This window comes from Mastigoproctus giganteus, chromosome 4 (assembly GCF_048544385.1).
Source record: "Mastigoproctus giganteus isolate SK-2022 chromosome 4, ASM4854438v1, whole genome shotgun sequence".
Lineage (NCBI taxonomy): Eukaryota > Metazoa > Arthropoda > Arachnida > Uropygi > Thelyphonidae > Mastigoproctus > Mastigoproctus giganteus.
In genome coordinates, this window is record NC_143578.1 from 107,190,479 (window position 1) to 108,142,535 (window position 952,057).

Here is a 952,057-nt window from a genome sequence, read left to right on the forward strand (position 1 = left end):
CACCTGTGAATTACAGTGTATTAATCCTATTCTTTGTATTTAAATATATCCCTGTATTAATTTCCATTTACATATCATATCCTTGATATATATGTTAAACGTTGGTGACAAGCTACATCCCTGTCTAACTCCTTGATATAAACTCTGTATTATTTTTGTAAGATGCTTTGGGTATCCTTTATTACTCAATATGTCCCATAGTTTTCGTCTGTTTACTCGATCAAATGCTTTTTCATAATCTATAAATGCTAAATGCGTTTCTAAATTAAACTCTTTTCGTTTTTCTATTATTTGTTTTAATATAAATATATTATCTGTACATGATCTTCCTTTTCTGAATCCTGCCTGTTCTATTAATATTTCATCAGAGATAATTTTAATTCTATTATTTATTATTTTGCTATACATTTTATATACTGTATTTAGTATGCTAATCCCTCTGTAATTCTTTGTATCATTTCTATTTCCTTTTTTAAATATTGAAATAATTTTTGTTATCTTCCATTCTAAATAAAATAGATCAATTAATTATATATAAAAAAATAAAATAAAATAAAATAAAAAAAAGATCACTGCTAAATAGACCAGAGGGCATGCCCCAACTACGTATAAAATCGGCAGATGAGCTGCCTTAACGTCTTTTTGTACCAACCACAGTCCACAATAATCACAGGTAAATGCCTATTGTATTTTGTACTGATGCATGGGGACCCATTAGGCTTTGGGTCCCAGTTTACTATTAATACCAGGCTTTAACTTAAATTTCTCAGATACTTATAATCAGAATTACTTAAAAATAAAAACTAAACATGTAATGTATTAGTAAAACTGTTACTGGGACAACACAAACTGGTATGCATGAGATATTCATTTAATATTAGCTATCTGTCCGTTCAAAGCCCCTGAGGAAGTAGCTGAAAGATGGCCATATGAATGAATGTAATTAACCTTAGTATAACATTCTTTTAACTTTATTTCCTTTTAAATTTAAACATATAACAATAGGCTAACCGACAATTGCTAGCATCCCAGTTGCTAGGCAAACAATCAGGCTATAATGACTGAAATGCATCCCATATAAATAAAAATCACCCACAAAAAAATTTAAATAAAATCATGCTTCAATATATATATATATATATATATATATATATATATTATTAGCCATGTAGTGCAAAGAAGCCTGAGGCTCATGCTGCACCAGCCAAAAAAAAATTCCCAAGTTAACCTGAGAGAGAGAGAGAGAGAGAAAGGAATTGCCAAAAAAGAGAGAGGAAAGATGATATCAGCAAAGGAAGTAAGCAAACCCTTAGCCATAATTATGAGAGCTTCCTTGGACTCAGGTGAAGTACCCATGGACTGGAGATGTGCAAATGTGACCCCAATTCACAAAGGAGGATCAAAGGGCGACACAAGTAATTATAGACCTGTTAGTTTAACTTCTGTTCCCGGAAAATTAATGGAGGCACTGGTTAAAGAAGCACTGCAGGATCATCTAGACAAGACTTCAGTTATAGCTCAGACACAGCATGGTTTTGTTAAGGGGAAGTCTTGCCTGACCAATTTGATTGGATATTATGATGCAGTCACAAAAGAACTGGATGAAGGGAATAACTTTGATATTATATACTTGGATCTTAGAAAGGCTTTTGATACTGTTGCACATGGAAGACCGCTGCACAAATTGGAGCAGTGTGGCATTGGAGGCAAATTGCTGCTATGGATAAAGGGGTGGTTGAGGGGGAGAAGACAGAGTGGTAATCAATGGACACTGCTCATCGTGGACTAATGTTATTAGTGGAGTCCCTCAGGGTTCAGTATTGGGTCCATTATTGTTTTCTGTATTTATAAATGATATTGATGATGGTATATTAAGCTTAATGTCCAAGTTTGCAGACAATACGAAGGTTGGCAGGGTTGTCAAGGACACTACGCTACTGCAACAGGATCTGGAAAGGTTGAGCAGATGGGCTGAGAGGTGGCAAATGAAGTTTAACATTGACAAATGTAAAGTACTACATATGGGAAACAGCAACCCCAGAGCAACGTATATCAACTCTGTGGTACTACACTGACAGTGGTAGAGAATGAAAGGGACCTGGGGGTGGTTGTGCAGGCAGATATGAAGTTTTCTGAGCAGTGCAGACAGGCTGCTAGAGTAGCTCATGGTGTATTGCCGATTATATATAGGAATTTTTCTAGCAGGGATAAGGAGGTGATTATTCCCTTGTATAAGGCAATGGTCAGGTCACACTTAGAGTACTGTATACAGGTCTGGAGGCCTCATTTCAAGAAGGATGTAGAAATGCTGGAACAAGTACAGAGAAGGGCAACAAGATTAGTGAATGGAACAAAGGGGTGCTCTTATGAAGAAAGGCTTAAATTTTGCAAATTACAGTGTCTGGAGACTATCCAGCGAGGCACCAGCGAGGTGATCTGATAGAGGTGTATAAAGCCTTGAATGGTTTTAGCATGCTCAATGCTGATGGGATTCTTCCTCTTGCTCAGAATAATCACCTGAGAGGGCATAAATTCAAATTGAGGAAAGACAGATGTAGGATAGACGTGAGGAAATTTGACTTTAGCCAGCAGGTGGTTGGTTGGTGGAATAGACTTCCATCCCTTGTCGTGGAAGTAGATAGCCTAAATAAGTTTAAGGCTCAGCTGGACAGGTGTTTAGAACGAACAGAGGGGTGAAGTTGAAGTTATTTTTTATTTATTTATTTATTTTATTTTTTATTTTTTTTTGGCTGATGCTGCATAAGCTTGCTTTCTTGCATCAAATGCCTCTACTAATGCTAATATGGATATAGAAAAACCAGACACCAACACATGCATTTGCCACAAAGCTGAATTACAGCCTTATGTTAATCCCCACCATGGGCATATTACAACTAGTAACCTGGAGATAATATCTTACCAGGATCTGAGAAAGATTCTTTCCTATGGTTACAAATTCAGATTGTACACAAAAACCAGGCTAACCACATTCAAAAAGCAGTTGTATCATGACCTCCTCAATTACTGCTTCATGCTAGCCGGGTGGGTAAAGTGCCTGCCTGGCAACCCAAAGGTCATGGGCTTGAATTAAAGTACTGCAAAAACCTTGGGAGGTGCATTATGGCCACATAAGCCGATGCACCAACAACTACCCAAAAAAAAACAAAAAAAAAAACAAACACACCTATCGAATCTTGTGGATAAAGACCATGTCATCAGAACTAATAAATAATTATATAAAGCCTTGATCTCACATGGATCCTCACCTGTGCCACTATCAACTACAGTATCTCCATATTTAAAAACAATTATCAGAGCTGCATGACCAGTTTATCATCACCCCTGTAGACAAAGCTGCCAGCAACTATGCCTTCATATGTAAAGCTTTTTACTTTCATACATAAAAGCTGAACTCAATTCTAGTGAAACATACAAGCCTGTGACCAATAATGGCAATATAACAAAAAAAAAAAAAGTTGATAGCTATCAACAAAAAATTAAAATTATAATTTTCCATACATATACTTCATACCTAAGTTTCATAAGAACCCAACAGGCTTAAGATTTATTACTTCATGCAAGCACAGCTATGCATACAAACCTGACAAGACTTTGGAACAGTTATTGAAACCCGTCGACTGGGGCCCTATCTGGCAGAGTAGAAGTACCAAGATTATACACTAGCTGATCCAGAATCTTCCTAGAGAGTTACCAATAGGTTCGGTCCAGTGTACTAAACAATTATCAGAGCTAGCGGTTAGCCTGTGAATGCCATTTTAGAGCTGTACCCTTGAAATGTAAGGAAGTTTGGATCTTGCCATGGTGTTTATCATAACCTCAAAAGACATCAGTCATACTGCATGATGGAAGAGTTGATCGGAACTTAGCTCTGGAAACATGGGTTGGACCACTTCAAGCCTCCAATAAGCATAGTGGTGGAATTTCACCTGTTGATGAGAGTCATCTATCACCTAGTATTGCCTGGTAACACAGAGGGGTGGCATTCCTCCGTGTGGTGTGGGTGCCACACCTCAATCCCCTGCTTATGTTGGTTCATACTTGGGTGGTCACCCACAGTGTGCTTGTGCATGGAGGTTATACCCAGGATTACTAACAGTTCCACCATCATGAAGGTGCAAGCAGAGGATTTGGCTGTCACAGACCGTCCAGACTTCACCAATTGAGTCCACTTGACTTGAGTATCACCCGAACATCACTTCCATCAGCGTTTTGGACTCCAAGGTAGCAAGCACAGCTTGTCTGGCATATCTGAGAGAATGTCTGCAACAACCTCAAGGACCATTTAAATTCACCAACAAAATCCATAGCTCCTTCCAATTCCTCAATGTTGGTATCACATTTGTCTGCTGGACCGTGTTTTTCGATGATATTCTCTCCAAAGCCACTCTTTCTGAAGCAGTTGATTATTACACTTGATGCAATACTGTCCCAAGCAATAACACAAGATTATGGATAGCATCCAAGACATTCCAATTTAGCTGCAAATTGGAATGTTCCCTCCAAATGGTAAATTGTTCCCTCCCATGTTGAAAATCAAGTACTTTATCAGGCAGGCTCTGTATGCTCCCTTGTGGTTATAAATAATACCTTTATCCAGTGGCTGCATTAAACTGGTGGTAAAAAAGAAAAGAAAAAGTAAACTGCATGCAGCCATTACACCCACAGAAGGGTGGAAGCCTCCTCAACAATTCTTGTTGAGGGAAATTGACCATAATCTGCCACACTGGTCCAGTACGAGTTAGCAGATTGACCATATTTAGCAGTCCAGGGGCTGATTCCCGGCCTACTCAAAGGGCATGTGCTACTGCACTCCCACCCCTACCACTCGGCTACGGATGGTAATGGGAGGTTAAAAACAACAGCCGTATATTTGTCAACTTAAGCATCTTGCGCTGTACAACGATCTAGAATCATCAAAACTTCCCAATCACCAGTGGGTGATAGGTAAGTTTTGTATTGCCATTTGAAATGCAGCATAACAGAATACTGAGTCTTTGTTTACTTAATTTTCCACCATGACAAGACTCTCCTCAAACAGCAAATGTATTGTTTGGCAGCAAATTATAAAATAAACCTGACTCATCAAGATTAAAAATATTCTCTGCCTCATATTTTTCAAGAATGGACCATGCAGAACACAACCAGTCAGTAGCCTTTTCCTTGTCAACTAATCCAGACTTGCCACAAACATTTCACAAAACCAATTTATTCCTGTCTTTAAATCTTTGCAGCCAGTCAGTCACTGCTGCATTTGAAGTTGCTGAGCCAGATAATTTGCCTTTTCTTGCAAATTAGATGCATACATTTGTTGATACCACTCCTCATGTTTTGAACCAGGAATTTGTTTCCTGTTTTTTTTATCGCTGTGTCATGCAGTTCAAGGTTTTTTTTTTGGGTTTTCAGTATTGTAGATGATGTTGTATTCCTTTGCAATGTCCATTTTGCTAAGTTCAATCCTATCAGCCTCTTGTGTAATTTTCATTTTAATTTCTAGGCAAAAGAAACTGGATGCAGGGAATAACTTTGATATCATATATTTGGATCTTAGAAAGGCTTTTGATACTGTTGCACATGGAAGACTGCTGAACAAATTGGAGCAGTGTGGCACTGGGAGCAAATTGCTGCTATGGATAAAGGGATGGTTGAGTGGGAGAAGACAGAGTGGTAATCAATGGTCATTGCTCATCGTGGACTAATGTTATTAGTGGAGTCCCTCAGGGTTCAGTGTTGAGTACATTGTTGTTTTCTGTATTTATAAATGATATTGATGATGGTATATCAGCTTAATGTCCAGGTTGGTAGGGTTGTTAAGGACACTAATGACAGCATGCTGCTGCAACAGGATCTAGAAAAGTTGAGCAGATGGGCTGAGAGGTGGCAAATGAAGTTTAACATTGACAAATGTAAAGTACTACAGATGGGAAGCAGTAACCCCAGAGTAATGTACCAACTCTGTGGTACTACACTGACAGTGGTAGAGAACGAAAAGGGACCTGGGGGTAATTGTGCAGGCAGATATGGAGTTTTCTGAGCAGTGCAGATGGTCTGCAAGAGTAGCTCATGGTATCTTGTCAATGATTGATAATTTATTTATCCCTATTTTGTGTTACAATTGTTGGGAGATAACAGCAAGAAGGGAGGGAGAACACATAAGCCAGAGGCTTTTTAGGGGTGTTCCCTTTGAAAAAGATAACAATAACAATGATATAGAGGAAGTTTTCTAGCAGGGATAATGAGGTGATTATCCCCTTGAAAAAGCAATGGTCAGGCCACACCTTGAGTACTGTATACAGGTCTGGAGACTTCATTTTAAGAAGGATGTAGAGCTGTTGGAACAAGTACAGAGAAGGAAAACAAGATTAGTGAATGGAAAAAAGGGTTGCTCTTACGAAGAAAGGCTTAAGTTTTGCAAATTACGGTGTCTGGAGACTAGGCAGTGGCAAGATGATCTGATAGAGGTGTATAAAGCCTTGAATGGTTTGAGCATGCTCAATGCTGATGGGATTCTTCCTCTTGCTCAGAATAATCGCCTGAGATGGCATAAATTCAAATTGAGGAAAGACAGCTGTAGGAAAGATGTGCGGAAGATGTAGGATAGATGTGCTGAAGTCAGCCAGTGGGTAGTTGGTTGGTGGAACAGACGTCCATCCTTTGTTGTGGAAGTTGATAGCCTAAATAAATTTAAGTCTGGGCTGGACAGGTATTTGGAATGAACGAAGGGGTGAAATGGGAAAGGTTTTTTTTTTTTTTTTTTTTTTTTTTTTGGCTGATGCTGCATAAGCTTGTTTTCTTGCGTCATGTTCCTCTACTAATGCTAATTCCAACAGTTTGTTTTGTAAACATAACACTACTAGAATAGATTTAATATAAACAAACTTTAAATTAATTTAAAGACACAAGTTCCGAAAAAGAAAAAGACATCAGCTCAGATAAAATGGGACAAAAAATAGATTACCGTAGAAAAAGATTCTTTGAACTGGCGTAAAATTTCAGCTGACCTTGATCCCAATGAGAGGGAGGGAGTGTATTTAAACAACTTGGGAAAACTGTTTCTTTTCTTTTGTTAACTTAACATGATGGTTTTCAGAATGCACTTATGTTGTACCTACTATAAACTGGTTTTGCTTACACAAAAATAGACCACCAGGTTCCCTGCTTCCCAAAGCAGGGAACCTAGTGGCCAGAGGCAATAATCAGAAAGCTGTGCTAAGATTTGTATTAAATGTACAAAATAACAATATTTATTTCTCATTGGAAGAAAATGTACTTTGTAATACATATTAACCGAAATTTGTAATAAACAAATAAATATACATAGAAAAGCCTATCCTTTCGCAGGGGAAATGGCATGTACTTCATATAAAACGAGTACTTTGTATTAACCAGATTTTACTGTATGTGGATATGAAAAAAGAAAATACTGAACAATCATTTAGAAAATATTGATGGGGAAAAGTACACAGGAGGATCTGATTTCATTTATAAATTAATAATCATAATCAACATCTGCCAGATGGAACGTTAATAGCATAGAGCTAAAACGCAAACATTATAGTCTAACACTAATTCATCCTTAAGGTATCATTCTCACATATTTACCTTCCACAGATTTTACAACCAAATAATTTCCCTTTTTCCTCTAATGGTGCCATTGCAATATTTTAGATATGTAAGATCTAAAGATTGCACAGTGACCTTATTGCAATCTTATTGTACAATAAAAATAAAGATAAAAATTGTCAATGCATAATGAAAGATTGAAACTAACAACAAAAATTTTTCTACTATATGATATTTACATCATTTAAGCACAGTAAAAATTACTGTAAATCTAACAAAATTATCTACCATGTGCTCAAATGAAATCAATAACAAAAACAATTTTAAATGCTACTGTCAGAACTATAAAAGTATTGTGGAATAAGCAAGCAGTAGGCTAAAAATGAGCCATCTGTATTCATGATTATGATATTCCAGCCCATATAGAAAAAAAGAAAAAAAAAACTATTATAAAAACTAAGCACACTAGATGAGGAAATAAAGGCATATGGCTTTAATTTAATTAGGAGAGAAAGAGAAGGAAGAATGTGTTGCAGTTGTACTGAATCAGCATCAGTTTAACCACTGTAGAAGAAACTAAATTATATGACTCTAAAGTAATCTATACAAAATTAAGAATAAATAATAATATTAATGTATTTACTCCCTCCAGTGCAAAAGTGTATATTAAGAAAATTAGAGACTCACATTGAAAGCATTTTAAATACACAAAAGGATTCAACTGCCGTCATATTAAAGGATTTTAATTGCAATAAGCAATAAGCCACAGTTTGAACAGGGGTTATTAAAGAGTAGATTGGACCCAGCATTAGTTCTTGAACAAATATATTACAGACATCTTCAACAGAATACTAATATGATTTGAGACCTTATATATTCTAATACTGACATAACTGTTTTGTATGGAGACAAACTTGTAGGATGTAACTATTAACCAGTTTTGACATTGTAATAATTAGAAAAATAAGAAAGAATATATTTTTATAGAGGAGTGATAATTTTAGGAGGAAATGGGACAGGTCAGGGTTGGGTCTCTTTAACTACCGGCTGAGCCTCTCATTCTTTCAATTAACACAAATAGATGAATTATTAGGTAACTTGTAATATGATAAAGTTTTATAGTTAGATCTGTGTCCATGAGGAAGTATGAAATTAAGAGTTATCTAAATTGATTTATTAAATTCATAAAAATGGATCTCAGTTATATTCTTATTATATTCAACATTCCGAACTTAGAAAAATGGTTAGAAAAATAGTTACAGTTAATGAATTTTATAAGAAATACATAGAAAGGATTCAATCAGAGTTTATAGTAAAGTTTAGAAATTTTTCTGGGGGAAAAAAAAAAAAAATCCAAAGCTTGCAAATTTTTAATCCTACAAAATTTGCAAATTAGTTTGTACAATTATACTGTATTCTGAAACTGATTCTAATTATACAATTCTAAACAATACTGAATTTAATGCAGTTAATTTTAACAGATTTACTCTTATTAAAGATATGCTGACTATGTTAAATAGCATTATAGTCAGCATTGCTAGCATTGAATAACACTATAGTCAGCACAGATTAGTGTACCAATTATTGCACCTGATCAAAAATAATTTTCATGCAAGGAAGGTTTCAAAATAATTCAGATCAAACCTTTATTTAAAATTAGCAATAAGAATAGTCCACCCTCACACTAACCAACACAGAAATCTGAATTTATTACGTACACTGAGTGACTATGTTATTAGGAACAGACCCTTCTCATAAAATGGAATGCTCCTTCAGTAATGGCAACCCATGTTCATATCATGCTATATAAAGCCGGTGGCAGATATATGGATGCTGTATGTGTGAAGTTCAGTGCAAGAACAGGCAAGATGAAAGATTCAAGCAACTCTGATCATGAAATGGCAGTTTGTGCTGGACAGGCCAGTATGGGTACCTTGGAAACTGCAATCCTGCTGGAGTTTTCATGTACAATTGTGTATATGACCAATTAACATACAGCCAATGGCAATCCAATGGTTGGAAACAACTTGATGTGAGTGGCTGACAAGGCCTGTGCAAAGTCTTGCCAGCCTCTGTCAGGTAACAGAAAGGCTATAGTTAGTCAAATGACAACCCAGTATACAACAGTGGTACCAAAGAGGTATTTCAGAAAGTACAACTCTTCGTGCCTTGTTAGCAAAAAAAACAAGGTATGATTACAGTGGGCTCAGGAACACTAATACTAGATGATGAAGACTGGAAAAATGTTCCCTGGTCTGATGAATTCCAGTTCCTGTTGTTCACTCTGACACAAGTCAGAGTGAACCATGTTCTGAGGACCAGAACATGGTGAAAACAGCACAAGTCCATGAATCCATCCTGTCAACAATGCAGGCTAGTGGTGACAATGTAATGGAGTAGGGAGTGTTTTGTATTGCACATTGAGCTCCTTGATACCAGTGTGTATCATTTCATTTTGAAATCTCCTTAAATCCAGACTATTCTGAGGGCTAAAGAGAGACCTATTTACTTTTAAGCAGGTATACCTAATAAAGTGCTACTCAGCATATATTCCAATTAGAAATTTTCTGAACAACAAAATATACAATATTCATCACAGCATCCAGATGGATAGGTCAACAACTACAAAATATCACTCTGGAACACCATTACGAATGCAACTGTTACTGGAACATAACTGGATGTAATTTATCTGGACATTAAGAAAGGATTTTGACTCTGTGCCCTATAATGGGCTGATATGCAAACATGGAATTCATGGGCCCTGCCTTAAACCTTCATGGCTTTCCTATCTAAAGAAATTTGTATTTGTTTTTTAATGATATCTATAAGTGTCAGTTAATATATAAATTTTCTATAGGGCAGCTGATGGGGTTTTGTTAATGATAGACAGGAATTTTGCCAGCAGGGATAACAAGGTAATTATTCTGCTGTATTAGGCAGTGTTGTGAAGCTACATCTTGATTACTGCATACAGGTTTGGAAGCCTCATTTTAGGAAAGATATGGATCTATTGGAACAAGTGGGAAAGAAGGGTACTCTTACCAAAAAGACTTCACTTCTGTCTATCATTAACAAAACCCCATCAGCTGACCTATAGAAAATTTAAATATTGACTGACACTTATAGATATCATTAAAAAACAAATACAGATTTCTTTAGACAGGAAAGCAATACTTTTCTTGTCTGTAGGAAAGCCGTGAAAGTTTAAGGCAGGACCCATGAATTCCATGTTTGTGTATCAGCCCTTCACTTCACTGCTTATGGCTGAATGGAATTGAAAGTTAAATGATGGCATCATTTATACAAATTAGAGGGGATAATAGGTGATGCGGGAAGTGTTTTTTTATTTTGATTGAAACTGCATAGGTTTGCATTATTTGCTACTACAAATAATAAAATAGGAGTTAATATAAAGGGTCAATTACTGATTGTTTATGGACTTTATGGCACATCAGCATCTGAGGCTATAATGTGTTGTCAAAGAAGTAGAAATATAAAAGTATAATATTCAATTAATATATTATTGTAAATGAGTATATAACATAAAACAGTTACAAAGCATAAAAACAATATGTATAAATTAATAAGTTGTAAAAACTTAAATATATGTGATATGTTGTCATTGTCTGATAAAATTTGAATGTACAAGGCTCAGACAGATGTGTAAAACACAAACAACGATCATTATTAAAATATGCATATTCAATTAAAATATACTGGACTGAGAAAACGGTGTCACAGTTTCTATACATAGGATTTTGATTGATTTGGTAGTTGTTGGCGCATCGGCTTCTGTGGCCATATTGCACCTCCCAAGGTTTTTGCAGTACTTTGATCTAAGCCCGAGGCGGGAATCGAACCCGCGACCTTTGGGTTGCCGGGAAGGTACTTTACCCACGCGGCTAGCCCGGTCGGCTGCTGCACAGATTAGACTAGACGAAATGTTCGATTGGAGGCTAAATCTGGTATAACTTGTTTGCAGCCTTCCCATGCCATTAGTATAGCCATTGGGAGACCAATTTCTTTCATATTAATTGCCTGTAATCTGTATAGGAGACTAACAGGCAAGAGTTAAAAATGTTCACTGATTTCGCTGCAGTGTCTGCCAAATAATTTCCTAAGATCCCAATGTGGCCAGGGATCCAGCAGAAATGAACATCAAATTTGGAGTAAGAAAGGAAATACAGCTTCTGCTGTATCCATGACAAGAGAGGATGAGGATTGTACCTCATCGATGATAAGGCCTGCAATGAACTGAGATAGAGAGAGAGTCAGTATATATATATAATATATTTTTTGTGGTAGATGCTTTCTATATGAGCCAAGGCTAGCTTAACTGTGTGAAGCTCTGCAGTGAATACACTGCATTCGTGGAAGAGCTGCACAGATAATGTGTCTGGGGAAGAAAGCTAATGATTCCACTACTGACTTTGAGCCATCTGTGTAGACAGGCAAGAAGTCAGATCCATGTGATGAAAAGAGCTGCAGGTAGACAGCAGATGGAGTACTGTCCTTTCCCCAGCTGTTAAGAAAGAAGTCTCAGACTGGGATATGAGCATGCCAGGGTGGAGAAGGTTGCCCTGGTGATGGGGCAACATTGTCTAATGCGATGTCCAAATCTGTCAATAGCCTTTGGATGTGAATACCAAATGGAAAATTGGTAGTCTGGCGAGTGTTATAGAGATTTTTCCCAATGTGGCTCAAAAATGGGTGTCCACATGGTGTTGTCTGGCAGGGATTTCACTTTCCAAGCATACGGCAGAGAACTATTTCCTACGAAGCGATAAAGATGGCTCATTTGCTTGGACATAGGAGCTTTGGACAAGAGATGTTCAAAATGTTCCAGTGGCAATACAAATCACCGTATGGTGGATGGGATAGTCATTGGAATATGCTGAGTCAGGTATACCTGGGACCAGTAATCTATTAAGGAGGGAAGTGTTTAGAATGAGGAAGCTTTTCCAGAGGGTTAGGGGTAGAAGTAATAATGAAGTATTAAGGTATAAAGAAGTGTATAAAATTAAGAGGAGAGAATATCATAAGGCAATCTCTCAACACAAATTTAATGCAGGGAAAGAATTGGTTTATACTACTGGAAATAGAGATAAGTGATTGCAATTTCTTCTTTCTCCTCAGACGATTCAAGGATGGCATTGGCAGTCATAATCGCCAATGCCATCTAACCGTTGATCTATCCTGCAGAGCATAATGAATTTGCTGAGGCCTGTGAGGAAGGATGTGCATAGTAAATGTTTTCAGAAATGTTTTGGCATTGCTGAAAACCCATCTCACACAAGGAATGTGAGATTAAAACTCATATTTCAGTTGGCTGGTAATTCCGGAGAGATGATATCTTAGCCCCTTGTTAACCCCTGGCTTAGTGTCCTGAAGGGTATTATCAAGTCTGGGTACCTGTGTGTACTTTTACCCCTTACAATAAAGATCATATTTATTTTTACTAACAGTCTGCTCATTTTCAGGCTAGCTACCTAGCCTGGGTGATTTTAATGGACATAACACCCTGTGGGGTAGTGCTGATATTAATAGCAGGGATGTGTCAGAGCATGTGCTCACTGATGATGACCTTTCCCTTCTAAATGTGAGAACTAATACCATTTTGCATATGCCTACCCGTATGTTCTCTGCTATTTATCTTTCTATATGCTCCCCCTCTCTCCTTCCTTCACTTGGGAGGTATTTTGAAAATACCTCCCAAGTGAAGGAATACTCTGAGGTATTTTGAAAATACCTCAAAATACCATATAGGGCAATGCCTGCCTTATATGGTATTTTGAAGCAAATGGACTCCTCTCCAGAGTGCAGTGTGGCTTCTGAAGGAATAGGTCCACTTTGGGCTATTTAACCAGGCTCAAAACTTCCATGTGAGATGCTTTTTTAAAATGAGAACACCTGATGTTTGTATTCTTTGATATGGAAAAAGCATATGACACAACTTGGAAATTTGGAATTTTAAAAGACCTTTATAGCATTGGCTTTAGAGTCCATCTCCCAGCTTTTATCAAAAGCTTTTTATCCCATCGTTCATTCCAAGTTTGTGTAGGATCTACCCTCTCTCTCTCTTAGCCAAGAGGAGGGAGTACCTTAAGGACCAGTTTAAGTGTTATGCTTTTTGCCATCAAAGTAAATTCCATCACAGAACAACTTCCTCCAACTGTAAACTGTGCCCTCTATGTTGATAATTTTAGCATATTCTCTCAATTGTGCAACATGGGGGTAAGTGAGTAGCTACTGCAACATGCTGCTGATCACCTGAACTAATGGGCAGTGAATAATAGATTCAGGTTCTCTCCCCCAAAAGACTAATTGTGTGCATTTTTTCCACAAGTGGAGTCTTCACGCTGAACCAGGCTTGGGCAAAATGCTATTCCAATGGTACCCAAGACTAGGTTTTTGGGGCTTGTATTTGATAGAAAGTTGACCTTTCTACAACATCCGTCAACTACATGTGAAGTGCACGAGAGGCTTGAATATCCTACGTGAAAACAAATTACATTTATGGGGATTACTAATGAAGTTTCTTCTGCAATTAGCAAACAGAAGAAAGAAATTTTGGTGAAATTAATTAAATTATGGCAGGACCATTGGGATTCCAGTAGTACTGGTAGGGTAACTTATTTATATATACCTAGTGTCGAATTTAATTTTAATAACAAATTGCATTGCTGGTTTTATCCAAGTATGTAATGCTCATATTTGATTATGGGGCATGGTTCCTCAAGGTACTTTATAACCTCTCTGTTTCCTTCTCTTAGCAGCCAAATTTAAAGCATTAAAAATAGAAGATTGAACAAAAAATGCATATTCCGAAGCAGTTAATGAATTTAAATTGTCTCTAGTATAAATTGAAAAACTATGTAACACAACACCTTTAAATTTATCCCACTTAATATTCTTATAATTAAATCTCAAAGTATCATCTGTTGACATATCTGCATTGCTAATTTCTGATAAATTTATAATTATTACAATAGCTCTGTGATCACTGTTAGTCATATTTGTGCCGACCGGGCTAGCCGAGTGGGTAAAGTGCCTGCCCGGCAGCCCCAAGGTCGCGGGTTCGATTCCCGCCTCGGGCTTGGATCAAAGTACTGCAAAAACCTTGGGAGGTGCAATATGGCCACAGAAGCCGATGCGCCAACAACTACCAAATCAAAAAAAAAAAAAAAAAAAAAAAAAGTCATATTTGTAACAACATCCCAAGGACTGACTCTTCTATTTAATTGATTATTTACCAAGGTGATATCAATATTGGAAACACCATGAATGTTATCAAAACTATATGGTTTAAAAGGTTCATTCAAAACACTTAAATTATGACATAAGATGAATTCTTCTAATTGAACACCTCTATAATCAACCATATCACTATACCACAAATGTGATTTTGCATTAGCATCCATTGCTAAAATAAGATTACTAGAAACTACAAAATTCATTACATTTTCTAAGTATTTCACTGAAATATCAATATTAAATGAAGGTGGACAGTAGAGAGATACTAAAATTATCGAATAGATTGGCTCTTAATTGTAGCTCATCAACCCTAGCCTTCAAACGCTCATTATCAATGAGCAAAGCTGTAGTGATTATCACCTGTCAACCCATTTATCTAGTATAAAATTTGACGCTGTCTTTATAACCTTATTGGCCTTGTTCATGGTGTAATCAACCACAATCTTCTTTAACTTTGTAATCAACTCATATATTGTATTTACATCCTCATATATATTGTTGACTATTATGTCACTCTCTCTGACATTGGTACCTATGCTTTGTCTGCTAATGTCCCCAAAAAAATTGTCAACATCAACATTAAGAAATTCTGAATGAGCCTCTGAAATCTTTGGCTCTGATGTTAACTGTGAATCCTGTATACCCTCTCTGATCTCTTCAATCTGTATTCCCTGATCCATAACACCATGCTGAACCTCAGCAGCTGTCATGGAACCTACATCATCATCCTCATTCCTTATACCACTAACTCCTGGATTAGAACTGAAAGTTGCACCTTGAACTGAAGTTGAACCAGCTTTAACACTCTTAATTTTATGCTTCGGATCTGTTGACTCTTTAGCCACCTCTCCGTGTAGCCTAGGAACTCGTGAGGAGAGGGGGGGGGGAAAGTGACAGGCATCTCTTCTCTTCCTCCCCCACCTCTAGGATTTTTCTTCTTATCCATATTTTAAACCAGATAATTGATCAACCCAGTAACTCAGAAACACCAGGTTCTTGAGGTTATCACAGACATTCTCTCAGATATGCCAGACAAGCTGTACTTGCTACCTGGGAGTCTAAAACGCTGATGGAACTGATATTCGGGTGACACTCAAGTCAAGTGGACCCAATTTCGGCGAAGTCCAGACGGTCTGTGACAGCCAAATCCTATGCTTGCACCTTCACGATGGTGGGACTGTTAGTAATCCTGGGTATAACCTCCATGCACAAGTACATGGTGGGTGACCACCTAGGTGTGAACCAACGTAAGCAGGGGTCGAGGTGTGGTGCCCACACCACATGGAGGACCGCCGCCCCTCTATGTTACCAGGCAGTACTAGGTGGTAGATGACTCTCATCAACCGGTGAAATACCACCACTTTGCTTATTGGAGGCTTGAAGTGGTGAACCCATGTTTAGTCTCTAGAGCTAAGTTCCGGTCAACCCTTCCCTATCTCTTCCATCATGCAGTATGATTGATGACTTTTGAGGTTATGATGAACGTCGTGGCGAGATCCAATATTCCTTACATTTCGAGGGTACAGCTCTAAAACGGTGTTCGCAGGCCGGCCGCTAGTTAGTACACCGGACCGAACCTATTGGTAACTCTCTAGGAGGCTTCCGGATCAGCTAGTGTATAATCTTGCTACCTCTACTCTGCCAGATAGTGACTGGAGGGAGTCCGAGTAGTGTGTATGCGGGGAGCATTGTCGAGGCCACATTATGTCAAGGATCTGGGTATATTCTTACCACATGTATGCCATATCCAAAAATTTCATTACTTCATACAGCATGTCCCACCCACTTTTTCTTACTATTGAATACACAATGAATTGTCAAACTAATAGGGCAAGCTTATCTGCGAAAAGATCTAAACCTCCCAAGGACTTCCTAATTCATTTCACAAATATACGTGGTCTCAATTCTAATCTCAACGATGTCCATTTCCACTTGCAGTCTGCCAAACCCCATGTACTCTTTCTGACAGAATCTCAGTTATCAGTTGATTCAACTACTGCTCATCTCAGATGCCCAAATTATTCGCTGTATGATTCCTTTCGCCTCAAAGGTGGTACTTGTGCATATGTCCATTCTGATATTCCCTGTCAGAGACTTGGCAATTTGGAATCTCCTCTCTTTGATCTTCTCTGGCTTAAAATCTCTCTACCTCATTGTGTCAAATTCATCTGTTGTCTCTACCGTTCTCCCAACTCCACTAATCACTTGGAGCTCTTTGACTTCCTCTCTTTGCAACTTGACTTTCTCCAGTCCAACTTTCCTAACAGTGAGGTAATTTTCCTTGGTGATTTTAATGTTCACAACTCCAGCTGGCTTCCGTTTTCTAGTCACACCGACCCAGCAGGTCGAGATGCTGAGGCTTTTGCAATTACTAATGACCTAGCAAAGATTGTTCATTTACCTACAAGAATACCGGACAATCCTAATCATACAGCCAATACGCTTGATCTTTTTCTCACAAACAACCCTTCTAAGTACACGGTCGAAGTGAGAGGTCCTTTAGGCACTTCAGATCACAACTTGGTGATTGTCTCTTCTCCAATGGAACCTTTATCTCATGGCTATTCCCAACCTCGTGTTGTTTGGCATTACAAGAATGCAAAATGGGATGACCTGCGAGACTTCTTTTCTTCTTTTCCTTGGTCGGATTACTGTTTCAAAACATCTGATGTCAACGTTTGCTCAGATCGTGTCAGTGAAATTATTCTTGAAGGAATGGAATCCTTTATCCCACACTCCACTTTAAAATCTCGCCCTTTATCTAAACCTTGGTTTTCCAATAAATGTGCTAAGGCTGTCCAAGAGAAGAAGGTTGCATATCGTAATTGGCTTGTTTCTAATTCTTCAGATTCATTTTCTGCCTACACCAAAGCTCGCAACAATTGTAAAGCAGTTATTAATCAGTCCAAACTAGAGTTTGAACAGGCTAAGAGTAGAAAACTTGCTTCTTGCCCTAATGGTAGCCGAGCATTCTGGTCTCTTGCGAAAGCTATTGGCCGCAACTTTTGCCCATCTCTGCTCCCACCTCTGTCCAAACCAGATGGTTCTGTTGTCACTTCAGCCAAGGATAAAGCTGACCTGCTAGCATCCCATTTTTCTTCCAGCTCATGTATTAATGATCTTGGTAAAACACCTCCCACCATTCCCAACACGCTCCATTCAATGCCTCCTGTGGTCTTCCGTCAAAAGGATATTAGAAGGATTTTGATGAATCTTGATGCTAAGAAAGCTCCAGGTCCCGATGGTATTTCTCCACTTGTTCTCAAAACCTGTGCTCCTGAACTTACTCCTATTCTTTGCTGCCTTTTTTCACTTTCTTATTCCAAAGGTGTTTTTCCTTCTGCTTGGTAATTTACTCATATCCAGCCAGTTCCTAAAAAGGGTGACAAATCCCTCCCATCCAATTATCGTCCCATTGCAATTACTTCTACTCTTTCTAAAGTAATGGAGAAATCAATTAACCGCCAACTCTTAAACCACCTAGAAACCTTCTGTATGATCAACGATCGCCAGTATGGATTCCGTCAGTGTCGATCCACTGGTGATATTCTGGCTTATGTTACCCATTTATGGACTAATTCAATGGAAAGGTTCGGTGAAACACAAGTAGTTGCTCTTGACATCTCAAAGGCTTTTGATCGTGTTTGGCATAAAGGTCTTCTAAACAAGCTTCCATCTTATGGTCTGCCAACTGTTTTTAGTAATTAGTTATCCAGTTTTCTCACTGATCGCTCACTGAGGGTGATGGTAGATGGCTCTCTGTCTTCTAACTTCTCCACTAATGCCGGTGTCCCCCAAGGTTCAGTTCTTTCCCCCACTCTTTTCCTCTTGTATATTAATGACCTTCTTCCATTGACTGGAAATCCTATCCATAGTTTTGCCGATGATAGCACATTGCATTCAACTTTCCATTTTGAGAAATCTTGTCCTGCTCAATCAGCTTTAACTTCTCGAAAATCTGCTACCAATTCCTTAAATGCCGATCTTCAGGTAATTCTCCAGTGGGGCAAAGACAACTTAGTTGATTTCAACCCTTCTAAAACTCAGTCTTGTCTTATATCTCGCAAAAAGGATTCTTCTGCTCCTATGCTTATGTTTAGTGACACTCCGATTTCTAGGCAAAATGATATATCTCTTTTGGGGATTACCCTGACTTCTAATCTCTCTTGGCACAAGCACATTACAAATATTGCTTCCTCTGCATCTAAAAAACTTGGTTTTCTCTTTCGCTCTCGGCGTTATTTTTCTTCCAAACAGCTGCTCACTTTGTATAAATCGCAAATCCGCCCTGCCATGGAATATTGTTCCCACATCTGGGGTGGTGCCCCCAAAACCTCTCTCAGGCTTCTTGATTCCATTCAGAAGAGGGCAGTTAGGTTAATTAATGATTCATCTCTAACTGAGTTTCTCCACTCGCTTTCACATAGACGCACTGTTTCTGCTGCATGCCTCTTCTACAGATACTTCCATGGGCACTGTTCTTCTGAATTGGCTTCTATAATTCCCGCTCTCTCTTTCAAAACAGTCCGAACACGTGCCACCACCAGCCAACATCCATTTACTGTCCAACTTCAAACCCACAGAACCAACTTTTCATCTTCCTCATTTATTCATTCAACTGCCATTTTCTGGAACAACCTTCCTTCATACGTATTTCCTGAAAATTACAATCTACAGAAGTTCAAGTCCAATGTCAACAAATATCTTCTTTCGTCTTCTCAACCTCCAACCCAAGCACAGTACTAAGTACTATAGGTTCTAATACATCTCGTGTTTGGGGTTCACATAAAAAAAAAAAAAAAAAAATACAGTAACTTTCTTGATCTATCAGCAGGAAAACCTGATTACGTGTCCTCCGATGACGATCGTTACCACGTGGCAGCCAAATTGGCTCTGCCAATGCAGTAATCCACACACACTTAAACAAATAGCAATATTACAAAGTTAAGTATTATTTCACCTTGAAACTATTAAAAGACAGCTAAAGAAACTCTTCCACAGTTGACCAAAAAAAAAAAATCACCTCAGTCAAATCACCTTGCAGGTGTTTAGTCTCATGCTGCAATTTGCAAAACTGAAGCCTTTCTTGGTTAGACACCCTTTTATTTCCTCTACCAATCTCTTTGCCCCTCTCTGCACCCATTCCAGCAGATATCTTAAAATGATGCCTCTAAAACTGTATGCAGTACTCAAGATACATCCTAACCACAGCCTTGTAAAATGAATAATCATCTCCTTATCCCTACTAGCAAAATTCCTGTATATCGACAAAATCCCTCCATGAGCTGTTCCTCCAGCCAAATTTATTATTATTATTGTTATTATTAGCCATATGGTGCAAGGAAGCTTGAGGCTTATTCTGCACCAGCCACAAAAAATTTCTGAGAAAGAATGATGATATCCAACACAATACTGTCAGGACCATGGGTCCTGAGCTGGGGACCCATGGTCCTGACAAACTTGTTTTTCCTGTATGTAATTCTTGTATATCATTGATCCAGGGTTAATGATATACAGGAATTTTGCTAGCAGAGATAAGGAGGTGATTATTCATTTTACAAGACAGTGGTTAGGCTGCATCTTGAGTACTGCATACAGGTCTGGAGGCATCATTTTAAGAAGGATGTAGATCTGCTGGAATGGGTGCAGAGGAGGGCAATGAGATTGGTAGGGGAAAACAAAAGGGTGGTCTTACCAAGGAAGGCTTCAGTTCTGCAAATTGCAGCATGAGACTAAACACCTGCAAGGTGATTTGACTGAGGTGGTTAAGGCTTTGAATGGATTGAGCAAGCCCAATGCCCAATGAATGAAGTTTGAAAAACCATAACTCTCAGTTGATTAGTAGCAATTAATAAGGGACACATATATCATATATAGTGGGGGCTTTGACTTCCGATGACATCTGATATTTTGCAGGCTTTCCAATATAGCTGGAATGATGCATTGGTTGCAAGTTTCAGACGTATGGTGTGTGGAACATCATTCTCAACCAATCAGTCTTTGTTATTGTTCAACACAACATTCTCTTGTGTTACAGTACTTCAAACAGTTTCTTTATCTTCTGTTTGATGTGATTGTCCAGTGTGTAAGCAGTGTACTTTTGTTAATTATATGAAACCAGCCTCTTCTGGAAGAGAATGCCTAGAAGAACGTACCTCACTAAGGATGAGGCTAGGTTACTTGGACATAAGCCTATAGAAGATAGGCTCACTCTCCCGTTGGGTGCCAATGCCTCTAAAGATTTTAAGTTAAAGCCTTTGCTCATGTATCACTCTAATGTTCCCAGAGTATTTAAACAACAAAACATCAACTAAAGCATGCTGGGAGTGTTTTGGCGCATAATAAGGCCTAGGTTACAAGATATATGTCTTCAATGAATGGGCACTTGAAGTTTTCTGTCCTTCAGTGAAAAGTTATCTTGAGAAAAATAAGCTTTCTGCGAAGGAACTGCACCTGCTGGCTAATGCACCAGGCCATGATCCTGACCTTGTTCAGTCTCTTGAAACACAATTTGACTTTGTTCAAGTCAAATTTTTGCCACACAACTTTATCAACCAGACCCTTTGTAGGCTACATCACCAATTGGACTGTGCAGGACTTCTGATCGTCGTTTCATTACCTTCAATACGAACAGAACCCATACCCTGGTCACAGGACAGAGACTCCAATGCTACGCCACAGACAAGGCAAATTGGAACCTATTTAAGGGGATGCTAACCGAAAAATAGCAACAATTACTGGCTAAGAACACCCAAGATCCTGACTGGCACCAACGGGCAGTAATGGATGCAATCGTGAGTGCAGCTAATGAAGCCATCAGGAAAAGAAATCCCCTTCCAGGAGCTGTCCCCTGGTGGTCCAAAGAACTTCAGGCACTAAGGCAAGATGTAAATTGGAAACGTGCCTTCCAGAGGGCAAGAAGGACCTGGCCACCTGCAGCAACGATACTGAGAAACCAGGAATGACTACACAGCAATGATCAGGCAATGCAAAAAGCAGTCCTGGGAGCACCTGGTCTCAACAATAGGAAGCACTGACCTCTGGGGAGTTGTTTATGAAGTGACAACAAACAAGCGCCCCAGAGGTGAGGTAACACAGTTAACGAGAACCCCACAAGGGCTAATGACCACCACCTGGAGTGACTCGGTAACATCCTCAACACCTTATTCAAACAACTAGACAAACAAAATTCTCCTGACCAACAGCAGATTTTCCTGGACAATGAAAATTACCACTCTACCCAGACAGAGGAACCTCTCGCCATAACTGACCTCCATCTTGCAGTCAACAAGATAAGAAACAGAAAAACCCCCCGGACTTGACCTGATTGAATCGGAAATCGTGAAAAAAGTAGCACAATACACCCCAAACTTCCTCCTAAAACTCTATAACCACTGCCTACAGCGGGGGTGGTTCCCATCAGACTGCCAGACGGCAGACAGTTGCCTAATTCGGAAGAATCCTTCTAAACCTCAAGAACTTCCTGACTAGTATAGGCCCATCGCCCTACTCTCGGTGCTGAGTAAGGTGTTTGAACATTTACTCTGTAAAAAAAATAGACAACCACTACAGTGCTGCACAGATGCCTGCTCCGAATCAAGGAAAATCTCATTAACACAGCCAACAACTGTGGCAAGAAATACCTCCTAGTTATCTCACTCGACTTCGCCAGGGCATACGACAGTCTTTGGTGGCCGACCATCCTTTGCTGACTGCGACAAGCGCAACTCCCTAACAACCTCTAACTGCATAAAAAACTACCTAACAAACAGAAGTGTAGTAGTCCAGGCACTTTATTGCCAAGTGAAGAGGAAAATCTACTGAGGTTGTCCCCAGGGCTCAGTTCTTGGCCTGCTGCTCTGGATCTATGTCCTGGATGAGTTCCTGGGTATGGACCTTGGGGAGGTCCACACTCAGGCCTATGCAGATGATCTGTCACTAATATTGGCCACTGACTCAAGGGCTCAACTTGAAACCTATGCAAATCACGCCTTCACCACCTTTATGGACTGGGTATGACTCCACCACCTTACAATATCACCCACAAAATCTCAATCCATCTTACTAAAAGGCTCCCTGGCGTCAACAAGACCACCACAGATCAAGCTCCATGGCATTACAGTCACACTTGTCACTAAACTAAAGCACCTAGGAATAATAATAGATAAGAACCTATCCTTCCTCCCACACCTGAACTATAAGGAAGAAAGATCAGGACGTACACAGCAATGGTGGCCAGGGTGACCCACCGAAACTGGGGTTTGAAAAAACGCACGCTGGCTCTCTTTTATAAAGCTGTATTCATTCCCACGATCACTTACGCCTCTGGGATGTGGTTTCACAAGGCCTCCACCGTAGTCAATAAGAGAAAATTAGAGTCCATTCACAGACCAATTCTTCTTAACATGACCGGAGTGTTTAACAAGTTTAGCATGCATGCACTCACTGCAGGTACTGGCAGGGGTGCTACCCCTTGACCTGGAGATTATGCGTGTTGGAATGCTCTACCAACTCAGTAGGGACAAACCCGCAACCTATATCAACCATACAACAGATGCATTAAGCAACAGACCCAGTAAGAAAAGAAGACTTCTGACCTATCTACAACAAATTTGGCAGGAAAGGTGGATAACCTCCACCAAAGGAGAAATAACTCAAAAATTTATACTGGGCATCAACAGAGTATTTCCCAAGTCCCCGACCTAGTTTTCATCAGGACTACAAACTACCTATATTCTAACTGGACATGGCACCATCCACAGCAAACTCATCATGCTAGGCATCGAAAACAACCCTCTATTGCCTGTGGCTCCCAAGAAACCTGGGACCACTTGATGTTCGACTGCCATCTGTATGAAGATCTCTGAGTCCTTCTCATCACTCAGCTCCAGTACAATCCCAGGAACCAGAAACACTGCCTACTCGATGACGAACAGAACTACAAACCATTCAAAAACTTTGCCCAAGACTTGTTCACAAGGTGCAGAACCCTACCACAACCAAGAAACTTGGCAACCACTTAGCATGACCAGAACAACCTCATCACTATGAACCCTGCACTGAACCTCAGCTTGGACAGCAACACTGGCAAAACTGAATAAGAAACAACCACTATCCTGTTATCGAAAAAAAAAAAAAAGAAAAAAAAGTCGAATCACAAAACTGAACAGACTCTTTGCTTCCTCTACAAAGATCTAATGTAACAAACACTAAACTAGACACTCTCCCATCAGGACCAAAAATTGCATGTTGAAGCCAAAACTGATGTCTCATCTTCCTCTTATCACAATAAGACAAGACAAACACCAAAACTGACTCTCCAATCAGATCACAGCTATGCTGCCACCTTGTGAAACCTACTTTTCCAGCTGAAGCCAAGTCTGAAGTCCCATCTTCTCCTTACCTTGATAAGACAAGGAAATCACCAAAAACGGACAATCTCCAACAAAGACTTTGAATGCAGCTAAGCTGCCACCTCACCAGTTGGCGATCTGGGTAGGGCACCTAGCCTTGCCCACTTTCTTTCCTTATCCTGGTGGTGGGGGACAATCTGTTGTCTCCTTCCTTTCCTGCCATCCCCCTACTCTCTCCTGGTGGGGAATGGGCCCACTGGCAATCATTGAGGTCGTCTTCTCTTTCCGTCTCCATACTTCTGACTCCCCCCCCCCCCCCCCCCCCCGCCTTCAGTCTCTCTCCCCTACTCTGTCTATACACTAGCGCATGTCCCACACATCCAAATTTAAATTTGATAAAATTAAACCACATTCACCAGGCTTTTCCAATTCTAGCATTATCTCCCCAAATTTTTATTTTTTTTTTTATAGGCCCTAGCCAGTGAAATCTCATGAAATTAGGTGGCAGAGCCTGCCAGAGTAAAACAAATTACTGGTGTACATAGTCTGCCTCCACAGGGCTCGGAGTGGGCAACGTTGGGACCCAGCAGCTAAATAGTCAGAAGAACAACGGTACACAACACTACACACAACAATATCCATACACTTTTAAATCTCTGGCCTGTACAGTGTACTGCATCACACGTAAATTATGTGGAGATGGGGGAAACGTTAGACCCTAAATACACTTATACACTATACCACTCCTCTTCTTCAATCAATGGACCAGAAAGTAATACAAACTAAAAGAAAATCTATTCCAAAAAAATGTTTGCAAGCTGCTTTGCAGCAACCTCTTTTGAAAATGCCGTCACATTCAAAGTTCAACATCCTGGACATGTGAGGCTAATCATAAGTTCTTGGAATGATGCTTCCACCAGATGCTTAAATTCAGCCTGGAAAAACATCTGGCCTTTAATCATCCATAACTTTGACTGATTTGAAGATGATGGTGCTTTGACAAATGATATTGTCACTCTTGGTAAATCAATGGGTCTGGAGGTTGACGTAGAGGATCTTACTGATGCTCATGGGCATGAACTAATGACAGAGTAGCTAGAAGAGTTAGAGAAAATTACAAAGAGTGACTCTGGAGAGGAAGGGGAAGACACCCAAAAAGTGTCAGCTGAAGAGTTGGACTGTCATTTCTTGTTGGGAGCATTTAAGAAGTTGTAAAAAAAACACCCCAACATTGAAAACACTGAACTCATGATGTGAAAAATGGAAGATGAAGTCATTTCTTACTTGAGGAGACTATAAAAAAGTCGTAAAAAAAAAAGTCCACTTTGGACAGTTTCTTTGCCAGCAGCAGCAAAACACAAAAGACTGAAAAGACACATGATGTCTGATCTAACCCCACCACCACTACATCACCCTTGATTTCATCAGCCCTGCACTTCAAGTCTAAAGTAAATTCTAATTTATTGTTTGGTTTTTCTTTTAAGATGTTTTATAACTATTTATTAAATAATCTTTATAAAACACTCATTTTTAATGTAAAAATCAACTATAACATGTAAGAAATACCTATGTGTTGTTGGGGTCGCCTGCCAATAGTTTAGAACGAATCTCGGAACAAATCACCATTGGATGTTAGGCCCACTGTATTCACATCAAGTACTCCCCAATGGTATGCAGTTTACCACAGTTGTACTTACAGTACCGAGATTCCAGTTATTTTTTTCCGGTATTCAAATCCCAGTATTGATACAAAAGTACCGGTTTTTCGGTACTGATTTAAAAAATAATTATCCACGATTTATTCACATAAAGGTTATAAAATCGACAAGGACAAATCATTAATACTGCTGAATTTGCAAATGAGGGATAGTTATACACAGTACAAATTCAATGGAAACCTGAAAACGTCATGAAACCACAAGACAAAATCTTACAAATATATTTCTCTTAGTATGTAGAGTGCGCGTGTGTGGAAGTAAAGCACTTAAGGAATAACCAAAACCATCATTACGGAAATATTTCCATTTGTGGGAGTAGACCTGGTAGGGCAATTAAGGAATATGGTGAACAATGGTACGGCAGGTGCAGAAGGGTTAAAATTAAAAGCTTCTGAATAATAGTTTAATCCCTCTATTACACCGGTACTTGAGGATGCGACACTTAGTGCATTTTGGTAAAGGGTGTCGGTATGGAGCAGTTCAAAGGTATTGTGAACAGGTGACCTTGAGATAAAAGATAAAAGCATTTCGTTGTGTGGGAAAAATATTCTGTTTTTCCCACCAAAGGAAGAAGAGTGAGTTTAAAGAATAACACCGTTATTGGGTACGGTTTAAATTAGATAGGGAGAGATACGCAAATATGTGCAAATGCATTTACGTATCTCCCTTTTTTTTTATATACAACCTTATATACAACCATAAGCTTGTATATAACAAAGTAGTACAAGGGATGATTGTAACTTGCAATCAATTCAATAAATAAATGAGAAGGAAATAAATAAGGTACTGCATCAAAAGAGGGGTTTGTAGTTGTTGTTCGGAGGGGTTGGAGACTTCCAATTGTAGTTCTGGGTTCAGTTTTGGTCCAGTTCTGGGAGTGTCCAGTTTTATAGTGAAGGCTTCTGCAGGGAATATTCCTGTGCTAGAAGTTAATCTGGAAATTGAATAACAAGCCAGTCAGATTGTGTCCTAGCTGCTACTATTGCTGTGGTAATTTTCTTCAGTATTAACAGAGAACTGTTCTCAAAATCCCGAAATAAGGTAGTACTGGAAGAGCTATACAGCAGAGATGTAGAGTTCAACTAAGGGGAGAGAGAGAGAGAGAGAGAGATTACCGCACTCCTTGGAAGGAATCCGCACAAAGGAATCCCACTGTGAAAGAGAAGGAAGGCAAGTCCTCTGAACTGTGTTGTTTTGGAAATGGTACTTAGATTAAGTGGGAGATTATTTTGTAAAGAAATGTAAAGAAAATTGATATTGATGTTGTGACGAGAGAAATATGAGGAAGTGATTAAGATTGAATTAATTTAGTGTTTGCAGCTGTAGAGAGAGTTGAGAGAGAAATAGAGAAATTTTATGAAAATGATAACATGTAAATGAATACCAGTTATGTATATACTTGTAAGTAGTTTTGTATGATAAATGACTTTTGTTTTATATTTGTGTCATTGCTCTTGAGAAACTGACAGCTCACATATAACATATATATTCGTGTGTGTGGGGGGGGATATCCCTCTCAGCTCCTGCAAATTCTAATTTTTTAACGCAGTCAGGTAGCTTGTGGGCATTAGTGCTTGAGAGGTGCTGCTGTGTGAAAATCATAACAATGGCCACTGACAGCGATACTAAGGTACAGGGAAATAAAAATTAATAAATAAATAAACAACCCCCCCCAACTTAGATTTAGTTTCCTCACCAAGCTTAACTGCCAGTCCCTTTCTTTCATTAATACGGATATAGTGCCATAAAAAGTCAAAAAGGAAATAAGATTTTTTGAAGATGAGGGAATAAGGGGAGGGTTAACTGCAACTCGTCTATGACTATCTCAGTACAAAGCACCAACTTGCATAGAACCCAAAAGAGCATTTTCTGCCGCTAATTAAATACGTACCAAAATTAGATTCAGTTTAAACGATAACGCTTGAGTTTCTAAAGAGCTCACTTTATTCGGACATGGAGTGTGGATGCTTATTTTTTTGTTTTTAGAATAACTAAATGTTTAATAATTTTTGCTAGAATATTTATTATTATAATTAAAGTTTGATTTAAAATGTGAACTCAAGTAATTACTTGTTTTTTCCTTATTTTATTGCACCTAATTGTCATCAAAATTTATTGCGAAAAATGTTTTTTTTTTGGAATACCGGTATCCCAGTTTCATAAATTTAAAATACCGGTATTGTGAGCCCTAGTTGTACATAATCATATACAACTATATGATTATACATGATTTGCAAAATGAATGCACATGGGGCTACACAAATTTCTGTGCTTTACCCCCACAGGAATTCATTGCACAAAGCATGGCTTTAATATATATGGAAGGAAAATGAGCTCCAATGCTAGATAAATTGAGATTCTTTTAGTAATTTACACATGAAAAGAATGCATTTAGGTCTTCAGAAAATAAAACATCATTTGCCAAATAAACATATCAGTCAATACAATTACGCAAAAAACTAGTCAGCTATGATTTGGTGGATAGGTGGGTGTAGCAATGAAAGTGTAAAAACATGACAATTTCGGTTCACCTTTCATTTATTAATTTTGTATAATATGAAACTGTTCTTTATCTTAACTTACAGCAGAGGCACATTTATAGTTCACTGGGCATTATGTGCTGCCCTTTTTGGGTGTCCTATTTATTCATCTAAATAAGTTTGATTATATCCAAAAATGAAACAGAGCTTAATGCAAAAAAAATTTATTAACATGCTTAAAATTAAAAAATGAATGATACATGTTAATAAATAATAATAAATGCATAAAATTGGGTAAATAATGGATTTTTTATATATATATATATATATATATATATATATATATATATATATATATATAAAAATCCATTATTTACCCATATATATATATATATATATATATATATATATATATTTATTTACCCATATATATATATTTATTTACCCATATATATATATTTATTTACCCATATATATATAAAAATCCATTATTTACCCATATATATATATTTATTTACCCATATACATATATATTTACCCATATATATATATATAAATAAACAGCACTTTGTTTCTAGTTAATGATTTATGGAGTAGTTTTGAAAGTTAGGCATTAAATATTCAAAATAAAAGAAATAGAAATTTTGCCGTCCAATTGGAATGAGTTAGTAAAGTATCATAAATGATGAGCAATGCAATTGCAGTACCATCTCTTCTTGTCATTTCTTATTGTACACAACTACTTATTACTATAAAATATTATTTTTAATGTTTTATTCAATTTAATATTTTTTGCGAAGTGTGTGTGGAGGCTTTTAAATTGTGGGGCTCAAAGTGGGTGTTTCATTAACCTATTGGAGAAATCCACATTTGACTTACAGCTATGCAAAATACCTTAATAAAACTTAATACTCATAATAACAGAAGCAGACAAAATTATTCATTGTTCTTTTCTATAAAACATCATAGCTTATTTAATGTCTGTTAAAAAAAAAACATTAAATTTAAGTTTGTAATGGGAGAAAAAAAATTCTTCTACAAATTCTAATATCTGAATCTTAAACAACTATATTTTTTTTCCTCTATCCAATATAATGCTTTTCATGATTGAGTACAGTGGTACTGCAATTATCCAGGACCAGATTAACCAGAGTCCTTATACTCCAGGAAATCTAAGGTGGTCTGAGCTGTATAACAGAAAGAAATATGTGAAGTCTAATATTCACATATTTGTCTACATTTTGTGTTACTATAGTTTGTTTGAGAATTTTTTAGGTGCATGGGCATTAATGGCCATAGTGCACTCTGTTACTATAGATAAGATCCTTAAACTTCTCAGAAAATTCATTCCCACCTTTGCTTTCTGCCTACTAACTATTCTATCATAATCAACAATCTTTCAATTTTACTACTGAATAGTAACTCATGAAATTCCCAGAATTTCTGCCTACTAATTCACCTTATACAGGCGGGATTAATCAATAAGCAAATTAAGCATCTACTTAGGGTACCAAGGGAAAGGGGGCATCACAGTTTTTTCTCTAGCTATCATGGCAAGTTTAACTCTTTCACTGCTACATGCTGCTTTAGTTGGATTTTTTGTTATTGTTCTTACCTGCTGTGTTCGACTTTTCTCCGCATTGTTAAAAAAAAAATAAAAAAAAAAAATAAAATAAATCACTCTTGTCGTGATACTGAAGGTTAAACAAATTCCATTCTCAAATTAGTGTATTTATTGCAAATTTAAAATAGCTTTTGCGAGTTTCATGTGTATTTTTTAACATTTATTCTGTAATTTTCAGACCCAAGATGAAATGTGTTCAATTGAGTGGTGCAAAAAAAAAAAAAAACTGGCTAAAAAGAATCAACAAAAAGAAAGCTGTTGATTCTTCACAAAAGTTACACAACCTAATCTTCCAAACCAAAACAGATCTCCACCATCAGAAGCTACTTGTACAATATCTGACTATGACATGATTGAAGATGAACAAAGCTCTACACCTATCAGTACTGCTCGGTCAACTTCAAGGTCAGAACATCACAATGATGTTGAGGTGTCACAGGATGGCTCAACGGGCATGAGTCTCACTTTGCCCATAAATTCTCTTGATATATGTAGTATAAATACTGAGGCAAATTGCTCTTCAAGCATGTCTGAAGTTTAAAAGGTTGCTCAAAGTGAAATGATTCAGTCTGAAAAAGATGAAATAAATAAAGGAAAAGATACAGGGTTGTGGCGAGATTTTTCTGCTGATGATGTGGCTTATTGAATTGCTTGCAGATCCATGACTGTCAACACCACAATGGTCACATGGCAAATCTTGTCAAACTTTCAAAAGTGGCAAACAAACAAGATACTGTTCACAAAAACATTTCTTTAGGTTAAAAGCCAATGGTGAGCAATACAAGAGAGTGGTTATTGTATTCACCATCAACAGGGTCAGTCTGCTGTTTTGTATGTAACTTTTTGCTCCTAAATGTTCCTCATGTTTTGTTGAAAGAGAAGGGTTCAGTGACTGGCAAAATACTAGTGTAATTGCTCATCACGAAAGAAGCACTACTCACCGAGACTCTATGCTAACATACTTAACTCGCAGACAAGTTTTGGGCTTGCGACAAGAGTTTCACTATAATAATGTACAACCCCACAGAATTAAAGTTATCGGTATTATCACAACTGCAATAAAATCGAGTTTACAACCTGTTTATAATAGATTATGCTAACAAAAAAGCCCAATAAACCAGGAAGTGCAAATTGTTTTTGGCAGTCATCTAGAAATATGCTTTAGTAAAATGTGAGCTTGCATGGGGTGATAATAGTGAGTTTTCACCTTAACCCTGTGAAGTTCTTTTCAGAAAATTTAATTTTGACTGTTATCATGGTGCCAACTAAGAGAATAAGTGACAGCGGTACTAGTAAATCTGTCAAGAAAAGGAAAGCAATCGAGTTGAATCAGAAAATTAAAATAATAAGGATGTATGAAAATGGCCAAACATTAACAAGTATCGTGCAGAATTCAATTTGTCAGTGGCAGCAGTGAACACAATAAAGAAGAAAGACAGAATACAAGAAACAGTAAAGTGATCGGCACCAATGAAGTCAACTGTAATAACCAAGGCTACGAAATACAAATTGGTTTTTACTGTACAATAACATGTTTTATCTTCCTTTTATGTTTTCTTTTCTTATGTGCCACTCCGGCTACTTCACTGCTGTCCCCAAATAAAGTTTTTAATTGAACTAATTAAAAATATATAACTAATTAATTGAAAAATATATAGCTATTTTTTTTCATTCTTCTGAGGATATTATGTGGTTTTTGTAATTTTGGCATATCAGGGATATACATAGCGTCCCCTGTATCTGAGTATTCATTATCCAAGTCCCCGCAGTTACGAGGACTTGAAAATTAAAGAATTAAAGCTTTTCCCTTGAGAAAATTGACCAAGCACTTGAATCTTATTTTTTGTGAGAATGATCTTGTTCACGATCATACAACAAAAATTAAGTGCAAAGTTAAAGAAATAACTATATGCGACAACACAATTTTATCTAAAAAAATTGCCAACCGGGCTAGCCGGGTGAGTAAAGTACCTGCCTGGCAACCCAAAGGTCGCGGGTTTGAATCCCGCCTCGGGCTTGGATCAAAGTACTGCAAAAACCTTGGGAGGTACATTATGGCCACAGAAGCCGACGCGCCAACTACCACCAAAAAAAAAAAAAAAAATCTAAAAAAAACAAGAATAACTCTGGATTCATTCTTTATTCGTACAACTGAAAAATAGTGTAACTTCAAAAAACTTTACCTTATATTGTGCAACATATTATAATAAAAAATGTCTAATAAAATAATTTTTCCATTTTTCAGTTCTTTCATTCATTTTTTACTATGTACAAGTACATAAAAAACATTACTATATAATACTGGTATAGATACACTATAGACAACTCTTAAATAAAAAACTATGATAGTAGTGTAAAGGGCATCATAAGGATGAGCACAATATGAGATAATGCCCTTTACACTACTATTATAGTTTTCTTTAAGAGATGTCTATGGTGTATCTACACCGATATTATATAGAGGTAGAATCTTAAACTCTTAAAATATTATGGCTGGTTGCATTTAGTTTTATTATTTAAATAATAAACATTACGAAAATTTGGTCCCCGTTTTAAGTGAAAATTTCTGGAACCAATTTTCCTCGGATAACGAGGATCCCCTGTAGTAGCAATATTTTATTAGTCATTCCCTAGTTACGTAAAACTCTGCTTATGTAAGAAGTCCTGGAACGTATCTCTTATGTATGTCGAGGACTTACTGTATTTTTGGATTAACCTGGAAATCAGTTATCCAGGATGTTTTTTTTTTTTTCCCATCAATCCCAGAAAATCGAGAGTCTACTGTACTACCAGATGTTGATTACAAGGCCATTTAAACTCGCAAACTTATCAGAAAGAATGACCAATGACGGAGATGCACCAGAAGTAGATCTGAATGCCAGAGATAAATTTGGCTCACCACCTTTTACCCAATTATTGACAAACTAGAAACTGAGATGAGAAGAAGAGGAGAGGTGTACAAAGAAATAGAAGACAGCTTTTAATTTCTAAGTGATGCACCAAATAATGTCACTTCATATGCTAAAACTGAAAGGTACTCTCACTGCTCTCAAAAACTAATTGATGCTTACACAGAAGACTTGGACAATAATCTCTTTGCTGAACTTCAGTAGTTTCATGCATATGTGCACCATAAGTTCAGTGCAACAAAAAGCGTAACAACCAGATTCGGTCATGCTAAACTTTATAAAATAATTGTAGAAGACAAAATTGATTGTGCATTTCCAGATTAGATATTGCCTTGCATATTTTTTTAACATTAATAGTTACAAATTGCACAGCTAAGCATTCATTTTCTCAACTCAACCACATTAAAAATCCCAAGAGAACAGATTGTCTTATGCGACAAGACAGATTGGATGCCTTGTCTCTGCTAAGTATAGAAGCAGATTTGTTATATTAAATTAGTTTTGAGGACTTGGTCAAAGACATGCAATTAAAAAATCTCGAAGAAAACATTTTAAAAAGTAAATAAATATAAATCTATAGGTAAATCTTTGCTTACATTTTTTTACTGCTATTTAGTGTTTTTTTAAATAAATAAAAATTTAAAAAACCAAAAGCGGAAAATTAACTAGAAGGCTGCATGTGTCCATTTGATTACGTTTGAGCGCCTTGCTTTAGTTACCCCAGGGGCTCACATCTGGTGAGTATGAGCTTGGCAACCCAGGGTCCTGAGCTGGATATCATCATTCTTCAATTTCTTGGTGATTCGCTTTTACTCTCTCTCTCTCTCTCTCTCTCTCTCTCTCTCTCAGGGTAACGTGGGAATTTTTTTTTTGGCTGGTGCAGCATAAGCCTTAGGCTTCCTTGCACACCATATGGCTATTAATAATAATAATAATAATAATAATAATAAAAAAAGTTTTTATTTAATATAGTTGTGGGGTCTTGCCTAGAAGAAAACTGAAAAAGGGTTATAAAATTTCAAACTCTTATCTCACATTTAGCACTTATTGAGTCTTAATGTCTTGTAAGTTAAGCAATGGAGGAGCTGAGGGGGCACTGTTGTTGGGCTGTGCTCAGGGCATCACTTGGCCTTAATCCGTCACTGATACCAGTATATAAGGTGTAATCAAAAAGTTCAAGGACTGAAGTAATATTTGTGAAGTGATGAAACTTACCAGCTACTTAGAGGCATATGATGCAAGAAAGCAAGCTTATGCAGCATCAGCCAAAAAAAAAACCACTCCCATATAACCCCTCCAGCTAAGCCTTAAATTTATTTAGGCTATCAACTTCCACAACAAAAGATGGAAGTCTGTTCCACCAATCAACTACCCGCTGGCCAAAGGCAAACTTCTGCACATCTATCCTACAACTGTCTTTCCTCAATTTGATTTTATGCCCTCTCAGGTGATTATTCTGAGCAAGAAAAAGAATCCCATCAGCATTGAGCATGCTCAAACCATTCAAGGCTTTATACACCTCAATCAGATCACCTCGCAGGTACCTGGTCTCCAGACACTGTAATCTGCAAAACTTAGGCCTTTCTTCGTAAGAGCAACCCTTCATTCCATTCACTAATCTTGTTGCCCTTCTCTGTACTCAGATGGACCTCCTTCAAAATAGTCTCCTTGGAATTGCGAATAGTTCCAGTCTGAATAATTTCTTCAGTCTTTGCAAATCTGTGTCCCTTCAAAGAGACTTTAAGCTTTGGGGGGGTTCTCATCACACGGAAGAATGCCATTAACATTCAGCTTATGTTGCATTTTAGGGCAAAAGCCTCAAGTTGCGTAATGAGTTAACATGCCTACAAGTTAGTGCATATGCATCAGATCTGCTCGCAGCTAACTACTAAATAGTTATAAGATTGGCATTATTATGTATTGTGATATTATGTATGTATGCATTATTATGTATTACATATTGTGAATACCTTCACAACGAGTTGCCATGATATTGCACTACCTCAAATAAGAAACTCTTCACCATAGGAGAAGACTATTTTACTTATTCTCATCGGATGCCACCACCCAGACGGCACTGTTTTGAAATATGGTATGGGTTAAAGTTCTCCGTTATCCTCATACTATTCCTATTAGACTTAGAAAAGAGATAAAGATGTAGGAGAGGTAGAGGAAGGAAATGCCGTAGAAGGAAGAAAGGGACAGTTGCTCCTTCAACTCACACTCAAAGCTCGTATATTCCTCTAATAGGCAACGCTTCCCCAATAGAGAAGATTGTTGTTACCTATTCATGGTGCTGTAGAAAACAGCCATCCAAGAAATCCACAAAAGTCTTGCTAGTGAGTGACCAACACACAAATTTCAGTCAAGATCTGGAAAATTAAAATCTCCCAATATAAGACATTGTGATTTGCTGGCCCACTTTATTTCCTGTACAGCAGACTCTCGATTTACCAGGATCAGATTAACCGAGACACTTCATGACTCCAAATTAAAAAAAAAAAAAAAAACGAGACCAAATGTTTAGCTTGTTTTCGTGCGTCACGTCAATTGTCATGTTCCGTTGCACTGCAAAAAGACAAGTTTTGTTTCGTTATGTCAGGGATGTCGAAATTTTTTTATAGTAAATATATATATATTTTTTGTTTAGAAATCGCAAAAATGATGGGTAAACGCAAAATAGTTGCGCTTTCAGTTAAACATGTTACTTTCAGTTAAACGTCTTATGTTACTCTTCAAAAGTTTGAAAATGGTGCATCCGTTAAATCTCTAAGGAACCATTATAATGTAATGTTGGTGACCAAACCACATGCAACATCATAAAAAATAAAGGGAAGTTATTAGATTTAAAATCGACATCGCAAAAAATAAAGGGAAGCATCGTATTGGACAAACGTGTGTGATAAGTTTTTTTCATTTTTTACCTATCGCCATACTTTTTACATAGGTTGCTGAACATTTTTCGATACAATAAGTCCCCGACTTTCACAACTACGGATTTACATAATTTTTTTTTTAATTTAAAACAAAAAAATAATAATAATAAGCAACGTCGCTCATAGCACGCACAAATTGTACAAGTGAGATACGGAGTAAAAAGCAATTTTTTATAGCAAAGAAGAGAAGATTCTTACAATTTATTTATAGTTTTTTTTTATGACTGAAGATTTCTGTTAAGGGGATGCACACTTTAACATAAAACCCACACAACTGAAGCTATAGATATTAATGCAAATACTTAAAAGTCGACGAAGAAGTTACGTCTTATGTTACTATTACGTATATCAAGGACTTCTGTATTTTTGGATTAACCGGGAAATCGATTATCCGGGATTTGTTTTTTTACCATCTATCCCAGAAAATCGAGAGTCTACTGTATAGCTGTTTGGTATACTCATCACAGTCATTACACCTATAACACATTCCTACTCTCAATTTTTTTTCTCTAGTGCTTATATCACACCAAACTGACTCAACATTGCCCTTGTCATCCAAGTCAACTGGATGCACTGCCTTAGATTTAATATCCTTAATTATTCCTATTAGACTTAGAAATTAGAGCATAATTTCTATTAGAAATTATTAGAGCAAATCCTATTAGAGCATAACCCCTCTGCTTCTTCTGTGCTGTCTGTCCTTCCTATGTACATTGTACTCCCCATATTCAGGTTCAGCATCACTTATGTCTGAGTGACACCGCGTCTCTGCTATTCCTACAATGTCTGCATTTGATGACTTAATCAGTACTTTTAATTCATCAAATTTATTTACAATGCTCCTAGCATTACTGTACAAGCAAGTATATATGCAAGTGTTCTTACTCTTAGTCACCCTAAAACATCCCATGTATTCATTTGTTCCATGAATGTAACCCACAGCAGGGCCTGAAATCCTAGACACCTTGCTTTCTAGGCTACTGTATGTACCAACAGTAGCAAGTGGCTCTAGTTAAACTATTATCCTGTGTACCCTTCAAGCTAGCATTTTCCGAATCTATCTTCATTGCCTTGATAGCATCAGAAAATATTCTTGCACCCCATCTATATGAGTGTATCCCATCCCTGTAAAAATAGTCTCTCCTGTTAATAAGCACAGATCATGCTGAGAAAAATTCTACCCCATGAGCCTTGCATATTCTCTCCAGGGCTGTAGTGATGGACATGGCTCTCAGCACATACTCCTCCTATCATGTCTGGGCAGACACTTTCAAATTCAATCCTAACTTGCAACTTTTTGCCAACATTGCCTTGCCTTGTACTTGTTAACTAAGTCCTCAGATCTCATACTCTTAATATCATTAGTTCCAATGTAGGCTGCTTTGCAATACATTCTTGAATGGAAAGTTCTGAGTGTGTAGGGATGCTTCAGGGAATTGGCAGTTGTATAGAGCTTTTCCAGTTTTTTTTGGCCTTGGAGAAGACAATCTTCCACTGAGAAGATTGTGCCTTTGTTTCCAGGTCATAGCTATACATTACTGGGGACATCTGCGATTTGTCCCCAGTAATGATGGGGAAAAACAAAGTGTGGGTTAGCAGCATGTAGATGAAGGTCCTGACATATGAGAACTCTCTGCTCTCTTTATCAGTGAGGATGCAAGGCATAAATTTAGCTAAAATGCATCACATTCCCAAATCTTGAAATGTCAATCTACCTGTCTAAAATGTCCCAAAAGAGATAAATTTCACGAGCTACTTCATGGACATTAATCGCAGATTATATGATCAAATCACAACATGAGTGATAGAATCACTGTTTTTTGAAGTTAAAGGGCAGCCAGAGCAAAGATAATCTTCAAAACAGGCAGCCACCTTTTAAACCACTGAAAAGTCTTTAAATGACACAGACAGTATCTTCTCCAAAAGGTGCTTGAAGATTTTTGGGTTTCTGCTGCACAAATTTGAAATCAAATTTCCTGCTCAGTAAAATGATTTATCTTAAATTGTGACAAAAACACATTAAACACCTGTTCAATGTGCTGTGCACTAATTCAGAATGACTGTAAATAAATGGATGATTCGTGTGTTATGTATAGATAACACATAACATCTTGTGTCAAGTCACATCTCACTACGACATGCAATTTCAAAGTCAGTCCAGAAACTTTTTATTCACACCTTGTATGGTTAATTTTAACATTCTTCTCATAGTTTTTTTTTTTTTTTTTTGTCTGCCATTATGCTAAAATAACAAATAACTGTTCTTTCTTTTGAATATCAACTTCATCATCAAATGTGAGAAAGGTGCTTATTAATGAGTCTCTGCTCAAATTCAAGGACACACTATTTTTGGCGACAGTATAATGCTTCAAAAAGTGCTTTACAGGAAGGAAAAGTGAACTTTGTTGTATTAATACTTGTAAAAGAAAAATAAGGGGCGTTCATTAATTTATCTTGACTATAAATATGCCTGATATTTATAGTCAAGGTAGTCTCATAAATGTCCATATTATTTGAACAGGTCCAGCTCAATACAAGTGGAGTATGGAAGAAAAGAAGAGATTTAAAGTAGCCTACCCTAAGGTAAACCCGATTGTCACAAACTGTCACACTGGGCCATCAATTTCTTTTTTACAAAAGAGAATGGACCAAACGTTTTTCATGAACACATGAAATCTGTATATAAAAATGCTGTTCCTGGAACCAGAATCCATAGAAGATGGCCCCGTTCAGGATGATCAGTGAGAGCGACACCTCCAGAAATATGCCTAAAAACTGAAGGCCTGGTTATGCAGAACAGATATATTAAAGTATTAGTAGGGCAAATTATGCAAGAAAACAAGCCTATACAGCATCAGTCAGAACACACACACACACACACACCTCCCATATCAACTGTTCATCCCCTCTAACCAAAGTGTCTTAGGATTGCCAAAGAATGTAATATTGCCAAGGAGCTGGCACCAACTACCCTTCACAAACACTTGATCACATCAAAGGTCAGTTCTTATGGGGTACCAAGAATGCTTGTACTTCTTCAGAAACAGTGCAGGGATAAAATCTGGAATGATGCAATGCATGATGCAGATCATGCAAATGTTTTTTTTTTTTTTTCATGAATTGTAACTGACAATGATATATGTATTCTTTATTGGGATCAGAAAACAAAATGAGTTTAGACAATGAAAACACCATGAGTCACCAAGACCAAAAAATTCAGGACAACCCTCCACCAGGAAGATCATGGCCATTTTATTATTAGCCACATAGCACAAGGAAGCCCGAGGCTTATGCTGCACCAGCCAAAAAAAATTTTTGAGTTACCCAGAGAGAGTATGGGCTTGGCACACCCAGGTGTGCCAAGCCCATCAGATGTGAGCCCCTGGAGTAATTTTTTGGGATATGGAAGGAATTCTTTTGATAGACTACATGCCATGTAATGAGACAATCTCCGATGGTGCTGTTCTCAAATATTTAAGAGGGGGGGCCACATAGGGAAATTGATAATGTGTCTTGCTTCTTCAAAACAGTGCTCCTGTATGCAAGTCCCATAAATTAATTACTGCTCTGAGAGATTGTAGATTCCAGGAGTGAAACAACCCACCCTATATTCCAGGCTTGGCCCCCAATGATTATCTCCTCTTCAGAAATCTGAAGAAACCTGTGTAAGAGCATTCAATTTAAAGTGATGACAATCTCAAGGCAGCTCTAAATGGATTTTTCCAAGGCCAAAACAATGATTTTTTTTCCCCCAGGTATTTTCCCTTCATCTCAAAAATGGAGGACTCAAGAGGATACATATTAAGAAAAGATAAAACAAAATTAGACAATATGCTGTTTCTTTATTATTCATATAACTTTTGAATGACACTCTTATTTATATATTAAATATCATTTCACTGTAATATAAATATGAATACATTATGTATGTAAATAAATTTAGATTTTTGTCACATTTATGAGTCTATCTTTCAATTTGTAGATTATTAGAATTTTGATTATCTGAGAAAATTTATTTCTCGACAACACCAAGATTTTAAATCTACTGTATATACTTGATCATAATACCTATAAGCGGGTGTTCATGGCATCTCTTTGCAAAATATGCTTGATATCACTAGGCCATAATAAATTAGAAAGTTTTAATTGGCTTAATTATTTTCTGATTCATCTGTATACTGCCTATACAGATTTTGGCTTTTAGATATAAATTCTCCATTTATTTTAAAAAATTGCCACAAAATTTTTACACAGATAGGCAGTGTTTCTTTACCTAAAAGAAAATTATTCACTGTTTTGGTTTGGTAACAACATCACAGCACTAATTACTATAAGGTTATACTGAAAATTAAAACAGCAGGATTAAGTAACATCGAGATTTGAAGTAGACCATACATGATGTATATCTTGTCTGATAAGCTTCTGAAATGAGGCTCGAATTCTGACCGCAAATATGCCACCTACTGTTGCAGCTATCACTGTTACAACCATCCCTATGGCTTCAAACACTAGCTTAGGGGCAAAGATCTTCCATACCATCAAATGTCTCCTGAGTATGAAACATGATGTTATGCTACCTGTTAACTGCAAGAAAACTTTGCATAAGTTACAAAGTATATAAAACTTGGTGGGGAAAATAAGAGATAAAAAACTAATCATGTTTTTTCTAATAGCACCTAGTTATTTGCATAAAAAACAAATTATGATCAAACAACCTTTTTATGGATCAATTTTAACCATATTGTATCAAATCAAATTTTAACACCATTAACAATTACACCGATGAGCCAGAACATTATGACCATCTACTTAATATGATGTTGGTCCTCCACGTGCAGCCAAAACAGCTTGTATCTGGTGAGGCATGGACACTACAAGATTTCCAAATGTGTTTTGTGGTATCTGGTACCAACATGTAACCAGCAGATCCTTTAACTCCTGTAAGGTCTATGGTTGAGATGCTGCAGATTGGAGTTGCTGTTCCAATATAAACCAGATGCTTGATGGGATTGATGTCTGGTGAATTTGGAGGCCAGGGCAATACGTGGAGGTCTTCCTCAAGTTCCACAAACCAGTTTCGATCAATCCGGGCGGTGTGGCATGGCGCATTATCCTGCTGAAAGACAGCACTGCCAGAGGGGAAGACTGTTGCCATGAAAGGGCATACCTGGTCAGCAATAATGTTTAGGTAAGTGGTAGATGTCAAAGTGCCCAGCACATGGATGACTGGACCCAGGGTATCCCAGCAGAACATCGCCCAAAGCATGACACTGCCACCACTGGCTTGTTTTTCTTCCCACGTGCATCCAGGAGCCATCACTTCCCCAGGTAAATGACCCACATATACCTGGCTGTCCACATGGTGCAAGAGGAAACGTGATTCATCGGACCAGACAACCTTCTTCCCATCACTCAAGGTCCAGTTTCGATGCCCATTGTTGGTGCTGTTGCCGGTGAACCGTGGGCACTCTGAGGAGCCTGCGGCTACGCAGCCCCATTTTCAGCAGGGTTTGATGTACTGTGTGTTGTGACATATTACTCCTGTCACCAGCATTCCAATTACTGGCGAGTTGCACCATAATTGCCCTTCTGTTGCCATGTACCATTAGGGAGAGCCTTCGCTCACATCGAGCATCGATAAGCTGTGGTCACCAAAAACCTTGCCGGCAGTTCATGGGTTTTCCCTCCTCAGACCACTGTCGGTAGGTACTAACTACGGCTGACCACGAGCACCCTACCAGCCATGCAGTTTCGGATATGCTCTGATCCAGTCATCTGGCCATTACAATTTGGCCCTTGTCAAACTCACTTAAATCCTCTGCTTTTCCCACTGATTAACAGAGCTCAGTATCAGGTGTTTTTATACCATGTCTCGACCCACCCACGCAGCGTAGTTCACCTGCAGTTGCTTTGATTTGCATAACGGCTCGCTGCTCAAGGTTTTGGCTCACCGGTGTATCAACATACATTATTTTCATTTTGTTTATTTACTTCAAGCTGGTATTAGTAAAGTTTTTAGGTAAGCTTTCCGACTTACGCTAACTAAAATCAATAACAAAAATGAAATGCACATGAGAGCAAGACAGAAGCACTGCCCCAGCAGTAATATAATAAGACTAAACACAAGTTATATGCAACAAATATTCAGTGCAATAAAGATCCTAAAATATGATGCAACTATGCTGATGACAATAATTTCTCCATTGTTATATATCACAAAAACATTGTGATGACAGCAAACTTGGTCAAAACTCTATACGTGAAATTCGTGTCAGACATCTGGCTTCAAAATCTATAAACATGTAGGTGTGCATGTAAAGGGCATGCTAAATAATCACCAAAGAACTAACACACTCACTTTTTTCAAAGGAGAGGCAAGTATATTAATAAATTATTATTTCAATAGGTCTTGCACAATAGAAAAATCATTACAGACAATAAGATCACAGTTGTAGTGGTGCTAACTTTTATTTTTAAATTATTTCAAAGGGTTTTGTACAGCAGAAAGTAATCCAAGACAGCTTTTCTGACATCATGATTGTGAACAGTTAACGGTAAAGATTTTAAGGTAAAATTATCTCATTTGTAAAGATAAAAACCAAGAATTTGGGATGGTGACTTCTCTTTTAGTCATAAAATTTTTTTCTGAAATCCTTAATTTGCAGTTTCAAAAGAGATTTTGTAAACTTGCACCAAAACTTCCAAGTAGATAATACTGGAGCATAGGTTTGCTATGAAAGAAAAGAAAGATTTCTGTGAACAGCTTCTCTCTTCAATGACCTAGTTTGACAGTGGCTGTGCATTTATTAACTGCATTGGCTAACTTTTGAATACTGTAATGAGGGAGTATCATTTACCATTACACACTGTTGCTGAAACGAATTGGTTGTGGCTGTTCAGCAACTGGATAATGTAATTATACAGTGCAATCGTCATAATCCAAACAAATTAATAGAGAGGAGGGTATTCAAATTAGTATTAGTAGTAGCAAATGATCTCAACAACCTTATTAAATTTATTCAAGCTACCCATTTCCACAAAACCAGATGGAAGCTTGTTCTAACAATTGGTTACTCTCATGAAAGCAAATTTTTTGCATATTTATCTTGAAACTATCTTTTTTCAATTTAATTATATGCTCTTATATGTTGAGTTCTGAGATAAAAGCAAAAATGTCTATTTTTGAGTAACAAGGTTAGTCAAGGACAAAAAAATGACTTTTTTGTCCTTGACTAACCTTGTTACTCTGCATCCATTCCAACAGATCAACATCTATCATAAAATGAGGCTTCTAGACCTATATCTGGAATTTCATAGTAATGCAAGAATTTGTTATTACACACTTGCAGTCTGCTTTGATCAGTTGCTTCCTATCTCTTTATATGAAGGTATATAAGTGGGTGGGTATGATCTACAGTTCTTTCACAGATCTCTTCGGCAATGCATCAAATCTTAGTCCTGTGGAACTTAACAAGTTTAAAATGAAATTTCATATTCTTTCTCTATCTGCATTTTGGATATCTGTGGAAGAAGAAGAATGTTTTACAATATCTGGAGGAGTTTTACATATTTTGCTTTCCTTCTGAATCTCCTATGTGAGATTTCATTTTCAGTTATGAAAACTCAAACAAGTCCATTATTCAATATAAGATTTTGGTAGACTGGAACCTACAAAAACTTGGCCACTGCACTCAGTGGATCAGGCCTTGCCAAGGTTGAACAATTATGTAATTCCCATCAGTAACAAGTCTATTATTAACACTTTCACTGCTTCATCATACCAATGGAGTTTTAATCCACTTGGAGGGAAACCCCCCCCCCTACTTTTAGAATTTTTTCTTCCAATTTGACAAAAGAAGCAACACATATTTATGTCAAGTGTCCTTTTCCAGAGGCTGACTCATTCGGTCATAGTGAAAATAAAGCCCAAAAATGTTTCTCCTCTCTCCTATCCAGATTGACTCAGTCCCGTGCCAAAAAGTGCACTAGAAAAGCCAGCAGAAAATATTTTAACATTTGTTAGCCCGGGGATTTTGCTTTCCCTGGAACCATAACCAAGCTACACCAAAACACGGCTGTTAATATTGTAACAGAAGAACAGCAGGCCTGAGTCGTGAAACCATAGGGATCATATTGGCAGCCTAAAGCATGAAGAGAAACATTTCCGTTATAGCTAAACGAAGTTTGTATCCCAGGGAATGTAAAAATCTCTCGCGCTAACTGTTTTCTTCCCAATAGTTGATGAGAAGCAAGATTAAAAACTTCCCCGAAGACCATCATAGCATATGGGCCAAGGAAAAAAACGGTACATCCGTGGCATATTGTCGAAACACAGCATACAGGGAGCCCAAAAGAATGTTATCTAGGAATATATCTAAATTTGCAGAAATTAAAGTACAATGAAGGAATGCTGCAAGCTAGGCTCCCTTCGCCAACCACGATACCCAAAAGTTTTTACGACCAGGGTAGCAACGGAAATCGTGGGAGGAGGACTAGAAGGGAAGCCAGCGTGAGAAAATGAGTAGGCGGGCATTTTATTAATATCTTCAACACCATGTCGCCAAGTAAAACACCCGGAGATGAGGGGACCCATGTGGGGGCACAAGTCATCCTTGGACCGTCCTGGACAGGAAACTCATGACTCCCAGTGGCCAATAGGAGAGTTTTGCTCTCAAAGACAAAGGAGAGCCCAAAGAATAAAAGGGCTAAAAATGAGACCAAAGGGTGGGAAGTGGTTGAAGATCTCGAGTGTGGTTCCTGCTGATCGCCACCATCACCACCGCCTTCTGACCCGAGCTCGCTGAGTAGCCTTCTAGCAGGAGAGTTGGAAATGCGAGGACCAGAGAGGACTGCTGCCGACCCCCCTTACAGAAGCAAGCCTTGCGGCTGGCCTAGGGACAAACCCACCTAAATTGGTAAGCGTAAACCATTCTTATGTATAAATGAACTTGTGTGAAACAGCCAAAATATATTCTAAATTCAATGCTTCCTTTCCGAGTTTCTTTTATATGTGGAAAGTAGAATTAAGTTAATAACATGTATTATTGTTCACGCCCTTGTATTACTTAGAGGAAGTTTAAAGGAAGGGACAGGATTGTCTAGAAAGTTAAAATATACAAACCTATGAAATCGCGAGACTTTTGATTCTTATTTCTTTCTGTTTACAAATGATTGCACATAGATTGATGTATGCTTTATTCATTGTATGTTTATGGTGTGAAAGTAGATGTATACATGACCTTTTTGTCTAGAATAAATAATTGTTAAGTGTTATTTGAATTGTTGTAATCTCTCTGCTAACATCCCAAACCATGCCAGAGTAAATAAACTTAGAAAATGGATTTTGCGGGATGGAAAGGTGCTAAGCTACCTTCCCATTAAAAACACAATGCGATCTGTTGCTGCAGAAATTCAGAGCCCTAAAACCTCTGATTTCTAAGGGATCAGGTTATTGTCCTAACTGATTGCCTGAGTAAGGCAAGATAGACGCCACAAGTAGACCCCAAGAAAATGTAAATGAAAGAGAAAGGAGAATGTAAGTGAAGAGAGAGAGAGAGAGAGAGAGAAAGACAGAAACGAAAGAGAAGGGGGGGACCTACAACACATTACTTAATATTTACCATGTTCTTGTGGCATTAAATCTTACTGATTACTGCTTAAAAATTAAATAAATTATCACAAAAAGTTTGTATTCACAGAGCTACTATTTGATTCGCATCATAAAATTACAATCAGCACTGAATACATAAGATAGGGAGTGAGAGACAGGCATGCTGCATGCAAACTGAATGAAACAGCATAAGGCTGTTTCATCCAGTTTTCAGAAAAAAGGATGAGAACTTAATATAAAGGAATAATCACTTCTTTATCTCTATTGGCAAAATTCCTGTATATCACTGACAGAACTCCATGAACTATTCCGGCAGCCTGCTGCACTATTTGGAGAACTTCGTGTTGGGCTGTACATTTAACCCCCCTAGTCTTTTTGAGTGTAAAGAATGAAAAAGCTGATTAGTATATTATTGTACCAGCCAATTAGTATGTTATTGTGGGATTATTGCTATACCCATGTAGAGTATCTTGCATTTATCAATGCTAAATCTCAAATGCCACCTCTTTGCCCATCTGCCTAATTTTTGTAGGTCTCGTGGCAGTAGTATGCTTTGATTCCTATCATTAACCACCTTGCCAACCTTTGTATTATCTGCAAACTTAGACAATAAGCTTTATAGGCCTTCATGAATAAATACTGAAAAGGGTAAACAGCCCATCACTGACTCTAAGGAGCACTACCAATAATGGTGGTCCAAGAAGAGCAGGCCCATTAATAACACCTCTGCCTTCTATCATTCATCCATTCCCTTTATCCATAGTGTAACTTGCTACAAATGTCACACTGCTCCATTTCATGAATCTATACTATTGTGCTCACCATATAACTACATTCTTGTCAAGATTATCTTGCATTACTTCTTTAATAATTAAAATAGAACTCAGATAAGAAATTCCCACATAAGTTTTCCCCTCTACTAGATTTGGTTTCTTAATTCCAAATTTCAACTTTTATATATATAGGGTGCAGAGAAATTCTACTGACAAACTTGAACAGGTGATAGAAAATACCAAACCAAAAATTTTTTGTCAAGTAAACATAGGTCGTAAATGAGTCGTTATAGCAGCAGAAGCTATTAAGGAGTTGTAAAAACAGAACAACACATTCAGTAATTTAATGTCGTTTAATGCATACAAATCATTTTCTGTTGCGCACAAAATAGAAAAACAATCCATAACACAGTGCTCAAAGGTACAACTACCATCAACATTAACGTATGCATGCGTTGAGAGGTCCTCGGAGTAGTGCATATCTGCCACTAATAACATAAACATGTAATGTCATATTATGATCAGTATGGGTACAGACATGGAGCTTTTCACTGTTGCAGAAATGGCAGATATCCATCTAATGTACGGCGCAGCAAATGGAAACAGAATAGAGGCTTGCAGGATGTATCAAGAACGCTTCCCAGACAGAAGGTTGCCTCACCACAACATTTGCTGCGATACACTAAAGATTGCAGGGTAGTAGCTCTTTCGGTGTGAATATGCATGATACTGTATGTCGACACACTGCTGGGACACCCCGGTTTGAGGAACAGGTTTTGCGGATCTTCGCTAATACTCCTTCGACCAGCACAAGAGCCTTCACACACCGATTGGGTGTGCAGCATCGTTTGGTGTGGGATGTGGTGCACGAAGCGGGACTACATCCTTTCCAATGCCAGAAAGAGCATGCACTAGAACCTGCTGACTTTGCCCGTGTCGAGTTCTCCCACTGGTTTTTACAGGAAACCAACTTGTAGCCTGATTTTGCCAATAATGTGCTTTACACTGATGAGGCATGTTTCACCCGAGAGGGATTGTTCAACAGCCATGTGTGGGCAGAGAATAATCCCCATGCAATGGTTGTACATGGCTACCAACACAGGTTTAGTGTCAATGTATGGGCTGACATTGTGAGAAACGTTTCAGTTGGACCATACATGTTTCCTGCACATTTAGATGGACGACTCTATTTGTGTTTTCTAGAGCAAACACTTCTAGAGTTGTTGGAGGATGTTCCTCTGATTGTCCGAGCACAAATGTAGTTCCAACATGATGGCGCACCACCACATTTTGATAGACGTGTATGCTTACGTACAACCTTTTCAGGCAGATGGATTGATCGAGGTGGACCTGTAGCCTGGCCATCAAGGTTGCCAGATCTGACTTGTTTGGACTTTTTCTTTACGGGACACATGAAGACTGTGTATGAAATGCCAGTTGACATAGTGGAGGAACTTATAGCATGGATTGTCGCAGAAGTGCAGATATACAAGACAATCCTAGGAACTTCCAACACCTACAAAATTCAATGATGCGTCAGTGTGAGTTATGCACTGAACATCAAGGTACCAATTCGAGCAATTCTTATGAATTGTTTTTTCTATTTTGTGTGCAACAGCAAATGATTTGCATGCATTAAACGACATTAAATTACTGAATGTGTTGTTCTGATTTTTACAATCCTTTAACAGCTTCTGCTGCTGTAACGATTCATTTACGACCTATGTTTACTTGAGAAAAAAAATGTTTCTTTTGGTACCATTTATCACCTGTTCAAGTTTGTTGGTAGAGTTTCTCTGTAACCTGTGTGTGTGTGTGTGTGTGTGTATATATATACATACATACACACACACACACACACACACACACACACACACACATATATATATATACACCGTATTTCCCCATGTATAAGACGCACCTTTTTTCAAAAAATTTGGGGTCTAAAAACTGGGTGCGTCTTATACAGTGGTTATAGATTTTTTTTTTACTTGCATTTCCCGCTTTTTCGTGCTTGTTGTCTTTGCACTCATTGTTTCGCACTTGTTACCGGTATATTAGGTTACGTTTTGCCACATTCTGTCCAGAAATGGCTCAGAAAAGATTTTCATACAATGCTAAATTCAAGTTAAAAGTGATCCAGTTTGCAAAAGTGAATGGAAATCATGCTGCTGAATGTAAGTTTGGTCCTCCTCCAACTGAGAAAACAATCCGAGACTGGCTACGGAAAGAAGAAACCCTACTGAAAACGCCACGGCAGAAGAAGGCCATGAGAGGCAAGTCAGCAAAATGGCTGTTGTTTTGTTGTTGTTTTTTAGGAGCATTAGCATCTAAGACCATATTGCTCCGGGGAGGGGATATGCGGTGGTCATTCCCTGACCTTTCCGGATTCTCCGTATTTGGTGATGACAGGCTCGAACCCCGGTCTAATCAAGAAGCGTGCTGATGCTCCTGCCCACCTGGCTACGGAGGCGCCAGGCAAAATGGCCTGATTTAGAGAGGGAATTGAAGATATGGATTAAAGAGCAAAGGGCAATTGGAATTCCTGTGTCCACAAAGATGGTTCAGCATGAGGCAAGAAGAATTGCTGATGAAAAAAAGAATTACTGATTTCAAAGGAGGACACAATTGGTGCTTCAGGTTCACGAAACGGAATGGACTAAGCATGCATTCACGCACCAGACTTGCCCAAAAGATGCCTGAAAGCTATGTGCGGAAGGTCCTTGAATTTCATCGTTTTTGTCATTCAATGTCGAAAGACACATCAGTTTGAGTTGGCACAGATCTCAAATATGGACAAAGTCCCCCTTCAATTTGATGTCCCAAGTAACAGAACTGTTGATAAGAAGGGGATGAAAACTGTAACTGTGAAGAGAAGTGGGCACGAAAAGAGCCATTATACAGTTGTTCTAGCTTGTTGTGCCGACAGAACCAAGCTGTCTCCTATGCTGATTTTCAAATGCAAAACAATGCCAAAAGAAGGCATTCCTCGAGGAGTGATTGTCCACGTTCATGACAAGGGTTGGATGGATCAGGATGGGATGAAGATCTGGTTTGAGAAAGTTTGGAGCAGGAGACCAGGTGGGCTCTTACACAAACCTGCCCTATTGGTGCTTGATCAGTTCAGGGCACACATAAAAAATACAAAGAAGATTGCTGCAGAGCAAAAAAACAAAACTTGCCATCATGCCTGGAGGCTTGACATCCCAGCTCCAACCACTTGATGTCAGCATTAACAAAAAACCCTTCAAAGCTGCCACGAGAGACGAATGGAACCAATGGATGAAGTCTTCTGGGAACAATTTGACACCAGCAGGAAGAGTGAAGAAACCAACTATAGGAGAAATTTGTACTTGGGTGAAAAGATCTTGGGATAATATCAAGATTGAGATCATTGTCAAGTCATTTAAGAAGTGTGGCATTTCAAATGCCATAGATGGAACTGAGGACGAGGCAATATATGAAGACAGTGATTCGTCATCAGACACAGATGAGGACAAGCTAATGGATGGGAGTTTTGACAGTGATGAGTTGTACGAATTTTATGATGAATAAAACTTGAGTTCAATAACTTTATGTACTAAATTTTTTTTCAAATTTCAGGCCCCAAAATTAAGGTGCGTCTTATACATGGGGAAATACGGTAGGTTGAAGAATGAATGCGAAAGAATGTGTGAAGAGAAGTGGACACGAAAAGAGCCATTATACAGTTGTTCTAGCTTGTTGTGCCGACAGAACCAAGCTGTCGGCACAACAAATAAGGTGTGAATATCCTATATGTTATGATGAATTAAGAAAATTATAGGCTGAATTGCAAAGCCAATCAGAGGTTAGGGAACTGTAATGTAAAATGATTAATACAAAATAATTAAACAAATAAAATAAAAGGTTAGTAGCCATCAGAAATGGGTGGGAAAATTTAGCTATAAGTTGAAAAAAGGAAATAGCAGAAATCTGATGTCAGCTAAACCTTGTCCATACTTAGTAAGAGTGGTGCTGATTTTTCCCTCGTAATTTTATTCTTTTATGCTTTATTTCCCTTCTCTTATTGACAAGTAAAGAAACACAGTTCCTGATACATGTAGGCAGGTGTAGTCCCCTGATGAATTACCTGGCCATATATCAATTTTTAATTTAGCTAACATTAGATTTCTGCATTTTTGCTATCCCTTTTTTTGACTTATAGCTAAATCTCACCTTTTATTTTATTTGATTAATCATTTTGTATTAATCATTTTACATTATAGTTCCCTCACCTCTAATTGGCTTTGCAATTCAGCCTATAATTTTCTTAATTCATCATAACATAGATATATTCACATTCTTTTCTCTCTTCTTACAAACTAATACTTGTGTATTTTTCACTCCCATCTCTGTACCTTTATCAAAATTTATCAGACTTATCAATTCCTACATACATATATAAACTTTTGCATCCTTTACTGCTGCTTTGTGCATTTTGGTTCATCAGTCATATCTTACTTATTTTTATTTTTTCTATCAATGATACTACATGTTTAAACCCATGATTATATATTGCTTTTCACATATATATATATATATATATATATATAGTTATATATTGTAATGTATTATTTTCCTGCGTAAGAAGTTTCCTGGGTAAAAAGTTTTCCCGCATAAAAAGTACATGATAAAGAACACAGTGTATTATTATAATGACATTTTCCCACTTAATGTTTTTTTTAAATACAGCAACTCTCAGTTTAGGAACATTTGATTTACGAATATTTGCTACAACAAACATCACAATTCAATCAAAATTTATTAAAGTCACCAATAGATAGAGTTCCTTATAAAACGAAATGCCAAACATATAGTGAACATAATTGTAAGATTTAAATAAAAACTTTTAAAAAATGCATTTATTACAATAATTATACTGCACTGTTCTCGGTTAATAAAACTAATCTAGCCAGTAAAAATAAAACACATTGGTTTACATGCCACACTGTGCAGAATGTTGAACTCTGATGAAGATATTGATGAGTAAATGTTGAATACATATGTATGTACAGTACATATATTATGTTAGTACTCATTTTCTTTCTATTTTTATTTTGTAACTCTGTTTTTAATTTAAATTAAAAAGTATGATATCTAGTTTTTTTATTCTTTTCTAATTTTATTTTAAGTTACGTATCGTATACGATAAACCATAATTAGTATTAGTATTAGTAACGGCCGTATGGTGCAAGAAAGCCTATGGCTTATGCTGCACCAGCCAAAAAAAAAAAAAAAAAAAAAAAAAAATCCGAACAAAACAATGATAAAAACAAAAATTAAATAAATAAATAAATAATAATAATTAATAAATAAATAAAAATAATAAAATGAAATTAAAAATTAAATAAAAAGGAAATTAATCCTATCATCCTATGCGCTTCCCTTACCCGAAAGTACTATCCAGATGACCTTTGAATTTCCCCAAACTGTCGGCCTCTACCACCCATGAAGGCAACTTATTCCAGTAATTTATAACTCGCTGGCTAAAATAAAACTTCCTGCAGTCCAATCTAAACATTTCCCCGCGTAACTTGAATTTATGTCCCCTAGTTCTAGCATCCTTTATAATCTTGAAAATTTTGTCCTCATTCATTTTACTGATGCCTCTCAGAGCCTTAAACACCTCAATCAAATCTCCCCTAAGGTGTCTAGTTTCCAAACTCTGCAACCCACATATTCGAAGTCTTTCTTCATACGGACGCCCTTTTGCCGATCTCACCAGGCGAGTTACCCTTCTTTGCACCCTTTCAAGAAGCTCGATGTCTTTCTTTAGGTGCGGTCTCCATACTTGAACACAGTATTCCAAGTGTGGTCTAACATAGGCCTTATATAATGGGATTATCACGTCCCTATCTCTACTTGCAAAAGTTCGATAGATCATCGATAGGACACCATGGGCCTTCCTTGCAACCTGTTTACAATGCTCAGAGAATTTCATGTCTGACCGTATCGTAACACCCAAGTCCCTTTCCTCCAGTACTGGGTTTAGTTGAACTCCACCAAGTGAATAAGTTATTTTGGGATTACTGTTTCCCAGGTGTAATACCTTACACTTTGTTGGATTAAAGCACAGCTGCCATTTTTCTGACCATTCTTGAAGTCTATCTAGGTCTCTCTGAAGAAGCTCAGCTTGACAGTGATCATTAACTACTCTACCAATTTTAACATCATCTGCAAATTTAGACATCACTCCCTCTATCCCTTCATCAATGTCGTTTATGAAAATTAAAAACAACAGTGGTCCTAATACTGATCCTTGGGGAACCCCACTTCTTACAGCAACCCAATCTGAGGAATAGCCATTTATCACAACCCTCTGCCTCCTGCCCTGAAGCCATCCTTCTATCCATCTAAGGATTTTTCCAGTGATTCCAACCTGTTCCAGCTTATAAAGCAACCGCTCATGTGGGACTGAGTCAAAAGCTTTGCTGAAATCTAAATAAACAATGTCGAAATTATTCCCTAAATCCAGCTCGTGAGTGACCCTTTCGAAATAGCGAACCAGATTTGTTAAACATGATTTTCCCTTTACAAAACCATGCTGAGTATCCTTGAGAATTTCAATTCGATCCAAATGATCCTGAATTCCACCCTTGATCAATGCCTCCATGATTTTCCCTACTACTGAAGTCAGACTGACAGGTCGATAATTTCCCACTTCACTTTTAGAGCCACCCTTATGTATGGGAGATACATTTGCACTTTTCCAATCCAAGGGAATCTCCCCAGAGTCTAGTGATGCTCGCATAACCAGCCTCAGTGGTTCAATGCACTCGCTTGCCGCCTCTCTCAAGATTATAGGGTATATTCCATCAACTCCAGGAGCCTTACTAGTCTGTAGGCTTGAAAGTTTTTTCATTAAATAATCTTGCGAGATTTCAATATCATTAATTACATATTTTTTAACTTCGCTCCCACAATTTCCCATTGCCACAAAAGGCTTTTCATTTGTAAATATCGATGCAAAATAACTGTTGAGTTCATCTGCAACGGCAGCTGGTGTATTTATTACTATCCCCTTTCCCTTACGTAGAGGTCCGATCTGGTTTGTCCTGCTCTTCTTGGCATTTATATATGTGAAGAATTCTTTATCCCCCCTCTTTGCTCTGTTTGCTAGTGATTTCTCATAAACTGCCTTTGCCTGTCGAACCTTTTCTGTGGCTCTATTACACATCACCTTGTAGCTGTTATAGGCTTCAGTACTTTTTATTGCTCTGTAACGTTTCCATGCCACCTTTTTCTGCTCAAGTAATGTGGCAACTTCACTATTCATCCAACTTGGAACCCTTCTCGTGGAGTATTTTTTTAATGGTATATACGCATTCAAGGCATCGGTGATTAATGTTTTAAAAGCGTACCACAGTTCAAATGTATTCATTCTCTGCGCGATATCTACCCAGTTAATAGAGGCCATGTAGTGCCTTAAGGCATCGTAATTTCCTTTTCTGAAATTAAAACCCATTCCTTTGCCTTTTACTTCTGCTACCTCTCTCGTCATCATCCACCGTAGAACTCCGTGATCACTTCCTGCTACTGGTTCCTCTACTGTCAGCCCTGTTATGTCATCTGATTCATGTGTGATGATGAGGTCTAGGATATTCTTTTCTCTAGTACTTTCCCTGACAATGTATGTAATGCATACATACATTATAATAAAATGCATTGTGTAGACCATTCGATGTTTATTACATGGTTTTAATGCTTTAAAATGGCTGCTAACATATACGATACATATCGTAAAAGCTTAGGAATGCAAGATACACATAACGAACAAAACGTATAACAAACAATGTCTTGGAATGGAACTCGTTCATAAACTGAGAGTTGCCTGTATAGACATTCTCTATTTTTATATTACAAAAATATTAAACAATACAAACATTTTGATATGATGGAAGTGACATATTGCAATTGTTTTCAATAACATCCATAATTGGATAACGTCAAACACGTGAAGCACAGTAAAGTGTTTCTGCTAAGTTCTGATGGTTCTCAACAGTTCTGAATTATTTAGTGGACTGTTACTGTCTTATTGTAATTGTGATCTTTTAAGGTATGTTGAAAGCTGAATTTATAATACTTTATTTTTGTGGATTACCATTAGTATTTTTGGTAATTCTTTAAAGAATAACGATATTTTTGTGTACCTGCTGTTTTGGCCCTAATTATTTTAATGCTATAACTTAAAAAGGTTTTAGGACTGAAAGCCTCACACTACAGAAAATTCACTAATTGAACAAGTTAGTGCATAGCATCATTTTACTTCGTGGTAAATCACCGAAGTAGGTGAAGCGGCATCATTTTTGTTATATCTCATAAGTGAATGTCTTCACAACGAGTTGCCCTGATATTGTACTGCCTCAAATAAGCAACACTTTGCCAGTGGAAAAGACTAATGTTACTTATTCTCCGTGGATACCACCACCCAGATGGCAGCGTTTCAAGGCTTCCTGGCCTCTCATGGTGGGTGGGTAGGTACCCTGGTGACACAATAAGTGACAACCTAGTTATGAAGTATAATTCCACAATATGAGAGATGCCAGATGGTGTGCAACAGTAAAGACTTAAAAAGCTTTTAGGTCTGAAAGCTGCAGACTACGAAAAATTGCTGGCATCTCTCATATTGTGGAATTATACTTCATAACTAGGTTGTCACTTATTGTGTCACCAGGGTACCTGCCCACCCACCCACCGATGAGAGGCCAACAAGCCTTGAAACGGCAGCGTCTGGTATCCTTCGTTAGTGAGAACAGGTAACAACAGTCTTCCCTACTGGGGAAGGGTTGCCTGTTCGAGGGATTAATGAGTGAATAATTCAGTGAGTTTGAGAAGTAACTGCCCCTTTCCTTTTTTGACGACATTTCTTCTTCTTCCTCTCCTACTATCACTTTCCTCTACCTTTCATTTCTCTACGTCTAATAGGGACAGAGATGTGGAGAACAGTGTTTATTATCCCATACACATTTACACAGTGCCATCTGGGTGGTGGTATCTGCCGAGAATAAGTAACGTTAGTGTTCTCCACTGGCAAAGCATTGCTTATCCAAGGTAGTAACTATATCAGGGAAACTTTTGTGAAGGCATTCACAATATGAGATGAACAAAAACAATGCCATTTCACTTACTTCAGTGATTTACTACGAACTAAAATGATGCTATGCACTAACTTGTTCATTTAATGCTACTTAATTATACTGATTATATGCATATAATAATTATATGCATATAATAGTTATTAATCATACTGATTATATGAGTATAATATAATATAATAATCATTAATTTTACTGATTATACTAATTAAAGTAAAATATTAATTAATTTTGAAATAGTATTGAAAAATCATCTTTAACTTCTGTATGTGAATCTTTTCATTTTTCTTTGTGTATTTAATATTTCATACACTTAGGTCATTTTCCCTTCTAAGAAGTTTCCCTCATAAGAAGTTTTGAACCTCCATTAGGAAAACTTCTTAATAGTATTTAATTACTGACTCCATTATTTTCCTGCAACAGCAGTCAGTCTTATGGATCTATAATAACTAGATATTACTTGGCATTATAACTTTGCCCTTTGCCTCCCCCTTTGTGAATAGGAGAGACATTTTGAGTGTCCAATCTGTAGAAACGTCTCCTGAATCTAAAGATATTCTTATCTTTGCTTACCAAGGTTTGCTTACCTCCTTTGCTACTTCTTTTTTGTCAAACTCTTCAATGCCTTATTTGCTTTATTTACTTTTGATTTCAAAAATTTATTTTCCAAATTCTTCCCAGTTTTGCAAAATCACGTACAAGTAGCTTCTAGTTATAAATTGGCATACTTCCAGTATTCCCATTTGTAAAAGCTACACAGGTGAATTTTGCATGTAGATGCAAAATATTCAGTTCTTTACATTCTGAGCTTGCTTGTCTTAGCCCCCTTGGTGACTTAACTACAGATTTTATACTTCCTGTAGGTTTCTGTGTTTTTTGACAATGGTCAACACACATTTTGTCATACGAACGTTTCTTGCCAATCCTTAAGTATTTTTTGTTACTGAATTCAAAAATGCAAACAGAATTTCTCTATCATGCATAATTTTTATGAGACAATAGTTTAAATTTTGATATAATAGTAATAGAAAAATAATAGAGTGTGATTTTACAAAATTAATAAATTAATTAAAAGGGCTGTTCTGTGTGCTCTGATAAGCTAAGGTATGTTCAAACCTTCCACAAAACTCTATACTTGTAGCAGATGGCTGTTCAAACAGGATCAGACATATTGCTTACTTCACCAGAGTAGACTGTTCTCTCAGTTGTGTGCCAGGCATCATGGTTAAGGTCATTATTTGTGTTCCTCTTCTTTAAGTGTTGTGCATACTTTTTAGATGCTTCTGCACATTTACAACCAAAGATGCCTTGTAAATGTATCAATCATCCTAATAGTTTTTTGTTATATATGTTGGGAGCTAACTTTTAAATCAGAGACAAAATTTCATGCCTCTAATTAAAAAATCTTATTAACTTTATTTCGGATGTAAAGTGGATAATCACGATAAGACTTGGGCTCCTCATTTCTTCTGTATCAGTTATGTTAAATTACTTACTGCCTGGTTAAATGGATTCCACTGTGGTGACATTTGCAGTTGCTATGATTTGGAGGGAACCAAAAGACCATTAGTATTAGAATTAGCAATGGCCACATGGTGCAAGGAAGCCTTATGCTGCACCAGCCAAAAAAAATAAATAATAAATAAATAAATAAAATAACATAAAATAGGAATAAAAATAAAATAATAATAATAAGAAAATTTTAAAAAATAATTAATGAGAGAAAAGGAAATAGACAACCTATGCATTTCCCTCCACCTGTAGGTAATTATCCAGCTGACCTTTGAATTTCCCCAAACTGTCAGCCTCTACCATCCGTGTAGGTAATTTATAACTTGATAGCTAAAATAAAACTTCCTGCAATCCAGTCTAAACATCTCTCCCCTGTAACTTGTATTTATAGCCCCTAGTTCTAGAATCATTTATAACCGTGAAAATTTCGTCCCCATTCATTTTATTTATGCCTCTCAGAGCCTTAAACATCTCGATCAAGTCTCTTCTAAGGTGCCTAGTTTCCAAGCTCTGCAACCACATATTCAAAGTCTTTCCTCATATGATGCTCTTTTGCCGATCCACCAGGCAAGTTACCTGTCTTTGGACCCTTTCAAGAAGTACAGTGTCTTTCTTTAGGTGCAGTCTCCATCCTTAAACACAGTACTCCAAGTGTGGTCTAACAATAGCCTTATATAATGGGATTATGATGTCCTTATCTCTACTAGCAACTGTTCGATAAATCATCGATAGGATGCCATGAGCCTTCCTTGCAACCAGTCTACAATACTCAGAGAACTTCATGTCTGATACCCATGTCCCTTTCCTCCACTACCAGCTTTAGTTCAACTCCACCACATGCATAAGTTATTTTGGGGTTACTGTTCCCCAGGTGACTCCAAACTAACTTATGTATTTGGTGGAGTTGAACTAAAGTCAGACCATTCTACATATTGTTATTTTTTATTTAAAAAACATTTCAGGGAAATGTTTTTATTTAACAAACATTTATGGTATGTTTTGATTTAATTACCTCTAAATCTAAACATACCATAAAATATCCAAATATACAGCTATAAAATTTATTTTACACAGTGAAGAAGTGTAGCAAAACCAGCAGAAACTTAATTTGAATGAAGAAGATCAACCAGATGATATTGAGTTTGATGGTGAGACTCAGAATGACTATGGAAAAGACCAGCAAATTAGTGACCCCACATACGAAGTGATGTTCTTCCTCAGAACTACACTTAATTTTTCAAGAGGAACTAAATGATCCCATTCGTGTTCAGAACTTATTAAAAATTAGGGTAGACTTTTGGCTTCTAGACTGAAAGGATGGAATCTCCTTGCAAGAGGACATCAAAATATGCATTCGTCAATGTTAAATTGTAATTTTTGTAAATGTCAGCAAACATTTATACATTTAATTTCTCAAGAAGGTGATTTGGTTTACTGCAGTAATGTAAATTCTCTAATGGAAATTAATTCTAGGGTACCTGCACAATCCAGCTGAATGGCAGTTATTATTTATTTTTCAAACGTGAGTGTTTGAAAACAGTTTGCTCCATAATAGAAATACATCACCATCAGTATCTGTAGTAAATGTTGCATAAGTGAAAAAAAAAAAAAAAACCCTATGATAATATGAAACTTCTCTTGACAAGCATCAAGTATGGTAATCTTAAAGTGATTGCTCTTTCTCTAGGCCTACAACTTGGCTATACCAAATATTTGCCACTTTATTTGTGAATGGGACAGTAGTATTAAGAAAAAACGGTTATGTTAAAAAACAATGGCCTCAAAGAAAAGAATGGATTCCAGGAATCAAAAATGCTGCAAATAAACCATTGGTTACTCTTGATAAATATTTATTACCACCATTGCATATTAAACTTGGGTTAATGAAAACTTTTGTTCAAGTTTTGGACTGAAATGGAGCAGGTTTTCTTTACCCGAAAGAGACATTTACTGGAGTCAGCGAGAACAAATTCAAAAAGGGCATATTTGTGGGACCCCAAATAAGAAAACTCATGAAAGATGAACATTTTGAAGAACAGCTGAATGACTGAAGTTGAAAACGGTTTTCAATAACATTATTAAAAATTTTTTGGGAAATTTCAAGGCTGAAAATTAATAAGACAGTCAATGAGCTTCTTAAGGCCTATGAAATTATAGGATGTAATATGTCCATAAAGATACATTTTTGGATTTACATTTGGACTTCTTCATAGAAATAAATCAGTCAACTGCTGAGTGCTGGGTACTCAAGATGAAGGGTCTGTAGTCATGAATGTTTAGTGTAGTATCAAATAAAATAAAGAGCTCAAATAAAGAGCTTTATGGTAACTGAAAAAAAGTTTCCATTATTATATACAGTTATTATATAGTGCTTTTACTCAGACACTATACTTGCACTGCTACCAGCCTGAATCCTGTCCCTCAAACCATGAGGATAAGGGTGTGACATTGACGTGGTTGACTCTCGCAGGTGAACCCACTAGTTGACTGAGCCTAGCCAGACCTTCCAGCACCACTCGTCTTGTTGAAGCAGGGGCCAAAGTGGTGTGTTGAAGCTGGGCCTCTCGATCACCAGGGTTCCCCTTTCCAAATTTCCACGGGTCGCAATGTACGGCAAATACTCCGAATTCCTATGATGTTAGCCTGGAAACTAGACACTGGACTCCAGTGATGCTAATCTGGAGGACCAGTAGCCACATTGACCCACATTGAGAGGTCTCTGCAAAGGCCAGGACAAAATCCTCCAGATAGCACACATAATCAGTAACTGTGGTTATCCCCATAAACTCATATCAAAATCAATAAAAAACACAATAGAAAAATTCTCCAACAGTATTCCCGATAAGGATAAACATTCAGGTATTTTCACCTTCCTTATTTTCACTGCCCAAAATAAGTTAAGTCTGAAGGTAAAACACTTTTAAATTGACAATAATGCCGTAATCCAAGTATGTCCAACCTGTGGCCACATAAGCAGTTCTAAGTACTATTCTATTAAACTCTGCCAGAGTTTAAAACTCAAGTGTCACAAAATATACACTGACTTATGAAAATATTTTTTCTTAGTAATATTCAATTTTTCAATTGCTTTTATGATATTATGTACCTTCTTCATATTTAACAGTACTGCTACAACTATGTAAAAACAATGCTATTAGTGTTATGTAATAATAGTGCTAGATATTTGTTTTAATTATTACATGTTAACAAAATTAGACCATTCACATCAATGTTGTCATAAATATATGTGGTCAGCATTCATATGAATGTATGGATATACGTACGAATATGAATATCAATCAACAAAATTTAAATCCTATTAAAAATGTATTAGAATTGTTCTTGTAGCAGTCTGATGACAAAAAAAAAAAAACATGCCTAAAATAAATCATGTAGACCAAAACCTTGCACATTTTAGGTTTTAACAAAAAAAAAGGGGGGGGGGGAAGGTTGGATACCCCTGCCCTAATCTGTAGATTATAACAATGTTTGTGGCTGGAGGCAGGAAAGCAAATTAAGGTTGTTCATTCTTTAAAAGGCCTTTAGGTCCCCTTCAAAACAGAATGTGATAAAAACTTGAAATGGATCAAGAGCAATATCACAAATGAACAGTGGTACATGAATCACTCCGTGAAAGCATTATTAGTCGTCCAGAGTTCCTGACTGGTTCTGCAAATGATTGTGGATGATACCAATTTCTCAAAATTCTTTAACTGTGACACTGTCACAGTTAAAGAATTTAAAAAAAAAAAAAAAAAAAATCAAATGTGCTCAAAGTTACTAATTCTGGAGCACATTAATTTTTTTTTTTTTTTTTTTTTACAACAGCTCAGCAAATCATCCGCCAAGTTGATGAAGCCAGAGAAAGAGAATGATCCACTGCAGCACTGTCCCCTTAACTCTCACAACATTTCAAAATGTCTAATTTAGCTCAAAGGGAAATGAACTGTTGCACATTTGGAATCATGGTTAAAATATTATTGCTATTTCTCCTAATGGAAGTTTTTTGTCATCCTGTGTGACAGTACTGGTACTAAGTGCACTGGGTGGTTACGTCTGGCTGCTATTGTTATTTGCTGAGGAACTCTCAGACTATCCTACATGTGTTGCAACGTTTTGGAGTAACTTGTAGGTGTTCTTCTGGGAGGCCTAATGCTGCTAAGTGCTTGTGTAGGCTCTTTGGCACTATGCCAGTGGTTGACATGGTGATCGGATGGTTATTACTTGTTCCCTATGCAATGTCTTTGACCTCCTGTCTTAGGCTGCACTTCTTGATCTTTTACTCTTAGGTTTTCTGGAAGTTGCCAGTGTTGGGCACCACTAAGCTGATCAGACAGGTAGCCTTTTCCTTCTTGTTGATTTGATTAGGTTTATGTGCCCATCTGTTGTGCAGGTTCATTTTGTTTGTTATTATGGTGTAGTCCCAGTACAGTTCACGGGTTGAGGTTTCTAATACAGTCTGTGGGTTTGTACATGTAATACATACACTTTCTTTGATCAACTGGCATTTCCTTGTTGGCTTCTGATTTATTAGTCTGCTGACCTGGTCATGTTTATGTATATACTCTGTGTGGGTGATCACCCTGCAACCTATGGTGATGTTCTGGATCCTTTCTGAGGCCAGGTGGCATTGTCGAGAATCATCTGTCACTCTGGGGGTCTTTGGAAGTGTAATTACTGTTGGTCTCGGTGTTGATTACCTGTTCTTGGATGGCGAGCATGAATCGTTCAGCCTCAAGGAGTTTGTGAGCCATACATTGGAAGTCATTTTATCTGTTGTCTCAATGGAGGTCATTGTAGAGTCTGCCATGGAGTGCCTTCTTTGTGCATATTTCTATTTTTGTTTCTTCCATCTGGGCTGGAGCAGTCTCTGCACTTGGTTTTTTTTTTGATTTGGTAGTTGTTGGCGCATCGGCTTCTGTGGCCATATTGCACCTCCCAAGGTTTCTGCAGTACTTTGATCCAAGCCCGAGGCGGGAATCGAACCCGCGACCTTTGGGTTGCCGGGCAGGTACTTTACCCACTCGGCTAGCCCGGTCGGCTCTGCACTTGGGTTGAGCAAGGTATGCTGCTTATCTATCTTCCTTATGGCCTGGCAGAAATCCTTTATGTTTTCAATTGCTTTCTTCTGTTGTTTGATGAGGTCTGTCAAAACTCTTCCTACTTCTTTCCAGGCTATGGTCAGTCTCTCCACCGCTCACCAGGTGGTGGTGATGGCTTTTTGTCAATGTTTTTGTCTAGCTCGGAAGTCATTGGTCAATGTTCGTAGAAGATAGTGAGAAACACAAGAACATTGACCAAGCCCATTCTATGATCCTAAAGGAGTACATTAGCACTTGAACTGCATAAGTGTTTATGACTTTAACTGTGTTTCCTCTGTTTAGCTTTGCTTTTAGCAGGCTTCTGGGTTTCTGGTATTTTTCAGTCACGCAGGCCTTGATCTCCTTGTGCTCTAACTGCTAAGCTTGCAACATTGCCAGGTATTTGTAGGTCTCTCCCCCTGACAGGGCTCCAATCAGCAGCAGCTGTTTGGCTGACTTATGAAAATATTTGTTTTCTCCAATGCAAGTTTAAATTCCATCCTGATGTCACTGCTGAATTCTTCATTGATCCAAATTAGCTGTTAGAGTTGCTTGTCAGTTGCCACATAGAGCTTGATGTCATACATGTACATGAACGGGATGGAGCGTTCAAGTTTTTCTTCCTTCTTTGAGGGTATATCTGTAATGGCTGTTATTGAGCATGTTTTGTTTGTTTGTTTGTTTTGTTATTTGGTTTTTAGGAGCATTAGCAACTAAGGCCATATTGCTCTGGGATATGCGATGGTCATTCCCTGACCTTTCTACATTCTCCGTATTTGGTGGTGACGGGCTCGTCTAATCAACCCTGGTCTAATCAAGAAGCGACTGCTACGCACTGCTGCTCCTTCCCACCTGGCTACGGAGGCGCCATTATTGAGCATGCTGGATAGTGAGTTCAGCACTAGACAAAACCAGCGGACTCAGTGCATCTCACTGAAAGATTCCTCTCTATTGATGGGATTGGCATAGTTATGATATTTTTGACCTTGACGATGGTACTCCATTTCGACATCGTTGTTTCTAGAACATTTGTCACTATCGGGTTAACCTTGTAGATCTTCACCATCTCTGTTAGCCAGCTATGAGGCACAGAGTTGAAGGTGCCACAGTAGTTGATGTAGGCTGCATACAGGTTGCAGTGCTTCTTGTAGGCTTGTTCCATAGCTGCCATGTCGATGATCAATTGCACTTTGCTGAATCCAAGGAGCAGAAGGGATGCTCCTTGCATCCCTTCTGCTGCTCTGTCACAGTGTACTTGCACCTAGCAGAGCAGTTTACCTGGATAATGAATTATTTAGAGATAATCCCAGAGTTTCTGACTCAAAGAATCGCCCAATTCACAGTTTCTTGTACCTTGGTCATTAGGCTTCAGATGGGCGATTCTTTGAGTAAGAAACTCTGGGATTAACTCTAAATAATTCATTATCCGGGTGAACTGCTCTGCTATGTGCTAGCATGCAGGTGAACCTCTTGTACCAATACTTGAGGATGTTATCTATCCCTGGGGTTTGGCAGTTGTAGAACTCCCTGATCACCTATTGTACTTCTTCCTCATGAATTTCCCATTCTGTCATCTCTTGTATGTTGTTGATTTTTCTTCCATTCTAGTTCTATCCAGGGGGCTTGGATGTTATGCCTTACTTCACTGCTCCATATTTTGCCCAGAACTCCATGATTGTCTTCTGCACAGGTGGACCATTACCTTCTTTACCTCTTATGTGATACTTCTATAGAAGGCCCTTCGGTTTTTATCCAAAGATAACATCCACAGCAAACAAATAGACCAAAAATCAGAGAACAGCAGAATACTTGAGGCTTTGTCCTTTAGGCTGTCACAGACATTGTCTCAGATATGCCAAGCTGTGCTTTCTATTTGGGAGCCCAAAATGCTGATGGAACTGATATTCAGGTGACACTCAAGTCAAATGGACCTAATTTCGGCAAAGTCTGGTCGGTCAGTGACAGCCAAATCCTCTGCTTACCCCTTCATGATGGTGGAGCTGTTAATAACCTGGATATCAACCCCATGTCAAGTCTTCAAATACAATACAGCACCTAGCTCACTATACATGACCGCCAAAGTGTGAATCACTGTAAGCCAGGGTCAAGTTGTAGTGCCTAGACCACACTGAAGAATGCTGCCTCTGTGTTACCAAGCGATACTATGGTAGATGACTCTCAACACTTATGCAATACCATATTGGAGGCATTGGAGGCTTGATATGGTGGAAGCCATGTTTAGTGTCCAGAACAAAGCTCTGGAACCCCCCCCATATCTCTTCCATCATGCAGTATGATTGAATGATTGATATCATTTGAGGTTATGATGGACATCATGGCAAGATCCAATCTTCCTTATATTTCGAGGGTAGAGCTCTGAAAGGGTGTTCACAGGCAGTCCGCTGACCAATCCTATTGGTAATGTTCTAGGAGGCTTCTGGATCAGCAAGTGTATAATCTCGCTGCCTCTACTCTGCCAGACAGTGACTGGAGGAAGTCCATGTAGTGTGTATGCATGCGTGTGGGGGCAAGGGAATTGTCAAGACCACATTATGACAAAGAGCTGGATATATTCTTACCATGTGTACACCATACCAAAAAATTTTATTACTTCATGCAGCATGTGATCCCACCTTTCTTACTTCTGAATACACCATGAATTATCAAACTAATAGAACAAACTTATATACAAAAAGATCTAAACCTATCAAAAACTTCTTGTTCATTTCACAAATATCCGTGGTCTCAGTGATGTCCATTTCTGCTTACAGTCTGCCAAACCACATATACTTTTTCTGACAGAATACCAGTTATCAGTTGATTCAACCACTGCTCATCTCTGTTGTCTGAATTATTCGCTGTATAATTCCTTTTGCTTCAAAGGTGGTACATGTGCATATATCTGTTCTGATATTTTTTGCCAGAGATTTAGTAATTTGGAATCCCTCTTTCCGATCTTCTCTGGCTTAAATCTCTCTACCACATTCTGTCAAATTTATCTGTTGCCTCTATCATTCTCACAATTTCACTAATCACTTGGAACTCTTTCATTTCCTCTCTTTGAAACTTGACTTTCTCCAGGCCAACTTTCCTAACAGTAAGGTAATTTTCCTTGCTGATTTTTAATGTTCACAACTCCAGCTGGCTTCCATTTTCTAGTCACAGACCCACTGGTTGAGAAGCTGAGGCTTTTGCAATTACTAATAACCTCATATAGATTCATTTACCTACCAGAATATCAGACAAACCTGAATATCAGCCAACACACTTGATCATTTTCTCAAAAATAACCCTTCTAAGTACACGGTTGAGGTGAGTGGTCCTCTAGGCACCTCAGATCACAACTTGGTGATGGTCTCTTTTCAAATGGAGCCTTTCTCTCATGGCCATTCTCAAACTTGTGGTTTTTCGCATTTTAAGAATGCAAAATGGGATGATCTGCGAGATTTCTTTTATTCTTTTCCTCAGTTGGATTACTGTTTCAAATATTTTGATGTCAACGTTTGTTCAGTTCGTATCAGTTAAATTATTAAATAAATAAATTTTCTGTTTATACTCTGTAATGACCACACGGTCAGAGTTCACAAAGTAGAGAGAATACAAGAAAAATCACCATATTTAGCAGTCACTGGCTTGAACCCTGGTCACTCAAGGCATATGTACCTATGTTTTTTTTTTTTTTTTTGGTAGTTGTTGGCGCATCAGCTTCTGTGGCCATAGTGCACCTCCCAAGGTTTTTGCAGTACTTTGATCCAAGCCCGAGGCGGGATTCGAACCCGCGACCTTTGGGTTGCCAGGCAGGCACTTTACCCACCTGGCTAGCCCGGTCAGCATGTACTTATGTACCCTCACACCAGACCACATGGCTATGGTGGCCTCATTCTTGTAGGGATGAATCCTTTTATTCCCCATTCCACTTTAAAATCTTGTCCTTTATCTAAACCTTGATTTTCCAATAAATGTGCTAAAGCTGTTCAAGAGAAGAATGTTGCATTTTCAATGATACTCTAATTTCTAGACAAGATCATATATCTCTATTCGGGATTACGTTGACTGCTAATCTCTCTCTCTCTCTCTCTCTCTCTCTCTCTCGCACAAGCACATTACAAATCTTGCTTCCTCTGCATATAAAAAAATTGGGTTTTCTCTTTTGCTATCAGTGTTACTTTTCTTCCAAATAGCTGTTCGCTCTGTACAAATCTGCCAAACCATGGAATATTGTTCCCAATACCTCTCTCACAGAGGCGGATCAAGCCAAGTGGGGGCCCAAGCGGTAAAAATTTCGGGGCCCTCAAACTCAAGTTAGAAAAAAAAATTTTCAAGAAAACTCTCATTAAGTTATTAACAAAAAAGAAAAGTAATCAAAAATTTCATACCATAACACATTAAATTAATTTATTAAAAACATTTTTTACATGAATTTCCATCTTGCTTTATTTCTTGCAAATTCGCCAATTATTTTTGCAGTGTCAATTCGGCTTAAAATTTCCTGCTCTATATACAGAATGGCCATATTATTTAATCTTTCTTCTCCCATAGTACTCCTTAAATAATTTTTTGCACACTTTAAAACAGAAAACGATCTTTCTCCTGACATTAGATAAGGGAATTGTTAAAAAAATTTTCAATAATATTTCAACATTCAGAAATGTGCAAGACATTTCTTTGGCGGCTCGATAGATGTCTGGTGTGGTTTTTATGGTGTCCTCGTTTTCTTTTAGAAATATTAAAAAATGGTCAAATTCATCTTCAAAATTACAAACATCAATGTCTTTTTTTTTTATCCTTAAACTTTTTTATCGCATTCTTTTTTTCTTCTATTAATAAATTCCAATCAAAAAATATTCGAAAAGGCTCTACAACAACTTCAAAGTCTGAGTTCTTCGAGATAGTTCTGCCTTGGTGTTATCACATATGGCAAAATGAATTGACTATGAAATTTTCTCTTATTGTAAATTCACGTCCGACTTTTTTGTTTTCATCAAAAAACATTTTTCTCTTTTGTTGTCCACGAGTTTGTCCATCTTCCACATTAAATGATAGCGCTGATAAATCAGTTGCCTCTTTTTCAACTTTTTCAAATTCTTCTCTGAAATTATTGATAAAATTTTCTAATGACTTCAGTAGGGTAGATCCTTTCAATAGTTCGCACTCCACTGATTGCAGTGATTTTCTAGTAGCATTTATTCTTTGTAAAATAGTATTCCAAATCACTGTCATTAGTGCGGTTTCATATTTGTCCATTTTCTTCAGAAGTGAAGTCACCTCCACTATGGTAACTTTTTTTTTTCTTCTTCTGAATTACAAATTTCAGTTAAAGCCTCTTTTACATGGGTGAAACCAAGTTTTATAGCTAATACAGCATCTGCTCTTGCTGACCATCTTGTTGTTATTTGGTTTTTAGGAGCATTAGTAACTAAGGCCATATTGCTCCGAGAATATGCAGTGGTCATTCCCTGACCTTTCTACATCCTTCGTATTTGGTGGTGACAGGCTCAAACCCCAGTCTAATCAAAAAGCATGTGCTACGTACTGCTGCTCCTTCCCACCTGGCTACAGAGGCACCTCAATGACTATCTTGTATTAGAAACTCTTTTCACTGTGATGTAATGTTTACACATTTCTAGATAAAATTTTCCAGCGATGGGTTGATGAAGGAAAAAAATATGTGAATAAATTCTGCACAAACATAAAATACTCAATTGCAGCGCTACAACTTTCTGCAGCAAAATTTCCAATTAAATTTAAGGAATGATTAGCACACGGAATAAAAACCGTACATGCTTGCAAACCTGAGTACTTACCTGACATATTAGAAGCATTATCAAATGATTGTCCTCGACAGTTTTTAAAATTCACTCCTAATTTTATTAAAGTTTGCAAAACTTCTTGTTCCAAATATGAAGACGTGTTTATCTATGGGAATGAATTCCACAAATCTTTCCATTATATTACCACAGGATGAAACATATCTTATCACAAAAGTTAGTTGATCGACATGCGAACCATCGGGAGTGGAATCAACAATTATACTATAATAAGTCGCAGATTTGATTTCTTCAATTATTTCCGCTCTTACTTGATTTCCAAATTCGTCACAAATAATATGAGATAAATAGTTTACATTTCCTCATCCTTGGTTGGCATATTTTTGTAGCATCGTATTAATTCAATAACATCGTATTCACTTAGATATTCCAAAATTACAAGCAGGTTAAATAATTTCCTTTCCTATTGGAATCTTTGCTTTCATCGTGACCCCTAAATCCTAATCCTAAACGACTCAACAATTTTATTGTTGATACAATTCTTTTCAACACTTCTCTCCAGTAACATTCTTCTTTTTCCTTTTCCTGTAATAGTTGAGTATCAATTCTATTGAATTTTGTTAAACTTTTATACAAAGTACACTTGGCTGGCATGTGTTCTTTTGAAACTTCATGGTCCGATAAAATAACAGTTATTGATCTCCAATTTTGTAAACCAGTTATTAATTTAGACTTTATTGTTGAAAAGAGTTTTCAAGGGTAGCAGTAAACACTTTTGCTTGTTTCTGAAAATACCAGCCAATTTCTCTTTTCCATAATTCCATTTGATTTCTTTCTGTAGAAATGATCATAAGACAGTCCTCTGTAATATACTTCATCTCTGAACATACACTGATTATACACTGATTTTAAATTCTCTATATTCCTAATATTTTTTGGTTTGTTATTAAGAATATGATCAATAATAGCATCTGTTAATATTGTTGGCCATAAAGCTATATAATTTATTACTTCGATGTCTATATCGAAGCGCCTTTCTGGACTATCTCTACCTTCTGCATTTTTGCAATCCCTTTTTTCAGTAGCAATTTCAACCTCTTGTTCTTCTTCTTTCTCTTCTTTATAAAAAGTTTCGAACGTAGGCAATTCAGAATTATCTGACATAGATGTTGATGGCAACCCTGTCTCTGTATTAACTTTTAAAAATTTATGCAATGAATTTCTTTGGCTTTCAGCAATTTCCAGGTTTTTTAACTTTTTTCGCTTTTCTGCCCCACTTTGATGTCTCTTCATTTTTTCTGTGAAGAAAAAAAGTTTTTTTTTTGTAAAATAGTTTAAAGCTTTTAGCCTCGCAAGCAATGCCTACTAAAAATATTTTTTTTTTATGATAATGTTGTTAAGATGTTAAAGAGAATTCATTTTTACCTGTCTCCAATCAAAATATGATTTAGCGTGAGCATGAGGGATTTCTTGCAGGCTGACGGTGATCCTCCGAGTCCAGAGTTTCCGGGCATATCCAGGGCGGTTGAGAATGCAAGGGCAGGATCAAGATCTAGCAGGCGAGAACGAGCCCAGGGCTGGCGAGCGAGAGAGACTGCGGATGAGTGCTGGCCATTCAGAGAGCTGGTCAAAAGAGAGCTTCAAGGTCTAGCGGTCGAGAGAGAGAGAGAGAGAGAGAGAGAGAGAGAGAGAGAGAGAGAGAGAGAGAGAGAGAGAGAGAGCAAGTCTTCTCGCCTTCCAGGTTTTGTGTGTTAGAGTTGGGGGTGGTCTCTTTCCCATGTGACGTCACTGGACATTCGTCATTGGACACTGTCACTGGGGAGTGTTTTGAGAGACTAACTGTTACCTGGAATTCCAACCACATTCTTCAACCATCCCCGAGGCAACCCTTTGTTTTTATTCTTCCGGGAAGTATTGACCATCAGGAGCCTTTCAAGCTTATGAGCTAAAGGGCTTATTCTTTGTCTAATCTTGGGTTGTTTCTTTTCATTCTCATTTACTTAATCCATGGAATGTTGAACCCTGGGATTTCAACCTTTCTGGCATGCGGGACAAAAAGGCTTTACTCCTCTTCTAATGTTGGGATGTTTATTCGTTTTTATTCAAGTTTACTAATTCATGGCATGCTGAAAAAGAGGTTCCTTTTTAGGGTTCCGTAAAAGTAGAAAAGGAACCCTATTAGTTTCGTCATTCTGTCTGTCTGTCTGTCTGTCTGTCTGTCTGTCTGTCAGAGCCACTTTGCTCCTAAACTAGAAAAGTTACAAACTTGAAATTTTTACCATATATGTAGTCCTCTGACCGCATATCAGAAATCGTATTGAAATTTGAATTGGATTATTATTTTTGGAGTAGTCGTTCAAAAACCTTGAAAATTTGCTCATTTTGTCGCTGAAAATTTCAGAAACACGGTTATAATTCGGAAATACAAGAGATATCAATATTGTTATTATTTGGAGAATGTTTTAAGAATTTTCTGCCCAGTGGTTAAGAAATGCCATTAGGTACAATGAATGTCAAAAAATGAAAACTTTCACACCCTCCCACACCATCATTTTTTAGTGAATAAAATTTTAAAAAATTCAGATTTATTCTATGTAATGAGATCTTTCCAACCATATACAGCCAGGCCTCGCATAATGCGAGTTCGATTAATGCGATATTCAGTTAATGCTATTTGAAAAATGATACCACTTTTCCCCTTTACACGATGCAAATTTCTAGTTAACGCGAGCCGACCGGGTAAAGTGACTGCCTGGCAACCCAAAGGTCGCGGGTTCGAATCCCGCCTCGGGCTTGGATCAAAGTACTGCAAAAACTTTGGGAGGTGCATTATGGCCACAGAAGCCTATGCGCCAACTACAAAAAAAAAAAAAAAAAAAATGTAACGCGATTTTTTTTTATGCGATAGTTGAAAAAGATTTGAATTGCGCGTTAAGCTTACCGCGAGTCGTACGGTCAATAAACAAACGTTTGCCTGCTGCCCACCTCTGTGTGTTCCATCAACCATCGGAAGAAAATGTGTTTGTCTCCTGCTAATAAAGTCAATGCATACTTGCATTTAAAAATTCAAATTTTTAAATGAGCCAGATGAAAATGTTACCGCGAAGGAGATAACGGTAAAAGAATTAGATGAAATCTTTCGTATCGCATAGAACCTCAAACAAAAGGTTTCATGTTTTCTGTGATATTTATTTCGCCAGGGCCCCAGAGAAGATTGTTGTCGGCTATCGGAAATTGATTGATGAAAAGAGAAAGTCAACACTGTTCAAATATTTCTGAAACAGTAATTTCTTCATTGTGTATTTTATGTCAGAGGTTCCCAAAGTTTCTTGGTTCACGGCGCCTTTAATGTCTCAGTAATTTTTTCAAGGCACACCCAGACCAAAAGAAATACCTAACAGTTTCGTTTAGTAGTTAGGTCCAAACAACTTAATAAGAAATGCTGAAATTGTGAACTACCTCAAGCTAGTAGTTCGCGCGGTGTCCGACAGATGTCGAGTATCGCTGTGTTTCCCTCGAAAATTTTAAATATTCGTGGCGCACAATTTAAGAACCACTGTTTTATGCAATAAACATTTAATTCCATAATTATTTTCATTATCTTTTACATTATATACAGTTAAAAAGTTATTTAAAAGGTATTTTTAAAATTCTTTATGGACGTTCCAGAAGGTCAAGGACCAATTATAATTTTTCCTATTGGTTATGATATTCGATTAACGCGTTTCCGTTTTGCGTGATGCGCTCACGGGACGAATTAATCGCGTTAATCGAGGCCCGCCTGCATTACACTTTAAGAAAAAAATATATATATTTTTTTCAAAGATCTGCCATTTTTACCCTTTGATTGTCGCATTTCGTAACCACTGGACACAAAATTCTGAAAAAAAATCTACGAATTACTGTATATCTCCCGACCAACGATAATTAAGAAATTATCGATATCTCTTATATTTTCCGAATTATGATTGTTTTTCTTACAAAAAAATCTCATTATGAAAAATAGTGATTTGCTTTTAAACTAAAATTACAAACCTCAAATTTTTATTTTATATGTAGCCCTGTTTCCGCATACCATAAATTGTATTTAAATTTAAATCAAATTATTATTTTGGGTGGGGTCGATTTTTTTGTGTAATTAAAAAAAAAATATATTTACTTAATTTGGGCCTATTTATACTATACTAGTTTCATCCCCTGATGTCCAGTTAAAAGTTAGAATCCCGCCAAAACTCAAATAAATTCCCTTCAAAAGCTTAAATAATACCGCGTTATAGGAGGGTTGATTGTATACAAAAAAACAATTTTCCTCAAATCCTAACGAAAAGACATTTTAAGACCTCGGGCCCCTTAGTATTCCAGGCCCTACGCAGCCATTTAGTCCACTTACCGCTTAATCTGCCTCTGCTCTCTCAGGCACCCGAATTCCATTCAAAGGAGGGTTAGGTTAAATAATGACTCGTCTCCAACAGTCTCTCCAATCTCTGTCTCATAGATGTTCTGTTTCTGCTCAATGCCTTTTCTATAGATACTTCCATGGGCACTGTTCTTCTGAATTGGCTTCCATAATTCCCGCTCTTTCTTCCAAAGCAGGTGAAACACATGCTACAACCAGTCAACATCCTTTTACTGTCCATCTTCAAACTCGCAGAACCAAGTTTTCTTCTTCCTCATTTATTCATTCAACTTCTGTTTTCTGGAACATCCTTCCTTCATATGTATTTCCTGAAAATTACAATCTATAGAAGTTCATGTCTAATGTTGGCAAATATCTTCTTTCATCTTCCGAACCTTCAACCCATGCATGGTACGAAGGACCATAGGTTCTAGTACCTCTTGTGTGTGGGGTTTCATAAAAAAAAATTTTCAATGTCTTTTTTGAGGATGCTCTTCACTTTTCCAATCAGATTCTTTCTCCTATTACCTTGTTGGTACTGGGTCAATTGGCCTATCTTCACTCTTAGTTCTCCTATCTTCTGCTGAAGCCTTCTTTCCCACTCTAGTAGTTCCTTGTTTTTTTTTTTTTGTTTTCTTTTGCTGTTGTTCTCTTGTTTCACTTCCACTGATCCTGGATGCTGCTATGGTAGCACAATACATGGTTGCGTGGATAGCCTCCAGCATCACTTTGTTGCTGATAACATAATTTGGTATTATGTGCTGCTGAGGTGGCCTGTGACTTGTCAAGCTCTTCCTCTTCTGGTTCGATGTTTTCTATATTCTTCGTTCTTGGATACATTAAGCAGGATATGGTTGTTCATATCCTGCTTGATGTTTTCCAACCTTCCAGGACCTATGACGTTCTTCATGACAATGGTCATTCTCTGGTAAGCTATTTGCTGTTCTGCAACCTAAACAGTCAGGAATTCTTTCCAACGACCTTGTATATAGTTTTGTCCTGTACATTGTCAAATCGGTTACTAGCTTGCTTACTTCATAGTATGTTTGCATGATGAATGTTTTCATTTTAATGCCCAATTTCATGCAATGGCTTTTCTTCCCATCCCAAATGGTCACTAGTGTAATGACCAGGTTTCCAGGTGCACTGGAAGCACTTCTAGTTTGGTGGCCTGGATGGTTTTGCCCTTTCCTTGTGGTAGTCATATGGGAGACAACACTTGCTCCACTGTTTTCCCCAGAAGGAGTGGAGCATTATGACTATTATTAGTAGTAGTAGTAGTAGTGTTGGCAAATGACACAAGGAAACAAGCATATACAGTATGAGACAAAAAAAAATACCCAACTCAATTTATTCAAATTACCCACTTCCAACAACACCAGATGGTATTTGCACCAAGAATTAGTTTCTTTCTGATTGTTGGAACAAATCTGCTGAAAGCAAATTTGCACACATCTATCCTGCAGCCAACCTTTTTCAATTTATAATCCATTACATGAGAAAGAATTAGAATACCATCATCAATAAGTTTGCTCAATCCACTTAGAGCCTTAAATATTTAAATCAGGTCTCCTCACAAGTGGCTAATTTCTAAGTGCTGCAATTTGCAGAACCGAAGTCTTTTATGGTAAGAGTACCCCTTTGTGTTCTAGACTAATCTGGTTGCTTTAGTCTACACCGGTTCCAAAAGATCCATGTCTTTCTTAAAATGAGGCTTCCAGACCTTTTTGCAGTATTCAAGATGTGGCCTAACCACTGCCTTATAGAATGGGATAATCACCTCCTTGCCCAGGCTGGCAAAGTTCCTGAATATTATTCACAGAAACGCATGAGCTGTTAGCAGACTGCATTGCTCAAGGAACTTCATGTTGGACTCTACAATTACCTCTAGGCCTCTCAATCTCCACTACACTGAGTGTGGTACCTTGTAATTGTTATATTATTTGGGGATTACCGCTACTCATATGCAATACTTTGCATTTTCCAATGTTAAACCTCAATTGCAACTTTTCGGTCATCTGCCTAATTTATCTAGGTCTTGCTGCAGTAATATGCCTTGATTCCTATCATTAACCACCATGCAAACCTTTGTATCATCTGCATTTGTATCATAAGCATTTGCCCAGCAATGATTCCTGTGACTCCACTAATAACATTAATCCTAGAAGAGCAATGCCCATTTATAAACACCCTCTGTCTTCTGCCACTCAACCATCCCTTTGTCCACTGATGACACAGCTCCAGTTTGTATAGTAAGGAACAGTATCAAAATCTTTTTTGAAATCTAAGTATATGATGTCAAAATTATTATTTACATCCAGTTCCTTTCTTACTGTCATAGTACCTGAACAAATTGGTCATACAGGATCCCTTCCCTCTTAATAAATGCTACGATTTCCATATAATTCCATTCCTGTTAAGATGATCCAGCAATACTTTAACTACTGACTAGATTTTTATTCCTAGAGCAGAACTCAAGATTACAGGTCTATTGCTCACATCACCCTTGAATTCCCCTTTGTGAAGAGGAGAAGGGAAGCTCCCCGAATTCAAGGACCCTCTCATAATTATGACCAAGGGTTTACTTACCTCTTTTTGCTGCTTCTTTTAATATAACTGGATAGATCCTATCAGCCTCAGATGACTTGTTTACTTTTAGCTTCATCAATTTCTCTTCGACTTTCTTCTCACTGATAACAAAAATCATTTAGTTTCCAGGTCATAATCTGGTGTACTTTTGGTGCTCCCATTCCAAAAACATTTGCATCAATGCAGATGCAGATGCAAAATATTTATTTAGTTTGTCAGCAATCTGAACAGGAACATCAATAGTTATGCCATACAGATCTATTGGGCCAATACTTTTCACCCCTTTCCTTCTTGTAACCAAAATTGTAACCAAAGATTTATTTACTACTTTTCTTCATATTCTTAGCCAAGGACTTCTCATAATCTGCCTTCACTTTAACCCCCTTAGTGAACTGACTGCAAACTGGTTTGTACTTACTGTAGGTTTGTATGTACTCCACCAATTTTTAATCGTACCATACAATTTTCTTTACTACCACTAGTCTCATCAGTATATCTGATATCCCTTATCCTTGACAGTAGTTATATGTTTAAGTATTACTCACATCAATAGTTATGCCATACAGATCTATTGGGCCAATACTTTTCACCCCTTTCCTTCTTGTAACCAAAATTGTAACCAAAGATTTATTTACTACTTTTCTTCATATTCTTAGCCAAGGACTTCACTTTAACCCCCTTAGTGAACTGACTGCAAACTGGTTTGTACTTACTGTAGGTTTGTATGTACCCCACCAATTTTTAATCGTACCATACAATTTTCTTTACTACCACTAGTCTCATCAGTATATCTGATATCCCTTATCCTTGACAGTAGTTATATGTTTAAGTATTACTCACATCAATATATTATGATGACTGCTACAAAATTCTTGATATGATAATCAAATCAAGTGTATTTCTTTCTCTTGAAGTCTCTATAAGCTGCTGTAGACAACCTCATCCAATAAATCATAAAATTTCTGCCTGTGTGAGCGACCAATCCCAAAGTTCTAGTCAATATCTGGAAAGTTAAAGTCTGCATTATAAGACAGTCTGGCCCACTCTACCTCTTGTCTGTGCAGTTGTTCATTATACTCAGAGTCATTAGCTTATAGCTCCTACTCTCATTTTAGTTTTCTGAAAGTTAAAGTCACACCAGACTGACTGAACATTGCATTGGCCACTCACATCACTTTGGATTCTATGTGCTTCTTAACCAAGAGAATCACTATTTTTCCCTCCTGGGACAACCCAACAATACACTACATATATTCAGACAGTGTCCTGTCTGAATATATGAAGATGAATGAAAGAAGGAAAATGAGCAAGTGATCACTATCACTGTTCTTGTTCAGTGTGCCCCTAAACACATCATAAAAAAGTGTGTACTGTGTAAGTACAACAAGTGTGCAGATGATTTGAGTGCATGAGAAGTTTGTGTTGTCCTCCTAAGTCCCCATACAAGATTGCAGTGGGGAAACCCAATGGGAAATCAACTTGACCTTGCTGATATCATGCCCTTTCTTCCATGTGGCATGACATAGGAAAGCTGATACTGGATTCAGCTAGTCTGGCCAGAGTGGAGGTGGGGGAAGATGGAAGAAAAAGAAGGGGAAAAAAGGAAAATAAAAGGATGATGGGAAAGGGAAAACACAGTGAGATTTTTCCTTCCACATAAGGCACCCTTGCCCTATGACTACTCCCACTCTCCACCTCCCATCCCAACATTTTTTGTGCTGTGCACCCTATCACCAGAAACCTTTTACATGTGTTCCCATCCCCCATTCTCTGTCACCTCTTTCCACATCTTCCTCTTTAGCAGGGTTTTTTTCCCCTTTTTGGACACTCCCTAGTAAGCTCAGGCACAGTCCAAGGTTCACCCTACCAGAGAACTTTCCACCTGTACTACACTTAGCTGCCTCCTCGTGGTGGTGGACAGCAACGTAGGGTCCCTGGCGGGACCCTATGTTGCTGTCCACTGGCTAAATGCCAGAGGAACGTAAGTGCTAAAGCCAGAGGTGTGTAACCAAACACTACACTACACTACACTATGCAAACTAACACTAAAACTTACGCTATCTCTGGTAGTTACAGAGTGGTAGCATCACAATGTATACTATGCTGTTTGTAGGGGGTGAACCTCTGGGCCGTGCCACTTGACAATATACACTATAAACAATATCCTTCCTGTGCAGTTGCCATGTTTAGGTGTTACCTGTGTCCTGTCTGGCTGAATGATGAATGCAAGATGACAAATGTGTTCAAGAGGATTATCCTATAAATAAATTTTTAAAAAAAGTGTGCACTTATGTATATTTATGTGTCATATATATAGTAGTAGTAGTAGTAGTATATGTGCAGTGTGTGTGTGTGTGACATCATGCCTCTTCCCTCTTTGAGGCATGGAACTGCTGACACCAGCTACAGCTGGTCATATGGTATCTCCTACAGAGAGCCACTGTGCATCCACAATGTGATCTTCTCTCCCCCAACACACAGGGCACCTGGCTCTAGACAATCCTCTTCCCTGTGTAGAGGGTAGGCTCTTCCATAGGGGTGCCCTCTAACTTATTTCCTTATCTTCATCTGTTCCTTCCTTTACTGTCTCTTTACTGTTTGTTCCCTCCTTTACTTACCTTTACTGTCTCACCTGCTCTCTTTTCACCTTCCAGAGCTGCTGCTGTTTTTTTTGTCCCTCTCTGGCAAGCTCAGGTGCAAACCGGGGTTCACTCCTGCCACAGACTATATCTATCTCCTACTATACCCTGCCCTCCTCAGGGAAATCTGAGATCTCACCAGGGATCCCATGGCTAAATGCCAGAAGAACAACAAACCAACACTATACTACACTACATTACATTTCATACATCAATACCAAAACTTACACTACCTCTAGCATTTACAGAGTTTGTACTGTGACATAGAAAATACCAAGTGGCACTGGAGATCCCTGGTACTGCTTGAAAATAAATACTATACATTATGTCCTTTCTGTACACATTGTACTCACCACATTCAAATTCTGCATCACATACATCTGAGTGCCGCCATGTTTCCGATATCCCTACTATGCCTGTATTTGTTTACTTAATCAGTACTTCAAATTCATGAAATTTGTTTGCTATACTCCTAGCATTAGTGTACAAGCATGTATACATGATGAGCCCCATCAGGCCTTGTAGTCTGATACCTCACTTTAAGTTCTGGATGTCCCAATAGAAGCAGTGCAAGAATCACTTTCACTTCTGCTTGCAGTTGCTTCCTATATTTCAGAGAGCTGTAATTTCGGTGTGCTGTAATTTTTGGAATGCTGAGAAATAACAACATTCTGAAATCCTCATTGGTTCTAAAATTCATAAATAATAGTTGGAAAAAAAAAAAAATCTGGAATTCATAGCTAAAAGCAAACACTTACTTTTAGTAAGAGCTGTAAATCAGAACAAAACTCAAAAATTTTATCAAAATTTATTCTATACACATAAACTAACCTCAACACAAGTAAAAAACAAATAAAAATATGTACCAGCTATAAACAAATACAAATCATTCATGCTAAGAGCCCAGAGCTTAATCAGTGTGCCAAAAGAGCCAAGCAGTTCATTTCAGATGCCTTCACTTTTAAACCACTCTTATAATGACAACCTAAGAACAATCACCTACATGCATTACAGTGCACTGGGTGCTGTGCTGTGATGCATATAATACTAACCTCAACACAATCAAAAAACAAATAAAAATTTGTAACAAGCTATTAAAAAAAACGAATTGTTGATGCTAACAGCACAGAGTTTAATGGGTGTGCCAACAGAATCCAGCAGTTACTTTAGTGCCTTCACTTTTAAAGCACTCACATATTAATAACTTAATGCATTAGGATGCTGTGCTGTAATGCATATAAGCATTAAAGCACAGCAATTGAAGTAGTGTTGAATGCTCATATGCATCGAACATGGCAATCTATTAGTCTGTGTATCCCCCTCCCCCAAACTAGAAGATATCAGACCCTAATGCCTCGAAAGCATGAGCAAATATTTTTTTAACCCTACTGTTTAAGTGGATCCTATCCCTGTAAAAACAGTCTCTCCTGTTAATAGGCATTAAGCTCTCATTATGTATTCCTTCCTATTATGTCTGGGCAGACGTGATGGCACTTTAAATTTTGATCCTAACAAAACTTTTTCTCAACACTGCCTTGTACTTGTTAGTTAAATCCTCAGATCTGTTAATCTTAATATTATTAATACCAATGCATACAACAGTATCACCTTTTTAACTCTTAAGAAATGATGCTGCTCTACAAATGTCATCAACTTTAGCCCCTGGCATACAAATCCTGGTCCTATTCCATCCTTTTTACACAATACATTTCCTGTTTCTCTGGCAAGAGAATCACTGACAATTGCTACCTCCTGTAGGACCAGAGATCTCTGCTGTTAAGGATGTTCTCATGCTGTCTGTTGTTCAAGCATGGACTCTAACGTAGAGCTGGGTAGTTGAGTGCCTGATGGGTTCCTCTCTTTATTCCTCTGAATTCACACTTAACCTTCTCATGCTCTTTAAAAACGAACATACACAAAAGCATCCACCATTGGCTGTATCATGTCTGGCTAAAAGATAGTTTTGCAAAGAGACAACAAGCAGAGCATATTACAAAACTGATTCATAAGAGAATTGGCATCGGTAGTTCTTTCTCAAGCCAAAACATTCACGCCGCTTTGAGCTTTTTGTTTTTCTACTCTAGCCTGAGGCATTATTCTAGCTAAATTTAAGAATGCCACATGAAACTGAAAGGTAAGAGTATAATATAACATAGCATAATGAATATAATATAAACGCTATCCGGATTATTCAGTGGCAAATAGTAAGTACTGAATAATTCAGATTATTCAGTACTTACTATTTTAAGTTACAATATGTACTATGTAATACAGTTACATTATTGCATTTGCACTATCATATATTTACAGTTTATGGACTTAATAAAATTAAGTATAATTAAGTACAAATTAACTATACTTCTATGGAATTATATAGAAGACTGGGCAGATAATCACGTTTATATCGCTGGGCATATAATCAAGTTTATATCGCTCTATAACAACAATATAATCAATACTACATTTATATAATTTTTATATTGATACTATAACAATGGTGGCTATATCATTATTATACTGATGCAGTAACAATGGCATCAGACTAAGTGTGTTCGGAAAGTCACTGTGCACTTATATATTTATTAACAGACGTGTTTCAATATAGAATACAGGAGGTAAATTGAATGACAATTATAAACAATGTTGAAAGTGTCAATACAGGCTTGGATCCTTCTTATTTTGTTTCTAAACACCGCTATCAGTTGCTCGGTTGAAATAGACTGAATGAATGCTGTTATCGCTGCTTTCAAGTCATCCAGCTTGCGCGGACAAGCTCGATACACTGCAGATTTTGCTGCTCCCCATAGATAAAAGTCTGGTGGATTTAGATCTGTGAGCGTGGGGGCCACACGTCTGTTGAAATAATGCGGTCTCCAAAACATTCCTTTAACAACTGCGAGATGTGTGGGCAGTAGCATTTGAAACCATGAGTAATTGACTTTATCACTTGTCATCTGACCGATGAAAGTATGAAGAATCTCCAAACAATAGCACTCTTGGTTTATTGTGTTCATCTCTCTCACACACACACACACACACACACACACACACACACACACGCACACACACACGCACGCACACACACACACACACACACACACACACACACACACACACACACACACACACACAGGGTAACTCAGAAGTTTTTTTTTTTTTTTTCGGCTGGTGCAGCATAAGCCTCAGGCTTCCTTGTACCATATGGCTAATGATAATAATAATAATAATATAGAAAACAGGGCCAACAATTCGACGTCTGGAAATCGCAACCCACACACAAACCTTGAAATCATGTAGGGGTGTTTCGTGAAAAGTGTGAGGATTATTGGATGACCGCAGTCTTGAATTTTGCAAATTAACATAACCCGAGAGATGGAACCATGCTTCATCGGTGAAAAAGGTCACATCCAACACATTAGCTGTATTCTCTTCTATAAATCGGTTAAACCATCTGCAATAGCGTATTCGTTTTTCATGATCAGTTGCTTTCATGTATTGCCATTATTTTGTATGGAAAGAGCTTTAATTTCTTTCTGACGGCTTTATGAGCAGTTCCAAGACCAATATCATGCTGCTGAGCTAACTTTCGTAATGACTTTGATGGACTCTGCAGCATACTGTCAGAAATATCCAACAGTTTCTCCTCCGATAGCTTTTCTGGCCTTCCACAGCATTTGACATCATCCACTGCTCCTGTTTCCCGAAACTTATCAACAAGGTTACGAACTGTATTGCGATGTGGAACAGGTGTATCTGGGAATTTGTCGGCAAATCGCTGTCACACCAAATCTGTGTATCTACCACCTTCTCTGAATATGTGTTCGACGAGCCATACACGTTCTTCAGTTGTTAAAACCATATTGGGATCAAAATCTGAAATATAAACAAAATATGATTAGAAAAGTGCACAATGACTTTCCGAACACCCTGTACAACTCACTTTTTAAGCAATTTGAAAACCAAGTAAAAAACAAATTACTGTAGATCTTGGCTACATATATACAGAACAGGTAGGCTGATGCCAAAAAAAAATAAACATAAGTAACAAGTGCACTATTTATGATAATAAATGATAAATGGCTGGAAGTCAAGAGAAGAATAAATTTTGGATGGTTAGCATTCAGGAAATATAGTTACATACTGAAGAGCAATATCCCAGTTTGTCTGAAACGTAAAATAATGAACCAATGTATACTCCCCACCATGACTTATGGAAGTGAAACTTGGGCACTCACCAAAAGAATGGAAGAGAAGCTGAGAACTACACAGCGAAGAATGGAACGAATTATATTGGGAATCAGACTGTTAGATAAGAAGAGAAACACATGGATTAGGCAGCAAACTCAAATAAAGGACATACTTATCAAAACTAAAGAACTAAAATGGTCTTGGGCAGGACACATAGCTCGAAGACATGATGACAGATGGACTAAGAAAATAACAGAATAGTACCCAAGAGGAGCTAGAAGAAAACCTGGAAGACAAAGGCGGAGATGGATAGATGAAATTCGTGAGTTTTTGGGTGGCCAGTGCTCAAAACAGAAGGAACTGGAAAGTTGCTGGAGAGGCCTTCATCCTGCAGTGGATTGAAAATGGCTGATGATGATGATGCTACTTAAGTGCTGAGAATGAAGACCTTGGCTACATATATACAGAACAGGTAGGCTGATGCCAAAAAAAAATAAACATAAGTAACAAGTGCACTATTAATTTTAAACAAAAATATAACAAAACACAATTTTTTAGTAATAAAAAATTCCACTTAGCAGTTCCCAAAAAAGCATTGTTCACTGTAGTCTTAACAGCAGATACGCTACCAATTAAAACCATTATTATCAATTTGGCAAAGAGGCTGCAACTGACGATATTTCTCGATATGGCTAGATGCAGAGTCAATACAAGCAATACCCTGCAAGTCTCCCTGTGGTGTGATGACAATAATATGGTAAGTACATGTTTGAAGCAAGTAGTATTGAGAGGAGGAAGAATAGTAATGCATAGTGAGCATAAAATCAAAAAAGTATGTTGAGGTACAGCATGTGTTGAGGTATTTTGTACAATGAAATATCTATCTAAAGAGAAAAAAATATATAGAAAAATTGCATTTACTCACTTTTATTCCATGAAAAGTTATGTACCTAAATACAAGTTGCAGTAAAGTGCCACTTAAGTGCTGAGAATGAAGACCTTGGCTACATATATACAGAATGGGTAGGCTGATGCCAAAAAAAAACTGAGATGAGAAAGTGTTCAATAATATCAGAGTTCCAGGCAAAAGATAACTGGTAACATATCCTTGTGTAACTGTGAAGGCAGATTGCCAATGGATGGCAGAAAACACGGGTTGATGACCTGTGGCATAGAACCAATGGTTGGACAGTATACCCCAGGTAACAGCTGATAACCACGAAGATGACTTTTCTAAAAAGTTAAAAGAACCAAAAGGTATATTTTTAACACAGAAATTACATTTTCATAGCACAGTAAACAACAGCAAAAGATATGCAAACTAAGTATAAACAGCTATTAGCAATTTAAATTAGAAAGAAAAATGCCAAAATGGAAGAGTTACATCAGTGGTTCCCAACCAGTGGTTTGCAAAAGTGTTCAAGGGGCTTTGCACTAAAATGGCATCTGCTTAGATTTACATAGGTATAAATTTTTATTAAACTACAAAATATAACTAATAATAAATAATAAAGTAAGATAAAATTAAATATAAAGTAAAGAATTGCCAACGAAAGAAACTACATCTCCCACAATTCCTAATAATTAGTTAACTATCTTACAGTATATTGTGTTAAATAAATATGTTTTCCACACGAAATATTTTTTCATTCTCCGATTGTTATGTATAGGTACTTAATAATAATTTTTATTATTACTCAATATCGCTTATAAAAATGTAGCACAGGAAATATTTTATAATAAAAATTTGGAACTAATATACAATTTCAGATAATATAGGTTTAGTGGTTCGCAATAAAAATATGTTGAAAGTGGTTCGCGAGGCAAAAAAGGTTGGGAACCGCTGCGTTAGATTAACCTTCTGTTGCTAGTATGGCATCTGACAGATTTTAAATTTTTCTATTTTTTTTTTTATTTTAAATGGAATCAAATCTTCTCATGTACCGCCAAATATTCTTTGACTGGTTATACAGTATTTTCTGTTTTCATCTTGATAAATTACAAGGCATTACTTTTTTTGTGGTTTTTGATAGATGCCAGCTGAGTAGAACAGTACCGTTCTGCTTGACAATTCCCATGTGGCACCTATGAGTTGCCAGCAACAAGTGTCTAATCTTGTGATGGAGCTTTGATTTTGCTGGCTAAACACAAACAGTTGACAAAAATACATTATTATTATTATTAATATCCATATGATGCAAGGAAGCCTGAGGCTTATGCTGCACCAGGAAAAAAAAAAAAAAAAATTCCCAAGTAACCCTGAGAGAGAGAGAGAGAGAGAGAGAGAGAGAGAGAAAGAGAGAGTCAAAAGTAGAAGGGAATCACCAAGAAAGAGAAGAATGATGATATCCAGTTCACGACCTTGGGTGTGCCAAGCCCATACTCACCAGATGTGAGCCCCCCGGGGTTAAGATTGCTTCTGCCAGATACCATGCAAGCTTCTAGGTTTCAAATATAGAGAATCAGTGACTTTGAAAATTGTGAAAAAACTTTATTATTGTTATTATTGTCTAATATTTTCAACTTTTCTTTCCAGTTTTCTTTCTGATCACTCACTGAGGGTGATGGTAGATGGCTCTCTGTCTTCTCCACTAATGCTGGTGTCCCCCAAGGTTCAGTTCTTTCCCCCACTCTTTTCCTCTTGTATATTAATGACCTTCTTCCATTGACAGGAAATCCTATCCATAGTTTTGCCGATGATAGCACATTGCATTACACTTTCCGTTATGAGAAACCTTGCCCTGCTCAATCAGCTTCAATTTCTCGAATATCTGCTACCAATTCCTTAAATGCCGTTCTCCAGGTAATTCTCCAGTGGAGCAAAGACAACTTAGTTGATTTCAATCCTTCTAAAACTCAGTCTTGTCTTATATCTCACAAAAAGGATTCTTCTGCTCCTATGCTTATCTTTGGTGACACTGATTTCTAGGCAAGCTCCAATCTCTTGGCACAAGCACATTACAAATATTGATTCCTCAGCATCTAAAAAACTTGGTTTTCTCTTTCGCTCTCGGCATTACTTTTCTTCCAAACAGCTGTTCACTCTGAACAAATCACAAATCCGCCCTACCATGGAATATTGTTCCCACATCTGGGGCAGTGCCTCCAAAACCTCTCTCAGGCTTCTAGATTCTATTCAGAAGAGGGCAGTTAGGTTAATTAATGACTCATCTCTAACAGAGTCTCTCCGCTCGCTGTCTACAGATAATTTTCTACAGATAATTCCATGGGCACTGTTCTGAATTTGCTTCTATAATTCCCGCTCTCTCTTTCAAAACAGTTCAAACACGTGCCGCCAAAAACCAACATCCATTTACTGTCCAACTTCAAGCTCACATGCCGTTTTCTGGAAAAACATTCCTTCGTATGTCTTTCCTGAAAATTATAGTCTACAGAAGTTCAGATCTAATGTCAAGAAATATCTTCTTTCGTCTTCTCAAACCCCAATCCAAGCACGGTACTAAGTACTATAGGTTCTAATACCTCTTATGTTTAGGGTTTCCATAAAAAAAAACAAAAAAACTGGGTTTAGCAAATCATAATTAATAGATCGTTTCGGCAAAAAAAACTAAAAATTAATTCTTTATATTTAATTAAAACAAAATAGGGTATCAAACAGATGCCATATGAGTATCTTTGTTAAATTGAGGGTGCAAGTATAAAATAAAAGGTTAAATTCAGCACAGAATCAGCATGAAAGAGATAATATTTAAACCATTCATTACAAGAAATACATATAATAATTCCAAGGAGTTAAAAGTAATAATGATGCAATTGTTCCAATAGGCAAAATATTAATAATGATAAAACTAGCTATAAAACTAGTACAGCATATCACTGATTGCACATGAGTCACCTGATCTATAGTGCTTATTTGTAAAACATCTAGTATTACTGGCTTTTGAGGTATTCCTATTTTTGTATATTTTACTGGAAAAATGATATCTGCACTGTAATATATACATTATTTAATGACTTTATCTGCAGTTTTATTACCACAACTCCATTTGTATAAGGTGTACAACCAAAGCATTAAACTGGAGCTGAATATAGGATTGTGAATACTAGACCCAAATATGGCAAGTACTATTTGATGGGAGTTACAATCATGCAGCCAAGAAAGTTGGCATGTTATGTAACATGCTGTTTTAATAAAGAAAAAAATTAATAATATAACTTGAACTATGAAGGAGTCAAAATCTGTTGCTATGGAGAGAATTAAATAGTTTAAAAATCACAATATGTAATTTCTGAATAGCTGCTTAGTAATTAACTGAATGGATACCATCTAATGCTATGAAAAAACCTTCCTGTAACTCTTCTTATTGGTTCATATCTTAATGATCATTATCTAAATTCTTGTGTTACAAATATTTTCTTTCGTCTTCTCAACCTCCAACCCATGCACAGTACAAAGTACTATAGGTTCTAATATCTCTCGTGTTTGGGGTTTTCATAAAAAAAAAAAAAAAAAAAAAAAAAAAATAGAGTTTGTTTGTTTGTTTGTTTGTTTGTTTGGGTTTTTTTGGCGCATTAGCAACTACGGCTATAATGCGCCAAGACTAGGTAATATTTAAAAAAAATTTAAATTTAAACTCTCGGTGACCTAATTAGTAAGGCCACCGTGTCCAGATATATAATAACAAAGATATAAGAAATAAATCAATAGAGACGTAACAATAACATGAATTAAATACAATTAAAAACTTTTATTGATTTAAAGTAGCTAAAAACAGCAGACACGTTGTCATTGTCGGATAAAATCTGACTGAGTGTATAAGGCTCAGTCAGATGATTAAAAGCGGTAAAACGGGTGCTGCTAAAATCTGGACAGTCAATTAAAAGGTGTCTGATCGTGAAAATTGTGCCACAGGACACACACACATAGGAGGGTCATCAGCCCTCAGCAAAAACGAATGAGTTAAATGACTGTGTCCTATGCGGGTCCGGGTGAGAACAACTTCCTCCTTACGATTCCTGCGCAGACTAGACTGCCACGGTTCAATTACAGGCTTTATATGATATAATTTATTTGCAGTCTGTCTATTCCATGAGTCCTGCCATTGGGAGTGTATCTTTTGGTGTATTATTTGCCTGTAGTCTGTATAGGGGACTGACAGGCAGCGGTTATTATTGGGAATTGCTGATTTGGCTGCGGCGTCAGCCAAATCATTTCCCTTAATCCCAATGTGGCTAGGAATCCAGCAGAAGCGGATATCATATTCACATCCACGGAGGAAGTGACTCTTCTGCTGAATACTAGACAGAACTGGATGAGGATTATATCTCACAGATATTAAAGCCTGTAACATGCTGAGAGAGTCGGAATATATAATGAACCGTTGGTATTGGCATTCACTAATGTGATCCAAGGCTAACTCTATAGCGTGCAGCTCTGCAGTAAATATGCTGCATTCAGAGGGAATCTGCTCCGATGTGGTGGTATCTGTAAAGACAGCAGCAGATCCCACAAATGATTCCGACTTCGAACCGTCTGCGTAGACTGGCGCGAAGTCGGAATATTCAGTTCGGTGTGCTGAATGAAGCTGCAGGTAGACAGATGATGGAGTGTCCGACTTTCCCCAATTTCTAAGAGACAATTCACATTTTGGGACATGAGCATGCCAGGGTGGAAAGGGTTGCTTTGGTGTTTGGGCAACCTTGTCTACCTTGATATTAAGTTCTTTGATTAGCTCTTGGAGACGAATACCAAAAGGACGATTGGCAGTCTTACGGTTATTGTATAAATTTTCCCATCGTGGCTCAAAAACGAATGGCCACGTAGGATGGTCTGGCAGGGATTTCAGTTTTAAAGCGTACTTTAAAGACAACTGCTTACGTCGAAGCGATAACGGTGGTTCGTTTGCTTCGACGTATAAGCTCTGGACAGGAGATGTTCGAAATGCTCCAATAGCGATACAGAGAGCCTGATGATGGACAGGATCGAGCCATCGAAGTACACTGCCTCTGGCCGAATTGTATACCAGGGACCCGTAATCTAGTCTGGATCGTACAAGTGCACGATAGATGCGTAGTAGGGTGCATCGATCCGCACCCCAAGATGTTGAGGAAATAGAGCGCAGAATATTCAGCCCTCTTGTGCACCTTGTGTGGAGTTGACGGATGTGATCCAGAAAGGTCAGCTTTTTATCGAATACGAGTCCCAAGAATTTTGTGTCCGCTGCTACTGGAATTGCATTTTGTCCGAGCTTTAATTCAGGTTCAGGATGAAGATTACGCTTACGACAAAAGTGTACGCAAACGGTCTTCTCCGGCGAGAACCTGAAGCCATTAGCAAGTGCCCAGGAGTTGAGGCGATCAATAGCTTTCTGCAGTTGTCTTTCAATAACCCTCATGTTGCATGACTGACAAAATATGCTAAAGTCATCAACATAGAGGGCAACTTCCTCCAACTGTTTACAGTTGGAGGAAGTTGTTCTATGATGGAATTTACTTTGATGGCAAAAAGCGTGACACTTAATACTGATCCTTGTGGTACTCCCTCCTCTTGACTGAAGGAACAAGAGAGTGAGGATCCCACACGAACTTGGAAAGATCGATTGGCTAAAAAGTTTTTAATAAAAATGGGGAGTTGCCCCCTAAGGCCAAGGCTATGCAGATCTTTTAAGATGCCAAATCTCCAAGTTGTGTCATACACTTTTGCCATGTCAAAGAACACCGACACCAAGTATTCGCGTTTTAGGAAAGCATCCCGGATTGATGTTTCCAGTCTAATAAGATGGTCCAAAGAGGACCGGTTCCTTCGGAAGCCGCACTGGATGTTGGAGAGAAGGTCGTTTGATTCTAAGTACCACATTAAACGGGAATTAGCCATTCTCTCCAGGATTTTGCACAGACAGCTAGTAGAGCAATAGGACGATAATTGGTGGTGACTTTTGGATCCTTTCCTGGCTTAGGAAAGGCAAGAACGATTGCCTTTCGCCAGGAGTCCGGAAACTGCCCTTCAGTAAAGATTCTGTTATACAGAAGGAGCAGACAATCCATAGATTTTGATGAAAGATGTTTAATCATTTCATAATGGATGCCATCTGGTCCAATGGCACTTGCTTTGGAAAGAACGAGGCTCTTTTCAGTTCCAGAATAGTGAAATCCTCGTTGTAGGGATAAATGCTCTTTGATTTAAAGTTAAGTGCCTGTTTTTCGATTTGATATTTCAGGACCAGGAACTCTGGGGAATACGAAGATGTTGCAGAGATGTTAGAGAATGTTTCCCCAAGAGAATTGGCTATTGCAGTTGGATCTGCAATAGCGCATCCATTATAATCAAGGATTGCAGAAGGGTGGGATGTATATTTTCCCTTCATTTTCCGATTTTATCCCAGTCTCCTTAGAATTAGTAGCCTGGTTAATAGATGAAGTAAAACGGATCCATGATTCCTTTTGACTCTGAAAAGAAATAGAGACAAATCTGCTTATTCACTATCAATATCTGATTATCAATTTCAAATTTTCAAAAAAGATTCTGTTTATCTGCATTTCTTTGTGTTTCTTTATGAATTTGGATATGCTGATTCTAAATATGATATTTTTCATGTAACATCAGTGGTTTGTCCAAAAATGAAAGAAAAGTAAATATGCAATAATATACAGGGTGTTTAAAAATGATGGTCAATAATTTAAAGGTGAAAAGTACAAACTAAAATAAACAAAAAAGGTCCCAGTGAACATCGGGCCACAAATGAACGGTTTTCGAGATAATGCACATTTTCAGTTAAGATCTGCCACTGACTATGGGAGCACTAGTTAAGCAAAAAGCTGTAAATACTTTGCTAAGGGTGGTTTTATTAAACATAAGATAATACATATTTAATTTTTGGTTTGAACACCACAAGTTTTACAGATGTTACAAAAGGTAGCAGTAGTAGTGGCATGTGATGCAAGAAAGCAAGTGTATGAGCTTATGCAGCATCAGCCAAAAAAAAAAAAAAAAACACACACCATTCTCTCCAAATGCCTGTCCAGTTCCTCCTTAAATTTATTCAACATACCAACTTCTACAACGACAGATGGAAGTTTGTTCAAGCAATTAACCACCCGCTGGCTAAAGGCAAATTTCCGCACATCTATTCTACATCTGTCTTTTCTTAATTTGAATTTATGCTCCCTTAGATTCGTAATCTGAACAAGTGGAAGGATCCCATCAGAATTCAGTGTGCTCAACCCATTCAAGGCCTTATACACCTCAATCAGATCACCACGCAGGTGCCTAGTCTCCAGCCACTACAATTTGCAGAACTTAAGCCTCTCTTGGTAAGAGGATCCCTTCATTCCCCTCACCAATCTTGTTGCCCTTCTCTGTACACACTCAAGCAACTCTACATCCTTCCTAATATGAGGCGTCCAGACCTACACGCAGTACTCAAGGCGTGGCATGACCATTGCCTTATACAGAGGGACAATCACCTCCTTTTCCCTGCTAGCAAAATTCCTATATATTATTGACAAAACCCCATGACCTACCCAGGCAGCCTGTCTGCATTGCTCAGAAAACTTTATATCAGACTGCACAATTACTCCTAGGTCTTTTTCATTTTCTACCACCTTAAGTGTAGTACCACACAGTTGGTACATTTCTCTGGGGTTACTTCTACCCATAAGCAGTACTTTGTATTTGTCAAGGTTTAACTTCAGATGCCACTTCTTAGCCCATCTGCCCAAATTTTCTAGATCCTGTTGCAGTAGCACACTTCCATTACTGTCATTAACAACTCTGCCAACCTTTGTACCATCTGCAAACTCGACACTAAGCCTGATATACCTTCATCAATATCATTCATAAATATACAAAACAACAGTGGACCCAACACTGAACCCTGTTGGACTCCACTAATACCATTAGTCCACGAAGAGCAGCACCTATTGATTACCACCCTCTGTCTTCTCCCACTCAACCATCCTTTTATCCATTGTAGCAACTTACCCTTAATACAATTCTGCTCCAATTTGTACAATAGTCTTCCATGCGCAACAGTCTCAAAAGCTTTCCTGAAATCCAAATATATGATATCAAAATTATTTTTTGCATCCAGTTCCTTTGTAACCACATCATAATATTCTATCAAATTTGTCAGACAAGACTTTCCCTTAACAAACCCATGCTGTGTCTGAATTATTGCTGCAGTCTTGTCTAGATGATTCTGCAATGTATCTTTAACCAGTGACTCCATTATTTTACCCGGAACAGAAGTTAAACTAACTGGTCTGTAATTACTCGTGTCACCCTTCGATCCCCCTTTGTGAATTGGAGATACATTTGCACATCTCCAATCCGTGGGAAACTCCCCTGAGTCCAAGGATGCTCTCATAATTATGGCTAAGGGTTTGCTTAGTTGCTTTGCCGCATCCTTTAATATAACTGGATAGATCCCATCCACCCCAGGTGCCTTTCTTATGTTTAACTTCAATAATTTCTCCTCCACTTTGCTCTCAGTTATTACAAAATCATTAAGCACCCTGCTACAATTTGATAACCTTCTGCCATTTTCAAACCTTAATAACTCCTCATGTGTGAATGTAGATGCAAAATACTCATTCAGTTTGTTTGCTATCTGAGCAGGATCATCAACAGTTGAACCATCGATATCAAGTGGACCAATCAGATTCATCCCCTTCCTTTTAGAGTTTATATAAGTAAAGAAATCCTTGCTCTTTTTCTTAGCATCCTTTGCCATAGATTTCTCGTAATCTGCCTTCGCCTGCCTAACCTCCTTTTTGACCTGATTACACACTAGCTTATATCTGTCATAGGCTTCTGAGTCGCTTGATAATTTATATGCATTCCATGCATTTTTCTTCTCTGTCACGAGTCTCATTAGTTCATTTGATAACCATTTAGGCCTAAACCTTGAACAATATTTCTTAATAGGTATGAAACTTTTAGCAGCATCCACGATTAATTCCTTGAATGCTTCCCACTTAGAATTTACTGTTGGTAACATCGTCAGTTGATCCCACTGTACAGAATTTAAAAACTGTCTGAGACCAATGTACTCACCTTTACGGAAGCAAAAACCCTTTCCTTTACCCCTGATGGTAATTATATCTTTAAGTAAATCCCACATCAGTACACTGTGATCACTGCCACCTAGTGGTTCCTTTATCTGCAAATTCGCCACATACTGCAAATTCTTAATACACGAATGATCACTGCTGATAACCAGATCAAGAGTATTACCCTCTCTGGTTGCCTTTCGAACATGCTGCTGCAGAAAACAATCATCCAATAAATCCACTAGCATGTAAGTGACCAATCCACAAGTTCCAGTCAAATCTGGAATGTTAAAATCCCCCATTATAAGACACTCTGATTTACTGGCCCATTCTATTTCTCTGCACAATTGCTCATTATACTCATCAGATTCATTAGGCCTATAACACACACCTACTCTCATTTCTCCTTTCCCAGTGCTTATGTCACACCAAACAGACTCAACATTGCATTGTCCACCAACATCAATTTGATGCACTTCCTTAGATTTTATGTGTTACTTAACTAACAGCATAACCCCTCCTCCCTTCCTGTCCTGTCTATCCTTTCTGTACACATTGTACTCCCCAAATTCCAAATCTGCACTGCTTCTGTCTGTGTGATACCACGTCTCTGGTATCCCAACAATATCTGCCTTTGATGTCTTAACTAGTACTTCAAGTTCATCAAATTTATTAACTATACTCCTAGCATTGGTGTACATGCCAGTATACATGCACCTGTTTCTACTCTTAGTTACCCTACCCTAACAGTTATATCTCTATACATTAAAAAAGTTTTTCTCCTAGTGATATTTATTTGAGCCAATGAGAGATAAGGGCAGGGAAATTACATCACTACAAATGCGCAGGTAAATAATTACATTGTTGTCTTTCATTGAAAGACAACTGCATCCATAATGTTCACCAACCACGTGCTCCACTCTGTAATACATGACTGTTCCACTGTAATGTAAGCTGATAAAGGGACCCAATATAGTTGTATATTTGTAAATAATTTAATATTTTGTAATATTTTAAATACTTGTATAAAGTAGCCCCCTATCCACGGGGGATACATTCCAAGGCCCCCCCAGTGGATGCCTGACACTGTGGATAGTACCGAACCCTATATATACTATGTTTTTTTCCTATACATACATACCTATGATAAAGTTTAATTTATAAATTAAACTTTATCATAGGTATGTATGTATAGGAAAAATGTATAGGTAAGAGATTAACAACAATAACTAATAATAAAATAGAACAATTATAACAATATACTATAATAAAAGTTATGCAAATGTGGTGTCTCTCTCTCTCTCTCTCTCTCTCTCTCTCTCTCTACGTGATGAGATGAAGTGAGGTGAATGACGTAGGCATTGTGACGTAGCATTAGGCTACTACTGACCTTCTGACGATACATCAAAAGGAGGATCATCTGCTTCGGGTGATGCTGAAGCCTTTTGGTAGAACACTGTATTTGGAAGTTGTTGTTGTCTCTTTCTTTTTAACTCATCAAAATGTTGCTGCAGAGGTTGTAATCCTTCGGTGATCATACAGGTGAATTTAATACTGCATTCCATCCAAGGATCATATTCCATAATTTTGCCCTTTAATGTCTGCACAATTTGAAACACTTCGGCAAATTTCGGTAATGCTTTCCACATTGCTGGTTCTGCTTTAGTTTCTTCTTCATCTTCCTCTATAGATGACTCAACAAGTTCTTCCAATTCCTCATTTCTTAACACTTCTTGATGGCCTTCAATATGTTCTTCCACTTCTTCATCAAGCATGTCGGCAAATCCTTCTCCACCAACTTGTCTCGCTGCATGAATGATGATTTTCCTAACTTCTCCATCGATCCCTGGGAAGCCTTTAAAATCATTCACGAGTTCACTCCATAAGTTCTTCCAGCAGGCATTTACAGTTTCTGGTTTTAATTCATCCATTGCAGCTTTGATGAATGTTATTGCATCAGCAGTAGTGAATGATTATCAGCACTGCATTATGTCCAGATTAGGGTTTGCATCAATTGCTGATCGAATGCGATCATATACTAGGCAGGTGTATGTGGCCTTGACAAACTGAATGATGTCCTGGTCAAGGGGCTGAAGCAATGGGATTGTATTTGGAGGTAAAAATACAACCTCAACATTTTCATTTTCATAGCAAACAGATTCAGGATGTCCAGGTGCATTGTCTATTATTAATAGGACTTTAAATTCCAACCCTTCCTCTTCCAAGTATTTTTTCACTTCTGGGATGAAGCACTGGTGGAATCATTCCATAAACAAGATGGCTGTCACTCACGCTTTCTGATTATGTTGCCAGAACACGGGCAGATCATTTTTGTTTTTGAGAGCGTCAGTTCTTTGCTCTGTACACTATGCCTGGCTTTATCATATGCCCTGCAGCGTTACTACATAGTACCAGAGTTAATTTGTCCCTCCATGTTTTATGCCCTGTGCCTCCTTTGCACTTTTATGAATGTAGATTCTATTGGGTATCTTCTTCCAGAAGATGCCCAGTTTCATTGCAATTGAAGACTTGCTTTGGATGGTATCCTTTCTCCTTAATCAACTTCAACTCTGCCGGAAATGTGTCAGCAGATTCTTCATTGGCATACACAGCCCCCTCCAGTAATTTTTATATTTTTCAGTCCAAATCTATTCCTCAATCTGTGTAACCATCCCTTACTTGCAGTAAATAGCTTGATGTCACTTGTTTCAGGGGCTTCTTTGCTGAAGTCTTCGTATAGGCTCAATGCTTTCTGGCACAACATGTTGCTGTCAATTGTGACACGTTTTCTGTTCATGTCTTCCACCCACAAATTTAATGCTTTTTCATCTTAACTAAGCACTTATCATGCACTGTGGCCATAACCTTTGCAGTCTGAGGTGCAACAGCAAAACTAGCATGAATTTCTTTTTCCTTCTTCACAATTTCACGGATTGAAGATTTGTTCTTAACGTAGAACCTCAGCATACGAATTTTTTTCTTTCCTTATTAAGTCGAGAACTTTCAACTTTTCACTTAAAAGCAGCACTTTATGGCTTCTCTTTGGTATATCTAAATTTCCAGCACCACTACTCTTGTGGGTGCCTCCGTAGCCATTTGGGCAGGAGCAGCAGTGTGTAGCACACGCTTCTTGATTACACCAGGGTTTGAGCCCATGACCACCAAATACGGAGGATGCGGAAAAGGTCAGGGAATGACCACCGCATATCCCCGGAGCAATATGGCCTTAGTTGCTAATGCTCCTAAAAACCAAATAACAAACAAACTACTCTTGCACTTTGGGGCCACTATTCAGTAAAATAAAGGTTACTTGAACACAAGCACTGCAATACCACGACAGTCGATCTGATAACCGAGATGGCTACTAAGTGACTAACAGGCAGGTATACAGTGTGGATACACTGGACAAAGGGATGATTCACATCCTGGGCGGGACAGAGCAGGATGGCACAAGATTTCATCACGCTACTCAGAACAGCGCACAATTTAAAACTTATGAATTGTTTATTTCTGGAATTTTCCATTTAATATTTTCCGACCACAGTTGACTGTGGGTAACTGAAACCCCAGAAAGCGAAACCACAGATAAGGGGGGGGGACTACTGTAGTTTGTAAATATTTTAATCCTGCTCTTTCAGATGCAACAATATTCCTCATGCATTATGGAACCTGAAGCAAAAGGCCTTTTACCAAGTGACCTATGTAAACACAGGTAAATAATTACATAGTGATATTTATTCCACCTTGAGAATGCTGCATGGTGGCGTAGCCAATGTGAGAAGAGAGATGGGGTCACGTGGTACAAGTGGGCTGGGCAATTACACCACTACAAATGCACATGTAAATAATTACATAGGTCATTTCCTGATTAGATATCAATCATAGTGGCACAGTGTTTGGGTAAAGTGCCATCTGTGGTTTTCCACATTTCCATCATCAGTACTCTTGTGATGAATACAGAACCTCTGTAAAATCCAGAAAAGTGTTGTGTGTTGCATGTGTAGTTTAGTGTTGGGTTCTGTTGTTTGTGCTGGTGTCTTGGCCCCTAGTGGGAATCCACGTTGCCCGCCATCACACAGTACTCTGGCTGCTCTCCATCAGGGATCACCCGAGCTATTTGATGGAGAACAAAAGAAAAAAAAAAAGCATGAGTGAGGAAGATAGCTGAAGGATGTGAGTAAAAAGGGGAAGGAAGAACATCAGTGCATTTAAACAGATGTCTTTTATATAGAAAAGATTTGACTTACTCTGTTATACCTCAACATTTTACTTATAAAAGCACATAAGGGGGTTGGCGAGCAAAGCCCCCTAGTTATTATTATTATTTTTTTAATTAAAGTTTTTTTTTTGTCCCCGCTATTTAAAGTCTTTTTCTTTCTTTTTCCCACAGAATTTATTTAATCTTACCTTACATTCGATTATCCAGAAAATTTGGCTATCCAGAAGAGGTTTGACATTAATCATTCCGGTTAACTGATGCTCCTGTATTAATCTTTTCTATAAGTAAACAAGCTTTAAAAAAATTACCATGTGTACACTAAATTTCATACACACAGTACTCGGACACACAGTTAGCGTACACACACTACTCGGACTCCCTTCAGTCACTATCTGGCAGAGTAGAGGTGGCAAGATTATACACTAGCTGATCCGTAAGCCTCCTAGAGAGTTACCAATAGGTTCAGTCCAGTGTACTAACTAGCGGCCGGCCTGCGAACATTGTTTTAGAGCTGTACCCTCGAAATGTAAGGAATAATGGATCATGCCACGATGTTAATCATAACCTCAAAAGTCATCAATCATACTGCATGATGGAAGAGATGGGGAAGGGTTGATCGGAACTTAGCTCTAGAGACTAAACACGGGTTCCACCACATCAAGCCTCCAATAAGCAAAGTGGTGGTATTGCACCGGTTGATGAGAGTCGTCTACCACCTGGTACTGCCTCGTAACACAGAGGGGCGGCATTCCCCCATGTGGTGTGGGCGTCACACCTCGCCCCTGCTTACGTTAGTTCACACCTGTGACAAGGACCATATGGGCTACATTCTGTTCACTGTGACAGCTCTGTGAGGAAAGACATTACCTTCAGTTAACATGTGATAAAAGAGCAGTTTAACAAAGTCTAGACAAACTGCTCTTTACAAAAATGATGAACAAGAATCTTACCATGATGCATTATGTAAAGTCACATGAGTGGCTTGTGAGAAGACATGAAGTTTTGAACAGCCACTGACAGTGATTCCAGCTCGAGCCACAAATACCCACCACCTCCAAACAAGTCATTTTCTACAATGTTAATGGAACAGAATATGTTTTGCCATTCCCTCCAAATGAAAAAATGAAGGTTTATCAAAAATTAGATTGAAGAATATTCAAACTTATCAGTGCAAAGAGCACCAACAAAGAACTCCCGAATCCACTCAACATGCTATCAGCACCAATTAAAACAGGCTTCTTTGCATATAAGAATCATATGAATTCAGAACAGCTAGTTGTCATTGCATAAAATCCCCTTCACAAAGCCTATCAACAGTATCCTTGATACAAGTCCTCCTACAGATCAAGCAAGCTCTGAAGCAAGTTGCCACACTGTAAAGTCTCTGTGATCCCTCAAAGTTTGGGACAGATGACAGTCATCCTTCGTAAAGTACAAAACAGCCTGGACAGGTAATCCAGAGAGAAGAGTTCCATAGTCTGCTTACAACAACGTTCATCTACCTATCCGGCTATCTTGGTTTAGAGTTGTTTTCTACCACTTTTCCCATTTCTCTACACCTCAAATAATATCCAAGTGGTTGTCTTCTGTGGCATTTTCATGATGATAACACCCTCTTGAAATCAACAGAGGTTACAAAGAAAGGCTTGGTTTTATCATATCATATAAAAGAGGTTTGAGAACGAGGGTAGCCTGTGCGAACATACATTTTTGCCGCTCCTGGAACAGAGAAGTTTTTTCTGATTTATTTTCTGTTTTATTAGCTTAAATTGGCATATTAACTTATTTTCTGGAGTAGTTTTGTATTCTTATTTACGATACTTAGATTAAAGCAATTTAGACAGAGATTTTGTAGGTATTACTTAGTATCGGAAAGGGTATCAAATTCACGTGTTTACCTTTTGTAAAAAGCTGCCATTGTAACGCGATACAAAATATCTCGAACTAGATAGCATAATCTATTGTATAGTACATAATATTGTAAATTAATCAGATAATTAATCTTGTTGAACTTCATTGTCAACTAAATTGTACTTTTCACTATACATATAACGACTTGGGTTATGTAACATAAATAATTAGTAAAAAATAAATAATTAATACTTAACTTGATACGGAAGTTATATAAAGGGACTTTGTAGATAACACTCGATACTGAAACAGAAATATAGCGTTATAACTGTGTTGAGATATAAGTTTAGAGTTTTTAATTCTGTACTGGAATTGAAATTTTATTGAAATTAAATCGAAATCATGACTCTGACCAGAGCAGCAAAGCAAAAGGCTCAAGCTAATGGGAGTGCTGTGGCTCAGGGGAGAACTGAGGGAGGCAATTGCCCTCTGAATCACATCTTATTAAAATGCACTACTTGCTTGATGTTTGTGGAGCAGTCAGGTATGGGACATGATACTGCCGTGGGGGATGTCTTTGTGAGTGTGCGCGATGCGAGGAGTGTAAGGAAATCAAGCGACAACTCAGCATTGTTATGGGCCTATATGAGAGCTTGAAGGACAGGGTGGATGCCCTCGAATGATTAAAAGTGAGGGGCCCATCAAGCTCTCACTGCACACACCAATGCCAGAGCTTGCATTTGGTCATCACGCAACACAGCGGCAGCCCCCAAGGCAAAATGCGCTGGTCCCAAAGGAACTAGTAGTTGTTGGTGACTCTATTGTCAGGGAAACGGGAAACATGCTTTGTAAAAAGGATAGGTGGAAGAGGACCAGGGTATGTCTGCCAGGGGCAAAGGTTGATGACGCTGTAGAGCGGATATCATCTTTTAAGGGCACAAAAGGTGATATAGTTGTACACTTGGCACTAATGATATTAAGAGTAGGAGACCAGCGGAATTACTTAACAAGTACAGGTCACTGTTGAAAAAAAGCCGTGAATTAGGGTTGAGTTTGAAAGTGTCTGCAATTCTACCCAGACACGATAGGAGGGAGTATATGATGAGAGCCCTGTCGATCAATTCGGCCCTGGAAGGATTGTGCAAGGCTCAAGGGGTAGAATTTTTTTCAGCCTGGTCTGTACTTGTTAACAGGAGGGACAGCTTCTACAGGGATGGGATACACTTAAATAGAAAGGGTGCAAGAATGTTTGCTGATGCTATCGAGGCAGTGTTAGGTGGGTCGGAAAACTTCTAGATTGGGGGGATACAAGGACTAATAGATTAACAGTAGCCACTGGCAGAGGTGAAAGTGATTCTTGCACTGCTTCTATTGGAATGAGCCACAGCCTGGAAAATAAGATGCAGGATATTTCAGAGACTGCTGGGAATCATTGGGGTACAAGTAAACACATGGGTTGTGTTAGGGTAGCTAAGAAAAAGAACAGGTGCATGTATACTTGCGTGTACACCAATGCTAGGAGTTTAGTAAATAAATTTGATGAATTTGAGGTATTGCTCAAAACATCAAAGGCAGAAATTGTGGGGATTTCAGAGACGTGGTGTCACACAGATATAAGGAATGCAGAACTGGAATTTGGGGAGTACAATGTCTACAGAAAGGATAGACAGGGTAGGAAGGGAGGAGAGGTTATGCTATTAGTTAAGAAATACATAAAATCCAAGGAAGTGAAGCCAGTCGACACTGCTGGACAGTGCAGTGTCGAGTCAGTTTGGTGTGACATAAGCATTGGGAGATCAAAATTGAGAGTAGGAGTGTGCTATAGGCCTGACTCTGATGAGTATAATAAGAAACTGTACGGGGAAATAGAGTGGACCAGTAAATCAGAGAGTCTTATAATGGGGGATTTTAATTTCCCAGATATTGACTGGAATTTGGGGGCTGGTCACTCACACACTAGCAAGGCTTTTGTGGATTTATTGGATGATTTTTTTCTACATCAGCATGTTCGGGAGGCAACTAGAGGGAGTAATACTCTTGATTTGATTATCAGTAGTGATTCTTCATGCATTAAGAATCTGCAGGTAAATGAACCACTAGGTGGCAGTGATCACAGTGTGCTGAAGTGGGATTTACTCAAAGAGGTAACTACCATTAGGGGTAAAGGGAAGGGTTTTTGCTTTCGTAAAGGCGAGTACGATGGACTGAGACAGTATTTAAATTCTATACAGTGGGACCAACTGATGATATTACCAACAGCAAATTCAAAATGGGAAGCATTCAAAGAACTTATCTTGGAAGCTATTAGGCTTTACATACCAACTAAGAAATATTGTTCAAGGTTTAGGCCTAAGTGGATGTCAGATGAACTAATGAGACATGGCAGAGAAGAAAAATGCATGGGATACACACAAATTAACACGTGACACAGAAGCCTATGATAGATACAAGTTGATCTGTAACCAAGTTACAAAGGAGGTTAGGCAGGCAAAGGCAGATTACGAGAAATCTTTGGCAAGGGATGCAAAGAAAAACAGCAAAGAGTTCTTTACTTATGTAAACTCTAGAAGGAAAGGGATGAATCAGATTGGTCCACTTGATATCGATGGGTCAACTGTTGATGATCCTGCTCAGGTAGCTAACAAACAATGAATATTTTGCATCGACATTCACACATGAGGAGTTATTCAGCGAGGGGAATGCCAGAGGTGTATTCAACTCTGGCAGTAAGCTAGAGCATCTTGTAATAACTGAGAGTAAAGTGGAGGAGAAATTTTTGAAGATAAATACAAGAAAGGCACCTGGGTTGGAGGGGATCTATCCAGTCATATTAAAGGAGGTAGCAAAGGAAGTAAGCAAACTCTTAGCCATAATTATGAGAGCTTCCTTGGACTCAGGGGAAGTACCCATGGACTGGAGATGTGCAAATGTGACCCAAATTCACAAAGGAGGATCGAAGGGCGACACAAGTAATTATAGACCTGTTAGTTTAACTTCTGTTCCTGGAAAATTAATGGAGGCACTGGTTAAAGAAGCACTGCAGGATCATCTAGACAAGACTTCAGTCATAGCTCAGACACAGCATGGTTTTGTTAAGGGGAAGTCTTGCCTGACCAATCTGATTGGATACTATGATGCAGTCACAAAAGAACTGGATGCAAGGAATAACTTTGATATTATATACTTGGATCTTAGAAAGGCTTTTGATACTGTTGCACATGGAAGACTGCTGCACAAATTGGAGCAGTGTGGCATTGGAGGCAAATTGCTGCTATGGATAAAGGGACGGTTGAGGGGGAGAAGACAGAGAGTGGTTATCAATGGACACTGCTCATCGTGGACTAATGTTATTAGTGGAGTCCATCAGGGTTCAGTATTGGGTCCATTATTGTTGTCTGTATTTATAAATCATACTGATGATGGTGGTATATCAAGCTTAATGTCCAAGTTTGCAGACGATACGAAGGTTGGCAGGGTTGTCAAGGACCCTACTGACACTATGCTACTGCAACAGCATCTGGAAAGGTTGAGCAGATGGGCTGAGAGGTGGCAAATGAAGTTTAACATTGACAAATGTAAAGTACTACATATGGGAAACAGCAACCCCAGAGCAACGTATCAACTCTGTGGTACTACACTGACAGTGGTAGAGAATGAAAGGGACCTGGGGGTGGTTGTGCAGGCAGATATGAAGTTTTCTGAGCAGTGCAGACGGGCTGCAAGAGTAGCTCATGGTGTATTGTCGATGATATATAGGAATTTTTCTAGCAGGGATAAGGAGGTGATTATTCCCTTGTATAAGGCAATGGTCAGACCACACCTAGAGTACTGTATACAGGTCTGGAGGCCTCATTTCAAGAAGGATGTAGAGATGATGCTGGAACGAGTACAGAGAAGGGCAACAAGATTAGTGAATGGAACAAAGGGGTGCTCTTACGAAGAAAGGCTTAAGTTTTGCAAATTACAGTGTCTGGAGACTAGGCACCTGCGAGGTGATCTGATAGAGGTGTATAAAGCCTTGAATGGTTTGAGCATGCTCAATGCTGATGGGATTCTTCCTCTTGCTCAGTATAATCACCTGAGAGGGCATAAATTCAAATTGAGAAAAGACAGATGTAGGATAGACATGAGGAAATTTGCCTTTAGCCAGCGGGTGGTTGGTTGGTGGAATGGACTTCCATCCCTTGTCGTGGAGGTTGATAGCCTAAATAAGTTTAAGGCTCAGCTGGACAGGTATTTCGAACGAACAGAGGGGTGAAGTGGAAGTGGTTATTTTTTATTTTTTTATTTTATTTTTATTATTATTTTATTTTTTGGCTGATGCTGCATAAGCTTGCTTTCTTGCATCAAATGCCTCTACTAATGCTAATGCAAACTTATCAGTGCAAAGAGCACCAACAAAGAACTCCCGAATCCACTCAACATGCTGTCAGCACCAATTAACACAGGCTTCTTTGCATATAAGAATCATATGAATTCAGAACAGCTAGTTGTCATTGAATAAAATCCCCTTCACAAAACCTATCAACAGTATCCTTGATACAAGCCCTCCTGCAGATCAAGCAAGCTCTGAAGCAAGTTGCCACACTGTAAAGTCTCTGTGATCCCTCAAAGTTTGGGACAGATGACAGTCATCCTTTGTAAAGTACAAAACAGCTTGGACAGGTAATCCAGAGAGAAGAGTTCGATAGTCTGCTTACAACAACGTTCATCTACCTATCCGGCTATCTTGGTTTAGAGTTGTTTTCTACCACTTTTCCCATTTCTCTACACCTCGAATAATATCCAAGTGGTTGTCTTCTGTGGCATTTTCATGATGATAACACCCTCTTGAAATCAACAGAGGTTACAAAGAAAGGCTTGCTTTTATCTGGTTAAAAATTTGCATGTTATAATAAGATGTCCTCAATTTGTTTACAAAATCTGATAGACATATAGTTTTATATATATATATATATATATATATTTTTTAAGTTCATTGTATTTTTGTTCTTAGCTTTTGAAAGCCAGTACATCACATATATACACATATAAAAACAGAAATAACTTACCTAAGGCACTACTTTTCGATAATTTCAAAGAATCTTCGAAATCTAATGATGCAGCTTCATGGAAGGTGACTAGAACTAAATACAATATAATAGTGAGACTCATAATCATTATTGCTGGTGCCAAACCATCTCCTGCCACTAGGAAAATTAGCAGTAATACCACTGCACTCAAAAGGGTATGGCTGGTTAAATAAATCTGACTGGTAGTGAGAGACCAAGGTTCCAGGACAACAAGAGGATTGAAAAACAAGATTATTAAGATGGCAACTATAAGTACTAAGGCAACTTGGCAGAGGATAACCTGGAAAAAAAAAAAATTATATTTTTACACAATGTTCTTAACTTAATATACAAGTATCTTTCTTATTTAAAACCAAAATATTTAATACAAAAAATTTCAGAAAAGAATTTAAACAAAGTAGATATTTTACCTTGTTTTACTGTTTTTAAATTATTCATGTAGTCAGTCATCTTTACTCTGATTTAATCCATTTCTGCTTTATTTTTATTTCAGTTCTATATCTGGTTTTCTGTTCAACCACACACTCATAGTTCTATTTCCAGTGTGGGCTCTTCAATTGCCTTTTAGGCTTTCTGGCAAAAATTTAACACTTCAAACTGAAATTTCTTTCTTAACCACTAGAAGTTGCTAAGGTTCCACAAAGTGATGGTTTTCCGTTTGGGCACCAATTTTTTTTTTTTTTTTTTTCATCCTTTCTCTTAAGACGTTAGAAGAAAAAACCAACGTGTCTCCAACCTCTTCTGGGTACAAATACTGGTTCATCTGATACGACAAATTTTATTTATATTTTCTATTTCACATTTCTGCAAGCTTTATTTTTTATCTGATCTAATTCTCTTTATTTTATATTATTTGCTTTTTATTTCGATTGTAGTAATCTGGCTCTCTGTTGAGTCAGTAGTTATACTTGCAATAATGATAATATTATTCAGAATACATTTAACAACTTTTTATATCAACATTCTAAAATTTTGCTTATTCATTATTATTTGTTACTATTACTTGAATATATTTTTACTACAGAAAGAGAGGGCCCCACATATTAATATTCGTTCTTCTCAGTTTTGGTGGGTGACCCATAATGTCACCAAAGTTGTGCAGCATAAAGCAAGATGCTGTGTAGTTCACTTTTTTTTTTTTTTGAGTAAAAAATTTTCAACCCACTGCAAGATGGAAGCCTCCTCAAAAATTTTATGTTGAAGGAAATGGACCATAATCTGCCACGCTGGTCCAGTGTGGGTTGGCAGATCAACCGTATTTAGGGACTTGAACCCCAGTCTACTCAAAGAGCGTGTGCTACTGCACTCCCGCTCCTGACCAATCGGCTAAGAAGGCTGAACGGTCAGGTTTTTGTGTACTCCACACTTTTATATTACTAAGATATCAACATGGAAATGTAGTTTTCTTTTGGCCTTATAGACATACAACTTACGTACTTATGAAACAAAATTCTTAGATATCATTAGTGTATAATTACTTAATATACTCTGCTCAACTTTCCTACATATTTCACTGAATTATATTTTCATGCTTTCTTCTTAAAAATATACTTACATTAACTTATGGTTGTGAGGTTTAATTGCTTAAGCAGTGACATCAATTCATAAATTACTTCGCTATAATTTAATTTTAAATTGCTTTCAATTTCTTCCAACTATTTTTTTTTTATTTTTTTTTAATGAAAACTCCAAGCACAAAAGGTATTAGAACATATATTACTTAGTACCATGCATGGGTTGAAGGTTGAGAAGAGGAAAGAAGATACTTGTTGACGACTTGAATCTCTGTAGATTGTAATTTTCAGGAAATACATAACAAAGGAGGTTGTCCTAGAAAAACGAACTTGAAAGAATTAATGAGGAAGAAGAAAAGCTGGTTCTGTGCATTTAAAATTGAAAAGTAAAAGTATCCTGACTACTTGCTGCATGTGTTTAGACTGGTTTGGAAGAGAGAACGGGGGAATTATAGAAGCCAATTCAGAAGAACAGTGCCCATGGAAGTATCTACAGAAAAGGCATGCAGCAGAAACAAAGTCTATGAGATAGAGTGGAGAGACACTTTGTTAAAGACGGGTCATTAATTAACCTGATAGCCCTCTTTTGAAAAGAATCTAGAGGGAACTGACCTGCCCCAGATTATTAACAATATTCAGCAGACAATGATTTGTACAGAGTGAATGGGTGTTTGGAAGTAAAGTAATGTCTATAGCGAAAGAGAAAAACCAGGTTTTTTAGATACAGAGGAAGCAATATTTGTGATGTGCTTATGCCAAGGAAGATTAGAAGTCAAGGTAATCCCTAATAGATATATGATCTTATCTAGAAATCTGAAAAATTTTGCTGCTATGCTTATTTTCGACAACCTTCGAAAATAAGCATAGCAGCAAAAGAATCCTTTTTGTGAGATTATTATTATTAGCCATATGGTGCAAGGAAGCCTAGGGCTTATGCTGCACCAGCCAAAAAAAAAAAATTTTCTGAATTACCCTGAGAGAGAGATACAAGACAGCACTGAGTTTTAGAAGGATTGAAATCAACTTAGTTACCTTTGTCCTACTGGAGAATTACCGAGCAATCAGCATTTAAGAAACTGGAGATGTTGAAGTTTTTTATGCAGGGCAAGGTTTCTCAAACTGGAAGGTAGAATGAAATGAGCAATCATCAGCAAAAAACTATGGATAGTATTTCAAGTCAGTGGAAGATGGTCATTAATATACAAGAGAAAAACAGTGGGAGAAAGAAAGGACTGAACCTTGGGAAATACCTGCATTAGTCGAGAAGTTAGAAGACAGAGAACCATCCACAATCAAACTCAGTGAGTGGTCAGAAAGAAAACTGGATATCCAATTACAAAAAAACAGTTGATAAACCATAAGGTGGAAAATTATTTAAACGACCTTAATGCCAAACATGATCAAAAGACTTTGAAATGTCAAGAGCAACTGCTTGAGTCTCACCAAACATTTCCATCAAATTTGAACACAGATGAGTAACATAAGTTAGCATATCACCGTGGATCAGCACTGACAGAATCCATTCAGGTGATCATTGATCAGATGGAAGCCTTACAAACAGTTCAAAAGCTGGGTAGTTAATAGATTTATCCATCACTTTAGAAAGAGTAGAAGTACAATGAGATAACTAGTTGAAGGGATTTGTCGGTATTTTTAGGAACTGGCTGGATGTGAGCAAATTTCCAAGCAGAATGGAAAACACCTATAGAATTAGAGAGTGAAAAAAGGCAACAGAGACCAGGAGTAAGCTCAGGAGCATAGGTTTTAAGAACAAGTGGTGAAATACCATTAGGACTGACACTTTCTTGGCATCAAGGCTGTTTAAAATTCTTCTGATGGAATCCACAGGAGGCATGAAATGAACTGTACTGGGATTTGTAGGAGGTGGTTTACCAATATAACATCAATACATGAGTTTGAAGAAAGGTAGGATGCTAGCAGGTCAGCTTTATCTTTGGCTGAAGTGGAAAAAAAACCATCTGGTTTTGACAGAGGTGGAAATAAAGATGAAAAAAAGTTGCAGCCAATAGCATTGGCAAGAGAGCAGAATGCACAATTACTATTTGGACAAGAAGCAAGTTTTCTACTACTCAGCCTGTTCAAAATGCAGTTTAGATTGATTAATAACTGCTTTACAATTGTTACAAGCTTTGGTATAGGCAGAAAATGAATCTGGATATTTGGATACACACCAAATGCAATATGCAACATTCTTATCTTGAACAGCCTTAGCACATTTATTGGAAAACCAAATTTTAGATAAAGGATGAGATTTTAAAGTGGAGTGTGGAATAAATAATTTCATCCCTACAAGAATAATTTCACAGACACGATCTGAGCAAACGTTGACATTAGAAGATTGGAAACAGTAATCTGAACTAGGAAAAGAAAAGAAATCTCACAGATAACACCATTTTGCATTCTTGTAATGCCAAACAACATGGGGTTGAAAATGTCCATGAAAGAAAGGCTCCATTGGAAAAGAGACAATCACCAAGTTGTGATATGAGGTGCCATGAGGACCACTCACCTCAACCATGTACAGTAATACCCTGAAGTTACGCGATAGGTGGGTCCGACGAAAATCGCGTAAGTCGGGGTACAACTTTGCATATAAATACATATAAATTTTGCTTAATTGGGACCAAGGACTAACAAAAACACTAGTTTAGAAGAAAAATATTAATAAAATTGCTGTTCTTTATACATATTAATACAAAATATGTATTAAAAAAACAAATGACTTACGTTAAAAAGTTATTTCGATGTCGATGGCTTCATAAAATCTAACAAATTCGTCTGACGACACAGCGGGTTCCTTTTTTTCACGCAGAATTTCTTCGTAGCAAGCTAATAATGTTTTTATTCCTTGCTTTGTAGCTATAACGCGTTCTTCGTTGGAGTCTATGTTTTCTAAAATTTTTAAGCCCTTTACAATTGAGATATTTTCAATTTTCAACCTGTCAAGTTTGCAATTGTCATGTGCTTTTCGCCGTTGCTTCATTTAGGCCTGTAGCACGTGCAATATCACATGGTCTTTCATTTCGCTCAAAGCGTTTCACAATTTCATATTTTTTCTCTATCGACAGAGGCGGACTGGCCATAAGCCTTACCGGGGAAACCCCGGTGGGCCAGTGTGATTTTGGCCATAAACCATAGTGTGAGGCCACTATAAATTTTCCCGGGTAAGAATTTTTGATCCAGTCCGCCTCTGTTTATCGATAATTGCTTTTCTTTTTCTCTCTGAATCTGCAGTGTCTTTACCAGGACGCTTCCTTTTCACACCTTTTAATTTTACTAATTTTTAGGGAATAAAGCACAATTACAAAACGAGGAGCACGCTTGATACGCATAAACAAAGCTGCGCGCATGTAGCAACTGAATAAACAACACCATAAAGGCAGAGATACACTATTAACACCTCACATTTCTAGGGGTTACTACCATAAAACAATAAAAATCCAGTTGCGTTTCTGCTAGTGAAATCTGTTATAAACTGGTAGTAAAGTCGATCTAATTGCATTTGCGATTATACCGATAGCTGGAATTGTGTTGGTTTTTACGTTATTATGGTGAAATGTGTTTCCCCTTCACTGATATAAAAAACATAAAAGCAGCAAAGTTGAATTTTGTTCATCTTTCGCTCTCAATCTCCGCCGTCGCACCGGATATCGATAACATATGAAAAACGACCTTGAAGATAGTGGGCGGCAGCGTTGCCAAACGAAAAAATCAAGAACCGCGTAACTCCGAGTTCGCGTAAGTCGGGGTATTACTGTACTTAGAGGGTTGTTTGTGAGAAAAAAAAAGATCAAGCGTGCTGGCTGTGTGGTTAGAATTGTCTGCTATTCTAGCAGATAAATGAACAATCTGTGTGAGGTCATTTATAACTGCAAAAATCTCAGCATCTCAACTAGCTATGTCTGTGTGACTAGAAAATGCAAGCCAGCTGGATTTGTGAACATTAAAATCACCAAGAAAAATTATCTTACTGTTAGGAAAGTTGGACTGGAAAAAGTCAAGTTTCAAATAGAGGAAATCAAAGGGTTCCAAGCAATTAGTGGAGGTGAAAGAAAGATAGAAGCAACAGATGAATTTTACAGAAATGTGGTAGAGATATTTTAAGTCGGGGAACACAGAAAAGGCAATTTCACATAACTAAGTCTAGGATAGGGAATATAAGGGTGAACATATGCACAAGTACTACCTTTGAAGCAATAGGAATCGTACAGAGAATGATAGGATAACCGAGATGAGTAGTGGTTGAATCAAATAATAACTGGGATTTTGTTAGAAAAAGTACGTGGGATTTGGCAGACTAAGTGGAAGTGGACATCACTGAGATTTGAACCGAGATCACGTATATTTGTAAAATGAATGAGGAAGTATTTGGTAGGTTTGGATCTTTACAGGATAAGTTTCTTCCATTAGTCTGACTAATCATGATGTATTCAGTAGTAAGAAACAAGGAGGGAAGAACAAGTTGTACAAAGTAATGAAATATTTGGATATGGCACACATGGCAAGGATATATCCAGCTTCTTGACATAATGTGTCCTTAAAAATTAAACCCCACATACACAGTAGTTGGATTCCCCGCAGTCACTATCTGACAGAGTAGAGGCAGCAAGATATACACTAGCTAATCTAGAAGCATCCTAGAGAGTTACCAATAGGTTTGTTCTGGTGGGCTATCTAGCACTGGCATGTGAACACCATTTTAGAGCTGTACCCTCGAAATGTAAGAAAAACTGGATCTAGTGATAGTCGTAGCAGTAGTGCCAAATGATACAAGAAATCAAGCAAGAAAGCAAAAAAAAAAAACCCTACACAGTTTACCATTTCATATCCTCCAAGAATTTTTTGTCAAGTTCTTACTTGAATTTATTCAACCTATCCACTTCCACAACAACAGATGGAAGCCTGTTCCAACAATCAACCACCTGCAAACTTCCCCACATCTATCCTGCAACCATTATTCCTCAAATTCGATTTATTCCCCCCCCCATATGTGTAGTCTCGGCAAGTGGAAGAATGCCATTAACATTCAGCTTACTCAATCCATTTAAGCACCTCAATCAGATCTCCCTACAAGTGCTTAGTCTCAAGATGCTGCATTTACAGAACTGAAGCCTTTCTAGGTAAGAGCATCCTTTTTTCACCAATCTGATTGCACAGTTCTCTGCACCCATTCCAGCAGATCTACATTCTACCTAAAGTGAAGACTCCAGACCTGTGTACACCACTCAGGATGTGGCCTAACCATGGCCTTATACGGGATAACTACCTGCATATCTCTGCTAGCAAAGTTTCTGTATATCATTGACAAAACCCCATGAGCTGCCCTGGCAGCAAGTCTGCACTGCTCAGAGAATTTCATGTCTAGTTGTACAATTACCCCCCAGGTCTTTAGCATTAGTAGAGGCATATGATGCAAGAAAGCAAGCTTATGTAGCATCAGCCAAAAAAAAAAAAAACCACTCCCATTTCACCCCTCCATTCTTTCGAAATACCTGTCCAGCTGAGCCTTAAATTTATTTAGGTTATCAACTTCCACAACAAGGGATGGAAGTCTGTTCCACCAACTAACTACCCGCTGGGTAAAGGCAAATTTCCGCATCTATCCTACAACTGTCTTTCCTCAATTTGAATTTATGCCCTCTCAGGTGATTATTTTGAGCAAGAGGAATAATCCCATCAGCATTGAGCATGCTCAAGCCATTCAAGGCTTTATACACCTCTATCAGATCACCTCGCTGGTGCCTAGTCTCCAGACACTGTAATTTGCAAAACTTAAGCCTTTCTTTGTAAGAGCAACCCTTTGTTCCATTCACTAGTCTTATTGCCCTTCTCTGTACTTGTTCCAGCAGCTCTACATCCTTCTTGAAATGAGGCCTTCAGACCTGTATACAGTACTCAAGGTGTGGCCTGACCACTGCCTTATACAAGGGAATAATCACCTCCTTATCCCTGCTAGAAAAATTCCTGTATATCATTGTTACTGAGCAGTGCAGTCCATCTGCACTGCTCAGAAAACTTCATATCTGCCTGCACAATTACCCCCAGGTCCTTTTCATTCTCTACCACTGTCAGAGTACCACAGAGTTGATACGTTACTCTGGGGTTACTGTTTCCCCATATGTAGTATGTTACATTTGTCAATGTTAAACTTCATTTGCCACCTCTCAGCCCATATGCTCAACCTTTCCAGATCCTGTTGCAGCAGCATACTGTCAGTAGTGTCCTTAACAACCCTGCCAACCTTCATATCGTCTGCAAAATTGGACATTAAGCTTGATATACCATCATCAATATCATTTATAAATACAGAAAACAACAATGGACCCAACATTGTACCCTGAGGAACTCCACTAATAACATTAGTCCACGATGAGCAGTGTCCATTGATTACCACTGTCTTCTCCCCTCAACCATCCCTTTATCCATAGCAGCAATTTGCTTCCAATGCCACACTGCTCCAATTTGTGCAGCATTCTCTACTATTCTGAGTGTAGTAGTAGTAGTAGTAGTAGTGGCATGTGATGCAAGAAAGCAAGTGTATGAGCTTATGCAGCATCAGCGAAAAAAAAAAAAAAAAATCACACCATTCCGTCCAAATGCCTGTCGAGTTCCTCCTTAAATTTATTTAACCTATCAATTTCCACGACAGATAGAAGTTTGTTCCAGCAATTAACGACCCGCTGGCTAAAGACAAATTTCCGCACATCTATTCTACATCTGTCTTTTCTTAATTTGAATTTATGCCCCCTTAGGTTCGTAATCTGAACAAGTGGAAGGATTCAGCATGCTCAACCAATTCAAGGCCTTATACACCTCAATCAGATCATTTTGCAGAACTTAATCCTCTCTTGGTAAGAGGATCCCTTCATTACCCTCACCAATCTTGTTGCCCTTCTCTGTATATGCTCGAGCAAATCTACACCTTCCTAAAATGAGGCCTCCAGACCTGTATGCAGTACTCAATGCACGGCCTGACCATTGCCTTATACAGAGGGACAATCACCTCCTTCTCCCTGCTAGCAAAATTCCTATATATCATTGACAAAACCCCATGACCTGCCCTGGCAGCCTGTCTGCATTGCTCAGAAAACTTCATATCTGACTGCACAATTACTCCCAGGTCTTTTTCATTTTCTACCACCTTATGTGTAGTACCACACAGTCGGTACGTTTCTCTGGGGTTACTTCTACCCATATGCAGTACTTTGCATTTGTCAAGGTTAAACTTCAGTTGCCACTTCTTAGCCCATCTGCCCAAATTATCTAGATCCTGTTGCAGTAGTACACTGCCATTACTGTCATTAACAACTGTAAGATACAAAATCTTACAGAATAAAAGTAATAAGAAGTTGGTTTTATTAATTAAGGAATAGGAATTCTTGTTGCTAGTTGAATAAGATAGTAATATCGTCTGATTTCAATAATAAGAATTATTCAGTATGAAATATAAATTTAATGGGTAGTAAGAAATAAAGGCAGGGTCCGAGCCATTAACTTCCGTTATAAGCGGGGAATAAACTAAGGGAAAAAGTACTGTAAAGCAGCATGGGTCCAAGCACAAACAGATGTATTAAGATTTATGCGGGGTCAAACTTAAAAGTGAAAGCTACTTCAAACAGGATACCATCAGGTGCAAACGGCGCCTCCGTAGCCAGGTGGGAAGGGGCAGCAGTGCATAGTACATGCTTCTTGATTAGACCGGGGTTCAAGCCTGTCACCACCAAATACAGAGGATGCGGAAAGGTCAGGGAATGACCACCGCATATCCCCGGAGCAATATGGCCTTAGTTGCTAATGCTCCTGAAAACCAAATAACAAACAAACAAATAACAGGTGCAAACAAGAAGTGGTTCTTGACCAGCATTTAAGTTTCCTTAAATAGATGCTGTGGTCACTAGATGTCAGTTTCGTGTTTTTAAAGCGTTACAGGGTCAAACACTCCCCTCTCATTTAACTCCGTTAGATGAGAGGGGAGTGTTTTTATTTGGGATAATTGGCAAACATCAAAGGGCACGCTGTATGGGAGCAGATCTGGTAGAATAGTAAAAAGGGGAGTATTGAAACACATGTTTCTGGGCAGGCTGAGTAAGGGTCTTCTAACAAATGAACGGAGAAAAATCCGAGGATAAGTATAAGATTGGAGGGAGTCACTGGTAACAGGCGTGGCGACTCGGGAGTTAGATATGGGAGGAGAAGAACAAAAAGGGAGTGAAGGAGTTGGAGAGGGACACAAAGTTGAGGTTTTTGTCGATGTTTGTGAAGATGAGTTTGTCAATCACACAGAGTTGAGTTTTTTGTCGGTGCTAGTAAATATGAGTTAGTCGAAGACAAAGTTGAGGATTTTGTCGGTGTTAGTAAATATGAGTTAGTCAGGAACACAGAGTTGAGTTTTTGTCGGTGTTAGTAAAAATGAGTTAGTAGGCACAAAGTTGAGATTTTTGTCGGTGTTAGTAAAAATGAGTTTGTAGGCACAAAGTAGAGATTTTTGTTGGTGTTAGTGAAAATGAGTTACTAAAAGAGACAGAGTTGAGATTTTTGTGGAGTTAGTTAGAATGAGTTAGTACAGACAGAGTTGAGTTTTTGTAGGAGTTAGTTAAAATGAGTTATTGTTAGGAGTTAGCAGAAAGTAAGGGAGCCGAAATGGAGAAGCTAAAGGAAGGAAGTAAAGTAAGATAGCGAGGGAGAAATAAGGAGCCTTGGAGGATCGAAAGAAGCAGCCTTGTAGGGCTGAAGTAGGAACCTTGGTGAGCCCGAAAGAAGCAGCCTTGTAGGGCTGAAGCAGAAGCCTTGGTGAGCCCGGAAGAAGCAGCTACTCTGACCTGATGAAAATAATTCATTCTTAAGAAATAAAGGTACCCGAGACCCAAGAAGGAATCCAGTAATTTATGTCGAACTCCCCTAATGATTGTGAGATGCGACCCAGATGGAAAAGATCCACTACTTGCTTAGAGAAGGATGTACCCTGAAGTCTGCCAAGTTATCTAAGTAAGTGATTAGTTTACTTGAGTACTCTCACCATCATCACAAAGACTTATAGACACCCGATAACCAATTTATCAGAACTTTTGACTAAACACTGTGAGATATGTATAGGAAGTACTATATTGTAATGAATAAAGTTAGTGAACGGTATGAACTGAAGGACATTAGCCAGGGCAAGTCAATATATATAAATAAATTTTGGAAGGGAATAGATATATATAAAATTTTTGAAGTGATTGATACCTGTTAATAATTGGTTAAATAAGTGAATGACTAAGTATGAATTTTGGAAGGGGATAGAGGGAATAGACGGATGTCAGTAACCTTCAAATGTGAAAGTAGTTAATTGTAGAAATTTGATAGTGGTGTAATTACCTAGATTAGAGAAGGTTGTAGGCTATAATCTGTTAGAAAACAGAGTAATGATTTATACTGAAATTAAGAGTATAGGAGCTTTATCAATTTGGAGTAGAAATTGTTTTGTAATGAAAGGAAAATGTTAACAGATTCTTTCAAAAGTCAATTGAACTGAGGAGTAAGGAAGTAAAAACATTATTTTGTTAGTTTAAAAGAGGGGAGATTTGATTATGATATATGTAAAAGAGATAACCCTACTTGATTATACTCAATAGGCAAAAATACCTTTGCTCATATACATTCAGTTCTAAGAAGGTGAAGTTAGATTTATTTAGTCATGTGTTTAATAAATTTCTTTTGTATTGATGTATCTTTGTAAATATGTACAATAAACTATTTTTATCCAATATGGTGTAGTTTTTGTTGTTCTAAATACCAACCTATCTGAAGGAGAATAAAAAGTAGATATATATATCAAGAGTAGTTCCCCGAACCTGAAATTTTCTGAGTAGATAATAGTCAGGTGCGCAAGTGCGGAGTTTACTTTAAAGGGGAACTAACCAAAATAAATAAGTGAAATAAAAAGGATAGATAAAATTATAATTAAAATATTGTCAAGTTAAATAGGAGATAAATAAGTGAAATAAAAAGGATAGATAAAATTATAATTAAAATATTGTCAAGTTAAATAGGAGATAATATATCTCCTATTTAACAGATAATATAAAAGAAAAACATAAAAAACCAAACCCCAACACAACCCTGCCAACCTTTGTATCATCTGCAAACTTCGATACTAAGCCTGATATACCTTCATCAATATCATTGATAAATATACAAAACAACAGTGGACCCAAAACCGAACCCCGTGGGACTCCACTAATAACTTTAGTCCACAAAGAGCAGCACCCATTAATTACCACCCTCCATCTTCTCCCACTCAACCATCCTTTTATCCACTGTAGCAACTTACCCTTAATACCATTCTGCACCAATCTGTACAATAGTCTTCCATGCACAACAGTCTCAAAAGCTTTCCTGAAATCCAAATATATGATATCAAAATTAATTTTTGCATCCAGTTCCTTTGTAACCACATCATAATATCCTATCAGATTTGTCAGACAAGACTTTCCCTTAACAAACCCATACTGTGTCTGAATTACTGCTGCAGTCTTGTCTAGATGATCCTACAATGCATCTTTAACCAGTGACTCCATTATTTTACCCAGAACAGAAGTTAAACTAACTGGTCTGTAATTACTCGTGTCATCCTCCGATCCCCCTTTGTGAATTGGGGATACATTTGCACACCTCCAGTCCGTGGGGGACCTCCCCTGAGTCCAAAGATGCTCTCATAATTATGGCTAGGGGTTTGCTTAGTTGCTTTGCCGCCTCCTTTAATATAACTGGATAGATCCCATCCACCCCAGGTGCCTTTCTCATGTTTAACTTCAACAATTTCTTCTCCACTTTGCTCTCAGTTATTACAAAATCATTAAGCACCCTGCTACAATTTGATAACCTTCTGTCATTTTCAAACCTTAATAACTCCTCATGTGTGAATGTAGATGCAAAATACTCATTCAGTTTGTTTGCTATCTGAGCAGGATCATCAACAGTCGATATCAAGTGGACCAATCAGATTCATCCCCTTCCTTTTAGAGTTTATATAAGTAAAGAAATCCTTGCTGTTTTTCTTAGCATCCTTTGCCATAGATTTCTCGTAATCTGCCTTTGCCTGCCTAACCTCCTTTGTGACCTGATTACAGACTAGCTTATATCTGCCATAGGCTTCCGAGTCGCTTGATAATTTATATTGTTGTTGATAAGTTACTCTGGGATTACTGCTACCGACATGCAGTACGTTGCATTTGTCAATGTTAAACTACAAATGCCATTTCCGAGCCCACCGACCCATTTTTCCTAGATCTTGTTGAAGTAGCTCGCTCTGATGACTATCAGTAACCACCCTGTAAAACTTTTGTATTATCTGCAAATATCATCATGATGAACCACAGCAGAACCTGAAATCCCAAACACCTTGCTTTCAAGGCTACTGCATGTACTAATAGTAGCAATGTGAGAATCATTTTCACCTCTGCATATGGCTCTAGTTTATCTATTAGTCTATGTATCCCTCTTCCCAAGCTAGCATTTTTCCAACCCACCTGTCACACTCTCGGCATCAGCAAATATTCTTGCACCCCTTCTATTAAAATTTATCCCATCTCTGTAAAAAAGTCTCTTTTGTTAACAAGCATAATGTTGAGAAAAATTCTCACCATGATGTCCATTATAACCTCAAAAGACATCAATCATACTGCATGATGGAAGAGATAGGGGAGGGTTTGCTGCAGCTTTGCTCTTGAGATTAAACATGGGTTCTAACACTTCAAACCTCCATAAGCAAAGTGGTGATATTGATAGTCATCTACCAGTTAATGATAGTCATCTACCACCTGGTAACACAAAAGGGCAGCATTCCTCCGTGTGTGTATTGTGGATGCTACACCTCAAACCCTGCTTACATTAGTTCACACCTGGGTGATCACCTCCAGTACACTACGTACCGTATTTCAGAAATTGAACGTGGAAATTATACCCTCGTTGAGTTTTTTCATTTTCTGATAGAAAAGTTCTAGTAGGCATTTTTTTCCAAAAAAAAAAAAAAACCTGTTTCATTAACATTAAAAATTTGGTTATCTTTGTACATACCTTTTTCAATAATTTCTATAAATTCTTTAGGAAAGTTTTCAGCAGCATCTTTGTCTGCACTTGCACCTACAATACAGACATTATTAGCATTAGCAGAGGCATATGATGCAAGAAAGCAAGCTTATGCAGCATCAGCCAAAAAAAAAAAAAAAACCCTTCCACTTCATCCCTCTGTTTGTTCGAAATACCTGTTCAGCTGAGCCTTAAATTTATTTAGGCTATCAACTTCCACAACAAGGGATGGAAGTCTGTTCCACCAACCAACTACCCGCTGGCTAAAGGCAAATTTCCGCATCTATCCTACATCTGTCTTCCCTCAATTTGAATTTATGCCCTCTCAGGTGATTATTCTGAGCAAGAGGCAGTATCCCATCAGCACTGAGCATGCTCAAACCATTCAAGGCTTTGTACACCTCTATCAGCTCACCTCGCCGGTGCCTAGTCTCCAGACACTGTAATTTGCAAAACTTAAGCCTTTCTTCGTAAGAGCAACCCTTCGTTCCGTTCACTAACCTTGTTGCCCTTCTCTGTACTCGTTCCAGCAGCTCTACATCCTTCTTGAAATGAGACCTCCAGACCTGTATACTTTACTCAATTATGACTCCCCAAGCGTTGTTTAAAACGGAAGAACCAACCACGACTCGCCAAAAAATGTTTCATCAGTTGTCCCTTCTTTGTAATTTTCTTCCGTTACATTTTTTATATATATATAATCATATAAATTAAAATAAGGTATAAAATAAAAATAAAATAATGCCAGCAGTACGGCAAGACAAGACAAGAGCGAAAAGACAAAATTAAACCTAATTTCAAATCAAGCAGGGAGGGAAGAGAGGGGTAAAAAGAGTAAAAATATTGCAGCAGAAACTATAAATTAATTTAGAAAATCTAAATGAACGAATAATAATTCTTTGAAATTTAAGAGCCAGTTAAACAGAAATTTAACGGTGTCCCCTCTGACGGGCACCAGGTCCAAATTTATGTGAAAAATCACCAAAAGAGATTTAAACCACTACAATAAAACAAAACAAAAATAGACAAAAATAGACTGACCATTATGCTCCATCTCGACAGAGGACCACAAGGCCAATAATGGTCAGGGAATCGCTGCATTTCGAACGCTAAACAAATCGCCGCAAAGGAGAATTGATCGTAAGATCAGTCCACCACACCGATCCCCAGATCGAACCGCCAATGCAGGGAATTGAACAGCGGTGGTCCTGATGTAGCGAAAATCAAAAATAGAACAGACATGAGTACTCCAGTGCAAAGCCACACTACTGACAAAAGTAAATTTAACCTGTTTATATAAATGAATAATAAACTATAGATGGCAGTACAGGCGCGGCATTAGCAATTTGCCCAATACTATCATGTGACATATATTTAAATAATGTTAAAATAGTTGGAAAAACGGAATATTTCATAATAAAAAAAATAAATCTCCTTTGCGGCGATTTGTTTAGCGTTCGAAATGCAGCGATTCCCTGACCATTATTGGCCTTGCGGTCATCTGTCGAGATGGGGCATAATGGTCAGTCTATTTTTGTTTTGTTTTATTGTAGTGGTTTAAATCTCTGTTTGGTGATATTTCCCATAAATTTGGACCTGGTGCCCGTCAAAGGGGGCACCATTAAATTTCTATTTAATTGGCTCTTAAATTTCAAAGAATTATTATTCGTTCATTTAGATTTTTTAAATTAATTTAGAGTTTCTGCTGCAATATTTTTACTCTTTTTACCCCTCTCTCTTCCCTCCCTGCTTGATTTGAAATGAGGTTTAATTTTGTCTTTTCGCTCTTGTCTTGCTATACTGCTGGCATTATTTTATTTTTATTTTATACCTTATTTTAATTTATATGATTATATTTCAAGCATCATGTAGAGGAATATGCTTTTTGTTGCCCCTGATGTATGCTGTACCCTCCTTTTTATTTTTATTTTTATTATGAAATATTCCATTTTTCCAACTATTTTAACATTTAAATATATATATACATACACTGTGCTGCCACTTTATTAGGTACACTCCTGCTGTGCACACAAATTGTTTGTCCCACAACGTTGCAAGTCACATGCCCACAGTTGTGGATATAAATGCAGCAGAACAACCTTTCTAGTGTCAGTTAAGCATACAAACCGTAGGAGAACTGGGGGAAAGGAGTGACCTAACAGACTTCGAACGTGGCATGGTAGTAGGTGCAAGACGTGCCGGACAAAGCATCTCTGAAACGGCAGTTCTCCTGAACTTTTCACACACCACAGTTTCAAGGGTGTATCGAGAATGGTGCAATGAACAGAAAACATCCCCTCAATAGCACTCCTGTGGAAGAAAATCGCTTGTTGATGAGAGAGATCAGAGTAGGATGGCTAGAATTGTGCAAACAAACAGACGGGCCACAATGTCTCACATCATGTCATAATACAACCTTGGTGCACAGAACAAAATATCGCAACGGATCACTAGTCGCACTTTGTCGCGAATGGGCTACAACAGCCGATGGCCACATCGCGTACCTTTGTTATCAATGAAGAACGCCTCCTGTGGGCACAGCAACACCAAGCACTGGACTATCGAGGATTGGAAAACAGTTGCTTGGTCTGACGAGTCGAAGTTCTTGGTGCATCATGTTGACGAAAGGCTCAGAATTTAGAAAACACAACATGAATCCATGGACCCGTCATGTCTGACGACTACTGTGCAAGGTGGTGGGGGCAGTGTTATGGTGTTGGGAATGTTTTCTTGGCACATGTTGGGTCCATTGATACCCACAGATTCGCATCTGAATGCCATATCATACCTAAACATCGTTGCAGACCAAGTGCATCCATTCACGTTGACAGTTTATCCTCAGTCAGATGGTTACTTCCAGCAGGATAATGCACCCGTGCGTGCACAAAGCCCGAATCACAATGGAATGGTTCCAGGAACATGGCAATGACTTTTCTTTGCTGCAGTGACCCGCTCAGTCCGTGGATCTCAATCCTATTGAACATCTTTCGGGGTGTCTCCGTAGCCAGGTGGGAAGGAGCAGCAGTGCATAGCATATGCTTCTTGATTAGACCGGGGTTCGAGCCCGTCACCACCAATGCTTAGTTGCTAATGCTCCTAAAAAAAAAAAAAAAACATCTTTGGGATGAGCTGGAAAGGGCTGTTTGCTGCAGGCCTACACCTCCGTCGAATCTCAAGGAACTGCGTAACACACTCGTGTCTGCTGGTACTTCATTCCTGCACAACATTTTCAGCATCTTGTTTAATCCATGCCTAGACGAATTCAGGCTGTTTTGAAGGCTAAAGGAGGCTCAACATACTACTAGATAGGTGTACCTAATAAAGTGGCAGCACAGTGTATATATATAAAAGAAAAGTGCAGCTGAATTTATTTATACTAATTTTCTACATTATTCATAAAAATGTAGTTTCCATACAACAAAATACAGTGTAACCAGTGTAACTACAAATTAGTAGGTCACAGGTTTGAATTATAGCACCTAGATAAAATCTCTGAATGATGATAAATATTAAATAAAACATCATTATCAAGGCACATTTTTCTTAAAGATATAATATATCTAGTTTTCTTTTATATATATTTTTAGCAAAAACATATTTGGTTATGAATAGCCATTGTCATGCAGCTTTAAGCATTAAATCAGTGTAATATTTTAGCATTAGCATTGGTAGAGGCATTTGATGCAAGAAAGCAATCTTATGCAGCATCAGCCAAAAAAAAAAAACAATAAAAAAATAAAAAATAACCACTTCCACTTCACCCCTCTGTTCATTCGAAATACTGTCCAGCTGAGCCTTAAACTTATTTAGGCTATCAACTTCCACGACAAGGGGTGGAAGTCTGTTCCACCAACCAACCACCCGCTGGCTAAAGGCAAATTTCCGCACGTCTATCCTACATCTGTCTTTCCTCAATTTGAATTTATGCCCTCTCAGGTGATTATTCTAAGCAAGAGGAAGAATCCCATCAGCATTGAGCATGCTCAAACCATTCAAGGCTTTATACACCTCTATCAGATCACCTCGCCGGTGCCTAGTCTCCAGACACTGTAATTTGCAAAACTTAAGTGCAGTGGGATTTTTTATGCAAATAAAGAGTAAATAAATAAATAAATGTTTATTTATTCTTGATATGGCTGAAGGCTTGGTTTTGTTTGGTTTTTAGGAGCATTAGCAACTAAGGCCATATTGCTCCGGAATATGCAGTGGTCATTCCTTGACCTTTCCGCATCCTCCGTATTTGGTGGTGACGGGCTCGAACCCCTGGCTGAAGGCCAAGAAGAGTTACTGACAGCTAATGAGTCACATCTTAAACTCAGAAGGGCATTGGGGCACTATTAACTGATCCCAGAGCTTATGATTCACATCAACATCTTTCAAGAAAATTATTTTTTTTTGTCCAGAAGATAAAATGGGCACCTATAAATCAAGCCTGCTGATTTCATATGGATATTATCTGTAGCTATGACTATTTTAGAAATTATAATAACTAATAATCATGTTTAATGAGAAGTATTTATTCCAAATAATATTCTTACTGGCTTAATTTTCTCCAGGTCAACATTTTTACCTAGTGACACCTAAAATTATTTTTAGACCTTTTGGTTGATATTTAGCAATATGACAGAAAAAAAAGAAGGGAGGAGGGGGATTAAGAACAGTCTGACCACAGTTTTACAACTAGTATCAATTATTTCTACAATATTTATACTTAAAAACTGTATATATAATTATTTTCAGTATAATGCCAACCTGTTTGTTGTGAAGGATGTGCTCCAGGATATGAGGTGATGCCAAAGATGTTGTCCAGTAGAGGCATATGCATATACAAATGGCAGGAACACCATAATACAAAGAAATTACTGCTGGACTGTAACGATTCAAGGACACAAAGGAATGCAACCAAAAAACTAATAAACCAAAAGGAACAGCCACAGAAATCCAAGAGAGCAGAAGACGTATTCCACAGTAACTCTTCCATTCGGGAGAGATACTAGATAAAGAAAGAAGGAAAGGTGATGTTTCACAATGGAGTTGCTCCTCTCTACACTTTTTGAAGGCACTACCTGATCGAACAAGCAACATCATGCATAGAAACAAGAGTACTGCTTTAACAGTTATGGGGAACAATTCTTTTTTAGTTTTCTTAGGCTTGCAATTATCGGCTAAGCAATAAGTAGGCAATATATAAGCAATCAGCGATGTCTGTAAGAAAAAATGAACTATGATACCTTCATTTACTATAAAGCTATTTGAAAAGGATGCTATAAAGTAACAGATAATTATGATATAAGCAATGACACTCTGAATATCAAAAACTGAAGCTTTTATAAAAAACCATGCTCTAGGTAGCTGGTACCACAATCCAGCTAATGATGAGAGTATAGTTATAAAAAATAAACCCCAAGTTATTACATAATCATCTAATTTTAAATGAAATGCACAACTTAAAATAGCTATTAAGATTCCTATGGTTCCAATAACAATAACTGTTAATGTTGCCAAAAATACCACAGAATATTTAGAGGACACTACTGCTAATGAAATTACCAAGATGGTTGTTAGATAAAGAATTAATAGACCAGCAGCCATTGAAGGAAGATTAAACACAGCCCAAATCTGTTCACAGTGATTTCTAACAAACATGAGATAGTTGGTATACTGCGTGAGCATATAATGCAAAGTAGACTGAGATACAGATTTATCTATGCAACTAGTGCTTAAGTTTTGCCACATCTGTGCTATGAAGTGTAACATGTGTTTACTTTCTGAAAGAATTTCTGGTGGAAACTCTGAAGATGCATGAGAGTATGAATCCAGATAGCGATACACCTGTGCAACATTGAGGGCTTGCACAACAACGGCAGAAAGCAAGGGATACAAAGATGGATCCATACAAGAATTGCTATAAGAAAAGTTCATATATGGCTGTTGTAAACTGTAGAACAACTGAGTAATAACAGAACCAAGGTTTGAGAATGGAACTGGAATTCCCAGAAGTAATGCAACTGTCGGGACCAAGTCTGTTTGCCGTATTACCTGAATATCTACCTGTTGGGGGGGGGAAAAAAAGTTTTCAAATTCTATCGAAGTACACTAAAATAATATTAATAAATAGTACTTATACCTTAACAATATAAAAATCAAAACAACTTACAAATAAAAACGTGCAAGTCATTTGTTTTTCAAATAAAGTATTAATTTCCATTGATGGTAAAGATTTCAGCCCTACAGGACACGCACAAAAAAAAAAAAAAAAAAGTCATCTTTCAGAATAACTGAAAGACATACCTGCAGCAGAGATCTGGTGGTCAGTAACTCACGATCTCTGCAGAATGTTTTTTAATAGCTCTATAATCTTGGGTTGCGCACACTAAGGTTGTTCCCAACTTATGATTAAACACACATACACACAGTCCTTGTATACCATGCTGTGAAGTGTTATATGGGAATGGAATAGACTAGAAAAACTGAATTTATCTTATAATATAAACTCTTGTTTTTCCTTATAATCTTACCTTACAAGGTTTATTATAACAAAGAAGAGAAAAAATTATTTTTTATGAGCAGTGATGAAGGTCAAAATGGTCAGATGACCACTATTATATGGAATGTGCAATCATTCCCTACAACAAGGTACAACTCTGAATGACAGTCTCTTATTGCAACAAAAATTGGAAACAAAAAGAGTGAATAGAGTAGCATAATTATTGCATTTATACATCTACTAGTTTAGTGTAGTATTCTCTAATTAAATTGAATTTAAATGGAAATCATTAGCATTAGTAGAGGCATATGATGCAAGAAAGCAAGCTTATACAGCATCAAAAAAAAAAACGCATCCCATTTCACCCATCCAGACACTCCAAATGTTTGTCTAGTTCTGCTTTGAATTTATTCAACTTCCACGACAGATGGAAGTTTGTTCCTGGAATCAACCATCCACTGGCTAAAGGCATATTTCCGCACATCTATTCTACAACTGTCTTTCCTCAGATTCAAGTTATGTCCCCCTCAGGCGATTAATCTGGGTAAGAGAAAGAATCCCATCAGCATTAAGTGTCATAATGGAGTTCCTGTTCCTTTTATTACTGTTTTAATTGTTTCTAAAACTTCCCCCTCCCCTTTTTACATATTTCTTATTACAAAGTTTAACCTTCTTTTAGTACTCCCCTATTCCTTTGTTATACCCACTTACTAAGGGTTTCTACAGAATCTTTTATTTGTAATATTCAATTATCAACTCCATTATAACAAAGCATAGAAGTAAACCTCTCACAAAGTTCTACTGAGCTGCTTCTTAAAATAACCTATATTATAAACACAGAGAAGCTTACGCTACTAGCTTGGATATAAGTCACATGCCTTTAGTGATATTCGTATGGGTATCACAGCAATTGTGCCAAATATGGAAATGCGCTTGGCACTTCGGGTAGTCACCAGACACAGATTCAGAGAGAAGGGGAGGGGGGATATTGTGATCATTCCTTTTCCATCACGTGCCATCCAGGTGCACGAGATGAGTACTGGAGAGTCCAGTCAGATCTCAGGTTTATGTAAACTCTGGAGGATTTTCTCCCTTTGAAAACTGGGTCCTGGGAGACCCCAGGGGACAGAAGAGAAAAAAAGTGACGAAAAGGAGAGCCAAAGAGTAAAGTGGAAGGGAAGGAGAGTGTCGGGAGGTGTCATCGAAGAAGTTTTTGACCATAGTGCACAAAAAATGTCATGATAGTATTTCTTTGTGGTATGATGTCTGTGTCGTTGCCAAGGAGAAGGCCGTCGCCCAATTCCCCAGGATGAAGTTGCCCATGAGAGGACAGCAAGGGAGCAAGAGAGAAAAATGGGGTACGTGAGAATCTCTTTGCATAAGAGTGAAAGGATTGCGAGTAAATAACTGAACAGAAAATATTCATGTTAATTCTTACCCATAATGAACAATGATTTCTTCCTAAGAATATATTTCTTCTTAATGTTATGCCTAGTACATCATGTGTTTATTATTATTCTGGTAACTTAATAGATAGGGCTAACGAACTGATATTTCCAATAACACGTTTTCTACGTAAAGCAATGACAATGGCTACTTGTGTGAAATTACTATAATATGGGCTCAAACGAGTCACCAATATTAACTAATTATTATGTTGACTTATTCTCATAAATGTCGCATATGTTATATTAGAATGCTCATGTCTTTAATCTTTTTAATCTTCTTGGATGGAAGGTGTGATGTATGTTTGCTTATTAATTTGTTATATTAAATGTTTTGTTTGAAATAACTGTCTCTCTCTCTCTCTGCTAAGTCTTCATTTACACCAGAGAAAAACCAGTTGTAGAATCAAGAAAGGTTTGCAACATTAGAGATTTTAAGCTAATTGGCATAACTGAAGTCTCTAATGTAACACAACGCTAATCTAAATCACGATATTTTATTGGTGGGGCGATTCCCCCCCCCCCCTTTAAAATATTCAGGATATACAAATTATTGTCCTATTTTACCACTAGACAGATATATTAAACTAGAGGAATGTTCAGAACTTAAGTGCACTGACAGTAAAAAATATTAGGAGCACCTGAACTCCCTATCTTCATTTAGCAACAGAAAAGCCCAGAGAACCCCCTAAAATACTGGGCATGTGACAAAACCCCAGTTACACTGGTGCTGTAACCCCCCCCCCCAGTAACATGAGCTTGCTCAAACCATTCAAGGCCTTATACACCTCAATCAGATCACCTCGCAGATGCCTAGTCTCTAGACACCGAAATTTGCAGAACTTAAACATTTCTTCATAAGAGCAACCCTTTGTTCCATTCATCAAACTCGTTGCCCTTCTCTGTACTCAATCCAGCTCTACATCCTTCCTAAAATGAGGTCTCCAGACCTGTATACAGTAAGCAAGGTGTGGACTGACCATTGCCTTATACAAGGGGATTATCACCTCCTTATCCCTACTAGAAAAAGTCCTGTATATCATTGACAAGACACCATGAGCTATTCTTGAAGACTATCTGCACTGCTCAGAAACCTTCATATTTGACTGCACAGTTACCGCCATGTCTTTTTTATTCTTCACTACTCTGATTGTAGTAACCACACAGTTGATATCATACCCAGATTACGGCTTTATAGTGTTCAACAACCTATGCATTGAACACTAAAACCTGTGTTGAGCTTATTAAAAAGAGAAATAGGTGTATGCATATTAATGCTAGTAGTATAGTCAACAAATCTGATGAATCTGAATTACTGGTTTGGTCATTAAATGTGAGCATTGTAGGATTATTATAAGCATGATGCCACTCAGACATAAAGAATAAGGTATTTGTATATGGTGAGTCTGTGTATGGAAGGGGGGGGGGAGAGAGAGGGGAAGAGAGAGAGAGAGAAGGGGGTGATGAATTATGTTCTTGGTTAGGAAACACTATCTAAGATACTGTACCCGGTTTGTGTGGGAGGTCTGTGCAATGTTGAGTCAGTTTGGTCTGAAGTATTAGAAAAACAAAAATGAGAGGAAAATGACTGTGATGAATACAAAAAAACATGACAGACAAATAGGCAAATAAGGCAAAATAACACAAATATCTATACAGGCAAATAGAGTGGGCCAGTAAATCAGAATGTCTTATAATGGGAGATTTTAACTCCAGATATTAACTGCATCTTGTTCACTGGTGACTTACACAGCAACAAGACTTTTCTGAATTTACTGAAGTACTGTTTTCCATACTTTTTTAATCAACACAAGGGTTAATCAAAAAGTGCTGAGAACAGAGTACAAAAGACAGGTACAAAATTCCTTTTTTTTTTTTTTTCCCCCCCAATGTATTCATCCTAGAGTTTAATATACTTATTTTATAACTTTAACTGAAAAGATTTTAATCCTTCAAAAAAAAAAAAAAAAAAACTCCAAGCTGAGCATCAAACCAGACTTGCAAAGCTACATTTAACTATTCTTTATGGGTTATACTAGACGAGCGCTTGAAGCATGGCATCGGCAGTGCCTTCCAACACCCAGCTTTATAGGAAGCAGAAGGTAAAGGCATGTAAACTAGACGGGCACTTCGAACGGCGTGTAGAACAACATAAGATGGCGTAAGACACCTGCCAACACCTTCAGACGCGTTACAAGCGTGTGCACCTTGGCGTTTGCATAGCCTGAGGAGACAATCCCCATGTATGGAGTGGTTGGCCTTAATTGGTTTGTTTATTATACTTTGGGGAAGACAATGTTTGACACAGAGGAGTTTATTTGTGAAGTGGAAAGGAGGCCTCTCTTGTACAACATGTCATTAAAAGACTACTCCAGCAAAGAAATAAAGGTAGAGTGTTGTATTAAAATTGGAAAATAAATGTTTCCAAACTGGGATGAACTATGTAATGATAAGAATCAGAAAGCTCAGTTCTGAACCTTACATTTATTGTAAATATTACTTATATTTTAGTTTCATTAGTTAACGAAATGCAAGTTTGTTCACTTACAGAGACAATTTATTAGTAGATTGTGGGTTATCTGTGTAAGGAATCACGAATGTATATAATTTAAGTAAATAAAGAACCTTATTATTATTAAATAAGATCAAAACAGTAATCAGTAATCGAAAAAATGCTGAAGGATATCTGCTGCAACAGTAAAACTAATGTCGGTGTTAACAAATGAGAATAACGTGCGCTGTCTTCTTCCAAAACAAATTTTGAAAACCTTTTGTTTCAAACATAACTTCAGTGTCTTTCTTTTTTGAAAAGTATTGCAAAAGCAATGAAGGTAAGCAGTAAGCCACTAAGTACAGAGTCATTGCCAGCGTGATACAGGGGATAAAAAATAATGCACGAAACTGTTTCTTGGGATAAAAAACATGACCAAAAGAATTGCAACAGATTGTTTTTGAAAAACGAAAAGATCATACTTCCTTTCTTCAATGTGTGTGTTGCATCTACTAAGCACAAAAATCGAGGAAATTCATCTGTTGGAAGCTACACTGGGAACGGGAAAACCGGGTGTAAAACTGATAACGCTGCAATGCCCATTTGATAAAAAAAAAAAAAAGTTTGCTTTATTGTAATTGTTTTTAGGGATCAATATCGATACAGCACCTTTTCTGAATCTATATTTGATCTTCTAATGAAATTTCTAGAAAATATTTCTATTTATAGCTGTGTTACAAACTTCAAAAACTGGTGTCTTCTCATGAACATGCGTAAGTGATTCCTGAACTGTTTCTATTGGAATGATCTGTTGTTGTAGCAGTAGGGTTTTAGGAGCATCAGTGACTAAGGCCACATTGCTCTATGTATACTGTATGTAAATTGCGTGTGCTGTGGGTTGATTTTCTGACTGCTAGACAAAAAAAAACAAAGATAACCTGAGAGAAAATACCATGCTAAAAACCTTGCCTTAGACCAACTAACTTAGCCACATTGTGAAAAAGGCCCATAAAAATTCCTTCCATATGTTGTTGTTGTTGTTATTTGGTTTTTAGGAGCATTAGCAACTAAGGCCATATTGCTCTGGGGATATGCAGTAGCCATTCCCTGACCTTTCCGCATCCTCCGTATTTGGTGGTCACGGACTCGAACTCCAGTCTAATCAAGAAACGTGTGCTATGCACTGCTGCTCCTGCCCACGGAGGCGCCATTCCTTCCATAATCATCAGGACTCGAACTCATATCTTTTCCACCTGGTGTAGGGAAGGCAGAGATCCTACCAACTGTGTTGGTAGGATCTCTGCCTTCCCTACACAAGGACACAAGGATCCACAAGGGCATTGGAATGAGCAGCAGTCTTGAAAGCAAGATACTGGGGATTTCAAAAACTGCTGGGAATCATCATGAAACAAGTAAACACATGGGCTGTGTTAGGGTAACTAGTATAAAAACAGATGCATATATACTTGCATGTACACCAATGCTAGAAGTGTAGTAAATAAATTTCATGAATTTGAAATGCTGGTCAAGACATCAAATTCAGACGGTGTTGGGATATCAGAGACATGGTGTCACACAGATATAAGGGATGCAGAATTTGAATATGGGGTGTATGATGTGTACAAAAAGGGCATTATTATTATTATTATTATAGTCTTTGGTGGCCCCTAGACATTTGTCCAAATCCACCTAATATCACGGACTTTATTATTATACATAAAACAAGCCTGGAAAAAAAAATAGTGTTAGATTTGTGTAATGTGTAAGTGCGAGTTTATATTATACACAGGACACCCAGCCACCAAGCAGCAGTCATCACCTAGGATAACTGCAACCTGATGCCCATCCCTATGAATGCGGAGCTGAGCCCGGGTCTACTATACTGTCTGTGCTGACTGCACAAAATTCCTGCATCCTCTGGTAGAAGTGCTAAACCAGAGGGTGCCAGCAATCTGGCCCCCAAGTTGCCCAGGCCTGGGACCCAGCATAAAAAAAATAATAATAAATTTAAAAAATAATAAAAATAATAATAAAAACAAATAATAAAAATAAAAATTAAAATAAATAAATAAAAAATAAAGTTAAAAAAATTTTTTTTAAATATTAATAATAAAATAACATAATAAATCTCTCCTCCCTGCACAGGCATTTAGGATTCAAAGCCTCCTACTCCTGTGTGCAGAGGAAAAAAATAAAATAAAATAATAAAAAAAGACACCATCCTAGTCCACTATCCCGCACTTAGTTACTTACATAGTGTCAGCAATCACAAAAAATAACAATAAATAAAAAAACGAATACTAGGGTGGTTAGGGGAAAAAAAAAAAAAAACTCTCCACCCCCCTACCCAAATCTCACCCCTGGCACTTTATCCCGCACTAGGTTAATTTACGGTGCCAAAAAAAAAAAAAAAAAAAAAAACACAACAACAATAAACAGTTATTAGTTTACAAATATCCAGACTGATAACTGTCTTCTTTTTAGAAATACAGAAATAACAAATCTTTGAAAAGCAACAAACTTATTATAATCTGACAAGTAATTATTTTCATTTCCATACCTCAAATCACTAATTACATTCTGTAATTCAGCTCTGTAATTCTCATACAACAAACAATCATATAATACATGCCACCAATGTTTCTTCAACACCACATGCACAGTAAGGGTTCAACTTTAAACCAAAATAATATAATTTACTATTCAAAGAACCATGCCCTGTTAACAAAAAAGAAGTCTCCATACTAGGAAAAAACAACTTATTCAATTTAAAGCATGCAAAAGAAACATTTGGAATAAAAAGTCTGGTGACCACCCCAGTAATACTATACATCCATCTGGCTTGCCAGATTTCTATTATCTTAGCATATATTCTTTTCTTTTCAAATTTAGGATCTACGTTAAGGTCACATACAATGTTTAAACATGTGAAATTATTATGCTTCCTAATATGGTAACAGAGATCTAACGGCATATGGCCTGCTAATACCTGCATTTGTTGACACAGTTCTGCAAACCCTCTGAATTGCCAACGCACTGTTCTTTGAACATAATTTAACTTGGCTTTAAACAAGCTTATTCACACAAGTTACCAACACTGATGATACATAAGTCACTATTGGCAGAAAAACTGCCTAATAATAAAGATTTAAATCTGATCTATGTAACTCCCATTCTGATCTAGAAATCTGTATTACTGCTGCACTAAAACACTTAATTTTATTCATCGAATAAAGCAAATGTAGAACAAAAGTTAACCTCGCATCTAATAAAACACCTAAATACTTAGTTTGGGCAACAAATTTAATTTGCTTACAATTTAACAAATTCAGTTTTGGAATATCAGAGACATGGTGTCACACAGATGTGAGGGATGCAGAATTTGAATATGGGGTGTACAATGTGTACAGAAAGAGCAGACATGAAAGGAGATGGGGAAATGGTTATGGTCTTAGTAAAGAAACAAAATCTAAGGCAGTGCATCCAGTTGATATGGATGGCCAATGCAATGTTGAGTCAGTTTGGTGTGACATAAGCAATGAGAAAGCATTAAAGTGTTATAGGCCTATGACTCTGGTGAGTGCAATGAAAACTATACAGAGAAATTGTAGTCCAGTAAACTAAAATGTCTTATAATGGGCAATTTTAACTTTCCAGATATTGACTGGAACTTGTGGGTTGGTCACTCACACACACAAGCAATACTTTTGTTTGTGGAGTTACTGAATGACTGTTTTCTACAGCAGCATGTTAGAGAGGCAACAGGAGGTAGTAATACTCTTGATCTGATTGAATTATGAATTATTGGCAGTGATAAGAATCTGATGCATTAAGAATCTGAAGATAAAAGAATCTGAAGATAAAAGAGCCACTAGGTGGCAATGATCACATTGTATTTTTTTTTGGATTCATTTAAAGACATAACTACCATCAAGGGTAAAGGGAGGGATTTTTACTTTCATAAAAGTAACTATAGTGGTCTCAGACAGTTTTTAAATTTTATACAGTGGGACCAACTGATGATGTTACCATCAGCAAATTCGATATGGGTTAAAAGAATTAATCATAGAAGCATTCAAGGAATTATACTCTTCAAGGAATAAGCCTAAATGGATGTCAGATGAACTGATGAAACTCATGGCAGAGAAGAGATGCGCATGGGTTGCATATAAATTATTGGGTGACACAGAAGAGTATGGTAGACAAAGTACTCTGTAATCATTCACAAAGGAAGTCAGGCGAGTGAAGACAGATTAAAAGAAATCTTTGGTGAAAGATGCAAAGAAAAACAACAGACTTCTTTACTTATGTAAACACTAGAAAAAGGGGGATGAATCAATTGGTCCACTTGATATTGATGGTTTCACTGTTGCTGATCCTGCTCCGGTTGCTGACAAACTGAATGAGTATCTTGCATCTACATTCAGACATGAGTAATTCTTTAGGGAAGGGGACGTTGGAAGTTTATCAAACCCCGACAGGGAACTAGTTTCCAGAGCAAGATTTCCAGCATCCCCTCCCCGAACTTCTTCAACCCATGCACTGTACTACTGGTACTGATACTAGTACTAATATAATATAACACTAATAATAATATTTTAATGTAACAGTAGCATAATACTAATACTAGGTGGTAGATGACTCTAATCAACTCAACTAGTGCAATACCACCACTTTGCTTACTGGAGGCCTGAAGTGATGAAGCCCATGTTTAGTCCAGAGAGCAAAGCAACCAGCATTCCCCCTCTCTCCTTCAACCCATGAGCGGTACTAAGTATTATAGGTTTTGGTACCATTCATGTTTGGGGTTTACATAAAAATAATAATAATAAATGATTTTGTAAGAACTGAGAGGAAAGTGAAAGAAAAATTGTAAAATAAGAAAGGCACCTGCAGTAGATGAGATCTATCAAATTATATTAAAGGAGGCAGCAAATGTAATTGTGCAGTCAGATATGAAGTTCTCTGAGCAATGCAAACTGGCTGCAAGGCCAGCTCATGGGATTTTGTCAATAATATACAGGAATTTTTCTAGTAGGGATAAGGAAGTGATTATCCCATTGTATAAGGCAATGGTCAGGCCACATTTTGAGTACTGCATACAGGTCTGAAGGCCTCATTTTAGGAAGGAAGTAGAACTAATGGAACATGTATAAAGAAGGGCAACAAGATTGGTGAGCAGAACAATGGAGTGCCTTATTAAAAAAAAAAAGGGCTTTAGTTCTGCAAACTGCAGCCTGGAGACTAGACACCTGAGATCTGATTGAGGTGTTTAAGACTTTGAATGGATTGAGCAAGTTCAATGCTGATGGGATTCTTCCTCTTGCGCAGACCACACGAGGGGGCACAAATTCAAATTTAGGAAGGATGGTTGCAGAATAGATGTGCAGAAGTTTGCCTTTAGCCAGCAGGTGTTGATTGCTGGAAAAAACCCATTTGTTGTGGAAGTTGATAGCTTAAAAAAATGGAAGAACTAGACAAACTATTAGAGGGAATGAATAGGTGAAATGAGTGTCTATATTTTTGACTGATGTTGTGTAAGCTTGCTGTTTTGCATTATTTGCCACTGCTAATGCTAATTCAAATTTAGTAGCCCCCCCACCAATAGCACTACATGCAAATTACATGAAATATCGCTCTAAATGAAAATGAAAGCCAGTCACAACAACGTGACCAAAAGGGTGAAAGAAAAAATAAAATACTGACCATTGTGCCCCATCTCATCAGAAGGACAGAAGGCCAATAATGGCCACATAATCACTGCATTTTGAATGTTAAACAAATCAATGTGCATCACCAACAGATATGCTAATCAAATCAATAATGCAGTATATTTGAATAATAGTGGCCCCTTATGCAGTGAAAAATTATACAATGGATCAGAACACTCACAAGACAATGGCAACACCAAACCAATGACACAGAATAACAGTTAAATAAGAATACATCCAAAATATATTGAACTACAGATCGTAAGGCAAGTGGCACATTAACATTTCAGTTCACTACTAAACATGTAATATAAAAATAAAATTTGACTATATAAGTAAAAAAGAAAACAATAAAGAAAAGAAAAAAAGAAAAAAAAAAAAAATCAGTATGGCAAACATAGGTGACTCCAAAGCATTACCCACCACACATTGCAAAAAAAATTTGAATATTTGAAAAAATATGCCAGCACCACATGGCAAGCCAAGTAAGTAGCAAATAGAAAGTAAACCAGTACAAAACTTCGGCAACAAACAAAATATGTTTTATACTAACTTCTCATATTACTACATTTCTCTGTTAGAATAAAACATTATGCAATAATGATAATGTAAACTTGATAGCATAATACATATTATTGCTACGTAACTTGTGAATAGAGTGATGTTATGACCTACCTGGAATGGGACATTAAACAGACCAGGGATTCAAATAGTGTGGTCAATCGTGTGCAAACTCAGCATTCAGATGGATGTTTATGAGAGCTTGAAAAATAGGGTGCATGATTGAATTAAAGTGGTGGCCCATCAAGCTCTTAGCCGCCTAACTCAATAGCAGAGCTTACACTTGTGCATCAGGCAACACAGTGGCAAAACCCAAGGTGCAATGAGCTGGTCTCACAGGAGGTAGTTATTGTCGGTGGCTCTATTGTCAGGAAATCAATAAATATATTGTGCAAAAAGGATAGGTGGAATAGGACCAGCATGTATGTGCCAGGGACAAAATTATATGTTGTAGAGCTGATGTCATCATTTACAGTCACAAAAAAGTGATATTGTTGTAAATGTTGGCATTAATGATATTAAAAGTAGGAAAATTGAAAATTACTTAACAAGTACAGGGAAATGTTTAAAAAAAAGCTAAGTCAAAATCATTCAAAAAGGATCATCACATCACCTGTAACAATTACCTCCAAACAGTGTAAGTGGAGCATCAATGAGGACTACAACTGAAAAACTTTGTGAAGTATGGCTGATGACCACTGAAGTAAACCATGAATCCCTAAAGTACTCATGGATAACTGAAATATGCCAGACAATCCCTCTGATAAAGATACTAGCTTCCCAGTATTTTTATAGTGTTCAGGACCAACTCCTATTATTTCTTACTAATTTTAATTCCACTATCTTATTGGTGGAGCTGATTACTTTGAGATCTACTGTCAGTGAGATCTTATCCATTTCTCTCTTGAAATTTTGAATTGCTATTGCCCTAGCAAGGAAATGTTTTAAAAAATTTGCATGTTAGGATTAAATTTTAAAGTGTCTGCAATTCTGCCCATACATGATAGGAGGGAGTACTTGTTAAGAGCCTTGTCGAACAATTCAGCCCTGGAGAGACTGTGCAAGGCTCATGGGACAGAATATTTCTCAGTGTGGTCTGTGCTTGTTAAACAGGTGAGACTGCTTTTACGGGAATGGGATGCACTTAAATAGAATGGGTTAAAAGAATATTTGTTGATGCTATTGAGCCAGTGTAAGATGGGTCATTAAACTGCTCGTTTGGGGAAAGGGGATACAGAGACTAACTAGAACCACAGGCAGAAATGAAAATGATTCTTGCACTGCTTCTATTGGAATAATATACAGCAGCAACATGCAAAGCGAGGTGTTGGGTATTTTAAGCTCTGCTCTAGATCATTACGGAAAAAGTAAATACATGGACTGTGTTAAGGTAACTAAGAGCAAAACAAAAAGGGGAGAATGATCTCACACATGCATGTACAGTGATTTTAGGAGAATAGTAAACAAATTTGATGAATTTGAAGACTAATCAAGTCAGAAAATGCAGACATTTAGGGATATTGGAGATGTGGTGACACTCAGAAATAAGAGATGCAAAATTTCAATATGGGGAGTACAATTTGTATAGAAAGAACAGAGCATATAATGCATCATGTTTAATCTTGCAGCACCAGATTCTCCCAAACTCTGCATAGTATACTGTGTGTTATAGTACAAACTTTGTAAATGCCAGAGATGGTGTGAATTATTGTGTAGTCTGTGTAGTGTTGGTTCTCATCGCTCCTGTGGTGGGACCCCATCCTCCACAAAAGTGGGGACTGTTAAGAAGAGAAAAATATTTAGGGGTGGTAGAGTCCACCAGGTGAATGTTTGGATGGAAGGTGGGTTTTGGAAGGGGAGTAAAGTCATATGGTCAAAGTGACCTATGTGGCGGTGGAGTGGGGGGGGGGGATGTGCACTGTTAGTGCACATTGCAATGAGGTAAGAAATCCCACACTGGCCAGATCAGCTGCAGCCAAGGCCATGCCTCTAAAGAGGGGAAAATGATCTCAGCAATACAGGGGGGGGCCTAAGTAGGCTGACCCTACTGCAGTCTAACTTGGGGGAGGAGGGCTACATAAAGGACAGCCAACAAAGGAAGGGGGTATGCTCTTAGTTTAAAAGCAAATTAAATCTAAAGCAGTGCATCCAGTAAACATGGTTGGCCAGTACAACGGCGAGACAGTTGGTGTGAAACAAGCACCGGGAAAGCAAAAATGAAAGGAGTGTGTCACAGGTTTAATGACTGTGCAAGCGTAACAACCAACTATAAAGAAAAACAGAGTGGGCCACTAAATAAGAATGTTTTATAATTGATAATTTTAGCTTTCCAGATACTGACTGGAGCTTGTGGGTTGGTAAAAATCACATAGCAAGACTTTTGTGGATTTATTGGATGACTGTTTTCTACCGTCAGCATGTCAGAGAGGCAATACCCATGTTCTGATTATTCACAGTGATTCTTCATGCATTAAAAATCTACAGGCAAAAGATGCACTGGGTGACAGTGATCACAGCATATTGATGTGGGATTTACTTAAAGATATAACTACTGTCTGGGGAAAATGGAAGGTCTTTTATTTTGATAAGGGTGACTACAGTGGTCTCAAGAAAGTTTTTAAATTCTATGCAATGGGCCAACTGATGTTACCAACAGAAAATTCTAAATGGGAAGCAATTGTATAAGTTACTAGGTTTTCCACACCAACTAAGAAATACTCTTCTATGCTTAGACCTAAATGAATGTCAGATAAACTAATAAGACTTGTGGCAGAGAACAAAAAAACAGGGGATGCATATAAATTATCATGTGATACAGAACTGTATGGAAGGCATAAACCAATACGCAATCAAATTACAAATAAGGTTAGGCAAACTAAGGCAAATTATGAGAGGAATTTAGCAAAGGATGCAAAGATTTCTTTAATTATGTTTGCAATAGAAGACAAGGGTTGAATCATGTTGGTCGACTTGATATTGATGGTTTAATTATTGATGATCCTGCTCATCAGTTTGTCAGGTTCCTGACAAACAAAATATATATTCAGTTTGTTAGGTTGATAACACACTGAATAGGATTTTGCATCTACATTCACACATGAGGAATTCTTTAGGGAATGGGATGCCAGAAATTTGTCAAACTAACAGGGAGATAAATGATTTTGTAATAACTAAGAGGAAATTGGATGAAAAATTTTTGAAGCCAATCATAAAAAAGGCATCTGAGGAGGATGGGATTAACAATTATATTAAGGGAGGCAGCAAAGGAGATAAGAAAACCCTTAGCCATCATTAAAGAGCATCTCTGGATTCAGACAAGGTCCCTAAGGATTGGAGATGTGCAAATGTATCCCTAATTCACAAAGGGGGATGAAAATGTGACATAGGTAATTACAGACCTGTTACCTTAACATCTGTTCCAGGGAAAATGGAGTCATGGGTCAAAGACATAATGCAGGATCATCTGGACAGGAATGTAATTATACTGCAGTCACAAAATGGATTTGTTAAGAGCAACCTTATCTAACCTATCTGATTGGATATTATGATGCAGCAACAAAGGAACTGGACACAAAAAATAATTTTTATATCATATACTTGGATTTTGGGAAAGTATTTGATACTACTGCACATAAAAAAAGTAAAGTAAAAGTAAAAGATGCCAGAAACCAGCCATTATCAACCCACTGCAGGATGGAAGCCTCCTCAACAATTCATGTTGAGGGAAACGGACCATAATCTGCCACGCTGGTCCAGTGCGGGTTGGCAGATCGACCGTATTCAGCAGTCAGGGGCTTGAACCCCCGGTCTACTCAAAGAGCGTGTGCTACTGCACTCCCGCTCCTGACCACTCGGCTACTGCTATAAAAATTGGAGCAGTGTTGTATTAAGATTAAATTACTGCTATAGATAAAGGGATGGATGAGTGGGAGAAGAGAGAGTGGTTATCAATAGACTGCTCCTCATGGAGCAGTGTTATGAATAGAAGCCTATGCGCCAACAACTACCAAAAAAAAAAAAAAAAAGTGTTATGAATGGAGTCCCACAGGGTTCAGTGCTGGATGCATTGCCCTGTTCTGTATTTATTCACGATACTGATATTGATGAAGGTATATCAGGCTTAATATCTAAGCTTACAGATGATAAGGTTAATGACAGTAATCAGGTTAAGCCACTGAAACAAGATCTATAAAAATTAGGCAGAAGGCTAAGAAATGATAGTTGAAGTTCAACATTTACAAATATATGACACTGCATATGAGTAGCAGTAATCCCAGAATAAAGTACCAACCGTGTAGTACTATATTCAGGATAGTGGAAAATGAAAAAGATCTGAGGCATAATTGTACAGCAGATATGAAGTTCCCTGAGCTGTGCAGAGAGGCTACTAGTTCAGCTCATGGGGTTTTGTTAATGACATACAGAAACTTTGCTAGCAGGGATAAGGAGGAGGAGATTATTCCATTGTACAAAGCAGTGATTAGATTGTTTCTTGAGTACTACATACAAGTCTGGAGGCTTCATTTTAGGAAGGATGTGGATTTGCTGGAACGGGTGCAAACAAGGACAAAGAGATTAGTGAAGGCAACAAAAGGCTGGTCTTACCAAGAAGGTTCTGCAAATTACAGAATCTGTAGACTAGGCACCTGCAAGGTTATCTAATTAAAGTGTTTAAGGCTTTGAATGGATTGAGCAAGCTCAGTGCTGATGGCATTCTTCCTCTTTCTCAGACTACACACACGAGAGGGCATAAATTGAAATTAAGGAAGGATGGTTAGCAGGTGCTCAATTGCTGTAACAAACTTTCATTTGTTGTTGTGGAGTTGGATAGTTTGAATAAAGTCAAGGAAGAACTAGACAAATTATTGGATGGGCAGGTGACATGGTAAAGATTTTTTTTTCTCTTGGATGGTGCTTTATAAGCTTGCTTTGTTGCATCATTTTCCATTGCTAATACTTAATGCTTAATGAGCACACAATATTTTCCCATGATGTATTGACCAACCTTACGGAACATATTCAAGGGGTGATTTGGAGGGGAAAAAAGTCTTATAAACTATATGCTGGTTAAACAATGTATGGTTTATAGTACACTAATGTAATGGAGTGTAGTGTAGTGTCATGTAGCAAGCCAGCACTGCTGTAACTGTGTGATTCCTGGTTTAGTTATATGTGTCAGCTATTTTGGTTGGGCTGTGTTGCAAAGTTACTGTGGATGCTGACATGCATTTCACCAGGAGCAAAGCAAAAGGGAGCAGTAAGGGTAATTTCCACCAAGCACTGATGTCTGAGGATGCTGTGAGGATACCAGATCAAGCACTGATGTCTGAGGATGCTGTGAGCATACCAGATGGCACTATTTATCTATTTATTTGGGACACAGGTATATTGCACTGCCCCCCTCCCCAGGCACTATATAACCTCACTACCCCTTTGGTTTCTGCAATGGAAATGAGAAGGCTAGGTAAGGATGCAGCAGTGATAACTGCATCATAAAATTCCAAATCATAACATGTTCAAGAATATATATATACAGAACTTTGAGGGAGATTTGTTCTTCCCCAGTGAAGCCCATGTACAAATAGACACAGAAGTTTCAGGATGACTGGTATAGGACACATAGGTATGGAGGATTTTTCACAATGAAGAGTTTTATCCATATCAACCTCTTACTGAGAAATCATACCAGCCATGTATAATTTTGTGAAAATGGCTGAAAACAAGTGCATAAATTCTGCACAATATTTTGATCATGGATGAAGCTCAATTTATCCCCAATAGTATATTAACAACACAAGGAATTCTCACAAATGATTCCAAGAAAATCTACAGAAAGTAGAACATTTTCAATGGCAACTTTCAATAAATGTGTGGTGTGGATTATTATGCACCTAACTGAACCACATTTTATTAGAGGTTTAACAGCTGTATATTACAGGAATTTTCTGGAAAATGACTTACCACTGTATATACAGGATTGTTTGTTTGTTTGTTTTAGGATTTTATGGCACATTAACATCTATATACAGGATATGTGCTTCTTGCAACATGAGGATGAATATCTGTACAACATAACAGGGCACCTCCATGTTTCTGCAGGAAAGTTACAAAGCTGTTTGAACAAAAATTAAGGATGGTGGATAAGAAGTGTACTGGTAGCATAGATAGCTTGGTATTCTATCACAATAATTTTTTTGGGGTTGTGTAAAGTCTAGGGTGTATTGTTGTAGTGTTATGCTGAAAACAAGGCAGCAGTTAGTGAGGATATAAATAAAGCAACTGCTAACATCAGAAACAAACTGGCATGCATGCAATAGGGATATTTAATGGAGCAAAACCTGAGAGAATGCATGCAGTTGAAAGGTGGACATTTCGAAAATTGGATCTGGTTAGATAAAAATTGTAAGTTGACGATAATAAACTAAAAATTAACTGAAGCCTAACTTGAATGGTGTTAAAATGACCTATGGTTTATAGGATGCTAACGAAGTTTGACCAGCATGAAGCGTGCGCGCGCGCGCGCACACACACACACACGCACACCATGTTTATTGTTTAAAAATATTAATTGAAATTACTTATATAATTAAAACACAGCTATACATACAGGCAGTATATTTTCTTTCCACAAACTTCTACTATAAACAAACAAAGCTGATGTTAATTCATCATCACTGTCACCTCCGTGATCTCCCAATTTGGTCATTCCATGATCTCCTAATACAAACAATACTGTATTCTCATCCATTTCATCTGTTATTAACCTAAGAAGATGGGAGTGGGGAAAAGATAAAAGGAATTTACATCAACCTTTATCTTCACAAACATTTTTAAAAATTTTATGCATTTATCTAATAGACAGAATGCAGACCTAAAATAATACCTAATAGAAATGTTTTGGTTCAAGTATAAAAAAAAAAATCTGTACAGGTTTACGTAATGCACCATCGAAAAACACTGTTTGACTGTTTAAGTAATTTGAACAAATAAGTTTGCCTTCTCAATCAATCAGAGTAAAGCATATGCTGGTAACACCCACACTTGATGTAGTGAATGAAGTCAAACAAACATTATTGAGAAGTTCTAAGAAAAGCATAACGTCACACACAAAACTTGAATATCAGCTATAATACAGTGAGGAAAAAACTTAGCATTCCAACTTATCAGAATTTCTTACAATATGCAATTCACTAATGAAGCTTTTTTATTTAGACCAGTGCTTTCCAAACTTTTGATGCAGATACACTGTGCACATGCCAAAATAATTTGATAACCCAACCAAATTTCTGTAATTAATCAACATCTGGCTTATTTTGTTCTTTATCTTATGCTTAGCTGATAGCAAATGCAATAATACATAACTTCCCTTGTTTCAATCCAAATACACAAACAACAGTAACAAAGTGAGAGAGGAAATATGCATGGTACAAAGCACAAGTTTAAACAAGGCCATCCAAAATAATCAGTTTTCAAAGAGAAAGAATGTGTCCAGATCTTACTGGATGCCAAGCTTAAAGTACATGAAGAAATAAATGTCATTACTTTTTAATGCATTATTCAATCATTGTATTTTAATCAATTACATCACTACTGTGCACACTGCTTATTGTAATCATGGATAATGTTCATTTGTGTAACACTGTAACAGTTTTAATCTCAGTGATGCCCATTTTCACTTGCAGTCTGCCAAACCTCATGTACTTTTTCTGACAGAATCCCAGTTATCAGTTGATTCAACCACTGCTCATCTCAGTTATCCAAATTATTCGTTGTACGATTCCTTTCACTTCAAAGCTGGTACAGAAGGCCCTCGTTATAATGGGGTTTGCTTTACGCTGATTCGCTATAATGCTGTTCTCATATTATAACCCGTATCTGACTATAACGCTGTCACAAATCACTATAATGCTCTTTTACGGATTGCATTTTTGACATATTTAACGAAATTGTTTCATTTGATGGAGTCAATATCTTGAAAATGAATAGCAAAACAGCATTAAAATGTTTCCCACGCCGACTTGAGAAATTTTCCCAAACTCAGTGAAATTTTCTCGCAAGCTAATTTAATTGCAGTACAATGACTTGTTACGTAGTTCCAAGATCAACATTTTAAAAAATAAACAAGTATATTGCTTGTAATATTTGCATTATATGCATTTATCCTAAGTCTAGTCATCACTCAACATTGTGCGTAATGGACAGTTTACTTGAACATCATATCATAATTAATGCAACCAATGCAGTTACATTTTCGAAAAGTTAATAATGGCAGATAAGAATGAAAAAGCAACAACATCTGGACGCAGTACGAAGTCTATAAATGTAAAAAAAAAGACTGAATTTGAAAATTAAATTAGATGTTTTTAAGCAAATCGATTCCGGTCAACGACTAGCAGATGTGTGCCATAATTTAGGACTGGCAGGTTTAACTGTAAGAACAATTATAAAAATAAAGAATTAATTTTATCATCGGGAAAGACAGCCATTCCACTGCAAGCAACCAGGGCTTGCAGCCATTCCACTGCAAGCGACCAGGGCTAGGATTGAAATGGAGAGACTTTAATTTTATTGAAGATAATATCCAATGCAGAATTCAGTTAAGTTAAATATTATAAAAAAAAAAGAGAGAGAGAGATCAGCCTATATGATGATCTGAAGAAAACTCACCTAAAAAAAAAAAAAAAAAAAAATGTGGAACCATTTAAAACTAGTAAGGGCTGGTTGAATAGATTTAAAATCCAGGGAGAAGCCGCAAGTGCAGATCAAGGAGCCGAAACTTTAAAAAAAATAACTTGTTAAAATTATTCAAGAGGAGTATTCTCAAGTTTTTAACATAAATGAAGCAGGACTTTTTTGGAAATGAATGCTTAAAAGAAGTTTCATATTGAAAGAAGAAAAAAACATGCCAGGTTTCAAAGCAGTGAAGGATTGGTTGAAGTTATTGTCGGTGGTAACGCTGCAAGGGATTTAAAATTAAAACCCCCTTTTAGTTTATCAGGAAGAAGGCCAAAGCACAACCCAAAATAGACACATTTTTCATGATTAAATTAAATCAATTTAGATCAATTAAATTCATGATTTTAATTGGAATTTTACGTAAGTGGTTACCATATAATTATATACGTATGTAATGCAGAATATTTTATATGTACAAATATTTGAATATTGAAATTTTGACCGAAATTTGTGCATCTTTTCACTACCATTTATTATCGATTAGGAAATATCCTATGGCACCGAGCGCAACTCAGAAATGAATATGATACCTTATGGGAATGTGGTGCTTGCTTAGTGTGGGAATGTGGGACCACATTCCCCTTATGGGAATGTGGTGCTTGCTTACTCTGGTTTTCCGGAACGAATTATCAGCGTTAAGCGGGGGTCACCTGTACTTGTGCACATGTCCATTCTGATATTCCTTGTCAGAGACTTAGTAATTTGGAATCTCCTCTTTCCAGTTTTCTCTGACTTAAAACCTGTCTACCATATTCTGTCAAATTCGTCTGCTGCTTATATTATTCTCCCAACTCCACTAATCACTTGGAACTCTTTCACTTCCTCTCTTTGAAACTTAGCTTTCACCAGTACAATGTTCCTAACAGTGAGGTAATTTTCCTCAGTGATTTTAATGTTCACAACTCCAGATGGCTTCTGTTTTCTAATCACACAGACCCAGCCGGTGTCAAGATGCTGAGGCTTTTGCAATTACTAATGATCTTACACAAATTGTTCATTTACCAACCAGAATACCAAACAATCCTAACCACACAGCCAACACGTTTGATCTTTTTCTTGCAAACGACCCTTCTAACTAAACAGTCGAGGTGAGTGAATCCTCTAGGCACCTCAGATCACAACTTAGTGATGATCTCTTCTCCAATGGAGCCTTACTCTTGCAGCCATTCTCAACCTAGTGTAGTTTGGCATTACAATAATTCAAAATGGTATTATCTGCAAGATTTCTTTTCTTCTTTTCCTTGGTCAAATTACTGTTTCAAATCTTCTGGTGTTAACATTTGCTCAGACTGTGTCAGTGAAATTATTCTTGTAGGTATGAAATTCTTTATTCCACACTCCACCTTAAAATCTCGTCCTTTATCTAAACCTTGGTTTTCCAATAAATGTGCTAAGGTTGGTTGGTTGTTGTTAGGTTTTACGAGCATTGCCGACTAAGGCCATGTTGCTCCATGTATATTGTCTGTAAATTGCATGTGTTCTGAGGTTCTGATTGAGGTGTTTAAAGCTTTGAATGGATTGATCAAGCTAAACGTTGAAGACATTCATGCTCTTGCTCACGAAAGCCATAGGGTAGTTGATTGTTGAAACAAACTTCCATCATGAAACAAATGTTCAAAAAATGACAGCTGAGACAGTTAAGTCTGGAGAAATTTAATGTGACATTCAAGAAAAACAGGGTATTTCTAAGAATTTTGTATTTAAAACAAGCCAAGTTTTCTTTATAATACCAAATAGCCCACATTTAAAACCATCCCAAACAGTATCCTATCATAATTCTATCAATAACAACTTGACAGCAAAATACATTTTGTACAAGTTGTGTGCCCACTTTATTTTCAATATCAACTTAGCTCTGTTTGAAAATATGAAATGCCGAAACTTAATTATGATAATACTAACTAAAACTAATTGTTGTCTTCTTATGTATATATAAAGGCAGTCTGCATAACATTTCATATGAACATGATATTAATAATGTAGTTATTAATAACATGTATGTTGGGAATAATCCTTTTTGGGTCCCTATTTCTGACTAATAATCCCAAGTTATTATACAAGCTAAACACAACCGGAACGTCAATCACTTTTTCAGTAATGATAACACTGATTGCAGTGCTACGTAATTAAGATAACATAATAAATAATAATTATATAAGAAACCTTGCATTTCAGAGGTCTATAACACCCTCTTCTGAAGTACACACACACATGAATTACTAATTACAACTTGACAAATGTAACAGTATAGTGAAATACATATAATGCAAACTTGATAGTGAAATATATATAATGTAAGCTTGATAGCGTAATAGATACATATTGTTGCTGCTTAACTGGTGAATAGAGTATTATTACTTATTGCATTTAAGTATATTAGTTTAGTGTAATATTCTAGACTATACTGAATTTAAATGAAAATCATGCTCCAGACTAGAGTAGCAAAGCAATGGGCACAAAGTAGCAGAAGTGCTGTGGCTCAGAGGAGAACTGATGGGGGAGCAATTCTCCTACGAATCACAGGCCTAACAAAATGCGCAACTTGTGCAATGTTTGTGGATCTTTCAAGAACAGGATACAATACAGCCAAGGGCGATGTCTTTGTGTGTGTTCAATGCAGAGAGTGTGAACAAATTCGGTGCCAACTAAGCATTCTGATGGGCATTTATGAGAGCTTGAAGAGTAGGGTGGATGTCTTTGAAGGAATTAAAATAGAACTCCCATCAAACTCTCGGCTGCCCAAATCAATTCAAGAGCTTTTACTTATGCATCAGGCAACACAACAACAAACCCCAAGGCAGAATGCACTATTCCACAGGAGGCAGCTATTGTTGGGGACTCCATTGTCAGGGAAACAGGAAATATATTGCACAAAAATGATAGCTGAAATGTGACCAGGGTATGTCTGCTAGGAAATTTATGACATTCGGAGCAGATATCTTTTAGGGGCACAAAAACTGATACTGTTGTACACAGTGGCACTAATGCCATTAAAAGTAGGTCTATGGTCTTACTTAACAAGTATAGTGCAATGTTGAAAACAGTCACGTTAGGAATAAATTTGAGTGTTTGCAATTCTACCAAGAAACGAAAGCGAGAGTATATGATGAGTCTTGTCAACGATTTGGTCCTGAAAAGATTGTGCAAGGCTCATAGGGTAGAATATTCCTCAGTGTGGTCTGTTCTTGTTAACAGCAGAGACTACTTCTAGAAGGATAGAATACACTTAAATAGAAAGGATGCAAAAATATTTGCTGATGCTATCAAGGCAGTATTAGGCAAATAGGTTAACAACAGCCAAAAGCAGAGGTAAAAGTAATTCTTGCACTGCTTCTACTGGAATGTGCAGCAGCTGGAAAGCAAGGAATTTCCAGGGATTTCAAGGCCTGGTGCTGTGGAAAAAGTAAATACATGGGTTGTGTTGGGTTAAATACCATTAGCAGGTCTCTCCGTAGCAGAGTAGTCAGGAGCGGGAGTGCAGTAGCACACACTCTTTGAGTAGACCGGCTTCAAGTCCCTAACTGCTGAATACGGTCGATCTGCCAACCCGCACTGGACCAGTGGGTTGATAATGGCTGCACTTTACCTTTTTTATTTTAGAATTAGCAAAAGGCACATGATGCAAGAAAGCAAGCTTATACAGCATCACCCAAAAAAAAAAAAAAAAAAAACCTTTTTCACCAATTCCACTGGCTCCAAATGTATATCAAGTTCTGCCTTGAATCTATTTAATCTATCAACTTCTACAACGACAGATGGAAGTTTGTTCCAGCAATTAACCACCTGCTGGCTAAAAGCAAACTTCCGCACATCTATCCTGCAACCGTCTTTCCTCAATTTGAATTTATGCCCTCTCAGGCGATTATTCTGAGCAAGAGGAAGAATCCCATCACCATTGAGCATGCTCAAACCATTCAAGCCTTTATACACCTCAATCAGATCACCTCGCAGGTGCCTAGTCTCCAGACACTTTAATTTGCAAAACTTAAGCCTTTCTTCATAAGAGCAACCCTTTGTTCCATTCACTAATCTTGTTGCCCTTCTCTGTACTCATTCCAACGGCTCTACATCCTTCTTAAAATGAGGCCTCCAGATCTGTATACAGTACTCAAAGTGTGGTCTAACCATTGCCTTATACAGGGGAATAATCACCTCCTTATCCCTACTAGAAAAATTCCTGTATATCATTGACAAGACACCATGAGCTACTCTTGCAGACTGTCTGCATTGCTCAGAAAACTTAATGTCTGCCTGCACGATTACCCCCCCAGGTCCTTTTCATTCTCTACCACTGTCAGTGTGGTACCACAGAGTTGATATGTTACTCTAGGATTACTGCTTCCCATATGTAGTACTTTACATTTATCAATGTTAAACTTCATTTGCCACCTCTCAGTCCATCTGCTCAACTTTTCTAGATCCTGTTGTAGCAGTGCACTGTCATTAGTGTCATTAACAACTCTGCCAACCTTCGTATCATCTGCAAACTTGGATATTAAGCCTGATATACCATCACCAATATCATTTATAAATACAGAAAACAACAATGGACCCAACACTGAACCCTGAGGGACTCCACTAATAACATTAGTCCACAAAGAGCAGTGTCCATTGATTACCACTCTTCCCACTCAACCATCCCTTTATCCATAGCAGCAATTTGCCTCCAATGCCCTGTTCCAATTTGTGCAGCAGTCTTCCATGTGCAAAAGTATCAAAGGCTTTTCTAAGATCCAAATATATGATATCAAAGTTATTCTTTGCATCCAGTATCCTTTGTGACTACATCATAGTATCCAATCAAATTAGTCAGACAAAACTTCCCCTTAACAAACCCATGCTGTGTCCGAGCTATAACTAAAGTCTTGTCTATATGATCCTGCAATGCTTCTTTAACCAGTGCTTCCATTAATTTCCCTAGAACAGAAGTTAAACTAACAGGTCTGTAATTACCTGTGTTTTCCTTTAATCCTCCTTTGTGGATTGGGTCACGTTTGCATATCTCCAGTCCATGGCTACCTCCTCTGAGTACAGGGAAGCTCTCATAATTATAGCCGCCTCCTTCAATATAACTGGATAGATTCCATCCACCGCAGATCCCTTTATTGTGTTTATCTCAACAATTTCTTCTCCACTTTACTCTCAGTCATTACAAGATTATCTAGCTTACTGCCAGAGTTGAATACATCTCTGGCATACCCCTCCCTAAATAACTCCTCATGTGTGAATGTCGATGCAAAATATTCATTTAGTAGTTTGTTAGCTACTTGAGCAGGATCATCTACAGTTGATCCATTCATATCAAGTAGACCAATCTGATTTATCCCCTTCCTTCTAGAGTTTACATAAGTAAAGAACTCTTTGCTGTTTTCCTTTGCATCTTTTGCCAAAGATTTCTCGTAATCTGCCTTCCCCTGCCTAACCTCCTTTGTAACTTGGTTACAGACCAGCTTATATCTATCATAGGTTTCTGTGTCACATGTTAATTTATATGTATCCCATGCATTTTTCTTCTGTCACATGTCTAGTTCATCTGACATCCATTTAGGCCTAAATCTTGAACAATATTTCTTTGTTGGTATAAAAAGACTAGTAGCTTCCAAGATTAATTCTTTGAATGCTTCCCATTTTGAATTTGCTGTTGGTAACATCATCAGTTGGTTCCACCGTATAGAATTTGAATACTCTCAGACCACCGTAGTCACCTTTACGAAAGCAAAAACCCTTCCCTTAAACCTTGATGGTAAATCCCACTTCAGCTCACTGTCAAATAGTGGTTCCTTTACCTGCAGATTCTTGATGCATGAAGAATCATTACTGATAATCAGATCAAGAGTATTACTCCCTCTAGTTGCCTCTCTAACACACTACTGCTGCTGTAGAAAACAATCATCCAATAAATCCACAAAAGCCTTGCAAGTGTGAGAGTGACCAACCCACAAATTCCAGTCAATATCCGGGAAATTAAAATCCCCCATTATAAGACACTGTAATTTACTGGCCCACTCTATTTCTCTGCACAACTGCTCATTATACTCATCAGATTCTTTAGGCCTATAACACCTACTCTCATTTTTCCTTTCCCGGTGCTTATGTCACACCAAACAGACTCAACATTGCATTGTCCAACATTAATTGGATGCACTTCCTTAGATTTTATGTGTTTCTTAACTAACAGCATAATCCCTCCTCCCTTCATGTCCTGTCTATCCTTTCTATTGTTAGCTACTTGAGCAGGATCATCTACAGTTGATCCCTCTACAGTTGATTATGCTAACAGCATAATCCCTCCTCCCTTCATGTCCTGTCTATCCTTTCTGTACACATTGTACTGCCCAAATTCCAGTTCCGCACTGCTTATGTCTGTGTGACACCATGTCTCTGATATCCCAACAATATCTGCCTTTGATGTCTTGACTAGCACTTCAAGCTCATTGAATTTATTAACTATACTCCTAGCATTGGTGTACATGCAAGTATACACGCACCTGTTTCTACTCTTAGTTACCCTAACATAGCCCATGTATTTACTTGTTCCACTATGACTCCCAGCAGTCCTGGAAATCCCCATTGCCTTGCTTTCCAGGCTGCTGCTCAATTGCATTTCAATCGAAGTAGTGCAAGAATCACTTTTACCTCTGCAGCGGCTACTGTTAATCTATTAGTCCGTGTATCCCCCCCCAAGCTAGCAGTTTTCCGACCCACCTAACTCTGCCTACAAATATTCTTGCAACTTTTCTATTTAAGTGTATACCATATCCCTGTAGAAGCAGTCTCTCCTGTTAACAACCACAGACCATTCTGATAAAAATTCTACCCGTTGAGCCTTGCACAATCTCTGCAGGGCCAAATTGATCGACAAGGCTCTCATCCTATACTCCCTCCTATCGTGTCTGGGCAGAATTGCAGACCCTTTCAAATTCAACCCTAACTCACGGCTATTTTTCAGCATTGTCTTGTACTTGTTAAGTAATTCTGCCAGTCGCCTACTCTTAATATCATTAGTGCCAACGTGTACAACAATATCACCCTTTATGCTCTTAAAGGATGATATCTGCCCTACAATGTATGGATGATATCTGCCCTACAACAACTAGTTCCTTTGGGACCAGCACATTCTGTCTCAGGGTTTGCCTCTGTGTTGCGTGATGTTCAAGTGTAAGCTCTGGCTTGATGTGGTCAGCTGAGAGCTTGATGGGCCCTCAATTTAAATCCTTCGAGGGCATCCACCCTGTCCTTCAAGCTCTCATATAAGCCAATAACAATGCCGAGTTGGCGTCTGATTTCCTCACACTCTTTACATCGCGCGCACACACACACACAAAGATATTCCCCTTGGCAATATCATGTCCCATGCCTGATTGCTCCACAAACATCAAACAAGCAGTGCATTTCAATAGACTGTGATTCAGTAGACAACTCCCCCCCCCCCTCAGTTCTCCCCTGAGCCACAGCACTTCCACTAGTTTGAGCCTTTTGCTTTGCTGCTCTGGTCTGAGTCATGATTTCTATTCAAGTTCAATAAAATTCCAATACAAAATATAACCCTAAATCTATATCCCAATGCAGTTATAACACTATATATATGTATTCCGGTATCAAATATTATCTCCGAGTTAAGTTATATGACTTTCTTATCCCCTGTCAACTTATATGTATTAATTTATGATGTTGCGTTTGTAATAACTAGATCGCTATATTTATTTAGTTAAAAAAGTACAATTCAATTGACAATGAAATTTAATAAGATTAATAAATTTTACTGATTAATTGATACTACTATACTCGCTATCTATTTTTCCGTTAAACCTTACGCTAGCACACGTTGTATCGTATAACAATGGCGGCAAGTTACGAACGGTTAATCTATGGACACGAGGTATTATTTACTTTCCAAATGCGCTATCTAAATTCAAAATAAACCACGGAGCTTGACTAGGTCTATAAGCTACTTATAGAAAATAATTTAATCTAACAATTAAGTCAATAAAGCGGATAAGTATAATTAAAAACTTTCGTTTGCGGGAGCTGCAAATCCTGTCCACACGTGGATTTGATACCCTTACCGATACTAAATAATAACCTACAAAATCTCTATCTAAAATCAATTTAAACTAAAGTATTGTTACTAGGAATATAAAGCAACTCTAAAAAATAAATTAATATGCCAATTTAAGTCAATAAAAAAGCAAAAACTTCAGCTGTTCACATGTACTCTTGCACCAACTAAAAGTGAGACTAGTTGCATGTACACTTGCATCTACACCAATGCTAGAAGCATAGTAAAAAAATTTGATGAATTTGAAGTGCTAGTCAATTCATCAAAATGCAGACATTGTTGGGATATCAGAGACATGATGTCACTCAGCTATAAGGAATGAAGAATTTGAACGTGGGGAGTACATTGTGTACAGAAATGACAGACAGGATAGGGGAGGGGAAGGAGAGGGGTTATGCTCCTAGTTAAGAAGCACAAGAGTACAAGTGTGCAGAAGAAGGATTTTTAGCTCATGGGAACAGAACTTTTTTGGAAATTTTTACCACCTTTTTTGATTAATTAACATTAAACTAGTCTTAATTACGCATGTTATCTTATTTTTAAATTTAGCTAAATTTTACTTTTTAGTAGTAGTAGCAGTAGCATGTGATGCAAGAAAGCAAGTGTATGAGCTTATGCAGCATCAGCCAAAAAAAAAAAAAAAAAACAAACACAAAATTGCTTCCAAATGCCTGTCCAGTTCCTCCTTAAATTTATTCACCCTATCAACTTCCACGACAGATGCAAGTTTGTTCCAGCAATTAACCAACCGCTGGCTAAAGGCAAATTTCCGCACATCTATTCTACATCTGTCTTTTCTTAATTTGAATTTATGCCCCTTAGGTTCGTAATCTGAACAAGTGGAAGGATCCCATCAGAATTCAGCATGCTCAACCCATTCAAGGCCTTATATACCTCAATCAAATCACCGCGCAGGTGCCTAGTCTCCAGCCACTGCAATTTGCAGAACTTAAGCCTCTCTTGGTAAGAGGATCCCTTCATTCCCCTCACCAATCTTTTTGCCCTTCTCTGTACACGCTCAAATAAATCTACATCCTTCCTAAAATGAGGCCTCCAGACCTCTACGCAGTACTCAAGGCGTGGCCTGACCATTGCTTTATACAAGAGGGATAATCACCCCCTTATCCCTGCTAGCAAAATTCCTATATATCATTGACAAAATCCCATGACCTGCCCTGGCAGCCTGTCTGCATTGCTCAGAAAACTTCATATCTGACTGCACAATTACTCCCAGGTCTTTTTCATTTTCTACCACCTTAAGTGTAGTACCACACAGTTGGTACGTTTCTCTGGGGTTACTTCTACCCATATGCAGTACTTTGCATTTGTCAAGGTGAAACTTCAGTTGCCACTTCTTAGCCCATCTGCCCAAATTATCTAGATCCTGTTGCAGTAGCACACTGCCATTACTGTCATTAACAACCCTGCCAACCTTTGTATCATCTGCAAACTTCGACATTAAGCCTGATATACCTTCATCAATATCATTGATAAATATACAAAACAACAGTGAACCTAACACCGAACCCTGTGGGACTCCACTAATAACATTAGTCCATGAAGAGCAGCACCCGTTGATTACCACCCTCTGTCTTCTCCCACTTAACCATCCTTTTATCCATTGTAGCAACTTACCCTTAATACCATTCTGCTCCAATTTGTACAATAGTCTTACATGCGCAACAGTGTCAAAAGCTTTCCTGAAATCCAAATATATGATATCAAAATTATTTTTTGCATCCAGTTCCTTTGTAACCACATTATAATATCCTATCAGATTTGTCAGACAAGACTTTCCCTTAACAAACCCATGCTGTGTCTGAATTATTGCTGCAGTCTTGTCTAGATGATCCTGCAATGCATCTTTAACCAGTGACTCCATTATTTTACCCGGAACAGAAGTTAAACTAATTGGTCTGTAATTACTCTTGTCACCCTTCGATCCCCCTTTGTGAATTGGGGATACATTTGCACATCTCCAGTCAGTGGGAACCTCCCCTGAGTCCAAGGACGCCCTCATAATTATAGCTAAGGGTTTGCTTAGTTGCTTTGCCGCCTCCTTTAATATAACTGGATAGATCCCATCCACCCCAGGTGCTTTTCTTATGTTTAACTTCAACAATTTCTCCTCCACTTTGCTTTCAGTTATTCCAAAATCATTAAGTATCCTGCTACAATTTGATAACCTTCTGCCATTTTCAAACCTTAATAATTCCTCATGTGTGAATGTAGATGCAAAATACTCATTCAGTTTGTTTGTTATCTGAGCAGGATCATCAACAGTCGAACAGTAGTAAGGATATAACTAATTCAAAAATCCAATTGCAACCATATAGCCTAGGATGCACCTCGAACTTGACATAAGGAATAACAAAAAACTTGATAGTGTAATACATATCACTGCATTTAGGAATCTAATAGCTTAGTATAGTAGTGTGAGTTAATCAATTAAATTGATAAATTTTATTAATTTTCATTGTTGGTCAATTAAATTGTATTGAAACGAAAATGAATGGCAGCAAAGCAATGGGCACAAAGTAATAGGAATGCCATGGCTCAGGGGGAACTGAATGGGAGATTCTATATGAATCACAGCCTAACAAAAGATGCAACTTATGTATCTTGCTTCCTGACCATCTTGAGAGAAAATCAGGTTTTGTTATCATTTTTACTCTGTGAAACAATAATCTTTCAAAAACAACTAAGAACGTAGATATTCACTGAACTAGTGAAAAGAGAAAAACAAGTACCCTGAAACTTGAAAAAGCACAGCATAGGCAGTTGTCCAGCATCATGCTACTACTGTTCAAGCAAAATGCCAAATAATTGATTTTATTTTGATAGGTTCTCATATGTAATTTCTGCATGAAAACCATAAATAATAAAAAAAAAACACTTCAGCAACTGCTGCAGTAAGGGTGGGTATTGGTATTGGTATTGGTATGGTTATTTCTGGCGCAAGGGCTACTTAGGCCATATTGCGCCTATAAACGAGATGAGGATTTCACGGTGTCTGTAAAAACAGAAAGAATTATACAGATTTATGCGTTTTAAGAAGCGGAAAAATTCCGGGAGATTTGCATTATTACCTATGAACTGTTGGAGTGTCAAAGGTTGTTGAAGATTACTGTATGAAGCTTTTCGGGCATCAGTGTATAAGGTACATTCAACAAGTATGTGCTTTATTGTGAGAACAGAGTTGCAGTGCATACACTGCGGAGGATCATTTCCTGTAAGAAGAAAAATATGGGTGAGCTGACTGTGCCCGATCCGGGCTCTAGCCAGGATGACTTCTTCCTTTCTGTTTACAGAAAAACTGGAAACCCATAACTGTGGTTCAGGTTTTATTTCACGCAGCTTGTTATTCAGTTGAGATTGCCATAGAAGTGTCCATTGTTCTTTACATGTATTTCTTATATGGGCTCTGTAGTCCATATATGGAACATAGTAACCTGGCGATGCTATGTTGGATGAATGTTTGGCTGCATAGTCTGCTTTTTCATTCCCTGATATCCCAGTGTGACCTGGGATCCAGCAAAAGATGACAACTTGTTGGTGATCATGGATATGCATTAGTTGAGATTTTATAGATTTTATTAAGGGATGCGTTGTTGAGGAGGAATTTTGCAAGGCCAAGATTGAACTCTGTGAGTCACTATATATTACACTTTTTTGGATGGACAGTTGGAGAATGTTTTCTAAGGCAAGCTTGATAGCATATAATTCGGCTGTATAACTGCCACATTCGGTGGGAAGTGAAACAGAGATAGTGTTAAAGGGAAAGACAGCTGCAGCACCGACTTTACTACCAGACTTTGATCCATCAGTGTATACATGCGTAAAATTTTGGTAATTTTGTGTGTGAGTGGCATGCAGTTGCTGTATATTGGTATTTGCAAGCGAATTTTTTCCCCAGTTTAAGAAATAGCTGTCACAGGATGCTTTAATAAAGGACCAGGGAGGATCTGAACTGTTCAGATCATGGAGGATTTTGTTCAGATGTATATTCCAATTTTGTGATAATTCCTGTAATCTGATGCCAGCAGGGCGAACTGCTCTAGGTTTATTTCTGTAGTACATTGGGAACTGTGGATTATTAAGTATTGGCCAATTGGGGTGAGAAGGCAGACTTTGAATTTTGGCTGCATAGTTCAGAAGTAACATCTTTCTCCTGAGGCTGAGCGGAGGTTCATGGGCTTCGATATAAAGACTTTGCACTGGCGATGTTCTATAAGCGCCTACAGCAATTCTGAGGGCAGAATGTTGAATAGGGGCAAGACGTGCTAGCACGCTTTCCCTAGCAGAATCATACACCGGGGCGCCATAATCAAGGCGAGATCTGATCAGGGCTCTGTACAAGTGAAGTAAGGTGTACCGATCTGCACCCCATGACGTAGAAGAGATAATTCTTAATAAATTCATTTTTTTCTGGCAAGCAGTCCTTAGATGTGTGATATATTCTAGGAAGTTCAGTTTATTATCAAAAATTAAACCAAGGAGACGAATGCTATTCACCACTGTGATGGGATGATTTGTTAGTTGTATCTCTGGATCTGGATGCATCTTTCGTTTATTACAAAAGTGAATGACTCTAGATTTCTGATAGGATAGTCGGTAACCACTGTGTATCATCCATAATTCAATGTTATTTATAGATGTTTGCAGCTGCCTTTCGATAAAGCTCATGTTTTGCGAGCTGCAAGAGACAGTCAAATCATCAGCATAGAGGTAAGAGTTTACAGCTTTTGGAATATTTTTTGTCATCTGATTTATTCTAATTGCAAATAAGGTTGCACTGAGTACAGAGCCCTGCGGGACACCTTCTTCTTGTATGTATGTTTGCGAAAGTACTTGCCGATAGCGAACTTGAAAGGTCCTGTGTTGTAGGAAATTCTGTATGAAGTACGGTAAGTGTCCTCTCAGGTCCAGGGAATGAAGATCTTTCAGAATACCAAACCGCCAAGTGGTGTCAAAGGCCTTCTCTATGTCGAGACATACCATTACTAGATGTTTGTTTTGGATAAACGCATTCCTGATGTCTGTTTCTGCTTTGATCATGAGATCTAGAGATGATCGGTGTTTTCGGAAACCAAATTGATTGTCAGAGATAATATTTTGGGAATCAAGATACCACATTAGTCGACGGTGTATCATTTTTTCTATGGTTTTACTTAGGCAGCTTGTGAGCGAAATGGGTCTGTAATTGTTCGGAATAGAATGATCTTTCCCTGGTTTGGGTATCGCCAGTACAAAAGCATGACGCCAGAAGCTGGGGAAGGAATGCTCCATAAATATACGATTGTAGAAGGTCAGTAGCGAAGATAATGATTTATTGTCTAGATGTTGTAACATTATGTAGTATATTCCATCCGGGCCAGCAGCACTGTTCTTAGCGGTGGATAAAGCTTCTTGAAGTTCTACCAAAGTAAGTGGTGTATTGTATTGGAAGGTTGTTGTTGTTCTAAATTTCGGATGGGATTTTTCTGCTACAGCTTTAATCTTTTGAAATGATGGATCATATGCCGTAGAGTCAGACAACTGTGAAAATACCGTCCCTAGCGCATTTGCAATCTCTGCAGGAGTAGATAGCTCCTGTCCATTCACGGTGAAAAGTGGGGACGACAAAGGGGGAAATTTACCATTTAATTGTCTTATTTTCCTCCAAATAATTCTTACATCAGTATTTTTATTAATTGTAGTTGCGAATCGAACCCAAGAGTCTCTTTTTGCTTTCTTTCTAATATGACGGGCTTTAGCTCTAATTTTCTTGTAATTTATAAGATTAGTGGTGGTAGGATGTTTGCGGAATAAATTCCATGCACGGTTTTTTTCTTTTTTTATATTCTTACAGTCCTCGTTCCACCAATAATTTCTGTTTCTATGAATGCTTGACTTTGACTGTGGGATGGCAGTGGATGCAGCTGCTAGAATCTGTTTTGTAATATGGTCGGCAACTGTGTCAATCGGATGAGATTTGATGATCTGATTGTCGAAGGATACGTTAGTTGTATACTTTGCCCAGTCTGCCTTGGAAAATTTCCATTTTGTGTGAGTTTCTGAAGGTATGCAGTGTGACGTTTCAATTTTACATATTATAGGGTAGTGGTCACTATTGAGTGGATCATCCAGAGTTGTCCACTGGATACTAGGGAAAAGGATTGGAGAGCAGATAGAGAGATCTATTGAAGAGACTGTTCCTGTTGGGAGGTGGAGGTAAGTTGGTGAACCAGTATTTAATATGGTTAGATTTCGTCTTTCAATAAGCATTTCAATGATTTTTCCACGTCCGTCTGTATTGGAAGAACCCCACAATGGATTGTGTCCATTGAAGTCACCCAATAAGCAGAAAGGGGTTGGCAACTGCTGAATGAGATCTTCAAGTTCATGTATGGTACAAGGGCGACTGGGTGGCAGGTAGATTGAAGCAAGTGTTAGGGTAACGCCAATGGCTATTCGTGTGGCAACAATTTCAACAGTGGTTTGCAACTGAATGCGTTTGCAGGGTACTCTTCCATCTATAAGTATCGCTACACCTCCGTGAGCATTATTAGTAGCAGGTCTGTCTTGCCGAAAGAGAGTGTAATTTTTTATCGAAGTAGACACCTGAGGTGTTAAATATGTCTCTTGTAAACAGATTCCAATTGGTTTATAACGCTTAATTATCTCGTGGATGTCGTCGATATTGCTGCAAAAGCCTCTACAGTTCCATTGGATGATGTTTTTCATTGTTTGGATTTAAATGAGGAAGCTGTGTCTGTCTGCCTTTTGGAAGTCTGTTTCTGTCGGTCAATTTTTATTTTGTCTCTCTTCGAAAATATTGGTCTGGCGTCTATTACATCTTCTGGATGAATTTCCAGAATGGTTTCCGTTTCTTCATGAGAGCAAGTCTCATTCGTGTCCATGAAGAAAGATTCAGCATGCTGCTTGTTAACGGGATCAGAGTTTTCTGTTTGAGTAGATCTTACAGGAGTTGTAAGAGTAACAGGAGGTATTGTGACTGGTGTGTTATTAGATCTATTAGAAGTCTGTTGCTTTGAGGACTGAGGTACAGTAGAGAGTAAAGTTCGAGCCCATTCAGAAATAGAGATGCTTGGCGGGATTGATGTATCTGTTTGAACTGATATTGAGTGAAATTTTTGAGCGGCGTCGGCATATGTACGTTTTGGCATCGGTATTAGTTGCTGTAATTGTTTTCTGGCTTCGGAAAATGAGACTTTCTTTTCTATCTTGTATTTTTGAATTTTCTTCTCATATTTCCACTGATCGCATGTTTTTGAAAAAGCTGGGTGATTGCCTTTACAATTAGGGCAAAGTGAGGACTGCGATTTACAATCAGCTTGGGCATGTTCCTTCGATCCACAGTTAGGGCATATTGCATCGCCTCTACAGACAGTTTGGGAATGTCCAAATTTTTGACATTTATAGCACCTTAGCGGGTTTGGGATATACGGGCGAATGTGGCAGTTCAAATACCCGGCTTTTACTGATGATGGTAGGTTGGGTGAGCTAAATGTCAGTATGATACTGCGTGTCGGAATAAGTTCGCCATCTTTCTTAATCAAGATTCTCTTCGCTTGTATGACCTTCTGATCCTGCAATTCGTTGACAATTTCCTCTTCTGAAACATTCATTAGGTCCCATTCTGAGATAACACCCTTGGAGGTATTGAGTGTTGCGTGTGGTGACACCTTAACAGGGATTCCATTGAATGTTGTGAGCTTGAGAAGGTACTCTGAATGTTTAGAGCTTGTAGTCTCAACCAACAGGTCGCCAGATTTGAGACGGCGCACCATTTTGGGGGAACCTGCTACATTTTCCAGACATTTTTGTATGAGGAATGGGGATAGATTGCCTAGGGCCTGGTTCGCTAAGGAATGTAGGATCAGGAAACTCGGATGTTCTATTAGGGAATCATCCGTCTTCAGTCTCTTTCGGTTGGTTTTGTCATCATTAGGTTGATGCAAATCCTTTGAATTTGGATTTGCTGTCTGGATCGGGGGAAAGTTTTCAAAGTCCATGTTTTGCTCCTTTTGGCCCTGGGGGTTTGCTTTACCACCCAGGTTTCCGGCCCCGCCACGGGGAGGCAGGAGCAGTGACACAAGGTGACCAAGCGGCTGGGTTAGGAAGTTAGTATTAATATAAAAAGAAACAGAAAGGTGGTTTTCCTTCCTGGGCCTTTGCCTACTTCTTGTAGTGCGAAAGAGCTACTTTGATCGAGAAATCAAGAAAAACGGTTGTTGAAACAAAAAATAGAATCTATTCGCTGGAAATCTCTTTAGAAAAAACGCTTTTACAGACGCACTAGAATCGCTTGGCCACGGAACGCTTGGCACCCGGGGCCTAAGGGTGGGAGTTACATTCTAAGGTGTAAAGCGGATCCATGAGTAAAAGGTTACAAAATTCATGGGACATTCACCCTGAAAGGTTGAATATAGAATTTTGGAATACATGAGTATTTATGATTTTATAATAGAATATTTACATTTTTGGCATCTTTGAACATCATAGAATATTTACATTTTTGGCATCTTTGAACATCATAGAATATTTAAAATTTTGACAATCAGTAGGAGCCAGACGTGTTTAAAGCCGCTAAGTGGATTTTTCTTATTTATTGATTTGAAATTATTGTTTTTCTAAAACTTTTGATTTAAATTTAGTAGTATAGCATTATTTTGTGATTTTCTGATTAATGTAGTGTATTTATTCTTTACTCGGCCTTGTAATTGCATAAAAGTATCGGTAAGGGTATCAAATCCACGTGTTACAAGTTGCAACCCCGCTGAACGAGAAGTTTTTTAACCAAATTTAGCCGATTTATTGAATATTTTTTACATCAAATTATTTTCTGTGAGTAGCTTATAGACCTAGTGAGGATCGTTAGTTTATTCTGAATTGAGACAGCAAGATTTGAAAGTTAATTAATACTTAAGTGTCCGTAAATTTACCGTTCGTAACTTGTCGCCTTTCTCATAGATAGCGTTAGTATAGTATAGGTTATAATATTGTCAGTTGATCGGTAGAATCTATTAAACTTGTTGAACTTCATTGTCAATTAAATTGTACTAAATACATATAACGACTTAGATTACAAACATAACATAATCAATTAATACATAACTGATATGGAAGTTATATAAAGGGAACTCGCAGATAATTAATACTTGACACTGAAAAATATATATACCGTTATAACTGTGTTGGAATACAAATTTAGGGTTATAATTTTTGAACTGAAATTGAAATTTTATTGAAATTAATAGAGATCATGACTCAGACCAGAGCAGCAAAGCAAAAGGCTCAAGCTAATGGAAGTACTGTGGCTCAGAGGAAAACTGAGGGGGGCAGTTGCCTTCTGAATCACAGCCTTTTAAAATGCACTGCTTCCATGACGTTTGTGGACATTCAGGTACGGGACATGATATTGCCATGATGGGTGTGTGTGTGTGTGTGTGTGTGTGTGTGTGTGTGTGCGTGTGTGTGCGTGTGCGCGCGCGCGATGCAAGGAATGTATCGAAATCAGGCAACAACTCACTCAGCGTTGTTATGGGCCTATATGAGAGCTCGAAGGACAGGGTGGATGCCCTCGAAGGAACTAAATTAAGAGGCCCATCAAGCTCTCAGCTGCCCACATCAACGCCAGAGCTTGCACTTGGTTATCACACAACACAGCAGCAACCCCCAAGGCAGAATGCGCTGGTCCCACAGGAACTAGTAGTTGTTGGTGACTCTATTGTCAGGGAAACGGGGAACATGCTTTGTAAAAAGGATAGGTGGAACAGGACCAGGGTATGTCTGCCAGGGGCAAAGGTTGATAATGTTGTAGAGCGGATATCATCTTTTAAGGGCACAAAAGGTGATATAGTTGTACACGTTGGCACTAATGATATTAAGAGTAGGAGACCGGCAGAATTACTTAACAAGTACAGGTCACTGTTGAAAAAGGGCCATGAATTAGGGTTGAATTTGAAAGTGTCTGCAATTCTGCCCAGACACGATAGGAGGGAGTATATGATGAGGGCCTTGTCGATCAATTCGGCCCTGGAAAGATTGTGCAAGGCTCAAGGGGTAGAATGAATTTTTTTCAGCCTGGACTGTACTTGTTAACAGGAGAGACTGCTTCTACAGGGATGGGATACACTTAAATAGAAAGGATGCAAGAATATTTGCTGATGCCATCGAGGCAGTGTTAGGTGGGTCGGAAAACTGTTAGCTTGGGGGGAGACAAAGACTAATAGATTAACAGTAGCCACTGGCAGAGGTGAAAGAGATTCTTGCACTGCTTCTATTGGAATGAGCAGAAGCCTGAAATACAAGATGCAGGATATTTCAGAGACTGCTGGGAGTCATTGCGGTACAAGTAAACACATGGGTTGTGTTAGGGTAGCTAAGAATAGAAACAGGTGATGTATACTTGCGTGTACACCAATGCTAGGAGTTTAGTAAATAAATTGATGAATTTGAGGTATTGCTCAAAATATCAAAGGCAGATATTGTTGGGATTTCAGAGACGTGTTATCACACAGATATAAGGAATGCAGAACTGGAATTTGGGGAGTACAACATCTACAGAAAGGATAGACAGGATAGAAAGGGAGGAGGGGTTATGCTATTAGTTAAGGAACACATAAAATCCAAGGAAGTGAAGCCGGTCGACATCACTGGATAGTGCAGTGTCGATTCAGTTTGGTGTGACATAAGCATTGGGAGATCAAAATTGAGAGTAGGAGTGTGCTATAGGCCTAAAGACTCTGATGAGTATAATAAGAAACTGTACAGGGAAATACAGTGGGCCAGTAAATCAGGGTCTTATAATGGAGGATTTTAATTACCCAGATATTGACTGGAATTTGGGGGCTACTCACTCACACACTAGCAAGGCTTTTGTGGATTTATTGGATGATTGTTTTCTACATCAGCATGTTCAGGAGGCTACTAGAGAGAGTAATACTCTTGATTTGATTATCAGTAGTGATTCTTCATGCATTAAGAATCTGCAGATAAATGAACCACTAGGTGGCAGTGATCACAGTGTGCTGAAGTGGGATTTACTCAAAGAGGTAACTACCATCAAGGTTTAAGGGAAGGGTTATTGCTTTCATAAAGGCGACTATGATGGACTGAGACAGTATTTAAATTCTATACAGTGGGACCAACTGATGATGTTACCAACAGCAAATTCAAAATGGGAAGCATTCAAAGAACAAACCTCGGAAGCTACTAGTCTTTACATACCAACTAAGAAATATTGTTCAAGGTTTAGGCCTAAATGGATGTCAGATGAACTAATGAGACATATGGCAGAGAAGAAAAATGCATGGGATACATACAAATTAACACGTGACACAGAAGCCTATGATAGATACAAGTTGATCTGTAACCAAGTTACAAAGGAGGTTAGGCAGGCAAAGGCAGATTACGAGAAATCTTTGGCAAGGGATGCAAAGAAAAACAGCAAAGAGTTCTTTACTTATGTAAACTCTAGAAGGAAGGGGATGTGTTTGTTTGTTATTTGGTTTTTAGGAGCATTAGCAACTAAGGCCATATTGCTCCGGAATATGTCATTCCCTGACCTTTCCGCATCCTCCGTATTTGGTGTGAAACAGGCTCGAACCCCGTCTAATCAAGAAGCGTGTGCTACGCACTGCTGCTCCTTCCCACCTGGCTACGGAGGTGCCACTAGAAGGAAGAGGATGAATCAGATTGGTCCACTTGATATTGATGGGTCAACTGTTGATGATCCTGCTCAGGTAGCTAAAAACTAAATAAATATTTTGCATCGACATTCACACATGAGGAGTTATTCAACGAGGGGAATGCCAGAGGTGTATTCAACTCTGACAGTAAGCTAGAGAATCTTGTAATAACTGAGAGTAAAGTGGAGGAGAAATTGTTGAAGAAAGGCACCTGGGGTGGATGGGATCTATCCAGTTATAATAAAGGAGGCAGCAAAGGAAGTAAGCAAACCCTTAGCCATAATTATGAGAGCTTCCTTGGACTCAGGGGAGGTACCCACAGACTGGAGATATGCAAATGTGACCCCAATTCACAAAGGAGGATCAAAGACTGACACAAGTAATTATAAACCTGTGAGTTTAACTTCTGTTCCAGAAAAATTAATGGAGGCACTGGTTAAAGAAGCACTGCAGGATCATCTAGACTAGACTTCAGTTATAACTTGGACACAGCATGGTTTTGTTAAGGGGAAGTCTTGCCTGACCAATTTGATTGGATACTATGATGCAGTCACAAAACTGGATGCAGGGAATAACTTTGATATTATATACTTGGATCTTAGAAAGGCTTTTGATACTGTTGTACAAATTGGAGCAGTGTGGCATTGGAGGCAAATTACTGCTATGGATAAAGGGGTGGTTGAGGGGGAGAAGGCAGAGAGTGGTAATCAATGGACACTGCTCATCGTGGCCCAATGTTATTAGTGGAGTCCCTCAGGCTTCAGTGTTCGGTCCATTATTGTTTTCTGTATTTATAAATTATATTGATGATGGTATATCAAGCTTAATGTCCAGGTTTGCAGACGATATGAAGGTTGGCAGGGTTGTCAAGGATACTACTGACACTATGCTGCTGCAACAGGATCTGGAAAGGCTGAGCAGATGGGCTGAGAGGTGGCAAATGAAGTTTAACATTGACAATGTAAAGTACTACATATGGGAAACAGCAACCCTAGAGCAACGTATCAACTCTGCGGTACGACAATGACAGTGGTAGAGAATGAAAGGGACCTGGGGGTAGTTGTGCAGGCAGATATGAAGTTCTCTGAGCAGGCAGATGGGCTACAAGAGTAGCTCATGGTGTATTGTCAATGATATATAGGAATATTTCTAGCAGGGATAAGGAGGTGATTATTCCGTTGTATAAGGCAATGGTCAGGCCACACCTAGAGTACTGTATACAGGTCTATAGGCCCCATTTCAAGAAGGATGTAGAGCTGCTGGAACAAGTACAGAGAAGGGCAACGAGATTAGTGAATGGAACAAAGGTGTGCTCTTACGAAGAAAGGCTTAAGTTTTGCAAATTACAGGAGACTAGGCACCAGCGAGGTAATCTGATAGAGGTGTATAAAGCCTTGAAATGGTTTGAGCATGCTCAATGCTGATGGGATTCTTCCTCTTGCTCAGAATAATCACCTGAGAGGATATAAATTCAAATTGAGGAAAGACAGATGTAGGATTGATTTTGATTTGGTAGTTGTTGGCGCATCGGCTTCTATGGCCATATTGCACCTCCCAAGGTTTTTGCAGTACTTTGATCCAAGTCCGAGGCAGGAATCGAACCCGCGACCTTGGGTTGCCGGGCAGGTACTTTACCCACTCGGCTAGCCCGGTCGGCACAGATGTAGGATAGACGTGTGGAAATTTGCCTTTAGCCAGCTGGTGGTTGGTTGGTGGAACAGAATTCCATCCCTTGTCGTGGAAGTTAATAGCCTAAATAAGTTTAAGGCTCAGCTGGCCAGGTATTTCGAATGAACAGAGGGGTGGTGTAGTGGAAGTGGGTTTTTTTTTTTTTTTTGGCTGATGCTGCATAAGCTTACTTTCTTGCATCAAATGCCCCTACTAATGCTAAATCTCTTAGGTTGGCATGTTTGTTTGTTTGTTGTTTGTTATTTGGTTTTTAGGAGCATTAGCAACTAAGGCCATATTGCTCTGGGATATGCGGTGGTCATTCCCTGACCTTTCCGCATCTTCCGTATTTGGTGGGGATGGGCTCGAACCCGGTCTAATCAAGAAGCGTGTGCTACGCACTGCTGCTCCTTCCCACCTGGCTACGGAGGCACCTTAGGTTGTCATCTAGAGTACAGAGAATATATAGTTTTTTTGAGCCAAGTGACTGTGCACTAGTTACAGGAGATGATAGGAGTTGGCAAAGACACAATCTGTAGGCTTTTTCGTTACAGAGCTTTTCCGGTTCAATTCTTAGTTGATTGAAGAGTTCTATTGTGTTTGCTGGAAAAAAGCAACTTAGGCTGTCTAGGTTTTTAAGTTGCTTTGAAGAGGATGTCTTGTTTCAGCAATTCTGGTGACTTCTCGACAAGAATGAAACAAGCCGTCAATACTGGGAGTGTCTAATCTTCCTGTTAGCAGCTGGGCTAATGTGAAAATGTTTCTTGTGTTGATTGTCTGTTTCCAGGGAGGAATGCTGAGATTGGAAAGTAGGATGGCTCTAGAGATAGTAAATGGGTGGTTCAAGATCCTGTTCAGCCATCTCAAGAGCCAGTATTCAATACTAAGGAATGCTTTCAGGTTGCTCGGTGGGGCAGAGGACCAAATCTGTGACGCATACAGTGGGATGGGAAGTATACGTTTCAAGATATATTTTTTAATAAGATCTGGGTTTCTAAAGCCAATTAACTCCTGTTTGGCAGCCCAGAGCGCTGCATATGTTTTAGCTTTGATGTAATCAAAGTGCTCGGAGAATGTTAATCCCTCATCCCATTTTAGGTCAAGGTCTACGTGCAATTTAACCACTGGAACTTCGCATCCACTTTCTATCATAGAGATATTGTTTCCGCTCTTTTTCTTTGTAATTGTCACCTGGGTGGATTTGCTTGGGTTTAAACATAGTCCAATACAATCGAGGTAATGCTCCAGTTCATTTATTGTGTTATTGGCTTGTTGATTTGTTTGCTTAACTTGTAGATCTTTAGATTTGACGAAGAATTTCAGGTCATCAGCATATGAAATAAAGTTGTCTTTATGGGATGCAAAAAATGGTTCCAGAGCTGCAGCAAATAACAGTTGTTGTTTGGTTTTTAGGAGCATTAGCAACTAAGGCCATATTGCTCCAGGATATGCGGTGGTCATTCCTTAACCTTTCCGCATCCTCCGTATTTGGTGGTGACGGGCTCGAACCCCGGTCTAATCAAGAAGCGTGTGCTACGCACTGCTGCTCCTTCCCACCTGGCTACGGAGGCGCCTGCAAATAACAGTGAGGAGAGAACACCTCCCTGTGGAACTCCCTGCAAAATGGAGTAATGGGCAATAAAATCGTCATTATGGGTTATGAGGCATCTTTCCTTCAGAATGCTACATAAAATCTTCAGGAGACTGCCTTGTATTTTGAAATAGAAAGATAAAATTTGTTCCAGAGCCGTTATGGAGATATTGTCAAAAGCTGTGGATATGTCTAGGAAGATAATATCCAGCTGTTCCTTATTGTTGAGAGCTTTCTGCATCCGGAAAAGGGTCTCAAGGAGATTTGTGACGGTTGATCTTCCAGATAAGCCGGAGTGTAGATGCAGAGGACGATGCCCGAAGCAGTGTTGGGTGAGGGCTGAGAGAAGGGTCTTCTCAAAAATTTTCAAGATGGTGCAACTTATGGCTATGGGTCTATAGTCTTTGGCGTGTTTTGGTTTCTTTATTTTGGGAATGAGCCTGACTATGTAGCTGTTCCAATATACAGGGGAGAGTACCTTTTTGAATGATTTGATTGAAAGTGTGATGCAACACCTCAATAATGTAAGGGCTGCTGATTTTTGCCATGAAAAGAGGGAAGTTATCAGGACCAACAGTTGCTTTATTAGGAAGTTCATTTATGGCTTTCATGAGGTTTTCTTTGGTAATTGTGATGGTTGTTAGAGGTTTCTTTCTTAGTAAGTTTGAAACGGATTCTTCTTTTTCTACGATTCGGTGAAAGAGATCAGTTATACTCTTCCTGTTTTCTTCTGTTGCTAATTGATTGGGGACGGGAGGTTGTCCAAATGCCTTCTTGAACCATTCGGTAAATACCTCAGCAGTCATGAGACCCTTTTTCTGTTATCCCAAATGATCCTTTTTCCTTGTTTGAGCTTTGATAGTACATCTGCATAATGTGCTTGTCTTTTCAGCTTTATAAAGTGAGCACTCTCTTTTTTGTACAGAATGTGGTCATTAGGATGTTCTGTCTTCAGCCACTTCCTGTAAAGTCTTTGCTTTTTACGAAAGACATATTTTATATGTGGATTAAACCAGTTTTTGTATTTCCCAGTTATTGTTATGACCTTCGATGCTCCTTCATAGGCAATTTTTGTGAGCTTTAAGGCCAGTAGCTGGAGAGCTTCCTCTGCCAGCTTCGTGCTTAGTTCTTGCCATTTGTATTCTCAAAGTTGTTTCAGAATGATGTTTGGCTTGATGTATTTTAAAGAAAAGGTCATTCTGTGCATGCCATTAAAATTTCTGCCGTCCCTCTGATTGGTTCCAGCAACATTGAGTGTGGTCTCTACAACTATAGGATTGTGGTCTGACTTAAAGCGAAACAAGTTATCTGCTAATCTAATGCTGAGTGTATTGTAATAGACAATGTCTAATCATTGATTCCCTCTAGTTGCTGGAGTAACCAGCTGTTTCAGATTTAGTTGTGCAAGAATAGAGTCAAGATTTCTTTTTTTTATCTGTGCATTAAACCAGTTTTATACTACTGAAGACAGCGAGGGAGAAACAGAAACCAGGAGTTCAGAAGAAAGAAGTTATTCCAGTGAAGATGAAAAGGAATACTTAAAAAAAAGTCTGTTACCAATAATATTAAGTACAATAGAACTTCAATTGTACATTAGGGTATGGGGCCGAGACCATGATGGATAATTGAATAGATGGATAATAGAATATGTACGTTACAAACATTATACATACAATAGTTGTTGTTGTTATTATTTGGTTTTTAGGAGCATTAGCAACTAAGGCCATATTGCTCCGAGGATATGTGGTGATCATTCCCTGACCTTTTCACATCCTCCGTATTTGGTGGTCACAGGCTCAAACCCCGTTCTAATCAAGAAGCGTGTGCTACGCACTGCCGCTCCTGCCCACTTGGCTACGGAGGTGCCACATATAATAGACTGGGTCATCTAACTTGTTTATTTTATTACATAATACATAACCTAATGAAATTTAATTAAACTTTAATTTTTATTTATTTATTACCAAGTTATCAAAAAACATTGTACAGATATCTACACATATACCTATTTTTAATATTTTGACTATTTTAATATATTTTGACTTGATATTTTGTCTAGTAATATCATAAAAAAATATTACATAATTAAATTTCTTCTCTAAAAAAAGTCAGTAAATTTCTTTTGTTTCATTATCCCTCGAGCCTTTTGGGAGGAAATGTTGCGAATTTTATGCAAAAGTAACACTTGCGTAGCATCTGCTTCTTCTTGTACCTCGAGCCACTCAATGCACTTTGACAGCATAGTTTCAGCTTCACAGTGGCTAATTATGCTTGTTGTTCCATCAGCAGCAGTTTTTTTCTTCTTCAGTTTCAGAATCATCCAAAATTGTCATCACTCTTTGCACAATTTCATTGTCATCTAAAATTTCACATCCATAGTCCATTTTGTCCATATCCTGCTAATCATTTACTTCCTCCACCAAAATAATTTTAAAACCAGGAGCATTCAAGCATAACTGCAAAATTTCAGTTTCTTTTGGAATGGGTTCTGTATCAGTTGAATACATTTCTGGCCACAACTTATTCCAGCTTCTTTGTACTGTTTGAACTGGAACATCATTCCAGGTATCAGCGACATTGAAAATTGCACCTTTTATAGTGTAGCTTTTCCAAAACTCTATCACATCTAATTTATTTTTTGCCTAAACAAGTTTTTGAATGAACATTTTGCGATAACAATGTTTCATACTCTCGATCATGCCTTGGTTCATCAGTTGAATGACAGATGTCGTGTTTGCTGGAAGAGGAATGATATTTTGTCATTATCGCTTTTTAAATCACATACATGTTTGTTTGTTTGTTTGTTATTTGGTTTTTAGGAGCATTAGCAACTAAGGCCATATTGCTCCGTGGATATGCGGTGGTCATTCCCTGACCTTTCCGCATCCTCCGTATTTGGTGGTCACAGGCTCGAACCCCGTTCTAATCAAGAAGCGTGTGCTACGCACTGCTGCCCCTGCCCACCTGGCTACGGAGGCGCCATCACATACATGTATGGGTTTGTTTGGGGATTTATTAGGCACATCGGCAACTATGGCCATAGTGTGCCATACATGTATGGGATGAGCAGGTGCATTGTCTATCAGTAGTACTGAATATTATGGTAAACCTTTAGATGCCAAATGTGATCTTACACATGGTACAAATATTTTATGAAACCAATCATGAATTATATCTTGGCTCATCCATGCATTGTTTTGTGAGAAATATTTATCTGGCAAAACATTTAAATTAATATTTTTAAATGATCCAGGCTTTTCTGGTTTTCCTATAACAACCAAAGGCAATTTATGACTACTGCTGGCATTAGCACATACCATTATAGTGATGCAATCTTTTTGCATCTTATATCCCAGTGCCATATGTTCAGTCATTGAGGCCATTGTCTTTTGAGGTAGTGCCTTCCAATTAAGGCCAGTCTCACTGCAGTTGTATATTTGATCTTTAATCAAACTTCGATCAACTATTTCCTTCTGAAGTTTTTCACAATAAACAGAAATTGTTGCTATTTGCACTTAGTTTCTCATCCTGGATCGACAACTGTCAAATACCATAGCGAAACTTAAATTTGTCCAACCATCCACTGAATGAAGGATCTCTGCCTAGTTTTTTATTGATTTCAATGGCTTTTTCGATTATTATAGGTCCCGACAATTGAATTCCTTGGCTATGTTTTCGAACAAACCATTGAAACATTGCAGTATCCAATTGTTCATTTTTAGCGTGCTTCACTGTTTTACGACTTTTAACATTACCATCAGTGGTTTCCATTTTCGACACGTGGTTTTCAATTTTGTCTACATCACGTTTTATATCATTTACTGTTGTTCTTCCTATTCCATAAACCAGTGCTATACTAGTAGCACTTTCACCTTTTCTTAGACAATTGATTATTTGAACTTTTTGTGATAATCCCAACACTACTCTAAACTAAATAAAAATTATTAAAATATGAAACAAGAGGTTAAAGTACAACCATATACAGTGAGTTGTAAACAAAGACAGTGACACATGGCACCAATATCACAATGCATTAAGGCGTAGTGGGGTTAAGTGATGGTTAGCAGAGACTGACAGTAAATAGGGTGACAGACAATCGAAGTTCTACTGTAATACTGAAGATTCTAGTTTTACAGTAGTCTAGCTATTTCCACATTCTAAATTTTATTATGTAGGATATTTGGTAGAGCATCAAGTAATTATTTAAATAGTAATTTGTGCAAGTAATAATTTGTTAATTAATTTCTGCAAATTTTGAAATTTGATTTCTAATATTTTGTAAATTTATCCTTGAATATTCTATATCTGTAACTATGGTCAATATAAGAGCACCCAAAATAGAATGGCACATGACTCAGACTGGAAATGGTGCAGGCAATTCCAGTGTGAGTCAAGGTCATTATTTCTTCAGGTTATGCAATACATATGAAGGTCACCCTTACAGATGATCATAGTACAACTGATGAATCATTTCTATGTGCTATATATAAAGGAATGTGACAATCTAAAATTAAAACCCAGGTGCTCTAAGAAATAAAACAAGTTTGCCGAGAAAGTTGTTTGATTACTTGGAACAGAATAAACTTGAGACTTACCAGCAACACGCAGATGTATGCCCAATTCAGGATGAATCAAGAGCAGACTTTCCGAGCAACAGGAGAGTTTCAATAGAGGACTCAATGGGGAGAGAAACAAGAAACATTCTCTAATGAAGATAGGCAGAATAGAACCAGAATGTCTGGTAAGTGCACAAATCTAAAATGTAATTAATCACTTATCAGTTTTCAAGGGCACTAATGGGATTTTGATTGTACACATGGGTACTAATGATATTTAATGCAAATGAAATGAGGATTTGGTTGGAAAGTATAGGGCCATACTGAAAAAAGTTTGAAGTTGGGACAAGATGTAACCATGGCTGTTATGTTATTGTTGTTATTTGTTTTTTGGAGCATTAGCAACTAAGGCCATATAGCTCCGGGGATATGCGGTGGTCATTCCTGACCTTTCCGCATCCTCCGTATTTGGTGGTCAAGGGCCCGAACCCCGGTCTAATCAAGAAGCATGTGCTACGTACTGCTGCTCCTACTCACCTGGCTAGGGAGGTGCCCCATGGCTGTAATTCTGTCTAGACAAAACAGGAGGGATTTTATTATGAGAGTTTGCTCATTAGCTCTAGGCCTGAGAGACTAAGGCTTTCAGAGAGGAGAAGGATTTTTATCAGTGTGGTCTGCCCTAGCTGACAGAACTAAATTATTTTGCAGGGATGGAATACATTTGAACAGAGGACGTGCAAAGAGCACTTGACGGTGTTAATGAAAGAGTTGCTAGGTTCAGATAAAGCACGTGGGAGAGAGGGACAGGAACAACAGGAGTACTATCGACATACATTTGATTAGTGATAAGGATCAGTCACACTTTCACTCTCCTTGATAAGAGGCTTCTAGAATCTACTTTAGAAGTCTACTGGGTAAACTGTAGTCTCAAAGGACTATGATGATTACTCATAGGTTAATTACAGAAAAAAAAAATTTTATGGAAACTGTATACACTAGACTAGTGACAGTGCAATATGTTTCAGTATTTAGAAAGGATATACCAGGGGAGTGAATAAAAAGATTTTATTGACACCATTAGTTTATATAATAATGTTAGGAGTGCTGCCAATAATATGGATGAAGCTGAGATACCGATTATATCTACATATGCCGATATAACAATGTTCAGCAAAACTTGGTATCACTTGATTAAAAATTGCCTGAATGTCATAAGATCATACCTTTATTCAAAACAATAACAGGAGTGTAGAGTGTGTTGTGCAAGACAGGTGAGGCACACACTGCCAAGGGTAACTATTTAGTTGCTTCAAAGGAACACATTGCTTTATGTGCAAGTATGTGCTAGCTTATTTTTTTGTTGTTATAGCAACTTCTTCTTCTTCTTTGGTCCTTAGCTGGCAGCTGGGGGAGGCGGTTGGCCACGCAACCAGTATGCTGCTGTAGGTGCCGCAGGGTTTCGGACTTGCTCTGTGATGTTCTTCCATACCTTACGATCCATGGCTTCAGTCCTGGCCTGGTTAAGGTCGAGACGTCGGCTCTTCAAGTCATCTTCCACTTGCTTGGCCCACGTTTTCCTAGGCGCGGTCCGTTGGATGCTCCATTGGGTGGGTCGTTGTCTCCAAAGGAGTGTGGATGGTATTCTGTTCGTGCCCATTCTACATACGTGGCCAAACCATCTGAGCCTTCGCTTCTGGATTTGGTCGGCAATGGTTGGTTGCTGTTGGCATCTGGCGCGGATGGTATCATTAGTGATGCGGTCGCGAAGAGAGATGCCCAAGATCTGCCGCAGGCATCGCATTTGGAATACCTCAAGTTTGTTCAAATCTAACTTGAGACAAATCCATGTTTCCGATCCGTAAAGAAGAATGGGCAGGATCAAAGTCCGGAAGAGTCGGATTTTAGTCTTTGTGGAAATGTTGGTCCTCTTCCATAGACACCATTTGAGCGAGGCGAACGCAGTGGCCGCCTGTCCAATTCTGCTGTGGATTTCCATGGTGGATGCAACTTTCTTCTCCTGGACCAGCGACCCAAGGTATTTAAAGTCCTGCACTTGCTCGATCTGGACGCCTTTGAGATAGATGGTGGTTTGCGACCCATCTGTTGTCAGGGCCTTTGTCTTACCAGCATTGATCTTCAAACCGTATGGCCGGGCAATGCGGGCAATGTCGTAGAGGATGTCCGTGGCTTCAGCGTCGTTACCGGCAAGGATAGCACTATCATCAGCAAACATCAGGTCAGTCACATAGTGATCCTTGTCATATTGTATGCCCTGTCTGTTTCTGAATGCTTGCCTCATAATGGCGTCGACCACGATATTGAAAAGCAATGGGGAGGCTACATCCCCTTGGCAGACTCCAGTTTGGATGGTAAATTCCTCAGATAAATCGTTCTGGATGCGCACCTGGCTGGTTAAACCGTTGTATGCAGTTTGGAGGAGTGTGATGACTTTTCGAGGTACATGTTCAACCTCTAGTAGTTTCCATAAGGCAGGCCGGTGGACACAGTCGAAAGCAGACTTAAAGTCAATGAAAACAATGACGGTTCGCTGTCCACACCGGATCCTCTCCTCCATCAGCTGACGAATGGCAAAGATTTGATCACAGCATCCTCGCCCGGGTCTAAATCCTGCCTGTTCTTCTCGACTGGTTTGCTCGCGATGTTTTTGCAGTCTTGACTGGATGATCTTCATAAAGACCTTTCCGATGATGGAAAGGAGGCTGATGCCACGGTAGTTCTTGCAGTCCCGGTTATCACCTTTCTTGTGGATCGGTACGATAATGGCTTTCCTCCATGTTAACGGAATTTGTTCAGTGCACCAGATGGTTTTGAGGAGTGTAGTCGGCGAAGCAGTACATCTCCCCCGGCTTTGATCGCTTCTGTGGTGACTTGGTCCACTCCTGGTGCCCTGCCATTCTTCAGGGATTGTATGGCTGCTTTCACTTCTTCTACTGTAGGCTCAACATCGACCATGGAGACCTCAGGGGGGTCGATCGAGAGTGCTGTTGCTGGCGGTCCCTGAGGTGGGTCGTGATTATACAAAGCTTTGAAGAATTCACTCCACCGTTGCAGGCGTTCGGATGGTGATTGCACGAAGGTCCCATCAGCATTCTTGATGTTGTCACTAGTCAATTTGGTCTTTCCACTCAGACATCTGAGGGTGCGGTAGAGAGTGCGGTACTCGTTTTTGGATGCCGCCACTTCAAGATCGTCTGCCACTTGGTTCCAGTATGCTTCTCTTTCTGCTGTCATTCTTTGTCGGACTTCTCGGTTTAGCTGCCGGTACCGTTCAAAGTCGACCAACTTTGCCTGTTTCCGTTTGTCCACGAGGTCGAGGCACTCGTCTGATATCCATGGTTGCGTTCGACGTCGGGCAGGTGGACATAGGGGCTTGGCACATTCCAGGATGGCATCAGAGATCTGCTTTCCTTCTTCATTTATATCCTCGGGCACAGCCAGCATCTCGAAGCAGTTGGATAGGGCGATCTGATATGCCTGTTTGTTGGCAGCATTCATTAGCTGCCTCCAGTCCAGCTTGGCTGACCGAGATGATCTTTTTGCATGCCGTAATTTGAGCTGCACCTTAGCCCGGATGAGGTAGTGATCAGATCCGCAATCAGGTCCCCTCATGGCACGAACGTCCATGAGTGATGAGCGAAATCTGGCATTGATCAAAATGTAGTCCAGGATTGCTGAGTCCTTGCCAGATGGATTTCGCCATGTAAGTTGATGTTTTTGAGGGTGCCGGAAATGGCTGTTTCCAATGATCAGGTTGTTAGATGCGGCAAAGGACAACAAACGTAAGCCGTTGTCATTGATCTTCCCATGGCCAAACTTGCCCATTGTTGTTTCCCAACCAGATCTATCCACGCCAATATGGGCATTAAAGTCCCCTGCGAGGATGATCACTTCTGTCTGCGGAATTGAATCCAGCGTATGTTGGAGCTGGTTGTAGAAGTCATTCTTGGTCGGGTCCAGGCTAGTCTCAGTTGGCGCATAGGCGGAGATAATATGGGTCTTGATGGTGCCCTTGACAGTAAGGACTGCCAGGCGGTCCGATATTGGTTGGAAAGCGATCACACTACTTATAGCAACTAAATAATAGAAGCAATATATTCTATTCTTGAAGCAATTAAACTATTGCTTCATGAATAAAATATATAGCACCGAATAGAATAAATCTGAGATGTAGAAAAGAGACCATCCCTATATTTAAAAAAATAAAAAAATATCTGTGCCCCCAACAAAGCAGTAACAAATCATCTAAGCCATCAATATTCTAAAATATATGTTTGAAAAACTTTCCTATTGTATGTACCCAGCATTGCTTTGTACTTTCTTCATCACACAACTCTCCTCCCCAGGAGTAATGCCCGAAAAAAATCAACTACTGACATTCCCCACAAATCCAAAGTAAGAAGACAACCCCTTCAAAAAAAGTCATGTCAGTATGACTGACAATGCAGGTGTATATTACAAACACAAAGCAAAAGACAGGAAGCTTGTTTGTTTCTAGACCACATACCAGAGCAACCAATATAGTATTAGTAAGGCCAAATGATGCAAAGAAGGAAATTTCATTTCGCATCAGCAAAAAAATAATAATAATAATAATAGCAATAATAACAACAATATAATATAAAATAATAAAATAAAACATAATATCCATACTATTCCCACAAAGTAACCATCCTTTGAATTCAGCCAGAATCAATGCCTCTGCCACAATGGGAGGCAATTTGTTTCAGTGTTTGACAACCCACTGCCAATAAGTGAATTTCATGAGAACTAGTCTTCTGTTATTCCTACATTTTATATTTATGTATCTTGGTACAAAATCAACCATTAAGCAGGAATTAAACCGCAATGTAACCATACAGCAGGCCATACAAGCGACAATCATTCACATTGTTTAAAAAAATCCCAAACATCAATGCAGAAATACAAGAAAATGATAGCCTGACTAATTGTGATGCATAATTCAAGTCATACTAACACAGAACTGACATGTCTAAAACAAGCAATAGGCCACCACCTAAACAAGCACAAGAATGAGCAGAGTAGAACAAGCACAAGAATGAACATAAGCAATAAGATAGAAACACTTGAGCAGTTTCTTATATCCGTCAGCAGATATAATTTTGGTCATGGAAACATAGCTACAAAATAATTTATCATCTGCACTACAACAGCACAGACAATAAATAAATTTTAATAATCCAGTTATACCTAATAAATTCCTTTCTATCAATGCAATGCTTTACCTTCAAAAACATAGGAGTTCATATATTTTAACATATAACAAAAAAAATAATAAAAATAATAATAATAATTCAAAACCTTATTATTTTGTCCATTTCTTTCAGTTTTCTTGCCATTTCTGGGTGAGATGGTCCATATTTATGGCCACAGTGGTCTATGCCAAGAAAATGGGCTATTATGATATCCCAATCACCTCTCTGTATTTCTGGAAGAAGATGTTCCATAATTCCATTATCCACTGTATCCAAGTCCTAAAATATATATCATAAATAAATCACTTCTAGAAGAAGATGCTTCGGTTAAACTAAAGAAAGCCTTTAAGCATTTTAATTAATGTATGTTTCAAAATTTATAACACAGTGAGTTTTTAAGCTTTTCTGAAAATAAATTAAAGATCTTTAAAATATATCCTATGAAATGTATACACTTTAAATACACTGTAATTAAAAATGTAAAAGAAAGTCATGGAATAATCTTAAAAAATAGCTTGTTAACAGAACATGATCCAAATTCAGATTTCACATTGCTAAGGCTATAAGGTCAATCCTTTGATGATTGCATATCTCCGTGGTTATTTTTTTATTAAGCCAAGATAAATGTTTGACTAGACCAGAAACTCACAAATTATATGTCTAAAAAATATATAAATTCATACACCGACCATTGAATAAAATTTAAAATTTAATATGACTACAATCTTTACACAAAAGTATTTACAATAAACTATTGCGGAATGCTAAAAACTGTAATAAAATATCATTTACAATAAAATTTGCTAAAATATAAAACATTAAAAGCGCTAAAAACCTGAAGCTTTCAGGAGCGTCAGCTCCCTTCTTCAACAGTGATATGACTTCCTGCAACATCTCCTTAAGTAGCAGGCTCACGGTACCTCCACACGTGGTATTTCTCCAGTTGGTTCAATCGGCACATGGTCAGAACTGGAAGCGGAAATGTCTCGGGAACGTGGCAAAGAAAATCGTTCATCCGACCTTAATATAATTGTTTCAAAGATAGGATTAATACGTATACCTCTATCTCTATTCATGATATTCCTACTGGATGAACAAATCCGTAAACCCTCGAGCCATTTACGCTCCCAGTATCCATGTGCACGATCCAAAATAATAGCGTCCTCCGGGGAGATTTGATGCTGCTTCTCCCAAAAATGATCGGCCACAGCAGACTTGTTGTATTCAGCGGTTCTTATGGCATTTAAATGTTCCCCCAGACGATCCCTGAGCCGTCGTTTTGTTTCCCCCCACATAACACTCCCCACAATCCGGGCATTCTATTCTATAAACCACTCCACTACTAAGATCTTTTGGCATGCGGTCTTTGAGCTGAGACACAGCTGTGCACAGCCTCCGCCCGGGAAGCTGTACACAGCGTGTCCCATAACCCCGTAAAATTCTTGCCAGATGTTCAGTAAGGCCCGGATAGTAGGGGATGTATGCGGTGGCTACCGGAACGAACGACTCCCTACGTTCGGACACTCCTCTACTATATCTATCCAGGATCCTCTGGGGGTATCCGCACTTTCTAAGTTCTGCCCTGACATGATTAATTTCTTTTTCTTTATCCTCAGAAGTGGTACAGTGTGATCTTACTCTGTCAAATAAAGCTTTTGCTACACTATTCTTGTATTGTCCAGCTTGTGCTGAATTGAAATGGGTGTATTGACCTCTACACATGGGTTTTTTAAAAACTGACGTCTTAAGTCTAAAACCCACCCTGGAGATCAATACATCCAAAAATGACAGGGTACCACCCGTTTCCACCTCTGAGGTGAATTGTATAAATTGGGAGAAGCTATTAAGCCAGCAAACGGCATCATCCTCCCTCCCCTTCTGGACCAGGGCAAAGGTATCATCAACATATCTTCTCCAATTCCTAATAGGAAACGAACACCCACTAAAAACCCTACTTTCCAACTCCTCCATGGCCAAATTGGCCACGGCAGCACTAATGGGTGAACCCATGGCAGTACCGCGAACCTGCTTATACATAGTTCCTTGAAACAACATGGTAGTACTAGCTAGACATAATTCTACCCCGGTGCAAATGTCTTCCACACCGAGAAGTGATCTATTACCAAGGGAGGCATCCCTGGTCAATGCCATTTTTACACAATATACTGCATGATTAATAGGAATACATGTAAATAAAGATACAACGTCAAAAGAGATCATGCTCTCATCATCATTTATAGTCAAATTCTCCACAAAATTCACAAACTCTCTACTGTCTTTAACAACATATTCGGACTGCTCCACTATGGGGCAGTCCGAATATGTTGTTAAAGACAGTAGAAAGCTTCAGGTTTTTAGTGCTTTTAATGTTTTATATTTTAGCAAATTTTATTGTAAATGATTTTTTATTACAGTTTTTAGCATTCCGCAATAGTTTATTGTAAATATTTTTGTGTAAAGATTGTAGTCATATTAAATTTTATTCAATGGTCGGTGTATGAATTTATATATTTTTTAGACATGAGTTTTCCCGACCTCAGAGGCCTCTTTCAGGATATCATAAATTATAGTTTGCAAATTTGTAGAGGGGAATCTGCAGTCAAGGTTTTTTGAGCACATGCCAAAAGTTTTGTGGACATCGCTTGGAATATATATATATGGTGTACAATTTTGCCCCCAAGCATTAGATGCAATCCAACTACAGATGAATATTTCCTATTAAAAATTTATTTTTAGATTAAAGTCAAAGGACCACAAGGCTGAAACATTTGAGCTGTTTCTAGGTGCAATAAAATTATCAGAGCTACTAATCATGCTAAAAAAATTATGACAGGCACATTATCAATTAAAAAAAAAACTTTCCTTCATAATTAATCAATTAGAACAACATACCAGTAATCATAACTGACAGAGACCCAGTGCAACCCTACAACTGCAAACAACATAAGCTAATAAACAACATAATTCAGCTGTTGTGCTATTATTATTATTAACTTAGTGATGTGGCCGAGTGGTCATAGCAAGAGTGCATAGCACGCGTTCCTTGAGTGGACCCGGGTTAAGCCCCGTGACTACTAAATACAATAAATATTTGTATTGACAATTTATTGTAAACTCTACTGACTTGGTTGTCGTGTCAGAGTATAAACAGAAAACTTACTTAAAACTTAGTCATACTGCACTTTGCGTATTACATCCAAATAAATGCGTGTTCAGAGGCTGATTTCATCCACCTAAATTCCCCTAACTACAGACACAACTGAAGAGGCCTTTAATTCTCTTCAACTGGGGCTGTTATTTGTTATTGTTATTTCGTTTTTAGGGGCATTAGCAACTAAGGCCATATTGCTCCAGGATATGCAGTGGTCATTCCCTGACCTTTCCTCATCCTCCGTATTTGGTGGTGACGGGCTCGAACCCCGGTCTAATCAAGAAGCATGTGCTACGCACTGCTGCTCCTTCCCACCTGGCTACAGAGGCGCCTCAACTGGGGCTGTAGATTTCCTCCAGTCTCCAATGGGATTCAAACACAGCCTTCTTCAAAACAACTCCTGATTGACAAACCTGGAATTCTCAAGAATTCCAGGTTTGTCAAGTCAGGAGGGGGGCTTCATAACGTGTTGTACTGGCTATTGAAAATTATACAATTACACGTGACCACAGGAACTTGCACATAGCTACCTGCTGTTAATCAAACCTGTACTATACTATTACCAGAGAGTTCACTGATAGCCGACCGGGCTAGCCGAGTGGGTAAAGTACCTGCCCGGCAACCCAAAGGTCTCGGGTTCGATTCCCGCCTCGGGCTTGGATCAAAGTACTGCAAAAACCTTGGGAGGTGCAATATGGCCACAGAAGCCGATGCGCCAACAACTACCAAATCAAAAAAAAGTTCACTGATAATTTGACTGTGTAGAAAGTAATCCAGAAATTGTTTCACTATGCACATAATCGATATTTACAAATGAAAAGCCTTTTGTGGCAATGGGAAATTGTGGGAGAGAAGTTAAAAAATATGTAATTAATGATATTGAAATTTCGCAAGATTATTTAATGAAAAAACTTTCGAGCCTACAGACCAGTAAGGCTCCTGGAGTTGATGGAATATACCCTATAATCTTAAAGGAGGTGGCAAGCGAGTGCATTGAATCATTGAGGCTAATTATGCGAGCATCACTAGACTCTGGGGAGATTCCCTTGGATTGGAAAAGTGCAAATGTATCTCCCATACATAAGTGTGGCTCTAAAAGTGAAGTGGCAAATTATCGACCTGTCAGTCTGACTTCAGTAGTAGGAAAATCATGGAGGCAATGATCAAGGGTGGAATTCAGGATCATTTGGATCGAATTGAAATTCTCAAGGATACTCAACATGGTTTTGTAAAGGAAAATCATGTTTAACAAATCCGGTTTGCTATTTCGAAAGGGTCACTCACGAGCTGGATTTAGGGAATAATTTCGACATTGTTTATTTAGATTTCAGCAAAGCTTTTGACTCAGTCCCACATGAGCGGTTGCTTTATAAGCTGGAACAGGTTGGAATCACTGGGAAAATCCTTAGATGGATAGAAGAATGCTTCAGGGCAGGAGGCAGAGGGTTGTGATAATGGCTATTCCTCAGATTGGTTGATGTAAGAAGTGGGGTTCCCCAAGGATCAGTATTAGGACCACTGTTGTTTTTATTTTCATAAACGACATTGATGAAGGGATAGAGGGCATGATGTCTAAATTTGCAGATGATGTTAAAATTGGTAGAGTAGTTAATGATCACTGTCAAGCTGAGCTTCTTCAGAGAGATCTAGATAGACTTCAGGAATGGTCAGAAAAATGGCAGCTATGCTTTAATCCAACAAAGTGTAAGGTATTACACATGGAAACAGTAATCCCAAAAAAACTTATTCACTTGGTGGAGTTCAACTTAACCCAGTACTGGAGGAAAGGGACTTGGGTGTTACGATACGGTCAGACGTGAAATTCTCTGAGCATTGTAAACGGGTTGCAAGGAAGGCCCATGGTGTCCTATCGATGATCTATCGAACTTTTGCAAGTAGAGATAGGGACGTGATAATCCCATTATATAAGGCTTATGTTAGACCACACTTGGAATACTGTGTTCAAGTATGGAGACCGCACCTAAAGAAAAACAGTCGAGCTTCTTGAAAGGGTGCAAAGACGGGTAATTCGCCTGGTGAGATCGGCAAAAGGGTGTCCTTATGAAGAAAGACTTTGAATATGTGGGTTGCAGAGTTTGGAAACTAGACACCTTAGAGGAGATTTGATTGAGGTGTTTAAAGCTCTGAAAGGCATCAGTAAAATGAATGAGGACGAAATTTTCAAGATTATAAATGATGCTAGAACTAGGGGACATAAATTCAAGTTACGGGGGAAATGTTTAGATTGGACTGCAGGAGGTTTTATTTTAGCCAGCGAGTTATAAATTACTGGAATAAGTTGCCTTCATGGGTGGTAGAGGCCGACAGTTTAGGGAAATCAAAGGTCATCTGGATAGTACTTTCGGGTAAGGGAAGCGCATAGGATGATAGGTTTTTTTTTTTTTTTTTTTATTAATTATTATTATTTAGTTATTCATTTTATTTTTTTTTTTTTTTGTTTTTATCATTGTTTTGTTCGGATTTTTTTTTTGGCTGGTGCAGCATAAGCCATAGGCTTTCTTGCACCATGCGGCCATTACTAATACTTCTTTGATTACAAGTTTCTCAATTGTAGTATATCACTCACATCAGGAAACCTTTCGACAACTGCAAAACAGCAGCCATAAGAAAGTTTCCCTGAGCACCACATCCTAAACCTAATCACTCTCACTTTAAAAAAATTTATATAACATACAGTTCGAATGGAAGATGCAATTACAAATGACCGATGGGAGATATAAGAATATATGTATGTATGTAGTTTAAATAATATGGTCATAAAATAAATGAATAATACGGCTAAGGTCAACACAAGAATGACGAGAAATGTCGGATAACTTATGTGGAAAATTAGTTTCCTGACACCGGACTCTAGCGCTGCTCGCTCGGTTAACAGACGGTAGGTGTTATCAGTCTGGAGTCAAAATAGAGTACCTGGAGTCATAATAAATAAAATACAGTGCTAGAGTACCATATTGGGAAACTAATTTTCCACGTAAGTTATCCGATGTTTCTCATTGTTCTCATGTTGGTGTTCTTTATCTTCGCCAATAATAACTAAGAAAGTAAATAATAGAAAAAGAAATGCAATTAGTGTAGAAAACTCAATGGCAGAAGCACGTTCTGGCATGTGCTTCTGCAAAATTTTAAATATGCCAGAAGTAAAGCTAATAGAGCAAAAATTACAAACTAAACCAATAACAATGAACAATAAAAACAAAGAATGGGTGGGGGTGAGAAAATAAAAGGGTATTGCAGAAGGAATCAGCTCCTTAATAATTTAGAAAAAGCACATACATTAATAAACATAACAAAACAACAAATTTACGATAAGCCAATAAATTCAAATTAAGTGGCCTCTGCTTGAGGTCAAGCAAGAAGTGCAAAAGATGTGATATACTGTCACATATCGAGTCAAAAACAAACTACAACGAAATGGCACATAACAATAAAAAAAATAAACAAAAATAGACTGGCCATTGTGCCTCATCTCATCAGAGGACCACAAGGTCAACAATAGTTAGGGAATCACTGCATTTTGAACATCAGATATATCTCCACATTGGATTGGATTTTTTCTCAAAGTTCCAGTGATGAACCCATGTCTACAAACCAATAATTAATCGACCCGCCAATGCAAAATATTCGAATAAGGGTGGTCTTTATGTGGTGAAAAGACAGAATATAAAATAGCACTCACATGGCAACGACCAACCACTGACACAAAGTCAATGTTAAATACAGAGAAAATTACACTATAGAGGTAGTGTGAGTACTGCATTAGCATGCAACTCTTACTATTAACCAAATAATTATTTGGTTAATAGTGGGTCTACTTGCTAATATAATCAACACCAGGATCTACAGGAAATATATTGCCAAGGACCCCGGAGTAACAGATGACACATAAGCAATCGCACCTGGCCCCAGAAACAATCCAGCACATCACTGCAGGATGATCACTCAGAGTACACCCACAGACATGACCAGATCACCAGGGCAATACATCAAACACTAGCACAAAAATACCAGCTGATCAATGAAAATTAACCGTATTACAAGTATGAGCCTCAGGCCATACCAGAGACCTCTACTCACAGACTACACTGGGACCGACAAGGTGATCGGTCTAGTGTAATCTGTGAGTAGAGATGAATAACAGACAAGATGATCCCGCACAACAGACATAACCCTCATCAACAAGAAGGAAATGACTATCTACCTGATCGACACAGCTGTGCCCAACACCAGCAACCTCCAGAAAACAAACGAGGAAAAGATCAAAAAGTACTCACACCTAATAGAAGTGAAAGATATGTGGAACAAGTAATGACATCCCGATCATTGTCAACCGCTGGAATGGTGTCAAAGAACCTCCATAAAACCTAGCAACAACAGGCCTCCCAGTAAAGGAACTCCAGAAAGCCATAATACTAAACACCTGTAGGATAGTAAGAGAGTTCCTCAATCAACAGTAACAATAATAGTAACTGGACAACCAACTACCCCCATGCACTTGGTATAAGTACCCCTCATGGAGTAAAAAAATCCCATAAAGGAGAAAGTTTATAATAATCTTATTGTAGATGTGGTATTACAAATGATAACACCCTGTGTTATCTTCCTATCAGGGTAAAACAAGCAGTGTTGATTGTCAAGCAGCACCAAATCCGCAGCAATACTGGACAGTAGAGGATTGGAAAAACATTACCTAAAAATTGTCAACTTTTAAGCCATATAATATAATTGTTGCTGTATGATGGCTAGAAGGAACAAGTGCAACAAAGCAACTGTTCAATTTATCCTGCATGTTTTTAATGCCTGTATAATAAAATTGTGAAACTTGTTCCTTTAAAATGATCATTAACAACTTCCTTAATTGCATCACAATCGAAAAATCTGTTCCCATAAAGGTTCAATTTCAAAGGGATAAATATGGATGTCTCCCTCAGATAAATATGGATGTAGGATGAGTGATTAGCTGCTCATAACATTGTTTGTGAGGATGTGTACAGTTTCTCGTGAAAGAAAGAAAAAAAAACAATAACTTTTGTCAAAATTCCTCATTTAGATTTGTCAAAATTCCAAAATACATATTCCTTCATAATCCCAAAAAAATTGTGAATGTAATCTCACTTTTTAAGTTTAGTAGGGAATTTTCTGAGACTGTGTGGGGAATGGGAGAAGAAAGGAAGGTTATGCTGTGTGCTTCCATTGTTTTGATTGGATTTTTTCTCAAAGTTCCAGTGATGAACCCATGTCTCATCACTATAACAATTCTAGAAATCATCAGGTTTTGTGCAAAAATCCTTCAGTCTTAAGTCATGTAGATGAATACAAACTAACATTTCACTGATACCAATGGATAAATGCACCTGTCCGGCAATCTCTTTTATGTGTATTATTCATGATTAATTTTTCTACAGCAGCAATTTTTTTGGTACTGATAGCATCAGATGGGCCTTTTGTACTCTGGATTATCTAAAATGGATTTCCATCCATGTTAAAATTCAATATAACACCTGTTTATTATAGCATAATGGAAGGTACTTTCCTTATAAACATTTCTCTTTCATTCATGAATTTGCTTACTGTTTCTTTTCAGACACAAAAATCTAATAACAGACCAACACCCTTTCTTTGAGATTTATGTTACTATGTTACCTAAAGAAAAACCAAAAATAATTTCTCATTAAATATTGTGCAAATTTAGAAATAAATCACATAAAAAATTTGGCAATCTATTATACATTAAAAAAATTATTCTTGAATAATGTTTGTTCGTGATTCTGGCTTCAAGTTTCTCATTTACAAAGGCAAATCATATATCATTCAAAAAGTCTCCATCAGGAATCAACTTTATAATATTAACACAATTTAATGAGTTAATTTTTAAGTACAAAATTCAGTATGAATTTAATTTTTAAGTATGATATTTTGTTTGCACAAGTGACTAACTCACATTATAAATCAAGATATTAGAAGTACCAATAACAGCTAAACAAATAGTGTAATGGATAAAACAAGTTGACATGTGTGTTTGTAACATTGAGTATATGTGATCAAACAAAAATTTAAACACCCCCCCCCCCCCGTACAACTACTTCTTGATTTTTTACACAGAAAAACTGAATAAAATAATATAAATTGAGAGAGATAAAAAATATAACACTTCACTAGAAAGGGAATTTATTGATTAAACGAACTAACCACTGATTTTAATGGGAACCTTACTTTTGACTAACATATTATTTTTATTTGATTTGGTAATAAAATATTTTTGAAAAATTAAACATTATTTTTATTTGATTTGGTAATAAAATATTTTTGAAAAATGAACTTCACTGAAAGATATTTGAGAATACATGATGGTAAATGTTAGAAGTAAGTAAGTACTATAGTTATAAGTTGAGTATTCTTTAAAAATGTAAAATATAAATAAAAATAAAAGAATCCATATGCAAGACAGTACTTTAAATCTCAGCCAATGGTATGCCAGGTTAGATCAACTTGAATCATTCACACATTATTTAAATGCTGGTAACTACCTACTTATACCCAAGCAGCAAAACTTTTCTGAACACCCCTCCATATTATATTCCATACTTACATTGAAGAGAACATAAGTATATGGCTATCAATAGGGTTTCTAGACCTATACCATGAAATATTTCATGTATGGACATCAGAAAGGAGGAGGAATAAGAACAGGATCATGCAACGGTATTCTGAGACACAAGTTGCACAGTTAGTTTAGAAGACCTGCTTCTGTGCTTTGCATCCAGTGAACATCCCTCTTGCATTACTCTGCACAAAGGGTACAGCATCCAATCAATTTTAGTTAACATTACTTTTCACAATACTTCATACCCCTACTTCACAGAATGAGAAATAAATCACATGTGAGGTGTTGGCTTTCATTACAATGGCCCCTGCCATTCTGTTAAATTTATAGCAACATTGATAATTACATATAGCTCTGCAAGCTGCAAAAATTAAGACTGAATATCCAGTGTACAAAATCCACAGTGACAGGCAGAGACAAAGATTCAAAAATAGGATACTTGTGATACATTTGAAATTATTTTCTCTTCAAGTAATAGCAGTAATAATGACTCTAATAATAATACCATGACATGAACTTACAAAAATACCTTAACATTGAAGGATGGATAAAGATATTCTCGAACAAAATATGTGGGGAACAAGCCTTTCCAAGTATCATCACCCATAAATATAATCCTCTTTTCTTGTTTCCACAGCTGTCGTATCAAATTATCTTCACAAATTTCACTACTAGCAAAATTATTGCTGATATCAATAAAAGTGGGAAGACTACCAGTTACAAGACCTTTCAACCGCTGTAGAGTGGTAGTGGGAGGATCAGCTACAAACCTAAATAGCATACCATGCCTGGAATTTACAAGTTGCTTCAGAAGCGGCATTTTGTTCTTATAGTAAAGGATGCCAGCTGACTGATTTTGGTCATACGATGCAAAATCATACCGCCATGCATCTACTATAACAATTATAGCCTTATCGAACCTAGAAGGGAACCAGCACGTATGATTCCCATTTTCAGCTGGAATGAAATGTAGATTAAATGCCTTATTCGCATTTATATATCCGAGCTTCAGAAAATCCTGCACATCACTACACGAACTATTGTTATTTAATTCAACCCGGTTCAAAAGGAAACCAGCAGAAAACATCCATACGCCAAATGCATACATTATACATATCCAAAAAAATATTAAAAACTGTGAATCCCATTTTTGCATTGTAATTTTAGTGGTTAACTGTTATATAGTTAAACATGGTACACCAAAAATTAAAATATTCCGTGTTACACATAACACACCGAAACAAGTCCCACACATAAATTCAATAAAATCAGTCAAACAAATGAGAGTAAAACCAATCACAGCGCCATCTGTGATACCCACCGAGAATAAATAAAACTACAGTATGTCCAGAATTGAAGTGTGTCCTCTGGCTGCTTAGTAAGAATCACAGAGTAGTAACATATCTTACTTCTCTGTGGTAAGCATGATACCTTACAATCTCCCATTCGTTTGAAAGGCTTTCCCTGTTACCTTTGAAAGGTAACAGGGAAAGTCCCAGATGGTGGTGGTGGTGGTGGTAGTAGTAGTAATGGCAAATAAAGCAAGAAAACAAGTTATCTCTACACGTAAAGTTTCTGTATATCATTGACAAAACCCCTGAGCTGTCCTGGCAACCTATCTACACTGCTCAGAGAACTTCATATGACATTGCACAATTATCCTCCCGGTCATTGTCCAATTTCCAATACCTTGAGTGTAGTACGAAACAGTTAATACGTTACTCTGGAATTACTGCTACCCATATGCAGTTGTCTATGTTAAACTTCAACTGTCGTTTCTCAGCCAATCGACCCAATGTGACTGTCTGCAATAACCATGTCAACCTTTGTGTCATCTGAAAACTTTGATATTAAGATTGTTATACTTCCAATAATATCATTGATAAATATTGAAGACAACAATGGGCCAAGTTCTGAACCCTGGGGCTCTACTAATAGCATTAGCCCACAAAGAGCAGTAGCTTGATAACCACCCTCAGTCTTCTTCCACTTAACCATCCGTTTGAAATTAGTACATACACTATGATCGTTGGCACCCAGCTGAAGTTTTATCTGCGGATTCTTAATGCATGAAGAATCACAGCTGATAACCAGATCAAGGGTATTGCTTCCTCTTCTTACCTATCTAACATGAGCTGAAGAAAACAGTTATCCAATAAATCCGAAAAAGTCTTACTAGTGTGTGAGAAACCAACCCACAAATTACGGTCAAAGTCTGAAAAGCTAAACTCCACTATTATGAGACATTCTGAGTTGCTGGTCCACTCTATTTCTCTGTATGGTTGTTTGGTATTCTCATCACAGTCATTAGGCCTATAACACACTCCTACTCTTAATTCTGTTTTCACAGTGCCTATATTACACCAAACTGACTCAACATTGCACCAGTCACCCAAGTCAACTGGATGCACTGACTTATATTTAATATACTTCTTAATTAATGACATAACCCCACCACTCGTCCTGATCTGTGAGTCTTTCATTTATACATTTTACTCCACATATTCAAATACAGAATCATTTATGTCTGGGTGAAAAAATGTTTCCGCTATTCCCACATTCTCTGCATTTGGTGACTTAATGAGTACTTAAAATTCGTCCAATTTATTTACAACCCCGTAGGATTAGTGTACATGCTCTCGCCTGAAGTTTCAGACACTTTGCATTCCAGGCTGATCCATGTAACAATAGTAGCAGTGCAAGAACCATTCACCGTTGCCTGAAGCTCTAGTTATGCTATTAGTCTGTGTCACCCCCCAAGCTTGTTTTCCGATCCACCTGTCACTTTCTCGAGGGCATCAGCAAATATTCTTCCACTCCTTTATTATTGTTATTATTGTTGCTATTACATTATTTCTCCATGATTGGGGGATTCAACTCCATGAAAGGTGCTGCTACCAAATACACAGGGTGATTGTAATGTCTGGTGTTACTATTAGCATTAGCATTAGCATTAGCATTAGTAGAGGCATATGATGCAAGAAAGCAAGCTTATTCAGCATCAGCCAATAAAAAAAAAAAAAAAAAAAAAAAAAACAACCACTACTCCCATTTCACCCCTCAATTCGTTCGAAATACCTGTCCAGCTGAGCCTTAAATTTGTTTAGGCTATCAACTTCAACAACAAGCGATGGAAGTCTATTCCACAAACCAACTGCCCGCTGGCTAAAGGCGAATTTCCGCACATCTATCCGACATCCGTCCTTCCTCAATTTGAATTTATGCCCTCTCAGGTGATTATTCTGAGCAAGAGGAAGAATCCCATCGGCATTGAGCATGCTCAAGCCATTCAAAGCCTTGTACACCTCTATCAGATCACCTCGGCGATGCCTAGTCTCCAGGCTCTGTAATTTGCAAAACTTAAGCCTTTCTTCGTAAGAGCAACCCTTTGTTCCATTCACTAATCTTGTTGCCCTTCTCTGTACTCGTTCCAGCAGCTCTACATCCTTCTTGAAATGAGGCCTCCAGACCTGTATACAGTACTCAAGGTGTGGCCTGACCAATGCCTTATACAAGGGAATAATCACATCCCTGCCCTGTATTGGTCGAGGAACTCTCTGACTATCCTACAGGTGTTCAGGATTGCGACTTCATTGAGTTCCTTGTAGGTGTTCTGTGGGAGACCTATTGTTGCTAGGCTGGTATGTAGAATCTTTGGTGGTTGACACGATAATCGGGACGGTCGTTACTGCTTGCATATGCCGCATCTCCTTGACCTCATGTCTCAGGTTCGTGTACTGCCTAATTTTTTCCTCATGGGTTTTCTGGACAATGCTAGTGTTGGGCACCGCTATGCCAATCAGGAGGTAGGTAGCCTTTTCCATCTTGTCCACTAGGGTTATGTCCGGTCTGTTATGCGGGTTGGTCTTATCCGTTATTATGGCGCTGTCCCAGTACCGCTTATGGTTTGGAGTCTCTTGTACTGCCTGGGATTCGTACATGTAGCATAGTACACTTTCTTCGATCAACTGGTATTTCCTTGCTAGCTTCTAATGTGTTATCCTGCCTAACTGATCGTGTCAATGAGTGTATTCAGTCTGGGTTATCACCTTGCATCCCGCGTGATATGTTGGATCGTTTCTGAGGCCAGGTGGCATCGAACACTCCGGGCTCCTTGGCGATGTATTTTCTTTAGTTCCTGGTGTTGATGATGTATTTTCTTTAGTTCCTGGTGTTGATTACCTGGTCTTGGATGAAGAACATGAATCCTTCAGTTTCGGGGAAGAACGTCCCGCTCGTGAGCAATGCATTGGAAAAAATTTTATCTATGTGACCTTGATGGAGATTATTGTAGTGTTTGCCATGGAATGTCTTCTCTGCCCATCTTTCCAGCTTCATTTGTGCCTCCTGGTTGGAGGGACTCCTCGCTTATGTTGAGTGGGACATACAGTTTGTCTATCTTCCTTATGGCCTGCTGGAGTGCTGCTGTCTGTTTCTGGAAGTCATCCTTCAGGTTTACTATCGCTGTCTTCTGTTGCTCAATGAGGTCTATCAGGCCCCATCTCCTTCTTTCCTGGCAATTATCAGTCTCTTCCCGGCAGATTTCGGGAAGAGACTTCCCATCATTCTCCTAGTCTTTCTCATGATATCATCCAGCTCAGTGATAGTCCAATCTATGACCACGAAGGAGTATGTTAGCACTGGGACTGCATAGGTCTTTATGGCTTTAACTGTGTTCCCTCCGTTCAGCTTTGCTTTCAGCAGGCTTCTGAGTCTCTGATGGTATTTTTCTGTCTGTTAGGCCTTAATTTCCTTCTGCTGAAACTGCTGAGCCTACATCAACTCCAAGTATTTGTAAGCCTCTCACTCTGCCCTGGCTTCGATCTCTTTACCAGTCTGCTGATGGTAGCTTTGGTTGACTAATTTTCCCTGATGCAATCCGTGGGTCTTGAATTTGTCTAGACCATATTCCATCCTAATATCATTGCTGAATTCTTGGCTGATCTGGAGTAGTTGCTGGAGGTGCTTCTCGGTTCCCGCATAGAGCTTGATGTCATCCATGTATATCAGGTGGGTGGGGTATACAGGTTCTTCCTTCCTTCTTTGAGGTTATATGTATACTTGTTACTGATATAACCTCAAGGCCTTCTTTGAGGTTATATGTGTACTTGTTACTAATATAACCTCAAGGTTATATCAGTAACAGGAGGTGATTGTCCCTCTGTATAAGGCAATGGTCAGGGCACGCCTTGAGTACTGAGTATAGGTCTGGACGCCTCATTTTAGGAAGGATGTCGATTTGCTTGAGCGTGCACAGAGAAGGGCAACAAGATTGGTGAGGGGAATGAAGGGATCCTCTTACCAAGAGAGGCTTAAGTTCTGCAAATTGCAGTGGCTGGAGACTAGGCACCTGCGCGGTGATCTGATTGAGGTGTATAAGGCCTTAAATGGGTTGAGCATGCTGAATTCTGATGGTATCCTTCCACTTCTTCAGATTACGAACCTAAGGGGGCATAAATTCAAATTAAGTAAAGACAGATATAGAATAGACGTGCGGAAATTTGACTTTAGCCAGCGGGTGGTTAATTGCTGGAACCAACTTCCATCTGTCGTTGTGGAAGTTGATAGGTTGAATAAATTTAAGGAGGAACTGGACAGGCATTTGGAGGGAATGGTGTGATTTTTTTTTTTTTTTTTTTTTTGGCTGATGCTGCATAAGCTCATACACTTGCTTTCTTGCATCACATGCCACTACTACTACTACTGTTGAGAATGATGCACAGCGGGTTAAGTGATAGATAGAACCACAATGGGCTCTTTTTTTATGTTCTTTAGTCAGAGTGGTACCTAGGCAAATGCCTATCTTCACCGTGAACACTTGTGACAGCACAAAACCTCTGTGAAACAGCCTAAAAAAAGTGTCAGGCCTCTTCGAACTAGCGAGCAGCCAACACCTGGGCACCAGCCATGTAATGCTTGTCCCAAGCTCGAGGAGGCAGGTTTGGATCCATTATTCACTGTCAGTGCTCAGCGCGCTAAATTCCCGCACCCGCCGGAAGTAGCGCAATACTGGCGGGTGCCAGCAGTCACGCTCCCAGGTTGCCCATACCTGGGAGACAGCAAAAAAATAATAATAAAATAAACTAAAATAAAAATAATTAAAAAAAAAACTAATCATTAAAAATAATAATAACAAAAAATAAAATAAAATAAAGAAATAATAATAAAATTAAAAAATAATGTTTAAAAAAAAATAAATAACTAGTGGCAAAATCACAGTACAAAAGCTTATTACTTCTGAGAAAACAGTATAGTTAAGTTAAGACCGTTAAGTTAATTATAGTTAATTTTCGTTAAAAACCAAAATATTCTCAGCATATTTGAGACAAAAAAAATTAATAAGCATGTAAGAACCAACAACAAAATATAACAAAAGGTGCTTTTGCACTAAACTCATCTTGAGAGTTTGTCAGTTTAACTGGTGACAATTTGTCTTGCCTTTCGAATAGAACCTGTCACTGCGAGCAGCCGCCACAATGAGACCACTTCCCTTTGCAGCCTAAATAGTTCGACCCTCATTTTCTGGAAGTCTTCACAATCTTCATTATCGTCAAATAATTGTTCAATGAAGCTGTACTCGTTCTGTGTGATCGCTGGTTTTCGCAGTTGCTAACCACTGGAACTTGACCATGGAACATTTCTAATAATCAATGTCACACTTTGTCTAGAACACACTTAAGATCCGATTTGTCATACACCAACCACATTTTCAAAGTCCAAAGACCCTCTGGATCGCAGAATGCCATATAAAATTCAAGATTGAAAATTTCATCCTCAGTGGCAGTTAAATGTTATATCCATTTTCCTGATCCATGATACTATACTCCAGACACACTTGCCATGCAAGGCCTTGACTTGAAATATTCATCCACAATAGAAAGAAGAACTGTATTGTACATAATCTATTAAAATTTTCAGCCAGATTACAATCACAATTTGGTCAAGTTATTCAGGAAAAACAATTTTTCCCATGACAATTACACTAAAAATGTCAAAATTTGAAAATCCATAACTCTGAAACTAATTGCCAGAGGGAGGCAGAAAAACCCATAAAATTAAATGTTTCCCTTATATACATCTGGTCAAAAGTTGGAGAACACGAAGCCATGGAAGTGGAGTTATGGACTGTTAACTGTAGACCCAAAAATGGCCCAATTCTTAAAATTTCATACTAATTACATAAGCATATATGTATATTTTTTTATCACGAAAAGCTATAAGAGGTATGATTTCCACTGTACTCGCTGTAGCAATGAAGCACCTATTTAGGTTCTCTTCAACAGTCCAGACAAACAAGAAAACTACTTCTGAAAATGTTAATTTTCAGATTTTCAGGTCCTCAGATTCAACCAGCAGGAGACTAGATGATTCAGAAAATGAACATTTATTCATATATATATATATATATTCATCCAAGAACTGAAGACCACAAATTCTAAGGTAAAGGAAAATCAATTACCAAATTCACGCCCTAAATTGACCCAATTACAAATTTCTTCTATCTATACTGACTTGCGCTGAGATTATGATTAAGGCAGCAATAACCACCATTTTTCTACCACCACTGAGGTAATTAAATGTGAATACAGTATTGTATATCAATTTTCTAACATATAAAATAGATTATATACATAAAACTTACTCGTTTCTTAATAAAGCTGCTCAAAGTTCCCTCCTTCTGGTAAACACCAAGAAGGAGAAGTTCTGGAAAGCCCTAAAGCTTTCGGGATCATCAACCAAAAGGGGTATATTGTTTTAATCTAGATTGGGTATGTTGTATAGCAAGGTAGCTCTTTTTTTTTTGTCCTCGCCTTTTCCCATTATTATATGGGGTCAGCGTTGTTATTGTTTTTGGCATGCAACTTTTATGGCCGGATGCCCTTCCTGACGCCAACCCTCACCCTTTATCAGGGTTGGGAATATGCGGTGGTCATTCCCTGACCTGCCGCATCCTCCGTATTTGGTGGGTACAGGCTCGAACCCCGGTCTAATCAAGAAGCGTGTGCTACGCACTACTGCTCCTGCCCACCAGGGTACGGAGGGACCATAGCAAGGTAGCTCTAATATGTCGTATTGTGTGCAATGTAACAGCACATGCAACCATGTTCCGCAAGTGCACAAAGGATCTGGCTCCAGCCCTCTTTCAAAAAAGATGCTCTTTCACAATCAAGAGCTTCTGCTCTTTATTAGCATTTAACCCCAGCCGCTCACAACTGGTGAGTGTGGGCTTGGCACACCCAGGGTCCTGAGCTGGATATCATCATTCTTCTTTTTCTTGGTGATTCCTCTCTCTCTCTCGCTTCCATGTTGTCTAGTGGTTAGGATACCTGGCTTTCACCCAGGAGGCCCGGGTTCGATTCCCGGCATGAGAAACTATAATTATAAGAGATTCGCCCTGGTTCATTCCCTATGTTGCAATGATGTTTAGAGTGTTCCCATAAAATACGGATTCTACTTTGGATTATCAATTCCCTGGACTGTGACGACCATTTCAGTGGATGCAGCATCGCTTTCTCTACCTGCAGGTAAAATTTTATCTTTTATTTGATGTGGGAAGGCCATTTTACAAGCAAGTGAAATATATCGTGGTATCTTCCCTATGGAAACCCACGTGGTTGCCGTAGCGATAGTGTCACTGAGGCAGTGAAACCTGTAAACTGTGAAACTGACTGGGAACGAAGTTCTCCCAGGAAACTTTTAAACTGGTCACCTCACATACAACGTCTTTATTTTAGATCCTAGCAGTTTATTTTACCTTTTACCATGTTTATCGCCAGTCTCCTTTGTTCGCCACCATATTGTTTCACTTAGCGAACCTACGTTTTTCGAGTTGGCATTAAGAAGCTTCCTGCTAATTGGCTATAAATTCTAGCTGTTTTGAACAACTTCAAAAAATAATAAATAATAATAAATAAATAATCATAATAATAAATGGATAAATAATAATAGGTGAATAATAATAAATAAATGATAATAAATAAAATAGTAATAATAAAGAACAATAAAATTAAATAATATGTCCAAAAATTGAATCTCAAACGGGAAACAGTACTCCCGTAGTTGTGCTATTGCGCCCTTCATGCAGAGAACGGCACACCTCAAGCAACGAGGAATTACTTGAAAACACCTGCCCAAACTCAGCTCTGATTAAACGGCTCAACAGCAAACCAGCTAAGTTAGGCACTGATGTTTCCTCGCAACGGGATCCAAATAATAGTAATATTATTGTTGATGAGGAGGTAGTGAGTGTGGACACCAATATAAACAACTCCACCCCTCCAGCTGAGCGAAAATGGCTAAAACCCAAAATAAAAGTCAAGAAATCCACTAAAACCTGCTCTCCTTCAGCTGCTCTCTGGGAGAACCAAGAAGAAGAACTGAACTCCATGCAGTCCTCACTAGATAAGGATTGCGCTCACTTGGAGAAAATTATAATCCTCAGGTCCATGATGGAATGCTGCCTTCACTTTGAAGGAAGCAGAGTAACCAAGCCAGCTGCCCAAAAAGTTACAGGCTGCTGGGGTACCCTCGAGAAAATGTTACATGACTTAATACTACAGAATGAACAACTAAGAGCAATCAATGAACAACTGAGGGAAACAAATTATACTTTGACAAAGGCCCTCAGCAGTCCAGCTCGGACCAGCCATAGCACTCAGAACTCTTTGCTCCCAGATCTGACAGCACAATCAAACCGCCAGACACGACCAGCACTTCTCCCTACACCTATCTCAGAATCAACCTATGCTGCTATGGTACAGCGGCCAAAAATTAGTGCCCATCCTCCCAATCACACTGCCTTACCACCAGCCAGTATTGGCTGCCACCTTATGGACAGTGCACCGAATATCACGGTTAATGATTATCACCAGACCAAGAACCGGGAACCAAGTGAAACGCCACAGCGCCCCCGGTCCTATTCAGATGCGCTGAGGATCCAACCAATGGCAGATAAGCTATTTGCCCCTCCCAATACCAGACAGAATAGAGAAAAAAACCTAGTCATCCTTCGTGCGACCCAAGAAGGTTGCTTTACTTCAAGCGAGGCTGTCAAGGAGGTTGTTACTACCAACTTGAAACCTCAAATGAAAACCATAAAAATTAAAAGCCTCAGAAAAATACGTAATTCTGGGATCATCATTGAGACTGCTTCCAAAAAAGATGCAGAAAACATTATCCAAATCCCACAGATAAATGAACTTGGTCTTAGCGCTGAGATACCCAAACCAAAAGGCCCATCTATTGTAATCTTTGATGTCGAAAAAGGAATTTCCAAAGATGACCTCCTTGAGGAAATATATGACAGGAACCTTGCTGATCATATCACTAGACATGAAATTCAAAGTGAACTTAAAGTCAAGTACTCCACCAAATCCAGATTGGGTACTTGTTGCAACTGGGTAGTCGAACTCTCCCCGAAGATATGGAAAATATTATCCCAACAACAACGAATATTTATCGGCTGGAGCTCTTGCCGGTTCAAGGAGCACATACCTACCATCAAGTGCTTTAAATGTCTCCGATTTGGACGAACATCCCATGTTTGTGCCCGACAAGACTTCACCTGTGGCCACTGTGCTGATCGCGGACACACCTACAACAATTGTCCAAACAAAAATCGAGCCCCTAACTGCGCCAACTGCAAAGCAGCAAAAATGGATCCCAATCACTCAGTCCGGGATGCCAAATGTCCAATCTATTTAAGGGTATTGAGAACCATCCAGAACAAAACCGACTATGGCTGTACACCATAATCGCCATTCCACCAACGTCCTCAAAATTCTCCAACTGAATGCCCAAAGAGCCAGAAATGTGGTCGAACAAATTAAAATGAAAATGGATGAAGAAGAAATTGATATCCTCTGCGCTCAAGAGTCCTACACCCACAAGGGACGGGTACAGGGCTACCCTCGCGCATATAGGATCATTGAGACAACCACAAATACTCCATGGGCAGCCATCATTTTTAGGAATACTACAATTACAGTCACAAAGATCGACTCCTTATGCACCCCCTTTGGTGTTTGTGCACACATTATCTGCCAACAAGGTTCTCTGCACGTAGTCTCATTGTACTGCCGACCACGAACTGATATTGCACCATATATTGAATATCTCCAGTCAGTCATAACTCTCTTACCTTCCAGCAAAATCCTAGTAACGATGGATGCCAATTGTAGATCTCGCTTGTGGCATAGCCGGGTGGATGGTCACATAGTTTCCCAAAATGGACAGCGATTAGAAGATTTCCTTTCATCTTCTCCATTTGAGGTCCTTAACAAACCACATCACCTTTCTACCTTCAGCAATACCCTGTGGGAAAGCAACATTGACGTTACCCTCGCCACACGGTCCATAGCACAAAGGTTCTCATCATGGATGGTTCATGAGGCCTGGACCACCTCAGACCACAGGGCCATCTCCTTCCATCTATCGAGACAGTAATGTAGTCGTTTTTTCGATACGAAGTTAACGTTTTATTGTATTGATTGACCAAATTGGTAAACAATATCTAATGTGTATTCAACATTAGATATTGTTTGTTTCCTCCACTTATCTTGAAGTGTCGGGTCGACTTCAAGATAAGTGGAGGTATCTGAAACAACTGAACCTAACTTATTAATATAATCAGGTTTATCTAGTATTACCACTGTATCTCCTTTATCTGCCCTCTGTATAATAATGTCCTTGTTTTCCCGAAGTTCTCGTAAAGCTGAACTGTTATGTGTATTCAATTTAGGAAGTCGCGTTTCTTTTATATTATTCACTACTTGGTTAACTTGTTGAATAAATACATCTTTTTGTGGACCATTACGAAGTCCAAATTCAATATCAATCACGCATTGTTTTTTAGGTAGTTTTCGAAGTGGTAAATTATAATTTAGCCCTTTGGATAAAAGTGACATCTGGTCCTGCGATAGCGTACATGAGGTCAAGACACGTTCATGCGAATTCTAACACATTGTCGCGGGCTTGCGACCAAGTTCATGGGTGACCCCCCCCCCCCCACAGACACAAAACGTACTACCACAGGGGGAAGGAGCAGCAGTGCGTAGCACACGCTTCTTGATTAGACCGGGGTTCGAGCCCGTCACCACCAAATACGGAGGATGCGGAAAGGTCAGGGAATAAACACCGCATATCCCGGAGCAATATGGCCTTAGTTGCTAATGCTTCAAACAGTTCCACTACCACAGAATATGTCAGCTAATTCACGAACACCCCCCTCACCCAGTATTCAACGAACCGACATATCAACACGTTACAAATCTTTCCTCCTGTACGCTATCGCAGGACCAGATTTCACTTTTATCCAAAGGACTAAATTATAATTTAGTCAGTCCAAAAAAAAAAAAAAAAAAAAAATTTTTTGTTTCTTTTTGGCCGGTGCAGCATAAGCCTCAGGCTTCCTTGTACCATATGGCTAATAATAATAAATAATAATAATAGTAACTACTTAGCGGATTACAACAATAAACACCTCAAAACACTCGTCAGGACTTCCCTTAAGATAAAAGCATCCTTATTTGTGCCAATATCTGCCTTACTCTCAAAATTCCATCGTGGACAATACCTGCCTAATCACTACCTTGGAAAAAGGGCTTTCCACATAATTTATTGAACTATAGTTTTTCACCAGGATCTGTTGGGAAAGAAATAACCATCCCAACAGGATCATCAGCATATAAGTATACCCTCCCAGTGCCTCATATGCACCAAAGAGACTTTTCATTGAATTTTCTGTCAAAAAGATTTGTCACACCAACCCCCCCCTATTCCTATGTGGGTGACTGACATCTACAACTTGTGATTCTCTGTAACTACACCACCCAAAAACTTAGGACAAGTCTCAAAAGAATCAGCACCATTTGATAACTCTAACAGGAAACCATTTTCTTTAGAAACAAATTTATTTACAAAAATTGGAGGCAAAATGTGTCCGTATCTATGTTGCAGCAACCACCTCCACGAGGAGTCTTAGTTTACCCCTCACCTTCGCCCAACTTCTTTTCTGGATACGAATTAAGAGATCAGCTTGATCTTGTTTTTCCATTAAGACCATCTATACCCATCTAGGACCACACCATCAAAACTGATAATAAAAAAGACTTGTCCCTGAAACTGCATCAGTTTTCATCCCTTTTGAGGACTTTCAAAGAACATAAAATAATAACCAAACACCCCAGCCCTAAAAGTAAGCCATGGGTCCAACCATTATCCAACTCTCTTCTAGAAACCACACCTACAACAAAAACAAAATGGAATACCCAAAGTTCAGGGCCCCTGGCAATAGGCCCACAGACAGTGTGACATCAAATAAGGGAAGACCGATGGTGCAGCTTGACAGGTTGGACCATCAGGAATTCCCAGAACTAGAAGAGCTGAGGGAAATTATTAAAGAGAGGCAAACCATCTCCCACCAGCAAATTAAACACAAGAATGCTCCCAACTGCCAGAACAGCATCTGTTCTGGTTGGAGTGATCAGCATGCTGCTGATGACTCCAGCCAGGTGCACACCTGCAATAGCAAAGCAGAAGATTCCAAAACTCACACTTACATTAATAAAGAGGATACAACTGACTCCTTAACGTATATAAATGAAGCCACATCATCATCATCATCATCATCAGCCATTTTCAATCCACTGCAGGATGAAGGCCTCTCCAGCAACTTTCCAGTTGCTTCTGTTTTGAGCACTGGACATCCATTTACTACCCACAAACTCATGAACCATCTTCGCCTTTGTCTTCCAGGTTTTCTTCTAGCTCCTCTTGGATACCATTCTGTTATTTTCTTAGTCTATCTGTCATCATGTCTTCGAGCTATGTGTCCTGCCCAAGACCATTTTAGTTCTTTAGTTTTGATAAGAATGTCCTTTACTTGAGTTTGTTGCCTAATCCATGTGTTTCTCTTCTTATCTAACAGTCTTATTCCCAATATGATTCGTTCCATTCTTCGCTGTGTGGTTCTCAGCTTCTCTTCCATTCTTTTGGTGAGTGCCCAAGTTTCACTTCCATAAGTCATGGTGGGAGTATACATTGGTCCATTATTTTACGTTTCAGACAAACTGGGATATTGCTCTTCAGTATGTGACTATATTTCCTGAATACTATCCATCCAAAATTTATTCTTCTCTTGACTTCCAGCCATTTATCATTATTACAGCTAATAACTTGTCCCAGATAAGTATATGACTCCACCTTTTCAATTACTGCTCCTTCAATCATTATGTCTCTAACTGTGGCATACTTGTTCATCATTACTTTTGTTTTAGCCATATTCATCTTTAGTCCAAAATCCTTACTAACTGTGCATAACTGATTAAGATTTTCCTCTAATTCTTTGGGATCATGGCTTATGACCACAATGTCATCTGCAAATCGCAAATGGTTTAGGTACTCTCCGTTCACATTGACTCCTTTCTGCGACCAGTCTAATCTTCTGAAAGCTTCCTCAAGGGCAGCAGTAAACAGCTTAGGAAATATTGTGTCTCCTTGTCGAACTCCTTTCTCAATTTTAAATTTCCAACTGTCTTTGTCTAGTCTAATAAAGGAGGTAGCACTCTCGTATATTTTCTTCAAAATCATAATATATGGGGTATCAATGCCTTGTCTTTCCAGTTCCCGAAACATTGCCTTATGCTGTATGGAGTCCAATGCCTTTTCATAATCCACAAATGCCAGGCATAATGGTGTTTTATATTCATTTGCTTTCTCCATTAGCTGTGATATTACATGAAGGTGATCCATAGTTGAGAATCCTGTCCTAAAGCCAGCTTGCTCTTTCGGTTGATTCTCATCCAGTATTCTTTCAAATCTGTTAGTAATGACCCTTGTGAACAACTTGTAGATGTGGGATAACAAGTTAATTGGTCTATAATTTCCAATTTCTGATTTATCTCCTTTCTTATGCAGCAAAACTATGATTGCATTATTCCACTGCTTAGGCGTCACACCTTTTCTAATGCACTTTGTGAAGAGCCTTGCCAGTTTTTGTGTTATGTCTCTTCCTCCCAATTTTAACAACTCTACAGTAACTTCATCTTCCCCCGGGGCTTTCTGATTCTTCATTTTCTTCAATGCATGTTCTACCTCATCAGGAAGAATATTGGGTATGTCGTATGTGTTGCTACTTTGCAATCCATCTTCCCCGCTGCTGGCATCATTCCCCTGCTCCTTGTATAATTCTCTATAGTAGTCTTCTGCTATTTGAATTATGCCTTCTCTGCTGTTTATAAGTACACCATCGCTATTCTTCAGTTTCAGTATCATTTGTCTTTCTGTATTACTGCTCATGGCTGCTGATTTAAATCCTTTGTTTTCCCTTAATGCTTGTTCTACTTTTCTTGTGTTAAATCTTCTTATGTCCTCTCTGAGTCTCTTTCTAATGGCTTTGCATAACTCAGTATACTCAATTTTCTCCCTGTCAGTGTTTTTCTTGCTTTTCATTTGTCGTCTTCGGTTCATCATGACAAGTGTTTCTTAATGAAGCCACATCATAGTTTAAACATGACATGGTGGCCTATACCTGTAAAAATGTCTTCATTTTTACTTTTCATTTGCCTTTGAGGGCTGTCACCTCACCAAGTCACCCTATACTTTTTTTGCCACTACTGTACTTGTAGGGTGATATTCACTCCGTGTAGAAGGCTGTTTCTTTTTTTTTTAGCGTACGCTCGTTGACGCCGCGCTAGGGAAAACAGCACTTGAAACATTGTTCCATCTTTATGAGTCCGGCTGATTCACAGCAAGAGATCGTTACTCGATCGGATCGGACGAACATTGTGGATGTAATATTTATAAAACGGTGAGAAAGTATATGACTTTCGTCGGAGAAAAGAGAGTAATGTCAATTAAGGAACATACTTTAGGGTGAAATCTGAACCTTATAACTACGGGGCGATTGTTGTCTGGAAATTCAGTGTGTAGGAACGAACGGACTTTAGATCTAGTGACTACCGCTAGGCAGTCTGGAAATTCCACCCCATGCAGATGTGAAGTTCCTCTTTCTCCACATAAATTCCATTTTTTACTGTGTCAGGTCTCCAAAAAATAACAGTCCCTGGGATTTTCATTTCTCCACGAAATTAGCCTTTTGACAAATAGAAACATTGGGAACTCAAATGGGGGGGATATATATATATATATATATATATGTATGCAGATGGGAGACAGAGAAGGGGGTTAGAGCGCCGACGCACAGAGAGACAGGACGGAAAACGAGAAGAAATCTAGAGAGAGAAAAAAGAGACGAAGAGAGCCGAACCCTGAGTAAGCTTTTCTTCTCTTGAGGCTATCTCACCAAAAATGACGTCTTGAGAGGTGCTGCTGGCTCCTGCTCCTAATCATCAAGTCCTGAACATACCAAAGTTTATTCTGGTAAGTTTCACCCTATGTTTGCAACACGATAGCTAACAGAATGAGTGTCGGACGTTAATACATAAATATTTATTTAATAGAGTCCACGGTGAAACAACCTTCCTCATAGGAACACTCACTAAGGTAGTGTCTACCTTACAACACTTAGAAGTTAGAGTTTAAGATTAGTAAGATCCATTTGTACTAATGGATTGCCATACTGTTAAACCTGTATAGTACATTTACATATATACCTAGATACTCGAATTGGAGGATGATTATTAGCTTAATAGGGTGCAAGCAGCAGTGCCAACTGAGGATCACATGAAGAACACAGACAAGTTGGAACACATGTATCATTATCCCTGTAATATATCGTTTATCTATTGATGGGATCTTATATAATTATACGAAGAATACAACTACATGTACTTATTTTTTACATCTGTTTGTATGCTATAATTAATAAACCATATTTCGTTTAATCATCCTTGCCTCTTAGCCATTCTCTTGCTACGCGTTATCCACAAATCAAATTACTATATTAGGGTTACCCGTGTTCGTGTCTGTAAATTGCGTGTGTTCTCTGGTCGATTTGCTTGTTTTGCCGGACGAAAAAACCTCAGGTTCTGAGGGAAAATACCTTGCTATCTACGCCTGAGACCGACTAACTCAGCCACGGAGTGAAAAAAGTCCACTAAAGTTCCTCGCGTCATCGACGGGATTCGAACCCTGGCCTTTTCCACCCGGTGTGGGGAGGACGGTGACGATACCACTGTGCTACACACGCAACGTTATCCACAGCATGAGTTTTATAATAAATGAATCACGTTCTGCGGCACTCTAGGTTTAACTTCTGGGAGGATTGCAGACTGAATAAACACAACGCCGATTTTGATGTTGCGAGTCTATTCTCCACGTTACAGAATAGATCTTGAGAACACGAGATTGTTGTCTTAATATATAAACCACTTGTCGATCATATAAAACACAGGCGTTTTCTGGAACATCAATACCCGAATGAACTTGCCTGGAAATCTTATTATATACATTGAATATTGAATAATAGTAAGAGTTGATTGCCTTAATTCCCATTTAATGAATGATGTCCAGCAGAACCACCCCTGTGGAACATATCACCCATGAGGCAAATAACATATCTGCCATAGACTATTATGGATAAATGGAAGCCATGACAACAACTCTCATAATAGAAAATGAGAAATTAAAAGTAAGAGCAGAAGAACTCAGAAAACAACTTCTCTACCAAGGATGCCATTTTAAAGACCTATCGGACTCCTGTAAGAAGACATATGCCACCACTTTTACATGTCTTTCCTCAATTAAAATTTATGCCCTCTCAGGTGATTATTCTGAGCAAGAGGAGGAATCCCATCAGCATTGAGCATGCTCAAACCATTCAAGGCTTTATACACCTCTGTCAGATCATCTTGCCAGTGCCTAGTCTCCAGACACTGTAATTTGCAAAACTTAACAATCCTTCGTAGGAGCAACCCTTTGTTCCAGTCAATCTTTGTAATCTTGTTGCCGTTCTCTGTACTCGTTTCAGCAGCTCTACATCCTTCTTGAAATGAGGCCTCCAGACGTGTATACAGTACTCAAGGTGTGGTCCTGACCATTGCCTTATACAAGAGAATAATCACCTCCTTATCCCTGCTAGTAAATTCCTGTATGTCATTGACAAGACACTATGAGCTACTCTTGCAGCCCGCCTGCACTGCTCAGAAAACCTCATATCTGCCTGCACAATTACCCCCCAGGTCCTTTTCATTCTCTACCAATGTCAGTATAGTACCACAGAGTTGATACGTTACTTTAGGGTTACTGTTTCCCATATGTAGTACTTTACATTTGTCAATGTTAAACTTCATTTTCCACTTCTCAGCCCAGCTGCTCAACCTTTCCAGATCCTGTTGCAGCAGCATTACTGTCGGTAGTGTCCTTAACCACCCTGCCAACGTTTGTATCGTCTGCAAACTTGGATATTAAGCTTGATGTACCATCATCAATATCATTTATAAATACAGAAAACAATGGACCCAACACTGAACCCTGAGGGACTCTACTAATAACATTAGTCCACGATGAGCAGTGTCCATTGATTACCACTCTCTGTCTTCTCCCCTCAACCACCGCTTTATCCATTAGCAGCAATTTGCCTCCAATGCCACACTGCTCCAATTTGTGCAACAGTATTCCATGTGCAATAGTATCAAAAGCCTTTCTAAGTTCCAAATATATAATATCAAAGGTATTCCCTGCATCCATTTCTTTTGTGACTGCATCATAGTATCCAAACAAATTGGTCAGGCAAGACTTTCCCTTAACAAAACCATGCTGTGTCCGAGCTATAACTGAAGTCTTGTCCATATGATCCTGCAGTGCTTTTTTAACCAGTGCCTCCATTAATTTTCTTGGAACAGAAGTTAAACTCACGGTCTATAATCACTTGTGTGAGCCTTTGATCCTCCTTTGTGAATTGGGGTCACATTTCCACATCTCCAGTCTATGGGTACCTCACCTGAGTCCAAAGTTACTCTAACTCTGTTGCTTGGTTGTCTTATATTCTAAGACAACCAAGGTGAAATGAACAGCATCAAACTTCCCAGACAACTCCAAAACAAAATGTATTGATCATAATTGCCTCAAAGAATTGCAAAATGGAATCAAAAACATAGTTGCAAAACACTAAGAGAAGAGTACAAAATGTTAAAATAAGATCATCAGGCACTATTAAGAATAAAGGTATTGTTCTGGAAACCACTAGCTCTGATGATCTAGACAAGATTGCATCTTCTGAGACTATTATCAAACAAGGTCTCTCTACAGCCAAGCCGAAGATGAATGATCTCACGATACTTGTGTATGATGTTCCCAAAGACTTATCAAAAGAAGATATATCTGATATATACCATTAGAACCTACAGAATTTTGGCTTCAAATTTGATGAAGTCAAAGAATCCATCAATACGATGTTCAACACAGGATCTAAAGCCAACTCAACAAATTGGATCATTGGCTTCCCTGCGAAATTTCTAAAATGCCTTTTTGAACAGGACAGATTTTATCTTGGGTATCAAGCCCATAAGTACCGTCGGTTTACAATAGTGAACAAATGCTTTAGATGTATGGCTTTTGTCATTCATCCCATAACTGTAATCAAAAAGTAGTGTCGTGTCGTGTGGTCATTGTGCCATGGGAGGACATGTATATGCACTGTCCTCAAAAACAGGATAGACCAAAATGGATCAACTGCAAAAGGCGTCAAAAGGATTACGATCACTCTGTAAAGGACACTTCGTGTCCAGAATACATTAGAGCACTGGAACAGGCTAAAACAAGAACCATTAATGAGTAACATCCACCAGACCTCCACCCTTAATGCAACTTTCCCTAACGAGGATATTACCATACCGCAACTGAATGCTCATCACTGAAGGAATGTAACAGATGAAGTCCGAGTTTCCATAACTGAGAATTACTGACTTGCTCTGCTTACAACCCTATTTTTCCAGAAGTCTCCATGAACACAACTCAAAATTAATAGGTTTCTCAATCTCTGCCCGGTTCATACATGCTGATGCAGAACATCTAAAATCTTCAATAATGGCATTTAATACCTCACTTGATATAACAGCTATTTTTTCCCCGTGTAGACCAAATGCTACATGTGTACAAATCTCGTCACTTTCTCTACTGTCCTCCATCGGAAGATATCCAAATCACTCTGAACTATCTAGATTCGGTCATTGAAAAACTATGCCCATCACCAATCATTATAGCTACAGACTCCAAGGCCAAGTCTCCATTATGGTTTAATACCTCCACTGTCCACAGAGGATAACAACTGCAGAACTTCATACTGGCACATCCTAAATAAATCCAACCAACCCAGTATCTTCTTCACAATAAATGGTGAGTCTAACATCGCCCTGACTCTCACAACTGCAAGCTTCACTAACAAAATATCAAACTGGGCAGTGATTGAGGATCTAACATGTGACCACTGTGTTATTTCATTTAAACTAACCACAAATTTACAAAATCGGAGGTTACCTCCTCAAGACTTGAGATTCGCTATAAAGCATATAAAATGGCCACTGTTCTCGGAATCAGTTAAACATGACTTCCGCTATGAAATTTTAGATTCATTTAATCAGCTTAATGCCAAAGAACAAGCCTTCTATATCCAAACTGCTTTACTACGAGCAACTGAATGCACGACTAAGAGAATAGCTCCAAAGAAATCATGTTCCCTGGTGGAATCCGCAGCTAAAGGTTTTAAGAAGACGTGTTCACAGGGCAAGGAAACTGTATCAAAGACGATGCTCCTGGCCTCCCAATGAAGTACAGAGATTCATAAATGAATACAGAACCATAAAACATCAGTATAATCTTGAAATCTCAAAGAAAAAATCGCTACCTGGCAGTCTCCACTGTGGGCGACTCGAACCCGTGGGGACTATTCTGTAAACTTAACAGAGATGAAGTGCCAACCAATATTTACAACTTCACACTGACTAATGACTCTGAAACCACAACCTGGCATGATACTTTCACCATGATTCTGGATAAACATTTCCTCAGGATGATCAGTCAACAGACTCTCCCACTCAATCCAAAACAAGAACCCTCAATTGTCAATACTCCTCCACTGCAGATACTGACCTGTTTACTTAACAAGAGCTTCAAACAGCTTTAAATAAAATCAATGTAAAAAAATTTACTGGACCTGACTTGCTGGAGAATACTGTCATTAAGAAGTTCGGAGAAAGTTATCCTAACATCCTGTTAAATCTCTTCTACAAATGTCTTTTCTGTGGTACTTTTCTCCATCTCTGGAAGAATGCACTAGTCAAACAACAAAGAAAACCCAAGTCCTCATCAGACCCCAGAGCCTCCCGCCCCTTTTTTGTCTCCTACCGAATTTGGGAAAACTTATAGTTTTCCCAAATTCGGTAGGAGACAAAAAACTATAAGATGGAAAAACTCCATCCAACCCCTATAAGAATTATTACTCACCCGAAGAATCTATGATCTTTGCCAAGCTCAAGACATCTTTTCACCAGTATGGATTCGTTAATGGCAAGTCCTGTGAAGATGCAATTCTTGCATTAAAAAATTACATCCCAGAATTCACATCAAAATATGAAATGGCCATCTTTATAGACTTAGAAGGTGCCTTTGACTCCCTCTGGTGGGAGAGCGCCCTCGCAAGTCTTCGGAACATCTCATACTCCTCTCAGTTGTACCAAGCTATTCGGGCATACTTTGATTACAGATCTATACAGGTTACTTCAAAAATCTGCAACATAACACAAGCTGTCAATAGAGGATATCCTCAGGGCTCTGTTCTGGGGCCGCTCTTCTAGAATATTACACTAAATACAAGACTGACGAGACATTTTGATTTTGCTACTTAATTTGCATTGCTGATGACCTTGTCATTGTCTTCTCAGGCAACAAATTCATGAAAGAGCTTCTCCTATCTTAAAGGATCTCATTAACTGGGCAACTGCCAACAAACTTCAAGATATCTCCATCCAAAATCCGGCTCATGATCTTTAAAGGTCAACTAAATATACATCGTCCTCCTATCTTGAAAATACCTAACAAGCAAATACCATATGTCAAGCACTTAAAACATCTTGGTGTGATCATTGATGATACACTCAATATTACTCTCCACGTAAACCACCTAATAGATAAAATCAAGAAATTTACTATGGCTTTCGTTCAGATTACAAGAACTGACTGGGGGCTTGGACGCAGAGTTCTTATATTACAGGGCAGTTTCATACCTATTGCAACCTATGCTGACCCGGTTTGATATGACAGAATTAAGAACGTCAAACTGAAATCAAAACTACTTTACTTGCAAAGGTCTGTGATTCTTACAATGCTCTGTGTCTGCAGGTCACAGCTAGAGTATTATCTCTGGGCTTGCACATTTTACATCATGCCTTCTGCTCTTTCAAAAACAGACCTCCATGGAATACAAAATGATGTCCTTGCACCAAAGCTGAAAAAAAACCCAGATTTGATCTGCTTTAATAACGATTTGGGAAGATAGCAGGGATACAACCCCTAAAGGCAGAACTACATATAAATTTATACCAGATATCTCCTTTACTGCCAACAAGAAAACTTCCCTATGGTTCTCTCCAAACTTCTACCCATCATTTATCATAACCGGATGTGGCTCTTTTAACTCCAAACTCTTTCAGTTCAGAATAAGCAATACCGATTCTTGCTTTTGTCTCCAACTGGAACATCGGAACAACCTGCTCTATCACTGCCCTACAGAAATCCCTACAAGACTATAAACACCACCTCACTTGGCAATGAAAAACATCTAGTAGAATCTGCCTCACCTTGGAATCCTACAATTTGCTTCTGATTTATTTTCTAGAAGAAAACTTCTGTCGGCCAATCCCGCTTCAGCTTCACCTCCTACGGTGCCTCCAGCACCTTCAATAATGTCAGCCTCAACAGTGAGTGGTGTCTTGTAAAGATAAAATATTGTCACCTTGAATAGCACTTAGAATATTAAGATCATTTCTTAGATCACATTGATCGTTTTTTTTTTTTTTTTTTACTTTTAACTCCTCAGGCCTGGGCAACCCAAGGATTGCTGGCACCCACTGGTATTGCACTGCCTCCAGTGGGTGTGGGATTTGTCCAATCTGAGACAATTCACTTTTATTTTTTAAATTTATTTATATATTTTATTTTTATTCTATTTATTTTTTTGTGATTTTTTTGTTAATGTTTTATTTTTTAAAAATTTTTCCCACCGTTATCTACATGAGTGGTTACTTTATAAATTGGAGCAGGCTGGAATCATAGGGAAAATCCTTAGATGGATAGCATGATGGCACCAGGCAAACGGTTGTGATAAATGGTTATTATTCAGATTGGGATAATGTAAGAAGTGGGGTTCCCCAAGGATCAGTATTGGGACCACTGCTGTTTTTTATTATCTTAAATGACATCTATGAAGAGTGTGAGGTCTAAACTTGCAGATGATGTAAAGATCAGAGTAGTTAATGATCGCCGCCAAGCAGAGCTTCTTCAGAGTGACCTATATAGACCTTCTGGGATGGTCAGAAAAGTGGCAGATTGCTTTAATTCAGCAAAATGCAAGGTCTTACACCTAAGGAACAGCAATCCCAAAATAACTTATAGACTTGGTGGAGTTGAACTATTCAGTAGTGGAGGAATGGGACTTTGGGAGTTTCAATATGGTCAGATATGAAGTTGGACAGGTTGAAATGTTGCATGGTGTCCTATCGATGATTTATTGAACATTTGCTAGTAGAGATAATGGTGATTTTATAACCTTTATGTGATTAAATTATAAGCAATTCACCAGAAAAAAAAATGACCAGAATCCCAGTATTGTAAGCCCTAAGAGTTTGCTTACTTCCTTCTCTGCCTCCCTTAATATAACTGGATAGATACCATCCATCAGTTACCTTTATTTTAACTTGAACAACTTTTCTACTTTCCTGTTAGAGTCTGATAAATTTGACATCCCCTTGCCTAAAGAACTGCTAATTAATGTAGATGCAAAAATTACTCATTCAGCTTTTCAAGACAAACCATCAATCCCAAGTGGATCAATCGGATTCATTCCTTTTCTTCTAGTGTTTACACAAGTACAGATGTCTTTTTTTTTTTTTCCCCCATACTTTGTCAAAGACTTCTTGTAATATGCCTTTAGTTGCCTAACCAGCTTTGTGAATTGATTACAGACCAGTTTACATGTATCATAGGCTTTTCTTGACCAAAAATTTATCTGCATCTCATGCATTTTTCTTCTGAGACACGAGTCTCATTAGCTCATCTGACATCCATTTGGGCCTAAATCTTGAACAGTATTTCTGAAAAGCCTAGTAGCTTCTATGATTAATTCGTTGAATGCCTCTCACTTAGAATTTGCTGATGGTAACTTCATCAGTTGGTCCCATTGTATAGAATTTAAAAACTGTATGAGACTAGTTTTTCACAGTAGTCACCTTTATGAAAGCAAATATCCTTCCCTTTAGCCTCAATGTTAAATTTTTGACTAAATCTCACATCAATACACTGTAATCATCACCAAGATGTTCTTTTACGTGCAGATTCTTAATACATGCATAATCACTGCTGATAACCAGATCAAGAGTATTGCTTCTTGTTGCCTCTAACATGCTGTTGCAAAAAATAGTCATTAAATAAAGCCTTGCTAGTACCTTAGTAAATATCTGGAATGTTAAAATCTCCCATTATAAAAGTCCGATTTAGTGGCATAATCTATTGCTTTGCACAGTTCTCATTACAGTAACACTCCTATTGTCATTTTTACTTTCCCAGTGTTTATGTCACATCAAATTGATTCAACTTTGCATTGGCCACTCACATTATAAGTACTATAGGTTATGATACTTCTCGTGTTTGGGGTTCTCATAAAAAAAAAAAAAAAACATCAACTGTATGCACTGCCATAGATTTTGCGCTTGTTCACTATGAGCACGACCCACCTCCCCTTCCGCCCTGTATGTGTACTTCCCTTACTCAATTTCTGCATTGCTTATATCTGAGTGGCACACGTCAGATGTAAAGTCCAAATTGATTTCGTGCGTCTTAACTAAGAGCATAAACCCTTCCCCCCCCAATACTGTATACAATTCACTCCCCATATTCTTCATTCCTTATATCTGAGTGAGACAATGTCACTCAGATCAGAAAAAGGGCAACTGTATGAAGATGTTGTTGTTTGGGTTTTTTTTTAGGAGCATTAGCAACTAAGGCCATATTGCTCCGGGGTATGCGGTGGTCATTCCCTGACCTTTCTGCATCCTCTGTATTTGGTGGTGATGGGCTCGAACCCCCGGTCTAATCAAGAAGCATGTGCTACGCACTGCTGCTCCTTCCCACCTGGCTACGGAGGCGCCTACTATATGGGGAAAGACTATGTGAAGTACAGAGCTTTGCAACCAGCAACTCTGTGGGGGACACTGACTGAGGTAAATCCTATGTCAATACATTGATCAGTCACCTAGCAGTTCTTTTACTGCAGATTCTTAATGCACAAATAAGCCTGAATAGTTGAAGCTGTTAATTTTACGAAATTCAAAGGTGAAATGAACCTTCGTGATGCGGGAAGTGCATAATTTTTTCTTTTTTGTCCAGTGCATCAAAAGCATGTGGGTTCCTTACACTACCTGGCTAATACCAATACTAAAATCTACATATTCATTGTGACATGTCCTGGTAGCACAGTGATCCTAGTCACCCTGCTCACACACTGTGTAAAATGCTTGGTTTCAAATCTTGTGAATGACGGGAGGAAAGTTGAGGCTCTATTGCCATCCAACGGCCAAGTTAATCAGTCTCAAATATAGAATGCAAGGATTCCCCCAGAAATTCTGGTTTTTCATCCAACAAAATGGACAAATTGGACACAGAATGCATGCAATTTATGGACATATTACAAGTAGACAGAAGAATTAGTTCTTGGGTTGCCCTAACAGAACAAATTTGTCTAATCTGTTTCTTTTGGAACAGAGATTAGACAAAAGACTAAGATTAGACAGAGAACAAATAAATTTATATTTCAAATGATTGTACAGTCTTCTATTGTATGGCACAGAAACCTGGACATTGAATAGTCGAGTGGAAAACAAATTGCTTTCCACAGAAATGGATTTCTGGAGACACTCAGCAAGAACTTCTAGAAGGGACAGAAAATGGAATGAAGACATGAGAGAAAATGGAAGTGAAAAAATATTATTGACACTATCAAAGAAAAGCATTTAGCATGGTATGGACATGTAAAATGGATGCAAAAACCAGATATCCAAAGGCTATCCTGGAAGAAGACCTATGAGGGCAAGGATTGATGGAATACATGACAGCCTGAGGTTTAACTGACCAAGTCACCTTGAACCACACTCTATGGCAGGAAAAAATTCATACTAAAAAATAACTTGTAGGCTGAGGAAACCCATTGTAAATGGAAACACTCCTCTTGAAGCTCTCTGTTCCGGCAAATTGAAAAAAGAGAGAAAAAACTCCCTGAAAAAACGAGTGCTTGCCCTCGAAAATAATGCATCTGGGAGCTCGTCAGGGACTCAAAACTCCAGCAATCTACCAAGTGATGCACACCCGATTCGAGCCTCAAAACAGAAAAACCAAGTGCAAACTACTCTGGTTAAAAAGGACATTGTATTATTAGGAGACTCCATTGTCAGGGAAACGGGGAATATTTTTTGTAATAAAGATAGGTGGAGGAGAACCAGGGTATGTCTGCCAGGAGCAACTATTGATGATGTCACCAACAGACTGTCAGATTTTAAAGGGGGTAAAGAAAATATTATTATTCATGTGGGGACAAACGATATTAAACGTACACGATCTGACGATTTGTTGGAAAAATACAGGACCATGCTGAGGAAATGTCGCGAGCTAGGCCATAATGTCTATGTGTCTGCAGTTCTGCCCAGACACGATAGGAGGGATTATGTTAAGAGCCTTGTGGATTAACTCAAGACTTGAAGGAATCTGCAAGGCTTTAGGGGGTAAATTTCTATCAGCATGGCCCACACTTGTAGGTAGAAGGAATTTGTTTTGTAGAGACGGGATACACTTAAACAAAGGTGGTGCAAAAGTTTTTGCCAGTATTATTGAGGATACCTTAAAGGTTCAGGGAAACTGCTAGTTAGGGGGGATGTGGGTAATACTGACACACGTTTATCTGATATTGGTCAAAGTAACTCTTGCACATACCTCAAGAGTTCTTATCTGTTACCCCAACTGGACGTATTATCTAGATGTTCTGGGGGCACAAACGTTTCACGTGGGCGGGTAGCTAATGCCAGGGAAGAGAGCCTAAAAAACTTCAAGGGTTGTGTTAGGGTTGTTAAATATACAAGAACAGTAAATCTTAATTGTTTATACAGTAACGTTGGAAGAGTCGTCAATAAAATGAGCGAATTCGAACTGCTGGTTAAAACAAGTAACGCGGACATAATAGGGCTTACAGAGACGTGGTGCCACCCGGAAATTGGGGATGATGAGTTTCAGTACGGCTTGTATAATGTATTTAGGAAGGATAGGTTAGATAGAAGGGGTGGTGGGGTAATGCTTCTTATCAGAAGCAGCCTGAGTGCGACGATAGCTTTCCCGGATTCAGACGTCTCACATGCTAGTATAGAGTCTGTATGGTGTGAGATAGTTGGAAACAAAGGTATAATGCGAGTAGGAGTAATCTACAGACCAGGTGATTGTGAAGATTATGACAAAAGCCTCTACATGCAAATGGAATGGGCAAGTAAGCGTCAATGCCTTATTATGGGTGATTTCAATCTGCCTCTAATTGATTGGAGTAAATGGGAAGGAAACTCGACATGGGGAACAAAATTTTTAAATCAACTAGATAACTGTTATTTGTATCAACATGTCAGGGAAAATACTAGAGAAAAGAATATCCTAGACCTCATCATCACACATGAATCAGATGACATAACAGGGCTGACAGTAGAGGAACCAGTAGCAGGAAGTGATCGCGGAGTTCTACGGCGGATGATGACGAGAGAGGTAGCAAAAGTAAAAGGCAAAGGAATGGGTTTTAATTTCAGAAAAGGAAATTACGATGCCTTAAGGTACTACATGGCCTCTATTAACTGGGTAGATATCGTTCAGAGAATGAATACAATTGAACTGTGGTACGCTTTTAAAACATTAATCACAGATGCCTTGAATGCGTATATACCATTAAAAAAATACTCCACGAGGAGGGTTCCAAGTTGGATGACTAGTGAAGTTGCCGCATTACTTGAGCAGTAAAAGGTGGCATGGAAAGGTTACAGAACAATAAAAAGTAATGAAGCCTATAACAGCTACAAGGTGATGTGTAATAGAGCCACAGAAAAGGTTCGACAGGCAAAGGCAGTTTATGAGAAATCACTAGCAAACAGAGCAAAGAGGGGGGATAAAGAATTCTTCACATATATAAATGCCAAGAAGAGCAGGACAAACCAGATCGGACCTTTATGTAAGGGAAAGGGGATAGTAATAAATACACCAGCTGCCGTTGCAGATGAACTCAAGTTATTTTGCATCAATATTTACAAATGAAAAGCCTTTTGTGGCAAAGGGAAATTGTGGGAGCGAAGTTAAAAAATATGTAATTAATGATATTGAAATTTCGCAAGATTATTTAATGAAAAAACTTTCGAGCCTACAGACCAGTAAGGCTCCTGGAGTTGATGGAATATACCCTATAATCTTAAGAGAGGCAGCTGTTTGTTGTTTGATTGTTATTTGGTTTTTAGGAGCATTAGCAACTAAGGCCATATTGCTCCGGGAATATGCGGTAGTCATTCCCTGACCTTTCTGCATCCTCCGTATTTGGTGGTGACGGGCTCGAACCCCGGTCTAATCAAGAAGCGTGTGCTACGCACTGCTGCTCCTTCCCACCTGGCTACGGAGGCGCCCCAAGAGAGGCAGCAAGCGAGTGCATTGAACCATTGAGGCTAATTATGCGAGCATCATTAGACTCTGGGGAGATTCCCTTGGATTGGAAAAGTGCAAATGTATCTCCCATACATAAGGGTGGCTCTAAAAGTGAAGTTGGAAATTATCGACCTGTCAGTCTGACTTCAGTAGTAGGGAAAATCATGGAGGCAATGATCAAGGGTGGAATTCAGGATCATTTGGATCGAATTGAAATTCTCAAGGATACTCAGCATGGTTTCGTAAAGGGAAAATCATGTTTAACAAATCTGGTTCGCTATTTCGAAAGGGTCACGAGCTGGATTTAGGGAATAATTTCGACATTGTTTATTTAGATTTCAGCAAAGCTTTTGACTCAGTCCCACATGAGCGGTTGCTTTATAAGCTGGAACAGGTTGGAATCACTGGGAAAATCCTTAGATGGATAGAAGGATGGCTTCAGGGCAGGAGGCAGATTGTTGTGATAAATGGCTATTCCTCAGATTGGGTTGATGTAAGAAGTGGGGTTCCCCAAGGATCAGTATTAGGACCACTGTTGTTTTTAATTTTCATAAACGACATTGATGAAGGGATAGAGGGCATGATGTCTAAATTTGCAGATGTTAAAATTGGGAGAGTAGTTAATGATCACTGTCAAGCTGAGCTTCTTCAGAGAGACCTAGATAGACTTCAGGAATGGTCAGAAAAATGGCAGCTGTGCTTTAATCCAACAAAGTGTAAGGTATTACACCTGGGAAACGGTAATCCCAAAAAAACTTATTCACTTGGTGGAGTTCAACTAAAGCCAGTACTGGAGGAAAGGGACTTGGGTGTTACGATACGGTCAGACATGAAATTCATTGAGCATTGTAAACAGGTTGCAAGGAAGGCCCATGGTGTCCTATCGATGATCTATTGAACTTTTGCAAGTAGAGATAGGGACGTGATAATCCCATTATATAAGGCTTATGTTAGACCACACTTGGAATACTGTGTTCAAGTATGGAGACCGCACCTGAAGAAAGACATCGAGCTTCTTGAAAGGGTGCAAAGAAGGGTAACTCGCCTGGTGAGATCGGCAAAATGGCGTCCTTATGAAGAAAGACTTCGAATATGTGGGTTGCAGAGTTTGGAAACTAGACACCTTAGAGGAGATTTGATTGAGGTGTTTAAGGCTCTGAGAGGCATCAGTAAAATGAATGAGGACAAAATTTTCAAGATTATAAATGATGCTAGAACTAGGGGACATAAATTCAAGTTACGGGGGGAAATGTTTAGATTGGATTGCAGGAAGTTCTATTTTAGCCAGCGAGTTATAAATTACTGGAATAAGTTGCCTTCATGTGTGGTAGAGGCCGACAGTTTGGGGAAATTCAAAGGTCATCTGGATAGTACTTTCGGGTAAGGGAAGCACATAGGATGATAGGTTTAATTTCCTTTTTATTTTATTTTTTTTTATTTATTATTATTATTTAGTTATTTATTATTTTTTTTTTTTTTTGTTTTTATCATTGTTTTGTTCGGATTTTTTTTTTTTTTGGCTGGTGCAGCATAAGCCATAGGCTTTCTTGCACCATGCGGCCGTTACTAATACTAATTGACTAGAGAACATACTGAATTTATGGACATAATACTCATGGGCAGTTAAGATAGCTTTTAGTTTACCTCATATGAACATTTTTTATACTAATTAGCTTTTTCACATTGTACTGACTAATAAATGGTCAATACAGTAATTTAACATTACAAATAATTATATTTCTCATAAATGCTACCTGTAACACAATAACAAGACATGTTACAAAATGGGTTGCAAAATGCAGCTTAAGTGTTTTATATCTTTTGTAATATATTTATTTAAAAACACAGGAAGCATACTAATTAAAAAACCTTTAATTAGTATACTGCCTATTTTTTTTTTTTTTTTTTACTAGGCTTGAAGCTTAAAATCCTTGTCTTTTTGAGTAACTTTTAATAACAATCTTTTGGAGAGCTTTAGAGAAATGTTAAGACACAAATAAACAAAAAGAGTAAAATGTGTTAAGCAAATTTTTGTTTTACTTGATGTGGAATATAAGTATTAATATTAATTATCAAAGTAATATTAATTCTGTGCATTAATATTCATATATACAGAGCTTACCTCCAAGACCACAAAGATGTTTAAATGAAAATGTGCTTTTTGTTTTAATGTTTTAACTATCAATCCAATAGGTACATACAAAAATTCACACCAGTATGTGTGGATATTTTTATATCTATTTGGTAGTTAAGGTGTGTTGGTATATATCACCATTTAGTAACTTTGTGAAAAAAGGAAAGAAACCATTTAAAATAAACTTCGATAATTTCATTCTTTATTCTGACATAATATTGGATAATAAGAACAAATAATACAGATGCTGATGACATTTTCTCATTCTCTGGTCACATACAATGGAACAAAAAATTGAACTGAAAATGGATCACTGTACAATAATTGTATGTAATGTACCTTCAGCCACAGAGGTAAGTGAAGTGACTATTAGAATGAACTTCTGATTTGGAGGTAGCAGTTTTGAATACACTTAAAGAGGGGTTCAATAACTTATTTGGGGTGGGCAGTGAAATAGGTAATTTATTTTTCGTTTGGCTGATACATGCTTCCTTGCATCATTTTTCCACTGCTGAACTTTTGAATAACAAGACTAATTTTTACAGTAACTTGTCATTAAAAGAATTTTTCCTGCCTATCCAAATTCCATTATGTGGAAGAAAAAAAGTCAAAGCCAAAACTGTGGAAAATTAGAATAGGAGTGAGCATACAGCAACCATTTAAGGATAGTTGTGGGATAGATAGGTAAAAATCTGCTTTCAGATAGAAATTAACTAATTGTTGAAACAAACTACAAATTTCCTTCCATCTGGTGTTGCAGAAGTAGATAGTTTTTTTCTAAGGCTCGTAAGTTTGCTTCCTTTCATCATTTGCTATTACTAATACTAAAACTAAGGACAATACTGGCAGAATTCTGAATTTCACACTGATGTAATTCAAGTATTTTATTTATTTTTTGTTGTTGTTGTTATTGAAATACTATATAATATCCATGCAAATATGTACAAATACTTCTCATGCTTTCATTTAAGTATACACATTGTAGTCCTGGAGGCGATGAATTAATATTAATTTATCCATATTATCAATATTTAAAGCATTGCTTTAAAACACTATCATTCTGTGTCAATGTGATCAAAATATCAAAAATAAAAGTTTTTTATAAAATACTGTGCACTACATTTCTTTCCAAAAAACACCTGAGAATGAACAATGCAGTTACATATTTCCCTTCTTTCTTCCCTTTTTTTTTTTTTTTTTTTGCTGTAATCATTCTGAGTGCACTAAACACCTCTGAGAAGTGCTTTCATTAACAAATAAGTTTTCATCTAAAGGTGCACTCTGTCAATTATAAAAAGTGATCATGATTATTTAAAAAAACAATGTAAGAGTAGCAGAAATGTATACATTCAACTAAATGATATACAAATTTTCTCTGGACAAGTAATTGAGGCTTTTGGTTTAAATAACTTAAGAATAAAAATCAAACAGTTTAACATTAATGAAAATTATAATCAGAGAAATTTAACAATTTTCTTGAATTTAGGCAAAGAAACTGATAAACAATTATCAGTTTACAATTTTACAAATTAAACCTCACCAATCAATATTCAAGTTAAATTAAATGTACAAAGAGCAACCAAAAAACATTCATTGTTCGTTGCAAAAAAGTACCAACAAACTCTTTAAATTATAAATTTTTAAAAATGAGCTAACCCTTACAAAGTGTATACAATTTATATAACAATGTCTTCCTTATCAAATATTTAATTAAATTTCATAAGAAAAAATTAATGAGGAAAAAATAATCCTTTCACATTGCACACTTTCAAGAAATTATCTACTTTCCTCCTCAAACAAAATCCATCAGAATGACCAAGATCCTGTGTGTACATTCACAGAGTAACAAAAATATCACATTTAACTCATAAAAACTGCACTAACAAGGTTTAGAGCATTAAATAGATTTAGTACATCAAAACGTGCAACTGTATAGTTTACATGAAAATACCAGTTCAAAAGCTCTTCTTACTTCAAATGGCACTAACACGAACAAGAATTTGTACAAGAAAATTACATAAAGAGGAAACATATTTCTTAATAAACGAAAATACTTACACGAGAACAATAGTTGGGGGGGGGGAAATATATATAAATATATATGGCATCTTATGCAGTGAAAACACTGTGATGAACCTCTTATCAAAATAGTAGAGCAAATCTACTACTTAAATGAACATTTAAAAATATACATATGTACAGCAATTAAAACTGTACATCATTAAGAAGTATACAAATATACATCTATTTCACAGCAAGGCAGTTCTGAAGCTTTTTCACAGTACCTTGATCTAATGTACATAGGTCAAAATCAAAGGTTGAACTTGTGACCTGAAACTGACCTGTCTCTTCAATCACATCTACAATACGTTGCAAAAGATTGCCATCCCTGAGGGCCATTATACGTTTTTGTAGTTCAATGAGCTCAGCCAAATATTCTTGGTCAGCATAAAGTGATTTTATCCTTTTTTTTTCCCTGTCATAATTCTGAATTGTTTTAGGTAAACCTTCCGAAAGCAATTCTGTAGGTTTTTCTGTCTTCACTATTTCTTTCTGTTTGTTCTCTATTTTTGACTTAGATTTTAAATTAAGTGAAGTTTCCAAACTGCCATCACCAACATCATCTTTATCTTTAGCTGAATTTATATAAGACGACCCAGATTCACTAGAAAGAGGAGAAAGCACTTCATTTTCCATGGCTTCCATCATAGCTGCAAGAGGTCCATGTGATACACCTGATGGGAGAGAAGAGAGACTGATACTAGAAGAAGGACTACTCTCATGTGCATCCTGCTGTGCCTTACTTTCAATGTCTTCTGTTACATTATTAGCATCTGGTTGTTCAGATGAATCCTGACTAGACAGAATAGATAACTTGGTACTCAGAGAAGAGATTTTTGGAGATTTATTTACATCTTTTAAAGATGATGTAACTCTATGAGACTTAGATTTTGACTTGTCTTTTTCCTTCTTAATAATATTATTATTCACAACTGGTTGCTGTTTTTCTTTTTTGTGTTTCTCTTTTCTTTCTTTCCCTTCTTTTATTTTCACCTTTGCAAGATTTTCATGTTTCTTTTCACCCCCATCAATATTTGAAGAGCTGTTAGCCGAGGATGTTGATGCACTTCTTCGGCGTTTCTTTCCAGAAATTCCATTGGGTGGCTGGGAATGTGAAGGAGATGGACGTTTTATTGCTGCTTTTATTTCTTTTTCAATAATTTTTGGACCTTTAGGATGCTTTACTTCCTTTGTTTCTATCAAATGAGAATCTTTTTCTTTAGTTTTTGGATCCTTATTGAGAGATGGCACATGACTTGTACTGCTACCTGTAGATGATTTGATCGATTTACCACTTCCACTGCCACTACTATTACTACTATTACTCTTCTGGTTGGGTGGATGATTGCTAATACTAACACTTTCCTGAAATAAGAAAATGTGGGTATTTTAGAAATCATTTTTTATAATGGCGGGAAATATATTTCTGTGCATTTAAAAAATCTTTTGTAAGAGATGAAACCTCAACAATTGTTATGAATAAGCACAATGGTGCCTAGTATAACTTACAATTACACTTTGGTCGTCCATGAGGAGGTTGATAAAAATAAAACTGTGGATACTAAGCATATAGAATTTTGAAGGATAGTGTTAGGTTGTTGATGATACTATTCTGTGCATTTAAATAATGAGACAGCTTGACAGTTTTGAGCATTACTGAGCAGCATTGTTGGTGGGATGTGATAAAAAGGAGTTTAAATTATGTAATGGGGAGAGGATTAAGAAATAATAATAAGCTTAGCAACAGATATATATAATGGGAAATTAACAAAAAAAGAAAAGTGCAAATAGTAATAAAGCTAATTATATTTTAAAATGGAAATTCAATGGGAAAGCACTACAATAATTACTGTGGGATGTGTTACAGTTAACATACCAGCACATTTCTTGACACTCCTCCTTGCTTTAGTCATCTGCCCTTGAATTCAAAGTAAAAAGCAACTAACCATTTACAATAACACAAATGAAAAATGAAGCCGGAATAGAAGCCGTCTCCCACTTAACTAGAGAAACTTTTAATTCATGGAGCAGGAAAGAAAACCAAAATCAACTGAAAAAAGGTAACTACTGGTTTTAATTTTTCTCTGCTCTGGAAAGTTCTGCACAGCAATGTTTTATCATTCATTACCACTTTTAATAAGTTTTGCAGAAACTTAAAATGTCACTAAAACTATTAAGTTCCCCACAAAATTCTTCATTACTGAAAATATATTGGAAGAATATCTATACATGCAGCTGATATGGATGGATTAATTTTATTGTTAATATTTTATTTCTAAAAAAATAGTTATATTGATCGTTGCATCAGTATTTGGTGAAAATCTACAGGTCTAGATTGTGAAAGCAAGAGAAATCCCCCCTCTCCCCACCACCACTCATTTCTATCTTTTTTAATCACTGTTCACAAGTTGCATTAGCTTAATCATATTGCAAATGTCATATGTCTTTTGGGCTTCTGGAATATAATGATGATATGCCACACAGCTTTTCTTTAAAGTTGATAAAGGAGCATTCTGCTCTAAAAGCTTATTTTGTGTATATTTTGTTTTATCACTTTTAGTACTTTCATTATTTATCAGTACATGCTATTTCTATCCATATTTTAGCTTTTCATTCTATACTTTTTTTTTTGTTATAGTGTAATTTTTTTTCCAGCATATTATTATCGAGTTCTTCAAATAGGCCTCTGGGGTTAGGCATATTAACAATAAAAATAAATAGTAGTTTACACCAACATAAACCGGTATTACTAATTTAATAAATTACTATTTACAATAAATATACAAAACAAAAACAAAACCATAAAATACAATAAAATATACAGAATTAAAAGTGCTAAAACTGAAGCTTTCGAAGGCTCTGCCTTCTTTCTCAACAGTACGCTTTATTTTTGCAGTGCAATCTTAAATACCTGCAGGTTCACAGCACATGTCACGTGATTCAATAACACGTGCATTGTTCTCATGCGTAACGGAACCGGAAGTAGCTCGGGAGCGCGTCAGGTGGAATCGTTCGTCCCCTCCAAGGATCACTGTCTCAAAGAGGGGATGAATCCGCATACCCCTATCTCTATTAATGTTGCTCCCAATGGAACTAATCCGCAAGCTCTCAAGCCACTTGCGGTCCCAAAAACCTACGTGCCCGGTCGATGATAATAGCTTCGTCCGGGGAGATTTGATGTTGCTTCTCCCAATAATGCTCCGCCATGGCTGATTTCGCATAATCTGCATTCCATATCGCCTTTGTGTGCTCCCCCAGACGATCCTTTAGACGCCGTTATTGGGAAAAGCAACATCAAATCTTCCCGGACAAAGCTATTATCATCAACCAGGTGCATAGGTTTTGGGACCGCAAGTGGCTCAAGAGCTTGTGGATTAGTTTCATTGGGAGCAACATTAATAGAGATAGGGGTATGCGGATTCATGCCCTCTTTGAGACAGTGATCTTTGAAGGGGATGAACGATTCCCACCTGATGTGCTCCCGAGCCACTTCCGATTCCGTTACGCATGAGAACAATGCACGTGTTATTGAATCACGTTACATGTGCCATGAACCTGCAGGTATTTAAGATTGCACTGCAAAAATAAAGCGTACTGTTGAGAAAGAAGGCAGAGCCTTCGAAAGCTTCAGATTTTAGAGCTTTTAATTCTGTATATTTTATTGTATTTTATGGTATTCTTTTTCTTTTTGTTTTATATACTTATTGTAAATAGTAATTTATTGTAAATTAGTAATACCGATTTAATTTTATTAAACTATTAATTTTGTTTTTTGTTTTATTATTTTAACGCAAGGTTGGTGTAAACTACTAAAAATTTATATTATCAAGTTTTGTTTCCCTCATTTCATGATTGTTGCAAGATTTATTTTAGTATATAATAGAAACTTGACTAAAACTAAATTTTTCTGAAATGAAAAAAATAAATAAATAAATAAAATAATAAATAAATAAAAATAAAAATAAATAATAATGATAAATAAAAAAATAATAAAATAAATAAATAAAAAAAATAAAATTTTATTTTATTTAAAATAAAATTTAATCTTGGAAATACATAAAAAGATCAATGACTATCTAAGATCAATATGACTACCTACTATGAGGAAGTCAACAAAGGAACTGAATGCAAAAAATAAATTTTGACATCATATATTTCAGTAATGCTTTTGATACTATTCTACGTGAATGACTTGTATACAAATTGGTAGTGTGGCATTAGGGACAAGTTACAAATATGGTTAAATGGTCAGTTGAATTATAATAGTTGCTTTTATTTTTTTTTAATAACATAAACCAAAAATAATAAATATATAGTTATTTCAATGCTCAATCTACTCTCTTTTGTTTTATGACTTTTAATCTATATTTAATTTTGTATTTTCAACTGCACACATTTTATTTGCACAGTTTCATTTTTATAATAAAGTTTATATTTCTTCAGTTTGTCAGTAGCAGCAATATTTCTTTTATAACATGCTTATCCCTTGTACATTTTAGGAAAAATTAAACAAGGCCTTTTTTTCCAATTTCTTGGATTGCGAAATGGCAGAAAACAATGTTTATTAATGGCCACTGCTCTTCATGGATTAATGTTATTAGTGGAATCCCTCAGCATTCAGTGCTTGCGGCTTTCAATATTTCTAAACAACAACAAAAAAAAAAAAAAAAAAAGTATATCAAGGTTTAATAACTAAGGTTTCGAACGTAAAAAGGTTGGTAAGGTGGCAATGAGACTCATCATGGTAAGGTGGCAATGAGACTCATCATGGTAAGGTGGCAATGAGCATTACTCCAAAGAAAATCAGGGTAAATCAGGCAGTTTAGTAAAAATTGACAATTGAGGTTTAACACTGATAACGGCAAGGTGTTTTTCTTTGGTTAACAATAATACCAAAAATAAAACATTAATTATATGGCACCACACTCAAGGCAGCAGCAGAGAATGAAAAAGATAACTGTAGTCTGACATGAAGTTCTCTGATCAATGCAAACAGGCTGCTAAAATAGCTCACAAGGGTTCTCTCAGTGATATACAAGAATTTTGCTAGCAGGAACAAAGAGGTTATTAATCTAACATGTAAGACAATGGTGAAGCCATATCTGGAATACTACACACATGTTTGGAACTATATACGAGTATTTTTGGAAGGAAGTGCAAGGAAGAGCAACAAGATTAAGGGCACAAAGTATATTCTTTCAAAGAAAGACTGATGTTCTGTAAATGCTGTATGCAGGAAGACCTAGTTGAAGTGTTCAGGCGTTAAATGGACTGGGTACACTAAATACTGATGGCATCCTTACTCTTTCTTGGGGAACGCATGGACGGGAACATTAAATTGGAAACGGATGGTTGCAAAACAGATGTGAAAAAACAGCATCGTAACCCAGTTGGTTGCAATGGTGAGGCTTTTGCAATTATTAATGACCTCACACAGATTGTTCATTTACCTACCAGAATATTGGACAATCCTAACCATAAATACAGCCAATATGCTTGATTTTTTTTCTCACAAACAACTCTTCTAAGTACATGGTCAAAGTAAGTGGTCCTTACAAGAATGCAAAATGGGATGACCTGTGAGATTTATTTTCTTCTTTTCCTTGGTGAGATTACTGTTTCAAAACTTCTGATGTCAACATTTGCTCAGATCGTGTCAGTGAAATTATTCTTGTAGGAATGTAATCCTTTAACCCACATCATCATCAGCCATTTTCAATCCACTGCAGGATGAAGGCCTCTCCAGCAACTTTCCGGTTCCTTCTGTTTTGAGCACTCGCCATCCATTTACTACCCACAAATTCATGAATTTCATCTATCCATCTCTGCCTTTGTCTTCCAGGATTTCTTCTAGCTCCCCTTGGGTACCATTCTGTTATTTTCTTAGTCCATCTGTCATCATGTCTTCGAGCTATGTGTCCTGCCCAAGACCATTTTAGTTTTTTAGTTTTGATAAGAATGTCCTTTACTTGAGTTTGCTGCTTAATCCATGTGTTTCTCTTCTTATCTAACAGTCTGATTCCCAATATAATTCGTTCCATTCTTCGCTGTGTAGTTCTCAGCTTCTCTTCCATTCTTTTGGTGAGTGCCCAAGTTTCACTTCCATAAGTCATGGTGGGGAGTATACATTGGTTCATTATTTTACGTTTCAGACAAACTTGGATATTGCTCTTCAGTATGTGACTATATTTCCTGAATGCTATCCATCCAAAATTTATTCTTCTTTTGACTTTCAGCCATTTATCATTATTACAGCTAATAACTTGTCCCAGATAAGTATATGACTCCACCTTTTCAATTACTGCTCCTTCAATCATTATGTCCCTTTCTGTGGCATACTTGTTTATCATTACTTTTGTTTTAGCCATATTCATCTTTAGTCCAAAATCCTTACTAACTGTGCATAATTGATTAAGATTTTCCTCTAATTCTTTGGGATTGTGGCTTATGACCACAATGTCATCTGCAAATCGTAAATGGTTTAAGTACTCTCCGTTCACATTGACTCCTTTCTGCGACCAGTCTAATCTTCTGAAAGCTTCCTCAAGGGCAGCAGAAAACCGCTTTGGAGATATTGTCTCCTCGTCGAACTCCTTTCTCGATTTTAAATTTCCTACTTTCTTTGTCTAGTCTAATAAAGGAGGTAGCATTCTCATATATTTTCTTCAAAATCATAATATGTGGGGTATCTATGCCTTGTCTTTCCAGTGCCTGAAACATTGCCTTATGCTGTATGGAGTCAAATACCTTTTCATAATCCACAAATGTCAGGGCACAATGGTGTTTTATATTCATTTGCTTTCACCATTAGCTGTGATATTATGTGAAGGTGATCCATAGTTGAGAATCCTGTCCTAAAGCCAGCTTGCTCTTTCAGTCGATTCTCATCAAGTATTCTTTCTAATCTGTTAGTAGATATAATTTCCAATTTCTGATTTATCTCCTTTCTTATGCAGCAAAACTATGATTGCATTATTCCACTGCTTAGGTGTCACACCTTTTCTAATGCACTTTGTGAAGAGCCTTGCCAGTTTTTGTGTTATGTCTCTTCCTCCCAATTTTAACAACTCTACAGTAACTTCATCTTCCCCCGGGGCTTTCTGATTCTTCATTTTCTTCATTGCATGTTCTACCTCATCAGGAAGAATATCGGTTATGTCGTACGTGTTGCTAATTTGCAATCCATCTTCCCCACTGCTGGCATCATTCCCTCGCTCCTTGTATAATTCTCTATAGTAGTCTTCTGCTATTTGAATTATGCCTCCTCTGCTGTTTATAAGTACACCATCGCTATTCTTCAGTTTCAGTATCATTTGTCTTTCTGTATTACTGCTCATGGCTGCTGATTTAAATCCTTTGTTTTCCCTTAATGCTTGTTCTACTTTTCTTTTGTTAAATCTCTTATGTCTTCTCTGAGTCTCTTTCTAATGGCTTTGCACAACTCAGTATACTCAATTTTCTCCTTGTCAGTGTTTATATTGCTCTTCATTTTTTGCTTTCGGTTCATCATAACAAGTGTTTCTTGACTAATTTTTTCTTCTTTTTCCCTATAGGTTTCTTGGGCTTTATCACTTTCAGAAAGTTGTAATATTCCTTGTCAATATCTTGGTCCTGAACAGTCTGCAGAAGCTCAAACTTGTTGTTAAGTTCCAGTACATACTGCCTTTTCTCCTCTTCTGTTATCTCAAAGACCTTTGTATTATTTACTTGAGTCAGTTTTTTCCTTTCCTACATCTATATCAAGTGTACATCTTACCATTCTGTGATCACTTCCAACATTTACCTTATTCAGGACGGTAACATCATTCATAATATATCTGTTGGTGAGGATGAAGTCGATTTCATTAGTTGTTAATCCATTTGGACTCTTTCATGTCCACTTTCTGTTCACCCTTTTCTTGAAAAAAAGTGTTCATTAATAACAATCCTTGAGATTCTGCAAATTCCACAAGTCTTTCGCCTCTTTCATTTCTTTCACGAATTCCAAAATATTCTATAGTTCCCCTTTCTGCACTGTTTTGTCTTTTTCCAACCTTAGCATTGAAGTCCTCCCAAAATAATAGTGTATTTGGTTTTCTGCTCATCTAGAAGACTCTCAATTTCAGTGTACATTTTTTCAACCTCTTCATCATCATGGCTCGATGTTGGTGCATAAATCATTATAACCTTTAGCTTGTACCTCTTAGAAATCTTGAGTATTAGTCTTGACACCCTTGGTATTGTACTTTTGGATTCCAAAATGTTGTTTTTTAAATCTTTATGGACCAGAAACCCAACTCCACCTTCACTCCTTTCACTGTTTCCATTGGTGTACAGCAGATTTCCACTTGATAAACTCATAAGTGATTCATTTCTTCTTCTTGTTTCAGCCAAACCGATGATATTCCAATTCACATTTTCTAATTCCTTTTCCAGCTCTAATATCCTGTCTTCACTGATGAGTGATCTTACACTGAACAGGCCAAGTTCAGTTTCCATTCATGGCAGCCTGGTCATACCCAGAGATTCTTAGCACCCTTTGCTTCCACTCTGATCCTCTCGTTGCCGTAAGAGGGGGAGTGAAAGCCACTGGGGACTGAGGGCCATTTGTTTTGTCGTGCTGTCACATGTTGGATGGTTTGGTCTTTTCCTCTTCAAAGTGACCAGGCGTCTTGAAGAGAACCACTCTACTACATGTTCGTTGCCACCTAAGTGACGTAACAGGGCTTACCACCGAGAAGGTTTGCATGAGTGGATTTTAGGGAGGCCGGCCGACTGGACTTCTCCTAAATCTTCTGTAATAGAAAGATATTGGATCCATCAGTGTTTTAGACTGAGTGTCTGATAACACACAGGATACCTGTTCCCCTCTAAGCCCCTTTAACCCACACTCCCCTTTAAAATCTCATTCTTTATCTAAACCTTGGTTTTCCAATAAATGTACTAAGGCTGTTCAAGAGAAAAATGTTGCATATTGTAATTTGTTTGTTTCCAAATCTTCAGTTTCATTTTCTGCCTACACCAAAGCTCGGAACAATTAGATTTTGAACTAGATTTTGAACAGGCTAAGAGTAGAAAACTTGCTTCTTGCATTAATGGTAGCTGAGCATTCTGGTCTCTTGCTAAAGCTATTTATTGGCTGCCACTTTTGCTCATCTCTGTTCCCACCTATGTCAAAACCAGACGGTTCTGTTGTCACTTTGGCCAAGGATAAAGATGGCCTGCTAGCATTCCATATTTCTTCCAACTCATGTATTAATGATCTTGGTAAAACACCTCCCACCGTTCCCAACACGCTCAATTAAATGCCTCCTGTAGTCTTCCATCAAAAGGATGTCAGAAGGATTTTGATAAATCTTGATGCTAAGAAAGCTCCAGGTCCTGATGGTATTTCTCCACTTGTTCTCAAAACCTGTGCTCCTGAACTTTCTCTGTTCTTTGCCACCTCTTTTCACTTTCTTATTCAAAAGGTGTTTTTCCTTCTGCTTGGAAATTTGCTCCAACCAGTTCCTAAAAAGAGTGAGAAATCCCTCCCCCATCCAATTATCGTCTCATTTCAATTACTTCTACTCCTTCTAAAGTAATAGAGAAATCAATTAATGGCCAACTCTTAAATTATTTAGAAACCTTCTGTCTGATCAATGATCGCCAGTATGGATTCCGTCAGTGTCAATCCACTGGTGATCTTCTGTCTTGTGTTACCCACTTATGGACAAATTCAATGGAAAAGTTTGGTGAAACCCAAGCAGTTGCTCTTGACATCTCATAGGCTTTCAATCGTGTTTGGTATAAAGGTCTTCTAAACACGCTTCCATCTTATGGTTTGCCAACTGTTTTTTGTAATTGATTATCCAGTTTTCTCTCTGATCGCTCACTGAGTGTGATGATAGATGGCTCTCGCTCTCTCTCTCTCTCTCTCTCTCTCTCTCTCTCTCTCTGCCTTCTAACTTCTCCACTAATGCTGGTGTCCCCAAAGGTTCAGTTCTTTCCCCCACGCTTTTCCTCTTGTATAATAATGACCTTTTCTTCCATTGATTGGAAATCCCATCCATAGTTTTGCTAATGGATTGCATTCCACTTTCCAGTTTGATAAAGCTTGCTTTGTCACAGTGGGACAAAAATTCTCCAACAAAGACAACTTAGTTGATTTGAATCCTTCTAAAACTCAGTCCTGTCTTCTATCTCACAAAAAGGGTTCTTCTGCTCCTATGCTTATCTTTGGTGACACTGTGATTTCTAGGCAAAATGATATCTCTTTTGGGGATTACCCTGACTTCTAATCTCACTTGGCACAAGCACATTACAAATATCGCTTCCTCTGCATCTAAAAAACTTGGTTTTCTCTTTCACTCTCGGCATTACTTTTCTTCCAAACAGCTGTTCACTCTGCACAAATTGCAAATCTGCCCTAGTATGGAATATTGTTCCCACATCTGGGGGCGGTGATCCCAACAGCTCTCTAGACTTCTAGATTTCTAGATTCCATTCAGAAGAGGGAAGTTAGTTAATTAATGACTCATCTCTAATAGAGTCTCACCACTCTCTGTCTCATAGACATACTGTTTCTGCTGCATGCCTTTTCTACAGATACATCCATGGGCACTGTTCTTTTGAAATTGCTTCTATAATTTCCACTCTCTCTTTCAAAATTGTTCTAATACGTGGCGCCATCAGCCAACATACATTTACTGTCCAACTTCAAACTCACAGAACCAACTTTTCATCTTCCTCATTTATTCATTCAACTGCCGTTTTCTGGAACAACCTTAATACGTATTTCCTGAAAATTACAGTCTACAGTAGTTCAAGTCTAACGTCAACAAATATTTTATTTCTTGTTGTTGTTGTTATTTCAGTTTTTAGGAGCATTAGCAACTAAGGCGATATTGCTCCGGGGATGTGCGGTGGTCATTTCCTGACTTTCCGCATCCTCCGTATTTGGTGGTCACGGGCTTGAACCCCGGTCTAATCAAGAAGTGTGTACTATGCACTGCTGCTCCTGCCCATCTTGCTACGGAGATGCCTTATTTTGTCTTCTCAACCTTCAACCCATGCATGGTACTAAGTATTAGAGGTTCTGCTACCTCTTGTGTTTGGGGTTTTCATTTAAAAAAAATAAATAAATAAAATAGCACCTTAGGCCATATTGCACTATATATATATATTGTCTATCAATTACACGTGTTCTACGGTTGATGTGCCTGTTTGATATACAAAAAACCCAAGTTTCTAGGCAAAAATTTATACTCTCCTCACCTGAGAGCAACCAACTCAGACACAATGTGAAAAGAGGCTCATAAAAATTTTTTCTCACATCACAGGTGGGATTTTAAGGTTTTTTCCACCCTGTGTGGGGAAGGACAGTGGGTCTACAACTGTGCTATCTGTGGGGACAAATCAGATAAGCCCTTCAAAGTGGAAGAATTATAGAAAGCTCAACAGAAATGCAAGATAAACTAGAAGTACAGTGGACTCCCGCTTTGCGATATTAATCCATTCCAGAGACACCATCGTATTGTGAAAATATCGTAATGTGAACCCAATAACATGGTTAAAGCACATTGTTAAAGAACTTAACTTAAAGTACAACACAAAAAATCACTTCAACTAAAGGATGCAAAAACAAATCATGCGACCAACACGTTTACAAAGGTTGCTATTGGCTGAGAGAAAGGACCACGTGGCCTGGTTGGAGACAATCATAAGCCCATTCCGTCATAAAGTGAAATAAGTAGGCGCCAGTTAACATGATCACTGGTTAGTGAAATCAACCGCTTTAATTTATATATATATATATAAAAAAAAATCAAATCCTTAAAATGCACTACACTTTCATCGTTATCAGGTGTTAAGTTATAAGAACCAATTTTGAATGGCTTTGTGATATTTTTCTAAAACACATTTCTGTAGGTCACTACCATAAAATAATAAAAACAATTTGCACTTTCTGGTTGATTGGTCTTTTCTGTTAATGCCATCTATTATAAACGGGTAGTAAACTTGATCTTTTTGCATTTGCGATAATACCCGATAGCTGAAATTCTGTGGGTTTTTACATCATTATGGTGAAATGCGTTTCCCCTTCCATGAAATCTTCAATCATAAAAAAAAAACAAATTTTCAGAATCTTCTCTTCATTCCTAATTTTTAAGGTTCATAAACTCGTTATTCCATATTTCATTTGCACATATCATGTTAGTTGCAATTTGTGCGTGTAACTGATTGCTTATCTTTTTTACTGTTTTAAATTTTACAACCCCTCTCCCCAAAAAATGTCAGTGAACAGAAATACCATCTAGTTAGTATGTACATATTGATTGCAGTATGTATTAATTAAGTTATGTACGTAAGCATAAATTTATTTTATTTTGCTAACCTGTGAAAAATATTATTCTGATTTTCACGTATCATTTAATTTTGTTAATTGGTAATGTAATCAAGTGTAAATTTGTTATCTTTACTTTTATACCTTGTGGATAATATTCTTCCTAATTTTGCTTATTAGAATCGCCATTTAATAGAATTAAAATTCAATTCGGAAACATGATCACAATGACTGGTGTTTACCACGTGTCGTATAGTGAAAGGTATTTTGTTAGGGAGAGTCCATCGTAAATTGATTTGATTGTACAGTGAACTAATCGTAAAATAGGGGTCCACGGTACTTTGCAATGATATTTACAGTTTAAAGGCTGTGTGAGGCACAGAGTAATAGTAGGGAGTCCAAATACTCTAAATTAAGTGATATAACAATCTCAGAAAACTTATTGGAAAACTAGGGTAAGGGAAGGTAGAGCTACAAGAATAGAGTATACAGTGTGTTACACCTCATGGTGGAAAAAATTGTGTGAATGTAGCTAAGTAGTATGGAATTAGTGATAGTGAAATTACAGGACTGTTTATTAGAAAAAGTCCAAAGTCAAGTTAACCAGTAGTGTTGGGGGGGGGGAAATGTCAGAGTGTTTGCTATTAAGATTAATTACGATATATACTAGACTCAGGGAAAGGTTCCTTTGGACTGGAGAAGTGATAACATATTACTAATACATAAAGATAGTTCACAAGTGTGAGGAGAGCAGCTAAAGAGCAGGTAGTGTAGGTAGGCAGGCTTAGCAAAAAAAAAAAAAAAAAAAAGTTATTCTGTATGTAATATCGATACTTAATTGCAGAGAAAATATTGATTTGAGTGTTCTATTAATTATATTAATTACCGCACCTGTATTAAATTGTCTATAAGTGAATAATACCTTGTTTTTTTGCACGTGTTGTCGCTAAGAATATATATGCTATTTTTATTAAACAATGTTCGAATGCTTAACATATGTAACAAATACAAATGAGTGAGTGGGTGGATAAGAAGGCTTGCAAAAATGCAACCCAGTAATGAGAAAAAAGAAACATAGTAGCTAAAAAGTATAATAATAAAAAAAAGAGGGATTGATAAATATATGTACTTAAACTAGCTAGAGAGAGCGATCATGAAAGCTTCTGCATTATCGCCAGAGTAGCTGTACTAAAAGACAGATAAAAATATAACAAGATAGTTAAATAAGTTAATTCTAGGAATTCCACGGAAAGAATATTTTGTAAAAATATTCTTTCCACGGTCTAATGATTAAATTTATTGAATGCTCAAAAAATTTGGAATTCAAAAGAAAAAAACTTTTTTTTTCTTCTCTCTCTTTCTCTTTTTCAAACTGTAGGAGATCTCTACTTGTGCAACTGATAATACAAGAAAATAAGTTTAAATAAGATAAGCTCATTTGAAATCACGCTTAAGCACAGCATGTCTAAAGATAGAAATATGATAATCAGGATATCATGTGTATCAAAGAGATTAATTGAGAATGCATTGTAAAATTTTAGAATTTTGCATTTTACATGCATTGTAAAATTTTAGAATTTTACAATGAATGTAATATTGTTACACTGTTAGTGAGAAATGCATAACTGAGATCACTGAATGAAAAAGGATATTTACAAAAAATTAATCTTTTTATAGAATCCAATGTATAATTAATACCTGACAACAGTATAAACTATACATTGATATATTTCATATATAGGTGTCCAGGTATAAATTTTATATGAACTATATAATTCAACATATATGCAGTACATTACATTTCAAGTGCATTAGAATAGTAATACTTCATGATTTTCACCAACACATGCGCGCACACACAACGATTTTTATATGTCAACTGAAAACATTTGTGCTTCAGCTGAAATATATGGTATATGGATAGGCTATGCAATATGTATGAATAAACAAAATAACGGTCAGATTTCTATTTGCCCAATTTTAATTAAATTTGGGATGCTCAACAAATATTTCTAAAAGAACCAAATATATATATAAAAAAAAATCATGAAATACAAATGGACAAAGAAATAAAAATTGCCAGATTTCTACTGGCCTGATTTTAGTGAAATGTGGGGTGGCTCAATAAATCTTTCCAACAGCTAAATTTAAATTTCATGAAAATCCATTCACTGGTAACTAAGGTGTTAAATGCAGGTGGGTGGACAAAAATAATAATTGCTGGATTTCACTTGGTCTGATTTTAATGAAATTTAGGATGGCTCAACAAACTGTTTGAAAAGGGTCACTAAACATAAAATTTTATGAAATCCCATATACTAGGAGTCGAGCTATTACATGTTGATGGATGAAGCATGGTGAAGACAACAGACATTTTAGGTTTGGATGATCTTGGATGTGGTCAGAGCTGCTTTATGCCAGCTCTGAGCACATCCAAGATCATTACATTGCATGAGCTTCAGCCTTATCAGTCGAAGCACATGTAATGTAGGCATTACAGTACCTGTCTGTATTACTGAAGCAGTTGTATATTTCTACCGAGAGGCAAATCATAAACATTTTTCTGCAACCAGCTCAGCCAGTCAAGAATATTTGAATCGGTTCATGCAATTGGGAGATAACAGATTTAAAATTACATGTACGAGTAAAATCTTTTTCTTGTCATTGGCCATTCTCCTTAAGTTGCAGAAGTCCTCGTTGGTCATCAAATTTTCGCATTTCTTTGCAATCGCGCTGAGTGGGTTGAGTGTGGCGAGCTTTAGATCCTCATTCATCTCGCTGTTTGGATGATTTTAAAAGTTTATAAAGGGGTCTTGTTGCAGTCACATTACAAGGCTATGCAGCTCATTACCGCATGCTATGTCAGGGCCAACGTCATCGTCGTCTTGACACATTGTCTTACATATTTCAATTGTTCTGCGAATGTCCAAGTCTGATTCATACAATTTATGATCTAGTATGAGCTGTCGTCATAGATCTTGACATATTTCATTTCTGACAGAAACTCTGTTTTCTCATTGTGAAATGGAATGTGCAGTATTACCATCTCGCGCTTGTACTCGTTGAGATCCTGAGCCAAGTCAGTTTCGATGCATATTATGCATGGATACTGTCGTTTCTTGCAGATCTGATAGGGCTGCATGTGTAATTTGCGACAAAGCATAACAGAGTAACATGATAGCATGACTGTAACAATACAAATACCTGTATTGCTGCAATCATACTATTCAACAAATGGCTACAATCAAATGGGTAATTAGGCTATTGGCCTAACCTCTTCCAAACGTTCATTCGGTAGAACAGTGTTTCCCAAACTTTTTTAGTCACAGAACACTTTTCTTCTCACAATATATTTACGGAACACAAGTTTAGCGGGAGCCAAAGAACTGTTTGCTAATATTTTATTAGATACGACACACTGTGCATCAGGAGCATCTTCATTTCCAACACATGTAAAGACAAAATTCAAATAACTGTCATCATACTTTTGTTTTGGTCTTTTATTAGTTAGTTCCTGTTTTTTCACTTTGGATTTTTGGGGAACAAAAGGCTGCAATTGTTCATCCTCACTTTGAAGTGTGACAATATTGTGTTCATTTTCATCAACCACAGTTGGAATACTAGAAGTACTTGCTTCTCGTATTAAAGTTCCTTTTTTTCACCAACAAATCCATGGTCATTTATTTTAATAATAGTATTTCTAAATACTCATAATTATCAAAAAAAAATTTAGACAAGGAAGTGAGTTTAGTTATGATATCAGTTTGCTTCCCCCTCTCCTTCAATCCATGTACTCCAGGCTAAATCGCATACAAATGGCATATTAGATCACTGCATTGCTACTTTTTCATAGATGTCATTACCTCTATGCATACTTCTCTATGCAAAATAGTTAGGTATGCATAGAGGTAATGACAAATAGTGAAGTATACTTCTCACCAAAATAGTGTTCCGCGGTCTATTTGATTATTACTCTATGCCAGTATATTAATAACCACAAAAAATAATAATAAAATAAATTTTAAAATTAATGATACAAAAGTGGTGTATGCTACAAATATGCAAAATTTATTTATTTTATTTTTTAAATTATTAATTACAATTTTTCACGCAACACTTGTTCACATTTCATGGAACACAGTTTGGGAAATGCTGCAGTAGAGTATGGCATCAATCGAAGGAAGTGCAATGTTGAGTCCGTTTGTTGTGACATAAGCACTGGGAAAGGAAAAATGATAGTAGGAGTGTGCTATAGGCCTAATGCCTTTGATGTGTACAATGAACAATTGTGCAGAAAAATAGAGTGAGTCAGAAATCAGAATGTCTTGTAATGAGAGATTTTAACTTTCCAGATATTGACTGGAACTTATGGATTGGTCACTTGCAAGCTAGCAAGACTTTTGTAGATTTATTGGAGGATTGTTTTCTACATGTTCGAGGGGGCAACCAGATGGAGTCATACGCTTGATCTGATTATCAGCAGTGATTATTCAGGCATTAACAATTTGCAGATAAAGGAACCACTAGGAGACAGTGATCACAGTGTACTGATGTGGGATTTACTTGCAGCTGTGACTACCTTCAAGGGTAAACGGAAGGGTTTTTGTCTTCGTAAAGATGACTACAGTGGTCTCATACAGTTTTTAAATTCTATACGGTGGGACCAACTGATGATGTTACCAATAGTGAATTCAAAATGGGAAGCATTCAAAGAATTGGAAGCTACTAGGCTTTTCATACCAACTAAGAAATACTGTTCAAGATTTAGACTAAATGAATGTCACATGAACTAATGAAACTTGTGGCAGAGAAGAAAAATGTGTGGGATGAATTAAAATTATGAGGCGATACAGAAGCTTATGGTAGATATAAGCTAGTCTGTAATCAAGTCACAAAGGAAGTTCAGCAAGTGAAGGCTGATTACGAGAAATCCTTGGAAAAGGATGCAAAGAAAAACAACAAAGACTTCTTTACTTTGAATCAGACTGGTCCACTTGATATTGATGATTCGACTGTTGATGATCCTTCTCAGATAGCTGATAAACTGAATGAGTATTTTGCATCTGCATTCGTACATGAGAAATTCTGTAAGGAAGGAGAGGACAGAAGTTTACTAAACTCTAAATGCTACTAAAGCTAAACGATTTTGTAATAATGGAGAGCAAAGTGGAGAAGAAATTACTGAAGTTAAACATAAAAAAGGCACCTGGGATGGATGAAATCTATCCAGTTATATTGAAGGAGGCAGCGAGGGAAGTAAGCAAACACTTAACCCTAATTATGAGAGCATCCCATCCTTAGATTCAGGGGGAGGACCCCATGGACTGGAGATTTGCAAAAATATTAACAATTCAGAAAGGGAGTTCAAAGGGTTACAAATAATTATAGACTTGTTAGTTTAACTACTATTCCGGCAAAATAATGGAGTCAATGGTTAGAGAAGCATTGCAGGATCATCTTGACAAGACTGCAGTAATAGTTCGGACACAGCATGGGTTTGTTAAGGGGAGGTCTTGTCTGACCAATTTGATTGGATACTACGATGTGGTCACAAAGGAACTGGATGCAAAACATAATTTCGATATCATATACAGCAGACTCTCGATTTATCAGGATGAGATTAACACGGATTTATCAGGGACAGATCAAGACACCAAATAATAAAATAAAAATTTAAAAAAAAACGAGAAAAGAGATGTTTAGTTTGTTTCTGTGTGTTGCGTCGATTGTTGTATTCTGTTGAACCCAAAAAGTCAAAATTTTGTTTTGTTATGTCAGGGATGTTAAAATTTTTTTTTTATAGTAAAAAAAAATTTTTTTTTTGTTTAGAAATCGCAAAAATGATGGGTAAACACAAACGAGTTGCACTTTCAGTTAAACAAAAACTTGAAATTATTCAAAAGTTTGAAAATGGTGCAACTGTTAAATCTTTAATGAACCATTATAATGTTTGTGACCAAACCGTACTCAACATTGTAAAAAATAAAGGGAAGCATCATATTGGACACGCGAGTAGTGCGTGGCAAGTTTTTTCATTTTTTATTTATTGCCATATTTTGTACGTAGATTGCTGAACATTTTTCGATACAGTAAGTCCCCAACTTACACAACTTCGGACTTATGTAAATTTTTTTTCACTCAATTTTTTTTTTAGGATTATAAAATTTACAACAATCAAACAAAAATAATAATAATAATAAGCAATCAATAACGATGATCATCGCACGCACAAATTGCACAAGAGAGATACGGAGTAACAAGCAAAAAAACAGGAAAGAAGAGAAGAGAAGATTCTTAAAATTTATTTATGTTTTTTTTTTTTTTATATCGGTTTGGATCAGAAAAAATTAAAATAATAAGGATGTATGAAAATGGTCAAACATTAACAAGTATCGTGTCGAATTCAGATTTGTCAATAATCATATAGTAGCAATATGTTATTAGTGATTCCCAAGTTACGTAAAAACTCGACTTACGTAAGAAGTCCTGGAACGTATCTCTTACACATGTCAGGGACTTCTGTATTTTTTGATTAATCGGAAAATCAATTATCCGTTTTTTTTTTTTTTTTTTTTTATCATCTATCATGGAAAATTGAGTCTACTGTACTTGGATTTCAGGAAAGCTTTTGATACTATTGCACATGGAAGACTGCTGTACAAATTGGAGCAACATGGCATGAAGGGCAAGTTGCTATAATGGATAAAGGGATGGTTCATTGGGAAACGACAGAGAGTGGTAATAAATGGACACTGCTCTTTGTGGACTAATGTTATTAGTGGAGTCCCCCAGAATTCGGTGCTGGGCCCATTGTTGTTTTGTGTATTCATCAATGATATCGATGCAGGTATATCAGGCTTAATGTCCAAGTTTGCAGATGATACAAAGGTTGGCAGGGTTGTTAATAACAGCAAAGACAGTATGCTACTGCAACAGGATCTAGAAAAGTTAGGCAGATGGGCTGAGACGTGGCAACTAAAGTTTAACATTGACAAATGCAAAGTACTGCATATGGGTAGCAGTAACCCAAGAGAAACGTACCAACTGGGTAGTACTACACTCAGGGAAGTGGAGAATGAAAAAGACCTGGGGATAATTCTGCAGTCAGATACGAAATTCTCTGAGCAGTGCAGACAGGGACTGCCAGAGCAGGTCGTGGAGTCTTGTCAATGAAATATAGGAATTTTGCTAACAGAGATAAGGAGGTGATTATCCCCTTGTATAAGGCAATGGTAAGGCCCCACCTTGAGTATTGCAACAGGTCTGGAGGCCTCATTTTAGGAAGGATGTAGGGTTGTTAGAACGAATACAAAGAAGGGCAACGAGATTGGTGAGAGGAACAAAGGGGATGCTCTTACCAAAAAAGGCTTAAGTTCTGCAAGTTGCAGCAACTGGAGATTAGGCATCTGCGAGTGATCTGATTGGGGTGTATAAGGCCTTGAATGGTTTGAGCATTCTCAATGCTGAGGGATTCTTCCGCTTGTTCAGATTAGTAACCTGAGGGGACATAGATTCGAATTGAGGAAAGACAGTTGCAGAATAGATGTGTGGAAGTTTGCCTTTAGCCAACAGGTAGTTGATTGGTGGAACAGACTTCCATCTGTTGTTGTTGAATTTTATAGCTTATATAAATTCAAGGCAGAACTAGACAAACATTTATTCTCACCCGGAATCTGGCAGTCCACAATCAACCCAACCAACTCCCCACTTACTGCAGTTCTACTGGGCAATTTAACATACTTATTACTATCACCACCAACGATCTGAGGTCCCAGATCATTGACTGGGCCACTATCCCCGAATGGACGCCAAGTGATCATAGGGTCATCCTATTTCATGTCGTTCCTGCCAGTTCAGTCCATCCCTCTTATTCCAGAATGCCTGACTTTGTCCACTTCTCCACAAAATCAATTGACTGGGCAGCCTTTGATGGATCAACTGAGCACAAGTTCCCATTTTCCATGCTGGACTATCTTGACACTGGTTTGGCTACTGAACTATGTGATCTCATTCAGCAATCCTTAACTAAAGCCTCATACATATCAGCCAGGAAGAAGACATTCACTCGCAGGGCTTGCTCTTGGTGGACAGTGGAACTCATTAAACTGCATAAAGATATCCATCATGCCTGGAAACAGTACTAGTGGCATCATGGATGGCCTTCTCCATATATTGCATGACTCTATAATGCTGGACATCACTAAAAAGAATCAGTACACAAAAGCAATAGCAAGCAGGAAAAAAGAAAAATGGACCAACTTTGTTAAGGACTCTGGCAATGCGAATCCCTGGGGCTCCTCTACAAAATTACTAGGGAGAAGACCATTACCTCAGACATCTTGGGGTCTATGGTCGTAGCAACAAATGAGTCAACCAACTGGCTTGACTCTGTCAATCTCATTCTGGTTAATCTTTTCCCAGTTGATGACCCATTGGAAGATCTTCCCAAACATGCTGATCTTCGAGCACAAAATGCTAACTTCTACTCTCAGTCCTCAGATGACTCCTTTACAATGCAGGGTTGAAGTTCTGTCTTGTAGGGGCAGTCAACAAGAATGTGTTTAACAGTCAGATTTATACTGAAAAAAATTAATCCCAGGAAATGTCCGGGCATGGACCTTATTAAATGTCTTCATCCTCGGGTTTTATAAATTAAGGCATCACATCTTTTGCTTCTGTTCAACAAGCATCTACGAGCTATTCCCTAAGTGTTGGAAAGAGGCACTGCTCCGGCTCATGCGCCTCCGTAGCCAGGTGGGAAGGAGCAGCAGTGCGTAGCACACGCTTCTTGATTAGACCGGGGTTCGAGCCCGTCACCACCAAATACGGAGGATGCGGAAAGGTCAGGGAATGACCACCGCATATTCCCGGAGCAATATGGCCTTAGTTGCCAATGTTCCTAAAAAAAACCAAATAACAAACAATAAATAAAATAACAGCTCCGGCTCATTAAAAAACCAAATAAGCCCTTAATCGAACCACGGTCCTTCAGACCTATTGCACTATTGGCAAACCTTGGAAAAATATTAGAGTGGCTAATGGCCCTCAGAGTTACCACTTTGTTCCTTTCACAGGATTTAATTTCCCCATCCAAGTATGGCTTCACACTGGGTCGCTCCTGTGAGGAGGCCCTCTTTGATCTGGTCCTGCACATGAAGAACTCTACCTCCAAATGCAAACTAGCTATTTTCATCGACTTTGAGGGAGCCTTTGACATTGCTCGGTGGGAAAGTGCCACCAGATGCCCTTCCAATTTGTACAAGCTGTTCCAGAACTACTTTTCAGAGAGCTCCGTAGTAGTAAAATCAAAATTTCTTCGGCTCAAAAGGCCTGTCTACCGTGGTTCTCCTCAGGGCTCAGTTGTGGGACCGCTTGTCTGGAACATGGTTCTCCAAAATTGGCTTGGTAACTCCTCTGACAACACAAAAATTGTAGCATTTGCAGACAATCTCACCATCATCGTGTCTGGAAACACACTTTGCTCTGGAAGCTAATGCTCACGTTTTGTCCAATCTCTCTATTTGGACTAGGTTAAACAAGCTCCACATAAATCCAGCTAAATCCAAAATGATGATCTTCGAGAACAAACTTGAACTGCAGAGACCCTCACACAAGTCAAGATCTCGGGTGTGCAACTGTCCTTAGTTACAAAGGCAAGAGTCTTAGGGGTCACCACTGACCACAAACTCTGCTTCTTCCCACACCTCCAACACCTCAGCACCAAAGTTAAAGATTTTTCTGCCTCCATTCTCAGAGCTCCCGAAGTGATTGGGGTTTGTCCAAGAGAACGCTATCGCTATACCACAAAGCAGTATTGCTGCCCATCGTCACTTATGCTACCGGTGTGTGGTTCCACTGTGCAGTTATTATAAAAATGAGAAACAAAAACTCAACTCCATTCAAAGAGGATTGATCCTGGCCACCAACCGAATCTTCAGGACCGTCTTCACAGCAGCTATTCAGGTAATTGCAGGAAATCTCCCGCTCAATTTGTTTAGTTTTTCGCAGGGTCTTGCTTCAGAATCAAAAAGAAAATACCAACCTGAATTCTGGATATTGAGCTTAATCTCACTGCAGATGTAAAGCGTGAAAAACACAGTTACAACGAACTGGTCAACATCTGGAAAATCAGGTGAAATACATCGCCACAAGACACAGTTGTTCTTGTTGTTATGGGGATTTGATGCCGTAACAGCTGGTATGGCTATAATGCGCCTATTCATTTACAATATAAGGAAATGAAAAATTTTTGTAAAATCAGAAATGATTAAAAAGCTCAGTTTGCTTGAGGTAGCTGAAAAATTATGGAAATATTTTCCTCTAAACTTATTGAGTTTATCAACTTCAACCCTGCTATTACCAGTGATAGCAGGGTTGAAGTTCTGTCTTGTAGGGGCAGTCAATGAGAATGTGTTTAACAGTCAGATTTATATAACAATGTAGACACTGGTAGATCATCTCCTGTGAGTAAATAAAGATGGGTATGACTGATTCTTGCCCTTGAAAGGACTACTTCTTCTCGTCTTGATCTATGGACACTAGAGCACCCAATTTTCGGATCTTGTTTATTATTTGTTTGAGAGTGCCAGATTTTTGTTCATTCTGATATGCATGCAGCATGAACAATTTGTGCATAGTCTGATACTGGAACAGGGATAATCGTTAAATCTAAGGTAGTTAGATTTTTTGCAGCTTTGTCGACAAGTTCATTGCCCAAAATACCAGAATGTGCTGGAATCCAACAGAAGGTGACTAGTTGGTGACATTTTTCAATCTGTAGTAACAAGTTTCTAATTTCATCAGGAACAGGGTGAACTTAATCTGAAGAATTACATAATGCTAAGATTGGGCTGATGGAATCAATGTAAATAACAGATTTTAAAGAACAGTCAGAGCAGAGATTTTCTAAAGCTAATTTAATTGCATATAAGTCGACTGAGAAGATACTGAATTCAGAAGGGATGCCGAAATAGTGGTATTCGGAAACACTGCAGCTGCTCCAACATTTGAATTAGATTTAGAGCCATCTGTGTATTTTGGAGAAAAATTGATATATTTTTGATTTTGAATAGCATGAAGTTGTCTGATATTTAAACCTTGCAAAATATTCTTTCCCTATTGACAGAGGTAATGTCACAGATCGGTATTGGAGGAACTCACGGTGGTTGAGTACAAGTTGCTACCTGTTGTACGGAATGGATGGAAATATTCCAAACCTGCATTAGTTTAAGGCGGCAAAGACCAGCTGGTTTTACTTTGCTAGGTTTATTTCTGTAGAGGTTTTCTAATGGTGGATTGAAAAGGTATGACTGAATGGGATGCAAGGCACAACTTTGTATCTTGACAGTGTACTTTAGCAATAGTGATTTCCTATGTAAAGATAATAGGAACTCATGAGCATCAATGTAAAGGCTTTTTGTGCTGGCAATGTTCTGAATGCACCAAGTGCAATCCTCAATGCACTGTGTTGAACTGGATCAAGCCAGTACAGTGTAATGCACTTATTCTAGCAGAATCAGATGGGAGCTCAAGATGGGATCTAATTAATGCCCTGTATGATCGAAGTAGGGAGGTACAATCTGCACCACACATCAGGGCAGATAGTGCTCTAAGTATGTTTATCCTTTTTAGACAGGCAATACATATATTTTTTAATATTCTCTAAGAAACTTAGCTTGTTGTCCATAACTAATCCTAGAAAACTGATGTTATTAGTGACTGGGATGGAGATATTAGAGATTTTAAGTTCAGGATCCAGATGAAACTTGCGCTGTCTACAAAAATGGATAGCAACTGTTTTCTGCTGCGAAAGTTGATAGCTGTTGATGCACCCATTGCTGTATTTTATTTAGTGATATCTGCAGCTGTCTTTCAATTGATCTCATGTTTTGGGAATGACAGGAGATGGAAACGTCATCTGCATAAAGATAAGCCTTTGCAGTATTTGGAAGTTTAGTGTTAGAATTTATTCTAAGAACAAAAAGAGTGTCACTCAGTACTGATCCCTGTGGAACACCTTCTTCCTGAATGAAAGTTGCAGAAGGGGCATGTTGGTATCGAACTTGGAAAGACCTAGTATGTATAAAATTCTTCACAAATATACAAAGGTTGCCCTGCAGGCTGAGAGAGTACAGATCTCTCAGTATACCATGCCACCAGGTGGTGTCAATAGCCCTTTTTATATCTATTGAAACCATTACTAGATGTTTGTGATTAACAAAGGCATTACCATAAGATCCATGTGATTAACAAAGGCATTACCATAAGATTAACAAAGCCTTAACCATAAGGTCCAAGCATGACCTGTTTTGACGAAAGCCATACTGACTATGGCTCATTAACTGTTCAGACTCAATGATCCAGAAGAGTATACTGTGGACAATTTTTTCTAGGATTTTGCTGAGGCAGCTTGAGAGGGATATTGGTCTATAGCTATGGAGGATTGGTTGGATCTTTTCCAGGCTTTAGGAACGCCAAAACAGTAGAATGATGCCAAGAAGCTGGATAAACATTTTCTAGAAAAATTCGGTTGTAAAAGACCAGGAGGAGGTGCAAAGCTCTGGCATCAAGATGTTGTAGCATGACATAACAGATCCCATCTGGTCTGGCATTACCACTGTGAGCTGTTCCAATGGCATGCAAGAGTTCAGAATATTACAGAGGTTTGTTATATGGCAGAAGCAGGGTAGTTTGAAAGGTAATAGAATGTTGTTCTGTGGTGTTTTTAATTCTTTGGAATGATGGAATATAAGCTAAATGTGCTGAGACTTCGGCAAAAGCATTGCCCAAAGCATTTGCAATATCTAAAGGACTAGATAAATATTCCCCCATTCGAGGAAAGGATTGGAGAAGGTATGGTAAGAAACTTACCAAAAAGCTCTAATTTTTTTTTCCATATTATTTTGGTGTCAGTGTTTTTGTCAATCTTGATGCAAAACAGTTCAGGATTCTTTCTTGGCTTGCCTTTGTATAAAACATACTTTTTCCTTTGACTTCTTATAATTTATCAGCCTGGCTGTCGTTGGGTATTGCCGAAATAAATTCCAGGCTTAATTTTTTTGTTTTTTTGCTTTTGTGCATTCCTCGTTCCACCAATAATTATAATGCTTTCGGCCCAGGGGATTTGATAGTGGTATTGTGTCTTTAGCCACATTTAGGAGATGCGACATGATGTATTCTCACATCATCAATAGTCTGGAGACAGGTTTTTTCCTTATCAAAAGATATTGATGACTGGAATTTTGCCCAGTTTGCTTGGGCAAATTTGCATTTTCTGCAGAATTGAGCTAGAGGAGTCTGTGCTATTAATAGGTTGCATACAATTGGGAAGTGATCACTGCTCATAGGATCATTAATAACATACCACTGTATGGTATTAATCAGAACCAGTACTGGAGAACAAATTGAGAGAGCTATTGCTGAGGTGTGTCCAGTTGGGAGCTGTATTATTATTATTAGCTATATGGTGCAAGGAAGCCTGAGGCTTATGCTGCATCAGCCAAAAAAAAAAAAAAAAAAAAAAAAAATTCAGAATTACCCTGAGAGAGAGAATGGAATCACTGAGAAAGAGAAGAATGATGATATCCAGCTCAGGACCCTGGGTTTGCTAAGCCCATACTCACCAGATGTGAGCCCCTGGGGTTATGTGCGTGAATGCACCAGTATTAAGTATGGTGAGATTTAGTGCCTCTAAAATAGCTTTAATTAGTTGACCCTGTCTATCTAATTTAGTAGTGCCCTATAAGGGATGGTGCCCATTAAAGGCCCCTAATATACAGGGAGGTGGAGGTATCTCTATGAAGAGGTATTCAAGATCTTTTAAAGAGTGAATAAATAAGGTTTGGTGGTAGGTAAACTGATACGAGTGTTATTGGAATATGGAGAGTTATACAAACAGCAACAGCTTCTATTTCCATTTAAAGTGGTATATGTTTAGTTGGGATCTTTGAATTTACTAGGATTGCCACACCACCATGGGCAGCATTAGCTGTGTTATGATCTCTTTGATAAAGGAAATAGTTCTTTATCAAAGGAGAAATTCGCAAGGTTAGGTACGTTTCCTGAAGAAGACAAAGGGCAACAGGAGAATAACGATTAATTAGATCTTGGATATCGTCCATATTACAACGAAAGCCTTTGTAGTTCCATTGTAAAATATAAGGCATTATTTGTGTTTAGTTGATGGAACTGATTCTGACTGCTTTTTGAAGGTCACTGGTTTATGACGTTCCAATTTTCGTTTGTCTTTTTTTAGGAAAACTGGCCAACCAGTGTCCATTTCTTCTTCTTCAACATGGATTTCTAAAATAGGATCTTCCTGTATAGATGTACCACTTGTGTCCATGGTTGTGTCCTGTATATTTTTCATAGCATTTGAGTTTGTAATACGAGATGTGGTAGTAATCACTGGAGGAGGAGATGCCGCTGGTATTGTCAGAGGAGTATTATTTGCTTGGTCTGTGGTCTTGGATTGTTGCTTGCATACAGTTGGTAGTAGCTCAGAGAGGACATTTCTAGCCCAATCAGAAATTGATTTATTAGTAGGAACTGTGACATCAGTTTGAACGGAGACTGCTTGATATTTTTTTTACAGCATTTGCATAGGTAATATTTTGGTTTATAGTTGGTGCAACTAGTTTTCTCGCTTCTTAGTAACTGACTTTGTTCTCAACTTTGTATTTTACTATTTTTTTTTGGGTTTTCCACTTTACAAGTCTTGGAATATGCAGGATGGTCACCTTTGCAATTTGGACAGGTCATTTTTGTAGCTGTACAGTCATTTTGTATATGCACTGAGGACCCATAGTTGGGGCAGACAGGAATTCCTCTACGTACAGTTTGAGAATAGCCATACTTTTGGCATTTATAACACCTTGTCTTAAAGGGTTGGGAATTCAGGGGCAAATGCGACAAACTAAATAACCTGCTTTTGCAGAGGAGGGTAAGTTTGGTGTATTGAAGGTAAGAATAATATTTCTGGTAGGTGCCAGTTGATTATCTTGTTTAATCATTTTTCTTTTTGCTTCAATTACGTTCTGTCCCTGCAGTTCTTGGGTTATTTCTTCCTCATTCTCTGACATTTAATAAATCCCAACTAGATATGATACCCTTAGATGAATTTAGGGTTGCGTGAGAGAGAGTTTTACAGAAATGCCATCAAAGCTAGTTAGTTGTAAAATCATTTCAGAATGTCTTTGATTCGTGGTTTCTATTAAAAGGTCTCCTAATTGCAGTCTCTTCACCATCTTGGGAGATCCTGCAATACCCTCCAGATGTTTCTGTATGACAAAGAGAGACAATTTACTCGTAGGCTGACTACTTAAAGAGTGGAAGATTAAGAAAGACGGGCAGGGGTTCTCCATCTGATCAGTCTTCTGTCTCTTTGGGTTTTTGTTTTTCTTGTGTATATGGTGTGTGTTGCCATGTTTGCTCTTTTTAGCCCTTGGCAATAGGACTTATCTGGAAAGGTTTCCAGCCCAACCACGGGGAGGCAGGAGCAGTGTTGCTAGGAGGCCAAGCGGTAAAAGTGTTAGTTGATTAGTGACCTAGAAATATGGATAAAGAAAGGTGGGTTTCCTTTCTGTGTTCTAACTTGTGGCTTTTCAAGTATAGAACGGTTTTAAAAATAAGACTTTAGAGAAATGTAAGAATTTACAAATAACTTTAATCACCTTTGAAGAGCACTCTATAAATCGCAGAAATATTTCTTGAACTTGAAATATGCTTGGCACCTGGGGACACAAGGCACAGTAACGAAGATATTCCTCCCTGAGGTAATGTTTGCAATGACCAAAATCACAACACCTTGGTTCTCTCTCAGCCTTGAGACGTGCTCCTAAAAACCAAATAACAAACAACAAACCCCTAGACAATCCTGGCAACTAAAGCCATATTGCTCCAGGAATATGTGGTGGTCATTCCCTGACCTTTCCACATCCTCTATATTTGGTGGTCATAGGCTCGAACCCCAGTCTAATCAAGAAACGTGTGCTACGCACTGCTGCTCCTGCCCACCTGGTTATGGAGGCGCCCCTTCTTAGTGACTGGCCATGGCTCCCTGAATGAAAAGCTATACCAACTGGGGCTTCTAGCTACTGACCTATGTTTTTGTTGAGCCAAAGAAAACTGGTACCATCTTCTTTTTGATTGCGACTTGTATGAGGATCTCAGAGATCAACTTTTGGAGAGGAATCCCCAATTTCTCTCCAAACCAGGTGGATCAACTAATTCAGACTCCAGACAATCTTTCTTCCCTGCAGGCCTTTGCATCTGGCATTTTTACCTGGCGAAAGACCATAAGGTCTTTCGCCAGGTAAAAACGCCAGATTATATGCCAAAGCCAACCAAAACCAGATAAGTGATTCTAAAGCCCAGACTCACCCCAGAGGCTCACATCTGGTGAGTATTGGCTTGGCACACCTAGGGTCCTGAGATGGATATCATCATTCTTCTGTTTCTTGGTTATTCCCTTCTACTTCTGACTCTCTCTCTCTCTCTCTCTCTCTCTCTCTCTCTCAGGGTAACTCAGAAAATTTTTTTGGCTGGTGCAGCATAAGCCTCAGGCTTCCTTGCACCATATGGCTAATAATAATAATAATAATTTCACTGGTGAAAAGAAAGGCTATTAAAAAAAATTTTTTTAAATATTTATTGTTATTTTTTTTTGCTAAATTTGCTATACTTCTTATTTTTTTAATTTTTTTTTTACCTGCATCACTAACCTTTTTATTTTTTTTATTTTTATTTTATTATTTTTTTCCTTCCTCTTCTCTCTGGAATGCACCCTCAGACGATCCTGGCCCACCTGCTGGCAACACCAAATAGATCAAAGTCTCTTTTCCGATGGTACATGTTTTTCCAGGACTGGTCCACCGTCCTGTGGTGTGGATGAGTACCCAGAATCATCTGTCCAGGTGACTGATCCTTCTGGGTAGCCAAAAGAACAGCACATAACAACAGAACATCACACACACACACACACACACACACACACACACACACACACACACACACACACACACACACACACACACACACACACACACAAGACACATTTCTGGCCCACTTATAGTGCTACTATTCTTCAGAGATACGAGGTGGAGTTGAACAAACGTTCTAGGTGCTGCCCTTAGATATGCACATGTCCATAAAGGATGGGTGAAACGGTAAGTTTTTTTTTGGTTGATGCTATATAAGCTTGTTTGCTTGCATCATATTGCTCAACTAATGCTAATACTAATATGCCTGCCAGATGATTAACATTACACACTTTTCAGAATGCACTCTGAATGAAATAGGGGAAATCCCTGCATAGAGCATGCACTTCTAATCTGAGTACATACCTTGATTTTTCCAGAGGGTTCTGGAGAAAGCTTAGCCTTAATTGGAGTACCAAAAATATCTGTGAAGGGCTGACTTGAACGAACTGTGGTACTTTTATTTCCTTCCTAAGTAAATTAAATAATAATTATTAAGTCTGAGAAAATGTGGATCAAACTTATACAGACAACATTAAAAAAAAAACAACAACAAAAAAAAAAAAATTGATAATCCACCACATTTGTAAGACTATTATGGTGTTTTCAATCCTGGACTTAACAGTACATAAGAAAAGGAAAGTTTAATTCCAGACCCTATATCCCAATTTACAATAATCATTTTCATTGCTATTTGCGTTAAGGTGTAGTTTATTTACGACTGGCCATGGTTCTGGGGTAATATACACTCATAAGCTAAAACATTATGACTACATACCTAATAAGTATGTTAGGCTACCTTTTGCCACGATAACCACTTGCATCTACAGTGGCATCGATTCAATGAGACTGCAGAAGGTGTCCTCAGGTATTCTGAACCAGCTGGATAGAAGGGCATCCCAGAAATGTTCAATGGGAATGATGTCAGGGGAATTTGTCGGCCAGAGGAGCACGTGATATTCTTGGACACAATCCTCAAAACCATTCCTGCACTAATGCAGGCCTTGTGACACAGGACATTGTTGTGCTGAGAGAGTCCAGTGCCATCTGGATACATGGTCACCAAGTAGGGCAAAACTTGGTCCAAAACAATGCCAAGATAGAATATAGTCGTAAGGGTGTTGTTGTTTGGTTTTTAGGAGCATTAGCAACTAAGGCCATATTGCTCCGGGCATATGCGGTCTTTCCCTGACCTTTCCGCATCCTCCATATTTGGTGGTCACGGGCTCGAACCCCGGTCTAATCAAGAAGCATGTGCTACGCACTGCTGCTCCTGCCCACCTGGCTATGTAGGTGCCAGTCGTAAGGGTGTGTTCAATGAGTGAGACCCAGCAATGTCCATGAAAACATACCTGAAACCACAATGTTGGCAGCTTGTTTTTGTCCATCCATGCAACCTGGTTGCAGCTGCTCACTGTTGAATATGCACTTGCCCATTGACATGATAGAGTTGGTACCTTGATTCATTAGATCAGCTGATTCTTTTCCAGTCATTCAATGTCCAGAAAAGGCTCTCCGGTGCCCATTGCAGGCAGAGGTGTCAATGACAGCTGGTTAACAATGGCACACAAACAGGTCGCCTACTCCATAGGCATATCTACAAAAGTGTCCGCTAGATGGTGTGCTCGGAGATGCTTCTCTGTGCACCCTGGTTGTAGTCTGTGATTAACTGAGGAATCATGAGCCATCTGTTGTCCCAGACAGCATGTGCTGACCACTGTTCACTTTTACTGTTGTCAGTGGTGGTCTCCTTATTCTGGCATGTTGGATGATTGCATCCCTCTCTTCGGACCATTCCTGCAAAACACACCTTCATACTATGGCGGTGCTCGAACAGCTGACAATGTATGCATTTGCAGAGATGCTGGCCCCACTTTCCTAGCAGCGCAAATCATTCCCTATTCAAACTCAATTACATCCTTCCCTTTCCCAACTGCATGGGCTTCGTACTGAGAGGCACTACCCATGCTGTGCCAGTCAGTGATGTCAATCCTAGGTGCTGCAGGATGCCATCACTCATGTATACAGAGGTGCTTATAATGATTTTGCTCGTGAGTGTATGTGGTCACTGTTGCCATCTTCCCACAAATGAATCTATACACTACCAAATGCCCATTATTAACTCCTCTGACCAGAAACCATCAGAGAGTATAAATGGAAACTTGAGTCATCATATTACTAATTAAAAATAAAACTGCCTTCTGATTTTTACTAGAAAAAAAGGGAAAAAAAGAAAAAGACATTTTCTTGAGGAGGATAAATCTAATATGTAAAAAAACCAAGTACAATCTTGAAAAGAAATTTCTAAAAGAATTAAATTAAATAATTAATGTAAATAAATGTATTTTCATTTGCTACTATTAAAATTATAAAAGTCACCTTATGATTCATTATTCCTGATTAATTTTCAGAATAATTTTTTTATACAGAGCAAACTATGAAATCAGGTACTTTAAAAATTCAGTAAACTTTTTAACTTAGCAAGAACCATTCTTGCAAATTACACCTATGCAGTTGGCTATTCAGAACTTATGTGAGCTGGTGACCAGTTTGACATCACTTTATAACAGGTGTGTGTGTTTTGCCCAGTGTGGGGTATTTCTTTCTCAGAAATGCCTTAGTTGGGTAAAACTGGAAAAATGTATGCGTCACTAAATCTATGGTTAACCTCTTCCAAAAACAGCAACTTAACTAAACCCACAAACAGATTTAATTCCACCCGACCAAGATTTTTGTCACCATTATGAATAGTCGTACAGTTTGTGAGTTGTATGACAAATTATAATGGCAGAAAAAACAAAACTTTATAATCTTTTATTACTAATTGAAATTAGTTTAATTTCAATAATACATTATTAAAATCAAAATGTGATGTAAACTGATAAAGATTGCGCATACCTCATTATAATTGTTCCTTAAGAAAAACAGTTAATTTTTTTATTCTCCAAAGCATATTTTCTCAGAAGCATAGTTACAGATTCTCTGTGATCAGGCATGCATTTAAATTTGATACAGTACATCAAACAACATATGCTGTAATTTTATTTCATTTGTTTACATTTAATGAAATAAACTGTTATCTAAATTTTTTACTGTCATTACTACCATAGCCATTGTAAATGTTTACAGATATAAATAAGTTCAGCTGTTAGTGCTTAATATTCAGTTAAATGTGAATCACTAAATTTGTTGAACCACTAAGCATACTTCTCTAAAATTCAGCAACTCTCAATCCCCAAGGGTGCTAGATTTTAGAGTTTACAATATATATATATATATATATAAATGGATTGCAGCAACAATACCATTTTAGTTTATGGTTACATGAAAATATCTGACCACATTGTGATGAAAATTCCATGATTTAAGCAAATTTATTCATGATTGTTCCCTCTGCTCATATTTTTCTGAATTCTCTAACACATGCATAGTGGAATTTTTTAAACATAGTAGAGATGGCAATCACCTGACAAGTGGGACTCTCCAAAATAATGAACCCAAGTTATATATTAACCAATGTTTTGATAGTATAAACCAGAGCTATGATGCTCAATACGTTCTACTTTGATTTCCATATTTGTAAAAGAATAAGAGAAGTTTACCTCAATATGATACATAGAACACTTCCGTATGATACTCTCCAGAAATTAAAACGAATAAAAGATTAATGCAAGATGATTATAGTAAAAAAATTAAATTGAAAACAATTAAAATATAAATTGAACACCATTAAAAATTAATTAAAAAAAAAACGATTTCCTTCCTTCTGTTTTTAAAAATTTACATTAAACTTTTTTTATATTTTTTATAAAAAAAAAAATGGGTGTAAAAACACCATAAACAACTCTTAAAGGAAAAAGAGTGATGATGATGATGCCCTTTATACTACAATGATAGTAGTATAAAGGGCATCATTACATCTGTATCTCATATTGTGCTCATCCATCGCAACGAGTTACCATGTATTGCATACCTCGAATAGAATAAGTAATGCTTCACTAATACAAAAGACTACTGTTTGTATCTGGCGCCTCCGTAGCCAGGTGGGAAGGAGCAGCAGTGCGTAGCACACGCTTCTTGATTAAACCGGGGTTCGAGCCCGTCACCACCAAATACGGAGGATGCGGAAAGGTCAGGGAATGACAACCGCATAACCGGGAGCAATATGGCCTTAGTTGCTAATGCTCCTTAAAAACCAAACAACAACAAACTACTGTTACTTATTCTCCCCCCTCCCCTCAGACGGCACCATTTCAAGGATTGTTGGCCTTTCATCGATGGGTGGGCAGGCACCCTAATGATGACCCCAATATGAAATACAGATATAATGATGCCCGTTATACTACTATCATAGTTTTTTCCTTTAAACACCATAGGTGTTTTTATACATATATTATATAAATAATTATATAATTACATCTGTCATTACCTCTGAAACTAGGATGCCAACCCCATATGAACGTGGGAAGAAGGCGAGGACAAAGAAGATTATATAGATAATTATACTCTTAAAAATATTATGCCCAGTTGCATTTAGTTTTACTTAAATAATATTTTTTTTGTAATATTTTGCATTAATGTTTTATTCGTTTTAATTTCAGGAGAGTATCATCATATTGAGGTAAATCCCTACGTATCATATTAAGGTAAACTTCTCTTATTCTTTTACAAATGTTAACCAATGATTAAAAATCAGATTTTTTTTTATAACTTCTTAAACAGAGTCAAACTTTTATTGCAAAAGTTTCTGAATATTCTTATGTTCTACAGTTTTTGCAGAGTAACTGCAGCATAAGAACCTGTCACTGTGTTTGCAATTATTTTGCTCAAAGAGTGGCGTTGCAGTTGCTGACATTGCTACAGAGCGTCAACTTAAGTGTTGTTTATCGTTCAAGGTTACTTGTTTTTACTCACCCACTCATTCTATAAATATGTAGTCTTACAAGAGAAGTCTGAAAGATTTCTTATTGTTTTTGCATAATAAAGAAGAGAACAAAGAACACAATAGCACTCAATATCTATTACTCTGTGAGAAGCACTTGTAATTTTCAAATTTCATGTGCATCACAGTGTAATAAATTTTGAAATAAATCTGAAAATGGAAGTAATTAAAAATCTTGAATATATATGCTTTTCAATTTTTAAGAATATATGTGTATATATATATCACTCCCATGCATCGATGCTTTATCACGCCGGGAGTGTTTACATGTGCCAACAAAGCTGAGAACTATGCCACTAAGAGCGTATACTCCAAGCAGGTCACCCATGATGAACAGATCAAGGCTAAGACAGCAGACTATATCGAACCAAAATCTGCCAATCCACACTGGACCAGTGTGGCAGATTATGTTCCCTCGGGTTGGCTTCACAACAAAATGAACTGCCCTCATTCCTGGGAGGCCTGCAAGCTACTATATATGGCAGCAAAAAAAACAGATCAATCTCAGAGTGTTTGATCAGGATGCCTTTGGAATGGACTTTAGACATTGGGATGCTTAATATTTGGTCTATGAGTAGACTCATGCCTAGAAGAACTATTAGAAGAGCTGAAAAATATCAATTTGGATGTCATCAGTTTGTGAGATTCCAAAAAAAGGATATTTGGAAAAATACTCAAAAAATGACAGATATCGGAGCCAAAACTTCAATTGGAATTCCCTGCATTGTGCATCAAGAAGCTCTTTATGGGAAAGTATTGGATCTCCAACACTTTATGAAGTGGTTATTTCAATTGTAAATTTTCCACGATCACATGACTTTAATGTGGTTGTTGAAACATCACCGAATGTTTCAACACAGAATAAGGGAAACTAATAAAACAACTATCAAATATGGAGTGGCTGTTTGATCTTGCAATTCATACATAATACATTTCTAGCCATTGAAATGCTCTTAATTTAAAACTGCGAGGGAAAGGAAAATTGGTCTGATTTGTTTAGTGACATCAAATCATTTCAGAATAAGTTGCCATTATTTAAATCCCAGTTGAACAAGACAATTTAGTTCACTTTGAATGTTGTACTGAGCTAAAGCAGAAACATTTCCAAAGAATCGTTGCCTTTCGTTACTAAAATTACTTTCTGACAAGTTTGAAAGTCAATTTTCTGATAGAAATCCCATGAAAAAACAAGCTTTTGTTTGAGAACCCATTTACTTCTATGGCAGAAGACTACAATCCCAGATTGCAACTTGAAATTATTGATCTTCAAGCCAAAATATGATTCAAAAATAAGTATATAGACTGCAAAAATCAACTATTTGAATTCTACAAGGCTTTCCCATCTGAAGATTTTCCACTAATAAAAGAAAATGCCATGAAAATGGCTATTTTGTTCGGATCAACGTATGTTTGCCAGCAGATTTTTTTCACTCGAAAAATCAAATAAATATTTAAAAAGAAACAGAATACTAAACATGAGAGGTATTAGAACCTACAGTACTGTGCATAGGTCTGAAGTTGAGAAGATGATTTTGTTATTTGTTTTTTTTTAGGAGCATTAGCAACTAAGGCCATATTGCTCCGTGGATATGCGGTGGTCATTCCCTGACCTTTCCGCATCCTCCGTATTTGGTGGTGACGGGCTCAAACCCCGGTCTAATCAAGAAGCGTGTGCTACGCACTGCTGCTCCTTCCCACCTGGCTACGGAGGCGCCGTTCAGAAGACGAAAGAAGATATTTGTTGACATTAGACTTGAACTTCTATACACTATAATTTTCAAGAAATACGTATGAAGGAAGGTTGTTCCAGAAAACGGCAGTTGAATGAATAAACGAGGAAGATGGAAAGTTGGCCCTGTGAGTTCGAAGTTGGACAGCAAATGGATGTTTGTTTGTGGCGGCATGTGTTCAGACCATTTTGAAAGAGAGAGAGTGGGAATTATAGAAGCAAATTCAGAAGAACAGTGCCCATGGAAGTATCTGCAGAAGAGGCATGCAGCAGAAACAGTATGTCTATGAGACAGCGAGTGGAGAGACTCTGTTAGAGATGAATCATTAATTAACCTAACTGCCCTCTTTTGAATGGAATCAAGAAGCCTGAGAGAGGTTTTGGGGGCACCACCCCAGATGTGGGAACAATATTCCCTGGTAGGGCAGATTTGCGATTTGTACATAGTGAACAGCTGATTTTAAGAAAAGTAATGCCGAGAACGAAAGAGAAAACCAAGTTTTTTAGATGCAGAGGAAGCAATATTTGTAATGTGCTTGTGCCAAGAGGGATTAGAAGTCAGGGTAATCCCCAAAAGAGATATATCATCTTTCCTAGAAATCACAGTGTCACCAAAGATAAGCATAGGAGCAGAAGAATCCTTTTTGCAAGATATAAGACAGGAGTGAGTTTTAGGTTTGAAATCAACTAAGTTGTTTCTGCCCAAAAAAGAATTACCTGGAGATGGCATTTAAGGAATTGATTGCGGATATTCAAAAATTTGAAGCTGATTGAGCAGGACAAGGTTTCTCAAACTGGAAAGTGGAATGCAATGTGCTATCATCAGCAAAACTATGGATAGGATTTCCAATCAATGAAAGAAGGTCATTAATATAAAAGAGGAAAAGAATGGAAGGAAAGAACTAAACCTTGGGGGACACCAGCATTAGTAGTGAAGTTAGAAGACAGAGAGCCATCTACCCTCACCTTCTGTGAGTGGTCAGAGAAAACTGGATAACCAATTACAAAGAACAGTTGGCAAACCATAAGATGGAAGCTTGTTTAGAAGATCTTTATGCCAAACACGATCGAAAGCCTTTGAGATATCAAGAGCAACTGCTTGTGTTTCACCGAACTTTTCCATTGAATTTGTCTATAAATTGGCAACACAGGCCAGAATATCACCTATGGATTGACATTGACGGAATCCATACTGGTGATCATTGATCAGATGGAAGGTTTCTAGATAGTTTAAGAGTTGACGGTTAAGTGTTTTCTCCATTACTTTAGAAAGAGTAAGAGTAATTTGATGGGAGGGATTTGTCATTCTTTTTAGAAACTGGCTGCATATGAGCAAATTTCCAAGCAGAAGGAAAAAACACCTTTGAAATAAGAAAGTGAATAAAGGTAGCATCGAACAGGAGTAAGTTCAGGAGCGCAGGTTTTAAGAACAAGTGGAGAAATACCATCAAGACCTGGAACTCCATCGAGAAATACCATCAGGACATAATCTTCATTATGTATTGAGATTGGTATCACAAATTTGCAACCGAGTTTTGAACAATTATTTAAAAATATCCAGTCTATGTTCAGTTTACTGGACAAAAATATTCAGTTTACTGGACAAAACATAACATCTCATCTCATTAAATGTTATGTTTTGTCCAGTAAATGTTATTGTGTATTGTACTCAATAAAATTTTTGAATATTTCAATTTTAGGTTTATCATTATATTTATTTATTCACCTTAATATTGAAAAGTAGCGATCCTTTTCAGATTGTAAATTTTCTAAAATGAGCATTTAAAAGCAAAAGTAAAGTGTTTTTTTTAAAACAAAAGTGAAGTATTTCAAACAGAAAAAAGCAAACAAAAGTAAGTCATATTTTTTATAATTTTAATAAAATCTAAAAAATAAATTACTGACATATATCTGTTGCACATAAAAGTGCTGGGAATTTGCATTTTTTTATATAAAGCTTGAAAAGAAAAAACGAAAAAGAAGAAAAAAAAAACTTTTATGAGTAACAAGATATAGAAAATGTGACAATTTTTTCTCGAATAACTATGTGCGGCACGCAAAACAAATCTAACTTTGAATATGGACCCTGTACGGGAAAAGGTTGGACACCATTGATGTAGAGGATTGAAAATGTCTGATGATGATGAAGGTGGATGCTTCCACCTACATCCAGCTCTTTACTTCAACCTTACACCTACTCTATTCACCCCTCCTTTTCACTACTGTAGGGATCTCTTTCTACATATCTTTGGTGGCCAGCCCACCATCACTTTACCTCCTCCCCTCTGGAGCAAGATGGGCTTCCTACTCCAGAGGTTATTCCTACTGTCACTCCTTTCAACCTGGGATCTCTTTCTACAACCTTTGCTACTGCCCCACTATTCTCTCCCTCATTTATTTCCTACTCACACTATCTTCTCCATCTTCCTTTATTCATTTTTTAAATTTTTTCTTGGTTGTCCCTGGGAAGCCCACGTGACCCCAGGGTTCACCCCGCCCGAGTCTATTTCTCCTGGCCCTGCCTGCCTCCCCATAGTGAAGGATGATAATCTAGGGGTTGGTGGTTTATAAGCCTTTAGGCTAAGAGGCCAGATACAAATCACAATCAAAACACAACCTATACAAATCCATACTAACTCACCATCTGGTGTTTACAAAGTACTATATATGTCTCAAAGTTCAAATTGCAGAGTTGGGGTTTCCCCCAATGCTGCAATAGTTGCAGTCAAACTATCCATGTCCTTTCTGTACATATTGTACTCTCAAATTGAAATTCTGCATTCTAAGCAAGCTAAGGCAGATTATGAGAGGTCTCTGGCAAAGAATTCAAAGAAAAGCAGCAAACAGTTCTTTACTTATGTTAATTTAAGTTAGAAGGAAGGGACTAAATCACATTGGAAAACTTGAAATCAGTAGTTTAACTGTTGATGATCCTGTTCAGGTTGGACAAACTAAATACATTCTACAATACTAAGTACAAACTACATTCACACATGAAGTATTCTTGGGGGAAAGTAATGGCAGAGGTTTATCAAACTCAAATAAAGAGCTAAATGATTTTGTGATAACTGAAATGAAAAATAAATTGTTGAAGATAAACATAAAAAAGGCACCTGGGGTGGATGGGATCTATCTAATTATATTAAGGGAGGTAGCAAAGGAGGAAGCCAACCCTTATCCATAATAATAAGCATCTGTGGATTCAGGGAGATTTCTAATGAGTGGAGAAGTGCAAATGCAATATTCAAATCACAAAGGGGATAAAAAGGTGACAGTAATTACAGACCTGTTAGCTTAACTTCCTTTTCAAGAAAAATATTGGAGTCTCTGGTAAAAGATCTGCTGGAATAGGTGCATAGAAGAGCAACAAGACTTGAGAAGAACAAAAGGGTAGCATCACCAAGAAAAACTTGAGTTCTGCAAACTACAGCATCTGGATACTAGACACTGTGAGATGATCTGATTGAGGTGTTTAAGGCTCTGAATGGATTGAGACAACTCAATGCTGATAGCAATCTTCCTCTTGCACAATGGGGTATAAATTCTAACTGAAGAAAAATTGTTACAGAATAGGTGTGTACAGGTTTGCCTTCAGTAGGCAGGTGATTAATTGTTGGAACAAAGTTCCACATGTTGTTGTGGAAATGTGTATTTTGAATAAATTCAAGGAAGAACCAGGCAAATTATGGGAGGGGATGGACAGGTGATGGTTTTTTTTTTTCTTTTTTCTAATGCTTTTTAACCTTGCTTTCTTGAATCATATGCTATTACTACTACTACTACTAATAATAATAATAATAAATAATAATAATATCGAATACTGTTTAAGTCAACAAATGTACAGATACTAAGATCAGATACATGATGCCACACAGACATAAGCACGATTTCTTTAATCATTTGCCACTATTGTTAACATGCAGTTGTCTAGTCTAGTGGTGCACAACCCCCAGAGGGGTCGTGGGATAAATTAAAGGGGTCGCAGCAATTTTTAAATAAAATTGCTTTTTGTGTACATATACTGGTGTTCAAATAAGTGCATCACCTAGGAATTTCACATTTCTAACCCTTTTTTGCAATGGTATGTTACATTAATGACTAGAATCAAAGAGAAATATAAACAAAAGATATTTATTAATAGTTAAGGCAAAGCTAAGTAATATTTGACAAGTGCTCTCAAAATATTCCAAAATAAGCATTTGCAACCTTTATGCAACAGTTTTGGTAAACACGATAATTACAGCTGAAATGTTATCAGAAGTCCCCAATTTGCTTCAGTTTATGATTTTAAATGGAAAACAATATAAAAAGTTCACCAGGTGCAAATTAATATTTGGTTGAATCGCTTCTGGCCCTGATGCAGCAGGACACCATCGAGGCATTCCTGAAGTTGACAAAGGGTCTTTGGTTCCTTTCTGGCAACTGCAGATTCCACGTGATGCCAACAATTCTCTACAGGATTCCGGTCCGGGCTGTTTCCTGGCCAGCTAAGAGTTGTAATGGGCCGTTCTTCCATCCATTTTTCACCTGTAACAAATATAAACACATTAGTGTGAAATCTCTAATGCAGAAATGAAGCTAAAGTAACTACAGAAGTGCCTGCTTACACTTTTCACCTGATGACAAGGAGCAGAGTTGTCCTATGTTGTCCTGAAAGATACAGTTACTTGGCAGGTTGAAATAGACTCTAATGGTTGGCAACAATTTGCCTTCCAATATAGCCATGTATTCATTGGAATTTATGGAATGGAAGCTTTCATAAACTGCAGGTGACCTACCCCATGATAGGCAATGCACCCCAATATCATTTGGCCGGTAGGGAATTTCACCGTAGACACCATACAGTCTGGATGGTATTCTTTGCCATATCTATAGAAAATCGTTTGTCTCCCAACAGAGCCATGCAGGTTGAATTTCTTCTCATCCAAGAAAATAACTGACTTCCACTGGTCAGGGGTCCATTTGACATGCTCCTTACACCAAATTAATCAGGCCTTTTATATTTTTTTATGTGAGGAGGGAAAACAAAATGGAAAATTTTGTTTTCCATTTTTCCATTCTTCTTAGGATGATGGGCTATAAGTCCATTTTTGAAGAGGCATCTTCTGACTGTTACTGCACTTGCTACCACTCCTGCACGTTCTTCCCATTCTCTTTCAGCTTAGACGAAGAAGCTTTATGGTTTTTAAGGCATAAGCGCTTCAAAACACAGTCCTGTTTTGGCATAGAGATCGTTTGTGTCCAGTTCCTTTTTTTTTCCTATCAGCATAACCAGTATTCTTGAGTTTGGAAAGAAATCTACTCACTGTCGAATGATTACAAGACACTATAAGCAATATGACGAGAAGAACATCCTTCCTCACGTGAAGCAACAATAGCGCTCTTTCTTCGTGGCGTCGGCTGTACATAACTCGCCATTCTGACACAAGCAAGGAATGAATGCAACCCTTGCAGAGCGTGCTTATAAGCTGAAAGTAACAGCTGATGTAATATTAAGTCATCACATAAGTGTGTCAATCTTATCTGATGCAATCTGTAAGAAATATTGCCATATACTTACGTTATACGGATGACAATTACAATTTTATGGGGTGATGCACTTTCTTTGAACACCAGTGTAAAAGCTAAAACGCCTGTTGTTGAAATTACTTTTTCAATACTGTAGATGTAGAGACCTAACAACTTGAAGTCTGAGATACAAATGAACACTACTGCCACTTTATTTTGTGAGGGTGACGTTCTTTATTATAGTTCCCGTCGTGAATATGCCTTAAATTTGCTCTCTGGCTAAGGACACACACAGAAAGAAGCTGACTAGTGCAACTTCTCAGTATGTATTAATACTTCTTAGTACACTTGCTGAACAGTAATCCCTTTTGCTCTTAATTCGCATTTCCTACAGCACAAATTCTCAAATTGCCTAAAGGTTAGAGGTGCGAATATGCAGTGGCGGTACATACTTTATATAGCAAGTCAGTTGAACACACGCTTTATTCTACTTCGTAATTCGGTGCTTTCAGGTCAACTTGGCTGTATTTTTCATTCTTCTGCTACTTTTCTACCTTTTATATTGCTCGTTTCATGTTATTATCATTGTGTTTAAGAAGAGAGAGAAAAAAAAAACACAACTTTATCATGAACAATTGGGTAACCAGGAATTGTCCAGTGGTAAAGTGTTGCGACATCTTTTTGACCTCAAACATGAAGTTTTATTGTTTTTATTGGATGACAATCAGAATCTTGCTCAATTGTTTATAAATCAAAAATGGCTTGGAAAACTTAGTTGCCCTGTTGATATATTTGAAAAACTTAATGATTTAAATCTAAGTCTTCAAGGACAGGAAACAAATCTATTAATACTCAGTGATAATACAAATAGAAGCCTTCAAAAAGGAGCTTACTCTTTGGAAAACATTCACTGAGCGTAATAATACTGAAACGTTCCCATGTTTTTCTGATTTTGTTAATAATATTAACATTTTACAATTTAAGGATATCACTGCCACCTATCTAAAAATGCTAATTAAGAATTTTTCCAAACGATTTAATGTATCTCCAGGAAAAAAAAAAAAAAAAAAAGTTGTATTGGATTCGTGATCCCTTTGCTTTTGAAATTTCTTCATGTCCAGAAATTACCATTCAGCACAAAAGGAAGATCTCATCGACTGTCACTGACAAAGCATTACATGCTCATTTCAAGACTACAACTTGTGAAAAATTTGGCTTTCCCTTTGAGACGAGTATCCAGAATTATCGAAATTGGCAATACAAACATTGCTACCTTTCGGGTCTACATATTAATGTGAGGTTGGCTTCTCAAAATTAACAGCTAAGTCTGTCTATAGCTGTCTTCTGGTCAAGTCTGTTCCAGACTTAACCAGAAGATGACATGAGATTAGCAATTCAAATATGGATCAAATATCATCAGTAATCCAAGCTCATCCTTCTCATTAATTGTTTTGTTTTGTATTCGTTCATTTTTTTTATTGTTTTGTAATCTTAATTAAAGAATAACAATTTGATTTGTTATTTTTACTGTATTCAATTAAAATACAGTTTGTTTCCACTTTATGAGTTTTTTTTTTTCCAAGTATCAAGTATCCACAAAATTGAAAATATGAACATTAATTGCAAAAAAAAAAAATGAATGTCAAACATTCATAAATATTGCATCTCAAACCACACGCGTAGCTATATAATACAGTGTACCCCGCTTTACAATATTAATCTGTTCCAGAGACACCATCGTGTCATGAAAATATCATAATGTGAACTCAATAACACATTGTTTTTCGTTCCACGACCTCGAAAGTTCAAATTTTTGCTATATAACTCTCTAAAAGGTCATTTTTATAGTGTAAATTGTATTAGTCACCAATTCAAATCATTAAAATGTATTACACTTTCATTGTTATCATATGTTCTGTTATAAGAACTAATTTTGAACGGCTTTGTGATATTTTTATAAAGTACATTTCTGGAGGTCACGACCATAAAACAATAAAAACATTTCCACTTTCTGGTTTATTGGGCTTTTCTGTTACTATAAGCAATTATAAATGGGTAGTAAACTTAATGTTATTGCATTTATTATTATTATTATTATTAGCCATATGGTGTGCAAGGAAGCATGAGGCTTATGGTTCACCAGCCAAAAAAAAGTTCCACGTTACACTGAGTGAGTGAGTGAGTGAGTGAGTGAGTGAGTGAGTGAGAGAGAGAGAGAGAGAGAGAGAGAGAGAGAGAGAGAGAGAGAGAGATTATTTGTTGTTATTTGGTTTTTTGGAGCATTAGCAACTAAGGCCATATTGCTCAAGGTCATTCCCTGACCTTTCCACATCCTCCGTATTTGGTGGTTATGGACTCGAACCCCGATCTAATCAAGAAGCGTGTGCTACGCACTGCTGCTCCTGCCCACCTAGCTACGGAAGCGCCCACTGAGAGAGAGAGGAAATAGAAAGGAATCACCAAGAAAGAGAAGAATGATGATATCCAGCTCAGAACCCTGGGTATGCTTCCAAGCCCACACTCACCAGATGTGAGTCCCTGGTTTGCAAAAATACCGATAGCTGGAATTCTGTACGTTATGTTATTATGGCAAAATGTGTTTTTCCTTTACTGAAATCTTCGATTGTATAAAATTTCAGAATCTTCTCTTCATTCCTTTTCTTAAAGCTTCGTAAACTTGTTACTCCGTGCAAATCATGTTAGTTTCGATTTGTACGTTCCGTTAAAAAAATGCTTATGCATGCTATTGAAATTTAAAAAGAAAAGAGAAGTTTATCTTGGAAATAAATGCCGCTTGAAGCATTTCTGAAGACAACGACTACTTGGGCAACAAACCGAGTGCCGAGCCAATAAAGAGTGATCAACAAGTGTACATTTAGTCGATGATGATGGTGAAGAATAAACATTCTTTAACATTTGTAAGTCATAAATAATTTCTCTATTATAATTTGCTTGATTTTACAGGCTACGTTTTCATTTCTTTGCATAAATCAATCATTGTTTAAATATAAACTAATTTCATCATTGTTGATAACATAACCCCTATTTTTAACGTTATGTCTATGGGAAATAAATTCCCGCTTTACGAGCGTGTACTAGGAACGAATGAATTGTAAAGTCAGGAACTACCTGTATTAAACAATTATTTTGATGTGTAAATTAAAATGGAAACAATTTTTTTTATTCCTTTCTCAGTAGTTGAATAAAATTTTCAACTACATAATTTATAAAATGCTATTTTTCCTTGCTAAAAATCTGGCATCCTACTTCCGGTTTTATATTGAGGGGTCGTGTCAATTTTTTTTTTAATAAAGGGGGTCGCGAGCAAAATAAATTTGCACACCTCTGGTCTAGTCTCCTTTTCATTATGTAGTTGACTGCCAATTTATGTACAGAGTAATTCAAACATAATTCTGAAAATTATTTTTATATTAAAAAAAACACTACATGTACCCTGTACGCACAAAAGATGTTTTATGTTATGCATGGCTTGAACAAGGTTAAAGGGGTTTAGTATGAAAAGAATCTGGACATGTTTAACATTTTAAAGCATTTATTTTTTTTCGACAGTCTCATGAATTTGAGGTTGCAATACAAGTTCAATAGGTAATTTACTTACAATGGGTTTGTGATAGCTAAAATATGATACACACATTTGAGATTGTAAAGAGTGTAAATGTCTTTGAAACACAGCAATTATAGTTCCATGATTAGTAATTGATACAGATCTAGAAGTATTTAACGTTAGTCCAAATTTATTTTTTATAAAATCAGTCAAAGGTTTGGACTGAGTATCTGCAAAATTAACATTGAAATATATACTAAGTATGATTGTTATTCGGTTGCACTTCTTGTGAGAAAATTGTTGTAGCAATGCAGCTAATAGAATCATGTGAGGAATTAAAACGAAATGGATGAATGGATGTGTGTTCGATCTTTTGGTTAGGTGAAATGTAAATAACTGCTGACAACATCGTTTGACCATCAGGAAGAAGGCATTCAGCTGCACAAATGTCTCTAACAGGTGTAACACTCACAGATATGCCAACAGTTTATCGATAAATCTCTTCCATATGAGAAGTAACAACATGAGTACGATTTTCTCTCTTAGGAACCTGCTACATCATCAGCTTGTTGATCTTCTAGTATGAATTGAATTACACAAAGTTACATATGCTTACTTCTTTGTTATTTAGCCTCATTTCAGAAAGTTGAAGAAAAAAGGATTGTTGTGTGACTGCATCAGTGCGATCGTCACTGGGAGCATATCAACTTTGACAATTTAACATTAGAATGGAAAGATCTTGTTGTTTACTGATGAACTCGTATAAAGTATCTTGGAAGGTAAATAGAGGATTACTCAACAACCAGGTCATTTTTTCAGCTTGAAGTGCAACAAGGGATGTAGCATTTCTCAGTCCATGATAAAATTTCTTTTCTCGATTTGCAGCATTAATGTAAAGATCATTGATACTGGTAACTCGAGATAATGCAACATGAACTGGCGCCTCCGTAGCCGTGAGCAAGAGCAGCAGTGCGCAGCACACGCTTCTTGATTAGACTGGGGTTCGAGCCTCTGACCACCAAATATGGAGGATGTGGAAAGGTCAGGGAATGACCACCGCATATCCCAGGAGCAACATGGCATTAGTTGCTAATGCTCCTGAAAACCAAACAACAAGCAACATGAACTAGTAGTTGTTAACATTAGCATTAGTAGAGGCACATGATGAAAGAAAACAGCATCGGCCAAAAAAAAAAAAAAACTTTCCCATTTCACTGCTCCATTCATTCCACTAGTTCTGCCTTGAATCTATTCAAGCTATAAACTTCCACAACAACAGATGGAAGTTTGTTCCAGCAATCAACTGCCCACTGGTTAAAGGCAATCTTCCACACATTCTACAACTAGCTTTCCTCAGTTTGAATCTATATACCCCTTCAGGTTAGTAATTTGAGAAAGAGTAAGCAGCACCGAGCCTGCTCAATCAAATCAAGGCCTTATACATCTCAATCAGATCGCCTCACAGGGCCTAGTCTCCAGAAGCAGCAATTTGCTGATATTAAGCATTTCTTCATAAGAGCACCCTTTTGTTCCATTCACTAATCTTGTTGCCCTTCTCTATACTCATTCCAGCAACTCTACACACTTCCTAAAATGAGGCTTCCAGACCTGTACGCAGTACTCAAGGTGTGGCCTGAACACTGCCTTATACAAGAGGATAATCACCACTTTATCCCTGCTTGCAAAATTCCTGTATATATCGTCATTGACAAGACCTCATTACCTACTCTGGCAGCCTGTCTGCACTGCTCACAAACCTTCATATCTGACTGCACAATTACCACCAAGCTCTCTTTCATTCTCCACTACCCTGAGTGTAACACCACATAGTTGGTACATTTCTCTGGGGTTATTGCTACCCATATACGGTACTTTGCTTTCCTCAAATTCAAGTACAGTCCATTCCGGTTATTTGGGACACATCGGGACTATTGCATTTCGGCCCGATTAAGCGGCTGCCCCAATTATCCGAAGTTTCACGTAAATAGTTAAAAATACAATGTATTTTTAACTATTTACGTGATCCCCCCCCCCTTTACAATTGGTTCACTGTACAATCAAATCACATTACGACAAACTCACCATAGTAAAGTACCGTTCACTATATGATGTGTAGTAAGCGTCTGTCATTATGATCACGTTTGTGAATTGAATTTTAACTCTATTAAATAGCGATTCTAATTAGAGAAAACAGGAAGAATATTATCCACAGGCTATAAAAGAAAAGATATATTAAGCACAAATTTACCCTTTATTATCTTAACAATTAAAAAATTAAATGATACGTGAAAATCGGAAGAATATACGTGATAATCAGAATAATTAATATGTACTGTATTATGTACATACGAACTAGTTGACATTTCTGTTCACTGACATTTGTGCGTGGGGGTTAAAATTTAAAACAGTAAAAAGATAAGCAATCAATAAGAAAGAACACGGCACACACAAATTGCAAGTAACAAGATTTGTGCAAGTGAGAACAGAGTAACGAGTTACAAAGCTTTAAAAATAGGAATGAAAAGAAGATCTGAAAATTAATTTTTTTATATGATTGAAGATTTCATGGAAGTGTAAACACATTTCACCATAATAACCCACAGAATTCCACCTGTCGGTATTATTGCAAATTCAATAAGATTGAGTTTACTATCCGTTTATGATAGATTGCACTAACAGAAAAGCCTAATAAACAGGTGACTGCTAATTATTTTCATTGATTTATGGTTGTGACCTCCAGAATTTCGACCGAACCACGTGGTACCATCGGAGACAATTGTAGGGTAATCTCCAGTGCTGCGGTCTCCTGCCCCGATTAAGCGAAGTAAACCCTGGTTATTTTCTCAATTGGTTTCTGTTTTTTAAGATTTGCCCCAAATAAACGGCTGCCCTGATTAACCGGTGGCCCAAATAACCGGAATCTACTGTATATGATATCAAAATTATTTTTTTGCATCCATTTCCTTTGTGACCACATCATAGTATCCAATCAAATTCATCAGACAAAATTTCCCCTTGACAAAGTCATGCTATGTCTGGATTATCCTGCAATGATTCTTTAACCACTGACTCCATTATTTTCTCTGGAACAGAAGTCAAACTAACAGGTCTGTAATTATTCGTGTCACCCTTTGATCCCCATTTGTGAATTGGAGATACATTTGTACATCTCCAGTCCCTGGGAACTTCCCCCCAAGTCCAAGGATGCTCTCATAATTATGGCTAAGGGTTTGCTTACTTCCTTTGCCACCTCTATTAATATAACTGGATAGATCCCATCTACTACAGATGCCTTTCTTATGTTTAACTTCAACAATTTCTCCTCCATTTTACTCTCAGTTATTACAAAATCATTTAACTCCCTGTTAGAGTTTGAAAAAACATCTGGCCTCTCCTCCTTGAATAACTCCTCGTGTGCGAATGTAAATGCAAAATACTGATTTAGTTTGGCAGATATCTGAGAATGATCATCTACAGTCAAACCATTGATATCAAGTGGACCAATCTGATTCATCCCCTTCCTTTTAGAGTTTATATAAGTAAAGAAGTCTTTGCTGTTTTTCTTTGCATCCTTTGCCAAAGATTTTTCATAATCTGCCTTCACTTATCTAACCTCCTTTGTGACTTGATTACAGTCTAGCTTATATCTACCATAGGCTTCTGTGTCACCTGACAATTTATGTGTATCCCATGCATTTTTCTTCTCTGCCACAGGTCTCTTTAGTTCATCTGACATCCATCTGGGCCTAAACCTATAGCAGTATTTCTTAGTTGGAACAAAAAGCCTAGTAACTTCCAAAATTACTTCACTGAATGTTTCCCATTTAGAATTTGCTGTTGGTAACATCATCAGTTAGTCCCACTGTATAGAACCTAAAAAATTTCTGAGACCACTGTAGTCGCCTTTACAAAAGCAAAAACCCTTCCCTTTACCCCTGATGGTAGTTACATCTTTAAGTAAATCCCACATCAATATACTGTGATCAATGTCACCTAGTGGTTCCTTTATCTGTAAATTTTTAATGCATGAATAATCACTGCTGATAATCAGATTAAGAGTGTTACTCCGTCTTGATGCCTCTCTAACACATGCCGCTGTAAAAATAATCATCCAATAAATCCACAAAAGCTAGAGTGTGAGGAACCAACCCACAAGTTCCAGTCTATATCTGGGAAGTTAAAATCCCCTATTATAAGACACTTTGATTTACTGACCCACTCTCTTTCGCTGTATAATTGTTCATTGTACTCATCAGAGTCATTAAGCCTATAACAAACTCCTATCCTAATTTTTCCTTTCCCAGTGCCTATATCACACCAAATTGATTCAACATTGCACTGTCCATCTATGTCAACTGGATGCACTTAGCATTTATGTGTTTCTTAACTAACAGCATAATGCCTCCTCCCTTCCTGTACACATTGTACTCCCCAAATTCCAATTCTGCATCCCTTATATCTGAATGGCACCACGTCTCTGATATCCCAACAATATCTGCCTTGGATGTCTTAACCAGCACTTCAAATTTATCAAATTTATTTACTATACTCCTCCTCCAACTCTTCAAGCTCTCATGATGCCCATCAGAATGCTGAGTTGGCACCTTATTTCTTCACATTCTCTACACTAGCACATACAAAACCAACCTCCATGGCTAGATAATTGTTTGTGACATCTCTCTCTCTCTCTCTCTCTCTCTCTCTCTCTCTCTCTCTCTCAGCGTAACTCGGGAATTTTTTTTTGGCTGGTGCAGCATAAGCTCAGGCTTCCTTGCACCATAGGACTAATGATAATAATCTATATATTTAATACAGAAGCCATTTTCTTTCGACACTCAGTGTGAACAATAGGCTTAACCAATCGGGATGGAAGTTGTTTCAAATTGAAGATATTTCTTCCTAGATGTGCAGGAAGTTAAAATTTAAAAATTCTGAATAGTTTTATTTTACAGAACGGGCCAGTTCTGTACCAAAAAGGAGAATAGTACATTAACAATTTGCATGTTTGCACAATAGTGGCCTTTGTTCCGAAAAAAAAAAAATAAATAAATAAAATAAAATAAAATAAAAAATAAATAAATAAAAATAAATAAAATAATAATAATAAATAAATAAATAAATAATAATAAAACCCTGCAACCAATTGCAATATTTTTGAAACGGGTACGGCTGGCTGTAGGCATTGCGTACAACAGGATTAACCGATTTGGTCTCAAATTGAAGATAATTCTTCCTAGGTGTGCATAAACATAGGAAAATATAAAAATAACAAAAGGGAAAATATCTGAACAGTTTTATTTTACAGAAATAAGAAAGGATTCAATGAGCTGGATTACCTGCTCATGACCAAATAAGGATTACATTTCCTTACGACAGCTAAAGAAAAACTCTCACTACAAATTGCAAAATTTTCACAAGGGGTACTGCTAGTTTTATTTCGATTATTAGGGTAGCTTGGTACTCATGTAGCAGAACTACTCCTTGCCAAGTATAATCCTAATTGTAGTAACAATTTGGTGCATTAGATTTGTGGTATAGTATCATTGATAACCACTCTGTCTTCTCCCACTCAACCATCCTTTTATCCATTGTAGCACCTTGCCCTTAATGCCATACTGCTCCAATTTGTATAGTGGTCTTTTGTGTGCCATACTGCTCCAATTTATATATATATATATATATATATATATATATATATTTTTTTTTTTTTTTTTCAATAATATATCAAATGAAGTTTTCAGGTACCAAAACTTATATGATTTTGTCTAGAATGGGGAAGGGGAGTTGTGGTTTTAGCATTAGTAGAGGCATATGATGCAAGAAAGCAAGCTTATATAGCATCAGCCAAAAAAAAAAAAAAAAAAACCCCTCCCATTTCATCCATTCATTCAAATCCAAATGTTTGTCTAGTTCTGCCTTGTCCTTATTTAAGTTGTTGACATCCACAACAACACATGGAAGTTTTTACCAACTATCAACCACCTGCTGGCTTGTTTGTTTGTTTGTTTGTTTCGGGATTTATTGGGCGCATCGGCAACTATGACCATAGTGCGCCACCACCTGCTGGCTAAAGGTGAATTTCTGCACATCTATTCTATAAATGTTTTTATTCAATTTGAATTTATATCCCCTCACATGAGTAATCTGAGCAAGAAGAAGACTCCAATTAGCATTGAGCTTGCTCATTCCATTCAAGGCCTTGTACACCTCAATCAGATCAGCTCACAAGTGCCTAGTCTCCAGAAGCTGCAATTAGCAGTAATTCAACCCTTCTTTGGTAACCCTCTGTTCCACTCACAATCCCAGGTGCCGTCTGACACGAATATGCCCTTCACTGCACTCGTTCCAGCAGCCCTACATCTTTCCTAAAATAAGACCTCCAGACTTGTATACAGTATTCAAGTTGTGGCCTGACCACTGCCTTATATAAGGGGACAGTTATCCCTGCTAGCAAAATTCCTGTATATCATTGACAAGGCACCATGAAATCCTTCTTGCAGCCTGTCTGCACTGCTCAGATCTAACTGCACAATTACCCCCAGATCCTTTTCATTTTCCACTAACCTGAGTATAGTACCATCCAGTTGATACATTATTCTGGGATTACTGCAACCCATATGCAGTACTTTACACTTGTCAATGTTAAACTTTAGTTGCCACCTTCTCAACTTTTCCAGATTCTGTTGCAGTAGTGTACTATCATTACTATCATTAACAACCCTGCCAACCTCCGTATCGTCTGCAGACATTAACCTTGATACCCCATCAAGAAATGCAGAAAACAACAATGGGCCCCAACACCGAACCCAGGGAACTCCACTAATAACATTAGTCCATGAAGAGCCGTGTCCACTGATAACCACTCTCCGTCTTCTCCCACTCAACCATCCTTTTATCCATTGTAGCAACTTGACCTTAATGCCATACTGCTCCAATTTGTACAGTAGTCTTCCGTGTGCCACAGTATTAAAAGCTTTCCTAAAATCCAAGTATACGATATCAAAATTATTTTTTGCCTTCAGTTCCACTGTGACCACATCATAGTATCCAAACAAATTTGTCAGACAAGACTTCACCCTAAACCCCATGCTATGTCCGAACTATAACTGCTGCCTTGTCTAGCTGATCCTGCATCGCTTCCTTAACCAGTGACTCCATTATTTTCCCTGGAACAAAAGTTTTACTAAGAGGTCTGTAATTCCTTGTGTCCCCTTTGATTCTCCCCCTTTGTGAATTGGGGACACATTTGCACATCTCCAGTCCATGGAGACCTCCCAAGAGTCAAAGGAAATGTTCGTAATTATGGCTAATGGTTTGCTTACTTCCTTTGCTGCTTCCTTTAATATAACTGGATAGATCTCATCCACCCCAGGTTTCTTATGTTTAACTTCAACAATTTCTCCTCCACTTTGCTCTCTAGTATTATATAGTCATTAAGGATCCTGTTAGAGTTTAATAAACGTCTCGCATTTTCCTCCCTTAATAACAACTCGTGTGAATGTATAGACAAAATATTCATTCAGTTTGTCAGCTACCTCAGCAGGACCATCAAAAATCGAACTCTCGATGTCAAGTGGACCAAGATGATTAATCCCCATCCTTCTAGAGTTTACATAAGTAAAGAAGTCTTTACTGTTTTTCTTGGAATTGTTGGCCAAAGATTTTTCATAATCTGCCTTTGCTTCCCTAACGTCCTTTGTGACTTGATTACAGACTATTTTATATCTACCAGAGTTATCTGTGTCTCCTGATAATTTATATGCATCCCATGCATTTTTCTTCTCTGCCACAAGTATCATTAGGTCATCTGACATCCATTTAGGCCTAACCCTTGTACAGTATTTCTTAGTTGGTATGAAAAACCTAGTAGCTTCGAAGATTAATTCCTTGAATAGCTCCCATTTAGAATTTGCTCTTGGTAACATCATCAGTTAGTCCCACTGTATAAAATTTAAAAATCTCTGAGACCACTGTAGTCACCTTTACAAAAGCAAAAACCCCTTTAGTTTTCTTCCGATGGTAGTTATATGTTTAAGTAAATCCCACATCACTACACTGTGATCACTTTCACCTAGTAGTTCCTTTATCTGTAGATTCTTGATGATGCAAGAATAATCACACATGATAATCAGATCAAGAGTATTATTCCCTCTGGTTGCCTCTCGAATATACTGCTGTAGAAAACCACCATCCAATAAATCCACAAAAGTCTTGTTAGTGTGTGAGTGACCAATCCACAAGTTCCAGTCTATAACTGGGAAGTTAAAATCCTCCATTATAAGACAATCTGATTTACTGGCCTACTCTATTTCCCTGTGCAGTTGTTCAGTGTATTCATCAGCGTTATTAGGCCTATAACACACTCCTACTCTCAACTTGGTTTTCCCAGTGCTTATGTCACACCAAACTGACTGAACACTACACTGTCCACCCATGTAAACTGTATGGGTGAATAGCGCAGTGACCAGAGATGCAATTTCTTAGGTTTCATGTGTTTCTTAACTAACAACATCACCCTTTTTGTCTATAATTTCTGTACACATTGTATTCCTCAAATTCCAATTCTGCATTTCTTATCTCTGTGTGACAGCATGTCTCTGATATCAGAACAATATTGCCCTTTGATGTCTTCACCAGATGCAAATTCACCAAATTTATTTACTATACTCCTAGTATTGTTGTATATGCAAGTATAACTGCACCTATTCTTATTCTTAGTTACCCTAACAAATCCATGTATTTACTTGTTCCATGATGCCTCCCCAGCAGCCCTTGAAATTTCCAGTACCTTGCTTTCCGGGGCTGCTTCTCATTCCAATAGAAGCACTGCAAGAATCACTTTCACCTCTACCTGTGGTTACCGTTAATCTTATTCTGTGAATTCCTCCCAAGCTAGAAGTTTTCCGATCCACACAACAGTCATGATAGCATCAGCAAGTATCCTTGCACCCTTTCTGTATCCCATCCCTGTAGAAACAATCTCTCCTGTTAACGAGCACAGACCACACTGAGAAAAATTCTATCCCATGAGCCCTGCACAATCTCTCCAGGGCCGAACTGATCAACAAGTCTCTCATCATATATTCCCTCCTATTGTGTCTGGGCAGAATTGCAGACACTTTCAAATTTAACCCTAACTTGGGACTTTTTTTTTTTTTTTAACATTGACCTGTACTTGTTAAGTAAATCTGCAGATCTCCTTAATGTCATTAGTGCCAACGTGTACAACAATATCACCCTTTAGGCCCTTAAAAGATAACTGCTCTACAACATCAACTTTGGCCACTGGCAGATACAGCCTGGTTCTATTCCACCTATCCTTTTTGCACAATATATTTCCCATTTCCCTAACAACAGAGTCACCAACAATAACTAGCTCCTGTGGGTCCATCGAATCTGCCTGAAGGTTGTCACTGTGTTGCCTGATGATCAAGTGCAAGCTCTGTCATTGATGTGGGCAGTTCAGAACTTGATGGGTCCCCCAGCTTATGTCCTGAGGTCTCATCTACACTGTTTTACAAGCTCTAATAAAGGCCCAAAACAGCTGAGTTGGTGCCTAACTTCTTATATCGAGCTTACACTGAGTACACACAAACACATCCCCCCCCTGGCAATATCATGCCCCTTTCCAGAAAGACCACAAACATTTTCGCAAGTTGCACATTTTTTTTGCCTATGATGCATTGGGATCGCTCCCTTCGGTTCTCCCACAAGCCACAGCATTCCCGCTAATTTGTGCATGTTGCTTTGCTGTAGTCTGGGGCATGATTTCCGTTTAAACACGATTTAATTGATTAAGTTACTATACTATACTAAGCTAATGTAGTAATAAGTATTTCGCTATATAGTTCTACGTTATACCTTAGCTATCAAGTTTGAGATATACGTTATCAAGTTATGCTATACCACAATGATGACAATGCTAAATTAGTTATTAAATAATTATTAGTTAATTAGTTATCTAAATACAAAAGATATATGCGCAAAAAAAGTGATTAAAACCTTCAAAATGTTTATTAAAATTAAAACGCTACTATTCTTCTGTGCTACTGGTTATACTATGGTATTCCAGCCAAAACACCGATACGATACCAGTAAGAGTAGCAAGTTGTAACTTACAAAGTCACTAGTTAAATTTTAAAAATACGCTAACTAAGCCTAGTTAATCTATTTGTAAAACAATTAATATGTTAACTAATCAAAAATACAATAAAATACAAAAGATATATGCCCAAAAGGTGATTTAAACCTTCACAATAGTTATTTATTGGAATTTAAACCCTACTATTCTTCTGAGCTACGGTTACGCTACGCCATTCCCGCCAAAACGATATTAGTATGAGTGTACAGGCATTCCCTGGCTTAAGCAATACTTGACTTACAGAAATTCAACTTTATGTAAGTTTTTGCCAACAGGTGCAAACTTATAAAAATCGTGGAAACGTATTTTGCATCCCATAGAAATAAATGGAGGTATTGTGAAAATATCATAATGTAAACCCAATAACACATTGTGGTTTTTTTTTGTTTTTTTTTTATTTTGGTAATTCATTTCTAGACCTTGGATGTTGAAATTTTTGCTATATAACTAAGCTATTTATCTCTCTAAAAGATCATTTTTATAATGGAAATGGCACTACACTTTCATTGTTAACATGTTCCGTTATAAGAATCAATTTTGAGCGCCTTTGTGATATTTTTCTAAAACACATTTCTGAAGGTCACTACCATAAAACAATAAAAACAATTTGCACTTTCCAGTTTATTGGGCTTTTCTGTTAGCACAATCTCTTATAAACGGGTAGTAAACTCGATCTTACTGAATTTGCAATAATGCCAATAACTGGAATTGTGTGGATTTTTACATTACAGTATTATGGTGAAATGAGTTCCCCTTCAATGATATCTTCAATCACATTTAAAAACATAAATAAATTTTCAGAATCTTCTCTTCATTCCTATTTACTTATTACAATGGCGAAGGGAAAGGGACCAACAGAAAGTGCAAGTGCTGGCAGTGCTAGGAAACCAAACAAAATCGATTTAGAAATGAAGATGAAAATGATTAAGAAGTATGAAGCAGGACAAAGTTTGTCATCTACTGCACGGGAATTAGGTCTCGCTGCTTCAACAGTGAGACTATTTTAAGGGACAGTTTGCATATAATAAATAATGATAAATTTTCTGTTTATACTCCGGGACGACCAAACGTCAGAGGAGTTCGCATGATAGATTGAATACAAGAAACAGAACCGTATTCAGTAGTCATGGGCTTGAACTCCGGTCATTCAAGGCACGCATACTTAGGCACCCATGCGCCTGACCACTAGGCTACGGCGGCCTAATTAAAAGAACATGTTAAAGGATCAACGCATTTAAGATCAACAGTAATCTCAAAACAGCATTCAGGTGCTATATCGAAGATGGAAAAGCTATTAATAATATGGATGGAAAATCAGAAAGATTCAGAAGCAAGTGCCCGAGTCCAATGGCCATTCAAGCAAAAGCAACAAGTATTTATGAAGATATAAAGGATAAGTACGGGAAAACCCCAAGCCAAGTTCGTGGCAAGCAATGGGTGGTTTAATAGGTTCAAGCATTGCACTAGTTTCCAAAACATTAAAGTATGCGGTGAAGTTGCCAGTACCAATTCTGCAGCTGCAGAGAAATTTTGCGATGTGTTGGGAAAAAAAACCCCATTCTAAATCTCCACAGCAGCGTGCTTATTAGCAGGAGAGTTAATTCTGGCAATGATGCTTGAAAGGTAAAACTTACTGACACTATGTCTGTCTCCTCTTTCTTTTTTGTAATTTTATAATTTTGTAATTTTTCTTGTGCATGTGATAAAAAAAATTTAATAAATAATTCTATTTACATGTTCGTCAAGCATTTCTTTTTTGCTTCAATCAAATTTAGCGCACATAGCTGTGAGTGTTGTATAAGCATTTAGGGAAATTCCGACTTATGTAAAGTTCCACGGAACGCAACCCTTACGTAAGACGGGGAGTGGCTGTATATCTATTTTTATATTACCCAGACACAGATGCAAGCTTTCACTACTCCTACCCTGAACCCTTCTGCACCCAGATACAACTGTAAGGTTCCCCATATTACCTTACAATTGGTGCATTCAATCTTGTGGCTGGTCTAACACCAAGTTTTATCTTAGATAATAGTTTTGTATGTCTACTTGTCTGCTAGTCTTGTAATGTATCCCACTCATCTTCCTTAATTTTCATGTACTGTTTCTACCACATCTTACAATTATCATTTGATCAATATCTGTGTTGATATCATTATCAAATAATGCCATGAAAGCAACTTGGATGAATAGCGCCAGTGACAACACCAGGCTTGAAGCTTTTTGCTCATTTCATAAATTTTATCATTATTCTCAAATAAATCTAATATTACTAATATCATTTTTAATCAAATAATATCACCGAAAAGCAAATCCATCATTCATTAAAAACTCAAAGAATCACTATTACAACTGCTTTAGAGCCTTACTGGATGGACCCTCATCAGACAGAGGGGTAGCTCCCCATCAGCAACTTTATGCTGAAACAAACAAATGTAATTTAATACATCTGTTTATTGTTTCCAAACAAGCAGCAAAGCAGTATAAAGAAGAACTTCTGATTTAAAATGTAATGAAAAGTAAAGGAATATAAAATTCCTAGTAATAGACTGCATGGGCTCATTTCAGCAATTAAGTAAAGGAATAAAGTAATATTTCAATGCATGTGTTGAAATAGTTTAAAAAAACTATTTCTCTGTACAGAGAAATAGTGGTCCAGTAAATCAGATTGTCTTAAAATGGGGGATTTTAACTTCCAGATATATAAACTGGAACTTGTGGATTGGTCACCAGTACACTAGCAAGAATTTTGTGGCTTTATCGGATGATTGTTTTTTACAGCAGCATGTTCGAGAGGCAACCAGGGGAAGTAATACTCTATCTGATTATCAGCAGTGATTATTCATGCATTAAGAATCTGCATATAAAGGAACAGCTAGGTGGCAGTGATCACAGTGTATTCATGTGGGATTTAGTTAAAGATGTAACTACTATCAGGGGTAAATGGAAGGGTTTTTGCTTTTGTAATGGTGACTATACTGGTCTGATATGGTTTTTAAATTCCATCCAGTGGGACCAACTGATGATGTTACCAACACCAAATTCTAAATGGGAAGCATTCAAAGAATTAATCTTGGAAGCTACTAGGCTTTTTGTCACAACTACAAGAAATACTGTTCAACGTTTAGGCCAAAATGGATGTCAGATGAACTAATGAGACTTTTGGCAAAGAAGAAAAATGCATGGGATACATATAGATTAACAGTATCACAAAAGCCTATGGTAGATATAAGATAGTCTGTAATCAAGTCACAAAGGAGGTTAGGCAAACAAAGGCAGATTACAAGAAATCTTTGGCAAAGGATGCAAAGAAAAACAGTAAAGACTTCTTTACTTATGTAAGCTCTAGAAGGGGATGAATCAGATTGGTCAACTTCATATCGATGGTTTGATTGCTGACGATTCTGCTCAGGTAGCTGACAAACTGAATGAGTAATTTGCATCTACAATTACACATGAGGAATTCTGTGGGGAAATGGAGGCCAGAAGCTTTTCAAACTCTAATACAGAGTTAAATTATTTTGTAATAACTGAGAGCAAAGTGGAGGAGAATTTGTAGAAGTTAAATATAAGGACGGCACTTGAGGTGGATGGGTTCTATCCAGTTATATTAAAGGAGGCGGCAAAGGAAGTAAGCAGGACCTTAACCATGAATATGAGGGCATCCTTGGACTCAGGGTAGGTCCCCACAGACTGGAGTGTGCAAATGTATCCACAATTCACAAATGGAGATCGAAAGGTGACAAGTAATTATAGACCTGTTAAGCTTAACTTGTGTTCTGGGGAAAATAATGGAGTCACTGGTTAAAGAAGCACTGCAGGATCATCTAGACAAGACTGCAGTTATATTTCAGACACAGCATGGGTTTGTTAAGGAGAAGTCTTGTCTGACCAACTTGATTGGATACTATGATGTTATCACAAAGGAACCATATGCAAAAAATAATTTTGATATCATATACTTGGATTTTAGGAAAGCTTTTGATGGTGTTGCACATGGAAGACTACCGTACAAGTTGGAGCAGTATGGCATTAAGGGCAAGTTGCTGCTATGAATAAAGGGATGGTTGAGTGGGAGAAGACAGAGAGTTTACTCAATGGACACTGCTTGTTGTGGACTGATGTTATTAGTGGAGTCCCCGGGAAGTCCGTGTTAGCGAAAAAATTCAGTGAACAGAAATATCAGTTAGTTAGTATGTATATACGTTGTCACAGTATTAATTAAGCTATGTATAAGCGTAAATTTATTTTTATTTTGCTTACCTGTGGAAAATATTCTTCCGATTTTCACGTATCATTTAATTTTGTTAATTGATATCATTACATAATTTTATAGCCTGTGGATAATATTCCTCCTATTTTCACATATTAGAATCGCTGTTTAATAGAATTAAAATTCAATTCACAAAGGTGATCACAATGACCAGTGCTTACTGAATATTGTATAGTGAATGGTGTTTTATTATGGAGAGTCCATCATAAAGTGATTTGATCATACAGTGAACCATCGTAAAGTAGGGGTCCAGTGTATTTGTTCTGTACTGTACTCTCAATCTAAGAATTTTTGAATTAAAAAAGTTATTATATTCTGAGCCAATCATAGGTTAGTTTGCCAGTTGGATTATTTAGAATGAGAATAACGGTTTGGATGTTGTAGGATTAGATATGTTTGGACTCAAGATTACATTAGAATGGGGGGATGGAGTTCTTTTTTATGAGACATACTTATTATGGTTCTTATTTTTGTTTTTTTATCTGCTCTAATATTCTGCTTTGAAAATATGTACAGTGGTGGACAAAAAAACTGCATCACTTGTGAATTTTGCAAATAAATGTGTTTTGCACTGCATTGTGGGTTGCAGAAATATGCGAAATGCATTTGTTAGATGGGATATATATCTATGTGAATGAAATCCAATAAGAAGACCACCTGATATACCTAATTGTCATAAATATCCTCCCAAACAGTAAAACAGGTAATTAATGGAAATATGAGAATTCATGCAAATGGCAATCATGACAACCAAACATACATTTTATTGCATTTATGTGTACAAACTGAAATGACAATTTAACATAACAATATTACATACTGTAAATCAGCAAAATAAGTTCTCAATATTTTGTTGTTCCTCCTCGAGCTGTAATCACAGCCTTGCAAGACCTGGCATAGAGTTAATCAACTTCTGGATATACGATTGCTTAATTTCGTGGTACCACATCCTTACAACACTCTTCTGCAGCTCAATCTTACTTGTTTACTTATTCTGAACAATTTTAGATGACATGTACCAGCAATTTTCAATAGGGTTCAAATCTGAACTGTTGCCAGGCCAGTCCAACACTGTAATGCCAGCATTTCTGAGCTATGACTGCACTTAAGGGGAGAAAAATGAGGGAAAACATTGGTGTAAGTATGTTTTAAGGCCTGTGATACAAGAAGACAAACTCGTCATTAAATCTAAATAAGCATAAAACTTACCAATTTTGCTGTGTGGCAAGGTGCTGAATCCTGTTGAAAAATGCAGTTTTGGACATGTGTGGTGATCCCTAATAACAGATTTCAGGCACTCCTCCAAAATGGCAGTGTAGGTTTCTGCATTCACCGTTCTGCTAAAAAACTTAATTCGTCCAACCCCTTTGATTGTTATGCATCCTCAGACCATCTGACCAGTGGGGAACTTTACAGTCGGTGTTATGCAGTCGTGATGGTACATCTCCGATTTTCATCTTCTGACATATCGCTTCCCATCCGAGCCATGCAGGTTGAATTTCGATTCGTCAAAAAAGATGACTGTGTCCCATTGTTCTTTTGTCCATGAAACATGCATTTTAGCCCAAGCAAGTCACTTCTTCCTCATTTGTTGGGATAACAAAGGCTTCTTCTTGGGCTGATAGGAATGCAGCCCACATTACAAAAGCCGTCTTTGGATAGTTCGCGCACTTGTTTTGACACCAGACGACATCTCAAAGTCCAGTTTTTCTCTTCAATTCACTGGTATCACACTTTAATTTCAGCAACCGGGATACTGTTGACTGGTGGCAGCCTATTTTATCAACGATAGCACATGTAGAAAGCACTTCCTGGGACACAGCAACAGCTACACTTTTTTTTCTTGGTGTCAACTGAACATATGGAGTCATGTTTACACCTCTGCAAAACAGGATACTAATGAGCGTGTATACTCTTCCAATGCCGTATTTATAGAAATGGCTGATGCAATACCTTGAAATTACTGTCTGATGCAATAGAAGCATTATCTGACACAATACCTTTGTTTTGCGATAAACAAAATGATTGTAATCAAACAATATATTATACGTTTCACTACAAATGTTACTTTTTTTTTTAGGTGAAGCAGTTTTTTTTTGTCCCTCACTGTATGTGTGGGACATGTGTGGTGAATGAAGTATTCTTTGTATAGTCTGAGTTCTGTACCTGTCGCTGTTAAGGAACATGGTGCTCTTGAAATCCCATTGGTGATCTTTGGCCCAGGTGTGAAAAAGCTGGATCTGGATTTGGATTTTGTTATTTGGCTGTGGGCTGTGCCATATTTATGTTCTTTAATTCTTTACAATAATCTTCTACTGGTTTGTCCAATATACGATTTATGGCAATCTTCTCATTGTAAATTGTATAATGGTGTTTGCTGGAAAGGGTCTTTTTCAGGGGTGAAGTAGGAAAGGGAGTTTTTATCATATTTTTAATGGTGTTTGCTCTTGTAAATCTGGTGTACAACCCAAATTTTTTGGGATATGCCTTTAATCTGTTTACCAATTTGGGGGAAATAGAGGATGGTTATTTTATGTGTATTTTTTTTTTTTTTTTTTTTGTATACAGTAGTTAGGTACTAAATACTAAACACTCTACATCAATGCATTAAATTTAAAATAGAAATAAAGAAAGACAATAGCATACCATTCCTAGATCTCTTGTCAAAGAAGCATAATAATCCTCCCTTAATAGAAATATACAGAAAACCACTAGATACAGGAGTTATTGTGAAGTTTAATTCCAATCACCCAGTGAACACAAAAATAGGAATTCTTAAAAGTTTCACTCTTACTGCTTATAGACTATGTAATAACCAAGCACTCAACAGAATTTCTCAAATAATTAGCAACAATGGATACCTAACAAAAACTCATAATGAAAACAACTGAAACAACAAATGAGAAACAAAGAACCAAGAGTGAAAAAAAAAAAAAAAAAAAAAAAAAAAGAAAAAGTACATTACCAACCACTGTCTTCCAAATTAGTGAACAGAATAAAGGCATAAGCCAAAAAAAAAAAAAGGTTGTACACCAAATTTACAACTAATACCATTACAAATGTGGTTACCCCTCCCCCAACTTCACCTCGACAAAGACTCTTTCTTCCAACACACCCAGTATATAAAATTGATGATGCAAAAATTACCAAAAATCATATATTGCACAAACCAGCAGAAGATTACTCAAAAGAATTAAAAAACATAAATGAATTGCAATTTATTAAAAGAGCATCAGTCATTTTTCAGGACATTTTAAATTTTATTTAGTTTTTGTTAAATATGAAGCAGCTCTATCAATTTGTGCTAAAAGAGCATAAATATATTTTCTATGAAAAATCAAGCATTAAAATTTTTTGTTTCTGTTAAAAGGGAATGAGTCAGTGACTAAGTCCCCTTTTAACTACAATCTTGCAGGTGTTCAAGACAGAGCATACATGGCATCCATCTTGTTCTCCCAAACCTGTCTCTTTGTTTAAACATTAAATTAAATTTAGATGTGGGTTGAATATTTTCTAGTCATTGTCTAGTAAGTAAACTGATTATTTCTGTTTATAATTACTTAAATTCGGTATGACTGAAAGTGATTCTAGTAGCATTAGTGCAACAGACGTTCCAAAGGGAAAATGGAGACCTCATAAATATGAGAGAAATACAGTGGAACCTCTATATTCGTCAGCCCCTATATTCATCACAAAAAGTCACCCACCACCCTGTAAAGGCCGCCTTGGTTTTGGACAATGCTCCTGCTCATCCCCCTGGCTTGGAAGACAGCTTTATTCGCATTAAATATCTACCACCAAACACAACTCCTCTAATCCAACCCATGGATCAGCAGGTCATTGCCTGTTTTAAAAAACTTTATACAAAAGCCCTGTTTCAAAGGTGTTTGAAGTGACATCGGAGACAGAACTTAAATTGAGAGAATTTTGGAAAAATCACTTCAATATCTGCCATTGTTTGAGGATAACTGATAAGACATGGGGGAATGTGTCTTCCAGGACAATGAACTCAGCCTGGAGGAAATTGTGGCCAGAGTGTGTCAGAAAGAGACTTTGAAGGTTTTGGGTCAGAGCTTGTTGTTGATGAAATTGTGTCTCTGGGCAGGTCCATGGGATTGGAGGTTGATAGTGAGGATGTAGAGGAATTGGTGGAGGACCATGGAAGGGAGCTCACCACAGAAGAACTGTTGGACCTTCATAAAGAACAGGAAGCTGAAGCAGTGGAGGAAATTTCATCAGAGGAGGAAGGGTTAAGTAAAGGCAGCATCCCAACTGCTGACATTAAGGGAATGCTGTCCAACTGGGCCAAAACGCAGTGTATGATCGAGAAGTGGCACCCAAACATTGCTGTAGTTAATCAAAATATAAATTCATTCAATGATAATGTGATTGACAACTTTTGGAAAATTTTAAAAAACAGACAATGTTGGACAAGTTCTTTGCTAAATTGAGTGCTAGTGAATCGTCGGGAAAGGGACAAAAAAGACATTGATCACAAGAATTAGAGTTACCTGATGTTTTAATGGAAGATGACTCCCCTTCTTAACAATAATTCCTTTCCTCCTCTTCAGCTTCTGCCATTACTGCTCCTCAGTAAAGGTAAAGCTCTGGTTAAATTTTTATTTATTTATGTATCAGATTCGGGGCTGGGAACGGATTATTCCAATTTTAGTTAATTCCTATGGAAAAAATTGATTGTATATTCGTCCATCCCTCAGAAACGGATTAATGATGAATACAGAGGTTCCACTGTAAAATTAAATGGGATAAAATCAAAGGAAGGGCACATGTTAATTACAAAGGAACTCGTGTCGTTTGCTATTTTTTACAAGAATATTTGAAACAAGTGCCATCAAAATTTTTCAAACTTTGCCTTTTTTCCAGACAATTGTTAGGGCAAAAACAAAAATCAAACACTTTCACTGTATCTACTCAATTAAAGAAATAAGTCATTTTGAGAAGATTCAACATTTGTTCTCCATTAGAGGACACAGCTTCTTACCACACAATAGACAGTTTGGAACAATAAAAAAATATTAAGGAAACGCACACAACTGATTATACAGTGTATGTGAAATTTCAGATCTAGTTATAAAAAGTAGTAAGCCCGGAAAATTTGTTGTTCAGAGAGCAAAAACAGAACATCTTTTGGATTTTAAAAATTGGTGCAGACACACTATAAAAATACAGTAGTTTCAGAAGAAATAAAGCATAAGGAAAAAAAAAAAAAGATGAAAAATCAAGATTTGGAATAAGTTTGTTTCATTTTATATTATATACCTCACCGATAATAATAATAATAATAATAATAAAAAAAAAAAAGTTTCATCAAAGGACTCACAACTCATACATTCTTCATGAAAAACAGAAGCTGTAGCTTTACAAACAACTCTTTATATCCATTAGGGAAAGTGTCCATAAAGGAGGCAAATATTAAAGACTTGGTTAAAATGATTGGTTATATACCTAAAGAGCATAAAAAATATTATCAGTTGTTCAATTGGCCAGCTAGTCCAGAGAGACATAAAGAATAAGTAATTTTTTTTTTTTTCTATTATTTCACGTTTTGTATTCTCATATTCAAATATTTATTTTCAAATAAATGTTAAATTTATTCAGCTTGTTTCTATCAGAAAGTAACTAAAAATAATGTATTTTATGCATATTAAAAATAAAAAAAAAAAGTCCTAGTGCCTAAACCTGCTATTTGTTAAAAGGGCATTAGTCCACAAATTTCTAAATTCAACTAAAAAAAATAAGTAATTAGTAATTTTCAATTTTTTTGTGGTGAATGATAATTACAAAAAGAGATGCACACTATCAGAACTTTTTGAATAAGAATTTGTATTACTTAAAAACTGTTGTTTTTTAATTTTCCAAAAACATGAATTCCTTGACTGATGCCTTTTTAACAAATGGTGATTCAAATATGACATCGCCCACAGCCAAATAACAAAATTGGATTCAGCTTTCCAATCCTGGTGTAAGGATCACCAGTGAAATTTCAAGAATACTAAGAATCCTTCATTATTTACATAAACAACAATATTAACCAAAAAAAGCCATGCATATCGACAATAACCACATACACATTTTCAAAATCAGAGTATCAAGAACAGATAAAAAAACAAAAATAAGAACCATAATAAGTATATCTTGAAAAAAGTGAATCCAGTAGACATGGGTAGCCAGTACAATGTTGAGTCAGTCTGGGCTGATATAAGAACTGGGAAAACAAAATTGAGAGCAGGAGAGTGCTATAGGCCTAATGACTGTGATGAGTATACCAAACACATATACAGAGAAACAGAGTGGGCTAGTATATCAGAATGTCTTATTAATGGGGAATTTTAACTTACCTGATGCTGACTGGAATTTGTGGGTTAGTCACTCACAGAGTACAAGACTTATGTAGATGTCTTGGATGAGCATTTTCTACAGCAGCATGTTAGAGAAACAAGAAGAGGAAGCAATACTCTTGATGTGGTAATTAGCAGTGATTCTACATTCATTAAGAATCTGCAGGTAAAAGACTTACTGGGTGGCAGTGATCACAGTGTACTAATGTTGAATTTAATTAAAATCATAGTTACTGTCAAAGGTAGTCAAATGCAGTTTTTAAATTATATTCAGTGGAACCAACTGAGGATGTTACCAACAGCAAATTCTATATGGGAAGCATTCTGGGAAGTAATCAAGAAGCCACTACGTTTTTCACACTAACAATGAAAGGTTTACATCTAAATAGATGTCAGATGAATTACTGACTCACGTGGTAGAGAAGAAAAGTACATGGGATGCATATAAATCATCAGGTGATAGAGAAGCCTATGGTAGATATAACTTAGTCTGTAATCAAGTCACAAAAGAGATTAGGCAAGCTAAAGCATATTACACAAAACAACAAATTTTGGGTCATATCTTGTTAGGGCATGAAAGTAAGGGTGCTAAACAAGGAAATATTGCATAAAATAGCAGGTTGGCTCTTGTTTTCAAAAAAAGTGGTTTTTATATTTGTAAAAGTGGCTTCAGACATAAAGGTATTTTTTTATTTATATGTCAGTAAGATGTAGCTTATTTCATTGCTGCTATGTCTTGATGGAAACGCTCACCTCTTTCATCGCTGATGGCACCACAGTTTGGCAGGAAGAAATCCAGATGTGAAGTCAAGAAATGCATCTTCAATGACATGTTGCATTCTAGTTTTTGGTAAGAAGTAATGATATCTTTCACAAACTGCCTGTAGTTGCTGGCTTCAACATTTCCTAGAAAATCAGTCGAAAAATTTCAAAAAGGTTTCCATGCTAATTTCTCGCTATCACTAAAAGCACATTCGAACTGTTCATCTTTGAAAAGTTACCTTATTTGTGAACCAATGAAAATACCTGCCTTAATCTTCTCTGTACTGTCTTGGAAATTTCTCTTACAAGTATGCGAATGCAGGACCGTTCACTTCAAAAGCCTTCACAAATTTTTCACAAGCACAAGTTTGATGTGGAGTGGTGGAAGCAAAACTTCATTTGGATCTACAAGAGGTTCAAATGCTACATTTTTCATTCAAAGTGTTAACGATTTTCATTGAAGCTAATTCTTCTTCTCGTGGTGCACATCGTTGGCACAACTATTCCAATTGCATAGAAAGCAACAATACTTATTGTAACCCTTTTGTAGTGCTAATAAAATAGCGATTACCTTTAAATCATCACATATCTGCCGCTCATACTTCTGATAGTGTACACCTAAGAGGAGGTTCTCCATGTCTGCATATGTTTCTTTTTGTGGACGACATACGCAAGAGGCATTGAAGGCAACTTATTTCCATTGTGCAATAACACAGCATTAAGGCTAACTTCAGAATAATCTATCAATACCAATTTATACCAATTAAGAAATACTGTTTAGACCTAAATGGACATTAGATGACCTAATGAGACTCGCCAGAGAAGAAAAATGCATGGGATGCATATAAATTATCAGGAGACACAGATGAGATAGATATAAGTAGTCTGTAATCAAATCACAAAGGACGTTAGACAAGCAAAAGCAGATAACAAAAAATCTTTGGCAAACAATGCAAAAAAAACAGTAAAGACTTCTTTACTCATGTGAACTCTAGAAGAAAGGGGATGAATCAGATTGGTCCACTTGACATCAATGGTTTGATTATTGATGTACCTGCTGAGGTACTGACAAACTGAATGAGTATTTTACATCTACACATGAGGAATTATCCAGGGAGGGGAATGACAGAAATTTATCAAACTCTACCAGGGAGCTAAATGATTTTGTAATAACTAAGAGCAAAGTGGAGGAGAAATTGTTGAAATTAAACATAAAAAAGACTCCTGGAGTGGATGGGATCTATACAGTTATACTAAAGGAAGCAGCAAAGGAAGTTTGCAAACCCTTACCCATAATTATGAAATCTTCCTTGGACTCAGGGGAGGTTCACATTGAGTGGATATGTGGAAATGTGTCCTCAATTCACAAATGAGGACATGAGTAATTACAGACCTGTTAGTTTAACTTCTATTCTGGGAAAAATAAATAATGGAGTAACTTGTTACAGAAGCATCGCAGGATCATCTAGACAAGACTGCAGTAACAGTTCGGACACAGCAGAGGTTTGTTAGACCGGGGTTCAACCCCGTCTGACCAATTTGACTGGATACTATGATGTGGTCACAGAGGAAGTAGATGCAAAACATAATTTCTATATCATATGCTTGGATTTCAGGAAATCCTTTTGATATGGTTGCGCATGGAAGATTGCTGTACAAATTGGATCTGTTGTTGTTGTTATTATTTTGGATTTTAGTAGCATTAGCAACTAAGGCCATATTGCTCCAGGGATATGTGGTGGTCATTTCCTGACCTTTCCCCACCCACTGTATTTGGTGGTCACGGGCTCGAACCCTGGGTTAATCAAGAAGAGTGTGCTACGCACTGCTCCTCCTGCCCACCTGGCTACAGAGGTGCCACAAATTAGAGCAGTATGGCATTAAGGGCAAGTTGCTACAATTGATAAAGGGATGACTGAGTGAGAGACAGCAGAGAATGGTAATAAATGGACAATGCTCTACGTGGGCTAATGTTATTAGTAGAGTCCCTCAGGGTTTGGTGCTGAGTGCCTTGTTCTTTTGTGTATTTATCAATGAAGGTATATCAGAGTAAATATCTAAGTTAGCAGACAATACAAAGGTTGACAGGGTTATTAATGACAGTAATGATAGTATGCTACTGCAACAGGATCTGGAAAAGTTAAGTAGATGGACGGAGAGGTGGCAACTGAATTGACACATGTAAAGTACTGCATATGGGTACTCTGCAATAACCCCAGAATAATGTATCAACTGGGTGGTACTACACCCAGGGTAGTGGAGAATGAAAAGGACCTGGTGGTAATTGTGCAGGCAAAATGAAGTTTTCTTAGCAGAGCAGACAGGCTGCAAATGTAGCTGATGGAGTCTTGTCAATGATATACAGCAATTTTGATAATGGGGATAAGGAGATGATTGTACCCTTGTATAAGGCAATGGTTAGGCCACACCATGAGCACTGTTGTTGTTGTTGTTATTTGGTTTTTAGGAGCATTAGCAACTAAGGCCATATTGTCCAGGGATATGCGGTGGTTATTCCCTGACCTTTCCGCATCCTTTGTATTTGGTGGTCACGGGGTTGAACCCCGGTCTAATCAAGAAGCGTGTGCTATGCACTGCTGCTCCTACCCACCTGGTTAAGGAGGCACCCATGAGCATTGTACTGAGCACAGGTCTGGAGGCCTCATTTTAGGAAAGATATAGAGCTGCTGGAACAAGTACAGAAAAGAGCAATGAGATTTGTGAGTGGAACAAACGGTTGCTGTTACCAAGAAAGGCTTAAGTTCTGCAAATTGTAGCTTCTGGAGACTAGGCACTTGCGAGGTGATCTAATTGAGGTGTATAAGGCCTTGAATGGTTTGAGAAAGCGCAATGTTGATCAGATTCTTCCTCTTGACAATTTTAGAACAGATGTGCACAAATTTGCCTTTAGCCAGCAGGTGGTTGATAGTAGGAACAAAGATCCATCTGTTGTGTAGTGGAGATAAACAATTTAAATAAGCTCAATGCAGAACTAGAGAAACATTCTGAGTGAATGGATGAGTGAAGTGGAAAGGGAGGTTTTTTTTTTTTCCTGGTTGATGCTATATAAGGACCACGGTATGTCTGCCAGGGGCAAAAGTTGATGATGTTGTAGAGCAGATATCTTTTGAGGCACAAAAGTTGATACTGTTGTACCCTTTGGCACTAATGACATTAACGGCAAAAGATTAATTAACAAGTACAGGTCAATGTTGAAAAAAAAAAAAAAAAAAAAGGCACGAGCTAGGGTTGAATTTGAAAGTGTTTGCAATTCTGCTCAGACATGATTGGAGGGAGTATACAATGAGAGCCTTGTCAATCAATTTGGCCCTGGAGAGATCGTGCAAGGCTCATGGGGTAGAATTTTTTTCACTGTGTTGTGTGCTTTCTAACAGGAGAGACTACTTCTACAGGGATGGGTTACACTTAAATAGAAGAGCTACAAGAATATTTCTGATGCTGTCCAGGCAATGTTAGATAGATCAGAGAACTGCTCGCTTCGGGGAGGGATTCACATAGATAAGAAGATTAACAGTAGCCGCAGGCAGAGGCGAAAGCGATTCTTGCACTGCTTCTATTGTAATGAGCAGCAGCATAGAGAGCAAGTGGATGCGAATTTCAAGATCTGCTGGAAGATATCATGAAACAGGTATGTACATGGGCTATGTTAGAGTAACATAGCCCATGTACGTGGGCTATGTTACTAACCACCATCTATATGGAGTTCAAACAATATGGACGACATTATCACTCTTAGGGTGACATGTATATATGTGAGATCACCATTTTCTAAAATTACAGTTCAACGGACCTAAATTCACTAGACCTGAATACTAGCTATCCCCAACTCCGTTTACCACATACTTTGTTTAGTCATGACACAAAAACTAATGACACTTGTTGATTAGTATCATGAAAGAAGAATGTTGACTTAAACTTAACTTTTTATCATTGATTCTTCTAAGGCAGTTAAATCCAAAAGATATGTACAACATTTACACAGACAGTCTAATAGGCAAACTTTCTACCATTTTTTGTTAAGTGTCAATGGAAACATTTTTGACTTCTTGTGTAGGAAATTTTTTTAACACAGAATGTAAAGTCTACCTCTGAATTAGTGAAAAGCTTATTTCCCACAATGCTTCTCCAATTCAGTGAGCCAGTAAACTGGAGAGGCAATTTTGCACTGTAAATTTTTTTATGCTAATTAGGCCAAAATGCATCAGCTTTGGTATTCCAGTTAATCCACTCATGTATTTTCTATGTTAGTGTTCACTAGCCAATTTACATGTTGTGAAGGTTAAAAACTCAGAATAACTAGGCCAGTCTAGGAGTTACTCTCTCATGCTAGGCCAGCCAAACAGGAGAGAGTAACTAACTCTACTCTGCCTGCTGGAGATCAGATAACTACAACCGCAAATAAAGAAGTCTTTAAAAATTCCTCAGGTTTCTGAAGGGATTCAAACTGATAACTATTATAAACTATGTGATTATCATATGGTGTCCAAATACTTTTGACAACAGCATGCACATATATATATAAAATTCAGCTACTTGAGTTCATAATTTGTAACATTTCCCATGAAATCATGCAACTTTATGTGTAACCTTTCTGGCAACTCCAGATGGAAATAGGGAGTCAGAAAATTTTACACAAAAACAATAACAAAAAATTTGGTTTTATATTCACTTTAGATGGTCGTTGTTTCTTTTCACTGTGTAAATTCTGCTTCCTCTCTGACTGGACTGGTTTATTGTGTGTCACTGGCTGCCTTTGAGATTCCTTTAGTTCAATAATTTCTTTGGTATGCTGCATAGGGGCACAAGCCTGCGTCTGAAGAGATGCAACCCCACCACCACCAGGTACCATTGCCCCTACATGCTTAAGTAAATGAAAGTTCTGTCTTAATCAAAAATGTACAAGTATATTACTGATAAGGAAATACTATAATATGAATGATAATATAAAAAATACATTAAAACATTTATTTTAAGGTATGAATATTAATAAATTTGTGAAGTGTAGCATTCATTATACTAATGAGGTGGAAGCAAAGTTTTGTGCATCACTTTAGAGTGACTCATGTTAACCTCCTTCAATTTTTGTACAAATTGCTAACCTTTTCTTATGAGGAAATATTAAAAAAAAATAATAATAAGTAAATAAAAATTCTAGGACCTACTTTTAATATTACACTCCAAATTGCACCTTCAAACCCTGGAATAATATTCAGTACAGCAACAAAATTACTCACACAGTACTCAGTGGTGAAACCAAATTAATTTTAAAGACCTCAGCAGGGAGACAAATTTACTCATATAGTTATGTTTCTCTGGATCAGTATTGAAAACAGATCCTCTAACTACAGGCAACCCCCGATAACATGGTTTCGCTCTAACACAATTGATAAATTGCGGCAATCTTCACACAACATTGAACTCATATAACATAGTTTTGCTCTAACACAGTTAGAGAATTTCATGCATAACATGGTATTTTTGAGCTTTTGTGTGGGGAAGAACCTACTATTATGTTGGATGTAAATTTTCAACATTTGCATTCATTTTTATGAATCGCTGCTATTAACTCGCTAGTTGTTGTACAAAAAAAAAAAAAAAAAAAAAATTATTGGTATATCCCAGTATTTTATTTTGTTGGGAAATCCCCATGTTACTTTCTGTGCTATTGAACTTGTGCTTGTTTGAGACCATAAAAATTTGTGACTTCAAAGCATGTAGTTCGTAACTTTTAAGGTTTTTGTAAAGTTATTTTGGTTTTTATTTGATCGTTTATAAATTTTTTTGGGTAAGTATTACTAAACTTTATTCTTAAGAAGCATACTGGAATAATTTCTTTGTTGTGAATTAAATTGCTGCCCTAAATTACAGCTAAGGAAATTAGGCATAAGTTGGGTAACTGCTGATTTATTTAAAGAATGGATTCTAAATTGTTTTGTGCCAGCTGCGGAAAACTATTTAAAGCAGAAAATCTAGATTTCAAAATTTTATTACTATTGGATAATGTGCCAGGCCATCCAAAAGGTTTAAGTCATCCAAAATGTTGAAATAAGGTTCTTACCACCTAATACAATTTCTTTAATTTAGCCATTAGATCAACCTTCAAAAACTCATTACATCAGAAAATTGTTACAATGGATTTTGGAAAAAATTATTCCGAATCTACTGAAGTGATGGGGGCATGGAAACATTTTTCAATTGTGGACTGTATCGGAATCATAACTTTTTTGCTCAAAGAAATTAAATCGTCAACATTAAAACCGTGTTGGAAAAATGTATGGCCAGAGACAGTTCATTCAAGAGATATGGTCCAACTGGCAGAAAACAGAATCAGTGCGATTTTGGAACTTCCTAAGTCGGTAGGAGGGAAAGGTTTTGATAATATGACTACTGAAGACGTTCATGAATTGCTGCCAGAAAAAAGAGGCCGGCCAAGTGGATTTGGAAATGGCACCAAATCAATTCAGAGGATGATAGCACAGATTAAAATTCTGAAGTTCCAAATTTTACACTAAAAAGCATACAGGAAGGCATAAATTTAGCCAAGCAATTAGAATCTTATAATTTTGAATGCAGATCCTTCGACTAGAAGGAACACAAAGTTCAAAGGGGAGCTTCAAAAATGCTTAACTCCAAACCATGCAATTTAAAAAGATCTATCAAACAAAAGCAAACAATCCCAGAATATTGATATTTTAAAGAGAGCAGAAGATGAATGAAATATAGATGCTACAGAAGAAAGTTCAGAAGGTGAAGATATTCTGCATCATAGAAAACGTTCTCGTTGGATTGTGCTTAGCAGCAATGAAGAAGAAAATTAAATGAACGTACATTAACTGACATATTATGTATCACAGTTTGTAAGACGTTTGTTCAGTTATTACGAGTTTTAATAAAAATTATGTTTACAATAGGTATAAAAAAAATTATGTATTTTTGTAGCTTTTGGAAAGTAACCCCCATTTTGTATTGGCTCTTAGTCCCATATAACACGGTTTCGCACTACACAAGATTTTATTGGAACCTAACTACAGTGTTATATGAGGGTTACCTGTATATGTTTCTATTCTAATAAAATTCAAGGCTGGCTTTCATAAACATGGTATTTCAAGAACCTTCATAATACTACTGACTTGGCCAAAAGAGTACTACTGATTTAAATCAAGGATTTGTGGAAGCAACTGAATAACTGAACTTTTGTCATTGAGCCCTCAAAATAGTTATAATTGTTGTCCTACACTGCACAAAAAAGGCCTTAGTTTAGATCTTTAGATGGAAGAATTTTCATTTGCTTTTTTTTCACAGTCCAAGTCAATCAGCCTTGGATGAGGAACGCATCGTTTTCATGTTTTTAATCCAGCAAACAGGAAAAATCACAATTTGCTGAAAAAGTATTCCACAAGTTAAACTTGGTTGAGCAAATAGCTATTGATAACAGCAGTTTTTGGCCAAACACAGCATTGTTAATAAATAAATATCAGTTTATTAGTCACTAATCAACAAAAAAATAGCATTTTCAGGGATAACGTGACCCAACCTCGATGGCACACAGCCAGAGCAGCTTGCAACAAAATTAATATTACGAAAATAAATAACACTGCAGTGCAAATATTCTAAAACTTATATTCACAACAGAATTTAACATTGGAGATTACATATACATGTACACCTAATAGAAGTCTTCATTTAAATTTAGCTATTATACAAAAACCAGGCAAATGAACACAGAAAATAATCAGTTGCGCTCTGACAGGTCATTGTTGAAGAATCTTGTCACCAACAATAGAATGACATACTTTATCAGATGCAAAAAACACATGTTAATTTCTTAATCATTTACAAGCTTCAGTGTTGATGACTAAAACATTGGATAGAGAAAAAATTATCCAATGTTTTAGTTCTGTTATGTAATGGATATAGAGCACATCTGGTTCTACTACTTTTCTGGGAGTACTCTGATGCAGTTTTCATCTTAAATTGATGGAAGCAAAAGAAATGAAAAGTGTGTATTTTAGCAAAGGTCTTCAGAGTAAAGCTCAAGTAATTTGGAAAAAGCGGAATATTTTAGTGATTTGTAGATTTCTGATCTAGATCAGATAAACAAATTTCCAGCTTTATCATTAACTGATTTTAGAATTCACATTATAAAATCGGTTAATGAAGGAGAAGAGAAAGATCAGATTTTATAGTAGCAGAGTAAGCCATAAACCATGAAAAGATGTAAATGAGTTTTTGTGTACTTCATTATTATGGCTCAACCAGAAATATGAATAAGATTTTGCTTAAGGCTCTAAGCACACTTAAGGGATTTAATTTTAGACTTTTGAATGTGAATTTTAAAAGTGAGCTTAGAATCAAAATATGAACTTAGGTCTTAATGTACTAGAACCTTTTGAATTTGATTGTTGCCAATGACAGGAGAAAACTAAAGTGAAACAGATTTTGTAGCCACTGAGGAGCAGACTTTTCAGGATTTAGAGCAAGTCCAAAAGAAAGAGGGAAGTTGTAGGTAGTATGAAAGCATTAACTTATGAAAACTCAACTATGGAGACTATTCTTTCATTTCACCTCATTACTTATAAACCCAAATGGTTAAGGCAGCCATTAATAGTCTTCCATTGAGTAACACATCTGGGACTGACCTGGTACTTGTCTATATTAAAATTTGGTAGCCCTTTCATTAATGAATCCTTACTATTTTAACCAGAGGTTCTTCCCTGATTATCGGAATGAATATTCCATTTTTCCTATAGGAAAAATCCAGAATCCCAAATAACTTAAAGATTGGAGATTCATCTCCTCCTCCCTACTTCTTCTCCTTTCTTCAAAAAAATTTTGTTTCCAGCATAACCCCTCAAATTTTGTCCTTTAACACTGATCAGGTTCACTACTGTTTTAAAGGAATAATCAATTAAATTTCCAAATTACATTTTATTCCTTTTCTTGTAAATCAAACAAAAAACAGTAATACAGTTTGAGCTTAGTCAGTCTTGATATCACTGCTGCTTTCGACGTATCCAGTTCCCAAACGCAGATTCGTTTCCTACATGACTACTGTTCAATTTCTGATGGTCCTCTTCTGTCTGATCAAAACTCCATATTTAACTACTTATCTTTCATTCTGGTAAAGTGACTGGTTAATTGGCAGAAACATCTCAAGTGGAGGGGGTGTCTTGTTTATCCACTAGCTACTCTGTTTCTCTCTTCTTTAATTAATCTTCTGCTTCAAATAACCTCCCAATAATTGCTTATGCAGATGATTTGAGGATACTTTCTTTTCATGATCAAATGCACATATCAGTGGCACAGAAAACAGTGAAAAACATTGTGCCTTTAGTTGCAAACTTTTCCTCATTACCAGTACACTTTCGGTGATGAAACTGATTCTTTGCTTTGTGCAGTTTATTCCTCGGCTCTGTCAATTCACAACACAACCTAACTGGTGCTCATTTGATCTGAGTCTGTTTCACCAATACATATAGAATTCTCTATATGTATCGGTGAAATATAGAGATCATATAGAATTCTATATCAGGTGACCCCTCATATAGAATTCTCTGAAGCAATTCAACAGCATCATATCCAGCCATCGGTTTGCATATCTGACAGCAGAGAAATGAAATTGAGTTGGTGCTCAAGCATCACAGATCCAAGTTTGCTACATGGAAAACTGTTAATGATGATCACTGCAGATCCACCCTTCTTTCTGCAGACAAACCGGAACATTTGAGAGAGTGATATCTATATTTGATTTGTATTCACAGTCCAGAATGTTGAATTCTAATCTGGTGTATTACCAAGCTGTAAGCAGCCACCAATTCATCCAGTTTTAGCTTCTATGATCAATGATCTGACCGTAGCACAATTCACTTTTTGCATTTGAATCAACTGCTACTGTAACTGGTGTCACCAAATTATTTGAGTACTTTGTATATATCGAAAATACAGCTTAAACTGTGCACTGTACTAACAGTACAAGGAAAGAACCAAACTATGTTTGAACATGACATTAATTGTGCATAAAGAATTAATTACAGTTACTATTAAGTCTGTTGAAAACAATTATTCCTGCCTTCAACATGTTGCCATTTATAATTACTACCTTTGCAGATAATGAATATCCAATAATACAACCTTTCTTACAAATAGTTCCGGAAGACAAGCTGTCTGTCTTTTCCTTATTATATCCTCTTATTTTTTTAAATTTTTTTATGTAGACCCCAAACACGAGAGGTATTAGAACCTATAGTATTTAGTACCGTGCATGGGTTGGAAAGACGAAAGATATATGATGACATTGCACTTGAACTTCTGTAGACTGTAATTTTCAGGAAATAAGTATGAAGGAAGCTTGTTCAGAAAATGGCAGTTAAATGAATAAACGAGGAAGATGAAAAGTTGGTTCTGTGAGTTTGAAGTTGGACAGTAAATGGATGTTGACTGGTGGCAGCATGTATTTGGACTGTTTTGAAAGAGAGGGCGGGAATTATAGAAGCCAATTCAGAAGAATAGTGCCCATGGAAGTATCTGTAGAAGAGGCAGGCAGCAGAAACAGTACAGGCTGGCCTTTATTAACGCGATTAATTCGTCCCGCGAGCGCATCGCGCAAAACAAAAATGCGTTAATCGAATATAATAATCAATAGGAAAAATTATAATTGGTCCTTGACCTTCTGGAATGTTCATAAAGAATTTTAAAAATACCTTTTAAATAACTTTTTACCTCTATACAATGTAAAAGATAATGAAAATAATTATGGAATTAAATGTTTATTGCATAAAACAGCGGTTCCCAAACTGTGTGCAGTGGAATATTTTAAATTTTCAAGGGAAACACAGTGATACTCGACATCTGTCGGACACCACGCGAACTACTAGCTCAAGGTAGTTTACAGTTTCAGCATTTCTTATTAAGTTGTTTGGACCTAACTACTAAATGGAACTGTTAGGTATTTCTTTTGGTCTGGGTGCACCTTGAAAAAATTACTGAGACACTAAGGGCACCGTGAACCAAGAAAGTTTGGGAACCTCTGACATAAAATACACAATGAAGAAATGACTGTTTCGGAAATATTTGAACAGTGTTGACCTTCTCTTTTCATCAATCAATTTCTGATAGCCAACAACAATCCTCTCTGGGCCCTGGAGAAATAAATATCGCAGAGAACCTCAAACCTTTTGTTTGAGGTTTTATGCCATACGAAAGATTTCATCTAATTCTTTTACCATTATCTCCTTCGCGGTAACATTTTCATCTGGCTCAATTAAAAATTTGAATTTTTATGCAAGTGTGCATTGACTTTATTAGCAGGAGACAAAAAAGTAACACGTCTTCTTCCGATGGTTGCAGAACACACCCAGGCGGTCCAGCAGGCAAACATTTGTTTATTGCCCGTACTACTCGCAGTAAGCTTAACGCACGATTCAAATCTTTTTCAACTATTGCATTAAAAAAAAAGATTGTGTTAACTGGAAATTTGCATTGTGTAAAGTGGTATAATTTTTTCAAATAGCGTTAACTGAAAATCGCGTTAATCAAACTTGCATTAGGTGAGGCCTGGCTGTACATCTATGAGACAGCTAGTGGAGAGAGACTGTTAGAGATGAATCATTAATTAACATAACTGCCCTCTTCTGAATGGAATCAAGGAGCCTGAGAGAGGTTTTGGGGGACCACCCCAGATGTGGGAATAGTATTCCATGGTAGGGCGGATTTGCGATTTGTACAGAGTGAGCAGCTGTTTGGAAGAAAAGTAATAAAAAGAGAAAACCAAATTTTTCAGAGGCAGAGGAAGCAATATTTCTAATGTGCTTGTGCCAAGAAAGATTAGAAGTCAGGGTAATCCCCAAAAGAGATATACCATTTTGCCTAGAAATCAGAGTTTCACAAAAATAAGCATAGGAGCAGAAGAATCGTTTTTGTGAGATATAAGACAAGGCTGAATTTTAGAGGGATTGAAATCAACTAAGTTGTCTTTGCCCCACTGGAGAATTACCTGAAGATTGCCATTTTAGGAATTTGTAGCAGATTTTCAAGAAATTGAAGCTGATCGAGCAGGGCAAGGTTTCGCAAAATGGAAATTGGAATGCAATGTGCTATCGTCAGCAAAACTATGGATAGGATTTCCAGTCAATGGAAGAAGGTCATTAATATACAAGAAGAAAAGAGTGGGGGAAAGAACTGAAACTTGAGGAACACTGGCATTAGTGGAGAAGTTAGAAGACAGAGAGCCATCTACTGACACCCTCAGTGGGCGATCAGAGAGAAACCTGGATAACCAATTACAAAAAACAGTTGGCAAACCATAAGATGGAAGCTTGTTTAGAAGACCTTTAGGCCAAACACGATCGAAAGTCTGAGTTGTCTAGAGCAATTACTTGTGTTTCACCAAACTTTTCCATTGAATTAGTCCATAAATGAGTAACATAAGCCAGAATATCACCAGTGGATCGACACTGACGGAATCCATGCCGGTGATCGTTGATCAGAGGGAAGGTTTCTAGGTAGTTTAAGAGTTGGTGGTTAATTGATTTCTCCATTACTTTAGAAAGAGTAGAAATAAATGCAATTGGACGATAATTGAATGGGAGGGATTTGTCACCCTTTTTAGGAACTGGCTGGATATGAGCAAATTTCCAAGCAGAAGGAAAAACACCTTTGGAATAAGTAAGTGAAAAAAGGCATCAAAGAACAGGAGTAAGTTTGGGAGCACAGGTTTTGAGAACAAGTGGAGAAATACCATTGGGACCTGGAGCTTTCTTAGCATCCAGATTCATCAAAATCTTTCTGACATCCTTTTGACAGACCACAGGAGGCATAGAATGGAGCATGTTGGGATTGGTGGGAAGTGTTTTACCAAGATCATTAATACAGGAGTTGGAAGAAAAATGGGATGCTAGCAGGTCAGCTTTATCCTTGGCTGAAGTGACAACAGAACCATCTGGTTTGGACGGAGATGGGCAAAAGTTGCAGCCAATAGCTTTGGCAAGAGACCAGAATGCTCGCCTACCATTAGGGCAAGAAGCAAGTTTTCTAGTCTTAGCCTGTTGAAAATCTAGTTTGGACTGATTAATAACTGCTTTACAATTGTTGTGAGCTTTGGTGCAGGAAGAAAATGAAACTTAAGAATTAGAAACAAGCCAACTATGATATGCAACGTTCTTCTCTTGAACAGCCTTAGCACATTTATTGGAAAACCAAGGTTTAGATAAAGTACGAGATTTTAAAGTGGAATGTAGAAGAAAGGATTCCACTCCTACAAGAATAATTTCACTAACATGATCCGAGCAAACGTTGACATCAGAAGTTTTGAAATTGTAATCTGACCAAGGAAAATAAGAAAAGAAATCTCACAGGTCATCCCATTTTGCATCCTTGTAATGGCAAACAACATGAGGTTGGGAATAGCCATGAGATAAAGGTTCCAATGGAGAAGAGACAATCACCAAATTGTGATCCGAGGTGCCTAAAGGACCACTCACTTCGACCGTGTACTTAGAAGTGTTGTTTGTGAGAAAAAGATCAAGCGTGTTGGCTATATTGTTAGAATTGTCTGGTATTCTTGTAGGTTTGTTTTGTTGTTTGGTTTTTAGGAGCATTAGCAACAAAGGCCACATTGCTCCGGGAATATGCGGTCGTCATTCCCTGACCTTTCCGCATCCTCTGTATTTGGTGGTGATGGGCTCGAACCCTGGTCTAATCAAGAAGCGTGTGCTACGCACTGTTGCTCCTTCCCACCTGGCTACGGAGGCATGAACAATCCGTGCAAGGTCATTAGTAATTGCAAAAGCCTCAATATCTTGACCAGCTGGGTTGGTGTGACTAGAAAACAGAAGCCAGCTGGAGTTATGAACATTGAAATCACCAAGGAAAATAACCTCACTGTTAGGAAAGTTGGACTGGAGAAAGTCAAGTTGCAAAGAGAGGAAGTCAAAGAGCTCCAAGTGATTAGTAGAGTTGGGAGCACGGTAGAGACAACATATGAATTCGGCACAATGAGGTAAAGAGATTTTAAGCCAGAAAAGATCGAAGAGAGGAGATTCCAAATTACCAAGTCTCTGACAGGGAATATCAGAACAGACATATGCACAAGTACCACCTTTGAGGCGAAAGGAATCATACAGCAAATAATTTGGGCATCTGAGATGAGCAGTAGTTGAATCAACTGATAACTGAGATTCTGTCAGAAAAAGTACATGGGGGTTTGGCAGACTGCAAGTGGAAATGGACATCATTGAGATTAGAATTGAGACTACGTATATTTGTGAAATGAATTAGGAAGTGTTTGGGAAGTTTAGATCTTTTCGCAGATAAGCTTGCTCTATTAGTTTGACAATTCACGGTGTATTCAATAGTAAGAAAAAGTGGGTGGGATATGCTGTATGAAGTAATGAAATTTTTGGATATGGCGTACACATGGTAAGAATATACCCAGATCCTTGATAACGTGGCCTCGACAATGCCCCCCCGCACATACACACACTACTCGGACTCCCTTCAGTCACTATCTGGCAGAGTAGAGATAGCAAGATTATACAGTAGCTGATCCAGAAGTCTCCTAGAGAGAGTTACCAATAGGTTCGGTCCGGTGTACTAACTAGCGGCCGGCCTGGGAATGCCGTTTTAGAGCTGTACCCTCAAAATTTAAGGAATATTGGATCTCGCCACGATGTTCATCATAACCTCAAAAATCATCGATCATACTGCATGATGGAAGAGATGGGGAAGGGTTGACCAGAACCTAGCTCTGGAGACTAAACATGGGTTCCACCACTTAAAGCCTCCATTAAGCAAAGTGGTGGTATTGCACTGGTTGATGTGAGTTATCTACCACCTATTACTACTACCTGGTAACAAAGAGGGGCGGCATTCCTCCATGTGGTGTGGGCACCACACCCCGACCTCTGCTTACATTGATTCACACCTGGGTGGTCACCCACCATGTATTTATGCATGGAGGTTATACCCAGGATTATTAACAGTCCCACCATCGTGAAGGTGCAAGCAGAGGATTTGGCTGTCACAGACCATCTGGTGACTGCTTTATTTCAGCTGACACAGAGCGTTGGGCATTAATCTGAAAATCCTCCGGCCAAAAGAATTTATAGTAGGTTCTGAGTATTGATTACTATTTTAATTATGTTATCTTAGATCTATCATAAATATCATATTGCACTGTTTTATTAATTCTAACGTACAAGATATTGTGGACATTTGTCTCTCATAGGATAGTATATTCGGCAATTTCTAGCTTTACAACTCAAACATGACTTTCGATTTTTATATCTGAAATACGTATATCCAAGAATTGCAAATTTCATTCTATGCATTTCTGCAGTGTGACGAGAACATCGATAGTAACAGCATGTCATTATCAGATAAAAATCTCTGAATTTGTACAACAGCAAGCCAAGAAATATCCTATGCTGCAATTTAGTAACGTTCTTATCTGCACGATATCTCCAAAACCCAAGTTACCCCATTCTTCCCGTGTTTCCACTAGAAAATCGAATTATCTGCAACATGTCATCCCTGTTAAACCCCATATACACTAGATTTTTCCTCATACAAATCATGAAATAGTCCACCTTTACCCACCTCCCTATACACATCACAGTGAATCCCTTTAAGTCCTGGAAGCTTCGACTTTGAGAATGTGACACAACCTCCTGATTCTACCATCTAACTTGATTTCTTTCAACTCCATCTGTCTCAAAAATTATGCCACACTAATTTTACTAAGATTATCTTTCTAACTCCCTTCAATAAAACTTTCATTACCTCCGTCACAGTGGTTTGAACTGCATCACTGGTTTCAAGTAGAGAATTTTCTTTTGCCTTTATGTTAAGGACATGCTTGCCTTCCCCTCTGCTGTCATTTCTCTTGCTATCGCCTGTGCATCTGTGACCTACCATACAACAAATATTTTCTTAAAAGGTGATGATTTACCCACCAGTCCTTCTTTGAAAGCTTCACTATAAGTTTCTTATTCAATTTAGCTAATTATAATTAGTCTCCATAAGAAAAAATAAACTTATATATATAACCTTTTCCTTTAGTCTCTCATTCTCAGTTCCTACACTATCATTTTTATTCTTACAGCCAATGCCACGTTTTCTAATTCTCCCCATTTCAAAAGAATTGCACTTATCGAGTTATGACTAAGCTCATTATCCTTCTTGAACAAGAAATCCTCACAACAAAAACCACCAACTCACTAAGACAGCAAAAGGGAACATTTCTGGTATCCATAATTAGTGTTCTCCCCAGGAACTATCAAATGGGCACACTGTACGGCGAATTTAACTGATTCTTGTGGTACTGTATGGTACTGCTCAACGATCTCGATTAATATTTAATTCGAACATACGATGCGATCAAGTTCAATGTGACAGGAGCATATAATGTTAAATCATGCAATTAATTTTTGCTCTGGATCGCTTAAGTCACATTTATAAATAACAGAAAATTTTATAATATTATTATTATTATTAGTTACATGGTGCAAGGAAGCCTGAGGCTTATGCTGCACCAGCAAAAAAAAAAAATTCCCCAAGTTACTCTGAGAGAGAGAGAGAGAGAGAGAGAGAGAGAGAGAGAGAGAGAGTGTGTGTGTGTCAAAAGTAGAAGGGAATCACCAAGAAAGAGAAGAATGATGATATCCACCTCAGGACCCTAGATGTGTCAAGCCCATACTCACCAGATGTGAGCTGCAAAGTATTACACTTCCCACCCGGCTACTTCAGTGTTCTCCCCAGAAAATTTTGCCAGCCGGGTGGCAAAATTTTCTGGGGAGTACTCTGCATAATGCTATTAATCACTGAGTCACCCAGTCCAGTTTGAGTCTTCTTTGTAATATCCATGTTGGGTCAGACTGAAAATCTTCAACTTGCAATGGTGGGCCTAGTGTTAGCAATTCACCACCAGCAGACTGTTCCAAAGCACTTCTGTTATTACATTTAGCCACCAGTTACAAGTTTTTCTGCACATTATATTGCACCTGGGACTTGGTCTGTGAATTTCCATGCACTTCGTACTTCTTTATACTTTGTTTATATTGGAGATACAGTAAAACGTCAGTTATCCGGGGCTCAATTATCCGTAGGGTTGGAATAACTGTGGTCCTCTATATGTATGTAATTTTATTTTAACAACATTTAAAGAATATTATCTGTGCAAGTGGATTCGTAAAGTACATACAAGAAATCACTGTTGTGTCTCTCGTTTTGCCACCTGGTAAATCATGTCAGATGTTTTTACACCCACAGATGCGAAATCAAGGGTCTTGAAACACCTGCTGCATTTCTAATGCAAAACAACATACAAATGTAACCTATTCACATCTGTCTAATAAACATTGTGAAAGCTTGTTCCTGTGCTTGCTGTGTTGTTACGTAAAATTTATCTCGCATTTTAACCCCTAAAAATGTCAAGTAAACAAAAATGAGTTCGTTTAACAGAGAAAAAGAAACTGGAAATTATTAAAACACATGAAAAAGGTGAAAGTGTTTCAAAGCTTGCAGACGAATTTGGAATTGGCCAGCAAACTGTACGGGACATCATTAAAAACCAGCCCAATATAGATAATTTTTTTCTAATTTGCTTGCACTTCACAAATAAAATCACTCAAAGGTGCTACAAATGAACAACTTGAAAGTGTAATGATAAAGTGTTTTTTACAACAAAGAGATGGAGGAACTCCAAAAATATCTGGACCAACGATTTTAAGAAAGGCAAAATAATTTTTTTTGACAAATCAGAAATGTCTGGAATACCTACATTTTCATCTGGTTGGTTGAAACAATTTAAACACAGGAATGGTATAAGGGGGTTAGAGATACAAGGTGAAAAGCTTAGTGCAGATAATGTGGGGGCAACTTTATTCTGTGATGAATTAACTACAATTATTAAAGAAAAGAATCTTGTTCCATCACAAATTTACAACACAGACAAGATGGGACTTTATTGGTGAGCAATGCCCAATCGCACATTGGCGTCTGTACAAGAAAGAAATGCACCAGAATAACAATTTTTATGCTTGTAAACACTGAAGTGTTTACAAGCTGCATTTTGTGAATCTATATATTCTTCTATGGGTTCTTCAGCTAGATTCAATATAAAATCTGTTCTCTTTATAATTTTCCCTGTCACTTCTTTACCCAAGCATTGCTTACTGCATGGGTAAAGAAGCAGTAATTGCTGGGGGGGGGGGGTTGAACTGCCATTCTTTGGATAGTTCTGCACATTTTGAATACTTTCTGTGTGAAAGATGTAAAGGCTTTATAATTTGACTCTTCTGTCATGAACAAATGTTCTTCTCCTCAGGGAAGGGGGCCAATCTGTGCTATTAGCTATGTTCTGGGGATGTCATACATTATACATTCATATAGAATGTGTGCCGAGTCTTCATTCTCGCCACAGGTGCAATTTGGGTCACAGTCAGGCCTAAGGAGGTTAGTTTCGCTTTTAGGGAGCCGTGATCTGTCAATATAAATGTTGCAAGAAGTCCAGGGGTATACCACTTAGGTGGCTTTGGGCTAACAATTGTCACCCATGGTAGAAACGCATGAAATTATCTGGTTTGGTAACCAGACCTCTGGTTTTCTGCTTCCACTTTGTTTGCCATAGGTCATGGAGCTTTGTAGCTATTCTTTTTTTTTCCTCATTGAAGGTGTTGGTTGTATCAAGGGACAGCCCTTGATACAACCAACTATCCCCAGAAATTCTGTGGGTATGCCCTTTTTAAATCTATAATATAAGCCTCTTTTGGCCACTTCCAGGTAAAGTGGGAGAGCTCCGGTCAGCAACTGTAGCGCAGGTGTGCTTACTGTGCAACATGCTGTGGTAATAGTGAGTAGTATTGTCCTTTGTATTGATTCTAATTTATTCCCATTTCTTACTATGGCTGAGCGGGTGAACCATGCACCGGCTCCATAGGTGATAGGCTTTATAATTTGACTCTTCTATGATGAAGAGATGTTCTTCTTCCCTGGGAAGGGGGACAGGTAGAAACATTGCACGGTATATGATTGCCAGGGTCTTTCTTTTGAGCCCCCAGTCTGCTCGACTGATCCTGGCAATCATACTTGCATAATTTCTCACTTTCTTCGCCAAGTAAATCAAATGGGGGTAAAAAGTTTTGAATCAAAGACCACTCCAAGATATTTTAGTTCTGTTACCATTTTTATAGTGGTTGTGTTAATTTTGATTTGTGGACGTCTTCCTATGTCCAAATTACCTTTTAAAAGTATTTGTTTGGTTTTTTCAGACGATATTTTGAGCATGTGCATTTGTGACCACTCCTGCAAGCTGCAAGAGGGCAGCATTTGATCTTTGCTCTGCAACCACTCGTGTGTTACCTTTTACAAGGAAAATCATGTCATCTGCAAAGGCCAGGCTTTCTATGGGACCCAGATCCAAGGCCAGAAATTCGTCCAGAAGAAAGGGCCGAGGATTGAACCCTGCGGACAGCCTTTATTCACAGGGCGTGCCAATTCCTGGAACCTTGTGTATACTGAGACACTGTACACTGTGTGTGTGTGTGTGTTTATTACCTTAACGGGGCAAAAGGGATAGAAGAACGACCCTAACATTCACACATGAGGAGTTATTCAGCGAGGGGAATGCCAGAGGTGTATTCAACTCTAGCAGTAAGCTACAGAATCTTGAAATAACTGGGAGTAAAGTGGAGGAGAAACTGTTGAAGATAAACACAAGAAAGGCACCCGGGGTGGATGGGATCTATCCAGTTATATTAAAGGAGGCAGCAAAAGAAAGTAAGCAAACCCTTAGCCATAATTATGAGAGCTTCCTTGGACTCAGGGGAGGTACCCATAGACTGGAGATGTGCAAATGTGACCCCAATTAACAAAGGAGGATCAAAGGCTGACACAAGTAATTATAGACCTGTGAGCTTAACTTCTGTTCCAGGAAAATTAATGGAGGCACTGGTTAAAGAAGCACTGCAGGATCATTTAGACAAGACTTCAGTTATAGCTCAGACACAGCATGGTTTTGTTAAAGGGAGGTCTTGCCTGACCAACTTGATTGGATACTATGATGTAGTCACAAAAGAACTGGATGCAGGGAATAACTTTGATATTATATACTTGGATCTTAGAAAGGCTTTTGATACTGTTGCACATGGAAGACTGCTACACAAATTGGAGCAGTGTGACACTGGAGGCAAATTGCTGCTATGGATAAAGGGGTGGTTGAGGGGGAGAAGACAGAGAGTGGTAATCAATCGACACTGCTCATCGTGGACTGATGTTATTAGTGGAGTCCCTCAGGGCTCAGTGTTGGGTCCATTATTGTTTTCTGTATTTATAAATGATATTGATGATGGTATATCGGGCTTAATGTCCAAGTTTGCAGACGATACAAAGGTTGGCAGGGTTGTCAAGGACACTACTGACACTATGCTGCTGCAACAGGATCTGGAAAGGTTGAGCAGATGGGCTGAGAGGTGGCAAATGAAGTTTAACATTGACAAATGTAAAGTACTACACATGGGAAACAGCAACCCCAGAGCAACGTATCAACTCTGTGGTACTACACTGACAGTGGTAGAGAATGAAAGGGACCTGGGGGTGGTTGTGCAGGCAGATATGAAGTTCTCTGAGCAGTGCAGATGGGCTGCAAGAGTAGCTCATGGAGTATTGTCAATGATATACAGGAATTTTTCCAGCAGGGATAAGGAGGTGATTATTCCATTGTATAAGGCGATGGTCAGGCCACACCTAGAGTACTGTATACAGGTCTGGAGGCCTCATTTCAAGAAGGATGTAGAGCTGCTGGAACGAGTACAGAGAAGGGCAACAAGATTAGTGAATGGAACAAAGGGGTGCTCTTACGAAGAAAGGCTTAAGTTTTGCAAATTACAGTGTCTGGAGACTAGGCACCAGCGAGGTGATCTGATAGAGGTGTATAAAGCCTTGAATGGTTTAAGCATGCTCAATGCTGATGGGATTCTTCCTCTAGCTCAGAAAAATCACCTGAGAGGGCATAAATTCAAATTGAGGAAAGACAGATGTAGGATAGACGTGCGGAAATTTGCCTTTAGCCAGCGGGTGGTTGGTTGGTGGAACAGACTTCCATCCCTTGTGGTGGAGGTTGATAGCCTAAATAAGTTTAAGGCTCAGCTGGACAGGTATTTTGAACGAACAGAGGGGTGAAGTGGAAGTGGGTTTTTTTTTTTTTTTTTTTTTTGGCTGATGATGCATAAGCTTGCTTTCTTGTATCAAATGCCTCTACTAATGCTAATGCTAACATCACAACGAAGAACCACCCTAACACCACAAAGGTAGCCTATGTTGATGATTTGGCTGTGGTCCCCGCAAGGGGGATTCTGGGCAACTGGAAGAAGCAGTCAACAAAACTTTCTAGAAGATCTCTCACAGTGGTGTGAAAACCACAAGCTCACAGTCTCGGCTGTAAAAATTGGACAGATGCTCCTGAGTGGACACCTGAACCCAACCAGGTCCTCCAAGATTAAATATCTGACATCAACCAATAAAACATCTCAACTTACAAATATTTTGGAGTCCTGCTGGATGAGAAGCTATCCTTCAGAGGACGTGCGAACTACATGAAGAAGATCAAGAAGTATGCTAGCAAGCTCCTGAGGGTCACCAGAAAGAACTGAGGCTTCAAGGAGTGAACCTTAAAGCTCTACTATGAGTGCAACTTCCTCCTAGTCGCCACCTACGGGGCTGGCTGGCACCTGGGGCCTAGAGCTGACTACACAGCAGTAAAATGACAAGCACAAAGCACCATTCTCCTTATGACCTTCAGAACAGTTTCTACTCCTGCACTGCAGGTCCTATCTGGCCAGTTACAGCTCTAGGTGGCATACCATTTTTTTATTATGGCACAAAAACAGAACCTCCCATGCAGCAGTAACAACATAATTCTGGACTTGAACAATACTATCCAAGAAGATAAGAAAAGAAACAGATGTAGATGTGAACTGATCTCCATCTGGTAGACTGCCTGGGCTGCCACCAGCTGGGTAGAACCACCGATAATTACATCACAAGAACACTCCAAACAGCCTAACAAATGTTCATACCAAGTCTATTTTTGACTTTCTTACTGACATGGAAGCCTGAATGCCAAACTCCACACGTTGGGGCTAGCATAAACCCCTGACTGCATTTATGGAATGCTGGAGACAACTCACTACATTACCTTTATCTGTCAAATCTACCAGGATCTGTGCATGCCTCTTCAAATTTTCAGAGATATATGCACAGGAACAGGCGCCACTTCTCATACAAAGGAAAACTCTATAGCTTTCAACGACTTCACAGAATGTGTTTTAAGCAATGACAACGCCTGATGATGCACCTGAACCAGGACCCGGTGGGTCCTGGTTCAAGTGCAGGCTCCACCAATATCTTAGCAGAATTCAAACAGAATGAACACACAGATAATGACAACCGAACTCAGAAGACACTCCAAATCATGACCATTTGTTATTTTTGGTTTTTAGGAGCATTAGCAACTAAGGCCATATTGCTCCGGGAATATGCGGTGGTCATTCCCTGACCTTTCCGCATCCTCCGTATTTGGTGGCGGTGGGCTCGAACCCCGGTCTAATCAAGAAACGTTTGCTACGCACTGCTGCTCCTTCCCACCTGGCTACAGAGGCGCCTCAGATCATGACTACTAACCCCATGATGTGGTGGGATTAAATAAGCGGACTCAGCAAAGCTGAGTGGGAATCAGGCCTCTAACTAGTAGGCTTCCTACCAGGAAACCAAATGCTAACCAGTTGAAGGTGGGATTTCAACCCCTCCGGGTACCCACCATGAGGTGGACCTGTTAAACCCTTTTCTTTTATTTGAGAAGGACAGTGGGTTGATCCCACTGTCCTTCTCAAATCTTCTTTTGTTGGCTTTCACAACTTCTCTTTTCCTGTTCCAGGGGATGCCTCTTACTTTCATCCCCTCTCTGACTACTCTTTCCCCACCCAACCATCTCCTTTCAACACCACTCAGCACCCACAGATATTGTCTTGTGGATGCCAGTAAGAGAACTGATAGTAGAAACAAGCATGCATGTGGCTGGGAGCCAGGAGGTGCCCGATCAGGTGTTGGGTTTGTTTTGTTTTTTTAGGAGCATTAGCAACTAAGGCCATATTGCTCCGGGATATGCGGTGGTCATTCCCTGACATTTCCGCATCCTCTGTATTTGGTGGTGATGGGCTCGAACCCCGGCCTAATCTAATCAAGAAGCATGTGCTACGCACTGCTGCTCCTTCCCACCTGGCTACTGAGGCACCCAGGTGTTGGGCAGCCCCCTGCTTGCAGGCCTACAATAGAACAACACCTTCAAACATTACACTTTCACACACACACACAACTAGCTTGCGCTAGGCCCAGTACAGAAGACTCAGTGGTGTATGGGGGGGAGGGGGCTGGAGACCACCATACAAAATCTCAGATACATTTCACATTTATTTGTAACTCTGAGTATGCCCACCACCAGGGTTGAAACACTCAGATGTTCACCTCCAGTATGCAGATGTATGCAAGGGTTAAGATGTGGTCTCCACACCACACAGAGGTATGCTTTTCCTTAGTTATGTTCAAGTTCACAACTCTAGCTGATTTCGGTTTTCTACTGAAACAGAACCAGCTGGTCATGATGCAGAAGCTTTTACTATTACTAACGATCTCACATGGCCTGTTCATTTATCTACTAGAATAACACACACACACACACACACACACACACACACACACACACACTTTGTCACCAGCAACCCTTCAAAGTACACAGGAAATGTTAGTGGTCCTCCAAGCACCTCAGACCACAACTTTGTGGTGGTTTCATTTCCAAAAGAGCTTTTCTCATATGGCAATTCTCAGCTTTGTGAAAAATTTATTAATAAAATAACTTCTGCTATGAGTGTATTAAATTTTTAAAGTTGTAACACTTCACTGGATTGTATCAACATAAAACATGTTTTTTTTTTTTTTTTTAGGAGCATTAGCAACTAAGGCCATATTGCTCTGGGAATATGCGGTGGTCATTCCCTGACCTTTCCGCATCCTCCGTATTTGGTGGCGACGGGCTCGAACCCCGGTCTAATCAAGAAGCGTGTGCTACGCACTGCTGCTCCTTCCCACCTGGCTACGGAGGCGCCTCATAAAACATGTAAACTTGCACTAATGCTGTTTTATATATATATATATAGAAAATTATTTTAATGTTATGTGCAAATCTTTAATTTAACTTATGCTAATAATGAAAATACCGTGTACCCTGGGAGCGATGTATGTTGAATAAAGGGGGGAAGAACGGAAAAGAGTAACGTTATAAACAAAGTGCGAATTTTAAAAAATGCAAAATTTGAAAAGAACGACCAAGGTAGAAATAGCAGATTTTTGAAAAGAACGACCAAAGTAGAAATAGCATTGCAGTATCTTTCATAATTTCTGTGTCTTCTTCAGAGGTCATCCACATAAATTATGAAAAAGAACAGCAATACTCTTACTTCTGTCGCTCCCAGGGTACACGGTATTTTCATTATTAGCATAAGTTAAATTAAAGATTTGCACATAACATTAAAATAATTTTCTATATATACATTATGGTTGTAGGGTACCTTTGCTCTTGCAGTGTCCCTGATCCATAATTCATATTATTGATATTTCATTTTATCTCTATTCAAATTCAAATCCATTTTCTTTCTTTACTTAATTTTAATTTTTTATTCATAATTATATATATATATATATATAAAACACTTTATGGTAAATTTTTCTATCAGCAAAACCTGTTTTGATATTCAATACATTATCTCCACACTCATCTCTTGTCTTTTGTAATTGCAACCGACATGGAAGGTGGCTGCTACTAATTTTTTGATAGGAGAGCAGTGTTTTAGCCAGTATTTCTGGATGGCAACATGAATTACGAGTTGAAAATGTGTAAAAAAAATCTAGAAGTATTAGTTTTGAATGAATTTGAAGTTTTTTATTAATCTTTACATATTTTACTATTTTTTTATTAATCTTTACATTGGAAACAAAATGCTTGCAGAATAAAGACGATTTTTTTTTTGTATATGTTTTTTTTTTTTATGGTTAGGTGAACAGTAACAGAAAATCATTCTCATGTGTTTATCACAGCTGTATTTGTTAACAAAAGCAAGGCAAAATTCACAGAATTTTTTTAAAAATTACGATTTAAGTCAAAAATATGCTTCTCTATCATAAACCCAGAGTTGTTGTTGTTTGGTTTTTAGGAGCATTGGCAACTAAGGCCATATTGTGCCGGGAATATGCGGTGGTCATTCCCTTGACCTTTCCGCATCTTCCGTATTTGGTTGTGACGGGCTCGAACCCCGGTCTAATCAATATAAACCCAGAGAGTTGGCAGCTATGTATAATGAATCAGAATATAAGGCTATATTGCATTGAGTGTGTTCATGGGACAATTTCCATATTGTGAGGGCTGAAAACCCTGGAGTAACTCATTGGTAATAACTCTACTTCCTCTACCAGATATCAGCTAAAAGTTTTGATGTTTGTTATAAAAAAATTGAAAAATTTTTTATAATCTGATGCATAAAAATTTCTGAACTGCTGAATAAAAGTTTATAAATTGGCTATTACATAAATTTTTATTTGCAGTAATTTATGCAATGGTTAATTCGTACCTTTTATTTATAATGAAGTTTTTATTCATCATATCAGTGTTGGCATTATATAGAAGTGACATGAATTAAATGTACTCTTCTGTGCTTCAATCATATTCTGTACCTAAGTGGAATCAAGATTTTATTATATTCACATAATGGCTTTGTTTCTTATGTAAGAAACAACACCATTATGTAAATTATAGTTGAATTCCAGTTATCTGTAATCAAAATCTTGGATAACTGGAATCCTACAGTACTTGCATTCCCTCCAGTCACAAACTGGCACAGTTGAGGCAGTGAGATTATACTAAATTATAAGCCAATGGCATTGTTATCATTCTCATACAATAAGCATGGGTGGGGGGTAATTTAGATTGAAAATGGTAGTTGCTGGAAGGATGTGAGGGAGTATATGATGAGAGCCCTGTCAATCAATTCGGCCCTGGAAAGATTGTGCAGGGCTCAAGGGGTAGAATTTTTTTCAGCCTGGTCTGTACTTGTTAACAGGAGAGACTGCTTCTACAGGGATGGGATACACTTAAATAGAAAGGGTGCAAGAATGTTTGCTGATGCTATCGAGGCAATGTTAGGTGGGTCGGAAAACTGCTAGATTGGGGGGATACAAGGACTAATAGATTAACAGTAGCCACTGGCAGAGGTGAAAGTGATTCTTGCACTGCTTCTATTGGAATGAGCCGCAGCCTGGAAAATAAGATGCAGGATATTTCAGAGACTGCTGGGAATCATTGGGGTACAAGTAAACACATGGGTTGTGTTAGGGTAGCAAAGAAAAAGAACAGGTGCATGTATACTTGTGTGTACACCAATGCTAGGAGTTTAGTAAATAAATTTGATGAATTTGAGGTATTGCTCAAAACATCAAAGGCAGATATTGTGGGGATTTCAGAGACGTGGTGTCACACAGATATAAGAAATGCAGAACTGGAATTTGGGGAGTACAATGTCTACAGAAAGGATAGACAGGATAGGAAGGGAGGAGGGGTTATGCTATTAGTTAAAAAACACATAAAATCCAAGGAAGTGAAGCCAGTCGACATCGCTGGACAGTGCAGTGTCGAGTCAGTTTGGTGTGACATAAGCATTGGGAGATCAAAATTGAGAGTAGGAGTGTGCTATAGGCCTAATGACTCTGATGAGTATAATAAGAAACTGTTCGGAGAAATAGAGTGGGCCAGTAAATCAGAGAGTCTTATAATGGGGGATTTTAATTTCCCAGATATTGACTGGAATTTGGGGGCTGGTCACTCACACAGTAGCAAGGCTTTTGTGGATTTATTGGTTGATTGTTTTCTACATCAGCATGTTCGGGAGGCAACTAGAGGGAGTAATACTCTTGATTTGATTATCAGTAGTGATTCTTCATGCATTAAGAATCTGCAGATAAATGAACCACTTGGTGGCAGTGATCACAGTGTGCTGAAGTGGGAGTTACTCAAAGAGGTAACTACCATTAGGGGTAAAGGGAAGGGGTATTGCTTTCGTAAAGGCGACTACAATGGACTGAGACAGTATTTAAATTCTATACAGTGGGATCAACTGATGATATTGCCAACAGCAAATTCAAAATGGGAAGCATTCAAAGAACTTATCGTGGAAGCTACTAGGCTTTACATACCAACTAAGAAATATTGTTCAAGGTTTAGGCCTAAATGGTTGTCAGATGAACTAATGAGGCATATGGCAGAGAAGAAAAATGCATGGGATACATACAAATTAACACGTGACACGGACGCCTATGATAGATACAAGTTGATCTGTAACCAAGTTACAAAGGAGGTTAGGCAGGCGAAGGCAGATTACGAGAGATCCTTGGCAAGGGATGCGAAGAAAAACAGCAAAGAGTTCTTTACTTATGTAAACTCTAGAAGGAAGGGGATGAATCAGATTGGTCCACTTGAGATCGATGGGTCAACTGTTGATGACCCTGCTCGGGTAGCTAACAAACTAAATGAATATTTTGCATCGACATTCACACATGAGGAGTTATTCAGCGAGGGGAATGCCAGAGGTGTATTCAACTCTAGCAGTAAGCTAGAGAATCTTGTAATAACTGAGAGCAAAGTGGAGGAGAAATTGTTGAAGATAAACACAAGAAAGGCACCTGGGGTGGATGGGATCTATCCAGTTATATTAAAGGAGGCAGCAAAGGAGGTAAGCAAACCCTTAGCCATAATTATGAGAGCTTCCTTAGACTCAGGGGAGGTACCCATTGACTGGAGATGTGCAAATGTGACCCCAATTCACAAAGGGGGATCAAAGGCTGACACAAGTAATTATAGACCTGTGAGTTTAACTTCTGTTCCCGGAAAATTAATGGAGGCACTGGTGAAAGAAGCACTGCAGGATCATCTAGACAAGACTTCAGTTATAGCTAGGACACAGCATGGTTTTGTTAAGGGGAAGTCTTGCCTGACCAATTTGATTGGATACTATGATGCAGTCACAAAAGAACTGGATGCAGGGAATAACTTTGATATTATATACTTGGATCTTAGAAAGGCTTTTGATACTGTTGCACATGGAAGACTGCTGCACAAATTGGAGCAGTGTGGCATTGGAGGCAAGTTGCTGCTATGGATAAAGGGGTGGTTGAGGGGGAGAAGACAGAGAGTGGTAATCAATGGACACTGCTCATCGTGGACTAATGTTATTAGTGGAGTCCCTCAGGGTTCAGTATTGGGGCCTTTATTGTTTTCTGTATTTATAAATGATATTGATGATGGTATATCAGGCTTAATGTCCAAGTTTGCAGACGATACGAAGGTTGGCAGGGTTGTCAAGGACACTACTGACACTATGCTGCTGCAACAGGATTTGGAAAGGTTGAGCAGATGGGCTTCGAGGTGGCAAATGAAGTTTAACATTGACAAATGTAAAGTACTACATATGGGAAACAGCAACCCCAGAGCAACGTATCAACTCTGTGGTACTACACTGACAGTGGTAGAGAATGAAAGGGACCTGGGGGTGGTGGTGCAGGCAGATATGAAGTTCTCTGAGCAGTGCAGACGAGCTGCAAGAGTAGCTCATGGTGTATTGTCAATGATATATAGGAATTTTTCTAGCAGGGATAAGGAGGTGATTATTCCCTTGTATAAGGCAATGGTCAGGCCACACCTAGAGTACTGTATACAGGCCTGGAGGCCTCATTTCAGGAAGGATGTAGAGCTGCTGGAACGAGTACAGAGAAGGGCAACTAGATTGGTGAATGGGACAAAGGGGTTCTCTTACGAAGAAAGGCTTAAGTTTTGCAAATTACAGTGTCTGGAAACTAGGCACCAGCGGGGTGATCTGATAGAGGTGTACAAAGCCTTGAATGGTTTGAGCATGCTCAATGCTGATGGGATTCTTCCTCTAGCTCAGAAAAATCACCTGAGAGGGCATAAATTCAAATTGAGGAAAGACAGATGTAGGATAGATGTGCGGAAATTTGCCTTTAGCCAGCGGGTGGTTGGTGGATGGAACAGACTTCCATCCCTTGTCGTGGAAGTTGATAGCCTAAATAAGTTTAAGGCTCAGCTGGACAGGTATTTCGAACGAACAGAGGGGTGAAGTGGAAGTGGTTATTTTTATTTATTTATGTTACTTTTTTTTTTTTTTTTTTTGGCTGATGCTGCATAAGCTTGCTTTCTTGCATCAAATGCCTCTACTAATGCTAATGCTAATGTGCAGAAACTGCCTTAAGTCAAAGAGTAATTGATTACAGAAATACACTTAAAGGACTAGACAAATTATTAGAAATAATGAGCATATGAGGTAAGTAAATTTTTGTTTTTGGTGATGTATAAGCTTTCATTGTTCTGCTGATACTAAAACTAAAATTGCTAAGTTAATTAATTTTGCTAGCATCTGCATTTTAAAATTCCATTCAAGAAAACTGGAAAAAGTTGTAGCTTCAGCTAAAGGTGCAGCAGCACATTTTATATGACAGAGCTACACAAAACTGAGTAGTTTACTGGTAAAAGGTGGGACCCTGCTCTAAAAGAATGGATTAAAGGAAACCAATTTTTTTATAATAAATTAAATTATGTAATGATATCATTTATGGCAGTGACAATAGCATTGTTGACTGTGATTTGGATTCAGATTGCTATGAATGTTTGTTATGCTTTAACAAATGCTTGTTAAAGCATAGTTTACTTCATGAAATGCCGACCGGGCTGGCTGGGTGGGTAAAGTGCCTGCCTGGCAACCCAAAGGTCGCGGGTTCGGATCCCACCTCGGGCTTGGATCAGAGTACTGCAAAAACCTTGGGAGGTGCATTATGGTCACAGAAGCCGATGCGCCAACAACTAACAAAAAAAAAAAAAAAAAAAAAACAACTTCATGAAATTACTGCTGCCCTCCCAACTCATCCCATTTCCCAGCAAGATTCGCAAAAAAAAAAAAATGTATACAAGATTAATACAATCCATCACACTGAAGCAAGAATATTCTTAAAGCACAATGATAAGAAAAACTCTGATTTCATAAATGAACAGCACAGTCATCATAACAACACAGCAAAAACAAATTTCTTTAGTCTCTTTAGTTTAGGGAAAAAAAGGGTAAACTTGGAACTCTAACCTTCTCTACTCAATTACTTCCTAAATGTTCAACTTATTCATGACACCAGATATGATTAAAGGCCAATTTATTCAAATAAAACCTAAAGCAATGAGAAATAGGAATACAAGTACAATCCAGATTCTGCCTCAGAAATAGATTTAAGTGGTGAAAGGAAGCCCTGACATACATCACCATCTCCAATACTCACACTCAAAAATAGGGTGTAATGTGGATTTGGAAAATAAATGGCCAAAATTAATGTCCTAAGTATAACACCTTGTTTGCAAGAGCTCATAACAATCAGGAAATGTCCAATTGCCTTAATATTTTTTTTAGGTTATAATGGGAGGGTTGCACCGCGACCCTCCCATTATAACCTAACTTTTTTTCTGCCTGTTAAAAATATTTGTATTTAGATTTTGCTGGTGATTCAAACATTAGTAAATGCATCATTATTCAGTAATTTGTGGGATGTTAGAAGAATTTTCAATAACAATAAAAACTGATATTTATATATATATATATATATATATATACTACAAATTATACTACTTGTTGCATCTGCAAAATAACGATAATAACTAAGGTATTAAAATTTCACAATACATTTTAGAAGGAACTCAAAATTACACAACAACGTTGTAACGAATAATTATGCACGAAGGTTTACAACTGTGTGAAAAATGGGCATATTCGAATTTTTTACCTTTACAAAATTTATATATATACATTTAAAACGTACAACTTCAAATTCCTTTTTATGAAAATACTGCTGTGTAGGTACTAGTACACTAATTTCAGAATATCACATGTTTATTTCGATATCAAGGCCACCGGTATCCACTGTCACCGATACAGGCATCATATTTCAATAAACTATGCCCAGTAACCAATATAAAAACAACGCAATTACATCAGAATAGGCAAACAATACTGCCATATTTCACTCATACAAAGCTGCATGGCCAACATAATAAAGTGCTCCCACCCCGCGTAAATAAGTAAATGAAATCAACGCCATATTTCAATAAGAGCGAAACGTTGATATATATACTATCCGCTGCAATCAATAGTTAACTGATTAAATAAAGCGAATTCCCAATTATTTTCAATATAAGTGTGCGCTTATGCTCTTAACAACGATCACTGACGATTATCACGCGAGTTTAGTGCCTATCACCAACAATATGCACGCGTCACGAGAGTAACGCATGGATGTGTCAGCTGTAGAGGCCACTTTCCTCCAAAACAAGCACATTTCATTCAAAGTTTACATACCAGGAGCGATTGCACCACTAGGTTTCGCCTTTTCTCCCCGCTGCGGTTCTGAAAAATGCGGGGAAGGCAAGAAAAGACTAGGAGTAAATGACTTATTATGTTGATAACTGAAATCTGCTAGGAGGAAAAGGGGAGCGAAATAAAAAGCTCGAGCGACGTGGACGTTTAAGTGTGACCTATATATTGTTTGAACATGGAAGGCAAGGCAAACTAATTATACTACTCTGATTTCTTTTTTTTTTTTTTTAATCTGTTCATCGAACGGTTATAAAACAAATTTTGAGAACGGTAAGGAAAAAAAAAAAAAAGTGAAGTGAGAATCTCTTATCAAAAATCAAGAGCTGCAGAAGAAGGCAGCTGTTATATCTAAATTATAAATTGGACTTTGTAAGAGACGACGATGAAGTTGTCAAAGTTTACTATTTAAAAAAATATATGAGAAACTAAACTTACAAGTTGCTGATTTGAAATTATAGACCGTAGCCGAGTGGTCATCGCGAGGGTGCATAAGTACACGTGCCTTGAATGACCGGAATTCAAGCCGTGACTGCTAAATACGGTGCTGTTTCTTGTATTCTCTCTATCTTGTAAACTCCTCTGATCATGTGGTCGTCCAGGAGATAAAATTTATTTATTTATTATTTCAGTTCAGATTTCTCTCTTTCTAATGTCACATTAAAACAATCTTCTGTCTCAGCATGAAACCAAAAATAATCTGAAGTGGGGGAGAACAAACTAAGTTTGCCTATCTTTCCTGAAATTAGACAAACTTTGAATATCGGTAACTATAAGCTCCGCCCTCACTTCGTCCACGGGGCAATTCCTCACTTTGACACGCGGACGATACTAAAAACGAAACCCCGAAGAAATCTTACAAATCAGGTAAAACACAATAAAAAAAAAATATAATAATAAAAATAAAAAAACTTATGTCAAGGTACAAAAAATTCATGAAACTTTATCATGAACATTAACTCCCCATTAAACAGTAAATGAAATGAAAGAAAAATAAAAAAGTGGGTGTGCATTGTAAAAATACAAATATCAACCTGGCAGTTATTTCCAGATTTTAAAATATCTATAATATGAATTTGAATTGCAAAACATTGAATTGCCTTTAAAAAATTCAAGTCAAGATTAAGTTCATATAAAGTCAAATTCACTGAAGAGCCATAACTAGGGCCTGGGATGAGAAAATTGTAGCATTTAAAATTAATATATTTATTTATTTATTGTTACTCAAAACTTTAACATAAAAAAAAAAAAAAATTGTACATTTTTTTTCAGTATTTTATTATTTATTGTTAATTCATAATATTAATTTAATTTACCATGTGTGATGTTTATATAGAAAAAAATCTATATAAACATCACTAAAGATATCATCATTCTTCTCTTTCTTGATGATTCCCTTCTAGTTCTCTCTCTCTCTCTCTCATGGTAACTCAGAAATTTTTTTGGCTGGTGCAGCAAAAGCCTCAGGTTTCCTTGCACCCTTTTTTTTTCAGTATTTTATTATTTATTGTTAATTCATAATATTAATTTAATTTACCATGTGTCAGGTTTCCTTGCACCACACGGCTAATATAATAATAATAAAACCCAAGTCACTAAAGTTAAAATGCATTCTAAGATTGCTGCTGTTAGCACATCAAACGGAAAACACTAAATCTATCTAATTTACAACATTCTTGCTGTTTATTAAATTCTTCTCATCTGTACCAAAATGTGTACTAGTGATTATGGGTTATTGGAAGAGAGCGGTATCAGCTGCCCTAGGGCACAAACATCATGAAGGGTGCCCCAAATCTGGAGAGGGAAAAGGTATTAGAAGGAAATTTCAGGCTTAGTCTGGTGAGACTATCTACTACAGGGCTCATGCTGGCTTTTGATGATGCTCTTGTCAGTAGCTAAGGATACACAGGAAGAATGTAATGTGATTTCTGGTAATATACAGACCTACATATCTGGGAGAACAATACAGTGATTGCTCATCTATAATTGGAATTAGTTGCAATTTCATTCGAGTCAACCTCAAGAATCGTTGAAAGAGCTTTAGCTGAAAGGAATCTGTCAGAAGGCTTCAGATAATGCATTTTAGGATTAGAATGGTAAATACAGAAGTCTTAAGATATCATTCTGGATAACATCTTCACATTGATCACATGTAATTGAAGTGACTAACTTTTATGTGTAAATATAAAAATATTTACACATAAGTCTCTGCAGCACAACTGCAAAAAAAAAAAAAACACTTCACCTGTGTAAAGTTTGGAATATTTATTACTGTAGCTGCCAAATTTTGAGTTTCAAAAAACTGGGGGTCAGGCAGGTAAGCAGGAGGAAAACAGTATTTTTTTTTTTTTTTTTTTAATACAAAAACGTGACTGCTCCCCCCCCCCCAAAAAAAAAGCAGATTTTCAGAAAAAGGAAGAGTTTTTTTTTTTTTTAAAAGCTACACTAGAAGTTAAATTTCACTGGCAAAATATTTTATATTAAAATACAGCCTTCAGATTGTGTACCACTACAGTATGCTGTTAAGCATTAATTTACATGATAGTTTTGCCACTGGTTTAGTTCATAAAAATTTCTCTGCTATCTAGACCTGGCCTGTCGAGAGAATTTTAAATGCACCAGAAAGAGAACATCTGAACCCAGTTTTTGTTTTTCTAACCTGACTGAATATTCTTTCATGCTCAGTATTGCTATGAGGAATTGTTAATTAATTTAAACTGCCAAGAATGACTTGGGATAATTTGTTATATTTCAAGTTTTCCTGTGCACTTGTCAGTTCTCTGACCAAGAACCTGGTTAGATAAATTTTCTTCTTTCATAATGGTGTCTGGTAGGCTCTGACAAAGACACCAAAACATCTATTGGTTCGACTTTCCTTTAATGGAACCAAGAAGCACTAGAAACCTATCCACAAAAAATTTGAAATTTGTGCAACCTCAACATTTATAAGATTTTTTTTTTTTTTTTTTTTTTTTTTTTTTTAAGAGAACATGTGCACCACATATTAGCAGTAGCATATGATGCAAGAAAGCAAGCTCATACAGCATCAGCCAAAGAAAAAAATGACACCTCCCATTCCATTCTCTCCAATAGCTTGTCTAGTTCTTCCTTGAATTTATTTAAGCTATCATCTTCGATGACAACAGATGGAAGTTTGTTCCAGCAATCGCCCACCCATTGGAAAAAGGAAAACATCTATTCTGCGACCGTCCTTCCTCAATTTGAATTTGCGCACCTCGTGAGCTTGGTCTGATAAAGAATCTCACCAGCATTGAGCTTGCTCAATCAATTCAAAGTGTTAAACACCTCATCAGATCACCTTGCAGGAGCCTGGTCTCCAGACGCTGCAATTTGCAGAAGTCTTTCTTGGTAAGCGCATCCCCTTTGTTCTCCCTCATCAATCTTGTTGCCCTCCTCCGTACTTGTTCTGGCAGCTCTACATCCTTCCTAAAATGAGGCCTCCAAACCTGTATACAGTACTCAAGATGTGGCCTGATCACTGGCTTATATAATGGTACAATCAACTCCTTATCCCTGGTAGCAAAATTCCTGTATATATCATTGACAAAACCCTGTGAGCTGTCCTGGTCTGCACTGCTCAGAGAGCTTCATACCTGACTGCACAATTACCCCAGGCCTTCTTCATTTTCCATTACCCTGAGTGTAGTACCACATAGCAGGTACATTATTCTGGGGTTACTGCTACCCATATGCAGTATTTGTCAATTTTAAACTTCAGTTACCATTTCTCAGCCCATCTGCCTAACTTTTCTAGCTCCTGTTTCACTGGCATACAGTCATTAACCACCCTGCCAACCTTTTTATCATCTGAAAACTTCGACATTAAGCCCGATATGCCTTCATGAAGATCATTGATAAATAAGAAAACAACAATGGGTGCAACATCGAATTTGGGGGTGGCTTCACTAATATCATTATTTCATGAAACGCAGGGTCTATTGATTACCACCCTCTGTCTTTCTCACTGGACCTTCCCTTTATCCATGGCAGCAACTTACCCTTAATGTCACACCTGCTCCAATTTGTATAGCAGTCTTTTATGTGCAACAGTATCAAAAGCTTTCCTGAAATCCCAGTATATGATATGAAAATTATTTTTTTACATCCAGTTCCTTTTTCACTGAATCATAGTATCCAATCAAATTGGTCAGACAAGATTTCCCCTTAAACCCATACTGTGTCTGAAGTGCTATTGCAGTCTTGTCTAGATCAGCAGTTCTCAAAGTGTGGAAAGTTAAAATTTTCCATTATAGGCCATTCTGATTTACTGGCCCACTATTTCTCTGTATAGCTATTCATTGTACTCATCAGTTGTTAGGCCTATAACACACTCCTAATCTCATTTATGCTTTCCCAGTGCTTACATCACACCAAACTCACTTAACATTGCTATGCTCATCTATGTAAATGGATGCACTGATTTTATGTGTTTCTTAACTAAGAGCATAAACTTCTCCCTCCTATCCTGTCTGTCCTTTCTGAACACATTCTACTCTCCATATTCAAATTCTGCATCCCATGTCTCTCATATACCAACAATGTCCACATTTAATGTATTAACCAGCACTTCAAATTTATTTACTATGTTCATGCATGCATCTGTTCTTACTCTTAGTTACTCTAACAAGGGCCATGTATTTACTTGTTTCATGATGAGTCCCTGAAATCCCCACCACCTTGCTGCTCGTTCCAACAGAAGCAGTGCAAGAATCATTTTCACCTCTGCCTGCAGCTATTGTTAACCTACTAGTCTATCTCCCAAGCTAGCAGTTTTCTGACTCAACTAAGAGTGCCTTGATGTTGGGTCAAGTAAGGAAGTACTTTAATGGTACTTTATATTCACAAGTGGCCATAAAATACTCCCTCACATATCAAATTAACGGAATTCCATCTCTTGTTTTAGGCTTTCCATGACCTTAGCAGCAGAAATGCCTATGAATAAATTTAAATCATTCTCTGATTTTGGTAATCTACTTCCATAACAGAAGTGGAATATTTAAAAACTCCAGTATAATAATTTGCACATCTGCAAATAATGACGTCTGTACATGTAAGGTACAATGGATTGAAGAGGTTTCTGTTAAGAGTGAGGATAATATGCCTAGAATTATCAACCTTACTTGGCATGTTTAGAATTTTTTTTTTACCAGAAATTTGAGATTCAGAATTTCATTTTCTTGAGAAGTTCACTGATTTGTCTTCTTTCAAATCATTGAAAGAAACTTGGATTGCTTGTGTTTTTCAATTTTTTTTTAATTCTTAAAAGTGCTCATATGGCATTTTTGTACCACTTCTAACCTTGTCTTTAAATAGCCTTGTCTAAGGTTGCCAATCTGCTACTAGTATAGTTACACATTAAGACAAACAATTTTAAAGCATATTCCTTCTTTCTTTCTTTCTTTCTTCCTTCCTTCCTTCTTTCTGTGTACACATATGCTTTAAAATATTTTTTACTTCAGTAGCATTCGTCAGTTGAAATTGGTTAAATCTGTCTATCCTTTTCGCACTTTTTTCTAGATAAGAGTAAATGTCCACCAAATATTCTTCCACTTTCGCACAAGGAAGATATGGAAATCCATTTTCAGCACACAAATTGTAGAGAATCTTATAGTTGAGTGGTCAACTAGAAGGGCACGTGCTTTGAATGACTGCAGTTCAAGCCTTCATGACTACTAAATAAGGTGCTGTTTCATGTATTCTCTGCTTTGTGAACTCCTCTGGTCGTCCTGGAGTAAAAACAAATTTATTTATTTTATTTAAATTAACAAGAAATCAAGAACAGCCTCTTACCACTAAATGTTCAATCTCTTCTATTAATACAATCGCTACTCCAGTTCTTATGCCTACCATAACAGGTGCATTTTCAATGCAAAGTGCCAGACAGTATTTTTTTTTTTTTTTGGAGGAATTCCACGTGCTTTCAGGTTGACCAGAAGAAGATGCTCAATGTATGCTGTAGAGTACCCTTCAACTGTTGAAACTGAAAGGTCACAACAATATAATATACAAGGGGCATTCAATAAATTATCTACTTATGAAGGAAATGAGAGAAGCAAAAATCTGTTTTTATTTTTCAGTGTAACTCTCCTGAACTTCAATACACTTGTTCCATTTTGTTAGCAATGGAAACTTCAGTTACCATTTCTCAGCCCATCTGCCTAACTTTTCTAGCTCCCGTTTCAACCTTTGTATTGTCTGCAAACTTCGACATTAAGCCTGATATGCCTTCACGAAGATCATTGATAAATAAGAAAACAACAATAGGTGCAACACCGAACCCGGGGAGGCTTCACTAATAATATTATTTCATGAAGCACAGTCTATTGATTACCACTCTCTGTCTCTCCCACTCAAAACCATCCCATTAAATGAGGAAATACCAGACAAATAAAATTCTTTATTCTGTCCAAAGAACACAGAAACAGCACACTTCAGTTCATTATCATCAGCAAAGTAACATCCATGTATTTTTGTGAGGTGTTGAAAGGAAATAGTCACTGGGGCCCAGATCCGACCTGTAAGGTGGAAGGGTAAGTTCTGTAAAGTCATAGTCTCCCAAAGCAGCAACAGCATGTGATCTGTGCACTGATACATTGTCATGAAGAAGCAGCATACCTCTGGAAAGTTTTTGACAGCATTTTTCCTTTATGACATCCCTTAGGTTGTACAGTAGGGATGCATATGACTCCCCAATCACTGTCTGCTTGTGTCCAAGTAGTGAATGTACAAAATTTCCTAAGCATCCCAAAAAATAGTGACCATAATCTTGCCAGCTGAAGGTTGTGTCCAAAATTTTTTGGGTGGGGACAACCCTTCTACTTCCATTGCATTGATCCTTGCTTGGTCGCAGGATCCCAGTGATGAACCCATCACATGTTTCCTTATCCATAATAATTCTGGAGATTAAAGTTTCAGGTTCCCTTCCATAAAGCTCTAAATTCTGCTCACAACATGGTACTTTGAATTTATTCTGCACAGGGGTCAAAAATCGGGGGACCCAACTTGCACCGACCTCAGTCATCCCCAAATGTTCATGGAGGATGTTTATAACTGTTCTTTCAGATATGTCACATTCCCTAAAGTTTTGGGACATCTTTAAATGTCTGTCATTCAGCACAAGGGTTTCCATAGCTTGGCACATTTCTGGAGTGGTCACTGTCACAGGCCTTCCTGGACATGGATCATCTTCAATGGACTCTCTACCCCACTTGATTGTTTTGATCAGAATTTCACCTGATACTCTGAAGGTGCACTGTTGCTATACACAACCAACATCCTTTCATGAATGGCCTTTGGTCCATTTCTTTCTTTGGTAAGGAATTTTATGACTAGATGATGCTCCAATTTCAGCAAATCCATAATTTGATACAGGTGGCTTCCTTCTTTCTGTTACAGCAGTACAACCTAAAAACACAGTGCGTCAAAATTAGTATGACTCGAGTTGAGATATGTAGGAATATGATAAATCACGAATCGTTGAAATATAACTATGGGAAGTACCTTAGGTAGATAATTTGTTGAATGCCCCCTCGTAGCTTAGAATTTCTTTGATTACAACTATCTGTAGCAATTGAAATAGTTAATTTTTTATAACCATCACTTCTTTCCATATATGCACAATTTCACTAAGTGAAATAGGAATAGAAAAACAACTGTATTTATGTTTCACTATCAGGAAACATATTTCTAAACAACATGTCTGTATGATCAGCACGACTTCGAGGATGGTTACATTCAATGACAAAAGGTGCAAATAAACATTTGACATACATGACATCATCATAACTATATCTATTTTTAAATTTATTTCTATGCAGTTGCATGCTGCCTTATGTATTTGATAATATCTGATTATATAGCATTTCTAGCCACCTGAAACTGAAAAATCATATCTATATACGGTACAGAAAGCAGATATGTTACCTTTTTTTGAATTTTATGATAAGTGGCAAATCTTGCATATCTGTTTCTGAAATTTCTTTGACATTCCACTAAAAGACAGTTAATTAGCTTAAATCATTACATTGTACATTACACAGAACAATAGTTTATCCCATGTTTCTATTTTGCAGTTAGGCTAGTACACATGACAACCAGTACATTAAAGAAAATGAGTAGAAACTGAAAATTTCATTTAAAAATTGTTACTAGGAAAACCAATGGATAACAATAGAAAACCTAAAATTTTTGATATATAACAATTAAAATAATATTGTAACCAACAAGAAGTATATACAAAACAATAAAAAAAAGCAATGAAATTTAATGTTATTTTATTAAACAAAAAAAAAAATTAATCCTACATTTAACTGTAACAAATTCAAATTTAACATTTATTTACACTTTTGATCATAACTGCTAATATCAATCTGTTTTCCTTAGATGGGTTAAACTTCAGGAGATAAAGGCAAATAACCATAGAATCCAATTCCCATAAGCCAACTGGAATGATCAAATTACAATGGCAAACTTTTTATATAGTAGCCATCACCACCAAACAATGACTATACTCTGTTTCATCCCAAATGGCCACCACTTTCTCAGTACAGGGTCACCTTACACAACAAATGGCAATACCATATTAATACACTGTTCCCATCCTAGCGTTAGGAAATTCTGTTTTTTTTCACCAATATATTAAAAGTGAAATTAAAAATATGTATCAGTATATTGTTAAAAATAAATATTTAATGTTACACTTGTAATATTTGATCAGTACAAATTAAAAAAAAAAATGCAGGTGAATTTGAATGCAATGCTAAAGTATTATAACCAAGTGATTGATTACTTGTGTCAGCCTTTGATCCTCCTTTGTGAATTGGGGTCACATTTGCACATCTCCAGTCTATGGGTACCTCCCCTGAGTCCAAAGAAGCTCTCATAATTATGGCTAAGGATTTGCTTACTTCCTTTGCTGCCTCCTTTAATATAACTGGATAGATCCCATCCACCCCAGGTGCCTTTTTTATGTTTATCCTCAACAATTTCTCCTCCACTTTCCTCTCAGTTATTACAAAATCATCTAGCTCACTGCCAGAGTTTACTTCACCTCTGTCATTCCCCTTCCTGAATAACTCCTCATGTGTGAATGTAGATGCAAAATACTTGATTAGTTTGTTAGCCACCTGAGCAGGATCCTCAACTGTTGAACCATCAATATTTAGTGGACCAATCTGATTCATCCTTTTCCTTCTAGAGTTTACATAGGTAAGAAATCTTTTCTGTTTTTCTTTGCATCCTTTGCCAAGGATTTCTCATAATCTGCCTTTGCCTGCCTAATCTCATTTGTGACAGACCAGCTTATATCTATCATTGGCTTCCATGTCACCCATTAATTTATATGTATCCCATGCATTTTTCTTCTCTGCCATATGTCTCATTAGTTCATTGACATCCATTTAGGCCTAAACCTTGAACAATATTTCTTAGTTGGTATGTAAAACCTAGTACTTCCAAGATAAGTTCTTTGAATGCTTCCCATTTTGAATTTGCTGTTGGTAATATCATCAGTTGGTCCCACTGTATAGAATTTAAATACTGTCTCAGACCATTGTAGTCGCCTTTACGAAAGCAAAAACTCTTCCCTTTACCTCTGATGGTAGTTACCTCTTTTGAGTAAAGCAGCACACTGATCACTGCCACCTAGTGGTTCCTTTATCTGCAGATTCTTAATGCATGAAGAATCACTACTGATAATCAGATCAAGAGTATTACTCCCTCTAGTTGCCTCCCGAACATGCTGATGTAGAAAACACTCATCCAATAAATCCACAAAAGCCTTGCTAGTGTGTGAGTGACCAACCCACAAATTCCAGTCAATATCTGGGAAATTAAAATCCCCCATTATAAGACACTCTGATTTACTGACCCACTCTATTTACCTGTACAGTTTCTTATTATACTCATCAGAGTCATTAGGCCTATAGCACACTCCTACTCTCAATTTTGATCTCCCAATGCTTAGGTCACACCAAACTGACTCGACACTGCACTGTCCAGCGATGTCGACTGGCTTCACTTCCTTGGATTTTATGTATTTCTTAACTAATACCATAACCTCTCCTCCCTTCCTATCCTTTCTGTACACATTGTACTCCCCAAATTCCAGTTCTGCATTCCTTATATCTGTGTGACACCACGTCTTTGATATCCCAACAATATCTGCCTTTGATGTTTTGAGCAATACCTCAAATTCATGAAATTTATTTACCAAACTCCTAGCATTGGTGTACACGCAAGTATACATGCACCTGTTCCTATTCTTAGCTACTCTAACACAGCCCATGTATTTACTTGTACCGCAATGACTCCCAGCAGTCTCTGAAATGTCCTGCATCTTGTTTTCCAGGCTGCTGCTCATTCCAATAGAAGCAGTGCAAGAATCACTTTCACCTCTTATATAACAACCATTTTCTCAATACCCCTGGGGGGGTCGTTATATAGAGCATCGACTGTACTTACAATGGCCCAAAACTTTATAAGATTTTTAGCAACAGGTATAAATTGTAAAATTTTCTGAGTAAGTTCCCTGACTCAGGAAGGTTTATTGAACTAAGTGTTATAAATATTATTGCTAATGGAAATGTTGGGGACAATGTGTGAATTAGTTCTGGAATGAATATTGGGACCTATAAGGAAAGAAAGAACTGGCTGTCCCTGTTGTTAGTCTGATACCATCTGTTCACCATCATCTCAGATTATTGCACCAAGCTAACCTCTAACCCAGTGTTTTCCCTAAATTCAGTCATATATGACATAGAGTAAAAAAATGTGGAGGTCCTAAAGTCTCGAAACTTTATTAGACAGTTGAACAGACAACTTGAGTAGTCGAGACCCGCTAATTGCCAGTAAAGATAAAAGTTCCTACATAATCCATATCTCATAGCTCCCTGAAACAATATATACAGGGTGACTCAAAAATATTGGTACAAACGTTTATGGGAGGTAGGTAATATCTAAAGGAATGTGAATCGCATAGGAACCCATAACCGGAAACGTCACCGTAAGTCAGTACACGGCGCTGTTCATCGCAAGAGGGAAATTTCTGGTTTACTCATTCAAGCAGTAGTCGCTGCACAAAGAGCATGCTTCGATATACAAACTGTGAGCTGGCTGACATGCACCTAGTGTATGGATTAGCAGAGGGCAATGGACGAGCCACTCAATGAATTTATGGAGAACGCTTCCCAGACAGATATGTACTGGACCACTGTTTGTTTGCACGTGTGCATCAAAATTTGTGTGATTATGGGTCATTTAGAGGTAACAGGAGTAGTGCGGGCAGACCACGTTTGACATGAACTCCCGCCACGGAAGAAAGTGTGTTGAATGCCGTCCAGAATAATCCTACTACCAGCACACGTGCTTTTGCCTCTGCCTTAGGAGTGCCTCGATGCAGTGTACAGCGTGTCTGGCACAACGATTCCTTACACCCCTTTCATCGCCAAAGGGTTCAGTTACTGCTTCCCCCCAAGATCATCCTGTACGTGTGGCACGGATGAGGCTTATTTCACTCGGGAAGGCTTATTCTATCAGCACAATGCTCATGCGTGGGCTCACGACAACCCACACGGTGTGCGCCCCCATGCGGCACAACATCGCTTCCAATAAATGTGTGGGCAGGTATGGTCGGTGACTGCTTAGTCGGTCCATACCTGTTACCATCCCACATGAACTCCACTAAATATCAGATCTTTCTTGAACAAGTTCTACCAGGGTTACTTAACGATGTTCCAGCAAATGTGAGACGCAACATTTGGTTTCAACATGACAGGGCGCCTACCCATTATGGAAGGTGTGTTCGTGACCATTTGAACAGGCGTTTTGGGCGTCGATGGATTGGCCGTGGTGGACCTGTTGCCTGGCCGCCACGCTCACCTGATTTATCGAGCCTTGATTTCTTTCTGTGTGGGCCCTCAAATCTATCGTATATGAATCGCCTGTGGAGACGGAAATGGATCTCGGGGTGAGACTCGTCTGCGCTGCTGCTATTGTCAAAGAAACTCCAGGTATGTTCGACTGTGTCCACCAATCCATTCTGCGTCAGTGTCACGCATGCATCGCGTCTCATGGTGGAACCTTCGAGCATCTGTTGTAACATCATGAAATGCATCCATCTCGTACTCCATTGTTAATATTATGTCAAATAAATGTTTGTCACTAATTACTGTCTTGTGTCATTTCTGCTTCTTGGCCTCTGCTACTACTTTCCCGTGACGTTTCCGGCTATGGGTTCCTATATGATTCACATTCCTTTAGATGTTACCTACCTCCCCTAAACGTTTGTACTAATATTTTCGAGACACCCTGTATTTACTTGTATAGTTCCTCCAAAGTCTCTTTTTAGAGCCTTCACTTAGGTGATTATGCATGTGGTTACTCCAGAATTACTGTTACCCACATGGAATACCTTGCATTCTACAGTATTAAACCTCAGCTCACTGAAATGAATTATCAAAGTAGCAGTTACTGCCATTAACTAACCTGCCTATATTTAAGTAATCAGCAAACACAACATTAAAATCTAAATATGCACTTCAACATCAATAATAAATACAGGTGACCCCCCCGCTTAACGATGATAATTCGTTCCGGAAAAACAGAGCACTAAGTGAGCGCCACATTCCCACAAGGTAACATATGTATTTGTGAGTTGCGGTCGGTGCCATAGGATATTTCCTAATCAATAATAAACGGTAGTGAAAAGATGCACAAATGTCAGTCAAAATATTTAATATTCAAATATTTGTACATATAAAATATTCTGCATTACATATGTATATAATTATGTGGTAACTACTTATGTATCAAAATTAAACTTAAAATTCCAATTAAAATCATGAATTTAATTGATCTAAATTGATTTAATTTAATTGATGAATTTAATCATGAAAAATGTGTCGATTTTGAGTTGTACTTTGGCCCTCTTCCTAGTAAACTAAAAGGGGTTTTAATTTAAAATCCCATGCAGCGTTACCAACCAACAATAAAGTCAACCGATCCTTCACCACTTTGAAACCTGGCATGATTTTTCTTCTTTCAATATGAAACTTCTTTTAGGCATTCGTTTCCAAAAAAGCTCTGCTTCACCTTTGTTAAAAACTTGAGAAGTACCCCTCTTCAATAATTTTAACAAGTTCTTTTTTGAAAGTTTTGGCTCCTTGATCTGCACTTGCAACTTCTCCCTGGATTTTAAATCTATTCGACCAGCCCTTACTAGTTTTAAATGGTTCCACTTTTTTTTTTTTTTTGGGTGAGCTTTCTTCAGATCATCATATAGGTTAATCTATTTTTTATTTTTATTTTTTTATAATATTTAACTTAACTGAATTCTGCGTTGGATATTATCTTCAATAAAATTAGTTAAAGTCTCTATTTCAATCCTAATGGCCGGCTTAGCCCTAGTTACTTGCAGTGGAATAGCTGTCTTTCCCACTGCTAAAATTAATTCTTTATTTTTTGCAATTGCACTTACAGTTAAACCTGCCCATCCTAAATTATAGCACACATCCACTTGTCATTGACCGGAATCAATTTGCTTAAAAACGTCTAATTTAATTTTCAAATTCAGTCTTTTTCTTACATTTGTAGTCTTCCTCCTGCGTCCAGACGTTGTTGCTTTTTCATTCTTATCCGCCACTATTAACTCTTCAAAAATGTAACTCCGTTGGTTGCATTAATAATGATACAATGTTTGAGTAAACTTTCTGTTACGCACAAAGTCTAATACTGTACTGAGTGATGACTAGACTTTAGATAAATGCACTTAACACAAATATTACAAGCAATATGCTTGATCATTTTTTTAAAATGTTGATCTCCAAACTAGGTAACAAGTCGCTGTACTGCAATTAAATTAGCGTGTGAGAAAATTTCTCAAGTCGGCGTGGGAAACGTTTTAATGCAGTTTTGTTATTCATTTTCAAGCTATTGACTCCATCAGATGAAACGTTTTCATTAAATATGCCAAAAATGCAATCTGTACGCCGGTAAAAGAGCATTAGTGCTTTGTGACAGCGTTATAATCGGATATGGGTTATAAAATAAGAACAGCGTTATAGCGGATCAGCGTAAAGCAAACTGTGTTATAACGAGGGACTTTACTGTATTAAAAACAGTATTTGTTATTAGCTCTTTTTTTTTTTTAGACATATAAGTGTGTCTTTAATGTTTAAAAGGCTTCCATAGATTGAGGAAGTCAGGAGTGGGAGTGCAATAGTGCATGCTCTTTGAGTAGACCAGAATTCAAGCCCCTGACTGCTAAATATGGTCGATCTGACAACCTGCACTGGACCAATGTGGCAAATTATGGTCCATTCCTTTAACATGATGTTGAGGAGGCCTCCATCCTGAAGTGGATTGACAGTAGCTGCAGATTTAATTTTTTTGTGTGTGTTTACAAGCCATATTTGCATGTTCTGTGGGCCGAAAAACCCAGAATAACTGAGGCTGGGGGCTACTTCTGCTGGCTGTGATCAGCTAACTACAACCCTGACTGAAGGCTTCAGCAATTCCTCCAGTCTAACATGGGACTCAAACTCAGACCTGACCTCCTCAAACAATGGAGAAACAGCAAAAACCACTACACTGTCGTGGAAGAAATAGAAACAGTAAATGACAAAGAACTGAACTCTACAGGATCCCAACTCATAACAGCCCACAAAGAGCAGTGGCCACTTATACCTATTGTCTCATACCACTTAACTATCCATTTTATCCATAGTTGCAACTTGCTATAATGTCAAAGTTATTCCATCTTTCCAATTCTTTACTGACAATATCATAATAGCTAATTCGATTAGTCAGACATGATATTCCCTTAATAAAGTGATGATATCATTCCCTTATAATTCCTATCCACAAAATCTTGTATCACATTCCTAACTAAGGACTCTAATCTTCTCCGGCACACAAGTCAGTTTGATTTCTGCTCCAGGGAAGTAACTGGTTTGTTATGTTTGTTTGTTATTTTGGTTTTTAGGAGCATTAGCAACTAAGGCCATATTGCTCCAGGATATGCGGTGGTCATTCCCTGACCTTTCCGCATCCTCCGTATTTGGTGGTGACAGGCTAGAACCCCGGTCTAATCAAGAAGCGTGTGCTACGCACTGCTGCTCCTTCCCACGGAGGCGCTGGCTACGGAGGCGCTGGAAGTAACTGGTCTGGAACTGTTTGTTTCACCATTTAAGCTACCTTTGTGAACAGGAAATATGTTTGCACATCTATAGGGACTCTTGCTGAATCTACTGATGCTCTCATTATAACAGCTTGCTTATCTCTTGTTGCTTCCTTCAGTATAATTGGATTAATATATCAAATCCTGGTGCCTTGTTCACTTTCAATTCCAAAAACTCCTAGTCTCTTCTCAGTTATAAAATCTTTTACCTCCCAATTAATATTAGCCAAGCTACTGGGTATCCCCAACTTTAAAAAGTTTCTCTCACGTGTGAATGTGGATGTAAAATATTCATTTAGCAATCAGTTCGAGATCATCAATACTGCACTGCAGAGGTCAGTAACCTTTTTTGAGTGAAGAGCCATTTTTGATCTAATTAAAAAAAAAAAAAAAAAAAAAATCCAAAGAGCCACACCTCAGCACAAGCTGGAGGGAGGTTTTTAAGAAATGGAATAGAGTGGAAAGGTGTTTTATTAAAAAATATATATTTTTTGAAATATTATTTATTAATACTGAAAAAATGTAACAAACATCCAATTAAGTATGAATTAATGTGACTTTTGCTGATGAACTTCTGGAGCGAGTCTCTCAACATCAGGAGAGTATGCTGTAATTTTCATCTTTAAATCTGCTGAGAGATCCACATTGTTCAGATGGTTTCTTGATTTATTTTTAATATAGTTCATGCTGACTGTGCTAGCCGGGTGGGTAAAGTGCCTGCCTGGCAATCCAAATGTTGCGGGGTTTCGAATCCCACCTCGGGCTTGGATATTACGATGGTGCCGTACTGCCCGGTTGGACCTCATGGCCATGCTACACGAAGGAAGCAGGAAAAAACTGGTTCCTTCGTGTATTGCTCATATCATATGCTTAAAAAAAAAAAAAAATAAATATATATATATATATATATATATATATATAGTTCATGTTCAAAAATATCTGATCACAGAAATACATCATACAGCACAAATTTTCATATTTATATATACAGGGTGATTCACTACCAGTAAGACAAACTTGCAGGAGGTGTAGGGGGCACAAAGACGAATCGGAATCACATAGCATAGCACGGTCTGAAATGCCTTCGTCATGTGGTAGAGGACGTTGAACGGGAGGTCGCGTGAACAGCGATCCCGCTGGAAGTCAGCATTTGCGAACCATTTCTGTTGAAGAAACCAAGTAGCAAAAGTCCTCAGGAGTGGATAATCTGCAGGCTCCGATGATTGGACACGTTGCAGATGGTATGAACTCATTTGGTTTGTTGACAGTATCCTCCATACAGTGAATTGGGAAATACCCAATCGTTGGCCTATCGCTCGAGTACTCGTACTGCCTTCTGCAAGACGTAGGACATTCTCCTCATTGTCTGGCGTCTTCGTCGTTCACTCTCGATTCATGGTACCTCTCGTGAAACAGCCAGTCTCACGTAACCTTCTGTGCACACGTGCGAAAATCGTATGATGAGGAGCACGCCTGTGCGTGACGTTCCTGGTACAAGCGCAGAGTGGCGTGCCCATTACAGTCCGCAGCTCCATACGCGAGGTGCATGTTGGCCAGTTCAACGTTTGAATACTCGTCCATCCTATTGCCTCGGGAACCAGTTCGCAAATGCTGACTTCCAGCGGGATCGCTGTTCATGCGACCTCCCGTTCAACGTCCACTACCGCATGACGAAGGCATTTTGAACCCTGCAATGCTATGTGATTCCAATTTGTCTTTGTGCCCCCTACACCTTCTGCAAGTTTGTCGCACTGGTAGTGAATCACCCTGTATACACCGTGTTCAAAGAAAGTGCATCACCTAGGAATTTCACATTTCTAATCCTTTTTCGGGTTAGTTTATGCAACAGTTTTGGTAAACAAGGCAATTATAGCTGAAATGTTATTAGAAGCCCTCAAATTTGCTTCAGTTTATCATTTTAAATGGAAAACAAAATGAAAAGTTTTCCAGATGCAAACTAATATTTAGTTGAACCGCCTTTGGCCCTGATGACAGCAGCACACAGTCAAGACACTGACAAGATCAATTTCTGAAGAAAATCAATTGATAGTTTGTGGTTCCTAACACGAATTATGGTTTCCTGAAGTTCACAAAAGGTCTTTGGTTTCTTTCTGGCAACTGCAGATTGCACACGATGCCAACAGTTCTCTATAGGATTCAGGTCCAGGCTGTTTCCTGGCCAGCTTAGAGTTGTAATGGACCGTTCTTCTAACCATTTTTTCACCTGTAACAAATGTAAACACATTACTGTCGAACCTCTAATGCAGAAATGAAGCTAAAGTAACCACAGAAGTGCCTACTTACACTTTTCGCAAAGAGCAGAGTAGTCTCGAAAGATGGTTACTTGGCAAGTTGAAATGGTCTCTAATGGTTGGCAGCAATTTGCCTTCCAATATAGCCAGGTATCCATTGGCATTTACGGAACCTTTTATAAACTGCAGGTGACCTACTCCGCGATACGAAATGCACCCACATATCATTTGGCTGGTAGAGAATTTCACTGTAGACACCATACAGCCTGGATGGTATTCTTCACCACGAATCGTTTGTCTCCCATCAGAGCCACGCAGGTTGAATTTCTTCTCATTCAAGAAAATAACTGAATTCCACTGCTTGGGGGTCCATTTGACATGCTCCTTACACCAAATTAATCGGGCCTTTTTCATTTTTTGTGTGAGGAGGGGCTTCTTCTTAGGACTTCGGGCCACAAGTCCATTTTTGAAGAGGCGTCTTCTGATTGTTACTGCACTTGCTACCACTCCTGTATGTTCTTCCCATTCTCTTTTCAGCTCAGATGAAGCTTTACAGTTTTTAAGGCATAAGTGCTTCAAAACACGGTCCTGTTTTGGCATAGAGACTTGTTTGCATCCAGTTCCTTTTTTCCTATCAGCAGAACCAATAATCTTGAGTTTGGACAGAAATCTACTCACTGTTGACTGATTATAAGACACTGTATAAGCAATATGATGTGAAGAACATCCTTCCACATGTAAATCAACAATAGCATTCTTTCTTCGTGGCGTCGGCTGCACGTAACTCGCCATCCTGACACAAGCAAGGAATGACTGCAACTCTTGCAGAGATGAGAGTAACAGCTGATGCAATATTACATCATCATGTACGTATGTCAATCTTATCTGATGCAATCTGTAAGAATGACTACAACTCAACTCTTGCTTATATAGCTGAGAGTAACAGCTGATGCAATATTACGTCATCATGTACGTGTGTCAATCTTATCTGACGCAATCTGTAAGAAATATTGCCATATACTTATATTATTCCGACGACAATTACAATTTTAAGGGGTGATGCACTTTCTTTGAACACCAGTGTATATATGTGTCCGGTAAGCTACTCCACGCATTGAACACAATTTGGTCTTGCTTTTTCAACTCATCTATCGCTGTCCGTTTGGGTAGAATTGTAAGAGCAGGCTTTTACCTCTCCAAATCCTCAGTTTCAGTTTTAAAGCATTTTAGTCTTGTACTGACATGTCCTTGATTTTTAAGTCCTCTAACTCCATTTCAAATTGTGGATCATCAATTTCAGGGAATGGAGAAAAATTTAACTGAGAAATACTCACTTCAAGAGATTTGATTAAAAATGATAATATCACCTTTTCTTTCCTAAAATCCTGAAATCTTGGCTAAATTCAGTACACATTTTGGCTATCGTTTGTTGAAAAAATGGCAAATTAATAGGATTGGGATTATTTTTAGTACCTCCTTGATATTTTTTTAACATTGGAAAATGTAATAATTTTCCACTTCCTATGTCTCCTTCAAAAACACACAATTTGTGTTCAAATGAAAGCACTTCTTTCAAAACCATAACTGCTGTGTCATGGGTTTATCTTGTAATTTCTTATTTAACACATTTAAATGTGAAGTCACATCTGCCATAAAATAGAATTTTTGTAACCAATCAATGCTTTCTAGATCTCATATTCTGCATTCATATCCTTCTGTCTTAAAAATAATTTCACTTAATCAAGATGAGCAGCAAATCGCTTCAACACTGCACCTCTAAAAAGCCATCTAACACTGTTATGCATAAGGTCAGTATATTGACAGTCGACTTCATCAAGAAGTTCACAGAATTATTGATGATATACTGGTCTTGCCATTTATTTTATTGACTATCTTTATGACCAAATCCATCACTTATCTCTTTTGGAAACATTTGTGAGAAAAATGCCTCGGTGAATTATACAGTGAAAGAAAAACATATCATGCGAAATGTTTTTTTCTAAATAAATTAATGAAACCTTTGTTCTCACCTCTCATGCTTGGGGGCTCCATCCATCACAATACAAATTATTTTGTTCATATTAATTCCCTTATTTCTGAAGCATTCATTAATTGCAGTTTCTATAACCTCTTCACATGTTCGTCCTGTAAGTAAGTGGCAGTAAATCAAGCAATTCTTCTTGGGGTCCTTGAGAATTTTTTATATTTAGAAATGAGGACAACTTGCGTGATATAACCCAACATCACATGATTCATCAGAGGCTATAGAAAATCCAATACTGGCTTTAGGTACATAATCTGCTGACTGTTACATCTTCGGCCATTAGTAAAGCTCTTTCCCTCAGTTTTTGCAAATATTGGCATTTCTTCAATTTTCATAATTATTTCTCTGTTTTGAAATTTGCTGAAGATTTTCCAACATTTTAATAAAACATTCTTTTATGTATTCGCTATCCATAAACGGTTTCCCACATATTACAATTTCACGTGCAACTACAAAACTAGCAGCATTTGTATTGCTTGATGATTTAATCCACTTTGACAAGGAATTCTTTGTTAACGACATTTTTTGTTGCAACTCGTTTACAGGCTTTTTTCTTGGCTCACCGGCTGTATATATTTTGGCGAATGTATCATGTCTAGTCAAAAAATGTCTTTCTACATTTGTTTTTTTATTGTTTGAAAGTTTTTCACTACATATTAAACAGAACAGAAGTTCTGTAGAATTTGCCACAAATGCATACAACTCAGTCTATTTCTTCTTAAATTCCCAGTTTTCTTGCTCAATCTTTTTCTTTTGAGTTGACATTTTAAAAATTATAGCAATTTTAATGTCATCTTATTTCACTTTTTAATAATACCACATCACTGATTTAAAAAGTCGAGTGATTTATAATATGAATTCATGTACCTATCACAAACACTACATACATACGGATATTATTTTGTTCCTGTTTTAACCGTTTTATATTTGCCACTGCCACAATGATTAATCTTCAACACCTTGCGTGTTCTGCTCACGACGCTCAGACAAACTAAACTGAGAAGTGCTTGCAGCTTGCGATTGAAACTAAATTCATGTTGTCGCCTGCTGCACACCACGCTTGTTGTACACATTGGCAAAAAGTTAAAGAGCTGCACATTGCCAATCCCTGCTGTTCTGGTTGCTTATAAGCTGAATAATTATTTCTAAATTCTTAAGTTTTTCAAATTTCATTTAGGATCCACTCTCCCTTAAAGAAACAGTTTTGCCTTTCTCCCTTGTTTGAGTCCCATGTTAGATTGGGTGAATTGCAAAAGCGTTCTTCGGTCACGGCTGTAGTTAACTGATAACATAAAAAGGAAGAAGCCCACAGAACATGCAAAAAAGTGCTGAGAGAAGATGAATCCTACATGAACTTTGAAAAACTGATGAGATTTGTTTGTTTGTTTGTTATTTGGTTTTTAGGAGCATTAGCAACTAAGGCCATATTGCTCCGGGATATGCGGTGGTCATTCCCTGACCTTTCCGCATCTTCCGTATTTGGTGGTGACGGGCTCGAACCCCGGTCTAATCAAGAAGCGCTCCTTCTGCTGCTCCTTCCCACCTGGCTACGGAGGCGCAACTGATGAGATAAAAATTTTTATTAAACAGGGAGGTGGCCTCTAAGACTAAGGCTATGTAGGTCTTTTAAAATTCCAAATCTCCAAACGTCATATGCTTTTTCTATACAGAAGATGAACACCACATGATCGCATTTTATGGTTGGTTGTTTTGGATTTATAGATTTATAAAGCCACTGAGGCTACATTGTACCTACTCTTGTTTGAAGAAAGCATCTCAGATAGATGTTTCCAATCTCATTAAATGGTTCAAAATGGACCTCTTTCTTTGAAAGCTGCAATGTATGTTGAAGATGAAGAGGGACTAATGGTAGCCGAACATTCTGGTTTCTTGCCAAAGCTGTTGGCCGCAACTTTTGCCCACCTCTGTCCAAACCAGATGGTTCTGTTGTCACTTCAGCCAAGGATAAAGCTGACCTGCTAGCATCCAATTTTCCTTCCAGCTCATGTATTAATGATCATGGTAAAACACCTCCCACCATTCCCAACACGCTCCATTCAATGCCTCCTGTGGTCTTCCGTCAAAAGGATATCAGAAGGATTTTGATGAATCTTGATGCTAAGAAAGCTCCAGGTCCTGATGGTATTTCTCCACTTGTTCTCAAAACCTGTGCTCCTGAACTTACTCCTATTCTTTGCCGCCTTTTTTTCACTTTCTTATTCCAAAGGTGTTTTTCTTTCTGCTTGGAAATTTGCTCATATCCAGCCAGTTCCTAAAAAGGGTGACAAATCCGTCCCATCCAATTATCGTCCCATTGCAATTACTTCTACTCTTTCTAAAGTAATGGAGAAATCAATTAACCGCCAACTCTTAAACTACCTAGAAATCTTCCGTCTGATCAACGATTGCCAGTATGGATTCTGTCAGTGTCGATCCACTGGTGATATTCTGGCTTATGTTACCCATTTATGGACTAATTCAATGGAAAGATTCGGTGAAACACAAGTAGTTGCTCTTGACATCTCAAAGGCTTTTGATCGTGTTTGGCATAAAGGTCTTCTAAACAAGCTTCTATCTTATGGTTTGCCAACTGTTTTTAGTAGTTGGTTATCCAGTTTTCTCTGTGATCGCTCACTGAGGGTGATGGTAGATGGCTCTCTGTCTTCTAACTTCTCCACTAATGCCGGTGTCCTCCAAGGTTCAGTTCTTTCCCCCACACTTCTCCTCTTGTATTTTTTTTTTTTTTTTTTTTTTTTTTTGATTTGGTAGTTGTTGGCGCATCGGCTTCTGTGGCCATATTGCACCTCCCAAGGTTTTTGCAGTACTTTGATCCAAGCCCGAGGCGGGAATCGAACCCGCGACCTTTGGGTTGCCGGGTAGGTACTTTACCCACTCGGCTAGCCCGGTCGGCCCTCCTCTTGTATATCAATGACCTTCTTCCATTGACTGGAAATCCTATCCATAGTTTTGCCAATGATAGCACATTGCATTCAACTTTCCATTTTGAGAAACCTTGTCCTGCCCAATCAACTTCAACTTCTCGAAAATCTGCTACCAATTCCTTAAATGCCGATCTTCAGGTAATTCTCCAGTGGGGCAAAGACAACTTAGTTGATTTCAACCCTTCTAAAACTCAGTCTTGTCTTATATCTCGCAAAAAGGATTCTTCTGCTCCTATGCTTATCTTTAGTGACTCTCCGATTTCTAGGCAAAATGATATATCTCTTTTGGGGATTATGCTGACTTCTAATCTCTCTTGGCACAAGCACATTACAAATATTGCTTCCTCTGCATCTAAAAAACTTGGTTTTCTCGTTCGCTCTCGGCGTTACTTTTCTTCCAAACAGCTGCTCACTCTGTATAAATCGCAAATTCGCCCTGCCATGGAATATTGTTCCCACAACTGGGGTGGTGCCCCCCAAAACCTCTCTCAGGCTTCTTGATTCCATTCAGAAGAGGGCAGTTAGGTTAATTAATGATTCATCTCTAACAGAGTCTCTCCACTCGCTTTCTCATAGACACACTGTTTCTGCTGCATGCCTCTTCTACAGATACTTCCATGGGCACTGTTCTTCTGAATTGGCTTCTATAATTCCTGCTCTCTCTCTTTCAAAACAGTCCGAACACGTGCTGCTACCAGCCAACATCCATTTACTGTCCAACTTCAAACCCACAGAACCAACTTTTCATCTTCCTCATTTATTCATTCAACTGCCGTTTTCTGGAACAGCCTTCCTTCATACATATTTCCTGAAAATTACAATCTACAGAAGTTCAAGTCCAATGTCAACAAATATCTTCTTTCGTCTTCTCAACCTCCAACCCAAGCACGGTACTAAGTACTATAGGTTCTAATACCTCTCGTGTTTGGGATTCACATAAAAAAAAAAATAAATAAATAAAAATACATCAAAGCAAACAATGAATAGACATTTTCTGCAATGTATATCACTGCATCATTGATACACTACTGACTGACTACAGTGACATCAAAACTCTGGCAGATGTTGAAAGGCCTAGACAGTCTGAACAGTTTTCCATGGGAGTAACCTAAAAGAAGACATGGTCTTTCACAAATTAAAGAAATTATTACAGGGATATGTTCGCTTCCATAGGAGTGCCCCTACATCTCCCAATGGCGCCTCCGTAGCCAGGTGGGAAGGAGCAGCAGTGCCTAGTACACGCTTCTTGATTAGACCGGGGTTCGAACCTGTCACCACCAAATACGGAGGATGCGGAAAGGTCAGGGAATGACCACCGCATATCCCGGAGCAATATGGCCTTAGTTGCTAATGCTCCTAAAAACCAAATAACAAACAAACATCTCCCTATCAAGTGAAGGGAGATGTTTGTTACAGAAATCTCAATGGTAGAAAATGTGTATGGATAGGCAATCGGAAGAAGGTGCTATTTACCACATTTAGAAGATAGAGAGGTTTGTCAGCATATGTTCTATGACATGTCCTTTTCCATCAACATCAGCACTATCCCACAGGGTAGTATGTTCACTAAAATCCTCAAGAAGTTAGATGAGAAGGCAACAGATGGAGACACTGTTAGTAATAACCCTAATGTAATTCTAATTGCTACTGCCTGTATGTTTGTTGTGAATAGCAAAGGCTGAAATTGGGACTGGTTTCCCAACAGGATAGTTACTCCTCCTCCATGGGTAAAACCATTCCAAATTCTATATTTATAAATAATAGAAATGTTAAGCAAAGAAGGGTTTTCATTTGCCTTTAGTATGCACAAGCAAAAGCAACCAATTAATGCCTTGTTGTCATTACTATTTTGCTGGAATTCACAACAATTCCAGTGAAGGAGTTTAGCCATTATTCATGCTTGGTGGATCCATCAATTAGCAGATGTTGGTTGACAGCAGATATCAAAGTTATGCCGGTATCTGAAGACTTAGTTTAGTACCAAATAATTGGTGGTAGAACGTTTTGCGATTTACTTTACCACTGGATTTTGATGTTGTGGAGCATTAGATAATGATATTGTAGTGGCAGCTGATTGAGTTTTCTGTGCAAAATTTTCAGAACTCAATAACTAGTGGGCAATGGGAGTGAATGATTCTTTTGGTGGACTAGTCATTTCCATTTGCAACCTGATGGAATGCTACCCTGCAACCTTTTGAACATATGTGGACTTACTGCTATTTAATGTTTTTCTTGCCTCCTGGTACAATAAGTTCAGCCTCTGCCTTAAGTCTCTGTATTTCTTTCTTCTTTCCACCGCTGGCATGCTCTGAATAGCATTTTTCAACCAGGGTTCTGCAGAACATCATCAGAAATTCTGCAAGAAATTGTGAAATAAATAAATAAAAATTTTGAGAATATAGCAAAAAATTCCAAATATCCCTCAAAATATCGCAGGAATTTTTGCCCAGCAATTGGCCATACTGGTCTCTGCACATTACCAATTGCTTGTTTTGTTTTGATCAGTTTGAATTAAAGGTTATATTTAGTTGTATTGTGCCTGTGTTCATTTCATATTTTTACAGAGCCAACTCTCATAAGTGGTGATAGAAAGACAAACCCTATACCACAAAGAGAAAAAGCGTGCCATGGCAAACACTTTTCCTGGAAGTGGTATCCATATCTACAAGTCAAGTTCTAAGAATCTGTTTCAACTGCTGAGTGGTACACTGAATTCTCCATATTTATAATCTTTTTTTCTCTCTCTCTGTGTTACCAAATTGTTTGAGAAGGATTTCCCCCACCATTTAAACTTTTTAACAGTGACAGTTGGGAAACCAAGTCAGTCTTGAATCTCGGCATTAGCGATACTCAGAATGCTTTATTTTGATTTCAGAAGTGGTGTTTAGTATTGGCATACCCCACACTTATGACATGTTATGTTCCAGACCACTGTCATAACACAAAAAAATCTTATTAACTTGAAGCAGTGCAATTTTTTTTCCACTTATCTATGCATGTACTGCACTGCAATCGTCATAATTTATGTAAATAACGCATTTAAAACTAAAATAAACACTGTAGGCCTTATTTTGAGAATGGTAAGCATACTAATCATTGGATAGTAAACCTAGGTACAGTACTCAGTGCAGACAGTTAAAATACAGAAGTACAGTAATGTAAATAATGTACAGTACACTTGACTTACTTTTAATGTATTCTTTTTCTTACTAGGGCTGGCAGATGTCAAATAGAGAAACAAAAATTTATTGGAGGAAGTTTGAAGGGGAGGATATATCTTCATAAGTAGAATCATCAAGGGCTACACGCTTTCTTGCAGGAGATTTGGATGGACATCTTGAACCAGTAATAGGCCTAGAAGGAGTAGGGCTTTGGGTTGATGCTGATGGTCAAGTAGGACTTTCAGTGTGTGCTGGTATTTCTTTGAAGTACTTATCTAAAGAGGTTTGCATGCTAGACTGCTTTTTCTTTTCCCTGTAGATTTTGGTGTAACAGGCATAATCCCTTACAAGGTTAGCACTGACTTTTGAACTTCTTTCAAAGTCCCTATCATGCTTCCCTAATAGAGCCATGCCAATTTCAAAATGCCGGATATCTTCTGATAGAATTTTTGTGGTTAGCCCTTCAGACTCAGAGCTTGATACGTCTTCAGACATCTCTTCGTCTTCCCTATTCTAATGAAGTGCAAGGAGATCTTTGAAAAGTTATTGTGTATGCTTAGAGGCTCAGAATGTGACAGCAGAAGTTCAGCTACATCTTCTTGCTCAACTTCCAGTTCTAACTGCCTTGCCATCTATACAATGTTATTAGTTACAAAGGGTACTAGGAAAGTTTTGCAATATGACGCAACAATGAATCACAGGAAGCTGCTTGTTGCTGCATGTTGAGACATGTTCATACGTGCATAGTAGCCGCCGCGCCAAGTCGATGGGCTCAGTTATTCATTAGTAGTGAGAGTGTAAAGTGCTTGCGATGGCATCGTGGTCACGAAATGAGATAAGGACAGTTTTGCGGTATAATTTCGTGCGTGGTTTAACCATAGACCAGTGCTTAGAAGAAATGACTCTTGCACTAGATGATGATTGTCCACATCGTACAATGATATTCAGGTGGTATAGAGAATTCCAAAGGGGAAATTTCACTCTGGAGGATTCTGAGAGGCCGGGAAGGCCACGAACGTCAGTTACGGAGGAAAACGTTACTGCTGTGAGGAAAATGCTTGACAAAAACAGGCAAGTGACCTACCAACAGATAGAGGATACTTTGGGCCTAAATGCACCAGCAATTCGTTCGATTCTGCAAGATCATTTGCACGTGAAGAAACTTTGTTCTCTCTGGGTGCCGCATCAACTGACTGAAGAGCAGATGACACGACGTGTGACTTGGTGCCGGGAGATGTTAAAAAAGTTTGATAAGGGACAATCTCGGTATATGAACAACATCGTGACAGGTGACGAGACTTGGCTGTACTATTACGATCTGCCGACCAAGGCTCAAAACAAAGTTTGGGTCTTTGATGATGACGACACACCCGTAATTGTCAGAAAATCTCGATCTGTAAAGAAGAAAATGATAGCTGTATTTTTCAAATCGAGTGGAATTGTGGAACGTGTCGTTTGGGACATACAGAAGACAGTCACAGCTAAGTGGTATACTGAACAATGCCTGCCTAAAGTCATTGGATCTATGAAGAACCTGCGGCCAAAGTCAAGAATGGACACCTGGTACCTCCATCACGATAATGCTCCAGCTCACTGCGCCAAAGCCTGCACCGAATATTTGACCACGACAGGACTGAAACTTCTCGAGCACCCTCCCTACAGCCCAGACCTTGCTCCCTGCGACTTTGCACTGTTCCCGCATGTGAAAATGAAGCTAAAAGGGAGGCGGTTTTCCAGTGATGAGGACTTTCTACGGGCTTGCAACGAGTGTGCTTTACTCCCTAGTGAAACTTGGCAGAACTGGTTTAAAGATTGGTTTCGGAGGATGGAGAGGTGTATTGAATGTAGAGGAAATTACTTTGAAAAAATTAAATAAACAAAGCTGTATTGCAAAACTTTCCTAGTACCCTTTGTACATCTGGAACAAAATTTTCAAATCCTTCAATGTCATCAAGCAACTGTGGGCATAACTTTTTCCTTGAAGTGTTCTTATCTTCACATCATTCCAAGAATCTTGTATAGTCTTTATTCCATCCAAGATGTTGAAGCCTTTCCAAAATTTCTTGACAACTTCTTGCTCACTTCCTTCTTCTGTGTCAATTGCTGTAATGCACTTGGCGAAGGTTCATCTTAAATAATAAAGTTTGAAAGCAGCAATGACACACTGACCCTTGGGCTGGAGAAGTGAGGTCGTATTTAGTGGTAAGAATATCGCTCGAATGTTAGGGTTCAAATCATTTAACATTCGAGGGTGTCCCGGGGGCATTGTCTAGAAGGAGAATAAATTTAAATGGGATGTTATTGTCTTTACAGTACCCTTTAACTGTTGGTACGAAGTAGGTGCAAAACCATTCTTCAAAAAGGGATGCAGTAACCCATGCCTTCGAATTGGACTTGCAAAGAAATGGAAGGCTAGTCAGTCTTGGCATAGTTCTTCAAAGCTCTAGGGTTGGCTGAGTGGTAAATGAGCATAGGCTTTATGTTATCTTTTTGTTAGATGCAAATGCATCAGGTAGCTTAAGGCTACCTGATGCATTTGCATCTAACAAAAGGGTAAGTTGGGTAAGCCTATCTTTTGCTGGCTTGAAGCCTGGCACGGTTTTCTCCTCCTTTGCGACAAATGTTCTAGATGGCATCTTTTTCCAAAAACAGCCAAGTCTCATCCACATTAAAAGTCTGATCCAATATCATCAATAATTTTTGCAAAATCACATGAAAAGCTTCTGCAGCAACAGTATCAGCAGCTGCTGCCTCACCTTACACTTCAATATTATGTAGGTTAGAATGTCTCTTAAACCTATCAAATCACCCTTTACTTGCTCCAAATTCAGCATCCTTAGCTGCCTCACCTTTGTTAGCCTTCATTTAGCACTAGACAAATTAATAGCACTAACGTATTTCTTCGATTCTAAGGCGCACTTTTTTCCCTATAAACGTCTCTAAAAATGGGGTGCATCTTAGAATCGATGGCGTCTTACAATCGCAGTTTTTTTTTTTCCCCCGAATTTTCCTGTGCTTTACACGCGGCAACCCCACCTCCAAGTTTGACCATTATCGCATTCTCCAATTCCAGTGGAAAATTAAGTGGCGTGGGTGATTTCACGCACTTTCAAAATGTGAAACCACTGTTATTTCATTATAGTGGAGCTCACTCAGCGAAAACTAGGAAGTTTTGTTTGTATTTTCGAAAGTACATAAGAAGTGGAGTTACTCATTCTCGTTATCTCGTTCATTTTGATCCCTTATTGCACATTAAAATGTTATCAAAAATATTGCGCTACGAAGCTGCATTGAAACGAAAAGTTATTGTGTATGCAAAAGAACATGGAAATAGAGCTGCTGGTTGACATTTTGACATTCGTGAAGTAAATATTCGTTGGAGAGATGACTGCAATTCCATTTTTTTCGTGCAAAGCAACAACCAAGTGCTTTACAGGGCCTAAGAAAGGAAGATTTCCACAAATCGATGAAGCTGTGATACATTTTGTAACCGAGACACATGCAAAAGGATTACCCATCACTCGACAAGCCATGCGACTGAAAGCCGGAAAAATTGCCAAGTCTCTCTCTGAATAGAGAAAATAATTTTTAAAGGCAGTCATGGCTGGTGCAACAGACTCGTGCGTCGTAGCGGATTATCGTTAAGGTGCCGAACATCTATCTGTCAAAAGATTCCTGCAGACTTTCAACAGAAGCTGATTAACTTTCAGTGACAGGTGATGAAATTAAGGAAAAAAGAAACTGAGTTTAATCAAATTGGAAATGCTGATGAAGCCCCGGTTTTCTTCAATATGCCTCAAAATTACACCATCAATGCTAAAGGTGCTAAAGATATCAAGATTATAAGCACGGACTACAAAAAGCAGCGTATCACTTGATTCTATGCATCACTGCTGATGGTCGAAAGTTGACACCATATTTAATTTTAAATTGAAAAGCCATACCGAAGAATGAAATTTTCCCCAAAGATGTTACTGGATGGATGTCGGCAGAGCTTACAGAAGAATGGCTAAATGTTGTGTAGAATAGGGGTCCTGGAAGTCTTTGTAACCCACCTGGCATGCTAGTACTTGATGCATTTCGTGGACATTTGTCCAAACGGTCAAAAATAAAATCATGCAAAAACGTGGTGACTTGGTTGTGATTCCTGGTGGCATGACTAGCCAACTGCAGCCACTCGACGTTTCAGTCAAAAAACCATTTAAGGATTACTAGAGAAAGGAATATGAATCCTGGCTGTCGACTGACAACCTTCCGCTGATACCATCCAGAAAAATTGCTGGCATCAAGATTGGCAGAATGGATATCCACAACTTGGAAGTTAATCCCAGAAAGAATAGTGCAGCATTCATTTAAAAAATGTTGCACCACCAACGCTCTCAATGGCTCAGAAGATGGATATTATGGGATAATGAAGATAACGACAGCTCAGAAGAATCAGACTCAATGAGAAGTAGACTCTGATATTGATTCAGATGCAGATATTGACGGCTCAGAAGATTCAGAAGGAAGTGACGAATAACATACCTACTTATAAATACTATTGTTGTTAGTAAATTGAATTCTATTATAATAAAAATATTTGTTAGATATATTTTAGAGTTTTATTTTATTATTTTATTTTTTTTTAGAATCAAAGCTTTTTTTTCTATTGGTGGTACTGAAATTAAGGTGTGTCTTACAATTGATGGCATCTTAAAATTGAAGAAATATGGTATATAATAACTGTATGACAGAAGGTATATTCCCAAAAATATGGAAAAAAGCAGTGTTAAGATTAATTCTCAAAAACCCTGAGAAAACCCCCTACTGATCCAAATCATATAGACCAATGGCCCTACTCCCTGTACTAAGGAAAATATACAAAAGACTAATATATAGCAGATTAGCTCAATACTACACAGAAGTAGGTTTAAAGTCCAATGATCAGTATGGTTTTAAGCATGGCAACTCTAAGGACCATGCACTACTTACTGACAACAGATAAAAACTCAGAGGAGAAATATATGCTGGCAATCTCGATTGTTGACCCAGGGGCTCACATTTGGTGAGTATGGGCTTGGCACACCAAGGGTCCTGAGCTGGATATCATCATCATTCTCATTCTTAGTGAGTCCTTTCTACTTTTCTCTCTCTCTTTCTTTCTCTCAGGGTAACTTGGAAATTTTTTTTTAGCTGGTGCAGCATAAGCCTCAGGCTTCCTTGCACTATATGGCTAGTAATAGCTAGCCGAGTGGGTAAAGTACCTGCCCGGCAACCCAAAGGTCGCGGGTTCGATTCCCGCCTCGGGCTTGGATCAAAGTACTGCAAAAACCTTGGGAGGTGCAATATGGCCACAGAAGCCGATGCGCCAACAACTACCAAATCAAAATCAAATCAAGCTAGTAATAATAATAATTGCCGGGGCATTTGACTCATTCTGGTGGCCTAGTGTCCTTAGGAGACTTTGCCAGGCAAATGCCCCACAAAACCTCTATAAGGTAATAAACAACTACCTTACAGACAGAAGTGTCTCAGTATGCACAAAGTTCCAGGAATTGATATGGCCTGTGAACAAAAGTTGCCCACAGAGCTCAATCCTTGGCCCTTTCTTCTGGAATATTGTTCTGGACCAATTTCTGACCTTGGATCTGGACCCGGTGGAAAGCCTGGCCTTTGCAAATGACATGATTTTCCTTGTAGAAGGTAACACGAGAGTGGTTGTAGAGCAAAGTTCAAATGCTGCCCTCTTGCAACTGCAGGAGTTTGCACAAATGCACGTTCTCAAAATATAACAGGAAATAACCAAACAAATACTTCTAAAAGGCAATTTGGACATTAGAAGACGTCCATAAATCAAAATTAGCACAACTACTATAAAATTGGTAACAGAACTAAAATATCTTGGAGTGGTCTTTGATTCAAAATTAACTTTTTACCCACATTTGACCTACTTGGCAAAGAAAGTGAGAAATTATGCAGGTATGATTGCCAGGATCAGTCAAGCAGACTGGGGGCTGAAAAGAAAGACCCTGGCAATCATATACCGTGCAATGTTCCTACCTGTAATCACCTATGGAGACTGTGTGTGGTTCACCAGCTCAGACATAGTAAGAAATAGGAATAAATTAGAATCAATACAAAGGACAATACTTCTCACTATTACCAGAACATGTTGCACGGTAAGCACACCAGTGCTGCAGTTGCTGGCTTGGAGCTCTCCCACTTCACCTGGTGGTAGCCAAAAGACAATTGTATTATAGACTTAAAAAGGGCATACCCACGGAATTTCTGGAGTATGCCCTTATAGCTAACACCTAACTAATACAGCTAACACCTTCAATGCTGAAAGAAAAAGAATAAGCCACAAAGCTCCACAAGCTATGGCAAACAAAGTGGGAACAGGAAACCAGAGGTCTGGTTACCATAAGGCTTCTACCACAGGTGGCAATGGAGAGCCCAAAGCCATCTAAGTGGTATGCCCATGAACATTTTGCAACATTTATACTGATAGGTCACGACTCCCTAAAATTGAAACTAATCTCCTTAGGGCTGACTAATGACCCAAACTGCCTGTGATGAGAATGATGCCTCGGCACACATTCTATATGAATGTATAATTTATGATATCCCCAGAACACAGCTAACAGCACAGATTGGCACCCTTCCCAGGGCAGAAGAACACCTGTTTATCATAGAAGAGGAAAACTATAAAGCCTTTACATCCTTCACACAGAAAGTAATCGAAATGCGCAGAACTATCCAAAGATTGACAATTCATCCCCCCCAGCAATTAAACAATAATCAATAGTTAAAATTGCACACGTCTCCCACCACACCCAGACAATAAATTAAAAACTGTCAGGATAGCAGTATTCTGTGCCCCGACAAAAACCTGACAGGACAAAACCGGATTGACCTGGGTGCCCCCAGGACTACCCTGCCATGTGTAGGAACCTGGGGCCTCACACCAAATAATTACTTATTTAGGGGAGTGAGATGTAGAGGCAGCCAGGGAAGCAGATTAGCTGAAAAATATTAGTAAGCTAGTAGCAAGGGAATGCAATGTAGAATGAAACAAGAATGAAAGACAGAATGAATAGGATGGGCACTGAGTGAATTAGGAATTATGGAAAAAGGGAATAAATTTTAGTTTTGGTGAAAGAAAGAGTGACCCAGCATGAGGAAAAGAAAGAGTGAATGAGTGTTATAGTGAATGTGAATGAGTGGAAGAGCAAATGGAATTGGAAGAAAGAATACAAAGTTAAAAATAACTTATATTACTTTATATATACTAACAAACATTTACTAACACAAACACTGCATTCTCCCCTGGCCTGCAAAAAACTTGGGGCTAGGCCTGCACCACAACTGAAGAATAACAGTAAGTTGAGGTGCCCAGAAAGAGCAGTGCAGAAAGCAGGAGTCGAACAAATGAAATGAATGCCAGAAGGATGAATGAGTGTAACTGTGCAAGAAAGAGAACACAAACCATAAATGTTACAGTTAAGTTTCAACCCTAGTTTCTATCAATTATATTCTTACTTATTTAACTATTATGCATTAGTATTAAATTTGCATTACACACCATTGTTTTTGCAAGACGAAAAACAAACAATCAAAGCTATGGCCTCAACCAAAAATAAATCAACACTTCGCTATTAATCACAGTCACTTTTCAAATAAAACAGTTGATTACTTTCAATGACTTTTCAATTCAAAACAACATAAAGGATTTGATATCAGTGAAAATTTGAAGAACAAGCCATTTGTTTTTCAAACTTTTTTTTTTAATAATGGCACCCCTAAGTAATTTATTTTATTTTGTGGCACCCCTACTCAATTTTCTGCCTGTTAGATCTGATTATTTCTGTGTGTGTGTGTGTGTGTGTGTGTGTGTGTGTGTGTGTGTGTATATATATATATATATCTCTCTAATATTTAAAAAAATATGTTATACGATAGTTATTACAACAATATAACTATAAAAACGAAATATATATATATATATATATATATAATAATGTATCGGATTAGCAATGAGGTAGCAGGTTGAGGTGCTGATTATATTAACAATCTTAAGTTATCTATAAGTTAAAATTTACAAATAACTCTTCGCCTAATACGGATATATAATAATGTGTATATATATAATTTATACATATATATAATTTTATTCTTTATATACTAAATAAACATTAATTTTAGATCACCACAATATTAAAAAGATACCATACACCTTTTTATAATGAAATAAATATATAAATTTAAAAACAAATAAGTTTAAGTAACTTAAACCCAAATTAAGTGGCACCCCTGGAATGTTGTTGCAGCACCACGGTTGGAAACCACTGTACTAGTTGATTTTTTTGCACAAAAATGAAAAAGTTGCACTATTGCTGAAAGCCTAATAATGCCTGCTTGTAAAATAATAGTGGAAAACAATCATAAGCAAGGAGGGTGAAAATGAAATTGACAAAGTTCCTGTTTAATGGTACTACTAGTAGGCATGTGGATTATATGCCACACAACATTGATAATGTCTTGTCTGAAATACTAAAAAATTACTAACTGCTCTCTAAGTCACCAAGTCAATAGTTACCAAGAAAAACAGTTCTTGGCATTCATATGATTTGAAAATGGCAGTGAAATAACAGCAATTTTTTATTGTTGTAAATGACTGCCACAAATGTTTGGTAAAGACATTTTAAACATCCTGTTTTCTTATTTGGAATACACTGGTTTGTCAAGGAGCGGGTGTGTTGGAATTTGCACTATGGTGTCCCCTCAATAAAAGGCTTTGTTACACACTCATCAAAGGAAAACAAAAAAATTATGTCATAGAGACCTGCCGCTTCCTCCATTGAGAAGCTGTTTCAAAAGTACTGGAGAATATTTAAAACAAATCCTTCACGTAGTTGTGAACATGGTCAATTTTTTTTAAAATCAGTGCCCTCTTAAGTCGCATGCTTGCTAAGCAGACTATAAAAAAAAAAGAAGAAAAAAAAAGACTGTTACTCCTACACACCAAGATTTTAGCATTAGTATTAGTTGAAGCATACCATGAAAGAAAGCAAGCTTATATAGCATCAGCCAAAAAAAAAAAAAAGAGCTTTCCCTTTCCCTTTCACCCATTCATTCACTCCAAACATTTGTTTAGTTCAGCCTTAAATTTATTTAAGGCTATCAACTTCCACAACAACAGGTGGAAGTCAAATCCAGCAATCAACTGGCAGCTGGCTAAAGGCAAACTTCTGCACATCTATTCTACAACTGTCTTTCATTAATTTGAATTTATGCCCCCTCAGGTTCTTAATCTGAGCAAGCGGAAGTATCCCATCAGTATTGAGCCTTCTCAAACCATTCAATACCTTATACACCTCAATAAGATCACCTCACAGGTGCCTAGTCTCCAGATGTTGCAACTTGCAGAACTTAAGCCTCTCTTGGTAACATCCAAGAGAGGCTTAAGTTCTTTGTTCCACTCACCAATCTTATTGCCCTTCTCTATAGTCATTCCAGCAATTCTACATCCTTCCAAAAATGAGGCCTCCAGACCTGTATGCGTACTCAAGGCCTTAAACAAAGGAATAATCTTGTCTCTGCTAGCAAAATTCCTATATATCATTGACAAAACTCCATGACCTGTTCTGGCAGCTCATCTGCCAGAGCAGGTCATGGAGTTCTTCATATCTAAAGGCACAATTACCCACAGGTCTTTTTCATTCGACGCCTCCCTGAATGTAGTAACACACACAAACATACACAGTTTGTACATTTCTCTTGGTTACTGCTACCCACGTGCAGTACTTTTGCATTTGTCAATTTTAAACTTTAGTTGCCACTTCTCAGTCCATCTGCCTAACATTTCTAGATCCTATTACAGTAGCATACTGTCTTTACTGTCATTAACAAGACTGACAACCTTTGTATCAGCTAAAAACTTGAACATTAAGCCTAATATACCCCCATCGATATCATTGATAAATACACAAAACAACAATGCACCCAACACAAAACCCTGGGGGACTACTCCACTAATAACATTAGTACACATAGAGCAGTGTCCATTTATTACCACTCTCTACTGTCTCCCACTCAACCAACCCTTTATCCATTACAGCAACTTGCCCTTAATGCCATTCCGCTCCAATTTGTAAAGCAGTCTTCCATGTGCAACAGTATCAAAAGCTTTTCTGAAATCCAAGTATATGTTATCAAAATTATTTTTTGCATCCAGTTCTTTGTAACCACATTGTAGTATCCAATCAAATTAGTCAGACAAAACTTCCCCTTAACAAACCCATGCTGTGTCTGAACTATTACTACAGTCTTGTCTAGGTGATCCTGCATCACTTCTTTAACCAGTGACTCCATTATTTTTCCCAGAAGTTAAACTAACAGGTCTATAATTACTCATATCACCTTTGGAACCCCCTTTGTGAATTGGGGATACATTTGCACACCTCCAGTCCCTGGGGACCTTCCCTGAATCTAAGGGTGCTTTCATAATTATGGCCAAGGGTTTGCTAACTTCCCTCGCTGCCTCCTTCAATATATAACCTGATAGATTCCATCCACCCCAGGTGCCTTTTTTATGTTTAACTTCAACAATTTCTGCTCCATTTTGCTCTCCGTTATTACAAAATCATTTAGCTCCCTTTAGAGTTTAGTAATCTTCTGTCCTCCCCTTCCTAACAGAATTCCTCGTGTGAATGTAGATGCAAAATGCCCATTCAGTTTGTCAGCTATCTGAGCAGGATCATCAACAACAGTTGAACCAACATCAAGTGGACCAATCTGACTCATCCCCTTCCTTCTAGAGTTTATATAAGAAAAGAAGTGTTGTTTTTCTTTGCATCCTTTGCCAAGGATTTCTTGTAATCAGCTTTCGCTTGCCTAACCACCTTTGTGACTTAATTACAGATTAGCTTATATCTGCCACAGGCTTCTGTGTCACCTGATAATTTATATGCATCCCACACATTTTTTTCTTCTCTGCCATGAGCCTTATTAGTTCATCTGACATCCATTTAGGTCTAAATCTTGAACACTATTTCTTAGTTGGTATGAAAAGCCTAGTAGCTTCCAAAAAAAGATTAATTCCTTGAAGGCTTCCCATTTAGAATTTGCTGTTTTAAACATAATCAGTTAATCCCACTGTATAGAATATAAAAACTGTCTGAGATGTAGTCACCTTTACAAAAACAAAAACTCTTCCCTTTACCTTTGATGGTAGTTATATCTTTAAGTAAATCCCACATCCGTACACTGTGATCACTGTTACCTAGTGGTTCCTTTATCTCTAAATTCTTAATGTATGAATAATTATTGCTGATAATCAGATCAAGAGTATTACTCCCTCTGGTTGCCACTCGAACATGTTGCTGTAGAAAATAATCTGCAGATAAATCCACAAAAGCCTTGCTAGTGTGCGACTGATTTACTGGCCCACTATTTCTCTGCACACTGGTTTGGTGTACTCATCAGAGTCATTAGACCTATAACACATTCCTACTCATATTTTCCTTTATCCCAGTGCTTACGTCACACCAAACTGACTCAACAGTGCACTGTCCACTCATATCAACTGGATGCACTTCCTTAGATTTTGTGTTTCTAAAACTAACAGCATAACCCTTCCTCTCTTCCTACCTTGTCTATCCATTCTGTACACATTGTACTCCCCAATTACAACTCTGCAATCCTTATATCTTTGTGACACCAACTCTCTGATATCCCAACAACAGATTGCCTCTATGTTGCCTGATGCACAGGAGTAAGCTGTGGCATTGAGTTGGGCAGCTGAAAGCTTGATGGGCCCCTCATATTAATTTCTTTGAGGGTATCTACCCTACACCTCAAACTCTCATAGATGCCCATCAGAACACTGAGTTGGCGCCTAATTTCTTCACACTCTCTGCACCTAGCACACAAAAAGATATCCTCCTTGGCTAGATCATGTCCTGTTCTGACAGTTCTGTAAATATTTCACACTTCGCACATTTTTTTAGACTGTAATGCCTTGGAGAATCACCCCCTTCGGTTCTCCCCAGAGCCACAGTACTACAGCTACTTTGTGCTCGTTGGCCTGGTCTGTTTAAGTATAATTTAATTGACAATGAAATTTAAAAGATTAATAAATTTTTAATTGATTAATTGAAAATACTAAACTAAGCTAACAGATTTCTAATAAAGTACTACGTATTTTGCTATCTAGTTTTACGTTAAACTTTACGCTATCAAGTTCAGGAGTTTGATGAGTTTCAACGGGGAAAGTTCTAACAGAAGTATTTGAGTTGTGGGATTTCAACTGCGGTATTTGGCCTGCTTTTCTTCAAAGATAATAATAGTCAATTTTTATTTCTTGATGATATAGATTGGCTTCTGATACTAGCCTATGTAGCAGATAAGCACTTCAACACATCACATCAGCACTTAAACAGTTACCAGGGCCAAAAAGAAAATATTCTAATTCCACAGACAAACTTCTAGCTTCAAGAATAAATTCAAGATTCGGAAAAAAAATACCTTTCAATTGGAAATTTTGAAATGTTTCTCCTCCTACTTCAGGTTCAGAGTCAGACAGATAAGGAAGTCATCCCATTAATTATTAATCATTTGGAATCGCTGACAGAAAAGCTTGACCAATACTTTCCTTCTTTGTCATCAGAAATATATGAAGAACAAATAACTGAACTACAGGGCAATTGAACTTGGAAGATAAAACTTAATGCGGCGTCATCCGATATATGTTTTAGATTTAAATTTTAAAAGAAGAGTAGCCTGTGATCTCAGCAAAAGAAATGACCATCTTACTTCAGTTTTCAACTTCTTAACTTCACAAAACAAGCTTTCTCATGTGTCAAAACATTAGAAGTAGTGAAATTAATTGTCTGCTGTCTTTCAAGGAAGAACTATGTGTGAAAAATTTGGCCAAAAATTCAACATTTGAGCAAAACAAAACAAGCCCAAATGTCATACTGAAAGTAAATCTTATATTGCTCCGGAATGTGAACTTTATTTCGATGTTCAACTAAACTTTATTTTAATTTTATTTTTCATATTTAAAAAAAAAAAAAAAAAAGCTTCAATTTTTTTTTTTTTTTTTAAATTGTAAGCTGATATATATATATATATATATATATATATATATAGCAGCTGTTCACAAATAAATTTTCTTTATATAAATTTTGCAGTAATTGAATTGCACTCTCCACCACTCAACTTTTTATGGCTGTAAACATTTCCACGGAAAAAAAAGTTTGAGAATCACTGCTTTAGATTATAAAGGATATTCTCCTTGGCGGTTAATATGTGTGGTTTTTGAGCTAAACAGATTTTGAACAAATTATAACTTCATGGTCCTTTGAACCACAGCACATGTAAAGGCACCACAACAGACATTTGTAAGTGTGCACACTGCTGGCAATTAAAGCACCTTAAAGGATTTGGTATATATGGCCATATGGGACAGTAAAGATAACCAGCTTTGATTGTGTGTGTGTTATGCAAACATGGCTAAACTATAGCAACCCTACTGCCTGTTGTGAGTTGATACCGTATTAACAAAGGCTAATCAATGTAGTGGCGTAGTTGTACCATGGGGTTATGTTGTTTGTGTTGAGTGACTGGCCACTTAGCCCAGATGGTTACAGTTTTTGCTACCATCTGGTTACCATCCTTGGTGCACAGAACCAGGCCAAGGATCTACTCATGTAGCATTCCTATTGGACATACTGATGGAGGTCACTCATTCACTCCATATGTGGGAAAAGAGGGACTTTAATAATGTTGTTTAAGCCATTATCCTGCCTATGTCGTACTAGAAAGAATTTTCTAACCGTAAACACTCAACAATGAACAGTCCAGTTTGGCTCCTGGCATACTCCAAAGCACTTTTGTAAAAAGGGCACTGAGGCTACATACCAAGTGTGATGAATGTAAAATATGTCCAGAGCACTACAGGACATTCCAAATTTTAAATGACATCTATTATCCAGCTCAACTCTTCCTGTTTTAATCACTCCATAAAAAATGAATCTCACAACATTCATAAAATTCTGCCTCTCCAAGTCCGAAGTCCTCCAGATTTTGTACATACATATTGGCAAGCACATACAAATTGGATCTGTTACCTTTACATCCAGATCCCACATCACAAATTATAATCCAGAATGATGGGTGTGAAGGCCAAACAACAAAAGGTCCCAATTCCTTTAAGCACATATCCAGTTCAAGAAATTCAACATCATTAAGAGTATGAACTCTTAATGATGTTGCACTCTTTAATGGTTTTAAACTCACAGCTAATGCAAATCTGAGACAGTCTCACTTATAAAAACCCTTTTAATTTCCCCACTACTTAAGGCACTTTAATAATGTCAAGTATTTTCCTATATTCTTAAGACAGTTCAGTGCATTGAATACATGATTGGAAAGTCTCTCTCCTGTCCTTTATCCTTAACACAAGGCTCAAGTGCATCCAACACCTCACTGAAGAGGTTTTTGGTGTACACCCTACTGTAAGCATGCACTCAGTCCCAGAATTCTTATCCTGAATGCACGACTCAGGTTCATCCAACCCTGCACTGAAAAGCTTCTTTAGCATATCTCCTGCAGACATACAAGGTTTGGCTATTAAATAATGAGACTGTGTGCACACCCACTACACACCAAGCACCGCCTGCGAAGCAAAGGCACAGCAGTGGACTGTGAACCTTTCCCTAGTCAACATGCTCGTCAGTTTTCATTACCTTGTAGTTTTGCAGTTTTTTGGGAAAATGACAAACAAAAGAATTGAACAACGAATCAACTTCAAATTTTTAACAAACCTAAAGAAAACACCAGCTAAAAGTTGAGTTATGTCGAGTTTATGGGGAAAATACTGTGTTGAGGGCTCATCTGTTGTGATATAAAAGATTTTTAGAAGGAAGAGAGAATGTGGAAGACAATGAACCAGGCTGTCTGGTATCCATGATAACTGATGAAAATATGGACTGGGTAAGGATACTGATTAGAAATTATTGCTGTTTAAGCATTAGAATGGCTGCATCAGAACTCAATATGGACAAAAAAAAAAAAAAAACAGACAAATTTTAAGTGAAAATTTAGGCATGAGCAAAGTGTTTACCTAGATTGTGCCAAAAATTTTACACAAAGATCAAAGAATGAGAAGACTCCAACTTTGTGAAAATAATCTGAAAAAATACACTTTCCGAGTACTGTAATAAGTTACAATGAAAGTTGGCATTCCAGTATGACGCAGAAACTAAAAGACAGCCAATGCAATGAAAAACAAAACAGTCCCCCAGACCAAAAAGGAAGAATGTCAAAATAAAAAATGAAAAACTATGCTTCTTGCTTTTTTTTCTATTAAAGAAATTATTATGGCTGCATATGTCCCACCAATTCAGACTGTTAATCAAATATATTACATTGAAGTTCTGACAAGGCTGTGTGAAAAAATTCTTCCAAGGAAGAGACCTGAATTGTGAAAGGATGGTTCGATGCTTCATCAAGATAATGCTCCAGCACATAACTTGCTCAGTGTTCACCATTTTCTAGCTAAAAAACAAACCCCTGTGCGCAAAAATGCACCATACTCACCAGATATAGCCCCTGTGATTTATTTTCTCTTCCCTAAACTGAAAAGTGTACTTAAGGGAATTATTTTCAATTCAATGAAGACATTTAGAAAGGGGAGGAGAAAAAAAAAAAAAAAACAACCCCAACGTGTTAAAAGAGCTTACATAAGATGACTTCCAGAAATGTTTCTGTGCTTATAAGAAACATAACACATGTAACAGTGAGTGCAAGTCCATGGCAATTTTGAAGGAGATAACTTGTAAGGTACAAAATATTTCATTATATTTATTTTATTGCAACAGTCTCATTATTTAATAGCTAAACCTCATATATTCACTGTTAGCAAACAGAATATCACTGTTCATATACCAAGGATTGTAACAGAAGGATCAATTACTTTCCACTTTAAACTGCTCAAAAGTTTTAAATGAATTCTGCTCTAATGATTTTAAAACCTTGTCCATAGTGCTGAAAATAATGGACTTTGATTGCTCCAATCTTGACTTCAATTAGCATTGCATTTCACTCAGGAAAAAACCCAATTACCATATTCAGGTAACTCAGAATTTATCCATAATTGTCTTCTGCATATGAGCAGAAAAGTTCTCCCCACACTGGCATTATAAACCCAGAATCTATCTTCTCAGCTTGCATATTTCATATGAATTCTGTTGTTTTCATATCCTACAGGCTTCATCATGATTCAAAGTAACTCAGAAACAATTCTCAGCATTCATTTCCACCTTCCTAAAACTGCATTGCAAATATGAAGACTTAAATCTGGCTCTATATTTAATAGTAACTCGAACACACTTTTCCTTAATGTATTGAGAGCCTCATCAAAGGAAAGATTAGCTACGTCCACTGAACCCAACAGACAACCTTGATCTGATTCAAAATCAAGTTCATAAATATTCAAAGCTTTTTCTAAATTTTGCTAGACCATCCACCTCTGATCCATTCTGTAAACCAGATCGACTAGTTCTTATTGACTACCACTCAGTAACATCAATTATGACAATCATTTTTGCTCAAATCGCTATTAGTGCATCAGCTCATCCATTTTTCTAATATATAAGAATCATACTGATATCTCCTTATGACATTATGATGGATATCACAAAAACTCACGTTAGAATACTTCAATAAACCTGTCTCACATTGACTATTATCCAACAATCGAGCACCTGAATGTGCAGCATCTCTCTATGACCTAATACCATCACAACACATATGTCTTTTTGCTGTCCTAGACATTAATGAATTTTCACTTTCCCCCATTTGTCTTATCATGATTCAGTAAACCTGTTCCTCAAACTAATAGAGTAAGCTTATCTCCAAAAAGATCTAAACCTCCCAAACACTTCCTAATTCATTTCACAAATATGCGTGGTCTCAGTTCTATCTCAACGATGTCCATTTCCACTTGCAGTCTGCCAAACCCCATGTACTTTTTCTGACAGAATCTCAGTTATTGGTTGATTCAACCACTGCTCATCTCAGTTACCCAAATTATTTCCTGTATGTTTCCTTTCGCCTCAAAGGTGGTACTTGTGCATATATCCATTCTGATATTCCCTGTCAGAGACTTGGCAATTTGGAATCTCCTCTCTTTGATCTTCTCTGGCTTAAAACCTCTTTACCTCATTGTGTCAAATTCATCTGTTGTCTCTACTGTTCTCCCAACTCCACTAATCACTTGGAGCTCTTTGACATCCTCTCTTTGCAACTTTCCTAACATTAATTTTAATGTTCAACAACTCCAGCTGGCTTCCGTTTTCTAGTCACACCGACCCAGCTGGTCGGGATGCTGAGCCTTTTGCAGTTACTAATGACCTTGCACAGATTGTACATTTACCTACAAGAATACCGGACAATCCTAACCATGCAGCCAACACGCTTGATCTTTTTCTCACAAACAACCCTTCTAAGTACACGGTCAAAATGAGTGGTCCTTTGGGCACCTCAGATCACAACTTGGTGATTGTCTCTTCTCCAATGGAGCCTTTATCTCATGGCTATTCCCAACCTCTTATTGTTTGGCATTACAAGAATGCAAAATGGGATGACCTGCAAGATTTCTTTTCTTCTTTTCCTTGGTCGGATTACTGTTTCAACACTTCTGATGTCAACGTTTGCTCAGATTGTGTCAGTAAAATTATTCTTGTAGGAATGGAATCCTTTATTCCACACTCCACTTTAAAATCTCGTCCCTTATCTAAACCTTGGCTTTTCAATAAATGTGCTAAGACTGTTCAAGAGAAGAACGTTACATAACTTATTTGGCTTGTTTCCAAATCTTCAGTTTCATTTTCTGCCTACACCAAAGCTCGCAACAATTGTAAAACAGTTATTAATCAGTCCAAACTAGAATTTGTACAGGCTAAGAGTAGAAAACTTGCTTCTTGCCCTCATGGTAGCCGAACATTCTGGTCTCTTGACAAAGCTATTGGCCGCAACTTTTGCCCATCTTTGCTGACATTAGCATTAGTAGAGGCATATGATGCAAGAAAGCAAGCTTATTCAGCATCAGACAAAAAAAAAAAAAAAAAACCCCACTCCCATTTCACCCCTCTGTTCGTTCGAAATACCTGTCCAGTTGAGCTTTAAATTTGTTTAGGCTATCAACTTCTACAACAAGTGATGGAAGTCGGTTCCACCAACCAACCACCCGCTGGCCAAAGACAAATTTCCGCACATCTATCCGACATCCGTCCTTCCTCAATTTGAATTTATGCCCTCTGAGGTGATTATTCTGAGCAAGATGAAGAATCCCATTGGCATTGAGCATGCTCAAACCATTCAAAGCCTTATACACCTCTATCAGATCACCTCGCCGGTGCCTAGTCTCCAGACTCTGTAATTTGCAAAACTTAAGCCTTTCTTCGTAAGAGCAACCCTTTGTTCCATTCACTAATCTTGTTGCCCTTCTCTGTACCCGTTCCAGCAGTTCTACATCCTTCTTGAAATGAGGCCTCCAGCTCTGTATACAGTACTCAAGATGTGGCCTAACCATTGCCTTATACAAGGGAATAATCACCTCCTTATCCCTGCTAGAAAAATTCCTGTATATCTTTGACAAGACACCATGAGCTACTCTTGCAGCTCGTCTGCACTGCACAGAGAACTTCATATCTGCCTGCACAATTACCCCCAGGTCCTTTTCATTTTCCACCACTGTCAGTGTAGTACCGCAGAGTTCATACGTTACTCTGGGGTTACTGTTTCCCATATGTAGTACTTTACATTTGTCAATGTTAAACTTCATTTGCCACCTCTCAGCCCATCTGTTCAACCTTTCCAGATCCTGTTGCAGCAGAATAGCGTCAGTAGTGTCCTTAACGACCCTGCCAACCTTTGTATCATCTGCAAATTTGGACATTAAACTTGATATCCCATCATCAATATCATTCATAAACACCGAAAACAACAACGGACCCAACACTGAACCTTGAGGAACTCCACTAATAACATTAGTCCACGTTGAGCAGTGTCCATTGATTACCACTCTCTGTCTTCTGCCACTCAACCAGCCCCTTATCCATAGCAGCAATTTGCCTCCAATGCCACACTGCTCCAATTTGTGCAGCAGTCTTCCATGTGCAACAGTATCAAAAGCCTTTCTAAGATCCAAATATATAATATCAAAGTTATTCCCTGCATCCAGTTCTTTTGTAACTACATCATAGTATCCAATCAAATTGGTCAGGCAAGACCTGCCCTTAACAAAACCATGCTGCGTCTGAGCTATAACTGAATTCTTGTCTAGATGATCCTGCAGTGCTTCTTTAACCAGTGCCTCCATTAATTTACCTGGAACAGAAGTTAAACTAACAGGTCTATAATTACTTGTGTCAGCCTTTGATCCTTCTTTGTGAATTGGGGTTACATTTGCACATCTCCAGTCTATGGGTACCTCCCCTGAGTCCAAAGAAGCTCTCATAATTATGGCTAGGGGTTTGCATACTTCCTTTGCTGCCTCCTTTAATATAACTGGATAGATCCCATCCACCCCAGGTGCCTTTTTTATGTTTATCCTCAACAATCTCTCCTCCACTTTCCTCTCAGTTATTACAAAATCATCCAGCTCACTGCCAATGTTTACTTTACCTACATCATTCTCCTTCCTGAATAACTCCTCATGCGTGAATGTAGATGCAAAATACTCGTTTAGATTGTTAGCCACCTGAGCAGGATCCTCAACTGTTGAACCATCAATATCCAGTGGACCAATCTGATTCATCCCTTTCCTTCTCGAGTTCAAATATGTAAAGAACTCTTTTCTGTTTTTCTTTGCATCCTTTGCCAAGGATTTTTCGTAGTCTGCCTTTGCCTGCCTAATCTCCTTTGTGACTTGGTTACAGACCAACTTATATCTATCATAGGCTTCCATGTCACCCATTAATTTGTATGTATCCCATGCATTTTTCTTCTCTGCCACGTCTCATTAATTCATCTGACAACCATTTAGGCCTAAACCTTGAACAATATTTCTTAGTTGGTATGTAAAGCCTGGTAGCCTCCAAGATTAGTTCCTTGAATGCTTCCCATTTTGAGTTTGCTGTTGGTAACATCATCAGTTGGTCCCACTGTATAGAATTTAAATACTGTCTCAGACCATCATAGTCGCCTTTACGAAAACAAAAACCCTTCCCTTTACCTCTGATGGTAGTTACCTCCTTGAGTAAATCCCACTTCAACACACTGTGATCACTGCCACCTAGTGGTTCATTTATCTGCAGATTCTTAATGCATGAAGAATCACTACTGATAATCAGATCAAGAGTATTGCTCCCTCTTGTTGCCTCACGAACATGCTGATGTAGAAAACAATCATCCAATAAATCCACAAAAGCCTTGCTAGTGTGCGAGTGACCAACTCACAAATTCCAGTCAATATCTGGGAAATTAAAATCCCCCATTATAAGACTCTCTGATTTACTGGCCCACTCTATTTCCCTGTACAATATCTTATTATACTCATCAGAGTCATTAGGCCTATAGCACACTCCTACTCTCAATTTTGATTTCCCTATGCTTATGTCACACCAGACTGACTCGACACTGCCCTGTCCATCGATGTCGACTGGCTTCACTTCCTTGGACTTTGTGTTTCTTAATTAATAGGATAACCCCTCCTCCCCTCCTGTCCTGTCTATCCTTTCTATACACATTGTATTCCCCAAATTCCAGTTCCGCATTACTTATATCTGTGTGACACCACGTCTCTGATATCCCAACAATATCTGCCTTTGATGTTTTGAGCAATACCTCAAATTCATCAAATTTATTTACCAAACTCCTAGCATTGGTGTACACGCAGGTATACATGCACCTGTTTTTATTCTTAGACTTGCTAGCATCCCATTTTTCTTCCAACTCCTGTATTAATGATCATGGTAAAACACCTCCCACCATTCCCGACACACTCCATTCAATGCCTCCTGTGGCCTTCCGTCAAAAGGATGTCAGAAGGATTTTAAAGAATCTTGATGCTAAGAACACTCCAGGTCCTGATGGTATTTCTCCACTTCTTCTCAAAACCTGTGCTCCTGAACTTAATCCTGTTCTTTGTTGCCTTTTTTCACTTTCTTATTCCAAAGGTGTTTTTCCTTCTGCTTGGAAATTTGCTCATATCCAGTCAGTTCCTATAAGTGGGTGACAAATCCCTCCCATCCAATTATCGTCCAATTGCAATTACTTCTACTCTTTCTAAAGTAATGGAGAAATCAATTAACCACCAACTCTTAAACTACCTAGAAACCTTCTGTCTGATCAACGATCGCCAGTATGGATTCCGTCAGTGTCGATTCAATGGTGATATTCTGGCTTATGCTACCCATCTATGGAAAAATTCAATGGAAAAGTTTGGTGAAACAAGCAGTTGCTCTTAAGATCTCAAATGCTTTTGATCGTCTTTGGCATAAAGGTCTCCTAAACAAGCTTCCATCTTATGGTTTGCCAACTGCTTTTTGTAATTGGTTATCCAGTTTTCTCTCTGATCGCTCACTGAGGTTGATGGTAGACGGCTCTTTCTCTTCTAACTTCTCCACTAATGCTGGTGTCCCCCAAGGTTCAGTTCTTTCCCCCACTTTTTTCCTCTTGTATATTAATGACCTTCTTCCATCGACTGGAAATCCTATCCATAGTTTTGCCGATGATAGCACACTGCATTCCACTTTCCATTTTGAGAAACCTTGTCCTGCTCAATCAGCTTCAACTTCTCGAATATCTGTTACCAATTCCTTAAATTGCCGATATCCAGATAATTCTCCAGTGGGGCAAAGACAACTTAGTTGATTTCGACCCTTCTAAAACTCAATCTTGTCTCATATCTCAAAAAAAGGATTCTTCTTCTGCTCCTATACTTATCTTTGGTGACACTCCGATTTCTAAGCAAAATGATATATCTCTTTTGGGGATTACCCTGACTTCTAATCTTTTGTGGCACAAGCACATTACAAATATTGCTTCCTCTGCATCTAAAACTTGGTTTTCTCTTTCACTCTCGGGGTTACTTTTCTTCCAAACAGCTGTTCACTCTGTACAAATTGTAAATCTGCCCTACTATGGAATATTATTCCCACATCTGGGATGGTGCCCCCAAAACCTCTCTCAGACTTCTTGATTCCATTCAGAAGAGGGCAGTTAGGTTAATTAATGACTCCTCTCTAACAGAGACTCTTCACTCATTGTCTCATAGACGTACTGTTTCTGCTGCATGCCTTTTCTACAGATACTTCCATGGGTACTGCTCTTCTGAATTGGCTTCTATAATTCCCACTCTCTCTTTCAAAACAGTCCGAAAATGTGCAGCCACCAGCCAACATCCATTTACTGTCCAACTTCAAACTCACAGACCCAACTTTTTCATCTTCCTCATTTATTCATTCAACTGCCGTTTTCTTGAACAACCTTCCTTCATATGTATTTCCTGAAAATTACACTACAGAAGTTCAAGTCTAATGTTAACAAATATCTTCTTTCATCTTGTCACCCTCCAACCCAAGCATGGTACTAAGTACTATAGGTTCTAATACCTCTCGTGTTTGAGATTTTCATTTAAAAAAAAAAAAAACATCACAACTCACCTGATCCGTAGTTTCTTAGTGCTGATGAATATCTACTTTCACCCACTTCCACAACGTCACCAAATTAGTTCTAATCACACTATGGTGTTTATCTTCAAATGTCACCATTCACAAGTCAATAAACAGCCAGAGTATATGTGTTGTACTGAAAAGTCAGGGTTCTTGTTCTCATAAGTTCAGGTGTTAGAGAATTGAAGGTAGGATGAGGTTTCCAGTGGGATAGAAATAGTTTTTCAGTTCAGATCAGATTTCCCATTCACATTTAAAGAAGATACCATTCTAAGGCCACACCTCAGGATGAGTTTTGATAATTACTGCTATCAATATTCTCCAATAAAAATTTGTGGCTTGGAGGAGCTGTTCTGAGCATTTGTCATTTCTAGTCTCAATAAGAATTGTGCAAAGCTGTTTGGCTGATTTTGGGGAGCTTGCTAGGACTTCATCACCCTTATGGACGATGGGTAACAATTTTCTTATTGGGCATTTGTTAGTGGAACGTACTATCAGGTTTCAAGATAGTGCACCTCGTACGTTTTCATTTCTGAGTCTCTTTGCTTACACGACATTATCTGTTTCGTTGGTATAATTTTATGATAGGAACCATGTTGGTGTCCCAAAGGATTTATCGTCAGGATTCATAGTTTTTGATGTGAAAACATCTTTGGCAGCACCTACTAAATTTCAGACTGAAGTAAAAGCAATCTGTCACAATTTTGTGATACGGAAATCATGTCATCAAAGTAATTTCTGGTTTTTCGGTTTGATCGAAAAACAGGAAATAAGTTTCCCGTTTGTCATGGGGTTTTGTCAATGATATATAGGAATTTTGCTAGCAGGGAAAAGGAGGTTATTGTCCCTCTGTATAAGGCAATGGTCAGGCCATGCCTTGAGTAATGTGTACAGGTCTGGAGGCCTCATTTTTAAGAAGGATGTAGATTTGCTCGAGCGTGTACAGAGAAGGGCAACAAGATTGGTGAGGGGAATGAAGGGATCCTCTTACCAAGAGAGGCTTAAGTTCTGCAAATTGCAGTGGCTGGAGACTAGGCACCTGCGTGGTGATCTGATTGAGGTGTATAAGGCCTTGAATGGGTTGAGCACGCTGAATTCTGATGGGATCCTTCCACTTGTTCAGATTACGAACCTAAGGGTGCATAAATTCAAATTAAGAAAAAACAGATGTAGAATTGATGTGCGGAAATTTGCCTTTAGCCAGCGGGTGGTTAATTGCTGGAACAAACTTCCATCTGTCGTTGTGGAAGTTGATAGGTTAAATAAATTTAAGGAGGAACTGGACAGGCATTTGGAGGGAATGGTGTGTTTTTTTTTGGCTGATGCTGCATAAGCTCATACACTTGCTTTCTTGCATCACATGCCACTATTACTACTATTTCCAGTTTCGCGATTTTATCGATAAACAAAAAAAACCATGATTTTGCGACACGTCATTTCCGTATCAACACAATTTTGTCGATTTGAAGCACCATTCATGTGACAAGGCATGAATGGTGCTTCAAATCGACACATATGTTGTTTAACCAGCATTATTTTCTTATAGCACATGAATGTTTATGAGTTTGAAGTTTGATGCTCCCCGAAGCCTCACTAGCGGAGACAGACACTAACTTGTCGATCATAGTGATGGCATCTTCTTGATCCTTGACAAACGCTCTTTGGGTGCATTATTTAACCACAGCAAAACGTGCACATGTGAACTACTGCAATGTGAAAATTCTATGCACTTGAAAAAGTTGACCACGTAAAATTGACCAAATGGGCTATAACATATCAACTGAAAAATGTTCATAATTACATCCACAATGGACTGAACTTACTAATGGGTCAGTTTTGTATCTTTACCTATATATTTGAAAGCCACCATCGAAAAGTCTCTCGTTCTCAATCTCATTACCTTCGTTGCTACATAAACGAGATGATATGGAGTAACGTCATGTCGGTCAGATCATTTGAGCTTGCTCATTGCCATCATGAACGGAGTCGTGTAGATTCTCTCTGAACATTCCGAATTATCCAAGATAAATGCTCGGAAAAGACAGTTCCTCAGCATGTTTGTCAAACAGTTAGCTCTGTGGTACGTTAGTTTTGCCTGTGGCAATTCTAAGATATTTATCATTGCTCCACATTTATCATCATAAACAATGTTGCTGCTGGGTGATGAGACTTTCCTCGATCGGAACCACTTGGCTTATGTCGTCTTTAGCCAAATTAATTTCCACGACTTTCATCAAAGAATGACTGAGCTGTCATGATTTGATACAATCGACAGAGAGAGAGTCGTGTTGACCAAATATTGAAGCAACACTTTAAAAGCTCGCTTCTTACTAACCCGATCAAATAGCTGGATGTGTGTATTTTCTTGCATTTTGTATGCAAATAAGGCATGCGAGACACACATATGGACAAAACGGCATTCTGGGGCAAGTGCTGCAATGTGCCTGTTTCAGTCAATTTCCCTTGGCAAGCAATGGACCATCATCGTGTTGACTGAAAGAGGCACATTGATCACTTGGCCCAGAATGCCGTATTGTTCGCATGCATGTCTTGGGCACCTTATTTGCATGAACAGTAAGCCTCTCTATCACTAAATCCAACTTCAGTAAATGCGATAGAATTTCTGGGTATAAAATGCTGTTCGACTTAGTAGCGCTGGAATGGTGTTGTTCTTAAGATCCTCTGCAGCTATTACACACAAGTATCCTGTCAACATTAACATCGGGAAATGCAGTCCGTATCAATGGTGCATCTTTAGTAGATGGTTCCTTTGTGTCATTTTTGAACCATAGACAATCACAAATGTAGCATACAGAACATAAATCATTTTTCATAAATATCCTTTCAAACTCTGCATGTTCTTATGTAAATAGTAGTTGGCGTAAGGAAAAGGAGTTGATCATTTAAACTCATATGCTCCGCAATTGGAGAAAAATGTTCCGTTGTACATAATTAATAGTCACTTTGGGTACATTATTGTTAGATGGAGCAGCGGCACTGCTGGTTGAAGACTGCTAAATCCAACGCTTGATTTTCTGTCTGTTTTTTACGCAATCTTGATAGCCTGTCATTTTTGCTCGCTCATTGCTACCTCCATCTCTGTTTTGTTAGATTCGCTTGCTCAATACTCTCAACAAAGCTCTAGATTTAATTTGGCATTGTTGAACACAAAGGCTACAGCAGTGTGGCATTCAAATCCCTTTCACTGCTCAGAAAATAATTAATGTGAAAACATCCATAGCGGCACCTAACAATGGAATGTAAGGGAAATGCGGATTGCAACAATATAAATACTTGTATTGTTGCAATCATACTATTTAACAAATGGCTATATTCGAATGGGTAATTAGGCTATTGGCTTGGATTTCCCTAATCTCTTCCAAACATTGATTCCGAAGAGTAAATTGCAGGCATGTATATAAAACATTACATCATTCGTACTAAATATTTAGGACTGAAGTATGACACTAATGTTACTAACATTGATTTGGTAAAGTAAGTGGCAGGTAAGAGTATTAAACGTTACATTGTTCATAACTTTGATTCTAGCTGTTTGATTTTAAAATAGTTTTGATTTTCGTCAAAGATGTTTTATGTAAAACCACCCACCATAGAGCCCAAAGGGTCACTCACCATCTGACAAGCAGTTTTAGTTTTATTGGCACATTAGCGACAAAGGCTATTAACCTGGCAAGTAAATGCACTCAGGAATGGAATACTAGAGCTATCCAGGCAACATAACCTCACTTCTGCCAACCTAAATCCTATCCCTCAGACCAGTAGGGTATGGTATATACACGGCTGAACCTTTCTGACAAACAAAAGCTGACTGATCCTGGATGAGCCATTCCAGAATATCCTGTCTTGTTGAGGCCGAACCATCCCAATCATCAAGATCCTCCCGTTTCCAAATTTCTGCAAACTCCAGCACATAGCCAACGTGCAGGATTCGTGTGATATTAGCCAGGAATCTACGAACTGGATCTCAATAAATGCTAATCTAAGGAACCAGCAACATCACTGGAGGTCAAAGCAGATATTCAATCTGGTTTGGAGGAGAGCAGTAGAATTACAGATGCAAATTCTGAAGAAGAGTGCCTTGAACTATCTACAGAAGAGGCATGCAGCGCAAACCGAATGCGAGACAGAATGGAGGTACTTCGTATGAAATGGGTCTTTAACATTAGGTTTTAGTATAAACCAAGTACAGTAAACCCCCGCTATTCGCGGTATCTGTATTCGCGATCGCCGATTTAATATAAAATGAAACCTAAAAAATGTGAATTTTAAAGCGCCGTGAATATTTTCCGCCATAAAAAAAATGGACGTGGCTAAAATTATCTTTCCCGGTCAAAACAGTGCTCAGTGGGTGGGGGGAGAGGGATGACAAAATTGCGAGCGTGGATGTTTCTCGCTAATCCTTGTTCAGTATGTGTTATGCGCGTGTTATGGAAGGTTTCGTCGTTTGCTTTTAATTTATATGCTTATAAATTGAATAAATTTATCAATTTATAAATTGATATGCTTACAAAAATGATAAATCTACTGTTTTGAAGTGTAAAACAGACTTTTTCGAGTGTGTTAACGGAAGAAAGTGACTTTATTGTGGACAAGTTCTTTCTAACCCCTACAAAATTATGGCTACGAATAACAAGAGAAATGTGAGAAGATCAAAGAAGGTGATGACATTAGCAAATAAAATTGAGTTATTAGATAAAATTTCTAATGGCGAAAGTGTCTCCTCAGTGGCAAAACATTATAAAATCAATGAGTCAATGGTACGATCAATCAAAAGATCAGAAGAAAAAATCCACCGTAGTGTCCGTGAAAACGTGCTAATTGCTTCAAAAATTTGCTCTGTAACACGTGATGTTAAATTAGAAAAAATGGAAAAGGCTTTAAATCTGTGGATAAAAGACCGACCTCAAAATAAAATTCCGTTAATTTCACTCGTCATTCGTGAAAAGGCAAAACTCCTTTATCAACACTTTAGCGAAACTGGTGATAGCACTGGTGGGATAAGTTTTTTTGCTAGCAAAGGCACTGGTTTGAAATATTTGTTTGAAATTTCTAATAAATATTACATTTAATATTAAATTGTTTCTTATTTTCATTTTTGATGCCATATGCTTGCATTTCACTATGTACTGTCTACGTACATAGTCATATTATGAAGGTACATATAATACATACATAGACAAAAGTTTAGACTAGTTTTTCTTATATATTTCATACTTTGGAACGGAACCCCTTTATTACTATGGCAGCCATAACTCAGTATTCGCGTTTTCGGTATTCGCGACATTTCTCAGGTTACGTAACCCCCGCGAATAGCAGGGGTTTACTGTATATACTCTATTGCTAATTTGCAGTACCACTTTATCCCCTTTCTTAGCGTTTTGGCATATGAACCCATTTGGTCCAACAGATCAATGCCTGCTTTCCTTTATTATATGCTAGAATACGAAGTGGTTTTTGTTTGGCTTCTTTTTGTCTTCCTTTACTGGTGGAGGGTTCATCAACCATTTCTGGGACATGCTTTGTGTCCATAGTCCTACATCTTGCCACTTTAAAACAATAATTCCATTTTTTTCTTCTTTGGCGATCATTGCCCCTTTATTTAGCTTTTCCTACATGATTTCTTTAGGCATAACTTTTTTTCTGGCTAGTAACCAACAAATTTTTTTTGATGAAAAAATGATAAGGCCAGATTGTAGCTCATATAAATATTGTCTACACACAAGGTGCAACATTCGTTTAGAAGTCCTTGCAATAATGCTTTGAAGACCTTTACAGCTAAACCTACTAATTTTTAGATTTACCTGAAAAAATCGTACTCGACCAGGTATATCCTTCAGAGGAATATAACTTGAACAGCTTGATTCCATATCTGTGCGCTTTATTTGGTATATATCAGGGTTTCCCAAACTTTTTAAAGCTCGGACCAGTGTTTGCAGATTTTTTTTTTTTTTTCGCGGTCCACCTATAGCTTATATTAATGAATTTTCACTAATTACATTCGTAGGTTCAGGTAATAATGACACTACCATTAGGACATTTAACTGACCAGGAATAATGCAATTGTATTCATTAATATCAGTAACAAATAAAAGATAGGTAATTCATTTCTTTGTTTATTACCAAAGGTTTACATAAAAGTGACATATTTTTGAGTCTATTTTAAGCAAATAAATATTTATTTAATGAGCAGGGTGATGCTGTTTTCCATCACATAGTAATTTTAAATCAGGGGGAAAAGATGTCAACTTGATTCTCAAATACTCAACATCCAATCTGTTCCGGCATTTGTTATTTTAAAAAAACTAATGTTGACAATCTGGTTTCATATTTGTAAGTTGTTACTAATGGCATAAAAAATTTCAATGCTTTTTCTAATAAACACTTATATTCTTCACGGCAACTTAACCAAAAATTTATCAATGAGACCTGATTGAAGCGGTCTTTTAACGCTGTATCACATGACAGTTCAATAACAGAATCAATTTTGTGTTCATTGTACCAGTATTCTTCCACATGTTCTACATTAAAAGTAAATGGGTTTTGAATCCACATTTTACTGCTATCAATTGGAGGATAATATTCTTGAAAGTTTGATTTCAATTCCAAAAGGCATTCTTTAATTGCCATAGAAATCTTAGCCGGAATGTCACTTCGAATATATTCTTTTTGTAATTCAGTTAAACTAGGAAGAAAATTATAAGTCTCCTTTTCAACTCGAAGTACCCACAAATGAATTTTCTTCATAGCTGCTTCTTTTTCCTGAACTTTAAAAATATTTATATCAATACCTTGTAAATTTAAAATTAAGTCATTTAAAAAACCAAAAAAACACACAGGTAGGACACCTTAATCAACCAATTTATTTATTTCGTATGATGTGAGCAATACACGAAGGAACCAGTTTTTTCCTGCTTCCTTCGTGTATCATGGCTGTGAAATCAAACCGTTACCAGAAGTGCGGCACCATCGGTGATATCCACGCCCGAGGCGGGATTCGAACCCACGACCTTTGGTTTTGCTACGCAGGCACTTAACCCACCTGGCTAGCCCGGTCGGCAATCATCCAATGAAATCATTAAACCTGTGTTTAAATTCGAATATTGCATCCTTTGCTGATGGAGGATGTTGCTCCAAAAATAATAAGTACTCATTCTTCATTTTGACTAGTCGTTTCAATACATTCCCTCTTGATAACAATAGAATTTCACTGTGTAATAGATGTTCATAATCACTAATAGAAATCTGTTAGTTAGTACAATACTATCAATAAAATTTATTAATCTTATTAAATTTAATTGTCAATTAAATTATACTTAAACAGAATCACGACCCAGACTAGAGCAGCAAAACAGCGTTCACAGAGTAGCCAGAGTGCTCACAGGAGAATCGAAGGGGCGGTTGTCCGACTCATCACATGTCTAAAACAATGCGCGAAATGTGAATTATTTGCAGACCTGTCTAGAACAGGACATAATCTAGCCAAGGAGGATGTCTTTGTGTGTGTGTGAGGTGCAGAGACTGTGAAGAAATTATGCGCCAACTCAGCTTCTGATGGCCGTCTATGAGACGTTCTGATGAGTGTCTTTGAGGTGTAGGGTAAATGCCCTCGAAGAAATTAATATGGGGGCCCATCAAGATCTCAGCTGCCCAACTCAATGCCAGAGCTCACTCCTGTGCATCAGGCAACACAGCAGCAGTCTCCATGGCAGAATGCGCTGGTCCCACAAGAACTAGTTATTGTTGGTGACTATTGTCAGGGAGACGGGGAATGCAGTACGCAAAAGGGATAGGTGGAACAGGACCAGGGTAGGTCTGCCAGGGGCAAAAGTTGATGACATAGAGCATATATCTTTTAAGGGCACAAAGGGTGATATTGTTGTACACGTTGGCACTAATGACCTTAAGAGTAAGAGATCTACAGATTTAATTAAGAATTACAGGCAAGTATTGAATACAATTACAGGTAAAGGTCAATGCTGGAAAAAAGTCGCAAGTTAGGGTTAACTTTGAAAGTGTCTGCAATTCTGCACAGACACAACAGGAGGGAGTATATGATGAGAACCTTGTCAATCAATTTGGCCATGGAGAGATTGTGCAAGGCTCATGGAGTAGAATTTTTTTCAGCGTGGTCTGTTCTTGCTGAGACTGCTTCTGCAAGGATGGAATACACTTAAATAGAAAGGATATGACAATATTTGCTGATCCTATAGAGGCAGTGTTAGGTGGGTCGGAAAACTGCTGGCTTGGTTGGATTCACAGACTAAAAGATTAACAGTAGCCGCAGGCAGATGCAAAAGTGATTCTTACACTGCTTCTATTGTAATGAGCAACAGCCTGGAGAGCTGGTTGCTGGTCATTTCAAGAACTGCTGAGAGTCATCACGGAACAAGTAAATACATTGGCTGGGTTAGGGTAACTAAGAGTAAGAACAAGTGCATGTATACTTGCATGTACACTAAAGCTAGAAGTATAGTAAATATAATTGACGAATTTCAAGTGCTCATCAAGACATCAAAGGCAGATATTGTTGGGATATCAGAGACATGGTGTCACACAGATACAAGCAGTGCAGAATTGGAATTTTGGGAGTACAACGTGTACAGAAAGGACAAACAGGGTAGGAAGAAGGAGGGGTTATGCTGTTAGTTAAGAAACAAAATCTAAGGAAGTGCATCCAGCTGATACGGGTGGACAATGCAATGTTGAGTCTGTTTGGTGTGACATAAACACTGGGAAAGGGAAAATGAGAGTAGGAGTATGTTATAGGCCTAATGACGCTGAGTTGTTTAGGAGCATTAGCAACTAAGGCCATATTGCTCTGCTATGCACTGCTGCTCCTTCCCACCTGGCTACGGAGGTGCCTAATGATGCTGAGTACAATGAACAGTTTGCAGAGAAATAGAATGGGCCAGTAAATCAGAATGTCTTGTAAGGGGAGATTTTAACTTTCCAGATGTTAACTGGAACTTGTGGGTTGTCACTCGCATGCTAGCAAGACTTTTGCAGATTTACTGGAGGATTATTTTCTATGGCAACATGTTCAAGGGGCAACCAGAGGGAGTAATACCCTTGATTTGATTATCAGCAGTGATGACACAGGAATTAGGAATATGCAGATAAAGGAACCACTAGGTGACAGTGATCACAGTGTACTGATGTGGGATTTATTCAAAGAGGTAACTGCCATGATGGGTAAAGGGAAGGGTTTTTGCTTTCATAAAGGCAACTATGGAGGTATGAGACAGTACTTAAATTCTATACAGTGGGACCAACTGATGATGCTATCAAAAGGAAATTCAAAATGGGAAGCATTCAAAAAATAATCTTGGGGGTACTAGGCTTTTCATACCAACTAAGAAATACTGTTCAAGCCTAAATGGATGTCGGATGAATTAATGAGGCTCGTGGCAGAGAAGAAAAATGCATGGGATGCATATAAATTATCAGGCAACACAGAAGCCTACGACAGATATAAGCTAGTCTGTAATCAAGTCACAAAGGAGGTTAGGCAGGTGAAGGCAGATTACAAGAAATCTTTGGCAAAGTATGCAAAGAAAAACAGCAAAGAGTTCTTTACTTATGTAAACTCTAGAAGGAAGGGTATGAATCAGATTGGTCCACTTAACATAAATGGTTCGACTATTGATTATCCTGCTCAAGTAGGCGATAAACTGAATGAGTATTTTGCATCTACATTCACACATGACGAGTTATTCAAGGAGGGGAATGGCAGAAATTTATCAAACTAACGGGGAGTTAAGTGATTTTCTGATAACTGAGAGCAAAGTGGAGGAAAAATTGTTGAAGTTAAACATAAAAAAGGCAACTGGGGCAGATGGAATCTATTCAGTTATAATGAAGGACGCAGCAAGAGAAATAAGTAAAACCTTAGCCACAATTATGAGAGCATCCGTAGTCAGGGGAGGTCCCCATGGACTGGAGATGTACAGATGTATTCCCAATTCACAAAGGAGGTTCAAAGGGTGACACAAATAATTATAGACCTGTTAGTTTAACTTCTGTTCAGGGGAAAATAATGGAGTCACTGGTTAAAGAGGTGATACAGGATCACCTATAGAAGACAGCAGCAATAGTTCAGACATGGCATGGGTTTGTTAAGGGGAAATCTTGTGACCAATATGATGGGATACTACGATGTGGTCACAAAGGAACTGGATGCTAAAAATAATTTTGATATCAAATACTTGGATTTCAGGAAAGCTTTTGATACTGTTGCACATGGAAGACTGCTTGTTTTTGTTTTTTTGGTTTTTAGGAGCATTAGCAACTAAGGCCATATTGCTCCAGGGATATGCGGTGGTCATTCCCTGACCTTTCCGCATCCTCGTATTTGGTGGTGACGGGCTCGAACCCCGGTCTAATCAAGAAGCATGTGATACGCACTGCTGCTCCTTCCCACCTGGCTACGGAGGCGCCTGGAAGACTGCTCTACAAATTGGAACAGCATGGCGTTAAGGGCAAGTTAATGCAATTATTAAAGGGATAGTTGAGTGGGAGACGGCAGAGAGTGGACACTGCTCTACGTGTATAATGTTATTAGCAGAGTCCCCAGGGATCGGTGCTGGGCCCATTGTTGTTGTGTGTGTTTATCAGTGATATCGATGAAGGTATATTAGGCTTCATGTCCAAGTTTGCAGATGATACAAAGGTTGACAGGGTTGTTAATGACACTAAAGACAGTATGCTATTGAAATAGGATCTAGAAAAGTTAGGCAGATGGGCTGAAAAGTGGCAACTGAAGTTTAACATTGGCAAATGCAAAGTACTGCATATGGGTAGCAGTAACCCAACAGAAATGTACCACCTCTCTGGTACTACATTCAGGGAGGTGGAGAATGAAAAAGACCTAGGGGTAATTGTGCAGTCAGATATGAAGTTCTCTGATCAGTGCAGATGGGCTGCCAGAGCAAGTCATGGAGTTTTGTCAATGATATATAGGAATTTTACTAGCAGAAAGAAGGAGGCGATTATCCCTTTGTATAAGGTAATGGTCAGGCCACACTTTGAGTACTGTGTACAGGTCTGGAGTCCTCATTTTAGGAAGGATGTAGAGTTGCTAGAAAGAGTACAGAGAAGGGCAACAAGACTGGGAGAGGAAGAAAGTGATGCACTTACGAAGAAAGGCTTAAGTTCTGCAAGTTGCAGCATCTGGAGACTAGGCACCTGCGAGGTAATCTGACTGAGGTGTATAATGCCTTGAATGGTTTGAGCAGGCTCAATGTTGACGGGATACTTCCGCATGCTCAGACCAAGAACCTGAAGGGGCATAGATTCAAATTAAGGAAAGACAGATGTAGAATAGAAGTGCAGAAGTTTGCCTTCAGCCAATGGGTGGTTGATTGCTGAAACAGACTTCCACCTGTTGTTGTGGAAGTTGATAGCTTAAATAAATTTAAGGCTGAACTAGACAAACATTTGGAGTGACCGGATGGGTGAAATGAGAAGGTGGTTTTTTTTTTTTTTTTTTTTGGCTGATGCTGTATAAGCTTGCTTTCTTGCATCATATGCCTCAACTAATGCTAATCAATGCATTATATCCACCTTTAAAACTAGTTACATCAGCAAATTGTTACATTGGATTTTGGAAAAAATTGATTCCGAATCTATTGAAGTAATAGAGGCATGGAAACATTTCTCAATTGTGGACTGCATCAGAATCATAGCTTTATCGCTCAAAGAAGTAAAACCATCAAAATTAAATGTGTGGAAAAATGTATGGCCAGAGTCAGTTCATTCAAGAAGAATAATCGAACCAGTAGAAAATGGAATTGGTGCGATAGTAGATCTTGCTACATCGGTAGGAGTGGAAGGTTTAGATGATATGACTACTGAAGCCCTTGTGGGTAGCACAGTTGATAGAATCGACCTCCTCTTCCCCACACCAGGTGGAAAAGACCTGAGTTCGAATCCCGTTGATGATGGAAAGAATTTTTATGGGTCTTTTTCACAACATGGCTGAGTTAGTCAGGCTTCAGGCCAGGACAGCATGGTTTTTTCCTCCCGGAAACCTGGGAGAAAAAAACCATGCGAGGAAAAAAATCTACCTCAGGACAAAAAAATTAAAAAAGATATGATTACTGAAGACAGTCAAGAATTACTGGTAAAAAAAGAGGCTGGTGAATCGGATTTGGTGAAAATTACATCGGAGGTAAACCAAATCAATTCACAGGATGATAGCACAGATGATTAAAATTCTAAACTTCCAAATTTTACATTTAAAAAACATATGGGAAGGAATAGAGTTAGTCGAGCAATTAGAATCTTATTTTTTGAATGCAGATTCTTGAATGAAAGCAGCTATGAAAGTTCAAAAGGGAGTTTCAAAAATGCTTAGTTCCATACGATGAAATTCACAAAGATCTATCAAGCAAAAGCAAACAAAACCAGATTACTGATTTTTTTTTAGAGAGCAGAAGATACACAAAATCTAAAATGGTGTTTTTTTGTTAGTTTTGTTAACCTCTTCTGAATGGAATCAAGAAGCCTGAGAGAGGTTTTGGGGGCACCACTCCAGATGTGGGAACAATATTCCATGGCAGGGAGGATTTGCGATTTATACAGAGTGAGCAGCTGTTTGGAAGAAAAGTAACGCCAAGAGCGAAAGAGAAAACCAAGTTTTTTAAATGCAGAGGAAGCAATATTTGTAATGTGCTTGTGCCAAGACAGATTAGAAGTCAGGGTAATCCCCAAAAGAGATACAGTCGAACTTCCCTATAACGAATTCTTTCGCCGGAATTCGATAAATCCGGCGAAAAAATTCGTTAGAGAAATTTCGTTATACAGAGAATATCTTTTTTATTAGAAATTGTTATCTAATTAGAAAATGAAAAGAAATCTACATTTATTTTTAATGTATTTTATTGCAAAAACATACTTATTTAAATTACGTTTACAGAATTTTCGCCGGTAAATATCAAATTAAAAAAATCTGTAATTTTCGTTTGGACAGTATAATTAAAAAAATTGTCTGATTCTCAGAGAAAACCTCACATTTGTTCAGAGCATTAAAAACATTATCAGGAACATTTTCACAAAACTGTAGGCCCATACGAACCGTTTTAAAAGCGTTATTCATTTCTTCGCGAGTTGGCTTTTCTACGGGTTGTTGTGATGCGTCTCTTCAGCGTCATTGTTAATTTCTTCGTGATCATGGTTGCGTCTAACACTGTTCAGCAGTATTTCATCTTCACTTGGATGTTCTGCTGTGATCTACATAAACGTAACTATCCAGTGTTATTTCATTTTCGATGTTTGCAGACGATTCTAATAATGTCCAAAAGTTTTTCAGTTGTGAAAGGGGCAGTTCATCTTGTTTGTTCAGTCATTGTTCGACTTCTGTATTCAATGTAAATCCCGGTTTCGAAAAACAATTTTGAATAGTGTATTCAGTGACATCGTTTGTCCAAACTTTTGCTAGTTCAGAGATGCAATCTCTAAGGTTAATTGTAACCTCCAAGTTTCTATTTTCTGATAACGTATTGATAATCTTTATTATTATTCTCCTTCGATAATGAAATTTAAAATTTTTAATAATGCCTTGGTCCATTGGCTAGAGTTTTGACGTTACGTTTGGTGGTAAAAACAACTTTGAACTTTGGAGTTTGGCAGAAATACTGGCAGGATGTGCTGGACAGTTGTCTGTTACCAACACGATTTTCCTTTTTTCTTTTTTTATACGCTTGTCTAGTTTTAATATCCATTCTTCAAAAATATCACTTGCCATCCATGCTTTTTTTATTAAAAGGTGTAGTCAACTTCCAAAGATTTTGTGCCTCTAAAACATCTTGGGGTTTTTTGATATTCCAATGACTAAAAGTCTTAATTTTTCACTTCCTGTCATATTTGCTCCAACTAGCACAGTGATTCTTTCTTTGCTTTGTTTTCCGCCAAAATCCTTAAAAGCAAGTGTTCTATTCGGTAAACATTTAAAGAATAAACCCATTCCATCAGCATTAAAAACATCCTTATGCTCATATTCTTCCAAAATCTTCTTTAAGGTATTGTTCCTCCAACTGTTGCAATCTTCTTCGTTTACATTAACACTTTCTCCACAAATAACCTTTTCCACAATTCTGTAATTCTGTGGCGCTTCTTAAATTTATCTAGCCACCCAGTGATTGCATTAAATTCTGTATGTCCAAGGGACTGTGCAAATTTCAGAGCTTGTTGCTTAATTATTAGGCCCATTATTGGGATATTCTTTTCACGTATCATTTGCACCCATTTTAGAACAGCTTTATCAACATCTTCGTGTATACACAACTTAATTCGCTTCTTGTCTGCTCCTCTTTCAATTGCATTTAAAATTGATTCTCGATTTTTTTAAAATCGTAGATAAACTGCTTGCAGGTATGCCATATTTCTCCGCAACATCTTTTTTTCTTAAAACCCTGGTCAATATCACAACAATCTTTGCTTTATCTTTAATACTTAAACACTTTCTCTTTGACATTGTTTTCGCAATTGTAAAAATTACTGGACTGCAGCTCTTGCCGATACATACCCTGCAAACTTCGCTGCGCTGGCCATATAGTGAATTGTAAGTACCGCCTACTCAATGATGTTCGCTTGCCAATTCAACAGTATCACTCACACTTTGAAGAAATATACGACTTTGTGAATTTCTTTTATTCTGCTTTCATTGATATATACACAAAAGAAAATTTATGATTAACATATGCTGTACGTTACTTTTCAGGAAAAAAAAAAAAACAAGAGCATATAGCCTATGTGATTGATGACGAACGGGAAAAAAAAAAAAAATTCATGAAAACCATCTACTGGGGGTCCAGTTAGACGAGAACGGACATATATAATGATTGACATGAAGGTCACATGGTACAGCTGAGGTGAGAAGCGAATGTCACTCATTAGGCATTACTAAAAACCGACTACGGTAACATTCTATGTATTGCCGTCGCATCATGCCAAAGGATTACCGCAGCGAATTTCGCTTTCCCCTGAGCCAAAATCAATTTACAAATCTACCCTATTTATTGTAAAGTTTACGACCACTTTTAAGAAAACCCATTTTGGTTTAATAACTGTAACAAAAATAAAACAAAAACCCTCCTATGGGCGTCAACGGCCACAAGTGTTCACTAAAAGGATGATTATTTAATTCCAGATGGTAATGTGAAATTTCGGAGGGAAGGAGGCAGTATATTTGAGCAGCTGTTTAACAGTAAATGCTTGAAAATCTTCAAAAATGCTTTTACTAATTTTTTTAAAAAATTCGTTATAGAGAGACTAACACTTCGTTATATGGGGTTAATTTTACATGTAATTTCATTTCAAGGTGCAATGTTTTGCGAAAAAATTCGTAATATAGTGAAATTTGTTAAATAGAAGTTCGTAATAGAGAAGTTCCACTGTATATATCATTTTGCCTAGAAATCGGAGTGTCACTAAAGATAAGCATAGGAGCAGAGGAATCCTTTTTTTGCGAGATATAAGACAAGACTGAGTTTTAGAAGGGTTGAAATCAACTAAGTTGTCTTTGCCCCACTGGAGAATTACCTGAAGATCGGCATTTAAGGAATTGGTAGCAGATTTTCGAGAAGTTGAAGCTGACTGAGCAGGGCAAGGTTTCTCAAAATGGAAAGTAGAATGCAATGTGCTATTATCGGCAAAACTTTAGATAGGATTTCCAGTCAATGGAAGAAAGTCATTAATATACAAGAGGAAAAGAGTAGGTGAAGAACTGAACCTTGGGGAACACCGACATTAGTGGAGAAGTTAAAAGACAGAGTCATCTACCATCACTCTCAGTGAGCGATCAGAGAGAAAATTGGATAATCAATTACTAAAAACAGTTGGCAAACCTTAAGATGGAAGCTTGTTTAGAAGACCTTTATGCCAAACACGATCAAAAGCCTTTGAGATGTCAAAAGCAACTACTTGTGTTTCACCGAACCTTTCCATTGAATTAGTCCATAAATGAGTAACATAAGCCAGAATATCACCAGTGGATCGAAACTGACGGAATGCATACTGGCGATCACTGATCAGACGGAAGGTTTCTAGGTAGTTTAAGAGTTGGCAGTTAATTGATTTCTCCATTACTTTAGAAAGAGTAGAAGTAATTGCAATGGAACGATAATTGGATGGGAGGGATTTGTCACCCTTTTTAGGAAGTGGCTGGATATGAGCAAATTTCCAAGCAGAAGGAAATAAGAATAAGAAATAGAAAAAAGGCGGCAAGGAATAGGAGTAAGGTCAGGAGCACAGGTTTTGAGAACAAGTGGAGAAATACCATCAGGACCTAGAGCTTTCTTAGCATCAAAATTCGTCAAAATCCTTCTGACATCCTTTTGACGGAAGACCACAGGAGGCATTGAATGGAGCATGTTGGGAATGGTGGGAGGTGTTTTACCAAAATCATTAATACATGAGTTGGAAGGAAAATTGGATGCTAGCAGGTCAGCTTTATCCTTGGCTGAAGTGACAACAGAACCATCTGGTTTGGACAGAGGTGGGAGCAGAGATGGGCAAAAGTTCCAGCCAATTGCTTCGGCAAGAGACCAGAATGCTCGGCTACCATTAGGGCAAGAAGAAAGTTTTCTACTCTTAGCCTGTTCAAACTCTAGTTTGGACTGATTAATAACTGCTTTACAATTGTTGCGAGCTTTGGTGTAGGCAGAAAATGAAACTGAAGAATTATTTATTTATTTAGTAGTTGTTGGCGCATCGGCTTCTGTGTCCATAATGCACCTCCCAAGGTTTTTGCAGTACTTTGATCCAAGCCCGAGGTGGGATTCGAACCCACGACCTTTGGGTTGCTAGGCAAGCACTTTACCCACCCGGCTAGCCTGGTTGGCTCCTGAAGAATTAGAAATAAGCCAATTACGATATGCAACATTCTTCTCTTGAACAGCCTTAGCACATTTATTGGAAAACCAAGGTTTAGTTAAAGGACGAGATTTTAAAGTGGAGTGTGGGATAAAGGATTCCATTCCTGCAAGAATAATTTCACTGACACGATCTGAGCAAATGTTGACATCAGAAGTTTTTAAACAGTAATCCGACCAAGGAAAAGAAGAAAAGAAATCTCGCAGGTCATCCCATTTTGCATTCTTGTAATGCCAAACGACACAAGGTTGGGAATAGCCATGAGATAAAGGCTCCATTGGAGAAGAGACAATCACCAAGTTGTGATCTGAAGTGCCTAAAGGACTGATCTCTTCGGCTGTGTACTTAAAGGGTTGTTTGTGAGAAAAAGATCAAGCGTGTTGGCTGTATGATTAGGATTGTCTGGTATTCTTGTAGGTAAATGAACAATCTGTGCAAGGTCATTAGTAATTGCAAAAGCCTCAGCATCTCGACCAGCTGGGTCGGTGTGACTAGAAAATGGAAGCCAGCTGGAGTTGTGAACATTAAAATCACCAAGGAAAATTATCTCACTGTTAGGAAAGTTGGACTGGAGAAAGTCAAGTTGCAAAGAGAAGAAGTCAAAGAGCTCCAAGTGTTTAGTAGATTTGGGAGAACGGTAGAGACAACAGATGAATTTGACACAATGAGGTAAAGAGATTTTAAGCCAGAGAAGATCAAAGAGAGGAGATTCCAAATTGCCAAGTCTCTGACAGGGAATATCAGAGCGGGCACATGCACAAGTACCACCTTTGAGGCGAAAGGAATAACACAGCAAATAATTTGGGCATCTGAGATGAGAAGTGGTTGAATCAACCAATAACTGAAATTCTGTCAGAAAAAGCACATGGGGTTTGGCAGACTGCAAGTGGAAATGGACATCGTTTAGATTACAATTGAGACAACATATATTTGTGAAATGAATTAGGAAGTGTTTGGGAGATTTAGATCTTTTCGCAGATAAGCTTGCTCTATTAGTTTGACAATATAACTACCTCATATAACTACCGTGTTATACAAGGGTTTTTTTTTTTTTTTTTTGCAAGGAAAGGAACAGTAATTTTTTTTTTTTTTTTATTGAAGGAATAAATCAGGACTGAGTTTTAGGAAAGAAGTTTACTTTCCCCCAACAGAGAATTACTCAAAATTGGTGGTGGATATTCAAGAAGCAGAAGCTGTTTGTGCAGGACAAAGTTTCTCAGAACTGGAAGACGAAATGTAGTATGCTGTCATTGGCAAAAACTATGCATGGGATTTCCAGTCAGTGGAAGGTCATTCACATGCAGAAAGAAAAGAGTGGGTAAAAGAATTCATCCTTGGGGACCACAAATATTGGTTAAGAAGTTAAAAGACAGAGCTATTTGCCATCATTTTCAGTGATGATAGATGGCACAGTCAGAGACAAAACTGGATACTCATTTGTTAAAAAAAAAAAAAATAAGCATGTGTACCTTGTATGCACGAAAGATGTTGTTTTTTTTTTTTTTTTTTTTTTTTTTAATGTGAAAACATCCTTTGCTTGGCCGATGTTAAAGAGTTTTAAGAATGAAAAGAATCCGAACACATTTAACATTTCAAAGCATTTAATTTTTTATGACAGTTTCATCAATTTGAGGTTGCAATACATGTTCACTAGGTAATTTACTTAAATTGTGTTTGTGATAGCTAAAATATGATACGTACACTTGAGATAGTAAACAGCGTAAATGTCTTTGAAACACAGCATCAGTTATAGCCCCATGATTAGTAGTCGATACATATCTAGAAGTATACGCTGTCTAACCGGTTTAGGAACCAATTGAAAATCCTCAGGTAATTCATTTGAACTGACAGCTTCAGTAAGTTCTTGAATATAATTTCATGATGTTGACAGTCCAGCTTCTTGATGAGAAATTGGTGGTGGACCGTAGGAGGTTGATATTGATCAAAATCTCAAGAAGCAGATTTTATTGAACTCAGCATTTTTTTTTTATTTCTCTATGTTTTGAACTCGTTCTTTTGTCGACATGAGGGGCTTCCTCAGTGGTTTTGAAGCTTTCATTCTCGCATTATTCACTCAATTTCACTAAGCTGGAGTTTTAGCCATCTTCGAAATACTCTTACAGGTTGTTAACTGAAATTAGATTTGGTATTTTTACAATTCTATAGTTAGTGAAATCCATTTGTAGAATAGTGGCATCGTAACCAAAAACTACTGCAAGAAGTGATTGTTTTATCATTCGTAAATCAAAATGTTTAATCGAACAGCTATTAAAATCTAACAGCCACCGATGTTACGAAATATGTAGTTTTATGCTTGCCTGCTATTTAGAAGGTTGATGTTGATCAAAATCTTGAGAAGCAGATTTCATTAAATTCTGCATTTTTTCGTTCTCTATGTTTTTGAGCTTGTTCTTTTATCAACACAAGAGGCTTCTTCGTTCGCTTCGAAGCTTTTATTCTTGCATATTACTAACCACTGGTTACCCTACTGAATCAACATTAGTAAATGATTCGTCATTAAGGAAGTGATGTCATTTATGTCTCTTAATATGAATGATGTAACGTCTTATTCTCATGCCTGCTACTTACTCTACCGAATCAATGTTAGTGACTAAGTTAGCATTGTTAGCGCCATTTAGAAAGTGACATCATTTACGTTGTTTCTATAAGAAAATTTATTTCTTTATCAATTGGTTTTGCTTCAGTCTGAAAACGTAATAGGTGTTGCCAAAGATGTTTTCACATAAAAAAAAATCTTTGTGGAAAACACTTTTTGAATAATCAGAAGCAAAAAAAGACAGCAACAGGCTGGTGTCGTTTGTTTGTTTGTTTGGTTGGTTTTTAGGAGCATTAGCAACTAAGGCCATATTGCTCCGGGAATATGCGGTGGTCATTCCCTTGACCTTTCCGCATCCTCTGTATTTGGTGGTGACGGGCTCGAACCCCAGTCTAATCAAGAAGCGTGTGCTACGCACTGCTGCTCCTTCCCACCTGGCTACGGAGACGCCAATGGCTGGTGTCAACAGCAGGGTCAATCCTTAATCATAGTCAGTTTGAAAGAATTATGACAAAAATGTAATGGTAAATTTATTAATGATAATCATTAATAAATTATATAAATTAACTTTTGTTGTTTTCATATGGCCAAACAGGCATGACTTATATTTCAATCTCATATATCAAATACCAAAAACCGTTTATTAATGTAATCGAACAGGCTTCAGAATATACAACTGCCTCTGAATTAAACATGAAGCAAAAAAAAAAAAAAAAAAATCAGCATTCTCACCTGATGCTGATGGCACTGCAAACACTTCAAAATCAGATCTCTTCCTAATTAATCTATGCTCGAAGTCAATCCTACCCACACGAAATGGTACAATGCACGCCCACCCTTACCATCATTTTAAAAACAATAATAATAAATAAAAAAAATGGTGCAAAGTGATGAATTTGCATATTGGTACTTTCCTTCCCCTCCTTCTGCTGAGGGGAAGGGGCAAAGCACTGCTGAAACCAAATATATATGGGACCATAACATGCTTTTCAACTTTTAGAACCAGAGCAGTGCCGAGGGTGAGGCAAACAAGGCTCTTGCCTCAGGTTAAAAGCTGAAAGGGGCACCAAAAGAAAGGTTATATAAATGCCAATGTTGCCATGATTAACAGCAGGATGCAATTTTCCATTCATACCTCAAGTACTAAAATGGCTCGGCACAGCTCTGTTTAGAACCATTAATGTAAGCAGTCCACTGGTTCAGAAAAAGTATTACAATTAGCCTACTGCAGTTGCATGAAATTGGGTAAGATGTGGCCAGCTCTATAACACATTACTTCTGAATATACAGTCTGTCCTCGTATAGCACGATAGTTGCGTTCCTAGAAACCCTCGTGCAATGCAAAATCGTGCAATATAAACAACAGCCCCTATGGAAAAAGTAGGGTTAGGTGCCGACCACCCAAGATTGAACACACATTTGGAACCAAAACATTACCAAACACAATAAATAATCGGGTAATTTTAATCGTTATAAATTACTTACGTATTTTATAACGATTAAAATACGTAATAAAAATAATATTATATTATAATAAAGTATTTTTAGTATTTTTTAATACTAAAAAAGTATTTTTTACGGATAAAATACGTATTTTATTCGTAAAAAATTTATTATATTAAATAAAATAGTCGTAATAAAATACTTACGTATTTTATAATACGTAAGTATAAATTATAATATGTAAGTCGTAATAAAATATTGCTAATGCTTTTGCTTCTATCGTAAGCAAACTTGTTTTTTGTTTGATTTTCTATCCAAAGAGATGACAGCCGTTGCATCTCTTCCAATTCTTTGTGTCTTAATCTAATGGATTTTAATTACACTTTGAGTTGTTCCCGCTATGAAAGTTGTTTTTATTTTCTCCGCATTCTTTGTAATTCTCGGCGTTGCCTCATTTAGGTCTGTAGCACGTACAATATCACATGGTCTTTCATTTCGCTCAAAGCGTTTCACAATTTCATATTTTTTTTCTATTGACAGAAGCGGACTGGCCATAAGCCTTACAGGGGAAACCACGGTGGGCCGGAGGCCGGTGTGATTTTGGCCATAAACCATAGTATGAAGCCACTATAAATTTTCCCGGGTAAGAATTTTTGACCCAGTCCGCCTCTGTTTATCGATATTGCTTCTTTTTTTTTTTCTCTCTGAATCTGCAGTGTCTTAGCCAGGACGCTTCCTTTTCACACCTTTTAAGTATTTTACTCATTTTTAGGGAATAAAGCACAATTACAAAACGAGGAGGCATGCTTGATACACATAAACAAAGCTGCGCGTGTATAGCAACTGAATAAACAACACCGTAAAGGCCGAGATACACTATTAACACCTCACATTTTACTAAAGCACATTTCTGGAGGTTACTACCATAAAACAATAAAAACAATTTCCAGTTGCGTTTCTGCTAGTGGAATCTGTTATAAACTGGTAGTAAACTCCATCTAATTGCATTTGCGATTATATCAATAGCTGGAATTGTGTTGGTTTTTACGTTATTATGGTGAATGTGTTTCCCCTTCACTGATATAAAACACATAAATACATTTTCAGAATCTTCTTCGTTCCTATCGTGTTGCGTTCAGTTGGGGTGATTCCGCATTCGACTGCCATTTCTTGTAAACAAAAAGGCGAATCGTGTATAAGCGAATTCGGTTCGTGTTATATAAGATAATGTTCCCCTATTTATAAATCGTGTATGATCGAATTCGTGTAATGCAAACACGTGTTATACGAGGACCGACTGTATTGTTTGTTAATATTTTATATGCTACTGTCGTTCTTATAAATAAAATATGTTTACAAAATGATAATTTTTATATAATATTCACTTTTTTAGTATGTTGCCATTTAAATATTTATTAAAAGTCAATATTTAAGTAAAGCAAAAATAAATATTTCTTTAAAGTCAGAAGTATGTAATATGTTAACATATTAAAATATCAAAATTTTGTTGATTTCAAAGTTTGGAGATTTTTTTGATATGCTAACATATTAACTTATTAAAATCCCATTGATTTCTAAGTTTGGAGACCAATCTCTACCTCCTCTTTCCTTCTCAAACTATTTAAAAAAAAAACGTCTTCTTCCCTCTCTAACATCCCAAATTTTGTAGCTTACTCCAACCAAATTCACTATGGAAAAAAAATGGGGTCTTGACCGTTACAGATCTTATCTTGACCTTCCTTCTAGCTACCCAAGTTATTAACCTACTTAGATGTCTCCTCAGTATTTGATACTGTCAACTGTAAAGCTCATCTCTTTTCTCAAGCAATTCTACTCAGGTCACTTGTTAGCATTTCAGCAAAACTCCATATTTAATAGAAAACTGATCCTCTGCTCTGCAAAAATTACACACTTAAGAACAATTTCAGCTAGTATCCCACAGGGTGGCAACTATGAGCTCTGCTTTATTCTCACTGATCCCTCTGCTGTTACAAGTAACCCTCTTATATGGATGACTTATCCCTTAAAATTATGGTATTTTCTCTTCTGCCAAACAACGCATGTAATAATGTTTACATCAATCATTCTCTTCAAATTATGAGGAACTGTCTTCCCACCTTTGGTCTTATCCTAAACCTCTAAAATCTGCAAATCTATCAATTACAAGATATCCTCCCTTCCAGATCACTGCTTTAATTGGTAATTCCATAGTTTAAAAAGTTCACAAGTCCACAAAGATCTTAAGATCTACTTTGACTCTAAACTCACATTCAGAATTCATTCTAACATTCAGTCTCTTAAACGTACTTGGAAGCTTAGGCAAAATCTAATCCACATTTCTGATACTTCCCTCAGTCAAATACTCGTTTGATTTCTGTCATGTAATATGATTCCATTATTTGGTCAGCCACAGCTAAATCAAATCTTGGTGTTCTCTCCACTCAATTCCACGTTTCAAATGGCTTAATGTAAAAACTGGCTTCCCTTTTGCCAGGTTGAGATCTGAGATATATATATATATATATATATATATATATATACACAGTGGATTCCGGTTATTTGGGCCACCAGTTAAGAGGGGCAGCAGTTTATTTGGGAAAAATCTTAAAAAACAGAACCCAATCGAGAAAATAGCCAGGGTTTACTTCGCTTAATTGGGACAAAATGCTGTTTAATCGGGGCAGGAGACTGCAGCACTGAAAATTACCCTACAATTGTCTCCAACCGTACCACGTAGTTCGGTCGGATTTCTGGAGGTCACAACCATAAAACAATAAAAACAATTAGCAGTCACCTGTTTATTGGGCTTTTTTGTTAGTGAAATCAATCATAAACTGATAGTAAACTCGATCTTATTGAATTTGCGATAATACAGACAGCTGGAATTCTGTGGGTTATTATGGTAAAATGTGTTTACACTTCTATGGAATCTTCAATCATATAAAAAAAATAATTTTCAGAATCTTCTCTTCATTCCTATTTTTAAAGCTTCCTAATTTGTTACTCTGTTCTCACTTTCGCGTATCGTGTTACTTACATTTGTGTGTGCCGTGTTCTTTGTTATTGATTGCTTATCTCTTTACTGTTTTAAATTTTAACCCCCACCACCACCAACAAATGACAGTGAACAGAAATGTCAACTAGTTTAGTTAGTATGTACATATTACAGTACGTATTAATTCTTCCGATTATCACATATATTCTTCAGAATTTCACGTATCATTTAATTTTTTAATTGGTAAGGTAATAAAGGGTAAATTTGTACATAACATATCTTTACTTTTATAGCCTGTGGATAATATTCCTCCTATTTTCGCTAATTAGAATCGCTATTTAATTGAATTAAAATTCAATTCACAAACGTGATCACAATGACCGGCGCTTATTACATTGTATAAGTGAACGGTACTTTACAAGGGTGACTCCATCGTAACGTGATTTGATTGTACAATGAACCAATTGTAAAGGGGGGGAGGAGAGCACTGTATTTTTAACTATTTACATGAAACTTCGGATAATTGGGGCAGCCACTTAATTGGGCCAAAATGCACTAGTCCCGACGTGTGCCAAATAACCAGAATCGGCTGTATACACAATAAAATACAATACAATAAAATTTTTATTGTATTTTTTCAATAATACAATAAAATTTTTATTGTATTTTTTCAATAATACAATAACATTTTTCAACAGATTTATTGTATTACCCATCCATCAAATTAGTAAACAAATATAATACTGACTTCTCTTTCTAGAAAAGGATTACTGCATGACTATTACTTCTGATATTCTCTCAGATATTACAACTATCTAACTGATGTCTAGCATGTAGAGCATCCTGTCTACTGATTTAGTTATGTTAGCATTAGCATTAGTTGAGGCATATGATGCAAGAAAGCAAGCTTATACAGCATCAGCCAAAAAAAAAAAAACAAGTTCCAATTTCACCTAGTGAATAAGTGTAATTGTGTGCAATTTTTTACTATTATTAGTGTGTTAAACTGTGTATTGCATAAATGAACAGCTTAACTTTACACATGCCTATTTCTCATGAACTACCTATCGTATACATGTAAGTCCCTCTGGCCATGTGCCATACTGAGTCTTCTCTTGCTTGGCATACATATGTGTACCTTGAGCCTGATGACCAATAAACTGATATTTATCATTTACTTGCTATATTGTACAGCACACAGAAGGATAAAATAAACAAGTAGCAATTTCTTAGGAACTTATTTGAGTGAATAGCAGTTCTTTTACTACATGAATATTGTTAAGAACAAAAGTTCTTAATAATATTCATTATAAAGAAATACTAGAACAAAATGATTAATATTCTCCCAATAACAAGTTTTATTGTACACAATATTTACAAAACAATGTTAACAATTTCACCCATATTTAATGCAATAAACATGCAATTAACTTAATAAAATAATAGTAACAGTTACCAGATTTAATAAAATGCCCTCATATATATTATAGCATCAAGAAGCCCATGTCCAACTAACTATCAACCAGGTGATTTTTTGATATCGTGGAAGTTGTTCCATAACACCTCCATTTATAATTCATATTCTTAAGGTTTAATTATATACAAATACATAATACTCACCCCTCCTGCTCTAGTGAGTTTACGAAGGAAATCTTCAGTAGGATTTTGAAAAGTTAATTTCTCACAACGAATATTGCAGACTGGTGGTTCACTTAATCTCAAGAATAAATCATAATCAAAGCAAACTTTCTTAGGTTCTTCTTTATTCTTAAAATGAACCTCAATAGGCATTATAAATCCTGCATAACCAGATTCTGAAACTTGATAGGGTGGTTCTTTTACCACTACATAAAACAAAATTTACAGTATAAATATATAAACAATCAATATGTACAGATGATTTTACTGTACAGTTATATTGTAGAGATGATTTTACTGTGAGTTATACTGTACAAATGTACAATATAACTCACAGAAAATTAAATTTAATGAAAGAAAAAATTATAATGGAAGCAATGAAATTTCCATTAGTACAGAATAAACTTAATTGAAAAATATATTTTAAAAGTCAATTATAAAGCAACAGTACAAAAATAAGGATTTTATGTACATGCATAATGTATGTTAGAAATAATGCTGATCACAAAACCCAGCATACTGCTGACAAGAGCAAAATAAATGCATTGCATGTTTTGTATTAAAAGAATATAAACTTGTCATCAATTATTAATATTTATCAACACACGAAATACAGACTTTTCAAAAATACCTTATTAGATAATTAAAGAAATTAACAATTATTACTGGCCCATGGTTCAGTGACCAGCAACTCTCTTACTTGCCTCCTTAAGCACCACAGGCAAACATGAACTGGACAGATATATGCTAACTTTATTACATGATTTACCATGTTATTTGATAATTGTCAATTGCAAATGATAAACAAGGTACCTTCACAAGCAGTACAGTGGCTAGCATAGCTGTGCTCTCTTTCTCTATCTGAGTGACTATGGTCTAGGTTGATTTTTGCTACAAACCAATGGTTGCCTACATTCCATCAGGAATGTAGGGAACCATTACAGGTTATTGTCACTCAGTGACCAGGTTAGTTGGTTTCTGTATAAGAGAAACCAGGTTAATTTGTTTCTGTTAGTTGGTTTCTGTTGTTTTCAGAGTCCCACCCAACCAAAAAATTTGGATTATTGTCAAGCAACAGGCAAATCTACCACACAAAATAAACACTTTATGACCATTGCCTTACATACATACAATCAGATGACAACAACATTCACAATTATAAAAAAGGTTGTATTGTCAAAAACAATCAAAAATGGGACCTCAATGAAGCGATGTGTAAATTCCTGCATTTTCGATGTGAAAACATCTCTGGGGGCACCTACTAAATTTTGGATGGAAGCAAAATCAATATGTCCTGAAAATGTGATGCGTAAATGACGTAAATTACGTCACCTCCTAAATGACATAACTTCATGAATTATGTCACTTCCGAAATTTCTGCTACTTTACTGAATCAACAGTTGATTCGTCAGCCTAAGTAGCAGACTGAAGTAACATGGTAACGAAAACAGAAATGAAGAAAATGACTTCATTTCCGTAAAAGTTACTAATCGTTGCATTTCTTTTAGATATTTTGATTTCTATATATTGATCACGAAATAAACTAGCTTTTACAATGTAAATATTTGCAATGTAATATTTACATAATATTTTGCAATGCAATGTAAATTTAAATAGAAAGAGTGCAAGAATATTTGCTGATGCTATCGAGGCAGTGTTAGGTGGGTCGGAAAACTGCTAGCTTGGGGGGAGACAAAGACCAATAGATTGACAGTAGCCACTGGCAGAGGTGAAAGAGATTCTTGCACTGCTTCTATTAGAATGAGCAGAAGCCTGAAAAACAAGATGCATGGTATTTCAGAGACTGCTGGGAGCCATTGCGGTACAAGTAAACACATGGGTTGTGTTAGGGTAGCTAAGAATAGAAACAGGTGCAGGTATACTTGTGTGTACACCAATGCTAGGAGTTTAGTAAATAAATTTGATGAATTTGAGGTATTGCTCAAAACATCAAAGGCAGATATTGTTGGGATATCAGAGACGTGGTGTCACACAGATATAAGGGATGCAGAACTGCAATTTGGGGAGTACAACGTCTACAGAAAGGATAGACAGGATAGGAAGGGAGGAGGGGTTATGCTATTAGTTAAGAAACACATAAAAACCAAGGAAGTGAAGCCAGTCGACATCGCTGGACAGTGCAGTGTTGAGTCAGTTTGGTGTGACATAAGCATTGGGAGATCAAAATTGAGAGTAGTAGTGTGCTATAGGCCTAATGACTCTGATGATTATAATAAGAAACTGTACAGGGAAATAGAGTGGGCCAGTAAATCAGAGAGTCTTATAATGGGAGATTTTAATTTCCCAGATATTGACTGGAATTTGGGGGCTGGTTACTCACGCACTAGCAGGGCTTTTGTGGATTTATTGGATGATTGTTTTCTACATCAGCATGTTCGGGAGGCAACTAGAGGGAGTAATACTCTTGATTTGATTATCAGCAGTGATTCTTCATGCATTAAGAATCTGCAGATAAATGAACCACTAGGTGGAAGTGACCACAGTGTGCTGAAGTGGGATTTCCTCAAAGAGGTAACTACCATTAGGGGTAAAGGAAAGGGCTATTGCTTCCGTAAAGGCGACTACGATGGACTGAGACAGTATTTAAATTCTATACAGTGGGACCAACTGATGATGTTACCAACAGCAAAATTCAAAATGGGAAGCATTCAAAGAACTTATCTTGGAAGCTACTAGGCTTTACATACCAACTAAGAAATATTGTTCAAGGTTTAGGCCAAAATGGATGTCAGATGAACTAATGAGGCATATGGCAGAGAAGAAAAATGCATGGGATACTTACAAATTAACACATGACACAGAAGCCTATGATAGATACAAGTTGATATGCAACCAAGTTACAAAGGAGGTTAGGCAGGCGAAGGCAGATTACGAGAAATCCTTGGCAAGGGATGCAAAGAAAAACAGCAAAGAGTTCTTTACTTATGTAAACTCTAGAAGGAAGGGGATGAATCAGATTGGTCCACTTGATATTGATGGGTCAACTGTTGATGATCCTGCTCAGGTAGCTAACAAACTAAATGAATATTTTGCATCGACATTCACACATGAGGAGTTATTCAGCAAGGGGAATGCCAGAGGTGTATTCAACTCTAGCAGTAAGCTACAGAATCTTGAAATAACTGGGAGTAAAGTGGAGGAGAAACTGTTGAAGATAAACACAAGAAAGGCACCCGGTGTGGATGGGATCTATCCAGTTATATTAAAGGAGGCAGCAAAGGAAGTAAGCAAACCCTTAGCCATAATTATGAGAGCTTCCTTGGACTCAGGGGAGGTATCCATAGACTGGAAATGTGCAAATGTGACCCCAATTCACAAAGGAGGATCAAAGGCTGACAGAAGTAATTATAGACCTTTGAGTTTAACTTCTGTTCCAGGAAAATTAATGGAGGCACTGGTTAAAGAAGCACTGCAGGATCATTTAGACTTCAGTTATAGCTCAGACACAGCATGGTTTTGTTAAGGGGAAGTCTTGCCTGACCAACTTGATTGGATACTATGATGCAGTCACAAAAGAACTGGATGCAGGGAATAACTTTGATATTATATACTTGGATCTTAGAAAGGCTTTTGATACTGTTGCACATGGAAGACTGCTACACAAATTGGAGCAGTGTGACATTGGAGGCAAATTGCTGCTATGGATAAAGGGGTGGTTGAGGGGGAGAAGACAGAGTGGTAATCAATGGACACTGCTCATCATGGACTAATGTTATTAGTGGAGTCCCTCAGGGCTCAGTGTTGGGTCCATTATTGTTTTCTGTATTTATAAATGATATTGGTGATGGTATATCAAGCTTAATGTCCAAGTTTGCAGACGATACAAAGGTTGGCAGGGTTGTCAAGGACACTACTGACTCTATGCTGCTGCAACAGGATCTGGAAAGGTTGAGCAGATGGGCTGAGAGGTGGCAAATGAAGTTTAACATTGACAAATGTAAAGTACTATACATGGGAAACAGCAACCCCAGAGCAACGTATCAACTCTGTGGTACTACACTGACTGTGGTAGAGAATGAAAGGGACTTGGGGGTGGTTGTGCAGGCAGATATAAAGTTCTCTGAGCAGTGCAGACGGGCTGCAAGAGTAGCTCATGGAGTATTGTCAATGATATACAGGAATTTTTCCAGCAGGGATAAGGAGGTGATTATTCCATTGTATAAGGCAATGGTCAGGCCACACCTAGAGTACTGTATACAGGTCTGGAGGCCTCATTTCAAGAAGGATGTAGAGCTGCTGGAACGAGTACAGAGAAGGGCAACAAGATTAGTGAATGGAACAAAGGGGTACTCTTATGAAGAAAGGCTTAAGTTTTGCAAATTACAGTGTCTGGAGACTAGGCACCAGCGAGGTGATCTGATAGAGGTGTATAAAGCCTTGAATGGTTTAAGCATGCTCAATGCTGATGGGATTCTTCCTCTAGCTCAGAAAAATCACCTGAGAGGGCATAAATTCAAATTGAGGAAAGACAGATGTAGGATAGACGTGCGGAAATTTGCCTTTAGCCAGCGGGTGGTTGGTTGGTGGAACAGACTTCCATCATTTGTTGTTGAAGTTGATAACCTAAACAAATTTAAGGCTCAACTGGACAGGTATTTCGAACAAACGGAGGGGTGAAATGGGAGTGGTGTGTTTTTTTTTTTTTTTTTTTTGGCTGATGCTGAATAAGCTTGCTTTCTTGCATCATATGCCTCTACTAATGCTAATGCTAATAATCACTTTCAATCTCCCTTGGTAAGTGATGGATCATTGTGTTAACTCAAACAGACACATAGATCACTTAGCACAGAATACCGTATCTCAGGCATCTTATCTGAATGAGCGGTAAATGAGGAGAAACAAGCCTCTGTGTCACTAAATTCAACTTTGGTAAATGTGAAGGAATTTCGGGGTAGACAAAGCCTTTCCACTTAGATAGCACCGGAATGGTGTTGTTCTTAAGTGATCCTCTATAGCTATTATATGCAAGGATAACATCGACATCAACATAGGGAAATGTAGTGCATTTCATTTGTGTATCTTTAGAAGCTGGTTTCTTTGTGTTGTTTTCGAACCATAGATGATCACAAATACAGAACTGAAATCATTTTTCATAAATTTCCTTTCAAACTCTTGATGCACGTTCTTATATAAATAGTAGTCAGCATAAGAAAAAGAAACACGATCATTTAAACGTGGCTCTGCAATTGAAGAAATGTTCTGTTGTAAATAATTAATACTCATTTTGGGTACATCATTGTTAGATTTATTTATTTTTATTTTTTTTATGAAATACCACAAATACAAGGGGTATTAGAACCTATAGTACTTAATATAGTGCATGGGTTGCAGTTTCAGAAGATGAAAGGAGATATTTGTTGACATTAGACGAACTTCTGTAGACTGTAATTTTCAGGAAATACATATGAAGGAAGGTTGTTCCAGAAAACGGCAGCTGAATAAATAAACAAGGAAGATGGAAAGTTGGTTCTGTGAGTTTGAAGTTGGACAGTAAATGGATGTTGGCTGACGGCAGCAGGTGTTTGAACCAGTTTGAGAGTGTGGGAATTACAGAAGCCAATTCAGAAAAACAGTGCCCACTGAAGTATCTGCAGAAAAGTCATGCAGCAGGAACAGTATGTCTATGAGACAGAGAGTGGAGAGAGAGACTGTTAGAGATGAGTCATTAATTAACCTAACTGCCCTCTTCTGAATGGAAACTACAAGCCTGGGACAGGTTTTGGGGGCACCACCCCAGATGTGGGAACAATAATCCATGGTAGGTCAGATTTGCAATTTGTACAGAGTGAACAGCTGCTTGGAAGAAAAATAACGCCAAGAGCGAAAGAGAAAACCGAGTTTTTTTGATGCATAGGCAACAATATTTATAATGTGCTTGTGCTAAGAGAGATTAGAAGTCAGGGTAATCTGCAAAAAGAGATATATCATCTTGCCTAGAAATCAGAATGTCACCAAAGGTAAGCATAGGAGCAAAAGAATCCTTTTTGGGAGATATAGGACAGGACTGAGTTTTAGAAGTATTGAAATTAACTAAGTTGTCTTTACCCCACTGGAGAATTACCTGGAGATCAGCATTTAAGGAATTGGTAACGGATATTTGTAGAGTTGAAGCTGATTGAACAGGGCAAGGTTTTTCAACCTGAAAAGTGGAATGCAATGTGCTATCATCAGCAAAACTATGGATAGGATTTCCGATCAATGGAAGAAGGTCATTAATATACAAGAGGAAAAGAACTGAACTTCGGGGGAACACCAGCATTAGTGAAGAAGTTAGAAGACAGAGAGACATCTACCATCACCCTCACTCAGTGAGCGATCAGAGAGAAAACTGGATAACCAATTACAAAAATCAGTTGGCAAATCATAAGATGGGAGCTTGTTTAGAAGACTTATGGCAAAGACGATCGAAAGTTTTTGAAATATCAAGAGCAGCTGCTTGTGTTTCACGGAACTTTTCCATTGAATTTTCCAATAAATGGGTAACATAAGCCAGAATATCACCAGTGGATTATCAACATTGACAGAATCCATACTGGCTATCATTGATCAGACGGAAGGTTTCTAAATAGGTTAGGATTTGGCAGTTAATTGATTTCTCCATTACTTTAGAAAGAGTAGAAGTAATTGCAATGGGGCAATAATTGGATGGGTGGGATTTGTCACCCACTTATAGGTTGTTGTTATTTGGTTTTTAGGAGCATTAGCAACTAAAGCCATATTACTCCGGGATAAGCGGTGGTCATTCCCTGACCTTTCCGCATCCTCCGTATTTTGTGGTGACGGGCTCAAACCCTGGTCTAATCAAGAAGCGTGTGCTATGCACTGCTGCTCCTTCCCACCTGGCTATGAAAGCGCCTCCCACTTATAGGAACTGACTGGATATGAGCAAATTTCCAAGCAGAAGGAAAAACACCTTTTTATAAGGAAGTGAAAAAAGGCAGCAAAGAACAGGAGTAAGTTCAGGAGTGCAGGTTTTGAGAACAAGTGGAGAAATACTATCGGGACCTGAAGCTTTCTTAGCATCAAGATTCATCAAAATCCTTCGGACATCCTTTTAACAGAAGACCACAGGAAGCATTGAATGGAGCGTATTGGGAATGGTGGGATTTGTTTTACCAAGTTCATTAATACATGAGTTGGAAGAAAAATGGGATGCTAGCAGGTCAACGTTATCCTTGGATGAAGTGACAATAAAACCATCTGGTTTTGACAGAGGTGCAAGCAGATATGGGCAAAAGTTGCAACCAATAGTTTTGACAAGAGACCAGACTGCTCGGTTACCATTAGGGCAAGAAACAAGTTTTCTACTCTTAGCCTGTTCAAAATCTAGTGCTGATTGATTAATAACTGATTTACAGTTGTTGCGGTCTCTGGTGTAGGCAGAGGCAGATTTAACGGTGGGCACACCGGGCACGCACTCTAGGCCCTGACTTCTGAAGGGGGCCCCAAAACCACAACTTTACACTTTTTTCTAGTGACACCAAGTTTGGTTTTATATGTGCAATTTTAATTACATACAAGTTTACAATCGGCGGTAAAACCTGATTAAGAATGTTTATATTCGCTTATTTTCATTATTTCATTACTATGCTGCATACTATATACATACTACGCTGCATAGGCTGCACTACCGCTTATCGGAGCAATAGAATCGTATTTGCTACTTTGTACTTACAAAGGTTCTCCTGCAGTGCAGACTTACGATATATGCAAATATGCATATATCGTATATTGTTGAAATTATATTAAGATAAAATTAATTCCTGTTGTTACATCAGCGCCTGGATTTTCGTAGTTTATGAATAATTTTTGAATTTTAATTAATCATTAATTTATTGCACAATAACGAAAAATCTCTTCTCTAGTATTCTAATCATTCAGACTATTAAATTTTATATTGTTCTTTACATTGGTAGGCTACAAATGAAATTTTTTTTAAGGGGCCCAATATTTTCTTCTGCGCCCGGGGCCTCAACCGACCTTAATCGGAGCAATTCTGCCTACACAGTGCCTGGGTGGAGGCAGAAGATGAAACTGAAGAATGGGAAACCAGCCAATTACAATATCAAACATTCTTCTCTTGAACTGCCTTAGCACATTTATTGGAAAACCAAGGTTTAGAGAAAGGACGAGATTTTCAGGTGGAATGTAAATAAAGGATTCCATTCCTAAAAGAATAATTTCACTGACACGATCTGAGCAAATGTTGACATCAGAAATTTTGAAACAGTAATCCGACCAAGGAAAAGAAGAAAAATTTCGCGTGTCATCCCATTTTGCATTCTTGAAATGCCAAACAACAAGAGGTTGGGAACAGCCATGAGATAAAGGCTCCATTGGAGAAGAGACAATCACAAGTTGTGAGCTTAGGTGCCTAAAAGACCATTCACTTCCACCTTGTACTTAAAAGGGTTGTTTGTGAGAAAAAGATCAAGCATGTTGGCTGAATGGTTAGGATTGTCCAGCATTCTGGTAGGAAATTAAACAACCTGGGCGAGGTCATTAGTAATTGCAGAAGTCTCAACATCTTGACCAGCTGGGTCTGTGTTACTAGAAAACGGAAGCCAGCTGGAGTTGTGAACATTAAAATCAACAAGGAAAATTACCTCGCTGTTAGGAAAGTTGGACTGGAGAAAGTCAAGTTGCAAAGAGAGGATGTCAAAGTATTCAAAGTGATTAGTGGAACTAGGAGAATGGTAAAGACAACAGATGAATTTGACAGCATGAGGTATAGAGATTTAAGCCAGAGTAGATGGAAAAGAGGATATTTCAAATTAACAAGCCTCTGACAGGGAATATCAGAATGGACATATGCACAAGTACCTTTGAGGCGAAAGGAATCATACAGCGAATAATTTGGGCAAATGAGATGAGCAGTGGTTGAATCAACTGATAACTGAGATTCTGTCAGAAAGAGTACATGGGGTTTGGCAGACTAAATGAAAATGGACATCACTGAGATTGGAAATGAGACCAAGTATATTTGTGAAATGAACTAGGAAGCGTTTGGGATGTTTAGATCTTTTCACAGATAAGTTTACTCTAATAGTTTGACAGTTCATGGTGTATTCAATAGTAAGAAAAGGTGGGGGGGGCATGCTGTATGAAGTAATGAAATTTTTGGATAGGGTGTACACCTGGAAAAAATATACACAGATCCTGACATAACGTGGCCTCAACAATGCCCCTCTCACATACACACTACTCAGACTCCTTCCAGTCACTATCTGGCAAAGTAGAGGCAGCAAGATTATACACTAGCTGATCCGGAAGCCTCCTAGAGAGTTACCAATAGGTTCAGTCTGGTGCACTATATAGCGGCCAGCATGCAAACACTGTTTTAGAGCTGTATCCTGAAAAAGTAAGGAAGTTTGGATCTCGCCATGGTGTTCATTATAACCTCAAAAGACATCAATCATACTGCACGATGCAAGAGATGAGGGGGGGAGGGTTAACCGGAACTTAGCTCTGGAGACTAAACATGGGTTCTGCCACTTCAAACCTCCAATAAGCAAAGTGATGATATTGCACCAGTCGATGAGAGCTATCTACCACGTAGTATTCCCTGGTAACACAGAGGTGCAGCATTCCTCCGTGTGGTGTGGGTGCCACACCTCGACCTCTGCTTGCGTTGGTTCAGACCTGGGTGGTCACCCACAGTGTGCTTCCACATAAGGTTATACCCAGGATTACTAAGAGTCCCACCATAGTGAAAGTGCAAGCAGAGGATTGGGCTGTTACACACTGTCCAGACTTCACCAAAATTGGGTCAACTTGACTTGAGTGTCACCTGAATATCAGTTCCATCAGGGTTTTAGACTCCCCAGGTAGCGAGCACAGTTTGTCTGGTATATCTGAGAGAATGCCTGTGACAGTCTGAAGGACCAATCCGAAAGATGGAATGGCACTGCCGGTTAAAAGCACTTCTAAATCCAACACTTGGTTTTCTATTTGTCTTCCAATCTCGATAATCTTCATCATTCTCGCTCGCTCACTACTACCTTCATCTTTATTTTCTTAGGTTGGTTTGCTCCATACTCTCAACAACATTCTGCATAGTGTAAAAAAATATGGAGGTCCTAAACATTCTGCATTTGACTCCAGTATTGTTGAACACTCCGCTATAGCAGTGTGGCATTCAGTCCCTTTCATTAATCAGAAATTTATTGATGTGAAAACATCTATAGCACTAACAATGGCATGTAACAAAAATGCAGGTTGCAACAATACAAATACGTCACAATCATACTATTCAACAAATGGCTACAATCAAATGGGTAATTAGGCTATTGCCTTGGATTTTGCTGACCTCTTCAAACGCTGATTTAGTAGAGTACGTAGCGGGTATGAGCATGAAACATTACTTCGTTCATACTAAAATATTTGAGACTGAAGTATATTGCTAATGTCACTAACATTGATTCGGTAGGGTAGGTAGCAGGTGTGAGCATAAAAGGTTACATTGTTCATTACTTTGGTTCAGCTGTTCAATTTTAAAATGTTTTTGATTTTTGTCAAAGAAGTTTTCACATAAATAATCTTTCGTGCATACAGGGTACGCAGGGTTAATTTTTTTTCTTCAAAAATAAACCATACACAGCATTACATGATTCAGTATGGAAAATTTAATTTTTACTACATTTTCCAAGTACTATACATTAAAAAAAAATGAATTTTCTGTTAATACTCTGAAATGACTATACGGTCAGAGGAGTTCACAAGATAGAAAGAAAACAAGAAACAGCACCATATTCAGCAGTCATGGACTTGATCCCTTGTTACTCAAGGCACGTGACCAGGCTAATGGAGGCCTTTATAAAAAACTAACTCATCCCATTACGTACAGAAAGTAAGTGCAACATTTTCTGCCTTTCTCTACCGCACTTCTGACAACATGAAAGTGTATTACTTTATGTATAACTCAAAAAATGAGTACTTGTGAGTACAATAAGCAAACATACGTAAATACAGGATTTTACATGTTTTTTTTAAATAACTACATGTCCACCCAAAATCTGGGTGGACATGTAGTTTCTTGCATATGATGCAAGAAAGCAAGATTATATAGCATCAGCCACAAAAAAAAAAAACCTTTCCCATTTCACCCATTCTAAATGCTTGTCTAGTTCTGCCTTGAACTTAAGTTGCAGACCTACACTACAACAGACGGAAGTTTGTTTGTTCCAACTATCAACCATCCACTGGCTAAAGGCGAATTTCTGACCATCTATTCCGCAATTGTCTTTCCTCAATTTGAATTTATGCCCCCTCAGGTGAGTAATCTGAGTAAGAATTCCATTACCATTGAGCTTGCTCAATCCATTCAAGGCCTTATACACCTCAATTAGATCACCTCGCAGGTGCCTAGTCTCCAGAAGCTGCAATTTAAGGGCACAAAAGGTGATATAGTTGTACACGTTGGCACTAATGATATTAAGAGTAGGAGACTGGCGGAATTACTTAACAAGTACAGGTCACTGTTGAAAAAAAGCCGTGAATTAGGGTTGAATTTGAAAGTGTCTGCAATTCTGCCCAGACACGATAGGAGGGAGTATATGATGAGAGCCCTGTCGATCAATTCGGCCCTGGAAAGATTGTGCAAGGCTCAACGGGTAGAATTTTTTCAGCCTGGTCTGTACTTGTTAACAGGAGAGACTGCTTCTACAGGGATGGGATACACTTAAATAGAAAGGGTGCAAGCATGTTTGCTGATGCTATCGACGCAGTGTTAGGTGGGTCGGAAAACTGCTAGATTGGTGGAATACAAGGACTAATAGATTAACAGTAGCCACTGGCAGAGGTGAAAGTGATTCTTGTACTGCTTCTATTGGAATGAGACACAGCCTGGAAAATAAGATGCAGGATATTTCAGAGACTGCTGGGAATCATTGGGTTACAAGTAAACACATGGGTTGTGTTAGGGTAGCTAAGAAAAAGAACAGGTGCATGTATACTTGCGTGTACACCAATGCTAGGAGTTAAGTAAATAAATTTGATGAATTTGAGGTATTGCTCAAAACATCAAAGGTAGATATGGTGGGGATTTCAGAGACGTGGTGTCACACAGATATTAGGAATGCAGAACTGGAATTTGGGGAGTACAATGTCTACAGAAAGGATAGACAGGATAGGAAGGGAGGAGGGGTTATGCTATTAGTTAAGAAATACATAAAATCCAAGGAAGTGAAGCCAGTCGACATTGCTGGACAGTGCAGTGTCGAGTCAGTTTGGTGTGACATAAGCATTGGGAGATCAAAATTGAGAGTAGGAGTGTGCTATAGGCCTAATGACTCTGATGATTATAATAAGAAACTGTACAGGGAAATAGAGTGGGCCAGTAAATCAGAGAGTCTTATAATGGGGGATTTTAATTTCCCAGATACTGACTGGAATTTGGGGGCTGGTCACTCATACACTAGCAAGGCTTTTGTGGATTTATTGGATGATTGTTTTCTACTTCAGCATGTTCGGGAGGCAACTAAAGTGAGTAATACTCTTGATTTGATTATCAGTAGTGATTCTTCATGCATTAAGAATCTGCAGATAAATAAACCACTAGGTGGAAGTGACCACAGTGTGCTAAAGTGGGATTTCCTCAAAGAGGTAACTACCATTAGGGGTAAAGGGAAGGGCTATTGCTTTCGTAAAGGCAACTACGATGGATTGAGACAGTATTTAAATTCTATACAGTGGGACCAACTGATGATGTTACCAACAGCAAAATTCAAAATGGGAAGCATTCAAAGAATTTATCTTGGAAGCTACTAGGCTTTACATACCAACTAAGAAATATTGTTCACGGTTTAGGCCTAAGTGGATGTCCGATGAACTAATGAGACATATGGCAGAGAAGAAAAATGCATGGGATACATACAAATTAACACGTGACACAGAAGCCTATGATAGATACAAGTTGATCTGTAACCACGTTACAAAGGAGGTTAGGCAGGCGAAGGCAGATTACGAGAAATCTTTGGCAAGGGATGCAAAGAAAAACAGCAAAGAGTTCTTTACTTATGTAAACTCTAGAAGGAAGGGGATGAATCAGATTGGTCCACTTGATATCGATGGGTCAACTGTTGATGATCCTGCTCAGGTAGCTAATGAATATTTTGCATCGACATTCACACATGAGGAGTTATTCAGCAAGGGGAATGCCAGGTGTATTCAACTCTGGCAGTAAGCTAGAGAATCTTGTAATAACTGAGAGTGAAGTGGAGGAGAAATTGTTGAAGATAAATACAAGAAAGGCACCTGGGGTGGATGGGATCTATCCAGTTATATTAAAGGAGGCAGCAAAGGAAGTAAGCAAACCCTTAGCCATAATTATGAGAGCTTCCTTGGACTCAGGGGAAGTACCCATGGACTGGAGATGTGCAAATGTGACCCCAATTCACAAAGGAGGATCAAAGGGCGACACAAGTAATTATAGACCTGTTAGTTTAACTTCTGTTCCCGTTAAATTAATGGAGGCACTGGTTAAAGAAGCACTGCAGGATCATCTATACAAGACTTCAGTTATAACTCGGACACAGCATGGTTTTGCTAAGGGGAAGTCCTGCCTGACCAATTTGATTGGATACCATGATGCAGTCACAAAAGAACTGGATGCAGGGAATAACTTTGATATTATATACTTGGATCTTAGAAAGGCTTTTGATACTGTTGCACATGGAAGACTGCTGCACAAATTGGAGCAGTGTGGCACTGGAGGCAAATTGCTGCTATGGATAAAGGGGTGGTTGAGGGGGAGAAGACAGAGATTGGTGATCAATGGACACTGCTCATCGTGGACTAATGTTATTGGTGGAGTCCCTCAGGGTTCAGTTTTGGGTCCATTATTGTTTTCTGTATTTATAAATGATATTGATGATGGCATATCAGGCTTAATGTCCAAGTTTGCAGACGATAAGAAGGTTGGCAGGGTTGTCAAGGGCACTATTGACACTATGCTACTGCAACAGGATCTGGAAAGGTTGAGCAGATGGGCTGAGTGGTGGCAAATGAAGTTTAACATTGACAAATGTAAAGTACTACATATGGGAAACAGCAACCCTAGAGCAACGTATTAACTCTGTGGTACTACACTGACAGTGGTAGAGAATGAAAGGCACCTGGGGATGGTTGTGCAGGCAGATATGAAGTTTTCTGAGCAGTGCAGATGGGCTGCAAGAGTAGCTCATGGTGTATTGTCAATGATATATAGGAATTTTTCTAGCAGGGATAAGGAGGCGATTATTCCCTTGTATAAGGCAATGGTCAGGCCACACCTAGAGTACTGTATACAGGTCTGGAGGCCTCATTTCAAGAAGGATGTAGAGATGCTGGAACGAGTACAGAGAAGGGCAACAAGATTAGTGAATGGAACAAAGGGGTGCTCTTACGAAAAAAGGCTTAAGTTTTGCAAATTACAGTGTCTGGAGACTAGGCACCAGCGAGGTGATCTGATAGAGTTGTATAAAGCCTTGAATGGTTTGAGCATGCTCAATGCTGATGAAATTCTTCCTCTTGCTCAGAATAATCACCTGAGAGGGTATAAATTCAAATTGAGGAAAGACAGATGTAGGATAGACGTGAGGAAATTTGCCTTTAGCCAGCGGGTGGAACAGACTTCCATCCCTTGTCGTGGAAGTTGATAGCCTAAATAAGTTTAAGGCTCAGCTGGACAGGTATTTCGAAAGAACAGAGGGGTGAAGTGGCAGTGGTTATTTTTTATTTATTTATTTATTTTTATTTATTTTTTTTTTTTATGCTGATGCTGCATAAGCTTGCTTTCTTGTATCAAATGCCTCTACTAATGCTAATGCTAATTTGCAGAACTTAAGCCTTTCTTGGTAACACCAACCCTTTGTTCCCCTCACCAATCTCTTTGCCCTTCTCTGTACTTGTTCAAGCAGCTCCATATCTTTCCTAAAATGAGGCCTCCAGACCTGTATACAGTATTCAAGGTGTGGCCTGACCATTGCCTTTTACAAGGGGACAACCACATCCCTATCCCTGCTAGCAAAATTTCTGTATATCATTGATAAGACACAATGAGCTACTCTTGCAGCCTTTTTGCACTGTTCGGAAAACTTCATATCTAACTGCACAATTACCCCCCAGGTCCATTTCATTCTCCACTACCCTGAGTGTAATACCACCCAGTTGATATGTTACTCTGGGGTTACTGCTACCCATATGCAGTACTGTATATGGGTAGCAGTGTTAAACTTCAGTTGCCACCTCTCAACTTTTTCAGATCCTGTTGCAATAGCATACTATCATTACTGTCATTAACAACCCTGCCAACCTTCATATCATCTGCAAACTTAGACATTAACCCTGATACACCATCAATATCATTGATAAATATACAAAACAACAATGTGCCCAACACCAAATCCTGGGGGACTCCACTAATAACATTAGTCCATGAAGAGCAGTGTCCATTCATAAACCACTCTCTCTCTCTCTCTCTCTCTCTCTCTCTCTCTCTCACTCAACCATCCTTTTATCAATTGCAGCAATTTGTCCTTAATACAATACTGCTCCAATTTGCACAGTAGTCTGCCATGGGCAACAGCATCAAAAGCTTTCCTAAAATTCAAGTATATGATATCAAGATTATTCTTTGCATCCAATCCCTTTGTCACCACATCATAGTATCCAATCAAATTTGCCAGACAAGACTTCAAGACTTCACCTTAACAAACCCATGCTGTGTCTGAACTATATAACTGCAGTCTTGTCCAGATGATCCTGCATCACTTCCTTAACCAGCGACTCCATCATTTTCCCTGGAACCTGTTAGACTAACAAGTCTGTAATTACCTGTGCCACCCCTTGATCCACCTTTGTGAATTGGGGACACATTTGCACATCTCCAGCCCATGGGGACCTCCCAAGTCCAAGGAAGCTTTCATAATTAGAGCTAAGGGTTTGCTTACTTCCTTTGCTGCCTCCTTCAGTATAACTGGATAGATCCCATCTGACCAAGGTGCCTTTGTTATGTTTAACTTCAACAATTTCACCTGCACTTTGCCCTCAGTTATTACAAAATCACTTAGCTCCCGGTTAGAATTTGATAAAAATTTGGCATTCCCCTCATTGAATAACTCATGTGTGAATGTAGATGCAATATACTCATTCAGCTTATCAGCTACCTGAGCATAATCATCAACAGTCAAACATCTATGTTAAGTGGACCAATCTGATTCATCCATTTCCTTCTAAAATTTACGTAAGTAAAGAACTGTTTGCTGTTTTTCTTTGTATCCTTTGCCAAAGATTTCTCATAATCCACCTTGCCTGCCTAACCTCCTTTGTGATTTGATTACAGACTAGCTTATCTGCCACAGGCTTCTGTGTCACCTGATAATTTATATACATCCTATGCATTTTCATTCTCTGCCATGAGCCGCATTAATTCATCTGATATCCATTTAGGCAAATTCCAAGCTGCAGTAAGAATCAAGTCCTAAAACTTGATTCTTTCTCTACTTGGATTTGAGAGGTTCAAGTTTATCACATCATATTTACAAAAGGCAGAAAAAATTACCAAATTTATAAATGCAGTAATTGTAACTTTTATTTTCAAAAAAATTTGTAGCCATCTTGATCCCTAATTTATCCTCATCTGCTTTCTTTCCTTAGGGTTTTTTGAAACAGTGTCTTTTCAAATGACCTAACCCCCCCCCCCCACATGCACGCACACACAGCTAGAACTACAACAGAATACCTAACAGTGCATTTTCAATATAGCATCTACAACTTTTTGCCATGATTCAAGCAAATATGCTGAAATATATAAATCTGTGATACTAATAAATTGGGTTGTTTTGAGTCTTTTATATCTGTGACATGATGCACTAATATGAACATCACCAGAAGATGAGTGGCATGTAATCTGTCATAATAATATGTTAGACATCATAAATATCTACCATATTATTATGTCAATAAATGGGTTACATAACATGACGTTATGTAACCATTCTATGGACAAATTCAATGGAAAAGTATGGTGAATCTCAAGCAGTTGCTTTTGATATTTCTAAGGCTTTTGGAATGCCTTTTTACAATTGGGTATCTAGCTGGCTCTGACTGCTCTCTGCGGGTAACAGCAGATAGCTCTCTGTCATCTAACTTCACTAATGCTTGTGTTCCATAAGGATCAGTTCTTTCTCCCATTCTTTTTCTCTTGTATCTCAATGACCATCTTCTACTGACTTGCAAGTTGGACGTCCACCATGAGGCATGTGTTTCTGCAGCTCCTGCATTTTGTCTACTTTCAACTGGAAACAATGCTACAAAGTCTATAAAATTGGTACATGTGAGGAGAGGATGGAATGCCTAACCGGGCGAGTTTATTTTTGTTAATTTTAATTAGGTTATACCTTAGTTACAAATGTTTCTTCTCTTTTCATCTTGCCATGGATCAGATTATTATGTTCACCATGAAAATGATAAAGGCTGGCAGTTTTATCCCTATCTCCTTGCTGCTATGTTCATAAATTTCATTGTAGTGTTGTTGGAGGGATTCTCCCATTGCATGTTCCTGATTTTGAATGGTTGTGTAAAAGTAACAATGAAAATCATATTTTTTCATATCTGTAAGATTGATTCCTCAAATCCTAAAGTGATTGTGCAATACTCATGGCCATATAGTCTTCCTCCTTGTCAGGTGATGATCAATCATGTGACTCCTTGGAGACTTCCCATTGGCCACTAAATGGTGTGATATCATCCTTCCTATACAATGATCTGTGCTGTCATCATCAAGAAGTTCCTTGAATATTGGTACACTTTTGACCCTCAATTCTGCCCACCAAACATGGAAAATTAGTGATATTTCAGTCAGAAATAATTGTACAGATAAAATAAAAGGTATCTGGCAAATTGTTGTGACATTCTCCACACTGATATTGTCACAAAAAAACTGAGAAACAGTTAGCTGAAGACAAAAAAGCCAGATTTTGATTTTGATAGTTAATCTAAGGAATCTACAGGTTACTGAAACTGCTAAATCTACATATTACTGAAACTGCTCAAACTGCGACTACAAAGAGACTACTGAGACTCAAATTGAAACTACAAAGCCTGATAAACAGCCTACAATGCCCTATGAACATATTCTAACCACAAGGAAGAAATCTTGACTGCACAAACAGGAAGAATAACAGCAGCAGTACAACTGAAAATTGTAAATGATTGGACAGAACCAAAAGAAACACTAATGCAGCTGCACATAGAAAATGAAATCCTAAAAGCAAAGCAGCAGGTCCTCTCTGAGGTGGGAAGTCAAAACCAGGCAATATCTTAAAGCAGGCACTTAAGACAAAGGGTGAGAATCCACAACATATCCAGTAAGGTCAGGAACTTTGTGCTTGCAAAACTGCAGCCTAACGTGACCATTGTTAAAGTAAAAGCACTTAGAAAGATACATATAAATGGATTTATTATAGAGACAGCTACACCTGAGGACACAAAGGTCATTATGAAGCACCCTGATATTTCCAAACTAAGCTGAAACTCCCAAAGACAGGGATCCCTTCATAATGATCTCTGACATACAGAAAACCATGCCAACAAGGGGACTTATGGAGAACATCTATACCAAAAATTTACACATGCATAACTAAGAGAAAAAGTTTGTTTTATAATAAAGTTTCCTGCCTACTCTATCTTGGAAAATAGTGGCCACCATAAATCGGTCTTGCTTACAATTAGTAAACAGTTAGAAACTTATGGGTTTCTCTAAAATGTAAAATGCATGTTCAAATTTTTATTTATGTTTCAAAAACCTTGCTAAAATTTTTAATGATTTTTCTAAAGATCTTGTGCACTTTATTGAAAACTGCAATTAATGATTAAATAATGTTACATGCAATGAATAAGCTGAAACTTAGTGGTCTGTATCTGTGAAGCTTGGGAGCCTGTTTTGGTCTCTTTAGAAAAGAGTACAATCTTATCAAATAAATACTTATATCGTTTTTAGACTTCAAGGTGTAGTCACTTATGGAGAACATGTTTTGATGAAAACTGTTCTATGCAAATAGCTCTTGCACCACTCCTCCTCCTCTACGCTTCACAAAATTAGTTTGATTTCAGTTGAAGAGGAGAACAACTCATCTGTGTTGTGGTAAGTGGTCCTGGAATCAAGTTTGATAAGTTAAGAAGGTAACAAATCAATGATATACACCACAGCAAAGCAACAGAGCCTTGATCCTGCTACCCTTTTCCTGACCTGCACCTCTGGGGTGAGGACACATCCCCATTCCTGGTGTTGCCACAATGGAGTTGATGAGATTGATCCCAGCATTCCAGGAAGCATATGCTACACCAGCACACAGTAACAGTACCTATCCAGCAGCATGCATGTGCAGTCAGAGCGAGGCACAGCTAAGTAGCTACAGTTGTGGCTTCAAACTATTGTGTAGTATTGTTGCTCCGTGATCCCACTCTGTTGGATGCACCAGCCAAGCAATGACTGTATAATTGTATGTATACAGTTTATTTAACAGCATGCACTACAGTTATCAGTCAATTCAAATTCTACTGCCCTTTCTGCAAGTCTCCTTTCTCCTCCACCCTTCTCCCCTCACCATCAAACTCAATTCCTACTTCCCCATCTGTTCTGTTTCATTCTCTCCCCCCCCCTTCCTTCTTTCCTGTCTCACTCAAACCCTGGATTGTTGGAGGCAGTCCAATACTGTGTACAGACTCAGTGGGCCACTTTAGTGGCAAGGAGTATAGGGACTATAAGCTCTCCAGGTGAAACCTGGTAGTTGGTTGCTAAGTGGCCAGTCATACAACACCAACATGCTGGTAAACACAGATCATGTGCATGATGCAAGTTTTGCCTATACTACATACACATTACTGGCTATGTGGAGTTGCTAACATCATATAAAGATAATGGTGGATTGTAGGGGAATCCTCAGGTACTGCCCAGACAGAGACTACGCACGCACACACAGCCTAATGTTCATGTCGTGCTAACCATATTCAAATTCTGCATTTATTATGTCAGAGTGGTGCTGTTTCTGATATCCCTATAATGTCCATGTTTGATGATGTAATACCTTAAATTTCATCGAATTTGCTAAGGTCCTAGCATTTGTGTTTAAGCAAGTACAGGTTTAACTGTTTTGCTCTTAGCAAATTGAACATAGCCCATACAATGGATAAAAGGATGGTTAAGTGGGAGAAGACAGAGGGTGGTAATCAATGGGTGCTGCTCTTCTTGGACTAATGTTATTAGTGGTGTCGCACAGGGTTCGGTGTTAGATCCACTGTTGTTTTGTATATTTATCAATGATATTGATGAAGGTATATTAGGCTTAATGTCGAAGTTTGCAGATGATACAAAGGTTCGCAGTGTTGTTAATGACAGTAATAGCAGTGTGCTACTGCAACAGGATCTAGATAATTTGGGCAGATGGGCTAAGAAGTGGCAACTGAAGTTTAACCTTGACAAATGCAAAGTAATGCATATGGGTAGAAGTAACCCCAGAGAAACGTACCAACTGTGCGGTACTACACTTAAGGTGGTAGAAAATGAAAAAGACCTGGGAGTAATTGTCCAGGCAGATATGAAGTTTTCTGAGCAATGCAGACAGGCTGCCAGGGCAGGTCATGGGGTTTTGTCAATGATATATAGGAATTTTGCTGGCACAGAAAAGGAGGTGATTATCCCTCTGTATAAGGCAATGGTCAGGCCACGCCTTGAGTACTGCGTACAGGTCTGGAGGCCTCATTTTAGGAAGGATGTAGATTTACTTGAGCATGTACAGAGAAGGGCAACAAGATTGGTGAGGGGAATGAAAGGATCTCTTACCAAGAGAGGCTTAAGTTCTGCAAATTGCAGTGGCTGAAGACTAGGCACCTGCGCGGTGATCTGATTGAGGTATCTAAGGCCTTGAATGAGTTGAGCACGTTGAATTCTGATGGGATCCTTCCACTTGTTCACACCATAGGAATAGCAAATTGCAAGCACAACTTTTTTCCTTGACTCCATTTTCTAAGATGTTCAACACATGTATGGCATACTTTATGCGGTGCCCACGATTTATTCTGATTGCCTAGTTTTATGTCGAAGTATGCATAATACGATTTTTTTACAAAATCTGATATTTCGCCTCTGCTTTACAGGAACAAAACCACCACATATGTAACAAAATATGTCGGGACTGTTTATACACTTACTGGTGGACATACTAAAAGAAAACTAACACAAAATGAGAGCTCACGACGGTTTTTACAGGAGTACTGTGACCGCATAAGGGATGTGCCACTTATATAGGCTCTGTGGTTGAGTGGACTGTACAAACAAGTGAGTGCATGCTCAGACAAGTTTAACCCATAACTACACACAGGAGTCTCCCAGACTCCACTCGGAAAATAAAATTCTGGGAATCACAGATGGGCCGGAAGAGTGGGGTGGGGGGGCCGTCTACCTTCCTGGGTCAAGGTCAGCTACCTTGCAGTGTGTGTAGTTACGGGTTAAAATGCTTAATCTGTTGTATTTGAGGTAAATATTTGATACTGATTATGAATATAGGGGTATAAAACTTGTAAACCATTGCAGAAACTATAGTTAATATTTTGTTAATGAAGTGTGAAAAACCTTTACGTGATAGAAACAAACGGACTTCGGTTTAGTAATCAGTAAACATGCATAAATAACTGTCACATACTTTTACTTAAACCCCAGATATACACACTATAAACCAATAATTATTGGTTCTAGGTTAATGACTGAAACTTTCAATGGTCTCTTAAATATAAACAAAGTTTTACTTCAGTAATTTTGGAAGTGAAAAGTAATAGCAGTGGTGGTATCATGATTTGGGGGATGTTTCCATGGACATCACTGAGTCATCTCATCCCCATTAAGCACACCCTCACCACCAGACCCTACCTTAGCAATGTTTTAGACCACGTTTTGTCCTATATGGTGACCGTGCATCCAGATGGCCCTGGACTCTTTCAACAAGTCCCATGTCACAAGGCCCGCATTTTACAAGAATGGCTTGACGTGCATATACAAGAATTTCATGTGCTCTTCTGGCTGCCAAATTACCCTGACACCAATCTCATTGAACATTTGTGGGATATAGTGGAATGTCAATGCCAGTGTCTTGCTCCATTGCCAAACTCCAAGGTGTCCTTCTGTCCAGCTGGTTCAGAATACCTCAGGTCTTGTGGAGTCCATGCCACACTGGGTGCAAGCAGTTATCACAATGAAAGGTTGCCCAACACACAATAGGTAGGTGGTCATAATGTTAATGTTTTGGCTAATGAGTGTATATTGATATAAAAGATTTGATCAAAAAGTTTGGTGAATGTTTCACAAAATTTATTTTATTAAATGATAAACATTTACACTATTAAAATCCTAATATGATCAATAATGATCAATATGATCTCCTGCAACTGCACATTTGCACCAACTATTCTTGCCTGATCAAAACATTTTTGAAGTCCTCTGTGAATGCTTTTAAGTGGTCTATCATGTTTAACTGGATTTCTTGAATCAACTCAAATCATTTTCCTTTCATGTCCAGTTTTAATCTCAAGAGTAGCCAAAAGGAAGTCAACAATTTTAAAACTTCTTGGTAGTATCCCCTCATTCTCAAAGAGTGCAATCAGCATGACCTTCACATGTGATTTTGTTGCCACAACTTGTTTAGCCTCTACTGTTTTCCACTAGGAGCCTTAAACCTTGACAGCTGAATTATATGCATACACACAAGCCTCATCATAGTAATAATTTTAATTTTTGTATTAAAATTAAAAATATGTTATAACTTTTTTTAAAGCAGGATCTGACACAGCTTGACTGAGACTTAAATGAAATGAGAACTCAATGCTTTGATCATGGGTGAGAATGCATGGAAAACTTGGCAAGCACTCATCTCATGCTCAAATCCTCAGTAAAAATTACCTGAACTGAAATAAATAAGTCTCCTCCAGTGGCATAGCAAGGCGACGAGGCAGTCCACCCAGAGTGCCAGCCAGAAAGGGGTGCCATCACTTTAACAAAATAATTTCAACTCTTTTTTTAAAATTTATCTTACTCCACTTAAATTTACAGTTGTTAGTTGAAATTTCTATTTGACAACAAAGTATCTTGTTGTTAATTTAATTAACAACAAGATACTTTGATTTTTATATTAACCAACTGCGACTGTAATACTTGCGTTTAAATTTTTGGTATCTGGGGATCAAAACAATATTCAACCTTTACAAATGCATTTAGTTTAACCGCATTTTTTTTTTTTTTAGAAAGTTTGTCTTACAAGTCATTAAGTTAACACCACATTTTTGGTGAGTGGATTTATATGAAGTATACAGGCGAGCCTTTGTATTTCCTGAAAACTCATTTTTCATTTGATTTCTACTTATTTTACAGATATTTTATATTTTTTAATGAACTTATTTACGTAGGTCCCTACATATAAGTACAAAATTAAGCGAAATCAACCCAGCAGATATCAAAGAGAAAATCAAAGATAGCATGACAAGTTATTCAAGCAATGTCTGGATCATTGTTGAAGTATGTTACATCTCCAACGTGTAGTGTAATAGATATTCAGCATGATAAATCAGAAGAGCAAGTGAAAGTGTCATCTTCTCAAGAGGATCTAACAGAGAAAGTTATTCATCCACCAGTAGAGAAGAATTTAGTGAAAACACACACATGAGCAGAGAGAAGATTCAGAAAAGAAGAGGAAATTAACATGTTTTTAAAGTATTCCAACGTCACTTTTTGACCTAACCTGGTACCAGATAACTTGAGAATTTATTTTTTATTAAGAAAGGCAGTGAATATTTTCAAAATAAGGACGGACCTTTTGACACTTGAAACAGAAGGACAAAAAATTAAACAGAAATGTCGACAGCTAACAACTTCCTGGTTTTATAAGAAACTGCCAAATGGAGAAAAAATTTTAAGAACAAAATAGATGGTTTATTCATCATCAGGAAATTTATTTTGTTTTTGCTGCAAACCATTTTCATTGTAGAATAAAGAAATCGAAACATCCAACTTTATCACAGTATTTAAAACTTGGTGGAAATTAAACACAAAGGTTTCTGACCACCATTAAAATAGTGAACAGCATCTCTCGTGCTGTTCACTATTTATGCGGCAACCATGGTAGGAATCCATGGTGTGATTCAATCTAAAATCAAGGAAATTAATCCCAAAGCAATGTTCATGCCCTGTGCAAACCATTCATTAAATTTATGTGGAGTGCATTCATTTGCAAGTGTTTCATCATGCATAACCTTCTTTGGAACTTTGGAAAACCTTCATTCTTTCTTTTCAGTCTTTCCAAACCGTTAAAAAGAAAATAATGAAAAAACATACAGACTTGGCCAAACAAGTGGAGTGCACATTATGGATATGTAAATATGGTCAAAATGAATTTTGAAAAAATAAATTCCGCTCTGCAAACATTGAGAATATAGATACCAGAGGGATCGCTGAAATTTTATTATCATCCATACGTAACTTTTCTTTTCTAAGTTATCATTCTTTCTGGCATGAAATTCTACAAGAAGTTAACCTCACACAAAAATATTTACAAACATTCGGAAAAAAAAATGTAAAGTTACAGACTTAACATTAATTATTAATGAAGAAAGAAATAAAATTGTAGAAAGGGCTCTTCAATTCGCAAATACAACTTGTGGGGAAATGGGGCATTTCAATAGGAAGAAGAGGAGGAATAAGGATAAAAAACAAATGCCAGGAGAAATGATGAAGGACGCTGGACTGTCACTCCAAGAAGAATTAAAAAGATTGATGTATGAATAGGTTTTGTTGAGAATAGGAGGTTCATTCGAAAGCGATGGACAAATTCTTTTAATGTTTGCCATTATCCAACTGTATAATTTGGCTGTTGTGAAGAAAGAAGAATATGGAATACATATTTAAAAGCTGACCGAAATTTTCAATGAATTTCATCATGAAGAAATTGTATTGGAAATTGGCCGACTAAGATGTCACTTAAAAGGCAAAATAACTGTGGAGGAAGCAAAACAGTAGACAGCTTTGCAGTTTGCAGAGTTTATTGTAAAGTGGGATTTTTTGGGATCTCTACCAAATTTATTATTATGTTTAAAGTTCTTTTTAACAGTATGTGTATCTATAGCTTCTTGCAAAAGAAGCTTTTCCAAATTAAAATTAATTAAAAATTACTTCTGCTCATTAATGGGTCAGACTACGTTAGCAAATCTAGCTATATTATCTTTTGATAATGAATATGCCAGTAAAATTAATTTTGATGAGATTATCGATAAATTTGTCGAAATGAAAACACAAAAATGGAAACTATAAATATCTTCTGTTATTGATTTTTACATTTTATATCCCTTTTTGTTATTATATTAAATACTATATAAATACACTACTTTATTCACTGAACTTTAAATGTTCTTTGCAAAATGTTCCTTAGTATTCTGTGATTTCTTAAAATCAATTAAGTTTTAAGACTTTTTTTTTTTTTTTTTTTTTTTAAATTGATAACATTATTTAGGGGGTGACACCAGAAGGATCCACCCCAGGTGAAAAATAACGTAGCTACGCTGGTGGTCTCCTTCATAATCTCTTGAATGGTCATCGTCAATTAAAACAAAAGATGGGGAGAACTTCAGCAATGTTTTCTTCATTTCCTGATGTTGACACTTCCTTTATAAAATCTTTGAAACCACCTTAAAACTTTTTTTTTTTTTTTTTAAATAATAGCATCATCCCATTAAACTGTAAGAATATTTTGTGTATTTCAGTGGGTAACTTTATAAGTTAAGCCAGCGTTTCTCAACCTGTGTGCCATGAGTATGCTTCAGGTGTGCCGCAGAAGATGCAAATAAAAAAAATTTAATAAATCCAAGTTTTATAATAAAAATTAATTCAAATAAAAAATTTGTTTTTTTATGCCGCACCAATTCCAGCCCCTTCCAGCAATCAGTGTGACATCATGTTTTGATTCCTAATACTAGATCTGTTCACCTTTAATCCTTTATTCACCTTTTGATTCCTAGTAGTTGATCTGTTCACCTTTATTCAGCCATTCTTATCACTTGAGAGTCTCTTCCAGGCACCCTGCAGTTGTATAAGCACAACTTGTAAGCAGCATAGTAAGAAATTTCCTTTGTGTTTTAAAAGTACTTTTTGTGTTTTTATATCTCTAAAACGTCATTTTCAGTTAATTCGTATAGAACAAGTATTTTCAATTAACTGTATTAGTACATTCCAGAAGTAATTTTAATTTTTTTTATAAATTATTACCGATGGATAAATTTTTAGTGAAACGAAATCAGAAGAGGCACCTTGATAACAAGAAGTTTGGAGAAAAATGACAAAAACAGAAAAGAGCAACATCAAAAAAGAAAACACGTTGTACATATGATGATGATTATTTGGCGATGGAATTTTCATATGCTGATACCCAAGATTGTCCTCTAGCTTTGTGTGTGGTATGTGGTTTAAAATTGTCAAATGAATCAATGATGCCAAATAAATTGGAGTGTCATTTTTATACAAAACAAGAATTTATCACCCAAAACTATGAAATATTTTACAAGGCTGCAGGCCACTTCTAGAAAACAAGGCACAGAATTTTATTGTGGGGCTAAAATATCTGATAAAGCCCAAGAATCTAGCTATTTAATAGCCAAACCAGTTGCAAAAAAAAAAAAAAAAAAAATCTCACTTGATTGCAGAAAGTCTGATTTTACTGGCATGTCAGGTAATCGTGAAAAGTATTTTGGGAGAGGAAGCTAGGGAAAAAAAATGACAGTACCAGTTTTGAACAGAACAATTAGAAGGTGTATAAAAGAAATGGAAATGTCCGATGATACTGAAGAAATGATATTGAACAACAAGTTGTTCAACATATTAATAATTTTGGGTGACTGTTTGCATTGGAAGTAGATAATTCTACAGATTATTATTATTAATAGCCATATGCTGCAAGGAAACCTTTGGCTTGTGCTGCACCAACCAAAAGAAAAAATTTCTGAGTTGCCCTGAGAGAGAGAGAGAGAGAGAGAGAGAGAGAGAAAACAAAAGTCAAAAGTAGAAGGGAATCACCAAGAAAGAGAAGAATGATGATATCCAGCTCAGGACCCTGGGTGTGCCCATAATAACCAGATGTAAGCCCTTGGGATATTAGGGAGAAAGTCTAATTAATAGCATTTGTCAGGTTTATCAAAAATGACACAATTATTATTATTATTTTTTTTTTTTGTGACAAACTCACTGAAAGAACAACCGGCCAAGATATTTTCAAAGTAATGAATAATTATTTACAAAAGTGTGGTATTTTATGGAAGTCGTGTTGGCATTTGTACCGACAGTGCTCCCGGGATGATAAGAGCACTAAAAGGATTTGTAAACTTAGTAAAACGACACCATTCAAATATCATTATAACACTGTTTTATACGCAGAAAAGTTCTAATAGCGGAGATAGTCGTACCCGATTTAAAACTTGTACTTGATAAAGTGGTTAAAATGGTCAATTCTATCAAAACTAGATCACAAAAAAGTACGTATTTTCAGAAAATTATGCGAGGAACTGGGGTCTGCATAATTTTTCTTTAATGATACATATTGAGGTTTGATGGCTATCAAAAGGAAACGCACTTATGTGAGTGTACAAGTTGCATGAGGAAATCTCATATTTTTTTTCCACTGGAGAAATCAAAATTTTGTGATTATTTAAGTGATGAAATTTGGTGCTGTAAATTTGCTTTTCTAGCAGATTTATTTGTGCAGCTTCATAAATTAAATATCATTATGCAAGGCCCAGAGGAAAATTTACTCACTTCTCCTAACAAATTGTTCAACTTTAACCCGTTCCCAGAACATTTTTTTCCCTGAAAATGTGCCATAACGAATTGACTTTTTTTATTTTACAGTTGTTGTTGTTATTTGGCTTTTAGGAGCATTAGCAACTAAGGCCATATTGCTCCGGGAATATGCAGTGGTCATTCCCTGACCTTTCCGCATCCTCCGTATTTGCTGGTGATGGGCTCAAACCCCGGTCTAATCAAGAAGTGTGTGCTACGCACTGCTGCTCCTTCCCACCTGGCTACGGAGGCACCAGATTTATTTTACAGATTAAAAGTATGCATCATGCGAATACTCATTGTATAGTTTTTGTGTTTTTTATAAATTTTTTAGTAGAAAATACATGGGAGTAATTAACCCATTTGGGCTGTATGAAAATCTTTTCTGAGCCATTTCTGGGCAGAACGTGGCAAAACATAACCTAATATACCGGTAACAAGTGCGAAACAACGAGCACAAAGATAACAAGCACGAAAAAGCGGGAAATGCAAGTAAAAAATTTTATAACCATTGTATAAGACGCACCCAGTTTTTAGACCCAAAATTTTTCGAAAAAGGGTGCGTCTTATACATGGGGAAATAAGGTATATACAACAGAAATAACTTCCAGTTCGTAAATATATATTATAAATAAAGTCGATTCCGGTTATTTGGGACACATTGGGACTAGTGCATTTTGGTCCGATTAAGCGGCTGCCCCAATTATCCAGTTTCACGTAAAAAAGTTAAAAATACAATGGTTCCCCCCCCCCCCACCTTTACAACTGGTTCACTGTACAATCAAATCATGTTACGATGGAGTCACCATAGTAAAGTACCGTTCACTATATGATGTGTAGTAAGGGCCGGTCATTGTGATCACGTTTGTGAATTGAATTTTAATTTTGTTAAACAGCAATTCTAATTAGTGAAAATAGCAGGAATATTATCCACAGGCTATAAAAGTAAAAATATATTAAGCACAAATTTACCCTTTATTACCTTACCAATTAAAAAATTAAATGATACATGAAAATCGGAAGAATATAAGTGATAATCGGAATAATTAATATGTACTGTAATACGGACATATTAAATAGTTGACATTTCTGTTCACTGACATTTGTGGTTGGGTGGGGGTTAAAATTTAAAAGTCAAAAGATAAGAAATCAATAACAAAGAACATGGCACACACAAATTGCCAGTAACACGATACGTGCAAGTGAAAACGGACTAACAAGTTACGAAGCTTTAAAAATAGGAATGAAGAGAAGATTCTGAAAATTAATTGTTTTATATGATTAAAGATTTCATGGAAGTGTAAACACATTTCACCATAATAACCCACAGAATTCCAGCTGTCGGTATTAATGCAAATTCAATAAGATTGAGTTTACTATCCGTTTATGATAGATTGCACTAACAGAAAAGCCCAATAAACAGGTGACAGCTAATTGTTTTATGATTGTGACCTCCAGAAATCCTACCAAACGGTCGGAGACAATCGTAGGGTAATCTCCAGTGCTGCGGTCTCCTGCCCCGATTAAGCAGCATATTGTCCCAATTAAGTGAAGTAAACCCTGGCTATTTTCTTGATTGGGTTCTGTTTTTTAAGATTTGCCCCAAATAAATGGCTGCCCCGATTAACCGGTGGCCCAAATAACCGGAATCCACTGTATTATAATATATATATATATATTATAAATAATATATATCAGTATAATAGTGATTGTAGTATACCACAAAATTTTAGCATCTTTAAAAGTATGCCACAACAATGAAATGGTTGAGGAATAGAGTTTACTCATTCTTCAAATTATCAATTTCAGTACACACAACTACCTTAATACCAGTATTTCGGTATTTTTAATTTATTAAACCAGGATACCAAAAAATGTTTCCAAAGAGAAATATTTTTCTCAATAAATTTTGATGACAATTAAGGTGCAATAAAATAAAGAAAAAACAAGTAATTACTTGAATTCATGTTTTAAATCAAACTTTTATTATAATAACAAATATTCTAACAAAAAATTATTAAAAATACAGTTATTCTTAAAACAAAAAAAAAAAAAAATATATATATATATTGATACTACAAATTTAGTTATGTTTAAGCATCCACACTACCTTAAAAAATCAATTGTTATTGTTTAAACTGGATCTAATTTTGGTACATATTCAATTAGTGACAGAAAACACCCTTTCAGATTCTATGCTGTTGTACTGGGATAGTCGTAGACGAGTTGTAGGTTTACCACTCCCCTTATTCCCTTATCTTCAAAAAATGTTATTTCCTTTTTACCCATATTTTCTAAGCTTTGAACATTTTTAGAAGGAACAGTTAAGTCTTTATTAATTGGCAACTTAAGTTTATCATTTAATAAATGTATCTCATTAGAGGTCAAGCAATTTCATATTTGGAAAGAATTTGTTCCACATATTCTTTCTAACTAACTTTAAAAATCACTTCCTCGCTAACAGAAAAATATTTTTGATTGTTGTAATACAACAATCTCCGAAATAATTTACTTTTTTTCTTTTGTGTGCAACAAAGTGTCTACTACACCACATTTGAGTTTCATAACATTTTCAGGTTTCTGTTACATTTGTATTGTATATTGGTTTCCGCACAATAAAATAAAAAAAAAATAAAAAAATTTATTTATTTTTTGAATCAGTACCAAAAAACCGGTATTTCTGTATCAATACTGGTATTTGAATATGGGAAAAAAATGACTGGGATCCCAGGATTTCAGTATCGTAAGCCTTAAGTATGAACTGAAAAAAACCAAGTGTTCACCAAAAACAGCTTCCCTCTACACTGACAGAAAGATGGGTTTGGGTGTATGGAGATTATATTTGCAAGCAAAGGAAAACTGTGTAGAATACCTTTTAGTAATTCAAAAAAAAAAAAAAATTCAGAGACTATGATGGAACATTAATGGAATTTAACATTCTAAGCAATGGGTACTTCTCTATAAACAATTCAAGAGGGCAAATCAAGCAGATGGGGAAACCAACCAATGTAAATAAATGAAATTTATTAAACAACAAATTAAATAAATTGTTTTTTAATAAATTCCATTTGTGAAAATTTACTGAATCCAAAATATTCACAACCACATAAAATTATGTGGCTTTAAATATTTTGGATTTAAATGTAAAGTTAACTCATTTGATTTTTATTATTTTTCTTTCTTTTTATTTTTTTTGCTGCTGTGTTATTTTGGTAGAAACTGTTTGCCTAAACAGTTTCATTTAAAAACAACAACAAAAAATCTTTTACTAAATCAATAAACAGAATAATAATTTTAAAAAATAATCAGAAGTATGACTTTCTTGTCCTCTCTACCTTGTATTTTTGTAGACTGCAGGATTTAAAATATCCAGCAATCACAACAGCCTTAAATGGTCATAGCATAATGAACTTTGTATTTAGTAAAAGTTGCCTTATTATTATCCACTTTTAAATAATGGCATTGCCAAAAGATTGACCTGCCATCTGCTTAAAAGAAGTAAAATGTCTTAAGCTTGGCTTTGTTGAGAGCAGATCATGTGGACAGAGCAGTAAGTGGACGTGCTCGAGTGTAGGTACACTTGATTGGTATACAGCAGAAACCAATGGATTGCATCGTAGTAGTTGGATATTTCAGTACATTTAATATGGGTTCCAGGATTATGAAGAAGTATATAGATGAAGAAAAGTAGTTTTATTCATGTAAGCTTATTATTAACAGTTGATTTTATATATTGTTAGTTAAATGTTAGTTAACTATCTGTTAGTTAACAGATAGTTAACTGATGATCTATACTTGAACAGAGGCTAATTGAAGTAAATATTGAGAATCAAGTACTCAAATCAAAACTTGATGTAATAAAGGCATGTGATGCAAGAAATCAAGTGAATGTAGCATCATCCAAAAAAAAAAAAATTCACACAACCATTCCCTCTAAATGTTTGTCCACTTCCTCCTTGAATTTATTTAAAAAATCAACTTCCACAACGACCGATGGAAGTTTGTTCCAGCAATTAACCAACCGCTGGCTAAAGACAAATTTCCATGGAAGAATCCCATCAGAATTAAGCATGTTCAACCCATTCAAGAACTTATACACCTCAATCAGATCATCTCACAGGTGACTAGTCCCCAGCCACTGCAATTTGCAGAACTTCTTAAGCCTCTCTTGGTAAGAGAATCCCTTCGTTCCCCTCACCAATCTTGTTGCCCTTCTCTGTACACACTCAAGCACATCTACATCATTCCTGAAATGAGGCCCCACACCTGTACACAGTACTCAAGGTGTGTCCTGACCATTGCCTTATACAAAGGGATAATCACGTCCTGTTCCCTGTTAGCAAAATTCCTGTACATCATTGACAAAACCCCATAACCTGCTCTTGCAGCTTGTCTGCATTGCTCAGAAAACTTCATATCTGACTGCACAATTACTCCCAGGTCTTTTTCATTTTATACCACCCTAAGTGTAGTACCACAAAGTTGGTACTTTTCTCTAGGGTTACTTCTACTCATATGCAGTACTTTACATTTGTCAATGTCAAACTTCGGTTGCCACCTCTCAACCAACCTGCTCAACTTTCCAGATCCTTGTTTGTTGTTATTTGGTTTTTAGGAGCATTAGCAACTAAGGCCATATTGCTTAGGGGATATGCGGTGATCATTCCCTGACCTTTCATCATCCTCCGTATTTGGTGGTCATGGGCTGGAACCCTGGTCTAATCAAGAAGCATGTGCTACGCACTGCTGCCCCTGGCCACCCCTTTCCAGATCCTATCGAGTAGCATACTATCATTAGTGTCATTAACAACCCTGCCAACCTTTGTATCATCTGCAAACTTTGACACTAAGCATGATATACCTTCATCAATATCACTGATAAATATACAAAACAACAGTGGGCCCAACACCGAAACCTGTGGGACTCCACTAATAACATTAGTCCACGAAGAGCAGCGCCCATTGATTAATACCCTCTGTCTTCTCCCACTCAACGACCCTTTTATCCATTGTAGCAACTTACCCTTAATACCATTCTGCTCCAATTTGTACAGTAGTCTTCCATGCGCAACAGAGTCAAAAGCTTTCCTGAAATCCAAGTATATGATATCAAAATTATTTTTTGCATCCAGTTCCTTTGTAACCACATCATAATATCCTATCAAATTTGTCAGACAAGACTTTCCCTTAACAAACCCATGCTGTGTCTGAATTATTGCTGCAGTCTTGTCTAGATGACCTGCAATGTATCTTTAACCAGTGACTCCATTATTTTACTCGGAACAGAAGTTAAACTAACTTATCTGTAATTACTCATGTCACCCTTCAATCCCCCTTTTACATTGGAGATACATTTGCACATCTCCAGTCCATGGGGACCTCCCCTGAGTCCAAGGATGCTCTCATAATTATGGCTAAGGGTTTGCTTAGTTCCTTCGCCGCCTCCTTTAATTTAACTGGATAGATCCTTCCACCAGGTAACTTTCTTAAGTTTAACTTCAACAATTTCTCGTCCACTTTGCTCTCAGTTATTACACATTGGTCCTTGAGGTTGTCACAGACATTCTCTCAGATTTGCCAAACAAGCTGCACTTGCTACCTGGGAGTCTAAAATGCTGATGGAACTGATATTCGGGTGACACTCAAGTCAAATGGACCCAATTTTGGCAAAGTCCGGACAGTCTGTGACAGCCAAATCTACTGCTTGCACCTTCACGATGGTGGGACTTTTAATCCTGGGTATAACCTCCATGCACAAGTACATGGTGAGTGACCACCCAGGTGTGAACCAACGTAAGCAGGGGTCGAGGCGTGGCACCCACACCACAGGGAGGAACACTGCCCCTCTATGTTACCAGGCAGTACTAGGTGGAAGATGGTAGATAACTCTCATCAACCGGTGCAATACCACCACTTTGCTAATTGGAGGCTTGAGGTGGTGGAACCCATGTTTAGTCTCTAGAGCTAAGTTCCGGTGAACCATTCCCTATCTCTTCTATCATGCAGTATGATTCATGACTTTTGAGGTTATGATGAACATCGTGGCGAGATCCAATATTCCTTACATTTCGAGGGTACAGCTCTAAAACAGTGTTCGCAGGCCGGTCACTAGTTAGTACACCGGACCGAACCTATTGATAACTCTCTAGGAGGCTTCTGGATCAGCTAGTGTATAATCTTTTTACCTCTACTCTGCCAGATAGTGACTGGAGTGAGTCCGAGTAGTGTGTATGCTGGGAGCATTGTCGAGGCCACGTTATGTCAAGGATCTGGGTATATTCTTACCCTACGTACACCATATCCAAAAATTTCATTACTTCATACAGCATGTCCCACCCACTTTTTCTTACTATTGAATACACCATGAATTGTTAAACTAATAGAGCAAGCTTATCTGCGAAAAGATCTAAACCTCCCAAGCACTTCTTAATTCATTTCACAAATATAGTCTCAATTCTAATCTCAACCATGTCCATTTCCACTTGCAGTCTGCCAAACCCCATGTACTTTTTCTGACAGAATCTCAATTATCGGTTGATTCAACTACTGCTCATCTCAGATGCCCAAATTATTCGCTGTATGATTCCTTTTGCCTCAAAGGTGGTACTTGTGCATATGTCCGTTCTGATATTCCCTGTCAGAGACTTGGCAATTTGGAATCTCCTCTCTTTGATCTTCTCTGGCTTAAAAATCTCTCTACATCATTGCATCAAATTCATCTGTTGTCTCTATCATTCTCCCAATTCCACTAATCATTTGGAGCTTTTTGACTTCCTCTCTTTGCATCTTGACTTTCTCCAGTCCAACTTTCCTAACAGTGAGATAATTTTCCTTGGTGATTTTAATGTTCACAACTCCAGCTGGCTTCCGTTTTCTAGTCACACCGACCCAGCTGGTCGAGATGCTGAGGCTTTTGCAATTAGTAATGACCTTGCACAGATTGCAAGGTCATTAGTCATACAGCCTAATCATACAGCCAATACGCTTGATCTTTTTCTCACAAACAACCCTTCTATGTACGCGGTCGAAGTGAGAGGTCCTTTAGGCACTTCAGATCACAACTTGGTGATTGTCTCTTCTCCAATGGAGCCTTTATCTCATGGCTATTCCCAACCTCGTGTTGTTTGGCATTACAAGAATGCAAAATGAGATGATCAGCGAGACTTCTTTTCTTCTTTTCCTTGGCCAGATTACAGTTTCAAAACTTCTGATGTCAACGTTTGCTCAGATCATGTCAGTGAAATTATTCTTGCAGGAATGGAATCCTTTATCCCACACTCCACTTTAAAATCTCGTCCTTTAACTAAACCTTAGTTTTCCAATAAATGTGCTAAGGCTGTTCAAGAGAAGAACTTTGCATATTGTAATTGGCTTGTTTCTAATTGTCCAGTTTCATTTTCTGGCTACACCAAACCATGCAACAATTGTAAAGCAGTTATTAATCAGTCCAAACTAGAGTTTGAACAGGCTAAGAGTAGAAAACTTTCTTCTTGCCCTAATGGTAGCCGAGCATTCTGGTCTCTTGCCAAAGCTATTAGCTGCAACTTTTGCCCATCTCTGCTCCCACCCCTGGCCAAACCAGATGGTTCTGTCGCCACTTCAACCAAGGATAAAGCTGACCTGCTAGCATCCCATTTTTCTTCCAACTCATGTATTAATGATCTTGGTAAAACACCTCCCACCATTCCCAACACGCTCCATTCAATGCCTCCTGTGGTCTTCCGTCAAAAGGATGTCAGAAGGATTTTGACGAATCTTGATGCTAAGAAATCTCCAGGTCCCGATGGTATTGCTCCACTTGTTCTCAAATTCTGTGCTCCTGAACTTACTCTTATTCTTTGCCGCCTTTTTTCACTTTCTTATTGCAAAGGTGTTTTTCCTTCTGCTTTGAAATTTGCTCATATCCAGCCAGTTCCTAAAAAGGGTGACAAATTCCTCCCATCCAATTATCGTCCCATTGCAATTACTTCTACTCTTTCTAAAGTAATGGAGAAATCAATTAACCGCCAACTCTTAAACTACCTAGAAACCTTCCATCTGATCAACGATCGCCAGTATGGATTCCGTTAGTGTCGATCCACTGGTGATATTCTTGCTTATGTTACCCATTTATGGACTAATTCAATGGAAAGGTTCGGGGAAACACAAGTAGTTGCTCTTGAAATCTCAAAGGCTTTTGATCGTGTCTGGCATAAAGGTCTTCTAAACAAGCTTCAATCTTATTGTTTGCCAACTGTTTTTAGTAATTGGTTATCCAATTTTCTCTGTGATTGCTCACTGAGGGTAATGGTAGATGGCTCTCTGTCTTCTAACTTCTCCACTAATGCCGGAGTCCCCCAAGGTTCAGTTCTTTCCCCCACTCTTTTCCTCTTGTATATTAATGACCTTCCACTGGCTGGAAATCCTATCCATAGTTTTGCCGATGATAGCACATTGCATTCCACTTTCCATTTTGAGAAACCTTGTCCTGCTCAATCAGCTTCAATTTCTCGAAAATCTGCTACCAATTCCTTAAATGCCGATATTCAGGTAATTCTCCAGTGGGGCAAAGACAACTTAGTTGATTTCAACCCTTCTAAAACTGAGTCTTGTCTTATATCTCGCAAAAAGGATTCTTCTGCTCCTATGCTTATCTTTAGTGACATTCCAATTTCTAGGAAAAATTATATACCTCTTTTGGGGATTACTCTGACTTCTAATCTCTCTTGGCACAAGCACATTACAAATATTGCTTCCTCCGCATCTCAGCTTTACTTTTCTTCCAAACAGCTGCTCACTCTGTATAAATCGCAAATCCCCCCTGCCATGGAATATTGTTCCCACATCTGGGGTGGTGCTACCCAAAACCTCTCTCAGGCTTCTTGATTCCATTCAGAAGAGGGCAGTTCGGTTAATTAATGATTCATCTCTAACAGAATCTCTCCACTCGCTCTCTCCTAGACGTACTGTTTTTGCTGCATGCCTCTTCTACAGATACTTCCATGGGCACTGTTCTTCTGAATTGGCTTCTATAATTCCCGGCTCTCTCTTTCAAAATGGTCCAAACACGTGCCGCCACCAGCCAACATCCATTTACTGTCCAACTTCAAACTCACAGAACCAACTTTTCATCTTCCTCGTTTATTCATTCAACTGCCGTTTTCTGGAACAACCTTCCTTCATACGTATTTCCTGAAAATTACAGTCTACAGAAGTTCAAGTCCAATGTCAACAAATATCTTCATTAATCTTCTCAACCTCCAACCCAAGCACTGTACTAAGTACTATAGGTTCTAATACCTCTCGTGTTTGGGGTTTACATAAAAACAAAAAAAAAAAAAAAAAACCTTTAAGCCCTGCTACAATTTGATAACCTTCTGCCATTTTTCTTCCTTAATAACGCCTCATACGTGAATATAGATGCAAAATACTCATTCAGTTTGTTTGCTATCTGAGCAGGGTCATCAACATCGAACCATCTATATCAAGTGGACCAATCTGATTCATCGCCTTTCTTTTAGAGTTTATATAAGTAAAGAATTCCTTGCTGTTTTTCTTAGCATCCTTTGGCAAAGATTTCTCATAATCTGCCTTCACTTGACTAATCTCCTTTGTGAGTTGATTACAGACTAGCTTATATCTGCAGTAGTGCTTCTGTGTCGCCTGAAAATTTATATGAACTCCACGCATTTTTCTTCTCTGCCACGAGTCTCATTAGTTCATTTGACAACCATTTAGGCCTAAACCTTGAACAATATTTCTTAATAGGTATGAAATGTCCAGAAGCTTCCACAATTAATTCCTTGAATGCTTCCTACTTAGAATTTGCTGTTGGTAATATCATCAATTGGTCCCACTGTACAGAATTTAAAAACTGTCTGAGACCACTGTAGTCACCTTTATGGAAGCAAAAACCCTTTCCTTTACCCCCGATAGTAATTATATCTTTAAGTAAATCCCACATCAGTACACTGTGATCACTGCCACCTAGTGGTTCCTTTATCTGCAAATTCTTGATACACAAATGATCACTGCTGATAACCAGATCAAGAGTATTACTCTCTCTGGTTGCCTCTTGAACATGTTGCTGCAGAAAACAATCATCCAATAAATCCACAAAAGTCTTGTTAGTGTGCGAGTGACCAACCCACATGTTTCAGTCAATATTGGGAAATTAAAATCCCTTATTATAAGACATTTTGATTTACTAGCCGACTATTTCTCTGTACAATTGTTCGTTGTACTCATTTGAGTCATTAGGCTGATAACACTCTCCTATTCTTATTTTTGGTTTCCCAAAAATAAGAATAGGAGTGTGTTATGGCAACAATTAAAAGGGCAACAGAGAATCTAGGCTGGCTGGACCAGCCATTGATTCAGGGAACACTTCCCTGTTCAAAGGTTTTATAACTATCACAAATATGGGCATACTGTCAGGAACTGCAGCCAGAAAACTCCAGTGTGTGGCCACTGTGCAGTCACTGGCCATGATTTTAAAAACTGCAAAAACAAAAGTCTGCTACTTGTAGGTCAGCCAAGCTGTCTGACCATGCAAATGATTAAATCAATCCAATCTAAAACCAATTATGGAACAGATTGAGAAGACAAATGTGACTAGGGCTCTAAACTTCATCCAATTGAATGCTCAGAGAGCATGTACAGTTGTTGATCAGATCAAACTCAAATTAGAGGGAAATGATATAGATATTTTGGTACTCCGAGAACCCTACACACATATGGGTAGCATTCAAGGATACCAAAGAGGCTATAAGATCATAGAATTATAAACTATAAAAACAAACCTCATACCTTTATGTAGGAACAGAATTCTCTCGACACTCACATTAGAAGGCGAGTGTTGAGAGGTGATTATGTGACTATATAATTATACGAATAAATGTCCCATATTTAATATTAAATAAAATTGATTGCAAAAATTACATTAAAATTATATAAATAAATACTTATTAAAAGATTGTCATGCATTCAATTCTCATCCCCAACATAATGCATCAGGAAAAGCCAGGAGAAGTCGACAGCCATCAACAACCCCCAAAAACCAAACCAATACCACATGTTAACATGAGAACTGAAAACAACTGTCGAATTTATCCTTAAGGAACATAGGTTAAAATATCTAAAATATAAAATTATTTAAACTTATGATAAGGGACCAAACTTATTCGGATACACTCTGTGCTCACAAGAAGAAGTGTTTTTTGCGAATGATACCAACCCTACTTTTATACTTAAACCTATCGACTTGTTATGAGATTATTTTTACTAAATCAATGTGTGAATTACTGTTCACAAATGCACGTGAAAGTCCACGAGTCCGAAATAGTATAAGGCCTGCAAACATTTATGGAATTTGCGTTTAACCTCATTTCAAGAGTTTCAGCAATCAATAATTTAATATATTCATGTTGCATATTTAAAATTTTTCTTCATTAAAAAGAAAAACATGGCTATCGTTGATTGCACAGAAAGCAAGTTCCGAGGCACATGTCCTTTTTTGCCCTAACTGATGGCGCATGTTGTATCCTCATTGAAAGATAATTCTGTGTCAAACCAATACATGCGGAATTACATTCACCGCAAGTAATATTGTAAACTACATTGTGTGAATCCATGGTTGAAATAGAGTCCCCAACTCTACACTTCAAAACAACATGGAGTTTACTAAACAGTTGGACCACTATCTTAAATTCTGTGCTTTTAAATATATGAACAAATCGTTTATACCAATACTGTACGTATGTATGGAACTTTAATAAAATATTTCTGTTCAAATCTATTGTTCATTATACCAGTCTCTAGTTTGTTTTGCTTGTTGTCTTATCTTCATGATGGTAACAGATGTGTAATCCCTATTTAAAAACATTTTCGCAAATTGCATAAATTCATCTAGAAATAACTCCTGAATAGAGCTATATTTATATGCATTATAAAACTGATTCAAAATAATACTCCATTTATATGTGAACGGATGATAGCTAGAACAGTCCTAATATAACATTAGTAGAACATATTGAGCTTTACAGCTCTTTCAATCTTAATAAGATCATAGAATGTACCACAGGTGTCCCTTCTAGGGCTCTAAACTTCGTCCAATTGAATGCTCAGAGAACATGGTTGTTGATCAGATCAAACTGAAATTAGAGGAAAATTATATAGATATTTTGGTACTCAAAGAACCATACACACACACACATATGGGTAGAGTTCAAGGGTACCCAAGAGGCTATAAGATCATAGAATGCACCACAGCTGTCTCTTCAACTGCAATAGGTAAAAAAATACTGACCTTACTGTAAGAAAGGAGGATTACCTCTGCTCCCCAGTGGCAGTGTGTGCACATATCAACAGTAGTGTGGGACAGTTTTATATTATTTCATTGTATTCCAAGGCCAGGTGAAGATAAAAATATCACACTACCGAATATCTACAAGTAGTTACAGATTTGCTACATAATGCTAACATTATTGTGTGTGTGTGTGTGTGTGTGTGTGTGTGTGTGTGTGTGTGTGTGCGCGTGCGCGCGCGTGTGCTGATGTCAACTGCCAGTCAGCCTTATGGTACAGCCACGCAGAAGATAGAGCAGGCACACAAACACAATGGCCAGATACTTGAATACATAGTTACATCCACATTTCAAGTATTAAATCAGCCAAATAACCTGCCAACTTTTAGCAGCACCATGTGGGAGAGTGACATTGATGTCACTCTTGCTACAAATTTAATAGCTTATAAAATTACAGACTGGTGTGTCCAGCCAGCCTGGACCACATCAGATCATAAAGCAATTACTTTCAAATTAAATAAAGTTACAAACAACCCAAAAATCTGTTGGATATTAAAAGATATAACTTAAAGAAAGCAAATTTAAATAACTTAACAGAACTTACAACAGCTGAGAGCTGCAAAGGCAGGTAAGTGAGTGGTCAAGATCAAACAACAATTATAGCCCGGATGACCATGCACGAATATGAAAAATGTCTTAATGAAAACATCAAACCTGTCTATCCAAAAAGAAAAAACTGGGGAAGCAGGTAATTCCATAGTGGTGCCCTGAACTGACTACACTCAGGAAAGGGGTACATCAGGCAAGAGGACATTTTCAAAGAGCCACAACATCTTGGACACAAAATGAGATTGATGCACTGAGAGATTCTTACAGAAATCTCAGAAACCAATATACTTCCCTCGTTGGAGAAAAGAAAAAGGAATTCTGGCAGCACTTGTTGGGAACTTCTGAAAATGCTGACCCTTGGGGACCTGTCTACAGAATAGTGACCAAAAAGTTGGCAGGAGGAGATGAAAACTACAGGTAAACCCTGTGTTGGGCAGAGTCTGTGAGCAACATCTTAGGCATTGTTATCCAGATTGAGGATGGGGATTATTCCCCAACTCAGACTGACATTATAAAAGAATATACTGAATATGAAAATGCCAACATGGAGCCTCCTTTCACAACAGAAGAATTCGAAATAGTAATCAAAGCCAAAAACAACAAAAGTCCTGGTTTTGACTTCCTAGAGGTTTAAATCATCAAAAAGAGAAGGGATACACTTAAATAGAAAGGGTGCAAGAATATTTGTTGATGCTATCGAGGCAGTGTTAGGTGGGTCGGAAACCTGCTAGCTCAGGGAGATTCACAGAATAATAGATCAACGGTAGCAGCAGGCAGAGGGCAGAGGCAAACTTTTTTTTTTTTTTTTTTTTTTAGGAGCATTAGCAACTAAGGCCATATTGCTCCAGGGATATGCGGTGGTCATTCCCTGACCTTTCCGCATCCTCCGTATTTGGTGGGGTATACACCTCTCCATCCTCCGAAAACGGAGGATGGAGAGGTGTATTGAATGTAGAGGAAATTACTTTGAAAAAATTAAATAAACAAAGCTGTATTGCAAAACTTTCCTAGTACCCTTTGTACATCTGGAACAAAATTTTCAAATCCTTCAATGTCATCAAGCAACTGTGGGCATAACTTTTTCCTTGAAGTGTTCTTATCTTCACATCATTCCAAGAATCTTGTATAGTCTTTATTCCATCCAAGATGTTGAAGCCTTTCCAAAATTTCTTGACAACTTCTTGCTCACTTCCTTCTTCTGTGTCAATTGCTGTAATGCACTTGGCGAAGGTTCATCTTAAATAATAAAGTTTGAAAGCAGCAATGACACACTGACCCTTGGGCTGGAGAAGTGAGGTCGTATTTAGTGGTAAGAATATCGCTCGAATGTTAGGGTTCAAATCATTTAACATTCGAGGGTGTCCCGGGGGCATTGTCTAGAAGGAGAATAAATTTAAATGGGATGTTATTGTCTTTACAGTACCCTTTCCAAATGCTTGCCATCCCAATTTTATGCGTCATTCAATTTCCATCATGATGTTTCCAACTGTTGAAATTTCTAATTTCAAGGTTTATTCCAAGGTGAATACCTTTCCACTTCTAGTTCTTGTCCATCGGCCATGCCTTTATTTGGACTAGTTAATTTGTTGAACATAACCTGTCTTTTCTTGATATTCATCTTCAAACTGAACTTCTTGTTTTCGTGCTGCAGTTCCCTTCATGTTTTGCTGCAATTCTTTTGTATCATTGGCAAAGAGATTGATATCATCTGCAAATCGTAAGTGACTTAAGGCAATCTCCATTTACTTGAGTCCTTCATTATCCCAATTTAGCTTGCAAAAAATTTTTCTTCTAAGCAGGCAAAAAACAGTTTTGGGGAGAGTGTCTCCTTGTTGAATGCCTTTTTCTATGCTGATCTGAACTTTATACCTGATATACTTTCATCAATTTTATTAATAAATACAGAAAGCAACAATGTACCCAGCACCAGACTCTGGGGGGAGGGTGCTTCACTGATAACATTAGTTCATGAAGAGCAGTGTCCATTGATAACTCACTGTCTTCTCCCACTCAACGATCCCTTTATCCAGAGTGGTGCAAATGTGAGGCAAAAAAGGCTCTTGCCTAAGGTTAAAACCTGAAAGGGGCACCAAAAGAAAGATTAAATAAGTGGCAATGTTTTTGATTTTATGTTTTGTTTATTCCAATCTGTTTATCATCTTGCTTTTGCAAGACGAAAATCTTTGTCATGCCACTGTACAGATACCGAGCTCTGCATGCCACTGCTATCTGGGACAGCATCATGGTTGTCACTGCACTGGTTGTCATTTTTATAATTTTAATTTTTTTTATTAAAAAATGTACCAGAAATGCATTTTAAGGTTTTTTTTTTTTTTTTTTTAAATATTTTACGGGAGGGCACCATTTTTCATTGATACCTCGGGTACTAAAATGGCTCGGCACAGCCCTGCCTTCATCCATAGCAGTAACTTGTCCTAAACGCCAACACTGCTCCGATTTGTACATCAGTCTATTATAGGCAGCAGTATCTAAAGCTTCCTGTAATCCAAGTATACGATATCAATATTTTTTGCATCCAGTTCCTTTGTTACCACATCAGAACATCCAATCAAATTTACCAGACAAGACTTTCCTTTAACAAATCCATGCTGTGTCTGAACTATAACTGCACTCCTGTCTAGATGCATTACTTCTTTAACGGGTAAGTCCATTATTTTCCCTAAAACAGAAGTTAAGCTAAGAGGTTTGTAATTGAAGGTGGTAGATGACTTTCATCAACTGGTGAAATACCATCACTTTGCTTATTGGAGGCTTGAAGTGGTGAAACCCATGTTTAGTCTCTATAGCAAAGTTTCCGGCATCCCCCCTCCCCCATACTTTTCCTTCAACCCATGCACGGTACTAAGTACTATAGGTTTTGATACCTTTTGTGTTTGGGGTTTTCATAAAAAAAAAAAAAAAAAAAAAAAAAATATTACTCAAGCCACTCTTTGATTCCCATTTTTAAATTGGGTATACATTCACACATCTCCAGTCCACAGGGACCTCCCCTGAAAACAAGGATGGTCTCATAATTATGTCTAAAAGCTTGTTTATCTCCTTTGTTACCTCCCTTAATAAAACTGGATAGATCCCATCCACCTCAGTGCCTTTCTTACATTTAACTTCAGTAATTTCTCTTCCACTTTCCTCCCACTTATTACAAAGTCATTTAACTCCCTGTTAGAGTTTGATAAACTTCTGGTATCCACTCCCTTAAAAAGTTCCTCATGTGTGAATGAGGATGTGAAATACTTATTCAGCTTGTCAGCAACCTGAGCAGGATCATCAACAGTTAAACTGCCAATATCAAGTGGCCCACTTTGATTCACCCTTTTCCTTCTAATGTTTACATAAGAAAAGAAGTCTTTGCTATTTTTCTTTAAATCCTTTGCCAAAAATTTCTCATAATCTGCCTTAGCTTGCCTAACGTCTTCTGTGACTTGATTGCAGACTAGGACATATCTACTACAGGTTTCTGTATCACCAGAATTTATATGCATCCCATGCATTTTGTTTTTCAGCAACGAGTCTTATAAGTTCATCTGACATCCACTGAGGTCTAAGCCTTGGATGCTATTTCTTAGTTGTTATGAAAAGGCTAGTAACTTTTATGGTTATTTCCATAAAATGAATGTTTCCCATTTAGAATTAGCTGATGGTAACATCATCAGTTAGTCCCACTGTAGTCAGTCACTTTATGAAAGCAAAAACTCTTCCCTTTATCCTTGATGGTAGTTAAATTTTTAAGAAAAGTCCCACATCAATAGACTGTGATCACTGCCACCTAGTGGTTCTTTTATCTAAAGATTCCGAATGTATGAATAATCACTGCTGATAATCAGATCAAGAGTATTAAGCGCTCTCTCTCTCTCGTTGCCTCTGTAACATCCTGCTGATGATGAACAAGTGTATAATACATTCTTCCTCTTTTTGAGACTACGCACGAGGCAGCATAAATTAAATTTGAGGAAGGACGGTTACAGAAAGTAGGTGGAAATTTGCCTTGAATAAGTAGGTGGTTGATTGTTGGAGCAGAGTTTCCACCTCTTGTTGTATAAGTGGGTGGATTGAATAAATTCAAGGAAGAACTAGACAAATTCTTAGAGAGTATGTATGGATGGGTGAAGTGTGTAATTTTTTTTTTTTGGCTGATGCTTTAAAAGCTTACCTTCTTGCATCATTTACCACTACTAATACTTATACTATTTTACAAAAAAATCAAAATTTTACATCTGATCAAATTTTCCATAAGAATTCATGCAAAACAGGGTTGACATTTCTTTCTGTATAAGATGATTAATAGACTATCTTGTTCTCTAATCTGTTTTTGCAGTGAGCCAGACTTTAACTTCAGAAAAATTAGATATTTTTTGTCAAGCAACCTTCATCAGCAGCTGACTTATTCAACCATAGCGAGAAGGATGACCAAGAATATCTCTGGTGTAAAATGTAAAGAAGTGAGCTGCCATGTGGTATACAAAATTTGTTTTAAAAACTGTAATAGGGCAGAAGCTGTTTGTTGAATGTAGAGCAACACCAGGGAAACTTGCTATAGAGGCAACTTTGTTCAGCTGTGAGAATTAAGATCATTACATTATCTATGTAATTTAAATCCTGCTGGCCACAAAAGCAGATGAAAGTATAAGATAGCCATTACAAATGTTCACAGTTGTAAATAAGTTCAGTTGTTTATGCTTAATATTCATTTAAATGTGCTCCTCTAAAAACTACTCAACCACTAAGTATACCTCTCTAAAATCAGACACCTCCCAATCCCAAGGGTGCCAGATTTTAAAGAGTTTACTGTATATACTTTGAAAGTAGTGATAAAGAGGCAATCATTCCATTATATAAAGCAACAGTTAGACCACATCTTGACTATGACATACAGGCTTGGAAATCTCACTTTACGAAAGGTGTAACCCTGTTGGAAAGAATTCAGAAAAGGGAGCCAAGATCAGTTAAGAGCACAAAAGGGTATTTTTATGAAGAAACAATGTTTGCAAGTTGCAGCCTTTGGAAAAATTGGTGCTTACAAGGTGACTTCACTGAATTGTGTTAAGGCCTTTGAAAGGTTAGAATAAACTAAATTTCAAAGGCAATTTTTGTTACATGGCACATGTACAAAATATACAAATGCCACAAAAGTACATGGAATACATACAAAGGGTAGTATTTCTATCTCTATCTCTCTCTCTCTCTGGGTTTGACCCAAAATCTCCATGTGTAACACATTAACTGCATCATGATGCACATGCATCTTGGGGGTTTTTAATCCACTTGGAGGTGAAACCGCCTGACTTCAGAACTATTTTCTTCCGATTTGATGGAAGAAAAACTGATGCAATTCCTTTGAATTTATTTTGTAAAGACGGTGCAACGATTTTTGCCAGTATCATTGAGAGGAAGTTACCCCCACTCTCATTGTTCCTTTGCTTCTAACTTCAACTAACTCACAGCACACAGATTCTTATACTGGCAAATGCAATTTCAGACTCGACAAAAGCTCTTTTTGAACTCAGGCTGTTTTGATAAGAAGCATGACCCCTCCATCCCTTCTAACTTCCCTAAATACATTATACATACCATAGTGGAATTTGTCATCACCAATTTCCGGCTGGAACCACGTTTCTGTTAGCCTTGGTATGTCGGCATTAGTTGTTCTAACCAGAAGTTCAAATTCAGCCATTTTATTGACAACACTCCTGATATTACTGTAGACACAGTTGAGACTAAGTAATCTTCTATAGTTTACTATCCCGGCACACTCTTTCAAGTTATTTAGGTTTGCATCCCAAGCTATATCTTCCCTCTCATTTGAAACATTGCTACCCTCAGAATATCTTACCAATGTTGGCTGTTGTAGCAACAAACTAGAATTCATGAGGTGAGTGTAAGCATTACTTTGACTCATATCATCAGATAAACATGGATCTAAATTACCTTCTCCCCCTAATTAGCAGTTCCCCCTGAACCCTTAGGGTGTGGTGCGAGTTAGTTGGAAGCAAAGGAACAACGGGAATGGGAGTCATTTATAGACCAGAAGATTGTGAAGAATATGATGAGAGTCTTTACATGCAGATGGAATGAGCAAGCAAACATGAATGTCTTATTATAGATGACTTTAATCTGCCCTAGATTGATTGGAATAAGTGGAAGGGGAATTTACAATGGGGAAAAACTTTTTAAAATAAACTAGATGATCATTATTTGTACCAGTATGCTATAGAAAGTACTAGGGGAGAGAAAATTCTTGGACTCATCATTACTAATGAATCAGATGACATCACAGAGCTTAAAGGAAGTGATCATGCAATCATCAGCTGGAAGATGAAGAAAGATCTTGCCCTTTTCAAAGATAATAGGTTCTAACTTCAGAAGAGGGGAATTGGATAGTTTAAGGCAGTGGCACAAAAACCTATTTTGCTCGCGACCCCCTTTATTAAATATAAAATTGTCACGACCCGTCAATGTAAACCCGGAGGTAAGATTACCAGATTTTTAGAGAAGAAAAATGGTATTTGATAAATTATGGAGAAGAAAATTTTATTCGAGTATTGAGAAAGTAATAAAAAAATTGTTTCCATTTTAATTTACACATTAAAATAATTGTTTAATATTTTAATTGAATGTAGCAAAAACAACAAATGAAATTCTTATTCTTCAATTAAGATTAGAAAACAATAAAAAAATTAACAATCACAAAACAATTAATGAGAAGGATGAGCCCGGATAACCAATAATATTTGGTCCATATTTGCCGTAACATTTGAAATTACTAATCTCGTGCAATTTTCTGGATCAAGTCTGGAACGCTTTTTTGTTTTTATAGCTGCTAATTTTGAGAAACCAACCTCATATAAATATGTAGACCTGAAGGTAGCAATGTTTGTATCGCCATTTTTGATAATTCTCGATACTCGTCTGGGGAAAAAAAGCCAAAATTTTTCCCAAGCAGTCTTGAAAAGAGCACGTAATGCTTCGTCAGACAACAGGTCGATAAGATTCGTTTTGTTGAATGGTAATTTCAGGGCATGAAGAAATATCAAAAGCAATGGGATCACGAATCCAATACAACATTTTTTTCTGGAGATACATTAAATCATTTGGAAAAATTCTTAATTAGCATTGTTAGGTGCGTGGCAATGATATCCTTAAATTGTAAAATGTCAATATTATAACAAAATCAGAAAAGCATGGGAACATTTCAGTATTATTACGCTCAAATTCAGTTTTCCAAAGATTAAGCTTCCCTTTGAAAGTTTCTAATTAATCACTGAGTATTAATACAGTAAACCCACGCTATTCACAGTATCTGTATTCGCGTATTTGCGGTCGCTGATTTAATATAAAATGAAACCTAAAAAAATGTGAATTTTAAGGCACCGTGAACATTTTCCGCCATAAAAAAACATGGGCGTGGCTAAAATTATCTTTCCCGGTCAAAACAGCACTCAGTGGGTGGGGGGAGAGGGGTGACAAAATCGCGAGCGTGGACGTTTCTCGCTAATCCTTGTTCAGTATGTGTTATGCGCTTGTCATGGAAGGTTTCTTCGTTTGCTTTTAATTTATATGCTTATAAATTGAATAAATTTATCAATTTATAAATTGATATGCTTACAAAAGTGATAAATCTACCATTTTCAGTGTAAAACAGACTTTTTCGAGTGTGTTAACGGAAGAAAGTGACTTTATTGTGGACAAGTTCTTTCTAACCCATACAAAAATATGGCTACGAATAACAAGGGAAATGTGAAAATATCAAAGAAGGTGATGACATTAGCAAATAAAATTGAGTTATTAGACAAAATTTCTAATGGTGAAAGTGTCTCCTCAGTGGCAAAACATAAATTCAATGAGTCAACGGTACGATCAATCAAAAAATCGGAAGAAAAAATCCGCCGTAGTGTCTGTGAAAACGCGCTAATTGCTTCAAAAATTTGCTCTAACTCGTGATGTTAAATTAGAAAAAATGGAAAAGGCTTTAAATTTGTGGATAGAAGACCAAACTCAAAACAAAATTCCGTTAAGTTCACTCATCATTCGTGAAAAGGCAAAACTCCTTTATCAACACTTTAGCGAAACCGGTGATAGCACTGGAGGAATAAGTTTTTTTAGCTAGCAAAGACGCTGGCTTGAAAGATTTGTTTGAAATTTCTAATAAATATTACATTTAATATTAAATTGTTTCTTATTTTCATTTCGATGCCATATGCTTGCATTTCACTATGTACTGTCCATGTACATAGTCATATTATGAAGGTACATAATAATACATACATGGACAAAATTTTAGAACTAGTTTTTCTTATATATTTCATACTTTGGAAAGAAACCCCTTTATTACTATGGGAGCCATAACTCAGTATTCACGGCATTTCTCAGGAACGTAACCTGAATATTTGCTGAACGTTTACTGAATATTTGTTCCCTATCCTTGAAGACCTAAATTTAAATCAAGTTTTTTAAATGTATCAGTAAGGGAACTAAGTTTTTCAAGCCATTTTTGATTTGTAAACAATTGAGCAAGGTTCTGATTTTTATCCGATAAAAATAATAAAATTTCATGTTTGAGGTCAAAAAGACATCGCAACACTTTACCACTGGACAACAACCTTACTTTCGTATATAAAAGAAGTGTTTCATCCCATTTCATTACAAAGCATTGTAAAAAGTCATCTATTTAATCTTCTGCTTTTTTTATAAAGTTGATCACACTTATTGCACCTTTCAAAACTTTGTGCAAATCAGTTTGCATTTCCTTTGCTACTAATGCTTCCTTATGTACAGTACAATTCAATGATTCAAAACTATATTTAGAGCAATTTCCTTTACTCTGCCTTTTAAACCTTTATTTTATCCTGTTAATGCAGGCGCACCATCAGTACAAATTGCAAAGCAGTTGTTCCACGTTAGATTATTTGTTTGAAATAAAATATTTATAACATCAAAAATCTTCTCGCCCATCGTTCTTCCTTCCAAAGCTTTGCAAAATAGAAAACTCTCTAAAATATTTCCCTTGTAGTATCTCACATATACAATGTTGAGCGAAGATTTAAATATCTGTGAATTCATTTAACTGTATTGCAAAAATTGGACTTTCAATCAATTTAATAAACTAAATTTTATGTTGTCTGCAATAACTATAATACACTGTGAGACCGTCTCTGGACAGAGGAATGGTATTTAAATTGTTGCTGTACTTTTCTCCATGATTAATTGAAATCATTTTTATAGTAGCAGGGAGAACAAGAAATTCAGCAATAGTATGCGATTTCAAATTTTTTCCTATTAAATATGAAACTTCCAACGATGCTCTTAAAGCTTTACAACGAACTGCCGCATATTTCTTCACGAAAGATTTCAGACTTTGTATGGTGTCAGCATGTCTTTTGAAATGGATTCGGCACTTTTCATTAGCTCTGGATGCTTCATATGTAAGTGTCTTTTTCATTTAATTGGTTTCATGCTTTCGTTAGCCAGTTTTTCGTAACATATTATGCACAAAGGGTATTGCTCATCATCAGTAACATAACGAGAAAATGTAGGCCTCAATGCACAGTTTAGTGTGGACCCCATGAAAAATAAATGCAATAGTAATACTATACTGAATAATAATGACCCCCAGTAAATGGGCTCCTATTTGACTTGGCCCCTGCAGTCACAATTCTTTAAAATTGCCCTGGAAGCAACAGCTATGCTTGTGCTGGGCAGCTAGCTAACAGAAAACATTCATTGTGAGAAAAACATTATTGTTCTTAGACATAGTAAATTTTATTATAAACATAACTAAAAAAAACTTACATTTTTACTCGATTAAATTTTTTTTCTGTTTCGGGCAGGAGGCCCCCTTTCATTCACCGAATTCGGTCACCCAATGCACCTCATTGGCTGCATTGGCATAGTTACACCACTGATCATCAACAACACTGTAAGTAAAGCTGTACTTCATAAATTCTTCTTGATATTTTCTATTCTTTTTTATTTGGAATATGATGGCTCTCTACCAGAAATTGGTGGCTGCACTACACTTGAAATAATGTTGGTGTACAAATTTTCACATGATACATTTCCACCCTTTCAGCTTCTAAAGTATCTGTAGCAACATTACTGTCATCACTCCTCGACCGTTTTGTTCTGATTACCCAATTGTCCATGGTAAAATATATAAAAATTTTTTTTGCTTCTTAAAAACAACGATAATATAAAAAGTAGCAGAAGAATGAAAAACACATCTAAGCTGACATGAAAGCACAGAATTACGAAGCAGAATAAAGCTTGCATGCAATAGACTTGCTATTTACTGCCACTGCATATTCACACCTCTGGCCTTTAGGCAATTTCAGAAATTTTTGCTGTAGGAAAGCACAAATTAAGAGCTAAAGGATTACAGTTTAACAATTGAGTAATACTGACAAGTATTAATACATACTGAGAAGTCACACTAGCCAGCTGCTTTCTGTGTGTCCATAGCTAGTGAGCAAATTAAGGGGTATTACCCACAAGGACAATAAGTAAGAAAGCCACCTGCATCACATGTGAAACCACCCTAAAAAATAAGAGTGGCAATAGGATTCACTCGTATCTCAGACATCGTTGAAATAGTAAGGTCTCTACACCCACAGTAATGAAAAAGTAATTTTAACAACAGGTTTTTTAGCTTTTATGTACATAACTAATTTTATTTAAAAATTGTGTGACCCCTTTAATTTATCCCACAACCCCTCTGGAGGTTGTACACCACTGGCTTAAGGCACTATATGGCACTGTGAGCTAAGCGGCTTGCAGAGGAATAGCGAATACATTTGAATTATGGAATACTTTTAAAGTAAAAATCGCAGAAGCCCTGAATGCATACATACCTTTATGAAAATATTGCAAGCGGAGGATGCCGAAATGAATGACTGCTGAGCTGGCTGGTCAAATAAAGCAGAAAAAGATACCATGGAACAGTTTCAGAGTGATGAAAAGTACTGAAGGTACAACAGATACAAGTTGATCTGTAATAGTTCCACAAGTAAGGTCAGGGAGGCCAAGGCTGTGTATGACAAAGCATTGCTAAAAGAATGAAGAATAGGGACAAGGAATTTTTCATGCATGTGAATACATCAAAGAAGCTAATCAGATCGGACCCTTATGCACTGGGTTTGGGAAAGTCTTAGATAACTAGCTGATGTTGCGGATGAATTGCATGAGTACTTTGCATCTGTCTTCACAACAAAAAACCCTTCATGATGAGAAGAGGCTGAGCCATATGAAATAATTCATCAAACGTTATCCTGTAGAAACAGGAAGTCATAATCCCACTGTATAAGGCAATTGTAAGGTCACATTTGGAATAGTGTTCAAGTATGGAGACCTTATCTGAAAAAAAAAAGGCACTGAGCTTCTTGAAAGGCTCCCAAGATGGGCAGCTTGAATGGTGAGATCAGCAGAAGGATGACCGCATGAGGAAAGACTGATTATGTGGGCTACGGAGCTTGGCAACCGGGCACCTCAGAGGTGACCTGATTGAAGTTTACAAGGCTCTGTTAGACCAGGGTTCGAGCCCGTCACCACTACCAAATACGGAGGATGCGGAAAGGTCAGGGAATGACCACCGCACGTCCCGGAGCAATATGGCCTTAGTTGCTAATGCCCCTAAAAACCAAATAACAAACAAACAAACAAGGCTCTGAGAGGGATTAGTAAAATGAATTAAGGTGGAATTCTCACTGTTAAAAGAATTCCAGAACTAGAGGCCATAAATTCAAATTACAGGGCGTGAGGTTTAGATTAGAAGGAAGTTTTCTTTTAGCCAGCAAGTTGTTGATTGCTGGAACAAGTTGCCCTCACAGGTCATTAAGGCTGACAGTTTGAATAAATTCAAAGGTCAACAGGATACTTACCTGTGAGGAAGGAAGCATATAATTTGTTTTCTTATCTAGTTGGTTGAGTTGTTTTTTTTTTGCCAGTGCAGCAAAAGCCTATGGCTTCCTTGCATTATATGGTATACAGTGAATACTATTACTATTACCAATTTGAAATAACCAAACTGCATTACAAATTGGCTATTATCTAATTTTGAAGATAAAAATTTTCCATTGCTTATTTAATAATATATGTATACAGGGTGTCTCAAAAATATTGGTACAAACATTTAGGGGAGGTAGGTAACATCTAAAGGAATCTGAATCGCATAGGAACCCAATCACGGCGCTGTTCATCAGTTCGCGAGAGGGAAAATTTCTGGTTTACTCATTCAAGCAGTAGTCGCCGCACGAAGAGCATGCATCGATATACTAATGTGAGCCGGCAGACATACACCTAGTGTATGGATTAGCAGAGGGCAATGGACGAGCCACTCACGAATTTATGGAGAACGCTTCCCAGACAGATATGTACCGGCCCACCATTTGTTTGCACGTGTGAATCAAAATTTGTGCGATTATGGGTCATTTAGAGGTAACAGGAGTAGTGCGGGCAGACCACGTTCGATGCGAACTTCCGCCATGGAAGAAAGTGTGTTGAATGCCGTCCAGAATAATCCCACTACCAGCACACGTGCTGTTGCCTCTGCCTTAAGAGTGTCTCGTTGCAGTGTACAGCGTGTCTGGCACAACGATTCCTTATACCCCTTTCATCTCCAAAGGGTTCAGTTACTGCTCCCCCAAGATCATCCTGCACATGTGGCTTTTGCATAGTGGTTTCTCCAAGGAAGTGTTCAAGACTTGAATTTTCCAGCCTATGTTTTGTTCATGGATGAGGCTTATTCAATCAGCACAATGCTCGTGTGGGCTCACGACAACCCACACGGTATGCGTCCCCATGCAGTGCAACATCGCTTCACAATAAATGTGTGGGTAGGTATGGTCGGTGACTGCTTAGTCGGCCCATACCTGTTACCATCCCGCACGAACTCCGCTAAATATCGGATCTTTCTTGAACAAGTTCTACCAGGGTTACTTGATGATGTTCCAGCAAATGTGAGATGCAACATTTGGTTTCAACAAGACGAAACGCCTGCCCATTATGGAAGGTGTGTTCGTGACCATTTAAACAGGTATTTTTGGGCATCGATGGACTGGACGTGGTGGACCCATTGCCTGGCCCCACACTCACCTGATTTATCAAGCCTTGATTTCTTTCTGTGGGGGGCCCTCGAATATATCATGTACGAATCGCCTGTGGAGACGGAAATGGATCTCTGGGCGAGACTCGTCTGCGCTGCTGCTGCTACTGTCAAAGAAACCCCAGGTGTGTTCGACCGTGTCCACCAATCCATGCTGCGTCAGTGTCATGCATGCATCGCGTCTCATGGTGGAACCTTCAAGCATCTGTTGTAACATCATGAAATGCATCCATCTTGTACTCCATTGTTAATATTATGTCAAATAAATGTTTGCCGCTAATTACTGTCTTGTGTCATTTCTGTTCTTGTGCCTCTGCTACTACTTTCCCCGTGACATTTTCGGTTATGGGTTCCTATACGATTCACATTCCTTTAGATGTTACCTACCTCCCCTAAACTGTACCAATATTTTTGAGACACCCTGTATATGCATCCTATTTACTATGTTACTAAATAACATTCCAATTTTTAAAAAAATAAAAAGAAATGAAACTACCTCTTTTTGGTTTAGGAAAACTGTCATGAAGCTGGAAAACAACCTTCTCAACAAAGTGCTGAATGTTGCAACCCTCTGGCCCCTTGACAAATACAGTCCAATCGTGAGTAAAACCCTCATTAGTAGGTTTATCTCTTAAAGCAGCTCTGTGGCCCAACTCCAGTTTTACTTCTACAAAACTCTGGAACATAACATTGAAAAGTATGATAGTTTGTATGATCAAAAATAACTTCAATAACTAAAAATACTTGAATAACAAAACTAGGAAATGTGATGAATATTATGTTTTGTTGAAAAAATAACATTAATTTATCAATAATTTCACAAATTTTTAAACTGGAGTTGCAATTATCCCCACTGTTATGCTAACTGTTAACAAAAGTTAAAGTATATTTGAAGTTTCATGTTTACCTGTAGAAAAACCTAAATTGTGCTCATGGAAGAAATAAGTGATGTGAATATAAATGAGGCCATATGCACAATCAATAAACATGAAAATAGAAATAGTTTATAACCCAATAATTTACAAGGCCTTAAATAGTTTGAGCAGGCTCAATGCTGATGGGATACTTCCACTTGCTGAGATTAAGAACCCAAAGGGACATAGATTCAAATTGAGGAAAGACAATTGTAGAATAGATGTGCAGAAGTTTCTTTGGCCAGCGTGTAGCCAATTGCTGGAACAGACTTCCATCTGTTGTTTTGGAAATTGAAAGCTTAAATGAAATTATGGCTGAACTAGACAAACATTTGGATGGGTGAAATGGGAAGGGTTTGTTTTTTTTTTGTTTTTTTTTTTTTTGGCTGATGCTCTATAAGCTTGCTTTCTTGCATCATATGCCTCAATTAATGCTAATTTCACATTACAAGGCATTTGGGTGCCTGGCCAAATTTCATGTTACAAGGCATGAGGGTGCCTGGCTAGGCCTAATATCAGAAGTTTATAAGCTCAGACATTTATTAAATTCAGTATTTATTTTCTCCCCAGTCAACAATTACATTGACCACAATTATAGTGTACCATATTCAATAACTGTAATGATTATTAAAAAAAAAAAAAAAAATTCCTAATAAAGCTTAACAAAATAGTAAAATAAAAGAAAAAAAAACAAAAAAAACAAAAAAAAACAGATAATGTGTCATAAGAAATTTGAGCTGCTTCTAGCAGAAAATTTTAAAAGGGAGAGCATTATAAAAACAACCTCATGCTTCCACATTTAAGTTTTTATCTTATTTTTTCACTCTAGAAACATTCCTATAAGCAGTTCACACTCGTTTCATTCAGGGAGGAACAAAAAAAAAGTGCCAAAATTAGCAATCTGAAGCCAGACTTTCTTGACTGCATTAAAATTTTATTTTTATATTAATGTGCACAATGTTGAACATAAACAAAATTTGGCATATTAATATAAAAAAAAAATAAATTTTCTGTTTATACTCCGGGACGACCAAACGGTCAGAGGAGTTCACAAGATAGACAGAATACAAGAAACAGCACCGTATTCAGTAGTCACGGGCTTGAACCCCGGTCACACAAGGCACGTGTACTTATGCACCCGCGCGCCTAACCACTAGGCTACGGCGGCCTTTTTTTTTTTTTTTTTTATGTTAAATATGTGAACAGTAACAATATAAGTTACATCTCCATATTTCTGAATATATCATTATTAAAATTTTACAGGATACAATAAACAGTAGAACGTCAGTTATCTGGAATAATCTGAAAAGCTGATTTTTTTTTTCTTTTTTTCTTTTTTTTTTTTTTTTTATTATTATTAATGGTAGTATTTGAGACAAATCTTTATTATACTATGAGAGTATTTCTGTCTGTTTTTTTTTTTAAGGTGTGTATCTGGTGGAATGTTGGATTAGGACTGATGGGTTTTCTCGGAAATCATGAGTGATAGGCTTTTGCTTCCGTGAACCCAATTTTCCATGACATATTTTGTTTAGTTTAGCTCGAGATATAGTAAGAATAATATCAGCCAAAAACTGTGATTTATTATTTTTCTGGTAAAATGTCAAAGAAAAGAAACAGCACTGAAATGGGCAGCAAATCAGGAGGAATATGATATAATCAAATTGATATCATTAAGGAACTTGAGAGATTTAGCAGACACAACAAATGAAACAATCTAACATTATTTTTAAAAAATTACTTTAAATTTTTTCCACATAATATTTGCAGTAAAATACCTATCCGAATATACATAAATATGTAAATCTGCAAATTTTTATGTGTAAATTATTTTTTAAATTAAATTAATTTTTTTTCACAATATTTAAAGCGTTTTTCTTTTACCTTAATACACATAACAGAATTTATATAATTTTACCTTACATTTTGTTATCTGGAAGAGGTCTCACATTATTTATTCCGGATAACTGACGCTCTACTGTAATTAAGATATGCTTCCAAAATAATCTTTAAACAACTATTTTTAGTTCTCTTTTATGTATTTTGCTATTGTATTTATCACTGACTTAAAGTCAATACTTAGAAATTTCTACACCTATATATTAACAACACTGCAGAAGAGTTTATTTAAACAAATAACCTACTTGAAAGAATTTTAAGAGATATTCATTAGAACAAAATTTCTATACAAGATGATTCATGGATGCCTGAAAAGCCTGTCATGACTGGTTAATAACTAAACTAAACAGATAACAGCTAAATGGCAACCAACAGATTTCTGCCTATTTTTTTTTTTATTTTGCTCAAAACACATTGAAGAAATAAACTTTAATGATATCATTTCAAAAAAAAAAAAAAAAAAAACCTTTATTTTCGGTTCTGTAAAGTTGCTGTTTGTGTACACTCCCGAAATTCGTAACTTACACTTCTGACATTTATGAATATTTCCTCACCCAATTAAATCACTAATATATACTATTTTTTAAATGAAAATCCCAAACACAAGAGATTTGTTATTTGTTGTTATTTGGGTTTTTTTTTAGGAGCATTAGCAACTAAGGCCATATTGTTCCAGGGATATGTGGTGGTCATTCCCTGACCTTTCCGCATCACGGGCTCAAACCCCGATCTAATTAAGAAGCGTGTGCTACGCACTGCTGCTCCTGCCCACCTGGCTACGGAGGCGCCCACACAAGAGATATTAGAACTTATAGTACATAGTACCGTGCATGGGTTGCAGGCTGAGAAGACAAAAGAAGATATTTGTTGACATAAGACTAACTTCTGTAGATAGTAATTTTCAGAAAATACAAATGAAGGAAGGTTGTTCCACAAAATGGCAGCTGAATGAATACACGAGGAAGATGAAAAAGTTGGTTCTGTCAGTTTGAAGTAGAACAGCAAAATGGATGTTGGCAGGTGGCTGCACATGTTCAGACCGATTTGAAAGAGAGCGGGAGTTACAGAAGCCAATTCAGAAGAACAATGCCCATGGAAGTATCTGTAGAAAAGGCTGTTGTTATTTGGTTTTTAGGAGCATTAGCAACTAAGGCCATATTGCTCCAGGGATATGCGGTGGTCATTCCCTGACCTTTCCACATCCTCTGTATTTGGTGGTCATGGGCTTGAACCCCGGTCTAATCAAGAAGCGTGTGCTACTCACTGCTGCTCCTGGCTACCTGGCTACGGAGGTGCCTCTGTAGAAAAGGCATGCAGCAGAAATATGTCTATGAGAAAGAGAGAGAGAGAGATTAGTCATTAATTAACCTAACTGTTCTCTTCTGAATGGAATCTAGAACATTGAGAGAGGATTTGGGGGCACCACCCCAGTGAGATGCGGGAACAAAATTCTATGATAGCACAGATTTGCAATTAGTATAGAGTGAACAGCTGCTTGGAAGAAAAGTAATGGCGAAAGAGAAAGAAAAAACCAAGTTTTTTAGATACAGAGGAAGCAATATTTGTAATGTGCTTGTGCCAAGAGAGATTACAAGTCAGGGTAATCCCCAAAAGAGATATATAATCTTGCCTAGAAATCGGAGTGTCAACAAAGAAAAGCATAGGAGCAGAAGAATCCTTTTTGCGAGATATAAGACAGGACTGAGTTTTAGAAGGATTGAAATGAATTAAGTTATCTTTGCCCCACTGGGTATGGGCATTTAAGAAATTGGTAGCGGATATTTGAAAAGTTGAAGCTGATTAAGCAGGGCAAGATTTCTCAAACTGGAATGTAATGTGCTATCATCAGCAAAACTATGCATAGGATTTCCAGTCAAAAGAAGGTCATTAATACACAAGAGGAAAAGAGTGGGGGAAAGAACTTAAACTTGGGGGGGTGAACCAGCATTAGTGGAGAAGTTAGAAGACAGAGAGCCATCTACCATCAGCCTCAGTGAGCAGGCAGAGAGAAAACTGGATAACCAATTACAAAAAACAGTTGGCAAACCATATGATGGAAGCTTGTTTAGAAGCCCTTTAAGCCAAACACGATCGAAAGCCTTTGAGATGTCAAGAGCAACTGCTTATGTTTCACCAAACTTTTCCATTGAATTTGTCCAAAAATGGGTAACATAAGACAGAATATCATGGATTCCGTCAGTGGAACGACACTGACGGAATCCATACCAGCGATCTTTGATCAGACAGAAGGTTTGTAGATAGTTTAAGAAGAGTAGAAGTAATTGCAATCGGACGATAATTGGATGGGAAGGTTTTGTCATCCTCTTAAAGGAACTGGCTCAATATAAGAAAACTTCCAAGCAGAAGGGAAAAAACCCTCTGGAATAAGAAAGTGAAAAAAGGCAGCAAAGAATAGGAGTACTTCAGGAGCACAGATTTTGAGAACAAGTGGAGAAATACCATCGGGACCTGGAGCTTTCTTAGCATCAAGATTCGTCAAAATCCTTCTGACATCCTTTTGACAGAAGACCACAGGAGGCATTAAATGGAATGTGTTGGGAATGGTGAGAGGTGTTTTACCAAGATCCTTAATACATGAGTTGGAAGGAAAATGGGATGCTAGCAGGTCAGCTTTATCCTTGGCTGAAGCTACAATAATACCATCTGGTTTCGACAGAGGTGGGAGTAGAGATGGGCAAAAGTTGCAACCAAATAGCTTTGGCAAGAGACCAGAATGTTCGGCTACCATTAGGGCAAGAAGCTCTTAGTCTGGTCAAAATCTAGTGTGGATTGATTAATAACTACGTTACAATTATTGCAATATCTGGTGTAAGCAGAAAATGAAACATAAGAATTAGAAACAAGCCAATTACAATATGCAACATTCTTCTCTTGAACAGCCTTAGCACATTTATTGGAAAACCAAGGTTTAGTTAAAAGATGAGATTTTAAAGGGGAGTGCGGGATAAAGGATTCCATTCCTACAAAAATAATTTCACTGACACAATCTGAACAAACGTTGACCTCAGAAGTTTTGAAACAGTAATCTGACCGAACAAAAGATGAAAAGAAATCTCTCAGGTCATCCCATTTTGCATTCTTGTAATGCCAAACAACACTAGGTTGGGAATAGCCATGAGATAAAGGTTCCATTTGGGAAGAGAATCACAAGTTGTGATCTGGGGTGCCTAAAGGACCTTTCACTTCGACCGTGTACTTAAAAGGGTTGTTTGTGAGAAAAATATCAAGTGTGTTGGATGAATGGTTAGGATTGTCCGGTATTCTGGTAAGTAAATGAACAATCCGTAAGAGGTTATTAGTAATTGCAAAAGTCTTAGCATCTTGACCAGCTGGAGTTGTGAAACTTAAAATACCAAGGAAAATTACCTCTCTGTTAGGAAAGTTAGACTGGAGAAAGTCAATTTGCAAAGGAAGGGTCAAAGACTTCCAAGACTTCCATTTTAGAGCTGTAACCTCGAAATATAAGGAAGATTTGATCTCGCCATGATGTTCATCATAACCTCAAATGTCATCAGTGGAGTTGGGAAAACAGTAGAGACAACAGATTAATTTGACAGAATGAGGTAGAGAGAGATTTTAAGCCAGATAAGATCGAAATGAGGAGATTCCAAATTACCAAATCTCTGACAGGGAATACTGGAATGGACATAGGCACAAGTACCTTTGAGGTGAAAGGAATCATACAGCGAATAATTTGGGCAACTGATATTACACTCAGACTCCCTCCAGTCACTATCTAGCAGAGTAGAGGTAGCAAGATTATACACTAGCTGATCCGGAAGCCTCCTAGAGAGTTACCAATCGGTTCAGTCCAGCGTACTAACTAGCGGCCCACCTGCGAACACCGTTTTAGAGCTGTAACCTCGAAATATAAGGAAGATTTGATCTCGCCATGATGTTCATCATAACCTCAAATGTCATCAGCCATACTGCATGATGGAAGAGATGGGGAAGGGTTGACTGAAACGTAGCTCTGGAGAGTAAACACGGGTTTCACCACTTCAAGCCTCCAATAAGCAAAGTGGTGTTTCACCAGTTGATGAGTCATCTACCACCTAGTATTGCCTGGTAACGCGAAGGGGTGGCATTCCTCCGTGTGGTGTTGGCACCACACCTCGATCCCTGCTTACGTTGGTTCACACCTGGGTGGTCACCCATAGTGTGCTTGCGCATGGGGCTTATACCTAATATTACTAACAGTCACACCATCGTGAAGGTGCAAGCAGAGGATTTGGCTGTCAGATCATCCAGATTTCACCGAAATTGGGTTCACTTGACTTGAGTGTCACCTGAATATCACTTCCGTCAGCGTTTTAGACTCTCAGGTAGCAGCACAGCTTGTCTTGAATATCTGAGAAAATGTCTGTGACAACCTCAAGGACCCCATATTAGAAACCAATATTATATTACATAATGGCAATAATTACTTTTTTTTTTTTTTTTTTCTTTACATAATTGGCTGAGAAAAATAAAAGTTTAACGATCTGGAATCTATTCTACAGTAGAGAATTTTTTTAAAAGTATAAAATTATACTCTAAAACTAAATGTTATGTTATTGGCACTGCCAATTTAATGAAGTAAGTGATCATGCTAGAGTTTGGTAAATCATCACAATCAGACTGTTAGGATTTTTTTAATTTTTTTTCCCCCCTGATATCAATAAATTTTATATAAGACTAATAGTATAGAAGGATCTCAGAGCTGTAAAATAACTGTATTAATAAAAAAATAAAACTCTTATACATGAGTGATTGATTTTTTATACTAAGATTTAGAAGTTTGGAACAAAGCTCACAACAGAGATACTTGATTTTTATCTATTTATTTTTTTTTTACTTACTTGGTGAAATGCATGATGAAGAAAGATCCTATAAATTAAAAACAAGGGAATGTAGCATTTTACAATTAAGCACTTTACATAGTGTAGTTATGTGCTATATAATTTTACAACCATTGCCAAAGAGACAAGTAATTTGATAAATGGTGGCCATTAGGTATAATGGCAGCAAACTGAAACTAACTGCAAATAATTAGCACAATGTAAGCTTTCCCTTTAGATTCAGAAAATTACGCCAGGGATAACAGTTCTTCCATAATATAAATTAATCTGTGAATATTTCTAAACGGTTAAGGCATAGAGAGACTTTCTAAATGGTTAAGGACCAGAGGCATTCACAATTTTGACTGCAATTCAGTTATTTTCACATTCAATCGATTTTTCAAATTTTGCATTATATTTTTTAAAAAAGAAATCACAGAAAATATTTTTACCTAGAATTCTGGGTCAGTAATTCTGTCCATGAGCAGCAAAATGTTTCTGCCACTCACAATTGGAGCTTTGCAAGATGGATTCTACATTGGAAATCTGGAGAGTTGGTAGCTAGGATATGGCAATAATATATTATTGCCATTTCCTAGCTACCAACTCTCCAGATTTCCACCTTTTCAAAATTTCTGACCCAGTGATAATTTTGTGTATATGGGCGATGAGAGTGAAAGCAATCCTGAAAGTTTTCCCATAAAATACATTTTGTAACCAAAGAATTAATTTGCTAAATGTTATTAATAAAAATATTATTACAAGAGCTTCCTATGATAACTATGGATTTACTATACATGATTTCTAATTACCAGTTAAGGACCTTATCAATGCCTTTGTATCATCAACAAACTTACGCCATTAAACTTGATGTGCCTTCAATATTATTAATAAATACTGAAAATAGTAAGGAGCCCAACACTAAACCCTGAGGGACTCCATTAATAAACATGTTTCCTGCCACAAAACGACCCCTTTATCCATAGCAGTAACTTGCTCCTAATTCCATAATACATGAATTTATACAGGGTCATTCAGATAGAACAGTATCAAACACTTTACTAAATGCAAGCAAATGATGTCAAAATTATTTTTTATATCCAGTTTCTTTGTTACAGCATCATAATAGCTAATCACATTAGGTTTACCCTTAATAAATCTGTGCTGTGATTGAAATAACTGCATTCCTGTCAAAATGATCTGCGTTACTTCTTTAACCACTAACTCCATTATTTTCCCTAGCCCACAAATCAAACTCACAGGTTTGCAATTACATTTCCCATCCTCTCCCTTGATGAACAGAAGAAACATTTGCACACCATCAGTATACAGAGATCTCACCTGAAACAACCAAGGATGTTCTCATAATTATAGCTAAAGGTGTGCTTGAATACTTCCCATTTTTCAGAATTTATTAACAAGGTCATTGGGCTTACTGAAAAGAATTTAAAAATCACCTTTGCAAAATAAAAATCCCTTCCTTTTATTCTTGAGAGTAGTTACATCTTTAAATAAATCGCATACCAATAAATGACAATAACTGCCAACACAGCAGTCAGTTCCTCTATGTGAAGATTTTTAATGCATGAAGAGTCACTGCTGATAATTAGATCAAATCAGGTCATATATTGTAGGGATGTTGGAAATATTTTGCCACCTACGTAGGGGATACAGAATGAGTGTGGTGGGTATGTGCACAGAGGACCGAGGAGTTGTGCTCTTTTACTCAACATTACGCTGGCAACCCAAGGCAACTGGGAGTACTCACTTTTAGAATCCATGTACTTCTTATAAAAAAAAAAGAGCACAACTCCTCGGTACTCTGTGCACATTCTCACCACATTCATTCTGCATTCCTTGCATAGATGGCAAAATATTTCCAACATCCCTACAATACCTGATCTGATGATTTAACTCTCAATTTTACTGAATAATGGGGGATGGGCATGTCTATTATTGCCAAATATAGATAAAATCAAAAGTTGTTTTTTTAAGACTGCTTGTACATCTCCCCAACATATCTGACAATTTAAATGGTTCTTCTGTATATGTATGCATCAGATTTCATGATTTACTTTATCAGATGATACATTGTACATAGAAGAAAATTTATTGACTGTACAGCAATGCCTAGAAATCCTTTATTCACAGTCAGAGTTAAGAAGCTGAAGTTGAAATGAGGGCAAACCTTCAGAATCAGATTCCTTAATAAAAGCAAGTTTATGTTTAAACTTGCTTTTTTTACAACAGTTGATAGTTTGATTTTTTGCACCATATTCCTCACAGATGCAGGAAAGAGACACACCAGAGTTTAACTTCTCTAACAGCGTTAATATCTATGCAACACTCAGATGCATACCCCACTTTTGTTATTATTGGTTTTCTTAGGACCATGATAAGCAAAGTTATCATGGCTACACTGTAAGTGAGGTTATCATGATGAAACAGGGCACAGACAAGCACTTAACAATATAACAGTGAGCACATCCATAAATAGAATGAGATCCTTGCTTGCAGCTGCCATGACCTCACTTGTTCACATTTTTCCCATCTCATGAGTACACTTGGAACACACCTCAGTGTGTTCCAAGTGTACTCATTAACTGCACTTCAGTGTAGCTAATTTTTTGTCTGTTAAATCTAAGTCCATTAAACTGACTCTCAGTAAAATTGAGAGTTTACTGTATTTACCATCTGTCAAGCATTAACATAAATGCAAATATATATGTGATTGTTTATGCTCTTAGTAACCCTAACATTGCCCACAATATTTTCTTATATTGTGGGCAATGCTTTCCATTCCTCATGAACTTGTTAACAGGAGAGATTGTTTCTACACAGATGGATTACACTTAAATAGAAAGGGTACAAAAATATTTGCTGATGCTATTGAGACAGTGTTCAGTGAGTCGGAAAACTGCTAGCTTGGTGGGATTCACAGAATAATAGATTAACAGTAGCCACAAGCAGAGTTGAAAGAGATTCTTGCACTGCTTCTTTTGGAATAGCAGCAGCCTGGAAAGCAAGGTTCTGGGGATTTCAAGGCTGCTGGGAGTGATCATGGAACAAATGAATATATGGGCTGTGTCAAGGTAACTAAGAGTAAGAATCAGTGTACGCATACTTGCATGTACACCAATGCTAGGAGTACAGTAAATAAATTTGTTAAAATTGAAATGCTGATCAAGTTATCAAAAGCACATATTGCTGGGTTAACAGAGACGTGGTGCCACGCTGATATAAGCAGTGCGGAATTAGAATTCAGGAAGTAAAGTGTGTACAGAAAGGATAGAAGGGGTGATGCTCTTAGTTAAGAAACACAAAATCTAAGGAGGTCCATCCAGTTGACATGGGTGGACAGTGCAGTGTTCAGTTGGTTTGGTGTGAGGTAAGCACAAGGAAAACCAAGTTGAGAGTAGGAGTGTTATAGACCTAATGACTCTGATGAGTACAATGAACAACTGCACAGGGAAATGGGAGTGGGACAGTAAATCAGATTGTCTTATAATGGGGGATTTTAACTTCCCAGATAAAGATTGGAATTTGTGGGTTTGTCACTCAAACACAAGCAAGACTTTTGTGGATTTTGTGGATGATTGTTTTCTATAGCAGAACGTTCGAGAGACAACTATAGAGAGTAATACTCTTGATCTGATTATCAGCAGTGATTCTTCATGTATTAAAAATCAGCAGAGAAAGTAACCACTCTGTGATCATAGTATACTGATGTGGGATTTACTTAAAGATAAAACTACCATCAGGGTTAAGGGTAACAGTTTTTGCTTTTGTAAAGGTGACTACAGTGATCTCAGAGAGTTTTTAAATTCCATAAAATGGGGCCAAATGATATTACCAACAGCAACTTCTAAATGGGAAGCATTCAAGGAATTAATCTTGGAAGCTACTAGGCTTTTTGTTCCAAATAAGAAACAGTATTCAAGGTTTAGGCCTAAATAAATTTTCAGACAACACGGATGCCTAGGGTAGATATAAGGAAGTCTGAAATCAATTCACAAAGGACATTAGGCAAGCAAAGGCAAATTACGAGAAATCTCTGGCAAACAATGCAAAGGAAAACAGTAAAGACTTCTTTACTTATGTAAATTCTAGAAGGAAGGGGATGAATCAGATTGGTCCACTTGATATTGACGGTTCGATTGTTGATGAACCTGCTGAGGAAGCAGACAAATTCAATGAGTACTTTACTTCTACATTCACACATGAGGTCTGTAGGGAAGTGGAGGCCAGAAGGTTATCAAACTCTGGAAGTGAGCTAAATGATTTTGTAATAGCTGAGATCAAAGTGTAGGAAAAATTGAAATTGAACATAAGGCACCTGGGGGTGGATGAGATCTGTCCAGTTATATTAAAGGAAGTAAGCAAAACCTTAGCCATAGTTATGAAAGCTGTCTTGGACTCAGGGAAGGTCCCCATGGACTGGAGATGTGCAAATGTGTCCCCAATTCACAAAGGGGATGAAAGGGTGACACAAGCAATTACAGACCTGTTAGTCTAACTTTGGTTAGACTAACAGGTCTGTAATTACAGCCTGTTAGTAATTACAGGCTGTAATTAACAACAAGCAATTAACAAGCAATTACAGACCTGTTAGTCTAACTTTGGTTCCAGGGAAAATAATGGAATCACTGGTTAAGGAAGCAATGCAGGATCATCTAGACAAGACTGCAGTTATAGTTCAGACACAGAATGGGTTTGTTAAGGGGAAGACTTGTCTGTTGAATATGAATGAATACTATGATGTGGCCACAAAGAATAGAATACTTTTGATAGGATATACTTGGATTTTAAGAAAGCTTCTGATACTGTTGCACATAGAAGACTACTGTACAAATTGGAGCATTATGGCATTAAGGGCAAGTTGCTACAATGAATAAAAGGGTGGTTGAACGGGAGAAGACAGAAGGTGGTTATCAATGGACACTGCTCTTCATGGACTAATGTTATTAGTGGAGTACCCCAGGGTTTGGTGTTGGGCCTATTGTTGTTTACGGAATTTATCAGTGATATTGATGAAGGTATATTAGGGTTAATGTCTGTTTGCAGGCGATATGATGGTTGGCACAGTTGTTAATGTTAGCAATAATAGTACGTTACTGCAACAGGATCTGGAAAAGTTGAGCAGATGGGCCTAGAGGTGGCAACTGAAATTTAACATTGACAAATGTAAAGTACTGCATACTGGTAGCAGTAACCCCAGAGTAACGTATCAACGGGGTGATACTACACTCAGGGTAGTGGAGAATGAAAAGGACCTGGGGGTAATTGTACCATCAGATATGAAGTTTTCTGAGCAGTGCAAGAGTAGCTCAAGGTGACTTGTCAATGATATACAGAAATTTTGCTGTATATATTTGAGGGACTTTCTAAATGGACTGCTCGGATGGAAAACATCCCTGCTAGCAGGGATGTTGTCCAGGAACAAAACCAAATAACAACAACAACAAAAACCAAAGCTCCTAAAAAGCTCCTAAAAACCAAATAACAACAACATCCCTGCTAGCAGGGATGTTGTTGTTGTTATTTGGTTTTTAGGAGCATTAGCAACTAAGGCCATATTGCTCTGGGGGATATGCAGTGGTCATTCCCTGACCTTTCAGCATCCTCCGTATTTGGTGGACTCGAACCCCGGTTTAATCAAGCGTGTGCTATGCACCGCCGCTCCTGCCCACCTGGCTATGGAGGCACTGCTAGCAGGGATAAGGGGCTGATTGTCCCCTTGTATAAGGCAATGGTCAGGCCACACCTTAAGTACTATATACAGGTCTGGAGGCCTCATTTCAGGAAAGATGTAGAGCTGCTGGAACGAGTACCGAAAAGGGCAATGAGATTGGCAAGGGGAACAAAGGGCTGGTGTTTGCAAGCTCAATGCTAATGGGATTCTTCCTCTTGTTCAGGTTACTCACCTGAGGGAACATACATTCAAATTGAGGTAAGACAATTGTAGAATAGATGTGCAGAAATTCACCTTTAGCCAGCAGGTGGATGATGGTTGGAACAAAATTCCATCTGCTGTAGGTGGAGGTTGGCAACTTAATTAAGTTCAAGGCAGAACCAGACAAACATCAGGAGTGAATGGATTGGTGACATGGGAAGGGTGGGGTTTTTTTTTTTTTTTTTTTGTTTTTGGCTGATGCTATATAAGCTTGTTTTCTTCCATCATATGCCTCTACTAATGCTAATCAGCTGTTTTCCTGATCTGCCTGAAACTCCCTCTACAGAATCAGCAAATTCCTTGCATCCAAGTCAGTAAAAACAATCCCACCTGTTAACAACTATAGGCAATGCTGGGAAAAGTTCTACACCATGAGCTCTGCACAATCTCCCCAAGGGCCAAATTGACTGATACAGCTATTGTGTCCGGCATCTCTGAGGCAGGGCATGAGAGCTGTGATATCAGAGACATCGTGTCACGCAGATATAAGCAATGCAGAATTGAAATTTGGGTAGTACAATGTGTACAGAAAGGACAGACAGGGTAGGAAGGGAGGAGAGGTTAGGCTGTTAGTTAAAAAACAAAATCGAAGGAAGTGCATCCAGTTGACATGGGTTGACAGTGCAATGTTGAGTCTGTTTGGTGTGACAAACACTGGGAAAGGGAAAATGAGTAGGAGCATGTTATAGGCCTAATGATTCTGATGAGTACAACGAACAGTTGTGCAGAGAAATAGAGTGGACCAGTAAATCAAAATATCTTGTAATGGGTGTTTTTGACTTTCCAGATAATGACTGGAACTTGTGCTGGCCACTCACACGCTAAGACTTTTGTGGATTTATTGGAGGATTGTTTTCAACAGCAACATGTTCGAGGAGCAACCAGAGGGAGTAATACTCTTGATCTGATCATCAGTAGTGATTATTCATGCATTAAGAATTTGCAGATAAAGGAACCACTAGGTGACAGTAATCACTGTGTACTGATTTGGGATTTACTTAAAGATGTAACTACCATAAAGGGTAAAGGGAAGGGTTTTTCCTGTCATAAAGGTGACTACAGTGGACACAGACAGTATTTAAATTCTATACAGCGGGATCAACTGATGATGTTACCAACAGTGAATTCTAAATGGGAAGTCTTCAGGGAATTATTCTTGGAAGCTACTAGGCTTTTCATACCAACTAAGAAATACTGTTCAAGGTTCAGGCCTAAATGGATGTCAGATGAATTAATGAGGCTCGTGGCAGAGAATAAAAACATAGGATGTATATAAATTATCAGGTGGCACAGAAGCCTATGGCAGATATAAGCTGGTTGTAATCAAGTCAAAAAGGAGGTTAGGCAGGCAAAGGCAGATTATGAGAAACCTTTGGCAAAGGATGCAAAGAAAAACACAAAAGAGTTCAGAGTTCTTTACTTATGTAAAATCTAGAAGGAAGGGGATGAATCAGATTGGTCCACTTAACATACATAGTTCGACTATTGATGATTCAGCTAAAGTAGCTGACAAACTGAATTAGTATTTTGCATCTACACTCACACATGAGGAGTTATTCAAGAAGGGGAATGCCAGAAGTTTATCAAACTCTATGAGAGAGCTAAGTGATTTTGTAATAAATGAGAGCAAATTGGAAGAGTAATTGTTGAAGTTAAACATAAAAAAGGCACCTGGGTGGATGAAATCTATCCAGTTAAATTGAAGGAGGCAGCAAGGGAAGTAAGCAAATCCTTGGCCATAATTATGAGAGCATCCTTAGATTCAGGAGGGGTCTCCAGGGACTGGAGATGTGCAAATATATCCCCAAATCACAAAGGTGATTCAAAGGGTGATCCAAATAATTATAGACCTGTTAGTTTAACTTCTATTCCGAGGAAAATAAGGGAGTCATTGGTTAAAGAGATGATACAGGATCACCTAGACAAGACTGCAGTAATAGTTCAGACACAGCATGGGTTTCTTAAGCAGAAGTCTTGTCTAACCAATCTGATTAGATACTACGAGAGATCAGAAAGGAACTGGATGCAAAACAATTTCGATATCATATCCTTGGATTTCATGAAAGCTTTTGATACTGTTGCACATGGAAGACTGCTATACAAATTGGAGCAGTAGGGCATTAAGGGCAAGTTGGTTCATTGGATAAAGGGATGGTTCAGTGGGTAATGGCAGAGGGGTAGAATTGGACAATGCACTGTGTACTAATATTATTAGTGGAGTCCCCCAGGGTTCAGTGCTGGGCCTAATGTTGTTTTGTGTATTTATCAATGATACAGATTAAGGTATATCAGGCTTAATGTCCAAGTTTCCAGATGATACAAAGGTTCACAGGGTTGTTAATGACAGTAAAGACAGTATGCTATTGCAACAGCTAGAAAAGTTAGGCAGATGGGCTGAGAAGTAGCAACTGAAGTTTAACATAGACAAATGCAAAGTACTGCATATGGGTAGCAGTAACACAAGAGAGATGTACCAACTGTGTGGTACTACATTCAGGTATGTGGAGAATGAAAAAAACCTGGGGGTAATTCTGCAGTCAGATATGAACTTCTCTGAGCATGCAGACGGGCTGCCAGAGCAGGTCATGGAGTTTTGTTGATGATATATAGGGATTTTGCTAGCAGAGACAAGGAGCTGATTATCCCTTTGTATAAGGCAATGGTCAGGCCACACCTTGAGTACTGTATACAGGTCTAGAGGTGTCATTTTAGGAAGGATGTACAGTTGCTATAACAAGTACAGAGAAGGGCAACAAGATTGGTGAGAGGAACAATGGGGTGCACATATGAAGAAAGGCTTAAGTTCTACAAGTTGTAGCATTTGGAGACTAGACATCTACAGGGTGATCTGACTGAGGTTGAATGGTTTCAGCAGGCTCAATGCTGACAGGATACTTCTGATTGCTCAGTCTTGGAACCTGAGGAAGCATCGGTTCAAATTGAGGAAAGACAGTTGTAGAAGTGATGTGCGAAAGTTTGCCTTTAGCCAATGGGTAGTTGATTGCTGGAATAGACTTCCATCTGTTGTTGTTGAAGTTGATAGGTTAAATAAATTTAAGGCTGAACTAGACAAAGGGTTTTTTTTTTTTTTTTTTTGGCTGATGCTGTATAAGCTTGCTTTCTTGCATCATATGCATCAACTAATGCTAACTAATAATTGTACTACTAAACTGAAACAAATATATATCAAAATACAATAAATTTTAAGCAACTGTCTACTAGCAGATATCAAAATTCACTTCCATGCAGTAGCTAGTATGACTTATTGAGAATTAATCCTGCAATGGACAAATATTCATTTCTGCACTAGAGAACAGGTCATCCTGCAGAACTAATTCAAACTGTTCACTTTTTTGATGCTACCATTTTTAATCTATTACAAACACAACTAAGAACAATGAATTTTTTATACAAAAAATGCAAGTTTTAAATATATATTTTTTTAAACAAACCCTTGGGCATATGCATCTATTCTCATGTGAGCTTGTCTTCCTTCTTTGGGCATGGCATAATTTGTTCCTATAGGAAGAACCCATTATTAAGGCATGTGTTACTAGGAATAATGCATAGCTGCGCTTGTGAAAACAAAACTCACGTTTTTCCTTTATTGGCTCTCAAGTTATTTATGCAACACTTTTCAATTTCATTTGTGAAAATGAAACTGCCATATTCTACATTAGCGATGCAAGAATCGTTGATATGACCCAGTGAACATTTAAGCTTCTCCTAAAGAATGTGACAAATAGTGCCTATCAGAATTGGGCAAAAAAAGGCTCCATAATTTTTTAAATTCATATTTTTAATGATTGCATACATTAGGTTTAATGAAAACACCAATTGTTTATGGCAGTGGCGGGCAAACTTATTCACTTGCGACCCCTTTATTAAATATAAAATTGATGCGACCCTTCAATGTAAACCCTGAGGAAGGATGACAAGATTTTTAGAGAAGAAAAATGGCATTTTATAAATTATGTACTAGAAAATTTTATTTGAGTACTGAGAAAGGAATAAAAAAAAAATTGTTCCCTTTTTAATTTACACATTAAAATAATTGTTTAATTTTTTTATTAAATACAGCAAAAACAACACATCAAATTCTTATTGAAATAGGAATTCTTATTCAAATCAAAATCAAGATTACAAAACAATAAAAAATGAACAACTACAAAGCAAAACAATTAATGAGAAGGATGAGCCTGGATAACCGATAATATTTGGATGCAATATTTGAAAATGCTAATCTCATAGGCGCCTCCATAACCAGGTGGGCAGGAGCAGCAGTGCGTAGCACACGTTTCTTGATTAGACTGGGGTTCGAGCCCGTGACCACTAAATACGGAGGATGCGGAAAGGTCAGGGAATGACCACGCATATTCCTGGAGCAATATGGCCTTAGTTGCTAATGCTCCTAAAAACCAAATAACAAACAACAACAGCTAATCTCATGTCAGGAACGCTGTTTTGTTTTTATAGCTGTTAATTTTGAGAAACTAACGTGACAAATATGTAGACCCGAAAGCTATCTTTGTATCGCCATTTTCGATAATTTTGGATACTCATATCGAAGAGAAAGCCAAAATTTTTCACATGTAGTCTTGAAACGAACATGTCAGACAACAGGTCGATGAGATCTTCCTTTTTGCTTAATGGTAATTTCGGGACAGGAAGAAATTTCAAAAGCAAAGGTATCACGAATCCAAACAACTTTTTTTCTGGAGATATATTAAATCGTTTGGAAAAATTCTTAATTAGCATTGTTAGGTGGGTGGTAATGACATCCCTAAATTGTAAAATATCAATATTATTGCTATTCACAAAATCAGAAAAACATGGAAACATTTCAGTATTATTTCGCTCAAATTCAGTTTTCCAAAGTTAAGTTTATTTTTGAAAGCTTTTGAGTACTAATATTTATTTCCTGTCCTTGTTCAGACTTAAATTAAACTCATTAAGTTTTTCAAATATATCAACAAGGTAGCTAAGATTTCCAAGCCATTTTTTAATTGTAAACAATTGAGCAAAATTCTGATCTGTATTTGCTAAAAACAATAAAACTTCATGTTTGAGGCCAAAAAGACGTCGCAACGCTTTACCACTGGGCAACCACCTCACTTTCGTATATAAAAGAAGCGTTTCATAAGCAGATCCCATTTCATTACAAAGTATAGTGAAAAGTCTGCTATTTAAGCTTCTACTTTCAATAAATTTGGTCACACGTACTGCATCTTTCAAAACTTCGTGCAAATCAGTTTGCATTTCCTTGGCTACTAATACTTCCCTATGTATAATGCAATGATTAAAAACGATATTTGCAGAAATTTCTTTTAATTTGCCTTTTAAACCTTTATTTTTTCCTGTTAATGCAGACATCAGTACAAATCGCAACACAGTTGTTTCACGTTAGATTATTTGTTTGAAAGAAAATATTTATAACATCAAAAATCTTCTGACCCGTCGTTCTTCCTTCCAAAGCTTTGCAAAATAGAAAATTCTCCAAAATATCTTCCTCGTACCAGTATCCAATAAGTTGAGCAGGGTTTGAAATATATGTGGATTTATCTAATTGTATTGCAAAAATTGGACTTTCTCTCAGTCGATTTAATAAATTTGAATTTTATGTTGTCCGATGACTGTAAGACACCTCAAAACTGTCTCTGGACAGAGAAATGGTTTTTAAATCATTGCTGTATTTTTCTCCATGCATTATTGAAATAATTTTTATTGCAGCAAGGAGAATTCACTGAATTATGAAGCAGAATAAAGCTTGCGTGCAACCAGAGCCAATGGAACACGGTAAACCAGGTAAGCAGGGCATAGGGACGGCAACGTCTGGGTGTGCCAAAATTCTTATTATAATAATATTTAATAAAAGTATCTCAAGGGCACTAAATACATTTCTGTCTAGGGTCACCAAAAACCCTAGTGCAACACACTTGCTATGTATATTTACTGCTCCCACACATTCGCACCTCTGACTTTTAGGCAATACAGTACAGGTAATTTGAGAATTTTTCCTGTAGGAAGCACAAATTAACAGCTAAAGGGATTACTGTAAGGGATTAATTGAGTAGAAGTATCAATACATACTGAGAAGTCGCACTAGTCAGCTGCTTTTTGTGTGTCCATAGCCAGTGAACAAATCAAGGCGTGTTGGGCAGTAGGGTTCATTCATATCTGAGACTTAGTTCAAATAGCAAGGTCTCTACACCTTTCTACAGTATTGAAAAAGTAATTTTAACAACAAGTTTTTAGCTTTTATGTACACAAAAATAAATTTATTTAAAAATTTCTGCAACCCCTTTAATTTATCCCACGACCCCTCTGGGCGTCGCACCCCACAGTTTGCGCACCACTAGTTTATGGCCATACTTCTTCAATAACAAAACAACGAAGATCACAAAAGGAAATCACAATAAACAGAAAAATGTTAAAACTGGCATTGATGTCATTCTGATAGATAATTTTTTATTTAGATTTAATAGCCACCTTAGCACTTTTTGGAAGTACACAGCTGTCACTGACTGGTCAGTAATCTACTTGCCACTATATAGCACATTTGTTAAACACATCAATCGTCATGAGACTGTGTGTGTGTGTCAAGCATTATACATTTAATTTCACAACTAAATTTACTGTTTGAGCAGCATGACTCTACTGTAGTATCACAGACACATACACTGCGCTGCCACTTTATTAGGTACGCCTACCTAGTAGCATGCTGAGCCTCCTTTAGCCTTCAAAACAGCCTAAATTCGTGTAGGCATGGATTGAACAAGATGTTGAAAATGTTATGCAGGAATGGAGTACCGTGCAGACATGAGTGTGTCATGCAGTTCCTTGAGATTCGACGGAGGTGTAGCCCTGCAGCGAACATCCCTTTCCAGCACATCCTGAAGATGTTCAATAGGACTGAGATCCAAGGACTAAGCGGGCCACTGCAGCAAAGAAGTCATTGTTATGTTCCTGGAACCATTCCATAGTGATTCAGGTTTTGTACACTGGCGCATTATCCTGCTGGAAACAACCATCCGACTGAGAATAAACTGTCAACATGAATGGATGCACTTCATCAGCAAAGATGTTTGGGTATGATGTGGCATTCAGACGTGAATCTAAGGGTATCAATGGATCCAACATGTGCCAAGAAACATTCCTCACACCATAACACTGCCCGCACCACCTTGCACAATAGTTGTCAGACATGACGGGTCCATGGATTGGTGTTGTTTTCACAAAATTCTGAGCCTTCCATCAACATGATGCACCAGGAACTTCAACTCATCAGATCAAGCAACTGTTTTCCAATCCTCGATAGTCCAGTGCTGGTGTTGCTGTGCCCACAGGAGAAGTGCCCTCTTGTTCTTCATTGATAACAAAGGTACACGATGTGGCCATCGGCTGTTGTAGCCCATTCGCGACAAAGTGTGACTAGTGGTCCATTGCGATATTTTATTCTGCGAACCAAGGTTGTATTCTGATGTGATGTGCGACATTGTGGGCCGTCTGTTTGCTTGCACAATTCTAGCCATCCTCCTCTGACCTCTCTCATCAACAAGCAATTTTCTTCCACAGGAGTGCCGTTTGAGAGGATGTTTTCTGTTCGTTGCACCATTCTCGATACACCCTTGAAACTACGGTGCGTAAAAAGTTCAGGAGAACTGCCGTTTCAGAGATGCTTTGTCCAGCACGTCTTGCACCTACTGCCATGCCACGTTCGAATCCCGTTAGATCATTCCTTTTCCCCTTTCTTGCTATGGTTTGTACGCTTAACTGATACTAGAAAGGTTGTTCTGCTGCATTTATACCCACAACTGTGGTCATGTGACTTGCAACGTTGTGGGACAAACCATTTGTGTGCACAGCAGAGGTGTACCTAATAAAGTGGCAGCACAGTGTATACCTTAATGTAAAATGAATGGAGAAAGCCTGGCAGACACAAATATAAGTATAATTTAATTTTTTTGGATTAGATCATGATATATTGGTGTTGCAAACTGGTTGCGGAATAATTATATTTCAATAAATAAACTGGATGCCCTAGGAACCTATTTTTTATTAACTATAATAACATGTTATTTAGGGATTTCAGTTGTTTTAAATTTGACACATCTCTTATATTATTAGTATTTAACTGCTGCATACACATTCTTCTTTTAGCATTTTTTTTGTCATTTGTGTTTTGTAGTCCTAACATCATTATGTAACATAATACGCAAAGTATTTCAAAAACCAAACATGCCTGAAATGCAAAAGTGTATATCTTTAAAGCATGTCAGATTTATTTCTTTAATATTTTAATTAATTAAAGAAATAATTAATAAAATATATAAAAGAAATATTTTTAAAGAAACAAAGAAATAATTTAATTAATTTTTTTCTTGTCATTAACAGAAATAAAAAGTAAATAATTATTGTTGTGCATGTCATGCATGGCCGCTATCTGTACATAACTATGAACAAATTGGTTTGCTATTTAGCGCATCCATCTCATATTGTGGAGGCACTTTGTCACAAAGTATCTTGGTATTCCAATAATCAAAATAAAAGACAATGCTCCAATGAAGAAGTATCCTGCTTTTCTTTTAAAGCATATGCCATTGCTCGGACCTGGATTTCAACTTTGATAGGACTCAGAGTGGATAAAAACTCAGAGACAGTTTTTAAATTCTATACAATAGGGCCAACTGATGATGTTACCAACAGCAAATTCTAAATGGGAAGCATTCAAGGAAGTAATCTTGGAAGCCACTAGGCTTACTGTCTCAACCAAGAAATATTGTTCAAATTTTAGGCCTAAATGGATGTCAGGTGAACTAATGAGACTCGTGGCAGAGAAGAAAAATGGATGGGATACATAAATTATCAGGTGACACAGAAGACTATGGTAGATATAAGCTAGTTTGTAATGAATTCACACAGGTTAGGCAAGCGAAGGCAGATTATGAGAAATCTTTGGCAAAGGATGATTCATCCCCTTCTCTAAAAAGAAGGGGATGAATCAGATTGGTCCACTTGGGCTGAGAGGTGGCAACTGAAGTTTAACATTGACAAATGTAAAGTTCTGCATATGGATAGCAGTAACCCCAGAGTAACGTGCCAACTGTGTGGCACTACAACTCAGGGTAGTGGAGGATGAAAAGGATCTGGGAGTAATCGTGCAGTCAGACAAAGTTTTTTGAGTAGTGCAGACAGGCCGCAAGAGTAGCTCATGGTATCTTATCAGTGATACACAGAAATTTTGCTAGCAGGGATAAGAAGGTGATTGTCCCCCTGTATAAGGCAATAGTCAGGCCACACCTTGAGTATTGCATACAGGTCTGGAGGCCTCATTTAGGAAAGATGCAGAGCTTCTGGAACAAGTACAGAGAAAGGCAAAGAGACTGATGAATGGAAGAAATGGTTGCTTTTACCAAAAAATACTTATAGTCTGCAAATTGCAGCATCTGAGGACTAGGCACCTATGAGGTGATCTGATTGAGGTGTATAAGGCTTTGAATGGTTTGAGCAAGCTAAATGCTGATGGGATTCTTCCTCTTGCTCATATTACTCATCTCAGGGAACAAATTCAAATTGAGAAAAGACAATTGTAGAACAGATGTGCAGAAATTTTTCTTAAGCCAGCAGTTGGTTGATAGTCGGAACAAACTTCCATCTGTTGTTGTGGAAGTCGACAACTTAAATAAGTTCAAGAACTAGACAAACATTTGGAGGTAATGGATGGGTGAAATGGGAAGGTTTTTTTATATATATCTCTGGCTGATGCTATATAAGCTTGCTTTCTTGTATCATATGCCTCTACTAATGCTAACTCTTCTCTATTGAAGTAAGAGTTGCCATGTTTGTGCCTTTTATTCAGAATATTGAAAAACCAAAGCAACTCACAGTGAAGTGCCCACACAATTCGAGATCGATGCAATAAGTAGCAAATCCAATTTGCACACAGCTACATAGATCATATATATGAATACACAGCAGTATATATATCTTTGTATATCCAAACACAGCTATGTGTGTTGATTTCATATATAACATACATAGCTTTCATAGCTTCAGGTTTTTGTCCCTAGCCTATAACTAATTATCTTGTTAGCAGTTAATTACTAACTGATTAACTAATATATAAAAATAATTGTTTTATTTCACTGCACATACCTCAGAATGTAATATTCACTCCATGTTTAGTAATACTTTATAATCAACTATGTGTGAAATAGTATATTTGAGGCTTTGATTTAAAAAAAAGTAAACTATCATAGTATATTGTCAATGCTTTCATAATGCAGTTTAATATATTTCCCACTGGATTTTAATAACAATAAAAAGGATTCAATGTTTCTGCTGTAATTAATATAATAAAATAGGTAATCAAATCAAACTGATGATTTATGTATTTAGTAAAGTGATAAAAAAAGAACTTTTAAAATAAATAACATTTATTTATTTATTTAATAATTTGCATATAAAAATGAACAAAATGTTCTCAGTTTGCTTATAAAAATAAACTTTCATAATGCAAAGAAGAAATTTTATAAAGAATCAGGCAAAAAAAAAAAAAAGGAAAAAAAAAAAAGACTTCCCACATCACTTGTTAATCCCCTCTAATAATTTGTCTAATTCTTCCTTTAATTTATTCAAACTATCCACTTCTACAACATTAGATAGAAGTTTGTTCCAACAATCAGCAACTCTAGCTAAAATTAATTTCCACATTTATCCTGCAGCCATCCTTCCTCAATTGAAGTATATATCCCCTTATGTGTGCTGTCTGAGTAAGGATGGCAGCACTATTTAGCTTAGTCAATCCATTACACACCTCAATTAGATCTCCTTGCTGCAATTTGCAGAACTGAAGTCTTTCTAGTTGTCTCACTTTTAGAATTAACCTAGGGAAGCTAAATGCCAAAACTTATCAGGGCATGCCTGCAATGGTTAAAAACAAAGAATAATGAAGTTTAAATGTGGGATTAAATTTCCCAATTTGCATATATATAACACTGCATTTAACATTTTTTTCTTCTTTAATGACATAAATCTTGTAAGTGATTATAGTTTTCAGCAACACAAGTTTTGCTTTGACAAAAGTTCACAATAAAAGGCATCAAGTAATCTAATATGTTGTTAAAAGTGAGTACTACTGCATTTTTATTTGCATGTTTTTATATGTATGTAAATTTATATAAATGTGTATGTAAATGTTGTTGCAATACAAACGTTTTATGTGTATGTATTTGCAAGAACATACATATAAAATGCATGTTGTTGCAGTACATATTTAACAACAAATTTTAATAACATAAATCTTTAATGACATACATCATAAATATTTTATGTAAATATATGTAAATAAATTTGTTAATTTATACAGCATTATCAGTAATTCAAATGATTTTTTTCACAAGTATGGGAAGCTATTTTATTTTGTGAGATGGGTTTCCATAGAAGTCAGCCATTCTAAAATTCTAGACTACATATAGAATTTTAAAAACATGAATTGTACATTAAACAGACATTCACCTGTAAATGGACATTGTTGAAATTAAAACTGAAATTGTGTTATTTGTAAAATAGATGGATTATGCTAGGAAGCAAGGTTTTAGAAGTAAGGGTTTTAGTAAATAAGGATTTAGAAGGCTTAGTTCTTTTTTTAGGTAAGTTTTTTCCTGTTGGTTTGGCTATTTGTGATATTGTTTCAGATGATAAAAATTGGAGGTGGGGAAACAAATAATACCTTTGACAGTTCAACATTCCCCACTTCCCCAACACGCCTTACATCTGATAGAGTAGAGGCAACATAGTTATTCCCCACCTTATCCAGATGACCACTCAAAGCATTTACCAATATGTTCATTCAGGCCCACCTTACAGCTGTACACTTGAAATATAAATTCTGGTCATGCCATGAGGCTCCTAATAACCTCAAAAGGCAACTCATGACAGAAGAGATATAGGCTAATGTTTTGAAGTGTAGGTCAAATATGGCTTGGAATTGTCAAGCATGACCACCTCAGGCCTCCATTAAGCAAAGTGGTGGTATTGCACTGGGTGAAGAAATTGATCTTCTACCTGTTATTGCTTAGTATCTCAAAGATTTTGCTTCTGTCTGGACACCAATATTGTTGTTTATTTTTATAATACAATAAATTTCTGTTTATGCTTTTTGTGGCCAGAGCAATTTACAACTTCCCAGCAACTAAATTATTATTACTATTAATAATATGGAATAAATACCTTATGCCATATTATGTGTTCACAGATCCAAATTAAAAAAAAAAAAAAAATTAAAGGCTGAAAACTGAAATAACCCAAGTGAAAAATTCTGCTTCGTCAACCTGAGATTGGCTAACTAGAGGTGAGATTGATGGGCATTTAAGGAATTCCCCAGTCTCTTTGAAAATTTCAAAGCAGACAAGAGTGTCAAAACCACTAAACTGTTACAGAAGCAACTGCAATTGTGTTTGTGGTGGGATAATTCCCCCTCCCACATATACAGGGTGTTTCAGTTAAACGTTTCAGAACTTCTAAGAGGGGTAGGGTACATCCTGACAACTCGAAATCATATAGCAATGTGGGGTCGGAAATGCTTTCCTGAAGCGGTGTTGTACACAGAAGCACCATAAAGAAAAGAGACCGTAAGTGAGAAATCGTTTTAATAATACATGAAAAGAAGCAAAAGGTACATGGATTAAAGTAAATGTTCGAAGTTTCTTCCACGGGCTACAATGCACACCTCACATCTCCGACGCATGGACATCCGAACATTCTGGAATACTCCAGGCGAATTTCGTCGGCAGCTACTGCGATTCTTGCAACCAGCTCCTCAGCATTGTCAACAGGAGTGTCATATGACCCCAGAAATAAAAATCAAGACATGATAGGTCGGGTGACCGAGCAGGCCAACACACGGGACCACCATGTCCGATCCACTGTTGACCAAATGTGACATCCAGGTAGTTACGAACATCTCCGTTATAATGGGCAGGGGCTCCATCGTGTTGGAACCACATTGTCTGTTGCGTCGATGCAGAAATCTGTTCATCTCTCAAAAGTTGTGGCAATACTTGCTGCAGAAAGATCAAGTAGATAGGTCCAGTTAGACGACACGGTAACAGGTAAGGTCCGATGAGGTGATCTCCCATAATACCGGCCCATACATTGACCGAAAATCGAATCTGTGCTGCACGACGTCGTATTGCATGCGGGTTCTCGACTGCCCAGATATGGTCGTTATGCGTGTTGAAAATTCCTTCCCTTGTGAAGGAATTTTCACGGTCATATGAAATCGCTAGTTTATGACACCCCTGTTGACAATGCTGAGGAGCTGGTTGCAAGAATCGCAGTAGCTGCCGAAGAAATTCGAAATTCGCCTGGAGTATTCCAGAATGTTCGGATGTCCATGCGTCGGAGATGTGAGGCGTGCATTGTAGCCCGTGGAAGAAACTTCGAACACTTACTTTAATCCATGTACCTTTTGCTTCTTCTTTTCATGTATTATTAAAACGATTTCTCACTTACGGTCTCTTTTCTTTATGGTGCTTCTGTGTACAACACCGCTTCAGGAAAGCATTTCCGACCCCATATTGCTATATGATTTCGAGTTGTCAGGATGTACCCTACCCCTCTTAGAAGTTCTGAAACGTTTAACTGAAACACCCTGTATGCTATCCAGTTACTGCTGCCACATTATAGAAGCTGCAAGGTTATTAATGTAACAAATTTCAATTTATAATCCATGCAACAAAGAGGAGTTCGAAACTTCATTTCCTTCATTCCCTCCCTCAACTGTCAGAAGTGACTTTCCTCAGTCACTTCTGGCAGAACACAGGCAGCAAGATTATTCATTAACTAGCTGATTCAAATACGGAGCATTATTTGGATAATGCTAGTGAGGACTGCAACAAACAAAAAAAATTAATTAAAAATATATAATTATAATCTACAGAAACTTAACTCCTATATTAGCAAGCATCTTCTGTCTTCTCAATGCAGACTGTACTATAATGTTGAACACCTTTTGTGTCTAGGGTGACCAACACTGTTTTATTACAGCTGATATATCAGTGTAGAAGTTAGCAATGGATTGTGCATTTCTTGTGGAAACAAACAAGTTTAATCTTGCCGTGTGATCTACATCCACAACAATGCATTAAAATTAAACTGGTGAGTTACACAGATACTTAGCTTATATTAACAAACAGCACTGTTCAAGGTACACCCAAGCACGGTACTAAGTACTATAGGTTCTAATACCTCACATGTTTGGGGTTCACATAAAAAAAAAAAAAACAGAACTACCAGCAAATGGATAAAAAGGTGATAATCAATGGATGCTGCTCTTTGTGGACTAATGTTATTAGTGGAGTCCCACAGGGTTCAGTGTTGGGCCCACTGTTGTTTTGTATATTTATCAGTGATATTGATGAAGGTATATCAGGCTTAGTGTCAAAGTTTGCAGATGATACAAAGGTTGTCAATGGCAGTATGCTACTGCAACGGGATCTAGAAAATTTAGGCAGATGGGCTGAGAAGTGGCAACTGAAGTTTAACATTGACAAATGGAAAATACTGCATATAGGTAGAAGTAACCCCAGAGGAATGTACCAAATGTGTGGTTCTACGCTTAGGGTGGTAGAAAATGAAAAAGACCTGGGAGTGATTGTGCAGTCAGATATGAAGTTTTCTGTACCAATGCAGTCAGGTTGCCAGAGCAGTCATGGGGTATTATCAATGATATACAGGAATTTTATTAGCAGGGAAAAGGTGATTATCCTCCTTTTCCCTTCTAGTAAATTTTAATGCAATGGTCAAGCTACGTCTTGAGTACTGCGTACAGGTCTGGAGACCTCATTTTAGGAAGGATATAGAGTTGCTCAAGTGTGTACAGAGAAGGACAACAAGATTGGTGAAGGGAATGAAGGGGTCCTCTTACCAAGAAAGGCTTAAGTTCTGCAAATTGAAGTGGCTGGAGACTAGACACCTGCTTGAATGGGTTGAGCATGCTGAATTCTGATGTGATTCACCTGCTTGCTCAGATTACAAACCTGAGCAGGCTTAATTTCAAATTGAGGAAAGAGTTATAGAATAGATGTGTGGAAATTTGTCTTTAGCCAGCGGGTGGTTAATTGCTGGAACAAGCATTCATCTGTCATTGTGGAAGTTGATAGCTTAAATAAATTCAAGTAGAAACTGGACAATCTTTTAGAGGGAACGGTTGTGTGAAATTGTTTTTTTTTTTTTTTGGCTGATGCTACATAAGCTCATACGCTTGCTTTCTTGCATCACATGCCTTTACTACTGCTACTACTTCCACCTCTCACTTCACTTCCCACTCCTATATTGGATAAACAATTTTAGTATGGGATATGTCTTTTGATTGCATAATGTGCATTCACAGGCCGATTTACATGTTGTACAAGCAAAAAAACCTGGAATAACCCTTGGGGGGATGAAACCTGTATCTTCTACCTGAGTTTAGATAACTATGGTCCTTGCAAAGGCCTGAAGAATTCTTCCGGTCACTGATGCAATTGAACCCGCAACTTTCTAAATGAGAGGCAGGTAGTGATGTGTCATGCTGACCAAGCTGCCACAGAGGACAATGAACATACAGGATGTCCATAATTTATTCATTTAATAAATTTATTTTAGGAGCTATCTTAAAACAGTCTCACCTCCTTTTCCCTGCTAGCAAAATTCCTGTATATCATTGACTGCTGTGGCCCCATTGACCTGCTCTGGCAGCTTGTCTGCACTACTCAGAAAATTTCATATTTGACTGCACTCAAATTTTTGTTTTAAATAAGTAGACTACCACAGTTCAGGCAATATTTCAGTAAAGCAGAATTCACTAAACTTCCAGGTGAGCCTCATAACACGCTAACATCAATGCTATAGATGATTTCATTCCAAACATTAAGAAGCATTATTGTCATATGTGGGGATCATTAAGAAGCACAATTGGGGAATAGAAATGTACAGGTTCCTCAATGAAAAGTTCCCTTCTCATTGAATTGGGTGAGATGGCCCTATTCTATGGCCTCCTTGCTCTCCAGATATCACCTCTGGATTTTTTTTTTTTTTTTATGGGACTACATAAAGGACAGTGTATGCAAAGAAGGTTAATAACATCACAGAATTAAAACACTGGATTGAAGGAATGTTAACCTCCATCACACAAGCCATGCTTCTTAAGCTTGGGAACAAAATCTATGGACACCTTGTATATTAAATCAAAAATTTCACATGTCAGGTGGAATCCATGGAGTGTTCTATGGACTCCCCTAGGTGTGTTGCTGCTGTTCATTTGTGATTATTTACTTTTACAGGCATCCTCAGTTGCCTTAGCAGATGTTTCCTTTTTTATCGGAACACAAAAAAAAATGAGAGGTTATTGGAACCTATAGTATTTTAATATCAATTACAGATCAAGGTGATAGAAGTTGCTTGTTGACATTAATTTCAGTTTTTGTAGATTGCACTTTTAGAAAATACGCAAAAAGGAGAGTTGTTCCAAAGAACATAAATAAAAGATAAATGAAGGCCAGTTTGGTACATATGAAGGACATATGTACTAAATATAAATGGACAGTTTGGTACATGTGTACCAAAGATAAATTGGACAGTTATGTTATCTAAGAATGGATACTGATTAGCTGTTGCATGGTTTGGGCTAGTTTTGAAGGAATAATTCAAAAGAACAGTGTCAATGGAAATATCTGTAAAAAAAAGGCAAGAAGCATAAACTGAACATCTGTGTGATATGCAGTTTGAGTGTAAGAGAGGGAGGGTCATTAATTAAACTATTCTTTAGGACAGAGGTTAAGAAGTGTTCCCCCTTCCCCACCAAATATGGAAGATGCAGAAAGGTCAGGGAATGACCACCGTATATCCCCAGAGCAATATGGCCTTAGTTGCTAATGCTCCTAAAAAAAACAAATAACAATATAACCTCCCCCAAACATATATGGGCTCCTTATAGTCAAATTCTGATTGAGATAGGCCCTGGGGAGTGATTTTAAAGACTTGTAAAAAAAAAAAAAAAGTGTACATAAATCTCTTAATTTTAATTTGATTGCTCAGCATTACAATTAAATAATCAAAAATCAAATTACGAAAAAAAAAAAAAAAGCAGAAAAATTTGTAAAATAATAAACTTGTCATTACTTTTTTTTTTTTTTTTTTTTAAGTAATAATATTTTCTGCATTTATTTGTGTGACGTAATTTGATGCCAAAAACTTCTGGATATGAATAAACTTCTGGATTTTATTTTATTTTATTCAATTTTTGCTTTTGAAAGCCTAAATCGGACAAATTGAGGATAACAGGCACAATCATCTCCTCCGATTTTCAAAGCTAATTAGGTGCTGCCATCTATTAAAACTGTTTACTATTAGTTGGGTATGCAGATGCTAACATGTACTGGAAAAATTTCAAGATAGTTCATACATTGATGAGCACATTATTTGAAATGTACTTGAAACAACTTACAAAAATTATTAGTGGTAGTACTAGTAAATTATGCAAAGAAGCAAGCTTATACAGCATCAGCCAAAAAAAAAAAAAAAAAAAACACTATCCACATGTGTCCATCCCCTGTAATAATGTCTCACTCTTTTTAAATTTATTCAAACTACAATTTTTTTCAGTACCATCTGGTGTTATGAAAGTCATGTGATTGTCATTCTTACAGCTAGTCTCTGGCTGAAAGCAAATCTTCACATATTTATCCAGCAGACAGTATAATATCCTTTTTCAGTTTAAGTTTATACCACCTTCTGTGTGCTGTCCTAGAAAGTTGGAATACCATCATTATTAATCTCGATTAACATCAAGTAAAACATGAAATGTTAAGAGGCTTGTGGTGAATCTACACTTCCAGCACAGTTTGCAGAATGTTTAAAGATGGATATGATTTAGTCACAAAAATTGGCAGTCATTTGTGCATGCTAGGTGGTGGTAGTAATAATATAGGCACGTGATGCAAGAAAGTAAGCTTATGTAGCATCAGCCAAAAAAAAAAAAAAGAGAACAAAACAACCATTTCACGCATCCATTCCTTCTAAACGTTTGTCCAGTTTCTCCTTTAATTTATTTAAGCTATCAACTTCCACAATGACAGATGGAAGTTTGTTCCAGCAGTCAACTACCCTCTGGCTAAAAGCAAATTTCTGCAAATCTGTTCTATAACGGTCTTTCCTCAGCTTTCCCCAGCTCTCCATTGTAGGAACTTAACCTTAATACCATACTGCTCCAATTTGTATAGTAATCTTCCATGCACAACAGTGTCAAAAGCTTTCCTGAAATCCAAGTATATGATATCAAAATGCTTTTTTGCATCTATTCCTTTGTAATCATATCATAGTATCAAATCAAATTTGTCAGACAAGATTTTTCTTTAATAAACCCATGCTGTGTCTGAATTATTGCTGCAGTCTTGCCCAGATGATCCTGCAATGCATCTTTAACCAGTGATTCCATTATTTTACCTGGAACGAAAGTTAAACTAACTGGTCTGTAATTACTCATGGCACCCTTAGATCCCCCTCTGTGATTGGGGATACATTTACACCTCCATTTCTCTCATAATTATGGCTAAGGGTTTGCTTAGTTCCTTTGCCGCCTCCTTTAATATAGTTGGATAGATCCCATCCACATAAATTGCTTTCCTTAAGTTTAACTTCAAGAATTTCTCCTCCACTTTGCTCTCAGTTATTACAAAATCACTAGGCACAATATGGCCTTAGCAGCCCTTCTGCCATTAAACAAAAAACCAACAACAACAAAATCACTTAGCTCTCCATTAGAATTTGATAAACTTCTGGCATTCCCCTCCTTGAATAACTCGTTATGTGTGTATGTAGATGAAAAATGCCCATTCAGTTTATCAGCTACCTGAGCATGATCATCAATAGTCAAACCATCTATGTTAAGTGGACCAATCTGATTCATCCCTTTCCTTCTGGAGTTTACATAAGTAAAGAACTCATTGCTGTTTTTCTTTGCATCCTTTGCCAAAGATTTCTCATAATCTGCTTTCGCCTGCCTAATCTCCTTTGTGACTTGATTACAGATTAGCTTATATGTGCGATTGGCTTCTGTGACACCTGATAATTTATATGCATCCCATGCATTTTTCTTCTCTGCCACGACTAGATAAAGAAGTAGAACGGTTCCCTACCCAGAACTGCAGTTATGTGGCAATTATGTCATGTGTCCATAAGAATGTGAACACCATAATGGAAACCATGATGACCTAGGACAAGTGCAAGAAACCAATCACCCCTAAAAAGTTTTGGATGACAAACACATTCATATCTGTCAACTTTTAGAAATTTAAAAACAGAATTTTAATAGAGATCAAACTTTAGCTGGAACACTCCAGATCTCAGTTCTAACACTCTCCAAAGACTTTTAATAGATCTGACTCCAAACACTCCAAAAATGAGTTCTATCACTGCAGAAATAAAAAAAACTGCATTATCAGACTTCCCTTCCAAATAAAAAACAATTAATGCTTGTCTTCATGAAATGCAATAAACTGTATTTAAACATATTTGCTCTGCATTATGTTTATTTTGTTTCATTCTGTTCAAGTATGCAGCATTTGATAATACAAAATCTTTATGTTCTGAAACCTGGTTGAAGTAAACTTCAACCAGGTTTCAGAACATAAAGATTTTGTATTATATGAACTTAACATATGAACCAACCCACCTAACATAGGTCCACCCTATCACCGAAGCAACGATCCTGTCCATTGACAAGCGCTGGCCACATACAACCACAGGCTTCAACCTCAAACAATTAGCCACGTACTTCACGTACCCGATTGGCAGTACACGCCTCCATTCTAACTGTCATTTCATATCAACTGAAGAAGGTTAACTAGACAACCGAAAGCTTTATGTATCTAATCTAATGTATGTATTTATTTCCTGTTATTAAACCTGTTACAATCTATATTTTTGTATCCGTTTCGCTCTGAGCAACTGTAATTTTAATTTTAGTAGAATGAATCCGGAGCGCATAGGTCTCTTTAATCATAGGTTAGGTTAAATATATGAATTATTTTTTAGATTATTTTTTTAAAGGGTAGGGTAATTTTAATTGGTGTGAGTGTGTTGTGGTAGTTGATTTATTATTTGTCATATGGTGCAAGGAAGCCTGAGGCTTTCGCTGCACCAGCCAAAAAAAATTTGGGTACCCTGAGAGAAAAAGTAGGAGTTTTATATAAGTTCATATAATACAAAACCTGTTGTGATACAGACCTGTTGTGATAGGTTTGGATGACTTTTGGGTAGTATGGGATACGTTTGGGTAGTATGGGATAGAGGCACCTTTATCCCATACTACCCAAACCTATCACAACAGGTCTGTAGAATCTTAAAATCACATGGGATAAAGTGCGTGCAACTCCCAGGCAGGAAATTACGATCCCTCATCCCCAAAGTGAAAACACCTGTCCCCACCCTACTACAAAGCGGATTGGTCTACCGCATCTCTTGCCATGACTGCACTAACTGCTACTTCGGGGAAACTGGGAGACTGCTCGAAAAACGCCTTTCCGAACACAAAAGAGTGATCTGCTTAGTGGATGTGGAGCATAAGCTACTGCCGAGCACGTCTGGGCAACCCACCACGACATAGACCCACACCGCGATGTCATGATTGTGGATAAGTCCCGCCATTATCTGCGCCACGCCTGGTTGGAATCGTTAACCATCAAATGCTCCAATACCTCAGTGAACAGGAACAGTGGTTGTCAAGTCCACCCTATCACCGAAGCAACGATCCTGTCCATTGACAAGCGCTGGCCACATCCACATACATCACAACCACAGGCTTCAACCTCAAACAATTAGCCATGCACTTCACGTACCAGATTGGCAGTACAAGCCTCCATTCTAACTGTCATTTCATATCAACTGAAGAAGGTTAACTAGATAACCAAAAGCTTTATGTATCTAATATATGTATATTTCCTGTTATTAAACCTGTTACAATCTATATTTTTGTATCCGTTTCGCTCTGAGCAACTGTAATTTTAATTAACCTAACCTTTTAACAAAAAAAAAAAAAAACAACTACAATACACAGTGCAAAGCAAACTATTTGATAACCATTAACAGTGATGAAACAATAAACTCCGTCATTAATGCTAAAAAAAAGGGGAGGGGGAATGGGAAAAAAAAAAAAAAAAGACAAAATAAAGCAGCATGAAAGTTGAAATATTAGAAGTTAAATCTCTACAAATATCAAACAACAGATCCTTAATATTTAACATAATTATACTGAAATAGTCAGTGCTTTTTTTTGTAAAAAAATAGGTGCCAGTACTGATTCTTTACTATTAGGAAAAATTGAAAATTAAAAGGATATGAAAAGTACTCTAAAAGTTTTTTTTTTTTTTTTTTTCTGATATTGTTACTTTAGTAGTAATGATTTTAGAATAAGAACAACAAATTAAGTACATTAACACAGTTTATTAAGCATAAATTTATTATTCAAGTTTATAAAAAAATAAGTAAAATGTGAGTAAAATAAGTAAAAAATAATAACATAATAAAGTTTTTGTAGAATATTCTTAATAAAAGTTAAGATTTTCAATTTTACTTTTACATGCAACAAGATATAGAAAATGTAACACACTAAAGAAATCTATCTTAGAATTTTTTTTGAATATGGCCACCGTATAGGAAAAGGCTGGACACCACTGCAGTAGAAAGTGGGCCAGAGCCCATTGGGAATACACCAAGAACTGCTCACTCTTTACCAGCGCAACTTCTCCGTATGTGGGACAGGTAGTCGGATAGGTTTTACCAGGTACCACTAAGTTGCAGAATGGTAATCCCTTTAGCTCTCTTAATTCACGCAGCAGTACTAATTGCCTAAATTGCCTGTAGGCCAGAAATGCTAACACTTTGTACCGAGTTAATTCTCTCCTAATCTGTTCACTATATGAAAATTTTCTTAGCTCAACAGAAACTATTTTAAATGTAACTTAACTTCAAGGGGAATTCAAAATAATTAAACAGAAGTCTGACTGAGTAATTTAGAATTATAAAAATGATTATACAGTTTTATATAGAAAATATCTTAACAATAGACAGTAAAAAAAAAATGCAAATTTAGTTAAATAATTTTAAGCTTATCTGAATAGTAGGTAAACATGTGAAAAAAATTTATGAAATACTACAAATTTCAAAGTGAACTGCATCCAAATGTCCACACATCACTGTTAATAAAGATGTCAGTACGCCATACTGTTGCGTACCATCCCAAAAAAAAGCACTGGAAATAGTAATTGGGGAAACTCTCAAAATAAAATTACATCAAACCTCGATTAATGTTCTCGCCCCTTCCTCACTTCAGATTTCAGGTCTTTTACATGCATGCACCAGGAAAGTGACTTATCTCTCATCTTTAAATTCTGTTCAACCTACCACTTTGTACTAACCTGTGATCAGGTTAGTACAAAGTGGTTGCCTTTTCAACCTTTTGTTGAAAATGCAAGTATCTGGATACTTGGACATTAAGCCTGATATCCTTCATCAATATCATTGATAACTATACAAAATAACAGTGCACCTAACACCGAACCCTGGAGGAGTCCACGAAGAGCAGCATCCATTGATTACCACTCTCTGATCTCTCTATCCATAGCAGCAACTTGTCCTTAATACCATACTGCTCCAATCTGAACAGTAGTCATCTATGCATAACAATATCAAAAGCTTTCCTGAAATCCAAGTATATGATATCAAAATTAATTTTTTGCATCCAGTTCCTTTCTGACCACATCGTAGTATCCAATCAAACTGGTGAGACAAGACCTCCCCTTAACAAACCCATGCTGTGTCTGAACTATTACTGAAGTCTTGTCTAGATGATTCTGCAATGCTTCTTTAACCAGTGATTCCATTATTTTTCCTGGAACAGAACTTAAACTGGTCTGTAATTACTCATGTCATCCTTAGATTCCCCCTTTGTGGATTGGTGATACATTTGTACATCTCCAGTCCATGGGGACTTCCCCTGAGTCCAAGGATGCTCTCATAAGTATGGCTAAGGGTTTGCTTACTTCCTCTGCTGCCACCTTTAATATTACTGGACAAATCCCATTCACCCCAGGTGCCTTTATGTTTAACTTCAACAAGTTGTCCTCCACTTTGCTCTCAGTTATTACAAAATCATTAAGTTCCCTATTAGAGGTGAGTAAGCTTCTGTCCTTCACTTCCCTAAAAAGAATTCCTCATGTGTGTGAATGTAGATGCAAAATACTCATTTAAGTTTGTCAGCTATCTGAGCAGGATCACTGACAGTCGAACCATCGATATCAAGTGGACCAATCTGATTCATCCCCTTCCTTCTAGAGATTATATAAGTAAAGCAGTCCTTGCTATTTTTCTTAGCATTCTTTGCCAAAGATTTCTTGTAATTTGCCTTTGCTTGCCAAACCTAATTTTTGACTTGATTACAGACTAGCTTATATCTACCATAGGCTTTTGTGTCACCTGATAATTTATATGCATCCCATGCATTCTTCTTCTCTGCCATAAGTCTCATTAGTTCATCTGACATCCATTTAGGCCTAAACCTTGAACAGTATTTCTTAATTGGTATGAAAAGCCTAGTAGCTTCCACAATTAATTCCTTGATGCTTCCCATTTAAATTTGCTGTTAGTAACATCAACAGTTGTTCCTCCTATTGTACAGAATTTAAAAACTGGCCGAGACCACTGCAGTGGTCTTAGACATTGCTCTTATTAATGAAATATGGGCAGTCCCCAAATTAATAAATCTCAAATTATCTAACTCGACTTTACTACTTAAGGTGTGAAGTAAAAAAAAAAAAAAAAAAAAATTTGTGTGGCACATGCACAAAGGGACTGTCCCTTCTGGTGCACTGTGTGATTGCAATCCTATTAGTCCAGAGTATTCCTCTGTAAACTTCAGTTATTATATGCATGTAGTGAAACTTAAATGAACTTAAAGAATGAATGTCAGGAGGTCAGTTGCCTAGCTTGCTTCTGTTTTCCCTTCCTAATACCCTTTTAAAATAAATCTGTAACTACTGATTTGATAACCCAATTTGCTTTTGAACATGCACTTCTTGCAACATCCAAATTTGAGTCAAAAATTATTTTTGCCATAACCTTAAAACTTCCATTTTTATTTCAATATTTAATGTTTTTTTTTTTTTTTTTTTGAAATAGTATGAGTAAGTAAGTATGAGTAAGTAAGAATATGTATATTAATAGACACATTAAATATATAACAAATCAAAATATGTAACATGCACCCAGATGACAACACTAAACTGAAATGATGCTAGTGAGAATACTTGTAACATGGAGCATGTGGTTTGTGCTCATAACTATGAATCTGTGTGCATAAAAGTAAACAAAATGTTGAATAAATATGTAAGGATGTATGTACTCAGGTTTCTTTGTCAATGACAACCATGTCTAGCAAATATTCAGAAAAAGAAAGGGGTGATGGCTTGTGTAAAAAACAATGAACAATTCTTCTTGACTTTAAAGCAAATGTAATTAAAAGAGACAGAAAAGGTAGCAATTTGTTTACAACATCACACAATTTTATCATTACGAGAGGTATTTAAGTCAACAATTAACACAGTTGTTAAGAACAAACAGTAGTGTAATAAGTGAAAGGATCCACATATATGAAATAGAGGTAAATACAAAGAAAATAAATGAAATTCAAAAATATTAATGAGACATAAAAGTGAAAAGTAGTGGAAGTGCATATTTTTTGGTATTAAAAGATGAAATGCACAAGGCATAATTTCATATGGGTTTAGGTAATTAACTATATAATATTGGTGTAGATACACTCCATAAATTTGAACTATGTATGTAGAGTAAAAGGCATAGTTTTAATGGTATCTCATATAGTGGGTGCCTTCATAACAAGATAGCTGGTATTGCACTACTTCTAATAAATAATGCTTCTCTAGTAGAGAAGACTACTAGTTATTTATTTTCAGTGGATACCACCACCGTCCAGACAATCGTTTCGAAGCTTTTTGGCTTCATAATCAGTGAGTGGGCAGGTACCCTGGTAATGCAACATGCCATCAACAGTTACAAGGTTATTTCCACAATATGAAAAATGCCAAATGGTGTATAAATAATAATGTATTAGAAGATGAAATGCACAAGACATAATTTCATATGGGTTTAGGTAATTAACTATATAATATCAGTGTAGATACATTTGGCATTGTGGAAATCTGGGTGGCGGTATCCACCGAAAATAAACAGTAGTAGTCTTCTCTACTAGAGAAGCGTTATTTATTAGAAGTAGTGCAATACCAGCTATCTTGTTGCGAAGGCACCCACAATATGAGATACTATTAAAACAATGCCTTTTACACTAAATACATAGTTCAAATTTATGGATAAACTATGGTGTATCTACACCGACATTATATATAATATTTTTGGTATGGGACCTTGAATTACATAAGTTCTCCAAGAACCAAACCCTTCTGTAAGTGGGGGATTGTCTGTATGTATACGTGGGAGGGAGCTGTAATTATGTAACTTTGTCATCCCTTGTTGGTTAGTATGCAGTGTGCTTACTGTAAGCAACTGAGAAATCTCAATTTTACTTCTCAAGAATTAAACATGAAAAAATAACTCCTGACAAATTCCACGATTTTTTTTGTGTGATGAAGATGAACATGTTCTTTGGTTTTAAAATGAGCAACAATGTATATTTGTGTAAAAATATGTAATAAATTGTAAATATATTACAATTTATTACATAGTTCCCTCTAATTTTTTTCCTCAATGTGCAGAAACAGTATCACTTTGCATGCTTACCACAAGCAGGTACGTGGCTGGTCACCATACAAATATAATGATTGTTATTATGTGATTATGATTTTTACACAAGAATTGGAAAAGTAATGATTTAATCACAGATATTTCCAACTATTATATATTACACACATTTTACAAATATAAAATTAGCACTAGGAAACCCATTTCCTAACAGTTCCAACTAATTTTATAAACTGCAGAGTGAACATTAGGAATATAACCCTTGAACTGCATAATAAAACAACAGTTCCTTAAAAAGCACTCTAACCTTGAGTTAAGATCTTTCTTTTTTTTTTTTAATGAAAACCTCAAACGAGAGGTATTAGAACCTATAGTACTTAGCAGCATGCATAGGTTGAAGGTTGGCCCAACCTTCAACCCATGAAAGATGATACTTGTTGACATAAAGACCTGAATTTCTGAAGATTGTAATTTTCAGGGAATAAATATGAAGGGAGGTTGATCCAGAAAACCAAAGTTGAAGGAATAAATAAGGAAGAATAAAACTTGGTTCTGTGGGTTCGAAGTTGAACAGGAAAAGTAAGCAGACTGGATGTGGCACATGTTCGGATTCATTTTGAACAGAGTGGGAATTATAGAAGACAATTCTGAAGAACACTGCCAATGGAAGTATCTACAGAAAAGGCAATCAGCAGAAACAGAATGAAACATCTATGAGACAGACAATGGAGATGTGTTAAGGATCAATCATTAATTAACCTGACTGCCCTCTTTTGAATGGATTATAGAAGCCTGAAAGAGGTTTTGGGGTGATGCCTCAGATATGGAAACAACATTCCATGGTAGGACAGATTTGCCATTAGCAACATGAACAGCTGCCTAGAAGAAAAGTAACACTGAGAGTGAAAGAAATGCAGAGGAAGAAAGTTGTGATGTGCTGATGCCAAGAGAGGGATCAGAAGTCAGGGTAATCCCCAAATAGAGATGTGATCTTGTCTAGAAATCAGTGTCATCAAAGACAATCATGGGAGCAGAAGAATCCTTTTTGCAAGATATACGACAGAACTGAGTTTTAGAAGGATTGAAATCACATAAGTTATCTTTGCCACACTGAAGAATTACCTGGGAATCAATATTTAAGGAACTGGTAGTATACATTTGAGAAGTTGAAGCTGTTTGTGCAGGGCAAGGTTAATCAAACTGGAAGGTGGAATGCAATGCATTATCATCAGCAAAACTATGGATAGGATTTCTGGTCAATGGATGAAGACAAAGTGGGAGAAAAAACTGAACCTTTGGAAACACCTGCATTAGTGGAGAAGTTAGAGGACAGACAGCCATCTGCCATCGCTCACAGTGAGCTGTCAGAGAGAAAACTGCATACCCAATTAAAAAACACAGTTGGCAAGCCATAAGATTAAAACTTATTTAGCAGAACCCTATTTAGAAAAGCATTTGAAACATCAAGAGCAACCTGCTTAAGTTTCACCAAACACTTCCACTGCATTTGTCCATAGGTGAGTAACATAAGCCAGTATGGTCCTTAAGGCTGTCACAGACATTTTTTGAGGTATGTCAAGATGGGCTTGCTACCTGAGAGTCAAACACTGATGGAAATGACATTCTGATGACACACAAGTGGACCCAATTTTAGCAAAGTCCAGTCAGTCTGTGACAGCCAAATCCTCTGCTTGCACCATCAAAATGGTGGGACTGTTAGTAATGCACAAGTCCTGAAATATGACACCTGGTATACTGGAGGTGACAACCCAGGTGCAAACCAATGTAAGAAGGGGTCAAGGTATAGCACAGACACAGAGGAGTGCTGTCCCTCTGAGTTACCAGGTAATACATGGTAGATGACTCTCATCAACTGGTGCAATACCGCCACTGCTTATTGGAGGCTTCAAGTGGAGAACACATGTTTAATCTCAAGAGAAAGCTCCATCAACCTCCTCCCATCTCTTCCATCATGCAGTATGATTAATGTCTTGAGGTTGTGGACATCCTGGGCAGATCCAATCTTCCTTACATTTGAAGGATACAGCTGTAAAACAGTGTTCGCAGGCTGGCCACTAGATAGTCCACTGGACCGAACCTATTAGTAACTCTCTAGGAGGCTTCCAGATCAGCTAGTGTATAATCTCGCTGCCTCTACTCTGCCAGATAGTGACTGGAGGGAGTCCAAGCAATGTATATGAGGGGGCACATTGTCCAGCCACATTATATCAAGGAGCTGGGTATATTCTTGCCATGTGTACACCATATCCAAAATTTTCATTACTTCAGATGGCATGTCCTTCCCCCACCCAACCTTTTCTAACTACTGAATACATCATGAACTGTCAAACAAATAGAACAAACTTATCCGCAAAAAGATCTAAACCTCTCAAACACTTCCTCATTCATTTCACAAACATATGTGGTCTCAGTTTCAATCTCAATGATGTCCATTTCCACTTAGTCTGGCAGACTCTGGCAGAATCCTGATGCACAGCCCGGGACATCCTGACTGATGTCCCAAGCTGTGGATCCATCATAACAGTATTTCCCAAAGTGTGGTACACATATCCCCAGTGGTACGCAAAAGTGTTTTAAAGGATACACACAGAATTTATTTTACTTTATCAGTTTTTTTTTAGCTGCAGAAAACAAATTCAATAAAATTTAGTACAGTTGGTTTCATTTATAGAAATAACTGCTTGATTGAATCAAAAATTGAAAACCCAAACCCTTTGTAAGTTGTAGTGTGTAAAAGTCTTCTCTTATTAGAATCCCAATTTCAGTTTATTGAATTAAAAAACGATGACAGAGCTATATAAATCATGATTTTCTTAGGTTTTTTTTACCCCCCCCCATTTAATTTTATTGGCCTGCACTCTTAAAGTGAACCAGTATATACTTACAGCTCACTGTGTGTGTGTTGTTTACATGTAGTGACCCAAGCAACATTTTACTGAACATCTGTAGGAAGTAACTTGATAATTATCAAGTAATTATGCCATTTGTTTATTGCTTGTGGTCTCTCCTTTCCGCAAATGAACTTTAATGTGTTGTATATATGAACAGTAACTCGGTTAATTTTAGAATGCCAGTGACAGTAGACTTTTCAAAAAGAGCGCTTGTTAAATTTTGAGAAATCCTTTATTACTCTGTGAATGTTATAAGTTATCATGTAAAGCATAAAAAAAAAGTGCTTTTTACATAATAATTTAAACTTCATTTAAGTTTATCCATTTTAATACCAATTTAAAAACCAAAATAGTAAGTATCAAATATATGCTTTCTTCACTAGCTAACATGCATACTTTAATTTCAGACTGGAACAAATCCACCATTTATATATATGCTGTCCTGTCAGAATGTTTTTTGATTTTTATTATTACTTTTCTTTTTTTAATTATTGTTGTTGGTTTATAGTTTAATGGCACAAGGGCTGCTAAGGCCATATGTTTTTTAATTATTATTTCTATATATAGTACATATGTATTAAATTGTATATATGTTAATAAATGAATACCATATTTGCTCTAGTCCACATAAAACAGCATTATTAAAACTACCCCAAATTATCTTCACCCTAGAAGGGGCATGCTGGTAGTAGGACTAAATTCTCAAAAGGTGTATGTGATTATTGTAAGTTTGAGAAACACTGCATCATAACAACCCTTTAGGGTAAAAACTTTATAGGAAAACACCTTCTACAGAAAATTTTATCAGCAGACATACACCACGGATGATTTGTTTTTCACAAACTAAAGAATTAAAATTCAGCAAGCATAATTTTTAAAAAATTTTACCTTTTCTTGTGGAAAATATTAAACTAGATAAAATAACTTCAACATAAGCAAAGAACATGTGAAACTGTGAATCAAGTATACAGCTTTTATACTGCTCTCTAGACTGTGTGATTGACAACAAAATCCTGGCCATAATGAAATAGCATGTGGTTCAATCAGTATGCCAATATTGCTCAGTTGTTCATTTCATCTGCCTTTCCTTTTAAAGCACTCATTTACTGACTGCAATTGAATGGATGCATATTTGCATTAATGCCAGAGAATTGAAATTCATTTTGACATAAGTTTGCATTCTGGAAGCAGATGTTAAGGAATTAGTAGTGGATGTTGGAGAAGTTGAAACTGCTTGTTCAAGGCAAGGTTTCTCAAATTGGAAGGTAGAATGTAATGTGCTGATGTGCACTGTATTCCAACTTAATCAGTAAAGTTATGGATGGGATTTCTTGTCAGTGGAAGAAAGTTAATATATAAAATGGGGAAAAAAAAAAAAAAAAAGGAGAAACTTTGGGAAACACCAGAACCAGTGGAAAAATTAGAAGAGAGAGAGAAGCACCTACCATCACACCCACAGTAAGCAGTCAAAAAGAAAACAAGATACTCAACAGCAAAAAACTGTTTACAACCCATGAGATGAGACCTTGTTTAGAAGACCTTTAGGCCAAACACGATCAAAAGCCTTAGAAATGTCGAGCAACTGCTTGAATTCCACCACACATATCCATCGAATCTGTCCAAAGATGAGCAACATAACCCAATATATCACCAGTGAATCGATACTGACGGAATCCATGTTGGCAATAAGCGCCTCTATAGCCAGGTGGGCAGGAGCAGCAGTGCATAGCACATGCTTCTTGATTAGACTGGGATGGCATGTCCTATCGTTCAATCTCATATTTCATTGGCCAATATCAACACAGGTTTTCAAGACTTGGTTCAAAGTCTGCAAGAAGTGTCAGTAATGTTTACCTCAAAAATGCTCTTATTAAGGTAAAAAGTGAAGCAAGAGGTGCTGAAAACAGAAAATATATAAATTTAACAAGGGTCTTCAAGCCTATTACAGCAGGTGATATCTTGTTTAAAAATACTATGAAGATTCTTTAAGATTCATCCTGAAGACAAATAACGTGATAAATAGACAAGCAGAACATAATAGCAAATGAGAATTTTATTTTTTTTTAATGAAAACCCCAAACACAAGAGGTATTAGAACCTATAGTACTTAATACCATGCATGGGTTGGAGTTTGAGAAGATGAAAGAAGATATTTGTTAACATTAGACTTGAACTTCTGTAGATTGTAATTTTCAAGAAACACGTATAAAAGAAGGTTGTTCCAGAAAACGGAAGTTGAATGAATAAATGAAGAAACGTTGGTTCTGAGTTTGAACGAGAAACTAACATAAGAGAAATTTCTAATCACACTGTGGACCAATGTGATTATTAAGAAGAGACAAAATCAAAAGATAATTATAAACATTTTACTGATAATAGTAGCATATTCTTTGTTGCAATTTTGTTTAATGCAAGTAACAGTTATGTTTATTTTTATGACATGCATAGCATTGCTGGATATATCTAGTTTGGTTATTTGTGACAGGGTTTGCTTTTAATTTAAGAGAAATTAATGTGTTTTAAATTAAACAGAAAGCCCTTCTGCTCAATGTTTATTGAAAGTATATCGAAGATATCGTAACTCATGTGTTAGCAAATTTTATAATAAAAGTAATGTTGCTTACATACACTACTCCAGGTAAATTTTTCCTCCTGTTTTGGAATACTAGAGAAGTCGTTTTCTTTTCTCAACAGGAAAAAAAGGAAGCATAATTAAATGGATTTTTAAAGAAAAAGGAAAGATGACGTATCTCTGACAAATGTATTTGGCTTTGAAATTTCCTTTTTCCTTTATCAAGTCAAAAATTGGTGACTTGTCATAATGGTTGTCTTTATATGTGAGAACATCTAAACATCTTTCTTTGATGACTGCATTTTTTTTTTTTTTTTTTGTATCATTTTGGCTTAAATTTGGACAGTGACTTTGCACAAAGACTTAAAAAAAAAGAACTTTTAATCTACTTAAAAAAAAAAAAAGAAAAAGATAAGCTCGTATAATTTCACGCTGACTATTGCAAGATACTGATTTATAAAAGTATTTTAAGTGTTACATATATGGACAATTAATATGCATAGATGTTTTACTTACAAATTAATTTAAATGAAGCTTGTGACACTTCATTCTTGTCATTTTGCTAAATGATGCTTTTCATTGCAGTATATATACCTGATTACTGAATTATTTGTTTCACATTTTGTTTAAAGGTTTCTTTTATTTTGAGATACATGAAAAAATTACATGAGGCTTTCTCATTCATTTCACAAATATTGATCTCAGTACCGGTCTCAATGATGTTATTTTTCTGACAGAATCTCAATTACCAGTTACCTCAACCACAATCATCTGTGTAGTCCAAATTATTTGTTCTATAATTCCTTTCACTTTAAAGGTGGTATTTGTCTAGTCTGCAAATGTCTATCTGATATTCCTTGTTAGAGACTTCCTAATCTTGAGTCTACTCTGGGATAAAAATCTCTCTATCTCATTCTAATAAAATTCATCTGTTACTTGCACTCTTCTCCCAATTCTACAAATCACTTTTTCTTTCTTTTTTTTTTTTATGTAAACCCCAAACACAAGAGGTATTAGAACCTATAGTACTTAGTACCGTGCTTGGGTTGGAGGTTGTGAAGACGAAAGAAGATATTTGTTGACATTAGACTTGAACTTCTGTAGACTGTAATTTTCAGGAAATACATAAGGAGGAAGGTTGTTCCAGAAAACAGCGGTGGATTGAATAAACGAGGAAGATGAAACGAAGATGATTCTGTGAGTTTGAAGTTGGACAGTAAATAGATGTTGGCTGGGGCAGCATGTGTTCGGACTGTTTTGAAAGGGAGAGTGGGAATTATAGAGGCCAATTCAGAAGAACAGTGCCCATGGAAGTATCTGTAAAAAAGGCATGCAGCAGAAACAGTACGTCTATGAGACAGCGAGTGAAGAGACTCTGTTAGAGAGGAGTCATTAATTAACCTAACTGCCCTCTTCTGAATGGAATCTAGAGCCTGAGAGAGGTTTTGGGGGGCACCGCCCTAGATGTGGGAACAATATTCCAGGGCAGATTTGCGATTTGTATAGAGTAAACAGCTGTTTGGAAGAAATGTAACACCGAGAGCAAAAGAGAAAACCAAGTTTTTTAGGTGCAGAGGAAGCAATATTTGTAATGTGCTTGTGCCAAGAGAGATTAGAAGTCAGGGTAATCCCCAAAAGAGATGTATTTTGTCTAGAAATTGCGGGATGATGAAAGTCACTGGCATAGGAACAGAAGAATCCTTTTTGCGAGATATAAGACAAGACTGAGTTTTAGAAGGACTGAAATCAACTAAGTTGTCCTTGCCCCACTGGAGAATTACCTGGAGATCAGCATTTCAGGAATTAGTAGCGGATATTCGAGAAGTTGAAGCTGATTGAGCAGGGCAAGGTTTCTCAAAAGGGAAAGTGGAATGCGATGTGCTATCATCGGCAAAACTATGGATAGGATTTCCAGACAATGGAAGGTCATTAATATACAACAGGAAAAGAGTGGGGGAAAGAACAGAGAGACATCTACCATCACTCTCAGTGAGCAATCAGAGAGAAAACTTGACAACCAATTACAAAAAACATATGGCAAACCATAAGATGTAAGCTTGTTTAAAAGACATTTATGCCAAATACAATCAAAAGCCTTTGAGATGTCAAGAGTAACTGCTCATGTTTCACCGAACTTTTCCATTGAATTTGTCCATAAATGGGTAACATAAGCCAGAATAACACTAGTGGATCGACACTGACGGAATGCATACTGGCGATCGTTGATCAGACGGAAGGTTTCTAGGTAGTTTAAGAGTTGGCGGTTAATTGATTTCTCCATTACTTTAGAAAGAGTAGAAGTAATTACAATGAGGCAATAACTGGATGGGAGGGATTTTTCATCCCTTTCAGGAACTGGCTGGATATGTGTAAATTTCCAAGCAGAAGGAAAAGCACCTTTGGAATAAGAAAGTGAAAAAAGGCAGCAAAGAACAGGAGTAAGTTCAGGAGCACAGGTTTCAAGAACAAGTGGAGAAATACCATTGGGACCAGCAGCTTTCTTAGCATCAAGATTTGTCAAAACGCTTCTGACATCCTTTTTGGTGGAATACCACAAGAGACACTGAATGTACCATGTTGGGAATGGTGGGAGGTGTTTTACCAAGATCATTAATACATGAGTTGGAAGTAAATTGGGATGTTAACAGGTCAGCTTTATCCTTGGTTGAAGTGACAACAGAACCATCTGGTTTTGACAGAGGTGGGAGTAGAGATGGGCAGAAGTTGCAGCCAATAGCTTTGGCAAGACCAGAATGCTCAGCTACCATTGGGGCAAGAAGCAAGTTTTCTACTCTAAGTCTGTTCAAAATCTAGTTTGGACTGATTAATAACTACTTTACATTTGTTGCAAGTGTAGGCAGAAAATGAAACTGAAGAATTGGAAACAAGCCAATTATGTTATGCAACATTCTTCTCTTGAACAGCCTTAGCACATTTATTAGAAAACCAAGGTTTCGATAAAGGATGAGATTTTAAAGTGTAGTGTGAAATAAATGGTTCAATTCTTGCAAGAAACAATTTTTTTTTATCATATGATGTGAGCAATACACAGAGGAACCAGTCTTTCCTTGGTTCCTTCATGTATTGCTCATATCATAGGATTAAAAAAAAAAAAAAAAAATTTTTTTTTTTTTCACTGACACGATCTGAGCAAACACTGACATCAGAAGTTTTGAAACAGTAGTCCGATCAAGAAATTGAAGAAAAGAAATCTCGCAGGTCATCCCATATTGCATTCTTGTAATGCCAAACAATAAGGAGGTCGGGAATAGCCATGAGATAAATGCTCCATTGGAGAAGAGACAATCGCGAAATTGTGACGATGGGTGCCTAAAGGACCACTCACTTCAATCGTGTACTTGGATTGTTTGTGAGAAAAAGATCAAGTGTGTTGGCTGTATGGTTAGGATTGTCTGATATTCTTGTACATAAATGAACAATCTGTGCAAGGTCATTAGCAATTGCAAAAGCCTCAGCATCTCGACTAGTCGAGTCGGTGTGACTAGAAAACAGAAGCCAGCTGGAGTTGTGAACATTAAAGTCGCCAAGGAAAATTCCTCACTGTTAAGAAAGTTGGATTGGAAAAAGCCAAGTTGCAGAGAGAGGAAGTCAAAGAGCTCTAAGTGATTAGTGGAGTTGGGAGAACGGTAGAGACAATAGATAAATTTGACACAATGAGGTAGAGAGATTTTAAGCCAGAGAAGATCGAAAAAAGAGGAGATTCCAAATTACCAAGTCTCTGACAATGAATATCGGAACAGACATATGCACAAGTACCACCTTTGATGCAAAAGGAATCATACAGCGAATAATTTGGGCAACTGAGGTTAGCAGTAGTTGAATCAACTGATAACTGGGATTCTGTCAGAAAAAGTACATGGGGTTAGGCAGACTACAAGTGGAAATGGACCTTGTTGAGATTAGAATTGAGACCATGTATATTTGTGAAATGAACTAGGAAGAGTTTGAGATGTTTAGATCTTTTCTCAGATAAGCTTACTCTATTAGTTTGACTATTCATGGTGTATTCAATAGTAAGAAGAAGTGAAGGGGATATGCTGTATGAAGTAATGAAATTTTTAGATATAGTGTACACATGGTAAGAATATACCCAGATCCTTGACATAATGGGGGCCTCGATAACAATGCCCCCCGCATACACACTACTCAGACTCCCTCCAGTCACTATCTGGTAGAGTAGAGGTAGCAAGATTATACACTAGCTGATCCAGAAGTCTCCTAAAGAGTTGCCAATAGGTTCGGTCCGATGTACTAACTAGCAGCCTCTCCGTTTTAGAGCTATACCCTTGAAATGTATTCGAGGAATATTCGATCTCGCCACGACATTCATCATAACCCCAAAAGTTATCAGCCATACTGCATGATGGAAAAGATGGGGAAGGGTTGACCGGAACTTAGCTCTGGAGACTAAACATGGGTTCCACCACTTCAAGACTCCAATAAGCAAAGTGGTGATATTTCACTGGTTGATGAGTCGTCTACCACTTAGTATTGCCTAGTAAGACAGAGGGGCAGCATTCCTCCATGTGGTGTGGGTGCCACACCTCGACCCCTGCTTACGTTGGTTCACACCTGGGTGGTCAACCAGTGTGACTGTGCATGGACGTTATACCCAGGATTACTAACAGTCCCACAATCGTGAAGGTGCAAGCAGAGGATTTGGCTGTCACAGACCGTCCGGACTTCACTGAAATTGAGTTCATTTGACTTGAGTGTCACCCAAATATCAGTTCCATAAGCGTTTTAGACTCGTAGATCGTAAAGTACAGCTTATCTGGCATATCTGAGAATGTCTGTGGCAACCTCAAGGACCAACTTGACATTTCACATTCTTTCTTTGAGCTTTCTCCAATTTAACTTTTATAATTGTAAAGTAATTTTCTTTAGTAATTTTTAATGTTCATAATTCTAGTTAGCTTAAATTTTCTAGATACATGGACTCAGCTGGCTAGGCTGCTGACGCTATTGTGATTATTCATGACCTTACACACAACTTAAGGTAATTATTAATCACATTACTGGACAATGCTAATCATACATATACAACACCCTTGATCTTGAACTCTATCACCTTTCAAACAATACCTCAGTTTGCAACTTGAAAATACTCTTTTCCAATGGACCTGCTTCCCCCCCCTTAGTGACATGTTCAGCCTTATAATTTGGCATTGTCTATCACAAGATACTAATATATAAGTATATAAGCTTATATGTAACAAAACCACTGATGGGGTTAAGAGAAATCACTGCCAAAGAGTTAAAAACGAAACAGAGTTCTTCTGGTACGTGAATACAAAAAAAGAGCACAGCGAATCAGGCAAGCCCCCTTACTTCATCAAACTGAGCAATACAAAGTCCAGAAGTGGTAGACAAGCTCAAGAGGTAATTTTCAATTTTTATAGCTGAAAGACCATTTGAACCATGAGGAATTATTGAAGAGTTGGCCAGAGCTTCTATAAAGGGCAACCAGATTGGTAAGGGGTGCTTGTTCAATAACCCCAGGGGCTCACATCTGGTATGGGCTTGGCACACCCAGAGTCCTGAGCTGGTTATCATCATTCTTCTTTTTCTTGGTGATTCCCTTCTACTTCTCTCTCTCTCTCTCTCTCTCTCTCTCTCTCTCTCTCTCTCTCTCTCTCTCTCTCTCTCTCTCTCTCTCTCTGTAATTCAGAAAAATTTTTTTGGCTGGTGCAGCATAAGCCTCAGGCTGCCTTGCACCATATGGCTAATACTAATAATAATTGCACCATATGGCTAATACTAATAATAATAAAAACATTGTACAATACAACACCTGCATGTCATTAATTTGAAAAAAAATTCTTCAGCAGACCTTTGTTCACTGCCATGGATCAGCAAGCTCATGAAACAAAATTAAGCAAAAATCATTATGCTGCAAATGTGGAGAAATATATTCTCAATACAATTTTTGCAAATCTACATTGCAGAATTTGCTAGATAGCTCTGAGCCAAACACACCTCTAGGTCTACTGACTGTTTTTCAAATTTTACATGCAGAAAGATCTACATATTTTTCATATACAACTGATACAATCACTTCTCTTGCTCATTTAAAATTCAACCAGTGGTTTTTACACCAGTTGGCAAGGGATGATGCATTCAATGCACTATATCAATTCAATACTATCCCTTATTATTACAAATTCAGCATCTGCTTTTTATTAGCATTTAACCCCAGGGGCTCACGTCTGGTGAGTATGGGCTTTGCACACTCAGGGTCCTGAACTGGATATCATCATTCTTCTCTCTCTCTCTCTCTCTCTCTCTCTCTCTCTCTCTCTCAGGGTAATTCAGAATTTTTTTTTTTTTTAGGCTGGTGTAGCATAAGCCTCAGGCTTCCTTGCACCACATGGCTAGTAGTAATAATAATAACAAAATACATATGGGCTCCAATACACTTGCATACAGTCCATGCATCACACTTTCAGCATAAATGTGTAGCAGATGTCAATGTTGGAATAGCAACATGCTTGTAAACCCTTACATATTTCCAGCCCAGCTTACAGGGCACTTATATCTGCACTTCCTACAAATATAACTGATCTGTAAAATATATATAAAAAAACTTAACTTCAAAACATACTTCGGCCACATAGGTAGAGATTACCTGAATGTGCAATACCCACAGTGCATATTAAAAAGGCTCCATCATATTCAAGCATGTGTGGAAGTGACAAGTATGCACTCAAAATTACTGGGTACTTCTTAATAAAGAACACTTAATTTCCTGTTTGTCTTCTTTCAGTAGCAATATCTTAGAAATTAGGCAATACCAAACCCCTATTCATGAAGTATTTTTTTTAGTGTTTTGGTCCCTGAACCCACACTTCAGTTCTGTAAATGGATTTGTGGGATGCCCTGTACTTTTTCTTTTTCAGTTTGTACATTCTCTTAACAAGAATTTTATAAATAGCAACTGTATTACTAAAACTGTTTATTAGGAATATTAAAACTGAAATAAAAAGGTGTTCATAATTTCATATAATGTCCACATTATATGAAATTATTACATAACGTTAGAAATAAAACAAAATAATATATTAATGAGATTTTTAAACTTTGGCATTTTTAACAAAAAAACACTTGTCATGGCTATCTGTAAGTTATTTTAGAAGTAATGGTCTGTCAGCCTCAATTTCATTTTATGAATTAATATATTTCCTTTTGGTAAACGGTTTTTGGTACTGACGATTAAGGCCTTTTTTATATGAAAGTATTACTGGGAAAGGTTACTTGGGAGATTACTTTATAATTAATGCCAAGGCAGCAAAGATGAGTCACTGGCATTTAATATGGAAAATGAATATTTTCTGTGGTAGGTTTTGCCTATTCTGCTGGATAAAAACAATGCAAACCTTACCAGACCCATTCAGTTACCATACACAAAAAAGCCCACCCAACCTACAAAACTTCTGACCACTTCACAGTGATTCCAACCCAGATCTTTAGACACATGTGGAAGGAGAGCAAATGTAACTACTATGCTAACTATGATCCCACTCCCAAATTTGTAGAAATATTAAAAAAACAAAAATACACAGGTCTGTCACATACCACGTCAGTCAGAAGGTTAAATTATTTTACAGCAAAATAAAAAATAAAGGCTTAAACACCAATATTTTTGACTAGATCACTGTGGACTCACTCAGCCACGAACATGGCACACAGGTCGCACTGGGTCCTGATACCACCAACACAGATGCCACTGCTTGACACAGAGAGTAAGACCTGTGCAAATATAATCAAATAAAAACAACTTTCACTGATTATTATTTTTTTTTTTTTTTTGCATTGCTTACTTCTATAAGAACATAACAGCTGCATAACAATTTCCTTTAAACAATACCATGAGGATTTAATATGATAACATGATTAAAGGGTGTTGCTTTCCTGAGAGATATTCCATGCTAAGCAGACATAAAAATATGAACAAATAAGTGGACAATTTTCTCTGAAAGATTTCTAAACGTTTCTCACGTAATTGGCTTGTTAGGTGTAGCTAAACCTTAAGAGTGTTAGCATTGGGTAAGAGGTGTTTGAGACATCCAAGGGCTGTAAAAAAATTTCATAAAAAGTATGTAATGTTCCTAACAAATAACAAGACCTCTACCAAACTCCATTACTACAGCAGTTGCAAACCTGTTGGAACTAATTGCCTGCGTCTTTTGATCTTTCGTTTGCAGTGAACAGAACAGTTATGTAGTAGCCATGTCAACAAGAATAATTTTTGTAATTTTTTTTGTAACATATCATCCAAGATTGTGATGGGCTTATGGAATGGTGCTCTTTACAAAGATGTCAGTAGGGCATTTGACAGGATTAATTAATATACTAGTAAAAAAAATTAGAGCACTATGTAATACACGGTTCAGTTTTTAAATTGGCTTCAAAATTACCTATCTTATAGGATTTTCAAAGTAGTTATTTGAGAAGCAAGTTCAACTGTTAATCTTAACAATGGAGTTCCTGGAGTCTAACTTGGGCTACTATTGTTAATTTTCTATATCAATGATGTTATACTGTTTATATATGATTCTCCTGTTAAACTATTGATATATTCAGGTAACCCTCTTATAACACTGTATTTAGGTTCCTATATAATCTCGTCTACTGTGAAACCATGTTATACAGGACTAAGAACCAATACAAAAAGGGGAGGTTTACGTTCCAAAAGCTAACAAAATTACACCATTTTTTATAACTATCAGAAACTTAATTTTTATTAAAAATAGTAATAACTGAACAAATGTCTTACAAACTGTGATACATGTATACCAGAAAATGTACGTTCATTTAAATTTTCTTCCTCATGATTGCTGCTAAGCACAAGCAAACAAGAAGACTTTCTCTGTTGCATATTATCTTCACTTTCTGAACTTTCTTCTGCAGCATCTAGATTTAGTATATCTTCTGCTCTCTTTAAAATATCAGTATTCTAGGATTGTTTGCTTTTCCTTGATAGATCTTTATAAATTGAATGGTATGGAGCAAAGCATTTTTGAAGCTCCTTTTTAACTTTGTTCCTTCCAGTCGAAGGATCTGCATTAAAAAAAAAATAATAATAATAAGATTCTAATTTCTCGGCTAAGTTCACGCCTTGCCGTTTCCTTTTTAGTGTAAAACTTGTAACTTCAGAATTTTCATTTGTGCTATCATCCTCCAAATTGATTTGGTTTACCTCCAATGCCATTTCTACCAAATCCGATTTGCTACCAGTAATTCTTGAACTTCTTCGGTAGTTTAAGAATTAACTACCGAAGACGTTCTACCAACTTAGCAAGTTCTACTGTCGCACTGATTGTTTTCTGCCGATTCGACCATATTCCCTGAATAAACAAACTCTGACCATACATTTTTCCAACATGCATATGTTGACGGTTTTACTTCTTTGAGCGATAAAGCTATAATTCCGATACAGTCCACAATTGAAAAATGTTTCCATGCCTCCATCACTTCAATAGATTCAGAATCACTTTTTTTCCAAAATCCATTGTAACGATTTTCTGATGTAGTGAGTTTTAAAGGTAGATATAATGCCTTGATCTAATGGCTGAATTAAAGAAGTTGTATTAGGTGGTAGGAACATTACTTCAACATTCTGGATGGCCTCACATGTTATCCAATAATAATAATAAAATTTTGAAATCTAGATTTTTCCGCTTTAAATAGTTTCCACAGCTGGCACAAAACAATTTAGAATCCATTCTTTAAAAATATCAGCAGTTACCCAAATTATGCCTAATTTCTTTTGGCATAATTTGGGTAACTGTCGGGGTGAAATTTAATTTAGGGCTGGAATTTAATTCACAACGAAGAAATTATTTCAATACGCTTCTTAAGAACAAAGTTTAGTAATATATATCCGGAAAAATTTATAAATGATTAAATAAAACCCAAAATAACCTTTCAAAGTTACAAAATCCACGCTTCGAAGTCACAAATTTTTATGGTTTCAGACAAGCACAAGTTCAACAGCACAGTACCTAACACCGGGACTTTCTAACAAAATAAAATACAGGGATTTTCCAATAATTATTTTTATTTTATTATTTATTTATTTTTTTTTTTTGCTTAATGACTAGCAAGTCAGTGGGGATTCACAAAAAATAAATGCAAATGTTAAAAAATTAGTAAAACACAAATGTTGAAAAACTACATCCAACATAATAGCAGGGTTCCCCCTACATCACCATCAGAAATTTTCAATCCACTGCAGGATGAAGGCCTCTCCAGCAACTTTCCAGTTCCTTCTGTTTTGTGCAATGGCCATCCATTTACTACCCACAAACTCATGAATTTCATCTGTCCATCTCCATTGTTGTCTTCCAGGTTTTCTTCCAACTCCTCATGGGTACCAATCTGTTATTTTCTTAGTCCATCTGACATGTCTTCGAGCTATGTGTCCTGCTCAAGACCATTTTAGTTCTTTAGTTTTGATAAGAATGTCCTTTACTTGAGTTTGCTGCCAAATCCATGTGTTTCTCTTCTTATCTAACAGTTTTGATTCCCAATATAATTCGTTCCATTCTTCGTTGTGTAGTTTTCAGCTTCCCTTCCATTCTTTTGGTGAGTGCCCAAGTTCCGCTTCCATGTCATGGTGTATACATTGGTTCATTATTTTACGTTTCAGACAAATTGGGATATTGCTCCTCAGTATGTAACTATATTTCCTGAATGCTATCCATCCAAAATTTATTCTTCTCTTGACTTCCAGCCATTTATCATTATTACAGCTAATGACTTATCCCAGATAAGTATATGACTCCACCTTTTCAATTACTGCTACTTCAATCATTATATCCTTTCTGTGGCATAATTGTTCATCATTACATTTGTTTTAGCCATATTTATCTTTAGTCCAAAATTCTTACTAACTCTGCATAACTAATTAAGATTTTCCTCTAATTCTTTGTGATCGTGGCTTATGACCACAATGTCATCTGCAAATTGTAAATGGTTTAGGTGCTCTCCATTCACATTGACTCCTTTCTGCGACCAGTCTAATCTTCTGAAAGCTTCAAGTGGAGAAGTAAACAACTTCAGAGATGTCTCCTTGTCGAATTCCTTTCTCAATTTTAAATTTACTACTGTCTTTGTCTAGTCCAATAAAGGAGGTAGCATTCTCATACATTTTCTTCAAAATCACATATGGGGTATCTATGCCTCGTCTTTCCAGTGCCCGAAACATTGCTTTATGCTGTATGGAGTCAAATGCCTTTTCATAATCCACAAATGTCAGGCATAATGGTGTTTTATATTCATTTGCTTTCTCCATTAACTGTGATATAACGTAAAGGTGATCCATAGTTGAGAATCCTCTCCTGAAGCCAGCATGCTCTTCGGTTGATTCTCATCAAGTATTCTTTCTAATCTGTTAATAATGACCCTTGTGAACAACTTGTAGCCGTGGGATAACAAGTTAATTGGTCTATAATTTCCAATTTCTGATTTATCTCCTTTCTTATGCAGCAAAACTATGATTGTATTATTCCATTCCTTAGGCATCACACCTTTTCTAATGCGTTTTGTGAAGAGTCTTGCCAGTTTTTGTGTCATGTCTCTTCCTCCCAATTTTAACAACTCTACAGTAACTTCATCTTCCCCCGGGTCTTTCTGATTCTTCATTTTCTTCGATGCATGTTCTGCCTCATCAGGAAGGATATCAGGTATGTTGTATGTGTTACTAATTTGCGATCCATCTTCCCCACTGATCCCCTCACTCCTTGTATAATTCTCTATAGTAGTCTTCTGCTATTTGAATTATGCCTTATCTGCTGTTTATTTATTTATTTATTTTTTTATGAAAACCCCAAACACGAAAGGTATCAAAACCTATAGTACTTAGTACCATGCATTGGTTGAAGGAGAAGTATGGGGCAAGGGGATGCCAGAAACTTTGCTCTAGAGACTAAACATGGGTTTCACCACTTCAAGCCTCCAATAAGCAAAGTGGTGGTATTTCACCAGTTGATGAAAGTCATCTACCACCTTGTTCTTCTTTGGTTTTTAGGAGCATTAGCAACTAGGGCCATATTGCTCCAGGGATATGTGGTAGTCATTCCCTGACCTTTCCGCATCCTCTGTATTTGGTGGTCACGGGCTCGAACCACAGGTCTAATCAAGAAGCGTGTGCTACGCACTGCTGCTCCTGCCCACCTGGCTACAGAGGCGCCTCTATTTATAAGTACACCATCGCTATTCTTCAATTTCAGTATCATTTGTCTTTCTGTATTACTGATCATGGCTGCTGATTTAAATCCTTTGTTTTCCCCTTAATGCTCGTTCTACTTTTCTTGTGATAAATTTTCTTATGTCTTCTGAGTCTCTTTCTAATGGCTTTGCATAACTCAGTATACTCAATTTTCTCCTTGTCTGTTTTTCTTGCTCTTCATTTGTCGTCTTCTTTTTACCTATAGGTTTCTTGGGCTTCATCACTTTCAGGAAGTTGTAATGTTCCTCTGCAGAAGCTCAAACTTGTTCTTAAGTCCAGTACATACTGCTTTTTATCCTCTTCTGTTATCTCAAAGACCTTTGTATAATTTACTGAAATCAGTTTTTTCCTTTCTTTTTTTTTACATCTATATCAAGTGTGCATCTTACCATTCTGTGATCACTTCCAACATTTACCTTGTTCAGGACAGTAACATCATTCACGTATATCTTCTGTTAGTGATGATGAAATCGATTTCATTAGTTAATCCATTTAGGCTCTTCCATGTACACTTTCTGTTCATCCTTTTCTTGAAAAAAGTGTTCATTACTGACATTCCTCAAGATTCTGCAAATTCCACAAGTCTTTCACCTCTTTCATTACTGACATTCCTCAAGATTCTGCAAATTCCACAAATTTCCTATAGTTCCCCTTTCTGCACTGTTTTGTCTCTTTCCAACCTTAGCATTGAATTCCCCCATAATGATAGTGTAGTGAGTTTTCTGTTCATCTAGAAGACTCAATTTTGGTGTACATTTCTTCAACTTCTTCATCATCATGGTTCGATGTTGGTGCATAAATCATTATAACTTTTAGCTTATACTTCTTAGTAATCCTGAGTACTAGTCTTGATACCCTCGGTGATGCACTTTGGAATTCCAAAATGTTGTTTTTTATATCTTTATGGACCACATAAAGTCAACTCCACCTTCGCTCTTTTCACTGTTTCCATTGGAGTACAGCTGATTGCCACTTGATAAACTGAAGTGATTCATTTCTTCTTCTTGTTTCAGCCAAACCAATGATATTCCAATTCACATTTTCTAATTCCTTTTCCAGCTCTAATATCCTGTCTTCACTGATCAGCAATCTTATGTTGTAACAGGCCAAGTTCAGTTTCTGTGAATGGCAGCCTGGTCGTACCTCGAGATTCTCAGCACCCTCTGATCCTCTCGCTGCCGTAAGGGGTGGGGAGTGAAAGCTGCCGAGGACTGAGGGCCATTTGTTTCGTCGTGCTGTCATGTGCTGGAGGGTTTGGTCTTTTCCTCTTCACACTGACCAGGTGTCTTGAAGAGACCCACTACACGTTCTTTGCCACATAAGTGACGTAACATGGCTTACCATCAAGAAGGTGTGATTGAGTGGATTTTAGGAGGCAGCCCAACTGGACTTCTAAATCTTCTGAAATAGAAAGATATTGGATCCATCAGTGTTTTAGACTGAGTGTCTGATAACAGACAGAATGCCTGTTCCCCTCTTAGCCCCAGACTAAGAACCTGAGGGGGCACAGATTCAAATTGAGGAAAGACAGTTGTAGAATAGATGTGCAGAAATTTGCCTTTAGCCAGCGGGTAGTTTATTGGTGGAACAGGCTTCCATCTTTTGTTGTGGAAGCTAATAGCCTAAATAAATTTAAGGCTGAGCTGGACAGGTATTTGGAACAAATGGAGGGATGAATGGAGGGGTTTGTGTCCCCTACACAAAAGCTCAAAAATACCATTATGTGCAGTTTGCCACAATTCTCTAACCGTGTTAGAGTGAAACCAGTTATATAAGTACCGTGTTGGACAAGGATTGACAGAATTTATCAATCATATTAGGATACAAACATGTTGTAGAAGTACCGTGTGTTATACAGCACTTGTTAAAAACATGATATGTTTTTAACAAGTGCTAAGATTTTACAAGATTGTGTGTACTTACAAAACAAAAATTAAATATTGTGACTCGTCTTTGAACAAAATATGGTGTTAAATATTAATAATTGTAATGTAATGCATGTTCATTTAAAAATTCTCATAAGTGTAACAGCTTAATGTTTAAGCAGGCTACTGATGAAGAAAGAGAATTTGATAAAATAAAGGAATAGGACGGTTGGATCACACTTTTACTTTAACACTCACTTTGAAACAACTGTCAAAATGGTTTCCCTTCTGCTTGTGTATACTAATACTATCTGCTTTCTTCACACAGATGTATTTAATAAGTTTGTATCCAATCAGAACAACAGGTTCTTATGGTCCTTGAGGCTGTCGCAGACATTCCATCAGGTATGACAAGCTGTGTTTGCTACCTGGGAGTCGAAATGCTGATAGAACTGATATTCGGGTGTCACTCAAGTCACGTGGACTAATTTCGGCACAGTCCAGTTAGTATAGGCATACGATGCAAGAAAGCAAGCTTATGCGGCATCAGCCAAAAAAAAAAGTAACCCTCCCATTCAGGCCAATACCTTGAACAATATTTCTTAATAGTTTCATACCTATTAAGAAATATTGTTCAAGGTTTAGGCCTCAATGGTTATCTAATGTACTAATGAGACTCGTAACAGGGAAGAAAAATGCATGGGATGCATATAAATTATCAAGCGACTCAGAAGCCTATGGCAGATATAAGCTAGTCTGTAATCAGGTCACAAAGGAGGTTAGGCAGGCGAAGGCAGATTACGAGAAATCCTTGGCAAAAGATGCTAAGAAAAACAGCAAGGATTTCTTTACTTACATAAACTCTAAAAGGAAGGGGATGAATCTGATTGGTCCACTTGACATCAATGGTTTGACTGTTGATCCTGCTCAGATAGCAAACAAACTGAATGAGTATTTTGCATCTACATTCACACATGAGGAATTATTAAGGTTTGAAAATGGCAGAAGGTTATCAAATTGCAGCAGGATACTTAATGATTTTGTAATAACTGAGAGCAAAGTGGAGGAGAAATTGTTAAAGTTAAACATAAGAAAAGCACCTGGGGTGGATAGGATCTATCCAGATATATTAAAGGAGGCGGCAAAGCAACTAAGCAAACCCTTAGCCATAATTATGAGAGCATCCTTGGACTCAGGGGAGGTTCCCACGGACTGGAGATGTGCAAATGTATCCCCAATTCACAAAGGGGGATTGAAGGGTGACACGAGTAATTACAGACCAGTTAGTTTAACTTCTGTTCCAGGTAAAATAATGGAGTCACTGGTTAAAGATGCACTGCAGGATCATCTAGACAAGGCTGCAGCAATAATTCAGACACAGCATGGGTTTGTTAATGGAAAGTCTTGTCTCATAAATTTGATAGGATATTATAATGTGGTTACAAAGGAACTGGATGCAAAAAATAATTTTTTAATCATATATTTGGATTTCAGGAAAGCTTTTGACACTGTTGCACATGAAAGACTATTGTACAAATTGTAGCAGAATGGTATTAAGGGTATGTTGTTACAATGGATAAAAGGATGGTTAAGTAGGAGAAGACAGAGGGTGGTAATCAATGGGTGCTACTCTTCGTGGACTAATGTTATTAGTGGAGTCCCACAGGGTTCGGTGTTGGTTCCACTGTTTTGTATATTTATCAATGATATTGATAAAGGTATATCAGGCTTAATGTTGAAGTTTGCAGATGATAAAGGTTGGCAGGGTTGTTAATGACAGTAATGGCAGTGTGCTACTGCAACAGGATCTAGATAATTTGGGCAGATGGGCTAAGAAGTGGTAACTGAAGTTTAACCATGACAAATGCAAAGTACTGATTATGGTAGAAGTGGTAGAAGTAACCCCAGAGAAACGTGCCAACTGTGTAGTACTACACTTAAGGTGGTAGAAAATGAAAAAGATCTGGGAGTAATTGTGCAGGCAGATATGAAGTTTTCTGAGCAATGCAGACAGGCTGCCAGGGCAGGTCATGGGGTTTTGTCAATGATATATAGGAATTTTGCTAGCAGGGAAAAGGAGGTGATTATCCCTCTGTATAAGGCAATGGTCAGGCCACGCCTTGAGTACAGGTCTGGAGGCCTCATTTTAGAAGGATGTAGATTTAGTTGGGCGTGTACAGAGAAGGGCAACAAGATTGGTGAGGGGAATGAAGGGATCCTCTTACCAAGAGAGGCTTAAGTTCTGCAAATTGCAGTGGCTGGAGACTAGACACCTGCACAGTGATCTGATTGAGGTTTTTAAGGCCTTGAATGGGTTGAGCATGCTGAATTCTGATGGGATCCTTCCAGTTGTTCAGATTACGAACCTAAGAGGGCATAAATTCAAATTAAGAAAGGACAGATGTAGAATAGATGTGTGGAAATTTGCCTTTAGCCAGCGGGTAGTTAATTGCTGGAACAAACTTCCATCTGTCATTGTGGAAGTTGATAGGTTAAATAACTTTAAGGAGGAACTGGGCAGGCATTTGGAGGGAATGGTGTGATTTTTTTTTTTGGCTGATGCTGCATAAGCTCATACACATGCTTTCTTGCATCACATGCCACTACTACCCCTCCATTTGTCCAAATGCCTGTTCAGCTCAGCCTTAAATGTATTTACGCTATTAGCTTCCACACATCAAAAGATGGAAGCCTGTTCCACCAATCAACTACCCGCTGGCTAAAGGCAAATTTCTGCACATCTATTCTACAACTATCTTTCCTCAATTTGAAACTGTGCCCCTCAGGTGGTTAGTTTGAGCAAGAGGAAGAATCCCAACAGCATTCAGCTTGCTCAACCCATTCAAGGCCTTATACACCTCAATCAGATCACCTTGCATGTGCCTACTATAAAGGTGCTGCAAGTTGCAGAACTTAAGTCTTACTTGGTAAGAGCATCCCTTTGTTCCCCTCACCAATCGCATTGCCCTTCTTTGTACTTGTTCTAGCAACTCTTCATCCTTCCTAAAATGAGGCCCCCAACCTATACACAGTACTCAAGGTGTGGCCTGACCATTGCCTTGTATAACGGGATAATCACCTCCCTGTCCCTGCTAGCAAAATTCCCAGTGCTATTTTTGGGACGGTACACAACAGTACGGCGTACCAGGACCTTTATTAATAGTGACTTGTGACATTTGGATACAGTGCTTCGAAATTTGTAAAATTTCGTACTTTTTTTCAACTTTTCCCTACTGTTCAAATAAGCTTAAAATTATTTAACTAAATTTGCATTTTTTACTGTCTATTATTAAGATATTTTCTATATAAAACTGTACAACCATTTTTATAATTCAAAATTACTCAGTCGGGCTTCTGTTTAACCAAGTCCGTTTATAGCGAATTATTTTTAATTCCCCTTGGAAGTTACATTCGCTATATGAAATTTTCATATAGTGAACGGATTAGGAGAGAATTAACTCGGTACGCACTGTTCGCATTTCTGGCCTTCAAGGCAATTAGTCCTGCTGCGCGAATTAAGAGAACTAAAGCATTCTACAACTTAGTGGTACCTTGTACCACTAAGTGGTACTTGTACTAAAGCATTCTACAACTTAGTGTGTCCCATGCACCTCCATAGTCAGGTGGGCAGGAGCAGCAGTGCATATCACATGCTTCTTGATTAGACTGGGGTTCAAGCCCGTGAGCAACCAAATACGGAGGATGCGGAAAGGTCAGGGAATGACTACCGCATATCCCCACAGCAATATGGCCTTAGTTGCTAATGCTCCTAAATAATAACAACAACCTGTCCCACATATGGAGGAGTCGCACTAGTCAAGAGTGAGCAGATCAAGGTGTATCCCAATGGGCTCTGGCCCATCTTCTACTACTGCAGTGGTGTCCAACCTTTTCCCATACAGGGGCCATATTCAAAAAAATTCAAAGTTAAGATTTCTTTAGTGTTACATTTTCCATATCTTATATGTAAAAGTAAAATTGAAAATATTCAAAACTTTTATTAAGTACAATACACAATTACATTTACTGAACAAAACATTTAATGAGAATTTTTTTGATAATTAACAAAATTTAAAATGCTATTTTAGTTCACTTTCCTCGTGGGCCATAGGTTGGATACTTTTGTGAATCAACTGTAAGCTCTCCGTTCGAGAATTAGAAAAGTGATTTTCTTTGACCTCGACAAATAATCATCTGTTGTTTGGCGGAAGTGCGTTATCCACATTTTTCTGTAAATTTTCCCTATCTCTGTTTACATGGTCACAGTGCCTGAATATCTGAATGACAACATTTTAGACAATTTCAAAAAAAAAAAAAAAAATCAAATTTAAGAACTAGTGACAATACTGATGACGAGATACAGAAAATGAGGACAATGAAGGTATTAATCCTTCTAAACATGAATTGTTGGCATTTGGTGAAAGTGAAATTGGAAAACTGTCAATTAGGTTACAGTTAAATGAAAGAGATGCAATTCGTGGATACTTAATCGATAAGGTTTCAGAAGAATTTAATGAATGCTCTAGTACAATACCAATTTCATTGAGTGAATGTGAACGAGGATTTTCACAAATGAATCTGACTGCCGGTCCAACCAGTGCTTCGTTGATGACAAAAACAGTTTCTTAAAATTGTAGGCCCCACCGCTGACCTGCTTTGATCCATCAAAATATATTGATTCGTGGCTGCTTCGGAAACTTCATTCAGCAACCGACACACAGAGGAAGAAAAGAAGTCGGCATAGGACAGAGGTAGGCAACCTGCAGCTCTTTTAACACACAACTGTGATTCTTTAACTTTACACCTCACATGAAGCACAATTTGAAATGGAGTTAAAGGACTTAAAAATCAAGGACATGTGGAGGAAAGACTAAAATGCCTTAAAACTGAAATTGAGGATTTGGAGGCAAAATGCTGCCCTTGCAATTCTACACAAATGGACGGCAAAAGAAGAATTGTGTTCGATGGTGTAGCTTACCGGACCCATATATAAATTTAAAAATATTTGTGTTTGGACTTCTCTCAGTTTTCGGTTCAACGTATTTCTGCGAGCAAATATTTTTGAACATGAACTATATTAAAAATAAATCAAGAAACCATCGTGTGAACAATGCGAGCATGTTTAATTATGACATACTTGCATGATGTTGAGAGATACTTGCTCAAGAAGTTCATCAGCAAAAGTCACATTAATTTGTACCTAATTGGATGTTTGTTACGTTTTTTCAGTATTGATAAATAATATTTCAATTTTTTTTTAATAAACACCTTCCCACTATTCCATTTCTTAAAAAAAATCTTGCCTTCCCCCCCCCTCCTCCCAGCTTGAGCTGAGGCTCTTCAGATTCTCTTGTTTTTTTTTTTTTAATTAGATCAAAAATTGCTCTTCACTCAAAAAAGGTTGCCGACCCCTGGCTTAGGGTATCGAATGAGAACTTAATAAAAATGTGGAATATTCTACAAAAACTTTATTATGAAATTATTTTTACTTATGTTATTATTTTTTACTTATTTTTACTCACATTTTACTTATTTTTTTTATATACTTGAATAATAAATGGATGCTTAATAAACTGTTAATATACTTAATCTGTTGCTCTTATTCTAAAAAGATTACTACTAAAGTAACAGTATCAGGGTAAAAAAAAAAAAAAAAAAAAAAAAATTTTAGAGTACTTTTCATATGCTTTTAATTTTAAATTTTTCCTGATGGCAAAGAATGAGTACCAGCACCTATTTTCTTACAAAAAAAGCACTGAAAATTCCTATATATCACTGACAAGACTCCATGACCTGCGCTGGCAACCTGTCTGCACTGCTCAGCAAACTTTATATTTGACTGCACAATTACCACCAGCTCTTTTTCACTTTTCACTTCCCTGAGTGTAGTTCTACACAGTTGGTACGTTTCTCTTCGGTTATTGCTACCCATATGCAGTACTTTGCATTTGTCAATGTCAAACTTCAGTTGCCACTTCTCAGCCTATTTTCCCAACCTATCTAGATCCGGTTGGAGTAGCATACTGTCTTTAACAACCATGCCAACCTTTGTATCATCTGCAAACTTGGACACTAAACTTGATATACCTTCATCAATATCATTGATAAATATACAAAATAACAATGGGGAACTCCACTAATAACATTTGTTCACGAAGAACAGTGTCCATTGATTACCACTCTGTTGTCTCGCACTCAACCAACCCTTTATCCACTGTAGCAACTTACCCTTAATACCATACCTCTCCAATTTGTACATCTCTCTCCAGAGCATGTGCAGCAGTATCTAAAGCTTTCCTGAAATCCAAGTATATGATATCAAAATTATTTTTGGCTTTCAGTTCCTTTGTGACCACATCATAGTATCCAATCAAATTGGTCAGACAAGACCTCCATTTAACAAACCCATGATGTGTCTTAACTATTACTGCAGTCTTGTCTAGATGATCCTGCAATGCTTCTTTAACCAGTGATTCCATTATTTTCCCCGGAACACAAGGAATTTTCAGTGGTCTGTAGACTAACAGGTCTGTAGTTACTTGTCACCTTTTGAACCTCCTTTGTGAGTTGGTGATACATTTGCACACCTCCAGTCCATGGGGACATCTCCTGAGTCCAAGGAAGCTCTCACAATTATGGCTAAGGGTTTGCTTACTTCCTTTGCTGCCTCCTTAGCGTTATTACAAAATCACTTAGCTCCCTGTTAGCATTTGATAAACTTCTGGCATTCCCCTCATTGAATAACTCCTAATATGTGAAAGTAGATCCAAAATACTGATTCTGTTTATCAGCTACCTCAGCATTATCATCAACAGTCAACCCATCTATGTTAAGTGGTCCAATCTGATTCATCCCTTTCCTTCTAGAGTTTACATAAGTAAAGAAACTCATTGCTGTTTTTCTTTGCATTCTTTGCCAAAGATTTCTCATAATCTGCCTTCACCTGCCTAACCTCCTTTGTGACTTGATTACAGACTAGTTTATACCTGCCATAGGCTTCTGTGTCACCTGATACTTTATATGCATCCCATACCAGTTGGTCTGTGACAGTCAAATCCTTTGCTTGAACCTTCACGATGATGGGACTGTTAGTAACCTTCAGTATAATCCCCATGTGCAAGTAATGAAATACAGCACATAGCACACTAGAAGTGACAACTGAGGCTTGAACCAACTCAGGCATAAGCAGGGGTTGAGGTGTGACACCCACACTACATGGAGGAATGCCGCCCTCTGTGTTACAGGGCAATACCAGGAGGTAAATGACAATCATTAACCGGTGCAATATCACCACTTTGCTTATTACAAGCTTGAAATGGTGGAATACATTTTAGTCTCCAGAGCAAAGCTCCAACAAACCCTAACGTTTATTGCAGCAAGCAGTATGATTGATGACTTTTGAAGTTATGATGGGCATCATGGCGAGATCCAATCTTCCTTACATTTCGAGGGTACAGCTCTAAAATGGTGTTCGCAGGGCGGCTGCCAGACTAGACAGTCCACTGGACTGAACCTACTGGTAACTCTCTAGGAAGCTTCTGGATCAGCTAGTGTATAATCTTGCTAACTCTACTCTGCCAGACAGTGACTGGAGGGACTGCAAGTAGTGTGTATGTGGGGAGTATTGTTGAGGCCATGTTATGCCAAGGAGCTGGATATATTCTTTCCACGTGTACACCATACCCAAAAATTTCATTACCTCATACAGCATGTCCTCGCCACCTTTTCATACTTCACAATACACCATGAATTGTCAAACTAATAGAACAAACTTATCTTCCAAACGATCTAAAAACTCTCAAACACTTCCTCATTCATTTCTGAAACGTGTAGTCTCAGCTGAGATCTCAATGATGCCCATTTCCACTTAGTTTTTCAAACCTCATGCACTTTTTCTGACAGAATCATAGTTATCAGTTGTTTCAACCACTGCTCATCTGAGTTGTCCAAATTATTTGCTATATGATTCCCTTCAAAGGTGTTACTTATGCACATGTCCATTCTGATATTCCCTGTCAGAGACTTGGCATTGTGAAATCTCCTCTTTTCAATCTCCTCTAGCTTAATTTCTCTACCACATTCTGTCAACTTCATCTTTTGCCTCTACTGTTCTCCCAACTCCACTAATCACTTGGAACTGAGACTTCTCTTTGAAACTTCACTTTCTCCAATCCAACTTTCCTGACAGTGAGTAATTTTCCTTGGTGATTTTAATGTTCACAATTCTAGCTGGCTTCTGTCTTCTAGTCACACAGATCCAGCTGGTCAAGATGCTGAGACTATGCAATTACTAATTACCTAGCAGAGATTGTTCATTTACCTACTAGAATACCAGACAATCTTAAGCATGCAGCCAACAACATTCAATCTTTTTCTCACAAGTAACCATTCTAAATACATGTTCGAGGGAGTGATCATCAAGGAACCTCAGATCACAACTTAGTGATGGTCTCTTCTCCGACAGCCTTTCTCTCATGGCCATTCTGAACCTCAGTGTTTGGCATTACAAGAATGCAAAATGGGATGATCGGCAAGATTTCCTTTCTTCTTTTCCTTGGTCAAATTACTGTTTCAAATCTTCTGATGTCAACATTTGCTCAGCTCATGTCAGTGAAATTATTCTTGTAGAAATGAAATCCTTTATTCCACCCACCACCTTAAAATCTCGTCCTTTATCAAATCCTTAGCTTTCCAATAAATGTGCTAGGGCTGTTCAAGAGAAGAATGCTACATATAGTAATTGGCTTGTTTCCAAATCTCCAAGTTCATTTTCTACCTACACCAAAGCTTGCAACAATTGTTAAACGGTTACTACTCAGTCCAAACTAGATTTAAAACATGCTAAGAGTCAAAAACTTGCATCTTGTCCAAATGGTAGTTGAGCATTCTGATCTCTTGTCAAAGCTGCTGGCTGCAATGTTTACTCATCTCTATTCCACCTGTCAAAACCAGATAGTTCTATTGCCACTTCAACCAAAAGTAACGCAGACCTGCTAACATCATATTTTTCTTCCAACTTGTATACTGATGATCTTAGGGAAACCACCTCTTACCATTCCCAGTACACACCACTCAATGCCTCCAGTGGTCTTCTGCCAAAAGGATGTCGGAAGGAATTTGATCAATCCTGATGCTAAGAAAGCTTCAGGTCCTGATGATATTTCTCCACTTATTCTCAAAACCTGTGCTCCTGAACTTACCCTACCCTACTCTGTGGCACCTTTTTTCATTTTCTTATTCCAAGGTGTTTTACCTACCGCTTGGAAATTTATTCATATCCAACCAGTTCCTAAAAAGGATGACAAATTCCTTCCCATCCAATTATTTCTATTCTTTCTAAAGTAACGGAAAAATAAATTAACTGCCAACTCAAACTGTCTGGACACCTTCCATCTGATCAACAACTGTTAGTATGGATTCTGTCAGTGTCGATCCACTGGTCATATTCTGGCTTATGTTATTATTATTATTAGCAATATAGTTCAAGGAAGCTTGAGGCTTATGCTGCACCAGCCAAAAATTACTGAGTCACTCTGTGAGAGAAAGAAGTAGAAGGAATCACCAAAAAAGAGAAGAATGATGATATCCAACTCAGGACCCTGGGTGTGCCAAGCCCATACTCACCAGATGTGAGCCCCTAACCTATGGATAAATTCAATGGAAACGTTCGGTGAAACTCAAGCAGTTGCTCTTGACATTTGAAAGGTTTTTGATTGTGTCTGGCATAAAGGTCTTTGAAATAATCTTCCATCTTATGCTTTGCCAACTGTTTTTTATGATTGCGTATCCAGTTTTCTCTTTGACTGCTCAACGTGAGTGAGGGTAGATGGCTCTGTTTTCTAACTTCTCCTCTAATGCTGGTGTTCCCCAAGGTTCAGTTCTTTCTCCCACTCTTTTCTTCTTAGTCAATGGAAGGTTATATCAATAACATTCTTCCATTGACCAGAAATCCTATCCATAGTTTTGCTGATGATAGCACAATGCATTTCACCTTCCGGTTTAAGAAACCTTGCCCTGCACAAACAGCTTCAATTTCTCCAATATCCACTGCCAATGCCTTAAATGCCGATCTCCAGGTAATTCAGTAGGGTAAAGATAACTTAGTTTATTTCAATCCCTCTAAAGTTCAGTCTTGTATTATATCTTGCAAAAAGAATTCTTCTCCTATTCTTATCTTCGGTAGTACTCTGATTTCAAGGCAAGATCATATATCTCTACTGGGGATTACCCTGCCTTCTAATCTCTTTTGGCTAAAGCACATCACAAATATTGCTTCCACTGAATCCAAAAAATTGGATTTCTCTTTCACTCTCAACGTTACTTTTCTATCAAACAGCTGTACATTTTGTACAAATCATAAATCTGCTCTGCTATGGAATATTGTTTGTGTGGGGCAGTGCCACCAAAACCTCTCTCGGGCTTCTAGATTCCATTCAAAGAAGGGCCATTAGGTTAATTAATGACTCATCTCTAACAGAGTCTCTCCCCTCTGTCTCACAGACATTCTGTGTCTGCTGCAAGCCTTTTCTATAGATACTTCCACAGGCACTGTTCTTCTGAATTGGCTTTATAATTCCCACACTCACTCTCTCCCTCCCTCCCCCAAAGCAGTCCGAACACATGCTGCATCCAAACATGCAATTGACATCCTTTTACTGTCCAATTTCAAACTCACAGAACCAACTCTTCTTCTTTGTCCTCATTTATTCATTCAACTTCCATTTTCTGGAACAATCTTCCTTCATATGTATTTCCTGAAAATTACAATCTACAAAAGTTTGTCTAATGTCAACAAATATCTTCTTTCAACTTCTCAAACCTTCAACTCATGCACAGTACTAAGTACTATTGGTTCTAATACCTCTCATTGTTTGGATTTTTCATTAAAAAAAAATAAATAAATAAATTACTTTTCATTGAATGGCTGTAAACTAAAAGATGAATAAATTATTTCTCTTCTTTAAGAGATGTTATTTGTAATCCAGAAATAACCCAAAAATGTTCTATTTAAAACTTAATGTAATATAAAAATATTTTATATAAACAAATCATTTTTATATAAATAATATAAAAATTAATACATTTAATATAAAAGAATAACAAAAAATTTCTCCACTAAATAGGATGCGTCAACTGGCATACTTGCGTCAAGGTTGTCTTGCTCAGGATGATGCACTTACTATTAGATACTATGATCTTCTTGTTAATTACTAATTTAAAACTCTCTCTCTCATGATATTTAATTATTTCTAAGTTTTACATTTTTTTTTACATAACAATTTACTTCTATATATTTTAAGCTGAGTTAGGTTCCTGTTTGTTTCAGTTAATTGTAAGTAAATAAATTGTAACACATTTGGGCTTTATTCAATCTGTGACATTTTGGATCTTGATGGTTAAATTATGCATAATCAGACTATAAATGAATAGGCATTATTATGTAGGAAACCAATAAATAATTAAATATTTTTCAAAAATCTTAAAAATTCAAGCCCATACTCAAATTCAAGCTAATACTCAAAGAAACATGATATGAACATCCTAACCAATATACCCTAAGGAAACTCATGCTATTATGCATTATTGTATGGCAAAAAGCAAGGTTTTCCAGTTTAACCTATAATCTTAGATTCTCACAAACTCAGCATTAATTAAATCAGGACAAAAAAAGCCTTAAACATACTCAACAAAAAAATTATAATTCTGGAATGCAACAGTAACCACTTTATCCTAAAAGCATAAAATTCTGAGAAAACTTAGAAATGCTTGCACTTCCTTACTATCAAAGTCATAATTATGTCATTCACTTCAGAAAATTACTTGTGTGTGTGTGTGTGTGTGTGGATGACACCATTAACTACTAACATTTTAAAATAATGCTGCTTCTGCAAGGGGAAACTCAGACAACAAGTGTATTTAACATGGAAGTAACAAGTGATAATTCAGTAAGAAGCAGATGGGTACAATTCCTTATTTTAATTTTATAAAATTTTGTATACATAATTAAGATTACACTTATTTTATAATTATAGCAAGATGCACAAGCTTAATATTATAAAAAAAAAAAATGTTCTTGTTTATACTCTGGCATGACCACCAGGTCAGTGAAGTTTACAATAAATCAACACAAACATTAATCATATTTACTAGTCACAGGCTTGAACCCTGGTCCACTCAAAGAGCATGTGCTGCTGTCTTGACAACTACTTCAGTATTACTGTAGTTTTCAGGAATAGTGTTGTTTTAATTGAGACTTTTTTTTTTATCCAAATTATGGCAAAAACTAACCAAGTTACAACTGCATGACTAAGAACAGGTAGGATACTATAATACAGCGGTGGGAGATTGTCACTTCTATCAATCATGGTGTTAATAAGTTACTTAATGGTTCACCACACATGCTGTAAAGAGGCTAATATTATTTGTTAAACATCAGAACCAACAGCATTTTAGTATGTACAGCCAAATATCAGAAATATACTTTGCTTTTTGTTCATTATTTTTTTTTATTAAACTATAACTTAACCATTATTACTCATATCCCTAAGTTAACAAAGATGCTTGCATGACACCTGTGAGACACCCCTTTTTTTTTGTTTTAATAGAAAAATTTTTACTGAATTGAAAGGGGGGGGGTCTATTAATTATGATTTACTATTAAACTCAAAAATATTAAGCAAATGAGAGAAACCAATAATGAGTTTTTATTGTGCTTTATTAGGATTTTCAAGGTCACTGATCTCCTAGATTGAACACACATTCATTTGACATCTGGCAGGTGCAACGTGAACATGTTTTCATCAGCTGTTTCCAGTTAGCTGGTGAAACCAAAGCTCTAAGGCAACATTAGATATTGTCACTGGCATCGCACAGATGCCATGTAGGAATGGGAACTGCCAAGAAGACACTTTTGCTCAAACCTGGCATCTGTTAAACACCAAACAAAAAAATTAATGATATGTATAATTCATAGTATATTGAAATAAAAACAGAAAATACTATATGACTGGTTAGAAAATACTGGTAGGCAATGGTTCACAGGATTTGATTTCATTTACAAATTTAGTATTTGTAATACCAAATGATGCAAGAAAGCATCAGCAAAACTTATGGCATCAGCAAAAAAAAAAAAAAAATTTTCCTACATCACCTATCCATCTCCTCCAATAGTTTGCCTAGTTCTTCCTTGAATTTATTCAAACTACCTACTTCCTTAGTTTAAAATAGCAAAAAACTTAATTTACTGTACTCGCCCTGTATAATCCGTTTGGTGTAATGAAAATTAAAGCAGCATGGTTGTGTGAATTAGAAACTTAAATGATATGTTGTTGTTTGTTTGTTATTTGGTTTTTAGGAGCATTAGCAACTAAGGCCATATTGCTCCGGGGATATGCGGTGGTCATTCCCTGACCTTTCCGCATCCTCCGTATTTGGTGATCACAGGCTCGAACCCCGGTCTAACCAAGAAGCGTATGCTACGCACTGCCACTCCTGCCCACTTGGCTATGGAGGCACCCTTAAATGATATAAATGGAACATAACTATTATGTGGTTGTAATTATGATTACAATTTAAAAGAATTAAAATACTTGCTCAAGAAAGAAGTGCACATCCCGTTTCTTGGTTGTCATATATAGGATCCGTCTGTTAACAGTGATAATTGAATAGTTAATGAGAAAAAGCTAATGCATTTTCTCATTAACAAACCTATGCTGTATCTGAATTGTTACTGCAGTCTTGTCTAATGATTCTGCAATGCTTTTAACCAGTGATAATAGGTCTGTAATTACTCGTATCACCCTTTGATCCCCATATGTGAATTGGGGGATACATTCGCACATCTTTAGTCATGGGGACCTGCCCTGAATGCCAGGATACCCTCATAATTATGGCTAAGGGTTTGCTTACTTCCTTCACTGCCTCCCTTAATATAACTGGATGGAGCCATCCACCCCAAGTGCATTTCTCATGTCTAAAATTCAACAATTTCTCTTCCACTTATGTTTAAATTATGGCTAAGGATTTGCTTCCTTCCTTCGCTGCCTCCCTTAATATAACTTGATGGATCCCATCCACCCCAAATGCATTTTTTATGTTCAAATTCAACAATTTCTTTTCCACTTTCCTCTGAGTTATTACAAAATTATTTAGCTCCCTGGTAGAGCTTGATAAACTTCTGGCATCCCCTTCCATAAATAATTCCTGATGTGTGAGTGTAGATGCAAAATACTCATTCAGTTTGTCAGCAACCTGAGCAGAATCAACAAAAAACCAGTGATACTGAGTAAACCAATTTGATTCATCCACTTCCTTCTACTGTTTACATAAGTAAAGAAGTCTTTGATGTTTTTCTTTGCATTTGCATCCTTTGCCAAATATTTTTCTAAATTTTAAACATAAAAATTAACCATTATATGATTTGTTAATAAACTAATGAAACAAGAATGATAATTTTTAAAAAAAAAAAACTAGACAGCACTGCAATATTTTAAGGTTATATACTATATGCATCCAGATTACAAAATACATATAACATATTTCATTACAAGAAAAAATAAAAAAAACTAAATTTGTTACCAGTATGATCAATGTGTTTAGTAGCCAATCATACAGTAATAGCCATACAGTGCAAGGAAGTCAAAGGCTGTAGCAAAACACAGACAGAGAGGGAAAAAAAAAAAAGTAGATAGAATTATTTGCTTTTCTCCTCACATAAGTAACCTATCCATTTGACCTTTGAATTTATTCAAACTATCGGCCTTACTACCTATGAAAGCAACCTGTTCTAGCGATCAACGACTCACTGGCTGAAAAAAAATAACCACAGTAATAAGCTAAATGGCAGTGTTAAATATATAATAAACTTGACAAATCTACCTTTGAACAAGTTTCACAAGAGGATCCAAATTTGAGGTATGCCTTCAGGAGATTCGATGTTTCAACTTTGTTGCACTCTTTTGGTATCCACTGCAGAATGATTACCACAAATGAAACAAGGTTCAGGCAACTTTTCTGGGATGAACTAATTAGAGGAAGCACTTTAATAAACATCAGTATTGATATTGTTTTTTGTCAGCAACAAAGACCTTGACAGAGCTTCAATAAGGTTATTATATAAAATCCTTTTCACAACTGAGGAAACTGGAATGATGTCAAGAGTATTTCACAAGGTGCACAGACTGTCTAAAGTTAACAATGAGGAACTGGTTGCTACCTGGCATCCAGTTCCTCAGTATTGTTAACTTCAGAAAGGAGTAGATGTAATGTCCACTCCTCACCTCATCATAGTTTAACTTGTTAGCAGGAAGCCAACTATATGGCTATTGAACAATAGCCATATTCAAACACAACAAAAGCAGGTGGTTTTGCCAATAAGGGTGACCAAATTAGATAAATTACAGGCTGAAGCCTTTTCATTACAATAGAGCAAAGCAACTGACACCAGAGCTATGAAGAAACTAGCTCTAAGTTTCCAACTAGTTCCTTTTGCTCGTGACCATGGACGGCTCTGCGTTTATCAGCATTCATGTTTCTTTGCTGATAATCTTTGGGGAAAATTTCAGCAAAAATGTTAACTAACTTTATGGTTATCTCGTGTGCAGTCCAAGAGTACTGGGCAGACATTAAACTAAAATTGCAGGCTATTCCCAAAGGTTTTTCAAAAGCCTTTCATCTGTTTAACAACTACAGCAAGTCATAGGTTTTTTTCACAGAGGCAGATCTTACAATATGGTAGTTTCTGAATGTTTTTCACTTTCACAGTCACTGAATGTTTTTCAAGTCATCAAATGCTGTGGAGCACTAGTGCAGTGAAGCTAGATTATCAACCCATTGCTTGCTCATTTTAGCTTAGCATTATTCAGACTTTTTTTTTTTCCAGTTGCATTGGACAAGTTGCATAATAAATTTCTTGCAACAATGGACACACCAGAGTTAAAATAAACTCAAATACAGTTGCAGAACAAAATAAATACTAAAATAAAATAAGTAAAATACAAATTTAGTAAAATAAAACTTAAATTAGTTTAATTTTACTAACTTTTATTACATGCAATCTTATATGTAATCAATCAGTGTTGTACAAACTCTGTTTATATCTCAGTACACTAAGCATTCTGTTAAGCTGAAGAAGAGGCATTTCACTTCAAAAGCTACTTAATGTATTTCAATACTTTTGATTTTGTCGGTTTTATTTTACTAAATTTATATTTTACTTATTCCATTTTAGTATTTATTTTGTTATATGTAAACTATATCAAAGTTTATTTTAACCCTGGTGTGTCAGTTGCAAAAAAAAATTAAGTTCTTCCTGATGCTTAAGGTGTGTTTTCTAACGTGGGTCAAGTGAATTATGAAGTCAGATAAGCTATTACTGTGGGACATATGAGAAGTTTCATTCATTTCTTTCAGAAAGTGAAAATAATATTACTGCGATGTGAATTATGTCAACCAAAAGTAAAATCTTTGAGTACTGCTAAAACTTCTACAGCAAACTTAATGCACCATATTTTGGAATGCTCCATTTCTTCAATTTTTTGAAAATTACAGTTTGTTTATAAATAAAGGAATTTTCTATTTCTTTATTTATAAACAAACTGCTTAAAACAATCTAATTCTCTGGGGCAGCCCCAAAGTCAGGAATTCACAACTAGAGTGATTTAAAGCAATGTTCCTCAACCACCAGTCCACAATAAACTTTTCCTGTTCATGAAACTTTTATTGCCATGTGACCAACTACTAGCTTCACTATTTAAAAATTTTTTGTTCTAAAAACTTGAACTGAAGGTGCTTCACATGTGCAAATGTCTTTGGAATCAATCTATTGCTCCTGGAGTTTAAAAATCATATAGCAGCTGTTTTCTCTGTCACTTCTAACAAACAATTTGATCCTTTGGTGTTTTTTGTGATAGTGCAAAAGCAAGATTACAACCACTGAAAAAGTAGTAATGAAAACTTTCAACAAGTATGATTTTTTAGACTACAGTGGATGCTACTTATTGTGATCACTGTGAGACAACTTAAATGATAACAGTAACCAACTGAAGAAAACAAGAATGCACATGTTCAGCATTGTTTAATGATAAAGAACAGAAATGTGTACATAAAAAGGTGGAAGGGACAAAAAGAAACAAAAATTAGGCAATATAAAATACTTCTGACTATTATAATAAAATACAGTGGGATCTCTCTTTAACAAAATTCCATATAGTGAATTTTTCTACTCAGCGAATTTTTTTTTTTGATTTCCTCTTGGTCATTACATTGAAAATAGTTTCCGTATAACGAGGAAAATTTCCATATAATGAACTGATTTCGAGAGACCAAGATACACATTGCTCGCACCTCAGGCCTTTAGGCAACAGAGCCGACACTGTAGAAAGCACAAATTAAGAATTGATCACTTTGGCTTTTAAGAGCTAAAAGGTTAAATTCCTAAGATCATTCCACAATTTAAAGGTGCCTGCAAAGCCTATACAACTGCCTTTACCGTACCAAACAGTCGCGACATTCAACTGCTACCTATGTGTCCACAGACACTGGCAAAGATTAAGGCATATTCCCGACACAGACATTGGCTCTGGTCAACCTGTTTTCGATTGTAAGCACCCTATTAGAGAATTAGGAGGAGAGAGAGAGAGAGAGTGATTTGCCTTTATCCCGGAAATTCATTTGTTTCACAGAAATGAGTCACCCATATTTTCACTAAATTTCACCTGTCTCTGTATGGTAGGTACAAGTGGTCCCTAAATCAGTTTTGTTTTAGCTGCCTTGCAAGTAACCTTACAATGTCTAAGAGGAAATTCTTGAGTGTAGTGTAAAAAGCGGAAGTGCTTAACAGTGTAAATCGGGGCATTAAAAAAAAAGAAATCACTTTAAAATTTGGTATCCCCGCCAGTTGTGTCAATCATTTTGAAAAACCGTGTTTCAATTCTCAAACTGTTTGAGAAAACGGGACCCAGTCGGAAGCGTACGAAATTATACTAGTATGAAGATGTAGATGAGGCCATTTTTAAGTGGGTGAAGTTGATTCAAGACCAGAACATGCCGATATCAGGGACATTAATAAAAGAAAAGGCTGTGGAGTATGCATCTTTTTTGGAGCATAAAACATTCCAAGCCAGTTCTAGTCAGCTGGACAAACTCAAGAAAATTTTTTCTGGTGAAAGTGGGGTTGTAATCGAAGAAGACTGTACCCATTGGAAAGAAACAGTTTTTAAAAATATTATGGAGGACTAAGAGTCCAAAGACATATTCAACGTTGATGAAACAGGTCTATTTTTTAAATTTTTGTTGAACAAGACACTGACTTTTAAAAGTGATAAAGGTTTAGGTGGTAAAAATATAAAGGAGAGAATTACAGTCTTGGTTGGTGCAAATATGGCTGGTAATGAAAAACTGAAGCTTTTGGTAATAGGCAAAAGTAAACAACCCCGATGTTCCAAAGGAGTCAAGTTGTTAGAGATGGACTACAACTACAACAAAAAACCTTGGATGATAAGTGAAAATTTTGAACAGTGGATTTTAAATTGATAGAAATATGACGAAGGAAAACAGAAAAATCACGTAACATTGATGGTCAACAAATGCCCTGCCCAACTTCACACAGTAATTTCCAAACCTACAAGCGTGAAGCTTGTTTTCTTCCCTCCAAATACCTCTTCTGAACTGCAACCAATAGACCAAGGCATTATCAAGAATTTGAACATGCACTACTGAAGGCACATCCGAAAAAATTTATACTGAGAATAGAAACCGACCAACCTATAGATTTGCAGATGTGCATATCAGAGTTGCCAAAAATGTGGAATCGATGTGACAAAAACAACGATTAAGAATTGTTTCGCAAAAGTAGGTTTCTAAAATGCCAATTAACAGCGATAAGGGATAAACTACTACAAGACATTAGTATTAACAATGGCCACATGTCACACGGAAGCCTATGGCTTATGCTGCAACAATCTTGGGAAGAACTCCAAGTGAGAGGTTTGATCAGTGGAGAAAGTGTTCTTGACAAATTTTTAGGAGTTGATAATGATGTCATAGTAGCTGAATATCCAAGTGACTCCAACATTTAAGCGAGTATTCAAAGAACTAGTGACAATATCGACGATCAATTGGATGAAAATAAAGGCAATATTAAACCTTCCAAACATGAAATGTTGGCAGCATTTAAAACTTTGCTCAGAGGCCTTCAGCGTAATGTCCCAGAAAATAGTTTTTAAAGAAATGTGAACATTTTTATCAACGATGAACAGTAAAATCCAATGTACAATAAAAAATAACAAAATATTTTAAGACATAATTCTTAAAAGTGTACTAATATTATGCACATCATGCAAGTAGTCATTTCATAATGTGTGTATTAATAAATTGCTTTAAAATGTTAGAAAATTTATTCATTACCACTTATTTCTGATTTATTTTCCATATTTCACTATATTTCTGAATGTTGAATTACAGTATTTTTCATTGTTGAAAAGGTCATATTTCTTTATAATGAAATTTCTGTTTAATGAATTTTTTCAAGAGGAAAATCAATTTTGTTAGACTGTATTTTAATTTGACTATTATAATAAAATACTTCAGTTTCACTATTTCTTTGAAAAGAGTAACAATAAAAATGAAACTGTCAATGTTTCTGAAAATCCATACAAGCCAGTAAAAACAAAAAAAAAAAAAAAAAAAAGAAAGAAAATGTTAAAATCAAGAATTAAAAAAGGGTTGATGCTCTTTCGAAAAACAGTCAGATTGGCTGCAGTACAGATACAGTACTTTATTTCACAGAGTAATGCCACTGACAAACATATGAACTGTACAAATCAACAGAAACTGGCCACACAATGTGTCGGGGGGGGTACAAGAACAAATAAAGAAGTTACGTAATGACTTTCACTGCACATGCATAAACCACGAAACAGCAAAAAAGAGCAATAACAAAACTTGAAGCAGTGATTAAAATAAACATTGTTTTTTCTATGTATTCACATATGTTCGATTGGACTTAAGAGTGATAACATTATATCAATGATAAAATTATCTGTGCTCAAAACAATCGGCATGCACTGTATTGCCAATAAATATTATAAATATTCCAAAAGATTCTAAACTTTACACAGGTGAATTTCTTTAGTCCAAGTATTTTTTTCAAAGATAACATGCAACATGCCATTTAAATATTATATTACAATTCTTTTACTAGTCTATTATATTAGAATTCTTTTACTACTCCACAACAGAAAATTTAGAACAGCCATCAAATAAGGCAGCACCAGCCTTTCCTTTCTTTGTGAGCATAATCGGTTTGCAATCTTAACTTTCGTTTCATTTTTCACATAATTAAACTGGTACAAACTGGACACTATTTAATCTAAAGAACCTGAATGTTGTTTTATTTTATAAAACAAACATTCTAAACATACTCCTTCCTCTTGGTCTTGAAATCATTTTTTCCCCTTTCTTTTTGATCCATAAAACTATGCAACTCTTAATCTGTTACCAAAATTTACTTTATTATTACAGTATGATACAGTAAAAGAAATTTAAATAACTTTGATGATTTACATGCAGAAAACAAATATTTGGTCCAGAGAACAGATATATGAAAACAACTTATTAAAGAGCTATTCAGTTACTTTTTAAACGAATGGAAATCTGGCAAGTTTTTTTTTGTGGGAACTAAAATGTAAAATAATTCATATTTTGAGCACTGAAATGAAACTGGAGAGTAGTTCATTATTTTTAAGAGCTTTCCGTGCACTGATTAAGATACATATTGGAAGAAATGCCACTAGAGTCAACAAGAACCCCATGCCTCAGTCAGAGAACCAGACTAAGGAACTGAGTTAAACGTTACATCCTAGTAAATCATAGGATTTATCAATTTGCATTGGTAGAAGTCGGAAATAAACACTTTTCACTTTATTTCCAACCTTTATTTTAATAATGCAAGTTCGTTTTAATAAAAGGATGATGGTAATATTTTCAAACCAACAATTCAAAATATGTAATTTTTTTTTTTAACCAAGTTGTTTTCATAAATTTTAGTAGTGAATGTGTTAGTGCCATTTCAACATATTTTGCTCATAGTAAACTGCAAGTGTAGAAAATTGGTATCGTTTTAATTGTATCTCATACTGGGAATACCTTCACAATGAGTTGCCATGGTATTGCACTACCTGGAATAAAAACGCTTCAATGGAGAAGACTAATGTTACTTATTCTTGGCAACTCAATGTGAAGGTATTCACAATATGTGATACAATTAAAAACGATGCCAATTATCTACTTCAACAGTTCACTATAAATAAAACATGGTGCAAGGGCTAACCTGTTTACTAGTGAATCTTACAGTCTTGTGCTTTACACAAAATAATCACCTTAGTTTATACTATTGCATACCATCAGGCATCTCTCATATCGTGCAGTTAAACGTCATATGGATTGTCACGATTGTAACACCAGGATACCTACCCACCCACTGAGGTGGGGGGCAACAAGCCACGAAACAGTGCCATCTGGATGGTGGTATCCACCAAGGATAAGTAATATTAGTCTCCACCATTGGCAAAGAACTACTTATTCGAGGTAGGGCAATACCATGGCAACTCGTTGTGAAGATATTCATAATATGAGAATTAAAACAATGTCAATTATCTCCTTTGGCAGTTCACTATGAACAAAACATGGTGCAATGGCACTAACCCATTCACTAGTGAATCTTACAGTCTCATGCTTTATGCAAAATAAAATTTTAATGCATCATAGAAACTAACCATAAACAGATATGATTTAATTTTTTTTTATTTATTAAACTTTTTAAATACTTCAATACATTTAATCTCAAAGAAATAAAATATAAATAAATAAATGCTTCATACTTGGACTTGTGGAATGGTTTGTCCATATTTCATTAAAAAAGTACAGGGAACCTTCAGCACAGGGGGGATAAATCTATCATACCAAAACGTTGATGGGCTACATACTATATTCTAAATAAGGTGAATATAACTATACAACCTTGAGGAGATTGCTGATATATTCCCCACCCAAACCCTTGTTTAAATGAAGGAGAGCGAAAGAAGTAGAAAATTACATTGCTTCCCTTTGCATTCTTCGATTATCTCTTTTCCAATTTTTAAACAAGGGCACATACTACTATTCCACACCATCTAGGAACAAAATGGGAGTATTCATCACATTCGGAATATTGTATGTTACCCAGAAAATCTTGTTTACAAATCTGAAAAGGGAAAACAATGACAATTTCCTGCTTCGTTCACTTTTCTGATTTTTAAACAAGGGCATAGGGGAAATACTGCTATCCTGCAAAGTTCCCTGGGTAACATATTTACTATATTCCAAATAAAGTGAATAAGGCATTCATTCAGTCATATCTATTTATGGTTTTTATATATATACACACACACACATACACACACTCGTTTAATTGTAGATTGTTACCGATTATTGGTGTTTTTCATAGTATTAGTGGTCATACAAATTTGTAATCAAGTTAACCTAGTTTGGTTATCTTCATTCCATATGGCCTATACATTTTGAGTTAAGATAAAAAGTATAATGCTAAATGATTTTTCATAACATTTTACTAATGAAAACATTTTATCTGTAGCAAAATAATTATTAAATTTTAATTTCTGTATAAATTTATATAATAATACTAAATATATATATATATATATATATTTTTTTTTTTTTATGAAAATCACAAAGGAGAGGTATTAGAACCTATAGTACTTAGTATAACGAATGGGCCTGGTGTACTGGAGTCCATGGTTGAGAAAAATATATACGTACAATGATAACCCAGTTTAATGTAATATAATAATAAGTAGCAGGCAGTAGTTTCAAGACTAACGAGTCTCTTTTTCAACTGAATTTAAATACAACGGATAAGCGGATTGAGGCATGTTATTCATTTGCTATTGTTGTTGCACGGACGTGCGCTGTTTTTTTTTTTTCTTTTTTTTTTTACTCCACTGATCATCTAGCATTAAAACGGTTGTCTCTAGGATGAGGTGTAGACGTATGCCTTTGTGGCGGTTTATTGTCTTTGGATTGCTTAATATGTTAAGTGACTCTAGCCATAGGCGGTGGCAAAAGTGTCGTGAGTGGCCTACTGTTTCAAAGACACGTTTGGGATCAAGATCGTGGTTGGTGGCCCAAAAATGTTCCGCGACTGCGGACTGGTCAGTTTCGGCAAGCCGGATTGCTCTGTCATGTTCTGTAAGGCGACCTTGGAGGCGTCTTGATGTTTCTCCTCTGTAGAAGCTGTCACAGTCTCTACAGGTGATGCAATATATACAGTAAACCCCCGCTATTCGCGGTCGCTGATTTAATATAAAATGAAACCTGAAAAAATGTGAATTTTAAGGCACCTTGAACATTTTCCGCCATAAAAAAAACTTGGACGTGGCTAAAATTATCTTTCCCGGTCAAAACAGCGCTCAGCAGCTGGGGGGAGAGGAGTGACAAAATCGCGAGCGTGGATGTTTCTCGCTAATCCTTGTTCAGTATGTGTTATGCGCTTGTCATGGAAGGTTTCGTCGTTTGCTTTTAATTTATATGCTTATAAATTGAATAAATTTATAAATTGATATGCTTACAAAAGTGATAAATCTACCATTTTCAGTGTAAAACAGACTTTTTCGAGTGTGTTAACGGAAGAAAGTGACTTTATTGTGGACAAGTTCTTTCTAACCCATACAAAAATATGGCTACGAATAACAAGGGAAATGTGAAAATATCAAAGAAGGTGATGACATTAGCAAATAAAATTGAGTTATTAGACAAAATTTCTAATGGTGAAAGTGTCTCCTCAGTGGCAAAACATAAATTCAATGAGTCAACGGTACGATCAATCCAAAAATCGGAAGAAAAAATCCGCCGTAGTGTCCATGAAAACGCGCTAATTGCTTCAAAAATTTGCTCTGTAACTCATGTTAAATTAGAAAAAAATGGAAAAAGCTTTAAATCTGTGGATAGAAGACCAAACTCAAAATAAAATTCCATTAAATTCACTTATCATTCGTGAAAAGGCAAAACTCCTTTATCAACACTTTAGCGAAACTGGTGATAGCACTGGCGGGATAAGTTTTTTTAGCTAGCAAAGACGCTGGTTTGAAAGATTTGTTTGAAATTTCTAATAAATATTACATTTAATATTAAATTGTTTCTTATTTTCATTTCGATGCCATATGCTTGCATTTCACTATGTACTGTCCATGTACATAGTCATATTATGAAGGTACATATAATACATACATAGACAAAATTTTAGACTAGTTTTTCTTATATATTTCACACTTTGGAACAGAACTCCTTTATTACTATAAGAGCCATAACTCAGTATTTGCTTTTTCGTTATTCACGGCATTTCTCAGGAACGTAACCCCCACTATTCGCAGGGGTTTACTGTACTACATTTCTGCGTAAGAGGTGTGACAGGGGTCTTCACACTAGAGACAAGTGAACGTAGGTTCCTGAAGGGTAACTGCATGCATTTGATGTTGTAATTTCTAAGAATTTTTTTTCGAGATCCATCCTGACATGCCTGGATAATAGGGAATGTAGGCAGACGGTATACCGTCTTGGTTCGGTGGTCTTGGGTGGGATGTGAGTTCTTGTGCCTGTAATAGACACCTGCTTAGCACATGGGATGGATAACCACATTTGGTTAGGTCCGCCTTCACATGGGAGATCTCATTACGCCTAATTGCATCAGTGCTGGAATGGCTCCAAGCACTGGAGAATAGGCTGCGGTCAGTACTATTGAGATGACTGGGTGCATGGCCGGATCTGTAGTTAGTGAATTGTCCGAACCACATAGGTTTGCAGTATACCGAAAGCTCTAGATGTGGGTCTACGTGATGCACTAAGACATCCAGGAACGGGAGCACGTCATTGACCTCTAACTCTATAGTAAACTGGATGAAATTAGATAGGGAGTTGAGGTATTCCAGTAGTGCTGTTTCAGAGCCAAGTGGTATTACAGTAAAAATATCATCAACATATCTACACCATGTTGTAATAGGTGCAGGTGGGTTCAGGTGTATCTGCTCCTCCAGATCTTCCATGGCAACGTTGGCTACTACGGAACTAATAGGGGCACCCATAGCAGTGCCATGTACCTGCTGGTAGACTGAATCATCAAAGGTGAAGATGCTGCTTGATAAGCATAGGTTGAGGGCAGTACAGATGTCATAAGTGGATAGTGATGTTCTGGATTGGAGGCATAAGTCATTCTCGAGGAGCCTTCTGGCGCAGTGCATGGCCTGTTGGACGGGAATTGAAGTGAATAAAGAAACCACATCAAATGATGCCATGACGGTGTTGTCAGGGACTGAAAGGTCCTTAATAAGGTGGATGAATTCACTGTTATTTTTAACGGTGTGCGAGGTATTTCCTACAAGAGGTGAGAGGAGGCATGCAATATGCTTGGACAGTTCATACGTTGGGGCATTGTAGCACGACACTATTGGTAGTAGTAGTGGTGGCATGTGATGCAAGAAAGCAAGTGTATGAGCTTACGCAGCATCAGCCAAAAAAAAAAAAAATAACACCATTCTCTCCAAACGCCTGTCCAGTTCCTCCTTAAATTTATTCAACCTATCAACTTTCACGACAGATGGAAGTTTGTTCCAGCAATTAAGAATATATAGCAAAATTCCTATATATCATTGACAAAACCCCATGACCTGCCCTGGCGGCCTGTCTGCATTGCTCAGAAAACTTCATATCTGACTGCACAATTACTCCCAGATTTTTTTTCATTTTCTACCACCTTAAGTGTAGTAACACAGAGTCAGTACGTTTCTCTGGGGTTACTTCCACCCATATGCAGTACTTTGCATTTGTCAAGGTTAAACTTCAGTTGCCACTTCTTAGCCCATCTGCCCAAATTATCCAGATCCTGTTGCAGTAGCACACTGCCATTACTGTCATTAACAACCCTGTCAACCTTTGTATCATCTGCAAACTTGGACATTAAGCCTGATATACCTTCATCAATATCATTGATAATCATTGATAAATATACAAAACAACAGTGGACCCAACACCGAACCCTGTGGGACTCCACTAATAACATTAGTCCACAAAGAGTAGCACCCATTGATTACCACCCTCTGTCTTCTCCCGCTTAACCATCCTTTTATCCATTGTAGCAACTTACCCTTAATACCATTCTGCTCCAATTTGTACAATAGTCTTCCATGCACAACAGACTCAAAAGCTTTCCTGAAATTGAAATATATGATATCAAAATTATTTTTTGCATCCAGTTCCTTTGTAACGACATCATAATATCCTATCAAGTTTGTCAGACGAGACTTTCCCTTAACAAACCCATGCTGTGTCTGAATTATTGCTGCAGTCTTGTCTAGATGATCCTGCAATGCATCTTTAACCAGTGACTCCATTATTTTACCCGGAACAGAAGTTAAACTAACTGATCTATAATTACTCGTGTCACCCTTCGATCCCCCTTTGTGAATTGGGGATATATTTGCACATCTCCAGTCCGTGGGGAATTGGGGATATATTTGCACATCTCCAGTCCGTGGGAAACTTTGTAAATTGGGGATATATTTGCACATCTCCAGATCTCACCCTTTGATCCCCCTTTGTGAATTGAGGATATATTTGCACATCTCCAGTCCGTGGGAAACTGTGAATTGGGGATATATTTGCACATCTCCAGTCCGTGGGAAACTTCCCCCCCCAGTCCAAGGATGCTCTCATAATTATGGCTAAGGGTTTGCTTAGTTGCTTTGCCGTCTCCTTTTAATATAACTGGATAGTCCCATCCACCCCAGGTGCTTTTCTTATGTTTAACTTCAACAATCTCTCCTCCATTTTGCTCTCAGTTATGACAAAATCATTAAGTATCCTGCTACAATTTGATAACCTTCTGCCATTTTCAAACCTTAATAATTCCACATGTGTGAATGTAGATGCAAAATACTCATTCAGTTTGTTTGCTATCTGAGCAGGATCATCAACAGTCAAACCATCGATGTCAAGTGGACCAATCAGATTCATTCCCTTCCTTTTTTAGAGTTTATATAAGTAAAGAAATCCTTGCTGTTTTTCTTAGCATCTTTTGCCAAGGATTTCTCGTAATCTGCCTTCGCCTGCCTAACCTCTTTTGTGACCTGATTACAGACTAGCTTATATCTGCCACAGGCTTCTGTGTCGCTTGATAATTTATATACATCCCATGCATTTTTCTTCTGTTACAAGTCTCATTAGTACATTAGATAACCATTTAGGCCTAAACCTCGAACAACATTTCTTAATGGATATGAAACTTTTAGTAGTTTCCACGATTAATTCCTTGAATGCTTCCCACTTAGAATTTACTGTTGGTAACATCATCAGTTGATCCCACTGTACAGAATTTAAAAACTGTCGGAGACCACTGTACTCACCTTTACGGAAGCAAAAACCCTTTCCTTTACCCCTGATGGTAATTAAATCTTTAAGTAAATCCCACATCAGTACACTGTGATCACTGGCACCTAGTGGTTCCTCTATCTGCAAATTATTAATACACGAACGATCACTGCTGATAACTAGATCAAGAGTATTACTTTCTCTGGTTGCCTCTCGAACATGCTGCTGCAGAAAACAATCATCCAATAAATCCACAAAAGTCTGACTAGTGTGTGAGTGACCAACCCACAAGTTCTAGTCAATATTATTGACTGGAACATGTTATTGACATGTCTCTAAACGTTTCGAGACCTTAATGGGTGGATCAGATAGAGGTTCATATACGTTTGGGTGCAGTAGTAGGGCCAGGGCTTTCTCTCTGTAGGCTGATCAGTCTAATACAACGGTCCGGCACCCTTTATCAGCAGGAAGTATGACGACGGAGTTGTCTTTTCTTATAGATGATAGGGCGGCATGTTGACGATGGTTAAGGTTTGAGTAAGTTTGCCGAGTGCTGCAGAGAATTGTGGTAGTCCTGAAACGGATCTCGTTGGCAGTTTCTTTAGGAAGGTTGGTAATACTGGCTTCTATACCCATAGCAAGCTGTGTGAATGGAGGTTTAGATGGTATGACGGCGAATTTCATGCCGTTGGATAAAACATTCAGCTGTTCAATGGATAGTTGTTTGCTGCTTAGGGTTCAAGACAAAGGACGTTGCATCACTTGAACGTGTTCTCGCCTTTAAGGAGTTAGCTTCTATACTTAAGTTTATGAATTTGCACTGTTGGCTAAACGGTATGTATCAGAGACAGTGGGGTAACATTGTACATATCTATTTTTTCTCAGTACTTAGTACCATGTTTGGGTTGGACGTTGAGAAAATGAAAGAAGATATTTGTTGACATTAGACATGAACTTCTGTAGACTGCAATTTTCAGGAAATACATAGAAGGAAGGTTGTTTCAGAAAACAGCAGTGGAATGAATAAACGAGGAAGATGAAAAGTTGGTTCTGTGAGTTTGAAGTTGGACAGTAAATGGATGTTAACTGGTGACAACACGTCTTCAGACTGTTTTGAAAGAGAGAGCAGGAATTATAGAATCCAATTCGGAAGAACAGTGCCCATGGAAGTATCTGTAGAAAAGGCATGCAGCAGTAACAGTATGTCTATGAGACAGCGAGTGAAGAGACTCTGTTAGAGAGGAGTCATTAATTAACCTAACTCCCTTCTTCTGAATGGAATCTAGAAGCCTGAGAGAGGTTTTGTAGACACTGCCCAAGATGTGGGAACAATATTCCCTGGTAGGCAGATTTGAGATTTGTACAGAGTGAACAGTTGTTTGGAAGAAAAGTAAAACGCCAAGACCGAAAGAGAAAACGTTTTTTCGATGCAGAGGCAGCAATATTTGTAATGTGCTTGTGCCAAAAGAGAGAGATTAGAAGTCAGAGTAATCCCTAAAAGAGATATCATTTTGCCGAGAAAATGGAGTGCTACCAAAAATAAGCATAACAGCAGAAGAATCCTTTTTGCAAGATATAAGACAGGAGTGAGTTTTAGAAGGATTGAAATTAACTAAGTTGTATTTGCCCATTGCAGAATTACCTGGAGATTGGCATTTAAGGAATTGGTAGTGGATATTCGAGAAGCAGAAGCTGATTGAGCAGGACGAGGTTTCTCAAACTGGAATGCAATGTGCTATCATCAGCAAAACAATGGATAGGATTTCCGGTCAATGGAAGAAGATCATTAAAATACAAGTGGAAAAGAGTGAGGGAAAGAACTGAACCTTGGGGGACACCAGCATCAGTGGGGAAGTTAGAAGATAGAGAGCCATCTACCATCACCCTCGGTGAGCGGTCAAACAGAAAACTGGATAACCAATTACAAAAAAACAGTTGGCAAACCATAAGATGGAATCTTGTTTAGAAGACCTTTATGCCAAACACGATCGAAAGTCTTTCAGATGTCAAGAGTAACTGCTTGTGTTTCACCAAACTTTCCCATTGAATTTGTCCATAAATGCATAACATAAGCCAGAATATCAACAGTGCATCAACACAGACTGAATCCATAATGACAATCGTTGATCAGACAGAAGGTTTCTAGATAGCTTAAAAGTTGGCAGTTAATTGATTTCTCCATTACTTTAGAAAGAGTAGAAGTTGTTTGTTTGTTATTTGGAGCATTAGCAACTAAGGCCATATTGCTCCAGGATATGCGGTGGTCATTCGCTAACCTTTCCGCATTCTCCGTATTTGGTGGTGACGGGCTCGAACCCCGGTCTAATCAAGAAGCGTGTGCTACGCACTGCTGAGCCTTCCAACCTGGCTACGGAGGTGCCTGAGAGTAGAAGTAATTGCAATGGGATGATAATTGGATGGGAGGGATTTGTCACCCTTTTTTTTGAAACTGCCTGGATATGAGCAAATTTCCAAGCAGAAGGAAAAACAGCTTTAGAATAAGAAAGTGAAAAAAGGCAGCAAAGAACAGGAGTACTTCAGGAGAACAGGTTTTGAGAACAAGTGGAGAAATATCATCAGGACCTGGAGCTTTCTTAGCATCAAGATTCGTCAAAATCCTTCTGACATCCTTATGACAGAAGACCACAGGAGGCATTGAATGGAGCGTGCTGGGAATGGTGAGAGATGTTTTACCAAGATCCTTAATTAATGGAAGAAAAATGGGATGCTAGCAGGTCAGCTTTATCCTTGGCTGAAGTGACAACAGAACCATCTGGTTTTGATAGAGGTGGGAGCAGAGATGGGCAAAAGTTGCGACCAATAGTTTTGGCAAGAGACCAGAATGCTCTGCTATAGGGCAAGAAGCAAGTTTTCTACTCTTAGCCTGTTCAAAATCTAGTTTGGATTGATTAACTGTTTTACAATTGTTGCGAGCTCTGATGCAAGCAGAAAATGAAACTGAAGAATTAAAAACAAGCTAATTACGATATGCAACCATCTTTTCTTGAACAGCCTTAGCACCTTTATTGGAAAACTAAGGTTTGGATAAAGGACGAGATTTTAAGGTGGAGTGTGGAATAAAGGATTCCATTCCTGCAAGAATAATTTCACTATCATATAATTTGTCTTTCTGATTTTACACTAAAATTTGTGAAGAAAACATTCCTAAAATTAAAAAAATAAATATATTACATATTTTGATATTTAACTTATTTTGATGAAGACAATTTGTAAAAACCAGTAAAAGTTGAATTTTTCAAATCATCATCCTCCTTTTTGCCAAAACAAATTTTTGGAAATAAAGAAAAAAACAAATAAAAAAAAAAAAATTTCGGAAATAAATTTTAAAATATTGATATTTCATTGGACAATACAAACTCGTAAATTCTGAATTTACCAAAAAAACTTTGGTAAAAGTCTTAATTTTGTGCTTTTAGCAATGTAGATTGGCAAATCAAACCTAGAATTAATCAGATTTCGGGGTTTTTACATTCACATATAATAATAAAGGGATTGGGTGTAAGAAAGGCTTTTGTTTGTAAAATATAAACTTCCAGAATGACGAGGAAGTCCCCCTATGCAAGATGTTCCCCTCCCAGAAAATATTTCTAGAAAATCATGGTGTCAAATTGGGGTTTTTTTTTTTTTTTAGACTGACTAAAGATTTAAATCTTTAACAAGTCAGTCTAATTTTTTTTTTTTTTTCTGAGTTTTCAAGAAAAAACATTATCATTTTGGCAGATTGTTACTTTTACCACTCACCCTCCATTCTCGATTCTTTGTTGCAGTGTGTTTAATAAAGTCACCTTTTAGCACTGTCACTATTATATGAGTATTGCATCAAGCATCCAAGTAACTATTCACTGATTGCAATAAAGATATATATATATACACACACACACACACACACACACACACACACACACCTTTTCCTTTGTTTGATACTTCAACAATATCACACTTACAATAAACAGTACATGTTATCATAGCCTTGTGATGCTTTTAAATAATAGCATCACTAATGTTAATTTGACATTTCAAATTACAAAAACATAGTAAATTAGACAAAACTATTTTAATAGGCATTATTTATGTATTATTCAAAAATTTTTATAAAGATTTTACTGTTTATAATTATGTCTACATGATGTCCCTGAATAAGCCATAGTTTTTGGAAAATGCTTTGATAAATGAGTCAAAGTCAAGCTGAGCATCTAGCTGAACTCTCCACTAACACACAATGCATTAGCAGCATTATAAATAATATTTATTTTACAATAAATATATATTTTTTTTGTTTTAAATATCTAATTTTTTATTTCTTTTTAACTTCTGGAATGCCATTTTGGCATGTTCAGGCATATAAAAAAATCTGAATGTAAGCAATGATATTTTTGTGAAAACTGAAATTACTGCACATAAGAAACATTGAAAATCTGACTGGACCTACACTAGTGGTTTTTAAAAATGTCAACATCTAAAATGGAATGATCTTCATGACTTCCATACACTGTTGTTGTTTGTTATTTGGTTTTTAGGAGCATTAGCAACTAAGGCCATATTGCTCCGGGATATGCGATGGTCATTCCCTGATCTTTCCGCATACTCCGTATTTGGTGGTGACGGGCTCGAACCCCGGTCTAATCAAGAAACATGTGCTACGCACTGCTGCTCCTTCCCACCTGGCTACGGAGGCGCCCTCCATACACTGGAGGGCGCCTCCGTAGCGTTTCTGTGGCTGGATTACTGTTTTAAATCTTATGATCATAATGTTTGCTCAGATCATGTAGGGCTAAAATCCTTTATTCTTCATACCACTTTAAAATCTTATCTCGTTTAATAAACCTCTTTCAAATACATGTACTAGGTAACAGTTGCAAATAAATGTAGTAAGTCAACAGGTGTAAAAAAAAAAAAAAGTTATCATGCCTTCTGGTCCCTGGTCAAAGCTGCTGGCTAAAAAATTGTGACCATCCATACTTTCACCTTTGTTACCACCTGATAGGTGGTATATTGGATCCTCACATTAAGATAATGCTAATTTATTAGTATCCTACATTTCCTCTAACTCTTGCATCAACAATTTTGGTAAATCATTAATACCATACCAAACACATTCCACTCAATAACTCTTGAGCTTCCATGCAAAAAAAAATTACAAAAGTTTTGCCACATCCTGATGGCATCTCTCCACTTGGACCCCAGAGATTGCCTTTGATTTGTAGAGCCATTTGACACTCATACCACTGGAAATTTTCCTCGTATCAAACTAGTTCCTAAAAAAAAAAAAAAAAAAAAAAAAAAAAAAAAGTGATAAATCCCTCCCCCTTCAATTATCATTCCATAATGCACTTACCTCAATCCTTTTCAAAACTTTTTTTTAATAATGTTTATTCAACATCTTTTACACTATCTTGGAAACTTTCCATCTGATCAATGATCATAAATATGAATTCAGTCAGTCTTAATCCCCCAGTGAAATCTTGTCTTAGGTTACTCACCTCTAGGCAAGTTGAGCATAAGTGATCTCTAAACAGCTACTTACTCTGTACAAATCTCAAAATCTCTCATGCTCTTAGCCTTCATCCAAAGGAAGACAGACAGGTTAATTAATGACACCTCTTACAAACTCTGTCCACTCTTATTACATGGATGTTTGGTTTCTGCTGCTGTCCCAACCCACACACATTCCGTAGTTCACCTGCAGTTGCTTCGATTTGCATAACGACTCACTGGTCAATGTTTTGGCTCATCGGTGTATATGTAACAAGAAATTTCAAACATGTGCACATGTTTGAAATTTCACACACTTAAATCTTGTAAACTGAAAAATGTAAGACTAATCTTTCTATTTTATATCTAAAATTTTTTTTGTAATTTTCAGTAGAATATTTTTTTTTGTTTCTGAAAATAAAAGCTGTAAAACAGCAGTCTTAAAATTTTTAAATTTTTTATTAAAACTTAAAAAGTACATACAATAAGTACACAGTTCATTACGAAAAATGAAATATTAGCACTGTTTAAGCAGAATTCAAAACATCCAAAGCATTTTTTCAGAAAATAAAAAGAAAATTGGGCACCTGTCAGGTGATCCACCACAATCATTGTTGAGACATTTTGAGCACCACTATCACCAGGTTAAATAAAATAAAAATATTCTTTATTATTAAAATTATTGGTTTCTCTCATTTATTTTTGTTTGATAGTTTGTAATTGAGTTTAGCATATTATAATAGAACCATTTTTAATTCAGTTAAAAAACACTAATTTTTTCTTATAATTAAACGAAAGCATGGTATCTCACAGACACCATGAAAATTTAACTATTTCCAAAAGTTAACTATTTCCATTCACTCGCATAGTGAATAACAGAGAGTTAAATACTCATTTTACATAAATCTTGTAGTTGTATAATTCCTATTAAAGGCACACTCCCACTTTCATTGCTCTTTTCTGCTGTCCCCATGCAGGTGCCATTTTTGATGTCTACAAAGGTTCCATTTAAAATGCTTTTCCACTTTCATCGTTTTTCTTTATGGTAATGCAAAGAAATAAATTCAATTATAACTATGCTTCCTCCTGATTTTGGTTTTGAGAATGGAATGTAATATCTAAATTACAGTAATCCTTTATGATACAGTTTGTTTCTTAGGAAATCATTCCATATGCAAGGGCCATTTATTTTGTACCATGTTTAACTCAAAGCTTTGAAGATTGAAATTCCGCCCTTTACATTCAGTATCCAGTAATTTATCATTGCATTCACACACACTCTCCTCAGTTTTTTTTTTTTTTTTTTAAATTCAGCACTGTTTGCCCACTTTCTTTGCTGGTACAGCAATCAGTGTGTGTTAAACAATGCATAAAAGATATTTGAAATTCATTTTTAGAGTGAAAAAGTTAACTATTTTCAATAAATAATTAACATTACTTTATATGATATTAGTAGTAACAAATGAACAAGAAAGTAAAATTATACAGCATCAGCCCAAAAAAAAAATAATAATAATAATCCTTTGCATTTCACATATCCATCCCCTCCAATAGTTCAAGTTTTTCCTTGAATTTATTCAAGCTATTCACTTCCACAACAACAGCCTGAAAGTTTGTTCCAGCAATCAACCACCCAATGGCTAAAGGTAAACTTCCACATCTTTATTTGACAACCTTGCTCAATTTAAATTTATGCTCCCTCACATGTGTAGTCTGAGCAAGAAGAATCCCATAAGCATTTAGCTTTTGCAATAAAATCACCAGACGCTACAATTTTCAGAACTAAACCCTTCCTTGGTAAGAGCATCCCTTTGCACCCCCTCAATGATCTCATTGCTCTTCTCTATACCTGTTTCAGCAGTTCTAAATCATTCTTAAAATGAGTCCTATACACCTCAAGATGTGGGTTGATCATTCCCTTATACCATGGAATAATCACCACCTTATAACTGCTAGTAAAATTCCTGTATATCATTGACAAAACTCCACGAGCTATCCTCGCAGCCTATCTGCACTGCTCAGAGAACTTCATATCTGACTACACAATTATCCCCAAGTCTTTTTCATTTTCCACTAACCTGGGTGTAATACCACCCAGTTGGTACTTTACTATGGTATTACTACCCATATGCAATATTTTACATTTCTCAATGTTAAACTTCAATTGCCATTTCTCAGCCCATCAGCCAAATTTTTCTAGCTCTTGTTGCAGTAGCATACCGTCATTACTGTTATTAACCATCCTGCCAACTTTGTCTTATCTGCAGACTATGATATTAAGCCTGATATAGCTTCATCATTATCATTAGCAAATAGAGAAAGCAACAGGCCCAGCACCAAACCCTGTGGAACTCCAATAACAACATCAATTCATGAAGGGCAGTGTCCACTGATAGCTGCTCTGCCTCCTTGCACTTAATCATCCCTTTATCCACAGCAGCAACTTGCTCTTAAAACCACACTGCTCCAATTTGTACAGCACTCTTTTATATGCAACTGTATCAAAAGCTTTCCTGAAATCCAAGTATATGATATCAAAATAATTTTTTAATCCAGTTCCCTTGTCACTGCATCATTGGATCCAATCAACTTGGTCAGACAAGGTTCCCCCCTAAACTTATGCTGTGACTGAAGTAAAACTAGACTTCTGTCCAGATAGTCAAGCATTACTTCTTTAACCAATAACTCCATTATTTTCTCTGATTAAGCTAACAGGACTGTAATTACTTGTCACCCTTTGATCACAAGCTACATCTCCCTTTGTGAATTGGTGATACATCTGCACATCTCCAGTCCAGGGGGTCTTCTCCTGAATCCAAGGATGCTCTCATAATTAGGCTAAAGGTTTGCTTACCCCCTTTGCTGCCTCCCTTAATATAAATGGACAGTGCCATCTACCCCAGGTGCCTTTCTTATGTTTAACTTCAACAATTTCTCATCCACTTTTCTCTCAGTTATTATAAAATCATTTAGCTTCCTGCTAGAGTTTGGCACACTTCCAGCATTCCCTTTCCTAAAGAATTCCTCATGTGTAAATATAGATGCAAAATACTTATTCAGTTTGATAGCAACCTGAGCAGGATCATTAGAAGTTTAATCAATGACATCAAGTGGGCCATTGTGATTCATCCTCTTCCATTTAGTGTTTAGATTAAAGTCTTTGCTGTTTTTCTTTGCGTCCTTTGACAAAAATCTCTTCTTTAGTTTGCCTAAACTCCTTTGTGACTTAATTACAGTCTAGTTTATATATATGTATATCATAAAGCTTCTTCACCACCTGATAATTTATATCAATCCCATGAATTTTTCTTCTCTGCCACTAGTCTCAATAGTTCAACTGACATCCATTTAGGTCTAAGCCTTGAACAGTATTTCTTATAGGCATGAAAAGCCTAGTAGCTTCTATGATTATTCCCTTGAATTGTGCCCATTTAGAATTTCATGGAGGTAATATCATCAATTGATCCCACTGTACAAAATCTAAAAACTGTCCGAGACCGCCATAGTCATTATTATGAAAGCAAAAACTCTACCCTTGATGGTTATATATTTAAGTAAATCTTACATAAATACACTGTGATCACTGCCACCTAGTGGTTCTTTTATCTACAGGTTTTTAATGCATGAATAATCACTGCTGATAAGAGTGTTACTCTCTCTCTTGTTGCCTCTCTGACATGCTGCTGTAGAGAAAACTGTCATCCAATATATCAAAAGAAGTCTTGCTAGTGTATGTGTGACCAACCCACAAGTTTGTCAATATCAGGAAAGTTAAAATCCCCCACTATAAGACAGATTTGTTGGAAAACTTTATTTCTCTGTACAGTTGTTCATTGTACTCATCAGTCATTAGACCCATAGCACATGCCTACTCTCATTTTTGCTTTCCCAGTGCTTAAAGATAAAAGGTAAACTGTAGCCATTATCAATCCACTGCAGGATGGAAGCCACCTCAACAATTCATACTGAGGAAATGGACCATAATCTGCCAACCATGCACTGGACCAGTGCATGGTTGTCTTATCTGCAGATAAGACCACACTGCCAAGTATGGGGTTCAAGCCCCATACTTGGCAGTGTGGGGCTTGAACCCCAGTCTACTCAAAGTGTGCGCTACTGCACTCCCCCCTCCTGACCACTCAGTTACGGAGACCCATGCTTATGTTACACCAAACCGACTCAACACTGCATTCGCAACACATGTCAACTGGATGCACTGCCTTAGATTTTATGTACTTCTTAACTAAAAGCATAACCCCCTTCTATCCTGTTTGTCCTTTATGTCACACTGTATTCCCCATATACAAATTCTACATCCCTTATATCTCAGTGATACCATGTCTCTGATTACTCTAGGGGCTCACATCTGGTGAATATGGGCTTGGCAACCAGGGTCCTGAGCTGGATATTATCATTCTCTTTCTTGGTAATTCCCTTCTACTTCTGACTCTTGTTCTCTCTCTCTCTCTCTCTCTCTCTCTCACACACACACACACACACACACACACACACACACACACACACACACACACACACACAGCGCCTCCATAGCCAGGTGGGAAGGAACAGCAGTGCGTAGCACATGCTTCTTGATTAGACCGGGGTTCGAGACCATCACCACCAAATACGGAGGATGCGGAAAGGTCAGGGAATGACCACTGCATATTCCCGGAGCAATATGGCCTTAATTGCTAATGCTCCTAAAAACCAAATAACAACACACACACACACAGTAACAAAGAATTTTTTTTTTTGGCTGATGCAGCAAAAGCCTCATGCTTCTTTGCATCATATGGCCAATTATGATAATGATAATAATAATATCCCACTGCATTTGATGATTTGACCAGCACTTCAAATTCATCAAATTTATTTACTATGCACATTACTCTGGCACTGGTGTAAATGCAAGTATACTTGCAGCGTTTTAACCTTAGTTACCCTAACAGCCCATGTATTTACTTGTTCCCTGACGCCCCACAGTAGGCCTTGAAATCTGCAACACCTTGCTTTCCATGCTGCTCCACATTCCAAGAAGTAGTGCAATAATCCCTTTCATCTTTGCCTGCAGCTATTGCTAATGTAGAGAAGGATACGGTCTGTGTATCCCCCCCAAAGTAGAGTTTTCCGATCCACTTGAAACTGCCTCGATAGCATCAGCAAATATTCTTGCACCCTTTCTATTTAAGTGTATTACATCCCTACAGAAGCAGTCTCTCTTGTTAACAAGCAGCCCACGCTTTGAAAAACGGTATCCCATTAGCCTTGCACAATCTTACTAGGGCCAAATTGATTGAACAAGACTCTCATCATACACTTATTGACGAATGACAAATGCTGATGCTATATAAGCTTAAACTTAACATTGACAAATGCAAAATATTGCATATGGGTGGCGGTAACCCCAGAGTAATGTACCAACCAGGCAGTACTACACTCGGGGTAGTGGAGAATGAAAAATACCTGGGGGTAGTTGTACAGTCGGATATGACGTGGCGGAGTGGTCAGGAGCGAGAGTGCATAGCACGCGTCCCTGAGTGGACCGGGGTTTAAGCCCGTGACTACTAAATACGATAAATATTTGTATTGACGATTTATTGTAAACTCTACTGACTTGGTTGTTGTGCCAGAGTATAAACAGAAAATTTAATATGAAGTTTTCAGAGCAGTGCAGGCAGGCAGGCTGCAGGGCAGCTCATTAGGTCTTGTCAATGATATACAGGAACTTTGCTAGAAGGGATAAGGAGATGATTATCTCTTTGTATAAGGCAACGGTCAGGTCTGGGGCCTCATTTTAGGAAGAATGTAGCACTGCTGGAGTCAGAGAAGGGCAACGAGATTGGTGAGGGGAACAAAAGAATGCACTTACTTAGAAAGGCTTAAGTTCTGCAAATTGCAGCATCTGAAGACTAGGCACCTGTGAGGTGATCTGATTGAGGCGTGTAAGGCTTTGAATGATTTGAGAAAGCTCAATGCTGATGGGATTCTTCCTCTTGCTCAGATTACACGCTTGAGGGAGCATAAATTCAAACTGAGGAAAGACAGTTGCAGAAAAGATGTGCAGAAATTTGTTTTAGCCAGCGAGTTACTAATTGCAGAAAAAATTTCCATATGGAAGTTGATAGCTTAAATAAATTCAAGGAAGAACTGGACAAACTTATGGAGCTAATGGATAGGTGAAATGGGAAGTTTCTTTCTTGCATCATAATGCTACTTCCGCCTATCATGCCTGGATAGAAATGCAGACACTTTCAATTTTAACCCTAACTCGTAACTTTTTCTTAACATTGGGCTGTACTTGTTAATAAGTCCGCAGTTCTCCTACTCTTAATATTAGAATTTAACAATGTGTAAAACAATATCATCACTTGTTCCCTTAAAAGATGATATCATCTGAATGGTCAACTTTTGCCCTTGGCAAAAAAGTATATAATTAATACATTTAAAATTATAATATTTCAAGTAATGTGTAGTTTAATTTAATAAAATCTTTAAAAAATGTTTATTACAGTTAGATAAACTTGATTATCTATTAAACTATTATTAGTATTAGTAGTGGCAAATGATGCAAGAAAGTAAGCTCATAAAGTATCAGTGAGAAGAAGAAAAAAAAAAAAAAATCCCCTAAACATCACCTGTCCAACTATTACAGAGGATGGACAATCCTCTAATAGTTTGTGTATGAAAAAAAGAAATCCTATTTAAAAGAAATACAGTTACCAGGAAGCAAGTAAACTGAACATTGGGGTGTCTTAGGATAAAGGAAGCAATATTATTATTATAATTACCATATGGTGCAAGGAAGCCTGAGGCTTTTGCTGCACCAGGCAAAAAAAAAAAAAAAAATTCTGAGTTACCCTTGAGAGAGAGAGAGGGAGAGTCAGAAATAGATGGGAATCACCAAGAAAGAGAAGAATGATGATATCCAGCTCAGGACCCTGGGTGTGCCAAGCCCATACTTACCAGATGTGAGCCCCTGGGGGTAATTTGCACCTTCCTAGGAATTTATCCTAATTGTAACATTTACTTTTTCGTGGTAAATATTGTTTCTTTTTCCTTTTTTAAAGACAGCTTTAAAACTTTCACTCTTTAATAGCATGCAAAACAAATTACAGTCAAAGCTCTTTAGAGTGACTCTCTTCTTAGCATTCCAACACACAACACCCTATATGGTTGGTCCTAGCCAATTTCTCATTAACCTAATGCTATTTACATTCAGTATAACGACATTGGAAAAAAAAAAAGTATTTCTCAATAATGACCACACATTTCTACCTCTGAATTTTTACTTTTATTACTATATCACATTTAAAATTGACAAAAGGCTTCAAATATATTGAAGTAATTGATGAGATTGCAGCCTCACCATGAGAAATCATTGGATAAGATTTCCCACGCTTTTTTTTGCAGTGCAGTAATGAAATGAACAGTTAAGAGAGTATTGGTATGGCTCCAAGAAAGCAGATAGCTTTGCCAATCACAGATATAATTAGGGTTTTGCAAACTGTAGATAATGGCATGCATTCTAAGACTGACATCACCAAACAGTTCACCATTCCTAAGAGTACTCTGTTCACTATTCTGAAAGATTGGAAAGACATTGAAGGTTTAGAGAAATTCACCTTTCGTGCTCAAATCCTACACTAGGTAGGATTCGTTACCTAAAACCTGAAAAGGTACTTTTGGAATGGCTAATGATGATGAGTGCAAAAAACATTCCCATAGAGGGTAATCTTTTAAAAGCTAAGGCTGAATCGTTTGCACATTGAATGGATGTTGAAGAATTTAAAAGTTCAGATGGATAGATCCATCTATTTAAGGCTCATCATGGCCTGTCTTTCAAAAAAGTGTGTGGCAAAAGTGCAGTCATGGACATTCATGTAACAAAGAAATGGAAGGAAAATCATTTAAAATATGTTTTGCTGACATACGGCCACAATAACATCTTCAGTGCTGATGAAACTAAACTCATTTTTAAATTGCTACCAGATAAAACACTTACATTTAAAGGCGAGAAATGTAGTGCAGAAAAAAGGCCATACAACAGATTACCTTTCTAATAGCAGCACATGTCTGGAACAGAGAAGCTTCCTCTTTTAATCACTGGGATAGCCCAGAAGCCTCTATGCTTTTAAGGTCAGAAGATATTAGAGACTATATATAGAGCAAACCAAAATACATGGATGATGTAACCATAACAAATCTACAAAGAATAGATCAGAGATTACATCGCAGGATGAGCGAGAATAGAAACATTTCACTGTTTGTGGGTAGCTATACCCCTCATTGTAAAGTAAACAACCTACGTGCAACCTTTCAAATTCCTACCAACAAATACGACATCAGTTCTTCAGCCAAGCCTTCAGCTCGATCAAGGTGTAATCCACTGTTTTAAGTAAAACTACTGAAGAATGCTATATCTTGAAAGAAAAATTAAATGCAAAATTGGCATTCTGTAGACAATGTATTTATGTGTTTCAGCATGGGATGCAGTTTATGAAAAAGTGATAGCCAACTTCTTCAAACATGCTGGATTTACCACATTGACTGATGCAATGTGTCAAGTTTCACAAGCTTCTTCCTCCATTAACTGTAAAGAACAGTCCAATAATAGGATATTTGAGCATGTGCATCATTACCTAAACTTACAGGAAAGCTTATTAAGCTTCAAAGATTATGCAGAAGTGGATGCAGACATTAAATGTTTCAGGATATACAGGAATGAAGAAGATCTCATTGCAGACAGTGGAATCTTCTGAAATTTGTAGTAATGAAGAACCTACTGTGGTTGAACAAAAGGTTTCGGTGAAAGATGCTCATCAAGGATTAGAACTTGTACATTGATATTTTCGATAGCAGCCTAACTGCAAAAGTGAAATAAGTGCTATTGCACACCTTCATAATCCTCTTTTGAAACATACTCTACCATTGAAACAGCATGCTTTGACAGATTATTTTAAAGTATGAAACTATTCTCTTGTTAAGTCTTGATAGATATGTAGTGAAATTTACAGTTTAATTGTAACCTTAATACAATCAATACAAAATTTACAATCATCATTTTCTTGTTTATTACTGCAGCACATATTATCAATAAGATATATACTATATTGTATTAGTAGAACTGTATTAGTAACATTTAACTAATACAGTTTAATTAACTGTATTTTATGAATGATCAATATAACAACCATTTTTCTCAATCCCCTGGGGATCATTATATAGAGCTTTGACAGTAATTAAAAACAAGCTAGTCTGCAAAACAAATCAGTACCATAACACAGTAGTGAACAGAGGCAGACTGGCCATAAGACTTATGGCAGAAACCCCGATGGGCCGGAGGAGACTGCTACAAGTTTTTCCTAGTAAACATTTTTGACCCAGGCCACCTCTGAGAGCAAACAGTAATAATTTATGAATTATTACAAAAAAAAAAAGAGCAAAAAGCAATGATTATGTGTAAACTACAAAAATTTTTTTTCTGCTCATCCATCATATTGTCCACTTATTCCCCCAATCAGCATATAGCAAACAACAATACCAGTGCTTCAGCCACTACACAATACATATCACATAAGTTATCCACACACTACACATGGTGTGTGGATAACTTATGTGATATGTATGAAAAATAACCTGTGGATTTCTGCTGATCCGATTTTAATCACATTTGAGATCTTGACAAATCATATAAGAACAAATATAAAATTTCATGAAAATTCATTCATTGGGAGCTGTGTGGAGAAATGGACGTTTGGGACCAACTGATGATGTTACCAACAGCAAATTCAAAATGGGAAGCATTCAAAGAACTTATCTTGGAAGCTACTAGGCTTTACATACCAACTAAGAAATATTGTTCAAGGTTTAGGCCTAAATGGATGTCAGATGAACTAATGAGACATGGCAGAAAAGAAAAATGCATGGGATACATACAAATTAACACGTGACACAGAAGCCTATGATAGATACAAGTTGATCTGTAACCAAGTTACAAAGGAGGTTAGGCAGGCGAAGGCAGATTACGAGAAATCTTTGGCAAGGGATGCAAAGAAAAACAGCAAAGAGTTCTTTACTTATGTAAACTCTAGAAGGAAGGGGATGAATCAGATTGGTCCACTTGATATCGACGGGTCATCTATTGATGACCCTGCTCAGGTAGCTAACAAACTAAATTAATATTTTGCATCGACATTCACACATGAGGAGTTATTCAGCGAGGGGAATGCCAGAGGTGTATTCAACTCTGGCAGTAAGCTAAAGAATCTTGTAATAACTGAGAGTAAAGTGGAGGAGAAATTGTGGAAGATAAACACAAGAAAGGCACCTGGGGTGGATGGGATCTATCCAGTTATATTAAAGGAGACAGCAAAGGAAGTAAGCAAACCCTTAGCCATAATTATGAGAGCTTCCTTGGACTCAGGGGGAAGTACCCATGGACTGGAGATGTGCAAATGTGACCCCAATTCACAAAGGAGGATCAAAGGCTAACACAAGTAATTATAGACCTGTGAGTTTAACTTCTGTTCCAGGAAAATTAATGGAGGCACTGGTTAAAGAAGCACTGCAGGATCATCTAGACAAGACTTCAGTTATAGCTCGGACATAGCATGATTTTGTTAAGGGGAAGTCTTGCCTGACCAATTTGATTGGATACTATGATGCAGTCACAAAAGAACTGGATGCAGGGAATAACTTTGATATTATATACTTGGATCTTGGAAAGGCTTTTGATACTGTTGCACATGGAAGACTGCTGCACAAATTGGAGCAGTGTGGCATTGGAGGCAAATTGCTGCTATGGATAAAGGGGTGGTTGAGGAGGAGAAGACAGAGTGGTAATCAACGGACACTGCTCATCATGGACTAATGTTATTAGTGGAGTCGCTCAGGGTTCAGTATTGGGTCCATTATCGTTTCCTGTATTTATAAATGATATTGATGATGGTATATCAAGCTTAATGTCCAAGTTTGCAGATGATACGAAGGTTGGCAGGGTTGTCGAGGACACTACTGACACTGCTGCTGCAACAGGATCTGGAAAGGTTGAGCAGATGGGCTGAGAGGTGGCAAATGAAGTTTAACATTGGCAAATGTAAAGTACTACATATGGGAAACAGCAACCCCAGAGCAACGTATCAACTCTACACTGACTATGGTACTACACTGACAGTGGTAGAGAATGAAAGGGACCTGGGGATGGTTGTGCAGACAGATATGAAGTTCTCTGAGCAGTGCAGACAGGCTGAAAGAGTAGCTCATGGTGTATTGTCAATGATATATAGGAATTTTTCTAGCAGGGATTCCCTTGTATAAGGCAATGGTCAGACCACACCTACAGTACTGTATACAGGTCTGGAGGCCTCATTTCAAGAAGGATGTAGAGCTGCTGGAACAAGTACAGAGAAGGGCAACAAGATTAGTGAATGGAACAAAGGGGTGCTCTTACGAAGAAAGGCTTAAGTTTTGCAAATTACAGTGTCTGGAGACTAGGCACCAGCGAGGTGATCTGATAGAGGTGTATAAAGCCTTGAATGGTTTGAGCATGCTCAATGCTGATGGGATTCTTCCTCTTGCTCAGAATAATCACCTGAGAGGGCATAAATTCAAACTGAGGAAAGACAGATGTAGGATAGACGTGCAAAAATTTGCCTTTAGCCAGCGGGTGGTTGGTTGGTGGAACAGACTTCCATCCCTTGTCGTGGAAGGTGATAGCCTCAATAAGTTTAAGACAGGTATTTCGAACGAACAGAGGGGTGAAGTGGATATTTATTTATTTTTTTTTTTGGCTGATGCTGCATAAGCTTGCTTTCTTGCATCAAATGCCTCTACTAATGCTTATGACATGATTTATACATATAATCTAGCACACCTAAAAAAAAAAAGGCTGAAAATAGCAAGTGTGGAACAACTGAAAAATATCTTCACTCCTCTTCAAAAAAGGGTGCAGTAACTAACAAACTTCTACAGTCAACTACACAAATATATGACCAAAAACCTGAAGTGAATATGTTCACTGCCCAATACAAACTTCTATCCAAAAGAACAATTTTTGCAATTTTCGGCCCTCAATAGATATGCATCCATTCAGTTGTGGTCAATGAATGAGTGCTGTAAAAGGAAAGAAATAAATTGAGCAATATTCAGCACACTGACTGAACCATGTGCTATTGCATTACAACTGGGATTTTGCTTGGCATCAATCACATTGTCTAGAGAATGCAATAAAAACTGTATACTTGGTTCACAGTTTCGTATGCTCTATGCTATGTTGAAGTTATTTTTATCTAATTTCTATTTTTCCTTTGCTTATGTTGAATTATTGACTAATATAGTATGTTCCACAAGAAAATATATTTTTTAAAAATTATGCTTATTGAATATTAATTCTTTAATTTGTGAAAAACAAAACATCCTTAGTGTGTACCAGTTAGGCACATACTAAAGGGGAGGAAGGGATTTCTAAAGTTCTCTTCAACTGAGGCTGAAAATAAATAAGCATTTTATTCTTGATGTGTGTGCAGCCAGAAGAGTTTACATATACATTGTAATTGTATGCATATTCATTTGAATTAAGGGAAGTTAGAATTTTTTCTCATGTGAATGTGTGCATGTTGTGAAATGTTGTGCATGTTATCAAACTAACAGGGAGCTAGCTACATTATTTTGTAATAACTGAGAGCAAAGCGGAGGAGAAATTGTTGAAGTTAAACATAAGGAAGGCACCTGGGGTGGATGGGATCTATCCACCAGTTATATTAAAGGAAGCAGCAAAGGAAGTAAGCAAACAGCCATAATTATAAAAGCTTCCCTGGACTCTGGGGAGGTGCCCATGTACTGGAGTTGTGCAAATGTCTCCCCAATTCACAAAGGGGGATCAAAGGGTGACAAGTAATTACAGACCATTTAGTTTGACTTCTGTTCCAGAGAAAATAATGGAGGCACTGGTTAAGAAAGCAATGCAGGATCATAGACAAGACTGCAGTTATAGTTCAGACACAGCATGGGTTTGTTCAGGGGAAGTCTCGTCTGACCAATTTGATTGGATACTATGATGTGGTGACAAAGGAATTGGATGCAAAGAATAATTTTGATATCATATACTTGGATTTTAGGAAAGCTTTTGATACCATTGCACATGGAAGACTACTGTACAAATTGGAGCAGAATGGATTTAAGGGCAAGCTGCTAGAATGGATAAAAAGATGGTTGAGTGGGAGAAGCCGGCATGGTTATCAATGGACCCTGCTCTTCATGGACTAATGTTATTAGTAGAGTCCCCCTGGGTTCGGTGTTGGGCTCATTGTTGTTTTCAGAATTTATCAATGATGTTGATGAAGGCACATCAGTGTAAGTGTCTAAGTTTGTAGACGATACAAAGATTGGCAGGATTGTTAATGACACTAATGATAGTATGTTACTGGACAGGATCTGAAAAAGTTGAGCAGATGGGCTGAGGGTGGCAACTGAAGTTTAACATTGACAAATGTAAAGTACTGCATATAGGTAGCAGTAAATGTATCGACTGGGTGGTACTATACTGAAGGTAGTGGAGAATGAAAAGGATCTGGGAGTAATTGTGCAGTCAGATTTGAAGTTTTCTGAACAGTGCAAAAAGGCTACAAGAGTAGCTCATGGTGTCTTTTCAATGATATACAGGAATTTTGCTAGCAGGAATAAGGAGGTGATTGTCCCCTTGTATAAAGCAATGGTCATGCCACACCTTAAGTACAGTATACTGGTCTGGAGGCCTCATTTTAGGAAGGATGTAGAGCTGCTGGAACAAGTACAGAGAAGGGCAACAAGATTGGCGAGTGGAATAAAAGGTTGGGGTTATCAAGAAAGGCTTAAGTTCAGCAGGCTAAAGTTGCTTCTGGACACTAGGCACCTGCGAGGTGATCTAATTGAGGTGCATAAGGCCTTGAATGGAATGAACAAGCTCAATGCTAATGGGATTCTTCCTCTTGCTCAGATTACTCACCTGAGGGGGGCATAAATTCAAACTGAGGAAAGAATTGTAGAATAGATGTGAGGAAATTTGCCTTTAGCCAGCGGGTGGTTGATAGTTGGAACAAATTTCCATCTGTCGTATGGATGTCAGCAGCTTAAATAAGTTTAAGGCAGAATTAGACAAACATTTGGAGTTAATGAATGGGTGAAATGGAAAGGTTTTTTTTTTTTTTTTTTTTGGCTGATGCAATATAAGCTTGCTTTCTTGCATCATATGCCCTACTAATGCTAAAAATAAAAAAATTATTAATTTAAGAACAGAAACCAAAGGCCTGAAAAAAATGTAAAATACTACCTACTTTTTTTCTTTTTCGTGGCACAGTTTACAATGAGCCATGAAATTTTGCGGTGATACACAGGCTCAAACCGGGACCTTCTTACTTGTGGTCCTGCACACTAACTACTGGACCACAGCCAGCCCAAAATTATTTCACTCACAGATTTTAGATTTTGGGGGACTGCTGCAACTAATACTACACTACTCTGTATTCAGCCAACCACAGATCATAGGAGTTCCCATTGTTCTGGGTTTTTCAGCCTACACAACATACAAATCAGCTTGTGAACAGATACTTCTTCGAACAAATATAATACAGATATTGAGGGACAACCTCCAGTGTCATTAAAATAGTGATGCGATTGATTTGTAGCTGGACATATGAGAGTGCTTGAAGAAAAGAGCGAAGGTAAAGAAAGCCAACGTGAGAACCACGGGAAACTTACCAAGGTAGCCGCTAGTTTCCTGCTACCGCAGTTTCTCCCTGCATTCTCAGTAAACAGATGGTGCATTTTATTGGTAGTGGCAGCAGAAGTCAATAACGATGTATTGATTAGGTTTTTTTTCTCATTATTAAAAGCAGATTATTGGAGTGCATGAGTGGTCTGAAATTTACTTACAGGTACACCCTCCAGACTCCCTCAGTCTTAGGGTGTTTATACCCACCTTCCCACTGTTTTAAAATAGGAAAACAACTTCTACTGCCACTACCGATAACAAGCACCATCTTTTTACTGAGAATGCAAGGAGAAATTGCAGCAGCAGGAAACAAGTTTGTCTGTTAAGTTTCCCATGGTTCTCATGTTGACTTTCTTTACCTTTGCCAAGAAAAGTTACTGCAGCTGAAGGAACTGAATTAGAATACTCAAAGTACTCAGCTGTGCTACTCAATACCAGAGCCCACCCTCATGCATCTGGCTGTGTAACAAGATCACCAGGGGCAGAAAGTACGGGTCCTACAGGAGACAAGACATTCTTGGTGATTATACCATCAGATAAAGAGAAAAAAATTTTATGCAATAAAGACATGAAATAGGACCAATGTTTGTTTGCCAGGTGAATAAAAAATAGACATGTTGTAGAATAATTTTCTTTTAAGGATTCAAAAGTGATAATGTTGTAGGTACTAACTAACATCAAGTATATGCAATAGTAACAGCCATATAGTGCAAGGAAGCCACATAGGCTTTTGCTGCACTGGCTTGGGGGGGGGACACGAGTAGATAAGAAAATCAAAATTATTTGCTTTGCCCCTCACATAGATAACTATCCAGTTGACCTTTGAATATATTCAAACTGTCAGCCTCAATCTTACGCATTACTTAACCAAGCAGTCATCACACACCCTAATCATAACAAAACAGTACACCAAACCTGAGAGATGACAATATCTGGAATTTTTTTTTTTTTTTTTTTTATGAGAACGAACCCCAAACACGAGAGGTATTATAACCTATAGTACTTAGTACCGTGCTTGGGTTGGAGGATGAGAAGACGAAAGAAGATATTTGTTGATATTGGACTTGAACTTCTGTAGATTGTAATATTCAGGAAATACGTATGAAGGAAGGTTGTTCCAGAAAACGGCAGTTGAATGAATAAATGAGGAAGATGAAAAGTTGGTTCTGTGGGTTTGAAGTTGGACAGTAAATGGATGTTGGCTGGTGGCAGCACGTGTTCGGACTGTTTTGAAAGAGAGAGCGGGAATTATAGAAGCCAATTCAGAAGAACAGTGCCCATGGAAGTATCTGTAGAAGAGGCATGCAGCAGAAACAGTGCATCTATGAGAAAGCGAGTGGAGAGACTCTGTTAGAGATGAATCATTAATTAACCTAACTGCCCTCTTCTGAATGGAATCAAGAAGCCTGAGAGAGGTTTTGGGGGCACCACCCCAGATGTGGGAACAATATTCCATGGCAGGGCGGATTTGCGATTTATACAGAGTGAGCAGCTGTTTCGGAGAAAAGTAATGCCGAGAGCAAAAAAGAAAACCAAGTTTTTTAGATGCGGAGGAAGTAATATTTGTAATGTGCTTGTTGCCAAGAGAGATTAGAAGTCAGGGTAATCCCCAAAAGAGATATATCATTTTGCCTAGAAATCAGAGTGTCACTAAAGATAAGCATAGGAGCAGAAGAATCGTTTTTGCGAGATATAAGACAAGATTGAGTTTTAGAAGGGTTGAAATCAACTAAGTTGTCTTTGCCCCACTGGAGAATTACCTGAAGATCGGCATTTAAGGAATTGGCAGCAGATTTTCGAGAACTTGAAGCTGATTGAGCTGGACAAGGTTTCTCAAAATGGAAAGTTGAATGCAATGTGCTATCATCGGCAAAACTATGGATAGGATTTCCAGTCAATGGAAGAAGGTCATTGATATACAAGAGGAAAAGAGTGGGGGAAAGAATTGAACCTTGGGGGACACCGGCATTAGTGGAGAAGTTAGAAGACAGAGAGCCATCTACCATCACCCTCAGTGAGCGGTCAGAAAGAAAACTGGATACCGAATTACAAGAAACAGCTGGCAAACCATAAGATGGAACTTGTGTAGAAGACCTTTATGCCAAACACGATCGAAAGCCTTTGAGATGTCAAGAGCAACTGCTTGTGTTTCACTGAACTTTTACACTGAATTTGTCCATAAATGGGCAACATAAGCCAGAATATCACCAGTGGATCGACACTGACGGAATCCATACTGGCGATCGTTGATCAGACGGAAGGTTTCTAGGTAGTTTAAGAGTTGGCGGTTAATTGATTTCTCCATCACTTTCGAAAGAGTAGAAGTAATTTCAATGGGACGATAATTGGATGGGAGGGATTTGTCACCCTTTTTAGGAACTGGCTGGATATGAGCAAATTTCCAAGCAGAAGGAAAAACACCTTTGCAATAAGAAAGTGAAAAAAGGCGGCAAAGAATAGGAGTAAGTTCAGGAGCACAGGTTTTGAGAACAAGTGGAGAAATACCATCAGGACCTGGAGCTTTCTTAGCATCAAGATTCGTCAAAATCCTTCTGACATCATTTTGACAGAAGATCACAGGAGGCATTGAATGGACCGTGTTGGGAATGGTGGGAGGTGTTTTACCAAGATCATTAATACATGAGCTGGAAGAAAAATGGGATGCTAGCAGGTCAGCTTTATCCTTGGCTGAAGTGACAACAGAACCATCTGGTTTGGACAGAGGTGGGAGCAGAGATGGGCAAAAGTTGCGGCCAATAGCTTTGGCAAGAGACCAGAATGCTCGGCTACCATTAGGGCAAGAAGCAAGTTTTCTACTCTTAGCCTGTTCAAACTCTAGTTTGGACTGATTAATAACTGCTTTACAATTGTTGCGAGCTTTGGTGTAGGCAGAAAATGAAACTGAAGAATTAGAAACAAGCCAATTACGATATGCAACATTCTTCTCTTGAACAGCCTTAGCACATTTATTGGAAAACCAAGGTTTAGATAAAGGACGAGATTTTAAAGTGGAGTGTGGGATAAAGGATTCCATTCCTGCAAGAATAATTTCACTGACACGATCTGAGCAAACGTTGACATCAGGAGTTTTGAAACAGTAATCCGACCAAGGAAAAGAAGAAAAGAAGTCTCGCAGGTCATCCCATTTTGCATTCTTGTAATGCCAAATAACACGAGGTTGGGAATAGCCATGAGATAAAGGTTCCATTGGAGAAGAGACAATCACCAAGTTGTGGTCTGAAGTGCCTAAAGGACCTCTCACTTCGCCCGTGTACTTAGAAGGGTTGTTTGTGAGAAAAAGATCAAGCGTATTGGCTGTATGATTCGGATTGTCCGGTATTCTTGTAGGTAAATGAACAATCTGTGCTAGGTCATTAGTAATTGCAAAAGCCTCAGCATCTCGACCTGCTGGGTCGGTGTGACTAGAAAACGGAAGCCAGCTGGAGTTGTGAACATTAAAATCACCAAGGAAAATTACCTCACTGTTAGGAAAGTTGGACTGGAGAAAGTCAAGTTGCAACGAGAGGAAGTCAAAGAGCTCCAAGTGATTAGTGGAGTTTGGGGAACGGTAGAGACAACAGATGAATTTGACACAATGAGGTAGAGAGATTTTAAGCCAGAGAAGATCAAAGAGAGGAGATTCCAAATTGCCAAGTCTCTGACAGGGAATATCAGAACGGACATATGCACAAGTACCACCTTTGAGGCGAAAGGAATCATACTGCAAATAATTTGGACATCTGAGATGAGCAGTAGTTGAATCAACTGATAACTGAGATTCAGTTAGAAAAAGTACATGGGGTTTGGAAGACTGCAAGTGGAAATGGACATCGTTGAGATTAGAATTGAGACCACGTATATTTGTGAAATGAATTAGGAAGTCCTTGGGAGGTTTAGATCTTTTCGCAGATAAGCTTGCTCTATTATTTTGACAATTCATGGTGTATTCAATAGTAAGAAAAAGTGGGTGGGACGTGCTGTATGAAGTAATGAAATTTTTGGATATGGCGTACATGTGGTAAGAATATACCCAGATCGTTGACATAACATGGCCTCGACAATGCTCCCCGCATACACACTACTCGGACTCCCTCCAGTCACTATCTGGCAGAGTAGAGGTAGCAAGATTATACAGTAGCTGATCCGGAAGCTTCCTAGAGAGTTACCAATAGGTTCAGTCTGGTGTACTAACTAGCGGCCGGCCTGCGAACACCGTTTTAGAGCTGTACCCTCGAAATGTAAGGAATATTGTATCTCGCCACGACATTCATCATAACCTCAAAAATCATCAATCATACTGCATGATGGAAGAGATAGGGAAGGGTTGGCCGGAACTTAGCTCTAGAGACTAAACATGGGTTCTACCACTTCAAGCCTCCAATAAGCAAAGTGGTGGTATTTCACCGGTTGATGAGAGTCATCTACCACCTAGTACTGCCTGGTAACATAGAGGGGCGGCGTTCATCCATGTGGTGTGGGCGCCACACCTCGACCCCTGCTTACGTTGGTTCACACCTGGGTGGTCACCCACCATGTACTTGTGCATGAAGGTTATACCCAGGATTACTAACAGTCCCACCATCGTGAAGGTGCAAGCAGAGGATTTGGCTGTCATAGACCGTCCGGACTTCGCCGAAATTGGGTCCACATTGACTTGAGTGTACTTCTGCTTTTTACTTCTGCTGAAAATAAACTGATGCCTGAATTCTACTAATGGATTACAATACTTATTAAATATAATTTATTATTTTTTATTCTGCTGAAATTAAAATGTTTTGAACATAACATTGTTAATATGAAACTATTAGTAATTTCTAATTAAGTTTATAAAACTATACTCAATGCAAAATTTTAGGATTAAATATGTACATATATTATGTACACATTTTAAAAAAAACAGACACACACACACACACAGTTGGTTTTGCATTAGCAAGACGACACCCCCATGTACGAATTAGGGCTTGCATAAAACCGAGAAATTTCAAAACCGAGTTTAACCGAAGTTTACTCTTAAAACCGGTTTTAAAACCGATTTTCTCAGACTTAAGGAAAATAATTAAAAGCTTATAACACAGGTATTTATTTTATCTTCGGTAGATTGTACAAATCGTAATCAAATATTTTAAACAAAATCTATCACCTCTTATAGTAAAAAAAATAAAAAAATTAAAATGCTCCAAAAAGGTAACCAAGCTTGAGATTATACAAAATTACAAATTGTATTCAAATCCTTTGAATAAAAACTATCTTCTCGTATAGTGAACAAAAAAAATAAGCCCTATAATAATAATGATAAATAAATAAAAGTAATGCGAAAAAAACAGTTTGGGGAAATTACTTTACTATTTATTGCTCAGATTTTTTCTGAAAATGAACCTTTAAAAAACACAGTATATTAAGCATTTTTCCTGATAGACTTGACCTTATTTTTGTGTTAAAGAAACCAGTGATCGAAAACACTCTGTCAGATTGGACACTTGTTGGTTTAATGGTCAGCAGTGCTCTATAAACTTTCTCCAGCTTTTCATTTATACTGCTAGTTGCCTCCAAAATTTTAAATTCTTTGCTGATTTCCAATTCACTCGGATATTTTGAAGGCTCTTCAGTTAATCTCTTTATTACACTATCATACTCTCGCATGAGTGTATCTCCAACATCGGAACTAGACGAGTCTTTGTTTTCTTCTAAAAGAACAGTTCGTTTATTTTCAGTTTCTTCATTCAACGCTAAGACTCCTTCGGAATGTTTTGCAAATAATCTCTGATAAATCTCTTCAGCATGCTTTTTCAAAACTTGCTTACTTGGAAAATCAAAAGTTTTTGAACCTGAATCTTCTTTCCTAAACTTTTTGGGGTTGTGTAGATAGCTCAGCAAAGCCACAGTTTGGCAATTTCGTCTTGCATTGTAAGACTGCAAAAGGCTTTGGTGAAACTTTAAAGCAAATGGGTTTTCTGCTGTATCAAGCTTAGCAAGCAGAAATTCTATTGAAGACTCTGCTTTAAGTAAGTCTCTATCTTCTGAGGTTATAGCCTTCAGAATCATTTCAACCGGTCGCAAAGTTTCACATAGCAATTCAAGTGTTTTCCAGTCATCGTCAGACACAGCTTCAGTTGACAGTACTGCATATAGAGCATTTGGAATGCAATTTTTCAATTTCAAAAATCTCTCAATCATATAATATATTCTTTATAATATATAATATATATTAATATTTTTATAATATATAATATATATATTCTTTATCATATAATATATAAATAATTATATTCTTTCCCATTAAAGTTTGCTTTAACAAAATTTTGTAATGTCATTTTTGGTAGGCGATTTTCGAAAAATCTTGCAAATTTTTCTGACTTTGTTAATAGTTTGTGCAATATTGGCCATTGGATTGAAGAAATAAATGAGCTCATTGGTAAAGTCGGTTTAATAAAGCATGCCTTGCTGTCTTTCTTGAACTTCATCATCACTACTTTCTTCATTATTTTCATTTTCTTCATTGTCTTTGGGAGACTCAGACACTGTGGCCCCATAATTGATTGCTTTTTCATAAAGTACATTTTTTTTTTTTTTTTTTTTTTTTATGAAAACCCCAAACACGAAAGGTATCAAAACCTATAGTACTTAGTACCGTGCATGGGTTGAAGGAGAAGTATGGGGGAGGGCAGTAGCGGATTAAGATCGGTTGAGGCCCCAGGCGCAGAAGAAAATATTGGGCCCCTTAAAAAAAAAGAGACAGGGAAAATAAAAATACATGTTAACCATTTTTTTAAATAAATAAAAAATATTATGTACTATTAATGTTTTATTTCCAAAAAAATTGAATATAATATATGTATAATATAATTAATAATAGCATAATAATAATCACAAAGTTTTGAACTAATAGTTGAACATATTAGTTCAACTAATTTGTTGGGGTTTTGCGTGGGCCCTTCTTAAGTCGGGGCCCAGGGCACGCGCGCGCCGTTAAATCCGCCTCTGGGGGAGGGGGATGCCGGAAACTTTGCTCTAGAGACTAAACATGGGTTTCAGTACTTCAAGCCTCCAATAAGAAAAGTGGTGGTATTTCACCGGTTGATGAAAGTCATCTACCACATCTATAACTGACAGATGTATACAATGGGCTATACATTGTTGATGATTAGGCGTAATTTGCGTGCCAAACTTAATCATCATTGCTGCTTCATCGGTGGTGCAGGCAACAATATCCTCATCCAAGTTCAAACCAAATCCATTCAAGTGTCCATTCACAATTTGCTCAGTTCTTCTGCTATCAAGTGAACCATTAATCTCAATAAGACCTAACGACCAATGATTGTCTTTTGAATGCACATTTATATTCATATACATTTTATTTTGTATTGACGTATATTCATCAATGAATACCGTGCACCCAAAACCAATGAATTTTTGAAATGCTGAATGAGTTCTTCTTTAGTTTTATAATAATTCAGAACCATATTTTTAATTCCATTCACTGAGGCTGGTGGTAATTTATCATATTTATTTCTCTGAAGGTGAAGGCTTGATTGTATAAACTCCTTTTTTTTTTTTTTTTTTTTTTTTTTGATTTGGTAGTTGTTGGCGCATCGGCTTCTGTGGCCATATTGCACCTCCCAAGGTTTTTGCAGTACTTTGACCCAAGCCCGAGGCGGGAATCGAACCCGCGACCTTTGGGTTGCCGGGTAGGTACTTTACCCACTCGGCTAGCCCGGTCGGCCTGTATAAACTCCTCTTGGCAATTGAATTAACACAAAATCCATCTAAAGCAGCTAATTTTGAAATCTCTTCTTCCATAGATTTTTTTAACGATAAAGTTTTCTAATGTTCTTACCATTTTTACGGGAGGTTCACTGTTACCTTGTTTAATGTCAATCTGATGCATTTTCTTTAAATGCAACATCAAAGAGATGTAGATCATGCAGACGACTTCATTATTTTCTGACATTTCGAACATTGTGCTTCATCTTTGCTTTTTTCGAGCAAAATAATTCCATACATTTGATTTCATCTTAGACATATTAAGAGTAATAAATATTAATTAGTAGGAATTTATATCACCGACAATTTTAAATAAAAATATTGAAGATAACAAAGGCACAATACTATGCATCACTCCCGCAAGCAATGAATGAAGAGTCTAAACGAGGCAAGTTTCAAAATTTTCCCGAAAGAAATTTTTTATTTATTTACTTGCAATTTTTTTTCCCCAATTAAATCTATTGTAATTTTCAAAATTACATAAAAGCTAAATTTGGTGAAGCTGCTTTTTGTAGAACATTTGATCGCAAATTTAATAGGAATAAAGAAGCAAAAAACTTTCTACGATTGAAATTTGATGCAATATTCAGCGATCTGTTTCTAGTGGGTAACCATCAATAAGGCACGTTCCACAACTCACTCAGTCGTAAATGAGTACACCTGCATCGTGCCATGATACAGGTGGGAAGATAAAAGGTACCCCTCCTAGATTTAGGCCACTTGCCCATGAGATTCGTACCTAAACATAAAATAAAATAAAAAGCATGTTTAAAACAAAGCAGTTGAACAATCCAGACAAACGAATGAAAATGTGCGTAACAAAAAACTATATTCGAGGGCTAACTAAAAAAATATTCGAATCCGGTTTTAGAAGCTCGGTTTCGGTTTTAACAACTCAATATGAAAACCAGATTTAACCGGTTTATAAAACCGGTTTGCAAGCCCTAGTACGAATAGACCAGTCTGTGACACTGGTGAAGGCTCAAAGTCTGGAATGGGTGACTGCAGTTCGCACACACACACGGTGTTCAGTTTTTGAGTGTCTGCGAGGAGGAATTAGTAGGTGTTGAAATCATTTTGACTTTGGTTTGGATATTTTACTGACGCATCAACTGCTATGGATATAGTGCACCATTTTTTTTTTTTATTTTTTACTTTCAAAACTGGAATGATTGTAGAGACAAGACATGCAGGTGCCAGACAACTAGCCATACGTAGGTGCTACCCATTGTGACCATAGTGTCTCATCTCATAACATAGCAGCGACACAGTTGGCCCATCTAACCACCTAGTACAATGTAGGCATAGCAAGACAATTCCACAGCTCGTAAAGATTATGGCAGTCAACAGACGTCATGGGTATCCATGCTCACTGCAAGACACAAGGAACTGCCTTGCATGGGCATGTCATTACCAACAGTGGACTACCATCTTATAGAAATTTGTCATGTAGTCTGATGAATCCTACTTCCAACTCTCTCATGCTAATGGGCATATCCACTTAAATAAGTTTAAGGTAAAATTAGACAAACATTTGGAGTTAATAAATGGGTGAAATGGAAAGGGTTTTTTTTTTTTTTTTTTGGCTGATGCTATATAAGCTTGCTTTCTTGCATCATATGCCCTACTAATGCTAAAAATAAAAAAATTATTAATTTAAGAACAGAAACCAAAGGCCTGAAAAAAATGTAACATACTATCTACTTTTTTTCTTTTTTGTGCCACAGTTTACAATGAGCCATGAAATTTTGCGGTGATATACAGGCTCAAAGAGTACATTCATGTGCCATAGGCCATGGCACATGAATGCACTGTTGGCATTTGGCAGAATGGAGACAGTGGCATTATGGTTTGGAGGGCTGTTTTTGTGACATGTTCTGGGTCTCTGATCACCATTAATCAATGGCTCAATGGGAACACTAACCTTTCTACTGTCACTGAACAAGTATACTCCATGATGCAAGTGTATTCAGACAACTCTGGTGTCTATCCACAAGACAACACACCATGCCCCAAGGCCTGGCAAGTTGCGGATTTCAGAAGATGACAAATTCTCTTGTCATCCCAAGGCTGCCGACTCCCCCAGTCAAACAACTGAGCATGTTTGAGACCCATTGGAAAAGGACCTTGAATGCTACGGTCATCCACTGGCAATATGTGGGCATTACTAGACATTTTGCAATGCATAGGTAGCACTACTACAGGATACCCTGCCACACCTTGTGGATTCCATAACAAGACATTATGGTCTATATTATTATTAGCAAAAGGCAGAGCCATGAGGTATCAGGTAGATGTTGCTAATGCAAAGACAACTGTGTATATATATATTAGACATGCAAGGTGAACTGAAAATTAAGACCTCTTAGTTCATTACTTCTATACTAGGTGGCATAACAAGTTCTGACTAGGTTCTCCATATAGCTAACAGGTTCACGTGCAGTTATATTTCTATGGGTTTTCATGACAACTGCACTGTTTTAAAAGCATCTCGTTGCAGTTCAAACAATGTACAGTTGAGTTTGAACACCAAAAATGTTACACCCCAGAATGAATCCTAAATTCACCACTATAATCTGGGAAAAACAGAGACAGTACAAGGAATTTTGCCATAAAAAATCTCATGTCCAAGTGTCAGCTGACAAAGTGATGGTGACAGGATTTCAGGACTCAATGTTATTCATGCTGAATTTTTGGAAAAGAGACAACGATCTATCCAATACGATACATGACAATTTACCAGAACAGAAAGCTCAATAAATAAGTGAAATCAGTTGAGACTTGGCAGTTTCAGCAATGTGGTTTTGCCATAACACTATGACATCTCACTGCAGTCATGAAATATTAACAACAGTTTGTCACTAAGGTACAAAGTTAGCATTAGCAGAGGCATATGATGCAAGAAAGCAAGCTTATATAGCATCAGCTAAATATACATATAAACCCTTCCCATTTCACCCAACCATTCGCTCCATATGCAAGTATAGTTCTGCCTTGAGCTTATTTAAGTTTTCGACCACCACTAAGACAGATGGAAGTTTGTTTCAACTATCAACCACCAGCTGGCTAAAGGCAAATTTCCACCATCTATTCTATAATTGCCTTTCCTCAATTTGAATTTATTTCCCCTCAGGAGAATAATCTGAGCAAGAGGAAGAATCCCATCAACTATAAGCTTGCTCAAACCATTCAAGGCCTTATACAACTCAATTAGATCACCTCGCAGGTGCCTAGTCTCCAGATGCTGCAATTTGCAAAACCTGTATTTCTTGGTAACAGTAACCCTTTGTTACACTCACCAATCTCATTGCCCTTCTATGTACTCATTCCAGCAGCTCTACATCTTTCCTAAAATGATGCCTCCAGTACTCAAGTATGCAGTACTCAAGGTGTTGTCTGCCCATTGCCTTATACAAGGGGACAATCACCCCCTTATCCCTGCTAGCAAAATTTCTGTATATCACTGATAAGATACCATGAGCTACTCTTGCCGCCTGTCTGCACTGCTCAAAAAACTTCATATCTGACTGCACAGTTACTCCCAGATCCTTTTCATTTTCCACTACCCTGAGTGGTTTTGTTTGTTTGTTATTTGGTTTTTAGGAGCATTAGCAACTAAGGCCATATTGCTCCGGGATATGCGGTGATCATTCCCTGACCTTTTCCGCATCCTCCATATTTGGTGGTCATGGGCTCGAACCCCGGTCTAATCAAGAAGAGTGTGCTACACACTGCTGCCCACCTGGCTACGGAGACACCGTATGTTGACTGGTTGCAGCAAATATACAAACTGCTTTGAATAAAAGAGCAGGAATTATAGAAGCCAATTCAGAAGAACAGTGCACATGGAAATATATATAGAAAAGGCATGCAGCAGAAACAATGTCTATGAGACAGAGAGCAGAGAGACCCTGATAGGAGTCATTAATTAACCTAACTGCCCTCTTTTGAATGAAATCTAGAAGCTGGAGGGAGGTTTTAAAAGCACAGCCCCCAGATGTGGGAACAATATTCCATGAAACAGATTATTTGCAATTTACAGAGTGAACAGCTGCTTGGAAGAAAAGTAATGCCAAGGGTGAAACAAAAAACCCAAGTTTTTTAGGATGCAGAGGAAGCAATATTTATAATCTGCTTATGCCAAGAGAGATTAGAAGTCAGCGTAACCCCCAATAGAGATATATGATCTTACCTAGAAATTAGAGCATCACCAAAGATAAGCATAGGGGCAGAAGAATCCTTTTTGCTAGATATAAAACAGGACTCAGTTTGGAAGGATAGAAATCAACTAAGCTATCTTTGTCCCACTGGAGAATTACCTCGAGATCGCATTTAAGGAATTGGTAGTGGATATTCAAGAAGTTGAAGCTGTTTGAGCAGGGCAAGGTTTCTCAAACTGGAAGGAGGAATGCAATGTGCTATCATAAGCAAAACTATAGACAGGATTTCTGGTCAATGGAAGAAGGTTATTAATAAACAAGAGGAAAAGAGTGGGAGAAAGAAATGAACCTTGGGGAACACCACCATTAGTGAAGTTAGAAGACGGAAAACCAACTATTTATCTAAATACCATGTAACTGGGTATCCAGTTTTCTGGATGCCCAATTACAAAACACAGTTGACAAACCATAAGACTGAAGCTTATTTAGACCTTTATGCCAAACATGATCAAAAGCCTTTGAAATGTCAAGAGCAATTGCTTGAGTTTTACCAAACGTGGTCATTGAATGTGACCACAGATGGGTAACACAAGCCAGAACATCACCAGCGGATCGATACTGATCGAATCCATACTGGCGATCACTGATCAAATAGAAAGTTTCTAGATAGTTGAAGATTTGGCGGTTAATCGATTTCTCCATTACTTTAGAAAGAGTAGAAGTAACTGCAATGGGACGATAATTGAATAGGAGTGATTTGTCACCTTTTTTTGGAACTGGCTGAATATGAGCAAATTTCCAAGAAGAAGGAAAGACACCTATAGAATAAGAAAGTGAAAAGATACAACACAGAACAGGAGCAGGTTTGGGGGTATGGGTTTTGAGAACAAGTGGAGGGATACCATAAGGATCCTTCGGACATCCTTTTGATGGAAGACCACAGGAGACATTGAATAGAGTGTACTGGAAATGGTGGGAGGTAGTTTCCTTGGCTGAAATGGCACTGGAACTGTCTGGTTTTGACAGAGGTGAGAACAGAGATGGGCAAACTTTGGGGCCAACAGCTTTGGCAAGAGACCAGAATGCTCGGCTGCCATTTGGACAAGAAGCAAGTTTTCTACTCTTAGCCTGTTCGAAAACTAGTTTGGACAGATTAACAAACAGCTTTACAATTGTTGTAAGCTTAGTCAAAAAATGAAACTGAATTTGGAAACAAGCCAATTACAATATGTAACATTCTTCTCTTAAACAGCCTTAGCACATTAATTGCAAAACGAAGGTTTAGATCACAGTTTCCCAAACATTTTAGCCACAGAACACTTTTCATCTCACAATATATTTACGGAACACTTAAGGAACACAAGTTTAATAAAAAAAACACAAAATATTAACAAACAGTTCTTTGGCGGGAGCCAAAGAACTGTTTGTTAATATTTTATTACGTATGACACACTGTGCATCAGGAGCAACTTTATTTCCAACATGTGAAGCCAAAATTCAAATAACCGTCATCATACTTTTGTTTTGGTCTTTTATTAGTTGGTTCCTGTTTTTCACTTAGGATTTTTTTTGGGGAGCAAAAGGCTGTGATTGTTCATCCTCACTTTGAAGTGTGACAATATTGTATTTGTTTTCATCGACCACAGTTGCAATGCTATGGACCACAAATCTATGGTCATTTATTTTAATAATATTTCAAAATACTGATAATTATCAAAAAAAATATTTATACAAGGAAGCGAATTTAGTTATGCTTACTAGTTTACCGCACTACTACAGAACTAATCTCATAATTGCAAAGACAGTCCGCCCGCACCACCACCAGTACTGTGTAACTTTATTTATCCAACCGAACGATGCGTCATATCGGTTCACTCCTCCCTCTGCCTCAACCCGTGTACTTCAGGCTAAATTGCATATGAATGGCATATTAGATCACTACATTGCATAGTATATACATAGTATATTAATATATACACTACATAGTATATATTAATAACAAAAAAAAAAGTTAAAAATTAGAATGATACAAAAGTGGTGTATGCTACAAATAGAAAAAAAGAAAAATTCTGCCTTTTTTTAATTATTAATTACAATTTTTCATGGAACCCTTGTTCACATCTCGTGGAACACAGTTTGGGAAACGCTGTTTTAGAAAAAGGAGAGCATTTTAAGGTGGAGTCTGAAATAAAGGATTCCATCCCTACAAGAATAATTTCAGACATGATCTAAGCAAACGGTGACATCAGAAGTTGAAACAGTAATCCCACCAAGGAAAACAAGAAAAGAAATCTTGCAGATCATCCCATTTGCAACAGATGAATTGGACATAATGTGGTAGAGAGATTTTAAGCCAGAGAAGATCAAAAAGAGGAGATTCCAAATTACTAGTCTATGACAGGGAATATCAGAAAGGATATATGCACAAGTACCACCTTTGAAGTGAAAGGAATCATGCAGCAAATAATTGAAACTGAGATGAGCAGTGGTTGAATCAACTGATAACTGAGATTCTGTCAGAAAAAGTACATAGGGTTTGGTAGACTAAGTGGAAATGGACTTCACTGAGATTTAGCGGAATAGTAGATCACAAGTATATTTGTGAAACGAAGTGTTTGGGAAGTATGGGCTGGGCACACCCAGGGTCCTGAGCTGGATATCATCATTCTTCTCTTTCTTGGTGATTCCCTTCTATTTCTGTGTGTGTGTGTGTGTGTGTGTGTGTCAGGAGTAACTCAGAAATTTATTTTTTTTGGCTGGTGCAACAGAAGCCTCGGGCTTCCATGCACCATACTACAGCTAATTACAATAATAATAAGTTTGCTCTATCAGTTTGACAATTCACGGTGTATTCAGCAGTAAGAAAAGGTGAGGGGGACATGCTGTATGAAGTAATGAAATTTTGGATATGGCATACACATGGTACACCATATATACCCAGCTCCTTGACATAACATGGCCTCGACAATGCCCCCCGGCATACACACTACTCTGACTCCCTCCAGTGACTATCTGGCAGAGTAGAGGCAACGAGATTATACACTAGCTGATCTGGAAGCCTCCTAGAGCATTACCAATAGGTTCAATCAGGTGTACTAACTAGCAGCCGGCCCACAAATGCCATTTTAGAGCTGTACCCTCGAAATGTAAGGATGATTAGATCTCGCCATGATATCCATCATAACCTCAAAAGACATCAATCATAATGCATGATAGAAAAATCATACTGCATGATAGAGGAGGGTTTACCAGAGCAAAGCTCTGGCATACCTTCCAGATGAGAGTCGTCTACCACCTACCATTGCCTGGTAACACAGAGGTTGTTGTTGTTATTATTTGGTTTTTAGGAGCATTAGCAACTAAGGCCATATTGCTCCGGGATATGCGGTGATCATTCCCTGAATGACCTTTCCGCATCCTCCGTATTTGGTGGTGACGGGCTCGAACCCCGGTCTAATCAAGAAGCGTGTGCTACGCACTGCTGCTCCTTCCCACCTGGCTACGGAGGCGCCGGGTAACACAGAGGGATGGCATTCCTCCATGTAGTGTGGGCACCACACCTTGACCAATGCTTATGTTGGTTTGCACCTGGGTGTGTCGCCCACTGTGCCAGGTGATGTATCTGAGAACTTGCACATGGGGGTTATACCTATTGTCCTTACTGGGAGTACAGTGGTTATACTCACAGTCCTTCCATATGAACTGGAAACAGCCTTCTCTTTTAGCCAGCAAAATATGCAGAAACCGACCAACACTATTAGAGGCACTGTAGGTGTATGTGCTTCAACTTGTGGTAACAACATGATTGTTTTTTTTTTTTTTTTTCTTTTGTACAATTCCATGTATGATAATTACTGTAAAAGTGTCCCATTTCTAAATTCAAAAGAATGTTCCTATATTCAATTCACTTCTATATATATGAAAGATTCTGATAACCTGTGTTTTCACAGGTTAGCTTGTATATTTACAAGGTAACATGAAAATGCAGAAACCTGTAAAACACCTAACTTGTAAAAAAGCACAGGATTTTTCTAGGTTGGACTACCAAGCCACAAAAGCAATTAAAAAGTAGCAGTTCTGGGAAAATTAAAAACTCATCACTTCCTTTCCAATGCTTATTACTTCTTCATACATTGCAATAACTGTCTTGTCCTTACTGGTTACACACAATTTTTTTTTAACATGATGTACTAGTAAACTTATATTCTGAATATAATAAATAATATTAAGTACTGAATTAATTTTGATGCTCTCCACTTTATATGCAGAATACCAATCTTCGTAATTTATAAGGTTCATTACTTTTTTTTCACTTCAGATATCCTTACTGGTATTATTTATTATAAGAGTTCCATTACTGTGCTTTGAATCCAGATATACACTTATTCATTGTTATATTTCTACATGATGCATCATACTAACACCACCTATATTACTCTTCTACTACAATGCTATATTATATATAGATATAGTTTTGATGTATTTAACATTTTTTACTCCTGGATGTAATGTTGATTTTCATTTCCAAATTTAAAACACATCACTGGTATACAGTTACCAATGTTAAATTAGAATGAAAGTTTTAAAATCAACAATTATGGAAAACCACTGGCAGTTACCTAGGTCACCTATTCGCAAATCCAGATGAACTTAAATGTAGCATAAAATGCTTGCATTCAAAAGCTCATTTGTCCATTTTTGCAGCAACAAAATGCAGTCTAAAGGGGTACAAAAGTCCCTATGTTTATTTTTATTGACCTAACTAAAATAATCAAAACTAATTAAATCAAATAAAAAATTAAAATTGATTTTTAATAATAAATGATTTAAATTATAGGTCTTCTACGGTGATATACATTCTGTAATATTCGTTAGGTAGCCCCAAGAGAAAATATAAACAAAACGGCAATTATAGGGCAACTTAAAGTATTTCCTTCAAAGGGCCTGCCAACGATACCGGTGTGCAGCACATCAACTAAATGTATAGTTACAATAACTGTTATTCACCAAAACAACACTTACCACTTAAGCTGGAAATCAAACACCAGGAAAAAAATGTAGTACTGAAATTTAACTAAATGAATGGAAAAGGATATTTTTGCTGTTATCGGTCAATGACTCATAACATGCTAAACCTAACCAATAAAACAGCAGTATTTTTAGTGAGCAAGACTGGCTATCATAACTAACAACAATAAGATAGCATTTCACATTCAATAGAAGTAGCCTAACTGAAAAAGATTGGCCAGGGTACTTAATTAGTAGGAAAGGTTAACTTGCAGAAAAAGTGTGATTTTTGTGATAAACTTAAACATAAGTTTTTTTAACTGGACTGTAGCAGAGTGCTGTTGCTGGTGTTTATACTTAATGCAAAAATTATTTTTGTAGTACTTCAAGTACTTTCTGAAACCGATAATGCCATTTGCATAAATATTTAAATTGCATTAATTTAATATGTATAATACCGTAACAAGAATCAATAGATGCATAAGAATTTCAAGAAAGGTTACACGACCTAAAAACTAATTTATACTGAAAGATTATTTTTTTTTTATTTGCGAGATTCTGCGAAACCTGTAACTTACCATTGCATGTAGCAATTGTCTGTAAAATGCTAGTAAAACTATTTAAAGCGGGGTGGGGGGAAATCCTCCGACACGGCCAAAAACTTTTGTTCTTGACCGCTTTACTTCTTTTCGTTAATATACTTCATTACCTAGATTTAGGTATGGGTACCACATTCGTTTACCTTGCCCAAAACCCTTATGCTTTCTGGACATTTTATCTAAATAAAAAAAAAATAGAAAACTAAAAAAAGAAACTTATACTAAGTGGTCCTTAAAGTCTTAAAAACTGACTAGCTCAACTTTAGTTCTTCCTTTCAACTCTTAATACTCCCACGCAATTTTTATCGAATACATAAATTAAAACTCATTTCATAACAAAAAATAGCATATTTATTCAACCCCCATCCATGTTGCATCGACTAAAACTCAAATTTGTCTTATATGCACCGGCGCCACCTACATTTAATTTGTTAAGACTATCTACGCATGTTACTATTATCAGAATAGCCTGCAGTAAATTGTTCATAGAAGGCGGATTATTCATTTTGCGGACAAACCAGGCATGATTTTTCTATTTGCTTTTCCTTTAATTTTCCTTACTGGGCCAATTATTGGCGATTAATGAAACAGCACGTCCTCTATTGTCTATAAAATGAACTACACTTTCAGTTTTTAGTGTTTTTCCGCAAATCTATTTTTTAAGTTTCAAAATCGTCCCCCCCTTTTTTATCGTTCCCCTTACGTGCGTAATAGATATTAAAATGCAGTCAATAACGCGTTCCATTATTATTGTTTTTTTTCAACAACAAGACCGTGTTAGTCGATAGACGAGTGCTGTGTCGCTTGTCTTGGGCAAACTCTGTTCTTTTTTTTGCAGTATACTGCTTTTTCAAATCAGGAAAAAAAGTGAGGGTTCGATGATCCAGATTTAGTGAATACAGGTCATGATTCAATATTTCAAAGGCGCACTCATGAAGTACAGCCATAACTTGTGAGCAGGAGCCTTGTTCTAATTTAACAAAACTCCTTTGCTCAGATTTACTCGGCGTTTGCCTTTAATGATTTCACGCAAATGCCTGCCTAATATGTTCCAGTAAATGTCTGGCAATCACAGACAGTATACATGGAGCGACATTGCCTTAGTCGCTGATGATCCTAAAACCCTGATACTACAACTGTCTGGCATTTTTGAAGATATTCGTCTAGAAAATACTCCAGAGCAGAAGGAATCGACATGAATTTCTTTGAAGGAGTAAAAGAGCTATGTTTCTGCTGTTTAAACTGCTCCTTTTTATTAACATGATGGGCCAACTTTTCGTCCATGACCACAAATCATGCAAAGAAATTTTCTGAATCTTCTTGAAAACAATGCAAATGTTCACTTCACTTGACAACCCTTGTACATTTTTGAGCTGCTGTAAAAACCTTTGGAATACATCGTGGCGACTCCCTTATTATACAGATAATATATGCTATTATGTGGCACACACATTCAAAGGAGATGTCCATGAAGCTGAAAATGGACTGAACTGTCACCGTCGATCAAACGTTACCAGATCATGCATCCTGTCAACAACTATCAGAGTGATGGAAGTTGCGGGTTTTCCACAGAGTGAGTCATCTTTCATGCTCTTCCTCACTCCCCCATCGTTTAAATTCTCGTGATTATTTTTAAACATGGAATAGGTGGATCTGATCCAAGTCACTCTTCTCCATTTTCTGATTCTACATATACCATTTTGAATTTATATTTATTGGAGTACGTTCATTGGAAGATATAGTTTCTGAAACTTCTAAATGCAACTGAGGAAAAGGTTTATGATATATTGTTTTGGCTAGGTCATCTAGATGTGCAAACTGTTTATCTATAGAATAATAAATGTATTGTAGTTGAAAGGTGACTGCTGACTTTTGAGCTATGATTCAATGTGGTCCCCTGCTGTGATGTGCCAATTTGTGAGATTGTGTGTGTGTGTGATTTTAACTTGTAACCCTTTCCATTTATGTTCCCCCAACAGTCTGATAATGGGTATCATGGAAATTTTATATTTCTAGCACGGCAGGTGGCACTAAAAAAAAAAAAAAAACTACAGTATTATATTTAGGCCACCCAGATAATTAAATTCATCTCCCTTGCTGTGTCTTATGTCTGTTAATTACATGTGTTCTATGGTCAATTTGTCTGTTTGTTGGACGGAAAACCCCAGTTTCTGGGGGGAAACCTTGCTATCTACGCCTGAGAATGACTAACTCAGCCATTGAGTGAAAAAAGCGCATTAAAGTTCCTTGTGTCATCGACGAGATTCGAACCCAAGCCTTTTCCGCCCGGTGTGGGGAGAACGGTGATGATACCACTGTGCTACTTGCACAGACGGCAGGTGGCACTATTTGCTTCCAGTATATTTAGTTTCTAACCCGAGAGGTGGTGCTGCTCACTTCCGGTGTGTTTCTTTTTTATTCCGCTAAGTGACGCCAAGTTATTTTCTTGTTTTTATTTTTGCTCCCTAGATGGTGCTAGTGGTATTTTCCAAATTTATTTTTCAATATTATTTTTATCTTTGCTAGTCGCAAACTAGGATCGGTCTGTTTGTGTGCTGCCAGCGTACCCTCATGGCTGATGGTCGCCTAGTAGTTTCAGGTTAGATGTTGCCTTTGAATGTAACGGTTGTGACATCAAAAAAATTTGTAATTATTGCGAATATTTTGAAAGTAAATTATGTGACAGTGCATTCTGGGACTTACTTAATTAGGTGATGTCACTATGCATTCTGGGGGATACTTCATTATGACTTTGAAATGGGAGTATTGCATTCTGGGGCATAGAGCTGTATCAGGGATGAAACTTCGGGGGCAATGCATTCTGGGCCATGGTTGTGAAAATTAATTAGTAGTCAAGAATATTTCTTGCCATCGTTCGAAGTGCCATTTTACTCAGTTTACGAACATTACATACGAAGCATAGTGCCTTTTAACACAGTCAAAAACGTTTTAGCAAAATGCAAGACAGCGGGGAAAACCTCAGTGTTCAATTCGTATAGTATCTTCCAAGCAGTCGCAGGTATTAGCCACGAGTTTCAGGATGCATAAGCCCACAAATACAGCTCATTTCCATTCAGCTAATTGAAAACGACAGAAATGTGTATGTGCATGTGTGTGTTCTCTCCAAAACTATGTGAGTGACTATTGTAACATGAATTTACATTTGTTGCTAGTTTGAAAATAATTTTTGTGTGCTTGTTGTCAACAATAAAATTATGCATTTGTAAATTTATTTTTTTTATCTGTGTCTGTGGTTTCTTATTTTCTTATTATAGGTACTATTGAGAAAAAATAAAATTTTTAAAATTAACTGCTAAATAAGTTAACTATTGACAAAAATAATTTAACTGTAATTTAAATCTTAAAACATTTATTTTGAAAATTTTACACTTTAAGTAGCTTCAGAAAAACAATCGTTGCTGACACACTAAAATTAACTGCTAAAGAGGTTAATGCAAAAGCATCATTTTAGCATAGCCATCTACCAAAGTAGTTAAATTAATTAATTAAATTGGCATCGTTTTGGTTATATCTCATATTGTGAATGCCTTCACAACGAGTTGCCATGGTATTGTACTACCTCACTTCACAAGTGGAGAAGATTACCTGTTACTTATTCTCAGCGGATACCACCACCCTGACAGCACCGTTTCGAAGCTTGTTGGCTACTTCTCGCTGGGTGGGTAGGTACCCTGGTGTTGCAATAGTTAAATTTAATTAATTAACTACTTTGGTAGATGGCTATGTTGAAATGATGCTTTTGCACTAACCTATATGTTAGTCATTCTACCTCATAGCATGAGGCCTTTGCCCTTATATATTTTATAGTCTGCTAAAGCAGTTAACAGGTGACAAAACTAGAAATAAACATAACTGGTTTAAAAAGGTTGACAAAAAACACTTAATAGCCTTTTTTCAAACTTTTAAATTGGATATTTTTAGTTTTAGAAAATGGTCTTATTTGCTGTCAAAAATATACATTTTATTCTTGGAAAGGACTCAAATTTGTACGAGTCAGATTTTTTTCAGCTTTCTACCAACAGATGGAGCCCTAGGGGAAATTTACGCTTAATTATTCAGAAAATTCCAAGTTTAATGGCAACAAACATTATTTTTTTCCAGCTTTCAGATGGAACCACACTTTTGTGGAAATTCTCATTTTTAAAGCCTGCAACAACATGGAGGCGGTAGGGCCCCTCCCCAAAAATCAACTTTCATAGCCATGGCCCAGAATTCATTGTCCCCTGAAATTTCATTCCTCATACTGCTTTATGCTTAGAATCCATTGTTCCCAAAACTTCATTCCTCATACATCTCTATACTCCAGAATTCAATGCTCCCTTTCAAAGTCAAATTGAAATATCCCCCAGAATGCATAGCGACATCACCTAATTAAGTATGTCCCAGAATGCACTCACCTAATTAACTTTCAAAATATTCACAATAATTACAAGACCTGTTTTTGACATCACAACAGCTACATTCAAAGGCAACCTTAACTTGAAACTACCAGAGGATCCTTCGGCCCTGAAAGGTCCCCTGGATGCCACAGAGAACTAAACCAAAGGAGACAAGCATTCCTCCATCTCTTCTGGGCGTTCCTGCCCCCCCCCCCCCCAGAAGAGATGGAGGCCCTCAGGCCACAATACCGGGAAACCAGGAATGCCTATACTGCAATCATCAGGCAGTGGAAAAAGCTGTCCAGGCAGCGTCTTCTTCATGGCGGGAAACTCAGACCCCTGGAGCATAGTCTATAAAATCACAATGAAGAAACCAGGTGAGGTGGCACCCTCTACCAGGACGCCCCATGGAAACATGACGAAAAATTTGAATGAATCGGTTAACAACATCATAAACACCATATTCAAAACCCTGGACAGCCAAAACTCCCCTGAGCAAGAACAAATCTGCTGGGAGAATGACACATATTGCACCGTCCACACAGAGGCACCCTTAACGCAGCTGGAGCTAATATCCGCAGTCGGCAAACTAAGAAACAAGAAATCTCCAGGATTGGATATGATAAAACCTGAAATAGTCAAAAAGGTGGCAGAGCTTGCCCCAAATCTTCTCCTGAACATATACAAACACTGTATCCAAAGCGGTCGCTTTCCCACAGCCTGGAAAATTGCTAACATTAAACTGATTCTGAAAAGTCCAACAAAGCCATAACACATGCCTGATTCATACTACCCAATCGCTCTTCTTTCTGCAGTAAGCAAAGTCTTTGAGCACCCTACATCAAAGGATAGAAATCTACTACAATTCAGCACAGCTTCCTGCACAGAACCAATTTGGAATTAGGAGACACCGATCCACCACTGACGCACTTGAAAAAATCATCACCGCAGCTGAAAACTGCCAAAGAAAATACCTCCTCGTCATCTCAGTCGATTTTGTAGGAGCGTGTGGTGGCCGAGCGTCCTTGGGCGACTGACGTGCTCAGACCTTCCCATGAACCTGTACAACTGCCTGCAAAGTTATCTCACCGAGAGAAGAGTGATGATCCAGGCACCTTAATCTAGAGTTGAAAGACAGATCTACAGAGGATGCCCACAGGGCTCTTGTGCTTCGACCGCTCCTTTGGAACTATGTATTCGTTGAATTCTTCTCCATGGACCTTGGGGGCGTCCCGCAATTGGCTTTTGCGGACGACCTAACCCTGATCTTGGAAGCTGACTCAAGGGTTCAGGTGTAAACAACAGCAAATGGAACACTATCCGTCCTTCAGGATTGGACCAGAAAGCACCACTTGCAAATATCTCCAAACAAGACTCAATCCATTCTCCTCAAAGGATACCTAACACCCACACGGCCTGCACAAATTAAAATTAACAACAAAACCATAAAACGGGTCATGGAACTAAGGCACTGGGACCCATTCTCGGCAGTAAACTATCTTTCCTACCACATCTGAACTACATCCAAACAAAGATGAAGAAATATGCAGCAATGGTGGCAAGGATCGTCCGCCGGAACTGGGGCTTAAAGAGGCGCACACTCGCCCTCCTCTACAAAACAGTCTTCATTACAGCAGCTACATAGGCCTCAGGTGTATGGTTTAATAAGGCGGCAAATAGCAGGAAACTGAATATTATTCACTGACCAGTTCTGCTTATCATGATGCATGCCTGTAACACCTCTCCACCCACGCCCCGCAGGTGATCATGGAGGCCTTGCCTGTTGACCTGGAGGTGGTACGCACAGGCATGCTCTACCAGCTTGGCCGAGGAAAGAGCTCGATATACAGGGACCACATCACGGACCCCGCTGAGAATCGACCTGCAGAAACGAAACTACCTCCAATCCATATGGCAACACCGTAGGATGGAGTCCACAAAAGAGGAGATAACTCGCAAGTTCATTGCAGATGTACAAACAACATATCCAAAATCGCCTTCGTAGTTCTTCGTAGGACTCTATTGCACTTACTTATAAATAGGACACGGTGCTATACGCAATAAGCTAACAACACTGGGAATAGCCAACAATACATTTTGCGAATGTGGATCACAGGAGACCTGGGACCACCTGATGTATGACTACCGATTCTATGAGGACCTTCGGGGTCTATTCATCAGTGAGATACTGTTTATCCCTAAAGACAAAGAGCTCCACATCCTAGAGAGTGACATCACCTACACAGCATTCTCCAAATATGCCCAAAGTCTCTTCACAAGAAGGCCAGCACTGCTGCAACCACCACACCCACTTGAGTCGATAGCAACCCCGCTACCATGAAAACTGAAGTTCGACAAACCCAAGCAGCAATGTCTTGTTGCCTGGACAGAGGCATCTGACCACACTAGGATAGGATGATGGCCTGACAAAAATTAGAGCAAAACCAGGTAAAGACATACCCGTTCCCGGATGTGATTGAAATTCGGAGGCGACTGACCACAGAACGCAACGAAGCTTGGAGAGATCTCCACTTTCCCGACAAGTCATCATGAAACGTGACTAACTGAAATACGACTACTGAATGACCAACAGATCCGGCCAGTAAACTCCACTTCCCCTTCCCAGACAAGAGTGATGAAAACATGACAAACACTGGACTTGACTACCACTTGCAAGACTACAGTCAAGATAGCATGAACGGGACCTGAATCTCATGAACGACAACTACCTGATCAGACTTCTGTGGAGGCTAGATGGATACCACTGGACTTGACAGTCCAGCTCTGCTGCAAAGTGCCTTATTGGGGATCTAAATCAAGCTCCCTGTCTCGATTTATTTTGTACCCTCCTCTCCGTCGGTGGGGAGACGGTTCTCCGTCTCCACCCCTCCTTTCCTCTGGTGGGGGCTGGGCAGGCCCCACTGACCACTGGGGTCGTCTTCTCTATCGTCCCCCATTCTTCTGTCTTTTCCCCCCAATCTACCTGACATCACCTACACAGCATTCTCCAAAAAAAAAAACAGTTGGAGTACACCAGAGTACGCCAAAAACATCAAAATTGAACCTCGCACGAATTTTGGCTACCAATTCTAGCATTTCCCCCCTTTTTATTTTATTTTAGATTTTATTTATTTTTACTTTATTTTATATTTTATTTATTTTTATTTTATTTTATTTAATTATCTTTTATTTTATTTTATTTAATCTTTTTTTTTTTTCATTTTATTTTTTATTATTATTTTTTTTAAAGTCCTAACCACTGAAATCTCAGGAAACTAGGTGCCAGGACCTGCCAGAGTAAATAATTTCTAAACTACTGGGTATATGGTCTGCCTCCATGGGGCAGAGTGTGGACAACGTTGGGTCCCATTAGGGGCCCAGCGGCTAAATGATCAGAAGAACAACAGTACACGACACTACATATATACATAATCCATCCACTTTTAAACCTCTGGCATTGACAGTGTTTTGTTTCACACCCACAATGTATACTACGTGGAGATGGGGGAAACCCACGGTGCCATTTGACACTAAACATATCCTATGCATTGTCCCCAAAACTTTATTCCTCATACAGCTCTATGCTCACTTTCAAAGTCAAATTAAAGTACCCCCCCCCCAGAATGCATAGCGACATCACCTAATTAAGTAAGCCCCAGAATGCACTGCCACGTAATTAACTTTCAAAATATTCACAATAATTACAAGACCTGTTTTTGACATCACAACAGCTACATTCAAAGGCAACCTTAACTTGAAAATACCAGGGGACCCTTCATCCATGAGGATACATTGCCAGAAAGCAAGCGAGCATGCTGACCCAAGTTTGAGTCCAGACACCTCAATCAGATCACTTCGCAGGTGCCTAGTCACTAGACGCAGGTTCTAGAAATTAAGCTTATCATGTTAGCAGCAACCATTTGTTTCTCTCACTAATCTCGTTGCCTTTCTCTGTTCTCGATCTAGTACATTATCATCTTTTCTAAAATGAGGCCTCCATACCTGTATGCAGTACTCAGGGTGTAGCCTGACAATTCTTTATTCAAGGGGATAATCATCCTACTAGCACAATTCCTATATATCATTGACAATACCCCATGAGCTTCTCTTGCAGCATGTCTCCAATGATCAGAAAACTCATATCTGACTATAAATTACCCCCCAGGTGTTTTACATTCTGCACTGCCCTGAGTGTAATATCGACAGTTGGTATGTTACTCTGGAGTTACTTATACTTATGCAGTACTTTGCATTTATCAATGTTAAACTTCAGTTGCCACTTCTCGGCCCATCTGCCCAACTTTTCTAGATCCTTTTGCAACAGCGTACGCCCCTTTTTTTAAATTTTTTTATTTGGTAATTGTTAGCACATCGGCTTCTGTGGCCATAATGCACCTCCCAAAGTTTTTGCAGTACTTTTGATCCAAGCCCGAGGCGGGATTCAAACCCGCGACCTTTGGGTTGCTAGGCAGGCACTTTACTCACTCGGCTACGTACGCCCTGATATACGTAATGTACTTCGTCAATATCAATGATAAATATACAAAACAACATTGGGCCCAACACCGAACCCTGGGGAACTCCACTAACATCATTGGTCCGGAAAGAATAGTGTTCATCGATTACCACTCTCTCTCTCTTCTCCCACTCGGCTATCCTCTTATCTATTGTAGCAATTTGCCCTTATGCCATACTGCTACATTTTGTGCAGTAGTCTTCTATATGCAACAGTATCAAGAGCTTTCCTAAAAATCCAAGTATATGATAACCTAATTATTTTTTTGTATCCAGTTCCTTTTTGACCACATCATAGTATCCAATCAAATTGGTCAGACAAGGCCTCTCCTTAACAACCCCTGCTGTGTTGCCTTGTCTAGATGAATATGCACTGCTTCATTAACCAATGATTCCGTTATTTTTCCCTGTACCGAATTAAACCAACAGGTCTGTAATTACTCCTGTTACCCTTCAAATCCTATTTGTGAATTGGGGACACATTTGCACATCTCCGGTCTGTGAGGACCTTTCCAGAATCCAAGGATGCTCTCATAACTTCAACAATTTCATCTCCACTTTGATCTGAGTTATTGCAAAATCATTTAGCTCACCATTTCAGTTTTATGAACTTGTGGGCTCAACTTCCCTACAGAATTCTTTATGTATGAATGTAGAGGAAAATACTCATCCATTTAGTCAGATACCTGAGCTGGATCATCAACAATCGAACCATCGATATCAAGTGGACCAATCTGAGTCATCCTTGAATGGGTTGAGCACGCTGAATTCTGATGGGATCCTTCCACTTGTTCAAATTACGAACCTAAGTAGGCATAAATTCAAATTAAGAAAAGACAGATGTGCGGAAATTTGCCTTAACCAGCGGGTGGTTAATTGCTGGAACAAACTTCCATCTGGCGTTGTGGAAGTTGATAGGTTGAATAAATTTAAGGAGGAACTGGACAGGCATTTGTAGGGAATGGTGTGTTTTTTTTTTTTTTGGCTGATGCTGCATAAGCTCATACACTTGCATCACATGCCACTACTACTACTACTACTAGTACTATCCCCTTCATTCTAGAGTTTATATAAGTAAAGTCTTTGATGTGTGTCTTTGCATCCGTTGCCGAAGATTTCTCGTAATCTGCCTTGGCTTGCCTAACCTCCTTTGTGACTTCATTGCAGACTAACTTATATGATATATGTTTGTCGTTCCGGTACTTTTTTCTAAATGTTTGTTGTTTATTAAACTACACGGTCCACCATTAGAATTATGGAATCCAAATTTTTATGTCCGAACTTGGTTGCGGTCTCATCGTTCTGCTGTTGACCAACAAACAAAAAGTCAGTCACACAAGAATATGTAATCGATCCTGTATGGGAATTTCTATTATTCTTCTGAACAGTATTTTTTTATATTATTTTGGAGCTTTTTGTTTTCGTTGTTTTCTTTTCCGATTTTTTGTCTTTTGTTTTTTACTTTTGAAATTTTTATTTAATAGTTATAAATAAATACTGAACAAATATTCAAAATTTTGACTTATATTTGTAGTTAATCGACAAGAGTTCCAGTACTGTTTTTTTTTAGCAATACACCTCTGCTTATATCTACCGTAGGCGTCTGTGTTGCCTGATAATTTCTATGCGTACCGTTAATTACATTCTTCCCATTGAAATTCAGATACAGAGAGTAAATAAAAAGTTCACGATTAGGTGCGTCAATACACGCAGTGAAACCACAGAGATGCTTCATGTTTTGTTCACAATTTCTGTATCATAGTTTACAGGATCTTGGCCTGCCTGCACAGATTAACACTTAAACTGATCTGTCTGTCTGTCTTCTGCAACTCAACAATCCATCTTAGATAACCCGATATTCTTTATTTACCGTTATTATGGTTTCTTGCCGTCTCCCTGTTTTGTGCAGTGTAAAGAAGTGAGAAATCATGTGTCGACCCAAGAAAGAGTTTTTTCTGGTTTCATCAATTAATTGCACTGATTTTCTGTTTTTGAATTAATTATTGGCACTGATCAGTTCCCATCACCTGTTTGGAATTTATTACTCAGAAAACTTAATGCCTCTCTCTCTCTCTCTCTCTCTCTCTCTCTCTCTCTCTCTCTCTAAATTATTGACATTTAAATTATTAGTTGTTAATTGTTCTAAGGAGTGTTTTAGAGCGTGAATTTGTTCTTGGACTGGCGCTCTGACACTCTGAAACTGTCTTCCTGATTCTCACTACATTGACAGTGGCTTGCCTTCCAAATATTAACCATTTGTTGTGTTCTTTGTGAATTCAAACCTTCAGAGCTTGCTGAAATGTCAGTGGATTTTGGCCCAGTACTACTAGTCTTAAAAAAAATTGAACTAAGAGCGCGCTGTCTTTTAGATTCCAGGCGTTTCATTATCTGTTTTAAAGGTAAATATAAAATAAATTTCTCAAATGTATTCCAAACTGAATCAGTGTTTGCCCCCCACCTCCTTTTCTATTTATAAATATGATCTTTATTGTAAAGTTAACCGGTACACACAAGTATCACGACTTTACAATACCCTTCACGGCACCATGGCAGGAGTTAGATGCCTTAATTAAAACGCTGTAACTATATAATAAGTGCTTTAGGTCTTCTGAAACGACTAAATTCGTTGAATTATCTTTTAGTTTTAGAATTGGAAAGAAATTCCGCTACCGGTCCTGTTAATCCGAATTTGGCATATAAATTACAGATCTGGATTTGGCATTCTATTGCAAATCGGACAAATTTCTATCTATCAGAATTGCATTTGCTGCTGCCTCAGCTAGCACCTGAAAGATTAACGTTACAGAAGGGCCTTCATCTTCTCCAAAAAAAAAGTCGGAACCAGTCTAATGAAACCCACTGTAGGAGAATTCAGTCGCGACATTTCACGTTCTGTTGTATATAATGTCTCTAATACTTTTGAGTTTGATCCTTCTATATGTAGGCAATCTTTACCAAATATGTATGAATGTGTTTGTCAAGTAGTTTTTTAAAAGCTTTTTCAGGTAGTTCTCTCTTTTGTACTTTCACTGACATTGGAAATTTTTGGCCATTACAATTTCTGGTGGTTCGCGTCCTATAACCAGTAGCATATTATGATCAGATGTGGACCCAGGCGCTATAATACTTTTTGATTCCTACCGCTACAAACGTTTATGTAGTTTGATATGTATGTCAAAGTTTGGTGTCGAGGTGCGCTTTAAATTGCATAAGCGGTACTGCCGATAATACCCCTAAATGGAAGAAAATTTTTTTTACTTTGTACATTTTTTGTTTTAATGAATTTAAATTTTCTTAATAAAAAATTCCTTGTATACTTCGGTAGCTACTATGGGAAATGAATTCTTTTAAACTACACTACTCTGGAGCTTCAAGGCTAAACCTCTACTGAACTAGTCAGCGAGATGGACATCGTACATCGGTGACGTCAGTGTAATCAGAAAAATTTATGTCCTTGGGTAGGTTGTTCACATATAATGCATAATGTTATCTTTACTGTTTTTATTCATTGAAAGTGATTACTTACACACTACTAATTATTTCACTTAATATCTGTTTATCGTTTTCAAGTATTTATAACTGCGATTAAGTAGTAAACTACGAACTATTTTTGTATTAATTTCAATAAGTATTATTGCGCGTAACGGACCTGCTTTCACGTTATGATTGCACTGGATGGAGGTCTGTTTTCGATGCAGTGTTTGCCGTTGTTAGTTATGTGTGTGTTATATATATCGATATGTATGTTTGTGCGTTTATATACATATAAATGAAAAGTATACATGCATTTATACGTATTATCTTTAAAGTGAATTTTGATAACATTGTTTGACTGAGAAATAACTTGCAATTTCGGTAAGTGTATTAGATATGTTACTTATAAACAGTGCCATGAAATTTAAATATAAATAAACAGAAGTTTATTACTGTTGTTTTATGATTATTTCAACATTTTTCATTATTCCTATGTTATCATACGACAGAGGTTCCCAAACTTTCTCGTTTCACGACGCCCTTAGTGTTCCAGTAATTTTTTCACGGCGCCCCTAGGCCAAAAGAAATACCTTTTAATAATCCGATTCTCCGTGTATACAGTATATATATATATATATATATATATTATTTAAAATGTTATATGATAGTTGTTATAATAATATAATTATAAACAAAATTACAATTCATAATACAAATTATACATACTTATATAATAATTTTATTCTTTATATAGATACTAAAACGTCAATTATAAATCACCACAAAATTAAAAAGATATGGTACAGTGGATACCGTACACCTTTTTATAATGAAATAAATATATAAATTAAAAAAAAAAAGTTTCAAGTAACTTAAACCCAAATTACACGGCATCCCGGTTTAAAACCACTGTCATACGATAATCAAAATTGGGTAAGTTGTAAACGGGATTTTCTAATACGTCTATAAAAAAAATTAAGCAGGCAGTGTTTGTGATACTTACGGATAATAATAGACCTGGGAAGTACTGACTTCGCATAAGACATAAAAACATTTATGTTTTTATGTCTTATGCGAAGAGACACGCAATAAGACATAAAAACATTTATGCGCTATACTCCAGAACATGGTGCACCTTCAGCCTGCTATGGTCTTGGGGTGTTTATTCCCCCCCTTCCAGCTGTTTTAAAATAGGAAAACGAGTTCCCGATTTTAAAACAGCGGCAAGGGTGGGATAAACACCCTAACTAACGCTAACCATAGCAGGTTAGGCACATGATTTTCAAAGGGGCACCGTGTTCTGGAGTTTTACCCATTTATGTTTTTATGTCTTATTGCGTGATATTCCAAATTCTGTGATAAGTTTATTGCGTGATATTCCAAAGTTTGTTTTTGAGAATGTTAAGAGATTTCACTTTTGTCTTGATTCATGTATAATATGGAACCAACACATTGGTGGGGGAGGTGGACTGGCACAAGGCCAGTGGCGAAACTACCATTGTCCATCATCGCAGGGACCCAAGGGCTCACAGCACCCGACCACTTATTTGGTATAATTGTTTGAGATCACATGGGGCTCTACAGTAGTAGGAATGCTAGAATTTATAGTTTAGTTGCTGCATAAATCTGAGCGATGCCCTGTGGTGTAATTTATATCTCACACTGACACCCTTGGGTTAATTAGCGTGTCAACTAAACTGTGATGGTGGATCACACACTGACATGCAGAACAGAAGTCAACTATCGCATTTGGATCAAAAACTGTATGAATTCGTGTGAGGAAAGACATATTGATGAGAAATTGTGTAAAGATAAAATTTACTTAATTTAGTTTAGTTAACGCATTTAATTCAGTATTTTATGAATCGAGAAAGTGTTTAATTCACCATTCTAATCTAGATCATTAAGTGAAAAACTTTCAGTTTAAAATGTTTCCCTTACTATTTCTCTCAATAATATTTCAATATAAAGAAAAATTATTTAACTTCTTTTGGGACTTACTAATGCCCAAACAGCCTCTTCAGTTGTAGTTATAGTTAGCTAATTTCAGGAAGAGGCAGTAGGGTACTCCCATTAGTTATTCTGTTTTTTTCAGCTCAGGCAACATGCAAATTTGCCTGTGTGCACACACTTAATACACAATGACATGGTACAATACAGCTTGTGCACACACTTAATACACAATGACAATATAGCTTGTTTTTGATATGCCCAAAATCCAGCAACATACCCTGTTTTGCTTTCAGTGTATGCTAATGTAATGAAATGAATATATTAACTTAAAAGTGTTATTTTTAAGACGGTTTGCCAAATTTGAGAGGCAAATCGTGTTGCGATGAGTTATTTGTATTGCACTTGTGTTCTGTAACTCAACTTGTCATCTCTGTCAACTTGCCTTTCATCTCTGATAAACTGCTTCATGAATTGCTGCACTTGAATGGATTTTGACATACTTGAATCTTTTCTACAGTACACATGTAGAAACCTAAATAGTCTGAGAAGCTGCATTTTACAATGTAAAGTGCTTTTATTTATTTTTTTTTCCATTAAAAGTTTATTAAAATATTTGTCCAGTTTTATATTGTACTGGGTGTACTGTTAATGCTGCATAATCTACATCCTTTACTTCAGTAATGTTATTGACATGGTTTCCCATGAAAAACCTGTTATATAAATTAGGGCAAATTGGGGTTACTGAATAAATGGTAAGATCTTTTGTTGAATCATAGGTTAGGTAAAAAAACAGGAGACAGAATTAAACCTAAATGGATATTCCACTTAGGATGGATCAGTATAAGCAGTGTCCCTCATTGGGACTGCTTCTGTTTCACACGAAGGAGTATACAGGAGAAATTGCCAAAGTGTGCTGATGATTTAAAAATAGGAAGGATGATTAAACAAGCAGAAACAGATCATTTTTCCTTCAAAAGTCTGGTCTGGAAAATGGCAACTAAAATCACCTGGGGAACCGGAGGCAAAACTATAAATTCTTGGCCTCCAGCCATATCACCCAGTGGTCTTCATATGTTCTTTAAAGACAATACCAAACCAGTTATCGAGCTCTCTGATTCCTTGCCCCCCACCTCTGGTGGTGGTATGTTAATTTCCCCACTTGTTAATAGAAACCCATAAGTTATTAAAAGCTAGGGGGATGAGGAGTTAAATAGTAGTGCAGGATGAAAAAGAGCTGCTGGTGAGGCTCCGATGTCCTGTCTGTGATATACAGAACCCTCAAGTAGGGAAAAGGACATTGACTCTTTATATAAGACTACGATGAGATATGAACATTGTCTGGAAGCCACACTTGAAGACATTGTTTCTAGAAAGGGTTGAAAGAAGAACAGCCAAGATGCTGAGTGCTAATCAATGTCCATATCACTCACTGACTGCAATAGTGGCACAACTAAAAATTCTTAATTTTTGAGTTAATACAACTAATTAAGTTGGGATTGTGGATTCTAAATTTCACAATAACAGTACAAAGTGAGTTCAATATTTCCTTGCTAATTGGCACGTGTTGTGCCATTTTAGTTTTTACTGCATCAAGAAGCATCAACAGTGGCACTTCTTCAGTTTGCCCCTGACCTTGGGACTTGATGGAGTGGTCTGGTGTGCAGCAGTGATCCTTTTTTGAGTTGTGCCAGTATTGCAGTTATGTTTGTTATTTTGGTTTTTAGGAGCATTAGCAACTAAGGCTCTATTGCTCCCGGAATATGCGGTGGTCATTCCCTGATCTTTCCGCATCCTCTGTATTTGGTGGTGACGGGCTCGAACCCCGGTCTAATCAAGAAGAGTGTGTTACGCACTGCTGCTCCTTCCCACCTGGCTACGGAGGCAGCCTGGTATTGAAGTGTAACAGAACCTTCATGCTTATAATATCAGTTGGCATTATTTTAGTTAAGCCACTATTGCACTCAAAATAGTTTGTTTTTGTTTTGTGTCACTCAGAGTTTTTTTTTTTTTTCTTGTAATAGTTTATCATTGGCTGTTGTGTTATGGAAGGCAAAACTTCAAGTCGTGGCAAATTGATGCTTTGAGAAAAAGAATTGACGTAAATTTCTCCGTGTGGCGTGAAGGTGGAAAAGGTTCCACTGAAATAGCCTACCAAAATATTTAGAAGAGAAAGCAGCTTCTTGCCAATCCAACGACCTTGAAATTACCTTTTATTCAGACAGCTGTGGGGGACAACAGAAGAACAAATTTATTATAACTGCATATTTGTATACTGCGGCAAACTTTAAAATCAAAACCATTACCTACATATTTCTTGTTGTAGGTCATAAGCAAAATGAGGGTGACTGTGCAGACTCATTAATAAAGAAAAATATTAAAAGATTGCTAAAGTCTGGTCCTGTTTTCATCCCATCACAATATATTACATTAGCTAGAGCTGCCAAAAAGACAGGAAACCCTTTCAAGGTGACAGAGAAGAGTCATGACAATTTTTACAAGCTGAAAGATTTGGCCTGATGCACTTCTATGAAAATACTGATCAAGTTGAACTTCAATGATGTTGCTATGTTTAAAGTAGAAAAGCAGCATTTAGACTCTTTCTTTTATAAAACATCTTACAAAAACGATGATTATAAATCAGTTAATATTTAGCTAGTAAAACGAGAAAACATTTGGAGTCATTTGTAGATTTCGAATTGGAAAAAAGCCTACAAGAGTTGCATTATGAAAAAGAAGCACGGTGACCTCCAATGTTTGCCGAACAATAACACAATTCCCAGATGTTACGCCAGTTTTTATAAGTCTAAAAGTTAATTTACGGAAGGATTAAATTTTTCTAAGAATTACTAAATTCTTCCAAATTTTTCCTTGTTTGTACACCAATAATTTTGCACTAACTTCTTGTTCTTATTTATGCTTTATCACAATTATGTTCTCAAAGATTAAAATGTAGTTCATACATGTTGCTAGTTACCCATAAGGGAATGTTGATCAAGCCAGCCTAATTTTGAGTACCACTGGGTATGATGAGGTGAATCACAGTATATTTCACCAATAACATAATTTATTCGTTTCTAAAGAAACAATTTTAAAAGCCAAATTTTTCTTACTGATTATCTCAGAATTATGATTTTTGAGTTATGCTACTATTGCAGCCAGTGAGCGATATGAAGAGCAGCTTAGAAGGTGAGGCCTGTAAAGTTTGTCAACTAGACGTCTCTGTTAACCTGATTGTCACAAAGGGAATTGTTTAAATAAACAAAAGGTAAGGCTGGATCTCCTTCAGGTGACATGTTGTAAAGCATTAGAATAAGTTGCCCACCTCAGTGGGCAAGCTCTCTTTACCAAGCTTGTTAACATTCAAAGCAGTGTTGGATAGCCACTTTTTGACAATGGGGAAGGTATAAGTGATTGAGAATTTTTTTTCCCCTTTTTATTTTTGAGCAACCTGCGAGGCTGCTCAAAATTCTAAACATATTTCCATGCAAATCATATATGATTTGCTTATTGTGATGGATGTGTTGCAGTGTGCAAACTGCTTTCTTGACAGCTATACTGTATTTGTTGGCAAAAACTTAAAATTAAGCCATTCCAGTATGTGAAGGAAACCAATATATAAACAACAGGATTGACTCGCATGAAATGGAATACATTAGTATGCAAGAAAGCAAGCTTGTGCAGCATCAGCCGAAAAAAAAAAAAAAAAAAAACCCTCCCATTTCTCATCCCTCCATTCGTTTCAAATGCCTGTCCAGCTCAGCTTTAAATTTATTTAGGCTATTAGCTCCCACAACAAAAGATGGAAGCCTGTTCCACCAATCAACTACTCTCTGGCTAAAGGCAAATTTCCGTACATCTATTCTACAACTATCTTTCCTCAATTTGAAATTGTGCCCACTCACTTTCTTAGTCTGAGCAAGAGGAAGGATCCCATCAGCATTCAGCTTGCTCAACCCATTCAAGGCCTTATACACCTCAATCAGATCACCTCGCAGGTGCCTACTCTTCAGATGCTGCAATTTGCAGAACTTAAGCCTTTCTTGGTAACAGCTTCCCTTTGTTCCCCTCACTGATCTTGTTGCCCTTCTTTGTACTCATTCTAGCAACTCTACATCCTTCCTAAAATGAGGCCTCCAGGTGTGGCCTCATCATTGTCTTGTATAACGGGATAATCACCTCCCTGTCTCTGCTAGCAAAATTCCATATATCATTGACAAGACTCCATGACTTGCCCTGGCACCTGTCTGCACTGCTCAGAAAACTTCATATTTGACTGCATGATTACCCCCAGGTCTTTTTCACTTTCAACTCTCTGAGTGTAGTACCACAGAGTTGGCACGTTTCTCTTCGGTTATTGCTACCCATATGCAGTACTTTGCATTTGTCAATGTTAAACTTCAGTTGCTACTTCTCAGCCCATTTTCCCAACTTGTCTAGATCCTGTTGCAGTAGCACACTGCCATTACCTTCATTAAAATACCTTGCCAACCTTTGAATCATCTGCAAACTTGGACATTAAACCCGATATACCTTCATCAATATCATTGATAAATATACAAAACAACAATGGGACCCAACACCGAACCCTGGGGAACTCCACTAATAATATTTGTCTACCAAGAGCAGTCCACTGATTACCACTCTCTGTCGTCTCCCACTCAACCATCCCTTCATCCACTGTAACAACTTTCCCTTCAGTCCTCCAGTCCATGGGGACCTCCCCTGAGTCCAAGGAAGCTCTCATAATTATTTTATGAGTCCTCCTTTAATATAACTTGATAGATCCCGTCCACCCCAGGTGCCTTCCTTATGTTTATCTTCAACAATTTCTCCTCCACTTTGCTCTCAGTTATTACAAGATCACTTAGCCCCCTGTTAGCGTTTAATGAATACTCTATGTATCTTGGTGCTTCTCATACATAGTTGCAAAGCAACTTTGAGTACCCCTATGAGTACCAAAGAGGTGGCTGCAGTATTTTACTATAGTGGTGTAGGCTGGGGTGGGCCATTTTGGCCTGCTCCAGAAGTGGAAGAAGCAATTCTGAAAGCACTGGCATCTGTTCTAATGAGGAGCATGTGCACACCAGCTCAATGCTTAATATTGAACTATATCGCTATTGATCGTATTTTGAAAGGAAATGGTTCAATCTGACAAATATCACGTGCATGTACCAGTTCAACAGTTAAGATTGAACCATCCCACTGTTGGTCGCATTATGAAAGGAAATAGTTTGCACCTGTAAACAAGATGCAAACAGGTATATCAGGTGTGATGCAGGTGCAAATCATTAAAACTTCCTTACTTTGTTCAAGAACTCTTTCCTGCAGATTATGCAAATCTTGTGCCATCAGTACATGGCACAAGATTTGCATCAGTACTTGGGCATCAGTACATGGACCAGTGGTTGGTTGTTTGATGGAGCAAGGCCTGCTTAAAGCTAAATTGTGTCTTTATGGGCAGTTATTCTTGGGAAGGAAATCATAGGTTTCTGTTTACTACTTTATCATCTGGCTGGGGAGCATCAACTCATTTTTATTTACTGTGCTTATATGCTTGCTATAGTAGTAGTAGTAGTGGCATGTGATGCAAGTGTATGAGATTATGTAGCATCAGCCAAAAAAAAAAAAAAATCACACCATTCCCTACAAATGCCTGTCCAGTTCCTCCTTAAATTTATTTAACCTATCAACTTCCACAATGACAGATGGAAGTTTGTTCCAGCAATTAACCACCCGCTGGCTAAAGGCAAATTTCCACACATCTATTCTACATCTGTCTTTTCTTAATTTGAATTTATGCCCCCTTAAGTTCGTAATCTGAACAAGTGGAAGGATCCCATCAGAATTCAGCGTGCTCAACCCATTCAAGGCCTTATATACCTCAATCAGATCACCGCACAGGTGCCTAGTCTCCAGCCACTCCAATTTGCAGAACTTAAGCCTCTCTTGGTAAGAGAATCCCTTCTTTCCCCTCACCAACCTTGCCCTTCTCTGTACACGCTCAACCAAATCTACATCCTTCCTAAAGTGAGGCCTCCAGACCTGTACGCAGTACTCAAGGTGTGGCCTGACCATTGCCTTATACAGAGGGACAATCACCTCCTTTTCCCTGCTAGCAAAATTCCTATATATCATTGACAAAACCCCATGACCTGCCCTGGCAGCCTGTCTGCATTGCTCAGAAAACTTCATATCTTCACAATTACTCCCAGGTCTTTCATTTTCTACTACCTTAAGTGTAGTACCACACAGTTGGAACATTTCTACCCATATGCAGCAGTACTTTCCATTTGTCAAGGTTAAACTTCAGTTGCCACTTCTTAGCCCATCTGCCCATATTATCTAGATCTTGTTGCAGTAGCACACTGCCATTACTGTCATTAACAACCCTGCCAACCTTTGTATCATCTGAAAACTTCGACACTAAGCCTGATATACCTTCATCAATATCATTGATAAATATACAAAACAACAGAGGACCCAACACTGAACCCTGTGGGACTCCACTAATAACATTAGTCCACGAAGAGCAGCACTCATTAATTACCACCCTCTGTCTTCTCCCACTCAACCATCCTTTTATCCATTGTAGCAACTTACCCTTAATACCATTCTGCTCCAATTTGTACAAAAGTCTTCCATGCGCAACAGGTGTCAAAAGCTTTCCTGAAATCCAAATATATGATATCGAAATTATTTTTTGCATCCAGTTCCTTTGTAACCACATCATATCCTATCAGATTTGTCAGACAAGACTTTCCCTTAACAAACCCATGCTGTCTCAATTATTGCTGGAGTTTGTCTAGATGATCCTGCAATGCATCTTTAACCAGTGACTCCATTATTTTACCCGGAACAGAAGTTAAACTAACTGGTCTGTAATTTCTCGTGTCACCCTTCAATCCCCTTTTGAATTGGGGATACATTTGCACATCTCCAGTCCGTGGGGACCTCCCCTGAGTCCAAGAATGCTCTCATAATTATGGCTAAGGGTTTGCTTAGTTGCTTTGCTGCCTCCTTTAATATAACTGGATAGATCCCATCCACCCTAAGTGCCTTTCTTATGTTTAACTTCAACAATTTCTCCTCCACTTTGCTCACAGTTATTACAAAATCATTAAGCACCTTTAATATAACTGGATAGATCCCATCCACCCCAAAGTGCCTTTCTTATGTTTAACTTCAACAATTTCTCTTCCACTTTGCTCTCAGTTATTACAAAATCATTAAACACCTTTAATATAACTGGATAGATCCCATCCACCCCAAGTGCCTTTCTTATGTTTAACTTCAACAATTTCTCCTCCACTTTGCTCTCAGTTATTACAAAATCATTAAGCACCCTGCTACAATTTGATAACCTTCTGCCATTTTCAAACCTTAATAACTCCTCATGTGTGGATGTAGATGTCAAATACTCATTCAGTTTGTTTGCTATCTGAGCAGGATTATCAAGAGTTGAACCATCGATATCAAGTGGACCAATCAGATTCATCCCCTTCCTTTTAGCATTTATATAAGTAAAGAAATCCTTGCTGTTTTTCTTAGCATCTTTTGCCAAAGATTTCTCATAATCTGCCTTTGCCTGCCTAACCTCCTTTGTGACCTGATTAGAGACTAGCTTATATCTGCCATAGGCTTCTGAGTCGCTTGATAATTTATATGCATTCCATGCATATTTCTTCTATGTCACGATGCATTAATTCATTGATGATTAGTTCATCTTGTATGATGCATTAATTCATTGATGATTAGTTCATCTTGTATGATGCATTAGTTCATTTGATAACCATTTAGGCCTAAACCTTGAACAATATTTCTTCATAGGTATGAAACCTTTAGTAGCATCCAAGATTAGTTATCATAAATCCATTGTATATTGTCTTCCGGCTGAAATTATGGAATTGTGAACGGTCATTGGCCAGATGGCATACAGTGTTCTTTCAACATGATGGAGCTGTCTGAACATTTTAGCTCTACTTCCACCATAACCCCAGTACTGCATTCCCTAAGAGTTTGATAGGCCTTTGCAGAGTCTCATTTCCTAGCCACTTATATTACCTGATCTAAATTTGTTTGAAAGAACTCATTTATACTGACTTGCCTTCAAACTTATAAGATTGCACAGCTTTTTGCAATCATTGCCATGCATACATATTAGCCTAGGTGCAATCATTACACCTAAGATGGCATGTATGCAAGAAGATGACAATGCAACCAGCATTGTCATCTTCTTGTTTATTATGATATGCAGGAAGTTATTTCAAACATCTATTTTGGGAGCAAACCTGCCCTTTCAGTAAATGATTGCATACCAAAATAACATGCTGTTTTAATACCATTCAGTATATAATTGCCGCATGAGGTGTAATGAAATAAATTACCTCCACTTTTCATTTGTGAGCTCATTACTCCAAACACTGTCCTTCATTTTTCACTATTCTTGATTTTGCATTCAGGATGTGAAATCAATCTTTAATTGCGACTATCTCATTAAATAATCATTAGATCAGGAAACTGTTCAAAACATTTTCAGTTTATTTTTGGCCAAGGAATCATTCCCATTTCAATTATGTGGCCTTAATGGTATGATTTGTACAGTAATTTAAGTGAGAAATAACTTAGCTTTGTTTTTTATGTATGCATTACAGTATGTAAGAGTAATAGAGGCATGTGTTGCAAGAAAGCAAGCTTATGTAGCATCATACAAAAAAAAAAAAAAAAAAAAATCCCACAACCATTCCCTCTAAATGTTTATCTAGTTCCTCCTTGAATTTATTTAAGCTATCAACTTCCACAACGACAGATGGAAGTTTGTTCCAGCAATTATCCACCCACTGGCTAAAGGCAAATTTCTGCACATCTGTTCTACAACTGTCTTTCCTCAATTTAAATTTATGCCCACTTAGGTTCGTAATCTGAGCAAGTGGAAGAATCCCATCGGAATTCAGCATGCTCAACCCATTCAAGGCCTTACATACCTCAGTCAGATCACTTTGCAGGTGCCTAGTCTCCAGCCGCTGCAATTTGCAGAACTTAAGCCTCTCTTGGTAAGAGGATTCCTTCATTCCCCTCAACAGCCTTGTTGCCCTTCCCTGTACACGCTCAAGCAAATCTACATCCTTCCTAAAATGAGGCCTCCAGACTTGTACACAGTACGCAAGGCATTTCCTGACCCATTAGCATTAGTAGAGGCATATGATGCAAGAAAGCAAGCTTATTCAGCATATCGCCTTGTACAAAGGAATAATCACCTCCTTTTCCCCTGCTAGCAAAATTCCTGTATATCATTGACAAAACCCCATGACCTGCTCTTCAGCCTGTCTGTATTGCTCAGAAAACTTCATATTTGACTGCACAATTACTCCCAACTCTTTCATTTTCTATCACTCTAAGGGTAGTACCGCACAGTTGGTACGTTCCTCTGGGTTACTTCTACCCATATGCAGTACAGTAAAGCCCCACTATTCGCGTATTCGCGGTCGCTGATTTAATATAAAATGGAACCTTTATATTAATGGAACTTTATAATGGAACCTTAATAAAATGGAACCTAAAAAAATGTGAATTTTAAAGCGCCGTGAACATTTTCTGCCATAAAAAACATGGGCGTGGCTAAAATCATCTTTCCCAGTCAAAACAGTGCTCAGTGGGTGGGGGGAGAGGGCTGACAAAATCGCAAGGTTTACTTTACTTTGCATTTATCAACATTCAGTTGCCACTTCTCAGCCCATTTGCCTAACTTATCTAGATCCTGTTGCAGTAGCACACTGCCATTACTGTCATTAACAACCCTGCCAACCTTTGTATCATGTGCAAACTTCGACACTAAGCCTGATATATACCTTCATCAATATCATTGATAAATATACAAAACAGCAGTGGGCCTAACACCGAACTCTGCGAAACTCTACTAATAACATTAGTCGATGAAGAGCAGTGCCCATTGATTACCATCCTCTGTCTTCTCTCACTTAACCACCCTTTTATCCATTGTAGCAAGTTACCCTTAATAAATTGTCAGTACTAAATGATTTGTCCAAAATTATCATTGGGGTTCTTGGATTCCAAGAACTGTATTTCCTATAAGGGAAAAGTTAAAGGACTGCATTTTGGTTGTAACATTGTCCAGTCAGAAACTCAAATTATAGTAACTGGTGGAAATGTGGTGGCTAGAGTTTCGGCGGCCCTGATTATTGCAGATGATCCCTCTATTATTGTAATTAAAATTAATAGTTTATGTACAGAAACATTCCACTTGTGTATGCTTGGAGGGTGTGTTTGGTTACTTTATCCTCCATTACATTACATTATATATGTAATGTTCCCAACCAAATCAATCCATTGACCTGGTTTTAAATAATCTAGAGGTAGCATTCAATATGCTTGCAGGAAAGGAAGTTATTATTCTAACCGACTCAACACAACATCAGCTATGTGGAATGGTCCTACCATGAACTCTAAGAGTGAGTTGCTGGAGGAGTTTATCCAGTCTAAGAATTTGACTCTGTGGAAACTCCCCTGGTTATCCCCCAACTTTTGTTTCTGCCTCAGGGCAGTCTTTTATAGATATCACTTTTTCAAACAGAGCATTTGATCATTGTATTATAAATTGGATTATTGCAGTGATAATAATGTTTAATTCTTATGATATTGTCCCCTCATTTGATTATAAAAGTTTTAAAATTTAGCCATTACTTCCCAAGGTACAAGACCAAACAGGCTGATCTGGAGTCTTTTGATAAGACTGTTGAGGAGGTATTTACAACTGAAAATATTGACCTTTTGGGTGAGTTAGCCTTGACTTCTCAGTTGGAGAAGTTATGAAACTGATAACAGATTTGCAACATCTCTAAAGAAGATCAAAACTCAGTCCTTTAGTGGACCCAGGGTCTCATGGTTTTGAAAAATAATCTTAAACACACACACATTGACTTTCAGAATGCCAAGAGAGGTAATAGACCACTGGCTGAGGTTGACCTTTTGAACGAATTATATAAAGAGGCTAGAAGGTCTTACTTCAATTCAATACATAGAGAAAAGCCTTTTGTTTGGGGTCACATGGTCTAGCAGACACTTAGTAAATCATGGGGCTTAGCATACAAGCTTGTAGTAGATAAGTTTCACTTGGGAGACATTACTTCCTCTATTTTAAAACCAGATAGTATAGAGTCTCTTTCATGGGAGGAATCCATGAAAGTGATTTTGGATGAGTTAATAAAACAAGTTGTTTTGGTTCCTGAGAACTCAGAACAAACTCTGCTTAGACTGGAACATTTGACTTGTGGGTCCTTCAGATGAGGAACAATTCACACAGGAAGAAATAGCTCTTGTGGTTAACTGTATGTGGGATGGGAAATGTCTGGGATTGGATTTAACAGAGGTGACAATAATGAAAAGAACTTGGAACAAATGTCCTAAATTATTTATAAATATTTTTAACACACTCTTAAAAGAGGGCTTGTTTCCTAAGTCTTGGAAACAGGCGAATCTTAAAATTCTTCTAAAGAGTACTGACAAATCAGCAAATTTACCTGATTTGTTATATAGGCCAATCATGCTACTTCCAGTTTTAGGCAAAGCTCAAGAAAAATCGACAGTTGGGAGATTTTCAAATTATTATACAGGTAAAAACTTACAAACACCAAATTAGTTTGGGTTTACCAAGGGAAAATCTTTAAATTTTACTAAACTATTTCTTCCTATTTCTAGGAGATGCCTTCCATTTTCATCTCCTACTTTGTCTCTTTTCCTCCCCTTCCACAAAAGGAATTAGTGCTTATCATACTAATTCTTATTTCCCTTCCTTAATCGTTGGTCTGCCATTTTGGCACCAGTAAGTGTCTCTTCCCTAGTTAGCAGACCATGGTGCATTTCCATGTGCCTAAAGATGGGAGTCAGGGGGCAGGGAACCAGGTGTTCCCTGCCCACTGGCTGTGAAGTCGCCAGGTGCCGGCACTTGACATTCAACAGAACCCACATATGCTATACCATCTACACTTACACACACACTTGCCGGCCTTGGCAAATGCCTTGTTAGATGCATCAGTGGCGTATAGGGGAAACCCTGGAGACTGCCTATAATACAAGAATACTTTGTCCTTTCTATATATATTGTACTCGCCATATTAAAATTCTGCATCTTTTGTATCTGAGTGACTCTACGTCTCTGATATCCCAACAATGTGTGTGCATTTGATGTCTTGACTAGCAAGCATTGATGTATATGCAATTATATATGTGCCTATTCTTACTGTTTGTTATCCTAACACAGCTCATGTATTTACTTGTTTCAAGATGAATTTTTAATAAGGAATATGAATTTTTTGCAGTTGTATTCAGAAAAAAAAAAGTTAAATTAGGTCGCACCAAAAAAAATTAACAATTTTTAATTATTTTTTGCTGATTTTTCAAATCAGTTTTTGCAGACACAGAGGAATTTCAAATTTTCTCACAACTACTGATGGGCTAATAATAATAATCATAGCTTTTTGGAGATCCCTACTCACAAACTCTACTGGGACCAAGCCATAAGAACAGACAAGACTCCCTTACAGCAGACCAGCCATAAACCTCATTGACAAGAAGGAAAGAGCTACCTACTTGATATATAACACAGTGATGTCCAATACTAGAAAACCTATGAGGAAAAGATCAGGAAATATACAGACTTAAGACAGGAAGTCATCGAAATGTGGCCTAAAGAACAAGTAATGACCATCTTGATCACTGGTGTGGTGCCAAAGAGCCTCCATAAAAACCTGGCAGCAACAGGCCTCCCAGACACAACTTACATGGAATATGAGAAAACCATGATCCTGAACACATGTAGGACAGTAAGGGAGTTCGTTGACTAACAGTAATAATAATAATAGCGATCAGATGCAACCAACCAACCTGTGCACTTGGTACCAATACCCGTTATGGGGTGAAAAAAAAAAAAAAATAATAATCTCAACACTGTCTTGCTTGTTTTTTTCAATGATCCTGGCCACAAGTCATTTTCAATGTACAATATTATCTATTATATATATGTTTTTTTTTTTTTTTTTTTAATTTTTTAGAAGTTCATATAACAAGTAGAAAATATGTGCAAATGTTTAAAAGTTTATTTTTTGAAAATAAGTGATAAAAATAATAAAATATACAATTACTAAAAATAAAAAGATACATTGCATTAAAAAATTGCAATATAGTGAGAATTGTAATTTTTTTTTTTTTTTTAAGAAAGGTTGTTGTTGTTGTTGTTTGGTTTTTAGGAGCATTAGAAACTAAGGCCATATTGCTCCAGGGATATGCGGTGGTCACGGGCTCGAACCCTGGTCTAATCAAGAAGCGTGTGCTCACTGCTGCTCCTGCCCACCTGGCTACGGAGCTTTAAGAAAAGCTGATATATTTGGTATTCCATGGACATTCAAAAAAACATGCAGAAGTTTTTTCCGAAAATTAAAAAGAAAATTGGCACCTGTAAGTTGCCATGCTACCATTTGTGTTGTAATAGGATTTGTACCACCACTGCTGAGTTAAATTACCCGATCTTAACCCTTCTGAAAATCAGGGTTATGTTGGTTGGTTTACATTGTACTTCAGGTTATAGTGTGCACCAAGTTATCACGTATTACATATGTACATACATTGTGCTGCCACTTTATTAGGTACACCCCTGCTGTACACACAAAAGGTTTGTCCCACAATGTTGCAAGTCACATGACCACAGTTGTGGATATAAATGCAGCAGAACAACCTTTCTAGTATCAGTTAAGCGTACAAATCGTAGCAAGAATGGGGAAAGGAGTGATCTAACAGACTTCGAATGTGGCATGGTAGTAGGTGTAAGATGTGGTGGACAAAGCGTCTCTGAAACGACAGTTCTCCTGAACTTTTCATGCACCGCAGTTTCAAGGGTGTATCGAGAATGGTGCAACGAACAAAAAACATCTTCTCAATGGCACTCCTGTGGAAGAAAATCACTTGTTGATGACAGAGGTCAGAGGAGGATGGCTAGAATTGTGCAAGTAAACAGACAGGCCACAATGTCGCACATCACGTCAGAATACAACCTTGGTGGGCAGAACAAAATATCACAACGGACCACTAGTTACGCTTTGTCGCAAATGGGCTACAACAGCCGATGGCCACATCATGTACCTTTGTTATCAATGAAGAACAAGAGAGCACGCTTCCTGTAGGCACAGCAACACCAGCACTGGACTATCAAGGATTGGAAAACAGTTGCTTGGTCTGACGAGTTGAAGTTCCGGTGCATCATGTTAATGGAAGGCTCAGAATTTGGCGAAAACAACACGAATCCATGGGCCTGTTATATCTGACAACTACTGTGCAAAGGTGGTGGGGGCAGTGTTATGGTGTGGGGAATGTTTCCTTGGCACACGTTGGGTCCATTGATACCCATAGATTCACATCTGAATGCCACATCATACCTAAACATCGTTGCTGACCAAGTGCATCCGTTCATGTTGACAGTTTATCCTCAGTCAGATGGTTACTTCCAGCAGGAAAATGTGCCAGTGCACGAAGCCCAAATCACTATGGAATGGTTCCAGGAACATGACAATGACTTTTCTTTGCTGCAGTGGCTCGCTCAGTCCTCAGATCTCAGTCCTATTGAACAGCTTTGGATGAGCTGGAAAGGGCTGTTTGCTGCAGGCCTACACCTTCATCGAATCTCTGGTACTCCATTCCTACACATTTTCAGCATCTTGTTCAATCCATGCCTAGATGAATTCTGACTGTTGTGAAGGCTAAAGGAAGCTCAACACGCTACTAGATAAGTGTACCTAATAAAGTGGCAGCACATTGTATATGTGTTCATGGATTCATTTGCTTGATATATAGACTGAAAACTTTGTATGGCTCATTACTAAAAGCTCTGTTCTTTTGGCCTCTGTTGAAAAACTGGAATCATACATAAGTGAAATACTTCAGAAAGTTTTTAGGAAGTTCAGTTCTTTATGTGAATAAGTTTGTTTGATTAATTTCATTTATTGTGATGGAGGAAAAGTTGGTGTGTGGGATAAAATGTGAAGTTAGATATGCATTACACATGACAAAGTATAATCAGTTCCTTAACATATTCACTGCCTTGCATATTTGCAAGGATTATCCCTGTGGGGCGCCTCCGTAGCCAGGTGGGAAGGAGCAGCAGTGCGTAGCACACGCTTCTTGATTAGACCGGGGTTCGAGCCCGTCACCACCAAATACGGAGGATGTGGAAAGGTCAGGGAATGACCACCGCATATCCCGGAGCAATATGGCCTTAGTTGCTAATGCTCCTAAAAAAACCAAATAACTAATAACTTATCCCTGTGTTCCTTGGAGTGCTTCTTTGGGGTACTGGAACAAGTAGGCACTACTTTTTAGTAATTAGGTTTCACCCGTGAAGAATCATCACTCCAAGTAATGCTGGGATCTGGTATTTGTGGCGTTCTAACAGCAGTAGATGCATTTGAACGAACTTCAGAATCTGCATCACTTCAATAGAATTCTATTTCAGTATCACATGACGTAAAGATCTGATTCAGTGTCATCAGCTTCAACATGCTGTCCATCCATGTTCTATTCAGTCCTGATTTCCTAGGCTATGGATCCATTAAAACATTCCTTTAGGGTAAAATATTATAGGAAAATACTTTTTACACAAAATTTTATTAGTACACACACACACACACACACACACACACACACACACACACACACACACACACACACACAAACAAAGGATGATGTTTTATTTTTCACAAACTAAAGAATTAAAATTCAGCACGCATAGTATTCAAAAAATTTTACCTTTTCTTCTTGTGGAAAATACTAAAATAGATAAAATAACTTCAACATAAGCAAAGAATATATGAAACTGTGAACAAATTATTCAGCTTTTATAGTGCGCTGTAGACAGTGTGATTGATACTAAGCAAAATCCCAGCTGTAATACAATAGCACATGGTTCAGTCAGTGTGCCAATATCGCTCGGTTGTTCATATTGTGTGCTTTTCCTTTTATAGCGCTCATTTATTGACTGCCATTGAATGGATGCATATATCTGTGTTGGAGCACAAAAATTTCAGTTTGCATTCGGGCAGTGAATGTGCTAATGTATGAGGGTTGGCAGAAATTTACAATGTTGTTATTTTTTTTTTTTAACTTTGTAATAAAAAAAACAACATAGCTCTCCTTTCTTTGTTTCAGTATACATCCCCTTGACTTCAGTACCTTTTGAAGAGTGGGGGTCAGTCTTTGTTCTGGTCTGAAATATGATAATTGGTTTTAAGTTTCGTTGAGATCGTTATCACTGGAGGACAGTTCTGAACTGCAGGACAGGCGGTTTAAGGCCTGGAATCTACAGCAGCTCAGAGCAGCAGTTACTTCGTGGGACTTCATGGGCAGCTGTTCATGGGGAATGGTCAGTTCCATTCCCTCCATTAAAATGTATGCAATTGCCATTTGGCAGTCATAGACATTTTAATGTGTATCTTGCATAATCAGGTATTGTTTTTTAGCATATATCTGAAGTTGCCACTTTGGTTGGTTATCCTGGGTGGGGATCAGCTGTGGATTGTCTACTCTGTTTAACCATAACTGTTTGCTAGAAAATTTGAAAAGGCAGCAAAAAATAATTGAAAAATGTTATTTATTTTTTTTTTTTGATACCACCAATGTTTCTAATCTTTTCTGAACACAGCTGTGAAAAATACATGTTCTGTATTAAAAGCATTTATTTTTAATTTATGAAAATTAAAACTCCCATAGACCCCTCACAAAGTGAATGCAAATTTAAAAATTGCACCCTCCAATGTTTGGTTTAATTAAAAGAAAGCAAGTCAGTAACAGGAGTGCTCGCTGCATGAAACATGGAAGTGCATGTATCATCAGTTTGATTCCAGTTGCCATATCAGTTCACGAAGCTAGAGAGTGTTACTGACTTGGAGGAAGCACTTGGCAGTAAAGCAAAATTACTATCATTATCTGTTCGTGATACATGTCAATCGACATGTGCATATAATTAAGTTTAACTTAATCACGATTTTTCCTAATTGTGTTATAATTAACATACATTTCTGTAATTTGCTGTGGAGAATGCAAAGAAAAAATATTTTCAAAAAGTGCTAATTGTAAGTTTTAACTGTAAATTGAATAAATGAAGCATAAATTGCTGAAATTTTGATAGGGTCGACCCTCTGCTACCAGTTCCAAGTTAAATTGCTTAGACCAACGTTTTTCTTTCTATTTAGGTGGAGAGTTTCACATTTACAGCTTTTATGTGTTCACAAATTACTTTTGGTCCACTCCCTTCGTTTGTTAAAAAATTTGATTATGGCCCAATGCTGCAATTTTATGACATCCATGTTTTCCTTTGAGATGACTAAGCTAAATTTCTTCTGGTTTCCCACACTTTTGCTCTATTGTGCTGGATGTATGCAAAGAAGATACAGATATTTGAGAGTTTGGTGAAGTTTTAGTTTTTTTTTTTTATATATCAGACACACGCAGGACTCCAGAAATCCACTCTCCAGCTTGCCATGGGAGACAAGTGATGAGTGAATTTTTAGCCTTTTTCTAAATGTTTTCAAAATACATTATCTTATTTTCTTCACATAATTCACACATTTTTTTCATTTTAAACATCATCTCATTCACTGTCAAGTTATTTGATCACAAGCAGCCATCAAAGAATTTATTAAAAGAAGTTTTATTTCCAACCAGGGGATAGTATCTTATGTAATTAATTTAATAAGTTAATTCCTTCATAGACTGTTCACCCCTGCTAAAGGTTAAAGGTTTGCAATAAGATGCTCCCAGACCTATGCCTTGCTACTGTTTTCGAAAGGTGAAGTAATTCCAGTCTATGATAAGAGATGCCACTGTTTATCTCTCACCCTCTTTTTAATCCTTAAGTAGGTGCCCAGTTGTAATATAGTGTTGACATATGATTATTTTCATAATTCACATCATGAATTAGCTTAGTGTAATTATATACTTAAACATTTTACATAATGAAAAGGCTTTATAATACTGTTATTTACAAAAATACAATTATCTTGCAAAGACAAGTCAATGGAGGGGAAAGTGAGGTAGGGGCATGAAGGAGGGAGGATAAGACTGGATCACATGACCGACATTACATTGTGAAAAGTTAGTTTGATTCTGTAGTGAATGTTAACTACATTCTTGTTGTTTTCATGAATTTTATTATTTTTCTTTCTTATTGAATTATTGTTTATGGATAATTTATGTAAATTCACCCTTCATTATGAACAATAAATGAAAGGGAACACAAATTATACTTTCTACTCTTGTGAAACTGTGCAAAACTGAAGGCAATGGTAAGGGAACAGCCAGAGAAAAGAGTTCTGTTGTGTCATCAAGCAAAAACAATTGTGTAAGACGTGGTTTCCAAGACAAATGGCTCAAGGAATTCAAGTGGTTGTGCTATGAAGAAGTTGTGTTTTGTAATGTATGTAAAAAATATCCTGTGGCTGCTGACAGTAACTGTAGATTACTACAAGGTTTTTGAGGACCTTTCAAAGTGGAGACAATTAGATTTTAAGAGGCATCCAATTCTCACAAAGAATGCTGTGACATAGACATAACCAGAAATCACCCAGAAAACATACCTCTAGCTGCATGATGAGAAAAACAGATGAATTCTAAAATGTTTGAACAGCTCAAGTGCCTTTTTTAATTCAGCCTATTGTAGCTAAATGCAATAAACTAATTTACTGACTTCAAAAACTAGATAGCCCTTCTGAATAAGCATGTAGATACATGTAGGCTCATTAGTTGAAGAGTACCAAAATGACATAAAATTTAAAGAATTTGTCAGTTATTTCTGATGTCATTAACCAAGAATTAGTTAAGGAAATCAAAGACTCCAGTAGAGTAGGTCTTCTTCTACTACAGATATTTCAAATGAGGAGGAACTTGAACTTTATATGAGATACGTAGATAAAAATCGGAAACTGAAAGAGTATCTGTTCCTATAATTCCTCTCCAAAGCTCTGCAGGAGGGTACTTTGATATGATAGAGTGAAATGGACAAGTTATTCTTTCTGTGGAAGACTGATATTTGGTTAGTAGGCAATGGAATTGATAAAGCAGGTAACATGTTGAAAAAAAAAGTGGTCTAGTACAAAATTAAAGAGAGAGACCCCAGATCTTATGTCAACTCACTGTTTGCACATAAGTTGAATCTGGCTGTTTTAAATTTTATTAAAGAACGCTATGTAAGTCAGATTTTATGCAAGTCAGGGAATTTCCTCCATGCTTGTGCAGCACTCACAACTGTGCTAGCTGAATTGATTGTATCAAAAAATAAATGTTCGACGAACATGTAAATAGAATTATTTATTGTATTTATTCAATTTTTTATCTCATGCGCAGGAAAAATTACAAAAGTGTGCAATTTAAAAAAATTTCAAAATTATAAAATTACAAATATAGAGAGGAGACAGGTATAATGTCATTAAGTTTTACTTCTCGAGCATCATTGTCAGAATCGACGTCTTCAGCTGATAAGTACACCACTACGGAGGGTGAGGGCTGTGGGGATTTAGAAGGTGTCGACCGCTTAACCTTACGAAAGAACATATTAATGGATGGTAGCTTTTTTCTTTTCATCGTAGATTTCTTTTTAGCAAGCATATCATTCATCCCTCTTAACTTTTAAGAATCGTTCACTGTACTTTGTCATTGCCGATGCAATTTCACGTAATGCCATTGTCATCTCTCTGGTGATGAAGCACCTAGGCTCCTCATTTGGTTCATCTTGAGCTTCGTCAACATTTTCTTCTTTCACTATCGCTGCCTGCAAGTCAATATGTTATTCGTTAGATAATTCCTTCTCTTCTTCCTCTAACTCCTCCATGTCTTTGGCATCAACCTACAACTGAAGTAGCTCTGCAACCTTTACAGTCTTATCTGTAACCTCTTCATATGATTCGTCTTTTTCAAATCCTTAATAGCCTTTTATGTGCCATGGGCATATTTTCTTCCATGCGCCATTTAAACAACTTTTAGTAATTTCCACCCAGGCCTTATTACTGTTTAAGATGGCGTAGTAAATATTGTAAGATTTTCAAAAGTCTCTCAACATAAAATTTTTCTCATTGTCTACTGCAGACAATGCCTGAGCAAATGTTGTGCGTAAATAGCATGCTTTTAAATTCAAAATAACACCCTGATCCATAGGTTGGATGAGTGAAGTCGTGTTTGGTTGTAGAAATATGACTTTCATGTTCGAATTGAAATCATCTAGATGCAGGGGCGTATTTGGGGGTGGGCAGAAGGGGATATGCCCCTCCTTAACCCTAATTTTTTTTAGAACTGTGTTCTAAAAAACTCACTGGTCGCCATGTCCATCCCCCTTATGATGACTCCTGGACATGGTTGCCATGCCCCCTTTACGATGATACCTGGATACACCACTGTCTACATGCATAGGATGTCCAGAGCATTATCTAATAGAAGCAAAATCTTGAAAGGAACATCGTTGTCTTTACAATATTTTTCAACCTCGGGAATGAAGCAGCATTTAAACCAATCCTCAAAGAGAGATATTGTTATCCATGCTCTCTGGTTCAATTGGAAATGTACGGGTAAGGTGGCTTTACACTGGCCCTTAAATGCACGAGATTTCCAGAATGGTACACAAGCAGTGGTTTTAATCTGTAATCTCCCACTGCATTAGCCCCAAGCAAAAGCGTGGCCTACCTTCCGATGTATTGAAACCTGGCATTGTCTTTTCCTCTTTGGCAATGTATGTTCAATCAGGCATTTTTTTCCAATACAGAGCAGTCTCGTCAAAGTTAAAAATTTGCTATAGCCGTCTTCATGAATAATTTTTTCCAGCACATCACAAAATTTCTCTTCAGCTGCAGAATGGGCACTGGCGACTTCACCGCATACTTTAACGGTGTGGAAACCAGCACAATGCTTGAATCTATTAAACCACTCGCTGCTTGCTACGAACCCGGGTTGGGGTACACCATACTTATCCTTAATATCTTTACAAATACTTGTTGCTTTTGCTTGAATGGTCATTAGACTCAGGGGCACTGGCTCTTCAATCTGATTTTCCATCCATATTATTAACAGCTGTTCTATCTTTGATATAGCACCTGAATGCTGTTTGTGAAAGTAGTGCAATTTCCATTATAAAAATGACCTTTTAGAGAGCTTAGTAATATAGCGAAATTTTCAACTTCCAAGGACTTGGAACGAATTACAAAAAAAAAAAAAAAAAAAAAAAAAAAGTGTTATTGGGGTTCACATTATGATATTTCCATGAATTTTTTAAGTTTGCACTAGCTGGCAAAAACTTACGTAAAGTCAAATTTCCGTAAGTCGAGTGTTACGTAAGTTGGGGAGATCCTGTATATGTAAAGTGTCTGTGTAAGATGCAGTAAGAATTAAAGAATGGAATTCTTTTGTTTTGTCATTATAATATTTAACATTCAGTTCTTTTTAAAAAGTCACCTATAAAAATATTTATATAAATTAGATTGATACTATGGGTGAGGGAATTTTTTTTTGTGGCTAGCAGATTTCTAAGTTTTATTTCTGAAGCCTTAGACATACATATAATCAAGATAGATAATTCATTGAATGCCCCTCATATTATGGCTGTGGCATCTCATGTATTATCTCATATACGTGTTATTCTGATTCTCTTCTATCATTGGAAGAGTACAGGCAGAAGGATTATTCAACTGAACTGGATGCCATCTAAATCATTACCAGTGGATTCTTCTCTCTAGCCTTACCATGGTGAATGTTGTAACCACGATCACACCATGTGGTAGAGTCCTGCCTCAGGTTGGATACTTGTGGAAAAACACAGGTTACCCATTGGGTAACCTGTGTGTAACTTGTGTGGGTAACCTTCAATAATTTTGCAGTTTCAGTTTTTGAATGTAAATAATTTAATATGACAATACCAAAACTTAATACAGTGCAACCTTGATGTAATGCAGGTATCAGGTGAAAACTTTAATATCAACATTATAGCCGAAAAAATGTTACCATTTCTTACACAGTTATTTTTTAAAAATAAATACGCTTTACTTAGTAAATAAATACTTTATTTATTAATGTTTTATGAGTATACAGACAAAAGACAAAATATTAAAGGTTGTATCATACCCTATACATTCTACTAATGCAGAATGTTGCTATGGTCTTAGATTTTACACATTCGTTCTGAAATAGTCATGTAATTTAGTTTTCCACTACTGGTGTCACTGTACCCCCCCCCCCAAATACATAATTCTTAATAGTGGTCAGATGCAATAAATGTAGACATTCACTATCACTCTGACATTCTAATCATGCCATCACCTCATTAAAATTAATTTTTGGTGCTTTTTTCTTACACAAATTATCCACTATATAATATTGGTGTAAATACACCATAGAAAACTCTTAAACAAAAAAACTACATTTGTAGTGTGAAAGGGCATCATTTTATCTGTATCTCATATTGTGCTCATCCTTCGCAATGAGTTGCCATGTATTGCACTACCTCGAATAAGTAATGCGTCACTAAAAGAGAAGATGAAGGGCCAGCAAACCTTGAAATGGTGCCGTCTGGGTGGTGGTGCCCACTGAGAATAAGTAACAATAGTCTTCTCTTTTAGTGAAGCGTTACTTATTCGAGGTAGTGCAATACATGGCAACTCGTGAAGGATGAGCACAATATGAGATACAGATAAAATGATGCGCTTTCACACTACAAATGTAGTTTTTTTCATTCAATAGTTTTCTATGGTGTATTTACACCAATATTATATAGATTATTTATACTCTTAAACATATGATGCCTTTTTGCATTGACTTTGACTTAAACAAATTATCCACATTATCTTCTGAGTCACTCTCATTGTCACTGGCCTTCTGTTTATCAATTGTCTTCCCACTGTTCACAGAGGTTACGATTTATTCCTCGCTTAGGTAACGTGCAACTGGAGCTTCTGCATCCACCTCAATTGGAGCAGCAATGTCATTTTGCTCCAAGACTGCCACCAGTACATTAAGCATCGCCTTTGTTCTGAAAATGCTGCTAATTCAAGGTTATTAGTGATCTCTTTTTTTTTTGCCAATACATTTTTTCCAGAAGTTTGTTGTTGTTCAGCTTACTTTCTCACATGCTAATTCAATATTGTATTCAACATCTTGCAGCATTAAATATATTCAGAAATTCTAGTCTTGTTTGTAAGAATAACTCCAACACCAGCAAGCAGCTCACCACAATAGTAGGCTCTTGAAGGCTCCAATAATGCCCTGATCCATGGGCTGAATTAATGCAGTCGTGTTTCTTGGAAGAAATGTGACTCTGATCTTGCTATCTTTTAGTTTCAGGATATCAGCCAAAGGATGAGCTGGGCATTGTGAGTTATGCTTATAAATCACACCTTTCAAGCATGTCATGTTAAAATGTAATTTAAAATTTAACCAATTCACAATGGCTTTATTTTCAGATTTCCAGTCTTGTTTGTGCAGAGCAACACGGTGATTCTCTCTTTTTAGTTTTCGTGCATGCTTTGTCGGGTGCATTTTTAATATTCAGTGACTTGTCAGGCAAACGTTTGTAGTATAATGCTGTTTCATCACAGCTGTACAACTGTTCTTTTATGAATTTACCATATTGAATCACATTATGCAGAAATTCAGGAAATTCTTCTGCTATAGTGTCACTAAATGCAGATTTGCTTATAAGACTAACCTGAGATATCCCACAACAAGCCTTCCATCTCCAAAGCCATCCATCAGAAGCTTTAAATGTGTCATCTCCACCAAGTAACTTATGAAGTTTAAGTGCCTGTGCTGTCAGAATTACCCCATTTATTGGTATCCATTCACTATGCTTCTGTCAAAATCACTGGTATAAGTTGGCCCACATCACTGTTTTCACAGTCTAGTTTTCTTTCTCCGGAGGCCTACTTCAGCTCCTGTGCAATTTTGCATCCACTTTCATCCAACTTCAGATCATTCCTTCTGGAATTCCACACTTGGAAGGCCACAAATATGAGGCCTATCAGAAAAGTAATGAGATTAAATCAATAAAAATTTTTAATTTTATGCAGAATTACAATGGCCACCCTCAAAGTAACTTCCCTCTGCAGCTACATGTCTCCAATGGCATTTCTAGTCATTAAAGCAAGACTGCTGGGCTTCATCTGTCAGCTCCTTTATAGTGTTGGTTACAGCCTTTGGAATTGTCCCTGTTGACTCATAATGATTTCCTTTTAGTTTCTTTTTCGGTTTTTGGAACAATAGCTAATCACATGGAGTGAGGTCCAGTGAATATGATGGTTACAAGGGGACTGGAATGCTTTTCTGTGCCAGAAATTCTCTAATTGAGAAGGCAGAATGGGATGGTGCATTGTTGTGGTGGAAGATCCAATTTTGACTGATCTCTGATTGCACATGAAGGATTCTTTTCCATAACTGCTGAAGAATTTCTCTGTAGTGATTTTGGTTCGTTATTTGCACCAATGGCTGAAACTCTTTGTGAATGATGCTTCAGTAATAAAAAAAAAAAAAAAATGCACACATTGTTTTCACTTTTGATTTGGTCATTTGAGATTTTTTCGGACATGGAAATGTTTTCAAGTGCCACTCCTCACTTTGGCATTTGGTTTCTGGATTGTACTGGAAAAAAATCTTCTTTTGTCACCAGTAACGACTTGTTTCAACCTATCTGAATCTATTTTTAACCTTTCTAGCAAATCAAGACACATTCAAGTGGTTTTTGTTTTTGTCCATTACTCAAAACCTACGTAACCATTTTTGCACACACTTTTCGCATGGCCAAATCTTCACTTAAAATTTTATGAATAGTGTTTCAGTTTAAATTCAGTTCATCAGCTATCATTCTAATTTTTGATATCAACGAATTAATACCAAGTGGTTGATGGCCGTCTGGCATGTGTCTCATATTCCCCTGTTTTACATCCCTCTGAAAACATCTTTTGCCAATGGAGCACTTGATCATGCTATGGCATCCTCTCCATATGCCGTTCCCAGTTTTTCATATACATCAGTTGCACTTTCTTTCAGTTTCACACAGAACTTGATCGTTATCCTTGTTCAATATTTGCTGTTCCCCCGTTTGAGGCCGTATGGCTGATGCTAGTGCAGTTATAGCTATTGCATGTTTGTTAAGTGTGTTACAATTAAAATGTTGTGCATCACTTGTTTCCAGTGCTGCCACTAAACTTGTTACAAAATTAATCTCATTACTTTTCCGATAGTCCTCATATATTGCATTTTGTTTTGCTGCGGTTCACTCTTTCAATAATGTTTAACTTTTCTTCAACTGTATAATTTTTTTCTTTTGGTGGCCATTACTTCAGTCCTGTTGATTTTCTAATTTTGCTATGTATTTATTTCTGATGCCCTAGAATTTACTGTGTTTTGAGAAAACTAAATCAAAACCATTAAGCATTTTCGATAACTGTCCAGCCCATCATAGTGCCAAAATGAAGACAAGACATGTGATTTCTTCATAAATTACTTCTTATTTAGTTCATGTACATTTTTGTCTAGTTTAGCCCTTAGCAGTTTTTGCTATCCTAAGTGTAACCTCTAGTTGAAGAAAGGGTGTCATGTGTTATTGTTTACTAAAATTTACTTTCTAACTAATGTAACAGACTTGACAAAAGGTGGTAGTATTCCTCTCCAGAGGTAGCTGTTTATAATTAGCATTCCATTGATGATATACTCTTTTATCATATATACTCTTTTATCAGATATACTCTTTTATCTCTAGCTTAGGGGAGAAATTGTAGGTCTACAGTAATTAGTCTCTTATGAGTCCTTTTGTTTACAAAAATTATTCTACAGCTGAATACTGAATATATTGAAGCAAATATACAGCTAATTTTGTAGCTAATTTCCTCTCTTGGAAATATGGCAGTAGGATGTTCAGTAGATACCAGTATATACAGTTTTTACATTTTCCATATGAAATTGCTAGTTCTTTGAACACTACTTTTTTGATAATTCATTTTGGGAGACATGATAATACCTGGTAGGTGCATTATATCGAGGTTGTACTACATATTGTAACTGTGTTTATTAGCTTTTTCCTAAGTAACAGTATTTGCTAAATTTTCAGGTATGTACAGTATTCTTATTTTATAATTAGTACAAGTGTTGTTTTAAAAGTTTGTGACCTGATTGTGTAACAGTAGAAAAATTTTTGTGCTTAATGTATAACACTACAAATAGTAGCCCACTGAGTTTAATGTAATTTCAATAACAGGTAAAGGTAAAGAAAGCCAACACGAGAATGATGAGAAACGTTGGATAACTTATGTGGAAAATTAGTTTCCCGATATGGTACTCTAGCGCTGCTCGCTCGGTAAACAGAGGTGGTAGGTGTTATCTGTCTGGAACAAAGTCAAGAATGATATATTGATTGACAGGTAGGCATGGCAAACGATGTGCTGATTTGTGCACAAACACATCACAATAACATTGGTTTAGTAGCACTCAGAAGCACTAATGGTAACCTGCCCTAATCGCACATGCCCTAATGAATGCTTTCCATAATGGTGAAAAAAGGTCATGTTACCTCCACTTGAATCCCATGGGAGCTTGAACCCTCCCGAAGTGGAGGGGGTAACCTAACCTTTTTTCTTTAGAATCAGTCATATTTAGAAATACATTCATAAAAAAATAAATATTTTTATGACTATATTTTTATTTTCTTGTTCAATAATATGCCCTAATGGTGAAAAAAGGTCAGGTTACCTCCACTTTAATCTCACGGGAGCTTGAACCCTCCCGAAATGGAGGGGATAACCTAAACATTTTTTTTTTTTAGAAACGTGGGTGGACTAGCGCATAAATTGTTTGTTAACAAAATATTAATTTTTTTATTACTGTACTTCTATTTTTAGAGACACTCGTGCAGATACACATGCATCACGATGTCAATCAACACCTTAATAGCTATTCACTATATATATATATATATATATATAAAGAATCTTTCTTGTCCTATTACGGTATTTCCTAACCTACCATTTAAGGTCAGGCTACAAAAAATAAAGAAACCTTTTCCTTTTTTTCATAACCAAACCTAAATCAACAATATAGTAAAAACACTCATGAACTCCAAAAATTTACTTTTAATAATGAGAAAAAAACATAATGAAGAACATAAAAATGAACAGAATGAAACTTTTATTAATTTAGTTTTCATAAAAAAAATCAATGTTTTATTTTCCTTACAAATTTCTTCCATCTTTAAAAGATTCATCGCTACTATTACCTGTTTACCGTTCATCACAAAACTATTATGCACCATTCTTTGCTCATAAATACACATTATAATGCCAACCAATGAATACACAGTAGCTTGTCGTCTGTCATGCCCACCACCAATCCTTTAATCGTTTGCCACACCTACCTGTCAATCAATATATCCTTCTCGATTTCAGCTCCAGACCAGTAGCACCTACCGTCTGTTTACTGAGCGAGCAGCGCTAGAGTCCGGTGTCAGGAAACTAATTTTCTGTGTAAGTTATCCGATGTTTCTCGTCGTTCCCATGTTAGCTTTCTTTACCTTAGCCCAATAACATATTTTTGTAATTACACGTCTTGAAGTCAACAGAGTTGTTATGAATGACATAAGATGAGTGAAATCAGCCACCCTGTAGTCATTCAATATTTGGGAAAAAAAGATTAACACTAAAGGCAATTCATGAGGATATGGTTAGAACATTGGGGGATATCCCTTCCTATTTCATGGTTTAGAAGTGGGCAAGAGAATTTAACCGAACAAGGGAAAACCAGGAAGGTGACTCACACTGGAAAAAGTGCAGTGTTCATCACTCCAGAAGGTATTGATGGTTCATGATCTGATAACGAGTGATTGAAGGTGAAAGTTCAATCCCTAGCCAGTATCTTGGGCAACTCATCTGGATGTGTGTACAACATAATAAGGCATTGTCACTATGAAAAAGGTGTCACCTCATGAAGCCCAGAGTTTTTTTTTTTTTTTTTTTTCAGCAGATCAAAAATGCACAAGAGTTGTCAAATGAAGTGAACATTTGCATTGTTTTCAAGTAGATCCAGGAGATTTCCTTGCAAGGTTTGTGACCATGGATGAGACATGTGTCCATCACTTTCAGAGATGGAGCAGTCCAAACAGTGGAAACACAGCTCTTCTGCCCCTCCAAAGAAAGCCAAGTCGATTCCTTCTGCTACAAGGTGATGGCATCCGTTTTTGGAATGTTAATGGAGTATTACTAGTGGATTACCTTCTGAAAGTTCAGACAGTTAGAGATATATTAGGCAGGCCTTGTGAGTCATTTGACTGAAAACATCAAAGATAAAGGCCGAAGGCGCCTCTGTAGCCAGGTGGGAAGGAGCAGCAGTTGCGTAGCACACGCTTCTCGATTAGACCGGGGTTCGAACCCGTCACCACCAAATACGGAGGATGCGGAAAGGTCAGGGAATGACCACCGCATATCCCGGAGCAATATGGCCTTAGTTGCTAATGCTCCTAAAAACCAAATAACAAACAACAACATAAAGGCCGAAGAAATCTCATCAGAGGAGTTTTTTCCAACCAGAACAACACTTCTGATCACAAGTCTTATTTGCATTGCATGAGTGCGACTGAAATCTTGGACTGTCTCCTGCGTTCACTAAATCTAGCACCATAACTTTCACCTATTTCCTAATTTGAAAAAAGTACCTGGCTGGCATCGTTTGTCCCACCAACAGTGGTTTCACTGCTGCAGTGAATGAATTTCTGGAGGCCCAAGAGAAAACTTCCTTTGCAGCTGAAATAAATGCATTGTAGCATCAGTGGCAATAGTGTTTGATTCCAATGGGCACCTTTGAGAAGTAACAGGTTACTAGACTCATCAAATAAACCCTTCATATCAGGCTGTGAACTTTTCAAATTTCCATCATATTAGTAAATACTGTATCTGGCAATATGATGCAAGAAAGGAAAGCTTACACTGCATTAGCAAAAAAAAAAAAAAAAAAAAAACCCCTAATTTTCCCATCCCATCCAATAATTTGCCCAAACCTTCCTTAAATTTTCTCAAACTATACACTTCCACAACACTAGTCATAGAGATTTTTCAAGTTGGTTACTCCTTGGCTAAATGCAAATTTCTCCACATCAATTCAGCCTTTCAAATTTAAATTTATGTTCCTTTGTATATGTTTCAAATGAGAAAGGGTAAAGCTGCCATCTGCATTGAATTTTCTTAAGCCTTATGCACTTAAGTCAGCACAGAGATGCTTAATTTCCATAGTTTATAGATATCCATTTATGAATAACCTCCTTTTGTTCTTCCCATCTAACCATTGCCTTATCCAATGGGATGATCACATCTCTTTCTCTTTGCTGGTAAAGTTCCCGTATATCATTTGACAGCCTGTTTGCACTGCTCAGAGAATTTCATATCAGAGTGTGATCTTTCCTAGGTTTTCTCCTTATCAAATGTTTTGTGTTTGATGCCACCCACAATGGTATTTTATCCTAGAATTACTGCTGCCCATTTGGAGTACCTTGCATTTATCACTGTTAAACCTCAATTAGAATTTTCCTTCCCATCTGCTTAGTTTATCTAAATTCTCTTGAAATAGCAATGTGATAGTCATTGTGTGTAATTTTAATTATACACAACTCCACTACCTGGTACCTTTATAAATTATGTACCTTGACCTGAAAGGTATTATTTTTTAACTCCTCTCCCTCTGTCTCTCACAATACTGCTTTGCCAGATGTGGAAATTGGAAAAAAATAAATAATAAATAAATAATGTCCTTTTTTGATTTCCAAATTATCTCTAACTATGATGTTGTTATTACATTGTTTGTTAGGATCCTTTTTTTTTTTTTTAATGTAAACCCCAAAAACAAAAGTTATTGTTATTAGAACCTATACTCAAAGTATAGAACCTATACTTAGTATCATGTGTGGGTTGAAGGTTGAGAAGATACTTGTTGACATTAGACTCGAATTTATCTAGATATAATTTTCGGGAAATACATGTGAAGAGAGGTTGTTCCAGGAAATGGAAGTTGAAGGGATACATAGTGAAGAAGAAAAGTTGGAAAAAGGATGTTGATTGGTTGCAGTACATTTTCAGACTGGTTTATAAGACAGAATTATAGCAGTCAGTTCAGAAAAACTGTGCTCATGGAAATGTCTGTAGAAAAGGTGTGCAGCAAAAACAATGTCTATGAGACGGTGACTGGAGAGACTTTGTAAGAGATGAGTCATTAATTAACCTAATTGCCCTCTTTTGAATGGAGTCTAGAATCCTTAGGGAGGTTATGGGAACATCACTGTGTGGGAAACAGTATTCCGTTGCAGCACAGATTTGAGATTTGAGTGAGTAGCTTCTTAGAAGAAAAGTAGTGCTGAGAGTGAAAGAGAAAAACCGATTTTTTTAGATGCAGGTGAAGTATATGTGATGTGCTTATTCTGAGAGAGAGAGATTAGAAGCTAGGGTAATCCCTAATAGAGTTATATGATCTTGTCTAGAAATCTTAGTGTTATTCAAGATAAGCATATAGCAGAAGAATCTTTTTTGTGAGATATAAAACAGGAAGTTTAAAAGTTTAAAAGGAAGGATTGAAAGTAAATAAGTTATCTTTGCTCCATTGAAGAATTACCTGGAGATCAGCATTTAAGGAATATTCCCCCACCCTTCTATAAAAGTTTGGAATAGTGAGTCAAATAACTGATAATGTTAACTGAATTTCAATTCCTGATTTTTATACAAGGGAAAATAGTACTCCCATATCTCACTGTTAAAATGAAATTTTGTGGGGGTGGGGGAGGAGTTTTTACCCACATGCCATTGAATGAGAGTCAAGAACTGTGGTTCACTTACACAGCTAATTATAAATGAAGCAACAAGTGTAATGTCAGGTGAATTTCCAAAATCTACTGAATGCAAATTTAAAAGCTAGGTATCTTCTGTGCCATTTCGATAACGTATTTGATGGTGTTCTGCTGCTGACAGGAATGTTCAAATAGCTGATTAAAAAAATGAAGAAACCCCAAACACCAACATGTTCATTTTGGTAATATATGCAGTTCACAGGTAGGCTGCATACGATAACATTTTATACCAGTGAGAGTAAATAGGCCTGTTGTACTAGAATCCATTGTTCTTAAGAAATAATAAAGTATATATATCCAGTAAAATATAACTTTAATTAAATAGTTTGGAGCTTTTGAGGCCGAACTTGCCTCTTTGTCAACAAATTCTAACAGAATGGAAACTTTAGAGGTAAAAATTATTTTGACAGCACAGAGTTGTGTGTGCAAGGGCACGAGGTAGGCCATTCAACCATTAGATTGGTGTTCATTGTTGCTGCATGGATGTGCGTAGTTTTGCCTTCAGTACTTATTTAGACTTTAAACAGCTGTCTCCAAGGTGGGGTGTAGTCTCATGCCTTTGCAGCAGTTCATGGCTCTCGAATTACACAATATATTAAGTGACTCTAACTAGAGGCGGTGGCGAAAGTGTCAGGACTGGTCAATCACTTCGTAGTCACACTTGGGTTTGAGGTCATGGTGGGTCGACCAGAAGTGTTCCGCGATTGTAGACTAGTCGGTCTCAGCAAGGCGAATCTATCTGTTGTGTTCTGCAAAGCGGTCTTGAAGACATCTAGAGGTCTCTCCTATGTAGCAGCTGTCACAATCTTTGCAGGCTATGCGGTATACTGCACCGCTGCGTAAGAGAGGGACGACCAGAGCCTTTAAGTTGGAAACTAGAGAATGTAAGTTATTACAATTAAAACCCAACTATTCTTCTGTGCTACTGGTTATGTGCTATGATATTCATGCCTGAAACTCAGCTAAATTTAAAATTTTTCTAATGAATGCTGCTAAACCTATTTAATCTATTTGTAAAACACAATCAATATGTTAATTAAACAAAAATACGATATAATATGCAAGAAAAACTTATCGTTTGCAGGAGCTCAAGATGTCTGTCTTCACACCTATAATCTCATTCCCAGACCATCCAACTTATTATTATTGTTATTATCATTAGCCATATGGTGCAAGGAAGCCTGAGGCTTTTGCTGCACCAGCCAAAAAAAAAAAAAAAAAAAAAATCTGAGTTATCCTGAGAGAGAGAGAGAATAGAGTCAGAGGTAGAAGGGAATTGCCAAGGAAGAGAAGAATGATGATATCCAGCTCAGGCCCATACTTACCAGATGTGAGTCCCTGGGACGTGTTTAACTTTCAAAGATATTTTGTATTTCATTTACTTTTGGTGTACAAAAACTGCAGTCTGAACAACTGCTTTTCAAATAGGCATCAGCAAACCAGTTGCTATTAAGTACCAAAAAATTTTAAGGAAAGTGTGTTGTCATTTTTCAGACACTCCCATTCATTATTATTATTATTATTATTACTAGCCATATAGTGCAAGAAAGCCTGAGGCTTATGCTGCACCAGCAAAAAAAAAAATTCCCTGAGAGAGAGAGAGAGAGAGAGAGAGAGAGAGAGAGTGTAGAAGGGAATCACCAAGAAACAGAAGAATGGTTATATCCAGCTCAGGACCCTGGGTGTGCCAAGCCCATACTCACCAGATGTGAACCCCTGGGGTTGTTTTAGGAGGATGAGATGAAATCGTTGAAGTGGATGAAACGTTGCTAGTAAAAGCAACGTATAAATGTGGACACAATCTAAAAAAGAGAAATAAGTGGCTGTTTAGGTTATATGACAGAAAACTAAATTATTATATTTCTCATTTGTCAAAAATCGCAAGTTGCTTTTCAGAATTTATTTGAAAAGTTGCAAAAGGAAAATCTGTCATAATATCAGACAAACAGGAAAAATTTCTGGAATGCAATGTTCTCATATGACCATAAAACATAAGATCCATTTTATTGATTCAGAATTGGGAGCCCATATAAATAACATAGAAAATCAATGGAAGAGGCTCAAATTAGTTACCAAACTTAATCAAATTAGTTACTTAATCGGAGAAACATTTGTTGGTATTTGTTGAGATAGAGATTTGGTTGTAGTTTTAAAGAATGTTTTCTGAAGATCATTAATGAAATTGAAAACAAGTCCTTTTTAAATGAAATGGTGCTGAAGTCGAACTCAGTGATCCTTTTAAAGATATGGTAAACTTTTCCATGCATTGTGAATTGCAGTGGCGCGTTATCCTATAGGCAAAAAAGACATCTGCCTAGGGCCCCCAATCAGAGGGGGGCCCCAAAATCGCTGTTTCAAAAACTCATTGCTGTTTTTTGCTAATATTTTTAAGTGATTTTTATTGGAAACTGAACTTTCTACCTGCCAAGGTCAATGAACTTTACTTGAAGATTTGAAAATAGTTTTTTTCAAAAATGGATGAAATTGTATATTTAGTTCTTATGTCATATAATTTGTTTCTTTCGTTTTCACAATAAAATGAAACTGAAAATGTTCTTTAGCAGTTTTTTTTTTTAGATGGAATCCCCAAATTCCATTTTGCTTTGGGCCCCAAGAAGGTATAGATGGGGCCCCCAAATTCCATTTTGCCTTTTCCCCCTGAAGATATAACATGCCACTGGTGAATTGTCAGTCAGTAACTTGGTAACTGTACTGCACATATACAAACTCACAATGTATGTACTTTTTTAAACTCGCAATCTAACCTCATTAAATAACATCAGGTTGCCTTAAATTGACGATTCAAACATAGCATGACAAGCTTTGAATTTTCCTTTTTGAGTAATTATAGACAATCTAAACTTATAAGTAGTATTAGCTTTCCTAAATGCCGAGTTAACAAATAACCACTAGTTATTCTGTTTAAGGTAACCTAACCCTTTTAGATAAAGTTAGGTTACCTAAAATATAATAGCCATTAGCATACATATAAGTTAGTATAATTACATCATTTCGGCACACAGCCAACTACTAAGTAGTTGAAAAAATTGACATCATTTAAATATATCTCATGTTGTGAATACCTTCACAATGCGTTACCATGATATTGCACTACCTTGAGTAAGTAATGCTTCATCAAAGGAGAAGACTATTGTTATTTATTCTCAGCGGATACCACCGTTTTGGAGCTTATTGACATCTCATCGGTTGGTGGGCAGGTACCCTGGTGTTGCAGTGATGACAACCCAGTTGCGAAGAATAACTCCAAAATGAGAGATACCTGATGGTGTAAAGTAATTACAATGCAAATTTAGGGCTAAATTTGCATTGTTAATAGCCAGCAGTTAGTTAATTAGGAATCTAGGAAAGTTGGTGTTATTGGACAAATTGAAGTTGCCTAAAATTAGTTGAAGAGAAAAATTCACTTCCTTTTAGTATTAGCATTGGCCATATGATGCATGGAAGCCTAAGGCTTATACTACACCAGCCAAAAAAAAAAAAAGTAAAATAGTATATAAAATAAATAATAGAAGAAAAGAAAATAAACAACCTATGCATTTCCTATCCAGCTAACTTTTGAATTTCCCCAAACTGCCAGCCTCAACCATCCATGTAGGTAACTTATTCCAGTAATTTATAACTAGTTCTAAAATAACTTCCTGCAATCCAATCTAAACTTCTCCCCCATAACTTGAATTTATGGCCCCTAGTTCTAGAATCATTTATAACTGCGATAATTTTGTTCATTCATTTTACTTTTGCCTCTCAGAGCCCTTAAACAACTCGGTCAAGTCTCCTCTAAGGTTTTCATTGTGCATCCTGCATATTCGAAGTCTTTCCTCATATGGATGCCGATTTCACCAAGCGAGTTACCCATCTTTGGACTCTTTGATCAAGAAGCTCGATGTCTTTTTTTTTTTTTTTTTTTAGGTGCGGGCTCCATACTTGAACACGGTATTCCAAGTGTGGTCTAACAATAACCTTGTATAATGGGATTATGACGTCTTTATCTCTATTAGCAAATTTTCGATATTTGCTGGTAGAGCAAAAATCAAACATCAATAGGACAACATGTGCCTTCCTTGCAACCTGTCTACAACGCTCAGAGAACTTCATATCTGAATGTATCATAACTCCCAAGTCCCTTTATTCCACTACAGACTTTAGTTCCACTCCACCAAGTGTATAAGTTATTTTTGGGTTACTGTTCCCCAAGTGTATGACCTTGCATTTTGCTGAATTAAAGCATAGCTGCCACTTCTCTGACCATCCCTGAAGTCTATCTTGGTCACTTTGAAGAATGTTTGATCAGTGATCATTAACTACTCTACAAATTTTTACATCATCTGCAAATTTAGACATCATGCTCTCTATCCCTTCATCAATGTCATTTAAGAAAATCAAAAACAACAGTGGTCCCAATACTGATCCTTTGGGAACCCCACTTCTTACATTAACCCAATCTGAGGAATAACCATTTATCACAACCCTCTGCCTCCTTCCCTGAAGCCATCCTGCTATCCATCTAAGAATTTTCCCTGTGATTCCAACCTGTTCAAGCTGATAAAGTAACCACTCGTGTGACTGAGTCAAATGCTTTCCTGAAATCTAAATCATCATCATCATCATCAGCCATTTTCAATCCACTGCAGGATGAAGGCCTCTCCAGCAACTTTCCAGTTCCTTCTATTTTGTGCAAAATCTAAATAAACAACGTCAAAATTATTCCCTAAATCCAGCTCATGAGTGACCCTGTCAAAATAGCCAACCACATTTCTTAAACATGATTTTCCCTTAACAAAACCATGCTGTGTATCTTTCAGAATTCCATTTCTATCTAAATGATGCTGAATTCCACTGTTGATCATTGCCTCCATGATTTTCTCTACTACTGAAGTTAGACTGACTGGTTGGTAATTTCCAACTACATTTTTAGAACTGCTTTTATGTATTGGTGATACATTAGCACTTTTCCAATCTGATGGAACTTCTCCTGAGTCCAGTGATGCTCATAATTAGCCTTAAAGGTTCAATGCACTCACTTGGTGCCTCCCTTAAAATTATAGGGTATATGCCATCAGCCCCTGGGGCCTTACTGATCTGTTATTGTCTTAAGGTTAGATAATGTAAATCTGCAAGACAAGTAGCCAGTAATCAACATGTGAATGCTGAAGAAAATAGCGAAAGTGCATTGCTATGTTACTTGGTTATCATGCAGAATATTATGCTTGCAAGAGAGAACCTGAAATTTAGAAATTCTTGCCAAATAAAGAAGAAAAGCACTCTGCAACAGCAGTTCATGCTGTTGTCATGCAAAACTATGCCTTTAGTAGCTTATTTAGAAAAAATTAAATTTTTTGTTTTGCATCCTGCTCTGCAAAACATAATCTTAACACAGCTCCTTTCCTTACTTATAAAATATTTCATCGTTCAAAAGATTCTAAAGATTTCTCTGGTTGATAGTAAATTTAATTTAATTATATTAATACAGTCGGGCATGCTACAATGAACAGTTTTTATCAATAAAATCAGGATGCTACAACGAACGCAGAGGAATACTATCACTATCAGCCGACGTAGCACTGCTACAACGAACGCAGAGGAATACTATCACTATCAGCCGACGTAGCACTTGCGTGCACATGATGTGTCGGGGCCTTCCGCTTTGATTAGAGCATCAGTTATCATCTTTGTTATCATTTGTAAGGTTCAGTTATCTGCTTATTTGCCTTTTAGCAGTGAAAATATTTTTTAAAATTATTCTGCTATATAATTTTAGCCATGAGCCAGCAAAATAGAGTGAGAAAGCTAATTAACTTAGACATTAAGAAAGGAATAGGGGCTCACATGTGGTAAGTATGGGCTTGACACACCCAGGGTCCTGAGCTGGATATCATCATTCTCTTGGTGATTCCCTTCTAATTCTGACCCCCCTCTCTCTCTCTCTCTCTCTCTCTCTCTCTCTCTCTCTCTCTCTCTCTCTGTCACACACACAGGGTAATTCATTAATGTTTTTTTGACTGGTGCAGCATAAGCCTCAGACTTCCTTGCACCATACGGCTAATAAATAATTTCCAAATGAGAAAGTGGAAAAAGTATAGGGATCTAAGTGCTAAATATGGTATGGCTAAATCAATAATCAGTACAATTTTAAAAAACAAGGAAGAAATAAAAAGTACACAGGTCGCAAAGGGAATCTCTAGGTTAAGCAGTTCACGTTGTAATATTACGGAAAAGATGGAAACTCTTATTAGTGCGGATTAATGAAAAACAAATGGCAGGTGATAGTGTCAGTGAGGCGATTATTTGTGAAAAGGCCAAACAATTGTTTGAGAAACTTGGTGCTAAGGCTCCTAGTACAAGTACTGGTTCTGTGAAGGAGTTTTTTGGCACCAAGGGGTGGTTTACTGGATTTACGAAAGGACTAGATTATGCAGTGTTGAGGCATGGTGAGGCTGTCAGTGCAGATAAGGATGCTTCTGAGCAACGCTGTGAGAAATTGAGGATGAAGGCTTTCTTTTGCAGCAGGTTATTATTATTAGCCATATGGTGCAAGGAAGCCTGAGGCTTATGCTGCAAAAGCCAAAAAAGTTTCTGAATTACCCCGAGAGAGAGAGAGAGAGAGAGGGGGGGGGGAGTCAGAAGTAGAAGGGAATCACCAAGAAAGAGAAGAATGATGATATCTAGGTCAGGACTCTGGGTGTGCCAAGCCCATACTCACCAGATGTGAGCCCCTGGGGCTGTTGTTTAACTGCGACGAAAATGGCCTTTTCTGGAAGAGAATGCCATGCAGAACATATATCACAAAGGAGGAGGAGACCGGCTTACATTACTTTTTTGTGCCAATTCTTTGGGTGACTGCAAGGTCAAACCACTGCTTGTGTACCATCCGGAGAACCACAGAGCTTTTAAAAACATCAGAAAAAACTGCCTTGGAGTTTTGTGGCGTTCCAACCACAAGGCTTGGGTGACCAGGAGTCTTTTTTCCGACTGGGTGATTGAGGTGTTTTTGGCCCCAGTGTCCATGACTACCTTAGGGAGAAGGACTTTCCATTGAAGGTTCTTTTGGTCATGGACAATGCCACAGCCCACCCTCCTAATTTGATGGAAGAATTACCAGATGAGTTCAGTTTTATCATGGTTCACTTCTTGCCACCTAATACGACACCTCTCCTCCAGCCTATGGACAGCAGGTGATCGTAAATTTTAAAAAACTCTACACTAAGGCACTGTTCAGAAGGCCCTGGGTGCCAAGCGTTCCTTGGCGAAGCGATTTCATTGCGTTCGTTAAAGCGATCCTTCTAAAGAGCTTTTGCCAGATATAGATTCTTTTTCGTTCTAAATACCGTTTTCCTCATTTTCTATTAGAGTAGCTCTTTCACACTACAGGCAGTAGGCAAAGGCCCAGAAAGGAAAATCACCTTTCTGTTTCTTTTTCTTCTCTCACTAACACAACTAACAGCCGCTTGGTCACCTCGTGGCACTGCTCCTGCCTCCCCATGGCAGGGCCGGAAACCTGGAAGGAAAAGTTATCCTTCCGGGGCCAAAAGGAGCAATTATGGAAACCGAAAATTTTCCACCTCTCAAGACTGTAAATCCTGCTTCACTGGATTTGCAACAAACTGACTCTGACTATCAAACACAGAAGAGGATGAAAACAGATGTACCTCAAATGGAATATCCATCTTTCCTAATACTGCATTCCCTAACGAATCAGTCTTTGGGTACTTTGTCTCCTTTTTTATATACAGAAATGTCTAGAAAGTGTAGCCGGATCACCAAAAATGGTAAGAAGACTGAATCTGGTGACCTATTAGTCGAAACCACCAATCGTAAACATTCTGAGTCCCTTCTGAAACTTACTGGTGGAGTTCCTGCTAAAGTATCTCCTCATGCTATCCTGAATAGCTCCAAAGGAGTAATTTCCGAATGGGATCTGTTGAATGTCAAAGAGGAGGAGATTGTTCAAGAACTCCAAGACCAGAAAGTTACTGAAGCAAGACGAATAATGCTGAAGAAAGATGGAGAATTTGTTCCTACTCGTAGCATCATTCTCACGTTTTCTACACCGAACCTTCCTTCATCAGTAAAAGCAGGTTACCTAAACTGTCGCATCCATCCATATATCCCCAATCCTATTCGATGCTACAAGTGCCAGAAGTTTGGGCATTCCCAAACTGTCTGCCGAGGAGATTCAGTTTTCTCAAACTGCGGATCAAAAGAACATGTCCATACTGATTGTAATGCTGAATCATCATGGTGTCCAAACTGCAAAGGCAACCATTCAGCTTTTTCTAGATCCTGTGAGCAATGGAAGCTGGAGAAAAAAAATCCAAAAATACAAAGTGGAGAACAAGGTCACATACCCTGAAGCCAGAAAGAACCTACTACAAAACATGCCTAAGCGTACATATGCTGAAGCATCCAAAAGACAACAAACAGTTTCAACGCAAACAGATATGTCAGTCCCACCAAAAGTGTCAATTTCTGAATGGGCTCGATCATTGCTATCACCTGCATCACAGTCAACAAAACACCAAACAGTAGATAGGACAAACAATACCCTGATCTCGATACCATCTACTGCTAAATTAGATTCAGTTACTGCAGATCAGAAGGAAAATTCAGTTCATGTTAAAAAGAAATTATCTGATAACACAGCTATGGATATTGCAGAAAACAATACTTGTAATGAACCCATTCTAGATCTTCATGCAGAAGATGACATGGACACACGTCCATTCTTTTCAAAAAAGGACAAAATAAAAATTGACCGTCACAAGCAGAGCAACATTAAAAAACAGACAGATTCAACTTCTAATTCAAAACCCACACAATGAACAACATAGTTCAATGGAATTGCAGAGGCTTTCGCAGCAACATAGATGACATATATGAACTAATTGATCGTTATCATCCTGTGAGCATATGCCTACAAGAAACAAATCTAACACCACAAGTGTCCGCGTCAGTTAAATATTACTCTTTTTCGACAAGACAGGACAAACAGTGCTCATGGTGGAGTGGCCATACTCATAGACTAAGGGTTCCTTGTAAACAAATTCCTCTTCAAACTGCCTTAGAAGCTGTTGTGGCTCGTGTAATGATGGGCATTTCTTTAACAATCGTCTCAATATATCTCCCTCCCAATCAGCCATGTACGATTCATGAACTAGAAAACCTTTTGTTGCAATTACCGTCACCAGTCTGCCTATTAGGAGACTTTAATGGACACCATCCACTATGGGGATCCCCCGTCTCAGACAAACGGGGAGAACTCATTGAGACACTACTAGACAGACAGAATTTAACATTACTGAACACAGGTTTACCCACTTATATTCATTTTCCTACTGGAGCATCATCTGCAATAGACCTCTCAATCTGGACAATCCTCTCAACAGTGATCGCTATCCAGTAATATGCAGAATTCAAACCACGAATTCCAAAACAACTAACACACAAATGAAATGGAAATTTTCTAAAGGACTGGACAAAATATAAAAGTCATGTCTCTTTTGATGATCACATCATTGAGTCTTCCTCTATCAATACTGTCACCGAACATATCACAATGCAGATACTATCAGCTGCAAAGATTGCCATCCCACAGTCTCAATTAAGAAATCGTAGACATACCAATCACTGGTGGAACGATGATTGTAATAAGGTGAAAAGAGAAAAGAATGCAGCATGGAACTCATTCCGAAAATGCCCTACCACTGCCAACCTTATTAATTATAAGAAAATTAGAGCCAAAGCACGGTACATCAGGTGAAAGGCTAAAAAGGACTCTTGGATAAAATTTGCTTCATCAATCAATAAAGACACTGAAGCCAGAATAATATGGAAAAAAATAAGGCAGCTAAATGGTAAATACCCTACATTACCTGCACCTATTTTTAATTGGAATGGGAAGGAGATCTCTAATCCTGAAGATATTGCAAATGCCTTAGGAACTGTGCTCTCTGAATTGTCCGCCTCCATTGCGTATCATCCATCATTCCAAAAAATTAAAGCTGCTGCTGAGAAATTCAAACTAAATTTCAAAACTACCCGCCGTTTACCCTATAATCAACCGCTCCCACTATCAGAATTGAAAGAATCTATAAATATTTCCCACAACAGTGCCCCTGGCCCTGATGGAATTTACTATGTAATGCTTAAAAATCTAGATCAGCAGTTGTTATCCTTTCTGCTAAAATTTTACAATCGGATATTTTATGAACACACATTTCCTAGCTCCTGGCAACATTCATATGTAATTGCTATCCCTAAGCCTGGAAAAGATCACTCGATTCCTAACAACTACAGACCGATCTCTCTAACCAGTTGCTTAAGTAAAACTTTAGAAAAAATGGTGCACTGTCAATTAATGTGGTACTTTGAGTCTAGAAACATAATCAGCAACAATTAGTTCGGCTTTCGGAAGAATAGATCATCCTTATATCTCATGATAAAGGCTGAATCAAACATAAGAAACGCTTTTATCAGGAATAAACATCTCGTCATGGTGAGTCTCGATATAGAAAAAGCTTTCGATACCACATGGCGTTATGGAATCCTAAAGGATCTCCATTCTATAGATATGAAAGGGCATTTACCATATTTTATTCAAAACTTCCTTTGCCACAGGACATTCCAAGTTCGATACCGGCAGGCTCTGTCTCACACATACAGACAAGGAGTCCCTCAAGGCTCTGTCCTCAGTGCCACTCTATTTGCTATACGAATTAACGATATCACAAACAGCATTCCAAACACTGTTGACTCATATTTATGCTGATGATCTTACCTTGTCCTGTCATTCTCAGACAATAAATTATATTGAGAGACAATTACAAATATCAATAAATAACATTGAACTACGGATGATGCAAAATGGATATAGACTATCAAACCACAAATCTATGGCCATGCATTTCTGCAACAAGTGCAAAATACATCCAGAACCCGAGTTACACTTAGCCAATCATCCTCTTCCAATCGTTAACAGTATTCCTCTCCTAGGGCTAAAATTTGATAAGAATCTAAATTTTCAGGAGTATGTTAAACATCTACGAACCACCTGCTTTAAGAAAATTAACATACTTCAGGTCGTCTCTAGTACATCCTGGGGTGTAGACCGGTACACGCTGCTCCACATGTATAGGTCTCTAATTAGATCTCGCCTAGATTATGGAGCGCCTGTCTATGACTCTACTAGAGAGAGTACTTTGGCTCGCCTTGCTCCTCTCCAACATGCTGCCCTTAGGATTGCCCTGGGTGCATACAGAACATCACCAGTTCAAAGTCTGTATGTTGAGGCTCACGAACCTACACTCAGTATCAGGAGAAAGATGTTACTGTTAAATTACTCGGCTAAAATTAAAAGCTTCCCCACTCATCCTATTTGGCCACTACTGTATGATCCGCAGTGGAGAACACACTATGGGAACAAACCCAGAACAATCCGACCTGCTGGTATCAGATTACAGAACCTATTAGAATGCTGTAATATTTCCTTTCATAATATCATCAGAGATTTAAAAGATCCGGATCCCCCATGGATTACCTTTACTCCTTCATATGATGATTACTTTGAAAAATGGGGAAAAGGTGCTGTAGCAGATATTAACATCAGACAATTGCATCTTGTCCATGAAGAAAATTATTCCCAGTTTTCTAAGATCTACACTGATGGTTCAAAATCGGGCAATAAAGTGGGTGCAGCTGCTGTCTTCCCTAATACAACTGTTTCTATTCCACTTCCAGCTGAATGCAGCAGCTATACTGCTGAACTCTATGCAATTAAACTTGCCCTGGAAAATATTTCACTCTTGTCAACGAATAAAATTATAGTATACACAGATTCCAAGAGTGCTCTCTTAGCTCTCACAAACACCTCACCTTGCAATCCTTTGATAAAGCTAATAAGACAAGAACTGATACATCTCCATGAGCAACATCGCACTGTTATCTTCTCCTGGATCCCAGGTCACAGCAGTATTCCTGGAAATGAGTGCGCTGATGATGCTGCAAAGCATCCCTCCAACGTAGCCTTATCAAATAATCTTGTTCCCTATCCTGATTATAAACATAAAATACAGGAAATATGTATGGAACAATGGACTCTTCTGTGGAAAAAGCAAACACATGATAAACTGTTTCAATTGAAATCTGAACCACAATTATGGACCTCTAGCCTCCGTAAAATTAGAAAGGAAGAAGTACTTCTAGCCAGAACCTGAATTGGCCACACTCACCTTACTCATCGTTTCTGCTCACAGGAAAAGGTCCTCCTCAGTGCACGCACTGTTTGCAGCCGCTATCAGTGAAGCACATTCTGACTGAATGTAGCTTGTTCGACACTGCCCGACAGTCTACTTTCAGCTCCATCTCAAACTCCTTGTCACTCAACAGCATCATAGGTAATGACGCAAAACTCTCCGAATTCTTCACCTACTTGAAAAAAATTAAAATCTATGACCAACTCTAATTGCTTCCAGACCAGTTATCACATGTACACTTACTTACTTTGATAGGCGCAATATGGCCTCTGTAGCCCTTGCGCCAGAAATCCCATAACAACAACAACTGTTCAGGAAATGTTTTGAAGCCAATTCTTCCAGTGATGTGACTCTGAAGGACTTTTGGGAGGGTCACTTCAATATAGCAGATGCTGTTTTCCTAATTGTGGTTGCTTGGAAGGAGGTTTCTGTTAGGTGTTTGAATTCGGCTTGGAAGCCATTGTGGCCTGACGCTGTGGCTCCAAGGGACTTCGAAGGCTTAAAACATTTGGAGAAAGAGCCTGTTGTGCAGGAAATTGTGTGTCTTAGCAGTTCCATGAGCCTGGAGATCAATGAGGAGGACATCGAAGAATTGGTGGTGGACCACAGGAAGGAGCTATCATTTGAGGAGCTAGCAGAGCTTCACAATGAAGAGGCAGAGGCACTGAAGAAGAGGAGGAAAGCTTTCAGGGACAATGAGGACAAGGAAAAAAGACACAGCATTCCAGCTGAAGACCTTAAAGAGGTGTTCTCTTGCTGAAATAAACTGTCCAAACTTATAAAAGATTATCACCCGGATATTGCCACTGTGGAAATGGCCCTTAATCATTTTAATGACACCTCAATGGCCCACTTTTGGAGGTTCGAAAAATCCAGGATAAAGCAGTCAACCATGGATTCATTCTTCAAAAAGATGGACAAACTGGTGAATCTCCCACAGGACATTCACCCAAGATGAGTAGGCACGATGACCCCTCTCCTTCTGCCTCTATGAGATTTTTTATGATTTTTATTAGGAAAAGTTTGTTCATATTTTCACGAAGGACACATTGTTTATGCTTTTCAAATTTTATGTACAGCGTATAAAAGTTAAATACATTCATTTTATATTATTTTTACACTTATATTTTTCATTTTGTATTATTTTTACACTTGTATTTTTCATTTTGTATTATTTTTACACTTATTTTTCATTTTGTATTATATTTTTCCTGTTTAATTCGTTGTACTGGATGGTAACTTTGCTCTAGACTGTGGGCCTGGAACGGATTACCCCTAAATACATATATTTCAATGTATGCTAGAACGAACAAGGTTCTAGAACCAATTACGTTCGTTCTAGCATACCCCACTGTATATTGATATTAGTATAATTATTATAGTGTATATATATATATATATACAGTCGATTCCGGTTATTTGGGACACATCGGGACTAGTGCATTTTGGCCCAATTAAGCAGCTTTAATTGGGATGAATTTGACACAATGAGGTAGAGAGATTTTAAGCCAGAGAAGATCGAAAAGAGGAGATTCCAAATTACCAAATCTCTGACAGGGAATATCGGAATGGACATATGCACAAGTACCACCTTTGAGGCGAAAGGAATCATAGAGCGAATAATGTGGGCAACTGAGATGAGCAGTAGTTGAATCAACAGATAACTGAGATTCTGTCAGAAAAAGTACATGGGGTTTGGCAGACTGCAAGTGGAAATGGACATCGTTGAGATTAGAACTGAGACTACATATATTTGTGAAATTAACTAGAAAGTGTTTGGGAGGTTTAGATATTTTCGCAGATAAGCCAACTCTATTAGTTTGACAATTCATGGTGTATTCAATAGTAAGAAAAAGAGGACATGCTGTATGAAGTAATGAAATTTTTGGATATGGCGTACACATGGTAAGAATATACCCAAATCCTAGACATAATGTCACCTGGGCAATGCCCCCCACATACACACTACTCGGACTCCCACCAGTCACTATCTGTCAGAATAGAGGTAGCAAGATTATACACTACTGATCCAGACACCTCCTAGAGAGTTACCAATAGGTTCGTTCCGGTGTACTAACTAGCAGCTGGCCTGGTAATACCGTTTGAGCTGTACTCTCGAAATGTAAGGAAGATTGGATCTCGTCATGATGTTCATCATAACCTCAAAAGTCATCAATCATACTGCATGATGGAAGAGATGGGGAAGGGTTGAATGGAACTTAGCTCTGGAGACTAAACATGTGTTCCACCACTTCAAGCCTCCAATAAACAAAGTGGTGGTATTGCACCAATTGATGAGAGTCATCTACCACCTAGGATATAAGGCAGTAATTAGTGCATTAGAGCTGCAGTTACTCATACACCAACAAATCAAACCCCTTCCCTTCCCATTTTGTTTTAATTATAAAAATTCAACTATAAAATTAAATTTTATAATTTAAAATAATAAAGTTTTTATCGTTTTTGTAGAATTTCAGGCCCTCTCCCAAATGTTACACACATGCGATGTGAAAGTCAGTATTTTTGTCAGCCACTTACATTTAGCTGCCGAAATTAAAGCATTATGGCAAGATTAGACATCTGTTGCTGCCATTTGCTTGAAATTAAAACACAAAATAAATTATAACCAATTAGAGAATATTGGTGGGAAAAGATATACCGTTTTTGTAGAATTTCAGTCCCTCCCCCAAATGTTACACACATGCGATGTGAATGTCAGTATTTTTGTCAGCCACTTACATTTAGCTGCCGAAATTAAAGCATTATGGCAAGATTAGACATCTGTTGCTGCCATTTGCTTGAAATTAAAACACAAAATAAATTATAACCAATTAGAAGAATATTGGTGGGAAAAGACATAGGGAGGATTTGCTAGCAGAGCAAGATTAAACTAAGAAAATTATTGTCCCACTCAACAGTTCAGTGTATGTTATTCCAAAATTATCATTTTGCAGTTTTATGTCAGAGATTTTTTTGGGCACTGCCTAGTGAAGAAAACTTTAAAACGAATGAATGCATTTTTGAGCAACTTATTTAAGTCAAAGTGAATTCTGAAAAGTTAGTTTTAAAATTGATATATAGACTGCAATGGAATATTAGAATTATGGACAATATGTTGTGTTAAAAATTTTGAAAGTATCAATTTTGTTATTAATCTTAAACTTATTTTTGTGTTAGTAAAACTGTTTTGTATATATCATTTATTTGTAATTTCACATATATATATTAAATATATTTCTTTTGTAGCAGGTACAATGCCTATATATATATATATATACACTTTTATTTTTAAAACATGTAGAGCAAAGGAAATGATCTGTTACTGCAGTCACTTTTCAATGAATAGGCATGCTGTGCAGAAACACTTGTCCCCTTAACATGGGATTGCTTCACACCATTGAATAATTTTTTTTTGGAATGCAACTGTAGCAACTTTGAGGTCATAAGTCTCAAAATTTTTCATTTATTGGATACTTTTTCGTTTTTTGGAGGAAAAAAAAATAAAAAACAGTATCCAATGAACAGTAACCTTCATTGCCTTTCAGGGGGCACTGTAAAAGCAGATTAGTTGATAATAAAGAAAAATTAATCCTAAATTAAAAATTAAATATAAAATTCCCACTGTGCCTGTGAAAATTTAAAAAATCAGCAAAAAATCAAAATTGTTCATGTTTTTATGCCACCTATAATTTCAACCTTTTTGGAACACAATTATAAAATTTGCATTACATATTAAAAATTTATATTTTTAATTTTTGAAAATTAAAACTCACCTTACTCACCGTTGGAGAGTGAAAGCAAATTTAAACACTAAACCTAGCAAATTTAAACACTGAACCCTTTCAACCTACACATAGGAACACTCGCTGCATAAAACATGAAGTGTGCACGTAAACAGTTTGATTTGAGACGAAACATCAATGTCACAAAGCCAGAGAGAGAGATATATGATTGGAGGAAAGCACCTGGCATTAAAGTAAAATTATTATCAAAATCTCTTCATGACATGTGTCACCCAACATGTGCAATAGGAGCCATTTCTAGAATTATCTGTGACCAGTTCAAAGAAACCATTTCCAACAAGGGGATAATATTAAGTTGTTTGTAGATGAAGATGAAATTGCTGTTAGTCATGCAGAGTTGAATATAGGGTTAACAACAGCAGCCTTAGAAGGAGTAGTGGTTACATAGTATGTGGGGGTCTCTCAAACACTCCTACCAACCACTCAAAATTTAGGCTTAACTAATTTAGTGGTTGTAAATATTGTTATACTCAAAATTTGAATAATATTCATTCATTATAATTCTTATTATTTCTCCTTGTTGGGGAGAGGGGTTCCATCCTGTGATGAGTACTGGTACTGGGTGCACAGGGTGGTTATGTCCAGGTATTACTGTTGGTCGAGGACCTCTCTGACTCTCCTACAGGTGTTCAGGATTGCGACTTTCAGGAGTTACTTGCAGGTATTCTGTGGGAGTACCATTGCTGCTAAGTTCTTGTCTTAGGTATCTGTACTTCCTGATCTTTTCTTCGTAGGTTTTCTGAAAGTTGCTAGTGTTGGGCACCACTATGTAGGTCAGACAGGTGGCATTTTCCTTCTTGTTGACGAAAGTTATATCCAGTCTGTTGTGCTGGGTCATCTGTCATCTTGTTTGTTATTATGGCATGGTACCATTACTGCATTTGAGTTGGGAGTTTCTAATACAGCCTGCAGGATTGTATTTGTAATACAGTACACTTTTTTTTGGTCAGCTGGTATTTTCTTGCTAGCTTCTGATATATTATCATGGCGACCTGGTCGTGTTTTTTACGGTACTCTGTCTGGGTGATCATCCTGCAGTGATGTGTTTGATTGTTTCTGAGACCAGCTGGAATTGCCAACATATGCCGTCTGTCACTGTTGGGACCTTGGCAATGTGTTTTCTGTAGTACTTGGTGTTGAATATCTGGTCTTGGAATGTGAACATAAATCCTTCAGTCTCAGGGAAGACTGTTCTGCTTGCAAGCCATGCATTGGAAGCCATTTTATCTATGCAGGCTTCATGAAGTTTGTAGTGTTTGCCATTGGGTATCTTTGCCCACAATCTTTCTATGATAGTTTCTTCCATCTGGGTGGGAGGGTCTCTTCGCTTAGGTTGAGTGTGGTATGCTGCTTGTCTGTTTTCCTCATGGCCTGGTAAGAGTGGCGCTGTGTTTTTCTGAAAGTAATCCTTCAGGTCTTCAGTCGCTTTCTTCTTTTGCTCAATGAGGTCTGTCAAGTCCCTTCCTCCTTTCCAAGCTGTGGTCAGTCTTTTCATTGCTGATTTCAAGTGGTGTTGGTGGCTCTTAACTATCATTGTCCTTGTCTTTCTCATGATCTCTTCCAGATCAGTGTTACTCCATTATGTGATCCCAAAGGAGTATATTAGCACCGGGGCTGCATAAGTATGTATGGATTTAACTGTGTTCTCTCCATGACATCCTACATCACACTCAACACAGTATTACTTCTCTTCAACATCATCCATCTATGGAGGCAGATCTGTTTACCTTTGGCTTAAGCCCAGTGGTGATGATGGGTTCTTGGGAGCAAAATCAGATGGTGCCACTATTGGCTTCAGCTGTCACTTTGGCCTTGAGGGAGGTAGCTCCACTGAAGTAGCTTTTGTCGTGCCTTTTTTTTTTCTATTTTTTATTATTATACTTATTATACTTTATTATGTTATTATTATTCTGCCGGTCTCCCAGCATGATGGATACGCATTTGCTCCTGCCAAGGTGGGACTTGAACCCAGGTCCATCAGGCCGGCTTGCAGTCCAGTGTCGTAACCACTGAGCCATCGCACCCTTATTATCAACCACAAATTATTATTATTAAAACCTTTTCTCCTTTATGGAATAAAATGTTTTAATATTAATAATACTAAAAATGAGTATTATTCAAATTTTTGGTTGTAACAATATTTCATCATCATTCTGCTCTTCCGTGTGGCATAGGTTAAGTCCCTATTTAGATATTGACCTCCAATGTTGTCGGTCTCTTGAATCTTTCATCATTTTTTGATAGCTCTGAAAGCCTGTGTTTTCCTTTAGGCATTGGAGCCATTCTCTTTTGGATCTTACTGGTGGTCTCTTATCTCCAGTTCTTCCTGTCAGTACTACATTAGGCAGCCTGTGTTGTTTCATCTGGTTCACAAGTCCAAACCACTGTTTCTGGTTATTAGAGAGCCCAGATATACAAATTTTTGTACTTGTCATTTTGTTGATTTTGGATGTTCATGCCTTCTATGTTTTTTCCGATTTGCATTACTTTAGTTTTATTTATATTAATATTAATTCCATAACTGTTGCTTGCTTTATTGATGTTCGTTAATATTTCTTTTAGTTGTTCTTTGGTTTCTGTTAAAATCACAATATCATCTGCATATTTTATGTGGTTTATATTTTTTCCATTTATTATTGTGCCTCTTTTTTTCTTAAATTGATTTCATTAGTTCTTCTTGGTAGATGTTAAATAGATATGGGGATAAAGGGCATCTCTGCATGACTCCTTTCTCTATTTCAAATTCTCTGTTTTAAGGTTGAATTTTACTATTGCTCTTGTATTTTTCTAGAAATAGTTTACAAACATGATTATTTCTTAATCGAGAGGGATTTTTTGTAGTTGCTTCATTAAATTTTTTCTGTTTACATTGTGAAATGCCTGCTTGAAATCAATGAAGCACAGATAAGGAGGTTTCTTCTGATTCCAGTATTTTTCTGCAGTGATGTTTAGTGTGAATATTTGGTCGAGTGTTGATCTGTCATGTCTAAATCTTGCTTGTTCTTTCTCTATTGTTTCTTCATATATTTTAAGTATCCTATTTTGTAAAATCCTTATAAATATTTTATATATATGGTTTAAAAGGGTAATGGGTCTATAATTCTGGCAATTTTCTTTATCTCCTTTTTTGGGTATAGGTACATTATTCCACTTTTCTGTTCTTCTGGTATATCACCTGTAAATAAAATTAAAGAATTGTGTGAAGTGTTTTAACATTGCATCGCCTCCGAATTCCCATAGTTCTGCCTGGATACCATCATTTCCGGGTGCCTTGTCATTCTTCATTTGGGTAATTGCTTTCTGAACTACTTCATTTGTTATCGAGGGTGCTTTATCTCTTCTGTTATCTAAGGTTTTCAACAGGGGTGCCACGTTATTTGGGTTTAAGTTACTTAAACTTATTTTTTTAAATTTATATATTATTTCATTATAAAAAGGTGTACGCTATCTTTTTAATTTTGTGGTGATCTATAATTGATGTTTATTTAGTACCTTTATATAAAGAATACAATTATTATATATACTGCATGTAATTTGCATTATGAATTACAATTTTGTTTATAGCTAAATTATAGTAAGAGATAGAGAAAATCGGATCTAACAGGCAGAAAACTGAGTTGGGGTGCCACAAAATAAAAAAAAATCACTTAGGGGTGGCATTATTAAAAAAAGGTCGAAAACCACTGATCTAAGGCAAGAGCATTTTTCTTTCCCCTTTGAACAAAGTTTGGTAATATTGTTTCTATATATTTTTTTAATTTCTTGCACATTTCCTGTTTTTATTTTTCATAGTCAGTGTTTTCGGAATGTATGTTTTAGAGTTTTTTATAACCCAGTAAGTTGTTTTAGAGTCGTGGCATTTACTTGCCTCTTCGCACAGCTTTGCTTTATCATCCAACCATTTCCTTTTAGCAGCTTTACATAGGTTATCTATTTTGTTTTTTAGGGTTTTATATTTTTCCCTTTTTTCTTGACTATTTTCTTTGTTTAGGAGGTTTTCATATGCTTTTTTCCATCCATACGTCTCAAATTTTTTCTGCTATAATTCAAGGATTATTTGGTTTTGATTTAGTTCCCAAGGTTTCTAAAGCTGTATCTGTGGAAAATATATGGGAGAAAATTAAACAGTCATCTGTTTAGTTTTCTCCCATATATTTTCCACAGATGATGAATAGTTTATATCTTTTAATTTTTCTTGTAGTGTTTTCCCATAAATTTCCTTTATTTTGTATTCTTCAAATCTTGATGTATTTAGCATTGTTCTATTGTTCATTAGCTTCATATTTTTACATTTCCATTTAAATGTTGCTGCTAGCAGTTCATGGTCGGTATCAAAATCTGTTCTAAGAGTTTTAACATTTTGAATGGATGATTTCCAGTTGTCATTAGCATTAGTAGAGGCATACAATGCAAGAAAGCAAGCTTATGCAGCAAGAGCCAAACCCCCCCCTCCTATTTTACCCCTCCATTCATTCCAAATGCCTGTCCAGCTCAGCCTTAAATTTATTTAGGCTATCAACTTCCCCAACCAAAGATGGAAGTCTGTTCCACCAATCAACTACCTGCTGGCTAAAGGCAAATTTCCCCACATCTATTCTACAACTGTCTTTCCTCAATTTGAATCTTGATCCTTCAGGTTCTTAATCTGAGCAAGAAGAAGAATCCCATCAGCATTCAGCTTGCTCATCCCATTCAAGGCCTTATTCCCCCCCCCCCTCAATCAGATCACCTCGCAGGTGTCTACTCTCGAGGCACTGCAATTTGCAGAACTTAAGCCTTTCTTGGTAAGAGCACCCCTTTGTAAATGTTCTAGCAACTCTACATCCTTCCTAAAATGAGGCCTCCAGACCTGTACAGTACTCTAGGTGTGGCCTGACCATTGCCTTGTATAACGGAATAATCACCTCCCCGGTCCCTTCTAGCAAAATTCCTATATATCATTGACAAGACTCCATCACCTGCGCTCAGCGAACTTCATATTTGACTGCACAATTATCCCAGGTCTTTTTCACTTTACACTTCCCTGAGTGTACCATACTGTCTTTCCTGTCGTTAACAACCCTGCCAACCTTTGTATCATCTGAAAATTTGGACATTAAACCTGATATACCTTCCTCAATATCATTGATAATTATACAAAACAACAATGGGCCCAGCACCGAACCCTGGGGAACTCCACTAATAACATTTGTCCATTGATTACCACTCTCTGTTGTATCCCACTCAACCATCCCTCCATTGTAGCAACATAACCTTAATGCCATACCTCTCCAATTTGTACAGCAGTCTTCCATGTGCAACAGTATCAAAAGATTTTCTGAAATCCAAGTATATGATATAAAAATTATTTTTGGCATTCAGTTCCTTTGTGACCACATCATAGTAACCAATCAAATTGGTCAGACAAGACCTCCCTTTAACAAACCCATGCTATGTCTTAACTATTACTGCAATGATCCTAGATGATCCTGCAATGCTTCTTTAAATAGTAATTCTATTATTTTCCCTGGAACACAAGTTAAAACTAACAGGGCTATAGTTACTTGTGTCACCTTTTGATCCCCTTTGTGAATTGTGATACATTTGTACATCTCCAGTGCATGGGGAGCTCCCCTGAGTCCAAGGAAGCTCTCATAATTATGGCTAAGGGTTTGCTTACTTCCTTTGCTGCCTCCTTTATTAAAACTGGATAGATCCCGTCCACCCCTGTTGCCTTTTTTATGTTTAACTTCAACAATTTCTCCTCCACTTTGCTCTCAGTTATTACAAAATCACTTAGCTCCCTGTTACAGTTTGATAAACTTCTAGCACTCCCCTCATTGAATAACTCCTCATGTGTGAATGTAGATGCACAATACTAATTCAGTTTATCAGCTACCTGAGCATGATCATCAATAGTCAACCCATCTATGTTAAGTGGTCCAATCTGATTCATACCTTTTCTTCTAGAGTTTACATAAGTAAAGAACTCTTTGCTGTTTTTATTTGCATCCTTTGTCAAAGATTTCTCATAATCTGTCTTCACCTGCTTAACCTGTTTTGTGACTTGATTACAGGCTAGCTTATATCTGCCATAGGCTTCTGTGTCATCTAATACTTTATATGCATCCCATGCATTTTTCTTCTCTGCCACGAGCCTCATTAATACATCTGACGTCCATTCATCTGACGTTCAAACCTTGAACAGTATTTCTTAGTCAGAATGAAAAACCTAGTAGCCTCCAAAATTAAGTCCCTGAAGGCTTCCCATTTAGAATTCAACGTTGGCAACATCATCAATTTATCCCACTGTATAGAATTTAAAAACTGTGTGAAACCCCAGTAGTCACCTTTACAAAAACAAAAACCCTTCCCTTTAGCCTTGATGGTAGTTACTTCTTTAAGTAATTCCCATATCAGTACATTGTGATTACTGTCACCCAGTGGTTTCTTTATCTGCAAATTCTTAATGCATTAATAATCACTGCTGATAATCAGATCAAGAGTATTACTCCCTCTGGTTGCCACTTGAACATGTTGCTGCAGAAAACAGTCATCCAATAAATCCACAAAAGTCTTCTAGTGTACAAGTGACCAAGCCACAAGTTCCAGTTAGTATCCAGAAAGTTAAAATCCCCCATTATAAAACTTTCTGATTTATTGGCCCTCTCTATCTCTCTGCACAATTGCTCATTCTACTCATCAAATTCATTAGGCCGATAACACACACCTACTCTCATTTTTCCTTTCCCAGTGCTTATGTCACACCAAACAGACTCAACATTGCATTGTCTACCAACATCAATTGGATGCACTTCCTTAGATTTTGTTTCCTAACAGCATAACCTCTCCTCCCATCCTCTCCTGTCTATCCTTTCTGTACACATTGTACTCCCCAAATTCCAATTCTGCAGTGCTTGTCTCTGTGTGATACAATGTCTCTGATATCCCAACAATATCTGCCTTTGATGTCTTGACTAGCACTTCAAGCTCATCAAATTTATTAACTATACTCCTAGCATTGGTGTACATGCAAGTATACATGCACCTGTTTCTACTCTTAGTTACACTAACACAGCCCATGTATTTACTTGTCCCACTATGACTCCCAGCCATCTTGGAAATCTCCATTGCCTTGCTTTCCAGGCTGCTGCTCATTCTAATTGAAGCAGTGCAATAGTCACTTTTGCCTCTGCCTGTTGCCACTGTTAAACTTTTATCCCCCCCAAACTAGCAGCATTCCAACCCACCTAACACTGCCTCGATAGCATCAGCAAATATTCTTGCACCCTTTCTATTTAAGTGTATCCCATCCCTATAGAAGCTGTATCTCCTGTCATTAAGCACAGACCAGGCTGAAAAAAATTCAACCCCTGAGCCTTGCAAAATCTCTCCAGTGCCGAATCAATCGACAAGGTTTTTAGCATAAACTCCCTCCTATCGTGTTTGGGCAGAATTGCAGACACTTTCACATTCAACCCTAACTCGCAACTTTTTTTCAACATTGACCTGTACTTGTTGAGTAAATCTGCAGATCTCTTACTCTTAATGTAATTAGTTCTGTGTACAACAGTATCACCTTTTGTGCTCCTAAAAGATATCTGCTCTACAACATCATCAACTTTTGCCTCTGATAGACGTACCCTGGTCCTGTTCCACCTATCCTTCTTGCATAGTATATTCCTCGTCTCCCTGACAATAGAGTCACCAACAATCAAAATTGAGAGTAGGAGTGTGCTATAGGCCTAATGACTCTGATGAGTATAATAAGGAACTGTACAGGGAAATAGAGTGGGCCAGTAAATCAGAGAGTCTTATAATGGGAGATTTTAATTTCCCAGATATTGACTGGAATTTGGGGGCTGGTTACTCACGCACTAGCAGGGCTTTTGTGGATTTATTGGATGATTGTTTTCTACATCAGCATGTTCGGGAGGCAACTAGAGGGAGTAATACTCTTGATTTGATTATCAGCAGTGATTCTTCATGCATTAAGAATCTGCAGATAAATGAACCACTAGGTGGCAGTGATCACAGTGTGCTGAAGTGGGATTTACTCAAAGAGGTAACTACCATTAGGGGTAAAGGGAAGGGTTATTGCTTCCGTAAAGGCGACTACGATGGACTGAGACAGTATTTAAATTCTATACAGTGGGACCAACTGATGATGTTACCAACAGCAAATTCAAAATGGGAAGCATTCAAAGAACTTATCTTGGAAGCTACTAGGCTTTACATACCAACTAAGAAATATTGTTCAAGGTTTAGGCCAAAATGGATGTCAGATGAACTAATGAGAGAAGAAAAATGCATGGGATACTTACAAATTAACACGACACAGAAGCCTATGATAGATACAAGTTGATATGCAACCAAGTTACAAAGGAGGTTAGGCAGGCGAAGGCAGATTATGAGAAATCTTTGGCAAGGGATGCAAAGAAAAACAGCAAAGAGTTCTTTACTTATGTAAACTCTAGAAGGAAGGGGATGAATCAGATTGGTCCACTTGATATTGATGGGTCAACTGTTGATGATCCTGCTCAGGTAGCTAACAAACTAAATGAATATTTTGCATCGACATTCACACATGAGGAGTTATTCAGCAAGGGGAATGCCAGAGGTGTATTCAACTCTAGCAGTAAGCTACAGAATCTTGAAATAACTGGGAGTAAAGTGGAGGAGAAACTGTTGAAGATAAACACAAGAAAGGCACCCGGGGTGGATGGGATCTATCCAGTTATATTAAAGGAGGCGGCAAAGGAAGTAAGCAAACCCTTAGCCATAATTATGAGAGCTTCCTTGGACTCAGGGGAGGTACCCATAGACTGGAAATGTGCAAATGTGACCCCAATTCACAAAGGCTGACACAAGTAATTATAGACCTCTGAGGTTAACTTCTGTTCCAGGAAAATTAATGGAGGCACTGGTTAAAGAAGCACTGCAGGATCATTTAGACAAGACTTCAGTTATAGCTCAGACACAGCATGGTTTTGTTAAGGGGAAGTCTTGCCTGACCAACTTGATTGGATACTATGATGCAGTCACAAAAGAACTGGATGCAGGGAATAACTTTGATATTATATACTTGGATCTTAGAAAGGCTTTTGATACTGTTGCACATGGAAGACTGCTACACAAATTGGAGCAGTGTGACATTGGAGGCAAATTGCTGCTATGGATAAAGGGGTGGTTGAGGGGGAGAAGACAGAGAGTGGTAATCAATGGACACTGCTCATCCTGGACTAATGTTATTAGTGGAGTCCCTCAGGGCTCAGTGTTGGGTCCATTATTGTTTTCTGTATTTATAAATGATATTGATGATGGTATATCAAGCTTAATGTCCAAGTTTGCAGATGATACAAAGGTTGGCAGGGTTGTCAAGGACACTACTGACACTATGCTGCTGCAACAGGATCTGGAAAGGTTGAGCAGATGGGCTGAGAGGTGGCAAATGAAGTTTAACATTGACAAATGTAAAGTACTACACATGGGAAACAGCAACCCCAGAGCAACGTATCAACTCTGTGGTACTACACTGACAGTGGTAGAGAATGAAAGGGACTTGGGGGTGGTTGTGCAGGCAGATATGAAGTTCTCTGAGCAGTGCAGACGGGCTGCAAGAGTAGCTCATGGAGTATTGTCAATGATATACAGGAATTTTTCCAGCAGGGATAAGGAGGTGATTATTCCATTGTATAAGGCAATGGTCAGGCCACACCTAGAGTACTGTATACAGGTCTGGAGGCCTCATTTCAAGAAGGATGTAGAGCTGCTGGAACGAATTCTGCCTAAGTTTTGCAAATTACAGTGTCTGGAGACTAGGCACCAGCGAGGTGATCTGATAGAGGTGTATAAAGCCTTGAATGGTTCAAGCATGCTCAATGCTGATGGGATTCTTCCTCTAGCTCAGAAAAATCACCTGAGAGGGCATAAATTCAAATTGAGGCAAGACAGATGTAGGATAGACGTGCGGAAATTTGCCTTTAGCCAGCGGGTGGTTGGTTGGTGGAACAGACTTCCATCCCTTGTGGTGGAGGTTGATAGCCTAAATAAGTTTAAGGCTCTGCTGGACAGGTATTTTGAACGAACAGAGGGGTGAAGTGGAAGTGGGTTTTTTTTTTTTTTTTGGCTGATGCTGCATAAGCTTGCTTTCTTGCATCAAATGCCTCTACTAATGCTAATGCTAAAATGCTAATAACTAGTTCCTGTGAGACCAGTGCATTCTGCCTTGGAGATTGCCTCTGTGTTGCCTGATGCACAGGAGTGAGCTCTGCTGTTGACCTGGGCAGCTGAGAGCTGATGAGTCCTTCATATTAATTTCTTTGAGGGCATTTACCGTACACCTCAAGCTCTCATAGATGCCCATCAGAACACTGGGTTTGTGCCTAATTTCTTGACACTCTAGACACCTAGCACACACAAAGGCATCCTCCTTGGTTAGATCATGTTGTGTTTTAGAAAGGTCGGCAAACATTTTACATTTCACACATTTTTTGAGACTGATGCATTGGAGAATTGCCCCCTTCATTTCTCCCCCGAGCTACAGTACTCTGGCTAGTCTGTGATCTTTGCTTCGCAGCTCTAGTCTTGTTCATGATTTCTGTTTAAATACAATTTAATTAACAATGAAATTTAATAAGATTAATAATATTTTTGATTATTTGATAATATTATAATAACCTAACTGATTCCTAATACAATGCTTTGTATTACGCTATCTAGTTTTACGTTATGCCTTACGCTATCAGTTCAAGATATATATACGTTATGCTAGTTCAACAATATTGGCGCCAACACCAGGAGTCATGCCGGGTGGGTAAAGTGTCTGCCTGGCAACCCAAAGGTCGCGGGTTCGAATCCCGCCTTGGGCATGGATCAGAGTACTGCAAAAACCTTGGGAGGTGCATTATAGCCACAGAAGCCGATGCGCCAATAACTAACAAAAAAAAACAAAAAAAACAGGAGTTATAACTTCAAAAATCTCTAGTTAAATTCAAAATAAGAAGCTAATGAACGCTAGTAAACCTATTTAATGTCTGTAAAACACAATGTAGTATGTTAATTAACGAAGAATATGGTAAAAATTAAAAATGCTTATCCCTTTACAGCAGCCAAAAATCTACCGACTGTTCTCTTCCGTGATCAGCACACCCTCCAAGTTTATATCTTTTAATTTTTCTTGTAGTGTTTTCCCATAAATTTCCTTTATTTTTATTCTTCAAATCTTGATGTATTTAGCATTGTTCTATTGTTCATTAGCTTCATATTTTTAGATTTTCATTTAATTGTTGCTGCTAGCAGTTCATGGTCGGTGTCAAAATCTGTATTTCTAAGAGTTTTAACATTTTGAATGGATGATTTCCAGTTGTTATTCATTAAAATCTAGTTGAAGCAGTTTTTTGTATTTCTATCTGGTGTTTTATATGTATATTTATGTTGAGATCTGTGGTAGAACAGTGTGTTGGTTCAAGAGTTCTTCTTGTTTATTTCTATCTCCTATCCTGAATTTTCGTGATACGTTACTGAAATCTGTCGAGAAGCCTCCAACTTTTGCATTATTAAAGTCTCCCATTATTATTAAAATATTTTTTGTGTGTTATCTGTGGTTTCTTGTAGGTCTAAATAGAAGGAAGCTATATCTGTGTCATCATGTGAGGAGTCTGGGGCATATACCTGGATTATTTTTTATGACAATTCCTTTTTCTTTACCTTTTATTCTTAAAATTATCATTCTTGAGCTGTGTGGATGAATTTCTATTATTGAATTTAATAGATGTTTCTTTACTATGAAAGCAATTGCTCTGCATATGTTGTCTTTTCTCCCTGAGTAAAATATTCTTCCTTCTTTCAGTGTTTCCAGTGTTTCTTCTTCTGTCCGATGTATCCCTGACATTTCTATGATATCCCATTTGATCTTTTTCAATTCGTCTACCAGTTTTATTTTCTCGGGCTTGTAAAGCATCTTGTATTTAGTGTTGAGAGATATATTTGTGTTTTGGCTGACTACATAGCTTTCTTCACAGCTGTTCTCCATAATCTAAGAACAGCCGCGTCAGTTACCCCAGATGCGGTAGCATGAATGTTTTTCTGACAATGGCTGAGATCCATAGGGTTTAAGGCAGATAATGCAGCCGGTTAGCTATTCCTCTGCTGCATAGTCCACAATTTAGATGGGACCAGTATCTTTGAAGAGTGACAGGCTTCAACTGTGGCTGAGGATAGATCGTCCATCTTTGCCTGTAACCCAGGCAGGGGCCAATCCCAGGTACTGTCAGCTGGAGCCAGCCGAGCCCAGGTTTTTTTACATGAGGCCTGCTCCCCCCCCCCTTCTCATTCCAGGCTTGGGACCGGCAGTGGCAGAGTTCACACTTATTTACATCTACTAAATCAGTAAAGCCTCAATTTCGAGTGGTTGGCAGGAGTGTTTGAGAGACCCCAAGTATTATGTAACCATTGTTCCTTATAAGGATGTTGCTGTTAACCACTTTATTTGTCATGTGGAGTCATTTATTTTTTTATCATTATTTTGTGGTCAATATTTTCTGCAGACACTAATGGCAGTAAGAGGGGGGAAAAACCCTAATCATATGTATTATTTAAAGGACATATGGCATATTAAGTTATTGATGAAATACAGAAAAAAAGAGAGACATTGTAGTTTAATTGCACAACTCAACAAGGCTTTTATAACTTAAAATTAAATTAACTTTTTAACTTCTGTTATTTTAATTCTGAATCTTGATAAACATATTTTATAGTACTGTATCTCAATAAAATACAGTAAGTGAATTTTGTAAAACTTTAGGCCTGCTGGGGTTCTGCATGGAACCAGAAAATACATGGGCTGTTAGAATAACTATGGGTTAACAGACTTGTATACTTACATATATACCAATTCTAGAGCATAGTAAATAAATTTAGTATTAGTATTAATAGTGGCAAAGATGCATGAAAGCAAGCTTATGCAGCATCAGCCAAAAACAAAAAAAATTCCCAGTTTTTTTATTTTTGGCTGAAATAAAATAATTCCCACCTCCAGTAGTTATTATTAGCTACATGGTGCAAGGAAGCCTGAGGCTTATGCTGTACCAGCCGAAAAAAAATTCCCTGAGAGAGAGAGAGAGAGAGAGAGAGAGAGAGAGAGAGAGAGAGAGAGAGAGAGAGAGAGAGTCAAAAGTAGAAGGGAATCACCAAAACAGAAAAGAATAACGATATCCAGCTCAGGACCCTGGGTGTGCCAAGCCCATAGTCACCAGATGTGAGACCCTGGGGTTGAGTTCTTTCATGCATTTATTCAAACTATCCACTTCCACAACAACAGATGGAAGCTTGTTCTATCAATTAACCACCCATTAATTGCTAGAACAAAACTTCTGTACATCAATTCTGCAACCATCCTTTCTCTATTTGAATATATGCACCATCAAGTGCATATACTGAGCAAGAGGACAAATCCTATTGGTATTGAGTTTCCTGAAGCTATTCAAAACCTTAAACACCCCAATCAGAATACTTCTCAAGTACCTCGTCATATTTGCTGAATTTGAAGTCTTGTTCAAGTAATCAAATGCAGACATTGTGGGGATATCAGAAATGTGATATCACTAAGAAGTTAGGTACTGTATGCATGTTATTAGCATTAGCATTAGTAGAGGCATTTGATGCAAGAAAGCAAGCTTATGCAGCATCAGCCAAAAAAAAGAAAAAAAGAAAAAAAAACCCACTTCCACTTCACCCCTCTGTTCGTTCAAAATACCTGTCCAGCTGAGCCTTAAACTTATTTAGACTATCAACCTCCACCACAAGGGATGGAAGTCTGTTCCACCAACCAACCACCCGCTGGCTAAAGGCAAATTTCCGCACGTCTATCCTACATCTGTCTTTCCTCAATTTGAATTTATGCCCTCTCAGGTGATTTTTCTGAGCTTGAGGAAGAATCCTATCAGCATTGAGCATGCTTAAACCATTCAAGGCTTTATACACCTCTATCAGATCACCTCGCTGGTGCCTAGTCTCCAGACACTGTAATTTGCAAAACTTAAGCCTTTCTTCGTAAGAGCACCCCTTTGTTCCATTCACTAATCTTGTTGCCCTTCTCTGTACTCGTTCCAGCAGCTCTACATCCTTCTTGAAATGAGGCCTCCAGACCTGTATACAGTACTCTACGTGTGGCCTGACCATTGCCTTATACAATGGAATAATCACCACCTTATCCCTGCTCGAAAAATTCCTGTATATCATTGACAATACTCCATGAGCTACTCTTGCAGCCCGTCTGCACTGCTCAGAGAACTTCATATCTGCCTGCACAACCACCCCAAGTCCCTTTCATTCTCTACCACTGTCAGTGTAGTACCACAGAGTTGATACGTTGCTCTGGGGTTGCTGTTTCCCATGTGTGGTACTTTACATTTGTCAATGTTAAACTTCATTTGCCACCTCTCAGCCCATCTGCTCAACCTTTCCAGATCCTGTTGCAGCAGCATAGTGTCAGTAGTGTCCTTGACAACCCTGCCAACTTTTGTATCGTCTGCAAACTTGGACATTAAGCTTGATATACCATCCTCAATATCATTTATAAATACAGAAAACAATAATGGACCCAACACTGAGCCCTGAGGGACTCCACTAATAACATTAGTCCAGGATGAGCAGTGTCCATTGATTACCACTCTCTGTCTTCTCCCCCTCAACCACCCCTTTATCCATAGCAGCAATTTGCCTCCAATGTCACACTGCTCCAATTTGTGTAGCAGTCTTCCATGTGCAACAGTATCAAAAGCCTTTCTAAGATCCAAGTATATAATATCAAAGTTATTCCCTGCATCCAGTTCTTTTGTGACTGCATCATAGTATCCAATCAAGTTGGTCAGGCAAGACTTCCCCTTAACAAAACCATGCTGTGTCTGAGCTATAACTGAAGTCTTGTCTAAATGATCCTGCAGTGCTTCTTTAACCAGTGCCTCCATTAATTTTCCTGGAACAGAAGTTAAGCTCACAGGTCTATAATTACTTGTGTCAGCCTTTGATCCTCCTTTGTGAATTGGGGTCACATTTGCACATTTCCAGTCTATGGGTACCTCCCCTGAGTCCAAGGAAGCTCTCATAATTATGGCTAAGGGTTTGCTTACTTCCTTTGCTGCCTCCTTTAATATAACTGGATAGATCCCATCCACCCCGGGTGCCTTTCTTGTGTTTATCTTCAACAGTTTCTCCTCCACTTTACTCCCAGTTATTTCAAGATTCTGTAGCTTACTGCTAGAGTTGAATACACCTCTGGCATTCCCCTTGCTGAATAACTCCTCATGTGTGAATGTCGATGCAAAATATTCATTTAGTTTGTTAGCTACCTGAGCAGGATCATCAACAGTTGACCCATCAATATCAAGTGGACCAATCTGATTCATCCCCTTCCTTCTAGAGTTTACATAAGTAAAGAACTCTTTGCTGTTTTTCTTTGCATCCCTTGCCAAGGATTTCTCGTAATCTGCCTTCGCCTGCCTAACCTCCTTTGTAACTTGGTTGCATATCAACTTGTATCTATCATAGGCTTCTGTGTCATGTGTTAATTTGTAAGTATCCCATGCATTTTTCTTCTCTGCCATATGCCTCATTAGTTCATCTGACATCCATTTTGGCCTAAACCTTGAACAATATTTCTTAGTTGGTATGTAAAGCCTAGTAGCTTCCAAGATAAGTTCTTTGAATGCTTCCCATTTTGAATTTGCTGTTGGTAACATCATCAGTTGGTCCCACTGTATAGAATTTAAATACTGTCTCAGTCCATCGTAGTCGCCTTTACGGCATCGTAGTCGCCTTTACGGAAGCAATAACCCTTCCCTTTACCCCTAATGGTAGTTACCTCTTTGAGTAAATCCCACTTCAGCACACTGTGATCACTGCCACCTAGTGGTTCATTTATCTGCAGATTCTTAATGCATGAAGAATCACTGCTGATAATCCAATCAAGAGTATTACTCCCTCTAGTTGCCTCCCGAACATGCTGATGTAGAAAACAATCATCCAATAAATCCACAAAAGCCCTGCTAGTGCGTGAGTAACCAGCCCCCAAATTCCAGTCAATATCTGGGAAATTAAAATCTCCCATTATAAGACTCTCTGATTTACTGGCCCACTCTATTTCCCTGTACAGTTCCTTATTATACTCATCAGAGTCATTAGGCCTATAGCACACTCCTACTCTCAATTTTGATCTCCCAGTGCTCATGTCACACCGAACTGACTCAACACTGCACTGTCCAGCGATGTCGACTGGCTTCACTTCTTTGGTTTTTATGTGTTTCTTAACTAATAGCATAACCCCTCCCCCCTTCCTATCCTGTCTATCCTTTCTGTAGACGTTGTACTCCCCAAATTGCAGTTCTGCATCCCTTATATCTGTGTGACACCACGTCTCTGATATCCCAACAATATCTGTCTTTGATGTTTTGAGCAATACCTCAAATTCATCAAATTTATTTACTAAACTCCTAGCATTGGTGTACACACAAGTATACCTGCACCTGTTTCTATTCTTAGCTACCCTAACACAACCCATGTGTTTACTTGTACTGCAATGGCTCCCAGCAGTCTCTGAAATACCATGCATCTTGTTTTTCAGGCTTCTGCTCATTCTAATAGAAGCAGTGCAAGAATCTCTTTCACCTCTGCCAGTGGCTACTGTCAATCTATTGGTCTTTGTCTCCCCCCAAGCTAGCAGTTTTCCGACCCACCTAACACTGCCTCGATAGCATCAGCAAATATTCTTGCACCCTTTCTATTTAAGTGTATCCCATCCCTGTAGAAGCAATCTCTCCTGTTAACAAGTACAGTCCAGGCTGAAAAAAATTCTTACTATACTATGTAAGAATTTAAGTTATGTAAGAATAAAAAGTTATACTATGTAAGAATGGTATAAAACCTCACTGAATGAACTATGGGACGAAAACACATGCTGGTTCCTTGTTCTTGTAATGTGACACATTTAAATTAAACTTTTAACAAGAAGCTGTAAAAGTAAAATAGAATACAGTGTATTCAGATATCACTTCTGCAATGAAGTGAGTTCAGTGTGAAGACCTTTTTCTCTTCTATTACCAGCTAATTGGAAAGAATTTTTTATTATCAGTGGAGAGGAGAAGAAAACTGAATAGAAGATCCAAGTTACATTCTACAAGAATAGCACTAAATTGAACAAATTGAGCTTAATTTAGTAGGTAGATTTAAATCTATCAAAGCCACAAGCAGAAACTTTGGAATGTAGACTTCACGAATGCAGTTTGTTAGCTGATAGTACAAGAATTTCCATATTTAGAAATAAAAGTTGTCTAGTTTTTGTGGTGGCAGGATGCTCTTTATGTATGTGCCTAGATAGAACAGTTGGAAGAACACAAACCTGAAGGACAATAGATATTCATTGATATCCTCTGAAATAAGTTTAAAGGAAATTGCATTACATAGTAATGGAAACAATACCTTCAGTAACTGCAACCTGCAAGTATACTGCAGTGAAATATATTTTATAATATAATATCCGTGTACATAAATTTAACTACATATGTAGTGTAAAGGCATCGTTTAATTTTATCTGATATTGTGGCTACCTTCACAATGAGATACGAGGTATTCCACTACTTTGAATAAATAATGCTTCTCCAGTAGAGGAGGCCACTGTTATTGCCTTTACACTAAGTATGTAGTTAAATCTATGGGTAAAACCATGGTGTATCTACACCGATATTATATGGTTAATTTAAACCCATATCATATTATGCCTTGCACATTTAGGCTTTAAATACAGTGAAATATATGCAACTTCTCTGACAGTTGTGTGGCAGTTTTAAAATCACTGCACTTTTATTTGGATTGCAGAGTGAATATATTTACCTAATGAGCAGTGACCTTCATTACCTTACAGCAGCAATATATAAAGCAGGTTAATTTATAATAAAGCAAATTTTGGAATGAACAAGTTTTGCTTGTGAGACATTCCAACAATAGAGCAACACTGTGTTATCTAGGATTGGTAAGTGCAAGAAGAGTTTGTTCCTTGGAAAAATGTCAAGTATGTGCCATTAGTAGATATTCAGTAGATTTCTTGCTCCATTGCATATAAACCTGAGCTTTACAGAAAATTCTCTGAGATGAAATGATGCTAAAATCAAAAAGGAATCTTTGTTGAGTCTAAATTTAAAAACTATTTAAACCCTTATCCGGTCCTCTGCGGCAATAAGTTGCCACCGATTTGGAACAAACACTAAATGCTATTCACTTAGTTGCCTGGCTGCCTTTTAAATCCTTGGTTCATAAGAGTTATTAGGTAATTAAAATGAATCTATAAACAATTGATAGAACTATCTCTTGCATAACAACTGTGCTATTTTCCATTAATGGAATGGGAATTTTTTGGGCTCATTTAACTGGAGAGAGTGTTGAGCGCAGTTGGATACAAATGTGCTATGTGAAATATTCAAGGTATTTATCCTTGAAACCTCAAATGTATTCTGTACTAATGGTAAAGTTCCATAAATGTAAGATTCCAAAATGGGATGTTTTGGAATCTTACATTTGGTGAAGTTAAAAGTTTGAGTAAAAGAAACAAGTACAGTAAGACCGCCGTACCCGCAGGGGATATGTTCCAAGACCTGCGTGGATGGCTGAAACCACAGAGAAGATAAGAAGTATGTTACTACTCTGTGGCTAAAACCGCGGATATGAGCGAACAACTGCTGACCTCATATATAACGTGATTTTCGTGTACATACATACCTATAATAAAGTTTAATTGATAAATTAGACACACAGTAAGACATTATCAACATTAAATACGGTAATAATAAAGTACAGCAAACTCGATTTACCGGCATTGGATTAATTGGGACACTTCAAGACTCCAAATAAAAAAAAATAATAATAAATAAATCAACCAGAAATCATAAAATTCAAGTAATAGCTAGAATAGGTATAAACAGATATTTTGCAAGTCGTAAATTAGCGACAAGAACCAGCGTTATAAGTCGTAATTGAGAGATTAGTGTACCTATTATTTTGAAACCCCAAAGTTTGTTTTAATGCATCGCGTAGATTGTTGTGTTCCGTCGCACCGCAAAAGGGCAAATTTTGTTTCGTTATTTATATCAGGAATGTCGAAACTTTTTTTTTATAGAACTTTTTTCTTTCTTTTTTTTTTTTTTTTTTTTTTTGTTTGTTTAGGAATCGCGAAAATGGGCAAACGCAAGAGTTGTGCTTTCAAATTAAACAAAAACTTTAAATTATTCAAAAGTTTGAAAACTGCATCCGTTAAATCTCTAAAGAACCATGTCGGTGACCAAATACGCGACAAAGGGAAGCTATTCGATTTAAAATCAACATCTTAAAGAATAAAGAGATGCATCGTATTGGACACGTGAGTAGTACGTGTTAAGTTTTTTTTTTTCTGTTGTTAACTGAATCAGCGGATACAGGGGGCACAACTGTATAAGACAGTTACATGGTTCTGATTTAGCATTAGCATTTGTAGTGGCCTATGATGCAAGAAAAAAAGTTATACAGCATCAGCCAAAAAAAAAAAAAAAAAAAAAAAAAAGCCTCCCATTCACACCAAAAGTTTTTTTTTTTTTTTTCTTTCCAGTTCTTACTTGAACTTATTTAAGCTATCAACTTCCATAATGACAGATGGAAGTTTGTTTCAGCAATCAACCTCTCGCTGGCTAAAGGACAATTTCCATGCATCTATTCAGCAACTGTCTTTGCTCAATTTGAATTTATGTCCCTTTGTGTGTAGTCTCAGCAAGTGGAAGAATACTCAATCCATTCAAGACTTTAACACCTCATTCAGATCCCCTGCAGGTGCCTGGTCTCAAGACACTGCAATTTGCAGAACTGATGCCTTTCTAGGCAAAGCACCAATTTGTTCCCTTCACCAATCTAGTTGTCCTTCTCTGTGCCCATTCCAGCAGATCTACATCCTAAAGTGAGGCCTCTAGACCTGTATACAGCACTCAAAATGTGGCCTAACCATACAAATGGATCATCACCTCCTTATCCCTGTTAGTGAACTTTCTATATGTCATTGATAAAACCCCATGAACTGTCCAGGCAGCTTATCTGCACTGCTCAGAGAAATTCATGTCTGATTGCTCAATTACCCCCAGATCTTCTTCATTTTCCACTACCTTGAGTATAGTACCACACAGTTGATAAGTTACTCTGAGGTTGTTGCTACCCGTATGCAATACCTTGCATTTGTCAATGTTTAAACTTCAACTGCCATTGCTCAGTCCATTGACCCAATTTTCCTAGAACTTGTTCAGTAATGTACCCTAATGACTGTCTTTAACCACCCTGTCAACCTTTGTATCATCTGCAAACATAAACATTAAGCTTGTTATACCTCCCTCAATATTATTGATAAATACTGAAAGCAACAATGGACCCAGCACTGAAACCTGGGGAACTCCACTAATAACATGAATCCATGAAGAGCAGTGCCAATTGATAACTACTTTGTCTTTCACTTAACCATCCCTTTATCCATAGCAGTAACTTTTCTTTAATGCCACGTTGCTCCAATTTGTACAGCAGTCTTTTATGTGCAACAGTATCAAAAGCCTTCCTGAAATGATGTCAAAATTATTTTTTGCATACAGTAACCTGCCCGATTGGTTAGACAAGACCGCTCCCTGACAAATCCATACTGTGATTGCAGTATAATTGCATGCCTGTCCAAATGGTCCTTGCATTACTTCTTTAACCAGTGATTCGATTATTTTCTCTGGAACAGAAGTTAGACTAATAGGTCTGTAATTACTCGTGTCTCCCTTTGTGAATTTGGTATATATTCGCACTTCTCTAGTCGATAGTGACCTCCCATGAATCCAAGGATGCTGTCGTAATTATGACTAAGAGTTTGATTATCACCTTTGTTGCCTTCCTTAATATAACTGGATAGATTCCATCCACCCAATGTGCCTTTTTTTTTTTTTTGTCTCTCCTTAACAATTTCTCCTTCACTTTTCAGTTCCGATATCACAAAGTCATTTAGCTCCCCATCAGAGTTTGATAAACTTCTGGTATTCTATACTCTAAAGAATTCTTCATGTGTGAATGTAGATGCGAAATACGTATTCAATTTGTCTGCAACCTGAACAGCGTCATCAGTAGTTAATTCATAAACATCAAGTGGCCCAATGTGATTCAACTCCTTCCTTCTACTGTAGTATAAGTATAGAAGTCCTTGCCAGAGACTTCTCATAATCTGTCTTAACTTTCCTTTATGGCTTGATTACAGACTAATTTATATTTACCATAGGCTTCTGTATCGCTGAATTATTTATATAAATCCCCATGCAATTTTTTTTTCTTTGCCACGTGTCTCAATAGTTCACCTGACATCCATTTGGGTCTGAGTCTGGAACACTCTAGAAAATTCTTCTTTGTTGGTATGAAAAGCCTATTAGCTTCTTTGATTGCTTCCCTGAATAGTTCCCAATTAGAATTTGCTGTTAGTAACATCATTATTTGGTCCCACTGCCCACAATTTAAAAACTATCTGACACCTCTGTAGTAACCCTACCAATGTTTGGCGCATAATTGCCGTTGCGCCATAAAACTCAACATTTAACTGTAGTAATCCTTTACGAAAGCAAAATCATTTACCCCTTGACAGTAGTTATGTCTTAAAATAATTAAATTCCACATTAGTACACTGATCGTTGCCACCCAGTGGCTCTTTTACTTGCAGATTTTTAATTCATGAGGAATCACTGCTGATAACCAGATCACGAGTATTGCTTCCCCTTGTTGCCTCTCTAACATGTAGCTGCAGAGAATTCATTCAAAAAATCCACAAAAATTTTGCTAGTGTGTGAGTGACCAACCCATAAATTCCAGTCAACATCCAGAAAATTAAAATCCCCCATTATGAGACTATGTTTTGCTGGCCCACTCTATTTTCCTGTATAGCTGTTTGGTATACTCGTCACAGCCTATAACACACCCCTACTCTGTTTTGTTTTCCCAGTGCTTATATCACACCAAACTGACTGAACATTGCACTCTTCATCCAAGTCAATTGGATGCACTGCCTTAGATTTAATATTCTTAACTAAGAGCATAACTCCACATCTGTTTGTTCTTCCTGTGTGCATTGTCCCCATATTCAAATTCAGCCTCACTTATGTGTGAGTTTTACCACACCTCCACTATTCCTACAATGTGTGCATTCTATGACTTAATCCATCAGATTTATTTACAGTGCTATCATTAGTGTACATGCACGTGGTCTTACCTGTAGTTACCCTAACACAGCCCATGTATTAATTTGTTTCATGATGACTCACAGCATAGCCCAGTGGTTTTCAACCTTTTTTTAATAACGGCACCCCTAAGTAATTTATTTTATTTTGCGGCACCCCTACTCAATTTTCTGCCTGTTAGATCTGATTCTCTCTCTGTATATATTTATTACATATATAATATCGGTGTTTAGATACACCATAGACACTCTTAAAAAAACTCCAAAGTAGTTGTTGTGGGCATCATTTGCTCTTTCTCATATTGTGCTCTGCCTTCACGAGTTGCCATGATACTGCACTACCTCAAATAAGTAACGCTTCACTAATAGAGAAGACTATTGTTACTTATTCTCAGTGAGTACCACCACCCAGACATGTTTCAAGGCTATTTGTATATGTGTGGGATAATAGCTCTACTATCCACTTGTCCCTATTAGACTTAGAAAGGAAAAAAGGTAGAGGGAAAGTAATAGTAGGAGTGGAAGAGGAAAAAGAAACATGTAGAAGAATGAAAGGGACTAACTCCTTCAACTCACACCACTCAAAACCTCATAAACTCCTCGAATAGGTAACGCTTCCCCAGTAGAGAAGACTGTTGTTACCCATTCTCGGAAACTCCGTGAACACCAGGCTCCCCAGACATGTTTCCAGGCTATTGGCCTATCATCAGTGGGTGGGCAGGTACCCTAGTATTGCAGACATGATGACCCAGTTGTGAAGTTAATCGCACAATATAAGAGATGCCAAAAGGTGTATAAGATAATATTTAAAATAATTAAATGCACATGGCATAATACTTTGAGTTTAGTATCTATATAATATCGGTGTTTAGATACACCATAGACACTCTTAAAAAAACTACAAAGTAGTTGTTGTGGGCATCATTTGCTCTTTCTCATATTGTGCTCTGCCTTCACGACGAGTTGCCATGATACTGCAAAGTGAAGCGTTACTTATTTGAGGTAGTGCAGTATCATGGCAACTCGTCGTGAAGGCAGAGCACAATATGAGAAAGAGCAAATGATGCCCACAACAACTACTTTGTAGTTTTTTTAAGAGTGTCTATGGTGTATCTAAACACCGATATTTTATAGATACTAAACTCTTAAAGTATTATGCCATGTGCATTTAATTATTTTAAATATTTATTACAATAATATAATTATAAAAATTACATTTCGTAATACAAATTATATATATACAGTATATAATTTTATTCTTTATATAGAGGTACTAAGTAAACATCAATTATAGATCACCACAAAATTAAAAAGATACTGTACACCTTTTTATAATGAAATAAACATATAAATTAAAAAATAATAAGTTTAAGTAACTTAAACCCTAATTACGTGGCACCCCCGGAATGTTGTTATGGCACCCCAGTTGAAAACCAGAAATCCCAGACACCTTGCTTTCCAGGCTGCTGAATGTATCAATAGTAGCAATTCCAGAATCGTTTTCACCTTTGCTTGCTGCTCTAGTTAAATTATTAGTCGTATATGCCAGATGACCAAAAATTAGCCATCCACATGGCCTGTTCGATTATTTCATCCGATGTTTGTCAGATCAGAATCCTTGTTTTGTATTTTGATTCACTTTCATTGCCATATTTTTCAGTTGAAATGTACAACGGTGTAAATATTTGTAACATTAGTAGTCTGTAATCAGGAAGCGTTAATTTTTTTAAAAAATATATGAGATGTTACAATAATGATGCCAATGTTCACTTCAATTTGTCTAAAAAATTCAACATGTAGTCAGTCAGTGGCGTATCCAGGTGTCATCGTAAGGGGGGGGCCATGGCGACCAGGTGCAGGTATCATCGTAAGGGCGGGTGGGCATGGCGACCAGGCTTTTGAGTTTTTTTTTAGAACGCCTCCCACGTTCTTTTTCTTTAATTTAAAATTTTTGGTTAAGGAGTGGCATATGCCCCCTCTGCCCACTGACCCCTGAATACGCCCCTGTGTGTAGTAATATGAAAATGCTCTAAATTTATTCTCCTTATAATTTTCCTTTAATTTTTATGCATTTTAATCATATTGTATAACTAATTACACTACTTGGCATTTTGAAAATAATTCACTGATATTTTTGAGAAAATAGTATTTCTAAATCATTTTCTGATGCCGATTTCAAAAATGACCCATTTTAGCCGAAATACACGTAAGTTTCTTCGAAAATCACGAAAGAAAATTTGATTTTTCACAAACTTATTTATTTTGGCAGAATTTGTTCACTGAAATTATAACAAAATGCTGCTTTTATTAGACTTTTATATTATTTAAATACATGTTGAAAACGTTAAAAAGGAAGTGTAAAAAGTCCACTAAACACTGATTTTAAAAACTGATCTACGATGGGTCAAATATTTGTGTCTTTGATTTTCTTGCAGATATCTCTACTATACAGTTCCTCTTCAGCATCCAGCAATAGTTAGCCATCATGTTGACATTCCACCTCATCTCAATCTCTTTAATTTTCTGGTGATACTGCTCGCCTTGTTCTCCACTAACACTTCGTAGATTTTCTGGGAAGTAGTCAATGTAAGAGTGTAAAAAATGTACCTTGACACTCATGTTGCAGCCCAGCTTCTTGAAATTTGCCAACATATTTTCAACTATATTCTTTAGTCTGAATCCTTATTGCTCCCTAAGAAGTTCTCAACAATAGACTTGAATCTGCTGATCCATGTTTTCTCTCTCTCTCTCTCTCTCTCATTCATACTTCCATCAAAATTTCGATCCCTCATCAGTTGGCGAATTTAAGGTCCAACAAAAAATACCTTGTTTTTAGCTTCCTTTGAGTGATCGATGGGAATTTAGTACAAAGGTAGTTGAAGCAGGTAAGGCTTTCACAAACTGTTTCGTCAAATCCATTTTGATGTGAAAGGAGGACAGTTTTGGGATCTACCATGGTTTATGAACTACGTTCTTTGATCGAGGCAACAAACCACCCCTTTTTTAGCAGACCTTGGCATCCCATTGCTTATTTCTTGCCCCAACCGTCTCTCTCTCTCTCTCTCTCTCTCTCTCTCTCTCTCTCACACACACACACACACACACACACACACACACACACACACACACACACACACACACACACACACACACAAGGCTTTTTTTGTGTACCCAGATTGCTGTCCAAGTAACAGCTTATCACTTTACTGTTGACACAGACGAACCATGTTCTTCGTACTTAATATTTTTCAACAACTTCAAGTTCTGTTTCTCTCAAGTGCACAGAGTGAGCTTTTGAAATTGACTAATTTTTTTCCATTGTGGAGCAACACACATTTGAGAATCCTCTGATCAGTCAGTAAAAAGGCTCCACTGTGTAGGATTGAAACTAATTCCTAAATATTTAATATTTAGGAATTAATATAACTAAATACTAAAGCGACTCAGAAGCCTATGGCAGATATAAGCTAGTCGGTAATCAGGTCACAAAGGAGGTTAGGCAGGCGAAGGCAGATTACGAGAAATCCTTGGCAAATGATGGTAAGAAAAACAGCAAGGATTTTTTTACTTATATAAAGTCTAAAAGGAAGGGGATGAATCTGATTGGTCCACTTGACATCGATGGTTCGACTGTTGATGATCCTGCTCAGATAGCAAACAAACTGAATGAGTATTTTGCATCTACATTCACACATGAGGAATTATTAAGGTTTGAAAATGGCAGAATGTTATCAAATTGTAGCAGGGTACTTAATGATTTTGTCATAACTGAAAGCAAAGTGGAGGAGAAATTGTTGAAGTTAAACAAGAAAAGCACCTGGGGTGGATGGGATCTATCCAGTTATATTAAAGGAGGCAGCAAAGCAACTAAGCAAACCCTTAGCCATAATTATGAGAGCATTCTTGGACTCAGAGGAGTTTCCCACGGATTGGAGATGTGCAAATGTATCTCCAATTCACAAAGGGGGATCGAAGGGTGATACGAGTAATTACAGACCAGTTAGTTTAACTTCTGTTCCGGGTAAAATAATAGAGTCACTGGTTAAAGATGCATTGCAGGATCATCTAGACAAGACTGAAGCAATAATTCAGACACAGCATGGGTTTGTTAAGGGAAAGACTTGTCTAACAAATTTGATTGGTTATTATGATGTGGTTACAAAGGAACTGGATGCAAAAAATAATTTTCATATCATATATTTGGATTTCAGGAAAGCTTTTGAGACTGTTGCACATGGAAGACTATTGTACAATTTGGATCAGAATGGTATTAAGGGTAAGTTGCTACAATGGATAAAAGGATGGTTAAGTGGGAGAAGATAGAGGGTGGTAATCAATGGGTGCTGCTCTTCGTGGACTAATGTTATTAGTGGAGTCCCACAGGGTTCGGTGTTGGGTCTACTGTTGTTTTGTTTATTTATCAATGATATTGATGAAGGTATATCAGGCTTAGTGTCGAAGTTTGCAGATGATACAAAGGTTGGCAGGGTTGTTAATGACAGTAATGGCATTGTGGTACTGCAACAGGATCTAGATAATTTGGGCAGATGGGCTAAGAAGTGGCAACTGAAGTTTAACCTTGACAAATGCAAAGTACTGCATATGGGTAGAAGTAACCCGAGAGAAAAGTACCAACTGTGTGGTACTACACTTAAGGTGGTAGAAAACGAAAAAGACCTGGGAGTAATTGTGCAGTCAGATATGAAGTTTTCTGAGCAATGCAGACAGGCTACCAGGGTAGGTCATGGGGTTTTGTCAATGATATATAGGAATTTTGCTAGCAGGGAAAAGGAGGTGATTGTCCCTCTGTATAAGGTAAGGTCCCTCTGTATAAGGTTAGGCCACACGTTGAGTACTGCGTACAGGTCTGGAGGCCTCATTTTAGGAAGGATGTCGATTTGCTTGAGCATGTACAGAGAAGGGCAACAAGATTGGCGAGGGGAATGAAGGGATCCTCTTACCAAGAGAGGATTAAGTTCTGCAAATTGCAGTGGCTGGAGACTAGGCACCTGCGTGGTGATCTGATTGAGGTGTATAAGGCCTTGAATGGGTTGAGCATGCTTAATTCTGATGGGATCCTTCCACTTGTTCAGATTACGAACCTAAGGTGCCATAAATTGAAATTAAGAAAAGACAGATATAGAATAGATGCACGGAAATTTGCCTTTAGCTAGCGGGTGGTTAATTGGAACAAACCATCTGTAGTTGTGGAAGTTGATAGGTTGAATAAATTTAAGGAGGAACTGGACAGGCATTTGGAGGGAATGGTGTGATGATTATTATTATTTTTCTTTGGCTGATGCTGCATAAGCTCATACACTTGCTTTCTTGCATCACATGGCACTACTACTTCTTTAAGTCATTTATATTATTGCAAAAAAAAAAAAAAAATAGAATTGTCCTCGGAAAAGTAGGGGATTAGTTCGCGTTCTCTGTATCTCAACCATGAGAAAAACATCCCATGTACTAGAAGATTTTTTTTTTTTTTGACTTGTTTAGAACCAAGGAGTTCTGCAGATTCCTTTAGTAAATATAAATCTTTTACCAGATCATTGAGTTCGTGCTGTGTAAACAATTCACAATTGGACTCAATGTCTCAAGGCGTGTAGACTTCAGTTTCACTTTTAGCAGTCCGTGCTGCTACATTCTTCAATATAAATCGAGGGCATGGAATTGGCAGATTATCGCCATGGGGGACTGTCTAATGGCAGATGGAATTTTAGTATAGACCAGCGTTTCCCAAACTTTTTTAGTCACGGAACACTTTTCATCTCAAAATATATTTACGGAACACTTACGAAATACAAGTTTAGCGGGAGCCAAAGAACTGTTTGCTAATATTTTATTACCTATGACGCACCGTGCATTAGGTCACAGTGGTATTTTGGTATGTTGGGCGTCTAACGGTTTCTGGGATTTCTCACATCTCCGCGTATGTTCTCTGTATCGGTCAAGCCAGAGATTTAAAAGTGTGTGGGATATGTAGTATGTTGTGCCCATTGTTCATCTGGCCTGTTAGTCGCCGGGCCCTAGTGGGGCCCGACATTACCAATACCAGCCTCGGGGAGGCCGACCGACCGGCCGGGTGTTACCAGTGATTGAATCAGTACTCTGGCAGGTCCTGCCACCTACTTTTCTGGGATTTCTGTGGCTAGGACCAAAATAAATAAAATAAAAATTAGAAAAATAAATAGTCGCGAGGATGTTTTATTGCGAATTTGGGTTTTTGCTTTAGGAGCACTGTTTGGGGTTTTATGCTTTAAGGTTTTGATAAAGCCTAATTGGGTCGGGCAAGAATTTGATGTAGGGCTAATCGCTGTGTGAGATGACAGATTTGGGTGGGGAGGCAAAAGGCTGGGGGGTGAAATAGGAAGCAGAGGGGTCGATAGGGAAAGTGACTCTCCCCCCCCCGTTTTTCAGTGGGGTATGCCCATGTCTCACCAGAGGGAAATAGGGTTGGCAAGGGGAAAGGTAGCATGTCTCTCCCCCACCACGGATTAGGGTTTTAAAGAAATATCGCAGGTGCGAAATTTGATAGCCAGATGGCACTCTAGTTCTGATGCCATTCCAGTTTTCATCATTTTTCAGGAACTTTGTTGTGACGCGTTTGTATCAAGTCAGAGATGGTCGGCCGCAGGATTCTTGTTTTGGTCTCTCCCAGGAGGAGTAGCCCTGCACAGGTCTCTTGAGTTTCAAATGGCGTGTCTATTTCTTCATGCTGAGATTTTATTCTTTTGCTCTTGCTTTGATCTTCTGTGTCTCTCCTTTATTTTTACTTAGTCCATGACATTTGGTTTGTGATATATCTATTGGGTGTTATTGTCCTCCGGAGGATCAGGTTGCATTGCGATAATTGTTTTCCTTCTTGTGAATAATTGTATTGCGAAGTTAGTTAGTGCTGTGTACTCTTCTTGAGTGTCCAATAGTTGGGACTCTTGGTGGATTGAGTTACTGAATTCTTACAATAAGACTTGCTCTTATATCTTCATAGTTGTCGCAGTCATGCATGATGGGACTCCAAGTCTCTGGTTCTCCACATGGACAATTCCTGTCTTCTATTATGCCCATTGTGTTTAGTTTACTCTGAACAGGCCGTGGCCTGTTAATAAGTAGGTGTATAGTGTGTTCGTGTCTAACGGCACTAGGGGTTTCCCCCATCTCCGCGTTGCTTTCATTGTGGGTGTAACAGTTCACTGTAAAGGCCAGAGATTTAAAAGTGTATGGCTATTGTATGAGTGTAGTGTTGTTCTTCTGGCCATTTAGCCACTAGACCCCTGCTGGGGACCAACGTTGTCCACACTATGCCTCGTGGAGGCAGACCAGGTACACTAGTATTGAAATATTTACTCTGGTAGGTCTCCTGCCACCTAACTTCCTGAGATTTCAGTGGCTAGGACCTAAAAAAAAAAATAAATAAATAAATAAATAAAATAATAATAATAAAAAAAAAAAAAAATATATATATATATATATATATATATATATATATATATAATAAAATTTTCGCTCAGTGGGGGTTAAGAAAATTGAGTAGAAAGGCCAAATGAGTTTAGTGTGAACGCAATTAAATTTAGTCATTATTAAATTATGTGGGTATACACTTGCGTATTAGGTAGAGTGGGGGAGAGACAGAAGGCTGGGGGGAAAGACAGAAATATGGGGATGATAGAGAAGGCGATCCCAGATAATCAGTGTGGTAGGCCCATGCCCCACCAGCCTAAGAGAGGAGTGGCAAGGAGGTGAGGGGACGGAAAATACCGTCCCCTCCCCTGCCGAGGGAGAGGGGAAAAGATAGGACCATGCAAGGGAGCATGGTTTGAGAGCCAAGATGGCCAGCAGCAAGCTAGTGTTGAGGCCACAGTGGTGCGCAAACTTTGGAGCGCGACACCCTCTGGGGGAGCCCCATAGTTTTCACACTTCAATTTATCCCGCGACTCTGGGGGAGTCGCGGGATAAATTAAAGGGGTCGCGGCAATTTTTAAATACAATTAGTTTTTGTGTACACGAAAGATAAAAAAACCTGTTGTTAAAATTACTTTTTCAATACTGTAAGTGTAGAGACCTTACTACTCGAACGAAGTCTGAAATACGAATGAATCCTATTGGCAGTCTTTATTTTTTAGGGTGGTTTCACGTGTGATGCAGGCGGCTTTCTTACTTATTGTCCTTGTGGATAATATGCCTTAATTTGCTCACTGGCTATATGGACACAGAAAGCAGCTGACTAGAGTGACTTCTCAGTATGTATTAGTACTACTCAATTGCTGAACCGTAATCCCTCTATCTCTTAATTTGCTTCCTACAGCAAAAAATTTCTGAAATTGTCTAAGGCCAGAGGTGCGAATTAGCAAGGATTTCACATCAGCTTGGATGTGTTCTTCATTTTTTGCTACTTTTTATATTATCGTTGTTTTTAGGGGGGGGGGGGCTCAGGCCCCGAGAAGTGTAAGTACGGCTCTGAAGAAGGTTTCACGGAACACTTGTTCACGTTTGTGTTCCGTAAGATGTGAACAAGTGTTTCGTGAAAAATCGTAATTGTTAAAAGAAATAAAATAAATAAATTTTGCATATTTGTAGCTTACACCACTTTTGTATAATTATAATTTTTAACATTTTCCCCTGATTATTAATATACTGGCATAGGCTAATAATCAAATAGACCGCGGAACACTTTATTTTGGCGGAATTTGCATGGAGAAGTATGCGTAGAGGTAACGACATCTACGAAAAAGTAGCAATGTAGTGATCTAATATGCCATTCGTATGCGATTTGGCCTGGAGTGCACGGGTTGAATGAGAGGGGGGGGGGGAAGCGAACCGGATATCATAACTAAACTCGCTTCCTTGTATAAATCTTTTTTTGTTGATAATTATTAGTATTTCGAAATATTATTATTAAAATAAATGACCATGGATTTGTCGTTGAAAAAAGGAACTTTAAAACGAGAAGCGAGCACTTCTAGTATTGCGACTGTGGTCGGTGAAAACGAACACAATATTGCCACACTTCAAAGTGAGGTTGAACAATCGCAGCCTTTTGTTCCCCAAAAATCCGAAGTGAAAAAACGGGAAACAACTAATAATCGACCAAAACGAAAGTATGATGGCAGTTATTTGTATTTCGGCTTTAAATGTGTTGGAAATGAAGGTGCTCCTAATGTAGTGGCGCGCAAACTTATTTCGCTGGCGAACCCCTGTATTAAATATAAAATTAATGCGAACCCTCAATGTAAACCCCGAGGTAAGATGACCAGATTTTTTAGAAGAAAAATGGCATTTTATAAATTATGTAGTAGAAAATTTTATTCGAGTACTGAGAAAGGGGGGCGCCTCCGTAGCCAGGTGGGCAAGAGCAGTAGTGCATAGCACACGCTTCTTGATTAGACCGGGGTTCGAGTCCGTTACCACCAAATACGGAGGAACGGAAAGGTCAGGGAATGATCACCGCGTATCCCCGGAGCAATGTGGCCTTAGTTGCTAATGTTTCTAAAAACCAAATAACAAACTGAGAAAGGAATAAAAAAATTGTTTCCTTTTTAATTTACACGTTAAAATAATTGTTTACTATTTTAATAGAATACAGCAAAAACAACAAATCAAATTCTTATTCTTCAATTAAGATTTACAAAACAATAAAAAATGAACAATCATAAAACAAAACAATAAGAAGGATGAGCTTGGATAACCGATAATATTTGGTCCATATGGCGCAATGTTTGAAATTACTAATCTCATGGCGTCTTCTGGATCAAGTCTGGAACGCTGTTTTGTCATTATAGCTATTAATTTTGAGAAACCAACCTCACATAAATATGTAGACCCTAAGGGTAGCAATGTTTGTATCGCCAATTTCGATAATTTTGGATACTCGTCTCGAAAAGAATGCCAAAAATTTTCTTAAGTAGTCTTGAAAACAGCACGTAATGCTTCGTCAGACGACAGGTCGATGAGATCTTCCTTTAATTCAGCAAATAAAATAAATAATTTTGGGACATGAAGAAATAACAAATTCAAAGGGATCGCGAATCCAATACAAAACTTTTTTTCTGGAGATACATTAAATCATTTGGAAAAATTCTTAATTAGCATTGTTAGTTGGGTGGCAATGATATCCCTAAATTGTAAAATGTCAATATTATAACAAATTTAGAAAAGCATGGGAACATTTCAATTTTAGTATTCTTACGCTCAAATTCAGTTTTCCAAAGATTAAGCTTCCCTTTGAAAGTTTCTATTTTATCACTGAGTATTAATATATTTGTTCCCTGTTCTTGAAGACCTAAATTTAAATCATTAAGCTTTCAAATATATCAGCAAGGGAACTAAGTTTTCCAGGCCATTTTTGATTTGTAAACAATTGAGCAAGGTTCCGATTTTTATCCGATAGATAAAAACAAAACTTGATGTTTAAGGTCAAAAAGACGTCGCAACACTTTACCACTGGACAACCACTTTTCGTATCTAAAAGAAGCGTTTCATCCAATTTCATTACAAACAATTGTGAAAACTCTGCTATTTAAGCTTCTAAAATAAATTTTCTGTTTATTCTCCGGCACGACAACCAAGTCAATAGAGTTTACAATAAATCGTCAATACAAATATTTATTGTATTTAGTAGTCACGGGCTTGAACCCCGATCCACTCAAGGAACGCGTGCTATGCACTCTCGCTCCTGACCACAAGTTGATCACCCTTATCGCATCTTTCAAATCTTCGTGCAAATCAGTTTGCATTTCGTGTGTTATTAATGCTTCCCTATGTACTGTATAATGCAATGATTCAAAACTATATTTGGATCAATTTCCTTTACTTTGCCTTTTAAACCTTTATTTTATCCTGTTAATTCAGCCGCACCATTACTACAAATCGCAAAGCAGTTTTTCCACTTTACACAATATTTGTTTGAAAGAAAATGTTTATAATCAAAAATCCCTCCCGTCGTTCTTCCTTCCTTCCAAAGCTTTGCAAAATAGAAATTCTCCAAAATATCTCCCTCGTAGCAGTATCTGTCATATACAATATGTTGAGCAAGGTTTTAAATATCTATGAATTCATCTAAACTGTACTGCAAAAATTGTACTTTCTCTCAATCGATTTAATAAACTTAATTTTATGTTGTTCGCGATAACTCTGTCTCTGGATAGAAGAATGGTACTTAAATCGTTGCTGTACTTTTTCTCCATGCATAATTGAAATAATTTTTATTGCAGCAGGGAGAACAAGAGATATAGCAATAGTATTTGATTTCAATTTCTTTTCCTATTAAATATGAAACATCCAACGATACTCTAAAAGCTTTACAAGGAACTGCAGTGTTTCTTCATTGACAGATATCAGACCTTATATGGCGTCGTCGTCTTTTGAACACGGATTCAGTTTTTTTCATCATTTTTGGATGTTTCGTATATAAGTGTCTTTTTAATTTAATAGGTTTCATGCTTTCGTTACCCAGTTTTTCGTAACATATGCACACAGGACGTTGCTCATCATCAACAACACTAAGTAAAGTAAAGCTGTACTTCATAAAATTCTTCTTGATATTTTCTATTCATTTTCGTTCTTTTTGATTTGGAATATGATGGCTCTCTACCAGAAATTGGTGGTTGCTGTAGGAATAACGTTGAAGAGTTGACTACACTTGAAATAACGTTAGTGTCCAAAATTTCACATGATACATTTCTTACCCTTTCAGTTTCTGATGTATCTGTAGCAACATTATTGTCGTCACCCCTCGACCGTTTTGTTCTGATTACCCACTTGTCCATGGTAATATATATAAAAATGTGTACATTTTTTTGTTTTCTTAAAGATACCAGAGGGAAAAAAAAACCAAAAAAACTTGCGTATTTAAATATGATCAAAAAATATATATATATTATTTTTACCGATCTGTACACAAGCGTTGTAATACTGAAATATAAAGAAGAGTACTGAACTCTGTGTCACAACAGCCCATGAGGGTATGATGACCAGCAAGCAGTGACGGCTTTGGCGGGCCGTCATGTGGTCAGCGAGTCGACTTCCATTCCCGCGTTTCGTGACCCGCTTACTGAGTTATGCAAAGCCATTAGAAAGAGACTCAGAGAGGACATAAGAAGATTTAACACAAGAAAAGTAGAACAAGCATTAAGGGAAAACAAAGGATTTAAATCAGCAGCCATGAGCAGTAATACAGAAAGACAAATGATACTGAAACTGAAGAATAGCGATGGTGTACTTATAAACAGCAGAGAAGCATAATTCAAATAGCAGAAGACTACTATAGAGAATTATACAAGGAGCAGGGGAATGATGCCAGCAGTGGGGAAGATGGATTGCAAAGTAGCAACACATACAACATACCCGATATTCTTCCTGAGGAGGTAGAACATGCATTGAAGAATCAGAAAGCCCCGGGGGAAGATGAAGTTACTGTAGAGTTGTTAAAATTGGGAGGAAGAGACATAACACAAAAACTGGCAAGGCTCGTCACAAAGTGCCTTAGAAAAGGTGTGACGCCTAAGCAGTGGAATAATGCAATCATAGGTTTGCTACATAAGAAAGGAGATAAATTGGAAATTATAGACCAATTAGCTTGTTATCCCACATCTACAAGTTGTTCACAAGGGTCATTACTAACAGATTAGAAATAATACTTGGTGAGAATCAACCGAAAGAGCAAGCTGACTTTAGGACAGGAATCACCTTCACGTAATATCACAGCTAATGGAGAAAGCAAATGAATATAAAACACCATTATGCCTGGCATTTGTGGATTATGAAAAGGCATTTTACTCCATACAGCATAAGGCAATGTTTCCGGCACTGTAAAGACAAGGCATAGATACCCCATATATTATGATTTTGAAGAAAATATATGAGAACACTACCTCCTTTATTAGACTAGACAAAGACAGTAGGAAATTTAAAATTGAGAAAGGAGTTCGACAAGGAGACAATATCTCCGAAGCTGTTTACTGCTGCCCTTGAGGAAGCTTTCAGAGGATTAGACTGGTCGCAGAAAGGATTTAAATCAGCAGCCATGAGCAGTAATACAGAAAGACAAATGATGAACGGAGAGTACCTAAACCATTTACGATTTGCAGATGACATTGTGGTCATAAGCCACGATCCCAAAAAATTAGAGGAAAATCTTAATGAGTTATGCACAACTAGTAAGGATTTTGGACTAAAGATGAATATGGCTAAAACAAAAATAATGATGAACAAGTATGCCACAGAAAGGGAAATAATGATTGAAGGAGCAGTAATTGAAAAGGTGGAGTCATATACTTATCTGGGACAAGTTATTAGCTGTAATAATGATAAATGGCTGGAAGTCAAGAGAAGAATAAATTTTGGATGGAAAGCATTCAGGAAATATAGTCACATACTGAAGAACAATATCCCAGTTTGTCTGAAACGTAAAATAATGAACCAATGTATACTACCCACCATGACTTCTGGAAGTGAAACTTGGGCACTCACCAAAAGAATGGAAGAGAAGCTGAGAACTACACAGCGAAGAATGGAACGAATCATATTGGGAATCAGACTGTTAGATAACATTAGCATTAGTAGAGGCATTTGATGCAAGAAAGCAAGCTTATGCAGCATCAGCCAAAAAAAAAAAAAAAAAAACCCACTTCCACTTCACCCCTCTGTTCGTTCAAAATACCTGTCCAGCTGAGCCTTAAACTTATTTAGGCTATCAACCTCCACCACAAGGGATGGAAGTCTGTTCCACCAACCAACCACCCGCTGGCTAAAGGCAAATTTCCGTACGTCTATCCTACATCTGTCTTTCCTCAATTTGAATTTATGCCCTCTCAGGTGATTTTTCTGAGCTAGAGGAAGAATCCCATCAGCATTGAGCATGCTTAAACCATTCAAGGCTTTATACATCTCTATCAGATCACCTCGCTGGTTCCTAGTCTCCAGACACTGTAATTTGCAAAACTTAAGCCTTTCTTCGTAAGAGCACCCCTTTGTTCCATTCACTAATCTTGTTGCCCTTCTCTGTACTCGTTCCAGCAGCTCTACATCCTTCTTGAAATGAGGCCTCCAGACCTGTATACAGTACTCTAGGTGTGGCCTGACCATCGCCTTATACAGTGGAATAATCACCTCCTTATCCCTGCTGGAAAAATTCCTGTATATCATTGACAATACTCCATGAGCTACTCTTGCAGCCCGTCTGCACTGCTCAGAGAACTTCATGTCTGCGTGCACAACCACCCCCAAGTCCCTTTCATTCTCTACCACTGTCAGTGTAGTACCACAGAGTTGATACGTTGCTCTGGGGTTGCTGTTTCCCATGTGTAGTACTTTACATTTGTCAATGTTAAACTTCATTTGCCACCTCTCAGCCCATCTGCTCAACCTTTCCAGATCCTGTTGCAGCAGCATAGTGTCAGTAGTGTCCTTGACAACCCTGCCAACCTTTGTATCGTCTGCAAACTTGGACATTAAGCCCGATATACCATCATCAATATCATTTATAAATACAGAAAACAATAATGGACCCAACACTGAGCCCTGAGGGAAGAGAAAGAAGAGAAGGGAAGAGATAAGAAGAGAAACACATGGATTAGGCAGCAAACTCAAGTAAAGGACATTCTTATCAAAACTAAAGAACTAAAATGGTCTTGGGCAGGACACGTAGCTCGAAGACATGACAGATGGACTAAGAAAATAACAGAATGGTATCCAAGAGGAGCTAGAAGAAAACCTGGAAGACAAAGGCGGAGATGGATAGATGAAATTCCTGAGTTTGTGGGTAGTAAATGGATGGCCAGTGCTCAAAACAGAAGGAACTGGAAAGTTGCTGGAGAGGCCTTCATCCTGCAGTGGGTTGAAAATGGTTGATGATGATGACCCGCTGCCCTTTCACAAGTAGCTCTTCATTTCACATCACGATGCTGGGTGAACACCATAAATTTGGGCCTCACAAGAATCGAACCCAGTTCGCCAGAACAGAGCTACGGGGAAGCCCAACCACCGTAAAGTATAACACACAAACAAGTACGACAAATTAGTGTAATTACCAGAGGCAAAAAAAAAACAAAAAAAAAAAAAAACTTGCATATTTAAATATGATCAGAAAAAAAAATATATTTTTACAGATCTGTACACAAGCGTTGTAATACTGAAATATAAAGAAGAGTACTGAACTCTGTGTCACAACAGCCCGTGAGGGTGTGTATAGTGTTGGGGGAAAGGCGCCTCCGGTGGTTTCCCACATCTGCGCCATATATACTCTGTGGAGACAAACAGTATCACTGTGAAAGCCAGAAAAATTTTTTGTGTTGTAAATGAAGTATTATGCTGGGTTCTGTTGGGTGTTCTGGCTTTTGGCCGCAGGGCCCCTAATGGGACCCCACGTTGCCCGCACACACCACTAGGAGGTAGCCAGGCTACCCATAATTCTCTGGCTAGTCTCCTCCAGGTCACCTGAGCTTCCTGGAAAGAGACCAAGTAAAAAAAAAAAAAAAAAAAAAAATATATATATATATATATATATATATATATATATATAATTATTCTTTTGTATTATGATGGTTCAATTAGCATTTTATTTTTAATATTCTATTATAGTAGTTTTATTTAATTTCTTTCTAGAAAGAAATTAAATAAACTACTATAATAGAATATTAAAAATAAAATGCGAATTGAACCATCATTAAAAAAAATTAGCCATCATGGCGTAAAACAATGACATTAATGATGAACAAAGACGAATTAAACCACAATAGAATGATAATACAAAAGAATTATATATATATATAATAATAGGGTACAGAGAGTACAGGATGTACTGGAGAGGGTAAAGGAAAGGATGTATAGACAGAGCGACGGAGGATGTAAGGGAAGGCAACCTCCACAGGTTGGGTGGGAATTCTCTTATCGAAGTGGAAGAAGAGGCCCCTCGAGGGGATGAGAAGACAATCACGTATCAAGAGAGACACGGGTGAAACAATTCAAGCGACCTGAGTGTCAAGTCCAGTAGCTAGAAGTGGTCACAATCTAGGTGAAGATGTTCAGTATATGAGAAAAGGGTGTTGATCAATGTGCATCAGTTCCAGGACGTGAGGGTATGATGACCAGCAGTGATGGCTTTGGCAGGCCATCATGTGGTCAGCCAGTCGACTTCCATCGCCGTGTTTCGTGACCAGCATCCGCTACCCTTTCACAAGTAGCTCCTCATTTCACATCACGATGCTGGGACACCATAAATTTGGGCCTCACAGGAATCGAACCCGGGCCGCCAGAACAGAGCTACGGGGGAGCCCAACAACCATAAAGTATAACACACAAAAAAGTACGACAAATTAGTGTAATTACTAATTTTATTACAAAAATAATATCAAAAATCGTGCTACAAAAATATAAAAACATTCACATCTTGTTTGTCAGCAGTAGTAAATAATATCAGGTACATTATAAAATAGTACTGTAATAGCTAAATTATGAGTTCATACAATTTATTTGCATAAATATTTTTTCCGTGGCTTTACCTTGGCAAAAATATCTATTAAATCATCGTAATTAATGCTAGTAATTAATAAATTTACTAGTTCAAATTCAATAAATAGCAATGACAAATTGATCATTTTATCTATTCCTCAGTGTTTTACTCGTTTAAGAACAGAAAATGACCGTTCCCCGCTTGCGTTATTAAAAATATTTTTAATATTGTTTCCACGTTGGCAAATGTAGATCTTAGTCCAACATTTATGATATTATACATTTCATTCATATTATTGCCAATATTTTCTCCTTAAACAGTAAAAATTAGATAACTTTAATCTTTAAACTTTTCCGAGTCAGTGTCATTTTTATATATACTTATTAATTTATGGATATTAGTGGTGAATTCAGTTTCATCTAAATCAAGATTTATAAATATTTTAAAAGTATCTAAAATATTGGTGTATACTTCTGTTCTTCTATGTATTTTAGCAATTAATCTATCATAAGCAACAGTGAATGTATTGATAATAAACATTTCTCTTTCCCCTCTAAAATTACTTCACTATCTCTCGTTTCGTCTCAGTTTTTCTTTTTTTAAAGTCGACTTTTTTTTTTCAGCTTTATATTGCCATTCGTCAGTTAATAATTTACCTTCTCTTTCAATAATATTAAAATCATTTCTAATATGCAAAATTACCAATGTAATGATTTCAAAAGATACCATGCAGTAAATTTATTGCAGGATCTTGTAACGATTTACTTGGTTATTTTGTATTTTTTCTTTAATTTAAGATATTTAATATTTTATCCCAGAGGACAGTAAGTAATGCAGTTTGATGCTCAACAATTTTTTCCCCTCAATAATTTAGTACATTCTAGACACTCTACCGATCTTTCATATTCACTTGTCGATAAATTAATTAAGGCTTCTTTTGTTAATTTAGAGCCATTTCGAAGAGCCGAGACAGCATCAGCCTTAGCAAGACCATCTTGTAGCTCTTAAATTTTTCAGTGTTAGTGAATTTCTTCCTAAATATTGATTTAGGACATTCCATCTTGGGGCAGCAGAAAAAAAAAATTTATGAATTTTGTATAAAGTGGAAAAAATGCGCTACAGTACAACAAGGCTTGGACTCCTGAATACTTTCCTGCCATATTTGAAGCATTACCGTAACTTTGTCCTCTGATGTGGTTACAAACGAACTGGATGCAAAAAATAATTTTGATATCATATATTTGGATTTCAGGAAAGCTTTTGACACTGTTGCGCATGGAAGACTATTGTACAAATTGGAGCAGAATGGTATTAAGGGTAAGTTGCTACAATGGATAAAAGGATGGTTAAGTGGAAGAAGACAGAGGGTGGTAATCAATGGGTGCTGCTCTTCGTGGACTAATGTTATTAGTGGAGTTCCACAGGGTTCGGTGTTGGGTTCACTGTTGTTTTGTATATTTATCAATGATATTGATGAAGGTATGAAGGTATATCAGGCTTAATGTCGAAGTTTGCAGATGATACAAAGGTTGGTAGAGTTAGTAATGGCAGTGTGCTACTGCAACAGGATCTAGATAATTTGGGCAGATGGGCTAAGAAGTGGCAAATGAAGTTTAACCTTGACAAAGTGTGTGGTACTACACTTAAGGTGGTAGAAAATGAAAAAGACCTGGGAGTAATTGTGCAGTCAGATATGAAGTTTTCTGAGCAATGCAGACAGGCTGCCAGGGCAGGTTATGGGATTTTGTCAATGATATAGGAATTTTGCTAGCAGAGAAAAGGAAGTGTTGTCCCTCTGTATAAGGCAATGGTCAGGCCACGCCTTGAGTACCGCGTACAGGTCTGGAGGCCTCATTTTAGGAAGGATGTAGATTTGCTTGAGCGTGTACAGAGAAGGGCAACAAGATTGGTGAGGAGAATGAAGGGATCCTCTTACCAAGAGCGGCTTAAGTTCTGCAAATTGCAGTGGCTGGAGACTAGGCACGTGCGCGGTGATTTGATCGAGGTGTATAAGGCCTTGAATGGGTTGAGCACGCTGAATTCTGCTGGGATCCTTCCACTTGTTCAGATTACGAACCTAAAGCGCCGTAAATTCAAATTAAGAAAAGACAGATGTAGAACAGATGTGCGGAAATTTGCCTTTAGCCAGCGGGTGGTTAATTGCTGGAACAAACCATCTGTCGTTGTGGAAGTTGATAGGTTGAATAAATTTAAGTAGGAACTGGACGGGCATTTGGAGGGAATGGTGTGATTATTATTATTTATTTTATTTTATTATTTTTTTTTTTTTGGCTGATGCTGCATAAGCTCATACACTTGTTTTCTTGCATCACATACCACCACTACTACTACTACGACCCAAAATCGAACGTCTCTTAAACACACACAGCATTAATGTGATCTGATGAAAAAGACCGTTCATCACTTTCGATTGTCACAGGCATTGTGAGAAATATTTTCAGAATTGTTTCAACATTCAAAAATGTCGATCTAAGCCTATCATTAATATACATAGTATACGAGTATCTACAATATTATTATATTGTAGATATTCGTATACTCAGTATTTGAAACATTTTCCTCTTTGGCATAGTTGCTGCTATTATGATTAATGCCTTTTTAAATATTAATATATCATTGTTTTAATTACTGCTTCATTTAATTTGTTTATTGACTATTTCAGATTTTTAATTCCAATGAGATTATAGTAACAAGCTTAAGAGTAATGTAACTGATAATGATATTTTTGCAATGAGTACAGCTAGTTTAAAATTTATTTATTACTGAAAGAGTCTAAAAATCGTTTCACGGTGTGTTTCTTCGCGATTTTATTTAATTTAAAATGTAATTAACATTATTAAAGTTAACTTTATATTTAAAGTTAATGGGAATCGAACTCTCCAAAAAGTAATATTAGGCTATCTTTAATGGCTAATTTACTAATTGTGACTTGTAGTAATTATTCTTGAAGACTTTCTCCATTGTTAACTTCATCCTGACCCTTTCGAAATGTACGCGCCACTTAGTCTCGCCTAAAGTTGTGTTGTTTCTTTAGATAATTAGTATCGGTTAACTCCTAACATAACGCAATTAGGTTTAACGCCAATATGTTAAAAATGCCGATTTCTGCATCATTCTTTCTATTTTTATCAGAGTTGATTCGAAATAATCATTTTGCACTTCATGTAACTGCGCCTACGAAAAGTTGCTCATCTCTGCTTTACCTCAGGAAATAGAAAACACTGACTAGCGCATATTTTCGTTTCTCGAAAGCTGCTTAGTGATTATGGATATGTATAATTGCAGATTCACCAGCGTCTGTTGTCAGTTCCGAGAACTTGCGTTGCTCAAAGCAATAACGCATGCCAGTCTGCACACTCCCCCTAAATGTGTGAAATCACAATAGTTTTTTGTTAATTTTTTTGAAATTAGCTATGAGAATGCGAAGTTTAATATATATATATATATATATATATATATATATAAATTAAAAGGGATTGTTTGCTGAAGTAATTTTTTAAAAATAAAAATATATTTGTTCGAAAATACTTGCTGGCTGCAATATATATATATATATATATTAAATGTAATGTAAAATCATGAGTATTAAACATGTAGTTTCAGTTGATGGATAAAAATAAATAAGCCGATAGATTGCACTAAAACGCGCAAAGCAGCATTAAAGGATGCAAAAGTTTATCTAAGTATATAATAATTTAAAAGTCTGATAAAGTTTGCGTAGATGGAAGTGAAAAATACACAAAGTGCTAAGTACTAGAAGTAATGTAGTTTGTAAAAGGAGAAAGAATTTATAGAATATTCTTTCTCCTCTTACAAACCTACCTACATTACTTTTTTTTTCTGCTAGTACGTGGCACTTTGTATTTTTCACTTCCATCTACGCAAATTTTATCAGAATTTTAAATTCATATACAGGGTAGCCATAACTAAAGTATCCCTATACAGAGCTCTCTATAGCTCTAAGTAATAAGCGGAATGCCACCAAAATTAGTAAACTATTCAAGGCATGGGGAGAAGGATCCCGTGAAAAAAAAAAAAAAAAAAAAAAATCCAAAATCTATCAATAGGGGATAAATACCGCTGTACAAGAGGAAAGACATGACGAAGTACTAACAAATACTTAATGAAATTACAAATTTTTATTAGTGCTCTTGCAAAAAAAAAAAAAAAAACAGAAAGAAACTGAATTATACTAAAGTTTTAAATCCAAACTAAAAAATAAGACACCCAAGAGAGCAGAAAATTTGCATAAATCTGAGTTAATTTAATTTTCCCAGTAAAGGCGCAACGCGAACACTGCAAGCGTACTGTATTCTGTAAGTTTACTGTTAACAGTGCGTTTCACTCTGCCCGATCGCGCTTTAATTGCGAAGTTCTACCTTAATGAACGCTGTAAGAACTAACGCCAAGGTCTTTTCTCTGCTGCGGCAGTTAGAAGGATGATTAACAGATTTGAGGAAACTGGGTCCTTTGTTGTTAATCCTGGAAGAGGAAGGAAGCTTGTTTCACCTCAGGTAGCAGAGGAAGTTGCAACGGCTATCATCGACCGATCCATGGATACAGCTGCTAGAACTAGTAGTAGAGCACGGGGAGTAGCGTGGCAATTGGATGTCCCATATTCCACTTTCTTCGGAAACTAATCCACTATTATCCATACAAGATTTGTCGCCAGCAGCAGCTGCAAAGAGATGATCCTGAAAAATGAATGGCATTTGCTCTAACGTTTTTGGCCAGAATGGAAGTGGACAATGCCTGGCCATGGAACATTCTTTGAGAAGATGAGGCCCATTTTTATCCTGATGGGACTGTCAACACTCAACTGCCGAATATGGGCTTCAGAAGCACCGTAGCTATTCGGCAAATCCCATTGCACTCTCCGAAAATCACCTTCTGATGTGGTGTGACTTCAAATTTCATTCTAGGGCCATACTTTTTCGAGGAATTGCACCCAGCAGGAGCAGCCACCTGTTCCGTTACAGCACAAAGATACCATCACATGCTGAGCAGTTTCATTATTCCTCAACTACAGCAAAGAGGATGCCTGGATGAGACAATTTTTATGCAAGATGGGGCCCCCCTCCTCATATCGCACGACCAGTACAGCAGCTTCTCCAGCATCACTTTACTGCAGAAAGAGTCATTAGTCGTTTGTTTCCCATTGCATGGCCACCGCGTTCGCCTGACCTTACACCGAGTGAATTTTGGCTGTGGGGTTACCTCAAGGCGAATGTCTATCAAGGAAGTGTCCCTAACCTGGCTGTATTAAAGGACAACGTAACGCAACATGTGTGGAACATTACTCCAGACATGTTGCTTTCTGCAGTCGAGCACACTGTGCATCGAATGCAATTTCTGGTCCTGAACAATGGTAATCACATCGAAAACAAACTCCACCATCAGCGACATCATCGGGCATAAACTGTGAGTGAGTTTGGAGCTGTGAAACCATTTCCTCTGGCAGTTTCAGTTTCTTTCTGTTTTTTTTGCAAAGAGCACAAATAAAATTTTGTAATTTCATTAAGGTTTTTCTTATTTATTTATTTATTGGTACTTTGTCGTGTCTTTCCTCTTGTACAGCGCTATATTATCCCCTATCGGCAGATTCTGGGACTTTTTTTTTTTTTTTTTTCACGGGATTCTTCTCCCCATGCCTTGAATAGTTTACTTACTAATTTTGGTGGCATTCTGCTTATTAGAGAGCTCTGAATAGGGACACTTTAATTATGGCCACTCTATATATATATATATATATTAAATGTAACCCCTTAAAGGTAATGTTTAAAAAGTTACATAGGATAAAGAGGATTCAGTTGATGAAATGGTTTCAGTGAATGAAAGATTAATAAGTCAGGTATGACAGACGTACCTAAAAGCGCAAAGCAGCATTAAAGGATGCGAGAGTATATATAAGTTTGTATTAATACATTTGTATATTGATCCCAAGCTACACTGGTATACCTGGAAATGAATGTGCAGACTATGTCGCCAGACATCCTTCTAATTCAGATTCATCATGTTCTCTCGTTCCATATGTTGACTACAAATCTAATATACAAAGAATATGTAAGGAACAATGGGCACTTATATGACAAACTAAAACAGATAATAAGCTCTTCAAATAAAACCAGATCCACAGTTATGGGCCTCTAGCTTCCGGGAAAACAGAAAGAAAGAAAGAAGTAATCCTAGCCAGAGGAAGAAATGGTCACAGTCACATACTCACCTATTTCTCCTCACAGGCAATGATCCTCCTCAGTGTACACACTGCAATTCTCAACTCACAATGAAGCACTTTCTTGTTGAATGCACCTTGTACTCGCATGCCCGGCAACTCTCGTTCAGTTTTCTTCCTAACCTTAAAGAATCTTTGAAGCTCTGTCATATCATGGGTAATGATGCGAACCCCACAGAATTTTTCTCCTTTCTCAAACGGATAAACTTATATGATCGTTTCTGACTGTTCGCAAAACAGTCATCATGAGTATCTTCCACATCACTGATAGGCGCAATATGGCCTGGTAGCCCTTGCGCCAAAAATAACAATAACAATTAACATATAGAATAAAGTACGCATAAATGGATGTGAAAGTTACACAAAGTGCTAGTAACTAGAAGGGTGAGGAAAGTAGAAAAAAAAAGTGTAGTAAATTTGTGAAAGGTGAAAGAATAGTAATATCCTAAAGGTTATGATGAATTAAGCAAAATTGTGGGTTGAATTACCAAGCCAATAGAAAGTGAAAGAACTGTAAAGTGAAATTAGTACATTAAAATACTAATAAAATAAAAATGAAAAAATGTAAGTAGTATAGCTGTCATCAGATGTGGGGAGGGGGTAAACATTTAGAAAATGGTCGAATATAGGTAAGGCAAATATGCTTGATTTGATGTCAGCTGAAATAAATAGTGATACATGAAATACCTGACCGTATATATATATATATATATATATATACATACACACAGTGAAACTTCTAACGGACACCTCTCTACAACAGACATTTTCAAATTCCCCAACTCACCTCCATTGGTTTAACGTGTTTGCAGCTACTGTCTAGCGGACATTCTCTGTAACGGACGCGGACAGGCAATCTGCACTGTTTCGTTTAGATTAGCACTTAATTTGATCTCCCCACAACGGACTGCGGGAGAGCTCACGGTCCTTTTCTAGGAACTTTTTTTCCATGTATTGCCTCAATCGTGTGCTTATTTTCTATTTCCGATTCTCTGAATTTTATCAAGGTTTACGTCGCTGTTCTAAACTCTTTTTTAAGAATTTTAAGGCACGTGTAAAACTTCTGATGAATTCAATGTGTGCAGATGGGGGGGGGATTTTGTCGGCCTTTCGTCTTTTCAGTTTCAGTTTTCAGTTTTTTTCAGTGTCGTGTGAAGTGCACAATGTCTTCTCGTAAACATTTAACTTTAAAAGATAAAGTCGAACTCATTAATGCGTATGACGGCAAAAAAATAGTGTTAGCAATCTCGCTGCAAAATTCAAAATCGGGAAGACGCAGGTAAGTGACATCCTAAAGGGAAAAAATGAACTGCTCAAACAATTTTGGCAACACGGAAATGATCAGGTTCAAAAATCATTCCCGAAAACTGTTGGACTTCAAATTGACAATGTTACGTATGAGTGGTTTTGTCGCGAACGTGCTAAAAAAACTCCCATTAATGGGCTTATTATTAGGGAAAACCCTTTGGAGGTTGCGAAATCTATGGGAGTAAATGAGTTCAAAGCTTCTGCGGGATGGCTAGACAAGTTGAAAACTCGGCATAAAATTTCTTGGAAAACCGTAAGTGGTGAAGGTGGATCTGTTGATACTGGGGTTGTAACAGAGTAGACCGTCAAATTGGAAGATTTATGTCGTGATTTTGAAGCTAAGGATATTTACAACTGTGACGAAACAGGGTTGTTTTTTTAAAGCTCTTCCTGAAAAAACAATGAGTCTAAAAAACGAAAAGTGCCAGGGCAGAAAAATTTCTAAGGAACGCTTGACTGTACAATTGTGTACAAATATGCTGGGAGACTTTGAACAACCACTTGTTATGGGAAAACCACAAAATCCTCGTTGTTTCAAGGGCATAAAGTTGAATCTTTTGAATGTTGACTGGAAGTCTAATAAAAAAGCGTGGATGACACGAGATATCATGAGCGAATGGATAAGTCACTTTAACCAAAACATGATTCGTCAAAACAGAAAAATTATTCTTCTCATGGATAATGCTGCATCTCACCCGCACATTGAATTGTCCAACATTCAAATCGTTTTTCTGCCACCAAACACATCTGCAGAGCGTCAGCCCTTGGATCAAGGGATAATAAAAAATTTTAAACTTCACTACAGAAAACGTGTTTTAAGACATCTCATTGCAAACATGAACGATGTAAAATGTGCGAGTGACCTTGCAAAGAAAATCAGCATCCTAGATGCGATTCAATGGATTTCCTCTTCAGTAAACGCAATTAGAAAAACTGTCGTGAACTGTTTTGTAAAGTCTGGCTTCTCAAACGCAAAAATTGAAGTTGTGAACAGCAATGTGGAGCACCAAGAAGAACAAGAACTTCAACATCTATTGATAATGTACTATAATAATACTTCAACTACAAGTGACCCTGGCTAAAATATCAACGACATTATCATCGATATTTTTCAAGAAGTTCCTCATGAGGATAAAGAAATGGAAGGAGGTCATTCTGTCGAAGAACATATTAACGACGAACCACCGATGAAAATAGAAGAAGCGCTCATACGAATCAATCGTTTAAAAATGTTTTTCGCCGCTGAAGAAGATACTGAAGGACTTTCGATGGTTTCTTCACTCCAAACAAATGTTGAAAACAAAATTATCAGCCGGAAGAAGGTGCAGAAGAAAATAAGTGATTACTGTATGTATTTTTCTTAAGATAAAGTCATAATATGCATAGCACAATTGTATGTATATTATTTACAAAAATATTGTGCAAAATCTGTATATAATTTAATTTAATTTTACATTAAACGTTTAACGATTTTTCTTTATCTCTTGTGTATGTAATTGTATATTATTTACAAAAATATTGTTCAAAATCTGTATATATTTTAATTTAATTTTACATTAAAAGTTTAACGATTTTTCTTTCTTTCTTTCTTTTTTTTTTTTTCCCCCTCAGACTTCTTGTTAGCGGACACTTCTCTCTAACGGACACATTTTCGTTCCCCATGGCTGTCCGTTAAAGGGAAGTTTCACTGTATATATATATAACACTATAAATTATTTAAGATTTTTTTTATTAAGCATTAAAAAATATTTAAATGATTAATATTAACAAATATATTTTCAACAAAATATCCTCCATGAAATTTTACCCTCCTCCTTACACAGACCTGGCATTCTGACGATAAATTTTATAATACAGTAGAACCTCGCTGAATAGTCTCCCTCTGTAATTGGTCACCTTTGGAGGACCAGTTTTTTTTTTTTTTTTTTTTTCGGAACTGTCTTGATATTTTTTTGATTCCCAAATCTAATGCAGATTTGTGATAGAGTAGGAAGCGGCTGGAAATAAAATAACAGGGAACAAAGTCATTACCGTGTTCCTCAGAACACAATTGAAAGATACTGATTCAAACACATATCTCAGTAAAACCGTCCTTCCCCGAATAGTAAACAGAAAACAAGGGTCATTTCAGCTAATTTAGAGTCACAGTGGAAGGGAAGGAAGAACTTCCTCCCCTTCCACTGTGACTTAGTTTTTAGTCAGTATGTATTCCATTAGAGCTGTTCGCTTTCATATAGTCCTTAATTTCAAGTTTCTGAGTGCTCGAGTGACTTAAGTCATGTCTGCTAAACGTACTCATAAAAGTCTGGATTTGCCGAAAAATATGAAATTTTACGTCTTCGTAAAGGTGAAAGTGCATCAAAACTCTCGGAAATGTATGGTGGCCCACGTACCACGATTAATGATATAAAAAAGAATGGGGACAAAAGTGAAGAATTTATGTGCAAAACAGGCTGCTGATGGAAACGTTTCGAAAAGAAAAAGATGACTACAGCGACACTCGACAAATTGGACGAAGCCATGTTTATATGGTTTGCACAGCAGTGCTCCCAAGGGATTCCATTAAGTGGATCAATTATCATCGAAAAGGCCCACCAAATGAATCAAAAATTGAACGGCGACCCAAATTTTAAAGCAAGTCAAGGTTGGCTCCATAGGTTTAAGGAGCGGCACGGTATTCGGCAACTACGGATTGAAGGAGAGAAGATGAGTGCTAACAGTGAAATTCTAGTGCGTTATTGCGAAAAGCTAAGTGGCCGTATTAGTGATCTTGGATTGTGCGCGGAACAGGTATATAATTGTGATGAGTCAGGATTATACTGGAAAGCACTTCTTCAAAAGACACCGGCATCTTGGTCAGAATCTTCAGCCCCAGGATTTAAGGGAAGGAAAGAACGTTTGTTTGTTCCAATGCTAGTGGGGGCCACAAAATGACATTAGCAGTAATCGGCAAGGCAAAAAAAACACGTGCTTTTAAGAACATGAATTATAACTTACTGCCTGTAAAATATTATGCCCAAAGTAATGCCTGGATGAACAAAAAATTTTAAGCAATGGTTTACAGAAGAATTTTGTCCCCAAGTTCTTTCTTACCTTAAAACAAAAAACCTCCCAGAAAAAGCCCTTTTGATAATGGACAATGCTCCTGCCCATCCCCTTGACGATTTAGAAGAATTTTCATCCCATAACAACATTCATTGCACATTTCTTTCAGCTAACACAACTAGCCTATTACAGCCAATGGACCAGGGCATTATAGAGGGTTTTAAGAGGCGGTATAGAAAATTTTTTTAACAGAACTTGGCACTATGTGAAAACGATTTAGAGGTAGAACAGTTCTGGAAGGAATATACTATAAAGGATGCTATCTATAATGCAGCCGATGCGTGGCACAGTGTTCCTGAAAAGACGCTAAAATCTGCCTGGAATAAGTTTTGGCCATCTCAAACAGTACAACCTGACTCTGCAGAACAAGATGATTCTGGTCTCACACCACCAGTTTTAATAGAAATTTGCAGATCCTTGCCAATATTCAAAAACTTAAATGAAGACAATGTCAAAAATTGGTGCGATATAGACGCAACGGATGTAGGTTACGAAATTTTTACGGATGATGAAATTGTCTCCTATGTTTCTGTGGGATCTACTGAAGTAGTAGTAGAAGACGACGACAGGCCCACAAAATTTCCCATAAGGAAGCCAGTCAATCCCTGACAGATATAATCAATTGGTATTAATGCCAAGAAGAAGCAGAAATGCCAAAAATAATTTTATTACGACAAATTTATAACTTGGCTATTGAAAAAACACCGACTATACCAAAAACAAACAAAAATAACAGATTTTTTTTAAACAAATAAATTATGTATGTACAAGTTCAAATTATTGTAATGTAAATAAGTTTTCTTTTTTTTTTTTTTATTAAGTTAAAAAAAAGTGTTCTTAGATATACATGTATGTATTTTTTTTAAATTACTGTATATGTATTAAAATTTAATCTAAATAAATAATTCCTAGTTTTTTACGGTTGCAGATTGACTTTTTATTTACTCCCTCACTAAATGGTCTATTTCACTAATTGGTCACCCCTCTGGGTCCCGAAGATGACCAATTAGTGAGGTTCTACTGTAGTGTCTTATATTACTAATACCAATATTACTCTAAGCGATTTGCAAGGTTTCACATGTATTTTGTAAAGATGGGCAAACTTCATTGTCTAGCGTGATCCCATAAAACCATTATTGGGTTTAAGTCAAGCGATTGGGGTGGCCACACCACAATTTGCAGTGATACCCCTACCCCGTTGCTTAGTTTCCAGAAATTTATTTATTACATCTGTTTGTTGCTCTGCTCAAAAGCAACCCCCTGGGCAGCGGTAAGCTAGGAGGGTGATATATACATTCAGAGGTTAAGGCAAGGACATGTGTCCGGCGGTTACATGGACCACATGTATGCTTAATCTGAAAGTTTACAGTGTTTATTATTTTACATATTTAAAGTTGTGGAATACCGAATGTCCTAAATTCAAGGATATTGATTTATCAAAAGTGCTGTAAATTACAAACATGGGAATTCTGTACAAAAATATAAGCGATTGAGCAGTCCATCACCGGTTGTTGCCCGTGGTATCTCTTCAATGTTCGCTGTCTTAGTGCTCAGTCAGTTGTCTTTGGAGTAAAATATCCCAAGAGAGGGGACCAGTGACGTCTCCACTTTCTTTTATTTTAAATTCATCGTGTCATGGGAAGCATTGTAGTGACAATTTTTCTTCTCGTGGTCTGTCATAACTGTAAGTTTGTATGTCTGATAGCGTCTGTATGTATGCTGCTCGCAGAATCTATCGAGGTCGATGGCTAGATTGTTGATCAGATCTACTGTGTTTCCTGGGAACATGCGTCTCAAGCCTTTCAGGTTGTTCAAACTGATTGTGAGCGGGAGCCTTGGGTCCGTTTGATTTCTTCCAGCGATTCGGGAAGTTTTATCAGATCAGTGATGTGGGGGCGTCGAGTCGTCCTGTGATTAGTCTGGCAAGTGTAAGAAGATTTGCTGCCACAATCTGTTGTTTCCACGGCGTGACTTCCAGATTTATGTAGAGTTGGGCCCTAGAAATGGTGTATTGGTTGCCAGTTGAGCCATTTCAGGAGCCAGTATTCCAGGCTGAGGAACTTGTTGAAGTGTGTTGTGGGAGCAGAGGACCAAATGGTTACTGCATACAGAGGTATGGGATAGACACATCGGACAACATATTTCTTTACCAGGTCGGCGTCATGAATTCCAGGTAGTTCCTGGCGGATCGCCCACATAGCGGAGTACATTTTGGTTTTTGTGTTCAGGAGGTGAGCCAGGAATGTCAGCCCCTCATCCCAAACTAATCCGAGATCTTTGTGTGTTTTAACTTTCTGAATGGGTGATCCATTGATGGTAAGATTGATATCATTGTGTGACTTCTTCCAAGTGAAAGACATCTGAGCTGTTTTTGCTTGATTAATTTGTAATCCGATGGAAGCCAGATATTGTTGAAGGTTATGGATAGTTTTACTTGCCTGCAAGGTAGTGCTAAGAGCCTGAGTTTTGTCGGAGGATGTGATGTAAGGTTTCAGGTCATCAGCATATGATTGGAAGTTAGTTTGGGATGCCAGGAAGGGCTCCAGTGCTGCAGCAAATAGGGTTGATGATAGAATCCCCCCTTGTGGGACACTCCTATTAGTAATGAAGTTGTCCTAAAGTTGTGATGTGAGATGATATGTCTATGCTCCAGGATTGATTTAATGATGCTGAGAGTTCTTCCTGTGATGTTGAAGTAATGCTGGAGAATGGTGATTAGAGCTGTTATGTCAATTTTGTCATAGGCAGCTTTTATGTCAAAGAAGATAACATCAAGTTGTGTCCTGTTGTTGTCTGGATTCTAGTAAGGGTGTCCAGGAGATTTTTTTTTTTTTTTTTAATTATGAAAACCCCAATCACGAAAGGTATCAAAACCTATAGTACTTAGTACCGTGCATGGGTTGAAGGAGAAGTATGGAGGGAGGGGGATTAGTAGATCTCCCCTTAATCACGTTGTGGAGGTATGGAGGCCTGTGATTGAAACAGTGGTCTTGATTGCTTTCTCAAATAGGAACCCACAGCTGATGGCAGTAGGCCTGAAATCTTGAGGGCACTGGAGGTCTCTGCATTTAGGGACTGGATGAACAAAATATGTGTTCCAGATCTTTGGAATCTCTCCACTTTCTAGGATTTTATTGAAAATGTGGACTAGGAGGTCTATAATATATGAACTACAGATTTTGATTAGAAACAGAGGAAACCGATTGGGACCCACTACAGCTTTCAGTGGAAGTTTTTTGATGATCTCCATCATGTGGCTTCGGGTTATAGTTAGGAGTGATATTGGAGGTTTGCAGGGAGTGCCAAAAAGTGTAACCGGGGTTGTGCATGTGTCTGGTCGGTCTGTTGAAAAGTGAGCTTAGTCCATTCTTTAAATATTTCCTCCTTCATAGTGATTTGCTTGTGGCTCTGTTTCTGGAGTCTTTTAGATCTTTTCAGCTTATCCAGGGCAAGTTGGTTGCAGACAAGTCGTTTTTGTCTTAAGAAGAGAGCCCTTGCCTTTTTATAGGTGCTGAAGTCTTCGGCATCAGCTGATTTTCTTCATCTTCTGTAGGCCTTCTGCTTCTAGAGGAAAGTTTGCTTGATTGTTTGATTAAACCATACAGAAGTTCTGGAAGTGATGCGTATTTCTTTTGCAGCTCCCTCTTTGGCTATTCCATAAAGCTCTTTGGCTAGGTGGCTTAGGGCTATGTCAGGAGGGACAGTAAACAGGTGTTTCCATTTATTCTCTGAGACGTCTGAGGATGATTTCTGGTTTCAGGAATTTTGTAGAAAAGGTTAGTTCTCTCTCAGGTTGGTTTTCTTTCCTGGGCAGGTGATGATTGTGATTTTATTGTAGGGCGATTTCACATGTGATAAGGCTGTGGTCAGAGTAAAATTTAAAAGAAGAGGCGATCATAGAGATGCTGTCAAGATTATGGAATACGAGGTCGAGTGTGCTTATTACCTCTGGTTGGGCTCGTAACAATTTGCACGAGTCCCAGGGAAGCAAATATGGCGTCCACTTTTTTCCTAGCTTCTTCATGGCATGGTGTATTTCCTACAGGTCATTCATTGTCTTATTGTATATAAAATTTCTTCCACAAAGTCGAAGTTCAGAGGATATTGTATTATGTTCAAGAATGTTTTTATAACCTTATTTTCATAAAATTTCTTGAATTCTGACATTTCACCCACTCCAAAAAAAAAAAAAACAGAAGCAACCCCAGATCATGATGGAAATCCCACCTGGCTTGACTGTAGGAATTAAACAATGTGTCTCCATTTTTCCTTCAGTTGAATCTTACATAATCTCTACGTCCAAAAATTTCAAATTTGGATTCATTTGGCCACTCTTCAATTGTCCGATGTGGATGGCTCTTAGCCCAAGCCAACCTTTTCTTTCAATTTTCTTGTTTTAATAAGGGTTTTCGTGCTGCTTCCCGACCATGAAGTCCTGCTTGTTTAAAACGAAGTTTTACAGTATATGTAGACACAGTTTCTCTGTTCGTGTTGAACTCAGCTCGGATTTCGGGTGCAGTAAGTCGCTGAATGCGTTTAGAAATCAGTGTTATATCATGCCGTGTGCACTTTTACGCGCAGTCGTTCTGCTGATCGTAGTTTGCCCTTCAAACTGCCAATTCCCTTGAATCATCGAATGGTAACTTGTATTCCTTTAAATGAAACACCTGGTTTTTTGCCAATACTTCTTTTGCTTTAACTTTCTTTATACAGAGTTTTAATAGCACTTCTTTTTATCAACACTAATTTCCTTATTTCTTGCCATGTTTATCACGAAACACAAAACTTCACCAAACTCTCTTTCTGAATGACGGCTGTTCGATTTGATAAGTTACAGCTCTTACTCCTCGATTCCTACTATTGCAAAATACTCTAGATAGCAAACGGACTGAATGAGTATTTTGCATCTACATTATTAAGGTTTGAAAATGGAAGAAGGTTATCAAATTGTAGCAGGGTACGTAATGATTTTGCAATAACTGAAAGCAAAGTGGAGGAGAAATTGTTGAAGTTAAACTTAAGAAAAGCACCTGGGGTGGATGGGATCTATCCAGTTATATTAAAGGAGGCGGCAAAGCAACTAAGCAAACCCTTAGCCATAATTATGAGAGCATCCTTGGATTCAGGGGAGGTCCTCACGGATTGGAGAAGTGCAAATGTATCCCCAATTCACAAAGGGGGATCGAAGGTTGACACGAGTAATTACAGACCAGTTAGTTTAACTTCTGTTCCGGGTAAAATAATGGGGTCACTGGTTAAAGATGCATTGCAGGATCATCTAGACAAGACTGCAGCAATAATTGAGACACTGCATGGGTTTGTTAAGGGAAAGTCTTATCTGATAAATTTGATAGGATATTATGATGTGGTTACAAAGGAACTAGATACAAAAAATAATTTTGATATGATATATTTGGATTTCAGGAAAGCTTTTGACACTGTTGCGCATGGAAGACTGTTGTACAAATTGGAGCAGAATGGTATTAAGGGTAAGTTGCTACAATGGATAAAAGGATGGTTAAGTGGGAGAAGACAGAGGGTGGTAATCAATGGGTGCTGCTCTTCGTGGACTAATGTTATTAGCGGAGTCCCACGGGGTTCGGTGTTAGGTCCACTGTTGTTTTGTATATTTATCAGTGATATTGATGAAGGTATATCAGGCTTAATGTCGAAGTTTGCAGGTCATACAAAGGTTGGCAGGGTTGTTAATGACAGTAATTGCAGTGTGCTACTGCAACAGGATCTAGATAATTTGGGCAGATGGGCTAAGAAGTGACAACTGAAGTTTAACCTTGACAAATGCAAAGTACTGCATATGGGTAGAAGTAACCCCAGAGAAACGTACCAACTGTGTGGTACTACACTTAAGGTGGTAGAAAATGAAAAAGACCTGGGAGTAATTGTGCAGTCAGATATGAAGTTTTCTGAACAATGCAGACAGGCTGCCAGGGCAGGTCATGGGGTTTTGTCAATGATATATAGGAATTTTGCTAGCAGGGAGAAGGAGGTGATTGTCCCTCTGTATAAGGCAATGGTCAGGCCACGCCTTGAGTACTGCGTACAGGTCTGGAAGCCTCATTTTAGGAAGGATGTAGATTTACTTGAGTGTTTACAGAGAAGGGCAACAAGATTGGTGAGGGGAATAAAGGGATCCTCTTACCAAGAGAGGCTTAAGTTCTGCAAATTGCAGTGGCTGGAGACTAGGCACCTGCGCGGTGATCTGATTGTATAAGGGCTTGAATGGGTTGAGTACGCTGAATTCTGCTGGGATCCTTCCACTTGTTCAGATTACGAACCTAAGGGGGCATAAATTCAAATTAAGAAAAGACAGATGTAGAATAGATGTGCGGAAATTTGCCTTTAGCCAGCAGGTGGTTAATTGCTGGAGCAAACTTCCATCTGTCGTTGTGGAAGTTGACAGGTTAAATAAATTTAAAGAGGAACTGGACAGGCATTTGGAGGGAATGGTGTGATTTTTTTTTTTTTTTTGGCTGATGGTACATAAGCTCATACACTTGGTTTCTTGCATCACATGCCACTACTACTACTATTATCCACAACCTTCTATAATATTGAAACAATACTCCCACTTTCTAGAATCATCTACAACGTTCTACCATGTTCAGGAGTCTTCTACACTTCCCTGGAATATCTCGAATATTCCAGAAATGTTTTAAATGTTATTTAAGTTTTTATTTTGATACATAATAGAAAATATTTTTATAAAAAAACTGCTACAAAAATCGGTCCTACTCTGAAAATTAAGAAAAAATGGTTCCAACTTTTAGGTGGGAACGTATGTGTGAATTGAATGGTATGTACACATACAAACAGGGTGGCCAACTTTGAAGAACTTTTAATTATATTTTAAAAACGGTTGATCATAGATTAACATGGATTAACTGACAACAAAAACTATCGGAGAAAATACTTGCTCGAAATGAGTTCATGTGGTTTTTGCGCTTCTGCCATACTGTCTATTCATTTCCCGAAATAGCGCACAGTAACAAAAATAAAATGTTCACTACTTCATCCAACCAGCAAGCTTAACATCAAAATTCATTATAGTAAGGGGATTTAAGACAACCAGCAATTACCAATTCGGACATGCTGTTACTGTGTGCGCTTCCATAGTTCATTTATGCCGAATGAAGGTTTAGTTCCCTGAAAACGGACCCGTCCATGTTCACCAGCATACTACATGTAAGTATCCTTAAGAAAGAACGATCATACGTGGAATTAATTGCCTCCATTTCTTTTTTCATTCTCCACTGCTCTGAGTGCGGTACCACATAGCTCCCCATATGAATTACCTTGCATTTGTCATTGTTAAACTTGAATTGCTGCTTCTTAGCCCACTGCCTAATTTGTCTACATCTTGTTGCAGTAGCATACCTTGATTACTCTCATTAACCACCCTGTCAACCTTTGTATCATCTGCAAACATTGACATTAAGGCCGACCGGGCTAGCCGGGTAGGTAAAGTGCCTGCCTAGCAACCCAAAGGTCGCGGGTTCGATTCCCGCCTCGGGCTGGATATCACGATGGTGCCGAACCAACCGGTTGGTTGGATATCCCGGCCACGATACACGAAGGAAGCAAGAAAAAACTGGTTCCTTCGTGTATTGATCACATCATACGAAATATATATATATATGTCCAAATTATATAAGTTAACGTAATGCAAGTACCTCATCGTTTGAAAATTGATGTAACCATTCTCCAACCGTACCTCCAGCATACATGAAAAAATATGCAAAGTTACATAAAAATATATCAAATATTAGATAAATAACGTAATAAGCCCAACATGGGAACCCATTTTGTAGGAGACTTTGTCGAGGGCTAAACCCCTACAAAATAAAAACCCAAGCTAGACTGAGCCATCGGTTTCTGTTAACAGAAACAGCCATCGGTTTCTGTTAACAGAAACCGATGGCTCAGTCTAGCTTGGGTTTTTATTTTGTAGGGGTTTAGCCCTCGACAAAGTCTCCTACAAAATGGGTTCCCATGTTGGGCTTATTACGTTATTTATCTAATATTTGATATATTTTTATGTAACTTTGCATATTTTTTCATGTATGCTGGAGGTACGGTTGGAGAATGGTTACATCAATTTTCAAACGATGAGGTACTTGCATTACGTTAACTTATATAATTTGGACATACCTAACGTCCGATGTAATGTTCTATCGATTGATAGCATTAATCGGTTAGTTCTATATGTAACATTTTGTTTTTATTTTTATTTTTAAATAATAGTAACACTTAATATATTTATATATATATATATATCTTACAATTTAACACTAGTATATTTGGATTATATATATATATATATATATATTGACATTAAGCTTGATATGCCTTCATCAGTATCATTAATAGATATAGAACACAACAATGGACCCAACACTAAGCCCTGGGCGGACTCCGCTAATAACATTAGTCCAAGAAGTGGACTAATGTTACTCGGTGTTTTCACAATCAACCAGCCCTTTATCCGTAGCAGCAATTTGTGCTTAATTGCCACATTGTTTCAATTTGTATAGCAGTCTTTTTTTTATGCAAAAGTATCAGAAACTTTTCTGAAATTTAAGTACTGTATATGCTGTCAGAATTATTTTTTGCATCCAGTTCCTTTGTTACTGTGACATAGTATCTAATCTGTTTGTTCAGACAAGATCGTCCTTTAACAAATCCATACGGTAACTGCATTTCTGTCTGGATAGTCCTGCATTACTTCTTTAATCAGCGACTCCATTACTTTTTTTGGAACAGAAGTCAAACTAATTGGCTTGTAATTACTCATGTCATCTTTTGATACCCCCTCTAGTGAATTGGGGATACGTTCAACATATGCTGTATAGTACTTCAGATGCAAGATAAGATTTGTTCAAGCCAAGCATGAAAATGCACGAGTTGAAGGGGAGGGGACTGTTAAATTTATTATTTCGCATATTAATTCTGAAACTCCCCCCCCCCCCCCCCTCTTTAACCACCGTTTGGCAGCTGTAGCTACCAGTAACTAGAATATATTTATATATGATGCAGATCTACCCTAGTATGATACATCACAATCATATAACCAGTACGAACTTTCAGCATAAAACTGAGCCTATTTGACGTCGTTACGGTAGTCGGATGGATTACTGCCAACATCTGTTGCCAAATAAGGAACGCAACTGTTTATTCCCCTCGTAACCTGAGAATGGTATGGCCACTACAAACGGGAGTGTGTGTGTGTGTGTGCGTGCGCGCATGGAAATCATGCACAGACGTCATGAATTATTATTATTGATTTGATTTTAATCAGTTGCTATTATATAGAGATGCGGTTTAACATTTTGCATTTCTGATTAGTGTAGAACGTACAGGTTCTATAGTGCGTATGCTTCAGAAATCATCAGGCCTGGTTTCAACTTGTTTTTGATCATTGGGCGCACAGCCCATTATGGAATGGGGTTGGGTGGTTATAATAATAAATTTGAACATGCAGGGGACGACAATTACTGTGATAACTTCGGAACTCAGCTTAAAGTGATAATAATAACCGATTCATTAAAATAACCGAAGAAACAAGAATGCAGCTGTTCATTATTGATGTAGAAAGGAAGTATGTGTATAAAAAGGTGGACGTTGGTGGAAAGAAAACATGAAAGTCACTTTGATTGTCCATATTTCTTCTAAAAAGGTGGACGTTGGTAGAAAGAAAACATGAAAGTCACTTTGATTGTTCATATTTCTTCTAGGAAGTTATCAATAAAAATGTTAGTGTCATAATGTTTCTGTAAATCCATACAAACCAATAAAAAATTATTAAAAATCAAGGAAAGGTTTAATGCTCTACTGTAAAACAGTCAGGCTGATAAAGAACAAATTGGGATGTTATGTAATCACTGCCACTGCACATGCGTAAACCGCAGTAAGGCAAAATAAATAAACATAAACCGAATCTCTCTGTACAATATACCGCGTTTTTCTATGTATTTCATATTCGTGTGTCGAGACTTCACGAAAGTGATAACATTATGTGCAATTACAATAAGCGACTGACAATTGTTTAAAACTTGGACTTTGAACTGTCGTCGATATGTATCTCTTTTAGTGTTGCTTTAATGTGTCGTTTTAAAATGTCTTTCCACTCTGCAATCAGGTAAACAGAGGAAGAAGTACGTTATAATTATCAAAATTATCTATATACTAAATAACATTGTTTCCAACTGTTGCAGGGACTGCCTAATACAATAAATAATAATAATAAATAAAATAAGCGGTGTTCACTGCATTTAATTATGCGTTACGCATGCTCCAGATAATGTAGTGGCCAGCAACATTTTCATTAACTCCATTCTCCACAATAAATAACTGAATTTGCTGACTCGATCGTTGGTTTCCCCACCAAGACCGTGAGATGTCACAAATTTGGGTGTATGCATCTTCAGTAATAGGAAAAATATCCCTTTGCTCTCCGTTTTATATTATGAAATAAACTGTGCTTCTGTATATAACCTTTATTTGTTGCTTGACTAATTTTACATTTTGTGTTCAAGTAGACCAGACTCGGGCTCTTAGGTGTATAATAAAATTATATTCATTAGACTTCTGTAATCGCTATTTGCATTTACAAAAAGTGGACTTTCATATTGGGTACCTGTCAATTGCACACCCCGATAAAAAATTTAATGTGCTGTTTGGCAAAGTAAAACAAACCCGGTTGCCAACGTTCGTCCAGTGCTCGCATTCCATTCGAGGCCTGGAAATGTTAAGGTTTCTCTTATGACAGAAAAATTTAGTCTTGTGAGGAGAAGAACGAGAATTTCCAAAGACTAGAATCTAGATCATCAGCATATGCGGTTTTTTAGAAGAATTGAGAGTTGAACCGAGAAATCACTCATCTAGAATCAAAAACCAGACACGTGGATGGAGTGCTGAACCTTGTGGGCATCCACGAGAGATTGCAGCTAAGTTGCTGAGTACCAGAAGTGAATTGGTCAGAACGGTGGAGAAAATAGTTGCGTGTTAGGTTGTAGAGTTCTGAGGATCATTGAGCCACCAAGAGAAATCTACAAAAATAGCAATCACCTATTTAAAAGTGCAGCTGTTTATTCTGGAAAGAAGTTCAATCAAGGCCTTTTACTTGCATGCCCTGGACGGAAACCAAACTGGTCAGAGGATTTTAAAGAGCAATCTGGACAGGCAGCAATAAGTTGCTCAAGAGTTTTGCCCAATATACACAGTACGTTAGCAGTTTTGACAGTTACACAATAGGACGATTGGCCTTAGCCGAAGTAGGAGCACCAGGTTTGAAAATTAATTTTAACAATGTCATCTTCCAAAGGATAGGAAAAGTTTCCTCATTAAAACATTTATTATAGAGTGTAACAAAGATAATGTTTATGTAGTCGTTTCATAAAACTCCCCTCAAGGTTTAAGTCCAGGACAACAATTGTTATTGATTTTAGAGATTACCGAATCAACCTTTGCCTCACTGAAGCTAGGATTGAATTCAGAAGTATCGTAAGCCTTATTGAAAGATCTAATTTGTTGATTAATATGAAAGTCACAGCTGGGGTTATCTGATGGAAGAAGTGCACCAAGTTTGTATGGCATTGACAATGCCAGTCCAAGTCAAGAGTCCAAGGCATTGTAAGAGTCAACAGAGTGGTAAGTTTCTGGAGGACCTTGTTTCTAGAAGAGACAATGAACCAGATCCCAAGGGTCAGGATTATCTGCAGTTAGAACAAATATTTTCCATTTAGATATTTTACTGCCATTTTGGTCACAATACAGATTGCACCACCATACAGTATCTTGGAAATATTGCATCAGCCTATGAATGAAAGTCGGAATTCAGTGTACGAAAGCCCTCTCTCTCTTTCCAATTACGCCACCGCCTCTTCGCCGTTCCCTCTCCAGTAAACAACTATTTTCATTACCGCTGGTACCTTTGGAATATTTCTAGAATATTATAGTACTGTATATCATATTTATTATAGAATTTTTTTTTTCCCGCGTGGTCTGTGCTTGCTAACAGGAGAGACTGCTTATACAGGGATGGGGTACACTTAAATAGAAAGGGTGCAAGAATATTTGCTGATATTATCGAGGCAGTTTTAGGTGGGTCGGAAAACTACTATCTTGGGTGATTCACGGACTAATAGATTAACAGTAGCCACTGGCAGAGGTGAAAGCGATTCTTGTACTGCTTCTATTTGTAATGAACAGCCTAGAGAGCAAGTTGCTGGGAGTCATCATGGAACAAGTAAATAGAACAAGAGTAAGAACAGGTGCATGTACACCAATGCTAGAAGTATAGTAAATAAATTTGATAAACGTGAAGTGGTGATCAGAGACATCGTGTCAGACAGATATAAGTAGTGCAGAATTGGAATTTGGGGAGTACAATGTGTACGGAATGGATAGAAAGGGAAGAGGAGTTATGCTGTTAGTTAAGAAACACAGTCTAAGGAAGTGCATCCCGTCGATTTGGGTGGACAGTGTAATGTTGACTCAGTTTGGTGTGACCTAAATAGTGGGAGTGTGAAAATGAGAATAGGAGTGTGTTATAGGCCAAATGACTCTGATGAGTACAACGAACAATTGTGCAGAGAAATAGAATGGGCCAGTAAATCAGAATGTTTTGTAATGGGAAATTTTAACTTTCTAGTAGACTTTTGTGGATTTATCGAAGGATTGTTTTCTACAGCAACATGTTCGAGGGGGTAATACTCTTGATCTGATTATCAGCAGTGATGACTCTTGAATTAGGAATTTGCAGATAAAGGAACCACTAGGTAACAGTGATCATCGTCTACTGATGTGGGATTTACTTAAAGATGTGACTACCATCAAGGGTGGTTTTTGTTTTCGTAAAGGTGACTGCAGTGGTCTCAGGCAGTTTTTAAATTCTATACGGTGGGATCAACTGATGATGATCTTCAAGGAATTAATCTTGGAAGCTACTAGGCGGTTATACTAAGAAATACTATTCATGATTTATGCCTAAATGGAAGTCAGATTAATTAATGAGGTTCGTGGCAGAGAAGAAAAAAGCGTCGGATTCATATAAATTAGCAGGTGGCAGAGAAGCCTATGGCAAATATAAGCTAGTCTGTAATCAAGTCAAAAAGGAGATTAGGCAAGTGAAGGCTGATTACAAGAAATCGGATGCATCCTTGGCAAAGGATGTTGATGATCCTGCTCAGATAGCTGACAAACTGAATGAGTATTTTGCATCGACATTCACACATGAGAAATTCTGTAAGGAAGGGAAGGACAGAAATTTATTAAACTCTAACAGGGAGCTAAATGATTTTGTAATAACGGAGAGCAAAGTAGAGGAGAAATTGTTGAAGTTAAACATAAAAAAAGCAGATGGGATCTATCCAGTTACATTGAGGGAGGCAGCGAGGGAAGTAAGCAAACCCTTAGTCATGATTATGAGGGCGTCCTTAGAGCCGGGGGAGGTCCCCATAAACTGGAATGAGCAAATGTATCCCCAATTTACAAAGGGGGTTCAAAGGGTGACACAAATAATTATAGTCCTGTTAGTTTAACTTCTGTTCCTTTGAAAATAATGGAGTCGCTGGTTGAAGTGATGCAGGGTCACCTAGACAAGACTGCAGTAATAGATCAGACAAAATGGGTTTGTTAAGGGGAAGTCTTGTCTGACCAATTTGATTGGATACTAGATGTGTTCACAAAGGAACTGGATTCAAAAAATAATTTTGATATCATATACTTTGATTTCAGGAAAGCTTTTGATACTGTTGCACATGGAAGACTGCTGTACAAATTGGAGCGGTATGGCATTAAGGGCAAGTTTCTGCAATGGATAACGGGATGGTTGAGTGGGAGACGGCAAAGAGTGGTAATAAATTGATACTGCTCTACATGGACTAATGTTTTAGTGGAGTCCCCCAGTATTCGGTGCTGGGCCCATTGTTGTTTTGTGTATTTATTAATGATATCGATGGAGGTATGTCGGGCTTATTGTCCAAGTTTGCAGATGATACAAAAGTTGACAGGGTTGTTATGATAGTAAAAACTGTATGCTACTGCAACAGGATCTAGAAAAGTTAGTAGATGGGCTGAGAAGTGGCAACTGAAATTTAATATTGACAAATGCAAAGTACTGCATATGGGTAGCAGTAACGAAAGAGAAATGTACCAACTGTGTAGTACTACACTCAGGGTGGTGGAGGATGAAAAAGACCTGGGGATAATTGTGCAGTCATATATGAAATTCTCTGATAGGGCTGTTTGGTTGGTTTCTTGGGTTTTATTGGCGCATTAGCAACTACGGCTATAATGCGCCAAAACCAGGTGATATATAAAAATTTTCTGACAGGGCAAGTCATGAAATTTTGTCAGTGATATATAGGAATTTTGCCAGTAGAGACAAGGAGGTGATTATCCCTTTGTATAAGGCAATGGTTAGGCCTTACCTTGAGTACTGCGTACATGTCTGGAGACCTCATTTTCGGAAGGATGTAGAGTTGCTAGAACGAGTACAGAGAAGGGCAACATGATTAGTGAGAGTAACAAAGGGGTTTTCTTACCAGGAGAGACACACTACACCCATGTGTATTGTGTCTGCAAATTAGATGTGTTCTCCGCTCGCTTTATCTATACCTGAGACTCACTAACCCAGCCACGGAATGAAAAAAAGCCTATAAATGTTTCTCGTGTCATTGACGTGATTCGAACCTGTGCCGTTTCCACCCGGTGTGGGGAGGACAGTGATGATACCACTGTGCTACCGCTCAGACTAAACTTAATATGTATAATAAAGAAAATAGAATGGGGCGTATGATTGTATTAATGGCAGACTATAACATTTTATCGTCAGCATGCTTATGTTTTTTTATGTGCAGTTAATAAAATTGCTTTCTTAATCTATTTCTTATTTGGCCTAATTATTTCTGCATTAAATACATTAAAAATAAAACTTTCTAGATAACGGAAAAATCGAATAAAGACACCTTGAATCGCCGAAAGTGCCGTTATTCAGAAAGTCTACTATATATATTTGTAGAAGCATTACGATAGAAGTCAATGTGCAATAGGCATAAGGTGAGATAAATATGACCCTAGACAAAAAAAAAAAAAAAAAAAATATATATATATATAGCGATATATTGAAAGTGTGAAGGAGAAAGCTATTACTATTGAATTTACGGTACACGCGAGAAGAGATGAGGTAACACAACTATAAGGAACAAGAAGAAAAGAATAAGAAATGAGGTAAAATAGAATAAAGTCACTAAAATAAAATAACACATTGCCGTATTGCTGACAAGGTCAGTGTCTTCGTCAGAGGTCATCCACCGAAATTATGAGAAAGAGGGCAATATGTACGCCTCTGTTTCCGACATGGTCCGTATGCCCATGAATACGTGCTATGAAATAAGTTTGGATTTAGAGGAAAAAATAGGGCCGAATAAGGTATGCCAATAATTATATGTAGAGCATATATATCATCGATGACCTTACAGAGGCAAGAAAGAAAGAGAAAAATGAGTAATATGTGTTATTATGGCAATGTTATTTCAAGAGAATCTTGAAATAACTGAGAGTAAAGTGGAGGAGAAATTGTTGAAGATAAATACAAGAAAGGCACCTGGGGTGGATGGAATCTATCCAGTTATATTAAAGGAGGCAGCAAAGGAAGTAAGCAAACCCTTAGCCATAATTATGAGAGCTTCCTTGGACTCAGGGGGAAGTACCGATGGACTGGAGATGTGCAAATGTGACCCCAATTCACAAAGGAGGATCAAAGGGCGACACAAGTAATTATAGACTGTTAGTTTAACTTCTGTTCCCGGAAAATTAATGGAGGCACTGGTTAAAGAAGCACTGCAGGATCATCTAGACAAGACTTCAGTTAAAGCTCAGACACAGCATGGTTTTGTTAAGGGGAAGTCTTGCCTGACCAATTTGATTGGATACTATGATGCAGTCACAAAAGAACTGGATGCAGGGAATAACTTTGATATTATATACTTGGATCTTAGAAAGGCTTTTGATACTGTTGCACATGGAAGACTGCTGCACAAATTGCAGCATGTGGCATTATTGGAGGCAAATTGCTGCTATGGATAAAGGGGTGGTTGAGGGGGAGAAGACAGAGAGTGGTAATCAATGGACACTGCTCATCGTGGACTAATGTTATTAGTGGAGTCCCTCAGGGTTCAGTGTTGGGTCTATTATTGTTTTCTGTGTTTATAAATGATATTGATGATGGTATATCAAGCTTAATGTCCAAGTTTGCAGACGATACGAAGGTTGGCAGGGTTGTCAAGGACACTACTGCAACAGGATCTGGAAAGGTTGAGCAGAAGGGCTGAGAGGTGGAAATGAAGTTTAACATTGACAAATGTAAAGTACTACATATAGGGAAACAGCAACCCCAGAGCAACGTATCAACTCTGGTACTACACTGACAGTGGTAGAGAATGAAAGGGACCTGGGGGTGGTTGTGCAGGCAGATATGAAGTTTTCTGAGCAGTGCAGACGGGCTGCAAGAGTAGCTCATTGTGTATTGTCGATGATATATAGGAATTTTTCTAGCAGGGATAAGGAGGTGATTATTCCCTTGTATAAGGCAATGGTCAGGCCACACCTAGAGTACTGTATACAGGTCTGGAGGCCTCATTTCAAGAAGGGTGTAGAGATGCTGGAACGAGTACAGAGAAGGGCAACAAGATTGGTGAATGGAACAAAGGGGTGCTCTTACGAAGAAAGGCTTAAGTTTTGCAAATTACAGTGTCTGGAGACTAGGCACCGGCGAAGTGATCTGATAGAGGTGTATAAAGCCTTGAATGGTTTGAGCATGCTCAATGCTGATGGGATTCTTCCTCTTGCTCAGAATAATCACCTGAGAGGGCATAAATTCAAATTGAGGAAAGACAGATGTAGGATAGACGTGCAAAAATTTGCCTTTAGCCAGCGGGTGGTTGGTTGGTGCAACAGACTTCCATCCCTTGTCGTGGAAATTGATGGCCTAAATAAGTTTAAGGCTCAGCTGGACAGGTATTTCGAACGAACAGAAGGGTGAAGTGGAAGTGGTTATTTTTTATTTATTTATTATTTTTTTTTGGCTGATGCTGCATAAGCTTGCTTTCTTGCATCAAATGCCTCTACTAATGCTAAGGTGTTATTTTCTTCTTATTCCTTATAGTTGTGATGAGGTAATCATCTCTTTTTAACTTCTCGTGTGTACCGTAAATTCGAGAGTAACAGCTTTGTCCTTCACACTTTGAATATAATGCTATTTATACATTATGATCATAGGGTTCATTTGCCTAAGCAGTGTCCCTGGTCCATAATACCTAATATTTCTTTTTCTCTCCAATATCTTTCCATTAATTATTTATTTACTTACAGTTATTATATATATATATATATATATATATATATATATATATATATATATATATATATATATATATATATATATAGTAGTTGTGTAAGAATAGATAAGTCTGATAAAGTTTGCACAGATGAAGGTGAAAAGTATAGAAAGTGGAAGGACTAGAAGGGTAAGGATAGTAGAAAAAAGAAGTATTGTAGGTTTGTAAAAGGCGAAAGAATGTTAATGTCTTAAAAAGTTATGATGAATTACGATAATTATGGGCTACATTGCAAAGCCAATTAGAGGTGAGGGAACTGTAAAGTAAATGATTAAGAAGGCCGCCGTAGCGTAGTGGTCAGGCGCCCGGGTGCCTAAGTACATGTGCATTGAGTGACCGGGGTTCGAGCCCGTGACTGCTGAAATCGGTGCTGTTTCTTGTATTCTGTGTATCTTGTAAACTCCTCCAACCGTTTGGTCGTCCCAGAGTATAAACATAAAATTTATTTTATTTAATACCAAATGATTAAACAAACAAAACAAAACAAAAAATAAATAAATAAAAGGTGATAAAGCTGTCATCAGATATGGGTGAGCAAATTTAGTTATATGTCGAAAACAGGGATAGCAAAAATGCAAAATCTGATTTCAGCTGAAGTAAACATTGATACATTTAATACCTGACCATGTATCATTATTTACTAGAGCTGACATCAGATTTCGCATTTTTGCTATTGCTGTTTTCGACCTATAACTAAATTTGCCCACCCATATCTGATGGCAGCTTTGTTTAATTATTTGGTATTAATCATTTTACTTTACAGTTCCTTCACCTCTAATTGGCTTTGCAATGCAGCCCATAATTATCGTAATTCATCTTAACTTTTAGGATTTTAACATTCTTTCGCCTTTTACAAACCTACAATACTTCTTTTTTCTACTATCCTTACTCTTCTAGTCCTTGGCAGTTTGTGTAATTTTCACCTCCACTGTGCAAACTTTATCAGACTTATCTATTCTAACATACCTATACTGTATATACTTTTGAATCCTTTATTGCCGCTTTGCGCGTTTTGGTGCATCTGTCATGCCTTGCTTATTTATTTTTATACATCAACATAAACTTTGATTTTATATTACATTTAATATATATCTTTTTTTAAAAATTTAATGCTATAAAATATTGTTAATTAATGGACCTGGGACACTGCTAAATTTAAGCAGAATGCACTCACGACCATAATGGATACATAGGTGAAGAGTATAAAGGTAGGTAGATAGTGTCAAAGTAACATAACTGAAATTGTAATTATGGATAACAAAAAAGAGAAAGATGATAATATTAAGTAATTAGAAATACTTAATGCCCTGTGTCCTATGATATCAGCGCGTTCATCCGGGGCCAGCCGCTGAAATCAAAGTAAAAAACGAGAAGTACAGCCTCTGTTTCTGACATGAAATATACGCAGCACGTGGTGGTTCAGTATTGAAGGTCAGGGTTAAAATTTAAATTTAAGTCGTATGGCGTACGCATATTTCATGGCTGACCCGAGAGAGGCAGAATGCAAAGATTAAGAAGAAGTACGATACTTACTGAGGTCGAGTAGGTGTATAACCGTAGAGAAGGTCTGTACGGCAGTGGAGGATGATAAAAAGTATAGCGTAAATCTGTTCTGAAGTATTTATACATTAAAATAAATTACGCTGGTTAGCCAGCGTAATTTATTTAATTTTAATTATTTCCTTAACTTTCCGATTTCTTATACATGGGATTGCTATCTTATACCATAAATACTTCAGAACAGATTTACGCTATACTTTTTATCACCCTCCACTGCAGTACAGACCTTCTCTACCTCAGTAAGTATCCTACTTCTTAATCTTTGCATTCTGCCTCCGTAGGGCATGAAATATACGTACGCCATACGATTTAAATTTTAACCCTGATCTACTGAACCACCACGTGCTTGCGTATACAGGGTGTCTCAAAAATAAACGGCATAACTTCAGGAATGAGTTCTTCATATGTAGACAATAAAAATATTTTATATCAACATAGTTCCGGAAATTCTTGGTTTCAGAGTTTTGAAGGTCTGTCTATGACACTTAATTTTTCACATCACCTTATAGTAATTGTCCACCTTCTGCCTGAATACAGGCCTCACATCGACGTCTTCTGGACTCGCGAAGACGATGCCAAATTCCTGACATGTTTCGTATTGTCTCACAACCTGCCACAATTCGATTGCGGAGAGTTTCCACATCAGCTACCGGAGTCGAATACACCAATGATTTTAAACGGTCCCACAAGAAGAAATTTAGTGGGTTTAAATCAAATGAGCGTGGAGGCCAGGCAGTTGGTCCACCCCTCTACTTCAGGAGTCGTAGATCTTGGTCGTCCTCTGTCGGCAGCACGAGGTGTAAAGATCCCATGTTCACAAAGGCGGCGATGGATATCTTCAAACGTTTTCCTGTCTGGACATCTTCGTTCTGGGAACCTTTCTTGGTACAAACGACGAGCCTACAGAGCATTGCCGTCCGCCAAACCGTACATAAAGTGCATGTCCGCTTGCTCCTGATTTGAGTACATGGTCGGAATGGAAAACCACAAGATTCTGTCAGTACCTTGTGATGAAGGAAATCACCTGCGGGAGATAAGACATTCCTGTTCATAACTCGGGAACCAAGCATTTCCGGAACTATGTTGATATAAAATATTTTTATTGTCTACATATGAGGAACTCATTCCTGAAATTATGCCGTGTATTTTTGAGACATCCTGTATTTCATGTCAGAAACAAGAGGCTGTACTTCTTGCCGTTTTTTACTTTGATTTCGGAGGCTGGCCCCGGATGAAATCGCAGAAATCATAGGACACACAGCATTAAGTATTTCTAATTACTTATTATTATCATCTTTCTCTTTTTTGTTCTCCGCAATTACAATTATGTTAGCACTTTGACGCTACCTACCTTTATACTCTCCACTTATATATATATATATATATATATATATATATCACAGAGGGGAATACTTTTGATCTGGTTATCAGCAGTGATCATTCGTGTATTAAGAATTTGCAGATAAAGGAACCACTAGGTGGCAGTGATCACAGTGTACTGATGTGGGATTTACATAAAGATATAATTACCATCAGGGGGAAAGGAAAGGGTTTTTGCTTCCGTAAAGGTGAGTATAGTGGTCACAGAGAGTTTTTAAATTCTGTACAGTGGGATCAACTGACGATGTTACCAACAGTAAATTTTAAGTGGGAAGCATTCAAGGAATTAATCGTAGAAGCTACTAAACGTTTCATACTTATTGAGAAATATTGTTCAAGGTTTAGGCCTAAATGGTTATCAAATGAACTAATGAGTCTTGTGATAGAGAAGAAAAATGCATGGGATGCATATAAATTATCAACGACTCAGAAGCCTATGGCAGATATAAGCTACTCTGTAATCAGGTCACAAAGGAGGTTAAGCAGATTACGAGAAATCTTTGACAAAGGATGCTAAGAAAAACAGCAAGGATTTCTTTACTTATATAAACTCTAAAAGGAAGGAGAAGAATCTGATTAGTCCAATTGATATCGATGGTTCCACTGTTGATGATCCTGCTCAGATAGCAAACAAACTGAATGAGTATTTTGCATCTACGTTCACATATGAGGAGTTATTAAGGTTTGAAAATGGCAGAAGGTTATCAAATTGTAGCACGGTGCTTAATGATTTTGTAATAACTGAGAGCAAAGTGGAGGAGAAATTGTTGAAGTTAAACATAAGAAAGGCACCTGGGAGTGGATGGGATCGATTCAGTTATATTAAAGGAGGCGGCAAAGCAACTAATCAAACTCTTAGCCATAATTATGAGAGCATCCTTGGACTTAGGGGAGGTTCCCACAGACTGGAGATGTGCAAATGTATCCCCAATTCACAAAGGGGGATCGAAGAGTGACACGAGTAATTACAGACCAGTTAGTTTAACTTCTGTTCCGGGTAAAATAATGGAGTCACGGTCAAAGATGCATTGCAGGATCATCTAGACAAGACTCCAGTAGTAATTCAGACACAGCATGGGTTTGTTAAGGGAAAGTCTTGTCTGACAAATTTGATAGGATATTATGATGTGGTTACAAAGGAACTGGATGCAAAAAATAATTTTGATATGATATATTTGGATTTCAGGAAAGCTTTTGACACTGTTGCGCACGGAAGACTATCGTACAAATTGGATCAGAATGGTATTAAGGGTAAGTTGTTACAATGGATAAAAGGATGGTTGAGTGGTAGAAGACAGAGGGTGGTAATCAATGGGTGCTGCTCTTCATGGACTAATTTTATTAGTGGAGTCCCACAGAGTTCGCTGTTGGGTCCACTGCTGTTTTGTATATTTATCAATGATATTGATGAAGGTATATCAGGCTTAATGTCGAAGTTTGCAGATGATACAAAGTTGCCAGGGTTGTTAATGACAGTAATGGCAGTGTGCTACTGAAACAGGACCTAGATAATTTTGGGAGATGGGCTAAGAAGTGACAACTGAAGTTTAACCTTGACAAATGCAAAGTACTGCATATGGGTAGAAGTAACCCCAGAGAAACGTACCAACGGTGTGGTACTACACTTAAGGTGGTAGAAAATGAAAAAGACCTGGGAGTAAAATAATAGGAGTAAAGTAAAATAAAAAAAAGACCTGCAGTCAGATATGAAGTTTTCTGAGCAATGCAGACAGGCTGCCAGGGCAGGTCATGGGGTTTTGTCAATGATATATAGGAATTTTACTAGCAGGGAAACGGAGGTGATTGTAAAAGGCAGTGGTCAGGCCACGCCTTGGATACTGCATACAGGTCTGGAGGCCACATTTTAGGAAAGATATAGATTTGCTTGAGCGTTTACAGAGAAGGGCAAGAAGATTTGTGAGGGGAATGAAGGGATCCTCTTACCAAGAGAGGCTTAAGTTCTGCAAATTGCAGTGGCTGGAGACAAGTGCCTAGTCTCCATATAAGGCCTTGAATGGGTTGAGCACGCTGAATTCTGATGGGATCCTTCCACTTGTTCAGATTACGAACCTAAGGGGGCATAAATTCAAATTAAGAAAAGACAGATGTAGAATAGATGTGCGGAAATTTGCCTTTAGCCAGCGGGTGGTTAATTGCTGGAACAAACTTCCATATGATGTGGAAGTTGATACGTTAAATAAATTTAAGGAGGAACTGGACAGGCATTTGGGGGGGGGGGGAAATCGTGTTTTTTTTTTTTTTTCTTGGCTGATGCAGCATAAGCTCATGCACTTGCTTTCTTGCATCACATGCCACTACTACTACAGTAACAGCTTTTTTTTTAGCAATGGGAGTGCACGTTAATTTATTATTTATTGCTCCCCTCTATGGATTTTAATCGCCCATTTTTTAATATATATTTTTAATATATATTTATTAAAATCCTGTGTGGATTTTAATCGCCGCGTTAGTTCAGGGGTCTGATGCTCGTGGCGTTGGGAGTAATTGAGCAAGTGTTCACTCTGTATCTTATTACTCTGTGAGATATATATATATATTATTGATTTGCAAAATATAGTGTCGAGATTTTTATATATATTTATAAATGGTAATATCTTTTCTTTCTATACATTAGAATAATTTTTCTCCTAATGTTATTTATTCAACCAATGGGAGAAGAGGGAAGCTGGTTACTTATAACACGTAACAAATACAAAAATATGTAACAGAAGCTTGTTTTACTGTGGTAAAACAAGCTTCCCTTTAAGCATTGTCACACGCTACGTTTATCTAACACGACCGGCGCCTCCGTAGCCAGGTGGGTAGGAGCAGCAATGCGTAGCACACGCTTCTTGATTAGACCGGGGTTCGAGCCCGTGACCACCAAATACTGATGATGCGGAAGGTCAGGGAATGACCACCGCATATCCCCGGAGCAATATTGCCTTAGTTGCTAATGCTCCTAAAAACCAAATAATAACAACATAACATCTAACACGACAACCCGGTACCATTCTTGATTTCCACATGTAACGATTTATTTAAAATAAATGCAACAATACATAATATTTTAAGATTCTATATCTATATAATATCTGTGTAGATACATCATAGACTACTCTTAAAGAAAACCACGATCGTAGTGTGAAAGGCACCCACCGATGAAAAGCCAACTAGCTTTGAAACGGTCCGTCTGAGTGGTGGCGCCCACCGAGAATAAATAACAATATTCTTCCCTATTAGTGAAGTGTTACTTATTCGGGGTAGTTCAATACTTGGTAACTCGTTGTGAAGGATGAGGACAATATGGGATACAGATGAAATGATGCCTTTCACACCACGATCGTGGTTTTCTTTAAGAGTTGTTTTTGGTGTATCTGCACCGATATTATATAGATTTAGTAACGTATTTATGTATTCATAGCTTAGGAACAGACACACACCGTGTCGAAAGTTTCTGTATTTTATTTTATCAAAAAAAGCGAGCGCAGGGAGAAAAGCCCCCTAGTTTTACATTAATTTAGCATTTAAATTTAATTAAAACAATTGCAAAAAATCAAACAAGTATACTGCCTACGCTATAGCCACATTCACTGCATCGTACACTTTGTGTTATGTATACACTAGCCAACAAAAAACATTTTTTGTCATACCTCTGCGATGAAAATTGTGATTCTCGAAGAAATAAACGTGCTGATTCCGAAAATCGCCATACAAAGCCTCTATCACGTCTACATCCAAAGATGTACGAACGTTTAATGTTAAAAAAAAAAGGATATATACATATGATTCAAATTACTCTGGAGGGGTTGTTTATGTTTGAAGGATAGATTTACAACCCTGAGAACATGTCATGATCAGTTAATACTTGGTAAACCTTGACACAGCGTACAAAAATCCTCACCAAACACGCTAAGTGTGCTCTCTTCAAACTGTAAATTGTTGCGCCTGAATTTGAATCTAAGAGGTCTGATTATGTTTATCACAAGAAAACCCGAATCGATTGCTAAAATTAAGAGAATTAGCCCATCTCTCTGTATACATTTAAAAAGTTTTCCTCCTAGTGATATTTATTCAAGCCAGTGGGAGTAGAGGGCAAGCCAATTACATAGGGTACTAGGAAAGTTTTGCAATATGACGCAACAATGAATCACAGGAAGCTGCTTGTTGCTGCATGTTGAGACATGTTCATACGTGCATAGTAGCCGCCGGGCCAAGTCGATGGGCTCAGTTATTCATTAGTAGTGAGAGTGTAAAGTGCTTGCGATGGCATCGTGGTCACGAAATGAGATAAGGACAGTTTTCCGGTATAATTTCGTGCGTGGTTTAACCATAGACCAGTGCTTAGAAGAAATGACTCTTGCACTAGATGATGATTGTCCACATCGTACAACGATATTCAGGTGGTATAGAGAATTCCAAAGGGGAAATTTCACTCTGGAGGATTCTGAGAGGCCGGGAAGGCCACGAACGTCAGTTACGGAGGAAAACGTTACTGCTGTGAGGAAAATGCTTGACGAAAACCAACAGATAGAGGATACTTTGGGCCTAAATGCACCAGCAATTCGTTCGATTCTGCAAGATCATTTGCACGTGAAGAAACTTTGTTCTCTCTGGGTGCCGCATCAACTGACTGAAGAGCAGATGACACGACGTGTGACTTGGTGCCGGGAGATGTTAAAAAAGTTTGATAAGGGACAATCTCGGTATGTGAACAACATCGTGACAGGTGACGAGACTTGGCTGTACTATTACGATCTGCCGACCAAGGCTCAAAACAAAGTTTGGGTCTTTGATGATGACGACACACCCGTAATTGTCAGAAAATCCCGATCTGTAAAGAAGAAAATGATAGCTGTATTTTTCAAATCGAGTGGAATTGTGGAACGTGTCGTTTTGGACACGCAGAAGACAGTCACAGCTAAGTGGTATACTGAACAATGCCTGCCTAAAGTCATTGGATCTATGAAGAACCTGCGGCCAAAGTCAAGAATGGACACCTGGCACCTCCATCACGAAAATGCTCCAGCTCACCGCGCCAAAGCCTGCACCGAATATTTGACCACGACAGGACTGAAACTTCTCGAGCACCCTCCCTACAGCCCAGACCTTGCTCCCTGCGACTTTGCACTGTTCCCGCATGTGAAAATGAAGCTAAAAGGGAGGCGGTTTTCCAGTGATGAGGACCTTCTACGGGCTTGGGACAACGAGTGTGCTTTACTCCCTAGTGAAACTTGGCAGAACTGGTTTAAAGATTGGTTTCGGAGGATGGAGAGGTGTATTGAATGTAGAGGAAATTACTTTGAAAAAATTAAATAAACAAAGCTGTATTGCAAAACTTTCCTAGTACCCTTTGTACGTCATTACAAATGCAATTAATTATTGACAACTGCCTCCATAATGTTCACGTACCTCGTGCACGTGATTCTCTGTCTAACATTTGATGTTTCAATGTTACGTTTTTTGTATATTAATGAATACTGTATATTTGTAAATACTATGGTTTAGTATTTTGTAAATATTTTAAAATATTTTAGTCCTGCTCTTTCGAATGCAACAATACTCCTCATGTATTATTGAACCTGAAGCAAAAGGCCTTTTCCTAAGTGACCTATGTAAACGCAGGTAAATAATTACATAATTATTTACTGGCTGAAGTCCAGGATAGTATACACCGGCAGGTAGTTCGATGAAAGCGAGGAAGGCGGAGATAATTGACAGGTGAAGGCATCCCCTTTTTGATTGTTTTGTGTCGTCGAGGAAGGAAGCTTAGCTTAGGTGGGGTGTTTATCCCTCCATCCCGCTGTTTTAAAAAGGGAAAACGAATTCCCGATTTAAAAATCAGCGGCAAACGTGGGAAAAAACACCCTAGTCATATCAACCTAGGATGGGCGGGGAAAGCAGTGGCATCTGCAATCACTGCTTTGTTCCTGTCCGTTTGCCGAATAACCTAGAATTCTGTGGAATCGTGGAGGCCTGAGTCTGCTATATCCACTGCAACTCCAGCTCCTTGTGCTGGCATTTATGTTCTCGGCAGCTCCTTGTGCTGGAATTTCTGCTCTCGGCAGCTCCTGGCGCTGGTATTTCTCTTCTCGGCAGCTCTTAGCACTGCTGGCTTTCCAACAGACTGTGAACAGATCTTTCCAATGAAGTTTGGACTTTGTCTGAAATTTAATTATATGTATATTTTATATTTTATGTAATTTGATTATTTTTCAATTTGTTCATATCAATCTTTTATGGTCATGGCAGGTTTTTTCCCTCCCTGTACTTGGGCAAACAGGAGAGGGAGTATATAAGAGTACTGCTAAATTATGTGTAACTGACAGCGGGGTTGCCATTGGTTGGCTGGGACCGCTTTAAGTAATAAATATCAATCAATATAAAATATGTCCGTTTGTCGAAATATGGGAATCACAACTTGTCAATCACTGCTTTCCCACTGTTTTGCTTGCCGCCATGTTAGAGGGTGTACACCGTTCTGGATTTACCGAGATATTTATTCGACCTTTAGAATGACGCGCACTACAAATGCACAGGTAAATAATTACATAGGTCATTTCCTGATTAGATATCGACCAGTGCGTTTCGACAGGTGTGTCTTTTACGTAGAAAAGATTTGACTTACTCCGTACACCTCTACATTTTACGTAGAAAAGCGAGCAGGGGAAAATTCCCCTAGTATATATTACAATAAATCAGATTATCATACATTACTGGTTAGATTATGCGAAATTAGCATATTTGGGTAAAAAATAACTCCCTCTATATTTAATAACGGTGACGTGATGTGAAACTGTATGGTGATTTTCGAAATTACGCAAAAATTGGTTTTAAAAAGTATTTAAGTTCTTGGAGGTAAAAATCGTGTTGGCTAGTGATATCTTTCTTTTTCACTAACCTAGATTGAAAGATAAAAAATAAATACACAAAATGAAAATTCCCGGATCCCGTATTAAATACCTTCTTCTTATTGTTCAGATATAGAAAGAGTTTTCCGTTTGATCTGTCCGAATTCAAATACAGAAAACATTATGTGTTCAAAACACATCAATTGTATTTTAAAAACTGCTTAAGTATTAATATTTTAATAATTTTTTAAATTCAACTACCATCTCCTAGCAAGATAGTTCAATAAAGATTTATAATTAAACTTATGTCTTAGGCTTGACGTAGGCGAGTGGTTAAGAACGACAGTTTAATAACACGCTGTTTGGGTGACTCTTGGTTCAAGTTCGCGTGAATGCTAAATACGATTAACGATTGTATTCATGATTCTGTATAAACTTCTCTGACCTGGTAGTTGTGCAGGAGTATAAAGATTTTTTTTTTTTCATTGAAATCTGCGATAAGCATGACTCCACCTTACACTTTATTTTATTTATTTATTCCCATTTACAGCATCAGGGTTAAATCTGCCAATGATAAAGACGGGTACTGTACTATGTTGATTCCTGAAACCACGAATAGTGTAGTCATGTTTGCCTTTTTGTTAAAAGGAGTCGATTCCCGTAGTTTTTGTTACTGAGTTGACTGATAGCAGTGGCGAGTTATGCTTTAGGCAAAAAAGTCATATGCCTAGGGCCCCGATCAGAGGGGCCCCAAAATCACTGTTTCTTTTACTTTTGCTGTTTTTTTTTCCTTGTCAGCACAAGAAGTAGAATAGCGGCTAATGGGGGAAATCCCCTCTGCTTTTTTTACTAATATTTTTAAAGTACTTTTTGTCAGAAACTGAACTTTCTACCTGCCAAGGCCAATGAACTTTACTTGAAGATTAATTTGAAAATTACTTTTTTTTTTTTTTTTTCAAAAATAATTTTACCGATTTTGATGAGATTTTAAATTTAGTTCTTATGTCATATAATTTGTTTTGTTGTCGCAATAAAATGAAATTGAAAATGCTCGTTATTAGTTTTTTCTTTAGATGGGGAGCCCCTTAATTCCATTTTGCCTTGAGCCCCATGAAAGTATAACGCGCCACTGACTGATACGTTTGATTCCTTTGCGAACGACACAACTCCATTGTGTTAGGGCTGAACCGTGATTAGTACGCACGGCATCTTAAGGTTTCGTTTATGACCTAGTTTCATTTCTACATTTGTCGTTTTCTGGGTTTCCAATACACTGTTCATGGGCGTACGTCCGCACTTGAGCGTATGCATGTACTGCCGGAGTTGTATACAGTGCTGTAGTTGTAAAATTAGCAGAAGGTATGCTCTGTGAATGTTATGTATACAGAGAGTATACTGTGCTTATTAATCAAATTCTAGAGGGTATATATGTATACCAGTATACGCTATTCATCTAAAAAAAATCCAGAGGATATACGGCATATACCCCAACAGCCCTGGTTGTATAGCTTCTGGGGAAGATGAGAGGTAAGCAACTGTTTTTGATGCGTATATTTTTTCTCTTAAAAAAAAACAAAACTTTATTGATTACGTGGAGTGAACTCAGTGGCTTAATAATAATCATTATTATAAATTGTCTAATAAAAAACAATTATCTTCTATTCTGAGTACGATCAATATTAGTAGATATATAAAATTATTAGAATAACAAGACGTGACCAATACAAAATCCTTTAGAAATTTTTGACTACTGTAGGAAATTACGCTATTTGCTCGAATGGAACTTTATTTTGGATATAAAAGAGATATTTTAACAAAGATGATCATCTGACCTTTATTATCTAATTCATCTGAGTGATTGCTGAATACAATTAATGTGATAATTAGCAATTCATAGAGCAGAATGAGGTTTTTCAGTCTTTCCCACGCCAGTTATTTACCTAGGTGACGACCTTGCTGCTACTGGCCTGAATACACGTTCATAGCCTTCTTCCGCAGCTTTCGCGGCAAGTATTTCCAATTTTTCTGTTCTAGGTCAGTTTCTCCCATGTCGTCGACCTCCACCAGCGGCCAAGTGAGTAACTTGCCGTTGAACTTCTTTAGTTGACAACTTATTGCTTTGCTTATATGTATCAACTTTTTTTATTTGAAGCTGTTTTTTATTATATAAAATATTACTAAAATTTGGAAGACAGTTATCAATATTAATGTCTCGAAGATTATTATTTTATGCTAAAATCGTACTTCAGTTGACAAGCATAACAGTATTGTCCTCTCACATGCTGTATTAGAAGTGGAATAGTACAACAATCCCAACAATGCTTTCGTGAAATTCTGTAAAGAGATTGGAATTTTATTATAAATTCCAATCTCTTTACAGAATGCTGTGACGTACTACGTTACAGCATAATGCCGATTATCCGGTATTAGGGGGTGGGGTGGAGGGAAACACGGATATGTACAATCCAAAATTAATTACTTTTGCTGGCTTGAGCAACCACCGTTTTGTTAATCAAATAAAGGTGATATATAATTATAAATTATTTTAAATACTTGGTATTGCACCATAATTTGACGTTGATTTTGTGTTATTTCAGGATCTTGCGCTGTTATTGTATTTTTTAATAGCCCTCACGCTGTAGTGTATTCTTACAGTATATCGTCCGGTAGACCGCACGTTATAATATATACATGCACTCGCGTGTGAATTACATAGTTTCTTTAGGTTGTCGAACGTTTTCAACTAATCAAACAGTGCGACTGCGATGAGGTTTGCAACCCATCTCAGCTAATATTTTGTTAGACACGCATGGACAAGACAAAAATAGCAAATTGCAACTTGTGTATATTTTAAGTGAATTTTTCAGTATATTTGTATTTGCAGGTGGTAGATGACTCCCATCAACCGATCCAATACCACCACTTTTCTTATTGGAGGCTTGAATTGGTGGAACCCATGTTTAGTCTCCAGAGCAAAGCTCTGGCAAACCCCTCCTCCATCAATTCCATCACGCAGTATGATTGATGGCTTTTGAGGTTATGATGGACACCATCCAGTCTTCCTTGCATTTCGAGGATACAGCTCTAAAACGGTGTTGTCAGGCCGGCCGATAGATAGTACACTAGACCGTACCTATTGATAACTCTACTCTCTAGGAGGATTCCGGATGAGCTAATGTATAATCTCGCTGCCTCTACTTTGCTAGATAGTGACTAGAGCTTTTCTTACTAAACCAGTAGACAAACTTAGGGAACAAACTTATTTGTGAAGAGATCTAAAAGATGAACTTTAGTCGGAAATTAATGAACTATTTTTAACTATTTTTGCTAAAAAAGTTCAAAGCCTAGAAATTATGGACTGAGATCGTCTACGATTATCTCAGTACCAAAATTGTACCAGAATAGAATCCGAAAGGGCGTTTTCTGCCGCTAATCAAATACTGTATGTACCAAAATTAGATCCATTTTAAACGATCATACTATCGATTGCTTATGTTTCTTAAGAGCTCACTTTATTCGTACAGGTAGTGTGGATGCTTAAAAATAACCAAACTTTGCAGTAACAATATGTATTTTTTTGTTTTTAGAATAACTGTATTTTTAATGATTTTTTTTTCAGAATATTTATTATTGCAATAAATGTTTATTTAAAACTTGAATTCGAGTAATTACAGTACAGTACTTGTTTTTTCCTTACTTTACTGCACCTAATTGTCATCAAAATTTGTTCAGAAAAACGTTTGTTTTTGGAATATCGGTATCCCGGTTTCATAAATTAAAAAATACCGAAATACCGGTATTAAGATTTTGACCGGTATTGTAAGCCCTACACAGTAGGCCATGATAGGTACTGGTCAAGAAAAAACAGAATTTTGTGGCTTGCTGATGCAGATTCACTGATTCAGGTTCACCTTAATTATCATCAGGTCTTTAGGAAGGATCCACCAAGTGTTCATCCTTTTATACTTGGATGAAACAGTTCCAAACTGGAAGTTTACTGCATAATAAAGGTAGTGGATAGCCTCGACGTTTGTAATGCATTCCATTGTAGCCCAAGAAATTTAATTCCACGATTCTCGAAAACTTCAAATTCCGAAATCAAGAGTAGTGGCATGTGATGCAAGAAAGCAAGCGTATGAGCTTATGCAGCATCAGCCAAAAAAAAAAAAAAAAAAATGCTGCATAAGCTCATACACTTGCTTTCTTGCATCACATGCCACTACTACTAACAGAGGCCAGCAGGTGAATTTTTTGCCACTACAATGCGGCAGTTAACTGAAGAAGACAACAGTTTCCTAAAAAAAAAAAGTTTTGGCCCTGTAGCACAGGTGGTAGGATTGCCGTTCTCCCCACACCGGGTGAGAAAGACTTGAGTTCGAATCCTCGTCGATGACGGGAGGAACTTTTATAGGCCTTTTTCACAACGTGGCTGAGTTAGTCGGTCTGAAACGAGAGAAGCTGATTTTTCTCCCGGAAACTCGGGATTTTAGTCGAGCAAACAGAAAACCGACCTCAGAACGCACGCAATTTATACGGAGCAGTATGGTCTTAGTCGCTGATGACATGCTTCTAAAATCCAAGAACAACTATAAAAAGTGTGCTTTTTCTGATGGTGCAACTTTTCATGTTTCAGGACATGTAAATGGCACGGTGTTCGCATATGGGGGGGGGGGTCTGAGAACTCACATGTCACGCGAAAAAATGTGTGATAGCTGAAGGTCAATGTGTGATGCGGGGTTCTTCAAGATGATGTTAATGAACCATTTTTTGTGTCAGAAAAAGTCAGTTAATGGAAACTGTGTTGATTTTTTTTAAAAGGAGAATTGTGCTTCCACAGCAGGAGGAATATGTCGTCCCCCCCAAACAGAACAGGACCCCGCCTCATTGGTATTCCTGCTGTATGTAACAGTCTTGATGCCGTTTACCCAAATCACTGGATTGGTCGTGATGGACCGATTGAATGGCCGCCACGGTTATCTGGCATAGCTCCACTCGATTTTTTTCTTGTGGGGTTATGTTATAAACGTAAGGTACTTGAACAGTTCCTGATTAGCTAATATTAAAGAAGAATAATTGTTGTCTTCGATTATTAGCTAAATGGTAAGCAGTGTTTTGGCGGCAGGTCCAGTACAGATTTGACATGTTCAGGGCTACAAGTTTGGGGGGGGGGGGGTGTATACAAGTTTATTGATATACAATACCATAATTTTTTGAGCAATTATTTGCAATTGTGAGAACAGTTATAGTCATCTGTTCAAAAGTTAAAACTTTTCTAATAATAATTTTTTTTTCTCGGACACTTGCATTAAATTCTGCAGCTTCTTTGATGGTCGCTGAAACTTATTTCAGACGGTAAGCGAATTGCCTCTTAGGGCTCTACTAGACGAGCGCTTGAAGCGCGAGCGTCAGCTGGCGTCGTGAACGGCTCCAAAACAGCAAACTACACATAGCGCCTCTAACGTCAGATCGTTGCAAAATAGACGGGGCGTTTCTAACGTTGCATTGGATATCACCAGAGACTCACTTTTTCTATTCCCAGTTTCAAGGTGGACGTTGTTCAAATTGGGTGCATTACGCATTTATGTATAGTGTTGATTGCGAGTAGAAAGAGAAAACGATGATGGTGGTGGCTTCATCCAGAAAATTCAAATAGATTAAAAACAGGACAGTTTTATATTATGTTTGAAATATACAGGAAGTCTCCCGAGAAGTTTTTTTATTTTATTTTACAGAATGTCGATACAGAGTTTTGTTGAACTTCTAATGTTAATTAGTGAAAAAAACGTAAAATTTGATACCGAGATGCGGAAATCAATACCGATGTTTACATCTATGTTTTGTGTGCTGTACCGACTGGCCAACTCGCACTAATTGAAATATTTCTGAAATGTTGTTTTCTTTGTTTGTAAAATTATTTTATTTCTACTCGCGGTTCTTATTCAGAGATTAAGGTATTTGTAACACTTGGTGTCTTACAGAATTACTTTCTGTAACATAAAGGGTAACTTCCTGTTTGATTTTACCGTACGGGACTTCTCAAAATAAAAAGTAGCAGAGTGGTCAGAGCGCGAGTTCAGAAGCACGCTCCCTTTGAGTGGGCCGGGGTTCACACCCGTGACTGCTAAATACGATCAATGTTTGTACATGTATTGATAATTTATTCGATAAATTATTGTAACTCCACTGACCTGGCGGTCGTGCCGGAGTATAAACAAGAATAACCATTTCAGGAAAACACATATGTTACTGTCTTCCCACCACTTGACATTATTTCCAGGTGGAATATTGACATGTATTTTCCATCCTTTTGAAGCAGAAAACATTCTCCACTACCCACATTGTAACGGATTTCTTTCCGTGCAAAAGAGGATTGGGGCACAAACACACTATTATCACTTCACTCGCATACATATCTAACGTCAAATGTGGGGGAGCTATATTTACCAATTATTTTATTGTTCGGAAAGCACTGTTCTAATTGGCTGTATTCACAAGATAACACATCGGGCTTCAAGGCCGAATGACATTGTCAGGATCTCAGACTTTTCTGTTCGAAGAGAAATTTCCTTAGGCGTGACAAGAGGAAAATGGAGGAAATGCTAATAGAAAATTAAATTAGAAGTAAATAATGTTTTCAGCCCACAAGTAAGAATATCCGAAAACAAATAACAACAACGTCAAGGACGTTGCTCCTGTGCCTATTCCGAAGCACCGTCCACTTCGACCAGCTACTCAGCATACTCACCACAAATGTCCAGTCACAGGGACGCTCAAAAATGGCCAAAGGAGTAAAATAGACCAACAGAATTACAAATTGAGAGGACGAACAAGTCGATCATTTCAATTTGCACAACTCATAACAATTTCTTACAAGTTCAGTTTTTAGGGTTGAAAAGTAGTTTTTTGTTATTAAATTTCATTAAAATTTTTTGTTTTATTTGACAGAATAAGTCCTTATTCAAAATTAAACTTGCAGTATTTTAACTTTCCTTTAACATATAACTAATTTTTCCTTAGCGCTGATTGAATTTCGAAATTGCGTATTTTGCCCTTGAATGTCATCCTTAATTGGATTATATAGGAAATTAAATTCTTCTTTATTCATCCGTAAGTACATCTTGAAACGATTTTCATCTTCTTCTAAGTCCTGCAGTAAATGATGGAATTCGCCTTTTTCTGTTCTCTTCCAGTTGATGTCGTGTATCCATTGCGTACTCTTTTGTTTTCTCTGCTATAAGAAAAGCGCATGCATTTTCTAAATCTTCTTCAAAATCTGAAGAGGAGGATGAACTGTGGCAATTCATTTCGCTTCAGCTTTCCTCAAAGAGAATGACATATATACAACGTTACAGGTTGCCAGACGTACCCCTTTTGGAAGTACATGTATAATAAAATTTCCAAGATACCCCTTTTTTAACATTTGAAAAAAGCAGAAATCATAAAACACCCTGTTGAGATGGTTATTTAGGAAGAAAGAATTAACTGACGATAAAGTTGAAATGCACCCTTAATTAAAGATTCAAATACGACATTCTATCCTTTTTACAAAGAGGGTTGTAGAATATTTATATTATGCTTACTTTGTAATCTTTTACATTCTACTTGACTTCTTTTTTTATTTCGTTGTAATGGTTTAAGGCTTAGACAACAAACTCCTTTTTTATTTAAAATTCTCAATATCGATTTGCTGTATGAAGAATATGTTCTGTTGAAATCATTCCGTAGAAATCGAGACAAAAAAACCTCAAAAATACCACAGATGTTTGGATAAAAAATTTAAATGCGTACGAAGTACGTAATACAGAAAAAAAATATTAATTTTTGTTTTTGCTTTGCCTCACTCAAATGCTTAACGCATTTGAGTGAGGCAAATGTTTAACGCATGGAAAAAGGATAGAAATAAATTAGACCTAAAGAATGTTGAAGAAAACTGATCACAATATGTCATGCAAAGAATTTTACGCATTATGTACTAAAAAATGAAAAACTGTTAAAGAAAATTCGCTCAAATGAAAAGTATTGCTAGGTAAATATTTTCTTTTTGATAAAATAATTCAGGTTTATTGAATGTGTATTGTAAACAATTATGTAAAACATTTGATGTTAATATTTATAAAAGTTTCCTTTAGTGTTTATAACTTTTGCAATAAAATTTTCCGAATTAAACAAATTAAAGCACAAGCTATTCTTCGGTTAGTTTTATTAAAATTTGACTAATTTTGCATTCCACGAACATGTAAAAATCAACAAAATATAGAAATAAAATGGTTGTTATTAAAATTATTTGGTTTTATTTTAAGATATAATGCGAGTACCCCGTCTCAACCAAGGGAAACCAAAAAGTAAGTCACTAAAAATTGAATACGCAAATAGGGGGATTATTTTTTATTTTTTTTTTTTTTTTTACGCATCCCCAATACGTATATCGGGGATGCGTAAAAAAAAAAAAAAAAAAAATTTCCCCCCACACCCCCGATATACCTATCATTCAGCCTTTTTGTTTTTAATTACGCATCGATAAAATTAAATAATCGGCTGTGACTGCTGAATACGGTGCGGTTTCTTGTATTCTGTCTATCTTGTGAACTCCTCTGATCATTTGATCTTCCTGGAGTATAAACAGAAAATTTATTTATTTTAAATTTAAATATTAACACCACGTGACATTTCTAACAGCGAAGTTCATAACATGAACATACGGAAACATGACACGGGTGACACGCACGGCGTGGCACTCGTGCCTGATGTTTCCGTATGTTCAGGAGATCACGTGACACTGGGCGGAGTCAGCACCCGTCAATCAGTGCCGTGTCGGCGAGTATAGAGAGGGTGCACCATATACTAAATTTTAGCCAAAAAGCAATCAATAACAAAGATTATTAATTAAGCGGGGCCTCACATCTGGTGAGTATGGGCTTGGCACACCCAGGGTTCTGAGCTGGATATCATCATTCTTCTCTTTCTTGGTGATTCCTTTCTCTCTCTCTCTCTCTCTCTCGGTGTGACTTTGGAATTTTTTTTCGCTGGTGCAGTATAAGCCTCGGGCGTCCTTGCGCCATATGGCTGATAATAATAATAATAATAACTGTTACTCCGCTCGAATCGTCTTAGTTGCAATCTCACTTGCGCGTATCGTGTTAGTTGCAATTTGTGCGTGCCATTAAAAAATGCTTATGCATGCTATCGTGAAATTTATAAAGAAAAGAAAAGATTATCTTGGAAACGAACGCCTCTTGAAGCATTGCTGAAGAAGTCGACTCCTTGTGCAACAGACCAATAACGAGTGCCGACCCTACAGGCTATGTTTTCATTTATTTTGAGAAATCAATCGTTGTTTAAACATAAACTAATTAGCTAACTAATTTCATTGCCAGGGGCTCACGTCTGGTGAGTATGGGCTTGCACACCTAGGGTCCTGAGCTGGATATCATCATTCTTCCCTTTCTTGGTGATTCCTTTCTACTTCTCTCTCTCTCTCTCAGGGTAATAGGGAAATTTTTTTTTTTTTTTTTTTTTTGGCCGGTGCAGCATAAGCCCCAGGCTTCTTTGCACCATATGGCTAATAATAATAATTGTTGAGAACATAACCCTGTTTTTAACATTGTCTATGGGAAATAAATTCCCGCTTCACCAAGTTTTCGCTTTACCAGCGCGTGCTAGGAACGAATTAACTTGTAAAGTCGGGAACTACCCGTATTTCGTTTTGTTCGCCATCCCTAGAAATTTTTTTAAATCTTATATTTTAATAGTAAACCGGATAAAAATTATTATTACACGTATTACTATTTTAAAGTCACATTAGATATACAAAATTCTTTGAAAAATCTGACAAAAACAGTAAAGAATTATATATTCTACAATCCAAACAGACAACTTATAAATATCTTATTTTAGTTTTTGAACAACATATTATTTAAATTTAATGAATATATTTTTAAGTGGTATTAAAACTCACCTGTGAATAGTTATCTACACTATCGTTGCAATTCAGTGGCCCACTACGAAATACACTGGAAATCAAATGACATTTGTGCTCAGTTACCTAAAGTTCTGTGAAATTGTGGAGGCTTGAGTCTGTTATATCCACTGCAACTCCAGCTTCTTGTGCTGGAGTTTTTGCTCTCGGCAGCTCCTTGTGCTGAAATTTCTGCTCTTGGCAGCTTCGCTCCTGGCACCTCTATTTCTATTCTCGGCAGCTCCTAGCACTGCTGGCTTTCCAACAGACTGTGAACAGATGCAGATCTTTCCAATGAAGTTTGGACTTTGTCTGAAATTTAATTATATGTATATTTTATTTTTTATGTAATTTTATTATTTTTCAATTTGTTCATATCAATCTTTTTTGGCCATGGTAGGTTTTTTTCCCCTCCCTGTGCTTGGGCAAACAGGGGAGGGAGTATATAAGAGTACTGTTAAATTATGTGTAACTGACAGCCGGGTTGCCATTGGTTGGCTAGGACCGCTTTAAGTAATAAATATCAATCAATCAAATATCAATTCATTTTATTGTGACAACAAAAAAAATTATATGACATAAGAAAAAATCTAATCCGAAAGAATAATTCAGAAATAATACATGCACTTAAACTAATAAGTATTTTTATACTACTTTTATGGACTTTTTGGGCTGAGAAATTGTATATCAGTTCATTATAATCAATCCTGTTTGTGATATCATTCTCAATACAAATTATTGCCAAATTACTTAATTTTTCTTGTCCAAGTGAATTTATAATATAATTCTTAATTCTTTTAAGCACAGAGAATGAACATTCTACTGTTCGAAACAGGAATTGGCAAAAATATTTTTAAAATTATGTTCACATTAGGAAAAGTTGATATTAGTCCTTGAATTGCTTTGTACATTAAAGAAGGTGAATATAAATTTTCACTTTTTGCAAAATGTATAAAATGCATTAATTCTTTAAAAACATTAGTGTCAATGCCATCTGTATAAGTTTATTAAATTACAATGGCGGACAAAAAAAACTGCATCCCTTGTGAATTTTTGTGAATGTTTTGCGCTGCATTGTGGGTTGCGGAAATGTCCGAAATGCATTTGTTAGATGGGATATATATTTCTGTGAATGAAATCCAATAAAAAGACTCCACCTGATATACCTAATTGCCATAAATATCTTCCCAAAGGGTAAAATGCGTAATTAATGGAAATATGAGAAATCATGCAAATGACAATCGTGACAACCAAACATACATTTTATTGCATTTACGTGTAAAAACTGAAATGTAATAGTATTATGTACTGTAAATCAACAAAATAAGTCCTCAATATGTTGTTATTCCTCCGCGCTGCAATTACAGCCATGCAATGATCTGGCATAGAGTTAATCAACTTCTGGATATACTGTATATGGTATCATATCACGAAATTGCCCAATTTCGTGATATGATACCACATTGCTCCTCTGCGGCTGAATCTTACTTGTTGGCTTCTTCTGACCTATTTTAGACGACCTTATGTACCAGAAATTTTCAATAGGGTTCAAATCTGCACTGTTTTTGGGCCAGTCCAACACTGTAATGCCAGCATTTCTGAGATATGACTGCACCTTAATGGAGAAAAACAAGGGAAAATATTGGTGTAAATATGTTTTAATCCTTGTGAAACAAAAAGACAAATAGCATCTAAATAGCATAAAAGTTACCAAGTTTGCTGTGTGGCAAGGTGCTGAGTCTTGTTGAAAAATGCAGTTTTGGACGTCTGTGTGGTGATCCCTAATAACGGATTTCAGGCACTCCTCTAAGATAGCAGTGTAGGTTTCTGCATTCGCCGTTCCGTTAATAAACTTAATTCGCCCCAACCTTTTGCTTGTTTTGCATCTCCAGACCATCTGACCGCAGGGAACTTTACAGTCGGTGTTATGCAGTCAGGATGGTATGTCCGATTTTCATCTTCTCACATATTGCTTCTCATCCGAGCCATGCAGGTTGAATTTTTGTCTGCACAGGTAGCACAGTGGTATTGTCACTATCCACCCCACATTGGGTGGAAAAGCCCAGGGTTTGAATCCTGTGGATGACACGAGGAACTCTAGTGGGCTTTTTTCACTCCGTGGCTGAGTTAGTCGATCTCAGGTGTAGATTAGCATTAGTAGAGGTATATGATGCTGCAAGAAAGCAAGCTTATTCAGCATCAGCCAAAAAAAAAAAAAAAAAAAACACAACCACTACTCCCATTTCACCCCTCCGTTCGTTCGAAATACCTGTCCAGCTGAGCCTTAAATTTGTTCAGGCTATCAACTTCAACAACAAGTGATGGAAGTCTATTCCACAATCCAACTGCCCGCTGGCTAAAGGCAAATTTCTGCACATCTATCCAACATCCGTCCTTCCTCAATTTGAATTTATGCCCTCTCAGGTGATTATTCTGAGCAAGAGGAAGAATCCCATTGGCATTGAGCATGCTCAAGCCATTCAAAGCCTTATACACCTCTATCAGGTCACCTCGCCGATGCCTAGTCTCCAGACTCTGTAATTTGCAAAACTTAAGCCTTTCTTCGTAAGAGCAACCCTTTGTTCCATTCACTAATCTTGTTGCCCTTCTTGTATTTTTTATGTTCAAGAATATTTTATGTTCTTGAAATGAGGCCTCCAGACCTGTATACAGTACTCAAGGTGTGGCCTGATCAATGCCTTATACAATGGAATAATCACATCCCTATCCCTGCTAGAAAAATTCCTGCATATCATTGACAAGACACCATGAGCTACTCTTGTAGCTCGTCTGCACTGCTCAGAGAACTTCATATCTGCCTGCACAATTACCCCCAGGTCCTTTTCATTCTCTACCACTGTCAGCGTAGTACCACAGAGTTGATACGTTGATCTGGGGTTACTGTTTCCCATATATAGTACTTTACATTTGTCAATGTTAAACTTCATTTGCCACCTCTCAGCCCATCTGCTCAACCTTTCCAACCCTGCCAACCTTTGTATCGTCTGCAAACTTGGATATTAAGCTTGATATACCATCATCAATATCATTTATAAATATAGAAAATAACAATGGACCCAACACCGAACCCTGAGGAACTCCACTAATAACATTAGTCCACGTTGAGCAGTGTCCATTGATTACCACTCTCTGTCTTCTGCCACTGACCCATCCCTTTATCCATAGCAGCAATTCGCCTCCAATGCCACACTGCTCCAATTTGTGCAGCAGTCTTCCATGCGCAACAGTATCAAAAGCCTTTCTAAGATCCAAATATATAATATCAAAGTTATTCCCTGCATCCAGTTCTTTTGTGACTACATCATAGTATCCAATCAAATTGGTCAGACAAGACCTGCCCTTAACAAAACCATGCTGTGTCTGAGCTATAACTGAATTCTTGTCTAGATGATCCTGCAGTGCTTCTTTAACCAGTGCCTCCATTAATTTTCCTGGAACCGAAGTTAAAGTAACAGGTCTATTGTTACTTGTGTCAGCCATTGATCCTCCTTTGTGAATTGGGGTCACATTTGCACATTTCCAGTCTATGGGTACCTCCCCTGAGTCCAAAGAAGCTCTCATAATTATGGCTAGGGGTTTGTTTACTTCCTTTGCTGCCTCCTTTAATATAACTGGATAGATCCCATCCACCCCGGGTGCCTTTTTTATGTTTATCGTCAACAATTTCTCCTTCACTTTCCTCTCAGTTATTAGAAAATCATCTAGCTCACTACCAATGTTTACTTCACCTACGACATTCCCCTCCTTAATAACTCCTCATGTGTGAATGTAGATGCAAAATACTTGTTTAGATTGTTAGCCACCTGAGCAGGATCCTCAACTGTTGGACCATCAACATCCAGTGGACCAATCTTATTCATCCCTTTCCTTCTTGAGTTTAAATAGATAAAGAACTCTTTTCTGTTTTTCTTTGCATCCTTTGCCAAGGATTTCTCATAATCTGCCTTTGCCTGCCTAATCTCCTTTGTGACTTGGTTACAGACCAACTTATATCTATCATAGGCTTCCATGTCACCCATTAATTTGTATGTATCCCATGCATTTTTCTTCTCTGCCATGTGTCTCATTAGTTCATCTGACAACCATTTAGGCTTGAACCTTGAACAATATTTCTTGGTTGGTATGTAAAGCCTAGTAGCTTCCAAAATTAGTTCCTTGAATGCTTCCCATTTTGAATTTGCTGTTGGTAACATCATCAGTTGGTCCCACTGTATAGAATTTAAATACTGTCTCAGACCATCATAGTCGCCTTTACAAAAGCAAAAACCCTTCCCTTTACCTCTGATGGTAGTTACCTCCTTGAGTAAATCCCACTTCAGCACACTGTGATCATTGCCACCTAGTGGTTCCTTTATCTGCAGATTCTTAATGCATGAAGAATCACTACTGATAATCAGATCAAGAGTATTACTCCCTCTAGTTGCCTCCCGAACATGCTGGTGTAGAAAACAATCATCCAATAAATCTACAAAAGCCTTGCTAGTGTGTGAGTGACCAACCCACAAATTCCAGTCAATATCTGGGAAATTAAAATCCCCCATTATAAGACTCTCTGATTTACTGGCCCATTCTATTTCCCTGTACAGTATCTTATTATACTCATCAGAGTCATTATGCCTATAGCACACTCCTACTCTCAATTTTGATTTACCTATACTTATGTCACACCAAACTGACTCGACACTGCCCTGTCCATCGATGTCGACTGGCTTCACGTCCTTGGATTTTATGTGTTTCTTAACTAATAGCATAACCCCTCCTCCCTTCCTATCCTGTCTATCCTTTCTGTAGACGTTGTACTCCCCAAATTCCAGTTCTGCATTCCTTATATCTGTGTGACACCACGTCTCTGATATCCCAACAATATCTGCCTTTGATGTTTTGAGCAATACCTCAAATTCATCAAATTTATTTACTAAACTCCTAGCATTGGTGTACATGCAAGTATACATGCACCTGTTTCTATTCTTAGCTACCCTAACACAACCCATGTGTTTACTTGTTCCGCAATGACTTCCAGCAGTCTCTGAAATATCCTGCATCTTGTTTTTCAGGCTTCTGCTCATTCCAAGAACCTCTTTCACCTCTGCCAGTGGCTACTGTTAATCTATTAGTCTTTGTCTCCCCCCCCCAATCTAGCAGTTTTCCGACCCACCTAACACTGCCTCGATAGCATCAGCAAATATTCTTGAACCCTTTCTATTTAAGTGTATCCCATCCCTGTAGAAGCAATCTCTCCAGTTAACAAGTACAGTCCAGGCTGAAAAAAATTCTACCCCTTGAGCCTTGCACAATCTTTCCAGGGCCGAATTGATCGACAAGGCTCTCATCATATACTCCCTCCTATCGTGTCTGGGCAGAATTGCAGACACTTTCAAATTCAACCCTACTTCATGGCTTTTTTTCAACGGTGACCTGTACTTGTTAAGTAATTCTGCTGGTCTCCTACTCTTAATATCATTAGTGCCATGTACAACTATATCACCTTTTGTGCCCTTAAAAGATGATATCCGCTCTTCAACGTCATCAACCTTTGCCCCTGGTAGACATACCCTGGTCCTGTTCCACCTATCCTTTTTACAAAGCATGTTCCCCGTTTCCCTGACAATTGAGTTACCAACAACTACTAGTTCCTGTGAGACCAGCGCATTCTGCCTTGGGGGCTGCTTCTGTGTTGCAAGATGACCAAGTGCAAGCTCTGGCGTTGATGTGGGCAGCTGAGAGCTTGATGGGCCCTCAATTTATTTCCTTCGAGGGCATCCACCCTGTCCTTCAAGGTCTCATATAGGCCCATAACAACGCTGAGTTTTCGCCTAATTTCCTTGCTCTCCTTGCATCGTGCACACAAAGACATCCCCCATGGCAGTATCATGTCCCGTACCCGATTGTCTGCAAACATCAAGCAAACAGTGCATCTTAAAAGGCTGTGATTCAGAGGGCAACTGCCCCCCTCAGTTCTCCCCTGAGCCACAGCACTCCCATTAGCTTGAGCCTTTTGCTTTGCTGCTCTGGTCTGAGTCATGATTTCGATTTAATGTCAATAAAATTACAATTTCAGAACAAAATTAAAACCTTAAACTTGTATCCTAACACAGTTATAATGCTATATTTATTTTTCAGTATCAAGTGTTATCTACAAGTTCCCTTTATATAACTTCTGTATCAAGTTATGTATTAATTATTTGTTACATTTGTACTCTAAGTCGTTATATATTTATAGATAGTTAAAAGTACAATTTAATTGATAGTGAAGTTTAACAAGATTAATAGATTTACTGATTAATTGACAATATTATATTATGTACTATACTATACAAAGCTAATGCTATCGGAATTCCGGATATGCTGTATCGTGTTACAATGGTGGTAATTACGAACAGTAGTTCTACGGACTCTTAAGTATTGATTAACTTCCAAATCTTGCTGTCTCAATTTAGAATAAACTAAGGATCCTGACTAGGTCTATAGCTACTTACAGATAATAATTTGATATAACAATTGGTTAATAAATCGGCTAAATACGGTTAAAAACCTCTCGTTGCAATTTGTAACACGTGGATTTGATACCTTTACCGATACTAAGTAATACCCACAAAATCTCTATCAAGTTAAACTTTAAACTAAGTATCCTAACTAGGAATATAAAACTACTCTAGAAAATAAGTAAATATGCCAATTTAAGCTTATAAAACAGAAAATAAATCAGAAAAAACTTCTCTTCTCCAGTTGAGTGGTGGCAGCCTATTTTATCAGTGATAGCACATGTAGAAAGCCCTTCCTGGGACAGAGCAATAGCTACACTTTTTTTTCTTAGTGTCAACTGAACATATGGAGCCATGCTTACACCTCCGTAAAACAGGATACTAATGAGCGTGTATACCCTTCCAATGCTTTATTTATAGAAATGGCTGATGCAATACCTTGTAATTGCAGTCTGATGCAATAGAAGCATTATCCGATGCAATACCTTTGCTTTGCGACAAACAAAATGACTGTAATCAAACAGTATCTTATACATTTCACTACAAATGTTACTTTTTTTAAGGTGATGCAGTTTTTTGTTCCCCACCATATATAATAACAATGATTTTAAAAGATTTACAGCATGTTGTTAATTCAGATCTTTATTTTGAAGATTTTCAAATTTGAAAATCCACTTTCAATTATTATCATAGCCTGTGAGTAGCTTTAGCTGCATTTCGCTGCTGGTTCCAGATAAGCGGTAACCTGCGTTCTATGTGGGAACACCCTTAAGCATAAGGCTGTCAGTGGTGCTGGTTCCATACAAGGAAGTCTTTACTTTTTCAATTAACTGAACTATTTAAGGAAGAACTAAATATAAAATTTCTTCAAAATCGGTAAAACCATTTTTGAAGAAAACCTAATTTTCAAATTAATCTTCAAGTTTATTGACCATCAGGTAGAAAGTCGGTTTCTGATAAAAATCACTTAAAAATATTAGTAAAAAATAGCAATGGTTTTTAAAACAGTGATTTTGAGGCCCCCTCTGATTGGGGGCCCCTAGGCAGATGTCTTTTTTGCCTATTGGATAACACATCCCTGTTCGGTTGGCAATGATAGGAGAAAAGGAACTATGTATTTAAAGAATTCCTATGTTCCCATAATGCATTTCGAGACGTGGGAACTTTACGTGCATTAGGTTCTAGACTGGTGAAAGGTTGGTTGGAAGTTTCCTGTTTAGAACGTTAAATTTAGTTTTATGGCGACACCATTCTGTGACAAGTACCTCGTGTTGGAAGATTTTGTAACTAGATCCTAATTTAATAATTGCGATGGCTGAATCGATTAGGGGATTGTGGTTGTGAGAGTGCACATATTGTGTAATTTCGGTGGCGGCTTGATTAGTTCTGAATATTATGGTGGTAATAAGCACGTGTATTGGAAGTTTTTGTGGTGCCATATTTTGCGGTAGTGCTCCCGATGTAGTATGCATTACAAACCAATGTAGGGGAGGGGGATGGGAATGCATGCAGAGAAAGTGAATGGGAGTGAGCAGAAGAGCAAATGTAATTGGCCGAAAGAATACAAAGTTAAAAATAACTTACATTACTTTATATATACTGTACCAACAAACATTTACAAACCACATAAACACTATCACTGCATTCTCCCCTGGCCTGCAAAAAAAAAAACCTTGCAGCTAGGCCTGCACCACAACTGAAGAATAACAGTAAGTTGCGGTGCCCAGAGAGTGCAGTGCAGAAAGAAAGAGTCGAATAAATGAGATGAGAGCTAGAAGAATGAATAAAAGTGCAAGCGTGAGAGAAAAGAACACAAACCACAAATGCTAAGTTAAGTACACACTAACCCTGGTTTTAATTAGTATTTAAATTTACGCTACCCATCATTGCATCCCCTCCTGGTGTGTGAGAAAAAGATGAATGAGTTGAGTGAAATAAAAAAAAAAAAAAAAATTATAAAATAAGAAAAAAGTATAAAAAAATAAAAATAAATAAATAAAAAAATAAGAAAAAAAAAATAAAAATTATAAAATAAGAAAAAAGTATAAAAAATAAAAAAAATAAAAAAAATAATAATAAATAAATAAATAAAAAAAAAAAAAAAAAAAAAGAATGCAAGTAGAGTGAGAATGCACATTACGAATGAAGTAAATGTGTGCGTCTCCCCCCCCTTCACCTGGTAGGTTCCCCACTGCCAGCTAACATATCCCACCCCCAGAGCGGGATGGGCAGCTGGACCTTCATACCGGATTCGACACTCCTTGGACAAGACACCGACGAAGACATTCTGCGGCTTTGCTGCCAACACGCCATGGGGGATCCGAACTGGGTACTCTAACCTGGTTCCCTTTAAAACCCCATCCCCAGGCAGGGAATGGAGGAGACGGATCTCTGTCTCCTCTCCTCCCTGCCTACCCCCCATATTTTGCCTGGTGGGGCTCGTCTCCACTGACCTCTTTGGGGATGCCTACTCTATCCGTCCCTATTCTTCCATCTGTTTCCTCCCCAGTCTTCAATCTCCCCCCCCTCTCTCTCACTAAATCGACCGAGTACACCCCTTAACAATGCCGCCATATTATAACCAACGTCTAAATTCTACCGGTTTTGTGCAAATCTCTAAGATATCTAACACTATCAGCTTTTATCTAGCGTTACATGTCTAAATTTAATAACATCAAAATTTTGCCCGACCTATTTGGCCTTTAACACATCTCTTTAGTGTTCAGCCCTAACCAGCGATTTCCTAACAGCAATCCCATTAAGCATTAATGTCAAATGCATAAACTTTTATTTTATTTTATTTTATTTATTTTATTTTTTAATTAATTTATTTTTTTTAAATAGGCCCTAGCCACTGAAATCCCAGGAAACTAGGTGGCAGGACCTACCAGAGCAAATTGTTGTGATACTGGATACACCCGGCTAGCCTCCACGTGGCAGGGTATGGGCAACGTCTGGCCCCACTAGGGGCCTGGCGGCCAATAAGCCGGATAAACAATGGGCACAACATATCACACTGCACAGACACAACCCACACACTTTCAAGTCTCTGGCTTGACAGTGTACTGTCTTCGATACAGCGAAACACACGCGGAGATGGGAGAAATCCCAGGTGCCGTCTGACACGAACATACCTTATACCTTATGCATTACAATCGGATTGACATTTAATTAAATATATAACATTTTTACGAAAGTCGCTCATTGTGACTATTGGCTTCACCTTGTTCTCATATTAATATTTTATGAACGACAACCAGGGATGAGGTAGTGCACTCTTCTTCGTTGAGCAAACTTTAGTTACAGGTTTTTAACAATTCCGTCTTCATTTATTTAAATTTATTTTAAACTTCATTTCCACTTCAATACCATGTAACTAAGCAGATCAATTGAGGTGAGTACTCTCAATTAAGCTCTTATTGCTATTATTATTATTAAGTCGATTACATAACGGTACATTAATAAGCTCCATAAATCAGCTAAGTGCCAAATTTGCGGTACTAACTATAAATTCCCAGAATGTTCTTAGAATCATTTTCGACCCCAAATTTAACTTTGTCTCATGCTGAATCTCTCATATCGAAAATTTCCTAAATCTGTTTGGACGTAACAAATAGGAACTGCTCCACTACCACCATGTTTTTTTGCTAAATTTGCCCACCTGTGCATTCCTTATGCTTCTTCCCTTTGGACAGGAGTTGCTAAATCTCTGTTTTAAAAACTTTGGACGTTGGTTTTTAAACTGTATTTTCCTTAAAATTGGGTTTGAGAAGGTTCTTTCAAAATTGCAGTTGATTGAATGGTTAAAATATTTAACTCCAAAGAATTCTGCTATTAAGTGAACTTGCACAGTTCGGTAGGTTATTTAATACTCGTATCACGAATGATACATGCATTAAATGGTCATATCAACCTGCAATCCAATAATTAATCATAATTCAAGGCCATTGAGTGGCCCTCAGTTATGGTCATTGGATTGCAGGTTCACATCCAGTTTACCATTAACCATTAAAGCCTCCTTCAAGAAAAAAGCTATTTACGAATAAGTCTCGACCAGACTGTTGTCCCTCTTCTTCTACAGCGACTTGAAATTCCAAACTGAATTCCAACAAAACACGTTTTCGCAGTAGCACAATTGTTAGAATCACCAGCTCCTCTGCACTAGATGGAAAAGACCTGAATTCGAATCCCGTCGACTGACTTGAGGAATTTTTCCGTCGTAAAAATTCCTCACTTAGATGTAGGCCTTATTGTGCCATATATATTATGTCTGTAAACTGCATGGTTTGTGGTTGATTTGCCCATTTGCTGAACAAAAAACCGGAGTTTCGGTAATAAAAACCATTCTATCCTTGCTTGAGACTGCTGAGCCACGTTGTGAAAAAGACCCATAAAAATTACACACGTCATTGATGGGATTCGAACTCCATCTTTTCCAGCCGGTGTGGGGATAATGGTGACAGTGACATCTGGGATACCGAATTAGCAATCTAGAATATATATATATGCCTCTTGCTCTGTGCTATATTAATTGATATATTGTATTTTTTTTTTACTTTTAATATGAGATAATCTGTAGATGCAATAATATTGTGAAATTGTTATCTGTAACTGTCTTTTAAATCATGTTGTTTTATTCTTTAAATAGTTGATCCTCCAAACAGTAATATGCTTTTCTATAACTACAAAACGTTTGTAAGCCCTTCTTTTCTCTGTGTGTACGCCATACATCGATTCCCACTTTCCCTTGTTTAAGTGGTGACAATGGCTGATCTTTATTCATGGGTATACTTGGTATGAGTTGTAATGTGTGGCAAGCCTGTAATAAATTTTTGCATGTAACATAAGTAGATATACATATAACAGTTTTTTTCATTAAAACAGAGTATAAAATGTATCATTTCTTGTGTATAGGCAGTCCCAGACCAGATTATGGCAACCCTGCTGTATGTGAAGATACTGTATATCCAGCAAAGCTGATCAGTGTAGTGCTGAATAGTTTGTCCAGTGGGTGGGTTGTGTTGTTTATGTTGAGTGATCAACCTCTTAGCTTAGTGGGTAGCAGAGTATACCACCCATTCCGTACTTGACACATGGAGGTGGTCCGGACTGTACAAGTGTTTGCTGAGTGGATTGATTTTGAACTATAAATAAATAAAACATGACATATGTATAAGTGTAGTGTGAAAGCATCAATAATACATATCCAAATCTGAATGAACAGAATATTAAAACAGCATCGTTTTAAGTTATATCTCATATTGTGAATACCTTCATAACGAGTTGCCATGATATTGCACTACTTCGAATAAGTAACGCTTCACCTGAGGAGAAGACTAATGTTACTTATTCTCAGGTGGATAAGACCACCCAGACGGCACCGTTTCAGAGCAATTTTGTATTTGTGTGGGATAATAACTCGACTATCCAGTTGTCCCTATTAGACTTAGAAAAGAAAAAAGGTAGAGGGAAAGTAATAGTAGGAGTGGAAGAGGAAAAGAAACGGTGTACAAGAATGAAAGGGACAGTAACTCCTTGAACTCACACCACTCAAAAACTCCTCAAATAGGCAACGCTTCCCCAGTGGAGAAGGCTGTTGTTACCTGTTCTTGGAAACTCTGGACATCATCAGGCTCCCCCTGGTGCCGTTTCAGGGCTATTTTGTATTTGTGTGGGATAATAACTATCCAGTTGTCCCTATTAGACTTAGAAAAGCAAAAAGGTAGAGAGAAAGTAATAGTAGGAGTGGAAGAGGAAAAGAAACGGTGTAGAAGAATGAAAGGGATAGTAACCCCTTCAACTCACACCACTCAAAAACTCCTCGAATAGACAACGCTTCCCCAGTTGAGAAGGCTGTTGTTACCTATTCTTGGAAACTCCGGACATCATCAGGCTCCCCTGGTGCCGTTTCAGGGCTATTTGGCTCTTCTTCTTCTTCGGTGGATGGGTAGGTACCCAAGTGATGCAATGATGGCAAAACAGTTATGAAGTATAACTCCACAATATGAGAGATGCCTGATGGTGTATGATGTATTTAAACTATAAGGCGTTTAGGGCATAAGCCTCAAGCTATGGGAAAGTCTAGACTATGTATAAGTGTAGTGCAAAAGCACCAATAATACATAGCCAAATCTGAATGAACAGAATATTAGCAAATCGGCATCGTTTTAAGTTATATCTAATATTGTGAATACCTTTACAACGAGTTGCCATGATATTGCGCTACTTTGAATAAGTAACGCTTCACCTGAGGAGAAGACTAATGTTTTATTATATAATATAATAAAACATGACAATATAAATGTACATTTTACAGGCAATCACAAGCTTCACCAGATTCTGAGAAATCATCTCCCCCCCCCCATTCTTAAGTTTGTTTGTTATTTGGTTTTTAGGAGCATTAGCAACTAAGGCCATATTGCTCCAGGATATGCGGTGGTCATTGCCTGACCTTTCCGCATCCTCTGTATTTGGTGGTGACGGGCTCGAACCCCGGTCTAATCAAGAAGCGTGGGCTACGCACTGCTGCTCCTTTCCACCTGGCTACGGAGGCGCCTACCATTCTTAAGTCAGGACTCTGTCTATCAATTGGACTGCCAATGTGGTAAATACAACATCAGACATTTATTGCCAGCTGGTCTAATACGCTGGGTGGTGGGTGGGAATGTAATGTTGCATTTCACAGCATCTACGAGATCTGCAAAAGTTCCTCCAGGTCTCACACCGTCTTTCCCAGAGCAGTGTCCCTTGATTACTATACTCTGTCTTCTCCTACTCAGCCATCCTTTTTCCATATCAGCAATTTGCCTCCAATGCCACACTGTTCCAATTTGTGCAGCAGTCTTTCATGTGCAACAGTATCAAAGCCTTTCTAAGATCCAAATAAAGTAAAGTAAAAGTAAATTGCAGCCATTATCAACCCACTGCAGGAGGAAGCCTCCTCAACAATTCATGCTGAGGGAAACGGACCATAATCTGCCACGCTGGTCCAGTGCGGGTTGGCAGATCGACCGTATTTAGCAGTCAGAGGCTTGAACCCCGGGCTACTCAAAGAGCGTGTGCAACTGCACTCCTGCTCTTGACCACTCGGCTATGGATGATATCAAAGTTATTCACTGCATCCAGTTCCTTTGTGACCACATCATAGTATCCAATCAAACTGGTCATACGAGACTTTCCTTAAACAAAACCATTCTGTGTCCGAGCTATAACTGAAGTCTTGTCTAGATGATCCTGCAGTGCTTCTTTAACCAGTGCCTCCATTAATTGCCCTCGAACAAAAGTTAAACTAACAGGTCTATAATTACTTGTGTCGCCCTTTGATCCTCCTTTGTGAATTGGGGTCACATTTGCATATCTCCAGTGGAATTCCCCTCCCTGAATAACTCTTCATGTGTGAATGTAGATGCAAAATACTCAATTAGTTTGTTAGTCACCGGAGCAGGATCATCAACAGTCGAACCATCAATATCCAGTGGACCAATCTGATTCATGCCTTTCCTTCGAGTTTATGTAGGTAAAGAACTCTTTGCTCATTTTCTTTGCTTCCTTTGCCAAAAATTTCTCATAATCTGCCTTTGCCTGCAAATCTCCTTTGTGACTTGGTTGCAGACTATCTTATATCTATCAAAGGCTTTCATGTGGAGGAGAAATTGTTGAAGTTAAACATAAGAAAGGCACAAAAGGAGGCAGCAAAGGAACTAATCAAATCCTTAGCCATAATTATGAGAGCATCCATGGACTAGAGCTGTGCAAAGGTATCCCCAATTCACAAAAGGGAACCGAAGGGTGACATGAGTAATTACAGACCAGTTAGTTTAACTTCTGTTCTGGGAAAAAATAATGGAGTCACTGGTTAAAGACACATTGCAGGATCATCTAGACAAGATTGCAGCAATAATTCAGAGTATGAGTTTGTTAAAGGGAAGTCTTGTCTGACAAATTTGATTTGATATTATGAAGTGGTTACAAAGGAACTGGATGCAAAAAATAATTTTGATACCACATCCTTAGATTTCAGGAAAGCTTTTGACACTTGTGCATGGAAGGCTACTGTACAAATTGAAGCAGAACGGTATTAAGGTTAAGTTGCTACAATGGATAAAAGGATGGTTGAGTGGGAGAAGATAGAGGGTGGTAATCAATGGGCACTGCTCTTCATGGAGTAATGTTATTAGTGGAGTCCCACAGGGTTTGGAGTTGAGTCCACTGTTGTTTTATATTTATCAGTGTTATTGATAAAGGCATATCAAGCTTAGTATCTAAGTTTGCAGATGATACAAAGGCTGGCAGGGTTGTTAATGACAGTAATGGTAGTGTGCTACTGCAACATGATCTGGAAAATTTGGGAAGATGGGTTGGGAAGTGGAAACTGAAGTTTAACGTTGACAAATGCAAAGTACTGCGTATGGGTAGACGTAACCCCAGAGAAACGTACCAACTATGTGGTACTACACTTAAGGTGGTAGAACAAGGAAAAAGACTTGGGAGTATTTGTGCAGTCAGATATGTAGTTTTCTGAACAATGCAGACAGGCTGCCAGGGCAGGTCATGGGGTTTTGTCAATGATATACAAGAATTTTGCTAGTAGGGAAAAGGTGATTGTCCCTCTGTATAAGCCGATGGTCAGGCCACGCCTTACTGTGTACAGGTCTAGAGGCCACATTTTAGGAAGGATGTAGATTTGCTTGAGCATATACAGAGAAGGGCAACAAGATTGGCGAGGGGAATGAAGGGATCCTCTTACCAAGATAGGCTTAAGTTCTGCAAATTGCAGCGGCTGGAGACTAGGCACTTGCGCAATGATCTTATTGAGATGTATAAGGCCTTGAATGGGTTTAGCACGCTGAATTCTGATGGGATTTTTCCATTTGTTCAGATTACAAACCTAAGGGGACATAAATTCAAATTGCTGAAAGACAGCTGTAGAATAGATGTATGGAAATTTGCCTTTAGCCAGCGGGTGGTTAATTGCTGGAACAAACTTCCATCTGTCGTTGTGGAAGTTGATAGGTTAAATAAATTAAAGTGGAACTGGACAAACATTTAGAAGGAATGGTTTTGTGAAATTTTTTTTTTTTTTTTTTTGGCCGATGCTACATAAGCTCATATGCTTGATTTCTTGCATCAAATGTCACGATTACTATTTCTATTACTATTACTATGTCATCCGGGACGACCAAATGATTAGAGAAGTTCACAAGATAGACAGAATACAAGAAACAGCACCGTATATCAGCAGTCACGGGCTTGAACCCCGGTCACTCAAGGCACGTGTACTTATGCACCCGCGCGCCTGACCACTAGGTTACGGCATTAGTTCATTTGACATCCATTTAGGCCTAAACCTTGAACAGTATTTCTTAGTTGGTATGTAAAGCCTAGTAGCTTCTAAGATTAATTCTTTGAATGCTTCCCATTTTAAATTTGCTGTTGTTAACATCATCAGTTGATTTCACTGTATAGAATTTAAATACTGTCTGAGAACTCCGTAGTTGCCTTTACGAAAGCAAAAACCCTTCCCTCTACCCCTCATGGTAGTTACCTCTTTGAGTAAATCCCACTTGAGCCCACTGCGATCACTGCCGCCTAGTGTTCCTTTATCTGCAGATTGTTAATGTATGAAGAATCACTACTGATAATCAGATCAAGAGTATTACTCCCGCTAATTGCTTCAGATCATGCTGATGTAGGAAAAAATCATCCAATAAATCCACAAAAACCTTGCTAGTGTGTGAGTGACGAACCCACAAATTCCAGTGAGTATCTGGGAAATTAAAATCCCCCATCATAAGACACGCTGATTTACTGGCCCGCTGTATTTCCCTGTAAAGTTTTTTATTATACTCATCAGAGTCATTAGGCATATAACACACTCCTACTCTCAATTTTGATCTCCCAGTGCTTATGTCACACCAAACTGACTCGACACTGCACTGTCCATTGATGTCGATTGGCTGCACGTCCTTGTATTTTATGTTTCTTAACTAATAGCATAACCCCTCCTCCCTTCCTATCCTGTCTATCCTGCCTGTACACATCTAACATCATGTTAGAGTTTGATAAGCTTCTGACATGCACTCAGGGTCGGCCCGAGGTTAATTGGCACCTCGAGCGAGGATGTATTCCTGCATCCCATTCCAGATAGAAAAAAATTTAAGGTATTTTTATTGAGTTAATATTTTTATTTTTGCTGGAGAAAAGTTGAAAAGACAAGTATAAACACAAAAATAGACAACTAACTAGAATATTTATAATGTTTTAAATTTCATATTAAAATATTAACAATAAACAAATTTTACAAAAGAGCCAATTTTTATAAGGAAATTTATCAAAATACTAGCAGCGGGTTGCAGTTATGCTTGCCTTTAATTTTTATAATAATAATAATTTCTAGGATTAATTTTCATCCGCTCATTTGAAAGAAATGGGATGCACGTAGGATTGTAGCCAATCACCTATATTTATATCCAGTTTCGGCTAAGGTAAAGAAAGCAACACGAGAACGACGAGAAACTTTGGACAACTTTATGCAGAAAATTAGTTTTTGACACCGGACTCTAGTGATGTTCGTTCGCTCAGTAAACAGGCGGTAGGTGTTATCGGTCTGGAGCCGAAATCGAGAAGGATATATTGATTGACAGGTAGGCGTCGCAAACGACGAAATGATTGATGGTGGGTGCGACAGATGACAAGCTACTGTGTAGTCATTGGTTGGCATTATAATGTGTATTTATGAGTACAGAACGGTGCATAATAGTTTTGTAATGAATGGTAAACAGGTAATAGTAGCGATGAATCTTTTAAAGACGGAAAAAACTTGTTAGGAAAATAAAATATTGGTCGATGAGAACTAAATTAATAAAAGTTTCGTTTCATTCATTTTTATATTCTTCATTATGTTTTTTGTCTCACTAATAAAAGCAGATTTTTGGAGTCCATGAGTGTTTTTACTATATTGTTGATTTAGGTTTGGTTACAAAAAAAGGAAAAGGTTTCTCTATTTTTCGTTATATTTCGTAACCTGACCTTGAATGGTAAGTTAGAAAATAATAGAAAAGGTTTCCTTTTCTATTATTTTCTAACCTACTTTCTATTTCTATTATTTTCTAAAAATAATAGAAAAGGTTTCCTTTTCTATTATTTTCTAACCTACTTTCTATTTCTATTATTTTCTAAAAATAATAGAAAAGGTTTCCTTTTCTATTATTTTCTAACCTACCATTTAAAGAAAAGGTTTCCTTTTCTATTATTAAGTTTCTATTTCGTGACCTAGGTTAGGAAATAACAGGAAAAGAAAGAAAAATTCTTTTTATATATATAGTGAATAGTAGTAAAATAATAAGAGGAGTTTACCTGAATATAGTACGTAGAACACTTCCGTATGATACCCTCCAGAAATTAAAACGGAAAAAACGAAAAAATCGACAACTTACTGGTACATTAAAGTAAAATATAAATAATTAAATAATCAATTTAACACAATTCAAAATCAATTTAAAACAATTAAAAATCAAATTAACGCAATTAAAAGAATCTAACCAAAATATTCAAAACGATTTTCCTTCCTGAAGCTGACAACGCTATTCGACCATATGTCGTGATCACAGGAATGAAAATCATTGTTGAGGTAAACTACTCTTATCATTTTACTAATATTATTATCAACATAGAACATATTGAGTATTACAGCTCTGATTCATACTATATAGTGAATAGCTATTTAGGTGTTGATTGACGTTATGATGCATGTGTATCCGCATGAATGTCTTAAAAAATAAGATACCTTAATATTTTGTGAATAAACAATTTCTGTGGTAGTCCACCCATGATTCTAAAGATAAAAGGTTAGGTTACCTCCTCCATTTCAGGAGGGGTTCAAGCTCCCATGGGATTCAAGTGAAAGTAACCTTACCCTTTTCACCATTATGGAAAGCAGCGATTAGGGCAAGTTACCATTAGTGCTTCTGAGTTACAGGATACTAAACTGATGTTATTGTGTGTTGTGTTCGCGCACCAATCAGCACATTGTTTGCACGTCTACCTGTCAATCAATATATCGTTCTCGACTCTACTCCAAGATCGATAACACCTACCGCCTGTTTACCGAGCGAGCAGTGCTAGAGTACCGTATTGGGAAACTAATTTTCCACGTAAGTTATCCAATCTTTCTCATCGTTCTCATGTTGGCTTTCTTTACCTTCGCCCAAATTTCAAATCTATCCCATTTGGAAGTGGAAGGATTTGGAGACAGACTGACACTTGACAATACTTAATAGTAGATGCTTACAGAATAAATATAGATTTTACATTACAGTACAAGTTAGATCAAAGCTATTTAAAAATACAAAACTAAAATTTAAGAAGAATTTTGTTTTTATTAACACCATATTTTTATCAATTGCCAAACAAAATTAATTTCCTTGATTTTATATATGAGAAAATTTATTGATGACATCGATAAAATCCAAATTTGCAGCCACATCATTTTCAATTGATAGTATTGCTAATGAATTTAATCTTGCCCAAGACAGATGTTTTAATTAGCTTTAATTTGCTAAAACTCCTTTTCCCACTTGCTACAGTTAGTTGAATTGTTAGTATGACTCTCAGTGCTACCCATAAATTTGGCAACGTATCTTGTAATTTATTGTTATTTATAAATTTCAAAATACTTAAGTCTTTATCCAGTCCTTCACACCTATCCTCAAATATTTTGTTTTCCCCCTTCCACGAAGCATATGCGGCCTCTTAAACCTTCTACACCCCCAATGTCCATGTGCCCCCAAACCGTCAGTGCCCTGGGGTGATCTCCCGGCTGGCCCGTAGCTCAGGGCAGCCCTGCCTCCACTTTCCTACAGAATTCCTCATGTGTGAATGTAGATGCAAAATACTCAGTTTGTCAGCACATGGAGCAGAATTATCAACAATTAAAACCATCGATATCAATTGGACCAATTTGATTCATCCCCCTCCTTGTAGAGGTTACATAAGTAAAGAAGTCTTTACTGTTTTTCTTTTCAATCTTTTCCCAAGATTTCTCATAATCTGCATTTGCTTGCCCAACCTGCTTTGTGACTTGATTACAGACTATCTTATATCTACCGTAGGTATCTGTCTCCTGATAATTTATGTGCATTCCATGCATTTTTCTTCTTTGCTGCAAGTCTCGTTAGTTCCTCTGACATCCATTTAGGCCTAAACCTTGAACAGTATTTCTTAGTTGGTATGAAAAGCTTAGTAGCTTCCAAGATTAATTTGTAGAATGCATCCCATTTAGGATTTGCTGTCTGTCGGTATCATGATTAGTTAGTTCCACTGTATAGAATTTAAAAACTGTCTGAGACCACTTAGCCACCTTTATGAAAGCAAAAACCCTTCCATTTACCCCTGATGATAGTTACATCTTTGAGTAAGTCCCACATCAGTACATTGTGATCAGTGCCACCTAGTGGTTCCTTTATCTCTCATACTGTGGACTTATACTTTATAACTTGGTTGTCATTATTGCAACAACAGGGTATCTGCCCACTCACCAATGATTAAGTCCACAAGCATCAAAATGGTGCTGTGGGTGGTGGTATCTGCCAAGAATAAGTAACATTACTCTTCTCCACTGGTGAAGCGTTATTCAAAGCAGTGCGATACCTTGGCAACACATTTGAAGGTTGATTCACAATATGAGATACAATTAAACCGATGCCAACTATTGACTCGAACAGTTTACTACGAGTAAAACATGGTACAAAAGCACTGATCGTTCAATAGTAGATTCTTAATGCATGAATAAACATTGGATCAAGAGTATTACTCTCTTTGGTTGCCTTTTGAACATACTGCAGAAAACTATCCAATAAATCCACAAAAGTCTTGCTAGTGTGTGAATGACCAATCCACAAGTTCCCGTCTATATCTGGGAAGTTAAAATCCCGCATTATAAGACAATCTGATTTACTGACCCACTCTATTTCTCTGAACGGTTGTTCATTGTACTTATCAGGGTCATTAGGCATTTAACACACAACTAATCTTATTTTTGCTTTCCCAGTGCTTACTTGAGTCATACCAAACTGACTCAACATTGCACTGACCACCATTCCTTAGATTTTACGTTTCTTAACCCCTCCTCCCCTTCTATCCTGTCTATCCTTTCTGTATACATTGTACTCCCCAAATTCCAATTCTGCATTGCTTATATCTGTGTGACACCTTGTCTCTGATATCCCAACAATATCTGCCTTTGATGTCCTGACCAGCACCTCAGATTTATTTACTATACTCCTAGCATCGGTGTACATGCAAGTATACATGCACCTATTCTTACTCTTAGTTATCCTAACACAGTCCGTGTATTTACTTGTTCCATGATGACTCCCAGCAGTCCTTGAAATCACTGCGCCTTGCTTTATAGTATAGTATAGTCAATTAATCAATTAAATTTATTATCGTTATTAATTTTCATTGTTAATTAATCGAATTGTATTTAAACGGAAATAATTTCCCAGACTAGAGCAACAAAGCAATGTGTGCGGAAAGTATGAGTGCTGTGGCTCAGGGGAGAACCAAAAGGGGAAATTCTCCAACACATCACAGCCCAAAATAATATGTAACTTGTGAAATGTTTTCGGACTTTTCTGGAACTGGACATGATCTAGCTAAGGAGGATGTCTGTATGTGCTAGGTGCACTGTGTCAATAAATTAGGTCCCAATTCAGCATTCTGATGGATTGGAGTCTAATTTTGATTCAGATTCAGATTCAGCATCTATGAGAGTTTGAAATGCCCTTGAAGGAATTAAAATGTGGAACGCATTAAGCTCTCAGCTGCCCAACTCAATTCCGGAGTTCACTTTTGTGCATCAGGCAACACATTGACAATCTTAAGGGCAGAATGCGCTGGTCCCACAGGAGCTAGTTATTGTCAAGGAGACAGGAAATATATTGTGCAAAATGCATAGGTGGAATAGGAACAGAGACAGTATTTCTTTTAAATAAAATACGCTTTGGCTGATCCTGTATAAACTTGCTTCCTTCATTTGCCACTACTAATTCTAAATACATATTTATTATTTTACTAATTCTAAATATGTATTTGAAATACATATTTTTATTGATTTATTATTGATTTTAAAGCCAATAAAATTTGAAGATCGCTACTTCTAGTACTACTATTTTGTAATGCACTAGTAGTTCCAGTTATATTAAATATATTTAAAAATGCAGCACCTTTTATTTGAACAAATAATGATCCATTCATTATAATTTCTGGGAATATTCATTATGTCAAAATTTTAATTAAATATATTTACTGTGTTCCTTCCATTAATGTATAAAAAAGTATATGTGCACCTGATTTTGCTCTTGGTGAACCTAATTTACCCCATGGATTTAATTTTTCTTGTCCAGGAGGACTGAGCAAGCCTGTAATTCTTTACCACTGGTATCCAGGCCATTGCATGTCTCAGTAGAAGCAGTGTAAGAATCACTGTCATCTCTGCTTGTAGTCCACTGTGAGTCTCTTAATCTATTAGTCTGTGCATCTCTCTCTCTCTCTCTCTCTCTCTCTCTCTCCCCTGGCTCCCCCCCCAAAAAAAACAAGCAATTTTCCACACTAATACTGCGTCGATGGCATCAGCAAATATTCTTGCATGCTCATGTATTGAAGTGCATCCCATCGCTGTAAAAGCACTCTTCTGTTAACTACAGATCATGCTGTGAAAAATTCTACCCCATGAGCCTTGCTCAGTCCATCCAGTGCCAAATTTATTGACAAGGTGCTCATCCCATACCTCCTCCGATCATGTTTGTATTCAATTCCAGTTAGCCGGATATTCAAATTTAAAACAAATTAATTCTAATCCATAAGTTTTACTCAACATTGCCTATTAGTGTTAAGTTTATTCTCAAATAAGCTATTCCTTATGTCATTGTTACTGTGATACAGCAGTATCACCTTTTGTTCTGTTGGAGGATAATAACTGCTCTACAACATCATTAACTTTTGCTTCTGGCAAACATACCGTGGTCCTCTTCCTATCTATTTTATCCAATCTATTTCCTTTTTAGTCTATAGAGGAACCAACAGTAGCTACTTCCTGTGGGACCAGCATTTTTTGCTGCTGTTCCCATTTAGAACCTTACAAAGAGCAAATACCACAAGACACAATAACACAAATAATTAACAAATAATATAATAACAAAATTAAATTCATATGCCACAGTTCTTTTGTTAAACCCTGTTTTAACAAGATACAAAATAAATTGGTACTAATTTTCTGATTTTTGAATTAGGTATGCTATATTGAGACCATTTTAGTTTAATAATTTCTTAAATAGTGATTCAGATTTTTCTCGTATTTCATTTAGAGAAGTGATAATTCATATTCATTAATATTTCAGGACTTCTTTTGAAAGCAACAGTGTCCGGTTGATTCAAGAAAACCATATTTTTTAGGTGATACACTTACCAGTGGAACTGGAAGGCATTTACAGATCAGTGTCATCAAGACCCTCAGCAATGGGGAGGAAAAAGATCCAAATATCACGCATTACAGATGAACGAAATCGGCAGGTATGTAGTGAAGAAATTTGACCTTTCTTTTAAAACTGTGTTGCTGTTGTGGACTTTCTTCAAAAGTATAAGGGTTGATAGATAAGTTTTCATAATAGCTAGAACTATTTTTTCCCTGTTTGTTATTTTATTATTTTTTTTTTATGTATGATACATACATTGATGTGTTCTAGTCCTTTACAGATTTTTTTTTAAAACTTTGATTATGTGGTGCTGTGATTATATGATAGCATATATACCTTAGCATATATGTGATAGATGTTAAGGATTGTGAGGTGGGGATGCTGAGCTATACACTTCCACTATTGAAGTGCATCCCATCCCTGTAAAAACTCTTCTGTTAACAACTACAGTCATGTTGTGAAAAATATCTGCATATAAGTGTGGTAAAGAAAATTATTTTCACACCTTAATTCCTAAATTTAAACAAAAGAGACTAACAGAAAAATAGTTTATCTCATTTTTCAAAGAATGTTTAATTAATGTTTTGTTAACATTTAATATAATTGAGGCTAAAATCTATTCTTTGGGTACCACTTGTCTCCATGTAGTGGGCATGATTATATAATGGAGTGATTGTACGGTTGAGTTCTGTGATTGGATGAATATTATGAATGCATTTTGTTTCTGATTGTTTTGTGTCATCGAGGAAGGGATGCTCATCCTGCTGAAATTGGAAAACCAGTTCCCGATTTTAAAACAGCGGCAAGTGGGGGATAAACACCCTAGGCATTTCAGCCTAGGAGGACAGAGGGTTGGGGGGGGAAACATGGCACCTGCCAACCACTGCCTTCTTCCTGACTTTTAGTCAAAATATGGAGAGGTACCCAAGATTTGAATTTTTGCCAAAATTGATATTTGTTTTGGGTCATTGCTGCCAGAGAAAATACAGTGCATTGATCAGTTTATTCAGATACCATATGATACTCAAATCCAGGGAAGTTGTCAAACATTCTGCATAAATGAACCACCAATGAACAGTGAACAGTCCATGCTTGGTATAAACTGATTTCTTCATTAAAAAAAAAAAAAAAAAAAGGTAACATCAGATCATCAACAGAACTATACATCAACAATACTGCATGAAAAGAAGAACATTGACTATATTACAAGGTTTATCCGTTCTGCTATACAACTAGGAAAACTTTTGCCATAATGCCATAAACATGTTTCATCATATAGAGATTAACTTGGGTAATAAATATAATATCATAAATGATAAACAACATACAATATAATTGAAGAATGAATTTAACACACACACACACACACACACACAGAGAGAGAGAGAGAGAGAGAGAGAGAGAGAGAGAGAGAGAGAGAGAGATCATTACAATTCATGATATATTATTAAACCTAAAAAAAAAGTGAAAAATTTATGGCATAATTAAAAACAAATATAATCTGTTATTGCTTTTAAATCCTAGACAGCAGTCAGCCTTATAAAATAAAAATATGAACACTTAAAATTTAAAATGTAAGCGTAATGAATAAAAATTAAAACAAAACTAATCAATTCTTGTGAGAAGTCACAGTATTTTGTTACCCCGAAGTGTTCAGAGAAATCTATATCCAAGTCATTGTGTTGGTTGTTTGTGGTCAATGTATCATAGTTTAACACAAAAAAAATTTAAAAAAATAACAAATACAAATGACTACACAAGTCCCATTTAACTTCGATCACTTTAATCAGAGATTTACTATGGGTTCTCCTAATAGGTAACTTACCACAATTTCCAGTTTCTAAATCTTTTTTTCAAAATTTCATTCAGTCAAGTTGTGAGTGAACCAATTTGTCTCCTTTAAATAAAGACACGGTACAATTTAAAATTAAATAAATATATTTTTTTCAGCTTATCTGTACCTAACAATTTGTCAGATCTGTGAATATGTAGATGAGTAACTATTTCATTTGACAAGAAAAGCAATAGCTTAAAGCATTATTTCCAAGCTCCTTTCAGACATTTGTTCCAACATCGGTTACCATTATGATTAAACAGACAAAAGAATTCTAACCAAAGCATTTATGTATTGTGTTTGAGCTGACCAACTTGGCATTGTATTAACTTTAAGAAACCAGGTTTTTAATTTGAGCAAGTGGAAATATCCCATCAGCATTGATGGGATATTTCAATGCTGATGGGATATTTCCGCTTGCTCAAATATTTCAATCAGATCGCCTCACAGATGCCTAGTCTCCAGATGCTGCAATTTGCAGAAATTAAGCCTTTCTTCGTAAGCACACCCTTTATTCATTTCACCAAACTTGTAGCCCATCTCTGTACTTGTTCTACCAACTCAACATTCTTCCTAAAATGAGTACTTAAGGTGTAGCCTTTTTATACAAAGGTATAATCACCTCCTTGTCTCTGCTAGCAAAAATCCTATATATCATTGACAAAACTCCATGACCTGCTCTGGCAGCCCATCTGCACTGCTCAGAGAACTTCATATCTGACTGCACAATTATCCCCAGGTCTTTTTCATTCTCCGCTTCCCTGAGTGTAGTACACACAGTTGATATGTTTCTCTTGGGTTACTGCTACACACATGCAGCACTTTGCATCTGTCAATATTAAACTTAGGTTGCCACTTCTCAGCCCATCTACCTTGGGCTGAGAAGTGGGCCCAGCACCACACCCAGGAAGAATTCACTAATAACATTACTCCACATAGAGCAGTGTCCATTTATTACCACTCTCTGCCGTCTCCCACTGAACCATCCTTATATCCATTGCAACAACTTGCATTTAATGTCATACTGCTCTGATCTGTACAGCAGACTTCCATGTACAACAGTATCAAAACTTTCCTGAAATCCAATTACGGTCCATTCTGGTTATTTGAGACACATTGGGACTAGTGCATTTTGGCCCGATTAAGCGGCTGCCCCAATTATCCGAAATTTCACTTAAATAGTTAAAAATACAACGTACCCCCCTTTTTTTACAATTGGTTCACTGTACAATCAAATCACGTTACGACAAACTCAACATAGTAAAGTACCGTTCGCTATACGATGTGCAGTACGCGCTGGTCATTGTGATCACATTTGTGAATTGAATTTTAATTCTATTAAACAGCGATTCTAATTAGAGAAAATAATAGGAATATTATCCACAGGCTATAAAAGCAAAGATATACTAAGCAAAAATTTACCCTTTATTACCTTACCAATTAAAAAATACATGAAAATTGGAAGAATATACGTGATAATCGGAATAATTAATATGTACTGTAATATGTACATGCAAACTTATTGACATTTCTGTTCACTGACATTTGTGGGGGTTAAAATTTAAAACAGTAAAAAGATAAGCAATCAATAACGAAGAACATGGCACACACACAAATTGCAAGTAACACAATATGCACAAGTGAGTAACGAGGTACAAAGCTTTAAAAATACGAATGAAGAGAAGATCTGAAAATTAATTTTTTTATATGATTGAAGATTTCATGGAAGTGTAAACACATTTCACCATAATAACCCACAGAATTCCAGCTGTTGGTATTATCGCAAATTCAGTAAGATCGAGTTTACTGTCTGTTTATGATAGATTTAACTAACAGAAAAACCCAATAAACAGGTGACTGCTAATTGTTTTTATTGTTTTATGGTTGTGACCTCCAGAATTTCGGCCGAACCACGTGGTACCGTCAGAGACAATCGTAGGGTAATCTCCAGTGCTGCGGTCTCCTGCCCTGATTAAACAGCATGCTGTCCCAATTAAGCGAGGTAAACCCTGGCTATTTTCTCGATTGGTTTCTGTTTTTTAAGATTTGCCCCAAATAAATGGCTGCCCCGATTAACCGGTGGCCCAAATAACCGGAATCCACTGTATATGATGTGAAAATAATTTTTTGCATTCAGTTCCTTTGTGACTACATTGTTGTATCCAATCAAATTGGTCAGACAAGACTTCCCCTTAAACCCATGCTGTGTCTGAACTATTACTGCAGTCTTGTCTAGGTGATCCTGCATCACTTCTTTTACCAGTGACTCTATTATTTTTCCTGGAACAGAAGTTAAACTAATGGGTCTATAATTATTTGTGTCACCCTTTGTGTATCCCCTTTGTGAATTGGGGATACATTTGCACATCTCCAGTTTATGGGGACCTCCCTGGATCTAAGGATCCTGTCATAATTATGACTAAGGGTTTGCTTACCTCCCTTGCTCTCTCCCTCAATATAACTGGATAAATTCCATCTGCCCCAGGTGCCTTTTTTATGTTTAACTTCAACAATTTCTCCTCTACTTTACTCTCCATTATTAAAAAATCATTTAGCTCCCTGTGAGAGTTTAGTAACCTTCTGTCCTCGCCTTCCTAACAAAATTCCTCATGTGTGAATGTAGATGCAAAATACTCATTCAGTTTGTCAGCTATCTGAGCAGGATCATCAACAGTCGAACCACTAACATCAAGTGGACCAATCTGATTCATCTCCTTTCTTCTAGAGTTTACATAAGTAAAAAAAGTCTTTGTTGTTTTTTTTTAAATCCTTTCCCAAGGATTTCTCGTAATCAGCCTTCGCTCTGCCTAACCTCCTTTATGAATTGATTACAGTCTAGCTTATATCTGCCATAGGCTTCTGTGTCACCTCATAATTTATGTGCTTCCCACACATTTTTCTTCTCTGCCACGAGAAGAAAAAGATGGATGTTAGTTCATCTGACGTCCATTTAGGTCTAAATCTTGAACAGTATTTCTTAGTTGGTATGAAAAGCCTAGTAACTTCCAAGATTAATTCCTTGAAGGATTCCCATTTAGAATTCGCTGTTGTTAACATCATCTGTTTATCCCACTGTATAGAATTTAAAAACTGAGACTACTGTAGTCACCTTACAAAAACAAAATCCTTTCCCTTTAGTTAGTTACATCTAACTAAATGGTAACTAGATGGTAGTTACATCTTTAAGTAAATCCCATCAGTACACTGTGATCACTGTCACCTAGTGCTTCCTTTTTCTCTTCAAATTCTTAATGCATGAATAAACACTGCTGATAATCAGATCAAGAGTATTACTTCCTCTGATTGCCCCTCGAACATGTTGCTGTAGAAACCAATCCTTCAATAAATCCACGAAATTCTTTCTGGCGTGCGAGTGACCAACTCACAAGTTCCAGTCAATATCTGGAAAGTTAAAATCCACCATTACAAGGTATTCTGATTTACTGGCCCACTCTATTTCTCGGCACAATTGTTCATTGTACTCATCAGAGTCATTAGTCCTATTACACACTCCTACTCTCATTTTCCCTTTCCCAGTATTTATGTCACAACAAACTGACTCAACATTGCACTGCCTACCCATGTCAACTGGTTGCACTTCCCTAGATTTTGTGTTTCTTGACTAACAGCATAATCCCTCTTCCCTTCCTACCCTGTTTATACTTTCTGTACACATTGTAGTCTCCAAATTCCAATTCTGCACTGCTTATAACTGCGTGACACCATGTCTCTGATATCCCAACAATATCTGCCTTTGATGTGTTGATCAGCACTTCAAATTCATTAAATTTATTTACTATACTTTTAGCATTGGTGTCCATAAGTATACATGCACCTGTTTTTACTCTTAGTTATCCTAACACAGCCCATGTATTTACTTGTTCCATGATGACTCCGAGCAGCTCTCGAAATCCCCAGCAACGTGCTCTCTAGGCTGCTGCTCATTACAGTAGAAGCAGTGCAAGAATCACTTTTGCCTCTGCCTGCGGCTACTGTTAATCTCTTAATCTGTGAATCCCCCCCCTCAATCTAGCAGTTTTCTGACCCACCTAACACTCCCTCAATACCATCAGCAAATATTCTTGCACCCTTTGTATTTAAGTGTATCCCATCCGCGTAGAAGTAGTCTCTTCTATTAGCAAGCACAGTCGATGCTGAAAAAGAATTCTACCCCATGAGCCTTGCACAATCACTCCAGGCCTGAATTGATTTACAAGGCTCTTTCATCCTATACTCCCTTCTATTTTGTTTGGGCAGAATTGCAGACACTTTCATATTTAATTCTATCTTGCAACTTTTTTTCAACATTGACCTGTGCTTGTGAAGTAAATCTGCAAATTTATTACTCTTAAGGTCATTAGTGCTAACATGTACAACAATATTACCCTTTTTACCCTGAAACTATATCTCCTCCACAACATCATCAACTTTTGCCCCTGGCAGACATACCCTGTTTCTGTTCCACCTATCCTTTTTGCATAATATATTCCTCATCTCACTGACAATAGAATCTCCCACAATGACCAGCGTGGCGTCTCCGTAGCCAGGTGGGAAGGAGCAGCAGTGCGTAGCACATGCTTCTTGATTAGACCGGGGTTCGAGCCCGTCACCACCAAATACGGAGCATGCGGAAAGGTCAGGGAATGACCACCGCAACGGAGCAATATGGCCTTAGTTGCTAATGCTCCTAAAAACCAAATAACAACAACAACAACAATGACCAGCTCCTCTGGGAGCAGTGCATTCTTCCTCCTTGGAGATGCACAGGAGTTAGCTCTGGGTTTGAGTTGGGCAGCTGAGAGCTTCATGGGCCTTCATTAATTTCTTTGAGGGCCTCTACCCTACACCTCAAACTCCCATAGATACCCATCAGAATGCTGAGTTTGTGCCTAATTTTTTTCAGTCTGTGCACCTAGCACACACAAAGACATCCTTCTTGGCTAGATCATGTCCTGTTCTAGAAAGGTTTGCAAACATTTTCACATTTTTTTAGACTTTTGTGCTGGAGAATTGCCCCCTTCGGTTCTCCCCCTAGCCACAACGCTCCTGCTGATCTGTGCATGTTGCTTTGCTACTGTAGTCTGGGTCATGATTTTTTTAAGTACAATTTAATTAACAATGAAATTTAATAAGATTAATAAATTTTACTGATTAATTGATAATACTATACTAAAATAACAGATTTCTAATACAGTGCTACTTGTTTCACTATCTAGTTTTACGTTAAACCTTATGCTATGAAGTTCAGGTATATGTTGCGCTATTTCGTATCGTGTAACAATGGCTGCAAGTTAAGAATGGTAAATCTCCGGAGACTAAGTATTAACTTTCAAAATCTCTATCTAAATTCAAAATAAGCTAAGGAGCTTATCTAGGACTATAAAGCTACTTATAGAAAATAATTTAATATGACAGTTAAGTCAATAAAACATCTAAATATAGATAAAAACTTAGTGTTCACTGAAGCTGCAAAATCTTGTCCAACATGTGGCTAACCTTGTACCCAAGAAAGTCAATATGATGGACACTGAGGGCCTACTGTATTAATGATCAGCTTAAAATAAAACCATTTATAAAATTTTAAGTGCATGTTTCTATTATGAGTACTTAATTGACAATTATAACTACTTAATAATGTACTTAAATGTCTGGGCATAGTTATTTTTTAAATTCCTAGTTGTATGTATCCTGGATTCCATTATTGGTTTTTGATTGAAATTTCTTGTTTTGATTAATGATACTACAGTAAACACTTGATCTAGCAGACCTTAACTTAACAGATTTTGGAGATAACTTACAACATCCTCTAAACTAGGCTTTTCGCTGTGTTGGAACCACCCATGATTTTTTTGTTAAAATATTTTAATTAGAAAACAAATTTAATCCAATCTTGAATGAGAAGATTGGGTCTGCATTTGTTTATCAGTACAGTATTGGATAATAAGATAGGAAAATTGAAATTTTGTATGAATCATTTTTGTCCTGTTTTATGACTTGAAATAACTTGTTAACAAACTGTACCAAATTGTGTTTACAGTTTTTGCTATTATGTAAATAAGCCACAAATTCATATGAGGTGGGAAAGTGTCTAGTGTACACATGAAACTTATGTATGATATCAGAAATTTTTTTCTGATCCAAATTTGGCTTACAATACTGTACTTCATTCACTGTTGTCAACAAAAACTGTGGTGTAATTTTCCCATTACAGTACTCTGCATTAGTTTACATTGAAAATATAGTTCAGAACTTCACGATTGCATTCTTCTCATTCATAATGCCATTGAATAAGGTACCAAGAAATCACCCTTCTTAGAATGGTCATGGTATTTTTTTTAAGTAACATGCTCACTTTAATTGGTTTTTATAAATTTCCCTTTCTTTTAATTCATCTATTGTTCATTTGTCTTTTTTACTGTTTAATTTATTACTTGTTAAAACCTTCCACAAAGCATTTAACCAAGCGATTTGTTGCCCTCTGAAGAGTAATACTGCTTCCAAAACAAAGCTTGAAAGCACCAATGAGATGGTGTTGATGTGGAATCAGCATTATTCCTTGGAATTTGTTTCTTTTTGATAGGTGGTATTGTGCTACAAACATACTTTGCAACAATACCATAAGTTGTAATAGTGAAACTGTGTCTGAGCCACAGTTTCATTACTACAATTTTTGTAGTAAGATAGATACCCTTTTTTTTTTTTTTTTCTTTCTTTTTTTTTTTGATATGGTTTGAGCCCTAGACAAGGAAAAGTATTTATATTTGTTACTATCTTTACCAGGAGAGCAAGGGTGAAGGGAGAAGTGTGAGCATTCAGGATTATCTATAGCTTCGTGCTAAAGAACAAAATGTTTCTAGGCAACTTTAAATAGCATTTTTTTGTCATATGAAAACATTCTTACAGTGTCAGAGTGCTTATCAATAAGAGAAAGAATATGAAATTCTGAGTATATAGGGGAAATTCGTTAAAATTTTTAATATCCAACCTCTCCTGAAAGAGACTTATAAAATTTACTAAACAAATATTATGAGATTTTTTTTTTTTTAATCTGCAATAGAATATATGAATGCTAATTTTGAAAGTTTGTGATAATCCTGAAAATATGCCTTCTGTTGTTAGCTGTCATGTTAATGGTTACAAAAGTGATTTAAATGTTTACTATTATTTTTCAACTTTATTTCTTCCTCCAGTCTTTTGACTTTATGTTCAAATTGTCCCCACAGTATAATACTGTTTCCCCCCCTTCCCTTTTCTCCTCCTCCTATTCGAACCACCAGTTTTTCAGTCATGAAGGAAGGAAGTAAGCAAACTCTTAGCTATAATTATGAGAGCATCCTTGGATTCTCTCATCCTGTGGTAAGATCTCCACAGACTGGAGATGTGCGAATATATCCCCAATTCATAAAGGAGATCGAAGGGTGACACAAGTGATTACAGACCTGTTAGTTTAACTTCTGTTTAAAGTTAAAATAATGGAGTCACTTGTAAAAGAAGTAATGCAAGATCATCTAAACAAGGCCACAATTATACTTCGTGTACAGTATGGGTTTGTTTGACCAATTTGTTGTTTGACCAGTTTGATTGGATACTATGATGTTGTTGCAAAGGAACTGGATGCAAAACATTATTTTGATATCATGTAATTGGCTTTCAGGTAAGCTTTTGATACTGTTGCATATAAAAGACTGCCATACAAATTGGAGCAGTCTGGCATTAAAGGCAATTTACTGCTATGGATAAAGGAATGGTTGAGTGGGAGAAGACAGAGAGTGGTAATCAGTGGACATTGCTCTTCATGGGCTAATGAAGAGTAGTTATTAGTGGAGTACAAGTGTTTGGTGTTGGGCCCATTGTTGTTTTCTATATTTATCAATGATATTAATGACGGCTGTCAGGCTTATTTTCCAAGTTTGCAGATGTTAGAAAGGTTAACAACAGCTGTCAATATGCTACTGCAACAGGATCTAGAAAAGTTAGGCAGATGAGCTGCAAAATGGCTAATGAAGTTTAACATTGATAAATGTAATGCATATGGATAGCAGTAACCCCAGAGTAATGTACCAACCATGTGGTACCACTCAGGGTAGTGGAAAATGAAAAAGACCTGGGATAACTGCACAGTTTGATGAAGTTCTCTGAGCAATGCAGACATGCTGCCAGAACAGCTCATCGGGTTTCGTCAAGGATATACAGGAATTTTGCTAGCAGGGATAAGGAGGTTATTATTGGATTGTATAAGGCAGTGGTCAGGCTTCACTCTGAGTACTGTGTACACGTCTGGAGGCCTCATTTTAGGAAGGGAAAGATATAGAATTAGAATGAGTACAGAGAAGTGCAACAAGATTGGTGAGGGGAAAAAAGGACGCCCTTATCAAGAAAGTACTAGTAGTAGTAGTTGAGGCTATGATGCAAGAAAGCAAGCTTATGTAGCCTCAGCCAAAAAAAAAAAAAAAAAAAAACACCACATTTTGCACATCCAATCCCTCTAAACATTTATCCAGTTCCTCGTAGAATTTATTTAAGCTATCAACTTCTGCGACAAATGGATATTTACTTCTCACTGGCTAATGGAAAATTTCCACACATCTATTCTATAGGTGTCTTTTCTCAATTTTAATCTATGCCCCTCAAGTAGTAATCTCAGCAAGAGAAAGAATCCCATCAGAAATGAGCCTGCTCTACCCATTCAAGTCCTTATACACCTCAGTCAGATCACCTCACAGGTGCCCAATCTCCAGACGCTGCAGCTTGCAGAACTTAAGCCTTTCTTGGTAAGACTACCTTTTCGTTGCCATCACCAGTCTTGTTGCCCTTTTCTGTTCTCGCTCAAGCAATTCTACATCTTTCCTAAAATTAGGCCTCCAGACCTGTAGGCAGTACTCAAGGCATGGCTGACATGTGGCCTTATACAAAGGGATATTCTCCTTTTCCCTACTAGCAAAATTCCTGTATATCATTAATAGTACCCAATGATCTGCTCTGGCAGCCTGTCTGCACTTCTCAGAATATTTGATTTCTGACTGCACAATTACTCCCAGATCTTTTTTATTTTCTACTGCACTAAATGTAGTACCGCACAGTTGGTGCGTTTCTCTGGGGTAACTTCTACCCATATGCGGTACTTTGCATTTGTCAATGTTAAACTCACCCAACTTACATACACTAATGAAGAAAATTTTAAAGGGGATGCCAAATTTCAATTGGCACCCAGGCACCACATACCCTAGGAATGCTCCCGAGTAGCACACTTCCATTACTGTCAATAACAACCCTGCCAACCTTTATATCATCTACAAACTTGGACATTAAGCCTAATATACCTTCATCAGTATCATTAATAAATATACAAAACAACAGTGGTCTCAACACCAAACCCTGGAGACTCCACTAATAACATTAGTCCACGAAGAGCAGCATCCATTGATTACCACTCTATGTCTTCTCTCATTCAACCACCCTATTATCCATTGTAGTAACTTACCCTTAATGCCATACTGCTCCAATTTGTACAGTAGTCTTCGATGCAAAGGTTTTCCTGAAATCCAAGTATATGATATCCAAATTGTTTTTTTGCATCCGGTTCCTTTGTAACCACATCATAGTATCCAATCAAAATTGTCAGACAAGACTTTCATTAAAAAAAAACATTCTGTGTCTGAATTATTACTCCAGTGTTGTCTAGATGATCCTCCAGTGCATCTTTAACCTTATTTTCCCAGGAACAGAAGTTAACTAGTCTGTAATTAATTGTCACCCTTAGATCCTCCTTTGTGAATTGGGGATACGTTTTTACTCTCCAGTCCATGGGGATTTCCCCTGAGTCCAGGGGTGCTCTCATAATTATGGCTAAGGGTTTGCTTACTTCCTTTACCACCTCCTGTAATATAACTGGATAGATCCCATCCACCATAGGTGCCTTTCTTATGTTTAACTTAAACAATTTTTCTTCCACTTTGCTCTCACTTATTACAAAATCAATAAGCAACCTGTTACAGTTTGATAAACTTCTGGCATTTTCTCCTCGTGTGTGAACAGTTTCAAAATACTCATTGAGATTATCAGCTATTTGAGCGGGATCATCACCAACCAAAGCATTGATATCAAGTGGACCAATCTTATTCATCCCCTTCCTTCTAGAGTTTATATTTCTAAAGAAGTCCTTGCTATTTTTCTTAGCATCCTTTGCCAAAGATTTCTCATAATCTGTCTTGATTACAGACTAGCTTATATCTATTATAGGCTTCTGTGTCGTCTGATATTTTATATACATTTTTGCATTTTTCTTCTCTGCGCCAAGTGTAATTAGTTCCTCTGACATCCATTTAGGCCTAAACCTTGAACAGTATTTGTTAATCAGTTATGAAAAGCTAAGTAGCTTCCACGATTACTTCCTTGAATGCTTCCAATTTAGAATTTGCTGCTAGTAACATCAGTTGGTCCTACCGTATAAAATATAAAAACTGTCTGAGACTACTGTAGGACTACTGTCTACATTACAGAAGAAAACCCCTTCCCTTTACCCCTGATGGTAGTAATATCTTTAAGTAAATCCCACACCAGTACACTGTGATCACTGCCATCCAGTGGTTCCTTTATATGCAAATTCTTAATGCACAAATAATAATTGCTGATAATCAGATCAAGAGTATTATTCTTTCTGGTTGCCTCTCTAACATGGTCCTGTAGAAAACAGTCATCCAATAAATCCCCAAAAGTTTTGCTAGTGTGTGAGTGACTAAACCACAAGTTCCAGTCAATATCTGGGAATTTAAAATCCCCCATTATTAGACAATCTGATTTACTCACCCACTCTGTTTGTGTGTGAAGTTGTTCGTTGTACTCATCAGATTCATTAGGCCTATAACACACTCTTACTCTCATTTTTCTTTCTCGGTTCTTACAACACACTGAACTGACTCAGCATTGCACTGACCATCTATGTCATCTGGATGCACTTCCTTAGATTTCGTCTCTTAATGTACAGCATACCCCCTCCTCCCTTCCTGTCCTGTCTATACTTTCTGCACACATTATACTCCCCAAATTCCAATTCTGCACTGCTAATTTCGGTGTAGTAGTAGTAGTGACATGTGATTCAAGAAAGCAAGTGTGTGAACTTATGCAGCATCAGCCAAAAAAAAAAAAATCACACCATTCCCTCAAGATGCCTGTCCAGTTCCTCCTTATATTTATTTAACCTATCAGCTTCCACAACGACAGATGGAAGTTTGTTCCAGCAATTAACCACCCGCTGGCTAAAGGCAAATTTCTGCACATCTATTCTGCATCTGTCTTTTCTTAATTTGAATTTATGCCCCCTTAGTTCGTAATCTGAACAAGTGGAAGGATCCGATCAGAATTCAGTGTGCTCAACCCATTCAAGGCCTTATACACCTCAATCAGATCACCACGCACGTGCCTAGTCTCCAGCCACTGCAATTTGCAGAACTTAAGCCTCTCTTGGTAAGAGGATCCCTTCATTCCCCTCACCAATCTTGTTGCCCTTCTCTGTGCACGCTCAAGCAAATCTACATCCTTCCTAAAATGAGGCCTCCAGACCTGTACGCAGTACTCAAGGTGCGGCCTGACCATTATCTTATACAGAGGGACAATCACCTCCTTTTCTTTGCTAACAAAATTCGTATATATCATTGACAAAACCCCATGACCTGCCCTGGCAGCCTGTCTGCATTGCTCAGAAAACTTCATATCTGACTGCACTATTACTTCCAGGTCTTTTTCATTTTCTACCACCTTAAGTGTTGTACCACACAGTTGGTACGTTTCCCTGAGGTTGCTTCTACCCATATGCAGTACTTTGCATTTGTCAAGGTTAAACTTCATTTGCCATTTCTTAGCCCATCTGCTCAAATTATCTAGGTCCTGTTTCAGTAGCACACTGCCATTACTGTCATTAACAACCCTGCCAACCTTTGTATCATCTGCAAACTTCAACACTAAGCCTGATATACCTTCATCAATATCATTGATAAATATACAACAACAACAGTGGATCCAACACCGAACCCTGCGGGACTCCACTAATAACATTAGTTCCCGAAGAGCAGCACCCATTGATTACCACCCTCTGTCTTCTCCCACTCAACCATCCTTTTATCCATTGTAGCAACTTACACTTAATACCATTCTGCTCCAATTTGTACAATAGTCTTCCATGCGCAACAGTGTCAAAAGCTTTCCTGAAATCCAAATAAATGATATCAAAATTATTTTTTGTATCTAGTTCTTTTGTAACCACATCATAATATCCTATCAAATTTGTCAGACAAGACTTTCCCTTAACAGACCCATGCTGTGTCAGAATTATTGCTGCAGTCTTGTCTAGATGATCCTGCAATGCATCTTTAACCAGTGACTCCATAATAATTTAACCGGAACAGAAGTTAAACTAACTGGTCTGTAATTACTCGTGTCACCCTTTGATCCTCCTTTGTGAATTGGGGATACATTTGCACATCTCCAGTCCGTGGGGACCTCCCCTGTCCAAGGATGCTCTCATAATTATGGCTAAGGGTTTGCTTAGTTGCTTTTCTGCCCCCTTTAATATATCTGGATAGATCCCGTCCGCCCCAGGTGCCTTTCTTATGTTTAACTTCATCAATTTCTCCTCCACTTTGCTCTCAGTTATTACAAAATCATTAAGCACCCTCCTACAATTTGATGACCTTCTGCCATTTTCAAACCTTAACTCCTCATGTGTGAATGTAGATGCAAAATACTCATTCAGTTTGTTTGCTATCTGAGCAGAATCATCAACAGTTGAACCATCGATATCAAGTGGACCAATCAGATTCATTCCCTCCCTTTTAGAGTTTATATAAGGAAAAAAAATCCTTGCTGTTTTTCTTAGCATCTAAAGATGCTAAGACACCATGTCTCTGATATCCCAACGATATCTGTCTTTGATATCTTGACTGGCACTTTAAATTCAACAAGTTTATTTTTGATACTCCTAGCATTGGTGTAAATGCAAGTATACATGCACCTGTTCTTATTCTTAGTTACCCTAACACAGTCCATGTATTTATTTGTTCCATGATGGCTCCTACCAGTCCCTGAAAACCCCAGCACCCACCCTCCGATCTAATAGTAGCAATGCAAGAATCACTTGCACCTCTGCCTGTGGCTACCGTTAAACTTTTAGTCTGCCAATCCCCACAAGCTAGAAGTTTTGTGACCAACCTAACACTAGCACCCCTTCTATTTAAGTGTATCCTATCCCTTAGAAGCAGGCTCTCCTGTTTACAAGCACAGACAATGCTGAGAAAAATTCTTCCCCCGGAACCTTGTATAATCTATCCAGGGTCAAATTGATTGACAAGGCTCTCATGATGTACTCCCTCATATGTATCATGTCTGGGCAGAATTGCAGACACTTAAATTTAAACGGAACTCACAGCTTTTTTTTTTTTTTTAGATAATATCTGCTCTACGATGTCATCAACTTTTGTCCCTGAATAGGTGGAACAACGTTTGTTCCACCTATCCTTTTTACACAATATATTACCCATCTTCCTGACAATGCAGTCACCGACAATAACTATCTCCTGAGGGACCAGCACATTCTTCCTTGAAGATTGCTGCTGTACAGCCTGATGCCCAAGGGGGAGCTCTGGTGTTGAGTGGGCAGCTGAGTGCTTGAGGGGTCCTTCACTGTAATACCTTCAAGACCATGTACTCGACTCTTCATACTCTCGTAGAGTATGAAGAGTCGAGCACTGAGTTGGTGCCTAATTTCTTGAAAAGGCCATGATCTAGCCACTCCTTGGCTAGATCATGGCCTTTACCAGAATGATCCGCAAACATTTCACAAGCCTCACATTTTTTGAGGCTGTGATGGGTTGGAGAACCCCCTCTCCTTGGTTCTCCCCCAAGGCACAGCACTCCTGCTACTTTGGTAATTTCTGCAAATTGCAATGTCTGGAGAGTAGGCACCTGTGAGATGATCTGATTGAGGTGTATAAGGCCTTGAACTGTTTGAACAGGCTCAGTGCTGATGGGATTCTTCCTCTTGCTGAGACCACACACGCGAGAGGGCCCACATGCAAATTGAGGAAGGATGGTTTACAGAATAGATGTGCAGAAGTTTGCCTTATCAATCTGGGGTTGATTGATGGAAACAACCTTCCATATTTTGTAGAAGTTTAATAAATTCAAGTCAGAATTAGACAAACTATTGGAGGGAATGAACAGGTGACAGAAGGTGTATAGCCTGAGGGAATGAACAGGTGACAGAATGTGTAGTGTTTTTTTTTTTTTTTTTTTGGGTGATTTTTTTTAAGCTTGCTTTCTTGCATCAATTACCACTGCTAATGCCTTCATTTCGTGAGATTCATTCATAGATCTGGATATTTTTGCTTATATTTAGTTTATAATAGAATGTGTAAATGCTTATTCTGGTGAAGCATGAACAGTTCTGTTCTTGTGCTACCTACAACCATGTGAGAAATAAAGCATGGTAATATGATGCATAGTTGAATGCTGAATGAGCATGTGCTATTTATATACAATGAACAGTCAGTGTATCACATATAAATAGCAAAATCAAGGTAGTAACTTATAGTGAATACCTAATAGGAGTTGCACGTGCAAATCATCATGTGATATTGTTGCCACACAGAAATCTGAAATGTTCCTCTTATGCATTTAGTAAAATGAAGGTAGAAAGTTATTGTGAATACCTAATAGGAGTTGACCTGTGTATATAATCAAGTGACGTTATTGCTACACAGAATACTTCTGAAATGTTCCTCTTATGCATTTAATTTTCACTGTATAATTCTTGAAAAATGGTATCAACAAAATTATTAACCTTTATTTTCCTTTCTTTCAGGTTACATTTACAAAGCGCAAATTTGGTTTGATGAAAAAGGCTTACGAATTGAGTGTATTATGTGATTGTGAAATTGCCTTGATAATATTCAACAGCACAAATAAACTTTTTCAATATGCTAGTACTGATATGGACAAAGTTCTTTTGAAGTATACAGAATATAATGAACCCCATGAAAGTAGGACTAATAGTGATATTGTTGAGGTAAGTGTATTACAGTGGTGTGTTTTAATCAGGGTGATAGAACTAAATGATGATTGAGAGGTTGGAGTGCAGTGTCAATTCATTACTTCTATAAAACCGATGGCTTTCTCTTCTTGGTATATTTTCTTGTTTTGTAAATAATGTGAGTTAGTATTGAAAGTGGAAACAGATATGCAGTTTTACAATTTACTTGGATGTAAGCCAGCAGTGACTGCGATGGGGAACATTAAAGGCACTGCTGGCTTACATCCAAGGAACACTTTCATACACATTAACAATAAAGTTACATACACATTAAAATAAAGTTAAGTGTTTAAAGATTTATTTCCAGATAATTTAGTTGATACAAAAGCATGGTAATGATATTATAGTTTAGAGCAACTATATAGGCATACAAAATTTAATTTTTTTCAGCCTAACATTATAATGTATAAATTGAGACTGTTTAGTGCTAGAAAGTTCTTTAAAATTAGATTTACATTTTGAGTCCAGCTTTCAGTGCTCAGTGAAGGTGAACATCATTAGTAAAGATCTACCATTGATTTTTTGATCTTCATAATAAAATACTTGGTCACAAATATATTTTTTAGTAAATGTTAATAGTGTGACCATTTCCTTTGCATTTTTTTTCTCATTTGAAAGAGGAAGAAATGAAACCCAGCATAGCATACCTTAACTCCAATATGTGCTTTGGTGTCAGTTAGTTCAACTTGCAAAACTGGATCAGCTATTTTCTAACTGTGGATTCTCAAACAGTCATATGTTCTCTGTGTGAGAACGTATGTCCAATTATTTGGGCCAATTGTTAAATAAAAAATTAAAGAAGTAATCTCTCAAATTATATATCACAGTAGTTGTCAAGTTATCCTATCTGATATATTAAACATGAAAATATATGCAACTTCTTTATTCTGAAGTGTTCAGCTGCAAGGAAAATGGAAAAATGAGCTGAACATTTTGAAAGAAATGGTACAGGTTTGTCTTAAAAGAGTGAATGCAGATGAAAACGTGGTGTTATCTTTATGAACCCACAGACAAAAAAATCATTCATTATGAATTTATACCATGACATCATACAGTTAATTATACTACATACTTAGAAATTATTAAGCACTTCAGAGGTTTATAAAGAAGGAAGAGACCTAATCTGGCAAGGAGAAATTGAAAATTATGCCATGGTAGTACTACTGAACATTGTACAACAATAATGTATGAAAAGAAACACATTTTATCCAAACACATTTTAACTCTATATTATATATATATAAAAAAAAAAAGCTTGTTGCTACCAACAAACTGTAGAAATATGAACATTATAAAATTAAAATATACAAATAAAATATATACATACAGGTTTTAAAATATAGATTAAAAGTGAAAAAACAAAAAGTGAATACAGTAATACCCCGACTTACGCAAACTCGGAGTTACGCGGTTCTTGATTTTTTCGTTTGGCAACACTGCCACCCACTATCTTCAAGGTCATTTTTCATATGCTATCGATATACGGTGCGACGGCGGAGAGTGAGAGCAAAAGATGAACAAAATTCAACTTTGCTGCTGCATGAGCTGCACAAGTATACAAGAATTTGCATTCCAACTGTCATATTTATATGTGTGCGTTCGAATTCGTGCTCAACTTTTGTCGGAAATTACATCGTTTTCACAAATAAAAAAACTTTCCAGGCTTTAAGGTTTCCAAAGACCGATTGACAATGATGGTCGGCGGGAATGCAGCTGGTGACTGGAAGTTAAAACCCCTCTTAATATATCGCTCCGAAAACCCAAGAGTTTTAAAAAATATATCTAAAATTAGCTTACCAGTGATTTGGAAGTCAAATCATAAAGCTTGGGTGACAGCTTTTTTGAGGACTGGTTTGGTCACCACTTCATATCCGAAATCGAACGTTATTGCAAGTCTAAACAGATTCCATTTAAATTGCTCCTTATTAAGAATGCACCCGATCACCCTCCTGCCACCCTAATTAATTTCAACCGACGTATGAAAGTCGTGTTTTTGCCTCCAAACACAACCAGCTTGCTTCAACCGGTGGACCAGGGAGTCATCAAAACATTCAAGGCCTACTACACGAGGCGTTCGTTTGCACATCTGAATGAAGCTATGAGACAAAATAGTGAGATATCTGTTAAAGACTTTTGAAAACAATTCAATGTTTTAGATGCCGTAAGAATCATCGAAGAATCTTGGGATGAAATTCACAAAAAAACATTGAATGGTGTCTGGAAGAAACTTTGTCCATTTTTTTTTTTTCAAAAACGAGACGAAAACAACGCCAGAAACTGATCATGTCGCTCATATGATAGAAGAAGTTGTTAATCTTGCCAGGCAATTAGATTTGGAAGTCAATGGTGATGATGTCAACGAGCTGTTGGATTCACATAGTGAGAAGCTGACAATGAATGAGCTCATAGAGATGCGTGAGCAAAATGTCACTGAATTATCCGATACTTCAGACCCAGTTCCACCAGAAAAGCACATGGCAATTGCAAGCTTGACAGGTCTCAGCTCAATTGAAAAGGGCTTAAAAATTTTAGAAAACAGACCCCAACGAAGAAGCGTTATAGCTACAAAGCAAGGAATAAAAAATTATTAGCTCGCTACGAAGAAATTCTGCGTGAAAAAAAGAAGGCGCTGTGTTGTCAGACGAATTTGTTAGATTTTATGAAGCCATCAACATCGAAATAACTTTTTTACGTAACTAATTTATTTTTTAATACATAATTTGTATTAATATGTATAAATAACTGCAATTTTATTAAATATTTTTCTTTTAAACTAGTGTTTTTGTTAGTCCTTGGTCTCAATTAAACAAAATTTATATGTATTTATATGCAAAGTTGTACCCCGACTTACGCGAATTTGACTTAAGCGATTTTCGTCGGACCCACCTATCGCGTAACTTCGGGGTATTACTGTAGTTCAAAAGCAATAAAATACAATATGCGATTAGCTTTTAAAGAAATGTACCCTTTTATCAACTATTAAAAATGTGACAGCAAACAGTCATTTTGTAACAGGAAAGTACTTGATTGCACAACACACACCCACACACTCTACCCTGGCAGATCTCTTGAATGATAGAGATGAACTATGACCTTACAGATGTTTTCACCTTCCTTAAAGTTATTAATTTATACCATCTCTTCTAAGGAAGTAAGCACGAGCAACAGACTATCCGAATGAAGTATGAATCAGACTTAAAGGAACAACAGAAATTCAAAGTAAGCACCTCTGAAACACATCATACCCTATGATCTGGCACATTATGGCCAGCATAGTTCATGTGCCATTAAACCCTAACGCGCACGCACACACACACACATTGTTGAGGCTCCAGGAAAACATAACAGCTCAAAATAGTAATTAAATAATCCGATTGCCAATGCTCATAATAGATTTACAATCAGACCCACTATATGCAAATGGAATGCTCCGAACCATGATGAAGGTGATAGTTATGTATGCATTCTAAGGTCTCATTATGAGAATAAGCATTAAGATTTATGTGCTGCCCTGCAACAGCAGAATGTTCAAAATTAGCTTGTAGGATAGCTGTTCCCACCATGCTCTGAAACCCATTCACAAAATCTACAGACAGCTTCATTAAAATAGCATACCTCACAATCCAGGCATGTAATCCAGTACATGGATCCACTGCACTGTTAAATAGGAACAACAGATTTTACCTTGGATCCAGCCATTTATAACTTCCTGCCAGGGAACTGGACACAACTAATATGATTGCACCACAGCACTTTAGCAGTACAATCAGGAATGCTTGGATAGTGGGGAATGTATGCAGTTGCAGTTTTTCATTCCTATTATTATTTTAATTTTCAGTACCTGACTGGGAGGATAGATCATTATTTAAAATTCATCAGGAACAAGGGATGGTATCTGTATTTTAACATCCATCCAAATTTTGGAGATTTCATTATTCCTGTCCACCACAGAACTGGAATGGGACCACCTTTATTGCCTCCTGCATGTGGGCTTTTTTTAAACTGATATTAATAAATGGGCACATCTTTTTTATGTCTATCCTCAACAATTTCTCCTCCACTTTACTTTCATTTTTCCCAAAGTCATTTTGCCCCTTGTTAGAGTTTGGTAAACTTCTGAACTAAAGAATTACTCATGTTCATGAATATAGGTACAGAATACTTATTCAATTTTTCCCAACTCACAGACATCAAGTGACCAAATGTGATTCAGTCCCTTCCTTCTACTTTTAATATAAGCATAGAAGTCTTTATAAGCTTTGTCAGAGACTTCTCATAATCTGTTTTAGCTTGCCTAACCTTCTTTGTAATTTGATTACAGACTAATTTATATCTACCATATGCTTCTGTATCACCTGATAATTTATTTGCATCCCGTGCTCTTTTTGTCTCTGCCATGTGTCTCAATAGTTCATCTGGGATCCATTTAGGTCTAAACCTTGAACAGTATTTTTTTGTTGGGATGTAAAGCTCAGCAGCTTGTTTGATTACTTCCCATTTAGAATTTGCTGTTGGTAACATCATCAATTGGTCCCATGTACACAATTTAAAAACTGCCTGAGACCTCTATAGTCACTCTTACAAAAACAAAAGCCTTTCCTGTAAACCCATGACAATTATTATTTTTTTTTAAATTAAATTCCTCCTCAGTACACTGTGATTGCTGCCACCCAATGGGTCTTTTTTCTGCAGATTCTTAATGCATGAAGGGTCACTGCTGATAACCAGATCAAAAGTATTGCTTCCTCTTGTATCTTCTCTAACATGCTGCTGCTGCAGAAAACAATCATCCAAGAACTCCAGAAAATTCTTGCTGGTGTATGAGTGACCAACTTTCTTGTATCCTCTCTAACATACTGCTGCTGCTGCAGAAAACAGTCATCCAAGAAATATTCATCATCCAAATATTTATCTTGGATATGGACCTGGCAGCATCAAGTGGGTGCTATTAAATTTGAATTAATTGACATTTTTGTAAATTTATAGTATTTGGTATTCTTATTAATTTGCATTCTTTATAAATTATTTCAGGAGTGCAGTCCTTCTGCAACACCATTAATCTTTATTTATTCTTCTCCCCCTCAGTTGTTTCTGTAGTTACCTACTGGTGTCCTTCTTTTTCATCATTTACTTGGCCTTTCATGTGACTGCCTTATTGTTATTTCATATTTTAATTATATATATATATATATTACCCCAGGGGCTCACATCTGGTGAGTATGGGCTTGGCACACCTAGGGTCCTGAGCTGGATATCATCATTTTTCTCTTCTTGGTGATTCCCTTCTACGTTTGACTCTCTCTCTCTCTGTTTCTCTTAGGGTAACTCAGGAATTTTTTTTTTGGCTGGTGCAGCATAAGCCTTAGGCTTCCTTGCACCATATAGCTAATAAAAATAATAATAAATAATAATAAAATATATAAGTAGTATTAAAAAGTTGTATTAATATACTAAATTAAATATACATAAATGGATGTGCTAGTTATACAAAGTGCCAGCACCTAGCAAGGTGAGGAATGTAGAAAAAGAACTGCAGTAGATTTAAAATCCTAGGGATTATGATAAATTCAGAAAAATTATGGGCTGAATTACCAAGCCAATATAAAGTGGGGGAACTGTAAAGGAAAATTAGTACATCAAAATAATAAAATGCAAATAAATGGAAATAAAAATGAAAATGAAAATGTTATAGCTGTCATCAGATATGGGGGAGAACATATTTAGAAAATGGTCAAATATAGGTAATGCAAATATGCATAATTTGATGTCAGCAGAAATAATTATTGATACATGATCAGTTATAAATTTTCTCCATGCACTTGTATTCTAAATACGTTCCCACTTTTTTGAATTTCATCACTGCGTACTATTAAGTCCGCTTCGCTGCTATAAATTGCTCTATCATGTAAATACAGGTAGGTCCCATTTTACGATGGTCCATTTTACGACTTTTCACATTAAAAACTGTTTCAAAATATTACCTGAAAAAATTGAAAATCACAAAAAATTCACAACTCAGTAACATGTTGCAGCAACACCTGCAAGTCCAAACATGCACTAGGTGTTTCCTTTATTTTTCGTGGTGCATTGTGGGTGGAATGATAGCTAAGCCAAGAGTTATTATTATTAATAGCCATATGGTGCAAGGAAGCCTGTGGCTTATGCTGCACCAGGAAAAAAAAAATTCCCAAGTTACCCTGAGAGAGAGAGAGTCAAAAGTAGAAGGGAATCACCAATAAAGAGAAGAATGATGATATCCAGCTCAGGACCCTGGTGTGTGTGCCATGTTCGTTTCATTGTGAATTTTCCCTCAATTGTTAACGGGTTACACAGTGTTATTTCTCATTAATAATAGTTTTTGTGTAACCATGAGCTCTAAGCGTAGGGCAGTTTCTCTGCTGGGGCGGGGGGGGGGGGCAAAAAGAGTGTAAAACACTAACAATTAAGGGGAAAATGGATGTGATTGTCACATGGAGTCTGGTGAGCATCGGTCGGATGTGTGTAAGGCGTTGAGTTTAGCACACCTTCTACTGTATCAGCGATTATGAACAATGTTGATAAAATAAAGTGCGCGCACACACACACACACACACACACACACACACACACACACACACACACACACACACACACACACACACACACACACAGGGATAACAAGCGTGTCATCCTCCAGAACAACTTATTCATGCAGTGAGACAATGGAAAAAATGGAGAAATTGTTAGTGTTGTGGGTTGATGATATGAACCAAAATAACATTCCTGTTATACAGGTGGTAATTCTGGACAAGGCAAAGTCGTTATTTGAAGAAATATGTGAGGAAATATGTCTGGTAACACTGAAACATTTACGGCCAGCAAAGGGTGGTTTCATCAGTTTAAAAACTGTTGTAAAATTCACAATTTGAAGGTGTCTGGTGAGGCTGCTAGTGCTGACGTTGCGGTGGTGGAAGAGTATCCTTCCGAATTTAAACGCTTAATAGACGAAGGCAACTACCATCCTGATTTAGTTTTTAATGTGGACGAAACGGGTAGTGGAGTCATCACTTAAGTAAATACGTACTCAAGTGATGACTCCACAGGACCAAAGTAAAATTTTATTTTATTATTGGTACATCAAAATAATAAAATGCAAATAAATGGAAATGAAAATGAAAATGTTATAGCTGTCATCAGATATGGGAGAGAACATATTTAGAAAATGGTCAAATATAGGTAATGCAAATATGCATAATTTGATGTCAGCAGAAATAATTATTGATACATGATCAATTATAACTTTTCTCCATGCACTTGTATTCTAAATACGTTCCCACTTTTTTGAATTTCATCACTGCGTACTATTAAGTCCGCTTCGCTGCTATAAATTGCTCTATCATGTAAATACAGATAGTAAATAAATAAAACATGTGCATTAAATGTTTAAAATATTTAATTATTTATAAAGAACAGAAATATTAGTGCATACTTGGAAAAATTTTGGGAATTTTGGAACCTATCTCATTCAATTACATTATAATTTTGTTTTGTTTTACGACTTTTCATTTTATGACCCTGTTTTGCTGGAACCTAACCATGTCGTAAAACGGGTCCTACCTGTATATGTTCACTCAGTTGAAACCTGCTTGCATTCAGCTATTCTACTGAATTGATGCACTTCATCTCCCTGCCTTTTTCCTGCCAAACTGGTTTTCACTTCGCACTACTTATAATATTCCAGATATTGTACCCGTTCACTTTCTTATTTTACTTTCAGTTTCGTTTTAGATTCATTTTATCGGCATGTTCGACACGTATATTTCTATACAGGCTTTTAGTATTAACTCCCTTTTATATTAACACCATTCATTGAACTATTAGTGCAATAAGAGGGTGAAACAAACTTTCCTACTATCTTACTTCTATCGCTATTTTTCTTCTTTGTTTATTTAAAATACTACTTTTTCCCTTCCCCTTCCTTTAAAATATTAAAGGAAGGGTAAGGGAAATTTAATACCTCACCCTTATACCATTTGCTTGTTCTAAATTGATTTCCTATCTACACAAAATTAAATCCTACAATAAATTCTACATATTCATTTTAACATTTTTTTATGTTAACTAAATTATTGATACCTCAATAAATTACACTGCATTGGAACTACGTTGTCCAAATTGTATTAGAAAGTGCTAATTTCTTAATGACTTGTTTTGACCATTCACTTTTCTTCTACTACTATGTACAAGTATAGAAATGCAGTTCCTGATACATGGTCAGGTGTAGTCCCCTGATGATATACCTGATCATGTATCAATAATTATTTCTGCTGACAACAGATCATGCATATTTGCATTACCTATATTCGACCATTTTCTAAATATGTTCCCCCTTATCTGATGATAGCTATAACATTTTCATTTTAATTTTTATTTTTATTTCCATTTATTTGCATTTTACTATTTTGATGTACTAATTTTCCTTTACAGTTCCCCCACTTTATATTGGCTTGGTAATTCAGCCCATAATTTTTCTTAATTTATCATAACCTCTAGGATTTTAACATTCTTTCACCTTTCATAAATCTACTACAGTTCTTTTTCTACTTTCCTCACTCTGCTAGTTGCAGGCACTTTGTATAACTATCACATCCATTTATGCATATTTATTCAATATATTAATACAACTTTTTAATACTACTTATATTTAGTCTTGCATCCTTTTAATGCTGCTTTGTGCTTTTAGGTAATTTTGCATTCACTGAAACCATTTCAACTGTATACCTTTTTCTATGTAACTCTTTAAAAATTAACTTTACAGAGTTACATTGAATACCCATTTACACACACACACACACACACACACACACACACACACACACACACACACACACACACACACACACACACACACACACACACACACACACACACACACACACACACACACACACAATTAAAAACAACATGAAATAAACTATGTACGTTTTAAATACAGAAATTTAAATATTTAAAAGAATATTTAATTTAATGTTTATTAAATAAATAATAAATAAAAAAAATTTAATTTTAAATATTAAATAGAATATTTACTTTTTAAAATGTATAAAGTAAGATATTTTTAATATATAATTAAACTGTATACATTTTAAATACAGAGAATTGTAAATATTTAAATATAGAATATTTTTAAATATTAAAAATATTTATTATTGCAAACATTTAAAATGTTATTAAATTAACTTATATGATCATGTTTTGAAACATGATCTGTCACTAATAAAAATTTTCCTGAACAGTAACCATATTTTTGCTTAATGTAGTCAGGAAGATTTATAAGGTTATATGCAGTGTTCTGTATTAAAAAATTTTATTTCCTCCCTTTCCTTTTAGGCACTAAATAAAAAAGAACACAAAAATTCACTTAATGGCTGTGACAGCCCAGAGCCAGATTTAGACCAGTATACTTTAACTCCAAAAAGTGAAGTAAAATATCAGAAAATCAGTGAAGAGTTTGAATTGATGATGCATAGGAACTCTCAGTTAGGAGGAAACAGAGTAAAAGCTTTTTTGTTAATTTATAATGTATTAATATATACTGGTGTTCAAAGAAAGTGCATCCACCCCTTAAAATTGTCATCCAAACAACATAAATCATCATCTGTCATCATTCCATGATTCATGGTCGATGTATGAAGCCTTGCCACCATGCCCTGTCTATGTACTTCTCTCTGTCATTGATTTCACTCCAATTTCCTCCTCTCTTAATGACATCAGTCTTTATCATGTCTTGCCATCTCATTCTTGGTCTCCCCCTTGGTCTTTTGTCCTTTAATTGTAAATCAAACATTCTTCTTGGCAAACGCCTCTCGTTCATCCTCTTGACATGTCCAAACCATTTCAAACTGGACCTTTCATTCCTATTCTGGAGTTTTTCACCCTGAATTCTCTCCCTATTCACATCATTCCTGATTTTATCTTTCCGGTTATGAGATTTCATCACAAATCTCATTTCTGCCGCCTGAATTCTGCTTTCATCCTTTTTCCTCATAGTCCAAGTTTCAGATGCATACATCAGAATTGGTACATAATAGGCCTGATATATAGCCTTCTTACACTTCAGTGGTATGTTCCTGTTTCAGATCAGATCTTTTATCTGCCTATAGAAATTCCCACCCTCTTGTATCCTTCTACTTATTTCTTCGTCTATCACTCCAGTCTTTGTAAGTGCTTCCTAGATACTTGTTAACCATTGTTAACCATTTTTAGCTCTTTCACTTCCATTGTAATGTATCTGTCAAGCTCTCTACTCATCTTTAGATCTATTAGTTCACTCTTCTCTTGATTGAAAACCGGTCCAAATTCATTGGCCATACTAGCCCATATATCAACTTGCCGTTGCACTTGTTCCCTGCTCTCTCCTCATATGCAGAGGTCATCTGCGAAGTGCGTGACTTTCATCTGGTCCTGTCCAAGTTGTTCCACCACTCTACATTGCACATCATTCATGACAGCTATGAATAGTAGTGATGACAGGACGCCTCCTTGCCTCAAACCTGATGTTATTTCAAAGCTCTCTCTCTCAATCCCATCACTGTTCTTACTTTGCTCAGTGTAAGAATATGAGAATTGAGAATATGTGCACTTTGGTGCACATATTCTCAATTCTCTCCACAAGATGTTCTTCTATCCCCACGTTTCTCAAAACCTCCCACACTTTCTCTCTCTTTATGGCATCAAACACTTTCTTTATATCCAAAAATGCCATCTATAATTCTTTATCGTGTTCATAACACTTTCCCATCAGTTGCCTGATGCAGAAAATTAAATCCACCGTCAATCTGCCAGGCCTAAAGCCATACTGTTCCTCAGCCATCCTATTTTCAATCGTTCCTTTTATCTTCCGCTCTAACACTCTCTCATACAGCTTACTCACATGTGATGTCAGTGTGATGCCTCTATAATTGGAACACTTTTTCCTGTTCCCCTTCTTGAACAATGGGATGATCAAACCTTCTTTCCAGTCCTTCAGCACCTGTCTCTCATCCCAGATCTTACAGAACAGTCTGTATGTCCAAGCTATCCCTGCCTCGCCTGTAGCCTTCAGTATGTCATCCATACCAGCAAACTTACCTGTCTTGATGTATTTCCATGCCTACACTACATCATTCCACGTCAAGTCTGTGTGCTCTCTCTCTCTCTGTATCTTCGCTTCCATCCCCTCTTCTATGATCAACCTGCCTTTGTCCCTTTTCTTGGCTGTCCTGCACATTCAACAGATTTTCAAAATGCTTCCATGTTTCTCTTATCTCTTCATCCTTGGTTATTAGGTTCTCATTCTTATCCATCAAGTATTTGCTCTGTTCACCATCTCTTCTTCTATTCCTCACCATACCATACAGTGTCCTTTTATTACCATCTATATCTTGTCATAGAGTTTCACTCCATTCTTCCAACCAAAGTCTTCTCTCCTTGTTAACTATCCTCTTAGCCTCTCTCTCTTCACAGTTTCATATCTCTCTTGATTTTCACAGCCTCTCTCATCCTATCATTCCACCATGGGGTTTCTTTCCATAGGCGCCTCCGTAGCCAGGTGGGAAGGAGCAGCAGTGCGTAGCACACGCTTCTTGATTAGACCGGGGTTCGAGCCCGTCACCACCAAATACGGAGGATGCGGAAAGGTCATTCAGGGAATGACCACCGCATATCCCGGAGCAATATGGCCTTAGTTGCTAATGCTCCTAAAAACCAAATAACAACAATAACAATAACAACTTCTTTCCATCTCCTTCTATTGCTTGTCCTTCCATCATCCTGCTCTGTCAGTCCTACTATACAGTCTTTGAATGCTTTCCATTGTGGTTCCACGCTGTTCACTACTGTCTTAGGTACAACCTTCCTGAACTCTTCTCTGAACATCGACCCTTTTTCCTTTTCTTTCAACTTCCACACCCTTAGTTTTCTCTTTCTTGTTATTTTGATCCTCTTCAATTTAGGGAATCTTAAAATTCCAACAACTAACCTGTGATCACTACCCAGGGAGACCCTAGGAATGACCTTGATGTCCACTAGTCTTCTGTATCGCTCTTCCATGAATATATAGTCAAGGAGGGATTCCTGTTGACTGTCCCAACCATATCTTGTCACTTTGTGACTCTTTCTTTTCTTGAACCAGGTGTTTTCTATGACCAAGCTGTTCCGTAAACAGAAATCCAACAGCCTGTCACCATCATCATTCCTAGGTCCCCAACCATGTGAATCCATAACTTATTCTAGTCCTTGTCTCTCCACTCCGACTTGTGTTCAGATCACCCATGATAACTGTTTTCCACCTGTGATGTTCTCTTTGAGCTTGTCCTCAAAACTCCAGCTTCTCCATTTCTTTGCAACCATTTTGCAGTGTGCGTAACATTGTACTATCTTCAATGTTTTGCTGTCATTCATTTGCAGTTTAATTGACCTGAGTCTGTCACTGATATTATTCACCTCCAGTAACCTTTCTTTAATCCTGTGGTCTATAATGATGGCTACACCCTTCCTCGCCTACATCACCCCAGACCAATATAGGTAATAGCCTCCTTGTAACTCCCTACACCCATTTCCTTTCCATTGCCCTGGCGCCTCCGTAGCCAGGTGGGAAGGAGCAGCAGTGCGTAGCACACGCTTCTTGATTAGACCGGGGTTCAAGCCCGTCACCACCAAATACGGAGGATGCGGAAAAGTCAGGGAATGACCGCATATCCCGGAGCAATATGGCCTTAGTTGCTAATGCTCCTAAAAACTAAATAACAATAATAACCTTTCCATTTTGATTCACTGAACCCAAGTATGTTTATTTTTCTGTCCTTTAAGATGTCTGCACACTCCTCAATTTTTCCTGACAATGTCATAGTATTGAGTGTGACTAGTTTAATATATGTCATCATCAGCTGATCTTGTTGGCTGCAGATACCATCACGTCCAGGCTAATTAGCTTTGAGGCTTCTTTTTCTATTGAAGGCAATAAATTTAAGCTTCCAATCTGCCAAACCTGTTACAGGTTTGGCAGATCGTAATGTAAGTATATGGCAATATTTCTTACAGATTGCATCAGATAAGATTGACACACATAGGTGATGATGTAATATTGCATCATCTGTTACTTTCAGCTTTATAAGCACGCTCTTCAAGAGTTGCAGCCATTCCTTGCTTGTGTTGGGATGGTGTGCATTTGATGCCATGCTGTTGTTGCTTTACATGAGGAAAGATTTTCTTATAGAGTGTCTTGTAATCGGTCAACAGTGAGTTGATTTCTTTGCAAACTCAAGAATACTGGTTCTGCTGGTAGGAAAAAAGGAACGGATGCATAAGAGTCTCTACGGCAAAACAGGACCACGTTTTGGAGCACTTATTCCTTAAAAACCGTAATGCTGCTTCATCTGAGCTGAAAAGAGAATGGGAAGAACATACAGGAGTGGTAGCAAGTGCAGTAACAGTCAGAAGATGCCTCTTCAAAAATGGACTTGTAACCCGTCGTCCTAAGAAGAATCCCCTCCTCATACAAAAGGCCTGACGTAGCCGAGTGGTCAGGAGCGTGAGTGCAGTAGCACATACTCTTTGAGTGGACCTGGGTTCAAGCCCATGACTGCTAAACACAATTAACAATTTGTATTGATTGATTTATTGTAAACTCTACTGACCTGATGGTCGTGCAGGAGTACAAACAAGAACATTTTTTTTTAAATGAAAAAGGCCTGATTAATTTGGCATAAGGAGCATGTCTAATGGACCCCCAAGCAGTGGAAGTCAGTTATTTTCTCGGATGGGAAGAAATTCAACCTACATGGCTCTGATGGGAGACAAACGATTTGCCGTAGACGTAGTGAAGAATACCATCCAGACTGTATGGTATCTACAGTGAAGTTCCCTACCAGCCAAATGATATTGGGGTGCATTTTGTATCGCAGAGTAGGTTACCTGCAGTTTGTAAAAGGTTCCATAAATGCGATTGGATACCTGGCTATATTGGAAGGCAAATTGCTGTTAACCATTACAGACCATTTCAACCTGCCAAGTAACTGCATCTTTCAGGACGACTCTGCTCCTTGTCATCAGATGAAATGTGTAAGCAGGCACTTCTATAGCTACTTCAGCTTCATTTCTGCATTAGAGTTTCGACAGTAATGTGTTTACATTTGTTACAGGTGAAAAAATAGTTGGAAGAACTGTCCATTACGAACTCTTAGCTGGCCAGGAAACATCTCGGACCTGAATTATATAGAGAACTGTTGGCATCGTGTGGAATCTGCAGTTGCTTGAAAGAAACCAAAGACCCTTCATGAACTTCAGGAAGCCGTAATTCATGTTTGGAACCACAAACCATGGTGGAATGATAGGATGAGAGAGGCTGTGAAAATCAAGAGAGATATGAAACTGTGAAGAGAGAGAGAGGCTAAGAGGATAGTTAACAAGGAGAGAAGACATTGGTTGGAAGAATGGAGTGAAACTCTATGTCAAGATGTAGATGGTAATAAAAGGACACTGTATGGTATGGTGAGGAATAGAAGAAGAGATGGTGAACAGAGCAAATACTTGATGGATAAGAATGAGAACCTAATAACCAAGGATGAAGAGATAAGAGAAATATGGAAGTATTTTGAAAATCTGTTGAATGTGCAGGACAGCCAAGAAAAGGGACAAAGACAGGTTGATCATAGAAGAGGGGATGGAAGCGAAGATACAGAGAGAGAACACACAGACTTGACGTGGAATGATGTAGTGTAGGCATGGAAATACATCAAGACAGGTAAGTCTGCTGGTATGGATGACATACTGACGGCTACAGGCAAGGCAGGGATAGCTTGGACATACAGACTGTTCTGTAAGATCTGGGATGAGAGACAGGTGCTGAAGGACTGGAAAGAAGGTTTGATCATCCCATTGTTCAAGAAGGGGAACAGGAAAAAGTGTTCCAATTATAGAGGCATCACACTGACATCACATGTGAGTAAGCTGTATGAGAGAGTGTTAGAGCAGAAGATAAAAGGAACGATTGAAAATAGGATGGCTGAGGAACAGTATGGCTTTAGGCCTGGCAGATTGACGGTGGATTTAATTTTCTGCATCAGGCAACTGATGGGAAAGTGTTATGAACACAATAAAGAATTATAGATGGCATTTTTGGATATAAAAAAAGTGTTTGATGCCATAAAGAGAGAGAAAGTGTGGGAGGTTTTGAGAAACTTGGGGATAGAAGAACATCTTGTGGAGAGAATTGAGAATATGTGCACCAAAGTGCACATATTCTCAATTCTCATATTCTTACACTGAGCAAAGTAAGAACAGTGATGGGATTGAGGGAGAGCTTTGAAATAACATCAGGTTTGAGGCAAGGAGGCATCCTGTCATCTACCACTTATATTAGTTTAGTTTGTACCTGGTGATCTTTTCATTTTGTTTTCCATTTAAAATGATAAACTGAAGCAAATTGAGGGCTTCTAATAACATTTCAGCCATAATTGTCGTGTTTACCAAAACTGCTATATAAAGGTTGCAAATGCTCATTTTGGAATATTTTGAGAGCACCTGTCAAATATGACTTAGCTTTGCCTTAAGTGTTAATAAATATCTTTTGTTTATATTTCTGTTTATGATACTAGTCATTAATGTAACATACCATCGCGAAAAAGGGTTAGAAATGTGAAATTCCTAGGTGATGTACTTTCTTTGAATACCAGTGTAAATGTACTTGAAGTTTCTTTTTGCAAGATAAAGAGTTCCAAAATTACAATACATTTCAGTTTTCTTAAATATAACATATACTATTTAGTTGTTATTTATCAGTATGATGTTAATGTTACTTTATGTGAATGAAAATATGTTATTTCTTCCTTAGGATGAGATTTATTCTACTTTTATCGTCCTTATTATAACAGTAGTACTAACTAAAGCCATTATCCTGCTTAGTAATTTTGTTCACTAACTGACAAATAAATTTTAGTAAAAGCTGTGTTACCTGGCTAATTGTGAACTGGTAATTTCACAACTACAGGCCATGTTCCCCAAACAGAAAAAAAAAAAATAATAATAAATAAATAAAATAACAATAAAAAAATAAAAACAAAATTAAAAGGATACAGTAAAAGTATTCTTAGAACATATTAAACAAAGAAAATAATTCTAAAACATGGTTTTATTGCATGAAAAAAAATCTTAATTTTTTCCATTGCATCCTATAATTCTTATTAATTACTTCTGATTATTATTAATTTTTGAAGAAACTTTTCAGAACTCAGTTCTGATGCATTCTGGCTAGAAAGCAGTTCTGCATTGTATGATTTCTGGATTACAGTATCAAAAAATTAGCAAATATGGATTTGCTGGATATGTGAAAATTTCCACGAAGAGGAAAAGAATGCAGAGGAAGATGAGAGTGCAAAAAAGGCGACAGAGGTTAACTCTTTAAAATATGTAGGCAAAAGGTACAAATTACACAGGACCTAAAAATCTACTCAATTTACAGTATGCTGTGTTAAAAATTGTAGAAGCAATTATGAAAGTACAGGAACTGCCTGACTTACGTAATACTCGACTTACACAAATTGGACTTTACGTAAATTTTTGCTGGCCGGCAAAAACTGTAAAAAATATGGAACCGTATTTTGCATCTGTAGGTATTGTGATAAATCTGGAGGTATTGTGAAAATATAATGTAAATGCAATAACATATTGTGTTTTTTTTTTTTTTTTTGCCAATTTGTTCCAAGGCCTTTGGAAGATGAAAATTTTTCTATATTATTAAGTTATTTATCTCTCTAAAAGGTCATATTTATAATGGGAATTGCACTGCACCCTCATCATTATCATATGTTCCGGTTATAAGAATCGATTTTGAACGCTTCTTCATGGGCACCTCCGTGGCCAGGTGGGAAGGAGCAGCAGTGCGTAGCACATTCTTCTTGATTAGACCGGGATTCGAGCCCATCACCACCAAATACATACCAATAATCTTTTTTTTTTTCGAGGAAAATTTGTTGAAATCTGCGTGATATGAATCTCACAATCAGACGTAAGTAAAAACTTGTTTCATTTTCCCATATGTTTGCTTCCTCTATAATATGATCTTGCACTTGTATGGTATTCCTCTATGATCTCGCACTTTTATGGTATCACGGGCTAATAAGACTGGATTGGGAGTTTTCAATTCCAACCGTCTTTTACAAAGAGAAAGTGACGCCCGTATTTGTCTTAGTGTGAGTAAGAATTTCTGTTACGTTACTTATGTCAGCTTTTTTCAGAAACAAACATTTCATTATTGGTTGAACATTTACCCAAGCGTATACCATTATTTTGATAGTATGAATCAGAGCTGTAATACTCAATATGTTCTACGTTGATAATAATATTAGTAGGGAAGTGTTCTACGTACTATATTGAGGTAAACTCCTCTTATTAATTTACTACCATTATTTTGAGAAAAAAATATTACCGTATTTAATTTTATTATTATTATTATTTTCTTTATCAATAATTTTTTTATAAATTTCAGGATACCCTGTTATGATGGAGTTGTTGAGAAGGCATTGCTACACAATAGCCTTTAAATTACAAGTAATAGAATTTGCAAAGCAATATGGGAACCATGCTGCTGAAAGACATTTTGGGCCACCTCCTACCGAGAAAATGGTACGTGCCTGGCAAAAGCAAGAGGAGAAACTTCGACAAGCAATAAAGTCAAAACACAACCTTCGCAAGTAAAAAGCTAGATGGGAGGAACTGGAGAATGAGATGAAGACGTGGGTTACAGATCAGAGGAGCCAAGGTATTGTGATAACGACTAAAAATATAATTTCTGAAGCTAAATTGAGGGCAGCTGCAAGAGGGCATGATGACTTTACAGGTGCTATAGATTTATGAAGAGACACGGATTAGTGATGCGAACAAGAACAAAAATAGCACAGAAAATGCCTGAGGAGTACGAAAACAAAATTATTGATTTTCACCAATATGTTATCAAAGTCAGAAAAGAAAATGGCTTTGAACTTAGTGAAATTGCAAATATGGATGAAGTTCCATTGACGTTTGATGTTCCCTCTAATAAGACAGTTGATTTTAAGGGTGCTAAATCTGTGACCATTAAAACTTCCGGCAACGAGAAATCCCATTTTACAGCAGTGCTGGCATGTTGTGCTGATGGTACTAAGTTACCACCATTACTAATATTTAAAAGGAAAACAATGCCGAAAGAAAGCATTCCAGCAGGAGTTTTTATTCAAGTTCACCCCAAAGGAGGGATGGAAGAGCATGGCATGAGGTTTTGGCTGGAAAAGGTGTGGTCGTGCCGTCATGGTGGACTTCGCAAGAAGCCGTCGCTTCTCGTTTGGGATCAGTTACGGTCTCACCTAACTAATTGTACTAAGATAAGATTAAAAAGTTTAAACACGCAAATGGCTGTAATTCCTGGAGGGTTAATGGGTCAATTGCAACCCATGGATGTATCAATAAATAGTCCTTTCAAGGACTACATGCGTGAAGAATGGAATAAATAGATGATGCTCCCACAGCATCAACTAACATCAACAGGGCTCATCAAAAGACCTACCATTGTACAGGTTTGCCAGTGGGTCAAAAATGCTTATAATGAAATTAAAACGGAGACAATAGTACGATCGTTTAAGAAGTGTGGCATCACCAATGCTCTTGATGGCACAGAAGATGACCTTTTGTGTGAGGAAACAGATTCATCTGACTCAGAGATCGCTCATAACATGGACGATGGTGACATTGAATATCTTGAATATTATGATGATTTCAGTAACGGCTTTTTAGGGTTTAAGGATAAATGAAAATGTCAGATATTTCATAATCTTTAGAACAAATAAATATTTTTAAAAATTTCTTGTTTTATGAATTGAATAAAAACTCCATGTTGTAAGTCCATTTAATAAAAAAATTTTAAAAAATAAATGTAACTCCATTTAATTTATTTTTAATACCTACCCCCTGATTACATGGTGCCTCCGTAGCCAGGTGGGAAGGAGCAGCAGCAGCAGTGCATAGCACACCCTTCTTGATTAGACTGGGGTTCAAGCCCGTCAACACCAAATACGGAGGATGCGGAAAGGCTAGGGAATGACCACTGCATATTCCCGGAGAAATATGGCCTTAGTTGCTAATGCTCCTATAAACCAATATAACTAACCCTGATTACATCCTGTATGGCGCCATGTTGCCATATTTGTTTGCATCAGTCGGTAAAAGATCGCTTCTTAGTTTCACCGTAAACAGTATCTAAAACACCGTAAACAAATTAGCACAGTATCATTCTGCACAACGAAGGTTGTTTATCTTCAGTCCTCCAATTTTGATGCCAGTCTCTAAATCTTCCAAAGCTTCACGCACGATATTTTTGGCATAAAGATTAAAAAGGTGAGGTGATAAAATACAGCCCTGCCTGATACCGTTACCTATTGTCTGCGTTTCCCATGTTCGTTCTCACAGTTCATTCCTGTTCCTGGTACAGTAGCTTAATCAGCTGAATTATGTGGATTGGGAAACCCATAATAGTCATCGTTTCCCCTTCTTGATTAGACGGGGTTCAAGCCCATCACCACCAAATACGGAGGATGCAGAGAGGTTAGGGAATGACCACCGCATATTCCCAGAGCAATATAGCCTTAGTTGCTAATGCTCCTAAAAATCAACATAACTAACTAACTAACCCTGATTACATCCCGTATCATGCCATGTCGCCATATTTGTTTACATCAATCGGTAAAAGATCGCTTCTTAGTTTCACCGTAAACAGTATTGAAGGATAATAGAAGGGTTATTATTTTTTCCAAAATATGTGGCCAAAACTAGGGTGTGTCTTGTATGCCCGTGCGTCTTATAAGCTGGAAAATACAGTACTTTTGAGGCTTATTGGATTTAAATGTAAAAGATAGCGAATGCTTAGAAAACGGTACTCACCTTGAATTAATCTGCGATGGCTTACTTAGGCAGTGTGGTTAATATTTAGGTTGAATTGTTAAGTTGAATAAAATTAAAAGGGGGGAAAATAGGTAAGTGTTGACTGAGTTAAAATAGGTGCAAGGAAACAGAAGCGTACACAATCAATCCTTGGTTATCATTGAAGTAAAAAAGCAAAAGAATAATTGAAAACTAAATAAGGTGAATATGGTGAAGCCAATAGTCATTACGAGGACTTTCGTAAGTTAAAACGTCTTCAGTTGGCAATGTGTGGAGAGTGAATGCACATGGTATTTAAGAAATAAATTATACTCTCGTGATGCCTTTTTTGACATGTGGGAACTTTAATCACAAGAGGTTCCAAACTGGGGAAAGATTGAAGGGGAGTTTGGAATTTAGAATTTTAAGGTTTGAGTGGTGCTGGTACCATTCAATAGCTAGGGCTTCATATTGAAGTATTCTGTAGCTGGATTTTAGTTTAATGATGGAAATGGCAGAGTCAATGAGGGGAGTGTGGTTGTGGGTCTGGGCATGAATTGTAAGTTCTGTAACAGATTGGTTAGACGTGAGACTATGGAAATGATAGTATGCACGGGCGTTGAATGTTTTTGATGAGCTAAATTTGGTTGTGGTACTTCCGATGTAACATGTATTACAGTTTGGTTGACAATTAATGAGGTATATTATATTATTGAGGTCGTTTGTAGGATATTAGTGTGTGTCTTTATAGGAGCTGAAGAAGGATCCTAATTTGTTGTAGGTGGAAAAAACGAGGGAGATATCAGTGTCGTTAAATAAACGGCGGAACTGTCCTACGAGTTCATTGTGATAAGGGAGGACTATGCGGATGTTTGTTTTATTGTTGTCTTTGATTGGATTGTTAAGTTTAATATCTTTTACTAGTCTATTAACACGGTACTTGAAGATCTATAAAACTTCGCATTGTGGATTTAAATGTTTAAAAAAAAAATTACTATTAAATAAAATTACCCGAAGGATTTTGTCTACTGAAACCTCATCCCACAAGGAACTACAAGATAACAGCAGGAAATGCTGTAGTTCTGTGCTATGTAGACCACTATTTGCATTGTACAGTACTTATTTTAGTATTGGATGAAGTACTTCACCATAAAGAATGAAGATGTCATTGGAAGAATTTTATCAGTATGCTATGGCACCTTTCCTATATGTGTATTTGATCTTGCAACATATGTATTTCCTGTATATATATTTGATCTTGACAAAGACAAATGCAGTGTATTGTACATGGGTAGCAGTAACCCCAGAGTTCTACACTCAGTGTAGTGGGAAATGAAAAAGACCTGTGGTAATTGTCAAAGCAGTTTATATAATTTTCAAGGCAGTGCAGACAGACAGCTCATGGTGTCTTGTCAATGATAAACAGGAACTTTGCTAGCAGGGATAAAGAGGTTATTATCCCATTGTATAAGGCAATGGTCAGGCCACACCTTGAGTACTGCATACAGTCCTAGAGGCCTTATTTTGCTGCTAGAATGAGTACAGAGAAGGGCAATGAGATTGTTGAGGGGAACAGAGGGGGTGCTCTTACCAAGAAAGGCCCAAGCTCTGCAAATTGCAGGGTCTGGAGACTAGGCACCTGTGAGGGATGATTGAGTTATTTAAGGCTTTGAATGGTTTGAGCAAGCTCAATGCTGATGGGATTCTTCCTCTTGCTCAGAATATGCACTTGGCAGTGCATAAATTCACACTGAGAAAAGAGTTGCAGAATAGATGTGAATGGTTGATTTCTATTAACAAATTTCCATCTTGCATTGTGGAAGTTGCTAGCTCAAATGAATTCAAGGAAGAACTGGACAACCTTTTGGAGCAAATGAATTAGTGAATAGGAAATGTTTTTTTTTTTTTTTGGCTGATGCTGTATAATCTTGTCTTCTTGCATCATATGTCACTACTAATCCTAATCAGGACATCATTATCTGTCCAAGTTATTTTAAGAACCCTGAGCCAAATGTTATTGGATAGATCAAATACCAAAGGCTTGCAGTTGCTTGGAAAAAAAAACCTTGTAAAATACTTGACACTCCAATAACTTAAATCCCATGCTATATAAGAAAATTTGGAAGACCATGTTATTTTGTTAACTTTAGTTATTGTTCATTGGTGTTCTCTTGATTTAATAATTTCTCTTATATGGTATTTGATTATTCTAAATCTGTCAAAATTAGAACAATAAGCACCAGGTATAAAAATTGATAAGCATGTACAGAGGAAGTTTGTAGAGGTTTTCCTTTTTGTAGAACAGAGGAACACATGCTTAGCTATTGTGTGATGTCCAAATTGTAGATAGAAAAAGTTTATATTATAATTCCTTATGGTTCTGTAGGAGAGAAGAGGGTAAGCTATATTTATAGAAAAAGAAAAGAACAAATTGACTGTTAGGTACACTGTGTGCCCATTTTAATATTTGTTTTATTTGGATACAGTTACTTAGTGTCTAAATAATTATTCATTAAATATGAATTTCTTTGGTAATTGTAGCCATCACAAGTGTCAACTATGACAGAAGATCTTTCCCCTCTACCTGTATCTGTTAGTTATACTCCTCCAGATGCTGGTTTGCTTCAGCATCCTCATCCGTCAGTAAGCCCTCGACCTAACTCAGGTTTGTTTTGTTTTATTTTCATCTCTTATTTTTTCACATTTTTATTCATTCCAAATTTCTTATTGAATAACAAGAATTCATTCTCATATTTACAGCATTATTGGATGTCAGTGGGGCTACTACAAATGGTTATCATCGGGAAAGATCTCCTTCATCTCTCCCTAGTAGTAGTTCTCCTGAAGCTTGCAGTAAGCAAGAGAGACAACCATCACCTTGTGCCACAAGTGTTCAACATAGTGTTCATGGTGTTATTCCCAGCTCACATTCTGGTTCTATATCCCTGGTAATATATTAGTTTTTGTTAATTTATTCTGTTCTTTATCATTATAATATTAAATCAGTATGTGACATGTTTTTGAATAAGTTATATAGCTTTTTGTTTTAAAACTGTCATATTTACTCACAGTATTCTGCATATTAATTTCCATATTCATTTTAGTTTGAAAGTCATTCTTAGAAATAATTAGTCATATCTTTATCCATGATAGGGATTGTAGTGCCTTCTGGGTATTATCTTTTGTTGGCCTTTAAACATGCAAGACCTTAACAAGAAAAAATTAATTTTGTGCTGTTCATCTGGTGAAATCAATTGTATGCTGTTCACAGTGCAATATTCAAAAATTGGTAACCTCGAGACCTGAAGGTTGCAAGTTATTATTTTATTATTAGCCATATGGTGCAAGGAAAGAGAGAGAGAGAGAGAGAGAGAAGTAGAGGTTAGAAGGGAATCACCAAGAAAGAGAAGTAATGATGATATCCAGCTCAGGACCCCGGGTGTGCCAAGCTCATACTCACCAAATTTGAGCCCATGAAGTTTTTGGACAATAAATCCAATTAATTTTGAATTGTTAAAACAAATGTCAACATTGATATATCAAATGATATATCAATGTCAAATATGCCAAATGATAACTTATGTGGAAAATTAGTTTCCCGACACTGGACTCTAGCACTGCTCGCTCGGTAAACAGACGGTAGGTGTCGTCGGTCTGGAGCCGAAATCGAGAAGGATATATTGATTGACAGGTAGGCATGGCAAACGATGAAATGATTGGTGGTGGGTGCGACAGATGACATGCTACTGTGTTGTCATTGGTTGGCATTATAATGTGTATTTATGAGTAAAGAACGGTGCATAATAGTTTTGTGATGAATGGTAAACAGGTAATAGTAGCGATGAATCTTTTAAAGATGGAAAAAAACTTGTAAGGAAAATGAGACGGTTGATTTTTTGATGAAAACTAAATTAATAAAAGTTTCATTCCATTCATTTTTATGTTCTTCTTCTCATTATTAAAAGAAGATTTTTGGAGTTCATGAGTGTTTTTACTATATTGTTGATTTAGGTTTGGTTACAAAAAAAGGAGAAGGTTTCTTTATTTTTCATTATATTTCGTAACCTGACCTTAAATGGTCAGTTAGGAAATAACAGAAAAGGTTTCCTTATATTTCACATATATATATATATATATATATTATATACATATGTATGTATATATATAGTGAATAGCTATTGAGGTGTTGATTGACGTTATGATACGTGTGTATCCGCACAAGTGTCTTTAAAAATAAAAGTACAGTAATAAAAAATTAATATTTTGAATAAACAATTTATGTGCTAGTCCCCATGATTCTAAAGAAAAAAAAAGGTTAGGTTACCTCCTCCATTTCGGGAGGGATTCAAGCTCCCATGGGATTCAAGTGGAGGTAACCTGACCTTTTTTCACCATTAGGGCATATTATTGAACAAGAAAATAAAAATACAGTCATAAAAAAAATTTATTTTTTTATGAATGTATTTCTAAATATCACTGTGATTCTAAAGAAAAAAGGTTAGGTTACCCCTTCCTTTGGGAAGGGTTCAAGCTCCCATGGGATTCAAGTGGAGGTAACCTGACCTTTTTTCACCATTATGGAAAGCGTTCATTAGGCCACGTTACCATTAGTGCTTCTGAGTGATACTAAACTGATGTTACGTGTGTTGTGTTCGCGCACCATTCAGCACATCGTTTGCCATGCCTACCTGTCAATCAATATATCGTTCTCGACTTTGCTCCAGACCGATAACTCTTACCGTCCGTTTACCGTGCGAGCAGCGCTAAAGTGCCGTATCAGGAAACTAATTTTCCGCGTAAGTTATCCGACATTTCTCATTGTTCTCGTGTTGGCTTTCTTTACCTTTGCCAAGTTTTCTTTTGTTGATGCTACGAAGAAGAATTTTAGGCCTGCCAATTTTATTCAATACCCACTCATTTGTTCTTCGATCCAAGTAAGAAATATACACAGTATTCCCTGTAACACCACATTTCAAATGCCTCAATTTTCTTCCTGTCAATTAGTTTTAGATTCCATCCTTCACATCCATAAATGGCAACTGGAAAAATTAACGAATCAATGATTCTCAATTTCATCTTTAGGGGCAGATCACGATCTCTCCATAATTTTATCAGATCAGCGACCAGTGTTTTAGCAGTTGCCTGTCGTCTCTTTACATCATTTGAGCAGTCACTATTTTTATTTATTCTTGACCCTAAGTAATCAAATTCATCAACTTCTTCAATATCTTGCCCATTAACCTTCACTTTACTGGAATCAAGATTATCACCAATCTCCATAATTTTACAATAATTTTAGTTTTACACACATTCAGAAACAATCCTTTTTTCTTACTTGCTTCACATACTCTCCTCAGAGTTTCTTTAAGATGATCCTTAGAATTACAAATTAGCACAGTATCATTCTGCACAACGAAGGTTGTTTATCTTCAGTCCTCCAATTTTGATGCCAGTCTCTAAATCTTCCAAAGCTTCATGCACAATATTTTTGGCATAAAAATTAAAAAGGTGAGGTGATAAAATACAGCCCTGCCTGATACCGTTACCTATTGTGAAAAAGTCTGCGTTTCTCATGTTTGTTCTCACAGTTCCTTCCTGTTCCTGGTACAGTAGCTTAATCAGCTGAATTATGTGGATTGTGAAACTCACAATAGTCATCGTTTCCCATAGTTTCTCATGTTGAACACAATCAAATGCTTTTGCATAATCTATAAAACACAAAACGACTGGAACATTGAATTCTTTGCATTTTTCAATAATCAGTCGTAGACTTAAGATCTGATCTCTGGCTCCTCTACCCCTTCTGAAACCTGCTTGCTCTTCTGGCATTTCTTCAAGTTTTCTTGAGATTCTCTTCAATATGATTTTAAGAAGAATCTTGCTAGCATGAGAAATTAGGCTAATAGTCCTGTAATTTGAGCAGATTTTCAGATCTCCTTTTTTTCGTAAGGGGATGAAAATTGATTTCTTCCAGTCTGATGGCCACCGTCCCATTTCCCAAATTTTTACAATAATTTTATGAAAAAACTCGGCACCCTTCACACCTGTAGCTTTAATCAATTCTGTTGGGATTTCATCAATTCCAGGTGATTTGCCACATGTTAGTTCTCTGATAGCTTTTTCGACTTCTTCCTTCAGTGGAACTGGTTCATGATCACACTCTTGAAAAGCGGGTGGCAGATCATTATCCTTAATAATACGTAAAAATTGCACACTGCTAGATACAGTGTTGGTCAGTTGTAGAAAGTTCTTGCGTAGGCGTGTTACAACGAGTAACAATAGACCACAAGGGAATACCAGGTTTATGGATCTTTAGGAGTCCATAAAATTGCAGAAGCTGGTAACCTGTTGCATGGAGTTTCCAACGAATGTTTCTTAGAATTTTGTTAGAAAGAAACCAGGCATGCCCAAGCTTATTGACTTTGGATTCCAACTTCTCCAATATCTTGATGGGAGAATCCTGTATGGGTACATAGACTTCATGATCTTGCAGAAGAGAGAGAGAGAGAGAGAGAGAGAGAGGGGGGGGGGCCTTGTATATGTAATCAGATTTGTCCATAACAGTACGCTGGCTCTTATTGGTGGGTAAGATTGCAATGTTATTATCTTTGCATAAAGAGGTAAGGGCTTCGTGTTGATAACATCTAAGATTGGTAACAGCATGTTGTAAGATGGATGCAGTTCTAAAGCGAATTTCATTTACAGTTTCTTCAGGTAATTAGCCAAATGACACTTCCACTCCCATAGCCAGAATTTTGGAGTAATAGGAGTTTCCCAAGGAAGGACGGCAAATTTCATGCCATATGTTAGGAGCTCCTTTTGTTCCACAGATAATTGCTTGCTGCTTAAATTCTGTGAATTATCTCAGCCCTCATGTGCAACCCATGAGTGTTCCTAATAGCATATGATTCATGCAGTAAAGCATTGCATTTGCTTTGTTTGCTCAAATTATTATTATTATTATTAGCCATATGGTGCAAGGAAGCCTGAGGCTTATGCTGCACCAGCCAAAAAAAAAATTTCTGAATTACCTTGAGAGAGAGAGAGAGAGAGAGAGAGAGAGAGTGAAAACAAAAGTCAGAAGTAGAAAGGAAAATCACCAAGAAAGAGAAGAATGATGATATCCAACTCAGGACCCTGGGTGTGCACATACTTGGCACATACTCTGGTATGTGCCAAGCCCATACTCACCAGATGTGATCCCCTGGGGTTAAATGGTAAACCTCTGTCTCATGTATGGCTTGAGAACATAAAACATGAACGATAATAGAAAAAGTGGAGGGAGAAACCAAACCTCTTAACTCCTGCATGAGCCTGGCTTTATTAATGCTAACTCTCTTTAATTCTTGATGCACACTGCCAGTTCACATTCCTAAAGTTCTCAAACCAAAATTAAAGCACACAATGGCAAGAAAAGGACTTCCTTGTACCTAAATTCTCTAGGAATAATGCAGTAGGCTTTGCAGTGATGTGCAAAATGTAAATTCTGTCTGTTGCGAGCTTCTGACAAAAACAGCTTCTGCAAGCTAACAGTAACACCATACACATTAAAGGCCATACATTCATTAGAAAAACATTAGTAAACAGGCTTTGGGCTGCATATCACTGTATAATTTCTAACGACTGACAGATGGTTTAAGTTAAACTTTATTAAAATAAATAAATAAATAAATAAATAGATATATACATAAATAAAGCACTAAAACAGATACAAAATAAAAGCATTAGAATACTTAAAAGTGTTAAAATATATATATATATATAAGTAAAAAAAAAGCAATAAAATAGAAGCTTCAGGGTGAGATGTCCTTTCATCGGCTAGTCAGTGTACTGAGTGTATATATATAGATATATAGACAAAAAGGTAAAAATCAGTATATTTGTGTATGTGGTGAGGGAGTTGGTTTATAAAGTGTAGTAACTATGGAAGAATCGGAAGAACCTGTAAGTAAAAAATCAATTTACCTGAAATAAAAATAAAATGCAATTAATAATTGTAAGAACCAAGAGCTGTTGGTCCTAGGACTTTAACTACTTCATCAAAAGGGTCAGCAGTAAAAATCATAGGAGCCACAACAATAGTCCAGGTCTCTGTTTCTGTTATGATGTATATGTAAATGGTATATGTATACATCACAGCCGACCCGACAGAGACCAGAAGGAAGAATAAAATAAAATAATAAATAAACTATAAAATAAAAATAAAATCCTGTGGAAAGAGAAGTATGAGATTTAAACTCACAAATATCTAAGAGATGGGTCAAAAAACAAGAAAACTTACTGTCTGTATTGACCGAAAGACGTTGTTGTCAATGGTGATTGAAGGAGAACTGAATGTTCACTTGCAGTGTATATGTCAGTTGAAGTAGCGCCCTGTGTGTGGGGGGGTTGAAATCATAATCTGGAACTGTACCCGTGTGATGGGGAAGCGAGCAATTAAACAGATGAGGCAAAAAGCGAGCAGAGGGAGGAAAGAAAAAATAAGTAGTGTGGAAAAGATACAAAACTTTGTAATAGAAGAAACAGGTAGCAATAGTAGAGAAATAGCATCTCAATATTGCTTTGCCAGCCTAATTGCTCATGAGAAATAAAATATAGTAAAGAGAACAGCAGAAAGTAATTAAAATGGAGGTGAATAAAGTAGTGCTCTGGGGTTGCAAGCCCGTACCACAAATGGCCCCTGGACGGAATATATATATATACATACACACATTGAAATAACAGGAGATGACTGAACATGATCAAAAATCAGAACTCCAGTGCTGATAAATAATGCAGTATTACGCATAAGTAAGGAATGCTAGCGCTCATCACACTGTAGTATGGCACACTCCATAATGGGGTGTATGTGAACTCCCCTATTGCAATTCATTGTACTGTTACACCTGACTGTGTGGATTGCCTTAAGCTATGAGCACTGGTGGTAATCATGTGAGTAGTCAAAGGTTTCAATGTCATAGTGGGGATCAAGGTTATGTTCCTTGATCCAATAATGTTCAACAACAGCAGAACATTACTGATTGTGGGTCTGCACACACTCCTGGACATCTTCATAGCAGCACTTCTTGTACCTTATTTACCTGTGCATAGACACATTCCGGTTCCATTAGTGGTAGGCAATTGGAGATTTCTAAAGTAAGACTGCAGCTTTTTAATTGCGGTTATCCCCCTGGTGTTCTGGATAGGTGTAAGTTGCAAGCTCACGATTTTGTCACTTGATCAAATCCTCCCCGTGATAATGAATTTATCTCTGTGGCCTACATTCCTTATTATCTGGGCACATTGGAATGTCTTGCTAGAATTTTATGTTCTTACCATATACTGTGTGGGTAATTCCTGGGTAGGAAATTGTATTCCATTATTTCCAGAATGAAAACACCCATTCCTCCCTTTTTTACGGAGCAGTTCCATTTTCCATATTATATGTCCAGATTGCAGGATGTGTTATTTTGGTGAGAATGCCAAGAGGTTAAAAGATCATGTCTGAGAGCATGAGGTGGCTCTCCACACTGTTAACTTTGAATGCCCTGCAGTTGCTGATTATTATTGGGTTGAGCAGCATAACCTTGACCCCTGATGCGACATTGAAACCTTTGACTAGTCACATGATTACTGCCGGAGCTCATGGCTTGAGGCACTCCACATAGTCAGCTGTAACAGTACTAGGAATCATAATAGGGGAGTTTACTTACACCCCCATTATGGAGTCTGCAATACTGCAATGCAATGAGTGCTGGTATTCCTTACAGATGCGTAAAACTTCGTTACCGGCATTGGAGTTATGATTTGCAGTCATGTCCAGTCGTCTTATGTTATTTTACCCAATGTATATATATACTTAGTACACCATACACCGCTAGCTGATGAAGGGACACCTCGCACTAAAAACTTCTATTTTATTGCTTTTTACTTATATATATATATATTTTAACACTTTTATTTTATATCTGTTTTAGTACTTTGTTTATGTATATATCTATTTATTTTAATAATGTTTAACTTAAACTAGTATGTCGGTTATTACTAGAAAAACTATATAGTGAGATTTCTTCAACCTGGAAAGTTTTAACTGGAGAAATGAAGCATCCTTGGGTGGAATCCACCACTGAAGATGGTCCCAGATGTTGACGTCACTTTGATCTGTGATCATAAACACAAAACAGTGGATGGCTTTATATTGTTGGCACATTTGATGTCAAAATAACACAATAGGAAGTCTGAGCTTGGCATTTAACCACTTGATGAGAAAATATTTGGCTGATGCAATAGGCCGATGGGTGGATTTCAAAGTGAAGAACCAGATTAGTGAGTCATAGATGGAAAAATATTTCTGTATTGTGTTTGGATTTTGAATGAGTCAGGTTGTTCTTCATAAATAAGGATCTCACACGTCCCGGATTTATGGATTTTACAGATCTCTGTCCTGACTTTTTTTTTTTTTTTTCAAAACAGTGTTGTTTCTCAAATATTTTCACCTGATATCTGGCAATATTGAGTCTAGCTCAACTATACAAATAACTCAAAACAACATAGCCCATGCCCACAGTTAACCTTATGGTGGTGACATAGTGTGACCAGTACCAAGATATATTATCATTGTGTTACTTTGTTGTGAAATATCTTTAATGATTTGAGTTAATCATTGTCTCAGTTCGCAGTGTTCTTGTCAATTTCTCAGTGTTCTACTTTTAGCGTTTCATTATTTTTATATTTGGAATGTATAAATAATTTTATATTTTGAATATAAAAATAATCCTTCTTTAAAATGCTGAAGAGAAAATGCATGTTTACTAACTGTTTATAGGAGCAATTCCCATTAATAAAAGAAAGTAGTGTTAGTGGTGAGTCCTCAAAAGTGGAGTGTTCCTTGTGCTGTGCTTAGTGTTGGTCATAAAGGAAAGGCAAATATATTTGATCATGCCAGCACAAAAAACATAAGGCTGCTGGCTGCAAAATCCTCCAGTCAATCATTAAAGTCATTTTAGGCAAAAACACTCTGGGCAACAAAGAAAGAGATCTAGCCGAAAAAAGAGGCTACGTTCGTTTATCATACCATCAAACACAATCATAGTTTCCAGTCAATGGACTGTACTTCAGCTCTTTTAAAAACATTTCTAAAGAAAAAATTTACCTGTTCTCAAACCAAATGTTGGGTTATTGCTGTGAATACCTCCAGAGGCTCACATCTGGTGAGTATGGGCTTGGCACACCCAGGGTCCTGAGCTGGATATCATCATTCTTCTCTCTCTTGGTGATTCCCTTCTACTTTTGACGCTCTCTCTCTCTCTCTCTCTCAGGGTAACTTCGGGAATTTTTTTTTTTTTTTTTTGGCTGATGCAGCATAAGCCTCAGGCTTCCTTGCACCATGTAGCTAATAATAATAATAAATAATAATAATGTATTATCACCACAAGCAAGGAATGAAAATCTGGAAGCCCTAAAAAATATAAAGTATTACTGCTTAGCTGTAAATGCTTCTAACCACACTGATCTAAAGATTGTACTGATTATAGTGAGGTATTTTTATCCGGATAAAGGCATTGCAACAGAAATATTAGAATTTTGCAGTCTCCCTGGAGAAACCTCTGATCTTATTGTTGACTACATTTTAAAAGTTGCTAATAAACATGACGTTGTTGATAAAATGCAAAGTACTGCATATGGGTAGCAATAACCGAAGGGAAACGTACCAACTGGGTGGTACTACACTCAGGGATGTGGAAAGTGAAAAAGACCTGGGAGTAATTGTGCACTCAAATATGAAGTTTGCTGAACAATGCAGACGGGCTGCCAGGGCAGGTCATGGAGTTTTGTCAGTGATATATAGGAATTTTGCTAGCGGGACAGAGAGGTGATAATCCCGTTATACAAGGCAGTGGTCAAGCCACATCTAGAGTACTGTGTACAGGTCAGTTGCTAGAATGAGTACAAAGAAGAGCAACAAGATTGGTGAGGGGAATAAAGGAGTGCTCTTACCAAGAAAGGCTTAAGTTCTGCAAATTGCAGCACCTGGAGAGTAGGCACCTGCAAGGTGATCTGATTGAGGTGTATAAGGCCTTGAATGGGTTGAGCAAGCTGAATGCTGATGGGATTCTTCGTCTTGCTCAGACTAAGAACCTGAGGGGGCACAATTTCAAATTGAGGAAAGATAGTTGTAGAATAGATGTGCCAAAATTTGCCTTTAGCCAGTAGGTAGTTGATTGATGGAACAGGCTTCCATCTTTTGTTGTGGAAGCTAATAGCCTAAATAAATTTAAGGCTGAGCTGGACAGGCATTTGGAACGAATGGAGGGATGAAATGGGAGGTTTTTTTTGTTTTTTTTTACTGATGCTGCATAAGCTTGCTTTCTTGCATCATATGCCTCTACTAGGTATTTCATCAGATAATACCAATACAAACTTTGGTGGATTTAAAAAGGAAAGGCAAAAACAGTGTATTTACAAAAATTTAAGAAAAGTTAAACAGAAAAATAATAAGTGTAGTCTGTGCAGCACACATTATTCATAATAGTGTACAAATTGCAGTTGATATATTACCAATATATTCAGGTGATTCTGTGGAAAGTTCTTCAGTATTTTCGCCATTTCACAGTCAGAGTAGAACATTTGAAACGTTTTTGTGATTTTGTGGAAATTGAGTATAAAACTGATCTAAGGCATAGCAAAACACGATGGTTTTCACTAGAATGAGCTCTGAATAGTTTTATTGAACTTTATGATGGACTACAGAGTTATATCTTGAGTCAGGATAAATGTTCATATATTTTATGTGAATTTTTTTAACAACAGGAAATCTTTTGTATTTCTTCTATTTCTGAGAAGTCAGATAAAGATATTTTCTGATGCTATTCAGGGAATTGAATGTGAAGAGGTAACAGGTTTTGATGTTAAGAAAGAAATAGATTTCCTCATTACAAACCGTATAATACGACGAAATAAAATATTCTTACATGTTGATGTGAAAACTGAACTTAAGTCTTCATAAAGGAGGTATGACTGAAGAATCATTCAAAAAAAAAATGCTGCAAGTTTTTATAATACTGCACTTCAGTACATTCAAAAATGGACCGTTCATTCGTTTAATGTATTTGCACATATAGAATGGATTTCACTGAGAAAATCCTTTTGTTGGGAAAATTTCACAGAATGTGCTGAGGAAATAAAGATTATCTTACCTAACCTCAGTATAAATGAAGAAAGTCTCTTTGATGAATGCAGTAATGTCAAATTGTATTCAACGGAGAATAATGCTAATTGTAAGACTGCAGACAGATGGAAAGAAGTATTTTCTCATTTTCAGAAGGAACAAATAACATGTAATGAAATAAAGTTACTTGTGGGTAAAAAGATCAAATATGTCTTAAAAGATCAATGGTCTTAAAAGATCAATGGTCTTAAAAGATCAAATACCTCAGTAGAATGTATTTTCTCTTTGATGAATTCATTATGGACTGATGAGAAAAACTGCTTTCAGCCGGACACAGTTAAAGAAATTTTGATTATTAAAACCCATTATAAGGACGTACCATGTTTAGACTTTTTTGATGTTATATCAAAAGACCTAAAGCTTTTAGAAAAAGTCCATTCTTCAAATAAATATGTCAGAAGTGATGAAAGCAAACACATATATAGCAACATGTCATCTGTCAATCATAAGGAGGGAGAGAAGTTGTACAAATTTGTGATTATAGCCTATGGACTGCAAAGGATGAGGAACGGATTAACAAAAAACATGAGTGGTTGTCTTGATTTTTTTTAAGGTTTTTCTTGTTTATATTTAATATTCTCTTAGTTAATTTTTCATATGTGTATTCTCTCATTCCTTTTTAGAATAGTTATTTCATATGTATATTTACTTAATGCAGATACACTTCTTTTAAAAGTCTATTAAGTATTGTGCTCGAAAACATTGCCCCTGACATAGATAGATCTGCATTTCACAGAGTCCCGGTTTTTTGTTTTTAAAATTTGGGATCCCTGTTCATAAACCGAAAGGAAATTAGAGAATAGCTTTGTGCAATGAACTGAGAAGTGAATTTCAGAATCCAGGTTTATGCCTGAAAATTTAATCTGGTTTTCAGGAGGATATCCTTTAGGTTGGATTCTAACCTGTAGGAAAGAGGAGATTGTAGGAGGAGAATTTAGTAGGTATTGGACTTCTAGAGGTTAACACACAAACCAAAAGTGAACCAAAACTGAAACACGCAAACCAGAAATTGTATTATTTTCTTACAAGGAGGTCAAATATTCTCTAAACATGTATGCACAAAATGGCATTCACTTGACAAAGATTCAAGATTTAGTTGGCCAATGGGAAGCTTTGCTTAGTTTTTTTTTTTTTTTTTTTGAGGAGGTCATGGACACACATTTCATAACATATGAACCGGCATGTTGGAATTTGATATAAATTTAGATACAATGACCTTCATGTCAGTACGTCTAACTTAATACTTCATCTCTGTCAGTACATCTAACCAAATTTTAAAGTGTGTGTATATAATCAGAGAGTAAATGCAATCAAGAGAGAGCCATTAAAGGAAAGAGAAAAGCGAGAATGCCATCACCATTTAGTTTACTCAGTCTATTTATGTAATCACTTCAATCATTTCTGCTCATAGACATCTAGTTTCTAGATGCTGCAATTTACAGAACTCAAGTTGTTCTTGATATGAGTACCCTTACCAAGCCAATGACCAATCTTATTGCTCTTTTTTGTAACTATTCCAACAGATTCATATCAAGAGGCAGCCTGTCCGTTACCTTATGTTATAGGATAATCACCCCTTTGTCTCTGCTGGCAAAATTGTATATCATTGACTGGATCCCACCCCAGTGCTGTTCCAGTAACCTGTCTGCTCTACTTGGCAAACATTGTGTTAGACTGTATTACCTATGTCTTTCATCACTTGATTAAATAATTAATTATTCATAAATCTAGCTTAAGTAAAACGGATGAAAATTATATATTAATTATTATATGTAATTCATAATATTTTATATTTCCCACGCTTACTAATCATCATGAGAAACTAATAACCAGCAGATTTTGGTACCAGCTTGTGACTCAGAGTAGGGTCATTCAATTTTGTCATTGCCAGCAACTGAAATGCCTGCTTACATAAGTTCTTTATATACAGATGACAATGAATTGTCCAAAAATTTTCATGAAAATATCAGGAAATACAATAATGCTTTCTCTTTTGTTTCTTCTGTAGCAAATGTGAAACTGCCGTCCGGTCGTAGGCCTTAAGCATTTCGAATTTTGGGAAATATCCATCATTCTATCAGTTCCTTATTTCCAGGGCAATATGAAATCCCGGCTTACGGCCAATTATAAATATTAGATTTAGTGCAGGCAAATAATTTTCGAATACAAAAACCCGAAATAGGCTCCTAAACCAAGAAATCGTTGAACAGTTAAGCACAATTTTATATGATGTTAACCCATATGCTCGAACTTACAAATTCATGAAGGAAAAACTGGATGATGAATACAACTGAGCATTTGCTGAAAACCAACAACCCAATTTAGATTTTGTTTTAAAGTTCTGTCATGAACCAAATGAAGACCATGGGCATTTTAATGGCCCTATAGTATCAGAGGTTGCTGCGATTTTTGAATTGCATGATGGTGCACCACCGTTCAACCATTTGATTGCTGTTTACCCTCAAGAGGGGCAGATACAAGTTATAGAATATGACAGCATGCATGTTGACCCTATGGTATATCCACTTATTTGGCTGTGAGGAGAGCCTGGTTGGCATATTTCTATGATGCACAACAGAAGACAAACAGCTATCCATCATCAGCTCACTTTATGAGAATATGTTTGCTATAAAATTGCAGTCAGAGGTTCACTCCCCACAGGAGATTTCAATCCTGTATTAAATGCAGGAAAACTGTCTCAACAAGTATTAGTTGATTATTATTGTAGGATTGAATGAGATTGTTTGAAGTTTATAATGCATCAGCAATCTCGGTTAAGAATTGAAAGTTATGTTGGAATCACTGACACTTTAAATGCAAGAGCAGCAAATGAAATTCTAAGAGCAGGTCGTATTGTTATGCTTCCATCTTCGTTCAGTGGAAGCCCTCGAAATACCATTAACTATCAGGATGCTATGGCGATTGTTCGGAAATTTGGAAATCCTGATATATTTATCACAATGACCTGCAATGGAAATTGGGACAAAATACGACAATCTTTACTCCCTCACGAAACACCCAACAATCGGCCAGACATTGTAGTTAGAATTTTAATGCTAAAGTTCAGGAACTGTTGCGGCTGATTAAAACACAGAATATTTTGGAGTTGCTAAAACTTATATTTGCACCATAGAATTTCAAAAAAGTGGTTTACCTCATGTCCATTTACTTCTTTCTTTAGAAGACAATGTACAGTAGGCCCCCGTTATAATGCGGTTCGCTTTACGCTGATTCGCTATAATGCTGTTCTTATATTATAAGAACAGCATTGTATCTGACTATAACGCTATCTCAGATCACTATAACACTCTTTTACAGATTGCATTTTTGGCATATTTAACGAAATCGCTTCATTTGATGGAGTCAATAGCTTGAAAATGAATATCAAAACAGCATTAAAACGTTTCCCACGCCGACTTGAGAAATTTTCCCACGCTCGGTGATATTTTCCTCGCACACTAATTTAATTGCAGTACAGTGACTTGTTAACGTTGATCTTGAAACTACGTTTCAAGATCAACATTTTAAAAAATGATCAAGTGTATTGCTTGTAATATTTGTGTTATATGCATTTATTCGAAGTCTAGTCATCACTCAGTAAAGTATTAGACATCGTGCATAACGGGCAGTTTACTCGAACATTGTATCATGATTAATGCAACCAACGCAGTTACATTTTCTAAGAGTTAATAATGGCGGATAAGAATGAAAAAGCAACAATGTCTGGATGCAGTAACAAGACTACAAATGTAAGAAAAAGACTGAATTTGAAAATTAAATTAGACATTTTGAAGCGAATCGATTCCGGTCAAAGACAAGCGGATGTGTGCCATAATTTAGGACTTGCAAGTTTAACTGTAAGAACAATTATAAAAAAAAATAAAGAATTAATTTTAACAGCAGGAAAGATAGCAGTTCCATTGCAAGCAACTAGGGCTAGGCCGGCTATTAGGATTTTATTGAAGATAATATCCAATGCAGAATTCAGTTAAGTTAAATATTTTTTAAAAAAAAGAGAGAGAGAGAGAGAGAGAGATTAGCCAATATGATGATCTGAAGAAAACTCACCTAAAAAAAAAAAAAAATTTGAACCATTTAAAACTAGTAAGGGCTGATCGAATAGATTTAAAATCCAGGGAGAAGCCGCAAGTGCAGATTAAGGAGCCGAAACTTTTAAAAAAGAACTTGTTAAAATTATTGAAGAAGGATATTAGGTGTTATACTTCTCAACAAGTATTTAACATAGATGAAGCAGGACTTTTGTGGAAATTAATGCCTGAAAGAAGTTTCATATTGAAAGAAGAAAAAAACATGCCAGGTTTCAAAGTGGCGAAGGATCGGTTTACTTTATTGTTGGGTGATAACGCTGTGGGGGATTTAAAATTAATACCCCTTTTAGTTTATTTGGAAAAGGGCCAAAGTTCGACCCAAAATCGACACATTTTTCTTGATTAAATTCATAAATTAAATTAAATCAATTTAGATCAATTAAATTCATGATTTTAATTGGAATTTTAAGTTTAATTTTGGTACGTAAGTAGTTACCACATAATTATATACGTATGTTATGCAGAATATTTTGGAGCACTATGGCCATAGTTGCCGATGCGCCTAATAAATCCCGAAACAAACAAGCAGAATATTTTATATGTACAAATATTTGAATATTAAATATTTTTACCGACATTTGTGCATCTTTTCACTACCATTTATTATTGATTAGGAAATATCCTATGGCACCGATCGCAACTCACAAATACATATGTTACTTTATGGGAATGTGGCACTTGCTTAGCGCGGATTCACTTAGCACTCTGTTTTTCCGGAACGAATTATCAGCGTTAAGCGGGGGTCACCTGTATAAAATAAGGGAAATCGAGGACATAGATAAAGTAGTAAGTTTCCTCAGATACAAGAAATGAGAAAGGATTTGACACATACTGGCTTACCTGTTCACGACAAAACATGGACTACATTTCTTTAGGACAGCTAGAGAAAACTCTGCTACCAATTGCAAAATTTTTACAATGGTGGGTACAGCTGGTAAGATTATAATTGACAAGTCATATCCTTTATGCTTGTATGCATATATAAACAGGTAACCCTTGTATAACACAATAGTTCGATTCCTACAAAATCTTGTGTAATGTGAAACCGTGTTATACGGGACTAAGAACCAGTACAAAAAGGGGAGGTTACATTACAAAAGCCAACAAAAATATGCCATTTTTTAAATAACTATCAGAAACTTAATTTTTATAGTAGTAATAACTTAATATTTTAACTTTATTTTTTTCATAGTAGTAACTTAAATAGTAATAATTGAACAAACGTCTTACCTTACAAACTGTGTTACTTATATGTCAGATAATGTGCTTTCATTTAATTTTCTTTCTCTTCATCGTCACTAAGCACAATCCCTTCTGCAGCATCTAGATTTCATGTACCTTCTGCTCTCTTTAAAAGCCACAAACTGCACTCTTCAAAGTCACAATTATTTTTTATGGTGTCAAACAAGCACAAGTTCAATAGCACAGAACCTAGGGATCTCTCAACAAAATACAGTGGATCACCGCTTTAAATGATACATGAAAATAAGAAGAATATTTTCCAGTTAGCAAAATAAAAATAATTGACGCTTAATTAATACATACTGTAATATGTGCATACTAATTGTTATTTCTATTCACTGACTTTTTTTTTTTTTTTTTTTGGTGTAAATTTTAAAACAGTGAAAATGATAAGCAATTAATAATGAAGAACACGGCATGCACAAGTTGAAACAAACACGATACGGAGTAATGAGTTTCTGAAAATTTATGTCTTTTATATGATTAAATATTTCATGGAAGGGGAAACACATTTCACCATAATAACATGAAAACCCACAGAATTCCAGCTATCTATACCATAGCAATGCAAAGAGATCGAGTTTACTACCCGTTTATAATTGATTACACTAACAGAAAAGACCAATAAACCGGAAATTGCAAATTTTTTTATTGTTTTATGGTAGTGACCCCCCAGAAATGTGCTTTAGAAAAATATCATGAAGGCAATAGCAACTAGCGAGTCAACAGCGGGGATTCACAAAAAGGAATGGAAATGTTGAAAATTACATCTAACATAATAGCAGGTTTTCCCAGCACGAAAACTCAAAAATACCATGTTTTCGAGATTTCCAGGCAATTCTCAAACCATGTAGAATTGTAAACCATATATTAAAAAAGAGCAAAACATTGTAGAATTGTCTGTATATAGTTTTTGCTGTTGTTGTTTTTAAGGTTATTTCAGCCAACGTCCTGCTCAAAAACAAAATTTTCGGTTTTGAGGCCTTGCGGAAAAAAGATACATTTCATCAGTCAGCCCTTAAAGTAAATGAGGTGATCTTATTTCTCCTTCAAGGACTATGGTTAAGTAAAAGGATTACTAGTCCCTCTTTTTTAGCCGTGACTAATTTAAATCCCAAAAAATAAATCTAAAAGTTGTGTTTATACACTGTTATACAGTATTGAATTTTTGGTGGAAATGTATGGAACAGTTGAAATATCTTGGATTAAGAGGAATGGAGGCAGTAAAAATTTAAAAAGCCACCTTGAAGTTTTTTTTCCATAATGATATACACTGGAGGGAGATATGGGTCAGGGAATCCTTTTATGTGTCCTGATAGCTTCAAAACATATATGTGGATTCAAAGATGTTAGAATTTAAATTATTGAAGGGCTGATAATTAGATTAGGATGGATTTTAACTTTTAATTAAAAGTTGTCACGAAGTTTTAAAAACTTTGAACATTTCTACTTAGTATTTATCAATATCCATTGTAGTCTAAGGGCTTAGTCTTTCGATGGTTATTATTATTATTTATTATTTTATTTTATTTTTTTATATTTTTGAAGTTGTTATTAGCATTAGCATTAGCATTAGTAGAGGCATTTGATGCAAGAAAGCAAGCTTATGCAGCATCAGCCAAAAAAAAAAAAAAAACACCCCACTTCCACTTCACCCCTCTGTTCGTTCAAAATACCTGTCCAGCTGAGCCTTAAACTTATTTAGGCTATCAACCTCCACCACAAGGGATGGAAGTCTGTTCCACCAACCAACCACCCGCTGGCTAAAGGCAAATTTCCGCACGTCTATCCTACATCTGTCTTTCCTCAATTTGAATTTATGCCCTCTCAGGTGATTTTTCTGAGCTAGAGGAAGAATCCCATCAGCATTGAGCATGCTTAAACCATTCAAGGCTTTATACACCTCTATCAGATCACTTTGCTGGTGCCTAGTCTCCAGACACTGTAATTTGCAAAACTTAAGCCTTTTTTCGTAAGAGCACCCCTTTGTTCCCTTCACTAATCTTGTTGCCCTTCTCTGTACTCGTTCCAGCAGCTCTACATCCTTCTTGAAATGAGGCCTCCAGACCTGTATACAGTACTCTAGGTGTGGCCTGACCATCGCCTTATACAATGGAATAATCATCTCCTTATCCCTGCTGGAAAAATTCCTGTATATCATTGACAGTACTCCATGAGCTACTCTTGCAGCCCGTCTGCACTGCTCAGAGAACTTCATATCTGCCTGCACAACCACCCCCAAGTCCCTTTCATTCTCTACCACTGTCAGTGTAGTACCACAGAGTTGATACATTGCTCTGGGGTTGCTGTTTCCCATGTGTAGTACTTTTCATTTGTCAATGTTAAACTTCATTTGCCACCTCTCAGCCCATCTGCTCAACCTTTCCAGATCCTGTTGCAGCAGCATAGTGAAAGTAGTGTCCTTGACAACCCTGCCAACCTTTGTATCGTCTGCAAACTTGAACATTAAGCCCGATATACCATCATCAGTATCATTTATAAATACAGAAAGCAATAATAGACCCAACACTGAGCCCTGAGGGACTCCACTAATAACATCAGTCCACGATGAGCAGTGTCCATTGATTACCACTCTCTGTCTTCTCCCCCTCAACCACCCCTTTATCCATAGCAGCAATTTGCCTCCAATGTCACACTGCTCCAATTTGTGCAGCAGTCTTCCATGTGCAACAGTATCAAAAGCCTTTCTAAGATCCAAGTATATAATATCAAAGTTATTCCCTGCATCCAGTTCTTTTGTGACTGCATCATAGTATCCAATCAAGTTGGTCAGGCAAGACTTCCCCTTAACAAAACCATGCTGTGTCTGAGCTATAACTGAAGTCTTGTCTAAATGATCCTGCAGTGCTTCTTTAACCAGTGCCTCCATTAATTTTCCTGGAACAGAAGTTAAGCTCACAGGTCTATAATTACTTGTGTCGGCCTTTGATCCTCCTTTGTGAATTGGGGTCACATTTGCACATTTCCAGTCTATGGGTACCTCCCCTGAGTCCAAGGAAGCTCTCATAATTATGGCTAAGGCTTTGCTTACTTCCTTTGCTGCCTCCTTTAATATAACTGGATAGATCCCATCCACCCCGGGTGCCTTTCTTGTGTTTATCTTCAACAGTTTCTCCTCCACTTTACTTCCAGTTATTTCAAGATTCTGTAGCTTACTGCTAGAGTTGAATACACCTCTGGCATTTCCCTCGCTGAATAACTCCTCATGTGTGAATGTCGATGCAAAATATTCATTTAGTTTGTTAGCTACCTGAGCAGGATCATCAACAGTTGACCCATCAATATCAAGTGGACCAATCTGATTCATCCCCTTCCTTCTAGAGTTTACATAAGTAAAGAACTCTTTGCTGTTTTTCTTTGCATCCCTTGCCAAGGATTTCTCGTAATCTGCCTTCGCCTGCCTAACCTCCTTTGTAACTTGGTTGCATGTCAACTTGTATCTATCATAGGCTTCTGTGTCATGTGTTAATTTGTATGTATCCCATGCATTTTTCTTCTCTGCCATATGCCTCATTAGTTCATCTGACATCCATTTTGGCCTAAACCTTGAACAATATTTCTTAGTTGGTATGTAAAGCCTAGTAGCTTCCAAGATAAGTTCTTTGAATGCTTCCCATTTTGAATTTGCTATTGGTAACATCATCAGTTGGTCCCACTGTATAGAATTTAAATACTGTCTCAGTCCATCGTAGTCGCCTTTACGGAAGCAATAACCCTTCCCTTTACCCCTGATGGTAGTTACCTCTTTGAGTAAATCCCACTTCAGCACACTGTGATCACTGCCACCTAGTGGTTCATTTATCTGCAGATTCTTAATGCATGAAGAATCACTGCTGATAATCAAATCAAGAGTATTACTCCCTCTTGTTGCTCCCGAACATGCTGATGTAGAAAACAATCATCCAATAAATCCACAAAAGCCCTGCTAGTGTGTGAGTAACCAGCCCCCAAATTCCAGTCAATATCTGGGAAGTTAAAATCTCCCATTATAAGACTCTCTGATTTACTGGCCCACTCTATTTCCCTGTACAGTTCCTTATTATACTCATCAGAGTCATTAGGCCTATAGCACACTCCTACTCTCAATTTTGATCTCCCAATGCTTATGTCACACCAAACTGACTCAACACTGCACTGTCCAGCGATGTCGACTGGCTTCACTTCCTTGGTTTTTATGTGTTTCTTAACTAATAGCATAACCCCTCCTCCCCTCCTGTTCTGTCTATCCTTTCTGTAAACGTTGTACTCCCCAAATTGCAGTTCTGCATCCCTTATATCTGTGTGACACCACGTCTCTGATATCCCAACAATATCTGCCTTTGATGTTTTGAGCAATACTTCAAATTCATCAAATTTATTTACTAAACTCCTAGCATTGGTGTACACGCAAGTATACCTGCACCTGTTTCTATTCTTAGCTACCCTAACACAACCCATGTGTTTACTTGTACCGCAATGGCTCCAAGCAGTCTCTGAAATACCATTCATCTTGTTTTTCAGGCTTCTGCTCATTCTAATAGAAGCAGTGCAAGAATCTCTTTCACCTCTGCCAATGGCTACTGTCAATCTATTGGTCTTTGTCTCCCCCCAAGCTAGCAGTTTTCCGACCCACCTAACACTCCCTCGATAGCATCAGCAAATATTCTTGCACCCTTTCTATTTAAGTGTATCCCATCCCTGTAGAAGCAATCTCTCCTGTTAACAAGTACAGTCCAGGCTGAAAAAAATTCTACCCCTTGAGCCTTGCACAATCTTTCCAGGGCCGAATTGATCGACAAGGCTCTCATCATATACTCCCTCCTATCGTGTCTGGGCAGAATTGCAGACACTTTCAAATTCAACCCTAATTCTCGGCTTTTGTTCAACAGTGACCTGTACTTGTTAAGTAATTCTGCCGGTCTCCTACTCTTAATATTATTAGTGCCAACGTGTACAACTATATCACCTTTTGTGCCCTTAAAAGATGATATTCGCTCTACAACGTCATCAACCTTTGCCCCTGGCAGACATACCCTGGTCCTGTTCCAAACTAACCTGGTCCTGGTTATATCAAGCATTAAATCCATAATCTGGTAAGTTAACAGATGTATCTTTTTCTGTTAGCCAAAGTCAAACATCAGAATGTGTCTACATTCTACATAGGATTGAGAATGATAATCTTCAGTTAAGCAGATAACAGGTACCAAATGTTCTGAATCCTTGCAAGATTCTTAATCTTTTTTGATTTTTGTTATGGACATCCATCAGATTCTGTTTGTATAACTAAGTTCAGAAAAATTAAATCTATAAGCCTTCTCTTGGTAATGTGAGAGTATCAGAACAGGTTTCTGTATAGTGTATCTGTTAAATATAGTTCATTAAATGCTTTTCTTTCTTTTTTAAATTTTCTTCCCTCTACCCACCCCTAAAAATAGTACTTTTTATTTAATAGTGAAGATTTTTATTTTCATCTAACAAAAGGGATGTTGTGGCTTCTGTTGTTTGCATACCACTGGCTACTTTATTTGGGATCTCTGAATTTTCATTTTTGTGCAGAACATTGTTAATAATAGGGTTCTTTTTGTTTGTTCCAGCATGTACTGGAACAAACAAAAAGAACCTTTTGTTTTCTGTTAAAATGTGTGGTTATAAATTATAAGTCCTTGTTTTTATTTGTATATTAGTCCTTTTTCACTGGTAAAAATACATATTTATGATAGAACACAGCTCTAGATCTTTTTAGCATTTCTATTATTTTATTGATATCCCAATATTTTCTTGTTGTTAAAAGTTGTTATTTTCCTGTTGTTGAAAAGTGTTATTATAAAAACAAACTGCAAAGATGGCTTTTCTATAGAATGTTAGTTGTGAAATTAAAATAATAAATATATTTTAATAAAATATTTATTATGAAATATGTACCTTTTTTGTTTTGCAGGGAGGACGGCCAACCTCCAGTTCCCTAAGTACTGCAGTTATGTCTCTGACCACACCAACCATTTCTATGGCCACATATCCGTCCACACTGTCAGCTGCTTTTTCTTCAAGTAAGTTTTCACTTCTCTTCCCTTTAAGGGACTGAAAAGAGTATGGTACAAATTCTTTTGTTTCTGTGTTACATCTGTAACATGGAAACAGATGGAGACTTATATACAGTAGAACCCCATTAATTTGGACTTGATGGGACCACACTCGGTCCGGATCAGTGAAGTCCGGATTACCCGGAAACTATCTTTTCACATACCAGTTTTTATTTAATTACTAAATAACAAAATTTTAACTAAATCGGTTTTTATATTAAATTAATAAAACAATATTTTAAAGTACAAAATACTGTACAAAGCAATCAAGTTTTAATGTAAAACATTATATTACACAAAATTAAACACAAAAATATTGCAACACAAAACAAATAACTATTTTTGAGTAGTTTACTTGAAATAGTCCTCAATGTTTTTATGCTTTAATTTTGAAACTCGCTTTTGGGCCGCATGATCTTGCAACTGCTTAGTGTTTAATGTAAGGCGCCACCTGTGGTCTCCCACAACTGCACCATCTGTACTCTTGTGAAGTATACAGGACTCTGTAAATGCCAGAAATGTGTGTGGCATGTTGTATGTGTATAGTATTGTGTTGGGTTCTGTTGTTTTTCTGGCTTCTTGGCTGCAGAACCCCCTAATGGGACCCCACGTTGCCCACCACCACCACTGGAAGGTGAGCCAGGCTACCCATCATACCCTGGCTGGCCTCTGCCAGGGTCACATGAGCTTCCTGACAGAAGCCAAAAAAAAAAAAAAAAAAAAAAAAATTTTTTTTTTGTTGAAGAGAGTTCACAGGGAATAAGAGAGGAGGAGGTCACACTGTGGGGTGAAAGAAAGTTGGACTAATAGTGAAGACAGTCCACCATGGATTTAGGCAAAGTAGGGGTAGGGAAGGGGATTAAAAGCCGCAGGAGCAGGTGCCCCTGTGTGTTGATCTAGCACCCAGTTGAGACCAGCAGTGATCCTGTACCCTAAATTGGGTGCCAGATGAATCCTACCCATAAAGGGTTTGAAGTATTGTTTCTGTAGCACAGATTTGCATTTATCCTAACCCCGAAAGGGTTAGCAGGGGGGGGGGGGTGGAGAGTATTCTGGAATGTCCTAGCAGCGGTGAGCTTGGCATGCCTTGTGGTGAAGACAGCCTGGGAAAATCGAGTGAATGCTATATATTTATCTCCATCATTTAGTAGATCTTGCTCCTGTTTGAGGGGAATTCCTCAGATTACAGTAAACAGTTGTAATCGGTGGTTTTCATAGGAGGGGCACTCATACATAACATGGGCCCAGGACACCTCATCTCCACAATGGCAAAAGGAATGTGGTTCGATACCCACAGAGTTGAGTTTTTGCTGGAATGATCAATGTCCTGTTAATAAAAGGTTGCTTGCAATTCAGGTGAGTACCAGGAAGGAGGCTTGGGAAAGGTGAAGCTGACTGAGGGGAAGAACTTCTTGGTTATTTCTCCTTTGTGGGTCGAATTCCAGGATTCCTGCCAGAGGCGCTGCAAGTGATCTGAGATTCGTCTTTTTTCCTGTTTGTGGTAGCTTGTCAGGTCCAGTTGGAGATTAAGTAGCTCTATAGGTATGCCTTTTTTCAGACGATGGATTTTGGCAACTTCAAGGTATAGGGGCATATACCCTGCAATGACTTGGAGCACAGGTGTGCTGACAGTGCGGCACGCCCTTGTTACTGATAGAAGCATAAATTACTGTATGGAGTCCAGCTTGCATTTGTTTTGTTCCAGTGCACCTTTGGTGCACCAGATTGAAGCACCGTAACTGACAATCGGAACAAAAACTGCTTTGTAAATTAGAGAGAGGGCTTTGTTCTAGGCCCCCAATCTGCTCTACTGATTCTTCTAATCATAGCTGCATATTTCTGTATCTTGATTGCTCGGTATTTCAAGTGAGGATAGAAGGTTACTTGGTGTCAATGTAGAGGCCTAGGTATTTAATTTCCTCATAGAGGCGAATTGGAATATTATTAATCTTCATAACTGGTGGTCTGTGTATCTGGAGTTTTCCCTTCAATAAGATCGACATCGTCTTCTCACCGGAGAAAGTTCTGGCTCAACTCTGGAGGCGTCCCAAAGCTGCATTGGCCTTAACCTCAAAGGCAGCTCTAGTGTCGGACTGAATGACAAGAACAAGATTGTCAGCATAGGCTGAGGGAAGAACCCACGAAGGTCCATCCCCAGGAACTCGTCCAAAACAATGGACCATATAAATGGTCCCCGCTTCAAGGTCAGGAGCTCACCAGCTGATATGTCATTCTGATTCTTGAAATAACTCAGTAGCTTCTCCAGCATTCCGGTTGCTTTAGTGTGACTCGCGCTAGTTGTTTCCTTATACACTTCATCATTGGAGTTGTCATCTTTATTACCTTGCAGTGATGATGGTGAGCATGCTTTCATGATGTCTTCCTCAGTGAGGATCTGATGCTCTAGATCATTATCACACATTATCCCTGGGACAATATCTTCATTTGGCGTCTCCGTACTCAGGTGGGAAGGAGCAGCAGTGCATAGTACATGCTTCTTGATTAGACCGGGGTTCGAGCCCGTCACCACCAAATACGGAGAATGCGGAAAGGGCAGGAAATGACCACCGCACATCCCGGAGCAATATGGCCTTATTTGCTAATGCTCCTAAAAACCAAAAAACAAACAAACAAACATATCTTCATTTGTTATGTCTGAACAACCCTCTAGATGTCGAAATAACTGAACAAAATCATTATCATCCTTGTCATCATCAGGATCTGAAGAATTATCCATTTCCTCCTCAGATCTTTCCATTGGAACGTCAGACCCAAGTTTTTTCCATCATTTGATAAGGGTAGTCTTGTCAGTTTCCTCCCAAGCTGCAGCAGAAAAATAAATGACTGACTTTATTTTGACATTTTTAAGAAGATCCATAAAGTTTGATTTTTCTTCAAGCGCATCTTGTTGTTCTAACAGTGAGATTATCAACTTCTTTATGTACCGTCGCGTCACAGCCTCTATAACTCCTTGATCCATAGGCAATAATAATGCAGTAACATTGGGTGGCAAAAATTTTACAAAGATTTTGCCAGCTCTCAGTTGTTCTTCTGCTGGGTGGGTTGGAGCGTTATCAATGAATAAAACAGCTTTTTCTTCCAGTTCTTGAGTCCTTAAATATTTTTTAACTAAGGGAACAAATGAGATAAAAATCCAATTTTTAAACAGAACTGAGCTCATCCAAGCTGAATTTTGTGACATGTACTTAGCTGGGAGGGCATTTAAGTTCACATTTTTAAGAGCATGGGGTTTAGCAGATTTTCCTGTGACTAACAGTGGTAACTTTAAATTCCCGGACGTGTTACTGCACAAAAGCAATGTCACTCTTTCCTTACTCGATTTATGTCCTTTAGCTGAAGAGTCAAGTGTTTTTTTGGGTAACATTTTGAAAAATAAACCAGTCTCGTCAGCATTAAAAATTTGGGATGGAACTAAATTTTCTTCACTAATAAACTAGAGAAACTGTACTTTAAATTCTTTGCTTGCAACACAATCACCAGAAAAACCTTCACCTGTAATTCCAAGCTGTCGGAATCCATGACGCTCCTTCCACCTTGATAACCATCCCAAACTCGCAGTAAAAGATGGGTCACCTTCTAACTTTTCATTAAACTTTTCATTGGGCCTGAAAGAGAAACTCCCTAATCAGAAACAGTTTGTTTTGCCACCGCTATATCGAGAGCAATCTTTTTTGAACTTTCCCTCTTATCAATGTGAAAAAGCGTGTTCAGTTTTTGTTCCATTGACATAGTAACACTCTTTCTTTTTGTTACCATCTTCTGTTAACCCAGAACCACAAAAAAATAAAATAAATAAAAACACAAGTAAAAACACAAAACACACACTAAAAAAAGCTGAGGTAAAGTGTACGCATGGACAATGCTAGCTGCAGCTGTCAACTGAATAGGCCAGCACTCAAGATTACCCTACAATTGTCTTTGACTATACCACGTGGTCCAGTCGGATTTCTGGAAGTCATAACCATAAAACAATAAAAACAATTAGCATTTCCTTGTTTATTAGGCTTTTTTGTTAGTGCAATCTGTTATAAATGGATAGCAAACACGATCTTATTGAATTTATGATAATACTGACAGCTGGAATTCTGTGAGTTGTTACATTATTATGGTGGAATGTGTTTACCCTTCCATGGAATCTTCAATCATATCAGAAACAAATAAATTTTCAGAATGTTCTCTTCATTCCTATTTTTTAAGTTTCGTAACCTGTTACTCTGTTCTCACTTGTGCATATCGTTTTAGTTGCAATTTTTGCATGCGGTGTTCTTTGTTATTGATTGCTTATCTTTTTTACTGTTTTAAATTTTAAACCCCCTCGAAAATGTCAGTGAACAGAAATGTTTTTTTTCGATAGAATTTTTTCCCTGACTGAAAATCCAGTCCAGATTAATAGAAAGTCCAAATCATCGGGGTCTGGATTAATGGGGGTTATACTGTAGTCAAGAATTTTATAATTGTAATCCAAATTATTCATTACTAATGTTGAGACTAATTTTTGAACATGTTTAAACCTATATCATCAAGAGAAAAATCAGATGCAATTATTAAATCTGTGAACTCTCCAGGTTTACATAGAATAATCTGTGTTTTCGATTTGCTTTGACCCCTTCTCCATCTCACCATAATAATATACTTTGTACCATAGTTTCATCTTTTTTGCAAAAACAAAAATCTGCATATAAGTAAGACAGGTAAACTCTGCAATTCATCACAATTAAAAAAAAAAAAAAAAAAAATGTTCTTGTTTATACTCTGGCATGACCACCAGGTCAGTGGAGTTTACAGTAAATCAATCAGTACAATTGTTAATCGTATTTAGCAGTCACGGGTTTGAACCTTGGTCCATTCAAAGAACGTGTGCTACTGCACTCGTGCTCCCGACCACTTGGCTATGTCAGGCCTTATGAGTATGGGTGTCAGAGAATATTCAACCAGGTGCAAAAAAGGGAAAACCTGAATTGAGGTCTCTTTCTGATGAAGCTTTGGAAATGCTGTTGACAACCAAGTTTGAACACCTGTACCATTGTTATGAACAACTTTAACTCGATATTTGTGAAGAGGTGCAAATCTGCAACAGTTTATTTTTTGAAGAAATCATAATTGATTAATGTCTAATAATCAATCCAAACAGAAATCAACAATTCATAGCTTCATAATATTTCATAATAAGCTTGATAACATTTAATTTCTCATTCCTCTTTTCTCATTTAAATTGCTTATTAATAAATAAAGTAGAATTTTATAAAAATAGTCATATAACTTGTTGTAAAATGATAGGACAAATACTATTAATGAAAAGAAACAATTACTAGAATTTACTTTTTGTTGGATTTTTCTTATCCATTCCCTCTTTAAAGCTATTTAAAGCCCTATATAAAGCTATTTAGATTATAAGCAGATTGTAAAGTCTGTTTAAATTGTTTCTTTCCTGCTAATGAAACATCACAATAATAAAGTTATAGTAACTAGTATTTCCAAATTCCTGACATATCTTCAGGATTTGGGAACGAGAAATCGGAATTCCTGAAATCTGTATTTTTCATAACATTTTATTTACGTGTTTTTAAATAATAATGAGTGACCATAATAATAAACAGTGAATCATTTTTCTATGATAGGGTTATACTAAAAGTTTCAGAGGTTTTCTATAAAAAAAAAATTATATAATAATAAATGCATGGTTAATTATTATTATGAACCAATTTATTGTGACAAGATTATATATTTCAATAACATGTAAAAATGATCTCTACCTGATATAGACATTTGATAATAGAAAACATTAAAAGAAAGGAACATTAATGCAAAATAAATGCCAAATAAAAATCATATAAAACATTGAAAGATAAAACCCCAAATATTTAATATTTAAAAGTTATCATTCTTAAAATTAAATTTTAAGACACACAAAGCATTAATTGCACTATCCAATAGTCTTGATCTTTGTTTCATGACAGATATTCCAGACAGAAAAACTTCTTTCATTTTGCATTGATGTTGGTCGAATCGTTAAGAGTGCGTCCAAAAGCATCTTCAAGTTGGACATTAGGGTGCATATTGCTTCATATAACACTCATTTCCGTTTTTTTAATGATGAAAACATTTGTCTGCTTGCCCTGAATTTGGTTTTGCTGTTGAAATTGATATTGTTTTTGTTAATTGAGATTTTATATCAGTTTCTGATTTCATGTCGGAGTATTCAACAACAACATTCACATCTTCTCTTTGCATTTCTTCTGTTAAAGCACATTTTCCTTTAAAAAGTCTTTCTATTAATGATTTTGCTAATCGAGCTATTTCATTGTTTGCCAAAGCAGAAAAAAGTCATCCTTTTCCACCTTGTATAAATAACTACAATTGCTTAAATATTTAATGGGTTATACTAGATCTTTATTCCTGAATTTAAGCAATTTATTTCTAATTTCTTTTCAAAACATACTGCTCAAAGCAGAATTCTGTTTTTCCAAATTACTAAAAAGAAACTTAAAAATGTTCGCTTGTTAGAAGATATGCATAATGATTATTTAATGCCTCCACTGCTAATCGAACAAGTTTTAAGCAATTTAACATCTCTCTCTCTCACAATTTCATAATATTCCTGTTTCCATGAGTGACTGAGCTTCGGCTGTAGTAAAACAATTTTTATTGGATTCTGGATCTTTAAAAATCTTTCGTTCATTCTTTCTAATGTGTTCCAGCGTGTTTTACAGTCCAAAATTACTTGTAGTTCCATTTTATCACTCTTGATTATTTCCTGCTACAAAAGAGAATTTCTTGCTGGAGAATATTTAAACAGTTTTACAATTTTCCTTACACAAAAAATTGCAGGAGAGATTTCATCTTTCTCGTATTCGCTTCCGCTGCTACTTGTTTTTGATGCTTCATCTTTCAACTTTTTGACGTAAAACACTTTTGTTACAGCAAAGTGAAGTGCATGATTGTAACATAACTGCTGAATAGTTGGTGATAACTTTTCGAAATTTTCCATAACTGCTGCACCACCACTAGTTGTTGCAACTACATCTGCTTCAAGTTTTAATTCAGAGGTTTCTAATCTTTCCTGAAGTAAAAATAAACTTTTTCTGCAGGACAGGTCCCATGAACTGGTTCACTCGTCTATGCATTTTTACATTTGAAAGAACCAAATTTCTTGACGTATAGTTGATCTATTTTACTGTAATAGTTATGTATTAATGTCATAACTGATGATGGACCTTTTGGCAACTGCAATCCTTTGCTTAAGAAATTGCCCATTACTCTTTGAAATGGTGTTGATAGATAATCCATCTACTGCTGCAAGTTTACTTATTGTTTTTTCTAAAGTTTGTGACTCTTGTCCTTTGATGTACTGTAAAATTGTGCATTGTTTCTTAGAAGTAGTAGACATTGGCTCATCAGGATTATTTTCAGGTTTTTTTTTTGTCTTTCTCGTGCTATGAATATGTTTGAGATGCCTATGAAGTTCACTGGTTGATGATGTTTTGCATTGCAATTGTTTAAAACTTATCTGGCAACGAGCTGACTGAATTCCTTTATCTTTTTTAAAATACTTCCAACATTATACTTTTTACTCATTATTATGGATATCTAAAAAAAAATGTTTAATAAATAAGAAATTTTAAGTTTAGTAGTATTTACAGAGACCTATAGCGAATATTGAAACATTGGAAAATGCCAGAAAAAATTATTGGGTGGTATTTTAGAGGGGAACAGGTATCCTGTGTGTTTTCAGACACTCAGCCTAAAACACTGATGGATCCAATATCTCTCTATTACAGAAGATTTAGGAGAAGTCCGGTTGGCCTGCCTCCCTAAAATCCACTCATGCACACCTTCTCGATGGTAAGCCCTGTTACATCACTTAGGTGGCAACGAACGTGTAGAGTGGTTCTCTTCAAGACGCCTGGTCAGCGTGAAGAGGAAAAGACCAAACCCTCCAGCAATGAGAGCACAACAATACAAATGGCCCTCAGTCCCCAGCAGCTTTCACTCTCCCTCTTACGGCAGCGAGAGGATCAGAGTGGAAGCAGAGGGTGCTAAGAATCTCTGGGTACGACCAGGCTGCCATGCACGGAAATTGAACTTGGCCTGTTATAACGTATGATCACTCATCGGTGAAGACAGGATATTAGAGCTGGAAAAGGAATTAGAAAATGTGAATTGGAATATCATCGGTTTGGCTGAAACAAGAAGAAGAAATGAATCACTTATAAGTTTATCAAGTGGAAATCTGCTGTACACCAATGGAAACAGTGAAAGGAGTGAAGGTGGAGTTGGGTTTCTGGTCCATAAAGATTTTAAAAACAATATTTTGGAATTCAAAAGTACATCACCAAGGGTGTCAAGACTAATATTCAAGATTTCTAAGAGGTACAAGCTAAAGATTATAATGATTTATGCACCAACATCGAGCCACGATGATGAAGAGGTTGAAGAAATGTACACTGAAATTGAGAGTCTTCTAGATGAGCAGAAAACCCACTACACTATTATTATGGGGGACTTCAATGCTAAGGTTGGAAAAAGGCAAAACAGCGCAGAAAGAAGAACTATAGGAAATTTTGGAATTGGTGAAAGAAATAAAAGAGGTGAAAGACTTGTGGAATTTGCAGAATCTCAAGGACTGTCAGTAATGAACACTTTTTTCAAGAAAATGGTGAACAGAAAGTGGACATGGAAGAGTCCAAATGGATTAACAACTAATGAAATCGACTTCATCCTCACTAACAGAAGATATATTGTGAATGATGTTACCGTCCTGAATAAGGTAAATGTTGGAAGTGATCACAGAATGGTAAGATGTACACTTGATATAGATGTAGGAAAGGAAAGGAAAAAACTGACTCGAGTAAATAATACAAAGGTCTTTGAAATAATAGAAGAGGAGAAAAAGCAGTATGTACTGGAACTTAAGAACAAGTTTGAGCTTCTGCAGACTGCTCAGGACCAAGATATCGACGAGGAATATTACAACTTTCTGAAAGTGATAAAGCCCAAGAAACCTATAGGGAAACAGAAATCCAAAGAAGAAAAAATTAGTCAAGAAACACTTGTCATGATGAAACAAAGACGACAAATGAAGAGCAAGAAAAACACTGACAGGGAGAAAATTGAGTATACTGAGTTATGCAAAGCCATTAGAAAGAGACTCAGAGAGGACATAAGAAGATTTAACACAAGAAAAGTAGAACAAGCATTAAAGGAAAACAAAGGATTTAAATCAGCAGCCATGAGCAGTAATACAGAAAGACAAATGATACTGAAACTGAAGAATAGCGATGGTGTACTTATAAAGAGCAGAGAAGGCATAATTCAAATAGCAGAAGACTACTATAGAGAATTATACAAGGAGCGAGGGAATGATACCAGCAGTGGGGAATATGGATTGCAAAGTAGCAACACATACAACATACCCGATATTCTTCCTGATGAGGTAGAACATGCATTGAAGAAAATGAAGAATTAGAAAGCCCCGGGGGAAGATGAAGTTACTGTAGAGTTGTTAAAATTGGGAGGAAGAGACATAACACAAAAACTGGCAAGGCTCTTCACAAAGTGCATTAGAAAAGGTGTGATGTCTAAGCAATGGAATAATGCAATCATAGTTTTGCTGCATAAGAAAGGAGATAAATCAGAAATTGGAAATTATAGACCAATTAGCTTGTTATCCCATATCTACAAGTTGTTCACAAGGGTCATTACTAACAGATTAGAAAGAATACTTGATGAGAATCAACCGAAAGAGCAAGCTGGCTTTAGGACAGGATTCTCAACTATGGATCACCTTCACGTAATATCACAGCTAATGGAGAAAACGAATGAATATAAAACACCATTGATTTATCGAAATAAATGAAAATGTAGTCCTGTAAAATCAAGCAAATTATAATAATAGGAAAACTATTTACGACTTACAAATGTTAAAGAATGTTTATTCTTCATTATCATTGACTAAATGCACACTTGTTGATCGCTCAGTGTTGGCTTGCCACTCATTGGTTTGTTGTTCAGAAATACTTCGAGAGGCATTTATTTCCAAGATAATCTTCTCTTTTCTTTATAAATTTCATGATTGCATATGCATAAGCATTTTTTAACGGCACACAGAAATTGCAACTAATGCGATTCGTGTGGAGTAACAAGTTTACGAAGTTTAAAAAAAAAGAATGAAGAGAAGATTCAGAAAATTTATTTATGGTTTTTTATACGATTGAAGATTTCAGTAAAGGGGAAACACATTTCACCATAATAACGTAAAAAACCACACATTTCCAGCTATTGGTATTTTCGCAAATGCAAGAAGATCGAGTTTACTACCTGTTTATAATTGCATGCAGTAACAGAAAAGCCAAATAAACTGGAAAGTGCAAATTGTTTTTATTGTTTTATGTTGTGACCTCCAGAAATGTGCTTTAAAAAATATCACAAAGACGTTTAAAATTGATTCTTATAACAGAACATATGATAATGATGAAAGTGCAGTGCATTTTAATGATTTGAATTGGTAACTAATACAATTTACAAACCACGTTCGTAAATTGGCCTTTCTTTTATATGGCCTTAAGGTCATGCTCGTGACCTTAAAAATGATATTTTAGAGAGATAAATAGCTTAGTTATACAGTGAAATCAACTTCCGAGGTCTTGAAATAACCAATAAACAATGTGTTATTGGGTTCACATTACGATTTTTTCCCGATATGATGGTGTCTCTGGAACGGATTAATATCGTAAAGCGGGGTACACTGTATTGTATAGCTACACAAGTGGTTTGAAATGCGGTATTTGTGAATGTTTAACATTCATTTTTTTTGCAATTAATGTTCATATTTTCGATTTTGTTGATACTTGATACTTGGGAAAAAAACTCGTAAACCCGGGAACTCGTAAAGCGAGAACTGCCTGTATATATACAGTATATATATATATATATATATATTTTTTTTTTTTTTTTTTTTTTTCAAACCTCTTGTCAAGAATTCTAAAGAATTAAAAGAAGGTTGAGTCCTTAGAAATACATATAATAAGAATAATAAATAAGAATTATTTATTATTCATATTATATTTTTTTCAAAGTACTAGAATTACAAGAATCTTTTATTCTGTCCATCTTAATATGTGGTCTATCACTTTATTGATGTTTTGATCAATTTACTTCCATAAAATTCAATAATGTAAAAAAATATGTTAAAAAAGTTATATATGAGAGTTGTAGAGGAAAAATAAGAGGCTTTCAATTTACATTTTGTTCAGTCCATTTCCCATAAATATATTAAAATGATTTATAAGAATCTTCTAGAAATAGAATTATAAGAATGTTTTATAAGAATAATAAATATAATCTTGAATACATATGGCCACTGTTCCCTGATGAGTCCTATGTTATTAGCATCGGGTGGTTGGATCATATGAAAATATGACATAATGTCATATGCCTCACAGTGTGTATGGTGATGCCCAAAAGGTAGATGAAGAGGAAGTTTTCATTTAGTTACAAAAGAGAAAACAGGACTTACAGCAATACAAGCAAAAAATATTTATAATGTGAACTAAATGGGAATATTTTATAATGTATTATCAGTTGTACAGTCGAACCTCCCAAATATGGTAATCCATTATCTGGCACTATATGAAAGTCAGCAAACTTAAGTTCTTTTGTCCATTTGAAAAAATAACGTTATAGCTAATTATGCAGGGTAGAAATTTCACCTTAGAAAAAAGTTTTTACTGTGCTCCACTGATATCAAGAAATGCAATATGAGAATTTAGGTTATGGAATTGTTTAATGATGGTTTTGAGTTTGGTCAGAGCAGCAGGAATATTTAACCTGGAATTAGCAAATTAGTCCATAAAAGCAAATTGAAAGGATTAATGTTAAATGTTGTTGTTGTTAGGAGCATTAGCAACTACGGCCATATTGCTCCGAGATATGCGGTAGTCATTCCTGACCTTTCCGCATCCTCCATATTTGTTGGTGACGGACTCGAACCCCAGTCTAATAAGAAGTGTGTGCTATGCACTGCTGCTCCTTCCCACCTGGCTATGGAGGCACCTTAATGTTAAATGATTTACACAGCTTGAGGTGATTGGAGGGTACTGAAAACATACTACATTTAGCATATAATATCAGTGTTAGTAGAATGTAACAATCAAATTTATAAAAATTAATATAATTAGGTAAGAACTAAAAATATTAGACAGAACTGAAAGTTGTGTAAAAACCTGTGTTGATTCATTAAAAGGGAGAAACAGATTAAAAAAAAAAAAAAAGAAAACAGCATTTCACATCTTAGCAGCTTGGTTATGAAAAAAGGAATAGTACAAATATCACATCACATTTCCTCATGCTCCAGCAACAGCCGTGTGTGTGTGTGTGTGTGTGTGTGTGTGTGTGTGTGTGTGTGTGTGTGTGTGTGTGTGTGTGTGTGTGTGTGTGTGTGTGTGTGTGTGTGTGTGTGAGTGAGTGAGTGAGTGAGTGAGTGAGTGTGTGAGTGAGTGAGTGAGTGAGTGAGTGAGTGAGTGAGTGAGTGAGTGAGTGAGTGAGTGAGTGAGAGAGAGAGAGAGAGAGAGAGAGAGAGAACTTGATATTTTGAAGTTGCTGATCAAATCTAAATATTGCTTATATATTATCCAATTAGAAAATATGTACAATAAAATAAAATATTTTAGGGCAAGAGCCATGTGGTAGAATGGTACAAAATATACAAATGTTCAAACTTTTAAATCATATCTGTTTGCTTAAATAAAATGAAGATTATAGTTCTCTATTTGTTTATTTAGTAAATTGATTCTCTGTTCTTCAGGTGATTTCCAGCTAAGCTCGGACTTAGGATTAGCTGGATTTTCAACTCAAAGCTTACTTCAGAATTGGTCAGGTCAGAGCTCTATGTCAAATGTTATTAGTCAAAACAGGTATGGCAAATATGGTACATTTATATAGTAATATCATTTCTGTTGTTATTTGGATAACCAGCTTAAAGAAATGTTATTTGATCTACAAATATCCATTCAAATTACAAATTATTCCATCGCAAAAACTTTTTTTTTTTTTTTACATGTTGGGAATTCTTGCTTCAAATTTTTGTACATTAAACAGAATTTTGTTTACGGGTGGAAAATACAAGGTACAGTAGACTCTCGATTTTCCGGGATAGACGATAAAAAACAAATCCCGGATAATTGATTTCCCGGTTAAATCAAAAATACAAAAGTCCCCGACATATGTAAGGATACATTTCAGGACTTCTTATTTCATTGAGCTTTACTTAACTCAGGAATGACTAATAACATATTGCTACTATATTATTATTGACAAATCTGAATTTCGCGCAATACAGTAAACCCCCGCTATTCGCGGGAGTTACGTTCCTGAGAAATGTCGCGAATACTGAGTTATGGCTCCCACAGTAATAAAGGGGTTCCGTTCCAAAGTATGAAATATATAAGAAAAACTAGTCTAAAATTTTGTCTATGTATGTATTATATGTACCTTCATAATATGACTATGTACATAGACAGTACATAGTGAAATTAGCATTAGCATTAGCATTAGTAGAGGCATTTGATGCAAGAAAGCAAGCTTATGCAGCATCAACCAAAAAAAAAAAAAAAAAAAAAAAACCACTTCCACTTCACCCCTCTGTTCGTTCAAAATACCTGTCCAGCTGAGCCCTAAACTTATTTAGGCTATCAACCTCCACTACAAGGGATGGAAGTCTGTTCGACCAACCAACCACCCTCTGGCTAAAGGCAAATTTCCGCACGTCTATCCTACATCTGTCTTTCCTCAATTTGAATTTATGCCCTCTCAGGTGATTATTCTGAGCTAGAGGAAGAATCCCATCAAATGCAAGCATATGGCATCGAAATGAAAATAAGAAACAATTTAAATATTAAATGTAATATGCCTTTGCTAGCAAAAAACTTATCCCACCAGTGCTATCACCAGTTTCGCTAAATGAGTGAACTTAACGGAATTTTATTTTGAGTTCGGTCTTCTATCCACAGATTTAAAGCTTTTTCCATTTTTTCTAATTTAACATCTCGAGTTACAGAGCAAATTTTTGAAACAATTAGCGCGTTTTCACGGACACTACGGCAGATTTTTTCTTCCGATTTTTTGATTGATCGCACCGTTGACTCATTGATTTTATAATGTTTTGCCACTGAGGAGACACTTTCACCATTAGAAATTTTATCTAATAACTCAATTTTAATCGCTAATGTCATCACCTTCTTTGATATTTTCACATTTCTCTTGTTATTCGTAGCCATATTTTTGTAGGGGTTAGAAAGAACTTGTCCACAATAAAGTCACTTTCTTCCGTTAACACACTCGAAAAAGTCTGTTTTACACTGCAAAACAGTAGATTTATCATTTTTGTAAGCATATCAATTTATAAATTGATAAATTTATTCAATTTATAAGCATATAAATTAAAAGCAAACAATGAAACCTTCAATGACAAGTGCATAACACATACTGAACAAGGATTAGCGAGAAACATCCACGCTCGCGATTTTGTCACCCCTCTTCCCCCACCCACTGAGCGTTGCTTTGACCGGGAAAGATAGTTTTAGCCACGCCCATGTTTTTTTCTGGCGGAAAATATTCACGGCACTTTAAAATTCACATTTTTTAAGGTTTCATTTTATATTACATCGGCGATCGTGAAACCGCGAATAGCGGGGGTTTACTGTACCTGTTAATGTTTGGCCATTTTGATATATCCTTATTATAATGATTCCTTAGAGATTTAACAGATGCACCATTTTCAAACTTTTGAATAATTTCAAGATTTTGTTTAACTGAAAACACAACTATTTTGCGTTTTCCCATCATTTTTGCAATTTCTAAACAAAAAAAAATTCTGACATCCCTGAACATAAATAACAAAACAAAATTTGTCCTTTTGCGCTGCAACGGAACACAACAACCGACGCGATGCACTAAAACAAACTAAACATTTGGTCTCTTTTTTTTTATCTTTCTTTTTTTTGAGCGGCGAATGTGAAGACAGCGGGGATTGGAAGATAATAGGTACACTAATCTCCCAATGATGACTTATAATGCCGCTTGCCACTTATTTACGACTTGCAAAATATCTGTTTATACCTATTCTAGTTATTACTTTAATTTTTTGATTTCTGGTTGGTTTTTTTTTTTTTTTTAAATTTGGAGTCTTGGTGGTGTCCTGGTTAATCTGATCCTGGTTAATCGAGAGTCTTATGTATTTCAATTAAGAGGCAGGGTATATATCACTCATTTTTAATGTAGACTATATGTCATCTGGACTTTTTTTTTATCATAATTTTTTTGTCATGTCAATGGTTATAACTGGGAAAGTTTATGGCCATCCTTGGTTTAGTCTAAAATATCTATTTTTGAAATGAATGTAAACTAATTTTATTTGAATAAAAAAATAAAAAAAAATACAGCAGTAATAACATGAGATGCAACAAAACTGTATTTTTAGAGCCATTCTATGCAACTAAACATCCATGCTGAATAGAAAACATGAATAGTTAACACCCAGAAACAATGAATTTTGGAAACATCAAAATCTAAGCAGACCAGTGTTATCAGCAATGAATCTTCATGCATTAAGAACCTACAAATAAAAGAACCACTAATTGGCAGTGAACAGTGTTTCTTTTGGATTTACTTAGAGATGCAATTACTGTCAAGGGTAAAGGGAAGGGATTTTTCTTTCCTAAAGGTGACTACGATGATCTGTAGACATTTTTAAATTATTTTCAGTGGCACCAACTGATAAAGTTACCAACTGCAAATTCTAAGTGGGAAGCAATCAGGGAAGTAATTGTAGAAGCTACCAGTCTTTTCATGCCAACTGAGAGATACTGTTCAAGGTTTAGACCTAAGTCGATGATAGATAAACTAGTGAAAGAGAAAAAAAAAAAATCCATGGTTAATTTTAAATTATGAGGAGACACAGAAACATACAATAAGTGTAATTTGCATTGGAGGGGATGTATAGGTGAGAAATATATATAATGAAATGAGAAGCGTTTTTTTTTTTTTTTTTTTTTACGGCTTTTGTTGTATAAGCTTGTTCTTGCATCATTTGCCACTACTAATACTAATCTCTAGTCTCTCTAGTCCAATGGAGATCCCCTGATAAAAACATGCTCTAATAATTATGTCTAAGGGGTTGCTTACATCCTTTACTGCCTCCCTTTTATAATTAAATAGCTCCCATCCACCCCAGGGTGCCTTTTTTGCATCAACAAACCAAGCTCAACTGATGATTCTTTTCTTTGCGCCCGATGTAAGGAGTGTACTGATCTCAAACAAATTAAAACTTGTTCGCATTACTAGAACAATTTGAGACATTGAAGAAATTAGTGGTTGCTCTAAAGACAAATGTAACTGGGAGCTTATCAAAACTCAGGTGTCTTGTGACCTGCCAAGTGATACACACCATCTTAGGGTTAGAGAACAGAACAATTAAGTGCATACTGCTCTGTTTGAAAGAGATTTAGTTTTATTGGGAGATTCTATTGTGAGAGAAACAGGTAATATTTTTTTTAATACAGAAAGGTGGACCAGAACCAGGGTGCATTTGCCAGGAGCAACAATTTATTGTTACCAACAGATTCTCAGATTTTTTTGGGAGGTGGGGATAAAGAGAGCATTGTTATTCATGTGGGGGCTAATGATATTAAATGAACACAACCTGATGATTTCTTGGATAAATATAGCATCTTGCTTAAAAAATGCCATGAATTATGTCAGAATGTGTTCTGCAATTCTGTCTGGACAAGATCGGAAGGATTATATGCTGTGAAAGCCTTAGGAATTAACTCATGATTTGAGAAACTCTGCAAGGCTCAATGGGGGGGGATTTTTATCAGCATGGCCCATACTGTAGGGAGAAGGAATCTATTTTGTAGAGTTATTTGAACAAAGGTAGTGCAAGGGTTTTTGCCAGTATCATTGAGGATACATTAAGGGTTTGGGGAAACTGCTAGTTAGTGGGGGAGAAGGATAATATAGGCACATTTATCTGATGATATTGGTCAAAGTAATGCTTGCAGATATCTCAAGAATTCTTGTTTGTTGCTGCAACCAATGTTGACGTTGTAGAGCGAATATCATCTTTTAAGGGCACAAAAGGTGATATAGTTGTACACGTTGGCACTAATGATATTAAGAGTAGGAGACCGGCAGAATTACTTAACAAGTACAGGTCACTGTTGAACAAAAGCCGAGAATTAGGGTTGAATTTGAAAGTGTCTGCAATTCTGCCCAGACACGATAGGAGGGAGTATACGATGAGAGCCTTGTCGATCAATTCGGCCCTGGAAAGATTGTGCAAGGCTCAAGGGGTAGAATTTTTTTCAGCCTGGACTGTACTTGTTAACAGGAGAGATTGTTTCTACAGGGATGGGATACACTTAAATAGAAAGGGTGCAAGAATATTTGCTGATGCTATCGAGGCAGTGTTAGGTGGGTCGGAAAACTGCTAGCTTGGGGGGAGACAAAGACCAATAGATTGACAGTAGCCACTGGCAGAGGTGAAAGAGATTCTTGCACTGCTTCTATTAGAATGAGCAGAAGCCTGAAAAACAAGATGCATGGTATTTCAGAGACTTCTGGGAGCCATTGCGGTACAAGTAAACACATGGGTTGTGTTAGGGTAGCTAAGAATAGAAACAGGTGCAGGTATACTTGCGTGTACACCAATGCTAGGAGTTTAGTAAATAAATTTGATGAATTTGAAGTATTGCTCAAAACATCAAAGGCAGATATTGTTGGGATATCAGAGATGTGGTGTCACACAGATATAAGGGAGGCAGAACTGCAATTTGGGGAGTACAACGTTTACAGAAAGGATAGACAGGACAGGAGGGGAGGAGGGGTTATGCTATTAGTTAAGAAACACATAAAAACCAAGGAAGTGAAGCCAGTCGACATCGCTGGACAGTGCAGTGTTGAGTCAGTTTGGTGTGACATAAGCATTGGGAGATCAAAATTGAGAGTAGGAGTGTGCTATAGGCCTAATGACTCTGATGAGTATAATAAGGAACTGTACAGGGAAATAGAGTGGGCCAGTAAATCAGAGAGTCTTATAATGGGAGATTTTAACTTCCCAGATTTTGACTGGAATTTGGGGGCTGGTTACTCACACACTAACAGGGCTTTTGTGGATTTATTGGATGATTGTTTTCTACATCAGCATGTTCGGGAGCAACAAGAGGGAGTAATACTCTTGATTTGATTATCAGCAGTGATTCTTCATGCATTAAGAATCTGCAGATAAATGAACCACTAGGTGGCAGTGATCACAGTGTGCTGAAGTGGGATTTACTCAAAGAGGTAACTACCATCAGGGGTAAAGGGAAGGGTTATTGCTTCCGTAAAGGCGACTACAATGGACTGAGACAGTATTTAAATTCTATACAGTGGGACCAACTGATGATGTTACCAACAGCAAATTCAAAATGGGAAGCATTCAAAGAACTTATCTTGGAAGCTACTAGGCTTTACATACCAACTAAGAAATATTGTTCAAGGTTTAGGCCAAAATGGATGTCAGATGAACTAATGAGGCATATGGCAGAGAAGAAAAATGGCATGGGATACTTACAAATTAACACATGACACAGAAGCCTATGATAGATACAAGTTGATATGCAACCAAGTTACAAAGGAGGTTAGGCAGGCGAAGGCAGATTACGAGAAATCTTTGGCAAGGGAAGCAAAGAAAAACAGCAAAGAGTTCTTTACTTATGTAAACTCTAGAAGGAAGGGGATGAATCAGATTGGTCCACTTGATATTGATGGGTCAACTGTTGATGATCCTGCTCAGGTAGCTAACAAACTAAATGAATATTTTGCATCGACATTCACACATGAGGAGTTATTCAGCAAGGGGAATGCCAGAGGTGTATTCAACTCTAGCAGTAAGCTACAGAATCTTGAAATAACTGGGAGTAAAGTGGAGGAGAAACTGTTGAAGATAAACACAAGAAAGGCACCCGGGGTGGATGGGATCTATCCAGTTATATTAAAGGAGGCAGCAAAGGAAGTAAGCAAAGCCTTAGCCATAATTATGAGAGCTTCCTTGGACTCAGGGGAGGTACCCATAGACTGGAAATGTGCAAATGTGACCCCAATTCACAAAGGAGGATCAAAGGCTGACACAAGTAACTATAGACCTGTGAGCTTAACTTCTGTTCCAGGAAAATTAATGGAGGCACTGGTTAAAGAAGCACTGCAGGATCATTTAGACAAGACTTCAGTTATAGCTCAGACACAGCATGGTTTTGTTAAGGGGAAGTCTTGCCTGACCAACTTGATTGGATACTATGATGCAGTCACAAAAGAACTGGATGCAGGGAATAACTTTGATATTATATACGTGGATCTTAGAAAGGCTTTTGATACTGTTGCACATGGAAGACTGCTACACAAATTGGAGCAGTGTGGCATTGGAGGCAAGTTGCTGCTATGGATAAAGGGGTGGTTGAGGGGGAGAAGACAGAGAGTGGTAATTAATGGACACTGCTCATCGTGGACTAATGTTATTAGTGGAGTCCCTCAGGGCTCAGTGTTGGGTCCATTATTGTTTTCTGTATTTATAAATGATATTGATGATGGTATATCAAGCTTAATGTCCAAGTTTGCAGATGATACAAAGGTTGGCAGGGTTGTCAAGGACACTACTGACACTATGCTGCTGCAACAGGATCTGGAAAGGTTGAGCAGATGGGCTGAGAGGTGGCAAATGAAGTTTAACATTGACAAATGTAAAGTACTACACATGGGAAACAGCAACCCCAGAGCAATGTATCAACTCTGTGGTACTACACTGACAGTGGTAGAGAATGAAAGGGACTTGGGGGTGGTTGTGCAGGCAGATATGAAGTTCTCTGAGCAGTGCAGACGGGCTGCAAGAGTAGCTCATGGAGTATTGTCAATGATATACAGGAATTTTTCCACCAGCAGGGATAAGGAGGTGATTATTCCATTGTATAAGGCAATGGTCAGGCCACACCTAGAGTACTGTATACAGGTCTGGAGGCCTCATTTCAAGAAGGATGTAGAGCTGCTGGAACGAGTACAGAGAAGGGCAACAAGATTAGTGAATGGAACAAAGGGGTGCTCTTACGAAGAAAGGCTTAAGTTTTGCAAATTACAGTGTCTGGAGACTAGGCACCAGCGAGGTGATCTGATAGAGGTGTATAAAGCCTTGAATGGTTTAAGCATGCTCAATGCTGATGGGATTCTTCCTCTAGCTCAGAAAAATCACCTGAGAGGGCATAAATTCAAATTGAGGAAAGACAGATGTAGGATAGACGTGCGGAAATTTGCCTTTAGCCAGCGGGTGGTTGGTTGGTGGAACAGACTCCCATCCCTTGTGGTGGAGGTTGATAGCCTAAATAAGTTTAAGGCTCAGCTGGACAGGTATTTTGAACGAACAGAGGGGTGAAGTGGAAGTGGGTTTTTTTTTTTTTTTGGCTGATGCTGCATAAGCTTGCTTTCTTGCATCAAATGCCTCTACTAATGCTAATGCTAATGTTAATAAGATGTTCTGAGGGTGGTAAAGTTTCAAATGAACAAGATGGTAAAGCTAGGGGAAACAAGCTGAATAATTTCAAGGGAGGTGTCAGGGTAGTAAACTACAGAAGAATACTTAGTCTTAACCATATCTGTAGTAATGTCAGGAGTGTTTGTCAGTAATATGGGTGAATTTGAAAACTTGGTTAGGATAACTAATGCTGACATAATAGAACAGTGCCACGGAAAAATTGGAGATGACGGCTTCCACTGTGGTATATATAAAGTACGAGGGTGATCATTTAATTCGCGGACTGGTGCCAAGAATTTATGTTTACCGTACGAAATTTCCATAACTGCTGCTGGAGGCACTCTCTCTGATTGCTACCGAGCAGACTCTCTGTGTGCATGCCAGTACTTGTCGAGCTAGTGTTGCATGAAGAGTTTTTTTTAGCCGCATGTCACCGATGATCGTTTTAAAGAAAATGATCATGTCAGACATACAGATTGATCGTCGATATGTGATTCATTATTGTTTCAGAGGGGGGGGGGCTTAAATGCATCGGAAACAGTTAAAGAGATGAATGAAGCATATGGTAATGAGCGGCTTGGTAGGATGGCCATATTCCGTTGTGACCAAACTTTCCAGTGTGAAGTAGTTTCTCCACCAAGACAATGCCAGGCCCCATACGGCTATTTTGAAGGCAGTGATCACTGCCATAGATGCAGAGGTTCTGCTACATCTCACTTATTCACCATAGTCCTGTGTGATTTCTTCCTGTTTCATGTCTGAAGAAAGCTCTGAAAAGCAAGCATTTAATGTCTGACACAATGATGCTCACAGGGTAACAATGGAAACACTTTGCAGTCTTTCAAAAAATGGCCTGCAAGAAGCATTTAATGCATGGGTACAATGGTTGCGAAAGTGTGTAAAGTTCAAGGGAGATTATTTCGAGAAGGAGAAATCCACAGAAGATTTAGATTGTTGAAAATTAAAATAAGATCTTGCACCAGTTCGCAATTTTAGTGATCACCCCTCGTATTTAGGGAAGTTAGAAGGGACAGTGGGGTCATGCTTCTTATCAAAAGCAGCCTGAACGTGAAAAGTTTCTTAAGTAACAAGTTACACCTGCAGCCATAATACTAGGGGTAAGAATATGCTAGGCCTTATCATTACTTACAAATCAGATAATATCAGAGGGCATACAGTAGAGGAGCCATTAGCAGGTAGTGATCGTGCAGTTGTTAGTTTGAGGATTAAGAAAGATGTTCTAGTAGTTAAAGGTAAAAGCAGAAGTTTTAATTTTAGAAAAAGAAACTATGATAGTTTAAGGTGATACATAGCATCTATTAATTGATCAGAGTAGAGGGAGGACAAATATATAAGCAATAATCACAAACCACGAATGCATATATACCATTAAGAAAATAGAGCAGGAGGAGAATGCTAAGATGGATAAAAATGGAGCTGGCCAGTCTGATAAAGCAGAAAAAGATAGCATGGGAAAAAGCAAGAAAAAATACTGAAGCCTACAACAGCTACAGGTTGATGTGTAATGAGAAAGCACTGGCTAAGAGAGCAAAGAATGGGGACAAGGAGTTTTTCATGAAGAAGAAAACAAATTGGATTGGACCCTTTCATACTGGTTATGGGAAATATTAGAAAACACAGCTGATATTGCTGATAAATTGAATAGGTACTTCACATTGGAATTTACTAAGGAAAGATACTGTGGTAAGGCTGTATGAGTGATGCAGAACACTCATCTGCATTCATAATAAACAGTCACCTGTAATTTCGAAAAAGCAGATGACTGGTTATTAGAAAAACCTTTGAGCCTAAAAGCAAGTAAAGCTCCCACAGTTGATGGCATATACCCAGTAATTTTGAGGGAGCTAGCCAAAGAGTGTGTTGAACCACTGAAGGTAGTTATGAGTAGGGCTTACAATACCGGTCAAAATCTTAATAACAATATTTCGGTATTTTTAATTTATGAAACCGGCATTCCAAAAACAAACTTTTTTCTCAATAAATTTCGATGACAATTAGGTGCAATAAAGTAAGGAAAAAAAAAAACAAATACTGTAATTACTTGAATTCATGTTTTAAATAAACATTTATTACAATAATAAATATTCTGAAAAAAATCATTAAAATACAGTTATTCTAAAAACAAAAAAAATATATATTGTTACTGCAAAGTTTAGTTATGATTAAGCATCCACAATATCCACACTACCTGTCCGAATAAAGTGAGCTCTTAAGAAACATAAGCAATCAATAGTATGATAATTTAAAATGGATCTAATTTTGGTACGTACAGTACTTGATTAGCGGCAGAAAACGCCCTTTCAGATTCTATTCTGGTACTATTGTACTGAGATAATCGTAGATGATCTCAGTCCATGTTTTCTAGGCTTTGAACTTTTTTAGCAAAAATAGTTAAAAGTATTTCATTAATTTCTGACTGAAGTTCATCTTTTAAAATCTCATTGGAGCCAGGAAGTTTCTTTTTTTGGAAAGAATTTGCGGAACACTGATGTTCTGTTCCATGTTGGTTTTCCGTGGTTGAATTATGTTCACCACTTTCTGAAGGAGAAAGACATTTTATTAAGTGAAGTATAATATTCACTATAGTATCTTTACTGAGTCTGGGAGAGAGCAAAGATTGAGGATAAGGAATAAAGAAGAGAGCAAAGAGTGCAGTTAAGGAATTCTTTACATATATAAATGTAAAGAACAGAAGGACAAATCAGATTGGACCCTTATGTAATGGACGTTGGATAGTATTAGATAACACAGCTGAAATTGCAGATGAACTCAACAGTTACTTTGCATCGATATTTACATAAAAAACACCCTTTGTGTCAATGAGACATTATGGAAGTGAAGTTGAAAAAAATGTAATTAATTAATGGAAATGGAATTCTGTAGGATACACAGCATGGTAAAGGGAAAATCATGTTTAACAAATCTGGTTAGCCATTTTGACAGGTCACTCGTGAGCTGGATTTAGGGAATAATTTCGACATTGTTTATTTGGATTTCAGCAAAGCATTTGACTCATTCCCACATGAGAGGTTACTATATAAGTTGGAGCAGGCTGGAATCATAGGGAAAATCCTTAGATGGATAGCACGATAGCTTGAGGGCACCAGGCAGAGGGTTGTGATAAATGGTTATTCCTCAGATTGGGTTAATGTAAGTAGTGGGGTTCCCCAAGGATCAGTATTGGGACCACTGTTGTTTTTGATTATCTTAAATGACATCTATGAAGGGATGGAGGGCGTGAAGTCTAAACTTGCAAATGACGTAAAGATCAGTAGAGTAGTTAATGATCGCCACCAAGCAGAGCTTCTTCAGAGTGACCTAGATAGACTTCCGGGATGGTCAGAAAAGTGGCAGCTCTGCTTTAATTCAGCAAAATGCAAGGTCTTACACCTAGGGAACAGCAACCCCAATATAACTTATACACTTGGTGGAGTTGAACTAAAGTCAGTAGTGGAGGAACGGGACTTGGGAGTTACAATACAGTCAGACATGAAGTTGTCCGAGAATTGTATATGGGTTGCAATGTTGCATGGTGTCCTATCAATGATTTATCAAACATTTGCTAGTAGAGATAATGACGTCATAATCACATAAAGGTGATTTTATAACCTTTATGTGATTAAATTATATTAGTAAAATAATAAGAGGAGTTGAACTCCTTATTATTTTACTAATATTATTATCAACGTAGAACATATTGAGTATTACAGCTCTGATCATACTATGTGATTAAATTATAAACAATTATTTTTTTAAATTAGTACTGAAAAACTGGTATTTTTTGTATCAGTACTGGTATTTCAATACCGGAAAAAAATGACTGGGATCCCGGTATTGTAAGCCCTAGTTATGAGGGCATCATTGGACATGGAAGAGATTCCTTTCCTTTGCAGAAGTGCCAGTCTATTGCCAATACATAAAGTGATTCTAAGAGCGAATTTGGCAGCTACAGACCATGTAGTCTAATTTTAGTGGTAGGGAAAATCTTGGAGGCAACGAATAATAGTCCAACCCAGGGACATTTAGATATAAATGGCATTCTGAAGGACTCACAACATGTTTTTGTTAAGAGAAAATCATGTTTAACTAAGCTATTTTGACACAATTACTCATGAGTTTGATGTGGGAGACAATTTCGACATAGTAATTTAGATGCCAGCATGTTGGAATTACTTGAAAAATTCTAAAATGGATCACAGATGGCTACGGGGCAAAAAGTAGATGGTTGTGGTTAATAGATATTCTTCAGATTTCTGTAATGTCAGAAGTTAGGTCCCCCAGGGTTTGGTGCTTTTACCACTGCTGTTTCTGATTTTCATAAATCACATTGACAAAGAGATAGGTCGCATAATTGACACTAATAATCAGTGCCGAGCAGCACTCCTTCGTGATGACTTGAACAGACTTCATTATGTTCAGAAAAGTTGCATCTCTGTTTTACTGCAGCAAAATTCAAGGTATACTTGGGGAATAGCAGCCCCAAATTTACTTATACACTTGGATGGGTTGAATTAAAAATAGTACTATTAGCAGAGGAGGGAAGAGATCTGGGAGTTACAATACTGGCAGATATGAAGTGCTTTGAGTAGCTTAAACAGGTGGACAAGATAGCCCATATGCTTTATCGAACAATATCCTGGATATTGTAGAGATAGGGAAGTCATAACCTTATTGTAAAAGGCAATTATAGACCACATATGGAATACTGTAACCAAATACTGCGATATCATTGAAAAAAAGAAAGACATTGAGCTTCTTGAAAGGGTAAAAAGACTGGCACTTGCATAGTGAAATCAGACGAAGGGTGATGACCTTTCAAAGTAAGACTTTGATTATGTGAGCTACAGAGCTTGGCAACCAAACAGGGCCTGATTGAGTTTTATAATGCTCTGCGAGGGGGTCAGTAAAATGATTGAAGGCAGAATTTTCACTGTTATCCAGAACTAGAGATTATAAATTCAAATTACAGACGAAGCTGTTTAGACTAAATTGTAAGAAGTTTTCTTTCATGCCTCCGAAGGTAGTTTGAAGAAATTCAGAGGTCAACCGATTAGTTTCCTACATGAGGAGGGAAAAGCAATTTAGCATTAGCAGAGGCATATGATGCGAGAAAGCAAGCTTATACAGCATCAGCCAAAAAAAAAAAAAAAGAGACCCTCCCATTTCACTCATCTATTCACTCCAAATATTTGTCCAGCTCAGCATTAAATTTATTTCAATTTATATTTATCAACTTCCACAACAAGAAAAGGAAGTCTGTTCCAGAAATCAGCTACCTACTGGCTAAAGGCAGATTTCAGCACATCTATTCTTCAACTGTCTTTCCTGAGTTTGAATCTATGTCCTCTCAGGTTCTTAATCTGAGCAAGAGGAAGAATCCCATCAGCATTGAGCTTGCCCAACCTTTTAAGGCCTTATACCTCAAATTGCAGCACCTGGAGACTTCCAGGTGCTGCAATTTGCCAAACTTAAGCCTATCTTGGTAAGAGCATCCTTTTGTACCCCCTCACCAATCTTGTTGCACTTCTTTATATTCATTCTAGTAACTCTACATCCTTCCTAAAATGAAGCCTCCTGATCTGTTCACAGTATTCAAGGTATGGCCTGACCATTGCCTTGTACAACAGGATTCCCATATATCATCGACAAGACTCCATGACCTGCTCTGGCAGCCTGTCTGCACTGCTCAGCACACTTAATATCTGACTGCACAATTATCCCAGATCTTTTTCATTTTCTACCAACCTAAGTTTATTACCACATAGTTGGCACGTTTCTGTGGGGTTACTTCTACCCATATGCAGTACTTTGCATTTCTCAAGGTTAAACTTCAGTTGCCACTTCTCAGTCCATCTGTCCAACTTATCTAGATCCAGTTGCAGTAGCATACTGCCTTTACTGTCATTAACAACCCTGCCAACCTTTGTATCATCTGCAAACTTGGACATTAAGCCTGATCTAGCCTGATAATATCATTGATGAATGCACAAAACAATAATGGGCACAGCAGAGAAACCCGGAGAACTCCACTAATAACATTAGTCCGTGAAGAGCAGTGTCCATTAATTGCCACTCTCTGTCATCTCTCACTCAACCATCTCTTTATCCACTGTAGCAACTTGCCCTTAATGCCATACTGCTCTAATTTGTACATCAGTCTTCCATGTGCAACAGTATCAAAAGCTTTCCTGAAATCCAAGTAGAGGTAGGACTCGTTTTACGACAGGGTTAGGTTCCAGCAAAACAGGGTCATGAAATGAAAAGACGTAAAACAAGACCAAATTATAATGTAATTTGGTCTTGTTTCTGTTCTTTATAAATAATTAAATATTTTAAACATTTAATGGACATGTTTTATTTATATTTATACATAAAACAATTAATAAAATAAAATTTTAACTTACTTTGAATTTGTGGAGTCATTGCTTGAATACGTATTTACTTCACTGATATTTTATGTGACAATGGCGTAATGGGGCGAAATTAATGGGAGGTTCCTGGTTGAGGGTCATGAGTTTCTGAGAGTTCCTTTCCCTTCTTTGTCAAGAACTGCAGTATTGACATCTGGAATGACTTCCTATTCTTTCTTTCAAGATGTTATAGTAGAGCTTCAACATCATATTGACACCTCTTTGGATGCCATGGCTACGTTCCCAATCAGGATCATTATCACAACAAATGCACTACAAATTTTGGCAAGAGCACTCTGAATATGTTTTGTTTTTAATGTTCTGATTGGCTCCAACTCTTCCACACCAGATAGAGTGGAAGAGTTGGAGCCAATCAGAACATTAAAAACAAAATGTTGTTGAAGTTGGATAAGTTAAAGAATATCTTAAATACTGCTGTGATTGGACTAAGTTCAATAGCAAAGCTTAATTGTACGGTACTCACCTTAGATGATCTGCAGTGGTTACTTGAGGAGAGTTGGAAGAATAATTTTGGGGTTTAAATAATTTAGAGTTTACATGGGTTAATCAGTAAGGATACAGGATTAAATTAATTAAAATATGCGCAAGGAAGTAGACGTGCACAACTCCGTCCTTGGTTGTCATTGAAGAATTAATTGTATTAAGAACTCTAAAATATGTGAAAACTGGTTGGCCAAAAGTCATAATGGTTGACTTTCGTTTTTTAAACATCGTCAGTTGGCAATATTAAGTGAGGAGAGAACGCATATTGTATTTAAAAGAATTTCTATGTTCCCATGATGCTCTTTGTGACATGTGGGAATCTCAGGTGTGTGAGATTCCAGACCGGGGAAAGGATGGAGGGTAGTTTCGCATTTATGATGTTTAATTTAGAGTGACAGCGGAACCATTCTATAACGAGGGTTTCATATTGAAGAATTTTGTAACTAGTTTTTAATTTTATAATGGTAATAGCTGAATCAACTAGAGGGGTGTGGTTGTGGAAATGTACATGTAGAGTAAGTTCAGTACTGGATTGCCTGTTCTGAAACTGTTGTAGTGGTAATAAGCTCTTGAGTTAGAGGTTTTTGTGGAACCAAACTTGGTAGTGGTGCTTCCGATGTAGCAGGCAGTTTTGCTGGCATTTAATTAAATATATGATATTATTCATGGAACATGGGTTTAACTTCGCTATAAGGGACCATCATTATCCCATCAAAGATTGCATCATAGAACTACAAACAAAACTCGAAAACCACCCCGAAAAATGGCGAATTATACATCAAACAAACACCATTATTAATTCAAAACTTACCCCCAACTCAATATGAAAAAACAACAGTTATTAGACATACAAAAACTATGGAATATTCCAGACATTATTATACAAAAAGCTGACAAAGGCGACACAATTGTAAAACTAGACAAAAGCACCTACATTGAAAAAATGGAACACATCCTTTCTGATCAAGACACCTACAAAACTAATAATACATACAACATTTCCAAACTCAAAAACAAACTCGATGTAACCCTAAGAAGACTGATTAAACAAAGAAATTAATTTACACATATATTACAGCAAATCGGCATGAGCATTAGTAGAGGCATATGATGCAAGAAAGCAAGCTTATGCAGCATCAGCCAAAAAAAAAAAAAAAAAAAACTTCCACTTCACCCCTCTGTTCGTTCAAAATATCTGTCCAGCTGAGCCTTAAACTTATTTACGCTATCAACCTCCACAACAAAGGATGGAAGTCTGTTCCAACAACCAACTACCCGCTGGCTAAAGGCAAATTTCCGCACGTCTATCCTACATCTGTCTTTCCTAAATTTGAATTTATGCCCTCTCAGGTGATTATTCTGAGTATCAGCATTGAGCATGCTCAAACCATTTAAGGCTTTATACACCTCTATCAGATCACCTTGCTGGTCCTAGTCTCCAGACACTGTAATTTGCAAAACTTAAGCCTTTCTTTGTAAGAGCAATCCTTTGTTCCATTCACTAATCTTGTTGCCCTTCTCTGTACATTTCAGCAGCTCTACATCCTTCTTGAAATGAGGCCTCCAGACCTGTATCCAATACTCAAAGTGTGGCCTGACCATTGCCTTATACAAGGGAATAATCACCTCCTTATCCCTGCTAGAAAAATTCCTGTATATCATTGAGAAGACACCATGAGCTACTCTTGTAGCCCATCTGCACTGCTCAGAGAACTTCATATCTGCCTGCACAATTACCCCCAGGTCCTTTTCATTCTCTACCACTGTCAGTGTAGTATCACAGAGTTGATACGTTGCTCTGGGATTGCTGTTTCCCATATGTAGTACTTTACATTTGCCAATGTTAAACTTCATTTGCCACCTCTCAGCCCATCTGCTCAACTTTTCCAGATCCTGTCGCAGCAGTATAGCATCAGTAGTGTCCTTAACAACCCTGCCAACCTTTGTATTGTCTGCAAACTTGGACATTAAGCTTGATATACCATCATCAATATTATTTATAAATACAGAAAACAATAGTGGACCCAACACTGAACCCTGAGGGACTCCACTAATAACATTAGTCCACGATGAGCAGTGTCCATTGATTACCACTCTCTGTCTTCTCCCCCTCAACCACCCCTTTATCCATAGCAGCAATTTGCCTCCAATGCCACACTGCTCCAATTTGTGCAGCAGTCTTCCATGTGCAACAGTATCAAAAGCCTTTCTAAGATCGAATTATATAATATCAAAGTTATTCCGTGCATCCAGCTCTTTTGTGACTGCATCATAGTATCCAATCAGATTGGTCAGGCAAGACTTTCCCTTAACAAAACCATGCTGTGTCCGAGCTATAACTGAAGTCTTGTCTAGATGATCCTGCAGTGCTTCTTTAACCAGTGCCTCCATTAATTTTCCTGGAACAGAAGTTAAACTCACAGGTCTATAATTACTTGTGTCGGCCTTTGATCCTCCTTTGTGAATTGGGGTCACATTTGCACAGCTCCAGTCTAGGTACCTCCCCTGAGTCCAAGGAAGCTCTCGTAATTATGGCTAAGGGCTTGCTTACTTCATACGTAATAACATTCTCTCATACATGTTTGGTATCACCAAATTACACAAACACGGCCATCTCCTAAGACCAATAATTTCCTTTAGCAAATCTGCCTTCTCCAACCTATCCACCTTTTTAATAAAAATTATATCCCCCCTTACAAGATTCTCAAAATTCAAAATTAGTAACACTAATTAAGCCTTTGAAAAAATAAGTACCACCACAATTTCCAGTGAAGACATTTTAGCGTCCTTTGACGTGGTGTCTTTATATACAAATGTACACTTACCATTCACTTTACATGCCTTACGAGAATACCTAATGATAGATAATACTTTAATCAACTGCACCTCCCTCTCCATCAACAATATCTTAGAACTTAATTTGTTTCTACTGGATGCTAGACACTTTAGGTTCCAAAACCAAATATTTCAACAAACATTCGGCCTACCCATGTGTCTAGGAATTTCTGCCCCCTTATCTGAAATTTATTTAGCAACCATAGAAAACCAAATACTACAACCTTACCCTTCGGGGATTAAACTATATATACGTTATGCAGACTTATAATAGGAAATAGAACTACAATTGACAATCTTTTTATTAAGTTTAACTCAATACATGATAGACTGAAATATACACTTGAAACAGAAGTTAATAAACAAATTACCGTACAATATACACAATATACAATATACAATACACCGTACTTAACCATACAGTATACAAAACAGGCACCAAACTGGGAACCAAGATTTTTAGAAAAAAACACACACACACAGGAAAATATCTACACTTTGCATCACACCACCCACTTAGTACAAAAAAAGCTATTCTTTATAACCAAATCCACAACGCTGTAAAATACAGCTCATCACAAGATGACTTATCTATTGAACTACTATATCTCACAAAAAAGTTCATGTCCAGAAAATACCCGTTTCAATTAATTCAACACATTATTTCCACCGCTAAAAACAACACCAATAATTCACCCAAACATAACACAAAAGGGAGCATGTGCATCATTCTCTCTTATCACAGTAGTCTTGCCAGACAATTCCGTCAGGTGTTCGCAGGCACTGACATTACTCTGATATTTTCTTCATATAACAAACTTGGGTCATTATTCAACACATATAAAGAAACATATAAATACCCGATAGGCGACGTGAATAATATCATATATTTAATTAAATGCCAGCAAAACTGCAATGCCTGCTACATCGGAAGCACCACTACCAAGTTCGGTTCCAACCTCTAACTCAAGAGCTTATTACCACTACAACAGTTTCAGAACAGGCAATCCAGCACTGAACTTCCTCTAGTTGATTTAGTTTCTTTAGTTTCCTCTAGTTTCTTTAGTTGATTCAGCTATTACCATTATAAAATTAAAAACTAGTTACAAAATTCTTCAATACGAAGCCCTCGTTATAGAATGGTTCCGCTATCGCTCTAAATTAAACATCATAAAAGCGAAACTATCCTCCAACCTTTCCCTGGTCTGGAATCTCACACACCTAAGATTCCCACATGTCACAAAGAGCGTGGATTTTGCCAGGGCATGTGACTCCCTCTGGTGGCCAAACGTCCTCGGCAGACTCCAGAAAGCAAAACTACCAGCTAATTTATACAATTGTATAAAAACCTATCTTGCAAACAGAACAGTAACCATCAGTGCTCCGCACTGTTCAGTCACATGATCAGTCTATAGAGGATGCCCACAAGGCTCAGTACTTGGCCCACTTCTCTGGAACGTGGTGCTCAACAGCTTTCTAAACCTCGACCTTGGCAACGTGAGGTCACAGGCCTATGCGGATGACCTGATCCTGATGCTGGTGGCAGACTCAAGAACTCAACTAGAGATCTCTGCAAACCGTGCTATAAATATCCTACAAGACTGGGCCACCCAAAACCACTTAAAGATATCCCCAACAAAAACCTGCTCCATCCTACTTAAAGGTTCTCTCAATATCAGAAGGCCTCCCCAGATAAAGATTCAGGAAACAACAATTAAGCTTTCCACCGAACTTAAATATCTTGGTATTCTGCTGGATAAAAATCTGTCATTCACACCCCATCTTACTTACCGTGTACAGAGAAGGGCAACAAGATTAGTGAATGGAACAAAGGGGTGCTCTTACGAAGAAAGGCTTAAGTTTTGCAAATTACAGTGTCTGGAGACTAGGCACCGGCGAGGTGATCTGATAGAGGTGTATAAAGCCTTGAATGGTTTGAGCATGCTCAATGCTGATGGGATTCTTCCTCTTGCTCAGAATAATCACCTGAGAGGACATAAATTCAAATTGAGAAAAGACATGTAGGATAGACGTGAGGAAATTTGCCTTTAGCCAGCGGGTGGTTAGTTGGTGGAATAGACTTCCATCCCTTGTCGTGGAAGTTGATAGCCTAAATAAGTTTAAGGCTCAGCTGGACAGGTATTTCGAACGAACAGAGGGGTGAAGTGGAAGTGGTTATTTTTTATTTATTTTTTTTTTGGCTGATGCTGCATAAGCTTGCTTTCTTGCATCAAATGCCTCTACTAATGCTAATGCTAAAAATGCTACCTCCGAAGCAAAATCAAAAAATACTCCGCACTAATAGCTAGAGTCATTCGTCGCGACTGGGGGCTTAAGAAGAGGACCCTAGCCCTCTTCTATAAGGCAGTCTGCCTGATGCGTATGTTATTTCTTACCAGAAATAACATACGCATCAGGAGTCTGGTTCCACAAGGCTGTAACAGCAGTAAACAAAAGGAAGCTAGAGACCATTCAACGTTTAGTTCTACTGACAATCTCGAGAGCCTGCTGTACTGTAAGCACCCACGCCCTCCAGGTCCTCTTGGGCGCTCTCCCCCTGGACCTGGAGATCGTCCACTGTGGGTTGCTTTATAAACTATCCAAAGGCAAAGCAATCACCTGCCTAGACTACACAACTGATCCGGCGAACGATCGTAAACTCGAGAAAAAAACGCCTTCTCACCCACCTACAGCAAGCCTGGCAAACCCGCTGGACGACTTCAACAAAAGGGGAAGTCACCCGAAGATTCATACCGGATAATCAACTAGTGTTTCCCAAAAGCCCAAACTGGTTTTCACCGGGACTGCTGACATCTTACCTACTCACAGGGCACGGCGCAATAAGAGCAAAACTCTCCAGTTTCGGATTGAGTGACACCCCTCTCTGCCACTGTGGACAGCCAGGGACGTGGGTGCATCTCATGCACCACTGCCAACTATACGAAGACCTCCGCTGCCTCTTAATAACTAGAATACGTTTCTCGCCAATAAACCAAGAACAATATCTCCTGGAGAGCGAGGATAATTATAAAGCCTTAACGCAGTTTGCGCAGGATCTTTTTACTAGAAGAACATACCCACAACCTTAGCAGGAATTTTCCCACAAACTAACCAGTCGTCATCCATAATAAAGATCCTTAGATGTGTCAACCAAACAAAAACCTAACAGCTACAATCTGAAGAGCAGTTAATCATTAACTTAATCTGGATCTGACCACTGGCTTAAACTGGAGTCATTGTCTGGACTTTACCACTCACACGGACGGGACAACATGTCCCAGGAATGACATACGAAGACCTGACAAAGACATTGTGCAGTTTGCTGCCAAAACATCATTAGGCGATCTGAACCGGGTATCCTCACTCAGTTCACTTTCTTTCCCTTCCCTTGGCAGGGAATGGTTACTCTGTACCTTCCCCCCCTGCCATCCCCTATCTTCACCTGGTGAGGCATGGGCCTGCCCCGCCGACTTTTGGGGTTATCTTCACTATTGAACCCATATTTCTGTCTTTCACTCCCCAGTCTTCAGTCTCCCTTCCCTCTCTAGCTATCTTGTGACTAGCGTTTGACCCTTGCCAAAACTACACAAGCCCCACACTAAAATAAAAAAAATAATAAAAAAATGAACTCTAACCCGCATAACTTATATCTCTTTCGGCCTGACCCAATTTTTAGCGTTCCCCCCCCCCCCATCCACTTTTTTTTTTTTTTTTTTTAAGGTCCTAGCCACTGAAATCTCAGGAAATTAGGTGGCAGGACCTGTCAGAGTAAATAGCAAATTTCTAAAATACAGGTGTACCTGGTCTGCCTCCACCAGGTATAGTGTGGGCAACGGTGGGTCTCATTTAAAACCCAACAGCTAAAAGTCCAGATGAACAACCGTACAAAACATTACACACCACAATATGCACACACTTTTAAACCTCTGGCCTCTACAGTGTTCTGTATCACACCACAATGTATATTACGCGGAGATGGGGGAAACCCCTGGTGCAGTTAGACCCTAAACACACTATACACTATGTCACAAAGAGCATCATGGGAACATAGAAATTCTTTTAAATACAATATGCGTTCTCTCCTCACTTAATATTGCCAACTGACGACGTTTAAAAAACGAAAGTCAACCGTTATGACTTTTGGCTCACCGGTTTTCACATATTTTAGAGTTCTTAATACAATTAATTCTTCAAGGACGGAGTCATGCACATCTACTTCCTTGCACATATTTTAATTTTTAATTTTTAGTTAATTTAATCCTGTATCCTTACTGATTAACCCATGTAAACTCTAAATTATTTAAACCCTAAAATTATTCTTCCAACCCTCCTCAAGTAACCACTGCAGATAATCTAAGGTGAGTACTGTATAAGTAATTTAAGCTTTGCTATTGAACTTAGTCCAATGTTGTTGAAGTTACACAGGTAGTTCCTCCAATTCCTCGCTCGAAAGTGGCTCACTGTGACTCTCCAGCAACTGGTCAACATCATCTGGATGAATGTTGTCAATGCCAAAATCCTTAGCCATGCGAGAAACATCTTTAGCCACTTCCGAAACTGGCTCAATCCTTAACGAACACACTGAACGTAAACAACCCTTGGTGTCGCTATCATTCCAGCCACAATGCATCACAAAAAACAAAAGAAATGCCTAGTGCATGTTTGGACTCACAGGCGTTGCTGTGATGTGTTACTGAGTTGCGATTGTTTTGTTATTTTCAATGTTTTTAGGTAATATTTTGAAGCAGTCGTTAATGTGAAAATTCGTAAAATGGGCCATTGTAAAAAGGGACTTACCTGTATATGATATCAAAATTATTTTTTGCATCCAGTTCCTTTGTGACCACATCATAGTATCCAATCAAATTGGTCAGACAAGATCTCCCTTTAACAAACTCATGCTGTTTCTAATTGGAGTCTTGTCTAGATGATCCTGCGATGCTTCTTTAACAGGCACCTCCGTAGCCAGGTGGGCAGGAGCAGCAGCGCGTAGCACACGCTTCTTGATTAGACCAGGGTTCGAGCCCGTGACCACCAAATACGGAGGATGCGGAAAGGTCAGGGAATGACCACTGCGTATCCCCAGAGCAATATGGCCTTAGTTGCTAATGCTCCTAAAAACCAAATAACAACAGCTTCTTTAATCAGTGAGTCCATTATTTTCCCCAGGACAGAAGTTAAACTAACAGATCTGTAGTTACTTGTGCCACCTTTTGAACCTCTTTGTGAATTGGGGATACATTTGCACACCTCCAATCAATCACTAAAATCAGTCACTGCTTCGGGCCACAATTTACGCCAGATGCCACTCATGCAGAATTGTGACAGTTCCTCCCAGGCAGAATCAATGTTTGTGACGACATTCAGGATGTTATACAACTTCCAGTAGTCCCTCACAGTTATATCAGACTGCACAGCCTCAACAATCCCTTTGAAAGTCGTACGCACATATGCCTTAAAGGTCGCGATTACACCCTGGTCCATCGGTTACTAAAGTGAAGTTGTGTTGGGAGGCAAATACACAACCTCAACTTCCAAATGGTCAGTGGATTTCTTGGAGGTTGGCTGGGTGTCCTGGGGCATCGTCCAGCACTAACATGACTTTGGGAGGCAAGCCATTTGTTGCACAAAACTGAGCAACCTCTGGACAAAAGTACGAGGTGTACCATTCACTAAAAATTGTCTGAATCACCCTTGCCTTTTTGTTAGAGCTTCAAAACACAGGAAGTTGTCTCTTCACCATGGCCTTCATTACACGAGGCATCTCTGAATGGTACACCAATATCGGTTTGAGTTTAAATGTTCCCGATGCATTGCCACCCAGAAGCAATGTCAACAATCTTTTGCAGCCTTGAAACCAGATGAAGACCTCTCCTCATAGGCGATGTACTTCCTACTTGGCACTTTTTTCCAATAAAGCCCCGTTTCGTCCACATTAAAAATTAAATCAGGGTGATAGTTGCCTTCATCTATTAAGCATTTAAATTCGGAAGGATACTCTTCCGTCACTGCAAATTCAGCACTAGCAGCCTCATCAGACACTTTCACCTTGTGAATTTAGAATGGTTTTTAAACCGATGAAACCACCCTTTGCAGGCTGTAAATTTTTCACAAGTGCTACCAGATTCCTCACATATTTCGTCAAATAACAACTTCACCTTGTCCAGAATTACCGTCTCTGTAACAGGAACGTTATTTTGGTTCATATCGTCAACCCACAACACTAACGATTTTTCCATTGTCTCACTGCGTGAATAAATTGTTCTGGAGGATGGCATATTTATTGTGTGGGTGTGTGTGTGCTTTATTTTATCAACGTTGTTCATAATCGTTGATACAGTAGAAGGTGCTAAACTTAATGCCTTTTACACATCCGACCGACACTCACCAGATCCATTCGATGAATCACATCCATTTTCTCCTTAATTGTTAGTGTTTTACGCTCTTTTTTGCGCCCCTCCCCATGTTACAGACTGCCCTATGCTTAGAGCTCATGGTTACAAAAAAATTATTATTATTATTATTAATGACAAATAGCACTATAACACTGTGTAACCTGTTAGCAATTGAGAGAAAATTCACAATGAAACCAACATAGTGCACTGAACATAAACAACTCTTGGCATCGCTATCATTCATTCGGCGCCTCCGTAGCCAGGTGGGAAGGAGCAGCAATGCGTAGCACACGCTTCTTGATTAGACCGGGGTTCAAGCCTGTCACCACCAAATACAGAGGATGCGGAAAGGTCAGGGAATGACCACCGCATATCCCCGGAGCAATATGGCTTTAGTTGCTAATGCTCCTGAAAACCAAATAACAAACAACAACAAACAAACAAACGCTATCATTCCACCCACAGTGCACCACAAAAAACAAAAGAAATGCCTAGTGTGTGTGTTTGGACTCACAGGCATTGCTGCGATGTGTTACTGATTTGCGATTTTTTTTTTTTTTTTTTTTGTTATTTTCAATTTTTTTAGGTAAAATTTTGAAACATTCGTTAATGTGAAAAGTCATAAAATGGACTGTCGTAAAATGGGACCTACCTGTATATGATATCAAAATTATTTTTTGCATCCAGTTCCTTTGTGACCACATCATTGTATCCAATCAGATTGGTCAGACAAGACCTCCCTTTAACAAACCTATGCTGTTTCTTAACTACCACTGCAGTCTTGTCTATGATGATCCTGCGATGCTTCTTTAACTAGCGAGTCCATTATTTTTCTGGAACAGAAGTTAAACTATCAGATCTATAGTTACTTGTGTCACCTTTTGAACCCCTTTTGTGAATTGGGGATACATTTGCACACCTCCAATCCATGGGGACCTCCTCTGAGTCTAAGAAGCGGTCATAATTATAGCCAAGGGTTTGCTTACTTCCATTGCTGCCTCCTTTAATATGACTAGATAGATCCCATCCACCCCAGGTGCCTTTCTAATGTTTATCTTCAACAATTTCTCCTCCACTTTGCTGTTAGTTATTACAAAATCATCTAGCTCACTGCCAGAGTTTAATTCACCTCTGGCATTCCCCTCCCTGAATAACTACTGATGTGTGAATGTAGATGCAAAATACTCATTTAGTTTATTAGCTATCTGAGTAGGATCATCAACAGTTGAACCATCAATATCAAGTGGACCAATCTGATTCATCCCCTTCCTTCTAGAGTTCACATAAGCAAAGAACTCTTTGGTGTTTTTCTTTGCTTCCTTTGCCAGAGATTTCTCGTAATCTGCCTTTGCCTGCCTAACCTCCTTTGTGACTTGATTACAGACCAACTTATAAGTGCTATAGGCTTCTGTGTTGCCTGATAATTTATATGCATCCCTTGCATTTTTCTTCCCTACCACGAGCCTCATTAATTCATCTGACATCCATTTAGGCCTGAACCTTGAACAGTATTTCTTAGTTGGTATGAAAAGCCTAGTAGCCTCCAAGATTAAGTCCCTGAAGGCTTCCCATTTAGAATTCACCGTTGGTAATGTCATCAGTTGATCCTACTGTATAGAATTTAAAAACTGTCTGAGACCACTATAGTCACCTTTATGAAAGCAAAAGCCCTTTCTTTTTATCCCCGATGGCGGAGCCCCAACAAGAGAAACAGTACTCTTAATCTTATTATCAGCAGTGATTCTTCATGCATTAAGAACCTGCAGATAATTGACCCTCTGAGTGCCAGTGATCACAGTGTGCTGATGTGGGATTTTCTTAAAAGACAACTACTGTCGAGGTCAAAGGAAAACTTTTGTTTTCATAAGGATGTCTGAAGTATGATCAGACAGTTTCAAGTTCTCAGTAGGACCACCTGATGGTGTTACCAACAGCAAATTCTAAATGAGAACCATTCAGGGAAATAATTGTAGAAGCTACTAGGCTTTTCATAACAAATAGGAAATACTGTTCTCGACTTAGAACTAAGTAGATGTCAGATAAACTGGTGAGACGTGTGGCAGAGAATAAAAATAGATGAGATGCATATGAAGTCTGTGGTAGATGTAAACTAGTCTGTAATCAAGTCACAAAGGAAATTAGGCTAGCAAAGGCAGGTTACAAAATGTCTCTAGAAAAGAATGCCAAGAAAAGCAGAAAAACTTTACTTATATCAACAGTAAAAAGAAGAGGCGAAATAACATTGATACATCTGATGGCTGTGGTTTTACCATTGATAATTCTGCTTAGATTGCGGACAAAGTGAATGGGTATTTTGCATTTACATTTATGCATGAGGAGTTTTTTAGGGACTTGAATTTCAGAAGTTCATCAGAATCTAGCAGGGAACTAAATCATTTTGTGATAATTGAGATAAATGTAGAAGAAAATATTGTTAAAACTTAACATAAAAAAACGTTGCCTTGGGGTGAATGATATCTATCCAATTATATTGATTGAGGCAGTAAAGAAGATAACCAAATGCCTTAGCCATAATTATGAGAGCATCTTTGGATTCAGGGGAGTTTTCTTATGGACTAGAATTGTGCAAATGTATTCCCAATTCACAAAGGAGGATCAATTGATGATTGTGTAATTACAGACCTGTTGCTTAACTTTTGTTACAGGGAAAATAATGGAGTCTCTGGTTAAAAAGTAATGCAGGAGCACCTATATTGGAAGGCAATTATACTGCGATGAGCATCGCTTTATTAAGGAGAAATCTTGCCTGAGCAGTCTGATTAGATACTATGATGCAGTAACAGAGGAATTGGATTTTAGGAAAGCTCATGAGCTGGACGTTAGAAACAATTTCGACATAGTTTTGGATTTTAGAAAAACATTTGACTCAGTACCTCACAAGATGTTACTGTATAAGCTTGAACAGGTTGGGATTACTGGTAAGAGTCTAAGATGGATTGCTGGGTGGTGGCTGCAGTACAGAAGGCAGAGGGTTGTGATTAATGGATATTGTCATGGATATTCGCAGCTCACCTTCAGGATGACTCAAACAGGCTTCAAAAATCCATTAAGAGGGTTGTGATTAATGGATAACGTCAGCGGTGGGGGTCCCTCAAGGATCGGTTCTTGCTGTTTCTCATTTTCATAATGACAGATGAAGGGATAGAAGATGTGATTACAGAATTTGCAGATGACATAAAGGTTGGTAGATATGTGAATGATCAGTGCCGAGCAGCTCACCTTCAGGATGACTCAAACAGGCTTCAAAAATGGTCAGAAAAATGGCAGCTAAGTTTTAATGCAGCAAAATGTATGGTCTTACATTTGGGAAAAAGCTACTCCAAAATAAATTATATATACCCGGGAGGAGTTGAATTAAAAACAGTTGAGGAAGAAAGCAATCTGGAAGTTACTATACAGTCAGATATGAAGTTTTCTGAACAATGTAAACAGGCAGACAGGAAAGTCCATGGTGTCCCATTGATGATTTATTGGTTTCCTGTAGAGGTAGGGAAGTCATAATCCTACTGTATAAGGCAATCTACATTTGGAGTGTTCAAATGTGGAGAAACTTGAACACTATCTGAAAAAAGATATTGAGCTTCTTGAAAGGGTTCAAATACGAGCAACTTGAATGGCGAGATTAGCGCTGTAAGAGTAAAGATTTCTGTTATTTGGACTACAGAGCTTGGTAAACAGGCACCTGATTGAAGTTTATAAGACAATGAGAGAGTTTAATAAAATGAATGAAGGCGGAATTTTCACTGTTATAAAGAATTCCAGAACTGAGGGCCATTAATTCTAATTACAAGTGTTGAGGTTTAGAATAGATTGTAGGATGGGTTTTTTTTTTAAGCCAGTGAGTCTGAACAAGTTGCCCTCACAGTTAGTTGAGGCTGACAGTTTGAACAAATATGGAGGTTATCGTAATAGTTACCTGCATGAGGAGGGAAGCATATAATTTGTATTTTCCTATCTACTTAGTGTGGGTGTTTTTTTTTTTTTTTTTTTGCCAGTGCAGCAAAGTCCTTGCTATATGGCAAATACTATTACTATGAGCAAATGCTGCCCTTCCCTGTTAGTAAAGTAGAAGAGGTACCCTCCTTGTCAGTTATAATTATAAAATACCAGTAATGGATGAGTATAGAAACAGTATATCATGAATATGAAAATACAGTGGCGGACAAAACAACTGCATCATCTTAAAAAAAAGTAACATTTGTAGTGAAACGTATAAGACATTGTTTAATTACAGTCATTTTGTTTGTTGCAAAGCAAAGATATTGCATCAGACAGTAATTGCAAGGTATTTCATCAGCTGTTTCTATAAATATGGCATTGGAAGGGTGTACGTGCTCATTAGTATCCTGTTTTGCAGAGGTGTAAACATTGCTCCATATGTTCAGTTGACACCAAGAAAAAAAAAGTGCAATTGTTGCTCTGGCCCAGGAAGAGCTTTCTACACTTGCTGTTGTTGATAAAATAGGCTGCCACCAGTCAACAGTATCCCAGGTGCTGAAATTAAAGTGTGAAACTGGTGATGTGAAGAGAAGACCTGGATCAGGCCATAAGAGAGTGACGACGCCTTCCCAAGATCAATATTTGAAATGGCTATGCCTTCGTAATGGCCATGCTAGTGCTCCTGATCTAAAACTGAACTTTGAGATGGCCTCTGGTGTTGAAACAAGTGCGCAAACTATCCAAAGACTGCTTTTGGAATGTGGTCTGGATGCCAATATCGGTCCAAGAAGAAGCCTTTGTTGACCTAACAGATGAGGAAGAAGTGACTTGCTTGTGCTAAAACACGTTTCATGGACAAAAGAGCAATGGAACGCCATCATCTTTTCTGATGAATCGAAATACAACCTGCATGGCTCAGATGGAAAGCAATATGTCAGAAGATGAAAATCGGAGACATACCATCCTGACTGCATAATGCCAACTATAAAGTTCCCTGCCGGTCAGATGGTCTGGGGATGCATAACAAACCTTTCTGAAACCCATTATTAGGGATTACCACACAGATGTCCAAAACTGCATTTTTCAACAGGACTCAGCACCTTGCCACACAGCAAAATTGGTAAGTTTTATGCTGTTTAGATTTAATGATAAGTTTGTCTTCTTGTCTCACAAGGCTTAAAACATGCTTACACCAATGTTTTCCCTTGTTTTTCTCCTTTAAGATGCAGTCATACCTCAGAAATGCTGGCATTACAGCGTTGGACTTGCCCCGGCAACAGTGCAGATTTGAACCCTATTGAAAATTTCTAGTATATAATGCCATCTAAAATTGGTCAGAAGAAGCCAATAAGTAAGATTCAGCTGCAGGAGAGCATTGTAAGGGTATGATATCATATCACAAAATTGGGCAACCGTATGTCCAGAAGTTGATTAACTCTATGCCAGATCATTGCAAGGCTGTAATTGCAGCTCAAGGAGGAACAACAAAATATTTAGGACTTATTTTGCTGATTTACAGTACATAATACTATTAAGTTAACTTGTCATTTCAGTTTGTAGCCATAAATGCAATAAAATGTATGTTTGGCTGTCATGATTGCCATTTGCATGATTTCTCATATTTCCATTAATTACGCATTTTCCCCTTTGGGAAGATATTTATGGCAATTGGGTATATCAGGTGGAGTCTCTTTAGTGGATTTCATTCACAGAAATATATATCCCATCTAACAAATGCATTTTGAACATTTCTGCAACCCACAATGCAGTGCAAAACACATTATTTGCAAAATTCACAAGTGATGCAGTTTTTTTGTTCACCACTGTAGTCTTGATTGATAACGAACTGATCGGTTGTAGTCCATAATATTTGTGGCAGTCTTTACCATAAATGATTAATATGTCTGGTTAAAAAAAAAGCATAAGTGCTGTTTGAGGTGATTTGTGTGTTGATATTATACAGTTAAGTATTACAACTTCAGATATTTAATACACCCATAGCAGAGGAATTTACCAAATTTAATCAATTTATAAACAAACTTTATTCATTTTATGAATTGGTATAGAAAGTTAGCTGTCCTCCAAATTAGGTTCACCAGATTTAATGGACTTAGTTTGGAAGCCAGCTAACTTTCTATCATGAATTCTTTAAGCCAAAACATGTTTCTCTTAACTTAAATATAATCATATTTGGAGAACCAATTTGTAATCATGTAGTGCTATTCAGAGTACAAGTTTGAGCCAAATTGAAATGAATTGATTTTGTAAAAAAAAACAAAAGTTTCCACTACTTCTCAGTATTAAAAAAGATAATGATTCAAGGCTCGTTTTTCTATTCATGCTTATGTCTCCTCTGAATCTTTTAGAATTATTTTGAATTCGAAGTTTACCTTCTGGAACCATCTTGGAGTTATGAGATTAAAAAGCCTAGAAGCATTTTGGATTTTTTAGCTTGAAATGACCAACATTTCAAATCCTAATGTTATTAAGAAATCTTTATTCTTGTCTCTCTCTTTATTTAAAATTTGGTTATTCTAAGCATAGGTTATACGATTCATTTTGGTTGGCAAACCAAGGTTAAGTCTGTATTGCTCTCTATGCCCATTCTACTTCAAAATCTTCATATTCCGTCACAGTCTCTTGAACTGTGTAGTGGTCAAAATGTTAGTTGATCTTCTCAGTGGTGAGGATTATTAAGAACAACCCCCTTCCCCCCTTTATAGTACAGGCAGTTCTCGCTTTAGGAGTTCCCGGGTTTACTAGTTTTTTTCCCCAATATCAAGTATCAACAAAATCGAAAATATGAACATTAATTGCAAAAAATGAATGTTAAACATTCATAAATACCACATTCCAAACCATGTGCATGCTATACAATACAGTGTACCCCGCTTTACGATATTAATCAGTTCCAGAGACACCATCATTAAAATATCGTAATGTGAACCCAATAACACATTGTTTTTTTGGTAATTCGTTTCAAGATCTCGGAAGTTGAAATTTTTGAAAATATCTCTCTAAAATTTCATTTTTAAGGTCGTGAACATGACCTTAAGGCCATATAAAAGGTCGTGAGCATGTTTTGTAAATTGTATTAGTTACCAATTCAAATCATTAAAATGCACTACACTTTCATCGTTATCATATGTTCCGTTATAAGAATCAATCTTAAATGCTTCTTTGCGATATTTTTCTAAAGCACATTTCTGGAGGTCCCTACCATAAAACAATAAAAAAAATTTACACTTTCCAGTTTATTGGGCTTTTCTCTTACTGCAAGCAATTATAAACGGGTAGTAAACTCAGATCTTCTTGTATTTGCGAAAATACCGATAGTTGAAATTGTGTGGTTTTTTATGTTATTATGGTGAAATGTGTTTGCCCTTTACTGAAACCTTCAATCGTATAAAAAACATAAATAAATTTTCAGAATCTTCTCTTCATAAACTTGTTACTCCATGCAAATTGTGTTAGTTGCAATTTGTGTGTGCTGTTAAAAAATGCTTATGCATGCAAACGTGAAATTTATAATTAAAAGAGAAGATTATCTTGGAAACAAACGCCTCTTGAAACATTTCTGAAGAAGATGACTCCTTGTGCAACAAACCAACGTTGTGCCGAGCCAATCTTCTTGTATTTGCAAAAATACCGATAGCTGAAATTGTGTGGTTTTTTATGTTATTATGGTGAAATGTGTTTGCCCTTTACTGAAATCTTCAATCGTATAAAAAACATAAATAAATTTTCAGAATCTTCTCTTCATAAACTTGTTACTCCATGCAAATTGCGTTCATTTCTGAAGAAGATGACTCCTTGTGCAACAAACCAACGTTGTGCCGAGCCAATAATGAGTGATCAATGAGTGTGCATTTAGTCGATGATGATGAAGAATAAACATTCTTTAACATTTTTAAGTCGTAAATAATTTCTCTATTATAATTTGCTTGATTTTACAGGCTACATTTTCATTTCTTTCGATAAATCAATCATTGTTTAAACATAAACTAATTAGCTAACTAATTTCATTGTTGAGAACATAACTCCTTTTTTTAACCTTATGTCTATGGGAAACAAATTCCCGCTTTACAAGCGCGCACTAGGAACGAATTAACTCGTAGAAGTCGAGAACTACCTGTACTGTTAAATTATTTAATGAACTTTACATTGTCTCTATCTTTGGGAGAATGGATTTGATCTATCCTTGATGTCAAAGACAACATCCTTAAGCTTCATTTCTGACCCTTTAAACTCAGAGTTTTCCTTTACTGGATCAAGACCACTTCTGTTTTAAACTGTTGACATACTGGAACCTGAAAATTTGTATCATGTCATCATGAAAACTGTATAGTAACATGTGGATGTGCCATAAACATATAGTTCTCAACCTTCAACTGTGCATGAGTTGAAGGTTGAGAAGATGAAAGAAAATACTTTTGACATTAGACTTTAATTCCTGTAGATTTTAATTTTCAGGAAATATGTATGAAAGGAAGTTGTTCCCGAAAACAGAAGTTGAATGAATAAATGAGGAAGAAGAAAAGTTGGTTGTGTGAGTTTGAACTAGGACAGTACAAGAATGTTGACTGGTTGCGGCCTGTGTTCCTGCAATTCCTGCTCTCTCTCTTGGAAGAGAGAGCAGGAATTGTAGAAGCCAATTCAAAAGAACAGTGCCTATGGAATTATCTATAGAAAAGGCATGCAGCATAAACAGAATGTCTATGAGACAGAGTGGAAAGACTTTGTTACAGATGAGTCATTAATTACCCTAACTGCCCTCTTTTGAATGGAATCTTAAAGCTGAGAGAGAGAGGTTTTGGAGGCACCACCCCAGATGAGGGAACAATATTCCATGGTAGAGCAGATTTGTAATTTGCACAGAGTGAACAGTTTTTTGGAAGAAAAGTAACACTGAGAGTGATGCAGAGGAAGCAATATTTGTAATATGCTTAAGCCAAGAGAAATTAGAAGTTTTAATCTCCAATAGAGATAGCTGATCTTGCCTAGAAATCAGTGTCATCAAAGAGAAGCATAGGAGCAGAAGAATCCTTTTTGCCAGATATAAGAAAAGACTGAGTTTTAGAAGGATTGAAATCAACTAAGTTATCTTTGCTCCACTGGAGAATTACCTGGAGACCAGCATTTAATAAGAAATTGGTATATTTGAGATGTTAGAAGCTGTTTGTGCAGGGCAATGTTTCTCAAACTGGAAGGTGGAATGTAATGTGCTATCATCAGCAAAACTATGGATAGGATTTCTAGTCAATGGAAGAAGGTCATTAATATATAAGAGGAAAAGAGTGGGAGAAGGAAATGAACATTTTGGGAAGAGCAGCACTAATGGAAAAGTTGGAAGACAGAGCCATCTACCATCACCCGCAGTGAGCAGTCAGAGAAAAAAACCCAATTACAAAAAATAATTGGCAAACCATAAGATGGAAGCTTTTTTGGATGACCTTTATGCCAGACATGATCAAAAGCCTTTGAAATGTCAACAACAACTGTTGAGTTTTCACCAAACTTTTCCATTGAATTTGTCCATAGATGGGTAACATAAGCAAGAATATCATCAGTGGATCAGCACTGATAGAATTCACCAGGGAAAGTGAGAAAAGGTTAAACAGAACCTCAGTAAGTTCAGAAGCACAGGTTTTGAGAACAAGTAGAGAAATGCGATCAGGACCTAGAGCTTTCTTAGCATCAAGACTGGTCAAAATCCTTCTGATAGCCTTTTGACAGAAGACCATGGGAGGCACTGAATGGAGTGTACTGCGAATGGTAAGAGGTGGTTTACCAAGATCATCAATACACAAGTTGGAAGAAAGGGTAGGATGCTAGCAGGTTAGCTTTATCTTTCACTGAAGTGGAAATAGAACCATCTGATTTTGACAAAGGTTGGAATAGATATGGGCAAAAGTTGTGGCCAGTAGCTTTGGCAAGAAACTAGAACGCTCAATTACCATTTGGTTGGACAAGAAGCAAGTTTTCTAATCTTAGCCTGTTCACAATCTAGTTTGGGCTGATTAATAACTGCTTTACAGCTGTTGCAGCTTTGGTGCAGGCAGAAACGAACCTGGAGATTTGGATAAAAGCCAATTGCAGTATGCAACGTTCTTATCTTGAACAGCCACAGCACATTTATTGGAAAACCAAGGTTTAGATAAAGGACATTTTAAGATAGGGTGTGGAATAAAGAATTTCATCCCTGCAAGAATAATTTCACCGACACAATCTGAGCAAATGTTGATTGGAAACACTAATATGACCAACGAAGAGAAGAAAAGAAATCTCGCAGATCATCTCATTTTGCATGCTTGTAATGCCAAATAACACAAGGTTGAGAATGGCCAGGAGAGAAAGGCTCCATTGGAGAAGAGCCCATCACCAAGTTGTGATCTGATGTGCCTAGAGGACCACTCGCCTCAACCATGTACTCTGTAGGATTATCTGTGAGAAAAATATCAAGCACGTCGGCTGTGTTGGTTAGGATTGTCTGGTATTCTGGTAGGTAAATGAACAAAATGTGTAAGATCATCGGTAATTGCATAAGTCTCAGCATCTCTACCAGCTGGAATTATAAAAATTTAAATCTCCAGAAAGTTTGACTGGAGAAAGTCAAGTTTCGAAGAGTGAAAGTCAGAGTTTGAAGAGATTAGTAGATTTGGGGAAACCATAGGGGTAATAGTTGAATTTGACAGAATGTGGTAACGAGACTCTAAGCCAGAGAAGATCCACATCCTCCATAGCCAGGTGGGAAGGAGCAGCAGTGCGCAGCACATGCTTATTGATTTGACCGGGGTTCAAGCCCATCACCACCAAATACGAAGGATGCGGAAAGGTCAAGGAATGACCACCGCATATCCCGGAGCAATATGGCCTTAGTTGCTAATGCTCCTAAAAACCAACCAAACAAACAACAAGCTAGAGAAGATTGAAAAGAAGAGATTCCAAAATACTAAGTCTCTGATAGGGAATATCATTGCAGACATATGCACGTGTACCACCTTTGAAGCAAAAAGAATCATACATCAAATAATTCTGACAGGATTCTGTCAGAAAAAGTACATGGGGTTTGGCAGACTGTAGTAACAAAAGGTTCTGAGGACAAAGGGTTCTGTATGAATTAATGAAATTTTTGAAAATGGCATACATGTGACAAGAATATACCCAGCTCCTTGATGTAACATGGTCTTGACCATGTCCTGCATACACACTACTTGGGCTCCCTCCAGTCAGTATTTGGCAGAGTAGAGGAAGCAAGATTATACACTAGCTGATCCAGAAGCCTTCTAGAGAGTTGCCAGTAGGTTTGGCGTGGTGGACTATCTAAAACAAGGGTACAGCTCATTTTAGAGCTGTACCCTTGTTTTAGATAGCTGTACCCTCAAAATGTAACAAAGATTGAATTTTTCCGTGGTATCTATTATAACCTGAAAAGAGATCAGTCATACTTCGTGATGTAAGAGATGGGGGGGGGTTGCCGGATCTTTGCTCTAGAGACTAAACATGGGTTACTCCACTTCATGCCTCTAATAAGCAAAGTTGTGGTATTGCACTGGTTAGACTTCCAGACCAGCGTCACTGGGATCCAACACCCACAGCCCAGGTTCCAGGCTTACATCAATGGAATCCGGCGTGTTTGCTGTGCGCTGCGACCCGTGGAAATTTGGAAAGGGGGATCCTGGTGGTTGAGGGGCCCAGCTTCAATACACCACTTTGGCCCCTGCTTCGACAAGACGGGTGGTCCTGGAAGGCCCGGCTAGGATCAATCGGCTAGTAGGCTCGCCTGCGAGGGTCAACCGTGTCAATGCCACGCCCCTACCCTCATGGTCCGAGGGTCAGGATTCAGGCTGGCGGCGGTGCGGGTATAGTGTCTGGGTAGCCCTGGCGTCCCACTCCCGAGCGCATTTATTGCATGCCGGGTAGTGGGCGTCCCTTTGGGCTCCGTGGTGGGTGGGGAGCCCGGGCACTGAACAAATAAAAAAACTCCATGAATCCTGATAAACTCATTTCTTCAGGGGCCCCAACCCGGTCCCTATCTGCAAACATAGACAAAGACCCAGATAGTATTATTAGTACAAAGAGGCAGCGAACAGAAGTAACATCAGGGCTACCAAGGTTCCTAATAATGCACTCAACCGGTGAAAAACCGATTGGTAAAATGTCGCCCTTTTTCATTCAAAAAGGGTTAGATGGGTTAGCAGGTTCCCCCAAATCAGTTAAGAGGCTCCTTTCTGGAGACCTCTTAATTGAAACTAAAAATGACAGGCAATCCGAACAACATCAATCGGAGAAATACCTATAACAGTGACACCACACAGAACACTCAATTCATCGAGAGGTGTCATTTCGGAGTGGGTCCTTCTCGACGTAACCGAGGAGGAAATCTGCTCCGAATTAAAACCCCAGGGAGTTATTGCCGTCAAGAGAATTACTGCGCGAAGGGATGGAAAAATTGTGAAAACCAGGAGCATTAGCCTGACGTTTAACTCTCCTAAACCTCCTGACGAGATTAAAGCTGGATACATCAACTGTTCAGTGCGTCCATACGTTCCGAACCCTTTACGGTGTTTTAAATGCCAGAAGTATGGACATTCTCAAATGGCCTGCCGTGGAGTCCTTGCATGCGCTCAATGCGGTGCAAAGGACCACGAAACAACAGCATGTTCAGCCACAAAACCCACCTGTATTAACTGTGAGGGCGAACACCCGGCCTACTCACGAGCATGCCAGAGGTGGAAAGAAGAAAAGGAAATTCAACAGCTGAAGGCAGAGCTAAATATATCATACCAGGAGGCAAGGAAATCGGTCAAACCCCTGAATATCAACAAACCTACCTACGCCCAGAAGGTAGCAGGGAGATGTTCCGTCGGAACTCAGACGGACATGACCATTCCTCCAAAGGAGTCTTTCACTCCCATCACGTGGTATCTCTTAAGTTCTCAAAAACCTGCACAAAAGGACCAATCAGCTGCCACTCCTATATCGGTACCTCCTAATGCTCCACAAGTAACAAAGATAATTATGAAAGAAAAGAATAAGAAAGGGGAAGTCCCCCCTAGTACCCAAGAAAAGATGCATGTCGAGCAGAAGGAGGTACCCGAAGATTCAGTCTTGGAACTCTTTGCCGAGGAGGAAATGGACACGGGACAGCGTCCATTCTTCCCCAAAAAAGATAAATCCAAGACTGATAAAAGTAAGCCCTCAGCACCTCGGAAGCCGCCTGATGGACCCACCAAGCCAAAATAATGGCTAAATTCCTACAGTGGAATTGTCGTGGATTCCGGCGAAATATTGATGACATCAAGGCCCTCCTGCAAAAGCACGAGCCAGTTTGCTTTTGCTTGCAGGAGACATATCTAAAGGCAAATGACGATCCCACTATGCATAACACCACAATTTTTCATAAGGATAGAATTGCGGATGGCTCTGTACATGGGGGAGTGGCTATCCTTTTGGGTAACCAGACCCCAGTGCAGCCCTTACTAATTACAACTAGCATAGAGGCTGTTGCAATTCGCCTTACGGTGGGATTTTTATTAACTGTGTGCTCTATCTATTTGCCACCTGGGACTGACATCTCCCAGGCAGACCTTGATGACCTTGCCTCCCCCTTTCTTACTTCTCGGGGATATGAATGGACATAACACCCTGTGGGGTAGTGCTAACATCAACGGAAGGGGACGAGTCATAGAGCGTATGCTCAATGACAATGACCTTTCCCTTCTAAATACTGGAACAAATACCTTCTTCCACATGCCTACCCGTACTTTTTCTGCCATTGATCTCTCTATCTGCTCCCCCTTCTCTGCTCCCTTCACTCACTTGGGAAGTGGAGGAGAATCCATACGGAAGTGATCACTTCCCTATGATAACCTTGTTACACAGTGGGAGACCATGTCTTCCCTTCAGGTTACCACGGTGGAAGTTTGATCAGGCTGACTGGACTGCCTTCCAACATCAGGCAAATTTTGATCTTGGCACAGTCAGTCAAGAGCCTATCAATGATGCAGTTAAGTACATCACAGAAAATATTGCCCAAGCACCTGCGAATACAGTTCCAAAAACATCTGCCCGGTTTCCACCATTTCCCAAACCTTGGTGGAATTCACAATGCACAGCAGCAAAAAAGGCTCAAAACAAAGCGTGGGGGATATTCCGCCGATATCCTACCACGACTAACCTTATAGCGTTTAAACGTGCATGAGCCAAAGCACGCTACATCCGTCGTCAGAGTCAAAAGGAATCGTGGATCCGTTTTACATCATCTATTAACCAGTCTACCAACTCTAAGGTAGTCTGGGATAAAATCTGGAAAATGAAGGGGAAATATACATCCCACCCTTCTTCAATCCTAGATTATAATGTATGCGCTATTGCAGATCCAACTGCAATAGCCAATGCTCTTGGGGAAACATTCTCTAACATCTCAACATCCTCGTACTCCCCAGAGTTCCTGGTCCTGAAACATAAACTGGAAAAACAAGCACTTAATTTTAAGACCAAGGGCCTCTATCCCTACAACGGGGCGTTCACTATAGAGGAACTGAAAAGAGCCCTCACTCTTTCCAAAGCAAGTGCTGTTGGACCAGATGGCATCCATTATGAAATGATTAAACAACTTTCACCAAAATCTATGGATTGTCTGCTGTTTCTGTATAACAGAATCTTTACTGAAGGGCAGTTTCCGGACTCCTGGCGAAAGGCAATCGTTCTTGCCTTCCCTAAGCCAGGAAAGGATCCAAAAGTCACCACCAACTATCGTCCTATTGCTCTGACTAGCTGTCTGTGCAAAATCCTGGAGAGAATGGTCAATTCTCATTTAATATGGTATTTAGAATCAAATGACCTGCTCTCCAGCATCCAGTGCGGCTTCCGAAGGAACCGGTCCACTTTGGACCATCTTATTAGATTGGAAGCATCCATCCGGGATGCTTTCCTAAAACGCGAACACTTGGTGTCGGTGTTCTTTGACATGGAGAAAGCGTATGACACAACTTGGAGATTTGGCATTTTAAAAGATTTACATAGCCTAGGGCTAAGAGGGCATCTGCCCTTTTTTATTCAAAACTTTTTAGCCAATCGATCGTTCCAAGTTCGTGTGGGATCCTCACTCTCTCGCTCCTTTAGCCAAGAGGAGGGAGTACCACAAGGATCAGTATTAAGTGTCACGCTTTTTGCCATAAAAATAAATTCCATCACAGAACAACTTCCTCCAACTGTAAACAGTGCCCTCTATGTTGATGACTTTAGCATCTTTTGCCAGTCGTGCAACATGAGGGTTATTGAAAGACAACTGCAGAAAGCCATCGATAGTCTGAATTCCTGGGCACTTGCTAATGGCTTCAGGTTTTCGCCGGAGAAGACCGTTTGCGTACATTTTTGTCGCAAGCGTAATCTTCATCCTGAACCTGAATTAAGGCTCGGACAAAATGCTATTCCAGTAGCAGCGAACACAAAATTCTTGGGACTCATATTCGATAAAAAATTGACCTTTTTGGATCATATTCGTCAACTCCGCACAAAGTGCACAAGAGCCCTCAATATGCTGCGCTTGCTCTCCTCCTTATCTTGGGGTGCAGACCGATGCACCCTTCTATGGCTTTACCGTGCACTTGTGCGATCCAAATTAGATTATGGGTCCCAAGTATATTCTTCAGCCAGAGACAGTGTACTTCGATTTCTGGATCCTGTCCATCATCAGGCTATACGTATCGCTACTGGAGCATTTCGAACATCTCCTGTCCAGAGTTTATACGTCGAAGCAAACGAACCACCGTTATCGTTTTGACATAAGCAGTTGTCTTTAAAGTACACTTTAAAACTGAAATCCCTGCCAGACCATCCTACGTGGCCCTTCGTTTTTGAGCCACGATGGGAAAACTTGTACAATACTCATAAGACTGCCAATCGTCCTTTTGGTATTCGTCTCCAAGGGCTACTCAATGAACTCAATATCAAGGTAGACAAGGTTGCCCAAACATCAAAGCAACCCTTTCCACCCTGGCATGCGACTTGTCGCTTAGAAACTGGGCAAAGTCGGACACTCCATCATGCGTCTACCTGCAGCTTCATTCAGCACACCGAACTGAATATTCCGACTTCGCGCCAGTCTACACAGACGGTTCGAAGTCAGAATCATATGTGGGATCTGCAGCTGTCTTTACAGACAGGACTATATCAGAGCAGATTCCCTCTGAATGCAGCATATTTACTGCAGAGCTGCATGCTGTAGAGTTAGCCTTGGATCATATTAGTAAATGCCAATACCAACGGTTCATTTTATATTCCGACTCTCTTAGCATGTTACAGGCTTTAATATCTGTGAGGTATAATCCTCATCCAGTTCTGTCTAGCATTCAGCAGAAGATTCACGTTCTCCATGAACGCGAATATGACATCCGCTTCTGCTGGATTCCCAGCCACATTGGGATTAGGGGAAATGATTTGGCTGACGCCGCAGCCAAATCAGCACTTCCCAATAATAACCGCTGCCTGTTAGTCCCCTATACAGACTACAGGCAAATAATACACCAAAAGATATATTCCCAATGGCAGGACTTGTGGAATAGACAGACTGGGAATAAACTATATTGTATAAAGCCTGTAATTGAACCGTGGCAGTCTAGTCTGTGCAGGAATCGTAAGGAGGAAGTTGTTCTTGCCCGGACCCGCATAGGACACAGTCATTTAACTCATTCGTTTCTGCTGAGGGCTGATGACCCTCCTGTGTGTGAGTCCTGTGGCACAATTTCAACAATAAGACACATTTTAGTTGAATGTCCAGATTTTACCAATATCCGTTTTACCGCTTTTAATCATCTGACTGAGCCATATACACTCAGTCAGATTTTATCCGACAATGACAACGTGTCTGCTGTTTTTGGCTATTTTAAATTAATAAAAGTTTTTAATTGTATTTAATTTATGCTATTGTTTCTTCTTTATTGTTTTATTTTTTATATCTTTGTTATTATATATCTGGACATGGTGGCCTTACTAATTAGGTCACCGAGAATTTAAAATTTTTTAAATATTACCTAGTCTTGGCGCATTATAGCCGTAGTTGCTAATGCGCCAAAAAATCCAAACAATCAATCAATCTTGCACCTGGGTGGTCACATCTAGTATACCAGGTGCCTATTTCAGGACTTGCACATGTGGGTTATGCCCAGAGTTACTTACAGTCCCACCATTGTGAAGGTGCAAGTAGAGGATTTGGCCGCCACAGACTGACCAGACTTTGCCGAAATTAGGCCCAATTTATTTGAATGTCACCCAAATATCAATTCCATCAGTGTATTTGACTTCCATGTAGCAAACCCAGATTGACTGACATACCTGAGAAAATGTCTGCGACAGCCTAGGGACCAAGTATTCATCATGAATGTTAAGTTGACTACAGAACCAATATTTAGTGTATGAATTTAATTTTCAATCCTTTATCATAAGATGGATCATATTTTATTCTAATTTCTGTGTCATTATCTGTCAAACTGTTGAACCACTAATTTTTAATGCTCTTGGTTTACTTCAGTTTATATTATTACTATGTTTCTCTCCCTGTTTTTTCTTACCATGTGTGTTTCTTTCTGAGTTTTACCAATTATCTGTTCATTGTTGTTGTTATTATTATTATAAACCTCCCCTCATTTATTTTGACTGGGAAACAACTTTTTTTCTTTTTTTTTTTTTAATAAGAGTTGAATGAATTTAATTTGTATATATGTCATAAACACACAAGGTTCAATCAAAAATATCAGGACTAACTATGTATCTTGAAGTTTTACATTGTAGTGAGGTATGATGCTGAAACATGTTTGGTTACTATGTCAACTAGACATAGTAAATGCAGAGGTGTAGCTAGGTTTTTGGCACCCTTGGCAAATTTGTTTTGCCAAGGGTGCCAAATTGGTAAAATCACAAAAAAAAATAATAATAAATACAGTCAGACCTCTGTTTGATGAACTTCTTTATAGCAAATTTTTCTTTTTAGCGAATTTTTTTTAAATTCCCCCTGGTAATTACATTTAAAATAGCTTCCGTAGAATGAAGAAAATTTTCCATATAACGAATGGATTACGAGAGACTTTTTTGAAACATTAGCATTAGTAAAGGCATATGATGCAAGAAAGCAAGCTTATGCATCAGCCAAAAAAAAAGAAGAAAAAAAAAAACCACTTCCATTAATTAGGCTATCAACTTCCACAACAAAGGAATGGAAGTCTGTTCCACCAACCAGCTACCCAGGTATGCATTGTTTGCACCTCTGACCTTCAAGCAATTTAGACGGTAGTTATTATATAGGAACATAAAGTTATTAAATTACATCGAAGTCTTTTTTGCTACCAAATTTATATTCATTTGACAGGAGACAAGATATGATATGTATTATTGTCCTTGCGTCGATCTCAAATAATTCTTAAGTTTTAACTTGCTAAAACTCCTTTTGACATTGGCTAACTGTTGTTGGCATTGTAAGGAATATTTTAAGGTTTTGTTTTTTTTTTTTTTTTTTTTTTTTTCAATATTTGGATAGGTTTCTTGCAACTCCTATTTAGCAAATGCATTTAAAATATCTAGGCGATATATTGTATGGGGATTTTTATTTTCTAATATTTCAATTATTTGGTGTTCAAAGCATTTGATTTCAATTTTAAATTGGTCTTGATTAATTTCAGGGTATTTTACTGACAATAAAATAACTTCGGTTTCTAAATCCTCACTCATCATTGAATGGAATGCTTTGCCAGTCAAAAAATTAGTCTTCTGCTATCTTTTTTAGCAATTCAAATCTTTCATTTGACTGCATTATAATAAAATCAATTATTGAAAAACAAGAAATTTTTATTCCATCGAAGTTCAACAATTCATCTTCAGCATGCACACCTCGTATGTTTTTTTGCTTCACTTTCCTCTTTTCAACTGGTACTGCAGTGGATTCCGGTTATTTGGGCCACCGGTTAATCAGGGCAGCTGTTTATTTGGGGCAAATCTTAAAAAACAGAACCCAATCAAAAAAATAGCTAGGGTTTACTTCACTTAATTGGGACAACATGCCATTTAATTGGGGCAGGAGACCGCAGCACTAGAGATTACCCTACGATTGCCTGCAACCATACCACGTAGTTCAGTCGGCACCTCCTCAGCCAGGTGGCAGGAGCAGCAGTACGTAGCCCACGCTTCTTGATTAGACCGGGGTTCAAGTCTGTGACCACCAAATACAGAGGATGCGGAAAGGTCAGGGAATTACCACCATATAGCCCCGGAGCAATATGGTCTTAGTTGCTAATGCTCCTAAAAACCAAAAAACAACAGGGCATGCGTGGTTCAGTCGGATTTCGGGAAGTCACAACCATAAAATAATAAAAACAATTAGCAGTCACCTGTTTATTGGGCTTTTCTGTTAGTGCAATCTACCATAAATGGATAGTAAACTCTATCTTATTGAATTTACCATAATACCGACAGCTGGAATTCTTTGCGTTATTATGGTGAAATGTGTTTACACTTCCGTGAAATCTTCAATCATATAAAAAAATTAATCTTCAGAATCTTCTCTTCGTTCCTATTCTTAAAGCTTTGTAACTTGTTACTCCGCTCTCACTTGCCCATATCGTATTACTTGCAATTTGTGTCTGCCGTGTTCTTTGTCATTGATTGCTTATCTTTTTACTGTTTTAAATTTTAACTCCCACCCACAAATGTCAGTGTACATATTACAGTAGGTATTAATTACTCCAGTTATCACGTATATTCTTCCGATTTTCACATATCATTTAATTTTTTAATTGATAAGTATTAAAGGGTAAATTTGTGCTAAGATAACGAAGGGCAAATATATCTTTACTTTTATAGCCTTTGGTTAATATTCCTCCTATTTTTGCTAATTAGAATCGCTGTTTAATAGAATTAAAATTCAATTAACAAACATGATCACAATGACCGGCGCTTACTACACATTGTATAGTGAATGGTACTTTACTATGGTGAGTCCATCGTAACGTGATTTGATTGTACAGTGAACCAATTGTAAAGCGGGGGGCCCATTGTATTTTTAACTATTTACGTAAAACTTTGGATAATTGGGGCAGCCGCTTAATCGGGCCAAAATACATTAGTCCCGGTGTGTCCCAAATAACCAGAATCGACTGTATTTTAATTTTTTTTGCAAGGTTTCCTCAGTTTCAGTAAAAACATTATAAATTCCGTTATTCCTTAGATCTTTAAAATAATCTACAACCCCTTTAATTATGTAAAACCCAAACACAAGAGGTATTAGAACCTATAGTACTTAGTACCGTGCTTGGGTTGGAGGTTCAGAAGACGAAAGAAGGTATTTGTTGACATTGGACTTGAACTTCTGTAGACTGTAATTTTCAGGAAATACGTATGAAGGAAGGTTGTTCCAGAAAACGGCAGTTGAATGAATAAACGAGGAAGATGAAAAGTTTGGTTCTATTAGTTTGAAGTTTGACAGTAAATGGATGTTGGCTGGTAGCAGCATATGTTCTGACTATTTTGAAAGAGAGAGCAGGAATCATAGAAGCCAATTCAGAAGAACACTGCCCATGGAAGTATCTGTAGAAAAGACATTCAGCAGAAACAGTATGTCTATGAGGTAGAGAGACTCTGTTAGCAATGAGTCATTAATTACCCTAACTGCACTCTGTTGAATGGAAAATAGAAGCCTGAGAGGTTTTGGGGGCACCAACCCAGATGTGGGAACAATATTTCATGGCAGGGCAGATTTGTGATTTATACAGAGTGAGCAGCTGTTTGGAAGAAAAGTAACGCCAAGAGCGAAAGAGAAAACCAAGTTTTTTAGATGCAGAGGCAGCAATATTTGTAATGTGCTTGTGCCAAGAGAGATTAGAAGTCAGGGTAATCCCCAAAAGAGATATATCATTTTGCCTAGAAAGCGGAGTGTCACTAAAGATAAGCATAGGAGCAGAAGAATCCTTTTTGCGAGATATAAGACAAGACTGAGTTTTAGAAGGATTGAAATCAACTAAGTTGTCTTTGCCCCACTGGAGAATTACCTGGAGATCGGCATTTAAGGAATTGGTAGCGGATTTTCAAGAAGTTGAAGCTAATTGAGCAGGACAAGGTTTCTCAAAATGGAAAGTGGAATGCAATGTGCTATCATCGGCAAAACTATGGATAGGAATTCCAGTCAATGGAAGAAGGTCATTGATATACAAGAGGACAAGAGTGGGGGAAAGAATTGAACCTTGGGGGACACCGGCATTAGTGGAGAAGTTAGAAGACAGAGAGCCATCTACCATCACCCTCAGTGAGCGATCAGAGAGAAAACTGGATAACCAATTACTAAAAACAGTTGGCAAACCATGAGATGGAAGCTTGTTTAGAAGACCTTTATGCCAAACATGATCGAAAGCCTTTGAGATGTCAAGAGCAACTACTTGTGTTTCACTGAACCTTTCCATTGAATTAGTCCATAAATGGGTAACATAAGCCAGAATATCACCAGTGGATCGACACTGACAGAATGTATACTGGTGATCCACTGGTGATCAGACTGAAGGTTTCTAGGTAGTTTAGGCGCCTCCGTAGCCAGGTGGGAAGGAGCAGCAGTGCGTAGCACACGCTTCTTGATTAGACGGGGGTTCGAGCCCCTCACCACCAAATACGGAGGATGCGGAAAGGTCAGGGAATGACCACCGCATATCCCGGAGCAATATGGCCTTAGTTGCTAATGCTCCTAAAAACCAAATAAACAAACAACAACTAGGTAGTTTAAGAGTTGGCGGTTAATTGATTTCTCCATTACTTTAGAAAGAGTAGAAGTAATTTCAATGGGATGATAATTGGATGGGATGGATTTGTCACCCTTTTTAGGAACTGGCTGAATATGAGCAAATTTCCAAGCAGAAGGAAAAACACCTTTGGAATAAGAAAGTGAAAAAAGGCGGCAAAGAATAGGAGTAAGTTCAGGAGCACAGGTTTTGAGAACAAGTGGAGAAATACCATCGGGACCTGGAGCTTTCTTAGCATCAAGATTCGTCAAAATCCTTCTGACATCCTTTTGACAGAAGACTACAGGAGGCATTGAATGGAGCGTGTTGGTAATGGTGGGAGGTATTGTACCAAGATCATTAATGAGTTGGAAGAAAAATGGGATGCTAGCAGGTCAGCTTTATCCTTGGCTGAAGTGACAACAGAACCGTCTGGTTTGGACAGAGGTGGGAGCAGAGATGGGCAAAAGTTTTGGCCAATAGCTTTGGCAAGAGACCAGAATGCTCGGCTACCATTAGGGAAAGAAGCAAGTTTTCTACTCTTGGCCTGTTCAAAATCTAGTTTGGACTGATTGATAACTGCTTTACAATTGTTGCGAGCTTTGGTGTAGGCAGAAAATTAAATTGAAGAATTAGAAACAAGCCAATTACGATATGCAACATTCTTCCCTTGAACAGCCTTAGCACATTTATTGGAAAACCAAGGTTTAGATAAAGGATGAGATTTTAAAGTGGAGTGTGGGATAAAGGATTCCATTCCTGCAAGAATAATTTCACTGACACGATCTGAGCAAACGTTGACATCAGAAATTTTGAAACAGTAATCCGATCAAGGAAAAAAAGAAAAGAAGTCTCACAGGTCATCCCATTTTGCATTCTTGTAATGCCAAACAATACGAGGTTGGGAATAGCCATAAGATAAAGGTTCCACTGGAGAAGAGACAATCACCAAGTTGTGATCTGAAGTGCCTAAAGGACCTCTCACTTTGACCATGTACTTAGAAGGTTGTTTGTGAGAAAAAGATTGAGCATATTGGCTGTATGATTAGGATTGTCTGGTATCCTTGTAGGTAAATGTAGGTAAATAACAATCTGTGCAAGGTCATTAGTAATTGCAAAAGCCTCAGCATCTCGACCAGCTGGGTCGGTGTGACTAGGAAACGGAAGCCAGCTGGAGTTGTGAACATTAAAATCACCAAGGAAAACTACCTCACTGTTAGGAAAGTTGGACTGGAGAAAGTCAAGTTGCAAAGAGAGGAAGTCAAAGAGCTCCAAGTGATTAGTGGAGTTGGGAGAACAGTAGAGACAACATTTGAATTTGACACAATGAGGTAGAGAGATTTTAAGCTAGAGAAGATCAAAAAGAGGAGATTCCAAATTGCCAAGTCTCTGACAGAGAATATCAGAAAGGACACATGCACAAGTACTACCTTTGAGGCAAAAGAAATCATACAGCGAATAATTTGGGCATTTGAGATAAGCAGTAGTTGAATCAACCGATAACTGAGATTCTGTCAGAAAAAGTACATGGGGTTTGTCAGACTGCAAGTGGAAATGGACATCACTGAAATTAGAATTGAGACCATGTATATTTGTGAAATGAATTAGGAAGTGCTTGGGAGGTTTAGATCTTTTCGCAAATAAGCTTGCTTTGACAATTCATGGTGTATTCAATAGTAAGAAAAAGTGGGTGGGGCATGCTGTATGAAGTAATGAAATTTTTGGATAGGGTGTACACATGGTAAAAATATACCCAGATCCTTGACATAATGCGGCCTCGATAACAATGCCCCCCCCCCCGCACATACACAGTACTCGGACTCTCTCCAGTCGCCATCTGGCAGAGTAGAGGTAGCAAGATTATACACTAGCTGATCCGGAAGCCTCCTAGAGAGTTACCAATAGGTTCGGTCCGGTGTACTAACTAGCGGACAGCCTGCAAACACCATTTTAGAGCTGTACCCTCGAAATGTAAGGAATATTGGATCTTGCCATGATGTTCATCACAACCTCAAAAGTCATCAATCATACTGCATGATGGAAGAGATAGAGAAGAGTTGACCGGAACTTAGCTCTTGAGACTAAACATGGGTTCCACCACTTCAAGTCTCCCGTAAGCAAAGTGGTGGTATTGCACCGGTTGATGAGAGTCGTCTACCACCTAGTTAATACAGATGATTGTTAAATATCCTGATCTTTTTTTGCAGTGATATGTTGACTCTATTTATCCTTTCCATTATTAGATTCCACAGACTTAAAAACACAATAAACTTGTAACTACTCATTTGACAGTGCAATGATTTAGCAAGAGATAACGTGTCACTGAATAATAATCATCTTTCATTTTGTCTAATATTAAAATAATTTGTTCAAGTTGCCCATATACTTTAAACACCATCTTATATCAGTATGTTTCTTCAGGCTGATTTTTATGACCAATGATAGTTTTTCCCATCCAGTGGACGAAGAGAAGAAATTGTGCAATAGCTGTATAGGCCTTAGTGCTGTTTGTGCAGTGCCGTCAATTAATCCACCTTTTTTGAAGACCCTTTTCTAATAATTTCCATCTTGTGAAATTGTTTGTATGTGTTGTAATGTTTTCTCGTGAGATAGAACTTTTGGATTTAGATGTTTCCAGTCTTTAAATCCATCTGATACAAATAAGAGGCACAGAAAATAATTTATTGCATCTTTGTTTTTGCAATAAAATAACCATTTGCTCTTTTTTCTTTATTTTTTTTTTCAATACCTTCATTTTTGCATTTCCGTGAATTATTGAAACATCGACCATTAGTGACAGATACATACTTAACACTATATGTTCAGGACTGTGTTGCACTATAACAGATTTCTTTTTGTGGATATTAAAATTCCATGTGGTTGGATCATTAAAATTCTGACTTACATGTTCCGTATTAATATTAAGGATTCCGTATTAAATTTAAGGATTTCCATATTAATATTAAGGTACTATTGCTGCCATCATTTTTTCCTGCCAACCGTTGTTCGTGATTCTCTATCCTTTCTAATTCTTTTAAAATAACTAACTGCGTCGGCTTTTTCTTGACTTCCATTTCAGTGGCATCATCATTTGTTTCATCCTCATTCGAATTATGTTCATTTTCATTGTCACTTTCAGGTTTGGAGTGGCTTACTGTAAGCCAGTTTTGTAAACTAGCGGAATGTTTTTTTTTTTTTTTTTTTTTTTATTTCCTCTTCGTGCAGTCTTTCTCTGTGGTACTGGTGTTCACTTTTTCTTTGGTGGCATGTCTAAAATTAATTGGGCTTTGGTTGTTTTATTTAAATTATAAATCACAATATTCATGATTACCTGTTTATATAGCAAGCACAAAAAACACTATACACACATTGTTTATAACTTCTAATACAGTATCATAGAACATGCACAATGTGAACTGCTATGCATTGCAGCATGCACTGATGAAGTGATCGCCTGATTGGTCCCTTCAAAGTTACGTTGTGGACAGAAAATATGCTGCTGTGCAGTATGTACTCAGATTTCAGGATGCATGCACACTTGAATCGCCTCTGAAAACATGCCATTTGGCAAAAATTAATTTTCACACAGCCCTCTGCTCTCATCCTGATGCAACATCACATAGGGTGCCATTTCGTCAGCTAGCCTCTGGTGTCGAAATAGCTTGGCACGGAACTGATGTGGCCTCTCAGTGGCACCCTTCTAATACTGGCACCCTTGGCACCTGCCTCAATGTCAAGGAGTTCCTATACTGTTGAGTAAATGTATTCATCAACTCTTTATCTATAGTCATTCTGATTAGCATGTGTTGAACAGAAGGTGTTTTATGTTTTTGTTATATTTTTAATGCAGTGTTGGTGACAGTCACATGACAGGTTACCCTCAAAAATAATACCCCAATATTAACCATTAATCAGTGATTAATTATTTGAATTTCCTTGTTTTTCCCCCCTCTTCCTAAATTTAGTCAGACTTTTACTGTAGTGGTTTCTGAATTGATTTTTTTATGGACTTTGTACAGAAATTGCATGTGACAACTTGTCAATGACCCACTACTACCATCTTTGTCTTTTTTGCTTTAAGAATGCCATGATACTGGACATTTGCCAATGCTGTGTTTATTTATAGTTTCGGATTATTCATTTTTCATCTCCAAGTACTTTAATTAACATCTGTAATCTTACCCCAACTGTTTTTTGAAAGATTTATTATTGTTTTCACATAGCAAAGAATGTGAGGGGACACAAAACCCAATATTTTCTCAAGATAGCTGCTACACTGCAGGATAAAGGATGTGTAGTTTTAGATTTAAGATACTGTGAAGCATGCAAAATTTGAAATAAACCTGATATGGGCAAGTATCTAATAGCATCAAATATATATGATGTATGATAATTTTTATATGCATAATAAGCAGAAATATACGCAAATGCACATATTCGAAATTTCACATACTTAATTGGTGTTTTAAACTGGAAAATGGAAAACATGAAAGACAGATGTTTCTGTTTTATGTTTAAAATATATATATATACAGTAGATTCCAGTTATTTCTGCCACCAGTTAATCAGAGTAGCCATTTATTTGGGACAAATCTTAAAGAACAGAACCTAATCAAGAAAATAGCCAGGGTTTACTTTGCTTAATTCGGACAACATGCCATTTAATTGGGGCAGGAGACCGCAGTACTCGAGATTACCCTACAATTGTCTATGACCATACTGCATGGTTCGGTTGGATTTCTCGACATCACAACCATAAAACAATAAAAACAATCGGGCGCCTCCGTAGCCAGGTGGGAAGGAGCAGCAGTGCGTAGCATATGCTTCTTGATTAGACCGGGGTTCGAGCCCGTCACCACCAAATACGGAGTATGCGGAAAGGTCAAGGAATGACCACCGCATATCCCGGAGCAATATGGCCTTAGTTGCTAATGCTCCAAATAACAAACAAACATAAAAACAATTTATAGTCCCCTGTTTATTGGGCTTTTTTGTTAGTGCAGTCTATTATAAACCGATAGTAAACTCGATCTTATTGAATTTGATGAATTTGAGGTATTGCTCAAAACATTGAAGGCAGATATTGTTGGGATATCAGAGACGTGGTGTCACACAGATATAAGAGATGCAGAACTGGAATTTGGGGAGTACAACGTCTACAGAAAGGATAGACAGGATAGGAAGGGAGGAGGGGTTATGTTATTAGTTAAGAAACACATAAAAACCAAGGAAGTGAAGCCAGTCGACATCGCTGGACAGTGCAGTGTGGAGTCAGTTTGGTGTGACATAAACATTGGGAGATCAAAATTGAGAGTAGGAGTGTGCTATAGGCCTAATGACTCTGATGAGTATAATAAGGAACTGTACAGGGAAATAGAGTGGGCAAGTAAATCAGAGTGTCTTATAATGGGAGATTTTAATTTCCCAGATATTGACTGGAATTTGGGGGCTGGTTACTCACACACTAGCAGGACTTTTGTGGATTTATTGGATGATTGTTTTCTACATCAGCATGTTCGGGAGGCAACTAGAGGGAGTAATACTCTTGATTTTTGATTATCAGCAGTGATTCTTCATGCATTAAGAATCTGCAGATAAATGAACCACTAGGTGGCAGTGATCACAGTGTGCTGAAGTGGGATTTACTCAAAGAGGTAACTACCATTAGGGGTAAAGGGAAGGGTTATTGCTTCCGTAAAGGCGACTACGATGGACTGAGACAGTATTTAAATTCTATACAGTGGGACCAACTGATGATGTTACCAACAGCAAATTCAAAATGGGAAGCATTCAAAGAACTTATCTTGGAAGCTACTAGGCTTTACATACCAACTAAGAAATATTGTGCAAGGTTTAGGCCAAAATGGAGGTCAGATGAACTAATGAGGCATATGGCAGAGAAGAAAAATGCATGGGATACATACAAATTAACACATGACACAGAAGCCTATGATAGATACAAGTTGATATGCAACCAAGTTACAAAGGAGGTTAGGCAGGCGAAGGCAGATTACGAGAAATCCTTGGCAAGGGATGCAAAGAAAAACAGCAAAGAGTTCTTTACTTATGTAAACTCTAGAAGGAAGGGGATGAATCAGATTGGTCCACTTGATATTGATGGGTCAACTGTTGATGATCCTGCTCAGGTAGCTAACAAACTAAATGAATATTTTGCATCGACATTCACACATGAGGAGTTATTCAGCAAGGGGAATGCCAGAGGTGTATTCAACTCTAGCAGTAAGCTACAGAATCTTGAAATAACTGGGAGTAAAGTGGAGGAGAAACTGTTGAAGATAAACACAAGAAAGGCACCCGGGGTGGATGGGATCTATCCAGTTATATTAAAGGAGGCAGCAAAGGAAGTAAGCAAACCCTTAGCCATAATTATGAGAGCTTCCTTGGACTCAGGGGAGGTACCCATAGACTGGAAATGTGCAAATGTGACCCCAATTCACAAAGGAGGACCAAAGGCTGACACAAGTAATTATAGACCTGTGAGCTTAACTTCTGTTCTAGGAAAATTAATGGAGGCACTGGTTAAAGAAGCACTGCAGGATCATTTAGACAAGACTTCAGTTATAACTCAGACACAGCATGGTTTTGTTAAGGGGAAGTCTTGCCTGACCAACTTGATTGGATACTATGATGCAGTCACAAAAGAACTGGATGCAGGGAATAACTTTGATATTATATACTTGGATCTTAGAAAGGCTTTTGATACTGTTGCACATGGAAGACTGCTACACAAATTGGAGCAGTGTGACATTGGAGGCAAATTGCTGCTATGGATAAAGGGGTGGTTGAGGGGGAGAAGACAGAGAGTGGTAATCAATGGACACTGCTCATCGTGGACTGATGTTATTAGTGGAGTCCCTCAGGGCTGTGTTGGGTCCATTATTGTTTTCTGTATTTATAAATGATATTGATGATGGTATATCGGGCTTAATGTCCAAGTTTGCAGACGATACAAAGGTTGGCAGGGTTGTCAAGGACACTACTGACACTATGCTGCTGCAACAGGATCTGGAAAGGTTGAGCAGATGGGCTGAGAGGTGGCAAATGAAGTTTAACATTGATAAATGTAAAGTACTACACATGGGAAACAGCAACCCCAGAGCAACGTATCAACTCTGTGGTACTACACTGACAGTGGTAGAGAATGAAAGGGACTTGGGGGTGGTTGTGCAGGCAGGTATGAAGTTCTCTGAGCAGTGCAGACGGGCTGCAAGAGTAGCTCATGGAGTATTGTCAATGATATACAGGAATTTTTCCAGCAGGGATAAGGAGGTGATTATTCCATTGTATAAGGCGATGGTCAGGCCACACCTAGAGTACTGTATACAGGTCTGGAGACCTCATTTCAAGAAGGATGTAGAGCTGCTGGAATGAGTACAGAGAAGGGCAACAAGATTAGTGAATGGAACAAAGGGGTGCTCTTACGAAGAAAGGCTTAAGTTTTGCAAATTACAGTGTCTGGAGACTAGGCACCAGCGAGGTGATCTGATAGAGGTGTATAAAGCCTTGAATGGTTTAAGCATGCTCAATGCTGATGGGATTCTTCCTCTAGCTCAGAAAAATCACCTGAGAGGGCATAAATTCAAATTGAGGAAAGACAGATGTAGGATAGACGTGCGGAAATTTGCCTTTAGCCAGCGGGTGGTTGGTTGGTGGAACAGACTTCCATCCCTTGTGGTGGAGGTTGATAGCCTAAATAAGTTTAAGGCTCAGCTGGACAGGTATTTTGAACGAACAGAGGGGTGAAGTGGAAGTGGGTTTTTTTTTTTTTTTTTTTTTTGTGGCTGATGCTGCATAAGCTTGCTTTCTTGCATCAAATGCCTCTACTAATGCTAATGCTAATGCTAATTTGCAATAATACTGACAGCTGGAATTCTGTGGGTTTTTATGGTGAAATGTGTTTACCCTTCCATGAAATCCTTACTCATATAAAAACTTAAATTTTTAAAATCTTCTCTTCATTCCTATCTTTTAAGCTTCGTAACTTGTTACTCCATTCTCACTTGCGCGTATCGTGTTACTTGCAATTTGTGTGTGCCGTGTTCTTTGTTATTGATTGCTTATCTTTTTTGCTATTTTAAATTTTAACCCCCCCCAAATGTTAGTGAACAGAAATATCAACTAGTTAGTATGTACATATTACAGTATGTATTAATTAAGCTATGCACATAAGTGTAAATTTATTTTTAATTTGCTAACCTGTGGAAAATATTCTTCTTCTGATTTTCACGTATCATTTAATTTTTTTAATTGGTACGGTAATAATAAAGTGTAAATTTGTGCTTAATATATCTTTACTTTTATAGCCTGTGGATAATATTCCTTCTCTTTTCGTTAAGTAGAATCACTGTTTCATAGAATTAAAATTCAATTCACAAATGTGGTCACAATGACTACCGTGCTTACTGCATATCATATAGTGAACGGTATTTTGTTATGGTGAGTCCATCGTAACGTGATTTGACTACAGAAAATCAATCATAAAGCTGTATTTTTAACTATTTACATGAAACTTCATGTAAATAGTTAAAAATACAGCTTTATGATTGATTGGGGCAGCCGCTTAATCAACCAAAATGCACTAGTCCCGATGTGTCCCAAATAACCGGAATCCACTATTTTTTTTTTTTTTTTGCAGTTTTTAGCAGAATTGATATATTTTTTTATTTATTATGACCTGAAAAGTTAGATACAATAAGTATTGCAATTCATGAATAAAAGCTGAAATATTGGTATTATTTAAACAGAATTCAAATAATCCAAAACATTTTCCACAAGTTATAAAAGTTTGGCACCTGTCAAGTAGTAGTAGTGGCATGTGAGGCAAGAAAGCAAGTGTATGAGCTTATGCAGCATCAGCCAAAAAAAAATCACACCATTCCCTCCAAATGCCTGTCCAGTTCCTCCTTAAATTTATTCAACCTATCAACTTCCACAACAGCAGATGGAAGTTTGTTCCAGCAATTAACCACCCGCTGGCTAAAGGCAAATTTCCGCACATCTATTCTACATCTGTCCTTTCTTAATCGGCGCCTCTGTAGCCAGGTGGGAAGGAGCAGCAGTGCGTAGCACACGCTTCTTGATTAGACCGGGGTTCGAGCCCGTCACCACCAAATACGGAGGATGCGGAAAGGTCAGGGAATGACCACCGCATATTCTCGGAGCAATATGGCCTTAGTTGCTAATGCTCCTAAAAACAAAATAACAATAACAAATAACAACCTTTCTTAATTTGAATTTATGCCCCCTTAGGTTCGTAATCTGAACAAGTGGAAGGATCCCATCAGAATTCAGTTTGCTCAACCCATTCAAGGCCTTATACACCTCAATCAGATTACCACGCAGGTGCCTAGTCTCCAGCCACTGCAGTTTGCAGAACTTAAGCCTCTCTTGGTAAGAGGATCCCTTCATTCCCCTCACCAATCTTGTTGCCCTTCCCTGTACACGCTCAAGCAAATCTACATCCTTCCTAAAATGAGACCTCCAGACCTGTACGCAGTACTCAAGTCGTGGCCTGATCATTGCCTTATACAGAGGGACAATCACCTCCTTTTCCCTGCTAGTAAAATTCCTATATATCATTGACAAAACCCCATGACCTGCCCTGCTCAGAAAACTTCATATCTGACTGCACAATTACTCCCAGGTCTTTTTCATTTTCTACCACCTTAAGTGTAGTACCACACAGTTGGTACGTTTCTCTGGGGTTACTTCTACCCATATGCAGTATTTTGCATTTGTCAAGGTTAAACTTCAGTTGCCACTTCTTAGCCCATCTGCCCAAATTATCTAGATCCTGTTGCAGTAGCACACTGCCATTACCGTCATTAACAAACCTGCCAACCTTTGTATCATCTGCAAACCTTTACACTAAACCTGATATATCTTCATCAATATCATTGATAAATATACAAAACAACAATGGGCCCAACACCAAACCCTGAGGAACTCCACTAATAACATTAGTCCACGAAGAGCAGCCAGTGCCCATTAATTACCACCCTCTGTCTTCTCGCACTCAACCATCCTTTTATCCATTGTAGCAGTTTACCCTTAATACCATTCTGCTCCAATTTGTACAATAGTCTTCCATGTGCAACAGTGTCAAAAGCTTTCCTGAAATTCAAATATATGATATCAAAATTATTTTTTGCGTCCAGTTCCTTTGTAACCACATCATAATAACCAATCAAATTTGTCAGACAAGACTTTCCCTTAACAAACCCATGCTGTGTTTGAATTATTGCTGCAGTCTTGTCTAGATGATCTTGCAATGCATCTTTAACCAATGACTCCATTGTTTTACCCAGAACAGAAGTTACACTAACTGGTCTGTAATTACTTGTGTCACCCTTCGATCCCCCTTCGTGAATTGGGGATACATTTGCACATCTCCAGGGCGTGGGAACCTCCCATGAGTCCAAGGATGCTCTCATAATTATGGCTAAGGGTTTACTTAGTTGCTTTGTCTCCTCCTTTAATATAACTGGATAGATCCCATCCACCCCAGGTGCCTTTCTTATGTTTAACTTTAACAATTTCTCCTCCACTTTGCTCTCAGTTATTACAAAATCATTAAGCACCCTGCTACAATTTGATAACCTTCTGCCATTTTCAAACCTTAATAACTCCTCACATGTGAATGTAGATGCAAAATACTCATTCAGTTTGTTTGCTATCTGAACAGGATTATCAAAAGTTGAACCATCGATATCAAGTGGTCCAATCAGATTCATCCCCTTCCTTTTAGAGTTTATATAAGTAAAGAAATCCTTGCTGTTTTTCTTAGCATACTTTGCGAAAGATTTCTCTTAATCTGTCTTCGCCTGCTTAACCTCCTTTGTGACCTGATTACAGATTAGCTTATATCTGCCATAGGTTCCCGAGTCGCTTGATAATTTATATGCATCCCATGCATTTTTCTTCTCTGTCATGAGTCTCATTAGTTTATTTGATAACTATTTAGGCCTAAACTTTGAACAATATTTCTTAATAGGTATTTTGGTATTTGGTATTTTGTATGTTGAGGCCTCCGTAGCCGAGTGATCAGGAGCGGGAGTACAGTGGCACACGCTCTTTGAGTAGACCGGGGTTCAAGCCCCTGACTGCTAAATACAGTCGATCTGCCAACCCACACTGGACCAGCGTGGCAGATTATGGTCCATTTCCCTCAGCATGAATTGTTGAGGAAGCTTCCATTCTGCAGTGGGTTGATAATGGCTGCAATTTACTTTTTTTACTTTATGTTGAGGGTCTAGCGGCTCCTGGGATTTCTCCCATCTCCGCGGTGTTCTCTGTATCGAGTGACAGTACCCTGTCAAGCCAGAGATTTAAAGTGTGTGGATCGTGTATAGTGTTGTCTGTTGTGCCCATTGTTCATCTGGCTTATTGGCCATCAGGCCCCTGATGGGACCTGACGTTGCCCATACCACGCCACGTGGAGGCTAGCCAGGTGCTACCAGTAAGTAATCAGTACTCGGCAGGTCCTGCCGCCTACTTTCCTCAGATTTCAGTGGCTAGGACCTATAAAAAAAAAAAAGAAAAGACATTGCTTTATTTGCTGTTGGTGCTTTTGTTTGGTCATAGAGATTTGTCTTAAAAGCTAGAAGGGATTGTACGCTGGATGAGTTTTATTTTTGGCCCATAAAGGGTCGGGCAAGCAATTTTGGCGTAGTTACAATTTTGACATGTTGGGCTGTACGCTGTGAAGGTAGACAGATTTGGATGGGGAGAAGGAAGGCTGGAGGGCAGAAAAAGAAGAAAGGGACCGATAGAGAAGGTGGCCCCCATTTCTTAATAGGTATGAAACTTTTAGTAGCTTCCACGATTAATTCCTTGAATGCTTCCCACTTAGAATTTACTGTTGGTAACATCGTCAGTTAATTCACCTGTACGCAATTTAAAAACTGTCTGAGACCACTGTACTCACCTTTATGGAAGCAAAAACCCTTTCCTTTACCCCTAATGGTAATTATATCTTTAAGTAAATCCCACATCAGTACACTGTGATCACTGCCACCTAGTGGTTCCTTTATCTGCAAATTCTTAATACACGAATGATCACTGCTGATAACCAGATCAAGAGTATTACCCTCTCTGGTTGCCTCTCAAACATGCTGCTACAGAAAACAATCATCCAATAAATCCACAGAAGTCTTACTAGTGTGTGAGTGACCAACCCACAAGTTCCAGTCAATATCTGGGAAGTTAAAATCCCCATTATAAGACAATCTGATTTACTAGCCCACTCTGTTTCTCTGTACAATTGCTCATTGTGCTCATTCGAGTCATTATGTCTATAACACACTTCTACTCTTATTTGCAACTCTTGATCTGCAACTCTCTCTTTGCTACACTTTGGTTACCACCACTGCTGAATGATTTTACTAAGCAGCAAATTTTCATCAGAATTAGATTTCATTTAAAATTCGAGAATTTTAAATGAAAATTCTCGAATTGCACCAAGATGATGCAAGAAAGCAAGCTTATAGAGCATCAGCCAGAAAAAATAAAAGAAAAACATTTCATTCCTTACAATAGTTTTAGTTCTTCCTCAAATTTATTTAAGCTATCAACTTCCACAAAAACAGATGGAAATTTGTTCCAACAATCAATCAACCACACACTGACTAAATGCAAACTTACACATATTTCTCCGTATTCTGCAACAGTCCTCTCAATCTACAACCGTCCTCTCAATTTGAAGCTAGAGAAAGAATTCCATAAGCATTGAGCTTGCTCAATCCATTATTATTATTATTACTCTTATATTATTTCTCCTTGATTGGGGGATTCTACTCTGTGACGGGTGCTGCTAACAAGTACACAGGATGGTTGTAATGTCTAATGTCTGGTGTTACTCTTGGTCGAAGAAATCTCTGACTATCCTACAGGTGTTCAGGATTGCAACTTTCTGGAGTTCCTTGTAGATGTTCTCTGGGAGACCTATTGCTGCTAGGCTGCTATGTAGTCTTTGGTACCATACTGGTGGTTGACACGATGATCGAGATGGTTGATACTTCTTGCATATGCCACATCTCCTTGACCGCATGTCTCAGGTTTCATGATTAGACTGAGGTTTGAGCCTGTGACCACCAAATACGGAGGATCCGGAAAGGTCAGGGAATGACCACCACATATCCCCGGAGCAATATGGCCTTAGTTGCTAATGCTCCTAAAAATCCAAATAACAACAACAACATGTCTCAGGTTCGTGTACTTCCTTATGGGTTTTTCCTTAATTCCATAATTTTCCATAATTTTTTCCTTATGGGTTTTCTGTACACCGCTATGTCAATCAGGTAGGTAGCCTTTTCCATCTTGTCCACAAGGGTTATGTCCGGTCTGTTGTGCGGGATAGTCTTATCCGTTATTATGGCGTGGTCCCAGTACAGCTTGTGGGTTCGGGACTCTAGTACTGCCTGGGGTTCGTACTTGTAGTATGGTACATTTTCTTTGGTCAACTGGTATTTCCTCGCTAGGTTCTGATGTACTAGCCTAGCTACCTGGTCATGTCTATGAGGGTACTCAGTCTGGGTGATCACCTTGCACCCCGCAGTGATGTGTTGGATCGTTTCTGAGGCCAGGTGGCATCGTCGACATGTGTCATCTGACTCCTTTGCATGAGCCATGCATTGGAAGCAATGTTATCGATGTGATCTTGATGGAGGTCATTGTAGTGTCTGCCATGGAGTGTCTTCTTTACCCATCTTTTTAACTTTGTTTCTTGTGCTGTCTGGGCGGGAGGGGTTCCTTGCTTAGGATGAGTAGGGTATACCACTTGTCTATCTTCCTTATGGCCTGGTGGAGTGGAGTGGTGCTGTGTTGTTCTCGAAATAATCCTTCAGGTTAACTATCGATGTTTTCCATTGCTCTATTATGTCTATCAGGCTCCTTCTTTCCGAGCTATTGGTCATCTCTCCACTGCTGACTTCGGGTGGTGTTGGTGGCTCTTGGTCACCATTGTTCTTGTCTTTCGCATGATATCTTCCAGCTCGGTGTTACTCCAATCTATGATGCCAAAGGTATATGTTAGTCTTGGAGCTGCATAGGTGTTTATAGCTTTAACTGTGTTCCCTCCATTCAGTTTTTCTTTCAGCAGGCTCCCGAGTCTCTGATGATATTTTTCAGTCAGGCACTTCTTGATTTCCTTGTGCTCTAACTTCTGAGCCTGCATCATCCCTAGGTATTTGCAGGTCTTTCCTTCTGTCATAGCTTCGATCTCTTTACCAGTCAGCAGCTGGTAGTTTTGGCCAACTATTTTCCCTAGTGCAGTGTGTGGGTCTTGCATTTTTCTAGACCAAATTCCATCCTGATATCCTTGCTGAATCCTTCAGTGATCCGCAGTAGTTGCTAGACTTGTTTCTCGGTTGCCGCGTAGAGCTTGATGTCATCCATGTACATCAAGTGGGCGAGGGTGTACTGGTTCTTTCTTCCTTCTTTGAGGTTATATTCATACTTACTGCTGTTAAGCATGGTGGATAGCGGGTTGAGTGCTAGACAGAACCACAGTGGGCTCAGAGCATCTCCCTGAAAGATTCCTCTTGTAATGGGGGATTGGCCTGGTTGCTATGTTCTTGACCTTAATGGTGGTACTCCATTTAGCCATTGTTGCTCCTAGGAAGTTTGTCACTATCGGAGTGACCTTGTAGATTTTCAGGGTCTCTATTAGTCAGCTATGAGGTACAGAGTTGAAGGCCTTGCAGTAATCGATGTAGGCCCTGTATAGGTTGTGGTGCTTCTTGTAGGCTTGCTTCATAACTGCAGCATCTATGGTTAATTGCTCCTTGCATCCTTTGCTCTTCCGCTTGCATCCTTTCTGCTGTTCGGCTATTATGTTCTGACTGTCTAAGTGGTCGGATATCTTCTTGGTTATGCAGCTGGTCAGGATCTTGTACATCGTTGGGAGGCAGGTGATTGGCCTGAATTTCACTGGGTTTCTTGTATCTTCATCTTTAGGCTTCAGATATGTTGATTCCTTCAGTGAGAAACTTTGGGATTGTCTTTAGGTGCCTTATCATTCGAGTGAACTGCTCTACTAGGTGCTTGTGTGTGCAGGTGAGCTTCTTGTACCAGTAGTTGTGGATATTATCAATTCCTGGGGTTTGCCAGTTGTGGGTGTTCCTGTTTAACTTCTGCAACTGTTTGACTGTTTTACGAACATTTTACTTCCTGTTTGACTGTTTTTCTTCTTCTTCTTCTCGAATCTCCCACTCTCTCATCTCTTGTATGTCCTTGGTTTTCTTATTATGTCTTACTATTATGCTTACTATTATGTTTTGCTATTATGTCTTACTTCACTGCTCCAGATATTTCCCCAGAACTCCTCGATCGTCTTCTCGGGTGGCCCATTTCCTGCTTTCTCATCTTCACCCAGTTTCCTTAGAAGACTCTTTGGTCCTCATCGAAGTTTCAGTTGTTTATTTTCCTCTGGGAGCTCTCTTTGTATCGGTGTAGTCTCTTGTTGAGTGCAAGGAGGTTCTGCTTCAATGCGTCCAAGTATTCTCCTATGCTCTGATTTCTGGTCTCATGTTTGCTGTGGATGCTGTCTCTCTTGAGGATGCTCTTCACATTTCCAATCAATTTCTTACTTCAGTTACCCTGTTGGTACTGGGTCAACTGACCTATCTTGGCTCTTACTGCTTCTATCTTCTGCTGAAGTCTTCTTTCCCAAGCTGGCGACTGGGAAAGAAAACTTCTGTTTTTGGTTCTGCTGCTGATCTCTTGTTTCTTTTCCATTAATCCTAGTAGCTGCTGTGGCAACACAGTATATGGCTGTGTGTATAGCCTCCAGCGTTGCACCATTGTTGTCAAGATAATGTGGCATTATTTGCCAATCGAGGTGGTCTGTTACTCTCCACAGGGTTTTATTTGGCCTCAGCTTAGGTATCATGCGGGTTCTTGTGGGGTCCATTCCTTCGAATTCTGTTAGGATCTTCTTCCACTTGTCTTCTATTCTGGATATCATGACTTCGTCTCTTTCCACTTCAGCTAGCTACTCTGGGTTGTATTTCTTCTTGCTCAGATCACCTCACAGGTACCTAGTCTCCAGATGCTGCAATTTACAGAACTGAAGCATTTCTTTTTAAGAGCACCACCTTTGGTCTTCTTGCCCTTCTTTGTGATCATTCCAGCAGCTCCACATCCTTCCTAAAATGAGGCCTCCAGACCTATCTGTATGCAGTACTCAAGATATGGCCTGATCATTGCCTTATACAATAGGATAATCACCTCCTTATCCCTGCTAGCAAAATTCCTGTAGTCTCTTTGCATTGCTCAGAGAACTTTATATCTGACTGCACAATTAACCCCAGGTCTTCTTCATTTTCCACTATCCTGAATATAGTACCACACAACTGATATGTTACTCTGGGGTAACTGCTACCCATATGCAATACTTTGCATTTGTCAATATTAAATATCAATTGCCATTTCTAAGCTCATCTGCCTAACTTTTCTAGATCCTGTTGCAGTAGCTTATTGTTATTAACCACCCTGCCAACCTTTGTATCATCTGCATACTTGGACATTAAGCCTGGTGTGCCTTCATCAATATTATTGATAAATATAGAAAACAACAATGGGCCCAACACCAAACCCTGGGGGATTCCACTCCCTGGCTTCTCCCACTCAACTATCTCTTTGTCCATAGCAACAACTTGCTCTTAATGCCCCACTGCTCTAATTTGTATTTATATGCAACAGTTTCAAAAGCCTTCCTGAAATCCAAGTATATGATATCAAAATTATTTTTTGCATCCAGTTCCTTTGGCAGACAAGATTTCACTTTAACAAATTCATGCTGTGTCTGAAGCATAATTGCAGTGTTGTCTAGATGAGTGGTCTCCAAACATTTTTGGTCATTCACCCTTATTTTACTTAAAAGGATTAGCGTGCACCCTCAAATAAAAAATTCAATATATAAGTTTAATATATTTTTTTATTTATAAATCATTTGCATGGAAGACATTATATCTAAAATCACATTTATAAAATCACATATAATTTTAAAAGATCACAAATAAAAAAATACAAAACAAAGTTAAATCGAAGTTCAAGCACAAAATGTTATGAAATCATTGATGTAACAAGTATTTATAAATAATTTGCATGGTATGCATTATATCTAGAATCACATATAATTTGAAAAGATCACAAAAGACCACAATCTAATTCGATACAAAACAAAACGAAATTGAAATTAAAGTACAAAGCGGTATAAATCAGATCAATAGTATTTCTTATTGGGAACAATGTTCTTGAATATTTTTCATTATTGATGTATATCTCGATTTCGTATTTTGGGACATAGCTACCTGAAGATCTGTTTAGTTAAGTTAAGTTTATTTCTAAACTTGATTTTAATAATAGTCATTGCAGAGAAAGTCACCTCACATAGGTACGTTGATCCAAATGGAAGGATTACATGGCTCACTCTGCTTACCAAATCACCCCATGGATCATCTCGTGCACCCCCCAGATGGTATGCACCCTACTTTGGAGACCATTGGTCTAAATGATCCTGCATTACTTCTTTTACCAGTGACTTCATTATTTTCCCTGGAATTGAAGTTAAACTAAGAGGTCTGTAACTACTCGTATCATCCATTGATCCCCATTTGTGAATTGAAGGATACATTCGCACATCTCCACTCCATAGGGACCTCCTCTGAATCCAAGGATGCTCTCATAATTATGGCTAAGAGTTTGCTTACTTCCTTTGCTGCCTCCCTTAATATAATTGAATAGATCATATCTATTCTGGGTGTTATCTTATGTTTGCCCATAACAATAATTTCTCTTCCACTTTCCTCTCAATTACTACAAAATCATTTAGCTCCCTGTTAAAATTTGATTAACTTTAGGCATCCCCTTCCGTAAAGAATTCCTCATATGTGAATGCAGATGCAAAATATTAGCTCAGTTTGTCAGCAACTTAAGCAGGATCATCAGCTGTCAAACCATCGGTATTGAGTGAACCAATTTGATTTATCCTCTTCCTTCTAGTATTTGCATAAGTAAACAAGTCTTTTCTGTTTTTCTTTGCACCCTTTGCCAAAGATGTTTTATAGTGTACCTTTCGCTTGCCTGATCTTCTTTGTCACTTGATTACAGACTATTTTATATGTACCATAGGCTTCTGTGTCGCCCAATAATTTATATGCATCCATGCATTTTTCTTCTCTAACACAAAGTGGTTCACAAAATTTAAAGAAGTCTGCTTATTTCTCAAAGATAATCCCCTCTCTGGTTGTCTTTGAACTAATAAAAACCAATAATAGTATTTAAACCAATAAAAGAAAATAGTATTTTCTTTCTATCATTTAGAAATCAAATTTTTTATAATTGAAACACACACAGAATTTTTTTTTGACTTGACACATAGAATTTTGTGCCAGGTGAGAGAATTTTCTTGGAAAAAAAGTACTAACAATTCAGATGACCACTGAGAAGAGTAGCAGGTTGGTTGGCAAAATGTCCAAAATCATATTTCTTAATTTGAATCTAAAATAATGTTTATGTGTGTGTATGTATGTATATATATATATATATATATATATATATATGTGTGTGTGTGTGTGTGTATTACTGCATTCCAACGGCTGAAGGTGCTATAACACACTATATATTTCCTCTGGCCAGAGTCAGTACCTCTTTCTTCATTTCCATCGCAGTGTGTTGGCCATACTCCAACTCCAGCATGATACTACAGTAAGTAGCATCCTTGACCCTCTGCTTCAACCCCTTATTTCATCCTATTTTAACTTTTGCAATTACATTTTACTTCTTACATTTATTATTCTCTGCCTCTGTCAGATCAGCCATGAAACATACCTCAGCATTCCATATTTACTGCTGCACTTCCGTATACACCCAATCAATAGATTTCTTTGTATATATCACTTGCTGTGTATATTTCATGTTAGAAACAGAGGCCTTACTTGCTGCATTTCCCTTGGTCTTAATGGCTGATCCTTGAAGAAGACTTTAAAATCATTGAATTTGCAGCATTAAGTACATTCAATATATTATTTTTATTTTACAGATGCCTTTGTTTGATTCCATGATTTCAACTTATGGTTTTGTTAGATTGCTCACCCTTTGCTACATTTCTTACCTATTTATCTATTTCTTTATAGTCATTGGGTTCTTTCTACTATATATAGTACCGCAGGTCTATAATCTTTCATGAATATCTATTCTAAATATAACTGTATCTATTAATATTATACTATATATATATATATATATATTAATACTTTTTATTGTGTTCTTTAATCTGTCATTGTCATCCCTTCCCTCAGTTACATAATTTCCCTCAAATTAATTTTTAATTCTGTGTCAAAACCCTTTCATATTAAGATTTGAAATAAACTGATAAGTAATTAAAAGAATTTGTATGGTAGTACTAGTTCTTTTAATTACCTATCTGTTTTTTATTTACATTTATTCTTATTTTTACTTTGTCTCAGAATGTTACTTTAATGACCAGTACACATTAAACATAATGAATAACATTATAGGCCTAATAACTCTGATGAGTACAACAAACAGTTGTACAGAGAAATAGAATGGGCCAGTAAATCAGATTGTATTATAATGGAGGATTTTAACTTTCCAAATATTGAATGGAACTGGTGGGTTGGTCACTCACATACTTGCAAGACTTTTGTGGATTTATTGGATGATTGTTTTCTGTAGCAACATGTTTGAGAGGCAGCCAGAGAGGCTAATACTTTTGATCTGGTTATCAGCAGTGATTATTCATGTATAAAGAATTTACAAATAAAGGAACTATTAGGTGATCACAGTGTACTGATGTGGAATTTACTTAAAGATATAATTATCATCAGGTGTAAAGGGAGGGGTTTTTGCTTCTGTAAAGGTGAATACAGTGAGACAAATTGATGATGTCACCAACAGCAAATTCTAAGTGGGAAGCATTCAGGGAACTAATCATGGAAGCTACTAGACTTTTCATAGCGATTAAGAAATATTGTTCAAGATTTAGGCCTGAATGAATGTCAGATGAACTAATGAGACTTGTGGCAAATAAGAAAAATGCATGGGATGCATATAAATTGTCAGGTGACACAGAAGCCTATGGCAGATATAAGATATAGTTTGCAATCAAGTCACAAAGGAGGTTACGCCAGCGAAAGCAGATTACGAGACATCTTTGGCAAAGGATGCTAAGAAAAACAAAAAGGACTTCTTTAATTGTATAAATCCTAGAAGTAAGGGGATGAATCAGATTGGTCCACTTGATATCAGTGGTTCAACTGTTGTTGATCCTGCTCAGATAGCTGATAATCTGAATGAGTATTTTGCATCTACATTCACATATGAGGAGTTATTAAGGGAGGAAAAAATGCCAGAAGTTTATCAAAATGTAACAGGGTGCTTAATGATTTTGTAATAACTAACAGCAAACTGGAGGCGAAATTGTTGAAGTTAAACATAAGAAAGGCATCTGGGGTGAATGGGATTTATCCAGTTATATTAAAGGAGGTGGCAAAGGCAGTAAGCAAACCCTTAGCCATAACTCTTTTCTACAGCAGCATGTTCGGGAGGCAATTAGAGGGAGTAATACTGTTGATCTGATTATCAGTAGTGATTCTTCATGCATTAAGAATCTGCAGATAAAGGAACCACTAGGTGGCAGTGATCACAGTGTGCTGAAGTTGGATTTACTCAAAGAGGAAACTACCATCAAGGGTAAAGGGAAGGGTTCTTGCTTTTGGAAAGGTGACTATGGTGATCTGAGACAGTATTTAATTTCTTTACAGTGGGACCAACATGATGTTAACAGCAGCAAATTCAAAATGGGAAGCATTCAAAGAATTAATCTTGGAAGCTACTAGGCTTTTCATACCAACTAAGAAATATTGTTTAAGATTTAGGCCGAAATGGATGTCAGATGAACTAATTAGACAGGTGACACAGAAGCCTATGATAGATATAAGCTGGTCTGTAACCAAGTCACAAAGGAGGTTAGGCAGGCAAAGGCAGATTACGAGAAATATTTGGCAAAGGATGCAAAGAAAAACAGCAAAGAGTTCTTTACTTATGTAAACTCTAGAAGGAAGGGGATGAATTAGATTGGTCCACTTGATATCGATGGTTCAACTGTTGATGATCCTGCTCAGGTAGCTAACAAACTAAATGAGTATTTTGCATCTACATTCACACATGAGGAGATATTCAGGAAGGGGAATGCCTGAGGTGTATTCAACTCTGGCAGTAAGCTAGAGAATCTTGTAATAACTGAGAGTAAAGTGGAGGAGAAATTGTTGAAGATAAAGACAAGAAAGGCACCTGGGGTGGATGGGATCTATCCAGTTATATTAAAGGAGGCAGCAAAGGAAGTAAGCAAACCCTTAGCCAAATTTATGAGAGCTTCCTTGGACTCAGGGAGGTACCCATTGACTGGAGATGTGCAAATGTGACCCCAATCGACAAAGGAGGACAAAGAGGGAGACAGGTAATTACAGACCTGTTAGTTTAACATCTGTTCCAGGAAATTAATGGAGGCACTGGTTAAAGAAGCATTGCAGGATCATCTAGACAAGACTTTAGTTATAGCTCGGACACAGCATGTGTTTGTTAAAGGGAAGTCTTGTTTGACCAATTTGATTGGATACTATGATGTAGTCACAAATGAACTGGATGCAAAGAATAATTTTCATATCATATATTTGGATCTTAGAAAGGCCTTTGATACTGTTGCACTTGGAAGACTGCTGCACAAATTGGAGCAGTGTGGCATTGGAGGCAAATTGCTACTATGGATAAAGGGATGGTTGAGTGGAGGAAGACAGAGAGTGGACACTGCTCTTCTTGGACTAATGTTATTAGTGGAGTCCCTCAGGGTTCAGTCTTGGGCCCATTGTTGTTTTCTGTATTTATAAATGATATTGATGATGGTATATCAGGCTTAATGTCCAAGTTTGCAGATGATATGAAGGTTGGCAGGGTTGTTAATGACAGTACGCTGCTGTAAAAGGATGTAGAAAAGTTGAGCAGATGGGCTGAGAGGTGGCAAATGAAGCTTAACATTGAGAAATATAAAGTACTACATATGGGAGGCAGTAACTCAAGATTTGTTATCAACTCTGTGGTACTACACTGACAGTGGTAGGGAATGAAAAGGACCTGGGAGTAATTGTGCAGGCAAATATGAAGTTTTCTGAGTAGTGTAGACGGTCTGCAAGAGTAGCTCATGGTGTATTGTCAATGATATACAGCAATTTTTCTAGCAGGGATAAGGAGGTGATTATCCCCTTGTATAAAGCAATGGTCAGGCCACACCTTTAGTACTATATACAGGTCTGTAGGCCTCAAAGGATGTAAAGCTGTTGGAACTAGTACATATAAGGGCAAAAAGATTAGTGAATGGAATAAAGGGTTGCTCTTACAAAGAAAGTTCTAAGTTTTGCAAATTACAGTGTCTGGAGACTAGGCACCTATGAGGTGACCTGATTGAGTTGTATAAAGCCTTGAATGGTTTGAGCATGCTCAATGCTGATGGAATTTTTCCTTTTGCCCAGAATAATCGCCTGAGAGGGCATAAATTCACATTGAGAAAAGATGGTTGTAGGATAGATGTGTAGAAGTTTGCCTTTAGCCAGCAGGAGGTTGATTGCTGGAACAAACTTCCACCTGTCATTGTAGAAGTTGATAGCTTAAATAGATTCAAGGCAGAACTTGACAAACATTTGGAGCGAGTGGATGGCTGAAATAAGGGATTTTTTTTTTTTTTTTTTGGCGGATCCTATATAAGCTTGCTTTCTAGCATCATGTGCCTTTGCTAATGCTAATTCTGAGAGCATCCTTGGATTCGGGGGAAATCCCCATGGACTGCAGAAGTGCAATTGTATCCCCAATTCACAAAGGGGGATGTAAGTGTGACACAAGTAATTACAGACCAGTTAGTTTAACTTCTGTCCCCAGGAATATAATGGTGTCACTGGTTAAAGATGCATAGCAGAATCATCTAGACAAGACTGCAGTAATGTTTCAGACACAGCATGGATTTGTTAAGAGAAAATCTTGTCTGCTAATTTGATTGGCTACTATGATGTGGTTACAAAGGAACTAGATGCAAAAAATAATTTTGATATCAGATACATGGATTTCAGGAAAGGTTTTAACACTTTTCCTCATATAATACTACTGTACAAATTGGAGTAGTATGGTATTAAGAGTAAGTTGCTATAATGAATAAAAGGGTGGTTGAGTGAGAGAGGACAGAGAATAGTAATCAATGAATGCTGCTCTTCATGGACTAATGTTATTAGTGAAATCCTCCAGGGTTCGATGTTGCGCCCAGTGTTGTTTTGTATATTTATCAATGATGTTGATGAGGGTATATATCAGGCTTAATGTCGAAGTTGCATTAAGCCTGATATACTGCAACATTATCTAGAAAATTTGGGCAGATGGGCTGAGAAGTGGCAACTGAAGTTTAACCTTGAGAAATGCAAAGTACTGCATATGGGTAGAAGCAACCCCAGAGAAATGTACCAGCTATGTGGTACTGCACTTAGGTTGGTAGAAAATGAAAAAGATCTGGGAGTAATTGCACAGTTACATATATGAAGTTTTCTGAGCAATGCAGAGAGTCTACCAGAGCAGGTCATGGGGTATTGTCAATGATATACAGGAATTTTGCTAGTAGGGAAAAGGAAGTTATTATCTCTTTGTATAAGGCAATGCCTTGAGTACTGCTTACAGGTCTGGATGCACCATTTTAGGAAGGATGTAGAGTTGCTTGAGTATGTGCAGAGAAGGGCAACCAGATTGGTGAGGGGGAATGAAGAGGTCCTCTTATCAAGAAAGGCTTAAATTCTGCAAATTTCAACAGCTGGAGACTAGGCACCTGTGAGGTGATCTGATTGAGATGTATAAGGCCTTGAATGGGTTGAGCACACTGAATTCTGATGGGATTCTTCCGCTTTCTCAGATTACTAACCTGAGGGGCCATAAATTCAAATTGAGGAAAGACAGTTGTAGAATGGATGTGGGCAAATTTGCCTTTAGGCAGCAGGTGGTTAATTGCTGGAACAAACTTCCAATTGTGGTTGTGGAAGTTGATAGCTTAAATAGCTTCAAGGAGGAACTGCACAAACCTTTAGAAGGAATGGATGTGCGAAATTTTTTTATTTTTTTTGGCTAATTATTATTAATATTATTATTCTTAGCCGTATGGTGCAAGGAATCCTGTAGCTAATGCTGCACCAGCCAAAAAATTCTGAATTACCCTGAGAGAGAGAGATTGTTTGTTTGTTTGTTATTTGGTTTTTAGGAGCATTAGCAACTAAGGCCATATTGCTCCGGGAATATGCGGTGATCATTCCCTGATCTTTCCGCATCCCTGTATTTGGTGGTGACGGGATCGAACCCCGGTCTAATCAAGAAGCGTGCGTTACACACTGCTGCTTCTTCCCACCTGGCTACGGAGGCGCCAGAGAGAGAGAGAAAGAACAAGAGTCAGAAATAGAAGAATGATAATATTCAGCTCAGAACCCTGGGTGTGCCAAGCCTATACTCACCACATGTGAGTCCCTGGGGTTAATGCTACATAAGCTCATATGCTTGCTTTCTTTCATCACATGCCTCCATTACTACTACAACTATAATCCATGAAAATCTCCTTTCTCAGCAATTATTTTAGATGAAAGCATGTTTCGCTTGAATGTTACATGAAACTGATTATTTATTAAATGTTATGTTTTTATTTTTCTGAAGGTTTTATCTAAACATTGACTTATGTGATGTAATTTTTGTTTTGTAAATAACAAGAACTGTAGAACTTTTCTTTGTTTATTTCTCTACAAATATGCAAATCTGCTTAATTAATGATTTAATTAGATTTGCATATTTATCCTAGGTATAATACCTTCATTATCATTATTCATTATTGGTTGAATTCACTTTGTTTTGCTTCTTTACATGTGCTTGCTTGTTATTAAGTAAAAGGTTATAATGAGAATTCATCAATTTATTATCATTATAACCTTTTCTTTGGCATGCAGCACAAACAACAAATTGCAAGATTCACTGCAGTTTGTTGTTAGTGCTGCATGTCAAATAGCGGGAAGTTTGTTGAGGTTGCAGAATTCTGAGAAAATGGAGTAGGAAATTAGAGAAAAAATTTAAAGGGTATGGAATTCAAAGTTGTTGTAGATTCATTAACAGTGTTGGTATTTACAGTGAAATAATTCTTTCCTTGAGGATTAAAATCAAGGAGAACTGCAAGTTACTTGTTCCACTTGGGAAAATAATATAGATGCAAGGGCATTCTGCTGTGAAAAGTAATGGAATTCAATGCAAACAATCTCTCTTATGGAATTTTGCTTTGGAATTTGAATCAAAGTTTTAAAAGCAAGGTATTTAGATGTGTTTGCAAATCTGCTTAATTTTCTCTTTAACAAAATGTTTTAAAGTTAAAGAGAAAATCAAGGTGAGACTTTCATTTCATCACCACTGCATTTCTACAAGCATTAAATTTAGAATTTCAGCACTACAGAGGTGTTCCCATCACAAACTTAACTTTATTTGGTTAAGGAGACTTTTTTAGCTGCTTAGAGAAAGAAAATTTCCATGTTTGATTCTTTTATCCTTTCATAATTTAAAGGATTACCATAATGAGTTGTAGAAGTGTTTCTAAGCCAAAAAAAAGTGATGTAAACTTAGTCATAAACATCAGCATCCACCCAAATTAGCATTAGTAGAGGAAGTTGATGCAAGAAAGCGAGCTTATGCAGCATCAGCCAAAAAAAAAAAAATAAATAAATAAATAAATAAAAAATAACCACTTCCACTTCACCCCTCTGTTCGTTCGAAATACCTGTCCAGCTGAGCCTTAAACAACTTATTTAGGCTATCAACTTCCACGACAAGGGATGGAAGTCTGTTCCACCAACCAACCACCCGCTGGCTAAAGGCAAATTTCCGCACGTCTATCCTACATCTGTCTTTCCTCAATTTGAATTTATGCCCTCTCAGGTGATTATTCTGAGCAAGAGGAAGAATCCCATCAGCATTGAGCATGCTCAAACCATTCAAGGCTTTATACACCTCTATCAGATCACCTCGCTGGTGCCTAGTCTCCAGACACTGTAATTTGCAAAACTTAAGCCTTTCTTCGTAAGAACACCCCCTTTGTTCCATTCACTAATCTTGTTGTCCTTCTCTGTACTCATTCCAGCAGCTCTACATCCTTCTTGAAATGAGGCCTCCAGGCCTGTATACAGTACTCTAGGTGTTGTCTGACTATTGCCTTATACAAGGGAATAATCACCTCCTTATCCCTTCTAGAAAAATTCCTATATATCATTGACAATACACCATGACCTACTCTTGCAGCCAGTCTGCACTGTTCAGAGAACTTCATATCTGCCTGCACAACCACCCCCCAGGTCCCTTTCATTCTCTACCACTGTCAGTGTAGTACCACAGAGTTCATACGTTGCTCTGGGGTTGCTGTTTCCCATAAATTTAAGCCTAAAGTATCTTTAACCCCCCCCACTACAAGAAGGCATTATTGTCATTCATGGTCCATAAATTTCTTAAGGAAGATGAGACCAAGAGTCTGAAACCAGTGAGGGTTTTGGGAAACCCTTTCAATCATAGAGCTGCAATTGAGACGTATAACTATACAAGGATTATTGTTATAAATACCCTTATACATAAGGCGGCATAAGGCAGTTTGGCTGTTGTGAACTTTGTGAGAATTACTGGTTACTACAGGCATACTCCCCCCCCCCCCATTCATGTGCTGCTTGGTATTTATGTTAACTGTTATTTTTAGTGCAGCTTTGGGGTAGCAGAGTGAAATCTATCTATGTTGTCGAATTTAGTTTTTTCATTTGGTAAAGGAATATTGGGTTTGTTAACAACATGCTTTCATTCACTGTCAGTTCTCTTTAGTTCTTAATATATTGGTGTTGTGGTATCTATACTTTACTGACAGCAAGCATTGTTTATATTTTAAAATCTGTTTGAACGTGTGTGTGTGTGTGTGTGTGTGTGTGTGTGTGTGTGCGTGTGTGTGTGTGTGTGTGTGAGAGAGAGAGAGAGAGATTTCTTTTAATGGTAATTATACATCCCATTTAGAACATACGTTCACTAGGAAGCCTTTCAAATAAATTGTCATATAATTTGTTTTCAAAATTGTTTGTATATTTTACGCTTATATTAAATGTGGCATATTTTGCAGCCCAAGTGCCACAGTGACAACTCATTCAATGCCTCATTTGACTCTCAGTGCCGGCACACCACCACCCGCAAATTCTCCCCTTTCCATGAAGATCAAAAGTGAGCCTATATCTCCTGCACGAGATGCTACTCTTCACCAGCCTTCATCAACACAAAACCGTCTTTCACCTGGGCATTCTCTAACTCCATCCTCATCACCAGATCCCACAGTTGCAGAATATGAAGGATCTCCAACCAAGAGGACACGACTAACAGCTGAAGGTTGGGCAACATAGCAGTGAATTCTCTTATTTGTTGTTAATAAAAGAGAAAGATAGGTGTTTCATTTTAATGGATAGTAAGATGATCACCTATATAAAAAGGTCAGAATCTTTGACAATTAATGTATTGCATTGCATACACTTCTCCATTGCATGTGAAGCATAATAAAATGTACACACACACACACACGCACACATCACCCATGCATAAACATGCACTCATAAATAAATTTTGTGTGCGTGTGTGTGTTTGTGTGCACTGATATATATATATATATATATATATATATATAGATAGATAGATATAGATATGTATATATATATCAGAGAAATGCAGATCCTGTCAGATTTGACATAAATGCTTCACTATACAGTTGCTGTGATACACACAGTACCTCAATCTGCCTAGTGGATCTAGAAAGTGAGATTCCACATGGCCTGGACCTCCTTGTTGTGTGAATATAGACTAGTATTTAATGCCAAAGGTTAGCCATAAGTTATATGGAATTGTTGAAATTTATGTAGTCTCACCGTGGAGGCATGGCCTGATGTCTTCATTTGATGTACCACACTGTTCAGAAAGTCTATTTTCACTAGCTACATTCCCCTAAATATGAGCATAGGTGTAGTGATGTTTAACCTTGTCATTGCTTCAGTGACTGGAGCTGTATAGATCTGTTTGGTCATATCACGTGATTTTTCTAGCAGAAGTGCACAATATATCTCCTCATCCCCTGTACTTAAACCACGTATTGAAAAAATGATATATTTGATGTTTGTTTCATAGTCATATTAGTGTGCATATCGATTGAATTGTAGATGAGAGACCCTTATGTCACTTCAGCTTTAATGGTTTTTAACATTTATCATCCTAATTTTCATGGTGAGTCAGTTTTGTTTGTGAGTAAGCATTGTTTTTATCTTAAAAAATTTAATTAAAATTATAACAGTGAATGTATAGAAATGTGTATATTATATGCGTGAAGATTATAAAATATATATGTAAATGACCAGAGCATTTATTATTTATTGGATAACTAGCAAAAATCTCCTGTAGCAGATAATGATAGTTGTTGGTAAAACAGGGTTTTCATATTTATGTGATTAAAAATAAAATAAAAATAATGGACTAAAATGTTATAAATAATGTTAAATTTAAAATGTATCTCTTGTATTCTCTCTAAAATTGTTTGGAAATATGAGTAATATTTGGTTATTTGTTTGAGGACAATTTTGTTAATGTTATAGCTTTTGAATGACCTCTTTTATAAATATGCACATTGGCTTGTAACCTAGTAAAACTGATATTTCTGCTTGTTTTCTTATATAACAAGATAAGGAAACATCAGCATGAAAAACATGTTTTGTTTCAACAAACACTTTTTTTTTCTTGTGAATGTCCTCTTTCATGTCAGTTTTCTCCTTCTGTTAGAAGTATTTTGTTATCAGGAAATGTATAGTGTTCATCAAAAAATGGCAAAAAATGGTTAGTAATTTAATTATTACATTGTGAACTTTTTCTTCCATGTTAAAAGTATCTTAAGTTATGTTTAGGAAAACAGATTTTTTTTTTTTTTACTATTGTTCCCTTTTTATTTTTTAGCTGCTGTTAACTTTTCTGTACTTTAAAGCAGTGTTCTGCAACCTTATAACTTTGCAGCATACATTTTTTTAAGCTGCAGCACACCTTGCAATGTTAGGGATGAGACATAGAGAAGAAATATGACAAAATAATGCATTTTAGTACAGATTTTAATATTAACATTTAAACTTGAAGCAGGTATATCAAATAAAGTCACACAGGCAAGTATGCTGTTTCAGTGCTTGCAACAAATTATATTGTTGGGCCAAAAAGGCAAGGAATCGGTAAGAAGTGTAATTAAAAATTACACCTCTTAACTATTTCTTGCCTTTAAAAGTACTTTAAATTATGTTGATGTGCTTTTAAAGACAATATTATGACACTATCCAACAGTGTCAGAATATTGTTGGATACCGTTGATGAACCTCTAAGATTATCTGGCACCACTAATTTTCCTGCTGTTTTTTAAGAAAATAGGTGAATTCAGCAAGCTGCTCAATAATCTTCAGATTAAGTCCTTGGGTTGGCTACTTGCCAACTAAGTCACACCAAGTAGCACACTGGAGCTTCCTTCCAATTAATACTTCCATTTGTAGTTTGGCATCTCCATTTGTTTTACAACCCTTGTTTTTACCAGTATATTTAGCCTGGGTTGACTACTTGCCCAAGTGGCATGTTGGAGCTTCATATTGAATATACTTCCTAGAAAAACAAGTGGTGCAGAGGGCTGTGTTCAAATTAAAAATAGGCCATTATTTTTTTATTGTTGAAAAGTACATTGTTCAAGAAAATCAACACTAGAACTTCAGTGAAGTAATTTTATGAAAATTCTAATTTGTTCCCCAACTATATATGATGTGCAAAAAACTATGAAGGCACTTAAATTTCTTTGTGGACAGTGTCACAAAGAAAAGAATGACAGAGCATGGTGCATATTACTTTTTTATAATGCACAATGCAGTGAAATACAGTACAGTATTATGTGCAATAAATTTCATTATAGAATTTCAGTGTTTTTGCATTCTTCTTCTATTTATGAATAACTATAATATTAGTCCTCCAGAAATCCAGAAAATTCCAAATTGAACAAGGCCCAGGTCCCAAGAATGCCAGGTTTCAGAAGTTCAACTGTAATAGGAAAAAGATCTTTAGAAAAAAAGTCTTATTCAAAAAAAAAAATAAATAAAAATATATATATATACACATATATATCCTGAATACTTCACTTCCAATACATAGCATTGCAGAATAAATTATAATTTGGAATCAAAGCCGAAAACAAAATTCTACGCGAAAATTATGCATGGGCAGGTACACACGATATATTTTGTACAACAAGACAAATTTATTACAGCTATACCTTTTCCGATTTAAAATATTGAACACACATAAAATTCACACACTGTCATAATTATAATATTTTAATATTTAAATTGGGGTATTTTAATGCAATTAATTCATTTATCATTTGTGGCTGCTGGTCAAAAGCTTTTGATTGTTAGAAAATTAACCATAGTCCTCAATGAAGTAAGCGCACTGGCCATTTATTCTTCTCACAATAATTACAACTTTTGAAGGCTCTGTGTTTTAGAATGGAAACTGACAAATCATTTTTTGGACAAGCATGTACACAGATATTATAGCAAATACTCTTTAGTAGGAAATGCTAGTGAAAGTGCCTTCTGCAGGAAACTGTACTAGTATAGATAAAACAATTAATATATATATATAAATACACACATACATACAAAGTTTTTTTTTTTTTTGTGATGTGTGGTTGTACAGAAGTACAACCACACATACCGTACTACAATTAATAGCACTTGATAGTTTCATAAAACATGCTGCTTCGCAACTGCATTTTATTCTTTTAACTGCAAATGAGAAATAAAACTTTTCTTAACTTGTCACCATTTTTCTAACTGAACCAGATGTAACAGTTTCAATCAAATTAGTTAGGTTAGAGAAAATTAGAAACAAGGGAATATCAAGTCAACCTTTTTTCTACAGATATCATGCATTGTAACATGGTGAAGTAGGCTGACGTTACTCTTGTTGGCTTTTTTAATCATGATTGACAACTGGACATCTCTTGTGGCCACTGTGAATCTGCAGTTAAAAACTGCTGATCCACAGTGGCAATGTGAACTCAGCAGTTAAAATAAGAGATACCCAGCTGTGAGTTATAATTAGAGAAAGCCAATCAGAATAACATCAATCAAAAATTTCCAAAAATTGTAAGGAAGAAAAAACTGATCATTGAGTGAATTTATAAATCAAAAAAGAACATGATACACTTTTTCAAGTATTGATACTCTTGCCATGATTTAGTGGGGGGGGGAACTAAGAGGCGTTTAGAACAATATCAAAATTCTTACTAAAATAACACATTTTAATATCAGGGAAAAATAATAGTAAAAAACTGAACTCAATAATAAAGGTCTGGAATGCCAAGTGTACTGATAACAATAAAAGTACCTAGTAAAAGGCCCTTATATTGCTGTTGCTCCCGTTCTGTTCCTCACATGAAAGATAGAGTGTACTACTGGTGGTGCTGATTGATTGCCTATTTTTCTTTATTATTCACAGCAAGAGTTTTGATTCTCAACAAAATTTGTCATGTTCTTTTTAATTTATAGGTGGTACTCAGTGAAAATTTTTCTTTATTCCTTACAATTCTCATCAAGAAAGTTGAGTTCACATTGTCACTGTCGATCAGTTGAGGGCCTATGTCACTCAGTGAATCACATGAATCTATAGCAAGGTTGTTCGTAGTTGTTAAAGGGTTGCTTTTGATTATATCTGCTCTCATTTCTTTTCTTTAACTAACTTTATCTTAACACTACATTTAATGCATAGAGGACAATAGTAATCTAGCATACAACTGTTACACATTGGTACTTGCATCTGCTAAGCCAGTGCTTTTTCAACTGGGGTGCTGCAACAGCATTCCAGGGGTGCCATATAATTTGGGTTTAAGTTACTTAAACTTATTTATTTTTTTTTAAATTTATATGTTTATTTCATTATAAAAAGATGTACAGTATCTTTTTATTTTTGTGGCGATCTATAATTGATGTTTACTTAGTACCTCTATATAAAGAATAAAATTATTATATATACTGCATGTAATTTGTATTATGAAATGTGATTTTTATAATTATAATATTGTGATAACTATTATATAACATATATAGTTTTTAATATTAGATATACACGGGTATATATAACACATTATTATAACATGTACACATTGTAATAACACACACACTCACACACACACACACACACACACACACACACACACACACACACACACACACACACACACACACACACACACACACACACAGGGAGAGAATCAGATCTAACAGGTAGAAAATTGAGTAGGGGTGCCACAAAATAAAATAAATTACTTAGGATGTACCGTTATTAAAAAAAGGTTGAAAACCACTGTGCTAGGCTGTAATTCTTAGTACATGTAACCCTTAAATAATGCGGAGGTTAGGTTCCAGAAATATCACGCATTATAGAAATAGCATTATATGAGGTTCAGGTTTCATACAAAATGTAGGGTTATGTTCCGTAGTGTTTTTTTTTTTTTTTTTTTTTTAATTATAAAAACAACAATGACATTCAACAAAAACATATTTTATTCATTCAAGGATTCATGTAACTAACTATTTAACAAATACATAGCATAAAATTATAAAAATTAGGAATTGTACATAAATTTCATTGCACATAATGCATGAATTTCAATATTAAAGAAATGGATATTTTAATCACTGTCTTCAGAAAAAATATTTTGTAGCTATTCTTTATTTACGAGTGGCCAGGTGTCATTGTCACTTGAAATCTCTTCGACGTCATTTGTATAATTCTCACTGGGTACTTCAGCTGGCTTTCTTATCAAAAAGTCAGTAATAAGACCTTGCTTACCACTATGCTGCAATTTTTTATTAAGTTCATAATATGGAGCTAAACAACTGTCCAATTGTCTTTTGAATTTTTCCGAGCGCTCTGTTGAGGGATCATCATCCGTAAAATAACTTCCTAACTTTTCTGCCGAATTTAATCATTCTGCTAATTTCTTTAGACTGAACTCTTTAACGGACTCAGCACAATCAGAATCTTCAGTAGAACTTTCCTCACCATTTGTATTTGGTTTGCTGCCTTCTATTAATTGAACCAATTCCTCCTCATTTAAATCTGTTTCTTCATCAATTAATTCATGAATTTAATTTTCAACCATATCGGAAAATCCCTCACCACCACAAATGTTTGCCAGGTTTGTTATACAACTTAGTTCAGCATCCACAGGAGGTACGAAATTTTGATTAAGGATGACACCAGGCCATATTTTTTTTCCAGCAACCTTTCAGTGTAGAGGATTTTAACTCCTTTACACATAGGAAATTATTTTTACACAATTAAATAATGAAAACTCTTTCCACACTTAAGGCAGTGTCATGTTTGGATTAGATTCCATTTTTTCCAAAATTAATTTGAATGTTTGACGAATATAATACGCTTTAAATGTTGAAATTATCCCTTGATCAAGATGTTGAATAAGTGACGTATTAGGCGGCAAATAAATTATTTTAATATTCGGATGGGTTACATTTTTGAGTGCCCTGGCACGTTATCTAAAATTAGTAAAATTTTAAAGTTGATATTCTTTTTCTTTGTGTATCTTTCTATATCAGACACAAAACAGTTAAAAAACCAATTTTCAAATATGCTAGCTGTAAGCCATGCCTTTTTGTTGGCTCTCCAATAAACAGGGAGGGTGGACTTGTCGATCACTTTCATACCACGAGGATTTAAGGATCGGTAAATTAACATTGGTTTTGTCATGTAATCACTTGATGCATTACTACAAAACAGTAGAGTAATTCTGTCTTTAGAAACTTTGAATCCAGGAGCTGTTTTTTCATTTTTCGATATATAAGTGCGTTTTGGCATTTTTTTTTCTAGTTTAACCCAAATTCGTCTGCATTGAATACCTGGTCTGCACTATATCCACCTTCTTCAATCATTTTTAAAAGTTCTGGGAATTTTCAGGCAGCATCTACGTCTGCTGATGCTGATTCTCCTTGGAGCTGAAAATTATGCAAAGAAAATCACTTTACAAAATTTTAGAACCAGCCTTTAAAGTCAAGTGCAGCCATTATAACCCACTGCAGGATGGAAGCCTCCTCAACAATCCATGCTGAGGGAAATGGATCATAATCTGCCACGCTGGTCCAGTGCGGTTTGGCAGATCGACCGTATTCAGCAGTCAGGGGCTTGAACCCCAGTCTAACTCAAAGAGCGTGTGCTACTGCACTCCTGCTCCTGCCCACTCGGCTGTGGAGGCCTCTTACTGGCACAAAATTCATGCTGAGAGCTTTCTTCTGAAAAATCTTGTTCAAGTTCTTTTAAATATTGATAAATTTTTGATTGATAAATTTTTTGTTTAATAAAGATGAACAAATTTTCCCCTCAAAGGCATTTTCTTGTGAGTGCAACTTCAATCCAAACCTTTAAAGATTTCTCCATTTTTTTCATTAAAATATCGCGTACACGAGCAACGTGCTTTGCACTTATCGTTGACCCAGCAATAACACTATCTCTGATTTTCTGCTCATTTTGTTTGATTGTACGAATTGTTGATTCATTTAAATTCAAAGTCCTTGCAACAACTCCTTGTTTAATTTTTTCTTCGAGAGAAATTAATTTTCTTTTCAATGTTGGTTTTTTTCCTTATTTTGCAGTTTTGGTGGCCATTACTATAAAAAATAAATTTTTTATTTGCCAAGGGGTATTCCTCGAACAAGTTCACTATAAAATAATACATACACGAATTGTTCACTACTTGTGCAACAATTAACTCCTTATAAGGTAAAAAATTGGCACCACACAAAAAAATATGTATGTACTTGCGTGTGTCCCTTATATAAATTTGGTTCTGGCAACTACACCTGTTATACAAGCAGACACAAATTTAACGAAAATAAAGTTTGATTTTTAAGTCGAGTGGTAAAAGTGTGTGAAAATAAGCAATACAACAATTTGTAGATCGCCTTATATCGAAACCACGACCATGTCATACAAGGGTAGCCACAATTTATAAACCGTGTTGTTTAGTTACCGCATTATACGAGGGTTATCTGTAGTACCTTCCTTACCCTAGTTCATAGTTCCTGTGCAATTTCAGATCAGCTGTAGGTCAGCGGGCTAAATTATTTGGATGCAAATTGATCTGGATGACAGTGGTCATCCATGTGACCACTCCTGTTATGATTCCAGTTTATTTCAGATTGCAGCATTCTTATTCATGCAGTTTATTTTATTCTAATCTTGTTATTATTTCATTGTAAAAATGATTAAAGAGTAGGTGATTTTAGTGCTGAGAGTGAAACAACTGTTAGAGTGAATTAATGAGTATGCAGATCATGAACTAAATAGGGGCATTGGGGAGACATTGAGGGATGGATGGATTACTTCTATGAGTTATGGAAAATAGAATTGGAGAGAAAAGGGGCATCCCCCTGCCAGTAAAAGTACCAAGTGGACTGTTCTAGGATCCCATGCTGGCTTTTGGCATCTGAAACTAAGGAGCTGCTTATTGTGATCACTTCGAGACTCAGCTTATTTGATAACAATAATCAAAACAAGAATGCAGTCTTCAGCATTGTTTATTGATGCACAGCAGAAATGTGTACTTAAAAAGGTAGAAATACACAGAAAGAAAACATTAAAATCAAGCAATATGAAATACTTTAATTTGACTGTCCACTTATTTCTTCAAAGTCATCAGTAAAAATGAAACTCATAATATTTCTGTAAACCATTAAAAACAAATAAAGAAAATAGTAAAATCAAGAATTAGAAATTTTTTTTAAAGTTACTTGTCTTGTCTTTTCTGATAAGGGAATTAATAAAATGTTCGTATAATGTTTTTGGAAATCCATTGATCTATGATGTATTCCACATTGCAAAATTTCTAGAACCTGTCACATTTCAGCATTTTTTGAGGTTTAGTGATTTATGGGCTTCACTTTTTTAATTAATTTTTTATTTATTTTTAGATTTTTCCCCCCTCTCTCAATTGTGGGTCTGTCTCACAGATGTTGTCCTCTGTCAGCTTAGCAGCAACAATAATAAATTGATCAAATGCCCTCCAAGATTTAAAGTTGCTTTTAGTCATGTCAGATGTAGTACATCTAAAATTTCCTTAGTTTCTTTGGCTTTTGAAAATTCCCTGTGCTTAAAACAATTCTGAATAGTGTTTCCTGAACACTTGGTTCCATGACATTGCTAAAAGATGCAGGATGGTAGAATACAAATTATTTTCATTCATTTGTTGTGTGTCCTCCATACATTATTATACTTCCACTGACATTATACTTCCACTACAAGTTAGGTAATGTATGCAGTGCTTTACATTTCAGGAAAATTCTATTTTTTCTTAAAATTAATTGAATTTTTTTCCCTTTTTCTGTGATTAACTGAAGTGAAAAGATAATATAATTAATCTTATCAATTAATTAAAATTATAACTTTATAGAACACTTAATAAAACTCTATAGTTTTACATTCTCAAAACTTGCCCATTCAGATTAATTACAACTGTATGATATTTATTGCTCTTTCCCACGTACTTTTAAGTCTCTCTTCTCTTTGTATGTATATATTCACAAGCAACACCACATTTGTGAGTATTATATAACAGTACATACAAATCATGCACAGACTTTCTAAAACTACCACTACTGCATTAAAATTACATTTAACTATGAATTTATTTTTTTCCATACAAATTGTATAGAAAAAAAAAAATAAGATAATAATTCCTAGATTTGTGTTTGTTCAGTTTTCATGAAATTTAGGGTTGCTCAACAAATCCTCCCTATGTGGATGGATGATGTACATAGTGAAGACAATAGGCACTTATGCATATATGCTAACACACCTTTAAAAATGGGGGGGCTTGTGGTAGAAGTAAAGATACAATACTTTCTTTCATGGAGTAATGACACTGAAAACAAACAAACTGTGCAAAGCAGCAACAGTTACTAGACATGCAATGTTACAGAGTTCAAGAGTAAATCAGAATTTTATGTAATCACTTCCATTGCACATGTCAGGGCTGTAATAAACCAAAAAGAAATAGCAAAAACAAGTACTGATTACAATAAATATATTTTCTATGTATTAATGTATGATTAGGACTTCAAAACAGGATTACATTATCTGCAATCACAATAAGTGGTGTGCACTATAATTCTGAAAGTAGAGGCAACAGTGTTAAAACTGTGGTACTGGATGTACTGACCATGATTCTACCCAAACCTTCTGTCACAAAAACAGTTTTTGGTGAACTTTTTTCACAGTGGTTCTAATGATGTGTATGTAACTGTTTGAGCAGCCACAACTGAATCAAAATCATTTTATCCTCATTGATGAAAAAATTCAATGAGAGGCCCTATATATATATAACATTCAATGGTTAAATGTTTTGTAAATCTTTATTATTCTGAACATGGTTTGTAATAATAATAATATTTCATAATGTAGCACCACTTGAACAAAAATTAGCATTAGCATTAGCATTTTTAGCATTAGCATTAGTAGAGGCATTTGATGCAAGAAAGCAAGCTTATGCAGCATCAGCCAAAAAAAAAAAAAAAAAACCACTTCCACTTCACCCCTCTGTTCGTTCAAAATACCTGTCCAGCTGAGCCTTAAACTTATTTAGGCTATCAACTTCCACGACTAAAGGCAAATTTCCGCACGTCTATCCTACATCTGTCTTTCCTCAATTTGAATTTATGCCCTCTCAGGTGATTATTCTGAGCGAGAGGAAGAATCCCATCAGCATTGAGCATGCTCAAACCATTCAATGCTTTATACACCTCTATCAGATCACCTCGCTGGTGCCTAGTCTCCAGACACTGTAATTTGCAAAACTTAAGCCTTTCTTCGTAAGAGCAGCCCTTTGTTCCATTCACTAAACTTGTTGCCCTTCTCTGTACTCGTTCCAGCAGCTCTACATCCTTCTTGAAATGAGGCCTCCAGACCTGTATACAGTACTCTAGGTGTGGCCTAGAGTACTGTATACAGCATCTTTAACTTATAAATTGTGTAAACTGCAGTAAAATGCACTGCAGCTATTATTTTGGAGAAGAGTGAAAAATCTAAACCTGCAGTGAAATTCCCAAAATAAATTTTAATTTCTTGAAGGAATACCGATAATTCTCAGATGTTTTGCAGTACTTCTTGTACCACTTCTTCGGTGACCTTACAGTGTGCGTTTGAAGTTGAAGTGTAAATAAGGATAGCAATTCATTCACTGAAGAAGTACAGAGAGTACTAAGAAACATCTTTATTCCTTTAAGAGATTAAAGCTAGATTTCACTCTACTCCGGTTGGAAGTGCTTAGATTTTCACTTATTTACTTTCCAGTTTGATTTACCTGCACACTATGCCATTAGAAGACCAATTTAGCAACTATTTTTCAAGAGAAATGCTTCTCCATAAGTATTCCTTATTCAACAGAAGAAAATCTTAAATTAATTTAAGGTTTAATTTAAGTGGAATAATAACATATTTTGTATCAGTGTTGAACATCAAATGGTTCATTAGTTGCAATAGTGCTTTTTCTTTTAGAAACTTAAAAGCTGTATATCACATATCTGAATAGATTAGCAAAAACACCTGTTATGAAATTATAAAGAGAAACAGAAAGCAACAAGCTCAAAAATGAAAATTTTGGCGAAGGTAAAGAAAAACAACGTGTGAAACTTAGCCGGCAAACTCGTTTCCCGCTACCACAGTTTCTCCCTGCATGTTCGGTAAACAGAAGGTGCGTGTTATCAGTTGTGGCAGTAGAAGTCGATAACGATGTATTGATTAGTTTTTTCTCATTATTAAAAGCAGATTATTGAAGTTTATGAGTGGGATTAGATTTACTTATGGGTGCACCTTCCAGACTGCCTTAGTCTGGAGGGTGTACACGAACTCCAGTAATCTGCTTTTAATAATGAGAAAAAACTAATCAATACATCGTTATTGATTTCTACTGCCACCATCGATAACATACACCATCTGTTTACCGAGAATTCAGGGAGAAACTGTGGTAGCAGGAAATGAATTTGCCCGGTAAAGTTTCCCGAAGCTTCCCATGGTTCTTGTGTGGGCTTTCTTTACCTTAGCCTGAATTTTTATATTGAGGGAAAAATAGTCTTCTGCATGGGTAATAGTGTTGTGAATGATAACATGACCATGGAAGTGCTAAACTTAGAACTGTTGTATCTGTTTAGGTTAGGAAAATGGGGATAATAAAATTTCATTTCTAATTTCCAGTTAAAAGAAAACAAAGCACTTGCTTCGTTGTTATATTTGAACACAATCTTTATAAAATATCCCTGTATATATATATATATATATATATATATATATATATATATATATATCTGTAATTGAAAGATGCCCCTCCCAACCCCATCGTTAAAAATCCTGTGGCACATCTGTAACCGTCTGACTGTTTGTGGAAGCTGCTTTAAAGAATAGAATTGTGAATTCATTTCATGCCTTTATACTTAATTAATGAATTGCCTTATTGAGTTTATAAATTATTCCTTGCATACTGTACACAATCAGTTTATAGAAAAATTAATGTGTTTGGCAGTAAACAATTGTTTGCTTTAGCTAGTCCTTTCATTATTGTCTCCTTACAAAGATAGATATACATAATCATTAAAAACCTTCCAGACCTCTTTAATAGATACAATACTATAAATAATCCCACTGTTCGAATATTTCCTTATATATAATCTAAGCACACAGTTGCTTGCCTATAATCTGTCCACTCTAACTTTAATCCTGACAATTAAATATAATAATTATAATTAAATAGAATCTCACTTTTGGAATATTTCCTTATATATAAACACAGTTTCTTGCCTGTACTCTGTTCACTCTAACTTTAATCCTGACAAAATTAAATATGTTACATCTAGTTAAGCTCACATTGGTCAATTGCTGAAGTATTGTTTAACAACTTGCCAATGTGAAATTTACGTGATGTGTATTTATTTATATCAGATAATGTGTATTTGTTTGTATAAACATTTATATTTATATTGATAATCTGTTTATCTTGATATAAATAAATACACTTCATCATATTTATATTGATGATGTGTATTTATTTATAAAGTCAACAGAGTAGTTTTATATAAAAGAAAGAAAATTATGTCAAATACAATGATTTTTCATAGGTTTGATATATTTTCAGAATTCATTTAAATAGTGTTGCTTGTTTTTATTTAAGACTTTTCAGCCATTTTGCTGCTAAAAGCCATGTTCTCACCTGGCAGTTATAGCTTAATTCACATTATATTCTGCTGCAGGCCAAATGAACATGGTGAGTATAATAAACAGCACAAGCAGGTAGAGGGGGCAGCAGATCGGAATCTATTTTAATGGGGAGCTTCAACGTTTTGAATATTGAATGGATCTTGTGGTTTGGTCAATAGTGTAGTAGACTTATTGGATGACTTTTCTAGGCAGCATGTTAGACTGGCAACAAGAGAGAGCAATACTGTTAATCTGATTATTAGCAGTAATCATAATATATTGATGTTAGATATATACTTAAACATTACTATTGTCAATGGAACATGGAAGAGATTTTGCTTTCATAACGGTGACTACAGTGGTAACAATTATTAAATTCTGGTCGGTAAAATCAACGAATGATACCAAATGCAAATTCTAAATGGGAGACAGTCAGTTAAATTTCATAATGTAGCACCATTATAAAACTTACTTAGAAGTTACTAGCTTTTTATATCAACTAAGAGATACTATCTGTCATCCATTTAATCATAAATGGATGTCAGATAAGCTGATGAGACTACTGGCAGACAAAAAAATTTGTAGGATGCATATAAATTATCAGGTGATACAGAAGCCTGTGGTAGATATAAACTAGTCTGCAATCAAGTCACAAGGGAGGTTTGGCAAGATAAGTCAGATTATGAGATCCTTGGCTAGGACTGCAAAGGAAAGTAGCAAAAAATTCTTTGGTTATTACTAAAAGGAAAGGAATGAACAACTTTAGCCCACTAGATAAAAATGGCACAACTATTGATGGTTCTGCTTAGGTTGCTGACAAACTAAAATATTTTGCATCTATATTCATGTATGACAGTTTTTAGGAATAGGAACACCAGACGTACACCATGTTATACCTGGGAGGTAACTGAATTTGTTACAACTGAGAAGAAAGTGGAAGTGAAATTTCCAAATATAAAAGTAAATAAGCACCTGAGATGGGATCTATCCAGTTTAAAAGAAACAGCAAAAGAGGCAGCACACCTTGTGCCATAATTATAAGAGCATCCTTGTATTCGGGGGAGATCCCATGTACAAATGTGTCTCCTGCTCACAAAAGAGAATCAACGGGTGGCATGAGCAATTATAATAGAGTCAGTGGTGGAAGTATTGCAGGTCATCTTAAGAATAATGGAATTATGTGGAAATCATAGCACGGGTTTGTTAAGGTGGCAGAGGGATCCATCTGACCTTTCTTATTAGCTAATATGATGTAATGAGAAAGGAACTGGATGCAAATAATTTTGACATAATATATTGAGATTTCAGCCACTGACTCCATTATAATTGGAGAAATGTGGCATTAGGGTCAATTTACTACTATGGATGAGATAGCTGAGTGAAAGAAGATAGCTGGTTGTAAAGGGGCACTGCTCTTGAACTAATTTGATTAGTCCAAGGAGAGCAGCAGTGCTGGATTAAAGCAACTGGAGACCTTGGGAGGCCCAAAATTAATAGCATCTGATAATGAGAAACAAAACTTCATTCCATTCTTTATCTACTCAATGAAAGTAGAACATTGCTGAAATTTTAGCATTGATAAGATTGTTTATAAAATTATAACCTTTAATAAGTTTACAAAAGTATGGAATTAATGAAGACGTTCACACAGAAATTCATAGGAGAATCATAGCTATGTTATAACATTACATTATATACAAAGTCAACAGTTTCTTTCAAGCTTTTTTGGATGCAGACTTTTATCAATTATATCATTAAAATCAGTAAGTCGCAGTTTATCATTTTCTATGTAGAGAATGCTTAGATCAGACTACCAATCTTGGGACATTGTTGACCATAAATCATTCTTTATCCCTTTAGTCTAGAAAATGATCTTTCGCCAGTATAGTTAGTAACCATTAAACACAGGAACAATCTGAAAATTGTTTCCACATTTGGAAAAGCTGTCTGAATTTTCTCCTGGAATATTATTTGATACATATCTTGGTGGCTGAAATTTTCTTTTTCAGAGTGAGTTTGTTTGATGTACAGGTGGAAGGGCAAGAGTTCATCAACTAGACTAAGGTCAACATCCTTTGGATACTCTTGCATCAACATCTTGATGCCATTGTGAATCTGTTCCTTGGTTGTTTGCAGGTTCACCAAAAATAAAAAATTACCAGCTACACTCCTATACACTGTTGCACTTCTGTCTAGGTTGGCTTCAAGAGCATCCATGACAGAGATAAATGAATTTACCCTAAACTTGTCTCTTGGACAAAGTTCGTCTAAGGCTTCAGGTGCTGTCCCATCATTATTTTTGTTTTGTTTTTTTTTTTTTTTTTTTGTACTCTCTGCCTTCTTTTGACAGTTTGTACTCTACATCCGGTAGAGTAAATTTTGCTTGCTGTTCAGTTTCATCAAAATTAGCCCGAGTGTTTGATACGAACTGCAATAATGAGCTGTAAATATTTGCACATGTGCTCAATGAAATTTGCCAACTTTGGAGTGCCTTGCTAACTTTATGAAATTGATCTAGCAAATGTGTCCAAAGGTGAAGCATGAAAATGAATTCAAATTCTTCCATTTTCTGCAGAAGATTTTCAGCCTGTCGTCTAGTATCTCCTATTTCATCACAGTAAATATGACTGAGGGCTTCAACAAAGTTAGCATAACTTTTGCTAATAACTGCAGTAGCTTTGGCATGAGCCTCCCCATCTTGTGTCTGATAAATATTTAGGAACTTTTGACTCAGGAGGCAAGAAATTTTTTCAGCACCGCCCATCTTTTTGTAGAAGCTGAGAAAAAACAAAGCTCTAATATTGTACCAAAAAAATTCACTACATCCAGGCACGAGTCAACTGTGACTCATCCAACTAGTTTTCGGGAATGTCCAGCGCATGGAATAAACTTTGCGAACTTATTCCTTTCCAGAATTTTTTGTTGAACGCTGTTATACTTTCCAGCCATATTGGCTGCATTGTCCTCTACATTTACTGAAATCTATTTCAAGTTCACTGAAATAGTTCAGTATCAGCTCAGCCATACTTTCACCGGTGTGATCTTTCAGTTCCAAAAAACTCAAAGCATTCAACTGGTAATCCATCACTAGAGAAATACATCTAACAATGACAGTAAGTTGATCAACAAGGGAAACATCAGGGGTTGAATCAACTCATAAACTAAAATAACCTGCTTGTTTGATGTTGCTCAGTTTTGATTCTTGTATTTATTTATTAGCCATCAACTGGATAACCTCTTCACATATGGTTTTGGATAAGTACGATGGCTGACCAGAGCCTTTACCTCCATACTGATTTATGTGAGCACACAGGAAGGGATCAAATTTGGCAATTAATTGAAGCAATCCAAGAAAGTTGCCATTGTTTGGTGAACCAAATGTTTCATCATCTCCCCTAAATGCTAAACCATATTCTGCCAAAAGGGAAATCACTGCAATAACTTGCTGAAGTGTGTGCCTCCAGTAATCCTGCTCTGCTTTGATTTGCTCTTTGAGTTTTGATGAGAATATGACCACACTTTCTTGCTAAGCATGATAGCATAGAGTTCATATGATTTTTAGAGTTTCCATTGAACAAGATAAGCGTGATGCCAGTAGAAGCTGAAGTAGTTTGGTAAGAGAAAATTTTGCACATGAAATAGACTTCATTTTGTGGGAGAATACACTAGCCATTTTTGAGTGTAGGTTTCTCCATTTACTTTGGTGGAATGGAATAAATTCTTTGAGCAGAGCCAGGCTTGGTTTTGTATGTTCGCTTCGAATTGGTAAAAGGTTCATCCCAGTGCTGATATTCTGATGGACCTTTCTCAATCTAGAATGATATTTCCTCGTTATTCAATGTGGTTCACAAACCTACGTCACTGTCTCTGAAATCACTAGTAGCATGAACAGTTGGTATTTTTGTGTCTGCAATGCTAGGGTTTTTGCTGAGATCATTTGCTTTGTTTTCCAAGTCTTTAAGATGGTAATGAGCTTGAACTACTTTTGGTGTAACTATCTCATGGCATGTTCCTTCAGTGCCTGGTGTTAATTCTTTGGCTGTAGGTCCTGTCACTTTCTCCAGAAGTTTCTGTACTTGTAGTGGTAGTTACTGACAACAGTTCTTGGGAGGATGTGTTCTGTATATAAACTGGTTGTTCTTCAGACTGCTCAGTGAAGTCTACTAGATTTTCTTCTGTTTGTAAACATGAATGTTCTGTATCTGAGGGATTATGTAGGGCTGTTTCTGCCTGCTGTACAAAGCCATATGACGTGATTGGCTTTAAACGCTTGAGTATTTCCTTCTGTTCTTTTTTGTCGCTTTCCTTTACCAGCACCACTTTCATATCACTTACTCATTATTATTTTCACAAAAAAGTTAAAATTAAATATTATTGTGATTCACGCAATGATATAAAAGAATCCTCACTTTGTTCTGAAAATGCATGCTATAATGATACAATGATCTGAGCACTTGTATTGCTTCATAGTTGACTATCATTTGATTCTGAGTATCTTTAATGCCTCCATGAACTACTGAACAATAAGTATGCACTTGTGTAACTGTTATACAGTCAGACTTATACGTCATGTCTTTAATGTTACTAAGCAACGGCCTAGATAGTAAAATCGAGAATTCAAGGGCAAGTGCACTCGGCACTCCAATGTGTTCCTGAGTTTTGGATTTGTGCTTAAACATTATTTTGGCTTAGGCACACCCCTGACTTTTATTGTTACAAATGAAATAAAATTGTAAATTTTTTTGGCAGGAGGCTGAGGCCCCCCTAGATTATGAGGCCCTGGACTGCAGCCCGCTCAGCCCATATGTAAATCCGGCACTGGAGAGCAGTATGGTGTTTACGATAATTATTAATGATATTGATGAAGATATATCTAGCTTATTGTCTAAGTTTGCAGATGATAAAAGGTTGGCGGGGTAATTAATGATGAGAATCAAATCATACTACTGCAACAAAACTTAGAAAATTAGGCAGATGGGCTGAGAAGGGGGAGTTACATTTACTTAACATTCGTAAATGTAAAGTACTGCTTATGGACAGTAGTAATCCAGAATAACATTATACCAATTACGTGGTACCACATTTAAGGTGGTGGAGAATGAAAGACTAAGCAGTAATTGTAAAGTCTGATATGAAGTTCTCTGAACAGTGCAACGTTGCTAGCACAGCTCATGGGGTTCTGTCAGTGAAATGCAGGAACTTTAACAGTAGGGACAAGGTGATTATCCCATTGTATAAGGCAATGGTTAGACCACATCTTGAGTACCGCATACAGGTCTGGAAGTCTCACTCTTGGTAGCATGGTAGATCGCTGTCCTCCCTGTACCAGGTGGAAAAGACCTGAATTTGAATCCCTTCACATTTTTAATGGGTCTTTTTCTACAGTGGCCAAATTATTTGGTCTCAGGCAAGGGTAGCATAGTTTTTTTCCTGGAAACAGGTTTTTCATACAGAAAATTGACCTCAGAACATGCAATTTATTCTTAAAATCACATGGGATAAAATGCGTACAACTCCCAGGCAGAAAATTACGATCCCTCATCTCTAAGGTAAAAACACCTGTCCCCACCTTACTACAAAGCGGATTGGTTCAAAGCAATGTAGCAGCTAGTGCAGTCACGGCATCTCTTGCCGTGACTGCACTAGCTGCAGTAGCACTTGCCATGACTGCACTAGCTGCAGTCACGGCAAGAGATGCCGTGACTGCAGCTAGTCACGGCATCTAGGCGATATTGCAGGGCAATATCGCCTACGCAACTAGGCGATATTCAGGCAACTATCGCATAGGCAACTAGGCGATATTGCAGGGCAATATCGCCTAGTTGCCTATGCTCCTAAAACTCAACAACTGGAAGTCCTGTTTTAAGTCCACATTTTGGAAGCAATATTTTGTAGATAACATTTTTTTTTTCCCCTTTTGGTTTATTTTTTGTACTACCTTGCTTTTTAACACCTCCAATCTTTCTTGCTTAAAAAAATTAAAAATTTAAAAAATTTTGATAAACTAAATATATGAATTGTCTTTATATGGTCATAAATTGGAAGCATATTAACTTAGTACATAATATCTGTCACACCAAAGTGACAGTGGTAAAAGTAGGAGATATGTGAGAATAGAGCACACAGCTATCTTAAATATTCAGATAAACTTATATATGAGGGGTAATCATTTAATTCGCGAACTGGTACAAGCAAGATCTTATCTTAATTATCATCTGAATCTTCTGTGTATTTCTCAAAATACTTTCCCATGAACTGTATGAACTTTTGCCCCTGCTGTACCCATGCATCTTGCAAACCATTTTTCGAAAGACTGAAGTGCTTCCATTGTGGGTCCGTTAGTATCACATCTGATGCAAAATGCTTGCCTCTCAGAGCATTCTTCAGACATGGAAACGGGAAGAAAACATGCGGGGCTAATTCTAGTGAATAAGGGGGATGTGGTTTTAATGTATTTCATGCAAAAATAATAAGGCCAAATAAAAATTAGATAAGAATGCAATATTAATAACTGCACATAAAAAAACATTAACATGACAATCAAATGTCATATTCATATTCTGCCATTAATACGCTCCGTTCTATTTTCTATTTATGCTCTATGCTATGTACGCTCCGTTCTATTTTCTTTATCATATCAAGTGTAGTCTGCACGTTAGCACAGTGGTATCATCACTGTCCTCCCTACACTGGGTGGAAAAGGCACGATTTCAAATCGCGTCAATGACGCGGCAACTTTTATAGTTTTTTTTTTTTTTCACTTCGTGGGTTATTGGGTCTCGGGTATAGCTACCAAGGTTTTTTTCCTCCAGAAACTAGGATTTTTCGTCCAGAAAATCAAGCAGAGAACACACCCAATTTACAGACAATACATGTGGGTATATGAATTAATATTCCAGGTGAACCTAATGTAATGGTTTGGGTTATATTAAGTTTGTCACTAAGCTTTAATGTTGTTTTTCCTTTCTTCTATATATCAGGTTTATTAATTTTAGGAGCAACACTGAAGGATTTTTAATTTAAAATAAACGTAAAACAATGGTATAATCCATGGCATCAGTACAGAATTCACTTTGAAAATGGCGAACGTAAACAAATACGCTCTATGCTATGCTATTTACGCTCCGCTCTCTTTTCTTTGTTATATCAAGTTCAGTCTGCGCTGGTAGCACAGTGGTATCATCACTGTCCTCCCCACACTGGGTGGAAAAGGCACGGGTTCGAATCCCGTAAATGACACGGGAACTTTTGTAGGCTTTTTTTCACTTCATGGCTGGGTTAGTGGGTTTCAAGTATAGCTACCTTTCCTTTACCCCATCAGGGGTAAAAGAAAGGGTTTTTGCTTCCGTAAAGGTGAGTACAGTAGTCTCAGACAGTTTTTAAATTCTATTCAGTGAGATCAACTGATGATGTTACCACCAGCAAATTCTAAGTGGGAAGCATTCAAGGAATAAATCGTGGAAGCTACTAAACGTTTCATACCTATTAAGAAATATTGTTCAAGGTTTAGGCCTAAATGGTTATCAAATGAACTAATGAGACTCGTGACAGAGAAGAAAAATGCATGGGATGCATATAAATTATCAGGCAACACAAGCCTATGGCAGATTTTGACAAGTTTAATAATGGGAAATATACATAGATTAGATACATACAAACAAAAAGCTGTCGGTTGTTTTGTCAACCTTCCTCAGTTAAACTGACAGTTAAGAATGGAGCATGAGGGCGTGTACTGCCAATCTTGTACGTGAAGTGCGTGATTAACTTGGTTGTTGAAGCCTGTGGCTGTAATGCGTGCAGACGTTGCCAGCATTTGTCAATAGTCAGGATTGCTGTTTTGATGATAGGGTGGACTTAACATCCACTGTTCCTGTTGACTGAGGTATTGGAGCATTTGATGTTCAACAATTCCAACCAGTCGCATCGGCGATAGTGGCGGAACTTATCCAAAATCACGACATCGCGATGTGGGTCAATGTCGTGGTGGGTTGCCCAAACGTGTTTGGCAATAGCTGAGTGCTCCACATCCGCTAAGCGGATTACTCTTTTGTGTTCGGAAAGGTGTTTTTCGAGCCGTCTCCCAGTTTCCCCGATGTAGCAGCTAGTGCAGTCACGGCAAGAGATGCCGTGATTAACTTGGTTGTTGAAGCCTGTGGCTGTAATGCATGCAGACGTTGCCAGCGTTTGTCAATAGTCAGGATTGCTGTTTTGATGCGATGTAGCAGCTAGTGCAGTCACGGCAAGAGATGCCGTGACTGCACTAGCTGCTACATCGCTTTGAACCAATCCGCTTTGTAGTAAGGTGGGGACAGGTGTTTTTACCTTAGAGATGAGGGATCGTAATTTTCTGCCTGGGAGTTGTACGCATTTTATCCCATGTGATTTTAAGAATCTACAAACCTGTTGTGATAGGTTTGGGTAGTATGGGATAAAGGCGCTCGCGGCTGAGTCATTACCTTGGCTGTTTCTGTTGGTCGTTATGTGGCCATGTGTCTGTAGGTCACACTTGTCAAGGGTATTGATCGTGAGATCCGCCTTGACTTTAACAATTTCGGTGTGCCTCTCATTTACAGAGCTAGAGTGTGTCCAGGCACGAGTTAGCAAGGTCGTGCAGTGGCAATAAGATGGCTACGCGCATGTGCTGACCGGAAGTTGGTAAATTGGTCAGCACATTGGTTTACGATGGACAGTTGTCTTCAAGCGCGTGCCCTCGTGCCGGGCAAGGGTTTATAAGTATGGTATGGTGTTGTCAGACATTAGTCCACCCTATCATCGAAACAGCAGTGCTGACTATTGACAAACCTGATAATGTCCGCACGCATTACAGCCACAGGCTTCAACAACCAACAGTGGATCGTGCACTTCACGTACAAGATTTGTAGTACACGCCCTCATGCTCCATTCTTAACTGTCAGTTTAACTGAGGAAGGTTGACAAATCAACCGAAAGCTTTTTGTTTGTATGTATCTAATCTAATATATGTATATTTCCCATTATTAAACTTGTCAAAATCTACTTTTGTGTCCGTTTTCTCTGTGTTACAGTAATTTTAGTTTCATAATGAATCCAGAACGCACAGTTTAATAACTTTAATCATATAAGCTAGTCTGTAATCAAGTCACAAAGGAGGTTAGGCAGACGAAGGCAGATTATCAGAAATCTTTAGCAAAGGATGCTAAGAAAAACAGCAAGAATTTCTTTCCTTATATAAACTCTAAAAGGAAGGCGATGACTCTGATTGGCCAACTGGATATCCATGGTTCGACTATTGATGATCCTGCTCAGATAGCAAACAAACAATGAGTATTTTGCATCAACATTAACACGAGTTATTAAAGTTTGAAAATGCCAGAAGGTTATCAAATTGTAGCAGGGTGCTTAATGATTTTGTAATAACAGTAGAGTGGAGGAGAAATTGTGGAAGTTCAACATAAGAAAGGCACCTGTGGTGGATGGGATCTATCCTTACATTAAAGGAAATGGCAAAGGAAGTAAGCAAATCCTCAAACCAACAACTGCACATTCACTACTGTAAAACGGCAAATATTTTCATTTTTCTTTGCCCTTTTACTTGCTTTCAAGAAGTAATTTCGCCTCATAGTGCCGAATATTTTTTTTCAGTGACCTGTACAATTAGAAGGGTATCGCGATGGCGTCACTTCGACGGGACTTAAGCTTTACTTTTGTTTTCAACCACCCTAGGGATGCGGTCGCCGTAATACTACACTCAGTGACGTCACCTGTTCTCCTGTGTAACTCCGTGCATGGTACAATACCCATTTAATTCTCCCCCCCCCACATAGTTGACTCGTGAGAACTAAACAATTCTTAGAGAGCTCAGGAGGGGATGCGGAGGTATATATTGGAAAAGGGGAAAAAGAAAGGACACACACACACACACACACACACAGTTAACTTTGAGCAAGACATGACTGAAGAAAGGGGTAGTGATAGTTTTGACCGATTTTTGTCATTGTGTAAAGAAGAGGTAAATTAATAATTACGAGGGGAAAGGTGAGAAAAGAACTATATTGATGTCTGGAACAGATTTCCCCCCTTACCGACCCGGTGCAGAATATTTTCGTGTAAGTCAACCCTTATTGTTTAATAACAAACTGTATTAAATCACCCAAAAGCCGAACCTATTACCTGCATAAGTTTTAATGCATTTATAAGACATCTTTCCTCACATATATATATAAATATACCCCGACAATTGTATTATTTTTTTAGTATGCAGTTTTAATAGAGAATGCTACTTATTAATTTAATTGTCAAATATTAATTACACTATTAAGTTAATATAATTCCCTGTTCTAGTATTTGAACAAGGGTATGTTATGACAAACACAAAGAATTTTGTACTTGATAGAGAATTAGAGTAAAAGTCACATGAAGAACATTACAAAATTATAATATTGCTAAAGCAAGATACTGCTTGTATCCAGTTAGTTTACTTAACAATTACATACCAATTAATCTAACTTATGTACCAATTATATTGTACTTATTTGTATACATATATGTTAAATAAACCTTTTTTGTTTGTTATAATTATGTCATGATCATTCTTCTAGTTACATGCAATTCACTGAACAACCATATTTTTAAAGAATCAATAATTGCGGCATTTCGAGTCAGCCCTTAGTTAAGAGGTGTCTCGGGATGAAAAACACAATGCGTCTGGATGTTGCAATTTGCTCTTTACTTCTCAGAGTAAATTTAGAACACTAGGTTATAATTTTTCCTAATTTGGAACCGCTAGACAGATCATTCGAAACCCAAGGTTTTCTGGAATTCACATGATATTGTGCTGGCTTGCTGTAGCGAGTGATTCACGAGTATATTGATAGGCAAGAGCATAATATGACGGAAAAGCCTGTGGAACTGCATGAAGTGTGATATCATATGATTTATGAGTAATGATAAGGTATTGCATATTCTTACCCATAGTATTTTCTCTAACATGTGAGTACAAATAATAATGTAGTTTATTTAAAATTTTTGTTTCCTATAGCAAGTTTCCCTTCCACTTATTCCAATCAATTAGGAGCAGATTGGCGTCACTCATAACAAGACGTTTACACTTGCTTGTCCATGTGTAGAGACCCTCGTCATACTCTTTCCAATTCTCTGATATTAGCATTAGCAGAGGTATATGATGCAAGAAAGCAAGCTTGTGTGCAGCATCAGCCAAAAAAAAAAAAAAAAAAAGAATTTCTCCTATCCATTTGCCCCAAATGTTTGTCGAGTTCTGCCTTGAATTTATTTAAGCTGTCAACTACGATAGATGGAAGTTCCAGCAATCAAACAACCACTGGCTAAAGACAAACTTCCGCACATCTTTTCTACAACTGTCTTTCCTCAAATAGAGTTTATGTCCCCTCAGGCCATTAATATGTTCAAGCGGAAGAATCCCATCAGTATTAAGTATGCTCAAACCATTCAAGGCCTTATACACTTGAAACAGATCACCTCGCAGGTGCCTACTCTCCAGGCACTGTAATTTGCAAAACTTAAGCCTTTCTTTGTGATTTCAACTTTTTGTTCCATTTACTACTCATGTTGTCCTTCTCTGTACTTGTTTCAGCAGCTCTACATCATCCAAAATGAGGCTCTACAGACCTGTAAACAGTACTCAAGGTGTCCTGACCATTGCCTTATACAATGGGGATAATCACTTCCTTATCCCTGCTAGAAAAGTTTCTCTATATCATTCACAAGACATGATGAGCTTCTCTTGTAGACTGTGTGCACTGCTCAGAAAACTTCATATCTGACTGAAACTTTACCCCAGGTCCTTTTCATTCTCTACCACACCGAGTGTAGTACTACACAATTGATATGTTATTCTGGGGTTACTGCTAACCATATGCAGTACTTTACATTTGTCAATGTTAAACTTCAGTTGCCTCCTCTCAGCCCCTCTGCACCACTTTACTAGATTCTGTTGCAGTAGCGTACTGTCTTAGTGTCATGAACAACCTTGTCAACCTTAGTATCATCTGCAAACTTAGGTATTAAGCCTAATATACCATCAATATTGATAAAAACCGAAAACAATGGGCCCAACACAACCCCGGAGGGCTCCACTAATAACATTACTCCACGAAGAGCAGTGTCCATTGACAACCACTTTTTGTCTTCTCTCACTCAACCTTCCTTTATCCATAAGTGCAATTTGCCTCCAATACTACACTATTCCAATTTGTATAGCAGTCGTCCATATGCAGCAGTATCAAAAGCCTTCCTAAGATCCAGGTATATGATATCGAAATTATTCTTTCCATCCAGTTCATTTGTGACCACATGATGGCATCCAATCAAATTGGTCAGACAAGACTGCCTCTTAAAAATGCATGATGTGTTTGAACTGTAATGAAGTCTTTTCTAGATGATCCTCCAGTGCTTCTTTAAGAAGATCCTCCAGAACAGAAGTGAAAAAAAAGGTCTGTAATTACTTGTCACCCTTTGATCATTCTTTATGAATCAGGAACACATTTGCACATCTCCAGTCAATGGATACGTCCCCTGAGTCCAAGGAACTCAATTATGGCTAAGGGTTTGCTTACTTCCTTTGCTGCCTCCTTTAATATAACGAGAGAGATCACATCCACCCTAGGTGCCTTCGTTATATTTTATCTTCAAAAAATTTCTCCACTTTGCTCTGCGTTATTACAAAATCATTAAGCTCCCTGCCAGAATTTAATACACCTTTGGCCTTCCCATACCTCATGTGTAAATATAGATGCAAAATACTCATTGTTTGTTAGCTACCTGAGCAGGATCATCAGCAGCTGAACTATCGATATGAAATGGGCCAATCAGGTTCATTTACACCCCAGGGGCTCACATCTGGTGAGTATGGGCTTGGCACACCCAGGGTCCTGAGCTGGATATCATCATTCTTCTCTTCCTTGGTGATTCCTCTCTCTCTCTCTCTCTCTCTCTCTCTCTCTCTCTCTCTCTCTCTCTCTCTCTCTCTCTCGGGTAGTTCAGACATTTTTTTTGGCTGGTGCAACATAAGCCTCAGGCTTCCTTGCGCAATATGGCTAATAATAATAATAATAATAATAATAATAATAATAATAATAATAATAATAATAATCCCGTTCCTTCTAGAGTTTACATAAGTAAAGAATGCTTTGCCAAAGATTTTTCATAATCTGCCTTTGCCTGTCTAACCTTTGTGACTTGATTACAGACCAGCATATATCTAGCATAGGCTTCACTGTCACCTGTTAATTTACACACCGATGAGCCAAAACATTATGACCAGCGAGTCGTTATGCAAATCGAAGCAACTGCTAGTGAACTATGGCTTGGTTCGGGAGAGACGGTATTAAAAACACCTGGTACTGAGCTCCGTTAATCAATGTTACGCTTGTTCAGATTGAAAAGGCAGAGTACTTAAACGAGTTTGACAAAGGCCAAATTGTAATGGCCAGAGGAATTGGTCTGAGCATATCCGACACGGTACGGCTGATGGGATGCTCACAATCAGCTGTGGTTAGTACCTACCGAAAGTGGTCATAGGAGGGAAAACCCACGAACTGCTGGCGAGGTGTTGGAAGCTGACGGTTCAACGATGCTTGAGGTGGTGAAGGCTCCCCCCCGATGGTACGTGACAACAGAACGGCGACTGTGGCACAACTCTTCTGTAATTCAAATTCGGGTTTTGGGAGTAATGTGTCACAACACAGTACATCGAACCCTGCTGAAAATTGGTCTGCGTAGCCGAAAGCCGCTCCGAGTGCCCATGCTAACCACGGTTCACTGGCGACAGTGCCTACAATGGGCATGCAAACATCGAAACTGGACCTTGAGCTATTGGAAGGTCATCTCGTCTGATGAATCACGTTTCCTGTTGCACCCTGTGGACAGCTGGGTACATGTTTGTCATTTACCTGGATGGTACGTGACAACAGAATGATGCCGGGATGCACCATGGGATGAAACAAGCCTGTGGCAGTGGTGTCATGCTTTGGGAGATGTTCTGCTGGGATACCCTGGGTCCAGTCATACATATGCTGGGCACTCTGATGTCTACCACCTATCTAAATATTATAGAGGATTAAAAACTTGGGTTCGGGTCGAGACGTGTGAAAATTTAGCTCCATCGAAAAGTTTATTATTATTATTAGCTATATGGTGCAAAGAAACCTGAGGCTTATGCTGCACCAGCCAAAAAAAAAAAAAGAGAAAAAAAAAAACTCCCGAGTTACTCTGAGAGAGAGAGGGAAGTAGAAGGGAATCACCGAGAAAGAGAAGAATGATGATAACCAGCTCAGAACCCTGGGTGAGCCAAGCCCATACTCACTAGGTGTGCGCCCCTGAGGTTAAATATATTTCAGAAAATATTGGGATTGAATGCAGAAGAAATATGTAAGATGAAAGAGCATGAAAATCTGAACAATCCAGTGAAATTTTTCACTGGATTGTTCAGATTTTCAGACGGAGTCATTAATTTTAGAAATACAAGTGATTTTGTAAATCACCATGTAAACCTATGTGATTATTATACATGTATAGTGCTATTGTAACCAATGCTTGCCCGATGGATTTAGTTTTGCTGCAGCTGAACCTCTCGTATGTTAAAATAGCTTATTTATTGGCTTAATATAACTTCTAACCATTGTATATCTGAAATTTTACTTGTTTTAATACCTCAAATATACTACAAAATGTATTTTTACTTGCTCCTGCAGGCGTTCCTGATCCGACGCTTGAGCTACCAATAACGACGCCATATTGGATCGGAAACGAGTAAAGTACAAAATCTAAAGATATAATGCAGATAAAATTATTACTGGTATTGATACATGCTCCCAATAATAATGTTAACCCCTACAATATATATATATTTTTTTTTTTTTTTTTTTTTTTAAACAACGCCGGTAAATTAACTAAAAATCGGCAAGTTTTTTAGGAGGTTACATGAATCGAATAGCGGGCACTGCTACCTCATTTTGAAGGAAAAGTATCTCTCTATTAAAGGAAACCGGTCCTAAAAGTATATTTTCAATATATGAGAAAATATTAATATCAAAACATGGCCCTAGTTCAACCACATGAAATGGCATATAAGAGAAAAATGTTAATGTTCGAAATGCAGTAGGAATTGTAGAATATTTGCATTTTCAATTGTTAATATACTGTTCCACGGGTGTTTCTGTTATCGTGTGCTTGCTGGGTAACGTATGAAAAAACATTTTCATTTTTAGTTTTTTTTTTCTTGCCCTTAAGAGGTATTCAGTACCTCAAGACGCCCTTTACTTTTGACACAGCCTTTATACTTAGGACTTCGTCGCTCCGTCGGAGATAGCTGCATTCGCGTAGCAGTTTCGCCCAAGCAATCAGCATCGCCCCAGGGGAGCGCGGCAGCTGGAACATTATCCCACCTAGGCGTTTAGTCAGTCAGTGACGTCAGGCTGTTCTCCTGTGTGCGGGCAAGTGACGAGCATGTTTGATCCCTGAGAACGAAGAGGGCAGAAGGTGATTATGGGCAGCAGTGCGAAAAATAGCAGGACGGGCGACACGTTGCCTCCTGTAATCAGAATCCGATAAACACATTAACTGTCACTTCGACACACTGTGCATGGTGCAGTATCAATTTATTTCTGACAACCCCCTTGAAAAACGACGGAAACTACCCTGTACTAATATAGTAATGTCGTCTTCAGATAACATTTCATATTTTAGTAGTCTCTATTCGCAATAGGTGACAGGTCCTAGGGTTTATTTCTTCCCTCCCCCAACATTGCTGACTTGTGAGATCAGAACAATTCTAAGGGAGCTCAGAGAGGGGATGCGGAGATATATATATTTTGGAAAGGGGAAAGCAAGAAGAATAAGTTTATGGGTGAGACTAAGGAGAGTTAGACCAGAAAAGATTAAGAAGATTTCTAGCGATTTTAAGGCGTTAAAAAGAAAGTTTTAGTGCGTTAAGATGATTTTCGGGAAGAAAAACACGGGTCCCGAAGCGGCACGGAGTTTTTCGGGTAAGTCGACCATTGATAATTAAAGACAGACTATTCAAAATTACACCAAACTTGAACCTACACACGTTTTAAAGTATTTACCAAATATCTTTCCTCATAAATATACCCAAACAAGGGTTGTAACAACTGCTTAGTACTCAGTTTTAATAGATTATCCAACTTATTAATCTGTTTGAAAAAATACTAATTACATTATTAAGTTAATATAATTCCCTGTTCGAATATTTGAACGGTTGTGTGTTGACAAACACCAATCATTTTGTACTTGCTAGAGATTAATGGAAAAGCCACATGAAGAACATTACAAAACTATTATGTAGCTAACAACAAGATACTGTTCGTATTCACTTAGTTTACCTAACAATCACATACCAATTAATCTAAACTATGTACCAGCTCTATAGTACTCATTTGTATACCTATATGTTTAATAACCCTTGTTTGTTTGTTTGTTTCTATTTGGCGTCTTGATCATTCCTTCTAGTTTCATGCAATTCACTGAACAAACTTGTAGAAGAACCATTAATTGCGGTCACTCCGGGGGCCCCCCCTTATGTAATAGGTTCCTCTGGGTGAAAATCACAGCGCGATCCTCGATGTTGCGTTCTTACTCAACGTCCAACTGGGTAAGTCTTTAGAGCACAGGATCTTGTCCTAATTTAAACTGCTAGATGCTCATATGGAAACCCAGGTTTTCTGGATACATAGGGTAGCATGTTTTCTGGATACATAGGGTAGACCTCATTTCTCAGCAGGTCTTGCTGAGAAATGAGTGATACATGAGTACATTGATTAGGCAAGCACACGTTAAGACGGAAAACGCTGTGTAACACTGTTGCTAATCGTGACCAGGATGAAATGTGCTTTTGCGGATGAAAAACCTCTTTTTTATATGAAAGCTTGTGAGTTTTGAGGATTACTGTAAACGGAAGAGCAAAGTCACAACAGGAGAAACTAGTGAATAGAAGACAAAATAAAAGGGATTACTGTTGTAATAGAAAGAAAGGCAAAACGTCCCACTAGTGATTTTGTGTGTATACAGAGAATGGTTAGAGGCATTTTAATTTATTTTCTTTTTCTTTTTCAGCAATACAAATAACACAGTTCTCAAGTACATACATAGTAGTAACACTTAGCAACTAGAAGCTTTTAGAAGTAGTTAATTGATATGTCAAAACAAATAATAATAATAAATTTAAAAAAAAAACTAGTTGCTATATAACTCATTTAGTCTTTTAGAATTGTTCAGTACTAACTAAGATGGGAATTATACTATGCAAGAAGGATAGATGGAACAGGGCCGGGGTATGTCTGCCAGGGACAAAAGTTAATGACGTTGTACAGCAGATATCATCTTTTAAGGGCACAAAAGTTGATATTGTTGTACACGTTGGAACTTAATGACATTGAGAGTAAGAGATCTGCAGATTTACTCAACAAGTACAGGTCAATGTTGAAAAAAAGTTGCGAGTTAGAGTTGAATGTGAAAGTGTCTGAAATTCTTCCCAGATACGATAGGAGGGAGTATATGATGACAGCGTTGTCGATCGATTCGGCACTTGAGAGATTGTGCAAGGTTCAAGGTGTAGAATTTTTTCAGCCTGATCTGTGCTTGTTGACAGGGTTGCTATTGAGGCAATGTTAGGTGAGTCGGAAAACTGGTAGCTTAGGGGGGCGGTACACAGACTAAAAGGTTAACAGTGGCTGCAGGCAGAGGGAAAAGTGATTCTTGCACTGCTTCTATTGAAATTCAATTGACGAGCAGCCTGGAAAGCAAGGCAATGGAGATTTATAGGACTGCTAGGAGTCATAGTGGAGGAAATGAATACATGGGCTGCATTAGGGTTACTAAGAGCAGACACAGATGCATGTATACTTGCATGTACACCAATGCTAGAAGTATAGTTAATAAATTTGATGAACTTGAAGTGCTAGTCAAGACATCAAAGGCAGATACTGTTGGGACATCAGAAACATGGTGTCATACAGAGATAAACAGTGCACAATTGGAATTTGGGGTGCACAATGTGCACAGAAAGGATAGACAGGACAGGAAGGGAGGAGGGGTTATGCTGTTAGGTAAGAAACCCATAAAATCTAAGGAAGTACATTCGATTGATGTTGGTAGACAATGCAATGTTGAGTCTGTTTGGTGTGACATAAGCACTGGGAAAGGGAAAATGAGAGTAGGTGTGTGTTATAGGCATAATGATTCTGATGAGTATAATGAGCAATTGTGTAAAGAAATAGAGAGGGCAAGTAAATCAAAATGTCTTCTAATGTGGGATTTTAACTTTCCAGCTATTGACTGGAACTTGTGGATTAGTTACTCACACACAGGCAAGACTTTTGTGGATTTATTGCATGTTTCAGCGGCAATCAGAGAGAGTAATACCCTTGATCTGATTATCAGCATTGATTATTCATGCAACAAGAATTTGCAGAAAAAGGAAACACTAGATGACAGCGATCACAATGTACTGAGGTGGGAATTACTTATAGATGTAACTACCATCAAGGCTAAAGGGAAGGGCTTTTCCTTTCGTAAAGGTGACTATAGGGGTTTCAGACAGATTTTAAATACTGTACATCAGAATAAACTGATGATGCTCCAAGATTGAATTCTAAATGGGAAGCCTTCGCGGACTCAATTTTGGAGGCTACTAGGCTTTTCATTCCAACTAAGAAATACTGTTCAAGGTTTAACCGTAAATGGATGTCAGAAGGACTAATGAAGCTCGTGGCAGAGAAGAAAAATGTATGGGATGCATATAAAGTATCAAGTGACACAGAAGCCTATAGCAGATATAAACTAGTCTATAATCAAGTCACAAAGGAGGTTAGGCAGGCGAAGGCAGATTACGAGAACTCCTTAGAAATGGATGCAAAGAAAAACAGTGGAGTTCTTTACTTTTGTAAACTGTACAAGGAAAGATATAAATCAGATTGGACCACTTAACATAGATGGGTTGACTATTGATGATTATGCTCAGGTAGCTGATAAACTGAATCAGTATTTTGCATCAACATTCACACATGAAGAGTTATTCAATGAGGGGAATGCCAGAAGTTTATCAATCTGTAACAGGGTGCTTCGTGATTTTGTAATAACTGAGAGCAAAATGGAGGAGAAATTGTTGAAGTTAAACATAACAAGGTACCTCGGGTGGACAGGATCTCTCCAATTATATTAAAGGAAGCAGCAAAGGAAGGAAGCAAACCCTTAACTATAATTATGAGAACTTCATTGGACTCAGGGGAGGTCCCCATGAACTGGAAGTGCAAATGTACCACCAATTCACAAAGGGGGGATTCAAAAGGTGACACAGGTAACTACAAATAGACCTGTTAGTTTAACTTGTGTTCTGTGGAAAATGATGGAATCACTCGTTAAAGAAGCATTGCAGGATCATCTAGACAAGTCTGCAGTAATAATTAAGACACAGCATGGGTTTGTTAAAGGTAGGTCTTGTCTGACCAATTTGATTGGATACTATGATCTGGTCACGAAGGAACTGAATGCCAAAAATAATTTATGGATCATATACAGTAGGCTCTCGATTTTCCGGGATAGATGGTAAAAAAATATTTCAGATAATCGATTTCCCGGTTAATCCAAAAATACCGTAAGACCCCGACGTACGTACGAGATACGTTCCAGGACTTATTACATAAGTCGAATTTTACGTAACTCGGGAATGACTAATAAAATATTGCTGCTATATCCCTGATACGCTAAAATTACAAAAACCACATAATATCATTAGAAGAATGAAGAAAAATACTTACGTTTTTAATTAGTTCAATTAAATACTTTATCTGGGGATAGCAGTGAAGTAGCCGGAGTGGCACATAAGAAAAGAAAACATAAAAGGAAGAAAAAACGCATGTTATTGTACTCTAAAAACTGAAATTTATTTCGTAGCCTTTGTCAATATTACATTCATTGGTGCCGACCGCTTCTAGTATTCTGTCTTTCTCCTTTATTGTGTTCACTGTTGCCACTGACAAATCTGAATTCCGCGCGATATTTGTTGATGTTTGGCCATTTTCATACATCCCTATTACTTTAATTTTCTAATCCAACTCGATCGCTTTCCTTTTATTGATTGATTTACTAGTACTGCTGTCACTTATTCTCTTAGTGTGCACCATGATAACAGTCGAAATTAAATTTTCTGAAACTTCACAGAGTTAAGGTGAAAGCTCACTATTATAACTTCACGGGAGCTGACATTTTACTAAAGCACATTTCTGGAGGTCACTACCATAAAACAATAAACACAATTTGCACTTTCCAGGTTATTGGGCTTTTCGGTTAGTGCAATTGTAAACGGCTAGTAAACTCGATTTTATTGCATTCGCCATAATACCGATAGCTGGAATTCTGTTGTTGTTGTTGTGGGGGTTTGATGGCGCATTAGCTGCGTTGGCTATAATGCGCCTATTCATTTATTGTTATAATATACAGTATGAGAAATTCTTGTAACAACAGAAAAGGCTGAAATCAGAAATGACTAAAAACTCCAATTTGTTTCAGAAAGTTTAAACATTCAGTAATATTTGCATTGTCACCAATGACATTCTCTAGAATTATTGGTGGCAACTGACGTTTTATATTGACAAATGCAAAGTACTGTGTATCGGTAGCAATAACCGAAGAGAAACATACCAACTGTTTTGTAGTACACTCAGGGAAGTGGAAAGTAAAAAAGACCTGGGGGTAATTGTGTAGTCATATATAAGTTCGCTGAACAGTGCAGAGGGGTTTACAGGGCAATTCATGGAGTCTTGTTAATGATATATAGGAATTTTGCTAGCAGGGACAGGGAAGTGATTATTCCGTTATACCAGGCAATGGGCAGGCCACACCTAGAGTACTGCGTACAGGTCTGGTGGCCTAATTTTAGGAAGGATGTAGAGTTGCCCAGAGGAGTACAAAGAAAGGCAACAAGATTGGTGAGGGGAATAAAGGAGTGCTCTTTCCAAGAAAGGCTTAAGTTCTGCCAATTGCAGCGCCTGGAGAGTAGGCACCTGTGAGGCGATCTGATTGAGGTGTATAAAGCCTTGAATGGGTTGAGCAAGCTGAATGCTGATGGGATACTTACGCTTGCTCAGATTAAGAACCTCAGGGTGCACAGATTCAAATTGAGGAAAGGAAATTGTAGAATAGATGTGCGGAAATTTGCTTTTAGCCAGCGGGTAGTTGATTGGTGGAGCAGGCTTCCATCTTTTGTAGTGGAGATTAATAGCCTAAATAAATTTAAGGCTGAGCTGGACAGGCAATTGGAACGAATGGAGGGATGAAATGGGAGGGTTTTTTTTTTTTTTTTTTTTTTTGCTGATGCTGCATGAGGTCGCTTTCTTGCATCGTATGCCTCTACTAATGCTAATGCAACTTGCGAAAGTTTCATTTGTATTTTTAATATTTATTTTTCTGTAATTAAGACCCGAATTGAAACGTGTTGAATTAAGTGAAGCAAAAAGGAGAAACTGGCTAAAAAGAATCAACAAAAGGCTTTGGATTTAGGTCCATGACTGGAAAGCTGACTAATTTCTTCACAAAAGATACACAACCTGATCTTCAAAATCAAAACAGATCTCTGCATCAGAAGCTACTTGTACTGTATCTGACTATGTCAAGATTGAAAATGAACAGAGCTCCACACCTATCAGTACCACTCGGTTAACTTCAAGATCAGAACATCATCATGATGTCGCAGGCTGGCTCAACTGCACGAGTCTGATTACTGATCACAGTTTGCCCGTTAATTCTTTTGATATATTTAGTGTGAATGTTGAGGCAAGTTGCTCTACAAGACTGAAGTTGAAAAGATTGCTGAAAATGAAAATCTGCTGGACCAAGGTGATTCAATCTGCAAAAGATGAAGTAAATAAATCAAAAGATCCAGGGTTGTGTCGAGATTTTTTTGCTGATGGCGTGGCTTATTGGATTTCTTGCGGACTCAGTGACTGTGAACACTACAATGGGCCGAATGACAAATCTTGCCGAACTTTCAAAAGTGGCAAATAAACAAGATATTGTTCACAAAAACATTTCTTTTTGGTAACCAATGGTGAGCAATGCAAGAGAGAGTGGTTATTGTACAACAGGGTCACTTTATTGCTAATCAAAATCTTATGTAGTCAAGAAATTGTTTTATTGTTTGTGAAAACGAAAAAAAAAAAAGATATGGGCTTGTCCATTTTTTTATAACTATCTACTTTTATTTTTCTAATAAAATTCTTATGTAGTCAGGAATTTTTTTTATTCTTTCTGAAAATTAAAAAAATATATATGCACGTATGCAGTACATTGCCAGTACAGTGAATAGTCATTGTCGCGCATGCTCAGTCAAGTTGGAAATGTCTGTCCGAATACGATTCACGCCAGGTTGGAGCTGACTATCTACTACGGTATACTTACTTCTCTGTGGAGCTGCCGGTGACTTTGACTTATTGTACTAATAGCAGGACTACCAATTTATCATGTGCTAGTAAAATAATTATGCATTTTTTTGCTGACTGTATTCTTCGGTAGTCTGAGAATTATTATTATTGTAGTAAGGAGTACATGACATGCTTTTTTAGTATATAGTGCTTTCCCATATACGAAGTTAATTATTTCTAATTTATTGCAATGGCACCACTCTCAAGATTAGAAATAAACTTCTGTCGGTTATTGGCACAGTGTGAATTAATGGTATCGGGGAAGCAGTCTAAAAGTTGGAGGTTTGAAAAGGTAATGCATTATTATATAGTAGCAGCATATTGTAACGTAGAAGTGAGGTTTTCGCCAGTTTTTCTGAATTGCAAGAAACCTACTTTTTTATTTTAATATTTAACAGCGAGATAATAAAAAAATAGAAACGAATAGAGGCAACAATACATCAGTTACTCCAAGTTGAAAGGAGGAAATTGTGTGTTTTTATTCTCAACCAGTACTCAGTATAGTGACTTTTTTGTGAACCCAAAACTTAACGAAATTATTCAGTGTCTTCACAGTTTCGAGTGGGCATTATTCGTGGTTACCACCTTTTCTGGCATCATTACCGAACACTTCGCCCCCGAGGCTAATTTATTTATTTTTTTTTTAGTGACGCCGTTTTTTTAGTGAAAGAAAAGTAATATAGTAGTGGTAATCGTAGCATGTGATACAAGGAAGCAAGCATATGAGCTTATGCAGCATAAGCCAAAAAAAAAAAAAAAAAAAAAAAGAAAATTCACACAACCATTCCCCCTAAATGTTTGTCCAGTTCCTGCTTAAATTTATTTAACCTATCAACTTCCACAATGACAGATGGAAGTTTTTTCCAGTAATTAAGCCACCCGCTGGCTAAAGGCAAATTTCCACACATCTATTCTACAGCTGTCTTTCCTCAATTTGAATTTTTGCCCCCTTAGGTTTGTAATCTGAACAAGTGGAAGAATCCCATCAGAATTCAGTGTGCTCAACCCATTCAAGGCCTTATACACCTCAATCGGGTCACCTTGCAGGTGTCTAGTCTCCAGCTGCTGCAATTTTCAGAACCTTAGTCTCTCTTGGTAAGAGGAGCCCTTCATTCTCCTCACCAATCTTGTTACCCTTCTCTGTACACACTCAAGCAAATCTACATCCTTCCTAAAATGAGGCCTCCAGACCTGTATGCAGTACTCAAGGCATGGCCTGACGATTGCCTTATACAGAGGGACAATCACCTCCTTTTCCCTGCTAGCAAAATTTCTGTATATCATTGACAACACCCCATGACCTGCCCTGGCAGCGTGTCTGCATTGTTCAGAAAACTTCATATCTGACTGCACAATTACCCCTAGGGCTTTTTCATTTTCTACCACCATAAGTGTAGTACCACACAGTTGGTATGTTTCTCTGAGCCTATATGCAGTACTTTGCATTTTTCAATGTTAAAAATTCAGTTGCCACTTCTCAGCGAATCTGCCCAAATTTTCTAGATCCTATTGCAGTAGCACACTGCCATTACTGTCATTAACAATCCTGCCAACCTTTGTATCATCTGCAAACTTTGACACTAAGCCTGATATACCTTCATCAGTATCATTGATAGATATACAAAACAACAGTGGACCCAACACCGAACCCTGTGGGACTCCACTAATAACATTAATTCCCAAAGAGCAACGCCCATTGATTACCACCCTCTGTCTTCTCCCACTCAACCATTCTTTTATCCATTGTAGCAACTTACCCTTAATACCATTCTGCTCTAATTTGTACAGTAGTCTTCCATTCTTTCTTTCAAGCAAAAGAAACCACTTCCGCCGAGTTGTACCCATAATCTGGAACAGTGTTTCTCAACCTGTGTGCTGCTAGTATGCTTCAAGAATGCCACAGAAAATACAAATTTAAAAAAAAAATTAATAAATCTAAGTTTATAATGAAAATTAATTCAAATAAAAAATTCGTTTATTTTTTCTGTGCCTTCTGTGACGGTCAATGTGATGTCACATTTTGATTCCTAGTACTAGCTAGATCTGTTCACCTGTACTATACAAATAGTAAGTGTATTGTTAAATATATCCAACAGAATAACTTCCCATTTGTGAATATATGAGTATAGTAGTGATCGTAGTGTGTTGCAAAATATTGGCGTCTTTAAAAGTGTTCCGCAGCAACGAAAAGGTTGAGAAACACCGATCTGGAGTATAACTGCATACCTGAATTTGTTAAGGGGTGGTTTTGTCTAACTAATCTGATAGGTTACTCTGATGCATGACCAAGGAACTGGATGCAAAAAATAATTTTAACATCATGTACTTGGATTTCACAATGTTTTTGATACTGTTGAACATAAATGATAAAGGGATGGTTAAATGTAAGAAGACAATAATTATCAGTGGGCACTATTTGTGGACTAATATTATTAGCGGAGTTCCCCAGGGTTCAGTGCTGGGCCTATTGTTGTTTTCAATATTTATCAATGATATAAAGTATATCAGGCATAATGTCTAAGTTTGCAGATGATACAGAAGTTGGCAGGGTGGTTAACGACAGTCATCAGGGCGAGCTACTGCAACAAGATCTAGGAAAATTGCATTTTTTGGCTTAAAAATGGCAGTCAAAATGTAAAGTTGACAAATGCAAGATACTGCATATGGGTAGCAGTAACCTCAGAGTAACTTATGAACTGTGTGGTAGTACACTCAAGGTAATAGAGAATGAAAAAGATCTGAGGGTAATTGTGCAATCAGATAAGAATTTCCCTGAGCAGTGCAGATGTGCTACCAGGACAGCTCATTTTGTCATTGATGTACAGAAACTTTGCTAGCAGGGATTAGGAGGTGATTATCCTTTTGTATAAGGTCATGGCTATGCCAAATCTTGAGTACTGCATACAGGTTTGGAGGCCTCACTTTTGGAAAGATGTAGATCTGGTGGAACGGGTGCAGAGAAGGGCTACTAATTTTAGTGAACAAAAGGGTGCTCTTACCTAGAAAGGCTTCAGTTCTGCAAATTGCAGCATCCCGAGACTAGCACGTGCAAGGAAATCTGATAGAGGTGGTTTAACCCCTGAATGGATCGAGTAAGCTGAACGTTAATGGCATTCTTCCCCCTGCTGAGACGACATGTGAGGGGGCATAAATTCAAGTTGAAGAAATGTTGCAGAATAATGTGCAGAAGTTTGCCTTCAGCCAGTGTATGGACTAGACAAATTCTTGGAGGGTACAGATGGGTGAACCATATTAGTTGTTTTTTTTTTTGCTGATGCTATATAATCTTGCTTTCTTGCATCATTTGCCATTAATATTATTATTTTCAGCCATTCAAATTCTACAGATTCATAAAAATTAAGTGATTCTACATTATTTGCAAAGATGAAACCTCATTGTAAATTTGAATTGTTAAAGATTTTGAGGTGAATCTACCAGTATTGTTAATTATATGGCAGTTACAGTTTGCAGCATCTAGGTTAGGGACTGACTTTTTCAGTTGTACAAATGCAGAATAGTATTTTTTTCTATAATATACAGTGGAATTGTTAGTAGAATATGAAGACATATTAGAGTTTTAAATTATATTTTTCTAAAATTTAGGTAAATTTTCGATAATTTGCAAGAGTTGTTTCACTTGAGTCTTCATAAAATTCTAGTATGTGGTTATGTTCTCTTAAACTAGGCTTAAAATGAATTGAGTGGAAATAAATTTCTGTTACCTTTATTTCAAGTGTCAGTTGCAATTGAAAAGTAACCTGATCCAAGTTCTTCAAACAAAACATTCACAGAAAAAGGATCAAATACATTTTGACAAATGGTAACAGCTCTAATTCTTCATGACCTTTTTTTTTTCCTTTTTTTTTTTGTGTTTTCCAATCAGCAGAAAACTTTTCATGCTCCTTTCATTCCACAGACCATTGCTAAATAAGAATGAAGATGCTGATTTCTGTGGTAAACATTTGTTATTTCTGCCAATATGTAATTTTTTTCATCAGTTTTACAAGATGAAAAATGACTTTAATAGGTGTGTTTTGTTTTGTGATGCATTCTGCCTGTGAGTGGCAGAATCTAATGTTTTTTGACTGCTTTCAAGACATCCCACTTGATTGTGAAAGTGGGATGTCAGTAGACCATTTTGCCTGGTTAGGTTGAGTTTGACATCTTCTTTCTGTCACTCAATGTTTTTCCCATTCTTTGTTATAGCTGCATAATCTCCTTTGGCTGAATTTGTTGCCGTTTTCTCTCATTTTTAGAAAGGGTTAGAATAAAACTTATGAATAATTCATATTTAAAAAAAATAAAATTAATATAATATTTATTTTTACTTTGAGTTGGTTATATTTTTATAATTGACTTGCAGGTAACAATAAGTTTCTCACGACGAATTGATAGTGACATATATAAATAGTTGTTACTTGTTAATATTATGATAGGAAAGTGAGTGCACCTTCATTCATGAGTCTTGACTGTGGAGGATTACAACCAGAACAGTGGGCTGACAAATGTCCAAGAATTCCTTTCTTTGTGGGTAATGGATCTGTTCATTCTTGCTTTGAAATGTTAAAGGATAAGAACCCAGTGCCTTTGATAGGAACAGATAAAAATGTGAGAGAGAATAAAAAAAATTTAAAAGATTTATGAGGCCTCGGATTTCATATTGCTAATCAATTTTAATAGTTGATTCCATTAATAATTGAAATGCAAACAATCTTTATTCCATGACAATTGGTAAAAAAAAAAAAATATACCTTCAATTTCATAAATTTTACTGAACATTATCAAACTATCTGGATGAAAGCCGAACAGGTGGCACTCTGTTCTTTCTTGGGTTCTTTGTGGCCCTTGGGCACAGTTTGAGAAAAAACATATAAACTATGTATTTGCATTCAAAATGTTGTTTTGACCTTATTTTGATATCAAATGTACGATGGTTTCTTTAGGATGAGCTGGATTTTGGCCCTTTATAAATAAGAAAAGAATAGTGGAGATGGAATGGCAGAATTGACATCCCTGGCTGCCCAGCACTGGGCCACAGAATTACCATCCTGCCTAGAAATAACAATCTGAGAGGGAATCACCCTGCCACACGAGGGGAATCCCTTTATGGCCTCTTTGTACATGTAGGGCTCTTGCAGTAGAAGTATCTGGATTTTCTTTTCAAACAGAATTGCCCAATTTGATTCTACACAGATAGTGAGCTTTGGCAATTGAGTTGTATGTAACTTAGCTGTGTTATACTTCTATATAGATTGTTATTATCCATAGTTGGTTTTGGGCTTGACAGTTTCTCTTACTTCTATGTATTCTGGGCACTTTGTCTCTGTATGAATGTCATGATTTTGTTTTCTTGTTTTGCAGTTAGGGCATTGTGTAGTTTGGCTTTTATTAGGACATTTAGAATACCTGTGGCCAGTGCCAGCACAGTGGCCATATCCCAGGCATTTAAAACACCTGGAGGTCACTATAAAATCTTTAATTTTGTGAGCTGTCCATTGCATGTATATTGTGTTATCTTGATTAATAGAGGTTTGTCTAATCTCACCAGTGACTTCCAACATCCAGTTTGGGGAATCTCTTTCTTTGAGTTTGGAGGAAAATCTAAATTTTATGGATTTTGTTGACATTTTCCCTTGTAAAGTCAAGATCCTGCAAGTTTTTTAGGAAAATGGCATCAAGAATTTTCTCTTTGGTTAATTCTTTTGGTACATTGTACAGTATCATGGTATGGCCAGGCATTTGAATGGAGGTGTGCCTCCATTTAAATGAAGCTCTTCAAGTTTTTTTACATTCCTTGAATGTATGCAAGCCATTGGAGGATGCCCTCTCAGTTATCACTCTTTTGTCTTTCATATGCCTCTCTTATGTCTCTTTTGTCTTTCTTTTTTATCTTTCTTATGTGGACATTTTTCATGTCATCCTTGAGGTTTACAATGATACTGTTTTTGAGCTTTTCACTTGTCTTGACAGTCTACTGTTCAGTAACCTAGATGATAAGCACATCTAGGTTACTGAACCTAGATGTGCTCATCATCTAGGTTATGGTGCTGCTGAGTCTTTCTTGGTGGTTTTATTTGGTGCTTATATATATACACCAAACACTGATTCTGGATGCAGAATCAGTGTTTGGTATATATCTAGCTGTGACTTGGCAAAGCTTCCATGGCCAGCTAGAGGTTGGCAAGCCTGAGCTCTCTCCTTTTTTTCAAGTTTTGCCTTTAAAGACGCATTCTGAATTTGTAGATTATGAATTATATTTTCCATGTCAGTCCATACGGCATCAATATCTAGTACCATTTTTTTAGTGACACACTCTTCTCCTCTTTGAGGATGTCTTTAAGCACTTAATCTTGAAGTGATTAATTTGCTGGTTCTTCAGGGGAGTAGCTGTTCCTAGTGGGAACTAGATTTAGTAGGTGTCGTGTTACTCTGTAGTTTCTGAGAGAGAAAGTGAGAGTGTGATTGTTCATCAGGCTCTGCAATTCGGACTTCCTCCTTAGGAGTCCTAATAGGATGAGCTCGGAGGCCATAGGGTGTATCCTTGGAGGTTTGGTGGATGCCATGTAAAAGTTTATATTGGATGAGTTTATATTAAGTGTATGGGGGCTAGTAAAGTTCTGTGCTCCCAATTGATGTGTGTTTAGTGGGCCAAATAGTTCTTTAGCACGAGTTTTTATAACATATGTAGTATAGAAGCAAAGCCCTCTGATGATAAAAGTTGGGTATAGTTTAATTTAGTTTTAGTTTGAGTTTAATGAAGGAGAAGTAGTCTGCAGTGCTGAGAAGAGGGAGGGGGCAGAGAAAAGGGCAGGAATACACACACAAAGGACAATTTTTTTTTAATACATAAGCACTCACACATGCTGATAAATATCATACCAATATAAATCCATATATACAACAAAACACAAACATCCATATGGACTTTCATATCTACCCACCTACACGAGGACAAATCATATGCATGAGATCACATACGAGGAACCGACACACTCAAAAGCACATATGTATATATATAACTACATTTACATGATTGCACATATTTGGTGGGGGGGGGGTTACTTCTTATTTATGAATGAAAGTGCCATGTGGTTATTTTACTTGTCTGAAGAAAAACGTCAAAGATCAAAGCAATCGTCTCACTTGATTTGAGTCATGATTAATTAGTTTGTGTTATTCAACATGAAATCTCTCTCTCTCTCTCTGTCTGTCTGTCTGAATTCATAACAGTTGACAGTTTAATATGAAAAATGCTGGTTTATGTAATTCCTTGCCATATCCAAATCCCTTTGGCCTGTTAAGGTCAGATCAGTTCATTAGATTAATCAGATAATTTTCTGAGTTGTGCTCAATTAATAGCTATTGAATTTGTTTCTAATTATTTCATCAAAAAACAATTAAGTAATTATAATTATATTTATTCACTGCTTATTTGTTCAGTATGTAGTGGCATTAGAAGAGAAGCTTATAGAATTGAAAAAAATGAACACATGGTAAGTAAAACATTTATTTTTTTATGTAAAAATATCAATATCCTTATTTTAAAAAAATTATGGTATGAATGTTCTGTTAGATCACTAACCTTGATATGCATTTGTAAATGCATAAAAATTTAAATTTTCACTGCTTTGCAAATGACACAATATGCAAATAAAATTAATGGAAAAGTGCGTCTGAATTCCAGAATTTTATGTGATGTAGCACTGAGTCCATATAGCTGATTTTCTATTGCGAAAGTATCACTTATTCTGAGTGTGTTCATTAATTTTTGTTAAGAGGCGGGTTAGACAGATTGCATAATGGTCAGTGCTGTACCTTCAAATTCATGTTTCCACAAAAAAATGTACAACCTATCGTTACTTCTTTGTTATTTACCGCTATAAATGGTTATAATGACAATACAAACTCCTTGCGCTAATAGGTGGTGACTAGAGTATAAATAGAATTTTCCCCTTATACAGGGTGTTTCAAAAGCGATGGTCAATAATTTAAAGGCGAACTGTACAGACTACAATATGCAAAAAAAGCCTAGTAAACATAACTTTCATGATTCACTAGGCTAGTGAATCAATTTTCGAGATATTGCACATTTCTAGTTGAGATCCACCACTGACAAGGTGAACTGTACAGAGTTGGGATCCACCGCTGACTTATTTGTTTAGGTTAGGTTATGCTTATTCTCTCCATTTCCCTTCTCTCAGTGCTCTGAGACATAGCAGGCGTATTAGTACTTGTCAAAGGATAGTCAACGTGGAAAGAGGTTACAGCAATGAAGAGTATGCAGACATGCACTTCATGTATGGTAAAGCCAATGGCAGTGCACTCAAGGCTGCATGTTTGTACCAAGAAGCATTTCCCTGCTGAAGGCTGCCCAACAGGTGCACATTCATCAGGATACATCAATGCCTTAGAGAACATGGGCGCTTCGCACATGGAGTACGAGCAGGTAGGCCCAGAAGCATTACACCTGATGTTGAGGAAAGGGTGTTAGAAAGAACATCCTGTAACATGTAACATCTGTAAAATCCTGTGATGTTGAAACCAAAAATTAAATATGTATTATCTTATGGTTAATAAAACCACCCTTAGCAAAGGATTCACAGCTTTTTGCTAAACTAGTGCTCCCATAGTCAGTGGCAGATCTTAACAGAAAATGTGCATTATCTTGAATAACGGTTCATTTGTGGCACGACGTTCACTGGTACTTTTTTGCTTATTTTAGTTTGTACTTTTCATCTTCAAATTATTGACCATCATTCTTGAAACACCCTGTATATCAGTCTGAGACCATTGTAATCACCCTTAAGAAAGCTAAGCCCCTTCCCTTTACCTTTGACAGTAATTATATCTTTAGGTAAATTTCACATCAGCACACTGTGATCACTGTCACCTAGAGGGTCTTTTACCTGCAAGTTCTTACCATGTGAAGAATTGCTGCTGATAATCAGATCAGAAGTATTGCTTCCTCTTGTGGGCGCTTCCGTAGCCAGGTGGGCAGGAGCAGCAGTGCGCAGCACACGCTTCTTGATTAGACTCGGGATTCGAGCCTGTAACCACCAAATATGGAGGATGCGGAAAGGTCAGGGAATGACAACCGCATATCCCCGGAATATGGCCTTAGTTGCTAATGCTCCTAAAAACCAAATAACAACAGCTTCTTCTTGTTCCTCTTATAAAATGCTGCTGTAGAAAGCAGTCATCCAATAAATCCACAAAAGTTTTTGCTTGTTTGTGAATGATTGTTTTGTCAATCAATTGAGCCCTGGAGAGATTGCGCAAGGCTCATCATGGGGTATAATTTTTCTCACTGTGGCCTGTTCTTGTTAAAAGGAGAGACTGCATCTACAAGAATGGGATACACTTAAATAGAAAGGTTGAAAGAATATTAGCTAATGCTATCAAGGCAGTGTTAGGTGGGTTAGAAAGGTGAAAGTGATTCTTGAACTGCTTCTTTTGGAACATGCAGCATGCTTGTTCCACAATTCCAGCAAGATTCCAAGCCCTGCTGTTGGTCATCATTAAACAAGCAAATACACTGACTGTGTTCAGGTAACTTAGAGTAAGAATGGGTGAGGATATACTTGCATGTACACAAATGCTAGGGGCATATTAAATATATTTAATGAATTTGAAGTACCGATCAAGTTATAAAATACAGACATTGTAGTGATATCAGAGACATGGTGCTACTTGGTCATAAGGAATGCAAAATTTGAATATGGTCAGTACAGAAATGACAGACAGAAAGGAGGGGTTTGAGGATAATGCTCTTATTTAAGAAGCATATTAAACCAATGGATGCATCCAGTCGACATGGTGGCTTGTGCAATGTTTGGTCAGTTTGGTGTAACATAATCACAAAAAAAAAAAAAAAAAACGAGAGTAGAAGTGTGTTATAGCCCTAACAATGATGATGAATATAACAAAGAATTAGTTTGAGCCAGTAAATAAGAATGCCTTATAATGGGGGATTTTAAATTTTGAGATATTGATTGGAACTTGTGGGTTGGTCACTCATATGCTAGTAAGGCTTTTATGGATTTATTAGATGAGTGTTTTCTACAGCAGCATTTTATTGAAGCAACACGAGGAAGCAATACTCTTGATATGATTATCAGCAGCGATTCTTCATGCATTAAGAACTGCAGGTAAGAGACCCTCTAGGTGGCATTGATCACAATGTGCTGATGTGAAATTTATTTAAAGACAACTACTGTCAAGGGTAAAGGGAAGGGCTTTTGCTTTCTTAAGGATGATTACAGTGGTCTTAGCCAGTTTAAATTCCACATAGTGAGATCATATAATGATGTTACCAACAGCAAATTCTAAATGGGTAGCATTTAGGGAAATAATTATAGATGCTATTAGACTTTTCATACCCAGCTAAGAAATACCGTTTCAAGCTTAGACCTAGTGGATGTCAAAATGAACTGATGATGCTTGTGGCAGACAAGAAAAATGCATGGGATGCATATAAATTATCAGGCGATACAGAAGCCCATGGTAGATATAAACTAGTCCTTAATCAAATCACAAAGGAGGTTAGGCAAGCTAAGGCAGATTACAAGAAGTCTGGCAGTGAATGCCATAAGCAGCAAAGACTTCTTTACTTATATTAACAGTAAAAGGGAGGGTTGAATCACATTTATCCACTTGACAATGATGGTTTAACTGTTGGTGATCTTGCTGAAATTGCTGACAAACTGAATAGGTATGTTGCATCTACAGTCACATGTGATTTTTATCAAGGGGAATGACAGAAGATTCATTAGAATCTAACAGGGAGACAAATGATTTTTTTTGATAGGGTGAATGGGATTTATCCAATTATATTAAGGGAGGCAGAAAAGTAAGCAAACCCTTAGCCATAATTATGAGAGCATCTTTGAAATTAGGAGAGGTGCCTATGGACTGTAGATATGCAAAAGTATCCCCAGTTCGCTAAGGAGAATCAAAGAGTGACATGAGTAATTACAGACCTCAGCTTAACTTCTGTTAAAGGGAAAATAATGGAGTCTTTGGTTAAAGAAGTAATGCAGGACCATCTAGACATGAAAGCTTTTGATACTGTTGCACATAAGACTGCTGTTGAAATTGGAGCAGTGACATTAAGGGAAATTCTGGATAAAGGGATGTTTGAGTGCGAGAAGACAGAGTGGTTATTAATGGACACTATTCTTCATGGATTAATGTTATTAGTGGAGTCCCCCACACTTCAGTGTTGTTTTTTGTATTTATTAATGATATTGATGATGGTAGAAAGGTTAAAAAGGTAAACTGTAGCCATTATGAAACCATTGCAGGATGGAAGCCTTCTCAGCAAAATCCATATTGGGAGAAATGGACCATAATCTATCACGCTAGTCTGGTGTGGGTTGCCACATCGACTGTATTTAGCAGTCAGTGGCTTGAACTCTGGTCTATTCAAAGAGCATGTGCTACTGCACTCCCACTACTGACCACTCGGCTATGCTATGGAGGCCTCCTTGATGATGGTATATCAGGCTTATTGTATAAATTTACAGAAGATACAAAGGTCGAATGATGGTAATCAGGGTAAGCTACTGCAATAAGAACTAAACATCTAGCTGATGGGCTGAAATATGGCAGTTGAAGTGTAACATTGTTAAATGCAAGATACTGCATATGGATAGCAGTAATCCGAGATTAATGTAACAGCTGTGTGGTATTACATTCAGGGCAGTGGGAATTGGAAAAGCCCTGTGGTAGTTATGCAGCGAATGATGTTCTCTGAGCAATGTAGACAGGCTACCAGAACAGCTCATTAAGTTTGTGTTGCAGGGACAAGAAAGTGATTATTTTATTGTATAAGGCAATGGTTTGGCCACATCTTCAGTACTTCATGCAGGTCTGGAAGGCTCATTTTAGGAAGGATGTAAATCTCTGGGAGTACAGAGAAGGATAATGAGATTGGGGAAGGGAATGAAAGGGCGATTTTACCAAGATTGGGTTCAGTTCTGCAAATTGCAGCGTATTGATACTAGGGACTTGCAAGGTGTCTAATTGAGTTTTTTAAGGCTTTGAATGGATTGAGCAATATCGGTGCTGATGGCACTTTTCCTCTTGCTCAGACAACACGCGAGGGGGGGGAATTCAAATTGAGGTAGGGTGGTTGCAGGATAGATATGAGGAGGTTTGGCTTCAGCCAGCAGGTGGTTGACTGTTGAACAAACTTTTATCTGGTGTTGTGGAGGTGGGCATTTTGAATAAATTCAAAGAACAACTATACAAATTATTGCAGGATGGGACAAGTGGTGCAGGAGGTTTTTTCCCATTTTTTTGGCTTGATGCTTTATACACTTTCTTACTTGCATCATCATCATGATCAGCAATTTTCAATCCATTGCAGGATGAAGGCATCTCCAGGCAACTTTCCAGTTCCTTCTGTTTTGTGCAATGGACATCCATTTACTACTCACAAACTCATGAAATGGACCATAATCTATCAAGCTAGTCTGGTGTGTCTCTGTCCATCTCTGTTATTGTCTTCCTGGTTTTCGTCTAGCTCCTCTTGGGTACCATTCTGTTATTTTCTTAGTCCATCTGTCATCATGTCTTTGAGCTATGTGTCCTGTCCAAGACCATTTTAGTTCTTTAGTTTTGATAAGAATGTACTTTACTTGAGTTTGCTGCCAAATCCATGTGTTTTTCTTCTTATCTAGCAGTCTGATTCCCAATATAATTTGTTCCATTTTTTTCTGTGTAGTTCTCAGCTTCTCTTCCATTCTTTTGGTGACTGCCTAAGTTTCACTTCCATAAGTCATGGTGGTAAGTATATATTGGTTAATTATTTTACTTTTCAGACAAATTGGACTATTGCTCCTCATTATGTGACTATATTTCCTGAATGTTATCCATACAAAATGTATTCTTCTCTCGACTTCAGCGATTTATCATTCTTACAGCCAATGACTTGTCCTAGATAAGCATAAAGACCACCTTTTCAATTACTGCTCCTTTCAATCATTATATCCCTTTCTGTGGCATACTTTTTCATCATTATTTTTGTTTTAGCCATATTCATCTTTAGTTCAAAATTCTTACTAACTCTGCATAACTCATTAAGATTTTCCTCTAATTCTTTGGGATCATGGCTTATGTCCACAATGTCATCTGCAAATCGTAAATGGTTTAAGTACTCTCCATTCACATTGACTCCTTTCTGTGACCAGTCTAATCTTCTGAAAGCTTCCCTCAAAGGCAGCAGTAAACAACTTCAGAGATATTGTCTCCTTGTCGAACTCCTTTCTCAATTTTAAATTTGATACTGTCTTTGTCTAGTCTAGTCTAATAAAGGAGGTAGCGTTCTCATATATTTACTTCAAAATCATAATATATGGGGTATCTATGCCTTGTCTTTCCAGTGCCCGAAACATTGCCTTATGCTGTGGCGAGTCAAATGCCTTTTCGTAATCCACAAATGCCAGACATAATGGTGTTTTATATTCATTTGCTTTCCCTTAGCTGTGAAATTATGTGAAGGTGATCCATAGTTGAGAATCCTGTCCTAAAGCGAGCTTGCTCTTTCGGCTGATTCTCATCAAGTATTCTTTCTAATCTGTTAGTAATGACCCTTGTGAACAACTTGTAGATGTGGGATAGCAAGCTAATTGGTCTATGATTTCCAATTTCTGATTTATCTCCTTTCATATTCAGCAAAACTATGTTTGCATTATTCCACTGCTTAGGCATCACACCTTTTCTTATGCTGTTTGTGAAGAGTCTTGCCAGTTTTTGTGTTGTTTCTTCCTTTCAATTTTAACAACTCTACAATAATTTCATCTTCCCCCGGGGCTTTCTAATTCTTCATTTTCTTCAACACATGTTCTACCTCATCAGGAAGGATATCAGGTAAGTCGTATGTGTTACTAATTTGTGATCCATCTTTCCCACTGCTGGCATCATTCCCTCACTCCTTGTATAATTCTCTATAGTAGTCTTCTGCTTTTGAATTATGCCTTCTCTGCTATTTATAAGTACACCATCGCTATTCTTCAGTTTCAGTATCATTTGTCTTTCTGTATTACTGCTCATGGCTGCTGATTTAAGTCCTTTGTTTTCCCTTAATGCTTGTTCTACTTTTCTTGTGTTAAATCTTTGTATGTCCTCTCTGAGTCTCTAATTGCTTTGCAAAACTCAGTATACTCAATTTTCTCCTTGTCAGTATTTATCTTGTTCATCATTTGTTGCTTTCTGTTCATCATGACAAGAATTTCGTGACTAATTTTTTCTTCTTTTTTTTTTTACTTATAGGTTTCTTGGGCTTTATCACTTTCAGAAAGTTGTAATATTCCTCGTTGATATCTTGGTTCTGAGCAGTCTGCAGAAGCTCAAACTTGTTCTTAAGTTCCAGTACATACTGCTTTTTCTCCTCTTCTGTTATCCCAAAGACCTTTGTATTATTTACTCGAGTCAGTTTTTTCCTTTCTTTTCTTACATCTGTATCAAGTGTGCATCTTCCCATTCTGTGATCATTTCCAACATTTACCTTGTTCAGGATGGTAATATCATTCACGATATATCTTCTGTTAGTGAGGATGATGTTGATTTCATTAGTTGTTAATCCATTTGGGCTCTTCCTTGTCCACTTTCTGTTCACCCCTTTCTTGAAAAAGTGTTCATTACTGACATTCCTCGAGATTCTTCAAATTCCACTTACATCATATGCCCTAATAATAATAAAGTGCAAGATGTGTGGCATGTGGAACAAGTAATGATCATCCTGTCAACCACTGGCATGGTAAACACGTAGGATCGTAAGAGTTTCTCAACCAATATTAACAATAATAATAATAACTGGACAAAACCAACCACTCCATCCACTTGGTACCAGTATTTCACAAGGTGGAAAAAAATCCTGTAAAGGAGAAAGGTTTTTATAATATTTTATAATTACAATTATAAAGGTTTTTATAATTACCCACAAGTTTCCATCAATATCTGAAAATTTAAAATACCCATTATAGGACATTCTGGTTTACTTGCTCAGTCTGTTTCTCTGTATAGTTGTTTGTTATACTTATCACAATCGTTAGTCCTATAACACACTCCTACTCTCATTTTTGTTTTCCCATTGTTTGTCACATCAAACTGACTCAACATTGTGCTGGCCACCCATGTTGACCGGATGCACTGCCTTATGTTTAATATGCTTTTTAAGCGAGAGTGGAAGTCAATGCATAAAGAAAGGAGAAAATCTCAGTAAGTGAAGAAAGGGCTGAGTGCAGAAGAAAGGAGTCTGAAGGAGGAATTTTTGGAATGCAGAGGAATTATGTACATATGATTGCAAAAAAGGAATATGAGGCCTATAGAACTTGCTTAAAATGGCTGGTAATGACCATTGGGGACTAGTTTACAGGACACCAGCAGGAAAGATAAGAACATCAGCTGAAATAACATATGGGATAATACAGGTTAATGTGGAATATTTTTCTCTGGAGGAATCTGTGTGATTCTAGGTCCATTGATTGATTAATACCCCATACACTTATGACTCATTAGAACATAAGCAGATGATATTGTTAAATGGGGACTACCTTAATAGCATGGAGAGTCACCGTTTAGCTTAGATGAGTTGGATCAAGCAGTGTGCAAAATCAGGAATAACAGGTGGCCAGGAATGGATTTACTAGAGGGAGAAGTTATTAAAAGGTTTATCATTTGTATCCAAATTTACTACTAACGATGTTTAACATTTGTCTAAGGGACTGATGTTTCCCACACCCCTGGAAGGATACAATGCTGAAAGTTTTGTTAAAATCATCCTTAAACCTAAAAAATTATCCTACTTCATATCTGCCAATTGCACTGCTTCTGGGTTTGGGGAAAGTATATGAATGATTACTGGCAAGGAGAATAACAGAATATATGAGACAGAATATGCCAGTATCTGGAAAACAGTATGGTTTTGCCTGTGGATATGGAACAGAAGATGCAGCTCATACTGTTCTTGGCCGGGTAAAACAAGAAAGCATGTGTTGGGTATCTCTGTAGATTTTTCTGGCACTTTTGACAATATAGATTGGAACAATATGTTAATGATGTTAAGATTGGCAAAATATTCATCTACGATTTATTGTATAATTGAGGACTACTTTAGGGAAAGAACTATAAAAGTACGATTAGGCATAGATAGCATAGTGTGTAAGGTTGTTAAAGGATATCCACACAGATCGGTGTTCAGATCTTGATGTGGAACCTGATGTGGTATTAGAAGATTGACTGCATCATGATATACCTAGTGTAACAATGATTGCCTGTGCAGATGACTTTGTTATCTTGGTGGAAGGGAAGGTCCAGAGGGGAAATTGAGAGAAGATACAAATTCTGATGTAAGGTGTGGATTATTGGTGTTAACATCTTGGGCTCACTGTGTCCAGTTCAAAGAGTAATATAGCAATGAACTTAGCAAAAACTAGGCACCAATAGTTAAATTAAATGGTATAAGTTTGCGAGTAGTACAGCAACTCTGCTACTGGCAAGTATCTAGATGTACTTTTGGACTTCATGCTATCATTCAACAGCTATATTTTGTATGTGGGAGTCAAGACTATAGGAAATTTATAGCAATGATATCAAGTATTGCAAGATCGGAATTGGGGAGGGATACATGGCAAAGCTTTGCATCTTTTATATGATTTCATTTTTGTCCCAATTATTATACAGGATGACTGTAAATGATGTTTCTGATTTTGATATTTTTTTTATTCAGAATTACTTCAAGCTACACTCATGAAATATATACCGGCTGAAAGATCAATTCAATAAGTTTTTTTTTTTTAAATTGGCACTCGACTGCCAGTTTTGCATTCTACCCACTACGCAGCACTACATTTGACAGAATGGCAAAATGGCAGTCCGGCCGGAGAAAGCATTCTGTGTGTTATTATTTCATGCAACAAAATCTGTTGTTATAGTGTTGTTACCTTCCACTTATCGGGATGAGTGAATTGACACAATTTACAAAGCTTGGGTAGTGAAAATCCCCATGAGTTTTTTTAACATGAAGGGGACAGTCTCAAAGTTAACATTTTTTGTGGCAATGTCTCAAGAAAAGCTGTACAGGCCCTTCTTCATCGAACCGACGGTGACTGGGTCATCTACTTGGACATGGTCAATGAATGGTTAATGCCACAGCTGCAAGAGGACATTATAGATGTGATTTATCAACAAGATGGTGCCCCTCCCCATTTTCATAATGAAGTGAAGTCATACCTGTACGACCATCGTCCTCAGTTGGACTGGGTGTGGAGGCCACATGGAATGGCCTCTGAGGTTGGCTGATCTGAAGGCAATGGATTTCTTTTTGTAGGGTTATGTGAAGAACAATGCAACGACACTGCAGGAGCTGAAGTCATGGATCACAGAGGCCTTTGGTAAAATTGATCGTGAAATGAAGCACAGTGTGTCAGGAGATTGAATATTGCTATGATATCGTTTGAGTTACTCATGATGCCCACATTGAATTTACCAATGACTTTATGTACCTTCATAAAACTTATGGAATTGCTTTTTCAGCTGGTATGTGTTTCATGAGTGTAGCTTGAAGTAATTCTGAATAAAAAAAAATATCAAAATCGGAAACATCATTTACGGACACCCGGTATATCATGCTCAGTTTGATTCCAGTGAGTAGTCTGTGAGTGTTGTGCGGAAACTTGGCTCAATGCAGAGGGCAATCCACTAAATATTACTATGGTTTGTAGGATGGTGGCAATGTAGGCACTTCAGGTAATAGGTGGAAAAATGCCATTACATTTTCATCTAATCTTTAGAAGTCTGTTCTACTGTATACATTGGGGTTTTGAACATATTTCAAGGCCTTAGCATTTGATATAGCGAATGCTCCATGGAAGGAGAAAGAAAAGCTTTGGGATCATTGGAATAGATAATGGCAGTGAATTTGGACTGAAAATGTTAAAGGTGCTGTTACTTGAAAATTTTTCCCAAATGTAGGAAACATAGCATATAATAGGACAAAATGGTTTAAACCTAATTTACATTATACATTCTTGCTAACAACAACATGGCTCATTTAACAAAACTCAATCAGTTGGGTATTTCTGATAGCACTACATGTTGTTATGGACTGGAGGAAACATGGGAGCATGTCATGTATTACTGTCAAGAATAAAAGGTAAACTGCAGCCATTATCAACCCATTGCAGGATGGAAGCCTCCTCAACAATTTATGCTGAGGGAAATGGACCATAATCTGCCATGCTAAATACAGCGGATCGGCTGTATTTAGCAGTCGGTGGCTTGAACCCCAGTCTACACAAAGAGCATGTGCTACTGCACTCCTGCTCCTGACCACTCGGCTATGGAAAATACACAGACCTAAAGCAGGATTTGATCTCTGCCGCCACTAGTTTAGCCAGACTTGAGGAAGGCAGTGATAGTTCTCTGATTCTAGTTGAGGCTGATTTCATTGCATTTCAAACTTATGCTAGGTCAGTGTTTCAAATGATTAGTGGGAAGGAATGGTGGGAAGCTTATTCCAAATGAATGAGGACCATGTTGCTGGACAGTAAAGATCATGGTATTCAACAGTTTGTGGATTTGCTCTTGGACCTTGAAACATGTTATGGCTAAACTGCTCCTGTTGGCAGCTTCTTATACCGCACCGTGACTACTGATTTATCGTGTCTGTGTGCTGCATTGTGACTATTGCAAATGTAACTGAACCACTGCATGTTCAAGTGATTTCTTGTGCTAATGACCAGGGAATGTGTGTTACTATAGTGTCATAATGCAGCTGCCTGACTGAACTACTGCATGATCAAAAGACTTCTTATGCTAATGATCAGAGAATAGACTAGGTTGCAGCTTTTGGTACCAACACAAAAAGAGAACAGATCAGAATGGGTCATGTATCTCCTTGTACTGGTTGTTACTGAACTTCTACAGTTCCTGATGCTATTTCTTGTGTTTTTTAATGAAGAGCTCCTTGTGCTGCTGGATAACTTGTGTCCAGTAGCAATAACCAGTGATACTATATCTGTATTTGTATGATATTATCTATGTAAATAGGTGGTGGGGATTGCCAGAAAAATTGGCTGCGACTACTTAATATAATAAATTAAAAAAAAAAAGTCATTTCTGTATACATTGTACTCCCCTATTGAAATTCTGCATCCCTTATGTCTGAGTGACACCATGTCTCTGATATCCCCACAGTGTCTGCATTTGATGGCTTAATCAGTATTTCAAATTCATTAAATTTATTTCCTATGTTCTTAGCATGTCACTGTTCTTACTCTTAATTACCCTTACAGTAGGGCTTAATCCCCAACTTGCTTTCCAAGCTGATGTATGTTCCAGTAGAAGCAGTTCAAGAATCACTTTCACCTTTGCCTGTTCCGTAGCCAGGTGGGAAGGAGCAGCTTCTTGATTAGACTGGGGTTCGAGCCCGTCACCACCAAATACGGAGCATGTGGAAAGGCCAAGGAATGACCACCACATATCCTGGAGCAATATGGCCTTAGTTGCTAATGCTCCTAAAAACCAAATAACAAACAAACAAACCTTTTGCCTGCAGCTCTAGTTAATCTGTTAGTCTGTGTATCCCCCAAGCTAGAAGTTTTCTGACCCACCTAATGCTGCCTCAATAGCATCAGAGAATATTCTTGCACCCTTTCTATTTATATGTACCCCATCCCTGTAAAAACTCTTGTTAGCAAGCACAGACCACACTGAGAAAAATTCTACATGATGAGTCTTGCACAGTCTCTCTCTTTCTCTCAGGGCAGAATTGATTGACAAGGCTCTCAGCATGTACTTTTTTGTATCATGTTGGATTGCAGACACCTTCAAATTTATCCTACATGTCCAGTGATTTTAACTTCTCTCCCCCCCCCCCTCCAACATTGCCCTTTACTTAAGTCCTCACATCTGCTCTTAATATCATTTGTGTCCATGTGTACAACAATATCACCTTCTGCAACCTTAAAAAAATGTTATCTGTTCTACATCGTCATCTGTTTCACCTATTCTTTTTCACAATATATTTTTTTGTTTTTCTGACAATAGGTTAACAAAAATAACTGTCTTCTGTGCATTCTGCCTTGACAGTGCTGGAGTTGAGTTGGTCAGCTGAGAGCTTGATGTCCTCCCCATTTTGATTCCTTCAAGGACATCCACCTGCTTTTCAATCTCCAATAAATGTCCATCAGAATGATGAGTTCTCGCCTACTTTCTTGCACTGAACACATGCAAAGACATCCCCCCCTTGTGTGTCATGTCCTGTTCCAGATATGTCTGCAAACATTGCACAAGTAGCATATTTTATTATATATATTACGCTATCAAGTTTAAGTTTGAACAGTTTTAAATTAGTTATAGCCTTACTAAAAATAAAATTTCTTTGCTGAAACAAAAAAAATGCCAACCTATTAATTAGAACCTATATTCATGCCAAATTGCTCATACAAAAGCTTGACAAATATTAATGTCATTCATCACATACTGCATGATAAAGTCAAGTTATTAAAACACGTTTGTATTGCTATAAATTATAGTTTATAGGCCTCTTCTGATGCTGATTACATTGATACAAAAATGTAGAAACGTCCATATATTATTATTCAAATGATATATTCAAATGGAAATACAGTGAAACTTCTCCAACGGACATTTTAAAATTCCCCAACTCACCTCCATTGGTTTTAATGTGTTTTCAGCTTCTGTCTAGCTGTGTCATGTCCTGTTCCAGATAGGTCTGCAAACATTGCACAAGTAGCATATTTTATTATATATATTACGCTATCAAGTTTAAGTTTGAACAGTTTTAAATTAGTTATAGCCTTACTAAAAATAAAATTTCTTTGCTGAAACAAAAATGCCAACCTATTAATTAGAACCTATATTCATGCCAAATCGCTCATACAAAAGCTTTACAAAAATTAATGTCATTCATCACATACTGCATGATAAAGTCAAGTTATTAAAACACGTTTGTATTGCTATAAATTATAGTTTATAGGCCTCTTCTGATGCTGATTACATTGATACAAAAATGTAGAAACGTCCATATATTATTATTCAAATGGAAATACAGTGAAACTTCTCCAACGGACATTTTCAAATTCCCCAACTCACTTGGTTTTAACATGTTTTCAGCTTCTGTCTAGCGGACATTCTCTGTAACGGACGCGGACAGGCAATCTGCACTGTTTCGTTTAGATTGGCACTTAATTTGATCTCCCCATAACGGACTGCGGGAGAGCTGACGGCCCTTTTTCTAGGAACCTTTCTTACACGTATTGTCTCAATCGTGTGTTTATTTTCTATTTCCGATTTTCTGAATTTTATCAAGGTTTACGTTGCGGTTCTAAATCCTTTTTCGAGAATTTTAAGGCACGTGTTAAACTTCTGATGAATTCAGTGTGTGCAGAGGGGGGGGAAATTTGGTCGGCCTTTTGTCTTTTCAGTTTCCAGTTTTGTTCAGTGTCGTGTGAAGTGCACAATGTCTTCTCGTAAACATTTAACTTTAAAAGATAAAGTCGAACTCATTAATGCGTATGATCAGCAAAAAAATAGTATTCGCAATCTCGCTGCAAAATTCAAAATCGGGAAGACGCAGGTAAGCAACATCCTAAAGGGAAAAAAATGAAATGCTCAAACAATTTTGGCAACACGGAAATAATCAGGTTCAAAAATAATTCCCGAAAACTGATGGAAACATTTTTGTTCCCCATGGCTGTCCGTTAAAGGGAAGTTACACTGTATTCAAATGTTCTTATCCATAAAACACAATGGGGTAGAAGTCAACTGTGGTTTCTTGAGCAATTACAAATGCCAAGTAATGAACAAATTTGCCAGCTTATTTAGAGAATTGCATAAAAATAACTACACTAGTAATTTCGAATCAAAAAAAACAATTTTTAATCAATAAAGAAAGTTCCACTTAGTGGCTCCTGAAAAAGTTGCATGTTTAGATTGTCCCATCAGGAAAGTTCCAGGAATATATTGGAACTTGCCAGCAGAAACAAAGAGATGATTATTTCTTTGAAGACAGCAGTTGTTAACTGTATATTGAGTAATGCATATAGGCTTGGAAACCTCATTTTAGGAAAGGTGTAGGTCTTTTGGAACAGTTACAGAGAAGAGGCAATAAGATTAGTAATGGGCATAGAAGGATAATCTTTCTACCAAGGGCACCTCTGTAGCCAGGTGGGCAGGAGCAGCAGTGTGTAGCACACGCTTCTTGATTAGATCAGGGTTTGAGCCCGTGACCACCAAATATGGAGGATGCAGAAAGGTCAGGGAATGACCACTGCACATCACTGGAGCAATATGGCCTTAGTTGCTAATGCTCCTAAAAACCAAAAGATAAAGAAGATTTCTACGGATAGTCTCCCCCCAAGAAAGATTTGAGTTGATTTTGAGAAGGATAGTCTCTACCAAGAAAGATTTGAGTTATGGAAATTGCAGCATCTGGAAAGTAGGAATTTTCAAGGAGTGGATTGAACTGCATGAAGACCTGACTGAAGTGTTTAAAGCTTTAAATATTTTAGTCGGTCACCTTTTTAAATAAATTAAATGCTGTGGCATCCTGTTTCCCAGACAAAAAGGGGACATAAATTTAAATTGGAAAATTATGGTTGTAGGATTAATGGAATTTGCATGCACAGCGGTCATAAGGCAAACATTCATAACTGTTAATCACTCGGTAATTTATCTCTTGTGTTTTTATGTTGCTTCAATACACTGGTAATAATTAACCATATAAATAAATATAAAAGAGCTTTTAATTTTCAGAGTTTAATTTTCAGTATACTATTCAATTTCATGTGTGGGTTTGATAATTTGGGAAGTCAGAATTATAGAATTTACACTAACAAACAAGATAAACAACTTGTATCATGTGTGAGTTTATCTTGCATATGATACGAGAAGAGTTTTCTGTATAACAGTTGCTGTTCCAGAAGAGTTTTTTTTTTTTTTGGCTGAAAAAAAAAATCACAGAATTGTCACAATTCTGCAATTCATTCTCTGTATAAGCATATCCAGGAAAGGAGAGTGATTGTTAGATGCTATTTTGAATTGGATGTTAGGGTCTGTTTGGTTGATGTTCATCATTATTCATCATATCTATCCATGGCTCCAAATGAGAACAGTGGCATCTGTTATGTCTTCTTCATTGAGACATATTATCTAATGTCTGGGGCAATATTACTACAGTGGTGCCTTGCAATTCGACTATAATCCATCATCGAATTGCGGGTCAATATTTTCCATATAAGTTTATGGAAAATTGATTAATTCGTTGTCGGAGAGAAATACACAGTATTATTGACTTTACTGTATTCTACCATATAACAAACGAAATTACAAAATACATAATGAGTACATACATTTCACTGAGCCTTAGATGTTAGAAGGATGTTTTATTTATCTTGTTCTACCCTTTCTCTTCTCCTCTCCTCTTGGCTTGAATGGGGATGAGGAATTGATCAAGGGTGGACTGTCTCTCCCTCTTTTTCAAGATAGCCTTGAAGTGATGCATAGTAGTGTTGTTAAACAAGTCTGCCATTCTAGTTACAACAGCAGTGTTGGGGTGCCATTTTAAACAAGCAGACTGCACCTTCTCCAATCGAATAAAATTTCTTTTATCGGCCCTTTTTCCCTGTCTTCTTCTTCAAGTGAAATTTCCTTTTCTCTCTTTTGCTTCCTGTTCACTGAGTGTTTTGAGTTCTTTCACGGTTGGTTCGTCATCGTGATCCTTCACAAGCTCTTCCACATCAGCCTCATCAACTTCTGTGTCGAGGTTCTCCGCCATCAAAATGATTTCTTGCATGGCCGCAGTTGCTTCTGATTCTTCAGCGGCTTGCACTGCATTGTTGTCATCCCGAAAAAAGGAAGGAACGAGTTTCTTCCATGAATTTTCTTCTGCAATTCTTCAAAAATTAACCTAGCCTTCTCACAGATCATTGCCTGAGTTACTGGATCTCCTTTCATCTGTCTTTCTCTAATCCAGGTAAGAAGCAGCTTTTCCATTTCTTCGTTGATTAAAGATCTGTTTCTGTCAGAAATTTTCATTGCTCCAGTGAACACCCTAGCACCTATAATCTTGTCTCTTTGTTGCCAAAAAGTTGCCACGGTTGACCTAGGGACGCCATACTCTTGAGCTATATCTGTAATTGTTCTACCTTTCTGCACTTTTTCTATAATTTCTTTCTTCTTTTCTATGCTCAACCAAGTGTGTTTCTTTCCTTAATTATTCTGCTGTTCACTTCTCTTTGGACCCATTATCAAATTTCACTCAAAAAATAAATAACTGCCAAAGCACAAAATTTTTTACTTTATGAGAAATGCAGAATTATAAATTAGCACAAACAACTAGAGCAAACGTGAACTCGGACTACGATTATTAACTAGATAATGTTGTCTCATAACTGAGGAAGAACTGACGGCATACCTGTAGCTATCTTTGAGGGTGGTAACATAGCCAAACCATTGAGGGATCTATTCCCTCTTTATCTATCATTGGTTAAATGTTACTCTCGCTCTTTAATACCATTGGTTAAAATGTACGAAGCAGCCGTCACTATTTAGTGCTATTTAGTAACATTAAACGCAGTTACGTAGTCCAGCAAAGAATTTTATCGTGCAATATCATGTAGCGTTTTCGCTGGCCCACGAAATTCGACTGTCGAATAGCGGTACGTTGAATTGTGTGGCCACCACCTATATCTATTTGTTATAAATGGGATAAATTGTATATAAAGTGATTTGGAACCACGTAGAAGATGAATTAAGTGTTTTCCACATATTTGCACATTTTGTCACAACTTCTTGAAAGTTGTGACAAAGATCAGAGTATTATAGACAAAGTTGTGATCAGAGTATTATATGCATAAACTTTATACATGGTCAATGTAGGTGTCAAAGATATGTAACAGATATCCCAATGAAATTCAGTTTAGTCCCAAGCAATTCCCAGTGTACTACATTGAGAGTTGCTTGTGCATTAGCAATAATACTCTTGTCCTTCTGCACAATTATGGATTATTGTGATAGTGGGTAAGGACTACATCTTTTATAACTCCATAGAAAGAAATCAACTGGGTTAAGGCTGGTGAACAAAGAGTCCATTTAAGCATTATGCCATGATTGATCCAGTGGCTAAAGAATCAATCACTTATAGCAGGTAATGGAGAGGGATGCCATTTCATTGAAAAATGATTCTCATTTTGGTATTGTTGTAATTGTTAACAGAAGCTTTCCTTAATCTGTTGGCAGTGGTGGGTAACCTGACAGGTGACCCTCGAAAATAATGTTCCCATGTTTGCCATTAATTAGCATTAGTAGAGGCATATGATGCAAGAAAGCAAGCTTATACAGCATCAGCCAAAAAAAAAAAAAAAAAAAAACCTTCTCATTTCACCCATCCACTCACTCCAAATGTTTAGTTCTAGTTCTGCTTTGAATTTAATTAAGCTGTCAACTTCTACAACAGCAGATGGAAATTTGTTCCAGCAATCAACAATATGCTGGCTGCTGGCTAAAGGCAAATTTCCCCACATCTATTCTACAACTGTCTTTCCTCAATTTGAATTTATGTCCCCCTCAAGTGATTAATCTGGGCAAGAGGCAGAATCCCATCAGCATTCAGCTTGCTCAAGCCATTCAAGGCCTTATACACCTCGGTGAAATCACCTCGCAGGTGCCTAGTCACCAGACACTGTAATTTGCAAATCTTAAGCCTTTCTTCGTAAGAGCAACCCTTTGTTCCATTCATTAATCTTGTTGCCCTTCTCTGTACTCATTCCAGCAGTCACTGATTAGGAAGGATGTAGTGATAAAAAACTGAAATTTTTTCTACTTTCCTAAATGTAGTCAAATTTTTCTGCAATAGTTTCTAAAGTGATTTTTTTCAATTAGTATTAGTAATGGCCTCATGGTGCAAGAAAGCCTATGGCTTATGCTGCACCAGCCAAAAAAAAAAAAAAACGAAGAAAAAAAAAACAATGCTAATAAAATAAAATAAATAATAATAATTAATAAAAGAAAAGGAAATTAAACCTATCATCCTATGCGCTTCCCTGACCCGAAGGTACTATCCAGATGACCTTTGAATTTCCCCCTACTTGTCAGCCTCTACCACCCATGTAGGCAACTTATTCCAGTAATTTATAACTCTGGCTAAAATAAAACTTCCTGCAATCCAATCTAAACATTTCCTCCCCCCCTGTAACTTGAATTTATGTCCTCTAGTTCTAGCATCATTTATAATCTTGAAAATTTCGTCCTCATTCATTTTACTGATGCCTTAACCACCTCAGTCAAATCTCCTCTAAGGTGTCTAGTTTCCAAACTCTGCAACCCAGATATTCGAAGTCTTTCTTCATAAGGACGCCTTTTTGCTGATGTCACCAGGCGAGTTACCTGTCTTTGCACACTTTCGAGAAGCTCGATGTCTTTCTTTAGGTGCGGTCTCCATACCTGAACACAGTATTCCAATTAGTACACAAATGCATGCCAGTACTCATCAGGTTACCCACCGCTGTCTTTGCAACTATTTGTAGTGTGATATTAGACAAGTGCTGATGCTCTGTTTGTTTAAATTTTCAGGTTCCTTTTTTAATTTCCCACTAGTTCAATAATATCTACTTTCTTATCTTGGTTATTTTTGAAAGGTTAATTATTGTTTTCATAGAGTAAAAATGATTGTACGAAACCCGATATTCTCTCCAGATGGATGCTACATTACAGGAAGAAAGATACGTAATTTCAAATTTTACACAGAGTGCCAAATTTATATAAATAAATTTTGAAATAAATAATTTAATAATATTTATGTATATACATATTATTAAAAATTAAAATCATAAGCAGAAATATATACTCATGCATGTTTGAAATTTCGTCCACGTAATGGTCTTTTAAACTGAAAGATGGAAGAGAATAAGAGACTGTTTCTATTTTATATCTAAATTATATATTTTTGAAAATAAAAGGTGTAAAACACAACTTGATTTAAAATTTTTTATTAAAACTTATAAAGTACCTACAATAAGTACTGCAATCCATTAAGAAAAGATGAAATATTGGCAGTGTTTAAAAAAATTGAAAACATTTTCCGTTTTTTTGCTACATCTTGATTGCCACTACTACCGCTGAGTTAAATGTTACTGAACTTGGTATGCAGAAGCAATTAACTTTAGGGCTGTTATATGCTTGTTGTAGTTACTTATTAATCCTCTTACTGCCACACATTCTAATGGTGTGACAGTTGATTTTTTAAAATGGAAGACAATCATCACCAAAGACAACACACTAGAATATTTTCATAATTTTTTAGCCATGACAATTTAGAATGTTTTTTCTTTGTGACTCTCCATGATTACACTTTTAATTTGTAGGATTTCAGTTGCAGAGTCAACATAGCATTTCAGAATAGTTGGTTATGGAAGTTGTAGTGAATGTGTAGAAGCCGACTGGGCCGGGTGGGTAAAGTGCCTGCCTGGCAACCCAAAGGTCGCGGGTTCGAATCCCGCTTCTGGCTTGGATCACAGTACTGCAAAAACCTTGGAAGGTGCATTATGGCCACAGAAGCTGATGCACCAACAACTTACCAAAAAAAAAAAAAAAAAAAAAAAGCAAGCATGTCTAGAATGAAACATAGATATTTTTGTACTTTGGAGATTTGCATGTATAATTTCATTACTCTTACTTTTGTTGAATGTAAATACAACAGCAGATTGATTAAAAACAGGGATGTAAGTTATCATAGATGTTTGAAGTTGTAGTGCTACTCTGTAATTATCATTTATGACATATTTTTTTATAATTATATAAATACAGTGAAACCTCTATAAGTGACCACCTCAATGAGAGCACTTTTACAAAAGACCAGTATTTCTTAGAATGGTTTTAAATAAGTGTCCTGTGTATTAAAACTGTATTCTTTAAGGAGACTACTAATCCTCTTGTTTGGAGGCTAGTTGTATTCCATAGATTACTAGGAATCTGTAATTCTTTAAGATGACCATTGTCTTACCTGACCATCAATGTTATCCTGTTGTGTGGCAGCCAGTGTTTTTCACAGATTTCTATGAATCTGAAGTAACTGTATATAAATATTGCTATTTCATTAATTTATTTCTGATTTCTCTATCTTTGAATATAAACATGATGGCAGAAAAAGCTTGAAAATTTTAAATTTAGAAATGGGAGCGAAAGTAGTAGAAGATGCAGAAAGAGGTTGGCAGAAAAGTATAATTGTGATAAAATGCAAATTCAAAAAATTTTACAAGAAAAAAATATTAAAGAAAATTATTCAGATTTGGAATGCAAATAAAAATATCAACAAGAAACACATCAACCTTATCAAGAAATTGATGAATAAACACTGCCTGGTTTTGATGGTGCTTGTGCTAGAGGAATTCTAGTAAGTTGTCCAGTACTACAGGGGGGTCCCCGGTATCTGAGTATTTGTTATCTGAGTCCCTACAGTTACGAGGATTTGAAAATTAAAGGAAGCCCTTGAGAAAATTGACCAAACACTTGAATATTTTTGTGAGAACAACCGTCTTCATGATCATGCAGCAAAAATTAAGCTTGAAGTTAGACATTCAGTTATGTTGTTATTATTATTATTATTAATAATAATAATAACTAAATGCTACAACACAATTTTATCTTAAAAAATACGGCAAAAAAACAAAACTCTGGATTCATTCTTTATTTGTAAAACTGAAAAATAGTGTAATTTCAATAAACTTTATTTAACCTTGTTCAACATATTATAATAAAAAATGTCTAATAAAATAATTATCTCATTTTTCAGTTCCTTCAATTCATTTTTTATTATATAGAAGTACACAATACACATTAAGAAAATTTGGTCCCCGTTTTAAGTGGAATTTTCTGGAACCTGTTATCCTCGGATAACAAGGACTCCTGTACAAGAAAAAGTATTGAATTTTTCAAAAGCTTTAAAAAAAAGACCTATTTTCTGCTAGCAATGGATGGCTTTGTAAATTTTGTAACCAAAGCCATCTTTAATCTAGATGGCACTGGCTTCTTTTATTGTGCTTTACCAAGTAGATAGTAAATCATTCAATTCTAATTCTTTCAAAAGAAAAACAGATTGACAATTTTACTGTGTACAAATTCTTCAGGATGAAAAGAATAAATATTGATAATTAATACTGCACTATGACCAAGATGTTTTAAAATCATGAAGATGGCATCCCTTAATGTTGATTGGTATGCCAATAAAAAAATAAATAAAAAAAAACATGGATGACAAGTGCTATTTTTTTTCTGAATGGTTTTATAATTTGGATGAAAAAAGAAAACAGGAAGAATCTACTATTATTACATAATGCTCCACATCATTCCAAAAATTTGCATTTAAGTAATGTCAATTTATTATTTCTTCCTTCTAAATACATCAGGTTTGTAAACCACTGGACCATATTGAATCATTTAAATTGTTTTACCACCGATGTATTTTAACTATATTAGTAGCAAATATGGACATGGCATGCAATGTTGAAGAATTATTTAAAAATTTCAATAGCAGAAGTCGTTGATGACAACATGGAGGTTGATGTTATTTTATAGAAGTACAAAAAGAAATTGTTTAACTTGGGCAGCAGATAAATGTAAACACTGATATGGAATGTGTAGAAGATTGAACAAGTGATGCCACGTAAAAATGATGGTGAAAACTGGGAACTTTGATTCTGCTAGGAACATTAAAACAATGTGAATTTATGTGAAAATATGAGTACAAACAATGAAGCAGATGTTGAAGAAATTAAAATTCCAATAGAAGAAAGTTTAAATACTGTTTTAGGACTTAAAAAATTATCTTGCAGTTTAGGTAATGAAACATAACAATTATTAAATGATTTTAAAACTATTTTAGTAAAAGAAATAATTGGTTAAAAAAACAAAATCATCCAAACAAATTGTTACCTGAATATTTCAAAAAATAAAAATACAGTAGAGGCCCCATTATCCTCGAGGTAATGTGGACTGAGGAACCTCTGATAACATGAAGTTTGGTAGTATTACTATTAAATAAACTGGATTTAACTACATTAACTTAATGATGTACACTATTTTCAGGTTAGATCTGCTTTATTGAACATAATGACTTTTAAATTATACAATAAAACACTTAATTTTATTTACAACTGTTTTATTACAAAAATAAAAATAGTACATGTATAAAAAAAATTAAAAGTCATAGACAAGAAAAATGTACACTTACAGTCAATCCTTAATTGTTTCTGTTTCATAGAAGCTCCTTGCTTTTTTAGCTGTTATATTTTGTAGGCATCTAAGTAACAAAACACCGGTGGGTGCAGTATCCACCTGCTGCACAATATAACGTAAAGTTGACTCAATAGTATTTAGACCTTCCACGTGTTTTTTTTTTTTTTTTTTTTTGTAGTTTCTGTGCACTCTTAATCGTCATCCTCACTTTCACCTTTTTGTTCATCAACAAGCTTTATGATCATGTCATCAGTCATTTCCAGCTGTTCATCAGAATTCATATTCATCCACTCTTTAATATCCTCTGTAGCAGGAGTGTCCAAAACAGGAAGGTTATTGGCTAGTTCTGAAAGGGTTTCCTCACCTCTTTCATCTTCATTTATCATCTTTTTTTTTTCGTTGGCTTCATTTTGGGAGCATAAAATATTTTTCCAGGATTTAATAAGAGTAGATGTTTTAACATTGTTCCATGCTTCTGCCAACCAGTAAATAACATCCTTGATGTTTAATTTAAGATTCTCAACAACACTGGTTCATGTTTCAAGATTTTGAAGCAGTGAAGAGATGTCACCTATAGTTGCATTTCAAAGACTCCAAAAACACCTTGTTCTAGAGGTTGAAGAAGGAATGTCACCAAAAACTAGTTTACATTCATCTGGATGGAATGGAGCATTGTCTGAAATTAAAAGTGCTTTATGGGAAAGTTTCTTTTCGTTCAAATATTTTGTGTTAGGGACAAATTCTTCATGAAACCCTGTTTTAAACAAACTTGAATCCATCCATACATTTTTTGATTTGCATAGTTAACATGCAAAGATCTTACATTTTTTAAAGTTTGGGGTTCTTTTTGATTTTCCAATTAGAGTTAGTT

General features: G+C 37.4%; 4 protein-coding genes and 1 non-coding gene across 10 annotated transcripts in view; 3 read left to right on the top strand and 2 right to left on the bottom strand.

Annotated features, from left to right (window-relative positions):
* Positions 1–40,157: 40,157 nt before the first annotated feature.
* Positions 40,158–185,650, bottom strand: PIG-O (phosphatidylinositol glycan anchor biosynthesis class O). 3 transcript variants are annotated; one of them, XM_090372867.1, is made up of 7 exons: positions 185,620–185,650; positions 174,629–174,801; positions 139,590–139,746; positions 121,040–122,338; positions 102,663–102,963; positions 82,456–82,763; positions 40,158–40,442 (listed from the first exon to the last, which is right to left on the bottom strand). In XM_090372867.1, the coding sequence occupies exons 2-7, from the start codon at positions 174,772–174,774 to the stop codon at positions 40,221–40,223; spliced, it is 2,433 nt and encodes an 810-aa protein (XP_090228993.1). In that variant the 5' UTR covers positions 174,775–174,801; positions 185,620–185,650; the 3' UTR covers positions 40,158–40,220. The 3 variants fall into 3 exon arrangements, with proteins under 3 accessions (XP_090228993.1, XP_090228990.1, XP_090228992.1); XM_090372864.1 differs by lacking the exon at positions 185,620–185,650 and adding an exon at positions 184,828–185,489; XM_090372866.1 differs by lacking the exon at positions 185,620–185,650 and adding an exon at positions 184,820–184,925.
* A 6,948-nt stretch (positions 185,651–192,598) lies between these two features.
* Positions 192,599–192,671, top strand: TRNAE-UUC (transfer RNA glutamic acid (anticodon UUC)). The gene has a single exon. It is a non-coding gene; the product is annotated as a tRNA-Glu (tRNA).
* A 24,723-nt stretch (positions 192,672–217,394) lies between these two features.
* Positions 217,395–567,696, bottom strand: ear (ENL/AF9-related super elongation complex transcription factor). Its single transcript, XM_090371721.1, has 6 exons — positions 567,311–567,696; positions 443,624–443,804; positions 389,239–389,462; positions 288,624–288,815; positions 247,021–247,125; positions 217,395–218,739 (listed from the first exon to the last, which is right to left on the bottom strand). The coding sequence occupies exons 1-6, from the start codon at positions 567,311–567,313 to the stop codon at positions 217,558–217,560; spliced, it is 1,887 nt and encodes a 628-aa protein (XP_090227847.1). The 5' UTR covers positions 567,314–567,696; the 3' UTR covers positions 217,395–217,557.
* An 11,921-nt stretch (positions 567,697–579,617) lies between these two features.
* LOC150086979 (myocyte-specific enhancer factor 2C-like) lies at positions 579,618–885,809 on the top strand. Of its 3 annotated transcripts, none has more exons than XM_090371724.1 (9): positions 579,618–579,704; positions 738,057–738,228; positions 754,820–755,023; positions 764,417–764,581; positions 777,494–777,617; positions 777,713–777,900; positions 799,449–799,557; positions 812,414–812,522; positions 885,288–885,809. In XM_090371724.1, the coding sequence occupies exons 2-9, from the start codon at positions 738,175–738,177 to the stop codon at positions 885,559–885,561; spliced, it is 1,227 nt and encodes a 408-aa protein (XP_090227850.1). In that variant the 5' UTR covers positions 579,618–579,704; positions 738,057–738,174; the 3' UTR covers positions 885,562–885,809. The 3 variants fall into 3 exon arrangements, with proteins under 3 accessions (XP_090227850.1, XP_090227851.1, XP_090227848.1); XM_090371725.1 differs by having other exon boundaries at positions 579,663–579,704; positions 738,112–738,228; XM_090371722.1 differs by lacking the exon at positions 579,618–579,704 and adding an exon at positions 579,923–580,101.
* Positions 885,810–920,838: 35,029 nt separating this feature from the next.
* The window catches only part of Use1 (Vesicle transport protein Use1), a 128,850-nt gene continuing 97,631 nt past the window's right edge, over positions 920,839–952,057 (top strand). The window contains exons 1-2 of one of the 2 annotated variants that reach the window (XM_090371726.1): positions 920,839–921,220; positions 928,369–928,421. In XM_090371726.1, the coding sequence (XP_090227852.1) occupies positions 921,119–921,220; positions 928,369–928,421 (155 nt within the window). In that variant the 5' untranslated portion in view covers positions 920,839–921,118. The remainder of the gene's footprint in view (positions 921,221–928,368; positions 928,422–952,057) is intronic. The other variant, XM_090371727.1, reaches the window with a different exon arrangement.

Bases quoted from the DNA above. Each gene is read 5' to 3' on its own strand.
- PIG-O (XM_090372864.1), bottom strand. From the start codon at position 185,454: ATGCAAAAATGGGATTCACAGTTTTTAATATTTTTTTGGATATGTATA. The intron at 139,747-174,628 runs GTTTTGAATTAT...CCATCTTCTTAG, and splicing joins GAAATGGACAAAATAATAAG to GTTAATAACAGATGAAATGG. The intron at 122,339-139,589 runs GTATGTATAGCT...CCCCCCCAACAG, and splicing joins GGAAAGAAAATATACTGCCT to GTAGATATTCAGGTAATACG.
- LOC150086979 (XM_090371724.1), top strand. From the start codon at position 738,175: ATGGGGAGGAAAAAGATCCAAATATCACGCATTACAGATGAACGAAAT. The intron at 738,229-754,819 runs GTATGTAGTGAA...CCTTTCTTTCAG, and splicing joins CAGATGAACGAAATCGGCAG to GTTACATTTACAAAGCGCAA. The intron at 799,558-812,413 runs GTAAGTTTTCAC...TCTGTTCTTCAG, and splicing joins GTCAGCTGCTTTTTCTTCAA to GTGATTTCCAGCTAAGCTCG.
- ear (XM_090371721.1), bottom strand. The intron at 288,816-389,238 runs GTGAGTATTATG...CATTTACTTAAG, and splicing joins AACTCACTAGAGCAGGAGGG to CATGTAGGGGCAATGGTACC. The intron at 218,740-247,020 runs GTATGTACTCAG...TTCTTATTTCAG, and splicing joins AACCCTCTGGAAAAATCAAG to GAAAGTGTTAGTATTAGCAA.